This window comes from Zophobas morio, unplaced genomic scaffold (assembly GCF_036711695.1).
Source record: "Zophobas morio isolate AGI-343-1 ecotype UQ-CSIRO unplaced genomic scaffold, CSIRO_AGI_Zmor_V1 ptg000021l, whole genome shotgun sequence".
NCBI classification, from domain to species: domain Eukaryota; kingdom Metazoa; phylum Arthropoda; class Insecta; order Coleoptera; family Tenebrionidae; genus Zophobas; species Zophobas morio.
This window is the reverse complement of record NW_026972126.1, coordinates 17,819,948-18,866,947: the sequence shown is the minus strand read 5'-3', so window position 1 is coordinate 18,866,947 and position 1,047,000 is coordinate 17,819,948. Positions and strand designations below refer to the sequence as shown.

The 1,047,000-nt window shown below is 32.3% G+C and overlaps 35 protein-coding genes, 2 long non-coding RNA genes and 1 pseudogene across 57 annotated transcripts; 18 read left to right on the top strand and 20 right to left on the bottom strand.

Moving 5' to 3' along the window:
• Nucleotides 1-22,909: 22,909 nt before the first annotated feature.
• LOC135133286 (zinc finger protein 569-like) lies at nucleotides 22,910-75,131 on the bottom strand. Its single transcript, XM_064061639.1, has 5 exons — nucleotides 74,590-75,131; nucleotides 49,047-49,247; nucleotides 48,743-48,967; nucleotides 40,877-42,273; nucleotides 22,910-30,682 (listed from the first exon to the last, which is right to left on the bottom strand). The coding sequence occupies exons 1-5, from the start codon at nucleotides 74,644-74,646 to the stop codon at nucleotides 29,605-29,607; spliced, it is 2,958 nt and encodes a 985-aa protein (XP_063917709.1). The 5' UTR covers nucleotides 74,647-75,131; the 3' UTR covers nucleotides 22,910-29,604.
• A 4,165-nt stretch (nucleotides 75,132-79,296) lies between these two features.
• Nucleotides 79,297-96,433, bottom strand: Rempa (reduced mechanoreceptor potential A). The gene is made up of 8 exons (XM_064060814.1): nucleotides 96,088-96,433; nucleotides 95,816-96,040; nucleotides 86,911-89,226; nucleotides 81,295-81,581; nucleotides 80,995-81,248; nucleotides 80,411-80,937; nucleotides 79,941-80,358; nucleotides 79,297-79,884 (listed from the first exon to the last, which is right to left on the bottom strand). Exons 1-8 carry the CDS (start codon nucleotides 96,232-96,234, stop codon nucleotides 79,565-79,567), a joined length of 4,494 nt encoding a protein of 1,497 aa, XP_063916884.1. The 5' UTR covers nucleotides 96,235-96,433; the 3' UTR covers nucleotides 79,297-79,564.
• Nucleotides 96,352-160,259, top strand: LOC135132660 (protein hobbit). Its single transcript, XM_064060809.1, has 21 exons — nucleotides 96,352-96,484; nucleotides 96,530-96,656; nucleotides 96,705-96,902; nucleotides 96,947-97,219; nucleotides 97,267-97,416; nucleotides 101,263-102,092; nucleotides 102,146-102,282; nucleotides 107,174-108,255; nucleotides 108,318-108,561; nucleotides 122,724-122,888; nucleotides 122,939-123,139; nucleotides 123,192-123,734; nucleotides 123,816-124,180; nucleotides 134,480-134,813; nucleotides 134,865-135,226; nucleotides 141,100-141,570; nucleotides 141,709-142,086; nucleotides 159,299-159,583; nucleotides 159,631-159,843; nucleotides 159,889-159,993; nucleotides 160,041-160,259. The coding sequence occupies exons 1-21, from the start codon at nucleotides 96,426-96,428 to the stop codon at nucleotides 160,098-160,100; spliced, it is 6,582 nt and encodes a 2,193-aa protein (XP_063916879.1). The 5' UTR covers nucleotides 96,352-96,425; the 3' UTR covers nucleotides 160,101-160,259.
• A 5,765-nt stretch (nucleotides 160,260-166,024) lies between these two features.
• Nucleotides 166,025-174,494, bottom strand: LOC135132670 (uncharacterized). The gene is made up of 4 exons (XM_064060835.1): nucleotides 174,405-174,494; nucleotides 174,194-174,294; nucleotides 166,242-166,564; nucleotides 166,025-166,193 (listed from the first exon to the last, which is right to left on the bottom strand). The coding sequence occupies exons 1-4, from the start codon at nucleotides 174,462-174,464 to the stop codon at nucleotides 166,069-166,071; spliced, it is 609 nt and encodes a 202-aa protein (XP_063916905.1). The 5' UTR covers nucleotides 174,465-174,494; the 3' UTR covers nucleotides 166,025-166,068.
• Nucleotides 174,495-174,754: 260 nt separating this feature from the next.
• LOC135132661 (mediator of RNA polymerase II transcription subunit 13) lies at nucleotides 174,755-313,680 on the top strand. Of its 4 annotated transcripts, none has more exons than XM_064060811.1 (16): nucleotides 174,755-174,841; nucleotides 219,621-219,927; nucleotides 274,621-274,935; nucleotides 281,640-281,918; nucleotides 287,665-287,938; nucleotides 288,459-288,605; nucleotides 292,962-293,408; nucleotides 296,562-296,979; nucleotides 299,896-300,169; nucleotides 300,233-301,009; nucleotides 302,757-303,300; nucleotides 303,355-303,941; nucleotides 303,997-304,226; nucleotides 304,750-304,941; nucleotides 305,449-306,635; nucleotides 312,092-313,680. In XM_064060811.1, the coding sequence occupies exons 1-16, from the start codon at nucleotides 174,773-174,775 to the stop codon at nucleotides 312,222-312,224; spliced, it is 6,180 nt and encodes a 2,059-aa protein (XP_063916881.1). In that variant the 5' UTR covers nucleotides 174,755-174,772; the 3' UTR covers nucleotides 312,225-313,680. The 4 variants fall into 4 exon arrangements, with proteins under 4 accessions (XP_063916881.1, XP_063916880.1, XP_063916882.1 ...); XM_064060810.1 differs by having other exon boundaries at nucleotides 300,233-301,021; XM_064060812.1 differs by lacking the exon at nucleotides 288,459-288,605 and having other exon boundaries at nucleotides 300,233-301,021.
• Nucleotides 313,558-314,701, bottom strand: LOC135132668 (sesquipedalian-1). Its single transcript, XM_064060833.1, has 4 exons — nucleotides 314,433-314,701; nucleotides 314,199-314,387; nucleotides 313,946-314,080; nucleotides 313,558-313,897 (listed from the first exon to the last, which is right to left on the bottom strand). Exons 1-4 carry the CDS (start codon nucleotides 314,635-314,637, stop codon nucleotides 313,719-313,721), a joined length of 708 nt encoding a protein of 235 aa, XP_063916903.1. The 5' UTR covers nucleotides 314,638-314,701; the 3' UTR covers nucleotides 313,558-313,718.
• Nucleotides 314,702-332,135: 17,434 nt separating this feature from the next.
• LOC135132671 (protein chibby homolog 1-like) lies at nucleotides 332,136-333,375 on the top strand. 2 transcript variants are annotated; one of them, XM_064060836.1, is made up of 4 exons: nucleotides 332,136-332,688; nucleotides 332,740-332,978; nucleotides 333,026-333,141; nucleotides 333,191-333,375. In XM_064060836.1, the coding sequence occupies exons 2-4, from the start codon at nucleotides 332,813-332,815 to the stop codon at nucleotides 333,257-333,259; spliced, it is 351 nt and encodes a 116-aa protein (XP_063916906.1). In that variant the 5' UTR covers nucleotides 332,136-332,688; nucleotides 332,740-332,812; the 3' UTR covers nucleotides 333,260-333,375. The 2 variants fall into 2 exon arrangements, with proteins under 2 accessions (XP_063916906.1, XP_063916907.1); XM_064060837.1 differs by lacking the exon at nucleotides 332,136-332,688 and having other exon boundaries at nucleotides 332,695-332,978.
• On the bottom strand, nucleotides 333,311-340,810 carry LOC135132663 (DNA topoisomerase 3-alpha). 3 transcript variants are annotated; one of them, XM_064060817.1, is made up of 8 exons: nucleotides 340,658-340,810; nucleotides 336,489-336,585; nucleotides 336,231-336,440; nucleotides 335,932-336,184; nucleotides 335,716-335,886; nucleotides 334,350-335,665; nucleotides 333,637-334,299; nucleotides 333,311-333,580 (listed from the first exon to the last, which is right to left on the bottom strand). In XM_064060817.1, exons 2-8 carry the CDS (start codon nucleotides 336,567-336,569, stop codon nucleotides 333,368-333,370), a joined length of 2,907 nt encoding a protein of 968 aa, XP_063916887.1. In that variant the 5' UTR covers nucleotides 336,570-336,585; nucleotides 340,658-340,810; the 3' UTR covers nucleotides 333,311-333,367. The 3 variants fall into 3 exon arrangements, with proteins under 3 accessions (XP_063916887.1, XP_063916886.1, XP_063916885.1); XM_064060816.1 differs by having other exon boundaries at nucleotides 340,663-340,810; XM_064060815.1 differs by lacking the exon at nucleotides 340,658-340,810 and having other exon boundaries at nucleotides 336,489-336,887.
• Nucleotides 340,811-341,445: 635 nt separating this feature from the next.
• Wake (wide awake) lies at nucleotides 341,446-473,487 on the bottom strand. Of its 5 annotated transcripts, none has more exons than XM_064059831.1 (9): nucleotides 473,197-473,487; nucleotides 379,303-379,458; nucleotides 370,500-370,578; nucleotides 355,068-355,171; nucleotides 350,112-350,282; nucleotides 349,729-349,935; nucleotides 349,456-349,672; nucleotides 348,608-349,402; nucleotides 341,446-344,090 (listed from the first exon to the last, which is right to left on the bottom strand). In XM_064059831.1, exons 2-9 carry the CDS (start codon nucleotides 379,427-379,429, stop codon nucleotides 342,359-342,361), a joined length of 3,432 nt encoding a protein of 1,143 aa, XP_063915901.1. In that variant the 5' UTR covers nucleotides 379,430-379,458; nucleotides 473,197-473,487; the 3' UTR covers nucleotides 341,446-342,358. The 5 variants fall into 5 exon arrangements, with proteins under 5 accessions (XP_063915901.1, XP_063915902.1, XP_063915900.1 ...); XM_064059832.1 differs by lacking the exon at nucleotides 473,197-473,487 and adding an exon at nucleotides 471,875-471,943; XM_064059830.1 differs by lacking the exon at nucleotides 473,197-473,487 and adding an exon at nucleotides 430,636-430,794.
• An 8,728-nt stretch (nucleotides 473,488-482,215) lies between these two features.
• On the bottom strand, nucleotides 482,216-712,405 carry LOC135131751 (uncharacterized). Its single transcript, XM_064059599.1, has 7 exons — nucleotides 712,286-712,405; nucleotides 677,545-677,721; nucleotides 502,067-502,236; nucleotides 501,327-501,507; nucleotides 500,337-500,501; nucleotides 482,322-482,521; nucleotides 482,216-482,268 (listed from the first exon to the last, which is right to left on the bottom strand). Exons 2-7 carry the CDS (start codon nucleotides 677,658-677,660, stop codon nucleotides 482,216-482,218), a joined length of 885 nt encoding a protein of 294 aa, XP_063915669.1. The 5' UTR covers nucleotides 677,661-677,721; nucleotides 712,286-712,405.
• Nucleotides 502,578-523,091, top strand: LOC135132667 (uncharacterized). Of its 3 annotated transcripts, none has more exons than XM_064060832.1 (4): nucleotides 502,578-502,683; nucleotides 516,405-516,770; nucleotides 516,828-517,080; nucleotides 523,056-523,091. In XM_064060832.1, exons 1-4 carry the CDS (start codon nucleotides 502,663-502,665, stop codon nucleotides 523,070-523,072), a joined length of 657 nt encoding a protein of 218 aa, XP_063916902.1. In that variant the 5' UTR covers nucleotides 502,578-502,662; the 3' UTR covers nucleotides 523,073-523,091. The 3 variants fall into 3 exon arrangements, with proteins under 3 accessions (XP_063916902.1, XP_063916901.1, XP_063916900.1); XM_064060831.1 differs by lacking the exon at nucleotides 523,056-523,091 and adding an exon at nucleotides 517,250-517,340 and having other exon boundaries at nucleotides 516,828-517,198; XM_064060830.1 differs by lacking the exon at nucleotides 523,056-523,091 and having other exon boundaries at nucleotides 516,828-517,315.
• Nucleotides 523,922-526,553, top strand: LOC135133150 (uncharacterized). Its single transcript, XM_064061436.1, has 3 exons — nucleotides 523,922-524,163; nucleotides 524,659-525,021; nucleotides 525,079-526,553. Exons 1-3 carry the CDS (start codon nucleotides 524,143-524,145, stop codon nucleotides 526,534-526,536), a joined length of 1,842 nt encoding a protein of 613 aa, XP_063917506.1. The 5' UTR covers nucleotides 523,922-524,142; the 3' UTR covers nucleotides 526,537-526,553.
• LOC135133151 (uncharacterized) lies at nucleotides 527,082-528,113 on the top strand. The gene is made up of 2 exons (XM_064061437.1): nucleotides 527,082-527,975; nucleotides 528,022-528,113. Exons 1-2 carry the CDS (start codon nucleotides 527,082-527,084, stop codon nucleotides 528,064-528,066), a joined length of 939 nt encoding a protein of 312 aa, XP_063917507.1. The 3' UTR covers nucleotides 528,067-528,113.
• LOC135133149 (repetitive organellar protein-like) lies at nucleotides 529,496-542,904 on the top strand. The gene is made up of 4 exons (XM_064061434.1): nucleotides 529,496-529,514; nucleotides 539,240-539,316; nucleotides 539,492-539,798; nucleotides 539,846-542,904. Exons 3-4 carry the CDS (start codon nucleotides 539,498-539,500, stop codon nucleotides 542,827-542,829), a joined length of 3,285 nt encoding a protein of 1,094 aa, XP_063917504.1. The 5' UTR covers nucleotides 529,496-529,514; nucleotides 539,240-539,316; nucleotides 539,492-539,497; the 3' UTR covers nucleotides 542,830-542,904.
• Nucleotides 584,554-586,416, top strand: LOC135132047 (uncharacterized). Of its 2 annotated transcripts, none has more exons than XM_064059967.1 (2): nucleotides 584,554-584,697; nucleotides 584,747-586,416. In XM_064059967.1, the coding sequence occupies exons 1-2, from the start codon at nucleotides 584,690-584,692 to the stop codon at nucleotides 586,344-586,346; spliced, it is 1,608 nt and encodes a 535-aa protein (XP_063916037.1). In that variant the 5' UTR covers nucleotides 584,554-584,689; the 3' UTR covers nucleotides 586,347-586,416. The 2 variants fall into 2 exon arrangements, with proteins under 2 accessions (XP_063916037.1, XP_063916038.1); XM_064059968.1 differs by having other exon boundaries at nucleotides 584,555-584,697; nucleotides 584,750-586,416.
• On the top strand, nucleotides 586,520-646,228 carry LOC135132926 (hexamerin-like; annotated as a pseudogene).
• A 4,954-nt stretch (nucleotides 712,406-717,359) lies between the features above and the next one.
• Nucleotides 717,360-719,925, bottom strand: LOC135132112 (larval serum protein 1 alpha chain-like). Of its 2 annotated transcripts, XM_064060064.1 has the most exons (4): nucleotides 719,819-719,925; nucleotides 719,640-719,773; nucleotides 718,740-719,582; nucleotides 717,360-718,682 (listed from the first exon to the last, which is right to left on the bottom strand). In XM_064060064.1, the coding sequence occupies exons 1-4, from the start codon at nucleotides 719,877-719,879 to the stop codon at nucleotides 717,444-717,446; spliced, it is 2,277 nt and encodes a 758-aa protein (XP_063916134.1). In that variant the 5' UTR covers nucleotides 719,880-719,925; the 3' UTR covers nucleotides 717,360-717,443. The 2 variants fall into 2 exon arrangements, with proteins under 2 accessions (XP_063916134.1, XP_063916133.1); XM_064060063.1 differs by having other exon boundaries at nucleotides 719,640-719,904.
• Nucleotides 719,926-724,546: 4,621 nt separating this feature from the next.
• Nucleotides 724,547-727,116, bottom strand: LOC135133052 (hexamerin-1.1-like). Of its 2 annotated transcripts, XM_064061302.1 has the most exons (4): nucleotides 727,006-727,116; nucleotides 726,827-726,960; nucleotides 725,929-726,771; nucleotides 724,547-725,870 (listed from the first exon to the last, which is right to left on the bottom strand). In XM_064061302.1, exons 1-4 carry the CDS (start codon nucleotides 727,064-727,066, stop codon nucleotides 724,632-724,634), a joined length of 2,277 nt encoding a protein of 758 aa, XP_063917372.1. In that variant the 5' UTR covers nucleotides 727,067-727,116; the 3' UTR covers nucleotides 724,547-724,631. The 2 variants fall into 2 exon arrangements, with proteins under 2 accessions (XP_063917372.1, XP_063917371.1); XM_064061301.1 differs by having other exon boundaries at nucleotides 726,827-727,081.
• An 840-nt stretch (nucleotides 727,117-727,956) lies between these two features.
• LOC135133053 (hexamerin-like) lies at nucleotides 727,957-730,330 on the top strand. Its single transcript, XM_064061304.1, has 4 exons — nucleotides 727,957-728,065; nucleotides 728,119-728,252; nucleotides 728,304-729,925; nucleotides 729,982-730,330. The coding sequence occupies exons 1-4, from the start codon at nucleotides 728,008-728,010 to the stop codon at nucleotides 730,253-730,255; spliced, it is 2,088 nt and encodes a 695-aa protein (XP_063917374.1). The 5' UTR covers nucleotides 727,957-728,007; the 3' UTR covers nucleotides 730,256-730,330.
• A 12,866-nt stretch (nucleotides 730,331-743,196) lies between these two features.
• On the bottom strand, nucleotides 743,197-745,611 carry LOC135132495 (allergen Cr-PI-like). Its single transcript, XM_064060614.1, has 4 exons — nucleotides 745,503-745,611; nucleotides 745,321-745,454; nucleotides 744,408-745,265; nucleotides 743,197-744,358 (listed from the first exon to the last, which is right to left on the bottom strand). The coding sequence occupies exons 1-4, from the start codon at nucleotides 745,573-745,575 to the stop codon at nucleotides 743,279-743,281; spliced, it is 2,145 nt and encodes a 714-aa protein (XP_063916684.1). The 5' UTR covers nucleotides 745,576-745,611; the 3' UTR covers nucleotides 743,197-743,278.
• A 6,410-nt stretch (nucleotides 745,612-752,021) lies between these two features.
• Nucleotides 752,022-754,330, bottom strand: LOC135132298 (larval serum protein 1 alpha chain-like). The gene is made up of 5 exons (XM_064060346.1): nucleotides 754,224-754,330; nucleotides 754,047-754,180; nucleotides 753,209-753,991; nucleotides 752,380-753,155; nucleotides 752,022-752,328 (listed from the first exon to the last, which is right to left on the bottom strand). Exons 1-5 carry the CDS (start codon nucleotides 754,297-754,299, stop codon nucleotides 752,073-752,075), a joined length of 2,025 nt encoding a protein of 674 aa, XP_063916416.1. The 5' UTR covers nucleotides 754,300-754,330; the 3' UTR covers nucleotides 752,022-752,072.
• Nucleotides 754,331-761,591: 7,261 nt separating this feature from the next.
• Nucleotides 761,592-764,062, bottom strand: LOC135132133 (hexamerin-like). Its single transcript, XM_064060097.1, has 5 exons — nucleotides 763,951-764,062; nucleotides 763,769-763,902; nucleotides 762,865-763,713; nucleotides 762,037-762,815; nucleotides 761,592-761,982 (listed from the first exon to the last, which is right to left on the bottom strand). Exons 1-5 carry the CDS (start codon nucleotides 764,021-764,023, stop codon nucleotides 761,694-761,696), a joined length of 2,124 nt encoding a protein of 707 aa, XP_063916167.1. The 5' UTR covers nucleotides 764,024-764,062; the 3' UTR covers nucleotides 761,592-761,693.
• Nucleotides 764,063-770,171: 6,109 nt separating this feature from the next.
• LOC135132642 (hexamerin-like) lies at nucleotides 770,172-772,635 on the bottom strand. Its single transcript, XM_064060789.1, has 5 exons — nucleotides 772,552-772,635; nucleotides 772,358-772,491; nucleotides 771,451-772,305; nucleotides 770,620-771,398; nucleotides 770,172-770,566 (listed from the first exon to the last, which is right to left on the bottom strand). Exons 1-5 carry the CDS (start codon nucleotides 772,625-772,627, stop codon nucleotides 770,266-770,268), a joined length of 2,145 nt encoding a protein of 714 aa, XP_063916859.1. The 5' UTR covers nucleotides 772,628-772,635; the 3' UTR covers nucleotides 770,172-770,265.
• A 61,288-nt stretch (nucleotides 772,636-833,923) lies between these two features.
• On the bottom strand, nucleotides 833,924-834,970 carry LOC135132596 (thioredoxin domain-containing protein 15). Its single transcript, XM_064060723.1, has 2 exons — nucleotides 834,843-834,970; nucleotides 833,924-834,798 (listed from the first exon to the last, which is right to left on the bottom strand). Exons 1-2 carry the CDS (start codon nucleotides 834,883-834,885, stop codon nucleotides 833,999-834,001), a joined length of 843 nt encoding a protein of 280 aa, XP_063916793.1. The 5' UTR covers nucleotides 834,886-834,970; the 3' UTR covers nucleotides 833,924-833,998.
• A 49-nt stretch (nucleotides 834,971-835,019) lies between these two features.
• On the bottom strand, nucleotides 835,020-836,318 carry LOC135132595 (glyoxylate reductase/hydroxypyruvate reductase). Its single transcript, XM_064060722.1, has 2 exons — nucleotides 836,013-836,318; nucleotides 835,020-835,950 (listed from the first exon to the last, which is right to left on the bottom strand). Exons 1-2 carry the CDS (start codon nucleotides 836,228-836,230, stop codon nucleotides 835,047-835,049), a joined length of 1,122 nt encoding a protein of 373 aa, XP_063916792.1. The 5' UTR covers nucleotides 836,231-836,318; the 3' UTR covers nucleotides 835,020-835,046.
• Nucleotides 836,319-842,861: 6,543 nt separating this feature from the next.
• On the bottom strand, nucleotides 842,862-845,071 carry LOC135132648 (bifunctional methylenetetrahydrofolate dehydrogenase/cyclohydrolase, mitochondrial). 3 transcript variants are annotated; one of them, XM_064060796.1, is made up of 2 exons: nucleotides 844,883-845,071; nucleotides 842,862-843,869 (listed from the first exon to the last, which is right to left on the bottom strand). In XM_064060796.1, the coding sequence occupies exons 1-2, from the start codon at nucleotides 844,933-844,935 to the stop codon at nucleotides 842,957-842,959; spliced, it is 966 nt and encodes a 321-aa protein (XP_063916866.1). In that variant the 5' UTR covers nucleotides 844,936-845,071; the 3' UTR covers nucleotides 842,862-842,956. The 3 variants fall into 3 exon arrangements, with proteins under 3 accessions (XP_063916866.1, XP_063916865.1, XP_063916868.1); XM_064060795.1 differs by lacking the exon at nucleotides 844,883-845,071 and adding an exon at nucleotides 844,261-844,867; XM_064060798.1 differs by lacking the exon at nucleotides 844,883-845,071 and adding an exon at nucleotides 843,928-844,249.
• A 12,069-nt stretch (nucleotides 845,072-857,140) lies between these two features.
• Nucleotides 857,141-858,528, top strand: LOC135132749 (tubulin polyglutamylase complex subunit 2-like). The gene is made up of 5 exons (XM_064060940.1): nucleotides 857,141-857,535; nucleotides 857,582-857,749; nucleotides 857,795-857,982; nucleotides 858,035-858,214; nucleotides 858,254-858,528. Exons 1-5 carry the CDS (start codon nucleotides 857,460-857,462, stop codon nucleotides 858,524-858,526), a joined length of 885 nt encoding a protein of 294 aa, XP_063917010.1. The 5' UTR covers nucleotides 857,141-857,459; the 3' UTR covers nucleotides 858,527-858,528.
• A 1,941-nt stretch (nucleotides 858,529-860,469) lies between these two features.
• Nucleotides 860,470-861,647, bottom strand: LOC135132795 (very long chain fatty acid elongase 4-like). Its single transcript, XM_064060993.1, has 5 exons — nucleotides 861,545-861,647; nucleotides 861,273-861,463; nucleotides 861,095-861,226; nucleotides 860,784-861,041; nucleotides 860,470-860,734 (listed from the first exon to the last, which is right to left on the bottom strand). The coding sequence occupies exons 1-5, from the start codon at nucleotides 861,549-861,551 to the stop codon at nucleotides 860,516-860,518; spliced, it is 807 nt and encodes a 268-aa protein (XP_063917063.1). The 5' UTR covers nucleotides 861,552-861,647; the 3' UTR covers nucleotides 860,470-860,515.
• A 5,301-nt stretch (nucleotides 861,648-866,948) lies between these two features.
• LOC135131973 (SH2 domain-containing protein 4A-like) lies at nucleotides 866,949-922,389 on the top strand. Of its 2 annotated transcripts, none has more exons than XM_064059857.1 (4): nucleotides 866,949-867,179; nucleotides 912,958-913,683; nucleotides 913,749-914,174; nucleotides 921,994-922,389. In XM_064059857.1, the coding sequence occupies exons 2-4, from the start codon at nucleotides 912,966-912,968 to the stop codon at nucleotides 922,101-922,103; spliced, it is 1,254 nt and encodes a 417-aa protein (XP_063915927.1). In that variant the 5' UTR covers nucleotides 866,949-867,179; nucleotides 912,958-912,965; the 3' UTR covers nucleotides 922,104-922,389. The 2 variants fall into 2 exon arrangements, with proteins under 2 accessions (XP_063915927.1, XP_063915926.1); XM_064059856.1 differs by lacking the exon at nucleotides 866,949-867,179 and adding an exon at nucleotides 890,429-890,529.
• An 11,098-nt stretch (nucleotides 922,390-933,487) lies between these two features.
• Nucleotides 933,488-934,148, top strand: LOC135131750 (very long chain fatty acid elongase F-like; the record flags this gene model as incomplete). Its single annotated transcript, XM_064059598.1, has 4 exons — nucleotides 933,488-933,494; nucleotides 933,600-933,790; nucleotides 933,836-933,967; nucleotides 934,017-934,148. Coding segments are annotated over exons 1-4 (462 nt in total), but the record flags the coding sequence as incomplete, so codon positions are not given.
• An 11,939-nt stretch (nucleotides 934,149-946,087) lies between these two features.
• LOC135131749 (very long chain fatty acid elongase 4-like) lies at nucleotides 946,088-947,116 on the top strand. Its single transcript, XM_064059597.1, has 5 exons — nucleotides 946,088-946,094; nucleotides 946,162-946,352; nucleotides 946,398-946,529; nucleotides 946,587-946,841; nucleotides 946,895-947,116. Exons 1-5 carry the CDS (start codon nucleotides 946,088-946,090, stop codon nucleotides 947,114-947,116), a joined length of 807 nt encoding a protein of 268 aa, XP_063915667.1.
• A 9,805-nt stretch (nucleotides 947,117-956,921) lies between these two features.
• On the bottom strand, nucleotides 956,922-964,497 carry LOC135131985 (uncharacterized). 2 transcript variants are annotated; one of them, XR_010280963.1, is made up of 3 exons: nucleotides 964,416-964,497; nucleotides 957,247-957,326; nucleotides 956,922-957,033 (listed from the first exon to the last, which is right to left on the bottom strand). It is a non-coding gene; the product is annotated as an uncharacterized LOC135131985 (long non-coding RNA). The 2 variants fall into 2 exon arrangements; XR_010280962.1 differs by lacking the exon at nucleotides 956,922-957,033 and adding an exon at nucleotides 957,044-957,162.
• An 18-nt stretch (nucleotides 964,498-964,515) lies between these two features.
• On the bottom strand, nucleotides 964,516-1,033,911 carry LOC135131748 (cyclin-dependent kinase-like 4; the record flags this gene model as incomplete). Its single annotated transcript, XM_064059596.1, has 5 exons — nucleotides 1,033,768-1,033,911; nucleotides 973,608-973,799; nucleotides 973,365-973,559; nucleotides 973,022-973,313; nucleotides 964,516-965,441 (listed from the first exon to the last, which is right to left on the bottom strand). Coding segments are annotated over exons 2-5 (1,581 nt in total), but the record flags the coding sequence as incomplete, so codon positions are not given.
• LOC135131747 (octapeptide-repeat protein T2-like) lies at nucleotides 976,196-976,620 on the top strand. The gene is made up of 2 exons (XM_064059595.1): nucleotides 976,196-976,320; nucleotides 976,431-976,620. The coding sequence occupies exons 1-2, from the start codon at nucleotides 976,196-976,198 to the stop codon at nucleotides 976,618-976,620; spliced, it is 315 nt and encodes a 104-aa protein (XP_063915665.1).
• On the top strand, nucleotides 977,884-978,595 carry LOC135131746 (nucleolar protein 58-like). Its single transcript, XM_064059593.1, has 3 exons — nucleotides 977,884-978,053; nucleotides 978,130-978,326; nucleotides 978,399-978,595. The coding sequence occupies exons 1-3, from the start codon at nucleotides 977,884-977,886 to the stop codon at nucleotides 978,593-978,595; spliced, it is 564 nt and encodes a 187-aa protein (XP_063915663.1).
• Nucleotides 1,010,583-1,033,698, top strand: LOC135132012 (zinc finger CCHC domain-containing protein 24-like). The gene is made up of 5 exons (XM_064059925.1): nucleotides 1,010,583-1,010,618; nucleotides 1,011,257-1,011,460; nucleotides 1,011,515-1,011,712; nucleotides 1,032,934-1,033,098; nucleotides 1,033,150-1,033,698. The coding sequence occupies exons 2-5, from the start codon at nucleotides 1,011,311-1,011,313 to the stop codon at nucleotides 1,033,264-1,033,266; spliced, it is 630 nt and encodes a 209-aa protein (XP_063915995.1). The 5' UTR covers nucleotides 1,010,583-1,010,618; nucleotides 1,011,257-1,011,310; the 3' UTR covers nucleotides 1,033,267-1,033,698.
• Nucleotides 1,033,912-1,033,933: 22 nt separating the features above from the next.
• LOC135132011 (tudor and KH domain-containing protein homolog) lies at nucleotides 1,033,934-1,044,787 on the top strand. 2 transcript variants are annotated; one of them, XM_064059923.1, is made up of 5 exons: nucleotides 1,033,934-1,034,043; nucleotides 1,034,133-1,034,623; nucleotides 1,034,669-1,034,851; nucleotides 1,043,514-1,043,900; nucleotides 1,043,952-1,044,787. In XM_064059923.1, exons 1-5 carry the CDS (start codon nucleotides 1,034,039-1,034,041, stop codon nucleotides 1,044,254-1,044,256), a joined length of 1,371 nt encoding a protein of 456 aa, XP_063915993.1. In that variant the 5' UTR covers nucleotides 1,033,934-1,034,038; the 3' UTR covers nucleotides 1,044,257-1,044,787. The 2 variants fall into 2 exon arrangements, with proteins under 2 accessions (XP_063915993.1, XP_063915994.1); XM_064059924.1 differs by having other exon boundaries at nucleotides 1,033,937-1,034,072.
• Nucleotides 1,035,133-1,035,528, bottom strand: LOC135132013 (uncharacterized). The gene is made up of 2 exons (XR_010280964.1): nucleotides 1,035,358-1,035,528; nucleotides 1,035,133-1,035,296 (listed from the first exon to the last, which is right to left on the bottom strand). It is a non-coding gene; the product is annotated as an uncharacterized LOC135132013 (long non-coding RNA).
• Nucleotides 1,044,788-1,047,000: the final 2,213 nt, after the last annotated feature.

The window sequence follows — 1,047,000 nt, the reverse complement described above, 5'->3', positions numbered from 1 at the left end:
ATGATAAACAGAGCGGGAAAAAATTAGACAAACCCCTGAAAAACCAAAATTTGCTTCAGAGTACATAAAATTTTGATTCGATCACCGGCGTACTATTTTATTAAAAAAAATTAGAAATTTAAGTTGGAATCTGGGATCTATCAAGAGAATATCATTTTAGACCATACCTATAGTTAAAACCGAGTATTAAACTAAATATTATATTATTTTTAAATTTCATTTTGGTTCACTTTTTGAAGACCAATTATAGTGTTAAAATTTTAAGTGCCCATTTTTTTATTCCACTGATGGTACCACGGCCATTGGAAAATTCCCGATTTTCAGGTGGTACCACCCACCCCTACCCGTGATGTCTTTGAAGTGATTTGAAGGAACGTCAGGAATAAGTTTCTGTGTAATGTTTTTGAAGTACTTAGTTTAAAAAATCTTGGGGACTCTTTGTGTTTGGTTTTTGAAGTCGTTTAAAAGAGAAAATAGTCTCTAGAACCACTTGTGTTTTTCAAGTAATTTGAAAGAATTTCGAGGACTCCATGTGTCTGGCTTTTGAAGTAGTTTGAAAGACTTTAAGACCCCACTTTTGTTTTGTTTTTGATGTGGTTTGAAACGATTTCGAGCATCTCTTTTCAGTCTTGAATTTAAAGTAATTTGAAGAGTCTCGGGGATCCTTTGTGTTTTGTTTTTGAGGTAGTTTGGAAAGATCTCGGGGACTCCTCGTAGGTCTTTTTTTTTTTAATTTTAAAGAATCTCGGGAATATTTCTGTGTACTCTTTTTAAAGCAGTTTAAAGGAATCTCGGGAACGCCTTGTGTTTTGTTTTTGAAAAAATCTCGGTAATCCCTGTTGGTCTTGTTTTTGAAGGAATTTGAAAGAGTTTCGGAGACCCCTTTTGTGTTTTGTTTTGAGGTAGTTTGAAAGGATTTTGGGGACCACTTGTATTTTGTTTTTGAAGTAGTTTAAAAGAATCTCGAGAATATTTCTGTGTGCTGTTTTCAAAGCAATTTAAAAGAATGACGGGGATTCCCTGTGGGTCCGATTTTGAAGTAATTTGAAAAAATCTCGAAGGCCCCTTTTGTTTTGTTTTTGAACAAGTTTGAAACAATTTCGGGCATCCCTTATAAGTCTTGATTTTGAAGTAATTTGAAAGAGCCCCGGGGGATCATTTGTGTTTTACTTTGAGGTAGTTTGAAAGGATCCCGAGAACCACTTGTGTATGGTGTTTGAAGTATTTTGAATGAATCTCGGGAATATTTCTGTGTACGGTTTTTAAACAACTTATAGGAATCTCCGGGACTCCATATAGGTCTTGTTTTTGAAGTAGTTTGCAAGAATCTCGGGGAGCCCTTGTATTTTCTTTTTGAAGTAATTTAAAAGAATCTCGAAGACCACTTATGTTTTATTTTTGAAGTAGTTTGAAAGAATCTCGAGGATCCCTTGTGTCTGATTTTTGAAGTAGTTTGAAAGAATCTCGGGGATCTTTCTGTGTACGGTTTTTAAACAACTTAAAGGAATCTCCGGGACTCCATGTAGGTCTTGTTTTTGAAGTAGTTTGAAATAATCTAGAAGACCTCTTGTGTCTAGTTTGAAAAAATCTCGGGGACCTTGTGTTTTGTTTTTGAAGTAGTTTGCAAGAATCTTGGAGAGCCCTTGTATTTTCTTTTTGAAGTAATTTGATAGAATCTCGAAGACCACTTATGTTTTATTTTTGAAGTAGTTTGAAAGAATCTCGAGGATCCTTTGTGTCTGATTTTTGAAGTAGTTTGAAAGAATCTCGGGGATCTTTGTGTTTTGTTTTTGAGGTAGTTTTAAAAGATTTCGGGGACTCCTTGTATTTTGTTTTTGAAGTAGTTTGAGAGAATCTCGTGAAGTTCTTGTGTCTGATTTATGAAGTAGTTTGAAAGAATCTCAGGGACCTTTTATGTTTTGTTTTTGAAGTAAGTAGTTTGCAGGAATCGCTAGGACCCCATGTGTCTGGTTTTTGAAGTAGTTCGAAAGAATCTCGGGGACCCTTTGTCTTTTGCTTTTGAAGTACACGGGTTGCAAGGATCTTGGGAATCCCTGTAGTTCTTTTTTGCAGTGATTTGGAAAAAAGTCCTGTAATCCTTGTGTTTTGTCTTTGAAGTAGTTTGAAAGAATCTCCAGAACTCCTTGTGTCTGGCTTTTGAAGTAGCTTGAAAAAATTTAAGGAGCCCTTTGTGTTTTCTTTTTGGAGTAATTTGAAACGATTTCAGACGTCCCCTGTAAGTCTTGATTTTGTGGTAATTTGAAAGAGCCTCGGAGACCCTTTGTGTTTTAATTTTGAGGTAGTTTGAAAGGATCTCGGGACCCCTTGTATTTTGTTTTTGAAGTAGTTTGAAAGAATCTCGAGAATATTTCTGTGTATGGTATTTAAAGCAATTTAAAGGAATCTCGGGTACCCCCCGTAGGTCTTGTTCTTGAAGTAATTTGAAAGAATGTCAAGACCCCCCTTTTGTTTTGTTTTTGAAGTAGTTTGAAAGAATCTCGAGGATCTTTTGTGTGTGTTTTTCAGGAAGTTTGAAAGAATGTTGGAGACACTTTTTGTTTTGCTTTTGAAGTAGTTTGAGAGATCTCGTCGAGTTCTTGTGTCCGATTTATGAAGAAGTTTGCTAAAATCTCGAGGACCTTTTATGTTTTGTTTTTGAAGTAGTTTGAAAAGATTTCTTAGACGCCTTGTATTTTGTTTTTGAAATAGTTTGAAAGAATCTCGGGAATATTTCTGTGTACGGTATTTAAAGCAATTTAAAGGAATCTGGGGTACCACTTGTTGGTCCTGTTTTTCAAGTAATTTGAAAGAATCTCGAGGGCCTCTTTTGATTAGTTTTTGAAATAGTTTGAAAAAAGCTCGACCACCCTTTGTGTCTGATTTTTGAAGTAGTTTGAAAGAAACTCGAGGATCTTTTGTGTTTTTGTTTCTGAGGTAGTTTTAAATGATTTCGGGGACCCCTTGTAGGTCTTTTTTTTAAGTAATTTGAAAGAATCTCGAGGACTCCTTTTGTTTTTTTTTATCTTTGTGTCTGGTTTTTGAAGTACCTAGTTTGAAAGGATCTCGGGGACTCTTGTGGTTCTTTTTTGCAGTAATTTGGAAGAATTTTGAAATTCCATAATCCTTGGGTCTTGTTTTTGAAGTAATTTGAAAGAATCTCGGGGACTCCTTGTGGTTTGTTTCTAAAGTAGTTTGAAACAATTTTGGGCATCTCCTGTAAGTCTTGATTTTGAGGTAGTTTTAAAAGACTTCGGGGACTCCTTGCAGGTCTTTTTTTTAATAATTTGAAAGAATCTTGAGGACTCCTTTTGTTTTTTTTTTTAAGTAGTTTGCAGGAATCTCGAGGAACCCTTATGTCTGGTTTTTGAAGTACCTAGTTCGAAAGGATCTCGGGGACACTTGTGGTTCTTTTTTACAGTAATTTGGAAGAATTTTGGAATTCCGTAATCCTTGTGTCTTGTCTTTGAAGTAATTTGAAAGAATCTCGGAGACTCCTTGTGTTTTATTTTTGAAGAAGTTTGAAAGAATCTCGAAAATTCCTTGTGTCTGGCTTTTGAAATACATAGTTTGAAAAAATTTAAGGGACCCCTCGTGGTTTGTTTTTGAAGTAGTTTGAAACAATTTCGGGCATCTCCTGTAAGTCTTGATTTTGAATTAATTTGAAAGAGCCCCCGGGGGGACCTATTGCGTTTTTACTTTGAGGTAGTTTGTTTTTAAAGCAATTTAAAGGAATCTCTGGACCCCTTGTGTTTTATTTTGAAAAAATTTCGCGAACCCCTATAAGTCTTGATTCTGAAGTAATTCGAAAGAGTCTTGGACCACTTGTGTCTGGTCTTTGAAGTACTTTGAAAGAATCTCTGGAATATTTCTGTGTACGGTTTTTAAACAATTTAAAGGAATCTCGGGGACTCTATATAGTCTTGTTTTTGAAGTAGTTTTAAATGATTTTGGGGACCCCCTGTAGGTCTTGTTTTTGAAGTAATTTGAAAGAATCTCGGAAACCTTTTGTGTTTTGTTTTTGAGGTAGTTTGAAAGGATTTCGAGGACTACTTGTATTTTGTTTTTGAAATAGTTTAAAATAATCTCGGGAATATTTCTGTGTACTGTTTTTAAAGCAATTTAAAGGAATCTCAGGGACTCCTTGTAGGTAATATTTTGAAGTAATTTGGAAGTATCTCGAGGCTCTTTTTGTTTTGTTTTTGAAGTACCTTGAGAACCCTTGTCTTTTGCTTTTGAAGTACCTAGTTTGAAAGAATATTGGGGACCCCTTGTGTTTGTTTTTGAAAAAAATCTCGACAACCCTTGCAGGTCTTGTTTTTAAAGTAATTTGAAAGAATTTCAAGGGCCGATTTTGTTTTGTTTTTGAAGTAGTTTGAAAGAATCTCTCTTTTGTTTCGGTTTTGAAGAAGTTTGAATGAATCTCGAGGATCTTTTGTGCTTTGTTTTTGAGGTAGTTTTAAAGGATTTCGGGGACTACTTGTATTTTGTTTTTGAAGTAGTTTGAAATAATCTCGGGAATATTTCTGTGTATTGTTTCTAAAGCAATTTAAAGGAATCTCAGGGACTTTCTGTAGGTAATGTTTTGAAATAATTTGAAAGTATCTCGAAGGCCCCTTTTGTTTTGTTTTTAAAGCACTTTGAGACCCCTTGTCTTTTGCTTTTGAAGTACCTAGATGATTTTGATTTTTACCGTTATACTTTTTCACGGGGTAAAATCTGCGACGGGTTGCGATTATTGTGAATCTATAATAAATCGCTTGGTAGATTTCTTGAAAATATCGAACGACTCGGGTCTTGGAATTCGCGAATTTCGATTGTTAATTAATTAAATGAACATTGAGTGATTTTTGAAAAAAATTGGTTTTGCTTTTTGGTGGATAGCCTTAAAGTGAAGTTTAAACGGTTTTTGAAAAAAATTTGTAGAGGTTCTTGTAGCCTGAATTTAATTTAAAAAAGGAAAATTTTGTGGATGTCACCACGTTTGAAAGTTTCGTTTTTAATTTTTGATTTATTTTTTGTAAACATGGACTAAAATAATTTTATTTGAGAGCGAAATTTTACTTTTTATATTTTTCAAAAATGACGATATTTTCAAAAAATTACAACATGTTCTACGTTTGAAACTTTCAAAATATAAAAATTTTATCCTTAAAAAAAATCGTTTGCAGTAAGTGTAACATTTTAGAATACGTAATTTTAAAAGTACGACGTTAATTCAGAAAAAATAATACGCCGTTTTCATAAAATTTCAGCGTATAGGTCTATGAGAATGAAGCGTAATTTGACACTTTAGAGATCACGAAAGCTCGAGAAAACATGAAAGTAGCCTGTCGTCAGATGAACCCTATATTGTCTATAAAACAAATAAAAAAAACAAAAAATACAATAATTCTAGCATTTGCAGACCTCAAACAGGCACCAAGAAACATAAAATGCAAGAGTATGACGAGAAGAAGAATCAAAAGTACAATAACTAATAAACACTGTTAAAATCATGTATAAACACACATGACGAAGTTAAAACGGCTTCCAAGAAATTCAGTCTTCGAATAGCCGAGAAAATCCAGGATGTTTATGCTGAACGGAACATAATTTAACCCGACAGCTAAAACTACTACATAATTAAATGAAAGTTCGAAAACATATTTCCCGGCAACGTAAAGAAAAATCATTGCTAAAGTTCTGGAAAGTCTATTTGCTAATGGAAAAGGAAAAGTTGGTGTCTTTTGGAAGCTGTAACTTCGTCGCAATTATAAAGCTCCGATTTTACGCCCAGCTGAATTATTAAAATTTCCATAAACAAACCCAAATAAGAAAAACTTGCTGAATTACATATCCATGTCTGTCCTTTATTTATGGTGTTTTTTGAAGATACCGGAATCGTAAAATTATGGTTTTTGTTAGTGAAAACGTATGAATCCAATTTTTTTCTTTTAAAAAGAACTAGACGTATTCCAGAAAATGCAAGAACTATCACTTCCAGTCACAATCACATGGCAAGTTCAACGAACTAACATTAATGTGAAACATATTTTTAAATAACGATAATTAAAGTATGTCAGATTAGGATACAGAACGCATTTTTCGACCACAAAAATCCTATTCCATTTCATACATATACTGGGAAATTTTTTTGATTTCTAACTTAAAATTGCATATAAAATTTAACAACACTAATATAGTGGAAAATTGGAAATCCCCTTACATCATCCTTCTACCCTTCGACCTAGTACAAATCCGCCTCTCTCTCCGTCTTTCGCCCCGCCACTGGTCCTTCCATACCACCACATCCCATACTTCAAAGAGATGATCCATTGATGGATTGACGCTCCATTGGACTAGACAAGCCTCGCATCTGTTGAGGCAATTTTCACTTTCCGCCCAATAAAAATTCACTCGATGGGCTCCAGACGGTGCAGTTTAATTTTTATTGCGTAATTTGTGTTTATAGGTTTTTCGACTTTTATGGAAACGGCCCGTTTGGTTGCTTTAATCTACAAAGTTGCGCTCCGTGCGCTAATTCCACCAGAGACAATTACGGAAATAGAAAACGTGTGCAATCTCCACAACTTTTCTAATAAACTTAAACATGAAATTCGCCGGATTAAGATGTCATTTTATTATTATCGACGAAATGCCAGTAGCGTGTCGCCGCGGATTTGTGGGCCTCGTAATTTCGTGGATTAGTTATTGTGGGGCAGGGTCGGACTGACATAACCCGGCTTAACGAAAGACTTAGGGTTGTGGTGAAAGTATTAGGCAAATCTTAAAATCGTAATTAAGACATATCCGGCTTAAAATTATCTTAATTCTCCCTTACTTAACTCTGCAGGTACTTAGCATCCTTCTAGCAATTAGGTACTCATTTTGTCATTTACCCGTTTGATTCTTAATTTTGTCCAAATCTGTCTTTTGCAGAGTACTTATACCGTAAAAGGGTAAATAAGATACCCAAATTTTTATCATTGCTACATTTTTGAATATGGCACATTTATTTTTATTAATTCCAATTTCAAACAATCTTTTAATTTATTGTTATCTTATAGCTTTCAATTAAACGCGAGACGTAAATCAAGCACAATTTTAATTAATTTTATTGTTCGAGTAGTTATATTTTGTATAAATTGAAGAAATTCCGTAATAAAGTATTATTATTATTATTATCATAGTTCTATCTTAACCTGCACTAGCCCCGCCCACCCGCCCTCTAATTTCTTACAGGCGATAACATTGGCCAAAATCAGTGTTATCTTAGCAAATACTATCCCCGCCCGATTTGATTTCGGTTCAGTATAAAATCCATCTTTCATTCTGACCAGCTAAAATAAATCACTGAAATGGAGAGAGGGTGGGTGGGCGCTACTAAATATATTACCTAAATATCTCTTTTTTTACTGAATAATCAAAAAATTTTTGTCTAATCATTTAAATTTTTTAACCAAAAATTGCCAAGTTTATTATTATTACGATAGGACTGACTTTGGCAAATCACATATCCTCTAAGAAAATAATGGGTGGGTGGGTGGGGCTAGTACTGGTTAAGATGAAAGTGATGTTAGCAAATCATAGAAGATTTATTATTGCGGGTAATAAAACTCAGCACCTGATTACAGGATGAAATAGTAATAATGTAAGGTTGATCAAATCGAAAAAAATTATCAAAATACATACCTAAGTCTCTTACAGTTTCATAGGGCGGAAGAAAGCTCTGATCAGTTTTATAATCATAATTGATAACGTTCATTTTTCGGCTGAAGGAAATAACTTTGCATTTAAGGAGACTCAATTTAAACTTATTGTTGATGCACCACTCATATATAGCCTAGTATTTTTTTTTTTTGTAAGAAAATAGCATCTGCAATTGAGTTAATATCGTGGAATATTTCGCAACAAAACTGATTTTATTTGACACTTGACATTTTCGTCCATTTTTCAACAATTTTGGAAAATAATCCAGAGTCTGGTCGTCTTTTTTTATTTTTTTTCACATCCTTGATTCTATTATTAGTTTCCATTCCCACTCGACAGAAGAACATAATTAGCCCCGCCCACCCACCCTGTCTCCTTTTCAGGGATTTATTTTATCCGAACTGAATGAAATTAAGGATCTTATACTGAACAGAAATAAAATTAGTCGTTAGAATGAGAAAAGGGCGGGTGAGCTAAGACAAGCTGATTTTGGCAAATGACATACCTTCCAAAGAAAGTAGAGGGTGGGTGGGCGGGGCTAGTACTTGTTAAGATAAAACTGATTTTGGCACTTTTGACATTTGCGTCCATTTTTCAACTATTTTCGAAAATTGTCCAGTATGGTCAGGTCTTTTTTTAATTTTTTTCGCATCCTAGATTCTATTAGTGTCCACTCCCATTCGACAGAAGGACATAATTAGCCCCGCCCACCCACCCTGTCTCCTTTTCAGTGATGGATTTTATCCGATTTGAATGAAATTAATGATCTTATACTCAAAAGAAATAAAATTAGTCATAGAATGCGAAGAGGGCGCGCGGCGGGGCTAGTGCTTGCTAAGATAAGACACATTTTGACAAATGAGATACTTTCCAAGAAAATAGAGGGTGGGTGGGCGGGGCTAGTACTTGTTAAGATATAACTGATTTTGGCACTTTTGACATTTGCGTCCATTTTTCAACTATTTTCGAAAATAATCCAGTGTCTGGTCAGGTCTTTTTTTATTTTTTTTCATATCCTAGATTCTATTAGTTGCCACTCCCACTGGACAGAAAAATATAATTAGCCCCGCCCACCCACCCATGTCTCCTTTTCACTGATTGATTTTATCCAATTTGAATGAAATTAATGATCTTATATTGAACAGAAATAATATTAGTCGTTAGAATGAAAAGAGGGTGGGTGGGCGGGGCTAGTATTTGCTAAGACAAGCTGATTTTGGCAAATGATATACCTTCCAACGAAAGTAGAGGGTGGGTGGGCGGGGCTAGTACTTGTTAAGATATAACTGATTTTGGCACTTTTGACATTTGCGTCCATTTTTCAACTATTTTCGAAAATTGTCGAGTCTGGTCAGGTCTTTTTTTAATTTTTTTGACATCCTAGATTCTATTAGTCTCTACTCCCACTCGACAGAAGGACATAATTAGCCCCGTCCACCCACCCTGTCTCCTTTTCAGTGATGGATTTTATCCGATTTGAATGAAATTAATGATCTTATACTGAAAAGAAATAAAGTTAGTCGTTAGAATGAGAAGAGGGCGGGTGGGCGGGGCTAGTACTTACTCAGATAAGACTAATTTTGGCAGATGACATACATTGCAAGAAAATAGAGGGTGGGTGGGCGGGGCTAGCATTTGATAAGATAAAACTGATTTTGGCACCTTTAACATTTTCGTCCATTTTTCAACTATTTTCGAAAATAATAATCTAGAGTCTGATCAGGTCTTTTTTTATTTTTTTTTCTCATTCTAGATTCTATTAGTTTCCATTCCCACTCGATAGAAGAACATACTGGAGGTTAGATCATTTACATATAAACTGAAAAGTAGTGACCCTAATATTGACCCTTCAGAAGCTCCTGCTTGCAGTAAAAGAATGAGATACGAAGTTAAACCGCACAAATTGTGTTCGGATGGTAAGATAGAATTGAAAAAGGTTTAATATTTATTTAGGAGTGAAACCAAACTTTAAAAGGTTTATAAGCAGAATGTTATGGTCAATTTGATCAGCTGCCTTTGTCAAGTCTGTATAAATGACATCGACTTGAGAGATCTTCTAAACTTCCAGGCACAAACTGTCAGACCGATTTTGGCAAATGGCCTACTTTAAGAAAATGAAGGGTGTCTGGACGGAGCTGGTACTTACTAAGATAAGACTGATTTTGCTAAATTATATACCCTCTAAGAACATAAAGGGTGGGTGGGCGGGCCTAGTACTTGCCAAAATAAGAATGATTTTGGCAAATAACCTGCTTTGTAAGAAAATAAAGGGCGGGTGGGTGGGGTTAATCCTTGACAAGTTAACACTGATTTGGCAAATCACCTACTCTCTAAAAAAATAAAGGGTAGAGGGTATATCATTTGGCAGAATCAGTCTTATTTTAGCAAATACTATCCCCACCCACCCGCCCTTTATTTTCTTAAGAGTATGTTATTTGGCAAAATCAGTCTTATCTTGGATAGTAGTAGCCCCGCCCACCCGCTCTTTATTTTCCTAGACGCCTAGTACTTGCTACAAGATAAGATTGGTTTTGCCAAATGATATACCCTATAAAAAAATAAAGGGCGGGTGGGCGGGGTCAGTACTTGCCAAGACAAGACAGATTTTGGCAAATGACCTACTCTCTAAGAGAACAAAGGCAGAGGGTATATCATTTGCCAATATTAGTCTTATCTTGGCAAGTACTAGCCCCATCCACCCGCCCTTTATTTTCCTAGAGGTCTACATTTAAAAAAAAGTTTAATTTTACCGGATGTAAATGCAATAATTACCCCTAATAAAGCCGTGATTTTACCTTAATTTTTAGGTAAAATAAAATTTCACCTCAAAATTAAGGTAAAATCACAGATGAAATTTTATTTTACCTCAAAAATTAAGATAAAATAACTTCTTTAATATGGGTAGATATTACAATTATGTGCTGTAAAATTACATTCTTTTTTACAGTGCTATGATAAGTCTAATTTTGCCAAATGATGTACCCTCTAAAAAAAAGGGCGGGTGGGCGGGGACAGTACTTGCCAAGATAAGACTGATTCTTTGAGGAAACAGTAACAGCACAAGGACATCGAAACAGTATCCTAACCGCTTTTGTTGAAGAGTTACAGAATGATGAATTCCAAGACGGATTTTTCAACATGACGGTGCCACGGCACATAGAACAGTAGACAATTTGAATTTTTTGCGTGAATTCTTTGATGATAGCGTGATAAGTTTACATTTAGTTCCTGAGTACCCCCCAAGGTCACCATATTTAACCCGTTTGGATTACATATTTCTTGTTCGGTCGTCTAAAAAACACTATTTTTAAAATTCTCATTCATACCATAGAAGAACTGAAAGACAGAATTACCGAAGAGTGTGCTCGCATTACTCCTGCTACACTACAAAATGTGTTTGATGAGATGAAAAAAAATCTGCAGAAGTTATTTTCTTTCACTAGTTTTTCTAGTTTCCAACAAGCAAGAGCTAACCTTCCTCTGTAAATTGATATATGTCAGTATGCAACCAACATTTCATGTGTTTGTTTAATTGCATAATCTGGAAAGTATCCGAAATCAAGAAGACACTACATACTGGAAAATTTTGAAAAAACATTTAATAATCAATTGATTTTATAAAAATTATAGCAAAATGCAAATACTGTGTGAACAGCATTTTCTTACATACTTAAGTTAGTTATAATTTGAATTCTTATAATGCAAATAAACGTTACAAGACCTGTACTTTAACAATAAATAATTAAAAATGTCATTTTGTTTTATTAGACATGTTGTTGAACTTGTTGCGCCCATTATTTTGTAATAATCTCTATCATTGTTTTCCGAATTTAATACGAAATTACAACCATCTAAAAAGCCAAACTGATTTTACTTTTAATTTAGATGGAGTTACTTTTTAAATTATTTAACATTAATTGTGCAAATCAGCCTCAAACACTGACAGACACAAACAACTACAAATAATTTTTATACAATAATCAGTAACTTAACCCACGTTTCTGTAATAAACAGAAAAAAATTGCTTTGTATACACCGGACATACTTTTCCACACAATGCCCTGTTTGTATTTCCTCCAACACCACCTCAAATTAATAGAGAGCGGATTTATAAGCACAAAAAAATTAAGAATAAGCGCTTAAATAAGCACAATATTTTCAATAAAAAAGTTTTATTTTAAGCAAAAAAGCATTAAATAAGCATAACACTTTCATTAAAAAAGTTTTATTTTAAGCAAAAAAGCATTAAAAACATAATCATATTACAAATCAAAGAACACTTTTTAGAACTTTGCATAAGATATTATTACAATAATCCTAGACTTTATATTTTACACACGTATTTCAGTTTTCTTTAAAACAATTTATGATTGTAATATGTTCCAAGTTGTCCACTGTAAAATTTTTTCTCCGAACATTTAAAATGTGTTTAAAATTGGAGAATGTGCGTTCAACATCCACACTCGTTGTTGGCGCAAATTTGAATTTTGCAACTAATGTTGAATCTAACTCCAAATTTTCCACCTTCTGGCCTTGTAAAACACGAGCAACGGCGGAAAGAACACCGAAACCTGCATTTTTATTTAACACTTCGTCAAGTTTTTGAGAAACTCTAGTACCAATATCACCCCTTACTGCGTTTGCTTGTTGTTTAAATTCTTTCACTAAGTTTATGGCATCTACCAACAACATGTTGGGTTTTTCTAACTTTTCTATTACCTCACATACGAATTGATAATTGCTTCTTAGAAAAGCTAGATCTTGTCGCAAATCTTTGTTTTCCAAAATATTTATGCAATCTTTAATCGATTGAGAAGAATCTTCGCTAAACTCCGTAACTACTTCCTCAAATTCTTAGATATATTTGTCATAATAAAATGTGGCCTGTAACCATGTTCCCCACCTCGTTATAATCGGCTCTGGGGGCAATGGTATGTTTGGAAATTTTTCCTTAAAATGTTGCACTCTTAGTGGGGCTTTAACAAAAACCTTTTTACCATTTGCCACTAATTTATTAACAGTAGGAAACTGCAAACGTATTCCTTCAGCCACTCTGTTTAAACCGTGGACAATGCAAGTAGAGTGAATTAAATTGGGGTACAATATTTTTAGATTATTCCCTGCTTTCAACATATAACGAGCTGCATCCGAAATCATCAATAAAATTTTATTCGCCGGTACAGTATTTGGCAAAAATAGTGACGTAAGACTGTCATTTACAAATCTGGTAATCGTATTGGCATTTGTTTTATCTAACATTTTCAAACTAACTACATACCCTCGACTAGGGAAATTTTCGTTTAAGATTCCAACAATTAAACTTGCCACGTATCTTCCACAACTATCGGTTGTTTCATCGACAGCGAACCATAAATAATTATCTCCAATGCGATGTTTAATTTCGTTGTAAACTTGCTGAAACACTGATCCTACATAATTTTTTCGGAGAGTACTTTCAACCGGAATATGTCGATTGCAGTGTTTTTCAAGGAATTCTTGAAGAGGGCCTTTCTCCAATTTTTTTAAAGGTATATTAGACTGGATCATCATTTTACATAAATCGAAATTAAACTGAAACTGCTCATCTTTTGTGGAAGGAGATGCAACAGATTCATGTATGGTCTGCTGTTTAATTTTAGAAACTTCAAACATTTTCTTCCTTTCTACATGAAGAGTCGTTCTGACATGTTGCGTCACGTTATATTTTTTGTCACTTTGAATCTAAAACAACGTATATATACAGGATTAACAAAGGAAAATAGATAAAAAAAAATTAGTGGGCTTACGGTTTTCATACAAGCTCTGCAGAATATTTTGTTGTTTTCTAATTTTAATTCTGGAAAATCCCTTATCCACTCATCCGGCGTCGATTTTACTTTCGGCATTCTTTTAAAATATTAGTAATATTACCAAAAAGAACTCAACATGTAACAAGGGAGAACCACGTATAACACTGTACTACGACAGATGCGATAGACTGATGGTTGTGAAATAAACGGTTCATTTACTTAAAAGTTTCCATTAGAAAAATTTTAAGGTAGGTAGTTGGATACAATAATCCTTTTTTCTAGAAAATCTTCAACGGTCTTGCCGCAAAATGCCGAAAAAGAACATTTGATTAAAAGCTATAATTCATTATCAACGGAAGTAAGGATTTAAAGTCATAAAATCTATGGAGTGTTTTTCCAATCCTATAATAAAATTTTATTACCCAAACGACTGGAACCTATTCACAGAAAGGGTCTTGAGTAAGTGTACTTCAATGGTCAGGTCCAGGTAAAATGCATACGATACGATACGGCTAACTAACAAGTATTTGTCATCCCGACAAGGCCGGCATTTGAACAAAATATGCATTAAAACTGATATTCGTCGAAAAAAAGCATTAAATAAGCATATAAGTTTTAATATGCATAAAATTGAAAAAAAGCAAATAAGCATTAAAAAAAATGTGTCAAATGACTCCAAATTGTATCATAGTTACAGATATAAAAAAGTTTTGAAGTGCTTACATTTTTCACAAAAAGCATTAAACCTAGAAATCCGCTCTCTACAAATTAATTTTAAATCTACCGTAACCAGCGACAAACAAAACAATAAAACACGAAGACGATTTACCAACCAAACTAGTAAAACAATAACAGCTAAAGCAGTTCGCACGAGAAAAAACGCGAACACTTGTTTCCCGACCACCTGCCCGCCGACATCGCGCCGAGTCCGCCTCTGGCGGCGTTTACACAGCGCAATAAATCACCCACGATCGCCGGCCTCCAACCTGCGCGCTCTCCTGCGCTCCTGCCACCGAGAAGCCACCTTCGTTACATTGTTCGGGTCATGTCCATCATTCAACAAGTTGCCGCAGCGGGCCTGCCACCAGATGAAATTCCAACACCCTCCTCCGCTTCTGCACTTCTGGTGACTGAAATGCTACGAACGGCACAGGCATGCATTCTTGAAGCAAATGCAAAAATTCGAGTATTGATCGGCGAGGACTTTGTGGTTTTCTTGATTTTCTTCGGCGAACAGCGGCAACGGCGCGGGTGATGGGTCCGCGAAGATGACTGATGAGGCGAAGGGCGGCAGGGTAATTAGGTTTTGGTTGTAATGAAGCGGATTAAAAATTTGCGTTGTGGGTGGCAAATTTTGTTTTCGGATGTTTTGTAACGGAGGTTTGTGTGCTGGAAAAATTGTGTGTCGTTAGTTTTATTTTCGGTGGGTAATGATTGTTGGTGAATTGCATGAGTTATGCCGGTTTGTGGACGTAGAAACACGGAACAGTGCCAAATTGCATGTTTTTGAGTCTTGGACTTTGGGTTGTTGTTGGATCGAGTTACTAGATGCAAGCCAACGGACAGCGGTGTAAGCGGGTTGCATAAGTATAACTTAAATTTGGATTAGATGTATTTTATTTCAGCATAAAAATTCTCTTTATTAGAGTCGGCTGTACAAAGAGTTGTGTGGGTGGTACTACGACATAACTGACACAGGTCTGCCACCTGTCACTGTGAAAAATTAACGACATGCGACGGAAATCCATGTATATTAATGTTAGCACAATATTATGTTGATTTCCATCGAATTAGAGGCTTGACAGGTAACATCAACTTTAATTCGTTTTTTTTCGCTCACCCCATATACAGAGTGATAAAAAATCCAAATTTGTCCTCTCCTCGTTTCCATTTTTTACCTATTGGCGATGATGTAAGACAGATAAAGTCAAGTAAGATCTATAAACACTCTGTAATTGAATATTACAGATTTTCCTTATTATTTAACACACAGGGTGTTGAAAATTTTCGTATAGTGTGTTCTGTTTGTCATGTAAACACTCTTTTTTATTTGATAATAATTTACAAAGTGGTTATAAAAGATCGTATGTATATCAAAGTTGACTTCGAAATTTACCGAATTTTGCCGCCTCTTTGTGATCATTTTTGACTACTCATCTCAAAATGATAAATCCTATCTAAAATGTGCAAAATGTGATCAGTATGCGTCACTATGGAAATATGCAATTTAACACCTTTGAAATACCTATTTTTGAAAATTGTAGAATTAAAAAATTTTTGATAATTAGACATTAAAATTTGATTTAACAGAGTTGTCTAAAAATTCTGAGATGTAGATTTCGACGTGCTAATTCCAGAAATATAGCGTGTTTATGGTCACGGTACAATGTTTTCGAAATATTCGGTGTGAAATTAGATGTTTTTTTAATTTCTAAAAATAGCGATATATCAGTGGGCGATTCTGGAAAAATGGTTAGAGTGAGCGAAGAAATGAGGCCAGAAGTGACTTCTGCGGCCCGAAATCTACAAGAAAATGTGTTTAGTTAAATTTCGAAAATGGTCGAGATTGGGTCGAAATTTGCACAAGAAAATTAGTTCAAAATGGTAGAAAATCTCAAAAGTGCAAAAATCACTCTTATCTTAGCAATTACTAACCCCTCATTCAAACCACTAATTTTATTTCTGTTCAGCATAAGATCATTAATTTCAGTTTGGATCTAATCAATTATTTACTAAAAAGCAGGCAGGGTGGGTGGGCGGGACACATTGTGTACTTCTGTCGAGTGGGAGTGGAAACTCCCATGTATGTAATAGAATCTAGAATCTGAAAAAAGTAAAAAAAAAAACAAAATGCTAATCGTAACATTTTGATATACTATTTGTTATAAAATTTATTTCTTATTTCATGCACCTAGCCTCACTTGTCCTGACTTCTCTACTGTCTCAAATTTCCGAAGAAATACAGCTGAAAATGACTTCTGGATAGCGAAATATTCTAATTTTTGAAAATAGTTGAAAAATGGTATAAAATGCAAAAAGTACAAAAATCACTCTTATCTTATCAAATACATGGCAAAAAATTTCTTTTTTAAAAAAGTTGCCTAAAAATGTAGATCTTGACGTACTGATTCCATAAATGTAGCGTGTTGATGGTCATGGACAGTGTTGAGGACAGATACTTTTAAAAGTATAGATTGTTTTCGATTTTTTCGAAATGTATCTAGATACAGATAGAAGATACTTTTTGAAGCTTTGGCGAATAAAATAACTGAAAACGTGCTTATGTATTTTTTTACGTATTGTTTAATGAATTTTTTAATTTTTAATTAAAATCACGTCTCTATTAGGGGTAATTATTGCATTTACGTCCGGCAAAATTACACTTTTTTTTTTAAATGTAGACCTCTAGGAAAATAAAGGGCGGATGGAGATAAGACTGATATTGGCAAATAACATACCCTTAAGAAAATAAAGGGTGGGCGGGTGGGGCTAGTACTTACCAAGAAAAGACTGTTATTGCCAAATTTCCTACTTTCTAAGAAAATAGAGGGCGGGTGGGTGGGGCCAGTACTTGCCAACATAAGACTGATTTTGCCAAATGACATACCCTCTACCTTTTGTTCTCTTAGAGAGTAGGTCGTTTGCCAAAATCAGTCTTATTTTGGCAAGTACTAGGCCCGTCCACCCACCCTTTATGTTCTTAGAGGGTACATAATTTAGCAAAATCAGTCTTATCTTAGTCGCCCTTCATTAATGTAGGCCATTTGCCAAAATCGGTCTTACAGTTTGTGTCTGGAAGTTTAGAAGATCTCTCAAGTCGATGTCATTTATACATACTTGACAAAGGCAGCTGATGAAATTGACCATAACATTCTGCTTATAAACCTTTTAAAGTTTGGTTTCACTGCTAAATTAATATTAAACCTTTTCCAATTCTATCTTACCATCCGAACACAATTGTGCGGTTTAACTTCGTATCTCATTCTTTTACTGCAAGCAGGAGCTTCTCAAGGGTCAATATTAGGGTCACTACTTTTCAATTTATATATAAATGATCTAACCTCCAGTATGTTCTTCTGTCGAGTGGGAATGGAAACTAATAGAATCTAGGATGAGAAAAAAATAAAGAAAGACCTAATTATTTTCGAAAATAGTTGAAGAATGGGCGAAAATGTTAAAAGTGCCAAAATCAGTTTTATCTTATCAAATGCTAGCCCCGCCCACCCGCCCTCTATTTTCTTGCAATGTATGTCATCTGCCAAAATTAGTCTTATCTGAGCAAGTACTAGCCCCGCCCACCCACCCTCTTCTCATTTTAACGACTATTTTATTTCTTTTCAGTATAAGATCATTAATTTCATTCAAATCGGATAAAATCCATCACTGAAAAGGAGACAGGGTGGGTGGGCGGGGCTAATTATGTCCTTCTGTCGAGTGGGAGTGGGGACTAATAGAATCTAGGATGTGAAAAAAATTAAAAAAAGATCTGACCAGACTGGACAATTTTCGAAAATAGTTGAAAAATGGACGCAAATGTCAAAAGTGCCAAAATCAGTTTTGTCTTAACAAGTACTAGCCCCGCCCACCCACCCTCTACTTTCTTTGGAAGGTATGTCATTTGCCAAAATCAGCTTGTCTTAGCAAATACTACCCCCGCCCACCCACCCTTTCCTCATTCAAACGACTAATTTTATTTCTGTTCAGTATAAGATCCTTAATTTCATTCAATTCGGATAAAATAAATCCCTGAAAAGGAGACAGGGTGGGTGGGCGGGGGCTAATTATGTTCTTCTGTCGAGTGGGAATGGAAACTAATAATAGAATCTAGGATGTGAAAAAAATAAAAAAAGACCTGACCAGACTTTAGACTCTAGATTATTATTTTCGAAAATAGTTGAAAAATGGGCGAAAATGTTAAAAGTGCCAAAATCAGTTTTATCTTATCAAATGCTAGCCCCGCCCACCCGCCCTCTATTTTCGTGCAATGTATGTCATCTGCCAAAATTAGTCTTATCTGAGCAAGTACTAGCCCCGCCTACCCACCCTCTTCTCATTCTAACGACTAATTTTATTTCTTTTCAGTATAAGATCATTAATTTCATTCAATTCGGATAAAATCCATCATTGAAAAGGAGACAGGGTGGGTGGGTGGGGCTAATTGTGTCGTTCTGTCGAGTGGGACTGGAGACTAATAGAATCTTGGATGTGAAAAAAATTAAAAAAAGATCTGACCAGACACTGGACAATTTTCGAAAATAGTTGAAAAATGGCCGCAAATGTCAAAAGTGCCAAAATCTGTTTTGTCTTAACAAGTACTAGCCCCGCCCACCCATCCTCTACTTTCTTTGGAAGGTATGTCATTTGCCAAAATCAGCTTGTCTTAGCAAATACTAGCCCCGCCCACCCGCCCTTTCCTCATTCTAACGACTAATTTTATTTCTGTTCAGTATCAGATCCTTAATTACATTCAATTCGGATAAAATAAATCCCTGAAAAGGAGACAGGGTGGGTGGGCGGGGCTAATTATGTTCTTCTGTCGAGTGGGAATGGAAACTAATAATAGAATCTAGGATGTGAAAAAAATTTAAAAAAGACCTGACCAGACTTTAGATTCTAGATTATTATTTTCGAAAATAGTTGAAAAATGGGCGAAAATGTTAAAAGTGCCAAAATCAGTTTTTTCTTATCAAATGCTAGCCCCGCCCACCCGCCCTCTATTTTCTTGCAATGTATGTCATCTGCCAAAATTAGTCTTATCTGAGCAAGTACTAGCCCCGCCCACCCACACTCTTCTCATTCTAACGACTATTTTATTTCTTTTCAGTATAAGATCATTAATTTCATTCAAATCGGATAAAATCCATCACTGAAAAGGAGACAGGGTGGGTGGGCGGGGCTAATTATGTCCTTCTGTCGAGTGGGAGTGGAGACTAATAGAATTCTAGGATGTGAAAAAAATTAAAAAAAGATCTGACCAGACTCTGGACAATTTTCGAAAATAGTTGAAAAATGAACGCAAATGTCAAGTGCCAAAATCAGTTTTATCTTAACAAGTACTAGCCCCGCCCACCCACCCTCTACTTTCTTTGGAAGGTATGTCATTTGCCAAAATCAGCTTGTCTTAGCAAATACTAGCCCCGCCCACCCGCCCTTTTTTGATTATAACGACTAATTTTATTTATGTTCAGTATAAGATCCTTAATTTCATTCAGTTCGGATAAAATAAATGCCTGAAAAGGAGACAGGGTGGGTGGGTGGGGCTAATTATGTTCTTCTGTCGAGTGGGAATGGAAACTAATAACAGAATCTAGGATGTGAAAAAAATTAAAAAAGACCTGACCAGACTCTGGATTATTTTCCAAAATTGTTGAAAAATGGACGAAAATGTCAAAAGTGCGAAATAAAATCAGTTTTGTTATTTGCGGATGATGCGTAAATATTCCATGATATTAACTCAATTGCAGATGCTATTTTCTTACAAAAAAAAAAAATGTTAGGCTATAGATGAGTGGTGCATCAACAATAAGTTTAAATTGAGTCTCCTTAAATGCAAAGTTATTTCCTTCAGCCGAAAAATGAACGCTATCAATTATGATTATAAAACTGATCAGAGCTTTCTTCCGCCCTATGAAACTGTTAGAGACTTAGGTATATATTTTGATAATTTTTTACGATTTGATCAACCTTACATTATTATTATTTCATCCTGTAATCAGGTACTGAGTTTTATTACGAGCAATAATGTTGTATTACTTTCAGACTGTAATAATTTTTTAAATGAAATAAGGAAGCGGCAATCTTATTTACAATTCAATGGCAATTTTCCAAAGTCAGCTTGATGGGCGATTTTCTCTAATCAAATCACTCTATATCTGAGTACTACAGTTTTTTTCACTATTTGACATACAGAGTGTTAAAATTTTAGTGTAGTGTTCGGTATTTTATCTTAACACCTTTTAAAAGAAATGTTAATTATTTAAGGTATTTATTCAAAATTTGATAAAAAGGGAAGCACATTTTTAATATTAGATTTTTGGTAATTTGGATTTGAACTTATTGTTCGCTATTTTTTATTTAATAATAATATACAAAGTGGTTATAAAAGATCGGATATCAAAGTTGGCGTGGAAATTTTTTGGATTTTGCCGCCTCTTTGTGATGATTTTTGACTAATTGTCGCCTATCACAAATACCAATTATAATCTAACTTTCTTGAAAGTAAAAAGTGAGAATATTTTTATATTATTTTCAGACTATGATAATTTTTTTAACGACATAAGGAAGCGGCAAATTCTTATTTAAAATTCAGCGACAAATTTTCCAAAGTCAACTTGATGGGGAATTTTCTCTAATCACTCTATATCTGAGTATTACAGTTTTTTCACTATTTGACATACAGAGTGTTAAAATTTTGGTGTAGTGTTCGGTTTCTTAATCTTAACATCTTTTAAAATAAATGTTATTTATTTAAGGTATTTATTCAAAATTTGATAAAAAGGGAAGCACTTTTTTAATATTAGATTTTTGGTAACTTGGATTTGACCTTATTGTTCTCTATTTTTTATTTAAGAAAAATATACAAAGTGGTTATAAAAACCGTATATGGAAGTTGGCTTCGAAATTTCATGGATTTTGCCGCCTCTTTGTGATGATTTTTGACTACTTGTCGCCTATCACAAATGCCAATTATAATCTAACTTTCTTGAAGGTAAAAAGTGAGAATATTTTTGTTTGTAGCAATTTCAGACTGTAATAATTTTTTAAATGAAATAAGGAAGCGGCAAATTCTCATTTAAAATTCAGCGACAAATTTTCCAAAGTCAACTTGATGGGCGATTTTCTCTAATCACTCTGTTTTTCACTATTTGACATACAGTGTTAAAATTTTGGTGTAGTATTCGGTTTTTTATCTTAACACCTTTTAAAAGAAATGTTATTTATTTAAGGTATTTATTCAAAATTTGATAAAAAGGGAAGCGTTTTTTTAATATTAGATTTTTGATAACTTGGATTTGAACTTATTGTTCGCTATTTTTTATTTAATAATTATATACAAAGTGGTTAGAAAAGATCGTATGTCAAAGTTGGCTTCGAAATTTCTTGCACTCGTCGACTGTCACAAATATCAATTATAATCTAACTTTGTTGAAGGTAAATAGTGACAATATTTTTGTTTTTTAAGTTGTTACTATAGAAATTTGCAATTTAACACCTTTTTTACAAGTTTTTACAAGTTTAATAGGGCCAAAATAAGACTTACGTTAGCAAGTGCTAAATTCACTGACCATCTTCTATGATCACTCTGTATCTTGAATATTAGTTTTATAATTATTTAGCATACAAGGTGTTGAAAAGTTATATTGTGTTCTCTATTGTGAAAATTAAAAAAAAAGTCTAATAAATCTCAAAAGTCTAACAGTAGCCAAAACTAAAGATTTTTTCTACTCTGCTTTGGATCTGTGCCACATCAATGCACTTAATCACAAAAAATCACCAACGCACTCTTCGTGAAAATTTATATTAATAAATTAACACTACTTACATCAGAGATTTTTAACTTGAACTTGAACTGACCAATCAGGGCCGGGTTGTTACGACTGTTAGACGTTGCTTAATCATTTTAATCTGAAATTCTGAAACCTTTTCCGTGTAATATTATCGAGAAAATAGAAATTAAGCACAGCTAGTCGAAATAAAACTTACGTACGGAAATTTACCGTCAATATTGACTCCAATTACTGCGTTAGCTTGAAAACTGAACGAGTTTATTCTGACAAAAAACCTGACAAGTTTACTCTAAAGAAAAAGAGGCACATTCTACCTTGATGCTAAAGAAAGTTGTTTTGTACTTACCTTTCTAACTTTTTTGTTTTTAGTTTATAATTTCGATCGCTCCATTAAATTATTAGTTCGGGTTCGTCGAGAAACAACAGCAAATATCGAGGAAAAACAGTTTAACACCCTCACGCGAGTTTTCCTGGAACTCGGCATGTTATTTGAAGATTAATTCCCGGCCATAACGCCCATGTAGAACCGCGGCTTTATCCTCCCTTTTGAGAGATTTAGATGTCGTTTTCTTTTTGAGGAAATTTAATATATTCTACGTACTCGGAACATCTGCTGCTAATTCCTTCCTTCCGTGACTATTAATCCTTATCCAGCCTCTAGTCATTTTTCACGAGATTAATGGGTGCATCATTTGCGGTTTCTGCGTCGACTTTATAAATATCTTATCCTAATCTCGCCAAAACTTGGATGTGTTGCATAAATTACGTGTAATAATTCTCGGCCCACATCGCGCAATTTTAGTAAATCTAGTTTTAGCCAAATTGCAAAGTAAGGGTTATCTCCTCACTTGAAAAATTCCTTTCTTTTTGATACGTTCCGGATCTCGCTTGATTTCCCACAGGTAATAGGATCACAGGAGCTAATTTCGAGTTATTGTCATATCGAACGTACGCCCCGGGTAGATAATCTAGACGGGGTTCCAATACAACTATTTTTATTAAAAAAGAAACATACATCTCGGTTGTATTACAAAATAATCTAAAAAATATTAACTAAAGTGTATATGTATACAATAATATATAGCTTCTATAAATTTATAATTACTCTCAAAAATTTACAACTACAAATACTTTCAGGATAGTATTATGTTACATAATAATTATGTACAAAAGCATTTGTAATTATAACGATTCTTCTACAATATAACTAAGTCAAAACATCTAGTGACAATTACCGGATAATTGTCACGTTCTCTAATAACAAATTTACATTTCTCAGCGCAATTCTCCTACGGTATGTACATAGCAAGCTTCGGTATAATACAAAACCGCCACTTGAAGAAAATCAGATCCGTGCAGAAATCAAAAAGTGTCCTAAACACATCAGTCCTTCGTCATAGCACCAAAAAATTAATATCAAATTCAAGTGACGCTCTAACCTACAAATTGGTCGTGAATAATCATAATAGGCCTGCGTTATTCTACGAGAAAATAAAAAATCACTCGTCTCGAATCTACTCGTATCACATTTTCACAGAGATAAGGAGTTTCAAATGATAAGCCCGACGTCGGACTAAAGCTGCTCTCAAAATCAAGTAAGTACAGACTGACACTGGCCTCGTTTGATATATCGTTAGTATGTTATTCGTGGTGGTGGCGGCGAACCACCCACTTAATTTACAAATTCCCGCTATTTCACTATTTACAACATCGATAACTGTTTATTCTACGGTTCATTTATAAATATACAGCGTGTATGATATGAGTCGACAGTTACGGACTAAGGACAGTTGCTCCCGATCCAATTTTTAATCACTGAAAGTAGTTTTCTGTTACGGAAATGAGACGCTCAGGTCATGTCTGGGTACCGTATTAAACAAAGTAAGAACGACAATAGTAGTTTTGCTCTTTTAGGGTGGCACTCTTGGTGTATGGAACAGTCATAGCAAACGTGATATATTATTGTCGTTTACAGTATCCACTCTATGCAGTCTCCAAGTTCACGTCGGCGGAAGATTTGAAATTACAGAGCACTAATTCCAAAAAAATATTTTACTATTTTTTTTTTAATTAAAACTACGCAGATTTTTTTACGGTTGTATATATCCCACTTTTGATGTTTTGTCTGACACTGTTTTGATTTTTTCCCTGTCTACGAATACAAATATATTTAAATTATGAAAGACGAAAAGCCAGAGCGAGTTGGAACAGAGAGAAAGATGAAAACACAATGCTAAACAGAGACAATTAAATTACAAAAATAGCTTGTCCTTTCTCTGGATGAATTGACGTATTCACAGCTCACCACGATCGATAGTTTTATTTAAATGGAACACCCCGTATATGTTTACATATTCTCGTTGGTCTCTTTCAAGATTTTATAACTCAGTTTATTTTTGAAATTTCAATGCGACGTTGCAACGTTGTTCCATTTTTTTAAAGCCAGTAACAAGTAAAAATATATAGGGTGTGCCATTATAAAAACAAGTTATGTTACGACTTTAAGACAAAACACTGTATGGTTGAAAATCATTTTAGTTATGTTATTTAAAGAATTGTAGGACTTTGATGAAACATTTTTTTATTTCTAATAATTAATGAGGACTTGCCCTGTATATGGAACATTTTCAATGTATTTTGCCAATTTGATTTCACATATAGAGCAAATGGACTAATTCAGATCAAAATTGTTATTCTTTTTTCATCAATAACTAAGGGGAATTTTTTTACGTAACGTCTAGTTGTTTCAAAACACAAAACAACAAAGTTATTCAATATTTAACGTAGTATTAGATATTACCATGACAATCTATCTTCATTTGTAGACAAAAATATAGCTATAAAGGCTCCTATTATTTAAAAATTTGTTTCGTATATTTTTGAAAATCGGGGGTACAATGACATTTGCAAAAGTCTAAAACTTTCTTTTATAATCGTATCAAAATTACTAACAGTGAAATAACATTTTACAATTATATATATCCCACTTTTGATGTTATGTCTGACACTGTTTTGATTTTTTCCCTGTCGATAATATTGATGCAGAAATCCAGGAATCGAAAAATATCATATCAATTTTAAGTTATTAAAGACTTGAAGTGTCACAGCGTGTTGAAAGAAAGAAAAAAAAAAGATAAAAATTCAATGTGTTAACCAAAGATCATAAAATAATAAAATAGCTTGTCTTTTCTCTCGATGAATTGACGTATTCACAGCTCACCACGATCTGATCCCATTGTCGGTGATTCCGAGCAACAGTTTGACGACTTCTGTCCTAGACTTTATAACGAAAATCAAATAATAGTTCGACATGTTACTTAAATCACTAAGAGCGTGATCCCCGATTTCTCATTAGTTATGGAAATACAAAAAAAAAGAACCCAAAGTTATAATTTTTAACTTGCATACACTAAAATTAATTTCAACTAGACAGTATTGTTTTTGAGGTATAACACATAAATTAGTTTTATTTAAATGGAACACCCCATATATGTTTACAATTTCTGGTTAGTCTCTTTCAAGATTTTACAACTCAGTTTATTTTTGAAGTTTCAATGCGACGTTGCAACGTTGTTCCATTTTTCTAAAGCCAGTAACAAATAAAAATATATAGGGTGTACCATCATAAAAACAAGTTGTGTTACGACTTTAAGACAAAACACTGTATGGTTAAAAATCATTTTAGTATATGCTATTCAAACAATTGTAGAATTTTGATGAGAGATTTTTTTATTTCTAATCATTAATGAGGACTTGCCCTGTATATAGAACATTTTCAATGTATTTTGCCAATTTAATCACACATAGAGAGCAGATGGACTAATTCAGATCAAAATTGTTATTCTTTTTTCATCAATAACTAAGCAGATTTTTTTTACGTAACGTCTAGTTGTTTCAAAATACGAAACAATAAAGTTAGTCAATATTTAACGTAGTATTAGATATTACCATGACAACCTGTTTTCATTTGTTGACAAAAATATAGTTATAAAGGATAGTATTATTTAAAAATTTGTTCCGTATATTTTTCAAAATCGGGGGTACAATGACATTTGCAAAAGTCTAAAACTGTCTTTTAAAATCGTAACAAAATTACTAACGGTGAAATAACATTTTACAATTACATATATCCCACTTTTGATGTTATGTCTGACACTGTTTTGATTTTTTCCCTGTCGATAATATTGATGTAGAAATCCAGGAATCGAAAAATATCATATCAATTTTAAATTATTAAAGACTTGAATTGTCACAGCGAGTTGAAACAAAAAGAAAGATAAAAATTCAATGTGTTAACCAAATATCATAAAATTATAAAATAGCTTGTCTTTTCTCTGGATGAATTGACGTATTCACAGCTCACCACGATCTGATCCCATTGTCGGTGATTCCGAGCAACAGTTTACGGACTTCTCTCCTAGACTTTACAACGAAAATCAAATAATAGTTCCACATATTACTTAAATCACCAAGAGCGGGATCTCCAATTTCTCATTAGTTATGGGAATACAAAAAAAAGAACCCAAAGTTATAATTTTTAACTAGCATACACTAAAATTAATTTCAACTAGACAGTATTATTTTTGAGGTATAACACATAAATTAGTATTATTTAAATGGAACACCCCGTATATGTTTCATATTCTCGTTGGTCTCTTTCAAGATTTTATAACTCAGTTTATTTTTGAAGTTTCAATGCGACGTTGCAACGTTGTTCCATTTTTTTAAAGCCAGTAACAAGTAAAAATATATAGGGTGTGCCATTATAAAAACAACTTGTGTTACGACTTGAAGACAAAACACTGTATGGTTGAAAATCATTTTAGTATATGATATTCAAACAATTGTAGAATTTTGATGAGAGATTTTTTTATTTCTAATAATTAATGAGGACTTGCCCCGTATATGGAACATTTTCAATGTATTTTGCCAATTTAATCACACATAGAGAGCAGATGGACTAATTCAGGTCAAAATTGTTATTCTTTTTTCATCAGTAACTAAGCAGAATTTTTTTACGTAGCGTCTAGTTGTTTCAAAACACAAAACAACAAAGTTATTCAATATTTAACGTAGTATTAGATATTACCATGACAACCTATCTTCATTTGTTGACAAAAATATAGCTATAAAGGCTCGTATTATTTAAAAATTTGTTTCGTATATTTTTCAAAATCGGGGTACAATGACATTTGCAAAAGTCTAAAACTTTCTTTGATAATCGTATCAAAATTACTAACGGTGAAATAACATTTTACAATTATATATATCCCACTTTTGATGTTATGTCTGACACTGTTTTGATTTTTCCCTGTCGATAATATTGATGTAGAAATCCAGGAATCGGAAAAGATCATATCAATTTTAAATTATTAAAGACTTGAAGTGTCACAGCGAGTTGAAACAAAGAAAAAGATAAAAATTCAATGTGTTAACCAAAGATCATAAAATTATAAAATAGATTGTCTTTTCTCTGGACGAATTGACGTATTCACAGCTCACTACGATCTGATCCCATTGTCGGTGATTCCGAGCAACAGTTTGCGGACTTCTCTCCTAGACTATATATCCAAAATCAAATAATAGTTCGACATGTTACTTAAATCACCAAGAGCGTGATCCCGGATTTCTCATTAGTTATGAAAAAAAAAAAAAAAATGACCCAGTTATAATTTTTAACTAGCATACACTAAAATTAATTTCAACTAGACAGTTTTGTTTTTGAGGTATAACACATAAATTAGTTTTGTTTAAATGGAACACCCCGTATATGTTTACATATTCTCGTTGGTCTCTTTCAAGATTTTATAACTCAGTTTATTTTTGAAGTTTCTATGCGACGTTGCAACGTTGTTCCATTTTTTTAAAGCCAGTAACAAGTAAAAATATATTGGGTTTGCCATTATAAAAACAAATTGTGTTACGACTTTAAGACAAAACACTGTATGGTTGAAAATCATTTTAGTATATGCTATTCAAACAATTGTAGAATTTTGATGAGAGATTTTTTTATTTCTAATAATAATTAATGAGGACTTGCCCTGTATATGGAACATTTTCAATGTATTTTGCCAATTTGATTACACATATAGGCCAGATGGACTAATTCAGGTCAAAATTGTTATTCTTTTTTCATCAATCACTAAGCAGAATTTTTTTACGTAACGTCTAGTTGTTTCAAAATACGAAACAATAAAGTTAGTCAATATTTAACGTAGTATTAGATATTACCATGACAACCTATCTTCACTTGTTGACAAAAATATAGTTATAAAGGATAGTATTATTTAAAAATTTGTTTTGTATATTTTTCAAAATATACAAAACAAAAAACTTTCTTTTATAATCGCATCAAAATTATTAACGGTGAAATAACATTTTACAATTATACATATCCCACTTTTGATGTTATGTCTGACACTGTTTTGATTTTTTCCCTGTCGATAATATTGATGTAGAAATCCAGGAATCGAAAAATATCATATCAATTTTAAATTATTAAAGACTTGAAGTATCACAGCGAGTTGAAGCAAAGAGAAAGATAAAAATTCAATGTGCTAACCAAAGATGATAAAATTAGAAAATAGCTTGTCTTTTCTCTGGATGAATTGACGTATTCACAGCTCACTACGATCTGATCCCATTGTCGGTGATTCCGAGCAACAGTTTGCGGACTTCTGTCCTAGACTTTATAACCAAAATCAAATAATAGTTCGACATGTTACTTAAATCACTAAGAGCGTGATCTCAGATTTCTCATTAGTTATGAAAATACAAAAAAAAATATAACCCAAAGTTATAATTTTTAACTAGCATACACCAAAATTAATTTCAACTAGACAGTTTTGTTTTTGATATATAACACATAAATTAGTTTTATTTAAATGGAACGCCCCGTACATGTTTAAATATTTCTTTTATAATCGTATCAAAATTACTAACGGTGAAATAACATTTTACAATTATATATATCCCACTTTTGATGTTTTGTCTGACACTATTTTGATATTTTTCCCTGTCGGCAATACTAAGGTAGACATCCACTGATCGAAATATATCAATTTTCAATTATTAAAGACTTGAAAAGCCTGATTGAGTTGAAACAGAGAAGATAAAAACTCCATGTGCCACGGTCCTCGATTTCTCATTAATGGTAGAAACACAAAAAAAAGAGATCAAAGTTGTAGTTTTTTACTGGCATATACTAAAATTATTTTCATATAGATAGTATGATCTTGATCACATAGTCGCCCACGAGCTCAAATTAACTCGACCAAAAAACTATTAAAACTCTATTTTGATTTTCATTTGTTTGTAAACAAGTTGTCAACGTGGAATCTACACCGGTTGGTTTCTCAAGGTTCCACACTCGGTCTGCGGTCATTTCCGACTTTCCGCAATGACTTAAAACATCAAATTCAAACAATTTAAGACCACAGCCGCCTCCGTTTCGACCCAGACATGCCCTGACCGTCTACCTCCTCAGCAAACCGCAACTCCACCCCCTAACCAAAATATACTCTCTCCCGCCTTATTATTTCTACTCACGGAGGGAATACTGTTATTCACAGGGCCGGCAACCACTCTCGAAAGGAACTAGAACTCGTCCACCCCAACCCCTAATAGCTGGCCAGAACGTTACCATTCGCAGTAGGCACGACGACGGGATGATTACTCGGCGTATGCATCGGCAAGTGCGGCGATTGCGTAACGATATTATTACTCGGGGCGGTCTGCTGCGTCTGACTCACTTGCGGTATCTGCAGACTCGCCGCCCCCGACGCTTGCGCCTGGCTGTTCTGCCCTTGCTGCACCTGACTCGGCGCGATATTCTGCTGCTCGTTCGCCGCCCCGTTCTCTACGGTATGTTTCCGTAAGTGCCTCAACATATTGCCCTTTTCGACGAACGTCTTACCGCAGTCTGGGCACGCGTGCGGCCGCTCGCCGCTGTGGGAGCGACGGTGCGACACCAAGTGGCCCTTGCACATGAAGTCCTTCTCGCACAGGTCGCACCGGAAGGGCCTGTCGGCGGCGGCGCCCTTGTTGTGCGAGCGCTGGTGGAACAGCAGGTTGCCCTTCAGCGGGAACGACTTGCCGCACTCGGTGCAGGCGAAGGGCCGCTCGCCCGTGTGCGAGCGCATGTGGTTGATGAGGTGCTCCTTCCTAGTGAAGGGCTTCGAGCAGACGTTGCAGCAGTGCTGGGTCTCGCCGGTGTGCTGGCGCAGGTGGTTGGTGAGGTGCTCCTTCCTGGTGAAGGTCTTCTGGCAGAACTCGCACCGGTGCGGCGACTCGCCGGTGTGGATGCGGACGTGGTTGGTGAGGTGCTCCTTACGGGTGAAGGACTTGGAGCAGAAATGGCACCGGTGCGGGGATTCGCCGGTGTGCTGGCGCACGTGGTTGTTGAGGTGCTCCTTCCGCGTGAAGGACTTGGTGCAGAAAGTGCACTTGTGCGGGGACTCCCCCGTGTGCTGGCGCACGTGATTGACTAAGTGGTCCTTCCGGGTGAAGGCCTTGGGACAGTAATTGCACCGGAACGGGGTTTCCCCCGTGTGTTGGCGAACGTGGTTGATGAGGTGTTCTTTTCGGGTGAAGGACTTATTGCAGAAGCCGCACCGGTGCGGCGATTCGCCCGTGTGTTGCCTGACGTGGTTGAGGAGGTGTTCCTTCCGGGTGAACGTCTTCGAGCAGAAGTCGCACCTGGAGTATAGCGTAAATAATAATAAAACGAATCAAAAAACTAGAGAAAAGTGTAGAATAAGCAATGTTGGAATGATTAGGGTGGGATCGTGTGGGTTGGTTCTTCCTATTCCTAATGTCGCCTAAAACGAGGGAAATTGACTTGGGATCATAGTTTTTGTTCTTAAAATTCCCTACACCTGTCAATTTTTTTGTTTCAAGATATGCAACCAGTTCACTATAACAGTTCCAATGGACCAGCTATTCTCTTTGTCTATTTCGTATCATATTAAATCCGGATTTGTGCAGATTTTATAAAATTTACCATAGAAAAAAAATCAAGTCTATGGAAGCCGCTATAATTTTAATTGATTTAAAAATTAAGAAAAAATTGGTCTCCTAGTCCCCAGATTAACTTTCCACGCCCCAGAAGTACAATCTAACAAATCCAGTTTTTTTTAAGTAAAACACAGAAAATACCAATCACATTGTAAGAAATCACAAAGTGATGCGGCATTAAACGTTATAGAGACAAAATTTTCCGATCTAAAAATGTATTTCAACAATTGGTATGAAACACGTAAAGTGAATTCAAATGCTCCAAAAATTTTCCAAAAAAAATTGGTCGAAGGTTGTTTCAACAGAACTTCCCTCGCCCCCAAAGTGCCGCTAAATAAATCCCACTTCTTCGAAAAATTATCATTTTTGTTTTATAACCTCTATAAAGTAAAAACCAGTGGCGTAAATAATGCTCCCGCTTATTTGACTTGAATTTTTTCTTCAATGGTTAATTTTTTCGAGTTTTGAAGTTTAAATTTAATCTTTCAAGTTTTCAATTCAATTTCTACATTTTGGAATTTTTCGGTTCAGTTTTTTATATTTTTTATTTTTTCCAATTTTTCAATGTTCCGATTTTATAATTTTTTGTTTTTTCAATTTCACTTCTTTTCAATTTTACGATTTCTTCGAGTTTCCATTTTTAAATTTTCCAGTTTTCCGATTTTCCAACTTTTGGACATTTCACTTTTTAGATTTTGCAGTTTTTCGATTTTAAATTTCACGAGTTTTCAATTTTTAGATTTTTCAGTTTTTTATTTCTTCAGTTTTTCGAAAAAAACGGAAAAAGTACACGTTATTCTAAATGACTTACATTAGGAGTACAGCCCAAAATTATTGAATAAATAGATTGACTTTATATTTTCTATTATATATCTTGTCTTGTTTTTTCATTCCTAATCAGACGAGGGGCGGAGTTTAATTGTAACATATTATTTCTCTAGAAAATTCTATCCTTTATGGTAATTTCTTGTAGAGGAATGACAATTTTGCCACTAAATTCCGCCCTTCAGCTCACAATGAATAAAGCATTCATCACAATTGAGAAGGGGTGGGTGGGCGGGGCTTATATTTTGTCCATTTTTTTCTTAATATATGAAGTCTTTTTTTCCCAACAAGAAACTGACAATATGTTTAACTATCCTGTTGTTGAAAGAAAATTCTATATATTGAAAAAAAAAACAAAAACAAAACAAATATTAAGCCCCACCTACCTACCCCAAGCTCAATTGTGATGAGTTTTTCATTTCTAATCAGACGAGGAGCGGAGTTTATCTGTAACATATTATTTCTCTAGAAAATTCTACCCTTTTAAAAACATCTTTCATATGGTAATTTCTTGTAGAGGAATGACGATTTTGCCACTGAACTCCCCCCTTCAACTCACGATGAATAAAGCATTCATCACAATTGAGAAAGGGTGGGTGGGCGGGGCTTATATTTGGTCTATTTTTTCCTTAATATATGAAGTCTTCCTTTCCCAACAAGAAAAAAAAAACAAATATTAAGCCCCATCCACCCGCCCCAATTTCAATTGTGATGAATTTTTCATTCGTTGTTTGACCGAGGGGAGGAGCGTAATTGCAAGATACATATTTCTCTATTGATTTGAATGAGTTTGTCTTCTCAAAACTGAGGACTAAAGTTATTAATTAAACCACAATCGAACAAAACGCTATGAACACTATAATTCTTATTGTATCATTATTATTATGATATAAAGACGTGCGTTTTCTCACATTCTCGGGAAAATGGGGTAATTGACTCGTTTTTAATTTGACCAATACAAAAATTTTCAAAACAAGAAACTTAAAACATGTTTAAAATGGTAAATTTATTTACGGAAATATCGATTTTGTAATTCCGCTCCGCCTCTCGGCTCTCGACGATAAAAAAAAATCGTCACAATTGAGAAAGGGCGGGGCTTATATTTTCCTTTTTTCTTAATATACATAGTCGTCTTTTCAGAACAAGAAACTTAAAACATGTTTACAATGGGAAGTTCTTGTAGACAAATATGGATCTTGCAATTAAGCCCCGCCCCTCGATCTGACAACGAATGAAAAATTCATCACAATCGCGGCGGGTATTTGAGGGGCCTAACCTTTGGCTTTATTTTTTTCTTAATATACATGGTATTCTTTAAACACGATACTCAAAAACATGTTTCTAATTTCTCGTAAATACATAATGATTTTGCAGTTAAGCTCCGCCTTCTTGGCTCATGACGAATAAAAAAAAATCATCAGAATTGAGACAGGGTGGGTGGGCGGGGCTTATATTTTGCCTTGTTTTCATAATATACACAGCCATCTTTTCACAACAAGAAACGTAGAACATGGTTAAAATGGTACATTTTTGCAAGGAAATATGGATTTTGCAATTTTGACGCGGAACCTAATTGCAACATCGAAATTTCCTCATATAAATTGTCCATTTTAAAACATGTTTTAAGTTTCATGTTGTGAAAAGAAGTCTAGACATATTAAAACAAAAAGGCAAAATGGAAGCCCGCCCACCCGCCCTATCTCAATTTTAATGATTTTTTTTTTATTCACCGTGAACCAAGGGGGCAGAGCTTAACTTAACTGTAAAATACTTATTTCTTTACAAGAAATTAAAAATTGTTTTTGAGTGTGGTATTCAAAGAATACTATGTATATTAAGAAAAAAAAAGGCAATATATAAAACCCACCCACTCACCCCTCCCAATTGTAATAATCTTTTTTTATTCTTAGTAATTTTAAACTCGTTTAAAATGGTAATTTTTGTAAGAAAATATGGATTTTGCAATTAGGCTCCGCCGCTCTTAGGTCTGCCAACAAATGAAAACTTCATTACTATTTAAATAGGAGCAGGTATGGGTGGGGCTTAAATCTATGGCTTTAATTTTTTATTAATATACATGTATTCTTTGAATAACAGGATACTCAAAAACATGTCTTACGTGGTAATTTCTTCTAGAGAAATAAGAATTTGGCAACAATTAAATTCCGCTCCTTTGGCTCTCAACGATTAAAAAAAAATCGTCACAATTGAGATGGGGCGAGTGGGCGGGGCTTATATTTTACATTTTTCTTAATATACGTAGTCGTCTTTTCAGAACAAGAAACTTAAAAACATGTTTACAATGGTAAATACTTGTAGACAAATATGGATCTTGCAATTAAGCCCCGCCCCTCGATCTGACAACGAATGAAAAATTCATCACAATTGAGAATTGAGATCGCGGTGGGTATGGGAGGAGCCTAATCTTTGGCTTTATTTTTTTCTTAATATACATGGTATTCTTTAAACACGATACTCAAAAACATGTTTCTAATTTCTCGTAGTCATAAGGATTTTGCAGTTAAGCTCCGCCTTCTTGGTTCACGACGAATAAAAAAAAAATCATCAGAATTGAGACCGGGTGGGTGGGCGGGGCTCATATTTTGTCTTGTTTTCTTAATCTACACAACCATCTTTTCACAACAAGAAACTTAGAACATGGTTAAAATGATACATTTTTGCAAGGAAATGTGGATTTTGTTATTATGGGGCCGAACCTAATTGCAAGATCTAAATTTCCACACATATAAATTTTCCATTTTGAACATGTTTTAAGTTTCATGTTGTGAAAGAAGTCTACACATATTAAAACAAAAAGGCAAAATGGAAGCCCGCCCACCCGCCCTATCTCAATTGTGATAATTTTTTTATTCGTCGTAAACCAAGGGGGCAGAGCTGAACTGTAAAATACTTATTTCTTTACAAGAAATTAAAAACATGTTTTTGAGTGTGGTATTCAAAGAATACTATGTATATAAAAAAAGGCAAAATATAAACCCCGCCCACCCATCCCAATTTTGATGATTTTGTTTATTCTTAAAAAGTTGAAACTGCTTTAAAATGGTAAATTTTCGTAAGGAAATGTGGATTTTGCAATTAGGCTGCGCCGTCCCTAGGTCTACCAACGTATGAAAACTTCATTACTATTTAGATCGTGGCAGGTATGAGTCGGACTTAATCTTTGGCTTTAATTTTTTCTGAATTTACATGGTCATTTCTTCTAAAGAAATAAGGATTTTGCAATTAAATTCCGCTGCTCTGGCACTCGAAAATTAAAAAAAAAATCGCCACAATTGAGATAGGGCGGGTGGGCGGGGTTTATATTTTCCTTTGTTCTTAATATACGTGGTCGTCTTTTCAGAACAAGAAACTTAAAACACGTTTAAAATTGTAAATTCTAGTAGACAAATATGGATCTTGCAATTAAGCCCCGCCCCTCGATATGACAACGAATGAAAAATTTATCACAATTGAGAATTGAGATCGGGGCAGGTATGGGTTGGGCCTAATCTTTGGCTTCATTTTTTTCTTTATATATATGGTATTCTTTGAACACGATACTCAAAAACATGTTTTTAATTTCTCGTAAATACATAATGATTTTGCAGTTAAGCTCCGCCTTCTTGGCTCATGACGAATAAAAAAAAAAATCATCAGAATTGCGACAGGGTGGGTGGGCGGGGCTTATATTTTGCCTTGTTTTCTTAATATACACAGCCATCTTTTCACAACAAGAAACGTAGAACATGGTTAAAATGGTACACTTTTGCAAGGAAATATGGATTTTGCAATTTTGACGCGGAACCTAATTGCAACATCGAAGCTTCTCGATGTAGTTTCCATTTCAAACATGTTTTAAGTTTAATGTTGTGAAAAGAAGTCTACATATTTTAAAACAAAAAAGAAAATGGAAGCTAGCTCACCCGCCCTATCTCAATTGTGATGACTTTTTTACGTGAACCAAGGGAACAGAGCTTAACTGTAAAATACTTATTTCTTTACAAGACATTAAAAATTGTTTTTGAGTGTGGTATTCAAAGAATACTATGTAAATGAAGAAAAAAGGCAAAATATAAACCCCACCCACCCACCCCATCCCAATTGTGATGATTTTTTTTTATTCTTAGTAATTTGAAACTCGTTTAAAATGGTAAATTTTGTAAGAAAATATGGATCTTGTAATTAGGTTCCGCCGCCCCTAGGTCTGGAAAAGAATAAAGAAAATCATCACAATTGAGATTGGGTGGGTGGGCGGGGTACACTTTGCCTTTTTTTTCTTAATATGTGTAGACTTATTTCGATAACAAGAAACTTAAAACATGTCTAAAATGGTAAATTTTTGTAGTAATAAACTTAAATCCTCCACTTTTCTTTTATAACCCCTTTAAATACGGCAAAAGTTGAAGATCAAAGTTACTCTCAACTTGGCAATGCTTCTAGGAGATATTTCAAATAATTTTAATTTTCAGGAGAAACTTTTTTCGCGTAGATTTAGTGACTTTTCTGTCACTCAATCTCTCACCATACGCAGTACAACATAAATTTTTTAATTTTGGCTTCATTTTTTTTTTTTATATACAGGGTGTCTCAGAAATAAGTACATTAATTTTAACCAGTAGCAGAACCCGTGAAACGGAACAACTTTTTTATCTAGCATTTTTTCGAAAACTCAAGTCGAATTTCGAATTTTCCCACCCATATATTCACGAGCCGTCTATGTTCACCTTAAATAATAACTTAAATAATAGCAACACTACAACAATGAAGAAGGTACCGTAGCAACCGTTTTGACACTGACAATCATTTTTATGTCAATGTTTTTATTAAACGTTGTCTCTTTAAAGTTTGTTTGGCACAGATTTCTAATTTATAGACGAAATGTGTTGAAATGGCTTTGTTTTCAAATCTGGAATGCACCGATATGGTTTTAACGTACGGTGAAGCTCGGGGAAACGGCACTCGCGCCCAAGGAATTTTTTCAGAAAACCTCCCAAATCGTCTGCCAAATGTGCGCAGTTTTAAGAACGTTGTAGCATTTTCGAGAGTACGGATCTTTTAAACCTGCACCTCAGGATCGGGGTAAGTTACGTAGTAATAGAATTGCTAATATTGAAGAGGCTGTTTTGAAGAGTGTCGAAGCTCGACCGGGCACTAGCACGTATCACTGTCCAGTGTGATGTATCGGAGAGTAGTATTTGGAGGATACTCAGAGAACAAATGTACCCCTTTTATGACCAGAAAGTTCAGTTATTGAAACTAACAGACTTACCACGTAGGCAAAACTTTTGTGAGTGGTTTAATAGAAAAATAAACGAACAAGCAAATTTTGTATCTCTTATACCATCAACTGATGAGGTCGATTACACGAGGGAAGGTGTTCAACACTCACATTTGGGCCGTTGAAATTTCGTACGCCATTAGGGAGCAGAATTTTCAATTTCTCTCTAAATGTTTGTCACATTGACAAGATTGGGAAAATACGTATCCTAGTAACTGTTTTTGACCGTAAATTATTAATTATAATAATTATTAGTGTCCATGGGTGACTGAGGATCCATGGGCGGGTAACCTTAATTGGGGTATAACTTTAACAATTTTTAACTTGATAATTAAAAACTTCTTGACAAAACTCTACTAAGAAAAGTTGTTGAGTTCAATGAGCTCTATAACTGATTAAAATTAATGTACTTATTTCTGAGACACCCTGTATATGGTATTCTTTGAACAACACGATACTCAAAAACATGTTTTTTAATTTCTCCTAAATGCATAATGATTTTGCAGTTAAGCTCCGCCTTCTTGGCTCATCACGAATAAAAAAAAAATAATCAGAATTGCGACAGGGTGGGTGGGCGGGGCACATTTTTCCTTTTTTTTTTTTTCTTAATATGTGTAGACTTATTTCGATAACAAGAAACTTAAAACATGTCTAAAACGGTAAATTTTTGTAGTAATCAACTGAAATCCCCTACTTTTCTTCTACAACAACTTTAAATACGGCAAAAGTTGAAGATCAAAGTTACAATCAACTTGGCAACGCTTCTAGGAGATATTTCAAATAATTTTCAGGAGAAACTTTTTTTCGCGTAAATTTAGTGACTTTTCTGTCACTCAATCTCTCAGCATACGTAGTACAACATAAATTTTTCAATTTTGGCTTCATTTTTTTTATATATATGGTATTCTTTAAACAACACGATGATACTCAAAAACATGTTTTTTAATTTCTCGTAAATACATAATGATTTTGCAGTTAAGCTCCGCCTTTTTGGCTCATGACGAATAAAAAAAAAATATCAGAATTGCGACAGGGTGGGTGGGCGGGGTTTATATTTTGCATTGTTTTCTTAATATACACAGCCATCTTTTCACAACAAGAAACGTAGAACATGGTTAAAATGGTACATTTTTGTAAGGAAATATGGATTTTGCAATTTTGACGCGGAACCTAATTGCAACATCGAAATTTCCCCATGTAGTTTCCATTTTAAACATGTTTTAAGTTTCACGTTGTGAAATGAAGTCTACATATTTTAAAACAAAAAAGCAAAATGGAAGCCCGCCCACCCGCCCAATTGTGATGATTTTTTTTATTCATCGTGAACCAAGGCGGCAGGGCTTAACTGTAAAATACTTACTTCTTTACAAGACATTAAAAATTGTTTTTGAGTGTGGTATTCAAAGAATACTAGGTAAGTTAAGAAAACAGGCAAAATATAATCCCCACCCACCCACCCCATCCCAAATGTGATGATTTTTTTTTATTCTTAGTAATTTGAAACTCGTTTAAAATGGTAAATTTTGTAAGAAAATATGAATTTTGCAATTAGGTTCCGCCGTCCCTAGGTCTGCCAACGTATGAAAACTTCATTACTATTTAGACCAGAGCAGGAATGGGTGGGGCTTAATCTTTGGCTTAATTTTTTTCTTAGCATACATATGTAGTATTCTTTGAATAATATTATACTCAAAAACAAGTAAGACATGATAATTTCTTCTAAAGAAATAATAAGGATTTTGCAATTAAATTCCGCTCCTTTGGCTCTCGACGATTAAAAAAAAATCGTCACAATTGAGATAGGGCGGGTGGGTGGGATTTATATTTTCCTTTGATCTTAATACACGTATTCGTCTTTCCAGAACAAGAAACCTAAAACATGTTTAAAATGGTAAATTCCCGTAGACAAATATGGATCTTGCAATTAAGACCCGCCCCTCGATATGACAACGAATGAAAAATCTATCGCAATTGAGAATTGAGATCGGGGCGGGTATGGGCAAGGCCTAATCGTTAGCTTCATTTTTTTCTTTATATATATGGTATTCTTTGAACAACACGATACTCAAAAACATGTTTTTTAATTTCTCGTAAATACATAATGATTTTGCGGTTAAGCTCCGCCTTCTTGGCTCATGACGAATAAAAAAAAATCATCAGAATTGCGACAGGGTGGGTGGGCGGGGCTTATATTTTGCCTTGTTTTCTTAATATACACAGCCATCTTTTCACAACAAGAAACGTAGAACATGGTTAAAATGGTACATTTTTGCAAGGAAATATGGATTTTGCAATTTTGACGCGGAACCTAATTGCAAAATCGAAATTTCCCCATGTAGTTTCCGTTTTAAACATGTTTTAAGTTTAATGCTGTGAAAAGAAGTCTACATATTTTAAAACAAAAAAGAAAATGGAACCCCGCCCACCCGCCCTATCTCAATTGTGATGATTTTTTTTTATTCGTCGTGAACCAAGGGGGCAGAGCTTAACTGTAAAATGCTTACTTCTTTACAAGACATTAAAAATTGTTTTTGAGTGTGCTATTCAAAGAATACTATGTAAATTAAGAAAAAAGGCAAAATATAAAACCCCGCCCGCCCACCCCATCCCAATTGTGATGATTTTTTTTATTTTTAGTAATTTGAAACTCGTTTAAAATGGTAATTTTTGTAAGAATATATGGATTTTGCAATTAAGTTCCGCCGCCCTTAGGTCTGCCAACGAATGAAAACTTCATTACTATTTAGATTAGGCAAGTCTGACATGGTAATTTCTTGTAGAGAAATAATAAGAATTTTGCAATTAAATTCCGCTCCTTCGACTCTCGACGATTAAAAAAAAATCGTCACAATTGAAATAGGGCGGGTGGGCGGGGCTTATATTTTGTCTTTTTTCTTACTATACTTAGGTAGTCGTCTTTTCAGAACAAGAAACCTAAAACATGTTTACAATGATAAACTCTTCTAGACAAATATGGATCTTGCAAATAAGCCCCACCTCTTGATCTGGCAACGAATGAAAAATTCATTACAATTGAGAATTGAGATTGGGGCGGGTATGGGTGTGGCTTAATCTTTTACTTTATTTTTTCTTAATATACATAGTCTTCTTTGAACAACGCGATACTAAAAAACATGCTTTTAATTTTTCATAGAGAAATAAGGATTTTGCAGTTCAAGTCCGTCTTCTTAGCTCACGACGAATAAAGTAAATCACCACAATTGAGACCGGGTGGGTGGGCGGGGCTACATTTTGCCTTTTTTTCTTAATATATGTAGACTTATTTCGATAACAAGAAACTTAAAACATGTCTAAAATGGTAGATTTTTGTAGTAATCAACTTAAATCCTCCACTTCTCTTCTCCAACCCCTTGAAATACGGCAAAAGTTGAACATCAAAATTACTATCAAGGGCGACTTGGCAACGCTTCTACGAGATATTTCAAATAATTTTTAGGAGAATATAATAGAGATATGTAGTGACTTTTCTGTCACTACAACAATGATATTTCAATTCTTATACGATCAAGTAAACACTTTATGCCGATAACACCGGCCACCTAATTTACCGATTTCTCTCGATACTTACCCGTAGATAGAAATGTTGGTTGCTTACATCTAAAATTTGTGCTATTCATAAATACTGAAAGCAACAAAACGTTATAGTAATACTGGTTGCATAGTATGGAACAAAAACTTTGATCATTTGATCTTATGGACCCCCACCATGCACCCCGAAAATACGTAGAACACGACAACGCAATACTACACACCGATGAGGCGTCTCCCCCGTGTGCCACATGATATGGTTCGTGAAGTGCTCCTTCCTCGTGAAGGACTTCCCGCAGATCTCGCACCGGAAGGGCGTGTCGTTCGTGTGCGACCTCATGTGATTCGCCAGATGCTCCTTCCTCGTGTACTTCTTCCCGCAGATCGTACAGTGATGCGGCGTCTCCCCCGTGTGCCACATCACGTGATTCATGAAGTGCTCCTTCCTCGTGAACGACTTCTTGCAGATCTCGCACCGATGCGGCGTCTCCCCCGTGTGCTTCCGCACGTGGTTCACCATGTGCTCCTTCCTGGTGAACGTTTTGGCACAATACTGGCACCTGTACGGCGTCTCCCCCGTGTGACACCTCGTGTGGTTGTCCAGGTGCTCCTTCCTCGCGAACGACTTCCCGCAGATCGTGCAGTTGTACGGCTTGTCCGTCGAGTGCCGCTTCATGTGTCTCTCTAGCGACGCCGCGTTCGCGAACACGTGGAAACACACCGCGCACGTGAACATGCTCCCGCCGAGATGGCACTTTCCGTGGCGCGTCAGCTCCTGCGAGTTGGAGAACGCCTTGCCGCAGACCTGGCAAGTGAACGGCTTCCGCTCGTTGTGGTAACGTCTGTGGACGATCAACTGGTAACGAAACTGGAACATTTTCCCGCAGAGATCACAGACATGGTTCCCGGTGATGACCGTCGCCGTGTTGTCGTTGGGCAAGGAGCTCGTCGACGGCTCCTGCTCGTCCTTCGTGACTATGGCGATGTTGTTCGCGTTCTGCTGCAGGTTCACGTTGGGGTTGGTGTTCTGGACGATGTTCTGGCCCGTCGTCGCGATCTCGCCTTGGAGCTTGCCGAAGACTTCGTGATATGCCAGGAGCTGGTTCAGGTCGTCGACGTTCACTTTGTACATGTTCTGGACCATCTCGACCCCCAAGGTCTTCGCCAAGTCTTGCTCTTGGAGGTTGGTTGAAATTTTCACTATGCTACCGTCAGCAGTCCGCACGTCCATCAAGTTACCCTTGTGGTCTTGCAAACCGAACTGCGCACCGGTCAGTAACTTACAGTTTTGTAAATTTTTCTCGTCTTTCACGATCTGGATGTTGTCGGAGAGCTGGTTTTGATCATTGTTTGATTGGTTTTGAGTATTTTCGACCGAGTTTTCCATGCGGACGACGTTGTCGAGGACCTGCTGCACTTGGAGGTGTTGCAGTTGTTGAACGGTTAGAGCTTGTTGGTTGAGGTGTTGATTATCGTTGAGCTGGATCTGCGCGTGGGCTAGCTGCGCAGCGATGATTTCTTTTTGCTCTTTGCTATCTTCGATGACGGAGACCAAGTTGTCTTGGACTTGGACCTGAACCATGTTTTGTTGGGTGCTGTGGTTCTGTTGCTGGTGGGCCATCTGTAACGTGTTTGTATTAGTTTTCTGACAATACGCAATATTTACGTGATATTTGTCAGCCATTTTTGTTTTCGCTTTAAAATGAAGTTAATTATATGATAATATTGCAACGAAAAGAAATGCGTCTGACTGAACGTTGCATTTGAAACTTTGCCAAGAAGTTTCGCGTGAATGAATAATTACATTCCCAAGAAGACAAGTGAACTCAAAAACTGATCTAAAGAATTTATGCAGTACTTCCCTCACACTCAAAGCGGTAGCCTGATGCTTGTTATGCTTTGGTGATAATTTTTATCATTCAGTAATTTTTTAACTATAAATTTTAAAAATCGAAAAACCGAAATGTCAAGAAATCGAAACATCAAAATTCAAATTCTTCGATTTTTCAATTTTTCGATTTATGGATTTTAAATTTTTCAATTTTAATAATCTTTTCGATTTTGGGCTATTTCGATTTTTTGACTTCTCGACTTTTCGATCTTTTGGTGTTTCAATTTTTCAATTACGTATACACACATAAACTGAAAAATCCCAAAACATCGAAAAACTGAAAAATCGACTACCTAAAAAATTAAAGCATTGAAAAACAGAAAAATCGATAATAAATGGGAAAACCAAAAAATCAAATAACTGAAAAATCTAAAATTGAAGAATCGGAAAAGTCAAATATGTATAGAGAAATTGAAAAAACTGCAAAATTGAAATGATTAACAATGGGAAATCGAAAACTAGAAAAATCGAACAATTTAAAACAAGAAATCAAAAAATTTTTAAAAATCGAAAAACCGGAACGTCCATAAATCTAAACATCAACAAATCGTAAAATAGAAAAACGGAAAAATCTTTAAAAAAATTGAAAATTAAATTATTGAAAAAACTGAAAAATCGAACAGTCGAAAAACCGAGAAATCAAAAAATGCAAAACCTAAAACAAAGAAAAACAGATAAATTCCAAAACAGAATTACAAAAAATTGAAAAATTGGAAAACTTTTCAATTTCTCAGTTCTTTAATTTTTCAATACTTGGATTTTTCAATTTTGAAATTTTAGATTTTCGAATTCTCGATTTTTCGGTTCTTCGAAATTTCTATTTGATTTTCGAACTTTTAAGTTTCCATTTCTCGATTTTTCGATTTCTCAATTTTTTAATGTTTCGATTTCTCGAATTTTGGACTATCTCCATTTCTCATTTTTTCGACTTATCGACTTTTCGATTTGTCCATATTTCAGTTTTTCAATTGAAGAATTCTAAAACTGAGACGCTGAAAAACCGAAAAATCGAAAAGTCAAAAAAAAAAGCAAAATCAAAAACCTGAAAATTCGAAAAATTGAATCATTGAAAAGTCAAGAAATCGTAGAGTCCAAAAATGGAAAAATCGGAAATTGAGAAATCGAAAAGTCGAAAAATCAAAAACCTGAAAATTCGAAAAATTGAAACACTGAAAAACCAATAAATCAAAAAAAAGCGAGAAATCGGAAAGTCCACAAATCGAAACATTGAAAAGTCCAAAAATGAAAAAATTCAAAATTTAGAAACGTTTAAAAAAACGGCGAAAACTGAAACATCAGAAAACTGAGAAATCGAAAACTGAAAAAATCGAGAAATCGAAATGCCATTTTTCAATTATTCGGTTCTTCAGTTTTTCGATTTTTCAGTTTTTTGATGTTTCGATTTCTGGATCTTTCGATTCTCGGTTTTAGATTTTTGTTTTTTTTTAATTGTCCAATTTTTCAGTTTCTAGATTTTTTTATTTCAAATTTTTCAATTTTATTTTTCGCTTTTGGGTTTTTTCGATGTCCCAATTTTTCCATTTTTTGACTTTTCAATTTTTCGATCTTTTGATGTTTTGATTTCTCAATGTTTCAGTTTTTCAACTGAAGAATCCATAAACTGAAAAATTCCAAAACTGAAACAACGAAAAATTGAAAATCAAATAACTGAAAACCGAGAAATTGAAAATCTAAAAATTACGAAGTAAAAAATCAAAAAATTGAAGAATCGAAAAACTGAAAAATCAAGAAACTGAAAAAAATTGGAAAATCAAAAACCTGAAAATTCGAAAAATTGAAACGTTGAAAAACCAAAATATCTAAAACGTAAAATGGAGAAAAATTATAAAACTGCCAGATCAGAAAATCCAGAAATCGTAAAATGAAAAAATCCAGAAATCGAAAATTTCAAGAATTGAAAAACTGAAAAATCAAATCGACAAATTCCAAAACAGAAAAGTCCAAAAATGAGAAATCGAAATGGTCATTTTTCAATTCTCGGTTCTCCAGTTTTTCGATTTTCCAGTTCTTCGATCTTTCCATTTGGCTTCTGAATTTTGCAATTTTAGATTTTTCAGTTTTTTGATGTTTCGATTTCTCGGTTTTAGATTTTTCTTTTTTTTTTTTTTCAATTTTCGGTTACTCGATCTTTTTTGATATTAAATTATTCTTTTTGTTTCAAATGTTTCGATTTTTCAATTTTAAACTTTTCGATTTTGGACTATTTCGATGTCTTAATTTTTCGATTTCTCGACCTTTTGATGTTTGAGTTTTTCAACTGAAGAATCCATAAACTGATAAATCTCAAAACTGAAACAACGAAAAAGTGAAAAATCCAGAAACCGGAAAGTTAAAAAATCGAAAATTTAAAGAACCAGGAATTGAAAGTCGAAAAATTAAAATATCGCGAAATTGCAAACCTGAGAAGTCAAAAATCTCGAGCTTAAAAAATCCAAAAATTGAAGAATCAAAAAATTGAAAAATCAAGAAATTGAAGAATTCCGAAAAAGAAATGACAAACAATTCAAAAATCGAAAAATCGGAAAATCGAAATAGCGATTTTTCGATTTTTCAATTTTTCGATATTTATATTTGATTTTGGAATTTTTAAATTTTAAATCTGACCAGTTTTTTGATGTTTCGACTTTTCGATTGTTCAAATTCTCGTTTTTTTAAATTCTATTTTTTTTAATTTTTCAATTTTAAACTTTTCGAAAGTTGGACTATCTCCATTTCTCATTTTTTCTACTTATCGACTTTTCGATTTGTCCATATTTCAGTTTTTCAATTGAAGAATTCTAAAACTGAGACACTGAAAAACCGAAAAATCGAAAAGTCAAAAAAAAAGCAAAATCAAAAACCTGAAAATTCGAAAATTGAGAAATCGAAAAACGAAAAAGTCAAATTGAAAAATTCGAGGACAGAAAACTTGAAAAAATGAGAAATCGAAATGGCCGTTTTTTAATTCCTCGGTTCTTTAGTTTTTCGATTCTTCAGTTCTTCGAAATTTCTATTTCACTGTCAACTTTGTAATTTTAGATTTTTCAGTTTTTGATGTTTTGATTTCTCGATCTTGCTCGGTTTCAGATTTTTCGTTTTTTTTTTAATTTTTCAATTTTTGATATATTTTTTTATTTCAAAATTTTCAATTTTTCAAATGTAAAATCGCGAAATTGAAAACCTGAGAAATCAAAAATCCCGAACTTATAAAATCAAAAAATTTAAAAATCAAGAAATTGAAGAATTCCGAAACAGAAATGACAAACAATTCAAAAATCGAAACATCGAAAAATAGCGATTTTTCGATATTTATTTGATTTTCGAATTTTTAAATTTTAAATTTGACCAGTTTTTTGATGTTTCAACCTTTCGATTATTCAAATTCTCGTTTTTTTAATGTCTATTTTTTTTAATTTTTCAATTTTAAACTTTTCGATTTTTGGACGATCTCGATTTCTCAATTTTTTTGAGTTTTCGATTTGTCCATATTTCGGTTTTCAATTGAAAAATTCTAAAACTGAAACATCGAAAAACCGAAAAATCGAAAAGTAAAAAAATTGGAAAATCAAAAACCTGAAAATTCGAAAAATTGGAGCATTGAAAAGTCAACAAATCGAAAAGCCCAAAAAGTCGAAAACTGAGAGATCGAAAAACAAAAAAATCGAGAAATCGAAATTGAAGCATGAAAAAGTAAAAAATCAAATTGAAAAATTCCAGAACAGAAAAGTCGAAAAAATGAGAAATCGAAATGGCCATTTTTCAAATTCTCGGTTCTTTAGTTTTTCGATTTCCCAGTTCTTCGAAATTTCTGTTTGACTGTCAACTTTGTAATTTTAGATTTTTCAGTTTTTGAAATTTTGATTTCTCGATCTTTCTCGGTTTTACATTTTTCGTTTTTTTTTCTTAATTTTTCGGTTTCTCGATTTATCGAGATTTCGTTGTTTCGATCTTCTGATTGTTCAATTTTTCAATTGTAAACTTTTCGATTTTGAGCTATTTCGATGTCCCAATTTTTCGATTTCTCATGTTTCAGTTTTTAACTGAGGAATCTATAGACTGCAAAATCCCAAAAACTGAAACAAGGACATATTGAAAAATCGACAAATCAACAAGTCGAAAAACCAAAAATTTAAAAATCAAAAAATTGAAAGTCGAATAATTGAAAAACCCAGAATTTTTGCAAAATCTAAAAAATCCCCAACTTAAAAAATCGAAAAATTAGAAAATCAAAAAGCCGACAAGTCGATTTCTCGATATTTTTATTTGATTTTCGAATTTTTAAATTTTATGTTTGATCAGTTTTTTAATGTTTGATTTCTCAATTTTTCGATTTTTCGACTTCTCCACCTTTCGATTTCTCGATGTTTAGTTTTTTAACGGAAGAATTTATAAACTGAAAAATCCCAAAACTGAAACATCGAGAAATTTAAAAATCGAGAAGTCGGAAAATCGAAAATGTACAAATACAGAAATGAAAGTTGAATAATTGAAAAATTGAGAAATCAAGAATATTCCCAATATATTCTCAATTTATTTTTTCTAAATTTTTTAATTTTTCAATTTTAAACTTTTCGATCTTTTGACCATCTGAATTTCTCAATTTTTCAACTTCTCCACCTTTCGCTTTCTCAATCTTTTGATGTTTTGATTTCTCGATGTTCCAGTTTTTCAATTGACGAATCCATAAATTGAAAAATCCAAAAACTGAAACATCGAGAAGTCGAGAAATGTCGAAAAATCGAGAAAAAAAATTGAAAAATGAAAAAATCGGGAAATCGAAAATTTGAAGAATCGAAACATTAAAGAATCGAAAAATTGCAAAACCCCAACACCAAAATTTCGGAAAAAAAGCTCAAAAATACCAAAAGTGAAATATCGAAAATTTGAGAAATACTAAGTTAAAATTAGTTAATTTTTATATTTTAAGAAGCATTATTTCAAAATCTCGAGACAAAATGTGAAAAGTCTGGTAGATTTCATCAAGTCCAGAACTTTGGTCTTTTAACTGTGCTACAATAAAAACCAACGGAACTGCTAAATATTTCTGGCGCCTGTTCAACACTTTGCTGTGTTTTTCTCCAATTATCAATATTCTTTAAAATTTTAGTTCCAACTTTTCCACCTGATTTTTTAAAGATTCGGCTTCATGTATATCAAGTTTATTATTAAATTGCGCGGAGAGCCGCATTTCCGCACTACCCGTGACGATCGAACTGACAAGGTAATCGTTGCCGCGTCGAGCGACACAATTCCTTCCGCGGAGAGCCGCAATTCATCTTAATCCGTGACCAGACATAATACAACATTTTCCAGAGCTGCAACTAACTCAATATACTCTACCGGAACAATATTTCTTGTCTGTTAAGAAGCCCCAAGTTCATGATCACTTATTTCATTCATTCTCCATCAATCGAAAATAGCACAGGACTCATGTCTAAGATTTTGCTCATGTCTATTTATGGCTCGATTTAAATGTATTCAGTCATCAAATCCTGTGGTTATAGTGTCTTTAACTCGAGTAAATAACCAGCAGGGACGACAATAATAACATTTAATTAGAACTGGTGAATATCAAAGCTATAAAAGCTCGGCTTTTGCTCTCAACTTACTCATTTTATTACAAAAAAAAAAAATTGTTATCGTACAATGTAAGAATAAACTTGTAAAAGCTCATAATTAAGAGTGTCATTTTTCACTTATTTAAAATTATATTTGTGCAGCAATAGTGATGATCATATTGAAGTTAATACGTTGTCGCCATAGACCTTGGGAATAACCAGGCATTACTTGACAAACTAATAAACGTTTTAAGCAATTATTTAGATTAAACACTTTGATGAAAAGTTAGAGAAACAACTTTTACGTAACATCTTCACAACAATATTCTCCTATAGTTAGTAGTGAATTTAATTTAAATAATTGTTGTCGGTAAAGTTGTTGCCTTTTAAAACGTAATTAGCGCAATTATTTTAACACACTCCAAATGATTAAAATTTAATTTTGTACGATAAAAACGAGGAAATGGGGAATTAATGCGCTACATATGGTACCGCAAATCTGGCGTACAATCACTATTTTTAGCTTATTTTTTATTGCAACTAATCGTAATAGAAAAAAGTAAAATTAAGCTACAACTCCATCTGTTCGGTAACCGCAGCACAAAACAAAAACGGCTGCCCCCTCCCCCTCCCAGCCTCACCTCCCTGCTCATCTGGCTCTGGCTCAGCGGGTCGTTCTGCTGGTGGTTCGCCAGCGAGCCGTGGTTCTGGTGGCTGTTCTCCAGGTGCATGTTCCCGGTCGGGATCGAGAGGTTGGTGACTCCCTGCGACGTCGATATGCTGACCGGGATCTGGGAATGCTGTTGGAGAAGGAGCGGATCGGCCGGCAGCAGCCCCGCCGCCGCGTGCTGACCCAGCATGGCCTCCTGTTACCCAACATAACAAATTGCTACACATCAACAAAGAAACTTAAGACGGAGGTGCCGAAATGTATCGACCACAGACCTGCGACATTTTGCTTTGGTTGTCGGTGCGGCCGGACCCCGGCAAGCCATAGACGGACACCTGGGGGATGGGGCCGGGCAGCAGGTTCGTCAAGACCCAGTACTTGGCGACGCTGCTCAGCGCCACGGCGTTCAGAGCCGTGGTGTTGACGCGGAGGTCCGTGGGGATGGAGGTGGTCGGCGGCGGCCTCTGCGTGGTATTCTGCAAAAAAATGTTTTTTTAAAATGGGGTGGTCCGAAAGTACTTAATTTACTCCTGGTATTGAAACTAGCAGATAGCCGAAAATAACTTCGTGATTGTTATTTTATTCAGTTTCTTGGATATATTTCTATCTGACTTTCTAATTTTTAAATTTTAGATTTTTCAGTTTTTTCATGGTTCGATTTCTCGATTTCTGGGTTTTAGATTTTTCAATTTTTCGGTTTCTCGATTTAGCGAGATTTCGTTGTTTCGATCGACTATTGAATTTCATGATTTTTTTTATTTAAAATTTTTCGATTTTGGTTTATTTTGATGTCTCAATTTTTCCATTTTTCGACTTTTCGATTTAACGACCTTTTCAACTTTTGATTTCACGATGTTTCAGTTTTTCAACTGAAAAATCCATAAACTGAAAAATCCCAAACCTGAATCATTGAAAAATCAAAAAATCCAGAAATCGAATATATATTTAAAAATTGAGAAATTGAAAAACTGAGAAATCTAAAAATTCCGAACTTAAAAAATCGAGAAAAGTCTAGAAACATCGATTTTTCAGTTTTTCGATATTTCTATTTGATTTTCGAATTTTTAAATTTAAGATTTAATCGGTTTTTGATGTTTCGATTTCTCATCTTTCGATTTCTCAAATTTTAGATTTTTCAACTTCTCGATTTCTCGATTTTTTGATGTTTTGATATCTCAATGTTTCAGTTTTTCGATTGAAAAATCCATAAATAGAAAAATTCCTAAACTGAAACATCGAAAAATTGGAAAATCGAGAAATGGGAAAATGAAAAAAATCGAAAAACTCCTAACTTCAGAAAATCGGGAAAAGGAAAAGCCTAAAAAAAATGAAAAATCGAAGAATGGAAACATCCAAAATTTAAAAGTCGAAGAACTGCAAAATCAAATAAAAAAATTCCAAAACAAAAAAGTCGGACAAATGAGAAATCGAAATGGCTATTTTTCAATTTCTCGGTTCTTCAGTTTTTCTATTTTTTGATTCTTGGATACTTCTATTTGAGTTTCTAATGTTTAAATTTTCGATTTTTCAGTTTTTTGATTTTTCAATTTTTCGGTTTCTCGAGTTTAACGAGATTTCGTTGTTTCGATCTTCCGATTGTTGAAGTTCTTGATTTTTTTTTAAATAAAATGTTTCATTTTGTTTTATTTCAAGTTTTTCAATTTTAAACTTTTCGATGTCTCAATTTTTCGACTTTTCGATTTCTTGAACTTTTGAATTTTCGATTTCTTGATGTTTTAGTTTTTCAACTGAAGAATCCACAAAATGAAAAATCCCAAAACTGAAACATCGAAATGAAAATCGAAAAATTGAAAAATTGAAAAACTGAGAAATTTAAAAATTCCGACTTAAAAAATCGAAAGATTGAAGAATCGAAAAACTGAAAAATCAAGAAATTGAAAAATTCCAAAACAGAAATGACGAAAAATTGAAAAATCGAAACTACGAAAAATTCTACAATCGAAATATGTATCGATTTTTCAGTTTTTTGATGTTTCCATTTGATTTTGGAATCTTTTAATTTTAGATGTAATCTGTTTTTTGATGTTTCGATTTCTCGAGGTTTCGGTGTGTCGATCTTTCGATTTTTTTAATTCTAAATTTTTTAATTTTTCAATTTTAAACTTTTCAATTTTTGGACAATCTCGACTTCCCAATTTTACGACTTATCGACTTCTCAATTTCTCGATTTTTTAATGTTTTGATGCCTCGATGTTCCAGTTTTTCAATTGAAGAATTCATAAATGGAAAAATCCCAAAACTGAAACATAGAAAAATTGGAAAAACGAGGAATCGAAAAGTCCACAAAACGAAACTTTGAAAAGTCCAAATGTCGGAAAATCGAAGTAAAAAAAAAAGCTTTAAAAAAACTGAGAAATCGAAAAATGGAAAAATGAAATAGAAACATTCCAAAGCAGAAAAGTCGGAAAAATAAGATATCCAAATGGCCATTTTTCAATTTCTCGGTTCTTCAGTTTTTCAGTTCTTGAATATTTCTATTCGACTTTCTAATTTTTAAATTTTTCAGTTTTTTAATGTTTCGATTTCTCGATCTTTCGATTTCTCGGTTTTAGATTTTTCGTTTTTTTAATTTTTCAATTTTTCAAATTTTCGATCTTCCGATTGTTGAAGTTCTCGTTTTTTTTTATTTAAAATTTTTCAATTTTCCAATTTTAAACTTTTCGATTTTGGACTATTTCGATGTTTTAATTTTTCGATTTCTCGATGTTTCAGTTTTTCAACTGAAAAATTCATAAATTGAAAAATCCCAAAACTTGAAACATAGAAGAGTTGAGAAATCCAAAAGCCGAAAAATCGAAAATTTAAGAAACGAGTAATAATTGAAAGTCGAAAATCTGAAAAACCGAGAAACTGAAAAATCTATAAATTCCGAACTTTAAAAATCGAATAATTGAAGAATCGAAAAACTGAAAAATCAAGAAACTGGAAAATTACGAAAGAAATGACGAAAAATTGAAAAATCGAATCTTCGAGAAATTGGAAAATCGAAAAGCCGAGAGTTCAAAAATCGAAATATCGATTTTTCAGTTTTTCGATATTTCTATATATTTGATTTTTGAATTGTTAAATTTTAGATTTAATCGGTTTTTTGATGTTTCGATTTCTCGATCTTTCGGTTTTTCAATTTTTCGATTTTTTTAATTCTAAATTTTTTAATTTTTCAATTTTAAACTTTTCAATCACTTTTTCAACTTTTCGATTTTTCGATGTTTTGATTTCTCGATGTTCCAGTTTTTCAATTGAAGAATCCATAAATGGAAAAATCCCAAAACTGAAATATGGAAAAATTAGAAAATCGAGGAATCGAAAAGTCTAGAAAACTAAACGTCGGAAAATCGAGAAAAGTAAAAGCCTAAAAAAATTGAAAAATCGAAAAATCCAAAATTTAAGTACATAGTTGAAAAACTGAGGAATCGAAAAATTGCAAAATCAAATAGAAAAATTCCAAAAACAGAAAATTCGGAAAAATAAAATCGAAATGGTCATTTTTCAATTTCTCGGTTCTTCAGTTTTTCAGTTCTTGGATATTTCTATTTGACTTTCTAATTTTTAAATTTTTCGTTTTTAAAATTTTTCGGTTTTTCAATTTTTCGGGTTTTGAGATTTCGTTGTTTCGATCTTCCGATTGTTGAATTTCTTGATTTTTTTTAATTACAAATTTTTCAATTTTAAATTTTTGGACGTCCAAGTTTTTCGATTTTTCGACTATTGGATTTCTCGATGTTTCAGTTTTTCAATTGAAGAATCCATAAAATGAAAAATCCCAAAACTGAAACACAAAAATAGAAAAATCGAGAAATCCAAAAGTCGAAAATTTCATAATCGAGTAATTGAAAGTCGAAAAACTGAACAACCGAGAAATTGAAAAAACTGAGAAATCTTAAATTCCAAAGTTAAAAAAATCGAAAAATTAAAATTCCGAAATTGATGTGGCGAAAAATTGAAATTTCGGAAAATTGGAAAATCGAAAAGCCGAGAGTCCAAAAATCGAAACTTCGATTTTTCAGTTTTTCGACATTTCTATTTAATTTTCGAATTTTTAAATTTCAGATTTAATCGGTTTTTTGATGTTTCAATTTCTCGAGCACTGAAAAACCGAAAAATCTATAAATAAGAAAATCAAAAAATCGAAAAGTCGTGAGATAGGAAAACGAGAAATCGATAAATGGGAAAATCAAAAAATTGGTCTAAAGAGTTTAGACAGTACTTCCCTCGCTGTCGGAAACTTGACGACTGCATGCCTATTGTGTTTTTTTTCTCATTACATTTTTGTAGTGGGAATTTAAAAAAAAATTGCGATGACGTCATCAACATTTTTGCAAGGACACGTATATCAGTTGGGATAGATGTAGTGTAATACTAAGAATAAAATTATTATATTCTCAAATTTTCGGGAAAATGAATTGGGTCGTTTGAATATTGATTTGTAATAATCAATAAAATAACGAAACAATTTACTCACGTATACCTACGTATCAGAGGCAACTGAAAATCGTGTATGTATAAACATTCTTAATTTAAGATGACAGGCGTAACAGCATACGCGAGAGCCAAACAGAGAAACTGTAAACAAAACGACCGTCGGTTTTATTGCTTCGACTTCCGCTTATTATATAAAACATTGGGTTTTATTTTAATTCTTGACGGTGAAATTCACAATTGGTTGATTATAAACATGTCTATTTCACATTCGCGGAATCAAGTGAACGCATAAAACAAATGCAGGTCTGTAATGTTAAAGTTGATATAAATAAGCGTGCTACCCTTATGTTTCAACCGAGTTTTTCCTTTAACAAATTTTGTGTCTACCAAATTGGGTTGGTTGGGGTGTAATACTAATAATAAGTGTTGCCTTTAATTTAATCAATAAAATAAATTGACTTCATTAATTTTTTTGAACCACCTCTTAAGAAAATCTAAAAAATATGAATGGAATGATAAATCACAAGTACAAACTCATCATATTTTTTGCATTTTAGATAGGATTTATTCAGCAAAATTTAAGGGTGACGTCATCAATTTTTTTAGGAGGGATGAACAAATACATTTTGAACAAAAGTTTACCATGCTTATAATAACTTTAAAATATTCCCAAGATTTCAAAGCATTCGGTTTTGTAATTCCTGATTAAATCGATAAAATATATTCACGCCTTCATTAATTTTTTTGAGTCACCCTGCATATGCAAATCCAAAAATATGAATGGAATGATAAATCACAAGTACAGACTCATCATATTTTGTACATTGTAGATACGATTTATTCGGAAAACTTTTGAGCTGACCTCATCAATTTTTTGTAGAAGATAACCAAATATATTTTGACTAAAAATTTATTATGCTCTTTATAACCTTAAAACATCTGCAAGATTTCAAAGCATTCGGTTTTGTAGTTCCTGATTAAATCAATAAAATAAATTTACGCATTCATTAATTTTTTTGAGTCACCCTGTATATGCAAATCGAAAAAATTTGAATGGAATGATAAATCACAAGAAGAGACTCACCATATTTTGTACATTTTAGATAGGATTTTTTCAGCAAAATTTTGTGGTGACATCATAAATTTTTTAGGGGGGACGACCAAATACGTTTTGATCAAAAATTTACCATGCTTATGATAATTTTAAAATGTCTTCAAGATTTCGAAGCATTCGGTTTTGTAGTTCCTGAGTAAATCAGTAAAATATATTTACGCATTCATTAATTTTTTTGAGTCACCCTGTATATGCAAATCCAAAAAATATGAATGGAGTGATAAATTACAAGTACAGACTCATCATATTTTTACAGTTTGGATAGGATTTATTCGGCAAACTTTCGAGCTGACGTCATCAATTTTTTGGAGGGGATAAGCAAATATATTTTGACTAAACATTTATTATGCTCTTTATAACCTTAAAACATCTGCAAGATTTCAAAGCATTCGGTTTTGTAGTTTCTGAGTAAATCAGTAAAATAAATTTACGCATTCATTAATTTTTTTGAGTCACCCTGTATATGCAAATCCAAAAAATATGAATGGAGTGATAGATCACAAGTACAGACTCATCATATTTTGTACATTTTAGATATGATTTATTCCACAAACTTTTGAGCTGACGTCATCAAGTTTTTGGAGGGGATAAGCAAATATTTTTTGACTAAAGATTTATGATGCTCTTTATAGCCTTAAAACATCTGCAACATTTCAAAGCATTCTGGTTAGCAGATTAAAAATTACATTTCAAAATGTTGTTTTATAATTTTGATTTTTTTTCCAAAAATCTGGACGTTTCGGGTGAAAAGTCGATTCAGAGTTGTAAACTACATGTGTAGGACCATGTTATTTTATACAATTGAAAACCCATTTACTATGTACAATTTTGAAGTGACGTCATCGCATTAGTGGTGGGGATGATTAGACAAATTTTGGTTAGCGTTTTACCATCTACATGATATTCTTAATATAAGTACAAAATTTCACAACAATCGGTCGAGTACTTTCGGAGATTATCTGTCTAATAAAAATCCGGGACGGCAGACGGACGGACAGACAGACGGAAATGGGAGACCTATTTCTTCGTCTTCTAGGGGTCATGAAAGATCTAGAAAACGTAAAAGTAGAGAGTCGACCGACGGACTCGATTACAATACTTCCTTTGCTTACGCTCGGGAAGTAAAAATCGAAAAGTCGTGACGTTGAAAATCGAGAAATCGATAAATGGGAAAATAAAAAAAAAATCCGTAAAACTGACAACGGAAAATTGAGAAATCGAAATACCAAAAAATCGAGAAATGAAAAATCTGAAAAACCGAAAAATCAAAACCCGAAAAGTCGAAAAATAGAGCAATCGAAACGTCAAATATTCGAAAAATCTACAATTGAAGAATTCCAAAAAGTCACAAATGTATAAAGAAATTGAAAAATTCGCAAAACTGAAATGATGAACAAATGAGAAAACGAAAACTCTAAAAAAGAACTTAAAAATTTTTAAAAATCGAAAAACCGAAATCTCAAGAAATCGAAACATCAACAAATCGTAAAAGAGAAAAATTAAAAAATCTTTAAAAAATAGAAAATTAAAATATTGAAACATTGAAAAATCGAAAAACAGAGAAATCAAAAAATGCTAAATCTAAAAAATTGGTCTAAAGAGTTTAGACAGTACTTCCCTCGCTGTCGGAAACTTGACGACTGCATGCCTATTGTGTTTTTTTTCTCATTACATTTTTGTAGTGGGAATTTAAAAAAAAATTGCGATGACGTCATCAACATTTTTGCAAGGACACGTATATCAGTTGGGATAGATGTAGTGTAATACTAAGAATAAAATTATTATATTCTCAAATTTTCGGGAAAATGAATTGGGTCGTTTGAATATTGATTTGTAATAATCAATAAAATAACGAAACAATTTACTCACGTATACCTACGTATCAGAGGCAACTGAAAATCGTGTATGTAGAAACATTCTTAATTTAAGATGACAGGCGTAACAGCATACGTGAGAGCCAAACACAGAAACTGTAAACAAAACGACCGTCGGTTTTATTGCTTCGACTTCCGCTTATTATATAAAACATTGGGTTTTATTTTAATTCTTGACGGTGAAATTCACAATTGGTTGATTATAAACATGTCTATTTCACATTCGCGGAATCAAGTGAACGCATAAAACAAATGCAGGTCTGTAATGTTAAAGTCGATGTAAATAAGCGTGCTACCCTTATGTTTCAACCGAGTTTTTCCTTTAACAAATTTTGTGTCTACCAAATTGGGTTGGTTGGGGTGTAATACTAATAATAAGTGTTGCCTTTAATTTAATCAATAAAATAAATTGACTTCATTAATTTTTTTGAACCGCCTCTTAAGAAAATCTAAAAAATATGAATGGAATGATAAATCACAAGTACAAACTCATCATATTTTTTGCATTTTAGATAGGATTTATTCAGCAAAATTTAAGGGTGACGTCATCAATTTTTTTAGGAGGGATGAACAAATACATTTTGAACAAAAGTTTACCATGCTTATAATAACTTTAAAATATTCCCAAGATTTCAAAGCATTCGGTTTTGTAATTCCTGATTAAATCGATAAAATAAATTCACGCCTTCATTAATTTTTTTGAGTCACCCTGCATATGCAAATCCAAAAATATGAATGGAATGATAAATCACAAGTACAGACTCATCATATTTTGTACATTTTAGATACGATTTATTCGGAAAACTTTTGAGCTGACGTCATCAGTTTTTTGTAGAAGATAACCAAATATATTTTGACTAAAAATTTATTATGCTCTTTATAACCTTAAAACATCTGCAAGATTTCAAAACATTCGGTTTTGTAGTTCCTGATTAAATCAATAAAATAAATTTACGCATTCATTAATTTTTTTGAGTCACTCTGTATATGCAAATCCAAAAAATATGAATGGAGTGATAAATGACAAGTACAGGCTCATCATATTTTGTACATTTTAGATATGATTTATTCGGCAAACTTTCGAGCTGACGTCATCAAGTTTTTGGAGGGGATAAGCAAATATATTTTGACTAAACATTTATTATGCTCTTTATGACCTTAAAACATCTGCAAGATTTCAGAGCATTCGGTTTTGTAGTTCCTGATTAAATCAATAAAATATATTTACGCATTCATTAATTTTTTTGAGTCACCCTGTATATGCAAATCCAAAAAATATGAATGGAGTGATAGATCACAAGTACAGACTCATCATATTTTGTACATTTTAGATATGATTTATTCCACAAACTTTTGAGCTGACGTCATCAAGTTTTTGGAGGGGATAAGCAAATATTTTTTGACTAAAGATTTATGATGCTCTTTATAGCCTTAAAACATCTGCAACATTTCAAAGCATTCTGGTTAGCAGATTAAAAATTAAATTTCAAAATGTTGTTTTATAATTTTGATTTTTTTTCCAAAAATCTGGACGTTTCGGGTGAAAAGTCGATTCAGAGTTGTAAACTACATGTGTAGGACTATGTTATTTTATACAATTGAAAACCCATTTACTATGTACAATTTTGAAGTGACGTCATCGCTTTAGTGGGGATGATTCGACAAATTTTGGTTAGCGTTTTACCATCTACATGATATTCTTAATATAAGTACAAAATTTCACAACAATCGGTCGAGTACTTTCGGAGATTATCTGTCTAATAAAAATCCGTGACAACAGACGGACAGACGGACAGACGGACAGACGGACGGACAGACGGACAGACGGACAGACGGACAGACGGACAGACAGACGGAAATGGGAGACCTATTTCTTCGTCTTCTAGGGGTCATGAAAGATCGAGAAAACGTAAAAGTAGAGAGTCGGCCGACGGACTCGATTACAATACTTCCTTTGCTTACGCTCGGGAAGTAAAAATAGAAAAATTCCAAAACAAAAATGGCAAAAAATGGAAAAATTGAAAAACCTTTCGATTTCTGGGTTCAATTTTTAAAATTTTAGATTTTTCGATTTCTCGATTTTTCAGTTTTTCAGTTGAAGAATTCTAAAACTGAAAATTCGAAAAACCGAAACATAAAAACAAAAACATCGAAAAAACGAGAAATCGAGAAGTGGCGAAATCGAAAAGTCCAAAACGGAAAAAATCGAAAATTTAGAAACGAAAAAAATGGAAAAAATGGGGAAATCGCAAATTTGAAGAATCGAAAAATTGAAAAATCAAATTGAAAAATTCCAAAGCAGAAAAGTCGAAAAAATGAGAAATCGAAATTGTCATTTTCTCGATGTTTTTGATATTTAAATATTTGAGTTTATTTACAATTTTTCAATCCCAAAACTGAAACAACGAAAAATTGAAAAATCCAGAAACCGAAAAGTCAAAAAATCGAAAATTTAAAGAACGAGGAATTGAAAGTCGAAAAATTAAAAAATCGCGAAATTGAAAAACTGAGAAATCTAAAAATCCCGAACTTAAAAAATCGAAAAGTTGAAGAATCAAAAAATTGAAAAATCAAGAAATTGAAAAATTCCGAAACAGAAATGACAAAACAATTCAAAAATTGAAACATCGAAAAATCCGAATATCGAAATAGCGATTTTTCGATATATCTATTTGATTTTCGAATTTATAATTTTAAATTTGACCAGTTTTTTGATGTTTCGACCTTTCGATTGTTCAAATTCTCGTTTTTTTAGTTCCAATTTAAATGTTTCAATTGTAAACTTTTCGATTTTTGGACTATCTCGATTTCTCAATTTTTCGACTTATCGACTTTTCGATTTGTCCATATTTCAGTTTTTCAATTGAAGAATTCTAAAACTGAAACATTGAAAAACCGAAAAATCGAGAAATTGAAAAGCAAAAAAATCGAGAAATCGAAACGCAGAAAAATCGGAAAATAAAAAACGTGTATATTAGAAAAATTGAAACTTTGAAAAGTCAAGAAATCGAAATGGCCATTTTTCAAATTCTCGGTTCTTTAGTTTTCGATTTTTCAGTTCTTCGATATTTCAAAATTTCTATCCGACTGTCAATTTTGCAATTTTAGATTTTTCAGTTTTTGATCTTTCGTTTTTTTGATCTTTCGATTTTTCGTTTGTTTTTTTAATTTTCCAATTTTTCGGTTTCTCGATTTATCGAGATTTCGTTGTTTCGATCTTCCGATTGTTCAATTTCTTGATATTTTTAATATTTTTTTTTTAATTTCAAAATTTTTCAATTGGAACTTTTTCGATTTTGGGCTATTCCGATGTCTCAATTTTTCGATTTCGGAAAAATCGAGAAATCGAAAAATCGCAAAATTGAAAATTCAAAAAACGAAAAATTGAAATTCCAATAATTGAAAAACTGGGAAATCTAAATAAAAATCCTGATTTCCGAAATTTGCGATTTTTCGATTTTTCCGTTTTTTGCTGTTTAAATTTCTCGATCTTTCGATTGTTCAAATTCTCGTTTTTTTTTAATTCTAATTTTTTTAATTTTTCAATTTTAAACTTTTTCATTTTTAGACCATCTCGATTTCTCAATTTTTCGATTTTTTGACTTCTCGACTTTTCGATTTGATGCTATGATTTCTCGATGTTCCAGTTTTTCGATTGAAGAATCCATAAATTGAAAAATCTCACAACTGAAACATCAAAAAATTGAAAAATCGAGAAATCCAAATCGAAAAATCGAAAATTTAAGAAACGAGTAATTGAAAGTCGAAAAACTGAAAAACCGAGTAACTGAAAAACTAAGAAATCTAAAAATTCCGAACTTAAAAAATCGAAAAATTGAAGAATAGCAAAACTAAAAAACCAAGAAATTGAAAAATTCCGAAACAGAAATATTGATTTTTCAGTTTTTCGATATTTCTATTTGATTTTAGAATTTTTAAATTTTAGATTTAATCGGTTTTTTGATGTTTCGATTTCTGGAGCATTGAAAAACCGAAAATCGATAAATGCGAAAATCAAAAAATCGATGAGTCGTGACGTCTGAAATTCGAAAATTTGAAAAATCCGTAAAACTGACACATCGGAAAATTGAGAAATCGAAATACATAAAAAATCGAGAAATGAAGAATCTGAAAATCGAAAAATCAAATTCTGAGAAATCGAAAAATCGAGCAACCGAAACATCAAATAATCAAAAAATCTAAAATTGAAGAATCCAGAAAAGTCAAATATGTAAAAAAGAAATTGAAAAATTCGCAAAACTGAAAAGATGATTGAGAAATCGAAAACTGGAAAAAACTAAAAAAGGAATCAAAAAATTTTTAAAAATCGAAAAACCGAGATCTCAAGAAATCGAAATAAAAAATCGTAAAATAAAAAATCTTTAAAAAATAGAAAATTAAAATATTGAAAAATTTAAAAATCGAAAAACGAAGAAATCAAAAAATGCAAAATCTAAAAAATAGAAAAAATCCAAAAAACTTTTCAATTTCTCGATTTTTCAGTTCTTCGATATTTCGATTTCTGGATATTTCAGTTTTTTCAATTGAAGAATTACATCGAAAAATTGAAAAATCGAGAAACCGAAAAGTCGAAAAATTGAAAAAAAACCTGCAAATTCAAAAACTGAAACATTCAAAAACCAAAAAATCGAAAAAACGAGAAATCGAGAAGTCCAAAAATCGAAAAATTGAAAAGTCGAGAGATCGAAACGTCCAAAAATCATACAATCGAAAATTAGAAACGTAAAAAATGGAAAACCTGTAAAACTGAAACATCAAAAAATTGAGAAATGAAAAATGAAAAAATCGGGAAATCGAAAATTTGAAGAATCGAAAAATTGAAAAACAGCAAAGTCGAAAAAATGAGAAATCGAAATGGCCGTTTTTCAATTTTTCGGTTCTTCAGTTTTTAGATTTTTCATTTCTTCGATATTTCTATTTGATTTTTTAATTTTGTAATGTTAGATTTTTCAGTTTTTTCATCTTTCTCGGTTTTAGATTCTTCGTTCTTTTTAGTTTTCCAATTTTTCGCTTTCTCAATTTATCGAGATTTCGTTATTTCGATCTTCCGATTGTTCAAATTCTCGATGTTTTTGATATTCAAATATTTCTTTTTTTTTTTATTTTAGATGTTTCAATTTTAAACTTTTCGATTTTGGGCCATTTCGATTTCTCAATTTTTCGATTACATATTTTACTTCTTGACTTTTCGATTTGATGTTTTGATTTCTCGATGTTCCAGTTTTTCGATTGAAAAATCGAGAAATCCAAGACGAAAAATCGAAAATTTAAAAATCGAGTAATTGGAAGTCGAGAAACTGAAAAACTCAGATTGAAAGACTAAGAAATCTAAAAATTCCGAACTTAAAAAATCGAAAAATTGAAACTTCGAAAAATTGGAAAATCGAAAAGCCGTGAGTACAAAAATCGAAACATCATGTTTTCAGTTTTTCGATATTTCTATTTGATTTTCGAATTTTTAAATTCTACATTTAATCGTTTTTTGGTGTTTCGATTTCTCAATCCATCTTTGCGGTTTTCAATTTTTCAATTTCTGGATTTAACGAGATTTCGATATTTTGATCTTTCGATTATTCAAATTCTTGATTTTTTTATATCCAAATTTGTTCCTCAAAATATCGATTTTTCGATTTATCGAAATTTCGGTGTTTCGATATTCCGATTGTTCAAAATCTAGATTTTTTCAATTCCAAGTTTTTTAATTTTTCAATTTCAAACTTTTAGATCTTTGGACTATCTCGATTTTTCGACTTCTCGATTTCTCAATGTTACAGTTTTCAATTGAAGAATCCGTAAATGGAAAAATCCCAAAACTGAAACATCGAAAAATTGGAAAATTGAAGAGTCAAAAAGTCTAGAAATCAAAATATTGAAAAGTCGACAAATCGAGAAATTGGAAAGTTGTAACGTCGGAAAATCGAGAAAAGGAAAAGCCTAAAAAAATTGAAAAATCGATAAATGAAAAAATCGGGAAATCGAAAATATGAATAACTTCCCTTACTGTGCGTACTTTTGATTCTTTTGAAGCATCGAATTACACATAAATTTTTGAGAAATGAATTTTGAACCTTGTTTTTTTTTCATTAATTTTTTCTTCTGGATCGATAACTTTAAATGGAGCTTTGTCTTTAAAATCTTGAGCTTTAAAATATTTAGGTACAGCGTTCACTTTTAACTTTAAGTCGTAGACGAAATCTTCTTGATCAAAGTGTACCTTAAAACATAATTTTACTTCACAAATTTTGGAGCTAGAACCAATTTTCTAATTTGGACGCCTCAAACTTTCTTTCCAGAGCGTAATAGATTTCTTACATGAGAGAAAATTACATAGACGATATCCATCGTTTACGTTATTATTACAATTAATTAAACTGTAGCTGTAGTACATTTTGAAAAAATATTTTCAACTTTGAGTTTTTACTTCAAAAAATGCTTTAACTGTCATTTCGTGTCCACACTCTCTACGTCAAGGCACTCTACTTGGAACTAGTGTGGGTGGAATATGCAACAACTGATGGTTAAATTAGGAATGTCACGGTTTATGATGAAGATATGTCACCATGATGGATCGTGTGATAAATCAATGTAACAGGTGATTGCTCATTCCGACTGTCTCCTAATTATTGCACCGATTGTTGCCAAAACTTGTTAACTATTGCGAAGCTTTGTGGAAATTCTTCAAAATAAATTATTCATGTACTGCGCTGCACGTAAGAGCCGAGGTTTCAAATCAATGTTTTACAAAATTAGACGGTTAAAGTCTCCGGGTTTTAGTTCACAGAAACAATTACTCCGGGTTAAAAAACTGGTCTCATTTCCTATCACGAACACTGGCGATCCTTCTTAATGAAAGCGGCAATTTATCGCAATTTTAAGCTTTTACGAATCGGATTTACTTTGATTAGAAAACATAATTTCCGCGAGGAGACGTACGACAGAAAAACTAAAATTTTCTGAACCCCGCCAACTCGTCGCTTTTCCCAAATACGAATTGTGGTAACCTAAACGTCAAATAAATCATGCACTGATGACAACGAATGACAAGAGCAAAGAAGAGAAGGAAACCGAAGCGAAGCAAGCTGACGACGACGAAGACGAAAACGGACTTCCTTTGCTTCGCAGGGACGCAAAAAAAGTAGACCTGATGGACCATTTGAAAAAGGAAAACTCAGAAGGTTCCAAAGAAGACGAAAAAAAAGAGGAACACAAGGAACAGAAAAAGAACTAACGTCTAATTTTGTTCCTATTTTCAAATTGACAAAAATGTATGTGGAATAAATAAAGTCATTAATGTTTAAAAACTCAACAAGATTTTAAAATCTGAAAAATATATTTTAGAAAGCAGATGGTAACATTTTTTCCAGTATCCTTTTATTAAAAAGCAGTCACTGAAAACCGGCAGGTAAATTAAGGCTTACGCCTGATTTGGTTTCATATTATGTTAAATAAATACATGGGGAACATCATCGCGGTTTCAGGAGCCGCATTTTAAAACATATGAGATTTGTTTGCGTTCTGAGGTAGGAGGTCCAGCGAAAAAAAGTGCCAGCTTTTTTGTGATACCATTTACATTCCTAAAAAATGTGAAACTGTGATAACTCCAGAAACCTTGTTCTAAAACTAAATTGTGTAATGAAGAAAAATTTTGAAAATTATGTCTTGTCTAGCAATGAAAACTATGTGTTCGATCTTTACCGTTATTTTCAGTAACTCACCACCAGGGGACACCGCCTCGCGGACCTTCATTAGAGTGGACTTTCCTAACCCGCTAAAATTGGTGCGCAGACTCCCCCCTTAAGAATGAATTTTAAAAATCCATCTCCTACGCAAGGGTTTAAAAGACTTTTACGACATGTAAGACGTTTGATAAAACATACGGCGCCGTAATATTCACAAGTCTAAATATTTATTGAGACCGTAATATTTCTCACGTCGGCGGTGTTTGTTTTTACGTTGGAAGTAACATGTTTCTAAATATTAAAACAGTAATAACTGTGTATTACATCAGTATTTATAAAAAGACACGCAATGATACAATTTTTTGTAAAATCGGTTTCGCTTATTGTTTTTTCAATTTTCGTCAAAAATCTTCGTCCTTTATTTGACTTGGTGTGTTTTGACACAGAAGCGGATTTTCATCTCGCGAAAAATGTTTTCTGGGGATCACATGAAATTCATGCTTGAGTCTTCCTTCCATAACAGCCAGTAAGCGAATGGGGAATGGGACCCTGTTTTCAGGAATTTGGTGAAAAATTCCCTAAATATTTGAGGTCTCTCAGTTGTGTCAAAATTATTTCGTGAAACTGAAATTGACAGCAATTGATAATTTCTATTGTGGAAACCAGTTTGTATCTGCAAAAATCTAAAATTCAAAAATAAAAAAATTGAACACTCGAAAAGCCAAAAAGTCGGAATGTTCAAAAACTGAAACATCGAGACATCAAAACATCAATAGTAGAGGAGTCAAAAAATCAAAAAATTAAGAAATCAAATTAGACCAAAATTGAAAAATCGAAAAGTTAATAATTAAAAAATTGAAACATTTTAAATGAAAAAAAAATCGGTAAACCGAAAAATTGAAAAATCTAAAAATCGAGAAATTGAACAATCTAAAAATTAAACAATTTAAAAATCGAAGAATTGGAAAACCAGAAAATCTAAACCGAGAACTTGAAAAATCGAATAATCGACAAATCAAAACATCAAGGAAAACACAAAAATTAACGGAAAATCTAGAGCTTAAAAATTGAAAAATTAAAATACCTATCGAAAAATTGAAAAATCGGGAAATCGAAACATCAAAAAATGGAAAAATTGAAGAACCGAAACATTGCAAAATCCCAGAACTGAAATCTTGAAAAACTGAAAAATGGAAAGAAAATTGAAGAATCGGAAAAGTGAAAAAATCCAAAACTGAAACATTGAAAAATCACAATTGAAGGAAGAATAGAAAAATCGAGAAATAGAGAAATGGGAAAATAAAAAATCAGTTAATCGAAAAATTGAGAAAGCGAAAAATTTAGAAACGTCAAAAATTGAAAACTGAAAAATAAAAAAAATTAAAAATCGTAAAACTGAAACATCGGAAAATTGAGAAATCGAAAAATGAAGAAATTCGAGAAACCGAAAATATGAAGAATGGAGAAATCGAAGAATCGATAAATTGAAAAATCCCAACAGTAATATATCGAAAAATTGAGAAATCGAAATCGAGCAAAACTAAAGTATCGTAAAGTTAATAAATTGAAAAACTGAAGATTTTTGAAAAAAAAATCGTATCAAAAACTACAAATTCAAAAAATCGGGAAATTGAACAATCAAAAAATCAAAACATTGAAATCCCAGTAAATTGATAAACAGGAAAATTTAAAAAACAAAAATTTTAAAAATCCAAGAATTGAACAACAAAAAAATCCAAGCCTGAAAACTCAGAAAATCGAATGATCGAGAACTCAAAACATCAAAGAAAACAAAAAATCTAAAATTTAAAAATTCGACAAATTGAAAAATCATGGAACTGAAAAATCGAAAAGTCGAGATAGTGAAAAATCTAAAAACCTAAAACTTTAAAAACTGAAAAATTAAAATATCGAAAAATTTAAAAACCGAGAAAACACAATATCAAAAATTTGAAAAACTGAAGAAACGAAATATTGCAAAATTCCAAAGCTGAAATATTGAAAAACCTAAAATTGGAAGGAAAATTAAAGAATCGAAGCAATGAAAAAATCCCGAACTGAAACATTGAAAAATTGAGAAATGGGAAAATCAAAAAAATCGGTCTAAAGAGTTTAGACAGTACTTCCCTCGCTATCGGAAACGTGACGACTGATTTCAAAGCATTCGGTTTTGTAGTTCCTGATCAAATCAATAAAATAAATTTGCGTATTCATTAAATTTTTTGAGTCACCCTGTATATGCGAATCCAAAAAATATGAATGGAATGATAAATTAGAAGAAGAGACTCATTATATTTTTTACATTTTAAATAGGATTATTCGGCAAACTTTTGAACTGACATCATCAATTTTTTGGAGGGGATAAGCAAATATATTTTGACTAAAAATTTATAATGCTCCTTATAACCTTAAAACATTTGCAAAATTTCAAAGCATTGGGTTCTGTAGTTCCTGATTAAATCAATAAAATAAATTTACGCATTCATTAATTTTTGGGGTCACCTGTATATGCAAATCCAGAAAACATGAATGGAATGATAAACCACAAGAAGAGACTCATCATATTTTATACATTTTAGATAGGATTTATTCAGCAAAATATTCTGAATGTTATTATTACAATTCTTACCTTATCATTGTTTTATTGTTATCAAGACGAGCGTATTCTCACATTTTCCAGAAAATGGGGTGGCTCGTTTTCAATTTGATCAATAATAAATTGACTGATTTATTAATTTTTTTGAGTCACCCTGTATAAGCAAATCTAAAAACTATGAATGCAATGATTAGTTACAAGTATAGTATGATGAGTGACAGACAGACGGAAACCGAAAAATCAAAAATTTAAAAATTCGAAAAATTGAAAAATTAAAATATCGAAAAATTGAAGAATTGGGAAACCGAAACACCAAAAAAATCAAAAAAACAAAAATCTAAAATTCAAAAATCAAAAATTGGAATACCCGAAAAGCCAAAAAGTCGAAAAATCGAAACATCGGAATGTTCAAAAACTGAAACATCGAGAAATCAAAACATCAACAGTAGAGGAGTCAAAAAATCAAAAAATTAAGAAATCAAGTTAGACCAAAATTGAAAAATCGAAAAGTTAATAATTAAAAATTGAAACATTTAAAATGAAAAAAATCGGTAAACCGAAAAATTGAAAAATCTAAAAATCGAGAAATTGAACAATCTAAAAATTAAACAATTTAAAAATCGAAGAATTGGAAAACCAGAAAATCTAAACCGAGAACTTGAAAAATCGAATAATCGACAAATCAAAACATCAAGGAAAACACAAAAATTAACGGAAAATCTAGAGCTTAAAAATTGAAAAATTAAAATACCTATCGAAAAATTGAAAAACCGGGAAATCGAAACATCAAAAAATGGAAAAATTGAAGAACCGAAACATTGCAAAATCCCAGAACTGAAATACTGAAAAACTGAAAAATGGAAGGAAAATTGAAAAATCGAAAAAGTGAAAAAATTCAAAACTGAAGTCTTGAAAAACTGAAAAATGGAAAGAAAATTGAAGAATCGGAAAAGTGAAAAAATCCAAAACTGAAACATTGAAAAATTCAGAAATCGAAAATTTGAAAAATCGAAAAATCAAAACACCCAAAAATCGAAACATTAAAAAATCAAAAAATTAAAATATCTGAAAATTGAAAATCCAGAAATTGAAAAGTTCTCAATATTCAAATCCTGAAAAATTGAGTATTGAAAACTTGAAAAATTGAGAAATCCAAGCATCCAAAAATAGTAAAATTGAAAAATGTAAAATTTAAAAAATCCAAAAATTGAGAAATAAAAGAAAAATCAAAAATTAAAAATTCGAAAAATTGAAAAATTAAAATATCGAAAAATTGAAAAATTAAAATATCGAAAAATTGAAAAATTAAAATATCGAAAAATTGAAAAATTAAAATATCGAAAAATTGACGAATTGGGAAATCGAAACACCAAAAAAATCAAAAAAACAAAAATTAAAATTTAAAAATCAAAAAATTGAACACCCGAAAAGCCAAAAAGTCGAAAAATCGAAAAATTAAGAAACCAAATTAGACCAAAATTGAAGAATCGAAAAGTTAATAATTAAAAAATTGAAACATTTTAAATGAAAAAAAAAAAAAAAATCGGTAAACCGAAAAATTGAAAAATCTAAAAATCGAGAAATTGAACAATCTAAAAATTAAACAATTTAAAAATCGAAGAATTGGAAAACCAGAAAATCTAAACCGAGAACTTGAAACATCGAATAATCGACAAATCAAAACATCAAGGAAAACAAAAAAATTAACGGAAAATCTAGAACTTAAAAATTAAAAAATTAAAATACCTATCGAAAAATTGAAAAACCGAGAAATCGAAACATCAAAAAATGGAAAAATTGAAGAACCGAAACATTGCAAAATCCCAGAACTGAAATACTGAAAACCTGAAAAATGGAAGGAAAATTGAAAAATCGAAAAAGTGAAAAAATTCAAAACTGAAATCTTGAAAAACTGAAAAATGGAAAGAAAATTGAAGAATCGGAAAAGTGAAAAAATCCAAAACTGAAAAATTGAAAAATCACAATTGAAGGAAGAATTGAAAAATCGAGAAATAGAGAAATGGGAAAATAAAAAAATCAGTTAATCGAAAAATTTAGAAACGTCAAAAATTGAAAACTCAAAAATAAAAATAATTAAAAAATCGTAAAACTGAAACATCGGAAAACTGAGAAATCGAAAAATGGAGAAATTCGAGAAACCGAAAATATAAAGAATCGAGAAATCGAAGAATCGATAAATTGAAAAATCCCAACAGTAATATATCGAAAAATTGAGAAATCGAAATCGAGCAAAACTAAAGTATCGTAAAGTTAATAAATTGAAAAACTGAAGATATTTGAAAAAAAAAATCGTATCAAAAACTAGAAATTCAAAAAATCGAGAAATTGAACAATCAAAAAATCAGAACATTGAAATCCCAGTAAATTGATAAATAGGAAAATTTAAAAAACATAAATTTTAAAAATCCAAGAATTGAACAACAAAAAAAATCCAAGCCTGAAAACTCAGAAAATCGAATGATCGAGAACTCAAAACATCAAAGAAAACAAAAAATCTAAAATTTAAAAATTCGACAAATTGAAAAATCATGGAACTGAAAAATCGAAAAGTCGAGATAGTGAAAAATCTAAAAACCTAAAACTTTAAAAACCGAAAAATTAAAATATCGAAAAATTTAAAAACCGAGAAAACACAATATCAAAAATTTGAAAAATTGAAGAAACGAAATATTGCAAAATTCCAAGCTGAAATATTGAAAAACCTAAAATTGGAAGAAAAATTAAAGAACCGAAACAATGAAAAAATCCAAAACTGAAACATTGAAAAATTGAGAAATGGGGAAATCAAAAAAATCGGTCTAAAGAGTTTAGACAGTACTTCCCTCGCTATCGAAAACCTGACGACTGCATGCCTATTATGTTTTTTTTCACATTAGATTTGAAAGCATTCGGTTTTGTAGTTCCTAATTAAATCAATAAAATAAATTTACGCATTCATTAAACCCACCCTGTCTATGAAAATCCAAAAATATGAATGGAATGATAAATTACAAGAAGAGACTCATCATATTTTGTACATTTTAGATAGGATTATTCGACAAACTTTTCAGCTGACGTCATCAATTTTTTGGAGGGGATAAGCAAATATATTTCGAGTAAAAATTTATTATGCACTTTATAACCTTAAAACATTTGCCAGATCTCAAAGCATTCGGTTCTGTAGTCACTGACTAAATCAATAAAATAAATTCACGCATTCATTATTTTTTTGGGTCACCCTGTATATGCATATCCAAAAAATATGAATGGAATGATAAATCACAAGAAGAGACTCATCATATTTTGTACATTTTAGAAAGGATTTATTCAGCAAAATTTTTGGGGTGACGTCATCAATGTTTTAGAGGGGATAAGTAAATATATTGTGATTAAAATTTTATCATGCTTATCATAACTGCAAACCATCTGCAAGATTTCAAAGCATTCGGTTTTGTAGATTCCAAATTAAATGTCAACATGTTGTTTCCTAATTTTGATTTTTTTTCCAAAAATCTGGACGTTTCGGGTAAAATCTCAATTCGGAGTTATAAACTACATGTGTAGGACTATGTTATTTGATACAATTTAAAACCCAATTACTATGTATAATTTTTGAAGTGACGTCATCATGTTAGTGGTGACGAAGTACAAAATTTGACAACAATCGGTCCAGTACTTTCGGAGATTATCTGTCTAATAAAAATCCGGGACGGCAGACAGACGGACAGACAGACGGAAACGGGAGACCTATTTCTTCGTCTTCTAGGGGTCATGAAAGTTCGAGAAAACGTAAAAGTAGAGAGTTGGCCGACGGTCTCGATTACAATACTTCCTTTGCTTACGCTCGGGAAGTAAAAACTACAATTTCACACCGACTTTTCCGAAAATATTGCCCCGTGACCACATGCACTCTTCAGCACGTCAAGATTTTTGGCTCTGAATTTTTTGAGAATTTTTAGACTTTTTCAAATATGAAATTTTCCACCCATTTTTGACGATTTTCGAAATTTAACTAAATACATTTTCTTGTGGATTTCGAGCCGCAGAAGTCACTTCCGGCCTTATTTTTTCGATAACTCCAACGGTTTGGCCAGAATCGCCCATTGAAATATCGCAATTTTTAAAAAATCAAATTTTACTCCGAATATTCCGAGAATATTGCTCCGTGAACCTAAACACGCTATATTTTTGGAATCACCACGCCAAGGTCACTAGCTCCGAATTTTTTTAGAATTTTTAGACTTTTTCAAAAATAAAATTTCGACCCATTTTCGAAATTTAATTAATGCATTTTCTTGTTTATTTCGAGCAGCACAAGGCACTTTCTTCGGTAACGCCAATCGTTTTTCCGGAATTGAAATATCGCAATTTTTAAAAATTTCAAAAAATTCGAATTTCATGCCGAATATTTCAAAAATATTGCTCTGTGACCCTAAAGACGTTATATTTTTGGAATCAGCACGTCAAGATCTATAGTGCATCTTTTTTAAAAGTCGCCATAGGGATTCCCATGTTAAATTTTAGTCCCCATGTTAACTTTTGTTAGGGTGAAAACCCAGAGATGATTTTAGATTTTAGGGTTCTACTTTAATTTTCATTACCACTTTTGTTAATTTGTGCTTTAACAATAATAAAAATTATTTTGATTAAAAAAGTTTGGTACATCATAGACGGTTTTGACTTATCATTAACATAATTTTGATTTAATTATTAAATACCTGTAGCAGTTTTTAAAAAAGAAACAGAATGATGGAATTCAAATACAAATGAAAATAATGAAAGGTAATTTCACTGAAATTGTGTTTTTAATGAATACGATCGAAAAAACTTGTGTTTATAAATCTGTCATAAAATTTTCAAAATGTGCTTTTGCCGGATATGGAACGAGTAATCAAATTTTAGAAACGTCAGGTAAATGTCTGTTTTTACATGGCTGCCTACAATATTAACGACAAAAATACCCAAATATTTTAATTTTTGTAAAGAAATATCCTTTAATTTAAAATAAGAGTTTTAATAAAATCGACAATAAATAACCCAAATTTCATCCAGTAAAAATTTCAGCTCTGAATCTTTACTCAAACATGAGTTAACATGGGGTCTAAAATTTAACAGGGCCACTTTTAAAAAAGATGCACTGTATAATTCTGATTTTTTGAAAAATTTTGCAACTTTTTCAAAAATGAAATTTTCCACTGTTTCATTTTTGACAAATTTTCGAAAATTAACTGGATATATTTTCTTAATGATTTCAGGCCGCAGGAGTCAATTCCGGTGTCATTTCTTCGATAACTTCAACCGTTTTTCCAAAATCCCCCATTGAAATGTCGCAATTTTTAACAATTTCAAAAATCTACAATTTCACACCGAATTTTCCGAAAATATTTGCCCGTGACCACACGCACTGTACAGCACGTCAAGATTTTTGGCTCTGAATTTTTTGAGAATTTTTAGACGACTTTTTCAAATATGAAATTTTCCACCACGTATGCAAATGCAAATTTCGACCCACTTTCAATAAATTCATTTTCTTGTGGATTTCGAGCCGCAGAAGTCACTTCCGGCCTAATTTCTTCGATAACTCCAACGGTTTTGCCAGGATCGCCCATTGAAATATCGCAATGTTTAAAAAATTCAAATTTTACTCCGAATATTCCGAGAATATTGCTCCGTGAACCTAAACACGCTATATTTTTGGAATCACCACGTCAAGATCACTAGCTCTGAATTTTTTCAGAATTTTTAGACTTTTTCAACATAAAATTTCGACCCATTTTCGACGATTTTCGTCGGTAACTCCAATCGTTTTTCCAGAAAGGCCCACTGAAATATCGCAATTTTTAAAAATTTCAAAAAATTCGAATTTCATGCCGAATATTTCGAAAATATTGCTCTGTGACCCTAAACACGTTATATTTTTGGAATCAGCACGTCAAGGTCTACAGTGCATCTTTTTTAAAAGTCGCCATATGGATTCCCATGTTAAATTTTAGTCCCCATGTTAACTTTTGTTAGAGTGAAAACCCAGAGATGATTTTAGATTTTAGGGTTCTACTTTAATTTTCATTACCACTTTTGTTAATTTGTGCTTTAACAATATAATAAAAATTATTTTGATTAAAAAAGTTTGGTACATCATAGACGGTTTTGACTTATCATTAACTTGTCATTTTTGACAGCATAATTTTGATTTAATTATTAAATGCCTTTATTGCAGTTTTTAAAAAAGAAACAGAATTCAGACATAAATGAAGATAATAAAAGATAATTTAAATTCAAAAAACCTGTGTTTATAAATCTTTCATAAAATTTTCAAAATGTGCTCTTGCCGGATATGGAACGATCTGGGAATGCTGCAGCAGAGTAATCAAATTTTAGAAACGTAGCGACAAAAATATCCAAATATTTTAATTTTTTTAAAGAAATATCCTTTAATTTAAAACATGACTTTTAATATTATCGACAAAAGATAACCCAAATTACATCCAGTAAAAATTTCAGCTCTGAATCTTTACTCAAACATAAGCTAACATGGGGTCTAAAATTTAACATGGCCACTTTTAAAAAAGATGCACTGTATAATCCTGAATTTTTTTGAAAATTTTGCAACTTTTTCAAAAATGAAACTTTCCACTACATATGCACACTTGGACCCCTCTATTCAGATTAGTGGATGTTCGGAAGAATCGTGGGTTCGGATTATAGAGGTTATACTGTACATATGGATTTTTTTAAGAAAATCTCATTGAAGCTTTTCGGCCACCTGTTGTTCCACCAGGCCATCCGACAATATTTGTAATTGCAGAATCCTAAATCTTCACCGGACATAGTTTTCGCCGGTTTTTGACACGTCTATTAAGTTGATTGATCTCTTAACACCAAGAAGTCAATACTCTTTCATTGTACTTGAAAATTAATAACACCGTAATTAACTTTGACGTGACCAGTTTAAGGAAGATAATTAATTTAAATATGCCGTTAAGACAGTTTCAATCAAATTTTTTTTATTTTAGACACTATTATTAATTATTCGTTAATTCAGTTAACTCAATACAATTACGTAAATCAAATCAGCACCAACCGCTTGACATTCGTGTAATAAATAAGAGAAAACCGCCCATGTAAAATTCCACTTTTGCCTTCCGTTTTAATCAAGCGCTTATTTAAATAACAAAAAAGTTGAAAGCTTTAAAAGCAAAAAATAGAACTATAGCGAGTTATTAACATTCTGAAATAACTCAGATGGGAGTAGTTTAAGGTCAAGGTTGAAGTCAAGGAAACGAAAACGTAATAAATTCTTTCTTGACTCACACAAAACTCAGTTATATATAACAGGTAAATTCACCTTGCAAAATCGTGTCTATAAATAAATCCTCGTTCGTGCCCTTTTAGTTATTAAGGACAACACAATTCGATTTTTTTTTTAATATATGCGACGTTTCTGAAGACAAGTTCATAAACCAATTTTTTAATACATACCACATGCTGCTGAAAATTACGTTTATTAGACATTTAGGGTTGAAATTTTCGTTGAGAATGGAATTAATTTTACAGTTTTTACTACCTTGATAAATCTGCTTTCTATTTGATTAGATTCTCGTTGTAACTTAATCTATTCGAATTCACCCCTATGTCTCCAGGAGGGTTCCCAAATGAAATTGTCGAGTAATCACATTAACCTGTCACGGTGACAATGTACTTTTAAATCAAAGCAGGTCTTTATTGTTCCATTACGTTTGCATAATCTTCCACCAATAACAACAACACAATCGATTCAGTTTCCACTTGAGAAAAACACATTTTCTTTTGACAAGTGTGACAATTCCCTGTTTGACATTTACCACTCCGCAACTAGATTTTGTTGTGATCGGAATTAATTAAGGTGTGTGCATCAAAAACAAGCAGGCTGATGTCATTCCAACAATACCAGTTGTGTACTTTTCCGTCAACGGTCATAATTTCGTACAACAATAGCAACAACACGCTAACTTGATTGTTGGCGGTTATATAACCCAACGATAAACCACGGGGGTGCAACTCGTCCAGGGGCCCCACATAAACAATGCATCCGCACAACTAAACAAAGCTCACCTCGGACGAATCGGGCCCGTGAGCCCCCGCAAGGGCGTTCGGATCATTCGTGTTCATCCTGGAAGTCGTCGGGGCTCCGCAAAATGTCACTTTCCATTCAAATCGGCCCCACGGCAGCGCTTTTTCAAAATATCACGTGAAAATTTTCACTGTCATTGTCTACACCAGAACGGGGGGACGCGAGAGGTAGCCATTACAAAACCGAAACGCGATTTTCGCACTTTCAGCGCTCGAGCCGGCGCTGGGCCCCACGAGACTTCGCACAGAGTCGCCCCGACACCAGACGCGTCGTTTTCATCGCTTTCCGCGATCACATTTCGCCGAATTTCACCGAAAATTTTTATTCTAGACAGAAACGGTCGCGGGGCGCCTCAAACAATAAACAGAGAGAATCAACATGGCCGAGACTGAATCCAAACGAATGCGTCATAACATAAACAAAGGATATTTTGCGGCCGGGAGGGCGAAGGGCCGCGAATCGGACGGAAATCGGCGGGACTGCGCCCCGGGAACGTTTCGGGGCAAGCGAGCGACCCACGGGCGCCCCCCTTTGCCGTAATTTTAATTCGCAATTTTAAATTATGAACCCCCCACTGTCAACAATTAAGCGCCGCCCACTGGCGCTCGGTCGGTACGGGAGGCGCCAAATTCGAATCGGGAGAACAAAGGGACGGTTGAGGATTTGCGGGAGGATGTGGCGGAGTCGGCGACGACAACGGGATAATGGGGGTGGCGGCGGAAACCACCCCTTTAAAGCTGTTAATGTCGCAAAAGTCCTTATTTTTTTCCGAAAACAGTGCCAAAAAATACACAATTAAAAACCTTTTAGGTTATAATCGACTACAATATTCATCATATGATTGGCACGACTGATTTGAAAATGTCGTAATTTTAATTTGATGTTGTGTGATTTTCATGTGGATGAACTGGAAATCTAACCCAATCTCACATTTAGCGAAAATAGAGTGTGGTGACATTCATCGAAAACTGTTTGGTTAAATGTCTTCAAACAAGTAAATTTTGTAGATGATTCCTCATTTTTTTTTTTAATAATGACTCCTAAACACAATTTACACTTACGTTTCATTATCAAAAGTAATATTGTTATCCTCCCGGTCACTTAGCAAGTTTATTTCTTGTCGAGACGTTTCACTAATTTTGAACTTAGGGCATGAATTATATGATAAAAGACATTATTTTAGTTTGTATGACTAAGTATTTATTTCTTTTAATTCTGAGATAACGAAGCTGTTACTTCTGGAAGACAGAAACTTGAATCATTTGATAATAGTTTTCAACAGCCTGCTCTAAAATTTATCAAATTATATACCAAAGAGACTTTCATTTTATTAATGTGATTTAAATGATACAAATCGCTTGTTAAAGACGGAGATGATTTCAAATCATGTCCCTTTTCAAAATTTGCAAAATTATCAATAAATTTCATTTCTACTGTATTGCAAGGTAGCTCATATGTTTGCATAATCTTATCAGGTAATACTATATATTTTTTTACTCCTATCAACTGGATACAGCATAAAGTTTTGTACCACAAATTTACTACATCTTATGCCAAAACCTTTCCGAACTGATCGATTAGAAGAGTCCATGTCAGATGATGTTATAAGTATTTGTCGAATTAAGCCCTATTTTGGTGCAAAGATCATTAATCTTTAGAAGATACATGATTAAAGATTTTACGTCTACAGAATTCACTCTAAAATGATAGGAGATAATTTGTTTTCATCGACTACTGACTCCACCTAATATAACAACCTACATCTTCGGAGTTCCTTAGTGTCCAGTCCAAACATGATAGATAAAGCAACACAGTATTGTTTTCCAGGAGTTATTACTGTTTCATCCAAAAATAAAGAGAAGTCTTATTCAAACTCACTTAAATCTTCCATTTTAGTAGTTAATAAAAGATTTCATGAAGTATCCCTGTCATAATTGTACTATGCTTATACACTTTTCTACTTAATGTTCTTAAGGGCGCCAGTCGATCGTTAAATTTTAAAAGAGTTAGATAACCAGATTATCCGCAACAAAAATTAATTTGTAATCCTTTCTCTACATTTTTCTTATCCCATCTTCTTAAAATTTTAGATCTAGATCAATTTAGAACTTCACTAACATTCATTCCAAATTTTCTAAACATTGTTCCAAAATCAGATTTTGTTTATTATTCAGGTGATTTTTTAAATTAAACACTTGAATCTTCAAACAGCTGACTTCTTGTTTAAGTATTTCAATTGAGATGAATTTTTCATTCGTTATCAGAGCGGGGGGCGGAGCTTAATTGCAAAATCGATATTTCTCTGCAAAAATTTACCATTTTAAACATGTTTTAAGTATTTTGTTATGAAAAAAAGAACATATGTTAAGAAAAAACTGGCGAAATATAAACTCCGCCCACCCACCCTATCTTAATTGTGATGATTCTTTTTATTCGTCATTAACCGGGGGGCGGAGCTCAATTGCAATTCTCGTTTTTCTCCAAAATATTATCATATGAAACAAGTTCTTAAATAAGTGTGTTGTTCAAAGAAAACTATACTATGTACTAAGTTGAAAAGAAAGCCAAAGATTAAACCCCACCTATACCCGCGCTGATCTCTACTGTGCTGAATTTTTCATTCGTTGTCAGACCGAGGGGCGGAGCATAATTGCAAAATCGATATTTCTATACAAACATTTAAACTTTAAAATAGGTAGTTTGAAAACCAAAGTATCTGCAGCAAAATTTAATTTTTGATCTTTTTTTTATATTTTTGTTATTCCATCTTCTCAAATTTTTAGATCTAGATAAACTTAGAACTTCATTAACATTGTTTCAAATTTTCCAAACATGTTTAACTTCAAATTCAGATTTCAAATTTCAAGTTTTAAATTAAAAATTTCTCTACGGTGTTCCAAAAGCAGATTTTGTTTATTACTCAGGTGATTTTTTAAATTAAACACTTGAATCTTCAAACAGCTGACTTCTTGTTTAAGTATTTCAATTGAGATGAATTTTTCATTCGTTATTAGAGCGGGGGGCGGAGCTTAATTGCAAAATCGATATTTCTCAGCAAAAATTTACCATTTTAAATTTGTTTTAAGTGTTTTGTTATGAAAAGAAGAACATATGTTAGAAAAAACTGGCAAAATATAAACCCCGCCCACCCACCCCATTTTAATTGTGATGATTTTTTTTTTATTCGTCATTAACCGAGGGGCGGAACTCAATTGCAATTCTCGTTTTTCTCCAAAATATTACCATATGAGACAAGTTCTTGAATAAGTGTGTTGTTCAAAGAAAACTATACTATGTACCAAGTTGAAAAGAAAGCCAAAGATTAAGCCCCACCTATACCCGCCCTGATTCAATTGTGTTGAATTTTTCATTCGTTGTCAGACCGAGGGGCGGAGCATAATTGCAAAATCGATATTTCTATACAAACATTTAAACTTTAAAACAGGTAGTTTGATAACCAAAGTATCTGCAGCAAAATTTAATTTTTGATCTTTTTTCTATATTTTTGTTATTCCATCTTATCAAATTTTTAGATCTAGATAAATTTAGAACTTCATTAACATTGTTTCCAAATTTTCCAAACATGTTTAACTTCAGATTCAGACTTGAAATTTCTGATTTCAAATTAAAAATTTCTCTACGTTGTTCCAAAAGCAGATTTTGTTTATTACTCAGGAGATTTTTTAAATTAAACACTTGAATCTTCAAACAGCTGACTTCTTGTTTAAGTATTTCAATTGAGATGAATTTTTCATTCGTTATCAGAGCGGGGGGCGGAGCCTAATTGCAAAATCGATATTTCTCTACAAAAATTTACAATTTTAAAATGTTTTAAGTGTTTTGTTATGAAAAGAAGAACATATGTTAGAAAAAACTGGCAAAATATAAATCCCGCCCACCCACCCCATCTTAATTGTGATGATTTTTTTTATTCGTCATTAACCGGGGAGCGGAGCTCAATTGCAATTTTCATTTTTCTCCAAAACATTATCATAGGAAACATGTTCTTAAATAATTGTGTTCTTCAAAGAAAATTATACCACGTATTAAGTAAAAAACGAAATCCAAAGATTAAGCTCCACCTATACCCGCACTGATCTCAATTGTGATGAATTTTTCATTCGTTGTCAGACCGAGGGGCGGAGCATAATTGCAAAATCGATATATCCCTACAAACATTTAAACTTTAAAATAGGTAGTTTGATAACCAAAGTATCTGCAGTAAAATTTAATTTTTGATCTTTTTTCTATATTTTTGTTATTCCATCTTCTCAAATTTTTAGATCTAGATAAATTTAGAACTTCATTAACATTGTTTCCAAATTTTCCAAACATGTTTAACTTCAAATTCGGACTTCAAATTTCAGGTTTTAAATTAAAAATTTCTCTACGTTGTTCCATAAGCAGATTTTGTTTATTACTCATGTGATTTTTTAAATTAAACACTTGAATCTTCAAACAGCTAACTTCTTGTTTAAGTATTTCAATTGAGATGAATTTTTCATTCGTTATCAGAGCGTGGGGCGGAGCTTAATTGCAAAATCGAAATTTCTCTGCAAAAATTTACGATTTTAAATATGTTTTAAGTGTTTTATTATGAAAAGAAGAACATATGTTAACAAAAAAAATGGCAAAATATAAGCCCCAACCACCCACCCACCCTATCTTAATTGTGATTTTCTTTATTCGTCATGAGCTAATTATTAACTGATTAAAAGCTAATTTGATAGTTATTTGTTCCTCTCCTGGCTAAAATTATATTTTCCTTAAATTTGAAGTATTTTTGAGCTCAGTTGTTTTAACCTCGAAAAAATCCTCGCTCTATAACAATTCATATCAAGTCACTCTTAGTAAAACAAGAGGTTATATGTATAAGATTTCTACGATTTTAACAAAAACTTTGCAACAATCTTTATTCATTTAGTGGACGGACCAAAACTACTTTAAATCTTAAAACTAATCTTCTATTGCCTCTTCAACAAACTCGTCATCTTCTTCATTATCCAGCTTCGTCTTCACCGGAACCAACATCGAAACAGGAACACCCAACCCCTGCGCTAAAGCTTCAATCAACTCCTTACTTAAGTAATAAGTAATGGGCGTGTTTCCACTAATCAACAAAATCTGCTTCAACTCCCCCAACAACTGCTTCGCTTCAGCGTAATTCTGATTCTTGACAAACTCCTGGATCATGACGGCGTAAACGTCGCCTCTGCGGACCGAAGCCTCCAGCTCCTTTCCCCCAGTCATCAACAGTTGGCGACACTGCGCTATCCCTAATAACACACTCACACTCAACCCTACACACATTTTATAATAATTACGCAATCACCTGCTTGGGGATCTCCACGTTCAATCAGCCTCCGAATATCCACGAATCTTTTGATCATAGTGAGGCGCTGTTGCACGATTTCGGTCGCCCTCTGATGCTGCCCCACGTCCTTAGGGTTGCTAATTTTACCCAAACACCGCGACGCTTCAGTCAAAGCTCCGTAAGCTTTCTCGTAATTTTTGAACTCGTCGATCTCCACTTGGGCACAAGCGACGTAAAAATTTGCCAATAAATCGAGAGCTTTTCCTTTCGAGTAGAACGTTATTATGTTTCTTAATATTTCGGAGTTGTTTTGCCAATCTAGAGACTGGAGATAGTTTGCCGCCATTATATAAATCTCTCTTTGACGTGAAACTCCTGCGAAAAATATGATCTTGTCTGTATCGCCCGATTTTAACAAAGCTTTCATCGCTCGGATCTGTAAAAAGTAAAAAATATGGTATTTTAGTAACTTTTGTGTCGTTACTTACTTTATCACCGGCTTGGGTGAATTTTTTGGTGGCTAGATGATAATTGCCTTGTAGCATAAGACTTTCGGCTAGTGTCTGAAGTACGTTGATTCGATCAATTTCGTCTAATTGGTCCTTCTCTGGGGTTAATTTCTCAGCTAAATCCTCCGTTAATTGCACATGATGTGTTAGACAGATGGTGATAGCTTCTTTGAATTTTTTAGCGATTGCGAGTAAATCAACGGCTTTATCAAATTGTTCGTTAGTTACGAAGTAATCGGCACACTTTTCCACCAGAGCTGGATCAGAATCAGCATCTAAGTCAGTCGCTATTTGTTGTAAAGTGTCAAACTGTTGAGCTTTGAAGGCTAAATCAAGAGCCTTGTGGAGCATCCCCGCTCTGTGGTACAAAATGACAGCTTTGTCTAATGAATACACTTCTTCGAAATAACGGGCACACTCTAACTTCTCTCTATTACTGGCAACTGAGCCGATATTCCACAGTTCTTCAGCCATGTGGTTTTCCTTACACAGACGAACAGCGTTACCTAAAACATATATTTTTACTAAATATATTACACACATATTATATAGTACTATCTCACTATATGCATTCGCCTTCGTGAAAAAATTCACAGCCTCTTCATAATTTCCAGTCGTTTCATAAAACCTCGCCATGTGATAATAAGCCGCTTTGTCTCTCCCAGACCGCGCAAGCTCAGCCGCTTTGCTCTCCTCACCAAGAAAGCAAAGGACCCTCACTTGCGAATAAATATCACCAGCACTACTATAGACTTTCAGGGCCGCTTGCATTTCGCCCTGAGACTCTATATACTGTCCCCACCACTTCAACAAGTCCCTGAAACATCACTCGACTAAACTGAAAATAACACAGGACCACTTACGGGTCCTTGGTTTTGGCCATGAAACTCTCCAGTTGTTGCGGTTGATCTAAGAGCATTCTTGGTATGTCGAACTTGTGGGTGTTTGCTCGTTCGTATCGAATCGCGGCTTCTTTCAAATCGCCGCTTTGCTCGAGACTTTTGGCCCAAGCGTGCTCTGTGTTTTTCAGATGGATGCGGTCCTGGGATTCGGCGATGGCGTGGGCGGCGTCCATTTTGTTACGACTTCGGAGAAGTTTGTTGAGGAGGTCGTAGCGGCCGCATTGGACGTAGAGTTGCTCGGCTTCGTCCTTAAAAAAATGATCGAAGGTTAGTTTGATAGAACTTTCCATGTCCTTGAAGTATAGCCGAACAAATCCCGCTTCTTGGAAAATTATAAACATTTGAAACATTAAAAATCAGAACATCCAAAGTTCTAAAAATTGAGAAATTTGAATATCGAAAAACTGAAAAACTGGAAAATAAAAAAAATCCATAAATTGAAAAATCTCCAAACTCTATTTTGAGAAAATTGGGAATGAAAAATTCCAAACATCGAAAAACTTAAAAATCTAAAAACCGAAAAATTGAAAAACCGACAAACTGAAATCCAAAAAGTCGAAAAATTGAATGTTCGAGCAATCCAAATATCAAAAATTCAAAAATAAAAAAAAAAAACGAAAAATTTAAATATCCAAAAATTGAAAAATCTAAAAATTAAAAATTTCCTAAATTAAAAGAGTGAACAATTGAGACATTTATAATTTGATAAATCAAGAAATCGAAAAATTAAGAATCGGGGAAACCAAACAACGAAAAATTAAAAAAAAAAAATCAAGAAATTGAGAAATCTCCACACTAAATTCTCGAAAAATTGGGAAATCGAAAAATCCAAATGTCAAAAAATTGGGAAATTGTAAAACTGAAAAATCTAAAAATCGAAAAATTAACAAAATTATAGATTTTAAAAAGCGACAAATTGAGAAACCGATAAAACGAAATGCGAAAAGTCAAAAGAGCAATCGAGACATCAAACAATAAAAAAATTAAAACTTAAAAATTTGAATAGTCTACATATTCGAAAAGTTGAAAAACCGACAAACTGAAAAATAGAAGAACTGAAAAACAAAAAAGAAAATCTAAAAATTGAAAAATCCAAAAACCGAAAAAAGAAAAATTTAAGAAATCGAAAATTTGAAAAATCGAAACACTGAAAAATAAAAAAGCCGAGAAATTGAAAAATCGTCACACTGAATACTCTGGGAAATCGAAAAATCGAAACATCGAAAAGTTTAAAAATTGAAAAACTAAAAAATCGAAAAATTGTAAAAATCGGAAAATTGAAAAATCGAAATTTTAAAAATCGAAAAACCAAGATGTCCACAAATCGAAAAATTAAAAAAACCGATAATTGAAAAATTTAAGAAATCGAAAAATTCGAAAATCAAAAAACTGAAAAATAAAAAAAAATAGAGAAATTGAAAAATCTTCAAATTGAATTCTCAGAAAACTAGGAAATAGAAAAATTGAAAGAACAAAAATTTGTAAAATCAAAAAACATCGTGCGAAAAACTCAAAAATCTAAAAACCGAAATAGTAAAAAATCAAAAATTTTAAAAATCAGAAAATTAAAAAACCGACAAGTCGAATATCCGAAAAGTCGAAAAATTGAGAGATCCAGCAATTGAAATATCAAAAATCTACAATGTAAAAAATTGGAAAATTTAAATCTCGAAAATTGAAAAATCAAAAAAAAAATCGAGAAATTCAAAAGTCCCCAAACTGACTTCACGTAAAATTAGGAAAATCGAAGAACTGAAAAATAAAAAAGAAAATCGAAGAACTGAAAAATAAAAAAGAAAATCGAAAAATTGGAAGATCTAAAAACCGAAAAATTAGGAATTCAAACTTTTTGAAAATTGAAAAATTGAAAGAGGAAAAATTTAAGATATTGAAAAATTGAAAAATCCACACTGAATTCTCTGGGAAATCGAAAAATCAAAACATCGAAGTTTAAAAATTGAAAAACTGAGAAACCCCAGTAATTAAAAAATCAAAAATTTGAAAAATCGACAAATCTAAATTTACAAAAACGAAAAACTGAAAAATTCTCAAAGTTGAAATTTGAAATTTTAAAAATCGAAAAACCAAGATGTCGAGAAATCGAAAAAAATCTTCAAATTGAATTCTCCAAAAACTGGAACATCGAAAAATCGACAGTACAAAATTTTGAAAAATCGAAAAACTCAAAAATCTAAAAACCGAAATAGTAAAAAATAAAACATTTTAAAAATCCAAAAACTGAAAAACCGACAAGTCGAATATCCGAAAACTCGAAAAATCTAAAGATGGAGCAACTGAAACATCAAAAATCTACGATTTAAAAAATTGGAAAATTAAAACCGATAACTGAAAAATTTAAGAAATCGAAAAATTGAAAAATCGAAAAACTGAAAATGGAGAAATTCAAAAGTCTCCAAACTGGCTTCATGTAAAATTGGGAAATCGAAAAACTGAAAAACATAAATGCCGAAAAATAAAAAAATCAAAAAGTTTAAAAATCGAAAAACTGAAAGACCGACAAATGGAAATCCGAAAGATCGCGCAATCGAAACATTCAAAAATCAACATCTCACATTTAAAAAAATTGAAAAATTTAAATATCGAAAAATTGAAAAATTCCAGAAATTGAAAAACTGAAAAAATTGAAAAAATGAAAAATCCCCAAACTGAATTTTAAAAAAATTTTGAAATCAAAAAATAAAGACATCGAAAAATTGAAAAATCTAGAAACCGACAAATTAAAAACTCAAAAAACTGAAAAACCCGGAAATTGAAATGTTGAATATTTGTGAAACCACAAACTTGGTAAATCGAGAAATCAAAAACATGGAAAAAAATTGAAATATAAAAAATGTAAAAATCGTGAAACCGAAACATCGGAAAATTGAAAATCCGAAAAAAGAATAATTTAAAAACCGAAAAATTGAAAAATCGAAAAACAGAAAAAAAATAGAAAAACTGAAAAATCTCTAAATTGAATTCTCGAAAAATGGGAAATCGAAAAATCGAAAAACTCTAAAATCTAAAACCGAAAGAGTAAAAAATGAAAAATTTTAAAAATCGAGGAATTAAAAAAAATTGAAATATTAAAAAATGTAAAAATTGTGAAACCGAAACAGGAAAATTGAAAAGTCAAAAAACTGAAAAAAGAAAAATTGGAAAAAAAAAGAAATCGAAAAATTGAAACATCGAGAAATCGAAAACTGAATAATTGAAAATTTTTAAATAAAAAAAATCGATAAAACAAAAAATTGAAAAATCGAAAAACTGAAAAAATAGAGAAATTGAACAATCTCCAAATTGAGTTCTCGAAAAATGGGAAATCGAAAAATCCAAACAACAAAATTTTTGGAAAATCGAAAAACTCAAAAATCTAAAAACCGAAAGTCAAAAATCAAAAATTTTAAAAATCGAGGAATTAAAAAAAATTGAAATATTAAAAAATGTAAAAATTGTGAAACCGAAACATAGGAAAATTGAAAACTCAAAAAATTGAAAAAAGAAAAATTGGAAAAAAAAAGAAATCGAAAAATTGAAACATCGAGAAATCGAAAACTGAATAATTGAAAATTTTTAAATAAAAAAAATCGATAAAACAAAAAATTGAAAAATCGGAAAACTGAAAAAATAGAGAAATTGAACAATTTCCAAATTGAGTTCTCGAAAAATGGGAAATCGAAAAATCGAAACAAAATTTTTGGAAAATCTAAAAACCGAAAGTCAAAAATCAAAAATTTTAAAAATCGAGGAATTGAAAAACCGACAAATCGAATATCCGAAAAGTCGAAAAATTGAGAGATCAAGGGATTGAAACATCAAATATCTACAATTTAAAAAATTGGAAAATTTAAATCTCGAAAATCGAAAAACCGAAAAATGAAAATTTAAGAAATCGAAAAACTGAAATATAAAAAAACGAGAAATTCAGAAGTCCCCAAACTGACTTCACGTAAAATTGGAAAATAGAAAAACTGAAAAATCTAAAAAACCGAAAAATTAAAACATCAAAAAGTTTAAAATCGAAAAATTGAAAAATCGATAACCGAAATCCGAAAGATCGAGCAATCGAAACATCCAAAAATCAAAATCTAACATTTAAAAAATCGAAAAGTTTAAATATCGAAAAATTGAAAAATTCCAGACATTGAAAAACCGAAAAATTGAAAGAAAAAGAAAAATTCCCAAACTGAATTTTCCAAAAACTGGGAAATCAAAAAATAAAGACATCGAAAAAGTGAAAAATCCAAAAACTAACAAATTAAAAACTCAAAAAATAGAAAAATCTAGAAATTGAAAATTGTGAAATCAAAAATTTCATGAATCGAAAACCCGAAAAATGGAAAAAAATTGAAATATTAAAAAATGTAAAAATCGTGAAACCGAAGCATCGGAAAATTGAAAAAAGAATAATTGAAGATCTCGAAAAATTGAAAAATTGAAAAATCGAAAAATTGACTTCTGGGAAAACTGGAAAAAAGAGAAGTCGAAAAATTGAACGATTGAAAATTTTTAAATTAAAAAAAATCAACACCCAGAAGTCTGAACATCAAAAGGTCGAGAAATCAAAACATTCGAAAATTTAAAATTCTAAAATTTAAAAATTGGAAAATCTGACAAATAAGTAATGGAAGAACTGAAAAATCGACAAATCGAAAAATCTAAAATTTAAAAAATATTGAAAAATGCCAAAACTGAAATATCTAAAAATTGATAAATTGATAACTCGAAAACTCAAAAAATTCAAAAAATCCAAAAACTGAAACGAAAAATTTGAAAAATCACAACCCTAAGAAATCAAAAAATTGTAGAATTGAAAAACTGAAAAATCAACATCGAAAAGTCGATTAATCGAGAAATTAAAAAATCGAAAACGTGGGAACACTAAAAATTGAAAAATTTAAAAATGGAGAAACTGAAGAATCGAAAAATTGGAATATCGGAAAATAAAAAATCCAGAAATCGAAAATTTGAAAAATCGAGAAATTAAATCTCATAACTGAAAAACCCAAAAACTGAAACATCAAGAAATCGAAACACCAAAAGATCAAGAAATCGAAATATCGAGAATTCGAAAAATCGGGAAATTGAACAATCGAAAAACTGAAGAATTTTAAAAACGACAAATTGAAAAATCAAAAATTCAAAAATTTTAAAAACCAAAAAATTGAAAAACCTAAAACTGGGAAGTCGAAAAATCGAAAGATCGATCAGTCGAAACATCAAAAAATTGGTCAAAATTTATTTCGAGAGAACTTCCCTCGCACCTGAAGTACAATGAAACATCTCCAGCTTTTTCGAACAAATCCCGCCTCTTGGAAAAATTATAAAACGTGATTTCGAGATTTTTATTTTGTGATAATCTCATATCGGGCGGAAATTCTAAAGGGACCTAGTCCGCACAGATACGGACAATGTAAAATATATTTAGAGCAGATAATCAACAGGAAAAGATGTCCTCTCAGTAATAGTAACATATTTAACTTCAAGTGTTTATGTTTATGCAGCCAAAGAATGTCAAGTGTCTCCTCAAAACAGGGTACTAAAATTATTAAATAAGACTTAAATTAAGTAACTTACCAACATCCCCAAATGCACCGCCAACACCGCCAATTTCGCCTCGTGCGGCAGCTGCCCATCCCCCATCGCCACCCTCAGCGCCATCGCCGCCCTCGCGTTCCCCATGTGCCCCAAGCACACCCCCGCCACATCCAGCCGCCTCGTCTTCACGCACATCCGCGCTAGACTGCCCCAAACCCCCGGGTTCTGCACCAGCTTGATCGCCTTGAACGCCTCGTCCATATTCCCCAGGCTCAAATTATAACTAAAATCCAGAACGGCGTTCCTCGTCGCCTTATTACAGGCCTCCAACCCCGCAAAGTCGCTCATCACCTCCCTTATCACTATTAACTTCTCCAAAAGAACTATATGTGGGGTAGCCAAAGCTAACAACCTCGAATCGTTATCCACCCCCCTGATGTCGTGCATCTTGATCCCATGCTCCGACGAAATAAACAACGTGATAACGATATGATCCTCGTCCTTAAGGGTCGGTTTAAGGTCGGTCTTCGCCTTAGAAAAGGTCACCGATTTGTTATCGGCGGGTAGTTTGACCCTTTTGGCGTCGCAGACGAGGAGGCGAGCGTCACTGGTGTCCCAGAAGAGGTGCAAAGGAATACGATTGGAGCAGATTTCGTCGAAAAGGGCCTTAGTTTCGTCGGATTCGTCCAAATTCTCGTCAGCCAGTTCTTGGATTTTTTCGTCCATGCTGTATTCGTCTGGGGTTGACTCCCCTAAATTGCCGTATTTGTGGAAGTCGTACGACAGCAAAAGGTCAGTTTCGACGTCCCAGATGTATAATTTACCATCTGGGATCAAGTTGGAGGCGGCTAAAGTCATGGCCACTTTGTTTCCAGAGCAGTTACTTTTGGCCTGGATGATTTCGCCGAAATCGGGACACATGTCGTAAATGTTTCGACCAGGGACTGTCAATTTGGGCTCGTTGTCGGTTAGTTCGTAGATTTTTAAGTACCCTTCGATGGTAAAGAGGGTTAGGTAGTTTCCAGTTGTGTCAATACCGATGGGTTCGCCTTCTACGGTTGTGGTTACAAGAGTGGTTAAGGTAGACCCGTTCAAATTCCGCAACAAGACGGATTTTGGGGTTAGAATAATGATGATTTTTTTGTAAATTAGAATCTTTTCGTTGTCACACGAGAATGACGTTAACATTTTTATACTAAAGTCAGTACTGGTTTCAGTTTGTTTACTTATAGATGAGTTCAGTTCAAAGCGTTCTGAATCGGGTGACTCCCAGTAGATTTCGTAGACGGAAATCAAGCGACCGTTGGTGAAAATCGCGTAGTTTTCGTTGATACTCATATCAGTGACTTGTGCTTCTAGTTGTAGCAAAAAATTACTTTTTTTGCTTTCGACAAGTATTTGGTTGGCGGTTTTCTGCGTACACCAAATTTCCTCACAGAAACAAGTAGAGATGGTTTGTTCCCTCATGATATACACTGAAGTGACGCAGTTCACGCTCAGTAGTGGCAACCTTAGTTGGAAAGAGCCCCAAATTAACTGCTTCACAGTCCCACTAACCGTGTTAACATTATTCAACTCCCAGTCATCCTCCGGGTTGTCAATCTGACCCTTGTTGACATTCCTAGTCCAGAAATAAATCCTCCCGATATTCGTCCCAGCACACAAAGTCTGATTCAACTTACAAAACGCCAGACACGTGAAACTCTCATTCAAACTCCGATTCCTCTCCTCGTTCGAATAAAACTTCAACGTCGTTGGTAACACGTAATTATCATTAGATTCTATATCCCAAACCCGTACCACCAAATCCCCGGTCAAAATCGCCAGACTGGTACTACTGCACCAAACCAACCCCTGGTTACCCACCCCCCGACTCTGCACCCGCCCGCTCAACTTAACCTTGGCCAACTCGTTCAAGTGCCCTTGGTTGTCTATAGCAAAATGGCCGACTGTCAGTCCTTCCATCATCACGACCAGCGAGTCCTTGATTGGGTGATGGACGATGTACGACAGCGGGACTCCTTCGGTGTTGAGGACTTCCATGCAGGAGCCCGTGGTGTTCACGTAGTAGATGGAACCCACCTGGGTGCCGACGTAAAAGTTTAAATTGTCGGAACCTTCCTGGGCTCGGAATTTGCGAGCCGTGGTTTTCGGGCGCCAGTTGCTGAAGATGTCGAGGGCGCGCTCGTCGCCGTTGACGGCGGCTTTGGCGAGGTGCTCCATGTCGTACTCCGGGTGGGTTTTGATGGTTCGCCGGAAGGTGAGGTGGGTGATGGACTCTTTGAGGTCGAGGTGGAACACGATAATGGTCTGGCTTTGGGTGTCGACGATTTTCCAGCCGACCAGCGAGCCTGCCTATATAATAATATGTATGTAATATAGTATTATTAAAAACATATGTTTTAGGTAATATAGTGCGTCCTTGTATTTTTTCAGAATTTTTAGACAACTTTTTTAAAACTGAAATTTTTCCAATGGCCAAATTTTGACATTTTCGAAACTTAACTGAATACATTTTCTTGTAGATGTCGACGCCTAGAACTTACTTCCGGTTTCGTTTCTTTGATAACTGCAACCGTTTTTCCGGAATCGACCGTCGAAATATCGAAATTTTTAGAAATTGTCAAAAATTCGCATTTCGCGCCGATTCTTTCGAAAATGTTGCTCCGTGACCATCAACACCCTATATTTTTGGAATCAGCACGTCGAGGTCTACGTCCCTGAATTTTTACAGAATTTTTGGACAATTTTTTTAAAACTGAAATTTTTCCAATGGTCAAATTTTGACATTTTCGAAACTTAACTGAATACATTTTCTTGTAGATTTCGAGGCCTAGAACTCACTTCCGGTCTCGTTTCTTTGATAACTACAACCGGTTTTCCGGAATCGACCGTCGAAATATCGAAATTTTTAGAAATCCTCAAAAATTCGCATTTAGCGCCGATTCTTTCGAAAATGTTGCTCAGTGACCATCAACACCCTATATTTTTGGAATCAGCACGTCGAGATCTACGTCTCTGAATTTTTTCAGAATTTTTAGACAACTTTTTTAAAACTGAAATTTTTCCAATGGTCAAATTTTGACATTTTCGAAACTTAACTGAATACATTTTCTTGTAGATTTAGAGACCTAGAACTCACTTCCGGCCTCGTTTTTTATGATAACTGCAACCGTTTTTCCGGAATCCATCGTCCAAATATCGTAATTTTTACAAATTCTCAAAAATTCGCATCTCGCGCCGATTCTTCCGAAAATGTTGCTCAGTGACCATCAACACCCTATATTTTTGGAATCAGCACGTCGAGATCTACGTCTCTGAATTTTTTCATAATTTTTAGACAACTTTTTTAAAACTGAAATTTTTCCAAACCATCAATACCCTATATTTTTGGAATCAGTACGTCGAGGTCTACGTCCCTGAGTTTTTTCAGAATTTTTAGACAACTTTTTTAAAACTGAAATTTTTCCAATGGTCCCCCTTAAAATTTCGGTCAAATTTTGACATTTTCGAAACTTAATTAAAATTTCGGCCAAATTTTGACATTTTCGAAACTTAACTGAACACATTTTCTTGTAGATTTCGAGGCCTAGAACTCACTTCCGGTCTCGTTTTTTTGATAACTGCAACCGTTTTTCCGGAATCGAACGTCGAAATATCGAAATTTTTAGAAATTCTCAAAAATTCGCATTTCGCGCCGATTCCTTCGAAAATGTTGTTCCGTGACCATCAACACCGTATATTTTTGGAATCAGCACGTCGAGATCTACGTCCCTGAATTTTTTCAGAATTTTTAGACAACTTTTTTAAAACTAAAATTTTTCCAAACCATCAATACCCTATATTTTTGGAATCAGTACGTCGAAGTCTACGTCCCTGAGTTTTTTCAGAATTTTTAGACAACTTTTTTAAAACTGAAATTTTTCCAATGGTCCCCCTTCAAATTTTGGTCAGATTTTGACATTTTCGAAACTTAATTAAAATTTCGGCCAAATTTTGACATTTTCGAAACTTAACTGAACACATTTTCTTGTAGATTTCGACGCCTAGAACTCACTTCCGGTCTCGTTTTTTTTGATAACTGCAACCGTTTTTCCGGAATCGACCGTCGAAATATCGAAATTTTTGGAAATCGTCAAAAATTCGCATTTCGCGCCGATTCTTTCGAAAATGCTGCTCCGGGACCATCAACACCCTATATTTTTGGAATCAACTCGTTGAGATCTACGTCCCTGAATTTTTTCAGAATTTTTAAACAACTTGTTAAAACTGAAATTTTTCCAATAGTCTTCAAATTTCGGCCAAATTTTGACATTTTTGAAACTTAACTGAATACATGTTCTTGTAGATTTTGAGGCCTAGAACTCACTTCCGGTCTCGTTTCTTTGATAACTGCAACGGTTTTTCCGAAATCGACCGTCCAAATATCGAAATTTTTAGAAATTGTCAAAAATTCGCATTTCGCGCCGATTCTTTCGAAAATGTTGCTCCGTGACCATCAACACCCTATATTTTTGGAATCAATATGTCGAAATCTACGTTCCTGATTTTTTTCAGAATTTTTAGACAACTTTTTTAAAACTGAAATTTTTCCCCCTTCTTCAAATTCCGGCCAAATTTTGACATTTTCGAAACTTAACTGAATACATTTTCTTGTAGATTTCGAAGCCTAGAACTCACTTCCGGTCTCGCTTCTTTGATAACTGCAACCGTTTTTCCGGAATCGACCGTCGAAATATCGAAATTTTTATAAATTGTCAAAAATTCGCATTTCGCGCCGATTCTTTCGAAAATGTTGCTCCGTGACCATCAATACCCTATATTTTTGAAATCAGCACGTCGAGATATACGTCCCTAAATTTTTTCAAAATTTTTAGACAACTTTTTTAAAACAGAAATTTTTCCAATGTTCTCCACTTCTTCAAATTTCGGCCAATTTATATTTTGCCTTTTTTTTTTCTTAATGTACATAGTATTCTTTGAAAAAACAGTACTCACAAACATGTTTTTAATATTTTCTGTACAGAAATAAGTATTTTGCACTTTAGCTCCACACCCTTGGTTCACGGCGAATAAAAAAATCGTCACAATAGAGATAGGGCGGGTGGGCGGGCTGACATTTTACTTTTTACTTCCCGAGCGTAAGCAAAGGAAGTATTGTAATCGAGTCCGTCGGCCGACTCTCTACTTTTACGTTTTCTCGATCTTTCATGACCCCTATAAGACGAAGAAATAGGTCTCCCATTTCCGTCTGTCTGTCCGTCTGTCCGTCTGTCCGTCCGTCTGTCCGTCTGTCCGTCCGTCTGTCCGTCTGTCCGTCCGTCTGTCCGTCTGTCCGTCCGTCTGTCCGTCTGTCCGTCTGTCCGTCTGTTGTCCCGGATTTTTATTAGACAGATAATCTCCGAAAGTACTCGACCGATTGTTGTGAAATTTTGTACTTATATTAAGAATATCATGTAGATGGTAAAACGCTAACCAAAATTTGTCTAATCATCCCCACCACTAATGCGATGACGTCACTTCAAAATTGTACATAGTAAATGGGTTTTCAATTGTATAAAATAACATAGTCCTACACATGTAGTTTACAACTCTGAATCGACTTTTCACCCGAAACGTCCAGATTTTTGGAAAAAAAATCAAAATTATAAAACAATATTTTGAAATTTAATTTTTAATCTGCTAACCAGAATGCTTTGAAATGTTGCAGATGTTTTAAGGCTATAAAGAGCATCATAAATCTTTAGTCAAAAAATATTTGCTTATCCCCTCCAAAAACTTGATGACGTCAGCTCAAAAGTTTGTGGAATAAATCATATCTAAAATGTACAAAATATGATGAGTCTGTACTTGTGATCTATCACTCCATTCATATTTTTTGGATTTGCATATACAGGGTGACTCAAAAAAATTAATGAATGCGTAAATATATTTTATTGATTTAATCAGGAACTACAAAACCGAATGCTCTGAAATCTTGCAAATGTTTTAAGGCTATAAAGAGCATCATAAATCTTTAGTCAAAAAATATTTGCTTATCCCCTCCAAAAACTTGATGACGTCAGCTCAAAAGTTTGTGGAATAAATCATATCTAAAATGTACAAAATATATGAGTCTGTACTTGTGATCTATCACTCCATTCATATTTTTTGGATTTGCATATACAGGGTGACTCAAAAAAATTAATGAATGCGTAAATATATTTTATTGATTTAATCAGGAACTACAAGACCGAATGCTCTGAAATCTTGCAGATGTTTTAAGGTCATAAAGAGCATAATAAATGTTTAGTCAAAATATATTTGCTTATCCCCTCCAAAAACTTGATGACGTCAGCTCGAAAATTTGCCGAATAAATCATATCTAAAATGTACAAAATATGATGAGTCTGTACTTGTGATCTATCACTCCATTCATATTTTTTGGATTTGCATATACAGGGTGATTCAAGAAAATAAATGAAAGCGTAAATTTATTTTACTGATTTACTCAGGAACTACAAAACCGAATGCTTCGAAATCTTGAAGATATTTTAAAATTATCATAAGCATGGTAAATTTTTGATCAAAACGTATTTGGTCGTCCCCCCTAAAAAATTTATGATGTCACCACAAAATTTTGCTGAATAAATCCTATCTAAAATGTACAAAATATGGTGAGTCTCTTCTTGTGATTTATCATTCCATTCAAATTTTTTCGATTTGCATATACAGGGTGCCTCAAAAAAATTAATGAATGCGTAAATTTATTTTATTGATTTAATCAGGAACTACAAAACCGAATGCTTTGAAATCTTGCAGATGTTGTAAGGTTATAATAAAGAGCATAATAAATTTTTAGTCAAAATATATTTGGTTATCTTCTACAAAAAACTGATGACGTCAGCTCAAAAGTTTGCCGAATAAATCGTATCTAAAATGTACAAAATATGATGAGTCTGTACTTGTGATTTATCATTCCATTCATATTTTTGGATTTGCATATGCAGGGTGACTCAAAAAAATTAATGAAGGCGTGAATTTATTTTATCGATTTAATCGGGAATTACAAAACCGAATGCTTTGAAATCTTGGGAATATTTTAAAGTTATTATGAGCATGGTAAACTTTTGTTCAAAATGTATTTGTTCATCCCTCCTAAAAAAATTGATGACGTCACCCTTAAATTTTGCTGAATAAATCCTATCTAAAATGCAAAAAATATGATGAGTTTGTACTTGTGATTTATCATTCCATTCATATTTTTTAGATTTTCTTAATAGGTGGTTCAAAAAAATTAATGAAGTCAATTTATTTTATTGATTAAATTAAAGGCAACACTTATTATTAGTATTACACCCCAACCAACCCAATTTGGTAGACACAAAATTTGTTAAAGGAAAAACTCGGTTGAAACATAAGAGTAGCACGCTTATTACAGACCTGCATTTGTTTTATGCGTTCACTTGATTCCGCGAATGTGAAATAGACATGTTTATAATCAACCAATTGTGAATTTCAAGCGGAAGTCGAAGCAATAAAACCGATGGTCGTTTTGTTTACAGTTTCTCTGTTTGGCTCTTACGTATGCTGTTACGCTTGTCATCTTAAATTAAGAATGTTTATACATAAACGATTTTCAGTTGCCCCTCATATTACTAGACAGCGGATTTCTGTCGGGCTACGTCACGATTATAGGGGGGGACGTGCTGGATTCCATAAATATAATTAACGATTTATTAATCAAACGGCTAAGTAAATGAGAACGGGAATTAACAGCAGAGTGCAACGAAACAACGTTATTCTAATCTCAAATAAACGAAGTGCAGTCCGCAACGGCAATGAATTCGCATCCCGTGCGAGCCGTACCGAGTTTGGCCTTGCCTAGCCCGACAGAAATCCGCTCTCTAGATTTTACACACCGGCGCCGTATACGTGAGTAAATTGTTTCGTTATTTTATTGATTATAAGAAATCAATATTCAAAACGACCCAATTCATTTTCCCGAAAATTTGGGAACACAATAATTTTATTCTTAGTATTACACTACATCTATCCCAACTGATATACGTGTCCTTGCAAAAATGTTGATGACGTCATCACAATTTTTTTTTAAATTCCCACTACAAAAATGTAATGAGAAAAAAAAACATAATAGGCATGCAGTCGTCAAGTTTCCGACAGCGAGGGAAGTACTGTCTAAACTCTTTAGACCAATTTTTTGTTTTAATAATTGTAGACTTCTGTTCACAACATGACACTTGAAGTATGCTTAAAATAGAAAATTTGTATAAGGAAATATCGTATTTGCAGTGAAGCCCCCTTGGTTCACGGCGAATAAAAAAATCATCACAATTGAGATAGGGCGGGTGGGCGGGGCTTATATTTTAGTTTTTTTTTCTTAATATATGTTCTTGTCCATAACAAAATACTTAAAACATTTTTATAGAGAAATATATAAATTCATATCGATTTTGCAATGCCCTGCGCTGGTAAAGAATGAAAAATTCATCTCAATTGAAATCCTTAAACAAGAAGTTTTAAGATTCAAATGTCTGACAAAAAATAACCTGCCTTCGAATACAGCAGAAATGAAATATATTGAAAATTTTCTTCAACGAACGATTTGTATAATTTAAATCATTTTCATAAAATGAAAGTCTCTATTCAAGGAAAATGGGGAAACACCTGGAATGGATAAAAAAAACTTCAACATTCGTATTAAGGCGCTCTAACCAAGACGAGATTAAGTGGCGCCATCTTCATGTGTCACTTATTACAGGAACGGTTCATGTTTTCGCTATCTTGTTTTTTTACAACTTTGCGTTTTACCATTTTTACAATTTCATAATTTGCTCCAATGTATATTTTTACAGATTCTTATTCAAACTTATTCTGATTTATGTTACAAAATGCATCAATGGAGGTTAGCACACACAAGATAATCGAAAAACTACATACTTACAGAATCACATGACACCAGTCTTCCCCCCTTCTCGCTAAACTCCAGCAGCGTAATCGGGGCCTTGTGCGGCCCCCCGACCAGCGCGAAATCCTTCGCCCCATTCCACACCTTGAACTCCCCATTTTCCCACCCGGTCGCCAACACCGTCCGCTCCGGATGCCAGGCCAACGCAGTCACTTGAAAACTGCGATGCACAGGGTAGTTTAGGTCGTTCAAAGGCTCCCCCTGCCAACAATCGTTAACAAAGCCACCACACAGTTTATTCACCTCACCAGCTCATCGAAAATCGTCACAAACCCCCCTTTCTCCTGCGAAAAACTGGCCACAGCCAGTAGCGCAGTGTTCGGGTGCCAGATCCCATTCAAAGAAATCGACCCCGCCTCGGGAAAACTCACCGGATTTTCAAAATACAGTGTCATTTTTGGAAGGGTTTGTTTACAAACATTTTGCTGGTTGCTAACACGTTGCTAGGTGCCTGTACCGTGTGGGGGGTTTGGCGCTGATGTTGGTAGTCGTGGTTTTCAAAAATGACAAGAGTGACGTTTTGTTGTAAATATTTCTGTCATGTGGGTGTCAACGTAACGATGAAAAGTAGTTTTTAGCGAAAAATATGGCAGGATTTGTTATTTTTGTTGCGGTTTTTGTCCTTCTAGTATCTATAACGTCATGGTGAGGGTTTGTTTTCCCGTGGCGACGATTCATGCTTGGTTTTAGGGGTTTTAGGAAAATCATCTCCTGGTTGTTCCAGAGGAAGTACAATATTTCGTTAAAAATAGGCAGTATTAGGTTGCCGTATTTGAAATTATGTGATATACAGATCTCCAAGAATGGCTTTAGCATTGTGAGTTGGTGTATCAAGCGCCGAATGTTACATAATGGTGATTTTCAGCAAGTCGATGAAATTAGTATTAAAAGCAGTTTCTTGAACTCAGAACTTACAAAACTAGTCACTTTAGTTGTCAAAGATGTTCGTATTAACAAAGACATTGGGCAGAACCCTGATTTCGTGTCAAATTCGGAGTACAATCCCACTCCACTTGATTTCAGAGATAAGAAAATTCCTCATTTTATCAACACATTTGCACAGGTAGGTTAATCAAAGTGCTTGATTTTCTTTACACAAGGTTTTAGTTTATGGCGGTACACGTGTATAATGTGTCTGCGATGTTGTTACGTTCTGAAACCCCTGGATGTCTTACACATGCCACTGCAGCTGAATTGAGACTAGATGGTAGCATTTTAAAAAATGCGAGCTTGTTATTGGTTACTTTAAATTTAATAGATGCGTCCGCTAAAGTTCTAAGGCATGCTGAAAATCAGTTAAAAGAGAGTTGTTTAGCTGAATTTAGGTTTGGAGTTTCAATGGAGGTGATTTTAGTAGCACAAGGTCCTCTGTCTGTAGAGGTAAATTTAATAATTTTTGTAGAAGTGTAATTAGATTGAAGTTTTAGAAACTCCATTTTAAAATGTGTCAGACAAGTTCTATTATCAATGATAGTTTTTATAGCATTTCTTATGGTAATAAGATTACTAGAAAAGTGGAAGAGGTTGAACATGTTGAAGATGATTTAATACAGAGGATTTTGCCTCTAATACCTAAGGTAGGTTTGTAATTGTAAAGTAAGTCAAGGTCAACGCTATTTCAAATTCACTGAGTATACACAGTGATTTTTTTATTGACTGTATGACAGGCCTGTCAACTGACAAAATAATAATTCCCCAAAAAATATTTCATATATTATCCGTTCACGATCTTTATATAGTAGGGTTGGCCATGAAAATCAATTGAGTTTGTTGAAGAATAAAAATTCCCTGAACTTTTTTCGTTAGGTTATGTTTTATTGAATTAAAGGCTAAAAAATATGTCAGAAATATAAACATTGTTGCCGATACTTCCAATTGTCAGTAGCACTGACCAAGTTAACGGTATCCATTTCTTAGAAACCATAAAACTTGACGCTATTTAAAACAGTTATTATTTTATATTTTTAAAAAATTCAAAAATCGAGAAATGGAAAGATTCCCAAAATTGAGGTGTTGAAAAGTTGAGAAACGGAAAATTTTAAAAATCGTTAAATTGAAAAATGTAACATTAGAAAAGAAAAATTGGAACATTAAAAAATGAAAAAATCGTAAAATAGAAAAATATAAAATCATTATAAATAGAGAAATTGAAGAATTGAAAAATTGGAAAATGTAATAATTCAAAAAAAAAAAAAAAATTGAAAAAACTATTTTAGGCATTTTCTTTTTAAATAATGTCGCAATGATCCGTGAATCTGTCACAATGACAAATTATGTATGCTGACAAAATTAAAACATTTGTTTGCTTGATAAAAAAATTGTGTCTAATAATTCTGATCTTATATTTTGCCTTTGTTTTCTTAACATACATATAGCCATCTTTTCACAACAAAAAACTTAGAACATGATTAAAATGGTACGTTTTTGTAAGGAAATGTAGATTTTGCAATTATGTTATGAGGCGGAGCCTAATTACATAATTGATATTTCCGTATACAAATTTTCCATTTTAAACATAAGCCCACCCACCCGCCCTATCTCAATTGTGATGATTTTTTTTAATCGTTGTGAATCAAGTGGGGGGAGCTTACCGGCAAAATATTTGTTTCTTTACAAGAAAATAAAAATATTTTCTTGAATAAGACGATATTCAAGAACATATAAACATAGAAACGACGAATAAAAAAATCATCGGAATTAAGATAGGGCGGGTGGGGCTCATATTTTGTCTTTTTTTTCTTAATATCTACATAGCCATCTTTTCACAACAAAAAAACATGTACATTAAGAAAAAAAGGCTAAATATAAACCCCGCCCACCCACCCATCTCAATTGTGATGATTTTTTTCATTCTTAGAAACATAAAACAGGTTTCCAATAGTAAATTTTTGTAAGGCATTATGGATTTTGCAATTAGGATCCGCCCCTCGGCTTACGACGAATAAAAAAAAATCATCAGAATTGAGATAGGGCGGGTGGGCAGGGCTTATATTTTGTTTTTTATTTTCTTAATATACATAGCCATCTTTTCACAACAAAAACAACATGTACATTAAGAAAAAAAGGCTAAACATAAACCCCGCCCCCCCACCCCATTTCAATTGTGATGATTTTTTTGTATTCTTAGAATCTCAAAACACGTTTACAATAGTAAATTTTTGTAAGGCATTATGAATTTTGCAATTAGGATCCGCCTCTCGGCTTACGACGAATAAAAAAATCATCAGATTTAAGATAGGGCGGGTGGGCGGGGCTTATTTTTTGTCTTTTATTTTCTTAATATACATAGCCATCTTTTCACAAAAAAAACAACATGTACATTAAGAAAGAAAACGCTAAATATAAACCCCGCCCACCCACCCCATCTCAATTGTGATGATTTTTTTTATTCTTAGAATCTCAAAACACGCTTACAATAGTAAATTTTTGTAAGGCATTATGGATTTTGCAATTAGGATCCGCCTCTCGGCTTACGACGAATAAAAAAAAATCATCAGAATTGAGATAGGGCGGGTGGGCGGGGCTTATATTTTGTCTTTTATTTTCTTAATATACATAGCCATCTTTGCACAACAAAAACAACATGTACATTATGAAAGAAAACGCTAAATATAAACCCCGCCCACCCACCCCATCTCAATTGTGATGATTTTTTTTATTCTTAGAATCTCAAAACACGCTTACAATAGTAAATTTTTGTAAGGCATTATGGATTTTGCAATTAGGATCCGCCTCTCGGCTTACGACGAATAAAAAAAATCATCAGAATTGAGATAGGGCGGGTGGGCGGGGCTTATATTTTGTCTTTTATTTTCTTAATATACATAGCCATCTTTGCACAACAAAAACAACATGTACATTATGAAAAAAAGGCTAAATATAAACCCCGCCCACCCACCCCATCTCAATTGTGATGATTTTTTTTTTATTCTTAGAATCTCAAAACACGTTTACAATAGTAAATTTTTGTAAGGCATTATGAATTTTGCAAGTAGGATCCGCCTCTCGGCTTACGACGAATAAAAAAAAATCATCAGAATTGGGATAGGGCGGGTGGGCGGAGCTTATATTTTGTCTTTCATTTTCTTAATGTACATAGCCATCTTTTCACAACAAAAACAACATGTACATTAAGAAAAAAATGCTAAATATAAACCCCGCCCACCCACCCCATCTCAATTGTGATGATTTTTTTTATTCTTAGAATCTCAAAACACGTTTACAATAGTAAATTTTTGTAATGCATTATGAATTTTGCAATTAGGATCTGCCTCTCGGCTTACGACGAATACAAAAATCATCAGATTTAAGATAGGGCGGGTGGGCGGGGCTTATATTTTGTCTTTTATTTTCTTAATATACATAGCCATTTTTTCACAAAAAAAAACAACATGAACATTAACAAAAAAAGGCTAAATATAAACCCCACCCACCCACCCCATCTCAATTGTGATGATTTTTTTATTCTTAGAATCTCAAAAAACGTTTACAATAGTAAATTTTTATAAGGCATTATGAATTTTGCAATTAGGATCCGCCTCTCGGCTTACGACGAATAAAAAAAAATCATCAGATTTAAGATAGGGCGGGTGGGCGGGGCTTATATTTTGTCTTTTATTTTCTTAATATACATAGCCATCTTTTCACAACAAAAACAACATGTACATTAAGAAAAAAAGGCTAAATATAAACCCCGCCCACCCACCCCATCTCAATTGTGATGATTTTTTTATTCTTAGAATCTCAAAACACGTTTACAATAGTAAATTTTTGTAAGGCATTACGGATTGTGCAATTAGGATCCGCCTCTCGGCTTACGTCGAATAAAAAAATTATCAGAATTGAGACAGGGCGGGTGGGCGGGGCTTATATTTTGTCTTTTATTTTCTTAATATACATAGCCATCTTTTCACAACAAAAACAACATGTACATTAAGAAAAAAGGCTAAATATAAACCCCGCCCACCCACCCCATCTCAATTCTGATGATTTTTTTCATTCGCCGTAAACCAAGGGGGCGGAGCTTAACTGCAAAATACTTTTTGCTGTACAAGAAATTAAAAACATATTTTTGAGTATCGTGTTCAAAAAATGCAGGCATATTAAGAATAAAAGGCTAAATATAAACCCCGCCCACCCACCTCATCTCAATTGTGATGTTTTTTTTATTCTTAAAAACTTCAAACACGTTTAAAATGATATATGGTATCATATATTGACTCCGACTAACTCTGTATAGTTAAATAAAGTAGAAAAGTGGCAATCCAGCTCAAAGCAAATGTCAATCAGACTACTGCCAGACAAAAAACTAAATCATCAAATCAGTTTATCCAACTTAAAGAAAAAATATCAAAGCCTACTTTACTTTATAAAGATCGTGAATGGATAATATTTTAAAATAATAAATTTTCATTGCGTCTTAGGTATGCTTCCTACAAATCGACGACACCTCCCTCAAAGGTGTGAAAGAAAACAGCCAGATCGAGTACAACTCGTCCTTGAAAAAACTAGCCCTAACCTACAGGTGCTCAAAATCCGAAAACTCCGGAGTTTTCCCCCACGTGTCCTTCAACTTCTCCATGTGCGACCTGCGCTTACAAAACAGCAAAGAAAAACTCCTTTCCTTAAAATCCCTCTCAGTCGACGCCAAGCTGAAAGGCGACATCGTCAACATCTACTTCCAAATGAACACATTCTTGATAACGTACAACCACGACGTCATCCACCGCTGGGTCTACAACAACTTCCTCAAAAACCGCCAACTACATCACCTGAAAGAAAAAACTGACACAACGAAAACGGTTGCCACCAGTCCTGGCAACTCCCTAATCGAGAACATCGTCAAAAAGCTGGTGATAAACATCTGCGCGGAGTTTTCGCAAGTCTCCGCCACTATTAAGCTCAGCGGCCACAACTCCTCCGTGGGTTTCAACCACGTCAAGCTCATGCTGGAGCAAGCGCAGAAGCACAGAGGTCCTTCGTATAATTCGTATTTTCTGAATTTGCTGCTTCTGGACCGGCACTGGCAGACGGAGTGTCTGATTGAGTCGTTCTGGTGGAGCTTCAAGGAGTGGAATCAGGACGCTAATGTTTCGAAGAAGATGCATATTTGGGCCACTCCAGTTTATTTTGTCAAGGTTTTGGTGAAGGTGTGTACGCACGAGAATAGTCAGATGGAGGTTGTGGCGTTTTTGGATATGGTGCAGCTGGAGTGGTCGCTGGAGTTGGCGGCGTGTGTGCTTTTGGCTATCAAGTAGGTTGGGTGGGAGTTGTGGCGGGTGTTTTAGTTTTAATTTTGTGTTTTAGGTGTTTGAAGCAGTATGGGTTGGACAGGGAGAAGATTTCGGGGGAGAGGAGGGTGGAGAAGGGGGGGTTGGGGCCGCAGGTGTATGTGAATGTGGGGATTAATTATTTTAACTGTTTCTTCCAGTCGCAGAATACAGGTAATTTTTATGATTTTGATTTTAATTAATAAATAACAGCGCTATTTGCATGCTATTTTACACATTTTAAATAGTATTTACTTGGTAAAGTTTTGAGGTGACGTCACCAAAATTTTGGTGGGGATGGTGCGACAAATTTTGATTGGCTGATGATAATCTCGAACCATGTACTAAATTTCGAAGTTTTTCTTTTACAAAAAGTCAGTTCATGTCGTCACCAAATTTTTGTAGGGGTTAAACGAATAATTTGCACATTTTTTGAGCTAAATTTACAGACTTTTATATGATTTTGAATTTTTTCCCAAAAATCTTGATATCCGAGGTAAAAAATTGGTCGAAAGTTATCTCGATGGAACTTCCCTTGCCTCTGAAAGGCAGCCCAACAAATCCCGCTTTCCGTTATAAAAATTTTTTACGATTTTTTTTGACAACCTCTATAAATTAAAAACTAGTGGCGTAGATAACATTTCCATGGCCTTCTTGAAAAATCGAAATATCGAGAAATCGAGCAATGGAAAATAAAAAAATTTTGAAATCTAAAAATTGCAAAATCGAAAAACTAATCCGAAAAGTTGGAAAATCGAGCAATTGACTTAAAAAAAAAAATTAAAAACCTAACATTTTAAAAATCGAGAAATCAAAAAATTAAAATTAAACTATTAGAAATCAAAACACCAAAAAGTCGAGAAATCAACAAACCGAAAAATCTAAAATTAAAAAATTCAAAAATTGAAAAACCCAGAAATGGAAAAAAAATCCCAAAATTGAAGTGTTGAAAAATTGAGAAATCCAAAACTTGAAAAACTGGGAAGTTGAGAAATGGAAAATAGGAAAAATTGAAACATTAAAAAATTAAAAAATTGTAAAATCGAAAAATCGAAATAGTGCAAAATCGAAAAATTACATTTTAAACGATTGACAAAAAAAATCGATAAATTGATGAAAAACCGAGAAATCATAAGGAGAAATCTAAAAATTTAAAAACGGAAAAATTGAAAAATCTAAAAATTAAAATTTAAAAATCAAAAACTGGAAAATCAATAAAATGAAAAGTCGAAAAATCGAAAATTTAAAAAGTAAAAAATTGACATGTCAAAAATTGAATAATCCCAAAACTCAAATATCGAGAAATTGAAAAATCCCAAAACAAATGCAAAAATTGGGAAATCGAAAAATTGAAAAATCGAAACATCGGAAAATTTTAAAATCGAAAAATCAAAATTGAAAAACCAGCAAATCGGAACATTGAGAAATGGAAACATTAAAAGATCGAAAAATTGAAAAATCGAGAAATCGAAATAGCCCAAAACCGAAATATCGAAAAATTAAAATTTAAAAAACTGAAAAATTGGGATAGAAAAATTGAAGAATCGAAAAACTGAAAAATACCAAAACTCGAATATCGATAAATTTAATCAATCAAAATTTGAAAAATTGAAAAATCCAAACATCGAAAAATTTGAAAATCGAAAAGTTGAAAAATCGAAAAAACCGAAACATCGAAAATTCGAGAAATCGAGAAGTCGAAAAATTGAGAAATCGAGAAATCGGATACCCCAAAATCGAATAATCAAAAAATTAAAATTTGAAAAATAAAAAATTAAACATCAAGAAATCAAAATATCAAAAACGGAAAACTTAACCAAAATTGAGAAATCGAAAAGTTGACCAACTGAAACATTCAATAATTAAAAAATTGTAAAATAGAAAAATGTTAAATTAGAAAAGAAAAATTGAAAAATCCAAAAATTGAAGAATTGAAAAATCGAGAAAAAAAATTGTCCAAAGTCGAAAAATTAAACTGTGGAAAGTCGAAAAATCGGGAAACAATCGAAACATCGAAATCATATAAACAGAGAAATTGAAAAATTGAAAAACTGAAAAATCGAAAAATTTAAAAAACCAAAAATTGAAAAATGAAAAGTTGAAAAATCAAAAAATTAATAAAACGAGAAATCGAAAAATTTAAAATTAAAAGAATAAAAAATAAACATTTAAAAAACTGAAGAATCGAACAACTGAAAAAACCCAAAATTCAAATATTATTCGAAATTGATAAATGGATACATTGAAAAATCGAAAAACTGCAATCCGAAAAATCGAGCAATCGAAACGTAAAAATTTTAAAATCTAAAACTTAAAAAATCGAGAAATAGAAAAATTAAAGATAAAACATTAAGAAATCGAGACAGCAAAAGATCGACAAACCGAAAAATCTAAAATTTAAAAAATCGAAAAATTGAAAAATTCAGAAATGGAAAAATTCCCAAAATTGAGGTGTTGAAAAGTTGAGAAATCGAAAACTTTTTTTTTTAAATTGAGACATTTAAAAACTATCGTTAAACAGAAAAATGTGAGATGAGCAAAGAAAAATTGAAAAAGAGAAATCGAAAATTTTAAACATTAAAAAATTTAAAATCAAAGAATACTAAATTTGAAAAGAAAAACCGAAAAATTCAAAAATTGAAGCATCAAAAAATTTAAAAAAATTAAAAAATGAGAAGCATCAAAAAATTAAAAAATGAGAAATCAAAATTAGTCCAAAATTGAAAAATTAAACTCTGAAAAATTTATAAATTAAAAAAAATTGGTAAATTGCTGAAAACCGAGAAATTATAAACACAGAAATTGAAAAACTGAAAAATTTGACGGAAATTCCCTGAGTACAAAAATGGAAATATCTAAAAATGTAAAATTTAAAAAACGAAAAATCAAAACCTGAAAAATCAACAAAACGAGAATTCGAAAATTTCAAAATTTAAAAAATTAAAAATTAAAATATCAAAAAATTGATGAATCGAAAAATTGAAAAAGCCCAAAACTCAAATATCGGAAAGTTGATCAATCCAGAAATTGAAAAACTGAAGAATAGAAGAAAAATTGAAAAATCGAAACATCGAAAAATTTGAAAATCTTAAAAAGTCGAAAAATAGAAAAACCGACAAATCGAAAAATTAAAAATCGAAGCATCAAAAGATCGAGATGTCGAGAAATCGACAAACCAAAAAATCTATAATTTAAAAAACGAAAATTTTCCGTTTTTGGATAATTTCCCAAAATTGAGGTATTAGTTGAGAAATCGAAAACTTGAAAAAATTGAAAAATGTAAAAATCAAAAAACGAAAAATTGAAAAATCAAAAACTGAAAAATTAATAAAACCAGATATCCAAAAATTTTAAAAATTAAAATTTCCAAAAATTGAATCGAAAAATTTAAAAATCCCAAGACTCAAATATCGGAAAATTGATCAATGGATAGAATGGAAAATTGAAAAATTGAAGAATCGAGAAATTGAAAAATCCCAAAACTGAAATGCAAAAATTGGGAAATCGAAAAATTGAAAAGTCGAAATATCGAAAAATTTGAAAATCGTAAAATCGAAAAACTAAAAATAAAACATCAAGAAATCAAAACACCCAAAGATGGATAAGTCGTGAAATCGACAAACCAAAAAATATGAAATTAAAAAAAAAATTGAAAAATCGAGAAATAGAAAAATTCTCAAAATTGAGGTGTTAAAAAGTTGGGAAATCGAAAGCTTGGAAAATTGAAACATTAAAAAATTTAAAAATCCTAAAATAGAAACATGTAAAATTTGAAAAATCAAAAAATCGAGAAACATTAATCGAAACATCGAAATCATAGAGAAATTGAAAAATCATAAAACGAGAAATCGAAAAATCGAAAATTTAAAAAATTAAAATACTAAAAAATTGAAGAATCGAAAAATTGAGAAATACCAAAACTCAAATGTCGAAAATCAAATTGAAAAATTGAAAAAACAAAATGTTAAACATTGGGAAATTGGAAAATTGAAAACTCGAAACATTGAAAAATTTGAAAATCGAAAAGTCGAAAAACCGAGAAATCGCGAAAATCGAAACATTGAACAACTGGAAAATCGATACATCAAGATATGGAAACATCAAAAGAGCGAGAAATCGAGACATCGAAAAATTGTAAAATCGAAAAGTCGAAGTAGACCAAAATTGAAATATAGAAAAATTAAAATTCAAGATGAAAAATTTAAATTTAAAAACATCGATAAATTGATAAATTGAAAAATTGAAAATTTGAAATATCTGAAAACAGCAGAATCGAAATATCGAAATCATAAATAGAGAAATCGAAAAATCTAAAATTTTGAAAATAAAAAATTAAGGTATAAAAAATCTGAAGAATCGAAAAATTCAAAAATACCAAAACTCCAATATCGAAAAATTATCAATCGATACTTTGAAAAATCGATAAAAAAATGAAAAATCAAGAAAATGTGAAATCTCAGAACTGAAATGTAGAAAAATTGGGAAATCGAAAAATTCTAAAATCGAAACATCAATAAAACTGATTTCGAAAAATTGAAAAATCGAAAAGTCGAAAATTTTTTTCTCAAAACTGAAATAATGAAAAATCGACTATTCGAAAAATTGAAAAATTAGCAAATCGAGAAATTGAAAAATCGAAAAATTAAAAATCGAAAATACATGTAGTTGCAGTGATAAACCACAAGTAAATACATTGATAAGACGTAATCAAATTTTTGGAGGGGATAAACGAAGAAATTTTAAGATTTTGTGTTTTTTAAGATGAATTTATAGATTTTTTCTATGACTTAGAATTTAGATGTCTAAGGTGAAAAATAAGGGCGGATTAATAAATCACAGCGCTATTTGTATATTATTTTACACATTTTAAATAGCATTTTCTTGGCAAAGTTTTGAAGTGACGTCACTAAAATTTTAGTGGGGTTTCGATTATTAGTGTTATATAAATATAAATATCAATCAAAATTAATTTCAACTTCACAAGATCAGTCTAGTTTTCTCTTGACTTAAAAAATTTTAGTTTTTTTTAAATTTGCCCCCTGAGAGCCCTCTCTACCCATTTCAGAATACTTCGTCGTCCAACTAAACTCCGTCGACATCACCAAAACCCTCGACTCCACCAACGTAAAATTCGAAGAATTCAAAATCTTCACCGTTAACAACACCGGCGCCTACTACTGCTGCCTCCGCACCGAAGACATCTCGAACTTCAAAACCTTCGTTCAACAAGCCCAGATCGACTTCCGCCCCTCCGAAAACAGCATAAGCCTATCCGAAGAGATCCGCATCTACTGGTCCACCAACTTCCACCTCAAAACCCTCCTCCTCGTCCGCGACATCCTCGACTTCGTCAACGACCTCCGCGAGGAGATCAACCTGCCCCTGCGCCAAACCCCGCCCTCCAACGACACCGTCTACACCTGCTCCATCAGCGGCATCTTCGCCTTCTACATCGAGATCTCGCACAAGTACTCCGCGAAGATCTCCATCGACGGCTTAAACATCTCCAAGACCCCGCACGATCTCTCCGTGGAGAACACCGCCGCCGTGGTGGCCATCGACGGCGCGGATATTTTCACCATCAAAGGTCTAGCAGTGCACAGAATCGTCGATAGTCAATTGATCCGAGACGAGCGTCTGGATAACGAGAATTTCAAAGTCGCTTGGAATAAGACGTGGGGGCTTTCGGTGGATTTGTTCAAGGCCGTTTTTCCGTACAAGCACAATTATGCGGATGCCGTGCAGAATGAGCTCATTTCCGTATTTAAGTGGTTGAAGATCGTGCATAATTATAAGAAGGTTCCGTTTACGGGGGACAGTCCGCTTCCGAGCGATTTGTTGATTAATGTTAAGGAGTTCTTGTTTGAGATGAGCGACGACCCGTTCGAGGTGAAGCTGAGGGACAACTTTGAGCTTCTGGAGGACGAGTACAACGAGAGCACCAAGAGGCTGAAGATGCTCAAGGAGAAGGTGGCGGAGTTGTGCAAAACGCATCTGCATTTACCAGCCGGGAAGGTGGAGGAGTTGTACAATAATTTGAATAGGAAGAACGCGGAGATTTACATCCAGAGGTCGAAGCAGATGCTGCGGAACGCCCCACCGAGGACGAGGTTGTTCGCCTGGAGCATGACCATGGTGGAAATCATGGTAAATTGTTTCCACTTATTTATTATTATTTTTTTTTATTATGGATACTTAAATATCTAAAGATTTTGGCGGATCCGTCCATCCACGGCGCCGAGAACGTGATCAAAGTGATGAAGGAAATCGACGCGGACACTCCATGGCCCGAGGAGCACCTGGAGTTCACCACCTTGTGGTGTCGCGTGGTGTCCTTGAGGTGTAAGGAGTGGAAGTTTCAGCTGAGGGATTTCCCGCAGCCTTTGCTGGATATCAGGCAGTGCTACATTTGTGGGCAGCTGGTGGGGGCGGAGCAGGTGGCGCCAAGACGGGGTAAGGTGCAACTAAGCGTTTATTTTATTTTTTATCGGGTGGTGACAATGCGTCGGTGGAGCGCTTTTTGCGGGAAAATGCGCCCATCATGTCCATGAGTCCCTGGGCCATGTCCATGAAGTCGAGGACGAAGCCGATGAGGCCGTCGATGATGTCGTCGGTCATGGACATCTTGTTCGAGTTTCTTATTGGGGCATTTTTCGCCTGGAAATTGACGCTGTTAGAGTGTAAAAGTCTGGTAGTAGGCCGTGAAATTTATTTTGACGTTTATTTGACAGTTATTTGATTTAAACTGTGAAATTGAATAAGGAACGCATTGGTGTTGTTGCTTTAAAAATAAATTTGATAAAAAGTGAGGTTAGTTAAACTGTTCTGCTGGGGTTTTTTGTTGAATACGATTGACATCGAAAAAACACCCTATACCCAGTAATTTTCCAAAATTTACACTAGTAAGTACATATATGATAAATGAAATCCAGAAATTATGTGTTGTGTTGTAAAAAATTTTGGGTTATTAATTTGGTGACTAACTGAATGAAGCAAATTTTTGAGTTGGCAATTCTGACTGACAGCATTGTTAACATGTCAGTTTACAGTTGTCAACTTTGACAGGAGCGCGTCTAACACGCGATGGGAAGATGACTTAAATTTCATTTTGACAATCGGGTATGGCATGATAAAAGTTTAAATATGTTGCCAACCTGACAAAAAATTTTCCTGGAGCAGTTGCAATTCTTGTCGAAGATTTTCGAAGGTTAGGTTCTTGACGTTTGCCGAAGATTTTGGAACGCCGTACTTTATAAAATTTGTAAAGTGTATAAAGTAAGCAAAAATTAAAAAAAAATAAAATAAAAATAACAAAAAGTTAAAGAATCGAAAAATTGAAAAATCCCAAAACTCACATATCGGAATAAAATTTGAAATTTGAAAACTCGAAAAACAGAAAAACAGAAATCTAAAAATCGAAATATCGGACAATTGGAAAATCGAAACACCGAGAAATGGAAACATCAAAGGATCGAGAAATCGAAAAATTAAAAATTGAAAAATGTAAAAACTGAAAAATTGAAAAACTGAAAAATCGAAAAATTTAAAAACCGAAAAATTGCAAAATCGAAATAAATCGAGAAATGGAAAATTCTAAAATTTAAAAAATTAAAAATTGAAGTATCAAAACAGTGAAGAATCGAAAAATTGAAGAATACGAAAACTCAAAAATCCAAATATTTGATTAATTGATAAATTGAAAAATTGAAATAAAAAAATCCAGAAACTGAAAAAAGTGGCGTAGATAACATTCCCGTGGCCTTCTTGAAAATCGAAATATCAAGAAATCGAATACTGGAAAATTTTTTAAAATCGAAGAATTGAAAAATCGAAAAACTAATCCGAAAGTCAAAAAATCGAGCAAATGAAACTTAAAAAAAATTAAATCCCTAAAATTTAAAAAATTGAGAAATCAAAAAACTAATAATAAAACATCAAGAAATCAAAATACCAAAAAATCGAGAAGTCGAGAAATCAACAAACCGAAAAGTTTAAAATTTAAAATATTCGAAATTGGGGTGCTGAAAAGTTGAGATCTCGAAAACGTGAAAAATGTAAAATTAGGAAAGGAAAACTGGAAAATCGATAAATCGAAATTACCCAAAATCGAAAAATGAAATTTTGGAAAATCGAAAAATCGGGAAACAATCGAAACATCGAAATCATATTGTATATAGAGAAATTGAAAAATTGAAAAATCGGAAAATTTTAAAAATAAAAAATTTACATCAAAAAATTGAAAAATACCAAAACTCAAATATTGGAAAATTGATCAATAATTAGATTGAAAAATTGAAAAACCGAAGAAAAATTGAAAAATCTCAAAATTGAAATCTAGAAAAATTGGGAAATCGAAAAATTGAAAAATCCAAACATCGAAAAATTTGAAAATCGAAAAGTTGAAAAATAGAAAAACTAAGAAATCAAAAAATCGAAACATCGGACAATTATTGGAAAATCGAAACTTCGAGAAATAGAAACATCAAAAGATTCTGAAATCGAGAAGTCGAAAAATTGAAAAATCGAGAAATCGAAATAGCAGAAAATCGAAATATCGAAAAACTAAAATTTAGAAAACTGAAAAATTTTAGTTTAAAATAAATCGATAAATTGAAAAATGGAGAAACAGAATATCGAAATCTCGAAATCATAAGTAGAGAAATCAAAAAATGTAACATTTAAAAAATGAAAAATTGAAAATTGCAAAACCGAAAATAAAAAAAAAAAAAACGAGAAATTGAAAAGCTAAAATTTAAAAAATTAAAAATTGAAGCATCGAAAAATTGAAAAATACCAAAACTGAAATGTAAAAATTAGAAAATCGCAAAATTGCAAATTCGAAACATCGAGAAATGAAAACATCTAAAGATAGAGAAATCGAGAAGTCGAAAAATTAAGATTTAAAAAATTGAAAAATTTAAGTTAAAAAAAATCACTAAATTGAAAATTCGAAAAATCGGGTAACAGATTATCGAAATCATAAGTAGAGAAATCGAAAAATTGAAACACTGAAAAGTCGAAAAACTTTACCGAAAAATTGAAAAATAGGAAAATGTAAAATTTAAAAAATGAAAAACAGAAAATCGAAAAACTGAAAAATCAAAAAACGAGAAATCGAAAATATCTAAAATTTAAAAAATGAAAAATTTAGATAGGTCTCAAAAAATGGAAGAATCGAAAAATTGGAAAATATCAAAACTGTAATATCGAAAAATTTGATTAATCGATAAATTGAAAAACTGAAAAAAAATGAAAATCCAGAAATTGAAAAATTTCAAAATTGAAGTGTAGAAAAATTGGGAAATCGATACATTGAGAAATCGATACATCAAAAGTCCGAGAAACCGGGAATACGAAAAATTGATAAATCGAGAAATCGAATAGCCCAAAATCGAAATATCAAAAAATTAAAATTTGAAAAACCCAAAAATTTAAATTTAAAAAAAATCTATAAATTTAAAAATCAATTAATCAGGAAAATGACTACCTAATCGAAAAATCGAAACATCGAATTCTTAGAAATAGAGAAATCGAAAAACATGAAAAACAAAAACTTAAGAACCGAAAAATTGAAAAATCGAAAAACTAGAAAGTCAAAACAATCCAGAAATCGAAAAATTGAAAAATCGAAGAAAAATTGAAGAATCGAAAAATTGAAAGATAAAATTCAAATAACCCAAAGTTCATCAATCAATAAATTGAAAAATTGAAAAAATCGAAGAAAAATTGAAGAATCGGAAAATTGGAAAATTCCAATACTGAAATGTAAAAATTGGGGAATAAAAAAATGAAAAATCGAAACATCGAGAAATTGAAAATCGAAAAGTCGAAAAAGCAAGAAACCGAAACAGTGCACAATTGGAAAATCGAAACATCGAGAAGTGGAAACATGAATAAATAGAGAAATCGAGAAATCGAAAAATTGAAAAATGGAGAAATCGAAATAGCCCAAAGTGGAAAAACTGAAGAAAAAATCGATAAATTGAAAAATTGATGAAAAATCGGGAAACAGCATAATCGAAATATCGACATCATAAGTAGAGAAATCGAAAAATTGAAAAACTGAAAAATCGAAAAATTTAAAAACCAAAAAATTGAAAAATCCAAAAATCTAAAATTTAAAAAATGAAAATTTGAAAATCGAAAAACTGAAAAATCGAAATAACAAGAAATCGAAAAATCTAAAATTTAAAAAATAAAAAATTGAAATATCAAAAAATCGAAGAATCGGAAAATTGAAAAATACCAAAACTCGAATATCGAAAAATTTGATTCATCCAGAAATTGCAAAAGTTTCAAAACTGAAATGTAGAAAAATTGGGAAATCGAAAAATTGAAAAATCCAAACATCGAAAAATTTGAAAATCGAAAAGTCGAAAAATTGAAACACCCAGAAATTGAAAAATCGAACAACTGGAAAATCGATACATTGAGAAATCGAAACATCAAAAGTTTGAGAAATCGAGAAGTAGAAAAATTGAATATGTAATCGAAATATGTATGTAAAATTGAAAAACGAAAAATTGAATAATCGAAAAATTGAGTCCCAAAAACTCAAATATCGGAAAATTGATCAATCGATAAATTGAAAAACTGAAAAATCGAAGAAAAATTAAAGAATCCAGAAACTGAAAAAATCCAAACAGAAAAATTTAAAAATCGAAAAGTCGAAAAATAGAAAAACTGGGAAATTGAAAAATCGAGAAATCGAAATATCGAAAAATTTAAATTTAAAAAAATCGACAAATTGAAAAATCGGTAAACAGAACAATCGAAAAATCGAAAAATTGAAAAAGTGAAAAATAGAGAAATTTAAAAACCGAAAAATCGTAAAATGTAAAATTTAAAAAATGAAAAATAGAGAAATTTAAAAACCGAAAAATCGTAAAATTGAAAAATCCAAACATCAAAAAATTTGAAAATGGAAAAGTCAGAAAATCGAATCACCGAAAAATCGAAAAACCGAAACATCGAACATCTGGAAAATCGATACATTGAGAAATCGATACATCAAAATTTCTGGAAATTGAGAAGTCGAAAATCGATAAAATCCAGAAATTGGATAGTCCAAAATCGAAATATCAAAAAATTAAAATTTGAAAAACCAAAAAATTTAAACTAAAAAAAATCGATAAAACAGGAAACTGAATAATTGAAAAATCTTCCCTTGCACGTGAAGTACATCAAACAATTCCAGCTTTTTCGAAAATCGTAAAATTTGACTTTGGGAAACTTTATTTTTTTTGCCCCTACAAGTTAAAAAATATAGATAATACCAGTTACAGTTTTAAGAAAAAAAAAAGCTCATAAGTGTATTGAACTGATAACAGAATCAGACCCGCGATCTTCGTATTATTAAGACAATTCTCCCAGCAACGGAACAACACTACTGACGTATTCTATTACTTTTATTAGTACAGATAAAAGGTTGGTATACAGTTCGGATTTTTTGCGAAAATGGAAATGCCTAGTAAAAAATTAAGACGGATTCATAAACTACAAATACAGGAGAGTGTTATTTGAGAAAGTTTAAATAGAATTTAGTAAGGAAATTTTGAGTTGCGACTTCAGATTATTGGTGATTAGATAAATTTCGGTTAGTATTTTATCATCTACACGATATTTCTACCATACATAAAAAATTTAACAACAATGAAAACATGAAAGTAGCTATTTACTTTACTACAACACAGAGTAAAAATAAATTTAGAAAAAGATTTTGTATCTTATTTATTACAGACACCCTCAGCGTTATTTCAGGAATTACAAGATAGGTAAAATTTATAAACCCTCCAGAAATTGGATGACGTCATCGTAAAAAATTCGACCATATTCGAAAATTTTGGAAATTTTATACGCACCAAATTCATTATTCACTAACTAAATACTTACTTTTCGGTTCGTCTTTTGACTTCTGTTTCCTTTATTACTTTGACTTTCAGCAAGATTAACGATTAAGGAAAAGAAAACTACGAAACATAGAAATTTTAAACCAGTTTTCATTTTTACGTCCCAACTAGAACTATTATTAGTAATTGTTGTTAATCTTTTAAAATCTGAATTTGCCCTTGGCTGACCATCACAGGATGTCATTTTAATCATTTTTGTTCCCATTGTTCATGTTTGTAATGATAATCGTCATTAACAATAACGAGATCATTAACAGAATGTCAGGTAAAATTTTGAAAATTCGAAAATGGTCATCTGTGCGCCACTAAATATTTGATATGAATAAATTATAAACACTAAATTTCAACTACAAAACTGAAGAAACAACAATTATGACAAATGACATCCCGCCTGAACTTTTAATCACGTTGTATTCAAAATAAATTATTCAGAAGTTAGAATTCGTTCATACTGAACCCACAATGAGCTCGAAACACTTGTCTTTGTACCAAAATCTGGGCAAAATTTGCGGCTACGCCCCTTGGAACTACACCCAATCATCCAGTGTTTTCGAAAAACTGTATTCTTTAATTCTAACCACATTCTACGTCACTGGATTTTTTATCAGCATTGACAAGAAAATAACCCTCGATTACCCAAAATACGGCCAGTTTGAAATTTTCACCAACGTTTTTCTAGACAGCTTATTTTTGTTACACAGTGTCCAAATTACAGTCGGCCCCACTTTCCTAAAACGTAAAAAGTGGCGCAAAATGTTAAGAAACCTACACCTCACAAAATCTGACACTAAAACTCGCACTTATTTACCACACTTTGAACTACTAGTGACACAAGTGGTCATATTTGTACAACTGATCTACTCCGTTACGATATGGGTGAGCATCTGGGGGTGGAACCATTTCACCGCCTATATCACATTCCACGTATTTTCATACTTATTAATTTCGTACAATTTTTACATAATTGCGTTTCTCCGTTCCCTTGTATTACGATACAAAGAAATTAAACACAATTGTGACGTCAGTGTCAGTGTTACCAAAATTGAAGAAAAGTTGCTGATACTGTCTGAAACTGTGGACTTATTTTCGGATGTTTTCGGGTGGTCGATTATTATAAACATCACCAATACGACGCTTCTATTGGCTGATTTGACCGTGGTTTTTATATCAGGAGAGATGAATTTTGGAACAGACGTAAATAACCTTAAAGTCGTCATTCATTACAGCCTCGAGATGTTATTTTTCATAGTAAGTAGTGGGTGTGGTAGTTTTGTAAAAATAGTAGTAATAAGTGTGACGTAGGTTCCACTGATCGTAATTCTACTGTATTGTCAATACATTCCGGAAGAAGCAGAAACGGTGTGGAAGAAATATCAGTCAGTTTTGGCAGACCCGGCTTTAGAATATGATGACAATAGGAACACGATGTCAATTATGGTGCCGATGTTTACAACTAATGGCTACTTTATTCTTAACAGGGCCGTGATAATGAAAATTTTTGCCTTTTTTACTACTTACGTAATAGTGGCTTTGCAGTTTGGAGGAACGATTATTTTGTTAGATTGAGGTTATTATTATTATTTAAATAAAAATCATACAGTGAAACAGGAAAGTGGAAGCGACAAAATTTTATTGAGGTTTCAGACCGACAACACTTTCGACAAAATCGAGCGTTTTTTGCGTCCAAATGACCCGATCATGTCTATGACTCCTTGGGCCGTTTCGGCCATTTCCATAAGGAATCCAATCGTGCTGCTTATGGCTTCGGCGGGGTCCACGTTGCTCATACACATTTTTTTGGAATTTTGGACGCCATTATTTCTCGCCTTAAACATACAAAAAACTAATCAATTGCTAAGTTTTTTATTCACGTTTTATTAATGTTTATTGATTTATTTTGTCTTTGATTCTGGTCACTACGTCCGCTATCGTTTCTTTCTTCTCGTCTATTTTATCCTTGATTTTGGTCTCCATTTTTGCAATTTTTTCCATAATCTTGTCTTTGTCGGGGATTTGGGGTGGGCTTAATGACACATATTTCTTACAAAATGTAAAAAAATAAATTTAAAATGAATTAAATATACTTACTTTGTTGTTGTTTTTAACGCGAGTTTTGTTTTTATTGTTGTTTTGGCTTTCGACCAAATTGAGATATATTATAATGATAAGTACAAAACAGATTAGTTTTGTATGAGTTGCCATTGGTGTTGTTTGAATTAAACTGTATTTTTTGTCGCTATCTACTAAATATCTTTAATTTTTTTTGTTGGCTTACAGGAAGTCATTTGTGACTAATGTGGGTTTGGTGGTGTTTGTAATAATAGTAGTTAGTGTTTGTTATTGAAATATTTATTTAAGGTTCGAGTTCTTTAATAGTAAATAATGTCTTTAATAATTTATTTTTTGTTATTTCAACAACTGATTGAATTCTTCAGATCCGTCGCAGATTAAATGCCATATACAGGGTGATTCAGAGTACTGCTGTATATAATTTTTATGGCGAATTATATGGAAAAAAGTGAAAAGTCATTTTTCAAAAATAGAGAAAACACCATATATATTTTGACGTATTTTCATTAGCTTCTTCCTAGGCTTCATAACTATAGTTTATTTTTTAAATTTCAATGCGACGTTGCCACGTTATTTCGATTTTATTGAAATTTAAAAAAAACTATACACAGATTTTAGAAAAAAATTAAACTTTGCAATTTCAAATACCGGTATTTCAGTGTTTTTAAATAGAACAGCCTGTATTTTATTACTGCATCTTACCTTATTTTAATATTGTAATAGGGTCCATCGGGAGACTGGCTACTTTCACGTTTTCTCGACTTTTCACGACCCCGAGAGTACAAAAAAAGTGGTCTCGCGTTTCCGTCTGTCTGTCGTCTGTGCAGATTCTTATTAGACAGATTATCTGCAAAACTACTGGACCGATTGTTGTCAAACTTTGTATGTATATATATATTAGATATTTTTAACTTATTCTGAGGATTGTGGGCATGTCTTGTCCATATTATGAATATTATGTAGATGGTGGAACTTTTACCATAATTTGGTTAATTTTCCCCACTAAAAATTTGATGACGTCATCTTAAAGGTCCCTGTATTAAAATTATTTAATTGTTGTACAATAATATGTTCCTACACTTTTGGTGTATGAATCCGCTTTGAATTTTTTCCGCAGAAATCCAAATTTTCACAAATAAATTCACAGAATATAATAGTAATCTTCTATAAGGGACGTTGCGAGTTCGATCCTATTATGGCGTGTTTTTTCCTTATTATCACAAAAAAATTAAATTTCGGAGAATAAAATTTTATAACTTTTCAAAAAATTAGGGTTTGTTGGACTGTATTTCATTGAAAAATCGAAACATTGAAAAAATTGAAAATCGAAAAATTGTTCTGTTGAAATAACCTTCGACGGTTGTTTATTATTATAAATATAGAAAATACTTAATGAAAAAAAGGAGAATAATATTTGAAAAAACTGGAATATCGATATTTGAAAATAGTTATAATTTAAATTTGTTTTTAAACATTCTGTATATTAAAACGTAGTAGTATTGTTACCCAGATTTTAAAAATTGCGCTAATGCAATTTTTTCCATTGCTAAAAAATTTCAAGAAAATTGGAATCATTCTGCAACGTCGCATTAGAATTTCAAAAATAAACTCTGGTTATACAATTTTAAAAACTAAGCTGTGTTGCGTCTTAAAAACAGAACACTCTGTATAGTTGGGAAATAATTTTGGTATATGGTCCTTAAAGTAGTATACAACGTGGTTCTTGGATTTTTTCTTGCTATTTCTAATAATTAAAGTGATATTGAAGAGCACACGCCCAGTGACCCACCCTGTATATGCTGGATGATTTAGATTTGTATTCGCACCCTGCCTGTAGAATTTACTACCTCAAATAGGGTTTTTGGCAACTATTTAAATTAAATTATTTGAAACTCTACGTTCACTTCAATGAAAAAGATACATAATTATAGGTAAATTTTTTTCCAGAAATATACAGAGTGAGTCATTAAGCACGCAGTCATCGACATTTTATTAATTCCTTAATTATTAGAAATAGGAAAAAAGTCAAAGAGAGTTTTTTTAAATGAAACACCGTATATATTTTTAGATATTTTGATTGATCTCTTCTTGGGCTTTACTTTTGAAATTCCGACGCGACATTGTTTATAAAAAAATCGCAATAGGCTTATTTTTAAAGTCAGTCTTACAATATTTTATGGAAAGATAAACAAATGTAGGCGCTTTGTTGTGGTATCAACTAGATAAAATTTTAATATACAGAGTGTTTACAAAAAATCTAAAACTTTACAATTTTCAAATATCGATTTTTTATTTTTTTTTTCAAATGTAACACCTTGTATTTTTTTGTCCTCATTCTTACAATATCTCGATGTGTCTTTTAAAAAAGTACAAAATCCCTGTACCTGAATACTGATATTTGAAAATTGTAATAATTAAAACATTTTTTATAAATACTCTGTACATGAAAATTTAATAGAGGGCGGGTGGGTGGAGCTAGTATTTGTTAAAATAAGATTCATTTTGGTAAATGACTGAACAATATTAAGAGTAATCACAGGAATGAAGAGGGGGTGGGTGGGCGGTGCTATTGCTTGTTTATAAAAGCCTCTGCAGGAAAAATCGGGAAAGAGAATATCGAAATCATAAGTAGAGAAATCGAAAAATTGAAAAACTGAAAAGTCGAAAAACTTAAAAACCGAAAAATTGAAAAATCGAGAAATGTAAAATTTAAAACATGAAAAATTGAAAATCGAAAAACTGAAAAATAAAAAAGAATGACAAATCGGAAAATCTAAAATTTAGAAAATAATAAGCAGATCAAAAATTGAAGAATCAAAAAATTGAAAAATCCAAACATCGAAAAATTTGAAAATCAAGAAGTTCAAAAATCGAAATACTGAGAAATCGAAAAACCGAAACATGGAACAATTGGAAAATCAATGCATTGAGAAATCGAAACATCAAAAGTTCGGGAATTAAAAATTTCGAAACATTGATAAATCGATAAATTGAATAGCCCAAAATCGAAATATCAAAACATTAAAATTTTAATAACCGAAAAATTTTAATTTAAAAAATCTATAAATTGAAAAATCGATAAATCATGAAATTGAATAATCGAAAAATCGGAACATGGAAATGTTAAAAAGAGAGAAATCGAAAAATATGAATAACTGAAAAATTTTAAAAGCGAAGAAAAACTGAAGAATCGAAAAATTACAAAATTCAAATAACGGAAAATTGATCAATCCATAAACTGAAAAATAGAAAAAATCGAAGAAAATTTGAAGAATCGTGAAACTGAAAAATTCCAATATTGAAATGTAAAAATTGGGAAATCGAAAAATTGAAAAATCGAAACATTGAAAAAATTGAAAATCGAAAAATAGTAAAGCCAAGGAATCGAAAAATCGAAACATCGGACAATTGGAAAATCGAAAAATGGAAACATCGATAGATCGAGAAGTCGAAAAATTGAAAAATCGAGATATCGAAATAGCCCAAAACAGAAATGTCTAAAAATTAAAATTTAAAAAACTCAAAAAAATCGATGAATTGCAGAATTAATGAATGATCGGGGAACGGAATAATTGAAAATCGAAAAATTGAATAAAAAAAAAAACGGGAGTCGAAAAATCGAAAAATACTAAAATTCAAATATCAAAAAATTTGATTAATCGATAAATTGAAAAAAAAAAGATAATCCAGAAGTTGCAAAATTTCAAAACTCAAATGTAGAAAAATCGAAAACTCGAATTTAATAGAGGGCGGGTGGGTGGAGCCAATATTTGTTAAAATAAGATTCATTTTGGTAATATTAATACAGCGTGTTATTGAAAGGTACGTACAAAATAAAATCGGCAATTGGTCTCGAAGTTTGGGTGCTAAAAGTTAAAAAAAGTTCAGGTAAAAGTGTTCTCCTTTTAAACATAAAAATTATTAAAAGTTCTGACCAAATTCGTTGTATGCCTCTGATAAAAAGATCATCTCTATAGCAACATTTAGTCTTGACAAAAGTTTGTTACAGTTGCTAGGATTTACTAAAATAATTTAATTTTACCTAATTTATCTCTCAGTAGCGTCTAAAAAGGTTGGATAAGGGTTAATTTTCCCCTTAAAATTTTGATAACACAAAATAAGTTTTTCAGACTTCTTAGACTTCGCGAAGAACTGTCAATTTTGTTGTACGTACCTTTCAATAACACCCTGTATATTAAGAGTAATCACAGGAATGAAGAGGGGGTGGGTGGGCGGTGCTATTGCTTGTTTATAAAAGACGCTGGAGGAAAAATTAAAACTTAGCCCCACCCACCGACCCTGCCGCCATTTTAATGATTCATTTTATTTAATCCGAATGAAAGCTGGAACTTACACTGAAGAGAGATAAAATTCTGATTGTGGCAGACGACATACCTTCTAAGAAAATAGAGGGTGGGTGGGCGGGGCTACTACTTGATACGATAAAACTGATTTTGGTAAATGACATTATCCTCTAATAAAATAAAGGGCGGGTGGGCGGAGCTGGTATTTGTCAAAACAAAATTGATTTTGGTAAATGACTGTACGAGTAATCACAGGAATGAAGAGGGGATGGGTGGGCGGGGCTATTGCTTGTTTATAAAAGATTCTGTAGGGAAAAGTTAAACTTAGCCCCGCCCACCCACCCTGCCTCCACTTCAACGATTCATTTTATTTAGTCCGAATGAAAGGTGGAACTTACACTGAAGAGAGATAAAATCGTTAGAATAAGAAGAGGGTGGGTAGGTGGCGCTAGTATTCGCTAAGATAACACTGATTGTGGCAGACGACATACCTTCTAAGAAAATAGAGGGTGGGTGGGCGGGGCTACTTCTTCATAAGATAAAACTGATTTTGGTAAATGACATTATGCTCTAAGAAAATAAAGGCGGGTGGGCGGAGCTGGTATTTGTCAAAACAAAATTGATTTTGGTAAATGACTGTACGAGTAATCACAGGAATGAAGAGGGGATGGGTGGGCGGGGCTATTGCTTGTTTATAAAAGACTCTGTAGGGAAAAGTTGAACTTAGCCCCGCCCACCCACCCTGCCGCTATTTCAATGATTCTTTTTATTTAGTCCGAATGAAAGCTGGAACTCATACTGAACAGAGATAAAATCGTTAGAATGAGAACAGCGCGGGTGGGCGGGGCTAGTACTTGCTAAGATAAGACTGATCGTGGCAGACGACATACCTTCTAAGAAAATAGAGGGTGGGTGGGCGGGGCTACTACTTGATAAGATGAGACTGATTTTGGTAAATGACATATTCTCTAAGAAAATAAAGGGACTGAATGAAGAAGGGGTGGGTGGGCGGGGCTACTGCTTGCTCATAAAACAAGAAACAAGCTAAACTTAGCTCCGCCCACCTCCCTTCTCCATTTCAGTGATTGGCAAAGGAAGTATTGCAATCGAGTCCGTCGGCCGACTCTCTACTTTTACGTTTTTTCGACCGTTCATGACCTCTAGAGTAGGAAGAAATAGGTCTCCTCTTTCCTCCCGTCTGTCTGTCTGTCTGTCTGTCTGTCTGTCTGTCTGTCTGTCTGTCTGTCTGTCTGTCTGTCTGTCTGTCTGCCTGTCTGCCATCTGTCCGGATTATTATTAGACAGATAATCTCCGAAACTACTCGACCGATTGTTGTCAAATTTTATACGTGTATTAAGAGTATCATGTAGATGGTAAAACGTTAACCAAAATTTGGATAATCATCTTGTAACCGCTGGAGAAAGAACAGAAGAGGTGATTAACCTTAAATAGTAAAAATACCCTAGAAATGTAGTAGGAGTGAAGTAGAAGAAATAAAAAAATGAATAAATAAATTTTGAGACGAGTATTATATTGTTTAATTATTCAGTAGGGTTAGAAGTTTTCTTTCGTACGGAATACAACTTTTGAGATGACGTCATCAATTTTTGGAGGAAATGCGTGAATAAAATTTCGTTATTATTCCCTAATGATTAAAACAAAGTTTTCCTAAAAATTACAAACAATTCCATTTTAGAAAATTCATGTGACAAAAAATATAAATTATTTTGATTGAAGTGATCCACAAACCATGGCCAACTTTATCTGTAAAAGTTCCATAGCCGTCGCAGATATACATATAAAAAAAAAACTTATCATCTCCAAATGTTTATGTTCGTATTTGACTAAAATCCATCATAGTAACTAAAAACTTATTTGCCCCCAGTGAAGTCCTGTATTTTTTTTTCAGCTTTCTCCATTTCGTTAATTGCCTTATTTCCTGCTTGTTCTATCTTGGTGCCAACTTTCTCCATTGCGTCCTGCATAGTACTAGCACCTACTACACCTCGCCGGTAACCAGACTTAAATAAAAAATGTTAAAATTAGTTACAAATAATGTTAAAGTCACTTACTTGTCCTTCGACCATAGCAACCGCCAAAACAACGAAAAGCGCAACACAGACAAATTTCAAGCTCGCCATTGTAGAACTGAATACTCCAGCCCCAATCCCGTCCCCTATTTAAACCCAAATGTCGTCCTTGTTGAACAATAGCGCACCATTTACCTAAAGCACTCTGCGTAGATAATCGTAACATTGTAACACCTCATGGTGCGAAATTATAGCAATTAGCAAAAAATGACGCATCACGGAATTTTTCTATTTTTTTAAAGCCGTACGAAGCGTCGTGGTAAACTTGGGGGAGCCATTCGAACCATTCCCGGTGGAAAGGGGGATGTTACCCTTGAAATTCTACCACGATTTCAACTGCGAGGTGGAATCGTACAGCTACGCCTTTGGACCATGCTGGGAGCCTGTGATTGCCCAGTGCAACTTAAGTACGTACCCACCCATTTCCAAAATTCGTTGTTTACATCGTGCGAAATAGGTTTTGAAAAAATCGTCGCCCCGTCCCGGGACCCATCCCCCCCGCTGTCTTTCTGGGACAAAATGCGCCTTTTGCTCCACGGTAGACTCACAATGGTCGTTCAACAATTGACCGTTTTGCTTCACGCGTCTTTGGACCCTTATAACACCACGGAGGAAATGGAGCTGACTTGGAGCCAGGTCGTGATGGACTGGACCAATGGTACTTGCAACCCCCGCAATACAATATTGTTCTAATAAACTATTCCATTTAGCCAAATTCGTGTACAAAGGGGATCTAAACATTTTCGTACGAACCGCTTCCAAGTACGACGATTGTCAACTACTCCATTTACCGAACTTGAAACTTATCCTGGGTATCCAGTGGGTGTGTCTGGGCGACCCTAACGACCACCACAATGTTATACAGTGCGCCCCGGATAAAATCCCGGAGTACTCGAGCAACCAAGTCCACGATTCTTTCCGCGCTTTCCGGTCCCAGAACGTCAACTTGAGTATCGTCTTGGAGACGAAACCCGCGACAAATCAGTCGAATTTCGATTACCCCATGTTGCTACTCTACGGGAGTACTTTGCGCTGGATCGAGAATTTGAAGCTGATTTTGTCGGGGGTGACGAGGCCCACGAAGAGAGGGAAGATTTTTAATAACGTGAGACCGCGGAAGATCCAGCTTAGTCGACACTACAAGAAAGTGCACCTGTTGATGGGGTTGCATAAGTTCCAGGTGTGTTATTGGATGTCGTTTGCGATGCAGAGGGGGTGCGAGCTCATCGGGGGAAGGTTGTCATCGAGCGCCGGTAAGTTTTTTTTCAATAGTGTTTCGTTTAGTGTGCGTGTTTTCCCTAAGTTATGAGAAACTTTCGTAATTACTCAATCAGAACACATGCTATCCCTCGTTCCCATCGACGACGGCCTCACCCACCGCCCCAAGGCCGAGTGGTCAATCGTCTACATGAACTCCGAGCTCAACGACTCCGAAATCTGGCTCAAAAGCGCGCTCCAAGAAGACTCGGAATTTGAAGCCATGTCGTTGCGACAACCCGTCGAAAAGTGCTACTGTTTATCAGTGGCCAAAGTGTCCTACGGGCGCGAAACAGTCGTTCCAAACCGAGAACACAACACCTGCGAGCGCAGCAAAGACACGCCCACCCACAGACTCGTGGTGTACGACCTGCGAGGTGCCTGGACCAAGAGCAACCGAAATGTCGCCTTCGCCCTATTCGACACCTTCATGAAAAACAAGGTAGTAGCATTGTTTAAGTATATTATAGTTGGACTACCTATACGGACAATCACTTTCCCAAGTAGAAAAGAATGAATATACATTTTACATCTCACTCGCTTCACTATGAAGTGGCGGTACCTTACGAAAATGGGTAAAAATAGTCTGTAAGCACGTGATGTCGATAAGGTAGTAAACGGACGTATTAATCAGTACGTTGTAAAACTGAAAAATGGAGAAATCCAAACATCAAAAATTCAAAAAAATAAAAATTCGAAAATCTAAAATTTAAAAATCGAAAAACTGAAAAATCGACGAATCGAGAAGTCGAAAATTTAAAAAATTGGAAAATTGAAATATCGGATAAATCAAAAATCGAAACATCGAAAAATCGAGAAACCGAGGAGCAAAAAATCGATAAACCAACAAATCGAAAAATCGAAACATTGTAAAATTCAAAAATTGAGACATCGAGAAATCGAAAAATCAAAAGACAAAAAAATCGAGGAGTCGAACAATCGAGAAGTCGAAAAATCGAAAAATTGAGAAACCGAAATAGGCCAAAATCAAAAAATCGAAAACTTAAATATGGAAAAATTGATAAAGCGAGAGATTGAATAATCAAAACATCGAAACATCCGAATCTCAATAAATTGAGATCTCAAAAAATTTAAAAATTCGGAAATTTGAAGAATTAAAATATAGAAGTGGAAACTCGAGAAACCGAAAAATCTAGAAATTTAAAAATTAAAATATGGAAAAGTTGAAAAATTGAGAAATTGAAATATAAAACAATCGGAAAATTGAAAAATCTAAAGTATAAAAAACGAAAAACTGAAAATCCAAAAATAAAAAATAGAAAAATCTAGAAGTCGAAAAATCAAAGAATCGAAGTATTGAAAAATATCAAAACTGAAAGAAATATCCAAAAATTGAGAAATCTAAAAATCAATAAAGCGAAGTCGAAAAATCGAAGAATTGAAGAACTGAAAAATCGAAACTTTGAGAAGTGAGAAAATCAAAAATTGATTAATTGAGAAATCAGAAAACTGAAAATTTAACGCAAAAATTTGAAAAATTGAAAAATTTAAATACTGAAGAACTGAAAAGTCAAAAATCGAGAAATCGCAAAATCTAAAATTTAAAACATTGAATAATTAAAATATCGCAAAATTGAAGAATCGAGAAATCCAATTCAATTTGAAAAATTGAAAAATCGGGACATTGAAAAATTGGAAAATCCAGAAATTGAAAAGCTCAAAAGAAAAAAATCGAAAAACCGAGAAATCCAAAAATCCAAACATCGAAAAATTCAAAAACTGAGACTTCGAGAAATCGAAAAATTGGAGGATCGAGAAATTGAGGAGTCGGAAGCCGAAAAGGAAAGTTAAAAATTGAAAAATTGAGAAATTGACCAATCAAAACCACGAAACATCTGAATTCGATAAATTGAGAAATTAAAAAATTGAATAATCGAAAAATTTTAAAAAAGAAAAACTGATAAATCGAAAATTAAAATTAAAAAAATCGAAAAATTGAAAAATTGAAATATAGAAGGATTGAAAACTCGAGATATCGAAAAACCTAGAATTTTAAAAAATGAAATATTAAAACATCGAAAAGTTGAAAAATTGAGAAATCGAAGCATTAAACAGTCGCAGAATTGAAAAATCTAAAGTTTACAATAAATTGAAAATCCAAAAATCGAAAAGTCGAAAAATTGAAATATTGAAAAATCTCATAACTGAAAGAAATATTCAAAAAATTGAGAAATTAAAAAATTGGAAAATTGAGAAATCGAAAATCTAAAACAGCAAAATCGAAAAATCGTAATCTTAAAAAATCGAAAAATTGAAGAATTGAAGATGTGAAAAATCGTCGAAATCGAAAATTTAAAACATTGGAAAATTCAAATATGGGAAAATTGTAAAATCGAGAAATCGAAACATAAAAAAATCAAAAAACAAAAATTGGAAAATCTAAAATTTAAAAATCGAGAAATTGAACAGTCGGTTAATTCAAAAACCGAAACATCGAAAATTGGAAAATCGAAAAAAAAAATTGGACAATCGAAAATTTAAAAATTCCAAAAATTGAAAAATTGAAATATAGAAGAACTGAAAACTCAAAAAATCGAAAAAAATTAATAATTTAAAAATTGAAAAGTTAAAATTGAGAAATCGAAAAAAAGAAAAATCACAAAATTGAACGAAATATCCAAAAATTAGGAAATTAAGAAATTGAGAAACAGAAAAGTCAAAAAAGCAGAGCCGAAAAATCGCAAACTTAAAAAATCTAAAAATTGAAAAATCAAAAACCTAATAATCAAAAAATTGAAGAACTGAAGAACTGAAAAATCGAAACTTTAGGAAGTGGAGAAACAGGAATATAAAAAAATAGATTAATTGAGAAATCCGAAAACTAGAAATTCAGAAACGCCAAATTTGAAAAATAAAAAAATATTAAGAACTGAAAAATGGAGATCCAAACATCAAAAATTCAAAAAAATAAAAATTCGAAAATCTAAAATTTAAAAATCGAAAAACTGAAAAATCGACGAATCGAGAAGTCGAAAATTTAAAAAATTGGAAAATTGAAATATCGGATAAATCAAAAATCGAAACATCGAAAAATCAAGAAACCGAGGAGCAAAAAATCGAAAAACCAACAAATCGAGAAATCGAAACATTGTAAAATTCAAAAATTGAGACATCGAGAAATCGAAAAATCAAAAGACAAAAAAATCGAGGAGTCGAACAATCGAGAAGTCGAAAAATCGAAAAATTGAGAAACCGAAATAGGCCAAAATCAAAAAATCGAAAACTTAAATATGGAAAAATTGATAAAGCGAGAGATTGAATAATCAAAACATCGAGACATCCGAACCTCAATAAATTGAGATCTCAAAAAATTTAAAAATTCGGAAATTTGAAGAATTAAAATATAGAAGTGGAAACTCGAGAAACCGAAAAATCTAGATATTTAAAAATTAAAATATGGAAAAGTTGAAAAATTGAGAAATTGAAATATAAAACAATCGGAAAATTGAAAAATCGAAAGTATAAAAAACGAAAAACTGAAAATCCAAAAATAAAAAATAGAAAAATCTAGAAGTCGAAAAATCAAAGAATCGAAGTATTGAAAAATATCAAAACTGAAAGAAATATCCAAAAATTGAGAAATCTAAAAATCAATAAAGCGAAGTCGAAAAATCGAAGAATTGAAAAACTGAAAAATCGAAACTTTGAGAAGTGGGAAAATCAAAAATTGATTAATTGAGAAATCAGAAAACTGAAAATTTAACGCAAAAATTTCAAAAATTGAAAAATTTAAATACTGAAGAACTGAAAAGTCAAAAATCGAGAAATCGCAAAATCTAAAATTTAAAACATTGAATAATTAAAATATCGCAAAATTGGAGAATCGAGAAATCCAATTCAATTTGAAAAATTGAAAAATCGGGACATTGAAAAATTGAAAAATCCAGAAATTGAAAAGCTCAAAAAAAAAATCGAAAAACCGAGAAATCCAAAAATCTAAACATCGAAAAATTCAAAAACTGAGACTTCGAAAAATTGAAAAATTGGAGGATCGAGAAATTGAGGAGTCGGAAGCCGAAAAGGAAAGTTAAAAATTGAAAAATTGAGAAATTGAACAATCAAAACCACGAAACATCTGAATTCGATAAATGGAGAAATTAAAAAATTGAATAATCGAAAAATTTTAAAAAAGAAAAACTCATAAATCGAAAATTAAAATTAAAAAAATCGAAAAATTGAAAAATTGAAATATAGAAGAATTGAAAACTCGAGATATCGAAAAATCTAGAATTTTAAAAAATGAAATATTAAAACATCGAAAAGTTGAAAAATTGAGAAATCGAAGCATTAAACAGTCGCAGAATTGAAAAATCTAAAGTTTACAATAAATTGAAAATCCAAAAATTGAAAAGCCGAAAAATTGAAATATTGAAAAATCTCATAACTGAAAGAAATATTCAAACAATTGAGAAATTAAAAAATTGGAAAATTGAGAAATCGAAAATCTAAAACAGCAAAATCGAAAAATCGTAATCTTAAAAAATCGAAAAATTGAAGAATTGAAGATGTGAAAAATCGTCGAAATCGAAAATTTGAAACATTGGAAAATTCAAATATGGGAAAATTGTAAAATCGAGAAATCGAAATATAAAAAAATCAAAAAACAAAAATTGGAAAATCTAAAATTTAAAAATCGAGAAATTGAACAGTCGGTTAATTCAAAAACCGAAACATCGAAAATTGGAAAATCGAAAAAAAAAATTGGACAATCGAAAATTTAAAAATTCCAAAAATTGAAAAATTGAAATATAGAAGAACTGAAAACTCAAAAAATTGAAAAAAAAATAATAATTTTAAAATTGAAAAGTTAAAATTGAGAAATCGAAAAAAAGAAAAATCACAAAATTGAACGAAATATCCAAAAATTAGGAAATTAAAAAATTGAGAAACAGAAAGGTCAAAAAAGCAGAATCGAAAAATCGCAAACTTAAAAAATCTAAAAATTGAAAAATCAAAAACCTAATAATCGAAAAATTGAAGAACTGAAGAACTGAAAAATCGAAACTTTAGGAAGTGGAGAAACGGGAATATAAAAAAATAGATTAATTGAGAAATCCGAAAACTGGAAATTCAGAAACGCCAAATTTGAAAAATAAAAAAATATTAAGAACTGAAAAATCGGAAAATCTAATATTTAAAACATTGAAAAGTTAAAATATCCTAAAACTGAAAAATGTAGAAATCCAAACATCAAAAATTCAAAAAAATAAAAATTCGAAAATCTAAAATTTAAAAATCGAAAAACTGAAAAATCGACGAATCGAGAAGTCGAAAATTTAAAAAATTGGAAAATTGAAATATCGGATAAATCAAAAATCGAAACATCGAAAAATCGAGAAACCGAGTAGCAAAAAATCGAAAAACCAACAAATCGAAAAATCGAAACATTGTAAAATTCAAAAATTGAGACATCGAGAAATCGAAAAATCAAAAGACAAAAAAATCGAGGAGTCGAACAATCCAGAAGTCGAAAAATCGAAAAATTGAGAAACCGAAATAGGCCAAAATCAAAAAATCGAAAACTTAAATATGGAAAAATTGATAAAGCGAGAGATTGAATAATCAAAACATCGAAACATCCGAATCTCAATAAATTGAGATCTCAAAAAATTTAAAAATTCGGAAATTTGAAGAATTAAAATATGGAAAAGTTGAAAAATTGAGAAATTGAAATGTAAAACAATCGGAAAATTGAAAAATCTAAAGTATAAAAAACGAAAAACTGAAAATCCAAAAATAAAAAATAGAAAAATCTAGAAGTCGAAAAATCAAAGAATCGAAGTATTGAAAAATATCAAAACTGAAAGAAATATCCAAAAATTGAGAAATCTAAAAATCAATAAAGCCAAGTCGAAAAATCGAAGAATTGAAGAACTGAAAAATCGAAACTTTGAGAAGTGGGAAAATCAAAAATTGATTAATTCAGAAATCAGAAAACTGAAAATTTAACGCAAAAATTTGAAAAATTGAAAAATTTAAATACTGAAGAACTGAAAAGTCAAAAATCGAGAAATCGCAAAATCTAAAATTTTAAACATTGAATAATTAAAATATCGCAAAATTGAAGAATCGAGAAATCCAATTCAATTTGAAAAATTGAAAAATCGGGACATTGAAAAATTGGAAAATCCAGAAATTGAAAAGCTCAAAAGAAAAAAATCGAAAAACCGAGAAATCCAAAAATCTAAACATCGAAAAATTCAAAAACTGAGACTTCGAGAAATCGAAAAATTGGAGGATCGAGAAATTGAGGAGTCGGAAGCCGAAAAGGAAAGTTAAAAATTGAAAAATTGAGAAATTGTACAATCAAAACCACGAAACATCTGAATTCGATAAATTGAGGTATTAAAAAATTGAATAATCGAAAAATTTTAAAAAAGAAAAACTGATAAATCGAAAATTAAAATTAAAAAAATCGAAAAATTGAAAAATTGAAATCTAGAAGGATTGAAAACTCGAGATATCGAAAAACCTAGAACTTTAAAAAATGAAATATTAAAACATCGAAAAGTTGAAAAATTGAGAAATCGAAGCATTAAACAGTCGCAGAATTGAAAAATCTAAAGTTTACAATAAATTGAAAATCCAAAAACCGAAAAGTCGAAAAATTGAAATATTGAAAAATCTCATAACTGAAAGAAATATTAAAAAAATTGAGAAATTAAAAAATTGGAAAATTGAGAAATCGAAAATCTAAAACAGCAAAATCGAAAAATCGTAATCTTAAAAAATCGAAAAATTGAAGAATTGAAGATGTGAAAAATCGTCGAAATCGAAAATTTAAAACATTGGAAAATTCAAATATGGGAAAATTGTAAAATCGAGAAATCGAAACATAAAAAAATCAAAAAACAAAAATTGGAAAATCTAAAATTTAAAAATCGAGAAATTGAACAGTCGGTTAATTCAAAAACCGAAACATCGAAAATTGGAAAATCGAAAAAAAAAATTGGACAATCGAAAATTTAAAAATTCCAAAAATTGAAAAATTGAAATATAGAAGAACTGAAAACTCAAAAAATCGAAAAAAATTAATAATTTAAAAATTGAAAAGTTAAAATTGAGAAATCGAAAAAAAGAAAAATCACAAAATTGAACGAAATATCCAAAAATTAGGAAATTAAGAAATTGAGAAACAGAAAAGTCAAAAAAGCAGAGTCGAAAAATCGCAAACTTAAAAAATCTAAAAATTGAAAAATCAAAAACCTAATAATCGAAAAATTGAAGAACTGAAGAACTGAAAAATTGAAACTTTAGGAAGTGGAGAAACGGGAATATAAAAAAATAGATTAATTGAGAAATCCGAAAACTAGAAATTCAGAAACGCCAAATTTGAAAAATAAAAAAATATTAAGAACTGAAAAATGGAGATCCAAACATCAAAAATTCAAAAAAATAAAAATTCGAAAATCTAAAATTTAAAAATCGAAAAACTGAAAAATCGACGAATCGAGAAGTCGAAAATTTAAAAAATTGGAAAATTGAAATATCGGATAAATCAAAAATCGAAACATCGAAAAATCGAGAAACCGAGGAGCAAAAAATCGAAAAACCAACAAATCGAAAAATCGAAACATTGTAAAATTCAAAAATTGAGACATCGAGAAATCGAAAAATCAAAAGACAAAAAAATCGAGGAGTCGAACAATCGAGAAGTCGAAAAATCGAAAAATTGAGAAACCGAAATAGGCCAAAATAAAAAAATCGAAAACTTAAATATGGAAAAATTGATAAAGCGAGAGATTGAATAATCAAAACATCGAAACATCCGAATCTCAATAAATTGAGATCTCAAAAAATTTAAAAATTCGGAAACTTGAAGAATTAAAATATAGAAGTGGAAACTCGAGAAACCGAAAAATCTAGAAATTTAAAAATTAAAATATGGAAAAGTTGAAAAATTGAGAAATTGAAATATAAAACAATCGGAAAATTGAAAAATCTAAAGTATAAAAAACGAAAAACTGAAAATCCAAAAATAAAAAATAGAAAAATCTAGAAGTCGAAAAATCAAAGAATCGAAGTATTGAAAAATATCAAAACTGAAAGAAATATCCAAAAATTGAGAAATCTAAAAATCAATAAAGCGAAGTCGAAAAATCGAAGAATTGAAGAACTGAAAAATCGAAACTTTGAGAAGTGGGAAAATCAAAAATTGATTAATTGAGAAATCAGAAAACTGAAAATTTAACGCAAAAATTTGAAAAATTGAAAAATTTAAATACTGAAGAACTGAAAAGTCAAAAATCGAGAAATCGCAAAATCTAAAATTTAAAACATTGAATAATTAAAATATCGCAAAATTGAAGAATCGAGAAATCCAATTCAGTTTGAAAAATTGAAAAATCGGGACATTGAAAAATTGGAAAATCCAGAAATTGAAAAGCTCAAAAGAAAAAAATCGAAAAACCGAGAAATCCAAAAATCTAAACATCGAAAAATTCAAAAACTGAGACTTCGAGAAATCGAAAAATTGGAGGATCGAGAAATTGAGGAGTCGGAAGCCGAAAAGGAAAGTTAAAAATTGAAAAATTGAGAAATTGAACAATCAAAACCACGAAACATCTGAATTCGATAAATTGAGAAATTAAAAAATTGAATAATCGAAAAATTTTAAAAAAGAAAAACTGATAAATCGAAAATTAAAATAAAAAAAATCGAAAAATTGAAAAATTGAAATATAGAAGAATTGAAAACTCGAGATATCGAAAAACCTAGAATTTTAAAAAATGAAATATTAAAACATCGAAAAGTTGAAAAATTCAGAAATCGAAGCATTAAACAGTCGCAGAATTGAAAAATCTAAAGTTTACAATAAATTGAAAATCCAAAAACCGAAAAGTCGAAAAATTGAAATATTGAAAAATCTCATAACTGAAAGAAATATTCAAAAAATTGAGAAATTAAAAAATTGGAAAATTGAGAAATCGAAAATCTAAAACAGCAAAATCGAAAAATCGTAATCTTAAAAAATCGAAAAATTGAAGAATTGAAGATGTGAAAAATCGAAACTTTAGGAAGTCCAGAAATGGGCAAATAAAAAAAAATACTTTAGAAATCGGCAAACTGAAAATTTAGAAACGTGAAAATTTGAAAAATTGAAAAATCGAAATATTTAAAAACCGTAAAATTGAAGAGGACAAAAATTGAGAAATCGTATCATTGAAACATCGAAAGATTGAGAAATCGAAAAATAAAAAAATCGATAAATTGAAAATTTGAAGAATGGAAGAATCGGAGAAACCCAAAATTGAAATATTGAAAAATTGAGAGATTTAAAGTTGAAAAATCGAGAAATCGACAAGCCAAAAAATTTCAATAGCGTATTTATAAATCAGGACTATGCTACTTTTTAAAATTTAAATAACATTATAAATTGGAAAATGTTGATTTTTTTCCAAAAATCTTGATGTCTAAGGTGAAAACTCGACACGGATGCATAAACCGTAAACGGAGGATAAGTATACTATTGTAAAATTTGGAGATTGCGTCATTTCATTGTTCGTGACAAATTTTGATGAGTGTTTTACCATTTGATAATACAATTTGAAATGTATATTTTGTCGTTCGGGAAAATTATGTATTAAATCGTTAAGATGTTCAAGAACTTTGTTCACTTATTCGTTGTAAAGTCCAATGGTCGAAATGGGTTAGTTCTTCGTAGTGGATGTGTATCAGATCAACTCTAACGAATGTCGGCTTATAGATAAATCGCTTAAAGCCGATATTAGCCTGAGTGTGCTTTGGTCTGTAGATCAAACAAGTTCTCAGGCGACGAAAACAATGTCTGTAACTTATTTTAATGCAAATTATATTCATGTGGTTAACAAAATCAGATGTAATATTAGTGTGATTTTGACTTTATTCTAGATTTTATTACAACAGAACGGCGTGTCCTTTTTAAATTTTAGAAGTTACGGAAACTAGTTCAAGAAGCAATTAGTTATCTCGTATTTTTGAAACAAAATCTACCAAAACGTCGGATAACAGCAATTGATTTTCATTGAAACAGTCTTCAAAGCAACCTTTAACAACTCGATATTACAAACATGCCTCTTAAGTTCTGGATGCGTTTTTTTCTGTCTTGTAATTATTTGTAATGTCAACGCCGAAAGTTTATGTCATTCTGTTATTTATTATTTATTTATTTTCATTTTGTGTTAATATTTTTGTAACACCACGAATCTAAATTTTACTTAAAATCTTGTTTTACTTTAATCTTGTAAAACTAAAAAAAACCAGTTTAAAAACCTTTGGTAAGTTTCTGTCAGTCTTCAGATATAGTCAAATAAAAATAGGTGTCAAATTCATTTAAATACAATTCTTTCGTATCACGTTACAACGCGTCGCTTCATATTTTTTATGTCAAGTATATTTTCATATTTTGTACATATATGTTTATACACATTACTGTTTACGGAACAATGTTAATTATGGATTTATGGATAACTCCTCGTATAAGAGCAGAGTGAAGGGTGTTTGCCTTTGCTAATGTTTGATGGCGCCATCTGATGTAGAGTAAAATAAATCTAATACGTTGGCTCACTGTAGTGAAAATGCGCGTTGACGAAAAATTTGTCTCACGCCCCCTGGATTCCTTGTCCTAAAGCTCACTATTTAGGCGAAGTAAAATTTGTATTAGGTTGTGCAACTATAATATACTTAAACAATGGTAGTGGTTTGAGTCGAAATTGGTCCCGAATTACAATGTAAATTGCAGCAAATGAAGAAAAATTTGTCCACGGAAGCCTTGAAGGCGTTCCGGAAAGACAGCAACACCACTCCTTTGAAACGTAGGAACACTGACGTGCCGGGGACTCCCCCGAACTCGTCGATTCAGACACTGCAAGCCGCCGCTTCCACTCAAGACGCACATTCTCCAAGCACCAAGTTGCAATCAGGGCTGGCTGCCAATATGTTGCAGCAGCTGATCGCAGAAGCTGACAATAAGGCGGTGGTCTACAGCGACGATTTGTCTTCCGTGACCAGGCAGCAGCACCTGCAGGGGTTGCAGGCGTGCCAAGAGGACGACGTCCAGCACAGAAATTGGCAAAGTATGTAGTTTATTTTGAGTGGGTTTCCGGGTGATGCCGGTCATGTTGTAGTTGCCCTCGTGAACGCACAAGTTCTACTCAAAGGTTGTGAGACCCAAGGCTACGTGATACTGAGTGCCGCCAAGGCGGAAATTATCCAACGAATCCACCGTCCGGTCTGGAAAGATAGGACTTTGGTGTCGAAGACGACGTGGACGGGCGCTTTGGACTGTATGCAGTATTATGCGACGGTGAATGCCGGCGAAAATGACGACTCGGTTAATGAGAATATCATGTGGTTGTCGGTCGATAATATTCAGGAGAAGGAATCCACGGAGATATCTGAGCCATCCGAGGTCCCGAATATGGTGGGAAGTGGGGTGTCGGTAGGGGCTGTGGTTAGCGATACTGTGGGGCCTAGCAGTTCTAGTCAGGTGAGTTTTGAGTTTTTTTTGTTGGTAGTAATGTGGTTGGAGGGTGGAAGTGTGGCACGATCGAGAATCTGCTTTTTGATTTTTAGACAATTTTTCCAAAAATTCAGTTTTTCAGTACGAAGTTTTTTTTTTCACGAAATTTTCAACCTTTTTGGATCATCTTTGACAGTTACCTGAAGACATTTTTTTGGGGATTTCGACCTCCAAAGGTTATTTTCAGCTTCATTTTTTTTAATATTCCTACCATTTTACTAAAATCACCAATTTTGAGATATTTTAAAAATTGAGCTTTGGACCCAAATATTTTGAAAACCAGTAGCCGTATCGAGTTTGAATTTTTTTCACTGGTAGACGTTGCATTTCTGCGCAAAACATGATTTTTTTATAATTTTTGGTCACCTACTTTTTTCGAAATTTCGCTAAATAGGACCTCAATAAAAATATACGATTACTCCAAAAATTTCAGTATTCGTCTGAAATCTCGAGTCGGGATCGGAACAGGCTGTCTTTTTGGATTCAGCTCGTTGAAATCTATGTTCCAGAACTTTTTCCGGATTTTTAGACAATTTTTCCAAAAACTCAGTTTTTCACTACGAAATTTTTTTTTCACGAAATTTTCGACTTTTTTCGATCATCTTTGGACAATTACCTGAAGACATTTCTTTGTGGATTTCGACCTCCAAAGGTTATTTTCAGCTTCATTTTTTTTAATATTCCTACCATTTTTTAAAATCACCAAAATGATAACGTAAACAATTTTGAGATATTTTAAAAATTTGGCTTTGGACCCAAATATTTTGAAAACCAGGAGCCGTATCGAGTTTGCATTTTTTTCACTGATAGATGTCGCATTTCAGCGCAAAACATGATTTTTTCATAATTTTTGGTCATCTACTTTTCTCGAAATTGCGCTAAATATGACCTCAATAAAAATTTACGATTACTCCAAAAATTTCAATATTCGTCTGAAATCTCGAGTCGGGATCGGAACAAGTTATCTTTTTGGATTCAGCTCGTTGAAATCTATCTTCCAGAACTTTTTCTGGATTTTTAGACAATTTTTACAAAAACTCAGTTTTTCAGTACGAAATTTTTTTTAACAAAATTTTCGACCTTTTTCGATCATCTTTGACAATTACCTGAAGACATTTCTTTTTGAATTTCGACCTCCAAAGGTTATTTTCAGCTTCATTTTTTTTAATGTTCCTACCATTTTGCTAAAATCACCAAAATTGTTCCGGATTTTTAGACAATTTTTCCAAGAATTTTTTTTCACGAAATTTAGACCCTTTTTCGACTACTCTTGAAAATTACCTGAAGACATCTTTTGCGGATTTCGGCTTCAAAATACTATTTTCAGCTTAATTTTTTTGGAAATTCCTAAAATTGGGCCAGAATTACCAAAATGCAAACGTAAATAATTTTGGGATGTTTTAAAAATTTGGCTTTTTACCCAAATATTTGGAAAACCAGTAGCCGTATGGACCTTGAATTTTTTTCATAATTTTTAGCCGCCCAAGATTTCGGTCTCTAAAAGTTATTTTCGGCCTCATTTCTTCCATAACTCCTACCATTTTCCAGAATCGCGAATTGAAATGTGACAATTTATAGGATTTTTTGAAAAAAATGGATATTTCTAAAATATTGCACTTCGGGACCATAAACACGCTATATTTTTCGATTTAACATCTCGAGATCTATCTTCCAGAATTTTTTGGGAATTTTGAGGCAACATTTTCAAAAGCTCAGTTTATCTGTATTCCTACCTTATGAAAATTTCGACACCTTTTTGACGATTTTGAAACTTTGGTTGAAAGCATTTTCTTGTACATTTCGACTTGTAGAAGTTACTTTCAGCCTTATTTCTTCGATAATTTGTGCTGTCTTTCCAGAATCGCGATTTGAAATGTGACAATTTTTAGGATTTTTTGAAAAATTGGAGATTTCTAAAATATTGCTCTCCGGGACCATGTACACGCTACATTTTTCGAATTAGCACCTTGATAGCTATCTTCCAGAATTTTTTCGGAATTTTGAGGCAACATTTTCAAATGCTCAGCCTTTTCGAAAATTCCGACACTTTTGTGACCATTTTGAAAATTTAATTAAAGATATTTTCTTGTGGACCTCGACCTCTAGAAGTTACTTTCGGCCTGATTTCTTCGATAATAATTTATACAATCTTTCCAGAATTGCAAATTGAAATGTGGCGATTTTTAGAATTTTCAAAGACCATTCCATTTCAAACCGGATATTTTCAAAATCTGGATCCGGGGACATAAAGACGCTATATTTTTCGAATCGGCACGTGGAGATCTATTTTCCAGAATTTTTTGGTAAATTTGAGCTAACATTTTCAAAAGCTCAGTTTTTCTCTATTCGTAGCTTATGAATTTTTTTTTCGATACCTTTGTGAAGATTTTGAAAATTTAGTTGAAAGCTTTTCTTGTAGATTTCGACTTGTAGAAGTTACTTTCAGGTTTGATTCTTCGATAATTTGTGCCATCTTTTCTGAATCGCGATTTGAAATGTGACAATTTTTAAGATTTTTTGAAAAATTTGATATTTTTGAAATATTGCTCTTTGGGAGCATAAACATGCTATATTTTTCGAATTATTCGATAGCTATCTTCCAGAATTTTTTGGGAATTTTGAAAATTTAGTTGAAGACATTTTCTTGTAGACCTCGACCTCTGGAAGTTACTTTCGGCCTGATTTCTTCGATAATTTACACAATCTTTCCAGAATTGCAAATTGAAATGCGGCGATTTTTAGAATTTTCAAAAAACATTCAATTTCAAACCGGATATTTCCAAATCTGGATCCGGGGACGTAAATACGCTATATTTTTCGAATCGGCAGGTGGAGATCTATTTTCCAGAATTTTTTGGTAATTTTGAGGTAACATTTTCAAAAGCTCAGTTTTTCTCTATTCGTAACTTATGAAATTTTTTTTCGACACCTTTTTGACTATTTTGAAAATTTAGTTGCAAGCTTTTCTTGTAGATTTCGACTTGTAAAAGTTACTTTCAGGTTTGTTTCTTCGATAATTTGTGCCATCTTTCCTGAATCGCGATTTGAAATGTGACAATTTTTAGGATTTTTTGAAAAATTTGATATATCTGAAATATTGCTCTTTGGGACCATAAACACGCTATATTTTTCGAATTAGCACCTCGATAGCTATCTTCCAGAATTTTTTGGGAATTTTGAGGCAACATTTTCAAATGCTCAGCCTTTTCGAAAATTCTGACACTTTTTTGACCATTTTGAAAATTTAGTTGAAGACATTTTCTTGTAGGCCTCGACTTCTAGAAGTTACTTTCGGCCTGATTTCTTTGATAATTTGTACAATCTTTCCAGAATTGCAAATTAAAATGTGACGATTTTTAGAATTTTCAAAAAACATTCAATTTCAAACCGGATATTTCCAAAATCTGGATCCGGAGACATAAAAACGCTATATTTTTCGAATCGGCACGTGAAGATCTATTTTCCAGAATTTTTTGGTAATTTTGAGGTAACATTTTCAAAAGCTCAGTTTTTCTTTATTCATACCTTATGAAATTTTTTTTCGACACCTTTTTGACTATTTTGAAAATTTAGTTGCAAGCTTTTCTTGTAGATTTCGACTTGTAGAAGTTACTTTCAGGTTTGTTTCTTCGATAATTTGTGCCATCTTTCCTGAATCGCGATTTGGAATGTGACAATTTTTAGGATTTTTTGAAAAGTTTGATATATCTGAAATATTGCTCTTTGGGACCATAAACACGCTATATTTTTCGAATTAGCACCTCTGTAGCTATCTTCCAGAATTTTTTGGGATTTTTGGGGCAACATTTTCAAATGCACAGTTTTTTCTATACTACCACTTTCCGAAAATTTTGACACTTTTTTGACCATTTTGAAAATTTAGTTGAAGACAATTTCTTGTAGATTTCGACTTCTAGAGGTTATTTTGGTCTTTATTTTTTCGATAATGACCACTATTTTTTCAGAATCGAAAATTGAAATGTGTGCCAATTTTTAGGATTTTCAAAAAAATTCTATTTCAAACTAGATATTTCTAAAGTCTTGCTCCTGGGCCATAAATACGATATATTTTTTGAATCAGCACGTTGAGATCCTTACCCCAGTTTTTTTTGGAATTTTTACAGTTTTTTCAAAAGCTCAGTTTTTCTATAATCCCACCTTATGAAAATTTCGACACTTCTTCAACCATTTTGAAAATTTGGTTAAAAGCCGTCTTTTACTTTGGATTTTTTACATTGATAGACGTCGGATTTCTGCGCAAACACGATTTTTTTCAAAATTTTTGGTCACCTAGTTTTTTTGAAATTACGCTAAATAGGTTCTCAATAAAAATCTACGATTATTCCGAACATTTCGATATTCGTCTGAAATCCTGAGTCGGGATTGGAACAGGCTGTTTTTGGTTTCGAAATCTGTCTTCCAGGACTTTTTCTACATTTTTAGACAATTTTTTCCAAAAACTCAGTTTTTCAGTACGAATTTTTTTTCACGAAATCTTTTTTCGACCACCTTTGAAAATTACCTGCAGACATTTTTCTGTGGATTTCGACTTCCAAAGCTTATTTTGAGCTTTATTTTTTTGAAAATTCCTACGATTTTTTAAGATTATTTTCTCGGTAATTTCCACCATTTTTCCCGAATCGCCAGTTGAAAAGGGGCAATTTTTAGGATTCTCAAAAAAATTGAAATTCAAACTGGATATTTCTTAAATCTTGCTATATTTTTCGAATCAGTACGTCGAGATCCACATCCCAGATTTTTTTTTGGAATTTTTAGTCAATTTTTTCTAAAGCTCAGTTGTTCTATAATCCTACCTTATGAAAATTTTGACATTTTTTCGACCATTTTGAAATTTAGTTAATTACAATTTTTTGTAGATTTCGAGCTCTCGAAGTTACGTTCGGCCTTATTTCTTCGATAATTTCCACCATTTTTCCAGAGTCGCCAATTGAAATATGGCAATTTTTAGGATTTTCTAAAAAAATTCAATTCCAAACTGAATATTTCGAAAATATTGGTCCGGAACCATAAACACGCTATATTTTTTGAATCAGTACGTCGAGATCTGTATCCCAGAATTTTTTGGAAATTCTGATGCAACATTTTCAAAAGTTCAGTTTTTCTGTATTCTGTCATTATGCAAATTTCGACACTTTTTCAACTATTTTGAAAATTTAGTTAAAGACATTTTCTTGTAAATTTCGAGCTCTTGAAGTTACTTTCGGCCTTATTTCTTCGATAATTTCCACCGTTTTTCCAGAATTGTCAATTGAAATGTGATAATTTTTAGGATTTTCGAAAAAAATTCTAATTTTAACCGGAAATTTCTAAAATATTGCTCTCTTAAAAAATGTCTATCATTACTCCGGAATTTTCGATAGCTGTCTGAAATCTTGATCCCTGACCTGAACACGCTATGTTTTTAGACTCAGCTGATCGAAATCTATTTATCTTCTAGAATTTTTGTATGGATTTTTATTTGCGCAAAAGTTTTGTAAATTTTTTACTATAAATTTTTGTATTTAACCAAAAAATTTTCCAGTGCCTGAAATCAATATAAATGATGTTAAAAAAGTGCTCGCAACTATGATGCTGTCTAATTGACTGACTGCCGAGATCCATATATTAAACACACTTTTTGACAATTGACTGATAAACACATTTCGCATTAATGCAACATACCGACAATTATTACCTAATACCCCTTCCCCCACCCCGGATGAATCCATTTTCGCCACAACCGTGCCATGCCCACATCTCCCGCTAAAAAACACCACCACCGTGCCGCATCGCCGCCCCCGGTTCGTTAACCCCCGAATCGATAAATCAATCACCTCTAGCTCCAAAGGATCGTATCGAGATGCAAATGCGAGTTTTTCTACGTCGGATACGGCGACATCAGCGTCGACCCCGAGGCGGTGGCCGAGGTGCCGCCGCCCCCGCAGGAGGAAGTCGGGCCGTGGGACCGCCGACAGAACGCCGTCAACGCCTTCACCCTGATGCACCACGACCTCGACGTGTGCACCAACTCCTTACAGTACGCCATGCTCCTGGACATCGTCAACAACTTGCTGCTCTACGTGGAGCCGCACCGCAAGGAAGCCCTGGAAAAGCTGGCGCGGATGCGCTTCCAGCAGCTGTACAGCGTCGAGGATCAGCGGCGGCCGATCCAGAACCAGCAGACATTGGTCAGGACTACGGTTAGTAAATTGCGGAGATTGGAGAAGGAGACGTATCTGGTGAGCAAAGCTCTGGGGGAGAATCAGTCGGATATGGAGTTGATCCACGAGATGAATCGCTTGGAGAAGTTGGTAGGAGCGGTGTGGGGACATTGGGGTATTTCACGTTAAGTCGACTGTAGAAAAAAAGTAATGTGTATCGATTTTTGAGGGTCGACTCGACGTGGAATGCCCCATACACGATGTGCATTATTAACCCAGTAATTGAAGGTGTACGAGTGTAAAAATCAACTGAACGCTCAAAGCGAAGAGCTGGATATGATGCTATCCTGCTACAAAGAAACGCAGTTGCTCACGAACAGTCGATTATCGACTACCAGGAGCGATAAACCATTAACTATAGTTAGAGCGAATGAGATTTGTTTTAAACATGCCCAGTGGCGACTTACGGAAGCTGATGGTCAGATTGGGATCGCCGATTTAGTTTTGAGTAATTTTCTGTACACCAAGAATTCGAAGAGCGACGATTCAGTTGAGCATTTGTTGGAATTGGGGTATTTGAGGATGACGAATTTGTTGCCCAATGAAATTTATAAGGAGATTCTTTGTCCGAGTGAGATTCAGCATGGAATGCCTATAGAATACAAGGTAAGCATATTGCAATTTTGTTCATATTTTCGTTTTTCAATTTTAACGGAACATAACTCCAAAACAGTTCAAGAGTCGGGCTTGCGGTTTACATTAATCGATTCCTCGAAGCTTTTTAGTCCTGTGTGTTAATTTTCAGCTCAAAGTCGCGATCCGTTTAGGATCGAGAAACGAATATATCAGACGGTGTCACTTTTTCAAAAAGGAGACACTCGAAAAATAAGAAAAATTCACGAATAAGTGGAGACATTTTTTGAGTCTGCCTGAAATAGAGTTTGTTGATTAATTCTGGATCGCAAGAGCGATTTCTCAGTTGTTGAAAATTCCTCCGATTTCGAGCGATATCGCGTTTTATTCAGAATTCAAAAAGCGTTTTCAAATTCAACGGGACGTAACTCCAAAACGATTTAAGAGTCCGGCTTGCGGTTTGCACCATTCGATTCCTTGAAGCTTTTTAGTCCCACGAGTGAATTTTCAAGTCGGATTCTCACACCGTTTAGTATCCAGAGTAAGGAAAAGTCAGGCGGTGTCACTTTTTGAAAAAGGAGACACTCGAAAAATAATAAAAATTCAGGAGTCTGTGAAGACATTTTTTGAACTCGGATTCTTGTGAGGGATGTTATAGTCAGTAAAGCGACCGATTTTCAGAAAGATGACAGCCAATTAAAACGAGATATGTAGTTTGAATCTAGGTTTTGTTTTTTTTTTCATAATTTAATAATTGTAAAATAAAGTACAAAAATGAGTGTTTCCGATCTGTCTGAAAAAGAGTTTGTTGATTAATTTTGGACCTCAGAAGCGATTTCTGTCCTCAGTTGTTGAAAATTCCTCCGATTTAGAGCGATATCGCGTTTTACTCAGAGTTCAAAAAGCGTTTTTCAAATTCAATGGGGCGTAACTCCGAAACGATTTAAGAGTCCGGCTTGCGGTTTACACCATTCGATTCCTTGAAGCTTTTTAGTCCTACGAGTGAATTTTCAAGTCGGATTTTCACACCGTTTAGTATCCAGAGACGGAAAAGTCAGGCGGTGTCACTTTTTGGTAAAGGAGACACTCGAAAAATAATAAAAATTCAGGAGTCTGTGAAGACATTTTTTGAACTCCGATTCTTGCGAGGGAGGTTACGGTTAGTAAAGCGACCGATTTTCAGAAAGATGACAGCCAATCAAAACGAGATTTTGATTTTTTTTTTCATAATTTAATTATTGTAAAATAAAGTACAGAAATGAATTTATCCGATCTGCCTGAAATAGAGTTTGTCGATTAATTTTGGATCTCAGAAGCGATTTCAGTCCTCAGTTGTTGAAATTTCTCCGATTTCGAGCGATATCGCGTTTTCCTCAGAATTCAAAAGCGTTTTTCAAATTCAACGGGGCGTAGCTCCAAAACGATTTAAGAGTCCGGCTTGCGGTTTACACCATTCGATTCCTCCAAGCTTTTTAGTCCTACGAGTGAATTTTCAAGTCGGTTTCTCACACCGTTTAGTATCCAGAGACGGAAAAGTCAGGCGGTGTCACTTTTTGAAAAAGGAGACACTCGAAAAATAATAAAAATTCAGAAGTCTGTGAAGACATTTTTAAAACTCGGATTCTTGTGAGAGAGGTTACAGTTAGTAAAGCGACCGATTTTCAGAAAGATGACAGCCAATTAAAACGAGATATGTAGTTTGAATCGAGGTTTTGATTTTTTTTCATAATTTAATTATTGTAAAATAAAGTACAAAAATGAATTTATCCGATCTGCCTGAAATAGAGTTTGTTGATTAATTTTGGACCTCACAAGCGATTTCTGTCCTCAGTTGTTGAAAATTCCTCCGGTTTCGAGCGATGTCGCGTTTTACTCAGAATTCAAAAAGCGTTTTTCAAATTCAACGGGGCGTAACTCCAAAACGAGTTAAGAGTCCGGCTTGCGGTTTCCACTATTCGATTCCTTTAAGCTTTTTAGTCCTACGAGTGAATTTTCAAGTCGGATTCTCACACCGTTTAGTATCCAGAGATGGAAAAGTCAGGCGGTGTCACTTTCTGAAAAAGGAGACACTCGAAAAATAATAAAAATTCAGGCGTCTGCGATGACATTTTTTGAACTCGGATTCTTGTGAGGGAGGTTACAGTTAGTAAAGCGACCAAGTTTCAGAAAGAGGACAGCCAATTAAAACGAGATAGTTTGAATCGAGATTTTGATATTTTGTTCATAATTTAATTATTGTAAAATAAAGTACAATAATGAATTTATCCGATCTGCCTGAAATAGAGTTTTTTGATTAATTTTGGACCTCAGAAGCGATTTCTGTCCTCAGTTGTTGAAAATTCCTCCGATTTCGAGCGATATCGCGTTTTACTCAGAATTCAAAAAGCGTTTTTCAAATTCAACGGGGCGTAACTCCAAAACCATTTAAGAGTCCGGCTTGCGGTTTACACCATTCGATTCCTTGAAGTTTTTTGGTCCTACGAGTGAATTTTCAAGTCGGATTCTCACACCGTTTAGTATCCAGAGACGGAAAAGTCAGGCGGTGTCACTTTTTGAAAAAGGAGACACTCGAAAAATAATAAAAATTCAGGAGTCTGTGAAGAGATTTTTTGAACTCGGATTCTTGTGAGGGAGGTTACAGTTAGTAAAGCGACCGATTTTCAGAAAGATGACAGCCAATTACAACGAGATATGTAGTTTGAATCGAGATTTTGATTTTTTTTTCACAATTTAATTATTGTAAAATAAAGTACAAAAATGAATTTGTCCGATCTGCCTGAAATAAAGTTTGTTGATTAATTTTGAAGCTCCGAAGCGATTTCTGTGCTCAGTTGTTGAAAATTCCTCCGATTTCGAGCGATATCGCGTTTTACTCAGTATTCAAAAAGCGTTTTTCAAATTCAACGGGGCGTAACTCCAAAACGATTTAAGAGTCCGGCTTGCGCTTTACACCATTCGATTCCTTGAAGCTTTTTAGTCCTACGAGTGAATTTTCAAGTCGGTTTCTCACACCGTTTAGTATCCAGAGACGGAAAAGTCAGGCGATGTCACTTTTTGAAAAAGGAGACACTCGAAAAATAATAAAAATTCAGGAGTGTGTGAAGACATTTTTTGAACTCGGATCCTTGTGAAGGAGGTTACAGTCAGTAAAGCGATCTATTTTCAGAAAGATGACAGCCAATCAAAACGAGATTTTGATTTTTTTTTTCATAATTTAATCATTGTAAAATACAGTACAAAAATGAATTTATCCGATCTGCCTGAAATAGAGTTTGTTGATTAATTTTGGACTTCAGAAGCGATTTCTACCCTCAGTTGTTGAAAATTCCTCCGATTTCGAGCGATATCGCGTTTTACTCAGAATTCAATAAGCGTTTTTCAAGTTCAACGGGGCGTAACTCCAAAACGATTTAAGAGTCCGGCTTGCGCTTTACACCATTCGATTCCTTGAAGCTTTTTAGTCCTACGAGTGAATTTTCAAGTCGGATTCTCGCACCGTTTAGTATCCAGAGACGGAAAAGTCAGGCGGTGTCACTTTTTGAAAAAGGAGACAGTCAAAAAATAAGAAAAATTCAGGAGTCTGTGAAGACATTTTTTGAACTCGGATTCTTGTGAGGGAGGTTACAGTTAATAAAGCGACCGATTTTCAGAAAAATGACAGCCAATCAAAACGAGATTTTGATTTTTTTTTCATAATTTAATTATTGTAAAATAAACTACAAAAATGAATTTATCCGATCTGCCTGAAACAGCGTTTGTCGATTCATTTTGGACCTCAGAAGCTATTTCTGTTCTCAGTTGTTGAAAATTCCTCCGATTTCGAGCGATATCGCGTTTTACTCAGAATTCAAAAAGCGTTTTTCAAATTCAACGGGGCGTAACTCCAAAACGATTTAAGAGTCCGGCTTGCGGTTTACACCATTCGATTCCTTGAAGCTTTTTAGTCCTACGAGTGAATTTTCAAGTCGGATTCTCACACCGTTTAGTATCCAGAGACGGAAAAGTCAGGCGGTGTCACTTTTTGGAAAAGGAGACACTCGAAAAATATTAAAAATTCAGGAGTCTGTGAAGACATTTTTTAAACTCGGATTCTTGTGAGAGAGGTTGCAGTTAGTAAAGCGACCGATTTTCAGAAAGATGACAGCCAATCAAAAGGAGATTTTGATTTTTTTTTCATAATTTAGTTATTGTAAAATAAAGCACAAAAATGAATTTATCCGATCTGCCTGAAATAGAGTTTGTTGATTAATTTTGGACCTCAGAAGCGATTTCTGTCCTCAGTTGTTGAACATTCCTCCGATTTCCAGCGATATCGCGTTTTACTCAGAATTCAAAAAGCGTTTTTCAAATTCAACGGGGCGTAACTCCAAAACGATTTAAGAGTCCGGCTTGCGCTTTACACCATTCGATTCCTTGAAGCTTTTTAGTCCCACGAGTGAATTTTCAAGTCGGATTCTCACACCGTTTAGTATCCAGAGACGGAAAAGTCAGGTGGTGTCACTCTTTGAAAAAGGAGACACTCGAAAAATAATTAAAATTCGGGAATCTGGGAAGACATTTGTTGAACTCGGATTCTTGTGAGGGAAGTTACAGTTAGGAAAGCGACCGATTTTCAGAAAGATGACAGCAAATTAAAACGAGATATGAAGTTTGAATCGGGGTTTTGATTTTTTTTCATAATTTAATTATTGTAAAATAAGTACAAAAATGAATTTATCCGATCTGCCTGAAATAGAGTTTGTTGATTAATTTTGGACCTCAGAAGCGATTTCTGTCCTCAGTTGTTGAAAATTCCTCCGATTTCGAGCGATATCGCGTTTTACTCAGAATTCAAAAAGCGTTTTTCAAATTCAACGGGGCGTAACTCCAAAACGATTTAAGAGTCCGGCTTGCGGTTTACACCATTCGATTCCTTGAAGCTTTTTAGTCCTACGAGTGAATTTTCAAGTCGGATTCTCACACCGTTTAGTATCCAGAGACGGAAAAGTCAGGCGGTGTCACTTTTTGGAAAAGGAGACACTCGAAAAATATTAAAAATTCAGGAGTCTGTGAAGACATTTTTTAAACTCGGATTCTTGTGAGAGAGGTTGCAGTTAGTAAAGCGACCGATTTTCAGAAAGATGACAGCCAATCAAAAGGAGATTTTGATTTTTTTTTCATAATTTAGTTATTGTAAAATAAAGCACAAAAATGAATTTATCCGATCTGCCTGAAATAGAGTTTGTTGATTAATTTTGGACCTCAGAAGCGATTTCTGTCCTCAGTTGTTGAACATTCCTCCGATTTCCAGCGATATCGCGTTTTACTCAGAATTCAAAAAGCGTTTTTCAAATTCAACGGGGCGTAACTCCAAAACGATTTAAGAGTCCGGCTTGCGCTTTACACCATTCGATTCCTTGAAGCTTTTTAGTCCCACGAGTGAATTTTCAAGTCGGATTCTCACACCGTTTAGTATCCAGAGACGGAAAAGTCAGGTGGTGTCACTCTTTGAAAAAGGAGACACTCGAAAAATAATTAAAATTCGGGAATCTGGGAAGACATTTGTTGAACTCGGATTCTTGTGAGGGAAGTTACAGTTAGGAAAGCGACCGATTTTCAGAAAGATGACAGCAAATTAAAACGAGATATGAAGTTTGAATCGGGGTTTTGATTTTTTTTCATAATTTAATTATTGTAAAATAAGTACAAAAATGAATTTATCCGATCTGCCTGAAATAGAGTTTGTTGATTAATTTTGGACCTCAGAAGCGATTTCTGTCCTCAGTTGTTGAAAATTCCTCCGATTTCGAGCGATATCGCGTTTTACTCAGAATTCAAAAAGCGTTTTTCAAGTTCAACGGGGCGTAACTCCAAAACGATTTAAGAGTCCGGCTTGCGGTTTGCACCATTCGATTCCTTGAAGCTTTTTAGTCCTACGAGTGAATTTTCAAGTCGGATTCTCATACCGTTTAGTGTCCAGAGACGGAAAAGTCAGGCGGTGTCACTTTTTGAAAAAGGAGACACTCGAAAAATAATAAAAATTCAGAAGTCTGTGAAGATATTTTTTGAACTCGGATTCTTGTGAGGGAGGTTACAGTTAGTAAAGCGACCGATTTTCATAAAGATGACAGCCTGTCAAAACGAGATTTTGATTTTTTTTTTCATAATTTAATCATTGTAAAATACAGTACAAAAATGAATTTATCCGATCTGCCTGAAATAGAGTTTGTTGATTAATTTTGGACTTCAGAAGCGATTTCTACCCTCAGTTGTTGAAAATTCCTCCGATTTCGAGCGATATCGCGTTTTACTCAGAATTCAATAAGCGTTTTTCAAGTTCAACGGGGCGTAACTCCAAAACGATTTAAGAGTCCGGCTTGCGCTTTACACCATTCGATTCCTTGAAGCTTTTTAGTCCTACGAGTGAATTTTCAAGTCGGATTCTCGCACCGTTTAGTATCCAGAGACGGAAAAGTCAGGCGGTGTCACTTTTTGAAAAAGGAGACAGTCAAAAAATAAGAAAAATTCAGGAGTCTGTGAAGACATTTTTTGAACTCGGATTCTTGTGAGGGAGGTTACAGTTAATAAAGCGACCGATTTTCAGAAAAATGACAGCCAATCAAAACGAGATTTTGATTTTTTTTTCATAATTTAATTATTGTAAAATAAACTACAAAAATGAATTTATCCGATCTGCCTGAAACAGCGTTTGTCGATTCATTTTGGACCTCAGAAGCTATTTCTGTTCTCAGTTGTTGAAAATTCCTCCGATTTCGAGCGATATCGCGTTTTACTCAGAATTCAAAAAGCGTTTTTCAAATTCAACGGGGCGTAACTCCAAAACGATTTAAGAGTCCGGCTTGCGGTTTACACCATTCGATTCCTTGAAGCTTTTTAGTCCTACGAGTGAATTTTCAAGTCGGATTCTCACACCGTTTAGTATCCAGAGACGGAAAAGTCAGGCGGTGTCACTTTTTGGAAAAGGAGACACTCGAAAAATATTAAAAATTCAGGAGTCTGTGAAGACATTTTTTAAACTCGGATTCTTGTGAGAGAGGTTGCAGTTAGTAAAGCGACCGATTTTCAGAAAGATGACAGCCAATCAAAAGGAGATTTTGATTTTTTTTTCATAATTTAGTTATTGTAAAATAAAGCACAAAAATGAATTTATCCGATCTGCCTGAAATAGAGTTTGTTGATTAATTTTGGACCTCAGAAGCGATTTCTGTCCTCAGTTGTTGAACATTCCTCCGATTTCGAGCGATATCGCGTTTTACTCAGAATTCAAAAAGCGTTTTTCAAATTCAACGGGGCGTAACTCCAAAACGATTTAAGAGTCCGGCTTGCGCTTTACACCATTCGATTCCTTGAAGCTTTTTAGTCCCACGAGTGAATTTTCAAGTCGGATTCTCACACCGTTTAGTATCCAGAGACGGAAAAGTCAGGTGGTGTCACTCTTTGAAAAAGGAGACACTCGAAAAATAATTAAAATTCGGGAATCTGGGAAGACATTTGTTGAACTCGGATTCTTGTGAGGGAAGTTACAGTTAGGAAAGCGACCGATTTTCAGAAAGATGACAGCAAATTAAAACGAGATATGAAGTTTGAATCGGGGTTTTGATTTTTTTTCATAATTTAATTATTGTAAAATAAGTACAAAAATGAATTTATCCGATCTGCCTGAAATAGAGTTTGTTGATTAATTTTGGACCTCAGAAGCGATTTCTGTCCTCAGTTGTTGAAAATTCCTCCGATTTCGAGCGATATCGCGTTTTACTCAGAATTCAAAAAGCGTTTTTCAAGTTCAACGGGGCGTAACTCCAAAACGATTTAAGAGTCCGGCTTGCGGTTTGCACCATTCGATTCCTTGAAGCTTTTTAGTCCTACGAGTGAATTTTCAAGTCGGATTCTCATACCGTTTAGTGTCCAGAGACGGAAAAGTCAGGCGGTGTCACTTTTTGAAAAAGGAGACACTCGAAAAATAATAAAAATTCAGAAGTCTGTGAAGATATTTTTTGAACTCGGATTCTTGTGAGGGAGGTTACAGTTAGTAAAGCGACCGATTTTCATAAAGATGACAGCCTGTCAAAACGAGATTTTGATTTTTTTTTTCATAATTTAATCATTGTAAAATACAGTACAAAAATGAATTTATCCGATCTGCCTGAAATAGAGTTTGTTGATTAATTTTGGACTTCAGAAGCGATTTCTACCCTCAGTTGTTGAAAATTCCTCCGATTTCGAGCGATATCGCGTTTTACTCAGAATTCAATAAGCGTTTTTCAAGTTCAACGGGGCGTAACTCCAAAACGATTTAAGAGTCCGGCTTGCGCTTTACACCATTCGATTCCTTGAAGCTTTTTAGTCCTACGAGTGAATTTTCAAGTCGGATTCTCGCACCGTTTAGTATCCAGAGACGGAAAAGTCAGGCGGTGTCACTTTTTGAAAAAGGAGACAGTCAAAAAATAAGAAAAATTCAGGAGTCTGTGAAGACATTTTTTGAACTCGGATTCTTGTGAGGGAGGTTACAGTTAATAAAGCGACCGATTTTCAGAAAAATGACAGCCAATCAAAACGAGATTTTGATTTTTTTTTCATAATTTAATTATTGTAAAATAAACTACAAAAATGAATTTATCCGATCTGCCTGAAACAGCGTTTGTCGATTCATTTTGGACCTCAGAAGCTATTTCTGTTCTCAGTTGTTGAAAATTCCTCCGATTTCGAGCGATATCGCGTTTTACTCAGAATTCAAAAAGCGTTTTTCAAATTCAACGGGGCGTAACTCCAAAACGATTTAAGAGTCCGGCTTGCGGTTTACACCATTCGATTCCTTGAAGCTTTTTAGTCCTACGAGTGAATTTTCAAGTCGGATTCTCACACCGTTTAGTATCCAGAGACGGAAAAGTCAGGCGGTGTCACTTTTTGGAAAAGGAGACACTCGAAAAATATTAAAAATTCAGGAGTCTGTGAAGACATTTTTTAAACTCGGATTCTTGTGAGAGAGGTTGCAGTTAGTAAAGCGACCGATTTTCAGAAAGATGACAGCCAATCAAAAGGAGATTTTGATTTTTTTTTCATAATTTAGTTATTGTAAAATAAAGCACAAAAATGAATTTATCCGATCTGCCTGAAATAGAGTTTGTTGATTAATTTTGGACCTCAGAAGCGATTTCTGTCCTCAGTTGTTGAACATTCCTCCGATTTCGAGCGATATCGCGTTTTACTCAGAATTCAAAAAGCGTTTTTCAAATTCAACGGGGCGTAACTCCAAAACGATTTAAGAGTCCGGCTTGCGCTTTACACCATTCGATTCCTTGAAGCTTTTTAGTCCCACGAGTGAATTTTCAAGTCGGATTCTCACACCGTTTAGTATCCAGAGACGGAAAAGTCAGGTGGTGTCACTCTTTGAAAAAGGAGACACTCGAAAAATAATTAAAATTCGGGAATCTGGGAAGACATTTGTTGAACTCGGATTCTTGTGAGGGAAGTTACAGTTAGGAAAGCGACCGATTTTCAGAAAGATGACAGCAAATTAAAACGAGATATGAAGTTTGAATCGGGGTTTTGATTTTTTTTCATAATTTAATTATTGTAAAATAAGTACAAAAATGAATTTATCCGATCTGCCTGAAATAGAGTTTGTTGATTAATTTTGGACCTCAGAAGCGATTTCTGTCCTCAGTTGTTGAAAATTCCTCCGATTTCGAGCGATATCGCGTTTTACTCAGAATTCAAAAAGCGTTTTTCAAGTTCAACGGGGCGTAACTCCAAAACGATTTAAGAGTCCGGCTTGCGGTTTGCACCATTCGATTCCTTGAAGCTTTTTAGTCCTACGAGTGAATTTTCAAGTCGGATTCTCATACCGTTTAGTGTCCAGAGACGGAAAAGTCAGGCGGTGTCACTTTTTGAAAAAGGAGACACTCGAAAAATAATAAAAATTCAGAAGTCTGTGAAGATATTTTTTGAACTCGGATTCTTGTGAGGGAGGTTACAGTTAGTAAAGCGACCGATTTTCATAAAGATGACAGCCTGTCAAAACGAGATTTTGATTTTTTTTTTCATAATTTAATCATTGTAAAATACAGTACAAAAATGAATTTATCCGATCTGCCTGAAATAGAGTTTGTTGATTAATTTTGGACTTCAGAAGCGATTTCTACCCTCAGTTGTTGAAAATTCCTCCGATTTCGAGCGATATCGCGTTTTACTCAGAATTCAATAAGCGTTTTTCAAGTTCAACGGGGCGTAACTCCAAAACGATTTAAGAGTCCGGCTTGCGCTTTACACCATTCGATTCCTTGAAGCTTTTTAGTCCTACGAGTGAATTTTCAAGTCGGATTCTCGCACCGTTTAGTATCCAGAGACGGAAAAGTCAGGCGGTGTCACTTTTTGAAAAAGGAGACAGTCAAAAAATAAGAAAAATTCAGGAGTCTGTGAAGACATTTTTTGAACTCGGATTCTTGTGAGGGAGGTTACAGTTAATAAAGCGACCGATTTTCAGAAAAATGACAGCCAATCAAAACGAGATTTTGATTTTTTTTTCATAATTTAATTATTGTAAAATAAACTACAAAAATGAATTTATCCGATCTGCCTGAAACAGCGTTTGTCGATTCATTTTGGACCTCAGAAGCTATTTCTGTTCTCAGTTGTTGAAAATTCCTCCGATTTCGAGCGATATCGCGTTTTACTCAGAATTCAAAAAGCGTTTTTCAAATTCAACGGGGCGTAACTCCAAAACGATTTAAGAGTCCGGCTTGCGGTTTACACCATTCGATTCCTTGAAGCTTTTTAGTCCTACGAGTGAATTTTCAAGTCGGATTCTCACACCGTTTAGTATCCAGAGACGGAAAAGTCAGGCGGTGTCACTTTTTGGAAAAGGAGACACTCGAAAAATATTAAAAATTCAGGAGTCTGTGAAGACATTTTTTAAACTCGGATTCTTGTGAGAGAGGTTGCAGTTAGTAAAGCGACCGATTTTCAGAAAGATGACAGCCAATCAAAAGGAGATTTTGATTTTTTTTTCATAATTTAGTTATTGTAAAATAAAGCACAAAAATGAATTTATCCGATCTGCCTGAAATAGAGTTTGTTGATTAATTTTGGACCTCAGAAGCGATTTCTGTCCTCAGTTGTTGAACATTCCTCCGATTTCGAGCGATATCGCGTTTTACTCAGAATTCAAAAAGCGTTTTTCAAATTCAACGGGGCGTAACTCCAAAACGATTTAAGAGTCCGGCTTGCGCTTTACACCATTCGATTCCTTGAAGCTTTTTAGTCCCACGAGTGAATTTTCAAGTCGGATTCTCACACCGTTTAGTATCCAGAGACGGAAAAGTCAGGTGGTGTCACTCTTTGAAAAAGGAGACACTCGAAAAATAATTAAAATTCGGGAATCTGGGAAGACATTTGTTGAACTCGGATTCTTGTGAGGGAAGTTACAGTTAGGAAAGCGACCGATTTTCAGAAAGATGACAGCAAATTAAAACGAGATATGAAGTTTGAATCGGGGTTTTGATTTTTTTTCATAATTTAATTATTGTAAAATAAGTACAAAAATGAATTTATCCGATCTGCCTGAAATAGAGTTTGTTGATTAATTTTGGACCTCAGAAGCGATTTCTGTCCTCAGTTGTTGAAAATTCCTCCGATTTCGAGCGATATCGCGTTTTACTCAGAATTCAAAAAGCGTTTTTCAAGTTCAACGGGGCGTAACTCCAAAACGATTTAAGAGTCCGGCTTGCGGTTTGCACCATTCGATTCCTTGAAGCTTTTTAGTCCTACGAGTGAATTTTCAAGTCGGATTCTCATACCGTTTAGTGTCCAGAGACGGAAAAGTCAGGCGGTGTCACTTTTTGAAAAAGGAGACACTCGAAAAATAATAAAAATTCAGAAGTCTGTGAAGATATTTTTTGAACTCGGATTCTTGTGAGGGAGGTTACAGTTAGTAAAGCGACCGATTTTCATAAAGATGACAGCCTGTCAAAACGAGATTTTGATTTTTTTTTTCATAATTTAATCATTGTAAAATACAGTACAAAAATGAATTTATCCGATCTGCCTGAAATAGAGTTTGTTGATTAATTTTGGACTTCAGAAGCGATTTCTACCCTCAGTTGTTGAAAATTCCTCCGATTTCGAGCGATATCGCGTTTTACTCAGAATTCAATAAGCGTTTTTCAAGTTCAACGGGGCGTAACTCCAAAACGATTTAAGAGTCCGGCTTGCGCTTTACACCATTCGATTCCTTGAAGCTTTTTAGTCCTACGAGTGAATTTTCAAGTCGGATTCTCGCACCGTTTAGTATCCAGAGACGGAAAAGTCAGGCGGTGTCACTTTTTGAAAAAGGAGACAGTCAAAAAATAAGAAAAATTCAGGAGTCTGTGAAGACATTTTTTGAACTCGGATTCTTGTGAGGGAGGTTACAGTTAATAAAGCGACCGATTTTCAGAAAAATGACAGCCAATCAAAACGAGATTTTGATTTTTTTTTCATAATTTAATTATTGTAAAATAAACTACAAAAATGAATTTATCCGATCTGCCTGAAACAGCGTTTGTCGATTCATTTTGGACCTCAGAAGCTATTTCTGTTCTCAGTTGTTGAAAATTCCTCCGATTTCGAGCGATATCGCGTTTTACTCAGAATTCAAAAAGCGTTTTTCAAATTCAACGGGGCGTAACTCCAAAACGATTTAAGAGTCCGGCTTGCGGTTTACACCATTCGATTCCTTGAAGCTTTTTAGTCCTACGAGTGAATTTTCAAGTCGGATTCTCACACCGTTTAGTATCCAGAGACGGAAAAGTCAGGCGGTGTCACTTTTTGGAAAAGGAGACACTCGAAAAATATTAAAAATTCAGGAGTCTGTGAAGACATTTTTTAAACTCGGATTCTTGTGAGAGAGGTTGCAGTTAGTAAAGCGACCGATTTTCAGAAAGATGACAGCCAATCAAAAGGAGATTTTGATTTTTTTTTCATAATTTAGTTATTGTAAAATAAAGCACAAAAATGAATTTATCCGATCTGCCTGAAATAGAGTTTGTTGATTAATTTTGGACCTCAGAAGCGATTTCTGTCCTCAGTTGTTGAACATTCCTCCGATTTCGAGCGATATCGCGTTTTACTCAGAATTCAAAAAGCGTTTTTCAAATTCAACGGGGCGTAACTCCAAAACGATTTAAGAGTCCGGCTTGCGCTTTACACCATTCGATTCCTTGAAGCTTTTTAGTCCCACGAGTGAATTTTCAAGTCGGATTCTCACACCGTTTAGTATCCAGAGACGGAAAAGTCAGGTGGTGTCACTCTTTGAAAAAGGAGACACTCGAAAAATAATTAAAATTCGGGAATCTGGGAAGACATTTGTTGAACTCGGATTCTTGTGAGGGAAGTTACAGTTAGGAAAGCGACCGATTTTCAGAAAGATGACAGCAAATTAAAACGAGATATGAAGTTTGAATCGGGGTTTTGATTTTTTTTCATAATTTAATTATTGTAAAATAAGTACAAAAATGAATTTATCCGATCTGCCTGAAATAGAGTTTGTTGATTAATTTTGGACCTCAGAAGCGATTTCTGTCCTCAGTTGTTGAAAATTCCTCCGATTTCGAGCGATATCGCGTTTTACTCAGAATTCAAAAAGCGTTTTTCAAGTTCAACGGGGCGTAACTCCAAAACGATTTAAGAGTCCGGCTTGCGGTTTGCACCATTCGATTCCTTGAAGCTTTTTAGTCCTACGAGTGAATTTTCAAGTCGGATTCTCATACCGTTTAGTGTCCAGAGACGGAAAAGTCAGGCGGTGTCACTTTTTGAAAAAGGAGACACTCGAAAAATAATAAAAATTCAGAAGTCTGTGAAGATATTTTTTGAACTCGGATTCTTGTGAGGGAGGTTACAGTTAGTAAAGCGACCGATTTTCATAAAGATGACAGCCTGTCAAAACGAGATTTTGATTTTTTTTTTCATAATTTAATCATTGTAAAATACAGTACAAAAATGAATTTATCCGATCTGCCTGAAATAGAGTTTGTTGATTAATTTTGGACTTCAGAAGCGATTTCTACCCTCAGTTGTTGAAAATTCCTCCGATTTCGAGCGATATCGCGTTTTACTCAGAATTCAATAAGCGTTTTTCAAGTTCAACGGGGCGTAACTCCAAAACGATTTAAGAGTCCGGCTTGCGCTTTACACCATTCGATTCCTTGAAGCTTTTTAGTCCTACGAGTGAATTTTCAAGTCGGATTCTCGCACCGTTTAGTATCCAGAGACGGAAAAGTCAGGCGGTGTCACTTTTTGAAAAAGGAGACAGTCAAAAAATAAGAAAAATTCAGGAGTCTGTGAAGACATTTTTTGAACTCGGATTCTTGTGAGGGAGGTTACAGTTAATAAAGCGACCGATTTTCAGAAAAATGACAGCCAATCAAAACGAGATTTTGATTTTTTTTTCATAATTTAATTATTGTAAAATAAACTACAAAAATGAATTTATCCGATCTGCCTGAAACAGCGTTTGTCGATTCATTTTGGACCTCAGAAGCTATTTCTGTTCTCAGTTGTTGAAAATTCCTCCGATTTCGAGCGATATCGCGTTTTACTCAGAATTCAAAAAGCGTTTTTCAAATTCAACGGGGCGTAACTCCAAAACGATTTAAGAGTCCGGCTTGCGGTTTACACCATTCGATTCCTTGAAGCTTTTTAGTCCTACGAGTGAATTTTCAAGTCGGATTCTCACACCGTTTAGTATCCAGAGACGGAAAAGTCAGGCGGTGTCACTTTTTGGAAAAGGAGACACTCGAAAAATATTAAAAATTCAGGAGTCTGTGAAGACATTTTTTAAACTCGGATTCTTGTGAGAGAGGTTGCAGTTAGTAAAGCGACCGATTTTCAGAAAGATGACAGCCAATCAAAAGGAGATTTTGATTTTTTTTTCATAATTTAGTTATTGTAAAATAAAGCACAAAAATGAATTTATCCGATCTGCCTGAAATAGAGTTTGTTGATTAATTTTGGACCTCAGAAGCGATTTCTGTCCTCAGTTGTTGAACATTCCTCCGATTTCGAGCGATATCGCGTTTTACTCAGAATTCAAAAAGCGTTTTTCAAATTCAACGGGGCGTAACTCCAAAACGATTAAAGAGTCCGGCTTGCGCTTTACACCATTCGATTCCTTGAAGCTTTTTAGTCCCACGAGTGAATTTTCAAGTCGGATTCTCACACCGTTTAGTATCCAGAGACGGAAAAGTCAGGTGGTGTCACTCTTTGAAAAAGGAGACACTCGAAAAATAATTAAAATTCGGGAATCTGGGAAGACATTTGTTGAACTCGGATTCTTGTGAGGGAAGTTACAGTTAGGAAAGCGACCGATTTTCAGAAAGATGACAGCAAATTAAAACGAGATATGAAGTTTGAATCGGGGTTTTGATTTTTTTTCATAATTTAATTATTGTAAAATAAGTACAAAAATGAATTTATCCGATCTGCCTGAAATAGAGTTTGTTGATTAATTTTGGACCTCAGAAGCGATTTCTGTCCTCAGTTGTTGAAAATTCCTCCGATTTCGAGCGATATCGCGTTTTACTCAGAATTCAAAAAGCGTTTTTCAAGTTCAACGGGGCGTAACTCCAAAACGATTTAAGAGTCCGGCTTGCGGTTTGCACCATTCGATTCCTTGAAGCTTTTTAGTCCTACGAGTGAATTTTCAAGTCGGATTCTCATACCGTTTAGTGTCCAGAGACGGAAAAGTCAGGCGGTGTCACTTTTTGAAAAAGGAGACACTCGAAAAATAATAAAAATTCAGAAGTCTGTGAAGATATTTTTTGAACTCGGATTCTTGTGAGGGAGGTTACAGTTAGTAAAGCGACCGATTTTCATAAAGATGACAGCCTGTCAAAACGAGATTTTGATTTTTTTTTTCATAATTTAATCATTGTAAAATACAGTACAAAAATGAATTTATCCGATCTGCCTGAAATAGAGTTTGTTGATTAATTTTGGACTTCAGAAGCGATTTCTACCCTCAGTTGTTGAAAATTCCTCCGATTTCGAGCGATATCGCGTTTTACTCAGAATTCAATAAGCGTTTTTCAAGTTCAACGGGGCGTAACTCCAAAACGATTTAAGAGTCCGGCTTGCGCTTTACACCATTCGATTCCTTGAAGCTTTTTAGTCCTACGAGTGAATTTTCAAGTCGGATTCTCGCACCGTTTAGTATCCAGAGACGGAAAAGTCAGGCGGTGTCACTTTTTGAAAAAGGAGACAGTCAAAAAATAAGAAAAATTCAGGAGTCTGTGAAGACATTTTTTGAACTCGGATTCTTGTGAGGGAGGTTACAGTTAATAAAGCGACCGATTTTCAGAAAAATGACAGCCAATCAAAACGAGATTTTGATTTTTTTTTCATAATTTAATTATTGTAAAATAAACTACAAAAATGAATTTATCCGATCTGCCTGAAACAGCGTTTGTCGATTCATTTTGGACCTCAGAAGCTATTTCTGTTCTCAGTTGTTGAAAATTCCTCCGATTTCGAGCGATATCGCGTTTTACTCAGAATTCAAAAAGCGTTTTTCAAATTCAACGGGGCGTAACTCCAAAACGATTTAAGAGTCCGGCTTGCGGTTTACACCATTCGATTCCTTGAAGCTTTTTAGTCCTACGAGTGAATTTTCAAGTCGGATTCTCACACCGTTTAGTATCCAGAGACGGAAAAGTCAGGCGGTGTCACTTTTTGGAAAAGGAGACACTCGAAAAATATTAAAAATTCAGGAGTCTGTGAAGACATTTTTTAAACTCGGATTCTTGTGAGAGAGGTTGCAGTTAGTAAAGCGACCGATTTTCAGAAAGATGACAGCCAATCAAAAGGAGATTTTGATTTTTTTTTCATAATTTAGTTATTGTAAAATAAAGCACAAAAATGAATTTATCCGATCTGCCTGAAATAGAGTTTGTTGATTAATTTTGGACCTCAGAAGCGATTTCTGTCCTCAGTTGTTGAACATTCCTCCGATTTCGAGCGATATCGCGTTTTACTCAGAATTCAAAAAGCGTTTTTCAAATTCAACGGGGCGTAACTCCAAAACGATTTAAGAGTCCGGCTTGCGCTTTACACCATTCGATTCCTTGAAGCTTTTTAGTCCTACGAGTGAACTTTCAAGTCGGTTTCTCAAACCGTTGAGTGTCCAGAGACAGAAAAGTCGAGCCGTGTCATTTTTTGAAAAAGGAGACACTCGAAAATTTATAAAAATTCATTTTTTTTTTTTTTTTTTTAGAAAGTCCTGCGTATTTTCTGTCGCGAAAAGCAACCCGTGGGCGGCATCTCCGTCAAGGAGCACTTCGAGATCAACCTCGTCCCCCTCACCATCGGCATGACCAAGAAGTTCTACAGCACCATGATGAAGTTCTGCTTCCCTGAGCGCGAGAGCGAGAACATCGACTACTCGGACCGCGTCAGCGAAGACGGCACTTCCGAGCCCAAGACCAAAAAGGTGAAGGCGCCAAAGCGCAACCGAGACTCGAACTTCTACGTCCTGATCGACGACGTGGAAAAAATGAAGGTAAAAGCTTCCCCTGCCGCGTCCGGCTCCATTTTCATAAATTGCAGGAACGAGCCGAGAAAAATAAGCTGTTCGTCTACATCAAAATACCAGAAGTGCCCGTCAAAGTCAGTTACAAAGGGAACAAAGAGAAGAACCTCGAAGATTTACGGGACGTGTCGCTCGTCATTCCGACTTTGGAGTATCACAATATGACGTGGACGTGGCTGGATTTTCTGATGGCGATCCGAAACGACACGAAGAGGGTGATTTTTTCGCAGGTGAGGGGTGGATGAGCGTTTCGGGGTTGTAGTTGGCGGTTTTAGGCGATCAAGCAGAAGCTGCAAATTAAGAGGAACACGGGGTCGCTGGACGAGAGCTCGTCGCCGCAGGAGGAGGATAAGGCGAGGATGCTGTTTGGGGTGCGACATGTGAGTTTTGGGGGGTGGTTTGATGGGGTTCTAATGGAGGGTTTTAGGCACCGGAGAATAAGAGCATCAGGAAGGGCGTTGGGGGGGTGTTCAAGTTTGGGAAATGACGAAAGCTTAACAAATTTTAACTTTGTTGTGGAGATTTTTCTAATCGGGTATTTAAGCCAGTGAGTGTTTACGCTTTAACGATCTATTTTATACGTAAGTAATTTATTGATTATATTTATATAAATGTGCTTGACAAATACATTTATTTGTTGTATAAAGTGAGGTGGTTTTATTTTTAATCCAGACTGATTGTAGCAATATTTTCCTCAAGTGACAGCTCCACAAACAAAAAATTGGTCGAAGGTTATTTCGACAGAACTTCCCTTGCCCCTAAAGTGTAGACCACAGATCCTGTTTCTTTGAAAAATTGAATTTTTCGAGTTTTTAAGTTTGAATTTTGCAATTTTTCAATTTGGAATTTTTCATTTCAGTTTTTTCGATTTTATATTTTTTTGTTTCTCCAATTTTAATTCTTTCAGTTTCTCGTTTTTTCATTTTTTGTTTCTTCGATTTTTATGTTTTACAAATTTACGATTCTTCGATTTTTCGATTTACAATTTTTTAATTTATTTGTTTCTTCAATTTTACGATTTAAAATTTATCGAGTTTTCAATTTTTATATTCTTTATATTTTCGAGTTTTATTTTTTGTTTCGGTTTCTTGTTTTCTTTATTTTTTAATTTTTCGGTTTTCAAGTGTGAAATTCGGATTTTTCAATTTAAAATTTTTCAGTTTCATATTTCAATTTTTTATTTGCAATTTTTCTAGTTTTCATTGTAAATATGTAATAACAACAATTTTTTAAATACATATTTCGCTGCTTTTTCAATTTTACGATTTTAGAATTTTTCATTTTTCCAATTTTACATTTTTCAGTTTCATGATTTTTCGTTTCTTCAATTTTTGATTTGCAATTTTTCTAGTTTTCATTTTAAATATGTAATAATGAGTTTTTAAAATATTTCACTGTCTGATTTTAAAACTCTTTCATTTATTCGACTTTTCAACTTTCCGATTCTTCAATTTTTCAATTCTTTAAATTTTCGTTTCAGACTTTTATTTTCTTTATTTCTTCAATTATTCGATTTTTCAAGGTTTCGATTTTATAATTTTTTGTTTCTCCAATTTTAATTCTTTCAGTTTCTCGTTTTTTTAATTTTTTGTTTCTTCGATTTTTAGATTTTACAATTTTTCGATGTGAAATTTTTCAATTTTTCGACTCGCAATTTTTCAGCTTTCAATTTTTCGATTTGTCATAATTTCTCGATTTTTCAACTTTTCGATTCTTCAATTTTTCAGTTCTTCAAATTTTCGATTTGCAATTTCTTGTTTCGTTTTTTTATTTGCTTTATTTTTACAATTTTTAGATATTTCAATGTTACGATTTTATAATTTTTTGTTTTTTAAATTTTAATCTTTTCAATTTTTCGATTCTCAATTTTTCATTTTTAATTTTTCAATTTTTAGGTTCTCTGGTTTTATATTTTTTTCATTCAATTCAAATTTTTACAATTTTTCGTTCCTTCAATTCTCCAGTTTGTCGATTTCCAACATTTGGATGCTTAACTTTTTAGAGTTTGTAATTTTTCGACTTGCAATTTCACGAGATTTAAAGTTTTCAATGTTTTATGTCTTCAATTTGTCAATTTGCAATTTTTTGTTTCGTTTTTTATTTTCTTTATTTTTTCAATTTTTCGATGTTTCAATGTATAATTTTTCAATTTTCGGATTTTTCAATTTTTCGGTTCTCAATTGTTCGATGGTTCAACTTTTACATTTTTTAATTTTTCATTTTTTCAGTTTTAGATCTTTCAGTGTCATGATATTTCAATTTTTCGTTTCTTCAATTTTTTATTGTCTAATTTCCTAGTTTTAATTTAATTAATTGAATTTTTAAAATTATTTTACTTTTTCAATTTTACGATTTTTGAATTTTTTCACTTCTCAATAGTTGGATTTTAAACTTCTTTCATTTATTCAACTTCTTCAGTTTTTCATTTCTTCAAAATTTCTCGAGTTTTTAACTTTTAGTTTTTCAGTTTTTATATTCTTTAATTTTTCATTTATTCATATTTTCGATTTGTACTTTTTTCTTTCGGTTTTTTATTTTATTCTTTTTTTCAATGTTTTGATTTTATCATTTTTTGTTTTTTCAATTTTTCGTTTCAATTTTTCAGTTTTTTTATTTGTTTATGTTTTTAATTTTTTAATTTACAATTTCTTATTTCGGTTTTTATTTTCTTTATTTTTCAGTTCTTCGACTCGCAGTTTTTCGGCTTTCAATTATTTAATTTTTCAATTTTCGAATTTTAAATTTTTCATTTTTTCATATTAGATTTATCAGTTTCATGTCCTTTCAAATTTTCGTTTCTTCAATTTTTGATTTGCAATTTTTCAAGTTTTCACTTTAGATAAATAATAATAGTAATTTTTAAAATATTTCCCTTTTCCAGTTTTACAGTTTACGAATTTCATTATTTTTCAATTATTGAATTTTAAAACTTTTTCATTTCTTCACATTTTCGATTTGCAATTTTTGATTTTTACAATTTTTGGATATTTTCCTATTTTATAATTTTTTGTTTTTTTAGTTTTTCGTTTTAAGTTTTCATTGGTTGGGTTTACTTAAGTTTACAATTTGCATTCTTCAGTTTTTTGATTTTCCCCATTTTTAAAATTTCATTTTTTAGATTTAGAAATTTTTGAGTTTTCAATTTTTAATTTTCCAACTTTTGAATTTTTTCATTTTTCGTTTCTTCAGTTTTTCACTTGTTCAATTTTTCGTTTCGCTTTATTTTCTTTATTTATTCAGTTTTTTGATTTTTCAATGATTCAATTTTTTAATTTTTCTTTTGTTTAATGTGAAATATTTCAATTTTTGAATTTTTTCATTTTTAGATTTTTCAATTTTAAATTCTTAAGTAATCCATTTTTCAATTTTTCATTTCTTTAGGTTTTCGTCTCGCTTTATTTTCTTTATTTTTTCAATTTTTAGGTTTTTCAATGTTCTAATTTTATAATTTTTCTTTTATTCAATGTGAAATTTTTAAGTTTTTGGATTTTTTAATTTTTCGATTTTTTATGTCTTCAATTTTTATTTGCAATTTCTTGTTTCGGTTTTTATTTTCTTTATTTTTCAATTCTTGGATTCACAGTTTTTCGGTTTTTCGATTTTTCATTCTTCGACGTTTAGATTTTTTAACTTTTTCATTTATTCGACTTTTCAATTTTTCAACTCTCCAATTTTTCATTTCTTCAAATGTTTTATTTTGTTGATTTCGGTTTTTTATTTGCTTTATTTTCACAATTTTTCGATATTTACCGATTTTATAATTTTTTGTTTTTTCAATTTTTCGTGTCAAGTTATCATTTTTTTGGATTTCCACAATTTTATATGCGACTCTTCAGTTTTTCGATTTTCCAAGTTTTTTTAGATTTTGAAATTTTTCGATTGGTAATTTCTCGAGTTTTCAATTTTTAATTTTCCAATTTTTGGATTTTTTCAATTTTTCGTTTCGGTTTATTTTCTTTATTTTTTCAATTCTTCGGTTTTTCAGTGTTCTAATTTTATAATTTTTCTTTTGTTCAATATGAAATTTTTAAGTTTTCAATTTTTCAATTTTAAATTTTTAAAGTTACTTATTTTTCAATTTTTCGTTTCTTCAGTTTTTCAGTTTTTCGATGTTTTATGTCTTCAATTTTTCGATTTGCAATTTCTTGTTTCGGCATTTATTTTCTTTGTGTTTCAATTCTTCGATTCGCAGTTTTTCAATTTTTCATTTTTCAACTTTTAGATTTTTTAATTTTTCAATTTCATGCTTTTCAAATTTTCGTTTCTGCAATTTTTGATTTGCAATTTTTCAAGTTTCCATTTTGAAAATGCAATAATAATATTAATAACTTTTAAAATATTTCGCTTCTTCAATTTATAGTTTTAGAATTTTATCATTGGATTTTAAAAATTTTTCATTTGTTCGACTTTTCAATTTTTCGATTCTTCAGTTTTTCATTTCTTCAAATGTTTGATTTGCAATTTTTGATTTCGGTTTTTTATTTGCTTTATTTTTACAATTTTTCGATATTTTCCGATTTTATAAGTTTTTGTTTTTTCAATTTTTCGTTTCGAGTTTTAATTTTTTTAAATTTCCAATTTTCCGTTAGGGTTTATTTTCTTTATTTTTTCAATTTTTCGGTTTTTCAATGTTTTAATTTCATAATTTTAAATTTGTTTAATGTGAAATTTTCCAACTTTTAGATTTGTTCAATTTTTCATTTCTCCAGGTTTTCGTCTCGGTTTATTTTCATTATTTTTTCAATTTTTCGTTTTTTTGATGTAATTTTATAATTTTTCTTTTATTTACATTTCTGGATTTTTTAATTATTCGATATTTCAATTTTAAATTTTTTAAGTTATTTATTTTTCAATTTTTCGTTTCTTCAATTTTTGATTTGCATTTTTTCTAGTTTCCATTAAAAATATGTAATAATTGTAAATTCAAAAATTTTTCATTTTTACAATTTTACGATTTTAGAATTTTTCCATTTTTCATTTATTGGATTTTAAAACGTTTTGATTTATTCGATTTTACAATTTTGACAATTCTTATAATTTTTGGGTTTTCCAATTTTTCGATTCGATTAGTTTTTTCTTCTTTCTAAATTTTGGATTCATTAAGTTCCTCGACTTTTATTTATTTGTTCAATGTTTCAATTTTTCCGCTTTTTAATTTAAAATATCCATTTTTCAATTTCAGATTTTTCAGTTTCTCGATTTTTCAATTTTTGAATTGCATTTTTTCTAATTTCCATTTTAAATATGTAACGATAATTGTAATTTTTAAAATTTTTCCCCTTTTCAATTTTACGATATTAGAGTTTTTCCTTTTTTTATTACTGGATTAAAACTTTCAATTTTTTGATCTTTCATTGTTACATTTTTTCGATTTTACAATTCTGACGATTCTGTCATTTTTCAATTTTACAATTTTTGAATTTTCCAATTTTTCTTGTCGATTCGTTTTTTTCGATTTCTCGATTTTTAGTTTTTCTGATTTTTAATTTCTCTATTTTTCAGTCTTTCGATTTTTCAACATTTCGAATCGAAAAAATGGAAAAACTGCAAAATCGTAAAGTTGAAAAATCAAAATTGAAAAAACGAAAATGTAGAAAATGAAAATTTTGAAAAATCTAAAAATTGTAAAACAAGAAGTTGAAAAATTGAAGAAACGAAAAATTCAAAAATCAAAATATGTATTGTAACATCGAAATGATGAAAATTAAAGAAATCGGAACATCGGATAATTTGGAAATTTGAAAAATTGAATAAACGAAAAATTGTGATCTAAAATCGAGAAAATGAAAATAAAAAAATCGGGGAAGTAAAAATCAAGAACTTGAAAAATTGTAATGTCGAAAATTGCAAAATTGAAAAACTGCAAAACGAAAAATTGAAAAATGAGAAAAAATTGAACAAAACGCAAAACTGTGATAATAAAAAATTGTGGGATCCAGATTTTTGGAAAAATTATAAGATATATAATAAAATGAATTGCCTCATTCATTCATTTTTTTCGGTCACGCTGTACATAATAACTAATTCTAAAAACAGTGGGTGCATTCATAAACCACAAGTATAGTCATGATGTTTTGCATATTTCAAAGAATTTATTACAAAAAATGACTAACGATTTATCACGGTTATGATAACCTTAAAACGTTTGTAAGATGTTAGAGCTTTCGGTTTTGCAGTCAATTTCGGTTTTTTATCAAAAAATCTGGAGTCCTAGGGTTTTGGAGATTGTGCGTCTAATGAAAATTGACACAGACGACAGGCGGAAACGGAAGACCATCTTTTCCGTGCTCTAGAGGTCATGAAACGTCGAGAAAACATGAAACTGACCAGCTTGCAATAACAAGTCGCTACACCTCCCACTCACGCACGAAACACTGGTTGCATACTCACAGGAGACAAAACAAAAACCAATTTCCTCCAATTCATTTAATAATACTAATTCAACTACCATCCATTCACGAATTCAAAGGCCACTCCTGGCTCTGAACATGCCCCTTATACTTCTTCTTGTACTTCAACCCCGTCACCAGCGTCGAACTCCTATTAAACGCCGTCTGTCCCTTGAACATCGTGTCGGTCTCTGCAACAAACCCATCAGCACCCCCACGACTCCACCCATCATAACTACCAGGAAGAAACCGGTGATAGTCGAACTGCACGTGCAAGTTCTCCGGCAGCTCCATGTCGCGCATTCTGTCCAGAGGCGTAATCGTATCAACAGGAGTCCGGTAAAACTTCTTAATATCGTTTAAAGTCTCGATAGTATGCAGAAGCGAATTCGGAATTGGATGATCGAATTCCTTGGCACAAGCGCTACATAGATGGAATTTTTGAGTGAGATCGCCGACGGGCGTGTCGCCGTTCGAGCTGCCTAGAATTTTCTCGAAAACGCCGTCTAGCTTATTTTCCACGTCGCTCGGCGGAGTGTAGCTGTTCTGCGGCCTCAGGAACCTAAAAAATCGTTTAAATATTCAATAGCGAATCCCAGAGAATTCGATTTGTGCCGGCTGGGGACAGGGGGCCACTTTCGACCCGCGCATGCGCGGCGCGCGGGCTAAATTTAAATCGGGCCGAATGAAAATTTTATTCGCTCGTGGACAATTGACAATTAGCTGGGTTTTCCAAGCTGAAAAGTGTGTCAGCTAGTGAGTTTCGTTTGCAAGAAAATTACGCAAAATTTTAATTATTAATAATTTTTCACTTAATAAATAATTAGGTAGTAATTATTGTCATTTAAAAAAATAACGACGATTTAAGAAACCACAAGCACTCATCTGGCGTTGAATCTTAATCGTATAATTATAATCATGTTTTCATGGTCTCTTCGTATTTATTTTTTTACTATGAATGGTAAAATTATAAATTATGTCTTGTTTAAAGCTCGATTTTCGTTTTTACGCAAAAACTAAATTTTATTTCCACATTATAGCATCCGTAATTGCATGTTTTAATGTTAAAGAGTCACCACCTGTTGCTTAAAGACTGTTTAAGACCGCGTGAAATATATATAATTTTGTCGAGTATGTAGAAACCTATGGATATTGCCAGAGGTTAAAAATTAAATTGCGTATTTAAAATAAACACACACAATAAAAAAAGAAAAATATAATAATAGACGAATTATGACGACCCTAAGGCGTGACAGTTAGTGGAAACTATGATGTAAATAATATTAAGTTAAATAGTTGCCCAATTTAACAAATAATAATTAATTACTCAAGGTAAGTAGACAATCTCCTTTGAGATAAGTTGTCCTTTTTTAAGCTGTGAAAATTTTGATATATTCGATAAAAATCAAGTTTAATAGCATGTTAAACAGTATGGCTGCCAGGTGTATTTTTCCTCTTTCAAAAATCAATAGCCACTCTGTGATATGAATACTAAAAAATCAGGCACTAAAAATAGTATATAAATAAGCTCTTGAAGTTGAGTGAATTTATCGAATTGATGTTCAAGTGGAACTGTAGTCAGGTCAGCGCAGCATATGGGTCGTCCAATTAGTGGAAGATGAAGCTTCCTATTTCCATAAAGTTTTGTTTTTGGTCAGGATATTTTTGGCTATTTTTTGACAATTATTCAATTCAGATGTTTTGCTTATATAAGAGAAAAAAATGAAAAGTCGCTTTGTGTATTTTTAGGACATAAATCGAAAATAATATTTTTCAAAAAAAAAAACACCTGTTCAAAATATACAATTTTTGTGTTAACGTTATTCTTTTTTTTTTCTATTTTTTGACAGCTGTACTACGTGTACAATAGCTTTTTTTCAAAAATATATTTAACGCTGATAACAGTGATAACCAAGGAGAAAATGCTTTTCAAAAAACTGAGAAATCCAGAAATTGAAAAATTCGCAAAATTGAAGTATTGAAAAATCGAGAAATAGAGACATCAAAAAATCGAAAATTCAAAAATCAAAAATTTAAAAATCGAAAAATTGGGAAATTCTAAAACTGGAATGACGAAAATTGGGAAATCAATGAATTCAAATGTCGAAACAACATGGAAAGTTTTAAAAATTGAAAAGCCGAAAAATCTAAAACCGAGAAGTCGAAAAAACGAAAATCTAGAATTTTAAAAATTGAAAATTAATACATCGAAAAATCGAAAAGTAGAGCAATTTAAAAGTGGAAGAAAAATTGAATCGAAAAAGTACAAAATCGAGAAGCCGAAAAATCGAAAAGTCAAAAAATTGAAAAAGGGAAGATAAAATGTGAATGGAAAAACTGAAACATCGAATCGAAAAATCCAGAAATCTAAAAATTGAAGCGTCTCATAAATCGAAAAACCCAGATGTGAGGACATCGAAACATGAAAAAATTGTAAAATCGAAAAATGTCAAATTTAAAACAATCGAAAAATTGAAAAATCAAAAATTTAAAATATTGAAATATGGAAGAACTGAAAAATCGGGAAGCTGATGAATGAAAAAAATTGAAAAAATGAGAGATGGAGACGTCAAAATATCTAAAATTTAAAAATCGAAAAATCTAAAACCGAGAAATCGAAAAATTGATATATCGAGAAATCGAAATATCGGAAATTCGAAACATAAAAAAAATGAAATATCGAATATGAATCGAATATTGAATCGAAAAAGTAAAAAATCTAGAAGTCGAAAAATAAAAGCGGAAGATATTGATGAATCGAAAAACTGAAAAATCACAAAACTGAAACATCGAATCCAGAAATCGAGAAGTTGAAAAATCGAAAAAAATCCAGAAATTGAAAAATCCCCAAAATTGAAATGTTGAAAAATAGCGAAATCGAAAACTTGAAAAATCGAGAAATCTAAAAATCCAAGAGCCGAATATTTTCAGAAATTGCAAAACCCAGATATCCAGAAATAAAAACATCCAAAAACTCTAAAATTGAAAAATGTGAAATTTAAAAAAACCGAAAAACTGAAAAATCAAAAAACTGAAAAACCATAAAAATTTTAAATTCATAATATAAAAGAACTGAAAAACCGAAAAACTGAAGAATGAAAAAATTACAAAATCGAGAAATGAAGACATCAAAAATTGAAAATTTAAAAAATTCGAAGATCTAAAATTTAAAAATCGAAAAATTGAAAAATCAGGAAGCCGAAATATCAAAAAATCGAGAATCAAGAAGTTGAAAAATAGAAAAAATCAGAAAATTTAAGAAGTGTAAAACGGAAAAATCGAAAAATTGAAAAATTCCAAAAGTGGAATGAAGAAAAATTGGGAAATCGATAAACTTAAACACTGAAACATCAGAACATTGCAGAATTTTAAAAACTGAAAAACCGAAAAATCTATAACCGATAAATCGAAAAATCGAACGATGGAGAAATCGAAACATAAAAAAACTGAAATATCGAATATGGAAGAATTGAAAATTTGAAAAATCGAAAAAACGAAAATGTAAACTTTTAAAAATGGAAAATTTAAACATGGAAAAATCTAAATATTGAAAAGTCGAAAAATTGAAAAATGGAGGAAAAACTGCAAAATCGAAAAATGCCGAATTTTAGAAAATCGAAAAATTGGAAAATAGAAAAACTGAAGAATGAAAAAATTGAAAAATCGAAAATCTAAAATCGAGAAATCGAAAAATCAAAATAACGGAGAAAAATCGAAAAATTGAAAAATGGAAGAAAAATTGAATGAAAAAGTAAAAGATCGAGAAGTCGAAAAATCGAAAAACTGAAAAATCCCAAAATAGAAATATCGAATTGAGAAATCGAGAAGATGAAAAATAAAAAAATTGGAGAAATGAAAAACTAAAAAACGAAACATTAAAAAAATCCAGAAATTGAAAAATTACCAAAATTGAAACCTTGAAAAATCGGGAAATCTAGAAATGAAAGAGTCGAAAATGTTCATAAATTGAAAAACCCAGATGTCAAGAAATTGAAGCATCAAAAAACTGAAAATTCAAAAACATAAAAATCGACATATCGAAAATCTGAAAAATCGAAAAACTGGAGAATGAAAAAATGGAAAAATCGAGAAATGGAGACATCAAAAAATCGAAAATAAAAAAAAAATCAAAAATCTAAAATTTAAAACTGGAAAAATCAGAAAGCCGAAAAATCAAAAATCGATAATCGGGAAATCGAAAAATCAGAAAATTGAAGAATTAAAAAACAAAAATATCGAAAAATTGTGAAAAATTCCATAAGTGGAATGACAAAAAAATTTAAAATCGATAAATTAAATACTGAAACATCGAAAAATTTGAAAATTTTAAGAATTGAAAGACCAAGAAGTCGACAAATCGAAAGATCAAGAAATAGAAACATAAAAAAACTGAAATATCGAATATGGAAGAACTGAAAATCGAAAAATCTAGAAAAAGAAAGTCTAAAAGTCTAAAAATTGAAATAATTAAAATATCGAAAAATCGAGAAATCGAAATATCGAAAAGTCGAAAAATGGAAGAAAAATTAATGAAAAATCCCAAAATTAAAATATCGTATCGAGAAATTGAGAAATCAAAAACCGGAAAAATCGAAAAATTGAAGAAATGAAAAACTGAAAAATCGAAAGATTAAAAATATCCAAAAATTGAAAAATTACACAATTGAAATGTGAAAAATAGCGAGAACGAAAACTTGAAAAATCAAGAAACCTAAAAATCGAAGAGTCGAAAATTTTCATAAATTGAAAAACTCATATGTCAAGAAATCGAAATATCAAAAAACTGTAAGATCGAAAATGTGAAATTTAAAAAATCTAAAAATTGAAAAATCAAAAATTAAAAATCGAAATATCGAAGAACTGAAACAATTAAAAATTGGAGAAATGGAGATATCAAAAAATCTGAAATTTCAAAAATTTAAAAATTCAAAATTTATAAGTCGAAAAATTTAAAAATCAGAGACCCGAAAAATAAAAAAATCGAGAATCCAGAAATCGAAAAATTGAAAAATCGGAAAATTGAAAAATTGAAAAACAGGAAAATAGAAAAATGGAAAAATTCCAAAAGTGGAATGACGATAAATTGGGAAATCCATGAATTGAAAAATTAAAACATCAAAAAATTAGAAAATTCGAAACATTGAAAATTTGAAAAACCTAGAAATCTAAAACCGGGAAGTCGAAAAATCGAAAGATCGAAGCATCAAAAAATTGAAAAATTTCAAAATCGAGAAATCGAAAAACCCAAAATTTTAAAAATTGACGGATCGGAAAACCGAAAAATCCTAAAATTGAAACATTGAATCGAGAAATTGAGAAGTCGAAAAATCGAAAAACGAAGAATTCAAAAATCTGAAAAAACGAAAAATCTAAAACCGGGAAGTCGAAAAATCGGAACATCAAGAAATTGAAGCATCAAAAATGTGAAAAATTTAAAAATCGAGAAATCGAAAAACCTAAAATTTTAAAAATTGAAAAACTGAAAAATGGAGGAAAAATTGATGGATCGAAAAACCGAAGAAACCTAAAACTGGAACATCGAATCGAGAAATCGAGAAGTCGAGAAGTCGAAAAATCGAAAAAAGAAGAAATTAAAAATTTGAAAAATCGAGGAATTGTAAAATCTAAACAATGGAAAATTGTAGAATAAAAAAAAATGAAGATTCTTAAAACTGAAATATCGATAAATTGTAGGGATGTACCGACTAGTGGCCGACCGGTCGGATAAGCCGACTATTCGGCCATTTTTCATCGTCGGCTACAGTCGGCGACTGGTCGGCTAAACAGCCGATCGGTCGGCTTTTTTCATTAAAATTAAAATAGTATATAAAACAATTAAACCCGGTTTACAGAACCTCAATTGAATATTTAATTGCGATTTAATTTTTAACCCCGCCTTAAAGTATCATGTGACCGACTCTACGCCAATCAGACGTCGCTAATGGCCTTGTTAAATGCGCGGTCAACTCAATCTCAGTTAAAATATTGTATATATAAACTGGCCCTAAATTGTGTTATTCTTTATTTTTGTACTGAGTTACTAAAAAAAATTAAATGTTAAAATTATCCAAACAAATTTAATACATTTTTTGGAAAACAAAGGAACTTTAGTTATTCCTTTTATTAAAATAAAACAAATTTTAAAGGTAGTCAGAGAAATAGAAAAAAAAAACACATTGTCTGTCGCATTTATAAACCGGTTTTAGCAAAGCCGAACAGTCGGCCCACTAGTCGGTTTTTACTGGCCGAACAATCGGCTAGTCGGTTAGTCGGCCAGACCTACAGTCGGTACATCTCTAATAAATTGAGAAAACAAGAATTTAAAAATCGAGAAATCGAACAGCCGAAAAATTGAGTGTTATACATAAACATATTTTGTTTTTTTTTTTCAAAAATCTCGACGTCTAGGATAAAAATTCAACACGGATTCATAAACCATAAGTTCAGCACTGTTACTTTTTAACATTTAAATAACATTTATTCGACAAAATTCTAAAATGGCATCATCAATTCTTGGAGGGATTCGACTTTGCAATTTTAAAGTTAAATAATAAAATGTTGTTGTACAGTTTTGATTTTTCAGAATTTCAATACCTCTATCCGTTCTCATATACGCTATTTCTATGTTCACCAAAAAACAATTTTTCATAAGTAGTAAAACAATGCTTTATAACAAAAATATGAAAACAACAAATTTCACTCTCAACGTTTAAAATTTTACCGTTTCAGCGCAGAACTTTTGAACAGGACGACAAACACCTTATATTATGTAAAAATATTATTAGAACTTATTAAATTTAGTTTTTACTGCACAGAGATACTTAAACCACTTCGGAAATTACTTGAAGCTTAAAGCACACATAAGAACGGAAACATTTAATTTCTATTCCCTTTGAAACAAATTTCTAACCTCACTTTTGTCCAAGGATTCTAATCTGATAAGTTATTTCCTTCAATAAATAAAATTTAGGTGTACAGATATTAACAAAATATTTTCATTAAATAGTGGATGGGTACAGACAAACTGGATAAGTAATAATGTACGGAAATTTTCTACAGCAAAATTTTTTTGAAAACATTGATAGACAGCAATTTTGTTTCACAATTCAATTCTCGAGGGTCCTTAAAGAACTAAAAATGCGAAAAAATTGTCACGTGTGTCAAAAAAACCAATCACAGTTTCCGCTTTTATCGCTTCAACCAATCACTCCACGTCATAGTGAATATTTGTTTAGTGTAAAACGGTACAGAAATTGCATTATTGTGTCGATAGATAACTTCATTTACTTTCTGATACCCATCGCATTAGTAATTTTTTTACTTATAGTGTGGTAACAGGGGCGAATTTCCGTTACTAATAGAGACGTAGCAAGAGAGTAAGTGTTAGAAGGGGGGCAGTGTAACCAGTTTTCGCCGACTTTGCACAAACAAGGCAATTAATGCGATAAACATACATATACATTTGGAAAATATGTTTTCAAATTTTAAAATATTGACACATTGTTATTTTAGTAGTGTAATTTAATTTAAATTTGAAATTCAAAAATCGTAGATAGAGTGAACCGAGACAAAGTGACTTTTACATGATCACGGGTGTTGCAAATAACAAACGTGATTTTTATTTATGTTACAAATCGATAATTTTAGTCGAAATGTGATAATTTTGGGGCGCATGCTCGATAATTTACTTCTGAATGTGTGGCAACACTGGTTGACTGTGACATTTAACTTGAATGAAAATTTGCTATCGATTATTGTTAAAATTTGGTACTACTATAACCCAACTTTCTTGAACGTTTAAAAATAATATAGCGCCAACTATTTGGAGCAGGTTAGGCAACAGCAGAAACTGTTGTTACTGTTTTTTGGCATTTTGGCAACTGGTGAATTTTGACACCACGTCGCGACGAGCGCATACACAACCAAGAAAATCCGAATTAAACGTGAATTACGTGAAAATGTCGGTATTTTTCCCCATCCAGCCCCCCGAATTCAAATAAAAACCTGTCTGCGCACGCTCGGCCCGCCGTGACCACTCTCCCTAGCCTCCGTCGTCCCGTCCACGCGCAGTATCGGATTTATTGACCGTCTCGTGGCGCTCCCTGCCGTCGCAATCCCGCACCTCTGGGAAAGCAAAGGATGGCTCCCCCCGATACACGCAGTTGAATCTGACCGTAGCAGAGGTACGCACCCTTTAGCCGCGATACTCTGTGCCGTCGAGTCGATCCCTGGGGGCTGCCTCCTGTCCGGACTGCCCTTCTTCTTCCCGGCCTTGGTCGCCAGCCCCAGCACCTGGAACAAGAGAGTCGTTGTGGCGTCGTCGGAGTGCAGTGCGTGGCGAGGGCGCAGCACGCCCTAACCATGCCCTTCCGCCCTTCGCCAGAATTCTGAGGGGTATTTACGTGTGTCGCTGGCCGCATTCGGACGGTTTGGATAACGCCATGCCTCATCAGCGCCGCCATCGCAGTCGACTAGATCGGCGCGAGTCGGCGCGCTAGGACCTGCCGCCGGCGGTCGGCTCTCTCCGGCGCGGCGCCCCTGCCGCGGACGTACGTCGTAGCCGCAGCGCACGGTGAAACTGTGAAATGTCTCGACTCGGGATTGGAAGCGCTGAATTAGTGTGGCTTGTTGTTTCCTATCCGCCATTTTGCAGTTGTGATCGAAAGGTGAAAATCTCGGTAAATGGTGGCTTCTGAGGTGGTTCGGGAATAGTGAGCGTGCTGTGACGAGTTTTGTGTCGAGTGGTCGAAGCGCTAAGAATGGATCAGGCATGACGCACCCAAATTTTCAGACCAACGGAGCAAGTCTAGAGGATTGCCACACGAACTTCTTCGCTCTGGTGAGTGCCTGCGAGTCGCGACGCCGGCCCCGGCGCCGCCCCCGGCCGCTAACCGCGGCCGGCCGTCCCCGCGCCTGACACGGCTCGGCCGCGCGGGAGCGGGCCCGACGCCCGCCCCGTTTCCCCCAGGAGGCCGGCCCCGCCGGCTTTCCCGGTTTTCCAGCCGATTTTCCAACATTGCGGGTGTTCGCCGATCTCGTGTGAACGAACCGATACTCCGGTGAGGCGCTGTTGCCGCTTCTAAACGTAACGGTCTGGATTCTTGAGGTTGGCTCGGGGGGTACCTAGAACGCGCCCGTTTCACCCCGGCGGGCGCTCCGCCGACAGCCGTCGCCCCAGATCGCCCGGCGCCTCCCCGTGGAAACGGGCATGTTCCGCATGCCTTCGGTCTTGGCTGTTTGACATTGACGTATGTGGGGTGAGAGGCGGCAACGTCGCACCTTCGCGGCTAGTGACAGGCGTACAGTCTATGGAATAAACGCAGCTGATTACGAGGCCAGCCTACTTAGACTTGCAACATTTTAATACGTACTATTTACAACACACCCGGCCCACTTCGATCACAAATCCACGCTGCGCCATTTTAACTAACCTCTAAGCAAAAATCATACAAAATGTCTCATTGTTTACGAAAACAATTTCGTCGCAATCAGCTTATTAAAACATACAATAAAAGAACAAATTCACACATATTTGATAAACTCTCTTATCTGTCTTATTTTGTTTATGTAATACGAAACTGCTGATCTAATATCTCCAAACATTTCAAAGTTGAGCCGAATTTTGTTCAACGCAGTGCCAAATGATCTTGACCATTTTCACTATTATTATTATTATACACAGAGAGAAACCCAACAACGGCAACAAAGCGTCCATAAACGATTAGCTGGTCAAAGCAGGCTTTGTTTTTCTCCGGCTCGTTGAAACCAGATTATAGTGAAATTGTTAAACTCATGTTACATAATTTATGACGGATAGTAAATGTCATTGTAAAGGTAAACGGAAAAATTAAAAAATCGTAAATTTTTATTATTAACTTTATGTATCAATTACATTACAGGCTGAAAAAACAACGACTCCGACATTGTTTTTCTACCGCTTGTTATTAATTATGTCGTGGACAGCTTTTATTTTTATTATGGTGTTTATTTGAACAATAAATAATCAACCCGAAAGTGTAACCACCATAAAAACAAATTAATTTTTCTTTTAGTTTTCTTCGCGTCTCGGGTTTAAGTTGTACAAAAATGACCTATATCTAGTTTATTAAATTCATTTTATTGTGACAGTGAAATTTAAATGTTTTTCAGTATGTTTATTAAAAAAAATTTGTTTAAATTTTATAAAATAACATACTCCTCCACTTGTGATTTATGAATCCGTGTTGAGTTTTTTTTTGATATTTATATGTTTGTAAGAAAAATTTTAATTGTGCATTTATACTTTTCTAAGTTTATAAAGGTTATCAGAAAAAAAATCGCAAAATTAAATTTTATGTAGTTGCTCTAAAACAAAAAAATCTCGGGCTAATTTTCGAAAGTGAGTGAAAAATGATCAAAAAGTCATGGGGGAAAAATTGAGGTTTTTGAAAGGTTGACAAAAAAAAAGTTGTTTAAGAACCAAATTGTTATTTCAATATTCGGTTTGAACGTCAATTTTCTTAAATTTTAAAATTTCCCACATTTGAATTGGGGATTCTGGAAAAGTGGTAGGATTTTTCGACGAAATGAATTTCACAAGTGTTAAATCAGCAGTTTCTGAGTAATAAAAACGTCAGTAGGGCACGAGAGAACATTAGACCAAACGGGAGAACTACTAATCATGCTGTTTACAGAGAAATAAGGATTTTGGAATTAAGCTCCGCCCTCTTGGCTTAACGACGAATAAAAAAAAATCATCAGAATTGAGGTAGGGTGGGCGGGCGGGGCTTACACGTTGTCTTATTTTTCTTAACATACGTAGTCATCTTTTCACAACAAAAACTAAAACAGATGACTACATATGTTAAGAAAAAATGACAAAATATAAGCCCCGCCCACCCGCCCGGTCTCAATCGTGATTATTTTTTTTGATCCATAGTAAGTCGTCGGGCGGAGCTTAATTACAAAATCCTCGTTTTTCTACGAGAAATTGCTATGTGAAACATTTTCTTGCGTAATCATGCTGTTTAAAGAAAACCATATACCTACACTTTTTAAATAAAAAAGAAAAGCAAAAGATAAGCCCCACCCATCCGTCTCGATCTCAATCTGGCTTTAATTTTTACTTAATATACATCTAATTTTTGTTAACAACGCGATACTCGAAAACATGTCTTCCGTGGTAATTTCTTGTGGAGAAATAAGGATTTTGCAATTAAGCTCCGCCCTCTTGGCTAAACGACGAATAAAAAAAGTCATCAGAATTGAGGTAGGGTGGGCGGGCGGGGCTTACACGTTGCCTTATTTTTCTTAACATACGTAGTCATCTTTTCACAACAAAAATTAAAACAGATGACTACATATGTTAAGAAAAAATGACAAAATATAAGCCCCGCCCACCCGCCCGGTCTCAATCGTGATTATTTTTTTTTATCCATCGTAAGTCGTCGGGCGGAGCTTAATTACAAAATCCTCGTTTGTCTACGAGAAATTGCTATGTGAAACATTTTCTTGCGTAATCATGCTGTTTAAAGAAAACCGTATATACTTTTTAAATAAAAAAGAAAAGCAAAAGATAAGCCCCGGACCCATCCGTCTCGATCTCAATCTGGCTTTAATTTTTACTTAATACATCTAATTTTCGTTAACAACGCGATACTCGAAAACATGTCTTCCGTGGTAATTTCTTGTGGAGAAATAAGGATTTTGCAATTAAGCTCCGCCCTCTTGGCTTAACGACGAATAAAAAAAATCATCAGAATTGAGGTAGGGTGGGCGGGCGGGGCTTACACGTTGTCTTATTTTTCTTAACATACGTAGTCACCTTTTCACAACAAAAACTTAAAACAGATGGCTACAAATGTTAAGAAAAATTGACAAAATATAAGCCCCGCCCACCCGCCCGGTCTCAATCGTGATTTATTTTTTTTTGAGCCGTCGTAAGTCGTCGGGCGGAGCTTAATTACAAAATCCTCGTTTGTCTACGAGACATTGCTATGTGAAACACGAAAAATAGTGTGAGGAAATGTCAAATTTTTCAAATTTTCACTTCCATGGAACGAAAAATCCAGACGGATGGGATGGGGGAATTTGGTGTTCTGTTTATGGAAAATTCTGACCTGACGTGTTTTTGAGTTGTTATGGGACCACCTTTTTTTTTGAAAAATTTTAAACGATCTTGAGGTTTGGAAAGAATTTGAAAGTGCTTTGGAGCCTTCCAATCTTACAATAATTTAATTAAATTTCTTAGAGGATACGTCATTTACTAAAATCAGTTTTATCATAGCAGTTTCTAGCTCCGCCCACCCGCCCTCTCTTTTCTTAGACGATATATTATTTGCCAAAATCACTCTTACCGTAGCAGGTACTACATCCGGTATACATAGTGGAAAAATTGACGTGCTGATTTCAAAAATAAATCGTGTACTTTTTCATATTCTAAGATTTATGAAACGTCGAGAAACATGAAATTACAATACATACGTACTAAATTATGCTTAGTAAATTGAAATTTAAAACAAAAACACAATTGATTGTCGTTATACGTTTTCTCTTTAAATAAGAAAATTAAATTTTCAATGTTCAACTTGTTTTGACCTGCAGCGAGCGTTATAATTGTTATAACTGTGCGTCACGGGTCACGGCTAACTTCATCTGTATACGCTCCATGGCCATGCACAAACCAAGAACTATGTACTATTCTACTTCTAGTGAGTATCGACCGATTAGTTTGCCTTCTGGTTGGCAGCAGGCTGTGCGACCCTCGATTATCATAATTGATTTGAAAATGACAAACAAGTTTGTTCATCAGAGGGGTTATATCCTGACAAGACAAGACAAGTTATTACACGTTAGTCGGGTCTGACCCTTGCGTCGAACAAACCTGTTCGACTATGTTCACGTCAGTGCTACCAATTGAAAGTTCCAGTCGATTTTTTCGTTAATCGCGCTACAATATCAGTTTTATTAGAAAGTCAATCAATGACAGTATTAGTAATTACATTCACGGTTCTTAACGTGGTGTACCAGATTTCACCGTTGTTGTGTTATACAATTATTTAGACCATCCGTTGTTAAATAATCCTTGATATGAAATTTCCCCGAGTGGTTAGTACCAATTCCGTACTAAAAATAGCAAAAAATGGCAAAAACTTTTAATACCAACTCAACATTTTTAATGGCCCGTTTATAAATAAATTTTATCGTCTAAATATAAAAATTCCTCCGCGATACCCAAAATCGGTTCGCTTCATCGCTGCACTTCCAACCATTCCGATTCAGTGATAACCTACTTGGAATGTTTGTTTTGCAGCAATCAGTTCCGCCTTTACTTTTAGAAAGTTACTTAATGGCGGCCCGAAGAAATTAATTAGTTCGTAGTTGTGCATAACCTAATTGTTAACATTCGACACATTTAGCCGAATTGGCGCGCGTCCAGCGCGCGTGGGATAAAACAACAAATATGCGAGGATTTTCCCGACGCACATTCCGAAATTTTCGCCGGTTACGCCCCTGCTCTGGCGACAGAAGAAGAGGTTAAACACATCGACCTTGAGCTTATCGCTGCATTATCGCAAGACTTGGTCTCGACCAGTAAACACTTACGTCAGAAGAAAATCGCTTCGTGTTGCCAAAGCGTTTACCGAACAGATGGACTTGTAGTTTTTCGAATAAAACCGTGCTTGTGTCGGGTCAATTTGGCGAGATTTTTCCTTCATGTGACTCGTTTGCGTCCGATTATTTAGCGCCGCGATTACGGCGAAGTGATAATTGGATCGATGTACATTCCGTTGCGTTACGTCACCGATAACGTAGGTATCTTATCGGCGGGGAAAATGACTGCATTCATTGATTTAAGAATGCGGAGGAGTGAGAAATCTACAAGTGGCCTATAATTCCGTGCGCTTAACCCTCATACATAAAATTTATTAGGTTATCTGGAGAGTTTCGGAGTATCAGCGTTCTTTGTTGCAGATTCTCGGCGTGATCGCGGTGTTGGTAAACAGACGCCATGATGGAGGCAGTGGCGTGCGGAACCGTGTCGCCGCGTAAATCGATCGTGATTTTTACGGTTACTTGTTAGCAGGCAGTAGTTTTGAATTAATTTTGCTACGTTTGTTGAATTGAAAAATCAATGAATGAATGATAATTTGACGACTACACCTCCAAATTTGCGTGGTGAGTTGTGTTTAAATTTTATAAAATAACACATTCCTGTACCTGTGGTCTATGAATCCGACTTGATTTTTTGACCTAGGCTTCCAGATTTTCGCAAAAAATCAAAATTTCAAATAACAGGAAGGTCGCTCAGTTTTTGAGTATAAAGTTTATTTAATGTTTTGTTATACGTGTTCTTGAAATTAAAAGTTGATCTAGAACAGTGGACAGAATTTCCCTAGATCCTAGAGCACACTTCTACAAATGTAGTTTCTTTAAAAAATGATGATGAAATTTAATTTTGCTAATGAGACGGATTCATAAACTACAAGTATAGGATTATGTTATTTTATAAAATTTAAATTGTATTTACTACGCAAAATTTTTAGGTGGCGTCATCGAGTGGTTGGTGGGGATGGCCAGACAAATTATGGTCATCGTTACGTTTTAAAACCTTCACGTTATTCCTAAAATATGTACAACTGAAACTTGATAACAATCGGTCCAATAGTTTCGAAATTGAGTTATATGTCTAATAATAATATAATCGACACAGACGAAAACGGGAAATCTATTTTTGGCAATTCTGGGAATCACAAAACGTCAAAAAACAAAGTTTATGTTCTGGAAGTAAAAAATGAAAAGAAAATTAGCGTTTTATTTTGTTGGAAATATTTTATTCTTGACAGTGTTTAATTTATTTTGATTTAAACTGCATTTAAAAGGTCATAGGTATTTGAAAAAAAAGAGTGATTTAAATTCCTGATGATGCCCAGCACGAAAATGGGAGAAACGTCGAAACTTTGCTAAGAAAGTATTATGATAGGGTCTATCCGGCGAATGGCTACTTTCAAATTTTATCGGCGTTTCTTGTTTGTCTGTCTGTCGTCTGTGTTGATTTTTGAGGTGATCTCCGAAACTACCGGACTGATTATTGTTGAAGCTTAATGTATTTTGGGAATATCGATTCGTGTAGATGGTATATACTAGACATACTTTGTCTGATGAAATTTTGGATGGTAAATTTTATAAATCATCATTTCTGTACTCGTGGTTTATGAATCCGACTTTATGAATAAAATTCAATTAGTTTTTACTTCCCGAACGTAAGCAAAGGAAGTATTGTAATCGAGTCCGTCGGCCGACTCGCTACTTTTACGTTTTCTCGACCTTTCATGACCCCTAGAGGACGAAGAAATAGGTCTCCCGTTTCCGTCTGTCTGTCCGTCTGTCTGCCGTCCCAGATTTTTATTAGACAGATAATCTCCGAAAGTGCTCGACGTCACTTCAAAATAGTACATAGTAAATGGGATTTAAATTGTATAAAATAACATAGTCCTACACATGCAGTTTATGACTCCGAATTGAATTTTTACCCGAAACGTCCAGATTTTTGGAAAAAAATCAAAATTATGAAACAATATTTTGCAATTTAATTTTAAATCTGCAAAACCGAATGCTTTGAAATCTTGCAGATGGTGTACAGTTATGACAAGCACGATAAATTTTGAATCAAAATATATTTACTTATCCCCTCCAAAAAATTGATGACGTCAGCTCAAAAGTTTGCAGAAGAAATCCTATCTTAAATGTGAAAAATATATATATAATTCCATTCTTATTTTTGGATTTGCATATACAGGGTGACTCAAAAAAATTAATGAAAGTGTGAATTTATTTTTTTGATTTAATCAGGAACTACAAAACCGAATGCTTTGAAATCTTGGAGATGTTTTAAATTTATTATAAGCTAGGTAAAATTTTGATCGAAATGTATTTGCCAATCCCCCTAAAAATTTGATGACGCCACCGCAAAATTTTGCTGAAAAAATGTTCAAATGTGTAAAGAATGATGAGTAGAATCTCGATAATCCGATTTAATTGGGGAAAAGGTGTGTTCGGATCAGCGAATTTTCCAAAAATATGAAAGGGAATTGAATAACAACTTCATACACTGCTGAAAACAAACCTCAAGAAATATACCTTAATTTTTTTAAATAGAAATAAAGTATTCTTAAGCAACAATGCATAATAAATACATTCGAAAAAAATATTATTCCGTGACGATAAACACGCTTTTTGGAATCAACACGTCGGAATCTATATTCCAGAATTTTTTAATGACTTTTTCAACAGTGAAATTTTCCATTTCGACCCATTTTCGACGATTTTCGAAAGTTAATTTAATAAATTTTCTCACAAATTTTGGGCTGCAGAGTCACTCTTGGCTTCATTTCTTCGATAACTTAAACTATTTTTCTATGATCGTCCATTGAAATATCGCAATTTTGAAAAATTTCGAAAAATTCGAATTTCACACCGAATTTTCCGAAGATATTGCTCCGTTACTATCAACACGCTATATTCTGTGAAACACTATGTTGAGATTTACACTCCAGAGTTTTTTTCACAATTTCTAGACAACTTTTTTGAAAGTGAAATTTTTTCTTCAAATTTCGGCCACATTTGGACATTTTCGAAACTTAACTAAACAAATTTTCTTGTAAATTTCGGACTCTATAACTCACTTCCGGTATCGTTCCTTTGATAACTGCAACCGTTTTTCCAGAATCGAACGTTAAACTATTGAAATTTTCAGAAATTTTCAAAAATTCGCATATCGTACCGATTCTTTCGAAAATGTTGCGCCGTGACCATCAAGATGCTATATTTTTGGGATTATCAGGTCTGAATTTTTTCGCAATTTTTAAACAACTTTTTTGAAAGTGAAATTTTTTCAATACTTCTTCAAATTTCGGCTAAATTTGGACATTTTTGAAACTTAACCAAACACATTTTCTTGTAGATTTCGAGGTCTAGAACTCACTTCCGGCATCGTTTCTTTGATAAATATAACCGCTTTTCCGGAATCGAACGTTGAAATATCGAAAAATTCAAAAATTCGCATTTCGTACCAATTCTTTCAAAAATGTTGCTCCGTGACCATAAACTCGCTATATTTGTGGAATCAGCACCTTGGAATACATATCCTTGAATTTTTTCAGAATTTTTAGACAACCATTTCAAAAATGAAATTTTCCACTACATCATACAAATTTCGACCCATTTTTTAACGATTTTCCAAATTTAACTAAATACTTTTTCTTGTAGATTTCGGGGCGCAGAAGTCACTTCCGGCCTTATTTCTTCGATAACTTCAAGCTTTTTTCCAGAATTAGTTAATTAATTCAGTGCTTTGAAATATCGCAATTTTTAAAAATTTCAGAAAATTCAATACAACACGTACGTCATTTTTGCAAGTAGGTGTATGTTTTCAAGTTCAGTTCGGAACGCAGAGTTTTGTTGGGATTAAAGAGACATCGACTTCAACTAGTCTCTGTTCGGATTACTGGATCTTCGGATAATCGTGGTTTCAGATTATAGAGGTTATACTGTACTTGTGATTTATCACACATGTTTTAGATTGGCTTATACAGGGTGTCTAAAAAAAATTAATGACTGAGTCGATTAATTTTATTCGTTAAATCAAGAATTACAAAAATGTAATACAAAAAAACATAATGGGCTTGCAGTCGTCACGTTCCCGACAGCGAGGGAAGTACTGTCTAAACTCTTTAGACCAATTTTTCTTATTAACTTTATCTGAAAATCTTTCGATTCCAATTCGAAATAAAGGAAGATTAAAGATCATTTAATTGTGAATAGGAAAACAGTATATAAATATACAAAGTCAAATTAAACAATCGTGGATTTTTGAAATTTTGTCTTTTATTGTTACATTTTCTACTTGGACTTTCAAATTGACGAACTGTAGGAATTGTTGGCGTTTTTTTAATAAGACAATAAAAATAAATAATTTTGAGATATTTCTTTGGTAAATTCAATAAAAAATGTCAAAAATAAAAATTCTAAAGTTTGAATCAAGGCAAGTAGAAAAAGGAGCACAGATTTGTGTAAAAAGATATCAAAAGTTAAAGATTTGACATGTATGTATTTATACAGGATGTTTATTAATCGTGCGGCAAAAATTCAGGGAATTATTTCTTGGGTTATTTTGAGATTTTTTGTCTTTGGATGAATTTGTTTGGAAGATACAGGGCGATAAAAGCTTTTTGAAAACAAGACAATACTTTATTACTTTACTTTTATCGTCCCTTATCTTCGAAACAAGTGTCTTTCTGAAAATCGTCCGAGGACAAAAATATTAAAATAATCCAAATAATAACCCCCGAATTTTAGCGCATGTTTAGTAAACACCCTGTATAAAGCAATTTTTGACCTTTTTTTAATTTATTGTGGCACAGAGAGTATGTTGGACGTGGAGAATTATTGTGAAACTAAAAAACGTTTGGAACGAAATTCTTATATACTGCTGGCGGCGTGTTTTCCCACCGCTACTTATTTCATAACACCGAGTGTTTGTCCAACGCCTCTTTAAACTGCAACTCTTCGGAACAGTGACCTACATACCGAAATTCGCACGGTCACCGTTAAAATCTCTAAAATCGCCCGGACCCCGGGGCCCCAAATCCCCGAAATATCCGCAACAAATCGCAAGAATCCACCCGGAATTTATTTACATAGCATTTGTAAATAGTAACAGTTACCGAAACTTCCACATTTCGCCTCACGCGCCGAAATTTACATAACACGTAAATAAAAACGCGAAAAAATCGCCGTAAACAAAATAAAACTCGGCGAACGATCCAACCAGGTCGGATCCGACGAATTCGCAAGTAATTGTGTAAAATAGGCACTCCAATTACGGAATTTATTAGCATCCATGACTAATTAATTTACCCCGATTCTTTTAATAAGTGCGGTTTCGTACTTTTTATCAAATTCAGAAAGTGGTTCAGCGCTTTATTTTTAGACCAAACCGTGAATCATCCTTGCTAGAATGTTGTTTACGTTTGGCCTTGACAGGAGCGAATTTTCGTCGGTTTGATTTGGCGATGATGCGCGAACGTCAGTGATAAGGATAAGTTCGCTGTTTGTCAACAACGCGCGTCGTTTCGGGACCACCTGTGATAATAGGCGCTTTTTAATTGGACGCGGAGACATTCCATTCCGGTGAAAATCTTCCCGGAAAAGTTTCGGCGCTCCGGAAGCGGAAAGTGGGCTTTTCGCAACATCCTCGCATTCTATCGGTCGTTAGCGTCGATTTTCCTTGACGGATTTTAAGTGCGCTGTGTAAATATTTGCTCATTTTATTTTTAATAGCGGCAGTTCGAACGGTGACTGAAAACGTTAAATGTAAATTACAGAAATCACGGAGTGTATAAATGGGGAAATTAATCCGGTTATTATGTTTCACGGACAATCGGTCGCTCTCTGTTCGACTGATATTACGAATGTAAAGTTTACGCGTTGCTTGCTGCCATTAGAAGACATTGTAAACATGCATTCATAAATCTTTTTATGACCACGTTCGATAAATTATTATTTTATTGCGCTGGATACATTAGTGTTGAGTTTGTTTTCATGTGACTTATTCACCTGTTGCGATTTGGGTATTTAACAGTCCGGTGTGACATTAATGCAAATAACGTGAAAAAGTGACATAATTCTGTGTTTTTTTATATTGCGACCTTAATTTATCGGGACGAAGTAGGTCGATTCAAGGAGAGTTTTCCGACAGAAAATTCGTTCGAAAACGCTAAATTTGCCGTATTTAGAGCTAAATTATTTGCGTGAGTCACATTCGCAAGGTCTGTGGAATAGTTGGAATGAAAGAGAAGAATGAAGTTGTGTGAATTTTTACTACAGAATGTAGACGTACCATGATATTAAGGTCACCCGTGTTCGTTTTCTAGTTTCATAACGCGAACGATTCGTATAAATTCGGTCTTCACTAAATTTAATTTAATTATTGCATCGGCTCTAAGTAGAATATTAAATTTCGTTGATGCGTTTCTAAAGCGGAAAAATTTATAGCGGGTAAAATTAAAGTTACAACCATAATAAAAATATTTATGGCAAGAAAATAATGGTACGGTTTGTTTATGCTTTACAGTGTAATTATAGTCGCATTAATCCAAGATTCCTGAAAAAAAAAAGACGTGACGTACGTAATGCGTTTGTCAATGGGAATTTCTCAAAAATAATGAAGTTGTGTTTGTGTTATTATGTTATTAGTGTGCGAAACGACGGCGAAAACCGCAGCTTCGTAGCAATTGTGGATTTCGAGTTCGTTGTGAAACGATTATCAAAATTTGTCATTTTGCTGTAGTTGTGGTTTATGAATCCACCTTGATTATTTTAATTTTTAACGTTTAATTTGTCTAGATTTAAATAAATTGAATTTAAATAATTTTTACTAATGTAAATTTTGAAGAGATGGCGTCATTCTATTGTTGGTGTGGACAATTAGCCAAATTTTGTGGTAAATTTTATAAAGCAACATATTTCTGTACTTGTGGTTTATGAATCCGACTTGATTTTTTACCTTTTATAGCAATATAACGACAGAATGACTCAGATTCCAGGTTCGATTCCCTCGTGAGCTACTTTTTTTGTTACATTGTGACTGGCATTATCTTTGTTCTTTCATATGCGACAGACATACGGAAACTGGAGACCTATTTCTTCGTACTCTAGGGTCACGAAACGTCGAGAAAACACAAAAGTAACTAGTCGTCCAATGGACTTGATTACAATACTTCCTCAGTTTAGTAAAAATTGTATTTTATTCAATGTTCGCTGCAAAATAATTATGAACATCGTTATCAAAAGCGAATGTTCATAACATCCAATCAAAATTTAAATTCGTAAGTTAAAAAAAAATTGACTTCAAGTTACAAAAATTGAAATTTGACTTTTTCTTGATTCAAGTGCGAAGAAAAGTAGCAGAACTGTTTAAATTTTAATAAAAATAATTAATAAGGTAAATTTATTTTTGCTGACTGTTGTGTATGCGTTTATATTATATATCACGTCAAAAAATGCGAAAAAGGGTTAAAAAAAGTGTCAAAAATGGGTAAAAAAAACATACGACAAAAAAATGAAAAAACACAATCAAAAAGAGAAAAGTGCACCAAAAAAAGGGTAATTAAAATAACAGGGAAAAAAAAACGCGGAAAAGGGGCCAAAAAACACGCCAAGAAAAATGACAAAATAGTCAAAAAAAGGCGAAAAATTTCCGACGAAAAGGGAGCCAAATAAAGATGAAAAAGGGTTCAAAAGTAAAGGTCAATGTGGATTTTGCAACTACGCTCCGCCCCTCGGTCTGACAACGAATGGAAAATTCATCAGAATTGAGAGAGGGCGGGTGGGCGGGGTTAATATTTTGCCTTTTTTTAAATACACGTCACCCTTTTTTCCCAACAATAAACTTTAAATTGGTGTAATCGTAAATTGTTATAGAAAAATATGGATTTTGCAAATAAGCTCCGCCCCTAGGTGTGATTACGAATTCAACGAAATAAAAATTTTCTAAATTCGAACCAAAAAAGATCATTTACATATCAGTCTAGCAAACTTGATAATAATTACTTTATATTTTTATTAATTATTTTCTGAAGTTTTTCAATTAGGATCTACATTTTCTACACATTGCTTTTTTATTATTGTACCGTTGTTTTAGTGTGGAGGGTGCCCTTGGAGTACAGTTTTAAGGAAATTTTATACCTATGTACATTTTAAATTCGTACAAACGAAAAGATATTGTGTCATTTTTGTGAATTTCGGAATTTCGTATGACTTCTGACACTAAAAAAAAAGTGATTATAACTATCATGATTCTTACACCCTCGATCCAACCGATTTATTCCAATTCACAAAAAAACTCAAGCTTTTTTTTTTAAGTAAATGTTATTTTGAATTTGTTGTATTTGTGTCAGAAATGGGTTAACAAGCGCAAAATATACGTCAAAAAAATTAAAAAAAAGGGCGACAAAAACCAGACGAAAAAAGTCAAAAAGGGGCGTAAAAAACAAATAACTAAATAAAATACGACCAAAATAGGCGAAGAGAGAAAAAACGACTAACTGCCAAAAAAAGTGTCAAAAAACAAAAAAAAAGGAAAACAAGGCGTAAAAGTGCCAAAAAGATCACAAAAAATAAGCGAACAAATAAATATCCGACTAAAATGCGAAAAAAAGACAACTAAAAAAAATGTCAAAACAAATATAATAAAAAAAAAAACACGAACTGTCCGACAAAAAATTACATGAAAATTAAGTAAAAAAAATACAAAGCGATCAAAAAAATGGCGACAAAAAAAGATGAGGAAAAAAGGACGACACGAAAAACGACAATAAAAGGTAGACAATAAACGTCCCCCAAAAAGGCGAGAAAATACGTACCCCGTTTCCGTCGGTCTGTCCGTTTCTCGTCTGTGTCTATGACGTCAACTTAACATTTCACGCAGTGAAGGATATTTCAATTTTATAAAATAATGAAGTCCTGTACTTGTGGTTTATGAATCCACCTTAATTTTTATTTTATAATTTGTATTGTTTAATTCTTCTTCTGCTTTATAGTATGGCCGATTAAAAGACGAAAAAGTAGGTTCTTCGTTTCCGTCTGTTTTTTTTCGTTAGCGTTTTCGTTAAACAAATAATCTGCGAAATTATTGTATTGATTATTATTGTGAAATTTTAGGTATTTTAAAAATATCGTGTAAATGGTACAATGTAAATTTGCCCCATTCAAAATTTCACCGAGTAATTCGTTTTTAGGTAAAAAAATCCGCAAAATATTCTATACACGTGCTATGTTAACCTTACCAAGGGGCGGAGCATAATTGCAAAATCGGTATTTCCCTACAAACATTTATCATTTTAAATATCTTTTATGTTTCTTGTTATGAAAAGAAAACTAAGTATGTTAAGAAAGACATATAAAATATAAGCCCCGCCCACCCACCCTGTCGCAATTGTGATGATTATTTTTATTCATGGTGAGTCGGGGAGGCGGAGCTTAAATGCAATCCTCAATTTTCTCCAAACAATTACATGTGAAACATGTTCTTCAATAATCGTGTTGTTCAAAGAAAACTATGCAATTAAGAAAAAAGAAAGCCAAAGATTAAGCGCCACCTGATGAATTTTTCATTCGTTGTCACACCGATAGGTGGAGCATAATTGTAAAATCGATATTTTCCTACAAACATTGATCATTTTAAATATGTTTTATGTTTCTTGTTGTGAAAAGAAAACTAAGTATGTTAAGAAAGACATATAAAATATAAGCCCCGCCCACCCATCCTGTCGCAATTGTGATGATTATTTTTATTCATGGTGAGTCGGGGAGGCGGAGCTTAAATGCAATCCTCAATTTTCTCCAAACAATTACATGTGAAACATGTTCTTCAATAATCGTGTTGTTCAAAGAAAACTATGCAATTAAGAAAAAAGAAAGCCAAAAATTAAGCGCCACCTGATGAATTTTTCATTCGTTGTCACACCGATAGGCGGAGCATAATTGTAAAGTCGATATTTCCCTACAAACATTTATCATTTCAAATATGTTTTATGTTTCTTGTTGTGAAAAGAAAACTGAGTATGTTAAGAAAGACATATATAAAATATAAGCCCCGCCCACCCGCCCTGTCGCAATTGTGATGATTATTTTTATTCATGGTGAGTCGGGGAGGCGGAGTTTAAATGCAATCCTCATTTTTCTCCAAACAATTACATGTGAAACATGTTCTTCATAATCGTGTTGTCCAAAGAAAACTATGCAAATTAAGAAAAAAGAAAGCCAAAGATTAAGCTCCACCTGATGAATTTTTCATTTGTTGTTACACCGATAGGCGGAGTATAATTGAAAAACCAATATTTTCCTATAAACATTTATTCATTTTACGTTTCTTGTTGTGAAAAGAAAACTAAGTATATTAAGAAAGAAAGACATATATACAATATACATCAGAGGAAATTCTCGTAGTTCTCTGGCATTTCCATTTTTTTTTCTTTAGTGTTCAGGTCAAGTTAATAAAATAATAACACTTATCATGGTCCGAAAAAATCTAATCAAAAAAATAATAAAATATAAAAAAAAAACACGATTGTAAAATATGTATATATTTTTTTCAGTTTTTCAATTTGGGATTATAACTCAAAAAATCGCAAGAAAAAATGACGTTTAATTAATGTTTTGGTCTAGGGCAGTAGACAGAATTTCCCTCGTCCCTCAATTATAGTACAAAAAATAACATTTGCAATTTAACTTTTAATGTGCAAAACCGAATGCTTTGAAATCTTGCAAATATTTTAAAATAATGATGAGCATGATAAATTTTTAATCAAAATATATTTACTTATCCCCCCCAAAGAATTGATTACGTCAGCTCAAATTTTTCCCGAATAAGTCCCATTAAATTATTTTATGCAGGGTGACTCAAAAAAATTAATAACTGCGTGAATTTATTTTATTGATTTAATCAGGAACTGCAAAACCGAATTCTTTGAAATCTTGGAAATATTTTAAAGTTATCTTAAGCATGGTAAATTTTTGATCAAAATGTATCCGTTTATTAATCCAAAAGAAATTGATCGTCATCTCAAAATTTTGCCGAATAAATCCTATCTAAAATGTGTAAAATATGATCAGTTTGCACTTGTAATTTTCTCAAAGGATATGCCATTTGCCAAAATTAGTCCTATCTTAGCAAGGACTAGCCCCGCCCACCCACCCCGTATTGTGTCAAAGGATTAGGTCATTTGCCAAAATCACTCTTATCTTATCAAATACTAACATTTTGGCAAATGACATACTGTTTAAAAAAATGAGGGTGGGTGGGCGGGGTTAGTATTTGCCAAGATAAGACTTATTTTGGCAAATGACATATCCTCTGAGAAAGTAGGGGGCGGGTGGGCGGGGCTAGTATTTACTAAGATAAGACTGATTTTGCCTCAGTTAATCTTGTAAAAACTTTTTTTAATTTGAAAGGTGTTAAATTCCAAATTTCAATAGTAACGAGTTAAATTCCCAAATCTGATTGGGTGTTTATTTTTTATTGTATTTTACTTCAGGAGCGTTGAAATAACTTTTGACCAATTTTTTAGTGTTACTTTTTCCAAACCGTATTTTACTTTTTTTTTAATAACAGAAGAGTGGTTTTTCGTTATTTTGACGCCTTTAAATTGTCGTTAGTAAAAAAAATCTACAAAGTATAATTTAATTATCTTTGCTGTTCTGGAATGATTTTTGTACTCGGTTACGCCTCGTCAGACAAACGTCACTCTATTTCAGGTAATTGTTAGTCATATACATATTTAAACAAAATAATGACTCTCTAAAGGAGATTAAACTAACAAATTCTCCCATTTTTTAAGCAAACACGACGTTTTGTAGCCAACAAGCGTCAAAAAAACACTCAGCGGACAGTTCAAGCCCATTACATTTATTGACGGTCAACCTTAAATTCAAATCAAATGGCAGCACAACTGGTATTTTGTTTATGTAGTATCAATTAGAACCTCATTCTTCAGCCGAATTAATTTGTTTATCCCACCATCACAACTAAGTCGGAAAAAACCTCGCACCAAAACAAATATTGTTTCTATAAATAACAAAACTAAACAGAGGTAGCGTAGGACGGTAAATAGCTCAAACAGTTTGCATTTTATTATCGTCCGTCCGTGATACGTACTCTCCAAAATTCCGACGATCAAAACGAAAGTCGACCGTTTCAAACACCTCTTGTGCAACGTCGATCCGTCCATTACTCGGTAGTCGAACAACATACACATGTTATGTCCATACACATAACACCAATATCAACTAATTGATGGACTCTGTAACGCAAACACATCGTCGGTCGTTCCGACATGTCGCAAATTGCCACAGTAGGGTCTCGATTCTATTATATATATCGCGGCAATACACGGTCCGCGTTTTTCGCCGGTCCGCGGCATACCTGTCCCGCGAGCACGTGCTCGTACGTAACAATCGACGCGCCATCCATCATCATGATTCGTCGAAAGTCATTCGGGTGTGTGCACTTGGCACATATATGGACGATTGTGTCCGTACGGGACCGGTCCGAGTCCACCGCCGTGACACACTTTGCGGGTCAAGGAGTGTGCGTGCGTATCGATCGCGATCACTCGTACATGTTCGCAGGATTTGGTGGCTGGACGGTCAGCATCAATACCGACCCCTAACAAATCGCACAACAATCAATAAAGTCAGAATTGGGGGTGTCGGAGGGGCGATAAACGGGGGGTGGAAGGATGAGTGGGCTGGCAGAAGGTGAATGTACACTGGAAAAATTCGCAGATGTGGCGTCGTGATTGTTTTCGCTCTGTGTAACTACGCCTTTAGCATTAATTTAAAAAAAAAATCGCTTGGGTGTTCGCTTCATAAACTACTTGTAAAAATAAAATATGACGAGGCGTGTGATAAGATTCTCGCTGTTTGTTTTGACCTAACGGAAAATTTTACGTTTCTGGCCTCCATAGCTCAAATGGCTCGAAAACGTGAAAGTTGTTGAAATTCGAGCTGCGGCAACGTCGCGAAAAATAAAAGCGTTTTTAAAGTCTAGTTCGGGTGTTTATGGTTTCGAACAGGAAAAATTGTCTTGTGCGTTCCGTTATAACCACTAGGTACCGTAAGTCGGGGCGTTCGGATCGTGTTGCCGCAATGTTGCCGGTTTTTTTGTTTGATTCTTGTTTGATTGCATTTTAATACAAGTAACGTACATCCACGACATGCTGAAAACTGTAATTTAACGTAATCAATCTGCGAAGGCGGTTCACGCAACACGACGGGTTTTTGCAGGTTGTACGTAATTGTTTTATGTGGTTGTTGAGGTTTTGGTGGGGTGGTTTGTAAAATTTGGAAAAATGTCAAAAAAAATGCCAAAATTTTGAATTTTTACTATGTCAAATTGTTTAAAAAATGCGTCATGAAGTATGTTTAGTTGTCAAAAATAATCAAAATGTGTTTTTCAAAGTGTAATAATATGATAATGATTTCGTCCGAGATTTGGAAGGAATAAAATAATCAAATTTTTAGAAATCGCTACAGGCTGTATGATATAATATTACATTATTATTTAAAATATGGAGAACCGCATTACTTATATATATTCACACTGAATAAAATACTAATCTGAAATTTCTAAATTAATTATGCTATTCGACAGTCATATGAGCAGTAGAAAGTTGAAATTCCTGTTCTTACAAAATCATATTCAAAATTTGACAAAAAAAGTTAAATTTAGCCAAAACAAGGTCTCAAACGTGTCAAATTTGAATTCCCTACTTTGAAAAGTTCATAGAGTTTAAAGCTAGGAAACGTAAAAACTAAAAACTAAAAAACAAAATCTGAAAATGTGACTGATCAGCTCGTCGAAATGTTTTCCCAGAATAGGCAACTTTTTAAAAATATCGAATTTTCTATATCCTCCCGTATGAATTCTTTTGACATTTTGACGTCTACCGAAAGACGTTTTTTTGTGGATTTCGATCTATAAAAATTATTTTCGGTTTCAGTTCTCCCAAAATTCCAAGGATTATTCCTGAATTGCTGAAATTAAAAATGGCAGTTTTTCAAAAAAATCACTTTCAAACCGAATTTTCCGAAAATCTTGATCAAGGACTATCAATACGTTAGAATCAGTTCGTCGAAATGTATTTCCCAGAATTTTTTAAGGGTATTTAGGTAATTTTTCAAAAATATTAGTTTTCTGTACCCTCCAGTTTGAATTTTTAACAATTTTTGGGCATTCTAAAAATTATCCGAAGACAATTTCTTATAGATATCGACGTGTAAAAGTTTTGTTTGGGTTCGTTTCTTTAAAAATTCCGACAAATTTCCCAGAATACATAAAATAAAAAACCACAATTTTTGAGATGTTTAAAAAATATTTTTTTAGGTCGATTTTTTTGAAAAACTTGGTCAGGTCAGGTCATCTAATCTACAGTCGTGTTTTTCGAAGCAGTTCGTCGAAATGTATTTCCCAGAATTTTTTTATAATTTATAGGCAAATTTTAAAAAATACCTATTTTTACGTACCCTCGGCCGTATGAGTTTTATGACATTTTTTTGAGCACTTCGAAAATTATCTGAAGACAAGTCCTTGTAGATTTTGACTTGTGGACGTTATTTTCGGATTCATTTCATCCATAAAATATAAAATGACAATATTTGAGATATTTGAAAAAATTCATTTTCGAACCGAATTTTTTGAAAATCTTGGTTAGGGACCATCAGCATGTTACGATTTCTAATTAGGTCGTCGAAATGTACTTGCCATAATTGTTTGAAAATTTTTAGGCAAATTTTTTATAAATTATCAAAAGACAATTTCCTATAGATTCCGATTTGTGAAAGTTATTTTCGGCTTCATTTCATCGGTAATTCCAACAATCTTCTCAAAATCGATCAAATAAAAATGACAATTAGAAAAATATATATTCAAACCGAAATTTTTTAAAATCTTGATCAGGGATCTTCTTCTTTTCGAATTAGATCGTCGAAATGTATTTCCCAGAACTTTTTGAGAATTTTTAGGCAACTTTTCAAAAACATCAATTTTTCTATACTCTTCCGTATGTATTTTTTGACGTTTTCTTTGAGCCCCCTTCGAAAATCACCCAAAGACATTTTTTTATATGGAAGTAAATTTCGGCTTCATTTCTTCGAAAATTAAAAAAAAAATTTAAAGAATCGATAAAATAATGCCAATTTTCGAGACATGTATTAAAAAAAAAAAAACTTTTTGAACATCTTGATCATGGGACCATCAACAAGTCCTATCTTTCCAATCAGCTCGTCGAAATGTGTTTTCCAGAATTTTTCGAGGATTTTTAAGCAATTTTTCAAAAATTTCAATTTTTCTGTATGATCCCCATACGTATGGATTTTTGATACTTTTGTGGACACTTTTCAAAAATTATCCAAAGACAAATTCAATAGATTTCAATTTGTTAACGTTATTTTCGGCTTCATTTTTTCGAAAAAGCCAACAGCTCTCCTAGAATATAGGTATAAAATAAAAATGACAAGTTTTGAGTCACTTAAAACTTACTTAGTTTTTTGAAAATTGCAATTTTTCTAGACCCTCGCATATGATTTTTTGACATTTTTTGGGCACCCTTATCCGAGAATTATGGACAAAATATTTGTTTTTAAACAAAATTTTTTTGAAAATCTGTAGGAGACCATCAACACATCGTGTTTTTCGAATCGGTTTGTCAAAATATATTTTCCACAATTTTATGAGATTTTTAGGTAATTTTTCAAAAATATCAATTTTTCTTTGGCCTCCCGTATGATTTTTTTGACAATTTTGAGCATCCCTCGAAAATTATGTAAAGATACTTCCCAGTAGATTTCGACTGGTGAAAGTTATTTTCACCTCTATTTCTTCGAAAATTAAAAAAAAATTCATTAAAAGAAAATTCAAAAATTAAAATTCGAAATATTAAAAAAATCAAACCGAAGTTTATGAAAATCTTGATCAACGACCATCAACACGTTTTGTCCAATTAGCTTGTCGAAATGTACTTATTTTCCAAAACTTTTTGAGCATTTTTAGGCAACTTCTCAAAAATAATAATTTTTTCTGTACTCTCCGGGATGAATTTTATTTACATTTTTTTGAGCGATTTTGGAAAATTATATAAATTTTTTCGTTAATTTCGATTTGCACATTATTTTCGGGTTCATTTTTTCAAAAATTCCAAAAATTTTCTCAGAAAGTATAAATAAAAAAATGTGTGAAATATTAAAAAAAAATATTTTCAAATTGAATTTTTTTAAAATCTTGGTCCAGGTCTGTCAACACGTGTTTTTCAATTCAGCATACAAAAATGTATTTCCCAGAATTTTGTGAAGATTTTTAGTCAATTTTTCAAAAATATCAATTTTTGTGTACTGTATGATTTTTTGACATTTTTGGACATCCCTCGAAAATTATGTAAAGATAATAATTAATTTGCAGTTGATTTCAATTAGTGAAAGTTATTTTAAATTTCATTTTTGCGAAAATTGCAACACGTGTTTTCCGAATCAGTTTGTGTAGTTTTTTGACTATTTTTAGGGCACTTTTCAAAAATGATCAATTTTTCTATACCCTCTCGTATGAATTTTGTTTACACTTTTTTAAGCACTTTTTGAAAATTATCGAAGGACATTTTCTTACTAATTTCGATTTGTTAAGTTATTTTCAGGTGTATTCTTTCAAAAATTCTAACAAATTTCTCAAAAAGTACATATATAGGTATAAAAAATGTAAATTTTTGCGATATTGAAAAAAATCATTTCCAAACCAATTTTTTTGTAAATTTTGTTCAGGGTCCATCAACATGTTGTTTTTCGAATCAGCTAGGCAACTTTTCAATTTATCAGTTTTTGAACTTTCTGTTTTTTTTTTTGAGAAGCCTTCAAAGATGTTTCCTTGTTGGTTTTGATGAAACTGTCAAAAATTGCTATATTTCAATGAGCGATTTCGAAAAAACGGTAGGAATTTCCGAAGAAACGACGCCGTACATGACTTCTGGATATCGAAATCTACAAGAAAATGTCTTCAGTAAATTCTCGGATATGGTTGAAAATGTCAAAAGTGCCAAAATCAGTCTTATCTTATCAAATACTAGCCCCGCCCACCCACCCTGTATTTTCTTGGAAGGTATGTCATTTGCCAAAATCAGTCTTGTCTTAGCAAGTACTCGTAAAAGTTATTTTCGGTTCATGTTTCAAAAATTCCAACAATTTTCCTAGAATCGATAAAATAAAAAAAATGCCAGTTTTTAAGCTATAAAAAAACACGATTTTTTTGAAAACTGTGGTCAGGGACGATCAACACGTCATATTTTTCGAATTAGCTCGTCAAAATGTATTTCAAATTTTTTTTTTTTTGAGGATGTTTAGGCAAATTAACAAAAATGATCAATTTTTCTATACCCTCCCGTATGAATTTTATTTACATTTTTTAAGCACTTTTTGAAAATTATCGAACGACAATTTTCTTGGTAATTTCGATTTGTGAGTTATTTCCAGGTGTATTCTTTCAAAAATTCCAACAATTTTCTCAGAAAGTACATGTATAGGTATGTATAAAAATGTAAATTTTTGCAATATTGAAAAAAATCATTTTCAAACCAAATTTTTTGAAAATTTTGATCAGGGTCCATCAACATGTTATGTTTTTCGAATCAGCGTGTGAAAATGTATTTCCCAGAATTTTTGAGAATTTGTAGGCAACTTTTCAAAATGTTCAGTTTTTCTATACCCTCTTGTATGGAATTTTTGAGTTCTTTGAGAAGTCTTCGAATGTTATTTAAATATATTTCCTTGTTGATTTTGACGAAACTGTCAAAAATTGATATGTTTCAATTAGCGATTTTGGAAAAACGGTAGGAATTTTCGAAAAAACGACGCCGAAAATGACTTCTGGATATCGCAATCTACAAGCAAATGTTTTCAACTAATTTTCGGATATAGTTAAAACTGTCAAAAGTGCCAAAATCGGTAGTATCTTAGCAAGTACTACCCGCCCACCCGCCCACTATTTTCTTGGAAGGTATGTCATTTGCCAAAGTCAGTCTTATCTTAGCAAGTACTTGTAAGTTGTTTTCCGGTTCATTTTTCAAAAATTCCAACAATTTTCCCAGAATCGATAAAATAAAAAAAAATGCCAATTTTTAAGATATAAAAAGTACACGATTTTTTTTTTTTTTTGAAAATTGTGGTCAGGGACGATCAACACGTCACATTTTTCGAATCAGCGCCTTGAAATGTATTTCGTAGGTTTTTTTTTGACGATTTTCGGACAACTTTACAGAAAAAATCAATTTTTCAATCATGAATTTTTTGGCCGTTTTTCGGGCACTTTTCGAAAATTACCAGACATGTTCTTGTAGATTTCGACTTACAGAAGTTTTTTCGGCTTCGTCTTCGACAATTCCAACGTTTACAGGAGTGAAAATTTTGTCCTTTTGTGGAAATAGGCAATATTAAAAAGAACCAAAAATTTGGCCACATTTTGGTAAAAAAGAAGCTCAAAAATTGGAAGGCTTCACTGTGAAACGTTGCAATTTTAGCCAAAAAATCTGAAAATTTCTAAAATGGTGAAGTCGAACTCAAAATTTTTTCAGAAATCAAAAATGTTGAAAAAATGAAATTTGGTGAGTGAACTGTTTTCTTATAAATTGCAAAATATGCATAGTTTTCCAGTTCCAAGAGTAAAGTGAAAGCGTGCCAAGTTTTGAATTTGACACGTTTCTGTGTTTCAAGTACCGTGTAGTAAAAATTTAAAGCAAAAACATCAAAATTATTTTGTTACATGTGGCTTTAAAATCTAAAAATAGGACAATTAACTTGTAGTGTTTATTATTTATAGTGTGAATCTTAATAACCCCGACGACTTGACTGTCTCAAAAATGCTCCAATTATCTCGAATTTCTTGGAAAGTTGTCAAAATACACATATCGGGAGCTCCGCGAGTGTGTATTATTACAATAATAGCAAAGTAAGACCAGATGATAAATAAAGTTTTGTTCTCTATATTATATTTTTTAACTCTTATCGTGCAGGCTTTTCATCGAAAACCCCTTCAAGATATTACAAATTCATGTCGCCAATTAAATAATAAACCATCCAGCTCAGTGACTAAAGCATCGATCAACCTGTACACTCCACCTCATTCATTCATCAAATCGACCCGTCACTCTCCATTACACAACCATGATCGCCTATCCGGCCGTATCCTTCCTCCCCGCCGCCCCATCTCGACCCGAACCGCCACCATTCAAAATCCGCCACAGCATTGTCGCTCTTAACGACACCAATAAACCGATTAGCGAGATCGCGATAATTTTATTACCGCATTGTAAAACAGCTACCGGTGATAGTGAAAGTGAACGAGCACAATCCAAACAAAAGCGCTCGCTTTATCGAGCCGTAGTACCGTTGAGGTCGCACTTTTTCGCCCGCGCCTTCCTCCTCCGCCGCCGCCTCGCGTGGTCAATAAATAATCGAATCATCGGCGATCTCGCATTGTTCTGCGGTCGAGGTGTGTGCGGGCCGTCGTCGTCGAAACGGCACAGTCATCGGCCACGTGGTCGATATCGATGGCCGAGCACGCGATCTCGGAGGGAGGATCAAACAGAAGAAGGATGCAGAAGAGGAACCGGAATGTACCGTGGCGGGGTTGTGCGGTCGAAGGGGTGTGTATGGGGTGCGAGACACCCTTGCGCGATGCCCGGTTATTGATTGACGGCAGCGGTGTGGTCGGATTTCTGCTGAATATGTTTCGTCGTGGACTTTTTTCGCTTTTTCCGCGTGTGTGACGAGGAGGGCGGCGGCGGGTGGGTTTTTAATTTCGCGATTCGCGGAATGCCGGAGAGGATTCTTGCGATTTATTTGATGGAAGTCGAGGATCGATTGCTGCAGTTTTGGAATTGTCGGGAAATCGAGAGGTTGGCGGTAATGAAACAATCAATAGATTGGCGGCTGTTTAGAAGGTTAAATAAAAGGAAAATAAAGTGATTGTTTTGTTTATTAAATTTACCTAATTGGCGTGAAAAGGTAGCGAATAAACCGAATTTTTAATTTTTTGAAAAGGAGGAAATTGTCCAAGGATAAGTGAAACCGCAGGTTTCTAGTATTCGTGGTTTTCAGGTTGGAGCACGTCGAAGTGACGCAAGAGTCGTGTTTGACGTCATAGCGGCGTCCGACCGATTCGGAATTTCCACCTAATAGATGACCAACAAAAAAATGTCTAGATTTTTTTCATTCATATTTTGGATTGCAATGTAACTTACGTCATATTTGTGCGAAACATTGATGAAGGTTAAGTTAAGTTCTAGTACACTGAAAAAACCCGGCCCGACAAATATCTTACGCTAATGTAATTATTGTAATAATTGTTTATTTAAAATATTAAGTATTTAGTTGCGATTTTGTTTCTATTTGCAAGGTGTTTAAAATTGGAAATTTAAAAGGGGCAGCTAAAATTTATGCAAGGGTGCGCTTATCAGTTTGGATTGGCGTTAAGGCGAGGGATTAAGGTTCTCCAGGTATCAGTGCAGCGGCATATGATTTTGGAACGGCGTTGAGTTGCTTTGAATTTTTCTCTTAAGTGACCAGATTTAATAACAAGACGTTACACTACTAATAATACCGTGTAATTTTTGTGAAAAAAATCTCAAAGCAGAATTTTAAAAGGATTTCAACAACATTTGGAACCCAAACAATGTTGCTTTTTCTGTGTCTGTAATGTAAAAGTCCAGGTAACGAAATTTTGAACTTTCAGTTTTCGAAATTTTTAGTAATAACGGTAGACTAGACATGAGATAGGATTCGTAGGCAACTTTTCAATAATGATCATTTTTTCCATACGTCCGGTATGAATTTTTTGACTTTTTTTAGAAGTTTTCGAATGTTATGTAAAGGTATTTCCTAGTTGATTTTGACGAAAGTGTCAAAAGTTGCTTTTCAATTTGCGATTTTCGAAAAACAGTAAGAAGAAACGAAGCCGAAAATGACTTCTGGATATCGAAATCTGTTCAACTAATTTTCGGATATATGTAGTTGAAAAATGGTCGAAAATGTCAAAGTGCCAAAGTCAGTCTTATCTCATCAAATATTAGCCCCACCCACCCACCCTCTTTTTTCTTGGAAGGTATGTCTTTTGCCAAAATCTGTCTTATCTTAGCAAGTACGTCTAAAAGTTCTTTTGGGGTTTACTCTGTAAAAAATTCCAACAATTTCCCCAGAATTGCTAAAATTAAAAAATGCCAATTTTTGATAAATTAAAAAAAACGAATTTTTCAAAAATCTCAGTAAATAACAAAAAATGCAGAAATTATGCATTTTTTTTTCTTTTGACTTTTCAGGTGACCATAGATTTTAAAATCGTTTTAATGTTCAACCGTTTTTTTTTACGTTTGAAAATTAGGTCCGGATTAGATTTTTTTTTTACTTTAAAAGTCCAGGTAACGAAATTTTTCACTTTCAGTTTTCGAAATTTTCAGTAATAACAATAGACTCTTTGCAAAATCTACAGAATTCAGAATTTTTCAAAATGATAATTCCCATAACGAATTTCGGAAAAAAATGTACAGTTTTTAGTAGGTTTCAAATGACTTTTGGATATCGAAATGTGTTCAACTAATTTTCGGACATATGTAATAATTGAAAAATGGTCGAAAATGTCAAAAGTGCCAAAGTCAGTCTTATCTTATCAAATACTAGCCCCGCCCACCCACCCTCGTTTTTCTTGGAAGGTATGTCTTTTGGCAAAATCAGTCTTATCTTAGCAAGTACGTCTAAAAGTTATTTTCGCGTTTATTCTGTAAAAAAATACAACAATTTTCCCAGAATTGCTAAAATTAAAAAATGCCAATTTTTGATAAATTAAAAAAACGAATTTTTCAAAAATCTCAGTAAATAACAAAAAAATGTAGAAATTATGCATTTTTTCTTTTTACTTCTCAGGTCACAATAGATTTTAAAATCGTTTTAAGTTCAATCGTTCCAAGTTTTTTTTTACTTTTGAAAATTAGGTCCGGATTACATTTTTTTTAAATTTAATTTAAGTCCAGGCGACTCGTCGAAAACTATGTCAGGATATTTTCTGGTTAATTTATATAGAATTCCAACCAAATTTTTTGAAAATCTTGATCAATCAATTGATAAGATAAGACTGATTTAGCAAATCACGTAGTCTCTAAGAAAATAGAGGGCGGGTGGGCGGGGCTAGTATTTGATAAGATGAGACTGATTTGGCAAATCAAATAGTCTCTAAGAAAATAGAGGGCGGGTGGGCGGGTCTAGTATTTGATAAGATAAGAGTGATTTTAGCAAATATCACACCCTCTAAGAAAATAGAGGGTGGGTGGGTGGGGCTAGTATTTTTGTGTTTTACGAATCACGTTGTGGAAATGTATTTCCCAGAATTTTTGAGGATTTCTAGGCAACTTTTCAAAATGAATGAATTTTTTGACGAAACTGTCAAAAATTACGATATTCTAATTAGCGATTTTGGAAAAACGGTAGGAATTTCGAATGAAACGAAGCCGAAAATGACTTCTGGATATGTAAATTTTCAAAAAAATGTCTTCAGTTCTCGGATATAGTTAAAAATTGTCGAAAATGTCAAAGTCAGTCGTATCTTATCAAATAATAGCCCCGCCCACCCACCCTCCATTTTCTTAGAGGGTATGTTACTTGCCAAAATCAGCAATTTTGGAAAAACGGTAGGAATTTCCGAAGAAACGAAACCGAAAATGACTTCTGGATATATAAATTTACAAAAAAAATGTCTTCAATCCTCGGATATAGTTGAAAAATGGTCGAAAATTTCAAAGTCAGTCTTATCTTATCAATTAATAGCCCCTCCCACCCACCCTCTATTTTCTTAGAAGATATATCATTTGCCAAAATCAGTCTTATCTTAGCAAAAATTCCTATATATCTATTAGCGATTTTGGAAAAACGGTAGAAATTTGGGAAGAAACGAAGCCGAAAATTACTTCTGGATATGGAAATTTACAAAAAATTATCTAACTAATTCTCGGATACAGTTGAAAAATGGTCGAAATTGTCAAAAGTGCCAAAGTCAGTCTTGTCTTATCAAATATTAGCCCCGCCCACCCACCCTCTATTTTTGCCAAAATCAATCTTATATTAGCAAGTACGTGTAAAACTTATTTTCGGGTTTATTCTATTTAAAATTCCAACAATATTCCCAGAATTGATAAAATAGAAAATGCCAATTTTTTATACATTAAAAAAAAAACAAATTTTCAGAATCTCAGTTAATAACAAAAATTTGTAGAAATTATGCATTTTTTCTTTTTTGATTTTTTCAGGCCACCAGATTTTCAAATCGTTAAGTTCAATCGTTCAAGTTTTTTTTAACTTTTGAAAATTAGATCCGAGATTAGATTTTTTTTTAATTTGAAAGTCCAGGCTACGAAATTTTGAATTTTCGGTTTTTGAAATGTTTAGTGATAACGATAGACTCTTTGTAAAATCGACAAAATTCAGAACTTTTCGAAATGATAGTTCCAATAACGAATTTTTGAAAAAAAAAGTAGACATTTTTAGTACGTTTGTGTTTTCCCAAAACTTTTTGAGCATTTTCAGTTTCAAAGATGATCCATTTTTCACTACCCTTCCGTATGAATTTTTTTAAATTTTTTTGAGCACTTAAATTATGTAAAGATATTTTTTTGTTAATTTCGATTTTGGGTTCATTTTTTCAAAAATTCCAACCATTTTCTCAACGTATAAATAAAAAGTGATAATTTTTGAGATATGTAAAAACACCGTTTTCAAACCAAATTTTTTGAAAATCTCGTTCAGGTTCCATCCACACGTCATGCTTTTAGAATTAAATGTATTTCCCAGAATGTTTGAGGATTTGTAGGCAACTTTTTAAAAACGATCAGTTTTTCTATTCCCTCCTGTATGAACTTTTTGGCTTTTTTGAGAAGTTTTCGAATGTTATCCAAGTATATTTCCTTGTTGATTTCGAGTTGTTAAAGTTATTTTCGGATTCATTTCTTCAAAAATTACAAAAAATTTACCAGAATTGATAAAATAAATAGTGACATATTAAAAAAACAATTTTCAATAATCTTGGTTCGGGACCATCAACAAGCTGTTTTTCAAATCAGCTCGTCGAAGTGGATTTCGTAGATTTTTTCGAGGATTTTTAGACAACTTTACATAAAGAGCTCAATTTTTCAATGAAGAACTTTTTGATCATTTTTCTGGGCACTTTGATACGTTCGGCTTCACCTTCGAAAATTCCAACATTCACAGAATCCATAAAATGAAAAATAACAATTTTTTATAGTTGAAAAATGGTCGAAAATATCAAAAGCTCCAAAATCAGTATTATTTTATCAAATACTAGCCCCGCCCACCCACCCTCTGTTTTCTTGGAAGGTATGTCATTTGCCAAAATCAGTCTTATCTTAGCAAGTATAGTTTACGAAATATCGTTGTACCTTATAAAATTTTATTGACAATAACATTTTTTAAAAAATATTTATGGCTCACACCAGTCCACCCGAGTTTGTCGGAGAACAGTTAGCAGGTAGTTGTCCTCATAAAATAACATTGCGGGATTACCGTCTCGTAAAAGTCAATGAAATTTTATAGGGTACAACGATTTTTCGTAAACTATACTTCTCAAAGTTATCTTCGGGTCATTCTTTCAAAATTTGCAACAATTTTCCCAGAATTGATAAAATAAAAAATGCCAATTTTTGGTACGTTAAAAAAACCTTCAAAATTTCAAAATTTAAAAAATAAGTCGGTCTGTTTAGAGAAACATAGATGTGCAAAGATTACATTAATTAAAATTTGAAACAAATAAGAATTTTCGAAAATAATTTTTAGATTGTAACCAGAATATAACTGTTTTTGTAAAATTGACGAAATTTCAGTTTTCGAAATTTTTCCAACATGATCATTTGATATCGAGATTTTGGAAAAAATGTGAACACACTCGAATAAGACTTTTATAGTACAATAGCGAGAATTCAAGAAACAAAAAATTGCATCAGTTTTTTCAAAATGTGTTCATTTATGTGTTTGAAAAAAAAAAGAGAAAAATTTTCAGATTAAAAGTCCTTCATTAATTCCCTGCGTTTGTAATAACAGGGTTTTTACGTGTTCTGTGAATAATTCACAGCTTGTAGAATACGAAAATGTTAGTTTTTTTTTCAGTGTGATAAAAATCCACAGCGCTTATGCTCTAAATATTTCAAAAAACACCATCGACGCACGCAAAACCACTTCCATCCATACACGACATGTAACCGAATAAAAACACCATCATTCTCTATAAAAATAAAAATGAGTTATACTCCTACAGCCTCAATTTATTATGCACCCATTTCTATAATAATACCGTACACTCAAATGAAAAAGCAGCGCTTTCAAGAGCACCTCACAACACAGAAACAAGGTTATAGATTATTTACAATGAAATTTCCTTGTGTACACTGAAAAATATCAATTTCTTTCCGCGGCGTCTACTCCACTCTCGAAATAAAACGCGGATCGCTACTACTCGACTCGTGATTGGCAGGCTTGTGTTACTTAGTGTTTTACATTTCGTTTTCAAGTAGTAAAATAAACAAACAAACCGATAATGATTTATTAATAGTACTTGAACAACTGCGTCGACAGGTGACAACGCGTCTTATTAATAATTTAAACACCACTGGCAAGTCGACAAATTAAGCAATCGCCGCAAATAATAACGATACGTCGTATAGTTAAGTCGGCCGACAAATGATCCACTTTTTGTGCTGTGTAAGACACGCGTCGGACCGCACTATTTATACATACCATGTTTCTTTACACGCGCTTTTTACGAACGTCACTTTATTTTATTATGTAATTCGAAGTGGAAGTTTTTGCAATTAGCAATCAAACGTTTCGGAAAATCAAGCCGGATCTACACGATACGATAAAAACTTTTTCGCTGGATTGGGTCGGGCCGGCCGTCAAACGGTAAGCGCGCTGGAGCGGGTAATTGTGACGGCTTATTTTAGCGTGCGGAAAAAAAAATGTTTGTGTACGGATTTTTAAGACTACAAACAGTTATTTTGTAATGGGAGTTTTATGCCGCAGACATACTTTAATAAAAATATTTTAAAACACTGTTTGTTTATGAGATGGGCTTGCGTAACTCTCAGTGCTCGGTGGATGTAGTGACAGATGTACTGGGTTGCGTGTATTGATTTTGTAACAGTGCATCTACAGGCTGTCCCACGGAATACGATCCACTATTTTGTAAACGAAAGGGGAAGTGACAATTAACTCGGCCGACATCTGCTTAATATTGACCGACTCGGAAAAAACTCTTAAAATTTTCAGACGGGAATTCAAATATGTACTTAGGTTAAGTCGTATGTATAATGGTGCATTAAATTGTATTTGTGGAAGGGATTAACCGATTAAGCGTCTTGTAATCTCGGCGACGATTTTATTTCTTCGGATGTTTGCGGCGACATTACTTGTTTGCGCACGTAAACAAACGTTACTTAACTGTTGTTTTTTTATGCAACACAAAACTATGTAGATTTCTTTGTGGTGGAATAGTGGTCTGGCGTTACGTTGCTCGGATCATAACTTGTTGAAGCCCAGTGCAGCGTTTAGTGCTTAATGTTCAATTTACCCCTTCATAAACCGACTTTAATAGCTTTTGCGAGTTTTACACCACGGTTTATTATGTCTGTATCCACAGTGCAAAAAAGTCGATTTCGAGGGGTTAAGGTTAGCCATATTAAAGTTTAATTGAGTGTGGAAGAGAAATAAGAAAGAGCGTCTTATCGATTTAACTTTTTATTAGTGGCTTACGCTCAGGACAAAGTGGGTTCCAATTTCCGTCTGTCTGTCTGTCTGTCTGTCTGTCGTCTGTATCAATTTTTATTGGACACGTAATCTCCGAAACTGTTGACCGATTGTTGTCAAATTTCCGTGTTTATTAGGAATATCAATATCTAAGCAAAATTTGGATAAACATCCCCACCACCAATTGGATGACGTCATCTCTAAAATTTACAATAATACGCATTTTTTTTATTTTATAAAATAAGATGCTTCTGCACTTGTGATGTGTAAATCCGTTTTGTTTTCACCCTAGATATCCAGATTTTTAGAGAAAAACGGTCAAAATTGTCTTAACATTTTCTAATTTAATTTAACCCCGACCAATTTTATGATATCACAATTTTTTGTTTTTTCTTTTTCGTCGATTTTACAATTTTTTTTTATTTTATAGTTTTTCTTTTTTTAGTGTGAAGTTTTTTAATTTTCCGGTTTTCAATTTGAGATCTTTTGATTTTTCGTTGTTTCAATTTTTGAATTTTCAGTTTCTTGATTTTTCAGTTTTTCGTTTCTTCATACTTATAAATTCAAAAAGTTTCATTTTTCCAATTTTACGATTTAGAATTTTTCCATTTTACAGTTACTGGATTTTAAAATTTTTTCAGTTTTTTGTGTTTTAATTTTTCGATCTCTTAATGTTGCAGTTTTTCGATTTTATAATTTTGATGAATTTTGCCATTCATTTCATTTTTTCTTTCCAAATTTTGGATTCATTCATTTTTTCAATTTTTAGTTTTTCAATGTCTCAGTTTTCCGTTTTTCGGTTTTTCGATTCGCAATTATTCGATTTCGCAAATTTTCAATTTTTCAGCTTTTCGATTTCTCAATTTTTCAACTTTCCGAAAATTTGAAATATCAAAAATGAAGAAATGGGGAAGTATAAAATGAAAACTGAAAAATCTAAAAATTGGAAGTCAAGAGCTTGAAAAATAGAAGTAACCAAAAATTCAACAATCGAAAGATTTAAAAAATTGAGAAACGTTAAAAGCGAAAAACTGAGCAGTTTTTAAACTCTCGATTTTTCAGTTTTCCAATTTTTAAGGTTTTTGGTTTTTATTTTTCGTTTTCCCGATTTTTACTTCCCGAGCGTAAGCAAAGGAAGTATTGTAATCGAGTCCGTCGGCCGACTCTCTACTTTTACGTTTTCTCGATCTTTCATGACCCCTAGAAAACGAAGAAATAGGTCTCCCATTTCCGTCTGTCTGTCCGTCTGTCCGTCCGTCTGTCCGTCCGTCTGTCCGTCTGTCCGTCCGTCTGTCCGTCTGTCCGTCCGTCTGTCCGTCTGTCCGTCTGTCCGTCTGTTGTCCCGGATTTTTATTAGACAGATAATCTCCGAAAGTACTCGACCGATTGTTGTGAAATTTTGTACTTATATTAAGAATATCATGTAGATGGTAAAACGCTAACCAAAATTTGTCGAATCATCCCCACCACTAAAGCGATGACGTCACTTCAAAATTGTACATAGTAAATGGGTTTTCAATTGTATAAAATAACATAGTCCTACACATGTAGTTTACAACTCTGAATCGACTTTTCACCCGAAACGTCCAGATTTTTGGAAAAAAAATCAAAATTATAAAACAACATTTTGAAATTTAATTTTTAATCTGCTAACCAGAATGCTTTGAAATGTTGCAGATGTTTTAAGGCTATAAAGAGCATCATAAATCTTTAGTCAAAAAATATTTGCTTATCCCCTCCAAAAACTTGATGACGTCAGCTCAAAAGTTTGTGGAATAAATCATATCTAAAATGTACAAAATATGATGAGTCTGTACTTGTGATCTATCACTCCATTCATATTTTTTGGATTTGCATATACAGGGTGACTCAAAAAAATTAATGAATGCGTAAATTTATTTTACTGATTTACTCAGAAACTACAAAAGCGAATGCTTTGAAATCTTGCAGATGTTTTAAGGTTATAAAGAGCATAATAAATGTTTAGTCAAAATATTTTTGCTTATCCGCTCCAAAAAATTGATGACGTCAGCTCGAAAGTTTGCCGAATAAATTCTATCTAAACTGGACAAAATATGAGGAGTCTGTACTTGTAATTTATCATTCCATTCATATTTTTGGATTTGCATATACAGAGTGACTCAAAAAAAATTAATGAATGCGTGAATTTATTTTATCGATTTAATCAGGAATTACAAAACCGAATGCTTTGAAATCTTGGAGATATTTTAAAGTTATCATAAGCATGGTAAACTTTTGTTCAAAATGTATTTATCCCCCCTAAAAAAATTTATGACGTCACCCCTAAATTTTGCTGAAAAAATCCTATCAAAAATGTACAAAATATGATGAGTCTTTTCTTGTGATTTATCATTCCATTCATAGTTTTTGGATTTGCATATACAGGTTGACCCAAAAAATTAATGAATGGGTAAATGTATTTTATTGATTTAATCAGGAACTCCAGAACCGAATGTTTTAAAATCTTGCAAATGTTTTAAGGTTATAAAGAGCATAATACATTTTTAGTCAAAATATATTTGGTTATCTTCTACAAAAAACTGATGACGTCAGCTCAAAAGTTTGCCGAATAAATCCTATCTAGAATATACAAAATATGATGAGTCTGTACTTGTAGTTCATCATTTCATTCATATTTTTTGAATTTGCATATACCGGGTGACTCAAAAAAAAAATGAAATCTACTGCGAAAAAAAATAATATAGATATGCAGTCGTCACGTTTCCGACAGCGAGGGAAGTACTGTCTAAACTCTTTAGACCAATTTTTTTATTTTCATTTTCTCGTTTGTTCAGTTTTCTAAATTTTAATCTTTGATTTTTCAATTTCCCCGATTTTCCAATTTTGCAATTTTTAAAATTTATGAATTTCTTTATTTCTTTAATTTACAATATTTGGATTTTACAATATTTCGTTTTCTTCTCGATTTTGCAATTTTTCGATTTTTCAATCTTTCGGTTTTCAATTTGAGATCTTTTGACTTTTCGTTGTTTCAATTTTTGATTTTTCAGTTTCTTGATTTTTCAATTTTTCGTTTCTTCATACTTATAAATTTCAAAAAGTTTCATTTTTCCACTTTTACGATTTAGAATTTTTCCATTTTTCAGTTACTGGAATTTAAAACTTTTTCAGTTTTTTGTGTTTTAATTTTTAATTTTGATGAATTTTGCCATTCATTTCATTTTTTCTTCTTTCCAAATTTTGGATTCATTAATTTTTTCAATTTTAATTTTTTCAATGTCTCAATTTTTGGTTTTTCGGTTTTTCGATTTGTAATTATTCGATTTCGCAAATTTTCAATTTTTCAGCTTTTCGATTTCTCAATTTTTCAACTTTCCGAAAATTTGGAATATCAAAAATGAAAAAATGGGGAAGTATAAAATGAAAACTGAGATCTAAAAATTGAAAGTCAAGAGCTTGAAAAATAGAAGTAACCAAAAATTCAAAAATCGAAAGATTAAAAAAAAATTGGGAAACGTTAAAAGCGAAAAACTGAACAGTTTTTAAACTTTCGATTTTTCAGTTTTTCAATTTTTCAAGCGTTTGGTTTTTATTTTTCGTTTTCCCGATTTTTTTATTTTCATTTTCTCGTTTTTTTATTTCCTTTTATTTTTCAATGTTTCTTTCGATTTTATAATTTTTCGGTTGTTCAATTTTCTAAATTTTAATCTTTGATTTTTGAATTTACCCGATGTTCCAATTTTGCAATTTTTAAAATTTATGAATTTCTTTATTTCTTTAATTTTCAATATTTGGATTTTACAATAATTCGTTTTCTTCTCGATTTTGCAATTTTTCGATTTTTAAATTTCTCAATTTTTTATCTCAAGTTTAGGATTTTTCAATTTTTCGGTTGTCAATCTTAGATTTTTAATTTTTGTTTTTTTTTGACTTTTAGATTTTTCAATTTTTGGTTTCTTCAATTTTTGATTTTTTCTAGTTTTCGTTTTAAATATGTAATACATAATTATAAATTACAAAAATTTTCGTTTTTCAAATTTTACGAGTTTAGAATTTTTCCGTTTTTCGATTATTAGATTTTAAAACTTTTTCATTTATTTGATTTTACAATTTTTGGTTTTTCTAATTTTTCGTTTCTTCGGTTTTTCGATTTCGCAATTTTTCGATTTTTCAGTGTTTCGATTTCTCTCTCATCTCTTCAACTTTCTGAATCAAAAAAATGGAAAATTGTAAAATTGAAATGTCAAAATTGAAAAAAAGAGGAAGTATAAAGTGAAAACTGAAAAATCTAATCATTGGAAGTCAAGAGCTTGGAAAACTGAAGAAACCAAAAATTCAAAAACCGAAAGATTAAATATTGAGAAACGTTAAAAACGAAAAATTGAGCAGTTTTTCAATTTTCGATTTTTCAGTGACCCAATTTTTCAAGTTCTTGGTTTTTATTTGTCCTTTTCTCAATTTTTTAATTTTCATTTTCTCGTTTTTTCATTTCCTTTTTTTTCGATGTTTCTTTCGATTTTATAATTTTTTTGTTTATTCAATTTTTCAAAATTTTAATTTTTGATTTTTCAGTTCCCCGATGTTCCAATTTTTAAATTTTTCAATTTTGCAATTTTTGAAATTTACATTTCTGTATTTATTTAAATTTCAATATTTGGATTTTACAGTATTTTCGTTTTCTTCTTGATTTTGCCCTTTTTCGATTTTTAAAGTCCTCAATTTTTAATCGTTCGATTTTCCCAATTTTCCAGTTTTGGATTTCTAATTTTGGGATTTTCATTTTCTTTTTTTAATACTTTTTTGTTTTTTCATTTTTGATCTCGTAACAGTTTAAAAAAATAAAAGTAAAAATCGAAAAAATCAAAAACCAAAAATTGAAACATTGAAAAACTAAAAATCCAGACAGTTAAAAATTCGAGAATATTAATGAAACGAAAAAGAAGAAAAAACGAATAGAATCGAAAAATTGGGAAACCTAAAAATTGTGAAATCGAAAAATTATAGAACCGTTAAAATTGCAAAGTCCAAAAAGTGTAACTTCGGAAGATCGAAAAATTATAAATTAAATAGCGAGAAACTCCACAATTAAAAATCGAAACATTGAAAAACCGAATAAATGAAAAAGTTGTAAAATCCAATATTTAAAAAATGGAAAAATTTTAAAATTATAAGATTTAAAAAGATGAAAAATTTTAAAAGTTATTAATAATCATTAATAATTATTATTGTCTTTGCTATATGTATTGAAACACAACCTGTTGATTTTGCTTAAAATTTAGCAATTGGTAACAGCTTTCAATTGCTTGAGAACGGCTTTTAGTTAGAAAGTGGTATGAATGTGAACGTTACCAAAAATACGATCTGGCCTTCGAATAGAAATGGCAGAGGCGATACATACTTAAAAAGAAAACTAGAAAAATTGCAGATCAAAAATTGAAGGAACGAAAAATTTAAAAACCTACAATTGAAGAATTGAAAAATCGAAAACTGAAAAATTTTAAAATCCAAAAATTGAAAAATTTCACATTAAAAAAAAAGAAAAAATATAAAATCAAACAGTGAAAAGTTGAAAAATTACTCATTGCAAAATTGAAAAAAAAAAAAACAAAAAATTCAGAAGAATTGAAATTAAACAAACAAATTTTATAAAATTGGTTCATTGAACTATTGAAAAATTATAGAAATAAAGCACATAAAAAACCGAAACAAAAAATTGCAAATCGAAAATTTGAAGAAATGAAAAATTTAAGGATTTGAAAAGTGGAATAAATGAAAAATTTTAAATTCCGATACATAATTGAAAAATGGAAAAATTATAAAATTGTAAAATTAAAAAGTGAAATATTTAAGAAAACATCTATTAAAAATTGCAATTCAAAAATTGAAAAAACGAAAAATTAAAAAATCTAAAATTTGAAAATTGAAAAATTACAAATTAAATAATTGAGAATTCTAAACATTGACTAACTGAAAAAACAAAGAAAATAAAATACCGAAACAAAAAATGGCAAATTGATAAATTGAAACATCTAAAGTTAGAAAATTGAAAAATAAAAATCCGAAGATTTAGCAATTGTAAAATTGAGGAAAAAAAATCAACAATGAAAAACAGAAAAATTGTAAAAATAAAGAAAATATAACACCGAAAAATTGCAACTTAGATCGAAAAATTGCAAAATTGAAAGACTGCAAACTTTAAACTTGAAAACCCAAAATATTGCTAATTGAAAACTGAAGAAACAAAAAATTTAAAAATTGAGGAATTGAAAAATTGAAGACAAAAAACCATCAGAAACCAAAAACCCCAAAAAATTAAATTTTTCCAAGAAGCGGAATATATTGGACTCTACTTCAGGGGCGAGGGAGTTCTGTCGAAATAACCTTCGACCAATTTTTCGAGCGAATTGTCCATTGCACGAATAAAGTATATTTATCTATAAGCGGTGTCATTAGCGGAACTTGGCAAATATCGAATTTTTAAAAGTACTTGTTTGTGCTTTTTTGAATGAAATTTCTCGTTTGACAGCCAGCAGGACAATAAACACCCAACTACGACCCAATTAAAGCGCATTCGCCAGGTTATTTATCAACTAACTCCACAATTTAACCGTCGCAATTTTAATCCAATTTGTCAACACACAAACGCCGGATTGTTTATACGACAATTCCGCGATAAGCTTATCGCAGCAGCTCGCCTTCGTCCACACTTTCTAATATTTTGTCTTGTCGCGTGCCACGTGATCGCCTCCCGTCACCGTTTAATTATAACAATAAGCCTGCGACAGCTCAGCCCAAATTATTATTCATTATCGCGCATTATCTAGGCGTCGACAAACAGCGAACACATGGACGCAGCCGTTTCGGCATCTACACTATCTCCCGGCACGTAACATGCCGTACTTCAATCGAATTAATTCTCGGGGTTGTACGTGTATGACGTGTGGCAACACTGCTCGACGTTACACAGGATAGATATGTATGCATGATGGCAGGAGGCCGAGCCGTGCCAACAGCAACAGGTTGCTCGAGTCGACGCCGTGCCGCCGCCGCAGGAGCGGAGCAACGAACGTTTTGGCCGCTTGCCTGCCTCACCCTTCTGGTTAACAACCCGTTTATGGGAGGTAATCTGCCTCGAGTGGCGAGTGGACGAACGTTTTCGGGGTTGGGGCGGGCCGGTTTCGAAAAATTTGCGTTGATGGAGATGTTGGCAGAACGGTGAGGCTGAAATTGTAGTGTTCGGGGGAGTTAACACGGACAGATGGTTATAATGTGGTAAAGAAATATTCTTTGCGGTCTTATACCGTGTGAATTTTTACTTCTGTGTATGCTTGTTCTTTACCAACATTTTTTTTTCATTAGATACAATAAATTTAATAAAATTAATCACTCTGTAATTTTTTATTGATTAAATTAAGAATGTGAAAATACGCATACCATTTTGTTCGATTGACGCTTATTAATAACTTTGATCCTCTGTTTTAACGCGATAAACTCATTCAAATCAAACAAATTTCTGCGTGACATTTTTCCTATGTATATTAAGTGACAAAGGAAATCAGAACACTCAGTAATAGTAAGAATATTTTAAAAATTTTATTAGTACTTGCCAAGATAAGGCTGATTTTGGCAAATAACATACCCTGTAAGAAAAAAAAGTGTGGGTGGGCGGGGTTAGTACCTGCTACGATAATTAAGATAATCTTCGAAACTACCGAAAAAATAAAAAAAAAAGTTTTTTGTCCTTCGAAAATTAACCAAGGACATTTTTTTATGAAGTCAGATTTGTAGAAATTATGTTCGGTTCCATTTCTTCGAAAAATCCAACAATTTTGGCAGAATTGATCAAATGAAAAAATGTCAATTTTCGAGGCAAAGCATTAATTTTGAAATCAAATTTTTCAAAAATTTTGCTCCGGGGGCATTAATACTTCCTGTTTTTCAAATAATCTGTCGTGATTTATATCCCGAAAAATTTTTAATATCTTCCACCGTATAAATTTTTTCAGCGTTTTTCGAGCATGAATTGAAAATTATTCAGACATTTTCTTGTAGATTTCAACTGGTTCTTGTTGATTACAACGTTGGGCTTCATATCATCAAAAACTCCAATAATTTTTCCAGAACTGATAAAATTTTCGTTTTTGCAATTTTAGGAATTTACAATTTTTCCAGTTTTTAATTACTAGATTTTAAAACTTTTTCATTTATTCGATTTTTCAATTTTTGGACTTTCTAATTTTTCGACGTTCAAATTTTTCTATTATTTGTTTTCCAATGTTTCAATTTTTCGTTTTTTCGGTTTTTTGATTTCGCAATTTTTCGATTTTTCAGTTTCTCGATTTCTCAGTTTTCAACTTTCTGAATCAAAAAAATCGAAAATTGTAAAGTTGAAGTATCAAAAATGAAAAAAAGAGGAAGTATAAAGTGAAAACTGAAAAATCCAAACATTGGAAGTCGTGAGCTTGGAAAATTGAAGAAACTAAAAATTCAAAAATCGAAAGATTAAAAATTGAGAAACGTTAAAAGCGAAAACAGTTTTCAATTTTCGGTGACCTAATTTTTAAAGTTCTTGGTTTTTATTTTTCCTTTTCCCAATTTTTTTATTATCATTTTCCCGTTTTTTCATTTCCTTTATTTTTTAAATGTTTCTTTCGATTTTATAATTTTTCGTTTATTCAATTTTTCAAAATTTTTATTTTTGATTTTTCAATTCCCCTCTGTGTTCCAATTTTTAAATTTTCAATTTCAATATTTGGATTTTACAGTATTTTCGTTTTCTTCTTGATTTTGCCCTTTTTCGATTTTTAAAGTTCTAAATTTTTAATCGTTCGATTTTTCCATTTTTCCAGTTTGGGAAATTATTTTCGGTTCCATTTTTTCGAAAAATCCAACAATTTTACCAGAATTGATCAAATGAAAAATTGACAATTTTCGAGGCAAAAATTCATTTTGAAACCAAATTTTTCAAAAATTTTGGTCCGGGGGTATTAATACTTTCTGTTTTTCAAATAACCTGTCGAGATTTATATCCCAAAATCTCTTGAGTATTTTTACGCAATTTTTCAAAAACTTAAAATTTTCAATATCCTCGTCCGCTGTATAAATTTTTTCAGCGTTTTTCGAGCATGAATTGAAAATTACTCAAAGACATTTTCTTGTAGATTTCAACTGGTTCTTATAGATTACAACTTTGGGCTTCATATCATCAAAAATTCCAATAATTTTTCCAGAACTGATAAAATGAAAATTGACAATTTTTATTATTTGAAAAAATGTCATTTCAAACTGAATTTTTCGAAAATTTTGGTCCGGGACCATCAAGACGTAATGTTTTTGAATCATTTCAAATTTTGATCATTTACTTCAATTGTCCTAGTAACCACGTGTATAAAAAATTATTAAAATATGCTTACTGTTACTGGGTGTACTGATTTCCATGTCACTGAGTATATAAACATGAACATTTCAAGTTATACATGTTGCTGAGAGGCCATTTTTCCCGTTGGTTACCTGCTCTAAATGTACATTGCCCGTACTTGTGCGGCGTCCGGCCAGAGGCAGATTTATAAGGATTTTGGAGCATCAGGGCCTCCAAATTAAGGGGCTCCTTGTGGCCTAAATGTAAACGAAAATGAAATGTATTTGTTTTTAATTTGGTTTTAGAGATCCAGTAATTTATGACTTGCAGCCAGTCAGCCACCTACATAAAGAGCAGCCGTCGGCTGACGTTTTGTTAAAAATTAAAAAATCCACTTGCATAATTAATTTTTCCTTTAACTATCCTTATTGGAATCTACAGTGCTTACGATATTCGGATAATTATCTTGGTTTTGTTCAAAATTAAGACTACAACTTATTCATTAGGTATTAGATTAAATAATAAGATGTCTGAGCGCACATAATATTGTTACGAAATAAACCCATACGTCGCTCCGGTACCACGCCTATGGGTTTTCTAGTATGTGTGGCGATGATGGGTGATTCATCGTTGGTGACGGCGGCCGAGCGGCGTTCGCTAAAGAAAAGTCTGGAAGCGGAAGTCGCGATGGGTATTCCAGAAAGACCTCGATCACGGAATCTCTAGAAGGAACCATCGGTTTAAATAGAGGCCACTTTCGGGAACGAGCATTATTTAATCAACGAGTCGAGTCCAGTGAATGTTGAGAATCCAGTTAAGTTGCGCCGGAATTATTTTTCCATAATCGCTGCATGTATTTAGTCATGTAAATTTGATTTACTAAGAAATAAATTGTTAAGTTTCAACATGAACAGGAGTTAGTAACATAACCTAGTTTTCAGCGTTCAGCTACAGACAACCTATATTTAGAATATGTTGTGAAATTGCGAATTTATCACAACATTGCGCATTTTTAAGAACAGACCTAATCACAATTTTTTTCTTTTCATTTTTTCATTTATTAAAATTTTATAATTTTTACTTCCTGGGCGTAAGCTAAGGAAGTATAGTAATCGAGTTCATCGGGCGACTTCCCAGTTTCATGTTTTCTCGACGTTTCAAGACCCTGAGAGTATGAAACGTGATCTCCCGTTTCCATCTGTCTGTCTGTGTCGATTTTTATTACCCGGATAATCTTCGAAACTACTGGACCGATTGTTGTCAAATTTTGTACATATTTTGCCACCGGGACTTGTGGTCGCACGTTCGGTACAAACCTCCTTATTTTTATTAGATAAAATAAATTTCCTAAAATGAATCACTATCTAATTTTTTATTGGTAAAGTTAAGAACGAGTCACTTAATTTCTTTGAGAATTTGAGAATATGCACGTCTTTGTTATTAAGGGACAAATTCATTAAAATCAAAGAAATTTCTACGTGACATTCTTCCGATGTATAAACATAAGCACTTGTAGTTAAGCATGTAATTATTGCTGAGGGGCTATTTTTTCCAGTTGGTCAAATATATTTCGTATTGTTATTTTTTAATTTTTAAAAAAACCGGGATTTTGACTTATATTTCAGGCGTGAATTTGTGCCGAAATAATCTTCGACTAATTTTTTAAGATTACAAATTGTGTCAAATTACGACCTACTTTTCGGCCGAATTTGTTCTGTTCACAAATTCTTGGTTAACTAGATCGAAATTCAAAAAGATCACCCGGTATATATAGTTATTTGAGGTTTCATATATAGATCTTCTCACTTCCTGTACTTCTTCATTTTCGTTTTTTAACCTTTTCAAATCTACATTCTTGTCCCTCTTGGATCTGTTCTGTTTTTGTTGGTTAATAACCTTGTAGCAATTTTTTTGTTTTAAGAAAATCTCATTTTTTCATTAATTACAAATATGCTAAGAATTTTTTTTGCATTCAGAAAATTGTGAAAGTTATCAAACAAGCAGAAACAATAATAAATTGTGACCGTCGGCCGTTTCTGCTTCCTGTTCTGAGTTCATGGTTTCGCAGAATAATGCGTTTGTATTAATGCAAAATGACGTATCACCAATTTTTATCATTAAAAAAAAAAAATGAAAGTCAAAAGAAGTTCTGTCCAAATAAACTTTTTCAGTCCTAACTTTACTCTCTCTAGTAATCACCTCTAGCACCAAGTTAAACAGTACAGTCGATAGCAGGTCACCTTGTCTGAGACCTCATTCTACTCCGAATTCCTTGGATTTGTGCCCTTTCCAAACCATTCCATTCTTTGTTTTTTCTAATGTGTATTTCAATGTAGTGATTTTGTCTAAAATTACTGACCTTCGGAATATCTTTAACAAATGTGTTGAAGAGAATAGGCCCAAGATTTGATCCTTGCGTGACCCCGTCAGTAGAAGAATACACCCAAGATGGTGGTTATTATAATTAAATTAGACACTAGAGATTGAAGAGTAAATATCGTTGGGATGGCTGGCAGGAGTGCATCAAGTAGATAACGCGATAAGCGATACGTAATCGCCCGATTTTCCTCAATTTGGGTGTTATCTCGCGTTTTTATTGTTCCAAAGCATTGTAAACGTACGTAACACAATTTAATTTAATCTGAAGGTGCGATAAGGGGGTACTCGGAGTCAAGAGTCGGTGAAAAGTCAAGTCGGACCACTCGCTATCGAATTACCGTTTGGATTGCCCGAAGACCGAACCGAACGTATCACGATCGGATCACCTGTGCCACCTACGTTGTGACGGGTTATCTCTACTATCTGACGATTGACATACACACAACAATTATTTGGAACGTCTGATTGACGTGAAGGTGGTTGATCAGATAATTTGACGTATTGTTGAGTATTTGAATGGGCTTGGATTGGTTCCAGGGTTAGGGATGGATTAATAGATGTTATCTTGTGGTTTTCAAAGGAATCTAGGGTTTTTGCTTCCAAATTGACGGAGAAAGATGTGTTCTAGTGTGGAATGCGCGATAGTCGGTCCCCCGTTTCCGTTAATAAAATTGATTTATTCATCTCCTTCAAAATATCGCTGACGTCACGTGAAATGTGTAACGTGACACTTTATTTGGCATGAATCTTTTACTTTTTCATTTGAGTTTTAAGAGATTTACCGGCTTGAATATAACATGACCGTGCTTAAAAGGACGTTAAACGCTCGGGTTATATTGTCAATTAGGCGGTAGTTACGGACTTTTTAAACTTCTCGAGCTCAAGTTTTAGACCTTGAATTTAGTTTAGTTAGTCTGACACACATTTCAGAAAAAGTGCATAAAATTTCCACGTCCATGTGCAAGGTCAGTCGATCAATCACGACACAATTGTACATTTTCGTAAACAAGAAAAAACTCCACAATAATTTAAAATTAAAAGTCGATCTAAGTAGTCCCATCGTCGATTTCTTCACCAGAAACAAGGTGATGAAGACAATAGAGTAGCTTTCTTCGTTGCCCAGTTAACTGTGATTACTTCCGGATGTCGTTGACCTATTCATACTTCATGAACGGTTCAATTGTGAGCTAAAGCAAATTCGTACTCATCGAGACGGCGATGATTAATGATCCTTCCTCCTCTATCGAATAAAACGTACACAATTTGGATCGCCACCAAAAAAAAAATCGTTTTTCCCGTTACAATATGCCACGTTATAAATACACCGTAAACACGGAATCCATGGAGGGGATGCAATCGTGAGACCTTGGTGGAATCGACTTACGCACCCACCGTAACGTTGCAAAACGCCACGCTTTCGTAACAGAAGCTCCCATTTCCCCGCTTTCCCCTACCGTAAAGGCGCGCTTACACAGCCGCAGCTCGGGCGAGCACGCTTTATTATAATTTGTGTGGTTTGTTTCAGACGGAGCTCTCGGGCATCAAATGGCGTAAGCTGGTCTACTGCGAGCTGGGTGGTGGTGCCGCCCCCGGCCACTGCGGCGGCGAGCTCCTCGACGACCCGGTGCTCCGTAGCTACGCCAAATGCCTCGCCGCCGACATCCTGTGCGTTTGGCGGCGCGTTTCGACGCCCCGAAGCACCGATATGTTCGAACCGGGGCCGCCGCCGCCGCCACCCCTCAGCTTGTCGACGTCGAAGGAACTGTGGATATTCTGGTACGGAGAGGAACCAGATCTGAGCGTCCTTATCGCACCGGAACTCAACACTCCCGGTAAGACGGTTGATTGGTTAAAAATAGATGATTAGGGGGTGTAGGAGACGGAGAAGTTTGACCAGGTGCTGGTTGGGTTGCTGAGTTTTTAAATGTGTAAGTTGGGCTTAAAAAATTCGAATGGTGGGCGTTGTTTTCGGCGGAAAGAATAATGTAAAAACGTAATTATGAATTTATAACGTTACGAAAGAAACTTGTTTTAAATTCAAAGTAGCGAAATAAAAAGTGAAACCTTTGGAATTTTCTTCAAAGGAAAAATGGTGCCAGCGTGTTTGCTTAGTTAAAATATTCAAAAAATTACAAAATATCTTATCAAACTTGTTTTGTTCCATGTTTGTTTTTTTTTTTAATTATAACATTTGTTTGCGATTTTTTTTCCTGATACCTCTATAGAGTAAAAACCAGTGACGCAATAAGCTTTTTTGACTTGAATTTTTCAATTCCCCAATTCTTATTCAATTTCAATTTTAATTATTATAATTTTTTGTTTCTTCTGCTTTTCGATTTGCAACCTTTCGAGTTTTTAACTTTAAATTTTCCAGTTTTTCAATTTCGCAATTTTTCGATTTACGATTTTTCAATTTTTTTTTCTTCAATTAGATTTTGCAACTTTTTGTTTGGATGTTTCAATTTTAAATCTTTTAATTGTTCGTTTTAGATATTCGAGTTTCTCGATTTTTTAATTTTTCGATTTTTAATTTTTCCAGTTCCTCGATAATTAACTTTTCAATTTTTCCATCTTTCAAGGTTACACTTATTCTACTTTCTAATTTTGACTTTTCGTTTTTACAATTTTTTTTGGCTTTCAATTTTTTCGATTCGCTTGGGTTTTTCTTCTTTCCAATTTTTCGATTCATCAATTTTTTAAGTTTGTCGATTTTTAGTTTTTCAGTGTTTTAATTTTTCGTTTCTTCAGTTTTTGGATTGCAATTTTTCTTTTTCAGTTTTTCAATTTTCCAGTTATGTCCTATTATTTGGTTTTTGAATGTTCAATTTGTCGAATAAAAAAAAAATGGAAAAAGTGCAAACTTGTAATGTTGAAAAATCAAACATCATATAACAAAAAGGTACAAAATGAAAACTTTGAAAATCTAAAAATTGGAAATCAAGAACTTGAAAAATTGAAATATCGAAACTTAAAAATGGAAAAAGTACAACATCGAGTAAAATGATAATTGTAAAGTCGAAATTTTGGAAATTAAATTTCAAAAATTGAATAATTTTCGATTTTTCTTTGGAATCAAAAAATTGTTACGTAAAATTGTAAAATTGAAATATCAAAAATGAGAAAGTATAAAATAAAAACTGAAAAATTTAAAAATAGGAAGTCAAGAATTTAAAATCGAAAAAATGAAATGAAAATTAAGTAAATCGAAAAATCCAAAAATGCAAAATCGAAAAATTTTAAAGTTGGAAAATCGAGGAATTGAAAAATCGAAGATTGAAAATTTGAAAAATTGAAAAAACTGAAGCAAATGAAAAAACGAGGAATTGTGATACTAAATCGAGAAAATGAAAAGAAAAAATCGGGAAAATGAAAATAAAAATCGGGAAAATGAAAAACAGAAATCAAATATGTACCAAAAAAATTTGAGACACAAATATTTACAAATCGGAAAATTAAAAATTGAGAAACTGGAAGCTCAAAAAATGAAAAATTGTAATATCGAAAAATTGCTAAATTGAAGATTTGTAAATCGAAATTTTGATAAATTTTTAAGTCGGGGAACTGAAAAGCTGCAATATTGCAATATTATAATTTATAATTTTGCGACTTCTCAATTTTTCAACTTTTCGAATAAAAAATTGGAACGTTGCAATTTGTAAAATTGAACTATCAAGAATGAAAAAACGAGAAAATATAAAATGAAAACTGAAAAATCTAAAAATTGTGACGTAAAATTGTAAAATTGAAATATCAAAAATGAGAAAGTATAAGATGAAAACTGAAAAATTTAAAAATAGGAAATTAAGAAATTAAAATCGAAAAAATGAAAATTAAATAAATCCAAAAATTGCAAAATCGAAAAATTTCAAAGTTGGAAAATCTATGAATTGAAAAATCAAAGATTGAAAATTTGAAAAATTGAAGGAAATGAAAAAACGAAAAATTGTGGTATTAAATTGAAAAAATGGAAGTAAAAAATCTGGAAAATGAAAAACAGAAATCAAATGCTTGAAAAATTTGGGAAACAAAAAAGTTCAAAAAATGAAAAATCGTAATACCGAAAAATTGCTAAATTGAAGATTTGTAAATCTAAAAATCGAAAAATTTTTAAGTTGAGGAGCTGAAAAACTGCAATATTGCAAAATTATAATTTTTATTTTGTGACTTCTCAATTTTCAACTTTTCGAATAAAAAATTGGAACGTTGCAAATTTGTAAAATTGAACTATCAAGAATGAAAAAACGAGAAAGTATAAAATGAAAACTGAAAAATTGAAAAAGTACAAAATCAAGAAAATGAAAATTGTAAATTCGAAAATTAAAGAAATCAAAAACCCGAGAAACTCAAAAATTGCAAAAATAAAAAATCAAAGATTGAAAATTTCTAAAATTGAATAAAGGAAAATATAATTTTTAATTTTTCGATTTTTCTTTGGAATCGAAAAATTGTAACGTAAAATTGTAAAATTGAAATATCAAAAATGAGAAAGTATAAAATGAAAACTGAAAAATCTAAAAATTGGGAATCAAGAACTTGAAAAATTGAAATATCGAAACTTAAAAATTGGGAAAGTACAAAATCGAGAAAATGAAAATTGTAAATTCGGAAATTAAAGAAATCAAAAAATTCAAAAATTGCAAAAATAAAAATCAAAGATCGAAAATTTCAAAAATTCAATAAACGAAAATATAATTTTTAATTTTTCGATTTTTCTTTGGAATCAAAAAATTGTAACGTAAAATTGTGAAATTGAAATATCAAAAATGAGAAAGTATAAGATGAAAACTGAAAAATTTAAAAATAGGAAATTAAGAAATGCAAATCGAAAAAATGAAAATTAAATAAAACGGAAAATCCAAAAATTGCAAAATCGAAAAATTTCAAAGTTGGAAAATCGAAGAATTGAAAAATCAAAGATTGAAAATTTGAAAAATTGAAAAACTGAAGGAAATGAAAAAACGAAAAATTGTGGTATTAAATTGAAAAAATGGAAGTAAAAAATCTGGAAAATTAAAACTAGAAATCAAATACTTGAAAAATTTGGGAAACAAAAAATTGAAAAATAAGAAATTAAAAATTGAGAAACTGGAAGTTCCAAAAATGAAAAATTGCTAATTTGACGATTTGTAAATCGAATAATTGAAAAATTTTGCAAAATTATAGTTTTTAATTTGGCAACGAAAAAACGAGAAAATAAACTGAAAAATCTAAAAATTGGATATCATGCGCTTGAAAAATTGTGGAATCAGAAAGTTGAAAAATCGAAAGATTAAAATTTAAGAAACTTTGAAGTTGAAAAATTGAGAAACTTTATAGTTAAAAAAATTAAATATGTATTATAAAGTCGAAATATTGGAAATTAAAGAAATGGGAAAATCCAAAAATTGAAAAATCGCTAAGTTTGAAAGCTGGGAAATCGAGGAACCAAAAAATCGAAGATTGAAAAATTGAACAAACGAAAAATTATAAAATCGAGACATTGAAAGAAATAAAAAATCGAGAAAATGAAAATTCAAAAATCGGTAAAATGAAAAATAAAAAACAAAAAATTCAGAAACCGAAAATTTTAAAAATTAAAGATTCAAAAATGCAAATCGAAAAACTGTAACATGTAATTTTGCAAACTAATTTTTTTTATGATAACCCGAATAAATTAAAATAAAAATAAAATTCAAAAATTTGCTCACGCTCTGGTATTAAAAACATTTTTTTACATTTGGGATTTTTTTAGTTTAATTTGCTTTATATCCCGCAGTTTTCAAGGTCACACAGTAGTGAGAAAATGTGTGAATCACCAAGATATGCGTCGTTTATCGTGCAAAAGGTGACATTTAGTTTTAAATTAAACATTAATTCAAATCCCCGTTTAATTATATTTGTAAAGTGCATACTACATGTAAATATTAGACGAAAATTAACACTTTAATAACGTAAAATGCGGTTTCGCCTCAATATTTACCGTCATCTTGTGCTTTAGCTTGTTGACATTTATCACGTATGTGTGTTATTAACACACTACTCGTAGTATTGAAATCGAAACCGCAGAATCACGATCCGACATGGTACATTTTCTGCTCGGGTGTGAACCAGACTTCACCGCCTTAGTAGGTATAAAAGCACGTACGAAAATAGACAAAACGAGGGGTGCCTTTTCCCACAGTAGCATTTTTACCACCTGCCGTTTAAAAGTTGTCGTAGCCGCCGAACTTTCCCGAACAACACTACGACATTCGTTCCCGATTTTCCACGTGTTTCGGTGCTTTGTTTTCACAAATTGAACGTTTTATGGCCGACTGTTAAACATAATTGCATTCCTTTCTATCATTTATCATGTTTAAAAAGCACGGAATTTATTAGGATTTTATGAATGACTCAGTGGCGGCTCGTGAGAGGTTCGCCTTAACTGTATTTTTTTGTTTGTTTCGCAAAGCGAAATGAATTATTGTTATGCAGATGATCTACATCGAGAAGATTGTAAATTGATGTGTTAGTCATGAAGTCAATTTAAATGTGTGCCCGCAGGCGCAGGGGAGAGATGTGTGCGTTATGTCATGGATGATGACAGATTAGACTTCTAACGAATATTTAAAGAGGCAAGAGTCGGATAAGTAGTGTGTTTGGCGATTATGAATGTATGACAAGCGTCAAAGGGGGCTTCAATTTTTTAAATAGGGTAACAAATGGCAATTAATGCAAACGCTTTTTAGGTGTTTCTAAAATTAATGTCTTTAATTGACTGTCCGTCGAACGGAAATCACCAAACCGTTTTTCCGATGTATATTTTAAACGTCAACCGCTGTCAAAATTTTAAATAGCCATTAATAACCGCCGCACTTCTCGACTACCCGCGATTTAAAAACCACTCACAGCCAACCACGTCTACCTGAAAGTGATAGGTCCACCAGTTGTCCTAATATACCTGTTTCGTGTTTTAATCCTTTTGTTAAACAAGTTTTGACCCAAGTAAAATTATTATTACCTGCCTTTCCGGCCTCTGACAGATTCTTTGTCGGCTCGTGCTTAAACATCAAAGCTTTAAACATTCTGCAAATCTAGCAGCCGTCTGCAACAAGTACGAACAATAGAGCGTCGCTTCGATCCGTCAAGGACGCAAACAATGCAGCGTGTCGCCTCAGTTCTGTCTACGACTGTACCGTCCAAGGAAAAAATCACAACTTTTCCGGGATCTCCTACAAAGTTTGCCGAAACAATCCGTAACTACTTTCTTCGTAGTAGAGTTAGTAAAAGAGGGGCGATCCACCCTCGGAGCGAGGGGTCGTCGGTGAAAGGGCGCGTTTTTAATCTCGCTTACGCTTTGGGGGTTCCAATCGACGTTTTCCCTAAGTTATGAAAAACAGTTTTGGCGAATTACAAATACAAATTCGTAGAGCAACCTTGGGGTTTCGGGCGATCCGAAATCCCGAGGTCGTAGGAAGAGTCCGCGCGCCTAATCCGGGCGTGGGTGGCGCCGGTGTTCCTCCGTTGTACATTCCCGCGGAGATGCGTCGGGACGCCGTCCGACACACGGGATAGGCAAACCGACGCTGCGAGGAGGCAGGCGGACGTCGCGCTCGCTTTCCCTCCACCCCATGATCAATACGCCGCCACCACGCGCGGCCGTCGACCAAATCGGTTGCAGATGGTGGCGGCGGCGGATGTACGTGACGCGGAAAGGCAGGCGAAAGGAGACGTCAGGCCGGGGGGCGGAAGGACGCCGTCCGCGATTCGGTGTCCGGCTCGATTTTTGGCCGTTCCAACTGTGACCTTTTGCGGCCGCCGCCGCCGTGGGAAAAAGGCACGGAGGCGTCGCGGCGTCGTCATGGTGACGGCATCTCCGAAGATGTTATCGGTGGGGTCGGGTGATCGGAGGGGCGGCGGCTCGGCCGGAGGCGGGGCTTTTAATTTTGCGCAGTTTTAGGTTAAGGAACGAATGCTGGATTGCTGTTTAATTTAGAAAAACTGGCGCCCGACTGGAACGAGGTTTCGGCTCGAAAAGCGTTGTATCGCTTTCAGAATGACCCGTTTTTGCTTATCTTTGGTGTGAGCTGTCAAGTATGTCGGTTTGTCGCGATTCAGACCCTTGCCGATTGACGTGGAACGACCCTTATGGATGGAGATCGGAAGGTCGGGATTGTGCGGTGTGAGTCATGTTAGTTTTAACGCTTGTTAATTTTGTGTAATGAGTCGATTCTGACTAATTCTGGACAATTCCACGTGGTTTGGTTCGGGGGAATTCGACCGTAAAAAGTACTTAATCAATAAATTGAGTCTCTCTGCGAAGTAATTAATGGAAGGTTAGTGTTCACAACTTGTTGGAGTTTCGCTTAGTCGTTTGTGGTCCGAGTATTTTTTAAGTGGTTCGACAGTGAACATTGTCAATATTTTTCGTTCCACACGCCAATTAAAATAAAGCCAAGTTAAGGATACTTTTGTATTATTTTGACCGTTGGGTAACAAATCTACGAAACGACAACATCCCACAAAAAGTCGAGCGAAAATTCCCTAGATCTTATTAAAAGCCCCACAATCCGAACTAATCCTGTTGACATAACTTCTTACATACCTCTCACTGTTTCTCTCTCACCTTATCGTCGCATTGATCTCGGCTCAAATACCTACCGGAAAACGAACACTCCTAATCGCACAATTCCGATTCAACTCCGGCAGCGAAAAGTCTCGTTATCAAATTAGTCCTGGGAAGGTTGCTGCTAATTTTACATGAAAGTAAGGTTTCGGTCGACCGTTTCAGCTTCAGTGAGCCGAAGTGAAAACCGATTTCTTTCAACCTTCGCGAAACTTGGAAGCCTAATTTAGAACGGAACGCAAAGGCTAGAGGGTGTACCTCCACCCACACAACATCGACGTAAATTGGCCGCTTATACCGTTGATAATAGGGGCGGGCGGATCAAAAGGGTTGAAATCGGAGGCGGCGGGGGTGGTTGGACTTGTGACATTTTCGTAAGAGTGCCGGAGTGAGCACCGACTTTCTAATAAATTGTTGTAATGAATTAGCGTCGAGCTGGAATGTTGATTGGGTTATTATGGGTTTTTGGAGCCGAATTGCGGTCGAAATTGCAGCCCACGTTGATGCGACTTCCTGATTTCCTCAGAATGCGACTGTGACGATTTTATCTCTTAATTTTCGAGTGTTTAAAAAGCCATAATTACGCGGAACGACAACAATGCCTCGAACTCGTTAAGTAATAAATCACGGCGCGTGTTTTGCAAATGAACTCTAAATACCGATAAGGAAATTAAAAAACAAATACGCCGCATAGTGGCAAGTTTAATTACAAATCTAAAATCGTAATTCATTACAACGGTATTGTTATGCGGGACTCGTATCGAACAATAAAATCAGAACGTAAAAACACGAAACGTACTTTCCTCCACAGCGCCAATAAAATCCCATTATTCAATGTCAATAATGCGCAATTACCAACAATATTCAACAATTACTTAACCGTGGTGAATTTCTTCCGTTTCATTTCGTTTACGACCAAAATAAAAGCCGCTCAACCAAAAACCCTTCGATATTTCATATTAATCGAGCGTGATTTTGACGAACAAGGTCCGAAAAACCCGTCTCTGGTCGAAAAACGTCAGCGCTTTTTACGATGTAAATAACTGTCTGTTTACGGCACCATAAAACGATTAAACTACTTTAAAACTGCCGTGAATGTGAAAACCAATAAATTACGTTATTACCTGGTTCACAAAATTTAGATGTTTCTGGATGTCGTAAAAGTGCACCTTTTTACGCGAGGTTGGTAACGATGAGGTGCGTAAGCGACAATTACGCACACGTGCGGACGAGTCAAAATCGGGTGACAAGAGCGCGTGGGAAAGAATGACGATGAGAACGTTTTGCTAACGGAAATAAAAACCTGCCGAATTTTGCATAAGTGTTGTTTTTATGCGAACGAGTTGTCGCTAAATTATTCAACGAGTTGCTGCGGTTTGTCAGTTGAATTCGACAAGACGCGATCAAAAATGACGCATGCTAAATAAACGGAAAAAAATTTGTAATGGTTCAGTCGAGGTGAAAGTAATGATGTGGTTAATTGTAAATATTCGCGAAGGCGTAAAACTGAAATTGAGCTGTGTACATACAATCCGTTATAGCGATGGAGTGGTTATGTATGGAAGTCAAAAATCGGTTCAAGGTTAAAAACTAGAAAAAATGGTTTTATTTTTGTTTGTAATTTTTCGAGTTTTTAAGTTTAAATTTTTCGATTTGCCATTTTTCAATTTTTCATTCTTTTGTTCCTTCAGTTTTTGGATTTAAAATTTCTCGAGTTTTCGATTTTTAACTTTTCGTTTCGGTTTTTTATTCTCTTTTGTTGACAATTTTTCGATTGTCAATTTTTCATTTCTTTCATTTAGTTATATGTATTAATTTTTTTTTTGTTTCTTCGATTTTACAACATACAATTCCTCGAATTTTCGTTTTTACATACCTCACTTTCGATTTTCCATCTTCTCGATGTTCCAGTTTTTCGATTTTTCAATTCTTCAGTTCTTCAATTATTATTCGTTTCGGTTTTTGTATTCATTTTCTTTCACTGTTTCGCTTTTTCAGTGTTGTGGATTTCTAATTTTTCCTCTTTTTTTCAATGTGAAATTTATCAGTTTTTGGGTTTTTCAATTTTTCGATTTGCAGTTGCTCGGTTTTCACTTTTTCGATTTCTCGATATTTAGTTTTTTAATTTTTCGATGTTTCAATGTTACAGTTTTGTCGATTCCATAAGTTTTCGATTTTATTATTTGTGGAACTTCCAAATTGTTCGATTTAATTCGGTTTTAATTTTTTTCAATTTTTCAATTCATTAATTTTTTCGATTTTTAATTTTCTCGATTTTTAATTTTCGTGTTTCAATTTTTCGCTTCTTTAGTTCTTCGATTTTCCACTTTTTCGATTTGGCAATTGTTCGTTTTCTCAGTTTTTTGATTTGCAATTTTTCGTTTCGTTTTTTTATTTTCTTTATTTTTTCTGTTTGATTTGTTTCAGATTTTCGGTTCTTCAATTTTGCAGTTTTTCGATTTAAAATTTCTGGAGTTTTCAATGTTTAATTTTTCGTTTTGGTTTTTTATTCTATTTATGTTGACAATTTTTCGATTTTTCAATGTTCCGATTTTGGAATTTTTTGTTTCTTCAATTTTGCCATTGTCAAGTTTTCATTTTTTCATTCAATTATTAATTTTTTTTTATTTCTTCAATTTTACTACTTGCAACTTCTCAAATTTTTGTTTTTAAATTCCACACTTTCGATTTTCCACTTTTGGATGTTTGTTTTTCGATTTTTTAATATTTCGGTTTTTCAATTTTCTGATTTTGTAATTTTTCTTCTTTTCAATGTAAAATTTTTCAATTTTTGGATTTTTCAATTTCTCGATTTGCAATTTTTCAATTTCTCTGTATTTAAATTTTGAATTTTCCGATGTTTCAGTGTTACAGTTTTTCAACTTTACAATTTTGACGATTCCATAAGTTTCCGATTTTACAATTTTTCGAATTTCCAATTTTTCGATTTAATTCGTTTTTTCTTTTGTCGAATTTTTTAATTTTCGCGATTTTTATTTTTTCAGTGTTTCAATTTTTCTTTTTAGTTCTTCGATTTTCTGCTTTTTCGATTTGGCAGTTGTTCGTTTTTTCAGTTTTTCGATTTACAATTTTTCGTTTCGGTTTTTTTTATTTTTTTTTTATTTTTTCAATTTGAATTTTTTCAGTTTTTCGTTTCTTCAGTTTTTAATTTTTTTTGTTTCTTCAATTTTTAGATTTGCAGATTTTCGGTTTAAAATTTCTCGAGATTTCAGTGTTTAATTTCTCAATTTTGCGATTCTTAAATTTTTCATTTCTTCATATTTTCGATCTGTAATTTTTCGTTTTGGTTTTTTATTTTTATGTTTACAATTTTTCGATTTTTCAATGTTCCGATTTTATCATTTTTTTGTTTCTTCAATTTTTAGATTTAGCAGTTTTTCGATTTAAAATTTCTCGAGATTTCAATGTTTAATTTTTCAATTTCGCGATTCTTAAATTTTTCATTTCTTCTTTTCGATCTGTAATTTTTCGTTTTGGTTTTTTATTTTTATGTTTACAATTTTTCAATTTTTCAATGTTCCCATTTTATCATTTTTTTTGTTTCTTCAATTATTCGATTGGCAATTTTACAACTCCTCGAATTTTCGTTTTTAGATTCCTCACTTTTTCAATTTTCCATCTTTCGAATGTTTCAGTTTTTCGATTTTTTAATTTTTCATTCTTCGTTTGGTTTTTTTGTGTTCTTTAATTTTTTTTTCAATATTTCGGTTTTTCAGTGATCTGATTTTCTAATTTTTCTTTTTGTCAATGTGAAATTTTTCAATTTTTGATTTTGCAATTTTTCGGTTTTCAATTTTTCGATTTCTTGATATTTTATCTTTCAATTTTTCGATGTTTCAGTATTACAGTTTTTCAACTTTACAATTTTGACGCTTCCATAAGTTTTCGATTTTACAATTTTTGGAATTTCCAATTTTTCGATTTAATTCGTTTTTTCTTTTGTCCAATTTTTTAATTTTCGCGATTTTTATTTTTTCAGTGTTTCAGTTTTTTTTAGTTCTTCGATTTGCAACTTCTCGATTTTCTGCGTTTTCAATTTGGCAATTGTTCGTTTTTTCAGTTTTTCGTTTCGTTTTTTTTTTATTTTTTCAATTTGAGTTTTTTCAGTTTGTCGTTTTTTCAGTTTTTCATTTTTTTTGCTTGGTTTTTTTTTGTGTTCTTTAATTTTTTTTCAATATTTCGGTTTTTCAGCGATCTGGTTTTCTAATTTTTCTTTTTGTCAATGTGAAAATTTTCAATTTTTGATTTTGCAATTTTTCGGTTTTCAATTTTTCGATTTCTTGATAAAATATCAAGATTTTTCGGTTTTCAATTTTTCGATTTGGCAATTGTTCGTTTTTTCAGTTTTTCGATTTTCAATTTTTCGTTTCGGTTTTTCGGTTTCTTTATTTTTTCCATTTTGATTTTTTCAGTTTTTAGTTTCTTCAATTTCTCAATTTTTCGATATTCAAAATTTTCATTTCTTCGTATTTTTGATTTGTAATTTTTCGTTTTGTTTTTTTATCCTCTTTATGTTTAGAATTTTTAGATTTTTCAATATTCCGATTTTATAATTTTTTTGTTGCTTCAATTTTACCTTTCGAATTTTCGTTTTTAAATTCCTCATTTTTTAGATTTTTGAAGTTTTGAATGTTTCAGTTTTCGATTTTTTAATTTTTCATTTTTTCAATTCTTCGTTTCGGTTTTTTATGTTCTTTATTTTTTTCGAAATTTCGGTTTTTCAACGTTTTGTTTTTTGAAATTTTTCTTTTTTTCAGTGTGAAATTTTTGAATTTTTAGATTTGCAATTTTTCGCTCTTCTATTTTTCGATTTCCCGATATTTAATTTTACAATTTTTCGATGTTTCAATGTTACAGTTTTTCGATTTTACAATTTTTACGGTTCCATAAGTTTTTGATTTTACAATTTTTGGAATTTCCAATTTTTCGGCTCGATTCGTAGTTTTTCTATTAATTAATTTTTTTCATTTTTTTTTATTTCCAGTATTTCGATTTTCCGCTTTTTCGATTTTGTAATTGTTAGTTTTTTCAGTTTTTCGATTTTTTCAATTTTTTTTAGTTTTTCAATTGTCAATTTTTCGATTGTTCAACTTTTCGAATACAAAAATTGGAAACGTAAAACTGAAAAATCAACAATGAGAAAACGTAAACGTATAAAGTGAAAATTTTGAAAAATTTAAAAATTGATGAAAAAAAGCCAAAAATCGATTGATCAAAAGTTGACAAAATCGAAAAAACCAAATCTTGTAAAATTGAAATATTGAAAATTAATGAAATCGGAAAATCGCATAATTGATAAATCAAAAAATTGCAAAATTGAAAAATTTAAAAATTAGAAAATCGAGGAATTGAAAAATCAAAAATCGAAAATTTGAAAAATTGAAAAACAAAGCAAGATATACGAATTGAAAAGTCGGGAAAATAAAAGATAAAAACCCTGAACTTGAAAACTTGAATAAACGAGAAACTGAAAATCCGAAAATGAAAAATTGCAATATCGAAAAATCACAATTCGAAAAATAAAGGGAAAATAAAAAATAAAAACCAAGAACTTAAAAACTTGAAAAACCAAAAAATTGAAAAATCGAAAAATTCAAAATTGAGAAACTGAAAAATCGAAAATGAAAATTTGCAGATCGAAAAATTGAAGAAACGAAAAATTGTGAAATCAAAAAATTGTTTTAATCAATACAGTAAATTGCCTTATCTATTGATTTTTTTTTGAGTCGCCCTGTATAAATAATTTTAAAATCTACATTGGTAAGTGCAAAATTTTGAGATGACGTCATCAGTTTTTTGGAAGCGAATAAACAAATAAATTTTGATTAACGATAATCTTAAAACATTTGCAAGTTTTCAGACTATTCGGTTTTGCAGTTTCAAGGTTAAATTGCAAAATATTATAGAGTCCAAAAATCTAAGGTAAAAACTGAACACGGATTCATAAACTACAAGTGAAGAAAAATCTCATTTTATGAAATTCAAATATGTGTGTACTATTATTTACTATTGTAAATTTTGAATCCAATTGTTAGTGGGGATGTTTATTAAATTTTTTTATTTTTTCGTACTCTAGAGGTCATGAAACGTCGAGAAAATGCAAAAGTACAATTAATTAAAAATGCTCTCACTAGTTTAATATAACAGATCCAATTAAAAAATTAATTTGGCGTTTTTCTATCATTTCGGTGTCAGTTTCTTTGCCAACCAGTATTAACTTATGTTCATTCATTCCATTAAAAGCTTCACTTTGAAAAACAGCACAGCAGATGTCATTATTTATTTCGTCACTCATTCGCTAAGAGCGCTCTCAATATAAACAATACGTCGTCTTGATATTTCGTCATTTATCGAATGATCACCCGTACCACGTTTCTGCCAAAACTATAATTAACCAGAGAGTGGATAGTTTAGTCTAAAGCCTAAATTTTCCCATTAAATTGCACTTTTAAAAGTCGAGTGCCTCGACTCCACCTCGCATTCCTCGATTTCCACAAGACCCCTTGACGTAACAGCCTCGCCACGCTCCGAACATACCTCCGGCCTCGTTTCGCGCGCGTTTCCCCTTTCCCCGGCTGACGTCACACGACGTCACGCTACGTCACCCGACCCACGTTTTCGGCCGCCCGCGCGCAACGCGCACGCCTATTCTATATACCTCCGCGCTGCTCCCACGACGCAGTCCAGCCGGGCACCCAACATCTGTCCCGAAAGAAAGAGAAGACGGAGAAAAGGTCAATGAATTACCGGCGGTGAATACGTCTGTTGAGCAGCGGCAACGCCGCACCGAAAAAAAGACAGCCGAAGACGACCCCTCGGCGTTTTCGAGGGCGGTTAGACGTCGCGACGACAAATATTAGATTTTTTTCCCGAACGACGTCGAGGGGGGAATCCAGCCGCAGGCGACGACGAAATTCCCGCCCACGCTTTCCACGGTGGAAATTAATTAATCCGAGGTGCGTTCGCGTTTCCGTGTTTGGCGGAGCGCGAACCTCGCCAAAGGAAAAGTTTCGGGAGCATGTGGAGCATTCGGGGGCGGCGGCGGAAGAGGAATGCGGGGAGGGGTAAGGGAGCTGCGAACCTTGGCGCGGGCTACGGAATAAATTTGGATCAATCTGGAATTTTACGAGTGTATGGGGTTTGTCGTCTCGACTTCGACTCGAGTAATTTTCGTTTCTTTATAATGAGATCGATCATAGCGTCAATACGAATTTATGTTTGCAGTGGGAGCCGGTTTTAATTAAGTGCAGCCAACGAGGCTCAGATCTGGCGGGTATGGTGGATGCGGATTAACTGATTAATGTTTGGTCGATTTGGCGCTTGTTGTGGCGTAAATTGGCATTAATCTGTCGCTAAATATATAGATGCAGTGTTTGTGGGTCTTGGATTAGAGCTATCGGAGTTCGATCAGATAATGTATTAGTTTTCGTCGTCGAAATAATTATCAGTTGAACATACGCGGAAGTGGGGCTGTTTTTTTCGGCTCGTTGATAGCGTGAGATAATGAAATCACTTAATCTGTGTGACACTGGATGTGTATTTGTTTTGTGGCGCCTTATCACATCGGAGACAATGCTTTCGATTGTTTTTTTTGACGAATTCGTATCGGAACATTTGTGGTGAAAACCAACATGATGTTTATGTATTTTGTTCGTAATCAATATTGCTGGACGTCAACCTTTGTTTTATTTATATTGGATTATTTTGTATGTTAGTGTAAATGAAACGATAAATTGTGTGTTTTCGTAGTACGTTGCTTTTTGAATTCAAGACTCGATTGCAACGATAAATGGATATCCGTGTTTTTGTGGATTTGTGACTTTAATAGCTGTGCGCTACGCGCACGATACAGAGCCATCTTGACTTGAAATATCGAATTCACTGGCTCCTAGAATTTTTACGATATTTTTGACTTGAAACAATAAAACAAGTACGACAGTGATTTCCACAGTCTGCTATCTGTGGGTTCATTGGAATCAAGATCACGAATAAGTTTTACGTCACAACGACGAAACCACACCCATTTTCGTTTTTAAACCAATCATTTATATGCCGTTGTCGATATCTCATTACTTTTATTTTAGTGAAACAGCCTGTATATTTTTACATAGACTTTATTATCATTATATTTTTGAAATTCCGTTACGATATTGCCACCTTATTCCGATTGAATATTTTAGAATTTTTAAGGTTGTTTTTTTGAGTCAATAAGAAAGTACGTACTTTTGTTTATGTCTCTATAAAATATTGTAACGTTGACGTTAAAAATGGCCCAAAAATTTCAAGAAAATTTGTAAACGTGGCAATGTCGCACTGGTTTAAATTTTTCGATTTAAATTATTATTTAAGTTGCGATTTAAAGCAAGTGTATTTTTTTTTCCAAAAAAGTCACGAAAATGTAATTCGTATTACGGTCTTTTTAAATGCATTTTAAGTCAAAATAAATTGAACAATGTTTCAACGTCCAGAAGTTATTTTTGGCTTCCATAACTCCTACCATTTTTTTTTTCAAAATCTCCCATTGAAATGAGTTTTTATATTTTAAAAACCTTGCTCCGGAACCATAAAAACGCTATATTTTTGGAATCAGCACGTCGAACTCTGTAATCCAAAATTTTTTGAGAATTTTTAGACGACTTTTTCAAAGCCAAAATTTCTCCCCTTGTGAAGATTTTGTATTTTTTCTTGAAGTTCCGAAACTTAAGTAAAGACATTTTATTGTGTATTTCGACCCCCAAAAATTACTTTGGGCGTCATTTCTTTAATAGCTCCCAATAATTTTTCCAGAATTGAAATGAGTTTTTAAATTAAAAAAAAAATGCATTCCAAACTAAATATTTTTAAAATGTTGCTCCAGAACTATAAAAACGTTATATTTTTGAATCAGCACGTCGAAATCTATGACACATTTTTTTTTTTTTGAGAATTTTTAGACGATATAAAAACCAGCATTTTTCCAAATTTGTATTCTGCCCACAAAAATTTCAGAATTTTTTGACCACGTTTGAAATTTAACTAACATCTTCTTGTACATTTCGACTTTTAGAAATTGCTTTCGGCCTCATTTCTTCGATAAGTCGTACCATTTTGCCAGAATCACCCATTGAAATATGACAATTTTTTGGATTAAAAAAAAAATCATTTTAAACCTAATATTTTTAAAATCTTGCTCCGAGATCATTAGAGCGCTATATTTTCGGATTCAGCATGTCCCAGAATTTTTCAAGAATTTTAAGACGACACTTTCGATACCAAAATTTTTCAAAAATCTTATATGTAAATTTCGTAATTTATGGCCATCTTCGAAACTTAACTAAAGCCAATTTTCTTGTGTATTTCGATTTACAAGAATTACTCGAGGCGCCATTTCGTCAATAGCTCCCTCCAATTTTTCCATAATTGAAATATGAATTTTTGGAATTTAAAAAAAAATGCGTTCCAAACTGAATATTTTTAAAATTTTGCTCGGCGACCATAAAAACCTTATATTTTTGTAATGAGTAGGTCGAAATCAACAACCCAAAATTTTTTGGGAATTTTTAGACAGTGTTATCAAAACCAAAATTTTTCCAATTTGTATTCTCATGAAAATTTCAGAACTTTTGACTATATTTGATACTTAAAGTAGACATCTTCTTGTACATTTCGATCTTCAGAAGTTGCTTTCGGCCTCATTTCTTCGGTAACTCTTAGCATTTTACCAAGATCACCTATTGACATATGATCATTTTTTGGATTTAAAAAAAATCATTTTAAAGCTAATATTTTTAAAATCTCGCTCCGAGATCATAAAAGCGCTATATTTGTGGATTCAGCACGTCGAATTCTATATCCCAGAATTTTTTGAGAATTTTTAGACGACACTTTCGATACCCAAATTTTTCAAAAATCTTATATGTAAATTTCGGAATTTATGGCCATCTTCGAAACTTGACTAAAACTATTTTCTTGTTTGTTTCGACCTCCTAAATTATTTTGGGTGTCATTTCGTCAATAGCTCCCTATCATTTTTCCAGAATTAAAATATGAATTTTTGGTTTTAAAAAAAATGCGTTCCGAACTGATTGTTATTAAAATTTTGCTCCACAACCATAAAAACGTTATATTTTTGTAATGAGTAGGTCGAAATCAATAACCCAAAAATTTTTGAAAATTTTAAGACACTATATTATCAAAACCAAAATTTTTCCAATTTGTATTCTTCTCATGAAAATTTCAGAATTTTTTGACCACATTTGGAACTTAATTAAAGACATCTTCTTGTACATTTCGGTCTTCAGAAGTTGCTTCGGCCTTATTTCTTCGATAACTCTTATCATTTTGCCAGGATCATCCATTGAAATACGACAAATTTTTGGATTAAAAAAAAATGCATTTTAAATCTAAATTTCAAAAATCTTTGTCCGGGACCATAAAAACGTTGTAATTTTGAAATCAGTACTCCTAAATCTATACCCCAGCATTTTTTTGAAGATTCTTGGACAACTTTATCAAAACCAAAATTTTTCGATTTGTATTCTCATGGAAATTTCGGAATTTTTCGATCACGTTTGAAACTCAACTAAAGACATTTTCTTATGCATTTCGACCTCCAGAAGTGACTTTCGGCCTCATTTCTACGATAACTCCTATGATGAATTTTTGGATTAAAAAAAAAACATTTCAAACGGAATATTTAAAAAATCTTTCTCCAGCACTACAAAAATTTTGTATTTTTGGGGTCAGCACGCCTAAATCTATACCCTAGAATTTTTTGGGAATTGTTGGACGGCTTTTTCAAAGTTGAAATTTTTTCAATCTCCTTTTATGAAAATTTTGTAATTTTTCTACAAACATCTTCTTGGACATTTCGATCTTCAGAAGTTGCTTTCGGCATCATTTCTTCGATAACTCTTTATCATTTTGCGCGGATCGTCTATTGAAATATGACAATTTTTTGGATTTAAAAAAAATGCATTTTAAACCGAATATTTCAAAATTTTTCTCCGGGACCACAAAAACGTTGTATTTTTGAAATTAGCATTTCTAAATCTATACCTCCGAATTTTTTGAAGATATTTAGACAATTTTATCGAAATCAAAATTTTTCAATTTGTATTCTCATGAATATTTTGAAATTTTTCGATCACGTTTGAAACTCAACTAATTACATTTTCCTATGCATTTCAACTTCCAGAAGTGACTTTCAGCCTCTGTTCTACCATAACTCCTACGATTTTGCCAGAATCGCCCATTAAAATGTGACGGATTTTTGAATGTAAAAAAAAGTGCATTTCAAACCGAATATTTGAAAAATCTTTCTCCGGAAGCATAAAAACGTTGTATTTTTGGAATCATCGCGCCTAAATCTATACCACAGCATTTTTTGAGAATTTTTAGACGTCTTTTTCAAAACCAAAATTTCATCAATCTCCTCTTACGAAAATTTGCCAGAATGACAAAACCAACATTTGTCTGATTGTCCCCACCAACATTTTGATGACGTCACCTAAAAATTTTGGATAGTAAATGCTACGTAAAGTTTATAAAGTGGCGATCTTAAACTGGTTAACTGGTGGTTTATGAATCCGACTCGATTTATTTAATTTGCAGGTGTTACCATGAAAAAAGTATAAGATTCGCAAAATCAATTTTCTTTTTTCGAGGAAACTCAGGATTTCCCGGAAATGCCGTCCAACAAATATACTAACTAAGAATATTGGAGTATATTTTGTAAACATAAATAACAAAAACTGCTAATTTTTTATTTTGCTTCTTTTTAAGTTTTAATTGCAGGTAATTCAAAAACAACACAAATAAAAATAAATCGTGGTTAAAGAAAGCATCGAATTTTTGTTTGAAACGTGAACTTTAAAATACACTTGTTTAGATTTTCGTTTAGAGTTTTTGTGATGCAAGAGATGAAACAGTGAAATGGTTTCCGTTCACTGTTGGACATAGTAGATTAAGAAAGTGCCACACCTTAATACCAAAGGAAAGTGAGAAGAAAAACATCCTCATTGTCGTAGAATAGTGTAACCATTATTATTAGTCTTGCTATGTGCACTAATTTTTATCATTTTTTTTATATTAGACATCATAACATTAACTGAACGACAAAAATAAAGTAGTGTTTTTCAAAAATCAGTGATTGGTGATTTGACTTGAAAGTTGATTAATCGGCAAATTTTTCTCCTAGAATTGATGACGTCACTTCAAAAAATATATTTCTTTTAGAATTTTTACGTTTCGCACAATAATTAAAGAAATATTTTGATCTCTGAATGCATATTTTTCTTTTTTGATGACGTAAGGAGAATTAACCCATCAAAATAAATTCCACATAGACAGTAAACAAAAATAAACGTTTAAAAATTAGTCGTTCTCCGTCCCAGCGACCCATCATCAATCATCGGCCGCATTCCGTATCCCTATGTCCCATTTCCCGCTCCGAGCCTCGTATAACCCCGCCGCGTCACGAATTCTTCAACAGGCCGTGCCGGCACCTGAACCCATCCGTACTTCCACCCATCTCCCACGGACCGACGTGGAGGAGGCGTCCCAAATAGCGTGCACCACGTACATCGACGACATGCCGGCGAGTCGACCGGTTCGATGAACCTGCGTATATATACCCTACCTATGTGTGCATCGTTGCTACCTGGCCCGCGCCGTGCTCGCCTTCAAAGTAGTCAAGATCCGACGTTTTTTCAGGCCTCGAATTGCAGCCGATTAGAAGAAAATGCCGCGGTCGTGTGCATGCGCACATTCGCGCCACTGCTCTACCTCAACGCGTATGATGCACGCACCGAGATGGTTATCGTTATCACGGGGACAGGCTGCGGGTGATTAGGAAAAAGGTTGTCGATTTCGAGGCAGAACGGCGGAATCGATAGCCTCGTTATCGGTCATGTCGAGGGAAAGGTCGATCGAGAGCGTGACTCGGGTGGACTACAGGTGGCGCGGGGGAGCGGGGGAGTGGGTCGGAAGGACGCTGCGGGAGATGGGAGGCGGAAGGTGGCGAAGGAAGAATTCGGGGCTAGGGATGAAGGAAGAAGTGGGTGTTCGACGATTTTTTTTACAAGCTGTACCTTGACGATTTGTTGGGATGAGTAAGAGAGCAAATATTTGGTATGGCGTTTGTAATCGAAGCGTTTGCGTAAATGTAAAGTGCGCTTTATTGTTTTATCGGCGACAAAAAGGATAGAAATGAGGCTTAAATGCGTTGTAATTGATTAAAATATGAAGGTATAATTTCGTGATAAATGGGGGAAATGATCGTGTTATCAGGTTACTAAAATTGTCAACATGTTTTTTTACTTAACTTAAACTGAAATAAATACGCCACATGTATTTGCAATGTACTAAATAAAGTTTTTCCTACAAGCTAAAAACAAAGGCGTTTACCGAATTTAAATATCTCTACCCGTTCTCGAGATACTAGCCGCAGAATTTTAGCTGAGGCATCCTGTATATTTTTTTCGTTCAATCATTTGCAGCCAACTGCAAACCCGCAGCTTCTTGAAGCAGATAAAAATGACGTTGAGAAAGTAGGTTTAGAAACGTCACTTGGCCCACTTGATTGCTCACGAAATCAAATTTTCCTCGAAAAAGTGGCCCAGAACCCCCATCATATAATTTGCATTGCAGCAAAAAAAAAATACAATGCTCTATAAGTCTATATAACCTTCCGTAAAATATTTTATCTCGAGTTTTGACGTCGTTTAATCTAATTAATATACAGGGTGACCACTAGGAGCGCCCCTCGATGTCTCATTATTATTAAAAATATAAAAAAAAATCAAAGTTTTTCTTAATTCCGTTGCGACGTTGTCACGTTATTCCAATTTTTTTGACTTTTTTAGCAGTGGAAGGTTTTATATAAAAATAGTAATATGGTTATTTTAAAATCTGTTACAATATTTTATGGAGAGATAAGTTGATAGTTCTTGGGATTTTTCACTTTTTTGAGATACACCGGCATATTGATTTTTTTATAAACATCCTGTACAGTAAAATTTGAGATAATTGATGTAACAAAACGCGAAGCTCTGTTTATCTCCCCATAAAATATTGCAACACAGATGTCAACAATAACATTATTAGGATTTCTTGCATTATAAATCTTGATTTAACCTTAATTAATTTTTGCTTTATTTTTTACTTAATGCATGGAGTCTTCTTTGAACAACAGGATTTACTTAAGAACATTCTTATGGAAAAATTAAGATTTTGCTGTTAAGCTCCGCCCTCCCGACTCATGACGAATAAGAAAAGTCATCACAAATGGGATGAGGGTGGGTGGGCGGGGTTTATATTTTGCCCCTTTTTCTTAATATACGTAGTTTTCTTTTTATGACAAGAGACTGACTGTTTAAAATGGTAAATTTTATCTTCTACACTTCCCTATGAATTTATCATTTACATGTTTTCAGTTTCTTTTGTGAAAATAAATCTACGTATAATAAGAAAAATAGGCCAATTATAAACCCTGCCTACCCGTCCTTATTTAAATTGTGACGAATTTTTTATTCGTCGTGGGCCGGGGGCGGAGCTTAATTGCAAGATCCTTATTTTTCAATGAAAAATCACCACCTTTCAAGTATCGTGTTGTTGAACGAAAACTATTTAATATTAAGAAACAGACGAGAACGATTAGACCCCACCCACCCGCCCGTGTCTCAATCGGGATGAATTTTTCATTTGTCGTCACTTTAAAGGGGCGGAGCTTAATTGCAAAATCCATGTTTGTCTACAAAAATGTACCATGTGAAACATGTTTTTAAACATCGCGTTATGGAAAGAAGACTATGTACAGTGTGTTATAAAAATGACGCACCATGTTAACAAAACATGATAAAATAAAAAAGTTCAAGAAAATTAGAATAAAATGGGAAGCTCGCGTTGGAATTTCAAAAATAAACTATGATGGGAAGAGGAATGAGAATATGTAAAAATATATAGGGTGTTTTGTTAAAAAATACTAAATCTCAAAAAGAAAACACTCTGAATAGTTGAAAGTAATTTTACTGTACCTATGGCTCCGACACACGATGAATAAAAAAATCATCAGAAATGAGATGAGGGTGGGTGGGCGGGGTTTTATATTTTGCCCTTTTTCTTAATATACGTAGTTTTTTTTTCTTGACGAGACCGAAAACATGGTAAATTTTATCTCCCACACTTCTCTATGAGTTTACCATTTAAATGTTTCACTTTCTTTTGTGAAAATAAAACTACGTATAATAAGAAAAATGGGAAAATATAAACTCCGCCCACCCGTCCTCATTTCAATTGATCGTCGTGGGGCCCGGGGCGGAGCCTATTTGCAAAATCCTTATTTTTCTATAAAAAATCACCGTGTGAAACATCTTTCAAATATCATGTTGAAAGAAAACTATTTATATTAAGAAACAGATGAGAATGATTAGACCCCACCCACCCGCCCGTGTCTCAATCGGGATGAATTTTTCATTTGTTGTCAGTTCAAAGGGGCGGAGCTTAACTGCAAAATCCGTATTTTTCTACAAAAATTTACCATGTGAAACATGTTTTAGTATCGGGTTATTAAAAGAAAACTATATACAGTGTGTTCTAAAATTGACGCACCCACTCAACGATACGTGATAAAATGATAAAGTTCAAGAAAATTGGAACAAGATGGCAAGGTCGCATTGGAATTTCGAAAATAAAGTATGATGGGAAGAGGAATGAGAACATGTAAAAATATATAGGGTGTTTTATTAAAAAAAAAAAAAAAACCAAGTTGTATGCTCTGTCTCAAAAAGAAAACACACTGTATAGCTGAAAATAATTTTATTACACCTATCCTACTCAAAGAGCCGTACAATTAGTCCCCGACTATGAGAAATCGAAGACTCTGTGCTTAGTGATTCACCCTGTATAATAAATACAAAGTTTTGGTTTGTCATTTCTGCCGTCTCTCTGTTGGCGATTTTATTAGAAAAATAATTACTTAAATTTTCGAATCGATTACTTCCAAATTTTCAGCAGTGCTTAAGATTATCGTGTAGATAGTAAAACGATCATTAAAGTATATACAGGGTGAGTCACTAAGCGAGCGGTCCTCGATATTTCATTAATTAGTAGAGATAAAAATATTTCCCAAGTTGGTTTTTACACACTAAAGTAAAAATCAGGATGAAATGAAGTTGATGGATATACATATTCTGATAAAATTTTGATTTTTTTTTTTTTTTTCAAAATTTGACAGCAATATTCAAAACATTCAAATCTTGTACATATTAAATAGGACCCTTATTTTATGATTTATCCGATAATCTTAAAATATGTAGGTGGGTGTAATACGTATTAATTTTTAATTTGTGTGGTAGAATAAATGTTGGCGGTATTTTGTTGCGTAATATTTTTAAAACAGAAATTTCTATTCGATTGAATTTTTGATAACTCCGCGATGAGTAGAGGAACACTTCGCCGGCGAAGACGTAAAATTGAATAAATTTCTCAGCGAGACGTAAAATCCATCTAAGAAATTAAATTTGAATTTAAATTCGAAGGTGGAATCGCGAAATAGCTTCAGAACTTGTCAATTTTCTTATGATAATCCTAGAACAGGATTCCGCTTGCGTCATTTACGGAAGTCGTAAAAGGAAACCAGTCTAGTTCGAAAATTATATATTGTTCGCGAATAAAAAAGAAAACACCAGCAACAGTGCAGAATAAGTAGGTTAAAACACGTCGATTTCTTCGTCTCCCATAAATAAGTAAAAACCTCCGCGACTGCGTTTCCTGGATATTGAATGATTTATCAAGCGATCAACTTCCCGGATTAGCGTCGACAAAGACTTCCTAGCGCCCTATATTTTCCACTTCTCATAGATAGATAATCCACCGAAAGCGATTAATGAATCAAACTAGATCAAATAAATCTAATTGCCGACTTCGACAGCGCTCAACAGGTGACGATTCCGAGCCGCCGCTTCCGTTTTTGTCCATAAGCAAACCAACGATCACTTCTTCTTTTCCCCGAAACAAAACAAAACAAGCCCTTCAATCCCCGTCAATCATCTCCGCGATCCCGGGGCTCTTAAAAGCGCCTTGCGTCAACAGAATTAATTCATAATAAGCAGCCGGTAAATATTTGACCGAATAAATACACCGACGAATCCAAAAACCCGAAACGAACACAATCGCCGCTGAACAAAAAGACAATGTCGGCTGGCACGTGCCAGAAAATTAACGCGTGCCAAGCGGAAAATCGCCCGCCATACGAAACTGTGACGCAATCTGCCGATAGTATCTCCATTGTGAAAGAAGGAGGGTTGTGGCGGCGGTGACGGTGACGGCGACGCATCCCAAGCACCCCCTCGGACCGTCATCGATTGCCGAGGGGCGGCGCGGGGGCGCGTGGGTAGCATAACGGAGGCGGCGTTGCCAGACGCAAAAGTAACCAGCCGGGCTTGTTGAAGTGTCGATCGGTTAACGTTTGTTTAATTGGTTGGGGGGTTGAAGAACGGGGGGATTTTAGATTAAGGAGGATGGAAAGTTTCCGGGTGAAAGTTAATCGAAATATGGGGTACGGCGAAAACGCGCGGATTTAGAGTTGGCTGCGGGTGAAAAACTGCGTGGTGAGAGAATTCCGCGATTCCGGGGCGAATTAATGGTGACGAGGACAATCGATAATTGGCGACGACGACTGCTTTTGTTGGTTCTGCGACTACGTAAATCATTCAAGGATGGGATTAAAAATTCTGTATTTTATTTTGTGGAAAGAAAGTAACGATTTTTTTTCGTTTGAATTAAATCGATTGACGGGTTATAATTATAAGGCACACGTTTAAATATCAAGTCCCCGGGTTTCGAGTGAGAGCAGCTTCATTCTTTATTTATCGGGCAATGGCTAAGGGTAATATTAATGGCGTGGTTTTAACGATTACTTAATTCCACGTTTTATTGGCGCTGTAGAGATCCTGGCGTACGAAAACGCAGCAAACTTTCCAATTTCCATCAGTTTGGATGTCGTTCGTCGATCGTCGTCAATCTGTCTATTGGTGGTTTTATTGGACGTAATCTCCGAACTAGCGAATCGATTGCTTTAAAATTTGAGGTGTACTTTGACATTGTCAATTTTGCTTCTATTTTTGATTTTGACAGTACCAATTATTTAAAAAATTAAGGCCCGTCATCAGATTTTGAGGTTTATTTCGAAGATTGAGTAGATTTTTGTATGATGAAAGTGAACATTTCAGCAAATTTTTTTTTCTTTGTAATTTAACGCAAATTTTTCCAATATTTTTTTTTATTTAATTTTGAGAATTCACTTGTTTCTCGTAAAAATTAATTTCCTTTCTGTTCTAACCTCGTGAAGAAAATTGTTCGATTTTGAACGTGTTTGTCAATGTAACATTAATTTTTTTTTTAATTTCATTCCTTCAATTAATTTTTTTTTTCAGTTTTATCATAATTTCCGAAACTATCAAATCGATTTCTTTAAGACATAAGGTGTATTTAACAGCGTCGTTAAGGTGGTGAAGCCTTAAGTATAGTTTTCTGTACATGCTTTCAAAAAAAGGAATACAAAATTTTGAGAAGTAAATCTGATTTTCATATCATTTTTATTTAAATTTTAAACTTCAAGAGTAGGAATTGTTAAAAAACAATAATTAGGGTCAATAATGAGGTTTTAAGGTTTACTTCAAAGATTAGGTCAATTTTTGTATCTTGTATGTGAACATTTCAGTAAAATCCCACACGTTTTTTTGATTCTTCGTTTTTAATTGTTGAACATACATTTTTTCCAAGTAATTGTCATGTTTTCGCTTATTATTGGTTCTTTTTTCGAATAAAATTTTTGTGTTGTCATCTCGCCCAGTTGTTTTTTCACTAGAATTTGTTCAAATTTTGATTTTTTTTTTCTCGTAAATATACAATTTATTATTATTATTCTTTCTGTTGCTACGTCGTTGAGAAAATTATTCGATGTTAAATGAATTTGTCAAGATAATTTTGTTGAATTTCGTATTTTCAATGATTTTTTCTTTAAATTTCAAATAATTTTCCAAGCTACGAAAATCGATTTCTTTAAAATTTAAGACGAGTCTCAAACCAATATTTCCGTTATCACTATTGCTTTTCTATAAAAGATTCTCTAGGAAAAAGTTAATCTTAGCCCCGCCCACCCACCCCCTCTTCTCTTATCTATTTTTCTTCTGAAATAAGAAATAAATCTCGACGGGTTTCCTGAAATATTTAAGAGTGGTGACCAGAATGAAGAGGGGGTGGGTGGGCGGGCGGGCCTATTGCTTTTCTATAAAAGATTTTATAGGAAAAAACTTGAACTTAGCCCCACCCACCCACCCCCTCTTCTCTCATCTATTTTTGTCTGAAATGAGAAATAAATTTCTCGACGGGTTTTCTTGATATAATTGAGAGTGGTGACCATAATGAAGAGGGGGTGGGTGGGCGGGCCTATTGCTTTTCTATAAAAGATTCTATAGGAAAAACTTGAACTTAGCCCCACCCACCCACCCCCTCTTCTCTCATCTATTTTTGTCTGAAATGAGAAATAAATTTCGACGGGTCTTCCTGAAATAATTAAGAGTGGTGCCCAGAATGAAGAGGGGGTGGGTGGGCGGGGCTATTGCTTTTCTGTGAAAGACTCTCTTGGAAAAATTAAACTTAGCCCCGCCCACCCACCCCCTCTTCTCTCATCTATTATTCTTCTGAAATAAGAAATAAATCTCGACGGGTTTCCTGAAATAATTAAGAGTGGTGACCAGAATGAAGAGGGGGTGGGTGGGCGGGGCTTATTGCTTTTCTATAAAAGACTCTCTAGGAAAAAGTTAATATTAGCCCCGCCCACCCACCCCCTCTTCTCTCATCTATTTTTCTTCTGAAATAAGAAATAACTCGACGGGTTTTCCTGAAATAATGAAGAGTAGTAACCAGAATGAAGAGGGGGTGGGTGGGCGGGCCTATTGCTTTTCTATAAAAGACTCTATAGGAAAAAGTTAATCTTAGCCCCGCCCACCCACCCCCTTTTCTTTCATCTATTATTCTTCTCAAATAAGAAATAAATCTCGATGGGTTTTCTTGAAATAAATAAGAGTGGTGACCAGACTGAAGAGGGGGTGGGTGGGTGGGCCTACTGCTTTTCTATAAAAGATTCTGTAGGATAAAGTTAAAGTTAGCCCCGCCCACCCACCCCCTCTTCTCTCATCTATTATTCTTCTGAAATAAGAAATAAATTTGGACGAGTTTTCCTGAAATAATTAAAGAGTGGTGACCAGAATGAAGAGGGGGTGGGCGGGTGGGCCAACTGCTTTTCTATGAAAGATTCTATAGGATAAAGTTAAACTTAGCCCCACCCAACCACCCCCTCTTCTCTAATCTATTATTCTTCCGAAATAAGAAATAAATTTCGACCGGTTTTCCTGAAATAATTAAGAGTGGTGACCAGAATGAAGAGGGGGTGGGTGGGCGGGGCTATTGCTTTTCTATGAAAGACTCTCTTGGAAAAAGTTTCGAAATTTCCATAAATAATTGAAATATTGAATTTAAAAAATGCGTAGTGAAAAATTTCACCAAAACTTTAAAAATAATAAAGATAGTAAACTGTTTAAAAAAACTGCCAATGTGTTATCTAGACTCTAAGAGTGACTTGTGGACAAATTATGTTTAAAATTTCATAGCAATAAGTGTGTTAATAACGAAGATATTACATTCTGAAAATGTAGAGCACCTCGCAAGTCAAAAAAGTAGGGACTCTCCTTAACATTGTCCTTGAGATGGTTAAACCTTAAGAATAGTTTTCTGTACATGTTTTCAAAAAAAGGATTACGAAATCTTGCGAAATTAATTTGTTAATTTGACTTTTATACCAAATTTATTTATATTTTTGACTTTGTGAGTACAATTTGTCAAAAAAAAAAAATTAAGATCAACCATCAGAGTAAATTTGAATCGATCTGACCTGTTTTGATCTGACTTGACTTGACCTGACTTGATTTGATTTGATTTGACTTGACTTTACCAACCCTAGAAATACGCCGATGTTTTAATTAAACGAACACTTGTTTGACGAAAAGTTCTTTGATGTTTTAGCAGATAAATAGATTTGAAATGTAGTTATTCAATAGAATTGTTGAAAGAGTAAAATTGAAATAAAAAAGAATAAGAACTTTTTGGATTACAAATGAAAAAAAAATTGACACAATATAAATTTTGGAATTTGAACGGAACTAACCCAAACTGACCTGACTTGACTTGATTTGACCTGATTTGAACTGACGACCTGACTTGGCCTGACCTGATTTGACTTGACCTGACCTCACTTGCCTTGATTTGACCTCACTTGATCGGACTTGACTATTAACGCAAATGTTTCCAAGTAATTGTGACTTTTGCGGTTATTTATTATATTAAATTTTGAAAATTTATACTTTTTCGAAAAAAATGTGTATATTGTGAGAACATTTTTTTATTTTATACGTATTTCTCAAATTAATATTTGCAGTATTTGAATTTCACTTTCACAATTAATTTTTCTTAAGATTAAGAGATTTTTAGTCCGTTGATTTAGATCTATTTACATTTTATGCTTATTATTATTGCGACTATCATAGAATATGTGTTGAAGCATTTATTTAGTACTCATTTTGAAGAATAAAAACAAAAATTGTAATTTTTTTGACTTTATTCATCATTCAGTGATCAATACGTAAGAAAGCGTTTATCTGCTAGAAAAACCGGAACTCCCAGAACGTGTTAATATCAAAACGATTTAAACAAACAGGAATCAAATGATAACCTTGGCTTTGACACTGATATAAATTCGGTAAAAAATTCAGACATTTTCAAAAAATTCTTGTGCCTGAAAATATTGTTTACAAAGTTTGTTCTTGTATGTCTAAATCTGAGTAAATTTTTTGTTCATTTGAATAAGTTTGAAATCGTGTTTGCGTATCCCCTTATACACCGTTGCACGAAACATTTAACCTACTTCACTTTATTTGACGTGATACCAACACAAAATATATTAGTGCGATTGTATCAGTGTTATCGGTGTTTTGACAATTAGGAACATTATTCTGGTTACGATGGCATCATTATACGTAAATCTAGAGTATTCGCACTCTTGAGCTATTTTAGACGTTTTCCCTTTTTCTTTTCAAATGCATTATTCGCATTACAAAGCTTCTTGATACTGAAATAAACCAGCGCAAAGTCGAGCGCTCTTTCACTTCGCCTGACCCGAAAACGACAACCACCGACACACCGAAACATTTCTTCCAGTTCGAGTCGCCGCAAACCCGCGCTAAATACCCCCACAACCACGAAACAATTTCCTCCATTTCCCGCCCGTTAATTTTCGCCGATCCCGCCGACCTCCTTCCGATCCGGCAACGCCGCCCGGGCACATGTGCACCGCATCGCCGTCGATCAACGAGCCGAACCCACGTGTCCCGACCGCTGCGCGGCGTTGCCACGTCGCCTGCCTGGTTGCCGGTCGTGTGGGCAGTGGCGTAGCGCGCGTGGGAGCAAGGGGTGCGTGACGTTCGCGGAAAATTTCATTATTCAAACGCAGGTGTTTGCGTTCGGAAATAGATTTTCATTAGCGTTTTTTTGACGTCGGATCGATGTCGACGATTCTTGGTTTTCGCTAATTCGTCGGACTCAGGTAACGCTCGGGTGTCAAAAGGTTGAAGAAATATCGCTTGTGTCGTGCTGGAGTACGGTTAATTAAAATGTGATTTATTAAGGTGTTTTGTTCTCGTTTGGGCGCTGCTTAAATGGCACTATGTATATTTCGTTGGCGTATTATTTAATGGCTTGGACTTCCGGTTTTTGGGGTTAAGGGGGGGATTGGCGTAATTTGGATGGCGTTTCGGGAGTTTTGCGGTGGGTATGGATGGTCGGTTGGGTGATTAGAGTGGAGGTCAGTAACTTGTGGTGGAGCGTGATGGTGGGCTTATTTGGAGTAATGGGTTTGGGAGATGAGGTGGGGGCAGTTTAGAAAATATGAAAACATGTCTACTCCAAGTATATTGGCTACGGTTTCGGTTGCTTTTGTCGAGGGTCATTATTAGCAAATCGCTCAAAATTAGTGATTGGTCGTTGGAAAATTCTTTGATCAAAGCGAACAAGTGAGAAATTTTGCATTTCTGATTAGGTATGTGAGAAATTACAGTTCTAGAGGTAACTGGATATGAATTAGACCACTAATTGAATTCTTTTGAGTAGATCGTATAACAAATAATTCAGCACACACACGTAGTAATTTAATCTCATATCTGACTGGAAATCTACACGCAAATACTAATTTTACACATGATTGGGTGTAACTATGTTGCTAATTGTATGACACTCAACTATTCTTAAGCTGGAATGCCAGAGACAGGCAAATTTGAATTAGGCGCCCTAAAATCTACCCGATCGTTTTCCGTATTCTTTTCAAATATTGTATTAAAAGTTGAGTTAAAATGTCATTTGCCAAAATCGATCTTATTTCAGCAAGTACTAGCCCCGCCCACCCACCCTCTCTTTACTTAGAGACTATGTGGTTTGCCAAAATCAGTCTTATCTTAGCAGATACTAGCCCCGCCCACCCACCCTCTCTTTTCTTAGGGGGTATGTTATTTGCCAAAATCAGTTTTATCGTAGCAAGTGGTGATGACCAACTTTTACAAAAAAATGCTTATTATGGTCTTTATTTATTTGGAGTCACTGTTCATCACTTCAGAAACTTTTTAGATTACCGAGAACAGCAGCAAATATTGGATACCGGGATGATTGTAAGATCTATTTTAGGTCCCTAAAAATTTTGACACCACCGGGTGTCTGGAAAATGCGGATTAACGTAATTTTGTAAAAGTAAAATTGGCAACACTGCTGACTGAAATTCACCCTTTATTTTTTAGGACAATAACCATAACAACCAGTAGTCATTAATCGTTCATTATTATTAATTAAAGAAGTTGTTATTTTTGATTAATAAATAAACCAAAAAAACATTTAATAAGACATCTAGAAAAAATAAACAAAAACAAAGCAGCAAAAGAAAAATCCATGAAAGCATAACCAACTAAACACTAGAAAAGATGTTCAAAAATAAGGTGGGTGGGCGGGGCTGGTACCTACTGAATTCTGTAGATTTTACATTTCGAAAACTGAAAATTAAAATTTCGTTGCCTGGATTTAAATTTTAAAAAAAGTCTAAACTGGAGCTAATTTTCAAAAGGAATCAAAACCCCGGGTAGACTAAACGATTTTAAAATCTATGGTGACCTGAAAAAGCAAAAAGGAAAAAATGCATAATTTATACAAATTTTTATTATTAACTGAGATTTTTGAAAAATTCGGTTTTTTAACGTATCAAAATTTGGCATTTTTTATTTTATCAACTCTGGGAAAATTGTTGCAATTTTTGAAAGAATGGCCCGAAAATAACTTTTACAAGTACTTGCTGAGGTAAGACTGATTTTGGCAGATGACCTACCTTCCAAGAAAATAAGGGTGGGTGGGCGGGGCTATTATTTGATAAGATAAGACTGACTTTGACATTTTCAATCATTTTTCAACTATATCCGAGAATTAAAGCCATTTTTTTGTAAATTTACATATCCAGAAGTCATTTTCGGCTTCGTTTCTTCTGAAATTTCTACCGTTTTTCCAAAATCGCTAATTGAAATATAGCAATTTTTGCTATTATAAGAGTGATTTTGGTAAGTAACATATCCTCTAAGAAAATAGAGGGTGGGTGGGCGGGGCTATTATTTGATAAGATAAGACTGACTGACATTTTCGACCATTTTTCAACCACATCCGAGAATTAAAGACATTTTTTTGAAAATTTTCGAAGGTGAAGCCGAACGTATCAAAATGCCCAGAAAAATGATCAAAAAATTCTACATGGAAAAATTGAGCTCTTTATGTAAAGAATCATCGAAAAATTTACGAAATCCACTTCGACGAGCTGATTTGAAAAACAACTTGTTGATGGTCCCGAACCAAGATTTTTGAAAATTTCTTTTTTTAATATCTCACTATTTTATCAATTCTGGTAAATTTTTTGGAATTTTTGAAGAAATGAACCCGAAAATAACTAACAATTGGAAATCAACTAGGAAATATATTTGGAAAACACTCGAAAACTTCTCAAAAAAGTCAAAAAATTCGTCCTCAAAAATTCTGGGAAATACATCTGACTTTGACATTTTCGACCATTTTTCAACTAGATCTGAAGATTAGTTGAAGACATTTTCTTCTAAATTTCTATATCCAGTACTAAAAAATGTCTATATATTTTTTAAAAACTCGTTATTGGAATTACCATTTTGAAAATTTCTGAATTCCGTAGATTTTACAAAGAGTCTATCGTTATTACCAAAAATTTCGAAAACTGAAAGTTCAAAATTTCGTAGCCTGGATTTTTAAATTAAATAAAAAATCTAATCTGGACCTAATTTTCAAAAGTAAAAAAATAGAACTATGGAACTTCAACGATTTTAAAATCTGTGGTGACATGACAAACTCAAAAAAGAAAAAAAAAATCATAATGTCTACAAATTTTTGTTATTAACTGAGATTTTTGAAAAATTCGTTTTTTAACAATTCTAGCAAAATTGTTGGAAGTTTTGAAAACATTTTCATCTAGTCGCCTGTGGTTGCAGACTTTCATCAAGGGAAAGATGGAAGTTGAAGCGATTTCAAAGCTAACTAGATGAAAATCATTTTAAAACACCCTTTACTTGCTAAAATAAGACTGACTTTGGCAAATGAGATACCCTCTAAGAAAAGAGAGGGCGGGTGGGTGGGGCTAGTATATTTGATAAGATAAAACTGATTTTGGCAAATAACATACCCTCTAAAAAAAGAGAGGGTGGGTGGGCGGGGCTAGTTGCTACTAAGATGAGACTGATTTTGAATGGAGAATTCATCACAATTAAAAATTGATATTGGGGCAGGTATGGGTGGAGCCTAATCTTTGGCTTTATTTCTTTCTTAATATACATAGTATTATTTGAACGACACGATGCTCAAAAATTGGTTTTTAATTTCTAGTAGAGAAATAAGGATTTTGCAGTTACGCTCCGCCCCCTTGGCTCACGACCAGTAAAAAAAATCATCACAATTGAGATAGTGGTGGGTGGGGTTTATAGTTTTTCCCTTTTTCTCAATAAAGGTAGTTTTCTTTTCAATACCAGACGCTGAAAACATGTTTAAAATGGTAAATTTTATCTCCCACACTTCTCTATGAATTTACTATTTACATGTTTTCAGTTGCTTTTGTGAAAAGAAAACTGCATATCATAAGAAAAAGAGGCAAAATTTAAACCCCGCCCACCCGCCCTCGTTTAAATTGTGACGAGTTTTTTATTCGTCGTGGGTCGGAGGGCGGAGCTTAATTGCAAAATCCTTATTTTTATACAAAATCACCTATTAAATATTTTGTTGTTGAAAGAAAACTATATATATTAAGAAAAAGATGAGAATGATTAAACTATTTGAGATTTTATAAAAAAAAATTACTCAAACGTACATTATCGTGTAGATTGTAAAACGCTTATTAAAGTATATACAGGGTGAGTAACTAAGGCTACGTTAAAATTTTCGATTATGCAGGGTGTTTTGTTTTCTAGGCGTAGCACACAAATTAGTTTTTTTTTAAATGGAACATCCCATATATGTATTTTTACATACTCTACTCTTATTAGCCATTTCCTAGGATTTATAACTGTAGTTTATATAATTAATATATTTTTTTGCAAAACAAGCGTTCAGAAAAAAGTCGCAATTACGTTGTGTTTAAGATCTCCGTTGCAATATTTTATAGAGGTATAAACAGGTATTTGAAGTTCACAAATTTTAAATAACGATATTTCAGCTTTTTCAAGTAGGACACCCTGTGTATTACTATTTCCTCCTACTCTATTTTTTGTTTTCTTGCTTCCCATATGTTGGTGTGTCTGTTAAAAACTTTGATTTAGAAAATACTTACGAGAACAAAAAACAGAATAAGATGAAGTAATAAAATACGGTGTTATAGTTGAATAAAGCGAAATATCGATATTTGAAAGTTGTTATTACAACTGTTTTTTTTAAACACTATATTAGAATCCAACTTGCCTTTATTTCTTCACAAAATATTGTTACCCAGATTTTCAAAATGCCCTAGTGCGATTTTTTGTGAACCTTTACAACAAAAATCAAGAAAATTGCAATATGTGATTTGCCAAAGTCACTTTTATCTTGGCAGGTACTAACCCCGCCCACCCGCCCTCTCTTTTCTTAGAGGGTATATCATTTGTCAAAATCGGTCTTATCTTGGCAGGTACTAGCCCCGCCCACACACTTTGACGAGTGTACCTTCTTAGCACAATAAATGTTACTTAACTTACTCATTCATTCATTCATTTACTAGATTGAATAAAATTTTGAATTCGAAACGGGAACTTTTTGAGAAAATATTTTGTTAAGTTGTTAAAAACTCTGTATCACTAATTTTCGACTAATACTTCTGTTAAAATAATTGGATATATTTTTAATTAACTTATGACATATTTTGATTTTAATAACACAATATTATTTAAATTAAAAATATTTTATATGTCAGGGAGCTTTAAATTGTTTGCTTTCTCAGTGTCGGAACTTTCATAATGTTTTAAACACAAAAAAAGGGCGAAAAATATTTCGTATATTTTTGTGAGACATTTTTTTGGTTGATTGAACTGTTTTTAGGGGCTTAGAAAGTGGAAAAAGCTGCATTTTATTATAGAAAAAGGAAAATATTGTTATCATCCTCTAGCGAGTCGCCTCAGTTGACGTAAATTGCAAAAAGTGTGACTTTCTACAATAACACATTTGTATTCGTTAAATCAGCCAAGACTATCCACTTTAAAATGATTGTTTAAAACAAACCTTGCTGGCTCTCTCTACTAATAAAGTGATTTAAAATACGGCGTTGTTTATTCGGATCAGTGAAAGGTCAGCGCAAAATCACCGCACCGTACCTTGTCATTTAGTTACGTTCATATTTGTGCCACAACACATTATGAAATGCGATCTCACTAATAATCGCCACCTGTAGTATTTATTAGCACAAAGTTACGTAAAACCACCTCGCCAGAAAAAAACCTCGCATTACTCCGGCGCTTTAAATTTTACGACTCCCTTTTCCGGTTCCTTGAACCAAAAGCTCGAATTGGCATTCCGACCGTCAGCGGCGACTTTTCCGCGAGAAAAAGCCCGCATAAAAACCGGGATTTAACAGTTGTTTAAATTAAAGAAATCATACTTGATAACGTAATGCCGGGCGCTTATCATTTCCGCCAGCTCGCCGCCTTAATCCCCGCACTCGTAAAAACTAATGGGAAAGCTCGACATTCAGCGGAGACAAAGTCGCATTCCGTTGACCGAATCCGGCGACGAAGCGCTGGAAAACGGCCATCCGTCTTAGCACAGGTGCTAAGTAAAGGCAATACAATGCCCGGGCATTGTGGATTGGTTCCGTCATGAACGCGCTCGCAAGGCGACCTACTGATCCACAATGCGCACGGTGAAATGTTGAAGGTCGTTGAGTTGATGATATTGCCGGTAACGAGGCTGGCGAATTTCGAGGGGTTTTCCGGCGGCGGGAAAGAGCTTCGGAGGGCCGGTCTCGGGGTGGCGGCGGATTTTGGCCGAAGTGCCGCCGAGGGGCCGGGGCGCGCCGGCGACCTGTGCGCTGGCCTCGTTTTTCGAGATAGATGGAGCGTGGAAGCAGTGGCGGCGGCGTGAGAGGGGCGCGCTGGGCGCTTATAATTTTTTGTTTAGCTAGTTGTGGAATTTTTTTGGTAACAGATTTCGGTGTTGAAACTTTTTTTTGACTGACGATGAACTAACTATACTCCGTTTACCGAACAGATGGACTTGTAAAAGTGCCTGATTTTTACGTGATCTTCTAGAACCCTAATATGTATTGTTCAGAATTAAATAATATTTGTTTAATTTTTATCAAGTACTAATATTTCTAATAAGTTGGCTTATAGTCGTCCATTATCATTTTTACTGTAAAAAAATTTAAAACTTGTTTTCCATTTTCAAATTTTCTTGTACGTCCCATTTTGATGTTGTGTAAACTTGGACGCTCACTTTGTAGGCACGTGTAGCGCACGTGATCGCTCCATCTGTTCGGTAAACGGACTATAGACTAGTCATAAACATGCCAGTTGTTAATTGGCCATTCTTTACCGAGGACTCAAAAATTAATGAAAATCGTGTCTGAAAATTTGACGGTAGATAACAACAGCAAATAAAAATCTTGGTGATCTGAACTCCTGATTTCAAAGAAATGACAGTTTGATAAAACTTGTTTGTATTTTTTATTGTTATTAGTAATTGGTAATTAGTGCAAGAGAATTAAATTATTATTTTTTAGAAAGAATTTTGGAATTTAAATTGGCCTGACCTGGTTTTGATTAATACTTTTTTGACGAAAAATCTTTAGTTAAAAAAAATCAACAGATTTGAATTAAAAAAAATCGGGAATCTCGACAAAAATTAATTCCATCCATGACCAAGATTTTGGAAAATTCAGTTTGAAAGTAGGGTTTATTTAAATATTTCGAAATTTCGATAAACGGTCCAAAAATAGGGGGAGCTGAAATTTTGAGATTTTTGAAAAAAAGCACGAAAAACTCAAAAAATTCATACGGGGGTTTCGAAAAATGGAGATTTTTGAAAGGTTGTCTTAAATCAAATTTAATTTCGAAAAAACAGTAAAAAACATACGGGGGAAGGTTTTCGAAAATTTCGGTTTGAAGTTTTGAAAAGAAAAAAAATTACGAGTATATCTTGAAGAGATATCGAAGAATTGAGATTTTTTAAAAGTAACGCAAAAATCCTCAAAAACTCAAGAATATATAGATCTCGAAGAGTTCCAGACAATGATTTTCGAAAAATCGTTTTGGAAGTTGATCTTTTTAAATTTCTATCAATTTCGAAAGACAGTCAAAAACGGATCAAGATTTTTCGAAAATTTCGATTTGAATTTTTTTTAAACATCTCGAAATCTCGAAAAATGGTTTAGCCTGACTTGACTTGATGTGACGTGATGTGACTTACCGTGAGCGATCTTTCAATGAAATTAACACTTTTTTGACGAAAAGGTTTCATGTTTTAAAAAAAGTAACAGATTTGAATTAAAAAAAAACAGGGATTTCTACGAGAGTTAATTCAAACATAATATTGGTTCTAGTCAAAAATTCTGTTTGAAAATGTTTTATTTAAATATCTCGAAATTTCGAAAAACGGTCAAAAAATAAGTGGGACAGGTGAAAGTACGAGATTTGTGAAAAGTTGCTGAAGAATCCGCAAAAAATCTGGGATTTAGGTATTGACGAGCTGATTTGAAAAAGATAAAGCGACATAAATAACACCGGAGCAAGATTTTCGAAAAATTCGCCTTGAAAATATTTTTTTTATATCTCGAAAGCACAAAAAACCCACAAAAAAATTCTTACGGTTTAAAACAAAATGTTAATCGTTCCGGGCCAAAATTTTCGAAAAATTAGGTTTGAAATTTTGAAAAAATATATTTTTTGTATATCGATCATTGGAAAAACTATCCAAAATTTATACAGAAATATTGAACAATTGAGATTTTTGAAAAGTAGCGTAAAAATCCGCAAAACCAAAAAAAAATCAAAAGTAAGATAAATAACTCCGGACCAAGATTCTCGAAGAATTCCCGCAAAAAAACGATCAAAAAAAAATGTCACGGGGTTATCGAAAAATTGAAATTTTTGCAAAGGGCCAAGTTTTTCGAAATATTCGGTTTTAATATCTTGAAAATGCGAAAAACTGAAAAAAATTATACGGGGTGTGGAAAAATTGAGATTTTTGGGGTTGCCTAAAATCAAATTCAATTTCGAAAAACAGTAAAAAAAAACTGTGGGGGAGAAGTGAAAAGTTGTTTAAAACATAAAGTGCTAATGGCTCCGAGCCAAAATTTTCGAAAAATTCGGTTTGAAATTTTTTTCTTATATCGATCACTTGAAAAAATGTCCAAAAATACAGAAATTGAGATTTTTGAATAGCTGCCTTAAAAAAAACAAAAAAATCACCGATATGTAGATCTCGATGAGTTCATTTAAAAAACAATAATGGTCCCACACCAAGATTTTCGAAAAATTCAGTATGAAAGTGGGATTTATTTAAATATTTCTAAATTTCAAAAAACGGCAGGGGGAGAGGTGAAATTTTGGGATTTTTGAAAAATTGCCTAGAAATCCTCACACAATTCAGGGATATAGATCTCGACGAGCTGATTTGAAAACAAATTTGAAAAATGCCCAAAAAATTATAGGAGGTGTAAAAATTGAGATTTTTGAAAAGTTGCCAAAAAACTCAAAAAATTTTGGAATATGCATAATAGATCTCGATGAGCGGATTCGAGAAAGACACAGTTCCGGATCAAGATTTTCGAAAAATGTCAAACCTTTCAAGATTTTCAAAAAATTCGGTTTGAAATTTTGAAAAAATATTTTTTCTATATTGATCATATATGAAAACTATCCAAAATTCATACAGAAATATTGCACAATTGAGATTTTTGAAAAGTAGCGTGAAAATCCAAAAAACCAAATAACACCGATATACCAAATCTCGATGAGTACAGCTCATTTCTTGGTCTCAGACTAAGATTTGAGCTGATTTGACCAAGATTTTCGAAAAAGTTCCGCAAAAAAAATATCAAAAAAATTGTAACGGAGTTATCGAAAACTTGAAATTTTTGCAAAGGACCAAGTTTTTCGAAATATTCGGTTTTAATATCTTGAAATTGCGAAAACTGAAAAAAATTATACGGGGTGTCGAAAAATTAAACTTTTTGGGGTTGCTGAAAATCAAATTCAATTTCGAAAAACAGTTAAAAGAAAAAAGGGGAGGGGGGAGTGAAAATTTGTTTCAGACATAAAATTCTAATCGCTCCTTGCCAAAATTTTCGAAAAATTCGGTTTGAAATTTTTTTTCTATATCGATCACTTGAAAAAATGTCCAAAATTCATATAGAAATTGAGATTTTTGAAAAATAGCCTTAAAAAAAATCAAAAAATTCACCGATATGTAGATCTCGATGGGTTCATTTAAAAAACAATAATGGTTCCACACCAGGATTTTCGAAAAATTCAGTTTGAAAGTGGGATTTATTTAAATGTTTCTAAATTTCAAAAAACGGTAGGGGGATAGGTGACATTTTGGGATTTTTTAAAAATTGCCAAGAAATCCTCACACAATTCTGGGAAATAAATCTCGACGAGCTGATTTGAAAAAAATTTTGAAATATGCCCAAAAATCATAGGTGTAAAAATTGAGATTTTTGAAAAGTTGTCAAAAATTCTCAAAAAATTTTGGAATATACATACTTAGATCTCGATGAGCGAATTGGAAAAAGACGCAGTTCCGGACCAAGATTTTCCAAAAAATGTCAAAAATTGTTCATGATTTTCGAAGAATTCGGTTTGAAAATTTGAAAAAATGTATTTTTTCTATATCGATCACTCGAAAAACTATCCTAAATTCATACAGAAATATCAGATCCTAAATTCATACAGAAATATCAGATCCTAAATTCATACAGAAATATCAGACAATAGAGATTTTTGAAAAGTAGCCTAAAAATCCAAAAAAAATGACCGCTATATATATCTCGATGAGTTGATTTAAAAGACATAATAATGGTCCCAGACCATATCTTCGAAAAAATCATTTTGAAAGTCGTATTTCTTTAAATATTCGAAATTTCGAAAAGCGGTCAAAAAATGGGGACCGGAGAAATTTTGTGATTTTCGAAACATTGCCTAAAAATCCCCAAACAATTCTGGAATCTCGATGAGCTGATTTGAAAAAATAAAGCGAGATAAATAGTCCCATACCAAAATGCGGTTTGAAAGTAACATTTTTTTAATGTGCCGAAATTTTTAAAAAGCGCCCAAAAAGTCCTAGGGGAAGGTGTTAAAATTGAGATTTTTGAAAAGTTGCCAAAAAATTCTCAAAAAATTGTGGGATATACATAAATCTCCATGAGCGGATTCAAAAAAGACACAGTTACAGACCAAGATTTTCGAAAAATTCGATGCGAAGGTTGGGTTTTTTAAATCCCTAGAAATTTCCAAAAATGTCAAAAACCGTTCAAGATTTTCGAAAATTTCTATTTGAAAATGATTTTTTTTGTCTCGAAATCTCGAAAAACGGTTTGACCGAACATGGCTTGACCTGAGTTGACTTAACTGGCTTGAGGTGACTTGACCTGAGTTTTGCAACAGTAGAACTACACCGACGTTTCAATCAAATTGGAAAAAGAAGTTTCTCAAATTGAAATATTTAGTTATTCAAAAAAAATCTGCATACAAAAATAAAAAAAGTAGAACAAAAACAATTACTTCGGTAATAAGAGCGTGTGAACAACGAACTTATCGTCGCCATTGATTAAATAACATGTGGCTCGAGACTTTATAGATTAAGTTGTAGCACCAAAACACAAGCTGGAAAGTTAAGTTTCCCTTTTGACGATATCTGGAAAAAAGTAGTATACACAGCTCTGCAAAGAATGCATTTCTTAGCCTCGGCGCATAATAAACCATTTATCGACCAACGATTCCTTATTTCGCGACCACCTGTACGCACAATCATGCCTTTAACGTCGCAGTTGACTGTCCACATAAAAATTTTTTCATCGCCGACGGTCGAACTTTAGCCAACTCGTTCGCATTGGACGTGATAGCAATAACGCGGCCGTAATGTGCATCATCGCCATTTAAATCGTTGAAATGTGTTGTGGCCTTGAGTAAAGTCATCAGGAGTCGTCTATATTATCTCAGGAATTTATTGCGAAAAAATGGCGCCTGTTTATGTCCCGCAGGAACACGTTGTTAAAAGCACTCGCGACACGGTCAATTTATATTACAAGCTCGCAAGTTTTATGGTAGTCGAGATAATAAAGCTTTTGAAGTCGGATCATGGAGTTAATGTAAATCGGATGGTCTTACTGGTGCGTCTTATCTACTCGGATGTTTGAAATTACGGACAGAAAAAATAAGCGGAGTCGGTTTAATTAATGATTAAGATGCGAGTTTGACCTTCCAGTCAAATATTTGAATAACAAACTGGTGTTCCTATCCGAAATAGTTGTTTCCGTGCATAATTTATTTATGTATGAAATGAGGAGAAATATCTCGTCCTGATTTCCTTGGTGTTGCGCTGACATACTTTTTTTGCGAATTTCAAATAACTTTGAGAAAAAAAGTTATAATCGGCGTGTAGTTTATGGGTTTCAATCGTTAAATACTGGTAATGAGTACGTTGTTCGAGTGGGTGCAAATGTGACATTTATGAAAATTTAAGACTCGTATTTCAATCAATAGTCATTTAGATAAAGCATGCGTTCGATAGTGGCACCAGTGAGCTAACAATATTGGGTTCTAATCGAGTTTTAAATCTTCGGAATCTGCGTTGTGTGTTTTGCGTGTTGACTTTTTGATAAATTGGTATATTTTGTGTGTGGATTGTCGTGAAGCAAAATTGTGTCGGGTCGGATAATAGAAGAGAAAACAACATTCGGTTGCCAAGGTTAAAAATGAGATGAATCAACCGATAAGTCAACAGGTGGTGTTAATGTCAATATTTGGACTAAAGTTTCTGTGCAATTTTTGAGAGAAAATTGACTGGGAATTCCAAGGAGGGGAAAGCTGCATTAAGCACAAACGCGTCCCAAAATGCATGGAATTTACGTTTTCTTAACATTAAAGTTTGAGTTTCGTGTCGTATAAATGCAGAATTGTTCAAATTTCAAAAAATATGTGTGTTATATAATGTACACAGAACGCGGCTTAGCAATCACATACATAGCATTGTTCTAGTTTTTATTTGTTTGAAGTTTATCAGTGGTTCGATTGTGAGATCTATATCTGATTTGGGTGATAAATGTATATACTGATTTTTCAGTATCAAAATAGAAGTAAGCCATGCAATTAATGGTTATAAAACTTAAAACTATTTTTTTCTTATGATTATAATTTTTATTTGTTACTCTCGCAATAGGAGAAGGTCTTGCCAGGCAAGTGGATTTATTTTGTTTCATTTTCAGTGAGCAAGTAAATCCAAGTCCAAGTAATTTTTATATTTAGTAAAATGTTATGAAAATATTAAGATCTTCAAGAAAAACAGAACAAAATAATGTGGATATTCTAACCTATTCAAAGGTTTTAAGGTTCTCAGGGATGCCAAAAACTCTGAGGACTACAAAGATTTCAAGAAGTTCAACATTTTTTAAGGGAAACTGGCAATTTAAAAATTCTAAAGGTATTTCATAGATTTCAAAAATTCCAAAGATTCCACAGATCCAGATATTTAAAAATTGAAAAGGTGCTAAAAGTCCTAAATATCTAAAAATCTTTAAAATCCTAGAGATACTGAAGTGTCCAGAAATGATAGAAATCTGAAAGTTCTAAAGATTCCAGATTTTCCAATAGTTTCAAGCTTTCAAAGGTTCTAAAGATTCGAGACTTTCTAAAAATGTTAAAGATTCTATACACTAGAAAATTGTAAAGACACTATAGAATCTAAATAAACCAAAGTTCTAATGTTTTAAATATAAGAAAGATCCGACAAAATCTTAAAAAATGTAAAGAACCTGGAGGTATTATTGATTTCATTATTCTGAAGGGTCCAAAATTTCCAAAGATTGGAGAGTCTAAGGACTCCAAATTCTAAAGACTCAGAGGATTCTAGAGGTTCTAGAGAAATACCAAAAAGATTGTAAAGATTCCAGATATTCTAAAAATTCCAAAGATTTGGGACTCTTGAGGTCTATAAATTTTTGAAAATCTGGAAAAAATTAGAAAATAGGAAAAATGTAGACCTAGAAAATTTTGAACAAAGTTGAATTTCAAAATTCTGTCATAAGTGGAACCTGATATTTTTTAGAAATTTTGAAAATTTTGCAAATCATGAATATTCCGAAAAATAAAAAAAATGTAATTTCAAAATTTCAAAAGTTTGCACAATCTTAAGGTTAGTGCAGATTCGAAAGAACCCAAAGTTTCCAAGGGTTGAAAGATTTAAAAGGCTTACAAAGGTTCTAAAGGTTGGAGAGATTATAGAGACCTTAAAGACCCTGGAAATTTCGAATTTTAAAGACACTAAAGATTCTAAATAAACTAAAATTGTAATGTTCTGAATATAAGAAGGATCCAGGACAATCTTAAAAACCTCCAAGAACCTAGAAGTATTAATCCTAGAAATTGTAAAAATTCTAAATTTTATAAAAGATTTAAAGGTCTCAAAAGTTATAAAGATTTTTAAAGGTTCTAGAGTTTAAGTTAAAACTTGTAAAAATCACGAGAACTCTTAAAACGCCAAAGATTTTCAAGATTCCAAATATTATAAAAAAACATGTATCCTAAAAATCGAAAAGATGAGTAGTGTAAAGATCTGAAGTTTTTATAAATCTTACAGATTGTAAAGACTCCAGATATCCTAGGAAATCCAAATATTTAGAGACTCTTGAGGTCTATAAATTTTGGAAAATCTGGAAAAATTAGAAAATGGGAAAAATGGGGTAGACCTAGAAATCTTGAAAATTTCGAAAAAGGTTGAATTTAAAAATTCTGGCACAACTGGAACCTGATAATTTCAGAAATTTTGAAAATTTTGCAAATTAGGAAAATTCCGAAAAATTAAAAAAATAAATAATGATAAAATCTCAATATTTCCAAATTTTACACAATTTTAAGATTTTAGTGATTCTAAAGATTCCAAAGTTTCCAAAGGTTTGAAAGCTTTCAAAGATTCTAAAGACTGAAGACTCTGAAGAGTTTAAAGATTACATTGTAAATATACTAAAGATTCTAGATAGACTAAAGTTTTAAGGTTCTAAATAGAAGAAAGTTCCAGAATCTTAAAAATTGTAAAAATCTTGGGGGATCCTAGAAATGTAAGATGTCTAAAATTTCTCAAAATTATAAAGACCAAAGAGTCTAAAGATTCTAAATACTCTACGGTCTCAAACATTGAAAACTTTCGTTCCAAATATTTCAAAGATTTTAAAGATTGCAAAGATTATAAAGCATACATGAATCTAAAAAATCTAAAAATCACTCTAATAATTTTTATCTTATAAATCTTTAAAGATTATAAAGGTTCTAGATATTCTAAAAATTCTAAAGATTTGGGACTCTTGTGGTCTATAAATTCTAGAAAATCTGGAAAAAATTAGAAAATTTAGACTTAAATCTTGAAAATTTTGAACAAAGTTGAATTTCAAAATTCTGCCATAACTGGAACCTGATAATTTTAAAGCAGTTTTGGAAAACTGAAAATTCTGGGCGTTTTGTGTATTCTGGAAAATATGTAAATTCTAGAAATTTTGAAAATTTTGCAATTTATGAATATTCTGAAAAATAAAATAAAGTGTAATTTCAAAATTTCAAAGTTTGCACAATCTTAAAGTTAGGGAAGATTCTAAAGAATCCAAAGTTTCCAAGGTTTGAAAGATTTAAAAGGCTTACAAAGGTTCTAAAGACCTTAAAGACGCTAGAAATTTCGAATTTTAAAGACACGAAAGGTTCTAAATAGACTAAAATTTTAATGTTCTAAATATAAGCACGATCCAACAACATCTTAAAAAAGTTAAAGAACCTGGAGGTATTAATCCTACAAATTGTAAAAATTCTAAATTTTATAAAATTTCTAGTAAGTCTGAAGTGTCCAAAATTCCAAAGATTGGAAAGACTGGAAGGATTCCGAATTCTAAAGATTTTAAAGGCTCTGACGACTCTAAAAACTTTAAAGATTGTAAAGATTCAAAGGTCTCAAAAATTATAAAAATTCTAAAGGTTCTAGAGAAATTCCATTTATTTAATTATTATCTTATAAATCTTACAGATTGTAAAGATTCCAGGTATCCTAAGAATTCCAGTTATTTAGAGACTCTTGAGGTCTATAAATTTTGGAAAATCTAAAAAAAATTAGAAAGCGGGAAAAATGTGGTAGAATTGAAAATTTCGAAAAAGGTTGAATTTCAAAATTCTAGCACAACTGGAACCTAATAATTTCAGAAATTTTGGAAAATCTCGGCATTTTGTGTACATGTTTTGGACAATCTGAAATTAAAAAAACCGATAATTATAAAAACTCAAAATTTCAAAATTTTACACAATTTTAAGATTTTAGTGCTTCTAAGGGTTACAAAGTTTCCAAAGGTTTGAAAGCTTTCAAAGATCGTAAATCATAAATATACTAAAGATTCTAAATAAACTAAAGTTTTAAGGTTCTAAATAGAAGAAAGATCCAAAATCTTTAAAAATTGTAAGAATCTTGGAGGATCCTAGAAATTCTAAAAATTCTAAACTTCATAAAATTTCTAGTAATTGTAAGATGTCCAAAATTTCTCAAGATTGTAAAGACCAAAGAATCTAAAGACTCTAAACATTCTAAATCTCTAGGGTCTCAAATATTTCAAAGATTTTAAAGATTGCAAAGATTATGAAGAATACACGAATCCAAAAAATCTAAAAATCGTAAAGATCTGAAGAATGCTTTCTTTAGGTTTTATAAATACTAAAAGCACTACAGATCTTGAACACTAATTATTTTCTTATAAGTCTAAGAGATTGTAAAGATCCCAGATTTTCTAAAAATTGCCAAGATTTAGAGAGACTCTTCAAGTCTTCAGTTTTTGATAATCTGGAAAAATTTAGAAAACGGGAATAATGTGGTAGACAAGAAATCATGAAAATTTTGAAAAAAGGTTGAATTTCAAAATTCTGGCACAACTGGAACCTGATAATTTTAGAAATTTTGGAAAATTTGGATATTTTGTGTACATGTTTTGGACAATCTGAAAATTATAGAAGTTTTGAAAATTTCGCAATTAGGAAAATTTCGAAAAAAAATGTTACGCAATTTTAAGATTGTAGTGATTCTAAACATTCCAAAGATTCCAAGATTCCAGATTCGAAATAAACTAAAGTTCTAAGGTTCTCAATAGAAGAAAGATTCAAAAACTTAAAAATTGTAAAAATCTTACAGGATCCTAGACTAGAAACTCCACAAATTTTAACCTTTATAAAATTTCCCAAGATTGGAATAAAGATTCTAAATACTCTTCAATACTCTAACGTTAAAAGGATTTCGTTCTAAATCTGAGGAATGTTTCCTTAATTTTTATAAATCCCAGTACTAAAAGTCCTGAATACCAGAGATTCCAAAAATTCTAAAGATCTAGAGACTCTAGGGTCTATAAATTTTATAAAATCTCTGATATATCCAAAGACCGATTTTTGACATTTGGAAAATCAGGAACTTCTGGAAATTTCAAAAATTTACACAGTTGTAGAAATTCTAAACACTTTAAAAAAGAAATCGAAAAACGTGTACAAATAAATGCAAGAATAGCTATAACAATTTTAAATATGCAGTATAATGCTAAACTAGTAAAAGAAAAAACCGCAATAGACAAAAACGAATTGGTTCCAGTTTTTTTATTGCCTCGTGCTGCAGATCTGAAAGGATTTATTTGTTTGTCATTTTAACACAATAAATATCCAATACACTTTTTTTATGTTGCGGTTTTCAAGAATTTAGTTAAAAATATGCTATTCACTTTGCATAGTTTGCACGTGTATGTTGTAAATAGAAGCTTAATTGAGCTAGAGGTCACGTTTATTGCCGTATTTGTTGATTTTTAATCGAAAAAGCAACTTCAAGAATGTTTTTGTTTCGAAATAAAAATGTATGTATGAATTTTCATTCAAGTTTCGTAAGGTGGCGCTTAAAATGTGAATTTGGTAGGACGTTCAGCAACACATGGCGACCACTTGGAATACGTTGTGTCGGTGGACGTAAATGTCATAGGAAAATTAATAGTCGCAAAATTATGGGTAATGTTGTTTGTTAGCAGTTATGAATTGACATCCGCTGTTTAAATTTAAAGCAAGTGGAGATACAAATCTATGATATAAAGATTAATGAACCGAAATTGTCCGTGAGGTCCACGTGTAAAATTCTGGCACAGATCAGATGTTTCATGCGTCAGACGTGAGCGTTGATCTTTCAGTTTTGACGAATTTTTGACAATAATTTTCGGTTCGATTTGAAGAGGTGTCTGTTTTTTATAGTGAAGGTCGGCTTACACGTTAGCAAAACCTTCGGTCCACCCCTCATTTGTCACTACAACAAATGCGCGGTTATTTTTATCTTGTATAAATAATAACATGTTTTGTACCGTCCGTACGACAATGGAATTGATGTCCGCGTATAAATTAGTTTCTATTTTTACCATTCGAATAGTTTTTTAAGTTGATATACTGACGTTTCGTGAAAGTAGACCGACCGAACGCTCATTTATTTCGGGTTGACCGGCGTTTCGGACGGTTTGAGTCGGCCTTAAAACCATTGTAGGTCATTCGTAAGATTATTAAAAGACGTATCAATCACACCTCGGCGACCGCGACCATCCGCTCCGAAAATACCCATCACCTCGACCATCTCCCATCCCAAGCCCCCACGCGTCCACCGCCTCCTCGCCCATGACCTTGCTCCTCGTTAATTCATGAATGGGCGCCGAAGAGATCCGTCAATTTTTTGTCGTAGGCACCTCCATCTCCGTTAATCCGCCGCCAGCCCGAGGAGAAGGATCCCGAAGCTTTAAAAGCCGCTTCGATTCGGATTGTTTTGTAAACAGGCGTGCGCGTATGGTGTCTAAGGCTCCGCTCTCGGCCCGGCTTTTGCCGGCGAGTGTACTTCATTAGTGGTACGCACGCGGGAGGAATCGCGATAGAAGAGCGAATCACACGATGGAATCGCGCTCGACGTTGCCGGATCGCCGCATCGGCATCGGGCGAATTTTTTTCGTGCGCGTGCTGCGGACCGAATCTCGGCGATATTGGAAATGCATGCATGCATGTGCTGGAATAGAATCGATGTAGATGACGCCGCCCATGGCGGCAAACCCGTTTCGATTTGGCCAAGGCGAACCGGCAACGTGACGTTTATTTCTGGACCGTATCACAATACTTGTCCGATTGCTGCGAGTACGCCAGAGGCGGAGGTGGAGGCGATTCGCTGCGAGCCGAGGCCTTGTTAGCAGTTTGGCAAAAAAAAAAAAATGTACAGGGTGTCTCAACCGAATGATTTAAATTAAGATTATTTTTTATACTGCGTGATTAATTTGCAAATTGCATTTTTTATGAGTCCCTTTTGAACAAGTAGAACACCTTGAATTTTATAACTGTTTTTAGCTCGTTTTATTTTTTTAAATATAGAATTTTTGGAATTTACTTTAATCTTTTATTACGTAGTAGTGTGGTTGTAGTAGTAGTAGTAGTGGTGGTGTTATTATAAAGTCGATACACACCATTCAGTACAACTTTCAGTGGTAAATAACTAATGTTGTACCGCGGCTGCACTTGCCGCCAACCGACGGGATGTATAATACATGTACGTGATTTTGTGCTGACAGTAAAATCTATAAGTTATATACTTTTTTAGTTTTACAACAGTAACAATTTCAGATCTATATTTTCACTGGAACACTCAGTATAATTAGAAGTGATTTAAATTGTAGATGTAAGTTAGTTCCATCGTATTGTTTAAAAATGCTTTTTCTGAACAAAATCAACAATTTTTAAACGGAAAGAAAACATTAAGAAAGTGAATCACGCAGTATAGAAAAAATAATATTGAACTAATAGAATGCCCTTTTTAACAAAAACCACGGATTTTACTCGTACTAAGTAAGTTTCTTAAAAATTCAGATATTCTGTAGAAAAAACGAAATTAGATACACGGGTTTTTAATCTTGTGACTTATTTTTTTTTTTTTTTTGTTTTTTTGAAATTTTTCACTTATATTTTCCAGTTGTTCTTGCTTGTTTGAAGAAAACAAAACATGATTTTAGATTCATAATCTAGGAAAACTTTATTATAAAGCTTCTTTCTTTTTTCTTTTGGATAGAGATCGTGTAAACATTTTTTTTTTTTTGGAAATTTTTTGGGAGACATTTTCCTTTTTTGTCGATTATTTGGAAAATTATAGCAAAAATTACTTCAGATTCGTAAATCTAGGAAATATTGCCTGTAAGATTTTTTTTTTTTTTTTTTTTGTTCGAATAAAACCCTTTTTAATATTTTTCTGAGAAATTTTCCGAATATATTTTCCCATTTTTTCGATTTGTTAAATAGGTTAACAAAAATGATTTCGAATTCGTAATTAAGCAATAAAAATTCTTCATATGTTTGTCGCTTTTCGTTTTTTACTCTTTTAGCTTCTTTTTGGAAATTTTTGACAAATGTTTTCCAGTTGTTCTTGCTTCTTTGAACAAATGAGACTTGATTTTAGATTCGTGATCCACGCATATTTTGTTATAAGTTTCTTCGCATTTTTTCTGTGTAAATATTTTTTGGAAAATGTTTCCCTTTTCTCGCAATTATTTGAGAGACAAAAATTATGACAACAATGAGTTATCGTAATTCGTAATTTGGGTAATCTTCTGGAGAAGCGTTTTTTTACGTTTTAAAACATTTTTGAAAAATATTCACAACATTTTTTTTGCTTTATTAAAGAGATTTAAAAAAAATGATTTAAAATTCATAATTGCGCACGGAAATTCTTCATATGTTTGTCGTTTTTCGGTTTTTAATGTAATGACTCTTCTTTTTGGAAATTTTTGACCAATGTTTTCTAGTTGTTCTTGTTTTTTGAAGAGATGAACAAGAGATAATTTCAAATTCGTAATCTCCAAAGATTTGTTTTGGATAAAGACCATGCAAATATTTTGTATGTAACCATGTATTTTATTTGAATGACGCTTTTTTTTTTGGTAAATTTTTGAGTATTGTTTTTCAGTTGTCCTTGCATCTTTGAAGAGAGAAATAAAACATGACTTCAGATTCGTTGTCTACGAAAATTCTTTATCAGTTTTTTGTATTTTCTTTTCGAAACAGACCGTTTAAACATTTTTTTGGAAAATTTTTGAAAAATGTTTTAATTTTTTGGCGATTATATGGAAAACTATAGCAAAAATGACTCCAGATTCATAAATCTAGGAAATATTTCCCGTAAGTTTTTTTTTTTGTTGGAATAAAACGCTTCTTAACACTGTTTTGAAAAATTTTCGGAACATGTTTTCCCATTTTTTCGCTTCGTTAAAGAGATTCACAAAAATTATTTCAAACGTTAGAAATCCACTGTTATTTGGTGTTCCTTACCAACGAACTGCTTATGGTTCTAGTTCTATAGTTCCCAGATTATGTAATCTAGCTATTAATCTCCGCCATGACTTAGAATTTTTACAGTGTTCCCTGTTCTACTTTTAATGTAAAAACGGCTCTTAAAATGTAATATTTCGTTAAATGGTAAAACCGTAAATAAATAAATTCTAAAATCAAATTCGAAATTGGGCAATAAAAATTCTTCAAACGTTTGGCGTTTTTCGTTTTTTACTTGAGCATTTTTTTTGGAAATTTTTGACTTGTTTTCTAGTTGTTCTTGTTTCTTTGAAGAAATAAACAAAACTTAACTACAGATTCATATTCTACGAAAACTTTGTTATAAGTTTGTTCGTATTTTCTTTGGACAAAAACTGTATAAACACTTTTTTGAAAAATTTTTGGAAAATGTTTCGCTTTGGTAAGGAGATTAAGATAAAATGATTTCAAATTCTTAATTCGGCAATAAAAATTCTTCACATGTTCGCCGTTTTTCGGTTTTTGCTTGAATGAGCCCTCTGTTGGCATCTTTTTGGAAATTTTTGACCAATGTTTTCTAGTTGTTATTTTATCAAAACGTGTCTTCAGTTTCGCAAACTATGAAAATTTTATGATTAATTTTTCGTATTTTCTTTTGGATGAAGTCCGTGAAAATTTTTGTTTTTTTTTGGAAAATTTTTGAAAGTGTTTTCCTTTTTTATTGATTGTTGACCGTGTAAACATTTTTTTTTTGGAAAATATTAGAAACAAACTAGCAAAAATGTTCAGATTCGGAAATGGAGGAAAATAAAAAGCCCTTTTTAACACTTTTGAAACATTTTCGAAACATTTATCCTCTTTTTTTGCTCTTTTAACGTCTTTCTGGAAATTTTTGACTTATATTTTATAGTTGTTCTTGTTTTTTTGAAAAAATAAACAAAACTTGACTTCAGAGTCGTATTCTACGAAAACTTTGTTATAAGTTTATTCGTATTTTCTTTGGATAAAAACTGTATAAACATTTTTTTTTTTTAATTTTTGGAAAATGTTTCGCTTTGTTAAAGAGATTAACATAAAATGATTTCAAATTCTTAATTCGGCAATAAAAATTCTTCACATGTTTACCGTTTTTCGGTTTTTGCTTGAATGGGACCTCAGTTGGCATCTTTTTGGAAATTTTTGACTAATGTTTTCTAGTTCTTCTTGTTTCTTAGAAGAAATAATCAAAATACACCTTCAGTTTCGTGATCTACGAAAATTTTGTTATAAGTTTATTCGTATTTTCTTTGAGATAAAGACCGTGTGAACATTTTTTTTTTTTTTGGAAAATGCTTGAAAAATGTTTTTCTTTTTTGTCTATTGTCTGGAAGACTATAGCAAAAATGTTCAGAGTCGTAAACGGAGGAAAATATTTTGTAATATTTTTTTGTTCGGATAAAGCCCTTTTTAACACTGTTTTCAAAATTTGTTTGCTCTTTTAGTTTTTGGAAATTTTTGACTCATGTTTTCTAGTCGTTCTTGTTTCTTTGAAGAAATAAACAAAACTTGACTTCAGATTCATAATCTACGAAAACTTTGTTATAAGTTTCTTCGCATTTTCTTTGGATAAAAACTGTATAAACATTTTTTGAAAAATTTTTGGAAAATGTTGTTTCGCTTTGGTAAAGAGATTAACATAAAATGATTTCAAATTCTTAATTCGGCAATAAAAATTCTTCACATCATTGGCGTTTTTCGGTTTTTGCTTGGAAATTTTTGACTAATATTTTCTAGTTCTTATTTTATCTAAACATGACTTCAGTTTCGTAAACTATGAAAACTTTATGATTAATTTTTTCGTATTTCCTTTTGGATAAAGCCCGTGGAATTTTTTTTTTTTTTGGAAAATTTTTGGGAAATGTTTTTCTTTTTTATCGATTATTTAAAAAACTGCAGCAAAATTGACTTCAAATTCGTAAATTTAGGAAATATTGCCTGTAAGATTCTTTTTTTTTTGTCCATTTAAAATCCTTTTTACCACTGTTTTGAAAAATTTTCGGAAGATATTTTCCAATTTTTTTTTCGCTTTGTGAACGAGATTAGTAAAAATTATTTCAAATTCGTAATTGGTCAATAAAAATTCTCCATTTGTTTGGGGTTTTTTGTTTTTTTAGTTGAATAACGCCTCTTTCAGCGTCTTTTTGGAAATTTTTGACTAATGTTTTCCAGTTGTTCTTGTTTCTTTGAAAAAATAATCAAAACATGACTTCAGTTTCGTAATCCACGACAACTTTATGATCAGTTTCTTCGTATTTTCCTTTGGATAAAGACCGTCTAAACTTTTTTTTTGTAAAATTTTGGAAAATATTTTTCTTTTTTGGCGATTATTTGGAAAACTACAGCAAAAATGACTTCAGATTCGTAAGTCTAGGAAATATTGCCTATAAGATCTTTTCTTCGAATAAAAAAAACGCTTTTTAACACTTTTCTCAACATTCTTTGAAACATATTTTATTATTTTCCTATCATTTCGCTTTGTTAGAGAGATTAACAAAAATGATTGTTGTAACATTTTTTCGTAATTTCTTTTGGATAAAAACCGTGTGAACATTTTGTTTTTTGAAAATTTTTGTAAAATGTTTTACTTTTTGTCAATTATTTGGACAACTATAGCAAAAATAACTTCATGACTCCAGATTCGTAAATCTAGGAAATATTGCATGTAAGAATATCTATTTTTTGTTTTCAAATAAAACCAGTTTTAACACTTGAGAAATTTTCAGAACATGTTTTCCCATTTTTTCGCCTTGTTAATTAACAAAAATACTAATTGATCAATAAAAATTCTTCATTAGTTTCTCGTTTTTCGTTTTTCACTTGAATGGCACCTCTTTTAGCTTAGTTTTGGAACTTTTTGACTAATAATTTCCAGTTGTTTTTGCTTCTTTAAAGAAATAAACAAAACATTGCTTCAGATTCGGAATCTACGAAAACTTTATTATAAGTTTTCGTATTTTTCTTTGGATAAAGACCATGTAAAAATTTTTTGGAAAATTCTTGGAAAATGTTTTCCTTTTTTGTCGATTATTATTTGGAAAACTGTACCAAAAATGACTTGAAATTCGTAAATTTAGATAATATTGTCTGTAAGATTATCTTTTTCTCCTGTATAGAATCCCTTTTAACATTTTTTTGAAAAATTTTTGAATTACATTTTCTCATTTTGACAATATTTTTTAAAGACTGACTTCAAATTCGAGGTCTTTGCGGAGAACTTTAAGGCATTTTTCTCCATTTGAATAAAGTTCGTTAAAACATTTTGTAGAAAAATTTTGGAAAATTATTACTACTTTTCGGTTGTTTGAATAGATGTAATAAAAATGATTCCAAATTCGAAATTACACCATTAAAAGTTTTATGTAAGCTTGTAATTGTGTTTGTTTTACTAAAGCCCATTTTAACTTCCTTTTTTTTTTTGATAATTTTTTGATTGTTTACTCGGTTTTTTGAAGAAGTGGTCAAAAAGGTACTTTTTCAAATTTAAACCAGTGGGATCACAAATTTTGTCTATTAAAAAATGTAAATATTTTGAAAACCACGTATTAATGAAAAACTCTCGTATTCGATTTTTTTATAGAGAATCGAAAACTATAAAAATGTTGGGTTTAAAAAATGCAAATATAAAAAATTTGGTAGAAATTCTGACTTGTCGTGTTTGTTATCGGCTTTGTGTTTAATTCCACCAGTATATTTGTCTCTTCAAGATTAAAAACACGTTTCTTTATACAATTTATTTGTTTACTCATTTATATTTACGTGCCACTACAAAATAATTGACCGATAAATTGTACATTTGTTTACATCGCCATCTTTTTTAGTTATTATTTTTCAAATCACTGCATTGTTTCTTCCATTGATAACAAAAACCCATTCTATGTCCTACAGAGACGTGAAGACATTTTTGAACCAAATTTCATTACATCCACGGGGAAACGAACAAAACAAGGGCGATAATCGCCAGTGCGGGTTCTGGTTCACTTTTGGCGGGAAAATACGAATTCGCCTTTATTTCAGCGCTCCTGAATTATTATATAAATTGTCTCCACCCCCTACGCACGATAGGTGGGTTAGGCGCGTGCGGACGCTCCGTGGGGGCATTGAAAGTGACATCGGGTGTATGTACGCTAAACAAGTTTCGTTTTGGCTGATGACATGGAGTTATTTGAGCCTGTTGAGCGCGAAACAAGGTCAGTGCACCTGTCGAGTAAACACAGATTTACGGTTTGCTCGAAAGCGGCTCGGGCGATTGTCGGAATTTTTCTACTGGGAGGAGACTTAATTATTTATTTTCTCGATCATTTCGCACCGCAAGAATGTCGAAACGATGAGTAAAAATCGACTTGATTCCTTTGTTCGACTTAACTTTCGCTTATCGTTTTAAATGTTGTTATTTTCCATTTAAATGTTTTTTTTTAATATCGTCTTAGTAGTAAAATTTTGAGGTGACGTCACCAAAATTTCGAAGGTGATGAAAAAAAAACCGCCTGGTCACGCTTCTTCGGCGCCCTTTCACCTCGTGCCGCGCCGCACTCAGCGAACCATTCCAGCAGCCTCCGAAAATAACTCTTATGCAAGTGTTTGCATCTTCTCACTTCCTAGTTTCATTCTTGTTCACCCGACATAAATAGCACCGACATTCCACCAGCACTCCAGTACAAGTAACCCAATTTTCGAATCTAACTCTTTGTTTTTTCCAGACTGCGAACAGGGCTCGTGGGAGAGCGGCCTGTCCTACGAGTGCAGGTCTTTGTTGTTCAAAGCCCTGCACAACCTGATCGAGCGATGTCTGCTCTCTCGCGACTTCATCAGGTTGGGAAAATGGTTCGTTCAGCCGTACGAGGGTCCGAAGAAGAACGACTACACCATGACACATCTTTCGTTCTCTTTGGCGTTCTTCGTCCACGGGGAGAGTTCTGTGTGCGCCAGCGTCGACGTCCGACAACATCCGCCGGTCAGGAGGCTCACCAGGCTGCACATGCAGCAGGCCCAATCCTCAACCTCGGGCCTGAAAGGTAACGTGAAGACGCGAAAGTTGTAAAAGCGATATACTTAGTCGGCAAAACCCACAGTTGTAAATAACTGGTGCTGTGGTACGGGGAGACTTCGTTTGTTGCGGTCGAGATGAGTGTGTCGGAAATAGAGATGGGAAACGGGCTATTTTTGGGTTTGGGCGTGGGATAAGGGCTATTTTTAGGCGGTTGATGGACCGGTGTGGCGCTATTGGAAATCTTCAGTTTTTGGAGTGAATGTTTTTTTTTTTTTTTTAAATCGTCAAAATATGCATATTTATGCAAAATTTCTCTTATTGTTTCTCGGCAATGACTAATAATAAGAATAATTTTGGTTAAATTCCCCAGCAAAGCAGACACCAACGACGGTTTCATAAATATGCAAAAGTATGCAAAAAAATTATTGAAATATGTATCTGAATATGCACAAGTGATTGGGCGCCAATCGTTTTTAATTACTTCAGTTCGTGGAGGTCGAATGGATTTGCTTGTAATTGATAAAACCGATATGCAGATTAAAAACAAAAAAAATCTCGTTAAAAAATAAAAAAATGAGTAAATATTTTGGTAGATTTTCAACTGAATTTAATAAACGACTAGAAATAAAGCACGTTTGAAATCTACTCCAAAGAATGTAGTTCTGGATTTTAGTTGAAATACCTGTTTTAAAAAATGTACAGGATGTTTCACAATTCCTTCACCTTGTTCCCAATTTTTATATATTTAAGGTGATACAACTGTTACAATTTAAATTCAGGATAATAAACTGTTAAAATTTAAACAAAAAATCTTGTTTGAAAATGAAAAATTAACTAATTAAAAATATTTTTATATACATACATATTTTCAACTGAATTTAAAAAATCGACTAGAAAGAAAACACGTTTTTATTGTGTAACCAGTTTTAAAAAGTGTACAGGATGTTTCACAATTCCGTCATTTTATTGATAATATTCTTTATTTGATGATATAAACTGTTTAAATTTAAGGAAAGATAAAAAAAATCTTTTAAAAATAAGATCTAAACAATTAGAAAGAAACACATTGAAACGAACTACGAAAAATGTATTTCGATGTTACCAATTTTGAAAAATGTACGGGATGTTTCACCATTCCTCCATTTTGCTCCTTATGTTTTTTATTTAGAGTAATATAAACTGTTAAAATTTAAGTAAAGATGAAAACAAAAAATTCCTTAAAAATAAAAAGCCAAATAAAATATAGTATGTAGAAATTAAGAAATGATTTTTTTTTTTTTTTTTTTAATAGAAAAATTGAATAACCATAAATCAGACATCCGAAAAATCGAAAAATTGCAAAATTCTAGAAATTGAAAAATTTCCAAAATTGAAATGTTGAAAAATTGAGACCTCAAAAAATTTAAGAATCCAGAAATGGAAAAATCGAATCAAAAAAACTGAAAAATCAAAAATTTAAAAATCTAAAATTTAAAAATCGAAAAATTGGAAAACTGGAGGATCAAAATATGGAAAAATCTAAAACCAAGAAATAGAAAAATCAAAAGATCTGGACATAGAAGCACTAAAAAGCTGAAAAATTTGAAAATCGAGAAATCGAAAAATCTAAAATTTTGAAAATTGAAAAATTAAGAGGTAGAAAAATCGAGTCGAAAAATTTAAAAACGGAAGATAAATTCACAAAAAACTTAAAAATCCAAAAGTTGAAAAATCGAGAACGTGAAATATCAAAAAATTGAAAAAATCAAAAAATTGATTCATCCAGAAATTGTGAAAGCGAAAAATTGAAAATTTAGAGAAGTCAAAAATTGACGAAATTGAAAAAAAAGAAAAATTCCCAAAATTGAAACATATAAATATTAAAACATTCAGAAAACGAAAAGTCGAAAAATGGAAAATTTAAAAACCCAAAAAATTGAAAATCAAAACCCTGAAAAATCTAAAAATTGAAAATCGAGCAATCGAAACAAAAAAAATCGAAAAATTCAAAAATCCATAAATCTAAAAAAAAAAATTTTAAATCGAAAGATTGAAAAATTGGAAAGCCGAAAAATCAAAAAAACGAGAATCAAGAAATCGAAAAAGGGAAAAATCGGAAAACTGAAGAATTGAGAAATCAAAAATCTAAAATTTTAAAAATTAAAAATTAAAATATGGAAAAATCAAGTGGAAAAATTGAAACACGGAAGATAAATCGAAAAACTTAAAAATCCAAAAACTGGAACATCGAATCGAGAGATCGAGAAGTCGAAAAATCGAAAAATTGGGAACTCGGGGACGTGAAAAATTGAAAAACTGAAAAATCGAAACATCAAAAAGTCGATAAATCAGGAAATGAAAAAATCAAAAACTGATTAATCCAGAAATTGACAAATCGAAAAATTGAAAATTTAGAAATGTAAACATTGAGAAACTGAAATTTTGAAGAGTCGAAAATTTGAAGAATGGGAAGATTGAAAAGTGGTAAAACGGAAACATGGGAAAATTGAGAAAAGGAAAAATCGAGAAAATAGAAAATTGAAGAAAAAACTGAAATATGGAAGAATTAAAAAGTCTAGAAATGGAGACATCAAAGTATCGAAAATTTTAAAAATTCAAAAATCGAAAAATTGAAAATTTGGAAAGTCAAAAAATCAAAAAGCCGAGAATCGGGAAATCGAAAAATGGAAAAATTGAAAAATTCCAAAACTGGAATGACGAGAAATCGATACATCAAAAAACTGAAAAATTGAAAAATTAAAATATCGAAAATTCGAGTCGAAAAACTGAGAACGGAAGATAAATTGAGGAATCGAAGAACTTAAAAATCCTAAAACTGAAACATTGAGTCGAGAAATCGAGAAGTCGAACAATCGAAAAATTGAAAAATCCATAAATCTAAAAATCGGAATGTCGAAAATTTTCAAAAATCGAAGAACCGAGATGTCGGGAAATCTAAACATAAAAAAACTGTAAAATCAAAAAAGGTAAAATTTCAAAAATCGAAAAACGGAAAAATTAAAAATTCAAAAATTGAATTATCGAAGAACTGGAGAGTCTAGAAATGGAGACATCAAAAAATTGAAAATCTCTGAAATCCAAAAATCAAAAATTTAAAAATCAAAACATTGAGAAGTTGGAAAGCCGAAAAATCAAAAAACCGAGAACCGAGAAATCGAAAAATGGAAAAATCTGAAAACTGAAGAATCGAAAAATGAAAAATTTGAAAAATTCCAAAACTGGAATGATGAAAAATTGAGATCGAGAAATCGAAGCATCAAAAAACTGAAAAATCTGAAAATCGAGAAATCGAAAAATTGAAAAACGGAAAATAAATTGAGGAATCGAAAAATTTAAACATCCAAAAACTGAAACATCGAATCGAGAAATCGAGAAGTCGAAAAATCGAAAAATTGGGAAATCGAGGACATGAAAAATTGAAAAACTGAAAAATCAAAACATCATAAACTCGATAAATCACGAAATGAAAAAATCAAAAAACTGGTTAATCCAGAAATTGAGAAGTAGAAAAATTGAAAAGTGGTAAAACGGAAACATTGGAAAATTGAGAAAACGAAAAACGAAAAATCGAGAAAATAGAAAATTGAAGAAAAAACTAAAGTCGAAAATTTCCAAAATTCAAAAATTGAAAAATAGAAAATTTGGAAAGTCGAAAAATCAAAAAACCGATAATCGGGAAATCGAAAAATGGAAAAATCGAAAAATTCCAAAACTGGAATGACGAGAAATCCAAGCATCAAAAAACTGAAAAATCTGAAATTCGAAAAATCAAAAATCTGAAATTTTAAAAATTGAAAAATTAAAATTTCGAAAAATCGAGTCGAAAAATTGAAGAAGAAGAATAAATTGAGGGATCGAAGAACTTGAAAATCCAAAAACTGAAACATCGAATCGAAAAATCGGGAACTCGCGCAATCGAAAAACTGAGAAATCAAGAACGTAAAATATCGAAAAATTGAAAAACTGAAAAATCGAGACATCGAGAATGACAAAATACAAAAATTGATTAATCCAGATAATTGACAAAGCGAAAAATTGAAAATTTAGAAACGTAAAAACTGAAAAACTGTAAATTTGAAGAGTCGAAAATTTGAAAAGTCGTAAAACGGAAACATGGGAAAAGTGAAGAATCGAATAATGAAAAATCGAGAATTTAAAGAACTGAGAAATTGAAGAATCGGAAAATTGAAAAATAGAGCAAATAGAAAATTGAAGAAAAAAACTGAAAGATCCAAAATTTAAAAATTGAAATATCGAAGAACTGAAAAGTCGAGAAATAGAGACATCAGAAAATCGAAAATTTCAAAAACTCTAAAATTTAAAAGTCGAAAAATTGAAAAATTAGAAAGCCGAAAAATCAAAAAACCGAGTATCGAAGAAATGCAAAAATCGTAAAACTGAAGAATCGAGAAATTGAACAATTCCAAATTTGGAATGACTAGAAATCGAAGCATCAAAATACTGAAAATTCTGAAAACCGAGGAATCGAAAAATTTTTAATTTTAAAAATTGAAAAATTAAAAAGTCCAAAGATCGAGTTGAAAAATTGAATAACGGAAGATAAATTCAGAAATCGAAAAACTTAAAAATCCAAAAACTCAAACATCGAATCGAGAAATCGAAACGTCGAAAAATTGGGAAATCGAGAACGTGAAAAATTGAAAAACTGAAAAATCGAAACATGGAAAAGTCGAGAAATCGAGAAATTTAAAACTTAGAAACGTAAAAACTGAAAAACTCAAAATTTGAAGAGTCAAAAATTTGAAAAATCGAAAAATTAAAGAATCAAAAAATTGAAAGTCGTAAAACAGGAAAATGGAAAAATGAAAAATTGATAATTTGAAGAACTGAGAAATTGAAGAATCGAAAATAGAAAATTGAAGAAAAAAACTGATAAATCCTTGTTCCTGATGTTTTCATGTGAGGCGATAAACTGTTAAAATTTAAACAAATATTAAAACAAAACATATCGTTAAAAAATTAAAAAACTAAACAATATTTTCATAGATTTTCAACTGAATTTAAAAATCGACTGGTAATAACGCTTGAAACCTACACAAAAATGTACAGGATGATTCACAGTTCCTTGATCTTACTCCTAATGTTTTTATTCAGGGCGAGAAACTGTTAGATTTAAACAAATATTAAAACAAAAAAATCTCGTAAAAAAAACGAAAAATTAAATATCTAAAAAATGTAGTTCTAACTTTTAATCGAGATACCAGTTTTCAAAAATATACAGGATGTTTTACACCTCCTTTATTTTGTTCCAGTTTTTATTATTTTTGTGAAAGTGTTGCGATTTTCGATAATTCTTGCATCAATTTTTTGAGAATGAAATATGTTTTTTAGACTCGAAAACAAAAATGCAATCTTTAATATTCCAATATTTCAAAACCCTGGTCAGAAAGCACATTAACATTACCACAAAGATTTCGTAAAAATTGGAAATATATTTGATAATTTAGATATAAAAAGATATAAATACAAGATGTTAAATGGATTCAAAATGAGGAAAAATTAAAGTTCACTGTTACGTCAAACAATCACAATTTTTTAATATACATAAGTCTTGGCTGCCTATGGAGAAAAATATGCATACAACGAATACAAAGTGACAAAGTGTGGGAAGCTATTATTTCAAAAACCCGATTAAAATACATGGAAGAGAACGGCGTGAAAGGATTCGTCATGTAGTATTTTTCCGCAGTCTATCCATAAATTAACAACCATCATTAATAAAAAATACAGCCGGCAACACCGCGCAGGAAAGAGCTTAAAGATTATAAATCACCGTCAGAAATGGTAAATAATAACCCGTACTTAATACTTGAACTTGACTAAAATACAACAGGTAGTTGTTTTAAAATTTCGTCTGATGTATACCATCTTTCACTAATTCAAATCCGGCACTATAGCGTTGTTTTTGAATTAAATCACCGACCGAGTGTGTTTATTTATTTTTTGAGGTAAAAATGGAGCCACGAAATTTTATTTTCAAATTTCAAATAATTTTTTTGCGAGAACAAAATACACACTCATTCCATATTCGCCAGCAAATTACCAACCCACGACATCAAGAGTTTTTTCATCCGGTGATTTGCTTTCCACATGACATTTTTACGTAACAATGAACCGTTTTTCATGTCATTTTCCGTAACACACGTACAGAGACTGGAAAGATCAAAGCGGAAAAATTACTTTCATCTTTTATTACATTAATTGATGTTTGTAAAAGCCGTTTCGGCGAGCCCACATTTTAACAGTGATTGCCGCGAAAGTGTTCTGTTGTCTCCATAAAACATTTATGTTCAGTACGAGAGCCCGAGCCAAATTTCCGACATGGAAACACTGGTAGCGTTTAGCCTAATGAAGTATATATTTATACGGTGTAATGACAACTTGTAAAGTAAACGCTAGCTGCTGTTTTCACAATGTAATATGAATTCGGTTAAGGTGTTCTCGTTTTGCTTTTGATACTTGTTTACAAAACAAACATCCACTGTTTCCATAGCGATTCATCGGTAACCTAATTCGGTTAATGTATTGGACTAAGTTTAATTGATAGTGGTTTTAGAGCACATTATTCCGGCGCGGTTGTTGCTTTTGGGGCAAAAAGTGGGGTTAAAACAACACTCCGTCGCTCTTGTTGCCGCTTTCGGGGTAAACTCATTAACACTTCGATAATTTTCCAAAAGTCGCTTGTTTGACGAACAGTTTGATTTCCAGTGATTCTGGCTCCCTACGGACTCGCCGGCACGTTGACCGGTCAAACTTTCAAGTCCCCTGACCTAACGGCGAAGTTCCTCGAGGACTGGCGTCAGTTCTACCCTCTGGATAACAGCAGCAGCCTGACCGACAGCAGCGTCGTCGAAGTGGTCGTCGGTGGCGTGAAAATGAAGTATCCATCGTGTTATGTCCTCGTCACCGACCTCGACGACAACGACAACTCGTCGATTATTAATTCTGGAGTGAATCCGACAAACGGAGTGGTGAAGAACGGAACGAGTAAGTTTGTATTGTAGTCATTGTTCGACGGGAAAAAAAGACACACACACGGATAATTTATGAGGGGGACATTGTCACAATGAAGCCACTGACGTTGATGGGTGTGCTTTTGGCAGTCATTTTTATATATTTTTTGTGTTGGTTTTTATTTATTGGAGGTATTAATGTCGCGACTGGACGAGAGTTTTAATTTGATTTGGCGTTTATTGTGCATGTGTTGATGGCGTTTATGATGTTCGTGACGTGTCTGTCGTGCGCTTGCAATGTTGTATGGTTCTGGAAAGCAATTTGGTATGCGGGCTGGTAAATATTAGTTTACTTAAGTTAAGTAATGTGATATAAGCGTTATGCAATTTGCGCTTACGGAAGGCTGTAAATGACACAAACATTTTTTCCAGGTTGTAACGTGTGTGTTAATTTAAGTAAGAAGCGTCTTTAAGTAGAGATCGCTTAAGTCGTGGATTTTTTGTTTAAGGAAGTGGATTTAAAGGTTTAAATTTAAGGAATCCGAGGAATTTTACATTATTGATTTTTCCGGTTACTTCGATTAAAAGAGTTATTTGGGAAGTCGTTTGAATTTGGAAAACTTTTCCACAGTTTGAATGTCAATAGTACATAGTAATTGTTATGATTATTGTGACACGTTTTTTAATTTCTAAAATTTTAATGAATTTAGCACGTAATTGACTTTGTTTTGTTCGTTTTATGTGTTTAATTAATCTTCAAATTTCACACTAGTAAATTTTATTTTATTTTTATAAAATAACGTACTCTTCCATTTGTGGTTTATGAATCCGTGTTGAATTTTTATCCTAGACATGGAGATTTTTTGCATTTTCGGCTTTTCGTTTCCTCAATTTTTCGATATTTAATGTAGGGATTTTTCTATTTTTCGATTATTTAATTTTTCGATTTTTCAAATTTTCTATTCCTCAATTCTTTATTTTTCGATTTCGCAATCAATCGATTTTTTGGTTTTCCCATTTCTCGATTTCCCGACTTTTCTATGCTTCAATTTTTTGATATTTCAGGTTGTTGATTTTTCGATTTTTTAAATTTTCAATTTTTCGATTTCTCGATTTTTTAATTTTTCAGTTTTGGGATTTTTCAATTTTTTGATTTATCAATTTTTCGATGTTTCAGTTTTGAGATTTTTCAATTTTTCGATTCCTCACATTTTGTACCATTTTTCAGTTTTTCGATTTTTCGTTCACTTGCTTTTTCAATTTTGTGATTTTTAAATTGTACAATTTTAGATTTTTTGATTTTTCAATTTTTCTTTCCACGTTTCAGTTCTTCGATGTCTATTTTTGAATTTTTCGATTTTTCAGTTTTACGATTTTTCAATTTTTCGATTTATGGATTTTTTTTAATTTAAAGTTTTTCAGCTTCAATTTAAAACTTTTCTATTTTAACCTATTTAGATTTCTCAAATTTACATTTTTTTGACTTCTCTCTCGATTTCTCAATTCTTCAATTTTTCGATTTTTCGGGTGTTTGATGTTTCAGTTGTTCGATTTTTAAAGTTTCAATTTTCGACTTTTCGATTCTCGATTTTTTAACTTTTCGATTTCTCAATTTTTTGATATATCAATTTTTCCATGTTTCAGTTTTGAGATTTTTCAATTTTTCGATTTATCGTTTGTTTACTTTTTCAATATTTTAATTTTTAAATTTTTTCAGTCTTAGATTTTTCGATTTCTCAATTTTTCTTTCCACTTTTCAGTTTTTTGAATTTATAGAATTTTTAAATTTTTGATTTTTAGTTTTTTGATATTTCGATTTTTCGATTTTTCAATGTCTGTTTTTGATTTTTCGATTTACTGATTTTTTTCATTTAAAATTTTTCAGTTTCAATTTTTAACTTTTCGATTTTGACCTATTTCGATTTTTCAAATTTAGATTTTTTGACTTCTCTCTCGATTTCTCGAAATTCCAAGTTTCAAATTTCTTAATTAATCAATTTTTTGGTTTTTCCATTTCACGATTTCTGAACTTCTCGATGTTTCGACTTTTCGATTCTTTAATTTTTCGATTTTTCGGGTTTTTGATGTTTCAGTTGTTCGAAATTGAAAATTTTCAATTTTTCGACTTTTCCATTTCTCGATTTTTAATTTTTCGATTTTTGTTTCAAATTTGGGATTTTCCAGTTTTTTATTCTTCAGTTTTTTGATTTTTGAATTTCTCGATTCTTCAAATTTTCGATCTCCCGATTTTTCGTTTTTCCATTACTCAATTTTTTAATTTTTGGCGTTTCTAAATTTTCAATTTCTCGATTGATCAATTTTTTAACTTTTCGGTTTCTCAATTTTTTGATTTAACAATTTTTCAATGTTTCAGTTTTGGGGTTTTTCAATTTTTCGATTCTTCATTTTTTGTCTAATTTTTCAATTTTTCGATTTTTCAACTTCCAATTTTTCGATTTCTCGTTTTTTTACTTTTTTAATATTTTAAATTTAAAACTTAGAATTTCAGGTTTTTCCAATTCTCAATTTGTGTTTCCACTTTCCTGTTCTTCGATAATTCTATTTTTGAATTTTTCGAATTTTTAAATTTTAAATTTTTCATCTTTTTGATGTTTCGATTTCTCAATCTATCGATTTTTTAACGCCTCGGTTTTTGGTTTTTCGGTTTTTAGTTTTTTAATTTTTAAAATGCCTGATTGTCCGATTTTTCAAATTTTCGGTTTTTCAATTTTTCGATTTTTCGATTTACCGATTTTTTGTAATTTAAAATTTTTCAGTTTCAATTTTTAACTTTTCGATTTCTCAATATTCGATTTTTCAAGTTTTGGGCTTTTTGATTTTCCAATTTTTCCAGGTTTCGATTTTTTAAATTTTGGATTTTAGGTTTTTCGATCTTCCAGTTTTTGACGTTTCTAAATTCTCGATTTTTCTTTTTTTCGATTTATCGATTTTTTGATTTTACATTTCTGGATTTTTGAACTTTTCAATGTTTCGATTTTTCAATTCTTCAATTTGTCGCGATATTCCAATTTTGTGATTTTCCAATTTTTCGATTCTTCACTTTTTGTTCCTTTTTTAAGTTTTTAAAATTTTCGACTTTTTCCAATTTTTCCACTGTTCAGTTCGATATTTCTATTTTTGAATTTTTGGAATTTTTAAGTTAGTTTTTGTTGAATTTTTCAACGGCTTCGTTGATGATTTTTATATTTTTCAATTTTTAAAATTTCTGATTTTTCGATTTTTTGGTTTTTAAATTTTCTGATTTTTCATTGTTGGTGATTTTTCAATTTTTGGATTTTGCACAATTTCGATTTTTTTCTATCACGACTTTCGATTTTTTAATTTTTCTACTTTTTTTTAATTTTGGATTTCAGATTTCTCAATTTCTCGATTTTTCAACTGTATATTGTCAAATTGTTCAATTTTTGTTTTTCAGCTTTTTGTTTTTTCATTTTTTCAATTTTTAAAATATTTCGACTTTTCGATTTTGCTCTATTTAAATTTTTCAAATTTCGACTTTTCGAGTTTTGGGCTTTTCGATTTTTCAATTTTTCGATTTTTCAATTTTTCAAATTCTGACGTTTCTAAATTCCCGATTTTTCGATTTCTCAATTTTTTGATTTATCAATATATATTTTTCAGTTTTGTGATTTTTCAATTTTTCGATCCTTCACTTTTTGTTTCTTTTTTATGTTTTTCGAATTTTCGACTTTCAAATTTTTCACTTTTTCAGTATTTGAATTTTTCAATTTTTAATATATTGCTCCTAGTTTTTTCGGTTTCTCAATATTTACACTTTTCAGTTCGATATTTCTATTTTGAATTTTTGGAATTTTTAAATTTTAGATTTTTCAGTTCTTCGATGTGATTTCTCGATCTTTGGATTTTTCAACGTCTCGGTTTTTGATTTTTGGATTTTTCAATTTTACAAATGTCTGATCTTTCGATTTTTGAATTTTTCGATTTACCATTTGTTTAATTTAAAATTTTTCAATTTCAATTTTTAACTTTTCGATTTTGCCCAATTCGATTTTTTTACTTCTTTCACGATTTTTCGATTTTCCAATTTTTTTCTAGGTTTCGATTTTTTAATTTTTCGATTTTTTTTTTTTAAATTTTGGATTTTAGATTTCTCGATTTCTCGGTTTTTCGATTTTTTAACTTTATATTTTCAAATTGTTCAATTTTTGTTTTTCAGCTTTTTGATTTTTCATTTTTTCGAATTTTTAGTTGATTTTCTGCTTTAAATACATGTATGTATTTCATATCGTCCGCTGTTCACATTTACGCCACTGGTTTTGCGGGATTTATTGGGCTGCACTTCAACGACGAACAAGGTTTAAAAAAAAATACAAAATCCAACAAGGTTAAAAAAATTATACAGGGTGATTTCACACTGGATATCCTGTATTTTATATTTCCGAGTGTTTTTTTTTCCAATACTTTCACAGTTTAAACAAATTCTAGCATTTCATTGTCATATTAATAGTCGATACACTGAAAAATTTCGTTTTGATTTCCACGGCGGAGCACTATCTTAATTGAAAACCTGAATATTCAAAAATTACTTTCATATCTTAACAACATCCGCTTAATTCGTCAATTTAGAAAGACCCAAAGCGAAACAAACATTTAAATCCGAACCAGACTACACACTGACTTCTCGATTCTGTAAAAACGACAGTCGTTTGATGGGAAACCGGTTACTCAAAATATAATATATAGCAGTTACTACAAATTGCACAAATTAACATAAATTACAACGGTCTGAAAAACATAAATCGGATTCAAGAGTTACATTTTTATAGCTCCTCCAACTCGATAAAATATTACTCTATTGACAAGCGACATTAATCAAACTCGACTCAAAAAATCTTAAATTCCTCAAAATCTACCGGTTAACGAGGCACTAAACAAGGGTCATTACACGAATATGCTTCTGCTGGTTCAATCATAATTATGGAGTTATGTTCGTTTGTTCGTATTTATTGGCGTATAATTATATATTGGACTCGTGTTTATTTTATTGCTAGGCAGACAATTCAATTATCGTTTAATTTGTTAATTTATTACAGATACAATTAATTGATTGCAAGGTCTGCTCTTAAGGTTATATTGAATATTTCTTAAGCGGAATTTATACGCACGGTATTAAAGTCTATATTCATTTTTTTTCGAAATATTGACCAGAGTGTATGTAAATCCAGCTTTACGGAAATCGTAACTATTGCACGTGTTGCATCATTGCAGGCCAATTATGCATGATTAGTTTGAATTAATAAAATTTAAAAATATTTTCCGCTGTGATAAGTTTAATAACTTAGTAGCCAATCGGTGATCGGGGATTGGATTACGAGTTAAGTACTAAATCCGGAATAATAGATATTATTTCGGTAAAATTTATCAAAAATTGTTAATTAATCGGATTAAATTGGGTTAATCCTGAATATTTGTAAGCCTAAAACGCTTTAATTCTCTCCTCGGCCGTTTAACAAGCGTTTAAACGCCCATTTCGCACCCCTTCCAAAACAAATGCAATTGAAATCCTCTTTAAAGACTTAATTAAACGCCATTTACGCATGCATCTAGCGTGACAGTGTAATTAAATCCCCAAATAGTTGAGTCGTAACGACAGTCCCGGTTTCGAAATTCCCCGGTTTGTGTTTGACACCGTGGACGATCGAATTTCGCATCATTTTCATCAAAAAAAAAAAAAAAAAAAAGTGCGGCGAAAACCACGCCCGGTGTATTTCTCGTGACTGACGACGTTGTTATTTCAGGTTCGCCCGTTCTCATCCAGACCCCGCCGCCTTCGCCGATCCAAATCAACAGCAGGGTACCTCAGCCAGGACCGTATTCGGTATCCGTCGAGCATACTTTATCCATGTCAAAAGACGAAACTGCCGCTACCGTACTGCCCGAGAGAGTCTGGCAGGAGTGCATCCACGGCGGACCACCTGGATGCAACCAGCCAACTTCCAACACACCTCACGAATTCACCGGACAATGGGATTTCGTGGATCCAATCAAACGCGCCAATTGTACCTGTTCTAAGTGAGTCACGTGACGATGCGAAAGATCACGTTGGGCGGATTTGTACGTGCATGCTGAGTTTGGTGTCGCTGTCGACGAGGCGAAATTCAGTTCTGGGGCGAGTCTGAGACCGCAGTCGGTTTATAGTGGCGTACGACCTGAGATCGGTTTTTGTAGCGAAATCGGTTCGTGAACGCACCCTTTCGGAAAATTTAATTAATTAACGCGGCTGCAATTTGTTTACAATTTCCCCGGCGCCGCCGGCGCGGTCAAACAATCATCTAAAATGCAGAATTTAATTTCGCCTCTAGCATCCTCGGTGGGCAATTTTGGTCATAATCCCAGTTCGTGTATGTACCAGAGTCTTGCATGCGATGGCCGTAGTTGGTAGTGCGTTGAGTCCTGAAGGATAATGCGAGGCGAGATTCGATTGGCGCGAACGGAGCAAGGAGGCGGGTAATGAACGTTGTCTTGTGGTAGTTTGTAGTCTGTAATTAGTGTATGTTAAGAGTTGTTGTTAGTGCACGATGCGACATTGCAGGTGTAGAAAGTACGTGGGCAGCATGACGAGCAATAAGTGGAGCACCGGTAGCAACACGAAGACAAGCAACTCGCCCCGGCCTTCGAAGGCAGTACGGGGACGTGTACCTTTCCACAGGCGCTCCCCCGTACCTGCAGAGTCCGACAGGTTGGTCACTCGCTTCATGGGTGACGGGCTTACACTGCCGGTGTCATTTTTTTTTTTTTTACTTATTGTTTTGTTACTTATTCAGTGTTTCGTTTTCGTTCGTTTTGTGCCGTTACGTAACGCCGCTTGGAGCGGGGCAGGCCGCGGGCAGGCGGGGAGGTTTTCTAATCTCGAACTGGTACAAGTGTCGAGAAATTGTCGAGCGAAGCTCGCTACACAATTTAATAATATATATATATTAAACTTTGGAAGTCTATATATTCTACATTTGGGCCCAAGATTTTTTCAGACCATTTTTTCTTTCCCCAATAAATAGTTTTTAACAACGTGCCGTAGAGTTGGTGCACCATTTTTGGTCACCCTGTATATATTTTTTTATTTTTTTTTTATTATTTTCAAAACTACTTTTAATTAAACCGTTCCACAATTACACAAATTTATTTATGTATTCTTTTCTGGTTATTTCACAACTCTGAATACCAAAATAAAGTTTATCGTTTCCGTCTGGTTGTATCTGTTCTTGACCTCTAAAATTGATTGTTCATCCTCGCTAAAAGATTGATGACGTCATCTACAATTGCAAATTTTACGTCACTTGTGCAGTGTAGTCCAACTTAATATATTTCAAAGACCTTAAGAAAATTAGGTTATGGTTGACATAAATGTCAGTGACAGGTGACAAACTAATAGTCATCAAAGATCACAAGGATGCGGCAAAATTGAGAAATTGTCTTAAAGTACAGTTCCCGTTTGAAATTTGAAAAATTATAAAATTTTGCTTGTGGTAACTTCTATGCATTGAAAATACATAAGATAGTAGAAACAAATTTCGATTTTTTTGCGAAAGTTTGGATACGTCAAGGAAAACCTCAACGCGGATTCATAAACCACAAGTACAAGAATTTTTAAAATTTTATAACAATCGGTCCAGTAGTTTCGGAGATTATGTATTTAATAAAAATCGTTTCATGAAACGTCCAGGAAACGTGAAAGTATTTATTGATCCTGAGATTACTTACGCTCAGAAAGTAAAAATTTTAAAGCCAACTTGGTTAGAATCTTTATAATAATAATAATAAACTTTATTTCCATCGGCCAATTCTGTCCATAGTGGATATAGATACAGTAATACAATAGTGTTTAACTTAATGATCAATTTACTAAATACTAAAAACTAAAAAACAAAACAAAATAAAATTTAAAAAAGTAATAAGAAAAAAGTTACTTAAAAATAAAAAGTCAAAAATCCCTGCTTTTAATCTTTATGTTAAATAAGTTCAGTGTAGAAAATTTTGAAGAGATGATTCCTAAAATACACATAAAATTTTACAACAATCCGTCCAGTAGTTTCAGAGGTTATTTGCTTAATAAAAACCGACACAGACAGACAGACGACAAACAGACGGAAACGGGGGTCCTATTGTTTAGTATCATACGGCTTGACACGTCCAGAAAACATGGAAGTAGTCGTTAATCGGATGGACTCTTACAATATTTCCTGAGCTTTGCTCGGAAAGTAAAAACTTTAAAACCAAATTATTATTAAAAAATGCTCTGCGGTATTGGTTGTACTTCATGGACTAGGAATCTAACTTGACTTGTCTTGATTTGACCTAACTTGACCTGACTTAGCTTGACCTGACCTGACTTGACTGAGTTGACCTAACCTGACATGATTTGACTGACTTGTTCTGATCTGACCGGACCTGATTTGATGTAACCTGACTTGACTTGTCTTGACCTGCTCTGATTTAACCTGACCAGACTTAAATTAACCCTATCTGACTTGACCTGACCTGACTTGACTGGCTTGACGTGACCTGACTTGACTTGACTCTATCTGCTCGGACTTCACCTGACTTGACTTGACCTGACTCAACCCGTTCTAACTTTTAAATTATTGAACGATCCTATGTTTTCTAGAATTGTAATTTTGTCAAAATTGAACGATAATTTCTGAAATTTTTGGATTTCTTAATTCGCAACGTCTGAAATTTTGAAATCTTAAGTTTTGTTTTGTTTCGTTTTAATATATAGAATTTTTTGCAACAACAGGATAGTTAAACATATTGTCAGTTTCCTGTTGGGAAAGGAAGACTTCCTATGTTAAGAAAAAATGGACCAATATAAGCCCCGCCCACCCGCCCCTTCTCGATTGTGATGAATGTTTTATTCATCGTGAGCTGAAAGGCGGAGTTTAGTTGCAAAATCTTCATTTCTCTAAAAGAAATTACCATATGAAATTCATCACAATGTAGATTGGGGCGGGTGGGTGGGGCTAATTTTTGTTTGTTTTTTTTTAATATGTAGTTTTCTTTCAACGACAAAATAGTTAAACATGTTTTCCGTTTCTTGTTAAGAAAAGACGACTTCCTATGTTAAGAAAAAATAGACCAATATAAGCCCCGCCCACCCACCCCTTCTCAATTGTGGTGAAGGCCTTATTCATCGTGAGCTGAAGGGCGGAGTTTAGTTACAAAATCTTCATGTCTCCAAAAGAAATTACCATATGAAATTCATCACAATGTAGATCGGGGCGGGTGGGTGGGGCTTAATTTTTGTTTGTTTTTTTTTAATATATAGTTTTCTTTCAACAACAAAATAGTTAAACATCTTTTCCGCTTCTTGTTAAGAAAAGAAGACTTCCTATGTTAAGAAAAAATGGACAAAATATAAGCCCCGCCCACCCACCCCTTCTCGATTGTGACGAATGTTGTATTCGTCGTGAGCTGAAAGGCGAAGTTTAGTTGCAAAATCTTCATTTCTCTAAAAGAAATTACCATATCCAATTCATCACAATGTAGATTGGGGCGGGTGGGTGGGGCTTAATTTTTGTTTGTTTGTTTTTTTTAATATATAGTTTTCCTTCAACAACAAAATAGTTAAACATGTTTTCCGTTTCTTGTTAAGAAAAGAAAACTTCCTATGTTAAGAAAAAATGGACAAAATATAAGCCCCGCCCACCCACCCCTTCTCGATTGTGACGAATGTTTTATTCATCGTGAGCAGAAGGGCGGAGTTTAGTTGCAAAATCTTCATTTCTCTAAAAGAAATTACCATATGAAATTCATCACAATTGAGAGTAGGGCGGGTGGGTGGGGCTTAATTTTTGTTTGTTTTTTTTTAATGTATAGTTTTCTTTCAACAACAAAATAATTAAACGTGTTTTCCGTTTCTTGTTAAGAAAACAAGACTTCCTATGTTAAGAAAAAATGGACAAAATATAAGCCCCGCCCACCCACCCCTTCTCGATTGTGACGAATGTTTTATTCATCGTGAGCTGAAGAGCGGAGTTTTGTTGCAAAATCTTCATTTCTCTAAAAGAAATTACCATATGAAATTCATCACAATTGAGATTGGGGCGGGTGGGTGTGTTTTAATTTTTGTTTTTGTTTTTGTTTTTTTTTTAAATATAGAGAGTTTGCTTTCAACAAGATAGTTAAACATGTTTTCAGTTTTTTGTTGAGAAAAGAAGACTTCGTATGACCCGACTTGACTCGACTTAACCTGACTTGATCTGATTTAACTTGCTTTGACCTGACTTGGCCTGACTCAACCTGTTTGGCCCTCACCTGACTTGACCTGACTTAACCAAACTTGACTTAACCAACTTGTTCTGATTTAACTTGCTCTGAGTTGATCTGAATTGGTTTGACCCGACCTGATTTAACATGATTTGATTTGACTCAACCTGATTTAAACTGACTTGGTCTGTTTTTTGACCTGACTTAACTTGATTAAACCTGACTTGATTCAACCTGACTTGACTCAACCTGACTTGACGCGACCTGACTTGACTTGACCGGACCTGATTTAACGTGATTTGAACATACATTCTTTAAATTAGGAATAGAACCCTTAAGAAATTTGCCATTTTGTTTATTAATTAAATAAAATTATTATAATAAGTTAAAATGTGAAATAATAGAATTCCATGTAAAATTAAACGAAAAAAAATTATTTCGCCGTTTCTCCAGTCGATGTTGTGTTTTTGTTCGTTGTTAGTTCTGTTCTTTGTCTTTATATTTGTCTATATATTGTTTCTATATATTTCACGATGTATCGCAAAACCCACCCCCAAAAAACGCAACCCTCTCTTATAGAAAACCTGCCGCCCCCGGCCGCCGTTCTCCAGCAAACGAAAACGCACCCGACATTAACCTCATCATAATTACTAATTCAACCCGAAACAGTACAATAACAATAATCTACATCACATTCATAGGCTGCTCCCGCAGGGTAGTGGAATAATAATTTTTAGCTTAGGAACATTAATCCTCACCGGCATGCATCATTCATCCGGATAATCGGCCGTTCGCCGCCCCCGGCACTCACTCGCGCCTTTCGCTTTTCCAGATGCTCCGGCTCCTACACCCCGCAAGGCGGCCCGCCTTCGTACCCCCGCACCCAGGAATCGGTGGCGATACCGTCGGTGGGCAGCCCGCCGTCGGTGGCGCCGTCGCCGCTCCCGAACCCCCACTCGCAGCCGGCGTCCGTGCCGCCCGGCGACCAGACGATGCCCCTGCTCTCGCCCCATCCGCCCACGATGCTTCCGTCGCCCGAGAAGACGCACACGCCCGACCAGCCGCCGAAGAGCGTCGAGAGCGCCGCCAACAGCCCCAACAGCGGACCGGTCGACGCGAAGAACGAGCAGCAGACGAACGTGGCGAGCGTGCCGGTGCTGAAGAGGCCGGTGTTGAGCGTGAGGGAGTACGAGAGCAGTCTGGGGGAGGAGGAGCAGACGCTGGAGATGCTGTATGATTATTCGACGTTGGAGGCGTGGCTCAATCATCCGGTGAAGAGGTGAGCGACAAGAAATTTATTGATATTTTTCATTACTGAATTTAAGAGTACTAGTGATCTATGAGTCTGAGTTGAGTTTTCACCCTAGACATCCAGATTTTTGAAAAAAAAAAATTAAGTTATCGTAATCGTGGTAATTCGTTAATCAAAATTTATTCGTTAACTTATACTTTTTTAGAATTATAAGGGTTATCATAAAAAATAAAGGTCGCAAAATCTTATTTATGATCTTTCGAAAAATCTGGATTTATTTACCTTCATTCGAAATAGAAAAATTACATTTAAAAGTTGGAAAATCGAAAAGCTTAAAAATTAAAAAAAAATCAAATAGTTGCATATCGTAAATTGAATAAACAAAAAAAAATCGAAAAATTGGAAATTTTGACATTTAAGAAAAGAAAAGTTGTTAAAATCAGAACATTGAAAAACCGAAACGAAAAGTTGAAAATGGAAAATGAAAAAATGAAAAAAAAAATGGAAAACGGAAAAATTGCAAATCGGAAAATGGAAAAGATTGAAATTGAAAAAATAAAAAAATATATAATCTGAAAAATGAAAATTAGAAAGATTGCAAAATAAAATTCGAAACTTGAAAAAAGAAAAATTATAAAATCAGATAAATCGAAAAATTGAAAAAATCAAGAAAATAAAAAACCAATAAGAAAAATTGTAAACTGAAGACATGAAAAGCTGAAAAATCCGAAAGTTGGAAAATCCAATAACCGAAGAATTTAAAAATGAAAACATGTAAAATTGAAGAAAGAAAAAAATTAAAAATTGAAAAATTACCAATCGAAAACTCAAGATATTTTAATTCGAAAAACCGCACAATCAAAAATTGAAGAAACAAAAAATGAGAAATTGAAAATTTGCAAATCTCGAAATTGAAGATGCGAGAAACTAAAAAATTAAAATTGAAAAAACAAAAATTATAAAATATAATAATTGAAACATTGACAGTTTTTCGAAAAATCTGGTTTTATTTACCTTCGACCAATTTTTTTATATTACAATTTTTTGTTTTCTCGTTTTCTTTCATTTCTCAATTTTTTCATTTTTTCAGTTCTTCGGTTGAAAAATGTTTCAATTTTTTGTGTATTCAATTTTTTTATCTTTAATTGTCAATTCTTCCATTTTCCAACTTTTAAATTTTTCGATTTTCCGATTTCTTTAATTTCCAATATTTAAATTTTAAAATACATAGTTAACGTTTTCGCTTTTAAAGTGTCCCAATTTTTAATCTTTGGATTTTTGAATTTTTCGTTTTTCAATTTTCCAAGTTCTTGGTTTCGAATTTTTAGATTTTTCAGTTTTTCATATTTCAATTTCACAGTTTTGCAGTTTTGCATTTTTTTGATTCGAAAGATCCAAAATTAAAAAAAAAAAACGGAAAATTTCAAAATCGAAAATGCGAAAAATCGAAAAATTGCAAATCTAGAACCCTAAAAATAAAAAAAAATTATTAATCCAAAAATTGAAAAATCGAATAAATGAAAAATTTTTAAAATCCAGTAATTGAAAACCTAATATTTTTTTTTTTTTTGTAAAAATTGAAGAATCAAGAAACTCAAATTGCAAAACTAAAAATTGAAAAATCCAAAAGTTGGAAAAATGAAAAACCGAAAAATTTAAACTTAAATTCATAAATTGAAAAAATGAAGAAGAGAAAAAACCGAAAAGAAAAATTGCAAATTGAAAAACTGAAGACATGAAAAATTGAAAAAACCGAAAGTTGGAAAATCGAATAACCGAAGAATTTAAAAATGAAAACTCGAAGAGTTGCATGTCGTAAAATTGAAGGAATGAAAAAAATAATATAATTGAAAAATTTCAATCGATAAATTGAAAAAAAAAATTATAAAATCGGAACATTAAAAAATTAACAATCGAAAATTCTAGAAATTTTAAGTCCAAAAACTGCAAAATCAAAAATCGAAGAAACAAAAAAATTAAAAATTGAAAATTCACAAATCTAGAAATTGAAGAAGCGAGAAACTGAAAAAATTAAAATTGAAAAAACAAAAAATTATATAATCTAGTAATTGAAAAATTGATAATTTTTCGAAAAATCTGGTTTTATTTACTTTCGACTAATTTTTTTAAATCACAATTTTTCGTTTTCATCAATTTCTCAATTTTTTCACTTTTGCAGTTCTTCGACTGAAAAATTTTTTCAATTTTCCGTGTATTCAATTTTTCAAATTTTCAATTCTTCGATTTTCCCACTTTTAAATTTTTCGATTTGGTAATTTTTCGATTTTCCGATTTCTTTAATTTCCAATATTTAGCTTTTAAAATACATATTTAATTTTTTCGATTTCAAAGTTTCTCAGTTTTTAATCTTTAGATTTTTGAATTTTTCGTTTATTCAATTTTTCAAGTTCTTGATTTAGAATTTTTAGATTTTTCAGTTTTTGATATTTCAATTTCAATTTCAGAATTTTACAGTTTTCCATTTTCGAAAAGTTCAAAATTAAAGAAAAAACGGAAAATTTCAAAATCGAAAATGCGTAAAATCGAAAAATTGCAAATCGAGAACCGTAAAAATCGAAAAAAAAATTATTAATCCAAAAATTGAAAAATCGATTAAATGAAAAAGTTTTAAAATCCGGTAATTGAAAACCTATTATTTTGTTTGTAAAAATTGAAGAATCAAGAAACTCAAATTGCAAAATCTAAATATTGAAAAATTTAAAAGTAAGGAAAATTCTGTCGAAATAACCTTCGACCGATTTTTTTAATGGTGTTGCCAGATTGATTAAAACCTTGAATTTCTGAAGAAGTTTCAATTAAACATTTTTTCAATTATCTTCTATTACAGTACGCTATTAGCTTAAAGTTGCAAGTATAGTAAGACATTAACCAATCTCAAGACTTTCCACATCATTTACCACTTCTAATAAAATCCATTACTTTTCACATTAGAATTAATTTGTTTTAATTTATTCCTCCATACTTGTAACACAAACAAATTACTAAGCATTTATTGGAATTAAGCTCCCAGGTGATAATCCTGTCAGCCATTGAAAGTACTTCAAGGCCTTCATTCACTAATAGAATATCTTAACCATCGACGCATTTGCAAGATTTTTTTCCCATCGACTAGTAGATCACACTCCCGACAACCCCACACTAATCCCGTTTCTCCCGCAGGTTCAAGCCGGACGGAAAAGAAAAAAGGAACAGGATAGGCAAGGCGGACATCTACACGATGTACAACCAGAACGGGGTCTCGTTGAACAACAACGATCTAACGAACAATATCAATACCAAAAATCAGTTTATTAAGCAAGAGATTAAGCAGGAGATGGGGGAGGAGGCGGCGGCGCCGCTGGGCCAGATGCCGCCGCACGGGATCAAGAGGCCCGGGGATCCCTACGAGTTCGACGAGGAGGGCGCCGGCTCGGCGATAGACGGCTTCAAGAGGGGGCAGGCGGTGGTCAAGGAGGAGCCGAAGGACTCGAAGAAGGTCAGCACGGGGAACCTGTTCACGAGCGAGGGCCTCCAGCCGTCCTACAAAGACCTGGATCAAATTTTTGATAATTCGGACGACACGAGTAGCGACGAGGCGGTAAGTCGAGGGGTGGTGTTAGAATTAGATACGATTGGGTCAAATTCACACTAACATTTTGACCCAGTTGTGTTAATGTATAGTTTTAAATATGTAGTTTTATGCAATCTATACTATACAGGTTGAGAAAGTCGTTTGATTTTTTAAATGAATCCATATAATGTGTTTTAGAGCATTGTCACTTAATTGGACATTTTCTTGTAGTTGTAGGCAAATTGTTGCTTTATATAGAAACTGTTGATTTAAGCTACGTTGTTTTCGTAATTTTTAATTGCATTTTCTTCGCAATGGCTGATTCAATCTTGCAAAAATAATATTCGTCTCATTACTATCACACGAGAAAGCGAGAAAATGGGTTTAAAAATTACATTCGGCGACGTCGGCGCTTTTCTTCCGGCAAACGCTCTAGTAATATCGTAGTCGTAATTAAACGGAGCGTTAAAAGTTAAAGTTTCTGGAGTTACATTTTCCAGAAGTTTATTAGAAGTTTGGCCTCTTCCTCTGCAGAAAATACAAATACTTTACGTCAAGAACAAACGTTAGAGAGTGCCTTTGAATAGTAACAATGACAGTAAAACTAATTAACTACAAAATTTATTTTTATGTTGTTACTATAAATCAAACTTCAAATTTAGGTCTGACAATGTTACCAACCTAAAACCAACAAAAAATAGAATTTTGGTGCAGTTACTTTGGGTGTTTTCTTGCGATAAGGTTTTATTAACTAGAAATTGTCAATCTATCGTTGTACGTAGTGTGCCATGGCGCTCGTACGTCATTCGTCGAATACATAACCTCGTCCATTTTCGAGTTATTTTAAACGGAAAAAACACTTTAATTTCAGTTTTAGTGCATCGACTGAAACGAAATGTGCCCATTAATTGTTGTTTGTCCCGAATTTATGGTTGTTATGATTAACATTGACGGTGAAGACATTTTGTGAAAATTGGTGCCTTCCAACATCTCGGACTTGCGAATTATCTCGAGTGTTTTAGTGCATTTGTAAATCTCGTGCTGAACACCAGGCTGGAAGTGGAAATACTAAACATTTTAAAATAAAAACTTTGGTATGAATTTTAATTTCACACAAATGTCAAATGTCTATTGACAGCGCTGCCACCCACGCAATCATGTGCAAAAATTCCCAAATAACCATGACCAGACTTTCCAATTTTTTATAAAATCGTGAACAAAGTCGAAAATTAATGTATTGAACTCGTTTAATAAGACATAAAGTTGTATAAAAATATATAATTGACTAATCATTGAAGTTTCCGTTGCAATTGCCGTATTTAAAGGGGTTGTAGAAGAAAAGTGGAGAATTTAAGTTGATTACTACAAGAATTTACCATTTTAGACATGTTTTAAGTTTCTTGTTGCCGAAATAAGTCTACACATATTAAGAAAAAGAAAAGCAAAATGTTGCCCCGCCCACCCGCCCTATCTCAATTGTGATGATTTTTTTTATTCGTCGTGAGCCAAGAAGGCGGAGCTCAACTGCAAAATCCTTATTTCTCTACGAGAAATTAAAAACATGTTTTTGAGTATCGTGTTGTTCAAAGAATACTATGTATATTAAGGAAAAAATAAAGCCAAAGATTAGGCTCCACCCATATTCGCCCCCATATCAATTCTCAATTGTGATGAATTTTTCATTCGTTATCAGATCGCGGGGCGGGGCTTTATTACAAGATCCATATTTGTCTACAAGAATTTAATATTTTAAACATGTTTTAAGTTTCTTGTTCTGAAAATACGACTACGTGTATTAAGAAAATCGGCAAAATATAAGCCCCGCCCACCCGCCCGGTCTCAATTGTGAGGATTTTTTTTTTAATTGTCGAGAGCCAAAGGAGCGGAATTTAATTGCAAAATCTTTATTGTTTCTATACAAGTAATTACAATGTAAGACATACTTTTGAGGATCGTGTTATTCAAAGCATACTATGTATATTAAGAAGAAATTAAAGCCGAAGATTAAGCTCCACCCACACCTGCCCTGATCTAAATAGTATTAATAGTATATGTGTTTTAGATTTCTAAGAATAAAAAAAATCATTACAATTGAGATCGGGTGGGTGGGCGGGCCTTAAATTTTGCCTTTTTGTTTTAATATGTGTAGACTTTTTTTTCACAACTCGTCATCAAAAACATGCTTTCAATTTTTTGTAATGAAATACATATTTTGCAGTTAAGCTCCGCCCTCTTGGTTCACGGCGAATAAGAAAAATCATCACAATTGAGATCGGGTGGGTGGGAGGGGCTTATATTTTGCCGTTTTGTTTTAATATGTGTAGATTTTTTTTCACAACATGAAACTTAAAATATGTTTAAAACGGAAAATTTGAATAAGGAAATATCGATTTCGCCATTAGGCTCCGCCCCATAATTGCAAAATCTATATTTCTTTGCAAAAATGTACCATTTTAATGGCTAAGTATATCAAGAAAACAAGGCAAAATAACTTGATTATACTTTTCATAAATACATTTGTATTTTGATTGGCAGAAGTTTTTTTATGTTTCTTTTTTGTATCTACACAACTTATAACATTCATTAATAAACTACTTGCTAAAGGAAATTTTATGAATGACTGTAAAACTAATGTTTCTGATGAGTTTGTACGTGTCGGTCCCACTACTGGGATTCTCTGTGCACGAATATATGGCATTCTATTTATAAAGTAAAATCGTAGAAAAAAAAACTAACTCACCCTTTATAACCGGGAACTATTTTACCAATCTTCCTGTTACTGAAATCTTTGATTTTCCCCATTTACATGTCTGAAATAATAAGGAGGTATCGAGGAAATTCGTACATATATGACAGTTGTTTGAGCGCATATCCACGTCGCTCGTCTTAGTTAATAGATAAATTTCGCTTGAAATTTCTTACTTATAACTAAATTTTCTTTAGATGCAAGTACAAACCCCACCTGGATCAACAACCCTGAACCATCACGAAGACAACAAACGGTTATCTGGACACGGCGGCTGTCCCACCATGGGTATCCTCCGACCGGAAGAACTGAGCAAGATGTTTCCGACCCCTCCCAGTTTAGAACACAACCCTATAGCTTCACCATGCGGCCAATTAGACCTACCACTGCCAGATTATACAGATCTCGCCATAGTCAGGACCAAACAGGAGATATATCCGAATATGGGCAGTCCGCAGGAAGAACACATAGGTACTGTTACTTTGTCAACACTATTACTATTTTTTGTTACTATTTATTGTTTGTTTGTTTTAGACGACTGGAGCTACGTTTTCAAGCCGCCCGTCATCTGCAAGATGGTCGGTTCGAGCAAGTACGCCCCCCTGACCAACCTGCCCAGCCAGAGCATGCCCGTCGTCACCCTGCCCACCTACTGCGTGTACAAGCCCTCCTGGCTCCAGCACGCCGAGAAGCCCATGCAGCAAATAACGCCGTCGACGAGCGCCCAGCCGCTCCCCAACTCCCTCCCGAGCAACCTGCAGAACTCGTTCCCTCCGAGCCCGCTGCACGGCGGCTTCCGTCAGCCGCCGCCGCCGTACGAGCTGCCGTCGCCGGCGACGTCGACGGCCAGCTCCTACCTGAACAAGAACCTCAACTCGGTGGAGGCGGTGCCGACGCCCTCAGTGCAAAGGACGCCCGAGGCGAACTCGCTCGCTTTGAACGTGCTCCTGACGGACACGGCGTCGAATATTTTTCGCGATCACAATTTCGACAGTTGTACGTTGTGCGTGTGCAACGCGGGTGGCCGTGTGGTGGGGAACATACGGGGGGCAGACGCGGGGGTGTATTTAATCAGTTCGTCCTGTGATAAAACGCACGGTGTTCAGCAGCCGAGCAGCCCGTTTCCGGGGGCGTGCGGGATGGGACAGCCGCCCCCATACGGAGGAATGCTCTCGCCGCCCCACCACCAGCAGCAGCAGATGCTGGTGGACGAGGACGGCATCAGGTGCAGCTGCGGGTTTTCGGCCGTCGTTAATAGGAGGCTGGCGTACGGAAGCGGGCTGTTCTACGAGGACGAGATGGAGATCACCGGTAAGGCCAAAGGTGCCAGAATTTTTTTTTTTTTTTTTTTTTAATTTTTGAAAGGGTGGCAGAATTGTTCTCTGTGGCCCAAGCACTGTTAAAATTAGATGAATCATCACTAAAGAGTGAATTGAAAAAGTTTGGTGTTTTGCGTTTTAAAGAGCTATTTACCACCTGTTGATTTGTGTCGGTAATACAGGAAGTTACACTTGTATGTAATGTCTCCTTCATGGTCTATTGTTTTTTTAAGTATAAAAGTTAGTTGTGAATTAGTCCACAGTTGTAGATATATGTATTTAACAGATTTTTTTTAGTACTAGTATATATAGCAAAAGTGACAGTTTTTTGTTTTTTATGATTTTATAAACTGAAAAAAAATTAGTTGTGTTGTACATTTGATTATAAAAAAAAGAAAGAAAAAATGTGTCGGCAACAGCAACGTGTTCCTTATTCGATTTGACAGCTACTGTCAAGTAACTGTCAAATAATGCCAACGTGATTATTTTAAAAATAAATTTGATGGTTTACTACATCACTTTTTTGTGATCATATGGTATTTTTACCTAACTTTGTGAAAGCATTAATACCAAAACTTTTAGTTTTGAAATTAAACCAAGTAATTACAAACCATAAAATCATTATTAGGAATTTCTTGCTTTTTTTTTGAAATCATAAAATGTTCATGGCGATTTTAACAGTGATAAATGTTGGTGTTTTTTTTTCAATTTTAACAAATGCATGATTTAAGAAAAAAGGGAAAAAATAAGCCCCCCCCCCCCACCCGCCCTATCTCAATTCTGATAATTTAATTGCAAAATCCTTATTATTTCTCTACAAGAAATTACCATGTGAGACATGTTTTTGAATATTGGTGTTATGCAAAGAATACTATGTATGTTAAGAATAAAATAAGGCCAAAGATTAAGCCCCACCCATATCTGCCCTGATGTAAATAGTAATGAAGTTTTCATTCGTTGGTAGACCTAGGGGAGGAGCCTAATTGCAAAATCCACATTTCCTTACAAAAATTTATCATTTTAAACGTGCTTTAAGTTTCTAAGAATAAAAAAAGATCATCACAATTGAGATGGGGTGGGTGGGCGGGGTTTATATATATTTTTTCCCAAATGTACATAGTATGTATTCTTTGGACAACACAATACTGAAAAACATGTTTTCAATTTCTTGTAAAGAATTAAGTATTTTGCAGTTAAGCTCCGCCCCCCTTGGTTCACGACGAATAAGAAAAATCATCAGAATTGAGATAGGGCGGGTGGGCGGGCTTACATTTTTTGCCTTTTGTTGTAATATGTGTAGACTTCTTTTGACAACATGAAACTTTAATTAAGTTTAAAATGGAATTTTGAAGTTTGTCTTTCATCGTTGCGTTCTCATCTCAAACTTTTAAATTGACAATAATCTGACAAAACGAAAATTCTATCAAAGACAATTCTTCAAAAATCCGTGTCTTTCTTTGATGATGTTTTTTATTGTTGTCTTGGCATTAAGTTCACGAATGCACTGAGAGAGCAATAAAAATTCTATCAAAGACAAACCCTCAAAAATCCGTATTTGTTTTTGATCGTGTTTTTACTGCTCTCTCGGTACAATGCTCCCGTTACCGTATGATCGAGAAGTAAAATTCGTTTAATATTATTTTTTTGTGGAAAATTTTTATTGAAGACGTTTCGTTAACAAAAATCTTGTTAAAATTTTTTTTACGTAGTGAACAATATTTAAAATGGTGTTATTTCAGGTATCGCGGAAGACCCCGGCGAGAAGAAGAAAGCCTCCCTCCTCTCGTTCCTCATCGCCACCAACTCTATCAAGCTCAATCCGGCCCTGGACCGCGAGCAAGTCGACATCCTTCCACACAGTCTTCTCGAACTGATCCGCGAACAGTGCGTGTTCATCCCTAGTACAGCAAACGCTTTGTGTCGAGCGGCGCGCTACGTCTACCCGAAACCGACCGTCTTCTCCAATAACGTGCACGTCCTCGAATATTCGGATAGTAACGAAGTCACCACCATCGCCCTCGAGCAGAGCCGGAACATGTTCGAGAACCTCTCCGTGTGCAAGATGGAGGACGGCCACCAGAAGCACGGCAAGTCGGAGGGCTACGCGGTCCACCGGTGGCCCTTCCTGCGGGCCAACGGACCGCAGTGCAACCAGGACATCGTCCGAGTCATGAAATCCCTGCAGCCGCTCCTCCAGGAAGCGATCCAGAAGAAGTGCCAGACGCGGCTGTGGGAGGCGCCGTCGGCGGTGAAGGGGCCCTTGACGTGGCGGCAGTTCCACAGGTGCGTCATCGTGTCTACGTGTAATATAATAGATGATGACGCTTTCGTGTCTAGGTTGGCAGGCAGAGGCACCGACGACCGCTGCGAGCCCCAGCCCATCCCCTCCGTCGTGGTGGGCCACGACAAAGACTGGCTGTCGCTCTCGCCCTACGCCATCCAGCATTGGGAGAGCCTCCTCCTCGAGCCGTACTCGTTCGCCCGGGACGTCGCCTACATCGTGGTGGCGCCCGACAACGACGCCGTATTGCCCCGAGTGCGTGCCTTCTTCAAGGAGCTCTCGACGGCGTACGAGATGTGCAAGCTAGGCAGGCACAGCCCCATCACCAAAGTGCTGCGGGACGGCATCCTGCGGGTGGGAAAAACGGCGAAAACGAAGATCGGCAACGAGCCCGTGGAGGACTGGTTCACGTTGCTGGGGGAGGGCGAGATCACGGACATGCTGAAGTTGTACGCGCAAGTGTGCAAGCACCATCTGGCGCCGCATCTGCAGCAGGTGCCGATGGACAAGACGCTGCTGGACCCGCCCCCGGAAACGGGCGACAAACCGACGCCGAGCCCGATGCCGCCGCCGAGCACGCCGGACGGCAGCGGGCAGAGCTCGGGGGCGGAGAAGGCGCCCAGCACGCCGAAGAGCGAACAAGGTACGAAAAAAATTGTGTGTATGGAACGGGGTTAATGGTGGTTTTGGGGTTGTAGATGCAGACGGCATGAAGGATTCAGCACCTCAGTCAAATACAGTTCCTGAAAATCCATACGATGACGACGAGCGGGAGGTTCCATCGGTGGTTGTATACCTAGTGGAGCCGTTCTCGTTGGGCTCGGACCAACCCGAATTGCAAAGGCTGGCCTGTTTGGCACTATTACGGTGTTTTCAGTCGGTACTGGCGGCAGTACCAGAGAATATCCGAAATAACATTAGTGTACAGGTAAATTTTTTTTGTGACACGTGTTTTCTAACCAATAGGAACGGTAGTATTGTTTGGTGATTCTAAGAAGTGTTTTCTCCAAAACTTGGCAAATTTTGTATGCAGAGAGATATTTTACCAATCTTTATTTTTCACTTATCATTTGTAAACAAAAAAAAATTGAGTGTTGTTTTTTGAGGTTAAATGGCTGTAACCACATTGTTTGTAAATATCTCCAGCGTTGTCATCATTATTATAATTTTATCCAAACATCATGTTCTTCACTTCTGTACAAAAGGTTATCTTCTTGGGTACAGAAGTCGAAAATAAGTTAAATATTAATAAATTATTGATCTGCTATGCTCAGCTATCAAGAGCACACATCTCTCATGGCATTTTTTTCTCCGAATTTTCTAGTTTATGAAGACGTTTTTAGAAATTATCACAATTACACACAATAATCGTAGAAAAAAATGTATATGTATCTCAAGTATAAAGTAGGTTTTTCCCTCATGACAAGCTAATCAAGACCCGATTGTTTTAGATCATATCTATGGAGAGCATCGTCGAACTTGGCAAAGCCAGAGACCGGACGCGCCATAGCGACCACATGCGAGCACTCTCCTTGAACATTTTCTCTCAATGTCGCCGCCTCCTGGTGCACACAAACAACGTTAAATCCCTCACAGGTTTCGGCACGGCCGCAATGGCCGACCAATTTTTGAAGAGTAAAGATGTAAGTGCATTTTTGAGCAAATCTTGATTGATGTTTATTTGGTTGCATAAAACACGGGGCATTTATAGTATTTTAATGAACAAGTCTCAAGACATTATTTTAAGACACGAATCCCCTAATTTCCGTTTCCTCAGGGATGAACGTGTATTTTATGCTATTTTTTCTACTTCCACCCCTTTTTTCATTTTTTTAAATTAAAATCAAAATTGGAATTTCAAAATGCAGGGGAATTTCGCCGTGGTTGGTATGACAAATGTCAGATTAACAATTTTGAAGCTGAAGACAATCTTGCGCCCCGCGGTTTCCAGAAAATTACTCAGACCAGGATTTATTGCCGAATCTTGTTTTGCGTATCAAAAGCATTATTTCGTTCTTTTGACGTTTGTTTTATTTATTATTTTTGGACAATGACATTTGTACTGGCTACCAATCTGAAAACACAAAATACTCCAGTTGTTTTATGAAACTTCATTGAGTCACTCGTTAAGACATTTTTTTTTCCTCAAGGACAAAAACCGCGCCGCCTACAAGCTCTACACCCCTCCGTACATCTTGGCCCCCATGCGCGAGAAAGTCGAAGCCGTCGAGTCGTTCGGCAAGGGCACCGGAGACCAAGCCTCCGTCCTCTACCTCAGCTACTGCCTCTCCGAAGATCAGAGCTGGCTTTTGGCCGTGGCGACCGACGAGCGCGGCGAGATCTTCGAGACCGTCACCATCAACATCGACATCCCGAACCGCAGCAGACGGAAAAAGGCGTCGGCGCGTCGGATAGGCCTCGAGAAACTCATGAACTTCATCCTCGGCGTGATGTCGCAGAGCGTGCGTCCGTGGCGGCTCGTCGTCGGCCGGCTCGGGCGCATCGGCCACGGCGAACTCAAGGGCTGGAGCTGGCTCCTCAGCAAGAAGAACCTCCTCAACGCGTCGAAGAGCCTCAAAGAGATCTGCAACCAGTGCTCGCTCATGTACCCCAGCTCGGTGCCGTGCATCCTCAGCGCGTGTTTAGTCAGCCTCGAGCCGGACTCGGTGCTGCGACTCATGCCCGACCAGTTCACGCCCGACGAGCGCTTCAGCCAGGTGAGCGTCAACTCGCAGCTGTCGACGCCGCAGGACGTCAGCTGCACGCACATCCTGGTGTTCCCGACGAGCGCCACGACGCAGTCGTCGCAGACGGCCTTCCAGGAGCAGCACATCACGCCGGAGCTCGGCGACGACGAGCTGTTCAGCGCGTTCACGGCCGAGGACATGCCGGAGGGGATCGACGGGATGAACGACTTCAGCGATATTTTCAACTGGCCGGAGACGGGGCCGGGCGGGGGGCAAAGCCCCACGGGAAGCCCGCGCAGGGAGGAGTCGGGGCAGGAGAGCCCGAATTGCGGGGTGAACAACGGCAGGCAAGGCAGTCCGTTCCACTGCGGCGCCGCCAACTCGAAAGGCGTGGAGGCGGCGGAGGAGGTGGGCACGTTGCTGCAGCAGCCGCTCGCGCTGGGGTATTACGTGTCGACGGCGCCGACGGGCAGGATGCCGAGGTGGTTCTGGGCGTCGTGCCCACATCTGGAGGGGATCTGTCCGGCGTTTCTGAAGAACGCGCTGCATTTGCACAGCCCGAGCATACAGCAGAGCTCGGACGACCTGTTCCAACAAGCGGCGGTCACGTCGCATCCGCTGGATTCGCAGTATACCACTGATGTCTTAAGGTGAGTGGGCAGTGCTGCCAACTGAGTAGATTTTATGAAAATAACTCATTTTAATTTTACACAATTACATTATTAATGAAAGAAAAATGTGAAAAATGACAATTAGTCCTCCACTAATGAGATACACCCACCAGTTTCCGAAAATTTTGACTAGAGTGTGAACAGATAACAAAAAGTACAAGTACTTAGTAATATAAGACTGACTGTGACAAATGACATACTCTTCAAAAAAAATAGAGGGTGAGTGGGCGGGTCTACTAGTTGTTAACACTGATTTTGTTAAATGATATATCCTCTATGAAAACAAATGGTGGGTGGGCGGGGCTAAAACTTACTAGGTTAAAACTGAAGAGAGAGTGGTCACTGGAATGAAGAGAGGGTGGGTGGGCGGGGCTACTGGTTGTTCATAAAATAAATTGACTCAGTCGTTAATTTTTTTGAGACAGACTAAGAGAAAAAAAGAAAGTTTCATCTTAAAAACAAAATATTTTTGGGGCCTTGAGAAAACCTAAAAGAAAAAAGACAGTTGGGACCCCCGAGAAGATTTCACCTTTAAAAAAAAGACAGTCGGGGCCCCCGAGAAGGTTTCACGTTAAAAAAAAAGACAGTTGGGGCCCCCGAGGTTTCGCCTTCTTAAAAAAAATACAGTCAGGGCCCCCGAGAAGGTTATCACCTTAAAAAAAAAGACAGTTGGAGCCCCTGAGAATATTTCGCTTAAAAAAAAATACAGTTGGGACGCCTGAGAAGGTTTAACGTTTAAAAAAGAAAAGACAGGTGGCACCTCCGAGAAGGTTTCACCATTTAAAAAAGACAGTTGGGGCCCCTGAGAAGGTTTCACCTTTAAAAAAAGACAGTTGAGGCCCCCGAGAAGGTTTCACCTTTTAAAAAAGACAGTTGGAGCCCCTGAGAAGGTTTCACCCTTTAAAAAAGACAGTTGGGGCCCCGGAGAAGGTTTCATCTTAAAAAAAAAAGACACTTGGGGCCCCCGAAAAGATTTCGCCTTTTAAAAAAAACAGTTGGAGCCCCTGAGAAGGTTTCACTTTTTAAAAAAAAAAGACAGTTGGGACCCCTGAGAAAGTTTCATCTTAAAAAAAAGACAGAAGGGTCCCTCGTGAAGGTTTCACGTTCTTAAAAAAAAAGTCAGTCGGGGCCCCCGAGAAGGATTCACCTTTAAAAAAAAGACAGTTGGGGCTCCCGAGAAGGTTTCACCTTTAAAAAAAAAGACAGTTGGGATCCCTGAGAAGGTTTCACCTTTAAAAAAAAGACAGTCGCGGGGCCCCCGAGAAGGTTATCACCTTACAAAAAAAAAGACAGTTGGAGCCCCTGAGAAGGTTTCACTTAAAAAAAAAATACAGTTGGGACGCCTGAGAAGGTTTCACGTTTAAAAAAAAAAGACGGATGGGACCTCGGAGAAGGTTTCACCATTTAAAAAAGACAGTTGGGGCTCCTGAGAAGCTTTCACTCTTTAAAAAAAAAAAAAGACAGTTGGGGCCCCTGAGAAGGTTTCATCTTAAAAAAAAGACAGAAGGGGCCCTCGTGAAGGTTTCACGTTCTTAAAAAAAAAGTCAGTCAGGGCCCCCGAGAAGGATTCACCTTTAAAAAAAAGACAGTTGGAGCCGCTGAGAAGGTTTCAATTTAAAAGAAAAAGACAGTTGGGGCTCGCGAGAAGGTTTTACCTTAAAAAAAAAAGACAGTTGGGATCCCTGAGAAGGTTTCACCTTTAAAAAAAAAAGACAGTTGGAGCCCCTGAGAAGGTTTCACTTAAAAAAAAATACAGTTGGGACGCCTGAGAAGGTTTCACGTTTAAAAAAAAAAGACGGATGGGACCTCGGAGAAGGTTTCACCATTTAAAAAAGACAGTTGGGGCCCCTGAGAATGTTTCACCTTTAAAAAAAAAAAGACAGTTGAGGCCCCCGAGAAGGTTTTCACCTTTTTAAAAAGACAGTTGGAGCCCCTGAGAAGGTTTCACCCTTAAAAAAAAAGATAGGTGGGGCCCCTGAGAAGGTTTCACCTTAAAAAAAAGACACTTGGGGCCCCCGAGAAGGTTTCACCCTTTAAAAAAGACAGCTGGGATCCCTGAGAAGGTTTCGCCTTCTTAAAAAAAAATACAGTCAGGGCCCCCGAGAAGATTATCACCTTACAAAAAAAAGACAGTTGGAGCCCCTGAGAAGGTTTCACTTAAAAAAAAAATACAGTTGGGACGCCTGAGAAGGTTTCACCATTTAAAAAAGACAGTTGGGGCCCCTGAGAAGGTTTCACCTTTAAAAAAAAGACAGTTGAGGCCCCCGACAAGGTTTCACCTTTTAAAAAAGACAGTTGGAGCCGCTGAGAAGGTTTCAATTTAAAAGAAAAAGACAGTCGGGGCCCCCGAGAAGGTTTCACCTTTAAAAAAAAACACAGTTGGGGACCCCGAGAAGGTTTCACCTTTAAAAAAAAAGACAGTTGGGATCCCTGAGAAGGTTTCGCCTTCTTAAAAAAAAATACAGTCAGGGCCCCCGAGAAGATTATCACCTTACAAAAAAAAGACAGTTGGAGCCCCTGAGAAGGTTTCACTTAAAAAAAAAATACAGTTGGGACGCCTGAGAAGGTTTCACCATTTAAAAAAGACAGTTGGGGCCCCTGAGAAGGTTTCACCTTTAAAAAAAAGACAGTTGAGGCCCCCGACAAGGTTTCACCTTTTAAAAAAGACAGTTGGAGCCGCTGAGAAGGTTTCAATTTAAAAGAAAAAGACAGTCGGGGCCCCCGAGAAGGTTTCACCTTTAAAAAAAAAACACAGTTGGGGACCCCGAGAAGGTTTCACCTTTAAAAAAAAAGACAGTTGGGATCCCTGAGAAGGTTTCGCCTTCTTAAAAAAAAATACAGTCAGGGCCCCCGAGAAGATTATCACCTTACAAAAAAAAGACAGTTGGAGCCCCTGAGAAGGTTTCACTTAAAAAAAAAAATACAGTTGGGACGCCTGAGAAGGTTTCACCATTTAAAAAAGACAGTTGGGGCCCCTGGGAAGGTTTCACCTTTAAAAAAAAGACAGTTGAGGCCCCCGACAAGGTTTCACCTTTTAAAAAAGACAGTTGGAGCCGCTGAGAAGGTTTCAATTTAAAAGAAAAAGACAGTCGGGGCCCCCGAGAAGGTTTCACCTTTAAAAAAAAAAACACAGTTGGGAACCCCGAGAAGGTTTCACCTTTAAAAAAAAAGACAGTTGGGATCCCTGAGAAGGTTTCGCCTTCTTAAAAAAAAATACAGTCAGGGCCCCCGAGAAGATTATCACCTTACAAAAAAAAGACAGTTGGAGCCCCTGAGAAGGTTTCACTTAAAAAAAAAAATACAGTTGGGACGCCTGAGAAGGTTTCACCATTTAAAAAAGACAGTTGGGGCCCCTGAGAAGGTTTCACCTTTAAAAAAAAGACAGTTGAGGCCCCCGACAAGGTTTCACCTTTTAAAAAAGACAGTTGGAGCCCCTGAGAAGGTTTCACCCTTTAAAAAAAAAGATAGGTGGGGCCCCTGAGAGAGTTTCACCTTCTAAAAAAAAGACAGTTTGGGGCCCTGGGAAGGTTTTATTTTCTTAAAAGACACTTGGGGCTCTCTAGAATGTTTCGCCTTCTTTAAAAAAAGACAGTTGGGACCCCTGAGGAAGTTTCACTTAAAAAAGACAGTTGGAGCCCCTGAGAAGGTTTCATTTAAAAAAAAATGACAGTTGGGGCCCCTGAGAAGGTTTCACCTTTAAAAAAAAAAGACAGTTGGGTCCCGTGAGGTTTCACCTTCTTAAAAAAAAAAGACATTTGGAACCCCTGAGAAGGTTTCACTTTAAAAAAAGACAGTTGGGGCCCCTGAGAAAGTTTCACCTTCTTAAAAAAAGACAGTTGAGGCCCCCGAGAAGGTTTCACTGTTTAAAAAAGACAGATAGTGCCCCGAGGTTTCACCTTCTATAAAAAAAGACAATTGAGGACTCCTAGAAGGTTTCACCTATAGCCCCTAGAAATACATAGTACCGTCATCCATTGTTGTACGAGTGGAGCAAATGCAGTTGGTAACGCAAAAAATTCCCCTGGTTTGGAACCAAATTGTGTCAGCAGAGAGTTGACAGCGCGTAAACCGTTGTTGTCACGTGATCTTGGCGTAGTCTTTTTGTTTAAAGTCAATTAATTGCCAATTAATATAACTAATAATTATTAAATAAGATTTTATTGATTAAATTTTATATTTTATACAAATTAAAAATCCATATTTTGTATATAAACTACAACCTTTAAATCCAGTATAAAACCATTTTAAATTTCGCGGTCTGTCAAATGGTGTTAATAATTTTTGTTTTTGTTAAGTTTCCGCCAGGTTTGCTCCACGGTGACGATGCTATGTATTTTCTAGGGGCTATAGTTTCACCCTTTAAAAAAAAAGACAGTGCCCCGAGAAGATTTCACCTTTTATTAAAAAAAAAAGACACTTGGGGCCTTAAAACAAAACAACAATTGGGCTCTTCCGAGGGTTCGCCTTCTTAAAAAAAAAGATAGTTGAGACCCCCGAGATGATTTTCACATTAAAAAAAAAAAACAGTTGGGGTCCTCAAGATTTGAAATTCTTAAAAAAAAATCGAAAATTATTCCAACAGAAATTCCTTCCCCTTGAAGCGTAATCCGATAAATCCCTCTTCTTTAAGATATTACAAAATCTGATTTTGCGGTTTTGGTTTCGTGATAATCTCTATAAAGTAAAAATTAATGGTGTAATTAACACCCCACGGTACGCAGAAATGTGGAGAATATGAAATGTGAAATATAATTAAAGCAGATAACCAATATGAAAAAATGTGGATATTCTCAATTTCTCAGTACATGCTTAACATCCACTATTTACGTTTACATTTATACTTCGAAAAAATTTTACTATTACTACGTTCCGATTACAAGCATTAGCGGTTAAAAGGAAATGAAATTTGATGTTGTCTCCTCAACCTAGAAGAGAATTAATTAACCACACTCAGATTTTTCCCAAAAACACTCATAAATTTGAAGAACATTGTAAAATAACGCTTTTCATGATTTCGGAGTATTCGGTTTTGCCGTTTCAAAGTTAAATTACAAAATATTGTTATACAATTTTCATTTTTTTTTCCAAAAACATAGGTCTCTAGAATAAAAACTAAACACAGATTCATAAATCACATGTGAAGGAGTATCTTGTTTTATAAAATTGAATTAATATTTACTAATGCAAACACCCCGTATAAACAAATCTTATACACTTTAAAACCAATTTACTATGGACAGTTTTGAAGTGACGTCATCACATTATTGGTGGGGATGATTAAACAAATTTTAAAACTAAACTTAGCCCCGCCCCTCGTTTCTCCAATTAATGTATTTTAATGAACTCAGCTAAAAAATAACTTTAATAATTAACAAAAATAGAAAAATTATCCTTATTGGAATTGCGTAAAATTTGAAATTGTCGTTTTGTTTCAGATACGTACTTGAAGGCTACAACGCTCTGTCTTGGCTAGCGCTGGATTCGAATACAAAGGACCGGTTATCTTGTTTACCTGTCCATATGCAGGTTTTAGTCCAGTTATATCATACCACAGCAGCGCTTTTGTAAACCACTGAACTAGTTGGTGCTTTATTTTTATAATTTGTCAGTTGTTGACTCTGAATATCGTTTTAACAGTTTTTTTCGTTTTTGTTAAGTTTTTATTACAAGTAATCGATGCGTTCAGATGAAGCGAATCAATGATTAAAAAATACTCATCGTGACGTAATAGATATTTTAGTATCAGTTAATTTTTAATTGTGTGACAATGCCAATAATATCCTTTTTTAATTAAGTGTACAAACAAAAAAATTGTGATATTTAGAGGTTAATTTTAAGAGTAATCCAATAAGGGCGCCGAAAATTTTAATTAACTGCCAGTTACTTCAGTGTTTTGCAAAGTGTTTTTTGACAAAGTGTGTTATATAGGTTGTTGTTTTATTTGTTGTTAATTTTGCGATTTAAAAAATTTTGAATATTGTAAAGTTGTAAATTATGTACAAGAAATAATTTATTTTTCTGTTGTTTGTATATAAATATGTACAAAACGATAAAAAGAAACCGAGATACTTAGACTGAATAATAGGCAAATTTAACTATCAAAATTTTATGTAGACCATACTAATCGACATTTGTTGGTGAATAATCAAACCAAGTTTGCCAAAGACAGATGAAGATAGGACTTTGGGTACAATCGTGTCTATGTACATAAAACGTAAATAAACATTTTAGGACAATTTGTACATAACAAATACTTAATCAAAAATTTCTGTCAATTTGCTACATTTTACAATAGTCCTAGCAGAAATGTTATTAACCGATGTACGTATATTGAATGTAATAAATATGTATTAAAAATACTGGGGCCAATGGTTTAAACGTATCTTATTAAAACTTGCCTCAGAGGTTATCACTAAATGGTTCACAACTCGGGTGTTTCAATGAAATGTTTCGACGGCCTGTGCATGATTTCGTTACCTATTTAGTTGTAGCATTTACTGTCGTAATTACGGACGCGTCTTACCAACGTACTTAAACAAAGATCTCATTAACCGTATGTTGGTAAAGATACAATGTTTCGTTTTTGTTTATTTCCTCGTTGTCCTTTTTTGTTTCACCATACTGTGATTTTGGTTGCTCTGTGGAGTCAGTAATCTGAAACAAACTGTACTAATAATTTTAACAGTATTTTATATAACTTTGTAATTTCCTGGCGTTTCATCTTTACTTACCTGCTATTCTTATTTATATACTTATTTAATTTTACATAATATATTTTTATTATGAACGGTATAGGACTGTTACTTGTTCAAATAGAGACGTTCAACATTTGTACTGTACATAAATAGCTACTGTTGTATAAGAATATGTCAATTTTAGGGAATTGGGATTTATAGTTAAATAAATTTGTAAATATTTTATTGACATTAGTTGAAATAGCAAATACACATAAAATGTTAATAACTTTATAAATAATTATATACATATAATTAGGTATTATTAATAAATCGCTCCATGAGTATAACTCCCGCTTTCATTCACACCCACTCATACTCTCACTCGTTAAAACGTGATCAAATTCTCCACCGTCTGCGACTTCTGCAACATCTGCTTCTGCTCGTTTTTCCAAAAATTAAAGTCCCTCAAAATCGGCCTCCCGTACGCGTTGTGCAACTCCCGAAACGTGATACTCGCCTTCGACTGCGGAACCGAGTCCACCCATCGATTCTCCTCCATTCTCACTGAAACAATTCCCTCACAAACACAAACCTACGACAAATGCGCACTACCTGAGTTGTTATTCGAGCGCAAACTGTGCGAGCGCTGGTGCGGCGTGTTGTTCTCGGGCTTGTTGAACGGGTTGTGCCGGTGCCTCGGAGGGGGCACCGGCGAGTTAACCGCCTGCGTGACCGGCAGCGGCGTCTCTAGAACAACATAAAACCTGCTTTTCCCGATTTCGTAATTTTCAATCTCCGCGAAATTCATCGTCAGAAAAATAAAACACACTGATAAGATAATAATTAAATAAGATAATTTAAATACCGTCAATGTCGTCAAGCTGACGCTGCAACTCCGCCACCATCAGTTTCATGTAGTCGTAGCCGGCGCAGGCCAACGCCTTCATCCACTGCTCCATGGCCTCCTGGGACTCCGCCCCCAGAATGTAGCTGCGGTTGTTGAGGCCATGGAAGACGATTTTGAAGCTGAATTGCTCGTCGTCTTCGGCGAGTTCTACGGATGGGGGTTAGTGGGGGCTGCGAAAGGGGCGCTACGTACCGATCGTGCAGCCTTCGAGAACTATCACGCCCACCGGCTCCTTGTCCCCTTTCTTGTCGAAGTAGAACAAGAGGTTGCCTTTTAGCATGAAGTAGCGCCGCTGGAAGTTGCGGTTCACTTCGCCGCGTTTGTTCAAATAGCCCTCTTTGTCCACGGGGGTCGCCGACACGGCGAACGAACACAGATTTTTCTCATTTATTTTCATGCTAAACAATAATAAAAACAAGTTGATTGACTTACGTCAATGAGGTTAACATTGATACCAATTGGGGGGTCAAATGTCACTAGTTTTAGTTACTAGTTTCCATGACAACCGCGATTACCACAAAGTTAAATATTTTTCAAAAGTGTGACCATGCGACTGTTTGGTAGCATTTTGGTAGCAAGTTTTCGCCGAAAAAAGCCCCCGTGAGGAAGAATTCTGGACATGTGGCTACTGAAGAACTAGAAGACTTAGTTTTAGGGCAAAGAAGCATTTAGGTAATCAAGAATTGGTCGTCCACAACAGTGACTGAATTCCAGGTAAAGAGAGAGCGTTTTTTTTTTAATCTTCATTTCTCAGAGAACGGGGAAAGCGGAACAGCCAGGGGCGGTTCATGAGTTGAGAATTTGATGAGGCAAGGGACAAGATGCTCCAATACCTAAATGTCAAAAAAATTGTATTGTTGTGCTTGCGGTTTTGGTTAAGGGGGAACGCTAGACAAGAGACAAGTTTGAATTGGACGCCATTTGTTGCCTTAAACGCAACCAGCAATTCTTCTTTAAATCTACCTGACTCTTTGGGATAGACGACTACCGGACGTGGGTCATAAAGGGTCATAAAAACATCGTAAGCCGATAATGAAGAATGATGATAATTTATGACAGTCGGCCCACAACATACCTTCAGCACAGAATAATCATTTCTCGTATTCTTTTGACATATTAATTTTAGTATTCGAGATAAGTATTATATTATTCAAACACAATTTAGACACTGTAGAGCAAACAAGACTTATCAAGCCCGTCTATTAGTTTATTCGCCTAAATGTATTATTAATACCGTTTTCTTGTTGTTTAGATAAGGGAACAAATTAAATGCACAGTTCTATTTTTAAACGCTCTGTATTTTTGCTCAGTAAAAATGATAAATGCTAAGTTATATAATAAATGCTTAGTTAAAAAATAAATTCTCAGTAAAAATAATATATGCTTGGTGAAATAATAGCTGCTTAGTTAAATTAATAACTGTTCGGTTAAATAAGGAATGCTTAGTAAGAACCCTACGTGCTAAGTATAAAAATTGGTCGAAGATTATTTCGACAGAACTTCCCTCGCCCGTCAAGTGCAGTACAACACATAATACTCCCGCAGAAGGCGCAAATTGAAAAATGAAATATACTTAAAATAGACAACAAATCGGAAAAATCGAAAAATCAAAAACTTTAAACATCGAAAAATCAAAACACCCAAGAATCGAAACATTAAAAAATCAAAAAATTAAAATATCTGAAAATTGAAAATCCAGAAATTGAAAAGTTCTCAATATTCAAATCCTGAAAAATTGAGTATTGAAAACTTGAAAAATTGAGAAATCCAAGCATCAAAAAATAGTAAAATTGAAAAATGTAAAATTTAAAAAATCCAAAAATTGAGAAATAAAAGAAAAGAAAAATCAAAAATTGAAAAATTCGAAAAATTGAAAAATAAAAATATCGAAAAATTGTAGAATTGGGAAATCGAAACACCAAAAAAATCAAAAAAACAAAAATCTAAAATTCAAAAATCAAAAAATTGAACACTCGAAAAGCCAAGAAGTCGAAAAATCGAAACATCGGATTATTCAAAAACTGAAACAACGAGAAATCAAAACATCGTACAGTAGAGGAGTCAAAAAATTAAAAATTTAAGAAATCAAATTAGACCAAAATTGAAAAATCGAAAAGTTAATAATTGAAAAATTGAAACATTTTAAACGAAAAAAAAATCGGTAAACCGAAAAATTGAAAAATTTAAAAATCGAGAAATTGAACAATCTAGAAATTAAACAATTTAAAAATCGAAGAATTGGAAAACCAAAAAATCCAAACGGAGAACTTGAAAAATCGAATAATCGACAAACCAAAACATCAAGGAAAGAAAAATAATTAACGGAAAATCTAGAACTTAAAAATTGAAAAATTAAAATACCTATCGAAAAAGTGAAAAACCGAGAAATCGAAACATCAAAAAATGGAAAAATTGAAGAACCGAAACATTGCAAAATCCCAGAACTGAAATACTGAAAAACTGAAAAATGGTAGAAAAATTGAAAAATCGAAAAAGTGAAAAAATTCAAAACTGAAATCTTGAAAAACTGAAAAATGGAAAGAAAATTGAAGAATCGGAAAAGTGAAAAAATCCAAAACTGAAACATTGAAAAATTCAGAAATCGAAAAATTGGAAAATCACAATTGAACGAAGAATTGAAAAATCGAGAAATAGAGAAATGGGAAAATCAAAAAATCAGTTAATCGAAAAATTGAGAAATCCAAAAATTTAGAAACGTCAAAAATTGAAAACTGAAAAATAAAAAAATTTAAAAATCGTAAAACTGAAATATCGGAAAATTGAGAAATCGAAGAATCGATAAATTGAAAAATCCCAATAGTAATATTTCAAAAAATTGAGAAATCGAAATCGAGCAAAACTGAAGTATCGTAAAGTTAATAAAATGAAAAACTGAATATTTTTGAAAAAAAATCGTATCAAAAACTAAAAATTCAAAAAATCGAGAAATTGAACAATCAAAAAATCAAAACATTGAAATCCCAGTAAGTTGATAAATAGGAAAATTTAAAAAACAAAAATTTTAAAAATCCAAGAATTGAACAACAAAAAAAATCTAAGCCAGAAAACTCAGAAAATCGAATGATCGAGAACTCAAAACATCAAAGAAAACAAAAAATCTAAAATTTAAAAATTCGACAAATTGAAAAATCATGGAACTGAAAAATCGAAAAGTCGAGATAGTGAGAAATCTAAAAACCTAAAACTTTAAAAACTGAAAAATTAAAATATCGAAAAATTTAAAAACCGAGAAAACACAATATCAAAAATTTGAAAAATTGAAGAAACGAAATATTGCAAAACTCCAAAACTGAAATATTGAAAAACCTAAAAATGGAAGAAAAATGAAAGAATCGAAAACAGTGAAAAAATCCCAAACTGAAACATTGAAAAATTGAGAAATGGAGAAATGGGAAAATAAAAAAAAATGGTCTAAAGAGTTTAGACAGTACTTCCCTCGCTATCGGAAACGTGACGACTGCATGCCTATTATGTTTTTTTTTTCACATTAGATTTCAAAACATTCGGTTTTGTAGTTCCTGGTTAAATCAATAAAATAAATTTACGCATTCATTAATTTTTGGGGTCATCCTATATATGCAAATCCAAAAAACATGAATGGAATGATAAATCACAAGAAGAGACTCATCATATTTTATACAATTTAGATAGGATTTATTCAGCAAAATTTTGGGGCGGCGTCATCCATTTTTTTGGAGGGATGAGCAAATATATTTTGATCAAAAATTTACCATGCTTATGATAAATTTAAAACATTTCCAAGATTTCAAAGCATTCGGTTTTGTAGTTCCTGATTAAATTAATAAAATAAGTTTGCGCATTCATTAAATTTTTTGAGTCGCCCTATATATCCGAATCCAAAAAATATGAATGGGATGATAAATTACAAGAAGAGACTCATCATATTTTGTACATTTTAGATAGGATTTATTCAGCAAAATTTTGAGATGACGCCATCAATTTTTTAGAGGGGATAAGTAAATATATTGTGATTAAAATGGCCCTGGTTTAATAACAAAAAAATATTGTTCGTCTATGAAACAAGCTCGTCTTAGATAAAGTATTCGTAAAAAAATATGTCGTAAAAAAATGTACGTATGTTAGTCCCGACTACGATTATGGTTTAAATATTTTTTAGAAAATCCTGCCATGGATGTAGATACATTTGTGACAGCCAAAGAGGTTTCTTTGAGAAAATTACCTTTGAATTTAGACCAAATTGAAATAGACACTAGGGAACGGGCACATTTGGGCAAAAGAAAGAGAAATTAGGGTTACGGCTTCAAATTTTGGACGTATTTACAAACTTAGACCGACTACAGCAATAGCTAAAACTGTGGAGTCTCTGTTGTACAGTCCATTTAGAGGTAATAGTCATACATACTATGGACAGCAAAGTGAGGAAAAAGCTGTCAAGTGTTTTGAAATAAATAAAAATATAAAAACTGAACGGTGTGGCTTGTTTATTTCAAAACAATTTCCTTACTTGGCTGCTAGTCCAGACAGGGTTCTAGAGGATAGGAGTGCATTAGTCGAAATTAAATGCCCTTCAAAATCGCAAGATTTGTCTCCCGAAGAAGCGGTTAGAAAAAAAAAAATCAAATTTTGTACATTGAGAGACAGAGAATTGAAACTAAAAAAAAATCATGATTACTACTTTCAAGTCCAGGGACAAATGCTTGTTACGGGTATTTCACAAGTTTATTTTGTTGTATGGACACCCAATGGAATAGATATAGAAAAAATTTATAAAGACGAAGAAATATATGTAAAAAGATGGCAGATGAACTTGGCAGATTTTGCTTCGGCGCATTATTGCCCGAAATAATTGATTCAAGAAGAAAGAGGAACCTGCCTTTGCGAGAGATTTTTTTTAAATAAATAAAATTTGTTTCTATTTTTTTATGTACTTTAATAATTTATTAGGAGTACATTTTTCATCACCAAGACTTGCATATTTTTATTATAAATATATTTTGAAAATGATCTCTCGGCAAATGAAAACATATACGAGCACTTTTTTCGAGTAAACAATGAAGAGAGAAGTTACTGGGCGTAGGACCTTTTTAAAACACCTCCTTTCTGGGATAAGTAGTAGATACACTTAGCTACTTATACGTGTTAAACAAAAGCTGTATTTTATATATTTTTTATTATTATTATAAATATGTTTATTAGGTTTATTAATTAAGAAAGCAAACTATATATTAACAATAATATTACAATGAATTTTTAGTAATCATGTGTATTGAATTCAGGATCTTGGGTGGAGTAAAAATATTATAGTTCCCCAGTTTTAATTCGGTTTTATGATAGTACCTCATTGCGTAAATTTAATTTTCTTAACAATAGATTACTACGGCCGGTCCTTGCCATAAATTAGAAAAATCAGCCGAGAACTCTAACAATCAGCTTATGGTAAAGCAGGCGATAAGGGTTTTACCTGAAAGTCGCTTCCGTAAATTTTAGTGGCGCTCCTATCGGCAAAGTACTGAACTAACTGCTCAAATTCTGTCGAATTGATACCCATTTTTTTCAATAACTGTTAGTTTTGGTTAAAAACTCTGCTAACCAATAGATCATTAATTTTCCTCTGATATTCCTGTTAAAATTATTCGACGTATTTTGCATTAATTTGTGGTATATTTTGATTTTAATAAACACATTATTATTTAAACAAATTGTACCACTAACAAACATTTAATGATTCTGCGCCCTGTAAAAAGTGATGTTTTATCCATGTGCGAATTTTCAAGCGATTTTATGATGGTTATGACTCAAAAAACTTGAAAAGAAAACATAAAATGGTGCTTTTTTACGATATTTCTCATCCATATTTTTTTAGTTGATTGAACTGGTCTCTGCGCCCTAGAATATGAAAAAAGCTGCAGTTTGATGTCTGACACATCTATATTAATATCATTTTTTCATACAAAAAAACCAAAAAAATGTTATACCTCGTCTAGCGAGTCCCCTTAAGCACGTCAAAAAATAAAAATGTGTAATTTTTCTATCCCAAAAAATCTAATTCGTATTTAATTAATTTTAATATCAAGAATTTCGGAGAAAATTTGCCTTAATTTTTGTTTATCATTCATTCCATCTCGTTTATGACGTCTCAACGATAAAATAATCAATACCAAGTTTTCCATAAATTTTGTTAAAAATGGTCACTGTGTCTAAATTCGCGTGAATTACCTAAAGTAGTTTGCAGCAAATTCATGGCTCCGAGAATATGTTGAAAATGTTTCCCTCAGAAAATTTCGTCCAATAAAATTGTGAGAAAATCAAATTATGACAAATCATAGGCGACTTACGTGAACATTTTTTTAGTCAAAAACTTATCGATCGATAAGTTCCCTGCATCAACCAATGATAGCTTAGTATTAAGCGAACATTTCCCCGCATGGACCAATGAAAACACACTAGTAGATTTAGTTTATTGTGATGACGACGAAAATACGGATAGAGCGATTTTGGTTTTTCATTACGAGTCTTTAGAATTTTATTTATTAAAAATTAGCATAAGGCCAAAAAATGAAATTTTCTGCAAGAAATAGTCTGCCAAAAGATCCCTCCATCTCGAAACATTGGCCATAATTTTTTCAATTTCCCTCGTTCGCTGGGCTCACTCGGGAAATTGATGAAAAATTATCGGTCTCGGGATCTTACTATAGAAAATTTCTAGAAAAAATACAATAATCACCATGTTGAGCATGACTGTGTACTTCAGCCTCAACATATTATCTCCCTCTTGTAGTTCTTGGATTTTCTTTCTTAGATTTTGGTTTGATTTGTGTGCTGTTCCCAGGGGCGGTTTGTCCTATGAGGCAGGTGAGGCAATGCCTCAGCAATGAATTCTTTTTATTATTTCTGACCGATACATTTCTGGCCAACAAAGTTTTTTGCTAATAATAATAATAATAATTTAAAAATAAACGTGAAAAATTATTATTATTATTATCTTGCTAGACGGATATTAGCTGTTTCGAAGAATTCAGAAGAATCTAGAAAAAACAAGAAGAATCTGAAAGAGTCTGCAGGGATCTGAAATGATCTGGAAAAATTTGAAAGAATCTGAAACCATATGAAAGGTGAAAAATTCTGAGAGAATCTGACAGTATCGAAAAAATCTGAAAGAATCTGAGAGAATTTAAGTTTTTTCCAAATTCTTTGGATCCTTTCTGATTCTCTCTTTCGAATTTTCAGATTTCTTCGAACCTTTTAAATTATTTCAAATACACCATCAGAAATCCTCAAAATTCTTGAAAATTTTTCAGTTTTGTTCAGATTGTTTTAGATCCTTACAAATCCTCCTCCTGCACTCTTCCAGATTTATCTAGATTCTTTTAGATTTTGCTAAATTCTTCGAGATTCTATCACATTCCTTTCCAGGAATCTGAGAGAATCTCGAAGAATCTCGAAAAATCAAGAAGAATCTAAAAAAACCCGGAAGAATCTAGAAGAATTTGGAAGAATCTGCAGGGATCTGAAAGGGTCTGAAACGATCTGTATAGAACTGAAAATTTTGAAAGAATCTTGACGATTCCTGACGATGGCTTTGAAAGAATCTGGAGAAATTTGAAGGAATCTGAGAGAAATTGAGAGATTCGAAAAGAATTTGTGAGAACCTGAGAGGATCTCGAAGAATCTAAAAAAATCTAGAAGAACTTAGAAGAGTCTGCAGGGATCTGAAAGAATCTGTAAGGTTCTAAAACGATCTGAATAGAAATTGAAGAGAATTGAAAAATTGAGATATCGAAACATAGAAAGAAATCTGAAAATTCGAAAGAGAGAATCAGAAAGGATCCAAAGAATTTGAAAAAAAACTTAAATTCTCTCTGATTCTTTCAGATTTTATCGATAATGTCAGATTCTCTCAGAATTTTTCACCTTTCATATCGTTTCAGATTCTTTCACATTTTTCCAGATCATTTCAGATCCCTGCAGACTCTTTCAGATTCTTCTTGTTATTTCTAGATTCTTCTGAATTCTTCGAAAAAGTTAATATCCGTCTAGCAAGATAAGAATAGTAATAATTTTTCACATTTATTTTTAAAATATTAGAAAAAAAACTTTTTGTTCACTGTTGAGGCATTGCCTCACCTGCCTCATAGGACAAACAGCCCCACCCACCCGCCCTCTCTTTTCTTAGAGGATGTCATTTGCAAAAACTGTTTTATCTTAGCAGCTACTAGCCCCACCCACCCACCCTCTCTTTTCTTGCAAGGTATCTCATTTGCCAAAATCTAGCACCTGCGAAGATATGACTGATTTTGGCAAATGACATACCCTATAAGAAAACAGAGGGTGGGTGGGCGGTGCTAGTACCTGTGAGGATAAGACAGATTTTGGCAAATGAAATCCCTCTAAAAAAAATAGAGGGCGGGTGAGCGGTGGTCGGCCAATCTAAGATCGATTTTGGTAAATGACATATCCTCCAAGAAAAGAGAGGGCAGGTGGGCTGGGATAGTAGGTGCCTAGATAAGACTGATTTGACAAATTAGATACCCTCTAAGAGAAGAAAGGACGGGTGGGCGGGCCTAGCAAAAACACCCCTCGACCTCGAAAAATTGGCGATAATTTGATGAAAAATTATCGCCCAGTTTTCTCGGTCTCGGGAACTTGCAATTGAAAATTTCTACAAAAAATACACTTTGTTCCAGATTTTTTTTATTCTTTCAAATTATCTCAATTCCCTCAATATTCCCTCAGACTTTCTCAGATTTTTTCAGGTCTTTTCAAAATTTTCAACAACGCTTTGGATCCTTTCAGATCCCTGCAGACTGCTCCAGATTCTTCCAGGTTTACCTACATTAGCCTAGATCTCCTGAGATTTTTTCCGATCCTCCCCGATTCTTTCTAATTCTTTCTCATTCTTAGTTTCATATCCCCTCAGATTTTCTTGGATTCCCTCAGATTCTTGTGGTGTTTTCAGATTCTCTCCTTTTTTTTAAAGATTCTTCCTTTCGGATTCCTTTGGATTGTTTCCGATTATTCCGGGTACTTTTGGATGCTGTCGGATTGTTTCACATTATTTTGAATTTTTTCCAGTTCTATTCAGATCGTTTTAGAACCTTACAGATTCTTTCAGATCCCTGCAGACTCTTCTAAGTTCTTCTAGATTTTTTTAGATTCTTCGAGATCCTCTCAGGTTCTCACAAATTCTTTTCGAATCTCTCAATTTCTCTCAGATTCCTTCAAATTTCTCCAGATTCTTTCAAAGCCATCGTCAGGAATCGTCAAGATTCTTTCAAAATTTTCAGTTCTATACAGATCGTTTCAGACCCTTTCAGATCCCTGCAGATTCTTCCAAATTCTTCTAGATTCTTCCGGGTTTTTTTAGATTCTTCTTGATTTTTCGAGATTCTTCGAGATTCTCTCAGATTCCTGGAAAGGAATGTGATAGAATCTCGAAGAATTTAGCAAAATCTAAAAGAATCTAGATAAATCTGGAAGAGTGCAGGAGGAGGATTTGTAAGGATCTAAAACAATCTGAACAAAACTGAAAAATTTTCAAGAATTTTGAGGATTTCTGATGGTGTATTTGAAATAATTTAAAAGGTTCGAAGAAATCTGAAAATTCGAAAGAGAGAATCAGAAAGGATCCAAAGAATTTGGAAAAAACTTAAATTCTCTCAGATTCTTTCAGATTTTTTCGATACTGTCAGATTCTCTCAGAATTTTTCACCTTTCATATGGTTTCAGATTCTTTCAAATTTTTCCAGATCATTTCAGATCCCTGCAGACTCTTTCAGATTCTTCTTGTTTTTTCTAGATTCTTCTGAATTCTTCGAAACAGCTAATATCCGTCTAGCAAGATAATAATAATAATAATTTTTCACGTTTATTTTTAAATTATTATTATTATTATTAGCAAAAAACTTTGTTGGCCAGAAATGTATCGGTCAGAAATAATAAAAAGAATTCATTGCTGAGGCATTGCCTCACCTGCCTCATAGGACAAACCGCCCCTGGGAACAGCACACAAATCAAACCAAAATCTAAGAAAGAAAATCCAAGAACTACAAGAGGGAGATAATATGTTGAGGCTGAAGTACACAGTCATGCTCAACATGGTGATTATTGTCACAAAGCAAAGGGGTTTAAATTAAGTCATTTTATTTTTTCAGCTAATCCAAAGTACTGCCAGAGCATCTACTCTATGTACTGAGTACCTGCTTGGAAACACTGTATCTCCCCGGACACAAATTGAACATTTACGCGTTTTGTGAGCATTTAATCTAAAAATGAGCATCGGCGTGGCAAATGACTGAGCTGTCTGTAAAGCAGCTTAGAAAACGAGTAGGATCGTTGTAAGAGTGAATTTTAACTAAACAGAGCGACTTTCATGAACGTGGAACGTCGTCAAAAGGTGCATTCAGTCTGAAAAAAAAAATCCTTCTTCGTTCGTGTTCACAGTACTAATACAACACATTTTCACTAATATTTATTAATAGTAAATTAGAAATTCGTGAAAAGAGCCCTACTTTTAAGCCAAAACGGAGCTCTGATGTTGCTGCCACCAAACCAAATTCAAAACTAAACACAAAGGACCGAAAAATGTGACCTTTTATCAGGTAATGTTTAAACAAATTGATTTGTTTTTAATAATTTCGGGCTTTTAGGACAACGAGTTTCGGTTTAATTATCATATATATTTATGCTTATCATATTTAAAGATTATAAGTGATATTAATTATGTTTAAAATTTATTAATTCATATCGTGCAAATGTATAGCTTTGATCAACCGACTTCAATCGTTTCGAAAATTTTCCCAAAATTTAAACATTGTCGTACCATGTCAAACAGTAACTTCAAAACGTCTGCAATATTTCAAAATTCAGTTCTGCAATTCTTGATTCAATCAATAAAATAAACTGACATTTTGCCTTTTTGTTTTAATATGTGCAGACTTCTTTTTACAACATGATACTTAAAACATGTTTAAAATTGAAAATTTGTATATGGAAATATCAATTTTGCAATTGGGTTCCGCCCCATAATTGCAAACTCCATATTTCCTTGCAAAAATGTACCATTTTAACCATGTTTTAAGTTTCTTGTTATGAAAAAATGGCTTATGTAAATAAAAAAAAGCAAAATATAAGCCCCGCCCACCCACCCTATGTCAATTCTGATTAATTTTTGTATTCGTCGTAAGCTGAGGGGCGGAGCTTAACTGCAAAATACTTGTTTTTATACAAGAAGTTAAAGCCATGTTTTTCTACCGCGCACGTTTTTTGGTTTTCTAATTGAGCTATTAAGCACGCAAATGACGTCACAGCAGTTCGTTAATAGCGGAAAGGCGTTCTTTAATAGATCTGGTGTAATTTAAATCGGTAAGATTGGTAGCCACGACGAGAAATGTCAGGTGAATGTGAGTGACAAATGTCAAATTAAAATTTCTCGTATTTCCGGAGGCGTAAGGACTTCACTAACTTCTTCACAAGACATTTTAACCAATTTTAACTTACAAAAACTTGAATTGATTCGAATTATGGTTGTGTTGTGAAAATTTGAACCTCAAATATTTCGTGGTTAGTGTCACACCAACCCATCACCAACCACGACAAAATTCCCCAGTTTTAAAAAAAGACAAATTTCCAGGGGCGGCTTGTCGTATGAGGCAGGTGAGGCAGTGCCTCACCAATGAATTTTACGCCTTATTAGGATTTTTATTATTTTATACGGACACATTTCGGCCAATAATTTGTGTCTTTTTTCTAAAATTTTAAAAATAAATATAGAAAATTATATTCTTATTTTTATCTCGGTAGGTACTCGTTGCTCCCTTAATTAAACAGCGCGCTTAAACACTCGGCACAACATGTATTTTGTGACGCAAATGAGGCAGACTCGAAGCTTGCCTCTACAGCATATATAGAAATCATGTCGTTAATAGGCAAGCCACCTGCAATACACTCATAAGCGGTATGAGTTGAAAAAAGACAAAATTGAGGCTAGCCTCATTTCCGTGCTTGCAAAAGAGATGGACAACTATAATATTTGCGCGCGGGGAACGTGCGATTACAATGCAGTCTGTATTCGCAGGAGTATTCAAAATTAGGCCGTTGATTGTTTTGCCACAAATCTGTGTGTGTATAAATTGATTCAAAATTTCGGTAACAGAATTTTGTCTTAAAAGTGCCTACGTTTGCGTGGGTCGCGTTAGTGCTTTGTGCTTGTCATAATTTGATTTCGGTAATCGTTATTTAAGATTACGAGTAAATCGGAATTTTTCTCTACTAACGTTAAATGACAATGGCACTTCTGTTTTTTCCACTTTCACGTATGATGATAAATTGTATGCAGTTAAGGAATTAAAACCGCCGGTTCCTGATTTGCGTAAATCGTTAATTGATCCATAAAAAAATTTAAAATAAATCCGTATTTATATTTTATATTTTTTTCATTTTGTTTTTTGTTATAAATCAAATTAGCTTTATTTTATGTTGTATTTGAACTTTTTCGATATGTTTTCTTTAAAGTTTATTTTAATTTTGTTTTTTGTTAGAAGTTATATTAGTTTTTTCTGACCACGCTTCCCTTTCCTTTTGTCCTGTTATTCTCATCCTTTCCTTGCAAGACCTCCATACACCTTCACGTTGGTTCTTTGTGGACAGTTAAATGAGTTTAAAAATTTGTTTATTTGACTAAATAGAAAATATTTAAGTAATCTTGATTTATTTATATTTTAGAGCGTTTTGTGGTGTGCCTCATCAATTTTTCAAGTCATGAGCCGCCCCTGCAAATTTCATAAATAGTATAAATTACTCGTTCATAAGGTCATTGTGGCACTCATCCTTTATATAACTCGCGGCTTCGCCGCTCGTTCTAACTTGGCTTCGTGCTTCAATATTTGCCTTATGAAACTCGTTCTTTAGTATATTATTTGAGTATTGTGTTCAAAGAATACTATGTACCTATATTAAAAAAAAATAATAAAGCCAAAATTAGGCCTCACCCATATCTACCCCGATCTCAATTCTTAATTGTGATGAATTTTTCATTCGTTGTCAGATCGGGGGGCGGGGCTTAATTGCAAGATGTTTTAAGTGTCTTGTTCTGAAAAGACGACTACGTATATTAAGAAAAAAGACAAAATATAAGCCCCGCCCACCCGCCCTATCTCAATTGTGATAATTTTTTTTATTCGTTCGCTAAGGAGGCGGAGCTTAATTACGAAATCCTTTTTTGTCCACGAGAAAAGTATCGTGTTATTCAAAGAATACAATGTATATTAAGAAAAAAACAGACCAAAAATTAAGCCCCACCCATACCCGCCCTGATCTAAATAGTATTGAAGTTTTCATTCGTTGGTTTTCCTAGGGGCGGAGCCTAATTGCAAAATCCATATTTCGTTACAAACATTCACCATTTTAAGCGTGTTTTTAGTTTCTAAGAATAAAAAAATCATTACAATTGGGATGGGGCGGGTGGGCGGGGTTAATATTTGGCCTGTTTTTCTTTATATACATAGTATTCTTTGAACAACACGATACTCAGAAACATGCTTTTAATTTCTTGTAAAGAAATAGGTATTTGGCAGTTAAGCTCCGCCCCTTTGGTTCACGGCGAATAAAAAAAATCATTACAATGGTGGTAGGGCGGGTGGGCGGGCTTATATTTTGCATTTTTGTTTTAACATGTGTAGACTTCTTTTCACAACATGAAACTTAAAACATGTTTAAAACTGAAAATTTGTATAAGGAAACATTGATTTTGCAATTATGCTCCGCCCCATAATTGCAAATTCCATACTTCTTTGCAAAAATGTATCATTTCAACCATCTTCTAAGTTTCTTGTTATGAAAATATGGCTATGTATGTTAAGAAAAAAGGCAAAATATATGCCCCGCCCACCCGCCCTATCTCAATTCTGATGATTTTTTTTATTCGTCGTAAGCCGAGAGGCGGAGCTTATTTGTAAAATCCTTATTTTTCTACGAGAAATTACCATGTGAAATATGTTCTTAAGTAATTATTGTGTTATACAAAGAAAACTAAATGTATTAATAATAATAATAATTAAAAAAAAAAAAAAACTAAAAGAGAAGCCCCACCCATCCGTCTCGTTCTCAATCGTGATGAATTTTTCATTTGTTGTCAGATAGAGGGGCGGAGCGTAATTGCAAAATCGATATTTCCCTACACAAACATACAAATTTTCCATTTTAAACATTTTTTTGAGTTACTTGTTGTGCAAAGACACATATTAAAAAAAAATGGTCGAAAATGGTTTCGACAGAACTTCTCTCGCTCCTGAACTATGATGAAACATATATCAGTAATTATTATGTTGAGACACCCGTGTAAGCAAATCTAAAAAATATTAATGCAGTGATAAATCACAATTATAGATTCATCATATTTTGCACATTTTGGGTAGAATTTCTTCGACAAAATTTTGAGGTAACGGCATCAATTTTTTAGCGGGGGATGAGCCAATACATTTTGATTAAATCAATAAAATAAATATGTACAGGCATTCATTATTTTTTTCAGTCATTCTATATAAACAAGTCCAAAAAATATAAATGGAACGATACACTCATCATATTTTGGGCATTTTATTATTATTATTTTTCCTCACAGAATTTTCTCGTTTATTTTCGTATGAAACATTTTAAACAAATTGGTTACGGTACGTCAATGAGCATATAGGCAGTGAGTATAGAGTTAAAAGAGAGGCAACCTTATGGACAAGTGCGGGGCTAATGCTCCGTCTTACCCCTCACTTCACTTCATCCACAAACGTAATAGTGGATAGTGGCTCTCCCTCCTTTTTTCTTGTGAACTACGTTAACAGTAGTCTGGACGAACACCAACTCATCAGACTTGTGGCCAGTGCGATTACGTTAAAGCAAAATAGCCCATCCCCAAATGAACGGTGGACTGGTGAAAGGTTTTTGTACAATTTTAACCAAATTTCAGCTTTTCTTTAATTATTATTGTTATGATAAGCACATGTTGACAACATGCCAGTAAATCCCAATTTTTGGAGGATGCCTGGTGTATGCGTTTAAATTCATCCTTTATTTAAATAAAAAAATGAACGGCCATTATAGTAGATATAGTTATTATGATATTTTTATTATTTTTCAGTTTTTCGACCGTTTTATATTTCGATTTCTCAATTTTTCAACTTCTCGATATTGTAATTTTTCATTTTTAAAATTCTAGATTTTTCGATTTCTCGAGTTCTCAGTTGTTCTATATTTTAATTTTTTTATTTTCCCAATTTTTAAATTTTCGATTTTTCAATTTTTGAGATCCCGTATTATCAATTTTTCCATTTTTAACTTTTTAACGATTTGTCGATTTTGGCCTATTTTGGTTTCTCAATTTTTCGATTTTTCGACTTGTCGACTTTTCGACTCCTCGATTTCTCCATCTTTTGATTTTTCGATTTCTCGATGTCTCAGTTTTTTAATTTTTCGATGTTTCGATTTGTCCGTTTTTGATTTTTACTTTTCGATTTTTCGGTTTTTCTGTGTTTAGATTTTTATATTATTCGATTTTTCAGTTTTCCAATTTTTTTTAGTTTTCAAGTTTTGATTTCTCGATGTGTTGATTTTTTAGTTTTTCGATTTTTATATTTTAGATTTTTCAATTTTTATTTTTTTTTATTTTTTGATTTTTAGATTTCTTCATTTTTCAATTTTACGATATTTTAATTTTTCAATGTTTTAAATTTTAGGCTTTTCGATTTTTCAGTTCTTCAATATTTTTTAATTTTTCAAATTTTGACGTTTCAGAATTTTCAGATTTCCGATTCCTCAATTAATCTACTTTTTTCGACTTTGCTTTTTGAATTTTTGATTTCTCAATTTTTCAGTTTTTCGACTTTTTACTGTTTGAATTTTCAATTTGCCGTTTTTTAAACTTTTAGTTTTCAGTTTTTAAAATATTAGGTTTTTCGACTTTTCAGTTCTTCTATCTCAATTTTTCAATTTTTGGAATTTTTAAATTTCTGATTTTCCATTTTTTTTATTTTTCGATTTTCCATTTTTTTTTATTTTTCGATTTTCCGTTTTTTTTTAATGTTTCGATTTTCCATTTTTTTTGTGGGTATCGTTGGTGATTTTTAGAAAAAGCGACGGTCACGGTTTTCAGATTTTATTTAGTTCCTTTTACTGTTTGAGAGTGCCAGGGAGAAGAAGATCGAAGGGTATTTGAATGGTCGACAGGTAGGCTCGGTTTCAAATAGGTGGTAGTAGGTAAAGAAAGAGTTTAGAAAATTCTAGAAACGGAAAGAGAAAGTATGTAGGAGCGTAGGCCAGGTAGACGAAAGATAGGATGTATTTACATTTGTACAAAGATCATGAATGCGCTCAGGTAGAACACTTGATTTTGGGGGAACGGTTGTTCCTACATTTTAATTTTTCGATTTTCCACTTTTTTTTAATTTTTCAATTTTCCAATTTTTCGATGTTTCGAATTATTCAATTTCTCTGTTTTTAAATTTTAATTTTTTTTATTTCTTTATATTTAGACTTCTCGATTTTACAATTTTTCGATATTTGAATTTTTCAAGTTTTAATTTTGCCATCTTGGTTTTTCGATTTTTAAAATTTTTCGATTTATAGATTTTCCGATTTCTCAATTTTTTCAACATTATCAGTTTTGGGAACTTTTCAATTTCTTTTTTCAATTCTGAACGCTTAGAATCGACATTGGCATGAGCGCGCTCTGGTCTGTGGATCAAACATGTTCCCAGGCGACGACTTATCAAAAATTGTTATCGCTAATTCCACTAGAAGTTTAATATTTTGTGCGAAAATGGAACACTCGAATGAAAATAATTGCCGAAATGTGTTTGCCGAATTTTATACAGACCGTATGCATTTAAAAAAGCCCTTCACATTTAATCACTTTTTCCAAATGGGGATATCAAAAAGGACAAATTATAACTCTAGAGAATGGTAATTCGATAGAAAGACAGACAAGAAGTGGAATTCCAGCAACAAAAATGGCCCAGAAGAGGAGAGAAGCCTTAATCAGTCAGAACCACGGCAGTAACCATGTATTGGAACATTATAACTAGTAATTTAGTAATATAATAGTGTAAATAGTGTGTCCTATTTTTAACATCCATACTCACTAACCACGGTAAACTTGGAATGCCATTTAGAAATTTTGGACAGAAATTTAAAATCGGCAAAAAGTACGTTACTAAGGGAGAATAAAATCATATTTGCAAAGCGAAAATCAATTCCCAAATGTTCAGAAAAACAAAAATTGGAACAAAAGCAAAAATTAAAAAAAAAATCTGAATCATTACACTGCCAACGTTATTGATGCATAAATGACTTATATAAATATTCAGTTTATTCCTAAGGACAAAAATGTTCCGAATGTCCCTCAACTGCGACAAATTGAACGCTTTTGAAGAAATCTAAAGTGGAATTTGTGTGAAAAATGTAGGGTAGGAACCCTTCACACATATAGAATTAAGCAGTGTGTATTGCTGAAAATTTGTCAGAAAAAAATATTGGCTTTCACAAATTTAATGCGCCGCGCCGTGTTAAAACAAAAATTTGTGAAGCAAGTAGATATGTTGCAAATCGTACTCTATAAAGTTGTTTTATAAATGTTAACAGTTGCATTTTTAATTCGTCATTCAATAATAAAATTATGCTAGTTTGAAACTTGCGCAGATTTTTGGTCCCTACACCCTTATTTGATTCGAGTCGCAAAGTGTCAGTAATTTTCCGCGCCGTCCGACTTCTTAAATTTCAAACTAAAACGGCTGCAAGAGCGATTCACTTACAGTAGTTGTGTTGTACAAGCTCAGACAACAACCCGCAAAATGGTATTAGTAACAACCATTGAAGGTTAGAGGGCTTTTGTCGTAATGTGACTCGATCTTGAAATGTGTGGCAATTAGTAACTTTTATGAAATAGAAATATATCTGTGTCCTTGTTATGCTCCGTCTTTTCGACAGCAGGTATTTTTTGCTTCCAGGATGGCGATCCTGTTACTGTCATTTGGTCATCAATTGCCTTGGTGGTAACACGTCTTCCACGACTGTTTGCTGGTTACCGGTGACACTTTCTCGTTGAATAGGGCTGGAGTTACTTTGGGACTGGAATAGTGTTCTTTCCGGTCCGTTAACTCGATAATTCTAGTACAGTCTGTCGTAACCTCAAATCGTAAACACATCAAACTTTCGTTGACAGTTCCTACATTTGATAGCGAAAATTACTAGCGTCGCGCTATCTTTGTTTAACACATAGGTTAGGTTCCTCTCTGTCGAATTCCGACCACAGGCAGTTTGCCGTACTTTCTAAAAGTAATAGTAGATCTAGTGACTTTATTTTGTCGCATTTTGGGGCGCCATCTGACCGCCAATATTAACTCACTGGTACGCATAAGGATACGGGGTTGCCGGTCTTTTAAATACATAGTCACTGATATAGGTAAGAAAGTCACTGACATATGTCATCAAATTACCACTGATACCAATCTAGAGCTGAAATGTCACTACTGTTTCCATGACAACCGCGATTACCACAAACTTCAATATTTTTCAAACGCGCGAAGATGCCTCTATTTGGTAGCAAGTTTTCGCCAAAAAAAGCCCCCGTGAGGAAGAATTCGGGAAATATAGCCACTGAAGAACTAGAAGACTTAGTTCTGGGGCAAAGAAGCATACAACTACGTTTAGGAAATCAAGAACTGGTCTTCGACAACGGTGACTGGATTCCAGGTAAACAATCACACGACGAGAGCTTTTTTAAAATCTTCATTCCTCAGAGAACGGGGAAAGTGGAACAGCGCACAAATCAAACCAAAAACTAAGAAAGAAAATCCAGGAACTCCAAGAGGAAAATAATATGTTGCGGCTGAAGTACACAGTGATGCTCAACATGGTGATTATAGCCACAAGGGGGTTAAACTTAAGTCATTTTGTCCTTTCAGCTAACCCAAAGTACTGCTGAAAGCCACCTTCAAGAGAAAGAACTGGAAAAGTTAAGAAATCGGAAATGAAAATGGCTGCTCACAGGTAACTTGATTACTAGATTATTGACGCCATCTTAATTAGTTATAAAAATAAACATGTATTTAGATCTTAACGTTACAAAGAAAATATTTTTTCTAATTTGGGCACTTGTCTCTTGTGTGACCTTCTTGCCTACACTTTCCACATTTCCTTTTGGCTCTCGTTTGGTTGTTGTAGGGGGCGGTCCGATTGTTTTTTGTTTTGTTGGTTTTTCCTTTCCACGTGTTTTTGAAATTCCGCCCTCCTAAGCCTCTGTCGTCGTTATCGTCGCCGCCGTCGCCGCCTCCGCCTCCGCCGCGATCATCATCCTATTAAAATCAACACAAGAATCAGTGAATTTTTGACACAAACATGTTACACTAACCTCATCCGCCCACTGGAAAAACCCGCACCCTTGTCCCATTGGCTTCGGGCAACAATAAAACGTCCGCCCTTTATTTGGCCCTTCCTTTGACACCGTCCTCCTAACAGCGGGCGTATCACAGTTACATTTAAGTTCGTTGTCGTCGTTATGGGTGACGACTCTAGTGGCATTTCCGTCTTCGGATGCCCACAGGAAGAAATCGCAGGTTTGGTTTTTACACTTGTAGAATTTTCGTCCTTTGTTGGCCCCGTCTTTCCGCACCGTTAATTGTATAGCTTCCTGGTTACACTGACACACGATTTCGTTGTCTTCGCTATGACTCCTGTTGGACATTCCTGAGGGACCTGGAGTGGCCATGAGTGACGTGTTTGGCCAACTACTGCGACGAGGTTCCGGGTTATGATGATTATTGACATTATTTATCACGGTGTGGTTGACGTTGTTGCGTTGCGGGGGTTGGTTATTTACAGGTGGTGGCGGTCGGTTATTTACAGGTGGTGGCGGTCTTGGATTTCCCGTGTTTCTTACAGAAGAGGGGTTGATTTCCAGACCTTCAAGGACGTTTAAGTCGCAACCACCAATACACAGGGTGTTGGGGTTGGGTTCGCCCAAGAAAATGTTTTGTCTGAATTTCATTTTTAATTTTTTGACGTGTGGGCCGCACTGTAAAAATATAAATAACAATATAGAATAAATTGGGCTGTTTTACTTACGTTTTGACAACTCTCTTCTAGCACCTCTATACTCTCCACATTCTGAGAGAACCAAATGGCGTTCTTACAACCCGGATATCCTGAACACCCTATATATTTCCCTGCGTCGTTCTTCCTGTTTTTTAAATGCATGTCGTTGCCGCATTTCGGGCACTTTAATACTGGTATGATTGTAGCATTCTCGAACTGCTCATCCTGAACCACCTGGGGTCTGTCATCTAAACGATTAGCCAGACTTTCGTCGATTTGCCTCATTCGTTCTACCACGGTCTCAAAAACGGCTCTATATTTTTGAATTTGCTCTCTTCTGACCACCTCTGGGTCTTTTAGCCCATCACAAATCAGTTTTAAATCTTTTTCAAATTCGGCGCGTAGGATGGGTTTGGCTAGACTGACTTCCAACCCGATGTTGTTGTAGCCTTCTACCAGACCCATTCCGAGAGTTCCTGGGACGAAGTAGGTGTTTTCGTGGAGTCCCACATATTCCCTACTTTTGATGGTATCTATATGGTCAGCATGGGTTGCGTCTGTCCCGATTCCGTGTTTTTCCATCAAGGCAATTAAATCAGCTTCTGTTAGTAGTTTAGGTGCGCAGGTCACACTTTCGTGTAATTCTAACACGGTGGGGGTAAAAGTATCCCCTTGTTCGTAATGATTGATTTCTTTAGCGTTCCATTTTTCGTAAATATACACATCTAGATAATTCTTCTCCAAAATTAGCAACCCCTTGGCTATAAATTTCTCCCCGGCTATATCCGCAGTGACTATCGTTTCAAACCCTTGCGCATCTTTGTGTACGCAAGCCAAGAAATGTCTGACTATATATTCATAAACCCGTTGTTCGTTCCCTTGTAGATTGTTTGTATACTTTGTTGGGTGTATGGGAGGATGGGCTTGATCAGACTTTTTACCCTGTCGAGGGTTGGGGCCCCCTTCATCCATCACCCGTTGGGCGAAACCCCCCCACCGATTGTCACCCTGCTGCTGAGTAACCAAATTCGCCAAATTCAGTTCTTTCGGAAAAATATTGGTTTCAGTACGCGGATAACTTATGTACCCCTGACTATACAACTTCTCGGCTATTTTCATCGTTTCTTTCGCGTTAATTTTCAACTTCTTTGAAACGTTTTTTTCCATTTCAACCGTGTCGAGAGGAACCGGCCTCCATTTACTTTTGGGTTTACCTTGGACTTGTTCAACAGTGGCAGTCGGATTTTCTTTACAGATGTCTAAAATCGCTTCACACGCGTTTTTATCAAATAATCGATCGCGCTTCCACGAAAATTCCGTCGTGATGTCTTTGACTTTGTGGTTCACTGAAAGCGCGACAATTACAAGTTGTTAAAATCGTGTTTTGTATTTATACTTTTGATTTTCCAAAACGGTTCCGGAATGAAATCCTCGATCGCTTGGTAGCGCTCAACCACGAACCCCAGCGTGGGAAACTGACACGACCCATAGCTAATCAGTTTATCAGCGAGCTTCGTCGGGAAGACTCGTTGCAGCCTCAACGTCTGAAGCCTAGTAAAAGCGGCCCCTGTTTTACTTTATTTAACAGTTTTGATAAGCTAACATAACTAACCTGTTCGCAAATCTAGTTCCTGTCTTACATCAACAGCGTCACTTACGTTCTTATTAGGTTGTCCCAGCGTGTTCAAAGCCCGGAATATGGACGGCCCGGTGATTTCGGAAAACTTCGCCCGGTAAATTCTTAGGTTAGGTTTGACGTCTGTACACACTTTAATAATTTCATAGCCGATGTTTTCGCCCTCACGATCGCAATCCGTCCAGATAATCAAACCCTGACAGAACCTAATCTCGTGTTCTAGAGTCCTCTACAACAATAAATTAACAAAACGGTGACACAAACGTCAAGCTAACCTTAATTTTTTGGTAATCTTCAGCGCACATTTTAACCACCGGTGCGTCGAATAAGGCAACCGGGTTGCACGATCTCCAATTACGAAAACCCGCTGCGAATTCGTAACCTAGCAAATGTCCTGAGACCGAAGTCATCACCATTCGTGCTTGTTGCCCTTGAACGGTGCCGTCGAATTCGTAGATTTTGTTATAGGTGGAGAAGCTGTCTCGCTACGGGGGCAAAGTTAATGGTTTTTTGGGGTTCTGAGGTGAATTTACCCTTGTTGAGGCCCCCTTGGACAGAATGGCCGCTATGTTTTTGGCGGCGTCGTTTTTCTCGGCTACGTTTAAATATTTCATGGTGGGGGCTTTCTTGCTACAAAATCGTACGTTTGTTCTTAATAATGACGAAATAAATAAAAATCCCATTGAAAAATAAGGCTTTCCCACATTTTTGGCGTAAACAAACATTCAAAATTATCGGTGGATTTGACTTTTGCGAACAAAATGACAGTTGTTTTAGTGACTAATGAAAAATCCCTAGATTGGTGTGGATGTGGCTAGAATTGCGTAAACGGTATCGTAACGAGTAATTTCACGCATAACAGATGTTTAATTGAAAAATCGCTTTCATTTGATACAAACGGCATGTCTATTTTTGTAAAATATAACACGTTGTTTCTGTCAAATGGTTGTATATGATAATCTGCGACACTACTGTCAAATTTGTAGACGTCATCTCCAAAATTAGTAGTAATAAATATTATTTAATTTCATGAAATAAGATACTTCAGCACATGTGGTTTACGAGCCCTTGTTGAGTTTTTATCCTAGATATTAAGATATTTTTTGAGAAAAAAATCTTGCAATTTAATTTTGACACTGTAAAACTGAATGCTGTAAAATCATGCAAATATTTTAAAATTATTTGAAACATGGTAAATCGTTAATCAAAACGTATCCGTCATCGTAAATTTTTGCCGAATTTCTTCGAATTTGCGAGTGTTTTTGGGGAAACAAAATTGAGTATGAATTAATAAGTTAGTCCTTTGCGATTTTGGGCTATTTCGGTTGCTCGATTCCTCGACTTCTCGACATTTCGTTTTTCCATCTTTTGTTCTCGATTTTTCATTTTTTTCGTTTTCCCAATTTTTCGTCATTTCAGTTTTGGAATTTTTTGATGTTCCAGTTTTTCAATTTTTCGATGTTTCGATTTTTCAATTTTTCGATTCTTCAATTCCCCGAATTTTCAGTTTTTCGAAATTTAATTTTTCAATTTTTGAAATTTTAGATTTTCCGTTTTCACAATTTTTCAGTTCCTCGATTTTTATATTTTTCGAGTTTTAAAATTTTTGATTCTTCAGTGCATTGATTTTTGAATTTTTGGATTTTTTAATTTTACATTTTTCGATTTTTTTTATTCGATTTTTTGACATTTCGATTTTTAAAATTTTTCGACTTTTCGATTTTTAGATTTTTCAGTCTTACCAGTTTTCGATTTCCTAATTTTTCACTGTTTCAATTTCGGGAATTTTTAATTTTTGCATTTTTCAATTTTTCCATATTTTCATTTTTCGATTTTTTGAAGTTTCAATTGCTCGATCATTTGATTTTTCGACTTTTTGGGTTTTTCAGTTTTTCGATTTTTAAAATTTTTGATTTTTCGGTTACTCAGTTTTTCGATTTCCCATGTTCCGAATTTTCAATTTTTCGTTTTCCCAATTTTTTGTCATTTCAGTTTTGAAATGTTTCAATTTCTCGATTTTGAGTTATTTCCTTATTCAATTCTCCGAACAATTTTAAAAATTTTTGATTTTCCGTTTTTTCGATTCTTCAGTACATTGATTTTTGAAATTTTCGATTTTTTTAAATTTTACATTTTTCAATTTTACATTTTTTGATTCGATGTCTTGACATCTCGGTTTTTAAAATTTTTCGACTTTTCGATTTTTATATTTTTCGATCTTGTAAGTTTTCGATTTCTCGATTTTTCGCTATTTCAATTTTGGGAACTTTTAATTTCTGCATTTTTCAATTTTTCAATATTTTGATGTTTCAATTGCTCGGGCATTCGATTTTTCGACTTTTCGGATTTGGCTTTTTCGATTATTAAATTTTTCGATTTTTAAATGTTCCGTTTTTCTAATTTTTCTCATTTCACTTTTGGAATTTTTCCATTTCTCGATTTTTCAGTTTTTCAATTCTTCAATCTTCCAATTTTTCAATTCTTCAATTTTTCGATATTTTAAATTTTAGATTTTCCGTTTTCCCAATTTTTCAGTTCCTCGATTTTTCTATTTTTCGAGTTTTAAAATTTTTGATTCTTCAGTGCATTGATTTTTGAATTTTTGGATTTTTTAATTTTACCTTTTTCGATTTCACGATCTTTGATTCGATTTTGACATTTCGATTTTTAAAATTTTTCAACTTTTCGATTTTTAGATTTTTCAGTCTTACCAGTTTTCGATTTCCCAATTTTTCACTGTTTCAATTTTGGGAATTTTTAATTTTTGCATTTTTCAATTTTTCCATATTTTCATTTTTCGATTTTTTTGAAGCTTCGATTGCTCGATCATTTGATTTTTCGACTTTTTTGGGTTTTTCAGTTTTTCGATTTTTAAAATTTTTTATTTTTCGGTTACTCAGTTTTTCGATTTTCCATGTTCCGAATTTTCAATTTTTCGTTTTCCCAATTTTTTGTCATTTCAGTTTTGGAATGTTTCAATTTCTCGATTTTTCACTATTTCAATTTTGGGAACTTTTAATTTCTGCATTTTTCAATTTTTCAATATTTTGATGTTTCAATTGCTCGAGCATTCGATTTTTCGACTTTTCGGATTTGGCTTTTTCGATTATTAAATTTTTCGATTTTTAAATGTTCCGTTTTTCTAATTTTTCTCATTTCAGTTTTGGAATTTTTCAATTTCTCGATTTTTCAGTTTTTCAATTCTTCAATTTTTCGATATTTTAAATTTTAGATTTTCCGTTTTCTCGATATTTCGATCTTTCAATTCCTGGATATTTCTATTTTTCGTGTTTTTAAATTTTTGATTCTTCGGTGTATTGATTTTTGAATTTTTAGATTTTTTAAATTCGATTTTTCGATTTCTCAACTTTTCGATTTTACGAGTTTTTGGTTGGATCTCTTAACATTTCTATTTTTGGTTTTTTAAATTTTCCATTTTTCGATTTTAAAAATTTTTAGATTTGTCAATTTTTCAACATTTCAATTTTGGGAATTTTTAATTTCTACATTTTTCAATTTTTTGACTTTTCGGTTTTTCAATTTTTAGATTTTTAAAATTTTTTGTTTTTTAGTAAGTTAGTTCTACGTTGAGAACCAAATTTCAGGTTCTTTTAGCAGCTGATGTTTGTATTCTAAACGTGCTAATAGTCGAATTCGTTGAAATATAAACATAAACAGTCGAAGTTAAGCATATACTGAGAAACTGAGAATGTCTACATTTTTTCTCGTTAGTTATCCGCTTTAAATATACATATTTAAAGACGCAGGAATTGCGGGGATGCTAATTATGCCACTTTATAGACGTTAACAATAATCACAAAACGAAAATCGCAAAATCTAATTTTCTCATTTTTTAAAGAAACGGAATTTGTCGGACTATACTTCAAGGGCGAACGAAGTCCTGTCAAAATAACCTTCCACAAGTTTTTTACTAGCTTTGTTTTTGTTGGTAGTGTGATAACCCAAACATCCCGCCTTAAATTGACGGAATGAGATCATATTAAACGTTCTGAATCAATGCAAATATTTGAATATCACAAATTTAATAAAGCTGGCGGCAAAATACACATAGGGGGGTGTTGTAGCACCAGCGAAGTTTGGGGCTCCTGGTCGTGGCTGTTCTCCTACCCACGACGGTGATTCGGTCTATCGCGAGCACTGCCGCACAACACTTCTTTATTATGGACATGCCGTGCGAGCAGGCCGTTACGGGCGCGAACTCGTGGTTGGGTCTCGACTATTGGGCCAAGTCGACAGCATCACGTCATCTCGACCGCCCCTGACTTCTATACAAAGCCTGCATCCTTTGTGCAGATGGCGCGATAAATCCCGCCAGCTCGACTAGGAACCGCGCCCTCCGCTTCTGCCACGTATTTCGGTTTTATCTAATCTCAATTCCGTTTAAATGTTCAATTTCTATAACTCTGATATCAACTACAATCGTACAAGTATTAAAGTTTCAAAAGAGCAATAAACAACATTTGAATCCGCCATACACTCTTGTGAAATTTAAAACAGTAAAGAATTATTATATGAAATTAAGATTGGAATCAGACTATTGTATGATGTTCAACAAGATTTTACAATTCAAACATGTACTTGGTCTGAACATACGCTTTCAACGTGACCGCTGCCAGAACAAAGAATTTATCTGATCTTAAATTACACCACACTTTATCAACGATTCAAACAAAGAATTTACCTTACGTTAAATGATGCCTTGATCCAAGTGACTGGTTACTTAAAACCATCAGCTTTGAGAGTTTATATCGTGGACTGCTATCCCAAATAAAACACATGATAAATAAACACAAAATGCATATTTCCTGCGTTGCGATGTAAATTTCAGTATCTCGATGATATAGCTTTCCACGTCGCGAGAAAGATATCTCGGTGATATGATGATAATAACGATGATAACTGTCTAAAGAGAAAAATTTATAATCTCCCGTACCTCAGTGCACGATATTATGAATTTTACCGCACTTTCCACGGTCTTTTTCCAGAGTGGGGCAACGTTAGAGTAATTTAACTGCCGCAAATGAACTATTAACAATCTTGTGTGAGGAATTAAGAAGTATTATAATGCAACACTTGAGTATAAGCATCTAGAAAATTATTCATAATTTTGTAATCAAAAGGTGTTGTCCTTTGATTACAAAACTAGTAACTGCTCTATCTAAATAAATTCTTGATTGCTAAACTGTGTTAGAACTAGGTAACGAGTAAACTCCTAACATGAACGGTGCATTTACAAACAATAAAACAAATTTACACAACGTGTCAGCGTCGGTCGAAAAATTCACTTATTTCCGCTTGGAAAATAGGGGCTTACTTTTGATTTTCTTTTCGTAGGACCAATGGCGGTGTATCATTTGGATTTTAAAATGGGTATCTTATATTTTCTTAATGCGTTCTTCTCAATGAATGTCCAGTCAAAACAAATACATATAGTGTTAAAAAATCAAAATTTGTTAACATATTTATTTACGTTCTATCTTTACACTTCATTTAAAACATATCAAGACATTTTGTGCATTACAACAGTCATACAATGCATTGAAAAAATACAATGTTTCGTGATTCTTTTTTATATTTTCCACTATTGAAGTAATTTTGAATTAAAGCTTCAATATTAGAAAATGATATATATTTTTTAATTGCACTGTACTTGAATAAACTTTCTCTATACACAAATATCAAACTATGTACACTTATAAAATACACAACACAATAAAATTATTTTGTACTAAAACAAAACGATGCAACGCGAAACAGTAACAGAATGATAAAAGAAAGAGATAGTTTACAATGAACACATAAACACTATATGATATGGTTTTTCTAATACCATCATGTGATTACTTAGCACATTTTGAATAAATAACACGCATTATATTATTATAGAATATATTTGAAAGTTTTCTAAACTAACACTTATAGTATGTATCTTTTTTAATAATACTTGTCAATAACATTGGTGTTCGTAGCCGTCGAAAACGCAATAAATGAGCAAGTTTGGACGATAATCAGCGACCGTAAAGAAAAAGTAGCAGGACGATATTGCACAAAATGCTCCTAAAATATCATTCAAAAAATTGCTCTGGCGTAACAACATGGATGGAGTAACCGAATGGTCTTTTTTAATAGAAAATTTTGATATATAGTGAATACTCTTATCATCACAGTGTTATCAATATTCAACGAAAGATTGACCTCTGTCTTAAAGTAACAGGCTCAGGATTACTTTAATAGGGTTCGTTCCGCTATAGTTAGGCAACAAATGACTTAACAATCATAAGACTGAAATTTCATATTTCTCTAGCACCATTTTTACTGACTAAGAACAGGATTAAAACTAGAATTCAATATAAAAGTCTTATATCAAACTTTCAGCCTCCTTTCATATAATCGCACTGTGCTTGCTACTGTGCTCCAGCGCGGCCAAAACGTCGTGCTTCTGCCTCACATACAACCTCCCTTTCTTCCACGGATTCTGCAGCTGCAGCGGCTTGAAATCGTCCCTCAAGCAGCGCTCTCGGGCTCCGATCACAGCCACCAGACAGAAATTCTTCAACTTATCAGCCGGATAAATTGGCCCTTCTTTACCTTTCAGCACTACGGCCATGTTCAGCTGTTTGACCACCAGATCGACCACTTCTCGGGCGGTCGTCCTAGGTGTCACGTGGAGCTTTAGTGAAGTACCGCTAGCCAAGCCCGTTTCGTACGCCGCAAACACTTGTAAAATCCCCGATTGGAGCTCCTTGGAAGTGGACTGAGTCGTGACGTCGGGATAAGGAACCTTGAATAGAGTATCTGGAGTGGTGTCCCGCTTCTTCACTTCGAACGGCTTGAGGTAAGTACCCTCGTCTGTGCGCGATTTGAGGTTCGAGAGACTCTTGGAAAGACCGCTCTCTAGGTTCGACTGGAGAAAGGGCTCTAGGTTGAGGTGTCTGGGGCGGTACCGCTCCGACTTGGTGCTCACGTCGAGGAGGTTCTGCTTCATGTTGGTCATGCTCTTCGATGGTACCATTTTGGGGCGGTGCTTGATTTTGTGAGGAGTGGAGGAACCCACAGGGTGGGGGTTGCCGTCGCTGTCCGAACTTAAACTATGCAAACTGTCGGTGGTCATCGTGTTTACACTCACTAGACTGCCCCCATATAGGGGTCTCACACTGAGTAAGGGACTAGTCGTCGCGGAGACACTCGAAACGGTACTAGCGCGACATCTATGAGTCGACGTGGTTGGAATAGCGAACAACATGTCTTCACTACGCGACGGCGGCAAGCGTTCATTCAAAAAATCACTACTGTAACTGTCACTGTTTTTCCGGGACTCCGAGTCACTGCAAGCACTCAAGTACTGCGACGACGCCTCGTTAGTACTCAAGTGTTGCTCACTTTTACTAAACTCGTTCACCAGAGAATTCGGGGTACTAATATTGTTACTCCCGGGCCCCGGCCACGACCCCCGACCCGGAGTACTCTTCACCACCTTACTCTCCCTCGGCGGTATCTGCAGCAAACTCCTCTTCGGACTCGTACACCCGATCTCCTTATCCAGGATATACCTCATCGAAATCCCGCACGTTATCCTATCCCTCGCGAACGTGATAACATCCATCAGCCAGCGAACCGTCTTCCAGATCACGTTCAGCTTGGATTGTAAATCGTGCAGCCGTGCAAGGCGCTCCTTAGCTATGGCCACTTCGCTGTTCGAGAAAGCCTCGCGATGCAGATGGTTCGCCGTGGCCGAATCCAGCTCCAGGAGGCAGCTCAGTTTCGAGTATTTTTTGATGATGCTGTTCTGGTACGTGTTGAGGTGTATCATTTCGAAGACTTGGATCGGGAGGCTGAGGAGGTCGCCTCTTTGGAGGAGGATCTCGCGTTGGCCGGGCACGGAGCAGGAGAATTCGGCCGAAGGACACACCACGATGAAGCTGACCTCGTCGGTCAGGTCGATCACTTCGGTGTCGTAGAGGCGGTGGCTGCTGGCGTCTTCGCTGCTGATTTCCATGTAGTTGAAGAGGCGCTTCGCCGCGCTGGTCACCAGCTCGAGGAATGTTCGTTGTTGCTCGGTCGCGTTGTCGGTGAGGTCGGGGAGGTGTTGCTGTTTGAGGTATTCCCACTCCTCGCTGGAAATAAAGTGGATGGTTTAGTACGGCGCATGCGCTGCTTATGGTGAATATCAGAGTGGAATTCGAATTTGATAACCAAAACCGTAGTGTTCTGTTTTTGAAAGAATTTGAAAACAGAATCTGTGGCCTCTGTTGTCGTGTTTAGAAGAATTTCAGGAAGCCTTTTATTTTTGAAATCATTTGAAAAATGATTCTCCGAAATTCTTGTTTTTGAAAGAATTTAGAATTGCTTTATTTTTGAAAAAAAACTTAAAAAGAATGAGGGACCTCGGGTGTTTTATTCTAGAAAATATTGATCGGGGATCACTTGCTGCTGAAAGAATTTGAAAAAAGATTCTCAGAAATCGTTGGTGTTTTTTTTTTAAGAATTTAAAAGAATTTCGGGGTCCCTAGTGTTTTGTTTTAGAAAGAATTTAGAAAACTTTCGGCAATTTCTGTGTTTTTTTTAATTTTAAAGGAGTGAATTGTTTTTGAAAAAATTTATAGAAAGAATCAGAAACTCCGCTGTAGAATCTTGCTTGTGTTTGAAAGAATTTGGAAAAAGATTCTCGGAAATCCTTGGTGTTTTTTTTTTAAATAATTTGAAAGAATCTTGGGAATCCCTGGTGTTTTTTAAGAAAAATTGAGAAAGAAGAATTTGAAAACCAGATCTTAGGAGCTCCTAACTTGTTGTTTTTGAAAAAATGAAGAATTTCAGGAAAACCTGGTGTGTTTTTTTTTAAGAATTTGTAAAAAGATTCTCGGTGTTTTTGAAAGAACTTAGGAGAATCCCTGATCCCTGATTTTTTGAAGAATTTAGAAGAATCACGGTTATTTGTTTTTTAAAGAATTTATAAAAAGAATCAGCGGCTCCGGTTTTTTTAAGGAAGATTTTGTTTTTGAAAGAATCTCGGGTGTCTCTGGTATTTTATTTTCGAAAAAATTTGAAAAAATTTCAGGAATTCCAAGTGTCTGAGAGAATTAGAAAAACTTCTGGTGTTTTTTTTGTTTTAAAGAATTTAGAAAAATCCTCAGAATTTTTTTTTTTTTAATTTGAAGCAATGACGATAGTTTGTTTTCAAAGAAATTTATATAAAGAATTAGGGGTCCTGGAGTTTTTTTCTGAAAGATTTGGATCGAGGACCACTTGGTTTTGAAAGAATTTGGAAAAAGATTCTGGGAAATCTTTGCTACTGGTTTTTAAAGAATTGGAAAGAATCTCGGGAGCCTCTTGCATCTGGTTTTTGAAAAAATTTAGAAGAATCTTGGGGATCCTTGGGTGTTTTTTTTGAAGAGTTAAAAAGATTCTTGAGGCCCCCAAGTGTTGTTATGTTTTAAAAACTTGAAAGAATATCAGAGGCCACTTGTTTTTTAATTTGAAAGGATTCTGGGAAATCCCTGATGTGTTTTCTACTAAGAATTAAAAGGAATTTTTGGAAATCCTAGTGGTTTTGTAAGAATTTGAAAGAATCTCTGGGAATCTTTGGTGCTTTGCTTTTGGATGCGAAAAAAGTACTTTCGGAGCCCCTGGTGTCTTGTTTTTGGATAAATAAGAATTTCAGAACCCCTGGTGTATTTTTTAAGAAATTTGAAGAAAAAATCACGGGAATCTCTGGTGTCTTGTTTTTAAAAGATTTTTTAGAATCTTGAGAACTTCTGGTGTTTTATTTTTTAAAGAATTTGAAAAAAAATCGGTGCCTTGTTTTTGAAAAATTTTTGAGCCCCCTGAGAGATCTTCTTAAAAGAATATAGAAGAATCTTGGAACCCCTGCAAAGCAAATTTTTGAAAGATTTTCAGGAGTTTCTGGATTTTTTTTTAAAAGATTTCGGAAACCCCTGTTGTTTTATTTTTGAAAGAATTTGAGTTAATATTATCAGTGTCTTGTTTTTGAAAGAATAAAAGTAACTAAGGGACCTCGGGTGCGTTCTTTTGGAAGAATTTGAAAGAATCTCGGGAGTCTCTTGCATCCGGTTTTTGAAGAACTTGAAAGAATCACGGTAATTTGTCTTTGAAAGAATTTATAGAAAGAATCGGAAGCTCTGGTGTTTTTACGGAAGAATTTGAAAGAATTTCTCCCTCATCTGTTTTCATTTAAGATTAGAAGGAATTTTGGGAAACCCTGGTGTTCTTTTTTGAAGAATTTGAAAGAACCTCGATAACCTCTGCTGCCTCGTTTTTGAAAGAATTCGAAAAACGTAGCTCAGGAACCCCTGGTGCATTGTTTTTGAAAAAATGAAGAATTTGAAAGAATTTCAGGGTCCCCAAGTGTTTTATTTTTGAAATAATTTGAAAAAAGATTCTCAGGGGTTTCTGGTATATTAAAAAAAAAAAAAATTAAAAGAATCTCGGAAACCCCTGGTGTTTTATTTTTGGAAGAATTTTAGTAAAGATTTCGGTGTCTTGGTTTTGAAAGAATCTCGGGGACCCCTGATTTTTTTTTAATTTGAAAGATTTTTGAAGCCCCCTGGTGTTGTTATTTTTGAAGAATTTGAAAGAATCACGGTAATTTGTTTTTGAAAGAATTAATAGCAAGAATCAGAAGCTTTGGTGCTTTTATGAAAGAATTTAAAAGAATCGTGGGGGCCATTTGTTTTTTCAAAAAATTGAAAAAAGATTCTGGGAACTTCCTGATGCGTTTTCTTTTAAGAATTGGAGGGAATTTTGGGAAACTGTAGTTTTTCTTTTAGGAATTTGAAAGAACCTCGGGAATCTCTGCTGTCTTGTTTTTGAAATAATTTCAAGGACTTTTTAAGTGTTTTATTTTTGAAAGAATTTGAAAAAAGTTTCTTAGGGATTTCTGGTATCTTTTTTAAAAGATTTAGAAAAATCTCGGAAATCCTTGGTGTTTTATTTTTGAAAGAATTCGAGTAAAGATTATCGGTGTCTTGTTTTTGAAAGACTTTAAAAGAAACTCCGGGACCTCTTGTGTTTTCGTTTTGAAAAATTTGAAAGAATGTCGGGGACCTCTGGTGTTTTTTTTTTGAAGAATTTGAAAAATTCTTGAGATCCCCTAGTGTTGTTATTTTCGAAAAATTTTAAAGAATCACGTAATTTGTTTTTCAAAGAATTTATAGAAAGAATCAGAAGCTCTGTTTTTTTTGTAGACGAATTAGAAATAATTTCGGGATACACTTGATTTTTCAAAATTTTGAAAAAAGATTCTGGGAAATACCTGATTCTTTTAAGAATTGGAGGGAATTTTGGGAAATCCTAGTGATTTTTTTTTTGAAGAATTTGAAAGAATTTCGGGACCCTTGGTGTTTTATTTTTGAAAGAATTTGAGTGAAGATTATCGGGGTCTTGTTTTTGAAAGATTAAAATAAACTGGGGGACCTCTGGGGTTTTCTTTTTGAAAAATTTGAAAGAATCTTGAGAGCCTCTTGCATCTGGTTTTTGAAAAAATTTAAAAGTGTTAGGAACCTCTGGTGTTTTTCTTTTGAAGAATTTGAAAGAATCACGGTAATTTGTTTTTGAAAGAATTTATAGAAAAAATGAGAAGCTCTGGTATTTTGTGGAAGAATTTGAAAAAAGATCCTGGGAAATCCCTGATGTGTTTTCTTTTAAGAATTGCAAGAAAATTTGGGAAACCCTAGTGTGTTTCTTTTTTGAAGAATTTGAAAGAATCTCGGGAATCTCTACTGTCTTGTTTTTGAAAGAATTCGGAAGAATTTCAGGAACTCCAAGTGTTTTACTTTTAAAAGAATTTGAAAAAAGATTCTCAGAGGTCTCTGGTATCTTTTTTAAAAGACTGGGAAACCCCTGGTGTTTTATTTTTGAAAGAATTTGAGTAAAGATTATTGGTGTCTTGTTTTTGAAAGACTTGAAACTCGAGGACCTCTGGTGTTTTCTTTTTGATGAATTTGAAAGAATCAGGATAATTTGTTTTTGAGAGAATTTAAAAAAAAAAACTAGTGTTTTGGTGTTTTTTTTTTTTAAATTTGAAAGAACCTTGGGAATCTCTGGTGCTTTACCTTCGAAAAAAATCGAAAAAAGTATGTCGGTAGCCCCTGATGTCTTGTTTTTGAATAAATGAGAATTTCAGGAACTCCTGGTGTTTTTTTTTTGAAGAAAATTGAAAATCATCACGGGCTCCGAGTGTTTTATTTGTGTAAGAATTTGAAGAAAGATTCACGGGAGTCTCTGATGTCTTGTTTGTAAAATATTTATAGAATCTCGGGTGTTTTATTTTTCAAAAAATTTTGAGCTCCTTTGCGTTGTTGTTTTTAAAAGAATATAGAAGAACCACTGAAACCCTTGCCTTTTCTTTTGAAGAATTTGAAAGAATGACGGTAATTTCTTTTTGAAAGAATTTATAAATAGAATCAGGGGTCACCGTGTTTTCTTTTGTTTTTGGAAGATTTTGAAAGAATTTCGGGGTCCACTTATTGTTGAAACAATCTTGAGAACCTCTAGTGTATTGTTTTTAAAGACTTGAGAAAAATCTGTGTAGCTCCTGATGTTTTTCGTTGAAAAGAGTACCCATGTTTTTTTAAGAATTAAACCCGTCGGTCCTAACAACACTACAAATACTTACGCCGACACGTGCGGATTATCCCGGACCTTGCAGTGCGGCAGCATATTCGGCGACTTCGCCGACACCACCACTTGAATCAAATCCACCGAACTCTGCATCTTCAAATACGCCAAATACAACCCTTTACTCAGCTTCAAGCTCGACACTTGGTGATAATTGATCTGTTCTTGTATCGACGCCATCAGGATCTCCGATATGCTATGATCGTCCCCCAGCACGGTCTTCTTGAACACCTTGTTCATAGGCAGCCACCTCGAGTTCAAAACCGACACACTCTTCGGCGTTTTTACATAATTGACGGTACTCAGTACGACGGTCCCTTGGGAATCCCGCAACGGCCTATAATACAGCTGACCCAGGTCCTGCAGACACAGCGACGACTGCATCTGAAGCACCGCAGACAGGAGCTTGGTCCTGAAATGTATAGCAGAAGACGCGTTCTTCTCCATGTCCGTCCGCAACGACTTCGTGTCGTCCCACGTGCAGGAAACCTTCATCAGCCAGTGGAGATCTGTGTGGATACAGCTGGGGAATGTTTCGTCTATTTCTATCACAGGCAAAAAGTCTTCGTTCGTTACTAATACTTTGTCTTCGTGGTAGAGGATGCACGCTAAGTAGATGCCTCTTCGTAGGTTCTTCTGGAACTTGCTGGCGGCCGTGAAGAGTTGCTTGATGGTGGTTTTCTTTCGTTGGGTGCGCCTCTGGGGGCCGGGGGTCTCGAGGATCTCGCTGCCGGGACGCAGCTGCTTGACTTCGTCCATTAGTTGGTCGAGCTGGCGAAGACGCCCGTCAAACCTGCAAAAAATATGTGTGATTTGTTGCAACTGGGTGACCACAGAACTAATTACCTGGACTTCTTGTTGTCGACCTCCCTCCAACTCGACGGCACGACGGACGACGGCGTCGACGTCAGGAACGTTCCGAACCCTTTTAAATTGCCGCAAGCCGCCCTAAAGTAATATCTTCTACCCTGCGTTAAATCTATGCTACAGTTGGTCTTTGACATGTCGAGAAGCTCTTTTTCACCGGAGATTATGCTGAAATCAGCACGAGTGGACCATTGGACTATAAATCAAACTCGTTAGAGGATCTCGGCCGATTTTGTAATAACGGAATGCCACCTTTGAATTTTGTTGTGATCGGGGAATCGTTCGTTGTAGGCTCTTGCAGTCGCATGGTAACCGAGGATAGAGACGTGATGTCGAGGGCCACTAGCGACGGAGGGTCCGGCGGTCGGGCCTGTGTAAAACCTAACACTAGTCTTTTGAGGGTTTTTACGCGTCTGCTCCACGCTATCGCTTGTTTGTCGTTGTCGCCGCCGGCGCAACCTAATAAAAAAATACACGCATAAAAATATGACATTTTTTATTAATGACACACTCTATATATTTAAATCATACTATTTGATTTTTTTTCCTCTCGCAAAATTATTCTTCTTTATCAACACACCCCCAGAAACACAGTTACACGAAATTCTCTCTCTTTTTTTCGAATAACGTCGTACCTGTCATGGCTGACGTCGGATAAGCGTTTCCAATAATGCTGGAGAACGAGGCCCTTGTGTTTAGGGGAGCACCGGTGGGCTCCTCCAAAAGTCCGCCCAACTCCTGTAATCTCATTTCGGCTTCACCGAGCAACTGTTTCAGGTGAGATCCGAGTTTTTCTGGGTTTGAAACTGAAAGGGAAACAGTAGGTAATGGAAAGTTCAGAGGATGTTAACGCTCCCATTATTAGTACCTAATCTGCTTGTTTATCTATTGTTTGGAGCTAGTTTCTTGCTTTCTCGATGCGTTAATTTATTTTTAATTGTGTGAAATTCGTCTCATTCGAACGAGGATGCTCGTTTGCATAAATGGAAGAGGTTTTAAATGAGAAAAAAGCGAATAATTGGTTTCTTTTGATTAAAATAAAAATAATAGTAATAATAAAAACAATACTGATGCCTTCCACAAATGACGTCATATAAAAAAAATGACAGATCTTTGATTAAAACTACCTTGAGTTCGTCGTAGACTCGAAAATGCGGGATGCTTTTGATCACGATCATTTACAAGTAAAAATTAATCATAAAACATCTTACATCGAGTTGGCTTTGACATTTCATTAATTTTGCCGCCTCGTTGTGATGATCGACAATACGACGCGTCGTCACGTGTCACAATTGTCACTCATAATCTAAATCAATTTGCGATTTTCGCGTTTTCATTTGTAACTTTTTCGATTTTTCAACTTTTGATCCTTTCGATTTCACAATATGTATTTTAATTTTTCAATTTCACAGTTTTAATTTTTTGATGGTTCAATGTCACAATTTTTTTGTTTTTTATTCTTTGACTTTTCAGTTCTTAGATTTTAAATTTTTGGAATTTTCGATTCAAAAAAACTGAAAAAAACAAAAAATTAAAATCGAGGAACTAAAAATTGAAAAATTAAGTAATAAAATATATAAATATTGTAAAAACGAAGAAGTGCAAAACAAAAATCGAAAAACTAAAAAATCGAAAAAAGGAATAATTGAAAAAATCGGAAACAAGGAGAAATTGAAAACTTCAAAAATTTAAAAATTGAAAACTGAACTATATAAAATTAAACATCGGGCAAGTGAAAAAACAAAAATTGAAAAACAAAAAATTGAAAAATGGAATAACAGATTAAAACATTTTCAAGTTAAAAAAATAAAAACGAAATACATAACTCAATATCACAACAAATCGAAAAATTGCAAAATCGTAAAATCTAAAAATTCCAAAGTTAAAAAAATAAAAAAAATCCAAAATTGAACTAGAAAAATTGAGAAACGAAAAACTGAAAAATGGAAAAAAAACAAAATTGTAAAATCTTAAATTGAAAACTAAAGAAAGTGCAAATCGAAAAATTAAAAATTAAGAAACTAAAAAAAAATCGAACAATTGTAAACTCAAAAATGTAAACACGAAAAACAATAAAAAACGAAAAATTAAAGTCGAGAATATGATAAATGAAACTTCGAAAACTTGAAAATGAAAAGACAGAAAAGTTGAAAAGTTAAAAAACCGAAAAATTAATCAAGAAAGTGTAACACTGAAACCTCAAAAATTTGAAAATTGCAAATTTTAACACTGAAAAAACGAAAAATTAATCGAAAAAGTGTAAAACTGAAACCTAGAAAAATTGAAAATCAAGAAATTGAAAAATAAAAAAAATTAAAACAAAAAAAATTGCAAACTGAAAAATAGAAAAGTCGAAAATCGAAAAATAGAGTAACAAATTAAAAAAATCCGAAGTTAAAAAATTGAAGAGGAAATATAGCAAAATCACAAGAAATTGAAAAATCTAATAGAAAAATCAAAAAATTGTGAAAACTTAAAAAACCGAAAAACTTAAAATTAAAAACTAGAAAAATTGCAAATTTTAACATTGAAAAAACGAAAAATTAATCGAGAAAGTGTAACACTGAAACCTCGAAAAATTGGATAAATTCAAATTTTAGCACTGAAAAAATGAAAAATTAATCGAAAAAGTGTAAAACTGAAACCTCGAAAAATTGAAAATCAAGAAACTGAAAAATAAAAAAATTAAAACAAAAAAATTGCAAACTGAAAAATTGAAAAGTCGAAAATCGAAAAATAGAGTAACAAATTAAAAAAATCCGAAGTTGAAAAATTGAATAGAGGAAATATAGCAAATCACAAGAAATTGAAAAATCTAATAGAAAAATCAAAAAATTGTGAAATCGTTAAATTAAAAAATTCCAAAGTCAAAAAAATCAAAAAACTCTAAAATTGACAGCTTTAAAGTTAAAAAGAAAAATTGTAAATCGAATAATTGAGAAACAAAAAACTGAAAAATGGAAAAATACAAAATCCTACAATTGAAAAATCGAAAAATTAAAAATTGAAAACCAAAGAAAAAACTGCAAATCGAAAAATTGGAGAACCGAAAAATTAAAAATTAAGAAACTAAAAAAAATCTAAAAATTGAAAACTCAAAAATGTAAAAACACGAAAAATAATAACACGAAAAATTGAAGTCGAGAATATGCAAAATAAAAAATCGAAAATTTGGAAAATCCAAAAATTGTGAAATCTTAAAAATAAAAAACCAGAAAATTTGGAAAGGTGAAAAATTTAAAAATAAAAACTAGAAAAATTGTAGAAGAAGCAAATAAAAAAAATCGAAAAACGGTATAATTGAGACAATGAAGAATCGAAATTAAAAAACCAAAAAAGTGAAAAATTGTTGGAAAAAACTCATAATTAAAAAATCCAAAGTTGCAAAATCGAAAAACTGAAGAAACTAAAACTGGAACAAACAAAAAATCTAAACTTCTAAAAATTGAAAAATTGTAAAATCGAAAAATTCAACAAACGGAAAATTAAACTCGAGAAACGAAAAGTTTAAACATTGGAAAAATGTAAGCATTAAAACATCTAAAAATTGTAAAAAACGAAAAAGTGCAAAATAATTAAAAAAATCAGAAAACGGAATAATTGAAAAATGAGAAATCGAACACTTGAAAAATTTTAAACTTGAAAAACTGTATGGAAAATTGTAAAATCAAAAAACTGAAACACTGAATCATCGAAAAACTGCAAACCGAAAAATCGAAAAATCAAAAAATTGCAGTATAAAAATGGAAAAACAAAAAAACTCGAAAAATGAAATAACAAATTAAAAAATTTACAAGTTAAAAAACTCGAGAAACACATCGGAAAATTGTAATATCTAATAGAAAAATCGAAAACCTGAAGTTAACTGAAAAAGTTAAAAAAAAAATAAAAAAATTCTAAAACTGACAACAATAATATTGTAAATAGAAAAATTGAGAAACGAAAAACTGAAAACTCGAAAAACTATAAAATCTAAAATTGAAAAATCGAAAAATTTTAAATTGAGAATCAAAGAAAAAACAGAAAAAATAGTGAAATCTTAAAAATGAAAAAGCAGAAAATTTGGAAAGTTGAAAAGTTAAAAAATCGAAAAATTGAAAAAATAAAAAATTCTAAAAGTCTTCAAAGTTAAAAAGTCGAGAATAAAAAGCAAATAAAAATCGAAAAACGGAATAATTGAAAAATCGCAAACAACGAAAAATAAAAAACCTAGAAATTCAAAAACCAAAACAGTGAAAAATTATTAAAAAAAAACCGAAATTCAAAAAATTAATTGTAAAAAATCAAAAAACCGGGGTAATTGAAAAATTGGCAACACATTGAAATTGAAAAATTAAAAAATAAATTGAAAAATCAAAAACTTGAAAAAACGAAAAATTTTAAGATCGAAAAACTGAAAAATGAGAAATTAAAAACTTGAAAAATTGTACAATTGAGAATTTAAAGATCAAAAAGTTGGGAAAACCATAAATTAAAATATCTAAAAATTGTCAAAACGAAAAATTACAAAAAAAATTGAAAAAATCGAAGAAACGAATAATCGCAAAATCACAAATTCAGAAATGAAAAACTGAAAAATCGAGAATCTAAAAATCAAAAAATTAAAAAAAAAACAAAAATTTAAATATTTGAAAAATATGAAGACGCAAAATCGCAAAATATAAATTGAAAAACTAAAAAATCGAAAAATCGGAAAGTCAAAAAATCGAAAAACTGTAACATTAAAACATTATAGAATTAAAAAAGAAAACATCGAGAAAGTGAAAACTAATTGAAAAATAAAAAAATTGCGAAAACAAATTTGAAAATGAATAATTAGAAAATCGAAAACATTTAAAAATGACAACTTTAAAACGAAAAATCGAAAAATTGTGGAACTAAAAAATTGAAAAGAATATTGAAAATTTGAAAAATTCAAAAGTTGTAATACCAAAAATTAAAAAATCGCAAAAATTCAAAACAAAAAAAAACAAAAAATCTTAAAATGAAGTAAATGAAAAGTCGGAAAAATCGAAAACAGTATAAACAAACACGATAAAAGCATTAGTATTCGAATTTGTTTCAGTTTAAATTTGACGCGTTGTGATTGGGCGGAAATTAACGTATGCTGATTTTGCTACCTATCGCAAATTGTTATTAAAAATGCAGTGACAGATTTTCCAAAGCTAACTTGCTCTTGTGTACTGTAACATTTACCCATTGAATAATAAACATGAGATGGAATTTTAGTTAACACATTAATACCAAATGAAACACCCACTCAAAAAAATTTAGACCTAAATTAACAAATGCAAATGAAATCGCCAGTCCCAAAATTATTCTTCCACTATAAAGAACCGCCGTCCATAACACCTACTGTACACCTCGCTACATCTTAATTATTATTATTGTTTCATCGCCCTAATATCTCTAAGCTCCTGCCAACACGGCAATAATCCAAAATGAAATATTCATAAGACTGTCGACAATTTAATTAAGTTCCCACCACCTCCGCGCTACCAACAATAATCGCCAAACTTTTACCTCCATTAATTTTTTTTCGTTCCCCTGACGCTACGACAATAAAAAATTAACATCCCCATTATACTTACACCTGTGTCCCTCTCTCGCCCCAAAACTGACGAGCATCTTCACAAGAGGCCTATTATTACTCAACACGGCGACATCTAGCGGCGACAGTCCGTCGTTATTCAAACTGCAAACAAAACTCCTCATTACTACCCCATTCAGCGCACAAATTTTCCTAGTCTTCCAGGACTCAATTAATTCTGATTGGTCAGTGCGGATGTGTGACCGCAAAACAAACGTCTCATTTAGCTGCGACAGTCGAGAAAAAATTTCGGGCACAACCGTGCGATATATTCATTTTCTCACTCATCGCAGTTAGGTAATAAGCTATTTATCGCATTATAAACTAAAATAATAATGTGATATATATTTCGTGTCACCTTATATACGAAATCGTGGGTGTTTAACAGAAGGCGAAGAAATCCATAGTTTTACTGCGCCGGAACGGCGTTAAGTGAATTAGTATATTAAAAGCATCACTTTTAAAGCTTCTCGTCCCATCAGGATCGGATTTTGTTTCTATCGGCGTTCCAGTCGGGTCTCGTTAAAGTTAGTCCCGAAGTGTCGACCCATATCATTTTTGTTATTTGGCGATCGAACGCCGACCGACGTCGATTTTTCTTTTATATCGGGGGCAGAAACGCGAAGACCGAGGGGTCGGGGCTGAAACAATATCGACCATGTGGGGCCCGCCCGAATTTTAGGAACCCATAAATACGACCGGAGAACTTCTGCTCCGTTTACGGAGCTTGATCAAATTTCGCAAAACCGATTCTCATATTTTACCTTTTTCCATTTTCGCGGGGCGACGGAAGATTTTTTAGGTGGAGGGTTGGGGAGGTCGGATGGGTTTCTTAACAAGAGGAAATGGTAGGGAATTGCTTGAATTGGATGTAATGGTGATTATCAATAATTTGTTTTGATTGGGCATAACAAAATGGTTTGTTTAATGCGAAGGCAGACGCAAGAGGGTCGATTGGAGTCAAACAAGTGTAATCAAAGTGATAGAGTAATGACTGCAATTGTCTTTGGTGCAATTATTATGTATAAACGGAGTACTGAATGCGATAACAATGTCAAGTGGATGTCAGGATGTCGGCTGAAGACGGCATTATGAAGAGAAGTTTCAAATTACGTTTATTATTTATTCTGAAATTGTATAATAATTCGTAGCTCCAAAATACCTTTTGTGGTGTAGAAGCTCATGAACTTCGCAAGCAGACGAGATGATTTAATTTGTTTAAGAATATTCCCGCGTAGGTTAAGATTAATTAAATAAGATTGACAAAAAAATCGTAAGATCACATTGTGGTGATTCACTGATGATGAAAGTAATCTGCATTATTAACTAAATTTCAGGAAAAAAATAAGCCAAAATGCTATTGAAAAAGTGCTTTCTTTACTTGCAGGATAATGCTCCCGCTCACGAATCTTCGACTCTTTATTTTATTTTTTAAATGATAATCTCTGTACGTGAAGATCAGGATAAGAAAAACCACAAAAAATGTCAAAAGAGCAGGAAAATGGGGCAAAAAGGATACAAAACGGCAAAAAAGCAACAAGAAATGAAACGCAATAAAAAAGACACAAAAAGACCAAATGAAAAGCCACAAAAAGACTTGATTAAAATGAAATAAAAGAACGACATAAAAAATAAAAAAAGGCGACGGAAAAGGTACAAAAAGCAACAAGAAATTGACGAACGAGACAAAAACACCACAAAAAAGACAATAAAAAAATGCTGTAATAAAGGGTGTAAAAAAGTGGCATAAAAGCCGAAAAAAAGAGAACAAAAAAAAGTGGATAGTAAACCACAAAAACGATAAAATAAGTAACGAAAAGACCCAAAAAGGCCACACAAGGTTTCGATAAAAGGGAGCAAGAAAACCGAAATAAAGAAAGCCACAAATATGATTTAAAAAAAGGAGACCAAAAAAACTACAAGAAGGCGACGAAAAAGATACAAAAAGGCCACAGAACAATGTTACAATACAAAGGAGTAAAAAAAGGCGGCAAAAACAGTAAAAAACTCTTTTACTAAATAAAAAATCCGGACAGACGGCAGACAGATGGACGGACGGACGGACGGACAGACAGACAGACAGACGGAAACGGGAGCCCTATTTCTTCGTACTCTAGTCTACATGAAAAGTCCAGAAAACGTAAAATTAGAGAATTCGCTTATGCTCAGGAAGTAAAAAGCAATAAAAAAGGCAACAAATAAGCCACAAAAAAAAACTATAGAAAGGGCAACGGAAAAGACACAAAAAGTCTACAAAAAACACTATAAAAAAAAAACTATTAAAAAAAAGAAGCCCTAAAAACAAAGCAATAAAAAAACGACCAAAAACCGATAGAAAAAACGACTTAAAAAGCGTCAAAAAAAAGGGACGAAAAAACACAAACCGGTCGATAAAAAGGGTCACAATGAAGAGAAGAAAGACGGAAAAAAGCGACAAAAGTCCGCCCAAAAAAGTCAAAAGACATCGGAAAATTGAAAAATCTCATAGAAAAATCGGAAACTGCTAAATCCTAAAAATTAAAAATTCCAAAGTTAAAAAAAATTTAAAAAATTTAAAACTGACAACTTTAAAATTAAAAACTACAAATATTGTAAATCGAAAAATTGAGAAACGAAAAACTGAAAACTGGAAAAACTACAAAATCTAAAATTGAAAAATGGAAAAATTTAACATTGACAGAAAAAACAGCAGAAAACTGGGAAAATCGAAAAATTGCGAAGTCTTAAAAATGAAAAAGCAGAAAATTTGGAAAGTTGAAAAGCTTCAAGATCGAAAAATTGAAAAAATTAAAAATTCTAAAAATCGTAATAGTGAAAAAGTGTAGAAGAAAAAGCAAATAAAAATTCGAAAAACGAAATAATTGAAAAATCGCAAACAAGGAAAAATAAAAAACCGAGAAATTCAAAAACCAAAAAAGTGAAAAATTATTCAAAAAAAACTCAAAATCAAAAAACTGATGAAACCAAAATTGAGAAACTTATATACATATCAAAAAACAGAAAAATTTAAAAATCAACAACAAACAAAATTAAAATCTAGAAACAAAAAGTCTAAACATTGGAAAAATTAAGAATTAAAACATATAAAGATTGTAAAAAGTGAAAAAGTGCAAAGTAACAATTTAAAAAAATCAAAAATCGAAAAACGGAATAATTGAAAAATTGCCAAAAACCGATAGAAAAAACGACTTAAAAAGCGACAAAAAAAAGGAACGAAAAAACACAAACCGGGCGATAAAAAGGGTCACAATGAAGGGAAGAAAGACGGAAAAAAACGACAAAGTGCGCCCAAAAAAGTCAAAAGGAAAATGATACAAAAAAGACAAAAAGTGATAAAAATCCCCAAAAAGACACAAAAAACAAAAAAATGCCGACGGAAAATACACAAAGAGGCTACAAAACAATGTTACAACAGAAAGGCGGCAAAAACGGTAAAATCTCTCGTATTGAATAAAAAAGCAATAAAAAAAGCAACAAAAAGCCACAAAAAACCTTATAAAAAAGGTAACCAAAAAGATACAAAAAGTCTACAAAAAAGGGATTAAAAAAGGGACAGAAAACACGACACTAAAGGCGAAAAAGGGCGGCGAAAAAAAGGCATAAAAAATATACAAAAAAGAAAAAAAAGGCAAAAAAAAACTAAAAAAATCCAAAAAACGCTAAAAAAAAAAGTAACAGAAAAAACGACAAAAAAGAGCTAAAAAAAGGCGACGAAAAAGACACAAAACCATAATGAAAATTCACAAACAGGCCACCAAAAAGACGACGAAAGAATGCAAGAAGATCACAAAAAACCTATAATAAAAAGGTGTAAATAAAAAGCAGCATAAAATATGACAAATAAATAACAAAAAAAAAAGATTGCAAGGAAATATAACAAAAAAAGGCAACAAAAAACAAAAAACGACAACAAAATGCAACGAAAAAGGCACAGAAAGTCCACAAGAAAATGCGATGAAAAAAAGGTTTCAATAAAAGCGAGTGAAAAGTGACATTAAAGGTGCAAAAAGGCGATGAAAAAATGCATAAAACTGATTAAAAAAGAAAACGTTGAAAAAGGCCAGATGAAATGCTATTAAAAAAATAACAGAAAAAAAAACGACAAAAAAGGCACAAAAAACGACAAAAGAAGCGACGAAAAAGACACAAAAAGGACACAAAAACGGGCACAAAAAGCGACAAATCAATGACAAAAAAGACTGCAAGGAACTACAACAAAAAAAGGCAACAAATTAGCAACAACAAAAAACAATAAAACAAACGACCAAAAAAGCGACGAAAAAGACAAAGAGACCACAAAAAAGCGATCAAGAAAGGATTCGATAAAAGGGGGTAAAAGAAACCACAAAAAAGCAACAAAATAGCAACAAAAAAGCCACAAAAACGACCGAAAAACAACAAAAAAGCGATGAAATGACACCAAATATACTATAAAAAAGCAAGTAAAAAACGATACAAAAGCGCAACAAAACAACTCCAAAAAAAAACACGACAGAAAACAAAAACGACTAAAAAAGCGTCAAAAAAAGGCGACGAAAGACACAAACAAGGCGATAAAAAAAGTCCCAATAAAAGGAAGTTAAGGAAAAAACAAGACAGGCGAAAAAAGCGACAAAGTGCGTTCAAAAAAGTCAAAAGGAAAATGACGCAGAAAAAGACAAAAAAAAAGTCGACGAAAAAGACACAAAAATGCCACAAAATAATGTGATAATATATAAAAGCAATAAAAAAAGGCGACAAAAAAAGGCTTCAATAAAAGGGAATGAAAGGGGAAAAAGGGCGGTGAGGAAGGCATTAAATGATACGTCAAAAAAGATTAAAAAGAAATCTATTAAAAAAGTCCAAAAGAAATGCTATAAAAAACTGACAGAAAAAACGACAAAAAAGCCACAAAAAACGACTAAAAAAACAGCCAAAAGAGTGACTAAAAAAAAGACAAAATCATAATGAAAATTCACAACAGGCCACAAAGAAGGCGACGAAAGAATACAAGAAGGCCACAAAAAATATATAACAAAAAGGTGTCAATAAGAAGCAGCATAAAAGATGATAAACGACAAAAAAGCACAAGGAAATACAACAAAAAAAGGCAATAAAAAAATTGCAACAAAAAAATGGCGAGAAAAGCAAACTATCAAAAGCGTCGAAAAAGGAAGTAAAAAAGGCAATAAAGGCGAAAAAAAAACGATAGAGTGCTTAAGAAAGTCAAAAGAACAACGTTACAAAAAAGAAAACAAAAAAAAACATCAAAAACAAAAATAGACAAAAATGTCACAAAACAACTTACAATAGATAGAGAGTAAAAAAAGCGGCATAAAAGACGGTAAAAAACGATTAAAAAACTCTACAACGAAATACAAAAAAGCAATAAAAACAACATGAAAAAAGCAGACAAAAAAAAACACAAAATAACGACAAAACGCAACGAAAAAGAACAAAAAGTCAATCAAAGGGAGTGAAAATAGTGACATTAAAGGAGCAAAAAGGCAAAAACCTGATTAAAAAAGGAACGTTGAAAACTATCAGAAGAAATGCTATAAAAAAGGAACAGAAAAAAATGGCAAAAAATCACAAAAAAAACACCAAAAAAGCAACGAAAAAGAAACAAAGAGACCACAAAGAAGGCGATTGAGAAAGGGTTCGGTAAAAGGGGGTAAATAAAACGATAAAAAAGAGATGAAAAGAGACGCTAAAAAGCCCAAAAGAAAATGTTACAAAAAAGTGACAAGTGATAACAACAGCGACAAAAAAGGAGGACGATAAAGACACAAAAAAGCCACAAAAAATTACAACAAAAGAGAGTAAAAAATGTAAATACATGACCACAAATAAACGAAAAAAAAAAGAAATACAATAAAAATGGTAATAAAAAGAGGCAACATTAAAAAAACATTCAAAAAGCCATAAAAAAACTGCTAAAAAAGGCGACGAAAAAAACCATAAATCCACAAAGAAAGGCAGTAAAAAGTCCAAAAGAAAATGGTAAAAAAGGCAAAGAAGCCGCAAAAATGAATAAAAAGCCGACGAGAAAGAGAGCGGAATGGAAAAAGTGACAACATAAACGAGAAAAACCTATGAATACAATGATATGAAAAACCACAAATGTAGATCCATCCTAGTTTGCACATCTTAGATATGATTCATCCACTAAAATTTTTAGAAGACATCAGGTTTTGTGCGAGATAAACAAGAACATTTTGATTAGCGATTAACCACCTTTTTGACGGATAAATATTTCTGTTTTTTTTAAATTTAGATGTTCAAGGTAAAAAATAAAGCAGACTGATAAATCAATATAATAACGATATTCTATAAAATTTAGGTAGGATTTACTTTGCAAAATATTGAGAAGACGTCATCAAATTATTGGTGGGGATGATCAAACAAGTTTGTTTTACCATTTATAATACATATACTCAACATTCAACAATCAGTCAAGTAGTTTTGGAAATTATCTATTTAATAAAGTAGCCAATGGGTAACAGACTCACGGAAACATACTTTTTCACATTCTAGAGGTCATGAAACGTCCATGAAAATGTGAAATTATTTCATTCGTTTAACCGATATATGGAACACTTCTCAAATTACTTAATTTCCTTTGACTTTTTGACATTTCGTGTTTTGAAAATCGTTGTCACTCGGAAATATTTAATACACAACATTTTTCGTGTTCCCTTCACCTTAAAATATTTAATTAATTAAGGCCTTTGAACGTCGAACAGCGCTAAATTCTTAAAATCATTGTCGAAATGTTTAATTAATCCTTGCTTAATAATCAAATACGAATTTTGTCCATCTACCTTATTTCTCGATCTGTTCTCTTTAAGAACGCCTCCCGTTCCTCCAAGAGAATTAATAATGAGCCTAACCCTTATTTTTTTAATTAAAGCTCCTCTCTAATCCAGATTATACCGCATTATACTGTCTAATTTCCTCGAAGATTTAACTCGGGAGCGATGAAAAGCACGTTGCGTTAAACATAATTTAAATAATGAAGTCGAGTTTACAATAAAACATGAAAAATACACAATTTTACGCAACGGGGCTTTAAAATACCGCCGATTCTCGATGTTCTACTCCAGCTTTACACGAAAACGAGCGCGATAAAATCTGAAACCGCCACTCCGACAACGACGCTTTTCGTTTAACCACAATACATAATTCCCCCAAATTTGATTGCACGCCACGTAATTAAAGAATGTTTTGACAAACGCGAACAAACAGAATTAACTCGTAAATTTATCCGAGTTGTATGACGTTATACGCGAGCTCTGTTCATTATCAAAAGAAAGGAACAGTAATAAACCATTCAGTTAACCTGCTAAGCTTTTATCGTCAGCAATCGTTTAAAAAGTAGGCATGACATCAGCAAAAACCTTTTAATTTGCTTGTTGGGAGTAAATCACGGGGAATAAAAAGCGGCGAGGGAAAAGTCTCCGTGTGCTTTTTTTTTTTAATTTATCTTCCATCTTCATCATGTCTTTATTATCGCGATCGAACGGGAGCACGACACAAATGTGATAGGAATTCCATGTTCTGCCGGGTGTTTAATTAACTCCAATTTCTGATGGCGTTTCGTTGGTAATAAACGTTAATATAACCTAGAGGCATAGTGGAGTTTAATTTTAATTAAATAAGAGCTTCACGACTTTACGAACTAGTTGGCCGCACTAAGGATTAGCTAAATTAATAATAGGTGAACGTTGATGAGGATAAGTACCGATCTGTCGTAACGAGTGTTTCATTAACTGCTGTGTTAAAAAATCAAGGCTTGTTTTTAAAACCGTACTGCAAAATTTCACTTTTACACAACCTTGGTAAAAAAAAAGCGGAAAACACATGTTCGAATGAAATAAACAAAACGCTTTAATGCAACTATTATAAAAGTGAGGCCGAATTCGTGACGTTTTTTGTGGTTAAATTACGTCAACGGCTCTTTGCAAATTTTGGAATAAGGTTGGATTAATAATATTCAAGACCGAATCTGCTGCTTTTCACGTACGATTTGTAAGGGATTTTTTGGAGTCGGTTTTCCCATTTCCTTGAGATATGGGGCTGGGTCGATGGACCGACTTCCTATTGGCGATGTTGGTGAAAGGTTTCTAGGGTTCGTAGATTAGATAAAAAATATCGCAGTTCATTTAGCGCACGCATTGGCTTAAATCAGGACACTCCTGTACGTAACGATGAAAACGGAAATTTATTCACTACTGAGTAGGAGATTTGGGATTGTTCGAAATTTATTTTCGCTCTCTAGACATTAATAAAGCCAACTTAACCTTCGCTGTGACGTTCTGACTATTTTTTACAACATTTATACTCATCGTACTCGTAAAGTTTTATTTGTTATTAATTTTAACGATGTCTGTCAAGGCTAAGCCTAGTTTCTTAGACGAATGATAAAATTTACTTTTATGAATTTTATTTTGTGTTGTAACAGTTCTTAAAAGTTAAGAACAGACAAGCAACTAAGGCTTCCAAAATTTTTCAAACCAAAACACCAAGGGCCCTGAGATCTTTTCAAATTCTTCAAAAAAAAAGGGAATTCTTCAGATTCTCCTAACTTCTTCCCAGTGCTTTCGAAATTGTTTTAATTTTTTTCAAAAACAAAACACCGAGGGTTCCGGATATATTTTCAAATTCTCAAAAAAAAAAACAAGGGTTCAAAAAATTCTTTAAAATGCTTTAAAAAAAAGAACCCGGAAATTCTTTCAAATAAAAAAAGACGCCAGGAACTAACGAGATTCTTTCAAATTCTTCAAAAAAACACTAGGAATTTCCGAGATTGTTCGAAATTCTTCAAAAAAAAAAAACACACCAAAGGTTCTACAGATTCTTTTAAATTCTTTCAAAAAGACAACATCAAAGTTCTAAGATTCTTTCAAATTCTTAAAAAAACAACCGGGGCTCTAGAGATTCTTTAAATTTTTCCAAAAACAAAACAGCAGAAGCCCCGAGACTTTCAAATTCTCCAAACAAATACACTAAGAATTGTGGAAATTCTTCTAAATTCTTTTAAAAATAAGACACCAGCGGGGCCGAGATCCTTTCAAATTCTTCTTCTTCTTCTTCTTCTTCTTCAAAAAAAAATTGATTTTCTTTCCAAATTCTTTCACAAACAAAACACCGACGCCACCAACATTCGGTAACACTGTTCAAAAAAACCAAGTGTTCCCGAAATTGTTTCAAAAACAAAACTCCAGGGACTCCGATATTCTTTTTTTTTAATTCTTTTAAAAACAAAAAACCAGGAGTCCAGAATTCTTTCAAATTATTAAAAAAGGATTCTCGAAATTCTTCTAAATTTTTTCAAAAACAAGAAACCACGGGACCCTGAGATTTTTTCAAATTCTTCAAAAAAAGACACAACAGGCATTCCCGAGATTTTTTCAAAATCTATCACAAACAGAACACCAAAAAGAAAAGATTTTTGTCTAATGTGTACTTAAAAAAATTCATCAGAATTCCAGAGATTCTTTCAAATTCTTCAAAACAAAAAAAAAACACACACCAGTAATTCAAGAGTGTTCTACAAGATTCGTTAAAATTCTTTAAAAACGAAACACCAGGAGTACATAATGCTTTCAAATTGTTAAAAAAACACTAAGAATTCTCGAAATTCTTTTAAATTTGTTCAAAAAGAAAACACCACTTGCAAAGAAATTCTCTCAAATTATTCGAAAAAGAAACACTAGAAAACTAGAAACAACCGAGATTCTTTAAGATTCTTCAAAAAATAAAAAAAAACATTCAAAATTCTCGAGCTTTTTTCAAAATCTTCAAAAAAAAAGACAACACGAATTCTCAAAATTCTTTCGAAATCTTAAAAGCCACAAGATTCTTTTTTAAAATTCTTTCACAAACAGAACACCAAAAAGAAAAGATGTTTTCAAATATTTCAAAAAATACACCAGAATTCCAGCGATTCTTTCAAATTCTTCAAAACAATAAAAAACACCAGTAATTCAAGAGTGTTCTACAAGATTCGTTAAAATTCTTTAAAAACGAAATACCAGGAGCACATAAATCTTTCAAATTCTTAAAAAACACTAAGAATTCTGGAAATTCTTCTAAATTTTTTCAAAAACAAAACACCACTTGCAAAGAAATTCTCTCAAATTATTCGAAAAAGAAACACTAGAAAACTAGAAACACCCGAGATTCTTTAAGATTCTTCAAAAAATAATAAAAAAAAACATTCAAAATTCTCGAGCTTTTTCAAATTCTTCAAAAAAAAAGACAACACGAATTCCCAAAATTCTTTCAAAATCTTAAAAGCCACAAGATTCTTTTTTAAAATTCTTTCACAAACAGAACACCAAAAAGAAAAGATTTTTTCAAATATTTCAAAAAATACACCAGAAACCCAGAGATTCTTTCAAATTCTTCAAAACAATAAAAAACATCAATAATTCAAGAGTGTTCTACGAGATTCGTTAAAATTCTGAGATTATTTTATTCTTTTCAATTTCTTCAAAAACGAAATTCCATGGGGCCCCGATATATTTTTTCTAATTCTTTCAAAAACAAAATATCAAAAGCCCAGAATTCTTCAATTTTTTTAAAAGCACTAAGAATTCTCGAAATTCTTTCAAAAACAAGAAAGATCCTTTCAAATTATTCAAAAAAAAAAAAAAAACTCTACGGGGCCCCAATATTCTTTTTTAGTTCTTTCAAAAACAAAAGACCAGGAGCCCAGAATTCTTTCAAATTCTTAAAAAAAATTCTAAGAATTCTCGAAATTTTTAAAAACACTAAAAATCTAAAAATTCCCGAAATTCTTTTAAATCTTGAAATTCTTCTAAATTCTTTTAAAAATAAGACACCAGAGATCCTTTCAAATTCTTCAAAAAAAAAACCCTCCACGGGCTCCCAATATTAATTTTTATTTCTTTCAAAAACAAAAGACCAGGAGCCCAGAATTCCTTCAAATCTTAAAAAAAACACTAAGAATTCTCAAAATTCTTTTAAATAATAAAAAAAACATTCAGAATTCTCGAGATTTTTTTTAATTCATTCAAAAACAAGAAACCTCGGGGTCCCGAGATTCTTCCAAAATATTAAAAATTACCAGGTGTGGCAAGATCTTTTTTAAAAAGCTTTCACAAACAAAACAGAAAAAAGAAAAGATTTTTTTCAGTTATTAAAAAAAATACACAGCAAGTCAAGAGTGTTCTACAAGATTCGTTAAAATTCTTAAAAAAAATACTAACGGTTTCTGAGATTCTTTTAAATTCTTTCAAAAACGAAACTCCATGCGGCTCCGATATATTTTTTTAATTCTTTCAAAAGCAAAATATCAGGAGACCAGAATTTTTTAAAATTTTTAAAAACACTAAGAATTTTCGATTTTTTTTTTAATTTTTTCAAAAACAAGGCTGAATTTAGAAGAAATCCGGAAATGGGGGCTTAGATCCTTTCAAATTTTTCAAAAAAAAAAAAAGAAAAAACTCCACGGGGTCCTGATATTCTTTTTTAATTCTTTCAAAAACAAAAAAAAAACACCCGAGATTCTTTAAGATTATTCAAAAAAATAAAAAAAAATCAGATTTCTCAAGATTTTTCTAAATTCTTTCAAAAACAAGAAACCATGGGGCACCGAGACTTTTTTAAAAACTTCAAAAAAAGACAACAGGAATTCCCGAGATTCTTTCAAAATCTTAAAAACCACCAGGGGCGGCAAAAAAAATTCAAATACACTAGAATTCCAGAATCTTTCAAATTCTTTAATAAAAACTAAGATTTTCTGAGATTCTTTTATTTTTTTGAATTCTTTCAAAAACGAAACTCCATAGGGCCCCGATATATTTTCTTTAATTCTTTCAAACACAAAAAACCAGGAGGCCAAAATTCTTGAAAAATTTTTAAAAACACTACAAATTCTCGAAATTCTTTCAAATTCTTCAAAAAAAAAAAATCAGAAACGCCCGAGATAGTTCAAAATTCTTCATAAAACAAAACACTTAGAATTTACGAGATTCTTCTATTTTTTTTTTTTTTTTTAATAAGACCCAGAAGCTTCCTAGATCCTTCTAAAATCTGAAAACAACCGAGGTTCTGGGGATTAATTTAAATTCCTTCAAATTCTTCAAAAAAAAAGAATTCGCGAGATTCTTTTAAATTCTTTCAAAAACAAGAAACCAGGGGATTCCGCGATATTTTCAGAAAAACACCACCAAGGGAGCGAGATTTTTTTAAATTCTTTCACAAGCAAAACATCAAGAGCCCTCGAGAATATTCTTTCAAATTTTCAAGTTTTCTAAATGCTTTCAAAAATCAGTCATCAGGGGTCATAGAAATTCTTTTAATTGCTTTAAAAAACAAGGAACCAGAGGCCCCCACATACTTTTTTTAAATTTTTTGAAAAACAAAACACGGAAATTCTTTCAAACTTGAGAATTCCCGAGATTCTTCTAAATTCTTTCAAAAACAAAACACCAGGAGCTCCAAATTTCTTTCAAACTGGGATTCTTTCATTTTTTTTCAGAAACAAGCCACCGTGCAAAGATTCTTCAAAAAATAAAAAAAAAAACATTCAGAATTTTCCAGATTTTTCTAAATTCTATCAAAAACAAGATACCGCGGAGCCCAGAGACTTTTTCAAATTCTTCAAAAAAAGACAATAGGAATTCCCAAGATTCTTTTTTAAACATCTTTCACAAACAAAATCAAAAAGAAAAGATCTTTTTAAACATTCCAAAAAAAAAAAAAGCAAGACGCGAGGGGCCCCCGAGAATTTTTTTCAAATTCTTTCAAAAACAAAACAAAATAGCCTCCAATATTTTTTAAAATTCTTTCAAAAACGAAACTCCATGGGCCCCCCAATTTTTTTTTTTGTTAATTCTTTCAAAAACAAAATATTGGGAGCTCAGAATTCTTTAAAATTTAAAAAAAACCATCAGAAACACCGGAGATTCTTTCAAATTCTTCAAATAACAGAACATTCAGAATTCTCGAGATTCTTCTAAATCCTTTTAAAAACAAGGCACCAGAGGTTTCCGAGATTCTTTCAAAAAAACAGCACCAGGGGAGCAACATTTTTTTTTAAATTCTTTCACAAGTAAAACATGAAGGGCTCTCGAGAAGATTTTTTCAAATACTTCAAAAAATGACCATCATGGATTCCTGAGTTTTCCAAATTCTTTCAAAAACAAGGCACCAGAGCCCCCGAGATTCTTTTTTTAATTTTTTTCAAAAACACAACGCAGAATTTTTTTTCAAATCCGTCAAAAAAAAACTAGATTCTTTCACATTCTGAAAAAAATGACACACTAAGAATTCCCGAAAGTCTTCTAAATTCTTTTAAAAATTAGATACCAGGGGCTCCAATTTTTTTTTTAAATTGTTCAAAAAAAACAGATATACCTGAGATTCTTTCAAATTTTTTCAAAAACTAGACACCACGAAGCCCCGATATCAAAAACAACACTAGGAGCCCCGGATTCTATTAAGTTCTTCAAGATAAAATGCTAGGGAAACGTGAGGCTTTAAAATTCTTAAAGAAATATCAGGAATTCTCGAAATTCTTTTAAATTCTTTAAAAAATACACCTGAGATTCTTTCAAATTCTTAAAAAAAAATACCAGGGTTCGTTCTGCAGATTCTTTAATTCTTCCAAAAAAAGGATTTTCGACATTCTTTTAAATTCTTTCAGAAACAAAACATCAACAGCCCTCGAGAAGATTCTTTCAAAAACCAGTCACCAGGGGTTTAGAGATTCTTTTAAATGTTTTCAAAAACAAGGGCCCCCAGATACTTTTTTTTTTAATTTTTTGAAAAACAAAACACCGAAATTCTTTCAAACTCGTCAAAAAAAAAACACAAAAGAAATCTAGATTCTTTCACATTCTGTAAAAATGACACACTAAGAATTCCTGAGATTCTTCTAAATTCTTTCAAAAACAAAACACCAGGAGCTCCAAATTTCTTTCAAACTCTTCAAAAAAGAACACCAGAGATGCGTGGGATTCTTTCAACTTTTTTCAGAAACAAGCCACCATGTGCAAAGAAATTCTGTCAAATTTTTCAAAAATAAAAAAAAAACATTCAGAATTTTCCAGATATTTTAAAATTCTTTCAAAAACAAGAAAACGCGGAGGCCCGAGATTTTTTCAAATTCTTCAAAAAAAAAAGACAACAGGGATTCCCAAGATTCTTCAAAAAGAAAAGATTTTTTCAAACATTTCAAAAACACAAAAAAGCAAGACGCGAAGGACCCCTGGGAATTTGTTTCAAATTCTCAAAAACAAAACAAAATGGCCTCCAAGATTCGTTAAAATTCTTTCAAAAACAAAATATCGGGAGCTCAGAATTCTTTAAAATTTAAAAAAACCATCAGAAAACCCGAGATTCTTCTAAATTCACAGAGGATTCCGAGATTCTTTCAAAAAAACATCACCAGGGGAGCAAGTTTTTTTTAAATTCTTTCACAAACAAAACATCAAGGGCCCTCGAGAAAATTCTTTCAAATACTTCAAAAAAATGACCATCTTGGATTCCCGAGTTCTCTAAAATCTTTCAAAAAGAAGGCACCAGAGGCCCCGTGATTCATTTTTAATTTTTTTGAAAAACAAAACGCAGAAATTTTTTGAAATCCGCCAAAAAAACTAGATTCTTTCACATTCTGAAAAAAATGACACACTAAGAATTCCCGAGATTCTTTCAAAAATCAGACACCAGGAGCTCTCGAGATTCTATTAAAAACAAGAACATGGGGCCCGAAGATTCTTTTTTCAAAATCTTTCAAAAACAAAACACCAGGGGCTCGAACTTTTTTTCAAACTCTTCAAAAAAGAAATACCAGATACCTGTGATTCTTTCAAATTTTTTCAAAAACTAGACGCCCCGGAGCCCCGATATCAAAAACAACACTAGGAGCCTCGGATTCTAATAAGTTCTTCAAGACAAAGCGCTAGGGAAACGCGAGGCTTTAAAATTCTTAACAAAATATCAGGAATTTTCGAGATTCTTTTAAATTCTTTCAAAAACAAAACATTATGGGCTCCTCAGATATTTTCAAATTCTTTAGAAAAGGGGGGGGCGAGCAAAATTCTTTTAAATTCTTTAAAAAACATCAGGCACATGTGTGATTCTTTTTTCAAATTCTTTCAAAAACAAAACACCCAGAATACTTGCAAATTCAATTTAAAAAAAAAAACGGGGAACCTGAGATTCTTTAATTTAAAAAAAAAAATAATAATAATAAAAAAATAAAAATCTGGACTTCCAAATTTTTTTAATTCATGCTTTCCAGAATGTTGAACTTGTACTTAAAAAAACCTTCATGACATCATAATGCCGATAAAGCAAAAGATTTTTGTCTTTGATAAGTCTTTTTCCGACCTCCAGAAGAAACAACCGCAGATTATTATAGAAACAAATATCGTAAATAAAATTACATAATTTTTCTGTTTTTCCAGAAAGTACTCACCTATTAACATCTACATCAGTCGACTCAAGAATAGTCCTCGCCTTCTCCAAATGGCCATGCTCCACCGCGGCGAAGAGAGCTGCAAAAGACCAGAAACATTAACAACACCCCAAACTCAAGACGCATTTGCAAATAAAACGACTCGTCCGGAAACTTTGCGAAAGCTCCATATTACGTCGACTAACATTAATTATGACGGAACTGATTAGATCCTTGTAACGGCACGCCACTTACTGGTTCGTTAAAGGGCCGAAATAAGCGGTTTAACATGGTCATCAAAATGTAATTGCCTGGTTTAAAGTCAGAATATTAATTTAACTGGGGTTGCTTGAACTTTCTTAATATACGCTGACCACTTTTGAAGCGCCTGAGAATAAGCTGCAACTTTCCGTCCCCTTGATTTATCGCCGCATAAAATTTTCTAGTAGGTGCTCGGAATTATGGCCCGAACATGATCGGAAGATAAAATTTTACGCAGCGGCGGAAAAGATCTTTTTCGAATTATTGTTCGAGAGGTGTTAAGTGTGGGTTTATGAGAGTGCAGCGATTATTTTTACAGTTGAGAAAGGTGTTACACTAATAAGTTAGTGCGTCAATGTTGAGTCTCCAAACGCATGACCTCTCAAATATTCTCCTAAATACGCACCGGCTATTAGCTTGAGTACAAGATGAAAGCTCTTTTAATATCCAAAATAAATCTAAGGTACGACGAAAGCGAATTTAATTAAAATTAAAATTGAGACAACATTATTTATCGCGACATCAAAGGGAAATAAAAATAACTTCTCTTCGCATTTTCAACACCCTTTACGAAAGAGTCCAGATTTATTATAAACAAAGCTGCCGCATAATTAAGAAATTCTTAAAAATTCCTCCACAACAACGTTATTTCTAGCCGTTAAAAGAAACAAATTTGCGGTTTCTCCCTCGTTTTGTATTCACCTTAAAACCGAATTGAATTGAAATTGCTACAAATTCATTCGTCAGTGAGAAAAATTCTTCCATTCGGTTCTCCAGTCAACAATTGCTTTAAAACAAATTACGGTTGAAAGAGACGAAAGAACATCAAAGGAGATCGATGCTTGGCGTTTCTCGTTTGTCATTCGGTTATTACGGGACTCTTTGTCGTCTGTAACATAGTTTTAAGAGATCAGGTGGAATTACACAATTCGGTAAAAAATTTGGGCTTTTCTTTGAAAGCGGTGCTAATTTAGGTAATGGACTTTTGGATATTGTGAGGTGGACGATGTTGAGATAAGGGGCTTTTCATTATCGACTTTGAGATTAAAGCAAATTTAGAACGCTGAGGCCACCATATCCGGGATAATCCTTCATTTTACGTTTGTAGGCTGGCTTTGAAGACCGCGAAATTCTGTATTTTTAGGACGGTATAATTTTCAAAAAAATCTTTTTTTTTAAGAATCAGTTAACACAATCGAGTGAGAATTTTTCAAATACTTCCCGAGATTCTTCTGAATTATTAAAAAAAAGACACCAGGCGCTTTCGAAATTCTTTCAAAAATAAGAACATTGAACCCCGAGATTCCGTTTTCTAATTTTTTCAAAAACAAAACTCTAGGAACTCCAAAATTCTTCCCAATTCTTCAAAATAGAAACACCTGAGATACTCTACATATAAACCGTTCAGGATCTTTTTAGACAAAACTGAGCAATGAAATTTTTTCTTTACGTTGGATAAACTAATTCATTGCCAAAACGGTTTGTTCGTTTCAAATTTTTCAAAAAACAAAACATTCAGAATTCTTGAGTTTCCTAATTCTTTTTAAAACAAGACGCCAAAGGCTCCTGACATCCTTCCAAATTTTTAAAAAAGAAAAACAACACAGGTTCTGGAGTGTAATTTAAATTCTTTCAAAAGTGAGAATCCAGGAGTTTCCGAATTTTTTTCAAAAAAAAACCCATCAGGGAAGCAATTATCTTGTATTTATCTTCTATCTATTTCGATTTGGGGACTTTTAAATACTTCGACTTTTAAATTTTTCGCCTTTTTAAATCTTACATTTTTCGATTTTTCAGTTTTTTGATTTGTCGACATGTTGATGTTTTGATTTCTCAGTATTTCGATTTTCCGCCTTCTCGTTTTTAGATCTTCACATTTTATACTCGTACCAATATACGAAAACTGGTTTGTGGGCTCGAAAATTTTAGAATACAGTAATGTTGCGGGCGCCTATATTTATTTAATAATGATAAAATAAAAAGTGTCATTACAACATCGACTTAGTCAAAATAATATTCAGAACGTTTTGCTGCATTGTAGCTTAATTGTCACATTCTTTCGATGTAAAACCAAAAACACTTGAAGTTAAGCATGTACTAATAATATATTTTTACTTCATAGGCGAGGGAAGATCTGTCTAAATAACTTTAGACCAATTTTTTGAGTTTAAAAGAGAAAGTCTTGCAAACTCCTAGTGTTTTTTAATATAAAAAAAAAAATCGGGGCCTCTTGCGTTTTGTTTTTAAAATACTTTTAAAAAGTCTCGAGGATCCGTGGACTTCTTTATTTGGAAAGAATTTTACACTCTTCGAGGCTCCTAACGTCATTGCTTTTTTTAAATATGTGATGTTTCGAAGAAGAAATCAAAATATTGTCAAAAATGAAAAATTGAAAAATCAGGAATTTTAAAAATCTAAAAAATCCAAAAGTCCAAAAATTAAAATATCGAATAGAGAAAAATCTTGAAAAATCTAAAAATTTAAAAATTCAAATCTTGAAAAATCCCAAAAATTTAGAAAACTCGAATAATCGAAAAACTGAGAAATCGAAAAATTGGAAAAACGCGAAATCGAAACATCAAAAGACCAATAACTCGACAAGTCGAAAAATAGCAAAATTGAAATAGCCAAAGATCGAAAAACGGGAAAATTCAAAATTAAAAAATTTAAGCTTAAAAAACCCAATAAATCGAAAATTGAAAAACCAAAATATCGAAAAACTGAAAAATTAATTCCGAAAATTTGAAAATCCAAAAACGAGAAAGCAAAAAATCGAAAGATTGAGAAATCGAAACAAGAGAAAAGTGAAAAATCTAAAATTTAAAAATGCGAGCAATTAAATCCTCAACAAATAGACACACAAAAAACTAAAAAATCGAAAAATGTAAGGTTTAAAAATCGAAATATCTTGAAAAATCGAATAAATATAAAATCAAAGAAAAAACAGAAAGTCGAAAAATCTAATAATTTAAAAATCGAGAAACCGGAAAGACGAAAATCGAAAAGTCGAAAAATCAAAAAATTGATTAATCGAGAAATTGAAAAATCGAAAAATCCAAAAATTGAAAAATCGAAAAACTAAGAAATGGAAAAATCGAAATCGAAAAATTTGAACAATCGCGAAATCAAAACATCAAAAAACTGAAAAATCGAAAAATGTAAGATTTAAAAAATCGCAATATTTTGAAAAATCGAATAAGTGCAAGATCAGAAAAGTCAAAAAATTGAAACGCGTAAAGTCGAAAATCCCAAAACTTAAACACTGAAAATTTGAGAAATCGAGACATCGGAAAGACGAAAAATCCAAAAATTTAGAAACGCCAAAAATTGAAAAATTTAAACACATCAATCCCAAAACTGAAATGTTGAAAAATTGGAAAACCGAAAAGATGAATTATCGAAAAAAATGGAGAAATTGAAAAATCGAAACATCAAAAGATCGAGAAGTCGAAAGATCAAAAAATTGACAAATGGAAGTGGCCAAAAATCGAAAAATGGGAAAATTCAAAATTGACAAATTTTAACTTACAAAAACTGATAAACCGAAAAAGTGAACAATCGAAACATCGAAAAACTGAAAAATTAATTTCGAAAAATTGAAAAACTCGAAAATCTAAAAACGAGAAGGCAAAAAATTGAAAGATTGCGAAATCGAAGTAACAAAAAAGTAAAAAATCAAAAGTTTAAAAATTAGAAATATTGAAAATTTAAAAAATCGAGTAACTAAATCAGCAACAAATCGAAAAATCAAAAAACTGAAAAATCGAAATATGTAAGATTTAAAAAATCGCAATATTTTGAAAAATCGAATAAGTAAAAAATCAAAAACACGAAAAATTTAAAAGTCGAAATAGATACTGAAAACTGCCAAAACTGAAAATTTGAAAAATCGAGACATCGGAAAAACGAAAAATCCAAAAATTTAGAAATGTCAAAATTTGAAAAATCGAAAAATTTAAATACTTTAATCCCAAAACTGAAACGTTGAAAAATCGAAAAGATGAATTATCGAAAAAATTGAGAAATCTAGAAATCGAAAAATTAAAAAATCGATAAGTCTAAAGATCAAAAAATTGAGAAATGGAAGTGGCAAAAATTCGAAAAATGGGAAAATTCAAAATTGACAAATTTTAACTTAAAAAAACTGATAAACCGAAAAAGTGAAAAATCGAAAAACTGAAAAATTAATTGCGAATAATTGAAAACCTGGAAAATTTAAAAACAGGAAAGCAAAAAATCGAAGTATTGAAAATTAAAAAAATCGAGCAACTATAACATCAACAAATAGAAAAATCAAAAAACTGGAAAATCGAAAGACGTAAGATTTAAAAAATCGCAATATTTTGAAAAAGCGAATAAGTAAAAAATCAAAAGCACGAAAAGTGGAAAAACTGAAACATTTAAAAGTCGAATTACTTATTGAAAAATCACAAGTTAAACATCGAAAAATTTAGAAACGCCAAAAATTGAAAAATTTAAACACATCAATCCCAAAACTGAAGCGTTGAAAATTTGGGAAATCGAAAAAACGAAAAAATGAATTATCGAAAAACAGAGAAATCGACAAGTCGAAAAACTGAAAAATCGCGAAATCGAAACATCAAAAAATAGAGAAGTCGGGAAGTCGAAAAATTGAGAAATCGAAGTGGCTAAAAAGCGAAAAGTGGGAAATTTCAAAATTGGCAAATTTTCTTAAAAAAAAAAAATGATAAACCGAAAAAGTAAAATCGAAACATCGAAAACCTGAAAAATTAATGTCGAAAAATTGAAAAACTGGAAAACATAAAAACGGGAAATCAAAAAATCGAAAGCTTGAGAAATCGAACATCAAAAAAGTAAAAAAACCCAAAGTTTAAACATTCCACATATTGAAAATTAAAAAAATCGAGTATCTAAAACATCAACAAATCGAAAAATCAAAAAACTGAAAAATCGAAAAATGTAAGATTTAAAAAATCGCAATATTTTGAAAAATCGAATAAGTAAAAAATCAAAAACACGAAAAGTCGAAAAACTGGAACATTTAAAAGTCGAAATACTTACTGAAAAATCCCAAAACTTAAACATCGAAAATTTGAGAAATCGAAAAATTGAGAAATCGAGACATCGGAAAGGCGAAAAATCGAAAAATTTAGAAATGCCAAAAATTGAAAAATCGAAAAATTTAAATATATCAATCCCAAAACCGGGAAATCGAGAAATCGAAAAATTGAAAAATCGCGATATCGGAACATCAAAAGATCGAGAAATCGAAAGATCAAAAAATTGAGAAATTTAAGTGGCTAAAAATCGAAAAATGGGGAAATTCAAAATGGACTAATTTTAACTCAAAAAAGCCGATAAACCGACAGAGTGAAAAATTGAAACATCGAAAAACTGAAAAATTAATTTCGAAAAATTGAAAAACCGGAAAATATAAAAACGGGAAAGCAAAAAAAACGAAAGACTGAGACATTGAAACAACAAAAAAGTAAAAAATCTAAAAGTTAAAAATTCGAAATATTGAAAATTAAAAAAATCGAGTAACTAAAACAACAAATCGAAAAATCAAAAAACTGAAAAATCGAAAAATGTAAGATATAAAAAATCGCAATATTTTGAAAAATTGAATAAGTAAAAAATTAAAAACACGAAAACTCAAAAAACTGAAAAATTTAAAGTTGAAATACATAATAATAATAACTGTATTGAGTATCATAATCAAATAACAAGTAAAAAAATATTGAAAAATCCCAAAACTTAAAGACTGAAAATTTGAGAAATCGAGACATCCGAAAGACGTAAACTCCAAAAATTTATAAACGCCAAAAATTAAAAAATTCAAAAATTTAAACACATGAATCCCAAAACTGAAATCGAAAAATTGAAAAATCGCGAAATTGAAACATCAAAAGATCGAGAAGGCGAAAGATCAAAAAATTAAGAAATGGAAGTGGCTAAAAATTGAAAAATTTGAGAAATCGAAAATATCGAAATACTGAAAAATTCAAAAATCGAGTAACTAAAACATCAACAAATCAAAAAACTGAAAAATCGAAAAATGTAAGATTTAAAAAATCGCAAAATATTGAAAAATCGAATAAGTAAAAAATCAAAAACACGAGAAGTCAAAAAATTGAAACATAGAAAAATCCCAAAACTTAAACATCGAAAATTTGAGAAATCGAAAAATTGAGAAATCGAGAATTCGCTATTGGAAAGACGAAAAATCGAAAAATTTAGAAACGCCAAAAAATGAAAAACAGAGAAATCGAGAAATCGAAATCGAAAAATGGAAAATTCAAAATTGACAAATTTTCCTAAAAAAAAGTGAAAAATCGAAACATCGAAAACCTGAAAAATTAATTTCGAAAACTTGAAAAACCGGAAAATCTAAAAACGAGAACGCGAAAAATCGAAAGGACAACATTAAATCGGAAATTGAAAAACGGGAATATCGAAAAACTGAAAAATTGAAAAATCTAAAAACGAAAGCGCAAAAAATCGAAAGATTGAGATGACACAACAAAAAGCTAAAAAATCGAGCAACTAAAATATCAACAAATCGAAAAATCAAAAACACGAAAAGTCGAAAAATCGAAAAATTTAAAAGTCGAGGTATTTTAAAGTCCCAAAATTAAAATAGAAGATAATTTTTATCTTTCATACCGAGGTTTCGTCTTGTTTTATTTTCGAATTGTTCTTAATTAATTCACTTTTATCTTAAGAAAAGTACTTTCTAAGTTGAAAATATTTTATTGTGTGATATCACAAAACACTGTGTAATCAATTTGTGTAATCAAGCACGGAAACTTTAATCCTTGTCCATTTTATTCTACCTGAGTGTTTAGGGAATTATGGCAACCCACAGGGAGAAGGCGGGGGAGCATAATACCCCTATATACAAACCCTTCAGTATCTTTTTAGACAAAAGTGAACCATGAAACTTTTTCTTTACTTTGGATAAATTGATTCATTGACAAAACGGTTTGTGTGTCAGTGCGTATGACTAACGTTCACTTAAGGCTGATTTGCCACATTTACTCATTTTCATTATTTTATTTTAACTGCTAAGAATAATTATATAATATAATTAAAAATGTTGATAAATTTAAATACTAAAATAATAAACGCTTACTTCAGTGCTTTGAATCGTATTCATTGGAATGGAAAATAAATTTCATTTTTCATTAAGCATTTTTTGCTTATTCGATTTTTCAAAATATTGCGATTTTTTAAATCTTACATTTTTCGATTTTCCAGTTTTTTGATTTTTCGATTTGTTGATGTTTTAGTTACTCGATTTTTTAAATTTTCAATAATTCGAATTTTTAAGCTTTAGATTTTTTATTTTTTTGTTCGATTTCTTAATCTTTCGATTTTTAGCCTTCTTGTTTTTAGATTTTCCGGTTTTTCAATTTTTCGAAATTAATTTATGTATTTACATTTTTCGATTTTTCAAAGTTTCAATTTTTGGCGTTTCTAAATTTTTGGATTTTTCGTGTTTCCGATGTTTCGATTTCTCAAATTTTCAGTGTTTTAAGTTTTGGGATTTTTCAATATTTTGAATTTTTAAATTTTTGATTTTTTACTTTCTTGTTTTTTCGATTTCTTTATCTTTACATATACGAAATTGGTTGCCAACTAAATTACTAGATTTACATGGCCTACTTTTGTCTAAAAACATCCTGAACGTTTTGTTCATACAAAATTTGACAACAATCCCAGTAGTTTCGGAGATTATCTATCTAATAAAAATTGACCCGCATTCTAGACGTCGTAAAGTCAAGAAAACACGAAACTAGCACCACAACGCATGCACAATACCACAAAATAAAAATTTCCCGCCTACGCACACGACTCCAGATTTCACTCTAATCACTTCCCCTTAATTACGTTATTTTAATTCGAACGCACTTCCAGCAGGCGAAAAGTTATCAGCCATGAGCCGAGCTAATTGATCTTCAAAACTTTAAATTGACAGACATTGTAATGTACGTAATGCTGTTCCCTCATTTAACTTAATTTAAATTAACTTCGCGATAAGTCACTCCTGTTTAAGCAAGATATCATTCTGCCAAGTCGACTTAAAAACGTCGAAATCCATAAACAACAACGATGAATAATAAGCCATCAACGGGAAACCATTTCGGTTTTTTTAATCACACAACAATAGCCACCGCGCACCGTCATCATCGCGTTTTTTTAGCGATACAAGGAAGTTTTGCAATTCGATAAATTCCGTCCGACGAATAACAATTAATTCACCCTCTCGCGCGCACAAACAATCCCAATTTATCGCCCGCCCCGGATGAAAGCCCGGAATCGTGTTCCGGCTTTTGCAGGTAAAATAAGAACGGTTTTCGGGGAAAATGAATAAAAAACGACGTGTTAGTGGCGAGGGATGTTAACTGAGAAGTCATTCCAGCTGGTAATTTCTTAGATGATTGAGTGTTTCTTGCGTTGGTGGGAAAGCTTTTAGCTGCAGAGGGTGTAAACGTGTTGACCTTTGATAAATGCGGCAGACGGGATGTACGAGTATCAGTTGCCACTTTTAAATTTTGTGGTTTAGAATATTTCTTACCGTGTAAGTGTATGTTGACTTTTGCTAACCGCTCCAGACGTTGCTGCATCAACTTTGCTTCCTTTTTGCTAGGTTTGTGCCCTACTGGAGGTAAATTTGTGCTTGTGGGCAGGCTAGCCACCTCCATTTCTGAGTCGCTGGGGAGGGTGGGGAGTTCTACGAAAACAAAACGAAAAAAAAATAACAAAAAAGAAAACAGAATAAATAATTCATAAATGATAATGAAATTACAAAAATGAAATAAATTGCTATGTAGGATGGCGGAATGTGTCGGTTATGTCAGAAAAGTAATTAAAATAAATAATACTAATTAATTTGAACCAAGGAGTGGGTTTTACAACGCAATTTAAATGATTATCGCAATACCCAGATGTTGCAATCGTTCGTTTCTTCGTCGCGTTTCTTATCGGTATGTCCAAAAAGAAACAAATATGGGAACATCTGTTGCAGCATCGAGCATGTTTTAACAAAACATCGCAAGTAGTGATGGACAATATGATACAATGTAAACTTTTTTTCGTGTAAAAAACGGGTCATCAATCTTGGGAGCTATTTGATAAATAATAAACTTACGGAAAATCTGGAAAAGTTTAGTTTAAAATTAACGCGGCTAAATATATGGCGGGATGGGTCAACGTTAGGTGGAGTGGACCACTGACGGTTTCGGAATGACATGTTGCTGAAAATAACAAATAACTATGCGGTTATGATAACAACTCAATGCGAAAACACTACGGGAAAACAAAAAGTCAAGGTTTTTCTGAGTACGTTGACGCTAAGTAATCCTTAGATGTGGCTTTTTTGTACCGCATACATGAAATAATCGATGTTCCACGCTAAAGTTGTGCTTTTTTTAATGGAAACATGTGGTTGTTCGCACGTAGTTTTTTTAATCGAGGAAAAAATTGTGTAAGATATTGAGTTTTTGTCCCTCGCAAATTTGTCATAGTAAATCTTCCGTTTTTTTGGTAGGTATTTTTATTCGACATAAAGAAGATTTGGTTACAAATTATTTAAGCGACAATTTAGTGGTATTTATAAAAAAATTAATCAATATTACCAAAAAAACTAGATATAATTGAGGGGTGTTCCATGGAAAAAAAAAGAAAAAAATCGTCTGCACATTTAGATAGATACCCTCGATAAATATATTCTCATCAAACTACTCATTTTTATGTCCATTAAACCAAGTAAATACACATAACTAAATAAAAAAAATATGTACATGATAATACAAGTTTTTTTAATAATGGAATTCAATGTCATTTCCTTATTTTTGTTGTAATAAATTTAAATATACACAGCATATATCGGGTGTCCTATTAAAAAAAAATGCAACTGCGATATGTATTTTTTAAGCGAAACATTATGTACATCTAAGTAAAAATACTTAAAATAAATTAATAAAGGAAGAACATAATTTTGATCAATTTTTTTCTTTTTTCTTAAATATTTAAACAATTTTATACCCATCATTATTTTGGAAACGATAAATTGAAAAATATACAGGGTGAGTCACTAAGAACACGCCCCTTGATCTCAATAATTAGTCTTCTCCAGCTTTATAACACAGATTATTTTAGAAATGCCGATGCGACGTTGCCACGTTGTTTAGAAAAAAAAAATCCATTGTTACAAATTTCAAATATGTATCGACATTTCAATTTTTTTCAAATAGAACACCTCTCATTTTATTTTTGAATCTTATTCTGTGTTTTCCTTTTTGATTAAAAGAGAGAATAATAGGGTAAAATGCAATAATAAAATACATATTTGTTATTTCCCACAGTTCTAATTTCTCACATTTCTTATTCTTCATGTTTCTCATTTATTCTCATTTGTTCCCATTTATTACATCTCCCACTTCTCACATCTCTCATTGTTCACTCTCTTATTTTTCATAGTCTCACATCTTACATTTCTTATTTCTCATACATCTCTCATTTTTTATACTTATATTCTCACATTTCTCTTTTCTCGTATGTCCCATTTGTCATTTCTTTTAATTTCATATTTCTTACACTTATCATTTCTTCGTTCAATTCTCGTTTTTTCCCATTTCCCATTTCTCACATTTCTCATATTTGTAGTTTCTCACTCACATCTTCCATTTCCATTGCTTATTTCTCGTATTTCTTTTCTCATATTTCTCATTTGTCACATTTCTCATTCCTCGCGTTTCTTATTTCTTACTTTTCTCATTTATACTCATTTCTTTATCACAGTAATCATTTTTCACATTTCTTAATCTTCATGTTTCTCATTTCTTCCCATTATTACGTCCTCCACTTCTCACACCTCTTATTTTTCACTCCCACATTTTCCATCTCTTTTTTCATTTTTCATATATTTGTAGTTTTTCACATTTCGCATTTATCATTTCTCATATCTTTTCATTTCGCACTTCTTACACTTATCATTTCTTCGCTATTCTTGTTACTTTCCATTTAATCCTTCCCATGTAATTTCTCACATCTTCCATTTCCATTGCTCACGTCTCTCATTTTTCACACTCTCATTTCTCACTCATGTCTCAGTTTTTACACATTTTTCATTTCTCACACATCTCACTTCTCGTATTTCGCATCTCATATTTCTTATTTGGCACATTTCTCATTCCTCGCGTTTCTTATTTCTCATTCATCACATTTCTCATATCTCAGTTTTCCCATTTCTGATATTTCCCATTCCACATAATTCTTATTTCTTACTTTTCTCATTTATACTCATTTCTTCTCATTTGTTACAATCCTCATTTCTGACATTTCTTATTCTTCATGTTTCTTATTTCTCACTGTTCTCATTTATTCCCATTTCTTCCCATTTCCCGTTTCTCGTATTTGTAATTTCTCACATTTCTCATTTATCATTTCTCACATCTTCATTTCCATTGCTCATTTCTTTCTAATTGCTCACGCTTCTCATTTTTCACTCTCATTCCTCGCGTTTCTTATTTCTCATTCATCACATTTCTCATATCTCAGTTTTCCCATTTCTCATATTTCCCATTCCACACAATTCTTATTTTTTACTTTTCTCATTTATACTCATTTCTTCTCATTTGTTACAATTCTCATGTCTCACATTTGTTATTCTTCATGTTTCTTATTTCTCACTGTTCTCATTTATTCCCATTTCTTCCCATTTCCCGTTTCTCATATTTGTAATTTCTCACATTTCTCGTTTATCATTTCTCACATCTTCATTTCCATTGCTCATTCCTTTCTCATTTTTCACTCCCATTTCTCACAGTCTCATTTCTCGTATTTCTCATTTCATATTTTCTCATTCCTCGCGATTCTTATTTCTCATTCATCACATTTCTCATGTCTTAGTTTTCCCATTTCTCATATTTCCCATTCCACACAATTCTTATTTCTTACTTTTCTCATTTATACTCATTTCTTCTCATTTGTTACAATTCTCATTTCTCACACTTCTTATTCTTCATGTTTCTTATTTCTCACTGTTCTCATTTATTCCCATTTCTTCCCCTTTCCCGTTTCTCTTATTTGTAATTTCTTACATTCCTCATTTATCATTTCTCACATCTTCATTTCCATTGCTCATTCCTTTCTCATTGCTCACGTCTCTCATTTTTCACTCTCATTTCTCACAAATCCCATTTCTCGTATTTCTCATCTCATATTTCCTCTTTGGCACATTTCTCATTCCTCGCGTTTCTTATTTCTCATTACACACAATTCTTATTTCTTACTTTTCTCATTTATACTCATTTCTTCTCATTTGTTACAATTCTCATTTCTCACATTTCTTATTCTTCATATTTCTTACTTCTCACTGTTCTCATTTATTCTCATTTCCCGTTTCTCGTATTTGTAATTTCTCACATTTCTCATTTATCATTTCTCACATCCTCATTTCCATTGCTCATTTCTTTCTCATTGCTCACGTCTCTCATTTTTCACTCTCATTTCTCACATATCTCATATCTCGTATTTCTCATCTCATATTTTTTCATTTGGCACATTTCTCATTCCTCGCGTTTCTTATTTCTCATTCATCACATTTCTCATATCTCAGTTTTTCCATTTCTCATATTTCCCATTACACACAATTCTTATTTCTTACTTTTCTCATTTATACTTATTTCTTCTCATTTGTTACAATTCTCATTTCTCACATTTCTTATTCTTCATATTTCTTACTTCTCACTGTTCTCATTTATTCTCATTTCCCGTTTCTCGTATTTGTAATTTCTCACATTTCTCATTTATCATTTCTCACATCTTCATTTCCATTGCTCATTTCTTTCTCATTGCTCACGCCTCTCATTTTTCACAGATCTCATTTCTCGTATTTCTCATTTCATATTTTCTCATTTGGCACATTTCTCATTCCTCGCGTTTCTTATTTCTGATTCATTACATTTCTCATATCTCAGTTTTCCCATTTCTCATATTTCCCATTTCACACAATTCTTATTTCTTACTTTTCTCATTTATACTCATTTCTTCTCATTTGTTACAATTCTCATTTCTCACATTTCTTATTCGTCATGTTTTTTATTTCTCACTGTTATCATTTATTCCCATTTCTTCCCATTTCCCGTTTCTCATATTTGTAATTTCTCACATTTCTCATTTATCATTTCTCACATCTTCATTTCCATTGCTCATTTCTTTCTCATTGCTCACGACTCTCATTTTTCACTCTCATTTCTCACACATCTCATTTCTCGTATTTTCTCATTTGGCACATTTCTCATTCCTCGCGTTTCTTATTTCTCATTCATCACATTTCTCATATCTCAGTTTTCCCATTTCTCATATTTCTCATCCCACACAATTCTTATTTCTTACTTTTCTCAATTATACTCACTTCTCATTTGTTACAATTCTCATTTCTCACATTTCTTATTCTTCATGTTTCTTATTTTTCACTGTTTTCATTTATTCCCATTTCCCGTTTCTCGTATTTGTAATTTCTCACATTTCTCATTTATCATTTCTCACATCTTCATTTCCATTGCTCATTTGTTTGTCATTGCTCACGCCTCTCATTTTTCACTCTCATTTCTCACAGATCTCATTTCTCGTATTTCTATCTCATATTTTCTCATTTGGCACATTTCTCATTCCTCGAGTTTCTTATTTCTCATTCATCACAGTTCTCATTTCACACATTTTCTCTCATTTCTCTTCTTACTTTTCTTATTTATACTCATTTCTTCTCATTTGTTACAATTCTCATTTCTCACATTTCTTGCTCACATTAATCATTTTCACATTTCTTATTGTTCATGTTTCTCATTTCTCACTGTTCTCATTTATTCCCATTTATTCTCATTATTACGTCTCCCGCTTTTCACGCCTCTTATTTTTCACATTTCTCTTTTCTCATATTTCCCATTTTTCCTTTCTTTTCATTTCCCATTTCTCACATCTTCCATTTCCATTGCTCATTTCTTTCATTGCTCACGTGTCTCACTTTTCACACTCTTATTTGTCACTCATCTGTCATTTTTTATACATTTTTCATTTGTCATACATCTCATTTCTCGTATTTCTCATTCCTCGCGTTTCTTATTTCTAATTCATCACATTTCTCATATCCCACTTTTTCAATTTCTCACATTTCCCAGTTCACACAATTCTTATTTCTTACTTTTCTCATTTATACTAATTTCTTATTTCTTACATCTCTTATTCTTCATGTTTCTCATTTCTCACTGTTCTCATTTATTCTCATTCCTTTTCACTTTCACATTTTCCATCTCTTTTTTCATTTTTCATATATTTGAAGTTTTTCACATTTCTCATATCTCATTTTTATATTTCCCTTTTCTCGTATTTCCCATTTGTTCTCAATTCTCCTTACCGTTTCCCAGTTCTCACATTTCTCATTTATTCTCATTTATAATCTCATTTCTTACATCTCAATTTTCGCAAGTCATTCTTCATTTCTCATATTAGTAATTTCTCACATTTTTCATTTATCATTTATTACGTCTTCCATTTCTATTGCTCATTTATCTCATTTCTCACCTTTCTCGTTTCCCACATTTCTCATTCCTCGCGTTCCTTATTTGTCATTCATCACATTTCTCTTATTTCGCTTTTCCCATTTCACATATGTAGAGAAAGTTGTATTTGGAAAAGACTATAATATGGGTATTTGGAAATCGTGACGTTTTAGAATTTTCTATGCACACTCTGTGTATTAAAATTTAATTAACCAAAACAAGGCAAATTGATGTAAGGATATTTAGACAGAACTTTCCACGCTCTTTTTAAAGTAATTGTATTTCATAACATTTAGATAACCTTAACTACTCAAAATGATGCACATATACATATAAAATTTGGCAACAATCGGTCCAGTAGTTTCGAGGATTATAGGACCGACGAAAACGAGGACCCATTTTTTCGTACTCAAAGGATCATAAAACGTCGAGAAAATTTGAATTAGCCAGTCGCCCGATGGACTCAATTATAATATTTTCTTAGATTACGGGAGTGAAAACTCAAAAAAATGGAAATAACGTGGCAACGTCGCATCGGAATTTCAAACATAAAATGTGGTATGTAAAATATACACGGCGTTTGATTTAAAATAAAATCGAAAATCACAACTAAAGTTTTATTGTATCTCAAAAAAGTTGATGTTTTGGATGATTTACAGAATTTAATGACTTAAAAACATTGGTAAAAATTGTGGTCTTAAATTTTTATAAATAAATGAAACTTGACTTTTAAAAATACTAACTTGATGAAAAAACAGACAACAGATGATAAACTTATCAGAATCAAAAAATTGTAATTTAGCGCTAAAGTTTAGACAAAATTTTTACCAAATAAAGGTTTTTTTTTCACAGTTGTTATGAAAAAATACAACTATACAGACAAAATTTGATCCTTCCTCTTTCAAAATGGTGGAAATTTCTCTAAAAATAATGTATAATAAAACAGTAATTAGTTTTTTCGTAAGCGTTGCCAACTAGTATTTTGCCAGTCATCATTATGGATAACCAGTCGGCTATTTCCTGCCAATTTCAGCGTAGCAACAGCCTTAAAAAACATCTGGGCCTTTACTTATAATTAAATTTGTAAATAATAAGAGATTTTTTTTTAAATATGATTCCATACAGTAGCAAGAACATCCGAGTGTTCTTCAAAAAAAAAAACTTTGTAATTTTTTTTAATTTAAAACACATGTTCTGCAATTACAGCAGGAACAAAGAAGCTTGGGAAACGTTTCTATAGATGGTTTCGTTTGTGGAATGTGAGCTTGTGCTATTGCGAGAATTCTCAATTTCCTGCTTTGGCTGGTTTACAGACTGTATAGAACCACTTCAACAATCTTTAAAAAATACATAAATAAATTCAGTAGCTGAGATCGACCATATATCTTCTTATTTTTCTTACAATACAACTGTACAAATAAAATAACCGTTTTATTACTACCCCTAGTCCTTTTAATTCGTTTTAAATTATGCTAATTCCCGTGTCCCTCCGCCACCAAAACGGAAAATTTCCAATTAAAAGCCTGCCAATGCAATTTAGAGTTACGATGTTCGCTTGTTAATATTTAAACTGTTTATTATTCCTCGGGGGCAGTCAACCCTTATCCCAGCAACATGCCAAATCGAATTAGCGTCAGCGTCCAGGTGAATTCAGCTAGTTTCCCGTATATTTGGCCACGAATTACCCATATCTCTGGAGCAATTTGCATAGATACACCTAGCGTTTGTCTCGTTACCAAACTGGGTTAGCGGCAGTCAATCGAGCGTGGTTTCTGGAGAAAATTTCCATATCGGCAACAAACCGTAGGATGCAATTGAACGTAATTAGTCGTTAGTTAATTGTTGCACGTCGATTGGATTAGTTAAACCGAGAAAAAGGGAACCGACTCGTTGTTGTCTGTCAAGTAAGCTAACTGTTAATGGCACGTTTAATGAAGGCAAATGCAGGTGTTTATCCAATTGTGTTCATTAAGGCGTCTTATTTGTTTGAGACAATTATTTAATTTGGCATCAAGACAATTTCAAGCAATAGGCTTGTTAGGCAATTGGATGAGTTAAGGGGTTTGTTCCGGTGTAATTGCTGCTGTTGGGACGGACATGAGGTCTGGTGCTTTTTTTGTTCGTGCTTATTGACTTGTTGAGTAGGTAATGGATAACTACCGTGGGTGAAATTGAAACCTGTTTCACACAGGAGTTCACACCTTTTTCTCTTTGTTGTGAAGCCTACACACTAAAAATCCAATAGCGTACGTTCACATGGCTGGGTACAGTTCCATGTAGCGCTTTTTTCACTAAGGAAGCACTTTCATTTATTTATAAGGTCGTAATAACATGTTGTTACACACTGTACACATCTAATTAACGGATAGAACTATCAGTGACCCAAATAAAAACAAATACAGTCGAACTTTTCAACTACGATATGCTAAAGAGCTAAAATAAAGCAAAACGTTCACGAGAATTTAGTCCAGCGACAGAATTTCGGAACAGGGAAGTCACTGTTTGGAAGTTTCACTGTATTTATTTTTACTCCTCTATACATATATTGCCGAATTAGAGGGCTATTTTCACCAACTTTTGCAAAAATATTGAAACTTCGTATTTTAAAAGCTTTCAAAGAAGGGTGGTGAATTAAAACGCAGTAATTATTAATGATTACAAAAATATACAGGGTGATTCTTAATATATGCGAAAAACCTACGGAACATCTTTCTGGCCTAAAAATAAGAAGAAAAATTGGTATTAACATGTCAAAAACTGCATAGTTTTAAAGTTACAGGGTGTTTAATCATAAACCAAGAATTTTTGGTCTCCTTAAACCTTTCAAATTTTTTTGCTGATCAAAAATAGTCTGTGTTGATAATCCAGCGTTAAGGGGAATTTCACAAAACCGCGTATACTGAAAATTAATAAAATTCTTATCTTACTTATTTTATCATAAGTATATCCGTTTTTTCAAGAAGTGCGTAAAACCACGAATGAATGAAGATTCGGCAGCAAGGTTTCTTAGTATATTGACCCAACAAGTAGCTCATGGAAAGTCACTTAAAATAAATAAACCTATTTAAAATCTGCTGACACAATTCTTCCCTGAAGCCGAGCCGACCACTGATAACAATTAAAAATGATTTTTTCCGAAATGATTAAAATGTCTAAGAATTATACAGGGTGAGTCACCTCGATATCTTATCATTAAAACTATTTTCGTCTGTACAGAGTGTTGTGTTTTTGAGGGATAAGAATTTAATTTTTTAAACAGCCTATACAGAGTGGCTCTGCAGAACTCGAAAAAAAAAAATGGTTGAAAAAATCTCTAAACGAAATTTTTGAAAATCTAAAACTCAGATAAAAATGTCAAAAATGATATCTGTCAACAGCAAAAAATGACGTTGTGAATTATATTCTAGCAAATTATTATTAAATTATTAGTAACTAATTTGACATTCAATATTTTTAAAAGTTTGATGCAGGAATTTTTTAAATAATTTCTTTCGAGTTCTTCGAAGCGTTCTTAACAACGTACCATCGAGCATATACGTCATTTTTTCATCACCCTGTATACACTATGGACAAAAATGTGGAATATTTTGTACTTTGTACTACACTTTAGGTAAATAATGTTTAAATTTTGATTACAAAATAACTGATTTTTTTTTAATTTATGAAAACCAAGAAGAAAAATGAAATTTTTAGAAAGTTGAAAAGTAAAAATCGTCAAAAAATTCTCGACGAACTGATTCGAAAAATATTCATGGTCCCGGACCAAGATTTTCGAAAAATAATCAAATTCTTTTTCATTCTTTTAATAACAATTTTGTTTTCAAATTTTATTCTCAAGAATAAAAAAAGAAAAATAGCGCACCAACTGGACGGTAAATTATTAAGTTCACGAGTTTAAGTTCGGGAAAAACCATTAAAAGATTCTTTACGTCAATTTAACGTATCTAATTCGTCCAAAACAGTTTTTAATTTTTTCGTTATATTATAAAATGAAGAAGACTGTAGATGAAAACAAGATACCTCCAAAATTATTTTAAATAATGGAAGTCTAATTGATTTCATGTATCCAAAGCATAAAGCAAGTGAATTAGAATACAGTGAAATATTGAAAAAAAAGTTAAATTTTGAAGAGCTATATTTTCTACATTTGAGCCCAAGAATTTTTTAAATTATTTTCTCTCTATTCTATATACAGCCCTCAACAACGTGTCATCGATTTGGTACCCCATGTTTCAGCACCCTGTATATAACCATAGTTTATTATTGAAATTCCGAAGCGATGTTGCCACGCCGTACCAATTTTTTTGAATTTTTTTGGCAAGGGTTCACAAAAAATCGCCATATTCTATGGAAAGATAAACACAGATACGCATTATGTTGTAGCATCAATTAAATAAAATTTTAATATACAGTGTTCTAAAACGATATAATTTTCAAAAATCGATATTTCTGTTCAAAAATCGCAATCGTAATAAAATATCGATATTTGAAATTTGTAAAAATTGAGTTTTTTTTTTCTGAACACCATATGCCTACTATGGATTTTTTCACAAAAAAAAAAATTATGTAGTATTAATTAAATCAAATTTTAATATACAGCGTGTGTTTCGAAAATTCTAAAACATCACAATTTTTAAATATCAATATTTCACTTTTTTCTAATAGAACATCCTGTATTTTATTACTGCATTTTACCCTATTTTTCGCTGTTTTTATTTCAATATACGTATTAGTGTGTCTCTTAAAAAAGCAAAAAATCGCAATAACTCTCAGTTTTAAATACAGAAAATAAAAAGAAATAGAACAAAGATTCATAAATAAAATACAGGGTGTCGATATTTGAAAACTGTAACATTTGACTTTTTTTCAAAACACTCTGTATATTGTAACTAAATTTTATTTATGCCATAACAACGCGACTACCTGTATTTATCTCTCTACGAAATATTCTATGACAGGTTCTAAAAATAAATAAACTATGGCTTTAAAGCCTCAGAAAAGGTAAATAAAAATATATAAAAATATATCGCGTGTATCTGAAAAATCTAAGTTGTGTGTTACTCCTTCAAAACTAAAACTCTGGATAGTTAAAAATAATTGTAGTGTGTGGTCCTCAAAGAACCGTACAATTCTGATGCCTGCAGCACGCGCTTGGTGGTTCACCCTGTATATATTTTTATACCGTTGGATTTAGAAATTTGAAATCATTTTAGTTTTTTGCTCAAAAATGAAAAAAACTTGTCATTCTCGACACAGTGCCGAGTTTTGTTTTTTTCAAAGTAAAATCAGCCCTTTCGTCCAGTTTAGAAAAGTAATGACGTCATCTCGTAATTTTTTCTACTCTGAATGTATACATTTAAATTTCACAAGTTACCTCAGAAACTATAAAGATTGACTTTTTTTGCTAAGACAATTGCATTACTTTAAAAATTATGGAGAAAACGAGACGAGAATTAGAACAATCATATACAGGGTGATTCTTATTACTTTTGAAAAACTTGAGTAGTGTCGTGCTGACGTGAAAATAAAAATGAAATTCACTGAAAAAATTCGTATGTTGGAGCAAACGAGACGAGAATTAGGACAGTCGTATAGGGTGATTCTCATTACTTTCGAAAAACTTGAGTGGACGTGAAAATAAAAATGAAAATTCACTGAAAAAAATTCGTATGTCTAAAAATGCATAGTTTGATATTTTGACTACAAAAGTTCTTGTTAATTATTAAACACCCTGTAGCTTTAAAACTGGATTTCTGAACATGTTAAGATGAAATTACTGTTTTTATTTTTATGTCAAGAAGATGCTCCTCAAGTTTTGTTAAAAATCACTCTGTATAACAATAGAGAATAGTGAAAACATGGATTGGTCAAAAATCTCTGATTCTAAAGTGATTATTGAATTTATTGAGGCTTCAAGACACCTGTTTTTTCACCAATGTTGACGGTAAGATCGTTGTTCACACGTTTTTATTACTGTAGGTGGAAATTTATAGTACGATTAGAGAATTAATCAACTTTTCTCTCACAAATTATTACAAAAACAGAAAAATGTACAAAATTAATGAAAAAATTCACTCAAATTAGGCTTCTAATAGATTTTATAACTTTTGCCTGTGCTTTTTATCTTTAAGCATGAAGTGAAAATGGGCTTCAACATTGCCCAGAATATCCTCTTTTTATCAATTTCTTTCAAAATTTTCCTTTCACAATCACTCCAACCACCTCCGACTCCCTAATCGCGGGATTCTTTCTGAAAACTCCCTTTCACCCCGTTGCACAATTCCCCTGCTGCACCATAAGCCCGAAATCTGCACAAATCCCTCAAGTAAACGTCACTCCCGGCAATAAACCCGAGCTTTCGAGCGTTGAACTCTCCGAAATCCGGGGCTTTAAGGACGACTCGACGTCGCAGGATCACAAAAGTGTGCCACCGCCGTCCAGGCGAAATTCCTCCAGGTTAACAACCCGGCCCTTGTGCAACTTCCTAATAATTAATCGCATACTTAACGGTACTAATAATAAATTTTTATTTAAAAGCGATTTATCCGGTGTCAAAGCCGAATGAAGAATCGCCGTTTTTTATCCCGTCGGAGCTTAATTGCTTTTGCAGAAGCAATTAGCCAAGACGGCGATTCGAAATTAGTGATTGTGCGGCAGCGTTCCGGTGGTCCTCTAACTGGGTGTCAAAAGTGATTAAAGGTGTTGCATGCGAATGCTAAGAATTCCGGAAGCGTGATACGAAAACGAAAATGTGACGGCGTTAAAAAATCATTCGACATTGATCCTTATTTGCCCTTACCATCGATCATTCGGCGAGGGGGCCATTAAAGTTTGAATAATTCGAAGTGGAACTGCTTCAAAACACGTCTATAATTAAATATCTAATGTCAACGGTGCTGTTTTTGTCGGCGCAAGGTACATTCCGTATGGAAAAAATACCTTGAATGTGTGGTTGTGTAATAGCGCCACTACACAGTAATTTCAATTTTTTATCGAATGAGTGCTTTGTAAGATTCGTTTGACGCAAATACAAAAAAACAACACTGGTGGGTAATAATTTATTATTTTTTTGCATTGACACATGTTTTCTTAGTATTTTGGTCATCAATCATATGTCCACAGGTGTCCCAATTGCTTGACTGTACACACAGTTTTTTTTATTTTTCAATCAGTTTCTGGAATAATTTGTAGAATTCGTATATTTGTACAAAATGGGGTTTGCGGATGTTTTACTTAACTACATGGCAAAAATATACCAAGTGTGCTCAATCGACAAGATTATATTTATATTACTGAAAAGAATCTCGCTATCAAAAATTCTGGAATGTCCGGCTAGATAACAACAAGCGTAACTGCTAATCAAGTAACGGAAAACTGTTTTAAGCTGTTAAAATAAATATTTAAAGATTTTTCACATTTAAAAATTATACACCCTGGAAACTAAGTAATTAATAATAAATTGAAAAAGGTTTTTTTAAAGGAACGTTACTAAATTTTTAATGAATGCTAAGTGAGCTCAATTTGAGTACGAATACATTATCAAAGCAGTTAAAAGTAAAAGTACTACAGATTTAAGATTAAAAGAAAGCAACTGAAAATAACTTCAAAAGTCAGCAACTAATTACTTTTGCTTTGGTCAATTTTTTGTTCTATTTATAATAAAAATTATTGTTTAAAAACAATAGAACGAACATCTGAATTTAAAACAAATTCAAAGGATATATATTACTTTTATATCTAATTTACATCGTTGCGACTGAAAGTCAAGTTGGCCGAGTGAAATAAGCCAAGTTCTGGAAGTTCGGGAATTTTTTGACAACTTTTTCAAAAGTAAATTTTTCAATACATGGAAATTTCGGGACCAGTTATGTTTTTGGAATCAGCACGACGAAATCTTTATCCAAAATTTTTTGCGTATTTTCTGGCAACTTGTTCCAAAGTAAAATTTTTCAATGTGGAAATTTTGGCCAATTTTTGAAAATTTTCTAAATTTCACCAAATCTATTTTGTTACTGATTTCAACAGAGTTTCGGACTCATTTCTGTGATAGCTCCTGCCATTTTTCCAAAATCGCCCAATGAAACATTACAATTTTTTGGTTCATGAATAAAAAAGTTTTTCAAGGTGTCCCTTTTAGCTAACATACCCTGTATACATTTTTAAACCGAATATTTTTAAATCTTGCACCAGGAACTAAATACGCCATATTTTTGGAGTCAGCACGACGAAATCGGCATTCCAAAATTTTTAGAGATTTTTTTGGCAATTCTTTCGAAATCAAAATATTTCAATCTGAAAATTTGGGCTAATTTTCGACAATTTTCTAAATTTGACCAAAGGCATTTCCTTACTGATTTCGACCTCCAGAAATTAGTTTCAGACTCATTTCTGTGATAGGTCTTATGATTTTTCCAAAATCGCCCAATGAAATGTTGCAATTATTGGTTCATAAATAAAAAAATCATTCTAGGTATCCCTTTTTATTTAACTCACCCTATAGTTTCAAATCGAAAATTTTAAAATCTTGCACGGGGAAATGAGATGAAATATCTAAAATTTTTGAGAATTTTTTGGAAACTTTTTCGAAAGCAAAATTTTTCAATAAAAATTTCGGACAATTATCTAAATTTAACTAAAAACATTTTCTTATATATTTAGACCTCCGGAAGTTAGTTTCGGACTCACTTCTTCGATAGCTCCTACCATTTTTTCAAAATCGCCCACTGACATATTGTAATTTTTGGAACTAAAAAATACATATTTTTAAACCGAATATTTTTAAGTCTTGCACCAGGAACTAAATACACTATATTTTTGGAGTCACCACGACGAAATCTGCATGCCAAAATTTGTTGACATTTTTTTGGCAATTTTTTCAAAAGCAAAATTTTTCAATCTGAAAATTTGGGCTAATTTTCGACAATTTTCTAAATTTGACCAAAGGCATTTCCTTACTGATTTCGACCGCCAGAAGTTAGTTTCAGACTCATTTCTGTGATAGGTCCTATGATTTTTCCAAAATCGCCCAATGAAATATTGCAATTATTGGTTCATAAATAAAAAAGTCATTCTAGGTATCCCCTTTTATTTAATTCACCCTATACTTTCAAATCGAAAATTTTAAAATCTTGGACCGGGACCATTATATGAAATATCTAGAATTTTTGAGAATTTTTTGTCAACTTTTTCGAAAGCAAAATTTTTCAATAAACATTTCGGCAAATTATCAAAATGTAACTAAAGACGTTTTCTTATATATTTAGACCTCCAGAAGTTAATTTCGGACTCACTTCTTCGATAGCTCCTACCATATTTTCAAATTCGCCCACTGACATATTGTAATTTTTTGCAATTAAAAAATACGTACATTTTTAAACCGAATATTTTTAAATCTTGCACCAGGAACTAAATACACTATATTTTTGAAGTCACCACGACGAAGTCTGCATCCCAAAAATTTTTTGAGATTTATTTTGGCAATTTTTTCGAAATCAAAATATTTCAATCTGAAAATTTGGGCTAATTTTCGACAATTTTCTAAATTTGACCAAAGGCATTTCCTTACTGATTTCGACCTCCAGAAGTTAGTTTCAGACTCATTTCTGTGATAGGTCCTATGATTTTTCCAAAATCGCCCAATGAAATATTGCAATTATTGGTTCATAAATAAAAAAGTCATTCTAGGTAACCCCTTTTATTTAACTCACCCTATACTTTCAAATCGAAAATTTTAAAATCTTGCACGGGGAAATGATATGAAATATCTAAAATTTTTGAGAATTTTTTGGAAACTTTTTCGAAAGCAAAATTTTTCAATAAACATTTCGGCCAATTATCTAAATTTAACTAAAGACATTTTCTTATATATTTAGACCTTCAGAAGTTAGTTTCGGACTCACTTCTTCGATAGCTCCTACCATTTTTTCAAAATCGCCCACTGAAATATTGTAATTTTTTGGAATTAAAAAATACATACATTTTTAAACCGAATATTTTTAAATCTTGCACCAGGAACTAAATACGCTATATTTTTGAAGTCACCACGAGGAATTCAGCATCCCAAATTTTTTGAAATTTTTTTGGCATTTTTTTCAAAAGCAAAATTTTTCAATCTGAAAATTTCGGCAAATTTTCAACAATTTTCTACTGATTTCGAACTCCAGAAGTTAGTTTTGTTTTTTACAAGGTAAACGTTATCAAAATTTAAAAAATAATATACTCGTGTCACTTTTTTCTTGCACTATAACTGGTATTGTCTATAATTCTGTAACTTATTGGAATCAAGCTGAAATTTCCAAAAAATCCCCGGAAAATTGTAATCTCATTTCCACATGGGTGAAATTTTTGGATCAATTTCGGAAAATAAGTCAATACTTTTTAAAATGCCAAGAATTTCACGTAAATTTAGTTTCTGTCGGTCTATTTATTTATTTTTTGTTTTTCATTGTTTGCTTCCAAATATTTGCCTACTTTTAATATTTGATGGTTTATTTACACAACCCAAAATGTTATGTCTATGTTTTTTAAATATGCCATACTATTTAAAAATGTCCTTGATCTCTTCATAGCTTTGACAATATTCGTGGAAAAACGGTTTGATCTAAGCGTGCGTTTTGTCAATTTTCCAGCAGAATTTGTTAACAAATTCTATTCCGATGAAACACACTGTATATTTTATCGCATATACGCGTCGTACAGTTAATTATAGTTTCAATTAAACAACGGTCAACAAAACGATTTCTGAGCTATTAAATGTCCAGGAAATATGCAGTACCAGGTATAATGAATCTTCGATTATCCATTAAAAATGTTGCCTTTTTTTTTAAACAAGTGTCCTATCAATAAAAATTTGCTTTTACATTAATTTCATGACAGCAAACAAATGGGGTCGATTTCCGGCAAATCGTAATTAAATTATTAATAAAACGTCCATTCTATTATCTAAAAGCGGAACCAACTCATGTACTCTCGATAAAATTTAAATAATAAATTTTACCGTGGCAGCACATTGCGCACCACATTACATAATTTTACGTCACACTGAAACGCATTTCATAAAATTAAAATCAACCAACTCTATAATAAATTTAAATTAACGACCGTAATTCACGTTTACTTTACGCGAAGAAAGTTAAGATCCAAATAAATTACACACACTTTCCCGAAAAAAAACATTAAAAAAAAATTACCATTTCCACTCCGGTCGTCGCGTTTTTACCGGAAAAATCCCCATTCGTCGAGCACGTTGTTGCAGCATTCAATTCCTTGCAGCGTGTGCATGCATTCACGATTTTCGTCAAAGTGGGAAATGACATGAATTTTTCTGAGTTTCTGCTTCGTAAAACATGTCATAAGCGCATACTGCAAACAGGGTTCTCTATTTCCGCAAAACTTCGTTAAAAAGTTAAGGCGAACAAGGAACACGGAAAAATAAAAAGGACTAGGCGCTGAATGGAGCGTATGTGCAGGGCTTAGTTACTAGGTCGTGTGCGTTTCAAGTTCGCCAACTTTAAATAGTTACTTTGAAGTTCGCGGAAAGTAAGGCACGAAAATATTTTCTCTAAAGCATAAATCGAGTTGGCCTGATATAGAAGTTTTGTGGAGGTTGTGTGTTTGTTTTAGCTTTTTATACTGCTGGGGGATTTTTCGTTGCTGCGAAAATTTAATTCCGTGCAAAAAGTCAATGACGTCATCCAGGGAAATCATTAAATGTACATAGGTAATAATAGTGAACATACAAATTGTCTAACAAACAAAATTGCATCTGCCAAAATGATTATATTGCAATACAGTTGGGAGCTTAAAATATTATTCCAATTAAAAATGACATCATAGCTCAAAGGTTAATTATGTTCGAATAAACCGACTAAAAAATCTAATCAAGGAAACCAATTTGTCTGTTTCAGCGTTTTTATAAAATGTGACTTGATTGTATTATAATTATCTTCATACGTTCAATGTTAAAAATGTCATACATCAAAAAATAAACCTTGTTAAAAGTGACAGAAACAACAAAAAATTTCCTATATTTTACTACAGGTGTTATTGAAAGGTGTTTTTGTAATAACTATATTTTAAAAGCGATATTATAAAAGTAACTGAAAATTTTCCATAGCTTTTAAAATAAGCATAATTTTCAAGATAAACCGAAATTTTGACTTCTTGTGCCAAATTTCAAAGAAGTTAATTAAAAATTTCGATATACGAAGAACCTTCCAAAAATAAAGTCGAAAATTAAGTCAAAATTCCGAAATAATTATATTCCGAGTTCATTTTATGAACATTTTGAAGTAAATGTCAACATTTGAACTTGATTATGTCTAAAGTTTTAAATATTCATTAGAATTTTCAGTAATGAAAATTATGCAGAATTTTTGAGATAATGAAGTCAACATTTTTATACACAAGTCAAATTAAAAAAAAAATAGGTTAAATAAACCCAAGCTTCCGACACAATGAAAAATTTCAAATCAATAAGTCGAAATTATGACGATATTCAAAAATTAAATATTTGAAGATCATTTGGAGTTGATTACGTCAAAATTTTGAAATATCCACTAAAATTTCGAAGTTACTAAGTGAAAATTGTCTTAATTAAATAAAAAATTCAAGTCAGTAAGTCACAATTATGAGATAATGAGGAGATGCTTCAAATTAATAAGTTGAAAATTATGCTGAAATTTGGAGAAAATGAAGTCAAAATTTATGAAATTTAGGAACAATGAAACAAAATTTTGAGCTAATTGGGTCCATATTTTTATACAAAAGTCGAAATTTAAAATCCATTAAGTCACACTTGTCCAGGATTCGTGATAAACGGAAATTTCGAATAGTCAGTCTGAAATTTGAAACTTTGAATTAATTATGTCAAAATTTAGACACTAAATCACAATTTCAAATAAATTAATTTCAAATTTAAAAAATTTAGGTTAAATAAATCCAAACTTCCGACATAATGAAAAATTTCAATTCAATAAGTCAAAATAATGACGATATTCAAAAAGTCAATATTCTAAGACAATTTGAAGTTGATTACGACAAAATTTTGAAATATCCAGTAGAATTTCGAAGTCACTACGTGAAAATTGTCTTAATTAAATAAAAAATTCAAGTCAGTAAGTCACAATTATGAGATAATGAAAGGACGCTTCAAATTAATGAGTTCAAAATTATGCTAAATTTTTGAGACAATGCAGTCAAAATTTATGAAATTTAGGAACAATGAAACAAAATTTTGAGCTAATTGGGTCAATATTTTTATGCAAAAGTCGAAATTTAAAATCCATTAAGTCACAGTTGTCCAGGATTCGTGATAAACGGAAATTTCGAATAGTCAGTCTGAAATTTGAAACTTTGAATGAATTATGTCAAAATTTAGATACTAAATCACAATTTCAAATAAATTAATTTCAAACTTAAAAATTTTAGGTTAAATAAATCCAAACTTCCGACATAGTGAAAAATTTCAAATCAATAAGTCGAAATAACGACGATATTCTAAAATTCAAAATTCTAAGATCATTTGAAATTGATTATGTCAAAATTTTGAAATATCCACCAGAATTTCGAGGTCACTAAGTCAAAATTGTCTTAATTAAATAAAATATTCAAGTCAGTAAGTCACAATTATGAGATAATGAAAGGACCCTTCAAATTAATGAGTTCAAAATAATGCTAAATTTTTGAGACAATGAAGTCAAAATTTATGAAATTTAGGAACAATGAAACAAAATTTTGAGCTAATTGGGTCCATATTTTTATACAAAAGTCGAAATTTAAATTCCATTAAGTCACAGTTGTCCAGGATTCGTGATAAACGGAAATTTCGAATAGTCAGTCTGAAATTTGAAACTTTGAATTAATTATGTCAAAATTTAGACACTAAATCACAATTTCAAATAAATTAATTTCAAATTTAAAAATTTTAGATTAAATAAATCCAAACTACCGACATAGTGAAAATTTTTAAATCAATAAATCGAAATAATGACGATATTTTAAAATTCAAAATTCTAAGATCATTTGAAATTGGTTATGTCAAAATTTTGAAATATCCACCAGAATTTCGAGGTCACTAAGTCAAAATTGTCTTAATTAAATAAAATATTCAAGTCAGTAAGTCACAATTATGAGATAATGAAAGGACGCTTCAAATTAATGAGTTCAAAATTATGCTAAATTTTTGAGACAATGAAGTCAAAATTTATCAAATTTAGGAACAATGAAACAAAATTTTGAGCTAATTGGGTCCATATTTTTATACAAAAGTCGAAATTTAAAATCCATTAAGTCACAGTTGTCCAGGATTCGTGATAAACGGAAATTTCACATGGTCAGTCTGAAATTGGAAACTTTGAATTAATTATGTCAAAATTTAGACACTAAATCACAATTTCAAATAAATTAATTTCAAACTTAAAAATTTTAGGTTAAATAAATCCAAACTTCCGACATAATGAAAAATTTCATTTCAATAAGTCGGAATAATGACGATATTCAAAAATTCAATATTCTAAGATAATTTGAAATTGATTTCGACAAAATTTTGAAATATCGAGTAGAATTTCGAAGTCACTACGTGAAAATTGTCTTAATTAAATAAAAAATTCAAGTTAGTAAGTGACAATTATGAGATAATGAAGTCAAAATTTATGAAATTTAGTAACAATGAATCAAAATTTTGAATTAATGGGGTCCATATTTTTATACAAAAGTCGAAATTTAAATTCCATTAAGTCACAGTTATCCAGGATTCGTGATAAACGGAAATTTCGAATGGTCAGTCTGAAATTGGAAACTTTGAATTAATTATGTCAAAATTTATACACTAAATCACAATTTCAAATAAATTAATTTCAAACTTAAAAATTTTAGGTTACATAAATCCAAAACTTCCGACATAATGAAAAATTTCAATTCAATAAGTCGAAATAATGACGATATTCAAAAATTCAATATTCTAAGATAATTTGAAGTTGATTACGACAAAATTTTGAAATATCCAGTAGAATTTCGAAGTCACTATGTGAAAATTGTCTTAATTAAATAAAAAATTCAAGTCAGTAAGTTACAATTATGAGATAATGAAGTCAAAATTTATGAAATTTAGTAACAATGAAACAAAATTTTGAATTAATGGGGTCCATATTTTTATACAAAAGTCGAAATTTAAATTCCATTAAGTCACAGTTGTCCAGGATTTGTGATAAACGGAAATTTCGAATGGTCAGTCTGAAATTTGAAACTTTGAATTAATTATGTCAAAATTTAGACACTAAATCACAATTTCAAATAAATTAATTTCAAACTTAAAAATTTTAGGTTACATAAATCCAAACTTCCGACATAATGAAAAATTTCAATTCAATAAGTCAAAATAATGACGATATTCAAAAAGTCAATATTCTAAGACAATTTGAAGTTGATTACGACAAAATTTTGAAATATCCAGTAGAATTTCGAAGTCACTACGTGAAAATTGTCTTAATTAAATAAAAAATTCAAGTCAGTAAGTTACAATTATGAGATAATGAAGTCAAAATTTATGAAATTTAGTAACAATGAATCAAAATTTTGAATTAATGGGGTCCATATTTTTATACAAAAGTCGAAATTTAAATTCCATTAAGTCACAGTTGTCCAGGATTCGTGATAAACGGAAATTTCGAATGGTCAGTCGGAAATTTGAAACTTTGAATTAATTATGTCAAAATTTAGACACTAAATCACAATTTCAAATAAATTAATTTCAAACTTAAAAATTTTAGGTTAAATAATCCAAACTTCCGACATAATAAAAAATTTCAATTCAATAAGTCGAAATAATGACGATATTCAAAAATTCAATATTCCAAGATAAATTGAAGTTGATTACGTAAAAATTTTGAAATATCCACCAGAATTTCGAGGTCACTAAGTCAAAATTGTCTTAATTAAATAAAATATTCAAGTCAGTAAGTTACAATTATGAGATAATGAAGTCAAAATTTATGAAATTTAGTAACAATGAATCAAAATTTTGAATTAATGGGGTCCATATTTTTATACAAAAGTCGAAATTTAAATTCCATTAAGTCACAGTTGTCCAGGATTCGTGATAAACGGAAATTTCGAATGGTCAGTCGGAAATTTGAAACTTTGAATTAATTATGTCAAAATTTAGACACTAAATCACAATTTCAAATAAATTAATTTCAAACTTAAAAATTTTAGGTTAAATAATCCAAACTTCCGACATAATAAAAAATTTCAATTCAATAAGTCGAAATAATGACGATATTCAAAAATTCAATATTCCAAGATAAATTGAAGTTGATTACGTAAAAATTTTGAAATATCCGCTAGAATTTCGAAGTCACTAAGTGAAAATTGTCTTAATTAAATAAAAAATTCGAGTCAGTAAGTCACAATTATGAGATAATGAAGGGTTGCTTAAAATTAATAAGTTGAAAATTATGCTGAATTTTTGAGATAATGAAGTCAAAATTTATGAAATTTAGTAACAATGAATCAAAATTTTTAATTAATTGGGTCCATATTTTCATACAAAAGTCGAAATTTAAAATCCATTAATTTCAAACTCAAAAATTTTAGGCTAAATAAATCCAAACTTCCGACATAATGAAAATTTTCAAATCAATAAGTCAAAATTATGACGATATTAAAAAAATCAAGATTCTATGAACGAAAAATATAAGAATTTTGTGAAAAAAGAATATGAAAAGAAATTTCGCTCCTAAATCACGAAGCCACAAGCCGATAATTGGTCCTGTTCACGTCCTTTGACTAGCACTGTACATATTTGGTCAGTATTTTTAGTGCAATAATTGTTAACTCTCTAGACAGTACAACTTCTATATAAGCACCTCGCCATCAACGTCCCGACCCGGGCTTTCCCTCCGCTTTCCTCCAGCTTCGAGAAACGTGAAAGTGACTAACAGCCGATCTTATCTCTCTCATAAATCCAGCCAGAACAAGATAACGCCGCTTATTGGCTTAATTAAACAATTTTTTACTTTAAACGAATTCCGCAATCACGATCCCCGTTCCTTAAACCCCCTTAAATAAAAATCACTCCAAATCACACATCCAATCAAGACCTCATTAAAAATTCACACCGATGGCACACCCATATCGAGCGATTTTTCCCTTCGTGTCCTGTAAGGACTCATGAAACATTCACCTCTTCGGTTTTCCATAATTCATCCAAACGCCACAAAAAGCAAAGCCCACACGAACGATTTCTTTTTTCAGCGATTGTTTCCATCAATTACTCAACAGGACCGATCTTTAAATCGTGAATGTGCGATATTTCCATCTTTCGTCGTGTGTAAAAATGCCGCCTGTGCAGATATGGTAATCGTTTTGTCGTGTTTTTTCGGTTTTGTTTAATCTCCAAAGGCGTATCTAAACATTTGTCGCGGTATATTCAGGTTAATGGCGCTTTTGAAATCGTTGCAACATCGCGACTATTATGGATTTAAAATGCAGCGAAATGGTACGATACGCTTTAAAAAATTCTGCTTAATTTTAATTAATTAGTATTTCTTGTTGCGTAATGATAATGAATGTGTGACGGAGATAATGTATTTCAGTTGCTTCCTACGTCTTCCATGTCGGTTTAGCGTTGTAAAGAGATTAGTGTCACATTTGGCGGGAAGAGATTGACAGGGTCGGGAAACTACAGATGGGTTTTCCTTTTGTTGTAAAATTGACTAAAGGCGTTTTTGGAAAAGTGAGGGAGAAATATGGTGTTATCGTGTTTATTGTTATCGTTTTATTGTGAAGAGGATGGTACTTATGAGGCACTCATGGACAATTATGTAATGTTTGCAAATATTGGTTTGTGATAACGATGACAAAGTGCGGTCTTAAAATTTTGAAATCAAATACTATTATTTTTTTATGATAAAAGTACAAAGTAGGAGACGACCTGTTTTATATTTCATCATTAGATAAAGATTTTTTTGAAAATCTTATAAATTGTCTCGAAATTAATATTTAGTCAAAATTCTGCTCAATTGTTCGAAAGACGGGGTATTTTGACTTTTTATTTCAAAATTTTCACTTGCAAAGTTCCAAATTGTTTTTTGTTGTGTTAAAATTTTGATTACTAATTTAGAAATTTGAACCCAATTAATCCCAAATTTCGACTTAGTTAACTCAGATTCCCACTTGAACTTGAATTCGGTTAAAATTTTGACTTATTTAAGTCAAAATCTCGCAGTAAAAAGCAGAAATTTCGAATTAAGAAGTCAAAATTTAATATTAATTGAATCAAAATGTCTACACAACTTTATTTTACCAATGAATCCAAATTTCTTTATGTCAAAATTTACTGATAACTGATGATAAGAGAAAATTTGGAAACAGTTAAACCAAAATTCCAAAGTCATGAAAATTTTCGAATCAGGTAAGTCAAAATTCCGAGATTCAAAATTTGAAATTAATACGTCAAAAATCCTGCCGATTTTTAAAAACAATTTTCAATAACTCAAAATTCCAAAATAATTAGATTCCATTAGTTTATGTTGAAGTAAATGTCAACATTTGAAGTTGATTATGTCAAAATTTTGAAAGATCCACTATTCAAGTCAGTAAGTCACAATTACTAGGTAATGAGGGGTTGTTTTAAATTAATAAGTTGAAAATTACGTTGAATTTTTGTATGAAATTTTGGAACAATAAACCAAAATTTTGAGTTAATTGGGTCCAAATTTTTATACACAAATCGAAATTTAAAATCCATTAAGTCACAACTTTGGCATAACCAAAGATTATAAAAAAAAAACTTAAGAAAATAAGTGGTACTTTAGCGATTAGTTAAAATTTCGGGGAAATTTTGAGTTGGCGAGATTTCATGATCAATAGAAATTTCGAATGAGTCAGTTTGAAATTTGAAACTTTATATTAAATACGTCCAAATTTAGACAATAAATCAAAATTTCAAAATTTATATCGAAATTATGCGACAACTCACCAAACTTGAACTCAGTCAAAATTTTGAGTTATTTAAGTCAAAATCTCGCAGTAAAAAGCAGAAATTTCGAATTAAGAAGTCAAAATTTAACATTAATTGAATCAAAATGTCTACACAACTCTATTTTACCAATCAATCCAAATTTATTTATGTCATAATTGAATGATAATTGGGTCGAAATTTGTAAAAATCTAAAGATAATAAGAAAAAATTTAAAAATAGTTAAACCTAAATTCCACAGTAATGAAAATTTTCGAATCAGGTACGTATAAATTTCGAGATACAAAATTTGGAATTAATACGTCAAAAATCCTGTAGATTTTTAAAAACAATTTTCAATAATTCAAAATTCCAAAATAATTAGATTCCGAGTTCATTTTGAAGTAAATGTCAACATTTGAAGTTGATTATGTCAAAATTTTGAAAGATCCACTATTCAAGTCAGTAAGTCACAATTACTAGGTAATGAGGGGATGTTTCAAATTAATAAGTTGAAAATTACGTTGAATTTTTGTATGAAATTTTGGAACAATAAACCAAAATTTTGAGTTAATTGGGTCCAAATTTTTATACACAAATCGAAATTTAAAATCCATTAAGTCACAACTTGGGCATAAATAAGGATATTAAAAAAAAAACTTAAGAAAATAAGTGATACTTTAGCGATAAGATAAAATTTCGGGGAAATTTTGAGTTGTCGAGACTTCATGATAAATGGAAATTTCGAATGAGTCAGTCTGAAATTTGAAACTTTATATTAAATAAGTCCAAATTGAGACACTAAATCAAAATTTCAAAATTTGTATCGAAATTATGGGACAACTCACCAAACTTGAGCTCAGTCAAAATTTTGGGTTATTTAAGTCAAAATCTCGCAGTAAAAAGCAGAAATTTTGAATTAAGAAGTCAAAATTTAACATTAATTGAATCAAAATGTCTACACAACTTTATTTTACCAATGGATCCAAATTTATTTATGTCAAAATTGAATGATAATTGGGTCGAAATTTGTGAAAATCTGAAGGTAATAAGAGAAAATTTGAACACAGTTAAACCTAAATTCCAAAGTAATGCAAATTTTCGAATGAGGTAAGTAAAAATTCCGAGATACAAAATTTGGAATTAATGCGTCAAAAATCCTGTCGATTTTTAAAAACAATTTTCAATAATTCAAAATTCCAAAATAATTAGATTCCGAGTTCATTTTGAAGTAAATGTCAAAATTTGAAGTTGATTATGTCAAAATTTTGAAAAATCCACTATTCAAGTCAGTAAGTCACAATTACTTGGTAATGAGGGGATGTTTTAAATTAATAAGTTGAAAATTACGTTGAATTTTTGTATGAAATTTTGGAACATAAACCAAAATTTTGAGTTAATTGGGTCCAAATTTTCATACACAAATCGAAATTTAAAATCCATTAAGTCACAACTTAGACATAACTAAAGATATTAAAAAAAACTTAAGAAAATAAGTGGTAATTTAGCGATAAGTTAAAATTTCGGGGAAATTTTGAGTTGTCGAGACTTCATGATAAATGGAAATTTCGAATGAGTCAGTCTAAAATTTGAAACTTTATATTAAATGCATCAAAATTTAGCCACTAAATCAAAATTTCAAAATTCATATCGAAATTAAGCGACAACTCACCAAACTTGAACTCCGTCAAAATTTTGAGTTATTTAAGTCAAAATCTCGCAGTAAAAAGCAGAAATTTCGAATTAAGAAGTCAAAATTTAATATTAATTAAATCGAAATGTCTACACAACTTTATTTTACCAATGGATCTAAATTTATTTATGTCAAAATTGAATGATAATTGGGTCGAAATTTGTAAAAATTTGAAGGTAATAAGAGAAAATTTGAAAACAGTTAAACCTAAATTCCAAAGTAATGAAAATTTTCGAATCAGGTAAGTAAAAATTCCGAGATACAAAATTTGGAATTAATACGTCAAAAATCCTGTCGATTTTTAAAAACAATTTTCAATAATTCAAAATTCCAAAATAATTACATTCCGAGTTCAATTTGAAGTAAATGTCAACATTTGAAGTTGATTATGTCAAAATTTTCAAAGATCCACTATTCAAGTCAGTAAGTCACAATTACTAGGTAATGAGGGGATGTTTCAAATTAATAAGTTGAAAATTACGTTGAATTTTTGTATGAAATTTTGGAACAATAAACCAAAATTTTGAGTTAATTAGGTCCAAATTTTTATACACAAATCGAAATTTAAAATCCATTAAGTCACAACTTAGACATAACTAAAGATATTGAAAAAGAACTTAAGAAAATAAGTGGTACTTTAGCGATAAGTTCAAATTTCGGGAAAATTTTGAGTTGTCGAGACTTCATGATAAATGGAAATTTCAAATGAGTCAGTATGAAATTTGAAACTTTATATTAAATGCGTCAAAATTTAGACACTAATTCAAAATTTATATCGAAATTAAGACACAATTCACCAAACTTGAAATCTGCCAAAATTTTAAGTCATTTACGTCAAAATCTCGTAGCAAAAAGCTGAAATTTCGAATTAAGAAGTCAAAATTGAATTTCAATTAAACAATAATATGTCAAAAATCCTGTACAACCGTATTTTCATTTGTTTAAAAAATATCTCACGTTGGAAACAAGCAAAGGAACTTCATAACTAAACTAATAATAGTTTAAACAATACACAGGAAGAATAATAATAATAATAATAATCAATGCATATCATTACTTGGTTTTAGTACCCGTAATGATAGAAGTCTTGCCTGAATGCCGGTCATTTCCGGGTCAGTGGTGGGTCTTATAATAATAATAAAAAAAAATAAAGCTATTAAACGAAAACGTAATTGCATATAGTGTGTATCACATCGAATTATATCAAAATTACTTATTATAAAATTATATAACAATATTGACGACACTTATCACAATTTGATTAACAGTGTTTATACAAAACAACGTTGAAGATACACCTCATAACGCATTCGAAACGTCTTACATAATAATTAGTTTATTAATATTAACGAAGAAACACGTGTTTTAGTCACGTTTGTTATGACTGGAGAATGACATGCACGTCATTCAACTTTCACCCCATAATTTATACAAATATGGAGATTCCTTCGCATTACATTCAATGAAAACTAACTATGTTACTGCACTAACGTAACAATATTAATAATCCGTATCTGGAATGCAACATCTAAATTACAAATGACGCACGAATAAGTGCTTGCGGAAGCCGGCGATTTCTCAATATGTAAACTTCAATAACTATATTCATAAAACATCATTATCGCCCATTCCAATTAGTGTATACTTAACTAAGTAAGCATGCGTAAGTCATTCCAAAAATTGAAGTTAAACGAACTGCAATATTCGAACGAGAGGTCATTTTTCGTACAATCGAACGTGCTAAAAACCTTAGCGCAGACCATTAAACGGCGATTTTACGAGCGTAATAAAAATATAAATTAACGTAAACAAAAGAAAGTAAATTTTGGTTAACTTATTTTTGAAACTGGGTCGATTTTGTGACGTTTTCGGCATTGTCGTCACGACTATGAATAATTCGAGTGTCGAAAAATCGCTTCCGGGAGGCGCTTTACTGTTCGTGAAGAGCTTTCAAAGAATTTGGGTTATGTAATTTTAAAAAACGCCCACTGACGAAGGCGCATCAAAATTATCAATCTGAAGACATTTAGTTTGTCGGTTAATGGAAAAATTGCACCATAGTCGCTCGACAAGACAAATATTTCTCAACTTATTTAAAAAGTAATTGGATATTACTGCTATAAATTTGTGATGAAAACACCTACATAGAGTGTGGTGTTAAAGAATATAAAAAATTAAGCACGCTGTTTGAGGCGATCGAGACATAAAAAAAATTGGGTTATGGTGTTATCGATATATTTATTTTGGATTTTACTTCTTTTTTTTTAGGAAGGTAAAAAATAAAAATAAAAATGAAGTTTAACTTTATTCACTGTGTGAAAATGCAAATTAAAAATTAAATTTAAATTTTATGGCATCCGTTCGAAGTTCATTGTATCCATTATTATAGGTTTTTACACACTAATTCATTTTTTTTTGGGTTTCATAGTTCTTAGAATACGGAAATGGGGGTTTCCCGTTTCCTTTGCCCGTGGTCTCTCTAATGGAGATTTTATTAATGAGATGATCTTCGAAACTTTAACTTGGTAATTTTAATTGTATTTTATAATTACGTGAACATTTTGTTTATCCTCTCCAAAAACACAGCCCTTGTACTTAAATTTACAACGTAATTTAAAGATTTAGATATATCATATTGTGTCTTTTTTTAATATATCTAGTCTCTTTTCATAACCAAAAAGTTAAAACATGTTTAAAATGGTACATTTTTTAAGAACTATAAATTTGGAATTAAGCTCCGCCCCCACCCACGACAAATAAAAAAATCATCACAATTGAGATAAGGCGGGTGGGCGGGGTTTATATTTTCTCTTTTTCAAATATATTTAGTCTTGTTTTCATAACCAAAAAGTTAAAACATGTTTAAAATGGTAAATTTTTTTAGAGAAATATCAATTTTGCAATTAAGCTCCGCCCCCAAGCATCGACAAATAAAAAAACAACACAATTGGGATAGGGCGGATGGGCGGGGTTTATATTTTGTGTTTTTCAAATATATTTAGTCTTGTTTTCATGACCAAAAAGTTAAAAAATGTTTAAAATGATAAAATTTATTAGAGAAATATAGATTTTGCAATTAAGCTCCGCCTCCAAGCTTACGACAAATAAAACAAAAATCATCACAATTAAGATAGGGCGGGTGGGCGGGGTTTATATTTTACCTTTTTGAAATTGTATATTTAGTCATGTTTTTATCACCTAAAAGTTAAAACATGTTTAAAATGGTATATTTTTATAGAGAAATATTAATTTTGCAATTAAGCTCCGCCTCCAAGCATCGAGAAATAAAAAATCAACACAACTGAGATAGGGCGGGTGGGTGGGGTTTACATTTTGCCTTTTTCAAATATATTTAGTCTTGTTTTCATAACGAAAAAATTAAAACATGTTTAAAATGGTAAATTTTATTAGAGAAATATAGATTTTGCAATTAAGCTCCGCCTCCAAGCTTACGACAAATAAAACAAAAATCATCACAATTAAGATAGGGCGGGTGGGCGGGGTTTATATTTTGCCGTTTTGAAATTGTATATTTAGTCATGTTTTTATCACCAAAAAGTTAAAACATGTTTAAAATGGTAAATTTTTGTATATTTAGTCATGTTTTTATCACCAAAAAGTTAAAACATGTTTAAAATGGTATATTTTTATAGAGAAATATTAATTTTGCAATTAAGCTCCGCCTCCAAGCACCGAGAAATAAAAAATCAACACAACTGAGATAGGGCGGGTGGGTGGGGTTTATATTTTGCCTTTTTCAAATATATTTAGTCTTGTTTTCATAACCAAAAAATTAAAACATGTTTAAAATGGTAAATTTTATTAGAGAAATATAGATTTTGCAATTAAGCTCCGCCTCCAAGCTTACGACAAATAAAACAAAAATCATCACAATTAAGATAGGGCGGGTGGGCGGGGTTTATATTTTCTCTTTTTCAAATATATTTAGTCTTGTTTTCATAACCAAAAAGTTAAAACATGTTTAAAATGGTAAATTTTTTTAGAGAAATATCAATTTTGCAATTAAGCTCCGCCCCCAAGCATCGACAAATAAAAAAAACAACACAATTGGGATAGGGCGGATGGGCGGGGTTTATATTTTGTGTTTTTCAAATATATTTAGTCTTGTTTTCATGACCAAAAAGTTAAAAAATGTTTAAAATGATAAAATTTATTAGAGAAATATAGATTTTGCAATTAAGCTCCGCCTCCAAGCTTACGACAAATAAAACAAAAATCATCACAATTAAGATAGGGCGGGTGGGCGGGGTTTATATTTTACCTTTTTGAAATTGTATATTTAGTCATGTTTTTATCACCTAAAAGTTAAAACATGTTTAAAATGGTATATTTTTATAGAGAAATATTAATTTTGCAATTAAGCTCCGCCTCCAAGCACCGAGAAATAAAAAATCAACACAACTGAGATAGGGCGGGTGGGTGGGGTTTATATTTTGCCTTTTTCAAATATATTTAGTCTTGTTTTCATAACCAAAAAATTAAAACATGTTTAAAATGGTAAATTTTATTAGAGAAATATAGATTTTGCAATTAAGCTCCGCCTCCAAGCTTACGACAAATAAAACAAAAATCATCACAATTAAGATAGGGCGGGTGGGCGGGGTTTATATTTTCTCTTTTTCAAATATATTTAGTCTTGTTTTCATAACCAAAAAGTTAAAACATGTTTAAAATGGTAAATTTTTTTAGAGAAATATCAATTTTGCAATTAAGCTCCGCCCCCAAGCATCGACAAATAAAAAAAACAACACAATTGGGATAGGGCGGATGGGCGGGGTTTATATTTTGTGTTTTTCAAATATATTTAGTCTTGTTTTCATGACCAAAAAGTTAAAAAATGTTTAAAATGATAAAATTTATTAGAGAAATATAGATTTTGCAATTAAGCTCCGCCTCCAAGCTTACGACAAATAAAACAAAAATCATCACAATTAAGATAGGGCGGGTGGGCGGGGTTTATATTTTACCTTTTTGAAATTGTATATTTAGTCATGTTTTTATCACCTAAAAGTTAAAACATGTTTAAAATGGTATATTTTTATAGAGAAATATTAATTTTGCAATTAAGCTCCGCCTCCAAGCACCGAGAAATAAAAAATCAACACAACTGAGATAGGGCGGGTGGGTGGGGTTTATATTTTGCCTTTTTCAAATATATTTAGTCTTGTTTTCATAACCAAAAAATTAAAACATGTTTAAAATGGTAAATTTTATTAGAGAAATATAGATTTTGCAATTAAGCTCCGCCTCCAAGCTTACGACAAATAAAACAAAAATCATCACAATTAAGATAGGGCGGGTGGGCGGGGTTTATATTTTCTCTTTTTCAAATATATTTAGTCTTGTTTTCATAACCAAAAAGTTAAAACATGTTTAAAATGGTAAATTTTCTTAGAGAAATATCAATTTTGCAATTAAGCTCCGCCCCCAAGCATCGACAAATAAAAAAAACAACACAATTGGGATAGGGCGGATGGGCGGGGTTTATATTTTGTGTTTTTCAAATATATTTAGTCTTGTTTTCATGACCAAAAAGTTAAAAAATGTTTAAAATGATAAAATTTATTAGAGAAATATAGATTTTGCAATTAAGCTCCGCCTCCAAGCTTACGACAAATAAAACAAAAATCATCACAATTAAGATAGGGCGGGTGGGCGGGGTTTATATTTTACCTTTTTGAAATTGTATATTTAGTCATGTTTTTATCACCTAAAAGTTAAAACATGTTTAAAATGGTATATTTTTATAGAGAAATATTAATTTTGCAATTAAGCTCCGCCTCCAAGCATCGAGAAATAAAAAATCAACACAACTGAGATAGGGCGGGTGGGTGGGGTTTACATTTTGCCTTTTTCAAATATATTTAGTCTTGTTTTCATAACGAAAAAATTAAAACATGTTTAAAATGGTAAATTTTATTAGAGAAATATAGATTTTGCAATTAAGCTCCGCCTCCAAGCTTACGACAAATAAAACAAAAATCATCACAATTAAGATAGGGCGGGTGGGCGGGGTTTATATTTTGCCGTTTTGAAATTGTATATTTAGTCATGTTTTTATCACCAAAAAGTTAAAACATGTTTAAAATGGTAAATTTTTGTATATTTAGTCATGTTTTTATCACCAAAAAGTTAAAACATGTTTAAAATGGTATATTTTTATAGAGAAATATTAATTTTGCAATTAAGCTCCGCCTCCAAGCTTACGACAAATAAAACAAAAATCATCACAATTAAGATAGGGCGGGTGGGCGGGGTTTATATTTTACCTTTTTGAAATTGTATATTTAGTCATGTTTTTATCACCTAAAAGTTAAAACATGTTTAAAATGGTATATTTTTATAGAGAAATATTAATTTTGCAATTAAGCTCCGCCTCCAAGCATCGAGAAATAAAAAATCAACACAACTGAGATAGGGCGGGTGGGTGGGGTTTACATTTTGCCTTTTTCAAATATATTTAGTCTTGTTTTCATAACGAAAAAATTAAAACATGTTTAAAATGGTAAATTTTATTAGAGAAATATAGATTTTGCAATTAAGCTCCGCCTCCAAGCTTACGACAAATAAAACAAAAATCATCACAATTAAGATAGGGCGGGTGGGCGGGGTTTATATTTTGCCGTTTTGAAATTGTATATTTAGTCATGTTTTTATCACCAAAAAGTTAAAACATGTTTAAAATGGTAAATTTTTGTATATTTAGTCATGTTTTTATCACCAAAAAGTTAAAACATGTTTAAAATGGTATATTTTTATAGAGAAATATTAATTTTGCAATTAAGCTCCGCCTCCAAGCTTACGACAAATAAAACAAAAATCATCACAATTAAGATAGGGCGGGTGGGCGGGGTTTATATTTTACCTTTTTGAAATTGTATATTTAGTCATGTTTTTATCACCTAAAAGTTAAAACATGTTTAAAATGGTATATTTTTATAGAGAAATATTAATTTTGCAATTAAGCTCCGCCTCCAAGCATCGAGAAATAAAAAATCAACACAACTGAGATAGGGCGGGTGGGTGGGGTTTACATTTTGCCTTTTTCAAATATATTTAGTCTTGTTTTCATAACGAAAAAATTAAAACATGTTTAAAATGGTAAATTTTATTAGAGAAATATAGATTTTGCAATTAAGCTCCGCCTCCAAGCTTACGACAAATAAAACAAAAATCATCACAATTAAGATAGGGCGGGTGGGCGGGGTTTATATTTTGCCGTTTTGAAATTGTATATTTAGTCATGTTTTTATCACCAAAAAGTTAAAACATGTTTAAAATGGTATATTTTTATAGAGAAATATTAATTTTGCAATTAAGCTCCGCCTCCAAGCACCGAGAAATAAAAAATCAACACAACTGAGATAGGGCGGGTGGGTGGGGTTTATATTTTGCCTTTTTCAAATATATTTAGTCTTGTTTTCATAACCAAAAAATTAAAACATGTTTAAAATGGTAAATTTTATTAGAGAAATATAGATTTTGCAATTAAGCTCCGCCTCCAAGCTTACGACAAATAAAACAAAAATCATCACAATTAAGATAGGGCGGGTGGGCGGGGTTTATATTTTGCCTTTTTGAAATTGTATATTCAGTCATGTTTTTATCACCAAAAAGTTAAAACATGTTTAAAATGGTAAATTTTTGTATATTTAGTCATGTTTTTATCACCAAAAAGTTAAAACATGTTTAAAATGGTATATTTTTATAGAGAAATATTAATTTTGCAATTAAGCTCCGCCTCCAAGCATCGAGAAATAAAAAATCAACACAACTGAGATAGGGCGGGTGGGTGGGGTTTATATTTTGCCTTTTTCAAATATATTTAGTCTTGTTTTCATAACGAAAAAGTTAAAACATGTTTAAAATGGTAAATTTTATTAGAGAAATATAGATTTTGCAATTAAGCTCCGCCTCCAAGCTTACGACAAATAAAACAAAAATCATCACAATTAAGATAGGGCGGGTGGGCGGGGTTTATATTTTGCCTTTTTGAAATTGTATATTCAGTCATGTTTTTATCACCAAAAAGTTAAAACATGTTTAAAATGGTAAATTTTTGTATATTTAGTCATGTTTTTATCACCAAAAAGTTAAAACATGTTTAAAATGGTATATTTTTATAGAGAAATATTAATTTTGCAATTAAGCTCCGCCTCCAAGCATCGAGAAATAAAAAATCAACACAACTGAGATAGGGCGGGTGGGCAGGGTTTATATTTTGTCTTTTTCAAATATATTTAGTCTTGTTTTCATAACGAAAAAGTTAAAACATGTTTAAAATGGTAAATTTTACTAGATAAATATAGATTTTGCAATTAAGCTCCGGCCCCAAGCTCACGACAAATAAAAAATCATCACAACTGAAATAGGGCGGGTGGGTGGTATTTATATTTTGCCTTTTTCAAATATATTTAGTCTTGTTTTCATAACCAAAAAATTAAAACATGTTTAAAATGGTAAATTTTAGTAGAGAAATATAGATTTTGCAATTAACCTCCACCTCCAAGCTTGCGACAAATAAAAAAAATCATCACAATTAAGATTGGGCGGGTGGGTGGGGCTTATATTTTGCCGTTTTATGTCCTTTCTTTTTGTATTTATTCTTATTTAAAATAATTTATTTTGCCATTTTAATCATAAAGAAAGTACTTTTGAATCGCCTACCGTACTGTGTAATATTAATAACACTGTAAAAATCAAGGCGAATTCATAAACCACTAGGACATTTGGACCCGATTACACCACTTCCTTAGTTTGGCTCGAGCATAGTACATACAGATGTGAGCGACATTCACAAAAAAATCCACAAAATGTACAAAAATTAAATAAACCATTTTCAAGTAGAATTTTTATAACACTTGTGGTTCTTCTCAGTAAAATAATAATTTAGCTGTCAATTGAAAGAAGGAAAAGAAATCTTTAAGCAGATTTTTTCATATACAGATTGATTGATTTAACGCGGATTCCTCGATACCTCATTAATATTATTAGAAATAGAAAAAAGTCACAGACCAAAATTGAACGATTTTTTGAGGACTATACTCTAAAATTGTTTTCAATTAATTATACGGAGTGTTCTGTTTTTACGGCGTAACAGAACTTAGTTTTTTTAAATTGAAGGGTTCACAAAAAATCACAGTGAGACTATTTTTAAAATCAACATTTTGTGGAGAAATAAACAAAGGTACGTGCTTTGTTGTGGTATAAATGAGATTAAATTTTCATATACAGAGTGTGTATAAAAATATTTTAACTATTACAATTTTCAAATATCGATTTTTCAGTTTTTTCTATATTTAAAGTTGATAGTAACTGCGATTTTTTACTTTTTTAATGAGGGTAAAACAATAGAGATACAGCAATAAAATACAGGATGTTCCATTTGAAAAAACTGAAATACTGATATTCGAAGATTGTAAAGTTTTAGAATTTTTTAAAAATACTCTTCATATTAAAATTTGATTTAGTTGATACCACAACAAGGTTTACTTATTCTTCCACATTATGTAAGAAAGACTTTAAAAATAATCATATTGCGATTTTTTTGTGAACCCTTCCATTGCAAAACATTTCAAGAAAATTGGAAAACGTGTCAACATCGTATCGGAATTTCAAAAATAAAAAAGTGAACTAAAATATGTAGAAATATATTGTTTCCTCAAACATTGGCCTGTAACTTATTTTCTTTGTAGTGACTCACCCTGTATATATGGTGAGTCACTAAGTGCGCGGACCCCGATATCTCATTAATTACAAGGGATACAAAAAAGTCAGAGACAACACCCATACGGTTCTTTGAGTACGACACAATAAAATTATTTTTGACTATACAGGGTGTTTTATTTTTGAGGTATAGCATACAACTTAGATTTTTTAAATAGAACGACCTACATATTTTTAGATATTCTCGTTAGTCTCTTTTTACGCATTACAATCGAAGTTTATTCTCATGCGACGTTGCCACACCACTCCAATTTTCCTAGATTTTTAGCGATTCACAAAAAAATCGCAATGTTATTTTTAAGACCTCTGTTGCAATATTTTATACAGAGATAAACAAAGGTATGCATTCTGTTGTAATGTCACTTTAACTAATTTTAATATACAGGGTGTTTATATAAAAATTCTAAAACGTTACAATTCTCAAATATAGATATTTCAGTTTTTTCAAGTAGAACAACCTATATTTTGTTACTGCATCTTACTCTATTTTTGTTATTGCAATCACGTGGTATCAAAATTTCAAAAATAAGAAGAGGTCGATCAGAGTATGTTAAAATATGTAGACAAATATTGCACAATTAAACGAATGTTGGAACGATAAGAACCTTTATTTTTATTTTTATCATAAATTTATAACACTTATGAATTTTATCAGATAGATTTTGAGACAGAAATACGATATTTGGAGATTAGAAGCTTAAATTTCGTAATTGTTTTTCGGTGTCAACGATAATTGGAGACGTTAATTTTGAAGTAAAAATATATTCAGAGATGAACAACACAAAAACAAATATGTTTGAAGTTAATGAGGGTAAAAAATGTAACTAAATACTGAAGTATGCTAAAAATAGAGCTCATATGTGTTTGATGTCTAGACAGGACAGGACAATTTTTTATTGTTGATTTTATAGTCACTTTACATCAAAGAATATTTTTTTCTTTTTTACCGATTTGTTTTTGTAGCAAACTGTGATATTTATTTTTTTGGTACCGAAAGAAAAATTAAAAAAAAATATAAAAATACAAGTGCTTACATACGAAATAAATGCACAAAATTTATCTGAGTAGGAGCCAACGAATTTTATTTTTGACAAAATTCTCAGAAATTAAACACAGTTAAAAGTACAGATTGACAGTTGATTGAAAGCTAGTTGGAATTTTGACATTAATTTGTCACAATGAAACTGAAAATCTTAAATTTTGTGTTTTTTTTTGCCTAAAAGGTTAACTTTTAATACACAAAAAGTTGCTAAGGTTGCGATGAACTTTACATGAGTTAAAATAAAACAATAAAAAACGAAAAATCTCGTACTTAAATTTAAAAAAATTGTTAATTTTTGTGTTAAAATTTTACACAATATCTGATTTTGTTGTGTTCGTTCCGTGTGAGCAGTTGTTTTGAATTTTTATCGAATGTTTTTTTTTGTAGATCTTTTCCGGTTTGTTAAAACAACTACATCACAAACTTGATGTTTTAATAACAATTCTATTATTGGTTTAAAGTAAATTGCGAAATGTTTGTGACACTACTTGTTATGATTTCCCATTACAGCGGAATCTTATCACAATCACCTCAAGAAACTCAATAATTTTAAATAAAATGTGTCATCGCCTTCTCACTTATCAATCAGATAACCGTCACCCGTCTCTGTTGACTTTAACACTCTACGGCTTAACCACAACCTTGAAAATAATCCTCAAACCGCCAAAAGACCACTCTCAACATCTCAAAAAATACAAACGTACTTGCGGTGGACGAAAAGGACGAATTCCTCACGTTGCTCCTCTTCCTGGTCGCCGTCATCGACAACCGCAACGTGTTCCTATAGAAACCGTTTTGCCTATAATCGTACCCAAATTCCTCGAACCGTCCTTGACGGTGACATTCCATTCCATTTTTATGGAAGCCGTTTCCGTCGTACCCATCGGGCTGCAGACTCACGGGCTCGCAGTTCTCCTTGATCGGAATCTGGAGGATCTGCGCGGCTTTCGGCGCCACCACCGGCGGCGGCGTGCTCACCACCTTCTCCTTTTTCTTGAACGGCAGCTTCACCTTCTGCTCCAGCCGCACCATCGGCGTCTTCAGGATGGTCTCCACCGGCTCCTTGACGAACACCTCGGGGATCAGCGAGTACTCGTAGTACGTGCGCTTGTAGTCCTGCAGGCTGGACATCGAGGGCGTTTTCTGCATGGGGGGCTCCTCGGCGCCCTTGTGGCTGAGCAGTCGCGCCCCTATGAATCGGAGGGACGCCCGCACCGACTTGGACCGCTTGAGGTGGTTGTTCTTCCGGCGTTCGGTTATTAGATCTGCCATTTTCGCGGTGACACTTTTTTTATTTTTCACTTTACCCATCACCGCGAAAACACACGTGAAAACGCTACGAAAGTCCGACACGCGTCCTGCATCTTTCACTGCGCATGGTTGACTGGATTTCAAATTACGAACAGCTGTCTGTACGTCTGTTATTACGATGAGCGTAAACCCAAGAAGGGGACTATTGTGTGAAATCATAGGCGCCGACTCTGTGAGTGCCCGGGGGCTCGAGCTTCCGACAAGAGTTAATACTCGCTTATTTAATGCTAACAGAGTAACGAATCTCATTTGCCTTGGGAAAAAGCAGGAAGCAGAGTTTCACGAAAATTATATGTACATACGATGGATAAACTGCTCGTGAAAGAAGTTTCAGCACTTCTAATAGACGAACAGTCGACGAAATTAATTGTCTTAAATGTGTTTTTTTGGAGAATCGTATTTCTTGATCGCTTATTTTTTTAACAGCACTTCCGAAAACTATTTGAAACAAGGCTAAATTTAATGCCATTGCTGATACTGCATAACAAAAAAAAACATTTATTTTTAATGAACGAATGAGTTAATTTTTTAATAATAATAATAACAATAGTAACAATAATAACTTTATTATTCCTACAACTAAAAACTAACAAAATTAGAGTTGCCAAAACTAAAGATGGGAAATTTTGAAATTATCATGAAAATTTGATTTAAAATCGAATATTTTGAAAATCAGCCGCCCTTTTGGCTATAGATAATTTTTCCTGATAGACGTGTCATACAGAAATACAATTTTTTCAACTCCAGTTGTTCCAGAGTAGCACTAGATACCTCCTTTAAGAAAAGTGTCCACGATTTTCGATTTTGCCCGTCAAAATTTATCTTCCAGAATTTCTTTTGGAGTTTCCTGTGGTTTTGTGAAACAGCTCATTTTTTTAATTTGAAATTTTTTGCCTTTCCACAAGGATCGTCGAAAATTACTAAAAACATTTCGTTTATTAATTTTGACTTCTAGTTTTCTATAGCCTCATTTTTTGGAAAAACCCTGCCATTTTTCGAGAATCGCCAAAACTAAACACGGAAAATTTTGAGATACCCTGAATATTTTATTTTTTGACTGATTCCAGCATAAACGCAAGTTTTTTAGGGCTTCATTTCTTCGGAAAGCCTGGCACTTTTCCCAGAGTCTCCAAAATTAAAGTTGGCAAATTTTGAGATATCTGGAAAATTTGATTTTTGATCAGAATACTCGTATTTCTATTCATTACTGGTATTTGAAATTTTTGACCATTCCTCAAACACTGTCGAAAATTTCCAAAAAAAATTCGTTCGTTAATTTCGACTTATAGAAGCTTTTTCGGATTAATTTCTTCGAAAAATTTTACAATTTTGTTCAGAGTCGCTGAAACTAAAGACGGCAAATTTTGAACTATCTTGGAAATTTGTTTTTGGACCCGAATCTTTTGAGAACCAGTTGCTGTACCGGATTTAGATATTTTTTTTCCTGATAGACGTATCATTCTTGTACCAACACATTTTTTTTTTCATAATTTTTCTCGATCCAGTTTTTCCGTAGCCTTGAATAGTTCTTTTAAGAAAAATGTTACGACTAGTCCAGGATTTTCGATTTTTGCTCCAGTTTTGCTCCGCTACCATCAACACGAGATATTTTTCACGAATTTTACACGGTTTTGGGAAAAAGCTCACTTTTCTAATACCCTAGAATTTGAATTTTTTTACCTTTCCACAAGCATCTTCAAAAATTCGCAAAAAAAAAAAAATTACCAAGAAAATTTCATTTGTTAATTTCGACTCCTAGAAGTTTTTTAGGGTTTCATTTCACCGAAAATCCTGCCACTTTTTCAGAATCGCCACTAACTAAAACAAATTTTGGGGTTGAAAATCTGATTTTGGACCCCAATATTTTGAAAATCGGTGGCCGTTTTGGCGTCTAATTATTTTTCCTGATACACCAACTATTCGTCCGCAAACAATTTTTTTTCATAATTTTTCGTCATCCAGGTTTCCAGTACTGGATAACTACTTGAAAAAAACTGTTAGGGTTAGCCCATGATATTTGATTTACCTCCCAGACTTTTTGTGGATTAGTTTTTCGAAAAAGCTCAATTTTTTTGATACTCAAAGTAGTAGTAATTGAAAATTTTGACCTTTCCACAAGCACCGTCGAAAATTACCAACAAAATTTCGTTTGTTAATTTCGACTTCTGGATGTTTTTAATGGCTGCATTTTTTTTCGAAAGGTCATTTTGACATATCTCGAAAATTTGATTTTGGATCCGGATATTTTGAAAACCAGTCGCCGTTTTGGCTTTGGATTATTTTTCCTGGTAGATGTATCATTCCTGTGCAGACATATTTTTTTTTCATACTTTGTGTCCATCCAGGTTTTCCGGAGTAGCACTGGATAGCTCCTGTAATAAAAGTGTTACGATTCTTCCAAAGTTTTGGATTTTGTCCTGAAATTTTGCTCCGGAACCATCAACACGATATATTTTTCGATTTAGCTCGTCCAAATTTATCGTCCAGGATTTTTTTGAATTTTCCTGCAGTTTTGCAAAAAGGCTCTTTTTAATACCCTAGTATTTGAAATTTTTGACTTTTCAACAAGCACTGTCGAAAATTACCAAAAAAATTTCGTTTGTTAATTTTGATTACTAGAAGTTTTTATCGCTTTATTTCTTCGAAAAACCCTCACTTTTTCAGAATCGTCACTATTAAATACAACAATTTTGAGATTTCTTGAAAATTTGATTTTTGGCTAGAATATTATGACTGGTCCAAGATTCCCAATTTGTTTTTCTGTAATTTTGTTCCGAAACCATAGATACGATATACTTTTTGATTTAGCTCGTCGAAATTTATTTCTCAGATGTTTCTGCAGTTTTGCGAAAAAGCTTATTTTTTATACCTTAGTACTATGTATTTGAAATTTTTGACTTTTCCACAAACACCGCCGAAAATTATCAAAAAAATTTCGTTTGTCAATTTTGACTTCTAGAAGTTTTTTAGGCCTTAATTTCTTCCAAAAATTGTGCCACATTTTCTAAGTAGCCAAAAATAAATATGACAAATTTTGACAAATCTTGAAAATTTGATTATTTTAGACCCAAATATTTTAAAAAACCAGTGGCCGTTTTGGTTTTCGTTTCTTTTTCCTAATAGACGCATTATTCCTGTGCAAACATTTTTTTTTTCTAATTTTTGTCCATCCCGGTTTCTCGGAGTAGCACTGGATAGCTCTTTCAAGAAGATTCTTCCAAAATTTTGGATTTTTTCCTGAAATTTTGCTCCGGAACCATCAACACGATATATTTTTCGATTTAGCTCGTCAAAACTTATCTTCCAGAGTTTTCTTGGATTTTTCTGCATTTTTCTGAAACAGTTCATCTTTTTAATAGCACAGTTTTTGAAATTTTTTACCCTTCGTCAAGCATCGTCAAAATTTACCAAACAAATTCTGTTTGTTAATTTCGATTTCTAGAAGTTTTTTAAGGCTTCATTTCTTCGAAAAACCCTGCCGCTTTTCAGAATCGTCCCTACTAAATGTAGCAAATTTGTAGCATTGTTTCGAAAAGTCATGCCATTTTTTTCGAAATCGCCAAAAACTAAAATTTGATTTTGGACACGGATATTTTGAAAATCAGTCGCCGTTTTAGCTTTGGGTTATTTTTCCTGATAGACATATCATTTCTGCGTAAATACATTTAATTTTCATAATTTTTCACTTTCCAGTTTTTCCGGAGTACTTAGTACTAAATAGCTCCTTCAAGAAAAGTGTTAGAATTAGTCTAGAATTTTTGACTTTTTTGTTCAATTTTGCTCCCGAAGTATCAAGCCAATGTTTTTTTGAATTTATCTCGTCGAAGTTTATCTCTCGGAATTTTTCAGGATTTTTCTGCAGTTTTCCGAAAAAGTTCGTTTTTCTTCAGTATTTGAAAATTTTGAACTTTCCACAAGCACCGTCGAAAATTACAAAAAAAATGGTTTGTTAATTTCGACATCTGGATTTTTTTATGATTGCATTCTTTCGTAAAGTCATGCCATTTTTCTCAAATTCGCCAAAAACTAAAATTTGATTTTGGACACGGATATTTTGAAAATCAGTCGCCGTTTTAGCTTTGGGTTATTTTTCCTGATAGACATATCATTTCTATGCAAATATATTTTATTTTTATAATTTTTCACTTTCCAGTTTTTCCGGAGTAGTACTAAATAGCTCCTTCAAGAAAAGTGTTAGAATTAGTGTAGAATTTTTGACTTCTTTGTTCAATTTTGCTCCCGAAGCATCAAGACAATGTCTTTCTCGATTTATCTCGTCGAAGTTTATCTCTCGGAATTTTTCAGGATTTTTCTGCAGTTTTCCGAAAAAGTTCGTTTTTCTTCAGTATTTGAAAATTTTGAACTTTCCACAAGCACCGTCGAAAATTACAAAAAAAATGGTTTGTTAATTTCGACATCTGGATTTTTTTATGATTGCATTCTTTCGTAAAGTCATGCCATTTTTCTCAAATTCGCCAAAAACTAAAATTTGATTTTGGACACGGATATTTTGAAAATCAGTCGCCGTTTTAGCTTTGGGTTATTTTTCCTGATAGACATATCATTTCTATGCAAATATATTTTATTTTTATAATTTTTCACTTTCCAGTTTTTCCGGAGTAGTACTAAATAGCTCCTTCAAGAAAAGTGTTAGAATTAGTGTAGAATTTTTGACTTCTTTGTTCAATTTTGCTCCCGAAGCATCAAGACAATGTCTTTCTCGATTTATCTCGTCGAAGTTTATCTCTCGGAATTTTTCAGGATTTTTCTGAAGTTTTCCGAAAAAGTTCGTTTTTCTTCAGTATTTGAAAATTTTGACCTTTCCACAAGCACCGTCGAAAATTACAAAAAAAAAACTGGTTTGTTAATTACGACTTCTGGATTTTTTCATGACTGCATTCTTTCGAAAAGTCATGTCATTTTTTTCAAAATCGCCAAAAACTAAAATTTGATTTTGGACACGGATATTTTGAAAATCAGTCGCCGTTTTAGCTTTGGGTTATTTTTCCTGACAGACATATCATTTCTGCGTAAATAAATATATATATATATATAAAAAAATAAAACATTTTATTTTCATAATTTTTCACTTTCCAGTTTTTCCGGAGTAGTACTAAATAGCTCCTTCAAGAAAAGTGTTAGGATTAGTCCAGAATTTTTGACTTTTTTGTTCAATTTTGCTCCCAACGTATCAAGACAATATGTTTTTCAATTTAGCTCGTCGTAGTCTATCTCAGAATTTTTCAAAATTTTTCTGGAGTTTTGCGGAAAAAATTAATTTCTTTAATTTTTTTAAAAATTCTGACGTTTCCACAAGCACCGTCGAAAATTACCAGAAAATTTTCATTTAGTAATTTCGACTTCTAGATGTTTTTTATGGCTGCATTTTTTCGAAGGGTCACATTTTTTTTCATACTTTTTCTCCGTCTAAGTACTCCAGAGTAGCACCAAATAGTTTCACAAAAGTTTTACGATTAGTCCAGGACTTTGGATTTTTTTCTCCAATTTTATTACGGAACCCCCACCTGATATATCTTTCAATTTAGCTCGTCCCAATTTATCTCCCAAAATTTTCTAGATTTTTGCGCAGTTTTACGAAAAAGCTCATTTTTTAAAACCCTACTATCTGAAATTTTTGACTTTTCCACAAACACCATCGAAAATTGCCAAAAAAATTTCGTTTGTTAATTTCGACTTCTAGAACTTTTTTACGGCTCCACTTCTTCGAAAAATCCTGTCAATTTTTTCAGAGTTGCCAAAACTTAAGACAGCAAATTTTGACATGTAACAATATTACTGTTATTTCGTTATTTAAAAACATAAACATTACGTGAAAAATTCACCGTTGCCAAACACCGTTTACCCAACCATTTAGCGCGAATCTCGTTGCCCCCGTCGAACTCTACCCACCGGCGCCTATGGTGTGAATACCCCTCCGGTGGCGCGATGGCCTTTACCCACCGCGCCATAAGGGTCACTTTACCAAACCCGTCTCCACCCAGCAAGGATGCGTTACCACATGGGCAGAAAGCGGTTTTTCGCCTTGATTTCTTCCTGGTGTGTCGTTTCTTCGCTCTTCCTCTTGCATCAATTCGCGATTATTGCCGCACTGACGAAATCCGTATATTTAAAGTGTTATTTAAAGATATGGATTTGTTCATTCGTGAAAGTGTATGACGCTTTTTACATTATTATCCGCAGATGCTCATTGCGCAACCAGTTTATGCAACGCGATAATGGCGAGCAAAGGTGATGGGGTGCTCTCGAACAAAAGTAAGTACGTTTGTCGGAAGTGACAGCGACCGAACGTCCGCACTAGATTTTCGATTTATTAGCACGAGTGTGATAAACTCGCCAAGTGTTGAAATAAATATTGGAGTAACAGGCCTTTATGAATAAAAATAGAAAGTCGTTAATGGCAAATATAAATAATATACATTTAACTAGAAAATTAGGGCATGTTTTTGCAGACGTCACAAGGGCGAAATTCGCGGACAGGATTTGTGCTTGATTCGAGTGTAACGAGGATTAAAATTTTACGGTTTGTTTTGGTTTTTCTTTCGGGCGTGTTTATTTCGTCTGATAATTTACAATATTTGCGGTTTTGGAGTGATTGCTTATGTTACGAGAACGCAGTTAATTTTTTCTACGGGTTTTAAAACCGAATCAATCATTTGATTCTTATGATCTGAAACCAGAAAACGTGCAAAAACACCATTGTTTGAAGCTTTAACTCATAGCAACTTCATACGAACATTAAAAAACCGTAAAAAAAAACATTATTCTAGAGTACAAAAAGTGTTAGACAGCTGTTCTTGTTTTTTTTTTTTTTTTAATATAACAACCAACGTTTTGAATTATAAACAAATTCTTGTCTAATAGTTTGTTTTCGGGAAAAACGAGCAGGAAGCACAGGAGTGTTTAAACAAACCTTCAAAGTGTTCACCTGTATCAGATCAGTAAACAATCATTTTCCACGAATGTAGAAACAATTTATAAAATGTAGGCCACACGAGATCAGCTGGTTTAAGAACACGTGGAAATACTCAGGTTTAACGTCCCTTAGAAATATACAAATAACAAAATTAAACAGGTATAACCACAAAATTAATTTCATCTAATTTCAGTGAAAATGCTTGTCTTAAAAACTGATTTAAAATTGGTCGCCCCTTCACTTCAATTTTTCGAATTTTGAAGCTTAAATTTTTCAGTTTTTCGATTTTTCAAATTTTCCATTTTCAATTTTTTGATTTTGCAATTTTTCGGTTTGAGTTTATTGAGTTTTCAATGTTTAATTTTTCGGTTTTTTATTTTCCTTATTTTGTCAATTACTCTATTTTCCAATATTTCAATTTTATAATTCTTTTTCTCAATTTTGATTTTTTTAATTTTTCGTTTCTTCAGTTTTTCGATTTGCAATGTTTCAATTTTTCATGTTTTCTTGTTTTTTCATTTTGCAATTTTTAAGTTTTTTCACAAGTTTTCAATTTTTCATTAATTTTTTTTCTTTAATTTTGAAGCTTAAATCTTTCGTTTTTCCATTTTCCAAATTTTGAATTTTCATTTTTCTGATTTTATAATTTTTCGATTTGATTTTCTTGAGTTTTCAATGTTTCGATTTTATAACTCTTTTTTCATTTATAATTTTTTAAATTTTTCGTTTCCTCCGTTCCTCGACATGGCAACGTTTCAATTTTCCTTTTTTTTCGAATTTTGAAGCTTTGATATTTAAGTTTTTCGATTTTTCAAATTTTGAATTTTCAATTTTCTCATTTTGCAAATTTTGGATTTGCGTTTCTCGAGTTTTCAATATTTAAGTTTTCGGTTTTGTATTTTCCTTATATTTTTAATTATCCAATTTTTCAATGTTTCGATTTTATAATTCCTTTTTTCAATTTTTCATTTCCAACTTTTGGATGTTAGAAATTTTAGATTTTGCAATTTTTCAAGTTACAAGTTCACAAGTTTTCAATTTTTAATTTGTCAATTTTTTAAATTTTTCGGTTTTATGTCTCCTTTATTTTTTTAATTTCTCGGTTTTTCGATGTTCCGATTATAATTTTTGTTTTTCTAATTTGAATTTTTTCAATTTTTCGTTTCTTCAATTTTCCGATTTCCGATTTTTCAATTTTTCATTTTTAAAATTTTCAGTTTTCCAATTTTCCAACTTTTGGATGTTAGAATGTTTAGTTTTTGTAATTTTTCGATTTGCAATTTCACGAGTTTTCAATTTTAATTTTTCAATGTTTAGACTTTTCTTTTATTTTTCGATTTGCACTTTCTTGAGTTTTCTATTTTTAATTTTTCAAAATGCAAATTTTTCGTTTACGTTTTTGATTTTCTTTATTCAATGTGGAATTTTTCAATTTTTGGATTTTTCAATTTTTCGACTTGCAATTTTTCGGTTTTCATTTTTTCGATTTTCAACATCCAGATTTTGTAATTTTTCGGTTCTTCAATTTTTGATTTGCAAATGTTTGTCTTCGTTTTTTTAATTATTGGATTTTTAAAACTTTTTCATTTATTCGATTTTTCAATTTTTCGATTTTTATTTTTTTAATTTCTCGATATTTAATTTTTAAATTTTTCGAACCTTTAATGTTATGGTTTTTTGACCTTAAAATTTTGACAATCCTATAATTTTTCGGTTTTACAACTTTAGGGTCTTTCAATTTTTCAATTCGATTCGTTTTTTCTTTCCAATTTTCCGATTTATTAATTTTTTAGATTTTTAGTTTTTCATTGTTTCTTCAGTTCTGCGCTTTTCAATTTTTGATTTTCCACTTTTTAGATTTTGCAATTTTTCGGTTTTTTATAGTTTTTAGATTTTTAACTTTTCGAATCTAAAAACTTCAAAATTATCGAAAAAACGCAATATTGAAAATTAAAGAAATCGGAAAATCGGATAATTGAGAAATCCAAAAATTGCAAAATTGAAAAATTTAAAAACTGGAAAATCGAGGAATTGAAAATCAGAGATTGATAATGTGATGAAATGAATAAACTTAAAATTATAAAATCGAAAGAAATTTTTAAAAAATAAAGAAAATGAAAAAAAGAAAAATTGATATAAAATCGAGAAAATCAAAATTAAAAAATCGGAAAAATAAAAAGTAAAATCAAGAATTTGAAAATTTGAGTCAACGAAGAAATGAAAAATTGAGAAACTCAAAAATAAAAATCAAGAATTTGGAAAATTCAATAACCGAAAAATTGTAAAATTGAGAAACTGAAAAATAAAAATCAAGAATTTGGAAGATTGAAGAAACAAAAAATTAAAAAATGAAAAATTAAAAACTGAGAAACTTAAAAATCGGAAAACTACAAAATCAAAAAAAGAAATATTGTAAAATCGAAAAAGTAAAATCTAAAAAATTCGAAAAATCTAAAAATTGAGAATCAAGAACTTGAAAAAAAAACTGAAAAATCGAACGATTAAAAATTGAAAAATTTTAAAATTGGAAAATCGAGGAACTGAAAAATCAAAGAATGAAAATTTGCAAAATTGATTAAACCAAAAATTATAAAATCGAAAGAAACATTGAAAAATAAAGGAAAGGAAAAAATCGAGTAAATGAAAATTAAAAAATCGGGAAAATGAAAAATAAAAATCAAGAACTTGAAAAATTGGGGCAACGAAAAATGAAAAACCGAAAAATTGTAAAACTGAGAAATTGAAAAATAAAAATAAAGGACTTGGAAAATTGAAGAAACGAAAAATTGAAAAAACGAAAAATTGAAAATTGAGAAACTTGAAAATCGAAAAACCGCAAAATAAAAAATAGAAATATAAAATTGAAATATTGAAAATTAAAGAAATTGAAAAATGGGATAACTGAAAATCCAAAAATTTTAGAATTGAAAGTTTAAAATTGGAAAATCGAGGAACTAAAAATTTAAAGAATGAAAATTTGATAAACTGATTTAATCAAAAATTATAAAATCGAAAGAAACTGAAAAAATAACAATATGAAAAAATGAAAAATAAACACCAAGAACTTGAAAAATTGAGGCAACGAAAAATGAAAAACCGAAAAATTGTAAAACTGAGAAATTGAAAAATAAAAATAAAGAATTTGGAAAATTGAAGAAACGAAAAATCGAAAAAACGAAAAATTAAAAATTGAGAAACTTGAAAATCGAAAAACCGCAAAATAAAAAATAGAAATATAAAATTGAAATATTGAAAATTAAAGAAATTGAAAAATCGGATAACTGAAATTCCAAAAATTTTAAAATTGAAAGTTTAAAATTGGAAAATCGAGGAACTGAAAGTTTAAAGAATGAAAATTTGAAAAATTGATTAACCAAAAATGATAAAATCGAAAGAAATTCAAAAAATAACAATGTGAAAAAATGAAAAATTGTGGTACAAAATTGAGAAAATGAAAATAAAAAAATCAGGAAAATGAAAAATAAAAATGAAGAACTTGAAAAATTGGGGCAACGAAAAATAAAAAACCGAAAAATTAAAAATTGAGAAACCTGAAAATCGAAAAACCGCAAAATAAAAAAAAGAAATATAAAATTGAAATACTGAAAATTAAAGAAATTGAAAAATCGGAGAACTGAAAAACCAAAAATTTTAAAATTGAAAGTTTAAAACTGGAAAACCGAGGAACAGAAAATCTGAAGAATGAAAATTTGAAAAATTGATTAAGAAAAAATTATAAAATCGAAAGAATCTGAAAAAAATTACAATAAATTGTGGTACAAAATTGAGAAACTGAAAATAAAAAAACGGGAAAATGAAAAATTAAAATCAAAAACTTGAAAAATTTGGGAAACGAATAACTGCAAAACCGAAAAATTGAAAAAATGAAAAATTAAAAAATGAGAAACTTAAAAATCGGAAAACTACAAAATCAAAAAAAGAAATATTATAAAATCGAAAAAGCATTAACTAAAAATTTCGAAAAATCTAAAAATTGAGAATCAAGAACTTGAAAAAAACTGAAAAATCGAACGATTAAAGATTGAAAAATTTTAAAATTGGAAAATCGAGGAACTGAAAAATCAAAGACTGAAAATTTGAAAAATTGATTCAACCAAAAATTATAAAATCGAAACATTGAAAAAAATTTAGAAAATGAAAAAATGAAAAATTGTGATACAAAATAGAGAAAATGAAAATAAAAAAGTTGGGTAAATGAAAAATAAAAAATCAAGAACTTGAAAAATTGAGGAAACGAAAAATTGAACAACCGAAAAATTGTAAAATTCAGAAATTGAAAAATAAAAATAAAGAATTTGGAAAATTGGAGAAACGAAAAATTAAAAATTGAGAAACTTAAAATAAAAAAAAAAGGAATATTGTAAAATCGAAATATTGAAAATCAAGAACTTGAAAATTTGAATAACCGAAAAATTGAAAATTTGGAAGTCAAGTAATTAAAAATTGAAAAAATGAAAGTTTGCAAAAGCGAAAAATTATGAAACCGAAACATTTAAAAATAGAAAAATAGAAAAATTAAGGAGAATGAAAAACCGAAAAATTGTGATATCAAAAAATTTATCGAAGGTAAATAAATCAAATTATAAGATTTAATTTTGCGAATTTTATTTTTTTTAATAATAACCTTTATAAATAAGGTAAGATAAAGATATGTATGTAATGTTAAAGTAAATATAAAGAAGCGTGGTACGGAAACGGAGGACCTATTTCTTCGTACTCTAGGAGTCATGAAAGGTCGAAAAACACAGTATCAACGATGGATTTTTTGACAACATTCGATTCACCCGCATCCCAATAATAAAAAAAGGTAAAGGCACCACCCTGTATAAAATTTAATGCAACATAATATTATTTCATTGCATAACTTTCACACAGTGGTTTTAGATTCTTAAAATTTAGATACGAATTTCCAGGATGAAAATTATTTGTTCAATGAAAAGGTTACAGCAACAAAGTCACTTTAACCATCGTCTGAGATTACAGATAAATAAATAACTGATGTCACGGCATTTCCGGTAGCCTCAAAACGGTTTGCCAATATGTTGCAGATAAAACGAAGCCACTGACACAAAAAACCCGAGTGTTATCTGAGTACTCATAACATCTGTGTGGCGTACAACAAATGTAGAAAAACAGTGAAAATTTGTTAGTTTATTTGTTTTCTATAATAATGCGTAGATAGCTTTAAAATTTACGATTTTGGACAGATAATTTACGAGTTGGTGGAGATAAGATATTGTACTTTCTACAATATACTGATGCCAACGAAGATAATAATTAATAAAATTGTTTACTCAGAATTTCAGAACGTTCCTTGTGTTTAGTGTATAGGTGCAGATAGGTGTGTATTTTCGTATTCTACGAGCTGCGAAACGCGATAAAATGCATTCATTATGTAACAATATTTTAATAAAAAATGTTAATAAACCTGTTTATTTCTTAAGAACACTTCCTCGATGAGTTACAACATTTTTAGGCCTGCTGATTTTCCGCGAAAGATAAAAACAATGACTGATTGATTAATGTACGATTACCAATTCTGCGTAGTTACTTTTTTGGCAAACTTTTGTGTATTCCCCATTCAATTAATCACTAATGGTTAATCAGAAATCCACAATGTCACTCCTTATATAAACTTTACCTTTATGGAGGTTGAGCGACGTGCGGAAAAACCTCTTGTACGAATAAAATTCTGGAAGATCCCTGATCATGGTGACAATTCCTTCACTTCTCTCACAATATTCACCGTTTTACCCTCCCTTATTTACATAATCTCGGCGAGATCACCTTTGCGATTTCGAACGAAGTTTACACGTTTATTTTACAATTTTCAATTTTAACGGCAGATAAGAGCACGTAGGATTGTTTGCGGTCCTAAAACAATAGTCAACACTCTCACGTCGCACTTATCAAAATGGAATAGAAAATGCCGACACTAATCAAGAAATTTTTCGGCCGGATCGATTGGTTATTGGTTAACGTTAATTATTAGTGGAAGGCGACTTTTAGTGGAGTTAATTTCGGACTAGCCGTGGGATGTGATTGCTACGTAAACAATTTAAATCAATAAGATGGATGTAATTAGGCTTTTTCGGGGATGCTTAGCAATTCTACCCTTTTAACGGGGCGTATTTATAGGTGCGAGTTGTAAAAATTCGTATACCGACTGATTTCGCAAGTCGATATTTTCTCGGATAAATTGTGCGTTAACTAGTGGGCACTGTTCGATAAGTGTAGGTAATTGTGATATTTACGATCTTGTAGAGATAATCAGATGATTCAGATGCAAAGGCTACATGGTCGTTAAGACGTGTAAAAAAATGTATCCTGCCTAAGATGCTGTGTCAAGGACTGGATTGCCACTGATGACCAATTAAAATGCGTCAACTGCTTTAGATAATTTGAGTAAGGAAGAAATTTATTGTGTCTACTGTTCTTGCACAAACTTAATCACGACTTCTTCCTCTAATTCTTCTTTAGTTGGAAGATCTGGAGTCACTTTCTGTTGACCGTAGACAAATGTTGTCTTCATGAACCAATTCAAATTTTATTTTGTTAAGTAGACGTAGCGTTTTGCTTAAAAATACCATCTTTCAATATTCGATAACTTGAGAAATTTTATTTGGAGACGCTGACGAACTTATTGAAAATGTCACCCATTGATTTTATGATAAGGAATTATTCGCTTATTGAAGGGAATATTGACATTTTTGCACCCAATGTTCGCCATCATGACATTTGTTACATTAATATATATTTTTTATCTGCGAAGTTCGCCGTTAAATCTTTGTGTGTGAAAATATTTTCAAATTCTGTCAATAATTCAACTTACTTAAGAACTTAATATTTGTGGTAAGTGAAGTCTGTAACACTTTAAACGCTTCTTTTTTTTCACCAAACACATCTATGACCCTAAATTACAAAAGGAGAGGGTTTCGAGCGCAGCGAGCAACGTATAGGAATTATTGAAAATTACTAATCAATGTCTCTGAGAAACTAAATTATAAACAAAACCCAAAGAGCCTAAAATTAAGAGCAGCGAGCTCGTTTAGAAATTATTAAAAATTACTCATCAATGTCCCCGAGAAGCTAAATTCTAAATCAAAATAATAACAAGTTGCTGATGGACTTAGGCCAAGATTTTCGAAATTTTTTATTTCAAAATCGAATCTTTAAAATATTCCAAAAATACCGAAAACGACTTCTGCAATACGAAATCAACAAAAAATGTCATTCGGTAATTTTCGAAAGTGCTCGAAAAAAGGTAAAAAAATCATAAAAGGTGGTGTTGAAAATTGAGCCTTTTGCAAAGAGCCAAAATACACAAACAATTCTGAGATCTAGATGTCAACGAGCTGCTTTGAGAAACAGCCAAGATGGACCCAGACCAAGTTTTTCGAATTTTTTTATTTCAAAATCAGATTGTTAAATAACTCAAAAATGACTCAAGAATTGTCAAAAAAGAGTCGAAAATGACTTCTGCAATCCAAAAGTAACAAAATCCTGTCTGGGTAATTTTCAAAAATGTTCGGAAAAGAGTCGACATTTTCATGGAGGGAGGAGCATTGAAAAATTGAGCTTTAGAAGTGATTCGAAAAATACACCCAAAATGGATACAGACAAAAATTTTCGAAATTTTTTTATTTCAAAATCAAATTTTTAAAATCTCCCAAAAATAGTCGCATTTCTTTTTTTTGATTCTGGAAAAGTGGTTGGTATTTTCGAAGAAAGGTAGCAACAATGACTCCCATAAGTCAAAATTAACAAAAAGACTACAGGGTGATTTTCGGAAAATGTTCCGAAAAGTCGAAAGTTTCATTGGGAGGCAATGAAAAATTGAGTTTTAGGCAGAGTTGTCTAAAAGTTTAAAAAATATTCAAAATCAATTCTCTAAAATACATCAAAAATGCCGAAAATGACTTCTACAATCCGAAATCAACAAAAAATGTCATTTGGTAATTTTCGAAAGTGCCCGAAAAAAAGGTTAAAATTTCATAAAAGGTGGTGTTGAAAAATTGAGCCTTTTGCAAAGATGCCAAAATATACAAACAATTCTGAGATCTAGATATCGACGAGTTGCTTCGAAAAACATAGCTAAGATGAACCCAGACCAAGATTTTCGATTTTTTTAATTTCAAAATCAAATTGCCAAAATAACTCAAGAATCGTCATATTTTATTTTGGTAATTCCGGAAAAGTGCTTGGAATTTTCGAAGAAAAGTTTGTCGAAACAAACTTTTCTTTTCTGCAATCCAAAACTAACAAAAACATGTTTGGGTAATTTTCGAAAGTGTTCGGAAAAGAGTCAACATTTGCATGGACGCAGCATTGAAAAATTGAGCTTTAGGCAAAGTTGTCTAAAAATCTACAAAAAAAATTCTAGAACTGATTCGAAAAACCTAGCCAAAATGGATCCAGACAAAAATGTTCGAAATTTTTTATTTCAAAATAAGATTTTTAAAATCTCCCAAAAATGGTCATATTTAATTTTTTTGAATCTGGAAAAGTGGTTGGTATTTTCGAAGAAATGTTGCCTAAAATGATTCCTACATACATATATATGGGTAATTTTCGAAAATGTTCGGAAAAGTGTCGAAATTTTCATGGAGGGAGGAGCATTGAAAAATTGAGCTTTAGAAGTGATTCGAAAAATATAGCCAAAGTGGATACAGACAAAAATTTTCGAATTTTTTTATTTCAAAATCAAATTTTTAAAATCTCCCAAAAATAGTAGCTTTCATTTTTTTGATTCTGGAAAAGTGATTGGTATTTTCGAAGAAAGGTTGCTAAAATGACTCCTATAAGTCAAAATTAACAAAAAGACTACAGGGTGATTTTCGGAAAATGTTACGAAAAGTCGAAAGTTTCATTGGGAGGCAACGAAAAATTGAGTTTTAGGCAGAGTTGTCCAAGAATTAAAAAAATATTCAAAATCAATTCTTTAAAACACATCAAAAATGCCGAAAATGACTTCTACAATCCGAAATCAACAAAAAATGTCATTCGGTAATTTTCGAAAGTGCTCGAAAAAAAGAAGTTAAAATTTCATAAAAGCTGGTGTTGAAAAATTGAGCCTTTTGCAAAGACGCCAAAATACACAATTATACAAATATTTTCGAAATTTTTTATTTCAAAATAAGATTTTTAAAATCTCCCAAAAATGGTAATATTTAATTTTTTTGAATCTGGAAAAGTGGTTGGTATTTTCGAAGAAATGTTGCCGAAAATTATTCCCACATACTTATATATGGGTAATTTTTGAAAATGTTCCGAAAAAAATTAAAAATTTCATTGAGCTTTAGGCAAAGTTGACTTAAAAATCCACACAAAATTTTAGGATATAGACATAGACAAACTGATTACAAAAAAAATAGCTGGACCCAGGCCAAAAATTTCGAAATTGTTATTTAATTTTGATGGTTCTGTAAAAGTAGTTGGGATTTTAGAAAACAATGTTGCCGAAAATGAGTTCTGTGAGTGAAAATCTTGAAAAAAAAATCACTTTCTGTAATTTTCGAAAGTGCTTGGAAGCGTGGAAAATGGTCAAAAATGTCACTGAAAAACTGAGCCCTCGATAAAGTCGTCTAATAATCCACAAAATATCCACTAGTCTATTGAAACATTGGGTTTCAGAGATATGGACTTAGGCCAAGATTTTCGAAATTGTTAATTTGAAAATCAATTTTTTCCCCAAAAATAGCCAAATTTAACTTTGATGGTTGTGTAAAAGCGGTTAAAATTTTTGAAAATAACTGCTGTTATTCGAAATTAACATACATTTTTTTTTGATAATTTTCGAAAAACGAATTTTCAAAAAACTTGCTCTTGGCAAAGTTGTCTAATAATCCACAAAAAATTTTGGAATAAGAATATGGACGAATTGATTCAAAAACACGGCATGTTGACAATCCAAAACTAACAAATAAATGTCTGGGTAATTTTCGAAAATGTTCGGAATAGAGACAAAATTTTTAGGGAGGAAGGAGCATTGAAAAATTGAGCTTTAGGCAAAATTGTCAAAAGTCAAACAATTCTAGGATATAGATCTCGACGAACTGATTCGAAAAACAGCCAAGATGGATCTAGACTAAGATTTTAGAAATTTTTTATTTCAGAATCAAATTTTTAAAATCTCATAAAAATTGTTATACGTATTTCATTTTTTTTCTTCTGGAAAATTGGTTCGTATTTTGAAGAAATGTTGCCACAAATGACTCCTGTAAGTCTAAATCAACAAAAAAATGTCTGCTAACTTTCGAAAATGTTCCGAAAAAAGTCAAAAATGTCATTGGGGGCATTGAAAAATTTAGTTTTAGACGGAGTTGTCTAAAAATCCACTAAACATTCTAGGATATAGAAATGGGCAAATTGATTCAAAAAACAACCGACTGATGGATCCCGGCCAAGATATTTGAAATTGTTGATTTCAAAAATCAAAATTTTAAAATAATATACCAAAAATGGCCATAATTAATTTTAACGGATCTGTAGAGCGGCTCGAGTTGTCGAAAAAATCTTGCTGAAAATGACTTCTGCGAGTCGAAATCAACAAAAAATTGTTTGGTTATTTTCGAAAAACTTGCTCTTGGCAGACCAAGATTTTAAATTTTCAGTGTCAGAATCAAATTTTTGAAATATTCCAAAAATGGCTTTATTTCATTTTGATAATTCTTGAAAAGTGGCTGGAATTTTCTAAGAAATGCTGCCGAAATTGGCTTTTGCAAATCGAAATCAACAAACAAATTTCTTTAAGTAATTTTGAAAAAGGCTCAGAAAAAATCAGAGACTCCGCAGCCTTTTCCAAAGTAATTTAAACAAATTTGTTTGTTGATTTGGTTCTGAAAAATGGGTTTTCTTAGAAAGTTGTCTAAAAATCCACAAAAAAATCTGTGAAATAGATTCGAAAAACATGGCCAAGATGAATCCAGACCAAAATTTTCAAAATTTTTTATTTCAAAATAAAATTTTTTAAATGTTCCAAAAATGGTAATATATATTTTATTTTTTTGATTCTGGAAAAGTGGTTGATATTTTCAAAGAAATGTTGCCGAAAATGACTCCTATAAGTCAAAATAAGCAAAAAAATGTTCCGAAAAAAGTCAAAAATTCCATTGGGAGGGGAGGGGGGCATTAAAAAATTGAGTTTTAGACATAGTTGTTTAAAAATCCACAAAACATTGTAGGATATAGATATGGACAAACTGACTCAAAAAACATAGCCGGTTGATGGACTTTGGTCAAGATTTTCGAAATTGTTGATTTCCAAATCAAATTTTTATTTTTTTCCCAAAAAGGCCAGATTTAATTTTGGTGGTTCTATAAAAGTGATTGGAATTTTTGAAAAAATGTTACCGAAAATAATTCCGATAGTCGAAATCAATACACATTTTTTTTTGTAATTTTCGAAAAAAGAATTTTTGAAAAACTTGGCCTTGGCAAAGTTGTTTAATAATCTACAAAATATTTTCTGGGATAAGAATATCGAGGAACTGATTCAAAAACATGGTTGCTGACAATCCCAGTTTCAGAATCAAATTTTTGAAATATCCCTAAAAATGTCTATATTTCATTTTAATAATTTTTGAAAAGAGATTGGAATTTTCTAAGAAATGTTGCCGAAAATGACTTCTGTCACAATCAACAAATTTCTTTAAGTAATTTGTTGATTTGGTTCTGAAAAATGGCTCTTTTTGGAAAGCTCTCTGAAAGTCCACAAACATTTGTGGGATATACAGGGTTGGTATAAAGTCCCGGAACGATTGAATAACTTTTTTTGAAAACCTTTTTTTGGAAATTTGGTGTTGTGTACAATATTAGGTGTTTTTTTGCGATTTTTTTTCTATTTTTTGTATCAGTAGAAATAAACATCTTGATAATTTCTGAAATTAGTTTTTTATTCTGCATCACAAAAAGTCAAAAAAATCTATTAAAAAAAAGTTGGCGGCCTTGTGTGTCAAACCGAAAGCGATAAAAAAAAGGAAAAATATTGTAATTAAGTCGCCATGTTTAACTATGTATATGTCCAAAACAAATTTCAGAAAAAAACTTTTGAAATAAGAAAGTTATTCGACCGTTTTGGGACTTTATACTAACCCTGTATTATCGACGAGCTAATTCCAAAAACATAGTCGACTGATGGACCCAGACTAAGATTTTCGAAATTTTTGATGTCAAAATCGACTTTTTAAGATATCCCAAAAAATGGTCCTGGTGCATTTTGGTGATTCTGGAAAAGCGCCTCTGCAAACCGAAATCAATAAAAAAATGTTTTTGGGTAGTTTTCTAAAGTGATTAATGAAAAGTCAAAAATTTCGTAAGTGGGAACATTGAAAAAACGAGCTTTTGGTAGAGTTGTCTAAAAAATCGGAGAAAATTCTAGAAAATAGACATCAACGAACTGGTTCCAAAAACAGGTCCCAGAGCAAGATCCGAAATTTTCACTTTCAAAATATTCCAAAAATGTTTATATGTATGTACATTATTTTGATGGTTTTCGAAAAATGATTAGATTTTTGGATCGAAGAAGTTAATCCAAAAAAAGCTTCTGCAAGTCGAAATCCACAAAAAATTCCCGGATATAGGTATCTACGAGTACGAACTGATGACCCGAAAAACAGCCTATTGGGGGATAAGTTCTTCGAATTTTTGCTTCCAGAACCAAATTTTTAAAATGTCACCAAAATATCCGTATTTCATTTGAATGATTCTGAAAAAGTGGTTGGAATTTTCGAAGAAATATTGTCAAAAATGACTTGACCTGGCCTGACCTAACCTCTGCAAATTGAAATCAACAAAAAATGTCTTTATGTAATTTTTCAAAGTGCTAGGAAAAACAATTGAGCTTTTAGTGAAATTGCCTAAATATCTACAAACAATTCTGGGATATAGATCTCAAGGAACTGATCCGTGTCTGTTGGGTAACCCAAGACAAGATCTTCGATTTTTTTTTTAATCAAACTTTGAAAATTTTCCAAAAATTTCCGTACTTAAGTCTTGATGATTCCAAAAAGGCTTCTGCAATGCAAAATTAATAAAAAATATCTTTCCGTAAGCTGTCTAATAATTTACAAAAAAATCTGAAAGACAAGAATTCAGAAAACGAGCACTAGAAAGAAAAAACTTATTTATTTACGTACGTTAAGTTCAGCTTTGAATATACGTTTTCAAGCACAGAGATTCTAAAAGGATCGTACTAAGAGGACAAACATTTGTCTTGGAATTTATTTATTTTTCTTCCTGGAAAGCTTACAATCAACAGACTCTGGAAATCACAAGATCTTGCTTGAACAATAATTTCCGAATCAACATCGAACAAAAAATTGTACAATATGTTACTCTGTTTATTATTTTCACCACGTGCATCTGAAAACACATCTCGCCGCTGGCTGCACAACGCAATACGAATTCCCATAACCCACAACTTGGCTTTTTTACCCAATACAATTGATAAGGTCATGTGGTGTAATAAAGTCCGCCGTCCTTGCATATTCACATTATTATCTCGTTAACGTAGAAACTCGATACGATCACGATAAGTCTCAACCCGACGTACAATACCCGTTCAATCAATAGAGCCGATACGCCGCTATATGTCTGTGTCATGTCATATGTCATCTACCTTGTTTTGTTTATTCACCTAATATGAGAAAATTGTACGAGCGCTCTTCCGCCCTACGCACCATAGTCACCCATCATCGATTTCCAACCATTCACACACTCTTCCCGTTTTCGCCGCATTGATAAATTAGAATTTCTTCCCACCGCAGTGTCAAAGACTATAATTCCCGCCGTATAAATTACTCGGTGGACTGATTTTACCTCGTAAAATACGCACCAATCTGCATAAATAAATTAAATCTTCTAGGTGCTGAATACAATAAAGTTAAAAAGACGCCAAAAACGAGAACATCGCGAACTAATGCACGTAATGAAAAATGATTAACACTGACGTTAATTGGACGGCGAGATTTTAATTTAGAACAGAGTCACAAAGTGACACGGACAAATCCGGTGGAAATTCTCTTTCGGCGTAATCTGCGCAAAATAAATAATGAATAGAGCGGGCTTGCAACAATATGAACATGTGTAGATACACAGCCCGAAGTAAACAAGCTTTCCATTAATTAGTTTGATTATAATATACCCAGCGAAATGCGTAATTAACACAACAATCGTTCCTCTAATTATTTATTAATACCGAGCGAAACAGTACGTGGCCTATTTTTCTCCCCGGAACACCCATTCGCACAGCTGTCTTCCAAGATTTTCCCGATGCCTCAGGTGATAATCGCTATATTGGTTTTCCGATCTCATAACACGGAAAACGGCGGCCTCAATTGAACGATAAACAGGCTTTGTTTATTAAATTTCCACGGTAGATTTTCCGATGACTTATCGCGCTCGTAAATTCGGGAGGTGGAAAAGCGGAATGCGGTTTTTCTCGTGATAACTAGACGAAAAAGGCGAACGGTTATTCAGAATCGATACAAGGGCAATTGAGGATTGCTGCCTTACGGTCAGACATGGAAAAAAAATAAGCAAGATTGATGGCCGGCTGGGAAAATCGCCGAAAATGAAAACGGCAATTAACAACGTGTTGAAACTCGCCAATTGGGGTCCAATTCAAAAATGCCCATTCAGCGGGAATGCTTCGTTGGATCATTAAGTTGGTATTATGTGCTGTGAAAGGAATGGGACGTCGAGTGATTTTATTATCCTTAATTTATTGGGGAATTTTCGAGGGAAAAATTCGGGGGAGCTGAAGTGAAATTTATGGGCGTACAATAAATAATGATAATAATGATTATAAATTATATTTATTCGCTTCGTTTGATTTTGAAATATGTACAAAAATTAGCTCATTCGAAACCCTATTTTTTTTCTTATTTCAGTGCAATAAAGTAATTGTCCTTTTTTATGCGTAATGTAAAAAAATACATAAAATTCGGTAATTTCGGAGATCATAAATTTCCACTATAATAATATTTATTTGCAGTAGTTACGAACTGTGAAAAAACAAGAAAAATGACAATAAGTACGTCTAAGTCGTTGCAGTATGTCCTTGAGCTATCGCTAAGTTGGAAAGAACCAGCATCTGCGTGAAACATTCTGTTGTTATTTTTAAATATTTCTCCACTGATTTCGATTCCGTTGCCTCCTACACAATTATAATAATATATTGTATAGACATATGATTTTGAAAAATAGTATAGAAGATGCGTTTAGGTAGGCTTTGTTCTAATTTATTAGATGACAATGTAACAGTTCTAGTTGGCTATGTGTTATCATATACAAGATGATCATAAAATATCGTACATCAAGTTGGCACTGATATTTCGTAAATTTTGCTGCTTACGCAGACATTTTTTGTTGATTTAACACTGCAGAAATCATTTTCGGCAACATTTCTTTCATTTCTTTCAGAATATTCAAAATGCAATATGGAGAAACACGGAAATTTTTTTCAATTTTAAAAATTTGATTTTGAAACTGAGTCCATCAATCGACTATGTTTTTCGAATTAGCTCATCAATATGTATATTTCACAATTGTTTGTACATTTTTAGACAACTTACCAAAATATCGATTTTTCAAAACCTCCCCGTCCCCCTCTGTGATATTTTTCTGATTTCTTTCCAAAATTACTTAAAGAAATTTGTTTGTTGATTTCGGCAACATTTTTCGAAAACTCGGGCCACTTTTACAAAACCATGAAAACTAAATACGGCCATTTTTGGTGTTATGTATAAAAATTTTGATTTTTGAAATCAAGAATTTCGAAAATCTTGGTCTGGGAGGCTGATTTTCGAATCAATTCGTCAACAGTTATATTCTAGATTTTTTGTAAATTATTAGACAAGTTTGCCAAAAGCTCAATTTTTCAATAAATGTTTTACCTTTTTTGAGCACTTCCGAAAATTATCAACAGACATTTTTTGTTAATTTCGGATTGCAGAAGTCATTTTCGACAACATTTCTTCGAAAATTAGCCACCCTTATAACATCATCAAAAATTAAATATGGAAGAATTAAAAAATTTCATTTCGAAATTAAAAAATTCGAAAATCTTGTTCTAGGTCGTTCAATAGACTGTTTTTCGGATCAGTTCGTCGATATCTATATTCGAGAATTTTTTCCCAAAAGCTCAATTTTTCAAGATCCTTACGAAATTTTGACCCTTTTTCGATTACTTTTGAAAATCACATAAGACATTTTTTATTGATTTCGATTAGCAGGGGTCAGGTCAGGTCAGGTCATTTTTGACAAACACTTTTCCAGAATCATCCAAAAGAAATATGGAAATTTTTGAGAGATTTGAAAATTTTACTCTGGAATCAAAAATTTCGAAGATCTTGGTTTGGGTCCCTGTTTTTCGGATCAGTTCATCGATACCCATGTCTCGATTTTTTTTGGATTCTTGGGCAACTTTCCAAAAACTCAATTGTTCAAAACCCTTACGAAATTTTTGATCTTTTTCTGAGCACTTTCGAAAATTACCCGGAGACATTCTTTTATTAATTTCGACTTGCAGAACCTTATTTTGGGGTTAATTTCTTAGAAAAAAAAAAATCCAGAATCATGGAAATACATACCTAATACACAGACATTTCTACCAAAAGCTCGTTTTTTCAATGCTTCCCTTATCAAATTTTTGACTTTTTCATCAAGCACTTTCGAAAATTACCCAAAGACACTTTTTTTGTTGATTTCGGATTGCAGAAGCACTCTTCCAGAATCACCAAAATGAACCAAGACCATTTTTGGGATATTTTAAAAAGTCGATTTTGGCATCAAAAATTTCGAAATTCTTAGTCAATCGACCGACATGTTTTTCGAAATAGCGCGTTGATACCTACATCCCACAAACGACAATTTTATAAAAAGCTCAATTTTTCAGTACCCCAAAATGAAACACATATACACATTTTTGGCATTTTAAAATTGTGATTTTGAAACTAAAACTTTGAAAATCTTGGTCTGGAATCGTCAAAATTTGAGTTTGAAACGGAAAATTTGAAAATCTTGGTCTGGAATCGTCGGCAGGCCATGTTTTTGAATCAGTTCGTCGATATTCTTGTCCCAGAATTTTTTGTGGATTGGACAATTTGCCAAGACCAAGTTTTTCAAAAACTCGTTCTTTGAAAATTACCAAAAGTAATTTTTTCGCTGATTTCGACTCACAGAAGTCATTTTCGGCCATATTTTTCGAAAATTGTACAGAACCATGAACCATTTTTGGTATATTATATATATATGTATTAAAATTTTGATTTTTGAAATCAACAATTTCGAAAATCTTGGTATGTGAGGCTGTTTTTCGAATCAATACGTCGACAGCTATATCCTAGACATTTTTATCTTTTTTGAGCACTTCCGAAAATTACCAAAAGACAATTTTTGTTAATTTCGGATTCCAGAAGTCATTTTCGGCAACATTTCTTCGAAAGATTTAAAAAAATTTGAGTTTGAAATCAAAAATTTCGGATCAGTTCATCGATATCTATATCTGAGAATTTTTTGTGATATTTTAGGCATTTCCTAAAATCATAATTTTTCAAGAATCTTGCGAAATTTTTGCCCTTTTTCCGAGCAATTTTGAAAATTAAATAGACATTTTTTTTGTTGATTTCGATTAGTATAGGTCAGATCAAGCTAGATCAAGTTATTTGTGCCAACACTTCGAAAATTCCGACCACTTTTTCAGAATCATCCAAACGAAATATGGGAATTTTTGGGGGGTTTTAAAAATTTGATTCTGGAATCAAAAGTTTGGAAGATCTGAGTCCTTCAAAAAAATGCTTTTCGGATCAGTCCGTCGATATATATCCGAAAATGTGGATTTTTAGGCAACTTTTCCAAAAGCTTAATTTTTCAAGAGCTTTATGAATTTTTGACCTTTTCCCGACCACTTTTGAAAATTCCCTAGAGAATTTTTTTTGTTAATTTCCGTTTTACGGGTCAGTTCGTCGACCTCTATATTCGAGAATTTTGTGTGGATTTTAAGGTAGCTTTCCCAAAATCTCAATCTTTCAAAGCTCTTATGAAATTTTTGACGGGTTTTCAGGGCATTTTCGAAAATTACGTGAAGACATTTTTTTGTTGATTTCGACTCGTAGAAGCTTTTTTTAGCAACATTTCTTACAAAATTCCAACCATTTTTCCAGAATCATCAAAATAATATATAGTTATTTTTGGAACATTTTAAAAATTTGATTTTGACGTTGAAAATTTCGAAAATCTTTCTCTGGAGCCATTAACAGGCTATGTTTTTCGAACCATTGCGTCGATATCTATTTTCCAGAATTTTCTCTGAACTTTAAGGCAACTCTACCAAAAGCTTATTTTTTTAAATTTCCTTAGAAAATTTGAAAATGACTTTGAATCAGTTCGTCGATATCCTCATTGTAGATGTTTTTGTGGATTTATTAGACAACTTTGCGGAGAGCTCAGTTTTTCAACTAAATTTTTGACCATTTTCCAAGCACTTTCAAAAATTACCAAGTAATTTTTCTATAGATTTGCACTCACATAACTCATTTTGGGTAACATTTTTTCGAAAATTCCAACCACTTTTATAGAACCATCTAAATTAATTGACTATTTTTGGGAAATTATTTTAAAAATTTGATTTTGAAATCAACAATTTCGAAAATTTTGGCCTGGGTCCAGCAACTGGCTATCATTTCGTCGATATTTAGGAATCCTAAAATTTTTTGTGGATTTTTAGACAACTCTTCCTAAAGCTCAACGAAATTTTTGACTTTTCGAAAATTACCCAGACATCTTTTTGTTGATTTTGTTTAACAGAAGTCATTTTCGGCAACATTGTTCTAAAATTTCACCACTTTCCCAGAATCGAAAAAATGAAATTCGACCAATTTTGGGAGATTTAAAAATTTGATTTTGAAAGAAAAAATTTCGAAAATCTTGGTGTGGGTCTATGACAGGCTATGATTTCCGAATGAAATAATTCCTTATATCTATATCCTAGAATTTTTTGTTTATTAGTAGACAGCTTTGCCCAAAGTTAATTTTGTCAGTATTTGTGAAATTTTTGACATTGCAAGCACTTACTCGAAAATTACCAAAAATCATTTTTTGTAGTTTGCGACTTACAGAACTCATTTTCAGCAACATTTCTTCCAAAATTTCAACCACTTCACCAGGATCGTCAAAATGAAATCTGGCCATTTTTGAGATATGTATTTTAAAAATTCAGTTTTGAAATAAAAAATTTCGCAACAAAAACTTTGCAAAAAGCTAATTTTTTTAGATGACGATTCTTATTTATTCATTTATTTTTTTGGAAAGAGACTCCTCATTTGTACTCTCAATGAAAGATTAACTATTTTCCAAAACAGTTTTGAAAGTGGCCACATAATTATGGGAGAGTTTTGAAAAGCGTTACGGGGGTTTCAATAAAAAATAAGGATAGAGTGCTTAACGCCAATGCTGGTCACAACAGTGAACGTCTCATTTTCTTGGCGAATTTCATTTGTAATTTTTTAGTCATTTTGTGCAGGTTGTAATATAAAATGTAAATAAAGTATCAGAAGAATTATTTTGCGTTAGTAAACATGGTCCATTTCGACGGTGGCGCCACCTAGCGCCCGCAATCCACGCTTAAACCCCCCTTTATCCGGCTTTATCCATTTCGCACGTTGTATCTGCTCCCAGATTGATATTTTGTTTGTTTTTTTGACGCAAAAAAATCTACTCTCCACTGCATCCGACAAATCCACTCAAACACGTACCTCCGGATCTCATTATGAAACGAAATCCCCTCGTTATTGCACACATTCCCGATAAGAACTTGTAACGGCGTGTTTATTTACATATCTCTTCAAACACGATGATACCGCATAAAACAACCCACAGTCACGAGTCCTCCCCGTATCATGCGGAAACGCTCGGTATTTCCTGCGATAGCAAACACTTGGCTCGGCTTCAAGGAAATTTTTATTAAAAAATCGTGGAAATGCAAATAGAGCTAGAGAATTAAGCAAGTTTGTGCCGTGCGCCTCCGTGCCCTACGGACTAATGAATTAAAAAAAAAAAAAAAAGAAAACTCCAACTTCCTCGCATAAAAAACTCTAAACAGCCCTAGTTTCGGATGTGTAACGACGCTAATATTTTATGGGAGCTTTTACTTTTATGTAAACTCGCCGACGATAATTCACCCGTTTTTGACAGGGTAAATAAGGTGAGACGCTTGAAATAAATGAGGTGAGATGTACGTGGGCTAGTTTCGTACGTCGAAAATATTGACGTTTTGTGGGATGATATATTGACAGGAGCAGGGAGCAGGTCCGGAGGGCGGTATTTTTATAGGTTGTTTTAAATTTGAAAGAGGACGTAATTGGGGTCGTAAATCAACAAGAAAAAATACTACAGACGTTTGACTTCTGTTCTATTTTCAATTCAACAAATAGAATGGATGTTTTCGATCGAGCCCAACGAGAAGCTGAAGATCCGGGAATCGTGTTGCGGTTGGAGGAATAAAAGAATAAATTTATTTAGACAGAATGATTGATAATGAGGAAGCTATGAGAAATCAGATCAATGTAGTAGTTCCGAATCAGAAATATTTTCCATCGGTTTTATATTCCGGTAAATATTTAAAATAAACCAATCGCGACGTGTTACTGACGATAACAGATTTTCAACTAACCAATTACAGCCTCGATTCCCCTAAATGTTAAACGTCGACGAATCAGAAGACATTCAGACTATCAAAGCAACGTCAAACAGCTTGGGTCACTATGGGGGTCGAGGTAAAGGTGAGTAAATGTGACCACTTAAGGATACGAATTCGGTCGGGTAGTTCAAAGACCTGAACATAAAAGCTTTTCCCTCGAAACGCTTAATTAAAACTTAATATAAACATACGGAAATCTTTGATGTTTGCGAGCGAAATTGCTATAAATTGGACACAAGTAAATGTTAATACATGTTCCATGAATCATGAGAGTTATAATTAGTTGGATGGCATGATTGATTGTGTCTGAGGGTAATCAATTTTCCAGGCCAATCGGATTCGTTGAAATTCTGGATTATATTATACTCTGTAAGTTTCATTTATTTCTCATGAAGTTTTATAGCGGATAATGGTTTCGGTACGCTGGAACGGAAATTACAATCACTGACATCGCCATAACATATTTGAAAAGGAATATTTAAAAGTAATTTACTACAAATTTTTGTAATAATAATACTGATAATACCGCAACAATAAAATGCAATATAGGCCAAGATTTTTTTTCAAAAAACTGGATGCCTATGATAAAAAGTCAAGGCGGATTCATAAACCACAACTACAGAAAAATACTTAGCAAAATCTATAGACAACGTCATCAAGTTTTTGATGAGAAAAATGGCGTTTCTGATTTAATCAATAAAATCATATGACATCCTCTATGAAGAACTGTACAAGATGTGGATACATTATTAAATCAAGAGTTAGTGTGCATTTTGCGCTATAAATTTCAAGCCTCATTTACTTATACAAAATTTAAGATGACGTCATCAAGTATGGGGAAGGGGTGAGTAAGTGAATGACAGTTTCAGACAAGTCCCGTTTGTCGTGTCTAAATAAGGAAGGTTGCAAAATTTTGTTGTCCAATGCTGATTTCTTTCCAAAAACCTACCCGTATTAAATTAAAAATAGAGGTGGATTAATAAATCACAGGTATATACTGAACCGAATCTCAACCTCCGTTTTAACTTCACATATCACTGATAAATTGACATTTGACAGCTTTCGAAGTTGTCAGAAGAGCGTTTCAAGCACGGTTGTCAAGGCAATGGGACGTCACGTGGCTGGTGCGCAAAGCAGACGAAAACTCATCCACCGGAGTCATACCATGTCTTCTTGTACCATGGAGTTTCTTGTTGTCGAAATAAGTCTACACATATTAAGAAAAAAAGGCAAAATGGAGCCCCGCCCACCCGCCCTAAGTCAATTGATAATTTTTTTTATTGGTCGTGAGCCAAGAAGGCGGAGCTTAACTGCAAAATTCTTATTTCTCTACGAGAAATTTAAAACATGTTTTTAAGTTTCTTGTTCTGAAAAGACGACTACGTATATTAAGAAAAAAGGCAAAATATAAGCCCCGCCCACCCGCCCGATCTCAATTGTGATGATTTTTTTATTCGCCGATAGCCAAAGGAGCGGAATTTAATTGCAAAATCATTATTATTTCTCTATAAGAAATTACCATGTAAGACATGTTTTTGAGTACCGTGTTATTCAAAGAAAACTATGTATAATAATATACATATATGAAGAAAGAATTAAATCCAAAGATTAAGCCCCACCCACATCTGGATATAAATAGCAATGTAGTTTTCATTTGTTGGCAGACATAGGGGCGTTACCACTTTAAATGTTGTTTCAGTTTCTAAGAATAAAGAAAATCATCAGAATTGAGATGGGGTGGGTGGGCGAGGTGAATGTTTTGCCTTTTTTTCTTAATATACATAGTATTTTTTGAATAACACGATATTCGAAAACATGTTTTTAATTTCCTATAACAAATAAGTATTTTGCAGTTAAGCTCCGCCCTCTTGGTTGACGGCGAATAAAAACGTCTTCACAATTGAGATAGGGCGGGTGGGCGGGCTTACATTTGACCTTTTTATTTTAATATGCGTACACTTCTTTTCACAATATGAAACTTAAAACATGTTTAAAATGGAAAATTTGTATAAGGAAATATCGATTTTACAATCAGGCTCCTCCCCATAATTGCAAAATCCATATTCTCTTACAAAAATGTACCATTTTAACCATGTTCCAAGTTTCTTGTTGTGAGAAGATGGCTATGTATATTAAAAAAAAAGCCCAAAATATAACATATATTATTTAGAAAAAAAAGTTGAAAATGAAGGTGGTATATATAAGTATATTATTTTGCAATTTTTTAAATAGGATTTACTTGGCAAAATTTTGTGATAACGTTATCATGTTTTCGATGGAGTACCCAGGAAAAAGACGCTTTTGATTTAAATAATAAAATAAATTGCTTCATCTATTTTTTCTAAGACATCCTGTATAATGAATTGTATAAGATGTGAATACATTATTAAACAAGCAGTAAATGAGCATGTTGCACTAGCGAGATTTACTTACAAAAAATTTGAGATGACGTCATGAGATTTTCGGAGGGGACGAGTAGGTGAATCTTATTTCAGCGCAATCTTTTCTCATTTTTAAGAGAAGTTCTAAAATTTTGTCAAACAATGTTGATTTTTTTTTCGAAAACCTACATGTATAAAGTTGAAAGTGAAGGTGGATTAATAAATCACAAGTATATTATTTTGCAACTTTTTTAATAGGATTTACTTGGCAAAATTTTGTGATAACGTTATCATGTTTTCGATGGAGTACCCAGGAAAAGGGCGCTTTTCATTTAAATAATAAAATAAATTGCTTCATCTATTTTTTCTGAGATATCCTGTATAATGAATTGTAAAAGATGTGAATACATTATTAAACAAGCAGTAAATGATCATGTTGCACTAGCGAGATTTACTTGCAAAAAATTTGAGATGGCGTCATGAGATTTTCGGAGGGGACGAGTAGGTGAATCTTATTTCAGCGCAATCTTTTCTCATTTTTAAGAGAAGTTGTAAAATTTCGTCGAACAATGTTGATTTTTTTTTCGAAAACTTGCATGTATAAAGTTGAAAATGAAGGTGGATTAATAAATCACAAGTAGATTATTTTGCAATTTTTTTAGTAGGATTTACTTGGCAAAATTTTGTGATAACGTTATCATGTTTTCGATGAAGTACCCAGGAAAAAGACGCTTTTGATTTAAATAATAAAATAAATTGCTTCATCTATTTTTTCTGAGACATCCTATATAATGAATTGTAAAAGATGTGAAAACATTATTAAACAAGCAGTAAATGAGCATGTTGCACTAGCGATATTTACTTGCAAAAAATTTGAGATGACGTCATGAGATTTTCGGAGGGGACGAGTAGGTGAATCTTATTTCAGCGCAATCTTTTCTCATTTTTAAGAGAAGTTGTAAAATTTTGTCAAACAATGTTGATTTTTTTTTCGAAAACCTACATGTATAAAGTTGAAAATGAAGGCGGATTAAAAAATCACAAGTATATTATTTTGCAATTTTTTTAATAGGATTTACTTGCCAAAATTTTGTGATAACGTTATCATGTTTTCGATGGAGTACCCAGGAAAAAGGCGTTTTTGATTTAAATAATAAAATCAATTGCTTCATCTATTTTTTCTGAGACATCCTGTATAATGAATTGTAAAAGATGTGAATACATTATTAAACAAGCAGTAAATGAGCATGTTGCATTAGCGAGACTTACTTGCAAAAAAATTGAGATGACGTCATGAGATTTTCGGAGGGGACGAGTAGGTGAATCTTATTTCAGCGCAATCTTTTCTCATTTTTAAGAGAAGTTGTAAAATTTTGTCGAACAATGTTGATTTTTTTTTCGAAAACTTACATGTATAAAGTTGAAAATGAAGGTGGATTAATAAATCACAAGTATATTATTTTGCAATTTTTTTTAGGATTTACTTGGCAAAATTTTGTGATAACGTTATCATATTTTCGATGGAGTACCCAGGAAAAAGGGGCTTTTGATTTAAATAATAAAATAAATTGCTTCATCTCTTTTTTCTGAGACATCCTGTATAATGAATTGTAAAAGATGTGAACACATTATTAAACAAGCAGTAAATGAGCATGTTGCACTAGCGAGATTTACTTGCAAAAAATTTGAGATGACGTCATGAGATTTTCGGAGGGGACGAGTAGGTGAATTTTATTTCAGCGCAATCTTTTCGTCATTTTTAAGAGAAGTTGTAAAATTTTGTCGAACAATGTGGTTTTTTTTTTCGAAAACCTACATGTATAAAGTTGAAAATGAAGGTGGATTAATAAATCACAAGTATATTAATTTGCAATTTTTTTAATAGGATTTACTTGGCAACATTTTGTGATAACGTTATCATGTTTTCGATGGAGTACCCAGGAAAAAGACGCTTTTGATTTAAATAGTAAAATAAATTGCTTCATCTATTTTTTCTGGGACATCCTGTATAATGAATTGTGAAAGATGTGAATACATTATTAAACCAGCAGTAATGGAGAATGTTGCACTAGCGAGATCTACTTACAAAAAATTTGAGATGACGTCATAAGATTTTCGGAGGGGACGTGTAGGTGAATCTTATTTCAGCGCAATCTTTTCTCATTTTTAAGAGAAGTTGTAAAATTTTTTGGAACAATGTTGATTTTTTTTTGAAAACCTTCATGTATAAAGTTAAAAATGGAGGTGGATTAATAAATCACAAGTATATTATTTTGCAATTTTTTTAATAGGATTTACTTGGCAAAATTTTGTGATAACGTTATCATGTTTTCGATGGAGTACCCAGGAAAAAGGGGCTTTTGATTTAAATAATAAAATAAATTGCTTCATCTCTTTTTTCTGAGACATCCTGTATAATGAATTGTAAAAGATGTGAACACATTGTTATACAAGCAGTAAATGAGCATGTTGCACTAGCGAGATTTACTTGCAAAAAATTTGAGATGACGTCATGAGATTTTCGGAGGGGACGAGTAGGTGAATCTTATTTCAGCGCAATCTCTTCTCATTTTTAAGAGAAGTCGTAAAATTTTGTCAAACAATGTTGATTTTTTTTTCGAAACCTTACATGTATAAAGCTGAAAATGAACGTGGATTAATAAATCACAAGTATATTATTTTGCAATTTTTTTAATAGGATTTCCTTGGCAAAATTTTGTGATAACGTTATCATGTTTTCGATGGAGTACCCAGGAAAAAGACGCATTTGATTTAAATAATAAAATAAATTGCTTCATCCATTTTTTCTGAGACATCCTGTATAATGAATTGTAAAAGATGTGAATACATTATTAAACCAGCAGTAAAGGAGAATGTTGCACTAGCGAGATCTACTTACAAAAAATTTGAGATGACGTCATGGGCTTTTCGGAGGGGATGAGTAGCTGAATCTTACTTTCAGCGCAACCTTTTCGTAATTTTTAAGAGAAGTTGTAAAATTTTGTCGAACAATGTTGATTTTTTTTCGAAAACCTACATGCATAAAGTTGAAAATGAAGGTGAATTAATAAATCACAAGTATATTATTTTGCAATTTTTTTAATAAGATTTACTTGGCAAAATTTTGTGATAACGTTATCATGTTTGCGATGGAGTACCCAGGAAAAAGGCGCTTTTGATTTAAATAATAAAATAAATTGCTTCATCTATTTTTTCTGAGACATCCTGTATAATGAATTGTATAAGATGTGAATACATTATTAAACAAGCAGTAAATGAGCATGTTGCACTAGCGAGATTTACTTGCAAAAAATTTGAGATGACGTCATGAGATTTTCGGAGGGGACGAGTAGGTGAATCTTATTTGAGCGCAATCGTTTCGTCATTTTTAAGAGAAGTTGTAAAATTTTGTCGAACAATGTTGATTTTTATTTGAAAACTTACATGTATAAAGTTAAAAATGAAGGTGGATTAATAAATCACAAGTATATTATTTTGCAATTTTTTTAATAGGATTTATTTGGCAAAATTTTGTGATAACGTTATCATGTTTTCGATGGAGTACCCAGGAAAAAGGCGCTTTTGATTTAAATAATAAAATAAAATGCTTCATCTATTTTTTTTGTATAATGAATTGTAAAATATGTGAATACATTATTAAACAAGCAGTAAATGAGCATGTTGCACTAGCGAGATTTACTTACAAAAAATTTGAGATGACGTCATGAAATTTTCGGAGGGGACGAGTAGGTGAATCTTATTTCAGCGCAATCTTTTTTCATTTTTAAGAGAAGTTGTAAAATTTTGTCGAACAATGTTGATTTTTTTCGAAAACCTACATGTATAAAGTTGAAAATGAAGGTGGATTAATAAATCACAAGTATATTATTTTGCAATTTTTAAAATCGGATTTACTTAGCAAAATTTTGTGATAACGTTATCATGTTTTCGATGGAGTACCCAGGAAACAGACGTTTTTGATTTAAATAATAAAATAAATTGCTTCATCTATTTTTTCTGAGACATCCTGTATAATGAATTGTAAAATATGTGAATACATTATTAAACAAGCAGTAAATGAGCATGTTGCACTAGCGAGATTTACTTGCAAAAAATTTGAGATGACGTCATGGGCTTTTCGGAGGGGATGAGTAGCTGAATCTTACTTTCAGCGCAATCTTTTCGTCATTTTTAAGAGAAGTTGTAAAATTTTGTCGAACAATGTTGATTTTTTTCGAAAACCTACATGTATAAAGTTGAAAATGAAGGTGGATTAATAAATCACAAGTATATTATTTTGCAATTTTTTTAATAGGATTTACTTGGCAAAATTTCGTGATAACGTTATCATGTTTTCGATGGAGTACCCAGGAAAAAGACGCTTTTGATTTAAATAATAAAATAAAATTGCTTCATTTATTTTTTTTCTGGGACATCCTATATCAAGAATTGTAAAACGATATGGATACATACAGAGTGAATTCTAATTTCACTTTTATTGTTTCTTAGTAAAGTTGTAAAATTTTGTTGTGCAAAGTCGATTTTTTTCCCCAAAACCTACATGCATAAACTTCAAAATAGAGGTGGATTCATAAATCACAGGTATATTATTGAGCGAGTTTTTATTGGATTTACGAAGAAAAATTTTGAGATAACGTAATTAAATTTGTATAAGGATAATAATAACGATAACTAATTTTAGTTTTACCAAAAATTTGTTTGTCGTTTTCGTTAGCTTTTAACAACAAAAAATATATAATTCAGCCATTGTTTTATTCGTACGGTTTCATTTTTGTTCACTACCGCTTTCATTTACACACTTCCTGTACTCACTGCTGCATGAAAATTAAGTATTTAAACGCAAACAAGCAGGAACAGAAACGTCATATTATAACTTTTAAAGTGTACAAACAAAATACTGAGAGCAGAGTTTCGTGCTCATTAATCTCTATCCCATAGTTTTTCTAGCAAAAAGTGAAGTCTTACTTCACACTCTTTAAACATATATTATAATTAAAAACATTTCAAAAAAAACATCTGTTCAAGCTTTTACAATTTTTAGCACTAGTTACGTGATACAACATTTCAAAATCCTTCAAGATTTTGAACTTTTCACTATATTACATAAATAACGACAACGACAACAATAAATTCGTGATTTTTAATTGAATTTAAGTCAAATTGCGCAGAACCCAGCCAAGCAAGCCCAACGAAATTTGCAATTCGACTAAAATCCCTACGTTGATTCCACACTGCCAATCTGCAATCATTCGCCCTAAGTTCGTTAGCCGTCGAAATTCTCGTGCTTAAACAAAAAATTACGTAACAATAAACCCGGCGCCGAAGAATTCTGCAAGCCAATCTTAACACCCGTAATACGGTTTGTATTCCACGGCTCGACGATCCCGAAATGCAAGAACATGTCCGCACAAAGTATATATTTTCCGTCGTTGTTAGCTAACTCGATTTGGTTTCGCCGTCTCGAATCCTTTTATTTATTTTGATGGTTAACTAACTGCTACGGTCTATGCGGATTGTCTCTTTATGTAGTCCAAGCCTGGATCGAAGTTTTCCGTGCTCGACCAGGGCATCAGATCTCATCTCATTTCTTTTATTGGCTTCGCTTGCGTTCGGTGCTATGATGGAGTACCGAAGACGAGCGGTCGATATTGGAAAATACAACGAGTGCTAGTAAAAGAAAATGTCGATTCCATATAATTTGGGTTAATGATGTGAATGTCATAAAGAATGTCGAAAGAGTTATTATATGGCACTCTGGAGGTGAAGAAAGACAAAATGACCTATTGTTGCTCGAAAGTGCACGTAATTACGAAGATTTAGAAAGTGATACTCTGGAATGTGCGAACCGGCGAACTTCATTGTGATCTGCGAAAGCCAGAGCTAAATTCGCTCCTAAATGTGTCAAATTCGTCAAGTGGGAAAACAAGCGAAATAAGGAGGTACCAAAAATAGTACTTCAGCTGTGTAATCACCACTTCCACTACGCCTATTTTTAAAACTAAAAGATAATTATGAATAATTATCATGTGGTAGATCATTCCAATGAGTAACCGGCGTCGCACTAAACCACATTACTTTGCTACTATTAGTCATAGAATAATAGAATCACGTTGTATTTTTGTTTAAATTATTATAAAGTAAACACAGAAAATACAGGTTACGACATTTGCAGCATTCAAGGCTGTGTCCTAGCATCACACTTCCTATAATTATCGATTTTTAAGTAATGAACGTTTAAGTCTCAGTGGCGTCATGGAAGCAATTTTACACTCAACGTATTTTACGATATCGTTGAAGAAAATTACGAAGTGCAGCGGACCCAAACCAGAACCTTGAGCAACATTAGATATTAATTTTCTGCAATAATTTTCAATATTTGGGTCACTTTTTATAAAAATACAAGCAGTGGGTGGTGAAATCGTGAGTAAACGATTCAGAAAACATATAGTGGCAAATGCGGTAAGCAGCTGAGGCCGTAATGATATACAGCTGGTAGAATGCGAGAATGCAGATTTCCTGTCTCCTCCTGCCTGACATCTGTTGACGATTAGATCGACACATCTAGAACCATCTACTTTGAAATTTAGATGTATTATAAACAATCTAATAAGAAAAGTTATTGAAAAAAATTGGTCTACAATTATTTGGATAGCATATTTTAATAGTTTTACGATAATCTATATAAAGGTATCTAGTGGGCCGTCAAATTTATTTTTAAGATAATAACATTGGTAACGCTGCTATTTGACACCTTATTTGAAAGATGTTTAATGGTATCTGTCAAACTGAACAAAGAACGAATTTGTGGTTGCCTACATTTTTTTTTAAATTAAATTTCACAGGTTCCATGACGACTTTTTTATTCAATCAATGTATAATTCCATTTAAAGGATACACATGACGTCGTAACTTTGAAATCTAACAAACGATATCATTAAACTGGAAATTTGGCATTTACAGCTTGTAGAATACGAAAATGCACACTTACTTCCTGTGTCCTCCTGCCTGACATTTGTTCAAGATTTGATCGACACATCTAGAACCTACGAACGGTTTACTTTTAAATTTTAGATGTATTATAAACAACCATACTTGTACAAGAAGCTATAAAACAAAAGTTGTCTTCATTTCCGGCGAAAGTATAACTGTTACCTGCGTCGAGCTTCCAGGGGCCCCCAAGGAACTTTATTTTCTAAATACTGTTTATCAAATTTTTATAAGAAATGAAAATGGAAAAGACTGCATAAAAAAGCAGCAGAAATAAAAGTTGATAAGAGTTGTCTTCATTTCCGGCGAAAGTATAACTATTACCTGCGTCGAGCTTCCAGGGGCCCCCAAGGAACTTTATTTTCTAAATACTGTTTATCAAATTTTTATAAGAAATGAAAATGGAAAAGACTGCATAAAAAAGCAGCAGAAATAAAAGTTGATAAGAGAATATAACGAAAAAATTGGTCTAAAATTATTTGCACAGCACATTTTAAATTTCTACGATAATCCTTAGATGTTAAAATAAAAATATGAACAAATTTTGTGGTGATGTAATCAACTTTTTAGTGGGGGGAAATACATAATATCAATTTTGACACGTTCGCTATAACACTATTAGCCACAGTACTGTGTACTCAGAATTTCGGAAAAATGACGTAAACCATTTTTGATTTAATTAATAAAATAATTTTCCTCACTATTTTTTTAAAACATCCGGTATGAATTCTAAAAAATATCAATTATTATTAAGTCACAACTGAAAGAACTTGTTGCACTATAAATTTCAGGGGAGATTTACTTATCAAAAATTTGAGGTGACGTCATCAAGTTTTTGGAAGGGATGAGTAGGTGTGTTCTAATTTCGAACGGTTTTGTCGTACCCGACATATTCAAAATCATAATTCTGCTGTTGCGATATTATAGAGTATCTTGTAAAACGGTCTTCAAGACGAGTGTTTTCTAGCCAATAGAAACAGTAGCTTTGTTATTCACGTGATTTTGTTAGCGCATCTGTTGAGCGACTCTAGCACTATATGATGGAAAAAAGGTGTCTAGTGAGCCGTGAAATTTATTTTTAAGGTAATGATACTAGCAGCGGTGCTACTTGACACCTTATTTGAGAGATATTTAATCGTAACTGTCAAATTGAACAAGTCACGAATGGGTGTTGCCTAGATAATTTTTTTTAATTAAATTTCACAGGTTCCATGATGACTTTTTTATTCGATCAATGTATAATTCCATTTAAAGGATACACATGACGTCGTAACTTTGAAATGTAACAAACGATAATCATTGAATACTGGAAATTTGGCATTTACAGTTTGTAGAATACGAAAATGCAGATTTCCTGTCTCCTCCTGCCTGACATTTGTTGACGATTTGATCGACACATCTAGAACCATCGAACAGTTTTCTTTGAAATTTTAGATGTATTATAAACAACTATACTTGTACAAGAAGCTATAAAACAAAAGTTGTCTTCATTTCCGGCGAAAGCATAACTGTTACCTGCGTCGAGCTTACAGGGGCCCACAAGGAACTTTATTTTCTAAATACTGTTTATCAAATTTTTATAAGAAATGAAGATGGAAAAGACTGCATAAAACAGCAGCAGAAATAAAAGTAGATAAGAAAATTTAACGAAAAAAATTGGTCTAAAATTATTTGGACAGCACATTTTAATCTTTTACGATAATCTTTAGATGTTAAAATAAAAATATGAACAAATTTTGTGGTATTGTAATCAACCTTTTAGTGTGGGGAAATACATAATATTAATTTTGACACGTTCGCTACAACACTATTAGCCACACTACTGTGTACTCAGAATTTCGGAAAAACGACGTAAACCATTTTTGATTTAATTAATAAAATAAATTGCCTCACTATTTTTTTTAACATCCTCTATGAATTCTAAAAATATGAATTATGTATTATTAAGTCACAAGTGAAGAAACTTGTTGCGCTATAAATTTCAGGCGAGATTTACTTATCAAAAATTTGAGGTGACGTCATCAAGTTTTTGGAAGGGATGAGTAGGTGTGTTCTAATTTCGAACGCTTTTGTCTCACCCGATATATTCAAAATCATAATTCTGCAGTTGTGATTTTATAGAGTATCTTGTAAAACGGCCTTCAAGACGAGTGTTTTCTAACCAATAGAAAAAGTAGCTTTGTTATTCACGTGTTTTTGTTAGTGCATCTGTTGAACGATTCTAGCACCATATGATGGAAAAAAGGTGTCTAGTGGGCCGTGAAATTTATATTTATATACATAATTTTTTTTAATTAAATTTCACAGGTTCCATGGCGACTTTTTTATTCGATCAGTGGTATAATTTCATTTACAGGATACATAAGAAGTCGTAACTTTGAAATCATAACAAACAAATACTGAAAAGTCGGCATTCACAGTTTGTAGAATATGAAAATGCACATTTCCTGCTCCTCCCGCCTGATATCTACTGACGATTTTCTGAGACTTTGAGAATAAGACAACGTTATTATTAACATAATTATTCCCACCAAAAATTTAATGATGTAACTTTAAAAGAAATATTAAAAAATCGTCATGAAAAATTTCCCCTAACATACACACGATTGAACACAATTTGGAAATAACGTGAAATAAAAAAAAAATAAAAACAAAGACGAATATAAAAATTAATTAAATTAATTAAGAAATTGGTAAAAGTTGTATCCAATAAATTGGTAACGTGGGATCGCCAGTGGCGCACATTTCGCCTTGGTTTTGCATCTCGATAAAGAGGTATTTGAAATATTTAAGTCATTTAAATTGTTAGGTTATTTGACGACGCAGTCCTAAGTGCTGTTTAAAAACTTTAATTCAAAATTAAAATATTTTAAGTAAAAAAACTAAAAAATATAAAAAACGAAACGTTCATTTTATTAAAAAACGAAAGTTGAAGTGGGTAGAAATTGAAACACCCTGTATATAAAATGTACATGTTTTTTTCTACAAAAACTGTGGCAATAATAAAAATATACAATAAATGTTATTAACCAATTTAAAAGTATATGCAACCGGCTATTCATTGGCGTACGACAAGTAGCCTACTTTCCAATTACTAATGCTTGTTTAATTATACCATCTACATACGAATTAAACTTAATCTTGACCTCAAAAATTCCACAAATCTAGCCCGTTAGCAATATCAATTTAATCCACCAAATTACAATAATTCTCCAAACCCAACGACCCATTCCGCCCATCCCTCGACCGATCAAATCGAGTTTCTCCTTGAAGCTGAGGAAATTTAATAAGTGCGTTGCAGAAATTCGGCCCGAAAAGGAAACAGGGTCTTTCCTTTTAAACTGGCGACATTGAGAGCAGTCAAGACAATTAGATCGGATCTACGTTGAAAATCGGGCGGCCTTGTGCTCGCACAACCTTTTTATTTTTGGATCTGTTGTGAAAAATGACGGCTCTGCGCCACACTAAACGGAATTAATAATTGAAGGCACGCAAATTTCGTGACAAGGATGTGTCTGTTGTCTGCATTCAATCCCTTGTCATAACTTCGAATGTCGAGTTGCCTACCGCAGGGTTAAATTGGGGCTTAAATTTTGACAGTGACACCGATGCAGAAGTTTGAATGCGGAAATGAGGTTTTATATTGTGATTAGACGACAATGCTGGGCCTGGCGGGCCCTAATAGCAATTCAGGCGAGATGGCAGTGAGATGGGAGCTGTCGTTTGATCGGTGGAGGGTCCGGAGTGTTTAGACTGAATGGATGTTTAACAGCACAATGTTTTGTAAAGAAAAAATGTAAATGCAGGGGAAGTTGAGTGTGTTTCCATTTTGCGAAGTTCTTAACTGATTTAACGCGTTTTCCTTATCTTAATTAATTATCACGTACGAGATCGTCAGATACTAAATATTTGTACGACTACACTCAAACAAACTGGTGTAATAACGAGTCTGAAAGACTGGATTCTTGGAGATATGAGTTTTCCCAACTATTTGCATTTTCTGTCTAACAAAGTTTCCATTTCACGAACTTTGACTTTTGGAAGATGTAATTTGCGAACGTTTTACATTTTCGTAAAGTTAACTGCTGTCTGCGAAATAGCAATAAAAAACTGACAAAAAACCACAACTGATAAAGGAGCAGAAAATTCTTAATTTTCCAGTTTTTTAAACGGTATCGCATAACTATAACCAAACAGAAAGTTTTAAAAAGTTTCAGAATTTTACTATGAACTTTTTAAAAGAGATGAATTTAAAAACAGTCTTCACTTTAAATTGTTAAAGTCTGGTTTCCATGTCCTTATCAGTTAATTGTTCTGTTCACAAGTAAAACGATAAATATTTAATCATATTTTACATCCTACCAAATTACATTCCTTTAATTATTTTTGTCGATAAATTTGTCCATAGACTGTTATCGAAACGTCGGGTCAACTTAAATATTAATTTAAAAGTCCCTATAATCTATTTATAATATTACAAGATGATTATATGCGATTGTATATCAAGTTGGCTTTGAAATTTCGTGACTTTTGCCGCCTTGTTGTGATAGTGATTCGTCGTCACCTGTCACACATGTCATTGTAATGGTCTTCAGCTTTTTCAGCGATTGCTGCCCAATAGATAGACAACCAGTAATTCAACTCCCTACTTCAAAGAAGCGGCAAATTCTTACTCAAAATGCATTGTAAATTTTCCAAATCCAACTTATAAAATAAGTTTTTTTTTTTTTTAAGTATACAGTTATCAGAATTTACATTTTTGTTTCCCGAGCGTTACCTGATGTTTCCTTGACGCTTTCTGAGCGCCACCCTAGAAAACAATAGGTCTCCTGTTTCCATCAAATCTGTATATCGGCGTTAAGTTATAGCTTGTGTGCACCGACGGGTTCGATGGTCAGATTTCCAAAATGGTGATTTTTACAATTTCTTAAAGAAAACACCTGAGAATCAACACTAGACAGCAATGGTTCCAAAGACGCGTTTTTTTCTTTTAAAAACTTCCTGAAGAAAAACACCGAAGCCTTTGATTCTTTTTATAAATTATTTCAAAACAAATCATCGTGATTCTTTCAAAAATAAAATTTTGTTTCAAATTCTTTTAAAAATAAAACACCAGGAGTTCTAGAGATCCTTCTAAATCTTTCAAATATAAAGCACCTGGAGCCCCTAAAATATTTCCCAAAAAAAAAACAGTAATTCCTGAAATTCTCCCCTGTTTTTTCAAAAACTATATACCAGGGGCTCCCGAAATTATTTTTTCAAATTCTTTCATACACAAGATACCAGAAATTTCCGAGGTTCTTTTAAATTTTTCAAAAAATAACACACTAGGAGTTCGCAAAATTCCTCTAAATCTTTCAAAACAAGAAACTAGAGACCACTGAGACCCTTTTTCAAGTTCTTTTAAAAATAAAACCCTTGGGGACCCTGAGATTCTTTCAAATTCCCAAAAAAAAAACAAGAGTTCATGAAATTTTCTTTTATTTTTTCAAAACAGGAGAAAAAACACCGAGATTTTTTATTAAAATTCTTTCAAAAATAAAACACCAGGAGTTCTAGAAATTCCTCTAAATCGTTCAAATATAAAGCACCTGGAGTCCCTAAAATTCTTTCAAATTCCTAAAAAACAATAATTCCTGAAATTCTTCCCAATTTTTTCAAAAATAAAACACCAGGGGTTGGCAAAATTCTTCTAAATCTTTTAAAACAAGATGCCAGAGACCACTGAGAATCTTTTTTTCGTTGTTCTTTTTAAGTAAAACAGTTAGGAATCCTGAAATTATTCCAAATCTTCCGAGAAGAAAAAACACCGAGATTTTTGTTTCAATTTCTTTCAAAAATAAAACACCAGGAATTCTAGAGATTCTTTTAAATCTTTCAAATATAAAGCACCTGGGTCCCCTGAAATTCTTTCGAATTTCTAAAAAAAAACAGTCATTCGTGACATTCTCCTTTATTTTTTCAAAAACAAGATACCAGGGGCTCCGAGATTCTTTTTTCAAATTCTTTCAAACACAATAAGATACCAGAAATTCCCGAGGTTCTTTGAAAATCTTCAAAAAAAAAGCACCAGGGATTTCCGAGAATCTTTTTTCAAATTCTTTCAAAAATAAAACACCAAGGGTTCGCGAAATTCTTCTAAGTCTTTCAAAACAAGATACCAGAGACCACTGAGAATCTTTTTTCAAGTTTTTCTTTTCAAATAAAACAGTTAGCATCCCTGAAATTATTCCAAATCTTCCAAGAAGAAAAAACGCCGAGATTTTTGTTTCAAATTCTTTCAAAAATAAAACACCAGGAATTCTAGAGATTCTTCTAAATCTTTCCAATATAAAGCACCTGGAGCCCCTGAAATTCTTCCGAATTTCTAAAAAAAAAACAGTCATTCGTGAAATTCTCCTTTATTTTTTCAAAAACAAGATACCAGGGGCTCCCGAGATTCTTTTTTCAAATTCTTTCGAACACAATAAGATACCAGAAATTCCCGAGGTTCTTTGAAATTCTTCAAAAAAAAAGCTCGAGGGATTTCCGAGAATCTTTTTTCAAATTCTTTCAAAAATAAAACACCAGGGGTTCGCGAAATTCTTCTAAATCTTTCGAAACAAGATACCAGAGACCACCGAGGATCTTTTTTCAAGTTTTTCTTTTTAAATAAAACAGTTAGGAACCCTGAAATTATTCCAAATCTTCCAAGACGAAAAAACACCGAGATTTTTGTTTCAAATTCTTTCAAAAATAAAACACCAGGAATTCTAGAGATTCTTCTAAATCTTTCAAATATAAAAAAGCACCTGTAGCACCTGAAATTCTTTGGAATTTTTAAAAATAAACAGTTATTCGTGAAATTCTCCTTTATTTTTTCAAAAACAAGATACCAGGGGTTCCCGAGGTTCTTTTTTCAAATTCTTTCAAAAATAAAACACCAGGGGTTCGTGAAATTCTTCTAAACCTTTCAAAACAAGATACCAGAGACCACTGAGAATCTTTTTTCAAGTTTTTCTTTTTAAATAAAAAAGTTAGGAACTATGAAATTATTCCAAATCTTCCAAGAAGAAAAAACACCGAGATTTTTGTTTCAAATTCTTTCAAAAATAAAACAAGAGGAATTCTAGAGATTCTTCTAAATCTTTCAAATATAAAGCATATGGAGCACCTGAAATTCTTTGGAATTTCTAAAAATAAATAGTTATTCGTGAAATTCTCCTTTATTTTTTCAAAAATAAGATACCAGGGGTTCCCGAGATTCTTTTTTCAAATTCTTTCAAACACAATAAGATACCACAAATTCCCGAGGTTCTTTGAAATTCTTCAAAAAAAAGCACCAGGGATTTCCGAGAATCTTTTTTCAAATTCTTTTAAAAATAAAACACCAGGGGTTCGCGAAATTCCTCTAAATCTTTCAAAACAAGATACCAGAGACCACTGAGAATCTTTTTTCAAGTTTTTCTTTTTAAATAAAACAGTTAGGAACCCTGAAATTATTCCAAATCTTCCAAAAAGAAAAAACACCGAGATTTTTGTTTCAAATTCTTTCAAAAATAAAACACCAGAAATTCTAGAGATTCGTCTAAATCTTTCAAATATAAAGTAGATCGAGCACCTGAAATTCTTTGGAATTTCTATAAATAAACATTTATTCGTAAAATTCTCTTTATTTTTTCAAAAACAAGATACCAGGGGTTCCCGAGATTCTTTTTTCAAATTCTTTCAAACACAATAAGATACCAGAAATTCCCGAGGTTCTTTGAAATTCTTAAAAAAAAAGCACCAGGGATTTTCGAGAATCTTTTTTCAAATTCTTTCAAAAATAAAACACCAGGGGTTCGCGAAATTCTTCTAAATCTTTCAAAACAAGATACCAGAGACCACTGGGAATCTTTTTTCAAGTTTTTCTTTTTAAATAAAACAGTTAGGAACCCTGAAATTATTCCAAACTTTCCAAGAAGAAAAAACGCCGAGATTTTTGTTTCAAATTCTTTCAAAAATAAAACACCAGGAATTCTAGAGATTCTTCTAAATCTTTGAAATATAAAGCATCTGGAGCCCCTGAAATTCTTTCGAATTTCTAAAAAGAACAGTTATTCGTGAAATTCTCCTTTATTTTTTCAAAAACAAGATACCAGGAGCTCCCGAGATTTTTTTTACAAATTCTTTCAAACACAATAAGATATCAGAAATTCCCGAGGTTCTTTGAAATTCTTCAAAAAAAAGCACCAGGGATTTCCGAGAATCTTTTTTCAAATTCTTTCAAAAATAAAACACCAAGGGTTCGCGAAATTCTTCTAAATCTTTCAAAACAAGATACCAGAGACCACTGAGACTCTTTTTTCAAGTTTTTCTTTTTAAATAAAACAGTTAGGAACCCTGAAATTATTCCAAATCTTCCAAGAAGAAAAAACACCGAGATTTTTGTTTCAAATTCTTTCAAAAATAAAACACCAGGAATTCTAGATATTCTTCTAAATCTTTCAAATATAAAGTACATGGAGCACCTGAAATTCTTTGGAATTTCTAAAAATAAACAGTTATTCGTGAAATTCTCCTTTATTTTTTCAAAAACAAGATACCAGGGGGTCCGGAGATTCTTTTTTCAAATTCTTTCAAACACAATAAGATACCAGAAATTCCCGAGGTTCTTCGAAATTCTTCAAAAAAAAAGTACCAGGGATTTCCGAGAACCTTTTTTCAAAATCTTTCAAAAATAAAACACCAGAGGTTCGCGAAATTCTTGTAAATCCTTCAAAACAAGATACCAGAGACCATTGAAAATCTTTTTTCAAGTTTTTCTTTTTAAATAAAACAGTTAAGAACTCTGAAATTATTCCAAATCTTCCAAGAAGAAAAAACAGCGAGATTTTTGTTTCAATTTTTTTGCAAAAGTAAAACACCAGGAGTTCTAGAGTTTCTTCTAAATCTTTCAAATATAAAGCACCTGGAGCCCCAGAAATTCTTTCGAATTTCTAAAAAGAAACCAGTAATTCCTGAAATTGTCTTTTATTTTTTCAAAAACAAGATACCCGGCGTTCCTCCAGATTATTTTTTTAAACACAAAACACCAGAGATTCCCGAGATTCCCACAAATTTTCAAAAAAAAAACACCAGGCATTCCCAACATTTTTTCAAATTAAAAAAAAAAGCGCGGGGGGTTTCCGAAAATCTTTTTTCAAATTCTTTCCGAAACAAGTGGCCTTCGAAATTCTTTCAAAATATTCCAGAAAAAAAACACGAGGGCCTATTTCTCAAATTCCCGGACTGATTGTTGTTAAATTTTAGACACATTTTAGAAATATCATATAGGTACATAGTAGATGTAAAACGCTAACCAAAATTTGCTCAGTTATCTTCATCAAAAATTTGATGACGTTAATTTAAATTTTTGCATGGTAAATACTATCCTATTATTATTTTATAAAATAGCATACGCCTGTACTTGTGGTTTATGAGTCCGCCTTGAGTTTTTATATATCTCATTAATTACTAGAGACAGAAAAAAAAGTTAAAAACTAAAGTTATATAGTTCTTTGAGTAGCAGACATTAAAATTATTTTCAACTATACAGAGTGTTCTGTTTTGAGGTGCAATGTACAACTAGTTTTTTTTTTAAAGAACATCCTATATATTTTTAGTTTCTCTGATTGGCGTCGTTACGGACGTTATAACCACAGTTTATTTCTTACATTCCGATGCGACGTTGCCACGTAATTCCAAATTTCTTGAATTTCTTAAGAATTTTTATATTAACTATGTGATTTTTTGCCAATTGAGCAGTTTACAACAACTTAGGGGAAACATCGTTTTAAATATGACACTATATAAGTAATTGACCGTGTTTTCCAATAAAATCGTTTCATTCAGCGTCCTTTAGTCCGTTTATTTAAAGATTTTCACAAAGTTGATTTAGATTAGCGTCTTTTCACACAACGTAGGAGCCAATCTACGATCTGCTCGCGAGAAATATGCCAATTTTTTTCCTAATTTACGCCTTCTGTAATTTACTTCCTCAATCCCAACAACAAACTTAACAAAAAAAATCCAGCCTTCCGACTCGCTATTTAAATAAAAACCGCGTCTCAAAAATTGGATTTCCTTATTTGATACCACCCGACCCCCCTTCAACACCAGAAACCCATTAAAATCCATCCTTACAACGTAATTTAGCGTCGGAATCTGTTTTCAAAGCCTTTTTATCACAACTCCGAATTTCGGCGACATTCGAGAAAACTCGATTTGAAACTGACATTAGGAAAGAGGTAGGCGCAAATTGAAACATCAATAGGACGAATAGATTTTCATGTGTGCCGGCTTCCGAAAAACGAAGAAAAAAAAAATCACGCACGGCTGGATTTTCCGTATTTTTCGTAGCTTGAATACACAATTATTCATGCTCTCCGTCGACTTCGTCAATACAGTTTCGAATCCGGGAAAAAATAAGCGTTTACGTGTCCCGATTTCCAGGATAAACGTATAGGTGGAGCGAACAAAAGATCTCGTTGGCATTGTTGGTAAATAAAACGTTAAGATATTAAAAGTGGAGGCGGGCAATTTGAAGAAGGAATAAAGGGAAATGGGGGATTCGGAAACGGGCGATTCCATGGTAAGAGGGTGACAGGTGGATGGTTTACGCATGGACAGCTGCGATGCGAGAAACTGTTAGCAGTTAGCAGTACAAAGGAAAAGGGGAAGAATAAGGTGAAATAATGCGACAAGACAGTGTCGCACGGCAAATACTAATAAAGGAAATTGAAAGAATAATTCATATATATTATATATAACGAACACAACCTCACATTTCTCTTTCGTTTCATTTATAAATCATGACCTGTCAATGACAGTCGCGAAAATCAATACGACAGCATTGTTTATTCAAATCATAATGACTACGTGCTTTCGGAACTTGCACTTTCGAACAAAAGAAAAAGCAATTGTGAAAACGTCAATACGATTACTATCAGAGTTCCTGCCTGACCCACTTTGCATAACCCTGCGTTATTTCTCTACGGTTTTACACCTTGAGAAAGGTCGGATGAAAATAAGAATAAAACAAATTTTCGATTCAGGATGGCTTGCGTCGGCTGCATTGGGAATTCTTATCGACATGCCAAGGAAGAATTTCTATGCATAATGTGGCTTATCATTTGTATTAACATATGACGGGTCTGACAGGAGAGTGGGACTGTTGGGGGGAGAGTGCGATGGGCCGTCAGGCGACGAACCTTTCGAGGTTTGAATCAATTAATCAAAAATATTTACTTGGGCAGTAATTTAATATTACTGTAACTCATTATTTAAGTTAAGTTTGTTCTATGTTGTACAACAGAAATCAAATATTTTGAGTAATTTTTCTGGCTTTTCTGGACAAACTAGCAGAGTTAAATTAGGTCTGTATTGTGGTCGGAAATATATAAAAATGAAGGATGTTGTTAAATTTTAGACATGAATCATCCCCGACAACAATTTGATGTACTCTGTATTTGTAGTTTATGAATTTGCCTTGATTTTGTTTGTTGAAGGTAACAGCGTTCGATCTCTCTACTTTACATTATAAGTGTTATTTTAATTTTATAATTTCTCGAAAAAGCTAAATTTGTTGGACTGTACTTCAGGGGCTATAAATAACCTTGAATTAATTTTTTGTAATAGGAAAATATCGTTTTTTTTAATTTCAAAATAATAAATATTTTTTTGCTTTCGAAAGATTAACCAAGAAGAAACGATCGTAAATTGTGACCGTCGACCGTCTCCGCTTCCTGTTCTGAGTTATGGTTTCTTGGAAAAATGCGTTTGTCCTTGATGACAGAGGAGCCCTAAAAATGTATATCACAGTTCCAAATCTTTCAAAGTTGTTTTAACAGTGTCTCGGTTGTTTTCTACAGTTGTATAGTTGTATAAATTTGATTACAAAAAAATTCGACAGAACTTCCCTCGCCCTTGAAGTAGGGCAATACAATTTTGCGAATAATCACAAAATTTGATTTTGCGAATTTTGTTTATTTTTTTATCAAATTTTCGGCAAAATGGAGTGAGCCGTTTGTGATTTATTCAATAAAATAAACTGACTCATTTTATGATTTTTTGCGTGACCCTGTATAAGCAATTCTAAAAAATGTGAAATATAAGTCACAGATTTTCGGCAAAATTTTGAGATGAGGTTATGAATTTTTTGCCCATGATAACTTTTAAACGTGTGTAAAATTTCAAAGAAATCGGTTTTGCAGACTCAAAATAGAATTACAAAATGTTGTGAGACAATTTTGATTTTTCTTTTTTTTGTATTTAATTTTTCAATTTTTCGATGTTTCAGTGTTACCGTTTTTTTATTTTACAATTTTTACGATTCTACAATTCTTGATTTTACAATTGTTGGTTTCTCCAATTCATCAATTTCGCATTTTATCTTTTTTTCCAGTTTTTCGGTTGATTAACTTTTTCCGATTTTTAGTTTTTTAATGTTTCTTCAGTTTTTAGATTTTCCAGTTCTTCGAGTTTCTAATTTTTCCGTTTTCTTATTAATTCGATTTTTAATTTTTCGATTTTCAACTTTTCGAATAAAAAAAAATGGAAAAATTGCAAAATTGAATAGTTGAAAAGTCAAAAATGAAAGAAGCCAAAAGTATAAAATGAAAATACTGACAAATCTAAAAACTGGAAATCAAGAAAAATGCGGAAACTGAAAAATCGAAAGGTTGTAAAACCGAAAAATAGCAAAATTGAAAAAAAAAAAAATCTAAAAATGGAAGAAACGAAAAATTGTAAAAATTGGTAGTCAAGAAATTCAAAAATGGAAAAATAACACTCACGAACTTGAAAAATTGAAGAAAAATTTAAAAATAAAAAACTGGAAAACTCAAAAATAGAAAAAACGAAACACTGTAAAATCTAAAATTTGAAAATTTTGAAGTTGAGAAGTTGAAAAATAAAAAAAAATAAAAAATCAAAAATTGTGATATTAAATCATTGTAAAATCCAAGAAAATGGAAGAAACAAAAACATCTGGAATCAAAAAATTGTAAAATCGCAAAACTGAAAAATGAAAAATCGAGGAAATGATAAATTATAAATCAAGAACTTGGGAAAATTGAAGAAACGAAAAATTAAAAACTCGAAAAATTAAAAATTGAGATATTAAAAATGGAAAAAACTAAAAATAGTAACATTGAAAAATAGCAAAATTGAAAAAATGCAAATCTAAAAGTGGAAGAAAAGAAAGATTGGAAAAAATGGAAATCAAGAAATTAAAAAATTGAGAAATAAAAATCAAGAACTTGAAAAACTGAAGAAACAAAAAATACAAAAATTGAAAAACTCAAAAATAGAAAAAACGAAACACTGTAAAATCGAAATTTTGAAAATTTTGGAAGTCGAGAAATTGAAAAATAAAAAAAAAATAAAAAATTAAAAATCATTGTAAAATCGAAGAAAACGGAAGAAACAAAAATTGTGGAGTCAAAAAATTGTAAAATCGCAAAACTGAAATATGAACAATCGAGTAAATGAAAAATTATAAATCAAGAACTTGGAAAATTAAAAACTGAGAAATTAAAAATGGAAAAACCAAAAAATAGTAACATTGAAAAATAGCAAAATTGAAAAAATGCAAATATAAAAGTGGAAGAAACGAAAGATTGGAAAAATTGGAAGTTAAGAAATTCAAAAATTCAAAAATAAAAATCAAGAACTTGAAAAATTGGAGAAACAAAAAACAAAATTGAAAATTAAAATTGAAAAACTCAAAAATAGAAAAAAACGAAACACTGTAAAATCGAAATTTTGAAAATTTTGGAAGTCGAGAAGTTGAAAGATTAAAAAAAAATAAAAAATAAAAAATTGTGATATTAAATCATTGTGAAATCGAAGAAAATGGAAGAAACAAAAATTGTGGAAACAAAAAATTGTAAAATCGCAAAATTGAAAAATGAAAAATCGAGGAAATGAAAAATTATAAATCAAAACTTGGAAAATTGAAGAAAGGAAAAGTTGAAAACTCGAAAAATTTAAAAGTGAGAAATTAAAAAATCGAAAAAACAAAAAATAGTAAAATCGAAGAAACCAAACATTGGAAAAATTGGAAGTCAAGAAATTCAAAAATTGAAAAATAAAAATCAAGAACTTGAAAAACTGAAGAAACAAAAAACAGAAAAATTGAAAAATTAAAAATTGAAAAACTCAAAAATATAAACAACGAAACACTGTAAAATCGAAAATTTGAAAATTTTGGAAATCGAGAAGTTGAAAAATTAAATGGAAGAAACAAAAATTGTGGAATCAAAAAACTGTAAAATCGCAAAACTGAAAAATGAAAAATCGAGGAAATGAAAAATTATAAATTTAGAACTTGGAAATTTGAAGAAACGAAAAATTGAAAACTCGAAAAATCAAAAAATTAAAAAAAACAAAAAATAGTAAAATCGAAAAATTGCAAAATTGCAAATTAAAACAATGAAGAACCGAATAAACTGAAAAATTGAAAAAATGAAAAAATTGAAGAAACGAAAAATTATGAAACCGAAACACTAAAAAATAGACTTAGTGACTGATTGGCTGAATTAGTGACTGAGTGACTGATTGACTGGATTAGTGACTGAGTGAATTAATGACTGACTGACTGACTGACGGACTAACTGACTGACTGACTAACTGAATTAGTGAGTTAGTTGTTTAACGACGTAGTGACTGACGTAGGGACTTAATGACTTGGCGATGTAGTAACTGAATATTCTGAATTAATTGAAAATTCAACAATCGTGGATCTCGTAATTGTGTTTTCTTAAAATTATAACTAAATTTTTAAATATTAATGGAAAAATTGGTACTTCTTAGGCATGGGTCAGTTGCACGCCGCGGTCAAACATATGTACAATTATTATCAATTATCACTAACGTAAGAAATATACAAAATTCAAACAAGTTTTAATTTTTTGCTAACAATTAGGTGAATTTATAAAATTAGGAAAAAATAAAATTAGGATAAAATTTGTACACATCAATAAATCGGATTTTGAAATTTCTTTTTTTTACTCCTGTCCACAGCAAAAGCTTTACGCGTAGAACACTAATGAGGATTTAGTTATTAGCAAATGCATGATTTTAATTTTTTAAGTTGATAAATTTTGGAGATAATAAACACCAAACAATAAATTCAGAAAAAATATTTTGAATTATGTATTTGAAAATTGAACAATGATGGATCGCGTAATTGTGTGTTTTCTTGGAAATTGTAACTAAGTTTTGAAATATTAATGGAAAATCTGAACTTCTTGGGCATGGGTCAGTTGCGCGCGGCGATCAAAAAATCTACAAGTGGTCCTAACGGTTTTAAAGTCGTTTAAACATCATTATCAGTTATCACTAATGTAAGAAATATACAAAATTCAAACCATGTTTTAGTTTTTTCTTACAATCAGATGAACTTATAAAAATTAGGAAAAAATAAAAGTAAGTTAAAATTTTGTGCATATCATCAAAATTAACAAAATATATTCTTAAATGTATTATTTTTATCAATTTAAAAGCAATATTAAATGAGATTTTGTGTGGATTTTGAAATCTTTTTTTTTAATTCTGTCCACAGCGAAAGCTTTACGTAGAATGTTAATAAGATTTTAGATATTACCAATGCGTTATTTTGATTTTTTTAAGTTGATAAATTTTGAAGATAATAAAAATGAAACAAATTCACAAAAAAATATTCTGAATTAATTGAAAATTCAACAATCATGTATCTCGTAATTGTGTGTTTTCTTGGAAATTGTAACTAAGTTTTGAAATATTTATGGAAAAATCTGAACTTCTTGGGCATGGGTCAGTTGCGCGCGGCGATCAAAAAATCTACAAGTGGTCCTAGCGGTTTTAAAGTCGTTTAAACATCATTATCAGTTAACACTAATGTAAGAAATATACAAAATTCAAACAAGTTTTTAGTTTTTTCTTACAATCAGGTGAACTTATAAAAATTAGGAAAAAAAAGTAAGATAAAATTTGTACACATCATCAAATTTAACGAAATATATTTTTAAATGTATTATTTTTATCAATTTAAAAGCAATTTTAAATGATATTTTGTACGGATTTTAAAATTTCCTTTTTTTGTAACTCCTGTTCGCAGCAAGTTTTACGTAGAACGCTAATAGCGTTTTATTTATTAGTATTACCAATGCGTTATTTTGATTTTAAGGTGGTTAAATTCTGAAGATAATAAAAACCGAACAATAACTTCAGAAAAAATATTCTGAATTAATTGAAAATTCAAAAATCTGTAGTTCTTGGGCATGGGTCAGCGGCACACCGCGATCAAAAAATCTACAAGTGATCCTAATGGTTTTAAAGTCGTTTAAACATTATTATCAGTTATCACTAACGTAAGAAATATACAAAATTCAAACAATGTTTTAGTTATTTTTTACAATTAGGTCTATTTTATAAAAATTATGGAAAAAATGGTTTTACAGTTTTGGGACATTAAATAATAAAGTGTGACTTTCAGCTATATTGAACTAGATGAAAAATAAATGAAAATATCGTAATCAGAAATAACGACAATTCAGTGGAGTAAATAAACAATTCTCGAGCAATTAACATTTAAACACCATCCACTATTTTACCGCAACGAGTGATCATAGTCACCTGTGACAAGAAACGTCAATCATCAATGCCGCCTTCCCATTTCCACCAATACAATAATTACATTTTCCATTATTGATTTATTACACATTATGATTATTTAAATGTATTTAGTTAACCCCGATTTTAAAATATTCCAAGACACGCTCTTTGAATTAATTATGTTCAACAATTACCTGAGATGTGCACATTTTTGCACAAATTCGTCTCGCAGGTGAACACAGTCTTTGCACTCAAACGAATATTTTACACTTCTGCCTTCACACCAACACATTCTAGTCAACATTTCTTCACTTTTAAACCGAAATTTAACTAAACAACTTCTAATTAACACTGAGCAAACAACGAGGAACGTCGAACGTGAAATATGGCGTTGACATAAGACACACACGCCTACTATGTTCATTGTGCTATCTTCAGTTGACACTGTGACGTCACGCATTTTCGAAAATCGGAAATATTACAACGACACGATAAACACAAAAAAGAAAATTAATTGTGTCAATAACAATCATTTTTCGGTTATAGAAACGCAATACGTGATGTAGGGTAATTTTCGGATGTGGTTACGGACATCCGGAAGTAAGTCAAGACTCATTAGTACGGCGATACCTAGTAAGGAACCATCAACCACGAAAACTCATTTCCTGTTTTTTTTTCAAGTCATTGTTAACCGAGTCTTATCAAAAGAAACCACTTTAAAACAATAACCACCAAATTAAAAATATTATTTTCATAAAAATTCAATCAACTTTTACCTTCAACAACAACAAAATACAAATCATTCAATTTGAGCTAAAACCCGACAATTACCAGTCCACAAATGCACAAGAAGTACGTGCTCACCGTGAAAATTGTTATGACTGTTATATAAACTACACACAATAATTTCCCTGACTCATCTATATTACAGCTTATAATTACGTCTCCCACTTTTATCTAATTCTGTTATAATTATCCGCTTGAGTGAAATCACGTACACACGTATAGTCCTCAAATTTGCATCGCCTGTTGACACAGCAAACAATAATCGTTGCATAATCCACCACAAATACAGCCAATCCGGAAGAAACAAAAAAATGCAATCTCAATCGCATCTGACAAACAATTAACCCATTAACCACACAATTATCACAGGTCAAAAACCTTGAAAATGACAAAAACAAACAAACAATAAATTATCCTCGTCTCACGCCGATATTATCACAGACATGACTTTCACGCTTGGTGTCCTACTTCGACTCAGAAAATCGACTTTTATTAAAGTCTTTAAAGCCGAAAAAAATCGTTCTTCTAGCGGCTTCAAGGAAACTCGTTAGAGCTAATTAAGCACTCGCTGGCCACAAATTAAGGACGACAATCGTCCTTACTGTCAGAAAAATCACCAAGGCTCAATTTAAGCCGACTTGGTGGCATCAGTTGCCATAGCAACTGACACATAAATCACCCAAAACTGACACCCTGTCACGCTAATTCGTGGCGTTTGAGTCAAACTCACCGTATTTCTTCTTCAGCTTGTGGCCTTTGGTGCCTTTTGGCCACAATTTCGTCCAAACACTCCCGCAACCACACAACAATAACAACAAACATAACCTCAAAAGTTCACCTGTCCGACACAAATAAAAGCACCTGCACCCATGGGTCCGTTGGTACCGGAATGGAGCGACGGACACCGGAGCCGAAACACTGAATTTCCCACAACAATTTGCACTCAATCAGTTGCATTGAAATCCGCTAATTACTTAAGGCAACATACGACATTGCCTCTTAATGCCGCTTAAACCTCCGAGTCAAACGCGAAAGAAACAGGTATATTGAAAACGTTAAACAGATACGTCCGGCCTTGTCCGTACCATTGATGGGACTGTTGAATGTCTCTTTTTAAATGAGTCACTTGCTTGAGCTTCTTATAACGGAACAGGTAGGGTATAGTCGCGGACAAAATTTTGAGACGGGTTTGATGCTTTCGGGAATTATTGATATAGGAGTTGTGCTGGTATTAAGGTTTAATGAAGTAATAATGGGTGTGCTCATGGGAGATGTATGAGAACAAGAGAACTTGATTGTATTATCCTTTCGAGCTGTTTCGCTCAAGAGACTCTTCAGAGGCTGATATTACGTTTAGTTTCGGTTATGGTTTCTATTATGTTTGCTCTACACGCGAGGCTGCTGTTTAATTTGCTCTTCAGCAGGTCGCACTTTTTTTGAAATACCGAAAAACAGACTTTTTAAGTTCGAACGAAAAATTGTGATCGATCGCCTATGGCATTTGATTACATATTTTAGCCCCACGAAAATTGAAGTTAATTTTACACTTATTAAAGTAAAAAGTGACAGTTATTAAGCGTACGTTGTGCAGGTTTCATTTCCTAGGTCTGTTTTGCGGTTTCTCTTTAAGTGGAAATTTCTTCAGATTCGTTAATGAAATTTTCCGAATCCTGTCGTGTCATGGACGCAGCTGCTTTTGATGAACCTGGTCCCAAATTAGGTAACATTATGGCTGACAAATCGGGATTGCGCAACACTTCGCTTTCCTTTAACGTTTATCGATTTTATTAAAATTGTTGGTTTAATAATGTTCAACGCGGTTATAGAAAAAAATTTCTATTATACGTGAAGACAAAGCCACTTGTAACTCTGTGTGACAAAGTTAGACCCAGCAGCATATAAACTAGACATAGCAAGGAAAATGCCATTTTTAACCGTTTTCCAATTGCGACTCCTTTCATTTTCATAAACTTAAAGAAAATAATGATAATAAATAAAAACAAGGCGGATTCATAAATCACTAGCAGAGGAGTATGTTATTTTATAAAAGTGAGATAGCGGTTACTGTTAGTTCAAGTTTTTTCTGGCGTTTCTCACTGATTATTGGAGAATTATGCTGCACTTTAAGATTATTAATTTTTCCTCCAAGAAAATAGTGACGTCATCTCAAAATATGGTCAACTTTATATTACTTCGACAGATTTTTTTTTTTTGAAATTTCGATCACATTAATCTTAATTCAAGAATTATTGAAATTTAAATTTTTTTGGAATTGTGTTACATTCCACAAATCAAAATTGAAAATGATGTCGCCTTTTTTTAAAAAAAATCGAAAATTTCCAAAAATATTTCTGTTCAGTTGCACATTTGCTGTATTTGTTGTGTCTCAGAGATGACGAAAGTTCTGACTAAATAACTCACATCATTTTACTTTCAGAGGATAAGCTAGGGAAGTATTATAATAAGCTCCATCATGTTTTCTCGACGTTTCATGACCCCTAAAGTATGAATGAATAGGACCTCCATTTCTGTCCGTCTGTCGTCCGTCTTTGATTTAGATCAATATTTATTACATAGATAATTTTCGAAACTACCAGGCTGATTGTTTTCAAAGCGCAGACAATAAAATCCCAACCAAAATTTGTCTAATCATCTCTACCAACAATTTGATGACGTCACCTCAAAATTTTGCGTTAATGCTATTTGAATTTTATATTCCTGTCTTTGTGTTTTTTTTTTTCATTAATTATTACACGCAGAAAAAAAGTCGAACTACGGTTCTTTGAGGACTATACTCTAAAATTATTTTTATTATACAGAGTGTTCTGTTTTTAAGGCGTAATACAGAGCTTTGTTTTTTTAACCGAAACACCCTATATATTTTGCATATTTTGATTTACCTCTTCTTAGGCTTCACAACTAGTTTATTTCTGAATTCCGATGCAATGTTGCCACGTTATTTCAATTTTCTTGAATTTTTTTGGCAATGGAAGGGTTCACAAAAAATAACAATAGCGTTATTTTTAAAGTCTCTCTTACAATATTTTGTGGCCCACCCACCCCTACTCTACTTTGATTCTTGTTGAGTCTGAAGAACGAAAGTTGGATTTTATATTGATAAATAAATAGAATCTAGGATCATATTTTGAGTACAATTTAATGTTTACTAAATTTTTTCAATTTTTTAATTTTGCAATTTTCGATCCGCAATTTTACCAGTTCTCAATTTTTAATTTTTCAGTTATTCATTTCTTTCATTTTTCGATTTGCAATTTGCAGTTTTTCATTTTTTATTAGTACTTGCTAAGATAAGACTGATTTTGGCGAATCATACAGCCTCTAGAAAAATAGAGGGTGGGTGGGCGGGCCTACAATTTGCTAAGATAAAATTAATTTTGGCAGATGACATACTCTTTAAGAAAATAGAGGGCGGGTGGGCGGGGCCAGAACTTGCTACGATAAGACTAAACAATATTAAGAGTAGTCATTGAAACGAAGAGTTAGTAGGAGGGCGGGGCTACTGTTTGCTTGTAACTCTTTCGAAAAAAGCTAAATTCAGCCCCGCCCACCTCTTTTCTCTATTTCACTGACTTATTTTGACAAGTTGTAGAATCTAAAATTTAAAACAAAGTAAAAAGTGACCCCGCCCACCCACCCCTATTTCGCTTCCATCATTCATTTTTATTGAGTCTGAAGAACGAAAATTGGATTTTATATTGATAAATAAATAGAATCTAGGATTACATATTTTGAGTACAATTTAATGTTTACTAAATTTTTTCAATTTTTAAATTTTGCAATTTTCGATCAGCAATTTTACCAGTTCTCAATTTTTTATTTTTCAGTTTTTCATTTTTTGTTAGTACTTGCTAAGATAAGACTGATTTTGGCAGATCACACAGCCTCTAGAAAAATAGAGGGTGGGTGGGCGGGCGTAGAATTTGCTAAGATAAAACTAATTTTGGCAGATGATATACTGTTTAAGAAAAAGAGGGCGGGTGGGCGGGGCTAGTACTTGCTAAGATAAGACTGAACAATATTAAGAGTGGTCAGTGAAATGAAATATGTGGGCGGGGCTACTGCTTGCTTGTTACTCTTTCGAAAAAAGCTAAATTCAGCCCCGCCCACCTCTTTTCTCTATTTCACTGACTTATTTTGACAAGTTGTAGAATCTAAAATTTAAAACAAAATAAAAAGTGACCCCGCCCACCCACCCCTATTCTGCTTTGATCATTCATTCATACTGAGTCTGAAGAACGAAAGTTGGATTTTATATTGATAAATAAATAGGATCTAGGATTACATATTTTGAGTACAATTTAATGTTTACTAAATTTTTTCAATTTTTAAATTTTGCAATTTTCGATCCGCAATTTTACCAGTTCTCAATTTTTAATTTTTCAGTTATTCATTTCTTTCATTTTTTTGTTTGCAATTTTCAGTTTTTCATTTTTTATTAGTACTTACTAAGATAAGACTGATTTTGGCAAATCATACAGCCTCTAGAAAAATAGAGGGTGGGTGGGAGGGTCTAGAATTAGCTAAGATAAAACTAATTTTGGCAGATGACATAGCCCTAAGAAAATAGAGGGTGGGTGGGCGGGGCTAGCACTTGCTAAGATAAGACTGAACAATATTAGGAGTAGTCATTGAAAAGAAGAGTGGGTAGGTGGGCGGAGCTACTGCTTGCTTGTAAGACTGTTTAGAAAAAAGCTAAACTCAGCCCCGCCCACCTCTTTTCTCTATTTCACTAACTTATTTTGAAAAGTTGTAGACTCTAAAATTTAAAACAAAGTAAAAAGTGACCCCGCCCACCCACCCCTATTCTGCTTCTTATCATTCATTCTTATTGAGTCTGAAGAACGAAAGTTGGATTTTATATTGATAAATAAATAGAATGTAGGATTTATTATTTTGAGTACAATTTAATGGTTATCACATTTTTTCAATTTTTAAATTTTGCAATTTTTTGATCCGCAATTTTACCAGTTCTCAATTTTTAATTTTTGAGTTATTCATTTCTTTCATTTTTTGGTTTGCAATTTTCAGTTTTTCATTTTTTATTAGTACTTGCTAAGATAAGACTGATTTTGGCAAATCATACAGCCTCTAGAAAAATAGAGGGTGGGTGGGAGGGTCTAGAATTTGCTAAGATAAAACTAATTTTGGCAGATGACATAGCCCTAAGAAAATAGAGGGGGGGTGGGCGGGGCTAGCACTTGCTAAGATAAGACTGAACAATATTAGGAGTAGTCATTGAAATGAAGAGTGGGTAGGTGGGCGCGGTTACTGTTTGCTTGTAAGACTCTTTAGAAAAAAGCTAAACTTAGCACCGCCCACCTCTTTTCTCTATTTCACTGACTTATTTTGACAAGTTGTAGAATCTAAAATTTAAAACAAAGTAAAAAGTGACCCCACCCACCCACCCGTTTTCTGCTTTGATCATTCATTCTTATTAAGTCTGAAGAACGAAAGTTGGATTTTATATTGATAAATAAATAGAATCTAGGATTACATATTTTGAGTACAATTTAATGTTTAGTAATTTTTTTCAATTTTTATATTTTGCAATTTTCGATCAGCAATTTTACCAGTTCTCAATTTTGATTTTTTCAGTTATTCATTTCTTTCATTTTTCGATTTGCAATTTGCAGTTTTTCATTTTTTATTAGTACTTGCTAAGATAAGACAGATTTTGGCAAATCACACAACCTTTAGAAAAATAGAGGGTGGGTGGGCGGGCCTAGAATTTGCTAAGATAAAACTAATTTTGGCAGATGAGTTAGCCCTAAGAAAATAGAGGGTGGGTGGGCGGGGCTAGCACTTGCTAAGGTAAGACTGAACAATATTAAGAGTAGTCATTGAAATGAAGAGTGGGTGGGTGAGAGGGGCTACTGTTTGCTTGTAAAACTCTTTAGAAAAAAGCTAGACTCAGCCCCGCCCACTTCTTTTCTCTATTTCACTGACCGATAAGTTGTAGTATCTAAAATTTAAAACAAAGTAAAAAGTGACCCCGCCCACCCACCCCTATTCTGCTTTGATCATTCATTCTTACTGAGTCTGAAGAAAGAAAGTTGGATTTTATAATGATAAATAACTAGAATCTAGGATTACATATTTTGAGTACAATTTAATGTTTACTAAATTTTTTCAATTTTTAAATTTTGCAATTTTCGATCCGCAATTTTACCAGTTCTCAATTTTTAATTTTTCAGTTATACATTTCTTTCATTTTTCGATTTGCAATTTTCAGTTTTTCATTTTGTATTAGTACTTGCTAAGATAAGACTGATTTTGGCAAATCACACAGCCTGTAGAAAAATAGAGGGTGGGTGGGCGGGCCTACAATTTGCTAAGATAAAACTAATTTAGGCAGACGACATAGCCCTAAGAAAATAGAGGGTGGGTGGGCGGGCGGGGCTAGCACTTGCTAAGGGAAGACTGAACCATATTAAGAGTAGTCATTGAAATGAAGAGTGGGTAGGTGGGCGGGGCTACTGTTTGCTTGTAAGACTCTTTTGAAAAAAAGCTAAACTCAACCCCGCCCACCTCTTTTCTCTATTTCACTGACATATTTTGACAAGTTGTAGAATCTAAAATTTAAAACAAAGTAAAAAGTGACCCCGCCCACCCACCCCTATTTTGCTTTGATCATTCATTCTTATTGGGTCTGAAGAACTAAAGTTGGATTTTATATTATTAAATAAATAGAATCCAGGATTACATATTTTTAATACAATATAATGTTTACTAAATTATTGTTTCAATTTTTAGATTTTGCAATTTTTCAGTCCGCAATTTTAGCAGTTCTCAATTTTTAATTTTTCAGTTATTCATTTCTTTCAATTTTCGATTTACAATTTTCAGTTTTTCATTTTTTATTAGTACTTGCTAAGATAAGACTAATTTTGGCAAATCATACAGCCTCTAGAAAAATAGAGGGTGGGTGGGCGGGCCTAGAATTTGCTAAGATAAAACTAATTTTGGCAGACGACATAGCCCTAAGAAAATAGAGGGTGGGTGGGCGGGGCTAGCACTTGATAAGATAAGACTGAACAATATTAGGAGTAGTCATTGAAATGAAGAATGGGTAGGTGGGAGGGGCTACCGCTTGCTTGCAAGACTCTTTAGAAAAAAGCTAAACTCAGCCCCGCCCACCTCTTTTATCTATTTCACTGACGTATTTTGATAAGTTGTAGAACCTAAAATTTAAAACAAAGTGAAAAGTGACTCCGCCCACCCACCCCTATTCTGTATAGTTAAGAATAGGGATGTACCGACTAGTGGCCGACCGGTCGGATAAGCCGACTATTCGGCCATTTTTCATCGTCGGCTACAGTCGGCGACTGGTCGGCTAAACAGCCGACCGGTCGGCTTTTTTTATTAAAATTAAAATAGTATATAAAACAATTAAACCCGGTTTACAGAACCTCAATTGAATATTTAATTGCGATTTAATTTTTAACCCCGCCTTAAAGTACCATGTGACCGACCCTACGCCAATCAGACGTCGTTAATGGCCTTGTTAAATGCGCGGTCAACTTAATATCAATTAAAATATTGTATAAACTGGCCCTAAATTGTGTTATTCTTTATTTTTGTACTGAGTTACTAAAAAAAAATTAAATGTTAAAATTATCCAAAGAAATTTAATACATTTTTTGGAAAACAAAGGAACTTTAGATATTCCTTTTATTAAAATAAACAAATTTTTAAGGTAGTCAGAGAAATAAAAAAAAACACATTGTCTGTCGCATTTATAAACCGGTTTTAGCAAAGCCGAACAGTCGGCCGACTAGTCGGTTTTTACTGGCCGAACAATCGGCTAGTCGGTTAGTCGGCCAGACCTACAGTCGGTACATCTCTAGTTAAGAATAATTTTAGAATATAGTCCTTAAATGACCTCCCTTGCATATTTGTTTAAATAAAATTTCGAAAAATTAAATTTTACTAGGGGCGAGGGAAGTTTTTTAAATAACTTTGTAGCATTTTTTTAATTAACCGTAGAACTAAAACCAAATTGACTAAAAGAACTAAAATTAAATTAATAAAAGTTTAAAAACTAAAAAAAGGAAGAAAATTCGTTTTATGAAATTTCGACTATACATTGACAATAAAAAAATCGTGATATTTGTCATTTTACTTTTTAGAATTTTAGTTCTACATGTTAAAACCATGCGTCGTTTATTGCAGTCCTGTAATAAAGAAATCATAACAGAATAATGACATAATTCAGTTATTTAGTTAATTTTAGTTGTCGTGAATGTGTCAACCATGTTTTTTTTTACAGTAGTATTTTATAGAGTTTGTTGTTGTTGGGTAAACTGCGCCGTTGTACCTAACTTCATCCGTATGTGATTCGGACCGCCATATTACATAAACTTTCATCTTGTATAAAAATATTAGAGTGCCAGGGGCTAATATTATTTATATAATTAACTATGAACGTTAAAAGTACAATATTATTTAAATAATGCTCAAAAACATAATGAGGCGGTGCATCGTCTTGTTGAACCTAAATTTCAGTAGCAGGCAGGTGTGCATCTTTAACAGTTAGAGTCATAGCCAATAACACAAGATTTAAATTGTCTCAAAATTCTGAAGAAATGAACTCTGCCGCCACAGTACTCCCCTTCTTTGAAAAATGCTTCAAAAAATAAAGCTTGGTACCCCGACAAAACAGCTACGTCAAAACTACCAGTTTCTTTATTAAACACCACAAATTTAAATTTCAAAAAATTCAAATTTCACTCCGAATTTTTCGAAAATATTGCTCTGAATCCTAAACACGCTATATTTTTGGAATCAGCACATCAAGATCTATAACTCTGAATTTTTTGAGAATTTTTAGACGACTTTTTCAAAAAAGAAATTTTCCACTGTACCGGGTGTCTGGAAAATGGCGGATTAACTCTTCGGTACGTCATGTACTGGGGTTCGGGAGTCCCAAAAAATAAAAAAATTCTTTATGATGTAGATTACGAAAAAAATGTAATTTACCTAATGGATGAATACTTCCGGGACTAGTATCTGCTAAAATGAGTTTTATTTTACCAACTACTAGCCCCGCCCACCCACCCTCTCTATTCTTTGAGGCTATGTCATTTGCCAAAATCCTTTTATTTTAGCAGGTATTAAGCCTAGCTACGATAAGACTGATTTTGGCAAATGACATACCCCTAAAAAAGAGAGGGTGGGTGGGCGGGGCTAATACATGCTAAAATAAGACCGATTTTTAATTAAAATTATTTACTAAAAGTTAATATGTTATTTAGTTGTTAAACATAGCAAAAGAACCAAGAAATAATTTATGTGCGAACAAATAAAAACAATAAAGTACGTCTTTACAACAATTGTATTTTTTGAAATAAAAATTAATTCAATAATAAAAATTTCATACTGAGGTATTATACTTTGAAAAACGTACACTATTGTATCCACTCTACTTTCAGCGACGCTCTTAACCCCTCCACTAACCCCAACTTCAATACCATAAACACACCGAACCACATTCGTAACACACTTCACACAATCCAACCCGGAACCCTGTCAGGCAAATCCGGTGTTTCCGGTCCTTCCCCAACAATCCACCCCCCCAACGTCAAACCCTCACCCCCGAAGCCGCAGAATCATTCTCAAATTTCACATCTCCTATCCCGCCAGGAACTTTTCATTTCAACTTTTCTATATACGAATTAAAACCCCAGCCCACGGAAAGATCCCCAGATAACGCTAGCATCCGCTGGTAACTACCCATTTGACCTTTGTCTTTTCATAAAGCGTCGACTTGTAAACTTCATGACTGTAACGAGTCGCAACGTTATAGTGTAGTGCCGTTCCCAAGAGTCCACTCACCGTTAATCCCACGCTGCCCTTTCATCCGGCGGCCGACGGAAGGAGATACAAGCGCCAAGGGCCTGTCGGGCCTTAATGACGGCCGCTTCTCGGGGGTGGCGGCCGGCTCGGCGGCGGCCTCCACGCTCTCGGCCCAGACGGCCTCCACCATGGAGTCGATGCTGGAGGAGCGGGGCAGGCGCGAGTTGAGGGTGTCTCTCCTGAAACAAGGGAATGGGGGTGGTGTAGTAGATAATAATATATAGGGTGTCGTTCGGAAAATTGTGTGCCTGACGACATTTTACGAATAATTCCTTTTTTGATTTTTCCTATACAGGATATCTTGTCTAAGAACTAATATATCTTCTGCTCAAATTCCCTCAATAGGCTGAGGACTGAGCTTGATAAAGAAAAAAACTATCTAATTTCTAGAAGATTCTAGAAGGCATCTATTCCAAAACAAAAAGAGAAATGGAATTTCAACTATATTTCAACATTATATTTCATGACAGAAATTACGTGAAGTGATTCAAAAGTTCTAAAAAATTTCCAATCCAAAACTAGAATGTACAGAAGAATTACTATTTTAGTGGTTAGAGTACAATAAGATTGTGGAACACTTCTACTTAAAGAGACAAGAGAATTTTAACTTCAGTGTACTTAGAAAAAATTTACGTGAAATCAAGAAAATTCTAGAAGATTTTTACTCAGAAGATTTTGGAATTTCTCTTTCAGATGAAATTGCAACTGAAAAAAGGTTTTTGTTGACACGAGTTCAAGAAGTCCTAGAAGAATTTTTATAGAAAACTAGAATGAGCAAAAGAATTACGACCAAAAGTTGCTGGAAAGCGTCTATTCGGGCATTAAAAGAGTTAAAGAATTGCGACATGACGTAATTCAACTTTTAGAATTAGAAAGAAGACAAAAATACCCATTTAAGTACTTAGAACTCTAGACAATTGTAGAATAAGAAGGTGTAGAAATAGAGAATGTTGGCGTAAATTCAAGAAATTTTTAGAAGGATAACAATCAAAATCAAGAAAAGTAAGAAGAATTACAATTGTAGCGCTAGATTAAATTTCAAGAAAAGTTTCAAAGCCTGAAATAGAGTATTTCGTTCCCAGATGAATTTGTACATGGAAAAATTGTTAGGTGACATGAATTCAAAAAGTTGTAGAAAAATTATATTCGAATACTAGAAGAAACAGAAGAATTATGGCTACCAGTTAATGGAAAAATTCCGGTAATACAAAATGGTATTAAAATTTTGAATATTTTGGAAGACTTCTATCAGAAACCAGAAGAAACAGAAGAATTACAATTTAACTACTTGATTGAAGCCCAGAAGATTGTGGAATTAGAAGGTTTAGAAGTATTAGATTTAGACTTTCGATAAATTTAGAAACAAAAATGTTGGTGCGAATTCAAGAAACTTCTAGAAGGATAATAATCAAAATCAAGAAAAGTAAGAAGAATTACAATTATAGCGCTAGATTAAATTTCAAGAAAATTTTCAAAGCGTAAAATAGAGTATTTCGTTCTCAGATAAATTCGTATATGGAAAAATAGTTAGGTGACATCAATTCATAAAGTTGTAGAAGAATTCCTTTCGAATAGTAGAAGAAACAGAAGAACTATGGCTACCAGTTACCGGAAAAATTCCGGTAATACAAAATGGTATTCAAATTTTGAAGATTTTGGAAGACTTTTATCAGAAACCAGAAGAAACAGAAGAATTACAATTTAAGTACTTGATTGGAGCCCAGAAGATTGTGGAATTAGAAGGTTTAGAAGTTTTAGATTTAGGCCTTCGTTAAATGTGGAAACAAAAATGTTGGTGCGAATTCAAGAAACTTCTAGAAGGATAATAATCAAAATCAAAACTAAGGACTTAATTAGTAGAGGTCCAGAAAATGTGTAATCGAAGGATTAAACAATTTCGATTTCGAAGCTTGTTAAATGTAGAAAAAAGATTGACGTGAATTCAAGCAAATTCTAGAAGAATAATTTTCAAAAAGGAAGAGATAAAAAAGAATTAGAACTGGAAGTTTCTGGACCACTAAAACAGAGAATTTGGCCTTTGATGTAAAATTACACACTAATTACATATTAATTCGAAAACAATAATTTAATTCGAAAACGAGAAGACGGAAGAATTATTATTACAGTACTCCATTGAAGTGCAAAATTTCTGAATTCCTTCTGTTTGGAAACTAGAAGGGTTAAAGAATTTCAGCTTCGGAGTCATATTGTATTTCAAGAAAGAAGTTAATAACCTGCATTCAAAAAGTTTTAGAACAATTCTATTCGAACTAGTATTCGAATAGAATTGTTCTAGAAGCTAGAAGGAACAGAAGAATTATGACTACGAGGTACCGGAAAACTTCTATTCCGATACTAATAAAAGAGTTAAATAATTTGGAGGTAACATACGGTAGCAAAAAAGAACTACCTTTACAAAATTATATTCAAATTTTAGAAGATTTTGGAAGGCTTCTATTAGAAACTAGAAGAAGATAGAAGGATTAGAGTCAGAAAGAAATAGCCTAAGACGCTAGAAAATTTTGCAAAGCTTCTATTCAGAAACAAGAAGTAACAGAAGAATTACCGTTTAAGTACGTAATTAATAGAATTTCAGAAAATATAGAATTAAAAGGATTAAATAAGTTCGACTTCGATGACAAAATTGACATGAACTCAAAAAGCTTTTAGCAGAATAATATTCAGAAACAAGAAGATAAAGAATTTTATTCGAAAACGAGAAAACACAGAAGGATTACGATTACAGTACTCCATAGAAGTCCAAAATTTCTGAATTTCTTCTGTTTGGAAACTAGAAGGGTTAAAAATTTCAGCTTCGGATTCATTTTGTAAGTATTTCAAGAAAGAAGTTAATAACGTGAATTCAAAAAGTTTTAGAATAAAACTATTTCTATTCGAATACTAGAAGGAACAGAAGAATTATGAATACAAGATACCGGAGAACTTCTATTCCGACACTAAAAGAGTTAAGTAATTTGCAGGCAACATACGGTAGCAAAAAGAACAACAATTATAAAATTATATTCAAATTTTAGAAAATTTTGGAAGGCTTCTATCAGAAACTAGAAGAAACAGAAGAATTACCACTTAAGTACGTGATTACAATTCCAGAAGGTTGTGAAATTAGAAGTTTAAGAGGACTTAGATTTGGGCTTTCGTTAAATTTAGAAACAAAAATGTAGATGCGAATTCACGAAACTTCTAGAAGGATTAGAATTCTGATTCTAGAAGAAGAACAAGCCTAAGAATAATTACAACTATAGCATGTGGTTCAAGAAAATTTTGAGAGCCTATAACAGAGAATTTCGTTTTCAGGCGAAATTATAGAGAGAAAACGGTGTCAGGAGAAAAATTAAAAAAAAAAACGAAGAATTCTATCAAAATTCTAGAAGGGCCAAAAGTTTTTTGAAATTCCGAAACTAAAACTATTAAAAATTTCACCTTCAACCAGTTCAAAATGAGATTCAACTTTTAGAAAATTTTGGAAAGCTTCTATTCAGAAACTAGAAGTAACAGAAGAATTACCGTTTAAGTACGTAATTAATAGAATTTCAGAAAATATAGAATTAAAAGGATTAAATAATTTCGACTTCGATGACAAAATTGACATGAACTCAAAAAACTTTTAGCAGAATAATATTCAGAAACAAGAAGATAAAGAATTTTATTCGAAAACGAGAAGACACAGAAGAATTACGATTATAGTACTCCATTGAAGTCCAAAGTTTCTGAATTTCTTCTGTTTGGAAACTAGAAGGGTTAAAAATTTCAGCTTCGGATTCATTTTGTAAATATTTCAAGAAAGAAGTTAATAATGTGAATTCAAAAAGTTTTAGAACAAAACTATTTCTATTCGAATACTAGAAGGAACAGAAGAATTATGAATACAAGATACCGGAGAACTTCTATTCCGACACTAAAAGAGTTAAGTAATTTGCAGGCAACATACGGTAGCAAAAAGAACAACAATTATAAAATTATATTCAAATTTTAGAAAATTTTGGAAGGCTTCTATCAGAAACTAGAAGAAACAGAAGAATTACCACTTAAGTACGTGATTACAATTCCAGAAGGTTGTGAAATTAGAAGTTTAAGAGGACTTAGATTTGGGCTTTCGTTAAATTTAGAAACAAAAATGTAGATGCGAATTCACGAAACTTCTAGAAGGATTAGAATTCTGATTCTAGAAGAAGAACAAGCCTAAGAATAATTACAACTATAGCATGTGGTTCAAGAAAATTTTGAGAGCCTATAACAGAGAATTTCGTTTTCAGGCGAAATTATAGAGAGAAAACGGTGTCAGGAGAAAAATTAAAAAAAAAAACGAAGAATTCTATCAAAATTCTAGAAGGGCCAAAAGTTTTTTGAAATTCCGAAACTAAAACTATTAAAAATTTCACCTTCAACCAGTTCAAAATGAGATTCAACTTTTAGAAAATTTTGGAAAGCTTCTATTCAGAAACTAGAAGTAACAGAAGAATTACCGTTTAAGTACGTAATTAATAGAATTTCAGAAAATATAGAATTAAAAGGATTAAATAATTTCGACTTCGATGACAAAATTGACATGAACTCAAAAAGCTTTTAGCAGAATAATATTCAGAAACAAGAAGATAAAGAATTTTATTCGAAAACGAGAAGAACAGAAGAATTACGATTACAGTACTCCATTGAAGTCCAAAGTTTCTGAATTTCTTCTGTTTGGAAACTAGAAGGGTTAAAAATTTCAGCTTCGGATTCATTTTGTAAATATTTCAAGAAAGAAGTTAATAACGCGAATTCAAAAAGTTTTAGAACAAAACTATTTCTATTCGAATACTAGAAGGAACAGAAGAATTATGACTACAAGATACTGGAAAACTTCTATTCCGACACTAAAAGAGTTAAGTAATTTGGAGGCAACATAGGTAGCAAAAAGAACTACCATTACAAAATTATATTCAAATTTTAGAAGACTTTGGAAGGCTTCTATCAGAAACTAGTAGAAACAGAAGAATTTACCAGTTAAGTACGTGATTACAATTGCAGAAAGTTGTGGAATTAGAAGTTTGAGAGGATTTAGATTTGGGCTTTCGTTAAATTTAGCAACAAAAATGTAGATGCGAATTCACGAAACTTCTAGAAGGATTAGGATCAGAAAGAACAAGCCTAAGAATAGTTACAACTATAGCATGTGGTTCAAGAAAATTTTGAGAGCCTATAACAGAGAATTTCGTTTTCAGGCGAAATTATAGACAGAAAACGGTGTCAGGAGACAAATTAAAAAAAAACAGAAGAATTCTATCAAAATTCTAGAAGGGCCAAAAGTTTTTTGAAATTCCGAAACTAAAACTATTAAAAATTTCAACTTCAACCAGTTCAAAATGGGATTCAACTTTTAGAAAATTTTGGAAAGCTTCTATTTAGAAACTAGAAGTAACAGAAGAATTACCGTTTAAGTACGTAATTAATAGAGTTTCAGAAAATATAGAATTAAAAGGATTAAATAATTTCGACTTCGATGACAAAATTGACATGAACTTAAAAAACTTTTAGCAGAATAATATTCAGAAACAAGAAGATAAAGAATTTTATTCGAAAACGAGAAGACACAGAAGAATTACGATTACAGTACTCCATTGAAGTCCAAAGTTGCTGAATTTCTTCTGTTTGGAAACTAGAAGGTTTAAAGAATTTCACCTTCAGATATATATTGCATTTAAAGAAAGAACTTACTAATGTGAATTCAAAGATTTTTGAAAGAATCTGCTTAGGAAGAAAAGTGCAAGAAGAATTACTGCAAAATACAAATCCACTTATAGAAGTTCCTGGAAGGCTTCTATTTAGAAACTAGAAACAGAAGAATCCAAAAAATGTGGAATTAGAAGAATTAAAACAATTTCGACTTTGGTGAATGTTAAATGCAGAGAAAAAATTTGACACGAATTCAAGAAACTTCCAGAAGAATAAAATTCAGAAACAAGAAGATAAAGAAATCTGAAACATTTCTATTCTGAATTAAAAGAAAGAAGAATGCGTTCAAGAAAATTGTATAATATGTAGTTCTTTTCTAAAATCTTAAAGAGTTAGAAAATTTCGACTTTGGTTTTACCTTACACTTGATGAAGGAAGTTAGTTGCAATGATTTAAAAAATGTCGCATAGGATTCTATTTGAAACTGAGAAGGGATAGAAGGTTTAGAACTGCATACATGTTTGAAGTCGACAAAACTAAAAGGTTTGGAATTTCAAGAAAGTTCTAAAAGAATTCGAAAACGGGAAGGAAGAGAAGACTCAAGTTGAAGAAAATTTTCCAGAGTTTCTGTTCTGAATCTACAAGAACAGAAAATTTCCACAGAATTTTGGGAGCGAGATGGAATGGACGATCCTAGAAGGCTTCTAATGACTAAAGCAGCTAGAGAATTTAAAAGTCAGCCTAAAATTATTAAAGAAATCTCTCTTGACTTAAATTTGAAAAGTTCTAGAAAAATTCTAACTGGAGAACAAGAAAAGGGAAAAAAGTACAGCTGTATTCTGGACCTGGAATTTAAAGAACGAAGCTAATTTGTCACCATAAAATATTCTACTGGAGCGAAATAAGAGTCATGAAATATTTCTGATCGAATTTTAGATCGTTTGGTAATTTAGTAAAGACCTAGAAGAATTTCAGAATGAAGTGTGACTTCGATTTTAAAGCCATATAATAATAGAATTGACTGAAGATATTCAAAAAAGAAGAAATAATAAGGTTTGGACTTCAACTTAAACACTGTTTTTGCGTGTTTGAACAAAATAAGGAGATAACAAGACATGCGGAAACTAAGATCACAGTTTGATGAACAAAAACAACCATTACAAGGAACTCCTTCATGTACTTTTGCGATACGTTCCAATCAAACAAAAATCAATAAAACCAATCTCTAAAAAGAAGTTGCAATTTTAATGATCGTCTAACATCTAACGACTTCCAGAACGCAAACCCCACAAAAAAACCAAACCCGGCTCTAATAAATACATCTTTCCGTGAGAATGGATGAATGCCCGAAATCGATGGAGTCGACATCGCCACAGGGTCAGTTACTTCATCAGTAAACACGAGCCAAGACGCTCGTATCAAAGTTCACCAGCTTTCAGTTCGTTACACTTTGAATGGAGCTTTGATGCAGCCTCCCTGAAATCGGAATTGCATCGTCCCGAGAAACTTTTTTTGCGAAAAGCTCGGACCTTGCAATCAATTCCGATTTCCCCGACTCCATCTGGTCTCCAATTGTTTGCGGACGTGATGCATGTATTTGCGCTGTTATCATTTTTATCGTTTCGTCGAGTACGTAAATAGATGTATTAATCGGAGAATGTCCAGAATTTTGGCCGCAGAATAGCCAATTCTGTTGTAACTTTGTAATCGCTGGTGAATGGGCTTAACGTGTCAGGTTTGGGTGGTTGGACGATATTTGCTGAATAATTAAACGATCGACAAACGTGCGGTGGAGGTCGGAAAGAGCAGTTATTAAAGGGGGAATTATAACGGGTTGTGATATGATTGTTATTATTATTGCAGCGAATTAAGTAATTGTAATTTTTTTTTAAATTATTTTAACTTATTATTGTGGTCTAGAACCAGGGCTTGTCAACATGTTATTAAATAAAAATCTTAAGAATTTTTTTATATAACGTGGGTAGGTCTTTGTGCACGAATGCGTCAAGCTAATTAATAACGACACCACAAACAGTAATTACAGTTGATTGAAACGGCACAGAATTGTTAAGCCGATTTTAATTAGACTAGTGACATTCTGCTGAACAACATGTTGTTAAAATATAGTTAACTGAATGTTTAAAAAAATTGCGTCAATCATTTTCATATTGTTAATATAGCGTGTTTAGAATCGAACTGAAATGTACACATTAGAAAATAAATAACTATATTTAATTACTGCCAATAACATTCTCCATATTGACGCGGAACTACGGAAATGAGATAAACTCATTACAAATAAATTAGCTTTCCGTGAAAATACATCCAGCAAATGAAATTAGCCTTACTGTAAAATTAAATTGTTGTGTAAATCCTAGCAGGACGTACTGAGGTGTCTCCTGAATTAAATTAAATTTTTTGTGGAATAGTCCAAAGCATATTAAAATTACACCGCTTTGAGAACTTTTTACAGTTTAATACACATGTGTACGTTTATTGTTATGCAAATCATGCTAAAACATTTCCCACAACGGTCGCTTTTTTACAGATTTAATTCTTTTGTTTATCCAAATGAGCGACTTCTTCCTGATTCTATTATTATTTTATCTTAACCAGTGAAACCACACCTTTATGGCAGCTCAACGGTCCATTAAAACCGCGAAAACGCATTTTAAAGACGAATAACTCAAAGACTACTTTACACTCGAAATCGTAAAGAAAATCCTCGTAAAAGCGGTCGTTTACGAAGTAACAAGACGTCACCACCATTACGGAAAATTTTCAGAGTAACGGCGCCTTAAATTTGTGTTTTCAAAGTCTACACGAATTTTTACTTTGCGAGAGTGTTAGGGAAGTAGTAATTAGAGGATCAGAACGTCCGGTTTCCGTCCGTCTGTCTGTTACTGTCTTCGTGACGTATTTTTAAAAAGCGATTTTTGTCATTTTGAGCTCATGATGTGATAAAACAAACATCGATTTCTTATTAGTGATAATATTTCTAAACAAAATCCATTTATAAACTTTGTAGACACAACCCGATAACGTCCTGATATTTAGCCTTCCGACTAGACTAAAATAACAAGCTTGGTAACAATTATCCCTGCATCATTACCAAAATCGTGCCCTCATACCCCCATCTTCGAACCCTCCCCATGACGAGAATGTCCAAGGACACCCGTCGATCGGGAAATAATTGAAAATTCCTATTAATCCCGTCCAGCATAGCACAATTTCCGGCGACTTACCCCATTTTGACGTCCAGAACGACGTTGATTATTTTCTCCCACAGTTTCACTATTAGAACAATCATGGTGGCACTTCACAAATTCAATAAGTAAAGTTAGATTTGTGTTATCTCGCGCCAGAAATGGAAGACAAATGACGCTTACGATGAAATAAGACAATTCGATTGGTCACGGAATAGACTTCCTCTCTGGAGATAATGGCAGGCCACGTGACAAATGGAACCGAAAAATGTAATTCCGCTCGTGGGACTTGTACTCAAAAGCGGCGTAATGGCGCTTCGACGAAGATAAAGCTCTTGTAATTAATTTATCGGGCGGGGGCGGCGTCGGGGGAATGGGTTAGTCGGGAGCGGAGATCAGCGATTACGGGAATTCGAATTCAAAAAAATGGGGAGGTTGGGGAAAGGCGGGTAATTACGGGGATTGATTTTGTTTAATTTTATTAAAAGTGTCCTGTTTTTTCATCGTCTACGTTAGAAATTTTGTCTGTCAAGTCTAAAAAAGCAATTTTCCCGGGACAATGAAATGATTTTTTTAAGGTGGAGCCTGTGCTAGTGGGTGGAGTTAAGTTATCTTTTTACTACACTTTTTTATAAGTAAGTTCTAGCCCCGCCCACCCGCGCTGTTCTCATTCTGACGATTTTTCATTCGGAGCAGATGAAATGGATCACTGAAATGGAGGCAGGGTGGGTGGGTGGGGTTAATTATCTTCTTCTGTAGAGGGGGAATGGGTACTAATAGAACCTAAGACAAAAAAAAAACGCTAATCGTATTTTTTTTTTAATATTATTTGCTATAAGATTTATCTTATTTATGATATGCTTATTTAAGACCAGCTTAATACTTTCTAGATACTTTATTTACAATTTATCTATTTTCTCACCAACAGATTTGAGTAAGATTATAATAAGATAATAATCTTGTCATTAATTAACAATATTAAGAGTATTCATTAGAATAAAGACAGGGGCGGGTGGGCGGGGCTATTGCTTTCATATAACACTCGGAAAACTTATCTCCGCCCACCTCCTTCCTTCGTTTCTCTGACTTATTTTAATTACTTTACAATAGAAATTGAGTTTCTGATTTGACAAGCCGTAGAATCTAAAATTAAAAAAATATATTAACCCCACCCACCCACCCCTACTCCATTTTGAGAACTCATTTCATTCAGAAAATTTCGATTTTCCAACTTTTAATGATTACATTTTTCGATTTTTCAAACTTTGAAATTTTGATTTTCTAATTATTCGATTTTCGAATTTTCAGTTGAATTGAAAAATTGGATAATTTGAAAAATTAAAAACCAAGAACTAGGACAATTAAAACTAGCGGAAAAGAAAATTTCAATGATTAATTCTTAACATTCATTAATTTAATTTTAAAATTAATTATCAGATTTTACTTTCCGTTTTTCAAATATTCTATTTTTCGATTTTTTATTGTTTAAATTTTCCAATTTTTCGACTTTTCCAAGAAAACAGCTTATTGTGATGTACAGTTTTTAATTTTTTCAGGTTTTCGGTTCTTTAATTTTTCTTCGCTTTTTCAATTTTTCCATTGATCAGCAATTCAGAAACTTTTTTGATCATTTAATTTTTTAATTTTCTAAATTTTGGATTTTTCGATTTCTCGAGATAAACATTAAATTCCATTGTCAAAAGGTCGAATTTACACTTAAAAACTTTCCCCGTTTCTCTTCTACAGGCGCTAGACTCTAATATTTAAAACAAAGTCAAAAGTGACCCCACCCACCCGTATTCCGTTTTGATAACTCATTTTATTGGCTCTGAAACAGAACTTGAATTTTATATGAACAAATAACAGAATCTAGAACTACATTTTTTCAAGCGAAATTTTGATTTTTGTTCAAAAAAGACTTATTAATATTTAAAAATGATAATAGAGTAAACTCTATTAGATAGAATTGTGAACGCCGTTCCTCTTCTCCGAGGGCAATGATATGATTTTTAAGGTGGAGCTTATGCTAGTCGGAGGAGTGGCAGTAAGCAGTAATATTGATTTTAAATCTGATTCTTAAGTATGATATGCTTATTTAAGACCAGCTTAATACTTTCTAGATACTTTATTTACAATTTATCTATTTTCTCATCAACAATTTGAGTAAGATTATAATAAGATAATAATCTTGTCATTAATTAACATATTAAGAGTATTCACTAGAATAAAGACAGGGGCGGGTGGGCGGGGCTATTGCTTTCATATAACACTCGGAAAACTTATCTCCGCCCACCTCCTTCCTTCGTTTCTTTGACTTATTTTTATTACTTTACAACAGGAATTGAGTTTCTGATTTGACAAGCCGTAGAATCTAAAACTAAAAAAACATAAAAATAACCCCACCCAACTACCCCTACTCCGTTTTGATAACTCATTTCCTTGGCTCTGTGACGGAAGTGGCATTTTATATTGACAAATAGTAGGATTTAAGTTAAAATATTTGAAAATCAAAATAAAATAGACACAATGAGGTACAATTGTCAACCCTACACCTCTTCTTCGGACCAATGAAACGTTTTATTAAGGTGGAGCTTTTGGTAGTGGGACTAGTGGGAGGAGCATCAATAATATTGCTTACGTCTGTTACGCTTATTTAACACCAGCTTAATAATTAGTAAATATTAGGACCAATTCTGGATCAAATATGTTAAAATTTAATAGAGGTTGTTAAAAAAGAAACAGCTAATCAGATTTACGAATTTAACTCAAACTGTGGAAATTTTTAATTTAACACCCTTTAAATTTAACAGGCTTGATTCAGAATTACCCCTAACTTGTTTATAATTCATCTATTTTCTCCAAAACGGTTTAACAGATTTTGTACCAAAAGGCTAAACTTAGCTCCGCCCATCTCTTTCTCCATTGTTCTGACTTATTTTATTTACTATAAAATCAGAATTGAATTGTATTTTGACAAGCAGTAGAATCTAAGATTTAAAACAAAGTCAAAAGTGGCCCCACCCACCCACCCGTATATCATTTTGATAATTGATTTTATTGGTTCTGAGACGGAAGTTGAATTTCATATTGACAAATAATATTTCAAGTGAAATTTTGATTTTTCGTCAAAAAAGGATTTTGCTGTCAGAGTATAGGTAGAAATATTTAAAAATAGTAAAGCAAGCTCTTTTAATTAGGTACCATTGTGAACGCGGCCCTTCTTCTCCGGGACAATGAAATTATTTTTTTAAGGTGGAGCTTGTGCTAGTGGGCGGAGCGTCAGTAATATTGATTTTAAATCTGTATCTTAAGTATGCTATGCTCATTTAACACCAGCTTAATACTTTCTAGATATGTACTTTATTTGTCATTAATTAACAATATCAAAAGTAATCACTAGAATAAAGAGAGGGGCGGGTGGGCGGGGCTATTGCTTTCACATAACACTCTGAAAACTTATATCCGCCCACCTTTCTTCGTTTCTATGACTTATTTTTATTACTTTAGAACAGGAATTGAGTTTCTGATTTGACAAGCCGTCGAATCTGAAATTAAAAAAACATAAAAATAACCCCACCCACCCCCTTCTTACTCCATTTTGATAACTCATTGCATTGGCTCTGTGACAGAAGTTGTATTTTATATTGACAAATAACAGAATCTATGACGATTTATATCATTAATTAACAATATTAGGGGTATTCACTAGAATAAAGGCAGGGGCGATGGGTGGGGCTATTGCTTTCATATAGCATAAAACTTATCTCCGCCCAGCTCCTTTCTCTGTTTCTCTGACTTATTTTATTTATTTTACCATAGGAATTTAATTATGATTTGACAAGCGGTGGAATCTAAAATTGAAAACAAAATAAAAGTAAGTCCACCCACCCACCCCTACTCCGTTTTGATAACTCATTTCATTGGCTCTGTGACGGAAGTTCCATGTTATATTGACAAATAATAGTATATACCATAATTTTTTTTTTATCAAATTTTAATTCTAATTCGAAAAACTACTTTGCTGTCAGCGTTTACGTAGAAATATTTCAAAATCATATCAAACAGACACAATGAGGTACAATTGTAAACGCCACCCTTTTCTCCGGGCCAATGAAACGATTTATGAAGGTGGAGCCTTTGTGAGTGGGAGGAGCATCAGTAATATTGCTTTTGAAATGTAATTTTTACGTCTGGTGCGTTTATTTAACATCAGCATAATACTTTCTAGAAATTTTATTTACGATTCATCTGTTTTCTCATCAACAGTTTAACAGATTTGAGTAAGATTATAATAAGATAATTTTGTCATTAATTAACAATATTAGGGGTGTTCACTAGAATAAAGGGAGGGGCGGGTGGGCGGGGCTATTGCTTTCATATAACACTCTTAAAACGTATCTCCGCCTAGCTCCTTTCTCCGTTTCTTTGACTTATTTTAATTATTTTACCAGAGGAATTTAATTATGATTTAATAAGCAAATTTGTAAACGCCACCCCTCTTCTCTGGGCCAATGAAACGATTTATTAAGGTGGCGCTTTAGCAAGTCGGAGGAGCATCAATAATATTGCTTTTGAAATATAATTCTTAAGTTTGGTACGTTTATTTAACACTAACATAATACTTTCTAAATATTTTATTTACGATTTATCTGTTTTCTCATCAACAATTTAATAGATTTGAGTAGGATTATAATAAGATAATTTTGTCATTAATTAACAATATTAGGTGTATTCACTAGAATAAAAGGAGGGGCGGGTGGGCGGGGCTATTGTTTTCATATAACTTTCTGAAAACTTATATCCGCCCAGCTTCTTTCTCCGTTTCTCTGACTTATTTTAATTATTTTACCATAGGAATTTAATTATGATTTGACAAGCGGTGGAATCTAAAATTTAAAAGAAAATAAAAATGACTCCACCCACCCACCCCTACTCCGTTTTGATAACTCATTTCATTGACTCTGTGACGGAAGTTCCATGTTATATTGGCAAATAATAGAATATATGTTTAATTTTTTTTTTATAAAATTTTAATTCTAATTCGAAAAACGACATTGCTGTCAGCGTTTACGTAGAAATATTTGAAAATCACATAAAGTAGGCTCAATGAGGTACAATTGTAAACGCCACACCTTTTCTCCGGGCCAATGAAACGATTTATTAAGGTGGAGCTTTTGCGAGTGGGAGGAGCATCAGTATTATTGCTTTTGAAATATAATTTTTACGTCTGGTACGTTTATCTAACACCAGCATAATACTTTCTAGATATTTTATTTACGATTTATCTGTTTTCTCATCAACAGTTTAACCTGTTTAACAGATTTGAGTAAGATTATAATAAGATAATTTTGTCATGAATTAACAATATTAGGGGTATTCACTAGAACAAAAGGAAGGGGCGGGTGGGCGGGGCTATTGCTTTCATATAACACTCTTAAAACTTATCTCTGCCTGGCTCCTTTCTCTGTTTCTTTGGCTTATTTTAATTATTTTACCATAGGAATTTAATTATGATTTGACAAGGGATGGAATCTAAAATTAAAAAAAAAATAACCCCAACCACCCACCCCTACTCCGTTTATATACGATTAATTTTTTTTATCAAATTTTAATCCTAATTCGAAAAACTACATTGCTGTCAGCGTTTACGTTGAAATATTTCAAAATCATATAAAGTAGACACAATGAAGTACAATTGTAAACGCCACCCCTTTTCTTCGAGCCAATGAAACGATTTATTAAGGTGGAGCTTTTGCGAGTGGGAGGAGCATCAGTAATATTGCTTTTGAAATGTAATTCTTACGTCTGGTACGTTTATTTAACACTAGCATAATACTTTCTAGATATTTTGTTGATAATTTATCTACTTTCTGCTCAACGGTTTCACAGATTTATAGCAAAAAGTTGAACTTAACTCCGCCCATCTCTTTTTCTATTTCTCTGACTCATTTTATTTACTGTAAAATAAGAATTGAATTCTATTTTAACAAGCGGTGGAATCTAAGATTTAAAACAAAGTCAAAAGTGGCCCCACCCACCCACCCGTATTCCGTTTTGATAACTCATTTTGTTGGCTGTGAGACAGAAGTTGAATTTTATATTGACAAATACGTAATAGAATCCTGAACTATATTTTTTCAAGTGGAATTTTGATTTGTGTTCGAAAAACGACTGTGCCGTCAGCGTAAAGGTAGAAATATTTAATAACCATAATAAAGTAAACTCTATTAGGTAGAATTGTGAACGCCGTTCTTCTTCTCCGGGTCAATCAAATGATTTTTTAAGGTGGAGCTTGTGCTAGTGGGAGGAGTGTCAGTAATATTGATTTTAAATCTGATTCTTAAGTATGGTATGGTTATTTAACAAGATTTTCATACTTTTAGATATTTTATTAACAATTTAGCTATTTTCTCGTCAAGATTTAATAGATTTAAGTAAGATTATAATAAGATAATAATATTGTCATTAATTAACATTATTAAGAGTATTAGCTAGAATAAAGAGAGGGGTGGGTGGGCGGGGCTATTTTTTTCATATGACACTCTGAAAACTTATCTCCGCCCACCTTCTTCCTTCGTTTCTTTGAATTATTTTAATTACTTCACAATAGGAATTGAGTTCTTATTTGACAAGCGGTAGAATAAATTTAAACAAAATAAAAATGACCCCACCCACCCACCCCTACTCCGTTTTGATAACTCATTCCATTGGCTCTGTGACGGAAGTTGCATTTTGTATTGACAAATAATGGAATCCACGACTAATTTTGTTTTGATAAAATTTTAATTCTAATTCGAAAAACGACCTTGCTGTCAGTGTTTACCCAAAAATATTTGAAAATCATATACAATAGACACAATGAGGTACAATTGTAAACGCCACCCCTCTTCTCCGGGCCAATGAAACGTTTTATTAAAGTGGAGTTTTTGGGAGTTGGAGGAGTATCAATAATATTGCTTTTGAAATGTAATTTTTGTGTTTGGTACGCTTATTTAACACCAGCTTGATATTTTCTAGATGTTTTATTTTGTAGTTTTTCCCCAACGGTTTAACAGATGTGTGGTAAAAAGCTAAACTTAGCTCCGGCCATCTTTTTCTATATTTCTCTGAATTGAATTCTATTTGGACAAGCGGTAGAATCTAAGATTTAAAACAAAGTCAAAAGTGGCCCCGCCCACCCACCCGTATTTCGTTTTGATAACTGATTTTATTGGCTCTGAGACCGCAGTTGACTTTTATATTGACCAATAATAGAATCTAGAACTAGATTTTTTCAAGTGTATTTTTGATTTTTGCTCGAAAAACGACTTTGGCGTCAGCGTATAGGTATATTTTAAAATAATAAAGTAAATTCTATTAGGTAGAATTGTGAACGCCGCCCTCTTCTCCGGGTCAATGAAATGATTTTTTAAGGAGGAGCTTGTGCTAGTGGGAGGAGTGTCAGTAATATTGATTTTAAATTTGATTCTTAAGGATTCTTATACGTATTTAACACCAGCTTAAAACTTTTTAGATACTTTATTTACAATTTATCTATTTTCTCATCAACAGTTTAACAGATTTGAGTAAGATTATAGTGAGATAATAATCTTGTCATTAATTAACAATATTAGGGGTATTCACTAGAATAAAGAGAGGGGTGGGTGGGCGGGGCTCTTGCTTTGATCTAACACTGTGAACACTTATCTCCGCCCACTTCCTTTCTTCGTTTCTCTGGCTTATTTTAATTACTTTACAATAGCAACTGAGTTCTCATTTTACAAGCGGTAGAATCTAACATTTAAAGTTAAAAGTCAATAAAATAACTAAAATTTGAGCTACGTGTTTAGTATGTACACAATAAAATTTAAAATTCATCTAATTATGCAAGCATCGGTTATTTTTCCATTGTTAAAAGTCAAATTGGATGTTATGTGACCTATATATCATTATAAATGTGACGGTAAATATATCACCATATATCATCAATTGAACCCAGATTCTGTCAATCGTCACTACTATAGTTTTCTCCACGCCATCTTCTGGGCTGCTCCTACCAAACTAAGTATAAACAAAAAATGTATTCCTTCTTTTAGAACACTATGAAACTCCTCTACGTGGTGCTGTGTGGAGGTTGAAAAATTTGCTAAAAACTGTGACTTGCAACGTATTTTAGAATTAATTTATAGCAAAATTTTGCACACGTATTAAGCTAAAACTCTTATCATTAATTTATCGGTCATCGCTTCTCTTCGGGCAAACTCCTATACGAGATTTATCGCTGCCGACATAGATCATCGGTTATACGTCAAAGCGAATTAGACTTTACAATAGCGACAGGGACAGATCAATACCATCGCATGTCCGGTGCTGGTAATTGTGGTCGTTGTCCTTTGTACTCGCACCAAAAATGCAGGCAGGCTCAGATAAACACACTTGATAGTGGAAATTAGAGCAGAATTCGGAACATTCCCGAAAGTGTACACAATTAAGGGGACAGATGATGGTTATTATTCTCTTGTCAAGCACATGAGGGCTTCAAACTTCGCAATATTAGTCGGGGACCGGCGAACATATGAAGTCGAGTAGTAAGAAAGTCGAAGTGAAAGCCTCAATAAACCGACGACTTTCAAAGTTGAAACAAAGTTTTCAAGTTTTTCTATCGGGGTGACTATGAGAGGTGGGATAAATCATGGAATTTACAGCATGGACGATTTACCCTTGTCCTACTTGGGGGAAGCGGTAAGTGGGTGTTTCATAAGTTTGGAAGTAGGTAATCCGGGGGTTTGGTTAAGGTGAATTACTTGAAGTTTGTTCAGAATATGAATGGAGGTTGTTTTTGTCCGATTTTTGTTATGGTGCCGACGAAAAGTAAAAAAAAACTTAGTGGAAGAGAAAACAATGTCAAGAACGAAATATTAAAACGTAAGCAAAAAGGTGGTGGGGTGTAAAGAGAAATAAGAAGACAGAAGGCTGTATGTTTTATTTGCTACGTACTTAACAGAAAAACAGGAAAAAAACAGGGAAATAAAATAATAATCTGTGTTACTCAAGAAGTTTTGTCTGCGACTTTACTACTTAATTTTTGTATATGTATCAAGTTTGGACACACCACACCACAGTTAAGAGTACAAACCTCTCCCAGCTGAGCCTCCTCGGCACGTTGGAATCGTCCACCACGACCTGATTTTTAGACCCGCCTTGATTCAGCAGCTTCCCTAACCTATACAAAGCAGTACTGCTGCTGCTAGGACTCGATATCCTGTAGGCTCTGGCGGCCACCACGTGCGGTGCCGGCACTCTGCAACAAACAATAAAAAGGAATTAAAGCCGAGTTTTCCCGTAATCCGCAGAAAATCTCGGCTTTACGACGTAATTTATAAATCGCCGACGAGCTCGTGCAGTAATAAGATATGAAGGAAGGTAAGTGGAGGATGTATTCTCGTTGCGTGATGCTCTTACGCCCCACTTCATAGCCTTGGCGCTATGACCGGAGTATTTGCATTATCCGGGCTTATTATTCGTGTCTGCAGGATGTTACAGCAGGAAAGCTCGCCTTTTTTCGACTGCTTTTAGGTTATTATCCTGCTTGAGATTTTAATGGGTATTTGGCGCGTCTAAGGAACAAAAGGCTTAGGGCGTGTTGTGCTGTGAGAGGTACGAGGGTGGGGTTTGTTAGCAAGCTACTAGTGTGCAAAGTGTACTTACTTGTGCAGTGGGGGAAGAACACTATTTGCTAGGGATGAGTAGTCAAATCAACACTCACTAAACAACAAAATTTGCCAATTATTATTTTTTCAGTTTAGACACGTACAATTTTGGAGCTAATTTTTAATGTGTTGTATTTGTGTGGATTGTTTACGCGCGATGATATTCCCCAGTGACCTACAACCACGCCGTAAATTCTCCCACGTCCGTTCCTCTGAAGCCCCTCATCCATCATGCGGTCACACGAAATAAGTATCCCCTATAATCTTTCAGTAAAACGGCATCACGCTAACCCCCTTTAAGGGTCGCGTAACCGGAAACTTTATTTATACCTCGTTCGCCGCTACAAAGTAAAAGGAGCCTTCCTCTTGACTGCATAATTAGTCCGTTTTCGGTAACTGGAGGCAGATTCTCTCACCTGAGTAACAAGGTGCCGTCGGCTCCCCTTTCCGGGCCGTAATTCCCCGAGCCGCAGAGCCGGCTGACGGCCGACTTCCGCCGCATGTCCAAGGCCACGGTGTCATCCCGGCTGAAGGACACCCTCGCCGAGAGGAACCGCGAAGAGAAACCGGGACGGCTTGGCGCGCTCTGCTGGATGTCTGGAATGTGAGTAAATATTTAATTGCGGTGAGAATGGGCGACTGCGGGTTTGACAAGGAAGGGCTGGAAGCCGGGAGCGAACGGATCGGAAAAGAAAGAGACGCGTTAAATATGGATGAGTGGAGCGTTTTAAGGCTGGATTCGAGTTTCGCCATATTTATAGACTGTTCGATGATTCTAGTATACATCGTACATTAAAAGAACCAGACTTATATCCACACCTCGTTCAATAAGTGCAAGCTTTGCAGCCGGCTGATTTTCCACGACGCGTAATCAATTTCGGACTAACTTCTCGATTCGAAAACATAATTGTTTCTGTGGCGAATTTCGCAACAAACAAAAAAAAACCAGAATAAACAAAAATCTCCGATTCCGTCTCCGCAGAAGTTTGATTAAAGTGAATTTATTTACGAGCATAAAGTTTCGTGTCGAGCGAGTTAAAAATTCAACACACCATTGTGGGATAAATTGAACTGTTTCCTCTTACTCGGAAAATTTTAACTTTATTTCCTCTGCCAATTTTCTGTGAAACTTTTCTAAGGATTAAGCGACGACTACCTGGCGAATAGCTGCCGAGTTGAGCTTGCAGAATGTTCACCCCCGGAACAACAATGGCGGGTAAAGTACGGGATCTTAATAATGGCGGTGGTTTTCTTCCGGTGCGCCCTGCGCCTTCCAGGCCGGCACACGATGCCCTTTGATCGATTCGGCTTGCCGCTAGCTGGGCACTGAAATGGGAAAAATGTGACCTTAATAAATAAATAATAACCATAATTAAAATATAATATTAAGTGGTTTTTGTTTTTGAGGCTCTAAATCCATAGATAAACAAATTACAAGAAACTGTTAACAAATACGAGAAATTCATTTGCAGGGACTTTTTAGGTTGTAAAGTTGCCTGTATTTACTCCACTAATTTTTAAAGGTGGATGTAAATGGGATCGCATAAACATGGAGAATAGATTGACATGATTCAAGTATTAAATAGATTTCCATTTATCACGAGCGATAAGATAATTTGCTGCACTAAACAATTTACTTTAAAATATTTAATCTGAAGTACGGTAGATTTTCATGTGGAGTAAGTCCAGCACTTTGTCGGTACTTGGTGGAGACTGGTGCGACAGTATCTAAAAAAATAAAAAAAAATCAACATGTTCGGCGGATCTATTGCAGTAAGTTCTTTATATAGCTCTGTGTATATGTATGTACATGTTTTAACGTGCGTCTTCAGTTTACCTGAACAGGGGTTTGGGCGTAGCCAATTTGTCCACCCTACTCTCACCCGTTTTAGGGTAGTTTAACTATTTTTATTATTCCATTCGGATCGGGGGGTCGTCCAGAAGTAAGGAGAGGGTAAAGACGTGCCGACCCGAGAGACCGGCAATTATAATATTTGTGCGTTATAAATAAACCGTGAAACGTAATAGGTGATTTTATTTCGCGCAAAACAGTGCGATTAAAAAGTTTTCAGGTTAGAGTAGTCTACAGAAATATTTTTCATTTCTTTGATTGAACCTTAAATGGGATTTATAAACTTGCTGTTGACGTAGCTTTTAGAGCTGAAAATTGTCATTCATAAACTCCGCTGCCAAGTTGTCGTCGATGGTAACTTTGATGTTCACCTTTTGCCGTATTTAAAAGGGTTGTAGAAGAAAAGTGAAGGATTTAAGTTGATCACTCCGCGAATTAACCATTTTAGCTATGTTTTAAGTTTCTTGTTGTCGAAATACGTCTACACATATTAAGAAAAAAAAGGCAAAATGTAGCCTCGCCCACCCGTCCTGTCACAATTGTGATGATTTTTTTTATTTGTCGTGAGCCAAGAAGGCGGAGCTTAACTGCAAAATCCTTATTTCTCTACAAAAAATTACCATGTAAGAGATGTTTCTGAGTACCATGTTATTCAAGGAATACTAAATATATTAAGAAAAAATTAAAGCCAAAGATTAAGCCCCACCCATATCTGTCCTGATCTAAATAGTAATGAAGTTTCATTCGCTGGCAGACCTAGGGGCGGAGCCTTTTTACAAAATCCATATTTCCTTACAAAAATTTACCATCTTAAACATGTCTTAAGTTTATAAGAATAAAAAATCATCACAATTGAGATGGGGTGGGTGGGCGGGGTTTATATTTTCAGTTTTGTTTTCTTAGGGTTGGTTTTTCCATCTCTAGTTAATCCATTTTCGTTAACTAACGATTTAAAGTTAACTTCTAATTTCATTTAACCAGAACTCAAAGTATCAGTTAATCAGTTAACTAGTAATTTCATATTTTGACGTTTGATTTTATAAAACTGTCGTCAGTAAAATGATGGATTTCGTCGATAGTAACGTTTATAGCGACGATGAGGAGGTGCCTGTATGAAAACAAAGAGTTTTAAGGGAACGCATAAACCATTTTGAAAAATGGGATAGAAATTCTTACAAAGATTTAGGTTATCTCCTCAAACAGTATTAAATATAGCGGATGAGATACTAGAAGACATTCACCACAAAACAAATAGGTTAGTCTTACTAGTAAATAATATATCTAAATTTCACATCAGTAAAATTTTTGTGATCACTTCAGAAACGCTGCATTGTCACCAACCGATCAGAACTGCTTCTAACACTGTCTTTTTATGCTACTGGCTCGTTTCTACATGTTGCTGGAGACTTCATTGGAGTGCATAAATCGACAGCCTCAAAAACAGTGAAGGGAGTTAGCGAAGCATTGGCTTCTTTGAGACCTGTATGTATACGTAATTCAGGGGCGGCTGGTCAGGGGCGGCAGGGTCGGCCACGCCGTACCAGTCGTTTTAAAATACTTTGTAAGCGTTGAAATAAGAAAATAAAAAAAGAAATAAAGTTTGAATGTACGTTAGGATAGAACATATATATAAAATATATTTTTTTCACTAGCAGCCATGACGCATGCAAATGTCGACTCATTTAGAGGTAGCAAATTCAACTTTTGCGACCACCTGTTCAAAAAGAAAAATTGAGGTTATGTGCGCAATGTTTGATGTGATTATTCCTTAAAAAATGAACAAATGTGTGCTACAAACATTACTTGAGTATACGCATGGTAGTTGGTAGACCGTAGAAGATAAAATGATTAACTCAGCGACAAGTATAAACGGCTCTCTTTGTGTTGAAGATTTAGATTAAGTTTGTTTCAGTTCGGTCGCGCAGCAAAATCCCTATCTCCTCCAAGCCTGCCGTAAGGAACTTCGTTCCAAAAATAAATGTAAATGAACATAGTTAACAGTTGGTTCTTTTATTATTACTTTTTTATATTTTTTAACGGCATGTCATTATTTAATTATTCTTATTTAATTGTGGATGTCCGGGGCCGGTAAGCCGTATAGCCGCCGGTCAACGCGGAACCCAGTAAAAATAATTTTTTCGGTGGTTCTCAATTAATCATAAAGCAGAACAAGTAGAATTAAGGATTTGGAATCAAACTGACATTGTCAATTTCCTATAAAAAATTATTTTAACAAGTCGAGGTCGAAACATTTGAGATATTTTGTACATTCTGGCACGTAAAATGTCAGTGGTTAACGAGTAGCGGCCATTACGAAAATATAATAATATAAAAACACCAGGGTGTAGACTCAAAATATTTGGCCAACCCGAAATTTTGACCCACCAGCCGCCACTGATACGTATGCCTGAGACAAATGAAGAGATCTCAGAATGTAAGGCAGGTTTTTACAGGATCGCTAGATTTCTGGGTCTACTGACTGTAGTCACGTGAAAATTATATCCCCCGGTGGTGAAAATGCAGAGATTTATAGAAATCGCAAGCAATATTTTTCGTTCAATGTTCAAACCGTTGCAGACTTCGATTTAAAAATAAGAGACATAGTTGCTCGTTGGCCAGGCTCTGCCCACGATGCCCACATTTTTAGAAGTTCCGCCATTGCCCACAAATTTGAAAACAAACACTACGGAAACTGTATATTAGTTGGCGACAGCGGATACCCGGTTAAACCGTATTTAATAATAATAATAATAATACTTTATTTTTCTACAGGCTTAAAACCCAATTACAGAAAAATAATAATTAAGAAAAAAAAAACCAAATCATTCTATAAAAGAAAAAAGAAAAAGCAAGTCATTCTAAAAATAGAAAGTTCTATTCTAAATTATTGAGTTAGCTCGATAACCTTTTTGATTGTTTTTACAGAGTCAAAATAAATATCGCATTTACTACAGATTTTGTTGTAGTTGTTACACATTACAAATAATGGTGATCTACGTAATAAATTAGTCCTGCATGCATCACAATAGAATGTCACCGTCTGATGTTTGTTTGATCTCGGCACTACAAAGTTTATTTTTTCTAACAACAGACTACAATCCACTTGGTTATTAAGAAGTTTATATAGAAAACATACACTGAACATAATTCGCCTAGTTTGCAACGAGTTCATGTTGAATCTTCTTAACAATAATGAATGGTTATATCCTCTCTCCGGGTATGTTCCATCAATGATGAAGCAAAGAAATTTCAAAAATTTACGCTGTACAGATTCCAAGTGTTTAATATGTACTTCATACACTGGTGACCATACAGTTGAGCAGTATTCCAATTTGGTGCGTATTAATGATGTGTACAGTGATATTAGAACTTGAATGTTATTAAATTCTTTACAATCTCGGTAGATGAAACCGTAGATTTTAAACGATTTAGCTACAACATCCTGTATATGGTTAATAAAAGTAAACTTTTGGTCAAACAATACTCCTAAGTCCTTCATTGTATCCGTTCTATTGATAATCAAATTTTCAATTTTGTAGTCAAAAATAAGTGAAGATAATTTCCTACTGTATGTCATCACAAAACATTTGGACGCATTTAGAGTGAGTCGGTTGATCATACACCAACGAAGGAGTTGATTGATACAGATCTGAAGTACTTTGCAATCCTCTATACTATTAATTTCCATATAGATTTTTAGGTCATCAACGAATAATAATTTACTACAACACAGTGACGAGCCAAGATCATTTATAAAAATTAAGAACAGCAGTGGGACTAAGTTGGAGCCCTGTGGCACGCCAGATGTTGGAACAAAGGGTTTAGATAAATAATTGTGATATCTGACGATTTGTTCACGACCCATTAAGTACGAATTAAATAGTTGTAAAAGCATGCTCCCAAATCCAATTTTATGTAATTTATCTAATAATATAAAATGACACATTTGCGTCAAACCCGAAACTTACCGGAAAATTTATATAGTTCGATTCATGTATCTTTTTACACACGTGACAATGTTCATAACGTCAACATAACACAAATGTCTAGGCTTAGGCAGGTCTTTTGGTTTCGGTGCTTTCCGATTGGGTCGTGATTTTGTCGGACTGGGAAGGACGCCGAGTCTTTCTTTTCGAGTTTTAATCTTCGAAACCGTTCGGCGAGTAACGCCTAGAGCATCTGCAACTCGCTAAAAATTTGAGCGAAATTATTAAGCATGAACCTTCAAGTGGTTTTTACTTACTTACTCGTTCTGTACCATTTAATGAGATTAAAGGACCACCGTTTTCCTTCTCAAGAGCAAAATACTCTATAAAGTTGGACACGATGTCCTGGGCACGGGAGCTCAAACGTTTGCCCGTCATGTTGTAGACCAAACACGAACAAGAAATAAGATAACAAAACATAAAAAATAGGACAACGAAACAAGAATCCTAATAACCAACGAACTTTACGAAGAACTGAAAAGAAATCTTGAATAGAACAACGAAAAACTGCGATTAACCACTCCGAGTAAAACCAAAAATGACAGTGACGTTTGATGAAAAATCGATGAATTATTATCAGTCACTAGATTGACTACATCAGTGCCTGTCGCACTATGTGGACGCATTTATTACGTATTTTATCTTTTTCTAATTCAAGGAACTTTGTGGAAGAGAATAACTGACGTAGAGCGTAATTTGGCCTAATTTCGGTAGACATACTATTTGTCTGGCTCTTCGTTTTTGTAATCCTTAAAACAAAGATTCTTATGATAGGTGCTGTCTGAGCTTGTATGATACTTCGGTCACTTGTGTCAAAAGATACATGAATCCAACTATACAGGGACATTTTTTTAACTCTGAACATACACCATAAAATCCCTATGTTCAATCTGAAAAAAAACACATCAATGTATTAGAAGTATGCAACCAATATTACATGGAACCTACGTGATAATTAGAAAAAAAATGATTTAAACTTGTCAACTTGTCAAAATATAATTTGAAAATTTGAGAATACAAACAATGTTTTATACAATGGAAGAGAAAGGTCAAATTTTTACTTGGTATCGTAGGCACAGAATTGTACGTGATCTTTTTTCAGTCAATTACACCAATAGACCAATTGTGTCAACACCCACGGATGCGTCGAATATAAACATCGTTAGAGAAACAGATCAAATTATGTCCTAACTGAGGAAGTATTAATATACAATTAAACATCTTATGTTATCCCCGCAAAGTTTTAAAACAGTTTAAATACAAATGTTATACTTAAATTCACCAAATCATCAATAACTAAGTCCAGAAGTAAAATTAAAAGAACGGATTTTTGAGAAAGACTATTTAATTTAAGAAACAGTAAAAACATTTCACAAAACATCGTATTTACACATGAAGCATTATTATCATTAGATGATGAAGTCTATTCCCAAAATTATCGGTTAGTCCTGTTAACTCCCTTGTCCCTTCGTATGTTTTTCCTTTCTTTACAGATATTAGTCAAATGCTAATCCTCCTCTACAAAATTTGACAAGAGCACAATATAACCGTAGGGCTAAAATGTTGGAAGGAAATATAAACCAAACCTTAAACCTGGTCCATTTTTTATTGAAGAAAAATTTGAATTCTAATTCCTTTTTAAGACTGCTTCGTTACCACATAGTGCACCAAATTCAATATTTAAGTTTTGATGATTGGTTTCATTTCAAATGGATGGAACTCCCCCACATCCAACTGCAATAACACATTATTTACACGAAATCTTTAGAGCAATTGACCAAAAAAATAACACGTACCTACCCACAATTCGAATGATTACATGGCGATAGTACCAATTTAATATTTTTACGTTTTCTTCTGTTGTATTCATTTCTTAAATTTCCAAATTATATTTTGACAAGTTGACAAGTTTAATTTTTTTCTATTAATCACGTATGTTTGATGTAATCTTGGTTGTATACTTTCAATACATTGACACAGATTACGGATACCAGATAGTTCACTCAGCTGTCGGCACTTTGAAGTCGGTGTCCCGAGATTTCAAGCGGTATTCACGCTACTACGCACGCTCTACCAAAATTGGTTCGCAAGCTTTGAATTTAAAAGCGCGGCGGTCAGAGAAAAATTACAGCGATGATGCAAGGGATGAGGTTCTAAGTGAAGAAAAAACGAACAAAATACTTATTTGCCTTACACAAAATGATTTATGATTATTACAAATGCTTAACATTTCACAATTTCCTCTGACAAGAATTGCGGACACATGCATCGGCATTAAAAAATTTTAGAGCGTAAAAAACACGTATTCTCGAATATAGTGCTAACAAGAAAGTGGTATTAAAATTTTGGAATGGTGAATAAACGTAACCTCTTTAACTATACGGCTTAAAGGGTTACCGAAAGTTAGAAGAATTGGAGGGAATAGTTAATGAAATTTGCTGCGCTTGCCTTTCTGAACTTTTGTTACAGTTTTCTAATCTACTCGTCTTTATAGTGATCTTCGATTTTTGGTGGTTATTTAAGACTGAAACGAGTTTAAAGGAAAAGAAGGGAAAATGTTTTATTCTCTTATTCATTTACAAAATCAGGCATTATAGACAAGATATATTTACTAAACGATACCATAATACAGTTTAATGCAGGTAGGTATTTATTTAACTAATTTTCTGATTATTTTAAAACTTTTAAAAAATCCCTTCGTAACCAAAAAACGTAGAAATTAATCCTTGTAATGTTATTTATTCCCTGAATTATTACCTAAACTTTTATTCTTATATCTGCTTCATTGTAAATATTATTTTGCGTGTTAATCTGTCGAACCAGTTTCAAGAGATTTAAAAGTGCTGAACCAATTTAGTGTCATGCGCACGGAAAATTTGCGGACAGTTACGCCCACAAGTGAACCATCTGGTATCCGTAATCTGTGACATTGATGTGTTTTTTTAAGATTGAACATAGGGACTTTCTGGTGTATGTTCAGAGTTAAAAAAATGTCCCTGTATAATGAATCCCTAATAAGAACCAGAAATGTGGTGGAAAGATCTTACGGAGTGTGGAAAAAAAGGTTTCCCGGTTTGGCCTTGGGACTCAGACTGAAAAAAGTAACTGTACAAGCTGTAATCGTAGCAACTGCAGTTTTACACAATATTGCTTGCGAAGAACGAGAAGATATCCCACAGATAAATGTTGAAGAAGTAGTAGCAATTGATCTTGTAAACAATAATCCTCCAGAAAATAATCCTCAACTAATAGAAAGACCAAACAATGTTAGGCAGAGATTAATTTTTGATTACTTTGCGAGATTGTAACAAAAACAATTTGGACATAGTCTGATAATTATTTATTTGATAACATGATAACTTTCATATGTTCACAAGAACGCAAAACAAACAAATTTTTTATTTCTGCGTTACGTAATTTTTTATCAAGCAGTAACTTTTTTTTTTGAAGAATTTCCATTTTCAATTTATGTTCCTCTTCAAAACATTCTTTTTGCATCCTTATGAATTCTAGTTTGACTTCTAATAGTTTTTCATTTGTATTTTTTTTTTGAAGGCCAACGATTTTTTTTATTTTGTCCTGGAAACAAGAACTTCATTTGTATCTGTATTTATAAAAAATAAAGTGTTAATACTTAAAGTCTGAAGTTTTTTATGTGGTGGATTTTTTAACATTTTGGAGCTGTATCTATTTCAGTTCTCAGTAGAATTATCCAGTACATTAATTGTGTCTAAATTATTTTGTTGATTTACAACTTATATTTCATCTATAAGAGTTATTAAAGTAATTTGCGAAAAAAGTTTAGAATTAGGATTACTTTCAGATTCAGTCAAATTGTATTTGTCACCAATAACTTCTATGTTTTGCCGTAAATCTTTTTCGTGGGTGCTGGGCATAGCGAGGCCACTTCCTCCTATGTCAAAAAATTAATACAAATACTTTAAGGTAGATAAATACGAAAACATAGACAAAATGGATGAAATTTATGGCGTTTGTAAAAACTCTAAAAAATGAGTTATACCCTTATTAAAAAAAAATTGGTCTAAAGAGTTTAGACAGTACTTCCCTCGCTGTCGGAAACTTGACGACTGCATGCCTATTGTGTTTTTTTTCTCATTACATTTTTGTAGTGGGAATTTAAAAAAAAATTGCGATGACGTCATCAACATTTTTGCAAGGACACGTATATCAGTTGGGACAGATGTAGTGTAATACTAAGAATAAAATTATTATATTCTCAAATTTTCGGGAAAATGAATTGGGTCGTTTGAATATTGATTTGTAATAATCAATAAAATAACGAAACAATTTACTCACGTATACCTACGTATCAGAGGCAACTGAAAATCGTGTATGTATAAACATTCTTAATTTAAGATGACAGGGGTAACAGCATACGCGAGAGCCAAACAGAGAAACTGTAAACAAAACGACCGTCGGTTTTATTGCTTCGACTTCCGCTTATTATATAAAACATTGGGTTTTATTTTAATTCTTGACGGTGAAATTCACAATTGGTTGATTATAAACATGTCTATTTCACATTCGCGGAATCAAGTGAACGCATAAAACAAATGCAGGTCTGTAATGTTAAAGTCGATGTAAATAAGCGTGCTACCCTTATGTTTCAACCGAGTTTTTCCTTTAACAAATGTTGTGTCTACCAAATTGGGTTGGTTGGGGTGTAATACTAATAATAAGTGTTGCCTTTAATTTAATCAATAAAATAAATTGACTTCATTAATTTTTTTGAACCACCTCTTAAGAAAATCTAAAAAATATGAATGGAATGATAAATCACAAGTACAAACTCATCATATTTTTTGCATTTTAGATAGGATTTATTCAGCAAAATTTAAGGGTGACGTCATCAATTTTTTTAGGAGGGATGAACAAATACATTTTGAACAAAAGTTTACCATGCTTATAATAACTTTAAAATATTCCCAAGATTTCAAAGCATTCGGTTTTGTAATTCCTGATTAAATCGATAAAATAAATTCACGCCTTCATTAATTTTTTTGAGTCACCCTGCATATGCAAATCCAAAAATATGAATGGAATGATAAATCACAAGTACAGACTCATCATATTTTGTACATTGTAGATACGATTTATTCGGAAAACTTTTGAGCTGACCTCATCAGTTTTTTGTAGAAGATAACCAAATATATTTTGACTAAAAATTTATTATGCTCTTTATAACCTTAAAACATCTGCAAGATTTCAAAGCATTCGGTTTTGTAGTTCCTGATTAAATCAATAAAATAAATTTACGCATTCATTAATTTTTTTGAGTCACCCTGTATATGCAAATCGAAAAAATTTGAATGGAATGATAAATCACAAGAAGAGACTCACCATATTTTGTACATTTTAGATAGGATTTTTTCAGCAAAATTTTGTGGTGACATCATAAATTTTTTAGGGGGGATGACCAAATACGTTTTGATCAAAAATTTACCATGCCTATGATAATTTTAAAATGTCTTCAAGATTTCGAAGCATTCGGTTTTGTAGTTCCTGAGTAAATCAGTAAAATAAATTTACGCTTTCATTTATTTTCTTGAATCACCCTGTATATGCAAATCCAAAAAATATGAATGGAGTGATAGATCACAAGTACAGACTGATCATATTTTGTACATTTTAGATATGATTTATTCGGCAAATTTTCGAGCTGACGTCATCAAGTTTTTGGAGGGGATAAGCAAATATATTTTGACTAAACATTTATTATGCCCTTTATAACCTTAAAACATCTGCAAGATGTCAGAGCATTCCGTTTTGTAGTTCCTGATTAAATCAATAAAATATATTTACGCATTCATTAATTTTTTTGAGTCACCCTGTATATGCAAATCCAAAAAATATGAATGGAGTGATAAATTACAAGTACAGACTCATCATATTTTTACAGTTTGGATAGGATTTATTCGGCAAACTTTCGAGCTGACGTCATCAATTTTTTGGAGGGGATAAGCAAATATATTTTGACTAAACATTTATTATGCTCTTTATGACCTTAAAACATCTGCAAGATTTCAGAGCATTCGGTTTTGTAGTTCCTGATTAAATCAATAAAATATATTTACGCATTCATTAATTTTTTTGAGTCACCCTGTATATGCAAATCCAAAAAATATGAATGGAGTGATAGTTCACAAGTACAGACTCATCATATTTTGTACATTTTAGATATGATTTATTCCACAAATTTTTGAGCTGACGTCATCAAGTTTTTGGGGGGGATAAGCAAATATTTTTTGACTAAAGATTTATGATGCTCTTTATAGCCTTAAAACATCTGCAACATTTCAAAGCATTCTGGTTAGCAGATTAAAAATTAAATTTCAAAATGTTGTTTTATAATTTTGATTTTTTTTCCAAAAATCTGGACGTTTCGGGTGAAAAGTCGATTCAGAGTTGTAAACTACATGTGTAGGACTATGTTATTTTATACAATTGAAAACCCATTTACTATGTACAATTTTGAAGTGACGTCATCGCTTTAGTGGTGGGGATGATTCGACAAATTTTGGTTAGCGTTTTACCATCTACATGATATTCTTAATATAAGTACAAAATTTCACAACAATCGGTCGAGTACTTTCGGAGATTATCTGTCTAATAAAAATCCGTGACAACAGACGGACAGACGGACAGACGGACAGACGGACGGACAGACGGACAGACGGACAGACGGACAGACAGACGGAAATGGGAGACCTATTTCTTCGTCTTCTAGGGGTCATGAAAGATCGAGAAAACGTAAAAGTAGAGAGTCGGCCGACGGACTCGATTACAATACTTCCTTTGCTTACGCTCAGGAAGTAAAAATGAAGCAATCATTTTTATAAGTATACATTAAAATATCTCGCACCTGGTAAAGAATTTGCAAAGTCTGCATCACTGTCGAAAGCGCTTGGCAGGCCATCAATCTGTTCTCCTAGAATAACTTTGATTGTAGAATCCACATCGTCAATTTCCATTAAATTTCCACTACCTCCACCAGTTTTAACAATCGTGGCCTTGTTCGTTGCAAACTTTCGTTTGCAACTTTTTTTTAAATTGGCGTATTTGCATTTTAAAATTTGGACCCCTTTAAATTGCCCCCCAACAGTGGAATTGAATTCATCTGCAATGATACGCCAGATATTTGCCTTCTGCTCCCATGTTACCTGGCCATTTTTTTTGCATTCAATTATATTTCTGTTTTTATGAACCAATTGGGTCAAAATCCTTTCCTCTTCTTTCGTAAAGTTAGAACACCGCTTTGTTTTCTCTGTGTTACTCATTTTTGTACAAAATAATCACACCAGAAGAATTTGAATGACATTTATCACAATATACAACAGATTTGTGAAACGTTGCCATAGATATCAAATGTGAATCATAGTTAACTGTTTGTTTTCTAACCAAATTTACAAATTTGTTGGAAAAACGCATTCAAAATTAACTGCTAGTTAACTTGGAGTTAAAGTTAACTAAAAGTTACGAAACCAGAGGTTAACTAAATTTTGGAAAAACCCACCCTTAATGTTCATAGTATTTTTTGAACAACACGGTACTCAAAAGCATGTTTTCAATTTCATGTAAAGAAATAAGCTCCGCCCCCTCGCTTCACGGCGAATAAAAAAAATCATCACAATTAAGATAGGGCGGATGGGTGGGCCTAAATTTTGCGTTTTGGTTTTAATATGTGTAGACTTCTTTTCACAACATGAAACATAAATAGTATAGAAAATTGGACATTGCACGAGGATGAGAGTTTCCGGAACGAGACAAAGGCGAATGGACAAACTTATCCGAGTGGAATCACCAATTTCTCACGAATTTAACACTATACTTTTTCTGCTCATATAATCAAGAAAATAAAGACAAACAAATTAAGAATTATTTTTAATAATATTAACGATGACATTAATGATTTTCTCAATATGAGCAGAAAAATGTGTTTAAAATGGAAAATTTGTATAAGTAAATATCGATTTTGGAATTAGGCTCCGCCCCATAATTGCAAAATTCATAGTTCCTTGCAAAAATGTACCATTTTAACCATGTTTTGAGTTTCTTGTTGTGAAAAGATGGCTAAGTATATTAAGAAGAAACAAGGCAAAATATAAGCCCCGCCCACCCGCCCTATCTCAATTCTGATTATTTTTTTTATTCGCCGTAAGCCGAGGGGCGGAGCTTAATTATAAAATCTTTATTTTTTTACGAGAAATTAATTAATGTGCAATATGTTCTTAAAGATTAAGCCCCACCAATACCTGCCCTGATGTAAATAGTAATGAAGTTTTCATTCGTTGGCAGACCTAGGGGCGGAGCCTCATTGCAAAATCGATATTTCCTTATACAAATTTACCATTTTAAACATGTTTTAAGTTTCTTGTTTTGAAAAGATGACAACACATATTAAGAAAGCTTCGCGCACCCGCCCTGTCTCAATTGTGATGATTTTTTTATTCGTCGTGAGCCAAGGGGGCGGAGCTTATATTAAAAAACGTGTTGTTCAAAGAATAATAAGTATATAAAAAAAAAACTAACAAAAATTAGGACCCGCCTATATCCATCCCAAGCTCAATTGTAATGAATTTTTCATTCGTTGTCAGACCGAGGGGCGGAGCCTAATTGCAAAATCGATACTTTCCTACAAAAATTTACCATTTTAAACATGTTTTACCCTTCTTGGTGTGTAAAAAATACTACAGTACACATATTAAGAAAAAAGGGCAAAATGCGAGCCCTTATAGTTACAATACTTAACTTGATTTTAAGATGAATAGTAATAAATCTTGTTGATTTAAAGGTCGAAAACGATCTGTAACAATGCATAAGTACTGACAGAAAGCTACAGCTTCTTTTAGGTTGGCGGCACTGCACACTACCGTAATTTGATTGGTTGAAAGTCCAATGTCAGCGGCATTTCGATTTTGACATTGACATTAATAGGTTTCAATCAAAAATATGAAAACTATAAAACGATATATAAAACTGTAAAAACAACGTTGACGTAAGTTTGAGGTTATGTTTTCGACGTTTATTACAGTGACCATGTGACATTTGTCAACTTTGTAGCGAATTAGATTATTGCAATAGGGTCCGTTTGACCAATGACTAATTTCATGTTTTCTCAGCGTTTCGTGGTTCCTAGAATATGAAAACGTAGGCCGTCCGTTTTCGTTTGTCAGTTGTTTGTCGGTCGTCTGTTGGCGTTTTTTAGACTGAACTTTTAAACTGCTGGACTGATTACCAAAATTTGTCTATTTGATGACGTAATCTGAATTTTTTTTAACTTTGTCCTTGTAGATGTTTAGAACAAACAGTACGAAACCAATTACATTGAGATTTTCAAAAATTTGGTTATGTCGTTTAAAAATTGTATCGGGTGAACCTGGCGTTACACTTATAAGTGCCACATTTGGCAAACATTTGCAACTGTTAATACAGGCTGTCTCAAAAAATGTGTGATTAGAGACATATTTATTGATTAAATTAAAAAGAGTTATTCTAATTTTTGCGAAATTTTGAGCACACACGATTTCTGCTGCTATATCCCCACCAAAAAGTTATTTACGTCATCACAAAATTTTATTAAGATAATCTTACCTGCAAATTAACCATACTATTTACTAACAGTTTTTTTGTTCTAGTCAACGGATTTCCAACTAATTAAAAGGCGCCTAAAAAATTTCGCCAAAGAACTCAGAGACTTGGGCGCCAAGCAGCTGACATCTCGTGAAGAGCGCCGTCTGCTTGAAAGATATCTAGAGATTATTTACATTATTGAGTGCAAGAAAGGCAAGATTTCTCCAAACGAATACGAAAAGTTGTGGGCCAAGGTAGACGAATTTCGACAAACTCTTCAGCATTTTGGATTTTTTGAAATGGAACCACCGACGAACAGAGAGGTCGATGAACCAGACAAACAGGTGGAAGAAAACAAGCATAATTTAAGGTCCGCCACAGCAGGAAAGGGTGGCGAAGAACATACAGAAAAGAGCGATTCGTCTAACCCCGTAAGTCAAAATAATATTTCAATAAATGGGCAATTAAAATTTCGCTTCTTGTTGCAGAGTGATGAGTACTTTGAAATCAAAACCCACCTGGAAAATTTGATAACATTTTCTAAGAATGTGGATTCTGTAAGTACAGAGGATTGGTTAATACAACAAAAACAACTTTTTGCAAATATAACACAGAACAAACTTCTTTCTGACAAAGAACGCATTGAGTTGTTAACTTTATGCAACCAACATAAAACGGTCCTTGAAAGTACAAAAAGAAAGGCCAAGGATGAGGACCTACTGGAACATTATGTTGCCACAGGTACACAACATTATAAAACGTTTTCTACAAATTATTCCGTGCAGAACTCTGGGTCTTGGAGCAAACCCTCCGGTGATTCTAAATCAAGTAGGGGAACTAGGGGCTTGTTGTAACAGGGGTAAGTTGTAACACTAAATTTTTACCCACAATTTAAACTCTTTAACGTCAGGTATTTTACTGAATTTAATTCTTGCACCATAAGACATCATGTCATCACAACCACTGTTCCTTGAGCCAGCGCAGTGGGTGGATGTGTACACGTGTTTCGTTTTGGCTAAGTAATGTAAAATATTGCTTTAGTAAAATTTGGTTTTTCGTATCAGTTATTAATTAATTTAAAGCTTTTAGTTTTGCATGTAGCTCAAAAATTACTCAGCTTTGATATTCCTTACACATTTTGACGCTAAGCCACATAATTTTGTCGAAATCTAATTAAATGTAGAAAATTGTGTTGTAACAATAGCTTTGGGGCAAGTTGTAACATGTTACAACTTATCCCAAATTCACTTCTACAAATCTCGTACCCAGCATACGAAAAGCGAGCCAAAATTTTGACCTATGCCATATATCGCTTTCCAGATATATTAAGAAAAAGGAAGACAACACTCAAATTTTTAATGTTGACTCTCTTTCTAAAAGTTTATTTCAGTTTTACTGAAAAAAAATTGTATATAATGAAGTGTTGTGTTGATTTTTGAAAAATAAAGTCTAAATATGTATCAACATCAGCTTTATTTTTACTGGTACTACCTGTCTCATGGCTGTTACAACTAGCCCCAACCACGGGGCAAGTTGTAACAATGCACTTTTTTTAAGAAAATGCCTGGTGTGAAGTGAAGATGAACAATTTTGACCTTTTGCCTGTTCAGTCCAATAGGGGAATAGTTAGACTACCGATAGATACTTTTATAATGGTCAAACGGTATCGCAAACAACTGGTCGCAGCGTCAATTGATCGCAGCGACAACTGGTCGCAGTCACAATTCATCGCAAGTACAACTGGTCGCATGCGACAATTGATCGCGGGCGAAAAATGATAGCGTTTATAGAGAAAATAAGTAATTGTTATGAATGAGGAAAATAAAATAAAGTGTTATATTCTCAAAAATTTCATTATTTCTAAAAAAGTATCAAAATAAATACATACGAGTTCCATAAAAACAGTAGCTATTAGGCTCATTTCCGACTAAACCAAAGTGCAAAAAAGTGAAAATTTTGTAAAATAATTTTTTTAATGCTGACACATATTTCGTGGGTATGCTACTGTAATGTTCATTTGGATTATTCGTCTTATTAATTAGACACTCAAGTAAGTGATTCATGCCTTTTTCCTCACAAGTTTAAAGTTTGTCAATTAAAAGAGTGAAAAAAAATAGCTTTCAAAACGTGTTACACACGTCATTTTTTTTTAAATAAAAAATGGTTTTAAAATTATTACAACTGTCAAATTAAAAATTTATAGATTTATCATAATCAATGCAATCGTGAAAAAACTCTCGTTACAGTTTTAAGTGAAAATAGTTATTTACATTATGAGTGCGGTAGGTAACATTTTGCAGGTTGAGGTCCTAAGTTGCCACCCGACGCTAAGCGAAGGGTGGCATGGGACCGAAACCTGCAAAATGCCTAACCCATGAAAATTGTATTCAGTTTTTTCCCCGACATTGAGTTTATTTTAAAAAATATTTCATTTTAAAAATATTGGCCGAAATGGCAAGACATGAAGTGACAGTTTCGGGACTTGATATTTACTGAAGGAATCTATAATACCGATAGCCACGAGATGGCGCCATGTGGATTTTTTTAAATAATTCATTTTTTCTAATTCAAAAGTTTTGATTGAACAAAACATAATGTAAAGTTGCGTTCTAGTATCTTTTCTTTTATTATTTATACAGAACTTTTTTTAATAGAGCTTCTACACGCTAATGCATATTGAGTTAATTGTAATTTGGTGCGTAAAGTCACTGTTACGCGGCATGTCAAACGTGTGTGAATCTTTTGTTTACATGTCAGGAGGGGAAAAAGTATTATTTTCATTACGTTTGAAAGTTTAAAAAATTAAATAAATATATATATTTTTTTTAAATTTATATATACACTCGCGTAACCTCCTTTTCCAAAATTGTCAAAATGACATTGCCAAATTCAAAGCAATCATGGATTAAGCATTTCATTTTAAATTCAGTTAGTATCAAGTGGTACACGGTATTCGTATTTTGGATTGCGTAAAAATAATTTTCAGAAGTAATTTTCTCGTGACTAACCCTGTATATGTATTTTTTACATCCACATATGGTACAACTGAATTTTTCTTCAGTACAATACTAGTCACATAATAAGAATTAAAAAGTAAGTTTTTAGTTGCATAAGTACCTACATTTCTTAGATTTCCCGGTAACACAAAATTATTCTTGACGCTCTAACAAAAGTTTTTGCAATATATATTTACAATACACGTAAACCTTTCTCAAACCCTGTAAAAGATCCGTTGCAATTTACAAGGGATTAAAATAAATATTATATCCGTCCAGTGGAATTTACATTCGCTGTATATGGATAATCTAGATGTATTATTAGTTCATAAATTTTATTGTTTGGTGATATGTATAAAGACAAGAATAGACAATAGAGGCAATTCTGTATCAAACTGTGGTAAAATTTAAAGGTTGTTAAAAATACGATTTTTTAAATAATTGTATAATAAATCTAGTTAAGAACTACAAACACTTTTTTTATGTTGAGTACTTATTGTAATGAAGCTGGTTCCTATAATATAATAGGTAAAATAAGCAACGACATAAATAGTAACAATCTCTTAAAAAAATAACCAAAATGACAATTTATTAATAAAAAATGTTATGTAACAAGGTGTTTACGCTCGTGTTTTTTAATTTTTAAAGTGCAACTACAAACTTCGTCACTTATCTATATTCAAATTGTTTTTAATTCGATATTTACACCTTACCTGATTGCTAAATTTATTGCAACTTAAAATTCAGAATACAAAATATTTAGTTTTAATAAAAGAAAATACTTCCCGATGAATTTTACCTTGCGATCAATTGACGCTGCGATAAATTTACGTGCGATCTATTGTCGCTGCGATCAATTTACGTGCGATCAATTGTCGCTGCGATCAATCGTCGCCGCGATCAATTGTCGCGTGCGACCAATTGTGCTGCGACGAGTTGTTTGCGATCAATTGTCGCGCGATCAGTTGTTTGCGACCAGTTGTCGTAGAATCGGTCAAACAGCTAATAGATACCAAATTATATTCGTTTTCCTAAAAACTGTTACAACAAACCCCTCGTTCCCCTACTTCGAACTCGAACAATTTTAATGGACACAAAGAAATAAATCAGGAATTCCAAAATCTCAAATTTACAAAGACGAATGAGTTACCAAAATGTGAAGAAGAAATGGATCACGGAATGGTTCCAGAGCAGACAAAAAAAAACCCGATCTGCAAAATTACCCATTGCTTATACGAGAACCGTAGAAGAATTAGTTTCAGAAATGTTGAGACCCACTATAAATAATTCATGTGAAGAATAACATCCAATTGAAGAAACTGTCCACAAGTTTTCGAGCAAACCTTCTAGTGATTCTAAATCTAGTATTTCCGACCCGAGCAGTTTTAGTAAAAACAATGAAACACATCACCAACAAGAAGCCAAAAATAAGAACCCTAAAGATAAATAAATAAAGACGTTATTATTAAGACCCACCACTGACCCGGAAATGACCGGCATTCAGGCAAGACTTCTATCACTACGGGTACTAAGCCAAGAAGTAATGATATGCATTGATTAGATTAACAGAACAACTTTCGAGATTCTAGAATTACAGCATACAAATTAGTCTGCTATTATTCTCTAATCTCACCCCATCCCCAAAAGTCTAGCGTAACTACCGACCATTTATCCGCGCATCACATGAAAAGTGACCTACACTACTCTGACCTACTGGTGCTAATCTAATCTGACTAACATGATCAGACTGTTCAAGAAACTTACGAACAATATGACATGTTCCTAACAAAACAGCTTTTTGAATTTTGACAATTATTGAATCATTCAAATGCAAAGACTTTAAATTCTCAACTAAGCTATTTGGAACTACACCTACATTAGAGATAACAAGGGGTAGAATTGAAATTTTTTTAATATTCAACATGGATTTCATTTCTATCGATAATTGTAGATATTTTGAAATCTTGGTGTCGTATGTTTGAATAATGTTGTTTGTGTTAGGAATAGCAATGTCAATGAGAATGGCTTCGTTCGTGTGTTTTTTGACAAGTATGATGTCTGGTCTGTTAGCTGTAATGTTTAAGTCTGTAAGTATTGTGCGATCCCAGTATAATTTGTATTTGTTATTTTCAAGGAACGGAGATGGAATGTAAGTGTAATAGGGTGTCATATCTTCGATTAAGTTCATAAGTGTTGCTAATTCTTTGTGAATGATTTTGGCTGCGTTGTCGTGTCTAGCTTTGTAATCAGTTTGTGCTAGGATGCTGCAGGAAGAGATTATGTGCTGAATCGTTTCAGGTTTTGCTTTGCAGAGACGACAGCAGTCGTTTCTTATGTTCGGATCTTTGATGATGTATTTTCTGTAATTCTTGGTATTGATTACTTGGTCTTGAATAGCAAACACAAATCCTTCTGTTTCGGCACACAAACTTGATTTTTTTAACCAAATCAATGACATCTTCTTATTGACATGAGTTTCTTCTAAGTCTTTGTTAAATTTTCCATGTAGTTGTTTTTGTTTTAGCTCACTTATTATTTTATCTATTGTGTGGGGGGGTGTGGATTTTTTCGGTGTTCGACAGATTTAAGGGTGTGTGGTTCAAATCTGCTCTTGTGATGGTGCGAAACATTTCATTTCTTTCCGCTCGTTTCAAGAAATACTTCTTCAAATCTGAGATTTGTCTCTGATATAAGTTTTCTAGGTTCTGGAAACCCCTTCCTCCATTCTGTCTTGGTAATGAGAATCTTTCAATCGACGATTTTGGATGATGCCTTCTATACTGTGTGAAGATTTTCCTTGTTGCGATATTTAATTTTTATTATTATTATTATTATTATTATTATTCAAAGTTCGGTACAGAACATACGAGGTAAGCGCCAAATATTCTCGGCCTGATATATTTGCGATTGCTCGTCGGGAAATTTGTACAACTCATAAAAGACTAGAGGGTCCCCGCAGTATGTGTGTAAAATTTCAAGCCCCACTGCCCATTAGTTTTGATACATTTGAGGAGTAATATTTGAAAAATTATGGACTCATCATGCCTGTTTAAAATTGAAAATCGAACGGCAATAAAATTCTTATCAAAAGATGGAATTGCTCTAAAGGGTATTAAGGACAGGATGGTTTTTGTGTTTGCTGAAGCTTGTCCTTCACATTTTACTAAAAAAAATGATCACAGTTATTTCGCATGGGGTAAGAAACCCTTGAAGACGAACCAGTCTTCCAAAAAAATCATGGCCACAATTTTTTGGGACTGTAAAGGCATGTTGTTGATTAATTTTAAAGGATGAAATACCACTGTCAACGCTACATATTATGCTTACTTACTGCATAAATTAGGAGACCGTATTTGGGAAAAAAGGCCGAGAAAATTAACAAGAGGCGTTCGATTGCTTCATGAAAATGCGCTCGTTCATACCGCATGTCTTTCTCAAGCTGCTATAGGGGCCTGTGACTTCGAGTAACTTGATCATCCACCCTACAGTACTGACTTAGCTTCGAACGATTATTAACTGTTCTCTAAGATAAAAAACGACTTGCAGGGAAAACGTTTTGGACGGATAAAGAGGTGCAAACGGCAGTACTACATCATTTTAGTGATAAAGATTCAAATAATTTTTTTAAACGCACAGAGCTGTTAGTTGAACATAGTTTTGAATGTATTGAAGTTAACAGAGATTATGTTGAAATATAAATATTTATTTTTTTTCCATCAGGTCTCTTTCTTTGTTAGGCCGAGAATATTTGGCGCTTACCTCGTACAAGTCAGTTGGGAAATAATTTTTCAAAATCAAGTGAAAGTTGCCATTCTTGCAACGAAAATCATCCTTCACGAAGCAATCAAAACTCAGCTGATCCGACTCGTGGTCGTATTCCCGATATAGAAGATGTCCATCACCATAGTCACGGCGATAATGATGGAAAGCAAACGGATTCTAAATCTGTTACAAAACGGATCGATTTGTCTAACTCTGTAAGTCTGGTTAATTTCAGTATAAAGCAACCAAAAATTCTCTTATTGTTTCAGGATCGACCATACCCTACAGTCAAAACCCGCCTGAAAAATGTGTTCACAAATTTGAAGAATTCCATAGAAGCGCATTCCTTAGAGCTTGAGCACATTTTTCAGGATATAATAAAAGAGAAGGAGCTTTCTTTTCAAGAACGCCAAGAATTGTTAACTTTGTGGAAAGAATATAAAACGTGCCTTGAAAGTATTGAAAAGAAGATATGGAACAAGGAAGCGTAGAACATATGTTTACGTAATTTTTAAATTTAGACAATGTGATAGTGAATTTGACACTGAAGTTTACAAACAATGCAAAAACTTTCAGTTTCATGTAATAAATACATTCCCAGGGCGTTTTTTATAATACATAATAATATAATATATACCTCTAAAATTTTATGAAATGATAGGAAGCGTTAATTTTTTAATTTGAACTTGCATCTAGGGACTTTTAAACCGTGAACGTGCCCTCAGTGTTAGATCTATTGGGGGCAAACCCGATTTACTGCACTAATTTTTACAGCGCAGATGCTCTTCTCCAAAGCGATTCCTCGCCACTTTCAATACGCCAGTGTAACTGGGGTCGCATAACCGCGAAGAAACTGACATTCAAGTGGCAGTGGCGATAAAATAATCTGTTGCGATAAGCGTATAATTGCGACGAGAACAATTTACTTTAAAATATATAATCTGAACTGTACTGTAATAATAGATCTCCATGTGGAAGATAAAGTCGTCGACTAGTTTATTGGGTGTGGATGTTTGTGTGAAAGTATTTTTAAAACAAGGTCGACATGTTTGGAGGATGCTGTGAAGTAAGTTCGTTATTTACGTGTTTCTATGTATACGTATTGTACTTGATGTTAGGTTAATAATTCATTGGTTTGTGGTTGGCCGTGTAAAAACAAAGTTGACGTAAGTGTGAGGTTATGTTTTCAACGTTTTTTGATTGACGTTTGGCAACTTGAACTGACAGAATTCATTAAATGGTCAAGTCAAACTTATACAACCCGTTATACAGAAATAATGAATCAGGTGAAGGTACTGAGTAAGAAAACTTGATAGCTAATATTGAAATTAAAAACACATATTTACGAAAATATATTGGAATGTTAATTTGGGGGATAAATTATTAAATTAAGTATATGTTTTTGCTTTTTTGTAGCTAGTTTCGGGTATTGTAATAGGGCCCAGGTTTTCTTAACGTTTCATAATTCCTAGAATATGAAAAAGTAGGTCGCCCTATGGGTTATAGTTGTACTCTTCATCACTACAAATTGACTATTTTACCACACGTTTTTTTGTTCTAGTCGACCGATTTCCAACTAATTAAAAGGCGCCTAAAAAATTTCGCCAAAGAACTCAAAGGTTTGGGCTCTAAGCAGCTGACATCTCGCGAAGAGCGCCGTTTACGTGAAAGATTTCAAGAGATCATTCACATTATTGAGCGCAAGAAAGGCAAGATTCCTCCAAGAGAATATAAAAAGTTGTGGGTCAAGGTCGACGAATTTCGCCAAAATTTTCAGCATTTTGGATTTTTTGAAATGGAACCACCGACGAACAGAGAGTTCGATGTACCAGACAACCAGGTGGAAGAAAACAAGAACTTGAGGTCCGCCACAGCAGGAAAGGGTGACGAAGAACATACAGAAAAGAGCGATTGGTCTAACCCCGTAAGTCAAAATAATATTTCAATAAATGGGCAATTAAAATTTGGCTTCTTGTTGCAGAGTAATGAGTACATTGCAATCAAAAGCCACCTGGAAAATTTGATAACATTTTCTAAGAATGTGGATTCTGAAAGTACAGAGGATTGGTTAATACAACAAAAAGAACTTTTTGCAAAGATATCAAAGAATACGTTTCTTTCTGACGAACAGCGTCGTGAGTTGTTAATTTTATGTAAACGATATAAAACGGATCTTGAAAACACAAAAAGAAAGACCAAGGATGAGGACCTAATGGAACATTATGATGCCACAGGCACACAAAATTATAAAGCGTTTTCTACGAATTATTCCGTGCAGAACTCTGGGTGTTGGAACAAACCCTCCAGTGATTCTAAATCGAGTACTTCGGACCCCAGCTATTTTAATAGATACAATAAAGAAATAAATCAGGTATCCCAAAATCCCAATTTTCCAAAGAGTGATGAGTTAGCAAGAGTCCATAGATCAAGTCACAAGACCAATTTCGGTTTCAATCCAAGCACGAAAGGAGCATCTTTCGAAAAAGATCAAACCAAATATGAGGAAGAAATGGATCACGAAATGGTCCCAGAACAGACAACACAAACCCGATCTGGAAAATTACCCACTGCTTATACGAGAACCGTAGAATTAGTTTCAGGAATGCCGAGACCCACTATAAATAATTCGTGTGAGGAACAACATCCAGTTGAAGAAACTGGTAAAAACACCCGAATCCACCAAGACCCAGAAACCGAAATTCAAGACACCAAACGTGGGCGAAGAGAAGAAAGTGCAGCTGAAAGAATCAGACACAGTGTCAGACATAATGAAGATGAAAATTGTGCCCGAAAACAAAATGGTCATCAGAAGCATCATTGTCCTAGCTATCATGACCCTCACCTGATTGGTAAAAAAGAGGGCAAGGTGTACCAAGATGATTCACTCAGAACTGAAGATGTACAGTTCGAACCACATTTCCATAATAATATTTCAGGTACTAAAAACTTTAATAGACCAGATGGATCCTTAGGAAGTTGTGGCGACCACGTTTATTCAAATTCCAGTACAGAATACACAAGAAACAATTCAAACCACCAATATTCTTCTTCAAACTTAAGCGATAATCCTCAGTCCCGACACCGTGGTGTTCTAGAAATAGCCCAAGAGGCCAAGGAAGACGAACCTTTGCAGATCCTCGACGTTCACAAGTATTTTCGCGACGACATCGACTGGAACAAGATAGATTCCTTCGATTTCCCGGAACGAATAGAGGCGATTTCCAGCCACGCCGGGACCTTCAAGCCCCAAATAGAATCCTTCGAAGAAGAAAAATACTCCTTGGAGTACTTCGTCATCGACGAAAAACTAATGCGTCTGATCGAAAAACTGGACAAAATCAAGTGCCAAGACAACCCGACTCTTACCCACAAGAAAATCGAAGTGATAGAATATATAAAAAATTTGCAGTCCCTTCTGGACGAACGCGCCAAAGAATAATAAACATACAAGTACTTTTTGCGTGTATTATTTTTTTTCTAATTTCTCATCTATAAACTCTAGAGTACCTTGCGCGAACAAAATCGCGTCTTTCCTGTGTTCCCGTATCGCGTTATGATCCCGTGCGTCGATTTCGTCTAGCTTGATGATCACTTGAAGCAGAGTCTCTGCAAAGTTGTCCAATTCGCTCTTGTCGCTCGTCACTTTAACTTTGTTTTTAATGGTTTCCATTTCGTCCATGATGTCGGTGATTTCTCTGAGAATACGAGTTACGTAGGTTTCGATTGTGGTGTCATCGTCCGAATCGTCTGAGTCGTCGTTGAGAGCGCCCAAAACGAACTCCCCTGCGTTTCTTTGGCCATTGTTTTCCGCCATAACTGACGTTTCGGGAATTTTGACACTCATAACGGTTCACGAGATATTTACATGGCGATATCCCAAAGTAAACTTTAATCTGATAAGGTTTTATCGCGCATTTAGTAGCGTGGAGTTGCGAAATGTGGTAGGTAAGATAAGTTTCTTGTGCGGGACATCAGATCTGAGACATGACTTCGGCAATAAATGACATGTACAAGAGACTGGAAGACTGTGTAGATAGTCTGGAGAAGGATGTAAGGAAAAGTTTGGATAACGTGACGGGGGAAAATTTTGACAAGACTGTGGCTGCCTTGGAAACGAGCAAGGATTTCCACTACCAGGAAATCCTGAGTCAGTTAAAACAGATCAAAGACCGGATTCAGGTCATCGCGGAGCACAACCGGAGTCTTCAGTTGCTACAAAAGAAGATCAATGGGACTAGAATTGACAGGAACTATATTAAAAGGCAAGTGGAGGTGTTTCAAAGGATGGGGATGGTGAACCGGCGGGAGCGCAAGCCGGTGAGACATCCAGAGACCTCGTCCATGAAGCTACTGGAATCATGGGAGAAGTTAATCGAAGAACAAGAAACGAATTCCAATCTGGGGAATTTTCTGTCGGTTCCGAAACGGACGAACTACGTCAGAAAAAACAAAAAAGTGATTTCGTCCACCGTGGACACTCTTTTGGAAAGTTCCAAAGCGAAAAGCCTCTCTTTGGACGTTTTGGTTGAAGAAAGTGTCAAAGGGAAAGATCTTCCAGTCCTGACGAAATGTATGTCTTCGGATTCGTTAGCTTTGAGAAAATTTAGGGATGCGGAAGCCGTCAATGAAGCGGTTATTGAAGTTCCAAGCGAGGAAAAATTTCGGGCGAAATCACAATCGTTCAGTTCGTCGTCGGACAAAAATACGAGCCACCAGAAGCTCCAAAGTATCACAAAAAGTGTGTCCTCGGATGCCCTAAATACCAAAACGACTGACAAAAATGAGATACCTGTCACCAAACAAGTGATTCCGAAGGTTGTAGTAGACACCCACGACAAATCTCCCGTTGATACCAAGCCTCGAATCGTCCAAGTCATTGTAAGTCTCCCCTTACCCCAATCTCTCTTTATCGCTCTATTTTCAGTACAAAAAAAACTCCAACGGTCGCACTCCAACCCCGAATCATTAGTCACCCGTTATCACTTATCGCAAACAAGCGATTATCTTTCAAGTGGGCCAAATCACCAATCGCAACAATCGACGAGAAAAAACATGACAATGCCACAAACACACATGCGTTTCTACAGAGAAGACATTTTCGACGTGTTATTAATAAGATAAGTTATCAGTGTGTTACGAAACGAGAACACTTTGTTTATAACGTGTACAACACAGCGTCCAATGGGTGTGGTGGGCTCAAAATCCCCGTTAGAAAGACGTAACACGGTGTTACGTCGAAGCCAGAGGAAGTCCATCCATGGGGTCAAGTCCAAGGCTGAGAAACTCGCCAAAGACATCCGCAAGTTCAAGGGCACTGAAGAGAACACCGACTACGTGGAGCTGAAAGCGCGGATCGAGACGGCAGAGCGCGAGTTGAGAACGCACTCGAAGGGCCTGCAGCCCCAAATCAGGAACATCTACGCGGAAGCGCTGAAGAAAACTGAGGATTGTTACAAGCTCCTGGAGGACAAGTTGAAGGAAAACCAAGACAAGGTGAAAGCAGTGCCATCGAAGAAAGGTGACAAGGAGGAGCACGACGACGACAACCAGGAGAAAGACGATGATGATGAAGTTTTCGTGGAGGAAGTGAACGAAGTGGAGCAAACCCCCGAAAGGAGAAAAACGGTTGAGTTGAAGGTGATTCAAGTGGAACAGATCGAGGCGAGTCCACAAACCAACAAGCGCCTCTCTGCTATGAAATTAGGAGTTCCGGTGTTACCGGGTACCATATTGGAGTCCATACACAGAAAGACAGAGGAGTCGAATTTACACAACGAAGAGAAAATTGCTGCCATACGTAAAGAAATCGAGGTTGTAGAGTCGGAGATTAGCCAGTTCGTGGGACGAAGGAACGGGATTCACTACAACAGGATCAAGCGACAATTGGAGAATTACTCCGCCGATTTGCACACGATTTCTACCAGTGATGAAGACATCCTCGAGCAGCTCAAGCTCTGCAATAACTACATAGGGAGTTGTGTGTCTTTCTTGGATGAGAAGGCGCTCGATGACGATGTGGATGGTGACGATGACGACGACTATGACGAAGTTCCGAGTAAGAGTAGTGATGTCGCGGTACCAGAGACCAACTTGTCGCCGAGGAGCATAAGAACGACCTATATTTAAGTTTGTTTTGTCTAGATTGTAGGGATAGATATTAGATGTGTCATGCTCAAATATGTTGTCACGCGACTTAGTCATTGGTGATTAAGGTTATGTAAGGATAAAGACAAATAAATTATTGTGAAATGCGAGTTGGGTTATTAATTGTTGGGGAAATTGGCGCAATATGTAGGTAAGGAACGGATTTGGGTGGTCATGGAGGCTTATCAGTGATGATACGGCGAATAATTAAAGTCATGATAAGACACACACTCTTCACATGTTCGTGGAAAGTTATTCGATCGATTTGGAATTGTAAGTAGTAAATCACAACAATAAAACTAACAAGTGTAATAATAATAATAATAATATATGATAAGTGTTTTCGTCGAAATTGTGTTGTGTACAACGCGACAAACAATAATACATATTTTAATTTTGTGTATTAGATGCAGAGATAGATAGATAAATGGGAACGATCTAGAACTTTTATCGGGCGTCGGAATTTGGTAAGGGCACGAGTAGGGGGCGTTCGACGATGGTTAATTACGTGTTTTTCCTAGAATATGAAAAAGTAGGTCTGTTAGCGATTCTATTAGGGGGATAATCTTCAAAACTTTTAGACAGATTCGGGTGAAAATCTATGACTCAATTTGTTTGTTTTCCTTTCCAAAAATTTGATGACGTCATTTTAACATTTTGCAAGTTAAATCTCGCTTTAAATGAAAAACGGGTTATCTATTTTTTTTATTTGAATTATTTTTGAAAAATATTTTTGGCGTTTTTATGGAAAATGTCCATTTTTCTTCAATTGTTTCGGAAAAATATAGCAAAAATTACCTCAGAAACGCAAATATAGGGAATATTTTCTGTATGATGACCTTGTTTAGTTCGAATACGAGTAGAATCTGTTTTTACTTTTTTGAAAAATTTTTGGATCATATTTTCTCATCTTTTCTAGACCCTTTGAAAAGATTTAGTAAAAGTAGCTTCAGATTTCAGATTCGTAATCCTCGAAAAATGCCCCATAAGCTCCTCCTTCTTTTGATTTGAACATGTAGTACCAATTTTTTGGGAAATTTTGGAAAATTAGCATTTGTTTTTTTTTTTTGATTTTTGAAAAATCATAGCAAAAATGACCTCAGAGTCGTAAATTTTATGAAAATATTTTCTGTAAGCTTATCGTTTTTTTTTATTCGAACAGAGCCCGTTCTAACATTGTTTATTTTGAAAAATGTTTCGATATTTTTTCATTGTTCTAGGTCAAGACATTTAGTAAAAATAACTTCATATTCGAAATTTGGGAAGAATTCCCGACAAAAGAGTAATTTTTTCCCTTTGAATAAAGCCTGTATATCATTTTTCTGAAAATTTGGGAAAATTATTTTTCGCATGGTTAAAGAAATATCACGAAGATTGTTTCAAATTCGTTATTAAATAATGGAAATTTTTCATAAGTTTGCATTTTTTACTTGAATGACGCTTATGATCTTAATTTTTTTTTGAAAATTTTGAAAAATGTTTTCAAGTGTTTCTCGGATCTTTGAAAACATAGACAAAACAAGACTTTATTTTGTAATCTACGAAAAAGTTTTTTCATTCTTTTTATTTGGATAGACAGTCGGACCCTTTCTTTTTTTGGGAAATTTTTGGAAAATGCTTTGCTTTTTTTTCTCGATTTTTTGAAAAACTATAACAAAAACGATTCCAGATTCGTAAATTTAGAAAATATTGTCTTAAGATTATCGTTTTTTTGGTCAAATAGAACCAGTTTTAACACTTTTTTGAAAAATTTTTGGATCATATTTGCTCATTTTTCTAGGCCATTTGAAGAGATTTAATAAACGTTGCTTCATATTTCAGATTGGTAATCCTCGAAAAATTCCCTAAAAGTTTCACTTTTTTTTTTCGTTTGAATAGATATAGTTTGAACATTTATTTTTGGAAAATTCTTGAGAAATGTTATTTTCGTGATTTTTGAAAAACCATAGCAAAAATAACTTCAGACCCGTAAATCTAGAAAATATTTTCTTTATTTAACATTTTTTATACAATAGAAATTTTTGATAAGTTTACATTTTTTCACTCGAATGACGCCCATAATGTTAATTTTTTTTTCAAATTTTTGAAAAATGTTTTTCATTGTTTCTCGGTTCTTTGAAGAAATTGACAAAACATGACTTTATTTTCGTACTATACGAAAAATTTGCTATAAGTTTCTCAGTTTTTTCATTTGGACAGACAGTCGGAACATTTTTTTTGCAAAATTTTTGAAAAATGTTTGTCTTTTTCCTTGATTTTTGAAAAACCATAGAAAAAATGACCTCAGATTCGTAAATCTAGGAAATATTTGTTTTATTCGAACAGAACCCGTTATAACACTTTTTTTGAAAAATTTTTGGATCACATTTTTGCATTTTTCTAGGTCATTTGAAGAAATTTATTAAAAATGAGTTCAAATTCGAAATCTGGGCTTCTGGGCACAATTCCCTACAGAAAAATACTTTTCTTCCTTTGAATATAGCCTATATATAATTTTTTAGAAAATTTGGGAAAATTATTTTTCCATTTTTTTTCTCTTGCTTAAAAAAATATAACAAAAATTGTTTCAAACTGGTAATTAGACAATGGAAATTTTTGATAAGTTTGCATTTTTTCACTTGAATGACCCCTATAGTGTTAATTTTTTTGGAAATTTTTGAAAAATGTTTTCCATTGTTTTCCAGTTTTTTTAAGAAATAGACGAAACATGACTTTATTTTCGCATTCTAAGAAATTCTTTTCACACAGTTGGAACATTTTTTTTTTGAAAAGTTTTGGAAAATATTTTCTTTCTTTTCTCGATTTTTTGAAAAACTATAAGAAAAAAGATTTCAGAATTGCAAATCTAGGAAATATTGTCTTTAAGATTATCCTTTCTTTTTTCGAATAGAATCCCTTTTAACATTTTTTTGAAAAATCTTTGGAACATATTTTCTCATTTTTTCTAGACAATTTGAAGAGATTTAATAAAAGTGACTTCATATTAATTCAGATTAATACTCGAAAAATACCCTATAAGCTTCCGTTTTTTTTTCATTTAAATAGATAGTCTGAACGTTTATTTTTGGAAAATTCTTCAAACATTTTTTTTCGACTTTTTTTAAAACTATAGCAAAAAAACTTCATAATCGTCAATCCAGGAAATATTGTCTTTAAAACTGTCGTTTTTTTGTTCGATAGAACCCGTTTTAACACTTTTTGAAAAATTTTTGGATCGTATTTTCCCATTTTTTTAGACCATTTGAAGACATTTAATAAAAGTAATTTCAGATTCGAAATCTGGGGAGAACTCTGGACACATCAGAAGTTTTCCCCAGTTGAATAAAACCTGTTATATCGTTTTTGGGAAAATTTGGGAAAACTATTTTCTCATTTTTTTTCGCTTGATTAAAGACATTGTTTCAAATTCGTAATTACACAATGGAAGTTTTTCTTTTTTTTTTTTCACTTGATGGATACATATTTTAATTTCTTTTGGATTTTTTTGTTATATTACTTTTGGGAAAATTTGAAAAAAAAATCTCATTTTCCTCCACTTGGTTAAAGAAATATGACAAAAAATGTTTCAAATTTGCAATTAGACGATGAAAATTCTCCATAAGTTTTCGTCCTTTCACTTGAATGATGCCCATTTTAATTTCTTTTTGCAAATTTTTTAAAAATATTTTTCACTTTTTCTTAGTTGATTGAAAAAATAGATAGCAAAGGACTTTTCATTGGTTAGATAGTCTGAAAATTATTTTTTTGAAAAAATGTTGGAAAATGTTTTTCCTTTTTTCCTGATTTTTCTAAAACCCATAGCAAAAATGACTTCAGCTTGGTACATTTACAAAATATCGTCTCTAAAATTATCGTTTGTTTTTTGTTCGAGTAGAATCTGTTTTAACACTTTTTAGAACGATCATATTTTCTCATTTTTCTAGGCCATTTAAGAAATTTAGTTAAAATGACTTAAAATTCATAATCTGGGAATAATTCTCTACAAGATTTTTCACTTTTCTATTTTCCCAATTTTTTAATTTTTTCGTTTGGTTAAAGAAAAATAGAAATCTTTGATAAGTTTTGCATTTTTTCACTTGAATGACGCCTATAATGTTAATTTTTTTTTTGGAAATTTTTGAAAAATATTTTCCTTTGTTTCCGGGTTTTTTGAAGAAATTATCAAAACATGACTTTATTTTCGTATTCTACGAAAAATTTGCTATAAGTTTCTCATTCTTTTCAATTGGATAAACAGTCGCCCCATTTTTTTTTGGAAAATTTTTGGAAAATGTTTTTCCATTTTTCTAGATTATTTAAAGAGATTTGGTAGATGTGACTTCAGATTCGAAATCTGAGGAGAACTTTCTACAAGTCAGTAGTTTTTTTCAGTTGAATAAAGTCTGTTATATCATTTTTGGGAAAATTTGGAAAAAATATTTTCTCATTTTGTTTTCGTTTGATTAAATAAATATAGCGAACATTGTTTCAAATTCATAATTCAGCAAAGGAAATTCTTCATAAGTCTTTTGTTTTTTCACTTGAGTTATGCCTGTTTTAGTTTATTTTGGATTTTTTTTGTTTTCCTTTTTTTCTCTATTTTTTTAAAGTATAGCAAAAACCACATCAGATTCGTCTATTGTTTGCAAGATTTCGTTCTTTCAGTTAAATGATGCCAATTTTAATCTCTTTTTGGATTTTTTTTATTTTTCATTTCTCTTTAGTTCTTTGAAGAAACAGAATTTTCGTAACCTACGAAATTTGCTTTAAGTTTGTCTCTATTTTCATTTAAATAGTCTGAATTTTTCTTTTGGAAAATGTATGGAAAGTGTTTTTCCTTTTTTCTAGATTTCTTGAAAAATCATAGCAAAAATGACTTCAACTTTGTAAATCTAAGAAATACTTCTCTAAGATTACCGTTTTTTTTTTGTACGAGTAGAATCTGTTTTAACACTCTTGAAAACTTTTTGGATCATATTTGCTCATTTTTCTAGCCCATTTGAAGAGACTTAGTAAAAGTGACTTCAGATTCGAAAGCTGGGGAGAATTTATTTACAAAACAATACTTTTTTCAGTTTGAATAAGGCCTGATATACAATTTTTGGGAAAATTTGGGAACATTCTTTTCCCATTGTTTTGTCATTTGATTAACGAAATGTGACAAAATTGTTTCAAATTCGTATTTAGAGATCAAAATTCTTTCTTTTCATATGGATAGACACTTTGAATAATTTTTTTTTGGAAAATTTTTGAAACATGTTTTCCTTTTCTCTCGATTTTTTCAAAAATTGTACCGAAAACCTTTTCAGATTCGTAAATTTAGAAAATATTGTCTGTTAACTTACGTTTTTTTGTTTGAATAGAATCCGTTTTAACATTTTTTTGAAAAAATTTTTGGATTATTTTCTAGATATTTAGTAAAAGTGATTTTAAGTTCGGATTCGTAATCTTCGAAAAATCCCTGTAAATTTTTGATAAATTTGCATTTTTTTTCACTTGAAAGACACCTATATTGTTAATTTTTTTTGGAAATTTTTGAAAAATATTTTCTATTGTTTCCCGGTTTTTTAAAGAAATAGACGAAACATGACCGTATTTTCGTATTCTAGGAAAAACCTGCTACAAGTTTTTCATTCTTTTCATTTGGACAGACAGTCGGAACATTTTTGTTTGGAAAATTTTTGAAAAATGTTTGTCTTTTTCCTCGATTTTTGAAAAACCATAGCAAAAATTCGTAAATCTAGGAAATATTTTGTGTAACCTTATCGTTTTTTTTTTTGTTCGAAACAGAACCCGTTTTAATACTTTTTTTGAAAAATTTTTGGATTATTTTTTGCATTTTTCTAGGTTATTTGAAGAGATTTAGTAAGAATGATTTCAGATTCGAAATCTGGGAGAATTCCTTACAAGAGAGCACTTTTCTCTCTTTGAAAATAGTTTATATATAATTTCTGAGAAAATTTGGGAAACTTATTTTTCCATTTTTTTCGCTTGGTTAAAGAAATATAACAAAAATTATTTCAAATTCGTATATAATTATACAATGGAATTTTTGAAAAGTTTACTTTTTTCCACTCGAATGAAGCCTATAATGTTAATTTTTTTTGGAAATTTTTTAAAAATATTTTCTATTGTTCCTTGGTTCTTTGAAGAAATAGACAAAACATGACTTTATTTTCGAACTTTACGAAAAATTTGCTATAAGTTTCTCATTCTTTTCATTTAGGCAGACAGTCGGAACATTTTTTTTTTTGAAAATTTTTGTAAAATATTTGTCTTTTTCCTTGATTTTTGAAAAACCATAGCAAAAATGACCCCAGATTTGTAAATCTAGGAAATATTTTCTGTAAGCTTATCGTTTTTTTTTTTTGTTCAGATAGAACCCGTTATAACACTTTTTTTTGAAAAATTGTTGGATCATATTTTTGCATTTTTCTAGGTCTAGAAATTTAATAAAAATGAGTTCAAATTCGAAATCTGGGAACAATTCCCTACAAAAAAGATACTTTTCTTCCTTCGAATATAGCCTGTGTATAATTTTTTAGAAAATTTGGGAAAATTATTTTTCTATTTTTTTTCTTTTGCTTAAAAAATATAACAAAAATTGATTCAAATTACTAATTAGACAACGGATATTTTTGATAAGTTTGCATTTTTTCACTCGACTGACGTCTATAATGTTATCTTTTTTGGAAATTTTTGAAAAATGTTTTCCATAGTTTCTCGGTTTTTTGAAGAAATAGACAAAACATGACTTTATTTTTTATTCTACGAAAAATTTGCTATACATTTCTCATACTTTTGATTTGGACAGATAGTTGGAACATTTTTTTCTTGGAAAATTTTTGGAAAATGTTTTCGTGTTTTTTCGATTTTCTGAAAAACTATAACAAAAGAGATTTCAGATTCGTAAATCTGGGAAATATTGTCTTTAAGATTATCCTTTTTTTTTGTTGGAATAGATAACGTTTTAACACTTTTTTGAAAAATTTTTGGATCATATTTTTCCATTATTAGACCATTTGAAGATATTTAGTAAAAGTGATTGCAGATTCGAAATCTGGGGGAACTCTCGACAAGTCAGTAGTTTTTTCCAGTTGAATAAAAAGCCTCTTATATCATTTTTGGGAAAAGTTGGGAAAACTGTTTTCTCATTTTTTTCCTTTATTAAAGACATAACGAGCATTGTTTCAAATTCGTAATTAGACAATATAAGTTTTTCTTGTTTTCACTTGATGATGATTTTAATTTCTTTTGGATTTTTTTGTTATATTATTTTTAGGAAAATTTGAAAACATTATTTTCTCATTTTCTTCCGCAATTGTTAAAGAAATATGAGAAACATTGTTTCAAATTTGTAATTAGACGATGAAAAATCTCCGCAAGTTTTCGTCTTTTCAGTTGAACGATGCCCATTTTAAAAATTCTTTTTCAAAATTTTTAAAAAACATTTTTCACTTTTTCTTAGTTCATTGAAAAAATAGGCAGTACAGGACTTCATTTTTGTAATCTACGAAAAATTTGCTGTAAGTTTGTCTCCGTTTTCATTGGTTAGGTAACCTGAAATTTTTTTTTGGAAAAATTTTGGAAAACGTTTTTCCTTTTTTCTAGATTTTCTAAAACCCATAGCAAAAATGACTTCAGCTTGGTAAATTTACGAAATATTGTCTCTAAAATGATCGCTTGTTTTTTGTTCGAGTAAGAAGCTGTTTTAACACTTGTTGGAAAAATGTTTGTATCATATTTTCTAATTTTTTAGTCCATTTAAGAAATTTAGTAAAAATCTCTTCAAATTCGAAATCTGGGGATAATTCGCTATAAGGTAGTAAATACTTTTCTCTTTTTGAAAAAGGCCTGTTATATTATTTTTAGGAAAATTTAGGAAAATCGTTTTCTCAATTTTTTCGCTTGGTTAAAGAAAAATTTTTGATAAATTTGCATTTTTTCACTTGAATGATTCCTATATTTTTTTTTTGGAAATTTTTCGAACATGTTTTCCATTGTTTCTCGGTTTTTTGAAGATATAGACAAAAAATAACTTTATTTTCGTAATCTACGAAAAATCTGCTTAAATAAAAAAAATTTCTCATTCTTTTCATTTAGATACAGTCGGACCATTTGTTTTTTTGTTAATTTTGGAAAATGTTTTTCCATTTTTCTAGATTATTTAAACAGATTTGGAAGATGTGACTTCAGATTCGAAATCTGAGGAGAACTCTCTAGAAGTCAGTAGTTTTTTTCAGTTGAATAAAGTCTATTATATCATTTTTGGGAAAATTTCGAAAAATTATTTTCTCATTTTTTTTCGTTTGATTGAAAAAATATAGCGAATATTGTTTCAAACTCATAATTCGACAATGGAAATTCTTCATAAGTCTTTTATTTTTTCACTTGAATCATGCCTGTTTTAGTTTATTTTGAAATTTTTTTTTGTGTTCCTTTTTTCTATACTTTTTTTTTTAAATTAGAAAAATTTACTAAAAGTTATTTTCAGCTCTGAACTTTTTTTGGAAAATTTTTGGTAAAACTATAGCGATTATTTTTTTTTGTTCGAACTGGTTTTGACTTTTTTTTATTTTGAAAAATGTTTCGATAATATTTTCTATTTTCTAGGTCATTCTATAGATATTTAGTAAAAGTAACTGAGAAGAATTCTCTACAAGATAGTACTTTTCTCCAGTTAAATAAACCCTGTTATATGAATTTTGGGAAAATTTGGGGAAATTATTTTCCTATTTTTTTTTCGCTTGGTTAAAGAAAAATAACAAAAATTGTTTCAAATTCGTAATTGGACAACGGAAATTCTTCTTTAGTTTGTAATTTTTTCACTCTTTCAACTAACTTATTTTTTGAAATTTTTGAAAAATGTTTTCCGTTGTTTCTCGGTTGTTTCAAAAAATAGACAATAATGACTTCATTTTCGCAATCCACGAAAAGTTTGCTGTAATTTTGTCTTTCTTTCCAATTGGATTTGGATTGCTTTTGGAAAATATTAGAACATTTTTCTGTAAAATCTCTGAAGCTTGGAAATCTCTTTTTTCGTGGAATATTAGTCTTGAATTTAAGAGTCACTTAAAAAAAAATGCAGTTTTGGTGAAACATAAAAAAGAAGCAAATTATTTTTGAACTTTGTTTTCCAAAAAATTGTTGTTAAAATATTTTTTATTTTCTTGTATTATTTTATTATTATTTTTAAAAATAGGTTGCAGTCATTTTACTGGACTATTAATTGAGATGCACTTAAAACGTTCTAATTTAAAAATATAATTCACTAGAAAAATTCCCTCGTCATTGTGACTGAAATTTCTCCGAACCTCTATTCCGAGCCTATTAATAACAAAGTTGACCCCGACACCATCAAATCAGCAACACCCATGCGTTGTCGCACATCAGCTTCGGGAGCTCATTCAAGGAAATTCCCACAATTTAATCCTAACAACACTCTAATCACTCCGATTTTTTACAATTTTATTACCACTGACTCACACAATTCTTAAAACCTACCAACCCAAAGTCAACAGTTCCCCTAATCCGTTTTTAATACCTCCCAATTTTATTTTTCCGCATGACCGCTCGCGCTCGCACTGCTGTCACGGCAGCGTCCAAACAATTGATTTTAATTGCAATTACAAAACCTACTGTAGCAGAAAATAGCAATACAGTAAAAAATCACTCCGATCACCCCGCACAGCCGCGGCCCGCGCTTCCACCCCTGCGGAACGCCGCACTTCTAACATTCCTCCTAATTACGTTAACACTCCAAACACAACACGTGTTTGTACAGTACGTAACAGCCAAGGTTGTTTCCAATTAGACACATCGTGAATCAAATCGTACGATAGTATCAAGAATGACACCCATCTGGTCGCAGATTGCGAACATGATCTCTTCCGAGTCGAAAGATTTGCCTCTGGAATGCCACGCGATAAGGGGATTAGTTGTGTGAATCGTTCTGTCGTTATCATGTTATCTTTACTATCAGTGATAACGGGTTACAATTATTTTCACTTTTGTTTGAGGTTAACTGGATGTCGCAGCGGTCGGTGAAGCTTGTGATGGTGTGTGGATTGAAGTTAAAATAGTTCCAAAGAAAGAGGTGAGAGTGCATTTTAATTAGTCATAATCGTGTGTCGTCGGGTGTCAAAGTCCAAGGTTGCGTGCTATTGTGCATGTTTACGCCCTTACCCAGTAACCTGCTTAGATAAGAAATCCGTGTTGTTGATCAATTTCTTGTGTTTATCACAACCTTGTAAACACGGTGTGTTAATTAGGTAAAAATGGGCCAGCAAGAGTCCAAACATAAACTTGACCAGGTGACACAGTCGTTGAATAGAATCCGAAAAGACGTCCGAGTTGGAAAAATCACAGCCAACGATGTCGAAAGAATCCAGCTACTTTTGCAGAAATACTCCAGAGATATAGAAGGTAGCAGGAACGTCCGCGCTAGCAGCGTGTACACGGTAGAGCAACTAATCGAAATCACCTCCAAAGAACTAGATGCTCTGAAACAAGAAGTCAATCTAGATCTAGCTGCCGTCCCCACCAACTCGTTCAGTCGCGCGTCGTCGAAAAAATACTGTGAGTACTCACGCATAAACTAACCAAACCTCACCCATCACTTCCAGCCAAAGACAAACGCAAGTCAGTCAGGTCCATCACCGATGCCGTCCAAGACATCAGACGCCAGATCCGGAACGGCAAAATTCAACCCGAGGAGTACGAGCGCTTGCAACAAGACCTCGTCAACTACTCGCAACTCCTCGCCCAAAAATCCAAAAAGAGCGACAACGACGCCGCCCAAAAACTCATTTCGTCAGTCACCCAGGAACTCCTAACCAAGTTTGAGGAGGACTCAAAGTCAGAAGCGGGCTCCCTTCGTCGACCCAACTCCTCCCTAAAACGCGCGTCTCTCTCCGAAAAACGACAATCCCTAACCGAGAAACGCACCTCCTGGAAAGAAGAACCGAAGAAAGAAGCGCCGAAAATAACCACCAAAGACAGCAAGAGCACCCTCGACGATATAGAAAAGAAACTCGAGACGTTGAAGACCGAAGTCAAGGTAGCTCAAACGAACAGAGACAAAAGTCGCCTGCACTTTTTGTCAAAGTCGATTCAAACCCTAATGACCGACCTCCAAATGGTCAACGTCAACAACCAGATACTCAACGAAGAACGCAAAGAACTCTTGGAGAAGAATTTGCAGAAGGCGTTCCAACAAATCGACAAAATCAAGAGGCAGTTGACGGAAGAAAGCGACCTCAAGTATCTCGCGGAGCTCCACCAGAAGGAAATGCGGGAGAAGTGTGTCCAGGACTTGGACGAAATCCACAAGGGGTTGTTGACGATCGGGAAAAACCTGAACCAGAAGAACTTCAACACGGAGAAGGAAACCTTCAACGGGTACAAGAACAAACTGAACTCGATTGAAGAAATGGATCAAGAAATAGGGTTGAAGAAGGCGGAGGTGTCTGACGTTTTGTTGAACGTGGAGAACGCTTTCACGCGGGTGGAAATGGAAGAACGGTTGAACCAAGCCGAGTGGAGGCACTTTCAGTACAAAATCGACCTGAAACAGTTCACTGAGACCATGCAAAGCGACACCTACAAGAAACATCGACAATACCTAACCCAACTCAGGGAATACGTCGGTAAGGTTTTGGAAATCAACACCAAAATCGACGAGAAGAAAAAATACGTTTTGTACAACATTGACAATAATATAGTGGCTTTGGATCAGAAAGCCAAAGACAATGAAGAGAAACCGAAGCAAGTGGTTTTGCGAAAGACAAACCCAAGTGATTTGGTGGCGGCTGCGAATGGTCTTCCAGACACTTATTCTTCAGACGAACTAAAAGACGTGGTTCCTCTTTTGACACAAGTCAAAGCGATCATTGACCACAAATTGACTCTATGTCAAACCAAAACCACCACTGACAAATTAGTACCCCAAAATCCAAGTCAAGTCAAGAGGGACGATCCAGACATTCTTTTAGTCACAGTCAAGGAAACAAGTCTTCAACCTGTATTCAATTCAGTGCCTCCAGTGCACACCCAAATCGACAACATCCAAAAAGAAGTGGAAACCCTCCAAGTCCTCATCGAAAACTCAAGGTACACCAAGGAGACCCAGCTTTACAAAGACCTGAAAAACAAACTCGAGAGCTACCGAAGCGAAGTTGACGCTCTATCCCGTGACGACGATGGGGCTAAATCGGGCGAAAACCTCGTCAAATACATCGACAACGTCTTGCTCCTTCTAGACAACAACATGTCAAGCCGCAAAAGTACTACAGAAGATATTCTAATAGATATCATGTCTGTGAGTACTCGAGTCAACGATTTGGGGAACAAAATCCAAAACTTTAGTCGCACGATCCAGGACTACGACACAATCAAGAACAGTCTTGTCGACAATAAAAACTACTTGAAAAATCTTCAAATAACGTCGAATCGTGGCAACCTTGCCAAGTCCAGAGATGATATAGTCCAACAAATCGACCGCTATTTGGCGAATTTGGAAGATATGAAGAAGAACGACAACGCTTCGGGTTCCGAGGAAGAAAAAATCTTCAACAAAGACTTGCGAAAGTTGAAGGAAAAAGTTTCGCGGTATAGTGGTACCTACAAGAACGTGTTGTACAAGACGATTGAGAACGACTTGGACAAGTATTTCAACAAAGCGGATAAGGTATTCAAGGACGGTCACGTAGCTTTCAAGGTTAAGCAAGACATAGAGAACACCAAGATGATTTTGGAGCAAAAATCAACCAAAGACCAACAGTACGACAAAGTCAAACGCGACGTCAGACAATCCGGGAGTAAGGAACTAACGGAAATTAGACAAAACGTGGAAAGTGTCAAAGAAACACTCAGTCAGAACGAACCAATAAGCAAAGAAGAACTAGATAAGCTTGACGCGAGATTGACGTTGTCGATTTTGGCACTAGACAACATCAGAGATGACCATTCTAGTGAAGCCAAAGACCGACTATACAACGACATACATTTATATTTTCAGAAAATCCAAGAACAGAAGTTATTGACTAGAGCCAGCCCCCACGTTGTCGAAAAAGCGCAGCCAAAACACCACGACGACTCCCAAACCATGGCGATGACAATAGCCAAAATCGCCCACGAACTAGAAGAAATCAAGCCCGAAATTTTGAGTTTCGTGGGGACTGAAACCAGTCCGAATTTTCTCCATATTGACGAAATCCTGGTCAGAGGAACTCTGAAACTGGACGAAATGAACGTCGACCAGACCCACGAGTTGTACAACCAGAAGGCTAAACTGATGCGAGATATACACAAGTACAGCGACATTCTCGACGACAGGATCATGAAGACGGAGGAAATCGAGAAACTGGAGAAGGAAGTGAAGATCATGTTGATCAAAATCGATTCTTTCAATGGGTATTTTGGCGACTCCGAGTATACGTATCTGGACGAAGAAATAATTAAATTGAAAGTGAGTTTGGGTAAGCTTCAAGTCAACAATGAGTTGGTTTTGAGGAAAGAAGCTTGCATTAGAGAAGTCGATAGTTGTATGAGGAAATTGAACGAAGCAGCTAAAAGCCGCAATAATGTTTTGACAGGAACCTTAGTCTAGATACTATTGTCTATTTATTAGAGTAAAATGTGTTCATAATGTACGTGCCATTAATAATAAAATTTATTCAACCAGGCTGCTTTTATCGCCGATCTTATTCAAATGGATATGAAATTAGAAGTGTTTAACAATATTAACGACGCGGTTGCGAACTTTGGCCATTATTCTCCGGGGGAATTCGCAGGAGACATGATGGGACTTTCGATATGGTAATGGTCGTAGTAAAACTTCATAATCAATGTTGAAGGGAGAATTTAAGTTAGAAAAAGTCACACGAGGGACTGTCATAAAATAAAAAGAATTTTTTTACAGGGGTTGAATAAAGTCGGTTAATAAATTAATTAAAACGTGCTTACGCAAAAAAATGAAACGTGGTGGTTCCAGGAACTGCGGTAATTTATTGACTGGACGGTGTACCAGCGAAGCGTGGAATTGGAGAAAATGAAAAATCATAGCTTTTGAAAGCTTCTATTGTGCGCTGAAACCCACTGGACGTATTTGAAATCGTAAACCAATATTTACTATTGATTATGCGTGGTATGTTGCAATGAAGAGGATTTATTAAGGACACTTTGTGTAATTAAGAGTTAAGAGCGTTTGTGTGTCAGCGGTTAAAAGAGTAGTGGACGCTGATGCTGGGTGTGCTGCTCGACCACATAACTGTCCGTGATTATATTTTCATTAAAGAACAAAAAAAAGCTCTTTGATTAAAATTTACTCATTTTTCTTGTTCGCAAGTTGTATAATACTGACAGAGGTTGCTGAGTAGTTGGGAACACTGATCACAAGAAGCGGCAAAAAATTAGGTTTTGTAGTACGGACCAGAAAAGAGGTAAGTGGTACAATCTCCAACAATGTTCAATTAAACCTGACTAACATGAGGTACAACAGAATTCCGTTAATTGCGGCAAGGTGTTGTAAAACTGTACCAATTACGCCATCTGATATATTTTGGTTTCTCTTTTACAAAATTTTGCCAAAATTAAAAGATTTGTATTATAATTTTTATTGTGGTAAAATTTTGTTGTTGTTTTACCTTAAGAACAAAAAACTGAAAACAAGTTTAAAATGGTAAATTTTATCCCCAACACTTCTCTACAAATTTACCCTTAACCCCGCCCACCCGCCCCTTTTTCAATTGTGACAACTCTTTTTATTCGTCGTAAGTCCAGGGGCGGAGCTTAATTGCAAAATCCTTGTTTCTCTGCAAGAAACTACCATGTGAACCATGTTTTAACGATCATGTTATTGAAAGAAAACTATAAATTAAAAAAAAAAAGTCAAAAATTAAGCCCCGCCCACCCACTTTAATCGCAAATGTAAAATAGATGTTTTCGAAAACAAAAAATTACCATTTTAACCGTTTTAAACATCTTGGTGAAAAGATCACTACATATGTCTAGAAAAAAGGTAAAATTTAAATCCCGCCTTCCCACCGCCATCTCAGTTGCAATATGAGCCCGGGGGCGGAGTTTAATTGCAAGGTCCTTATATCTCTGCAACGATTTTGTAATTAAGCTCCGCCCACCTTGGCCCACGATGAATAAAGAAAAATCGTTACAAATAAGATAGGGTGGGGGGCGGGGTTTGTATTTTGCATTTTTTTCTTAATATACATAGTCTTCCCTTCACAAGAAATGGTAAATTTTATCCCCCGCAGTTTTCTACAGGTTTACTCTTTTAAACATAAATGAGAAAATTCGAAAAATCGAAAAGTCAGGGATGCTAACAATTAAAAAATTGAAAATTCGAAAAATTAAAAAATCGAAAATTTGAAACGTCGGAAAATTGAGAAATCGAGAAATAAAAAATTTGGAAAATCGAGAAATTGAAGAATACTTCAAAACTCCAAAAACTGAAATCGAAAAATCGTTTTGTTTGTAGCTCTTTTTTTATCGCATTTTTTGTAGTCATTTTTGTCGTATTTTGCCTGCCTTTTTTGTCACTTTTATTGGCTTTTATCATCTTTTTTGTCGCGTTTTTAACCCCTTTTTTTATCGTCATTTTGCTTTTAGTCGCTCTTTTTTCTGGATCTCTTTACCGTTTTTTTATTACGTTTTTTAATCCCCGTTTTTTTACTGACTTTCTGTTTTATTTTTTTTTTGGACTTTTTTTGACGTTTTTTAACGTCTTTTTTGTAGTTTCTTTTTTAGTCCCATTTTTTGAGTGTTTCTGTCATCCTTTTTTGAAGGGCTTATTTTTTGTCATATTTTGTCATCTTTTCTTGTGTTGCTTTTTTTGTCACCTTTTTTAAATTCTTTTTTTTTTGCCCATTTTTGTGTTTTTTGGCCTTTTTTAATAATCCTTTTTTGTCACTTTTTTTCATACCCATTGTTGCGTTTTCGATGGTGTTTTTCGTGAACTTTTATCGCCGTTTTTGTATAGTTTTTTCGTCCCTTTTTTTGTGTTTTTTTTGCCTTTTCATTTCTTTCGCCTTTTTTTATCGCGTTTTGTTTTTACCCTCTTTGTCATCCTTTTCTGTCATTTTTTTAAAGCTTTTTTTGTGGTTATTTTTTGTAGCATTTTTTGTCTGCCTTTTCTTTTCGATGCCCGTTTTTGTCGTTTTTATTGTTTTTTATAGTGTTTATCGCGTTTTTAACCCCTTTTTATCGTCTTTTTACTTTTAGTCGCTTTTTAGTTTTTTTTCTGTGTACTTTTTTATCCACTTCTTATTTTGTCATTGTTTTTGTTTTCTTTATTGTGCCTCGTTTTACTTGCTTTTTGTGTACTTTCTTTTGCAGCTTGTCTTTTTTGTGTTTTCCCCTTTTGTTTGGTTGCTTTTTTATGTCCCATCTTTTTACGTCCTAAAACGATTTTTTTCGTCTTTTTTCGTCATATTTTTTAACGCTTTGTTTCACTTTTTTTTAAGGATTTTTGTTTGCATTTTTTTGAGTCGATTTTTTTGGTCGTACTTTTGTGGACTTTTTTGCCCTTTTTTTTTCTCACGTTTTTCAGCCCTTTTTTTTGTCGTCATTCTTTTGACGTTTTTTCATTTTTCTCGTTTTTTATAACGTTTCTGTTTCCTTTTTTTGGACTCCTTTGTTGTTTTTTTTCGTCTTTTTTCATCGTTTCTTTCTTAGACCCATTTTTTTTTAGGCTTCTTGTTCAACTTTTGGCACTCCTTTTTTGTCGTCTTTTTGTTTTTAGTCATTTTTTTTATTTTTTGTTTTTTATGCACTTTTTTTAACGCGTTTTATTTTTTCATTTGTTTTGTTGTTTCTACGTTTTTTTTTATATTTTTTTTTCGCATTTCCCTGTTTTGTTTCTTTCTTTTGTGTCGCGTTTTGTTTCGCTTTTTTTTATTACATTTTTTTTTACTTTTTTTATTGGATTTTAACCCTTTTGTTGTTTTTAATCGTTTTTATGACTTTTATCATCGTTTCTTGTGCATCTTCTTTTCATCACTTTTTTTGCTGGATTTTAATTTTATTGTTATATCGTTTGTTTTTATCGTATTTTTTACATTTCCACTACCCTTTTTGTTGATTTTTTATCGCTTTATTTTTAGCGATTTTTTTTAACTTTGTGATCGTCTTTTTTTCATTCTTTGTTTTTAAGTCTTTTTATGTGGATATTTTAAATAACTTTGTATTGCTTTGTTGTCTCCTTTTTTTTTAATCGAGGGGCGCGGGAGGCTCTATCTATATAACTTTAAACCAATTTTTATTTTACTCTGTATACAATGTCTCAGAAAAAAATGACGAATAAAACGATGTATTTTCTATATTAAATCAAAAACAACTTTACTGATCATCACAAAATTAAATTTTATAATTTAAAATACTGAGCTTACTTGATTGCTTCAGAAGTGAGTAAAAGTGTGAAAAGAAAACTATGCACACATACTAAAAGAATGGATAATACAAACCCCGCCTTTCTCACTTGTGACAACTGTTTTTATTCGTCGTGAGCCGAGAGGAGGAGCTTAATTACAAAATCCTTGTTTTTCCACAAGAAACTACCATGTTAACGATGTTTTTAAGTATCATCTTGTTGAAAAATCTATATAATTCAAGAAAAAAGAAGTCAAAAATTAAGCCCCACCCACCCACCCTATTCTCAAATGTGATGAATTTTTCATTCGTTGTAAGAGCGAGGGCGGAGCTTAATTGTAAAATAGATGTTTCCCCAAACAAAAATTTACCATTGTAAACGTTTTAAATGTCTTGGCGTGAAAATATCATCACATATCTGGAAAAAAGGCAAAATGTAGCCTCGCCTTCCCTCCGTCATCTCAGTTGTAATGATGTTAATCTTTATGAGCCTGGGGGCGGAGTTTAATTCCAAGATCCTTATATTTTTCTACAAGAACTTATCGTCTAAAACATGTTTTCAAGTATCGTGTTGAATAAACCTGTATATATTTGGAAAACAAAGCAAATAGTAGGCTCCACCCACCCACCCTTATCTCAGTTGTGATTAATTTTTCACCAAAACATGTTTTGAGTGTTATCGCATTGTTCAAAAAAGATCATTTTGAGAAAAAGGAGATTGTGTAACCCTCTCTCCCCTAATAGGTATGTCAACAATAACAAAAGATATTTCACTTGGTAATTTTTTGCCGAAAAACAAATGTTTTGCAATTAAGCTCCGCCCACATTGGCTCAGGATGGACAAAGAAAAATCGTAAGAAATGAGATAGGGTGGGTGGGCGGGGTTTGTATTTTTCATTTTTTTCTTAATATACATAATCTTCCCTTTACAATAAAAATCTGAAAACATGTTTAAATTGGTACATTTTATCCCCCACACTTCTCTACAAATTTACCCTTTTAAACATGTTTTCAATTTATTATTGTGAAAAGAAAACTATGTACACATATTAAAAAAACAAACTATAATGCAAAGCCCGCCCACCCACCCCTTTCTCAAACGTGGCAACTGTTTTTATTCGTCGTGAGCCCAGAGTTTCTCGACAAGAAACTACCATGTGAACCATGTTTGTAAGTATCATGTTGTTGAAAGAAAACTAGATATTTCAAGAAAAAAGAAGGTGGGCGGGGCTTAATTTTTATTAAGCCCCGCCCACCCACACCAATCTCAAATGTGACGAATTTTTCATTCGTTCGTCAGACCGAGGGGCGGAGCTTGGATGTAAAATAGATGTTTCCGAAAACAAAAATTTACGATTTTAAACGTCTTAAATATCTTGGCGTGAAAAGACCGTTACATATGTCTAGAAAAAACGCAAAATTTAAGCCCAGCCTTCCAAAGATTTTGTAGTTAAGCTCCGCCCACCTTGACTCACGATGAACAAAGAAAATCGTTACAAATGAGATAGGGTGGGTGGGCGGGATTTGTGTTTTGATTTTTTTTTCTTAATATACATAGCCTTTCCTTCATAACAAAAACTGAAAACGTGTTTAAAATGGTAAATTTTATCTCCCACATTTCTCTACACATTTACCCTTTTAAACATGTTTTCAATTTATTGTTGTGAAAAGAAAACTATGTACACATATTAAAAAAAAGAAAAACCATAATAGAAACCCCCTCCCTCACCCACCCTTTTCTCAATTGTGACAACTGTTTTTATTCGTCGTGAGCCGAGAGGCGGAGCTTAAATGCAAAATCCTAGTTTCTCTACAAGAAACTACCATGTGAACCATGTTTTTAAGTATCATGTTATTCATTGAAAGAAAACCACATATTAAAAAAAAAGAAGTCAAAAATTAAGCCCCGCCCAGCCACCCTAATCTCAAATGTAATGAATTTTTTATTCGTTGTCAAACTGAGGGGTGGAGCTTAGTTGTAAAATAGATGTTTCTCAAAACAAAAATTTACCGTTTTAAGACCCGATTTATAGAAACCGATGTTAAAGCATGGCCGACTAGTATAAAGATTATGGCCTGTCCAAGAGGTACGATACGTGTTGCCATCTATTAATAATTACACTTAATAATTTAGCAAAATTTTAATTTGACTTGACATTATGGGACTTCAAAACGTGTAATGGTGGTTTGTTTCGGTATGAATGCCTTTGTGCCTTTCAAAAGGTGTTAATAATTCTTTTGTCGTTTTTGAATTATTAATAGATGGCAGCACGTAATGTACCTTTGACATTCCTTTGGACAGGCCATAATCTTTATACTAGTCGGCCATGGTTAAAGTTAATTCCCGATTAACTTTTAATTGAGGTCCGTTGCTAAGTAACGTACATGTTCTAACCAATCACGGACTCATATTCCACATTTTAATCCTCTGTTAAATTAATCGAGGATTAAATATTTAATTCGCCTTTCTATAAACCGGCCCTAAACGTCTTAAATATATTGGCGTGTAAAGATCATTACATATGTTCAGAAAAAAGGCAAAATTTAAGCCCAGCCTTCCAAAGATGTTGCAGTTAAGCTCCGCCCACCTTGTCTCACGATGAACAAAGTAAATCGTTACAAATGAGATAGGGTGGGTGGGCGGGATTTGTGTTTTGATTTTTTTTTCTTATTATACATACTCTTTCCTTCATAACAAAAAACTAAAAATATGTTTAAAATAGTACATTTTATCCCCCACACTTCTCTACACATTTACCCTTTTAAACATGTTTTCAATTAATTGTTGTGAAAGAAAACTATGTACACATAATAAAAACAGAAAGCATAATACAAATTTTTGAAAATTTTTCTTTGATAGAGTTTTCAGTCTTGTCGGATTATTCTCAATTTGACAGTTTGATTTGAAAATGCAGCAATCAAAGACAAACTGTCAAAAATCCATGGTTATTTTTGATTGTGTTTTTTATTGCTCTCCCGGTATAATAGCGAGTCCAACGACCCTTAGAATTCATGATTTATACCTAATTATTGGTTTGTTATAAAACGTTAAATTGCGGCAAAATTATTGAAGTGACGTCATCAAATTTTTGGCGAGGATGAATAGACGAATTTTGGTTGGTGTCTCACCATATACATATGAAGATGTTAGTTTACACTTACAATTCCACAATAATCTGTTCCGTACTGTAAAAATGACTTGTCTAATAGAATCGTCAACAGACGGACAGCCAGACAGACAGACAGACGGACAAACCGACGACATACAGCGGAAATAGGAAGCGAATATCCGTGGTTGTTTTTGATCGCGTTTTTTATTGCTCTCTCGGTGCATTTTCGTATTCATCGAACTGTGAACGTAAAATTCACTAAATTGCGCATTCCCTAAAATAACCCAACTGTAATGCTTCATTAGCTTACGCACGAAAAATAAAAACCCAAGAATTTCGGAATACTTGCCAAACTATCCGTAATAAAACAGGCAAACGAGCAATACAATACCGACTATAACATCGCTCTAGCAAACTCGTTAAAATCCACTAAAACCAAAGAAAAACTTCCCAACTTCCCCAAACTCACCCTCATCTAACTTATTGACTAAACTCTCTAACTTAGTCTCAGTTTGGGCGTCTTAAATCGTTATCTTAAAGTGGAAACTTTTCACCACAACTATTCCGCTCTGGACAAGCTTTCACAGACCAAATCCCATCCGAGTAAATCGTTTCCGGCCCTCTATGAATTTTCCATCTCATCATCCCATCAATAAGCTACAAAATTAGACATTTCGCAAAGCGTATTTTTTCGATCGTAAAATACCTCGTTTCGTGTCTCCTTGAGTATAAGACCCGACGGATCTGTCCCTAAATGCGATTTATTAATATTTAAAAAGCACAAAATTGCCAATAAAATCTGGAGAACGTCAGGCTTGAAAGGAAATGGAGACAATAAATAATGACTTGAGCAACTGAAAATGAAATGTTTTAGTTTGAGAAGTTGTGGATAATTTATCTTGTCGGTTGTAGGTCGAGGGCTTCACGCGAATCGGGTTAAAGTAAAAATGTTACAATAACGCTGATGGAAAAACCTAATTTCGCGGCACAAACAAAACGGGAAATGATATTACAAAAGCGGGGATTTTTTCAATGGAATTGAAAAGCTGAGTCGATGACCAATTTTGTCCCGTTCTAACCCTGTCCGGATCGTACTTTCCAGAATTTTTAATAAAAATGATTTATTTTGACGGGGTGGAACTTTCCCGACTTTATTAAACTAGGAATTTCGAGGAGCTAGTCGTAACTTTTCAAACTTACACTTCTGTGCGCAGAGCTGGAAGTTTCATAATTAAGCACCGAGGAAAAACAAACTAGAGGAAGGAAGGAACGAGGCAAGTAAAACAAACGATGTAAACAAAGAAAATCAAAACGTAAGGGAGCAAACAGTGGACAAAAGTTTGAGTTGTTGAGGAGTTCATGCGAATAGTGTGTAGGATAATTCGTAAACAACAATATTCCACGTATGTGAACCCCCATAGAAGTTTTGTCGTATAAAAGTGACACCAAAGATATATAATGTATTTAACCAAAAATGATGATTCTATTGGCTGTTAAGATTTTTCCGCTGGGATATGACATTAAATATAAATAGAACTGAAGGACAATCAAACGATCTGTTCGAACTGATGTCATAAAACATGAAACTACTTGCTCGTAAATAAACATTCGTTCACATATTTTACACCGAAACGACGAGAAATTTCTGGAAATATTAGTGTTTGAGGCGGAGATGAAAAATGTCATGTTCAAGCGTCAATGATCAAGCTTCCAGCTAAATTGACTTGTTTGTCATATCACAGCACGCTGATCAACAAATCTGATTATATAAATAGATACTGTTGCAATAATCAACAAGAATTCCCTATTGGTTTGAGGTTTCGTGTTTCTCAAACGTGTCTAATTTCTCCCTAAAACGTATGTCGTCATTTTGTCTGTTTGTCGGTCTGTTAACGATTTCATTAGACAAGTAATTTACTAATTTATAAAACTACGATTACTGTGAAGTTGGAAGTGTACTAACCAAAATTCGTCTATTCATACTCCCAAAAATTTGATGACGTCATCTTATTTTTTTTTTAGTAAATGCTCACTTTTTTCAAAATTCGGCATATCATAAAAATAAAATAATCAATTTAATTGAAAGACGAATATTGATTTTGTGATTGAAGAATCTTAAAAAAAATATTTATCCATCTCTCACAAAAAATGACGTCATTTTCAATATTTGTTTAGTAAATTTCACTTTAAATGTGTACAATGAGTTTGATCAGGCTGAATTAAAATCCAGCATATCGTTATAATTTAATAATAATCTTCTACTTTATTTCAATATACAGGGAATCCCAAAAATACAGTTAGCAAAATCAAAATTTACGATTTACCATTTTAAACATATTTTGAGTGTCTTGTACTGAAAACAACTGCTTATATTAAGAAAAATAAAAAAAAACATGTACCCCGCCCACCCACCCCATCTCAATTGTGATGATTTTTTTATTTGTAGTGAGCCAGAGGGCGGAGCTTAACTACAAAATTTTTATTTTTCTGCAAGAAATGACCATCATGTTTTTACAAAATTAAAAAAGGGAGCCAAAAATTGAAAAATTGAATTATCGAAGAAACAAAATTTTAAAATTCGAAAAATTAAAAAACCAGAAATTGAAAAGTTCCCAAAACTGATAATGTTGAGAAAATTGAGAAATCGAAAACTTAAAAATCGGGAAATCTAAAAATCGAAATGTCGAAAAACTTTAAAAATCGAAAAACCAAGATGGCAAAACTTAAAAATCGAAAAATTGAAAAATAGAAATATTGAAGAATTGAAAATTCGAGAAATCGAAAAACCTAAAATTTTTAGAATTGAAAAGTTAAAATAGAAATCGAAAAGTTGAATAATTGAGAAATCGAAGTATCAAAATTCGAAAAATAGAAAAATCTAAAGTTTAAAAAATGAGAAATTGAAAAATCGCAAACAAAAAAATTTTTAAAAAATCCAAAACCTGAAAAATCGAAAAATTTAAGAACTGAAACCTGAAAGATTGAAACTTTGGGAAGTCGAGAAATGGGAAAATGAAAAAATAGATTAATTGAGAAATCGGAAACGAAAATTCGGAAATGTCAAAATTTGAAAAATTAAAAAATATTGAAGAACTAAAAAATCGAAAAATCGAAATGTCTAAAATTTAAAACGTTGAAAAATTAAAATATCGTAAAATTGAAAAATGGAGAAATTCAACCATCAAAAAATAAAAAAAATAAAAATTCAAAAATCTAAAATTAAAAAATCGAAAAACTGAAAAATCGACAAATCTAGACATCAAAACTTGAAGATTAAAAAAATTGTAAAATTGAAAAATCGAGAAACAGAAAAGTAAAAAATCGAAAAACCGACAAATCGAAATAATCTAAAATCGAAAATTCGAAAAGTTAAAAATGGAAAAACTGATAAATCGAGAGATTGAACAATCGAAACATCGAAACAACCGAAAATTGAAAAATTAAAATACATGTAAAAGAAGTGAGAACTCGAGAAATCGGAAAATCTAGAATTTTAAAAATAAAAAAATTGAAATATCGAAAAGTTAAAAATTGATAAATCGAAATATAAAACAATCGAAAAATTGAAAAATCTAAAGTTTGAAAAACAAAAAACTGAAAATTCAAAAAAGAAAAAATTGGAAAGTCGAAGAATCGAAATGTTAAAAAATCCAAAAACTGAAAGAAATATCTAAAAATTGAAAAATTAAGTAACTGGAAAATTGAGAAATCGAAAAACCAATAAAGCAAAGTCAAAAATCGAAAAATGGAAAAATAGAAATATTGAATAACTGAAAATTCGAGAAATCGATAAACCTAAAATTTTAAAAATTCAAAACCTGAAAAATCGAAAAATTTAAGAACTGAAACCTGAAAGATCGAAATTTTGGGAAGTCGAGAAATGGGAAAATCAAAAAATAGATTAAATGAGAAATCGGAAACCTGAAAATTCGGAAATGTCAAAATTTGAAAAATTGAAAAATATTGAAGAACTGAAAAAACGAAAAGTCGAAATGTCTAAAATTTAAAACGTTGAAAAATTAAAATATCGTAAAACTGAAAAATGGAGAAATCCAACCATCAAAAAATAAAAAAAATAAAATTCGAAAATTTAAAATTCAAAAATCGAAAAACTGAAAAATCGACAAATCGAGAATTCAAAGCTCGAGAATTAAAAAAAATTGGAAAATTGAAAAAGCTTAAATCGAGAAATTGAAAAGTTAAAAATGGAAAAACTGATAAATCGAGAGATTGAACAATCAAAACATCGAAACAACCCAAAATTGAAAAATTAAAATATCGAAAACTTAAAAATTGATAAATCGAAATATAAAACAATCGAAAAATTGAAAAATCTAAAGTTTAAAAAAAGAAAAATTGAAAATTCAAAAATTAAAAAATCGGAAAGTCGAAGAATCGAAATATTAAAAAGTCCCAAACATTGGTAAGTCGAGAAATGGGAAAATCAAAAAATCAAGAAATCGAAAAATCTAAAATTTAAAAATCGAAAAACTGAAAAATCGACTAATCGAGTAATCGAAACTCCAAAATTAAAAAAAATTGAAAAGTCGGATAATTGAAAAAGCGAAATATCAAAAAACTGGGAATCGAATAATTAATTGAAAAGCAAAAATGTACAAAATCGAAATCCGGTAAATGGAGAAATCCAAAAATCGAAAAGTCGAGAAATTCAAAAACTGAATCTTCCAAGAAATCAAAACATCAAAAGATCAAACAATCGAAGAGTCGAAAAATCGAAAAACTGGGAAATTGAAATATTCCAAAATCGACAAGTTAAAAATTGAAGAATTTAGAATTTACATAAAACGAAAAAATGGCAAATCGAAAAATCGAAAATTTTATAAACCGAAAAATTGAAACATCTAAAAAATGAAACATCCAGAAGTTGGAAAATCGGAAAACTGAGAAATTTAAAAATGAAAAATTGCAAATCGAAAAATTGTAACAATAGAAAAATCAAAACAAAAAATTGCAGATCGATACTTAGAGGTATGAAAAATTAAAATATCCAAAAATTGAAAAGTCCAGGAATTGAGTTCCCAAAATATGAATAAAGTCTAAAACTTGAAAAACTGAGAAAGAAAAATTGAGAAATCTAAAAATCGAAAAATTTAAAAATTCGAAAAATTGAGAAATCAAAAAACTAAAGAATCAAAAATTTTAAAATAAAAAAAATGCAAAAATTGAATTATCGAAGAACTAAAAAATCGAAAATTGAAAAGTCTAGAAATCGCCAAATTTAAATTTATAACAATGAATAATAATTTAAAATTCGAAAAATTGAAGAACGGAAAAATTAAGAAATCGAAAATGTCGAAAAATTCAAAAACCGAGAAATCGAAAATCTAAAATTTACAAAATCGGAAAAATTAAAAAATCGAAAAATTGATGAATCAATTCGAAAAATCGAGAAATCAATCCAAAAATGGAAACATCGAAATCTCGATAAATCGAGCAATAGAAAAACTGAAAAATCGAAAAATTCAAAAACTGAAATATTGAAAAATTCAAAAATTGAAAGAAATGCAAATTTAAATTTCTAAAATTGAAATATGTATTAAAAAATCGAAAAATTGAAGAATCGAAAAATTTGGAAATCGAAAAGTCGAAAAATTGAAAAACCAATATTTACAAAATCGGAAAAATTAAACAATCGGAAAATTGAAGAATCGAAACATCGAAAAATTGGAAAATCGAAAGTCCGAAAAGTCGAAAAATCAAAAAAACGAAATAGAAAAATTCAAAAACTGAAACGTTGAGAAATCAAAAAATCAGAGGATCGAGAAATCGAAGAGTCGAAAACCGAGATGAAAAGTTAAAGATAGAAAATTGATAAATTTGAAAAAAGAAATATTGGAAAATCGAAAATCTAAAAATTCGGAAAATTGAAAAATTGAAATATACATAGAACTAAAAACTCGAGGAATCGCAAAATCTAGAATTTTAAAAATTGAAAAATTAAAACATCGAAAAGTTGAAAAATTGAGAATTCGGAGTATAAAACAGTCGAAAAAATAAAAAATCTAAAGTTTAAAAAATGAAAAATTGAAATATCGAAGAACTAAAAAATCGAAAAATTGAGAAGTGGAGGAATCTCTAAGTTTAAATTTATAAAAATTAAAAAATCAAAAATGCCGAAAAATTGAAAAACCGAGAAATCGAAAATCTAAAATTTCAAAATCGGAAAAATTAAAAAATCGGAAAATTGATGAATCAAATCGAAAAAGCGAGAAATCAATAAAAAAATGGAAACATCGAAATCTCGATAAATCGAGCAATAGAAAAATTTGAAAAATTGAAAAATCAAAAATTTTATAATTCAAAAATTGAAAGAAACGGAAATTTAAATTTATAAAATTGAAACATTAAAAAATCGAAAAATTGAAGAATCGAAAAATTTGAAAATCTAAAAGTCGAAAAATTGAAAAACCGAGAAATTGAAAATCTAATAAAAAAATTGGAAAATCGAAAGTCTGACAAGTCGAAAAATCAAAAAACCAAGAAATCGAAAAAACGAAATAGAAAAATTCAAAACCTGAAACGTCGAGAAATCGAAAAATCAGACGATCGAGAAATCGAAGTGTCGAAGCCGAGAAGAAAAGTTAAATATTGAAAAATTGATACATTTTAAAAAAGAAATATTGGAAAATTGAAATAGAATAGAAGTGAAAACTCGAGAAATCGAAAATCTAGACTTTTGAAAAATTGGGCTTATAGATAAATTGCTTAGAGTCGATATTGGCCTGAGTGCGCCCTGGTCTGTAGATCAAACAAGTTCTCAGGCGACAATTTATCAAAGACAATATATCATGGACCTCTTTAATTAATTTAGTAAAACACTAACGAACATTGATTTAGTTAATTTTGAAGCTCAAATAATCTAAGACAGTGGCATTTAGATACAATAATATTAAAAAAATACTTTAAAAAAAATATAGCTATATTACATACAACACCCAAACTTAACACCAAAATGAACATTTACACCCAAAATCTCTTGATTTCCGCTGAACACCACCGACCCCGTTCCTCCAACTTGACATCTTAGTTGCACATTAATCGCTCCCTCCTCCACCCCATCCTCCCTCCATCGATTTCAATGGCGCCTCAGGCCACGTGACAAATCACTTTTCCACCAAGTGATTGGCTCCATTGAAATTCTGCATAATTCATGAACTTGAGTTGTTTCAAATATCTGCGGCAAATCCAGCTGAATATTAACCCCGGATTTATTCAAGACAACCGTTTCTGCAATAACCAATTCGCGTTATTCGCCGGCTTCCACAAATCGCAACAAATACCTGCAGGATCAAAAATTCGGAGCCGGGTAAATGCGGCGGCTCTTGAAAATGTACCGCTTCATGTCCTCCTCGTCCGCCTCCGGCGAGTAGATGATCCTCTCGGTGTTGTTTTCGTCCGTCACCACGATCACGGGGAGGAAAAGCACGATCTTCTGCGCCTTCCGCCTGGTGCGCTTATCTTTGATGATCACCTCGTTGTGCTGGCGGAAGATTATCACGACGTCGGACTGGGTTCGCTGGGTCGGCTTGGATTTTCTGCAGCCCATTACGCGTTTTCTTGCTGTGGGGGCATGCAGCGACTGAGTGAGCGTTATGTCATTTTCAACTTTGCACTTGAACTCGATCACTTATCGGAAATTTGTTTTTTGTTTAAGGTTTACTATCGCTTTATTTATTTTAGTCGCGGCTTGGTGAGGATTTTCAAAACACATGTACGTGAATTACGACAGCCGCTGAAAAATGTGGACGCCCACTCTGCTTTTGTTGGGCTAATTTAAGAATCTTTGGATATACAATGTGGGATCATGGCGTAATTAGTACCTAGTTGCAGGTGCCACTGAAATTCAGACAATGATCTGGTTATAGTGAAGGTTAAAAATAAAGGGTGACGACACGGAGACGCAAGTGGTTTATGGAATTGGTTTTGGAGATGGGGAGTGGTGGAAAGTTGGGGCTAAATATCGTAAGTACAGTCCTGTGACGCTACTATTTTCAATGCCACAAAATGTTTAAAAATGAAATTTTAGACTAGTGTTGACAATAAAGTTTTCTGGATAAAACTGTAAGATCATAAAATATTAAACCACTTTGGTTAATTTCGTTTTTTTATGTTTATTTTTTGATTGGAAATTGAGGAACATTTGAAAGGAAATTTTATTTTCCTGTGACGTTTTCTAAAGCCTAGAATATGAGAAAGTAGGTCTTCCGTTTCCGTTTGTCTGATTTAGAAATATTAGACTAGGGGAATTTGACAAGTAAACGCTGACTAAACATTTTCTTGATTAAATTCTGTTTAAAACTAGTCTTACTTTTATTTTATTTAAGAATCTCGTAAACACAATAAATCACAAGTTAAAATTTAATTGTTCTTCTCTTTCAGAAACTTAATGATTTGATCTTAAAATCTTGTTTTCACACTTCAGTCAGATAAAGTCATTTTAATTTTCATTTCTATATATAAATTTACACCATTTTAATGACGTTTTCAGTTTGAAATGTCAATTAAAAATTCTCAGATTCATTTCTAAATCGATATCGTATGAGAATACGTAAAATGTTACACATTTTTTCGGAACTACATTTTTCTCGCGTTTTGTAAAACCTAGAATGTGAAAAAGTAGGTCCCGTTTCGTTTTTCGGTCTCTCTTTTCGGTGTTTCATCTGTTTGCCCCTGTTTTGCCAATTTGAATCGACAAAAAATTGTAGAAGTAAATGTTACATTTGATTTTAGAATTTATAAATTTTTCTGAAATTGATTTATTGTTCAAAATTTTCTGCTTATAAATTAAAATTATTTTTGTTCAAACCATAAGAGTTGTAGAATCGGGTCAATTAGGTCAGGTCAAGTCATTGTCTTTTTTATAGACGGAAATTCTATTATTTCGGACAAACGTAAGAAAGACTGATTTTGGCAGATGACATATTCTCTAAGAAAGTAGAGGGTGGGCGGGTGGGGTTAAGACCTGCTAAGATATGACTGATTTTGGTAAATGACATATTTTCTAAGAAAATAAGGGGTGGGTGGGCGGGGCTAGTACTTGCTGAGATAAGACTGATTTTGGCAGATGACATATTCTCTAAGAAAATAGAGGGCGGGTGGGTGGGACTAGACCTGTTAAGATACGACTGATTTTGGTAAATAATATATCTTCTAAGAAAATAAGGGGTGGGTGGGCGGGGCTAGTACTTGCTAAGATAAGACTGATTTTGGTAAATAACATAGTAGAAATAAATTTTACAATTGATTTTAGAAATTATAAACTCAATTTTTCTGAAATTTTCTACTCTTCTGAAACTAATCATGGTGTATTATTTTGAAAGTTTATGGAGATTTTTTTTGCAAATTATTTAAAACAATTTTAGGGGACTTTGGTGTTCTATTTTTGGAAAATTCTGACCTGACATGCTTTTGAGTTAATTTTAGGACTGCGTTTTTTTTTTTTTTAAACAATCTTGAGGTTCTAGGTATTTCTGTTTGGAAAGAATTTGAAAGTGCTTTGGAGCCTCTAGTGTCTTTTCTCTTTTCTTATAATCATTTAATTAAATTTCTTAGGGGATACGTCCAAAATCAGTCTTAACCGGTACTAGCCCCACCCATCCGCCGTCTCTTTCCTTAGAGGTTATCTCATATGCCAAAATCAGTTTTATCTTTTCAGGTACTAGCCCCGCCCACCCACCCTCTCTTTTCTTGGAAGGTATGTGATTTGCCAAAATCAGCCTTATCTTAGCAGGTACTAGCCCCGCCCACCCACCCCCTTTTTCTTTGTGGCTATGTCATTTGCCAAAATCAGTTTTATCTTAGCAAGTAGTGATGACTAATTTTTACAAAAAATGATCAAAATTTGGAAACCTTACGAGCACAATGCAGGAATTTCAAACATCTTCACGCATTAGGCGCGTGCAGTGTTGCCAATTTTATTTTTATAGAATTTTACAGACACCCATAGATTTTACAATATGTACGTAGTAATTTTGAAATCATGATTTTTCGATGTCTCGAGTTCTTCATTTTTCGATTTCTCAATTTTTTGATGTTTCAGTTTTACCATTTTTCACTTTTTTGACTTTTCGGTTTGATTTTCCCATTTCGACTTTTTATGTTTCGGTTTTTCAACTTCTCGATTTTTCGATTTTTCAATTTTTCAGGTTTTTGATGTTTTAATTCTTCGATTTTTCGATATTCCAGTTTTCGGTTTTTCAATTTTTCAACTTTTCGATTTCTCGATTTTTTACTTTTTCGTTTTTTAAATTTTAGATTTTTCAATTTTTCAGTGTCTGAATTTTTCCTCTTTTAAAATTTTTAATTTGTTGGTTTCTCGATTTATCGGTTTTTCCAATTTCTAATTTTTTAATTTTTCGATTTCTCGATTTTTTCTCTTTCGATTTTTAAATTTTAGAGATTTCAATTTTTCGATTTTTGAATTTTTCTTGGATTTTAGTTTTTAATATTTTTGATTTTTCGATTTCTCATTTCTTGGTATTTCTATTCTCTAATTTTTCGAATTTTTAAATTTTTGATTTTTCGGTTTTTTGATATTTCGTTTTTAGATTTTTCTTGATTCTGTTGCATAATTTCTCAATTTTTCAATTTCTAACTTTTGGATTTTGGGGTACTTCAGTTTGTCAATTTTTTGATTTTGAGGTATTTCGATTCTCAATTTTTCGACTTCTCTTGTCATTTCAGTTTTCAATTTTTCGATGTTACGATTTATTTTATTTCTTTTTTTCGATTTGCCAATTTTTCATCATTTCAGTTTCTCGATTTTTCAGTTTGCCGATTCCCAATTTTTTGATTTTTCAATTTTAGATTTCTCGATCCTTTATTTCGATATTTTAATTATTCAATTTTTAAAATTTTAGATTTTTCGATTTTTTATTTTTCGATATTTCCGTTTCACGATTTTTTGATTATATTTGTTGACATCTCAGTTCCCCGATTTTAAAAATTTGTCGACAATTTTTGGATTTTTGGATTTCTCAGGTCTTCGATTTTTTAATTTTTCAACATTGGAATTTTTCAATTTTTCGTCATTTCAGTTTCTATTTTTCAGTTTTTCGATTCTTTAATTCTTCGATTTTTCAATGTCTCGATTTTTTAATTTCCCGATTTCTCGGTTTTTCTATATTTTAATTTTGCAACTTTTTAAATTTGAAATTTTTTGATTTTTCAGTTCTTCGATATTTGTATTTTTAAATTTTTCGAATTTTTAAATTTTTGTAGAAAGGTAAGGTTATCGCAAATATGGTAAAATGCTAATCAAAACTAATTTATTCTTTTCTTTCAAATTCTTAATGACGTGTTCTAAAATTTTCTGCTTATAAAATTCAGTAATTTTTGTTGAAATCATGAGAGCCGTAGGATCAGGTCAGGTCCGATCAAGTCAGATCAAATCAGTTTAATTTTCATTTCTCGAAATTTCCACCATTTTGATGACGTTATAAGGTTGAAATGTTGATTAAAATTCTCAGATTAATTTCTAAAATGATATCATACGAGAATACGTAAAATGTTATAACATTTTTTCTCATATACATATTTCTCGACGTTTTGTAAAATCTACAATGTGAAAAAATAGGTCCCTTGTCCGTTTTTAGGTTCCTTTTTTCGCTCTTTCGTCTGTTTGTCGCTCTTTTGGCAATTTAAACCGACAAAAAATTGCAGAAGTAAATTTTGCAATTACTTTTAAAAATTATAAAGTCAATTTTTCTGAAATTTTGTACACATCCTAAAGTTATCGCAGATATGGTAAAATGCTAATCAAAATTGATCTATTCTTCAAAACTTTCCGCTTATAAATTTAAATTGTTTTTATTCAAACCATTAGAGTAGTAGGATCAGGTCAGTCGGGTCAGGTCAAGTCATTGTCATTTTTATAACCGGAAATTCTATTATTTCGAACAAATATAAAATAGAGAGATTTTGGCAAGTACTACGAAAATAGAGGGCGGGCGGGGTTAGTATCTGCTAAGATATGACTGATTTTGGTAAATGACATATTTTCTAAGAAACTAAGGGAAGGGTGGGGGGGGCTAGTACTTGCCGAGATAAGACTGATTTTGGCAGAAGACATATTCTCTAAGAAAGTGGAGGGCGGGCGGGTGGGGCTAGTACCTGCTAAGATACAACTGATTTTGGTAAATGACATATTCTCTATAAGAAAATAGAGGGCGAGTGGGTGGGGCTAGTACTTGCAAAGATACGACTGATTTTGGTAAATGACATATCTTCTAAGAAAATAAGGGGTGGGTGGCCGGGGCTAGTACTTGCTGAGATAAGAAGACATATATTCTCTAAGAAAGTAGAGGGCGTGCGGGTGGGGCTAGTACCTGGTAAGATACGACTGATTTTGGTAAATGACATGTTTTCTAAGAAAATAAGGGGTGGGTGGGCGGGGCTAGTACTTGGTAAGATACGACTGATTTTGGTAAATGACATATCTTCTAAGAAAATGAGGGGTGGGTGGGCGGGGCTAGTACTTGCTGAGATAAGACTGATTTTGGCAGAAGACATATTCTCTAAGAAAGTAGAGGGCGGGCGGGTGGGGCTAGTACCTGCTAAGATACGACTGATTTTGGTAAATGACATGTATTCGAAGCAAATAAGGGGTGGGTGGGCGGGGCTAGTACTTGCTAAGATACGACTGATTTTGGTAAATGACATATCTTCTAATAAAATGAGGGGTGGGTGGGCGGGGTTAGTACTTGCTGAGATAAGACTGATTTTGGCAGAAGACATATTCTCTAAGAAAGTAGAGGGCGGGTGGGTGGGGTTAGTACCTGCTAAGATACGACTGATTTTGGTAAATGACATATCTTCTAAGAAAATAAGAGGTGGGTGGGCGGGGCTAGTACTTGCTGTGGTAAGACTGATTCTGGCAAATAACATGTTCTAAGAAAATAAGGGGGGGGGGCGGGGCTATAAGGAAATAATATAAATATGTCTCTCTTTTCGGTCTTGCACTTGTTTGTCCCTCTTTTGTCAATTTGAATGGACAAAAAATTGTAGAAGTAAATTTTGCAATTGATTTTAGAAATCTATTTATTTATTTATTTATTTATTTTATTGATTGACGTAAATTGTAAACAACTCAATTTTTCTGAAATTTCTACACGTCTTAAGGTTGTCGCAAATATGCTAAAATGCTAAACAAAATTGATTTATTCTTCAAAATTTTCTGCTTATAAATTTCAATTATTTGTCTTGAAACCATCAGAGTCGTAGAATCAAGTCAGTCAGGTCAGGTCAAGTCATTGTCAGTTTTATAAGTGGAAATTTTATTATTTCGGACAAATATAATATAGACTGATTTTAGTAAATAACATATTCTCTATAAGAAAATAGAGGGCGGATGGGTGGGGCTAGTACTTGCAAAGATACGACTTATTTTGGTAAATGACATATCTTCTAAGAAAATAAGGGGTGGGTGGTCGGGGCTAGTACTTGCTAAGATAAGACTGATTTTGGCAAATAACATATCTTCTAAGAAAATAAGCGGTTAGTTAGGCAAGCATTCTATATAGTCATTTTCTAGAAAAAAAATCTCATGTTTTCTCGACATCTTATAAAGCGTAGAATATGAAAAAGTAGGACTTTCGTTCCGTCTGTTTGTTACTAAATACGAAACTATCTAGATAATGCCAACGTTGTTGGCAAAATGCGTCGGCAAATATTTTGTGTATTTTCAGTGTTGTGGGGATAAAAGTTACAATCATGTTTAAAACTAGCCTATAGTTTATTAATCCAATATTAATTTTATCTTTAGTTAAATATAGAACTAAAAAAAAAACAAAATTTTTTACGGCTATTTTAGAAAACATAAAACCAATTTTTCTGAAACTTTGCAAACGTCCTAAGGTTATCACAAACATGATAAATGACTAACCAAAATCTATTTTTTCTTCCTGGCCAAAATTTAATGACATACTGTCAAAATTTTGCGCTTATATTATGAGAATAAATTTCGAGTATGTTTGTTGAAACTTTCAGAATTCTAAGGCTTAGAGGATGTCAGATCAAGTCAGGTGCAATATCAAAAAATAATATAAATATGTATTTATATGAAACTATTTTTGACGTAGATTATATATGTTAACTTAAGCTTCAGAAATTCATTCCTAACAAGTCTAGATTGCGTGTAACAACATTTTGGTTAAACATTTTTTTGTACTTCTCGAATGCTTTTTGTTGTCTTATAAACGATAAAAAAATATTGACTAAAATTTGACGGTTGGTTTTTGATAAGATTTTTTCAAAATTTTGTTAAGTAAATCCTATCTGAAACTGACCTGTGCTTTATTAATCCACTTTTCTTTTTACTTCTACGTATATGGATTTTCGGAAAAACGGTCAAAATTGTACATATAAGAAAATTGTACAATTTAACTGAAAAATTTTGCACATGTCTTAAGTTTATGTCAAATTTGATACATTGTTACCAAGTCAAATTAAGTCAAGTCAAGTCAAGTCATACATTTTTTGTACTCCTGGAATGGTTTGTTGTCGCCATATAGACGACAAGAAAAACATTGACTAAAATTTGACAGTTGGTTTTTGATAAGATTTTTTCAAAATTTTGTTTAGTAAATTCTACTTGAAATTGACCTGTGGTTTATTAAACCACTTTTCTTCTTACTTCTATTTGTATGGGTTTTCAAAAAAAAAATCAAAATTGTACAAGAAAATTGTACAATTTAACTGAAAAATTTTGCACATGTCTTAAGTTTATGTCAAATTTGATACATTGTTACCAAGTCAAATTAAGTCAAGTCAAGTCAACTCATACATATTTTGTACTCCTAGAATGGTTTGTTGTTGCCATATAGAAGATAAGAAAAACATTGACTAAAATTTGACAGTTGGTTATTGACAAGATTTTTTCAAAATTTTGTTTAGTAAATTCTACTTGAAATTGACCTTTGGTTTATTAAACCACTTTTCTTCTTACTTCTATTTGTATGGGTTTTCAAAAAAAAAATCAAAATTGTACAAGAAAATTGTACAATTTAACTGAAAAATTTTGCACATGTCTTAAGTTTATGTAAAATTTGATACATTGTTACCAAGTCAAATTAAGTCAAGTCAAGTCAAGTCATACATTTTTTGTACTCCTGGAATGGTTTGTTGTTGCCATATAGACGACAAGAAAAACATTGACTAAAATTTGACAGTTGGTTTTTGATAAGATTTTTCCAAAATTTTGTTTAGTAAATTCTACTTGAAGTTGACCTCTGGTTTATTAAACCACTTTTCTTTGTACCTCTATTTATATGGGTTTTCAAAAAAAAAAATCAAAATTGTACAAGAAAATTGTACAATTTAATTGAAAAATTTTGCACACGTCTTACGTTTATGTCAAATTTGACACATTGTTACCAAGTCAAATTAAGTCAAGTCAAGTCATACAATTTTTGTACTCCTGGAATGGTTTGTTGTTGCCATATAGACGACAAGAAAAACATTGACTAAAATTTGACAGTCGGTTTTTGATAAGATTTTTTCAAAATTTTGTTTAGTAAATTTTGCTTGAAATTGACCTGTGGTTTATTAAACCACTTTAATTTTTACCTCTATTTATATGGGTTTTCCAAAAAAAAATCAAGATTTTACCAGAAAATTGTACAATTTAACTGAAAAATTTTTCATACGTTTTAAGTTTATGTCAAATTTGATACATTGTTACCAAGTCAAATTAAGTCAAGTCAAGTCAAGTCATACATTTTTTGTACTCCTGGAATGGTTTGTTGTTGCCATATAGACGATAAGAAAAACATTGACTAAAATTTGACAGTTGGTTTTTAATAAGATTTTTTCAAAATTTTCTTTAGTAAATTCTACTTGAAATTGACCTGTGGTTTATTAAACGAGTTTTTTTTACCTCTATTTGTATGGGTTTAAAAAAAAAATCAAAATTGTACAAAAAAATTGTACAATTTAACTGAAAAATTTTGCACACGTCTTAAGTTTATGTCAAATTTGATAGATTGCTAATTAAAATTTACTTATTCTTCCTGTACACAAACTTAATTACCTTATCTCAAAATTTTGGGTTTAATTTTTGTTGAAACTACCAAAATTGCAGGGTCAGGTCAGGTTAGGTCAGGTCAAGTCAAGTCAAGTCATACATTTTTTGTACTCTTGGAATGGTTTGTTGTTGCCATATAGACGATAAGAAAAACAAAGACTAAAATTTGACAGCTGTTTTTGATAAGATTTTTTAAAAATCTTTTTAAATAAATCCGATTTGAAACTGACTTGTGGTTTATTAATCCAATTTTCTTTTTACCTGTACTTATATAGGTTTTCGAAAAAAAAAAAAACAAAATCATATAAGAAAATTGTACAATTTATCTTAAAAATTTTTCGCACGTCTTCAGTTTATCGCAAATATGATAGATTGCTAATCAAAATTTACTTGTTTTTCCCCTCCATAAACTTAATGACCTGATCTCAAAATTTTGGGTTAAGTTTTGTTGAAACTACCAAAATTATAGGGGAGGTCAGGTCAGATTAGTTTGTTGTAATTTTCATTTTCATAATTTTACACGATATTGGTGACGTTATAAGTTTGAAATAATAACAAAAAAGTTACTAAATTCATTCCTAAAACGTGATTGTCTCAGAAAACATTTAAAATATTTTTAACATTTTGGTTATTTTTGTTTGTATTTAGAAGAGACAAGCGTTGTAATATGATCCATTTTAGGAATATTTAACGTCAGTTTTCTCGCCGTTTACTTTAAAGATTTAAAAAGTACGGCTTGCGTTTCCGTTTACGTGTCTTTCTGTTCGGATGTCATTATTATTACGTTTCCGTTTTTTTGTCTGTCTCTTCTGTCTCTCGTCTCAAAGGCTGTCTGTTTCCGATCTTAACAGACAAACAATCATCAAAAATTACTAAAATTCACTAGTTGAAAAAAATCTCAATTAAGATAGGTTTCGAAAAAAAAATCAAAATTGTACAAGAAAATTTTCAAAATAAATGTCTCTAGTACTTTTTAAGATGAGACTGATTTTGGCAAATGACATATTCTCTCAGAAAATAAGGGGCGGGTGGGCGGGATTAGTATTTGCTAAGATAAGACTGAACAATATCAAGAGTAGTGCTAGAATGAAGAAGGGGGCGTAGAGTTTAGTTTTATAACTCAGCCCACCCATTTCTTTTCTGAAAAACGGTGGAATTTGAGATTTTAAACAAAGTCAAAATTAGCCCCGCTCACCCACCCCTATTCCGTTTTGATCACTCATTTTATTGGCTCTCAGACGGAAGTCGTAAAGCTATTGCTTGCTTATAATAGATCCTGTAGGAGCTGATAAATTATCTTCGAATCTTCAGTCTTCAAAATTTTTGGAATATTTAGTTCCCAAAATTTTCAGAATCTTTAGAATCTCTGGAAGCTCTAGTCTTTGAATATCCAGGATTTCTGGGATCTCTGGAATTTCTGAAACATTTAGAATCATTATAATCTTCAGCAATTTTAATTCTTCGAAATATTTAGAATCTTTAGAATCACTGGATTTCGTATTTCTATAATCTCTGGAACCTTTGGAACATTCGAAATAATTATAATATTCAGAATTTTTATAACCTTCAGTTTTTGAAATATTCAGAAATATGAGAAGTTGAGGAATGTTTAGAATGCCTAAAATCGCAATCTCAAGACGGTTTAGAGTCTTTAGAATCTGTACAATCGCTAGGATCCGTAAATTATTTAGAATCTAAATCCGTTAGAATCTCTAAAATCACTAGACTATGTATACAGTATTTTCAGAATCTTCCGAATATTTAAGATTTCTGGAATTTCTGGAGTCTCGAAATATCCGGAATTGTTGGAATTTGTGCAATCCTTGGAAACTACGAGAATTTTCAGAATCTTCGAAATTTTCAGTTTCCCTAATTTTTGAAACATTTGGAACCTTTCAAATATATGGAATCTTCATAATTTTCAGAGTTTTGGAATCTTCAGTTTTCGAAATATTCAGAAACGTGAGAATCTGTAGAATCTTTAGAATCTTTTCAAGACTTGCTAGAGCCTTTAGAATCTGTAGCATCTCTAGAATATGAGGATTATTTAGAACCTTGAAAATCACTAAAATTTTTAGATTGTTTAGAATCTAAATTCGGTAGAATCTCTAAAATCACTAGAATATGTATATAGAATTTTCAGAATCTTCTGAATATTTAGGATTTTTGGAATCTTTGAAGTCTCGAAATATCCGGAATCTTTGGAATTTGTGCAATCTCTGGAAATTATGGAATCTTTGAAATATTTTTAGCCTTCCGACTATTTAGAATCTTCATATTCTTTAGAATCTCTGGAATCTCTAGTTTCGGAAAACCGGGAATCTTTGGAATTGCTGGAACTTTGGAAATTTTGAAAGTGTTTGGAATCTTCTTAGTATTCAGAATCTTCAAAATCTTTAGTTTGTATAAGTTTTGGAAACTTCGGTCTTCGAAATCTTTCGAATTTTTGGAATCCCTAGTCTTATTTGTTTTCATTTCAGATTATATTTTAAACGTCGGGTTTATCACAAAAAAAATATCTAGAACCCGATTTTGTGAAACTGGTTTAAGATAAAAATCGGACACATTGCGACTAACTTCATAGTTTATTTTCAACAAGTATTGGTGACATCATGGTTGTGTCACCGCAAGGAAACATATTATTTGTTTATTTTAAAGCGTGATCGTACAGAAAATAAATTGAAGTTTTCTAGTTTTTGTTCTTGTTGCAAAAGGACTTATTTTGAACGTATGAAATTGGATTTCCTCTTCCACAATACCGTTGCACAATCCTCTGCGGTGTCACACCAACTTTAACGATATCATAAATTGAATTAGTGACTGTAAACAACTAGATTGTTGCGGACAATACTCGAGTGTATCGCGGTTACAAATAAACTTAGTAAACGCGTTTTCAGAACCTGTCTTAATCAAATTAATCTGGACTCAAACACTCCGAATCCTCAACGGAATATAATAACGCATTTCGTCAACTACGTTCCCACGATTATTAAATGAACTCAATGAAGATTTTTTTATTTTCAGGGACATGCAAGAATGGTTACCGTCCATTTTTATACGCCTGCAGATGAAAACGAAAAATGGAAAGACAAGAGGAAAACAGCAAAATATGTATCTCCAATTTTACCGTCAAACAACTGCAAGTTTGTTGTAAAATAAGAAGAAAAAAACCCTCACTAAATAAAGCCTGTCCACCAGCTGACATTTTTCAAGAATATCGTAAAACTATAACGGCTTGCACTTAAAACACATCATTGTTTTCGCCTCTAATAAAACTCATAATAACCCTGTAAAATGTCAGCGCTCGATTTTATTGCGCTGGACATGCACATGCTGCAGACTTCTGTACCTTACGGAAAATGGAAACGATAAATTTGAAAAGCAGTAAGTTGATTATTTTCATGTTTGGGTAGACGTTACATGCAAATTTGTATGATGCATGACATACACCGGCCGTTAGTTTCATCGGAAATGCGATGAGCGAAATTTATGGCCTTCATGTCGTTATTTTCGTTGGACGAAGAGTAGTGAAGGCAATTTTAAAAACCATAGATCACGCACTGAATTTAGAGAATAATTTCGACGTGTTTTTTTATTTGTATTTGAATTTCGTGCTGTCGTGACGTCAGACTCATTATTTCTCGACTTGACACCCAGTTCTGACCTTCGATATGTATTAACCCTGTTGGAAACATAGTGGGATTAAATTTTCCACATGTCTGAAGCGGCTGTAGGGAATTGCATATATTGTGCAACGCCCGGTTCGATCCAATAACTTGAATCGCTTATTCTTGAACCGTGTCTAGCACGAAAGGCCACTAAATTGGTTTTATACGAAGAGGTTTTATCGAATGGTCAAAGCAGATTAGTCTTTTCTGGAAAATCTAGGATCACAGGAATGACAAAAGAATCCCTAAGGTCTTCAGGGTCAACAAAGTTTTCAGTCTTTGAATCGCCGAAATTTTGGAAGCGTATCCATGGAACCTAGGAACTGGCAAGAATTTCTGAAATATTTAATCAGGATAGTGAAAAGTTCTAAGATATGATATCTCTGGAAACTCCGAAATCCTCGAAATGTGGTCACGGAATCTCTAGAATTTTAGAGACTTTTAGAAAATTTTGGATTCAAACTTTAGATCTACATAGTATGTCTAATTTCCAGAACGACTAGAATCATCTCTAGGCATGTTTACAAATGCAAACTTTTGGAAGTTTGTCTATGATCTAGAATTATAGGACCTTAATTTGTAGCATTTTTGCTCAGTTTGTGAAATTTAGGAATTTAGATTACTTAAGAATTTGTTTCGCATGTAAGAAAATAAGGATTTTGCAATTAAGCTCTGCCCCCGGCTCACGATGAATAAAGAATCATCACAGTTGAGACAAAGCGGGTGGGCGGGGCTTGCATTTTGCCTTGTTTTTTTTTACTGTACGTAGTCTTTTTTTCACAACCAAAGACTTAAAATTTATCAAAATGGTAAATTTTTGTAAGCAAATATAGATTTTACAATTACGCTCCACCCCTCCGTCTGACAAGTAATGAAAAATTCATCAGAATTGAGATATCTTTTGTCTTTTATTTTAGCATACGGAGAAACTGGAAACATGTTTAAAATTGTATAGTCGTAAATTTTTGTAGAGAAATGTTCAAAATTTGAAGAATATTTAGAACTTCTATGGTTTACAATTTCAGAAATTTCTGGAAACTTTCTGCATGTGAAAAACTCTTTCAGATATCTACCTTAAAAATCTTTATGTTTCAAGAATCTGAAAAACCGCAGAGATTTCTAAGACCCCAAAGCTTATGCAGTTCTTTCTGGAATCTTTGAATCTGTGGAAGCATTTGGTGAATTTTAAGATCTTCTTCTTGCCTTCGTCAGCTCTTCAAAATCTTCAGAATCTTCAAAACTTTAAGTCTTAGAATATCTTAAACGTCTAGAATGATCTCTAGGCGCGTTTACAAACGCCTGAAAATTTTAGAAATTTGTAGCATTTCTGCACAATTCGTGTTCTCTAGGATTTTAGATTACGTCGGATTTGAGAATGACCAAAATTTGAAGAATATTTATAATTTCTGCAGTCGTGGATATAATTTCTCTACAATTTCAAATATTTCTAGAAAATATTTCAAGTTTTAAAATAAAATGTATTCTAGAATATTTCCGTATGTGAAAAACTCTTCAAGATATCTACTTGAAAGATCATCATGTTTCAAGAAATTCTAAAACCTTAGAGATGTTTAGAAACTGTGAGGATTCAAAGATTATACATTTATTCTTGCAATTTTTGAACCTGCAGAAGCATCTCCTGAATTTTAAAAGATTCTTCTTGGCTTCGTCAGCTGTTCAAAATCTTCAGGATCGTCAAAATTTTAGAGTCTTAAGAATGTCTAAAACGCCTAGAAGGATATCTATGCACGTTTACAAACGCCTAAAAATTTTGGAATTTTTTGAATCTTGATGATTTCTATGATCTAGACCTAGAGAGCCTTAAAAGTAATCTCTAAAATAATTAGAACCAGAATATTTTTTACCTCGGGAATTTGAAGCATTTCTGAACAATTCGTGATCTCTAGGATTTTATATTACTTCGGATTTGAGAATGAGCAAAGTTTGAAAAATATTTAGAATTTCTGTGTTCACGGATATAGTTTCTCTACAATTTTAGATATTTCTAGTAAATTTTAAATTTTAAAATTAGAAATATTCTAGAATATTTATCTATGTAAAAAACTCTTCAAGATATCTGTTTGAAAGATCTTCATGTTTTAAGAATTTCTAAAACCAGGAATTCAAAGATTGCTCAGTTATTTTTGGAATATTTCAATCTGTGAAAACATTTCTTGAATTTTAGGGCCTTCTCTTGTCTTCGTCAGTTCTTTAAGATCTTCAGAATCTTCAAAATGTTTAGAGTCTTAAGAATATCTAAAACGTCTAGAATGATCTCTAGACACGTTTACAAATGCCTGAAACTTTTAGAACTTTGGAATTTTCAGAAGCTTGTTCATGATTTTTATGATCTAGAACTGGAGGACCTTAAAAGCAATCTGTAAAATAATTAGAACCAGATTCTTTCTGATCTCGCGAATTTGTAGCATTTCTGCACAATTCGTGATCGCTAGGATTTTAGATTACATTGGATTTGAGAAGGTCCAAAATTTGAAGAATATTTAGAACTTCTATGGTCATAGATATGGATTCTGTACAATTTCAAAGATTTTAAATCTAAAAATCACAAGGGTCTTTTAATTTTTCCGTATATGAAAAACCTTAGGATTTTTAAAACTTTTGGAATATTTGGGATGTTCATGATTTTTATGATCTAAATCTAGAGGACCTTGTGAGCAAACTCTAAAATAACTAAAATCTTTCCTATCTCGGGAATTTGTAACATTTCTGCAAAATTTGTGATCTTCAGGAGTTTAGACTACTTTTGATTTGAGAATATCCAAAATTTGAAGAATATTTAGAATTTCTGGGTTATAGATGTGTTTCAAGAATCTCTAAAAAAGTAGAGATTTCTAGAAACTATAATAATAATTTAAGAATTATAAACTTATTGCTGGAATTTTTGAATCTGTGGAAGCATCTCTTGAATTTTAAGACATTCTTTTTGTCTTCAAGATCTTCAGAATTTTCAAAATTTGCTGAGTCTTAGAATATCTAGAACGTCTAGAATGATCTCTAGCATGGAATTTTTAGAACTTGTGGAATTTTTGGAAACTTATCCACGATTTCTACGATCTAGAACTAGAGGACCATAAAAGCAATCTCTAAAATAATTAGAACCAGAATCTTTCTGATCTAGCAAATTTGTAGCATTTCTTTACAATCGCTAGGATTTTAGATTACAATGGATTTGAGAAGGTCAAAAATTTGAAGAATATTTAGAACTTCTATGGTCATAGATATAGATTCTGTACTATTTCAAAGATTTCTAGAAAATGTTAAATCTTAAAATCACAAGGATCCTTTAATTTTTCCGCATGTGAAAAACCCTTCAAGATATCTACCTTGGAATTTTTAGAACTTTTGGAATATTTGGAATGTCTATGATTTTTATGATCTAGATCTAGAATTAATTTGATCTGAAATCTTTCCTATCTCGGGAATTTCTGCAAAATTTGTAATCTTCAGGAGTTTAGATTACTTTTGATTTGAGAATATCCAAAATTTGAAGAATATTTAGAATTTCTGGGTTATAAATGTGTTTCAAGAATCTCTAAAAAATCAGAAATTTTTAGAAACTATAATAATTTAAGAATTATAAACTTGTTTCTGGAATCTTTGAATCTGTGGAAGCATTTCTTGAATTTTAAGACATTCTTTTTGTCTTCAAGATCTTCAGAATCTTTAAAATTAGAATATCTAGAACGGCTAGAATGATCTCTAGTATGGAATTTTTATAACTTGTGGAATTTTTGGTAGCTTATCCCTGATTTCTATGATCTAGAACTAGAGGGCCGTAAAAACAACATGTAAAATAATTAGAACCAGAATCTTTCCTATCTCAGGAACTTGTAGCATTTCCGGACAATTCGTGATCTCTAGTGTTTTAGATGACTTCAGATTTGACAATCACCAAAGTTTAAAGCATATTTAGAATTTCTGTGATCATGGATAGTTTCTCTAGAATTTTAGATATTTCTACAAAATTTTTAAATTATAAAAAAAATATATATATTTCCGTATGTGAAAGACTCTCCAAGATTTCTAACTCAAAGATCTTCATGTTTCAAATATTTCTAAAACCTCAGAGATTTTTAGAAACTATGACAATTAAAGGATTATGCATTTTTTCGTGGAATTTTTGAACCAGTAAAAGAAGCATCTCCTGAATCTTAAAACCTTCTTATTGTCTTCGTCAGTACTTCAAGATCTTCAGAATTTTCAAAATTTTTAGAGTCTTAGAATATCTAAAGGCTGAATGATCTCTAGTTGGAATTTTTGGAAATTTGTCCATGATTTTTATGTTATAGAACTAGAGGACCTTAAGAGCAATCTCTAAAAGAATTAAAACCAAAATCATTTCTATCTCGGGAATTTGTAAGATGTATGCACAATTTGTGGTCTCTTGGAGTTTAGATTACCTTTTTTTCCAGGAATCCTGGAATTTTTCCATATGTGTTAAAGCCTTCAAGATATCTACCTTAAAAATCTTTGTTTCAAGAATTTAAAAAAAATTAGAAATTTCTAGAAATTATCAGAATTTAAGAATTGTGCAGTTATTTCTAGAATCTTTGAATTTGTGGAAGCATCTTCTGAATTTTAAGATATTCTTCAAGGTCGACAGCATCTTCAAAATTTGAATATCTAGAACGTTTAGAATGATCTCTAGTCATGTTTATAAATGCCCGGAATTTTTAGAACTTTTGGAATTTCTGGAAGCATGAGTATGATATATATTATGCAGAACTAGAGGAATTTGTAACATATCTGCGCAGTTTGTGATCTCTAGGAGTATAGAATACTTTGGATTTAAGAAGGTCCAAAATTTGGAGAATATTTAGAACTTCTATGGTAATAGATATAGATTTCGTACAATTTCAAAGATTTCTGGTAAATTTTGAATCTTAACTTCACAGGGATCCTGGAATTTTTCCATATGTGAGAAACACTTCAAGATATCTCCTTTAAAAATCTTCATGTTTCAAGAATCTTGAAAAAATGAGAGATTTCTAGAAACTATACGATCTTAAAGATTGTGCAGTTCTTTCTGGAATCTTTGAATCTGTGGAAGGATCTCTTGAATTTTAAGACATTCTTCTTGTCTGCGACAACTCTTCAAGATCTTCAGAATCTTCAAATTTTGAATTTTTAGAACTTGTGGAATTTTGGGAAGCTTGTCCATGATTTCTATTATCTAGAACTAGAGGATCTTAAGAGCAATCTCTAAAATAATTAAAACCAGAATTTTTCTGATCTCCCGAATTTGTAGCATTTGTGCACAATTTGTGATCGCCAGGATTTTAGATTACATTGGATTTGAGAGGGTACAAAATTTGAAGAATATTTGAACTTCTATGGTCATAGATATGGATTCTACACAATTTCAAAGATTTCTAGAAACTTTTTAATCCTAAAATCACAAGGATCCTTTAATTTTTCCGTTTGTGAAGAACCCTTGAAGATATCTACCTTGGAATTTTTAGAACTTTTGGAATATTTGGAATGTTCATGATATTAATGATCTAGATGACCTTGGAAACAATCTGGGAAATTTGTAACATTCCTGCACAATTTGTGATCTCTAGGAGTTTAGATTACTTTGGATTGGAGAAGGTCTAAAATTTGAAGAATATTTAGAACTTCTATGGTAATAGATATAGATTCCGTACGATTTCAAAGATTTCTAGAAAATTATAAATCTTAACTTCACATCGATCCTGGAACATTTTCGTATGTGAGAAACACTTCAAGATATCTCCTTTAAAAATCTTTATGTTTCAAGAATCTTCAAAAAATTAGAGATTTCTAGAAACTATAAGACCTCAAAGATTATGCAGTTCTTTCTGGAATCTTAGAATTTATGGAAGCATCTTTTGAATTTTAAAACATTCTTTTTGTCTGCGACAACTCTTCAAGATCTTCAGAATCTTCAAATTTTGAATTTTTAGAACTTGTGGAATTTTTGGAAACTTGTCCATTATTTATAATATCTAGAAATAGAGGACCTTAAGATCAATCTCTAAAATAATTAAAACCAGAATCTATTCTATCTCGGGAATTTGTAGCATTTCTGCGCAATGTGTGATCTCCACGGGTTTAGATTAATTTGGATTTGAGAAGATCTAAGATTTGAAGGATCTAAATATTCTAATTTCTATGGTATTAAATATATGTAGATTCTGTACAATTTCAAAGATTTCTAGAAAATTTTGAACTTTAAAATTACAAGGATCCTTGAATTTTTCTGCATGTGAAAGACCCTTCAAGATATCTACCTTAAAAATCTTTATGCTTAAAGAATCTCGAAAAAATTAAAGATTTCTAGAAATTATAAGAATATAAGAATTATACAGTTTGCGAAAAACGCTTCAAAATATCTACTTTATACAAACAATAAAAATTCAAGTTATTCTAGAATTTTTGAATCTGTGGAGGCATTTCCGAGCTGTAGAATACATGGGATTTTTGGAAGCTTGTGCATGATTTCTATATATGATCTGGATCTATGAAAAACTTGGTAGCAATCTCTGAAATAATTAACACCAAAACCTCTCCATAGGGAACTTTTAGCATTTCTGATTTGAGAATGACCAAAATCTGGAGGATCTCTAGAATTTCTGTGGACTTAAAATCTTTAGAACTTCATAGATTTCTAGAAAATTTTGAATCTTAAAAATCACAAGAATTCTGGAATCTTTCTGCATGTGAAAAAATCTTCAGGATATTTACTTTAACAATTTTATATTTCAAGAATCTCCAAAACTGCGGAGATTTTTAAAAACTATAAGAATTCAAGTTCTAAAAAGATATCTGTAATTTTAGACATGAATTTTAAAATCTTTTTCTCGTCTTCGTCAATTCTTAAAGATCTTCAGGATCTTTAAAATTTTCAGAATTTTAGAATGTCGGGGACGTCTAGAATGATCTCAAGGCAGGCTTACAAAATCCTGTAAATTTTAAAAATTAGGAATCCTTGGAAACTTGTCCATTTCTATAACGTGGATCTATAGGACCTCGGTAGCAATCTTTAAAATAATTACAACCAAAATATTTTCTTTTCGATAACTTTTAGCATTTCTGCATGATGTTATTTCTAGGAGTTAAGAATACCCCAGATTTCATTTAGAATTTGTATGCATTTTTATTTAGTTTTAGAAATCTTCGGGATTCTGGAATATTTTCGCATTTGAAAAATCTTCAGGATATCTACCTTAAAAATCTATATGTTTCAAGAATCTCTAAAACCTCAGACATTTCTAGAACTTTTAACAACTGGTTATTGAACTTTGTTTGTCTCTTTGAGACTTCCAGAAGCCTCATAAGAGCTACATTAAACTTGAAAACGCGCACTTTTTGCCCGTCTTTGCCGGTCTGCGCATTACGACGACTAATAAAATTCCCTTTGCATAAACAATTCCATCACTCCGGCAAATATTTGCAGATAATTACAGCCTGTAGTTAATTCCTCTCTTCATCCAGACACTTAAAAGACTGGCGCGCTACTGTTGTGTACTCAAACTGGCATGTCATTAGACGGAAATTATCGAAGGAAGAGCCAGCTTTTACAACCCAGACAGTATAAAGCCATCAACTTCTATATTAGCAACATCATAACCCACTTGCTCAAGTCTCTTCAATTTCCATCACGACCCAGCCTCCCACGGAGCCAACGAGGAAAACGAGAAAATTAAAAAATGTTTATCGCTCCTCTTATCGATATTTTATCGACGATTTTCGAGCGATCGCTCGAGAGTGAACCGGTGACAGCGGGCGAGCATGGATCCGAGGAAAATCGAGAAAATCCTGCGACGGTGCCAGGACCAGACGGAAAAACTGGAGGGAGGGAAATCCGACTTCGCCTATCACAACACTCGCAACTCGTTACATAACATATGGACCGAACTGGGCGATAAAAACGACGAGAAAATAAACGAAATCAACGCTTGCTTGAAGAAGTTGGAGGCGAAGGCGCAGGAAAACGAGAGGAGGAAATTCCTGAATTATTACGCGGGGACTCGGGAAGTGGACCGCGGAGGGATGAAAAATGGGAAAGGAGTGCCCGATGGTAATTAGCAGTCGGGAGAAACGGAAAAAGTGACGTTGTGTACCTGTAAATTAATTTTCTACTTTAATTAGTTTTAGATGTAATTTGTACTCTCTTATTTTGAGTTCGTTTTATGTTTTTTCATGCATATAAATGAGGATGCAATGGAAAAGGGATTTTATTTCCATTTTATCGCTTCGCTAATACCGGGGCTTAAATGGCGCAATTAAAATTAAATTAACACTAAAAACAAACATGAGGTTTTAACATCGAACATCAAGAATAATTTATTGGGGGAAATTTATTGCCTCTGAAAAATACATACGTGTGTTATCTGTCATCTAGCTAATTGGGACACATAAATTCAGATTATCTGCGACAGATTAGATTGGTGGCACATAGAGAACAAAAAAAAAAAAATATAAGATTTGACGTAGACTTTTAGTTTTATCAAAAATATTCTGTATCTGTTCGGTTAAATGACCACTGAGCTAAATTTAAAGTCGTAAGCGGCCATGGAACACCGTTCAATTCAACAATATATTCTGCGATATTGGCAACATTTATATAGCAAAATGATGAGTAATACTTTATTCCACATCTTTGATCTAATCAGTAGACAGGAAATCAGAATACACAGTGTTGTTTCCCGTTGTACGATAAGCTATGACACATTTGTTTTTAATACAATGAATTTTGTATCACTACAGATTTATATAAAAATAAAACGATTTTTTATTATAATTTTTTGAATGCCTGAATTCCTAATTTCACATGGTGTCTACAAAAGAAGATTACATCAGGACGTGATGTTTTATGCAGGCTCTTGTTAAGCAATATTGCGTCAGCGTTCTGCCAGAAAGAGCCCTTTGATTAATTTGTAACCTCTTTCAGAAGTTGTGTTGGAATCGGCGGTTTTTCTAAGCTTTGAAAAAAAATTGGGAGCTTGCATGACATGAATTAAAATACGTGATAAGGAGCATCCGAGCTATGCTATAACAAAGAAACTGTTAGAAAGGATCGAGATAAAAGCTTAAGTTGGGTCACGTTTTTTAAGATTTACTACGAAAAGGGGCTTTAAAATATTTACGAGCAGACTTTAATTTTGTTGGTGTTGTGAATATGCTGAATTGTAGTGTTTATAAATACAGAAGTACAGAAGTCATTTTATTTTATCGGTTATTGGAGTCCTCACGCATTGTTTAATGTGATAAAGTAAATATTTGGTTTTCGATTGGTATTTTTTTGGCAAATTGGACACGTCAGAATTAATACATGAAGGAAAAAATGTTAAACAGATTACAATTGTATTGTATAATTAATATTATCTAAATTTTATGACATATACTCTTTACTTAAGGTTAACGAATCTACCTTAGTTTTATTTATTACTATTATTCTATTTATTTATTGTCTTATCAGTCTTGTTCTTTAGAGAGATTATACGAACATCCGTCAACCCGCCATGCCCGAAAATGTAAGAATACAGTAATGTCACGCCCGCCTATACTTAATAATAATAATAATATAATAATTATCCTAATAACAGTTCGCCCAAAATTATATTCGGTTCGTTTTGCTCCCTTATAGCTTAATTATTAATGAAATTAGTCCTTATAAACTTCATATCTAATTTTCGGTGATTGAGATAACAGGGATGATGGACAGTTCGAAGCTACACGATTTTTTTTTGTTGATGAAGTTACAATGAAGACAACTAAAAAATTGCTCGAACTTCCCTTGCTTCTGAAGTAGCGGGTGTTCAATAAATAAATCACTCGCAGTAGGCGTTGGAATTGCAATGGTTGGATATGTGATGGAAACAGTCTGTTTTAAAATATATGGTTATGTTTCTAACAATGGATGTTCTAGAAACATACATGCCGTTTGTGTCAAATGAAATTTCAACGCCAACTTGTGATTTTCCTTTACAGAATTTTGTAATGACGTAACCAACATTCTTGCAAGGACACGTTTGTCATTTTGGATAAGTACAATGCAATAGTAATAATAACAGTATTAATTATTTTATTCCCATATTTTTGAGAAAAAGGACTGAGTTGTAATTTAATCAATGATTTTTTACTTTTTGGATTTTCCAAAAATTTTTGGATCTAAAATTTAAAATTCAAAATCTAAAATTATTTTTTTTTTGATTTTTCAATTCTTCGATTTCTCAAATTTTCGATTTGCAGTTTTGGGATTTTTCAATATTTAGGTTTGTAGATTTTTCGACTTTCCGATTTTTGAATTTTTTACTTTTTCGATTTTTAAAAATTTTTTGATTTTTAAAATTTTAGGTTTTTCAAAATTTTTAATTCTTCATTTTTTCGATTTCCCAATTAACCGTTTTTTTGATTTTTGAACTTTTCGTTCTCTCGTTTTTCCCACTTTCCGATTTCTCGTTTTTTCAATTTTTCGATTTCTCAATTCTTGGAGTTCTCAAATTTTCGATTTTCAGTTTTGGGATTTTTCACTATTTAGGTTTGTAAATTTTTTGACTTTTCGATTTTTTACTTTTTCGATGTTTCAAGGTTTTTCGATTTTTTAAAATTTTAAATTTTTCCAATTTTTGATGATTTCATTTTTTGAGTTTTCAATGTGTCGATTTGATTTTTTCGAGTTTAAATTTTTTATTCGTCATTTTTCAAAATTAAAAATTTTTCAATTTTCAGTTTTTCGACTTTTCTAAATGATCCATTTTTGAGTTTTCAACTTTCTGATTTCTCGATTTTCCATCTACGATATTTGATTTCTCAGTTTTCATTTCTCAAGTTTTCGATTTTCGGTTTTGGGATATTTTAGTAGGTATTTAGTATTTTCAATTTTTCGACTTTTCGGTTTTGTGATTTTTTACCTTTCCAATTTTTAAATTTTTTTTAACTTATTAAATTTTAGGTTTTTCAATTTTTTGATATTTTGTTTTCTTGATTTTTCAATCTTTCATTTCGATTCGTAATTCATTTTTTTCATTAATAATAACAAATTTTTGAGATTTTTCAATATTTAGGTTTGTAAATTTTTAGATTTTCTCCGAATTTTTGATTTTTTACTTTTTCGATTTTTCCAATTTTCGACTTTATTTTTTCAAGTTTCAATTTTTAATTCTTCATTTTTTAGATTTTTAAGTTTTGTTTTTAGATTTCTTGGCGTTTCTAAATTTTCAGTTTTTCAATTTCCCAATTAATCGATTTTTTGATTTTTCAACCTTTCATTTTCTTGATTTTTCAATTTTTTGATTTCTCAATTCTTCGATTTCTCAAATTTTCGATTTTCTTCGGTTTTGGGATTTTTCAATTTCTAATTTTATCAATTTTTCGATTTTTGATGTTGTGATTTCTCGATGTTTCAATTTCTCGATTTGATTTTTTCGAGTTTTCAATTTTTAATTCTTAATTTTTTCGATTTTTAAATTTTTCAGTTTTTTGGGGTTTCTAAATTTTCAGTTTTTCGATTTTCCAATTAATCCAATTTTTGATTTTTCAACCTTTCATTCTTCGCTTTTTCAACTTTCCACATTTCTCGATTTTTCAATTTTTTGATTTTTCAAATTTTCGGTTTCTCAAGTTTTAGATTTTTTTCAGTTTTGAGATTTTTTTATATTTAGTTTTTTAATTTTTCGACTTCCCGATTTTTTAAGTTTCGACTTTTTCGAGTTTAAATTTTTTTTTCTTAAGATTTTCCATTTGTAAATTTTTAAATTTTTTGGAGTTTCTAAATTTTCGGCATTTCGATTCAAAATTAATCGCTTTTTCAATTTTTTCATTTTTCAATTTTTCAAGTTTTCGATTTTCATTTTTGGGATTTTTCAATCTCTAGTTTTTTCAATTTTTCGACTTTTCGACTATTCGATTTGCTAAATTTTAGATTTTTTGATTTTCTGATGTTTGGATTTCCCAATTTTTCAATTTTTCGATTTGATTTTTTTTAGTTTCATTTTAGGTTTTGTTTTTTGTTTTTTTCTATTTTTCAACATTTCGTTTTCTCGCTTTTTTGACTTTCCGATTTCTCAATTTTTCAATTTATGATTTCTCAAATCTTCGATTTTCAGTTTTGGGATTTTAAATATTAGGTTTGTAAATTTTTCGACCTTTCGATTTTTTGATTTTCTACTTTTTTGGATTTTTCAAAATTTTTAAGTTTTTTAAATTTCTGTTTTTTCGAATTAAACGTTTTTTTTTTATTTTTCAACCTTTCGTTTTCTCGCTTTTTCGACATTTCCGAATTCTAGATTTTTCAATTTTTTGATTACTCAGTTCTTAGGTTTCTAAAATTTTCGATTTTCTTCACTTTTAGAATTTTTTCATATTTTTAGGTTTTTTTTAATTTTTCGAGTGTTCTATTTTTTAATTTTTTTTCTTTTTTGATTTTAAAAAATTTTTTAATTTTTTAATTTCTAAAATTTTCGATCTTTTGGTGTTTTGATTTCTCCATATTTGATTTTTTCGAGCTTTCAATTTTTAATTCTTAATTTTTTTCATATCCTAAAATTTTTTTTTTTTGGGTTTTCTGAATTTTTGGTTTTTCGATTTCCCAATTTCCCAATTAATCGATTTTTTGATTTTTCAACTTTCGTTTTCTCGCTTTTTCAACTTCCCGATTTTTAGATTTTTTACTTTTTCGATTTCTCAAATTTTTAATTTTCATTTTTCGGATTTTTCGATATTTAGGTTTTTCGATTTTCTGATGTTTTGATTTCTCTATTTTTCGATTTTCGACTTGATTTTTTCTAGTTTCAATTTTTAATTTTTAATTTTTTCGAGTTTTCAATTTTTCAATTTTTTGTGGTTCCTAAATTTTCAGTTTTTCGATTTTCCAATTAATCCAATTTTTGATTTTTCAACTTTTCATTCTTTTTTTCAATTTTCCACATTTCTCGATTTTTCATTTTTTTGATTTCTCAAGTTTTAGATTTTTTTCAGTTTTGAGATTTTTTGATATCTAGTTTTTTTAACTTTTTGACTTCTCGATTTTTTAATTTTTGATTTTTTCGAGTTTAATTTTTTATTTCTTAAGATTTTCGATTTGTAAATTTTTCAATTTTTTGGGGTTTCTAAATTTTCGGTATTTCGATTCATCGATTTTTCAATTTTTTCATTTCTCAAGTTTTCGATTTTCAGCTTTGGGATTTTTTAATCTTTGGTTTTGTCAATTTTTCGACTTTTCGACTATTCGATTTGCTAAATTTAAAATTTTTTGATGTTCTGATATTTTGATTTCCCGATTTTTCAATTTTTAGATTTCATTTTTTCGAGTTTCAATTTTTAATTCTCCATTTTTTCAATTTTTAAGTGTCGTTTTTTAGGTTTGTCAATTTTTCGACCTTTCGATTTTTTGATTTGCTACTTTTTCGATTTTTCAAAATTTTTAAGTTTTTTAAATGTGTGCCTTTTCGAAGATGTTGTGTTGATCTCTCGATTTTTCAATTTTTCGACTTGATTGTTTCGAGTTTCAGTTTTTAATTCTTCATTTTTTCGAATTTTAAGTTTTGTTTTTAGACTTTTTGGCGTTTCTAAATTTTCGGTTTATCGATTTTTCAATTAAACGTTTTTTTCATTTTTGAACCTTTAGTTTTTTCTAGCTTTTTCGACTTTCCGATTTCTCGATTTTTCAATTTTTTGAATACTCGGTTCTTAGATTTCTAAAATTTTCGATTTTCTTCAGTTTTGGAATTTCTCAATATTTATTTTTTTTTTCATTTTTCGACTGTTCTATTTTTTAATTTTTTTTCTTTTTCGATTTTTGAAAATTTTCAATTTTTGAAACTTTAGATTTTTCGATTTTTTGGTGTTTTGATTCCTCTATATTTCAATTTTTCGAATTTTCAATTTTTAATTTTTAGGAGTCGTTTTTTCAATTTCTAAAATTTTTAAATTTTTTGGGGTTTCTGAATTTTTGGTTTTTCGATGTACCAATTAATCGATTTTTTGATTTTTCAACCTCTCGTTTCCTCAATTTTTTAATTTTTTGATTTTCAATTTTTCGAGTTCTCAAGTTTTCGATTTTCAGTTCTGGGAATTTTCAATGTTTAATTTTCAAAATTCTTCGACTTCTGTACTTTTTGATTTTTTACTTTTTCGATTTTTAAAATTTAAAAAATTTTTAATTCTTCATTTTTTCGATTAATAAATTTTTCAATTTTTTGACGTTTCTAAATTTTTAATTTTATGATTTTTCAACATTTTTGGTTTTTAAATTTTTTTTTATTTTTGACGTCATACATTTTATGCAGGGGGTAAACAAATATATTTTATTTTACCTTTTAAAATAGGTTTTAGTTACTGCATGACCTGACCTGTTGTGACTTGATGTTATCAAACCTGATCTTACTTGACTGGACAAACCTGATGTGACCTGATCTGACCAAATCAAACTTAACCTGACCAAAACTGCCTGATCTCACTTGTCCTGACCTGTCAAAGCCTGACCTGACGACATCTGACATGCCCTAACTAAAACTGTCTAATCTGACTTAATTTGACCTGCTTTGTTCTGACCTGATCAAACCTGGTACCGAATCAAACCTGACCAAACTAGATCAGATCAAACCTAATCTTACCTAACCCAACCTGGCCAAGCCTAAATTGACCTCATTTGACGTGTCCTAACCAAAACTGATCTGACCTTAAATGCCACGATCTGACTAGACTTGACGTGACCAAAAATGGTCTGACCTGACCTAATCAAACCTGACCTCATCTGGCCTGTCTTGACCAAGACTGTTTTCGAAAACATAAAAATGATTTCGTCGAAAATACAGAAAAAATAATTAATAGCAATAGAAAAATTTCTAAGTAAGTGCCGTCAATTTTTTGACGTAGCGGAAACAGAGTCTCTACTACAGGAAACAATAAACAATTATTTAAAAATTCTGTGAAGATAATCCAAATTTCCAAATTTGTCAATGACGAAAATCGTCGTCTAAACAACTGATAACAGTTTTTTGACGCAAAATCGCTTCCACTCTCTCGCTCCAAAACAATTCCTTGAACAACCTGCAGATGTCACTAAATGCACTGCTTTTAATCCCACACCCATTTCCTGTCAATAATAATCAATTAATTTTTTTTTTGTTACGAAATTTCTTACAACTCTATCTAGCGTAGACACAAATAGCCGCTTTATCTTATCAGATAAGGCCCCGAACTATTCGTGGTAGTTCTACTTTGTCGTTATCAATGCAATTAAAGCAATTCTGTGTACATGATTAACCAAGCAAATTCATGCCAAAGTAAGTAAACAAAAACACTTTCCAAGTACACTCACTCTCACCCCTCCAGTAGCTCCACGATGGGTCAAACCAACGCACATCATCGCCTGGAAGTCATAAAAGAAAACGTCGACGAAATCACCGAAAAAATCAAATCCGACGAACTCACACCAGATGACAGGAGCAGATCGCACGAAATCCTCCTGGATTACATAAAAGAACTCAAGTTTATACTGAGCAAGTCGCTGAGGACTTCGCGAATACGCAAGGTGGAAAAGCTGATTGTTACAGCTTTGCAAGAACTGGCGACTTTGGAAGGGAATTTGAGGAACGTGGAACCGAGGTTGAAGGCCAAGTCGATGCAAACCCTCCACGATATCGAGAAGAACATGAAGACGATCAGTGCGACCTTGACCAACCAGAACCTAGAAGACGAGAAGGAAACGGTCAGCAAGTTCAAGAAGAGGATAAGCTTGATTGAAGACATCGACCATGAGGTGGGTGAGACAAAAAGCAAAGTTCTAGACGTGGTGAACAGCGTCGAGACTACTTTCAACGAGCGAGAAATGGAAGACAGGTTGAAGAGATTGGAAGAAAAACACTACCAGGGTAGAGTAGACCTGACTAGATTCATCGGGGTTAGCGAAAGTGGGTGCTACAAGAAACACAAGGAGCATCTACAAAGCTTGAAAGAAGAAGTGAGCAAAATTTTAGACGTGAGTATCAAAGTGAGCGACCGCAAAAAATACCTTTTGTTCAATATTGACAACAACATAGAAGCTCTTGACAAGAAAGTTAGAGAAAACGAAGAGACTATCAGGAGACAGATGGTCGAAGAAGATGTTTTTAGAGCAACTACTCCCACCATATCGAACCAGAACTTAACCGAAGACCTCGTTCGTGCCTACACCGAGTTTGAAAAGTCTTTTTCTGCTAATTGTACGTTAGGAGAATTGCAAGATATCTTCAGACAACTCGGCGAAGTGAAGATTAAGATCGACCAGAAGTTGAAAGTTTTGGAAAATCAGATACAAATCCAGGACGTGGATCCTTTTGCGGAATTGGTGCCTGTGAAGGACAACGACAGTCCTGTTGTTGACTTTGACAAAACTCCAGTGGCTCCTCCAAGAGCTGTCAACAAAATGAAGCAAATCGAAAAACGCGTCGAAGATATACAACACCAAATTTCGACAATGAGGTACGCCAAAGATAGCTACTTTTACACAAACCATCGAAGAAAATTGGAAGAATATAAGTCAGAATTGAACAATTTGCCTGTTAGAAATGAAGACGAGCAAGCGTTTGGTGATCAAATTTCGCAGTTCATAGATGAGGTCTTCTATTTGCTAGACAACACTTGTACTGATCGTATAACAGGCGATCTTTTGATTGATATTACGTCCATGAACACCAGTGTTAGTGAGTTGGGAAACAGTATACAGCGAGCTAGTACATCACGGGAACTGGATTCCATCGGAAGTGAGTTAAGTAACAATTTGTATTATTTGAAGAAGCTGGAAATTCCACATTCAAGAAGTAGCGTTTGCCAATTTCGCGACTACGTGGTCATTCAAATCGACAGTCATTTGTCTAATATAGAAAAGTTGAAGAGGAATTTACACAAGCTGGAGCTGGTGCAAGCAAAAAATGAAGAGATGATGAGTTTCTAGAGAATGACATTTTTATGTAAATTTTATATTATATGTGAGTTATTAATAAATCGATTTGTATAAAAGCGTACATCGATTTTTACCTTTTTTGAAATTTTTACTGGGTTTTGTGAAATTTCAAAGCTGTAAGAAGTGTCGATGTTATTAATAAACTTATTCAAAGTGAACTGATAATGGGAATTTCTGGAGTAAACAGAGAAAGTAATGAATTAGGTCAGGTCAGGTCAGGCCAGATCAGGTTTGGTCAAGTCAGATCACGTCAGATCGAGTCAAGACAAGACAACAAGTCAGACAAGGTTAGATCGGGTCAGGTCAATTTGTCTTTTCTTCAAATTTTGATTTGCAATTTATTTACTTTTCATTTTAAATATGTAATATTAATAACTTTTTAAACACTTCACTTTTCGATTTTACGGTTGTAGAATTTTTCCATTTTTCAGTTATTGTATTTTAAAACTTTTCAATTTTTTGATTCTTTATTTTTTCATTTCTATTTTCTTTCCGTTTCGATTTTTATTTTCTTAATTTTTTCAATTTTTCGGTATTTCAGTGTTCTGATTTTATAATTTTTCTTTTTTCAATTTGAAATTTTCCAATTTTTTGTTTTTGAATCTTCGATTTGTTAATTTTAGATTTTTTGATGTTTCAAAATTTTTCAAATTTTGGATTTGCAATTTTTGGATTTTTAAATTTCATTTTCTGGATTTTTCAAGTTTTCATTTCTTTATATTCGATTGGCAATTTTTCTAGTTTTCATTTTAATATAATAAGGAAAAATAAAAACATTTTTCAGTTTTTCGATTCAGTTAGTTTTTTCTACTTCCCCATTTTTCGAGTCATTTTTAAGTTTCTGGATTTTGCACTTTTTCGATTTTACGGTTTTAGGATTTTTCCATTTTTCAGTTATTGGATTTTAAAACTTAATCGGTTGTTCGACTTCTCAATTTTTTGAAACTCCAATTTTTCATTTCTATTTTCGATCTACGACTTTCCGATTCGATTGTTTATTTTCTTGGTTTTTTCAATTTTTCGGTATTTTAATGTTTTGACTTATAATTTTTTCGATTTTTCAAGTTTTCGTTCCCTCAGTTTTTGATTTGCCATTTTTCTAGTTTCATAATTCTTCTTTTTTCAATGTGAAATTTTTCAAATTTCAATTTTTAGATTTTTAAATTTCATTTTTTCAAATTTAGATTTTTCATTTTCTGAATTTATCAAGTTTTCATTTTTTTATATTCGATTTGCAATATTTCTAGTTTCCATTTTAATATAATAAGGAAAAATAAAAAAAAATCTTTTTCAATTCTACGATTTTAGAATTTTTCCATTTCTCGGTTACCTAATGGATTTTGAAATTTTTCTTTTAATCGATTTTCAATTTTTTGATTTTTAATTTTTCTGTCAATGTCAGTTTTTTGATTTCACAATTTTTGATTTTTCAATTTTTGGGTTTTCCAGTTAATCAAGTCAATTTAAGTCAGGTTAGGTTTGGTCAGCCCAGGTTTAGGCTGGTCCAAGCAGGTCAGATTATGTTTGAGTCAGTCAGGTCAGATCAGATCAGGTTTGGTCAAGTCACATCAAGTCAGATCGTGTCAGGTCAGGTCAGGGTAAGTCGGGTCAGGACAATTCAGGGTAAGTCAAGTCAGGTCAGGTCAGGTCAGGTCAATTTTTCGTTTCTTCAAATTTTGATTTGCAATTTATTTACTTTTCATTTTAAATATGTAATAATAATAATTTTTTAAACATCTCACTTTTCGATTTTACGTGTTTAGAATTTTTCCATTTTTCAGTTATTGGATTTTAAAACTTTCCAATTTTTTTATTATTCAATTTTTCATTTCTATTTTCGATCTACAACTTTCCGTTTCGATTCTTTATTTTATTTATTTTTTCAATTTTTCGGTATTTCAATGTTCTGATTTTATAATTTTTCTTTTCAATGTGAAGTGTTCCAATTTTTGGATTTTTCAATCTTAGATTTTTCAGTTTTCGTTCTTTCAATTTTTGATTTGTAATTTTTCTAGTTTCATAATTTCTCTTTCTTCAATGTGAAATGTTTATGTTTATATTGTTTATTGCCTGGATGTTTCAAGTTTTCGTTTCTTTATTTTTCTAGATTTCATTTTAATATAAGGAAAAATAAAAAAAATCTTTTTCAATTTTACGATTTTAGAATTTTTCCATTTTTGGATTCATGGACTTTGAAACTTTTCTTTTAACCGATTTTTAATTTTTCGATTTTTAATTTTTCTGTCAACGTCACAGTTTTTCGATTTGACAATTTTTCCTTTTTCCAATTTTTAGGTTTCCGAGTTTTTCGATTCAGTGAGTTTTTTCTACTTTCCAATTTTTCGATTCATAAGTTTTTCTAATTTTTAAGTTCCTCGATTTTCCACTTTTTCGATTATACGGTTTTAGAATTTTTCCAATTTTCAGTTATTGGATTTTAAAACTTTGTACGGCTTTTCAATTTTTTGAATCTTCAATTTTTCATTTCTATTACGATCTACAACTTTCCGTTTCGATTCTTTATTTTCTTTATTTTTTCAATTTTTCGGAATTTCAATGTTCTGATTTTATAATTTTTCTTTTTTCAATGTGAAATTTTCCAATTTTTGGAATTTTTCAATCTTTCGATTATCAATTTAATTGGATTTGTTAATTTTAGATTTTTTAATTTTTTGATTTTTCAATTTTAGATTTTTCAGTTTCTCGATTTTCCAAGTTTTCGTTCCCTCAGTTTTTGATTCGCAATTTTTCTAGTTTCATAATTTTTCTTTTTTCAATGTGAAATTTTTCAAATTTTGGATTTGTAGTTTTTAGGTTTTTAAATTTCATTTTTCAAATTTAGATTGTTCATTTTCTGGATTTTTCAAGTTTTCGTTTCTTTATATTCGATTTGCAATTTTTCTAGTTTTCATTTTAATATAACGAAAAATAAAAAAAAATCAATTTTACGTTTTACAAATTTTTCCATAGCTGGATTTTGAAACTTTTCTCTTAATCGATTTTTAATGTTTCGATTTTTAATTTTTCTGTCAATGTCACAGTTTTTCGATTTCACAATTTTTCGATTTCACAATTTTTCGATTTTACAATTTTTGGGTTTTCTAGTTTTTCGATTCAGTTCGTTTTTTCTTCTTTCCAATTTTTGGATTCATTAGTTTTTCCAATTTTTAAGTGTCTCGATTTTCGACTTTTTTGATTTTACGGGTTTAGAATTTTTCCATTTTTCACTTATCATCAATTTCTCTATTTCTATCTAAAACTTTCGGGTTCGATTCTTTATTTTTTTATTTTTTGAATTTTTCGGTAGTTCAATGTTCTGGTTTTATATATTTTTTTCAATGTGAAATGTTCCAATTTTTGGATTTTTCAATCTTTCGATTATCAATTTATGTAATTGGATTTGTTAATTTTAGATTTTTTAATTTTTTGATTTTTTAATTTTAGATTTTTCAGTTTCTTGGTTTTTCCAGTATTTGTTCTCTCAATTTTTGATTTGCAATTTTTCTAGTTTTGTAATTTTTCTTTTTTCAATGTGAAATTTTTCAAATTTTGGATTTGTAGTTTTTCGATTTTTAAATTTCATTTTTTCAAATTTAGATTGTTCATTTTCTGGATTTTTCAAATTTTTGGTTTTTCGTTTACTAGATTTTGAAACTTTTCTTTTAACTGATTTTCAATTTTTCGATTTTTAATTTTTCTGTAGATGTCATAGTTTTTCGATTTCACAATTTTTCGTTTTTACAATTTTTGGGTTTTCCTGTTTTTCGATTCAGTTAGTTTTTTCTACTTTCCAATTTTTCGATTTATTACGTTTTCCAATTTTTAAGTTGCTCTATTTTCCACTTTTTCGATTTTACGGTTTTAGGATTTTTCCATCTTTCAGTTATTGGATTTTAAAACTTAATCGGTTGTTCGACTTTTCAATTTTTTGAATCTTCAATTTTTCATTTCTAATTTCAATCTACAACTTTCCGTTTCGATCCCTTATTTTCTTTATTTTTTCAATTTGTCGGTATTTTAGTGTTCTGGTTTCATAATTTTTCTTTTTTCAATGTGAAGTTTTCCAATTTTTGGATTTTTCAATCTTTCGATTATTAATTCTTCGATTTGTTAATTTTAGATTTTTTAATTTTTTGATTTTTCAATTTTGGATTTTTCAGTTTCTCGATTTTTCCAGTTTTCGTTCTCTCAATTTTTGATTTTCAATTTTTCTAGTTTTGTAATTTTCCTTTTTTCAATGTGGAATTTTTCAAATTTTGGATTTGTAGCTTTTAGATTTTCAAATTTCATTTATTCAAATTTAGATTGTTCAGTTTCTGGATTTTTCAAGTTTTCGTTTTAATATAACAGAAAATGAAAAAAATACTTTTCAATTTTGCGATTTCAGAATTTTTCCATTTTTCGGTTACTGGATTTTGAAACTTTTCTTTTAATCGATTTTGAATTTTTCGATTTTTAATTTTTCTGTCAATGTCACAGTTTTTCGATTTGACAATTTTTCGTTTTTATAATTTTTTGGTTTTCCAGTTTTTCAATTCAGTCAGTTTTTTCTACTTTCCAATTTTTCGATTCATTAGTTTTTCCAAATTTTAAGTTTCTCGATTTTCCACTTTTTCGATTTTACGTTTTTAGGATTTTTCCATTTTTCAGTTATTGGATTTTAAAACTTAATCGGTTGTTCGACTTTTCAATTTTTTGATTCTTCAATTTTTCATTTCTATTACGATCTACAACTTCCCGTTTCGATTCTTTGTATTCTTTATTTTTAAAATTTTTCGGTATTTCAATTTTCTGATTTTATAATTTTTCTTTTTTCAAATTTTTGGATTTTTCAATCTTTCGATTATTATCAGTTTAATTGGATTTGTTAATTTTAGATTTTTTAATTTTTTGATTTTTCAATTTTAGATTTTTCAGTTTCTCGATTTTCCAAGTTTTCGTTCCCTCAGTTTTTGATTCGCAATTTTTCTAGTTTCATAATTTTTCTTTTTTCAATGTGAAATTTTTTAAATTTTGGGTTTGTAGTTTTTAGGTTTTTAAATTTCATTTTTTCAAATTTAGATTGTTCATTTTCTGGATTTTTCAAGTTTTCGTTTCTTTATATTCGATTTGCAATTTTTCTAGTTTTCATTTTAATATGACGAAAAATAAAAAAAAAAACAATTTTACGATTTTACAAATTTTTCCATAGCTGGATTTTGAAACTTTTCTCTTAATCGATTTTTAATGTTTCGATTTTTAATTTTTCTGTCAATGTCACAGTTTTTCGATTTCACAATTTTTCGATTTCACAATTTATCGATTTTACAATTTTTGGGTTTTCTAGTTTTTCGATTCAGTTCGTTTTTTCTTCTTTCCAATTTTTGGATTCATTAGTTTTTCCAATTTTTAAGTGTCTCGATTTTCCACTTTTTTGATTTTACGGGTTTAGAATTTTTCCATTTTTCACTTATCATCAATTTCTCTATTTCTATCTAAAACTTTCCGTTTCGATTCTTTATTTTCTTTATTTTTTCAATTTTTCGATATTTCAATGTTCTGATTTTATAATTTTTCTTTTTTCAATGTGAAATTTTCCAAGTTTTGGAATTTTCAATCTTTCGATTATCAATTCTTGGATTTGTTAATTTTAGATTTTTTAATTTTTCAATTTTAGATTTTTCAGTTTCTCGATTTTTCCATTTTTCGTTCTCTCAATTTTTGATTTGCAATTTTTCTAGTTTTGTAATTTTTCTTTTTTCAATGTGAAATTTTTCAAATTTTGGGTTTGTACCTTTTAGATTTTTAAATTTTATGTTTTCAAATTTAGATTGTCATTTTCTGGATTTTTCAAGTTTTCGTTCTAATATAACGTAAAATGAAAAAAAAATCTTTTTCAATTTTACGATTTTAGAATTTTTCCACTTTTCGGTTGCTGGATTTTGAAACTTTTCTTTTAATCAATTTTCAATTTTTCGATTTTTAGTTTTTCTGTCGATGTCACAGTTTTTCGATTTCACAATTTTTCGATTTTACAATTTTTGGGTTTTCCCGTTTTTCGGTTCAGTTACTTTTTTCTCCTTTCCAATGTTTCAATTCATTAGTTTTTCCAATTTTTAATTTTCTCGATTTTCCACTTTTTCGATTTTACAATTTTTGGGTTTTCCAGGTTTTCGGTTTTAGAATTTTTCCATCTTTCAGTTAATGGATTCTAAAACTTAATCGGTTCGACTTTTCACTTTTTTATTCTTCAATTTTTCACATCTACTGCCCGTTTCGATTCCTTATTTTCTTTATTTTTTCAATTTTTGAGTATTTCAATGTTCTGACTTTATAATTTTCCTTCTTTTAATGTGAAATTTTCCAATTTTTGGATTTTTCAATCATTCGATTTGTCAATTTTTTGTTTTTTCTGTTTTAGATTTTTCAGTTTATCGATTTTTCAAATTTTCGTTCCCCCAATGTTTGATTTGCAGCTTTTCTAGTTTTCATTTTAATGTAATAACGATAAATTAAAAAAAAAACTCCGTTTCAGTTGAACGATTTTAGAATTTTTCCTTTTTTTTTTCGATTTTTCGATTTCGAAGTTTTTCGATTTAAAATTTCCCGAGTTTTCAATTTTTCATTTTTCAGATTCTCGATTCTTTAATTTTTCAATTCTTCAAATTTTTGTTTTTCAATGCTTTGTTTCGGTTTTTTATTTTTTGTTTTCAATTTTTCTTCAATGGTCTCATTTCATAATTTTTCTTTTTTTGAATGTAAATTTTCCAAATATTGGATTTGCAATTATTGTTTTTTTAAATTTAATTTTTACAATTTTAGATTTTTCATTTCCTCAATATAATATTTTTCGATTTTTCAGTGTCACAGTTTTTTGACTTCACGATTTTTGGATTTTACAATTTTTGGGTTTTCCAATTTTTCGATTCAGTTAGTTTTTTCTTTTTTCCAATTTTTCGATTCATCAGTTTTTCCAATTTTTAAGTTTCTCGATATTCCACTTCTTCGATTTTGCATTTTTTTTCAGTTTTACGACTTTTCATTTTTTCTAATTTTTTGATTTTTCCACATTTCAAATTACAAAAAAATTACCAAATTGTAAAATTAAAACATCAAACGCATAAAATGAAAATTTAAAAAAAATCTAAAAACTGAAAATCAAGAAAATGAAAAATTGAAGAAGATGCGAAAAATTCAAAAATCGAAAGATTAAAAATTGACACACTTAAAAATCTCAAAAAAATGAAATATGTAAGTACTGCAAAATGTAAGTATTGAAAAATTAAGAAATCGGAAAATCGGATAACTGGATATCCAAAAATTGCAAAATTGAAAAATTTAAACTCGAAGGATTGAAGAAACGTAAAACTGAAAAATTTGGAGGGCAAAAAATTGAAAAATTCGAGGAAAAAGGAAAACGAAAATCTTGATTTTTCGAAAAATTATAAGATTTTATTTTGGGAATTTTCTTTTTTGTAATTGAACGGCATTGAACGAAATTTTACTTTTTTCATTCTTGCATTGGTAATGCGCTGTGACTAATTTTCTTTTGTACTGTGACTACTTTTCTTTTGTGCTGTAGCTCGTATTACCCATGTTGATGACGTCATCACAAATTTTTTATTGTTCAAATTAAGCACGAGTCACCCCATTTTCTCGAAAATGTGAGAATTATAATATTCAGAACATTTTATTCAATTATGGTTTAATTAATGATTTTAGTCACATGTTTTGAGAAGACAATCTCACTCAAACTAATTTCTACGTGACATTCTTTCGATGTAAAAACAGAGGTCATCACAAAACGAAAATCGTAAAATTAAATTTTATAATTTTTTTAAAGAGCTGGATTTGTCGAATTATAGTTCGACCAGTTTTTTATTGATCAAATTAAGAACTTCATTTTCTAGAAAGTGTGGGAATACCCACGTCTTTATAATAATCATACTTAACACATTTTGTTGCATTGTGGCTTGTTTAATAATTTTAGTCTCCTGTTTTGAGGAGACAATTTATTCAAATCAAACAAATTTCCACGTGACATTCTTTCCACCTAAACAATCGAAGTTAAGCATGTACACTGATAATAATACACTTTTGGATTTTTTTATAATTTTTCAAAGAAGTGGGATTTGTTGGACTGTATTTCAAGAGCGAGGGAAGTTCTGTGGAAGTAATCTTGGACCAATTTTTTAAATTTTATTTTTTTTGATAATGTAACTAAAATCCCACAAAATATAAACTGATCGTGAAGATCCTCTTAAAGGTAGGAATTAGTGTAAGAAAAATGCGTCATAGCAGGCAAGAGGGGAGATAAGAAATTTTAGACATTTAAAGATAAATAGGGGAAGTGGAGCCACCATATCTACCAACCAAAAAAAGTTTCCAGGAATGACATTTTTATGTAAATTTTATATTATACCTGAGTTATTATTAAATCGATTTCTATAAAAGCGCACATCAGTTTTTAGCTTTTTCTGAAATTCTTACCCGGTCTTATTTGCTTTTAAGTTTCCTGTGACACGAAACTTCAAAGCTTTAAGAAGTCCCGATATTAAATATGAGCTTCTGCAAAGAGAAACGACTACAAGGAGAATTTCTGGAGTGGAAAGACAAGCTAATGAATTAGGTCCCGAATATCGAAACATACCGAAACTAATCCAAACACAACTCTTGTAAAGTTTTTCGAAAACGTGACGCTTGTCCAACTTCGCCCGTTTAATTTCGCTCTTGACGATTTAATAAAGTTCAAAGTTTAAACGTACGGAATTATTTATCATTTAGCAACTTCGTTGCCCCACACTGTACTTTCGGGAATGCGGACGTGACCCAATTAACTCGTATCTGACTGGCAATTTGTATTATCCCGAAATTAATGGAGCTCTTGTACGTACGCATTATCGTTATATTGATTCTTCCAAGTAAACAGACGGGATTATCATACGATAATTAACGACAAGCTGGATTATATCAATTACACTTCCTTGTAACAATTTGAACACATTGTCGGACTATATAATTCGCATCAAAATTACGGCGTCGCGCTTAAAGTAAACAAGTTTTACGACCCGAAATACGGGAAAGACGGCGGTGTTCGATATTCGACTTTTCTGGGGAAAGTAGGATGAGGGGTTTATGTCGAGAAGTGCAATTGCGTTTACGGCGGCGTAAAATGTAATTTACGAGGAAATTGGAAAAATTGGAGATAATGTTAGGGAGAAAGCGGGGGCGAATCGGACATTTCGTACCGAAAATCTAAAATATTTTTTACACCCACCCCAAAAAACACGACTCTTAGCATTTGCGACTTTCAAAGGAGCACTTTCAACATATGCTTCCGTTTTATAGTCGTTAGGACGGCTTTATTCCTCATAAACCCCTTATCGCGCAATTTTATTCCAGAACATTTTTCAGGGTTAATTGAAACGTCGAGCTCTGAAGTCTAAAAAGCTCGCCATCTCCGGCAAGCCTTGACTAAAAACATAATTATCAATGAGTCCATTGAAATTTTTAAGTGGCGACAGGGAAATTTATTTGCATAAACAACCCCGAGCTAAACGGATAACGCGTTTTATGGGTGGTTGGGGGAGGCTGATGGTATTAAGCAATCAATCATTGGATAATTAGCTTCGAAAGAGCGACACAAAAATGAGGGGGATAATTACCTGTCAAGGTGCATTTGGAAACACAAGTTTATGTAGAGTTTTAAATCAGGAGTCGAAGGGTGCAAGTACGGGAAAAGTGTGGAAATGTCGGGTTTGAGAGAGGGTTTGTTTAGCTGGGGTCGTAAAATTGGAGAAAATGTGGACGTCAGTTCCGAATGAAAATAAATAGAAGTGGCGTTGTATGGGATGTGTGATGGGAAGGTTTTAAAGTTTGTGTTGGAAATTTAAAGGAGTTTGTAAAATGTCCGGTTGGAAAAGCTCGCAGTGAACGGAACAGTGTTGTGAAAGCTGGGATTTTCCGGAGGATGTTTGGACGTTAAGTTAGTAAAAGCGCCGTCTAACTTTTCCTTTAAAAAGGGAATTTAAATTTACTTATTGTTGTAAGATATTTAAATAAAACTATGTCTATCTACAAATGAAAAAGATAGTTCCCGCCTCAAGTTGAAGAGTTAATGATGGTACAGTGAACACATTTTCATTTTCTCGCAAGTGAAAACCCAAAAAAACGAAAAGTCGAAAAAATTACAATTTAAAAGTCGAAAAAAATTGAAAAAACAAACTGAAAAATCAAATATTTATAAAATTAAAACATCGAAAAATCTAAAATTTAAATATCAAAAAATTGAAAAATCGAAGAGTCCGAAAGTGCGAAAATCGAAAAATTGGAAAATCGGAAAGTTGAGGTCGAAAAACTGAAAAATCGAGAAGATAAAAATTCCAAAATTGAAAATCCCAAAACTGAAATATCTGAAAAATTGGAAAATCGGAAAATTGAAATGACGAAAAATTGGGAAATAGAAAAATCGAAAAATGAAACATCGAGAAATCTATTTTTGTGACTTTCAAAGCTTACATTTTTCGATTTTTCAACTTTTTGATTTTTCGATTCGTTGAGTTTTGATTTCTCGATTTTGCAAATTTTCAATTTTTCGATTTTTTAAATTTTAGATTTTTCATTTTTTGTTGTACCGATTTTTTCCCTTCTCATTTTTAGCTTTTTCGATTTTTCACTTATTCGATTATTTTTGTTTTGTTTTGTTGATGTTTTGATTGCTTGATTTTTTAACTTTTCAATTTTTCGAAACTGAAACATCGAAAAATTGAGTAATCGATAAATAATCAATAAACTAAAAAATCCCAGAAATCGAAAAGTCGAAAAATTGGTAAATCGAGGTCGAAATATCGAAAAATCAAAAAAATTAAAAATCCCAAAACTGAAATGTCAAAAAATTTAAAAATCGCAACATAATAAACACAAGAAATCAAAAATTTGAAGAATCGAAAAATTGAAAAATATCGAAAAATTGACTAATCAATAAATTGAATAATCGATAAACTAAAAAATCGAAGAAAAATTGAAGAATCGATAAATTGAGAAATCCAAAAGTCGAAAAATCGAAATCGAAAATCGAAAATAATAATAAAAAAAAAATTTAATTGTAGATTTTTCACTTTCTTGTTTCGATTTTTTGCCTTCTCCTTTTTAGATTTTTCGATTTTTCAATTTTTCGGATTTAATTTTTCAGTCTTACGATATTTCGATTTTTCAGTTTTCTACTTAACGGTTTTCCTTCTATTCTTTGCCATCTCGTTTCTAGATTTTCTGGTTTTTCAATTTTTCGGAATTATTTTTTCAGTTTTTCGATAATATGAAATTAATTTTTCAGTTTTTCTATGTTTCGATTATTCACTTTTGGTTTATCGGTTTTCTTGATTTAAAATTTTTCAATTTTGAATTTTCCCTATTTTTCGATTTTTAACCACCTCCATTTCTCGATTTTTCCATTTTTCGACTTTTTGACTTATCGATCTTTTGATGTTTCGATCTAGATTTCTCAATTTTATCGATAATTCATCTTTTCGATTTTTCGGTTTTCCAATTTTTCAACTTTTGGCGTTTCTAAATTTTTGAATTTTTCGTTTTCTCATTTTCTCGATTAACAGATTTTTTAATTTTCGACTTTTCGATTTTTCGTCTTTCCAATTTATCGATTTCTCAATTTTTCGATCTTCAAATGTTCAGTGTTGAAGTTTTGGGATTTTTCAATATGAATTTGGATTTTTAAATGTTTAGATTTTTCTACTTTCTCTTCTCTTGATTTTTTACCTACTTATTTGATTTTTTGCGACTTTTAAATCTTACAGTTTTCAATTTTTCAACTTTTTGGTTTTTCGGTTCGTTGAGTTTTGATTTCTCGATTTTGTAAATTTTCAATTTTTCGAATTTTTAAATTTTAAATTTTTCATTTTTAGTTGTATCGGTTTTTCCCTTCTTATTTTTAGATTTTTCGATTTTTCGTATTTTTGATTTTTCACTTATTCGATTTGTTTTGTTTGTTTTGCTGATGTTCTGATTGCTTGATTTTTTAAATTTTCAATTTTTCGAAGTTTTAAATTTTAGATTTTTCACTTTCTTGTTTCGATTTTTTGCCTTCCCCTTTTTAGATTTTTCGATTTTTCAAATTTTCGGAATTAATGTTTCAGTCTTACTATATTTCGATTTTTCAATTTTCTACTTAACGGTTTTCTTTCTATTTTTGGCCTTCTCGTTTTTAGATTTTCTGGTTTTTCAATTTTTCGGAATTATTTTTTCAGTTTTTCGATGTTACGGAATTAATTTTTCAGTTTTTCGATGTTTCGATTATTCACTTTTTGGTTTATCAGTTTTCTTGAGTTAAAATTTTTCAATTTTGAATTTTCTCGTTTTTCGACTTTTAGCCACCTCCAGTTTTTAATTTTTCGATCTCGATTTCTGGATTTCTCAGGTATTTGATAATTCATCTTTTCGATTTTTCGGTTTTCCAATTTTTCAACTTTTCAGTGTTGAAATTTATGTATTTAAATTTTTCGAGTTTTAAATTTTTCAATTTTTGGCGTTTCTAAATTTTTGGATTTTTCAATTTTTCAAATTCTCGATTAACAGATTTTTTAATTTTTTTTTCAAATGTTCAATGTTTAAGTTTTGGGATTTTTTTAGTGTGAATTTGGATTTTTACATTTTTAGATGTTTCGACTTTCTCTTCTCTTGATTCTGACCTAGGTACTTATTTGATCTTTTGCGATTTTTAAATGTTACATTTTTCGATTTTTCAATTTTTTGGTTTTTCGATTCGTTGAGTTTTGACTTCTCGATTTTGCAAATTTTCAATTTTTCGAATTTTTAAATTTTAGATTTTTCATTTTTTGTTGTATCGCTTCCTCAGTCTTTCGATTTTTCTCTTCTCATTTTTATATTTTTCGATTTTTCAATTTTTCGGAATTAATTTTTCAATTTTTCGATTTGTCGGGTTTTTGACGTTTAAATTTTTCAATTTTGAATTTTCCCATTTTTCGATCTTTTGATGTTCCAATTTTTTCAATTTTTGTCGTTTCAAAATGTTTGGATTTTTCGATTTCTCAATTTCTCGATTTTTTAATTTTCTAATTTTTCGATTTCTCTGTTTAAGTTTTGGAATTTTTCAATTTTGGGATTTTTCAAGATTTCGATTTTTTCGACTTTGTTTTTTGGTTTTTTATTTACTCCATTTTTCAACTTTTTGGTTTTTCGATTCGTTGAGTTTTGATCTCTCGATTTTGCAAATTTTCAATTTTTCGAATTTTTAAATTTTAGATTTTTCATTTTTTGTTGTATCGATTTTTCCTTTCTCATTTTTCGATTTTTCGATTTTTCGTATTTTTGATTTTCCACTTATTCGATCTTTTTTGTTTGTTTTGTTGATGTTCTGATTGCCTGATTTTTTAAATTTTCAATTTTTCGAATTTTTAAATTTTAGATTTTGCACTTTCTTGTTTCGATTTTTTGCCTTCTCCTTTTTAGATTTTTCGATTTTTCAATTTTTCGGAATTAATTTTTCAGTCTTACGATATTTCGATTTTTCAATTTTCTACTTAACGGTTTTCCTTCTATTTTTCGCCTTTTCGTTTGTAAATTTTCTGGTTTTTCAATTTTTCGGAATTATTTTTTCAGTTTTTCGATGTTATAGAATTAATTTTTCAGTTTTTCGATGTTTCGATTATTCACTTTTTGGTTTATCGGTTTTCTTGCGTTAAAATTTTTCAATTTTGAATTTTCCCCGTGGTAGCTACTTATACGTGTTAAATAAAAGCTGTATTTTATATATTTTTTATTATTATTATAAATATGTTTATTAGTTTTATTAATTAACAAAGCAAAATATATATTAACAATAATATTACAATGAATTTTTAGTAATCATGTGTATTGAATTCAGGATCCTGAGTGGAGTAAAAATATTATAGTTCCCCAGTTTTAATTCGGTTTTATGATAGTACCTCATTGCGTAAAAGTTAATTTCCTTAACAATAGATTGCTACGGCCGGTCCTGGCGGCTTGTTTTGAAACTGATTTCCTTGCCATAAATTAGAAAAATCAGTCGAGAACTCCAACAATCAGCTTATGGTAGAGCAGGCGATAAGGGTTTTACCTAGAAAGTCGCTTCCGTAAATTTTAGTGGCGTTCCTATCGGCAAAGTACTGAACTAACTGCTCAAATTCTGTCGAATTGATACCCATTTTTTTCAATAATTGTTAGTTTTTATTAAAAACTCTGCTAACCAATAGATCATTAATTTTCCTCTGATATTCCTGTTAAAATTATTCGACGTATTTTGCATTAATTTGTGATATATTTTGATTTTAATAAACACATTATTATTTAAACAAACTGTACCACTAACAAACATTTAATGACTCTGCGCCCTGTAAAAATTGATGTTTTATTCATGTGCGAATTTTCAAGCGATTGTATGATGGTTATGACTCAAAAAACTTGAAAAGAAAACATACAATGGTCCTTTTTTTACGATTTTTATCAGCCATATTTTTTTAATTGATTGAACTGGTCTCTGCGCTCTAGAATATTAAAAAAGCTGCAGTTTCATGTATGACGTATCTATATTAATATCATTTTTTCATACAAAAAACCAAAAAAAAGATTATACCTCGTCTAGCGAGTCCCCTTAATTGTTGTCCCCGTCTCTAATTTTCTCATATATTAATTTGTCTGCACCGGTTCATTTTAATCAGTCATTTCATCAGGGAGCTTCGCCAACGCAAACGTGAACAGAAATTCGAATTTAATTAAAAAAACTTTCTAGTCAAACAAATCTTGAATGTGAGATTAACAAACCGCTGTTTTCTTTCTCTGTTATTCGCCCCCTCCGAATCCTCCCTCTCTGTGGAACTTTATCGCAAAACAGCAGAACGCGTTCCCACATCGGGAATGAAGAGCAGTTTTTTATTTACATTGTTTAACTCCCCTTTTCACTGACCGTTCTTTATATGTACGGTGGCACGCTCCGCTAAAATTATATTTTGTCCAAGTTTAATGAAATTTTCTCCTTGACTTATTTACGACTTTTCCGACGAAACACGTCGCGAAAGACAAGCGGCAAGTGCCCGATAATTGTCCATCCGTCCGTAAAAACATTACTGTCACTTCCACCCCAGCTCGCGAGGAACTTCATAAATATTAATAAAGCCCCTTTAATCAAGCGAAATTATCGAAAAACCCGCCGGAATTCCTCACACACTTGCAGCCACCGCGCCGGAATAGTTGAAAATGTGCGCTTTGTGGACTCGGGATTAATTAAAAGTTTCATCTCGGGCCGAGCTTTGGCTATCTTTTTTGGCCTAATTTTAAATTTAATCGATACTTAATCATACAAACATCCCCGATCGTGATGCCTCTCTCTACCCAAAGCTACGACCTAATCGAATCACGGGCCCCAAAATAGCTTCTCATTACAAAATGGTGAGTTTATTGATCAATAAAATTTGATGGGATAAGATGCAAGATTAAATGATTGGGTTCTCTTGTATTTTTCGTGTCGGCGATGAGTTTTAAGGTCTGAATTTTTATTGCGTCGTTTCGGCGATAATGAATTTCTGGGATGTTGACAAGATGTGGTATCTGGGTTGCGTATTTGGCTTTAATTTGAATAATACGCAGAAAGTCAACAGGTTGTTAAAACGACTAAGTAACTTTTTTAATCCCGTGTGTGTAAAATTATTCCTTTCTTCGTCAAGCCAGTCCCTTCCGGGCCTGCGTCTCCTGCCAATTTGTCACTGTCCCCCCGGAAATTCACCGGAAAGATGTTCAAACACGGAATAAATGCAGCCTGATTGATCATTGCCTTCCTCCGACCAATCACATTTCCCTTCGTTCCTGCTAAATGGAAATCGACAGCGCGGACGGAGGATCCGAGTTAGAACGAGCCCGTGAAAAGGGTCCATGCGGGCTGTTTTTGTATTCCAGTTTTATTTATCGGGGATTTGAGATAAAAGCGCAACCGCGTATTGAAATGAGCGGATGAGGGCCGAGTTTTTTCCTCGGGATTAATTTTCTCTGTCTTTGAACTGTATTGACTCGGATTTGGCGCGAACGATTACAAATATGCGCTGGCAGGGCTAGGCGGGATTTACATTAGTCATGATTTCCCGGGAGAAGGAAAAAGAAAGCTTCGTGCCACAAAGCAGGTATATGTCATTGTCAACTGTAAAGAAAAACAACTCTTGACCTCCTCCGAAACGTTATTGTTGTTGCCAGGACTCAGTGAGATTGATTCGGATATAAAACAGGAAATTCGTGGGGGTGGGGGAAGTTTTGTGACGATACATATATACCGTTCACGGTGTTTTTAGACTATCAATTTCATTTATGCAAAGATCTATAATGAAAAATTAAATTTATCATATTAGGTAAGTCGTTTTTAAGAGAACGCTGTAGCTAAATTAATATTTTAAAGTCAGAATTTCGAAGATAAAGCTCCATTTAAAATTATCAATCCAGAAACAAGAATTAATGAAAAAAAATGGTCGAAGGTCATTACGACAGAACTTCCCTCGCCCCTGAAATTCAATAAAACAAATCCAGTTTTTTCGAAAAATGATAAAATTTGATTATGCGAATTTTATTTTTTGAAATATATAAAAATTATCTTCTATTTATCTTCTATCTATTTCAATTTTGGGATTTTTAAATACTTTGACTTTCGATTTTTCGACTTTTCGTGTTTTGTCTAAACAACTTTAGACCAATTTTTTGCGTTTAAAAGAGAAAGTCTTGCAGGCGCCTAGTGTTTTTTTAATATCTTTTAAAAAATCTCGAGGATTCGTGTTGTTTTTTATTTGCAAAAAAAAATTACATAATCTTAGGGCCTCCTAGAGTTTTTTTATATAGATTTAAATTTTTCAATTTAGAATTTTCCCTGTTTTTCGATTTTTAGCCACCTCCATTTCTCAATTTTTCGATTTTTCGACTTCTCGACTGGATTTCTCAGGTTTTCGATAATTCATCTTTTCGATTTTTCGGTTTTCCAATTTTTCAACTTTTCAGTTTTGGGATTTATGTATTTAAATTTTTCGAGTTTTCAATTTTTCAAATTTGGGCGTTTCTAAATTTTTGGATCTTTCGATTTCTCATTTCTCGATTAACAGATTTTTTAATTTTTCGACTTTTCGATTTTTCGTCTTTCGAATTTCTCAATTTCGCAATTTTTCGAACTTCAAATGTTCAATGTTGAAGTTTTGGGATTTTTCAATATGAATTTGAATTTTTAAATTTTCAGATTTTTCGACTTTCTCTTTTCTTGATTTTTACCTACTTATTTGATTTTTTGCGATTTTTTAAATCTTACATTTTTCGATTTTTCAATTTTTTGTTGTATCGATTCCTTTTCGTTTTTCCTTCCTCATTTTTAGATTTTTCTATTGTTCGGAATTAATTTTTCAGTTTTTCGATTTGTCGGGTTTTTTACGTTTAAATTTTTCAATTTTGAATATTCCCATTTTTCGATCTTTTGATGTTAGGATTTATTCAATTTTTGGCGTTTCTAAATTTTTGGAGATTTCGTCAGCTCAAAAGTTTGCCGTATAATCCTATTTAAAATGTACAAAATAAGATGAGACGCTTCATGTAATTTATTATTCCATTCATATTTTTTGGATTCGGATATACAGGATGACTCAAAAATTTAATGAATGCGCAAATTTATTTTATCGATTTAATCAGGAACTACAAAACCGAATGCTTTGAAATCTAATGTGAAAAAAAACAATATGTAGGCATGCAGTCGTCACGTTTCCGATAGCGAGGGATGTACTGTCTAAACTCTTTAGACCAATTTTTTTGATTTTCCCATTTCTCCATTTCTCAATTTTTCAATGTTTCAGTTTGGGATTTTTTCACTGTTTCGATTCTTTAATTTTTCTTCCATTTTTAGGTTTTTCAATATTTCAACTTTGGAATTTTGCAATATTTCGTTTCTTCAATTTTTCAAATTTTTGATATCGTGTTTTCTCGGTTTTTAAATTTTTCGATATTTAATTTTTCAGTTTTTAAAGTTTTAAGTTTTTAGATTTCTCACTATCTCGACTTTTCGATTTTTCAGTTCCATGATTTGTCGAATTTTTAAATTTTAGATTTTTTGTTTTCTTTGATGTTTTGAGCTCTCGATCATTCGATTTTCTGAGTTTTCAGGCTTAGATTTTTTTGTTGTTCAATTCTTCGATTTTTAAAATTTTTGTTTTTTAAATTTTCCTATTTTTCAACTTACTGGGATTTCAATGTTTTGATTTTTTGATTGTTCAATTTTTCGATTTTTTGAATTTTTAGTTTTTGATACGATTTTTTTTCAAAAATTTTCAGTTTTTCAATTAATTAACTTTACGATACTCCAGTTTTGCTCAATTTCGATTTCTCAATTTTTCGACATATTACTATCGGGATTTTTCAATTTATCGATTTTTCGATTTCTCGATTCTTCATATTTTCGATTTCTCAATTTTCCGATATTTCAGTTTTACGATTTGTAAATTTTTTTATTTTTCAGTTTTCAATTTTTGACGTTTCTAAATTTTCGATTTTTCATTTTTTGTTGTATCGATTTTTTCCTTCTCATTTTTGAATTTTTGGATTTTTCGAATTTTTGATTTTTCACTTATTCGATTTTTTTTGTTTTGGTTTGTTGATGTTCTGATTGCCTGATTTTTTTAATTTTCAATTTTTCGAATTTTTAAATTTTAGATTTTTCACTTTCTTGTTTCGATTTTTTGCCTTCTCCTTTTTAGATTTTTCGATTTTTCAATTTTTCGGAATTAATTTTTCAGTCTTACGGTATTTCGATTTTTCAATTTTCTACTTAAAGGATTTCCTTCAATTTTTCGCCTTCTCGTTTTCAGATTTTCTGGTTTTTCAATTTTTCGGAATTATTTTTTCAGTTTTTCTATGTTACGGAATTAATTTTTCAGTTTTTCCATGTTTCGATTATTCACTTTTTGGCTTATCGGTTTTCTTGAGTTAAAATTTTTCAATTTTGAATTTTCCCCGTTTTTCGATCTTTAGCCATCTCCATTTATCAATTTCTCAGGTTTTCGATAATTCATCTTTTCGATTTTTCGGTTTTCCAATTTTTCAAATTTTTGCGTTCCTAAATTTTTGGATTTTTCGATTTCTCAATTTCTTAACAGATTTTTAAATTTTTCGACTTTTCGATTTTTCGTCTTTCGAATTTCTCGATTTCTCAATTTTTCGAACTTCAAATGTTCTTTTCTTGATTTTTACCTACTTATTTGATTTTTTGCGATTTTTTAAATCTTACATTTTTCGATTTTTCAGTTTTTTGTTGAATCGATTCCTTTTCGTTTTTCCCTCCTCATTTTTAGATTATTCTATTGTTCAGTTTTTCGATTTGTCGGGTTTGTTACGTTTAAATTTTTCAATTTTGAATTTTCTCATTTTTCGATCTTTTGATGTTAGGATTTTTTCAATTTTTGGCGTTTCTAAATTTTTGGAGTTTTCGTCAGCTCAAAAGTTTGCCGTATAATCCTATTTAAAATGTACAAAATAAGATGAGACGCCTTTTGTAATGTATCATTCTATTCATATTTTTGGGATTTGGATATACAGGATGACTCAAAAATTTAATGAATGCGCAAATTTATTTTATTGATTTAATCAGGAACTACAAAACCGAATGCTTTGAAATCTAATGTGAAAAAAAAACAATATGTAGGCATGCAGTCGTCACGTTTCCGATAGCGAGGGAAGTACTGTCTAAACTCTTTAGACCAATTTTTTTGATTTTCCCATTTCTCTATTTCTCAATTTTTCAATGTTTCAGTTTGGGATTTTTTCACTGTTTCGATTCTTTAATTTTTCTTCCATTTTTAGGTTTTTTTCAATATTTCAGCTTTGGAATTTTGCAATATTTCGTTTCTTCAACTTTTCAAATTTTTGATATTGTGTTTTCTCGGTTTTTAAATTTTTCGATATTTTAATTTTTCAGTTTTTAAAGTTTTAGGTTTTTAGATTTCTCACTATCTCGACTTTTCGATTTTTCAGTTCCATGATTTTTCAATTTGTCGAATTTTTAAATTTTAGATTTTTTGTTTTCTTTGATGTTTTGAGTTCTCGATCATTGGATTTTCTGAGTTTTCAGGCTTAGATTTTTTTTGTTGTTCAATTCTTGGATTTTTAAAATTTTTGTTTTTTAAATTTTCCTATTTATCAACTTACTGGGATTTCAATGTTTTGTTTTTTGATTGTTCAATATCTCGATTTTTTGAATTTTTAGTTTTTGATACGATTTTTTTTCAAAAATTTTCAGTTTTTCGATTTATTAACTTTACGATACTTCAGTTTTGCTCGAATTCGATTTCTCAATTTTTCGACATATTACTACTGGGATTTTTCAATTTATCGATTTTTCGATTTCTCGAATCTTCATATTTTCGGTTCCTCGAATTTCTTCATTTTTCGATTTCTCAATTTTCCGATATTTCAGTTTTACGATTTTTAATTTTTTTTATTTTTCAGTTTTCAATTTTTGACGTTTCTAAATTTTAGAATTTTCATTTTTTGTTGTATCGATTTTTCTCTTCTCATTTTTAGATTTTTCGATTTTTCGTATTTTTGATTTTTCACTTATTCGATTTGTTTTGTTTTGTTTTGCTGATGCTCTGATTGCTTGATTTTTAAAATTATTAATTTTTCGAATTTTTAAATTTTAGATTTTTCCCTTTCTTGTTTCGATTGTTCGCCTTCTCCTTTTTAGATTTTTCGATTTTTCAATTTTTCGGAATTAATGTTTCGATTTTTCAATTTTCTACTTATAGGTTTTCCTTCTATTTTTCGCCTTCTCGTTTTTAGATTTTCTGGTTTTTCAATTTTTCGGAATTATTTTTTCAGTTTTTCGATGTTACGGAATTAATTTTTCAGTTTTTCGATGTGTCGATTATTCACTTTTTGGCTTATCGGTTTTCTTGAGTTAAAATTTTTCAATTTTTAATTTTCCCCGTTTTTCGACTTTTAGCCATCTCCATTTTTCGATTTTTCGGTTTTCCAATTTTTCAACTTTTCAGTTTTGAAATTTATGTATTTAAATTTTTCGAGTTTTCAATTTTTCAATTTTCGGCGTTTCTAAATTTTTGGATTTTTCGATTTTTCAAATTCTTGATTAACAGATTTTTTTAATTTTTCCACTTTTCGATTTTTCGTCTTTCGAATTTCTCGATTTCTCAATTTTTCGATCTTCAAATGTTCAATGTTTAAGTTGTGGGATTTTTTAATGTGAATTTATATTTTTACATTTTTAGATGTTTTGACTTTCTTTTCTTTTGATTTTTATCTAGGTACTTATTTGATTCTTTGCGATTCTTTAAATGTTACATTTTTCGATTTTTCAATTTTTTGGTTTTTCGATTCGTTGATGTTTTGAGTTCTCGATTTTGTAAATTTTCAATTTTTCGAATTTTTAAATTTTAGATTTTTCAATTTTTGTTGTATCGATTTTTCCCTTCTCATTTTTGAATTTTTGGATTTTTCGAATTTTTGATTTTTCACTTATTCGATTTTTTTTTGTTTTGGTTTGTTGATATTCTGATTGCCTGATTTTTTTAATTTTCAATTTTTCGAATTTTTAAATTTTAGATTTTTCACTTTCTTGTTTCGATTTTTTGCCTTCTCCTTTTTAGATTTTTCGATTTTTCAATTTTTCGGAATTAATTTTTCAGTCTTACGGTATTTCGATTTTTCAATTTTCTACTTAAAGGATTTCCTTCTATTTTTCGCCTTCTCGTTTTCAGATTTTCTGGTTTTTCAATTTTTCGGAATTATTTTTTCAGTTTTTCTATGTTACGGAATTAATTTTTCAGTTTTTCGATGTTTCGATTATTCACTTTTTGGCTTATCGGTTTTCTTGAGTTAAAATTTTTCAATTTCGAATTTTCCCCGTTTTTCGACTTTTAGCCACCTCCATTTTTCGATTTTCCAATTTTTCAACTTTTCAGTTTTGAAATTTATGTATTTACATTTTTCGAGTTTTCAATTTTTCAATTTTTGGTGTTTCTAAATTTTTGGATTTTTCGATTTTTCAAATTCTCGATTAACAGATTTTTTAAATTTTTCCACTTTTCGATTTTTCGTCTTTCGAATTTCTCGATTTCTCAATTTTTCGATCTTCAAATGTTCAATGTTTAAGTTGTGGGATTTTTTAATGTGAATTTGGATTTTTACATTTTTAGATGTTTTGACTTTCTTTTCTTTTGATTTTTACCTAGGTACTTATTTGATTTTTTGCGATTTTTTAAATGTTACATTTTTCTTTTTTTCAATTTTTTGGTTTTTCGATTCGTTGATGTTTTGATTTCTCGATTTTGTAAATTTTCAATTTTTCGAATTTTTAAATTTTAGATTTTTCAATTTTTGTTGTATCGATTTTTCCCTTCTCATTTTTGAATTTTTGGATTTTTCGAATTTTTGATTTATCACTTATTCGATTTTTTTTGTTTTGGTTTGTTGATGTTCTGATTGCCTGATTTTTTTAATTTTCAATTTTTCGAATTTTTAAATTTTAGATTTTTCACTTTCTTGTTTCGATTTTTTGCCTTCTCCTTTTTAGATTTTTCGATTTTTCAATTTTTCGGAATTAATTTTTCAGTCTTACGGTATTTCGATTTTTCAATTTTCTACTTAAAGGACTTCCTTCAATTTTTCGCCTTCTCGTTTTCAGATTTTCTGGTTTTTCAATTTTTCGGAATTATTTTTTCAGTTTTTCTATGTTACGGAATTAATTTTTCAGTTTTTCCATGTTTCGATTATTCACTTTTTGGCTTATCGGTTTTCTTGAGTTAAAATTTTTCAATTTTGAATTTTCCCCGTTTTTCGATCTTTAGCCATCTCCATTTATCAATTTCTCAGGTTTTCGATAATTCATCTTTTCGATTTTTCGGTTTTCCAATTTTTCAAATTTTTGCGTTCCTAAATTTTTGGATTTTTCGATTTCTCAATTTCTTAACAGATTTTTAAATTTTTCGACTTTTCGATTTTTCGTCTTTCGAATTTCTCGATTTCTCAATTTTTCGAACTTCAAATGTTCTTTTCTTGATTTTTACCTACTTATTTGATTTTTTGCGATTTTTTAAATCTTACATTTTTCGATTTTTCAGTTTTTTGTTGAATCGATTCCTTTTCGTTTTTCCCTCCTCATTTTTAGATTATTCTATTGTTCAGTTTTTCGATTTGTCGGGTTTGTTACGTTTAAATTTTTCAATTTTGAATTTTCTCATTTTTCGATCTTTTGATGTTAGGATTTTTTCAATTTTTGGCGTTTCTAAATTTTTGGAGTTTTCGTCAGCTCAAAAGTTTGCCGTATAATCCTATTTAAAATGTACAAAATAAGATGACACGCCTTTTGTAATTTATCATTCTATTCATATTTTTTGGATTTGGATATACAGGATGACTCAAAAATTTAATGAATGCGCAAATTTATTTTATTGATTTAATCAGGAACTACAAAACCGAATGCTTTGAAATCTAATGTGAAAAAAAAACAATATGTAGGCATGCAGTCGTCACGTTTCCGATAGCGAGGGAAGTACTGTCTAAACTCTTTAGACCAATTTTTTTGATTTTCCCATTTCTCTATTTCTCAATTTTTCAATGTTTCAGTTTGGGATTTTTTCACTGTTTCGATTCTTTAATTTTTCTTCCATTTTTAGGTTTTTTTCAATATTTCAGCTTTGGAATTTTGCAATATTTCGTTTCTTCAACTTTTCAAATTTTTGATATTGTGTTTCTCGGTTTTTAAATTTTTCGATATTTTAATTTTTCAGTTTTTAAAGTTTTAGGTTTTTAGATTTCTCACTATCTCGACTTTTCGATTTTTCAGTTCCATGATTTTTCAATTTGTCGAATTTTTAAATTTTAGATTTTTTGTTTTCTTTGATGTTTTGAGTTCTCGATCATTGGATTTTCTGAGTTTTCAGGCTTAGATTTTTTTTGTTGTTCAATTCTTGGATTTTTAAAATTTTTGTTTTTTAAATTTTCCTATTTATCAACTTACTGGGATTTCAATGTTTTGTTTTTTGATTGTTCAATATCTCGATTTTTTGAATTTTTAGTTTTTGATACGATTTTTTTTCAAAAATTTTCAGTTTTTCAATTTATTAACTTTACGATACTTCAGTTTTGCTCGATTTAGATTTCTCAATTTTTCGACATATTACTATTGGGATTTTTCAATTTATCGATTCTTCGATTTCTCAATTTTCCGATATTTCAGTTTTACGATTTTTAAATTTTTTTATTTTTTAGTTTTCAATTTTTGACGTTTCTAAATTTTTCGATTTTTCGATTTTTCGATTAACTGATTTTTTGATTTTCCCATTTCTCTATTTCTTGATTTTTAATTCTTTCTTCAATTGTGATTTTTCAATTTTTCGATTTCTGAATTTTTCAATGTTTCAGTTTTGGATTTTTTCACTTTTCCGATCTTTCAATTTTCTTTCCATTTTTCAGTTTTTCAGTATTTCAGTTCTGGGATTTTGCAATGTTCTTCAATTTTTCCATTTTTTGATGTTTCGATTTCTCGGTTTTTCAATTTTTCGATAGGTTATTTTAATTTTTCAATCTTTAAGTTCTAGATTTTCAGTTAATTTTTTTGTTTCCCTTGATGTTTTGATTTCTCGATTATTCGATTTTTCAAGTTCTCGGTTTAGATTCTTTGGTTTTCCAATTCTTCGATTTTTAAATTGTTTAATTTTTAGATTGTTCAATTTCTCGATTTATAGATTTTTCAATTTTTCGGTTTACCGATTTTTCTCATTTCACCTTTCGTATACTCCAAGACTTTTTACTTTGTTATTATATTCCAATTTTTTACACACTGCAGCACTCTATCGAACTTTTTGTCCCAATAAAACCGCCCCCGTTATCTGGCAAAAACGCAATTTAGCTCGTCGCTATACAACCCTTAATTATTTGATTACCTCCACCGGTCTCACCTATCATTTATCCGCAAATTTATTGCGTCCTATGCGTTAATACCAACAGCCCGCTTATATAACTCCATAAAACCATTGGGGCGGTATTTCTTGTCGCGCTCAAACCGCTGACGCTGCGCCTTCCCACTGCGGATAGCATTTTCAATAATGCTGCAGCCGCCACGGGGTTGATAAAGGTCACGTCTTCCCTCCCGCAAACTTTACATTAGTTATCAAGCGAGATAATTGGCTAAAACGTGGACAGAAGTAAACTGAGATTAACCTTGATTTGCATAGTCTGACGAGTTCATCAGCGGAAAAAGGAGGAGGTGTAAACTTCGAAAGCGTGTGTTCTAGAACGAAAGACATCATTTTCCGAGTATTGCTCCAATGGGAAACTCAAACAATCCGTGGAAATACAGACAATGCGATCACGCAATCGTCTGATCGTTAAAAGAAATGTAGTGGCACGACATAGCGTAAATTTCAATGAACCTTGTCATCATATCCGAGCAAATGATTCAAAATCTTGGATTGAATCTATTGTCCATTACGCTTTGACTTGGAAACGCACAAAAATGACTATGTATATTTTTAGAAATTTTATGTTAAATGCACTCACACTATCTTTAAAATTTACAAATTTTCAAAAAGCATCTAACATTCTTATATCCAAAAGTTCTAAAATTCTAATATATCTAGCTCACATGGGATCTCCGTAATTTTCAGAAGTTTCAGTTGATACAATTTTTTAAATGTCTGAAATGTTTAGAAAGTCCACAATTTTTAAATTTCTAGGTATATTTAATCTCTAAATTTGAAGTTTCTGAAAGCTCCAGAATTTCGAAATTCACGAATTTAAGTAATTATTGTAATCTTTGAATTTTCTGGAATCTCAAAAATCCATACAATACGAAAAATCTGTAGCATGACTAAGATCTCCGAGAGCTCCAAAACTATCAAATATATGTAAAGTCCAAATTCTAACATTTTTAAATCTCTTAAATGCATTTTAAATAATTCTCAGAACTCTCTAAAATATGCAAAATTTCCAAAATCTCCAACTCTCCAAAATTTCTAAATTATCTAAAATACTTACAAAATACACTGATAAATTCAACTTTTAAATTATCTAAAACTTTTTTTTGACTTCTACATTTCTGATTTCTAGAATTTCTGTCATGTTCGAATGTCTAAATTCTTCAAAATCTGCGAAATACGTAAGATTCTAGGAACACATGTATTTCAAAATACATAAACTTCTGAATTCTGAATTCCTTAGAAGTTCTACAATTTATAGAATATTTGGCACAATCTATAAAATTTCTTTGTTTTATAAAATCTTAGATCTTCTATAAATACTCTAAAATTACAGGTTTTCTAAACATTAGGAGCCGGTTTATAGAAAAGGGAATTAAATACTTATTTCTTGATTAATTTAACAGAGCATTAAAATGTGGAATATGAGCCCATGATTGCTTAAAATATGCACGTTGCCTAGGAACGGACCTCAATTAAAAGTTAATGGCGAAATAACTTTAAATTCGCTTTCTATAAACCAGGTTTAGTAAATATTGTAAAAATGTCCAAAAGTCATTAAATTTCCTAATATAAAAAATATTTTAATGTGTTTAGAGTTTCCCTAAAATTTCTACAATTTACAGAGTATTTAGACCATTTAAAATATATATACAAACTATACAATTGCCCAAATTTTTAAAATCTATGACAAGTCTGTTATTACAAAATGTTCAAAATTCATGACCCTAAAATTTCCTCAATTTTCAAATCTTTAAAGCTGTTTAAAATTCTGAATTCTTTAAAATATAAACAAACAATATATTGAATATTTAGGGTGTTTAATATTTACACAACCTATAAAATTCCTCAAATTTTTGAAATCTATGACCTGTAAAAATTTTAAAAACTGTAAAATTGTAGAATGATTAGAATTTGTAAAATTCAACATTTTCTAAAGTCCCCATAACCTTGACAACCACTCTAAAATTATAAATTTTCAGACTGCCCAATATTGCAAAAATGTCCAAAATTCATAAAGTTTCCTAAACCTTGCATTTTTTACAGCTGTTTGAAGTTAATCTATAAAATTTCCCGAATTTCTAAAAGCTGTGACATGGAAAATCTTTAAACTTGTAGAATTATTTGATTCTTAAAAGTTCACTGTGTTCTAGAATCTCCAGAATCTTCCCAACCATTCCAAATTAATAGATTTCCAATGATCAATATTGCAAAAATTTCCAAAATACAAAAAATCGAATTGTTTAAAGTTTTGAATTTAATAAAATCCTCACAATTCATAAACTGTTTAGAGTCTTTAAAATTTACACAACCTACAAAATTCTCAAAATTTTTTGAAAAAATTTTGTAAAATTCTAGAATGATTACAATTTCTAAAATTCAACATTTTCTAAAATCTCTAGAACCTTTACCACTACACTAAAATTAGAGAAATTCATGAAATTTCCTAAATCTTAAAATTTTTACGGCTGTTTGAAGTTCTGAATTCTTTAAAATCTCTACAATTTTTAAAATATTTTTTAGGATCTTTAAAATCTTCACAATTTCCCAAATTTATAAAAGTTATGATATGGACAATCTTTAAAATCTGTAAAATTCTAGAATGATTAAATTCTTAAAAGTTCAATATTGTCTAGAATTTCCAGAACTTCTATAATCACTCCAAATTAACAGATTTCCAACGAAAAATGTCCAAAATTAAAAAAAATACAATTGTTTAAAATTCTGAATATCCTAAAATTTTTAAAATTTATGGAAGTCTTTAAAATTTACACAACCTTTAAAATTTCCCAAATTTTTAAAATGGATGACCCGTAAAAAATGTAAAATTCTAGAATGATTAGTGATTACAATTTCTAAAATTCAACATTTTCTAAAATCTCTAGAATCTTTACAACTACTCTAAAATTAGAAATTTTCTAAACGTTTGTTATTGCAAAAATGTTCAAAATTCATGACTATAAAATTTCCTCAATCTTATATATTTAAAAGTTGTTCTGAATTCTCTAAAATCTTAACAATTTATAGACTATTTATTAGAGCTTTTAAAATTTACACAAACTATAAAATTTCTCAAACTTTTTAAATGCTCTAAAATTCTAGAATGATTCGAATCTCTAAAACTCAACATTTTCTAAAATCGCCAGAATGCAAAGGAATTATGTATTTTCAAAAGGTCCAATGTTGCAAAAATGTACAAAATCATGAAATTTTCTAAACCTTAAAATACTTTACATTATTTTACATTTTTTAAAATTTACAGACCCTATAAAATTTCTCAAGTTTCTAAAAGCTGTGGCATGGAAAATCTTTAAAAAATGGAAAATTCTAGAATGACTAGATTTTTAAAAGTTCAGTATCTTCTAAAATCTCCAGAACCTTCACAACCACTCCAAATTTATAGATTTCTAATCATCAGTATTGCAAAAATGTTCAAAATTAAAAAAAAATGTACAACTGCTTAAAGTTCTGAATTTTCTAAAATATTTACAATTCATGGTATATTTATGGCTTCCAAATTTACACAACCTATAAAATTCCCCAAAATATTTGAACTCTATGAGCTGTAAAAATTTAAAAATCTGTAAAATATCAAAAATTTTCTAAAATCTCCAGAATCTTCTCCAAAATTAGAAAATTTCGAAACGGCTGTTACTGCAAAAATCTTATACATTTTAAACTTGTTTAAAATATTGAATTGTCTAAAATCTGAGCAACATATAGAATATTTGGAATTTTTAAAATTTACACAACCTATAAAATTTTTCAAATTATAAAATGCTGTAAAATTCTAGAATGATTCGACTTTCTAAAACTCAACATTTTCTAAAATCTCCAGTGTAGAAGTAAAGAAAAATTATAAATTTTTATAAACGTCCAAAAACCTATAAAATTCATGAAATTTCCTAAATCTTTAAATTCTTTACATTACTTTTCATTTATATTTAAGATATTTAAAATTTACAGTCTGTAAAATTTCCCAAATTTCTAAAAGCTGTGACATGGAAAATCTTTAAATGTTGGAAATTTCTAGTACGATTGACTTTTTAAAAGTTTAGTATTTTCTAGAAATTCCAGAACCTCACTCTGAATTTATGATGATCTATATTCCAAAAATGTCCAAAAAAATACAACTATTTAAAGTTCTGAATTTCCTAAAATCTTTAAAATTCATACAGTATTTATGGCTTTAGCCAACCTATAAAATTCAAATTTTAGAATTATTAGTATTTCTAAAATTGAACATTTCCTAAAATCTCCAGAACTTTCTATGAAATTAGAAATTTTCTAAACGTCTGTTATTGCAAAAATGTTCAAAATTCATGACCATAAAATTTCTTCAATCTTATAGATATTGAAGTTGTTTAAAATATTGAATTCTCTAAAATCTAAACAATTTATAGAACATTTGGAAATTTTAAAATTTACACAACCTGTAAAATTTCCCAAATCTTAAAATGCTCTAAAATTCTAGAATGATTCGAATCTCTATAACTCAATATTTTCTCAAATCTTCAGAATGTAAAGGTAAAGGAAAATTATAAATTTTCTAAACGTCCAATGTTGCAAAAATGTACATTTGTATTTAGGATCTTTTAAATTTACACAGTTTATAAAATTTCACAAATTTCTAAAAGCTGTGACGTGGAAAATCTCTAAAAGCTGTAGACTTCTGGAATGATTAGATGCTCAAAAGTTCAATATTTCCTAGAATCTTCAGAACCTTCACAACCACTCCAAATTAATAGATTTCCAACGATCTATATTCCAAATATGTCCAAAATAAAAAATAATACACCTGTTTAATGTTCTAAATTTCCCAAAATCTGTTTTCCCAAAAGCTTAAAAATTTGCAGAATCTATAACATTTGCAACATTTTTTAAATATATTCCATGTAAAATCTTTAAAATCTGTAGAATTCTGGAATGATTAGAATCTCTTAAATTAAGCATTTTCCAAAATCTCCAGAACCTTTATCTCTAAAATTCTGAATTTTCTAAACGTACGATATTGAAAAAATGTCTAAAATATATGAAATTTCCTAAATCTTAAGAATTTTTACAGCTGTTTGAAATTCTGTATTCTCTAAAAGCTGTACAATGTATAGAATATTAATATCTGTAAAATTTACACAATCTGTAAAATTCCCCAAATTTATAAAATCTATGACATGGAAAATTTTTAAGAAATGTGAAGTTCTAGAATTATATGATCCTTAAAAATTCTACATTTTTAGAATTTCCAGAACCTTCACAAGCATTCGAAATTTAAAAATTTTCTAAACCTCCCATATTGCAAAAATGGCTAAAATTTAAGAAATTTCCTATATTTTAATTTTTTTACAGCTGTTTGGAGTTCTGAATTCTCCAAAATTTTTAAAATTCATAGTGTTTATGGCTTTAAAATTTATGGAATCTATAAAATTTGCAATATTTTTTTAATGTATTACATATAAAATCTTTAAAATCTGTAGAATTTGGAATGATTAGAATCTCTAAAATTAAGCATTTTATAAAATCTCCAGAGCCTTTTATAATCATCCTAAAATTCTAAATTTTCTAAACGTCTTATATTGCAAAATGGTCTAAAATTCAGGAAATTTCCTAAATTTTAACTTTTTTTACAACTGTTTGAAGTTCTGTATCCTCTAAAATCCATCCGATTTATAGAATATTCGGTAGTTTTAAAATTTACATAAATCTATAAAATTTTCAAAGTTTATAAAATCCTTGATACGATTAATAATCTGAACAAAAAGTGAAATTCTAGACTGATTTGATTCTTAAAAATTCTACATTTTCTAGAACCTCTAGTACCTTCACAAGCGCTCTAAATTTTTAGCCTTTTCTAAGCGATCGATATTGCAAAAATTTCCAAAATTCAGGAAATTTACTAAATCTTAAAATTATTTACAGATCTTTGAAGTTTTAATTTTCCAAAATCTCTACAATTTATAAAATATCTATGATCTTTAAAATTTACATAATCTATCAAATTTCCCGAATTTCTAAAAGCTGTGACATGGAAATTTTAAAAGCTGGAAAATTCTAGGAAAATCAGAGTCTTAAAAGTTCGATATTATCTAGAATCTCCAGAAACCTTCACAGCCACTCCAAATTTATAGATTTTGAACGATCTATGTATATTCCAAAAATTTCCAAAATAAAAATAATACATCTCTTTAAAGTACTAAATTCCCCAAAATCTTTAAAATTCATAAATGTTTATGGCTTTCAAATTTGCATAATCTTTAAAATCTATAGAATTCTGGAATGATTAGAGTCTCTTAAATTAACCATTTTCTGAAATTTCCAGAACATTTTTTATAATCACACTAAAATTCAAAATTTTCTGAACATCCGACATTGCAAAAATGTCTTCAAATTTATGAAATTTCCTAAATTTGAACAATTTTTGCAGCTGTTTAACGTTATGGCTTTTCGAAAATCTGTATAATTTGGAGAATATTTATTAATATCAGTAAAATTTACATAATCTGTAAAATTCCTCAAATTTATAAAATCTACGACATGGAAAATTTTTTAGAATGATTTGATTCTTAAAAATTCTACATTTTCTAGAAGTCCCAGAACCTTCCCAAACATTCGAAATTTATAAATTTTCTAAACGTCCGATATTGCAAAAATGTCTAAAATTCATGAAATTTCCTATATTTTATTTTTTTTACAGCTGTTTGAAGTTTTGAATTCTCCCAAATGTCTACAATTTACAAACTATTTACGATCTTTAAAATTCACACCATTTATAAAATTTCCCAAGTTTCTAAAAACTGTGACATGGAAAATCTTTAAAAGCTGGAAAATTCTAGAATGATTAGATTCTTAAAAATTCTACATTTTCTAGAATTCCCAGAACCTTCACAAACATGCGAAATTTATAAATTTTCTAAACGTGCAATTTTGCAAAAATATCTAAAATTCATGAAATTTCCTATATTTTAATTTTTTTACAGCTGTTTGAAGTTCTGAATTCTCCAAAATGTCTACAATTTACAAAATATTTAGGATCTTTAGAATTCACACAATCTATAAAATTTATCAACTTTCTAAAATCTGTGACATGGAAAAACTTTGAAGGATGAAAAATTCTAAAATGATTAGATTCTTAAAAATTCTACATTTTCTAGAATTCCCAGAACCTTCACAAGCATTCGAAATTTATAAAGTTTCTAAACGTCCAATATTGCAAAAAACAAAAAAAATAAAACTATTAAATTCTGAAAGCCCCAAAATCGTTAAAATTCGTGGTAAGTTTATGGCTTTAAAATTTATGGAATCTACAAAATTTGCAACATTTTTTAAATATATTACGTGTAAAATCTTTAAAATTTGTAGAATTCTGGCACGATTCGAATTTCTAAAATTAAGCATTTTCCAAAATCTACAGAATCTGTATGGTATACTGTGAGCTGTATAACCACTATAAAATTCTAAATTTTCTAAACGTCAAATATTGCAAAAATGTCTAAAATGCATGAAATTTACTATATTTTAATTTTTTTTACAGTTATTTGAAGTTCTGAATTGTCTAAAATGTCTACAATTTATAAATTATTTGGGTTCTTTAAAATTTACACAATCTATAAAATTTACTAAATTTTTAGAAGCTGTCACATGGAAAATCTTTAAAAGCTGGAAAATTCTACATTAATAAGATTCTTAAAAGTTCAATATTTTCTAGAATCTTCAGAACTTTTATTACTCCAAATTTATAGATTTCCAACGATCTATACTCCAAAAATGTCCAAAATAAAAAAATACAACAGTTTCAAGTTCTGAATTTCCTAAAATCTTTAAAATTCATACAATATTTATGGCTTAAAAATTGACAGAATTTATAAAATTTGTAGAATTCTGGAATGACCAGAATCCATAAAATTAAACATTTTCTAAAATCTCCAGAGCCTTGATAACCACTGTAAAATTACAAATTTTCTAAAGCTCCAATATTACAAAAATGTCTAAAATTCATGAAGTTTATTAAATTTTAACAATTTTTACAGCTGTTTGAAATTCTGAATTCTCTAAAATGTTTTCAGTGCAATATTTATAGATTTCTATTCATTTATAAAGAAATTATGGCAAAATTTGGGGTAGATTTTAAAAGTATGATGTGATAAATGCAGAAAAATTGAATTTTAAAAAAGTGAATATTCAGAATAAATCTGCATACAACGAAATTGTAATAAATAAAAATCACGTTTTAATCCATTAGTGTTAAAACTTTATGACAATTTATGTAAAATTAATGTATCGACTTTTTCGGAAATCGGTAGATTTTTGACAACTGACAAGTCAAGTTGGGATTAATACTAGACATTTACTAGAATATTCGACGCAGGAACATTCATCATCAAAAATAATAACCTCAGAAGACACCCTCAATTTTAGATCAATTATTTACACAGCTTGAACAACATACACGCAATTATTCACAGTCACAGAATTCTAATTAATTTCTTGGATAGCACAGACAAGGCAGCCACTGGAAATTTAAATAGTGATGAGTCAATTTTCTCACCCCTAAATTCAAATTTAATCAAGAAATTGCTAAAACCATCTTTAGCATTTTTCCTCCCACATAAAATTTTACACCCATCACAAATCCGAACGTTATGAAACCGATCTTCGTTAAAATGTTAAACAGCATCACAAAACGCGAACAATGGTTCGTTAAAACCCCCGCATTTCATAACATTCACTTTGTTCCTATTTAGTTTCCAGGCAAATAATTTGCACAAAAACATCCATTCGTTTTTTCGATTCATTATTGTAATAAATTTTACAATGTTTTAAAAAAATCCGCCAACAAAAGCCGGCTACATTGTGTTTACGCTTTATTAAACCCAAACACACTTTTTCCCGTTTTGATTCTCCCGGTCCCTCCTCTTCAAAACACATTATTTTCAATAGCCCATCACGAGACGAAAAGAATCGTGCCTGGGTCCCGATTACCGCTCAGACGGAGATAATTCTCAATGTGTTTTGCTAAATTTAGATTTTTCTCGCCCTTATCTAAATTTATATAAAAGAACCCTAAATAAATCTCAAGATTGAACCTTTCTGTCCGCTTTTTCTCCCCATGAAACAACAGGAGACTGTTAGTATGCCGAAAAACAACTTCAACGCAAGGAATCTTTTTGTGCGTTGTCTTATAAACATTTCCGACTGAATTGCTTTTTTTTGTTTATGCAGCCTGTGTTCGACGGGAATAATCTACGTTGAATTTTTCAATTCAAGTTGCTTTGTTTTTGCGTCTTTGTCCCAATAAATTCGATGAATGAAAGTAAAACACACCGAGTTGGTTAAATATTAAAGCGGTGGTTAATAATGAATCGTGATTGGTGGATTTTTAATCGTCTCAGCTTTTCGATAGAGTTTTCAAGGGCGTAATAAATTTCAGACGGGATTTCAATATTCATGAAGAGCTGAAAGCTCGTCTGCATGGAGTTTAATCCGATCCTTTTACAACGGTGTGGCTTAAGCTGCTTAAACTGACATGTATGCAACGGCAGGAATATTCGTGTTTAGTCAAACTAAAATTTCTACGGATGATGGAGGCCCGAAAACTGTGGTCTGGAAAGAATGACGCTGCGTCAACGTCGCAGTTAACGGCATGACCTTCACTCAATACAGTTGTGTCTTGTGACCCCACTTGTGTTCGATCATCGTAATGTCATTCGTTTATTCCTGCGACTGTTCTTGTGAAGATAACTCCCTAACAAACTTGTCAAACTCCGACATCTATATTCATGTGGTTGAATAAAGTTGTGAGACGGGCTGGCAAGTTTACTTCATATAACATTCAGAACGATGTACATCATATAATAAAATAAAAGTTTATGTTGGAAGAGGAATTCAGCGGGTGGTTGAGTGTCGAAGGTAAATACAATTTTTCCTCAAAATGAGGATTCCGCTCGCTTTACATCGTATTTTTCTGCTCTTATGTGTCCTCGAACTTTTACGACTCTTAGAGTACGAAGAAATAGGTCTCCTGTTTCCGTCTGTCCGTCTGTCTGGGTGTCTGTTCCATTTTTGGAAAAAAAAATCAAAATTCTGCAACATTTTGCAATTTAACTTAGAAACTGCGAAACCGAATGCTCTGAAATCTTGCAAACTTTTAAGGTTATAAAAATATTGATATTAAACTTTATTCATTTTTCCCCTCCCAAAAAGTTAATGACGTCATTATAACATTTTGTAATTGAAAACTCATCTAGAAGAAACAAGTAGCACGTTTTTTTACATTACATAATTCAAAATTAAATTTTTATAATTTTTCGAAAAATCTGGATTTATTTCATTTCGGCAAATTTTTTTATATCAAAATTTTCGTTTTTTAATTTTTTTTCATTTTTCTATTTTTCTATTCTTCAATGTATCGGTTTCTTAATTTTTCGTTTTTCAAATTTAATTTTTTCAATTTGTAAATTTTTCAAATTTGCAAATTTTGGATTTCTCAATTATCAAATTTTTCGATTTCTTTAATTTTCAATACATATTTTGATTTTACAGTATTTCGTATTTTCGAATTTGCACGTTTTCGATTTTTAAGTTTCTCAATTTTGAATATTTCGATTTTTCAATTTTTCGTTTCTTCAATTTTTGAAGTTCATGATTTTTTAGATTTTTCGAAATTTTCGTTTCATCCTTTTTCGTTTTTTCATTTTTGATTTTTCAATTTTATTATTTTGCATTTTTTGTATTCGAATAATTGAAAAATTGCAAAACTGAAACACTGGAAAATCCATAATTGCAAATCGAATAATTGAAAAAGTTTTAACATTCGATAATTGGAAAATGGAAAATTGAAAAATTGAAAAAGTGAAAGATTTTAATATTTCATAATATTTATTAGATACAGTGAAAACTAGAATAATTATAAATCAAAAAGTGAAGGAATAAAAAATAGAAAAACCGAAAAACTGAAAAATCTAGAATTGGAAAAATGAAATAAAATAAAAAATCCAGAAGTTAAAAAATCGAAATATGGAATAGCGAGAAATTGAAGAAATGAAAAATTTTAAAATTTAATAATTTTTATAGGTTTTTCAATTCTTTAATTTCTCATTTCTTCAAATTTTAATTTCTCGATTTCTTCATTTTTTGATTTCTCAACTCTGATGTTTTACTCTTGTTTTACAATTTTTCAATTTTTCGATTTCTCAATTTTTTGATTAATAGATTTTTGATTTTCCGACTTCTCGACTTCCCGACTTTTCGATGTTTCGATTTCTCAGTTTATCAGTTCTTCAATTTTTCGAATTTTTGACTACGACTTTCTGCTTTATTTTTCAGTTTTTCAGTTTCTCAATTTTACGATGTTTCAATTTCTGAATTTTAGAATTTTTCGATGATTTTTCAGTTTTTTGATATTTTCATTTTCCAGTGTTTCAATTTTTCTCTATTTTTTTTCAATTTTAAAATGTTAGATTTTTTTCGATATTCAGTTTGGCGACTTTTCGGTTTTTCGATGCCTTACTTTTCCAATTTTCAAGTTTTTGATTTCTCGATTTCTGCATTTTTCGATTTCTCAATTCCGATGTTTCAGTTTTTACGATTTTTCAATGTTTCAATTTGTCGATTAATTGATTTTTGAGTTTTGATTTTCAATTTTAGAATTTTAAATTTTTTGGCATTTGAATTTTTCTCTATTTTTTTTATTTTTATAATATTATATATTCCGGGATCTCAATTTTCGATTTGCTAGTTATTTGATTTTTTATTTTTCAGAGTTTCAATTTTTCTCTACTTTTTTCACTTTTTAATATGGTAGATTTTTCGATTTCTCGATTTTTCAGTTTTTTCGACATCTCGTTTTAGACTTTCCGGTTTTTCAATTTTTCGATTTTTAAAATTTTTTATTTTTTGATTTTAAATTTTTCGATTTTTCAGTTTTTCAACTTTTCTATTTCTCAATTTATCGAGATTTTGATGTTTCAATTTTTTGATTGTTCAATTTCTCGATTTTCGATTTTTCAAGTTTACGATTTATCGTTTTTTTTTTAATTTAAAATTTTCCAACTTTTGACTTTTCGATTTTTCGATTTTTACCCATTTCGACAACTCAATTTTTCGATTGTTCAACTTCCTAATTTTTCGATTTCTCTATTTCTCGATCTTTTAATGTTTCGATTTCTAGATGTTTCAGTTTTTGAATTTATCGTTGTTTCAATTATTCAATTCCTTGGTTTTTGAATTTTTCGACTTTTCGGCTTCTCGATTTTTCCATATTTCGATGTTTTGGTTCAATTTTCTAATTTTTTAGTTTTTAAGGTGTTGTAAATTTTTTCAATCTTCCAGTATTTCAATCTTTCTATATTTTATTTTTTTCAATTTTTAAAATGTTAGATTTTCCGATTTCTCAATTTTTCAAATTTTTGATTTTTTATTTTCCACATGTTTAAGTTAGCTTTTTCAGGTTTTTGATGCTTGGATCTCTCTATATTTTAATTTTTCTACTTCTCGTTTTTCAGTTTTTCTATATTTCGATTTCTTCACTTTTCGATCTTTTGACGTTTCGATTTTTCGATGTTTCAGATTTTGAATTTTCGGATGTTTCGATTTTTCAATTTTTTGGTTTTCCCATTATTCGACTTTCGGCTTTTCAGTTTTCCAATTTTTCTATGTTTCAATTCTTCAATTTTCCAATTTTTTAATTTTTGCGATTATGTGAATTTTAGAATTTCGATTTCGCGTTTTTTCAGTTTTTCGACTTTCCGATTAGGTATTTCTATTTTTCAATTGTTCTGATTTGGAAACTTTATTTATCAGATTTTTGATTTTTTAATTTTTTTAGTTTTTAAATTTTTTGATTCTTAGATTCCTCAATTTTTCTTTCTCAGTTTTTCAAGTTTTTGATTTCTTAATTTTTCATCATTTGAAATTTGGGGACTTTTCAAATTCTGGACTTTTCGATTTTTGGATAGTTTAATTTTTCGATTTTAAATATTTTTCGATATTTAGTTTTTTAATAATAATACGTTTATTCATTCCAACAGACGTTAGTCTATGGTGGACATGTATACACAAAAAGACATTAAATTCAGCTTAAACTAAACTTACAATTTAAAAAAAATCTAAAAAAAAAAAAAAATTAAATCTAACATCAGAACAAATATTATGTACATATATTATTGTGCATATCGTGCTAATAACTTTTTTTTGAAAGATGCTTTATTAAAATTAGCGTGAAAAATATCAATGCTATCGTCTAAAGTACAGTTATTATAAAGTCTAAAACATGTAATTAAGGGGCTATTAAAGTGATGATAAGAATTTGGAATTTGATAGTAAAAAGTGGATGGATTTCTGCACAATAAACGAGGAACGCAAAAGTTAATATTATTTAGTAACGCTGGACAGAATATATCACCACGCACCAATTTCTGCAAAAATACAAAACAAGCAATATTTCGTCTATACTCGAGAAAATTTTCATTCACTATATTAAGAAGAGCTCTCTGGTTACAATGACTAACAGGATAACAGTTGAACATTTTAAAATACAGATACTTAGCAAATTTCCTGTTAACGTTTTCTATAATATTAATATAAATTTGGTGATGAGGTCTCCAAATTATAGAACAGTATTCTAACTTTGACCTAACTAGACTATAATAAAGCTGTTTAATACATAAAATATTATTAAATTCTTTAGTATTTCTACAGATGAAGCCAAGTGTTTTGATAGCTGAATTTGTTATATCAATGATATGAGGAACAAATGACAATGCAGAGTCTACAATTATGCCTAAATCGCGTATTTGATTACAGTTTTCTAGCAAAGTTCCATTAATATTGTAATAAAAATTAAAATTAGTGTCTTTCCTGGAGAATGTAATTTTTCTATATTTTTTTTTATTAAGGCTTAACTTATTCTGTTCACACCACAGCGCTAATTTATCTACATTATCTTGTAAAACTAAACAATCTCTGTTCGTTTTTATTACTTTAGCTATTTTTAAATCATCGGCATATATAAACGCTCTACAACTAATAACATTTAGGACATCATTGAAGAAAACAGTAAATAACAGCGGGCCTAGGTTTGAGCCTTGAGTAACTCCGCTGTTAACAGGAAATAATGTTGACTGGACTCCATGAATTTCAACAAATTGTTCCCTACCAAACAGGAGATTTCTAAAAATCATTACTAGCTGATGACATATTCCTAATGTATCAAGTTTTTTTAACAATATGCAATGATCTACTCTATCAAAAGCTTTGGATAAATCAGTGTATATGGCATCAACTTGAAAGCGATTATCTAAAGCCAAGGATACGTATTCGGTGAATTCACATAAATTGGTGAGAGTGGATCTTCCTTTTATAAATCCATGCTGTTCTAAGGCAATTGTTGAAATACAGTGGGTATATAGGAAGTCTGACATAATACATTCAAATAATTTAGCATAGTTCGATATAAGTGCTATCGGTCTGTAATTTACAATGTTAGCTTTGTCACCAGCTTTAAACACAGGAAATACACGAGAGACTTTCCACATTTGTGGATAAATAGACGACTTTAAAATTAAATTGTATATATGACATAAAGGTTTTAACAAATACTGAAGACAATCAATCACTAAAAATGCCGGTATATCATCTGGACCACAAACGAAATTTGGTTTAATTTTTTTCGCAGCTTTTAAAATATCACAGTCATTAATCACAGGCAGGTTGAATATGAGATTGTTATCACAGACAGAATTATCACAGATGGAATTATCACAAATAGGATTATCACTTACTAAAGAGCATCGGCAGCTTCCGCAGTATTCACAGTTAATTTTATTACAACTTGATGCAACACAGGGTTTATGGTTGTCATTGGTGTAAACACTTGCAAATTGTGATGCAAATGCGTTCACTATGTCTTGCGGATTAGATATTATAACACCATCACCAGCTGTCATGCAACTGGGAACACAAGTAGTTTTCCTCCTTTTATTTACGAATGACCAAAACTTCTTTGGGTCATTATGAAGTGAATTTTCAGCCTCACTGATGAAGACTTTATAAGCTTGCCGAATATTACGTCGTATGTCGCATTTTAGAATTCTTATTCTATCCAAGTAAGTTAACAATTTACTTTTCCTATAGAGATTCCATAGCCTGTGTTTTTCTTTAATGCTGGATATAATCGTTTTTGTGAACCAGGGAGGGTAATATGTCTTCGCTGATGACGAACACTTCGGAACATAAACATTTAATAATTTAAGATTGATATCATAAAAAGTAGAACATGCTGTCTCAACATCCACTGTGTCTAAAACTTCTGACCAGTCAGTTTCAATAAAGGCATTATACAATCTTACTAAATCTGCTTTACGAAAATTAAATTTTACTGTGTTCGATGTTCTTGGAAATGGATTACTTGATTGGTCTTTGATAAATAAATTGATGTCCAAGCAAGGGTGGTGAGCATCTTCACGAACTAATGGAAAATTGCTATTTGTTACTTCAGCTGAGACTTCATCAGTTGTCAAAACTATGTCCAAGATTCTGTTGTTGGAGTTTAAAACTGAATTATGTTGTTTCAAATTATTCATGGAAATAAAGTGAGAATAAATATTGAAGATGTGTGACGAGTTCCGGCCAGATGCACAATCTACTAACTCAGGTATATTAAAATCGCCTACAATAACAACCGGATTTGAAAAATCAATGGCACTTTCAATATACTCAAAGATTTGAGTGTATGCATCAACATGTAATGCTGGCGGAATGTATATCACAACGAAAGTGAAAGTACTATTACCTTGAACTTTGATACCAATAAGATCTATCTCAGGTACCGGAGAAATAAGGTTTAGTCGTTCAGCTACAAAACCAATTTTGACTGCCGCTAGTACGCCACCACCTCTTCTTTTATTTCTGTCACATCGAAAGATTTCAAAATGTTGAGGAAAAAGTTCAGCTGAAAAAACATTTTCATGAAGCCATGTTTCGGTCAGTAACAATATATCTGCTTCTATGTCACAGCAGTTGTTATAAAATTCTTGCACTTTAGAATTCAAACCACGCACATTTTGGTAAATTAGTGTATATGTTGATGTAGTATTGAGTATGTTATAATTAATAGATGACGATGAATTGGATGTCTGTTGGATGTTCATTCGTTTTTTGTTTCAACAATTTTTGGCATGCCATTGTAGTATCTTAATCGAATATTATTTTCACCATTGTCACGACGCCTTTTAAATTCCTTACGAACAGCAAAAGCCCTATTCTGTTGGAGCCGAGTTAGATCAGTATTGAAGAAAATGTTGTTACCGAAACGGTGCCGTATTAGTTTTTTAACTATATTTGGATTATTAAATTCGACTTTAATAATTCTACAACGATTTGGGATAAGTTTCCCTAAACGGGTGAGATTAAGTACACTTTGGCCCAAATCACTGGGAATTGCCGACTTTATGAGATTCATAACGATTTCCTCGTCTGCTTGTTTTTGTTGAGCTGCCTCTCCTTGGTACTCCGGAACACCTCTTATAATAACATTATAGTTTTCTCACTTTTCTTTCTTAATTTTTCAAATTTTTGTTGAATTAGTGAACTTTTCAATTTTTTGATACTTCCAGTGCTCGATATTTCGATTTTTCGAGTTTGTATTATTCGACTTTTAGAATTTTTTGCTTTTTCAATTTCTAAATGTTGCAATGTTTTAATTTTTCGATTTTTCAGTTTTCGACTTTTCTATTTCTCAATTTATCCAGATTTTGATGTTTCAATTTTTTGTTTGTTCAATTTCTCGACTTTCGATATTCCAAGTTTACGGTTTATCAATTTTTCTATTTTTCGATGTTTTGATTCTTCAATTTTCGGTTTTTTAAATTTCTAAGGAGTTGTAAATTTTAGATTTCCAATTAGATATTTCTATTTTTCAATTTTTTAAATTTTAAAATTTTTGATTTTGCACTTTCTTGGTTTTTCAATTTTCCAGTATTTTAATTTTTCTATATTTTTTTTTTCAATTTTTAAAATATTAGATTTTCCACATTTTTAAATTTTAGATTTTTCAGGTTTTTGATGCTTCGATCTGTCTATATTTTGATTCTTCTACTTCTCGTTAGATTTTTCAGTTTTTCAATTTTTCTATTTTTCTATTTCTCGATTTATCGAGACCTATATGTTTCGATTATACTGATTTATCAATTTTTTAATTTAAATTTTTCAATGTTTCAATTTTTAACGTCCGATTTTTTGATTATTGTTATTTCGGTTTCTCAATTTTTCGATTTCTCTATTTTTCGATCTTTCGATGTTTCGATTTTTCGATGTTTCAGATTTTGAATTTTCCGATGTTTAGATTTTTCAATTACTTGGTTTTTCGATTATTTGACTTTTCGGCTTTTCGATTTTCCAATTTTCGATGTTTCAATTCTCCAATTTTCCAATTTTTCAATTTTTCTAATTTTAAAACTTTATTTATCAGTTTTTTGATTTTTTAATTTTTCTATTTTTAAATTTTTTGAGTCTTAGATTCCTCAATTTTTCTTTCTCAATTTTTCAAGTTTTTGATTTCTTAATTTTTCATCATTTGAAATTTGGGGACTTTTCAAATTCTGGACTTTTCGATTTTTGGATAGTTTAATTTTTCGATTTTTAAAATTTTTCGATATTTAGTTTTCTCACTTTTCTTTCTCAATTTTTCAAGTTTTTGATTTCTTAATTTTGAACAGTTGAATTAGGGAACTTTTCAATTTTTTGATAGTTCCAGTGCTCGATATTTCGAGCACTGGAACTATCGAAATTTCGAGTTTAGATTTTTCGACTTTTAGAATTTTTTGCTTTTTCAATTTCTGAATATTGCAGTGTTTTAATTTTTCGATTGTTCGATCTCTGGATATTTCGATTTTTCGAGTTTTAATTTGTGGATATTTTGAACTTACTTTTAGGAATTTATTAAAGTTGTTTTCACGTTGGGCATTTTCACAAAATTTACTAATAAAATATTATGGCAAATTTTTCTCCCCATCTTTACTGTAATATAAAAATACTGTATGCTCAGTCGACATGTACCAAGTTAAACTTTCATAACTTTTTTTAAAACAAACCACAATTATAAATCAAATTGGCCAACGTAAAATGCAACAATAAATTTTCGGTTACATTTCTTTAGAAAAAACCAGAAAAACCCAAACGTCAGTCAACTTAGAAAAGGATAATTCTTATATATACCAAAACATTTATTTGTCATGTCAAAAATGCTCACTATCTAGTTATAATTTTGGTGTTAATTATATAAAAAATATTTGTTAACAGGTTATCCTATTGAACCCAGAGAGATATAGACCCAGTCTCTGCCCTAGCCATTTATAAATTGTCATTAAAGTTTCCCGATCCATTAAGCTTGCACCAAGTTTCCACATAATAAACCAAAACAAACCATGCACGTCTAAAGTTCCTACTGCAATTTATTTCATCCCTAATCCACCTCCACTTACCTAACACATACCCAAAAAAACCACCCCTAAGCAAAAACTTCCCCCCACTAATTAAACCAAAACTGGAAAAGCGCTATAACGAAACTTCAGACATTTAAACCGTGAAACGACAAAGCAAGAAAAAGCATAAAGATAACGTTTACTTTAAGAGAAAAACGGACAATTTTGTTACTTCATTATCTCTTAAATTCCACGATACTTGACGCTACGGGGCGACGTAACTACTCGTGTATTTGGGGTAGAATTGAGCCGTCTGAAACAAACGTGAAATATGTCTATTTTAGCAAACATTATTATCGCACGGAACCACGCAAATAGAAAATGGAAGAGAGTGCTCAGAGTAGCCGATAAATCAGAAACATGCTCGTACGTCGAGTGATTGATGCATTTATGAAACACCCCTTTCGGATAAACAGGGGTGAGTGTGGTGTGGAGTACGTGTGGTAATAACGGCTGGACCATTACTGGGGTTAGTGGAGTGTTATCATCTTGTTAGACTAGGAGAAAGTGAGAGGGTTGAATTACTGGCTAATTAATGTAGGGGGTGTCTAAATACAACGAAATACTTGTACACTATATTTAATGTCGTAATTGCTGTAATATGGTTCATTGAAAGTCCACCAACACCGCAATTTATTTCGAAAAAATGCGAAAATTCGTGTTAGTTAATTAATTTAGGGACATAACAACATGACTTAACAATAATTAAATGAACAGTGTAGTGCGAACTCCAACATCTCCCTCTTATTGTTAAATTAATGAAGCCCATTATCTCCAATGATTTGAATATGAAATGGGTGCCTAGGGTCGCGTCCTTTGGGTCTAATGACACTCACTGTTACAAATTGCGCACCAATGAAATTACCTGATGAAAATTTACTAATAAAACGTTCACCACCCCTGAAAATCATTCGCAGCAAGGAAAAAATTGGTCTAAGGTTATTTTGACAGAACTTCCTTATAAGAGTTTTTGCGATTTTTATTTTCTGATAACTTCCATAAGGCTTTTTTGATTTGAATTTTTCAATTCTGCTGTTTTTATTTTTTTGTTTCTTCAGTTTTTCGAATTTATCATTTATCATTTATCAGTTTTCCAATTTTCACTGTTTCGAATATTTTTTCTTTTTCCAATTTAAATTTTTACAATTTTTCCTTTCTTCAGTTATTCGATTTGTGATTCCTCAATTTTTCATTTTCTTGTTTCTTCAATTTTTAGATTTTGCAATTTTTCGAAGTACAATTTATCGAGTTTTCAATTCTTAATTTTGCAATTTTAGATTCTTTAATTTTTCGTTTCTTCAAATTTTGGTTTCGGTTTTATATTTTCTTCATTTTTACAATTTTTTTGGTTTTCAAATTCAATTCATTTCAATTTATCGTTTTTTAATTTTTTCGGTTTGCAATATTTCAATTTTTTATTTTTTTTTGTTTCTTCAATTTTAGGATATGCATCTCATCGAGCTTTCACTTTAAAATTCCGTTTTTCGATTTTCAATTTCATGTTTCAATTTTAAGATTTCTCAGTTGTTCGATATTTCAATTTTGGGATTTTTCAGTTTTTCGATTCCTAAACTTTTCGATTTTTCAAATATTTGATTTTTCCATGTCATCATTTTTCAATTTTACGATTTTTCATATTTTCGACACTTTAATTTTTCGACTCTTCAATGTCCCGATTGCGCATTTTTTTTTGTTGTTTCTAAATTTCAAATTTCTCGATAATTGATGTCTTAATGTTCCCATTTAGCGATTTATCAACTTCACGATGTTTCAATTTTCCGTTTTACAATTCTTCAATAATTCGATCTTCAATCATGTTTACAATTTTTCGATTTTTCGACTTCGATTTCTTGATTTTTGGATGTGTGAATTTTGGATTTTTTTAAGTTTTCGATTATTCAATTTTTCTTCGATTTTTCAAATTCCGATATTTCAGTTTTGGGATTTTTCAATATTTCGATTCTACAATTTTTCGATTTTTCGACTTTTCAACTTCTGGATTTTTTACTTTTTCGATTTTCAATTTTCCTATTTTGCAATTTTAGAATTTAGAATTTTCAGGTTTTTAATGCTTCGATCTCTTGATATTTTGATTTTTCTACTTCTCATTAGATTTTTCAGTTTTTCTATTTTTCAATTTTTCTATTTCTTGATTTATCGAGGCCTATATGTTTCGATTATTTTGATTTATCAATTTTTTAATTTAAATTTTTCAATGTTTCAATTTTTAACTTCCGATTTTTTGATTATGGCCTATTTCGGTTTCTCAATTTTTCGACTTTTTGATTTTCCGATGTTTCGATTTTTCAATTTCTTGGTTTTTCGATTATTCGACTTTTAGGCTTTTCGATTTTCCAATTTTTGACTGTTTCAATGCTCCAATTTTCCAACTATTTAATTTTTGCGATTATGTGAATTTTTGATTTTCGATTTCTCGGTTTTTCAATTTTTCGACTTTCCGATTACATATTTTTATTTTTTAATTTTTCTATTTTTTAAATTTTTTCATTCTTAGATTTCTCAATTTTTCTTTCTCAATTTTTCAAGTTTTTGATTTCTTAATTTTTCATCATTTGAAATTTGGGGACTTTTCAAATTCTGGACTTTTCGATTTTTGGATAGTTTAATTTGTTGAAGAACTTCCCTCTCCCACTTCAGGGCACTCCGGCCTTTTTTGACTTGAATTTTTCAGTTCTGCAATTTTCCGATTTTTTGTTTCTTCAGTTTTCCAATTCGCAATTTTTCGATTTGGGTTTCTAAAGTTTTTAGTTTTAATTTTGCAATTTTTCGATTTGCAGTTTTCCGTTTCGATTTTTAATTTAATTTTTCACTTTTCCAATATTTTGGAAAATTTTTTGTTTTTTCTATTCCAACTTTTCAATTTTTCGTTTCTTCAGTTTCACTTTTTCTTGTTTTCTATTTTTATTTTTTCAACTTTTAGATTCTTTAATTTTTAATTTCTTCAAATTTTCTATTTGCAGTTTTTCGAACGAAAAATTTTGATATAAAATTGAAAAAATTAAAATTAAATAGTTGGGAAAATGAAAAATAAAAACCAAGAAATTGAAAAATCGAGACATCGGAAAACCGAAATTTGAAACATCGAAAAATCGAAACATCAAAAGATCGCAAAATCTAAAAATTCAGGAACCGAAATAGGTCATAATCTAAAAATTTAAATAAAAAAATTGATAAATCGAAACATTAAAAAACCTAAAATTCGATTTATTGAATAATCAAATAATCGAAACATCAAGGTCTCGATAAATCGAGAACTAGAAAAATTGAAATATCGAAAAACCAAGAAACTGCAAAATCAAAAATTTTAAAATTTGAAAAATCAGGAAGCTGAAAAAGAAAAAAGTTATCGAAATGGGTAAAAATCGAAAAATCGAAAAGTTAAAAATTGAGAAAATTTTAAATTAAAAAAAAAAATGATAAATCGTAAACTTGAAAAATCGAAAATCGAGAAATTGAACAATCAAAACATTGAAACATCTAAATCTTGATAAATTAAGAAAAACTGAAAAATCGAAAAATTTAAAAATCAAAAAATTTAAATCTTTAAAAATCCAAAAATTGAAAAACCGAAAAATTTAAAACAAGATTTCCAAAAAACTGAAAAAAAATTAAAAATTGAAAAAATAGAGAAAAATTGAAATACTGAAAAATTAAAAATCAAAAACCTAGAAAATCGAAAATCGAGATCCCAGAATATCTAATATTATAAAAATAAAAAAAATAAACAAATAAATTTAAAATTTTAAAATTGAAAATAGGAAAATTGAAAATCGAAAAAGTAAAAAATCCAGAAGTTGAAAAGTCGAAAAATCGAAAAATTGTAGAATCGAAATATTGAAAATTCCCAAAACTGAAACATTGGAATCTGAAAATCGAAGAAAAATTGAATAATCGAAAGATTAATAAAATCCAAAATTGGCCAAATTGAAAAATCGAAACATTGAAAAGTTGAGAAATCGAGAAATGAGAAAATCAAAAATCAACAAATCGAACACTGAAAAGTCGTAAAAACTAAAGCATCGGAGTTAAGAAATCGCAAAAAGAAGTAATCGAGAAATCAAAAAAATGAAAATTGGAAAAGTAAAGAATCGAAAAACCGAAAAGTCGCTAAACTAAATATCGAAAGATCTAAAAATCGAGAAAATCGGAAAATTTTAAAATTGAAAAAAAAAATAGAGAAAAATTGATCACTGAAAAATGAAAATATCAAAAAACTGAAAAACCGAAAAATCGAGACATCGGAATATCTAACATGTTAAAAATTCAGAAAAATAAAATTGAAAATCGAAAAATTAAAAAATCCAGAAATCGAAAAGTCGAAAAATCGAAAAAATGTAGATTTGAAATATTGAAAAATCCCAAAACTGAAATATAGAAAAACTGAAAAATGGAAGCAAAAATGAAGAATCGAAAAATTGAGCAATTCCGAAATTGAAACATCGTAAAATTGAGAAACTGAAAAACTGAAAAAGAAACCAATCCAGAAGTCAAAAATTCTAAATATTGAGGAACTGATAAACTGAAAAATCGAAACGTTGAAAAGTCGGAAAGTCGAGAAACGGGGAAATAAAAAAATCGATTAATCGAGAAAATGAAAAATTGCAAAATCGTGAAAAGTGAAACATCGGAGTTGAGAAGTCGAAAATTTGAAAAATTGAAAAATTAAAAGCTTGAAGAACAAAATTCGAAGAACTGAAAAACCGAAAAATCGAAACATTAAAAAATCTAGAAGTCGTGAAATGGGAAAATCAAAAAATCTATTAATCGAGAAATTGAGAAATCGAAAAATTGAAAATTTAGAAACGTCAAAAATTGAACAATTGAAAACTCGAATAATTAAGAGTCGAAAAATTGAAAAATTGTAAAACAGAAACATCAGAGTTGAGAAATCAATAAATGAAGAAATCGAGAAATCAAAAATGTGGAGAAACGAGAAATTGAAAAATCATAAAATCGAAGCTGAAACATCCAAAAATTGAAAAATTAAAAATCTGAAGATAGAAAACTCCAAGATTGAAAAATTGAAAAATCGAAACACCGAAAAGTTAAGTTATCAATAAATGGGAAAATCACAAATTCAATTAATGGAGAAATCGAAAAATTTAAAATTCGAAAACCTTAAAAATTGAAAAATTGAAAAATCGAAAAACCGAAGAGTTTAAACAAATGAAAAATCGGAAAACTGTAACATCGAAGAATGAAGAATTCGAGAAATAAAAAAAATCGAAAAATTGAAAAAGTGAAAAATCGAAAAATTGATAAACAGAAACCTGAAGAACGAAAATTTGAAGAATCGAGAAACTGTAAAATTAAAACATTGAAAAGTCGGAAAATCGAGAAATATGAAAATTAAAAAATCAAGTAATCGATAAAAAGAAAAAGAAAAAATTTAGAAACATCATAAATTGAAAAATTTCAAAATCGAAAAGTGAAGAGTCCAAAAATTGAGAAATCATAAAACTGAAACATCAGAAAGTTGAGAAATCGAAAAATGACGAAATTGAGAAGTTGAAAAATCAGAAACTGAAGATGAAAAAATTGAAGAATTGAAATACTAAAAATCGAAAATTTTAAAAACAAAAAGTGAAGAAATCAATAAGTTGGAAATTTGAAGCACCGAGATAATCGAAGAGCCGTAAAATCCTAAAACTGAAATATCGGAAAACTGAGAAATCGAAAGTTAAAAAACCGAGAAATCCAAAAGCCGAAAAATTAAAAATTAGAAAAATTGTTCAATCTATAATTTTGATTTTTGTTTCAAAAATTTCGATTTCACACGAATGCATAAAACACTAGTTCAGTACCTTTATTTTTTAACATTCAAATAACATATAAATTTTGATTAACGATTTATCATTCTTCCAATAATTTTAAAACGTTTCCAAAATTTCATAGCATTCGAATTTGCAATTTTAAAGTTAAATTGTGAAATGCTGATATTAAATTCTAATGTTTTCCAAAAATTTGATTTTAGAATTTCAAAAGAAAACTGCAGCGCCATCAGATTTTCAAAAAACATTCTTTGCTGAACGAATTAGCATTTATTAAAACGAATTATCGATTTGTTTCGGCGATGATTACAAAACTAAAAAACAGAGTGCATGTCCTTAATTGAATCTGTGCAGTTAATTAAAAATTTTCAAAGCAATACTTTCAGGAAAAATATCCGGTATTGTGAATGAAGAAGTAAAAAAAGTAATTAATACAAATACTAATTACAAGCTCCTAGAAAACAATAGTTTAATTTTAAGTGGAGAATCTATATTATATTAAGTTATATGTTATAGGTAATAAATGTAATTAGAGACATTTTTGTTGTGTATATAAATCCGCTCTTTAAGTATGCCAAAAATCGCCTCGATTACCTCCCCATAACCACAAATTGAAACATATCACTATCCGCGTTTCCCCCAAACCCACTTTCAACTTGACACCCCCCTCCTAATCCACCCTCCCATACACACAACTTCCTCCCAAACCACTTGACCCTCTCCCAAATCCGGTCCTGTAAAACAATTAAATTCTCTGCAGAGAAACCCTGCACCGTTCATTTGCATCCGCGAAGCCTCTCGCCCGTGCAGAATCAATACGAAGAATCCTCTCAAGAACTGCTGATTTTACGAACAAACAAAGCGTTTCTCTTTCTGGAATCGCGGATCCGAGTATTACATTCCTGCGATTTAATCTAGGCGGAAAATGGGCGTGTGTCTATGTAAGCAGATGTCGCGTAGCAGTTTGGTCAGTGGGCTAACAGGACGTAAAATTGGGGCTGGGGTCTTATTGCAGAGCATGGCATCCTGGAAATGCGGTGTATGTAAATAGCGCAGGATGCCAGCGACGATTTGGTTGTTATTGCGGCATATGTGCTATATTACGTTCGGCCGGGTTTGTTTTGGCGGGGGCGGTGCATATGCATCAGTTATGAGGGGATGGTGATGATTCGGGGGTTCATTAGGAGAGTTTGCGAATACTGGTTTTGTTATTAGCTAATTGGCGACTGCGTTTGTACTTTGGTAATTGCGACACTTGATACTTGTGTTTTTCTATTTAGTTAATTAATTGCAGAGTTTGGAGGTTGTTGTGGTTTGTTTGCTCGAATGCAGGGTGTTGTTGATGTTCAAGAGATTAATTTATATTTTTACAATAGCGAAGTTATCCAGCAAGCTTAGAAGTACGATTTATAAAAATTTAATATATTCCAATGACTTTGATGTGGTAGCGGTGATGGAGACTTGGCTTTCTGATTATATACCTTCCTCAGTGGTCAATATGGATAATTATAAATAGAGAGCGGATTTATAAGCACAAAAAAAAATAAGAATAAGCGCTTAAATAAGCACAACATTCTCAATAAAAAAGTTTTATTTTAAGCAAAAAAGCATTAAAAACATAATCATATTACAAATCAAAGAACACTTCTTAGAACTTTGGATAAAATATTATTACAATAATCCTAGACTTTATATTTTACACACGTATTTCAGTTTTTTTTAAAACAATTTATGATTGTAATATGTTCCAAGTTGTCCACTGTAAATTTTTTTCGCTGATCATTTAAAATGTGTTTAAAATTGGAGAATGTGCGTTCAACATCTACACTCGTTGTTGGCGCAAATTTGAATTTTGCAACTAATGTTGAATCTAACTCCAAATTTTCCACCTTCGGGCCTTATAAAACACGAGCAACGTCGGAAAGAACACCGAAATCTGCATTTTTATTTAACACTTCGTCAAGTTTTTGAGATACTCAAGTACCAATATCACCCCTTACTGCGTTTGCTTGTTGTTTAAATTCTTTCAATAACTTTATGGCATCTACCAACAACATGTTGGGTTTTTCTAACTTTTCTATTACCTCATATACGAATTGATAATTGCTTCTTATAAAAGCTAGATCTTGTCGCAAATCTTTGTTTTCCAAAATATTTATGCAATCTTTAATCGATTGAGAAGAATCTTCGCTAAACTATGTAACTACTTCCTCAAATTCTTTGATATATTTGTCATAATAAAATGTGGCCTGTAACCATGTTCCCCACCTCTTTATAATCGGCTCTGGGGGCAATGGTATGTTTGGAACTTTTTCCTTAAAATGTTGCACTCTTAGTGGGGCTTTAACAAAAATCTTCTTATCATTTGCCACTAATTTATTAACAGTAGGAAACTGCAAACGTATTCCTTCAGCCACTCTGTTTAAACCGTGGGCAATGGAAGTAGAGTGAATTAAATTGAGGTACAATATTTTTAGATTATTCCCTGCTTTCAACATATAACGAGCTGCATCCGAGATCATCAATAAAATTTTATTGGCAAAAATAGTGACGTAAGACTGTCATTTACAAATCTGGTAATCGTATTGCCATTTGTTCTATCTAACATTTGCAAACTTACGGCATACCCTCGACTAGGGAAATTTTCATTTAAGATTCCAACAATTAAACTTGCCACGTATCTTCCACAACTATCGGTTGTTTCATCGACAGCGAACCATAAATAATTATCTCCAATGCGATGTTTAATTTCGTTGTAAACTTGCTGAAACACTGGGCCTACATAATTTTTTCGAAGAGTACTTTCAACCGGAATATGTCGATTGCAGTGTTTTTCAAGGAATTCTTGAAGAGGGCCTTTCTCCAGTTTTTTTAAAGGTATATTGGACTGGATCATCATTTTACATAAATCGAAATTAAACTGAAGTTGCTCATCTTTTGTGCAACAGATTCATGTATGGTCTGCTGTTTAATTTTAGAAACTTCAAACATTTTCTTCCTTTCTACATGAAGACTCGTTCTGACATGTTGCGTCACGTTATATTTTTTATCACTTTGAATCTAAAACAACGTACATATACAGGATTAACAAAGGAAAATAGATAAAAAAAAATAGTGGGCTTACGGTTTTCACACAAGCTCTGCAGAATATTTTGTTGTTTTCTAACTTTAATTCTGGAAAATCCCTTATCCACTCATCCGGCGTCGATTTTACTTTCGGCATTCTTTTAAAATATCAGTAATATTACCAAAAAGAACTCAACATGTAACAAGGGAGAACCACGTATAACACTGTACTACGACAGATCCGATAGACTGATGGTTGTGAAATAAACGGTTCATTTACTTAAAAGTTTCCATTAGAAAAATTTTAAGGTAGGTAGTTGGGTACAATAATCCTTTTTTCTAGAAAATCTTCAACGGTCTTGCCGCAAAATGCCGAAAAAGAACATCTGGTTAAAAGCTTTAATTCATTATCAACAGAAGTAAGGATTTAAAGTCATAAAATCTATGGAGTATTTTTCCAATCCTATAATAAAATTTTATTACCCAAACGACCGGAACCTATTTACAGAAAGGGTCTTGAGTAAGTGTACTTCAATGGTCAAGTCCAGGTAAAATGCATACGATACGATACGCCTAACTAACAAGTGTTTGTCATTCCGACAAGCCCGGCATTTGAACAAAATACGCATTAAAACTCATATTCGTCGAAAAAAGCATTAACTAAGCATATAAGTTTTAATATGCATAAAATTGAAAAAAAAGCAAATAAGCATAAAAAAAAATGTGTCAAATGATTCCAAATTGTATCACAGTTACAGATATAAAAAAGTTTTGAAGTGCTTACATTTTTCACAAAAAGCATTAAACCTAGAAATCCGCTCTCTAATTATAAACTTTATAGGGCTGATCGAAAAGGGACTGAAGGGGGAATCGGAATCTATGTAAAAAACAACATCAGTGCTAAATTGGTGCTCCATGATTATAATGGTATAAGTGGCATTGAACTTTTATGTATTGAGCTTCAGCTTCAAAAATTAAGTTTTCTTATAGGTATTTTTTATAAAACTAAATGTAAGAGGATACCACTGAGTTCTTTGACAATTATGAAAATATTATCATTACTTGTGACCTGAATATCGATTTTCATTTTGACAACAGGTTACAAGAATGTTTTACCACATATGATTTTAGACAAATTATTACTGAAAGTACAAGAGTTACTGCACATCTGCTACTTTAATTGATCCCATATTTGTTAATAGTACCGATTTTATATATGAAAGTGGTGTAATTAATGCCGATCTAATTTCGGACCACAGGTTAGCATACTGCACATTAAAAATTGATGTCCCGAATATTTCGCCTAAAATTGTTACATACCGTGATTTTAAACATTTCATTTATGATCAGTTCTTACTTGATCTCCACTTAGCGCCGTTTGACAACATTTTTTATTTAATCAGTATTGATGACAAGGTCCAATATCTCAATGAATGCATCACTGAATTATTTAACTTGCATGCACCTGTAAAAACAGCAGTTGTTACGAAACCTTATGCGCCTTGGTTAACGCCTTCAATCAAGGAGCTCATTAGACTACGCAACAATGCTTTAAGTTCATATAAAAAATCTCGAACAGTGGACGACTGGACTTACTATAAAAAATTAAGAAATCTCACATTAGCAGCAATTAGACGAGAAAAAAGAGCTCTTCTCACTTTTCAGGCTCAGTCAATGAATAAAAAAGGTTTGTGGGCATCCCTCAAACGACTTAATATCCAGCATTCTGACAAATTTTCGGATACATGTTCATTTAGCCCCAGTGAAATCAATGATTATTTTTCTTCAATTTTTACTCCGCCACATAACTGTATGGATGCAACTAATGAAATTCGGAATAAAAAATACCGGGATGGAAGTAATTTCAAATTTTCGCTCACTACGGAAGATGAGGTTTTAGACATAATTTCTGCTCTAAAATCAAATGCGTCAGGATATGATGGAATTACCCTTCAGATGATCCAATTATGCTTCTGTGTTATATGTAAACATATGGCACACATTATCAACTGCTGTTTAGAGACTGGTTTTTTTCCACAAAGTTGGAAAATGGCCCTTGTCCGTCCTGTTCCCAAATCAACTGTTGTCAAATCGTTATCTGATGTACGGCCTATAAGTATCCTTCCAGCGTAACAAAAATCCTTGAGAAAGTTATTTATAAACAGATTTATAATTACATCTCTGCTGAGGGCACTCTAACAGAAGATCAATCTGGTTTTCGTACAGGCTTCAGTACAACTTCTATTTTAGCAGTCGCAGTGGATGACTGTATAGACTCCATTGATAAAAACTATGCAGCTGTAGCTATCTTTCTAGACTTCTCTAAGGCTTTTGATACGCTGGATCACAATCTACTATGTGCTAAATTGCAGTACTATGGTTTTGATTTAACTACGACTAATTTTTTTAGATCATATCTTTCCAATCGTTATCAACAAGTTGTACTTGAATCAGGAAAATTTGAATTAGCATTAATTATATCGGGTGTCCCTCAGGGATCGATCTTAGGACCCATCTTATTTATTATATATACCTACTGCCCAATTGCTAAGCATGCCTTCATCAAGTAAAAAAAGAGCGTTTGCTGACGATACGCAACTTTTGCTTAATTTTCAGCCTTCCCTAGTTGAGGATGCGTGTAATGATGTAAATAAAGATCTTGTGAATATTGTTAAAGCTGCGTCTTCAATCAATTTAAAACTTAATGCTGATAAATGCAAACTAATGTGCTTTGCACCTAAAAAACTCCGAATGGCTATTGCTAATAATATAGATATTAGAATTGGAAATAAGAAGCTGCCTGTTTTGCAAACTGTAAAGAACTTAGGCCTCTTTATTGATGATGATTTTAAATTTAAATCTCATGTTTCGAGCGTCATAAAAAATTGTTATTTGGGGCTAAAAATGCTTTATTCCAATTTTTTAATTTTGAACTTCAAACCCAGGAAAAAATTGTGTGAAGCGTTAGTATTATCTCATATTAACTACTGTTTTATAATATACTATCCATTTCTTGACACAAAAATCGTCTTCAAAAAATTCAAAATAACTGCTGCCGCTTTATTTTTGGGTTGAGGAAATATGACCATGTGTCAGCCAAAATTCGTGAACTTGGGTGGATGAAGCTGGACGTAGTATTTGTATATCGGTTGTTTAAAACTCCATCACCTCCGTACTTGCGTAGGAAGTTTCGCTCAAGACAAAGTATTTTAGATACTAATACACCACTAAGGAACCTTCAGCAGTTGTCAATGCCAAGATTTTTTACCTCTATTTTTTGTAAATCATTGTCACTTAACATTATTAAGTCTTATAATAAGTTTAATTCTGAATTGCTGTACTGTACTTCTGTGAACAGCTTTCGGAAAAAAATAAAAAACATTCTGTTGCACTCGGAATCGTCATAAATTTAGCTATCTGGGACGCCTATATTTGTAGATATATATTCTGTATCCAAATTCTTAATATTTACTGTTAAATTATTGTGTAAATTATATATTTTTGTTGTGGTTATTATATACATATTTATATTATTATTGTCTTCGTAACTATTGCATCTCTAAATTAATTTTATTATTTTATTGTTTTTGCATTGAATATTTATTTTGTAAGGTTGAGTGGAATAGCCTATGGCTAGACTCTGCCTAATCATGTATTATTTTAACATGAATAAAGTCCTATGTTTGTATGTGTACGAACAACAGTACTACGGATAACAGTAGGAACGTGAAGATAACTACAGTGCTAACTACTCTGGGTACTAGTTGAACGTGCACCCTGAATAGTCCTTGTCGTACTTCACCGACGATGTTGGCATCAATTCGTTCTACTATTATTTCAACATCTACCACCCTCATTGGTTGGGTGGTCAAGAATTCGACTACAAGAACGATCGTCGTGGTGAACACTACATATACGTGTACCAACAAATCGTGGCGCGCTTCTACCTGGAACGTTTTTCTAATGGTTTTTGAGAAATTCCTTTCTAGATCTAGGAAGTACCTACTTTTCGAAACTGGCTATTACCCGTCGTTGTAGTACCCCAATGGTTGGCAATTTCCAGTGAGACCCAACTATGCCCACTTGTACGAATACTTCTACAATTATGGACAGAGGTACGGAAACAACAAGTACGCTTACAGCTACACCCACGTCCAAGATTATGAAAGAAGAATCCGTGATGCCATCGACAGAGGATATGTCTACACTGTAAGTATTCACGAATTTTACTTGTCAAGTCTAAAAAATCAATGTTTAGCATGAGGGACAAAAGGTCAATTTGTACTTCGAAGAGGGTGTCAACACTCTTGGAAACTTGGTCCAGTCCAACCCCGATTTCCCTGACAGGTACTACTACGGAGCTTTGCACGTCTTTGCCCATCACCTCCTAGGGTATTCCTACCAACCCGTAGACAAGTACCACGCCACTCCTTCCGCTCTCGAACACTACGAAACATCCCTTCGTGACCTAGCCTTCTACCAGTTCTACAAGAGGATCGCCTTATACTACCAGAAGTACCAATCTCGTTTCCCTGCTTACACCGAACACGACTTGATCTATGAAGGTGTTGAAGTAAAGAATATCGAATTCGACCGTCTTATCACCTACTTCGACTACTTCTACTCTGACGTGAGCAACGCCATTTATGTTACTCCACAAGAGTACGAAAACGACAAAGTCCAAGTCAGAGTACGCCAACAGTGTTTGAACTAGAAGGTTTTCACCTACAAGGTGTACGTAAACTCCGAGAAAGAGCAAGACGCTGTTGTCAGAGTGTACATTGGACCTAAATATGATGAATACAGACGCTACATTAACATCAGCCAGAACCATGCCAACTTCGTCGTTTTTGACCACTTCAAGTACCAGTTGAAGTCTGGTGAAAATGTTATCGAACGTAACTCTCATCAAACTCCGTACTACCAAAACGACCGCACTAGCTTCAAGCAGTTATACCAACAGGTTCTTGGTGCTTTCAGTGGAAATGGCGACTACCAAGTTTACAACAACGAGGCTTACTACGGCTTCCCCCGAAGGTACTAATTTGGATTCTTTTCATGAATAATGGTTTAATTTGGTTTTTGTGTGCAGGTTCCTTTTGCCTAAAGATACTTATGGTGGTTTTGAATTCCAGTTCTACGTGATTGTGAGCCAATACGTTCCCAACAAATACCAACAACGAGTACTACTATACCAAAGTTGGTACCGGAGACAAGTACAGTGATGGTTACCCATTGGGCTACCCATTCGAGCGTCCCATCTACCACAATCAAGTGTTCTATATCATCCCTAACTCGTACTTCTACACCGCTAAGATCTACCACAGAAATGAAGATGAAATCAATACTTCTACTACAATTTTAGGCTTAATTTCGACAAATTTTTGAACATTTTCGAAACTTAACTAAACACATTCTATTGAAGATTTCAGGCCCCAGAAGTCACTTCCGGTGTCATTTCTTCAAAAACTCTAACCATTTTTCCAGAATTGATCACTGAAATATAGCAATTTTTAAAAATATGTATCAATAAATTCGGATTTCAATCGAATATTTCGAAAATATTGCTCCGCGACCCCTGACATGCTATATTTTTGGCATCAGCACGTCAACATCTATAACCCTGAATTTTTAGTTGATTTTTGAACAACTTTTCCAAAAATAAATTTTTCCAATATGTGTACCTTGGGAAAAATTCCGACTAATTTTCGACCATTTTCTTGTAGATTTCTGACCGTAAAAGTCACTTTCGGCCTCATTTTTTCGATAACTCCAACCGGTTTTCCAGAATCGCCTAATTTAATGTCGCAATTTTTAAAAATTTAAAAAAATTCGAATTTCACTGACATCTTAAATACAATAGGGTTAACTGAAAAAGTACTTTCTTCTCCATCTTGAGTACCAAAGAATGCGGAGATCAAAATAAGTAAAAGAAAACGATTAGGGAAATTTAGTTGCAGAGAAAAATCGTATCAATAGAATGATACAATCCATAAAGCAAACAAAATTTATAATGTTTATTGGAAACTTTCAACGAAAAACATGGAAATTTTATAGCATATACCGGGTGTCTGGAAAATGGCTGATTAACTCTTCAGTACGTTATACTTTTTATCTTTTTGTTTTAATATGTGTAAACTTCTTTTCAGAACATGAAATTTAAAACACGTTTAAAATGGAAAATCCATATTTCTTTGCAAAAATGTACCATTTTAACAATATTTCAAGGTTCTTATTGTGAAAAAATGGCTATTATGTATATTAAGAAATACAAGGCAAAATATAAGCCCCGCCCACCCAACCTATCTCAATTGTGATGATTTTCTTTTATTCGTCGTGAGCCAAGAAGGTGGAGCTTAACTGCAAAATCTTTATTTCTCTACGAGAAATTAAAAACATGTTTTCGAGCATCGTGTTGTTCAAAGAATACTATGTATATTACGGGAAAAACAAGCCAAAAATTAAGCCCCACCCATATCCATCCGACGCTCAATTGTGATGAATTTCTCATTCGTTGTCAGACCGCGGGGCGGAGCCTAATTGCAAAATCGATACTTTACCGATACCTTCGCTGCGTATTTATCTCACAACGGCAACGTCAGCGGCAAGTTTATAAATCGACCTTAAAACATCTCCAAGATTTCAAGGTATGCGGTTTTGTAGATTCAAAATTAAATTGCAAAATGTTTTATCATTTTTTTTTCCAAAAAACTCAATATTGAAGTGACGTCATCACATGATATCCCTAATATAAATGAAAATTTGACAACAACAACTAATAAAAATTCGGGGTGGCAGATAGACGGACAGACAGACAGACGGAAACGGGTGACCTATTTTTCATAATGTAGGTGTCATGAAGGATCTTTATGAAAATTAGATTTTCGAAAAAAACTCTGCGTTGTCAATTAAACAATTATACGCTGCGTAATTTTCTCTTAAAAAAATAAGAACCAAAAATATAATATCCATGTATTGTCAATTGTTGTTTATTAGGAGTATAAAATATACTTTTTTTTTTATTTATCATATAGAAATATCATAATTAATTATTATAATAATATTGTATAAAAAAAATTAAAGTAAAATGTGTAATTTACCAACTAAAGTAACAAGTATATATGTACAAATGCTAGAGCAGTATTTATAACTTATTCTATTTTTTAAAATACAAATTAGTGTTCAATCATAGGGTTTTAGCCTTCGGTATTTTTATCCTTATCATTTAATACAGTTATTTCTAGCCTATAGTGACTAAAACGAGTGATATAAATATCAGTTCTTAAATGAGTAATAAAGCGTGTGAAAACGGCACCAATAATTATTATTGTTGCACCTAATTTCGTTGTTGGAACAGTCAAACAAGCAAATATTTAAATAGTTTATTTCTCTCTCCCTTTCTATAGCGCGTCGTTATATGCCGATGTTCAGACTCAGTTCAGACCGGTCTCGGTATCCTCGACACCGACACCAACCCGACACCGACACTGAGTTCGAGCTCGCAGCTCCAACTCGACATCCTATTCCGGCGCGCGTCGTATACGTGTTCTAAAATACGAAAAGAAGGGAGATAAAACTCCAAAAACATAATTTTATAAAAGTAAAATTGGCAACACTGCCCGCTCCTAATGCGTGAATATCTCCGGTAGTCATTAATCACTGTCGATTATTATTAATAAAACACGCTGTTATTTTTCATTAATAAATAAACCAATAACACGTTTAATAAGATATTTATAAATCACAAACAAAAACAAAACCAACAAAAGAAAAATCTTTTAAAGCATAACTACTTAAACACTAGAGAAGATGTTAAAAATGTCTGCCTTGCGCATATAAGTAAGCTCATAATGTCTCCAAATTTTGATCATTTTTTGTAAGTCTTAGTCATCAATAGTTGCTAAGATAAAACTGAATTTGGCAATGACATACTTTGTAAGAAAAGAGAGGGTGGGTGGGCGGGGCTAGTAGCTACCAAGATAAGACTAATTTTGGCAAATGAGAAACTTTCTAAACAAAGAGGGGGTGGGTGGGTGGGGCTAGTAGCTGCTAAGTTGAGACCGATTTTGGCAAATGAGAAACCTAAGAAAAGAGGGGGTGGGTGGGTGAGGCTAGTAGCTGCTAACTAACATAAAACATATTTTGGCAAATTGTATACCCTCTAAGAATGGAAAGGGTGGGTGGGTGGGGCTAGTAGCTGCTAAGTTAAGACTTATTTTGGCAAATATGAGCCCTCTAAGAAAATAGGGGGCCGGGGGGTGGGTTCAGCACCTAGTAAAATAAGATTCAGAATTTTTAAAAATTACAGAAGTTTCGTCATTTTAGAAAATCATTACACTTTTGTAAAATTATTAAAGAAACTTGACATATGTTCGCGGTATACCTACAATTCAAAAATCTTCTTTAAACTAACTTCGTCCAAATACATAAATGCTGTTAAATATTTACTATCAGAATGTTGGAGGGTCTTTCTCTAGCCTTGGCCACTCGCCTTTTATTTTCTTAGAGGGTATGTCATCTGCCAAAATCAGTTTTATCTTCACAAATATTAGCCCCGCCCACCCGCCCTTTATTTTCTCAGAAAGTATGTCATATGCCAGCATCAGTCTTATCTTAGCAAATACTAACCCCGCCCACCCGCCCATTATTTTCTTATAGAGTAGGTCCTTTGCCAGAATTAGTCTTGTCATGGGAAGCACTAGCCTCACCCACCTGCCCTTTGTCTGCTCGTTAAGTCATTTGACATCATCAGTTTTATCTTAGGAAATACTCACCCCGCCCACCCGCCCGTTATTTTCTTTGCGAATAGCTCCTTTGCCAAATTCAGTTTTATCTTCGCAAGTACTAGCCCCACTCGCCCGCCCTTTATTTTCTTAGAAAGTATGTCATATGCCAACATCAGTCTTATCTTAGCAAATACTAACCCCGCCCACTCGCCCATTATTTTCTTATAGAATAGGTCCTTTGCCAAAATTAGTCTTGTCATGGCAAGTACTAGACCCGCCCACCCGCCCTTTATTTTCTTAGAACGTAGGTCCTTTGCCAAAATCAGTCTTATCTTGGCAAGTACTAGCTCTACCCACCCACCCTTTATTTTCTCAGAGAGTATGTTATTTGACAATACCAGTCTTAGCAAATACTAACCCCGCCCACCCGCCCATTATTTTCTTATAGAGTAGGTTCTTTGCCAAAATTAGTCTTGTCATGGCAAGTACTAACCCCGCCCACCCGCCCTTTGTTTTTTCCCGCCCGGTATACTTGTTGATATAAATTTGTATTTAGTTTTCTTTGTTGTATTTTAGTTTTTGTAACCTGACTTGACCTGACCTGACCTAGCATTCATTTCAATTTGCTGCCTATGGTTAATACTTTGCAGAAATTTACAATATTTTTGAGTAAAAAAGTAAGAGAAAATTTGCAGAAGCTGGAAAGACGGAAACTGGATTAAGATATAGATATTAAAACACCGCTAGTTGTGTTTTGTTAATTCAGTTCTTATTTAACTCTGTAGTTCATTATTGTGCTTTAGTATTACTTTTGTAATTAGGTTATCTTTAATTGTTGTTAGATTCCATGTAGAACACACACCAAGTTTAATAATTTCCATAGTAGGAGCATTCTCTCTAAACAGTGGCACATCTCCGAGCGGATTTATTTATGAAATTAATTCTAACAACCATACTTCCTTGTTTCCAACTCCTTCAAGTCACGTAGCGAATTTGTAAGTTAACCAAGACAGATATAACGCAAACTATAATATCTTCGGCAGAGTTCTATCACACTTAAAAAAAAACAACTCCATTCTGTTGTCACGTTCCCATAGATCACACAAGACATCCATAAATGATTATCATATCGCAGCGTGCTGTGAATTCAACCCTCCACATTTGCCGCTTTGTTGAAAAAAAAAAAATCAGTTATACAACCCACAATACACATCACACTAAAAATACTTTAATAAAAAAATTTAATTGCGGTTTGTGACAAACACCGAAGAGGGTATGTCACATCTGACAACCCACCCACCCACCTTCTACATTATTCACTCTTATCGCAAAAATAAACCATAGACGGACACGCGTATTTTGAAATTTTAATCCACTCTAAAATCTCGCCCACGCCATCGCCAGCTCCGAATGATTGAATTAAATCTTAATTTTCTGTTCTGCTTTACGGCTTTGGAGCTCCTAGTAACTTTAATGTGCTTGCCCTTTAAACAACGGGCGAAAATTCTGAGATATGTATTTGAATTATTTATACGGACGTTACGCAACCACATCTTTATGACTTAGTGTGAAGACAACATAAATAAGCTCGCGAGATAAATAACTGGAGCAACACCCACATCCATTTTCTAGTCACTCTGCTTTGATGCCGCGTTGGTAACAAGCAAAACTTTTACGTTTCTAACGTTATTAGGTAAGGCTCGGATAATATGCAAAATGCATTTTTTGCATTTTTTTTTGCATTTGTTGCATATAATTGGTGAAAATTTTAATTTTAATACTAGAGAGCGGATTTCTAGGTTTAATGCTTTTTGTGAAAAATGTAAGCACTTCAAAATTTTTTTATATCTGTAACTATGATACAATTTGGAGTCATTTGACACATTTTTTTAATGCTTATTTGCTTTTTTTTCAATTTTATGCATATTAAAACTTATATGCTTATTTAATGCTTTTTTCGACGAATATGAGTTTTAATGCATATTTTGTTCAAATGCCGGCCTTGCCGGGATGACAAATACTTGTTAGTTAGCCGTATCGTATCGTATGCATTTTACCTGGACTTGACCATTGAAGTACACTTACTCAAGACCCTTTCTGTGAATAGGTTCCGGTCGTTTGGGTAATAAAATTTTATTATAGGATTGGAAAAATACTCCATTGATTTTATGACTTTAAATCCTTACTTCCGTTGATAATGAATTAAAGCTTTTAACCAGATGTTCTTTTTCGGCATTTTGCGACAAGACCGTTGAAGATTTTCTAGAAAAAAGGATTATTGTACCCAACTGCCTACCTTAAAATTTTTCTAATGGAAACTTTTAAGTAAATGAACCGTTTATTTCACAACCATCAGTCTGTCGCATCTGTCGTTGTACAGTGTTATACGTGGTTCTCCCTTGTTACATGTTGAGTTCTTTTTGGTAATATTACTAATATTTTATTATTATTATTATTATTAATATTATTATTGTACATTGGCTAACAGGTTTTTTAAAACCCAATTACAAGCCAAGTTAAAACATGTATATTGATTTCATCAGTTTAAGCACAATTGCAGCTATACTACTGCAAGTCCCAGTTAGGTAAGCTCAGATAATAATTATAAAATACAATAAGTACCATTATGTATACTCTTAAAATGTAATGAAACCATGAATAATTTTCTATTAGGTACCAGTGTTGGTGTTTAACCCCTTTGTATTGTCATTTATGAAAACATCTTTTTAATTGATTCAGCTTGCAGTTAAAAATATCAACATCTTTCTCAACGCTGCAGTAGCTTAGTATCATCTGATTTAGAGGCGAAAACATAAGCATATTAGTTCTAGCACGAAGTGGCTGAAAAATATGATGATACCGGCAGTTGATTCTAGGTGTATGTAGAGAAATTTGATTCAAAATATATTTACATTCAACTACATTTTGTATTATTTTAAATAAAATTACCGATGCTTGCATGGATCTTCTGATAGAAAGACTTTGTAGAGCGAAACGAGATAGTAGCAGGTCCTGTGGAAAGTTACGAATAGGATAAAAACCATCTACGAAGAATGCACAAAACTTCAAAAAGCGTCTTTGAATCTTTTCAAGATCTGAACAATATATTTTATAGCATGGAGACCAGATTGTAGATGCATATTCAATTTTACTGCGAACAAAGACGATATAGAGTGTCATGATTGTGGAGGTGTCATTAAATGATTTGGAGTTACGAATAACGAAACCTAGACATTTATACGCATCATCTGAAATTTTTCTTATATGACATGAAAACGATAATTTAGCGTCAAATGTTACCCCAAGATCATTGACGACATTAGGTCTATTCAAGATAACATCATCTATGCTATAGTGATAATTTACTTTGTATTCATTTCTAGTAAATGACATAGCATAACACTTAGTTTTATTAATATTCAAATGGTTTAGGGTACACCAATTTAATATATTTTGTAAGTCCTGCTGTAACATTGAACAATCAGATGTATTTTTTATTTCATGGTAAATCTTAAGGTCATCAGCATACAACAGATGTTTAGTATAAAGTGTTTCCGTGATGTCATTTATATATAAAACAAAGAGGAGAGGTCCAAGAACTGACCCTTGTGGTACACCAGATGATTGGGTAAATGTGTAAGAGGTAAAACCCCTATAATTCACATATGTAGACCTATTAGATAAATAGGAATTTAGTAAAAGAATAAAAGAGTCTGAGAATCCAAAACATTCAAGTTTATCAAGGAGCAATGTGTGATTAATACTATCAAACGCCCTGGAGAAATCCAGATATATAACGTCCACCTGATTACCTCTATCAAGGCATTCGGATATATATTGAGTTTTAGATAAAAGGTTTGTGACTGTAGATCTTTTATAAATGAATCCATGCTGATGTTCGGATATAATTTTGTTAATATGGAACGCTATTAAGTCTGATATGATAAATTCAAATATTTTGGCAAAATTACACATTATAGAGATTGGTCTATAGTTCTCAACCAAACATTTGTCACCTTTTTTGAAAACGGGGCATGTACGTGTCAATTTAAATATATCTGGATAGCTACATGTGTTTATTATTAAATTGAAAATCTTACACAATGGTTTGGCAAAAATATATGCACAATCCTTAATCATAAATGCAGGTATAAAGTCTGGTCCAGCTGTCATGAATGTTTTTAATCGCTTAATTGCCTTGAGTACATCATTTTCTTCTATTTTATTAATATTTAGACAAGAGTTATGTAGAACTTTATGTTGGAGATTATTGCAGTTAGTTGTATCCTCGGTTATATCATTATGATCTTTATACGTTGATGCAAAGAATGATGCAAATAAATCTGCAATGTTTTGCGGATCGGTGTGTTCTTCATTATTATAGGTGAAACAATGCGGTAGATCAGAAAATTTCCTTTTGGAGTTAACAAAAGCCCAGAATTTATTTGGATTTGTTTTTATGCTTGCTTCCATAGACTCAACATATTCGTTATATGCTTTAGCAGCATCTCGTTTAATAGTTTTTCTAAGAGAACTCATATTATTATAATGGACAATATTTTTAGTACGCTTATATTTTTTCCATTCTCTGTGTTTTAATTTTATATTTTTTATTATCCCCAATGTAAACCAGATAGGATAAGATGTTTTTATGGATTTTTTCTTGGGCACTGATTTCTCAAATAACATATTAAGATGTTCATAAAATAAATTCAAAGCATCAGAAGGATCACTAGAATTATGAATCATTGACCAATCATACCTAAATATTTCATCATAGAGTTGACTAAAATTCGCCTTCTTAAAATTAAAGCCACCTTTCGATCTATAGGTTAGAGTATGAGTGTTATGTTTTATACTTAAGTCAATTAACAGAGGTGGGTGATGATTATCTTCCTGTAATACAGGATCATTAGCACGAGTGACAATACAACGCGTAAAATTATGAAAAATAAGATCTAGAATTCTGCCATTTATATTAACAATATGATTAGATTGTTCTAAGGTAAAGAGTTTTTCTAGAATCTGTACCGCATGTGATGCCTTTGATATTCCTATTTCAGGGATATTAAAATCACCTAGAATTACAATTCTGTTGTTGTATAAACACTCAAGAGACATAATAGAGTCAACAAGAGCATCATACTCTTCAACATTTATACCTGGTGGAATATATAGCACAATGACGTATATGAATCTAGATGATAAAAATACTTTAACACAAAGTAAATCAATTATGTCTGGAACATTGGGAACCTCCAATTGGACTGCTCTATAGGATTTATCAACCGCCAACATAACACCACCACCTCTTTGTTTATTCAACAAGTGATACTTGCGATCACCTCGAAAAACATTGTACAGGGAAAGATTAAAAAGTTCACAACTATTAATAGTAGAATTTAACCACGTTTCCGTAAATGCAATCACCTTGAAATGGTCTATAAGAGATGCATTATACAAGATGTTTGTTTTAGTATTTAGACCTCTAACATTTTGATAATAAATCATAAGAGAAGATTTAATCATACTTGTAGGTAGAAACACTGATTGCTACAATAACCCAAAAACATCAGATTTTAATTTTTCAATTGCACGTTTATAAGCAAAACAATTACTTTGGTCCCAGCAGGCATGGTTTATATCAACTTCACTAAGACTTTCTTTTTCACGGATATTTACGCAGTTAATACATCTTAGTTCGTTATCAGCAGCTTTACAGTCTTTAACACTATGCTTAGATGAGCACCTTGGACAAGATGTTTCTCTATTACAGTTTTTTAGGGAATGATTATAACCATTACACTTGAAACAGCGTATGATATCAATTGCATCAAAAATATTACAGCTATCGAGACCTACTAAGCAGTGACCATACGATAATGCACATTTATACGTGATATATCGACTTCAATAACTACCTGAGAAAAATCATTGTTGTTTTTTATGGGCGAATGTTTGAGAAGTTTACAGTGGGATGTGTCTGAAAAAATGTGTTTGTTTTGTCTCGTTAAGAATGCAGTAATATGTTGTTCTCCAATATCATTCGAAATACCTGCGATACGTAAACGTGGTTGCGGTGTTTTTAAATCACCAATCTCATACTTATCAGATAATTCTTTTTCTTGTGCTAACTTTTTTAATTCATCAGGGTTATGACATTTAAGAATTATGCCACCATTTTTAATCGTTTTAACTTTAGCAATTCCATAGTCATCAGAAGTTTCGGGATTTATATTTGAAATAATGTCAGATTTTGTTTTAGCAATAGATTGTTTTGTATCCTTAGGCTTGATGACAATAGCCGGTGTATTTTTAAGAGAATCAGCATAGGATCTAGTATTTATTGGTTCATGATGTTCATCATTACTTATTTTAAAAGAATGCCGAAAGTGAAATCGACGCCGGATGAGTGGATAAGGGATTTTCCAAAATTAAAATTAGAAAACAACAAAATATTCTGCAGAGCTTGTGTGAAAACTGTAAGCCCACTAATTTTTTTGTATCTATTTTCCTTTGTTAATCCTGTATATGTACGTTGTTTTAGATTCAAAGTGATAAAAAATATAACGTGACGCAACATGTCAGAACGACTCTTCATGTAGAAAGGAAGAAAATGTTTGAAGTTTCTAAAATTAAACAGCAGACCATACATGAGTCTGTTGCATCTACTTCCACAAAAGATGAGCAGTTTCAGCTTAATTTCGATTTATGTAAATTGATGATCCAGTCCAATATACCTTTAAAAAAATTGGAGAAAGGCCCTCTTCAAGAATTCCTTGAAGAACACTGCAATCGACATATTCCGGTTGAAAGTACTCTCCGAAAAAATTATGTAGGCCCAGTGTTTCAGCAAGTTTACAACGAAATTAAACATCGCATTGGAGATAATTATTTATGGTTCGCTGTCGATGCAACAATCGATAGTTGTGGAAGATACGTGGCAGGTTTAATTGTTGGAATCTTAAATGAAAATTTCCCTAGTCGAGGGTATGTAGTAAGTTTGAAAATGTTAGATAAAACAAATGGCAATACGATTACCAGATTTGTAAATGACAGTCTTACGTCACTATTTTTGCCAAATGCCGTACCGGCGAATAAAATTTTATTGATGATCTCGGATGCAGCTCGTTATATGTTGAAAACAGGGAATAATCTAAAAATATTGTACCCCAATATAATTCACTCTAGTTGCATTGCCCACGGTTTAAACAGAGCGGCTGAAGGAATACGTTTGCAGTTTCCTACTGTTAATAAATTAGTGGCAAATGGTAAAAAGAGTTTTGTTAAAGCCCCACTAAGAGTGCAACATTTTAAGGAAAAATTTCCAAACATACTATTGCCCCCAGAGCCGATTATAACGAGGTGGGGAACATGGTTACAGGCCACATTTTATTATGACAAATATATCAAAGAATTGGAGGAATTAGTTACGGAGTTTAGTGAAGATTCTTCTCAATCGATTAAAGATTGCATAAATATTTTGGAAAACAAAGATTTGCGACAAGATCTAGCTTTTCTAAGAAGCGATTATCAATTCGTATGTGAGGTAATAAAAAAGTTGGAAAAACCCAACATGTTGTTGGTAGATGCCATAAACTTAGTGAAAGAATTTAAACAACAAGCAAACGCAGTAAGGGGTGATATTGGTACTAGAGTATCTCAAAAACTTGACGAAGTGTTAAATAAAAATGCAGGTTTCGGTGTTCTTTCCGACGTTGCTCGTGTTTTATAAGGCCAGAAGGTGGAAAATTTGGAGTTAGATTCAACATTAGTTGCAAAATTCAAATTTGCGTGTGGATGTTGAACGCACATTCTCCAATTTTAAACACATTTTAAATGATCGGCGAAACTATTTTACAGTGGACAACTTGGAACATATTACAATCATAAATTGTTTTAAAGAAAACTGAAATACGTGTGTAAAATATAAAGTCTAGGATTATTGTAATAATATTTTATCCAAAGTTCTAAAAAGTGTTCTTTGATTTGTAATATGATTATGTTTTTAATGCTTTTTTGCTTAAAATAAAACTTTTTTATTGAAAATGTTGTGCTTATTTAAGCGCTTCTTCTTAATTTTTTTGTGCTTATAAATCCGCTCTCTATTTAATGCAGTTGGCTTTTTTAGTAATGCGGACGGGTTTTTCCAAGACTTCATTTATGGGTACGTCACAAAACAACAACTGGTGAATCTCGAGCAATTTGTACAAAATTCACGTCTGCGTTGAAACGAAGACTAATAGCAGTTTTTTAATGACGTCAGCAGCTTCTTGGTAGGGGCACTGCGACAAACGTGCACTTTAATCAAACCATGCGGCGCAATTAAATACATTAGACACACTACACAATTGTAACACAAAACCTGCAACAATTACAACTAGGAAGATAATGATATAGAGCCCAGCTGCAAATTACAAACTGAATTCCTAAAGAGGTTTAGTTATCCTATTAGGGAATAGCCGAATAACGTGGCTTCAGCTTGTAGTTCCCTTTTACTGCCATTTCTGTTATTTATTTTACGCCCGTTTATTCCCTTGTAGCTACAGGGTTTCTAGACAGTCGAGAAATATAAAGCCAAATAATGGTTTTATTGTAGTTTCGTTGATGGACATCGCCGTAATTCCGAACAAAGACACGAATAATAATGTGTGGAATGTGCTGACAAGCACAAAAAATGGGTATGATTGTGTCACGAAGAAAATAATAACGGGGGAAGTTTGTTGTGAATAATGATAGTGTAGATGTTTCTTCATTAATAACACAGGAGTAACAATGCACAGATTAGGAACACAACAGAGGCGAGTTTTTTTGCTCTTTGGTTGAATATCAAAGCAAGAAAAATATTATCCAAACAAAATCAATATACTAATGTTCTCTGATAACTCAAATCTAGCTTCAAATGCATCGCCGCAATTCTTCAGCCGAAATTATCGCGTCGTTCTCCCAACTTTCTCGGTTTTTCCCTAATGATATTCCCAATCTCAACACCGAAAATTCCATTAAGACTCGCTCTCGTTCCTCTTTGCTGATGCAAATACAGCCCATTCGAGATTCCCGTTTTTGAACGTATCCTAACACATGAAGCAATTAATATAAATTTAAACTTAACGTAGTGAATAATTCCGGCTTAAGCAACACAGTTCTGTCTCTCGAAATGACGTTGGTAACACGGAAGAGCAGCTTTATTAAATTTCAGGCACACAAAATGTAATTATCAATCTGAATAGTAAAGAGACAGCGTTTTCAGTGCTCGCAGAGGCTCTTCTGTTGGCACCGCAACTCCTCGTCGTACACTATTCCAACCGCGCCTAAAACAGTAACTTTTAATGAAAATGGCTAGCAGTGTGGCACCTGCATGGAACGACCAGAGCAGGGGCGGATTTGCATAGAAGCAGGGGCCGAAATGGGTTAAGGAGGTGCATCTAATCAACTGGGTTTGTTGTGGGAATTTCGGCCAGTCTGACTGGAGATATCAACTCGTATTATATTTACGCCGAAAGCTTCATGATTTAAACGCTTTGGTGAGCTTTAATTCGGATATTTTTTTTCTAAATCTATGAAATTTTTAAAATTAATTGTTATCTTCGCGCCGCCACCATTAGTTTTGATCAGAATTTGTCAAGGAATAAAGGATCTATGGTTTTTTGTCATATAATGAAAAAAATCAGTTTATATGCAAAAATTGAAGCTGATCAAGTTCGTATGAAACAATATTTTTTGTTATAATTTGTACTAGTTTTATAATTTTGCCCAATTTCGAAAATATTTAAGAAACGCATGTCTGCCTCTAAAACATCATGTTTCCAATAAATGCTTCTTCAAAATCTTAAAAGCAATATTTTTAAAATGGACCAAACATTTCGACAATTTTTATTCACAAAAAAAATTCATCAAAAATTCTTCAAATTCGAAATCTTCCCAAGATCTCGAATTTGTGCTTACTTCTGCCGTTTTTTTTATTAACTAAATCAAACATGTTTATCTAAAAAATCAGCTGTCCAACTAGATTCTAAAGAAAAATTCCTCACTTTAAAATAATCATTATCCCGGCGCCTCCACCATTTTTGTCAAAAATTTAACATTGGTCCAAATGGTTTGAAAATAGCTTATTTTGATCAGAATTTGTCAATTAAGCCATCTATGGTTATTTTTGTCGCATCTTTTGAAATAGAAAAAAATATGCATTTCTATGCAAAAATTTAAGCTGATAAAATTCCGAATGAAACATTTTTTAATAAAAATTTGTGTCAGTTTTATTATTTTGTTCAGTATCCAAAATATTTAAGACTGCACAATTGCTTCTAAAAGATAATTCTAACGATTTATTTCTGTTCAGTATAAGATCCACCTTTCAAACAGAGCAGATAAATGAATCACCGGAATGGAGTAGGGGTGGGTGGGCGGGGTTAATTTTTTTAATAACTCTGTAGAATTATTCTACAGCATAGAATATACTTAAATGCAAAATTGTGAGATAAAACATTAATAATTATTAAAAAATTAGTGGTTTTAATCTTTATTCAAAATTTTGAGGTTATCATAGCTTTTTATTGAAGCTCCTAGAGCTGCTGATGATATTAAATCTTGAAGATCTCGAACATTCTGACGATGCCAAAGAATTCTAAAAATATGAAGGTACTGAAGATCTTGAAGCCCGTAACGACTCTGAAAATCCTAATGGTCTCTAAGATCTTCCAGGTACGAAAAATATTAAAGCTCCTAACGATCTTTGATAATTCTGAAAGTTCAGACAATTTTGAAGTTTTTCGAAAATTCCAAAGATATTTCGATCCCATGATTCTAAAATGCTTGAAGATCCTTGGAATACATGTTTATTTTATAAATGCCAAAGACACTAAAGATTCTAAGGATTGTGATAATTTATGAATTTTAGAGATTCTAAGAAGGTTTTGCAAAATGTTCCGATATATCAGATATCGTGAATATTTTAACTTCAAATCTGTTGAGTCTCCTAGAAGTGACAGACTATATATTTTTAGAAGGGTTTGAAGTTTACGAAGATCCTGAAATACTTGATCATGAAAATCCAAAAAATTTTGAAGATATTGAGACGCCTGAAAACTTTAAAAATCGTGGAGATAATGAAGTATAATGAAAATCTTGAAGCTGCTAATGAGTCTGAAGATAGTGAAGATATTGATTCTTGATAATCCTGAAGAGTATAAAGATCTTAAGCTTCGATTTCTCGATGAGTTAATTTTTGATTTTCCCATTTTTCGACTTCTCAATGTCTCTATTTTGCCGTTTTTCAATTCTTCAATTTTTCGATTTTTCAAGTTTTCGATTTCACAAGTTTTCAGTTTTTCGATTTTTGAATGTTTTGAAGTCTCGATTTTTCGATCCTTCGGTTTTTCAATTTCTCAATTTTTTGAGGTCTCTGAGTTTTCAATTTTTCGATTTTTCGACTTCAATTCATTGGCTTTCCGATATCTCGGTTTTTCAATTTCACAATTTTCCAATTTCTTGATTTCTCGATTTCTTAATATCTCCATCTTGGGTTTTTCAATTAGATATTTGATTTGTCATTGTTGGGATTTTTCAATTTTTCGATTTCTCAAGTTCTCAATTTTCCGATTTTTAATTCATACGATTTTACAATTTTTCCGGTTTTTGACGTTTCTACATTTTTAATTTTTCTCGATTAATCGATTTTTTGATTTTTCCATTTTTCAATTTCACTTCGCGATTTTTCGATCTTTCAGTTTTTAAAATTTTTTAGGTTTTTGATTTTTCATTCTGTTTTTCAGTTCCTCAATTTTTCGATTTATCGATTTATTAATTTTTCAATATTTCAGTTTAGAGATTTCGCAAATTTTTCCATTCTTCAATTTTTCGATTTTTTGTTTTGATTTTCGGTTTTTCAGTTTTTCGACATTTTGATGTTTCGATTTCTTGATTTTTCCATGGCGCAATTTTTCGATAATTCGCTTTTGAAAATTTTCAATTTTTTGATTTCTCGATTTTTTACCTTTTGGAGTCTTCAATTTTTTTGATTTTTTAATTTTTCCGTTTTTGACGTGTCTAAGTTTTAAATTTTTCGATTTCTCGATGAATTGATTTTCTCATTTCTCGACTTCTCAATGTCTCGGTTTTGCCGTTTTTCAATTCTTCAATTTTTCGATTTTTCAGGTTTTTGATTTTTCAATTTTTCGTTGTTGGGATTTTTCAATTTCCCGATTTATCACAGAATAAAGGATGTGTGGTTATTTTCATTGAGTATTTTAAAATTATTAAAAAAAATGATATGCAAAAATTCAAGCTGATAAAATCTGTACGAAACAACTTTTTCGTTATAATTTGTGACAGTTCTATTATTCTGCCCAATTTCTAAAATATTTAAGAAACGCCTGACTGCCTCTTAAATATGATGTTTCCAATAAAAATTTCTTCACAACCTTAAAAACAATATTTTTAAAATTGACCAAACATTTCGAGAATTCCTATACACAAAAACCCAAAATTCGTCAAAAATGCATTCGAATAAAGATTTTTGTGCGAAATTTTCCTAAGATTACGAATTTATGCTTACTTTAGCCATTTTTTTTTATAACTGAATCAAGCATGTGTTTATTGAAAAAAGCTGTCCAACTGGTTTCTAAAAAAATATTTCTCTCCTACAAATCTCTGCTTAATTTGATCAGAAATCAAAGAATTTACAAAAAATACCCATCTCTGTCCTAAATATACCATAACTATTCGATTTCTTGTCAAAAAACTCGACATAAACAGGTTTCAAATTAATTATCATCCCGGCGCCTCCACAATTTTTGCCCAAGATTTAAAATTCGCCGAACTGATTTGAAATGAGGTTATTTTGACCAAAATTTCTCACAGAACAAGGGATTTAGGGTTATTTTCGTTGTATATTTTGACATAATGGAAAAATTATATTTAGATGCAAAAATTGACACAGATAAAGTCGACAACAAACATTTTTTTTATTATAATTTGTGTCGGTTTTACTAATTTGCCCAATTTCGAAAATATTTAAGAAATGGATGATTGCCTCTAAAATATGATGTTCCCAGTAAAAGTTTCTTCAAAATCTTAAAAACAATATTTTTAAATTTGATCGAACATTCCGACAATTTTTATCCACAAAAAATCAAAATTAGTCAAAAATTCATTCGATTGAAGCTATTTGTGCGAAATCTTCCCGAGATTACGAAATTATGCTTACTTTCTCCGTTTTTTTTTAATAATTGAATCAAACATTTGTTGAAAAAAAAATAGCTGTCCATCTCTATTTTAAAAAAATATTTCTCCTTTAAATCTCTACGTAATTTGTTAAGAAATCAAGAAATTTACAAAAAATTCTTCCCAAAATACACGATCTCTATTTGAATTTTTTTCTAAATATCCAACATAAACAAGTTGTAAATTAATTATTATCCCGGCGCCTTCACCATCTTTGTGCAAAAATTTAATGTGGGTCAAATTGGTTTGAAAAGAGGTAATTTTGACCAAAATTTCTCACAGAATAAAGGATGTGTCGTTATTTGCATTGTGTATTTTAAAATACCAAAAACAATGATATGCAAAAATTGAAGTTGATAAAATCCGTACGAAACAACTTTTTTGTTATAATCTGAGCCAGTTTTATTATTTTGCCCGATTTCTAAAATATTTAAAAAACGTACGACTGCCTCTAAAATATGATGTTTCCAGTAAAAAATTCTTCACAACCTTAAAAACAATATTTTTGAAATTGACCAACATTTCGAGAATTCCTATACACAAAAACCCAAAATTCGTCAAAAATGCATTCGAATAAAGATTTTTGTGCGAAATTTTACTAAGATTACGAATCTATGCTTACTTCAGCCATTTTTTTAATAACTGAATCAAGCATGTGTTTATTGAAAAAAGCTGTCCAACTGGTTTCTAAAAAAATATTTCTCTCCAACAAATCTGTGCTTAATTTGATCAGAAATCAAAGAATTTACAAAAAATACCCATCTCTTTCCTAAATATACCATAACTATTCGATTTCTTCTCAAAAAACTCGACATAAACAGGTTTCAAATTAATTAGTATCCCGGCGCCTCCACCATTTTTGCCCAAAATTTAAAATTGGTCGAATTGATCTGAAACGCGGTTATTTTGACCAAGATTTCTCACAGAACAAGGCATCTATGGTTATTTTCGTTGTATATTTTGACATAATGGAAAAATTATATTTAAATTCAAAAATTGAAACTGATAAAATCGACACCAAACATTTTTTTTATTATAATTTGTGTCAGTTTTACTAATTTGCCCAATTTCGAAAATATTTAACAAATGCATGATTGCCTCTAAAATATGATGTTTCCAGTAAAAGTTTCTGCAAAATCTTAAAAACAATATTTTTAAATTTGACCAAACATTCCGACAATTTTTATCCACGAAAAATTAAAATTCGTCAAAAATTCACTCAAAAAGATATTTGTTTGACATCTCCGAAGATCATGAATGCTCACTTTCGCAGTTTTTCTTTAACAACTGAATCAAACACGTGAAAAAAAAAGCGTTCTAACCAGAAAAAATCTCTTCTCCAAATCTCTGGTTAATTTGTCCAGGAATCAAGGAAATTACAAAAAATACCCAATTCTTTCCAAAATACATGATCTCTTTTCAATTTTTTTTTCCAAATACCTGAAAAACAGTTTCAAATTAATTATTATCCCGCCGCCTCTTCCATTTTTGTCCAAATTTTGTCCACCTAGATCCTAAAAAATTATGTCTCTCGTCCTAAATATGTGCTTAATTTGTTCAGGAATCAAGGAATTTACAAAAAATGAACAACTTTTTTCAACAGACACGATCTCTTTTTGAATTTCTTTGAAAATACCCAACACAAACAGATTCCATATTAATTATTATCCCGGCGCCTCCGCCATTTTTGTCCAAAATTTAAAATTGGTTGAATCGCGGTGTTTTTGATCTGAATTTCTCACAGAATTAGGAATCCATTGTTATTTTCGTTGAATATTTTGAAATCATGAAAAAATTTATATTAATATGCGAAAATTGAAGCTAATAAAATCCGTACAAAACCATTTTTTATTATAATTTGTACCAATCTTACTATTTTGCCCATTTTCGAAAATATTTAAGAAATGCATTACTGCTTCTAAAACATTGTGGTTCCAGTAAAAGTTTCTTGAAAATCAAAACAATATTTTTGAAACTGACCAAGCATTTCTAGAATTTTTATCCACAAAAAATTTAAATTCGTCGAAAATATAGAAATTTATTCGAAATCTTCCCAAGATCACGAACTGATGCTTATTTTCACCGTTTTTTTAACAACCGAATCAAACGTGTGTTCATCAAAAATAAAAATAAAAGACACATTTTTTTTCCGCAAATCTCTGTTTAATTTGTTCAGAAATCAAGGAATTCACTGAAAATACCTAGCTTTTTTCAAAACACACTATCAATTTTCGATTTTTTTTTCTTTTCAAAATATCCCACATAAATATTTTTCTGTAGGTACGTTGTATATTTTGAAATAATAAAAAAAATACGCAAAATTGAAGCTGATAAAATGCATAATATCATATGAAACAATTTTTTTTATTATATTTGTGCCAGTTGTATTATTTTGCTCAAATGTATTTCCATTATTTAACTGCTAAAAAATCATAAAACTAAAATTTTACAGAGACAACTAAATATCGGTTTATAACAATAAGGGTGCTTCCAGATGCAACATTATTTACGAGTTAGTATTATTTGTATAGCACGGAAATTAAAAAAAAACTCTAGAAAAAACAGTTTAACCTTCATTTCATTTCGAGTACGCTTTACGGCAAATTTTCTCTTTTGTATAAACAGATCTGATTTAATTTTACCCGGTAATTTTATATCTCCACACAACTTCAATACCCACATTACTGAAAACAATAGAGTCCACCGCTTCGATTTATACTTCCAGCCCGCAGACATGACGCAAAGCCTCTCTTTGACAAAAATGTTCGCTCACGCGTGCATAAATTTCACAGTGAAAGTTACAAAACCTCACTTTTTTGTACATCAAAAAACATAGTTTCAAAAATAAACCACCCCGACACGTGTCTGAAACAAAAAAATCGTCTGAAGTAGCGAACGTCTTCAAGTTCAAGTTCACGACCCGGTTAAAGCGTCCTGAGCAAATCACCCACCATTTTTGCCAATTTAACAATGCCCCCCTTCACTCCCAAATTGTATAGACCACAATGCGTCCACTTTCGACAATGCCGCCCCACTCCGCCAATCACATCGCCGCCACAATTCAGAACACGCCAGATTAATCCTAATTGAGATTGGGAATATTGTTGGACACAGTGGGGGAATAACCGGAGCCTCCACAAGCTCGAATCGGCGATGATAACGAACGCTTCGAGAATTTCAACAAGACCTCTCGTTCCGCTACACAAAAGGATACATCAAAAGGATGCAAATGAACGAAAGAAACACTAACAAGAACACTATTCTGCCGTTAATTGACACGAAACTGAGTTCGAACGTCAAACCGGGTGATTTGGGTAGTTGCGATTACGGGGTGCATTTGTAGGGTGCAGTGGAAATTGATGGAAGTTATCGGGGGACGATAAACATCCGCGTGGACTGTTTCCGGTCGAAACTCATCAGAATGTTAAATATCGCAAGGGGAAATGGAGACGAGTGACAGCTGGGAGATAAAATATCAAACGCCGTTTGGAAATAGCCAATAGTGGCGTAAATGAATTTCGGGAAGGGCGGTTGGGGGTTATTTAATTAATTTGAGCGAATGCGGTCGGGGTTTTGATATTAACGGCGGGTTGAAATTGTTTTTTAACTTGGAAGAGTTGGAGAAGTTTAGTTCTGGATTCCGGGGGCCGCATTACATGTGTCGCATGAGTTTTCTGGAATTTATAATTAAAATGGGTTTAGACCTGTTTTATATGCATTTGAGGTGGTTATGAGGCAAGCAAAGTTAGTGGAAAGTTGGGTTGAGCAAGGCCTATTCCGAGTGTATTCTAGGTCATGGGGGTGCCACAGGAAAACGTTTTTAAAAGTGATGAATGCTTTCATGAAAGTATGAATCACTGGTCGTCTACTATGTTTTTTTAAATTTCTTGATTCCTGAAAAAAATAAGCACACACTTTGACGGGGGACATAATAGTTTAATACATTTTTTAAATATTTTGAATGATAAAACTGGCACAGATTTTAAATGTGATGATTTTATCACCTTCAATTTCTTCATTATTTCAAAATCTACGACAAAAATAACCGTAGATCGATTTGATCAACTTTAAATTTTTGGACAAAACTGGTGGAGGCGATGGGAGAATAATAATTTGAAAATAATATTCTACGGGAGATAATATCTTTTAAGCAACGTTGGAATTCTTTTGTAAATTTTGTTTAAAATTTAGTTTAACAGTTTATTATTTTTTTTTTAGATTAACCCATGTTTGATTCACTTATTTAAAAAAACGGGCAAAGAAAGCGAAATAATCTATCTTGGAGAGATTTCCAATTTTGTATACAAATTTTATCAGCTTCAATTTTGCATAAAAATATATTTTTTTCTTCTGTTTTATTTAGGGCATTTTTGTTAAGAACGTATTATGGAAATTTTTACATTACATCTTTGTAATTATTAAGAGCTTTAAGAGCTTTATACTCTTCAGGAGATTAAGGAATATCAAGAAGCTTCAATATCTTCACTATCTCTAGAATTGTTAGAAGCTTCAAGATTTTCAGTAACTTCATTATCTAAATGATTTTCAAAGTTTTGAGGCTTCTCCATATCTTTAAAAATTTTGTATTTTCAGGATCGTCTTCGTAAACTTCAGAGTTTTAAACTGTTCTGAAGCATTATTATCTATAGTCACTTCTAGGCGACTTAATAGATTTGAAATTATACAAATCTCAGGAATCCTAAAAATCTCTGAATCTAGAACATTTAAAGTATTTAAGATCTATTGGAACATTTTGCAAAACTTTCCTTAGAATCTTTAAAGTTCACAAATTTTCGTAATTCCTAGAATCTCTAGTGTCTTTGGCGTTTCTGAAATTAACTTGCATTCCAAGGATCATCAAGCATTTTAGAATAATGAGGATCTAAATATCTTTGGTATTCTTGAAAAAAATCAAATTTTCTGAACTTTCAGAATTATCAAAGATCGTTTTTCGTACCTTGAAGATATTTAGGATCTTTGAGACTATTAGGGTTTTCAGAATCGTTAATTTTTCGACATCAAATTATAATAATAAAAATTGTTTGGTGCGATTTTATCAGGTTCAATAATAATTTATGCATGTAAATATTTTTTTTCATTCTTTCAAAATATTCAACGAAAATACCTACATATCTCTTAATCTGTGAGAAATTCCGATCAAAATAACGTCTTATCAAATCGATTCGACGAATTTTAAATTTGGACAAAAATGGAGGAGGCGGCGGTATAATAATTAATTTGAAACTGTTTATCAGGTATTTTGAAAATAAAATTAAAAAGAGATCGTGTACTTTAGAAAGGATTGGGTGTTTTTTGTAATTTCCTTGATTCCAGGACAAATTAACCAGAGATTTGGAGGAGAGATTTTTTTTTTCTGGTTGGAATGCTTTTTTTTCACATGTTTGATTCAGTTGTTAAAGAAAAACTGCGAAAGTGAGCATTCATGATCTTCGGAGATTTCAAACCAATATCTTTTCGAGTGAATTTTTGACGAATTTTGGTTTTTTGTGGACAAAATTTGTTTTTTATGAACACTTGTTTGATTCAGTTATTAAAAAAAAAAACGACAAAAGTAAGCATAATTTCGTAATTTTGGGGAGATTTCGCACACATATCTTTATTCGAAAGAATTTTTGACGAATTTTGATTTTTTGTGGATAAAAATTGTCGGAATGTTCGGTCAAATTTAAAATATTGTTTTTAAGATTTTGAAGAAACTTTTACTGGAAACATCATATTTTAGAGGCAATCATGCATTTCTTAAATATTTTCGAAATTGGGCAAATTAGTAAAACTAACACAAATTATAATAAAAAAAATTGTTGTCGATTTTATCAGTTTCAATTTTTGCATCTAAATATAATTTTTCCATTATGTCAAAATATACAACGAAAATAACCATAGATGCCTTGTTCTGTGAGAAATTTTGGTCAAAATAACCTCGTTTCAAATGAATTCGACCAATTTTAAATTTTGGGCAAAATTGGTGGAGGCGCCGGGATAATAATTAATTTGAAACCTGTTTATGTCGAGTTTTTTGATAATAAATCGAATAGTTATGGTATATTTAGGAAAGAGATGGGTATTTTTTGTAAATTCCTTGATTTCTGATCAAATTAAGCAGAGATTTGTTGGAGAGAAATATTTTTTTAGAAACCAGTTGGACAGTTTTTTTAATGAACACACGCTTGATTCAGTTATAAAAAAAAAATGGCTAAAGTAAGCAAAAATTCGTAACCTTAGAAAAATTTCGCACAAAAAGCTTTATTCGAATGCATTTTTGACGAATTTTGAGTTTTTGTGTATAGGAATTCTCGAAATGTTTGCTCAATTTTAAAAATATTGTTTTTAAGGTTGTGAAGAAATTTTTACTGGAAACATCATATTTTAGAGGCAGTCATACGTTTCTTAAATATTTTAAAAATTGGGCAAAATAATAAAACTGGCTCAGATTATAACAAAAAAGTTGTTTCGTACGGATTTTATCAACTTCAATATTCGCATATTATTGTTTTTATTATTTTAAAATACACAATGAAAATAACCACACATCCTTAATTCAGTCAGAAATTTTGATCAAAATAACCTCTCTTCAAACCAATTTGACCAATTTTAAATTTTTGCACAAAATGGTGGAGGCGTCGGGTTAATAATTAATTTAAAACTTGTTTATGTTGGATATTTTGAAAAAAAAATCGAAAAGAGATTGTATATTTTGTGAAGAGTTTTTCGTAAATTTCTTGATTTCGTAACAAATTACGTAGAGATTTGGAGGAGAAATATTTTTTTAGAATATAGATGCACAGCTAATTTTTTTTTGATGAACACATTGTTGATTCAGGTATTAAAAAAACGACGAAAGTAAACATAATTTCGTAATCTTGGGGAGATTTCGCACAAATATCTTTATTCGAATGAATTTTTGACGAATTTTGTTTTTTTTTGTGGATAAATATTGTCGAAATATTTGGTCAATTTTAAAAATATTAAATTTGTGCGAGTAAAATTAATTTTTTCATTATTTCAAAATATTACTCTCGTTTCAAATCAATTCGACCAATTTTTGAATTTTGGACAAAAATGGTGGAGGCGCCGGGATAATAATTAATTTGAAACTGTGTATGTTAGGTATTTTGAAAAAAAAAAATATGAAAAGAGATCGTGTATTTTGGGAAGAATTGGGTATTTTTGTAATTTCCTTGATCCCTGAACAAATTATGCAGTTATTTGGAGGACAGAAATATTTTTTTAGAATCTAGTTGGAAAGCTTTTTTTTCACATGTTTGATTCAGTTGTTTAAGAAAAACGGCGAAAGTAAAGATATTTATTTCGAATCTTCCCAAAATCATGAATTTATTATCTTGGGAAGATTGGAAATAAATGAATTTTTGACGAATTTTAAATTTTTGTCGATAAATTTTGTCGAAATGTTTGGTCAATTTTGAATTTTCGCTAGTAAAATTAATTTTTTCATTATTTCTTTTTTTTAAGAACACATGCTTGATTCAGTTATTAAAAAAAAGCGGTGAAAGAAACCATAAATTCGTAATCTTGTGAAGATTTCGCACAAATACCTTTATTCGAATGAATGTTTGACGAATTTTGTTTTTTTGTGTATAAGAGTTCTCGAAATGTTTGGTCAATTTTAAAAATATTGTTTTTAAGATTCTGAAGACATTTTTACTTGAAACATCATATTTTGGAGGCCGTCATGCATTTCTTAAATATTTTCGAAATTGCGCAAAATAATAAAATTGACACAAATTATAATAAAAAAAATTGTTTCGTACGGATTTTATCAGCTTCAATTTGTGCATATATTTTTTTTTTGTATTATTATTTAAATACACAATGAAAATAAGCACACATACTTTATTCTATGAGGAGTTACGATCAAAATAACCTCTTTTTAAATCAAGTTGACCACTTTTAAATTTTGTACAAAAATGTTGGAGGCGCCGGGATAATAATTAATTTTAAACTTGTTTATGTCGGGTATTTTGGAACAAAATTCGAAAAGAAATCGTGTATTTTGGGAAGAGTTGGGTATTTTTTGATTTCTGAACAAATTAAGTAGCGATTTGGAGGAGAAATATTTTTTTAGAATCTAGTTGGACAGCTTTTTTTTTGATGAACACATGTTTGATTCAGTTATTAAAAAAAACGGCCAAAGTAAGCATAATTTCGTAATCTTGAGAAGATTTCGCACAAATATCTTCATTCGAATGAATTTTTGACGAATTTTGATTTTATCGAAATGTTTGGTCAATTTTGAAACTATGCAGTCATGCATTTCTTAAATATTTTCGAATTTAGGCAAGGTAATAAAACTTGCACAAATTGTAATAAAAAAATATTTTATACGGATTGTATCACCTTCAGTCTTTGCATATAAATATAATTTTTTTCAATATTTCGAAGTATACAAGAACTATAACAATAGATCCTTCGTTTATTTTGGGAAGAGATATTTTTTGTAAATTCCTTGATTCCTGAACAAAATAAACAGAAATCTAGAGTAGGATTTTTTTAATAGTCGAGTTAAACTGCTTATTATTTTTTAGGTGCACGTAAGTTTGATTCAGTTATTAAAAAAAAAACCGGCGAAAATAAGCATAAATTCATGATCTTGGCAAGATTTTGAGCGAATATTGCCTCTATTCGAATGAATTTTTGATGAATTTTAATATTTTGTGGTTAAAAATTGTAGAGATGCTTGGTCAGTTTAAAGTATATTGTTTCTACGATTTTGAAGAAACTTTTTCGGAAATTGAGCAAAATAATACAACTGCACAAATTTTAATAAAAAACAATGTTTCATACGATTTTATCACCCCTAATTTTTGCATATAAACATAATTTTCTTTATTATTTCAAAATACATGGCAAAAAGAAATATAAATACTTAATTTTGTACAAAAATTCTCAAATTCTGATCAAAATAACGTCTTTTTAAACTGATTTGACTAACTTTAAATTTTTGGAGAGAAATGGTGGAGGCGCCAAGACAATAATTAATTTTAAAAAATTCACAGATTTGGAGCAGGAAAATGAACTTCTTTTTTAAATTGAGTTGACCAGATTAATTATTTTTTCGTGATCCTGGGGTGAGATTTTGTTTATGTAATGATAAAATGTCGTCGTCTTTTTCTTTCGCATCTGAAATTTATATTTTCGTCCTTGTCATTTATCGCTTCGTTATCGCTTCGTATCGTATCGGTAGAAACAAAATTCCACCTCTGGAAACACTTCCGAAAAAAGAACTGAACGGACTCAAATTTTTTTGGCTCAAAATTTATTAAGACGCTGGACTAATCTTCATTCTTAAGAATATTGTTTTAAAGCTTTTGAAGAAACTTTTACGAGAAACATTATACAACAGGTCGTGAAAAAACTAAATTTAGCTGATGAACTAGAATTTGACTACATCCATTATAAAAACAATAATTAGTAAGTAATGATATATGTTTTTGTAGCAGCTGCACAGTCGAAAAATATCTGCAGGCATTATCACGGCAGAACACACAAAAGCCACTGCGGACTACATTTCACTGACAAAATATATAGTAAGATTAGCGTCGTGTAAAACGTTATCCATGAGATTTGCCATAAAATATTACCTGGTGCCGCCATCCCTCCAAGTCCTCCGCCAAAACGAAATCGACTTTTTACACCACAAAACAACATAAAAAGAACAACTCCATCTAAAATTTTATGTACATTATTTAATTCTTCAAGCATTATCCTTCCTCGAACTTTATGCATAATTAAACCCGATCGATAAATTTTTAATTAAACTGTCGCTCTTCACGTCACATCGGCAGATTTCGAGCACCACCGTCCATGGACTCATCCATGATCTCCCCAAATAAATGTGATTAATTTCGCACAATTCGCCCCCCACACACAAAAATCCCATTCAGACCCTACAAAACCGCTAATCGCTAATCAGTAATTTTCCAAGATAAATCAAGCCTGAAAAGCTTCCGCCCGATTAGACAATCGACGAGAGTTCGCTAGTTGTAACCAGATTACGAGAAAATTCTGCCTGATTAAGCGTTTTAATTTTTATTAGAGTCGCCGCTGCTGCAGCCTCGAGGGGCGCAGTGCGTCCGAGGGGCTAATGGACGAGATTTTCGGGGTCTAATTGTTCGCGGACAGGCGATGCACTCGGACGATAAATTGCGGCAGGTTGGCAGAACTGTGTTTCGGGATCGCGGTCGAGGAGGCTTTACGTATTCAGGAGACGCGTCGTCGAGAATGAGTGCGTAGGAAGGCGAAAAATCAGATTTAAAGCAGGTAAAAGGACATTTTGACGCGGTACACGTGTGAATACGGAATTTGGGAACTTTTAAGAACACGTTTCGGGAGGCTGGGGGCGGGAAGGCGGCGGATGTGCGGTCGGGGGAGGGTAATTGTTTTAGGAGTTTGGGGGAGAAGCCCGAAGAAGTTCGGCAGGGAATTTTTTATAACAGAATTTAAAGATTCCAGAAACATATTTTTTACATTAGTAATTCAATTACGAAATTCTCAATACAAACATTTTTTTTAATATATGTACTTTTTTTGTATATCAGATTTTAAATAGATATTTTAAATAGCAAAATATCTTACAAGAAATCTAAATTGATTGTCAGATCAGATCACTTCAATTTTTAATACGGAATTCTTGGCCGTTTTTAAACCAAAAAATTACCTTAAGACAGTTTGTTATAAATTTCAACCTACAGAAGATACTTTCGATCGCATTTTTTCTATAACTCATGCCGTTTTTCCAGAATTGTCAATATGAAATATGGCAAATTAAAAAAAAAATTGATTTTCAAGCCGAATAATTCCAAAAGCTTGTTTCAGAATAAAACATGCTGTGTTTTTCGAATCATAAATTCGATATTTATATCATAGAATTTTTTTGTGAATTTTTGGATAACTATTCCAAAAGCTCAATTTTTCAATACTTCGCTCTTACGAAAATTTAGACCCTTTTCGGATCATTTTCGAAAATTACCCAAAACAGACTTTTTTTGTAGATTTCGGCCGCCAGAACTTACTTCCGGCCTCAATTTTTCAAAAACTTCTTGTATTTTTTCAGAATCGTCTATTGAAATTTGGAAATTATTAGCACAAAAAAAAAGAATTTCAGTTTGAATATTCGTAAAATCTTACTTTCAGGCCATATACAGGCTGAATTTTTGGAATCAGACCTTCGATATGTATATCCCAAAATTTTTTGGGAATTATTTGGCAACTTTTTGAAAACCTCAATTTTTCAATACTCTTCTAAGTAAAAATTTCGGCCGTTTTTCAACCATTTTCGACAATTATCCATTTTTTATGGATTTCAACCTCTAGAAATTACTATCGGCTTCATTTCTTCGAAAAATCTTACCATTTTTCTAGAATCGCCGATCTAAAATAGGCAATTTTGAGAATTGATCTAAACTTTTTGGCAAAAGAATTTTTTCGATTTCTCTTATGACAATTTTGATTCTATTTCAACCATTTAAAAAAATTACACAAATTTATTTTTCTATAGATTTTGACAACGAGAAATTATTTTCGGCTTCATTTTTTCGATAACTCCTATTTTTCCAAAATCGCGCAGTGGAAAATGAGAACTTTCAGCATGAAAAAACAGGAATTTCAAACCAAATATTGCTAAAATCTTGCTCCGGGACCATAAACACGCCGTATTTTTGGACTCAGTACGTCGAAATCTATATCCTAGAATTTTTTTTTGAATTCTTAGACAAATTTTTTGAAAACTCTTTTTTCGTTAAATACTTCTCAAGAGATTTTTTTATAGATTTCGACCTTCAAACGCTACTTTTAGCTTCAGTTCTGCGTAAATTTCTAGCATCTTTCAAAAATCGCCAAGATGCCAATTTTTATGATTTTTAAAATTAATATACTCAAAATATTTCTCTTGGAATCTGGATCCAAAAGCTTAAGTTTTCAGTATGCCATTTTTGACTTTTTTTTGGGGCACCGCCGAGAATAAGTTAATGACACTTTTTGTAATTTCAGCTTTTTTCCAGAATCGTCAAAATAAAATGTGGCAAATTTTTAGATATTTTGAAAACATTTACTATGAAGTAGAATAATTTCAATAACGAGACGTCATTTCGACTTTGGTTTTTTTTCTCTGACAGACCTATTTTTCTATATTTGTTCTAGATAGATCTTAGGGACATGTGTTTTTAAACTTCGGTAGAATAAAATTCAAGTTATTTTCATTTGAAACTTTCAATTACATGATGTATGTATAGTGTACCAAGAAATCTAGTGCTTTTATATTGTCTTGACTTTTATCATTTAACTGTCGCATAGACATATATATTGTTCTATTTTCTTTCCAAAAATAATATCTTTTTGCAATCTAAAACAACAAATGAACTGGTTTATATAAAAGAATGTACACAGTTCACAGAATTAATAAGTTATCATTTATATTATATGTGTAAATATATTATCAAAAAAAAAAATTCCAATTTTTTGCAAATCCCTATACCGAATTAGTTGTTTCTTCAGAATTTATTTTTTCATATTCATCAAAATAATGGTTTCCACAATAATTGAAAATAGAAATTTTTCAAAAAAACTTGTGATTAAGACAAAAAAAAATTATTAAACATACGTTTAATAGCAAATATTTCGAAAACCTTGCTCTGAGACCATAAATAAGCTATATTTTTTCCATCAGAATGTCGATATTTACAATTTTTCAAAAGCTCAGTTTTCTTATGAAAATTTCGACCCTTTTTCGATCATTTTCGAAAATTACCTAAACACATGTTCTGTCCATTTCGACTTCCAGAAGTCATTTTTAGCCTGACTTTATCGATAACTCCTACTATTTTTCCAGAATCGATCACTGAAATATGGCAAATTTTTTTCAAAATTTCGCTTAGCACGGAATATTTCGAAAATCTTGCTTGTGAACGATAAACATATTTTTCGAATCAGCACGTTGAAATCTATATGCTAGATTTCCTTTGTGAATTTTTCAGCAACTTTTTCAAAACCTCAATTTTTCAATTCACTTGTAAAAATTTCGGCCCTTTCTGGATTAATTTTGATAATTACTTAAAGACATTTTATTTGTAAATTTCACCTCCAGAAATCATCATCGGCCTTACTCCTTCGATGAGTCCTTCCATTTTTCCAGAGTTTTGTTTTATAATTTTACTTTGAAATCGAGTTTTTCGAAAAAAACAAGCCACATTTTTTGAATCAGCACGTCAAATTTTTTCTGAATTTTTTGGAAGCCTTATTTTTCGATTTCCCTTATGAAAATTCCGTTCTTTTTTGTCCGTCGATATACCAGAATTTTCTGAAAATTTTTGGGCAGCTTTTTCAAAATCTCAATTTTTCAATACTCCCCTGTTACGAACATTTCGGTCATTTTTCGACCATTTTAGAAAATTATGCAAAGATACTTAATATCTTATAGGTTTCGATCTCCAGACCTTTCGATCTCATTTTTTCGAAAAGTCCAACTATTTTTCCAAAATCGCCCACGAAAACATTATGTTTTTTTGGATTTTTTTAAATTACATTTCAAACCGAATTTGTCTAAAATCTTGTTACGAGAGCATTGGATATTTATAATTTTCTCGATCTTTTTTCAAGCACCTTCGAAAATTATCTTAAGAGATTTTTTTTATATATATTTTGATCTTCAGAAGCTACTTTTGGTTTCATTTTGTTCAAAATTCATCACATCAAAATCAATCTATATGCCAAAACATTGCATGGAGTTTTGAGCACCTTTAACAAAAAATTAAATTTTCAATATGCAGTTTTTGACGTTTCTTTGAGCAGCTTCGAAAATCACCTTTTTGTTAATTTATACGTTTAAGTTTTTCTTTGACTTCATTTCCTCGAAAATCGTTACCAATTTTCCAGAATTGTCAAAATAAAATGTGACAAATTTTTAGATATATTGAAAATTCGATTTTAGTCCAAATAGTACGAAAATTAATTGTAATATCGAGCTTTTCAAGTTAAATAAGTCCTTAACAAAAATATACCAATCGCTTCAGCTGTCGAAATTTATCTTCCATAATATTTTGTATATTTTTAGAGAATTTTCCAAAAGTTCAATATTTCCATGCCACTAAAGAATTTATTTTATTTATTTCACCCCCAAAAGTTTTTATGGTTTCCTTTTCCCAGAATTTTCCAGACGAAATGTGACAAATTTTGAGATATTTAAAAAATTTGACTATGAACTGAAATATTTTCAAAAACTAGGCGCCGTTTCAACTTTGACTTATTTTCTCTGTCAAACGCACCTTTCTATATTTGTTCTTTGGGACATGTGTTTTTGATTTTGTGAATTAATTTGTCCACTTCGCTAGAATAAAATTCAAGTTATTTTCATTTGAAACTTTCAATTATATGATGTATAGTCTACCAAGGAATATAGTGCTTTTATTGTCTTGACTTTTATCTTTTAACTGTTGCATACATTACAATTTCTTATTTTTTTTATTAATTAAGGAGTTATATAATTTATATTACATGTATAAATATGTATATTATCTAAAAAAAATCCAATTTTTTGCAAATTCCTAGACCGATTTAGTTGTTTTAGCATTAATTTTTTCAACTTCATCAAAATAATGGTTGCTACAATTGAAACAAAAATTTTTCCAAAAATTACCTGAAGATAAAGATGTGCATTGTAAAATTGGAAACACGTTATGATTAAGACAAAAAAAATATATTTTTTAAACATATAGCGAATATATATTTGATAGCGAATATTTCGAAAACCTTGCTCTAAACCATAAACATGCTATATTTTTTTCCATTAGAATGTCGATATTTACATCCCAGAATTTTTTAGAATGTTTAGGCGGCTTTTCAAAACCCCAATTTTGTTTATGAAAATTTTGACGCTTTTTCGATCATTTTCAAAAATTACCCAAACACATTTTCTGTTGATTTCGATCTCCAGAAGTTACTTTTAGTAATTTTTCTACAACTTTTTCAAAAGCCTATTTTTTCAGTACTTCCCCGTTATGAAAATTTCAGATCTTTTTTGACTATTTTCAAAAATTACCCAAAGACACTTTCTTGTAATTTCGGCCTCCAGTCTCATTTCTTCCATGAAACCTACCGTTTTTCCAGAATCATCGATATGAAATGACCGATTTTTGAAATTGTTCTAAAATTTGACTTTCAAACCGAATGTTTCGAAAACCTTGCTCCGAACTGCAACCACCCTATAGTTTTCGAATTAGCGTCTCGAAAAGATTGTTTTCTGAATTTTTTGGAAATTTTTTGAAAGCTCCATTTTTCGATTTCCCTTCGATTTAGGTCCTCGACTGTCTTCTAAAATTACCCAAAGATATTTTTTTGTAGATTTCGACCACCAGAAAAGACATTACGTCACAATTTTTCGACATTCTAATTTTCCAGAATCGCCCATTGAACACGGCAACGTTTATCATCAAAAAAAAAATTTAAATCGATTATATTTCTAAAATCTTGCACCGGAACCATATTTTTGAAATCAACCCCTCGATATTTATATATCTGAATTTTTTGGGCAAATTTTTCAAAATTTCAATTTTTCAGTACTCCCCCATTACGAAAATTTCGGTCCTTTTTCGAGTATTTTAGAAAATTGCCCAAAGATATTTTTTGTAGGTTTCGGCTCTCCATTTTTTTCATAACTATAACTATTTTTCCAAAATCGCCCATGACGAGATGGTAATTTTTCGATTTATTTATTTTTTTAAATAAATTTCAAACCGAATATTTCTAAAATCTTGCTGCGGGATCATCAACGCGCTGTATTTTTCTTCGACTTAGTTCTTTAAAATCCATATCCCAGATTTTGTTCTGAATTTTCAGGCAAATTTTTGAAAACCCTATTTTTCGATACTTATGTTCTCAATCTTTTTGGACCATCTCCGAAAATTATCTCAAGATATTTTTTTTTATAGGTTTCGACCACTTTGCCAAAAACGCAAATTTTCAATAAGCAATTTTTGGCCTTTTTTAAGCAGCTTCGAAAATCACCTAGAGATTTTTTTGTTAATTTCAAACTTCATAAATTTTTTTCTCCGAAAATTCCTACTACTTTTCCAGAATCGTCAAAATAAAATGGGATATTTTGAAAATTCGATTTTGAGCCCAATTAGTTCGAAAATGAGTTATCATCTTGAGCTTGGCTAAGTTAAATAAGTTAGTAACAAACATATATACATATAAAATTCCTACCCTTTTCTAGTAGATACATACGAGGTACGACAAATCTTGAGACATTTAAAAAAAATTCAATATTTGTTCTAGTTAGAGCTTTGAGAATTGTGTTTTTGGTTTTGGTAATTAATTTATACACATTTTCAAACTTCGCTAGAATAAATTCAAGTTATTTTCATTGAGACTTTCAATTCCATGATATATAGTATACCAAGAAATATAGTGGTTTTATTGTTTTGACTTTTTCATTTAAATAACTGTCGCATAGATATTGTCTTATTTTTTTTTAATCATATGTTATTAAAATGTACACAATGTATACAAATTTTACAAAATGTATACAATTTACGCAATTAACAAGTTACATAATTTTTAATTCTAATGCATCAACAACCTCAACACGTACCAATTTTTTCTATGACTCAACAATAAAGTGATTAAACTTCCGAAAGCACTTCTAATCTTTAACTCTCGGCAGTCACTCGGGGTTTCTCCGGCCACTAACACAAAGTGTAAACTTTACCAACACCGGTACAACAATAAAAAAACCTCCATTCCACTTTGTTCTATTCTCTAGTTGAACTCCGAGCTTCGAACACGTCGCACTATTCACCCCCACAAGTCCTCCGTCAAAATAAAACAACCCCTATATGCATCGTTACCGTCGCCTAGTCCTTGGCCGCTCTTAAACCCACCCCCACGTCTAAAAACAATAATCTACTTACTTCCTTTCGCGCTCCTTCCTCTGGAGTTTCTTTTTCTTGAACGCCTTTTTGACACGCAGTAGCAGGAAGGCCGCCCGGTCGATCGTCAGAGCCGAATACTGCTTCTTTTCCTCCATCTTGAATAGTTTAACTCGTCTGTCTTAAGTTGATTTGCACCTTAATCCGTTTAATATTCATCTGAAAAAGTTCGCCTCAGTTAATTCTCGTCGCGGAAAAAGGACGTCTAAATAATTGGAAAATGCCTAATTATACTTCACCGGGTTGATATTTTTACTAGAAAAGCATACTCAGGTGGAGTACAGGGCTGCGTACTAGGACACAATTTCTTTTTAATATATGGGAATGATATATCAAATATTCTCGGAAGCGCTTTGGGGACGGCGCCCACGGGTTGTTCTGTTGTTTGGGAATCTTGAGGCGTATAAAATATCCGATAAAAGCCTATCAGAAGTCGTGACGCTAACATGCGGACTGCTGGGATTGTCAGAAACATGAAGGCATAAGGATGGACACAAAGCTGACTCGGGCAGGGTCGACGATGATGCAAAAAACGGGCTGTATGTGGAAAGTGTATAAATAGGCACACTATCGGGGATTCGGGGCAAAAGGTTGAGAGCTTTGGAAACATATTGTGTGGACAGATATTGAAAATGTAGTGTAGGATGTACATGGTTGTTTTGACGCAGCATGCAAAAACCAGCGTCCCTTGTGAGGCTGGAAATGTGTTTTGATTGTTTGTTTTTTTTGTGATGTAACCGCGGCTTGGTGAAAAATACGCAACGCTTTAAAGATTTTCGCTTCACTTGCTGGGGTAAAGCCGACTCCCCTTTTTCGTTCCAGAAGGGTTTCTAATGGAAAATTCCAATAATCAAGCTTGGCAAGGATTTCTTCATCAGTGGATCATTATTCGGTGAAGTTACAGGAAGCCGCAAATATTTTCCTGCACTTGTATGAAAATATTACCATTGCTGAAATTATTCGTACATTCCTTAAATGCATAAATTCCCACTGGTTACGATTATAACCACAACAATAAAATTGTCATTAAACTTGACTTAACTTAAAACCGACATTATCGTATTCTACAAATTGTGAAACATTAATCAGAAACACGAGAAATATAATTAACAATTATGTACAAATAGGAGCAAATCAAAATAAAAACACAATTACAAGTTATAAAAACTAAAAGCTAATTATTGAGCAATAAAGAACAATTAAAAATAATTAGCTCCAAATAAGTGATATTAACTAAAATTGATAATAATCTATCAATTTTATCAATTGGGTACAGGCTAGTGAAATATTGGTGTGTTATAACCAGTAAGTGTAATTTACCAAAATTAATATTGTATCGATTAGTGATTAGGAACGATTCCCGAGATAATTAAGAGTACTGAGCCGCAAAATAATTATATCCGATCACAGATTACGTCAAATGAGTGAGTTAGCAATTTTAATTACGTCCAATTATCCTTAGGAACTACTCATTAATCAGATGGTTCATTTCAGTTAATTACGTTTACTCAGCAATTTACTTAATTAAGTTGATTTTGATTAATTCCATGTTTTTTGCAATTTCAGAATTCGTAAGATACAAAAATTAAGTGTACGAATTTACCCTGATTTTGTTTATTATTATTATTATAATTTGTATTACCTAATTCTGCCTCTAACTAAAAAGTAATTGATGAAAACGAATAGCTATTAATTAAGCAATAAAGATCAATTAAAAATAAATAATTTCACATAAGTGCTATTAGTAAAATTGATAATAATCTATCAATTATAATTAACTAATGAGTATCTATCGATTAACGATATAGAACGATTTCGGAGGTAATCAGGAGCACTGAGCTGTAAATAATTACATATTATCACAATTAACGTCAAATTAGTGAATCACCAATTTTAATTATGCCCCTTTGACCTTTAGAAATGATTTATTAATTAGATAAATCATCTTAGTTAATTACATTTTACTTAACAATTTAATTAAGTTTCTCTTGACTAATTTCATATTTTTTGCATTTTCGTAATTTTTTATAAATTTCAAAAAGGCGTTTTAAATTTAAACTTTAAAATATAAATATAAATAATATACTCCTGTATTTGTGGTTTATGAATCCACTTTGATTTTATTTTTATTACCCAATTGTTCCTATACTTTAAATACAATTACATATTCAATTAAAATTTAAGTGTTATTAGGACTAAATCAAAATTAAAAATACAATTAAAACTAATTGAAAAAAACTTAGAGCTAATCAAATAAAAATAATTAAGTGATTCCAAAAAAGTGCCATTAAATAAAATTGATAATCTGGCAATTATTTATTAATGGGTAGCGAAATACTGATGCGTAATTGGCTTAAAAGTAGGGCTCTTTTCACGAATTTCTAATATATTTCTAAATATTAGTGAAAATGTGTTGCATTAGTACTGTGAACACGAACGAAAATGGATATTTTTCCGAACAGGACCGAAAACAGGGTAAGTACGACTTCAGTTTTAATTTATCGGATTCCGTCGTTCGTTCACTCGACAATGTTTAAATTTTGGGAAAATTTTCGAAACGATTGAAGTCGGTTGATCAAAGCTATACATTTTCACGATATAAATTAATAAATTTTAAACATAATTAATATCACTTATAATGTTTAAACATGATAAGCATAAATATATATGATAATTAAACCGAAACTCGTTGTCCTACAAGCCCGAAATTATTAAAAACAAATCAATTTGTTTAAACATTGTTAAATTATCCCCGAAAATGTGCATTTTCCCCGTCAAAATATGAAAAATAATTTTTGCAATCTCATCGTGACGTACGATGACGTCACTGTCACCTGAGCTACCTGTTCGAAGGTCACGTTTTGCGGTCCTTTGTGTTCAGTATTAATTTCTGTTTGATGGCGGCAAGATCGTCGCGTCGTTTTGGCGTAAAAGTGGGGCGTTTTAGCGAATTTCTACTTTATTATTAATAAATATTGCGGAAAATATGTTGTGTTAGTGCTGTGAACACGAATGAAAATGGATATTTTTCCGAAAAGAACCGAAAACAGGGTAAGTACGATTTCAGTTTTAATTTATTGAGTTCGGTGATTCGTTTACTCGACAATGTTTAAATTGTGGGAAGATTTTCGAAACGAGTGAAATTGGTTGATCAAAGCTTATGTAAATTTTGTTATATAAAAACCTTGTCCTGACAATAAGAAACACATAAAAAAAAAGAATCATCCAATTTGGTGCAGTCGTTCTGAAGTTATGCGCGTACATACATTTCGGCGATTCATTTTTATTTATATTTATATTATATATGTTGTCTAATAAACATATTTTATCAAAATTAATATTCTATTGACTAGTAATTAAGAACCCTTTTGGAGGTAATCACGGGTACTGAGCCGTACTTAATTACGTTTTATCACAATTAACGTCAAATTAGTGAGTCACTAATTTTAATTACGTCCGATTATTCTTAGAACTGTGTATAAAATGGGAGAATTAATTTCATTTAATTACATTTACTTAGCAATTTGCTTAATTACGTGCTTTTGATTATTTCCAAGTTTTTACAGTAAACAAAATTTAAATGTACTTGTAGTTCATGAATCCACCTTGATTATGCATCTTATTGCTATAATTTTTATTATTTAATTCTTCCTCTACGTTGGATACAAAATGGAAAGTTCGACAAGGGGGCAATTCCAACTTTTTGAGAGTAATTAAGCAAAATTATAAGGTAATCTATAAACAATTAGAAGCAATTAATAGTAAATTAAAATAAAAAGAAAAATTAAAACTATTTGATAAAAACTAAGAGTTACTAATTAAACACAAAGTCTAATTAAAAATAACTGATTTCAAGTAAGTGCAATTAGGTAAAACTGATAATCTATCAATTATAATTAATTATTGTTTAGTGAAATACTGTTGCGTAATAAATATATTTTATCAAAATTAATATTTTATTGACTAGTAATTAAGAACCCTTTTGGAGGTAATCACGGGTACTGAGCCGTACTTAATTACGTTTTATCACAATTAACGTCAAATTAGTGAGTCACCACTTTTAATTACGTCAGATTATTCGTAGAACTGTTTATAAAATGGGAGAACTAATTTCAATTAATTACATTTACTTAACCATTTGCTTAATTAAGTGTTTTTGATTATTTCCATGTTTTTACAGTAAAAAAAAATTAAATGTACTTGTAGTTCATGAATCCACCTTGATTTTGCATCTTATTGCTATAATTTTTATTATTTAATTCTTCCTCTACGTTGGATACAAAATGGAAAGTTCGACAAGGGGGCAATTCCAACTTTTTGAGAGTAATTAAGCAAAATTATAAGGTAATCTATAAACAATTAAATGCAATTAATAGTAAATTAAAATAAAAAGAAAAATTAAAACTATTTGATAAAAACTAAGAGTTACTTATTAAACACAAACTCCAATTAAAAATAACTGATTTCAAGTAAGTGCAATTGGGTAAAACTGATAATTTATCAATTATAATTAATTATTGTTTAGTGAAATACTGTTGCGTAATAAACATATTTTATCAAAATTAATATTTTATTAACTAGTAATTAAGAACGCTTTCGGAGGTAACCACGGGTACTGAGCCGTACTTAATTACGTTTTATCACAATTAACGTCAAATTAATCAGTCATCAATTTTAATTACGTCCGATTATTCTTAGAACTGTTTATAAAATGGGAGAACTAATTTCAATTAATTACATTTACTTAGCCATTTACTTAATTAAGTGCTTTTGATTATTTCCAAGTTTTTAAAGTAAAAAAAAAATTTAAATGTACTTGTAGTTCATGAATCCACCTTAATTATGCATCTTATTGCTATAATTTTCATTATTTAATTCTTCCTCTACATTGGATACAAAATGGAAAGTTCGACAAGACGGCAATTCCAACTTTTTGAGAGTAATTAAGCAAAATTATAAGGTAATCTATAAACAATTAAATGCAATTAATAGTAAATTAAAATAAAAAGAAAAATTAAAACTATTTGATATAAACTAAGAGAGTCCAATTAAAAATAATTGATTTCAAGTAAGTGCAATTAGATAAAATTGATAATCTATCAATTATTATTAATTAATGTGTAGTGAAATATTGTTGCGTAATAAACATATTTTATCAAAATTAATATTCCATTGACTAGTAATTAAGAACGCTTTTGGAGGTAATCAAGGGTACTAAGCCGTACTTAATTACGTTTTATCACAATTAACGTCAAATTAGTGAGTCACCAATTTTAATTACGTCCGATTATTCCTAGAACTGTTTATAAAATGCTAGAATTAATTTCAGTTAATTACATTTACTTAGCAACTTACTTAATTAAGTTGCTTTTGATTAATTCCATGTTTTTCCAGTAAATGAAATTTAAATGTACTTGCATCTATCTAATTCTTCCTCTACTTTGGATACAAAATGGAAAGTTCGACAAGGTGATACTTAGAATCTTCTGAGAGTAATTAAGCAAAATTATAAGGTAATCTATATACAATTAAATGCAATTAATAGTAAAAAAATGATTGATAAAAACTAAGAGTTATTTATTAAAAAGAAAGACTAATTAAAAATGGCTGATTTCAAGTATTTGCAATTAGGTAAAATTGATAATCTACAAATTAATTATTAATTAATTGATAAATGCGTGATAAACGTATTTTATCAAAATTAATATTTTATTGATTAGTAATTAAGAACGCTTTTGGAGACAATGAATGACACTCAGCTGTAAATAAACATCTTATCGCAATTAACGGCAATTTAAAGAGTCACCAATTTTAATTAAGGTTAATTATCCATAAACCTGTCTATTAAATAGAGAATTAATTTTAGTTAATTACATTTCCTCATCAATTTAAATTAGAAGCGTTTGATTAATAAAGTAATTAAAATTGAGTAAGTAAGGTGGTAGAAAGTGGAATGAGATTGATTTTTTTTAACTGTAAATTTAGCTGCCAAAATTTGACGATTATTAATTTTTTCAAAATTTGCCAAAACACAAAAATTGTTTTAATTATGTTTTTATGTTTACTAAAATTTCCTTATTACAGTTTTCATAGTTATAAAATACAAAAATCAATCAACTACAAGTAAAGAAGCATGTTATGGGTATATTTCAAGTGAGTTTTCTGGACCAAAATTTTGTTATGACGAGATCAATACTTTAACAAGGACACTTACATCAATTTGAATAGGTGCAATGTAATACTAATAATAACAGCACTGTATTTTGAAATTCTCTGGAAAATAGGATGAACCATTCTTGATTTATTCAATAAAAAAATCTGAATCCTGTCCCTGGCGTTAGACATATTAAATAATGAAAAAGTATAATCATGATTAACAAAATCAAGGTAGATTCATAAACCACAAATACAGGAGCAACAAATTTGGTGAAAATGTGTATTTCTGTATTGCCACAAAAACGCAAGTTTTTATTTCAAAGCAACCTAAAAAGAGTGCCTCAGGGTAACGATGACTTATCAACTTTAAAACTCCCGCAGGATCATAAAGCATTAATTAAAATTAATCGTTTCCGGAAAAATGAAGACGTTACCTGAAATTACGCCCTCAAATTAATACCATCTTAAAAACGGTAATGATTCACCCGAAACAAAGAATATCTGTTAAAACAAGCACAATTAATTGTTGCTTAATAGTTAATAATAAACAAATTAAAATTAACATATTATTTTTTAAATCGTAAAATGTTTTTATTTCATAGCACTATGTTTGTTTCAAGGAAACACCATTAAAATTCTGATAAAAGTTGACGATCATAAAATATTAATTAAATTAATTAATCATGCCCGGAAAAATGAAGACGTTACCTGAAAACTCGTACTGAAAATTACGCGCTGAAATGAATATTGATTGCGATTGATGAAACTGAATTAAAAAATAGTGACTCTATTTTATTCACCTGCTGAAAAACAAAACAATTCTACTTTTCACTACGAATTAAAATCAGAAACAACATCCATTTAATTTTCAAACGTAGTTTCAGCAGAATAACACCATTTTCCGCAGTAAATCGTAACATTTCGTCTAAACCGTTCAATTTTCCATTTTAATAAAGCTGCACGAGCTACCAGCTGAAAAGTTCATTTAGTTGCGAAGTTAAAATCCATAAATTAAAATTCACACTGACACGACAAGTTTATTATGCAGAAGCAATTACTTGTTAAAAGTAGCGTCTGCGACATATTTCACAGTTAGAAACTATTAATGATTCTCGCCCCATATAAATTGCAAGCAGAGTGTCTACCCTCAAAGCAAATAAAGCGATTTATCTCAGTCTAATAAAATCGTTTAGCGCTCTAATTTAACTATAAATAATGGTTACAACGACATTTACTTATTTGGCGAATCTCCACCGCTCTATTTTTAAACCATCAATTTATTATCAAGTTTTAAAAACAAATCTAGAGACGGGAGCTAACTCCGAAAACAAACGAGCCTCATATTTTTTTTAAATGCGGCTTGCGATACGGTGTGATAATAGTCGCTATCGAAACAAGTGTTTAAAGAAGACGTTATTTTATCGTTTGCGTGACCTTCATTTTTATCTTTCGCTCTTGACCTCAAGTTTTGGCAACCAAAAGAACTTTTTACGTGTAATAATGTTGATAATATTGTTGCAGTTCGAACCTATTTACATACAAAAGTCGCCCGAGCATGAAATTCTAGTTCAACTTACCCCCAACTGAATATTCCTGAAACTTGCCGCAAATACCGCTTTATTATCCACCACAATACCCGAACTAAAATCCCGCATCGATTTCGGCTCGAATTTCGCAAAGTTTGTCGAAATTCCCGGTAATTCAATCAGGTGTACACGCGGCAAAAATGTTTTGCTGAAAGATTTTCGCCAGTCAACAACATCCATAACGAAGCCATTTATGGATAAACAACAAAAACATTTTCCGTGTATCTGAACCTATAACGTTTTGCTTTTATCACGTTATCATAAATATGGATTGGATATAAAATTAAGTTACGTAACATAATAGGAGCTTAAAAAGTTGTTACGACCGTATCACCTGGATTGCAGGTGAGCTGTGTCGAGGTTTCGGGAATGCATTATGCATTCTGGTGCATTGCCGAGGTCGATGTTTTATGCATGGTTGCGTGATGAGCGCGATTCGTTTTTAAGTTGTTTGCAGGTTTGCATTAAGGTTTAATTAAAATTTTATTGTCTGGGGGCTGTTTTGGCTATCAATGTTGCGGTAATGAAACTGTTTTTGTGTGGTTGGTTGGGGAGACAATTAGTGTGCACTTGATGCAATGTTGGGCAAATACGAGTATCGGTGTTTGCTCGAGGCAGATGGGAAAGCTGGATGTCAATTTGGCGGTTTATCGGAAATGGGGGACGTTTTTTGACGTTAGTGGGTTTTGTCAGAGCTTAAAGCTGTAAACATTTTCAGGTTTCTCGGGAGTTGGAATATTTTTCCGACTGCTGAAAGTCTAAAAAGTATGGATCATTGTTTGCTATGAAAGAGCGCAACCTTTTCATCAGACTATAAAAACAAACAAGTTTGTGAAAGACAACTAGAAAAACGTCAGAGTAGACATTCTCTTCCATTGTTTAAAATACATGATTCAATTAAAAAGCCACGGCAAATATTTATTTTATGTTTTGTTCTTCCTTGGAGAAGCAAATTTAAATTTCATGTTGCTGCAAAAAAGAAAAAAGCTATTGTAAGAGGTAAATTTTTTGTTTGTGTTAATTTATTTAATTAAATTGAAGCAACAAAAAAAAAATACTTGGGGAGGGTACAAAGTTATTTATATAGAATTTTCATCGTCCCTGAAGCACAATGAAACAAATCCAGTTTCTTATAAAAATAAAATTAAAATTCGCCAAAATTTAGTTTTTGTAACATTTTAATTTCGAACTTTTTCGACCACCAAATTAGAAGAGTCTCAAAAAAGTAACACTACAAATCTTCAAGATTTTTTAAATTATTTCAAAAATAAAACGTAAGAAACCTCGAAAAATCGTTCACATTAAAAAAAAAGACACTAGGGGGCATCCAAATTCTTTGAAAGATTTTCAGGAACAATACACAAGAAATCACCGTTATTTTCAATTTTTTTCAAAAATGAAACACAAGGGGGCACGAAAATTGTTTCATTGTCTTAAAAAAAGGACACCGGGCGCCCTAATTGTTTCAATTTTTTAAAAAATAATACTCTAGAAATCCCAAACATTATTTAAAAAGTAAAAAAAATCTGAAGATTTTTCCAAATTATTTCAAAAATAAAAAATAACAAACAATAGGCTCAGAAAAATCTTTGATGTGAAAAAGACAATAAGGTCACTAAGACTCTGTGAAACACTTCCAGAAACAAAACACAAGGGACCTCCGAGATTTTTCAAATTCTTTCGAAAATAAAACACAAGGGACTCTAGAGATTAAAAAAAAAATAACAGCACAAATCTTCAAGATTTTTTAAATTATTTCAAAAATAAAACGTAAGAGACCTCGAAAAATCGTTCACATTAAAAAAAAGACACTAGGGGCATCCAAATTCTTTGAAAGATTTTCAGGAACAAAACGCAAAAAATCGCCGTTGTTTCCAATTTTTTTCAAAAATGAAACACAAAGGGGCTCGAAAATTCTTTCATTGTCTTAAAAAAAGGACACCGGGTGCCCTAATTGTTTCAATTTTTTAAAAAATAATCCTCTAGAAATCCCAAACATTATTTAAAAAGTAAAAAAATCTGAAGATTTTTCCAAATTATTTCAAAAATAAAAAATAACAAACAAAAGGCTCAGAAAAATCTTTCATGTGAAAAAGACAATAAGGTCACTAAGATTCTGTGAAACGCTTCCAGAAACAAAACACAAGGGACCTCCGAGATTTTTCAAATTCTTTCGAAAATAAAACAAAAGGGACTCTAAAGATAAAAAAAAATAACAGTACAAATCTTTAAGATTTTTAAATTATTTCAAAAATGAAACTTAGAGACCACGAAAAATCGTTCACATTAAAAAAAAGACACCAGGGGCATCCAAATTCTTTGAAAGATTTTCAGGAACAAAACACAAGACATCACCGTTGTTGCCAATTTTTTTCAAAAATGAAACACAAAAGGGCTCGAAAATTCTTTCATTGTCTTAAAAAAGAACTCCGGGTGCCCTAATTGTTTCAATTTAAAAAAAAAATAATACTCTAGAAATCCCAAACATTATTTAAAAAGCAAAAAAAATCTGAAGATTTTTCCAAATTATTAAAAAAAAAATAATAATAAAGAACAAAAGGCTCAGAAAAATCTTTCATGTGAAAAAGACAATAAGGTCACTAAGATTCTTTGAAACACTTTCAGCAAGAAAACACAAGGGTCTCCGAGATTTTTGAAAATCTTTCGAAAATAAAAGAAGAGGGACTCTAAAGTTTAAAAAAAATAACAGTACAAATGTTCAAGATTTTTTAATTCTTTCAAAAATAAAACGTAAGTGATCTCGAAAAATTGTTCACATTAAAAAAAGACCTTAGGAGGCATCCAAATTTTTAAATTAAAAAAAATAATGATATACTAGAAAATCCAAAGATAATTTAATAAATAAAAAAATCTCAAGATTTGTTTAAATTGTTTCAAAAATAAATTACAAAAGACACAAAAGGAGTGTCCGAATTTTTTTTCAACTTTTTTTTTTAATTAAACATAAAGGGCAGCGAAAATTCTTTTGAAGTTTTTTCAAAAATTAAACACTTGCGGTCCCCGAGGTTTTTTCAAATTCCTTCAAAAGTAAAACACAAGGGGCCAAAAAAATCTCTCACGCCTTAAAGAGAAAGACACTAGGAACCACAGTTAGATTTTTTAAAACACTTTCAGAAAGAAAACACCAGGGGACCCTGATTTTTTTTTTTCAACTTTCCCTAAAAACAAGACACATGGAACCTGAAGATGTTTTATTTAAACAAATACACTAGAAGCACCCAAGAATTTTTAAATTTAAAAAAATACCTGGAGTCTTCCAAGTCAAAATTTTTTGAAAAATAACAAAGGGTCATGAAAATTTGTTCAACTCTTTTCAGAAATAAAACAGAAGTTTTTTTTAAGTTCCTGGAAAAATAATATAACAGAAGTTCCCAAAAATTTCTCATGAATTAAAAAAGGACACTAGGGATCAGCAAGATTTTTTTAAATACAAAAATAAAACATTAGAGGCCCATTGGTTTTTTAAAATTTGTTCAAAAATAAAACACAAGAAGCTTCAAAGTATATTGTACATACTTATAGAAAAACACTCACGAATTTTTAAATTTTTTAAAAAATAAATCACTTGGGGTCCTCGACAATTTTTCAAATTCTTTCAAAAATTAAACATAAGAACCCCAATGAATCTTTAAAACATAACAAAGAGCGGTGAAGATTTTTCAATATTTTAAAAAAATAAACAGTAAAAGTGTAAAAATAAATCACTAGAGTTCCTAAAATTCTTTCAAACTTTTCCAAAAATAATACACAGTGGGTGCGAAGATGTTTTATTTAAACAAGAAGCACTCAAGAATTTTTTAATTCTTTCAAAAACGACATACTTGGAGTGTTCAAAGTGAAAGATTTTTTGAAAAATAACAAAGGGCCACCAAGATTTTTTCAACTTTTTTCAAGAATGTAACACAAGGAACCTCAAAGATTCTTTAAAAAATAACAAGGGATCACGAAGATTTTTTCTTTTTTTTTTTCAAAAATAAAACACCAACCTTATTTTCTTTTTATTCTGTAAAAAATAAAAGACAAATGGGGTTGAAGATTTTTCAATCTTCTTGAAAAATACAACAGTAAAAGTCCAAAAATAAAACACTCGATTTCCTAAAATTCCTTCAAACTTTTCCAAAAATAATACACAGTGGGTGTGAAGATGTTTGATTTAAACAAAGAAGCACTCAAGAATTTTTTAATTCTTTCAAAAACAACATACTTGGAGTGTTCAAAGTGAAAGATTTTTTGAAAATAACAAAGGGCCACCAAGATTTTTTCAACTTTTTTCAAGAATGTAACACAAGGAACCTCAAAGATTCTTTAAAAAATAACAAGGGATCACGAAGATTTTTTCTTTTTTTTTTTCAAAAATAAAACACCAACCTTATTTTCTTTTTATTCTGTAAAAAATAAAAGACAAATGGGGTTGAAGATTTTTCAATCTTCTTGAAAAATACAACAGTAAAAGTCCAAAAATAAAACACTCGATTTCCTAAAATTCCTTCAAACTTTTCCAAAAATAATACACAGTGGGTGTGAAGATGTTTGATTTAAACAAAGAAGCACTCAAGAATTTTTTAATTCTTTCAAAAACAACATACTTGGAGTGTTCAAAGTGAAAGATTTTTTGAAAATAACAAAGGGCCACCAAGATTTTTTCAACTTTTTTCAAAAATGTAACACAAGGAACCTCAAAGATTCTTTAAAAAATAACAAGGGATCACGAAGTTTTTTCCATTTTTTTTTCAAAAATAAGACACTAACTTTATTTTCTTTTTATTATCTAAAAAATAAAAGACAAATGGGGTCGAAGATTTTTCAATCTTTTTGAAAAACACAACAGTAAAAGTCCAAAAATAAAACATTAGAGTACCTAAAATTCTTTCAAGCTTTCCCTAAAATAAAAGACAATGGGTCTAGATTTTTTTTTAATAAAACACTAGAGGTCCCCAGGTTTTTCAAATTTCTTAAAAAATAAAACACAAAGGTTCGAAAAATTTTGTACATATTTAAAGAGACACTAAAAACATTTTTCAAATTCCTTGAAAAATCAAACAGAAAGGAGTCCGAAGACATTTTCAACCTTTTTGAAAAATACAGTATTAAAGGTCCAAAAATAAAACACTAGAATTCCTTCTTCCAAATATTTCCAAAAATTAAACCCAAGGAGCTTAGGAATGTTGGACACATTTAAATAAAGGCATTAGAGACCCTCCAGAATTTTTAAAATCTTTCAAAAACAAACAATACGGGATTGAGATTTTTTCAAATTTTTAAATAAAAAACACCCAAAGGCCCCGAAAAATAATTCATAAGCAAAACATTAGAGAGTCTCAACATTTTTTCAACATTTTCCAAAAAATGTAGATAACACAAAAATCCCCGAGGATTTTTTCGACCTTCTTCAAAAATAAAAAACTAGCGATCTACGAAGCTTTTTTTTTATTTTCTTCAAAAATAAAATACAAGAGTTTCCCAAGAATGTTGTACTTATTGGAATAAAGGTACTAGAGGTCCTCAAGATTTTTTCAATTTTTTCAAAAACAAAGCACTAGGGATATACGAGATTTTTTTCAATTTTTTTAAATATTAGAACAAAAGGTGTTCGAAAATTATTTCATTGTCCAAAATAAAAACACTAGGCGTTCCCAAAATTGTTTTCAAAATTTTTCAAAATGTCAAAGACAGAACACTGTGGAGTCCCGGAGATTTTTTCGAATTCCTTTAGAAACAAACCACCAGGGCTCTCCAATTTTTTGTTAAATGACACAAGAGGTCCCGAAGAACCTTCCAATCTTCTTACACACTCGAGGCCCCCGAAGTTTTTTCAATTTCTTTAAAAAGGAACAATAGAAATCCTCAATTTTTTTCCAACTTTTTCAATACAAAGCACCCCGAATATTTTTTCAAGCTTTATCAAAACTAAAACACTAAAGGTCCTCCAGCGTTTTTCAAAATCCTTCACAAATAAAATCAATGAGTTCCGAAAAATCTTTCACACATAAAAAAAATCACTGAAGGCCACTTCTTTAACTTCTTTGAAACACACTTTTCAAAAATAAAGCAGAAGAGTCCTTAAGATCCTTTCAACACTTTTCGAAAATAAAACACAATTTTTTTCTTAAATTCCTAGAAAAATAAAACAAAAAAGGCTCTGGAAAATCTCTCACGTCTTTTGAGATTTCTGGTCCCCTTTTTTTTAGAGACACTAGGGACCCGTTCTCAAGATTTTTTGAAATTAAACTACAACACAAGAAACACCAAAGATGCTTAAAAAATAGTGGTAGATAATTCTTTAAAGTTTAAACTAAAATTCTTTCTTTCAAAAACTAAATATCAAAGGTTCACCAAAATTTTTCAACTTCTTCAAAAAACCACTAGCGACTCTGAAGTTTTCTCAACCTTGTACAATTATAAAACACTAAAGGTGTTCACAAATTTTGAATTAAAAAAAAATACAAAATGGTTTTTGAAATTTTTTCAAAAAACAAAACATTTTTCAAATTTTTGAAAAATACAAGAGAAGGAGGGGTCGCGTAAATTCTTTCACATTCTTAAAAAATTACACAATGCACCCCCATCATTCTTTCAAACACCTTCAGATAAATTATTTTAATAGTAATAATAATCTTTACTTTCCAACGGGAAATTCTCATTATTTAGCTACTAAAAAACGCTTCGTCAAAATAGAGCTTTAAAAAAAACCGTCCACTTTTAAACCGAATTAAAACGATCGTCTCAACATCACTAAATTATTTAAAAGCTGCTCAAGCTATGTAACAAGCTCGCTTTATCAACCCCAAACGCGACATCCCTCACAACCATATCTCCCGACAGTTCATTTTCCAAACTTATTTCTCCCAGCTTTCGTCCCACTCAAAAAGCAAATCGCATTTTTCACAGTAAAAAAATTCTTTCATCCAACTCGCGCACTAATTCCTCGTGGAAACCGAAACAAATCGAAAACATTCGTAACTAATTTATTACTCCGGCAAATTTCTTTGGCGCAGCATTCGAAATCGCTTTTACTTTCAACTCGCTGCGTAAGCCCGAAATCCCCACAATGGCTTGGTTAGCCACATAATGATTCAATGGCAGATTCCACTCAAAGCCATTAATTTATATTAAAATTTCGGAAAGCAATTAAGCAACTTTAGCTTTTTCCCGGAACTTTTGATTTTCGTAGGAAAAATTTTAAAAGCGCTTTGAACAGTTTGCTTTCGGCTTCAAACCTACGCTTAACAGTTAGTTTTCCACGTAATTAAGAATCCAGAGGGCAAAATTCGGGTTTCGCTAAACCGTTTAGCAAATAAATAGCACGACACGAGGACGGAAAAAGTTGTTTTATTTAGTGACGTTAACGTGGTTTATCCCCGTCCCATTTGAATAATTTACCCAAAATAAAATTACCTCTCTGTTTCGAATTCGTTGGCAATTCCTTAAATCAAGTTAATTCCGGAATAAATTAATCGCCAGCGTACAACTCGCTATTAAGCACCGGCAAAATACCCCCATAAAATTGTATTAGGAAATGATATACCGTCAATGAAAACACGTTTTATTGATTGTACAATTATCTTAATGCATAATTCACCAGCCACCCCCGCTCCCGTCGTAAAAAATCAGCCCCCGCCACATCGACGTCTTTTATATTATTTCATGGTGAATTTTTACGACTGCTGAAACGACACGAAAACCCGGAACGAGTTAGTAAATATACCGGAGCTCCGGATGAGCTTACAACGCTAAAGCACACGCGAGCTTATTAGTAATAAAATTAAATGAGAAAAAATCCGGTCACGTTCCATTCCGAACTGAAACGGCAAATGAATGAACGTCGGGTATCAGGTAGAGCGGCGCAAAGCTCGAGCTTTCAAGGTCGGCGGGAAGCTTTTTGTTCGGAGGAGGTGGAGAATGCTAATTAAGTGCAGCGGTAATGAATGGGTGCTCAGGAAATGGGAAAACTCGCGTTTTATGCTTGTTGGGCGCGATGAAAGCTGCGCTTCTGGGTGTTATCGAATAAGCAGTGTCAAATGATAAAGGGGTTTTATTTGTGCGAGAAGTTGGTAATTGAGGCGGGTTTGTGTAGGAATGATTCGATGCAGATTTGCGTGCATTGGGGTGAGTAATTACTCGGGAAAAGGTGGAGTTGCAGTTTGGGGAATGTTCGCGGAAAGATTCACAGGAGTTCTGTATAATAGGGCGGGGTGGGCTTTGTCGAGCTTTAATTAGAAACAAATTTCAAGGAAGGAGTAAATTATAAATTTTATTAAGTCCTTTGTGAGTTCGCTGGAGTTCGTTTCTTTTTGCTTCCAAGCTCAGATTTTAGGGTTACACTTATTTCATTTTATACATTTCTCAGAAATCGTAGGTTAAATTTTACTCTTACTTTACACACTTTAAATAAGTGTAAAATCGGACTTTCGCCGTAATTATGGTCTGATTTTTTAAGAGGACTTAATTTACTATTTGAAAAATAGAAGAAATAAAGAATTTTAGACTTGATGATGGGAAGAACAAGAAAAAGAAAAAATTCAGAGACGTTAGAAGAATTTTATTTTAAAAGTAGAAGATTTTAGAAAATTTTGAAAAATTTTGACTTTTTGATACGACGGAAACTGGAAGAATTTTTGTAAGGGTTAGAAGTTTGAAGATATTTGTAACTGAAAGTTAAATCACATGAGTTGTAGAAGATTCAGAAGTGTAGTATAAGGAAAATGGAAGAAATAAAAATTTTAGATCGCATGGCGAGAAGAACAAACAAAAGAAAAATGAATTAAAGAAAGTTGCAGAAAATTTAAAGGTCTGTAATTCCAAAAGAAATCCAGAAGAAGCCAAAAAATGTCAGATTTCTGTGGTGGATTTATCTGAAAAACAGAATTCAGCCAACCTTATTCCTAAAACTTATAGAAGAATTTCATTTTAAAACTAGAAAAAATATATAAAATTTCAATTTCAGTACAGGATCCAGCTATAGGGCAATTAAATCACGTCAGTTCTAGATCCAGAAGTTTACTATTCAGAAAATAGAAGAAATAAAAAATTTTAGATTTCTTTAGACTGAAATAAACTGAAAGAATTTTCGTAATAATTAGAAGATTCAAGATTTTTATTTCTAACTGAACTCCAGAAGAAGCCAAAAAATGTTATTTTTGTGATGGATTCAGCTAACCTAAGTTCTAAAAGCCTTCGAAGAATTTATTTTTGAAAGTGGAAAAAATACAATAATTTTCAGTACTGCGATAAAATTGCGGTATAGAGAAGTTATATCACGTGGGGAAGAAATAAAGAATTTTAGACTTCATGGCGAGAAGAACAAAGAAGTAGGAAAATAAATTCAGGAAGATCACAGAAAATTTTGAAGGTTTTGACTGTTTGACACGTAAAAGTCAGACGTTTCAAGAAGTCCAGAAGAAGCCAAAAAATGTCTGATTTTTGTGGTGGATTTATCTCAAAACACAGTTCAGCTACCCTTGGTCTAACCTAACTTTTAGACGAATTTTATTTTGAAAATAGAAAAAATGTATGAATTTCAACTTTAGTACAAGATTCTGCTGCAGAGCAATTAATCACGTCTGTTCTAAAAGATGTAGGAGTTTACTATTCAGAAAATAGAAGAAATAAAGAATTTTAGATTTCTTATAGAAAATTTAGAAGAATTTCGAATCTTTGAACCGAAAGAAACTGAAAGACTTTTCGTAAGAATTAGAAAGTACAAGATTTTAATTCCTAACTGAAGTCTAGAAGAAGCCAAAAAATGTTGAGCTCTAAAATTTTAGAAGAATTTAATTTGAAATTGGAAAAAAATAGAAGAATTTTGAGTATTGCGATGGTGTAGAAAAATTAAAACACCTGAGTTCTAGAAGGTCCAGAAATTTGCTACTGGAAAAATGGAAGAAATAGACAATTTTAGACTTCATGATGAGAAGAACAAAGAAGAAAAAAATTAATGAAATCAGAGTGGTTGGAGAATATTTAGAAGAATTAAAAGATACAAGATTTTAATTTCTAACTCAAATCAAGAACAGGCCAAAAAATTGTTACTTTTGTAGTGGATTCAGCTAACTTGAGTTCTAAATGCTCTAGAAGAATTTCATTTGAAACTGGAAAAAAATACAAGAATTTTGAGTATTGCAATAAAATTAATGAGTTCTAGAGGGTCCAGAAATTTGCTACTGGAAAATAGAAGAAACAGAGAATTTTAGACTTGATGGTAAGAACGACAAAGAAGAAAAAAATAAATGAAATCAAGAAGATTCTAGAAAATTTAGAAGAACTTTGACTCTTTGAGCCGAAAGAAACTGAAAGAATTTTCGTAAGAATTAGAATATATAAGATTTTAATTTTTAGCTGAAATCCAGAAGATACAAAAAAAAATTACTTTTATAAATGATGCACTCAGCTAACCTGAGTTCTAAAAGTTTTAGAAGAATTTTATTTGGAATCGTAAAAATACAAGAATTTTGAGTATTGCGATAAAATGAGGGTATAGAAAAGTTAAATCACGTGAGTTCTAGAATTAAATCAACCGAGTTCTAGAAGGTCCAGAAATTTGCTACTCGAAAAATGAAAGAAATAGAGAATTTAAACTTCATGGTGAGAAGAACAAAGAAGACAAAAATAAATGAAATCAGGATGGTTCCAGAAAATTTAGAAGAATTTTGACTCCTTGAACCTACAGAAACTGAAAGAATTAGAAGATTAAAGATTTTTTATTTCTAACTGAAATCCAGAAGATGCCAAAAAATGTTGACTTTTGTGATGGATTCAGCCAATCTGAGTTCTAAAACTTCTAGAAGAATTTTATTTGGAATTTTTTTTTTTTTTTGTATTGCGATAAACTGAGGTATAGAAAAATTAAATCACGTAAGTTCTAGAAGTTCTAAAAATTTGCTACTGGAAAAATGCAAGAAATAGTGAATTTTAGACATCATGGTGAGAAGAACAATGAAGAGAAAAAATAAATTAAATCAGGAAGCTTGCAGCAAATTTAGAAGAATTAGAAAGACTATTTCACATGACTCAAATTGAAGGTCAGAAAAAAGGGTTAGAAGTTTGAAACTATTTCTAACTGAAATTCAGAAGAAACCAAAAATAACTTCTGTGGTGGACCCACATGAAAACCACAATTTGGCTATCCTGAGTTCAAAAAGTTTTAGAACAATTTGATTTTGAAAGTAGAACAAATATAACTATTACGACTTCAGCCCAAGAGTGAGTATTTGAATCGCGTCAGTTCTAGAAGACCCAGAAGTTTACCATTCGGAAAATGGAAAAAATAAAGGATTTTAGACTTCATGGTGAAAAGAACAAAAAAAAGCAATATGAATTCAGGAAAATTGCAACAAATTTAGAACCATTTCAAGTGTTTGACATGGCTGAACCTCAAGGAATTTTCGTGAGGTTTAGAAGTTCCAAGAAATTTCTTGCTGAACTCTGAAGAGGCTTAAAAATATTGATAAAAGTTATTTAGTTTTAGAAAGTAGAAAAAAAAAACAAAAATTTTAACATCAGATCCAGAAGTTTGCTACTGGAAAAATGGCAGAGATAAAGAATTTTAGATTTCATATGAGAAGAAAAAAGAAAAGAGAAATTGAATTCATGAAGGTTACAGAAAATTTAGAAGAATTTTGACTGTTTGACATAACTCAAACTGAGAAAATTTTCGTAAGGGTTAGAAACTTGATGATATTTCTAACTGAAATCAAGCAAAGGTCAAAAGAGGTTGACTTTTGTGGTGGATTCACCTGAAAACACAATTCAGCTAACCTGAGTTATAAAAGTTTTAGAAGAATTTTATTTTGAAAGTACAAAAAAACACAAGAATTTCAACTTCAACTCCAAAATTGAAATATAGAGAATTTAAATCTCATGAGGTCTAGAAAGTCCAGAAGTGAAACCAGTGGGAACTTAGAAAAAATAAGGAATTTTAGATTTCACGGTGAGAAGAAAAAAAAGAAGAAGAAAAATGAAATCGAGAAGTCCAAAAAATTCAGATTTTTGAGGGTTCGGCATGACTGAAGCCCAAGAAATTTTCGTAAGGATTAGAAATTTCAAGATACTTCTAACTGAAATCCAGAAGAGTCACAAAAATATTTGTCTTTGTGGTGGATTCACCTGAAAACACAACTCAGCTAACCTGAGTTCTAAAAGTTTTAGAAGGATTTTATTTTGAAAGTAGAAAAAAATAAAAACTTCAACTTCTGTACAAGATTCAGCTGTAGAGTTATTAAATCACATCAGTTCTAGAAGATCCAGAAGTTTACTAATCAGAAAATACAAGAAACAAAAAATTTTAGAAATCAGAATGGTTGCAGAAAATTTAGAATAATTTTTATTCCGACATGACTAAAAGAAACTGAAAGAATTTTTGCAGAATTACATGTTTCAAGATTGTAAATGAAATCCAGAAGAGGCCAAAAATGGTCTGCTTCTGTAGTGGATTCAGCTAAAAGACACAATTCAGCTAACTAATTTCGAATAGTTTTACAAGAATTTTATTTTCAAAGTAGAAAAAAAAAACTCAAATTTCGACTTCCCCACAAGATTGAGGTACAGAGGAAGTTAAATCACGAGAAGTTATAGAAGTTTACTCTAGGAAAAATGAAAGAAATACAAATTTTAGACTTCATGGCGAGAAGAACAAACAAGAAGAAAAATTAAAATTGCAGAAAATTTAGTAGAATTTAAAATCTTAAGGGTCACAAATTTCATAATAATTCTAAAAGATATCCCCAAGAAGCCAAAAAATGTCTCATTTCTGCGGTGGATTGTTTTCAAAAACACACTTCAGTCAAGTTTTGTCCCAAAACTTTTAGAAGAATTTTATTTTAAAAGTAGTAAAAAATATAACAATTTCAACTTCAGTACAAGATTCAGCTTAAAGCAATTAAATCACGTCTTTTCTAGAAAATTCAAAATTTTACTATTCAGAAAATAGAAGAAATAAAGAATTTGAGACTTTACGGCGACAAACACAAAGAAGAAGAAAAATCAATCCAGAAGAAGCCAAAAAATATGTGATTTCTGTCGTGGATTTATCTCAAAAACACAGTTCAGCTAACCTTGGCTCTAAAACTTTTAGAAGAACTTTTTATTGAAAATAGAAAAAATATAAGAATTTCAACTTTAGTACAAGATTCTGCTGTAGAGTAATTAAATTAAATCAGTTTTAGAAGATCCAGAAATTTACTATTCAGAAAATAGAAGAAAATAAAGAATTTTAGACTTCACGGCGGGAAGAACAAAGAGAAAAAATTAATTCAGAATTGTTGCAATAAATTTAGAAGAATTTTCATTTATAACTGATATCCAGAAAAATCCAAAAAATGTTACATTTGTGATATATTCTTTTAACATGAGTTCTAAAAGATTTTAGAAAAATTTTATTCGGAATTGGAAAAAATGCAAGAATTTTCAGCATTGCGTTAAAATTGGGATAGAGAAAAGTTAAATTAAGTAAGTTCTAGAAGGTCCAGAATTTTGCTACTGGAAAAATGGAATAAATAGAGAATTTTAAATTTGATGGTGGAAAGAACAAAGAAGAAGAAAAATGAAATCTGGATGATTGCAAAAAGTTTAGAAGAATTTTCGTAAGAATTAGAAGATACAAGATTTTAATTTTTAGCCGAAATCCAGAAGAGGCCAAAATAATGTTAGTATTGTGATTGATTCAGCTAACCTGAGGTCTAAAAGTTTTGGAAGAATTTTATTTGGAATTGGAAATAAATACAAGAATTTAAAGTATTGCGATACAATTGACGTATTGAGAGGTTAAATCACATAAGTTCTAGAAGATCCAGAAGTTTGCTGCTGAAAAAATGAAAGAAATAAAGAACTGTAGACTTCATGGTGAGAAGAACAAACAAGAAGAAAAATGAAAATTTTGCAGAAAATTTAGTATAATTTAAAACTTTAAGTGTCACAAATTTCAGAATAATTCTAAAAGAAATCCCCAACGACCCAAAAAATTTCTGATTTCTGCGGTGGATTGTTCTCAAAAACTCAGTTCAGTCAAGTTTAGTCCTAAAAGTTTTAGAAGAATTTTATTTTGAAAGTGGTAAAAAATATAAGAATTTCAACTTCAGTACAAGATTCCGCTTAAGGCAATTGGATGACGTCACTTCTAGAAGATTCAAAAGTTACTATTCAGAAGAATTTTAGACTTTACGACAACAAACGCAAAGATAAAGAAAAATCAATTCAGGATGGTTGTAGAAAATTTAGAAGAATTTTGACTCTTTGGACTGCAAGAAAATGAAAAAGTTTTCGTATGAAGTAGAACATTCAAAATTTTTATCTCTAACTGAAATCTAGATGAGGCTAAAAATGTTACTTTTGTGATGTATTCAACTAACCTGACTTCTAAAACTTTTACAAGAATTTCATTTGGAATTGAAAAAAATACAAGAATTTTGGGTGTTGCGTTAAAAGTGAGGAGTGAGGTATAGAAAAAATAAATCACGTAAGTTCTAGAAGATCCAAAAATTTGCTACTGGAAAAATGAAAGAAATAGAGAATTTTAGACTTCATGGTAGACGAACAAAGAAGGAGGAAAAGGAATTCAGAAAATAGAAGAATTTTTGACTATTTGGCATAATTCATACTCCGAAGGTTAGAGGAAAGGGTTAGAAGTTTAAAACTATATATAACTGAAATGTAGAAGAAACCAAAAAAAGTTGACTTCTGTTCTGGATTCACTAGAAAACCACATTCTTAGAGTAAAAAAAATATAAAAGTTTCGACTTTGGTGCAAGATTGGGCAACTGAATCGCGTCAGTTCTAGAAGATCCAAGCGTTTACCATTCAGAAAATAGAAGAAATAAAGGACTTTAGACTTCATGGTGAGAAAAACAACCATAAAGCAACTTGAATTCAAGAGGATTGTAGAAAATTTAGAAGAATTAAACTCAAGGAATTTTCATGAGTTTTAGAAGTTCCGAGAAATGTCTAACCGAAATCCAGAGCAGGTTCAGAAATATTGGCTTCTGTGGTGGATTCATGTAAAAGACACAATTCAGCTAACCTCAGTTCTAAAATTTTAGAACAATTTTATTTTCAAAGTGGAAAAAAATAAAAAAAATCAATTTCAACACCAAACTGAGATATAGAGAGCGTAAGATCATAAAGTTTTAGAAGATCGAAAAAGTTTATTAAGTATTAAGAAATTAGAAGAAACAGAGAATTTTAGAATTAATGGTTACAAGAACAAAAAAGAGAGTTGAGTTCAGGAAAGTTACAAAAAATTTTGAAGAATTTTGTCTGCTTGACATGACTCAAACTGAAAGTTAGAAGAAGGAAGAAATTCAGCTATACTGAGTTCAAACAATTTTAGAAGAATTTTATTTTGAAAGTAGAAAATATATAAGAATTTCGACTGCAACACAAGATTGAGCAACTGAATCACGTCAGTTCTAGAAGACCCAGATGTTTTCCATTCAGAAAATAGAAAAAATAGAGGACTTTAGACTTCATAGTGAGAAAAACAAAGAAAAAGTAACATGAATTCAGGAACACTGCAGAAAATTTAGAAGAGTTTTAAATGTTTGACATGGCTCAAACTTAAGGAATTTTCGTGAGATTTAGAAGTTCCAAGAAATTTCTAACTGAAATCCAAAAGAGACTCCAAAATATTGACTTTTGTGATGGATTCACCTGAAAAACAAATTCAGCTAACCTGCGTTCTAACAATTTTAGAAGAATTTTATTTTGAAAATAGAAGAAAACAAGAATTTCGGCTTTAGCCCCAAGATAGCTATAGAGAATTTAAATCACGTAAGGTTTAGAAAACCTAGAAGGTTACTAGTAGAAACATAGAAGAAATAAGAATAAAAATTAATTCAGGAAGGTTGCAGAATATTTAGTAGAATTTTGAGTGTCTGACATGTCTGAAACACAAGGCATTTTCTTAAGGTTTGTAGAAAATTCCGGAAAAATTACGTTTGAAATCGAACAGAGGTAGATAGAGACAGACAACATAACTATGTGAAAAAATCAATCAAGGAAAGTTCCTCAGCAAAAATTGCAGAACATCTTGCTTTGAAAAAGAGACCCTTTAGCAGAATTTTAATTATAGAACAAGACTGGAATTCCTTCAAAAACAAGACAAGGAATCCCAACATTTTTTCAAACCACTTGAAAGACAAAACGAAAGGAGTTCCCAAGATTCTTTCAAACTATTTCAAAAACAATATAGAAGGGATTTTATTCGAAACCACCCTAGACCAATTTTTTGTCTGGTTGAAACAATAACATAGCAGTTAGGCAACACACTATTCACAATCGTTAAACAGTTAAGGAACAGACAGACCTCAAGCACAAAACAGTGACATTTATGATGACTGATACATTATAAATATACTGAGTTCAGATAAAAGCTTCAGTCGTTTTATCTTGAAATGAAGTGTTATAAATAGTGTCTGCCACAAAATTCCAATTTAAGTTACAAGAGTTTTATGATATTTGTCTAGTTGCCTGACGTTTTTATCATTTTTATAAAAAAAAAATCATTAAACGCGTTTTACTAAATTTCGAATTGGACAGAGCGAAATCCGCTTTAGATTAGTATTAAAGCTTAATGAATTTCAGCTCCAACATCGTATGCACAAACTAAAAGGTGCATTTGGACCAATTTCCACTCATTCCAAGCCACATCTAGTTGTGAAAACCACTCGACTTCATTCCATTATCCCACATCTTGTTAGTTTATTTAGATACCGCACAGAGATAGCGCAAACACTAATCAATTGTAGAATATTATACCTCTATTTACCTCAATCTATTAACGAAAACGACAAATCGATTGCGTCTAGTTATACCCAAGAATGTTCCATCCAATCAATCCCCCTAATTTACCCCAGCGACAAAACCACCATAAACTAGAACTTTACGCAGTTTTCAAACAACTACAACTCTAATCCAGGTACAAATTAAACAAAAGCTCGAATTCGTCTCTCAAGATTTCCGGTTGGCTTGTTAAATTTAAGGGGTGCTGCGATACAATATGTGTTGACAAAAAATTATATCCGGTGGAAAAAGCGTTTAAAAAGCGGATTATTTTTCCGAGGGACAGGAACGGTGTGTAAAATAAGGACATTTGTCAGAGGAACCCGACGTTATTGGAGTTTTTCCATGACTCTTAACATTTGAAAGCATTATTTTGTGAAATAATAAAAGCGATGTGGGGCAATGTATAGTTTCATTAGTCCAAATGGGAGGTCGAAGTAATGGGAATTGGCTTTTGTTGGGCGGCGGGGCGTGGCGGATTATCATAATTCGATCATTTTGTGGTGGGCTAAAAGTTGGCTTTATCAGGTGGAGGTAATTACTAATTACAACCGGTGAAAGAGTACGAGTAATGTACGTGTTCGAACTGGGACAAACCGGAGTTTTCGAGTTAATCAGTGAATCAGCGGGTTTAACTAGGAGTTAGATACTGAAACATGTCGCTAAAGCGTTTTTTTTCTACTGGAGTCTTAAGATGCTTTCACGAAATTTCGCACTCAACCACAAGCAGATTCTGAGTAATGCTAATGTGAAAATGCGTACATTCGAGCATGAAAGAGAATAACAAATTAGTGTTGACGGATATAATTTTGTAAATACTAACTAGTAAAAGGAATACGAACACAAATCTGAAACGCAGCGAAACGGTTCAGGAAAGATTTGAATAAATTAAGTCTTCTGCTCATACATATTTGCTTCGTGTTCGTGATTTTAAAGTCAAAGAAATATATGCAAACTTAACTCAAACAGATGGAATGAAATTATGCTAGAAATTACGAATCTGCCGCTGGTAGCGGTGTTACACCGAAGGCGCATTTCTCTTCGTTAACAAAATCTAAATGGAAAAATGTAGTGTTTTAGTCTTCTGACGTCTCTTCCACGACTACCAAGTTCTTTTTTTTATTGGAATCATTACAGAACTTTCTGCACATGTTTTTGTTGAATCTTCTCTCTGTCTGTTTTACAATAAAGTTCAAATGTGTCTACTTTTCAAGATCTTGATTATTATTTGATTTTTATAAAATCTTCTCATTGTTAAGTATTCTTGACGAAGTTAAAGTTCAAATTCCAATGCTTTTTACTTCCCGGGCGTAACCTAAGGAAGTATTGTAATCGAGTCCATTGACCACTTTTATGTTTTCTCGACGTTTCGTGAGCTCTAGAGTACGAAAAAAGTAGTCTCCCGTTTCCGTCTGTCTGTCTGTCTGTCTGCCTGGTGTCTGTATCCATTTTTACTAGACATGTAATTTCCGAAACTACCGGACCGATTGTTGTCAAATTTTGTATGCATGTTAGGAATATCATGTAGATGGTTAAACGCTAACCAAACCAAAATTTATTTAATCATCTCCACCAAAAACGTGATGCCATCGTCTCAAAATTGTTAACAATAATGTTTTTTTTAATTTTATAAAATCATATACTCCTACAATTGTAGTTTACGAATCCGCAAATCAAGAACTCCTCTGTTTTAAGGAGACAAAATCAACCAAATTTCATTTTTTTTATGGGGTCGCTGATGTTTGTACGTGATTATAGTCGAATTCTTTCGAAGTATAAATATAAATACTTGTTTCAATATTGGCGTGTGAAGTTAGGTTCGGTTAGGTGGTATTAATATAAATAAAAACAAATAATTGGCTGATTTCTGAATTACCTAACCTATATGTAAACATATGTACTCGAAGTTAACCATATAACTATTAAGAGTTAATTTTTTCGTGAAATATATTCAACATTTTTTTTTCCATTTTTTTTTTAATTATGTCTTCTTCTTCTTCTTCTTCTTCTTCTTCTCTATTCGTTTCCAAATGAGGCTCTTCTAAAAGATTACTTCAAAGTCTTACAAATTTTTCTTAAAAGTCGGCTTATCTCCAGAATTTAGTTCACCAGAATTACGTTTCTTGTCAATGAGATTTTTTATAATAAGGGAGAGTAGTTTCAAAGAATTTCGGGAAGACCCTGTGCTTTGTTTTTGTCAGTAGATTGAAAGAATCTCCGGGACAACTTGTGTCAAGTTTTTGAAATAATTTTAAAGAATCTAGAAGACCATTTATGTTTTCTTTTTGAAGTAAGTAGTTTGAAAAAACCTCGTGGACCACTTGTGCTTTATTTTTGAAGTCGGTAGTTTGAAAGAATCTTTTGTATTTTTTTTTAAGAAGTTTAAACGAACGCTGGGGATTCCCTTGTCTTGTTTTTGAGGTAATTTGAAAGAATCTCCGGAGCCCTTTTGTCTTGTTTCTGAAATAGTTTCAAAGAATATGCTCTATTTTTGAAGTGGATTGAAAGAATCTCAGATATCACTTCTGTCTGCTTTTTAAAGTAATTAGGGAGCATCTCGAGGACCACTTCTATCTTGTTTCTGAAGTAGTCTGAAAGAATCTTGAGGATCGTTTGTGTTGTTGTTCAAGTGATTTGAAACAAATTTTGGAGTTTTGTTTTTGAAGCATGTAATTTGAGAAGATCTCGGAGACTATTTGTGTATCATTTTTGAAGTAGATTGAAAGAATCTCAGAAACCCATTGTGTTTTGTTTTTGAAGTAGTTTGGAAGAATGCTGGGGATTGCTTTGTGTTGTTTTTGGAGTATTTGAAAGAATCTCAGGCAGCCCTTCTATCTTATTTCTGAAATAATTTGAAATAATCTCGGGAACTTTTCGTGATTTTTTTTGAAGTAGACTGAAAGAATCTCAGGGAACAATTCTGTCGGGTTTTTTAAATAATTTGAGAGAATCTTGTTGACCATTTCTATTATGTTTTTGAAATAGTTTGAAAGAATCTTGGGGATCCGTTGTATTGCTTTTCAAGTGATTTGAAAAAACCTCGGAGAGACCTTGTGTTTGATTTTTGAAGTATGTAGCTTTAAAAGTCTCTAGAAGCCTACGTAGATGTGTTTGGTTTTTGAAGTAGTTTAAAGGAATCTCTGGTATTATGTAATTTTCTTATTTTTTATGTAATTTAAAAGAATCTCGGGGGTTCCTTCCGTTTTGTTTTTGAAGTAGTTTGAAAGAATCTCAGGAACTACTTGTGTCTAGTTTTCGAAGTGGTTTGAGAGAATTTCATTTCGGGAACCCTTTTCATCTATTTATTTATCTATTTGTTTATTTATTTATATATTTATTTATTTATATATTTATTTATTTATATATTTATTTATTTATATATTTATTTATTTATTTATTTATTTATTTATTTATTTATTTATTTATTTTGAAGACCGAATTTTGGGAATTTCTTGTGTTGTTTTTTAAGTGATTTAGAAAAACTTAGGAAACACCTTGTGTTTTGCTTTTGAAGTATGTAGTTTGAAATCGAGAATTTCTTGTGTTTAGTTTCTGAAGTAGTTTGAAGGAATCTCAGACTCTCACTTGTGTTTTGTTCTTGGAATAGTTTGAAAGAATCTCGAGGATTAATTGTCTTACTTTTTAAGTAATTTAAAGAATCGCGGGCACTCTTTTTGTTTTGTTCTTGAAGTAGGTTAAAAGAATCTCGGGGATCCCTTATATTTTTTTTGAAGTAATTTGAAAGAGTTTCGAGAACCGCTTATGTTTGGTTTTTAAAGTAGTTTAAAGGAATCTCGGGAACCCTTTGTGTTTTGTTCTTGGAATAGTTTGAAAGAATCTCGGGGATTAATTATCTTTTTTTTAAATAGTTAAAAAATCTCGGGGGTTCCTTCCGTTTTGTTTTTGAAGTAGTTTGAAAGAATGTTGGGCATCCTTGTTTTGTTTTTGAAGTAATTTGAAAGAATCTCGAAGACTACTTGTGCTTCATTTTCGACGTAGTTTGAAAGAATATCAAAAACCACTACTTCTGCCTAATTTTTGAAGTACTTTGAAAAAGTCTCGGGGACCCCTATTATTTTGTTTATTTGTTTTTAAGAATTTTTAACGAATACTGGGCGTTCCCTCATCTTGTTTTTGAAGTAATTTAAAAGAATCTCCGGCGGATCTTCTATGTTGTTTTTGAAATAGTTTGAAAGAATCTAGGTCACTACTCATGATTTGTTTTTGAAGTAGATTGAAAAAATCTCAGGGACTACTTCAGTCTAATTTTTAAAGTAATTTGAGAGGATCTCGGGCACGAATTTGGTTTGGTTTTTGAAGTAGTTTGAAAGAATCTTGGGGATCCGTTGTATTTCTTTTCAAGTGATGTGAAAAAAATCTTGGAGACTCTTTGTGTTTTGTTTTTGAAGTATGTATTTTGAAAAAATCCTCGGGGCCCTTTATGTTTGGTTTTTGAGGTAGTTTGAAGGCATATTGGGAACCCCTTGGAATAATTTAAAAGAATCCCGTGGATTAATTGTCTTATTTTTTAAGTAATTTAAAAGGTTTTCTAGGCTTCGTTACGTTTTTATTTTTTGAAGTAGTTTGAAAGAATCTCCAGAAACCCTTCTATGTTGTTTCTGAAATAGTTTGAAAGCATCTAGGGAACTTCTCGCGATTTGCTTATGAAGTAGATTGAAATAATCTCAAGGACCACTTCTGTATAATTTTTGAAGTAATTTGAGAGAATCTCGGAGACCATTTCTACCTTGTGGCTGAACTAGATTGACAGAATCTCAAGGACCACTTCTGTTTAATTTTTGAAGTAATTTGAGAGAATCTCGGAGACCATTTCTGCCTTGTGGCTGAAGTGGTTTGAAAGAATCTCCAGGAGCCCTTCTATGTTGTTTCTAAAATAGTTTGAAAGAATCTAGGGAACTTCTCGTGATTTGCTTATGAAGTAGATTGAAAGAATCTCAAGGACCGCTTCTATTTAATTTTTGAAGTAATTTGAGAGAATCTCGGAGACCATTTCTACCTTGTGGCTGAAGTAGTTTGAAAGAATCTTGGGGATCCCTTGTGTTTTATTTTTGAAGTAGTTTGAAGGAATCTCGGCAACTCCTCGAGTTTTGTTTTTAGAATAATTTGAAAGAATCTGCGGGATTATTTGTCTTATTTGTAAAGTAATTGAAAAGGGTGTCAAGGCTTCCTTCCGTTTTTTTTTTTTTTGAAGTAGTTTGAAAGAAACTCCGGGAACTCTTCCTGAAAGAATTTGAAAGAATCTCGGGAAACCTGTGTGTTTTGTTAGTTTGAAAGAATGTCAGTTATCCCTTATTTTGTTTTTGAGGTAATTTGAAAGAATCTGCGGCAGTCCTTTTATCTTGGTCCTGAAATAGTTTGAAAGAATTTCAGTAACTTGTCATGATTTGTATTTGAAATCGATTGAAAGAATCTCAGGGACCACTTCTGTCTATCTTTTAAAGTAATTTGAGAGAATCTGAGGCAGTTCTTCTATCTTGTTTTTGAAGTAGTTCGAAAAAATCTTGGGGATCCCATACGTTGTTTTTCAAATGATTTGAAAAAACCTCGGAGACAATTTGTGATTTGTTTTTGAAGTATATGGTTTGAATAAATCACAGGGACCACTTGTGATTGGTTTTTGAAGTAGTTTGAAGGAATTTCGGGATCCCTTGAGTTTTTTTTTTAGAATAGTTTGAACTAATGTCGGGAATTAATTGTCTCATTTTTTAAGTAGTTTAAAAGAATGTCGGTTACTCTTGTTTTGTTTTTGAAGTAATCTGAAAGAATTTCAGGAACCATTTGTGCTTAATTTTTGAAGTAGTTTAAAAGAATCTCAGAAACTACTTGTGTCTTCGTTTTCGAAGTAGTTTTTAAGAATCCCGGGAACCCCTTTTATTTCTTTATTTTTTTAAAAGAAGTTTGAACGAACATCACGGATTCCCTCGTCTTGTTTTTGAAGTAATTTGAAAGAATCTCCGGCAGCCCTTCTACCTTGTGCCTGAAACTGCTTGGAAGAACCTCGGAAACTTCTCTTGATTTGTTTTTGAAATAAATTGAAAGCATCTGTGGCATCATTTCTGCCTAGTTTTTGAAGTAATTGAGAGAATCTCAAAGACCACTTCTATAACGTATCTGAAGTAGTTTTAATGAATCTTGGAAATCCCTTGTGTTGTTTTTCAAATGATTTGAAAAAATCTCGAGAACCTCTTGTGTTTGGTTTTTAAAGTAGCTTAATTGTCTTACTTTTTAAGTAGTTAAAGGAATGTAGTGGGTTCCTTCCATTTTGTTTTTTAAGTAATTTGAAAGAATGTCTTGGATCCCTTGTTTTGTTTTTGAAGTAGTTTGAAGGAATCTTGAGACGCCTTGAGTTTTGTTCTTAGAATAATGGCCAACAATCTCGGGGATTAATTGTCTTATTTTCTAAGTAATTTTAAAGAATCTTGGAAGTTCCTTCCGCTTTGTTTTTGAAGTAGTTTGAAGAATATCGGTTATCTTTGTTTTGTTTTTGAAGTAATCTGAAAGAATCTCAGGAACCATTTGTGCTTAGTTTTTGAAGTACTTGTTTCTAGTTTTCGAAGTAGTTTTTAAGAATCATGGGAACCCCTTTTATTTATTTACTTTTTTTTTTAAGAAGTTTCAACGAATATCAGGGATTCCCTCGTCTTGTTTTTGAAGTAATTTGAAAGAATCTCCGGCAGCTCTTCTATCTTGTTTCTGAAATAGCGTGTAAAAATCTAGGGAACTTCTCGTGATTTGTTTTTGAAGTAGATTGAAAACATCTCTGGCACCACCTCGGTCTGTTTTTTGAAGTAATTTGAGAGAATCTCGGAGATCACTTCTATAACGTATCTGAAGTAGTTTGAAAGAATCTTGGGGATAACTTGTGTTATTTTTCAAGTGATTTGAAAAAACCCGGAGATCCCTTTTAGTTTATTTTTAAAGTATGTAGTCTGAAAAAATCTCGAGAATCTCTTGTGTTTGGTTTTTGCAGTAGCTTAAAGGAATCTCGGGAACCCCATGTGTTTTGTTCTTGGAATAGTTTGAAAGAATCTCGCGGGTTCCTTCCATTTTGTTTTTGAAGTGGTTTGAAGGAATCTTGAGATGCCTTGAGTTTTGTTTTTGGAATAATTGGAACTAATCTCGGAGATTAATTGTCTTATTTTCTAAGTAATTTAAAAGAATCTTGGACATTCCTTCCGCTTTGTTTTTGAAGTAGGTAGTTTGAAAGAATGTCGGTTACTCTTGTTTTGTTTTTGAAGTAATCTGAAAGAATCTCGGGAACCAGTGTGCTTAATTTTTAAAATAGTTTGAAAGAATCTCAGGAACCACTTGTGTCTAGTTGTCAAAGTAGTTTTTAAGAATCTTGGAAACCCCTTTTGTTTATTTACTTTTTTGAAGAAGAAGTTTGAACGAAAATCAGGGATTCCCTCGTCATAACTCGGAAGAATCTCGGGAACTTCTCCTGATTTGTTTTTGAAGTAGATTGAAAGAATCTCAGAGACCATTTCTGTCTGCTTTTTGAAGTAATATGAAAGAATCTCAAGGACGAATTTGGTTTAGTTTTTGAAGTAGTTTGAAAGAATCTCGGGAACCCCTTTATTTGTTCTTGAAATGGTTTGAAATAGTTTTGAGGGTCCATTCTTGTCTTACTTTTTCAAGTAATTTCAATTAATCTCGGGCACCCCTGGTGTTTTGTTTGAGAAGTATGGGGTTTGATAGAATCTCAGAAATCCCATCTGGTTGGTTTTTGAAGTAGTTGGAAAGAAATTAGAGATCTTCTGTCTGGTTTTTGAAGTAATTTGAAAGAATCTCGGGAGCCTCTTGTGTTTTGTTTTTGAAGTAGTTCGAAAGAATTTCTGAGATCCTCTGTCTTTTTTTTGAAGAAATTACAAAAAAATCTCTACAATTCCATGTCTCACTGTTTCATTTTGGGAACAGCGAATAGAAACAATTTTGTGCAATTATTTTTAAAATATTAAAAAAGTTACTGGAAACGGATTAACAATTTCTTCGAAAATATTAATGCACTGATAAAGGCCAAAGTTATGTCTATATTTCTAGCGAGTTTCACCATTTGCAAATGTTCCGATCAACATTATTTGAGCAAGAACACGTATGTTAATTCCAACACGTTCTAGAGATTTGATTAAAACATGGGTGAACTTGACTTAATCAATAAAAAATATAAAATAATAATATAATAAGAGTCACAGTTTAAATTACGTGGATGTAAGTAAACTGTCATAATAAAATTTGGACAAAGACAAAGCGAATTCGTACCCCACAAATGTAAGATTATTTTACTGTATAAAATCCAAATCATTTTAATGTAGAATATTTTGAGATAACGTTATTAAATTTTTGGTAGGGTTGAATAGCCAAATTTTAATTAAAGAAAAGTTATACAACATAAACTTTTCGTCCAAATTGAGTGAAAAAACCCAATTGTTCTTTTTCAATTTAACAAACACCGCAAATATTTAACGAGCTCTGTAAACGGAAACGCTGTCGGTTTTTTCTGTTTAACATTGTATAACCGTATTTTCTATTTATTTACTTAAACTGTGTATGAAATGCTTTTTCAAGCATTTTCAGTACGTTCATTATCTTTATCTGGAAATGCGTCGGTGTAATTCATTTTGTTTACATATAAACAAGACCGCCTGAAAAGCAATTTACACCGAACGCAATAAACAATTATTAGATTTTTCCAGTTGATCTCGCTTTAAAACGACGAAATGGAAATTTTCTGCCGAACCCAAGAAAAACACGTTTTTCTTTGTTTTAGGAGGGAAACTTAAATCTAAAAATAAAATCCCAACCGATAATTTTTCACATACATACATCGACTCGTACTGAATAATAAATCATTACTACATTATTCATGAATTAATTTCGCTCTAATATTAGCCAACATCACCCCCACAACCCACTAATTTAAAACATATTATCATCATCCCCATATTTTATTAACGCCGCAAACCAATGTCATTTTTATCATCGATCCATTAAAATCTGATTTTACGAACTCGACACCCCATCCACCAAACTCGCACATTTCCAATGCAATCCTCGTAAATCCCCAAATCGCTCAACTTATCTGCACATATGTCCCGGCATCCAATAACAACGACTCACTTCACCCGAAACTGCAACGATTTCCAACCCATCAAACAACGAGAAGTCAGTGACATTTTTATTCTATGACTACTGTCTACAATCCGCTACGAATACCATCCACAATACTTTATTTAAGCATCGTCGATCGATTCGTTATTTTCGGTCATCGATTTATAATTCATACTATTTCCAGTGGGTTTGTTACGAACACTTCGGGGTGGCCCAATCTTATCGAAACGGTAACTCGCGCTTTATGACAGTTTTTGCGCTGGTTCATTCCACAGAACATCAAACCGCACTCAACAATTGCACATGAATTATTTATGGGGATGAGGGTTACTTCAACCCTTCCGGAGCCAAGATATTGGGGAGGGAATTGTAAATGCAGAACTGACCTGATTAACAAGGCGAAATTGTGGCCCGGCGCATCCGCCATTTTTGGGCAAAATTTGATGGAAATATTTTGCGTTTTCAGGTGTTTTGAGTAATTTTTTTGGAAATTATAAATTATGGAATCGAGCTCGAAAATATGTTTTTTGCAGACATTTCAGAGCGCACACGTAAAGAGCACATTATTATTTATGTGTTTCTTAGAATCGGTAGTTTTACAGCGAATATGTTCTATTTTTATAACATTATTTCTGGAATTACTTTTTTATTTTTTTCCGACCCATAAAGCGGCATAAATAAACGCAAATACGAATCTTTATTATTATTCGGAAACAACATATGCTGCACAACATTTAGCTGGCTTTTAGTTTTAATTATAATTTTTTTAATATTAAAAACACATTTTTGTGTTTTTAATATCTGTTGTTATAGTTCGATAGGTAAAAATAATTTAAAACGAAAATATAAATTGCTATCCCGGCGCATCCACCATTTTTAAATAAACATTCGATTTATTTTAAATTAACATCAAATATATATTTCTATTTATTAGAAGCATTTTTATATTCACTTTTATTTTACCATTAACCACATTTTTTTTTACAAATATTTTCCTAATATCGATTTTTCCTCTAGTAATGCTAATACTAATAATAATAATGCTACGAAGGAATTATTACCATAGTTCTGTCCAGACTTCTCCATCTTCTAAACTTTCACAAAGTTCACACACGTTTTTGGTTAAATAACTTCGAAAGCGCGCACATGCGAATACTGCAGACGGCGCGAACTGTTGGAAAGCGTCGCGACGACTGCCAGCATCATGTTAGTCATGGAGTTCGGTAGTCTACCACGTCCTTTCTACATCGATCTGACAAATAGAAGGGGCGTGCCACTAATAGCGCTTCTTCAAAAAGATATATAAACGAAAGAAATTGCTCTAAGCTGATTACTTGTATCGACTGAGCCGGTTTTCGTCGGCTAAGCTTGCTGAAATTTCCGAAAGTGTTTGACGAAGAGTGGGGTTTCAGCAGCTACGCTGTCGCTGGGGTTTTTTAGTATTGTTGTTTTTCATATTTTTGTTCGTGCATTTCAAATTAATTCTTTAACTTTACATTTTGTTTTCTGATTGTTGTTAAATTTTAGTTGTATGTTAGGAATATTATGTAGATGGTAAAACACACTAACTAATATTTCCAAATTTTCCAAAAGTAAATTTTCTTTAAATTTTATAACTTCATGTACTCCTCCATTTGTGGTTTATGAATCCGTGTTGAGTCTTTTCACCTTGAAATTGCAAAATCGAATGCTTTGATACCTTGCCAAAGGAATTGATGATGTCGTCTTAAAATTATTTTAATTATTAACTTAAAATTATGGATATGTAACAATTTTTAGAGTTCCCAATTTTTCGTCTTTTCAATTTGTCGATTCTTTAATATTTCAATTTTTCAATTTTTAGATGCTTTGATTTCTTGATTCTTCAATTCTTCAATTTTTCGATGCTTTAATTTTTCAATTTTCAAAATTTTCTAATTTTCGGTCTCTCAAATTTTCAGTTCATTATTTCGATTTTTCAGGTTTTTGGTTTTTCAATTCATCGGTTTTCTGATGTTTCGATTTCTCGATTTTTCGATTTTTCCATTTTTCAATTTTTAATTTGTAGATTTTGTCCATTTTTCAAATTTTCTGTTTTTTGACGTTTCCACTTCTTAATTTTTCAGTTATTTAATATTTCGATTTTTGAATTTTTCGTTTTGCCAGGATTTTGATTTTTCCCTTTCCCAATTTTTAAAATTTTTTAATTTTCAACTTCGATTTTTTTACTTTTCGAATTTTCTCTTTTTGCAATTTTTCGATTTTTCAATTTTTTAATGTTTCAGTTTTGGAATTTTTCATTGTGTATGTCAAATATTCAATTTTTCAATTTTTAAATTTTACATTGTTCAATTTTTCGATACTTTAATTTGTCAATTTTTAAAATTCCAAAATTTTCGATTTGTCAATTTTTCACTTCTTCGTTATTTCGATTTTTCAGGTTTTTGGTTTTTCAATTCTTGGCTTTTTCAGGATTTTGGTTTTTCAGTTCATCGGTTTTCTGATGTTTCGATTTCTTGATTATTCAATTTTACAATTTTTTAATGCTTATTACAGTTTTGGAATTTTTCAATATTTGGATTCTTCAATTTTTAAACTTTACGATTTTTCGATTTCTCGATTTTTTACTTTTTCCATTTTTCAATTTCCCAATTTTTAAATTTTATATTGTTTCAAACTTCAATTTTTCGATTTTCTGATGTTTCGATTTCTTGATTTTTCAGTTATTCATTATTTCGATTTTCAGGATTTTGGTTGTTCATTTTTTCGATTTCTAAAATGTTTGACTTTTCAACTTCGATTTTTCGACTTTTCGATTTTTCGATGTTTACAATTTTTCGATTTCCCAATTTTTTGATATTTCAGTTCTGAAATTTTTCAATTTTTCTTCCATTTTTCAATATTTTGATTTTTCGATTTTTTTCGACTTTTAAATTTTAGACATTTTAATTTTTCAAATGCTTTGATTACATGATTTTTTAATTTTTCGATTCTTTGATATTTTAATTTTTCGTTTTTTCAGGATTTTGAGCTTTCCCTTTTTCGATTTTTTAAATATTTGAATTTTCAACTTCGATTTCTAGAATTTTTTATTTTTTAATTTTTCAATTTTTTTCCATTTTTCAATTTTTCGTTCTTTCAGGATTTTGATTTGTCACTTTTTCTTTTTTTGAAATTTTCTATTTTTCTTTTTCTTCGACATTTCAATTTTTCGATATTTACTATTTTTCAATTTCTCAATTTTTGGAAGTCTCAGTTCTAGGAATTTTGAATTTTTCGATATTTCAGTTTTGAAATTTTTCGTTGTGTATTTCAAAATTTCAATTTTTTAATATTTCGACTTTCCAATTTTCCTAATTTTTCGATTTTCAAATCTTAAATTCTTCAATTTTTCGATTTTTTTATCTAATTTTTCAATTTTTCTTCCATTTCTCAAACTTGCGATATTTCAGTTTTGGATTTTCGATTTTTGGATTTTACGTTTTTCATTTTTCAAATTTTCGGTATTTTTGATGTTTTGATTACATGATTTTTCAATTTTTTGATTCTTCGATATTTTAATTTTTCGTTATTTCAGGATTTTGGTTTTTCAAGTTTTCGATTTTTAAAATTTTTGACTTTTCAACTTCGACTTTTCGACTTTTTGAATTCTCAAAATTTTAATTTTTGAGTTTTAGATTTTTTCGATTTTTCAATTTTTCGATCCTTTCATGTTTCGTTTTCTTCATTTTCAGTTATTCAATGTTCCGATTTTTGAATTTTTCGTTTTTTCAGGATTTTTATTTTTCATTTTCTCGATTTTTAAAATTTTTGGCTTCGATTTTTCGAGTTTCCGTTTTCTCGAATTTTTCAATTTATTTGTTTATTAAATTTTGGAATTTTCAATTTTTTAAATTTTGATTTTTTTTGATGTTTTGATTACATTTTTATATTTTTCGATTCTTCGATGTATTTTTTTTGTATTTCAAAATAACAATTTTTCTTTTCAATTTTTCATTTTAGATTCTTCATCTTCTCCTTTTTTGATGTTACGATCTTCCATATTTTCAATTTTTGGATTTTTCAATTTTTTGATATTTCAGTTTTAGGATTTTTGAATTTTCGATTTTTTTGATTTTTAAATTTTACATTTTTTAATTTTTCACATTTTCGGTTTTTATGATGTTTTGATTTCTTGATTTTTCAATTTTCCGATTCATCAATATTTTTTCGGGATTTTGAGTTTTCTCTTTTTCGATTTTTAAAATTTATCATTTTTCAATTTCGATTTTTAGAATTTTCGATTTTTTTGATTTTTTATTTTTTGAATTTTAAATTGTTTCCATTGTTCAATTCTTCGATCCTTTGATGCTTCGTCTTCTTGATTTTCAGTTGTTCAATATTCCAATTTTTGAATTTTTCGTTCTTTCAGGACTTTTTCGATTTTTAAAATTTTTTACTTTTCAACATCGATTTTCCGACTTTTCGTTTTTTCTACTTTTCAATTTCACAATTTTTTGACTTTTAGAATGTTTCAATTTTTCGATATTTCAGTTTGGAAATTTTTCATTGTGTATTTTAAAACTTAAATTTTTCTAATTTTCGACTTTCCAGTTTTGCTAATTTTGCAATTTTTAAATCTTAGATTCCTCAATTTTTCGATTTTTTTATCAATTTTTCCTCCATTTTTCAAATTTACGCTATTTCAGTTTTGGAATTTTCGATTTTTCAATTTTGTTCGATTTTTAAATTTTATATTTTTTCATTTTTCAAATTTTCGGTGTTTTTGATGTTTTGATTACATAATTTTTAAATTTTTTGATTGTTCGATATTTTAATTAATTTTGGTTTTTCACTTTTTCAATTTTTAAATTTTTTTCTTTTCAACTTCGAATTTTCGACTTTTCGATTTTCCTAATTTTCAATTTTTAAGTTTTAGATTTTTTCCATTTTTCATCCTTTCATGTTTCGTTTTTTTGATTTTCAGCTATTCAATGTTTCGATTTTTGAATTTTTCGTTTTTTCAGGATTTTGATTTTTCACTTCCTCGATTTTTTACATTTTTGCCTTCGATTTTTCAAGTTTTCGATTTCTCGATTTTTACAATTTTTGGATATTTCAGTTTTGGAATTTTTCATTGCAGATTTCAAAATTTAAATTTTGCCACTTTTCAATTTCTCGATTTTTTACTTTTTCGATTTTGAAATTGTAGATTAAACTTTCCGATTTTTTGATGTTTCGATTTCTCAATTTTACAATCTTTTGATTTTCAGTTTTTCTTTCATTTTTTAATTTTTCGATATTTCAGTTTTGAGATTTTCGATTTTTCGATTTTTTTCGAATTGTTTCCGATTTTTAAATTTTGCAATATTTAATTTTTTGACATTTTGATTACATGATTTTTCTACTTTTCAATATTCAAAATTCAAATATTCTTCGATATTTTCATTTTTCAACTTTTAAAATTTTAGATTTTTCAATTTCTCAATTCTTCATACCTTCGATTTTCTATTTTTCAATTTTTCGAATTTTTAAACAATTTTTGATGTTTCGATTTAGCAATATTTAGATTTCTCGACCTCAAAGTTTTAGAAGTTCCGGTTTTCAAATTTTTCGGTTTTTCATGTTTTTTTTCCTTTTTCGATTTTTTAAATATCCGATTTTTCAATTTTTTGATGTTTCATTTTCGGGATTCTTTCATTTCTCGATTAAATTTTTTTGGATTTTCAATTTTTCGATATTTCAGTTTTGCGACTTCTCAATATGTATTTCGTTTCTACAATTTTTCGATTTCGGACTTTTTGATTTTTCAGATTTTTAAATTCCTCAATTTTTCAATTTTTTCATGTTCCGATTTCTTGGTTTTTCAATTTTTCGATTCTTCAATTTTTCTTCCATTTTTCAATTTTTTAATATTTCAGTTCTGGTATTTTTCAATATTTCAATTCTTCAATTTTTCGACTTTTTGATTTTTCGAATTCTCAATTGTTTACTTTTTCGATTTTCCAATGTTTTCAGTTTTTGATTTTGATTTTTCAATTTTTCAATTTCACGGTTTACAGAGTTTTCGATGTTTCAAACATTTTCGGCTTTACGATTTTTCGTATTTTCATTTTTGTTTGTCACACCATATAAATTGCTACTTTTTTTGCATATGTACATAAAAAAATAAAACAGTTTTAAAATTAATGCTTTTTATTTCTCAAACAACTTTCACATATTGCCTTTAAATCAAAAACGTCAACCTTTCAGAGTAATACATTAATAGTTGAAGTACTCATCGATGCCATAGCTTGGTTTAGGGTAGTACTGCTGCCCATAACCGTACTGTTTGTACTGTTGTCCCTGCTGCTTGTACTGCTGGTTAGCATTCTGCTGCTGGTAGTACTGCTGCGAGTTGTAGTTCTTGGTGTTGGTGTAGTCCCTCTGCGCGGGATAGTACTGCTTCTGCCTGTAGTACTCTTGCTGAGAATAGTTAACCGCATCAGAATCCCTATGGTAAACCTTAGTTTCATACATATACGCATTAGGAATAGTGTAGAACACTTTCTCCCAATACACTGGACGGTCGAAAGGATAACCCATTGGATAAGCATCAACATACTGAGATCCGGTACCAACCATCGGTACATCAGCCTTCTGGGTTTTGTAGGGTACAGTTTTCGCAACGAAAACGTAGAACTGGTATGGCACACCACCATAAGATCCCTTTGGCAGCATGTACTTTTGTGGGAAACCAAACCAGTATTGGTTACCCTTGGCAGTATATTGCTCCTCTTGCACACCCATAACCTTCTGGTACCCTTGGTAGTACGAAGTCCTGTCGTGCATGTAGTTGTAGATTTCGCGGGAGTTCCTGGTGATCACGTTCTGACCAGACTTGAGCTTGTAGACGAAGTGGTCGAACTGAACGAAGTTCATCCAGTTTTCGGTCAAGTTGATGTAGCGGCCGTACTCGTCGTACTTAGGACCCAGGAATACTTTAACTACGGCTTCGGTTTCGGTTTGAGAGTCCACGTAGACTTTGTAGGTGAAAGCTTTGTGGTTGAGGCGCTGTTGGGCTACTTGGACTTTGAAGGAGTCCTGGACGAATTCTTCAGGAGTCACGTAGACGGCGCTGCTCAAATCGGCGTAGTAGTAGTCGAAGTAGGTGACAAGACGGTCGAATTCCACATTCTTGACCTCCACACCTTCGTAGACGAGGTCTCTGTCGGTGTAGTACTTGTAGTGTTGGGCCTTGAACTTGAAGAAGAAGGTGATGAGTTTCTTGTAGAGTTGGTAGAAGGCGGGGTCGCGCATGCAGGTTTCGAAGTGTTCAAGGGCCGAAGGGTAGAGCTTGTGGTAGCTAATGGGGGTGAAAGAGTAACCCAGGAGGTGACGGGCGAAGACTTGGTAGGCGCCGTAGTACTGGTAGTAGGGGGAGTCTGGGTTTCCTTCAATCAGGTTTCCTAGGGTGTTGATGCCTTCTTGGGTGAAAAGTTCGACTACTTGTCCGGATTTCTACGAAACAAAAGGGTGACATTGTAGGTGATTCAAACCCAACGACTAAGTACTTACGGTCATGACGTAGCCACTGTCGATGGCATCACGGATCCTCCTTTCGTAGTCCTGGACGTAGCTGTAGCTGTAGGCGTACTTGTTGGAGCCGTATTTCTGGCCGTAGTTGTAGAAGTACTCATACAAGTGGGCGTAGTTGGGTCTGACTGGGAATTGAGCTCCAGATGGGTAAGTCAACGATGGGTAGTATCCAGTTTCGAAAGGTACTTCCCAGTTGTAGACAGAGATTTCGCCGAAGTCGTTCGAGATACGTTCCAAGTGGTACCTGGCCAGGATTTGTTGGTACATGTAGTAGAAAAGTTCACCACGGTTGTCGTATTTCAGGTTGAATTCTTCGCCGTTCATCCAGTAAGGGTAGTACAAGTTGTAGTAATAGTAGAAGGAGTTGATTCCCACATCTTCGGTGAAGTACGACAAAGACTGCTCGGGGTGCAAGTTCAAATAGTACCCGGAGTAGTTAGCATAGATGGTCTTGCCGTTGTACTGAGCACCATACTGACCACGGTACATCTGCTTGTAGAACTGGGCTTCTTGGATTACTTCGGAGTTGTAGAAGTAGTACGGGTACACTTCATAGATTGGTGGCAAAGCATAGTAGTAGGTGTCTGGACGATGGATCAAAGCAACGGAAAGAGAATACAGGTACATTCCTTCGTTGACATTGTTCCTAGCCCATACAGCCGTCTTGTAGAAAGTCTCCCAAGTGTTGGCATAGTAGAAAAGCTTGAACAAAGCGATAGCTTGCTTCAGGTGCTCTTGGTAGAACACTGAGAAGATCTCGCCTCTTTGGAGAGCCTTTCCGTAGTACCAGTAGTTGTAGAATTCTTCAACGGCTTCAGGTTTCTACACAATCAAAGATTAATTTATTAATGTACACTTGGTGTGAAGGTTGAAACTCACCGTGTATTCGGGTTTGTTCTCGTAGAAGCGGTAGCTCTTGCCAATTTCGATGTGGTCCGGGTAGTAGCTGAGTTGGTTCACGTACTTGAACAAACGGTAGATTTCCTTCTGTCGTGATGCTTGGTATCCAGTGCCTGTATAAAAATTAGACTTTATAGTTCCAAAAAATGTATGCTTACCATTGGGGACGGAGACAGCGGCGCAAAGGCCTGCGAGTAAAGCTACCAAAAGGAATCTCATGTTTGTTGTGTGACCAACCGACGAGAATGATTTGTCGCAGGACAGCACACCTTTTATATGAAATTAACTTTAACCCTCCCTGACCTTACAGATAAAAGTGATTGTACCTAAGTAAAATAATATTCGTTTACGTAATTGTTTACTGCTTTGACGGATTTGATTGTTGTCAGCTGGAATATTTCTGCCAGGGTCTTATCGTATAATTATGTTTACGAGATTGAGTTAAAGCAAAATGCAAGTACTTACGGTCATGACGTAGCCACTGTCGATGGCATCACGGATCCTCCTTTCGTAGTCCTGGACGTAGCTGTAGCTGTAGGCGTACTTGTTGGAGCCGTATTTCTGGTCGTAGTTGTAGAAGTACTCATACAAGTGGGCGTAGTTGGGTCTGACTGGGAATTGGGCTCCAGATGGGTAAGTCAACGATGGGTAGTATCCAGTTTCGAAAGGTACTTCCCACTTGTAGACAAAGATTTCTCCGAATCAATTTTTTATTTCAATTTTTAAATTTTTAATTCTTCAATTTTTCCATTTTTTAATGTTTAGATCTTTCATTTATCCAATTTTTGGATGTTTCAATTTTTCTACCATTTTTCAATGTTTTGATATTTCAGCTTTGGGATTTTCGATTTTGTTCGATTTTCAAATTTTAGATTTTTTAATTTTTCAAATTTTCGGTTTTTATGATGCTTTGATTACATGATTTTTCAATTTTTCGATTCGCTAGTATTTTAATTTTTCGTTTTTTTTGGGATTTTGAGTTTTCCCTTTTTCGATTTTTTAATTTTAGATTCTTCAATTTTTCCATTTTTTGATGTTTCGATCTTTCATTTTTTCAATTTTTGAATTTTTCAATTTTTCTTAAGTTCTTCAATTTTTAATTTTTCAAATTTTCGGTCTTAATGATATTTTGATTACAAGATTTTTCAATTTTTTCGAATCGTTGATATTTTAGTTTTTCGTTTTTTCGGGATTTTGAGTTTTCTCTTTTTCGATTTTTAAAATTTTTAACTTTCCAATTTCGATTTTTCGAGATTTCAATTTTTAATTTTTCAATGATTCAATTTTAAATTTTTTCCATTTTTCAATTTTTCGATCCTTTGATGCTTCGCTTTCGTGATTTTCAGTTACTCAATATTTCAGTTTTGAATTTTTCGTTCTTTCAGGATTTTGATTTTTCAGGTTTTCGATTTTTAAAATTTTTAATCTCTCGACTATGATTTTTCGACTTTTCAATTTTTCAATTTTTCGATTCTTTGATTTCTTGATTTCTTCAATTCTTCAATTCTTCCATAGTTTAGTTTTTCAATTTTCAAAATTTTCAAATTTTCGGTCCCTCAATTTTTCAGTTCATTATTTCTATTTTTCAGGTTTTGGTTTTTCAATTCATGGGTTTTCTGTTGTTTCAATTTCTCGATTTTTCAATTTTTAGATTCTTCAATTTTTCAAGTATCCGATTTTTCGATTACTCGATTTTTTGCTTGTTCGATTTTTCAAATTTTCGATTTTTAAATGGTAGATTTTGTGCATTTTTCAAATTTTCGGTACATTGTGTTTCGATTCCTTAATTTTTCAGTTATTCTGTATTTCGATTTTTGAATTTTTCGTTTTTTCAGGAATCTGATTTTGCATTGTTGTGATTTTTATAATACTTCGTTTTTTCAGGATTTTGATTTTTTCCTTTCCCAATTTTTAAAATTCTTGACTTTTCAACTGCGATTTTTTTCGATTTCTCAATTTTTTCATGTCTCAGTTTTAAAATTTTTCAATGTGTATTTCAAAAATTCAATTTTTCGATTTTACGACTTTCCAATTGCTTTTTCTCATTTTCTCGATTTTTGTTACTTTTCGATTTTTAAATTTTAGATTCTTAAATTTTTCAATCTTTTAATGTTTTGAATTTTAGATTTTTTAATTTCTTGATTCTTCAATTTTTCGATACTTTAATTTGTACAATTTTTAAAATTTCGATTTTTGAATTCTTTGATATTTCGATTTTTCAGGTTTTTGGTTTTTCAATTCTTGGATTTTTCGGGATTTTGGTTTTTAAGTTCATCGGTTTTCTGACGCTTCGATTTCCCAATTATTCAATTTTTCGATTTTTTATTATTTCCATTTTTCGATTTTTAAATTTTAAATTTTTGCCATTTTTCAATATTTCGATTCTTTGATGTTTCGATTTCTTTATTTTTCATTTGTTCATTGTTTCGATTTTCAGGTCTTTGAATTTTCACTTTTTCGATTTCTAAAATTTTTGACTTTTCAACTTCGATTTTTCGACTTTTCGATTATTCGATGTTTGCAATTTTTCGATTTTCCAATTTTTTGATGTTTCAGTTCTGGAATTTTTCAATTTTTTGATTTTCCAATAGTTCGATATTACCGTTTTGTAATTTTTCATTTTGTATTTCAAAATATCAATTTTTTATTTCAATTTTTAAATTTTAGATTCTTCAATTTTGCCATTTTTTAATGTTTAGATCTTTCATTTATCCAATTTTTTAATTTTTCAATTTTTCTACCATTTTTCAATGTTTTGATATTTCAGCTTTGGGATTTTTGATTTTTCGATTTTGTTCGATTTTCAAATTTTAGATTTTTTAATTTTTCAAATTTTCCGTTTTTATGATGCTTTGATTACCTGATTTTTCAATTTTTCGATTCGCTAGTATTTTAATTTTTCGTTTTTTTTGGGATTTTGAGTTTTCCCTTTTTCGATTTTTAAAATTTTTGAATTTCAACTTAGATTTTTTTTATTTTTCAATTTTTGAATTTTAAATTTTTACCATTTTTTAAATTTTTCGATCTTTCGATGCTTCGTTTTCTTGATTTTCGGTTATTTAGTATTCCAATTTTTTAATTTTTCGTTCTTCCAGGAATTTGATTTTTCACTTTTTCTATTTTTAAAATTTTTGACTTTTAGGCTTCAATTTTTCGACTTTCCAATTTTGCTAATTTTTCGATTTTAAAATATTAGATTCTTAAATTTTTCCATTTTTTGATTCGATTTTTTAATTTTTAGATTTTTCAATTTTTCTTCCATTTTTCAATTTTTCAATATTTCAGTTTTGGGACTTTCGATTTCTTAAATTTTCGGTGATTTTGATATTTTGATTACATGATTTTTCACTTTTTTGATTATTCGATATTTTAATTTTTCACTATTTCCGGATTTTGGTTTTTCACCTTTTCGATTTTTTAAAATTTTGGCTTTTCAGCTTCGACTTATCGACTTTTTTTTCGATGTTTACAATTTTTCGATTTCCCAATTTTTTGGTGTTTTAGTTCTGGACTTTTTCAAATTTCGATTTAAGTTTTCAATTTTTCGATATTTCAGTTTTGAAATTTTTCATTTTGTATTTCAAATATCATTTTTTCATTTCGATTTTTCAATTTTAGATTCTTCAACTTTTCCTTTTTGATGTTTCGATCTTTCATTTTTTGAAATTTTTCTTCCATTTTTCAATTTTTTGATATTTCAGTTTTAGCATTTTCGATTTTTAGATTTTGTTGGATTTTTAAAGTAAAATTTTAAATTTTAGCAATTTTTCAATTTTTCAATCCTTTGATGTTTCGTTTCCTTGATTTTCGGTTACTCAATATTTCAATTTTTGAATTTTTCGTTCCTTCAGGATTTTGATTTTTAATTTTTTCGATTTTCAAAATTTTTGACTTTGCAATTTCAATTTCTCGACTTTCCAATTTTGCTACTTCTTCGATTTTTAAATCTTAGGTTCTTTAATTTTTCGAATTTTTGATTCGATTTTTCAATTTTTCGATATTTCAATTTTGAGATTTTGTTCGACTTTTAAATTTTGGATTTTTTTATTTTTCAAATTTTCAGTGTTTTTGATGTTTTGACTAGGTACATGATTTTTCAATTTTCTGATTCTTCGATATTTTAATATTTCATTATTTCAGGATTTTGATTTTTCACCTTTTCGATTGTTTAAATTTTTGACTTTTCAACTTCCATTTTTCAACTTCGATTTTTTTAAATTTTTAATTTTTAAATTTTAGATTTTTTTCACTTTTCAATTCGATTTTTCAGTTTTGGACATTTCAGTTTTGGAATTTTTCTTTGTATATTTCAAAACTTCAATTTTGCTACTTTTCAATTTCTCGATTTTTTACTTTTTTGCTTCAATTTTTGGATTTTTTGATGTCTCGATTTCTCAATTTTGCAATTTTTTGACTTTCAGTTTTTTTTTCATTTTTCAATTTTTCGATTTTTAGTTTTCAGTTTTTCGATTCAATTTTTTTTTTATTTTCAATTTTTTCACATTTCATTTCTAGGATCTTTCAATATTTCAACACTTTAATTTTTCGACTTTTTGATTTTTCGATTTCTCGATTTTTTTACTTTTTCGATTTTTCAATTTTTCGATATTTTAATTTTTCAATTTTTGAAATTTGAGATATTTATGGATTTCTCGATTTTCAGTTCGATGATACTTCGATTTTTCAATTTTTCGAAACATTAAATTATAGATTTTTCAGTTTTTTGATGTTTCGAGTTCTAGTCCTTTCATTTTTTACATTTTTCAATCTTTCAATGTTTTCAGTTTTTAATTTCGATTTTTCAATTTTTCAATTTCACGATTTACCGAGTTTTCAATTCTAGGATTTTCGATTTTTTAACGTATGTACATAAAAAAAGAAAACAGTTTTTAAAATTAATGCTTTTTATTTCTCAAACAACCTTCACATATTGCCTTTAAATCAAAAACGTCAACCTTTCAGAGTAATACATTAATAGTTGAAGTACTCATCGATGCCATAGCTTGGTTTAGGGTAGTACTGCTGCCCATAACCGTACTGTTTGTACTGTTGTCCCTGCTGCTTGTACTGCTGGTTAGCATTCTGCTGCTGGTAGTACTGCTGCGAGTTGTAGTTCTTGGTGTTGGTGTTGTCCCTCTGCGCGGGATAGTACTGCTTCTGCCTGTAGTACTCTTGCTGAGAATAGTTAACCGCATCAGAATCCCTATGGTAAACCTTAGTTTCATACATATACGCATTAGGAATAGTGTAGAACACTTTCTCCCAATACACTGGACGGTCGAAAGGATAACCCATTGGATAAGCATCAACATACTGAGATCCGGTACCAACCATCGGTACATCAGCCTTCTGGGTTTTGTAGGGTACAGTTTTCGCAACGAAAACGTAGAACTGGTATGGCACACCACCATAAGATCCCTTTGGCAGCATGTACCTTTGTGGGAAACCAAACCAGTATTGGTTACCCTTGGTAGTATATTGCTCCTCTTGCACACCCATGACCTTCTGGTACCCTTGATAGTACGAAGTCCTGTCGTGCATGTAGTTGTAGATTTCGCGGGAGTTCCTGGTGATCACGTTCTGACCAGACTTGAGCTTGTAGACGAAGTGGTCGAACTGAACGAAGTTCATCCAGTTTTCGGTCAAGTTGATGTAGCGTCCGTACTCGTCGTACTTAGGACCCAGGAATACTTTAACTACGGCTTCGGTTTCGGTTTGAGAGTCAACGTAGACTTTGTAGGTGAAAGCTTTGTGGTTGAGGCGCTGTTGGGCTACTTGGACTTTGAAAGAGTCCTGGACGAATTCTTCAGGAGTCACGTAGACGGCGCTGCTCAAATCGGCGTAGTAGTAGTCGAAGTAGGTGACAAGACGGTCGAATTCCACATTCTTGACTTCCACACCTTCGTAGACGAGGTCTCTTTCGGTGTAGTACTTGTAGTGTTGGGCCTTGAACTTGAAGAAGAAGGTGATGAGTTTCTTGTAGAGTTGGTAGAAGGCGGGGTCGCGCATGGAGGTTTCGAAGTGTTCAAGGGCTGAAGGGTAGAGCTTGTGGTAGCTGATGGGGGTGAAAGAGTAACCCAGGAGGTGACGGGCGAATACTTGGTAGGCGCCGTAGTACTGGTAGTAGGGGGAGTCTGGGTTTCCTTCAATCAGGTTTCCTAGGGTGTTGATGCCTTCTTGCGTGAAGAGTTCGACTACTTGTCCGGATTTCTACCAAAACAAAAGGGTGACATTGTAGGTGATTCAAACCCAACGATTAAGTACTTACGGTCATGACGTAGCCACTGTCGATGGCATCACGGATCCTCCTTTCGTAGTCCTGGACGTAGCTGTAGCTGTAGGCGTACTTGTTGGAGCCGTATTTCTGGCCGTAGTTGTAGAAGTACTCATACAAGTGGGCGTAGTTGGGTCTGACTGGGAATTGAGCTCCAGATGGGTAAGTCAACGATGGGTAGTATCCAGTTTCGAAAGGTACTTCCCAGTTGTAGACAGAGATTTCGCCGAAGTCGTTCGAGATACGTTCCAAGTAGTACCTGGCCAGGATTTGTTGGTACATGTAGTAGAAAAGTTCACCACGGTTGTCGTATTTCAGGTTGAATTCTTCGCCGTTCATCCAGTAAGGGTAGTACAAGTTGTAGTAATAGTAGAAGGAGTTGATTCCCACATCTTCGGTGAAGTACGACAAAGACTGCTCGGGGTGCAAGTTCAAGTAGTACCCAGAGTAGTTAGCATAGATGGTCTTGCCGTTGTACTGAGCACCATACTGACCACGGTACATCTGCTTGTAGAACTGGGCTTCTTGGATAACTTCGGAGTTGTAGAAGTAGTACGGGTACACTTCATAGATTGGTGGCAAAGCATAGTAGTAGGTGTCTGGACGATGGATCAAAGCAACGGAAAGAGAGTAAAGGTACATTCCTTCGTTGACATTGTTCCTAGCCCATACAGCCGTCTTGTAGAAAGTCTCCCAAGTGTTGGCATAGTAGAAAAGCTTGAACAAAGCGATAGCTTGCTTCAGGTGCTCTTGGTAGAACACTGAGAAGATCTCGCCTCTTTGGAGAGCCTTTCCGTAGTACCAGTAGTTGTAGAATTCTTCAACGGCTTCAGGTTTCTACACAATCAGACATTAATTTATTAATGTACTTGGTGTGAAGGTTGAAACTCACCGTGTACTCGGCTTTGTTCTCGTAGAAGCGGTAGCTCTTGCCAATTTCGATGTGGTCCGGGTAGTAGCTGGGTTGGTTCACGTACTTGAACAAACGGTAGATTTCCTTCTGTCGTGATGCTTGGTATCCAGTGCCTGTAAAAAAATTAGACTTTATAGTTCCAAAAAATGTATGCTTACCATTGGGGACGGAGACGGCGGCGCAAAGGCCTGCGAGTAAAGCTACCAAAAGGAATCTCATGTTTGTTGTGTGACCAACCGACGAGAATGATTTGTCGGAGGACAGCACACCTTTTATATGAAATTAACTTTAACCCTCCATGACCTTACAGATAAAAGTGATTGTACCTAAGTAAAATAATATTCGTTTACGTAATTGTTTACTGCTTTGACGGATTTGATTGTTGTCAGCTGGAATATTTCTGCCAGGGTCTTATCGTATAATTATGTTTACGAGAGTGAGTTAAGGCAAAATGCATTTGTTTCCAAGGGGTGATTGCTTATCAATGTTCGAGAAAAAAATATTATCATAAAAATGCTTTGGTTGTTTTTAACAGGTGAATAAATCAGCGCTTTGGTGATTAATTTGAAAAAAAAAAATTTTTCGTTTCATGTTAACTTGTAATTTATATTTATAGTTGGTTATCAGAAATTTACAAAGTGACAACAGATGTTTTAAATAATTATGTAATAACACTAAACTAATTAAGACTTATTATTAAATGGTTGATAAGAGTTACTATCACAACAAAATTGATACCCACTAGGATATTGAACCGATCTTAACCCTGGGTACTTTTTGGGTAAGTTGGACAAAATACTAATACAATTTTTAGGGTGTTCTGAGTGTTGACCTTAGTACTAATAGAATCGTTAGTAGAGTACACCTGAGCATTTGTTCTCATACTAGTACCATTATCACAAAATTTGACCGAATCCGGAGTCACCTTTATCGCCATTTATAAATAGGCAGTTTCCATATCGCTCCTATTCAAACAAAAAAAAAACAACAAAAATAAATCGCTCACAATGTTGCAACCACGTGTGGCTTATCTCCCTTAGGTACAATTTTCAAAACAAACTCGTATCTTCGGGGTCAGGGATGCGATTAATTTTAAATCAATATAAAAAGGTAACGTGAAAAAAACTGAGCCATTCTCGCTGGTTCGTGCGACCACAAACATGAGATTCATCTTGGTAGCTTTGCTTTTTGGCCTTTGTGCCGTCTCTGCGATCTCAGGTAAGAAAGTGTATTTTTTCCCAAACCCAACTATAGTACCATTTTTTTCCAAGAAACTAGCAACTACTCACAAAAGCAAAAAGATGTGTGGCGCCTCTTCAAGTACATCAACCAGCCAAGCTTCTACAAGGATCACGTAGAAATCGCCCAACACTACCATCTACACCAACACGTGGACTCTTACACCGTAGGTACTATGATTTTTTTGAAAATTTGTTACTATGGTTGTTCAATCTAGAAACCTGAAGTCGTCCACGAGTTCATCAAGTACTATCAACACGGCAAGCTTCTCCAACGTGGTGAGATCTTCTCCGTCTTCAATGGAGAACACCTGAAGCAAGCTATTGCTCTTTACAAGATCTTCTACTACGCTCATGATTATGAAACTTTCTACCAGACGGCGGTTTGGGCTCGCCAACATGTCAATGAAGGGTTGTTCCTCTACTCCTTCTCCGTCGCTCTTGTGCATCGTCCTGATACCTACTATTTCTCGCTTCCTCCAATCTACGAAATCTACCCACACTATTTCTATAGTACCGAGGTTATTCAAGAAGCCCAGTTGTACAAACAGATGTACTACGGTCACGAATCCCACTACAACGACAAGACCATCTACGCTAACTACTCTGGGTACTACCTCAATCTGCACCCTGAGCAAGCTCTGTCGTACTTCACCGAAGATGTGGGTATCAACTCCTTCTACTACTACTACAACCTGTACTATCCATTCTGGATGAGCGGGGAGGAATTTAACCTGAAGTACGACCACCGTGGCGAACTTTTCTACTACATTCATCAGCAAATCTTAGCTCGGTACTATTTGGAGCGTCTGTCGCATGGTTATGGAGAAATCGATCATTTCGACTGGGAGGTACCTTTCCACACCGGGTACTACCCATCGTTGTCGTACCCCAACGGTCTGCATTTCCCAGTCAGACCCAACTACGTCCACCTCCACGAGTACTTCTACAACTATGGCCAGAAATACGGCTCCAACAAATACGCTTACAGCTACAGCTACGTCCAGGACTACGAAAGAAGGATTCATGACGCCATTGACAGCGGTTTTGTACTAACTCACTCCGGCTCCAAAGTCAACTTGTTCTCCCACGAAGGTATCAACATTCTGGGTAACTTGATCGAAGGCAACCCCGACTCTCCCTACTACAAGTACTACGGAGCGTACCAAGTCTTCGCGCGTCACCTTCTAGGGTACTCCCACCAACCCTTCGACCACCACCAAGTCCACCCATCGGCTCTCGAGCACTTTGAAACCTCCCTTCGTGACCCAGCTTTCTACCAACTTTACAAGAAACTCATCGTGTTCTTCATCAAGTACAAGTCGCAACATCTTCATCATTATTCTGAACACGATTTAGCGTACCATGGTGTTCATGTAAAGAACGTAGAAGTCGATGCTTTGGTTACCTACTTCGACTACTTCTACGCTGATTTGAGCAATGCTGTCTACGTCACTCCTGAGGAATTCGTTCAGGATAGTTTCAAGGTCCATGTTGCCCAAGAACGCCTCAACCATAAACCTTTCACCTACAAGGTTTACGTCGATTCTGACAAGGAAACCGAGGCTGTGGTTAAAGTTTTCCTGGGTCCTAAATATGATGAGTACGGTCGCTACATCAACTTGACCGAAAACTGGGTTAACTTTGTCCAGTTGGACCATTTCGTCTACAAGTTGCAGCAGGGACAAAACGTCATCGCTAGGAACTCTCGCGAAATCTATAACTACATTCACGATAGAACTTCGTACTATCAGTTGTACCAGAAGGCATTTGGTGTTCATGATGAGAGCCACAACTTCCAGTTCCACCATGACCAATTCTGGTTTGGTTTCCCACAAAGGTAGGTTTTTGGCACTTTTTTGTTAGTACCAAGAAGGTGACGGTTTTTCTTTACAGCCAAATGCTACCAATGGGATCTCATGGTGGTACCACCTATCAGCTGTACGTGGTAGTCAGCAAATCGCTCCCATACAAATCTCAAGCCAGTATCAATGTACCAGTTGTTGGTTCTGGACAGCAGTACGTTGATGCCTACCCAATGGGTTATCCCTTCGATCGTCCAGTGTACTACGAGAAGATCTTCTACGATATCCCCAACTCGTACTTCCAGGATGTGGAGATCTACCATGAGGGACACAAGGGTCAAGTTTCCCACCATCATGAACAATAAAATGTATATATTTTTGTAACGAACAAGGCAATGCTTATGGCGAACTCTGAATGAGAATAAATATAAATAGCGAAATTTTGTGTCTTTTTGACTTTTCTTCGAAAAAATAATTTCACAATTATTATTTAAGTTTTAAAGATTTGAGATTTTCTAAAAACCTTTACGATTTTATACATTAGAAGTTTCAAATTGTAATAAAGATATTAAAGATTGTAGATAAACTAAAGTTCTAATGTTCTAATTATAAGAAAGATCCAACAAAATCTTAAAAATTTTGAAGAACCTGGGGGTACTAATGATCCTAGAAATTGTAAACATTCTAAACTTTGTAAAACTTTTAATAATTCTAAAGTGCCCAAAATTTCCAAAGCTTGGAACTATTCTAAGAAATTTGGATTCTAAAGACTTTTTTAAAGGTCCTGAAGAATCTAAAAACTTTGAAGATTTTATAGATCTAAAGACTCAAAACTAAAAAAAAAATTAAATTTTGTTTCAAATGTTTCAAAATTGTACAGGTTCTAGAGAAATTCCAGAAATCCAAAGATTCTATAACTTGTAAAAATCACTCTTACAATGTCAAAAGATTTTAAAGATTCCAAAGACTAAAAAGGAACCAAATTTTGGGAAATTTGAAAAAGTCTAGGAAATGAGACAAAATATGGTAGACCTATATATCTTGAAAATTTCGAAAAAGTTTGAATTTTAAAATTCTTTTAAACTAGACCCTGAAAATTTTATAAATTTTGGAAAACCTGGAAATTTTGGGCATTTTATATATTTCGGAAAATCTGAAAAATCGAGTGCTTTTCAAAATTTTGCAAATAATGAAATTCGGTAAAATTAAAAAAAAAGTCATTAGGAAATGTCAAAAGCTTACACAATATTAACGTTGTAGTGATTTTAAAATTCCAAAATTTTTAAAAATTTAAAAGATTCTAAAGATTGGAAACATTCTCAAGACCTTAAAGACTCCATACACAAAAAATTGCAAATTGTAAAGATACTAAGAATTCTAAGTGAACTAAAGTTATAGTATTCTAAACATAAGAAAATCCAACAAAATGTTAAACATTTTAAAGAACCTGGAAGTACTAACGATCTTAGAAATTGTAAAAATTCTAAACTTTATAAAATTTCTAGTAGTTCTAAAGTGTCCAAAATTTTCAAAGATTGGAAAGACTCTAAGGACTCTGGATTCTAGAGAGTCTAACATAAAACTCTGAATACTCAAGATTCTAAAGATTCTAAACATTCTAAAAATTTTAAGGACGAAGAGTCTAAAAATTTTTTAGTTTGTAAAGATTCTAAAGGCTCAAATATTAAGATGTTTAAAATTCTGTTTCAAATGTTTTAAAGATTTTAAAGGTTATAGAGAAATTCCAAAAAACCAAAAATCCAAAAATTCTAAAACTTGTAAAATCACGTGACTGTAAAGAAAACAAAAATTTTTAAAAGTATGGCAAAAATTGTAAAGCGGGAAAAAATTTAAATATCATGCTAACCTGGAGAATCTGAAAATTCTAGAAATTTTGAAAATTATCTAAATTATGAAAATCCCCAAAAATTAAAATATTGATAAAATTATGAAATCTCAGAAATTTAAAATGTTTCAAAACTTTCAAAAATTCTAAAGACTGGAGAAATTCTAAAGACATTATTAAAGATTCCATACACTAGAAATTGCAAATTGTAAATTCACTAAAGATTCTAAATAAACTGCTCTAACTTTCTAAGTAGAAGAAAAATCTAACAAAAGCTTGCAAATTGTAAACTTGGAGGTATAAATGCTATAAATTCTAAAAATTCTAAACTTTACAAAATTTCTAGTAATTCTAAAGTATCCAAGAATTCCAAAAATTGGAAAGGCTAAGGATTTTGAGAACCCTGAGGAATCTAGAGAGTCTAAATAATATAAAGATTCCAAAGATTTTAAAGATTCTAAATATTCTAAAGATTCTTAAGATTCTGAAGATTTTGAAGATTCTGAAGATTCTGAAGATTCTGAAAATTCTGTAGGTTCTGAAAGTTCTAACGATTCTAAAGGTTCTAACAATTCTAAAGATTCTAAAGATTCCAAAGACTTCAAAGATTCTGAAGCTTCTAAAGATTCTAAAGATTCTGAAGTTTCTAAAGGTTCTAAAGATTCTAAAGATTCCAAAGATTCTAAAGATTCTAAAGATTCTAAAGATTCTAAAGATTCTAAAGATTCTAAAGATTCTAAAGATTCTAAAGATTCTGAAGATTCTGAAGATTCTGAAGATTCTGAAGATTCCAAAGATTCTTAAGATTCTGAAGATTTCAAAGATTCTTAAGATTCTGAAGATTCGAAAAATTCGGAAGGTTGCGAAGGCTCCGAAGGTTCCGAAGAATCTTAAAGATATTTAAGATTCTAAAAATGATAAAGATTCTAAAAATCCTAAAGATTCTGAAGATTCTAAAGATTCTAAAAATTCCAAAGATTCTGAAGATTCTGAAGATTCTGAAGATTCTGAAGATTCTGAAGATTCTGAAGATTCTGAAGATTCTGAAGATTCTGAAGATTCTGAAGATTCTGAAGATTCTGAAGATTCTGAAGATTCTGAAGATTCTGAAGATTCTGAAGATTCTGAAGATTCTGAAGATTCTGAAGATTCTGAAGATTCTGAAGATTCTGAAGATTCTGAAGATTCTGAAGATTCTGAAGATTCTGAAGATTCTGAAGATTCTGAAGATTCTGAAGATTCTGAAGATTCTGAAGATTCTGAAGATTCTGAAGATTCTGAAGATCCTGAAGATTCTGAAGATCCTGAAGATTCTGAAGATCCTGAAGATTCTGAAGATTCTGAAGATTCTGAAGATTCTGAAGATTCTAAAGATTCTAAAGATTTCAAAGATTCTAAAGATTCCAAAGATTCTAAAGTTCCTAAAGGTTCTAAAGTTCCTAAAGGTTTTAAAGATTCTAAAGATTCTAAAGATTCTAAAGATTCTAAAGATTCTAAAGATTCTAAAGATTCTAAAGATTCTAAAGATTCTAAAGATTCTAAAGATTCTAAAGATTCTAAAGATTCTAAAGATTCTAAAGATTCTTAAGATTCTAAAGATTCTAAAGTTTCTAAAGATTCTGAAGATTCTGAAGATTCTGAAAATTCTGAAGATTCTGAAGATTCTGAAGATTCTGAAGATTCTGCAGATTCCGAAGATTCCAAAGATTCTAAAGATTCTAAAAATTCTAAAGATCAAAAATTTCCAAATTTTGTTAAATTTGAAAAAGTCTAAGAAATGAGACAAAATATGGTAGACCTACATATATTGAAAATTTCGAAAAAGTTTGAATTTTAAAATTCTTGTAAACTAGACCTTGAAACTTTTAGAAATTTTGGAAATCCTGGAAAATTTGGGCATTTTATAAATTTCGGAAAACCTGAAAAATCGGGTTCATCTCGAATATCTGAAAATGCTAGTAATTTTCAAAATTTTGCAAACTATAAAATTCGGTAAAATTAAAAAAATTAAGTCATTAACCAAGGTCAAAAGCTTACAATATTAACAGTGTAGTGATTTTAAAATTCCAAAGTTTTCAAAAATTTAAAAGATTCTAAAGATTGGAAACATTCTAAAGACCTTAAAGATTCCATACACAAAAAATTGTAAAGATACTAAAGATTCTACGTAAACTAAAGTTATAGTGTTCTAAACATAAGAAAGATCCAACAAAATCTTAAACATTTTAAAGAACCTGGAAGAACTAACGATCTTAGAAATTGTAAAATTTCAAAACCTTATAAAATTTCTAGTAATTCTAAAGTGTCAAAAATTTCCAAAGATTGAAAAAACTAAAGACTTTGGATTCTAAAGAGTCTAACCTAAAACTCTGAATGTTCAAAATTTAAGAATTAAGAAGAATTTCTAAGAATTTTGAAGGACAAAGAGTCTAAAAATTTTATAGATTATAAAGATTCTAAACACTCAGATATTAAGATTTTTAGAATTCTGTTTCAAATGTTTCAAAGATTTTAACGATTATAGAGAAATTCCAAAAATCCAAAAACTCTAAAACTTGCAAAAATCACGTGACTGTAAAGAAAACAAAAATTCCAAAAATTTGTAGACTCTTGAGGTCTATAAATTTTGAAAAATTTGAAAAAAATTGTAAAGCGGGAAAAATTTGAAACATCATGCTAACCTGGAGAATCTGAAAATTCTAGAAATTTTTAAAAATTTTTAATTTATGAAAATAATAATATCTATAAAATTATGAAATCTCAAAATTTCCAAATGCTTGAAAGATTTAAAATGTTTCAAAACTTTCAAAAATTCTAAAGACTGGAGAAATTCTAAAGATATTATTAAAGATTCCATACACTAGAAATTGCAAATTGTAAATTCACTAAAGATTTTAAATAAACTGCTCTAACTTTCTAAGTGGAAGAGAAATCTAACAAAAGCTTGCAAATTGTAAACTTGGAGGTACTAATGATGCTATAAATTCTAAAAATTCTAAACTTTAAAAAATTTCTAGTAATTCTCAAGTATCCAAGAATTCCAAAAATTAGAAAGGCTAAGGATTTTGAGAACTCTGAGGACTCTAGAGAGTCTAAATAATATAAAGATTCCAAAGATTTTAAAGATTCTAAATATTCTAAAGATTCTTAAGATTCTGAAGATTTTGAAGATTCTGAAGATTCTGAAGATTCTGAAGATTCTGAAGATTCTGAAGATTCCGAAGATTCTGAAGATTCTGAAGATTCTGAAAATTCTGTAGGTTCTGAAGAATCGAAAAATTCGGAAGGTTGCGAAGGCTCCGAAGGTTCCGAAGGATCTTAAAGATCTTTAAGATTCTAAAAATGATAAAGATTCTAAAGATTCTAAAGATTCTAAAGATTCTAAAGATTCTAAAGATTCTAAAGATTCTAAAGATTCTAAAGATTCTAAAGATTCTAAAGATTCTAAAGATTCTAAAGATTCTAAAGATTCTAAAGATTCTAAAGATTCTAAAGATTCTAAAGATTCTAAAGATTCTAAAAATTCTAAAGATTCTAAAGATTCTAAATATTTTAAGGACTCAAACGTTAAAAAGATTTTTTAAATTATGTTCCAAATATTTCATTGTAGAACTTGTAAAAATCGCATGAACTCTTAAAATGCCAAACATTCAATGACTCTAAACAAAGTAGAAATCCTAAAAATCTAAAAATTGTAAAAATCTGAAGAATGCTTCCTTTAATTTTTCGAAATTCTAGAAACTCTAGAGGTGTTGAATACCCTAATTATCTTATAGATTTTAGAGATTCCGAAAAGAAATAAGGGGAAAAAAATCGATAAATCTAAAAGTCGAAATGTCAAAATATCGAGAAATTGAAAATTTAGTAAACACCAAAAATTAAAGAATTAAATGACATAAAAATCCTGAAACTTAAATATCGAAAAATTGAGAAAGCCGTAAATCGAAAAATTCAACCCGGAGTCATAAACCACACATGGATGAGTACATTATTTAATAAAATTTAAATAAAATTTACATATGACTCATTCATTTTAAAGTGCCAAAAGTTTGTTCCACGATATAAAAAACCTTGAAATAGTTTTTCGTACTTATATAAAACGCTAAACGCTAACATAGTTCCACTTTTAACCATTTTAAAATAAATCAATTTGAGCAGACTAATTTGAATTCATCAAATCTCCCACCTTAATTAAACTAAAAATTAATTAAGAAAACTCATCCCTAAAATCTTAATTTCAAATGACTCGATCGCTGTTGCCACGAACCAGTCAATAATAGAAAGAATAATTATTTAACCCGATAACCTCCGACCGCCCAGATTATTTTTTCATGCAAATATTTTGACACTCGAGCATGATAACCGCAGAATGAATAATGTTATGCTCAAAGACAAAATCCTCCGAGAAGTTCGCATTATCATAATATGATCCACCCGAATCGTGCTCCTTATCAACCCTCGTGTCTGTGTACTCTGCGTCGGCTCCCTTGATGGATTCTTTTCTTTAATAAAAACCGTGTAGGAGAAATATGGGAACAGCTGTTAAATATGTAAACTTTTCGTAGTTACTTTTGGGCGAGTTCTAGTTCTAGTGGGATTTTTATAAATGGCGCTTCAAAACTAAATTTAAAGAAGTAGTGCGGTGGAAGTTTACAGATATTTGCCTCTGGAGGCGCTTTTTGTATGCTGAAAAGGATAAGTTTCGAAGGCTTGATACACAAGGAGGAAAAAATTTGCGTGGAAAGAGTGTTCGCTTTTATCTATTCGTCTTCATTTCCTCGGATGCTATGGAGAATAAATTGACTAATTTCAGTTGGGAAAGTTGTTTGTTTCCAGACGGCAGAGCAAACGAAATTTAAATCTTGGGTTAGATGGTATCGCGAGGTTGTGAATAATAATGGTATTTTTAAAGAAAATTGGATAGTTTGAGTGCAGACATAATAATGGGCTGTGGAGAAGTCTCTGACATTTTAAGTACGTAACAGTGCTTGTTCGGGGTTAGAAATGGAATCGGGCGACGGTTTAATAGAAAAGAAAATTTTTATGAAAAAAAAATTAGCGTTTTATCACAAAACTTAAATAGAGTGATTATGGTTATGTGATAGTGTATACATTTCGATAAGGAACTGGAAATTTGCACTTTTGTGTTCTACAAGATATAAAAGGCCAGGAACAAATGAAATGAAACATTAATCAAAATGCTGTCTTTAAATAAACTGTAAATGTCTTTCGAGAAGTAAAAAATCTCAAAAAAGTAACAAAAAAATAAATGATCTTTATTGATATTTGATATATTAGAAACGTATGCAAGTATTGACTTTTGAAATTTCTGAAATCACAGCGCTGCCGTCCTTAGAGTTTTGGCATTCTTGAAATCGTTGAAATTTTTGAAAGTTTAAAAAGACTTTGGACTGTCGTAGTATTTGGAATATTTTGATAAATTCAGTAAAATGTTTTTAGAATTTCCAGAATTGTGTTAAACTTGAAATTTTCAAAAGGTCCAGACTTTCCAAATGTTACAAAATTATCAGTTTTTGGGATATGCCAGAATTCACTATGTTCCTCACTTTTCAAGATCTTTAGATCCTTTAGATTTTTCACACTTTCTAAATATTTCCAGATTTCTTGAGTCCTTTGTAATTTTTGGATTCTCTGCATTTTTTTCCGTTTTCCAATTTTTCCTTGATTTTCAGTTTTTCGTTTTTAGATTTGTCAATTTTTCGATATTTCAGTTTTGAGATTTTTCAACATTAGGATTCTTAATTTTTTTTATTTTCGTTTCGATTTTTCGATTTTTCGTTTTTTGGATTTCTGGATTTTTATTTTTTTATTTTTCAATTTTTCAAGTTTTCAATTATTGGCCATTCTAAATTTTCGATTTTTCGACTTTCCGATTTTTCGATCTTTCAATTTTTGTTCTTCCATTTTTCTTCACTTTTTCAGGTTTTCGATTTATCGATTTATCAATATTTGTAATTCAGTTTTGGGATTTTTCAACATTTCGATTCTTAAATTTTTTGATTTTTGCTTTCGACGTTTCGATTTCACGATTGTTTATCATTTCGATTTTTCAATTTTCCGATTTTTGGCGTTGTCTAAATTTTCCACTTTTGCGATTAATCGATTTTTCAAATTTTCGATTTTTTTTTTAATTTTCGATATCCTGATTTTTCCAAGTTTTTTATTTTTCGATTTCTAAATTTTCCGACATTTCCGTTTTACCATTTTCAATTTTTCGATTCATCAATTTTTCAGTTTTTAGCGTTTCTAAATTTTCGATATTTCGTTTGATTGATTTTTCGACTTTTTTTGACTCGAGATTTCTCGTTTTTTTCGATTTTTCAACTTCACAATTTTTCCATTTTTCAGTTATTGGATTTTCAAAATTTTTCATTTGTTCCACTTTTCACTTAATCGAATTATCGATTTGCAATTTTTCTTTCGGTTTTTTAATTGCTTTATTTTACAAATTTTCGATTTTATAATTTTTTGTTTTTTCAATTTTTCGTTTCTTCAAGTTTTCATTTTTTGGGTTTCTTCAATTTTACGATAGGTAACTCTTCGAATTTTCATTTTTAAATTTCTCAGTTTTTCGATTTTACAACATTTAAAATGTTTCATTATTTAGATTTGCAATTTCATCATTTTTCAGTTTTTAATTTTGCAATTTTAAAAATTTTCAATTTTTTATTTCTCCAATATTTCATTTTGGTTTGTTATTTTCTTTATTTTTACAAAATTTCGTTTCCTCAGTGTTCTAATTTTATAAATTTTTGTTTCTTTCAATTCCAATATTTTCATTTTTTCGTTTCCTCAGTTTTTCAGTTTTTCGATTTTCCAACATTTGCATGTATCGCATGTTTTTTTTTTCAATTTTTCGATTGTAATTTTCGTGTTTTTCACTATACAATTTTAAATTTTCGGATTTTCAATACTTCGATCAGCTTTTTTGCGGTTTTTAATTTTTCGATTTTTCAACTTTTAGATTTTTTAATTTTTTATTTTTTCCGACATTTTCGTTTTATCATTTGCAATTTTTCGATCCATGAATTTTTCAGTTTTTGGGTGTTTCTAATTTATATTAATAAAATATTTCGTTTGAGTGATTTTTCGACTTTTGGATTTTTACATTTTTTTGACCCGAGATTTCTTGTTTTTTCGATTTTTCAACTACTCAATTTTCCCATTTTTCAAGTACATATATATGTTCGTATCTTTAGTTTTTTTATCGTTTCGATTTTTCCATTATTCGATTTTTCGATTTTTTGATTTTTTGATGTTCCGATTTCTCAATTTTTCGTTTTTTGTTTAATTTCCTATTTCCTGATTTTTTATTTTTCGATTTCTAAATTTTCCAATAATTTCGTTTTACGATTTTTCAATTTTTCAGGTTTGAGCGTTTCTAATTTTCGATTTTTCGATTAATCTATTTTTCAATTTGCAGATTTTTTGATTTCTCAGTTTTTCAATTCTTCAATTTTCCGGTTTTTAAAATTTACTAATGTCCTATTTTCCCATCTCTCAGTTTATATTCATCATTTTTTCTTCGATTTTTCAACTTTTATATTTCTCGTTTTATAGAAATTTTTCGATATTTCAGTTATGGGATTTTCAACATTTCGATTCTTAAATCTTTCAATTTTTCGTTTCGATATTTCAATCTCTGGATTTTTTATCTTTTCGATTTTTTCGAGTTTCCGATTTTCCAATTTTTCAATTTTCGAATTTTTGAATCTAACAATTTTTTGATGTTTCGATTTCTCGATTTTTTAGTTTTCGGTTTCTCAATTTTCCGACATTTGCGTTTAACGATTTTTCAATTTTTCGTTTCTTTAGTCTTTCAATTCTCAGTTTTTCGAGTTTTCAATTTTTAATTTTATTAGCGTTACTAAATTTTAGACTTTTCGACTTTTCGATTTGTAGATTTTTTGATTTTTCAGTTTGTCTATTCCTCAATTTTTCATTTTTCCCATCTTCCAGTTTTATTTCGTCATTTTGCTTCGATTGTTCAATTTTTATATTTTTGATATTACAGTTTGGGAATTTTTCAACATTTCAATTCTTAAATTTTTCGATTTTTCGTTTCGATATTTTGATCTCTCAATTTTCCAATTTTCCAATTTTCCAATTTTTGAAATTTTTGAATTTTTCCATTTTTCGATGTTTCAGTTTTTCGATATTTCAATTTTTCGACATTTTAAAATTTTGATTTTTCGATTTCTCCTTTTCTCGATTTTTCAGTTCTTCGTTTTTTCTATTTTTCCATTTTTCAAATACATATTTAAATTTTAGATTTTTAAATTTTTTGTTGTTTCGATTTTTAGATCTATCAATTTTTCGATGTTGCGGTTTTCTCAATTCTCGGTCTTTCGATTTTTCGACTTTTAAGCTTTTCAATTTATCAAATCTTCCAATTTTTCGATATTTTGACTTCTCAACTCTTCAATTTTAGTAATTTCTTTATTTTTTAATTATTAATACTTCATTTTTTCAACTTCTTGACTTTACGGTTTTTCAATTTTTAAAATTTTTGCTTTTTCGTTTTCTCTATCTTTCAAAATTTCACTTTTGAGAATTTCTGGATTTTTCAGTTTTTCGATATTTTAATTTTACGATTTTCTAAATTTTAGACTTTTGATTTTTATTTATGTTCCGAGATTGCTCTATTTTTCGATTTTTCACCTACTTCAGTATTTCGGTTTTTCAATTTTTTGATTTTTGAAATCTTAGATTTTTCAATTTTCTAATTTTTAAATTTTTGAATTTTTTCATTTTTCGATGTTTCAGTTTTTCGATATTTCAATTTTTCAACTTCTCGGTTTTAGATATTTCGACTTTTCGACTATTGATTTTTAAAATTGTTGATTCTTCGATTTTTCAATTTTTTGGTTTTTAAATTTTTCAATTTTTGAATTTTTCAATTTTTCGATTTCTGGATTTATCGAGATTTCGATGTTTCGATTTTTCGATTTTTCAATTTCCCGATTCTTCGACTTTTCATTTTTTTTTATTTTTCAATTTTTTTTTTTATTTTTTGATTTTTTTTTTTTTTAATTATGCAATTTTTGATTTTTCGATCTAATTCTGTTTCAGTTGCTCGATATTTCAGTTTTTCGATGTTTCGATTTTCCAATTCCTCGGCCTTCGATTTTTCGACTTTTCCGCTTTTAGATTTATCATCAAACTTTCAATTTTTCGATATTTTGACTTCCCAATTTTTCAGTTTACTAATTTTTCGAAATTTTAAATTTTTACATTTTTCAATTTTTTGATTTTTTGATGTTTCGATTTCCTTATATTTTAATTTTTAATACTTCATTTTTTTAATTTCTTGACCTGACGATTTTTCGATTTTTAAAATGTTTCGCTTTTTCAATTTCTCAATTTTTCAAACTTTCACTTTCGGAATTTTCGATTTTTAATTTTTTTAATGTTTCGATTGCTGTATCTTTCGATTTTTCATCTATTTCAATACTTCGGTTTTTCAATTTTTTGATTTTTAAAATCTTAGTTCTTTCAATTTTTGAATTTTCCGATTTCTGAATTTTTGAATTTTTCCATTTTTCGATGTTTCAGTTTTCGATATTTCAATTTTTCGACATTTTGAAATTTAGAATTTTTGATTTCTCCTTTTTTCGATTTTTCAGTTCTTCGTTTTTAATTTTTGGGCTTTTAAATTTTTCCATTTTCTAATTTTCAATTTTTCGATTTCTGGATTTATGGAGATTTCGATGTTTCGATTTTTCGATTTTTCAATTTCCCGATTCTTCAACTTTTCATTTTTTTTTTGATATTTCGATTTTTCGATTTTTTTTTTTTGATTACGCAAGTTTTAATTTTTCGATCTTATTCTGTTTCAGTTGCTCGATGTTTCAGTTTTTCGATGTGTCGATTTTCCAATTCTTCGGTCCTTCGATTTTTCGACTTTTCAGCTTTTAGATTCATCATCAATCTTTCAATTTTTCGATATTTTGACTTCCCAATTTTTCAATTTACTAATTTTTCGAAATTTAAAATTTTTACATTTTTGAATTTTTTGATTTTTTGATGTTTCAATTTTCTTATTTATTAATTTTTAATACTTCATTTTTTTAATTTCTTGACTTGACGATTTTTCGATTTTTAAAATGTTTCGCTTTTTCAATTTCTCAGTTTTTCAAACTTTCACTTTCGGAATTTCCGGATTTTTCAATTTTTCGATTTTGTAATTTTTTTAATGTTTCGATTGCTGTATCTTTCGATTTTTCACCAATTTCAGTACTTCGGTTTTTCAATTCTTTGATTGCTAAAATCTTTGTTCTTCCAATTTTTCAATTGTCCAATTTCTGAATTTTTGAATTTTTCCATTTCTCGATGTTTCAGTTTTCGATATTTCAATTTTTCGACATTTTGAAATTTAGAATTTTTGATTTCTCCTTTTTTCGATTTTTCAATTCTTCGTTTTTAATTTTTTGGCTTTTAAGTGTTTTCATTTTTTAATTTTCAATTTTTCGATTTCTGGATTTATGGAGATTTCGGTGTTTCGATTTTTCGATTGTCTAATTTCCGGATATTTCGACTTTTCAATTTTTTTGGTTTTTCGATTTATCGATTTTTTTTAACTATACAATTTTTAATTTTTTGAACTTATTCTGTTTCGATTTTTCGATATTTTGAATTTTCAATTTTTCAATTTACTAATTTTTCGAAATTTAAAATTTTTACATTTTTCAATTTTACGATATTTTGATATTTCGATTTCCTATTTTTTTATTTTTAATACTTCATTTTTTCGATTTCTTGACTTTAATTTTTCACTTTCGGAAGTTCTGGATTTTTTGATTTTTTTTATGATTCGATTGAATTATCTTTCAATTTATCACCTACTTGAGTATTTCGGTTTTTTAATTTTTTGATTTTTAAAATGTTAGATTTATCGATTTTCCAAGTTTTCAATTTTTAAAATTTTTTCATTTTTCCTTTTATCAATATTCCGATGTTCCAGTTTTTCGATTGTTCGATTTCTCGATATTTCGATTTGTTCGACTGCACTACTTCAGAGGCGAGGAACGTTCTATCGAAATAACTTTAATCCAATTTCTCAAGTTTCAAAACCTCGTAAAACAAAGCAAAAAATAAAACTCAGCCGCTTCAACAAATTACTTATTGAAACTTGTGCATAATTAAATCTAATTTAAAAGTACATTGCCACTTGACTTTTGTTTGTTCTGTAAACTGCGAGAGAGTGGGTTAATATTGAACAATGAATTTCCAGCAAGGCAGGTCTTTAAAACTCGTTTTATTTTATAATAAAGCAAACATGTAGATTTTAGAATATTAATTTTTTATCAGTCTCGTTATATTTCAAAGCGTACTCTGACTATATTTATTATAGCTCGTTTATTTTCATTGGATGTCACACAACTTGTTGTCTGCGTATCAAACTAAACGAAGTATATTAATAAAATAAAATAACAAAAATGTTGTGTATGCAGTTTATTAATCCAAATAATACAAGTCATAAGATTCATTGAAAGACATCGGAACTTTTCGTCGTGGTACCCTAATGATGATGGCTGGTAGAAGTGGAAGTGTTGATATCATCAACATGTCTGTGGTAGACTTTCGTGGTGTAGAAGTACGAGTTGGGGATGTTGTAGAAGATCTGGTCGTAGTGGATCGGACGATCAAATGGATATCCAAATGGATAATTGTCAATATGTTGGGCACCAGAACCCACTCTTGGATAATAGTACTTAGAATCGTCATACTCTTCCTGGTGGTGCTTGTACGGAACATACGGGCTCACGATCACATAGAACTGGAATTCTTGACCACCATAAGTACCCTTCGGCAACAAGAATCTCCTTGGGAAACCGAAATAGGCCTCATCGGCGTCCACACTGAACTCCCCGTTACCTTCCAAAGCACCAACAACCTGCTGGTACAACTCCTTGTAACTAGTACGATCATTCTCGAAGAAGTAGTTCTGGTGCGAGTTACGTTCGATCACGTTTTCGCCAGCCTTCAGTTGGTACTTGAAGTGCTCGAACTCGACGAAGTTAAGACGGTTCTGGCTGATGTTGAAGTACCGTCCGTACTCATCGTACTTAGGTCCAAGGTACACCCTCACGACAGCTTCTTGTTCCTTCTCGGATTGAACGTAGATCTTGTAGGTGAAAGGTTTGTGGTTGAGACGCTCTTGACGAACTCGGATTTGTACTTTATCGTTTTCGTATTCTTGAGGAGTGACGAACACAGCGTTGCTCACATCGGAGTAGAAGTAGTCGAAGTAGGTGACAAGACGGTCGAACTCGACATTCTTTACTTCAACACCCTGGAAGTACAAATCTTGTTCGGTGTAAGAGGGTAGACGAGATTTGTATTTCTGGAAGTACAAGACGATTCTCTTGTAGAATTGGTAGAAAGCTGGGTCACGGAGGGACGTTTCGTAGTGCTCGAGGGCTGAAGGAGCCACGTGGTACTTGTCTACGGGTTGGTATGAGTACCCTAGGAGGTGACGGGCGTAGACGTGCAAAGCTCCGTAGTAGTACCTATCGGGTGAGTCGGGGTTGGACTCGACCAAGTTACCAAGAACGTTGAAGCCTTCTTCGGTGTATAGATTGACTTTTTCGCCGTCATGCTACGAAAAGAGTGATAGATTTTGCTAGTGGTACGACAACGGTACTTACTGTGTAGACGTATCCTCTGTCGATGGCTTCACTGATTCTTCTTTCATAGTCTTGGACGTGGGTGTAACTGTAGGCGTACTTGTTGTTTCCGTACCTCTGACCATAGTTGTAGAAATATTCATACAAGTGGGCATAGTTGGGCCTCGTTGGGAATTGCAACCCGTTGGGGTACTGCAGCGACGGATAGTACCCAGTCTCGAACGGCACTTCCCAATTGTAGAACGGAATTTCTCCGAAACCGTTAGAAAGACGTTCCAAGTAGTACCGGGCTAAGATTTGTTGATACACGTAGTAGTACTGTTCGCCACGATGGTCGTGCTCGTAGTCGTATTCGTCACCACCCAGCCAGTGAGGGTAGAAGATATTGTAGTAGTAGTAGAACGCGTTGACACCTACATCTTCAGTGAAGTACGACAGAGACTGTTCAGGGTGGAGGTTCAAGTAGTACCCGGAGTAGTTAGCATTGATGGTGTAACCATGGTAGCTACCGTGCTCTTCACCTTGTTGGGCCCCTTGTCCGTAGTACTGTTGCTTGTACCGGTACGCTTGTTGGATGACTTCGTTATTATAAAAGTAGTACGGGTAGATTTCGTAGATTGGGGGCAAAATAACCCCGTAGGTGTCAGCCCGGTGGACTATAGCAACAGACAGTGAGTACAAATAAACACCTTCGTTGACATGTTGACGAGCCCAGACAGCAGTCTTGTAGAAAGTTTCATAGTCTTTGGCGTAGTAGAAAAGTTTGTAGAGAGCGATGGCTTGCTGCAGGTGCTCTTCATAGAACACTGAGAAGATCTCACCCCTTGGAAGCAACCCGTACTTGTAGATTTGGTAGTAGTACTTTGCAACCTCGGGTTTCTAAATACACACCAAAATTAAACTAATAAAAATAGGTACGAAAAACGGTACTCACAGTGTAGTAGTCGTAGTGTTCGTGGATGTTGTAGTTCTGCGCGATTTCGACATGGTCCTTGTAGTAGCTGGGTTGGTTCACGTACTTGAAAAGTCGGAAAATGTCTCTTTGTCTCTCCAGGAACTGCTTGTCAGCTGAACAAAGCAGTTATCATCAAGTCGACTTAGACAGGTACTACTTACTGATTTTGTGTTGGGGGTGGGCCAAAGCCAGGGCACAGAGCCCCGCAAGAAGCGCTACTACGGTGAACCTCATGTCTGAGCGATCAAACAATTGTGCTACCAGTCACTAATTCTTACTACCTTTTATACCGCGCTAGAACCGACCCGAGTGACCCTTTGTTGATATTTTTTTGTTTCAGATGATTAGTTTCGGTTGGATTGATAGCGCACTGGCCGAATTTTAGTCGGGGTGATAAAAATAAGATGATTTATTGTGGAATTGTTTATTTAAGATTACGGTCGTACCATTCTTGGTTTGTTCTAGAATTCGGATTATCGGAATATCGGTCAGGAACGAAAACGATTTTTTAGGTGTGTCTGATTAGGTTATTTTTAGTGGTACTTTGTAACTGCTGAAAATAAATCTGGTGTGTTTAAGGTTATCGCTTTACCCTTTTAAACATTGTATAAAACGAGTAATCAGGTGAAATTTTTAAGCGATCGGGGGAAACGTAAACAGACGAGTTATCCAACGTACTTAGCTGATTAAATTAAGTAAATATAAATCAAATTAAAATCCGGTGGATGTGTTCGTTAGATAATCGCTTTAGTTTCCTCGGAACTGCAATGGAAAATAAAACTGGGTTTTTATCGGTCTTAATCATATTTTGCGGAGTTGACACCGTAAATATGTTGTGTTCGAAGAACATTTCTCGGTAATAATAATAACTGGAGAAAAATAAGAATGCACTGAAAATTTTTATCGACGGTTTAATGAGAGCAAATAAAATACGAATCGGATCTCTGCATAATTAATAACTGTGTTTATATAAACAATGACTTTCATAATTTCGTTGTTACCGTCACATTTATAATGATAAAATTGATAAATAGGTCACATAACACTTTGACTTGTAACAATGGGGAAGTAACCGATGCATGCATAATAATTAGACGAATTTGAAATTTTTTGTGTACATACTAAACACGTAGCTCAAATTTTAGTTATTTTTTTGACTTTTGACTTTGATTTGAATTTTAGATTCCACCGCTTGCCAAACAGAACTCAGTTAATATTAAAATAAGTTAGAGAAATCGAGAATGGAGGTGGGCGGTGATAAATTGTCAAAGTGTTATATGCAAGCAATTGCCCGCCCACCCACCCCTCCCTTTATTGTAGTGAATACTCTTAATATTGTTAATTATGACAGGATTAATATCTTATTATAATCTTATTTAAATCTGTTAAACTGTTGATGGGAAAATAGATAACTTGTAAATAAATTATCCAGAAAGTATCAAGCTGGTATTAAATAAGCATACCATACTGACGCTCATATTTCACCTATACGCTGATGGCAAAGTCGTTTTTCGAACAAAAATCAAAATTCCAGTTAAAAATATATAGTTCTAGACTCTATTATTTGTCTATATAAAATTCAACTTCTATCTCAGAGCCAATAAAATGAGTTATAAAAACGAAGTAGGGGTGGGTGGGTGGGTGGGGACAATTTTGACTTTGTTTTAAATCTTAGTTTCTACCGCTTTTCACGCAGAATTCAATTCTTATTTTATAGTAAATTAAGTAAGTCAGAGAAATAGAGAAAGAGATGGGCGGAGCTAAGTTTAGCTTTTTACCACAAATCTGTTAAACCGTTGGGGAAAAATTAAATAAAGTATCAAAAATATTAAGCTGGTGTTAAATAAACGTAGCAGTCGTAAGAGTTATATTTCAAAAGCAATATTATTGATGCTCCTCCCACTCGCAAAAGCTCCACCTTGATAAATCGAAAATTTAGATTTTTCGATTTCTAAATTTTCGAAATTTTAATTTTTCAATTTTTCGATTTTTGAATTTGTAAATTTTTCAAATTTTTGATATATCGAGTTTTTTATGTAAAATTTTTGATTTTTTTAGTTTTTAACTTTCCGATTTTTAAATTTTGGACTATTTCGATTTATTAACTTTTCGATTTTTCGACTATTTGACTTTCCGATTTCCCGATTTTCGATTTCTCGGTTTTTCTACATTTTGGATTTTCGATTTCTTGATTTTCCAATTTTTTGAAAATTTTTTGGATATTTTGATGTTTCGTTTTTTTCTTAATTTTTTAAATTTTCGATTTTTCGATTTCTGAATTCGTCAATTTTTCCATTTTTCAGTTCTTATATATATTTTTTTATTTTTCGAAATTTTAAATAGGTATAAAATATTCAATTTTTCAATTTTTAACCCAAATCTTCGATTTTTCGACTTTTTAACTTTCGATTTCTCTGTTTCTCGATCTTTTGATGTTTCAATTCCTCGATGTTTCAGTTGTTGAATTTTTCTTTGTTTAGATTTTTCAATTTTCGATGTTTTAGTTTTGATTTTTTTCAAATTTTCGATTCTTCAATTTTTTTACATTTTTCAATTTTTCGATATTAAGGGATTTTTCAATATTTTGATTTTTCGATTTTTTTATTGCTGACCTAGTAGATATTTTTATTTTTCAGTTTTTAGATTTTTTAAATTTTTTTACTTAATTTTTGACGCTTCAATTTTTTTATTCCTCAGTTTTTCGATTTTTCTACTTTTCAGTTTTTTGATGTATTGAATTTTCAAGTTTTCGATTTTCCAATTTTTCGCTACTTCAGTTTTGGAATTTACCAGATTCTCGATTTTTCATTTTTCGATTCAATTTTTCGGTTTTTCAATATTTTAAATTTAGGATTTTCGATTTTCCAATTCCCTGATTTTTAAATTTTTCGATTTTTGAATTTCTCAATTTTTTTCTTTTTTTGAGATATCGATTTTTTATGTACAATTTTTCAATTTTTTAGTTTTTAAATTTTCGATTAAACAATTTTTCGATTTTTCGACTTATCGACTCCGATTTCACGAATTTTAATGTTTCGATTGCTAGATGTTTTAATTTCTAAATGTTTCAATTGTTGAATCTTTCGATGATCCATTTTTCGATTTCGCGGTTTTTCGATTTCTGGGTTTCTCAATTTTTCCACTTTTTGGTTTTTCAATTTTTCGATTTTCTAAATTTTTCGATGTTTCGATTTTTCAATTGTTCGATTTTCCAAGTTTTCGTCATTTCAATTTTGAAATTTTCCAATTTCTCGATTTTTCAATTTTTCGATTCAATTTGCCGATTTTTCCATTTCCCAGTTTTTTTAATTTTGGATTTTCGCTATCTCAATTCCTGTATTTTTCCGTTTTTCGACTTTTCCTTTTTTTTAATTTTTCAATTTTTAAATTTTAGATTTTTCAGTTTTCCGGTATTTTTTTGTTTGGGTTTCTCGATTTTTCAATTTTTTAAATTTTCCATTTTTCGATTTCTCGATTTGTCGATTTTTAGATTTTTCAGATCTTCGATATTTCTATTTTTTAATTTTTAGAATTTTTAAATTTTTGATTTTGCAATTTTTTTATTTTCAATTTTTTTTAACTTTACATTTTTCGATTTTTCTATTTTTTTATTTATCAATTTTTTTGATATAAAATTTCTCAAATTCTCAATTTTATAACTTTGCGATTTTTCGATATTGGCCCAATTCGATTGCCCAAATTTACGATTTCTCGACTTTTTGACTTTCGATTTCTCTATTTCTGATGAGAAGATAGATAAATTCTAAAATAAAATATCTAGAAAGTATTAAGCTGGTGTTAAACAGGCATACCATACTTGCTATCTTTGCTTTCAAGTTATTTTCCTCTAACTCTCCGCCGTACTTGCGTTGTAAATTTCATACAAGAAAAAGTATGTTAAACGCAAGTCTTCCATTAAGGAATCTTAAAGAACTGTCAATGCCAAAGCATTATACATCTATCTTTCAGAGATCTTTCACGTACAATATTATCAAAGCTTACAATAAATTTTTATTAGAGTTTAATTCTAGTTCTTCCATCAATTGTTTTAGGAAAAAAATTAAAAAATGCTTGGTTAATACTTACGTTTAAGTTTATTATTGTGGTTCTGTTGCTTGTTGTTAATTTTTTGTTATTATTATTATTTGTATAAATTTAGTTTCTAATTATGGATTATTTAATTTAGATTTAATTAGTTTAATTTGTTTAATTTGATCATTACCTAGCTGACTCCTGTCTAGATATTTAATCCGTTTTTCTGTACAAACTGTTTGGTTAGTTCTATTTTCTTGTAAATCTAAGGTTAAGTGGAATAGCCTATGGCTAGACTTCGCCTATTATTATTTAATAAAGTCCTATTATTATTATTATTATTATCAATATTACTGACGCTCCTCCCACTAGCACAAGCTCCACCTCCACCTAAAAAGATCATTTCATTGACCAGGAGAAAAGGGGCGGCGTTCACAATCCTACCTAATAGAGTTCACTTTATTATGATTTTTAAATATTTCTAGGTATACGCTGTATACGTTTTTCGAAAAAAAATCAAAATTCCACTTAAAAAAATGTAGTTCTAGATTCTACTATTGATCAATATAAAATGCAACTTTCGTCACAGAACCAATGAAATGAGTTATCAAAATAGAGTAGGGGTGGGTGGGTGGGGTTAATTTATTCTAGTGACTAGAATCTTTAAGGTCTTTTAGAATGTCTCTAGTGTGTAGAATTTTTTAAAGCTTTAAAATCTTCTAAATCTTTCAGAACTTTGGAAACCCTGGAACCTTTAGCATGTCTATAATATTAAGATTGAGTAGTCTTCTGAAATCTGGAGGTCATAACTTTTTTGCAAAATTTCTAGAACTTTCAAAATTTCCACATTAGCCCGATTTTTCATATACAGAATGCCCGGAATTTCCAGATTTTCCAAAATTTCTAAAATTATCAGGCTCCCGTTATGTCAGAATTTTGATATTCAACGTTTCTAGGTTTTACACATTTTCTCATTTTCAGAAATTTTCCAGATTTTCTAAAATTTATAGGCTTCAAAACTTAATTTTTGAAATCTTTACAATCTCTAAGATTTGTAAGATACAAATTTTTCGATTATTCGATTTTTCCATTTTTGGCGTTTCTAAATTTTCGATTTTTGGATTAATCGATTTTTCGATTTCTCGATTTTTTCATTTCTCAGTTTTCGAATTTTCCAGATTTTTGGTTTCTCAATTTTTCGATTTTTTTAATTTTCGACTTCTCAATCTTTTAATTTTTATTCTTCAATGTTCCTTCGATTTTTCGGCTTCTCGATTTTTCCATTTATTGATTTAGCAATTTTTTAATATTGCAATTTTGAGATTTTTCAATATTTTTTTCGATTTTTCGTTCCAATTTTCCGAATTCCCAATTTTTTATATTTTTCAATTTTCCAACTTTTTTTGTTTCGGTTTTTCGTTTTATCAATTTTTAATTTTTTTTAATTCTTATTCTTTGATTTCTCGATTTTTGGACTTTTTGGGTTTCAGATTTTTTGATTTTTCGAATTTTTGACTTTTCGACTGTTAAATCTTTCGAGTTTTCGATTTACCGATTTTTTATCTATTTTCTTCGACATTTTAATTTTTCAATTTTTTTAATTTTAGATTTTTCGATTTTTCAGTTCCTTGATATTTCTATATCTTTTTAGGTTTTAATTTTTCCAATTTTTTCAATTTTATGCCATTTCGATTTCTCGGTTTTTCAATTTTTTTACATTTTTGGATTTTGCAATTTTTCGGTTTTACAGTTGTTTGGCATTTCAATTTTAGGAATTTTTTAATTTCTAGATTTTCCAGTTTTTCGATGTTTTAAATTATAGATTTTTCGTTTTTTTATGTTTCATTACTCAATCTTTTGATTTTTTAACTTCGATATTTTGATTACTCGATTTTTCAATTTTTAAAATTTTTAATTTTTCGATTTGCAAATTTTTTAATTTTTCTAGTTTTAAAATTTTTTCATTTCTCGATTAATCAATATCTGTGTTCGACTGCACTTCGACTATTCCTTCGAAATAACTTTCAACCTATTTTTCCACCAAAGTTATGTTCACAACCTCATAAAACAAAAAAAAAACTCTTAAATTCGAAAAAGAATATAAAAACCAATTTATAGCAATAAATGTTTTTAATATTTTGTTGGATCTTCCTTCTGTTTAGAATCTTCAGCGTATTTACCATTTACAATTTCTAGTGACTAGAATGTTTAAGGTCTAAAAGACCTAAAAGAATGTCTCTAATCTGAAGAATTTTTTAAAGCTTTAAAATCTTCTAAATTTTTCATGTCTATAATATTAAGATTGAGTAGTCTTCTGAAATCTGGAGGTCATAACTTTTTTGAAAAATTTCTGGAACTTTCAAAATTTCCAAGTTAGCCCGACTTTTCACACACAGAATGCCCGGAATTTCCAGTTTTTCCAAAATTTATAGACTTCAAGACTCCAAATCTTCGGAATGTTTGAAATTTTACAATCTCTAAGATTTGTAAGATAATAATTAGGGTGTTCAAGACCTCTAGTGTGTTAAATTTATAAAAATTAAAGAAAGCATTCCTTTACGATTTTTACATTTTTAAGATTTTAGTTTTCTGTAAATTTTTATCGATGGTTTAAATGAGAGCAAATAAAACACGAATCGGATCTCTGAATAATTAATAACTGTGTTTATATAAACAATGACTTTCATAATTTCGTTATGTTACGCGTTTCTGTGATAAATCTTGGCAGAGTAGAAATACGAGTTGGGTATGCTCTGAAAAACTTGGTCGTAATTGATGGTTCTATCAAAGGGATAACCCAGTGGGTATTCGTCGATATATTTAGCCCCAGAGCCAACTTTTGGGTAGTAGTAATCCTCAGAGTACTCTCGGTGGTACTTGGGACGAACATAGGGACTAACAAACACGTAGAACTGACAATCAAACCCGTCGACTCTACCTTTGGGTAACAAAAACCTAACAAAAATCACTCTTAAATCACAAAATCGAAAAAATGTGAAGTCTCACCTTCTGGGTATGCCATAATAAGCCTCATTATTGCGAACTTGAAATTCGTTTTTACCACCCAAAGCGTCGACAACTTGTTGGTACAACTCCCTATAGCCAACACGATCGTCTTGGTAGAAAGGAGTTTGTTGCGAACTCCGTTCAATGACGTTTTGACCAGACCTCAACTGATATTTAAAATGGTCAAAGATAACAAAATTGAGACGATTCTCGCTGATGTTAATAAACCGACCATACTCATCGAATTTCGGCCCGATATACATTTTAACCACAGCGGTTTGATTCTTGTCCGAGTTAACAAACACCTTGTAGCCGAAAGCGTCATGATTTAGACGCTTTTGGCGAATTTTAATCTGGATTTTGTCTTCCTGGTATTCTCGAACCGTCACGTAGACGGCATTGGTCACGTCGGCGTAAAAGTAATCAAAATAGGTGACAAGAGGGTCGAACTCAACCTTTTTAACTTCCACACCCTCGAAAAGCAAATGTTTTTCTGTGTAGGGTGGAAGCTGTGACTTGTACTTGTGATAGAAGGAGACGATCTTCTTGAAAAATTGATAAAACGCGGGATCGCGAAGAGAAGTTTCGAGGTGTTCTAAAACAGACGGAATAGGTTTTTTGTTTATGATTTGGTAGGAAGAGCCTAGAAGGTGGCGCGCGTGTTCGTGGACAGGACCGTAGTAGTGACGATTGGGAGAATCCGGGTTGGATTGGACTAAATTTCCAAGGATGGTCACACCATCTTTGGAATACAAATTAAGTTTTTGGCCGCCTTGCTACAACAGAATTGTGTGATTTTTGTTAGTGTGTTTGACAACTAAATAGTTACTGTGTAGACGTATCCTTTGTCGATGGCGTCACGGATTCTTCTTTCATAGTCCTGGACCAAAGTGTAGTCGACGTATTTAGGTCCATAATTGTAGAAGATAGGTCTTACTGGAAAGTGTACACCGTTAGGATACTGCAAACTTGGGTGATAACCAGTTTCTAAAGGTACTTTCCAGTCCAAGTGTGGAACTTCACCGAAGCCGTTACATAGACGTTCCAGGTAGTACTTTGACACGATTTGTTGATAAACGAAAAAATACGTTTCACCACGACGATCACGTCTGTAATCGTAATCGTCACTGCTTAGCCAGTGAGGGTAGTAAAGATTGTAATAGTAGTAGAAAGAGCTAAGACCGATGTCTTCGGTGAAGTACGACAAAGAGTGTTCCTGGTGCGAGTCCAAGTACCCGGAAGAGTTTGAAAAAATCGTGTAACCACGATCGTCTTCTTTAAGTTGTTTGTACTTAAAAGCTTGCTGAATCACGTCGCTACTGAAAAAGTAGAAAGGATTGATCTCGTGGATCGGAGGGATGATAATTCCATAAGTGTCCGAGCGATGAAAGATAGCGACAGAGAGTGCGTACAAAAAAACACCCTCATTGACATGCTGGCGTGCCCAAACTGCCGTCTTATAAAAAGTATGATAATCTCCAGCGTAGTATAAAAGTTTAAAGAGAGCAATAGCTTCTTCCAAATGTTTCTGGTAGAAGACTGAAAAAATTTCGCCTTTGGGGAGCAAACCATATTGATAGATCTTGTAAAAGTACTTTGCCACTTCGGGTTTCTGCATAAGTAGTATTTATCAAAGTTTGATTAACGTATGTTTAGTATTATCTTACGGAATAGTCGTTGTAATGTTCCTCGATTTTGTAGCTCTTGGAGATTTGAATATGTTCCTTGCGGCTGCTTGGCTGGTTGATATGTTTGAACAATTCGAGAATACCTCTTTGTCTTTCGAGAGCGCTTTTATCAGCTAAATCACAAATTATTTATGTTTAGAAAAAGCGAATACTTACTTATTGTGTGGTGTTTTACTGAAGGGTACGCCGCAACTAAGGCGAAAAGACCAAAAACAGCTACTATCAGATTCATTTCGGAGAAAGATTACAATGCGGTGATAATATTTATCGTCACATTTATAATGATAAGTAGGTCACATGACACTGTGACTTGTAACAATGGGGAAGTAACCGATGCATGCATAATAATTAGACGAATTGGAAATTTTATTGTGTACATACTAAACACGTAGCTTACATTTTAGTTATTTTTTTGACTTTTGACTTTGATTTGAATTTTAGATCCCATTGCTTGTCAGACACAATTCAATTCTTATTTTATAGTAATTAAAATCAGTCAGAGAATTCAGAGAAACGGAGCAAGGGGGTGGGTGGAGATAAGATTACCAGTGTTGTATGCAAGCAGTAGCCACGCCCACCCACCCCTCTCTCTATTCTAGTGAATAATCTTAATATTGTTAATTAATGTCAAGATTATTGTTATTATAATCTTACTCAAATCTGTTAAACTGTTGATGAGAAAATAGATAAATTGTAAATCAAGTACCTAGAAAGTATTAAGCGGGTGTTAAATAAGCGTACCAGACGTAAGAATGATATATCAAAAACTATATTATTGATGCTCCTCCCTCTCGCGAAAGCTCCGCCTTAATAAATCGTTTCATTGGCCCGGAGAAGAGCGGTGGCGTTTACAGTTGTACCTCATTGTGTCCACTTTATGTGATTTTCAAATATTCTACGTAAACACTGACAGCAATGTCGTTTTCGTATTAAAATTAAAATTTTATAAAAAAAAAATAAGTTGTAAATTCTATTATTTGTCAATATAAAATGCAACTTCCGACACAGAGCCAATGAAATGAGTTATCAAAATGGCGTAGGGGTGGGTGGGTGGGGTTTATTTCTTTTGTTTTAAATTTTAGATTCTACCGCTTGTCAAATTCGAACTCATTTCCTATTGTAAGGTAATTTAAATATGTCAGAGAAACGGAGAAAGGAGGTGGGCGAAGATAAGTTTTCAGAGTGTTATGTGAAAGCATTAGCCCCGCCCACCCACCCCTCTCTTTATTCTAATAAATACTCTTAATATTGTTAATTAATGACAAGATTATTATTTTATTATAATCTTACTCAAATCTGTTAAAGTATGATGAGAAAATAGATAAATTCTAAAATAAAATGGCTACAAACTATTCAGCTGGTGTTAAATAGGCATACCATCAGATTTAAAATCAATATTACTGACGCTCCTCCCACTAGCACAAGCTCCACCTAAAAAAATTATTTCGTTGACTAGGAGAAGAGGAGACCTAACTAGTAGAGTTTACTTTATTATGATTTTTAAATATTTCTAGGTATACGCTGACGGCAAAGTCGTTTTTCGAACAAAAATCAAAATTCCACTTAAAAAAATGTAGTTCTAGATTCTACTATTGGTCAATATAAAATGCAACTTTCGTCACAGAACCAATGAAGTGAGTTTTCAAAATGGATTTTTCAACTTTCGATTTCTCATTTTTTCGATATTTTAATTTTGGGACTTCAGTTTTTTCAATTTTTCAACGTTTCTATTATTCAATTTACCATATTTCAGCGTCCGGATTTTTCAATTTCCCCATTCTTCAAATTTTCGATTTATACACTTTTTCATTTACCTATTTCTCAATTTTTCGATGTTCCAGTTTTTGATTTTTCAATTTTCCAAATACTGATGTTCCTAAATTTTCAATTTTTCGATTTCTCAATTTCTCTATTAAGTGATTTTTCATTTTCCCATTTCTCGATTTCTCGACATGACAATGTATCGATTTTTCAGTTTTTCAAAATTTATATTTTTCGAATTTCTCGGATTTTTCGATTCTTAGATATTGGACTATTTCGATTTATTAATTTTTCGATTTTTCGACTATTTGACTTTCCGATTTTCCGAATTTCGATTTCTCGGTTTTTCTACATTTTGGATTTTCGATTTTTTGATTTTCCAATTTTTTGATCTACAATTTTTCAATCGCTCGATTTCCGAATATTTCTTCATTGAAATTTTTTGGATATTTTGATGTTTCGTTTTTTTTTAATTTTTTAAATTTTCGATTTTTCGATTTCTGAATTCGTCAATTTTTCCATTTTTCAGTTCTTATATTTATTTTTTTATTTTTCGAAATTTTAAATAGGTATAAAATATTCAATTTTTCAATTTTTAACCCAAATCTTCGATTTTTCGACGTTTGGACTTTCGATTTCTCTGTTTCTCGATCTTTTGATGTTTCAGTTTTTGAATTTTTCTTTGTTTAGATTTTTCAATTTTCGATGTTTTAGTTTTAATTTTTTTCAAATTTTCGATTCTTCAATTTTTTTACATTTTTCAATTTTTCGATATTAAGGGATTTTTCAATATTTTGATTTTTCGATTTTTTTAATGCTGATCTATTAGATATTTTTATTTTTCAGTTTTTCGATTTTTTAAATGTTTAGACTTAATTTTTGACGCTTCAATTTTTTGATTCCTCCGTTTTTCGATTTTTCTACTTTTCAGTTTTTCGATGTATTGAATTTTCAAGTTTTCGATTTTCCAATTTTTCGCTACTTCAGTTTTGGAATTTACCAGATTCTCGATTTTTCATTTTTCGATTCAATTTTTCGGTTTTTCAATATTTTAAATTTAGGATTTTCGATTTTCCAATCAGCTGATTTTGAAATTTTTCGATTTTTGAATTTCTCAATTTTTCTCTTTTTTTGAGATATCGATTTTTTATGTTCAATTTTTCAATTTTTTAATTTTTTAATTCTCGATTAAACAATTTTTCGATTTTTCGTCACATCGACTTTCCGATTTCACGAATTTTAATGTTTCGATTACTAGATGTTTTAATTTCTAGATGTTTCAATTGTTAAATTTTTCGATGTTCCGTTTTTCGTTTTCGCGGTTTTTGGATTTCTGGGTTTCTCAATTTTTCCACTTTTTGGCTTTTCAATTTTTCAATTTTCTAAATTTTTCGATGTTTCGATTTTTCAATTGTTCGATTTCCCAAGTTTTTCTCATTTCAGTTTTGAAATTTTCCGATTTCTCGATTTTTCAATTTTTCGATTCAATTTGCCGATTTTTCCATTTCCCAGTTTTTAAAATTTTGGATTTTCGCTATCTCAATTCCTGTATTTTTCTGTTTTTCGCCTTTTCCTTTTTCAAATTTTTCAATTTTTAAATTTTAGATTTTTCAATTTTCCGGTATTTTGATGTTTCGGTTTCTCGATTTTTCAATTTTTTAAATTTTTCATTTTTCGAGTTCTCGATTTGTCGATTTTTAGATTTTTCAGATCTTTGATATTTCTATTTTTTAATTTTTAGAATTTTAAAATTTTTGATTTTGCAATTTTTTTATTTTCAATTTTTTTTTTAATTTTACATTTTTCGATTTTTCTGTTTTGTTATTTAGCAATTTTTTTGATATAAAATTTTCAAATTCTCAATTTTAAAACTTTGCGATTTTTCGATTTTGGCCCATTTCGATTGCCCAAATTTACGATTTTTCGACTTTTTGACTTTCGATTTCTCTATTTCTGATGAGAAGATAGATAAATTCTAAAATAGAATATCTAGAAAGTATTAAGTTGGTGTTAAATAGGCACACCATACTTAAGAATCAGGTTTAAAATCAATATTACTGACGCTGCTTCCACTAGCACAAGCTCCACCTAAAAAAATTATTTCATTGACAAGGAGAAGAGACGCGGCGTTCACAATCCTACCTAATAGAGTTTACTTTATTATGATATTTAAATATGTCTAGGTATACGCTGACGGCAAAGTCGTTTTTCGAAAAAAAATCAAAATTCCACTTAAAAAATGTAGTTCTAGATTCTACTATTGGTCAATATAAAATGTAACTTTCGTCACAGAACCAATGAAATGAATTATCAAAATGGAGTAGGGGTGGGTGGGTGGAGGTTAATTTATTTTGTTTCAAATTTTAGATTCTAGCGCTTGTCAAATTCGAACTTTTCTCTTGTCTAAAAATTAAAATAAGTCAGAGAAACGGAGAAAGGAAGTGGGCGGAGATAAGTTTTCAGAGTGTTATATGAAAGCAATAGCCCCGCCCACCCACCCCTCTCTTTATTCTAGTGAATACTCTTAAAACTGTTAATTAATGACAAGTTTATTGTTGATGAAAAAATAGATAATTTGTAAAAATACTATCTAGAAATTATTAATCTGGGGTTAAATAATCGTACCAGACGTAATATTTGTATTAAAAAAGCAATATTGTTGATGCTCCTCCCACTCGCAAAAGCTCCAGACCTTCATAAATCGTTTCATTGGCCCGAAGAAGAGGGGCTGCGTTAACAATTGTATTTGTTTATCGAATAAAGCTTAAGCTTCCACTCATTTTTTTAGTTTCTTATTTCAAAATTCCAGTAAAATGGAGCTACACTATGAAAAAGTTCTCAAAACTCTTAAATTCGAAAAAGAATATAAAAACCAATTTATAGCAATAAGTGTTTTTGAGATTTTGTTGGATCTTCCTTCTGTTTACAATCTTCAGTGTATTTACAATTTACAATTTCTAGTGACTAAAAGACCTAAAAGAATTTCTCTAGTCTGTAGAATTTTTTAAAGCTTTAAAATCTTCTAAATCTTTCAAAACTTTGGAAACCCTGAAATCTTTAGCATGTCTATAATATTAAGTTTGAGTAGTCTTCTGAAATCTGGAGGTCATAACTTTTTGGCAAAATTTCTAGAACTTACAAAATTTCCAAATTGGCCCGAATTTTCATACACAGAATGCCCGGAATTTCCAGATTTTCCAAAATTTCTAAAATGATCAGGCTCCCGGTATGCCAGAATTTTGAAATTCAATATTTCTAGGTTTAACAGATTTTCGCATTTTCAAAAATTTTCCAGATTTTCCAAAATTTATAGACTTCAAGACTTACTTAATTTTTGAAATCTTTACAATCTCTAAGATTTGTAAGATACAAATTTTTCGATTGTTCGGTTTTTCAATTTTTGGCGTTTCTATATTTTCGATTTTTGGATTAATCGATTTTTCGATTTCTCGATTTTTTCATTTCTCAGTTTTCGAATTTTCCAGATTTTTGGTTTCTCAATTTTTCGATTTCTCAATCTTTTAATTTTTATTCTTCAATGTTCCTTCGATTTTTCGGCTTCTCGATTTTTCCATTTATTGATTTAGCAATTTTTTAATATTGCAATTTTGAGATTTTTCAATATTTTTTCCATTTTTCGATCCAATTTTCCGAATTCCCAATTTTTTATATTTTTCAATTTTCCAACTTTTTTTTGTTTCGGTTTTTCGTTTTATCAATTTTTCAATTTGTTTTATCTTTATTCTTTGATTTCTCGATTTTTGGACTTTTTGGGTTTCAGATTTTTTGATTTTTCGAATTTTTGACTTTTCGACTGTTAAATCTTTCGAGTTTTGGATTTACCGATTTTTTATCTTTTCGTTTTTTCAGTTCCTTGATATTTCTATATTTTTTAGGTTTTAAATTTTTTCAATTTTATGCCATTTCGATTTCTCGGTTTTTCAATTTTTTTACATTTTTGGATTTTACAATTTTTCGGTTTTACAATTGTTTGGCATTACAATTTTAGGAATTTTTTAATTTCTAGATTTTCCAATTTTTTAATTTTTCTAGTTTTAAAATTTTTTCATTTCTCGATTAATCAATGTTCGGGTGTTCCAATTTTTCTGTGTTCGACTGCACTTCGACTATTCCTTCGAAATAACTTTCAACCCATTTTTCCACCAAAGTTATGTTCACAACCTCATAAAACAAAAAAAACTCTTAAATTCGAAAAAGAATATAAAAATCAATTTATAGCAATAAGTGTTTTTAAGATTTTGTTGTGTGTATTTAAAATTTACAATTTCTAGTGACTAGAATCTTTAACATCTAAAAGACCTAAAAAATGTCTCTAATCTGTAGAATTTTTAAAGATTTAAAATCGTCTAAATCTTTCAAAACTTTGGAAAGCCTGGAATCTTTAGCATGTCTATAATATTAAGATTGAGTAGTCTTCTGAAATCTGGAGGTCAGAACTTGTCTGCAAAATTTCTAGAACTTTCAAAATTTTTCAATTAGCCCGATTTTTCACACACAGAATGCCCGGAATTTCCAGATTTTCCAAAATTTCTAAAATTATCAAGCTCCCGTTATGCCAGAATTTTGAAATTCAACATTTTTAGGTTTACCACATTTTCTCATATTCAAAAATTTTCCAGATTTTCCAAAATTTATAGACTTCAAGACACTTAATTTTTTAAATTTTTACAATCTCTAAGATTTGTAAGATAACAATTAGGGTGTTAAACACTTGTAGTGTTTTCAATTTTAGTTTTCTGTAGTCTTTGGAATTTTTAAAATCTTTGGAATTTTTAAAATTTTTGGAATTTTTAAAATCTTTGTAATTTTAAGAGTTCATGCTATTTTTATAAGTTCCAGAATCTCGGAAATTTTTGGAGCAGAATTTTAAGTATTTTTTAACGTTTGAGTCTTTAAGAATATCTTTAGAGTTTTTAGACTCTGTAGAATCCCTAGAGTTCTCAGAGTCCTTAGAGTCTTTCCCATCTTTAGAAACTTTGGACACTTCAGAATTACTAGAAATTTTACAAAGTTTAAAATTTTTAGAAGTTCTAGGATGATTAGTACCTCGAAGATCTTTACAATTTTTTAGATTTTGTTGAATTTTTCTTCTATCTAGAATCTTCGGTGTATCTACAATTTGCAATTTTTAGTGTTTAGAATCTTTGAAACTTTGAAACCTATCAAATCTTTCAAATCTTAAAATTGTGTAAATTTTTGAAATTTTGACATTTTATAAATTTTGATTTTTAAAATTTTTCCTCTTCCAGATGGAACACTTTTTGCTTTCGGCAGTTACAGCTTTTTACGCCATAATTTCTTTACTTTATTTACAAAAAATTTAAAAATTGTTCGAAGGTTATTTCGATAGAACTTCCTGATGACTTAATAAAAGCTATTTTAACAGTTAATCGTATTGTATTCAAAAGGTCATTGCTTAAATTAAGTCAAAAACAAACAACAGCTGCCACTGTATCTTTAACAAATAATTTTGCAATGAAAATTTGTTGATGATCAAGTGCATACATAATTTAAAAAGTCAAAACAGAAATATAAAATTTAAATGTCTCCATTGTCATTGACAATATATTTCTTGTACTATACATTTTCAGGAACTGAAGACCCTTTAAAGTATACTAGATGCTCTTCAAGTAATCAACATTTCTTGTATTTAGACTGTTGTGCAAAGCTACATAGACAAACACCCCACCATCAAAATTTGATTTGATGACATATATAACAAATTAAAAAAAAACAAAAAAGTCAAGTACTATTGCTGTTTATTGCAAAAATAATACACCAGTTGACATGAAACAGTGAATATTTCATCAGAATGAAAGACGTCGGTATCGCATAACCTTCGTTTTAGTGTTGGGTAGAAGTAGAAGCATTGATTTCGTTTTCATTCCTGTGGTAGATCTTAGTGGTGTAGAAGTACGAGTTGGGGATGTTGTAGAACACTTGATCGTAGTAGATGGGACGCTCGAATGGATAGCCCAATGGGTAACCATCAATGTACTTGTCTCCAGTACCAATCTTGGGATAGTAGTACTCGTTGGTGTACTCCTGGTGGTACTTGTTGGGAACGTATTGGCTCACAATCACGTAGAACTGGTATTCAAAACCACCATAAGTACCCTTAGGCAAAAGGAACCTGCACACAAAACAAAATTAAACCATTATTCGTGAAAACAATCCAAATTAGTACCTTCTGGGGAAGCCGTAGTAAGCCTCGTTGTTGTAAACTTGGTACTCGCCATTTCCACTGAAAGCACCAAGAACCTGTTGGTACAACTGCTTGAAGCTAGTGCGGTCGTTTTGGTAGTACGGAGTTTGGTGAGAGTTGCGTTCGATGACATTTTCACCAGACTTCAACTGGTACTTGAAGTGATCAAAAACGACGAAGTTGGCGCGGTTCTGGCTGATGTTAATGTAGCGTCCGTATTCATCGTATTTAGGCCCGATGTATACTCTGACAACAGCGTCTTGCTCCTTCTCGGAGTTTACGTAGACCTTGTAGGTGAAAGCCTTGTGGTTCAAACGCTGTTGGCGTACTCTGACTTGGACTTTGTCGTTTTCGTACTCTTGTGGAGTAACATAGATGGCATTGCTCACGTCGGAGTAGAAATAGTCGAAGTAGGTGATAAGACGGTCGAATTCGACATTCTTTACTTCAACACCTTCGTAGGCCAAGTCCTGTTCGGTGTAAGCAGGGAAACGAGATTGGTACTTCTGGTAGTACAAGGCGATCCTCTTGTAGAACTGGTAGAAGGCTGGGTCACGAAGGGAAGTTTCGTAGTGTTCGAGAGCGGAAGGAGCGACGTGGTACTTGTCTACGGGTTGGTAGGAGTACCCTAGGAGATGACGGGCGTAGACGTGCAGAGCTCCGTAGTAGTACCTATCAGGAGAATCAGGGTTGGACTGGACCAAGTTTCCAAGAGTGTTGACACCCTCTTCGGAGTACAAATTGACCTTTTGTCCCTCATGCTAAAGATTGATTTTTTAAATTTGACAAGTAATATTTCTGCGTACTTACAGTGTAGACATATCCTCTGTCGATGGCATCACGAATTCTTCTTTCGTAATCTTGGACGTGGGTGTAGCTGTAAGCGTACTTGTTGTTTCCGTACCTCTGTCCATAATTGTAGAAGTATTCGTACAAATGGGCATAGTTGGGTCTCGTTGGGAATTGCAAACCGTTGGGGTACTGCAACGACGGGTGGTACCCAGTTTCGAAAGGTACTTCCCAGTTGTAGAACGGAATTTCTCCGAAGCCATTAGAAAGACGTTCCAAGTAGAAGCGGGCCAAGATTTGTTGGTACACGAACAAGTAGTATTCACCACGACGGTCGTTCTTGTAGTCGAATTCTTGACCACCCAACCAATGAGGGTAGTAGATGTTGAAGTAATAGTAGAACGAATTGATACCAACATCTTCGGTGAAGTACGACAGAGATTGTTCAGGGTGCACGTTCAAGTAGTACCCAGAATAGTTAGCATTGATGGTGTAACCATTGTAGTTGCCTTCATGTTCGTACTGCTGTCCGTAGTACTGCTGTTTGTACTTGTAAGCTTCCTGGATAACTTCGCTGTTGTAGAAGTAGTACGGGTAGACTTCGTAAATTGGGGGAATAACCACTTCGTAGGTGTCAGGGCGGTGGACAATGGCAACAGAAAGGGCGTACAAGTACACACCTTCGTTGACACGTTGACGGGCCCAAACAGCCGTGTTGTAGAAAGTCGAGTAGTCTCTAGCGTAGTAGAACAACTTGTACAAAGCAATAGCTTGCTTCAAGTGTTCTTCATAAAAGACGGAGAAGATCTCGCCCCTTGGAAGCAAACCGTACTTGTAGATCTTGTAGTAGTACTTGGCAACTTCGGGTTTCTACACAAATTACAAACCTTGATTTACAAAAAAAATAAATCAAAAAAACACTTACAGAGTAGTCGTCGAAGTGTTCGTGGATCTTGTAGGTCTTGGAGATCTCCACGTGGTCCTTGTAGTAGCTCGGTTGGTTCACGTACTTGTACAAACGAAGGATGTCCTTTTGCTTCTCTTGTACTCCCTTGTCGGCTAAACGGCAAAGTTAGTACCGAAAAATTAGAAAAATGTGGTACTTACTGATTTTGTGTTGTGGGGGGTAAGCCAGGGCCAGGGCACAGAGGCCGAGTAGAGCTACTACAGTGAACCTCATGATTGTTTGAATAGTCAAACAACTGTGTCTGACTATGTCCACTATTCTTACCTTTTTATATAAAATTAAACAATCTCCCTCCACACCATATCGCTGTGAACTTGTGACCCTTGACTTTAGTTGATGTGGAGTTATTTTTTGTTTGTAGGTTTTGTTAAATTTGTGCTTGATGGACAAATAATTGGGGCGATAAGGGGAATTAAGTCATTTTTATTTTATTTTATTTGGTTTATCAAAACTTGTGATTTGGCATCCAAATACCTAGGTGATCGTAATATTAGTGTTTTAGATGACTTTTAGAACAATTTGTTTTGACATGCATATTACGAAGATAAATTTAAAAAAATAACTCGTGTGTACGAAATTAGATAGCATTACACGAGAAGTTAATTACTGATAAATAATTGTTGTCACATTTGTTTTCAAAATTATATCACTGGTTGATGTTGCATAAGTATGCACGATTTTATTTTGGGCTTGATAAGGTATTAATAAATGTACTCGTAAAATTTGGCGATGAGTCGACAAAAATTATCTAGGTGATCGACATTTTTGACTTAAAAATTTGCATTTTTAAAACTAAAATTAATTAAAATCGACTTAAGTAAGTAAAAATAAAAGTAAAAGTGCAAAGATCACGCCATTATCATCACCCACGATAATTACGAAGGTGTATTTTTAAAACTGTATCATCGTGTGTATTTTCATTTAGATAACAGCAAAATATTTTATAAACTACTACATAATGATCAAGCATTTTTACGTGTTAATTTTAATTGTGCTTAAATTATTTGAATGTATAAAATATTTATAAATCAATCGAACTCTCTTATTCTGCCTGCTATTTCCAGGTTTTTTTTTTAACAATAAATTTAAACCTCTAAAGTAGTCAAACGTTTCCCCAAATCAGGTAAGTTGCTCGCTTAGGTTGCGTAAGAAATTGGCTTGAAGATCAAAAAAAGTTTGGTATTAAAAAATTGTGTCCTCTAAAAACGTCCTATTTTTTAATCGAATTCGTTCCACATTCTGCGGATACAGAATATAACACCAATGACCCCCTTTTTAACACAAACAATGATTCTGAACATTTTTATATTATATCATGCGTTCACGTGCTTCATATTGCACATATCTTGTTTGTGATCCTTCAGATTTATTTTATTACATTTTTACTTCACGCGTAAGCTAGGGAATTATTGTAATCGAATCCAGCTTGACTGGTTATTTTCATTTTCCACGACGTTTCATGACTCCTCGAGTACGAAAAAATAGGTCTTCCGTTTCTGGTTGTCTGTCATAATCGTATAATAACATTTTACAATTTAACTTTAAATTTGCAAAATCAAATGCTTTGAAATATTGCAAATATAGCCCCCCTTTTTTAAATGTTAAAAAGCAAAGTAATATAGTCCTGAAATTGTGGTTTATAAATCCGTGTTGAATTTTTATTCTAAACATAGAGGATTTTTGAAAAAAAAATCAAAATTGTAAATGTAATAATTTCTCGATTTTTCAATTTTTCGGCTTTCTGATTTCTGGATGTGTCAACTTTCGATTTCTCATTTTTTCGATATTTTAATTTTGAGACTTTAGTTTTTTCAATGTCTCGATATTCTATTATTCAATTTTCCATATTTCAGTGCTCGAATTCTTCAATTTCCTGATTCTTCAAATTTTCGATTTCTACACTTTTTCATTTTTCGATTTCTCAATTTTCCAATTACTGATGTTCCTAAATTTTCAATTTTTCGATTTCTCAATTTCTCCACTCATCGATTTTTTGTTTTTCCCAATTCTCGATTTCTCGATTTTTCAATGTATCGATTTTTCAGTTTTCATTTCTTCAAAATTTAGATTTTTCGATTTTTCGTTTTTTAAAATTTTCGATTTTTCGAATTTCCCGATTTCTCCGTTTTTTGATGCTTCGATTTCTAGATGTTTCAGTTTTTGGATTTTTCGCTTTTCGATTTCTCGATTTTTTGGTTTTTCGATTTTTCTACTTTTTGGCTTTTCAATATTTCGATTTTCCAATTTTTGGAATTTTCAATTTTTCGATTTCCCAATTTTTTATTTCAGTTTTGGAATTTTCCATCCCTCGATTTTCCAGTTCCTCGATTTTTCAGTTTTTCGATTCAATTTTTCGATTTTTCCATTTTTCGTTTTTTAAATTTTTGATTTTCGGTGTCTCAATTTCTCGATTTTTCGGTTTTTCGACTTTTCTGTTTCCTAGTTTTTCTATTTTTAAAGTTCAGAATTTTGAATTTTGAATTTTTTGCATCTTTTGATGTTTTTAAATTTTCGATTTTTCGATTTCTAGCTTCCTCGATTTTTCCATTTTTCAGTTCTTATATATTTTTGATTTTTTAATTTTTCGAAATTTAAAATTTTTGTTTTTGCAATTTTTCGAATTTTTAAGTATAAAACTTTTCAATTGTTCAATTTTTACTTTGAGATTTTTCTATTTTGGCCTATTTCGATTTCTCAAATCTTCGATTTTTCAACTTTTCGACTTTCGATTCCTCCGTTTCTCGATCTTTTGCTGTTTTGATTTTTCAACTTTTCGGCTTTCCGATTTTTCGATTTTCCAATTTTTCTTTGTTTCGATTTTTCAATTTTCGATGTTTTAATTTTGATTTTTTTCAAATTATCGATTCTTCCATTTTTCTTACATTTCTCAATTTTTCGATTTTTTAAATTTTTCGACTTTTAATTTTTGATTGTTCTATTTTTTTTTATTTCTCGTTTTTTCGGTTTTTCCACTTTTTTTTCGATGTATAGAATTTTCAAGTTTGAATTATTCAATTTTTTGCTACTTGAGTTTTGGAGTTTTCCAGATTCTCGATTTTTCATTTTTCGGTTCAATTTTCCAGTTTTTCAATATTTTAAATTTAGGATTTTCGCTTCTCCAATTCCCTGGTTTTTTAATTTTTCCAGTTTTGAATTTATCAATTTTTGTTTTTTTTCAGATACGATTTTTTTATGTACAATTTTTCAATTTTTTAGTTTTTGATTTTCTATTTTTTGGTTTTGGCGTATTTCGATTCATCAATTTTTCCATTTTATCGATTTATCGACTTTCCGATTTCTCGAATAATGTTTCGATTTCTAGATGTTTCAATTTCTAGATGTTTAAATTGTTGAATTTTTCGATGTTCCGTTTTTCGATTTCGTGATTTTCCGATTTTTCCACTTTTTGACTTTTCAATTTTTCGATTTTCCAATTTTTCGCTGTTACGATTTTTCCTTTTCTCAATTTTTTAAATTTTGGATTTTCGCTGTTTCAAATCCTGTATTTTTCTGTTTTTCGACTTTTCGGTTTTCTAATTTTTCGATTTTTGAATTTTAGGTTTTTGAATGTTCAATTTTTCGATATTTTGATATTTCGGTTTCTCGATTTTTCATTTTTTTTAAATTTTCTATTTTTCGATTTCTCAATTTGTAGATTTGTCGATTTTTCGATTTTTCAGATCTTCGATATTTCAATTTTTTAATTTTCGGAATTTTTAAATTTTTGATTTTGCAATTTTTTAATTTTCTCATTATTTTTCAATTTTACCTTTTTAGATATTTCGATTTTTTGATTTATCAATTTTTTTAATATAAAATTTTTCAAATTCTCAATTTTTAAATTTGCGATTTTTCGATTTCCCAAATTTTCGATTTTTCAACTTTTTGACTTTCATTTCTCGATCTTTCAACTTTTGAATTATTCGATGTACCGATTTTTCGATTTCTAGGTTTTTTGACATTTCGACTTCTCGATTTTTCGATTTTTCAACTTTTCTTTATTTCTTTTTTTTCAATTTTTTTAAATTTTCGATTCTGCTGTTCCTCTTACATTTTTAAATTTTTCGATGTTACAGCTATGGGATTTTTCAATACATAACTTGATTTTTGACTTTTTTATTTTTAAACTCTTCGATATTTTTATAATTTTCCGATTTTTCAAATTTTTCGATTTCTAATTTTTAATGCAATTTTTTGGGGATATCGATTTTTTAGTTTTTAGATTTTCAATTCATCAATTTTTCGATTTTTCGACTTATCGACTTTCCAATTTCTCGAATTTTAATGTTTCGATTTCTAGATGTTTTAATTTCTAGATGTTTCAATTGTTCCATTTTTCGATTTCGCGGTTTTTCGATTTTTTCACTTTTTGGATTTTCAATTTTTCGATTTTCCAAATTTTTCGATGTTTCGATTTTTCGATGTTTCGATTTTTCAATTGTTCGATTTCCCAAGTTTTCGTCATTTCAGTTTTGAAATTTTCCAATTTCTAGATTTTCCGATTTTTTGGTTCAATTTGCCAATTTTTCCATTTCTCAGTTTTTTAAATTTTTGATTTTAGCTATCTCAATTCCTGTATTTTTCTGTTTTTCGACTTTTCCTTTTTCTAATATTTCAATTTTTAAATTTTAGATTTTTCAAATTTCCGATATTTTGTTGTTTCGGTTTCTCGATTTCTCAATTTTTTAAATTTTCAGTTTTTCGATTTCTCGATTTGTCGATTTTTAGATTATTCAGATTTTCGATATTTCAATTTTTTAATTTTTAGAATTTTTACATTTTTGATTTTGCAGTTTTTTGATTTTCAATTTTTTTTTAATTGTACATTTTTCGATTTTTTTGATTTCTCAATTTTTTTGATATAAAATTTTTCAAATCCTCAATTTTTAACTTTGCGATTTTTCGATTTTGCCCCATTTCGAGTGCCCAAATTTTCGATTTTTCGGCTTTTTGACTTTCGATTTCTCCATTTCTCGATCTTTTGACGTTTCGATTTCTCAATCTTTCAGTTTTTGAATTATTCGATGTTTCGATTTTTTGATTTCCAGGTTTTTTAATTTTTCGACCTTCCGATTTTTCGATTTTCCAATTTCTTGATGTTTTGATTTTGATTTTTTTAAATTTTCGATTCTTCAATTTCTCTTGCATTTTTTGATTTTTCAATATTTCGTCTTTTCTATTTTTGAACTCTTCCATATTTTTCTTTTTCAATTTTTCGATGTGTCGAGTTTTCAAGTTTCCGATTTCCCAACTTTTGGCCATGTTTTCGAATTTTCCAGATTTTTCAGTGTTTCGCTTCAATTTTCCAATTTTTCCATTTTTCGATTTTGCAAATTCCCTATTTTTTAATTTTTCGATTTTTGAATTTCTCAATTTTTCTTTTTTTTTTGATATATCGATTTTTCTATGTAAAATCTTTCAATTTTTCACTTTTTAATTCTCCAGTTTTTCCATTTTTCCACTTTTTGGATTTTTCAATTTTTCGATGTTTTGATTTTTCAATTGTTCAAATTCCCAAGTTTTCGTTATTTCAGTTTTAAAATTTTCCAATTTCCCGATTTTTCACTTTTTCGATTCAATTTGCCGATTTTTCCATTTACTGGGTTGTTTAAATATTTTTTTTATTTTTCTAATATTTCGATTTTTAAATATTAGATTTTTTAATTTTTCATTTTTCGATATTTTGATGTTTCAGATTCTCGCTTTTTCAATTTCTCAAATTTTCGATTTTTAACTTTGTGATTTTCCGATTTTGACCTATTTCGATTTCCCAAATATTCTATTTTTCGACTTTTTGACGTTACATTCTCCATTTCTCGATCTTTTGAAGTTTCGATTTCTGTATGTTTCGATTTTTGCATTTTTCGATATTTGGTTTTTTCGATTTCTAAGTTTTTCGATTTTTCGATTTTCCAATTTTTCTTTATTTCGATTCTTCAATTGTTCGATTTCCCAATTTTTTGTTGTTTCAGTGTAGATTTTTTTCAAATTCTCGATTTTCTATTTTTTCGGTTCTTAAATTTCCCGATGTTTCAATTTTTTGATTTTTAAAACTTTTGATTTCTTAAGTTTTTTGATTTTGCAATTTTTTGATTATTTAAATTTATATTCTTCGATTTTATGATTTTTTGAAATTTCGATTTCTTGTCGTCTCGGTCTTTGGATTTTTCAATTTTTCAACATTTCAATTTCGGAAAATTTTCAATTCCTGAATCTTTAATTTTTCGATTTTTTGATGTTTTGATTTTTTGACTTTTCGAATTTCGATTTTTCAAAAAGCAGTATTTCTTCTTCTTATTATTTACACCACTAGTTTTGGGGGATTTTTTTTTGTTTGACTATCCACAAAAAAAAACTAAAATATTGTTGCAACTTTATTTAACCTTAAAATACAAAATCACTTCATGCTTTGACATATACGAGTACTAGTATTGCATATTGACCAAACTTATCAATTACTGGTTTGAAGCATTCGAAGAGTTGATATCGCTAACATCTCTATGATAAATCCTAGCACTGTAGACGTAGGAATTGGGGATGTTGTAGTAAACTTGATCAAACCTAATGGGACGATCAAACGGATAACCCAATGGGTAACCATCAACATACAGGCCACCAGACCCAGCTCTTGGGTAGTAGAACTTCTGTCCTTGACTATGTTGCTGCTGCTGTCCTTGTTGATACGGAACATAGGGATTCACGATCACGTAGAACTGGTACTCGGTACCACCATAGCTGCCTCTAGGCAAGAGGAATCTGCGCAAAAACAAACATCAACATGTATTAAATTAATACAAAATTAGAAATACCTTCTAGGGAAACCAAAATAGGCTTCGTTTGAATCGACAGTAAAGGCACCATTACCCTCCAAAGCACCCAGTACTCTCTGGTACAACTCTCTATAGCTAGTTCTATCATTCTGGTAGAAGTAGCTCTGGCGCGAATTGCGTTCAATCACGTTTTCGCCCTTCTGCAAACTATATCTAAAGTGGTCAAAGTGCACAAAATTCAGTCTATTCTGGGTAAAATTGACATAGCGACCATATTCGTCATACTTGGGCCCTATGTACACCCTCACACTAGCTTGTTGTTCTTGGTTAGAATTCACATAGATTCTGTAGGTGAAAGCTTTGTGGTTGAGACGGTACTGCCTAGCTCTCACTTGGACCTTGTCAGTGTCGTACTCTTGAGGGGTCACGAACACAGCGTTGCTAAGATCGGAGTAGAAGTAGTCGAAGAAGGTGACAAGACGGTCAAACTGGACATTGGTAACCTCAACCCCTTGGTAGGTTAAGTCTTGTTCGGTGTAAGATGTAAGATTCGATTGGTACAGCTGGAAGAACAAAACTACTCTCTTGTAGAACTGGTAGAAAGCTGGGTCACGGAGGGAGGTTTCGTAGTGTTCTAAAGCAGACGGGGCCACTTGGTACTGGTTCAAGGGTTGGTAGGAGTACCCCAGGAGGTGACGGGCGTAGACTTGGATGGCACCGTAATACTGAGAGTTAGGTGAATCTGGGTTGGACTCGATTAGGTTTCCGAGGATGTTGATGCCTTCTTGGGTGTTGAAGTAGACTTGTTGGCCGTCGGGCTGCAATTGTTTTATTATAGGTATATAGTTAGTTGAAATTGGGTGATTTTACCGTGTAGACGTATCCTCTATCAATGGCATCACGAATTCTTCTCTCGAAATCTTGTACTCTTGTGTAACTGTAGGCGTATCTGTTGCTACCATATCTTTGACCGTAGTTGTAGAAGTACTCGTACAAGTTGGCGTAGTTGGGTCTGACTGGGAAGGGTAAACCGTTCGAGTACTGCAACGATGGGTAGTACCCAGTTTGGAATGGTACTTCCCAGTTGTAGAATGGGATTTCGCCGAAACCATTGGAGATGCGTTCCAGGTAGTACCGGGCTAAGATCTGTTGGTATACGTAGTAGAAGAGTTCGCCACGGCGATCATGTGAGTAGTCGAAGTCTTGGCCACCCAACCAGTACGGGTAGTAGATGTTGTAGTAGTAGTAGAAGGAATTAATTCCTACGTCTTCGGTGAAGTACGACAACGATTGTTCAGGGTTCAGATTCAAGTAGTACCCGGAGTAGTTCGCATTGATGGTGTAACCATTGTAGCTACCTTGTCCTTCATTTTGCTGCCTCTGTGGGTAGTACTGTTGCTTGTACCTATAAGCTTGTTGGATAACTTCGTTGTTGAAGAAGTAGTACGGGTAAACTTCGTAGATTGGCGGAAGCACGATTCCGTAGGTGTCCGGGCGATGGACTATAGCGACACTAAGTGCGTATAAATAGACACCTTCGTTAACGTTTTGACGGGCCCAGATTGCTGTATTGTAGAAAGTCTGGTAGTCTTTGGCGGCGTAGAAGAGTCGGTACAAAGCAATGGCTTGCTGCAGCTGCTCTTGGTAGAAAATGGAAAAGACCTGCCCCCTTGGAAGCAACCCGTACTGGTAGATTTGGTAGTAGTACTGAGCCACTTGAGGGTTCTAATTCAGGAAAAATGATTATGCCCGAAACGAATTTAAATTTATAACTTACAGTGTAGTCGTTTTGGTGCTCACTGATGTTGTAGTTCTGTCCTACTTGGACGTACTCCTTGAAGTAGCTGGGTTGGTTGACGTACCGGAACAAACGAAGAACATCTCGCTGTCTCTCCAGAAACTGTTTGTCATCTATAACGAAATTAAGAGTAGGTTAGATTGAAGATGTACAAATGGTACTGTGGTACTGACTGATTTGTTGCTGCTGGGGGTAGGACGAGCCCAGGGCGCACAACCCTGCAAGGAGTGCTAAGACGGCGAACCTCATGTTTGTTGTAGTACCAAACTGTGTCTGCTGGGTAGTACTAGAGTCCTTTTATACAAAATTGGCTAGCCCCTCTACAAGAATATCAAGTGACCTCCGGCCAGTCGTGGTTCGCTTCCGTTTTTTTGCATGATGAGACCGATGTGACCATTAAGTCATGCACACTGGATGATAAAACGTCTAATAAATCGCTTTGTTCTCGTGATGAGTTGAACTCATTTTTGTCTGAGAGTTGTAGTGATGTATAAATTGCAAAAAAATGTCTGGCATTAGTCACACCAGTACTCTGAATAGAAAAAAAAGGTTCTAGGAAATGTTTTTGACACAATATATTAATTACTATTAGATTTTTTTAGTACCGGTACTAAGTGTTTTAAAAGTATCTCCTCGACTCGCGCCAAGTTGCATCATCTTTTTAGTTCCTTCCAGTAAACATACTGACTACCTTTTTTAGGCTAGCAATTTTTTTGAACTTTTTTTTTTGAAAAATAATTTTGAAAAAACTCGTTTTGAACCCTTTTGGGCTTCAAGGTCGGCTATTATTTAGTCTTTCGTGCTGAAATACAAACAAACAATATCGTATACGAGCGGTCATAGGTCAAATTGTTTCAAAGTTACGATTCTTTGGAGTGTATTACGCGATTATCGCGCTAAATTGATACTCGGACCTCCTCGAGGGATTATCTGTGTTTAACAAATTTTAGAGAAAATATTTACGTTTCGAGTAAATAAGCAATGGTAATTGATGATTGAATTGATACTTTGTCTGGTGGTTTTATCGCTCATTTTTGGCGATCGTGTTTAAAAAAAAAGGTGTCAGGTTTATGGCGGGAATTGGGGGAAGGATTGATTGTATTGTGGTGAATGGGCGTTGAAATTCCGGTTCATGATGTTAATAGTTGTTTAAATTTATGGAATTATTAATATTATTGGTTACGAGTGTGTAATAATGGCAATTATTCACGAGAATAAAGTTTGATACACGAGCAGCAGCCAAATGTAATTAATGGCCATTACGTGTGAGTAGTATTTTATAATTTCCACAGTCAATCACACAGAAATAACACTAATACTAATTTCTATTTTTTTTTTGTATAGACGTCAAAATTATTTATTCTTAATTTCAGTAGTCGAAAAAAGATCGAAAATTTCATAAAATACGAGTATTGAAAAACAGATATTTTGGAAAAGTTGCTTTAAGTCCACAGACAATTTTCTCCCCAAATCAAAATTTCAGACGAATATCCAAAATTTCAGACTAATCGTAGATTTTTGTTAAGAACCTAAGTATTTAGAGCAATTTCCGAAAAATTAGGTGGTCAAAAATTATAAAAAAAAAAACAGTCAATACAGCTACTTGTTTTCGAAATATTCTGACCCAAGCCAATTTTTTTTGAAAATACCTCAAAATTGTTTATCTTTCAGTTTGGTAAGTTTCTAAAAATTGTACGAATTTTTAGAAAATTCTGAAGAAGTATTATGGAAAATAATCCAAAGTTAATATGGCTTCTGTTTCATTTTTGGCGATTCTGGAAAAGTGATCGAAAAAATCCAAAATTTGATAAAACCGGAATTTTGAAAAATAGAATTTTTGGAAAAGTCGAATATCCAAAATTCCAGACTAATCGTAGATTTTTGTAGAAGACCTAAGTATCTAGAGTAATTTCGGAAAAATTAGGTGGCAGAAATGCGACGTCTTTCAGTGAAAAATCCAAACTCAATACGCCTAATGGTTTACGAAATTTTTGGACCCAAAGCCGAATTTTCAAAATATCTCAATTGGGTAATTTTCGAGGGTAATTGAAAAAAGGTGAAAAATTTCATATAAAAAAATTTACCTTTTTGTAAAAATTTTTTTAAAGTCTAGAAAAAAAATCTGGAAAATAGGTTTCCATGAGCTGAATCCTGAATCAAAATTTTAGGCAACTTTACAAAATTTTGTTAAGGACCAAAGTATTTAAAGCAATTGGCACAGAAATTCGACGTCTATTAGTGAAAAAACCACTGGTTTTCGAAATATTCGGGTCCATAGCCAAATTTTTAAAATCGATGTTACAAAATTGTTTACCTTTTCTTTTTAGGATTCCGATAAAATGGTAAAAATTTTCGAAGAAATGAGGCCGAACATAACTTTTAAAGCTCAAAATCTACAAACAAAAAAGAAACTATTTAAGTATTTTTCGAGGGTAGTCGAAAAAGGTGGAAAATTTTGTATTAAAAAATTCACTTTTTTGAAAAACTTGTTAAAAGTATACAAAAAAGATCTGGAAGGTAGATTTCCACGAGCTGAATCCAAAAACATAGGGTCTTTATGGTCCTGGGTCAAGATTACAGACTAATATCGAAATTTTTGGATATTTGGATCAATTTTGGAAAGACTAGTTGCCCAAAAATTATTTAAAAAAATCGTGTTTTGAGCAGAAATAATACGACTATTGGGGAAAATAATCCATTGTCGTTACGGCAACTGGTTTTCGAGATATTTGGGCCCACATCCAAATTTTTACAATATCTCAAAAATTGTTTACTTTTCATTTTGGTGATTTTGGAAAAATGGTACGAATTTTCGAATAAATGAAGCCGAAAATAACTTCTGTAGCTGAAAATCTATCAAAAAATGTCTTTCGGTAATTTTTGAAACTGGTCGAAAAAAGGTCGAAAATTTCGAAAAATCTAGGTGGTCCAAAATTATGAAAAAAAACGTGTTTGCTCAAAAATTCGACTTTTATTAGTGAAAAATTCCAAAGTCAATATGTCTAGTGCTTTTCGAACTATTCGGCTCCAAAACCAAAATTTTAAAATAGATATCACAAAATTGTTTAGCTTTTATTTTAATGATTCTAAAAAAATGTACAAATTTTAATTAAAGCCGAACATAACGTTTAGAGCTCAAAATCTACAAAAAAAATGTTTAAGTAATTTTCGAGGATAGTCGAAATAGGTGGAAAACTTCGTATTAAAAAAATTGACCTTTTTGGAAAAATTGTTTAAAAATTTTCAAAAAATTCTGGACCATAGATTTCCATAAGCTGTTGACTAGGTGGCCAAATATTATGGAAAAGATCGTGTCTGAGCAGAAATGAAGCAACTATGAGGTCAAAACGACAACTGGCTTTCGAAATATTTAGTTCCAAAACCAAATTTTTAAAATATCTCAAAATTGTTTATCTTTCATTTTTGTGATTCTGAAAAAAATCATAGACATTTTTAAAGAAATGAAGCCCAAAATAACTTCTGTAAATGTACAAAAAAAAAAACTTTTTAGTTAATTTTCGACGGTGGTCAAAAAAACCCAAAATTTCAGGAAACGGGAATTTTGAAAAATAGAACTTTTGGAAAGTTGCTGACAGTCCACAAACACTTTTACAAGACAGATTTCGACAACAGGTACCAAATCAAGATTTCAGATGAGTATCAAAAATTCCAGACTAATCATAGTTTTTTGTTAAGTATTTACAGCAATTTCCAAAAAATTAGGTGGCCTAAAATTAAAAAAAAAATGTGGAAAAATAACGTAGCCAAATATTATGAAAAAGAATGTGTTTGAGTAGAAATGTTACAACTATCAAAGAAAATAATCTAATGTCATTACGGCTATTGGTTTCGCAAATACTTGTGCCAAAACCAAAATTTTAAAATATGTCAAAATTGTTCGCCTCTCTCCTTGTTTGAAAAATAAAATGTTTGGAAAAGTTGCTTGAGGTCCACAAATAATTTTACAAAACAGATTTTGACCCCATCGCCTGTTCAGGTCCCTAACCAAGATTTCAGAAAAATAAGGTAGCTTAAAATTGAAAAAAACAAGTGTTTGCTCAAAAATGCGACGTCTTATTACTGAAAAAAATCCAAAGTCAATATCTACTGGTTTTTGAAATATTCAGGTCCAAGGTCAAATTTTAAAATAGATATAACTTTTTTTTGAAGAAATGAAGCCTCAAAATTTACAAAAAAAATCTATTTAGGTCATTTTTCAAAAATTGAGCTTTTTGGAAATATTGCTTAAAAATCTACAAAAAAAATCTTGAAGATAGGCTTCAACGAGCTTAATCTAAATAATCTAACGTCATTATGGCTACCAGTTTTCGAGATATTTGGACCCAAAGCCAAATTTTTCAAATGTTTCAAAAATTGTTTACTTTCCATTTTGGTGATTCTGGAGAAATGGTACAAATCTTCGAAGAAATGAAGCCGAAAATAACTTCTGTAGAGGTAAATCTACAAAAAAACTCATTACATAATTTTGAAAGTCTTCGAAAAAAATCCAAAATTTCATAAAACGGGAGTTTTGAAAAACAGAACTTTTGGAAAAGGTTTTCGCAGGAATTCGACGTCAATCGGTGAAAAAATTCAGAATCAATACGGCCAATAGTTTTCGAAATATTTGGACCCAAATCCAAAGTTTTAAAATATCTCAAGAATTGTTTACATTTCATTTTGGTGATTTTGAAAAAATGGTACGAATTTTCGAATAAATGAAGCCGAAAATAACTTCTGTAGCTGAAAATCTATCAAAAAATGTCTTTAGGTAATTTTTGAAACTGGTCGAAAAAAGGTCGAAAATTTCATTAAATGGGAGTTTTGAAAAATAGAGCATTTGGAAGAGTTGCTTAAAAACCCACAAAAAATTCTGCAGACGAGAATTCAACGACATTCTGTTTAGGTCTTAAATCAAAATTTCAGACGAATATCCAAAATTCCAGGCTAGTCGTAAATTTTTGGACCAATTATTTAGAGCAATTTCGGAAAAATTAGGTGGTCTAAAATTAAAAAAAAAAACGTGTTTGCTCAAAAATTCGACGTTTATTAGTGAAAAAGATCCAAACTCAATATAGCTGCTGTTTTTCAAAATATTGTAGCCCAAAACCAAATTTTTAAAATAGATATGACAAAATCGTTCTTTTTTTTGGTGATTCTGAAAAAATGGTACAAATTTTCGAATAAATAAAGCCGGACATAACTTAAACCTCAAAATCTAGAAAAAAATCTCATTAGGTTATTTTCGAAAGGGGTCGAAAAAAATCCAAAATTTCATTAGAACTTTTAGAAAAGTGTCTTAAAGCCCACGAACAATTTTACAAGACTGATTTCGACGACATCACCTGTTCAGGTCCCAAACAAGATTTCAGACGATTACACAAAATATTAGACTAACCGTAATATTTTGTTAAGGACCTAAGTATTTAGAACAATTTTGGAAAAATTAGGTGGCCAAAAATAAAAAAAAAAAAAGTGTTTTCCCAGAAAAGCGACGTCTGTTAGTGAAAAAAATCTAAAGTCAATACATCTACTGGTTTTCGAAATATTAGGCTCCAAAGCCAAATTTTTAATAGTAGTCGCAAAATTGTTTATCTTTTCTTTTGGTGATTCTGAAAAAAATGATACAAATTTTCGAAGAAATGAAGCCCAACATAATTTTTAAAGCTCAAAATCTTCAAAAAAACCTCAATAGGTTGTCTTCGGAACGTATTGAAATAAATCCAAAATTTCATAAAACGGGAGTTTTGAAAAATAGAACTAATGGAAAAGTCGCTTCAAGTTCACAAAAATTTTACAATATAGATTTCAACGGCATTACTTGTTTAGGTCCCAAATCAAAATTTCAGACGAATATCCAAAATTCCAGACTAGTCGTAGATTTTTGTTAGGGATCTAAGTATTTAGAGCAATTTCGGTAAAATTAAATGGGCTAAATTAAAAAAGAAACCGTGTTTGAGCAGAAAACCGAAGTCTAACAGTGAAAAAAATCCAAAGTCAATATGTCTACTGGTTTTCGAAATATTCGGCTCCAAAACCAAATTTTTAAAGTAAGTATCACAAAATTGTTTAGCTTTTGTTGTGGTGATTCTAAAAAAATGTACAAATTTTGATGGAAGCAAAACAGAACGTTTAGAGCTCAAAATCTACCAAAAAAAACTGTTTAGTAATTTTCGAGGAAAGTCGAAGTAGGTGGAAAATTTCGTATTAAAAAATTGACCTTTTTGGAAAAATTGTTTCAAAATCTTCAAAAAATTCTGGAAGATAGATTTCCATAAGCTGTTGACTAGGTGGCCAAATATTATGAAAAAGATCATGTCTGAACAGAAATGATGCAACTATGAGGTCAAAACGACGACTGGCTTTCGAAATATTTAGTTCCAAAACCAAATTTTTAAAATCTCTCAAAATTGTTTATCTTTCATTTTGGTGAACCTGAAAAAATCATAGGCATTTTGAAAGAAATGAAACCCAAAATAACTTCTGCAAATGCACAAAAAGAAACCTCTTTAGTTAATTTTCGACAGTGGTCAAAAAAAGGTCGAAAATTTCATAAAATGGGAGTTTTGAAAAATAGAACTTTTGGAAAAGTTGCTTAAACTCCACAAATAATTTTACAAGACAGATTTCGACAATAGGTACCAAATCAAGATTTCAGATGAGTATCCAAAATTCCAGACTAATCGTAGTTTTTTGTTAAGTATTTATAGCAAGTTCCGAAAAATTAGGTGGCCAAAAATAAAAAAAAAATTGGAAAGACTACGTACTCAAATATTATGAAAAAGATCGTGTTTGAGTAGAAATGAATGAAAATAATCCAATGTCATTACGGCTATTGGTTTCGCAAATACTTGGGCTCAAAGCGGAAATTTTAAAATATCTAAAAATTGTTCACCTCTCATTTTGGTAATTCTGGACAAATCATAAGAATTTTCGAAGAATCGAAACCGGAAATAACTTCTGTAAATGTAAATCTACAAAAATCTCTTTCGGTAATTATCAAAAGTGGTCCAAAAAATTCAAAATTTCATAAGATAAAATAAAATTTTTGGAAAAGTTGCTTGAAGTCCACAAATAATTTTACAAGACAGATTTCGACCACATCGCCTGTTCAGGTACCTAATCAAGATTTCAGAAAAATATACAAAATTCGAGACTAATCGTAGATTTTTGTTAAAGACCCAAGCACATAGATCATTTTCGGAAAAATTAGGTAGCTTAAAATTTAAAAAAACAAGTGTTTGCTCAAAAATGCGACGTCTTATTACTGAAAAAAATCCAAAGTCAATAGCTACTGCTTTTTGAAATATTCAGGTCCAACGTCAAATTTTAAAATAGATATCTCAAAATTATTTACCTTTTTTTGTGACTGAAAAAATGGTACAAATTTTCGAAGAAATGAAGCCGAAGACCTCAAAAGTTACAAAAAAAATCTGTTTGGGTAATTTTTTAAAAATTGAGCTTTTTGGAAATATTGCTTAAAAATCTACAAAAAAAAAACTGTTTAGGTAATTTTCGAGGATAGTCGTAGTAGTTGGAAAATTTTGTATTAAAAAATTGACCTTTTTGGAAAAATTGTTTAAAAAACTACAAAAAATTCTGGACGATATATTTCCATATGCTGTTGACTAGGTGGCCAAATATTATGAAAAAGATCGTGTCTGAGCAGAAATGATGCAACTATGAAGTCAGAACGACGACTGGCTTAGTTCCAAAACTAAATTTTTAAAATATCTCAAAATTGTTTATCTTTCATTTTGGTGATTCTGAAAAAATCATAGGCATTTTGAAAGAAATGAAGCCCAAAATAACATCTGCAAATGCACAAAAAGAAACCTCTTTAGTTAATTTTCGACAGTGGTCAAAAAAATTCAAAATTTCGAAAAAACGGGAGTTTTGAAAAATAGAACTTTTGGAAAAGTTGCTTAAACTCCACAAACAATTTTACAAGACAGATTTCGACAATAGGTACCAAATCAAGTTTTCAGATGAGTATCCAAAATTCCAGATTAATCGTAGTTTTTTGTTAAGTATTTACAGCAAGTTCCGAAAAATTAGGTGGCCAAAAACAAAACAAAAAATTGGAAAGACTACGTAGTCAAATATTATGAAAAAGATCGTGTTTGAGTAGAAATGATACAAAGAAAATAATCCAATGTCATTACGGCTATTGGTTTCGTAAATACTTGTGCCCAAAGCCGAAATTTTAAAATATGTAAAAATTGTTCACCTCTCATTTTGGTAATTCTGGACAAATCATAAGAATTTTCGAAGAAATGAAACCGAAAATAACTTCTGTAAATCTACAAAAATTTCTTTCGGTAATTTTCAAAAGTGCTCCAAAAAATTCAAAATTTCGTAAGATAAAATAAAATTTTTGGAAAAGTTGCTTGATCCACAAATAATTTTACAAGACAGATTTCGACCACATCGCCTGTTCAGGTCCCTAACCAAGATTTCAGAAAAATATACAAAATTCGGCAAGTTAGGACCCAAGTATTTAGATCATTTTCGGAAAAATTAGATAGCTTAAAATTTAAAAAAACAAGTGTTTGCTCAAAAATGCGACGTCTTAGTACTGAAAAAAATCCAAAGTCAATATCTACTGGTTTTTGAAATATTCAGGTCCAAGGTCAAATTTTAAAAAAGATATCACCTTTTTTTTGGTGATTCTGAAAAAAATGGTACAAATTTTCGAAGAAATGAAGCCGAAGACTTCAAAATTTACAAAAAAAATCTATTTAGGTAATTTTTTAAAAATTGAGCTTTTTGGAAATATTGCTTAAAACTCTACAAAAAAAAAATCCGGAAGATAGGTTTCAACGAGCTTAATCTAAATAATCCAACGTCATTATGGCTACTAGTTTTAGAGATATTTGGATCCAAAGCCAAATTTTTCAAATTTCAAAAATTGTTTACTTTCCATTTTGGTGATTCTGGAGAAATGGTACAAATTTTCGAAGAAATGAAGCCGAAAATAACTTCTGTAGAGGTAAATCTACAAAAAAAAAAAACTCATTAGATAATTTTCGAAAGTGGTCAAAAAAAATCCAAAATTTCATAAAACGGGAGTTTTGAAAAACAGAACTTTTGGAAAAGTTGCTTAGAATCAGCAGAAAATTTTACAAGATAGATTTCGACGACATTGCTATTCAGTAGATTTTTGTTAAGGACCTAAGTGTTTAGAGCTATTTCGGAAAAATTAGGTGGCAAAAAAAACTGTTTTCGCAGGAATTCGACGTCCATCGGTGAAAAAATTCAGAATCAATACGGCTAATAGTTTTCGAAATATTTGGACCCAAAATTTTCGAGGGAATTTGAAAAATGGTAAAAATTTTCGTATTAAAACTGCTTAAAAATCTACAAAAAATTATGGAAAAATTGTGTTTGCACAGAAATGCGACGTCCATGAATAAAAAAAATCCAAAGTCAATACGGCTACTGGTTTTCAAAATATTTCTGTCCAAAGCTAAATTTTTTAAATACCTCAAAATTTTTGACTTTTCGTTTTAATGATTTAAAAAAAAATGGTAAAAATTTGCGAAAAAATTTATCCGAACAACATTTCTAAAGATCGAAATCTACAAAAAAATCTCGTTAGGTAATTTTCGAGAGCAGTTGAGAAACGGTGAAACATTTCGAATAAAAAAATTGACCTTTTTGGAAAAACTGCTTAAAAATTTACAAAAAGTTCTGAGAAAATGGTACGAATTTTCAAAAAAAATGAAGCCGAAAACAACTTCTAGAGGTCGGAATCTACAAAAAAATCTCTTTGGGTAATTTTTGAGGGTAGCGGAAAAAAGTGGAAAATTGCTTAAAAATCTACAAAGTGAACCCAAAATGTTTAACGGACCAAATTACAGACGAATATCGAAATTCGGGAGTAATCCTGCTTTTTCTAAGAACATATTAGAGCTATTTTCGAAAAACTAGTTAGCCAAAAAAATTTTAAATATCTGAAAATGTTTACATTTTATTTTGATGAACCTAGAAAAATGGTGGAAATGTTGGAAAAAATCTAGTTCACAATAATTTCTGGAGGTCTAAATCTATAACAAAATGTCTTCAAGGAATTTTCGAAGGTGGTTGGAAAAAGTCGAAAATTTCGTAAAGGGGAACTTTGAAAAGTTGATCTTTCGAAAAAATTATCCAAAAATCCATAAGAAAATCTGGAAGATAGTTTTCGACGAGCTTATGGTCACGGACAATTTTACAGACGAATATCGAAAATTCCAGAGAAATGATACATTTTATGTTAAGGACTTATTTGGCACAATTTCGGGAAACTAAGTAGCCAAAAATTATTAAAAAAAAAACGCATTTGCGTAAGAATAAAAACTAATTAATAACAAACCGTTTACTTTGAAATTTTATCTATACTTGCATATGTATCTATATCATGTAGCTGCTAACAAAGCAACCTATTATTTGCCGGAAACAAAAAACATGGGCTATTTTTCCAGACAGTGGTCGAAAAAATCCACTTTGTGTGATGTCGTTTTGACAAAAAAATTAATCACTTGTACAGACAAAAAAATAATCGCCCTACAATTTCAGTTTTTCCATCGGACTTAGTTAATGAACCTCCTGTAAGGGCATGTGTGTAATAAAAAACTGAGCCACATGTGTAGGCTGCTCATTTTAACAAGAAAACAAGGATTCATGGCATCACACAGAAAACCGATATCTTTGAAGTAAACAATTTACTTCCACCCACTCAGAAGAACATAATTCTTTCAATAGGTAGCTGTTACCTTTGTACCAAAGCTCGCAGACATAATTTTTTCAGAAAATGCTTTTGCATCATTTCCCCTTTGTCGTGAATGCAACCACTCATTTTTTAATTTTACGCGCAAAATCCTTCATTAACTCTAACAACCTTTCGTTCTTCTTCAATCAACTATTTAAATAATCCATTGTCGATAAACCAAAATAATCAAACGGAAAATTCTAACGGACCACACTTATCGAGTTTTTTCGTCAAGTTTAATGAACTTCGACTAGAGGACATCTCAACGAACTTTCCAAAAAAAACCAAAGTCATCTTCGTGATAAGAATTTGTTATTAACAATTACGCGACAGCAATTAAAATTATCGTAAACAGCGCTCTCCAGACACGTAAAAACCGAATTTTTCTGTAGCTGCAGATGCAACAACTTTTTATTTTCCACAATCAGGCCACTTCTTTATCTGTTTTTTACTCCACTGGTCTGAAATCTTAACACTTGTTTACTGCATTGCTAACGAGATTATTGTAGGTTAACGGGTAATTTTCCAGTCCAGCATGCTTATCTCTCCACCAGACAGAAACAGCGGAAAATAAAACACATCGTGATGGAAAAGAATTTATTTCTCTGAATTTTCTTAACACACTTTGTTGAGTAAAAACAAAATTAGTCTTGGGTGTTCGTTTTTAATTTCGAGGGAATGGGGTTTGTTGATGGTCAATTTCCAGGTTGGACTACTTCTGGCGCAATCCCTGCTGGATTCCGCAATTTGTGTTAAGGTCTCCTGGAAGATACAAATTAATTAATATTTATGTTTGTACATGATATTCAGATGCACGGTGTGGTTTTACTCCCACGACCGGCAACTGAGTTTTAGGGAGGTGAGAAAATTAATCTTTTGGACGTGTATGGGTTATAGCTTCGGGCGTTGGCAGATGTACAAATAAAGGGGAGATTGTTCGAATATAAATTACAACGGTGTCTATATTTCGTATTAAATTGAGTTAATTGTGGGTGTTGCTTAATTGTATATGGAAATTTCTGTCGTGTATATTAAACAATTATATGCCAAATAAACACGACACAATGCAAATTAAGAAAATCTTGAGTTTGAAAATTTGAAGCTGTTAAAAAAATAATTCAAATTCAAGCGTGTCTCTAAAAAAAATACATGCAATGAAAACTTTTTTAGATTGTGTTAGGAGAAAGATATTTCATGGTGTCGCTGTAGGTTTGAATAAAATCGATACAAAATTTCCATATGAATAGAACCTTTGTGATTTCTCAGTTTTTACAATGTATTGTACATTTGACATCTTGCAGATTACCTTCTTAACAGCTTGTCCCAACGACATGACTTTGCAATAGATTATCCATTTTTTTTTTAAAGTTACATATTTTTTTAAAAAACTCCGACATTAAGAAAAATATATCAAAATAAAACATTAGAATTTTTTGTCTACTACGTTCTGCTAATTTTGCAAGTGGAATTAAAAAAATATATTATTAATTTTGTGTTTCGCGGTGTAGTTTCAAATCTTCTAAACCTGAAACATTTTCTAATAACAAAAATTTCAATTTATAAATACTTATCTCAAATTCTCAAAAACATGAAAAATATAATAATATTACAAAGATGACTACTTTCAAAAAGCCGAAGAATTTTTTCAAAACTGCAAACAATTTAAAAATTTACCTACTCTGTAAGGATAATGTTATGCAAAGCCAAAATTAATTCAACTGAAGACCAAAAATGGTTTTTGAAAGTTGTAAAAATCGATGAATTAAAAGATATTTTTAAATCAGCAGTTAATTTAAAAAACCAAAATTTCATTGAAATGTCATAGGCGTGTTTAAGAACACAAAAAATAAAATATTTTATTAAAAATAGTTAAACGTCCTGTATAAACAAGATTTTCTATGCGTCATTTAACGCATTTTTTTTTTTTTGAAAAATTATTCCATCTTTAAAAATGGCGGAACGGTGACTATATTCCTAAACAATCAATTATCCCGAAAAGTGGTAAAAGTGTCTGAGATTGTCTTCATCTTCAAAAAAAAGTTTTCTATTTGAATAAATGCAACTTTGGTCCATGATGAAATGCAGTATACAGTGTGAGTCACTAGAAAAAAAAAGTGTTCTTTGAGAACCATAAACCAAAGTTATTTTCAAATATGCAGAGAATTCTCTTTTTGAGGTTTAACACACAACTTGTTTTTTTTTTTTTTCAAATGGAGATCCTATATTTTTTTATTATTCTGATTGACCTCCTCTTAAGCTTTGTAACCGTAGTTTATTTTCAAAATTCGGATGAGGCGTTGCCAAGTTACTACAATTTTCTTGAAATATTTTAGCTATGGAAGAGTTCACAAAAAATCACAATATGGAGTTCTCGAGAACTTGTAATACTTCAAAAACAAGACAAGAAATCCCCGAGATTCTTTCAAACTACTTCAAAAACAAAACACAAGGAATCCCCAAAATTCTTTCTAACTATTTCAAAAACCAAGCACAAACGGTCTCTGATATTCTTTCAAACTACTTTACAACCAGCACAAAAATGATCCCCGACATTATTCTAATCTACTTCAAAAAGGAAGCACAAGAAGTCCCTGAGATCCTTTCAAACTACTTAGAAACCAACACAAAAACGATCCGCGAGATTATTTCAATGTACTTCAAAAACCAGATACAAGAACTTCCTGAGATTCTTTCAACCTAATTCAAACATCAGACACAAGGGATTCTCAAGATTCTTTCCAACTACTCAAACACCAAGCATAATGATTTCCTGAGATATAGAGAAATAACACAAAAACGATCCTCACGATTATTTAGTTCTACTTCAAAAACAAAACAAAATGGGTCCTTGAGATTATTTCGAACTACTCCAAAAACCAAGCACAAGGGATTCCCAAGATTCTTTCAAACTACTTCAAAACCCAAGCACAAGGGACCCCTGGGATACTTTCGATTTATTTCAAAACCAATACAAAAATGATCCCCGAGATTATTTCAATCTACTTCAAAAACCAGACACAAGAACTCCCTGAGATTTTTTCAAACTACTTCAAAAACAAAATACGAGGGGTCTCTGAGATTCTTTCTAACTACTTCAAAAACCAAACACAAAGGGTCCCTGAGATTCTTTCAAATTACTTTAAAACCAACACAAAAACGATCCCCGAGATTACTTCAATCTATTCCAAAACAGAATTTTACGGGCAACATACACAGGGGATTTCCAAGGTTCTTTCCAACTACTATAAGAACTCCCTGACATTCTTTAAAACAACTTCAAAAACAAAACACAAGGAATCCTCAAGATTCTTTCGAACTACTTCAAGAACCAAGCACAAAGGGTCTCTGAGATTCTTTCAAACTACTTTACAACCAGCACAAAAATGATCCCCGACATTATTCTAATCTACTTCAAAAACGAAACCCAAAAAGTCCCTGAGATTCTTTCAATGTACTTCAAAACCAGACACAAGAACTCCCAGAGATTTTTCCAAATTATATAATTAAAAGACAAAATACATGGTATCTCTGAGATTCTTTGAAACTACTTCAAAAATCAGACATAAGGGATTCTCAAGATTCTTTCCAACTACTTCAAACACCAAGCACAAGGAGCCCCTCAGATTCTATCAGTCTACTTTAAAACTAATAAAAAACCATCCCCAAGATTATTTAGATCTACTTCAAAAACAAAACAAAAGGGGTCCCTGAGATTCTTTCAAACTACTTCAAAAGCCATACACAAGGAATCCTCAAGATTCTGTCGAATTACTCCAAAAACCAAGCACAAGGGATTCCCAAGATTCTTTCTCACTACTTCAAAAATAGCACAAGGGATCCATGAGATATTTTCGATCAATTTTAAAACCAATACGAAAATGATCCCCGAAATTATTTCAATCTACTTCAAAAACCAGACACAAGAACTCCCTGAGATTTTTTCAAACTTCTTCAAAAACGAGACACAAGGAATCCCCAAAATTCTTTGGAACTACTTCAAAAACCCACCACAAAGGGCCTCTGAGTTTCTTTCAAACTACTTTACAACCAGCAGAAAACAGATCCTCGAGATTATTTTAATCTATTTCAAAAAATAGACGCAAGGGATTCCCAAATTTCTTTCCAACTACTTCAAACACCAAGAAAAAGAGGTCCATGAGATTCTTTCAAACTACTTTAAAACTAACACTAAAACGATCCCCAAAATTATTTAGATCTACTGCAAAAACAAAACAAAAGGGGTCTTTGAGAGTCTTTCAATCTACTTCAAAAACCAACACAAAAACGACTATTTCAATCTACTTCAAAAACCAGACAAAAGAACTCCCTGAGATTCTTTCAAATTACTTCAAAAACAAAATACAAGGGGTCTCTGAGATTCTTTCTAACTGCTTCAAAAACCAAGCACAAGGGGTCCCTGAGATTCTTTCAAATTACTTTAAAACCAACACAAAAACGATCCCCGAGACTACTTCAATCTACTTCAAAACAGAATTTTACGCGAAACATACACAAGGGATTCCCAAGATTCATTCCAACTACTACAAGAACTTCCTGACATTCTTTAAAACAACTTCAAAAACAAAACACAAGGAATCCTCAAGATTCCTTCGAACTACTTCAAAAACCAAGCCCAAAGAATCTCAGAGATTCTTTCAAACTACTTCACAACCAACACAAAAATGATCCCCGACATTATTCTAATCTACTTCAAAAACGAAACCCAAAAAGTCCCTGAGATTCTTTCAAACTACTTTAAAACCAATACAAAAACGATCCCCGAGATTATTTCAATGTACTTCAAAACCAGATACAAGAACTCCCAGAGATTTTTTCAAATTACATAATTAAAAAACAAAATACATGGTATCTCTGAGATTCTTTGAAACTACTTCAAAAAATTAGACATAAGGGATTCTCAAAATTCTTTCCAACTACTTCAAACACCAAGCACAAGGATCCCTCAGATTCTATCAACCTACTTTAAAACTAACACAAAAACCATCCTCAAGATTATTTAGATCTACTTCAAAAACAAAACAAAAGGGATCCCTGAGATTCTTTCAAACTACTTCAAAAGCCATACACAAGGCATCCTCAAGATTCTGTCGAACTACTCCAAAAACCAAGCACAAGGGATTCCCAAGATTCTTTCTAACTACTTCAAAAATAGCACACGGGATCCATGAGACAGTTTCGATCTATTTTAAAACCAATACGAAAATGATCCCCGAAATTATTTCAATCTACTTCAAAAACCAGACACAAGAACTCCCTGAGATTCTTTCAAACTAATTCAAAAACGAAACACAAGGAATCCCCAAAATTCTTTGGAACTACTTCAAAAACCCAGCACAAAGGGCCTATGAGTTTCTTTCAAACTACTTTACAACCAGCAGAAAACAGATCCTCGAGATTATTTTAATCTATTTCAAAAAATAGACACAAGGGATTTCCAAGTTTCTTTCCACTTCAAAAACCAGACACAAGGACTCCCTAAAATTCTTTCGAACTATTTCACAAACCAAGCACAAAGGGTCTCTAAGATTCTTTCAAACTAATTTACAACCAGTACAAAAACCATCCCCAAGATTATTTAGACCCGAGATTATTTTAATCTACTTCAAAAAACAGACACAAGAAGTCCCTGAGATTCTTTCAAACTACTTTAAAACCAACACAAAAACGACCGCCCAATGTACTTCAAAACCCAGATACAAGAACTTCCTGAAATTGTTCAAACACCACGCACCAGGGATCGCTGAGATTCTTTCAAATTATTTTAAAACTAACACAAAAACGATCCCCAAGATTGTTAAGATATACTTCGAAAACAAACAAAAGGACTGTCTGAGATTCTTTCAAACTACTTCAAATATCAGACACAAGGGATTCCCAAGATTCTTTCCTACTATTTCAAACACCAAGAACAAGGGGTCCTTGAGATTCTTTCAAACTAGTTTAAAACCAAGCACAAGGAGTCCCTGAGATTCCTTCGATCTGCTTCAAAAATAAAACAAAAGGGGTCCCTTAGATTCTTTCAAACTGCTTCAAAAACCATGCACAAGTGATTCCGGAGACTCTTTCAAAGTAGGTACTTCAAAAACAAAACACAAGGGATCCCTAAGATTCTTCCGAACTACTTCAAAAATCAAACAAAGAAGGTCCCTGAAATTCTTTCGAACTACTTTCAAAACCAACACAAGAACGATCGAGTGATTATTTCAATCTACTTGAAAAATCAGATACAAGAAGTCCCTGAGATTCTTTCAAACTAATTTAAAACCGATTGTTAATTATTTAGGATGTTTTGTTTTTTTCTCTAGTTTATATATTCATTTTTTACTATTATTTTTTTATTGTGTATGTAAATGTAGTACCGAATATGTTTCTATATAGACAATTGTCTGTTGGAAAATAAATTACTAAATTAAATTAAATTAAAGTAAATTAAAACCAACAAAAAAAACGATTCCAGAGAATATTTCGAACTATTTCAAAAAATCTAACACAACAACTCCCTGAGATTCTTTCAAACTACTTCAAAAGCAAAACAAATTAGGTCCCCGAGATTCTTTCAAACTACTTCAAAAACCAGACACAAAGGATCCCCAAGATACTTTCAAACTCCTTCAAAAACCAGACACAAGAAAACATAAGGAGCCCGCGAGATTCTTTCAAACTACTTCAAAAACCAAGCACAAAGGGTCTCTAAGATTCTTTCAAACTACTTTATAACCACCACAAAAACGATCCCAAAGATTATTTGGACCCGAGATTATTTTAATCTACTTCAAAAAACAGACACGAGAACTCCCTGAGATTCTTTCAAACCACTTTAAAACCAACACAAAAACGACACCCCAATGTACTTCAAAACCCAGATATAAATTCCTCCCTGAAATCCCTCAAACACCAAGCACAAGGGATTGCAGAGATTCTTTCAAACTATTTTAAAATTAACACAAAAACAATGCCCAAGATTGTTTAGATCTACTTTAAAAACAAAACAAAAGGAGTTCCGGAGATTTTTTCAAACTACTTCAAATATCAGACACAAGGGATTCCCAAGATTCTTTCCAACTAATTCAAACATCAAGAACAAGGGGTCCCTGAGATTTTTTCAGACTACTTTAAAACCAAGCACAAAGAGTCCCTGAGATACCTTCGATCTGCTTCAAAAACAAAACAAAAGGGTTCCCTTAGATTCTTTCAAACTACTTCAAAAACCAAGCACAAGTGGTTCCTGAGACTCTTTCAAAGTACTTCAAAAACAAAACACAAGGGATCCCTAAGATTCTTCCGAACTACTTCAAAAATCAAACAAGAAAGGTCCCTGAGATTCTTAAGAACTATTTTCAAAACAACACAAGAACGATCGAAAGATTGTTTCAATCTACATGAAAAATCAGATACAAAAAGTCCCTGAGATCCTTTCAAATTACTTTAAAATCAACAGAAAAACGATCCCAGAGAATATTTCAAACTATTTCAAAAAACCAAACACAACAACTCTCTGAGATTCTTTCGAACTGCTTCAAAAACCAGACACAAGACATTCCTGAGATAATTTCAATCTACTTCAAAAACCGAACACAACAACTCCCTGAGATTCTTTTAAACTACTTCAAAAACAAAACGTAAGGAATCCCAGAGATTCTTTCTAACTATTTCAAAAACAAAGCACAAACAGTCTCTGAGATTCTTTCAAACTACTTTACAACCAGCACAAAAATGATACCCGACATTATTCTAATCTACTTCAAAAAGGAAACACAAGAAGCCCCTGAGATTCTTTCAAACTGCTTAGAAACCAACACAAAAACGATTCCCGAGATTATTTCAATGTACTTCAAAAACCAGATACAAGGGATTCTCAAGATTCTTTCCAACTACTTCAAACACCAAGCATAATGATTTCCTGAGATTCTATCAAACTACTTGAAAAATAACACAAAAACTATCCTCACGATTATTTAGTTCTACTTCAAAAACAAAACAAAATGGGTCCCTGAGATTATTTCGAACTACTCCAAAAACCAAGCACAAGGGATTCCCAAGACATAAGGGATTCTCAAGATTCTTTTCAACTACTTCAAAAACCATTGATAAAGAATCCCCAAGATTCTTCCAAACTACTGCAAAAACCACGTACAAGTAGTCCCGGAGATTTTTTCAAACTATGTACTTCAAAACCAAAACAAAAGGGGTCCCCGAAATTCATTCAAACTACTTCAAAACCAAAACAAATTAGGTCTCAAACTACTTCAAAAACCAGACAGAACGAATTCTCGAAATTTTTTCAAACTAATTCAAAAACCAAGCACAAGGAATCCCCAATATTATTTCACTCTACTTCAAGAACCGGACACAAGAAGTCCCTGAGATTCTTTTAAACTACTTCAAAAACAAAATGTAAGGAGTCCCCGGGTTTCTTTCAAGCTACTTCAAAAACCATAGATAAAGAATCCCCAAGATTCTTCCAAACTACTGCAAAAACCAGGTAGAAGAATTCCCGGAGATTTTTTCAAACTATGTACCAAAACAAAAGGGGTCCCCGAGATTCATTCAAACTACTTCAAAACCAAAACAAATTAGGTCCCCGATATTCTTTCAAACCACTTCAAAAACCAGACACAAGGGATCCCCAAGATACTTTCAAACTCCTTCAAAAACCAATCACAAGAAATTCCTGAGATTATTTCAATCTACTTCAAAAACTGGACAAAAGAAGTCCCTGCCATTCTTTTATACTACTTCAAAAACAAAACGTAAGGGGTCCCCGAGATTCTTTCAAACTACTTCAAAAACCTAACACAAAGAATCCCCAAGATTCTTCCAAACTACTTAAGAAAAAACACAAAAAATCCACGAAATTCTTTCAAACTACTGCAAAAACCACATACAAGAAGTCCCAAGATTTTTACAAACAACTTCAAAACCCAGGCATAAGTGGTCCCCGAAATTCCTTCAAACTACTTCAAAACCAAAATAAAATGGGTCCCACGATTCTTTCAAACTATTTCAAAAACAAAACACAAGTGGTCCCCGAGGTTCTTTCAAATTACTTCAAAAACAAGAAATAGAACCGCCAAGATTCTTCAAAAACAAAACATAAAGAGTTCCCAAGATTCTGTCAAACTACTTCAAAAACCAGGCACAAGGAATCCCGAAGAGTCTTTCAGACTACTTCAAAAATAAAACACAAAGATTCTTTCAAACTACTTCTAAAATCAGGTTCAAGAAGTCTCGGAGATTATTTCAAACTATGTAATTCAAAACCAAAACAAAAGGGGTCCCGAGATTCATTCAAACTACTTCAAAATCAAAATAAATTAGGTTCCCGAGATTCTTTCAAACTTCTTCAAAAACCAGGCACAAGGAATACCTGAGATTCTTACAAACTATTTCAAAACCCAGGCACAAGGGATCGCCGAGATTCCTTCAAACTACTTCAAAACCAAAATAAAAGAGGTCCCAAAATTCTTTCAAGCTACTTAAAAAATAAAACACGAAGAATCCCCAAAATTACTTCACAAACAAGATACAAAGAGTCCCATAAATTCTTTAAAATTAAGTACTTTTAAAACAAGAGTTTTGAGATTCTCTCAACAAATTACTCAAAAACAATACACAGAAAATTCCCCGAGATTCTTTTAAATTACTTCAAAAAGATCACAAGGGATCTCCGAAATTCTTTCAAAGTAGTACAAAAAAGTACTTCAAAAATAAGACAAAAGTAGTTTCAGAGATTTTTTCTAGTTAGGGTTATTTTTAAAATCTGATTTACAATATTTTGTAAAAAAAAATTTAGGTTTTAAGGTACTGAATGTTTATAAAAGTATTTAATTTACAGTCATAAAATACGGGAAATTTGAAAATTCCAGAATTGATTTTTATAAACACCCTGTGTATTAAATGTTTAATTAATTGATAGCATAACAAAGCGCATACCTCGATTTATTTTAAAAATAACGTTATTACAATTTTTTGGCAGCCCTTGTCAAAAAAAATTTAATGGAATAATGTGACAACGTTGGATTAAAATTTCATAACTAAATTATGGTTATAAAGCCTAAGTCTGAGTTGTGTGTTACGCCTTAAAAAGAGAACACTCTGTATAATTGAAAATAATTAGTACAATTTAGACAATAAATAATGAGATATTGAGAAGTGCAGCCTTAGTGACTCACCCTGTATATTTGGAAATAATTTCGGGTTGCAGATTGGAGTTACATAATTTTAAAAAAGTAAATTACAGTTAAATTAATACATTTTTTCAGACAAAAGTTTTCTATAGATTTTTTAAAAATTTTGAAAAATGGATAACTTTTGCATGCATTAAAAGTCTGTATTTCATTCAAAGTAGCGATGTGGTTCCAAATGGTACAACTGTGAAAGTTTTGTAATTTTCAAAATTCGAGTTATAAAAAAATATCCACTTCCGAAAAAATTCGTAAATATTAGTATAAATTTTGAATATTTGAATTATTGTAAATCTTCTAAAAAAAAATAACGAACATTTTCATAACAGCAAATAATTTGAAAGTTCAATTTTAGTGAAATTTAGAAAATAAATAAATGAACCTGAGTTTTTAAAATTGTTCACTGCCAAAAAATTACAACAATAAACTAGTAAGAGAATTAAATATGCTTAAGTTCATTAGGCATTCCGTCGCTAAAATTAAGTCGTATGTTTTTTCACACGCACATTTACCTAACTTTTTAAATTACTCAGGTAGTGTTCACTGAAATGAATAAAACCTGAAAATTACATTTAAATTCTTGAACGGGTGGAGTTCGCTTAAAATACGTTTTTGCGCTGCCATAGTTGTAATTGACATTTTACGTTGACACGTGGCGTGTCGTAATGGCAATGAAAAAGGATCTAGCGCCGCAAAATACAAACGAGGAATTTAAGCTTTGAAAAAATAAATTGATTATCACAAAGTAATTACTACTAATTGATAATCATGTATCTAAAGTTATTATAACAAAAAGTGGCTCGAAATTTTAAAAAAGCGCAATTTAAGTTGTAATCTTAAATAGGGGAATTTGTTGATCAAAATTTGGGTTTGTAGTAATTTGACAGTTGACACTATTCGATGGTTTGGTTTATGTTGTTGACAACTATTATGTTATTACTATTTGTTAGTAGTTCTTGTTAATTAAAAAAACCGTTTAAACTTGACGTTATTCGCAACCTCACGCTGAATCATAATCACAAGATTCTCTCTGATCTGGAGCCGTAAATAAAAATGTTTCCACTGGTAAGTATTTCAGACTTCTTGGGCTTGTGTCATTCTGCCGCTTTAAAAACGCTGTTAACTTATAAAATTTCGAATGATTTATATTATGTTTGATGCCAAGAGTGCTTTTCAGAACTGAATATATTGTCCACAGTGTGGAGGCTTTCATGATTTCCGACTTAATTTGGAAATAAACCAAGAGCGTCGTTTCAGAAAATTCGCGTATTTTATTTTCTTCGCACCACTTGATGAATTTTTGATATTCGGCTTCATATGGACCTGCGGATTTTGCACGCAACAAATTTGCAGTTGCTTTATCTGCAATTTTCTGAATACGTGCACGATTTTCCATTTCAACTTTGAAATTCAAAATCTAGACCGGACAAATTGACAGATTGGTATTTGACGTATTTGGTAATAAATTCAATACCAACATAATTTCGGTTCAGAAATATTTATTCTTTTAGCGATTGAAAAATGTTATTTTTTCAAAAATGCAGCGCAAAAAATATTGTATGATACTCGTGTGAAAACTCCATTGCATTACTCACTTACATACAGCGCTCGACTGCGTCTCGCGCCGTATTCCCGTTCGTAATGCAATGGACCGTTTTCAACACTTGTAACATAAATAACTATTGTTTGAACTGTGGTATACTCCTAATTAACAGAAACACAGCATTCCAAACATGAATAATAAAGCAATGAAAAAACAAACCGACCATTTTTTTGTTGTTAAAGAAAACCGCTTGCCCTTTGTACTCAGGTCACATTTAATTCATCTCGGCTCCACATGGATTTCCTTCAACTTTTTTTTGTTTTACAGGACTTAATGCCCGATCCCCCAGATTTATGTCTTTTTGCCGTTCCCGGGCAATCGAGCCGACCTCCCGAATTATTAACAGCCCTCATCCCAGATTCGAAGCCTACGTGCCAACTTATAATTATCGCTAAGACTAAACTCGCTTTTTACGACAGTTTTTAGCCCTCGTGAATTTGTGCTCCGACATTGATTTTTCGCTAAATTATTCATGGCCTCTTCACGTCCTTGTTCGGATCCTTCGGAGATACATCTTGATTATAATAAATTTTTTATGACTTCGAGAGGCCTAATTATGCGATTTTTTTCCAAGCTCTGGATGAATGTTTATCGTGGCAAATTTTTACGGCCCGGACCGGCTGCCGCTGAAGGATAATGATTCCTTCGGCAAATATGAAAGCCGGCCCTTTCCCGTTAGATTGGGAGTTTTCAGCTCCGATTTCGAATTATTGATGACATGAATGTCGACGCTTTTCTGCTTAATAAAGTTTTAAATTACGTTTAGGGCTCGTTTTCTATACATAAATGACGCGTTATCGATTCGTTTTCGCTAAAAATTCCGCCACGTTGTATTCTAAAATATTTTACTCGCTGAATTTAATTACGGCATAAATATGTCAACCCGTGGCGGAAGATGCCATAAATTCGCCGAAACTTCGGGATAATCTTTTTTCTTCACGGGAGGAATTCATTTAAAGAGGGTCGGTGACCTGCGGGGAAGTTTTTTCCGTTTTTGAGCAGTTCCAAAGTTGAATTATCAGTTTAGAAAGTCGAGAAGTAATTTTTCCACTCGCCGAGTTTAGGAGTTGTTTGTTGTTTTGATGCATTTTAATCAAAATTGTGATAAATCGAATCACGAGATTGGAAATAAAAATTGTTTGGAAAGAGCACGCGGCTGATTTATGCGAAGGTTGTGGGGAGAGCGGCTAATAAAATATTTTTCTGTGGCATATTTTTACTAAGATATGCGTTGTTTTTGTAATTAGTAATGAAAATGGGATGAGTCGGTGTGGAAAATATCGACGATAAAATATCGTCGGTGATGGAATGTTTGTCGAGTGAACTTTGTAGCGGTTAATGTGTTCATTTGATCAATTAGTGGAATTATTGAGAGTTGAGGATCGAGGTTGTCGGAGTGATTGACACGTTTTTTAATATCGTGTTTGGTTTGCTTACTTATTTTTAGTGAATGGACAAATGTTTAATTAGGAATTTTTTACATTATTTGAAACCGCGCCAAAACTTACAGTTGTTAAAATTCCGTAAAATTTAGAAGCCATAAATTTTAAATTCTTTTATATTATGAAATTTTGTGAAAATTTGGTAAAAGTCAAGCAGTAACGTAATTTCCCAGACTCTTTACCATCGTTCTTAAACTTTACTAAATATTTATAATTTAGCCCACAACTCGAAAAAGATCACGAAATTTTACAAAATTTCAACACAGCATTTTTTATTTTAAGCTGTGGATTCCATTTAATTTTAATCTTGAATCACGTGTTTCGAAATTTTCAGTTTCAAAATCATGGTGATTTTTAAAAATTGGTTGAAATTCTCAAAAAAATGTTGCGGAAAATGACTTCTGCAAGTCGAAATCAACAAAAAAATGTGTTTATGTGATTTTCGAAAGTGTGCGGAGAAACGTCAAAAATTTCAAACGATCGAAAGTTTGAGATTTTTTGTTTCAAAATTGAATAATATTAAAATAAGGACATTCTTTGACAGCTTTTACTTGCTAATTCGAAAAAACTATAGAATATTGAAAATGCAAAAAAAAAACCTGGAAAATAAGAAAAATTAAAGTCCCAGAAATTGGCAAAACTTTAGAAATATAAATTATAATAAAAATTGTATTTTTTTTTTCAAATATTGTAAAGACATGAATTTAATACAAAAATAATGAAATATCAGCAAAATAAACTGCTTTTGTAAACTATACAGCAGGCTATTCAAAAATTTTAAAATTTAGGATTTTTTTTTGAATATTGAAAAAGCACCCAAAATTTTGAAAAATAAGAAAAATTAAATTCCAAAAAATTGGCAAAGGATTAAATTGAATTTTTCACATCTGAAATCTATACAAAATTACACATTTTAAAAATTGTTTTTTTTAATAATGTAAAAAAATCGACAAAGTAAACTGCTTGTTAAACTGTCAAGTAGTAAAATTTCAAAAATTTAAAAATTTAAAAACAACTTTTTTTGTAAATTATCTCAAAAAAATTAAAATTTTGACTTTTGTAAAAATGTAAAAAGAAATGTTTGGATGACAAAATAAAAAGAATTACAAAGACAACTAAGGAATATTTTTTTCAAAAATCCTCAATGCTCACTTCTTCAAATATTTTATTTTCTGAATACGGACAGTTTAGGTTTTGTAAAATATATTTAGAAGTTGTTTAAAAAGGAAAAAACTTGCAATTGTTAAAGTTTCAATTATAGAGATGAAGGAGTTTAAAAAAATGTACATTTTTCTGAAGTTTAAACTTGTAGGAATTCCCATCAACTTTAAAAATTGAAGAATAACAAAATAAACAAAAATTGAAAAACTCAAATCTCTTATTTTTGACATGGATTTACTATTACTAACACCAAAAATACTACAGAATATCGAAAAAGCACCCAAAATTTTGAAAAATAAGAAAAATTAAATCCCCAAAAATTGGCAAAGGTTTAAATTGAATTTTTCACATCTGAAATCTATACAAAATTACACATTTTAAAAATCGTTTTTTTAATAATGTAAAAAAATCGACAAAGTAAACTGCTTGTGAAACTGTACAGTAGCAAAATTTCAAAAATTTAAAAATTTAAAAACAACTTTTTTTGTAAATTATCTCAAAAAAATTAAAATTTTGACTTTTGTAACAATGTAAAAGGAAATGTTTGAATGACAAAATAAAAAGAATTTCAAAGACAACTAAGGAATATTTTTTTCAAAAATCCTCAATGTTCACTTCTTCCAATATTTTATTTTCTAAATACGGACAATTTAGGTTTTGTAAAATATATTTAGAAGTTGTTTAAAGAGGAAAAAACCTGCAATTGTCAAAGTTTCAATTATAAAGATGAAGGAGTTTAAAAAAATGTATATTTTTCTGAAGTTTAAACTTGGAGGAATTTCCATAAACTTTAAAAATTGAAGAATAATAAAATAAACAAAAATTGAAAAACTCGAATCTCTAATTTTTTGGCATGGATTCACTATTACTAACTCCAAAAATACTATAGAATATCGAAAAAGCACCAAAAAATTTTGAAAATTAATAGAAATTAAATTCCAAAAAATTGGCAAAGGATTAAATTGAATTTTTCACATCTGAAATCTATACAAAATTACACATTTTAAAAATTGTTTTTTTAATACTGTAAAAAAATCGACAAAGTAAACTGCTTGTTAAACTGTCCAGTAGTAAAATCTCAAAAATTTAATAATTTAAAAACAACTTTTTTTGTAAATTATCTCAAAAAAATTAAAAGTTTGACTTTTGTAAAAATGTAAAAGGAAATGTTTGAATGACAAAATAAAAAGAATTACAAAGACAACTAAGGAATATTTTTTTCAAAAATCCGCAACGTTCACTTCTTCCAATATTTTATTTTCTGAATACGGACAATTTAGGTTTTGTAAAATATATTTAGAAGTTGTTTAAAGAGGAAAAAAACTTGCAATTGTCAAAGTTTCAATTATAAAGATGAAGGAGTTTTAAAAAAATTATATTTTTCTAAAGTTTAAACTTAGAGGAATTTCCATAAACTTTAAAAATTGAAGAATAGTAAAATAAACAAAAATTGAAAAACTCGAATCTCTTATTTTTTGACATGGATTCACTATTACTAACACCAAAAATACTATAGAATATTGAAAAAGCACCAAAAAATTTTCAGAAATAAGAAAAATTAAATTCCAAAAAATTGGCAAAGGTTTAAATTGAATTTTTCACATCTGAAATCTATACAAAATTACACATTTTAAAAATTGTTCTTTTAATAATGTAAAAAAATCGACAAAGTAAACTGCTTGTTAAACTGTCCAGTAGTAAAATTTCAAAAATTTAAAAATTTAAAAACAACTTTTTTTGTAAATTATCTCAAAAAAATTAAAATTTTGACTTTTGTAAAAATGTAAAAAGAAATGTTTGAATGACAAAATAAAAAGAATTACAAAGACAACTAAGGAATATTTTTTTCAAAAATCCTCAATGTTCACTTCTTCCACTATTTAGTTTCTAAATACGGACAATTTAGGTTTTGTAAAATATATTTAGAAGTTGTTTAAAGAGGAAAAAACTTGCAATTGTAAGTTTCAATTATAAAGATGAAGGAGTTTTAAAAAAATATATTTTTCTAAAGTTTAAACTTAGAGGAATTTCCATCAAGTTTCAAAATTGAAGAATAATAAAATAAGCAAAAGTTGAAAAACTCGAATCTCTTATTTTTTGACATGGACTCAACTATTGCTAATTCCAAAAATACAATGGAATATTGAAAAAACACGAAAAATTTTGAAAAATAAAAAAAATTAAATTCCAACAATTGGCGAAAGTTTAAATTTGAATTTTTCAAATGTAAAATCTATACACACTTTAAAAATTGTATCTTTTTTTAAATAATGTAAAAATATCGACAAAGTAAACTGCTTGTGAAACTATGCAGCAGTAAAATTTCAAAAATTTAAAAATTTAAAAACTATTTTTTTGTAAATTATCTCAAAAAAATGAAACTTTTGACTTTTGTAAAAATGTAAAAGGAAGTGTTTGCATGACAAAATAAAAAGAATTACAAAGAGAACCAAAGAATTTTTTTTTTCAAAAATCCTAAATATTCACTTCAGGTTTGGTAAAATATATTTAGAAATTGTTTAAAGAGGAAAAAGCTTGCAACTGTCAAAATTTCAATGACAAAAATGAAGGAATTTAAAAAAATATAAATTTTTCTAAAACTTAAACTTAGAGGAATTTCCATTAAGTTTCAAAATTGAAGAATAATAAAATAAGCAAAAGTTGAAAAACTCGAATCTCTCTTTTTTTGACATGGGCTCAACTATTACAAATTCCAAAAATACTATAGAATATCGAAAAAACACAAACAATTTTGAAAAATAAGAAAAATTAAATTCCAAAAAACTAGCGTAGGTTTAAACATGGATTTTTCCAATCTGAAATCTATACACATTTTAAAAGTTATATTTTTGCAAATACTATAAAAATATCGAGAAAGCAAACTGCTTATGAAACTATACAGTAGTAAAATTTCAAAAATTTAAAAAACAATTTTTTTTTTGTAAATTATCTCAAAAAATTTAAACTTTTGACTTTTGTAAAAATGGAAAAGTAAATGTTTGCATGACAAAATAAAAGAAATTACAAAGAAAACCAAAGAATATTTTTTTAAAAAATCCTAAATATTCACTTCTTCCAATATTTTATTTTCTGAATACAGACAAATTAGGTGTTGTAAAATATATTTAGAAATTGTTTAAAGAGGAAAATGCTTGCAACTGTCAAAGTTTCAATGGAAAAAATGAAGGAATTTAAAAAAATATAAATTTTTCTAAAGTTTAAATTTAGAGATATTTCCATCAAGTTTCAAAATTGAAGAATAATAAAATAAGCAAAAGTTGAAAAACTCGAATCTCTTATATTTTGACATGAACTCAACTATTGCTAATTCTAAAAATACTATGTACTATTGAAAAAGCACGAAAAATTTTGAAAAATAAAAAAAATTAAATTCCAAAAATTGGCGAAACTTTAAATTTGAATTTATCAAATGTAAAATCTATACACATTTTAAAAATTGTATTTTTTTAATTATGTAAAAATATCGACAAAGTAAACTGCTTGTGAAACTATGCAGCAGTAAAATTTCAAAAATTTAAAAATTTAAAAACAATTTTTTTGTAAATTATCTCAAAAAATTAAACTTTTGACTTTTCTAAAAATGTAAAAGGAAATGTTTGAATGACAAAATAAAAAGAATTGCAAAGAGAACCAAAGAATATTTTTTTCAAAAATCCTAAAGAATAATAAAATGTGGAAAAATGGGCTCAATTACTACTGATTTCAAAAATTCTATATGATTTTAAAAAGGCACCAAAAATTTTGAAAAATAATAAAAAGCACCAACAAATTTGCTTTAAATGTGAATTTTAATAAAACCGTTATTTTTAAATAAATTAGATCAAATTACGTGTTTTGAAACCTAACTCCCACATACTTTTGCTTATTTCAATTTTTTGCATAAAATAAGAAAATTTAATCCTTCAAAATTGAAAAATAATAAAACAAGCAGAAATGAAAAATAAACTCGAACATCTCAGAATTCATTCCAGAAACATTAAAGAATTTATAAAACGCACCAAAAATTTTGTAAAATCCAAAAATATATTTCCGAAAATTTCATAGGATATGCATTTTTCAAGTTTGGAGCCTAGGTACTAATTTAAAATTTTATTAATATTATTTTTTAATAATATACAGCCAATTGCTAAACCGATTGTGAAAATATACCGAAGATCAGTAAAAATGACAAAAAATTAACAATTTTGAAAATTAGAAAATTTAAACCAAGAATAATTTGAAAAACGATTTTCATCAAACATTATGACAGTTTAAATTCAAAACATTTCTGGAAATTATAAAAATGTTTTTTTTTTTTTTTTGAAAAATAAGTCCAAGAATTTTAAAAATGCCCAATGTTATTTTAACAAAAAGTTTAATAATATCGATCTATTTTAGCAATTTTTTAAAATTATTTTTAAATAAATTAGATTTAAAAATTACATATTTTTAAATATAACTCCCATGTATTTTTGCTTATTTAAATTTTATATAAAAAATAAGAAAATTTAATACACCAGAATCTTCTGTTTTCCTGTTTATTTAAAAACGATCTTATTTAAAATTATTTAAAAATATTCTGTTTCCTCATTTTTTAAAATAAATTTAGTAATTTTGCAAACCAACAGAAATAAGACATTCGAGATGATTACAGAAGTGAAATCTCATTAAGCCCGGTCCCATAAGTTTTTTTTTTTTTTTAATAAATAAGTTAACAGTTGATGGACAATTATTTTTAAAAATGTTGAACAGAAGAATACAGCTTTCAAATATTTTTTTTCTTTTTATTATAAAGAATACGAACAGATGCGGTGTCCTATTTAAGACCCGATTTATAAGTTTTACTTAAAAATTTTAAAGTACTTTAACACTAAAAGTTTAAAAAAACAAAAATTGAATCAATAATAATGTATGCAAAATTTTAAAAAACAAACGAATGCGCGCCAAAAATAATCGCAAAACTCCCTCAACTCCGTTCTCTGAAAAAATTAGGCCTCATTAAAACTTCCCCAACACCCGATTTTGACTCCCACAAATCAAAACGAATCTCAATTATCACCACGGCTTTAAGAACCTGGATATTAATTCATTTCTGCAGCTCCGTGGCCTCATTTCCCGACGTAATTAACGAATCCAGTTCTCAACCCTAGACATTACCATGCAGACAAGCCGAGGTTTAGGCCCTAATTGAAGTTTAAGCCCGCCGACGAGATAAATTATCAAAATGTAATTGCTGCATGGCAACTCGAATCTTTCGCTCAACTCTAATAATAATAATAGTGCAGAGAGAGGGCACCGATAATAAACGATAAAGCGGCCAACGTTGGCTCGTCCAAACAATTAAATTGGTGTTATGAAATTGCTATTAATAGAAAGAACGAAAAAAAAAAGAAAATTCTAAAACTATTTTCAAATTTTGGTGATGCGACGTTTGTTGCACGAGGCGTAATCCGGTCAGTGGAAAAGTCGTGGCACTTAATCCAGTAATGGCACTCGAAAGCACTACACAGCAAACACTCAAAAAGGCCGCTTTTTGGTGTCCCTTTTGGCACCTCGCACTCCGTCCAGGCCGCAGACACTGAGTGAAAAATGAGCATCTACGGTGAAATTTTAATTCAGCTGATGCAACTTTTCAATAACTTGCTTGAGTTTTGATGATATAATTTTCCAATATTGTTGCATCATTCGGGTTCCGGCTTCAGCCCTAGCAAACAGCTCGCTCCGGCGGACTAATGAAGGCTTGATGATGAAAAAACAACGGATTAAAATCGAGGGTTTTAATTGCGGTGTGTATGGATCTGAGTTTATTTGCGGGGTTATTCGTTTCATATAGGGTGTTTCCGTCAAAATTGTCAGATTTATAGTATAATTTTTTTATTTTTTGTGTTGAATTAATGATTTATTTATGGTTTTGTTTACCCACTGTTTTGGTACTGCAGAAATAGCAACTTTACTTATTGACTTATGCAGTGCATTTTCAAAAAATAATGATATATGCCTTTTTTGACAACTTGTTTCCTAATCAGGCAGTAGTTTTGAAATAATTTTGATTTATCGGTTGAGATAAGACACCCTGTATAGAGGTCATGAATGATCAATATTTCACTAAACCGTATAATAAAAAAAGTTATTTTCAGTGTATGAAATAGCGTATGACGACAAATTTATTTTGACAGATGAAAATATGTCCTTCGATATCTAAAAAAAGTGTTTTAAAGGTATGAAATATCACCTTTCTTGCCAGAACCGAGCAAATTATTACCCACTCAATTCAGGTCATTAAAATTTAACTCAGAGAAACTTGAAACTTTTCTTATTAATCGAAGTTTGACTTATTTATTCATTGTTCGATTAAATCAAACACTTTTTAAAATATGTATCGATATCATGAGACTTGAGAAGAATGGTGCAAAGTAGGTCATTACTGCTGTCAGTTGTAACGTATTATAATGATATTTTATTTCCATTGGACACATATTTTATATTTTGTAAATTCTACAAGCTGTAGAATACGAAAATGTTGGTTTCTCCTTTCTGTCCGTCTGTCGTCCGTCTTTTAGTCGTTTTGTTATACTGTAATCATCAATTTTTCAAACCAAACGGGATAAAATGAAAGACAAAAAAAAGACAAAGAAAAAGCTACAAAAATTCCACAAAGGAGGGACTAAAAATCCGATACAAACTGGACAGAAAAAAGGGACAAAAAAGTCCTAAAAAACGCAAAAAATGACGGCAAAATCACGTAACAAAAAAAAGCCACAAGAAAACGACCAAAGCAAAGAAGGGCCCAAAAAAGTAACAAAAAACAGGTTACAAAAAAAAAACGAAAAAAAGGATGATAAAAAACGAAAGATAAGAAAGTGACCATAAATTGTCAAAAAAAAGGTCTACAAAAAAGTGTGACAAAATATAGACGACAAAAAGGGGGTTTAAAATGCCACAAAAAAGACAAGAAAAAAATGGACAATGAAAGGCGAAAAAAAAAAGTAGTAAAAAGCTATAAAAAAGGTGCCAAAGAAACGCCAGAAAATGACAACAAAAACAGAAAAAAAAAGAAACACAAACGCTACAAAAAAAAAACAAAAACTTGCCAAAAACGGCAACAAAAATTCCTCAAAATAAGAGGAGTAAAAAACGACGACGAAAAAGACTACAGTAAAAAAGAAACAAAAAAGGCGTCAAAAACGCCACAAAAAAAGGCAATAGAAAAAATACTAAAGGGGCAGCAAAAAATGCAAAAAAAGGACAAAAGGAAAAAAAGGGAAAAATTGAGCGACAAAAGAAAGCTAAATAAACATGACATAAAAAAGACGGCACAAAACATGTAACAAAAAATAGAATTAAAAAACGCATCAAAGAAGGTCAACAAAAAAGTGCGGCAACAAAAGTGCGGCGAAAAAGGATGAGAAAGAGGGACAAAATAAAAGAAAAAAATGTGATAAAAAGGAGAGTAACAATAGTCGACAAAAAATGCGTCCAAAAGGACCCAAAAAAGACAACAAACAACTGGATGATAATAATAATAACTGAAAACCGATAAAAAAGGGGAGGTTTAACATTCAGAGAGATTTCTTGGTTTCTTGGGTTCTTTGGGTAATTTGGATTCTTTAGATTTTTTGGAATTTCTTGGATTTCTTGGATTTCTTCGATTTCTTGGATTTCTAAGAATTCAGGGATCTGTCGAATCTGTCGGATTTGTCGGATCTATTTATTGGATTAGTTGGATTTATTAGACTTATTGGATTTATTGGATTTATTGGATTTATTGGATTTATTGGATTTATTGAATTTATTGAATTTATTGGATTTATTGGATTTATTGGATTTATTGGATTTATTGGATTTATTGGATTTATTGGATTTATTGGATTTATTGGATTTATTGGATTTATTGGATTTATTGGATTTATTGGATTTATTGGATTTATTGGATGTATTGGATTTATTGGATTTATTGGATTTATTGGATTTATTGGATTTATTGGATTTATTGGATTTATTGGATTTATTGGATTTATTGGATTTATTGGATTTATTGGATTTATTGGATTTATTGGATTTATTGGATTTATTGGATTTATTGGATTTATTGGATTTATTGGATTTATTGGATTTATTGGATTTATTGGATTTATTGGATTTATTGGATTTATTGGATTTATTGGATTTATTGGATTTATTGGATTTATTGGATTTATTGGATTTATTGGATTTATTGAAATTACTGGATTTATTGGATTTATTGGAGGTATTGGATGTATCGGATTTAGCCGATTTCTTGGATTTCTTGGATTTCTTGGATTTCTTAGATTTTTCGGATTTCTTGGATTTTTTGGATTTTTGAGATTTCTTGGATTCATGGATTCTTGGGTTCTTCAGTTCTAGGATTCTTAAATTCTTGGATTTCTCCGATTTCTTGGATTTCCTGTATTAATTGGATTTATTGGATTTCTCGAATTTGTAGAATTTCTTGGATTTCTTGTATTTTTGGGACTTCTTGGAATTCTTAGATTCATGGATTTTTCGGTTCTTAAGTTCTTGGCCTCTTGAGTTCTTTGAATTCTTTGGATTTTTTAGGTTTTGTTGAATTTTTTGGATATTTGGATCTCTTAGATTTCTTGGATTTCTTGGACTTCTTGGATTTCTTGAATTTCTCGGATTTCTCGGATTCCTTGGATTCCTTGGATTCCTTTGATTTATTGGATTTCTTGGATTTCTTGGGTTCTTTGCGTTTTTTGGATTCTTTGGATTCTTTGGATTCTTTAGATTCTTTAGATTCCTTGGATTTTTTGAGTTCCTTGGATTCCTTGGATTTCTTGGACTTCGTGGATTTCTTGGTTTCTTGGGTTCTTTGGATTTTTTATATTCTTTAGCTTTCTTGGATTTCTTGCAATTCTTTAATTTCTTGGATTTCTTGCAATTCTTGGATTTCTTTTTTTCTTGGGTTCTTCGGGTTCTTCGGGTTTCGGATTCTTCGAATTCTTTGGATTCTTCGGATTTTTCGGATTCTTCGGATTCTTCAAATCTTCGGATTCTTTGGATGTCTTGGAAGAGAATAAAAAAAGAACAACTAGGAAACAAAACAGCAAAAAAGGCAACAAAAAAACTACAATAACTGAGACAAAAAAGACAATAATAAAAAACAAAAAAGCCTACAAGAAGTGCGGCAAAAGAAAATCGACAAAAAAGGGAACAAAATAGAAGCGAAAAAAGGTGAGACAAAAAATAAACTACCAAAAATGAGTCAAACATACCACTAAAAAAGGCAACAAAAAATAAACAATAAAAACTAAACAGAAAACGGACAAAAAGTCACAAGAAATGCCAAAAAAATGCGATAAAAATAGACAACAAAAAATTACTAAAAAGATTTTCAAAAAGCGAAGACGAGATTAAAAAAGCGGCAGAAAATGTGTTACAAAAGTGTTACAAAAAACTAAACAAAATAAAGATCAGAGAAAGACAATAGTGAAAAGAAGGCAAAAATAAGCGATACAAAAGTTAAATAAAAGTGGCAAAAAAGGCAATGAAAATAGGCCATGAAAAATGTGACCAAAAAAAATAGAATAAAAACAATGACAAAAAAATTGACAAAAAAAAACAGAGAAATACGTTAAAAATGCCAAATGACAAAATTAACAATAAATGACTGTAGAAGGGCGATAAAAATGGTGCTAAAAACAGAAAAAAACGCGATACCAAAAAATTTCATAAATAAAACGCCGAAAAGAAGTACAAAAAGAGACTAAAAAGAGCGAAAACAAACATCATTAAAAAGTAAAAAAAAAAGACTACAAAAAAATGGGTCAAACATGCCATTAAAAAGGCAACAAAAAATAGATAATAAAATGGGAAAAAGAAAGGCAGTAAAAGACCATTAAAAAAGGGCACAAACTAGGTAGAAAAGAGAACAAAAAAGTCAGAAGAAGCGCGAAAAAAGACGAACAAAAAGCAAAGAGGGGAATAAAAAAATAGGCAGAAAATGGGAGACAAAAAAGCGAATGTAGTGACAAAAAAGGCTACAAAAATTGCGAAAAAACTGAACAAAATAAAGGCGAAAGAAGAAGCTAGTAAAAAGGAGACAAAATATAAGACAAAATAAAAAAAGGAGAAATATTGAGCACCAAACAAACGCGAAATAAAAGTGACAAAAAAAATCAATGAAAACTAGCTAGGAAAGGGAAGAATAAAAAAATAACAAAGAAACGAACAAAAAAAAAGGCAAACAAAGACGTTTAAAAAGGAAACAAACATGACTAAATCGACAATAAACAGCGGTAAAAAGCGACAGAAAAAGATAATAAAAAACTAGAAAAAACCGCGATATCAAAAAACGTCATAAATAAAATGTCGAAAAGATCGACAAAAAGAGGTTAAATATAGCGACAAAACCATCATTAAAAGGCGATAAAAAAGCGAACATAAATCAAACAAGAAAAAAGAACAAAAAATAGGCGACAAAATAAGGTAACAAACGAGCCATAAAAGAGGAGCCAAAAACGCAACATCAAGAAAACGACAATAATCAGAAACGAAAAAGACCACAAAAAGGGCAATTAAAAAAAGACGACAAAAACAGCACAAAATTAAGAGGAAAAAGACGAAAAAAAGGATGACAAAAAGGGTCTAAAACGGAAGGAAGACAGCAAAAACGCCAAAAAGCGGATTTCGAAGAAAAACAACAATAAAAACGACGAAAAAAACAGAAAAAGAGACAAAAAAACAAAAATATGACGAAAGGGACAAAAATTGGGCGCAAATAGAGTGAAATAAAGACAAAAAAAAGCAACAAAAAAGACCAAAAAAGCGAATTAAAGGTGACAAAAAAGGCGATAAAAATGTGACCAAAAAAATGACTGAAAACACAACAAACAAGGCAACTAACAAAGGTGTGGCCAAAAAAGACAACATAAATCGGGAAACATAAAGGCGAAAAACGAGAATTAAAAATATAGGGTGAACCCTTCTTGTTTTGATCAGCAAAATAAATTGATTCATTTATTAATTTTAGGGTATCCTTGTACGAGGAGTTCTAAACAATAGACCCTCCAAAATGTTACAGAGTTTCTATTATCAAAATTTACATAGTGCCATGTCCCTTCGCTGCAGTTGATTTAAAAGTACGGCGTCCGTCTTGTGGAAAATACGCCATTCAGATTGTACAAAACATATTAATATAAAATTATACAATCTGGATGTCTAGAGTAGAAAATAAAAGCGAATTCGTAAACTGTAGGCTTAAAAGTATACTATTTTATGAATTATAAATAATATTTCTATGCAAAATTTTGAAGTGACGTCATCACATTCTTAGTGAGAATGATTAGCCAAATTTTGGTTTGCGTTTTACCATCTACATGATATTCTTAAAATACAACAATCGGTACAATCGGATTTCGCTAGTTGATTACCGCATTTTTGTAAATAAAAATACTGTAGACAGCATTATTAGATATGTGTTTTGGTTTAGAAATATTTTGTCATTTTATACTAGTGAATACGCTTCCCCAGACTGTGACCAATAAGGTTTACATTAATCAATCCTCAGTGAAACGAGCAATAGGAATTAAGCCAATTTGGCGTATGTATCAGGAACAGGATTCGCATTATGGTAGAACGCTACAAGATAATTAGTTCCGCAATACATATATCCATCTCTTCGAAATTAGAATTCATCATAGTAATTTGTCTTTGTTTAACAACGGGTTCGTAATATTAAGTCTCTGCAAACGTCTGAGCACAACAGGTTAGACTTTGTGCGCTTTTTTTAGAAAAAAATACAGTGTAATTTCACTAATAATAATAATTAATTTGGCTTTCAATTCCAGTCAAATCGCTTTCTAATAATAATCGGTTGACGTAACTACCAATAACTCCTTCGACTTCCATTTCTTAAAATTATTGAGTTCTTCCCGGAAACCCCGCACCCCGTCCCCGTTTGGCTATATCTAAGGCAATCTTTAACCGGAAGAGAATATGGTTGTCAGTATTGATTCCGTTTTTACTGAAGTGAGTAGTTTCAATCAAAGGAATCATGGACCCTTGTAATCCTGATTTGTCGCTCTGTTAATTTCAGTGGGGCGTAAAAGTGAACGTTGTTACTTAATGTGGCTAAAACCGGGACGATAAGAAGTGAAAAAGGGTGGTAATGCATGCGTTCATTGTAATAACATTAAGGGATGAGAGACTCGAGTTTTATCCCGTCTTAGAGAAAAGCATGTTCGAAATGGGGTTGATGAGATTAGTAACATGATTCGGGCTGGTGAAAGGAAGTTATAAGTGAGTTTGGGAGTGAAATGAAGGTATCGTATGCAATGGGCGGAAGAAAAATGCTGTTTTGTAAAGGAAGTGTTACAGCCCGATAATTTTGTATACAAATTTTGTATGAAGCTTTTGTTACCAAAGCCATTGCAGAATTTTTATGCAATGTGAAATTTCAGAAAATTTTTTGAATTCGTAGACACATTGGCAAGGGTTTTTTCTAATTCACGTTTCCTGCCATGTTTATTTTTGTATAGTGGATTTTGGATGGCTTGGTTTGCGCACTTTTCATACAAAATTTTTCAGTTTTTGGAACATGTAAATAATTTGTGGCAGAAATTTTGTGCACAAACTTTATGCAAATTCTGTGTATAAGACGATTTGAAATTTTGTATGAATATTTTCATACAGAATTTTTATGAAAATTTCAAACTTCTTCAAAGTTTAACTTTTTCTTAGAGAATTTTTTTTTAGCAAGTAGTTCGAGATGTCATTTACACCACTGACTTTTAATATATAAAGATTATCAGAAAACAATTTTGTTTTATAATTTTTCAAACAGCGAAATTTGTTGGACTATACTTCAAGAGCAAGGGAAGTTCTGTCGAAGTAACTTTGGACAATTTTTTAATCATATTTACGTCGGCTTCGGCTGATTACAAAACATTGACATAATTTTATTTCTTTCATCTCCACCAAAAACGCGATAACAACTTTTCGAGGATTATTAAATACCTTGACCAAAAATGACTGAGTCTGTTGTCAATCCTGGATTTTTAGTTGAAATTGGTATCACCATGTTTTCTATAATTTCAGGCTGTCAGCTGTCAAGATTGTCAGACTGTAGACATTTTTAAATTGCAAAATGTATCCAAAACATAACCCAAATTTATCTCATGTCACGATTGACATACTGTCCCACACTTACTTCCGTTATGCCAACATATACGCAAGAAAAGTTCACATTTTAATTTAAAAAATACTGCCAATGGACTCAGTTATTTCTGATCACGGGGTAGTTCAAAAATGGGATTTTACAATTTTTTATTTTATTTTTACTTTCCCTTAGCGTAAGCGAACATTTTCTTGACTTTTCATGACGCCTAGAGTTCGAAGAAATAAGTCTCCCGTTTCCGTCTGTCTGTCCGTCTCTCTGTCTGTCCGTCTGCCGTCCCGATTTTTATTAGACAGATAATCTCCGAAAGTACTCGACCAATAGTTGTCAAATTTTATATTTATATTAGGAATATCATGTAGATAACCAAAATTTGTCTAATCATCCCCATCAATTATGTGATGACGTCACTTCAAAATTTTACATATTAAATCGGTTTTAACCGTCCAGAATTTTTTTGGCAAAAAATCAAAATTATAAAACAACATTTTGCAATTTAATTTTGAATCAGCAAAACCGAATGCTTTCAAATCTAATAAGCAAAATATATTTACTTATCCCCTCCAAAAAATTGATTACGTCAGGAAATGTGCAAAATATACTTGTAATTTATCATTGCATTCATATTTTCTAGATTTGCTTATACAGGGTAAATCAAAAAAATTAATAAATTGGTCAATTTATTAAGAGTTCTCCTCTTTTGTGACATTATACACAAAATTCTAATTGTATCTTGAAACAAAAATTAATAATAATTTCCTTCTTTATCTACGTACAAAATTTTTATAGCTAGCTATTTTGACGAAACTGTAATAATTTCTATATCTCAATTAGCGATTTTGGAAAAACGGTAGGAATTTTCGAAGAAACGAATGACTTCTGGACATCGAAATCTACAAGAAAATGTCTTCAACTAATTTTGGGAAATAGTTGAAAAATGCTCGAAAATATCAAAACTTTCAGTCTTGTCTTATCAAGCTCCGCCCGCCCACCCTCTATTTTCTTACAGGGTATGTCAGGTGCCAAAATCTGTGTTATCTTAGCAAGTACTAGCCCCACCCACCCGCCCTCTATTTTCTTGGAAGGTATATGATTTGCCAAAATCAGTATTATCTTAGCAAGTTGTATTTAATTATTGTTTAACAATTTATTTTGCCATTTCAATATATAATATAGTACTTGCTAAGACAAGACTGATTGTGGCAAATCACATACCTTCCAAGAAAATAGAGGGTGGGTGGGCGGGGCTAGTACTTGCTAAGGTAGGGCTGATTTTGGCAGATGACATATTCTACAAGGAAAGGAAGGGTGGGTGGGCGGGGCTAGTATTTGCTAAGGAAAAAAACTAATTTTTGCAAATGACATACTCCTCTAAGACAATAGGGGTGGGTAGGCGGGGCTAGTGCTTGCTAAGATAAGACAATGTTTGGCAAATGGCATACTCTTTAAGAAAATAGAGGGTGGGTGGGTGGGCGGGGCTAGTATTTCATGAGATAAGTTTGCGATTAGTACTCTATAAAACTAGAAACTCAATGTTTTCCTCTCAAATAAATCCATTTGGTGGAACAGCTTCAAATTTTTTTGAAAAGTTGGGGATTTTTGGAGTCCTTTCCTCGCACTTTTCAGTTATTTGAAGATAAATCATCAAAACTATTTTAGATTTGTAATCTGCGAAAAATTATCTATACGCGAACTATTTTCCGTTGGATCAGATCGTCTTTTAACTGTTTCAGACAAAACATTTTTGGAAATTACGCAAAATTTTTCTCACTTTTTTCGCCAATTTTCGGAAATAGTTGAAAAATAGTTGAAAATCTCCAAAGTACGAAAATCAGTTTTAGCTTATCAAATACTAGCCTCGCCCACCCACCCTCTATTTTATTGGAAGGTATATCATTTGCCAAAATCAGTCTTACCTTAGCGATTACTAGCCCCGCCCACCCACCGTCTATTTCTTGGAAAGCATGTTATTTGCCAAAATCATTCTTATCTTAGCAAGTACTAGCCCCGCCCACCCGCCGTCCTCTCATTCTAACGACTAATTTTATTTCTGTACAGTATAAAATTATTCTGGCTAAAATGTGATCAATCCGTTCAGATCGGTTAAAATCAATCACTGAAAACGAGACAGGGTGGGCGGGCGGAGCTAATTATGTTCGGGCGACAGCTTCTATTTTTTCAAAAATTAAACACCAAAAGTCACAAAATTATTTTAAATTGTTGGAAGAAGACATCAAGGATATTAAGAATTTTTCATTTATTTTTTATGAAAATAGCAAAGATCCCAAAATTCTTTTAATTTTTTTCAAAAACGAAACACCAAGGATCCCTAAGATTTTTTTAAGTTGTTTCCGAAACAAACAAACATCAGGGACTTCCAGGACTCTGTCAAATTGTCTAAAAAATGTCAAGAAATCCATGAATTTGTAAATTTAATAAGCCTAAAATGACTCCTGGATATCAAAATCTACAAGAAAATGTCTTCAATTAATTTTGGGGAATAGTTGAAAAATGGTTGAAAATGTCCAAAGTACTAAAATCAGTCTTGTCTTATCAAATACTAGCCCCGCCCACCCGCCCTCTGTTTTCTTGGAAGGTATGTCATTTGCCAAAATCATTCTTATTGTAGCAAGTACTAGCCCCGCCTACCCGCCGTCCTCTCATTGTCACGACTAATTTTAATTTTGTTCAGTATAAAATTATTCTGGCTAAAATATGATCATTTCGTTCAGATCAAATAAAATCAATCACTGAAAACGAGACAGGGTGGGCTGGCGGGGCTAACTATGTTCGGGCGACAGCTTCTATTTTTTTCAAAAATGAAACACCATAAGTCACAAAATTAATTTAAATTGTTGGAAAAAGACATCAAGAACATTAAGAATTTGTCATTTTTGTTTTTTATGAAAATCGCAAAGATCCCAAAATTCTTTTAATTTTTTTCAAAAACGAAACACCAAGGATCCCTAAGGTTTTTTTAAATTGTTTCCGAAACAAACAAACGTCAGGGACTTCAGGACTCTGTCAAATTATCTAAAAAATGCCAGAATTCCACAAATTGTTAAATTTAATAACCTGAAAATAACTTCTGTCCAAAAACGCCCACCCACCCTCTATTCTCTTAGGTGGAATGTCAAGTGCCAAAGTCTTCTTCTCATTCTATTGACAGTATAAGCGTTATCATAAAAAAATTATTTTCGAAAAAGGGTACTCAAGGGCGAAATAACTTTCGACTATTTTTTTTAATTAAACACTGTAACTAGACATAAATATAACTTAGGAGGTCCCCTAGACTTAATTTTGTATGTGATGTATTTAAAATAGGACGAAACCAGATCTGACGCAAGCCTTAAAGGCACGTCACGTTTAATCCCACGATTTGAATTTCCACTAGTAATAATTTCATTAAACGACCATAGTGATCATAATATGTCGCCATTCCGCAATTTGACGTGACATTTATGAACATCCATGCCCACACCTAAATCAAACTAATAACCATTCGGTATTGAATAGTGTGCAGGTGGGGTGGTTCGCACAGTTAGAACAATAGCTCACGCAAGCTACAAAACACAAGAAACAGACAAAAGTCGACACTTTCGTTACCAATAAGAAGGGCAAAATGGGAAAATAAGAAGAAAATTGGGCGACCTGAAGCTCGACGACGCCTTCCAGGAAAATTAGTAATTAATTTTGTCGGGTGACGCACGTCTGAGGGAAGAACAGACATACCACAAAAAAATCATTTAATATGCCAGCCAATAAGTTTTCAAGCAACTAAATCCCAGATGGAAATGAAAACAATAAAAACCTTACGGCCCAATATCGAGTTTATTAAAGAGCCATCTCATTAACATCAGCCCCGCGATTCAATATCGAGCCATTATTGAAAATCTGTTCTTGAAAATTTTATGGCACTTTAGGAGTTTAAAGTGTAGCTGAACGCGTGTCTTTTCCAATTTCATTCCGCCGGCTTGTCATGCGGAAAAGCTCGATACAGCACATTTCTCCTTCTTGTCGAAGCCAGCTTTATTCTTCGTGCAGAAGTTACGTAATTAGAGCACTATAATTCAGAGCTTATGAATGCGTTGGAACGCGAATGGCGAAACTTGGAGAATACCGCACAAAAACATTCAGAAACTGAGGCAATAGCTTCGATCGATCGCCATTATGCGAATGCGAATTATTCATAGGCAACCAACAACACGCGAAGGGGTATGTAAAGTATTTAGTCGGACGAGCGGGTCAGAACAACGAAAATTCCAGTCAACACTTCATGTTATTTTCAAGTGCAGAGATGAGATTTCGTGATGCAGGTATTGTTCTCGTCCGCAAAATAATAAACGAATGCAATATTTACGTCGGCTGAATTCCCCCAAGATCCGGCTGTACGTTTTTGAGCATTGCGTTGGAATTCATTTTTCAGAGTGAATTAAAATTTCAACGCGAAATTGTACGAGTAAAACGGGGAACATAATAAAATTTTACTTTTACTTTTTTTTTATTTTCGGGCGAAAGTCTAGTGGCTGAAAATAGGTTGCGTTTTTGTCGTTGGTATAATTTAAAAAGCTGTAAAAACTGGTTTGAATTCAGATTTACCGCGAAGTAAATAAGTTACAAAGAGTGTATGCAACCAACACTTCAGAGTTGACAGATTCATCAAAACTAGTGATTAATTTATTAAGCTGGTTATTTTCAAATTGCGTAATAGATGTGTTGTTAATTAAAACCGTCTATATTTATCTTAATTTGTCATCGTCAGAAGTTGTCATAGCCAGATATTTCTGTGCAGTTACTTAACAGGATTTTGTTTAATCGTTCAGTATCTCTTCTATTTATATATATAGGGTAGCTATTGTACACCTAAAATAAACTTTCTCATTTATGCCACATCTATATTCGTATGTAGACTTTTATTCATCTATTATTCAGTCGCTATGACCTCGTTGTAAAATTTATAAACATAATTGTGCTCCTGCCAGATTTATAAACCCATCAACCCTATAATTTTCCTGTGAAACATTAGAAGAAATTTAAAAAGAAACAAAACTTTACAGATATCCATCAAATCCCTCTGAGTCATCATTGAGAACAAACATGTTTGGATTCCGGGCAAATGTGGATTTAAGACAAGGTTGACCATTAAGTCCGATGCTTTTTTCATTATTTATAGATGATTTAGACGAAGCACAATGAAAATATAAAATGACGGACAACTCGTAGTAAAAAAATGTACAAAATATAAGCCCCACCCACCCACCCTCTCACAATTGTGCGGAGCTTAGCTGCGAAAACCTCATTTCTGTACAAGAAATTACGATGTGAAATATGTTCTAGAAAGAGTAAAATTTTGTAAAGAAATATCGATTTTGCAATTAAACTCAGCCGCTGGATCTGTTAACGAATAAAAAATTCATTACAACCGAGATAGGGCGGGTGGGTGGGGCTTATATTTTGCCCTTTCTTCTTAATATACGTAGTCTTCTTTTCACAACAAGAAACTTAAATCATGTTCAAAATTTTTTTAGGGAAATATGTATTTTGCAATTACGCCCCGCCTCTCAGTCTGACAACGAATACAAAATTTATCATAATTGACATCGGGACTGTTTTAGTTACTTATAGTTTTAGTTGAACAACACGATAGTTAAATATGTTTTTTGGTTTCTTGTTGGGAAAAGAAGATTTCGTGTATTAAAAAAAAATGTAGGAAATATATGCCCCGCCCACCCACCCTCTCTCGATTGTAATGATTTTTTTATTCATCGTGAGCTGAGGGCGGAGCTTAGCTGCAAAAACCTCATTTCTCTACAAGAAATTACCAAGTGAAATCTGTTCTTCAAAGAGTAAAATTTTGTAAAGAAATATCGATTTTGCAATTAAACTCCGCCGCTGGGTCTGTCAACGAATAAAAATTCATTGCAACCGAGATAGGGTGGGTGGGTGGGGCTTATATTTTGCCCTTTCTTCTTAATATACGTAATCTTCTTTTCACAACAAGAAACTTAAAACATGTTCAAAATTTTTGTAGAGAAATATGTATTTTGCAATTACGTTCCGCCCCTCGGTCTGACAACGAATAAAAAATTCATCATAATTGAGATCTGGACTTTTTTTAGTTACTTATAGTTTTAGTTGAACAACACAATAATTAAATATGTTTTTAGTTTCTTGTTGGGAAAAGATTTCGTATACTAAAAAAAATGTAGGAAATATAAGCCCCGCCCACCCACCCTCTCTCAATTGTGATGATTTTTTTATTCATCGTGAGCCGAGGGCGGAGCTTAACTGCAAAAACCTCATTTCTCTACAACAAATTACCATCTGAAATATGTTCTTCAAAGAGTAAAATTTTGCAAAGAAATATCGATTTTGCAATTAAACTCCGCCGCTGAGTCTGTCAACGAATAAAAAAATCATTACAACCGAGATAGGGTGGGTGGGCGAGGCTTATATTTTGCCCTTTCTTCTGAATATACGTAGTCTTCTTTTCACAACAAGAAACTTAAATCATGTTCAAAATTTTTGTAAAGAAATATGTACGTTGCATTACGCTCCGCCCCTTGGTCTGACAACGAATAAAAAATTTATCATAATTGATATCGCGACTTTTTTTTAGTTACTTATAGTTATATTTGAACAACTTAATAGTTAAATATGTTTTTAGTTTCTTGTTGGGAAAAGAAGATTTCGTGTATTAAAAAAAATGTAGGAAATATAAGCCCCGCCCACCCGCCCCCTCTCAATTGTGATGATTTTTTTATTCATCGTGAGCCGAGGGCGAAGCTTAGCTGCAAAAACCTATTTCTGTACAAGAAATTATCATGTATGTTCTTGAAAAAGTAAAATTTTGCAAAAAAAAATATGTATTTTGTAATTAAACTCCGCCGCTGGCTCTGTCAACGAATAAAAAAATCATTACAACTGAGATAGGGTGGGTGGGTGGGGCTTATATTTTTCTTTTTCTTCTTAGCATACGTAGTCTTCTTTTCACAACAAGAAACTTAATTCATGTTCAAAATTTTTGTAGGGAATGATGTATTTTACAGTTACGCTTCGCCTCTCGGTGTGACAACGAATAAAAAATTCATCATAATTGAGATCTGGACTTTTTTTAGTTACTTATAGTTTTAGTTCAACAACACGATAGTTAAATATGTTTTTAGTTTCTTGGTGGGACAAGATTTCGTTTATCAAAAAAATGTAGAAAATATAAGCCCCGCCCACCTACCCCCTCTTAATTGTGATGAATTTTTTATTCATCGTGAATCGAGGGCGGAGCTTAGCTGCAAAAGCCTCATTTCTCTACAAGAAATTACCATGTGAAATATGTTCTTGAAAGAGTAAAATTTTGCAAAGAAATATCGATTTTGCAATTAAACTCCGCCGCTCGGTCTGTCAACGAATAAAAAATTCATTACAAGCGAGATAGGGTGGGTGGGTGGGGCTTATATTTTGCCCTTTCTTCTTAATATACGTAGTCCTCTTTTCACAACAAGACACTTAAACCATGTTCAAAATTTTTGTAAGGAAATATGTATTTTGCAATTACGCTCCGCCCCTCGGTCTAACAACGAATAAAAAATTCATCATAATTGAGATCGGGATTTTTTTTTAATTACTTATAGTTTTAGTTGAACAACACGATAGTTAAATATGTATTTGGTTTCTTGATGGGAAAAGAGGATTTCGTGTATTGACAAAAAATTTAGGAAACATAAGCCCCGCCCACCTACCCCTCTCGATTGTGATGATTTTTTATTCATCGTGAGCCGAGGGCGGAGCTTATCTGCAAAAACCTCATTTCTCTACAAGAAATTACCATGTGAAATATGTTCTTGAAAGAGTAAAATTTTACAAAGAAATATCGATTTTGCAATTAAACTCCGCCGCTGGGTCTGTCAACGAATAAAACATTCATTACAACCGAGATAGGGTGGATGGGTGGGGCTTATATTTTGCCCTTTCTTCTTAATATACGTAGTCTTCTTTTCACAACAAGAAACTTAAATCATGTTCAAAATTTTTGTAGGGAAATATGTATTTTGCAATTACGCCTCACCCCTCAGTCTGACAACGAACAAAAAATTCATCATAATTGACATCGAGACTTTTTTAGTTACTTATAGTTTTAGTTGAACAACACGATAGTTAAATATATTTTTAGTTGCTTGTTGGGAAAAGAAGATTTTGTGTATTAAAAAAAATGTAGGAAATATATGCCCCGCCCACCCACCTTCTCTCGATTGTGATAATTTTTTTATTCATCGTGAGCTGAGGGCGAAGCTTAGCTGCAAAAACCTCATTTCTCTACAAGAAATTACCAATTGAAATATGTTCTTGAAAGAGTAAAATTTTGTAAAGAAATATCGATTTTGCAATTAAACTCCGCCGCTGGGTCTGTCAACGAATAAAAAATCATTACAACCGAGTAGGGTGGGTGGGTGAAGCTTATATTTTGCCCTTTCTTCTTAATATACGTAGTCTTCTTTTCATAACAAGAAACTTAAACATGTTCAAAATTTTTGTAGGGAAATATGTACGTTGCATTACGCTCCGCCCCTTGGTCTGACAACGAATAAAAAATTCATCATAACTAAGACCGGGACTTTATTTTAGTTACTTATAGTTTTAGTTGAACTAAAGCGAAATTGACGAAAATGAGAAAAAAAAACTTCGATGAACACCTAGCATTAAAACTAGAAGCAATATGTATAGAAACAAAAATTTTCAGATTTTCGTTAAATCCAAACATAAGTCAGGGATGTCCCCTAAGTCAGATGCTTTTTCTATTTACATCGTCGACTTATTAATACTGTAAAAAAAATGTGATCAGAATCGAGGACAAAATTTTTTTGGGTTTCGGACAAATGCGGGTTTAAGACAGGGTTGACCATTAAGTCCGATGCTTTTTCTCTTACATATAGATGATGTAGACGAAGTACTGTGAAAAGACGAGACGAACAAGTCGTAGTGAACAAAATCTAAAATATGATAATTTTATAAATTTTAACTAAGATTTCGCCACCTTGAGTTCATTTTTTTTTTCTTTCGATTTTCCTTCTCAGTGCCTTTTTGTATTCCTTATATTTGTGTGAATAATTCAAAAATAAAACATTAGAATCTTCATTCAAAAGGAATTCGCAGCTTCAGAACTTCCCAGAAATCTTCTAATTTCATATTTTATCGTACCAAATTTTCAAAAAAATGCCAAAACTAATTCTACTACTTTAAAAACAAAGCAAAATTGACTAAAATGAGAAAAACGAACTTCGATGAACACGTGACATTAAAACTAAAAGCAATATAAAGAAACAAATCCAAACATAAGGCATTGATGTCCCCTAAGTCCGATCCTTTTTCTTTTTACATCGTTGACTGAAAATACTGTAAAAAAAATGTGATCAGAATCAGGACAAAATGTTTTTGGGTTTCGGGCAAATACGGGTTTAAGACAGGGTTGACCATTACGTCCGATGCTTTTTTCATTACATATAGATGACTTAGACGAAGTACTGTGAAAAGATGACACAAGCAAGTGGTAGTAAAAAAAATCTAAAATATCAAAATTATATAAATTTTAGCTAAGATTTCGCCACCTTTACTTCTTTTTTTTTGTTAATTATTTCGGTTTTTTTTCAGTGCCTTTTTTTTCATTCCTTACATTTGACAGAATAATCCAAAAATCAAACTTTAGATTCTACAATCAAAAGAAATTCGCAGCTTCAGAACCTCCCAGAAATCTTCTAATTTCATATTTTATCATACTAAATTTTCAAAGAAATGTCAAAATTAATTGTACTGCTCTTATTTTTTTAGGAATTTGAAAAAGCCTTGAGTGCCGCGGTGTTTGGGTACCCATGGTGTATAATTTTGGGAGCCCATGGAGTTATGTCATTTGCCAAAGTCAGTCGTATCTTAGCTGGTACTAGCCCCGCCCACCCGCCCTCTCTTTTCTTGCAGGGTATCTTATTTGCCAAAATCAGTTTTATCTTAGCTAGTACTTGCCACAATCACTCATATCTTAGCAAGTACTAGCTAAGATAAAACTGATTTTGGCAAATTACATACCCTCTAACAAAATAGAGAGCGGGGAGTGGGACTAGTACCTGTTAACATAAGACTGATTTTGGTAAATAACATACCTTTAAAAAAAAGGGGTAATGGGTGGCGCTAGTATTCGTTAAGATAAGACTGATTGTAGCAGATGATATACCTTCTAAGAAAATAGAGGGCGGGTGGGCGGGGCTGGTACTTGCTAAAATGAGACTGAGTAAATGACATATCCTCTAAGAAAATAAAGGCCGCGTGGGCCGGGCTAAAACTTGCTAAGAGAGAACTGAACAATATTAAGAATAGTCACTGGAATGATGAAGGGGCGGGTGGGCGGAGCTATTGTTTTTTCATTAAAGTAGAAAAAAAACTAAAATTAACCTACTTTTACAAAAAATTGTTAAAATTTGGGAGCATTACGAGCTTAGTTATATGCATTAAGCAGGAATTTTGAACATCTTTATTAGAGTTTAGTTCGTTATACTTTAATGGATTTTTCTTTTATTGGTTTTGTTTTTATTTATAATTTATAAATGTCTTTTTAAGATTTTTTTTACAACATAAAGAATTTTTTTTATTTTTTTTTTTTTGGCTCACGAAACCCCCGTATATAATGTACTGAAGAGTTAATCCGCCATTTTCCAGACACCCGGTATAAAATTTTAGCTGAACACCCCCCCCCCCCCCACTTTAATTTTGTTTGTTTATTCCTTCAGTTTGCTTTTTCAGCTCCTTCATTTTTCTTTATGTTTATACGAAAAATATAAACATCAGAACTTCCCCCAGATCTTCTAATTTCATATTTTCTCGTATTAAATTTTGAAAAAAAAAAAGTCACAACCAATAAGACTACTTTAAGAACAAAACTAAAATTACTAAAATGGAAAAAATAAACGTTCATAAACATCTGATATTAAAACTAGAAAAAATATAAAAAAAAAATTGTGGTGAAAACACAGACAAAAATTTACAGATTTTTATCGAACCCAAGTGTAAAGCAATGTTGCCTCCTCAATCCGATGTTTTTTTATACGACTGAAAGTACTGTAAAAAATGTAATCAAAATCGAAGACAAAAATTTTTGGGTTCTAGACAAACACGGGTTTGAGACAAGGTTGACCATTAAATCCGATGGTGTTTTCCTTATATGTATATAGCTGATTTAAACCAAGTATTCTGAAAAACTACTTACATAAATTTTAATAAAAAATTTCGCCAACCTAACTATTTTTTTTTTTTGGTTTTACTTTTCAGCGTCTTCTTTCTTCCTTATATTTATCAGAAAAATAAAAAAAAATATCTTTAGATTATTCATTCGAAAGAAATTCCTAACTTTAAACCCTCCCTGTGATCCTCTAATTTCATATTTAATCATATTAAATTTTCAAAAGAATATCAAAACCAATTCTACTGCTTTAAAAACAATATGAAAACGACTAACATGGAAAAAATGAACTTCGATGAACACCTGACATCTGTGATTGAAAATAATCAAAAAATTTGATCAAAATCGAAGACAAAATTTTTGGGTTCTGGACAAACATGGGTTTAAGACAGGGTTGACCATTAAATCCGATACTTTTGTCCTTATATACAGATGATTTAAACCAAATATTCTAAAAACTACTTATATAAATTTTAACAAAAAATTTCGCCAACCTGACTATTTTTTTTTGGTTTTCCTTTTCAGCGTCTTCTTTCTTCCTTATATTTATCAGAAAAATAAAAAAAAATATCTTTAGATTATTCATTCGAAAGAAATTCCTAACTTTAAAACCTCCCTTTGATCCTCTAATTTCATATTTTATCATATTAAATTTTCAAAAGAATATCAAAAGCAATTCTACTGCTTTAAAAACAATATGAAAACGACTAAAATGGAAAAAATGAACTTCGATGATCACCTGACATCTGTGATTGAAAATACTCAGAAAATGTGATCAAAACCGAAGACAAAATTTTTAGGTTCTGGACAAACACGGGTTTAAGACAGGGTGGACCATTAAATCCGATGCTGTTTTCCTTATATATAGCTGATTTAAACCAAGTATTCTGAAAAACTACTTATATAAATTTTAACAAAAAATTTCGCCAACCTGACTATTTTTTTTTTGTTTTCCTTTTCAGCGTCTTCTTTCTTCCTTGTATTTATAAGAAAAATAAAAAAAATATCTTTAGATTATTCATTCGAAAGGAATTCCTAACTTTAGAACCTCCCTAATTTCATATTTTATCATATTAAATTTTCAAAAGAATATCAAAACCAATTCTACTGCTTTAAAAACAATATGAAAACGACTAAAATGGAAAAAATGAACTTCGATGAACACCTGACATATGTGATTGAAAATACTCAAAAAATGTAATCAAAATCGAAGATAAAATTTTTGAGTTCTGGACAAATACGGGTTTAAGACAGGGTTGGCCATTAAATCCCGATGGTTTTTTCCTTATATATAGATGATGTAGACGAAAATTCACAGCTTCAAAACTTCCCCGGGATCTTCTAATTTCAAATTTTATAGTATTAAATTGTAAAAAAAAAAGTCAAAACCCACTACTTTAAGAAGCGAAAATGACTAAAATGAACTCAAAATCTACAGGAAAATGTTTATAGTTAAATTTCGAAAATTGTCGAAAATGGGTCAAAATTTGCATAAGGGGGTGATAATTCAGTCTTATCTTGACAAATACTAGCCGCGTCGACCACCCCCTCTCCAACCTAGTGACTACTCTTAATATTGTTCAGTCGCATTTTAGGAAGTACTAGCCCCGCCCACCCACCCTCTATTTTCTTAGAGGAAATGTCATCTGCCAAAATCAGTCTTATCTTACCAAGTACTAACCCCGCCCACCTACCCACGCTCTTCTCATTCTAAGGAGTGTTTTTATTTCTGTTCAGACTAGATAAAATAAATCACTGAAATGGGGGCGGTGGAGTGGGCGGGGTTAATTATATGTTCTCCAGTAGATTGGAAATGGGACTATTAAAAAAAAAGGCTAACTGTAATTTTTTTGTTATATTATTTACTTTGAGATTTATTTCTTATTTTAGAGAGACGGGTGGGTGGGCGGGGCTAAGTTTAACTTTTTCCTGCAGAGTCTTTTATAAGCAAGCAACACACATTCTAGTGCCTACTCTTAATATATAAAAAAAAAAATCATATTTCAAAAACTATTCAAAATTTTGTCTTAGTTTTTTAACAGTAACATATCCAAACAATATTTAATTTTTGAAAAAGTCCAAAAAAGTCTCAAAAAATTCAAGGTTATAGATGTGCTAATTCCAAAAATATAGCGTGTTTAGTGTCACGGAGCCATATTTTCGAAATATTGGGAATGAAATTCGAATTTTTTGAAAGTTTTAAAAATTACGACATTTTAATGAGCAATTCTGGAAAAACGGGTAGGTAAGATTAGACTGATTTTGGTAAATAACTGAACAATATTAAGAGTAATCTATGGAATGGAAGAGGGGGTGGGTGGGCGGGGCTATTACTTGCCTATAAAAGACTGTAGGACAAAGTTAAAATTAGCCCCGCCCACCCACCCGTTCTCTCTTTTTTTTCTAAAATAAGAAATAAATCTTATAGCAAATAGTATATAAAAAAATTACAACGAGCCCTTTTTTAACTGCCTATGTTCTATTAGTTCCCATTTCCACTCTACAAAATAACATATAATTAAGCGCGGGTGGGCGGAGCTAGTATTTGCTAAGATAAGACTCATTGTGGCAAGTGGCATATCTTTTAAGAACATAGAGGGCGGGTGGGAGGGGCTACTATTTGATAAGACAAGACTGATTGTGGAAAATGACATATTTTCTAATAAAATAAAGGGTGGGTGGGAGGGGTTAAATACAAGAATGTTTACAAGTCGTGTTAAAATAGTCTATAAATACAACGGACATTGAAACTAAAATAAATCTTTAAATAAACAAAAATTGATGTAGATGTAAAACAAGGTTGCCGCCTAAGTCCAATATGTTTTTCTTTATACATCAGTGATTGGACTCACTGTAAAAAGTGATGTTTTAAAATTTTGAAAAAGTATCTAGAACACCACAAAATCGAAAAAAATAAAGAAAACACCAAAAGGCACATTTTTGCTTACTCCTGACAAGCAAAAATATAGTAGCAGAAAATATTTCAGACGTAATCTACATGGAACGAAAACGGATGAAGAGAACGCGAAAATAAGAGACCAACGAGACTAAAGTGAACCGTAACTGTTTTAGCATTAGGAAAGAAATAATATTTAATTTAACTCTAAGCTAACGAATTTAAACTGCAAAAATAAAAATTAATAAATAGCTTCCTTTGTTAACTCTCATATTTTTCGACCGATTATTATTTCTTTTTCGCCGGCTTCGAAACAAGCCAAGTTAATCCCAAAAGCTCGTCACAAGGCTTTATTTTTTCTCAAATCATAATCACCAGTATTCCTCCACTCTGCGCTAAGCTCGTCAAATTTTAAACAAACTTTCCGAATAAAAAAGCCCGAAATAAGAATATTCAGTTTTCGAATCCGAACGTGTATAACATGATAAAGACGCTTATCCTCGAGATTTCCTTTTATTATCTTTCCGTTCTGCAGCATTACATCGTCAGGAAAATTGCAACTGCTACCCGTAATCCGATTCCGGGGCCTTGGAGTAATTTTTCACAGTGTTTTCCGTTTAGCAGCGGAACGGTGCAACTCCGGTCGATAAATTGTAATTTGTGTGCTCTCGAAATAATGTCTTGCTGAGGAATTCCGCTGCTGCGCCCCCAAAAATTAATGTCTACTCAGGATGACAGCGGATGGGTCCCTTGATAAATTATTGACTACATAGTACACTAAACGTTGTTGAAAATAATTTACCCGACACCCGGGAGTTTCAACAGCCGGCTCTAAATGCGAAACTTTATACTTTTCGATGAAACTTTTTTCAAAGAAACCGGAAGCGACGGGATAATTAAATATTGATTGATTTTTCGTGCTTTATGTCGTCGGCTTGAGCGGATTTGGCTACTTCCTGCGAAGGCGATTTCGGTTGACGCGGATCCCATGAAAATTTTATTACTGCGGAAAGTACTTATAGTTTTGGAACTGTGGAGAGCTTACCTTGCACGAATTATGCTTTTACGGGGTTGTAATCTCCACTTGAAGCAATTCCAGAGATTTGGCCAATGCGAGGTTAGTTTCATAGGTGCACTTGACATGCACTTGTATTTGGAGTGCGGTATGAAGTTATCGATTGGTCGGAGGTGGGAGGACGTGTAAGAGTAATCGTTGCAGATAATTGAAACGTTTGTAGTGAAAATATTGCTTGTATGGTTGTTTCCGGTTAATTGATTGCTATTCAGAATGTGAATGGAGCGGCATGTTGAGGACGGGTCTGGAACGGGTGCTTCTAGGACGTGTAAAAATAGAATACGAAGTTTTCCAATCTATGTTTTAAACAATTTTTAAATTAAAAAAACTATTCGATTTGAGTGTATCGAATTTTCAACTATTATTAATGTTTCAGTTTTTAGATTTACAATTTTTCGATTCTTCAATGTTCCGATTTTACATTTTTTTGTTTTTTCAATTTTTCACTTTTTTGTGTTTTCAATTCGAGTTTTGTTTCTTTCAGGTTTCGGTTTTAAATATTTCAGTTTTTCGATTCCCAACTTGTGGATGTTCAATTTTTAGATTTTGTATTCTTTTGATTTGTAATGTCACGATTTTTCAATTTTTATTTTTCCATTTTACGATTTTTCAGTTTTCCATGCCTTCAGTTTTTCGATTTGAAGTTTTTCGTTTCGGTTTTTTATTTTTTTATTTTTTCAATTTTTCGGTTTTTCAGTGTTTTTATTTCATAATTTTTCTTTTTGCAGTCTAAAATTTTTCAGTTTTTGAATTTGTAATGCTTTGATTTTCATTTTTCGACTTTTTAACTTTTCGTTTTTAAATATGTAATAATAATAAGTTTTAAAATACCTAAATTTTCCATTTTTCAATTATTAAACTTTAAAACAATTCGAATTTTGGAAATTCCATTTTTAACTTCGGTTTTTATTTGCTTTATTTTACAATTTATCGAATTTTCAGTGCCCCAATTTTATAATTATTTGTTTTTTCATTTTTTTGTATCAATTTTTCATTTCTTCAATTTTCCGATTCGCAGTTTTCGTTTCGGTCTCTTATTTTCTTCATTTTTCAATTTTTCGGTTTTTCAATGTTCTGATTTCATTATTTTTCTTTTTCCACTCCGAAATTTTTCAGTTTTTCGATTTGCAATGCTTCGATTTTCATTTTTCGATTTTTTAACTTTTAGGATTTTTAATCTTTCGTTTTGTCAATTTTAGACTTTCCAAATTTTATGTAATAATAACTTTTAAAATACCTTTGTCTATTTCACCATTTTAAAATAATTTTTCCATTTTTCAATTAGCGAACTTTATTTAAAACCTTTTCATTTATTCGAATTTTCGAAGTTCAATTTTTACCTTCGGTTTTTATTTGCTTGAATTTACAACTTTTCAAATTTTCGATTTTCCAATTTTATAATTTTTTGTTTTTCATTTCAGTTTTTCAATTTTCCGAATTGCGCTTTTTTCATTTTTCGTTTTTTTTTGTTCTTCAATTTTACGACATGAAACTCTTCTCTTTTATAGAAAAAATGAAAAATTTAAATATCACAAACACTGAAGAAAGACGAAACTGAAGAAACTAAAATTGAAAAAACAAAGAAAATAAAAACCGAAACGAAAAATGGTATAAACTCAAATCGAAAACTTGCAAAATCTAGAAATTGAAAAACTCAAAAATTGGGAAATTGAAAAACTGAGTCTTCAGTTCTTCGATGTAATAGTATCAATTTTTCATTTCTTCAATTTTCCGATTTGCATTTTTCGTTTCGGTTTTATATTTTCTTTATGTTTTCTAGTCTTCAATTTTTTTTTTTTTTAAATGAAAAATTTTTCAATTTTTGGATTTTTCAATTTTTCGCGTTGGAGTTTTTCGGATTTCAGTTTTTCGATTTTTCAGTTTTAGATTTTTTACTTTTTTATTTTTTCACTTTTAGATTTTTCAATTTCTCCATTTTTCAATCTTTGTTTCTTCTATTTTTCGATTTGCAATTTTTCATTTTTTCTTCAATTTTACGATATGCATTTCTCCAAATTTTCATTTTAAAATTGTCAGTTTTCCGATTTTCCAACTTTCGGATGTTTCAAATTTTAGATTTTGTATTCCGTTGATTTGTAATTTCGCGATTTTTCAATTTTTTATTTTTTCATTTTACGATTTTTCAGTTTTCCATGCCTTCAGTTTTTCAATTTGAAGTTTTTCGGTTTTGTGTTTCTTTATTTTTTAAATTTTTCGGTTTTTCAGTGTTCTGATTTCATAATTTTTCTTTTTTCACTCTGAAATTTTTCAGTTTTTCAATTCTTCTATTTTCATTTTTCGATTTTTTAACTTTGCTTTTTGTCAATTTTAGACTTTCAAGATTTTTCAATTTTTTAATATGTAATAACAATTTTTAAAATACCTACCTCACTTTGTCCATTTCACGATTTTAAATTTTTTCCATTTTTCGATTATTGAACTTTAAAACCTTTTCATTTATTCGAAATTTCGAAGTTCAATTTTTAACTTCGGTTTTTTATTTGCTTTGTTTTACAGTTTTTCGAATTTTCAATTTTATAAGTTTTTGTTTTTTCATTTCAGTTTTTTCATCTCTATTAGAGAAAAAATACAAAATTGAAATATTACAAATTGAAACACTGAAGAAAGGAGAAACTGAAGAAACTAAAATTGAAAAAACAAAGAAAATAAAAACCGAAACGAAAAATTGCAATATAAAATTGAGAAATTAAAAATTGAAAATTTTAATAAACTCAATTCGGAAAATTGCAAAATCTAAAAATTGAAAAATTCAAAAATTGGAAAATTGAAAAACTGAGTCTTTAATTCTTCGATTTATCAATTTTTCATTTCTTCAATTTTCCGATTTGCAGTTTTTCGTTTCGGTCTTTTATCTTCTTTATGTTTTCTATTCTTCAATGTTCTGATTTTAATTTTTTTGTTAATTTTTGGGTTTTTCAATTTTTGATTCTTCAATTTTTGATATGCAATTTTTCTAGTTATCATTTTAAATATTTCTTTTTTTTAGATATTAGAATTTTTCCATTTTTCAATTATCGGATTCTTCAATTTTTCGATTCTTCAGTTCTTCAAATATTTGACTTTCAATTTTTCGTTTTTTGTTTTTGTTTTATGTTACAACTTTTCAATTTTTCAATGTCCCAATTTTATCATTTTTCGTTTCTTCTATTTTCCGATATGAAATTTTTCAATTTTTCATTTTTTTCTTCAATTTCACGATATGCATTTGTCCAAACTTTCATTTTAAAATTGTCAGTTTTCCGATTTTCCAACTTTCAGATCTTTCAGTTTCAAGAGTTTTTAATTTTTCGATTTTTCAATTTTTCATTTCTTCAATTTTTCAATTTGCAATTTTTCAATTTGCAATTTTTCTTTGTGTTTGTTATTTTCTGTTTTTTCAATTTTTCGATTTTTCAATGTTTTTATTTTGTAATTTTTTTTTCAATAAGAAATTTTTCAATTTTTGAATTTTGCAATTTTTCGAGTTGCAGTTTTTCGGTTTTATCAATTTTTCGATGTTTCAGTTTTTTAATTTTTTGTTTTCTCAGTTTTAGATTTTTCAATTTTTCATTGTCCGATTTTTAATTTTTCCGTTGCTCGATACCTGATTTTTCAATTTTCCGATCTTACAGTGTTGTAGTTTTTCGACTTTGCAATTTTGACAATTCTATAATTTTTCGATTTTACAGTTTTTGGGTTTTCCATTTTTCCATTCGATTGCTTTTTTCTTTCCAATTTTTGGATTTCTTTTTTTCGATATTTAACTTTCTCGATTTTTAGTTTATCAGTGTTTCAATTTTTTGTTTCTTCACTTCTTCCATTTTCAATTTTTCGATGATTCAGTTTTTCAATTTGCAATTTTTCTTTGTGTTTTTTATCTTTTGTTTTTACAATTTTTCTATTTGTCAATGTTTTCATTTTGTAATTTTTCTTTTTTCAATGAGAAAATTTTCAATTGTTGGATTTTCCTATTTTTCGCGTTGCAGTTTTTCGATTTTATCAATTTTTCAATTTTTCAGTTTAAAGTTTTTTAATTTTTTGTTTTCTCAGTTTTAGATATTTTTAATCTTTCAGTTGCTCCACATTTCATTTTTCAATTTTTCGATCTTTCAGTGTTGCAGTTTTTCGGCTTTGCAATTTTGACGATTCTATAATTTTTCGATTTTACAGTTTTTGAGTTTTCCAATTTTTCGATTCGATTGCTTTTTCTTTCCAATTTTTGCATTTCTTTTTTTTTTCGATATTTAAGTTTCTCGATTTTTAGTTTATCAGTGTTTCAATTTTTTGTTTCTTCAGTTCTTTCCTTTTCAATTTTTCGATTATTCAATTTTTCATTTCCTCATTTTTCATTTCTTCAATTTTTCTGTTTTTTATTTTTGTTTTTTGAAATAGAAAAATTGTAATATTGAAAAATCAAAAATTGAAAAACGAAAAAATTTAAAATGAAAACTTTCAAAAAATCTAAAAACCGGAAATTAAGAACTTGAAAAATTGAAAAAACAAAAATTCAAAAATCAAAAGATTAAAAATTGAGGAGGTTAAAATTCGAAAAAGTGCAATCGAAAAAACGAAACACATGTTGTAAAATCAAAATATTGGAAAATAAAGAAATCGGAATAAACGAACAATTATAAAATCGAAGGGAATATTGAAAAAATAAAAGAAGTGAAAAAACGAAAAATTGTGATATCGATGTTTCAGTGTAGTAATTTTTCGACTTTACAATTTGGACGACTCTATAATTTTTCGATTTTACAATTTTTTTTCTGTTTTTAAGTTTCTCTATTTTTAGTTTTTCATTGTTTCAATTTTCGATTTTTAAGTTTTAGATTCTTTACTTTTTTTTATTTTCAGGTTTAGATTTTTCAATTTTTCGATTTTTCAATTTTTGTTTCTTCAATTTTTGATTGGTAATTGTTCTAGTCTTCATTTTAAATATTTCTTGTTTTTGCGATATTAGAACTTTTCCATTTTTTAATTATTGGATTTTAAAACTTTTTCCTTTATTCGACTTTTCAATTTTTCATTTCTTCAGTTCTTCAAATGTTTGACTTGCAATTTTTCGTTTAATTTTTTTTTTTGTTTTATGTTACAACTTTTCAATTTTTCAAGGTCCCGATTTTATCATTTTTTGTTTCTTCTATATTTCGATTTGCAATTTTTCAATTTTTCGTTTTTTTCTTCAGTTTTACGACATGCATCTCTCCAAATTTTCATTTTAAAATTGTCAGTTTTCAGATTTTCCAACTTTCGGATGTTTCAATTTCAGGAGTTTTCAATTTTTCATTTCTTCAATTTTTCAATTTGCAATTTTTCTTTGTGTTTCTTATTTTCTATTTTTTTAACTTATTTTGTAATTTTTCTTTTTTCAGTGAGAAATTTTTCAATTTTTGAATTTTGCAATTTTTCGAGTTGCAGTTTTTCGGTTTCATCAATTTTTCGATTTTTCAGTTTTGGATATTTTAATTTTTTGTTTTCTCAGTTTTAGATTTTTCAATTTTTCATTTTCCGATCTTTAATTTTTCAGTTGCTTTTTGAGTTTTCGAATTTTTCGATTCGATTGCTTTTTTCTTTCCAATTTTTGGATTTCTTTTTTTTTCGATATTTAAGTTTCTGGATTTTTAGTTTATCAGTGCTTCAATTTTTTGTTTCTTCAGTTCTTTCCTTTGCAATTTTTCGATTATTCAATTTTTCATTTCCTCATTTTTCATTTCTACAATTTTTCTGTGTGTTTTTCATTTTCTGTTTTCAATTTTTCGATTTTTCAATGTTCTCATTTTGTAATTTTTCTTTTTTCAATGGGAAATTTTAATTTTTGGATTTTATCAATTTTTTCGATTTGTCAGTTTTAGGTTTTTTAATTTTTTGTTTTCTCAGTTTTAGATTTTTCAATTTTTCATTTTCCGATTTTAATTTTTCTGTTGTTCTATATTTGATTTTTCAGTGTTTGGATCTTTCAGTGTTGTAGTTTTTCGAATTTGCAATTTTGACGATTCTACAATTTTTCGATTTTACAGATTTTGAGTTTTCCAATTTTTCGATTCGATTACTAAAAATCGAAAATTAAAAACTTGAAAAATTGAAAAAAAATATTCAAAAATCGAAAGATTAAAAATTGAGGAGGTTAAAATTCGAAAAAATGCAATCGAAAAAATGAAATACGTATTGTAAAATCAAAATATTGGAAATTAAAGAAATCGGAAAATCGGATAATTGAAATTCAAAAATTACAAAATAGAAAAATTTTAAAATTGAAAAATCGAGAAACTGAATTGTGTTTTTCGATTTTGCAATTTCGACGATTGTATAATTTTTAGATTTTACAGTTTTTGATTTTTCCAATTTTTCGATTCGACTGCTTTTTTTCTTTCCAATTTTTGGATTTCATTACTTTTTTTCTATTTCTAAGTTTCTCGATTTTTAGTTTCCTTTCTTCAGTTCTTCAGTTTTTCGCTTCTCAATTTCCCGATTTTCCATAGCTTCGATTTTGCAATATTTCGCTTTTTTTAGTTTTTCGATTTTCAATTAAAATTGTGAAATTGTAAAATTGAAAAATCAAAAATGAAAAAACGAAAAAGTATAAAATGAAAACTTTCAAAAAAACGAAAAATCGAAATATAATACATATATGTAAAATTGAAATGTTTAAAATTATAGAAATCGGAAAATCAAATAAGTGAAATCCAAAAATTAAAAAATTGGAAAACCGAGGAATTCAAAAATCAAAGATTAAAAATTTGAAAAATTAAGTAAACGAAATACGTATTATAAAATGGGAAGAAACTTAAAAAAAAATAAAGGAAATTAAAAAACAAAAAATTGTGATATAAATCGAGAAAATGAAAATTAAAGAATCAGGGAAATGAAAAATAACAATCAAGTACTTGAAAAACTGAGGAAACAAAAAAATGAAAAAAATGTCTGAATTGGAAAAAACCTGAGCCAATTAACACGGTTCGAATCCGGAAAACGATCATGTATTGATTCCGACCGTGGAAGCATCCGAAATTATTTAGAAAATTTAGTTTTATACCTCACTATAAATCCCATTGTATTCGCCATTAATTCAGCTCCAACGCTATCTAAACTTATAGTTCTTGTCATTTTATTTTCACCTATCTTTTTTAATACCTACGTTTATGTCGTACCAGTTTAAGCCGCTTACATGTAAGCCGCTTAATAGAATAAATCCCGCTTTTCCACTTACCTGTTTAATCGACAGAAGTTTAGTTGAATTAAAAGTGACGGAAAAAAAACATAGGAAGATATACGTTGAGAGAAAAAAAAAACGCGAAAAAATAAAAAAAAAAAAAGAAAAATAATTCAATAACATAGGCAACCCTCAATTTTTAAATTTTGCCCAACAATTTTAATTAATGTAAGACCAATTTATTAATGATTTTCTAGTCTAAAATGTGTAAGACTAAAAATTCACTTTTTATAATGAAAAAACCTTGAATGTTTCCAACTTTTAATTTTCTAATCCACCCCACAAACATTTATAATTCTAACCACCCAGTGTTTCAACATCCAGTTACTGAAATAGCTTCTTGCATAATTTCATTAAGCAAGCTTTAGTAGCAACGTTAGCATAGTTGCAGCTGAGTGTACTCCACAAAGACTGATAATAAACATAAATTTGCCGTTGAAATAAAAACTGCTCTCTGAAGCACCCATCTCCAAGTTTGTTCATTTAAGTGACTTTGTTTAAGTTTGAATTAGTGGGATAAAATGAACCCCTGATGAATAGAAGGGGTGAATTTGGAAAGTTTACAGGGTATTCAGTACAAATGTGTTAACATTGTTGGCATTTCGATGTCTTAACTACTAAACCGAAAGAGGGCGCCACGAATAAGATGACTATTAACATATATATTTTTTTTTGTGTGTTAAAGATCTCAATTCATGAAGTTCTTGTTTACAGAGAAACACTGTTTTTAATTGGATAATTAAAATATGCAACCAACATTACACTTAGAGATTACAGATTTCTGTAACTACATTACCGCCATCTAGATACGAAAAAATCCCAGAGTGCATTTCTTTGAAAATTTATTTATACAGAATAAACAAATATAACAACTTTTAAATAAATAATTTTCGCAAAATCCCCCTCACTCCGCGTGTTCGTGCTGGGCATGAGCTTCTGATTCCCTCCAATTAATCTGAACTGTCTCCACAAACCACCTCCAAAACTTAGACTTACTAAAATAATACGAACTACACAATATGATAAAAATCCACGATATAATCAAAAACACGTCTATATCTTTCGCCGGAACACTAGTAACAGGTCCGCTGAAATCAGCCGACGTAACAGTCGACTTTTCAGCTGCCGGGATCCCCGTATGCTTCGTCACAAACTTGGAAAACAACTCCAAAGTATACTCAGACTCATTAAACTTAGCCATGGGTCTGCCATTATGGAAAAGCATCAAAGTAGGAACACCCACAATACCATTCTGGGTGTTAAACAAATGGTAAACCATGGCATTTATAGCAACCATTTTAACATCAGGGAAGGCCCGCGGGAGTGCGTTGAAATGGGGGGCTGCCATGCTGGAAAAAGGACAATATTTCGAGTAAAATAGCACCAGGACACAATTAGCGGGGATATCGCGGCTGGTGATGTTGGTCTGAATCAAAAGAAGTTTGATGAGTTCAGTGTCATTGACTAGTTGAACTTCAGAAGTTCCATAGTCTGGTAAACACTGAACGATTTTGTGGGTGACATTCGTCGTTTCAGTAGTGTTGACGGTGGTCGAATTTGCTGCATTAGTCTCGATTGTGGAATTAGTGAACGACGTGAGATTATGTGAAGGATCGTCGATGCTCAGTTCTGCTTTTTCTGTTTCAGATTCTGGGTCTTGAGGGGCTTCGGAGTCGTCACAAAACGTCAAAGGGGTGAGTGCGCCTGGAATAACAAATTAGCGCTTTTCCAACAAGGGGGTCACTTACAAATTGACAATAATGTGAAAATTTTGAAAATAGTTCGTGCCATGACGATAATTTAGCACTTAAACATTATTGTAAAGTCAACTTTTAGGTTAGGTTGTTTATGTTGGTAGCAATGGTGGCTTTATCTGTCATTGACTTTGAGACAGAGCCGTACTAAACAACAATTAACAACAAGAACAAACTTATTTTATCTATTCAAATTTATTAATCCAGTGTAAGTTCACTAGGCATCTTTTCCCCCTTCAACCCCGCTACAATATTCTCCACACTGAGCATCGCCATCCCCGCCCTCGTCTGTACCGCCGCACTCGCAATATGCGGCATAATAACACAATTCTTCAATTTAAAAAGCGGATGGTCCAGTGGCAGCGGTTCCGGGGTCATAACATCAAGCCCCGCCCCCGCAATCCGCTCCTCCTGCAGCGCCTTAACCAACTCATCCTGGTCCACCAGCCCCCCTCTACTCGTATTAACAAAAATTGCCGTTTTCTTCATCTTGTGGAACGCCGCTTTATCAAACATCCCCACAGTGTCAGACGTTAGGGCGCAACAAACCACCAAAAAGTCGCTTTGTTGCAATAACTCGTCGAACGTAACTCTGACCGCCCCCATCGTGGACTCAGCTTCCGGTTTCTGAGACCTATTAAAATAAATGAGTTTTTTAATTTGGAAGGGTATGAGTCGTTTGGCCACTTCTTGTCCGATGCGTCCAAAGCCCGCTATCCCGACCGTGGCTCCTTCCAGCCCCGGCCCGGTCATCCAAAATGGCGACCAAGCCTGCCAGCCGCCATTTCTGGCCGCAGCGTTGGCTTCGAAGAGGCGGCGGCTCGTCGCTAAAAGAAGAGCGACGGTGAGTTCGGCGGTGGCGTGAGTTAGGATACCGGGGGTGTAGCCCACTTTGATTTCGTGCTTTTTTATTTCTTTTAAGTCTAGGTGGTCGTAGCCCACTGACATGGTTGCGATGACTTTTAGTTGTTCTGCGCATTGTAGCACTTCTGCGTCTATTTTGTCGGTGAGCATGCACAAGAGGGCGTCTTTGTGGGCGATGTTCTTGAGGAGCTCGGAGCGTGGGACTGGGTCCGGTCCTGGCCAGAATGTGACCTCGCAGCTGTCAGAGTGATGATTTTTGAGGTTAGGAGAGAGTTTTTTTTTGAGAAAAAAGCGACTTACGTGTCGGCTAAAACAGCGAGGGCTTCTTTATTGATTTCTCTTGTTACGTAGACAGACGGTTTTGCCATTTCTGCAGGTTTTGTTGAAAAAAAATTGCACTTACTTAGGTGTTGTATTGATCGAATGGGTATTGAGACGGGTGAGGGGGGGCCGAAAGAGAGCGAAAATCTAATGAAATTTGTGTTTGTAAGTGCACATTTTAGAGAACGCAAGTGCATAATGAGGAATTTTACTATTTTAGAAATATGCTATTTTGTAGATTTTGAGGTTAGAGGTCATCTAGATAAGACGGATTGACAGTGGCGGCACATCACACAGGAACTCGGGTACTTTATTAAGAAATTTTATAATATATGTACTTTGGTTACCACTAAAGCTATGATGCCATATTTTGTCAGAAATTGCGATCTTGCAGGACTTTTAAAAACAAGGCCGTACTTTTTCAAACAGAAGTGTTCAACCTTGGAGTAGTGTGAATCGGGTTTTTGAACAAACCGAACTCCAACTGGATTGGCCAATTGGTCACTTAGAACTGATCACGTGCAGATCACCGCTTTTTATTACATACTTAGTTTTGAATTTTTGAGGTTTGAAGTTTAAAAGATTTGTTGGTCATGTCCCATTCAGTGTCACCTTATCCTCAATGTCAAAAATAGTCTTTATTTACGAGTGGAATGTGTTAGTTCATGAGTGACGAAAAGAGTATAAACTTCAAATAATTCCCGTGGTACATATAAAATTTTCTCTACTACCGTTTAGTTTTTAATATTTACAAAAGAAAGTCGTCTTTGCACATTCTGTTATTGGTTGCATTTAATTCAGAAGAACTAATTTATTTTGTCGGATTCAAAGAACGAATTAACCGTAAAAAAAATTAATGTACGGCTAGCCACAAATGTAGAACTTTAAATAGGATTTATGTTTTTGATTTTTTAGATTTTAAAAAAATCAAAAATTTTAAAAATTGAAACAATCTACAAAATCTAATATACTCAAAAAACTCAAGAAATCCAGTAATTCCAAAAATCCAAAAATAGTGATGTGATTAGATTTTTTTGGAAATTTTCGATTTTGTGGATTGTTTAGAATTTTTAGATTTCTTTGGTTTTTCATTTTTTTAATTTTTTGCATTTTTTCTTTTTCGATTTTGGAATTATTTAAATTCTTGAGTTTATTTGATTTTTTGGATGTTTTTGAAGTTTTTGGATATTTTCGATGTTTTGGGTTATTGAAGTTTTTGAGTTTTGCATTTTTTTGGATTTTTGGAACTTTTTCTTGAGTTTCTTGGGTTTACTGGATTTTGTGGATTGCTTGAATTTTTTAGATTTTTTGAATTTTTGGATATTTTCGATGTTTTTGATTATTAGATAGATTTCTTTGGTTTCGCATTTTTTTAGATTTTCGGAACTATTGGATTTCTTGAGTGTCTTGGGTTTATTGGAGTTTGTGTATTACATATTTGAGTCTTTTAGAGTTTTTTTATTTTTTTAATTTATTAGATTTTTCTTTAAATATTTTCGATGTTTTGCATTATTGAAGCTTTTGTGGTTTGCATTTTTTTGGATTTTTGGAATTTTTTCTTCAGTTTCTTGGATTTTGTGGATTGCTTGGATTTTTAGATTTTTTGAACTTTTTAAATTCTTTGATTTTTTGGACATTTACAATTTATATATTATTGGATAATTTGGGTTTTGCATTTTTTGGATTTTTGGAATTATTGGATTTCATGAGTCTCTTAGGTTTATTGGATTTTCTGGATTATTTGAATTTTTTGTTTTTTTTTTTAATTCTTTGATTTTTTTTGATTTTCGGAATTATTGGATTTCTTAGGTCTTGGTTTTATTGGATTTTGTGGATTTTTTGTTTTTTTAGATTTTTTGAATTTTTAAATTCTTTGTTTTTTGGATATTTTCGATTTTTTGGATTATTGGATTTCTTGGGCTTTACATTTTTTGGATTATTGGGATTTTTTGAAATCATTTGATTTCTTGAGTTTCTTGAATTTGTAGGTTATTTCAATTTTTTAGATTTTTTTGTTTTTTATTTTCTTTGATATTTTCCATTTTTAATTTTTTCTTTCATTGTTTTTGGATATTTTCGATTTTTTGGATTACTGGATTTCTTGGGTTTTGCATTCTTTTAAATTTTTTGGAATTATTGGATTTCTTGAGATTCTTGAGTTTATTAGATTTTGTGGATTGTTTCAATTTTTTAGTGTTTTTGGTTTTTTAAATTCTTTGATTTTTTTGGATATTTTCGATTTTTAATTTTTTATTTGATTCTTTTTGGATATTTTCGATTTTTTGGATTATTGGATTTCTTGGGTTTTGCATTTTTTTTTAGATTTTTTGGATTTTTTGAATATTTTCGATTTTTTTGATTAGTGGATAGATTTCTTAGGTTTAGCATTTTTTTTTTAGATTTTCCGAATTATTGAATTTCTTGAATGCCTTGGGTTTATTGGAATTTGTGTATTACATATTTGAATCTTCGATTTTTTTTATTTTTTTAAATTCTTAGATTTTTTTTTATATTTCCGATGTTTTGCATTATTGAAACTCTTGTGTTTTGTATTTTTTTGGATTTTTGGAATTTTTCTTGAGTTTCTTGGATTTTGTGGATTGCTTGGATTTTTAGATTTTTTTGAACCTTTTAAATTCTTTGATTTTTTTAATTTTTTGGATTATTGGATATCTTGGGTTTTGCATTTTTTTGGATTTTTGGAATTATTGGATTTCTTGAGTTTCTTGGGTTTATTGGATTTTCTGGATTATTTGAAGTTTTTAGATTTTTCGATTTTTTTAAATTCTTTGATTTTTGGATATTTTCCATTTTTTTTATTATTGTATAGATTTTTATGTTTAGCTTTTTTTTTCATTTTCGGAATGTTTGGATTTCTTGGCTTTTGAGTTTATTGGATTTTGTGGATTTTTTTTTAGTTTTTTGAATTTTTTAAATTCTTTGATTCTTTTTGGATATTTTCGATTTTTTGGATTACTGGATTTCTTGGACTTTACATTTTTTGGATTATTGTGATTTTTTGAAATCATTTGCTTTCTTGAGTTTCTTGAATTTATTAGACTTTATGGATTATTTCAATTTTTTAGGAGTAGGTTTTTTGGTTTTTTAAATTCTTTGATTTTTTTGGATATTTTCGATTTTTAATTTTTTGTTTGATTCCTGTTGGATATTTTCGATTTTTTGGATTATTGGATTTTTTGGGCTTTACATTTTTTGGATTATTGGGATTTTTTGAAATCATTTGATTTCTTGAGTTTCTTGAATTTATTAGAATTTGTAGGTTATTTCAATTTTTTAGATTTTTTGTTTTTTATTTTCTTTGATATTTTCCATTTTTAATTTTTTCTTTCATTGTTTTTGGATATTTTCGATTTTTTGGATTACTGGATTTCTTGGGTTTTGCATTCTTTTAGATTTTTTGGAATTATTGGATTTCTTGAGATTCTTGAGTTTATTAGATTTTGTGGATTGTTTCAATTTTTTAGTGTTTTTGGTTTTTTAAATTCTTTGATTTTTTTGGATATTTAGTGGATAGATTTTTTAGGTTTAGCAATTTTTTTTAGATTTTCGGAATTATTAGATTTTGTGGATTGTTTCAATTTTTTAGTGTTTTTGGTTTTTTAAATTCTTTGATTTTTTTGGATATTTTCGATTTTTAATTTTTTGTTTGATTCTTTTTGGATATTTTCGATTTTTTGGATTATTGGATTTATTGGGTTTTGCATTTTTTTTTAGATTTTTTTGGATTTTTTGAATATTTTCGATTTTTTTGATTAGTGGATAGATTTCTTAGGTTTAGCATTTTTTTTTAGATTTTCCGAATTATTGAATTTCTTGAGTGCCTTGGGTTTATTGGAATTTGTGTATTACATTTTTGAGTCTTCGATTTTTTTTTTATTCTTTTAAATTCTTAAATTTTTTTTTTATATTTCCGATGTTTTGCATTATTGAAACTCTTGTGTTTTGTATTTTTTTGGATTTTTGGAATTTCTCTTGAGTTTCTTGGATTTTGTGGATTGCTTGGATTTTTAGATTTTTTTGAACCTTTTAAATTCTTTGTTTTTTTTAATTTTTTCGATTTTTTGGATTATTTGATATCTTGGGTTTTGCATTTTTTTGGATTTTTGGAATTATTGGATTTCTTGAGTTTCTTGAGTTTATTGGATTTTCTGGATTATTTGAAGTTTTTAGATTTTTCGATTTTTTTAAATTCTTTGATTTTTGGATATTTTCCATTTTTTTTATTATTGTATAGATTTTTATGTTTAGCATTTTTTTTTTATTTTCGGAATGTTTGGATTTCTTGGCTTTTGAGTTGATTGGATTTTGTGGATTTTTTTTTAGTTTTTTGAATTTTTTAAATTCTTTGATTCTTTTTGGATATTTTCGATTTTTTGGATTACTGGATTTCTTGGACTTTACATTTTTTGGATTATTGTGATTTTTGAAATCATTTGCTTTCTTGAGTTTCTTGAATTTATTAGACTTTATGGATTATTTCAATTTTTTAGGAGTAGGTTTTTTGGTTTTTTAAATTCTTTGATTTTTTTGGATATTTTCGATTTTTAATTTTTTGTTTGATTCCTGTTGGATATTTTCGATTTTTTGAATTATTGGATTTCTTGGGTTTTGCATTTTTTTTTAGATTTTTTGGATTTATTGGATACTGTGGATTTTTTGGATTTTTTAGTTTTTTTGAATTTTTCAAAATCTTTGATTTTTTGGATATTATCGATTTTTTGGATTATTTGATTTCTTGCGTTTTATATTTTTTCAATTTTTATAATTATTAGATTTTTTGAGTCACCAAGGTTTTTTGGATTTGTTAGTTTTTTGAATTTTTTAAATTCTTTATTTTTTGGATAATTTCGGTTTTTTGGATTATTGAATCTTTTGAGCTTCTTGGATTTATTGAATCTTGTTAATTGTTTGGATTTTTTAGTGTCTTTAAATTTGTTAAATTCTTTGATTTTTTTGAATATTTTCTATTTTTTGGATTTCTGGGTTTTGCATTTTTTGGGTTTTTGGAATTATTAGATTTCTTGAGATTCTTGGATTTTGTGAATTGTTCGAATTATTTAGAATTTTTGATTTTTTTTTAATTCTTTAATTTTTTGGATATTTTAGATTTTTTTGATTATTGGATTTCTTTGGTTTTGCATTTTTTTTTAATTTTTTGAATTATCGTATGTCTTGGCTTTCTTGGGTGTATTGTACTTTTTGGATTCTCTAGGTTTTTTGATTTTTTTTTATATTTTCGAGTTTTTGGATTATTGGGTTTCTTGAGTTTTGCATTTTTAGTTTATGTTTTGAAAACATTTTGCAAATTAAAAATGCCACCAATCTGTCAAACTTAACAACTGGCGACCGGAAATTATACAAAACATCATGACACCAATTTTAACTAAAAGTCCAGGATTGCCAACAGACTCAGTCATTTCTGATATGCGGTACAACGAGTACAAATAGGCGAGAGTTCTTGTCTTGCTAGCCAATAATTGAGTAATTGACAATTAGCTTACAAAAAAAAAAAATTCGTTTGCATTCCATCGCGGTGAATTGACAATAATATGACAATATTTAAATTGACATCTAAGTGACCTAGTTGTTTGTTTAAAGAATGTTGTCAGTGCCGCCAACGCGCCAACGTTAATATTTCTTTAAAAAAAAAATATAGGGAATTTTTTTTATTATATTAACTTTCTGTTATTATTATTAATATACTATCCTCAAACATATTTGGCGTTTATGACTTCACACCAATTTGACTCCCATTATAATTCAATAGGCCGTCACAACTGGATGTCTTAAACCCGCTCACCGATACCTACCTGAAAAGACCTTTTCTGGTAAAAGCACAGGGCAGGACTGAGTTTTGCATTTACCGACAACTGCGCCTTTCGAGTTTTTTATTTTAAGTAAAAACAAAGTAACTTTGTACTCAAGCATTTTTTATTACAGCACAACTATTTACTTATTAACTACTACTGCTTATTTATTGATCGAAATAGTCACTGTCATCATCACTCGGCTCTTCTAAATTAATAATTAACGGTGTTATCAACCGGGCCCTGTACTGGTCTTCTTCTTTTGTGGAATGTCGTACACAATTGGCCCACATTTCAGCAGTTATTTTGGAAGCTTCTTCCCTAATTATGTCAATTGTTGCACTACTAAATTTTGGTGCCGTATTATTCCTTCTTATATTATTTTTCATTTGCGACCAGATTAGTTCGATGGGGTTAAATATACAATGGTACGGCGGAAGTCTAATCACCCTAAATCCACGATCTCGCGCCATAGCATCTATTTTATATTGTTTCTCAAATTTTCGAGTGTGTAACACTTCTAATAATTGTGTCTTTGTGTAATTTTCTTCAAAGTATAAATCATGTTCTGTAAGGAAATTTTGAAATTTGAAAATTTTAACAAACAAAATTACTCTGAGTCCGGTCCTTCGCGTCTCGACCGTCCCTGGCACGTCGAAAAGGTCTTTTCAGGTAGGTATCGGTGAGCGGGTTTAAGACATCCGGTTGTGACGGCCTATTGAATTATAATGGGAGTCAAATTGGTGTGAAGTCATAAACGCCAAATATGTTTGAGGATAGTATACCATTTATGTTTAGTGAATAGATAATAGTTTTATCTTAGTTAGTATTGTATCAATCGGTCCGGTAGTTTCGGAGATTTCAATGTGCTGATGTTGCTGCCTGATAGATAGGCAACCAATTATGTAGCACAAAAACCAATTTGGAAGTTCGACCTTCATAATAATCTTGGGTAAATTCTAATTCTCAATTAGCAGTGTGGTTTAAAAACACAAAATAATAAACAAAACAATTTTTATTAAAAATATAAATAGTCAAATTATTACTAATACTGCCTAAGCCCTCGTAAAAATACAATAATACTTAAAAATCCCCCTACGAGTATATCTCTTGCTTCGCCAGCTGCACCGCCGCCTTATACGTATTATGCATCAACATCGCCACCGTCATGGGCCCCACACCCCCAGGCACCGGCGTAATAAACCCAGCCACCTTCCTCACCCCCTCAAAATCCACATCCCCCACAAGCTTCGTCTTCCCTTCCTTCGTCGTGATCCTATTAATCCCCACATCAATCACCACCGCCCCCGGCTTCACAATCTCCGGCTTGATCAACCCCACCACCCCCGTGGCGCTAATAATAATATCCGCCCTCTTCGCGAAGTACGCCAGCTCCTCCGGCGGCGTGTGCCGGTGGCACAGCACCACCGTGGCCTCCATGCCCGGCAGCTCGTTCCGGTGGTCCGAGTGCAGCAGCATCGCCATCGGCAGCCCCACGTTCTTCGACCTGCCGCAAATCACCACGTTCTTGCCCTTGGTGTCGACGTTCATGCGCTTGAGCAGCTCGATCACCCCCAGCGCCGTCGCCGGGACGAACGTGTCCATGTTGAGGGTCATCTTGCCCACGTTGATGATGTGGAAGCCGTCCACGTCCTTGCGGGGGTCAACGGCGTTGCACACGTTGCGCTCGTTGACGTGCTGGGGCACCGGTAGTTGGACGAGGATGCCGTCCACGTTGGGGTTCTTATTGAGTTCGTCGATTTTGGCGAGGATTTCTTTCTCGGAGGCGGTGGCGGGGAGCTTGAGGGTCTCGCTGTCGATGCCGACGTCCTTCGCCGCCAGCATTTTGTTGTGGACGTACTTTTGGCTGGCGGGGTCTTCGCCGACGAGGATGGCCACCAGGTGGGGGCGGCGGTGGCCGGCTTTGACCCATTGTTCGACGTCCACGCGGAGTTCGTTGCGGTAGTCGGCGGCGATTTTGGTGCCACTGATGAGTTGGGCTTCAGTGCTGCAAAAAACAACGATAAGTAGAACAATGGGGGCTTACTAAGGTTCTAGTTACGTACATCCAACGCATTTTCTATGCTTTGAATTTTCACTAAGTTAGCTTAAATGGGACTTAACGTATTACTAGTGAGTCAAGGCTGTCGTCTTGGCTTATATAGGAGGAATTGAGGATTCCGTGTTAAAAATAAATTTCACAAGACTGTTCAAAACATGATAAGAGTACCCCCCATGGAATTACATCAGCCGTCACGAGACTAACCCAGCTGAGAATTGAGTGTTATCAAAAATAATTTCTTCACTGGTGATTTCTTAATTGGTTGTGATAAGTCGAAAATAATAAGGAAACTGACGTAAGCACACCTCCAGATTTTAACAGCAACGAGAGCAATTACCTCTGGAAGAGTTTTTGAGGATTTGAAAGACTCCAAAGGTTCAGCGTTCGACTGGTGTATTTTAACAAGGTCCGGCTATTCCTCATCATAACTAAAATTGACTAGATTTAACACACGAAACGAATAAAACTCACGAAAAAATTTGATTGACTTAACACAGACTGAGAATGCATGACTTTAATTGCAATTTTACTCTGTCTGCAATTAAAAAAAATGCGTTAAGCGATTATTTTCATTGTGTTTATTTATGACAAACCATTGTGATTACTACAATTAGTGAAAAGAACGAAATCTTCATTATTTTTTTTTAGGTTATGTTAGGTTAGGTGGCCACATGTCATTGAACTGTCAAAAATCCATGTGCTTTCCCAAAAATACATTTTTAGTTTTTGAAAAAAGGGTGTGTGCGATTGTGCCTTATCACATGAAGAAATGTTAATTTTTATCACTCATTACTAACGAGTTCGTCAAAACATGTTGTGATAACGCTCGTCGTCATCAAACGTCACAGATTAATTAATCACTTCGCTCGTTCTGTACTAATAAATAAAAAATACTACTACAAGCGATAACATTTAAAAGTTCTTAAATTAACACAAATAATCAATCTGATTATACTCACTGGGAATTTTCCGGCGTTTGGTTGCCAGGCTGGATTGGTTCCGTGGCGGCCATTTCGCACTTGTTGCTGACAGGCGGCTAATACTAATTAGGGTCCTGTTAATGTTTTTTTGTTGGTTTTCCGACCTACGCTAACTTATGATTAGGGTATGGAATTGCACTGTTGCACTTATCCGGTGCGCTGTTGCCACGTGGATGGGAATGTCCGAATGTCATCAATGGTTTACGAGAGATTCCGTTATCTCGTAGTACCTTTGATCTGTTTGTTTTGGGGTTAAGTTATTAAGTTATTTGCAGGTAGGAAATGGTGTTGAGCTCAAACTGTGAAATTTTTATCCCTTTCATTTGCTCGTTTTATTGTACAGGATGATTAATTGATGATTCTACATCCAGCTGGTTTTGGAAAGTCAGTCAGTGTCGAGTTTAAATTAGATTTTCTGCTTTCTTACACTTGTTAAAAAAATTAGTGGAAGATCCAAGGTTATATTGCGACAGAACTGTATCCTCAAAATTTACGGAAGATGGAATGGGCTATAATAAAATATGTCGCTTCATTTATTATTATTACTTTTTTTGAATAATCTTGTGTAAGTAATAAAATAAGCCCGCCCACCCGCCCTGTCTCAATTGTGATGATTTTTTTTCCGCCGTGAACCAATGGGACGGAGCTTAACTGCAAAATACTTATTTCTTTACAAGAAATTAAAAACATGTTTTTAAGTATCGTGTTGTTCAAAGAATACTATATAAATTAAGAAAAAAAGTCGAAATTTAAACCCCACCCACCCACCCCATCTCAATTGTGATGATTTTTGTTATTCCTAGAAACTTAAAACACGTTTAAAATGGTAAATTTTTGTAAAAAATTTGGATTTTGCAATTAGGCTCCGCCCCTAGGTCTGCCAACGAATGAAACCAGGGCAGGTATGGGTGGGGCTTAATGTCTGGCTTTAATTTTTTCTTAATATGCAATGTATTCTTTGAATAACACGATACTGAAAACATGTTTTACATGGTAATTTTTTGTTGAGAAATAATAAGAATTTTGCATTTAAATTCCGCTTCTTTGGCTCTCGGCGATTAAAAAAATCATCTTAATTGAGATAGGGTGGGTGGGCGGGGCTTATATTTTGTATTTGATCTGAATATACGTAGTCGTCTTTTCCGAGCAAGAAACGTAAAACATGTTTAAAATGGTAAATTCTTGTATACAAATATGAATTTTGCAATTAAGCCCCACCCTTCGATCTGACAACGAAAAAAAATTCATCACAATTGAGAATTAAGATCGGGGCGAGTATGGGTGGGCCTACTCTTCGGCTTTATTTTTTTCTTAATATATGTGTGTACATACTATTCTTTGAAAAACACAATACTCTAAAACATGTTTTTAATTTCTCGTGGAGAACTAAGGATTTTTCAGCACCGTCCCCTCGGCTCACGACGAATTAAAAAATCATCACATTTGAGACAGGGCGGGTGGGCGGGGCTACATTTTGCTTTGTTTCTTAGTATGCGTAGACTTATTTCGACAACAAAAATCTTAAAACATGAGAAGGTTTCCACTTCTTTAAAAAAGGACAGTTGTGACCCCCGAGGTTTTACATTCTTAAAAAAAGATATTTGGGGACCACGACACGGTTTCACGTTCTTAAAAAATTGGTCCAAGGTTACTTCGACAAAACTTCCCTCGCCCTTGAAGCACAATCCAACAAATTCCTCTTCTTTGAAAAATTATAGAAAATTTGTGTTTTCTGATAACTTTTATTACATAGTAAAAACCAGTCGTGTAAATGCAAAGTACATGAAAGTGTCGTCCGCAGATATACAGACAATATGAAATGTATTGAAAGTAAATAAACAATGGAAAAGACCGACAAATCCAGCTTTTTAAAAAAAATGTAATTTTTATATTTTGTATTTTGCCTTAATATACATAGTCGTCTTTTCAGAACAAGAAACTTAAAACATGTTTAAAATGGTAAATTCTTGTAGATAAATATGGATCTTGCAATTAAGCCCCGCCCTTCGATCTGACAACGAATGAAAAATTCATCACGGGTATGGGTAGGGCCTACTCTTTGGGTTTATTTTGTTCTTAATATACATAGTATTCTTTCAACAACACGATACTCATAAACATGTTTTTAATTGCTCGTAGAGAAATGAGGATTTTGCAGTTAAGCTCCGCCTTTATGGCTCACGACGAATAAAAAAAATCATCACATTTGAGACAGGGCGGGTGGGCGGGGCTGCATTTTGCTTTGTTTCTTAGTATGTGTAGACTTATTTCGACAACCAAAAACTTAAAACATGAGAAGGTTTCGTCTTCTTCAAAAAATGACAGTTGGGACCCCCGAGGTTTTACATTCTTAAAAAAAGAAATTTGAGGACCCCGAGACGGTTTCACATTCTTAAAAAATTGGTCCAAGGTTACTTCGACAAAAGTTCCCTCGCCCTTGAAGTACAATCCAACAAATTCCTCTTCTTTGAAAAATTATAGAAAATTTGTGTTTTCTGATAACCTTTATTACATAGTAAAAACCAGTGGTGTAAATGCAAATTACATGAAAGTGTCGTCCGTTGATATACAGACAATATGAGATGTTTTCAAAGCAACTAAACAATGGAAAAGACCGACAGATCCAGATTTTTAAAAAAATTGTAATTTTTATATTTTGTATTTTGCCTTAATATACGTAGTCGTCTTTTTAGAACAAGAAACTTAAAACATGTTTCAAATGGTAAATTCTTGTAGATAAATATGGATCTTGCAATAAGCCCCGCCCTTCGATCTGACAACGAATGAAGAATTCATCACGGGTATGGGTGGGGCCTACCCTTTGGGTTTATTTTGTTCTTAATATACATAGTATTCTTTCAACAACACGATACTCAAAAACATGTTTTTAATATCTCGTAGAGAAATGAGGATTTTGCAGTTAAGCTCCGCCTTTATGACTCACGACGAATAAAAAAAATCCTCACATTTGAGACAGGGCGGGTGGGCGGGGCTACATTTTGCTTTGTTTCTTAGTATGTGTAGACTTATTTCGACAACCAAAAACTTAAAACATGAGAAGGTTTCGCCTTCTTCAAAAAATGACAGTTGGGACCCCCGAGGTTTTACATTCTTAAAAAAAGAAATTTGAGGACCCCGAGACGGTTTCACATTCTTAAAAAATTGGTCCAAGGTTACTTCGACAAAACTTCCCTCGCCCTTGAAGTACAATCCAACAAATTCCTCTTCTTTGAAAAATTATAGAAAATTTGTGTTTTCTGATAACCTTTATTACATAGTAAAAACCAGTGGTGTAAATAACTACAAATTACATGAAAGTGTCGTCCGCTGATATACAGATAATATCAAATGTATTCAAAGCAAATAAACAATGGAAAAGACCGACAAATCCAGTTTTTTCAAAAAATTGTAATTTTTATATTTTGTATTTTGCCATAATATACGTAGTCGTCTTTTCAGAACAAGAAACTTAAAAAAAACATGTTTAAAATGGTAAATTCTTATAGATAAATATGGATCTTGCAATTAAGCCCCGCCCTTCGATCTGACAACGAATGAAAAATTCATCACGGGTATGGGTGGGGCCTACTCTTTGGCTTTATTTTGTTCTTAATATACATAGTATTCTTTCAACAACACGATACTCAAAAACATGTTTTTAATTTCTCGTAGAGAAATGAGGATTTTGCAGTTAAGCTCCGCCTTTATGGCTCACGACGAATAAAAAAAATCATCACAATTGAGACAGGGCGGGTGGGCGGGGCTATATTTTGCTTTTTTTCTTAGTATGCGTAGACTTATTTCGACAACAAAAATCTTAAAACATGAGAAGGTTTCGCCTTCTTTAAAAAAGGACAGTTGAGACCCCCAAGGTCCTACATTCTTAAAAAAAGACATTTGGGGACTCCGAAACGGTTTCACATTCTTAAAAAATTGGTCCAAGGTTACTTCGACAGAACTTCCTTCGTCCTTGAAGTACAATCCAACAAATTCCGCATCTTTGAAAAATGATAGAAAATTTGTGTTTTCTGAGAACCTTTATTACATAGTAAAAATTTGTTAAATTCTTTGACTTTTTTGGATATTTTCGATTTTTTTGGATCACCGGATTTCAGGGTTTTGCATTTTTTGGAATTATTGGATTTCTTGAGATTCTTGGGTTTATTTGATTTTGTCGATTGTTCGAATTATTTAGAATTTTTGATTTTTTTAAAATTCTTTGATTTTTTTGATATTTTAGATTTTTTTGATTACTGGATGTTTGGTTTTCCATTTTTTTTTTAATTTTTTGAATTATTAGATGTTTTGGCTTTCTTTGATGTATTGTACTTTTTGGATTTTCTAGTTTTTTTGATTTTTTTTGGATATTTTCGATTTTTTGGATTATTGTATTTCTTGGGCTTTGCTTTTTTTTAGATTTTTTTTATTTTTTGGATTATTGGATTTCTTCAGTTTTGCATTTTTTAAATTTTTTAGATCTCCTTACTTTTTCTTCAGTATTTCTAAATAAATAACATAATAGGTAATGAACAAACATATATTCTACCGCGTGATCAGACATTACTGAGTCTGTTGGCAGTACTTTTTAAACAAAAATGTGAACTTTTCTTGCGCTTGTTTTGGCATAACGGAAAAAATTGTGTGACAGATATGTCAATCGTAACATGCGATAAATTTAGGTTATGTTTTGAAAACATTTCGCAAATTAAAAATGTCAACAATCTGTCAAACTTGACAACTGGCAACCGGAAATTATACAAAAAACGACACGAATTTCAACTAAAAGTCCAGGTTTGCCAAAAGACTCAGTCATTACAGATTACGCGGTACAAAGAGTACAAAGAGGCGAGAGTTCTTGTCTTGCTATCCAATAATTGACAATTGGCTTAAAAAAAAAATTCGTTTGCATTCCATCGCGGTGAATTGACTATAATATGATGACAATATTTAAATTGACATTTAAATGACTTATTAGTTGTCTGTTTTAAAATATAGGGGATTTTTTTATTATACCAACTCTCTTTTATTCTTATATCATTTATGTTTAGTGAATGGATAATAGTTTTATCTTAGTTAGTATTGTATCAATCGGTCCGGTAGTTTCGGAGATTTCAATATGTTGATGTTGCTGCCTGATAGATAGGTAACCAATTATGTAGTATTAATATAGTGATATTAGTTCTATGTACATAACAATTTGAAAGTTCGACCTTCATAATAATCTTGGGTAAGTTTTAATTCTTAATTAGCAATGTAGTTTAAAAACACAAAATAATAAACAAAACAATTTTTTATTAAAAATATAAATAGTCAAATTATTACTAATACTGCCTAAGCCCTCCTAAAAATACATTAATACTTAAAAATCCCCCTACGAGTATCTTGCAATTAAGCCCCGCCCGTCGATCTGACAACGAATGAAAAATTCATCACAACTCAAAATTGAGATCGGGGTGGGTATGGGTGGGGCCTACTATTTGGGTTTATTTTGTTCCTACTATACATAGCATTCTTTGAACAACACGATACTCAAAAACATGCTTTTAATTTCTCGTAGAGAAATGAGGATTTTGCAGTTAAGCTCCGCCTTTATGGCTCACGACGAATGAAAAAAAATCATCACAATTGAGACAGGGCGGGTGGGCGGGGCTACATTTTGCTTTGTTTTTTAGTATGTGTAGACTTATTTCGACAACAAAAAACTTAAAACATGAAAAGGTTTCGCCTCCTTTAAAAAGGACAGTTGGGACCCCTGTGTTTTCTGATAACCTTTATTACGTAGTAAAAACCAGTGGTGTAAATGCAAATTACATGAGTGTCGTCCGCAGATATACAGACAATATGAAATGTATTGAAAGCAAATAACCAACCGACAAATCCAATTTTTTTTTAAATTGTAAAATTTTTGTAAAAGCTTTGTAAAAAAATGGTATTGTGATAACTACTGTAAAGTAGAAATCAGAGGCATAAATAACACATCGTGTCCTTCAGCACTAGGTAATAGCAATCAGACGTTCAAGTGTCACGTCGAAATTATTTTAATTTGAATGAGTTTGTCTTCTCAAAACAGGACTAAAATTTAATTAAACCACAATCGAACAAAATGTTCTGAATTATAATTCTTATTTTATCATTATATCAAGAGGTGCGTATTGTTCACATTTTCGAGGAAATAGGGTGACTCGTTCTTAATTTGACCAATAAAAAATGTGTGATGACGTCATCAACATATATAATTCTAGTCACAGCACAAAAGAAAAGCAGTCACAGCGTTATATATAAACTTAGCCCCGCCCACCCACCCGCTTTTATTTTACCGATTCATTTTATCTAGTTTGAATTAAAGCTGGATCTTATACTGGACAGAAATAAAATCGTAAGAATAAGAACAGGGTGGGTGGCCGGGGCTAGTACTTGCCAGGATATGACTGTTCTTGGTAAATGACATACCCTCTAAGAAAATAAAGGATAGGTGGGCGGGGCTATTACTATTTTATAAAAGACTCTGTAGGAAAAAGTTAAACTTAGCCCCGCCCACCCACCCATTTTCTATTTTTTTTCTTCCACATTCTATTTCTTCTCATCCCCGCTCTAGAAAAGAACATATAATTAACCCCGCCCACCTACCCGCTTTCATTTTAGCGATTCATTTTATCCGTTTTGAATTAAAGGTGGATCTTATACTGAACAGAATTAAAATCCTTAGAATTAGAACAGGGTGGGTGGGCGGGGCTAGTACTCGCCAAGATATTACTGTACTTAGTAAATGACATACCCTCTAGGAAAATAAATCGTGGGCTATTTTATAAAGAACTATGTAGCAAAAAGATAAACTTAACCCCGCCCACCCACCCGCTTTCATTTCACCGATTCATTTTATCTAGTTTAAATTAAAGGTGGATCTTATGCTGGACAGAAATAAAATCGTAAAAATAAGAACAGGGTGGGTGGGAGGGGCTAGTAATTGCCAGGATAGGACTGTTTTTAGTAAATGACATACCGTCTATGAAAACAACGGGTGGGTGGGCGGGGCTAGTTCTTTTGTTAAGATGAGACTGCTGTGGACTGTACACAATATTCTTAACATATGTATATTAATATATTTCTTTGGAAGATTATCTGCCTAATAAAAGTCGACATTGGCACGGACAGACGGCAGACAGACAGACGAAAACATAAAATTCAAAAATTCAAAAGTTACCAGCTGTATTCTCACGCTTAAAAATGTTAAATTACAACTGATATGTCGAGAGTTACAATTTTTTGTTGAACATTTTTGACCATGAGTTAAACCTAGAAACCTGAAGTGTGCGCATCAAGTACTGGCAATCACCGTGGTGAAATCTTCTGCGTCTTCAATGGAGAACACCTGAAGCAACCTATTGTTCTTTACAAGATCTTCTACTACGCTCATGATTATCGAACTACCAGACGGCGATTTGGGTAGGCACCATGTCAATGAAGACTTGTTCTTCTATTCCTTCCTCGTCGCTCTTATTCATCGCCCTGATACCTACTATTTCTCGCTTCCTTCAGTCTGTTCATAACACTTCAATAGTACCGAGGTTATTCAAGAAGCCCAGTTTTACAAACAGATGTACAATCGCACGCAAATGTTTTGAGCCTATGGGTGGATCATTTTTGCCGGTCGTCACCGAAGGAGGCGGTCCAAATCGTCCAAGGGCAGAATTTGTAGGTAGGCTCAAACTACAACGAAATTTACGTGTTGACCAAATTCTTACCCTAAATTAGTTTTAATTTTATAAATACTTACTCTGAATTAGTTTTAATTTTATAAATACCCTATCTAAAATGTTCAGAATATGATGAGTCTATACTTGTGATTTACCATTCCATTAATTTTTTTGAATTTGTTTATACATACAGGGTGTCTCAAAAAAAAATAATGACTGAGTCAATTTATTTTATTGAAGAAATCAAGAATTGCAAAACTGAATACTTTGAAATCTTGTCAATTAGTTAGAAAAAAAAACCTGTCCTGCTCTAATAACATCGAGAATATGCTCAAAATCACACTAATATTAAGTCTAATTGTGCCGACCATAGTTATAAAATTCACATTCAAAAAGCAAAAAAAATGTTCAGTTTATAAACTTCTTAATTTTGGTTTAAAGTTTCTCAATCGTATTTGACGCTTTATTTTATCCGTTCCATTTGTTATCCTTTACTGCGGTCTCTCTTGGGTCGAGGTGTAACACCGGACCGAACGTTCTTCGGCCGATAGGATAATTTATTACTTCCGACATTTTTTCGGTGACAAATTTAATCTTTGCATACTTCAGCATAGTTTGTGAACTCCTTGTGACCACTGAAATATACAAAGAGTAAATTTTGAAATGGAACGAAAGTCGAAGAATACTTTCAAAGCCACGATAAAAATGTATTTGCTTATCTTCGCCAAAAAATGCGTGACGTCATCGTAAAATTTGATATGATGAGTTTTTTCGACCAACAGTTTCATCGAATTAGATTTTTCAGTTTCCATTTTTCTATCAACTTTTCGATTTTATTACTTTCTAATTTTCTGATTTTTCAAATTTGCGGTGTTTTGATTTTTCGAGTTTTCAGTTTTTTCGTTTTTCGCTTTTTTAATTTTTCGTTTTTTTGATTTTTCGATGTTTCGATTTTTTAATTTGCCATTCTTTCAATTTTCGACTTTTCGTCTTTACATTTTTAGATTTTTTGATTTTTCTGTTCGTCAGTTTTTAGACTTTGCATTTTTTTTTGCATTTTTCGATTATATTTTAATTTCCGATTTTTTTTTTTGATTTTTGAATTCTCGTTTTTACGTTTTTAATTCTACGATTTCCGATTTTTCAATTTTCCGGTTTTTTAATTATTCTATTCTTGATTTTTCGATTTTCCATTAATCATAAAATTTTTCGATTTTTCAGTTGTTTTATTTTTCGACCTTCGATTTTTCAACTTTCGATTATTCGATTTTCCATTTTCTGATTTTACGATTTTTCGATTTGCGATTTTTCGATTTTCGTTTTTCCGCTTTTGTGGTTTTTCGATTTTTCTGTTTGTTTCAGTTTTTAGGCTTTGCAATTTGTTTACTTTTCGATTTTTCTATTATTTTTTTCCAGTTTTTTAATTTTTGATTTGTCGACTTTTAGAGTTTTCAATATTATGAATTTTCGAATTTTCGGTTTTCGAATTTTTCGATTTTTGATTTTTCCATTTTTCGGTTTTTGATTTTTCAATTCTCGGTTTTTCAATCTTGCAAATTTTCGATTTTTCAGATTTGTGAATTTCCGGTTTTTCGATCGACCTACGTATTAGATTCATTGAATTTTCGATTTTCGGTTTTTCCATTTTTAGATTTTTGATTTTCCAGTTTTGTATTTTCAGATTTTCTGTTTTTCGCATATCTGATTTATCAAATTTTCGATTTTTCGGCTTTTCGATTTTCGATATTTCGATTGTTCAGTTTTCCATTTTTCAGCTTTTAGACTTCAATTTTTTTACTTTTCGATTTTCCAAATTTTCGAGTTTCAATTTTCAGATTTTTGATTTTTCGATTTTCTTTTTAAATCTTTGAATTTTTCGGTTTTCATTTTTCGAATTTTTGATTTTTAATTTTTCCATTCTTCGGTTTTTAGACTTCAATTTTCTTTCTTTTAAATTTTTCGTTATTCTATTTTCCGCTTTTCAGAATTTTCGATTTTCAGTTTTCAGACTTTGGATTTTTCAGTTTTATGATTTTTCGATTTTTAGAAAATTTGAGTAGTTGAATTTTCGATTTTTCAATTCATCGATTTTTCTATGTTCAATTTTTCAATTTAAATTTTGCGATTTTCAATTTGTCCATTGTCGATTTTTAGAATTTTCGGTTTTTCAATTTTACCATTCTCAACTGTTACGACTTCAATTTTGTTACTTTCCGATTTTTTGGTTTTCGATTTTCCAATTTTCAGAATTTCCAAGTTTCCTTATTCAGATTTTCGATTTTAGATTTTTCGAATTTTTGTTTTTCCAATTTTTTGCTTTTTCAGTTTTTAGGCTTCGCAATTTTTTTTACTTTATATATTTTGATTATTTTAATTTCCGACTTTTTTTATTTTTGTTTTTGTTTTTTTTAATTTTCAATATTACAAATTTTCGACTTTTCGATTTTTTGGTTTTCCCGTTTTTCAATTTTCGATTTTTCGATTTTTGAGGTTTGTGAATTTCCACTTTTCGATCGACCTAGGTATTTGATTCATTGAATTTTCGATTTTTTGATTAGCCATTTTTACATTTTCGATTTTTACGATTTGTATTTTTCGATTTTCTGTTTTTTGCATTAGTAAATTTCAGTTTTTCCGATTTTTGATTTTGCGCATATTTGATTAATCAAATTTTCGAAAAAGTTACCATGCTTACAAAAACTTCAAAACATCTACAATATTTCAAAGTATTCAGTTTTGCTATTCTTGATTTCTTCAATAAAATAAATTGAATCAGTCATTAACTTTTTTGAGACACCGTGTATAACCAAATCTAAAAAATATTAATGCAGTGATAAGTCACAAGTATAAAACTCATCATATTTTATACATTTAAGATAGGATTTATTCTGCAAAATTTTGAGGTGACGTTATAAATTTTTTAGAGGGGATAAGCAAATATATTTTAATTAAAAATGTATCATGTTTATCATGATTTTAAAACATCTGCAAGATTTCAAAGTATTCGATTTTGCAAATTCAAAATTAAATTGCAAAATATTGTTTTATAATTTTGATTTTTTTTTCCAAAAATCTGGACGTTTCGGGTAAAAACGGAGTCATAAACTACATGTGTAGGACTATGTTACTGTATACAATTTAAAACCCATTTACTATGCATAAATTTGAAGTGACGTCATCACATTATTGGTGGGGATGATTAGACAAATTTAATAATTTTGCGACATTTATGAAAAAATATCACTTAACAAAAATGGCACGTTTTTATTATTATGCCAGTTACATGTCACTCAACGACAATATCGTTTTCTTTTTAAGAGTATTTTATTTGAAAAAGTGATGAAATTTTTTATACGGAACTATTGGTCGAAAGATGTTAGAAAGCAAAATAATTCATGTCCGGACCATCGTTACTCACGAACGAAAGTGACCATTATTTTATGGGAACAACTACCTGCTAAATCTTCTCCGACAAATTGGAGAGAACTGGTGTGAGCCATAAATGTTTCTTACCAAATGTATATATAACTACTGTCCGTCCCGTTATTGTCAATAAAATTTTATAGGGTAAAATGTGAATTTCGTTGTAGTTTGAGGCTACCTACAAATTCTGCCCTTGAAGGAACTTCGTACTATCAGTTTTACCAGAAGGCATTTGGTGTTCATGATGAGAGCTACAACTTCTAGCTCCACCATGACCAATTCTGGTTCGGCTTCCCACAAAGGTAGGTTTTTGTACTGTGTGAGTACCAGGAAGTGATGGGTTTTCTTTGCAATCGGGTACCACCTATCAGCTGTACGTGATGCTTAAGTACTCAATATTGATCTTCTACGATATGCCCAAAATCTACCATGAGGGACATAAGGTTCAAGCCACCACCATGAACCATAAAAACGTCCGAAAAAGTCATCAGTATAAATTTTCGGTGGCAAATTGATAAGAAATTTAAAAACAAGTGGAAGAAATATTTATTTATCATTCTGGTTTATTCATTATGCAATCCACATATCGTATGTAGTAATGAGTATGTAAATCATCAAATGTCATACACCTATTGCAAATTTAAGATAACAGCGTAGTTAATATTTATTTTAGACCTTATTTTGTAAACATGTTTTGATTTTGGTTGGAATATGAAAGCAACAAACGAAACAGGAAACATTAATGAAAAAACAACTGAGAATCAATAAAGACATAATTAAATAAAAATAATACAAACATATAGACATATAAACAAAGAAATCTAAAAATGTTTACACCTGATTCATTACACATGATTTATTACCCAAATTTTCGTAAACGTGAAGTGCAAATGTTTATTTTAGAGTGTAGCACCTGACCTGTCAACCAAAATTGATCGACCCACATAACTCAAAATAATCAACCACCACATATTTCCATAAATATATTTTCCTTAAACTACAAAAACAGAACAATTTGTTATTCTTGGTACTTTCCATTGTAATATGGCACGTATTGCAGAACGTCCTTCCATTCAAAAGCATACAGTACTATCAAACCTGTAGTCGTACCATAAGCCAAAGCTGAACCAACCCTACCAACAACAAATCTTAGATAATACTTATTAAAAACACTCTCAACTGACCTCAGCGATGCCAATTCCAGTTGTTTCTTTCCAATTCGCCCCAAAACACCCGGCAATCTGACAACAGGTGACATTTTTATCGAAATTTTGAGCCGACTCGATTTTCAAACTTCACTTCAGCGAAACTAAGAGAGAGTGCTTCCATCTAACAGTCTTCTGATAAGTTAAGTAAACATTCACAAGTTTGTTCAATACAACCTTGGTTACCTCTGGAATGACGTTTATATTCACCAAATCTGACTAAAACCATCCAAAATGGAATTCATTGTTGACAAAGTCTCCGAAGACTCGTTCTACGAAAACCTCCTCATCGGTCTACCCAAAGCTCTAGGTAAATCATCCCCATTTATCATCAAACCTAGCTTTCGCTCTTCCAGAAAAACTACCCAGCGTGTCCGACTTGTCCCTAGAGCGCTTTTCTCCCGTCCAGCACAACAACATCTGCGCCTGGGAACAAAAGCACGGGGTTTTGTTGCCGGAAGACCTGCGTTCTTTCTATGCCTCCAGTAATGGGTTGTTATACACGTATAATTTTTTCTACCGCGGTAAGTTTTCAAATGAGTATTAATCACGGTAATAATGGTGCTTAGAATCGGGTTCCGACGAGGACAAAGTGGTCGGAAAAATAGAAGTCAACAGTCTAAACGACTTAACTCAGATATATGGGTACGAAATAAAGCCGGATCCGGGGGTGAATGTAGACGGCGAACGATACGAGCTCAAACTGGGGGCAGATAGCAAGGTTTTTGAACTGGTGAATTTGAGTGACGTTGGACGGGTAATTTGAATTAGTAAATTTTCGATCAAAAAAAGTATCAATTGATTTTTAGGTCACTTTAGTTTATATCAATCATCGCTATTTACCCACCATTTGGATGCATAACGCAGCAATGAAGTTCTATTTTTTAGCTGACGATTTTACTACTTATTTGAAGATGTGTGTACACCATCTGGGGATACCGTTTTGGCAGTTTTCTTTTACTGGGGATGGTATACCGGAGTGGAGCGAGGTCATTTGTTTTAATAAGTTAGTTTTGATTTTTTTTTAGATGGTTTTTAGGTTATTGGCACCTGCAGTTTTACCGCTTCACAAGAAAATTGAAGATGTGAGGAAGGCGAATGAACAGACGGTGGATGAAGAGTTGTCTAATATCCCTTTGAATAAGATTGATTTGAACATTTTTAGAACGGCACGTCCTCAACCCAGCAATACTGTTGTTTTGGGTGAGCAGAGTGTCAGTCCCAGACAAATGAAGAAAAAGGCAGGAAAACCAAAATTTCCTACGAAGTTGCAGAGGAAATCTGTCCATCAAAAGAAGTAACTTGTCACGATTATAAATATATTAATAAATATGAAATGATTGAAATGATTATTATTAAACTATTAAATTGTGTGTATAGTTGGTTGCATACAAACAATATGTACAAATGGTGGATGCGTCGGGAAAAAGATAAGTTTTCTCCGTTATTTGAGGAGATATCACGAAAATGGGGTCAAATTCATGACCCTGATGAAATTTCCGACTAGACAGACCAATTAATAAACAATTATTACAATTTTTTAAAATGTGATGTAGGCAACCAAATATTCACCAGTAATCAGTGTGCTGCCGTCCACACGTCGTAAAGAAATTTTATCAAATTCTTATTTAAGCCTATAAATGGTAAGTTAATGTACTAGCACTGTTAAGTTCTTATCAAGTTACAAGTTGATAAGAAATAAGGTCATTTCGTACTTAGAATACATTGGAGAGCAGCTTAATCTGTTATGCGCCGGCATAAAAATACACATATCTACAAATGCATATAATTGAGATAACAATTCAAATTAATTTACTAATAAAACTTTCAAGTAACTATTAACTACCTTTCCAACAGTTATTATCATTATTAAAAATCTTATTACTTTGTTTGTTCCTTTTTTCTATGATAAAATTAAATGTGCACAGTAGTTTATTAATTGGTCTAACGTCACAGTTTCACTCAAACGAATCAAATCGAGTAGTTCGGGCGCCAAATTTAAATGTCTAGTGTTACGATTAAATTAACTAAATAACAGCTTCTGGAGCAACTTGTGACACAGGTTATTTACAAGATGATTTATACCTGATGCACTAATTTAAACATCACGTTATCCTTGTTTATGGACGAGTCATTGAAACAATTAAAGAATTAAATAATACCCACATTTGCGAAACGACCGAAATGAATTGTTTCACAAATACATAATGCATAATAATCCACCTACTTAAAAATTAGAACGACAATATAATACCACAGTAGGATAATAATTTTGTTTGTTACACTTTTGTCTATTTACTAATCTATGTGTTGCAATGATAACCAGGAACTTAATTACGTTATTTGCACTGCAGATATATCTCGCCAAGTACCCACACACGTGCGGAAGTTTCGTAGATAGTGATAAGTTAAAAAATTTCTCCAACTTTTCCCCTCATCAAAGACAAATTACAGTTGCATTCTCTAATCGCTGCAAAACTCCGGAATTCCGCCAAATCCGGCGCATTAATTGTACCAATCTAACCCGAATACGCGAAGAATTTCGTTAATTAGCATAAATATTGACATTGACGGCGAATCCGGAACGTGGGAAATTGATTTGATTAGAGGATGTGGTAAGGAAACAATTAGCTTGTTCACCGACGAAGATCACTTTCTTCATTGTTAATGACCATGTATGAATTATTGTCGACGGTTTAACATACGAAGAAATTTAGCAGTCACTGAACAACGTACACACGAATTGCAGTACCACCGGTGAAAGCAAATATAACGCGTTTTAATTATTTCGTTCTAAGACTAAGAAAGTTGTTTAATCAGATGCGTTATGATTTATGCTGCGGTTTCGCTCCGATGGCTTTTTCTATAATTGTGGGCAATTTTTATGCACTTCGGGCGCATTTTAGGTCAGTGGTACTAATTCGGAGCGAAATGAGCGCGGTATTATTATTATTACTTATTTTAAGCTCTGTAGAACTGACTTAGTATGGTTACATATTTGTAAATTTGTAAAATCCGGGCAGGTGCAGTCAGGTTTTGCGTGCCAGATTGATTTTTCATAGTTCCGATAAATATTAAAAGTGCTGTGGTTAATTAACACGATTTGTTAATTTTTAAACTTATCAGTAGCACTAAATCACACTACAACTACAAGGCGTCACGGGTTGAGCAGAATTGCGGCTCTCCGCACTACTCACTAACTTTGAAAATTTAAGTGGCGTTACAGCATAACAAACAACAGCAATATTTTGAATAGTTTATGAGGATTTCTAAGCATCACATTTTTCTTATTATTCTAAATGTACATGAGGTGTCGCCAACTTTTCTGAAACGACGTTTTTGTCCAAATTTTCCTTTTTACGGCAATAAGCATCTACATAAAATTTGGAAAAAAGATACACCATTAAGATGAAATTAAATAGACTCCATAAATGTAACTGCTTAGGAATTGGGCATTTATAGTTAGGTACGTCGACGATGTGCATAAAAACCATGCAGCAATGTTGAATCTGAAATCCTGTATATGTATTTCGGGCGACAATGTAACGTTTTTCTTACAAGTTGCAGCAAAGTGAGGCACTTTTTCCACCATAACTGTCCAACATATTTTTTGTTAATACTGAGCAAGTAGTATGTGTACATCACGGAATGTACTAAAGTATTCCAGGCACCAAAGAAGATAATCGGACCCATTGGGTACTCTTTGTTCACTAAAATGTATCTAATATTTACCCAACCCATCACGAATATACTCGTATGATGGTAAACATGTAAAAAAGATATCTGTCTGTAGCTTTTCCGCAGAATGAAAAATGCCTAGAAAAATGAATCGTTAGTTTTTAAATCGTCAAAATTATACTGACTTATACCGTGTCTAACAAATCGAACAATTTAAGAGCAGCGTACTTGTGACAGACGTTTGACAAAGTGGAATGCAGTTCAAGTTCTGAATCCTGGATGGGTCCACACAAAATATTTAGTTTGGGTAAAACACACATCATCTAAAATTTTTGTCAAACAAAGTTAACTTGGTTATTTTCAACTCACTGTAATAAACATATGTGCGTTGAAAAATACTTGGAGACAGTTATATACGATGAGGAGTTTTTTAATTTCAAATTGCTGTCGGTTTTTCATCCAGATTGGTCCCAGTTTCAAAACGAATAAAAGATAGAAAGCGACGATGATAACAGGCTGAAGTGGTGTTTGCAGTAGCACCAACTGGCAAAATTCTGTGACTGCAGACATATGTATTTAACAAAAAAAAAAAAATAGAAACAATTTTATGCAAACGAATTAAATAAAAAATGTATACGTACTGTCCATTGCCGTTTAAACTGTGGTAGTTAACACTCGCGAAACCCTTTCCAAACTGTGTTGTTTGCGTTTTAAACATAAACAGCTTTGAATAATTACGAGTATGTATATGACATTACGAATATAAGGTGGTCCCTAGTTCCCTACCATGTACAGTGTCCCCCGTTATATCGAACAAGTCTGCTTATCCTAATGTTAAGTACTGTCGTACTGATTACAATAATCGTTTTATTGTGGAGACATCGTACTTTTTTAAGTGTAATTATTTTATGTTGTTTTTTTATTTTATAATTTGGAGCTGAGTGCTCATGTGGAGCCGTTTTTCATTTTTGTAACTGTCTTGACGTACAAGTTTTATTGGTACCTTACCTTAGGACCACCTGTATAAGTCACTGTAATTAGTATTGTTATCGTAGGCTGGCAATTCGAGTTTTAGTCATGCCATTATATATCGTAGTTGTCGTCTGTAGATAAGAAACGTATTAAAAGTCCCCACTATATCAAAAATAAGTGTCTGAATATAATAATGTGGGAATTTGGTGGCAAAAATAATTGTTCTTAGTTTTTATTGATTTATTTTTTTTATTATATTTTTTCTATATTTTTATTTCCTATTAAAAAAAAACAATAACGAAGTTTTTTGAACTTACACTTATCAATATATTTACATTTTGTGTAAAAACACGATAACTGCATTTTTTTTTACATATGCAAGTTTATCTTTAAGTAAACTTTTTTGATATCGACTTTGTTGAGTTTTTTTTTGGAAATATCTTACTGTTATATTTACTAACAAATTAATATCAAAAAATCTCAATAACCTCTTTGTGTTTTGTTTTTGAAGAACTTTTATAGAATTTCAGGGATCCGTTGCCGTTTTTGAAAGAATCTCGGGGATCTCGTCTTGTTTTTGAAGTTATTTGAAAGAATCTCGGGAATTTCGTTTGGTTTTTGAAGTACATAATTCGAAACAATCTTCGGAAACCCTTATGTTTTGTTTTTGAAGTGGTTGGGGATTCCTTGTCTTATTTTTGAAGTAATTTGAAAGAATATCAGAAATCCCTTGTGTTTTGTTTTTGAAATAGTTTGAAAGAATCTCGGGGAGTTCATGTGTTTTAATTTTGAAGTAGTTTAAAGAATCTCGGGGATCCCTTGTCTTGTTTTTGAAGTAATTAGAAACAATCTCGGGAAGCCTTTGTATTTTGTTTTTGAAGTCCTTTGAAAGAATCTCGGGATCCCTTGGTGCTTTAATTTTGAAGTAGTTTGAAAGGATCTCGGGTGTTCTTGTCTTCTTGTTTGAAGTAATTTAAAAAAAAATCGGGAGCCCCTTGAGTTTGGTTCTTCAAGTAGTTTGAAGAAATCTCAGGGATCCCTTGTCTTGTTTTTGAAGTAATTTGAAAGTATCTCGAGGTCTCTATTTGTTTAAAAAAATCTCGGAGATCCCTTGCGGTATTTTTGAAATAACTTGAAGAAATCTCGTAAACCCCTTGAGATATTTTTTTAAGTAGTTTAACAGATTTTCGGGGACCTCTTGTGTTTGGTTTTTGAATTAGTTTGAAAGAATCTCTGGGATTCTTTGTCTTGTTTTTGAAGTAATTTAAAAGAATGTAGGGGATTGCTTGTTTTATTTTTCAAATAATTTGAAAGAATCTCGGAAATCCCTTGAAATTTTTCTTAAGTAGTTTCACAGATTGTCGGGGACCTTTCGTTTGGATCTTCAAGTAGTTTGAAGAAATCTCAGGGATCCCTTGTCTTGTTTTTGAAGTAATTTGAAAGAATCTCGAGGTCTCTTTTTGTTTAAAAAAATCTCGGAGATCCCTTGCGTTATTTTTGAAATAACTTGAAGAAATCTCGGAAACCCCTTGAGATATGTTTTTAAGTAGTTTAACAGATTTTCGGGAACCTCTTGTGTTTGGTTTTTGAAGTAGTTTGAAAGAATCTCGGGGATTCTCTGTCTTGTTTTTGAAGTAATTTAAAAGAATCGGGACTCTTTGTTTTATTTTTGAAAGAATTTGAAAGAATCTCGGAAAACCCTTGAGATTTTTTTTAAGTAGTTTCACAGATTGTCGAGGACCTTTCGTTTGGTTCTTCAAGTAGTTTGAAAAAATCTCAGGGATCCCTTGTCTTGTTTTTGAAATAATTCGAAAGAATCTCGGGGTTTCTTTTTGTTTAAAAAAATCTCGGAGATCCCTTGCGTTATTTTTGAAATAACTTGAAGAAATCTCGAACACCCTTTTAGATATTTTTTTAAGTAGTTTAACAGATTTTCGGGGACCTCTTGTGTTTGGTTTTTGAATTAGTTTGAAAGAATCTCGGGGATTCTTTGTCTTGTTTTTGGAGTAATTTAAAATAATGTAGAGGAATCCTAGTTTTATTTTTGAAATAATTTGAAAGAATCTCGAAAAACCCTTGAGATTTTTTTTTAAGTAGTTTAACAGATTTTCGGGGACCTCTTGTGTTTGGTTTTTGAAGTAGTTTGAAAGAATCTCGGGGATTCTTTGTCTTGTTTTTGAAGTAATTTAAAAGAATGTAGGGGGTTTTTTGTTTTATTTTTGAAATAATTTGAAAGAATCTCGGAAATTCCTTGAGATTTTTTTTAAGTAGTTTCACAGATTGTCGAGGACCTTTCGTTTGGTTCTTCAAGTAGTTTGAAGAAATCTCAGGGATCCCTTGTCTTGTTTTTGAAGTAATTCGAAAGAATCTCGGGGTTACTTTTTGTTTAAAAAAATCTCGGAGATGCCTTGAGTTATTTTTGAAGTAACTTGAAGAAATCTCGGAAATCCCATGAGATTTTTTTTAAGTAATTTGACAGATTTTAGGAGACCTCTTGTGTTTGGTTTTTGAAGTAGTTTGAAAGAATCTCTGGGATTCTTTGTCTTGTTTTTGAAGTAATTTACAAGAATGTAGGGGATTCCTTGTTTTATTTTTGAAATAATTTGAAAGAATCTCGGAAATCCCTTGAGATTTTTTTTAAGTACTTTCACAGATTATCGGGGACCTTTCGTTTGGTTCTTCAAGTAGTTTGAAAAAATCTCAGGGATCCCTTGTCTTGTTTTTGAAATAATTCGAAAGAATCTCGGGGTTTCTTTTTGTTTAAAAAAATCTCGGAGATCCCTTGCGTTATTTTTGAAGTAACTTGAAGAAATCTCGAACACCCTTTTAGATATTTTTTTAAGTAGTTTAACAGATTTTCGGGGACCTCTTGTGTTTGGTTTTTGAAGTAGTTTGAAAGAATCTCGGGGATTCTTTGTCTTGTTTTTGAAGTAACTTGTAAAAACCTCCTGGATCTCGCCTTGTTTTTGAAGTAATTTGAAACAATTTCTGGAACCCCTTGTATATTGTTTTTGAAGTAGTTTGAGAGAAACCCTTTGTGTTTGATTTGTGAAGTAGTTTGAAAGAATGTCAGGTATTCTTCGTCTTGTTTTTAAAGTAATTTGAAAGAATCTCGCAATCCCTTTTGTTTTATTTTTCAAGTAATTTGATAGAATTTCGGAATCCCTTTTCTTTTCTTTTTCAAGTAGTTTGAAAGAATCTCGGGAACGCCTTGTGTTTTGTTTAAAAAAGTTTGACAGATTTTCGGGGAACCCCTTTTTGGTTTTTGAAGTAGTTTGAAAGAATCTCTGGGATTATTTGTCTTGTTTTTGAAGTAACTTGTAATAATCTTGGGGATCTCGTTTGGTTTTTGAAGTGCATAATTCGAAACAATCTTCGGAACCCCTTATGTTTTGCTTTTGAAGTAGTTTGAAGGAATCTCGAAGATTCCTTGTCTTTATTTAGTATTTTGACAGATTGTCGGGGACCCCTTGTGTTTGGTTCTTGAAGTAGTTTGAAAGAATTTTGCAGATTCTTTGTCTTGTTTTTGAAATAACTTGTAAGAATCTCGGGGATCTCATTTTGTTTTTGAAGTAATTTGAGACAATCTTGGGATTCTTAGTCTTATTTTTGAAGTAATTTGAAACAATCTTGGGAACCCCTTATGTTTTCTTTTTGAAGTAGTTCGAAAGAGTCTCGGAAACCCTTTGTGTTTTAATATCAAAGTAGTTTGAAAGAATCTCGGGTATTCTTTGTCTTTTTTTTGAAGTAATAGGAAAAAAATGAGTTCTGTTTTTGAAGTAGTTTGAAAGAATCTCGGAAATCTCGTCTTGGTTTTGAAGTAATTTGAAAAAATCTCGGGGACTCTTTTTGTTTTGTTTTTGAAGTGGTTTAAAAGAATCTCGGAGATCCCTTGTGTTATTTTTGAAGTAATTTGAAGAAATCTCGGAAACACTTTGTGTGTTTTTTAAAGCAGTTTGACAGATTTTCGGTTTTTGAAGTAGTTTGAAAGAATCTCTGGGATTCTTTGTCTTGTTTTTGAAGTAACTTGTAAGAATCTCGGGAATTTCGTTTTGTTTTTGAAGTAATTTAGGAGAATCTCGGGATCTCTTGTGTTTTGTTTTTGAAGTTGTTTGAAGGATTACGGGGATCCCTTCGTTTATTTTGGAATTGTTTTTGGAACAGTTTGAAAAAATAAAAAAAAACAATGTATTAAGCTTATTGTCTAACAGTACAGATGAACCAATACAGAGATAATAAATTGTTTCATATAGGGGAAGTCAGTCAGAACATATAAAAATATATAGGGTATTCTAATTGAAAAAACCAACTTGTGTATTACATACTGAAAACAGTATAGGTGAAAATAATTTGAGTGTATGGTCCTAAAACAGCCGTTACAACTTTAGTCCGTGACCTCCTGATTTCTATCGAGATATCGAGGAGTGCGCTTAGTGAATCACTGTGTATATTTAAATATTTCATATTTCGTACTTAAATAAGCGATTATTTTCTGGTTAAATTAAATTTTGTTGGCCGAATAATATTTGTTTGTCCAAATTTTCGTTCTATGATGACTTACAGTTATTAAAATGATCTTCAAAAATAAATTTCAGAACTATAAACTATATTAGTCTAAAACACAAGTAAACCTCCTAAAAATTGATGTCATCCTAAAGTAAGTTAATACGTATCACTTTTCAATATTTGTGAATTTAAATATCTTCCAAAAAAAAAACATTGATAACTTACGCGTTATCAGTGATTATTTATTACAATTCCGAACAAAAACACGGAAGAAAAAGCTGAAAGGTTCGTATCGAGTCGTGCTTTGTATTTATTGCGTTATCTCTAATTTATACAGAAGACTTTCCAAGCTTTAGCAGCTTTTCAACAATAACATATCTTCCGATTCATCCGTTCTTTCCAAAAAATGCATAACATCAGCTCAAAAAATACAACTATCCAATTTTCATCCACGTTCCTTCGCAAGCCCTCCCGACCCCCATCAATTTCCACTCGAGCCCCAGCCGAGGTCCCTTTGATCTTCGACGGCAACAAATTGTTGCCACCTCCTACTGCTGAGAGCCAGCGACTCGACAAGACGGCAACTTCACTCAGTCGGCTTCCGAACGCGAACAGAGCAGGCCCATAACTTTCCTGCTGGTGCATGCGTCCTACCACACACATGTTCACGGTTTTGTCGATTTCGTAAATCTGAAGAACCAGTGCCTTCGCGGTCGAGTGCCGATGTGAGAACCCGAAAGTACCGCTTTTCCAATGGGATACTGATAGGTGGTACGAGGTTTCCGTGGTACAAAAAACGTAAGTAGAATTTTTGTGTGGATGTTGAGGACATAAAACGTTATCGCGAAAAAGAGTACTGGAACTGTGGGTGGTACCATTGTTGTCGTGCCGTTTTTATCAATAGTTTAATTTAAAAAACGGCGTGGAGGCGGTACCTGCTGCACAAATTTTCAGTCATTGTTTCCTTTTTTGTGGGTACTTACTGCAGCCACACAGAAGTCAAAATAAACACACATCTGCGCACATCTGGATTGTGTATCCAGATGGTCTAGTCGATGGGAATCTTCGTCAAAGGAAGCCCGGGCGCCAGACTGCTATTTGAAATGTGATCACAGAACAGATATGTGACTGTGATAGCTTAAGCACTTGGAATAATAAAGACTTAAGTCGGGGTGGTACCGTTGTCTCCAGCGGCGTAACAGGTTTTTTGAGTCGGAGTTAGACAATGGGGCAGGGGCGGCTGGCTTTCAAAAATTCTGTGGTGTACATTTAACAGATTCTTGAAGGTGTTTGTTGAGCAACAGCAAAGTTGAAACCAGTTGATGTACTTGACACTGAAACTAGAATGTTAAATTTGAAAGGAAATATTCCTAATTGAAAGTTAATTGTTTAGAATTATCATTTTAGAGATATATTCTGATTTCTGAAGTTTCATAATTTTAATCACAGTTTGAAAATCAGTATAGAAAAATTTTTATTCTTCTTTTATTATAATCAATGATCTGGTTGGCCATAATAATAACACTATACCTAATAATAGTAGATAATAAATTCATTTCGTGTTCTAGATTACAAATGTAATAGACCGTAGATAATTTATTCAAAGGGTTGACAACAACACATCAAATTGGTTTCTTGTTGCCATTTCAGAGCACAACATTAAGATAATCAAATTTTTAGCATCCTTGATCGAGGTACAATATTAGTTTTCTCTATCTTGGTTCATGAAAGCACTTTCGAATATTGTCATTTCAAGTGGTTGTTAAACACCTGTTGGAGGAAAGAAATTGATATCATACCTCTTATAACCTAGGTCAACTGCAATGTCAAGCTCATCAGTTGCAAATTAAAACCTTCGAAAATTATATACCCGACGAGATTTTATTTTCGGTTTCATTTCTTTGAAAATTCCTAAAATGTTTCCAAAATCGACAAAAAATATGGCAATTTTTGAAATATTTTAAAAATTTGAATTTGAAACCGAATGTTCAAATTTTTTGTGAATTTTTTGACTACTTTGAAAGGACTGGATAACGACGGCATTCAGTCAGTTTTTCCTTAACATTAACTTTCTGGAGAGTATAAACAAATAAAACTTTGTTAATAGTCTGCAATCACTAAACAAATACTTGATTCAACAACGTGAGATTAAACAAGATAAAATGCAAAAATTATTTATAAATCTTGTCGGGAAAAGCCAGTACAGATTAAGTAAAAAAATGTGTTCTACTTTGAGTATTTGAGGATTCAACTTAGTGAAGCAACTCTTCCAAATTTATTTGTTTCTTCGATTTGGAAACACCGTAACCTTAGCGTTACGCCACTGCTCTTCCTCTTCCCATTCGGATTACACCTCAACCAATTATTATAATTCACGTCAGCGAACAATGGCCGATTTTTTCATGTATCACATACTCATGAACTTCGTTTTTCTTGTTACCAATCCGAGTTAGAACAATAGGTCATTAGCATCACATCCATAAATGTATAAGTACCCTCTGACGTCTTCCACATGCGTGAGATCCATCTGACGTCACGTCCACAAAAACTCTTCTTGGTGACATCCTGAAGATGGTGGCATTTGTTGGCAGTACCGTTTAGTACAATTTCTCCCCGAACGGTACTTCGGACATGCTGGGATATGTGCCATCAGCAACTGTGCGATGGAATAACTGTGTTCGGGCGCTTCTTAGAAGGCTCCTTTTATATAATGTTAAGTTCTTTATTAGCTTTATGCTCAGTTGAACATTTATGGTTAAATGAGCGCTGTATGGATGGTACGTTTTCTTGAGTTGTGACACGTAAAGGTGGTCTAGTTTTTGTTGATGTTGTTGGTTGGTTGCAAAAGTGCAGGCTTGGATAAGTGATGGTTAGCTAAGTTCAATAACTCGCCTTTGAACAATAAACAAAGACGTTATGTAGTAAATAATCTTATTACAGGTGGAGCGGAAAGTAGGTGCTGTGACATCTGGAAAAGTGCAGTGGCTGCAAAAATTGTTGCTGTAGTGTGTTTCTGCGAAAAGTTTTTTTTTGTATGGTGTATATCTTTCGTTTTTCCTTTTTTTTGTCTAAAAAGTTCGTCACAATTTCTATCTTCAATATAAGATTCAATTTTTTTTTTACCTGTAACCCGTGCAATTTTTTCAAAATCCCCTTTGATGTAGGCGGTGTTGTTGTCCTCCAGGGGCGAGGAAGGTTCTGTGTAAATAGCTTTATACATTTTTTTGAACATTTGTTGTATCTTCAGTTCGTTGTCTTTTCCGAATAACATCTACTATGTACTTGATAAAATTATCAAAATTTTAGAAAAAAAGTACTTTAATTGATCGTATTTTATATTTTAATTATAGTTTGGTTATTTATATTTCATCCGCATTTCGTCATATGTTGATTTCATATGGTTGTTAAAAAATTTTTATTAAAATATCTCAAAAATTATTCATATTTCATCTTGGCGATTTGGAAAAAAGGTCAGAAATTTCGAAAAACTGAAACCGTAAAAAACTTCAGAAGATCGCTGTCAATAAAAAATCTCGTATGTTAAGTTTCGATAAGAGTTCGAGAAAAGGTAAAAAGTTTCAAAGTTGGAAAAAGTGAGCTTTTCGCATAGTTCTCAAAAATCCATAAAATATTCTGAAAAACTGGAAACTGTAAAATTACGAAAAAAATTGTCTTACGCAGGACTAATGGGTCTCTGAGTGAAAAAAATTGCAAGTCGATATAAAAACTAGTTTTCAAAATATTCGACTTCAAAGTCAAATTTTTATTAAAATATCTCAAAAATGATTCATATTTCATCTTGGCGATTTTGGAAAAAATCGGAAATTTCGAAAACCTGAAACCGTAAAAAACTTCAGAGGATCGCTGTCAATAAAAAATCTCACATGTTAAGTTTCGATAAGAGCTCGAGAAAAGGTAAAAAGTTTCAAAGTTGGAAAAACTGAGCTTTTCGCAAAGTTGTCAAAAATCCATAAAAATTCTGAAAAACTGAAAGCCGTAAATTTACGAAAAAAATTGTCTTACGCAAGACTAATGAATGGATCCTTGAGTGAAAAAAATTGCAAGTTAATATAAAAACTAGTTTTCGAAATATTCGACTTCAAAGTCAAATTTTTATTAAAATATCTCACAAATGATTCATATTTCATCTTGGCGATTTTGGAAAAAAAATCAGAAATTTCTAAAAACTGAAACCGGAAAGAACTTCAGAGGATCGCTGTCAATAAAAAATCTCGTATGTTATGTTTCGATAAGAGCTCGAGAAAAGGTAAAAAGTTTCAAAGTTGGAAAAAGTGAGCTTTTCGCAAAGTTCACAAAAACCCATAAAAAATTCTGAAAAACTGAAAGCCGTAAAATTACGAAAAAAATTGTCTTACGCAGGACTAATGAATGGATCCTTGAGTGAAAAAAATTGCAAGTTGATATGAAAACTCGTTTTCCAAATATTCGACTTCAAAGTCAAATTTTTTTTAAAATATCTCAAAAATGATTCATATTTCATCTTGGCGATTTTGGAAAAAAAATCGGAAATTTCGAAAACCTGAAACCGTAAAAAACTTCAGAGGATCGCTGTCAATAAAAAATCTCGTATGTTAAGTTTCGATAAGAGCTCGAGAAAAGGTAAAAAGTTTCAAAGTTGGAAAAACTGAGCTTTTCGCAAAGTTGTCAAAAATCCATAAAAATTCTGAAAAACTGAAAGCCGTAAATTTACGAAAAAAATTGTCTTACGCAAGACTAATGAATGGATCCTTGAGTGAAAAAAATTGCAAGTTAATATAAAAACTAGTTTTCGAAATATTCGACTTCAAAGTCAAATTTTTATTAAAATATCTCACAAATGATTCATATTTCATCTTGGCGATTTTGGAAAAAAAATCAGAAATTTCTAAAAACTGAAACCGGAAAGAACTTCAGAGGATCGCTGTCAATAAAAAATCTCGTATGTTATGTTTCGATAAGAGCTCGAGAAAAGGTAAAAAGTTTCAAAGTTGGAAAAAGTGAGCTTTTCGCAAAGTTCACAAAAACCCATAAAAAATTCTGAAAAACTGAAAGCCGTAAAATTACGAAAAAAATTGTCTTACGCAGGACTAATGAATGGATCCTTGAGTGAAAAAAATTGCAAGTTGATATGAAAACTCGTTTTCCAAATATTCGACTTCAAAGTCAAATTTTTTTTAAAATATCTCAAAAATGATTCATATTTCATCTTGGCGATTTTGGAAAAAAAATCGGAAATTTCGAAAAACTGAAACCGTAAAAAACTTCAGAGGATCGCTGTCAATAAAAAATCTCCTATGTTAAGTTTCGATAAAAGCTCGAGAAAAGGTAAAAAGTTTCAAAGTTGGAAAAAGTGAGCTTTTCGCAAAGTTCACAAAAACCCATAAAAAATTCTGAAAAACTGAAAGCCGTAAAATTACGAAAAAAATTGTCTTACGCAGGACTAATGAATGGATCCTTGAGTGAAAAAAATTGCAAGTTAATATAAAAACTAGTTTTCGAAATATTCGACTTCAAAGTCAAATTTTTATTAAAATATCTCAAAAATGATTCATATTTCATCTTGGCGATTTTGGAAAAAAATCGGAAATTTCGAAAAACTGAAACCGTAAAAAACTTCCGAGGATCGCTGTCAATAAAAAATCTAGTATGTTAAGTTTCGATAAGAGCTCGAGAAAAGGTAAAAAGTTTCAAAGTTGGAAAAAGTGAGCTTTACGCAAAGATGTCAAAAATCCATAAAAGATTCTGAAACACTGAAAGCCCTAAAATTACGAAAAAATTTGTCCTTACGCATGACTAATGGATCTTTGAGGGAAAAAAATCGCAAGCTGATATGAAAACTGGTTTCTGAAATATTCGGTTTCAAAGTCAATTTTTTTAAATATCTTAAAAATTTCCGTATTTAATTTTGGTGATTTTGGAAAAATAATAGGAATTATCGAACTGAAATCATCAAAAACTTCGGGGGAACGCAATAAAAAAAAATCTATAATGCTAAGTTTTGATAGGTGCTCCAGAAAAGCTCAAAAATTTCAAAGTTTGGAAAAATTGAGCTTTTCACGAAGTTGTCAAAAAATCCATAAAAAATTCTAGGAGATAGATTTCGATAAGCCGAATACAAAAATATTACATGTTCATGGTTGCGGTCCAAGACTCAGGCCTATAGTCGAAAATTTCGGAGCTTCAGTGGCACTTTTGTTAAGGACGTGTTTAGCACGATTCCGGAAAAACTGAGGAACCAAAAATTATGAAAAAAGTTGTTCTTACGTGGAAATAAAAGATCTATGATAGAGAAAAAGCGCAAGTCGATACAAAAAGTACTTTTCGAATTATTCGATTTCAAAATCAAATTTTTAAAATATCTCAAAAATTTCCTAATTTCATTTTTGTGATTTTGGAAAAATAGGAGGTTTATTCGAAGAACTGAAACCGTAAAAAACTTCAGGGGATCGCAATCAACAAAAAATCTCCTATACTCTTAAGTTTCGATGGGTGCTCGAGAAAAGCTCAAAAATTTCAAAGTATGGAAAAATTGAGCTTTTCACGAAGTTGTCAAAAAATCCATAAAAAATTCTAGAATATAGATTTCGATAAGCCGAATCCAAAAATATTACATATTCATGTTTCCGGTCCAAGACTCACAGTTATAGTCGAAAATTTCGGAGCTTTAGAGGCACTTTTGTTAAGGACGTGTTTAGCACGATTCCGGAAAAACTGAGAAACCAAAAATTATGAAAAAAGGTGTTCTTACGTGGAAATAATAGATCTATGACGGAGAAAAACCGCTAGCCGATACAAAAAGTACTTTTCGAATTATTCGATTTCAAATTCAAGTTTTTTGAATATCTCAAAAATTTCCTTATTTCATTTTTGTGATTTTGGAAAAGTAGCAGGTTTTTTCGAAGAACTGAAACCGTAAAAAACTTCAGGGGATCGCAATCTACCAAAAATCTCCTATATTAAGTTTCGATGGGTGTTCGCGAAAAGCTCAAAAATTTCAAAGTTAGGAAAAATTGAGCTTTTTTCGAAGTTGTCAAAAAATCCATAAAAAATTCTGGTAAAAAGATTTTGACGAGCTGAATCGAAAAATATGACATGTTGATGGTCCCAGTTCAAGACTCAGGGCCTATAGTCGAAAATTTCGAAGCATTAGTGACATTTTTGTTAAGGGCGAATTTAACGCGATTCCAGAAAAACTGAAAAGTCAAAAATTACGAAAAAAATTATCCTTGCGCAGGACCACTGTATCTCTTAGGAAAAAAAATCCCCAGCCGATGCGAAAACTAATTTGCGAAATATTCGGTTGGAAGTTCAAATTTTTAAAATATCTCAAAATTTGCCATATATTTTTTTGGTGATTTTGGAAAAATGGTTGGAAATTCTGAGGAACTGAAACCGTAAAAATCTTCAGAGGATCGCAATCAACCAAAAATCTGTTATGTTAAGTTTTGATAGGCGCTCGAGAAAATGTCAAAAATTTCAAAGTGTGGAAAAATTGAGTTTATCGCAAAGTTGTTAAAAAATCCACAAAAAATTCTGGTAGAAAGATTTCGACGACCTGAATCCAAAAATATGACATGTTGATGGTCCCGGTTCAAGACTCAGGGCCTATAGTCAAAAATTTCGAAGCATTAGTGACATTTTTGTTAAGGGCATTTATTTTTATAAGTCAAAAATTACGAAAAAAATTGTCCTTGCGCAGGACCAATGTGTCTCTGAGGAAAAAAAAATCCCAAGTCGATACGAAAACTAATTTTCAAAATATTCGGTTTGAAATTTAAATTTTTAAAATAGTTATTTATATATCAAAGAAAAATTTAAAAATTTGAATGATTTACAAATAAGTGTTTTCAAGAAAAATACTCCCAGTAGTGGATTTTAGTGTTGCAGGGAATAAAAAATTCAGAAAAAGTAATTTTCCCTTGAGTCGACTTTCCAAGATCACGTCCTTGGTTCATGAGAAATTTATCGTCGCGTATGCCTGCAAAATTCACTAATTTATGACATCGCCAATCTACATTATCAATGCCAAACTACGAACACGTGAATAAACAGCCACTTTTAGCCAAACAAAAACATCAGCAATAAAAGTCATAATTTAAAATGAGCACTGAATTGCCTATTACCCGATATTCCGCTCGTGGGAATCCACACCTTGTTGTATCAACCAGATTTAATCTTGCAAGATTGTATCATCATACACTGATTTTCTCGTACAACTTTACCATAAACGACAATATTCCATAGTAAACACGACATTTTTATTTTGATCAATCTTAACTATCAAGGTTTATTTACTTGGAAATTTACACCAATAATAAATAATCTGCACTATGCATATATGCACAAAACCGATAAAGCGAGCGAAGCTCGTGGCTTTTATTTGTCTCATTTAGTTCAGACCTTTGAATACGCCAAGCCTCAATTTCTTTGTCCCGAAATGTCATCCTTACGCGCGCTTATTGTCCGATTATTAATTAAATAACCGCAATTGAAAACTATTGTAGTCATCGTGTGCGTCATGTTGTTTTGTTACGGCAATTCGCAACCAATATCCGGCAATTAAATCAAGCTAATAATGGGTTTCTTGAGAGAGTTTTCTTACACAAAGGTTGCAAAACAACGTTTTCTATTTAGGCCACTTTTATTTTTTATATAGTTAGCTCTGTGCAGCTCAGATCAGTTTCGACCCTTTTGAGCTCAAACCACAAAAGATCACGATGTTCATTAAGAGTGAAAGGAGAGTGAACAAGGTAAAGTTGAACCACAAAGAAGAAACTCGAGGAAAAACTGACACTAATAAGTGGAAAAATGGGCAAATATGGGTCCCGTCTGTGTGAACTTTCACTCCGCTTTTTGTTGTGTTAATCAGCAATTATTACATTTTTATACTTCGTCAACACCATAAACACATTTTCTTTATCAGTTCCTTTCGAGTACGTTTGATGGCAGGCCAATGACATCACACTGACAATACGAGATAAGATAATAGCACGCACTCCGGTGATTAAAGCCGCATTCACTTCCCACTAAAGCGGAAATTAATTTAAACGAGGGCAGCTTTCAGCCGACGGTTTCAAGGAATGCTAAAACCCCACGAAGGGAAGCACTTAGTGATAGCACTAAATTGAAACCGAAGGCTAACGCTTTCTTGGAGTAATTGCGATTTGTGATTAAAATTTATTCAACTTCTGCTTCCGTCAATAAATTTCTGCAGATGATGTCAGTGTGTCTCGGTATGCAAAAGCGTTGAAGGTTTATCGTGTACTCAGAATTGTCAAGGACCCCGGTGTTTTCTTCATTCTTCATCGAACAAAGAACCGAGCATCCGGAGAATATGTTGCAAATACAAGACATTGTTGTTAGTTTTATCAACTTTTACTCGATTTTTACTTTTGTGCGAGGAAAGTTCATGCATTATTTATCGGTGATCGCTTGTCTGGTGGTTACGTAAAGGAGTTAATTCCTTCTAATTGTGGCGGTTTATCATTGCTCTTAATTGCGAAGTTTCTAGTAATAGGAAGGGTGAAAATATGATAATTGTGGAGCAAATTGGACTAATTGGCGGTTCTTTCCGGGGAAATTGGCGTGGTGGTTGCACATGGCAGTTTTGAGTTCATTGGGTGCTTAATTGTGGCACGAGACTTTTTAATTCGTATAATTAGTACACTTGGTAAACAATTTTTGTCAACAGTGTGGTTAGTTGTTGCAACTTTGAAGAATTTTAGAAATTGGTTATATTATGTATTATAATTTTGTTTCTCATGATTATTAAAATCATGAAACTTTTGTGTGGGGTCAAGAAGTGACGAATTAATTTACAATTCAACATTCCAAAGTCATGAAAATTTTAATTTCATTTCCGTGAAGTTTGAACCCTGGAAAATAAATGGAAGCGGGAAGTGCAGTGTTAGCGGATTTGTTTGAATTACGCACTTTAGTGTGTGTTCAGAAGGTTACTGAATTTTTTGAATATACAGCGTCTGCAAAGGCCATTGGAGGGCGATTTTTTGGGACAAGGTTTCTCAATTTTGGGTTCAGAATGTTCAAAAGCAAGTTTTTTTTCGTATTCTCCAAAAAGGGATCTCAAGAACCCTTCAAAATTTTTTCAAACCCTTGCAAAAGCTAAATACCAGCGGCTCTAAGATTCTTTGTCAAACAATAGGGTTCCCAAAATTTTTTAAACCCTCTCAAAAACAAAACTGCACAAGACCCAAAAATAAAACCAATATTTTTTAAGCCTTGTTAACCCCTTTTTTAGAACCTTTGCAAAAACAAAATACCAGAGTCCCCCAAAATGTTTCCAAATGCTTAAAAAACACCACCTTTCTTCTTCTTTCTTTCACATTCTTAAAAAAAATCACCACGGACATAAAAAATTCGTTCATGTTCCTTAAAAAAACCAAGATACCAGAGACCCCAAGATTTTAAAAACACTTTAAAATAATACTTTCAAACACCCGATAGTGTTCAAAATTCTTGCAAATTAAAAAAAAACAACACCACAAACTCTCAAGATTCTTTCAGATGTTCTCAAAAACAAAAGACCATTTTCTGAAAAAAAAGACAGGATGCCAAGCGGTCTCTAAAATTTTTCCACATTCTTAAAAACACCCGAGGCAGCCAATAAGTTTTCCATCGTTATTAAAAACAAAATACCAGACACCCAAAAGATTCTTTCATCTTTTAAAAAAATCACCAGGAACATAAAAAAGACACCGGTGGCCCTAAAAGTTTTAAATGACTTTAGAAACAGAATTTAAAAAACCCGATATCCTTCAAAATTGTTTCAAATTAAAAAAAAAAAACACCACAGGCCCTCAAGATTATTCCAATTTTTTTCAAAAACAAAGACCAAAGGCCTCATATTTTGTAAAGAAAAAAAAGGATTTCAAGCACTCCTCCAAAATTTTTCCATGCCCTTAAAAAACACCAGACGCTCCCAAGATTTTTTCTAACCATTAAAAATAAAATAGCATACTTAAGAGATTCTTTCATGACTTAAAAAAAATCACCGGGGTACCCAAAAAAATATTTGATATTCTTTAAGAAAAAGAAGATACTGAAGACCCCAAGATTTTAAAAGAATTTAATAATAGACTTTGAAAAATCCGATACTTTTCAAAATGTTTTCAAATTAAAAAAAACACCACAGATCCTCAAGATTATTTCAAATGTTTTCAAAAACCAAACTCAAAACTCCTCCAAAATTTTTCCATGTTCTTAAAAAACACCAGAAGCTATCAAGATTTTTTCTAACCTTATTAAAAATAAAATACCAGAGACGTAAAAGATTCTTTCATGACTTAAAAAAATCACCGGGGTACCCAAAAAATATTTGATATTCATTAAAAGAAGTAGATACTGGAGGCCCCAAGATTTTTAAAAGAATTTAATAATAGACTTTCAAAAATCCGAAACTTTTAAAAATGTTTTCAAATTAAAAAAAAACACCACAGACCCTCAAGATTATTTTAAATCTTTTCAAAGACCAAAGCCTCAAACCTCCCCCAAAATTTTTCCATATTCTTAAAAAACACCAGAAGCTATCAAGATTTTTTCTAACCCTATTAAAAATAAAATACCAGAGACGTAAAAGATTCTTTCATGACTTAAAAAAATCACCGGGGTACCCAAAAAATATTTGATATTCTTTAAAAAGAAGAAGATACTGGAGGCCCCAAGATTTAAAAAAAAAATTAATAATAGAGTTTCAAAAATCCGATAGCGTTCAAAAATCTTTCAAACTAAAAAGAAAACATCAGAGGCCCCCAAAATTTTTTCAAACCCTTTCAAAAACAAAACACCAGGGACCCAAAAGATTCTTTCATGTTCTTTAAACAAAGACACCAGTAGTCCCAAAATTTTTTAAACCCCCCAGGTCCCCAACATTCTTTCATATTCTTAAAAAAAACACACGGACCGAAATGAGTTTTTCATGTTCTTGAAAAAAGACACAACGCCCCCTCAAGATTTTGAAAACTTTTTTAAAAATATTCTTCAAAAAAATTCGATAGCGTCCAAAAATCTTTCAAACCAAAAAGAAAACATGAGAGGCCCCCAATAATTTTTTAAACCCTTTCAAAAATAAAACACCAGACACCCAAAAGATTCTTTCATATTCTCAAAAAAAGACACCAAGAGGGTCCCAAAATTTTTCTACATTCTTAAAAACAAAATAACAGAGACCCGAAAAGTTCTTTCATCTTCTTTAAAAAAAAAATACCATGAACCCAAAAAAATCGTATGTTCTTTAAAAAAAAAAGATACCAGTGGGTCCAAGATTTTTTAAATCCAACACGCTTTCAAGATTCTTTTATATTCTTAAAAAAAACCAACAGGGACCCAAAAGATTTTTTCATGTTCTTAAAAAAAAAGACACCAATGGTCCCAAGATTTTTTAACCATTTTAAAAATATTCTTCAAAAAACCCGATAACTTGAAAAAAACTTTCTAATTAAAAAACATCAGAGGTCCAAAAGATTCTCTCATGTTTTCTAAAAAATAAGATATCAAGGAATCCAAAAGATTCTTTCATCTTTTTAAAAAAATCACCAAAGAGCCAAAAAATTCTTTCATATTCTTAAAAAAAACCAGCACGGACCCAAAGATTGTTTTCATGTTCTTAAGAAAAACACAGTGGCCTCAAGATTATTAAAACCTTTTCAAAAATATTCTTCAAAAAATCCGGATAGCGTCAAAAAAAACATTTAAACTAAAAAATAAAACAGAAGTTCCTAACATTCCTTTAAATCCTTTCAAAAACAGAACACCAGGTACTTAAAAAAATCTTTCAAGTTCTCTAAAAAATAAGACACCAAGGGGGTGCCCAAAATATTTTCAAACATAAGGGACCCAAAAAATTCTTTCATATTCTCTAAAACAAAGACATCAAGGGGGCCCCAAGATATTTTTAAACAATACAAGGGACTTAAAAAGTTATTTCAAATTTTCTAAAAAAAAAAAAAAATAGAAAAGGCACCAAGTGGCCACAAGATTTTTCTACATTCCTAAAAACCACCAAGGGCTCCAAGATTATTTCACATCCTTTCAAAAACCTCAAACATTCCCAAGATTTTGTCCAACTCGTATTAAAAATATTAAAAACAAATTACTAGGGACCTAAGAGATTATTTCATGTTCTTAAAAAAACAAGCAGCAACTGACCCTAAGATTTTTTAAACCGCATACACTCTCCCAAGATTCTTTATTTTTTTTTAAACTAACAGGGACCCAAAAGATTCCTTCGTGTTCTTAAAAAAAATTCAAAGCCCCCCCCAAGATTTTTAAAACCTTTTTAAAAAGATTCGTCAAAAAAACCGATAGCGTTCAAAGGACTCTCTAATTCCCGTGTGTTTTATTTTTGAAAAAATTCGTTTTGTTTTTGAAAGAGTTTGAAATAATGTGAAAGAATTTTGGGGTCCTTTTGTGTTTTATGTTTGAAAAAATTTAAAAAAATTTCTGGTGTTTTATTTTTGCAAATTTTGAAGAAATTTGAACGACCTTGATGTTTGGTTTAAAAAAAAACACACAATCTTGAGGGCTGTTGGTCCCTTTTAATTTTAACTTACGGAAACTGTGATAGCAAAAAAAGGAAAAAATTCACAGAATGAAATTTTATAATTTATCGAAGGGCTAAACTTGTTTTATTGGCAAAAGGGGTTAAGACAAAAAACCAAAAATAAGCATAATATAGACATATGAAATAAAGTGAAAACATCGAATTTTTGACCTTTTAAATTACAAAATTTTGATTTAGTTTTTCAGGTATATAGTCGCACGGCGCATGGATCAAGTTTTGGTCATTTATTTTTAATTATATTTTGTAATGAGGTATATACTTAAAACATTAAAGTGTCAAGTTCATTTATACACACGGTTTAAAGCTAATGGATGTTATTTTAATATCCATGACGTACCTATTCTTCCCAGAAAAATCTCTTTCAGATACAGATTACCATATTCTAACCACTTTCACTACGATTATGCATTTCCTATTACATATCTTAACTACACAATAAAACTTCAATAAAATTTTATTTTCTACGATGAACTATGAGCACTTTTAACTTCTTCGCGGAGAAAGTAAAATCGTATTAAAACATATTCAAAAAATTATCCAAGATTCGATTTTTAAAATTGTTAGCAAATTTATTCATACTTTACGTGCACCTGCACCATTCCTTACCTCACCGTTAAAGTTCAAAATTAAACCAGTTCCTTGTACAGCTGACATTAAACAAGTCTTGATAAATGTGTCGAGAAGAAAATCGAAAAGCTCAAGATTTCTATCAGATCTTGATATTTACGAGGTAAATATCGCATTCCTTGCACGGCTTCTGGCCCATGTTTGGTCTAAGTAGCACAGAACAAGAATGCTAACGAATTTTCAGTGCAATATCCAAAAGCAGTTAAGACCATTTTAGAGTGGCATTATATGGACGATTACCTTGGAGGAACCCAGTACTAATGAGTAATGAAGAAGCGACAAGTCGATAGTTACGTGATTTTTATTAACGAAGATCTCTATAATGGTTGTTAAATTCTTATTCAGTTCAAGCGCTTGACCATATTGAAAATGAAAAACTGGACACAAGTTTGGAAAATCAAGGTTTTTCAAAAAAACTGTTGATTATGCTGTGCTTACACCATGTAATTGTTAAAGCGATATAAACTTAAGTACTGGATTTATTAGCCGTCAACGTGTAATCAGTTAACGCTCCGTAAAAAACACATCCGGATTACGAATCTACAAACTATAAGAAAATAAAAAACGTAGATTAGAACAATACAAACACACTACAGGGTCACCAAAAACCTCCACGAACAATAAACCTTGTCAAATTGCCCATTATCAAGAAGGTCAAATTTTGACAAAAAAATCGAAACAATCCATTTTCCAACACCAATTAAATTTATGATAAAACTAATAAATAAAATTCCATTTTATTGTTATAGTCTCGATTTATTTATTTTCTCGTCTAGCGGCCACTAACCCATAACAAACCCACACCACCACGAAGTTCATTAGCAAATCGGCCTCCAATTATACGGAAAAGGTCACATCAAAACAACGTGTCTAAATTTCCATTTCTATCAGCTACCTTCAACCTCCAATGACATTTCTGCGCCTGAACCGTTCGGTTAATGGCAGTTTCTACTTCGATAGCGCCATAATTTTCTCGTCGACCTCCAATTCACAAACGACGCGTAAATTTTCGAAATTTTCCTACTCGAGCCGGAAAGGTCAGACACTTGTTGCGATGCGATCTTATTTTCCCTTATCTCGGTCTTTTACTTAATTGCCGCATTAAACTGCTCCCAGACAAGTTTCTTAATTGTTGTCACAATTAAATCTGATAAACGTGTAATTTCTCATTACGCTGAAAAATGTAGCGGAGCCTGTGGTGAAATTTCAAGTGCTCGCGCAAACAGGGCAATTATGATGTTTTCCGGTGGCTCCGGAGAATGCCGGTTTGATTTATGGTTTTTACTGTTAGTCCTGCTGGTCGTAATAAATTGCGATTGTCATGAAAGTCGTTCGCCGGGTTTGTGTAAATTAAATGAAACAGTTCTACTTATGACTAGAACTAGAACTAGATCTAGGACTGGGGCTGGAGTATAGCACCGGCGATTGTTTCCGTTAAAGTGCGAGGTGTTAGTCAGGCTGACACACTTCGGAATCTTCGGTATTTTTTCTTTGTTGGTTGTTCGTTGGAACGTGCGATTAATCACCTAATGACAAGAACTCATCGCGATTAAATAAATTCATTGCATGTAATTACGGTTTGTTGTCTAGTGGACTTGGTTCAGGTTGTTCGGTGGCGGTTATTACAGCTACAGATTACGGGATACTGAGAGAAATAATTGTGGACCTTGGTTTTTTTTTACTTTATTTGACCATGTTTCCTGACATTTTAACAAAAAAATCAAGGAAATTCTATCTTATAAGTATATCATTGATGGTCATGTCAGATCAGCTCAAGACAAGTCAGATCATGTCATTCAACTTAACTGTATAGGGTAGTTTTTCTTGTTTGTTTTTAAAGCTGACATTATTTTTTAATTCTGCTTTTCCTCTTTTTATAAAAAAATGAAACCATTTTACAATGTTATCATTTAAATCAAGATGTTCTTCTACTGTAAAGACACTATTTTTGTGTACTGATAAAATTTTATGGCCGCCATTAGTGTCATTTAGACCCATAATACAGATACGGTTCTGTTCCGATGTAGGCTACTACCAACTTTCAACTCAGGACTTTTAATTTATAGTTTTACGAACCAGATGCTCGAGTTCTTTAACTTTTGGGTTGTACAATTTTATTAGTTCAAAGTAATGTGTTCTTGGTCCAGTAAAATTCAAAGGGTTATTATTATATTAAACCGCAGTTGTGATAAAGTGATACACTGTGTTTGTGTGTGTGTGTATTTTTAAAATAGTATACTCCTATACTTGTGGTTTATGAATCAGCTTTGAGTTTTTCCCTAAACATGGACCACTTTCTTTCTTTTACACTGCATTATCTATATTTTTTTCTTAAATAACGAGCGAAATTCCGTCTAATAACATGAGACCATTTTTTTTTATTGATTACTTTTATTCTGTGAAAATATCAGAACGATTACATCGAGTTTAAAAAAAATGCGATTGTCACTTCCGAAAATGCAAAACTGAGTCACCCGGTATATATAAAATTTAAATTCTCAGGAAGAACTACATTACTAAGCCTTATTTTTTTTTGTTGCGGAAGAAAATGTGGAACCCTACATGTACAGGGTGAGCCACTAAGAAAAACAAACAAAAATTGAAATTGTACGGTTCTTTGAGGACTAGTCTAAAATTATTTTTAACTGTAAAAATTTTGTATAAGATGTGATTGATTTTGACACTTTTGACAACTTCGACCATTTTTCAACAATTTTGAAAATTAACTAGCCATTTTCGACATTTAGAAATCATTTTCGGCTTCGTTCCTTCGCAAATTTCTATCGTCAATTGAAATATAGCAATTTTTACAGTTCCAGAAGCAAATAGTATAACAAAAATTTTACGATTAGTGCTTTTTTTACTTTTTTTTGGTTCCTAGATTCAATTAGTTTCCAATTCCACTTCATAGGAGAACATAATTAGCCCCACCCACCCACCCTGCCTTCATATCTGGTTTGAATGAAATGAATGATCATATACTGAGCAGAAATAAAATTAGTACTTAGAATGAGAAGACTGAGCGTGGGCGGGGCTAGCTAAGACAAAACTGATTTTGGCAAATCACATACCTTCCAAGAAAATAGAGGGCAGGTGCGCGGGGCTAGTACTTGATAAGATAAGACTGTCTTTGGCAAATGACATATCTTCCACGAAAATAAGGGCGGGTGAGCGGGGCTAGCATTTTATAAAATATGACTAATTTTCACACTTTTGACATTTTCAACCATTTTTCAATCATTTTCGGCCTCATTTCTTCGAAAATTTCTATCGTTCTACCAAAATCATCAGTTGAAATACAGCTATTTTTACAATCGCAGTGGCAAATAGTATAACAAAAAATTTACTCTTTTTACATCCTAGATTCTATTAATTTCCACTCCCACTCCATAGAAGTATATTATTAGCCCCGCCCACCCACCCTGCCTTCATTTTAGTGATTAATTTTATGCGGTCTGAATGAAATGAATGTTCTTATACTGAGCACAAATAAAATGAGTCCTTAGGATCAGAAAACTGGGGGTGGCGGGGTTAATATTTGCAAAGGTAAAACTGATTTTGGGAAATCACATACCCACCAAGAAAATAGAGGGCGGGTGGGCGGGGCTAATCCTTGATAAGATAAGAGTGTCTTTGGCAAATGACATATCTTCCAAGAAAATAAGGGCGGGTGGGCGGGGCTAGCATTTTATGAAATATTATTGATTTTGACACTTTTGACATTTTCAACCATTTTCCAATCATTTTCGGCCTCATTTCTTCGAAAATTTCTATCGTTCTACCAAAATCATCAATTGAAATACAGCAATTAGTCGCAGTAGCAACTAGTACCATATGATTGGCGTTTTTTTTTACTCTCTTTACATCCTAAATTCTATTAGTTTCCACTCCCACTTCACAGGAGAACATAATTAGTCCCGCCCACCCACCCTGCCGTCATTTCATTGATTAATTTTATCCAGTCTAAATGAAATGAATGATCTTATACAGAGCAGAAATAAAATTAATCCTTAGAATAAGACTGGAGGTGGGCGGGGCTAAGATAAAACTTATTTTGGCAAATCATATACCCTCCAAGAAAATATAGGGCGGGTGGGCGGGGCTAGTTTTTGATAAGATGAGACTGTCTTTGGCAAATGACATATCTTCCAAGAAAATAAGGGCAGCTGGGCGGGGCTAGCATTTTATAAGATATGACTAATTTTCACACTTTTGACATTTTTGACCATTTTTCAACGATTTTCGAAATTGAGCCAAACATGTTCTTGTAAATTTCGACATGAAGAATTCATTTTCGGCTTCGTTTTTCGGAAATTCCCAACGTTTTTCCAGTATCGCCATTGTATTTTGTGGGAAATAGTTTAACGAAAAAATGACGTATAGAGTTTTTTTTCCTTTTTTAACAGCCTAGATTCTATTAGTTTCCACTCCCACTTCATAGGAGTACATAATTAGCCCCGCCCACCCACCCTTCCTTCATTTCAGTGATTAATTTTATCCGATCTGAATGAAATGAATGATCTTATACTGAGCTCAAATAAAATTAGTCCTTAGGATGAGAAGACTGGGGGTGGGCGGGGTTAGTACTTGCTAAAATAAAACTGATTTTGGCAAATCACATACCTTCCAAGAAAATAGAGGGCGGGTGGGCGGGGCTAGTCCTTGATAAGATAAGACTGTCTTTGGCAGATGACATATCTTCCAAGAAAATAAGGGCGGGTGGGCGGGGCTAGCATTTTATGAGATATGACTAATTTTGACACTTTTGACATTTTCGACCATTTTTCAACTTTTTAAAAAATTAGCTAGACGTTTTCTTGTAGATTTCGACATCCAGAAATCATTTTCGGGCTGATTTCTTCGAAAATTTCTATCGTTTTACCAAAATCTTCAATTGAACTATGGCAATTTTTACAGTCACAGTAGCAAATATTTTGTAGAACAAAAAATTTACGATTGGCGCTTTTTTTTTACTTTCTTTACATCCTAGATTCTATTAGTTTCCACTTCCACTCCACAGAAAAACACAATTAGCCCCGCCCACCCAACCTGCCTTCATTTCAGTGATTAATTTTATCCGGTCTGATTGAAATGAATGGTCTTATACTGAGGAGAAATAAAATTTTAGTCCTTAAAATGAAAAGACTGGGGGTGGGCAGGGTTAGTGCTTGCTAAGATAAAACTGATTTTGGCGAATCACATACCCTCCAAGAAAATATAGGGCGGGTGGGCGGGGCTAGCATTTTATGAGATATAACTAATTTTGACAGGTTTGACATTTTCGACCATTTTTCAACATTTTCAAAAATTAGCTAGAGGTTTTCTTGCAAATTTCAACATCCAGAAATCATTTTCGGCCTCATTTCTTCGAAAATTTCTATAGTTTTACCAAAATCTTCAATTGAACTATGGCAATTTTTACAGTCGCAGTAACAAATAGTAGAAAAAAAAATTACGATTGGCGCTTTTTTTTCCTTTTTTAACAGCCTAGATTCTATTAGTTTCCACTCCCACTTCATAGGATAACATAATTAGCCCCGCCCGCCCACCCTGCCTTCATTTCAGTGAGTAATTTTATCCGGTCTGAATGATATGAATGATCTCATACTGAGCATAATTAAAATTAGTCCTTAGAATGACATGACTGGGGGTGGGCGGGGTTAGTACTTGGTAAAATGAAACTGATTTTCGCAAATCACATACCTTCCAAGAAAATAGAGGGCGAGTGGGAGGGGCTAGTCCGTGATAAGATAAGAGTCTTTGGCAAATGACATATCTTCCAAGAAAATAAAGGCGGGTGGGCGGGGCTAGCATTTAATAAGATATGACTGATTTTGACAATTTTGACATTTTCAACCAGTTTTCAATCATTTTCGGCCTCATTTCTTCGAAAATTTATATCGTTCTACCAAAATCATCAACTGAAATACAGCAATTTTTACAGTCGCGGTAGCAAATAGTATCACAAAAAATTTACGATTGGTCCTTTTTTTACTCTTTTTACATCCTCGATTCTATTAGTTTCCACTCTCACTTCATAGGAGAACATAATTAGCCCCACCCACCCACCCACCCTGATTTCATTTCAGTGATTAATTTTATCCGGTCTGAAGGAAATAAATAATCTTATACTGAACAGAAATAAAATTAGTCCTTAGAATGAGAAGACTGTGGGTGGGCGGGATTAGTACTTGCTAAGATAAAACTGATTTTGGCAAATCAGAAATCACATACTTCCAAGAAAATAGAGGGCAGGTGGGCGGGGCTAGTCCTTGATAAGATAAGACTGTCTTTGGCAAATGACATATCTTCCAAGAAAATAAGGGCGGGTGGGCGGGGGTTGACACTTTTGACATTTTCGACTATTTCTCAACCATTTTCGAAATTAAGCCAAACATTTTCTTATAGATTTCGATATCCAAAATTCATTTTCGGTTTTGTTTTTCCAGTGTCGCCATTGTATTTTGTGGGAAATAGTTTAACAAAAAAATGACGTATAGGGCTTGTTCCCCTTTTTCACAGCCTAGATTCCTTTAATTTCCACTCCCACTCCACAGAAGAACACAATTAGCCCCGTCCACCCACCCTGCCTCCATTTCAGTGATTAATTTTATCCGGTCTGAATGAAATGAATGATCTTATACTGAACAAAAATAAAATTAGTCGTTAGAATGAGAAGAGCAAGTGGGCGGAGCATTTGCTAAGATAAAACTGATTTTGGCAAACAACACACCTTCTGAGAAAATAGTGGGCGAATGGGCGGGGCTAATACTTGCTGAAAGAAGACTGAATTTGATAAATGACATACTTTCTAGGAAAATAGATCTAACTGATTTTGACGCTAAAGATGTAACACAACGTTTTTTTTTTTAATGAAACACCCTATATATTTTTTACATATGTATTTTGATTGATCTTTTCTATGCCTTTACAACTAGATTTTACTTTCGAAATTTCGATGCGACGTTGTCACGCTATTTCAATATTTTGGTTAATTTTTTTGATAATGCAAAAAAATCGCAATAAGGTTATTCTTAAATGTCTGTGTTACAATATTTTGTGGAGGGATAAATAAAGATACGCATTTTGTGTGATATCAACTAAATCAAATTTTAATATACAGTGTTTATAAAAAATTAAAACTTTACAGTTTTCAAATATCGGTATTTCAATTTTTTTCAAATGAAACAGCCTGTATTTTATTACTGTATTTTACTATTTTTGTCCTCATTCTTACAATATGTCGAAGTGTTTCTTAAAACGTAAAAAACTGCAGAAAGTACCCAGGAAAAAAGAGAACAAAAAATAGAAAACGATGCAGTAATAAAATACAGGGTAGTCTAATTGAAAAATTTGAAACTAAAATAACTCTACTTAATTTTTTTATGAACCCTGCTATTGCTAAAAAATTCAAGAAAATCGGAATAACGTGGCAACGTGGCATCAAAATTTCAAAAATAAACTACGGTTGTAATTCCTAAGAAAAAATCAATTAAAATATAAAATGATATACAGGGTGTTTCATTAAAAAAATCCAAGTTGCCAGTTACGTCTTAAAAACAGACCATGAGTGTTTAGTCCTCAAAGAACCATACAACTTCGTTCTTCGTGCCCTTAGTTGCTCCTGATCCATAAGAAAGTTTTATTTTTCTAAAAAGAAACCGAACAAAAAATTTCTAAAGTAACAGGATTGAAACAGGTCGTAGTTAAAATACTATTATAATAGTTTTATTCAAGAAACTTTGGTCGGTTAACCGTAAAGTGCATTTATAAAGAGCTCTTCAAAGACTGAATTGAAATTTCTTATAAAATCACTCATTGTAGAAAAGTGCTTACAATTGTGATTTAGAAAAATAATAATACTTCATTGCTGTTGAAAGTTAAACAAGCGTCAGCAAACTGTGGAAGCAGAAAAAATCCAAATAAATTAAACATAAAAACTTGTCGTACTACCAAACGTCGTTGTCGTAATGGACAATGCATCGTCTCAGCCTCCACAAATTAACAATATTTCACATTCACCAGCCAAAAAGAAATCGTTTGTGTCTGACTGACTTAACCTGACTAGATCTGACCTAACGATCAAACGTTTTTCAAAACAGGGAGCATTCTTCGCTTGGGATATAAAATTTTATTAGTATACAAACACTTCGAGAGCAAATAACTTAATAATTAGCTCCTCGTCAGGCTGGAGCCGCTATTTCTGTACTCATGTGACAAACATGAGCACCAGCGTCACTCGCCATATGATTCACAACGTCTAAAAATATCACAAAACTGCTTTTGTTCCATGTCAATAACACTGATCGATCCGTACATCGCGATGGAAGAAACCTAACAGGAAACTCATCGAATTCCCAGTCACTTTTGCTCATAAATTCGCAAATGTTTGCATTTAAATCTTTGAATACCTCCATGGGAACCCAAGTCCCATCTGTCGAATTAAGCAAAGACCGCTGAAAGAACCGAAGCAGATAATGTAATTATGCTAAATTGGAACCATCACGGTTTCGTGATCATGGTAGTACCGCTAAGGTCACCAAATATGAGTCTCTTGAATTTCGCATCCCCATTTTCAAACGGATGAGTACCATCGGTACTCTTGTGTCGTAATCCCGTCTTAAAGTAATTTCACGCCGTATTAAGCAAATTGCAATATGAGGTACTGCAGATGCTACCAAGCAAGAATCAAACATGGCCATTCGAGATTATTTTAAGGTCAATTTCATGCAGTAGTACTCCGGTTAATAAAGTTCCATGTAGTTCTGGATTCGATTTAAATTAGCCGAAGAAAAGCCGGCGTCGTCGAGCATGACGATTTCATCACACTTACCACAGCTAAAAGACGTGAAGTACTCGATTTAAATATTGGAAAACGGCGGTGATTCATCGTACCATTTTCAATTTTGATTTAATTAACGTTAGCTTTGTTCTTAATTGCACGATTGTAATGATATTTCCCACGAAAAGTCGTTACGAGTGAAAGTACCAAGTAATATTACGTTCTTATTGTTGATTGATCGTAGTTTCAACAATTACTCGAAAGTGGAGTAGCTGAGAGTGGTACCGTTATCAAATGATAAGAATGACAACGTAGCGGAAACGCTGCTAATTATTACTACGCGAAAAACTAATGGGATATGAGAACAGATGCTTAATGGAAGAGTGGCCTACTACTCACGAGTACCCTCGAGTACCGTTTTTCATTCTTCGAATTTTTGTGATTCATTAAGTTTCTACTGAGGCGTCTTCGTGACTCGGTAGTAGTAGTACCAACAAGGTAAAGAAAATTACGGTGAGTCAGGTACGACCTTGAGCCCATTAGTACCGTAGTTAATGCGTGTGCGACGGAGTACTCCAATTTTTCAGGAAGCCCGACTGAGTGGAATCGAATTGTCGTAGTAAAATTGTGGTACTTTGGTACTGATGAATCACTTTTTATTTACCGGCATTTAAAATAGTTCGTTATTGAGCAACATGATTTACGACGTTTGACGTTATCGCGCTCTAAATCTAGCAAAGAAAAAGTGACGTCCCTAGGGCACTTAGCACCCATTGTTTGATCTATCCCTTCCACAAAGTATTAATGTGAAATTTTTATCGATTTGAAACTTTCCAACTCATTGTTTCCGACTTTAATTACAGTTAATTGATGGACGTATTTAGTCGAAGAAAAATCTTTAAACCTTTTGTCCTGGGAAAACGAAGTACCCACCACACCCATAAACTTTCCGTTACGTTCCATCTCATTTTAAGAGAAAATTGTTCCAGCATCATGTGATGTATAAATTTGTCAATGATAAAGTCTCGCGGATCCAATAAATAACGATCTCGCGTCATGGAATATCAGACTTAACGGTACCGAATGATAATCAAGCCAGTTTTCATGTGTACTCTGTTGTGTCAACACAAAGCGCCAGCAAGCGAGAAAAATGGAAGAAGGTAAACAACACTTGACACCTCTTGTATTTGCTTATCGAATTTGATTAAATTAGAGACGCTTGCCCCCAATAGCATTGTCTAGGACTTATCTGGTACTGATCGTGGTGTCGTTCTTTAATTTTGGCCTTGCGTTTTTTGAGAGTGACCTCTTTTCGAGCGGTGCATTTGAAAAATTAATGATTGGAGGTACAAAAGCGTGAAAGAACACGTCGCTTTTTATAATGAACGCATTTGTTAATCGCAGAGTGTTTGATAATCTAGGCTAAACGACGGATTTATTTCGGAGTCGGGAGAATGGCCAAACGGACGTTCGTGGGGGTGATAACGAAGGTTTTATTGCGGGGTTTGTGGCGATTATGTTTATTTTGGGAGAGGTGATAAATATTGATGGTTGGTGATAGTGATTGATAATTTAGCGACTTTGCAAAAAAATACGAAACATGTTTTTCAGGTTATTAAATTTTGGCAAGTTGAGAACTATGTTGCGAAATGAGCGATCGTCTGAAGTTTTTTACGGTTTCAAAAATTGTTACATTCTTTCCAAAATCATCCAAATGAAATCTGATAATTTTTGAATTAAAAAAAGTGCCTTTATTGCCTTGGAATTTTCGATGATAGATTGGACCGGAGCCATCAATATGTCGATTATCTACTATCCGAAGACTCTCTAAATTATCTCTAGATGCTCCTTCCTAAACTGCCTAGTTTGTCTAAGTTCTGTAGAGCCACTATATCCTCTATGATCTCTAGACTCTAGATATTATAGATTTTCTGGTGCTGTAGGTTTTCTAAATTGTTGAGATTCTAGACGTTTTAAATTACCTCTATTCTCTATGCTGTCTATAGTTTCTAGACGCTCTATTGTGTAGATATTTCAAACTTTCTAGGCTCTTCAAGGTGCCTAAAACTCTAGATTGTATTGTAGCGTTTCTAAAGTCCGTACTCTCTAAATTCTTTCCAGAATTTCTAATCCCTAAATTACCTAGGTTATCTAAGTTCTCCAGAGCCTTTTATTCTCTAAGATCTGTAGAATTCTAGACTTTCTAGAGTTATGGATTGTCTGGACACTGTAGCGGCTATAAGTTCTCTAAAGTGCTTAGATTCTAGATGATTTAAATTATCTAGATTTTCTAGACTGTATATATTTTCTAGACGCTGTACTCTGTAGATATTTTAGGCAATCTAGGGTCTTTCATTGTTCTAAATTTTAAAGATTCTTTGTGTTTTGTATAGTTTCTAGATACCCTAAATTGTCTGTAATTGTCTAGACTCTGTAGGCTCTTTAAACTCCATAGACTTTCTAATTTCTCTCTAATTCCCAAATTTTTCAGATTGTCTAGGTTCTCTATAGTCTCCATAAACTCTAACATGTATAGACTGTAGACTTCCTAGATTTTCTAGACTCTGTAGCTGCTATAAGTTCTTTAAGGTGTTTAGACTCTAAACGATTTAAATTATCTAGAATCTCTAGGCAGCCTATAGTTTCTAGATCCTCTAGACTCTATAGATTCTCTGGACTCTATACCATCTATGGTTTCTAGGTACTAAACTAAGATGTCTAGCTTCTTTAGACTTTCAAATGTTTCTAGAATCTCTATGCTCTCTACTCTCTAAAATGTTTAGATTCTAGACGCTTTAAATCATCTAGATTTTCTAGAGTATCTATTGTTTCTAGACGATATACTCTGTAGATATTTAAGGCAATCTAGGGTCTTTCATTTTTCTAAACTTTAAACTTTAAATTGTCTGTAATTAGGGGGCCCTCTAGACTCTGAAGGCTTTTTAAACTTCATAGACTTTCTAAATTCTCTCTAGATACTCTAATTTCTTAATTGTCTAGATTGTCTAGGTTTTTTAAAGTCTCCATATACTCTAAGCTATATAAACTGTAGACTTCCAAGATTTTATAGATTTTCTAGACTCTCTAACTGCTGTAAGTTTTTTAATTTGTTTAGCTTCTAAACGATTTAAATTATCTAGACCCTCTAGACTCTGTAGATTCTCTTGACTCTACACCATCTATGGTTTCTAAGCACTAAACTAAGATGTCTAGCTTCTCTAGACTTTTTAATATTTCTAGATACTCTATGCACCGAAGGCTGTTTAAACTACGTAGACTCTCTAAATTCTCTCTAGATTGTTCAACCTTTAAATTGACTAGATTGTCAAGTTCTCTACAGCCTCATTATTCTCTAATATCTGTAGATTCTACACTAGCTAGATTGTATAGAATTTCTGAACTCTCTAGCTGCTATAAGTTCTCTAAAGTGTTTAGATTCTAGACAATTTCAATTATCTAGATTCCAGGCTGTCTAGATGCTATAATCTATATTTCAAGCTCTAGTCTATATTTCAGGCTCTCTGGGGTTTTGAGGTTTCTAAACTCTCTCGGCTCTATATGTTTTGTATACTTTTTAAATACCCTAAATTGTCTGTAAACCCTTTAGACTGTGGATCTTCTGGACTCTAGTTACTAAGGTTACTAACTATTACACTAAGGTATCTAGATTCTCTAGACTTTCTAAAATTTCTAGACTCTCTATGCTTTGAAGGATCTTTAAACTCCACAGACTCTTTATATTCTTTCTAGATGATTTAATTTCTAAAATGTCTAGATCGTCTAGGTTTCTCTAGAGACTGCATTTTCTCTAAGATATACAAACTCTAGACTTCCTAGATTTTATAGATTTTTGGACTCTCTAGCTGCTATAAATTCTTCAAAGTATTTAGATTTTAAACAATTTAAATTATCTAGATGCTCTAGGCTGTCTATGGTTTCTAGACCTTCTAGGCTGTAGATTCTCTGGACTCTACACCTTCTAAAGTCTCTGGGCACTAAACTAAGCTGTTTAGCTTGTCTAGACTTTCTAAAATTTCTAGATCCTATATGATCTCAAGGCTCTCATAAACTCCGTAGACTCTCCAAATTCTCTCTAGATTGTCCCATGCTTAAATTGCCTAGATTGTCTAGATTCTCTACACTTGCTAGATTTTTATAGAGTTTCTGGACTTTCTAGCTGCCATAAATTCTCTGAAGTGTTTAGATTCTAGACAATTTAAATTATCTAGATTGTCTACACTTTCTAAAATTTCTAGATTCTCTACGCTCTTAAAGAAGGCTGTTTAAACCCTACAGACTCTTTAGATTGTCTCTAGATGCTCTAATTCCTAATTGTCTAGATTTCTCTACAGTCTGCATTTTCTCTAAGATGTGTAGACTCTAGACTTCCTAGACTTCATAGATTTTCTACACTCTCTGGCTGCTATAAGTTCTTCAGAGTGTTTATGTTTCTAAACGATTTAAATTATCTAGATGCTCGAGGCTGTCTATAGTTTCTAGACTCCCTAGATTGTGTAGATTCTCTGGACTCTTCCTTCTAGGCTTTCTAAAATTTCTAGATTCTCTACGCTCTGAAGGCTCTTTAACTCCACAGACTCTTTAAATTCTCTCTAGATGCTCTAATTCCTAAATTGTCTAGATTGCCAAGGTTTCTCTAGACTCTGCATTTTCTCTAAGATATGTAGACTCTAGACTTCCTAGATTTTACAGATTTTCCACACGGTCTGGCTGGTATAAGTTCTTCAGAGCGTTTAGATTCTAAACGATTTGAATTATCTAGATGCTCTACGCTAGGATTTTGGATTGGCTATATTTTTTAGATTTTTTGGAATTTCTTGCTGCTATGAGTTCCTAAAGTGTTTAGTTTCTAGACGATTTAAATTAGCTAGATTTCCTAAACTATCTATAGTTTCCAGACGATATATCCTGTAGACATTTCAGGTTTTCTAGGATCTTTCAGGTTTCTAAATCCTCTAGGTCCTATATATTTAGCATAGTTTTTATATATTTAGTATAGGTTCTAGATGTTTGTAAATACCTTAAATTGCCGGTAGTTAGGAGTCTGGAGTTTCTAGACTTTCTAAAATTTCTAGATTTGCTGCGCTCTAAAGCCTCTTTAAACGTCATACACTCTTTAAATTCTCTCTATATACTCTTAATTCCCAAATTTCCTAGATTGTCTAGGTTCTTTAGAGTCTCCATATTCTCTAAAATGTATAGATCTAGACTTCCCAAATTTTATAGATTTTATGGACTCTCTAGCTACTATAATTCTTTAAAATGGTTAGATTGTAAACGATTTAAATTATCTAGATTATCTAGGCTCTGCAGTTTCTAAACTCGCTAGACTCTCTAGACCATGTAGATTCTCTGAACTCTATAACCTCTAGGATTTCTAAGCCTAAACTAAGGTAACTAGTTTATCCAAACTCTTTAAAGTTTCTAGTTTCTCTAGATTCTCTATGCTCTAAACCTCTCCAAACTCCGTAGTTTCTCTAAATTCTCTCTGGATTTTCCACTGCCTAACCCACCTAGATTGTTTAGGTTTTGCAGATTCTCTATATCTTCTAAGATCTCTAAACTCTTGACTTACTAGAATTTACAGATGTTCTGGTCTCTTTAACTACTAGAAGCTCTAAATTCTTTAGCTTCTAAATTGAAATTATCTAGATTCTTTAGGTTGTCTGTAGTTTCTGACTCTGTAGTTATTTCAGGCTCTCTAGGCTCTTTAGGGTTTCCTAGATAACTTAAATTGTCTCTAATCAGGAGACCCTCTAGACCTTGTAGATTCTCTGAACTCTATAACCTCTGGGGTTTCTAAGCCTAAACCAAGGTAACTAGTTTATCCAGATTCTTTAAAGTTTCTAGTTTCTCTAGATTCTCTATACTTTAAAGCTCTCCAAACTCCGTAGGTTCTCCAAATTCTCTCTGGATTTTCCACTCCCTAACTCACCTAGATTGTTTAAGTTCTGCAGATTCTCTATATTTTCTAAGATCTCTAAACTCTTAACTCACTAGAGTTTACAGATTTTCTGCTCTCTCTAACTACTATAACCTCTAAATTCGTTAGCTTCTAAATAGAAATTATCTAGATTCTCTAGGTTGTCTGTAGTTTCTGACTCTGTAGTTATTTCAGGCTCTCTAGGCTCTTTAAGGTTTCCTAGATAACTTAGATTGTCTGTAATCAGGAGACACTCTAGACCCTGTAGATTCTCTATACTCTTATAACATCTGTGGTTTCTACGCCTACACCAAGATAATTAGTTTATCCAGGCTCTTTAAAGTTTGTAGTTTCTCTAGATTCTCTATGGTCCAAAGCTTTCCAAACTCCGTAGATTCTCTAAATTCTCTCTGGATTTTCCACTCTCTAACTCACCTAGATTGTTTAGGTTCTGCAGATTCTCTATATTTTTTAAGATTTCTGAACTCTTGACTTACTAGAATTTACAGGTTTTCTGGTATCTCTAACTACTATAAGCTCTAAATTCTTTAGCTTCTAAACTGAAATTATCTAGTTGCTCTAGGTTGTCTGTAGTTTCTAGATTCTGTAGTTATTTCAGGCTCTCTAGGCTCTTTAAGGTTTCCTAGATAACTTAGATTGTCTGTAATCAGAAGGCCCTCTAGACTCTGTGGATTCTTTGGATTCTAGAATGTCTAGGTTTTACTAGATAGAGTCTCATTGTCTCTAAGATCTGTAGACTTTAGACTTTCTAGGTTTGATAGATTTACTATTATAGCTACACTAAGCTCTCTAAGTCTTTAGATTCCAAACCATTTAATTTGTCTAGATTCTCTATGCTGTCTATAATTTTTAGACACTATATTCTATAGATACTTCGGAAATTTTTGTTAATAGCGATCCATTGACTTTTATTACCGTTTCGGTTTATTTTTCCAAAATCTACAAAACGAAATATAGCAAAAGTGCCACTTTTCAAATTTTGAAATTTTTGACCATTATTATTCGTCGGTAGATTGTTATTTGGTGGCGTCATTTTTGTATAAATGAAAACAGCGAAAAATTTTGACCCGGGATTCTACCTGCTCCTGGCACAGTGTCACCTATTGTCATACATACTTATTGCTGCCACCAATCAAACAACATCGCAATAAACGAGATAACACTTAAAAGCGTGAAATTTTTAAAGAACAATCGAAGCTTAACTTCAATGCACCAAATCCCCCATAATAATTAAAAACCCATTTCTCCAAGCAATAAATCCACGTCAAAATTATCGACATGTGACCACATATCCATCACACCCACCTCATCCCCATTTTCCTCACCAACCAGGAAGTGCGACCCATCACCGTCTCCGCACAATGGGGTCGCCGATCAGGCAATCATGACCAGACAACTTTTACAAAAAGCGAGCAAAAACCCCGATAAAGAATGAAGATACGCAGTGACGAGAATGCGGCTGTGCTTAATCCCGTTTTGGCGTTTAAAAATAAACCGACTAGTTATTTTCAAGAGGGCCATTTCGGGAGGAAATGCTGGCGTCCTTTGGAAGGAAAGTCTATAAACAAGGAAACGACGTGGAGTGAATTTAATGGAACACGTGTAGTGAAGAAATCTAAGTAGCAGACGGCGACATTGACCACTGTTAATAAACTTGTTACGTGAGAAAAATTTGAAGCGTCATGTCGGTGACGGCAGGTGATGATGGATGGTGGCTTATCGGAGAAAAAATTCGAGAGGAAACTGTCGAGTCGTTTTTTAAAAAGTGAGAAGCGGGTTTTACAAATGAATACATTTATTTAAATGACGCTCAATTAAGTGTAACATGGAATTAGAATTGCTTAAGTGAGTTAGATCCGGTGAGTAAGGCGGACTATAAATAGGAAGTGCGATTTGTTTATAATTTGTACGGAGATTTTTTCGTTAGTCATGTGGCGATATGTTCCGGGAATTGAGTGTTTATTCTTATATAAAGAACAGTTGTTTTGGTTTGAAAACTACTGATAAACGATAACCTTGACGGAGCTGAACGCGGCAAATAGAACAATGGCATTCTAGGAAGCTGATAAGCACTTTTTGTGTCGATTTTGAATTCTTACTTTAATCTGTGTAAAAATTGGCGTCCCACAGTGTCCCCTTGTCGCTCACACATTGTCCTTCTCGAAAAATTGGAAGATTAATCGTCACCATTTCCTTTTATTGTAACCCAAGGTTTATTCAATTCATAATTCTTTTGCCTCCGCCATTGTCTCCAAAGACTTATCTCCGCGCCCATTCTATCCATATTTGTCATCCCGTGTGGTAATCTCCAGACGAGCAAAGAAAGATGGCTCTGGGAATGTTTATGAGTCACGAGATAGAATCAACCGATACACGAAAATCCAAACCGTTTACCTCGTCGTCGCTTATTCAACACACCGTACCCAAACGATAACTTTCACTGGAACCTTGGTAATGCTGTTAAAGTAATCCTTACGTAACAACATGTTCGCTCATTTGTAAAAAATAATTTATGCAAACACCGTAACTGTCCACATCCCACACCGCGCGCTTATTTATCGCATCGATTTATTAATCGAATTCTCCTTTTTCGCCGCTTCTGAGTCAACATATGCAAATGGGGCAAGTTCGCGACCCTCGTGCGTACCACACGCATCCCAAAAGGACCATGTTGTTTTTTTTCTTTCCGATTGGTCTTCCCGAACGAAACTAGTCAATTTCGTCAACACGGATTCCCGCACGGCGCTCCCAAGGGCCCGCTATTGTTTCGCGCGCCGCCAGACGGCGGCGCGCAAACGTGTAATTCGTGCTGCGGTGGACCAATTAAAGTCGCAATTAATCTGTCAACGTCGATTCAGCCTTCGCGGCCTCGTGACCTTAAAAGTGCGGCGAACCGCGATAAATTCGCTCCATGTCCGGGCAAAAAGGAGTCTCGCCTGTCTTCCGAAGGCATGGCCGCTTTTCTCCGCGGGAAAGCGCTTTCTTGGGCTTAATGTGGATGATTGGGGAAAGTCGGTTCATGGTGTGCGAAAATTTTTGCCAACGTGGAGAAAAACGGTGGACGATTATGCATTCTCTCCGCATTAGGCTAATTTATTATTCGTGGCTGGTCTTTGTTCTGCGTACATAAGCGCGGGTAATTTCTTCTGCAGCGAAAGTGTTTGATGTTACCTCACAGTCGGCGCCTCAGTGCTGCCAAAAACGCTTGGCACGTGGCCAACGCACTCAAGGGTTGAACCAAAAAGGGTATGGGTTGAGTCATTGCCAGGACACATCCGTTTAAATTTATCGCTTTATTTATAGACTACGGGGAAATTGCCCCCTGAATTAAACACATGCACGGTGCGTGCTGTGCATGAGTGTGCACGTCGATAGGGTGAGTCCGTGTTTGTTTGTTTGTGGGGTGCAGTGGCTGGAATGTGATCAGGTACACGATATTTAAATGTGAGTAAAAGAGTGTAGAGGAAGCCAAAAATTCGTGGCGGGTCTATTTGATATAATCAAGCAATCAAAAAACGAATTGTTTGGTTTGAAAATTTGTTCAATTTAATTGGTTTAAAGTTAAAAAAAATATTTCAAATTTTTGAGCTTTTTTCGAGCACCTATCGGCCATCATCAGAAATTTTTTACGGTTTCGGTTCTTCGAAAATTCGTACCTTTTTTCCAAAGTCGACTAAATAGAACTTGACAATTTTTGAGATATTTTAAAAATTTGACTTTGAAACCAAATACTTATTTCGAAAACCTGTCGTCAAATTTACTTAGAAGTTTTCTCCTTGAGAGACTCATTACTCCTGGAATTTTTTCATAATTATTAGTCTCCCAGTGTTTCGGGAATCGCGATTCTTTCAAACTTTATCACTTGGGGCTCCGGAGATTCTTTAAATTTTGTTCTAAAACAAAACTGTAGGAGCGTTGAAGATTCTAACACATTCTTAAAAAAAGACACCAACGTTCTTTTAAACATTTTCAGGACCAGCACTTTGAGCTCCCTAAATTCTTTAAATTTTGTTCTACAACAAAACGTTAGGACGCTAAGATTTTTTGACGTTCTCAAAAAAATACACCAAGTTAGCCCTAGTTTTTCTTAAACTCTTTCATAAATAACACCAGGGGGTCCAGGATTCTTTAAATTTTTTTCTAAAACACAACACTAGGGGCCTGCAGATTCTTTAAATTTTGTTCTACCACAAAGCGCTAGAACTCTAAGATTCTCTAACATTATACAAAAAAGACACAAAGGGAGCCCAAGATTTTTTCAAAATTTTGCAAAAATAACACTGGGGGAAGCGAGATTCTTTAAATTTTGTTTTAAAACACAACACTAGGGGCTCCTGTAATTCTTTAAATTTTGTTCTAAAACAAAACGCCTCGTTTTTAAAAGAAAAAAATCTATTTCAGAATTCTTTCAAACTTTTTTAAAAAGAAAACACTAGAGGTCTCAAATTTTTTAAATTTAGTTCTAAAACAACACACTAAGAGCTCTAAAGATTCTTTCACGTTCTTAAAAGAAAAGAACATTTTCAAGGGTCTTCCAAACTTTTTCAAAAACAAAACACCAGGAGCCCTGAAGAGCCTTTCACATTCTTAAAAAAAAGACACCAAGGGGACCCAAGATTCTTTCAAACTTTTTCAAAAATACAGCACTAGGAGCCCCCGAGATTCTTTAAATTTTGTTCTAAAACGAAACGCTAGGACCTTGGAACATTCTTTCATAGCACTAAGAGCCTCGGAGATTCTTTAAATTTTGTTTTAAAACGAAACGCTAGGAGCCTGGAAGATTCTTTAAATTTGGTCTAAAACGAAATGCTAGGAGCTTGGAAGATTCTTTCACATTTAAACAAAAATACAGCAAGGGACCTCAAAGTTTTTTTAAACTTTTTCAAAACCAACACTTGGGGCTCCCGAAATTGTTTCAAACAAAACGTTGGGAGCCTTGAAGATTCTTTCACGTCCTTGAAAATCAAAGTCCAAGATTCTTTGAAATTTTTCCAAAAACGCAAAATTTGGGGCATCTGAGATTCTTTAAATTTTCAAAAACAATGTCATTGAGGCTCCCGAAATTCTTTAAATTTTGTTCTGAAACAAAACACCGGAAACCTGAAGATTATGTCACGTCTTTAAAAGAAAGAAACAATTTCAAGATTCTATCATACTTTTGCCAAAACACAAAATTAAGGACTCCCAACAATGGGGGGCCCAAGAATCTTTCAAACTTTTTCAAAAACACAACACTAGGGGCCTCCGAGATTCTTTAAATTTTGTTCTAAAACAAAAAGCTACGAGCCTGGAAGATTCTTCACGTTCTTAAAAAAAGACACCAAAGTCCTTTTTTTAAACTCTTTTAAAACTTGTTCTAAAACTAAATGATGGGAGCCTTAAAAATTCTTTCACGTTCTTGAAAAACAGGGAGCCCAAGATTCGTTTAAACTCTTTCAAAAACGTGAAACTTGGGGCTCCCGAGATTCTTTAAATTTTGTTCTAAAACAAAACACCCTCATTGAATATTCTTTCACCTGACAACAAAAGAGCCCATGATTATTTTAAATTTTTTCAAAAACAACACTAGGGGCTTCGGAGATCCTTTAAATTTTGTTCTAAAACAAAACACTAGGAGCCCAAAGATTTTTTCACGCTCTTTGCAAGAAAAAAACAATTTCAAGGTTCTTTCAAACTTTTTCAAAATCCAAACACTAGAGGTTTCGGATTTTTTTAATTTTGTTCTAGAACAACATATCAGGAGCACTGAAGATTTTTTCACGTTTTTAAAAAGAAACAATTTTAAGGTCATTTCAAACTTTTTCAAACAAAAAACACTACAGGCCCCCGAAATTCTTAAAATTTTGTTCTAAAACATAAAACCAGAATCCCTGAAGATTCTTTCACGTTCTTAAAAAAGACACCAAGGAGACCCAAGATTCTTTTAAACTTTTTCAAAGATGTAAAACTTGGGGCTCCCAACATTCTTTAAATTTTGTTCTAAAACAAAATACTGGGAGCCTGAAGATTCTTTCACGTTCTTAAAATAAAAAAAACAATTTCAAGATCCTTATAAACTTTTTCAAATATGAAATCCTTAAAGCGCCTAAGATTCATAAAATTTTGTTCTAAAACAAAACACCAGGATCCCTGAAAATTCTTTCACGTCCTTAAAAAAGACACCAAGGAGACCCAAGATTCTTTTAAACATTTTCAAAAAAGCAAAACTTGGGGCTGCCGACATTTTTTAAATTTTGTTCTAAAACAAAATACCGGGAGCCTGAAGATTCTTTCACGTTCTTAAAATAAAAAAACAATTTCAAGATCCTTATAAACTTTTTCAATAACAAAATCCTTGAGGCGCTCGAGATTCTTTAACTTTTATTCTAAAGCAAAACACTAGGAGCCCGAAGATTCTTTCACGTTCTTATCAAGAAAAAAACTATTTCAAGACTCTTTCAAACTTTTTCAAAATCCAAACACTAGAGGTTTCAGATTTTTTAAATTTTGTTCGAGAACAACATATCAGGAGCACTGAACATTTTTTCACGTTCTTAAAAAGAAACAATTTTAAGATTATTTCAAACTTTTTCAAACAAAAAACCCTACAGGCCCCCGAAATTCTTAAAATTTTGTTCTAAAACAAAACGCCAGGATCCCTGAAAAAAAGACACCAAGGAGATCCAAGATTCTTTTAAATTTTTTCAAAAAAGCAAAACTTGGGGCTCCCGACATTCTTTAAATTTGGTTCTAAAACAAAATACCGGGAGCCTAAAGATTTTTTCACGTTCCTAAAATAAAATAACAATTTCAAGATCCTTATAAACTTTTTCAAAAATAAAAGCCTTGAGGCGCTCGAGATTCTTTAAATTTTGTTCTAACACAAAACGCTAGGAGCTTGGAAGATTCTTCCATGTTCTTAAAAAAAAACACCAAAGGACCCCCAATTTTTTTTTTTACATTTTCCAAACCAACACTTGGGCTACCCGAGATTCTTTAAAATTTGTTCTAAAACGAAACGCTTTTAGGAGCCTTGAAGATTCTTTCGTATTCTTGAAAAAAACACACCAAGGGAGCCCAAGATCCTTTTAAATTTTTTCAAAAACGCAAAACTTGGGGCTCCCTAAATTCTTTAAATTTTGTTCTAAATCAAAACACCAGGATCCCTGAAGGTTCTTTCACGTTCTTAAAAAAAACACCAAGGAGACCAAAGATTCTTTTAAACTTTTTCAAAAAACCAAAACTTGGGGCTCCCGACATTCTTTAAATTTTGTTCTAAAACAAAATACCGGGAGCCTGAAGATTCTTTCACGTTTTTAAAATAAAATAACAATTTCAAGATCCTTATAAACGTTTTCAAAAATAAAATCTTTGAGGCGCCCGAGATTCTTTAAATTTTGTTCTAAACCAAAACGCTAGGAGCCTTGAAGATTCTTTCGTGTTCTTGAAAAAAAGACACCAAGGGAGCCCAAGATCCTTTTAAACTTTTTCAAAAACGTAAAGCTTGGGGCTCCCGAAATTCTTTAAATTTTGTTCTAAAGCGAAACACCAGGATCCCTGAAGATTCTTTCACGTTCTTAAAAAAAACACCAAGGAGACCGAAGATTCTTTTAAACTTTTTCAAAAAAGCAAAACTTGGGGCTCCCGACATTCTTTAAATTTTGTTCTAAAACAAAATACCGGGAGCCTGAAGATTCTTTCACGTTCTTAAAATAAAATAACAATTTCAAGATCCTTATAAACTTTTTCAAAAATAAAAGCCTTGAGGCGCCCAAAATTCTTTAAAATTTATTCTAAAACGAAACTCTTTTAGGAGCCTTGAAGATTCTTTCGTATTCTTGAAAAAAAGACACCAAGGGAGCCCAAGATCCTCTTAAACTTTTTCAAAAACGCAAAACTTGGGGCTCCCGAAATTCTTTAAATTTTGTTCTAAAGCAAAACACCAGGATCTCTGAAGATTCTTTCACGTTCTTAAAAAAAAAAAACACCAAGGAGACGTTCTTTTAAACTTTTTCAAAAAAGCAAAACTTGGGGCTCCCGACATTTTTTAAATTTTGTTCTAAAACAAAATACCGGAAGTCTGAAGATTCTTTCACGTTTTTCAAATAAAATAACAATTTCAAGATCCTTATAAACTTTTTCAAAAATAAAAGCCTTGAGGCGCCCAAGATTCTTTCAAATTTGTTCTAAAACAAAACGCCAAAAGCCCTGATGATTCTTTCATGCTCTCAAAAAAAAAAGACACTAAGGGAGTCAAGATTTTTTCAAACTTTTTCAAAAACACAACACTAGGGTGGCGCGAGATTCTTTAAATTTTGTTCTAAAACAACACTAGGAGCCCCCGAGATTCTTTAAATTTTGTTCTAAACAAAACACCAGGTACCCCAAGATATATCCCAGAATTTTTTGTGAATTTTTAGAATTGAGCTTTTCAAAAAGCTCATTTTCAGGCAGTTGAAACGTTTCCCTTTACTTTGAGCACTTTGACAACGTTTACCTGGAGGTTTTTTTATTTATCTAATATTTAAAGCCTGACTTTGAAGAGGACTTCGTCAAGATCCTTGTCCTTGCCCTTGTTTTAATTACATTTTTACAGACTTCGTTCAGAAGGTTAAAAGAAATAAATATTTATGCTATGTGATAATAGCAACAGATCCATAACACTCGCAGTTCGTTTAATATTCAAAAATATTTTTTCTGAAAAGTCGGCCAAACACTTTTAAAAATTTAACACCACCATAAAACGTCCTACAAATAAACTTCATCATTTTTAACAACGTGTTAAACACTTTTGTGTGTTTAGATATTACCCATTTCAGACTGGAATTTCTAAGCATTCGACGAAAAGTCGAATTTTTGTAAAAGATCAAAAAATCTAACGACGTCATCTCAAAATTTTCCAAAATTCGAACACAAGGTTTATGACAAAACTCCAACACTTTACACACTTATCAACGAATTAAAATGCGCGTAAAATGAGTACAGGCGATGGAGGTACATAATGATGTCTTATCACACTGGAAAAACGTTAACCATGACAAGTGGTGACCCATTACTTGACTACAGTTGACACGACTCACAATGTACCTCCAACCAAACTATACGTACCAATTTTTGGCGGTCCTCCCAAGTAAGTCATTCTAATTACTCTTCAACCACCATAACACAACCTGTTTTGCAAAATCGCCCAGAAATAGTCGTTGGTATACACCAAGCGTGGACTTCGGCTTACATCCCTCAACTCCTAAAAGGATCTCCTTTCCAAATAACCACCACAGAAGCCACATGGATTACCATAATTCAAAATTTTGGAGCAGTGATAGGAGCGTTATTGTCACCACCGGCTGACAAAATCGGCCGCAAAGTAACCCTTTTAGTGACAACAATTCTATATCTAAGCACGTCAGTGGTACTAGTTTTGGCAAATTCCGTTTGGGTTTTCTGCGTAGTACGGGCTATTATAGGCATAGCAATAGGGTTATCAGTAACTGTGACACCTCTATATCTAGGCGAAATCTCACAAGCCACAACTAGAGGAGCTGCTAACACCATCATGTACATGCTACAACTAGTGGGTTTCCTGTTCATTAATTTTGCAGGAGCACGTTTAAGCATCAAAGTCACTTCGTGGATTCTGGTTGGTTTAAGTTTGACGATGTTGGTAGCTTGTATGTGTCTTCCAGAAAGCCCCTACTATCTTATTTTGGTTAAGAAAGACGACGAAAGCAAAGCGGCGTTGCGGAAGCTGCAAGGTACACAAGATGTAGATCAAGACTTTGAAAGAATTAAAGTCGGTGTGGAAGAACAGAAGAAGGCGAAATTTCGAGACGTGGTTAAAGACAATCGGAGAGCGTTGCTCATTTTGGTCTTGGTGTTAAGTAGTAAAGAGTTAGTAGGAGACGGGGTTGTGGATACTTACAGTCAGACGATTTTCTCGACAATCTATGGAAAACTGTCTCCAGAAATTGTATCTGTTATCTACTACACAACGACTTTGATTTTTACAACTAGTGCGGTTTTCTTTGTTGATAAAATAGGACGAAGATGCTTACTTCTAACTTCTGTTTTTGTTGTAGCGCTATTGTCTCTTGTTTTTGGGGTTTATATAACCTTGAAAGTGCGCACTTGTGTTAAAGTTCCTACAGAAGTAGAAAACTCGATTGTCGTTCTTATAATCATCTATGGGATTTTTGATTCGTGTTTATTCACTGTTGGTGCTATGACACTAAGTGAGCTGTTCCCCATGGATGCTAAATCTTTAGCTGCTCGTGTCTACGGAATCTACATTTTCGGTAGTCTATTTCTAACAACCAGCTTTTTTCAAGTGACCTCAGATCGGGTCGGCATGGATGTGCCTTTCTTTGTTTTTGCGGCTTGCGGTTGCGTTCTTTTTGTGTTACTTTACATCTTCATGTTCGAATCTTCGGGAAAAACTCTGGAACAAATCCAGGAGGAACTAAGTAAACTGTAGTAGATCCTCTTGAGTAATAAAACGTACCAAAAATGTGAGTTTCATTCCCACCCAAAACGCCCCATCATGTTATAACTTTCATCGCGACATCCACGCTGAGCGCACCCGTTTTTGCATACGCCCATAAAAAGACCCATGAAATTACCGAGACGTGATCGTTTAATTCCCGCGTTTTGCAAGACCCATAAAAATATTGAACAAATATCGTCCATTGTTGGGCGAGGCAAATGACGCCTGATTAAAAATGCGCCGGGTTTATGGCAAAATTGAAATGACTGGAGTGTAACCAAGCAAACAAACATCTACCCAGAACTGCACCACAATTATCAAGGTAAACCTTAGTTTGAGTAAAGGTCAAATTCACTTTCACACAACATTTGCGGGACTGGCGGCTGCTGAAATGAAATAATTGTGTGTGAAGTATGGTTAGAAACGAGTACGTGAAGACTGATTGACTGGTGACAAATTCGGGCAGCCATCTTGGCGCGATGTGCTAACTAATTTTATTAAACTTATTCTTGGAAAAATTTCGCGAAGTCGCCACAAACCATAAACCTTTAACCCAATATCTCGATTTTATGCGAGTTTTATTCCCACTAATAAACCTACGCCCATTAACGTTTATTAACCGATTTGTCATGTCCCGTCGTAGCATTAGCTTATTCATCGCAAAATTCCGCCTGGCCTCGCAAACTGCGCTATTATTTCGTACATCTGGCAACGTGCAGTGACGTAACCCAAAAATTGTCCCCCTAATGAACGCTTTATACCCATTCATTATCTCTTAAGCACAGAACAAAGGCTCTAATTTTATGGTCTATTTAATGTTGCAGTTCTGTGTCATAATTTGCTTGTTAAGCGGCGTCTTATTTTGAATACTGCGGTTTTGAAAGAATGCACGCCACACAGTGCTGCGTAAAGAGTAGACAAAAGTGTGGTCGTAGCCCGTATCACGGGTATTCGTGTCGTAATAATATTTTCCACTTTCGTAAAAGTGTCATTTTTGTTGTTACAGAACAATGAGGTTAGATAATGCAGTTCGGGTTAAGGCGCGTGTGGAAATGGGTTGTGGTTGGGTGATTTGAGAGAGGTGGAGTTGGCGCTAAGAAACGTCTAGGCTTCTTAGTCTTGCTAGTGATCAAATTTTTGTATTATCTATATTTGTAGAAAATTGCGAGTACGGTTCTGCGTTTGGTTGTCGACCCATCTTGAATGACAAGTAGTGCGGCACGGAACAACCGTAAACAAACCATAAAAGTATTTAAATATTAATTATCTGGTCAAGTGGATTGGTCATTCTCCCCAGACCAAACTATAATTTTGGAACTCCATAATTTTGTAATTTTTGTAGCATTAAAACTTACAACGTGCAATTTTACCCAAATAAATGTTGACTGTGGCTCTTGACTAATTTTCGCCATTGTCCAAAATGTTTTGTATGGTTGTACAGATTCTGTACAAAAAAATTGTGTAGTTTTTCTAAAGAAGTAATGGAAACAGGACAAAAATGTTGAAATTTATCTTAATTAAGTAGTTCAAAATTCAGTCTAAAGGTTGTTGTTACGCTAAACTTGATGGCTTGTAGTCACGTCATAAAAAATGTTTCTTTCTCTTTTACATTATCTTTTAAAAATCACCTTCAAGAAGTAAGTTCAAGCGAAGTCGATTTCACACGATTTTTTTTTAATAAAATGAATTTATAACTTTGTGTTAAATTTTAGACTTTTTTTTATTAATTTCTGTTAAAAAATAAAACTATACAAACATAGTATAATTCTTCCTCTTTCAAAATCATGAAAAATTTTCAAGAAATAATGTTTAATAAAAGAGTAATTCGTTTTTTCCGTAAGTACTGCAACCATTAAATAAACATGGCGATTTCAGCATAGCAGTGAAGACCTGAATAGATACCAAAACTACTGATAATAATATAGCGTTTATCCCCACAACACCGAAAACAGAGCAAATAATGATCATTTTTGACTCCTATGAGTCATTAAACCCAGGTTTTTCCTAAGTTATTTGTGATTAATCAACATATTTTTTTTATTTTTACCCTTTTGACGATCCAAAAACCCGGATGTTAAGTAAATTTCATTCTGTCAGGCGATTTTGAAATTCTAATAGAATTTGTAGAGTGGAAATAATATGAGAAGAACATATTGCCGTTACAAATTGTCACGTAAAACCTCAGATATATTTTTCTGTTCAGACTTGACCTGACTGTGGTATTTTTTACTTCTATAAATCATTAAAACACCAAATTTTTCCAAAGTTACTTGTGATTAATCAACATTTTTTTTATTTTTACCCTTCTCACAATTTAAAAATCTTGGATGTTGAGTAAATTTCATTCCGCCAGATGGTTTTGAAATTCTAGTAGTATTTCTAGTAATTGGAATGGTGTAGAGTAGAAATACTATGAGAAGAACATATTATCATTACAATTTGTCACGTTAGTCTTCAGATATATTTTTTGTTCTGTTCTGACTTAACCTGACCTCATCATTTTTGATTCCGATAAGTCATTAAAACACCGGGATTAATCAACATGTTTTATTGATTTTTACCATTGTCACAATCCAAAAAGCTCGGATGTTGAGTAAATTTTATTCTATCAGGCGGTTTTGAAATTCTTATAGAATTTGTAATAGTTCGATTGGTGTAGAGTGAAAATTCTATGAGAAGAACATATTTTCATTAAAATTTGTCACGTAGGACTTCAGATATATTTTTTTGTTCTGACTTGACCTGACTTTGGTATTTTTGACTCCTATTAAGTCTTTAAAACACCAATTTTTTCCGAAGTGATCTGTGATTAATCAACATTTTTTTAATTTTTACCCTTCTCACAATCCAAAAATCTCGGATGTTCAGTAAATTTCATTATGTCAGACGGTTTTGAAATTCTAGGAGTATCTCTAGTAGTTTTTATAGTATAGATTAGAAATTCTATGAGAAGAACATATTATCATTACAACTTGTCACATTAGTCTTCAGATATATTTTTTGTTGTGATCTGACTTAACCTGGCCTGAACATTTTTGACTCCTATAAGTCATTACAACACCGCGTTTTTCCTAAGTTATTTGAGATTAATCAATATCTTTTATTGATTTTTACCATTCTCACAAACCAAAAATATCCGATATTGTGTAAATTTAATTCCGTTAGGCGGTTTTGAAATTCTTATAGAATTTTTAATAGTTCGATTGGTGTAGAGTGGAAATACTATGAGAAGAACATAATGTCATTACAATTTGTCACGTAGGCTTTCAGATATATTTTCTGTTCTTACTTCACCTGACTTTGTATGTTTGACTCCTATAATAAGTCTTTAAAACACCAAATTTTTCCGAAGTTATTTGTGATTAATCAACATTTTATTTATTTCTATCGTTCTCACAAGCTAAAAATCTCGGATGTAGAATAAATTTCAATAAGTCAGACGGTTTTGAAATTATAGTAGTATCTCTAGTAGTTTGGATAGTGTAGAGTAGAAATTCTATGAGAAGAACATATTATCATTACAGTTTGTTACATTAGTTTTCAGATATATTTTTTGTTGTGATCTGACTTAACCTGGCCTGATCATTTTTGACTCCTGTAAGTCATTAAAACACCATGTTTTTCCTAAGTTATTTGTGATTAATCAATATGTTTTATTGATTTTTACCATTCTCACAATCCAAAACTATCCGATATTGACTAGATTTAATACCGTCAGGCGGTTTTGAAATTCTAATAGAATTTTTAATAGTTCGATTGGTGTAGAGTGGAAATACTATGAGAGGAACATATTGTCATTACAATTTCTCACGTAGGCTTTCAGATATATTTTCTGTTCTAACTTCACCTGACTTTGTATGTTTGACTCCTATAATAAGTCTTTAAAACACCAAATTTTTCCGAAGTTATTTGTGATTAATCAACATTTTATTTATTTCTACCGTTCTTACAAGCCAAAAATCTCGGATGTTGAATAAATTTCAATACGTCAGACGGTTTTGAAATTCTAGTAGTATCTCTAGTAGTTTCGATAGTGTAGAGTAGAAATTCTATGAGAAGAACATATTATCATTACAATTTGTCACATTAGTCTTCAGGTATATTTTTTGTTGTGATCTGACTTAACCTGGCCTGATCATTTTTGACTCCTATAAGTCATTAAAACACCACGTTTTTCCTAAGTTATTTGTGATTAATCAATATGTTTTATTGATTTTTACCATTCTCACAATCCAAAAATATCCGATATTGAGTAAATTTAATTCCGTCAGGCGGTTTTGAAATTCTAATAGAAATTTTAATAGTTCGATTGGTGTAGAGTGGAAATACTATGACAAGAACATATTGTCATTACAATTTGTCACGTACGCCTTCAGATAAATTTTCTGTTGTAACTTCACCTGACTTTGTTTGTTTGACTCCTATAATAAGTCTTTAAAACACCTAATTTTTCCGAAGTTGTTTGTGATTAATCAACATTTTATTTATTTCAACCGTTCTCTCAAGCCAAAAATCTCGGATGTTGAATAAATTTCAATACGTCAGACGGTTTTGAAATTCTAGTAGTATCTCTAGTAGTTTGGATAGTGTAGAGTAGAAATTCTATGAGAAGAACATGTTATCATTACAATTTGTCACATTAGTCTTCAGATATATTTTTTGTTGTGCTGTGACTTAACCTGGCCTGAACACTTTTGACTCCTATAAGTCATTAAAACACCACGTTTTTCCTAAGTTATTTGTGATTAATCAATATGTTTTATTGATTTTTACCATTCTCACAATCCAAAAATATCCTGTATTGAGTAAATTTAATTCCGTCAGGCGGTTTTGAAATTGTAATAGAATTTTTAATAGTGCGATTGATGTAGAGTAAAAATACTATAAGAAGAACATATTGTCATGAAAATTTGTCACGTCGGCCTTCAGATATATTTTTTATTCTCGCTTGACTTGACGTGACCTGACCAATTTTAACTCCTATAGGTCATTAAATCACTAGATTTTTCCAAAGTTATTAGTGATGAATCAACACATTTTATTGATTTAAACTGTTCTCACAATCTAAAAATTTCGGATACTAAGTAAATTTCATTCCGACAGGCGGTTTTGAAATTCTGGTAGTATATCTAGTAGTTGGAGTGGTGTAGAGTGGAAATGCTATGAGAAGAACGTATAGTCATTATTAATTGTCACGTAGGCCTTCAGATATATTTTTGTTCTGGCCTGACCTGACATGACCGGACCAATTTTGACCCCTATAAGTCATTAAACCACCAGATTTTTCCTAAGTTATTTGTGATAATTTAACACATTTTATTGAATTTAACCGTTCTCACATGCCAAAAATTTCGAATGCTGAGTAAATTTCATTCCGTCAAGCTGTTTTGGAATTCTAGTAGTATATCAAGTAGTTCAGGTGGTGTTGAGTGGAAATACTATGAGAAGAACATTGTCATTAACAATTTGTCACGTAGGCCTTCAGATATATTTTTTGTTTTGATCTGACGTGACTCCTATAAGTCATTAAAACACCAAAATTTTTCCGAAGTTATTTGTGATTAACCAACATTTTATCGATTTTTACCCTTCTTGCAATAAAAAAATCTCGAATGTTGAGTAAATTTCATTGCGTTAGACGGTTTTGTAATTCTAATAGTATCTCTAGTAGTTTGAGTGATGTAGAGTAGAAATACTATAAGAACATATTATTTTTACAATTTGTACAATTCGTCAAGTTAGTCTTTACATACATTTTTTGTTCTGATATAACTTAAGACTTGACCATTTTTGACTCCTATAAATCATTAAAACACCATGTTTTTCCAAAGTTATTTGTGATTAATCAACACGTTTTTTTTATTTTTACACTTCTCCACTATTCACAAATTTCATCAGGCACTTTTGAAATTCTAGTAGTATCCCTGATAGTTAGGGTGGTGTAGAGTGAAAATACTTTGAGAAGAACAGGTTGTCTTTACAATCTTTGTCACGTAGGACCTAAGATATATTTCTCTTTTCTGTAGCTCTGAAAAAACAGGCGCAAAATGAAAAAACACTGCTGAGTTGTTTTATTGGTGTGTTCTTCTCAAACTATTTTCAGTCTACAAAAGAATTTTAGAATCAGTGTGCGAAAATGGAACTTAAACGTGGAGAAAAAGAAAAAAGTGGAATTAGGAAGTTAAATTAATTAAAACAAGGTCTAAGTTTTTTATCTTGCGGTATTTTTAATATTTTTAACATGAGTTCAGTTCTTTAAAGTTCTATTTTTTGACCTGACCTGACCATACCAAGTTTGACTCCTTTAAGTCATTACAACACCAGATTTTTCCAAAGTTATTCGTGATTAATCAACACGTTTTATTCATTTTTATCCTTTTCACAATCTAAAAAAACTTGGATGTTGAGTAAATTTCATTCCGAAATTCTAGTACAGTTGGCTTCAAAAAAACGGGAAATGTCAGAAAAAGTTCTGTCAGATTTTATTAATTTTTCATAGTTTGAAACGTCTTTTTAGAATTTAGGTTAAAAAACTGTCACTTGTGTGTGAGAAATGTCAAAAATGTCAGTTACTTTTTAACAGATACAACTGTCAAGTAGGCAAGAATTGACAAATTAGGTGAATTAGGTTTTCAGTTCACATTAGGTCAAATTTCACTTCCCATTTTTTTTAAGCCAACCGGATTACTTCTAATAATATAGTTCGGATGGCGTAGAGCGAAAATACTGTAAGAAGAACGTGTTGTCTTTACAATCTGTTACGTAGGCCTTCAGATATATTTTTCTGTTCTGTAGCTCCGAAAAAAACACTCATGAACCACCAAGAAATCACAAAGTACGTAAAATGACGTACCAGTAAAATAATTTCCTCCCCCCTAAAATCTCAAGTGAACCCTTCTGGACGCAAAATATAAAAACACTACTGGGTCATTTTATTGATGTGTTCTTCTCAAACTATTTCCAGTTCACAAAAATCAATGTGCGAAAATCATCCAAACTTAATTGTCAACTTGACGTTAAACTTAAAATCAAAAATTTCTACCCCACTGTAAACATTTATTAAAAATTTGTCTACCTCCGTCAAAATTACCAAGTGTCAAAAATTACTCCCTCCTATACATATATTAAGAACACCACATGCCTCTACAACCACTTTCTTCATTCCAGAATCCATAATGTTGCAACAAATCCTTCGGGACATGTACGTCGACCCCGACATCCTCGCCGAGCTTGACGAGCAACAGAAGCAAACCCTCTTCTGCAAAATGCGTGAAGAACAAGTCAGAAGATGGAAGGTCTGGAACGACAAGCTCGGCGACGAACCGCACATGAACCGGCCCTCCAGCAAGAAGAAAAAGGTGTCGTTCCTCAAGGGCGAAGACGGGGAGCCGTGGGTGTGGGTCATGGGCGAGCACAAAGACGACAAAAGCATCGAGGAGATCCTCAAGGAGGAAGCCATAGATAAGGCTCGGAAGATGGCGGAGAAGGAAGCCGAAGAACTGAGGAAGCAGGTCGAAGCCGAGCTGTACATCGAACTCACGCCAAAAATCGAAGAAATTGAAGCCACCCCCAAGCTGCAGATCGACGACGACATGGACATCTACTGCTCGGTGGACGAGCTTCGGGAGAAGATCAACAACAAACCGAAGACTTTTAATTATAGTGTGAACCAATACCAGAATAAGAATAGGTATAATGTGATCGATACCAGGGATGTTCTGCAGGAGATCTCGCTGAACACGCAGAAGGTGGCGCAGAGGGTGGCGCTGTGGGAGAGACTGACGGAGGAGAGGACGTGCCAGATCTTACAGAAGATGCAGAGGAGGCAGCAGGAGGTGGCTAAAGAAGCGGAGGAGGCGGAGAGGAAGCAGGAGCAGCTTTGGATGGAACAGGGTGAGGAATAAGTACCACTTTAAGTAAGTATAGCTGCAACCTTGACGATTTGTCTTCTCCCACAGAGCGCAAAGCGAAGCAAGCCGAACAACAGATCCGCGAAATCGCACGTCGCGCGAGGGAGGAACACAGACTGACATCGAATTTCGAGATTGATACTTCTTATAGCACGGTCAACAACACAGGGGTACCCCCAGGGAAGAATGCGGTCATCGAATGGTACAGAAACACAGAGAGACCGAAATGGACGGGTTTGGATTCATCGAATAACGTGGAGTCGTGGTTTCATGGTCTGATCACCCGGCCTGAAGCAGAGAAGTTGCTGCTGGATAGGCCATATGGGAGCTTTTTGGTCAGGTTGTCGGAGAGAATTTGGGGTTATGCCATTTCGTATAGGGCACAAGAGAAGTGCAAACATTATCTGGTCAGTGCCACTGCCACGAACAAATATCAGTTCTTGGGGAACAACCAAATCGAACACAATTCCCTACGTAAGTGTGATTTTTTATTTATTTTTTTTTATCTATCTGGAATTTAATTATAGCTTATATAAAAAAAATATGTGTACGAGGGTTCTTTGCTACTTTACTACAAAAAATTGCGCAAGCTTTTACCTATTTACATGAATACATATGCATTTAACTTTCTCGATATAATTACCTTGTAGATGATTTACATTTATTCGATTCAAACACGCGCTTCCTCATTCCACCCTCAAGTGATACCCCGGATGTCCGAGATGTTATTTTATACAGGCAATTTCCGCTTGTTATTAGATAGCCGAGTGAGGTAAAAGCCAAATTTAAAAACATCTTCACTAGAGTATAAAAACCGCTTTCTTATTTGTCGACATAAAGCTGAGTCCTTTTTTTGTATAAAATTGCAACTACCGGTTTTTTTTGCTTAAAGTACGTTCTGATTTTTTTTAAAGGAAGACACAGTGCATGCTTCATTTTTAGAACTATTTTTGAGGTATTCTGGGCGAACTATACTTTCTAGGGCTCCTTTTCGAAGGCTTATACGCAAGGCTTCCTTTTCGAGTTATTATTGTAGAAATAGTCTTTTTGGAAACCCGTCTTCGAACTATTTTTCCCCAAGATAAATACATTTAAAATGCAAACTTTTATTACTTACCTACCTGATCCAACTTAAATTGATCCCTCTCAAGGTATTCGTTTTATCAGTCCCTTCTTATTGAGGTATCCTAATCGAAATATCCTTTTTGATGACCCCTTTTGGAATTGTGGAAATATTTTTTTTGAAGGCTCCTATTTGAGGGTTCCTCTTTGAAGCTTCCTTTTTGATGGCCCCTTGTAGAGGTATCCCTGTAGAAATATTTTTTGGAAGGCCTCTTTTTGAAGGGTCTTATCGAAGTAGCCTTGTAAAATATCCCTATCGAAGTATCTTTTTGGGGTTCCGATTGGTCCTTGTCTTTTGAAGCCTCCTTTCCAAAATCTCGTTTTACAGGTCTCTTGATTGACGTACACTGTCAAGATATCCTTTTTAACGGCACCTATTCAAAGGCACCTTGTTCAGGTATCTTTCTCGGTTATCCTTGTTGCGGTATCTTTTTCGAAGGATCCTTTCGAAGACTCCTTGTTGAGGTATCTTTTTTGCGGGCCCATGTTCGAGGTATCCGTTTTCCTTTTGGAAGTCCTCTTGTTGAGGTATCGCTCTCAAAGTATCCTTGTCAAGGTATTCTTGTCGAAATATCCTTTTCGAAGTCACCTTGTCAAAGTATCTTTGCTGAGGTATGCTTTTCGAAAGCTCCTTATCGAGGTAAGTATCTTTATTGCGGAGTCACGTTCGAGGTATTCTTTTGAAAGTTCTCTTGTCGAGGTATCTTTCTCAACGTATTCTTATCGAAATATCTTTCTTGAGGAACTTTTTTGAGGTTCTCTGTGACGACGTCCTTGTTGAAATATTCTTGTAAAGGTATCCTTGTCGACGTATTTTTATCGAGGTATCCTTTCTGAAGGGTCTTTGTCGAAGTGTGTATGTTGGGTATACTTGTTAAACTGTCCTTGTCGAGAAATCCTTTTGGGGGCTCCATTTTCGAAGGCACCTTATCAGGACATCTTTCTCGGTTATCCTTGTCGAACTATTCTTGTGGAGGTATCCTTGTCGACATATTTTTATCGAGGTATCCCTAGTCGAAATATCTTTGGCGAAACATTATTTTTTAAGGCCCTTTTTCGGAGGTTCCTTGTCGATGTATATTTTGAGGTATTCCTGTCGAGGTATCTTTTTGGAAGTCCTCTTGTTGAGGTATCTTTCTCAACGTATCCATCCCAAAATAGCCTTTTTGGAGGTATTCTTGTTAAAATATCCTTTTCGAGGAAACCTTGTCGAGGTATCTTTCTCGGTTATCCTTGTTGATGTATCTTTTTTCGGACCTCCGTTCGAGGTATCCTTTTGAAAACTCTGTTGTCCAGTTACTCGTATCTTTCTCAACGTATCCTTGTTAAAGTATCCTTGTCGAAATATCTTTATGCGAACCTCTTCAAAGGTTCTCTGTAGCGATGTCCTTGTCGATGTACTCTTGTAAAAGTATCTTTGTCGACGTATTTTTATCGAGGTATTCTTTTTGAAGGTATCATTTCCAGGTATCCTTGTCGAATTATCCTTTCCGAAGGGTCCTTGTCGAAGTGTATGTGTTAGGTGTCCTTGTTATAAACTGTCCTTGTCGAAATATCCTTTTTGAATGTCCTTTTCGGAGGCTCCTTGTCGAGGTATCTTTTTTTGAGGGCCCCTTTCGTGGTATCCTTGTTGAGGTATCCCTGTCGAGCTATCTTTCTCGGCATCCTTATCGAAATATCCTTTTTGAGGACCCTTTTTCGAAGATTGTTTGGGCAGCTGTCCTTGTCGGACTATTCTTGTAGAGATATCCTAGTCGACATATTTTTATCAAGGTTTCCTTTTTGAAGGCACTTTTTCGAGATATCCTTGCCGAAATATCCTTTTTGAAAGCCCTTTTTTGGCTCCTTGTCGAGGTATCTTTTTTGAGGGCCCCTTTCGTGGTATCATTGTTGAGGTATCCCTGTCGAGCTATCTTTCTAGAAGTCGTCTTATCGAGGTATCTTTCTCGGCATCCTTATGGAAATATCCTTTTTGAGGACCCTTTTTCGAAGATTTTTTGGGCAGCTGTCCTTGTCGGACTATTCTTGTAGAGGTATCCTTTTCGACATATTTTTATCAAGGTTTCCTTTTTGAAGGCACTTTTTCGAAATGTCCTTGCCGAAATATCCTTTTTGAAAGCCCTTTTTTGGCTCCTTGTCGATGTATCTTTTTTTGAGGGCCCCTTTCGTGGTATCCTTGTTGAGGTATCCCTGTCGAGCTATCTTTCTAGAAGTCGTCTTATCGAGGTATCTTTCTCGGTATCCTTATCGAAATATCCTATTTGAGGACCCTTTTTCGAAGATTCTTTGGGCAGCTGTCCTTGTCGGACTATTCTTGTAGAGATATCCTAGTTGACATATTTTTATCAAGGTTTCCTTTTTGAAGGCACTTTTTCGTGATATCCCTGCCGAAATATCCTTTTTGAAAGCCCTTTTTTGGCTTCTTGTCGAGATATCTTTTTTTGAGGGCCCGTTTCGTGGTATCATTGTTGAGGTATCCCTGTCGAGGTATCTTTCTAGAAGTCGTCTTATCGAAGTATCTTTCTCGGCATCCTTATCGAAATATCCTTTTTGAGGACCCTTTTTCTAAGATTCTTTGGGCAGCTGTCCTTGTCGGACTCTTCTTGTTGAGGTATCCTAGTCGACATATTTTTATCAAGGCTTCCTTTTTGAAGGCACTTTTTCGAGATATCCTTGCCGAAATATCCTTTTAGAAAGCCCTTTTTTTGGCTCCTTGTCGAGGTTTCTTTTTTTGAGGGCCCCTTTCGTGGTATCCTTGTTGAGGTATCCCTGTCGAGCTATCTTTCTAGAAGTCGTCTTATCGAGGTATCTTTCTCGGCATCCTTATCGAAATATCCTTTTTGAGGACCCTTTTTCGAAGATTCTTTGGGCAGCTGTCCTTGTCGGACTATTCTTGTAGAGGTATCCTAGTCGACATATTTTTATCAAGGTTTCCTTTTTGAAGGCACTTTTTCGTGAGATCCTTGCCGAAATATCCTTTTTGAAAACCCTTTTTTGGCTCCTTGTCGAGGTATCTTTTTTTGAGGGCCCCTTTTGTTGTATCCATGTTGAGGTATCCCTGTCGAGTTATCTTTCTAGAAGTCGTCTTATCGAGGTATCTTTCTCGGCATCCTTATCGAAATATCCTTTTTGAGAACCTTTTTCGAAAATTCTCTGTGGCGAGATCCTTGTCCAGGTATTTTTATCGAGGTATCCTTTTTGGAGGCACCTTTTCGAGATATCCTTGCCGAAATATCCTTTTTAAAAGCCTTTTTGCGGAGGCTCCTTGTCGAGATTTTTTTTTCGGCCCCTGTTCGAGGTATCCTTTGTTGAGGTATCCATGGCGAGGTATCTGTTTAGAAGTCCTATTATCGAGGTATCCTTTTGGAAGGTATCATTTCGAGGTATCCTTGTCGAAATATCCTTTCTAAAGGGTCTTTGTCGAAATGTGTGTTTGGTATCCTTGTTAAACTGTCCAAGTCGAGATATCCTTTCTGAGGGACCATTTTCGAAAGCATCTTATTAGGGTATCTTTCTTGATTATCCTTGTCGAAATATCCTTTTTGAGGGCCCTTTTTCAAAGATTCTTTGTGCAGGTGTCCTTGTCGAGGTATTATTGTGAAGGTATCCTTTTAGACCAATTTTTATCAAGGTATCCTTTTTGAAAGACAACTTTTCGAGATATTCTTGCCGGAATATCCTTGTTGAAAAGTCTTTGTCCAAGTATCTTTCTTGAATATGCTTGTTGAAGTATCCTTTTTGAAGACCCTTTTTCAAGGTATTTTTTTACGGGCCCTTGTTCGACGTATCCTTCTTAAGATATCTCTGTGAAGGTATCCTTTTCGAAATATCCTTTTTGAAGACCCCTTTTCGAAGACTCCTTGTGGAAGTACTTTTTTGCGGGCCCCGATTCGAGGTATCCTTGTTGAGATATCCTTTTGGAAGTCCTCTTGGCGAGGTATCTTTCTCGACGTATCCTTCTCAAGGTATTCTTTTCGAATTATCCTTTTTGAAGACCCCTTTTAGAAGGTTCGTAATGAAGGTGTCTTTGTCAAGGTATTCTTGTGGAAGTGTCCTTGTCGACGTATTTTTATGGACGTATTCTTTTTGAGCGCCCCTTTTCGAATACATCTTTGTGGGTATCTTTGATTAGGTACTTCTGTCGAAGTATTTCTTTTTTAAAATCAATTTTCAAAGGCACCTTTTGGAGGTACGTATATGTACTTTTCGAGGTATCCTTATCGGGTATCCTTGTTAAGTACCTATAATTTTTGAAGGCTCCTTTGAAAATTCTTTTTCAAGGGCCCTTTTTGAAGGCATCTTTTCCAGGTATGCTTGTCGAGGTACCGTTGTCAAGATATTCTGTTTGAGGCCCCCTTTTTCGAGGGCACCTTGTCAAGGTGGTGTTTTGGTTATCCTTGTCGAGGCATCCTTTTTGAAGGCCCTTTTTCGAAGACTCCTTGTGGAGGTATTTTTTTGCGGGCCGCTGTTCCACGTATCCTTCTCAAGGTATTCTTTTCGAAATATCCTTTTTGAAGGTTCTTTATGGAGGTGTCTTTATCAAGGTATTCTTGTGTAAGTGTCCTTGTCGATGTGTTTTTATCGAGGTTTTCTTTTCCAGCGTCCCTTTTCGAATATACCATATGGGGGTATCCTTGATGAGGTATTTTTGTAGAAGTATCTTTTTTGAAGGCTTCTTTTCGAAAAGTCTCTGTATTCGGATATCTTTGTTAAAGGTTTTTTGTGGAGGTATTCTTGTCGACATCGAGGTATTCTTTTTAATGACCCCCTTTTGAAGGCACCTTTTCGAGGTATACTTGTCGAAGTATCCTCTCGAAAGGTTCATTGTTGAAGTATCTTTTTCTAAGTATCCTTGTCGAGGTACTATTTTTGAAGGCTTCTTTTTGAGAACTCTTTCCGACGTCTCTGTGTTGAGATATTCTTTTTGAGGGCTTCTTTTCGCTCACTCCTTGTCGGATGATCCTTGTTGGGTATCACTGTTGAAGCACCCTCGGGGAATTGACCTTTTCGAAGGCTATTTGTCAGAATATCCTTTTTGCGTACCCTTTTTCGAAGGCATCTGTTCAAGGTATTTTTGTCGAGGTATCCTTCTCGATGTAACCTTGTCAAGATATCCTTGTGGAGGTATACTTTTTGAGAGCCCCTTTTTGAAAACACCTTTTCGAGGTTTACTTCTCTAGATATCCTTGTCGAAGTTTACATTTCGAAGGCTTGTTTTCGAGAGCTCTTTTTCAAGGTCTCATTGTTGGGTTATCCTTGTCGAGATATCCTTTTCGAGGATCTATTTTCGGAAGCCCCTTTTTGAAGGCTCTTTTCCGACGTTTCCTTTTTAGAAACCCGTTTTCGAAAGCTGCTTCTCGAAGTATCCTGATTCGAAGACACCTTTTCTAGGTATTCTCGTCGGGTATCCTTGTTCAGGTATCGCTTTCGAAGTATCCTTTTGAAGGCCCCTTTTCGAAGACAATTTATAACCTCGATATAGTCATTCCAAAAACAAAATCTTTATTACATTCTAGTCCGACGCCAATTGACCCCAATTTATATCAGCAAACCGCGATTCCAAATCCAAATCTGACGCAAACTTCAGCGACACAACCCAGACCTCAGAACCTCAAACCCGCTGAAATCTCTTCATCGAAATTCCGCGTCGCTTCCTGCCGGGAATCCGCGAAAGTAAAAAGTTGGACTAGCAGGAAGGGACGCACCAGTTCCGTGTTAATTATCAAAGCTAATACAAAGCAGAATAAGATATGAATATTTTCCGTGAACTATAATGTTAATGAGCTATACGCGGAGAAATGAGTGACGCCGAGCCAAAGGAATGTACATGTAATTATTGCGTTTATTTAGATAAATAATACTAGCGAGTCGGGGTTATCTTACAAGCAGTTGCGTAATGCAAACTCTGGGAACTGTTAATCTCAAATGGCAAACGAGGATATGGGTGCAGTGCGGTTTTAATAAAAAAAAAAACTATTAATTACGCGCATAGTGTTTATTTATTTGTATTATCATTATTAGTCGCATAATTTTGAAAGTGGCGGATTCTAGAACAAATTAGCCTCAAAAAATCAAGCACTTTCAATGGGACTGAAATGCGGTGTTCGCGACGGCTGGGGTGCGCAACAATCACGCAATTCTCTTCTTATAAATCGGTTTCGACAAGTCCGTAAGCTTGTTTAGAACCATTGTCTTGTTGAAAAGCTGACCTAAAAGGAGAGACATTACCTCGGCCATATATGGACCAGGTATTCTTTAGAATGTGCCGATAAATGAACGCATGCACAGTCACCCGGATTCCGAAGCCGGAAAAAATTTCCCGCGATGCTTTTTATCGCGACGAAACACATGGTCTACATTTTTTTGTCTATATAGTGTCACTAGAGAACTATAAATCATTGTTGAATAATAATAATAATAATAATAATAACAATCACAAGTCAGATTAGATTAAATCGGATCAGTTGCTTCAGAAACATAAAACTGATTAACTGTACAATCGCTTTTTTCTAAATTTAGGTTTGTGAAATAGATTGCAGGAAGGTGTCAATGTTTACAACCAATTCATTTTTAAACAAACACTTGAAACGTTTGTTAAATTGCGCAAGAAACGACAAATTATTGTTTATTTCGTGAAAGGTAGTTAAATATTTTGATCAATACACAATGTATATTTTTGCCAATAAATGTGATACGAATGGAACGCAGACACTTTACTCCAATAACAAGAATAATTACCATTAGAATGGCTATCGGCGTCTACAATCTCAGACATTTTAATTTCCCTCGTTCCCAACCCAAAGAATTTTATCTCAATCTCCGTCTAACCTTCCCGACCATATAAAAATAATAAAAGTTTAAACAATAGTCAGTGTCTAATTAGAATGATTCCTGCCAGTTCAAGCGAAAGTACTTCCTCAAAGTTTTTCCACCATAAATATACAAAAAAAAGAGTGTCAGCACCTAGACCCAAAACGTCAATTCGTTTCGCCATTGTTATTCCACCTAACGGTTTTTACCAATCCATTACTATTTTCTGTGACTTATGCTTACAAAAGGTCACAAGATGTACTGTGCAGCTGTCTACTTCATGATTCGTGTATCAATTACCGACTTTCCTTTGTTGCTGACGTCCACTTCCGGTGCATTAATTATGTATTTGTTGTTGCAGGTGATCTCATTGACTACCACAGACATCATCCATTGACCGGCGGCGAAAAGTTAATCGACGCCTGCCCAAGGAGCCCCGACTCAACGCTTAATGAACTGTTCGACCAATGAAGTCTACGTCTCAAAGAAAACTCTGTGATCGTTTGGCATTTTATAGTGTTACATAACCCGTTTTTATCGTTGATTTGTACTGTACCATTACACTGGAACGATTCTATTTCAGTATTATGTCCGCACTTAATTTCGCTTTTATCATTTTGATCGATATGTTAAATGTGCCTTGTGTGTTTGTAGGTTAATTTTTAATACCTATTTATGTTAGGGTATGTGTATCTTATAACCAGCCCCAAGTTTTATTTGATAGTGGGGATGCTGTATGAATATACTTTTTGCTTAACGATCTTGTGTTTGATTTATTATGACGAGGATTGGGGTGTATTGTTGGTTGCATACTTACAATGGGATGCATTAGACAGACAAAATTGTGCAGAAAGGACTAATTTTATACGGTTGGTCCGTAAGTACTGTATTTATCCAGAACACACTTGCATAGAAAACACCTGTAAATTATTTATTTAAACTAAGTATTTTAAATTTTAACGGTAACACTTTGAAAACTTTGCAACATGAATTATTTACGTCTTATTTAACATATCGTTTATTTCGCCAAAATTCAGTGTTCAGGTGCGTGTGCAGCAACAAAAGTGTTTGAAATTATAGTGAAGTAGTAAGTTTACCTTAGAAAAGTGGTACACCACCCTTCAGTTTGAAAAGCATTTACTATAATTATTATAATTTTAACAACAATGGAAAGTACGACATTTTTATTCAAAACTTATTAATTTAAAACACGGTTTTCTTTCAAGAACAGTGTTACCTGTTCATTCTAGACCTAATCTTATTCTGTTTCTTAAAGAAAGTCGATTTTTTACAGAAGCCTTAAAACCCTTACATTATTTCCCAAATTGCAGAAGAATCATTCTGCAAAAACATACAAAAAAAATTGGGTCGGCAGTAAGACGGACAGATAGACAGACAGACGGAAACCAGAGACCTATTTATTCGTATTTTAGGGGTCGAGAAAATGTAAAATAGGGACTCGGCCGACAAACTTGATTACAATACTTCCTTCATTTACGATTGAGAAGTAAAAATAATGTCTTGATAGATTTTATTAAGAACTAGACCATTGTTAAGTGGGATTTATAAACTTGCTGTTGTAACTTTGATGTTCAACTTTTAAAGAGGTTTTAAAAGAAAAGTGGAGGATTTAAATTGATTACTACAAAAATTTACTATTTTAGACTTGTCTTAAGTTTCTTGTTGTCGAAATAAGTCTACACATATTAATAGACAGGCAAAACGTAAGCCCGCCCACCCGCCCTAACTCAATTGTGATGATTTTTTTTATTCGTCGTCACCCAAGAAATTAAAAACATGTTTTTGAGTACCGCGTTGTTCAAAGAATACTATGTATATTAAGAAAAAAAGGCAAAATATAAACTACGCCCACCCACCCAATCTCAATTGTGATGATTTTTTTTTATTGTTAGAAACTTAAAACACATTTAAAATGGTAATTTTTTTAATTTCTTGTAAAGAAATAAGTATTTTGCAGTTAAGCCTCCGCCCCCTTGGTTCACGGCGAATAAAAAAAATCATTACAATGGCGGTAGGGCGGGTGGGCGGGCTTATATTTTGCCTTTATGTTTTAACATGTATAGAATTCTTTTCACAACATGAAACTTAAAATGGAACATGTATATAAGGAATTGTCGATAAATTTTTGGCTTGTTTTTTTCTTAGTATTCTTTGAACAACACGATACTCAAAAACCTGTTTGCTATTTCTTGTAGAGAAATAAGGATGTGGCGACACAATAATAAGTAGTGTGTTAGCAACGGGACCTCGCTGGTGCTCCGATATGATGTCGCGCCAGCCGAAATTCCAGCCGTCTGAGGGTTGATTATCGTTGGTTAATATAAACATTAGATAAGATGCAAGGGAAGCAGTGAAGGGGGCAGTCTGTTCTTTCTTCTTGAGGAATAAAGACGTATTTTGATTTTGCTCTCGCGTTTACTTTTCCCTGTGTAATTTTGGGGACTTGATATCATTTGATAGTAAGCGAAGAAAGATAAGCTCCTTCGTAGTCTAGTGGTAAGGGCACCAACCCGGCAAGCGGTACACGTGCGGTTCGATTCCCACCCGAGAAGCAACATTTTTCTTCCCAGGATTTTACTCCCTTTGGTTCACGACGAATAAAAAAATGTTTTAAGTTTCATGTTGTAAAAAGAAGTCTACACATATTAAAACGAAAAGGAAAAATGTAAGCCCGCCCACCCGCCCTATCTCAATTGTGATGATTTTTTTTTATTCGTCGTGAACCAAGAAATGGAACTTAACTGCAAAATACTTATTTCTTTACAAGAAATTAAAAACATGTTTTTGAGTACCGCGTTGTTCAAAGAACACTTTGTATATTAAGAAAAAAAGGCAAAATATAATATATATAATATATAATTTTTTATTGTTAGAAACTTAAAACACATTTAAAATCGTATTTTTTTAATTTTTTGTAAAGAAATAAGTATTTTGCAGTTAAGCTCCGCCCCCTTGGTTCACGGCGGATAAAAAAAATCTTTACAATGGCGGTAGGGCGGGTGGGTGGGCTTATATTTTGCCTTTTTGTTTTAACATGTGTAGACTTCTTTTCACAACATGAAACTTAAAACATGTTTAAAATGGAACATTTATATAAGGGATTGTCGATTAATTTTTGGCTTGTTTTTTTCTTAGTATTCTTTGAACAACACGATACTCAAAAACCTGTTTGTTATTTCTTGTAGAGAAATAAGGATGTGGCTACAAAATAATAAGTAGTGGTAAGCGAAGAAAAATAAACTCCTCCGTAGTGTAGTGGTAAGGGCACGCGCCCGGCATGCTGTAAACTTGCGGTTCGATTCCCTCCGGAGAAGCAACATCTTTCTTCCGAGGATTTCGTTCCCCTTGGTTCACGACGAATGAAAAAATGTTTTAAGTTTCATGTTGTAAAAAAAAGTCTACACATATTAAAAAAAAAGGCAAAATGTAAGCCCGCCCACCCGCCCTATCTCAATTGTGATGATTTTTTTTATTCGTCGTGAACCAAGGAACGGAACTTAATTGCAAAATACTTATTTCTTTACAAGAAATTAAAAACATGTTTTTGAGTATCGTGTTCAAAGAATACTATGTATATTAAGAAAGTAAGGGAAAATATAAACCCCGCCCACCCACCCCATCTCAATTGTGATGATTGTTTTAATTGCTACAAACTTAAAACACGTTTAAAATGGTAAATTTTTGTTAAGAAAATATGGATTTTGCAATTAAGCTTCGCCGCTGGTTGTCCAACGAATGAATGAATAGCGCGATACTCAAAAAAATGTCTTACATGGTAATTTTTTGTACAGAAATAATACGAATTTTCCATTTAAATTCCGCCCCTTTGGCTCTCGACGATTAAAAAAAAAATCATCACAATTGAGATAGGGCGGGTGGGTGGGGCTTATATTTTGTCTGTTTTCTTAATATACGTAGTCGTCTTTCCAAGAACAAGAATCTTAAAGCATATATAAAATGGTAAATTCTTGTAGACAAATATGGATCTTGCAATTAAGCCCCGCCCCTCTATCTGACAACAAATGAAAAATTCATCACAACTGAGAATGGAGGTCGAGGCGGGTATGGGTGGGGCCTAATCTTGGCCTTTATTTTTTTTCCTAATATACATAGTATTCTTTGAATAACACGATATTCAAACACATGTTTTTAATTTCTCCATCCCCCCGAATAAAAAAAATCATCACAATTGAGATAGGGCGGGTGGGCGGGGATACATTTTCTTTTTTTTCTTAGTATTTGTAGATTTATTTTGACAACAAGAAACTTAAAACAAGTCTAAAATGGTAATTTTTTGTAGTAATCAACCTAAATCCTCCAGTTTTCTTCTAATTGCAGTTTTTACGCACAAGCACTTTATTACGTTTAGGCTTTTATTTTATCGCCACTCGCACTGTGATTATTATTTAAAATGTTTATCATTTTAGTATAACTAATACAAGCAGGACCACAACAGAAACACAGGCGTAGACTATCACAATTTTAATAACAATGGGAAGTAAGTTATTCTTATTTAATTACTGATTTTTTGAATACCATTGTGAAAAAAATATATTCAGTTCAGTATTCATTTTTTAAATCTGAAATTCATCATAAAAATAAAAACTTTCGCCTGCACGATTCATTATAAACATTTAATATTTTTTCAGTCGCCGAAATTTGTCAGTTTACGCTTCTGCAAACACCACTCCAACCTCTAATCCTCATAGTTTTCTACCTTTTATTCGTCCTCAAACTGGGACCAATCTGGATGAAGAACAGGCAGCAGTTTGAGATGAAAAAAGTCCTGATGTTGTACAACATGTCTCAAATATTTTTCAACGCTTACCTCTTCGTTGAGGTGAGTTAAGAAATGTGATGCTAATTTATTTTACCAAAATTCCAGGTAGTGCCGCTTTTATTCAAATTAAATCTTTTCTGTGGACCCATTGAAGAGTCAGAACTTATAATGTATTCCACATTGTTGGATCTTTGTTACAAGTACATATTGCTTAAACTGTATGATATGTTAGAGACGGTAAATTCATCAAGTCTTGGTGTGTGGTACCACCCGGAGTTCTCGGCTGCTCGGCTCTCGTCGGGTGTTCGGTACCACCCCCAAATTTATTTATGACCGCCCTCCTGGACGAACGAGTGGCGGACGCACAGTCACCAACAACCCGTCAACGGGCACGCGTCGCGAAAACACATAAATACTTTCATCATATAATATATATATTGACATGTACATAATAATCAATAAATCGTTGTTAAAAGTGCACGTCGTTCCACAATTAATAATCACTACAGTTTCCAATTGGTCCTTCGAGCCGGATATTAATACCGCGACTGTATTATTCGGAATTGAAACGCGACGCGTGGTAGTGACGTTCCGTGGTAGCAGTGGGCAGCATTTCTGAAAAAGGAAACACCACCCCATGGAAGAAGTTTTCAACTAACAAATTCCGTGGAAGCAGTGGGCAGCATTTCTAAAAAAGGAAACACCACCCCGTGGAAGAGGTTCATTCAGCGATCTCCGTGGCAGCAGTGGGCAGCATTTCCGACAAAGGAAACACCACCCCGTGGAAGAGGTTCATTCAGCGATCTCCGTGGCAGCAGTGGGCAGCATTTCCGACAAAGGAAACACCACCCCGTGGAAGAGGTTCATTCAGCGATCTCCGTGGCAGCAGTGGGCAGCATTTCCGACAAAGGAAACACCACCCCGCGGAAGAGGTTCATTCAGCGATTTCTGCGGCAGCAGTGGGCAGCATCTCCGACGAGGAAACGCCACCCCGTGGAAGAAGTCGTCATTCAGCGATTTTCGCGGCAGCAGTGGGCAGCATCTCCGACGAGGAATCACCACCCCGTGCAAAAATCTTCAACATCGGAACTAGGGCTTCAACAAGAGGGAGTCAGCACACGTTCAGCTACACTCTTATCGTGGACGAGTGCAAACCATTGAGAGGAGAAAGGTTAGTGGCTCTTTTATCCTAAGATTTCCCTTTTTTACCATATTCGCACGGCTAGCTTCAACGCGTATTTGTGTATCTAGACATTTTTAATTGGCTTTAAGGTTCATTAATTATTCAAAATTATGTCTAAATTAGATCAGCAAAAAAGCAAATTGAAAACCATTGATGATACATTGAAACGAATAGAGGAATATGTACAGTCATATAGTCCTGGGGTCAGTATCAATCAATTAAAAGCACGATTATCACTTCTTGACGGAATTAGAAACGATTTTAACGAAACTCAATACCAGATAGAGCAACTTGAAAAGGGAGCCGCAGAAGCCTATGAAGGCTGCAGATCGGAATTTGAAATTCGTTATTGCGATGTTGTGTGTCTTATAAACGATATTATAGAAAAAAGTCTCGCGGTTCCGGTTCCATCGACTTCTTTATTGCTTAACCCTACTGACGGTAAAAATCCACGAGATTCTAATGACAGCATGCAGTTGAATCTACCTGTTTTAAATATCAAATCATTTAGTGGCGATTACAAAGAATGGTTAAATTTTGAAAATTCGTTCAAATCGGTGATAGATGAGAATAAGGCGTTAAATAATCGTCAGCGATTTCAGTATTTAAAGTCTTCCTTGCGCGACGAAGCCTTGCGTACCATCGAATCTTTAGTTATTAACGATGAAAATTATAAAGAGGCATGGAGATTACTAACTAATCGGTTCAAAAATACTCGTTTAATAGTGCAAGATCACGTGATGTCCATTTTAAATGCTCCTAGTATAAATAAGCAATCACCATCCTTATTGCGGGCTCTTGTCGATACGGTGGTGTCGAATTTGACGTCTCTAAAATCATTAGGAATAACGGTGGACAAATGGGATGCATTACTTATTCCTGTCATTGTAGAAAAGTTGGATTATAGTACAAAACGTGAATGGCAACTTTCCCTCGATAAAGATGTACCGACTTACAAACAGTTTATTGACTTTCTAGAAAAACGTTGTTTAATGTTGGAATCATTAAGTTATATGTCGAATAATAAAACATCAAATGAAGGAAAGGTTTATCATAAACAAAATAATTATTTCAACAAATCAAAGACTGTTTCTCACATAACCACTAATAAAAAACAAGCATCTTGTTCAATGTGTAAAAAATCATCTCATTTAATTTTTCAGTGTATAGATTTTTTGAAAATGTCAATTCCCGAGCGTATAGCGCAAGTTAAACGTCTTAAATTATGCATCAATTGTCTCCGAGAAAATCATCAGGTTGCTACATGTCGTACCAGTCATAAATGTCAAGCTTGTAACAAAAAACATAATACGTTAATACATACAGACGAAGCTGACGCCGATGAAAATAGTTCAGTAACTTTAAGTAATCATTCTTCTAGTTTATTAAAATGCTCAGATTCCGTTTTACTATCAACGGCTATAGTTCTTATTAAAAATGCTAAAAATGAATATGAAATTTGTAGAGCTTTGTTGGATCCAGGTTCTATGTCCAATTACATAACTGAACCGATGATTAAAAAACTAAAATTGAATACGGAACAAATAAATATTCAAATTAAGGGTTTAAATGGAGCGGCAAGTTCTTCTCAAAAGCAAGTTCTAGATGTGGGTATAAAATCTATTTATAATGCATACTCAACAAAAATAAATTGCATCGTGGTGAACAAAATAACTGAAAATCTTCCGTTAGTGTCTATCAACCCCTCATCTTTGGAAATTCCCAAAACCATAAAACTAGCAGATCCCAAGTTTTTCGAGTCGGGTACAATAGATCTTTTGATAGGAGCCGGCCTTTTTTGGAATTTACTTTGCATAGGCCAATTGTCCTCGCCGAGCAGTGGGTTAATATTTCAAAAAACACATTTAGGGTTTATTGTGGGAGGCCCTCTCGGTACCATAAACTTACCGACAAATTTTACAACATGCAATATTTCCATATCCGGACCCGACCCCGGCTTAGAAATACAGGCAAGAAAGATTTGGGAATTGGAAAAACCAGTAATTACGGCGGATTACGATAAGAATGCGTCTAACGAAGACGAAATTCTTTGTGAAACCCACTTCCGGGAAACTGTCCAACGGGACCATGACGGGCGATTTATTGTACGGTTGCCCATTAAAAATAACAAAATAAATATTGGTAATTCACGAAATGCAGCTCTCAAACGCTTTTTTAGTCTTGAAAGGAATTTGATCAAAAACCCACACGTTAAAACAAATTATGTAGATTTCATGTTAGAATACCAAAATTTAAATCATATGGAATATTTAAGCCAACCACCCAACGACAACAATTGCGTTTATTTGCCTCACCACGCCGTGCAAAAGGAGTCTAGTACGACAACAAAATTAAGAGTTGTTTTTGACGCGTCGGCAAAAACTTCAAATAAACAAAGTCTAAACGATAATTTGCTAGCTGGGGCGGTATTACAACAAGACCTATTTTCAATAATAGTACGCTTTAGAACATTTCAGTACGTGTTAAACGCTGATATAGCGAAAATGTATCGTCAGATTAAGATACATCCCAACGATACGAATTATCAATTAGTTCTTTGGCGGAATCATCCATCCGAACCACTAAATACGTATCGTCTTTTGACATTAACATATGGTACCAAACCGGCAAGTTTTATTGCTACGCGGTGTTTGAAGGAGCTAGCTGATCAAAACCAAGCTAGGTACCCTGTCGCGAGCGAAATCATTCGTCGAGATTTTTATATGGACGACCTTTTAACCGGGGTTGACTCGATCGAAGATTTAACTAAAATAAAAAATGATGTAAGTACCATATTGAAACAGGGTCAATTTGAATTGCGAAAATTTCAGTCAAACGAACTAATAAGTGTTTTATCTAATAATGATAATTTCCATGATTCGAACCTACAATTGCATAAGGATAAATTTACAAAAATTTTAGGTTTGTATTGGAACCCTACCGTCGATAATTTAAATTACGAGATTATACTGAAAAATATACCTAATAAAGTAACCAAACGTGCCATACTTTCGGTAACGACCCAAATATTTGATCCGTTAGGGTTGCTCGGACACATCATAATGCATGCTAAATTAATTTTGCAACGTTTATGGACGTTGAAATTGGGTTGGGATGAATCAGTACCTCCCGATATATATACGTCTTGGATTACCTTTTTAAGCAGTTTGAACCATATACGTCAAATTAAAGTGCCAAGAAAAATTATACCCGTTGCATTTTCCGACATTAGCAAAATGTCCACACTCTTAATACGCATTGAAGCATGTTTAAATTCAAGACCTTTGACCCCCTTATCGTCCGATCCCAACGACCTGAGCATCCTAATACCCGGTCACTTCCTCATCGGAGAGCCATTAGCTTCCTTTCCAGAATACGATGTGACGGAGGTGACGATTAAAAAAAACTGTCCCGATGGCAATTGGTGGAAAAAATTCGCACGCATTTTTGGCGACGCTGGAGTCGCGAGTACCTAACGCAACTGCAAACAAGATCCAAATGGCAGAAACAGCAAGACCACCCGGACGCGCTAGTTGGGTCACTCGCGCTCATTATAGAAGAAAATGTACCACCTCTCACATGGAAAACCGGACGGATCACGGAAATTCATCCAGGGGACGACGGTGTAGTGCGGGTGGTAACAATCAAAACTGTTCATGGACTCACCAAACGCGCCTTACGTAAAGTGTGCGTTTTACCCATAGTGCGCGATCAATTGACATTACTTATGATGCGAACTGACTATTATAGGTGTTTTTCACGTTTAGACATTTTGGTACAATTTTCAATTTTCCAGGCTACCCTTCTAGGCCAGCCAGTCGTAATATGTTGAAGGACGCACCTTCAAGAGGGGAAGTCATGTGTGGTACCACCCGGAGTTCTCGGCTGCTCGGCTCTCGTCGGGTGTTCGGTACCACCCCCAAATTTATTTATGACCGCCCTCCTGGACGAACGAGTGGCGGACGCACAGTCACCAACAACCCGTCAACGGGCACGCGTCGCGAAAACACATAAATACTTTCATCATATAATATATATATTGACATGTACATAATAATCAATAAATCGTTGTTAAAAGTGCACGTCGTTCCACAATTAATAATCACTACAGTTTCCACACTTGGTAATACGAGTACCTAGGTACGTATTTTCCAGGGTTTTTTCGTCCTGCGAAAGAGCCACAGACAGATAACCTTTTTACATATTTTTCATCATGTTGTAATATTTGGCGGGTCTTGCCTCTGTTCTCATTATTTTTTGGAAAGTAGGAAATATCCTCTGGGTCCAGCTTTCGTTTTTGGTTTTTGGAATACTTTGGTGCATTCCTTAATGTACACATACTACTTGCTCAGTATTAATAGAAGTTTAAGACAATTATGGTGGAAAAAGTGCGTCACCTTGCTACAACTTGTATGTACACTGGTACATCTTCACTCAAAATATATACATCTATGGTATTTTAGGCTCAGCACTGTACGATGGTTTTCACGACTGCCGTAGATGCAACAGAATATAAATGCCCGTATCCAAAAAACGTGCATTTGTGTGTCCTAATTAATTTCTCACTCATGGTTTATCTCTTTAGCAGATTTTACCTGGAAGCTTACTGCGGTAAAAAGAAAAATTTTGATAAAATTAACGCTTCAGGAACGTTGCTGACACCTCCACGTAATCATTCGGAATAGTATTAACAATTTTACACGCTGGTAAAAGATTGTAGTAATTTAATATACTGTTTTTTGAGTTTACAATGCTTCCCCTTTAATTTAAAAAATTGACGTGGGTAAAATTTAACAATGTATTTCTTAGCAACTCGAATTTACACGACAACTTGACTGGCTTCTCTCAACATTCTCTGGACTCGACCCGACTGAAGAATAATCGTTTCCTACGGTCGCCTCTATCTAAAGCCTTCATTCCTCTGGATGGATCGCGAACGCCGCTTCGAGGTTGTTCTGGACGCCGCAATCGAGACTTCCCCATAGGCGTCGTACCGGGGTCAACGGTGTTACTGTTGTACTTTATGAGGCGTCTAAATGAACAATCTTGGTGTGTGAAAAAAAAATAATGACTGAGTCAATTTATTTTATTAATTAAATCAAGAATTGCAAAACTGAATACTTTGAAATTTTAATCATTGCATTCATATTTTTAGATTTGCTTAAACAGGTAACCCAAAAAAATTAATGAACCAGTCAATTTATTATTGATCAAATTAAGAACTAGCCACCCCATTTTCTAGAAAATGTGAGAATACGCTCGTCTTTATAACAATAAAATAATGATAAGGTAAGAATTATAATAATAACATTCAGAATATTTTGTTCAATGGAGGCTAATGAACAATTTTAGTCATCTGTTTTGGGGCGACAAACTCATTCAAATTAAACAAATGTCTACGTGACATTCTTCCGATGGCGAGACGAAAGTGTGAAAATTAACACGGTTCCAACCCAGAAAATGATCATGTATTGATTCCGACCGTGCAAGCCTCCGAAATTAATTTTAAAACAAACCCATTTTGCGCAATTTTATTATCTTAAACAGCTACTTAAGCTTCAATTAAGAGAAGTTCTAAATTACTGTGCAAAATATGTGAAATTAATTATAAAAGAATAACGGTACCCGGTACTTAAGCAAAAAAATTGAAATTAAAATATCGCAAACATAAAAGTGAAAACAGAGGACCCACTCTTCACACAATTGGAATTCTCTCTCCCCCAATTACAATTTTTGCGCACACGCACTTTATTGTAGTTAGGCTTCAGCTTTATCGCCACTTGCACTCTCGTGTCGTCATACTTAATTATTATTTAAAATATTTTGTCATTTCGTATAGCTAATACAAGCAGCAGTACTTCAAAAAGAACAATGGGATGTAAGTTAATCTTATTTAATATCTGTTTTTTTGGACACTACTGTACTGTTGTTGTGCAAAAAAATTCAGTTCGGTATTAATTTTTTAAATCTGATATTTTTTCAGTCGCCGAAATTTGCCAGTTTACGCTTATGCAATCACCATTCCAGGCTTTATTTCTCATAGTTTTCTATCTTTTATTCGTCCTCAAACTGGGACCAATCTGGATGAAGGACAGGCAGCAGTTTGAGATGAAAAAAGTCCTGATGGTGTACAACACGTCTCAAATATTTTTCAACACGTACCTCTTGATTAAGGTGAGTTAAAAAGGGTGATGCTAATTTATTTTATCAAAATTCCAGTTAGTGCCGCTTTTGTTCAAATTAAATCTTTTCTGTGGACCCATTGAAGAGTCAGAACTTAAAATGTACTCCACATTGTCGGATCTTTGTTACAAGTACATCTTGCTTAAAGTGTATGATATGATAGAGACGGTAAATTAATCAACTTGGTCGTATAAGTAGCTACATACATATTTTCCAGGGATTTTTTGTCCTCCGAAAAAGCCATAGACAGATAACCTTTTTACACGTTTTTCATCATGTTATGGTATTTGGAGGGTCTTGTCTCGCTGCTCATTATTTTTTAGAAAGTAGGAAGTATCCTCTGGGTCCAATTTTGATTTTTGGTGTTTGGAATACTTTGGTGCATTCCTTAATGTACACATACTACCTGCTCAGTGTCAATAGAAATTTAAGGCAATTATGGTGGAAAAAGTGCATCACCTTGCTACAAATTGTATGTACACCGTTACTTCTTCACCCAAAATATACACATCTATGGTATTTTAGGCGCAGCACTGTACCATGGTTTTTACGATTGCCGTAGATACAACAGAATCTGAATGCCCATATCCAAGATACCTGCATTTTTGTGCCCTAATTAATTTCTCACTCATGATTTATCTCTTCACCAGATTTTACCTGGAAGCCTATTGTAAAAACAAAAATGTTGATGAAATTAACGCTTCAGGAAAGGTGCCGACACCTCCACGTGATCATTCAGAATAGTAATAAAAATTGTACATGCTGGTGAAAGATTGTAGTTAGTTTACTTAATATATTTTTTTTTTGCTCTTGTTTTACAGCTCTTATTTACAATGCTTTCGCTGATACAAACTTTAATCCCCGATTTATGCAGCGGCTGTGAATGTTAGCAATGCTTTAATATTTTACAAACTGTTCATACCTACTTCAAAATTGGTAAAAATGACTGTCCAATATTTATTTTTACTTTTCATTGTCATGCATATTAATATGAACATTTTAAATAACGCTGAGTGTAGTTGAGAGATTCATGCTTAAAATTCGCATTTACAAATTTTATTATGGAAATGATAAAAAACGCTTACTCAATACTCAATACTTAAATAGGAAAATTTAAAAAACAAAAATTTTAAAAATCCAAGAATTCAACAACAAAAAAAATCTAAGCCTGAAAACTCAGAAAATTGAATGATCGAGAACAAAAAATCTAAAATTTAAAAATTCGACAAATTGAAAAATCATGGAACTGAAAAATCGAAAAGTCGAGATAATGAGAAATCTACAAACCTAAAACTTTAAAAACTGAAAAATTAAAATATCGAAAAATTTAAAAACCGAGAAAACACAATATCAAAAATTTGAAAAATTGAAGAAACGAAATATTGCAAAATTCCAAAGCTGAAATATTGAAAAACCTAAAAATGGAAGGAAAATTAAAGAATCGAAGCAGTGAAGAAAGCCCAAACTGAAACATTGAAAAATTGAGAAATGGAAAAATGGGAAAATCAAAAAAATTGGTCTAAAGAGTTTAGACAGTACTTCCTTCGCTATCGGAAACGTGACGACTGTATGCCTATTATGTTTTTTTTTCACATTAGATTTCAAAGCATTCGGTTTTGTAGTTCCTGATTAAATCAATAAAATAAATTTGCGCATTCATTAAATTTTTCGAGTCACCCTGTATATCCGAATCCAAAAATATGAATGGAATGATAAATTACAAGAAGAGACTCATCATTTATATTTTGTAAATTTTAAATAGGATTATACAGCCAACTTTTGAGCTGACGTCATAAATTGTTTGGAGAGAATAAGCAAATATATTTTGACTAAAAATTTATTATGCTCTTTATAACTTTAAAACATTTGCAAGATTTCAAAGCATTGGGTTCTGTAGTTCCTGATTAAATCAATAAAATAAATTTACGCATTCATTAATTTTTGGGGTCATTCTGTATACGCAAATCCAAAAAATATGAATGGAATGATAAGTCACAAAAAGAGACTCATCATATTTTGTACATTTTAGATAGCATTTATTCAGCAAAATTTTGAGGTGACGTAATCAGTTTTTTAGAGGGGATAAGTAAATATATTGTGATTATAACGGTCCTGGTTTAATAACAAAAAAATATTGTTCGTCTATAAAACAAGCTCGTCTTAGACAAAGTATTTGTAAAAAAATATGTCGTAAAAAAATTTACGTATGCTGGTCCCGACTGCGATTATGGTTTAAATATTTTTTAGAAAATCATTTTGTGACAGCCAAAGAGGTTTTTTTGAGAAAATTATCTTTGAATTTAGACCAAATTGAAATAGATACTAGGCAACAGGCACAGTTGGACAAAAGAAAGAGAAATTAGGGTTACGGCTTCAAATTTTGGACGTATTTACAAACTTAGACCGACTACAGCCAGGGGCGGCTCATGAGTTGAGAAGTTGATGAGGCAAGGCACAAGATGCTCCACTAGGTACCTAAATGTCAAAAAATTGTATTGTCGTGCTTGGGTTTTAACATGGAAATTTTTTCGGAAAAAATGAAATATTAGAAAGTCAAAAATGTGTAATTTTTCTATCCCAGAGACTCTAATTCGTATTTGATTAATTTTAATATCAATAATATTGGAAAAAAATTGCCTTAATTTCTGTTTATCATTCATTTCATTTTGTTTATGACGTCTCAACGGTAAAATAATAATCAATACCAAATATTCCACTAATTTTGTTAAAAATGATCACTGTGTTTAAATCCGCATGATTTACCAAAAGTAGTTTACAGCAAATTCCTGGCTCTAAGAATATGTTGAAAAATTAATGCGACCATTTCTAAAAAAAATACTTTGTTACAGATTTTTTTCTATTCTTTCAAATGATCTCAATTCCTTCAATATTCCCTTAGAATTTTTCAGATCTTTACAAATCATTTCAGGTCCTCTCAAATTTTTCAAGATCGCTTTGGATCCTTTCAGATTCCTGCAGACTGTTCCAGATTCTTCCAGATTTATTTAGATTCGTCTAGATTCCTTGAGATTATTTCCGATCCGCTCTGATTCTTTCTAACTTCTTCTTCCAGATTCTTGTGGTGTTTTCAGTCTTTGCATTTGTGTGGGATTGTTTCACATTCTTTCGATTTTTTTCCAGTTCTATTCAGATCGTTTTAGAACCTTACAGATACTTTCAGATCCCTGCAGACTCTTCTAAGTTCTTCCAGATTTTTCTAGATTCTTCGAGATTCTCTCAGGTTCTCACAAATTCTTTTCGAATCTCCCAAGTTCTTTCAGATTCCTTTAAACTTCTCCAGATTCTTTCATTTATTTTCTGATTCTCTCTTTCAGATTCTTTCGAATTTTTTCAGATTCTTTCAAAGCCACCGTCAGGAATTATCAAGATTCTTCCAAAATTTTCAGTTCTATACAGACGTTCAGACCCTTTCATTCCTGCAGATTTTATCAAATTCTTCCAGATTCTTCCAGTTTTTTTTTTTTAGATTCTTCTAGATTTTTCGAGATTCTTCGAGATTCCCTTAGATTCCTGGCAAAGAATATGATAGAATCTCGAAGAATCCAGCAAAATTTAAAAGAATCTAAAAAAATCTGGAAGAGTCGCAGGAATCTGAAAAATTTTAAGGAATCTTGAAAATGTCTGATGGTATATTTGAAAGAACCTCAAAAATTCGAAGGAATCTGAAAAAATTCGAAAAAATGCAAAAAGTTTGAAAGAGAGAATCAGAAAGGATCCAAAGAATTTGAAAAAAATCTTAAATTCTCTCAGATTCTTTCAGATTTTTTCGATATTGACTCTCAGATTTCCTCAGAATTTTTCACCTTTCATATCGTTTCAGATTCTTTCAAATTTTTCCACATTATTTCAGATCTCTGCAGACTCTTTCAGATTCGTCTTGTTTTTTCTAGATCCTTCTGAATTCTTTGAAACAGCTAATATCCATCTACCACGATATGAATAATATAATTTTATACGTTTATTTTTAAAATATTAGAAAAAAATTTTTTGTTGGCCAGAAATGTATCGGTCAGAAATAATAAAAATAATAATATGGCCCAAATTCATTGCTGAGGCATTGCCTCACCTGCCTCATAGGACAAGCCGCCCCTGACTACAGCAATAGCTAAAACTGTGGAGTCTCTGTTGTACAGTACATTTAGAGGTAATAGTCATACATACTATGGACAGCAAAGTGAGGAAAAAGCTGTCAAGTGTTTTGAAATAAATAAAAATATAAAAACTGAACGGTGCGGCTTGTTTATTTCAAAACAATTTCCTTACTTGGCTGCTAGTCCAGACAGAGTTCTAGAGGATAGGAGTGCATTAGTCAAAATTAAATGCCCTTCAAAATCGCAAGATTTGTCTCCCGAAGAAGCGGTTAGAAAAAAAATAATCAAATTTTGTACATTGAGAGACAGAGAATTGAAACTAAAAAAAATCATGATTACTACTTTCAAGTCCAGGGACAAATGCTTGTTATGGGTATTTCACAAGTTTATTTTGTTGTATGGACACCCAAAGGAATAAATATAGAAAAAATGTATGAAGACGAAGAAATAAGTATATGTAAAAAGATGGCAGATAAACTTGGCAGATTTTACTTTGGCGCATTATTGCCCGAAATAATTGATTCAAGAAGAAAGAGGAACTTGCTTTTGCGAGAGATTTTTTTTAAATAAATAAAATTTGTTTCTATTTTTTTATGTACTTTAATAATTTATTAGGAGTACATTTTTCATCACCAAGACTTGCATATTTTTATTATAAATATATTTTGAAAATGATCTCTCGGCAAATGAAAACATATACGAACACTTTTGTCGAGTAAACAATGAAGGAAGAAGTTACTGGGCGTAGGGCTTTTTTAAAACACCTCCTTTCTGGGATAAGTAGTAGATACACTTGTCTACTTATACGTGTTAAACAAAAGCTGTATTTTATATATTTTTTATTATTATTATAAATATGTTTATTAGTTTTATTAATTAACAAAGCAAAATATATATTAACAATAATATTACAATGAATTTTTAGTAATCATGTGTATTGAATTCAGGATCCTGAGTGGAGTAAAAATATTATAGTTCCCCAGTTTTAATTCGGTTTTATGATAGTACCTCATTGCGTAAAAGTTAATTTTCTTAACAATAGATTACTATTGTTATAAAACTGAGTTCCTTGCCATAAATTAGAAAAATCAGCCGAGAACTCTAACGATCAGCTTATGGTAGAGCAGGCGATAAGGGTTTTACCTGGAAAGGCGCTACCGTAAATTTTAGTGGCGCTCCTATCGGCAAAGTACTGAACTAACTGCTCAAATTCTGTCGAATTGATACCCATTTTTTTCAATAATTGTTAGTTTTTGTTAAAAACTCTGCTAACCAATAGATCGTTAATTTTCCTTTGATATTCCTGTTAAAATTATTCGACGTATTTTGCATTAATTTGTGGTATATTTTGATTTTAATAAACACATTATTATTTAAACAAATTGTACCACTAACAAACATTGAATGACTCTGCGCCCTGTAAAAAGTAATGTTTTATCCATGTGCGAATTTTCAAGCGATTCTATGATGGTTATGACTCAAAAAACTTGAAAAGAAAACATACAATGGTGCTTTTTTTACGATATTTCTCAGCCATATTTTTTTAGTTGATTGAACTGGTCTCTGCGCTCTAGAATATGAAAAAAGCTGCAGTTTGATGTACGATACATCTATATTAATATCATTTTTTCATACAAAAAACCAAAAAAATGTTATACCTCGTCTAGCGAGTCCCCTTAATTTCGGGGTATAATAGTGTATTGTTGGTTGTATCATCGTAAAAAAAGCACGATATAAATATACATTTATTCAAATCATATAACATGGTACATAACAATTGAGTTTATATAATAAAAAATTAAATTTCTCCTTTTTCTTTAACAGACAAAGGAAGTAAAATATCCAAAATATTGAGTTTCCTTTTAGCTTTCTTATATCTGTAGGCAGATTTGGGCAGTATCTAGATACTTGTATCTAAATAAAGTATCTAGACACATTTTTGGGTATCTAGTATCTGTATCTAGATACAAAATGAATGGGGCAGATACAGATACATTTTTTTATTTCACTTTTTTTTCAGTAGGAGTTATTAGTTGAGTTATACTAGTAGTAATTTTTGATACTTCATGTTCGTGATTTTGGTCACATAAACAAAAATAGAGGTAAGAGGTCCACTAATAGTGTTCTGTCACGGAAATTTTCATATTTTAAATACCATCATTTCCTACATTGTAGCCTTCAGTACTTATAAATCTTTAAATATAATCCTGAGGGGTAAGAAATCTAAGCCATGGTAAGATGGTACTTTAAAAACCATAAACCACAATTCACTATTCACTGGGTTTTACCCTTATCGGGGCAATGCATTTTATCTGTGTACCTGAGCAACCCGGGTCCGGTAGGCCCGCTGGGTGTATTTGTGTTATTAAATAAGAGTAATTTTAATAGTAAAAATATTTGTTTAAAGTATCTTATTATTTTTAGAAAATAATATTTGCGTGTTACATAATGATTAATTTTTTCAATTAGCACAAATTAGTTCTGTAATCGACTAATCGAATGTTCAAAACATACATTTCTCTCGCATAAATCGCATATTTGTTACTGTTTTATACCTTTATTTTTCAGACAAATGTAGCATCTTTTCTTGTTGCTACATGTGTCATTTCTTCACTTTTTCATTGTTGGACCTAACGCGAGGCGGGCTTGGCAGGTCCCTTTTGCCCTAGAATGTGCCGATTATGTTTAAGTGTAAATCTTGGGCAATAAAATTAATATTTTTACAATCCTCCGTAGAATAATTTATCGTGAATATTTATTTATTCTCAGAAATCGTGAAACGAGATTAAAATAAAATGAGTTTCAACAAAAATCTGAAAATTTAAAGTTGCACTCTGGTGATTCCGGCCTGCCAGGCAGCCTTTGATCGTATAAGGGGTTTAAATACCTTTCTAAGAAATTGTACTTATTTTGCTTTAAACGGAACCAGCAATTCTTCCTAAAATGTATATACCTGCCGCACCTGGATAGACGATTACCGGACATGGTCATAAAAACATCGTAAGCCGATATTGAAGAATAATAATTTATGACAGGTTGCCGACAACAGACCTTCAGCACAGAATAATCATTTCCCGTATTCTTTTGTAATATTAATTTTAATGCTGGAGACAATTATTAGATATACTCAAACACAATTTGGACACTGCAATATGGGAATAAAAACAAACAAAAATATTCTTTTCAAGCGTACGTAATAAATATTGCACAATTTGCGACACATCAAACAGCGAAGCGATGGCCTATTTGCAGGAAAAAAGAATATATTTTTCAGTCTTGAATAACTATGCTACAGTAAAATATTTATTTTTTAAATTTAATACCACAATCCCTTCTTCTGCACCTGTGGAACGGGTGTTTAGTAGCGGAAACCAAATTCTGACACCAAGAAGAAATCATTTTGGTGACAATACGTTCGGAATGTTAATTTAAAAAATTTCATTAAACAATACATAAAAAAATATATAAATATGTTTTCAGTTATTTTATTCGCCAAAGCTTCAAAAAGTATCTGTTTTCTTGTATCTGTATCTAGATACATTTCGAAAAAATCAAAAACAATCTGTATCTAGATAATTTTAAAAGTATCTGTCCCCAACACTGATTAGTATAGTGGACCAAGAGTTATAAGGTTATATGGCCATCATAAAATCATCCCATTGTGTCGAAGTGAAGTTGTTTACAATAGAAAAGGTTTTAGGGTCGTAAATAACCTGTCCACTGCAGCTCGACCGTCTATTTTGGTTTCGTTCAGGGGCGGCTTTCACTAAATATGAAAATCCACCACTCTACTATTTCTTTACTACCTGTAGCCGCTGAGGGTTCCGAAATAACCACTCGCTCTGAAAGCCGGCTCTGTTAAATGTGAGCAAGAAATGTTTAGAAGACGATTTATTGCCAACCGGTAAGGTTAGTGCGAACCACACAAAGGGGGTATTTATTTGCGGTCAACTACTTTTATGATGGTCATATAACCTTATACCTTTTGGACAAGTATAGTAGTAAGTGTTTATTTTTTTACCCTAAGGGCTTAAAAAGATTCTTGACACTACAATTTTTTTCCCTAGTTAACAAAAACCAAATAAATACATTTTATAAACTAAATAACTAATTTTTCTTTCCTTTACCCCATCCCCCCTTGCCCCAGCCTTACTCTTGTCCTCTCCACTTCTTTCATCCATTCCACCCCTCTTCCGTCTTCATTCAATATCTCTGTCACACTCTCCTCTCTTTCTTTGCTCTCCTCACAGTCATGCAGCATGTGCTCTATCGTCTCTCGCCCTTCTCCACACATCCTACACATTCTCTCACCTTTCGCGCTTTCTCTGTCTAGGTACTTTGGTATTGTTTCTGTTATTATCTTTCTATAGTCTGCATTGTACCTAGAATTACTTACACTCGCTCTTCTCTCTTGTTTATCTATGTCTCTGTCACGCATACACAACTCTTCTCTCATACTCACCCCCATTTCTCTCTTTCTCTCTATTTCCATCCATGCGTATCCCAGTCTTTCATCATATCCTTGTCTACCCTTGTGATGTTCTTTCCCTGCTTCCTTTTTTTTTCCTTCTAGCATTCATACAATACCCTACATTCCTCTCTTTCTTTCAATCTTTCATCATACTTTACAGCTCCTTTCCCAGTGTATACTCTTAGTTTCTCTCGTTTACATTCTTCTCTTACTATATAGCCTGGCGTCTCTTTCCGTAGCCCTAACATCCACCTCAAATATTTTTCTTGTACTCCTTCAATCTCTGCTTATTCCTTCCATCCCCATATCTCCACTCCATACATTAATACACTCCTAACTAAACTATCAAACATTTTCATCCTTCTTCTTACGTCATGTCCAAATATTCTCTCACCTATACTCCACACCATTCCCATTATCTGCATTGCTTTGACCCTTCTTTCTCTTATGTGTGCTTTTACCGTGTTAGTTGTTGTAAACTTAAATCCTAAATATTTAAACTCCTTTATTGTATCTATGATTCGATCTTCCCAACGCCACACTTTTTCCTCCCCTTTTCTCCCTTTTTTTCTAACCACCATCATTTTGTTTTTTCTACATTTACCTCCAGTTTCTTTCTTTTAAAGTATCTTTGCAGATTTTTTTTCATTTTATTCATTCCACATTCATCCTTCGCCAATATTACCAAATCATCTGCAAATGCCAAACACCATACCTTTTCTCTCCCCACCACAATTCGTCCCGCTTGTACTCCTCTAAACATTTCCTCGATATCGCTTATGTAACAAGCAAACAGACTAGGACTTAATGGGCATCCCTGTCTCAATCCTTTCGTAGTCCAAAACATTTCGCTTTCTATTCCTCGCACTCTCACACTAGTCACTGTCTCTCTATAAATCTCTCTTGCTGCTACAATTAACTTTTCACTCAGTCCTCTTCTTTCCATGCATTCCCACAAACACTCTCTGTCCACCGTATCAAACGCGGCTTTTAGGTCTACAAACAGTGCATATACCCGACCTCCTTCCTTTAGCAACTCTTTTTCTATTAGATGATGCAGGATATATACATTGTCCATAGCCCCTCTACCTCTTCTAAATCCCGCTTGACTTTCCGGTAATATACTCTTTTCGCTCATCTCTGTCACCAACCTTTCATTTAACACCATTGCGTACAGTTTATATGCCGTATTGAGAAGAGTTATTCCCCGATAATTCTCTACTTTTTCTTTACTGCCCTTTTTATGAATTGGGCATATTTGTCCTACTCTCCATTCCCTGGGAAAACCTTTACCCGTCCACACATCATTCATTAACTCGCTCAATCTTTCAATCATCCCATCCGTCCCAAATATCCACACTTCGTTTACCAACCCATCCCTCCCCGGTGCTTTTCCCCTTTTCAGTCTTCCTACTTGTTTTCCTACTTCCTCTACTCGAATTTCCGCTTCCCTTTCTCTACCACCAATCCCGGTTTTACTATCTTGCACTACAATTCTCTCTTCCTTTCCATTCAACAGTTTCATAAAATGCTTCTTCCACTGTATTATAGGTATGTCTTCACTAATCGTGATTTTGTTCTTCCGTTCTTTATTTATATACTGCCATACCTCTTGCTCAGTTCTTATGGCTTTAATTTTTTCTTCTTCTTCTTGCTGTATCTCTTCTTTCTTTTCTTTGCATCGTTTTCTATAATTATTTTTTGCTTGCCAGTACTCTTCTTTTAACCTTTCCCCTTTTCCACCTTCGTAAACATTTCCTTGCTTCTGTTTTTAAATCTCTGCATCTGCTATCCACCATTTGTTTCTCTTTTCTGAATTTGTCGTTACAATTTCTTTTCTTATGGCTGCTTTTTCAATTTCTCTTTTTAATTCTTCCATTTTCTTTTCAGTTCCTTTTCTTTAAATTCCACTTCCAACATTTTTTTTTTATAATGCTCAATTCCTTTTTCATTCCATACCCATATCTTCTTCTCTTTTCCTACTTCATTCCTTAAGCATCCGCTCCCTCTACTTATGCCCCTCACTTTTACTTCTAGTGGCATGTGATCGGAGTTCACTCTTTCTCCTATCTTGAATGTTTCTACCTCTTCTTTTGCTAATCCGTTTACTATTACGTAGTCTATTACCGATTCCCCTCTTTTACCTATCCAGGTAAACTCCCCCTCCTCGTCCCCTTCCTTCACCCCATTCAAGACTTCCCAACCTCTTTCTTCAATTAATTCCCATAGCAATTTTCCGTCTTTATTTTCTACTTTATCTTTCGATTTTCGTGTGTTTTCCCCGTCTTTTTCCCTGCTTTTGTTCCCTATTCTGGCATTAAAGTCCCCTCCTAACAATAGAAATTCTTCTTCGGACTCTTCTATTTTTTCTTGTATTTCTTGTTTCGTGTTTCTCATTCCTCTACTATATATTGTACAGATTCTCCATCTTTTTTTATTTACAATCAGTTTTCTTTCAACTAGGCCTTCCATTTCTATTGCCCCCTCTCCTATTTCTTTTATATCTTTCTTCACTCCTGTTATGATTCCACCTTTTGCTCTACCCTTGCGTTTTTCTTTTTTTGCCCCTTGCAATTTCCACTGAAATTCCTTTGGTAACACGTCTTTCAGTTTCTTTCAGTCTCTCTCTAGTATCCATGTTTCTGTTAGTCCCACAAAATCAAAATTTTTCACGTAGTTCCAAAATAAGTTATCTTTCTTTTTCAAACCCGCAATATTCCAAAAGAGTAATTTTAAACCATTTTTATCTTCCCCATTCTTCTTTCCCATTCCCCTATTATGTACAAAATCTACATTCTTAAACCTAAAGTCTTTATTTGTCCCATCATTACTACCCCCCCCCCCCTTTGTGTTTCTTTCTTCGGTTAGTGCTGACCTGATTTGAGAAATTTTTCTTCCAATTTTCCTTTATTTTCATTCCATATATACATTTTGTCCCCTACTTCCAGCTTCTTATATCCCATCCTTGTTGTGTATCCTTTTTTTCTTTCCTCTTTAGCTATCTCCCTAATTCCTTTTTGAATTGTTTGCTCTTGTACTGTCCAATCAATATCAATATATGTATATTCTCTTTCCCCTCAGTTTATTTTTATTCTTCATCACCTCTTGTTTTTCCTCCCAAAGCGTCTTAACCAGTATTTTCTTGCTTTCCTCTTTCCCTATAATTATGTTTTCAACACTTTTAGTTCTACCTCAATTTCTTTTTTCAAATTTTCCTCTACTTCTGTTGCATCTGTTCTTTCCCTTATTTCCATACCCGTAATTATGAAATTGTTTCTTCTTTCTTGCCTCTCTTTCTTTTCCACCTTCTTCTCTGAATTATTGATTCTTTCTTCGAAGCTTCTCTCCTTTTGTTACCATTCTTCTCTTTCTCTTTCCAGTATTCCATTTATTGTCTGTAATTCTTGTCACTGATTAGTACTTACTGGTGTCACTGTGATGTTCGATTGGAGCAAGTCCGTTTCTGACGTAATCTTCTTCTTATTTTTGTTTGGGCTACCTGTAGCTGAAAAATTTACCACAGGAATGTACACATAAGCACAAGCACTTTACTGCGGTTAATCTTTTACTTTATCGCCGCTTGCACTATCGTGTCGTCACACTTAATTATTATTTAAAATATTTTATCATTTCGTATAGCTAATACAAGTAGCAGCACTTCAGAAGCAATTTCACGAGCGTAAACTTACCGTAATTTTAACAACAATGGGAAGTAAGTTATTCTTGTTCAAAAAACTTTCGCCTGCACGATTCATTATAGACATTTAATATTTTTTCAGTCGCTGAAATTTGTCAGTTTACGCTTCTGCAAACACCACTCCACCCTTTAATCCTCATAGTTTCCTACCTTTTATTCGTGCTCAAACTGGGACCAATCTGGATGAAGAACAGGCAGCAGTTTGAGATGAAAAAAGTCCTGATGTTGTACAACACGTCTCAAATATTTTTCAACGCGTCCCTCTTCGTTGAGGTGAGTTAAAAAAGGTGATGCTAATTTTTTTTACCAAAATTTCAGTTAGTGCCACTTTTATTCAAATTAAATCTTTTCTGTGGACCCATTGAAAAGTCAGAACTTACAATGTATTCCACATTGATGGTACTTTGTTACAAGTACATCTTGCTCAAAGTGTATGATATGGTAGAGACGGTAAATCCATCAACTCTTGGTGATATAAGTACCTATAATAGGGACGTATTTTTCCAGGGATTTTTCGTCCTCCGAAAAAGTCATAGGCAAATAACCTTTCTACATGTTTATCATCATGTTGTAATATTTGGTACATCTTGGATATGCGCCAAATATTTTTTAGAAAGTAGGAAGTACCCTCTGGGCCCAATTTTGGTTTTTGGTGTTTGGAATACGTTTGTGCATTCCTTAATGTACACATACTACTTGCTCAGTATTAACGGAAGTTTAAGACAATTATGGTGGAAGAAGTGCATCACTTTGCTACAACTTGTATGTACACTGTTACATCTTCACCTAGAATATATACATGTATGGTATTTTAGGCTCAGCACTCTACGATGCTTGTTACCACTGCCGTTGACGCAATAAATGATAAATGTCCGTATCCAATGCACATGCAATTGGTTGGCCTAATTAATTTCTCACTCATGGTTTATCTCTTTAGCAGATTTTACCTGGAAGCTTATTGCGCCAAAAACAAAAATTTTGACAGAATTGGCGCTTCGGGAATGTTACTCACACTTCCACGTAATCATTCGGAATAGTAATAAAAATTGTACACGCTGGTGAAAGTTTGTAGTCAGTTTACTTAATATATTGGTTTTTGTTCTTATTTTGCAGCCTTTGTTTACAATATTTCTCCTGATCCAAATTTTATTTAATCCCCGACTTTATACAAAGTCTCTGAATAGTAAGCAGTGCTTTAATACTCTACAAACTGGATGTTTTAGGTTCTTCTTAAAGAAATTCCTTTTTTCAAAGAAGGCTTAAAACCCTTACATTGTTTCCCAAATTGTTCATACATATGTTAGAATTTTCGAGGTCATCTAGAACCCTATAAATTTTTTATTGTAATAAAGGCAACTTTTTTGGTAGTGCTCTACTACTACATTTAGGTATATACTGCCTCTACATCATATATTCCATTTTTAGAAAAGTAACTTTAGTTATACGTACTGAACCTTCTATAGTAAGTTATAAGCATTTTTGAAGCGTCCGTCTCTGTCTATAAATGACTAATAATAATACGCTGGATAATTAAACCGTCACCATTATCATTATCAAGTGCTAGTTCACAATATACAGTATCTACTAGTTTTGTTTATTTTTACTTTTCATGGTCATGCCTATCAATATTATCCATTCACGATCTTTATACCTATAGTAAAGTAGGCTTTGATATTTTTTCTTTAAGTTGGATTAAGTGATTTGATGATTTAGTTTTTTGTCTGTCAGTAGTCTGACTGACATTTGCTTTGAGCTGGATTGCCACTTTTCTACTTCATTTATATCTGGCAAGCGAAAACCAACGGATTTATTTACAAATTATATGTTTCGGAAAGACCTGCAACGACAAATTTGGCAACTTAATGAAAAAAACGAATATTTCACTCTTTTGGCATATTCTAGGGAACAGTTGGAATTTAAAGGGGGGCGAACCACATTATACAAAATTCTTAAGTCAATGGGTTATAAACACAGGGAAGTAAATGGTCGCAAAATTCTATGTGAACAAAAACATGTGATTGCAGCCAAAATTACTTTTTTGAGAACAGATTTACAGTTTCTAAATTCTTGTGAAAATTTGACTTTCGGGTATTTGGATGAAACATGGATCGATCAAAATGGTTCGCCCATTCGTCGCTGGGTGCAGGATACTGATCTAAAAAGCAATCCCACCAAAATTAAAAGTGAAGGATCAAGGTTTACTATTCTCCACGCGGGTTGTTCAACGGGGTTCTTGAACAATTTTTTAAATTCAAAAAATAACGATAGAGACTATCATAAAACGATGGACGGGACAATTTTTCAAAATTGGGTGGTTAATCAGCTCATTCCTGCTTTGGCAAAGTTGAACCAAAAATGTATGGTGGTTTTAGACAATGTATCATTCGATTCAGTTGGATAAACCACCCACTTTTTCTAGTAAAAAATACGAAATGCAAGAATGGTTCTTTAAACATAGTGTTGAATTTGACAAAAAATTTTCGAACAAACAGTTGTGGGATTTAATTAAACCCTTCAGAAACAATTGAAAAAAAGATATTTGGTAAACGAGACATTAAGAAAAAGTGGCCATGAAGTTCTTAGATTACCTCCGTACCATCATCAGTATAATCCAATTGAAATGGCGTGGGGATTTTGTAAGAACTATTACAACAAGCATATAAATTCTCAACCTTCATTAAAAAATAGGGTGGAGAATTTATGGCTTGAGACGCTTTCTAAATGTACTCCAAGCATGTGGCAAAATTTTTGTAAACAATGTAAAAAACTTATTTTGGCAGATTGGTAAAAATATGGGAAATCTTTCGTACAAATCTATACCTCCTTTCATTATTTCGCTAGGTAAATCTGATTCAGAATCTGAATTTGAAAATGACGGTGATGATACAGATTTTCATAGCGAAATAATGGAAATGGGGTGAATTATAGCTTGTCGGGGGGTGATATTTTTACGCATCTTTCGTTCTAAATTTACCAAGGTAGTATGTGAAAAACTACCTGACGTACAATCGCACGCAAATGTTTTGAGCCTATGGGCGGATCGTTTTTGCCTGCCCTCACCGAAGAAGGCGGTCCAAATCCTTCAAGGGCAGAATTTGTAGGTAGGCTCAAACTACAACGAAATTCACATTTTACCCTATAAAATTTTATTGACAATAACGGGACGGACAGTAGTTATATCATTTGTTTAATATACATTTGGTAAGAAATATTTATGGCTCACACCAGTTCTCTCGAATTTGTCGGAGAAGATTTAGCAGGTAGTTGTTCCCATAAAATAATGGTCACTTTCGTTCGTGAGTAACGATGGTCCGGACATGAATTATTTTGCTTTCTAACATCTTTCGACCAATTGTTCCGTATAAAAAATTGCATCACTTTTTCAAATAAAATACTCTTAAAAAGAAAACGATATTGTCGTTGAGTGACATGTAACTGGCATAATAATAAAAACGTGCCATTTTTGTTAACTGATATTTTTTTCATAAATGTTGCAAAATTATTAATTTTGTCTAATCATCCCCACCAATAATGTGATGCCGTCACTTCAAATTTATGCATAATAAATGGGTTTTAAATTGTATACAGTAACATAGTCCTACACATGTAGTTTATGACTCCGTGTTGAGTTTTTATCCGAAACGTCCAGATTTTTGGAAAAAAAATCAAAATTATAAAACAATATTTTGCAATTTAATTTTGAATTTGCAAAATCGAATACTTTGAAATCTTGCAGATGTTTTAAAATCATGATAAACATGATACATTTTTAATTAAAATATATTTGCTTATCCCCTCTAAAAAATGTATGACGTCACCTCAAAATTTTGCAGAATATATCCTATGATGAGTTTTATACTTGTGATTTATCACTGCATTAATATTTTTTATATTTGGTTATACAGGGTGTCTCAAAAAAGTTAATGACTGACTCAATTTATTTTATTGAAGAAATCAAGAATAGCAAAACTGAATACTTTGAAATATTGTAGATGTTTTGAAGTTTTTGTAGCATGGTAACTTTTTCCAAAATTTGATTAATCAAATATGCGCAAAATCAAAAATCGGAAAAACTGAAATTCACTAATGCAAAAAACAGAAAATCGAAAAATACAAATCGTAAAAATCGAAAATCAAAAAATGGCTAATCAAAAAATCGAAAATTCAATGAATCAAATACCTAGGTCGATCGAAAAGTGGAAATTCACAAACCTCAAAAATTTGTAATATTGAAAATTAAAAAAATCAAAAAGAAAAATAAAAAAAATCGGAAATTAAAATAATCAAAATATATAAAGCAAAATAAATTGCAAAGCCTAAAAACTGAAAGGAACAGAAAAATCGAAAAAGCAAAAAATTGGAAAAACAAAAATTCGAAAAATCTAAAATCGAAAAAGTGAAAAATCCAAAATCTGAATAAAGAAACTTGGAAATTCTGAAAATTGGAAAATCGAAAACCAAAAAATCGGAAAGTAACAAAATTGAAGTCTAACAGTTGAGAATGGAAAAATTTAAAAACCGAAAATTCTAAAAATCGACAATGGACAAATTGAAAATCGCAAAATTTAAATTGAAAAATTGAACATAGAAAAATCGATGAATTGAAAAATCGAAAATTCGACTACTCAAATTTTCTAAAAATCGAAAAATCATAAAACTGAAAAATCCAAAATTCTAATCATTGAAAGTCTGAAAACTGAAAATCGAAAATTCTGAAAAGCGGGAAATAGAATAACGAAAAATTTAAAAGAAAGAAAACTGAAGTCTAAAAACCGAAGAATGGAAAAATTAAAAATCAAAAATTCGAAAAATCAAAACCGAAAAATTCAAAGATTTAAAAAGAAAATCGAAAAATCAAAAATCTGAAAATTGAAACTCGAAAATATGGAAAATCGAAAAGTAAAAAAATTGAAGTCTAAAAGCTGAAAAATGGAAAACTGAACAATCGAAAATTCGAAAACCAAATATCGAAAAATCGAAAAGCCGAAAAATCCAAAATTTGATAAATCAGATATGCGAAAAACATAAAATCTGAAAATACAAAACTGGAAAATCAAAAATCTAAAAATGGAAAAACCGAAAATCGAAAATTCAATGAATCTAATACGTAGGTCGATCGAAAAACTGGAAATTCACAAATCTGAAAAATCGAAAATTTGCAAGATTGAAAAACCGAGAATTGAAAAATCAAAAAACCGAAAAATGGAAAAATCAAAGATCGAAAAATAGGAAAACCGAAAATTCGAAAATTCATAATATTGAAAACTCGACAATTCAAAAATCAACTGGAAAAAAATAATCGAAAAATCGAAAAGTAAACAAATTGCAAGCCTAAAAACTGACGAACAGAAAAATCGAAAAATCGTAAAATCAAAACGTGGAAAATCGAAAACTGGAAATTGAAAAATCGAAGATTGGAAAATCGAAAAATCGAAAATCGGAATATCGAAAAGTAAAAAAATTGAAGTCTAAAAGCTGAAAAATGGAAAACTGAACAATCGAAAATTCGAAAACCAAATATCGAAAAATCGAAAAACCGAAAAATCCAAAATTTGATAAATCAGATATGCGAAAAACAGAAAATCTGAAAATACAAATCTGGAAAATCAAAAATCTAAAAATGGAAAAACCGAAAATCGAAAATTCAATGAATCTAATACGTAGGTCGATCGAAAAACTGGAAATTCACAAATCTGAAAAATCGAAAATTTGCAAGATTGAAAAACCGAGAATTGAAAAATCAAAAAACCGAAAAATGGAAAAATCAAAGATCGAAAAATAGGAAAACCGAAAATTCGAAAATTCATAATATTGAAAACTCGACAGTTCAAAAATAAAAAAACTGGAAAAAAATAATAGAAAAATCGAAAAGTAAACAAATTGCAAAGCCTAAAAACTGACGAACAGAAAAATCGAAAAATCGTAAAATCAAAACGTGGAAAATCGAAAACTGGAAATTGAAAAATCGAAGATTGGAAAATCGAAAAATCGAAAATCGGAATATCGAGAATCGACAAATTAAAAAACCGAAAAATCGAAAAATTAAAAAATCGGAAAACGAAAAATTAAAAAAAAACGAAAATTCAAAAATCGAATAATCCGAAACTAAAATAAAAGAAAAGTGGAAAAGTAAAAATTGCAAAGTCTCAAAACTGACGAACAGAACAATCGAAAAATAAAAAAAAATCGAAAAATATCTAAACATGGAAAATCGAAAAATCGAAAATCGGAAAATGGAAAAACCGAAAAATCAAAAATCGAAAACTCGAAAATTCGATGAAACAATACTCGAAAAAGCGAAAAGTAAAAAAATTGCAAGGCCTAAAAATTGAAAAATCAAAAAATCGAAAAAATGAAAATCGAAAAAACGACGATCGAAAAAAAATCAAAAAATCGAAAAGTGGAAAATCGGAAAGTAACAAAATTGAAATCTAAAAGCTGCAAATTGCACAACCATAAAAACTGAAACAAACAGAAAAATCGAAAAACCACAAAAGCGGAAAAACGAAAATCGAAAAATCGCAAATCGAAAAATCGTAAAATCAGAAAATGGAAAATCGAATTTAATCGAAAGTTGAAAAATTGAAGGTCGAAAAATAAAACAACCGAAAAATCGAAAAATGTTATGATTAATGGAAAATCGAAAAATCGAGAATAGAATAATTAAAAAACCGGAAAATTGAAAAATCGGAAATCGAAGAATTAAAAACGTAAAATCGAGAATTCAAAATTCAAAAAAATCGGAAAGTAATCGAAAAATGCAAAAAAATTGCAAAGTCTAAAAACTGACGAACAGAAAAATAAAAAAATCTAAAAATGGAAAGACGAAAAATCGAAAATTGAAAGAATGGCAAATTAAAAAATCGAAACATCGAAAAATCAAAAAAACGAAAAATTAAAAAACCGAAAAACGAAAAAACTGAAAACTCGAAAAATCAAAATACCGCAAATTTGAAAAATCAGAAAATTAGAAAGTAATAAAATCGAAAATTTGATAGAAAAATGGAAACTGAAAAATCTAATTCGATGAAGCTGTTGGTCGAAAAAACGAAAAATCGAAAATCGAAGTGACCTTTTTTTGAGACAGGCTGTATAAGTAAATCTAAAAAATATTACTGCAATGATAAATCACAGGTATAGACTCATCATATCAAATTTTACGATGACGTCATGCATTTTTTGGCGAAGATAAGCAAATACATTTTGATCGTGGCTTTGAAAGTATTCTTCGACTTTCGTTCCATTTCAAAATTTACTCTTTGTATATTTCAGTGGTCACAACGAGTTCACTAACTATGCTGAATATGCAAAGATTAAATTTGTCACCGAAAAGATGTCGGAAGTAATAAATTATCCTGTCGGTCGAAGAACGTATGGTCCGGTGTTACACCTCGACCCAAGAGAGACCGCAGTAAAGGATAACAAATGGAACGGATAAAATAAAGCGTCAAATATGATTGATAAACTTTAAACCAAAATTAAGATGTTTATAAACTGAACATTTTTTTTGCTTTTTGAAATGTAGTACACTTAAAAAAATGTCCGTGACTTACTTTAATGTGAATTTTATAACTATGGTCGGCACAATTAGACCTAATATTAGTGTGATTTTGAGCATATTCTCGATGTTATTAGAGCAGGACAGGTTTTTTTTTTTTCTAACTAATTGACAAGATTTCAAAGTATTCAGTTTTGCAATTCTTGATTTCTTCAATAAAATAAATTGACTCAGTATCTACAAAACCCTGTATCTATAAACAAATCCATAAAATATTAATGGAATGGTAAATCACAAGTATAGACTCATCATATTCTGGACATTTTAGATAGGGTTAAAATTAAAACTAATTCAGAGTAAGAATTTGGTCAACACGTAAATTTCGTTGTAGTTTGAGCCTACCTACAAATTCTGCCCTTGGACGATTTGGACCGCCTCCTTCGGTGACGACCGGTAAAAATGATCCGCCCATAGGCTCAAAACATTTGCGTGCGGTACAACAAAATAAGTATAATTTTAGTTAGATCATCTGTTACTGTGCATCAAATTTTAAGCATTTTCATTTTTTTTGTAACTCTTCATGGACCTGGAGAAAGGGTATAGTAACGTTCTTATTAATAAGCGTTTGGAAGTACTTAGTAAAAGCAAATAAAGAGCATTTACGTAAACATTAGTAATAGCTATAGGGGCAAGTGGTACGAAATGGGACGTAAAAAAACTTTTCTTCATAATTTTGGCAAATTTAGATTTTTTCAAATCATATATTGTTTTACTGTTAGGTAAACGGTGTCGGGTAATGTAATCAACCCCCAAAACTTAAAAAACAAATTTTTTAACGTAAAAAAAAAGTTATACCACTATGTACCATTTGTCCCATAATAAACCACCGGGTGGTATACAGTGGGAAACGACAGTGTATATACTGGGACTATTCAAACGCAACTCATTATGAACAAATCTACTCACACAAAAAGTTTATAAGAATAATATGTATTTTTAGTAATGTACAAGGAACATATAAGTTACAAAAGGTTGTATTGACTAAGATCTAAATTGAACGAAAGTTGTCGGATCGAACTCTGCGTCGCACCGGACACAAATGGTTTGGGCAATTTTAGAATTATGTTTTCCTTGTCAACGAAGTCTTCGTCATCTTTGTCAGGAAAAACAAATTTAGAACCAAGTAATTTTTTTTTAAATCTTACTTCAAACTCCTCATTTCGTATTGCCTTTACTTGTCCAACGTAGTGCCGAACAGTCTTTTTTGTAGCATATTTAACCAAAATGTAATCTTCTACCAAAACTTCATCTAAATTGTTATTGAAATCTTCTTCTTCTGTAAAACTCTCCATGTCTGTAGAATCATTCGCAAACTCCTATTCATTCACGTCTTCAGAATCTGAACTTTCCTCAAATACCTTCTTCTTTACCTTATTAGGTTGCAACTTCTTCGTTTGTTTTAATAATCTTATTCGATGTTCCTCTTCAATTTTCTTTTTAACTGGTGTATCAGTTAAAATAATTGTTGACTGCGCTTTCTTTCTGCCTTTTCTTGTATTCTTTCTAGTAACTTTCCCAACTTGTCGTTGGGCAGATGATGCTAGTATTTTAGGGGGTCTGTGTACAGTTGTAATACCTGTTTCATCACAATTGAAGATTTGTGTTGGTTGAAAATTAAATTTGCCCAACACTTCCCGTAAATTGGTAAAAAATTGCCCAATATTATGTTTATTGAAACTAGTCGCTCTACTCAAACTAGTCGCCTCTGGAGTACGAAGTGCAAGATCGGGATTTCGTTTTCGAAAACAGTGAGCCCATTCCACTCCAGCCATTTTATTTTTTTCCCATGATTGTGGCACATTTTTTCCATTTGCTATGGCAAATCTATAGGCCAATTCCCGAGTTGATTTGAGTGTCAAACCCTCAAACCATAGCACATTTGCGCAGCTTCAATCAAATATTGTCTTAGAAGAGTTTCTTCCTCCGTAGTAAAAACGCATTTCAAACCATGTTCTCGGGAAAAATTAAATCTCTCCTTGTCTTCATCTTCCAAACTTTTATATTTCGTAATTTTCCTATGAAGAGCAGATTTACTAACTTCATACTGGTCTGCTGCTTGTCGTATAGTCATATTTCTTGAAATACCTCATGGACGGCATTACGTATTTTCTCTCTGCTTTCTCGTAGACGCAATTGACTTTCGAGAAACCTTTTTGCCATACTTCTCCTTGGATATTTGGGCATATTGGACTCCTACCAACATTTTTTTTTTCAGAGTTATATATGATACAACGCTTAAGTTAAGTATAATTGTCCCACTATATACCAGACTGTCCCAGTAAATACCGTCATGCATAAATGAAAATCAGGTACGATTTTATTAAAGTGATAGGGCTCTTATGAATTGCAACACATGCACTAGCTTAGATTCATGTTTTTGAAGTTATGGCGAAAAATTGCAAGAATTTCATGTATATTGAACAAAAATACGCCCATCAACATGTTTCTCGTAACCACACACAGAACAGTTCTTACCGAAATCAGTTGGTGTATTACAAAAATACTTTTAAATGGCAACCACTGCGTTATCACCCACGTTTACTAGGATGTTGTAGAACTGAATCTTAAAATTCTAGTTGCACTGCTTCGATTAAATTTTGTGTTATACAAGAAATCTCACTATGTACCGCGTCCCACTATGTACCACTTGCCCCTATAGATAAATCATTCAATTTAAGGCCGGAAAAGTGTTTCAGAAGAGCTAAACCCATCAAACCACTAGAGCAAGGTTGTTGTCTTTTATCAACCCTTATAGTAATCTTAGAAAAGTGAAAAAAGAAGTTGGAAGATATGGAAACAGGCTGTTCACAAAGGTCGAAATTTCCATTTCTAAGAAGAGTGGGTGAGCAGAACGAACTGATGATTGAGAATTAAAGATGAGACGCTAAATGTGGCATGCGACAATAGTCGTATTTAGAACCCCCATTCACATAAAAACAATGTTTAAGTGAAATTTTAGTGTTTGTTCCTTAATAACTGTTTTAAATAGCGTGAAGTTTTATACTTTCTAAGAAATGGATACCGTTAACTTGGTTATTGCTACTGAAAACTGAAAGTATCGCCAATAATGTTTATATTTCTGGCATATTTTTTAACCTTTAATTTAATAAAACATAACCTAACGAAAAAAGTTCAGGGAATATTTATATAGCAGATCGTGAACGGATAATACATCCGAATTCAAGTTGTCATTCGGGGTATTACGGGGTATTGTTAGTTGCATCGTCGTAAAAAGAAACACCATATAAATATACATTTATTTAAATCATATAACATGGTACATAATAATTGAGTCTATATAATAAAAAATTAAATTTCTCCTTTTTCTTTAACAGACAAAGGAAGTGAAATATCCAAAATATTGAGTTTCCTTTTAGCTTTCTTATATCTGTAGGCCTAAAATGAAAACAACTTTTACAAAACCAGCAACCTATATACAAACGTTGAGTATGAAAATCACATCAGAGGAAAACTATTTGAGTTTTTGGATGGTGAAAGTTTTTGTGAGGTAGATGATTGTATTCTCTGAAAGAAAATTGTGGTGTTAGTATGGAGGGTGAAACTACATGTCAGGGATATTTATTTTTACTGGTTAAAATTAGTACTCACTGGTGTCACTGTGATGTTCGATTGGAGCAAGTCCGTTTCTGACGTGATCTTCTTCTTATTTTTGTTTGGGCTACCTGTAGCTGAAACAGCAAATATAGAACTTACAAAAAAATTCACCAGGAATGTACAAATGTAACTTTTAAACAAACCCATTTTGCACCATTTTGTTATCTTAAACAGACTTGTAGATCGTGATTTTAACAACAATGGGAAGTAAGTTAATCTTATTTAATATCTGTTTTTTTGGACACTAGTGTACTGTTGTTGTGAAAAAAATTCAGTTCGGTATTAATTTTTTAAATCTGATATTTTTTCAGTCGCAGAAATTTGCCATTTTACGCTTATGCAATCACCACTCCAGGCTTTAATTCTCATAGTTTTCTACCTTTTATTCGTCCTCAAACTGGGACCAATCTGGATGAAGAACAGGCAGCAGTTTGAGATGAAAAAAGTCCTCAAATATTTTTCAACGCGTACCTCTTCGTTAAAAAGGGTGATGCTAATTTATTTTACCAAAATTACAGTTAGTGCCCCTTTTATTCAAATTAAATCGTTTTTGTGGACCCACTGAAGAGTCAGAACTTACAATGTATTACACATTGATGGTACTTTGTTACAAGTACATCTTGCTCAAAGTATATGATATGATAGAGACGGTAAATCCATCAACTCTTGGTGATATAAGTACCTAGGTACGTATTTTTCCAGGGTTTTTTCGTCCTCCGAAAGAGCCACAGACAGATAACCTTTTTACATGTTTTTCATGTTGTAATATTTGGTAGGTACATCCTGGATAGGCGCCAAATATTTTTTAGGAACTAGGAAGTACCCTTGCTACAAATTGTATGTACACCGTTACATCCTCGCCCAAAATATATACATCTATGGTATTTTAGGCTCAGCACCGTACGATGGTTTTTACGATTGCCGTAGATACAACAGAATCTGAATACCCATATCCAAGATACCTGCATTTTTGTGCCCTAATTAATTTCTCGCTCATGATTTATCTCTTCACCAGATTTTATCTGGAAGCCTATTGCGGTAAAAACAAAAAAGTTGACAAAATTAATGGTCCTGGAAAGTTGCTGACACCTACACGGATTCATTCAGAATAAGATAAAATTGTACACGCTAGTAAAAGATTATAGTCATTTTAAAATATTGGGTTTTATTTTTATTTTACAACCGTTATTTTTATGCATTGTATACATAGTGTATACAAATATATTGTAACAGAGTAAATATTGAATTGTCTATAATCGTCTACGTAGGTTTGAAACCACTTTAAACAATTAAGTCATATCATCACCATTATTATTATCGTTAACCATAGAGAGGCCTAGATGTTACTAGAATTTTTTTTTCTGTTCATGGTCATGTACGGACAAGTGCATTTTATGTAATCTAATCTACCTGAGCGGCATAGAGAAAATTTGATAAAACTGAAATTAAAAGTGTATTTGGAAGGTAGATAGTCAATGCTCGCAGCTACTAATTTTAATGGCGAAATTTGATGTTTATTGGGCTAACATTAATATTTTCGACAAATGTAGTGTCTTTCTTTTCTTTTCCCTCTCGTTTTTCTTCTTCCAATCCTCATTTTCCTTTCCAGTATCATATCTACCAAATTTGTGGTTCGTAGTTTTTGCCTAGCATTCCTGCTGTGGTTTTCCTTTTCTCCCTTTATCTCAATCTTTTTATTTTGAACGGTAAAATTTATCTCTTGGATTTGTTTTTTTCGACTACAATCATCGCTTCTGATTTCCAGACTACAAAAGTCAGATTCTTTTGTCCATTTACAGCTTGAATTCTTCAGCTGTTTCTTTTATATTTGTATGATCCAGAAGTGGTCCCAATAAAAGACTCTGAAGTACTGAGCTCGGGAAGATTTTTGCTTTAACTTTTTCGTCACAAGTTTTCAAATTTCGTTTGGTCTTTCTTCAGGGTTTGCTAATCAGATTTCAGTCATTAAACCGTCCATCAAGCTCTTGAAACGCACGCAAGTACGCAAATCACATAAATGTACTCCAAATTTCTTTACATTAAGTACCCGAACGTTTCGTCGTTTTATTAGGAGTGACGACAGTATTTTTCGACCATAGATGACTTTGGTATTAGTTCAACAACGACGTGAAATGAAAATGATATAAATTGTGACGTTGGAAAAGGACGAGGTCAAGTCAGGTAAGGTTAAGCAGGTCAGGACAGAACAACTTAGATCAGAAATAGTAGAATCCAAAGAATCCAACGAATACAAAGAATCGAAAGAATACAAATAATACAAGAAATACAAAGAATCAAAACAATCCAAAGAATCCAAAAAACCCAAAAAACCCGAGGAATCCAAAGAATTCTAAGAATCCAAAGAAACCAAAGAACCCCAAGAACCCGAAGAATCCAGAGAATCCAAAGAATACAAAGAACCCGAAGATTCCCAAGAATCCGAAGAATCCGAAGAATCCTAAGAATCCCAAGACTCCAAATACTCTATAGAATGCAAAGAATACAAAGAACCCAAAGAACCCGAAAAACCTGGAGAATCCGAAGAATACGAAGAATCCAAAGAATCCAGAGAATCTAAAGAATCCACAGAATCCAAAGAACCCAAAGAATCCAAAGAACCCAAAGAATTCAAAGAATCTGAGAAATCCAAGAAATTCAAGAAATCCAAAAATCCAAACATCCAGAGAACCCAGAGAATCCAAAGAAACCAAAAAACCCGAAGAACCCCAAGAACCCGAAGAATCCGAAGAATCCAAAGAACCCAAAAAATCCAGAAAATCCAAATAATCGAAAGAATCCATAGAATCCAAGGAATCCGGATTATACAGATAATCCAGAGAATCCACAGAATCCAAAGGACCTAAAGAGCCCAAAGAACCCACAGAATCCAAGAAATTCAAAAAATCAAAAATCTCTGTATATCCAAGGAACTAAAGAACCCGTAGAATCCGAAGAATTCCAAGAATCCAAAGAAACCAAAGGATCCATAGAATCCAAACAATCCACAGACTCCAAAGAATTCAAAGAATCCAGAAAATCCGAAGAATCCAAATAATCCAAAAAGAACCCAAATATCCAGGATCCAAATAATTCATAGAATCGAGAGAATCCAGAGAACCCAGAGAATCTAAAGAATCCGAGGAAAACGAAAAATCCGAAGAACCCGAAGAACTCTTAAGAATCCAAAAAATTCAGAGAATCTAGGGAATCCAGAAAATCGGAAGAATTCGAAGAATCCGAACAATCCTAAGAATCCGAAGAATCCAAAGAATCCGGAGTATCCAGAGAATCCAAACAATCCACAGAATCCAAAGAATTCAAACAACCTAAAGAGGCCAAAGAACCCACAGAATCCAAGAAATCAAAAAAATCAGAAAAATCCAGATAATCCAGAAAATCCAAAGAACCGAAGAACCCGAAAAATCCCAAGAATCTAAAGAAAACAAAGAATCCGGAGAACTCAAAATCCAAAGAATCCAAGAAATCTAAGAAATTCAAGAAATCCAAAAAATCTAAAAAATTCAGAAAATCCAGAGATCCAAAAAATCCAAAGAAACTAAAAACCCGAAGAACCTGAAGAATCCGAAAAATTCCAAGAATCCAAAGAAACCAAAGAACCCGAAGAGCCCGAAGAATCCCCAGAATCCAAAAAAATCCAGATAATCCAGAAAATCCAAAGAATCCAAAGTATCCAAAAGAACCCAAATATCCATAGAATCCGAAGAATCCAAAGCATCCATAGAATCCAAAGAATCCAGAGAACCCAGAAAATCCAAAGAATCCGAAGAAACTGAAAAATACGAAGAATCCGAAGAATCCCCACAATCCTCAAAATCCAAAAAATCCAGAGAATCCAAAGAATCCAAAAGAACCCAAATATCCATAGAATCCAAAGAATCCAAATAATGCATAGAATCTAGAGAATTCAGAAAATCAGAAAATCCAAAGAATCCGAAGAAACTGAAAAATCCGAAGAACCCGAAGAATCCAAAAAATTCAGAGAATCCAGGGAATCCAGAGAATACAAGGAATCCGAAGAACTCGAAGAATCCGAAAAATTCCAAGAATTCGAAGAATCCGAAGAATCCAAATAATCCAGAGAACACAGAGAATCCAAAGAATCCGAAGAACTGGAAGAAGTCGAAAAATCCCAAGAATCCGAGGAATCCGCAGAATCCGAAGAAACCAAAGAATCCAGAGAATCCAGAGACTCCAGATAACCCAGAGAATCCAAAGAATCCGAAGAATCCGAAAAATCCGAAGAACCCAAAGAATTCGGAGTATGCAGAGAATCAAGAAAATCCAAAGAACCGAAGAACCCGAAAAATCCCAAGAATCCAAAGAAAACAAAGAATCCATACAATCCAAAGAATCCAAAGAACCCGAAGAACCCAAAAAATCCAAAGAATCCAAGAAATCCAAGAAATTCAAGAAATCCAAAAAAATTAAAAAATTCAGAGAATCCAGAAATCCAAAAAATTCAAAGAAACTAAAATCCCGAAGAATCCGAAAAATTCCAAGGATCCAAAGAGACCAAAGAACTCCAAGAGCCCGAAGAATCCGAAGAAACCGAAAAATCCGAAGAACCCGAAGAATTAAAAAAATTCATAGAATCCAGGGAATCCAGAGAATCCAAAGAATCCAAAGAATCCGAAGAACTGGAAGAAGTCGAAAAATCCCAAGAATCCGAGGAATCCGAAGAATCCGAAGAAACCAAAGAATCCAGAGAATCCAGAGACTCCAGATAACCCAGAGAATCCAAAGAATCCGAAGAATCCGAAAAATCCGAAGAACCCAAAGAATTCGGAGTATGCAGAGAATCCAGAAAATCCAAAGAACCGAAGAACCCGAAAAATCCCAAGAATCCAAAGAAAACAAAGAATCCATACAATCCAAAGAATCCAAAGAACCCGAAGAACCCAAAAAATCCAAGAAATCCAAGAAATCCAAGAAATTCAAGAAATCCAAAAAATCTAAAAAATTCAGAGAATCCAGAAATCCAAAAAATCCAAAGAAACTAAAATCCCGAAGGATCCGAAAAATTCCAAGAATCCAAAGAGACCAAAGAACCCGAAGAGCCCGAAGAATCCGAAGAATCCCCAGAATCCCAAAATCCAAAAAATCCAGAGAACCCAAAGAATCCAAAAAGAACCCAAATATCCATAGAATCCAAAGAAACCATAGAATCCAGAGAATCCAGAGAACCCAGAAAATCCAAAGAATCCACAGAATCCGAAGAACCTGAAGAATCCAAAAAATTTAGAGAATCCAGGGAATCCAGAGAATCCAAAGAATATGAAGAACTCGAAGAACCTGAAGAATCCCAAGAATCCGAAGAATCCGAGTAATCTGAAGAACCCAAAGAATCCAGAGAAACCACAGAATCCAAGAAATTCAAGAAATTCAAAAATCCAAAAACCAAAGAATCCAAAGAATCCAAAGAATCTGAAGAACCCGAAAAACTTGAGAGAACCCAAAGAATTCCAAGAATCCAAAGATTCCGAAGAACCCGAATAACCCGAAGAATCTGAAAAATTCAAAGAATCCAGAGAATCCAGAGAATCGACAGAATCCACAAAATCCAAAGAATCGAACAAACCCAAAGAACCCAAAGACCCCAAAGAACCCAAATAATCCAAACAATCCAAGAGATACAAGAAATCCAAGAGACCCCAAAATTCCAAGAAATCCGAAAAATTCGAGAAATCCGAGAAATTCGAGAAATCCAAGAAATTCCAAAAATCCAAGGAAACCAAGAAATCCAAGAAATCCAAGAACCCAAGAACGCAAAAATGCAAGAAACCAAGCAATCCAAGAAATCCCAAAAATCCAAGGAATTCAAGAAATCCAAGAAATCCTAAAAATTCAAGAAATCCTAAAAATCCAAGAAATCAAAAAAATTCAAAATATCAAAAAAATCCAAGAAATTCAAGAAATGCAAGAAATCCCAAAATTCCCAGAAATCCGAGAAATCCCAAAAATCCAAGGAATTCAAAAAATCCAAGAAATCCATGAGATCCAAGAGATCCAAGAAATACGAGAAATCCGAGAAATCCTAGAAATCCAAGAAATCAAAAAAATTCAAAATATCAAAAAAATCAAAAAAATCCAAGAAATTCAAGATTCCGAAGAACCCGAATAACCCAAAAAATCTGAAAAATTCAAAGAATCCAGAGAATCCAGAAAATCCAGAGAATCGAGAGAATCCACAAAATCCACAAAATCCAAAGAATCCAAAGAATCGAACAAACCCAAAGAACCCAAAGACCCCAAAGAACCCAAATAATCCAAACAATCCTTTTCCCAAATCGCAAAGCAGTGACGGATTTTATGAAAAGAAGATTCCAATGATTTCACCGTCAATTTTTTCAGATCTGACTAGTTCAATTTTTTACCGTAATCATGTACGCCTTTGCTCAATGATCGTTCTCTTTTTAATTGCATTAACACTAATTATTTCTGTTTTTAGTCTTTTAATTATACAAGGTGATCCAAAAATAACGGAAAAGCTCGATAGTACATTTTTAAGAAGGCTGTAAAGAACTCGAAAAAATGGTTAAAAAATCCCGGAACCAAATTTTTGAAAAATGTTAAACTTTAAATTTGAACAATTAACATCGTAATCTGATATTACATATTTTAATGTGAATTTAATTAACAGTCTAAAATTCCGATAAAAATCGTCAAAAATTACATCTCTCAACAGTAAAAAGTGACGTTGTAGCAATAATAATAATAGTAGTTCATCAAAACACATCAGAATTACGAAGTTAATTTTTCAACTTTGAAGTTTAATATTCTTAAAAGTATAGTGTCGGAAATTTTTTTAACCATTGTTTTCAACAACTCTATTATATTGTTCACTAACTCTTCGTTTACTTTCTAGATTTAGTTTCATTTTTCTTATTTTAGATGTTTTTCTTTTGTGGCTCAAACATCTACTTTGTAGCTCCTATGTATAGTTCTAGCTTAGCTGACCTGACCTGACCTGACCTGACCTGACCTGACCTGACCTGACCTGACCTGGCCTGACCTTACTATTATTATGTCATGATATAGTAGATTGACAACTAGTTAAGTCTAATCTTTATTAGTGGTAGGCAAAACTGGCTAGATTAAAAGTTACATTCACATTTTTCCAAAAAAAATCAATAAACACTTACCTCCCGGCAAATTCGGCAACGTAAAAACATCATTCCTCGCCTTCTGCTCCTTCTTTTTCGGAACCCCCGTCGAAAAACTCCCCAGCCACCCACTCCCCCCACTCTCCAAATTCCCCCCCATACTATCCGCGTTCTTTTCAAACTTTTTCAAAAACTGCGTCCTGGGGTTACTCAACAGCGGCACTTGGTTCAAATTCGACTTAACCGTGAGACTCTGCAGCAAATTCGGCGACCTCTTCGGCGGATCCCTATTGAAACTAATATTGTTGATGCTAGGGTGCAGCACGTTCGGGGACTTATTAAAGTCCCCGAGACCCGGCTGGAGTGACTGGAACTGCGGCGGCGACGGCGGCAGCAGCGGACTCTCCCCCACCCCCTCCTGCTTGACCGCGGACACCGGCCGCTCGGTCTTCTGCGAAAACTTCGCCAGACTCTCCAGCGACTTCTCCAGCATCTGCATCTCGGCCGTGCTGCCGTTCTTCTTCTCCTTCGACGAGTTCTTCTCCGACGCGTTCTTGCCCAGGTTCTGCCCCGACTTCTGCATCACGCTCAGCCTCTGGCTCGTCTTCGACAGGCTGATCAGGTTCTTGTCGTCGGCGTTCGTGAAGACGTCGTAACCGTACTTCCTCTTGATGCTGCCTTCGGCCAGGCTGAACTTCCACCTCACTTGGTCGCCTTGTTTTCTCGCCTTCGCTTCCTCTTTTTTGTCGGTCGACATGAGGATCTCAGTCTTGTACTTCCTCAGGAGCGGGTTATTGTTGAATTCCGTGTTGACTTTGTCGCGCAAGGCCGGCAAAAACTTTTGCGGGAATCTGTCGTGCACGAAGTAATTATTTCTGAGGAGTTCGTCGGAGGTCGCGCGTTCGTGGGGATCCATTTTCATACAGTAGGAGAGGAATTCGATGGCGTAGAGGGGCCAGTCGGGGAAGTGTTTGTAGAGGTCGGTGTCGCTCGAAGCCGATTTGATCATGCCGCGGAGGTGAGAACTTCTAGACATTAGGTGCTGATGGCGATGGCACGGTTTGCCTGGAAGAAGAAAAGTCGTAAAAGTTGCGTGCGAATTTTGGGTGAAATTGCAATGGGGGTATTTTTGGAACTGGTGGTGGAGACAGTTGGCGCTGGAAATGAGGTGCTAGAAGAATAAGAACGCTCATTAGTCTAAAGAGCGGATTCTAGGGCAAATGCGTTTTCATTTTGTTGTAAATAAATGTGTATCTGAGAAAACCTTTTTATTAGAACCCTACTGTTAAAAATCTACAAAAAATTCTGGAAGACAGATTTCCACGAGCTGAATGCAAAAACACAGCGTGTTTAAAGTCACGGATCAAAACTACAGACGAATATCGAAATTCCGGAGTAATTATAGATTTTCGTTAAGGATATGTTTAGAGCAATTTTGAAAAAACTTGGTAACCAACAAATGTTTATATATTTCAAAATTTTTACATTTCATGTTCGACCAAACGTAGTTCAAAATAACTTCTGGAAGATTTCGACGAGCTTATAGTCACGGACAATATTACAAACGAATATCGAAAATTGGCACAATATCGGGAAACTAAGTAGCCAAAAATTATTAAAAAAATTGCGTTCGCCTACCAATGACACGTCTATCAGGGAAAATAATTCAAAATAAAGGCAATAGGACTACTCGTTTTCGAAATATTTGGAACCAAAACAAGATTTTTAAAATAACTCAAAATTTTGTATTTCCATTTTGGTGATTTCGGAAAAATTTTAAAAATTTTCGGAGAAATGAAGCCGTAAAAACTTCTAAGAGGTCGAAATTAACTAAAGAAAATTTTTCGACGTTGCTTTCGAAAATGTCAAAAATTTCATACGGGGAGGTACTGAGAAATTTAGCTGTATTTTCGAAATTGTCCAAAAATACACACCAAAAAAAATACTGACAAATAGAAGAGACAGAGTCTATCCAAAACTACCAAACCGATTACTTTGAAATATTAGCTATATATCCAAAAAATCCAAGAAATTCAAAAAATTCAAAAAGTCCAAAAAATCTGAAGAATCCAAAGTATCCAAGAACCCGACAACCCAAGCACTCAAAGATCCGAGAATCCAAGAATCCAAGAAATACCAATTATCCAAGAAATCCAAGAAATCCAAAAAATCCAAAAAATTCAAAGTATCAAAAAACTTAAAACGATCCTAGAACCCAAGAAATCCAAGAAATCCAATAAATCCAAAAAATTCAAAAAAGTCAAAAAATTCAAAATATCAAAAAAATCCAAAAAATCCAAGAATCCAAGAAATCCGAGAAATCCCAGAAATCCCAAAAATCCATAAAATTCAAAAAATTAAAAAAATTCAAAGAATCTAAGAACCCAAGAGGCCAAGAACTCAAAAATTCAAGAATCCAAGAAAGAAAATTTTTCGACGCTTCGAAAAATGTCAAAAATTTCATGCAGGGAGGCACTGAGAAATTCAGCTGTATTTTCGAAATTTCAAGACATCCAAGAAATACGAGAAATCCGAGAAACCCAAGAAATCCAAAGAATCCAAAAAATTCAAAATATCAAAAAAATCCAAAGAATCCTAGAAGCCAAGAAATTCAAGAAATCCCAAAAATCCAAGAAATCCAAGAATTCGAAGAAATCTAAGAGATCCAATAAATCGAAGAAATCGAAGAAACCGAAGAAATCCAAGAAATCCAAGAAATCCAAGAAATCCAAGAAATCCAAGAAATCCAAGAAATCCAAGACATCCAAGAAATCCAAGACATCCAAGAAATCCAAGACATCCAAGATATCCAAAAAATCCAAGGAACCCAAGAACCCAAGAAATTCAAGGAATCCAAGAAATCCCAAAAATCCCAAAAATCCAAGAGATCCAAGACATCCAAGAAATCCAAGACATCCAAGATATCCAAAAAATCCAAGGAACCCAAGAACCCAAGAAATTCAAGGAATCCAAGAAATCCCAAAAATCCCAAAAATCCAAGAGATCCAAGAAATCCAAGGGATCCAAGAAATCCAAGTGATCCAAGAAATCCGAGAAATCCGAAAAATCCAAAAAATTCAAAATATCAAAAAAAACCAAAGAATCCAAGGAACCCAAGAACCCAAGAAATACAAGTAATCCAAAAATCCCAGAAATTCAAGAGATCCAAGAAATCCAAGAAATCCCAAATTTCCAAGAGATCTAAGAAACCCAAGGGATCTAAGAGATCCCAGAGATACAAGAAATCCAAGAAATCTCAAAATTCCAAGAAATCCGAGAAATCCAAAAAATCCAAAAAATTCAAAATATCAAAAAAACCCAAAAAATCCAAGGAACCCAAGAACCCAAGAAATTCAAGAAATCCAAGAACTCCCAAAAATCCCAGAACTTCAAGAGATCCAAGAAATCCAAGAAATCCCAAAGTTCCAAGAGATCTAAGAAATCCAAGGGATCCAAGAGATCCCAGAGATACAAGGAATCCAAGAAATCTCAAAATTCCAAGAAATCCGAGAAATCCGAAAAATCCAAAAAATTCAAAATATCTAAAAAACCCAAAAAATCCAAGGAACCTAAGAACCCAAGAAATTCAAGAAATCCAAGAACTCCCAAAAATCCCAGGAATTCAAGAGATCCAAGAAATCCTAGAAATCCCAAAGTCCCAAGAACTCAAAAATGCAAGGCAGCAAGAAATCCAAGAAATCCCAAAAATCCAAGGAATCCAAGAAATCCAAAAAATCTCAAAAATCCAAGAAGTCCAACAAATTCATGAGAAAGAAACTCAAGAAATCTCATAAATACCAGAAATCCAAGAGATCCAAGAGATACAAGAAATCCAAGAAACCTCAAAATTCCAAGAAATCCGAGAAATTCGAGAAATCCGAAAAATTCAAGAAAACCAAGAAATCCAAGAACCCAAGAACCCAAAAATGCAAGAAACCAAGCAATCCAAGAAATCCCAAAAATCCAAGGAATTCAACAAATCCAAGAAATCCCAAAAATCCAAGGAATTCAAAAAGTCCATGAGATCCAAGAGATCCAAGAGATCCAAGAGATCTAAGAAATACGAGAAATCCAAGAAATCGGAGAATTCCAAGAAGTCAAAAAAATTCAAAATATCAAAAAAATCCAAAAAATCCAAGAACCCAAGTAATTCAAGAAATTCAAGAAATCCCAAAATTTACAGAAATCCAAGAAAATCAAAAATTCCAAGAAATTCGAGAAATTCGAGAAATTCTAAAAATCCGAGAAATACCAGAAATCCGAAAAATCCAAGAAATCCAAGAAATCCCAAAAATCCAAAAAAACCGAAAAACTCAAAAAATTCAAAAAATCCAAAGAATTCAAAGAATCCAAGGACCCAAGAACCCAAAAATCCTAGAAATCCAAGAAATCTTAGAAATCCTAAAATTCCAAGAAATTCAAGAAGTCCGAGAAATCTTAGAAATCCGACAAATGTAAGAAATCCAAGCAATCCCAAAAATCACGAAAATTCAAGAGATCCAAGAGATACAAAAAATCTAAGAAATTCCACCATTCCAAGAAATCCGAGAAATCCCAGAAATCTCAAAAATCCATAAAATTCAAAAAATTAAAAAACCCCAAAGAATCCAAGAACACAAGAGCTTAAGAACTCAAAAATTCAGCTGTATTTTCGAAATTGTCCAAAAATACAGAATCTATCCAAAACTACCAAAGCGATTATTTTGAAATATTAGCTATATATCAATAGAGAAATTCAAGAAATCCAAGAAATACGAGAAATCCGAGAAACCCAAAAAATCCAAAAAATCCAAAAAAATTCAAAATATCAAAAAAATCCAAAAAATCCAAGAAGCCAAGAAATTCAAGAAATCCCAAAAATCCAAGAAATCCAAGAATTCGAAGAAATCTAAGAAATCCAATAAATCCAAAAATCGAAGAAATCCAAGAAATTAAAGAAATCCAGGAAATCAAAGAAATCGAAGAAATCCAAGAAATCCAAGAAATCCAAGAAATCCAAGAAATCCAAGAAATCCAAGAAATCCAAGAAATACAAGGAAACCAAGAAATCCAAGAAATCCAAGAAATCCAAGAAATCCAAGACATCCAAGAAATCCAAGAAATCCCAAAGCTCCAAGAAATCCGAGAAATCCAAAAACCCAAGAACTCAAAAATCCAAGACCCAAGAAATTCAAGAAATCCCAAAATTCCCAGAAATCCAAGAAAATCAAAAATTCCAAGAAATTCGAGAAAATCGAGAAATTCAAGAAATCCGAGAAATACCAGAAATCCGAAAAATCCAAGAAATCCAAGAAATCCAAGAAATCCCAAAAATCCAAAAAAATCGAAAAACTCAAAAAATTCAAAAAATCCAAAGAATTCAAAGAATCCAAGGACCCAAGAACCCAAAAATCCTAGAAATCCAAGAAATCTTAGATATCCTAAAATTCCAAGAAATTCGAGAAGTCCGAGAAATCTTAGAAATCCGACAAATGTAAGAAATCCAAGAAATCCCAAAAATCACGGAAATTCAAGAGATCCAAGAGATACAAAAAATTTAAGAAATTCCAACATTCCAAGAAATCCGAGAAATCCCAGAAGTCCCAAAAATCCATAACATTCAAAAAATTAAAAAAATCCAAAGAATCTAAGAACCCAAGAGCTCAAGAACTCAAAAATTCAAGAATCCAAGAAAGAAAATTTTTCGACAACGCTTCGAAAAATGTCAAAAATTTCATATAGGGAGGCACTGAAAAATTCAGCTGTATTTTCGAAATTGTCCAAAAATACAGAATCTATCCCAAACTACTAAAGCGATTATTTTGAAATATTAGCTATATATCAATATAGCTAATATTTATTTTACTATTTTACTATTATAATATAATCAATATATATATATGTGTGGTGATGGTATTGTGTTAGCAGATACAGACCTTGTTGCATCTTATCTGTCAGTACATACACTAGAAAATCGTCGTAAGTATCACAAACTATGTTTTCTTTTTAAATTATTAAATGGTTTAATTGAAGCCCCCATATTGCTAGCGTTGGTAGGTCTTAATGTGTCAATCCGTAAGGTTCGTACGCCTAGGCTGTTTTTTATACCAGTTCATAAAACGAATTATGCATTACATTCGCCTCTAAATAGCGTTTTGATGATTGCTAACGAATGCAACACTTTAGAGTTTTTTGGTATCTCCCTCAACGCCTTCAAGAAAGAATGTCGCAAATTGTTACTATTATGTTAATATGAATTGTTATGTTAATATTTTGTTATGTACTTTATGTAATGCCTTTACATCTTTCGGCGTAATAAAGCACTATTATTATTATTATTATTATCAATAGAGAAATTCAAGAAATCCAAGAAATTCGAGAAATCCGACAAACCCAAAAAATCCAAAAAATCCAAAAAATTCAAAATATCAAAAAAATCCAAAGAATCTAAGAAGCCAAGAAATTCAAGAAATCCCAAAAATCCAAGAAATCCAAGAATTCGAAGAAATCTAAGAAATCCAATAAATCCAAAAATCGAAGAAATCCAAGAAATTAAAGAAATCCAGGAAATCAAAGAAATCCAAGAAATCCAAGAAATCTAAGAAATCCAAGAAATCCAAGAAATCCAAGAAATCCAAGAAATCCAAGAAATCCAAGAAATCCAAGAAATACAAGAAATCCAAGAAATCCAAGAAATCCAAGACATCCAAGAAATCCAAGAAATCCCAAAGCTCCAAGAAATCCGAGAAATCCAAGAACCCAAGAACTCAAAAATCCAAGACCCAAGAAATCCAAGAAATCCCAAAAATCCAAGGAATCCAAAAAATCCAAAAAATCTCAAAAATCCTAGGAAACCAAGAAATCCAAGAAATCCCAAAAATCCAAGCAATCCAAGAAATCCAAAAAATCCAAGAAATATAAGACATCCAAGAAATCCAAGAAATCCAAGGAATCCAAGAAATCCAAAAAATCCAAGAAATCCAAGACATCCAAGAAATCCAAGAAATCCAAGACATCCAAGAAATCTAAGATATCTAAAAAATCCAAAGAATCCAAAGAATCCAAGAAACCCAAGAACCCAAGAAATTCAAGAAATCCCAAAATCCCAGAAATTCAAGAGATCCAAGAAATCCAAGAAATCACAAAGTTCCAAGAAATCAAAGACATCCAAGAAATCTAAAATATCTAAAAAATCCAAAGAATCCAAAGAATCCAAGGAACCCAAGAACCCAAGAAATTCAAGGAATCCAAGAAATCCCAAAAATTCCAGAAATCCAAGAAATCCAAGGGATTCAAGAGATACAAGAGATACAAGAAATCCAAGAAATATCAAAATTTCAAGAAATCCGAGAAATCCGAAAAATCCAAAAAAATCAAAATATCAAAAAAAATCAAAGAATCCAAGGAACCCAAGAACCCAAGAAATTCAAGAAATCCAAGAAATCCCAGAAATTCAAGAGATCCAAGAAATCCAAGAAATTCCAAAGTTCCAAGAAATCCGAGAAATCCAAGAACCCAAGAACCCAAAAATGCAAGACACCAAAAAATTCAAGAAATCCCAAAAATCCAAAGTATCCAAGAAATCCAAAAAATCTCAAACATCCAAGGAAACCAAGAGGTGCAAGAAATCCAAGAAGTCCAAGAAACAAAGAACCCAAAAATGCAAGAAATCCCAAAAATCCAAGGAACCCAAGAAATCCAAGAAATATAACAAATCCAAGAATTCCAACAAATCCATGAGATCCAAGAGATCCAAGAGATTCAAGAAATCTGAGAAATCCGAGAAATCCAAGAAATCCAAAATATTCAAAAAATTTAAAATATCAAAAAAATCCAAAAATTCCAAGAATCCAAGAAATTCAAGGAATGCATGAAATCCAAGAAGTCCAAAAAGTTCAAAAAATTCAAAACATCAAAAAAATCCGAAGAATCCAAGAACCCAAGAAATTCAAGAAATCCCAAAATTCCCAGAAATCCAAGAAAATTCAAAATTCCAAGAAATTCTAGAAATTCGAGAAATCCCAGAAATTCGACAAATCCAAGAACTCCGAGAATTCCAAGAATCCAAAAAATTCAAAAAATTCAAAAAAATTCAAAAAACCAAAGAATCCGAAAAATCCTCCTTTTTAGCTCCAATGTCTCTTGAGAGCGCCACGAACTGTACTGGACTGACCTAACTCGTCTTATTAATCCGGTAAAGTTCTAGCTGACTTAACCTGACCTGATTTGACTTTAATTGACCTATCTAGACTTATGGTTTAGCCTGGCTTGATCTGACCTTACTATTATTATGACACGTTATAGTGGATTGACAACTAGTTTAGTCCAGACTTTATTAATGGTAGGCAAAAATGGCTAGATTAAAAGTTCTAAGATCCAACCCTTCCATCTTGGAAGCCTTACTGGATTGTTCAATGCCACCTGTTCTGACAAGATGTGTGTAATTCTAAATTAAATGAAACATTTTAAGTTATTATGGAATTTGACTCCACAATATCGAAATAGTCAATACTATTTCGACTTCACTTGCTTAAAGCGCTTATTTTGACATTTTTCGGACCTAAATCCCCCGTTTTCAGCGCCTAATTTAGTGCCTATTTTGGCTTTTTTTTAGTGTCTTGTAATCAATCGGACTAAGCACAACTAAACTACTCACTATTACTTACCCAACATTTTCACGATTAGATACAGCTGGTCGATGTCGCTTTCGCCAGGAAACAGCGGATCTCCGGTCATCATCTCGGCGAACAGACACCCTATAGCCCAGATATCCACCGCCGCCCCATAATTAACCTCCCCAACTAAAAGTTCAGGCGCCCGGTACCACCTAGTAGCCACATATTCCGTGCAAGGCTCTCCCGAAATGCAAACTAACCGAGCAAAACCGAAATCACAGAGTTTGACGACGCCGAGGGAAGACACAAGGACATTTTCCGGCTTCACATCCCGATGGATGATCTAAAACACCACAAATCAGCCCCTTCACCAAAACCACCCTCCCGCCCTTACGTTATTACTATGACAATAGTTGATCGCCCTCGTAACCTGGAAAATCCTCTCCCTGCACCTTTCGTCACCTAGTCCTCCCGGCATCTTCTCCAGCTCGTCCAAGACGGTCCCTTCCAAGTATTCGAAGACAAGAAAAAATCTTTTCCTGTGCCGGAAAACCTCGATCATGGTGACTAGGTTTTCGTGCTTCAGTCTCTGGAAAAAAACGTGTAGTTGCGGGTGGGGCGAGTGCGCATGTCGTACTTTCAACATTCGAATTTCCCGCAGTGCCATTTTTCGTATGGTTGCATCTTCTTCCGTTTCCAAAAATTTCTTGATGGCCACTACTTGATCGGTCTCTTTGTGTCTGCATTTCATCACCAAGCCATACGAACCTTCCCCCACTACAGATATTTGTTCGTATTTGTCCATGGTGTGGGCAATTCTTCAACTCATCTAAAAATAAAGAAACGTGTTAACCGTTTGTTACAAGTGAGTTTTTCTATTACAAAATTTTGTGTTGTATTATTGTTATTCTTGAATTTAGGGTACTCGTAATTTAAGACAAATAGCGATAACACTTATCAACGTGTAGACGTGAGAGTGAAACAGAAACTAAACTACGAATTGCAATAATCGGATTACAATGCCGACGGTCCAGACTTTTTTATTGCTCTAACTTCCGTTTATTAAATAAAACGCTACATTTTATTTTGATTTTCGCCCTAGCTGCGGCCTTGTCTAGGAGTTATGAAATATCGAGAAAATATGAAAGTACTCTTTAATTATTACATTCACGACAGCTTCAACCACCCTACATTACGAAAATTACATAATCAAGGAATAATAAAAGCAGAAAAAGCGATTTAGTCGTCCCTCTTTCGTTCCGGCGACATAATGATCAATCAGCGACATCATTTTCGAACTTTTTATAACCTGTTAGAAGTTTTAACAACGATAACGCAACATCAGCCCCTCTATTGTACCCCGAGCTCATATTTCTCAGTCGACTTTGGAAAATTATGACAACTTAATATTGATTATCATCGTTTAAGATAAAACTTCAACTCGGAAAGTAGTTCAAAGAAAACTACTTTACTTCTAATGCAACTACCTACTATTAAAATTTTTTAGGTCGATAAATCCGGGTAGAACGCGCACGAAAACCGATAAATCTCCGCAACTACAGAATTTTTCCGTCTGTGTCCTACTGATCAATTAATTTATCTTTCAATTTTCATTTTCGCACGCGATGTGGGTGGTACCCGTGTGCAATCTACATCTGCGGAGCAGACATGTACCGGATTCGACTCCGGAACCGTATTGGATTTATAGCAAAACAAAACAAACCGTAACGACATTTATTCATGTCAGGTAATTTGGTTGGTAATGATTGCGAGATCGATAAAATTTAATACAATGTTGGCCATTTATTCGTCCATTTTTCGTATTTAAACGTGATTCAGTCTAAAGACGAAATATTCATGGGAAAACGCTGACGAAAATAGATGCGCTCGTTAAAAATTGATTTTTCATTTAATCGGTATTTACGAGTTTTTCAGTCACGAATTTCAGACGAAGCAATCTTTGCTATTATGCTGTCTCCGAAATAAAAATTGAAGGGAAGACGGTGGAGACAATGACGCAGACGGATGAACGCTCGATTTGCTATTTTTGAAGCGCGGTGACGAATTGACGAAAGCTGGAGGAGGGTCGATTATGACAAAAGTGACATTGGGAGATAATATTATGGAACGAAAATGGAAAAAAATATAATTCATAAATCACAAGCATAAAAGTATGTTAATTTGGGAAACTTAAATACCATTTACTACGCAAAAGTTCGAGGTGACGTCATCAAATTATTGGTGGGGATGACTAGACAAATTTTGATTAACGTTTCATTATCTACATCCGGCAGACGATAGGCCAACAGAAATGGAGGTCCTATTCTTTCATACATAAAAGTAGCCGTTCACCGTTACAATATTTCCCTAGTTACGCTCGGTAAAGTAAAATATACATAAAAGAAAAATAACAAAAAAGATTACAAAAAAAATTAATTAAACACTCATATACATAGACGAAAATTGTTAGCGCGAAATAGATCTTTGGATTTGAATAATTTTACAAAATTATAGGATAAAAATCTCTCAAACTCACACAATAGTAGTATATAGCGTAGAGTATATTCAAATTTTCCCGCCAAAAATTGGGCGAGAACCTCCACTACATATCTACTTACACAACAATAAAAGGAAAAAGCGCACGCACGTCGCTATGACGTCACGCACAGATAGCGCCACACCGTATATTGCTTTCAGAAGAGAAACTGAGAGAACAGAATAGAAGAAAATGAACACGTTAAAAGAGGGAGACAGAAAGAATAGGCTAAAGGGTAAGAAAAAAGTCGAAAGAAATGAAGAAAGAGCAAAGGCCAAAGTGAAAGACAAAAGGTCGGAACTAGAAAGAAACGGAATATAAGAGGGAATGGGGGAATAAAAGGAATGAGGAGAGTGAAAATTGTAGAAGATATAAACAATAAGGAAGTTAGAAAGAGACAGGGCACGAAAAATTAAAAAGAACAATCTAAAGGCGGGCGAGAGAGAGGTAAAGACAACAGGTTTGGAGCAAAGTGATTGAACTGGCTATAGAAGAGGAGAGAAAAGAAACGAAAGGGAAGAGAAAAACGGATGAGAAAAAGAGAATGCGAAAAGGAGAATGAGGAAGTGGAATCGAAGAGACAGAAAAAGAATGGAAAAGTGGGGACTAGTGAACTAGACGAGATCTAGAGAGAAACGGAATAGAAGAAGAACTGAGAGGGAGAGAGATAGAGAATAGCAAGGGGCAGAATGAGGCTGGAAGAAAAAAAGAGTGACAAATTACGAGAGAAAAAAGGACGAGAGAACGAGCTACAGGCAGGGATAGGGAGAGAAGACAAAATGGAGAGACAGGATATGAAAGGAAAGAGAAAAAGGTGAAAGAAAAAAGGAAATGTGATGATAGACGAAGAGGGAGAGAAATTTAGAAGATGGAAAAGGAAGGGGGAGAGGGAATAAACTAGAAGATGGAGAGTACAAAAACAAGGTACAAGGAGAACAGAGAACAGGATAGAGGGAAAGGGAAAGAAGAAGCTAAAGACGGGAGAGACACACTGAGAGAAAGCAACGTTGGAGAGAAAAGACGAAAGAAAGGGAGGAAAAAAAAGGTCAACATGAGAGACAAAAGGCATGAACTAGAACAAACAGAATATAAGAGACAAAGGGAACGAAAGTAATGAGAAGAATAAAAATGTAAGAAATATGAGACAATAAGGAAGATAGAAGAAAGGAAGAAGGAGAGAGCAAGCTAGAAGTGGGAGAACGAAAGAAAAAACGAATTTGAAGAGACAGAGGCAGAACAGGCTAGAAGAAACGACAGGGGACAGAAAAGGTGAAAAGGAAAAAGAGAATTTGAAAAGTAGAAAGAGGAAGATAGACGGAGAGGGAGTGGGATCGGGAAGTGAAAAATTAAAAAGAAATAGGGAAATATAATGTGAAGGAGAGGGTAAGAAAAGAAGAGAAAGTCATAAAACAAATTACACGTAAGAGAAAGAAAGAATAAGACAAGAGACGAGAGAAAACAAAGTGCAAAAGGGAGTGAAAAGGACAGGCTAGAGGGGAGAGGAGAGAGAGGGAATGCAAAACGGAATAGAAGAAGGAATGAGTGAAAAAACGGATGAGAAGAGTAAAAATTGTAGAAAAAGAAAAGAGAACAATCTACAGGCGGGCGACAAAGAAAGAAAGACAATAGGTTTAGGGTAAAGTTATTGAACTGGTATAGGAAAGGAGAAAAAAGACAAATTGGAGAGAGAAAGTACGAAAGGGAAGATAATAGCGCAAGGGAAAAAGGAAATGCAAAAAAGAGAGCGAGGGAGTAGTATCGAAGAGATAGAAAAAGAATGGAAAAGTGGGGAGAACAAGGTTAGGAGAGAGAAAGGGGAGAGAACATGATAGGGGGAAGGGAGAAGATGGAGAGAGAGAAGAGAAAACAGCTAGAGAGAAAGAGATAACTGGGAAAAGTGAGAGAGAAAGAACAAGCTAGTGAAAGACAAAAAACGAGACCTAGACAGGCAGAGAGAGAGAAGGCAAAATGGAGAGACAGGAAAGAAAAAAAGGTGAAAGAAAAAAGAAAATGTGAGGATAGACAAAGAGGGAGAGAAATCAAGAAGATGAAAAAGGAAGAGAGACAGAGAGAAGAGGAGAGAAAATAGGTAAAAAGAGGGAGGGAGAGAGAACAAAATAGAAGAGGGGGAGCACGAACGCAGGCTACAGGGAGACGGGAGATCAGGGTAGAGGAAAGGGAAAGAAGAATCTAGAAGTGGGGACAGAGAGACACAGAGAGAAAGCAATGTGGGAGGGAAAAGACGAAAGAAAGGGAGGAAAAATGAACGAAAGAAGAAAGGTCAACATGAGAGACAAAAGGCATGAACTAGAAACAAAAGGAAAATAAGAGGGACGGAGGGAACGAAAGTAATGAGGAGAATGAACATGTAAGAAATATGAGACATAAGGAAGATAGTAGAAGAATGGAAGAAGGAGAGAGCAAGCTAGAAGTGGGAAAAAAGGAAGAAAAAACGGACTTGAGGGGGCAGAGACAGAACGAGCTAGAAGAAATGAGAGGGGGCAGAAAAGATGAAAAGGAAACAGAGAATGTGAAAAGTAGAAAGAGGTAGATAGACGGAAAGGGAGTGGGATCGGGAAGTTGAAAATAAAAAATTAGAAGGGAAATATAATGTGAAGGGCAGGGTAAAAAAAGAAAAGAAAAAGTCAGAAAACAAGTTACACGACAGAAGGAGAGAAAACAAGCTGGAAGTGGCAGTGAAAAAAGACAGGCTAGAGGGGAGTGGAGAGAGAGGGAATGCAAAATGGAATAGAAGGAGGAATGAAGAAATAAAAGGGATGAGAAGAGTAAAAATTCTAGAAGATATAAACAATAAGGAAGGTAGAAAGAAAATGTAAGAAAAAGAGCACGAAAAACAAAAGCGAACAATCTAAAGGCGGGCGAAATAGAAAGAAAGACAACAGGTTTGGGGCAAAGTTATTGAACTGGCTATAGGAGAGGAGAAAAAAGACAAAATTAAGAGAAAAGGAACGAAAAGGAAGAGAAAAACGGAAGGGAAAAAGGAAATGGGAAAAAGAGAGCGAGGGAGTGGAATCGAAGAAATAGAAAAAGAATGGAAAAGTGGGGAGAGAGAGAGGGAGAGAACATGATAGAGGGGAAGGAAGAAAATGGAGAGTGAGAGAAGAGAAAACAGCTAGAGGGGAAAGAGAAAACGGGAAAGAGTGAGAGAGAAAGAACAAGCTAGTGAGAGACAAAAGACGAAACCTAGAGAGAAACGGAATAGGGGGGGAACTGAGAGGGAGGGGGAGAGAGATAGAGAATGGCAGAGGGCAGAAAGAGGCTAGAAGAAAGAAAGAGTGACAAATTACGAGAGAACAAGCTACAGGCAGGGAGAGAGGGAGAAGGCAAAATGGAGAGACAAGAAAGAAAAAGAGGTGAAAGAAAAAAGAAAATGTGAGGACAGACAAAGAGGGAGAGAATTCAAAAAGATGAAAAGGAAGAGAGACAGAGAGAAAAAGAGAAAAAACAAATAAAAAGAGAGAGGCGTCAAGGAGACGAAAGAACAGAGTAGAGGGAAAGGGAAAGAAGAAGATAGAGGCAGGGAGAGAGAGACATAGAGGGAAAGCAATGTAGGAGAAAAAAGAGGAAAGAAAGGGAGAAAATGTGAATGGGAGGAAAAAAAAGGTCAACATGAGAGACAAGAGTCAAGAACTAGAAACAAGTGGAATATAAGGACTGAAGGAGGGAAAGTAATGAGGAGAATGAAAATATAAGAAATATGATACATTAGGAAGATAGCATAAGACTGGAAGAATGAGACAGCAATTGCAAAATGGTATAAACAAAAGGGGAGGAATCGAAAGAGAACAAGATAGAAGTGGGAAGAAGCGAGAAAAAACGGGTTTGCAGGAAAAGAGACAGGAAATGAAAGTGGACAGAAAAGGCGAAACGGAAAAAAGAATGCGAAAAGTATAGCGAGGGAGTGGCATCAGAAAGATGCAAATACGAGAGATAGAACAATAATAGAAAAGAAGGGAGGAGAAGAAGAAGAAGGAAAACAGGTTAGAAAAGAGAGAGACAGAAAACATGCCAGAAGAGAAGGAAGAAGAGAGAGGAAGACTAGAAAATAACTAAAGGTAGAAGAGAGAAGGGGTAGAGTACGACAGAAAGAACAAGCTAGCGAGAGAATGTGGCAGGTAAAAAGGGAGATCTAGAGAGAAACGGAATAGAAGGGGAACTGAGAGAGCGACAATTTACGGGAGATAAGAGACGAGAGAACAAGCTAGAGGCAGGTAGAAAGAGAGAAGGCAAAATGAAGCGACAGGAAGTGAAAGGAAACAAAAAAAGGTGAAAGAAAAAAGAAAATGTGAGAAGGGAAGAGAGACAAATAGAGAGAGGAATCAATAAAATGAACAGGTAAGAGAGACAAAGACAATAGGAAAGCTAGAAAAGAGTCCAAAAGACAGGGAGAGAGAGAGAGAGAGAACAAGGTACAAGAGAGAATGTACAAACTGAAAGAGGAAGAGCAAAGGAAAAGGGAAAGAAAAAGCTAGATGCGGAGAAAGAAAGTGAAAAGGCGAAAGAAAGGAAAAAAAGGTGAATGGGAAGAAAAAAAAGGTCAACAAATGGAATATAAGGACTGAGGAGAATGTAAATGTAAGAAATATGAGACAATAGGAAAGATAATAGAAGAATGGAAGAAGAAGACAGCAATTGCAAAAGGGTATAAACTAAAGGCTAGAACACAAAAGAGAACAAGCTAGAATTGGGAAGAAGCCAGAAAGAATGGGCTTGAAAGGAAAGAAACAAGAAATGAAAATGGACAGAAAATGCGAAATGGAAAAAGAGAATGCAAAAAGTAAAGCGAGGGAGTGGGATCAGAAAGATAAAAACACGAGAGGGACAATAGGAGAGATAGAACAATTATGGAAAACGAAGGAAAAGAAGAGGGAGACAGGTTAGAATGGAAACACACACAGAGAGAGAGAGGACATGATAGAAGAAAAGGGAGAAGAGGGAGAGAGAGAGAGAGAGAGAGACGAGGAAACAGCTAGAGGGGGAAGAAAGAGCGGGGTAGAGTGCGAAGGAAAGAACAAGCTAGTCAAAGAAAGTGAGAGACAAAAGGCGAAAATCTAGGTAGAAACGGAATAGAAAATAGAAGGGGAACTGAAGGAGAGAGATAGAGAATAGCGGGGGGCAGAAAAAGGATGGAAGAAAGGGGAGAGTGACAAATTACGAGAGAGAACAAAATAGAGGCAGGGAGAGAGAAAGAGAGAGAGAACGAAAAGGCAAAATGAGAGACAGAAAATGAAAAAAAAGAGGAAAAGGTGAAAGAAAAAAGGAAATGTGAGGAGGAAAGAGAGGGAGATAGACGAAGAGCGTGAAGAATCAAGAAGATGAACAGGGAAGGGAGACAGAAACAATAGGAAAGATAGAAAAGAGTGTAAAAGAGAGAGAGGGAGAGGAGCGAAAACAAGCAACAAGAGAGAAAGAAAGAGAGAGAGAGAGAAGAGAGAAAACAGGTTACAAGAGAAAAAGGACAATCTAAAGGAGGAAGAGCACGAGAACCGGGTAGACAGAAAGAGAAAGGAGAAGCTAGAGGTGGGAGAGACAGACACACAAAGAAAGCAATGTGGGAGGGAAAAGACAAAAGAAAGGGAGGAAAAATGAACGAAAGAAAAGAGGTCAATATGAGAGACAAGAGACAAGAACTAAAAACAAACGGAATATAAGAGGGATTGAGAGAGGGAAAGTTATGAGAAAAATGAAAATGTTAGAGACATCAGACAATAGGGAAGACTGAAGAAGAATAGAAGAACAGGAAAGCAATTGCAAGAGGGTATAGACAAAAGACGAGGAGACAAAAGGGAACAAGTGAGAAAAAATTGGGGAAAAACGCAGGAGACAGAACAGACTACAAGAAATGAAAGGAAGCAGAAAAGGCGAAAAGGAAAAAAAGAATGCGGAAAGTAGAAAGAGGGAGATAGACGGAGAGGAAGTGGGATCGAGAAGTTTAAAATCAAAGAGAGAGGGAAATAGAATCTGAAGAAAGAGAGAAAGAGGGAGATAAAATGCAAGATGGGAAGATAAAAAAGGTCAAACTGAGAGACAAAAGGTCAGAACTAAAGGGAAACGGAATAGAAGAGGAAATGAGGGAATAGGAAGAATGGGGGAAGATGAAAATGGTAGAGGGTTATAAGCAAGAGTGGAGGTGGAAAGAGAATGGATAGAGAAAGCGAAATAGCAAAAAGGGGGAAACAAAAAGGTTGGGGGCCGAAAGAGACGGAACTGGCTAGAGACCGACGGAGAAAAAGGAAAATAGAGAGAGAAAAAACGAAAGGGAAGAATGAAATGCGAAAAGGAGAAACAGAAAGTCGAATCAACAAGAAGAAAATGCGAGAGAGACAAGAGACCAAATTAGAGGAGGGAGTGCAGAAAAGGGGAACAGGGTAGAGAGAAAGAGGAAGAACAAACTAGAAGGAGAGAGAGAGAGAGAGGACAAGGTGGAGAGAAGCTGAGAAGCAGAAGAGGAAAAGAGACAATAGGATAGGAGAGGTGAACGGAGAATGGAAAAGGGGGAGAGTGAGAAACTATGAGAAGGAATAGATAAATGGGCCGAGAGGAATCACGCATAATCGCGGTAGAAGAAACGGAAGGAGGAAAGGGAAAAGAAAATGAGATAGAGGGAGACAGACCGAGAGGGAGTGGGTTCGAAATTGAAAATCAGAGAGAAAAAAAGAGAACGCTAGTTAGAAATAAAAGAAAGAAACAACAGGATAGAAGGGAAGAGACAACAACAAAATGGAAGAAGGAGAGCGAAAAATTCAAATGGTGAAGGGATGGAAACAATAGGGGAGGTAGAAAGGAAATGAAAGAGAGAGAGCATGAGAAAATAAAAACCTTCAAATGTTAGAAAAGAGATACTATTTTGACTGTTGTTCTTCAAATTAGTTACAATTAAAGTTTTCAACAAAAAAAAAACAACGTTTTTAACCAATCAGAAACATTTTATGGTGAAAATAATTCCATAAGTAGTTCTTAAATTGGATATCTCTAGACTGTATATGGGTCATACTAATAATGGGTCTGGTATAAGCGTGCCGCCGTTAACTCACGAATGTGAAACTTAACGACACGAAGGCCAAAAGGCTAATCTGTGAGCACTCACATAATAGCTATAAGCTCGCACTAAAATCGCCAAATCTGTCATCCCTGCAAAACTACACCGGCCACAATTTTTGCGGAGTTCAACGACTTTTTTTTAGAATATTTATTGTGAAATCAGTGAACGAAATTCCACCAAAAACGTGAATTCCTAATTTTGCACTCTATTAACCTTGTATCTCTCGTGTGTAAAACACCTATATTACGCTGGTATTAGTCATAGTCACGACGGCTCGTAAAATACAACTTTCCGGACTAGTGACGTAAATAATTACGACAGATTTTTTCACTCATCAAGCTAACAACTTTTACGATTTCACGCACGTAAAAATTTTACAAATTTAAAAAAAAAATCAAAACCGGAAACGAATGTGCCAACTACCCCTAGTATGTGCCATCATACGATTTATTATTATTACATAGAAAAGCGTTGCAATAAGTGCAGCAGCTTACCCAAAATTCCAAAAACCATGCACTTCCCCCACAAATGCACAACTCACCCTTTTCAACCCTTCACACCGATTTCTCAAAGAAACTGAAACAACCCTAGCGGCGAAAACGCGGGGTTATTGACTCGCTTTCTACTACCTCCTGACCACGTTATAGACTGACCACAACATAAACACGCAATGCGGGTTATCTAGACACAAAGGAGCGAGGGGTAATTATTCAAAAAGAAAACAGGAAACTACTATCTTCTGTTTGGTCTGAATTTTGAATTATTAATAACCACAGTTCGACGCTAAATGGGTGAATTGTTGATTGAAGGTATGGATTATGATACTACGAGTGTGGAAATGAACCTAATAAATAGTGTGTTTAATAAATGACGAGCGACGAAAGTTGACGGGTTAATGCACTTTCACCTAAAAAAGTGGGCCACGACGCCGAAATGAAACGAAAAAAATGGGAGGGGTGGATAAGCAAATCGCGGGGTTTGTTGGTTCGTTTTCGTCGGGTTTAATGCTTGAGCTTGGTGCGTAATTTTGGGTGATTGAGGAAGTAATGAAGGGTTATTTTCTGGTATTTGAGTGCTAAGTATGGATTAGACCCAGTTTTTTTTACCGTATTTATTATTGACGTATTATTCGTTAAAGCTCTTTATATTTATTATTCATCTCTGGTGAGCTAGTTCGAGAACTTAGTAGAAAGCAAATCGTCACGATATGCTTAATTAAAAAGCTACAATAAAGCTTTATGTATTGATCTGGAATTTCGGAAGTTATCTACCTAATTAAATATACATACACCTAACAGTTAAAGACCAAGGAAATGGCAAATCTGCATTTTCGGATTCTACGTAAATAAATCGCCAAGCAAACATAATTAAAGGGAAGAAAAATCCACAATGATTAAGAAACTGATTCTATTTTTTTTAATTTTCCAATATTAAATCAAATCATTACGGATTTTTTAATTTTCATTTTTTTGTGTGACTTTTTGAAAATGATTGAAACACATGAAATTACTTTCGGCTTCGTTTCTTCCAAAATTTAAACAATTTTAAAAACATGATAAAATGACGAATGACAATATTTATAGAATTTCATTTTAAAACCAAATTTTTCGAAAATATTCGAATTTCTAAGTTATTTTTTTTAAATCAGCTCGTCGAGATCTAGTTTTTTGAAGATCTTTAGGCAAGTAGATTTCGACTTGTACAAATTATTTTCAGCTTTATTCCTTTGAAAGTTTCAACATATAATCCGATTTTTTTGAAAATCTTGATCCGTTTCAATTTTGTGACCATTTTTAGAATATTTTTCAAATTACTAAAAGACATTTTCTTGCAGATTTCAACTTTTACCAAATATTTTTGGTTTCATTTCATTTAAATTTCCACTATTTTTCCAGGACAGATAAAATGAAAAATGCAAGAGACATTTTCCGTGGATTCCGAGTTATTTTTTGTTTAATTTCTTCGAAAATCCAACCATTTTTCCAGAATCGATAACATGAAAGAACGCAATTTTCAAAATATTTTCAAAATGTCCATTACAAACCGAATTTTTTTTTTGGAAAACTTTGTCCGTAACTATTAAGAATTTGTTTTTCTAATCCACTCATCGAAAATAGAAAATTTGAAAAATCCAAAAATTGAAAAATTTCACATTGAAGAAAAGAAAAATTGCAAAATCAGAACACTGAAAATCCAGAAAATTGAAAAAATAAAAAAAGAAAAGCTGAAATGAAAATTTGAGAAATCGAAAAACCCAAAAAATTAATGAAAACTCGAATAGTTTCGTCACGTCGTAAAACTGAAGAAACGAAAAATTAAAAAATACAGGAAATAAACTTCGACTTCAATTCATCGAAAATTCCCACAATTTTTCCAAAATCAATAAAATGAAACTTCACAATTTTGGAAATATTTTGAAAATATCATTTTCAAATCGGATTTTTCGAAAACTATGGCATCATTTCACCTCTTTTTATTTAATTAGCTCGTCGAGATATTTATATCCTAGTTTTATCATGATTTTTAAGCGATTTTTAAAAATCTCATTTTTTATTTTAATTTTTTGACCATTTTTCGAACACTTCGTAAATCACCGAAAGACATTTTCCGTGGATTCCGAGTTATTTTTGGTTTAATTTCTTTGAAAATCCAACCATTTTTTCAGAATCGATAACATGAAAATCGCAATTTTCAAAATATTTTCAAAATGTTCATTACAAACCGATTTTTTTTGGAAAACTTTATCCGGAACTATCAAGAGTTTTTGATTTTGTAATCCACTCATCGAAAATCGAAAATATGAAAAATCCAAAAAGTGAAAAATTTTACAATGAAGAAAAGAAAAATTACAAAATCAGAACACTGAAAATCCAGAAAATTGAAAAAATAAAAAAAGAAAAGCTGAAATGAAAATTTGAGAAATCGAAAAACCCAAAAAATTAATGAAAACTCGAATAGTTTCGTCATGTCGTAAAACTGAAGAAACGAAAAATTAAAAAATACAGGAAATAAAAAACTTCGGCTTCATTTCATCGAAAATTCTCACAATTTTCCCAAAATCAATAAAATGAAACATCACAATTTTGGAAATATTTTGAAAATATCATTTTCAAATCGGATTTTTCGAAAACTATGGCATCATTTCACATCTTTTTTTTTAATTAGCTCGTCGAGATATTTATATCCTAGTTTTATCATGATTTTTAAGCGATTTTTAAAAATTTCATTTTTTTTTTAATTTTTTGACCATTTTTCGAACACTTCGTAAATCACCAAAAGACATTTTCCGTGGATTCCGAGTTATTTTTGGTTTAATTTCTTCGAAAATCCAACCATTTTTCCAGAATCGATAACATGAAAAATCACAATTTTCAAAATATTTTCAAAATGTCATTACAAACCGAATTTTTTTGAAAAACTTTGTCCGGAACTATTAAGAGTTTGTTTTTCTAATTCACTCATCGAAAATCCAAAAATTTGAAAAATCCAAAAATTGAAAAATTTCACATTGAAGAAAAGAAAAATTACAAAATCAGAACACTGAAAATTCAGAAAATTGAAAAAATAAAAAAAGAAAAGCTGAAATGAAAATTTGAGAAATCGAAAAACCCAAAAAATTAATGAAAACTCGAATAGTTTCGTCACGTAAAACTGAAGAAACGAAAAATTAAAAAATACAGGAAATAAAAAACTTCGACTTCATTTCATTGAAAATTCCCACAATTTTTCCAAAATCAATAAAATGAAACATCACAATTTTGGAAATATTTTGAAAATATCATTTTCAAATCGGATTTTTCGAAAACTATGGCATCATTTCACGTCTTTTTTTTTAATTAGCTCGTCGAGATATTTATATCCTAGTTTTATCATGATTTTTAAGCGATTTTTAAAAATCTCATTTTTTATTTTAATTTTTTGACCATTTTTCGAACACTTCGTGAATCACCGAAAGACATTTTCCGTGGATTTCGAGTTATTTTTGGTTTAATTTCTTTGAAAATCCAACCATTTTTTCAGAATCGATAACATGAAAATCGCAATTTTCAAAATATTTTCAAAATGTTCATTACAAACCGATTTTTTTTGGAAAACTTTATCCGGAACTATCAAGAGTTTTTGATTTTGTAATCCACTCATCGAAAATATGAAAAATCCAAAAAGTGAAAAATTTTACAATGAAGAAAAGAAAAATTACAAAATCAGAACACTGAAAATCCAAAAAATTGAAAAAATAAAAAAAGAAAAGCTGAAATGAAAATTTGATAAATCGAAAAACCCAAAAAATTAATGAAAACTCGAATAGTTTTGTCACGTCGTAAAACTGAAGAAACGAAAAATTAAAAAATACAGGAAATAAAAAACTTCGGCCTCATTTCATCGAAAATTCTCACAATTTTTCCAAAATCAATAAAATGAAACATCACAATTTTGGAAATATTTTGAAAATATCATTTTCAAATCGGATTTTTCGAAAACTATGGCATCATTTCAGGTCTTTTTTTTTAATTAGCTCGTCGAGATATTTATATCCTAGTTTTATCATGATTTTTAAGCGATTTTTAAAAATCTCCTTTTTTATTTTAATTTTTTGACCATTTTTCGAACACTTCGTAAATCACCGAAAGACATTTTCCGTGGATTTCGAGTTATTTTTGGTTTAATTTCTTCGAAAATCCAACCATTTTCCCAGAATCGATAACATGAAAATCGCAATTTTCTAAATATTTTCAAAATGTCCATTACAAACCGAATTTTTTTGGAAAACTTTGTCCGGAACTATCAAGAGTTTATGTTTTTCTAATCCACTCATCGAGATCTATTTCATATGAGTAGATTTTTTCGAGGATTTTTAAAAATCTCACTTTTTCATTATGTATGAATTTTTTGATCATTTATCGAAGACCCTTCGAAAATTACCTAAAGACATTTTCTTCTAAAGTTCGATTTGTAGAAGTTATTTTCGGTTTGATTTCTTTGAAAATTGCAACCGTTTTTCCAGAATCGATAAAATGAAAAATGACAATATGTAATCGAATTTTTGTAAAAAAATTTCATTTCCAAACAAAATTTTTTTGAAAATGTTTGTCTGCCCCTATTAATAGTTAATGATTTTCGAATCAGCTCGTCAAGATCCCACAATTTTTTTAGGATTTTTAGGCAATTTTTAAAAAATCTAAATTTTTCAGATAAAAATTTAAAAACCGAATAAATGAAAAAGTTTTAAAATCCAATAATTGAAAAATGCAAAAATTCAAAAATCGCAAATTGAAAAAGTGAACATTTTTTAAAATTATAATTTTATTTCGCCTTTAATTTTTTGAAAACTCCAACCATTTTATGATAATACATCTTCGAAATATTTATAAAATTGTTCGGAAATTAAAAACAAATATTTTGTGAAATTTTACTTATTTTATGATAACCTGTATAATTTTGAAAATACAGATAACACACAATGTAAAAAAAGTGGACCATGAGGGATAGAACCCACAACCTTCATTTTTATTATACAATTTGAATGCCTAGGGTAAACAATGAAGGCAGATTCATAACCTACAAATACAAGACTATGTTATTTTATAAAATATAAATAGCATTTACCACCCAAAACTCTAAAAATCCTGAAATTTCGCAAATCATTAGAATAATTTTAATACGTTAAATCTTTACTTTGAACTTGACTTAAATATTTACCCTCTTAAACTACAAAATATATATAAAAGCGCATTTTTACCGACTAACATTCCACACTTATTCATAAAAGGCCCGATTGAAGGGAACACAAAACACGCATTGCGTGGCGCACTTTATTTAATCGGAACATGAAAACTCAAACAAAATATAAGCGATTCTTTACATGTTTTCAAGTTAAATACATCGGATTTTTTTTTAATCCTGTTTTTCAAAAATCCTGATTCGAGACGAAGTCAGAGCTCGTCTTCGATCTGCTAAAAACTTTTGATTATAATTACGTTAACCTCTATCACGGTATTTATCAGCGACATGTAAAGAGTGTTTTTTTGAACCGTCAAATTAAAGCTTATATAAATAAATCCGTCCCGACAATTTATCACGGTTTGTTTGTATAAAACGAGAATTGCAACGAACCGCTTTATTACGACAAATTATCTTCACGTTATAACGCTTTCTCGGTTATCGTAAATTATTATGAAGTGTGAGATGTTTATTAATACTTTGTCGATAAGACACATTTGGAGACTCAACTGAAACATGATATAACGTTCTTCCACAGTCTGGGATAAGGCCTCCAATATTTTATTGCTTTATTGTTGTTTTCTCTAAGAAAGACAAAAAAATAGCGGAAATTGCCAATCGTTTCATAAATAATAGTTTTAAATTTCAGAATTCTCTGAATCCGTTATTTTACGACCTATTGCCTTATTAACAGTTTCGAGCAACGCCTGAGAAATTCGAAATCGTGTTGGACAGAAGTCCAATAACCGTCAATGAATTCGCCACGGTAGTGGATTTATTGGCTACTAAGCTGCAACAATTTCGGAAGGTTTGATCTTTTATGCTTCACAAATCCTACAATAAAAGCAATAAAATTTAAGCGTCGGTACGCAGGTAATAAATCCACCGGAAGTTGTAGTGTTTCCTAATTATTGTAAATTCGTGTTTACAGAAAACCCTTGCGAATTCGGTTAGGGTAATAAATAGTTATGCTCGAACAATACCAAAGCTTTCTAGTGCCTGAATTATGAAACGCTTCCAGCTTTTGAACGCACCCTAGACAAAATGTGTTTGCACACACAGTACCATAAAAATACAGTACCATTAAAATAAGATTGGTCGAAGGTTATTCGCCCCTGAACCCAACAAACACCATTTCTTTGAAAACTTTTAAAACATTTTTGCGATTTTTGTTTTCTTATAATAACCTCTATAAAGTTAAAAACCAGTGGCGTAAATAACACTTTAGCAGCTTTTATTGACTTGACGTCGATTTGCGATTTTTCGGTTTCTAATTTTTCGTTTCTTCAATTTTTGATCTGCAATTTTTCTAGTTCTCATTTTAAATATGTGATAATAACTATAATTTTTAACATTCTTCACTTTTTCAATTATTGCATTTTTAAACTTTTTCATTCATTCGATTTTTCTTTTTTCCAATTTTTTGATTCATTAATTTTTTCGATTTTTTAAGTTTCTCGATTTTAGTTTTTCAATTTTGCGTTTTTTCAGTTCATTGATTTGTATTTTTCACTTTTTCGATTTTGCAATGCCTTGTTTTTCACTCTTTGGATTTTTAAATTTTTTGTGATTTTTTAGTTTTTAAATTTTTCAGTATTTCGATTTACCAACTTTTGCGATGTTTCAGTTTTTAGATTTTGCAATTTTTCGATTTTTCAAATTTTCTTTTCTTCATTTTTTGGATTTGCAAATTTTTGGTTCCGATTTTTATGTTCTTGATTTTTTTAAGTTCTCAGCTTTCGAAGTTCTGACCTATATATTTTTCATTTTTGTATTAATCTCGGATATTTTAATTTTAATTTTGTCATTGTATTCTTGCAAGTGTTAATTTCCATGTTACTAGTTTGTTAAACATATACATAACCTGATGATGACATTAAATAAAGTCGAAACATGTCGCAAAATAACTACAACCATTTAGTCTTCTAATCATATACTACGTTCAAGAGGCGGACAACTATCGCAAATTATAAATTTTTCATTTTTCATCATCTCATTTTTCGATATGAAATATTTGAATATTTAGTTCTTTCAATTTTTCAATTTGCAATTTTTCGGTTTTTAGTTTTTCCATTTTTCAATGTTCCGATTATATAATTTTGTAAATCTTCCGGTTTTTGATTTTGAATTTTTCAGTATTTCGATTTTCCAACTTCTGCGATCTTTCAGTTTTTAGCTTTTGCAATTTTTCGTTTCGATTTTTGACTTGCTTTTTTTTTTCATCATTTGAAATTTTTAATTTTTTTTCAATTTTTCGTTTTACAATTTTTCGGGTTTTCAACTTTTAAATTATTTAATTTTTCCGTTTTTTCAGTTTTACATTTTTCAGTTTCTTGATTTTCCAATTTTTCGTTTCTTCAGTTTTTGATTTCCAATTTTTCTAGTTTTTCATTTTAAAAATGTAAAAATAATTATAATTTTAAAACTTTTTCACTTTTTCAATTTTACGATCTTGGAATTTTTCCGTCTTACAATTATTGGATTTTAAAACGTTTATCGATTTTTAATTTTTAAATTTCTCGATAATTAATTTTTCAATTTTTCGATCTTTCAATATTAGTGTTTTGACTTTACAATTTTCGATTCGATTCGCTTTTTCTTCTTTCCAATTTTCCGATTTTTAAGTTTCTCGATTTTTAGTTTTTATTGTTTCAATTTTTCTTTTCTTCAGTTCTTCGATTTGCAATTTTTCGATTTTCCACATCTTCGAATTTGCAATTTCCCTGGTTTTCAGTTTTTCGACTATTAATTTTTCGATTTTTCAACTTTTGGAATAAAAAAATGGAAAATGGAAAAATTGTAAGATTAAAAACTGAAAAACAAAAACACGAAAAAGAAAAAATGAAAACTTTAAAAAATCCAAAATTGGAAATCAAGAATTTGAAAAATTGTAAAATCGAAATACTGAAAATCAAGGAAATTGCAAAAATTAAGAATCCCAAAAATTGGGAAATTGAGATATTTTTAAATATTTGAAAATCGGGGAACTGAAAAGTCAAAGATTGAAAATTAGAGAAATTGAAGGCACGTTTTTTCAATTTTTTCTGATTTTTTGGTTTTTAAATTCTCCAGTACCTACATATTTCGATTTCCCAACTTTTGCGATCTTTCAATTTTTAAATTTTACAGTTTTTCGATTTTTCAATTTTCCTTTTCTTCAATTTTTTTCTTCATCTCATCTTTCGATGTGAAATTTTTGGTTCTTTCAATTTTTCAATTTGCAGTATTTCGGTTTTTTCAAATTTTAAATTTTGTAATTTTGCGTTTTTTCAGTTCATCGATTTGCATTTTTTACTCTTTCGATTTTTTAATTTTTTCCGATTTTCTAGTTTTTCGAATTTTCAATGTTCCGGTTTTATAATTTTTCGTTTTTTGAATTTCAATTTTTTCAGTCTTCCAGTTTTTTTGTGTTTCTTCAATTTTAGGATAAATCTTCGAGTTTTTATTTTTAAATGATTCGGTATTTCGATTTCCCAACTTTTGCAAACTTTCAGTTTTTAGATTTTGCAATTTTTCGATTTTCAATTTTTCATTTCTTCTTTTTTTTGATTTGCAATTTATCGTTTGGATTTTTACATTCTTTATTTTTTTAGTTTTTTGGTTTTCCAAAATTCTCATTTATAGTTGTTTCTTTTTTTCTTCATCTCATCTTTCAATGTAAAATTTTTACATTTTTTGTTCTTTCAATTTTTCAATTTGCAATTTTTCGGTTTTTCAACTTTTAAATTTTGTAATTTTGCGTTTTTTCATTTCATCGATTTGAATTTTTTACTCTTTCGATTTTTCAATTTTCTCCGATTTTAGTTTTTCGATTTTTCAATGTTCCGTTTTTATAATTTTTTGTTTTTTGAATTTTAGTGTTTTCAATCTTCCAGTTTTTTTGTGTTTCTTCAATTTTAGGATAATCTTCGAGTTTTTACTTTTAAAATTTTTCAGTATTTCCCAACTTTTGCAAGTTTCAGTTTTTAGATTTTGAAATTTTTCGATTTTCAATTTTTCATTTCTTCAATTTTTTGACTTGCAATTTTTCGTTTGGAGTTTTCCTTTCTTTGTTTTTTTAGCTTTTCGGTTTTTCAAAGTTCTGATTTATCTTTTTTTCATCATTTCATCTCTCGATGTGAAATTTTTGAATTTTTGGTTTATTCAAGTTTTCGGTTTTCCACTTTTTCGATTTTCCAATTTCTCGTTTTTTCAGTTTTTCGATTTTTCAATTTTTTCCGATTTTTTAGTTTTTCGATTATCAATTTTTCGATTTTTCAACTTTTCGAATCAAAAAAATGGAAGAATTACAAAATTGTACGACTGAAAAATCAAAAATGAAAAACCAAAAAGAATAAAATCAAAATTTTGAAAAGTCTAAGACTGGAAATCAAGAATTTGAGAAATTGTAAAATCGGAATACTGAAAATTAAAGAAATCGGAAAATCCGATATTTGAGAAATCCAAAAATTGAGAAAATGAAAAATCAAAGATTGAAAATTGGACCAATTAAATACACGAAAAATTATAAAATCAAAAAAAACATTGAAAAATTAAAGGAAATGACAAGACAAAAAACTGATATACGTTAAATCGAGAAAATAAAAATTAAAAAATTGGGAAAACGTAAAATAAAAATCAAGAACCTGAAACATTGATGAAATGAAAATTTGAAAAATAGAAAAATTAAAAATTGAGAAACTTAAAAATCGAAAAAGTACAAAATCGAAAAAACAATATATTGTAAAATGGAAATACTCAAAATTAAAAAACCGAAAAATCGGATAATTGAGAAATCCAAAAATTGGGAAATTGAACAATTTTAAAATTGGAAAATTGAGGAAATGAAAAATCAAAGACCGAAAATTAGAAACATCGAATACACAGAAAATTATAAAATCAAAAGAAACATTGAAAAAATAAAGAAAATGAGAAAACTCGAGAAAATCAAAATTCAAAATCGGGAAACCCAGAATGTGAAAAATCGAGGAATTGAAAAATCAAAGTTTGAAAATTGTAAAAATCCAATAAACGAAAAATTATAAAATCAAAAGAAACATTGAAAAAATACAGGAAATGAAAAAACGAAAAATTGTGATATAAAGTTGAGAAAAACGGGAAAATGAAAAAGAAAACGCAAGAACTTGAAACATTAAGAAAACGAAGATTTTAAAAAAGGGAAAATTAAAAATTTAATTGAGAAACTTAAAAATCGAAAAAGTATAAAATCGAAAAAACGATATAACGTAAAATGGAAATACTCAAAATTAAAAAACCCAAAAATAGGATAATTGATAAATCCAAAAATTGCGAAATTGAAAAATTTTAAAACTGGAAAATTGAGGAATTGAAAAATTGAAGACCGAAAATTTGAAAAATTGAATAAATAAAAAATTATAAAATCAAAAGAAACATTGAAAAAATAAAGGAAATGAGAAAACGAAAAACTGATATATACTCGAGAAAATCAAAATGAAAAATCGGGAAACCCAAAAAATGAAAAATCGAGGAATTGAAAAATCAAAGTTTGAAAATTGTAAAAATCGAATAAACGAAAAATTATAAAATCAAAAGAAACATTGAAAAAATAAAGGAAATGAAAAAACGAAAAATTGTGATGAAAAGTTGAGAAAAACGGGAAAATGAAAAAGAAAACTCAAGAACTAGAAACATTGAGGAAACGAAGATTTTAAAAACGGAAAATTAAAAATTTAATTGAGAAACTTAAAAATCGAAAAAGTGCAAAATCTAAAAAACGATATAACGTCAAATGGAAATACTCAAAATTAAAAATCCAAAAATAGGATAATTGAAAAATCCAAAAATTGCGAAATTGAATAATTTTAAAATTGGACAATTGAGGAATTAAAAAATTGAAGACCGAAAAATGGAAAAATTGAATAAACAAAAAAATATAAAATCAAAAGAAACATTGAAAAAATAAAGAAAATGAGAAAACGAAAAACTGATATATACTCGAGAAAATCAAAATTAAAAATCGGAAAACCCAGAAAATGAAAAATCGAGGAATTGAAAAATCAAATTTTGAAAATTGTAAAAATCGAATAAACGAAAAATTATACAATCAAAAGAAACATTGAAAAAATAAAGGAAATAAAAAAACGAAAAATTGTGATAATAAGTTGAGAAAAACGGGAAAATGAAAAAGAAAACGCAAGAACTTGAAACATTGAGGAAACGAAGATTTAAAAAAACGGAAAATTAAAAATTTATTTGAGAAACTTAAAAATTGAAAAAGTGCAAAATCGAAAGACGATATAACGTAAAATGGAAATACTCAAAATTAAAAACCCAAAAATAGGATAATTGAGAAATCCAAAAATTGCGAAATTGAACAATTTTAAAATTGGAAAATTGAGAAATTGAAAAACTGAAAACCGAAAAATGGAAAAATTGAATAAACAAAAAATTATAAAATCAAAAGAAACATTGAAAAAATAAAGGAAATGAGAAAACGAAAAACTGATATAAACTCGAGAAAATCAAAATTAAAAATCGGGAAATCCACAAAATGAAAAATCGAGGAATTGAAAAATCAAACTTTGAAAATTGTAAAAATTGACTAAACGAAAAATTATAAAATCAAAAGAAACATTGAAAAAATAAAGAAAATGAAAAAAGGAAAAGTTGTGATATAAAGTTGAAAAAATCGGGAAAATGAAAAAGAAAAAGCAAGAACTTGCAACATTGAGGAAACGAAGATTTAAAAAATCGGAAAATTAAAAATTTAATTGAGAAACTTAAAAATCGAAAAAGTGTAAAATCGAAAAAACGAAATGTTATAAAATTGAAACACTGAAAATTATAGAAACCCAAAAATCGGATAATTGAGAAATCCAAAAACTGCGAAATTGAAAAATTTAAAAAGTGGAAAATCCAGGAATTGAACAATCGAGAAATTGAAAAATCAAAAATTGAAAATTGTAAAAATTGAATAAATGAAAAATTATAAAATCAAAAGAAACACTGAAAAAATAAAGCAAAAAATTATGATATAAATTCGACAGCGTCAAAATAAAAAAATCGGGAAAATAGAAAGATTAAGAACTTGAAAAATTGAGGAAACGAAAATTTGGAAAATCAAAAAATTAAAAATTGAGACAGTTGAAAATCGAAAAAGTACAAAAGCGAAAAAACGAAATATAATAAAATTGACACATTGAGAAAAATTGCGAACTTGAAAAATAATTGGAAAATCGAGGATTTGAAAAATCAAAGTTTGAAAATTGAATAAACAAAAAATTATATAATCAAAAGAAACACTGAAAAATTAAAGCAAAAAATTATGATATAAAGGAAACATTGAAAACATAAAGGAAATTAAAAAACCGAAAAATTTTGAGTTGATCAAAACAAAATTAACAAATCGGGAAAATGAAAAAAATTATTAACTTGAAAAACTAAGGAAACCAAAATTTGAAAAATCGAAAAATTAAAAATTGAGATATTTAAAAATCGAAAAAGTACAAAATCGAAAAAACGAAATACTGTAAAATCGAAATATTGAAAATTAAACAAATCGGAAAATCGGATAATCCAAATATTGTGAAATTGACAAATTTAAAAATTAGAAAATCGAGGAATTAAAAATCAAAGAAAATTGGAAAAACTGAATAAACAAAAAATTATAAAATCGAAAGAAACATTCAAAAAATTAATAAAATGAAAAAACGGAGTAATTCAAAAAAATTGGGAAAACGAAAAATAAAAATCAAAAACTTGAAAAATTGAGGAAATGAAAATTCGAAAATTCGAAAAATTGAAAACTGAGAAACTGAAAAATCAAAAAATGAAAAATTGTAATATAGAAAAATTGCAAAATTGAAAAATTTGGAAGGCGACAAATTGAAAAATTGAAAAAACCAAAGAAAACGAAATTATCTCATTTATTTTTTATTTTTGAGTCACCCTGTGTAATTAATTTTAATATACATATATCTATAAGTGCATTGATAAATGAACAGCGATTCATAAACCACATGTCAAGGATTATCTTATTTTATAAAACTGAAATAATATTTACTAATATAAATTTTTTACCATCTAAAAAAATTCGGACAGACAATAGACAGACAGACAGATGGAACCTGGAGACAGCTTTTTCGAGAAAACATAAAAGTAGCCTTAGCTCAGGAAGTATCTAATATGTCAACATGCTTAATTACCCTTTGATTTTGGGCATGTCGCACCTTATTACATGCCTATTTTTGACGCCCAAATTTATTAATACACAACGAATTCTAAGAAAATGGAACTAGTGACCATAGGTCATTAATTCATTACTTTAGCTCTCTAAAAATGCGGATTGCATGTTTATCGTTGCCGCGATCACGACTTATCGAGCTGTGCGGGTAAACAAAAAGTCGTACATGCTTAATTACCACAAAAAATACAACTGAAGCGTTAATAGTTTATGTTTCGATTTGTGCTGTTGCTTTACGAGCATTGTTCACTTACTACGAGAACGTCGCACTCCAAAAATAAAAAAAAAAAAAACAAAAAATGCATTTACATACCTCACGCGTTTCAATAATCATGCATCCGCGATGCGTCACTGCAATACACAGACCACAGTTGCCGCCGAACTCGCGCGCACTAATTACAACCCAACAACAATCCTAAATGCGTGAAAAGCGAAAACTCGACGAATCTTTTCCACATTCTCCAACTTCCGGAGGTCGACTGCCTTCGTCATGCGAAAACTCGATACCGCCGAGGAAATTATTTTATTTCTTGACCCAGAAAATTCATTTTTGACATCTGCATACAAATTAATGCTCGCCGGAACGCCCTTTCCTTGCATAATTTATTGACAAAACTGAATAATTTATCAAGAACACACGTGGAGTCTCCGTCATTATGAGGGCACACTTGGGTAATCGCGTCGACGGTAACTGTACTCACAAAAAAAGCTTTCGAAATATCAATATACGGACACATGAAGCGGGAAGTCTGGAAAAACGAACGAATGCGACAGCTGACTCATCTAAATTATACTTCGGCGGTTTGAGCTTAATCGTACGTACACGCAATGGTGAAATTTGTTTAACTGAAATACGAGCCGGGTAATTGGGCTATTATTTTCGGGTTTAATTTGATTTAAACGAAAATAATATCGACGATAATAAATAGTTTTCGTAATTAATTGTCTAATATAAGCAACGAGCTTTATTAATGTTTGTTAAAATTTTGAAGATTGTGTACTCAAACTGGCAATGTGGTTCGTTTTTCTTAGTTAGGACAACCTAGTAATAATAATTAATTTATTTGAAGTAATTTTGATTTATAATTAAATATGTTTGTAAAGCCAAAAACAGAACACTCTGTAGACCAAACAATTATTTTATTTTACGCTGCTCAAGCTGAGAAATTTTTTTAAAAACTGAAAAATTTTTGAAAAATCAGACAAAATATAAAATTTAGAAAGAAAAAAAAATACATAAAATTTATAAAATCAATAAATAATAAAGTCAAAAACAAAACACCTGTAGAGCAAAAAACTACTTCACTTTATGCTGCTCAAAGAGTACTAGTTGGGTTTTGACATCGTGTACACCAGCTGCGAAATTTTTGAAAAATCTGAAAAATTTTGAGATTATCCAGACCGAATAAGCCAAAATAAACAATGAAATAATAAAAAGAAACAAAAAAAAAACAAAATTTATACGTGGTTTGTAAAATTTTGCGATTTATTAAAATAGTCAGTTGCAGAGACAATTTTGTTGGAATTTTGACTTATTTTTCAAATAAAAAAAATCATTTATAAGTCAGTACTTTCACGATTTTTGATTCACAAGATAAATACTTTCTAAAAATAAATATGTTTATAAAGCCAAAAGCAGAACACTGATGGGATTCTGACATTATGAATATCATTTGCAAAATTTTCAAAAAATCTGGAAAATTTTGAGATTACCCAATCAATCACTAAAGATATTCGACGATGTCCTTAGGAATTGAATAAAACAAAATCAGTCACAATCAAAATCTATTACTGATTTGGTTAGTAGCAGACAAAATTTCAAATATAGTAAAAACTGAAATATTTTAGGAGCAAAATTCTCTTGTCGTGTAAAGAATTTTGGAAAAATAAAAGTAGTAGAAAAAAATTGTGTGAAGCAGAGCCATAAATGTAATATTAATATGTATGTAATGTAATGATGTAATGATGTAACTATCATTACAAAGGGTGCACTAAAATAAATAGTCGAAGGTTATTTAGACAGAGCAGAACTTCCCTCACCCCTTAAGTGCACCCCAACAAAAAAAATTAAAAATTTATAATTGAAAATTCAAAAATTGAAAAAATCGAAAAACCGAAAAATCCAAAGATCAAGCAATCGAAATACCAAAAAATCGAAAATTTACACAATGTAAACATTGAAAAATTGCCAAAATTGAAATGTTGAAAAATTTTTAAAATCGAAAAACCGAGACGTCAAGAAAACGAAACATGAAAAATCTGAAAATGTAAAATTTAAAAACTCAAAATTGGGTAATCAAAAAACTGAAAAATCAAAAATATTAAAATCGAAAAATCGAGAAATCGAAAACCTAAAATTTCAAAAATTGAAAAACTAAAATATCAAAAAATTGAAGAATCGAAAAATTGAAAAACATAAAAAAATCGAAAAATTTAAACACTCTGAAATCTAAAATTTAAAAATCGAAAAGTCAAAAAATCGGAAAACCGAGAAACCCAGAAATCGAAAATACAAAATTTTAAAATCGAAAAATTGAAGAATCGGAAAATTGAGGAATCGAAAAACTGAAACATGAAGAAATTGAAAAATCGGAAAATTGAAAAACATCAAAAAATCGAAAAATTCAAACACTCTAAAACCTAAAATTTAAAAATCGAAAAGTCGAAAAATCGGAAAACCGAGAGACCCAGAAATCGAAAATACAAAATTTTAAAAATCGAAAAATTGAAGAATCGGAAAATTGAGGAATCGAAAAACTGAAACATGAAGAAATTGAAAAATTCTAAAACTGAAATGACAAAAATTGGAAAATCGAATACGCGAAAAGTCGAAAAAGCAACCGAAACGTTAAATAAAAATCGAAAAATTAAAATATCAAAAAATTGAAAATCCAGAAATTAAAAATTTCTAACATTGAAATGTTGAAAAATTGAGAAACGGGAAGCTTGAAAAATCGAGAAATCTAAAAATCGAAGTCGAAAATTTTTAAAAATCGAAAAACCGAGACGTCAAGAAATCGAAATATCAAAAAATCGAAAAGTCGAAAAATCGAAGAACTAAGAAATCGAGAAATCGGAAATACAAAATTTAAAAAATCGAAAAATTGATACATAAATCGGAAAATTGAAAAATCGGAAAACTGAAAAGTTGAAACATCGAGAAATCAAAGCATCAAAAGATCAAGAAATGGAGAAATTAAAACATCCAGAAGTTGAAAACTCGAAAATCGAGAAATCCAAATAGACCAAAATCGAAAAATCGAAGTTAAAAATTGAAAAAGTTTAAACTAAAAAAAGATTGTTAAAACAATTGAAAAATCGAATATCAGAAAAGTTGAAAAATCGAAAAACCGAGAAATCGAAAAATCAAAACATTGAAACATCGAAAAATTCAAAAACTGAAACATCGAGAAATCAAAACCGCAAAAGATCGAGACATTGGGAAACCAAAAAATCGAGAAGTTGAAAACCCGAAAAAGTGAGAAAACAAAATAGACCAAAATCGAAAAATCGAAATTAAAAATTGAAAACCGAAAAATCCAAAGAGTAAAAAACACCAAAAAATCGAAAAATTGAAAATCCAGAAATTGATGAATTTGCAAAATTGAAATGTTGAAAAATTGAGAAACGAAAGCTCGAAAAATCGAGAAATCAAAAAATGTAAAAGTCAAAAAATTTTAAAAATCGAAAAAATGAGACGTCAAGAAATCGAAACATCAAAAAATAGTAAAATTGGAAAAGTGAAAATATTAAAATTAAAAAAATCAAAAACTGAAATTTCAAAAATTTTAAAACTAAAAAATCGAGAAATTAGAAAAATCGCGAAAACGAAACACCAGGAAATCGAAAAATTGAAAAACTCAAAAATCTAAAATTTAAAAATCGAAAAATCGGAAAGTCGAAAAATCGAAAAACCTAGAAATCGAGAAATCGAAAATCCAAAATTTAAAAATCGAAAAACTGAAAATTGAAGAATCGAAAAACTGAAAGAATTGAAAAGTTCTAAAAGTGAAATGACGAAAAATTGGGAAATCTAAAAGTCGAACAATTTTAAAAATCGAGAAGCTCAGACGTCAAGAAAATCGTAAAATCGAAGAAGTGAAATATCGAAAAAAGTAAAATTTAAAAAGTCATAAAATTGGAGAATCAAAAAATCTCAAAAATTTTAAAACCGAAAATCGAGAAATCAAAAAATCTAGAAGTTGATAAATCGAAAAATTGAGAAATCGAAATAGCCAAAATCGAAAAATCGAAGTTGAAAATTGAAAAAGTTTTAAATAAAAACAAATCATTAATCGAAAAATTGAAGAACCGAAAAATCGAACAATCAAAAAATCGTAAAATTGAAATATTGATACTTCGAGAAATCTAAAAATTGAAAAATTGAAAAACTAAAAAATCGAAAAATTGAAAACTAAAAATTTAAAAAATTGAAAAATTAAAACAGAAAAAGCAAAAAAAAACAAATTGAAAAATTGAAGAATCGGAATTTTTTAAATTGAAAAATTGAAACATCGAAAAGTTAAGAAATTGGTAAATTGAGAAATTGAAAAAATTGAAAAACTGAAAAACTGAAAAATCCAAACATTAAAAAGTCGACAAATTGAGAACTGGAAAAATCAAAAAATCGTTTGATTGACAAATTGAGAAAATGAAAATTTGAAGAATCAACAATTTGAAAAATCCCAGTACTAAAAGATGGAAAAATTGAGTAATCAGGAAATTGAAAAATCTAAAAATTGAAGAACGAAAAAACTGAAAATTCCTAAAACTTAAAAATCGAAACATTGAAATCTCCTAAATCGAGAATTCGAAAAATTGCAAAAACGAAAAACTAGAAAATCGAAAAGCTGATGATTAAAAATTTTAAAACTGAAAAATCTGAAACCGAGAAATTGAAAAATCGAAGAATCGAGAAATCGTAAGTTCAAAAAACTGAAAAATTGAAAAATTCGAAAAATAGAAATATCGAAGAACTGAAGAATCGAAAAATCGAGAAATCAATAAATATAAAAATTTAAAAATTTAAATGTTTAAAACATCGAAAAAGTGAAAAACAAGAAATCGAAAAGATTTAAAATGTAAAAAATTGAGAAATCGAAAATTTGAAGATTCGATAAGTTAAAGAATTGAAAAACTGAAAAATCCTAGTAGTCTAATATGGAAAAATGAAGTAATCGGGAAATTGAAATATCGAACATTTGAAAAATGAAAAAACTGAAAATTCCTAAAACTTAAATATCAAATGATTGACAAATCGAACCAGTGAAATCAAAAAATAGATAAGTTAAAAACTCGAAAAATTCAGAAATTGAAATAGGCTAAAATCGAAAAATCGAAGTTCAAATGTGAAAAAGTTTAAACTAAAAAAAAAATAGTCAAATCGAAAAATCGAACAATGAAAAAATTGAAATAATGAAATTTCGATAAATCGACAAATCGAAAAATTGAAAAGTCGAGAAACTGAAAATAGAAAAGTTGAAAATTAAAAATTTTAAAAATAGAAAAATCAAAGACCTAAACGTCGAAAAACCGATACATCAAAAACTAAAGAAATCGAAAATTCGAGAAATTGGGAAATCGAAAATATAAAGAATCGAGTAATTGAAGAATCCAAAAATTTAAAAATCCCAACACTGAAATTATGAAAAATTGAAAATCGAATGAAAGATTGAAGAATGAGAAAACCGAAGAGTCCCAAAACTGAAATATCGAAAAATTGGTAAATCGAAAGTTCAAAAGTCGAGAAATCGAAAATTAAAAAAATTGTTATATCCACAATTTTGATTTTTTTTCCAAAAATTTCAATGTCCATACGTTAAAAATGCAACACGGACTCATAAACCGCAAGCGCAGGATCAAGTTACTTTTTAACATTTAAATAACATTTATTCGACAAAATTGTCAGATGACATCATCAATTCCTGGGGATGGGAACGGATAAATTTTGATTAAAGATTACCATGCTTCCAATATCCTTAAAACGTTTGCAATTTTAAAGTTAAACCACAAATGAACTACGTACAACGTTTTACTATCTAGACGATATTCTTAACATACATACCAAATTTGACAATAATCGGTCCGGTAGTTTCGGATGTCAGACAAACAGATTGTGAAATCGCCTATTTAAATTCATCTCTTCGTACCTTTCATAACTTGATGACAAAATTCAGAGAGTTAAGGACGTCTCAAAAATTCATTTATGTCAAAAAATTGTGCTTCCAAATATTTCCCTAATTTGATTTTTATAATTTATCAAAGAATTTTTACGAACAAAAATAAATCAAAACTTTTATAAAATAAGATATATTTAGTTTATACTGATCACACTATAAAGGCTAAATTCCACGGTAGGTTCCATAATAAGAAATACATACGTTAAAGCCAGTTGAAGATGAAACAATAAATCTAAATACATTCCATAATTATTAGAATTTTCAGAGCTGTATTCAAAATTTAATCAACAGGTATTACCTGGAATATGGTAAATATTTTATGTTGTAGCGTTGTTTATTAATAAAAATAATGCCTTTTCCAATCATAAATCTCGGTTGCTGAAAATAAAAACCCGTTTAAATGTTGTCTTAAGATTCCCTTTACAGGGTGCCGCTTTTCCAGCCATAAAACGCATAAAGTGTCCGAACCAACAAAACAGCCACCTCTTCCTGCTAACTATGAATTCACTTTATCGCTGACATTGTTTCCCCTCATCAATTACCCATAACAACCATAAAAACCCGCGTTTCAGACCCAACCAGCTCCCAACTCGAACATTTATAATAACACACTATTGACAAAGCCATTTATTAATAGATATCCCAAGAAAAAATCCAACACCGGAAGTCCGTCCACAGCACGTTTTTATGTTCGTCTACCTCCGAAAGGATTACGCTAACGAATTCAGCCCAACTGGCGCCTTTTCACCACTCCATCAACCAAAAAACCGACCATAGCCCAGTTCCGCGAAATGCACCGCCTTGCACCAACCTTGAACTCTGCCCTTCGCTCCCGGACTCTCCTCCGGACTTTGTCACTTTTTCACAAACCGCGAAAGCTCGGCCTCGAGTGTGTGCGTTTTTCACGATGAAAAGCTTCCAACTGAAAACCGCACGCGACCGGGACAAAACCCAATCGGGGAAAACAAGTTCGATAAATTTCCAGACGTTTTCCACAGGTGAATTTCACATGTCACGCGATCGCGGCACAGAATTTACTTCCAGGGGTTGAGCGGCCCTCGTTTCGCCACCCCAACGACTACAAACGTTGTTGATTGTTTTTGCGATTTTTGCGACTTTGGGTTTATTGTGGGGGTGGTTGAAGGTTGCCGGGTTATACATTTATTTATTTATGGAGGTGTGGGGTAATTCTTGAAGGTTGGCGCTTGCAATTTTGATGAATGCCGCCCCGAAATAGACGGGGTTCTATTAATGTAGCCGCCACCGGGCGATGACGTCACTGCCGACGTCTCGACGTCACTTTTCAATAGTTATTTACTTTCTAAAATTGGAGTGTATTACGGCGATACAAGAAAATTATTGATTTCGGGTGGTATTTACATGACTGATGGTTGTTACATGGGGTGTTGTAAATGTAATGCACGTTTTCGTACCTTGTTTTCGTTTCGGGATGATGGATGTCTTTGAGGTCTATTTTTGGAGTTAAAAACGTTCTCATGTAAATTTCGTGGCGTAAGTTTGGGTCGGAAGGACGGATTTTTCGGGGTATTTGAGTCCTATTAATAAATAGGGGTGGGCTAATAATTTTCCTGATCGCTTCCCCGAAGTTACCAATGATAGTCGATAGCATCGAGCAGCATGTCAAGAGCTAGTTTTATGAGTTGGGGATATGTAAAAGAGTTTAGTAGGGTAGAATAACAATGATTACATAATGCACAATATAACTTTAAATTTCACTAAATAAACAAATATTGTGGGGTTTTAGGACCGGACTGTTTTTATTTCATCATGAGTATTAATTATTATTATTATTATTATCATCGCGACTGCGCCAATTAAAATGTATGTAAATTTATGTACGTAAATTTATTTTATTTTTTTATTTATGAAAATCACGTACTTATAAATATGTTTAACATATCATTTATAAGCAAATTTCAAAATTTTTATATGCCGCTTTAATGCCATGACGTAATCAAACAATTTTTTTGATAGTCTACATATTTTAAAACAACTAAAAAAGAAATTCTAGTTTCTTAAGGACAATTCGACGATATTTACTTTCTGTTTCAGCGTAGTAACAACCTTAAGAAATCATATATGATAAGGAAACAATCAGTTTTTTCCGTAGCCACAACGAGCCATTTTTTAACATCAATGAAAACGAAATTAGTTTCCTACAGCTTCTACATTTTTTATTTGAATCGATTTTTATAATTTAAGACTTACTATTTTTGGAAATAGAAAACTTACTAACTATAGATTGAACAATAACTACGTGTAAGCTAATATTAGAAACGTAATTTCTTGAAATTTTGTTGTACGCTTGACGGGTCTCCAAATTTCAACGATATTTTACCTGAGGTAAGGCCCCTGTGATAAATGTCGGAATAATCCTTGTTTGCTTTAATCCTTTGAAGATGTTGGGCCTAAACGGATTTCCGGTATTTAGATTTTTACAACTGCCCATTGAGACCCAAAGCGGGTTTTCTCCAAGGACTGTGACCCCTCAATTCCGGGTTTAGACAGTGGCAAATTATGAATGTGAAACCACTTTTTATAAAACTGAATTGCGATTTTCTGTTGCCCTTTGAAAATGTCAAAATTTTTTAGTTTACGGCTCAATAAAAGCTATTTGTTTATTGACAATTCAGAAAACGACTGACGGTTTTTAAGAAAAATATTGTGTGGTAATTTAAAAATATAAGTTGTGCAGTGTACCAAATTAAGCTTTCCCTTTCAAGCTGACAACAATGGCGTTTACAGAATTTCAATATCTCTCTGTTTTAACACATCGATATTTTTATCAAGAAGCAAAATATTGCTTATAATGAATGGAGAAACGAAACATCAAAAGATCGAGAAATCAAGAACTCAAAAGTCGAGGAGTTGAAAAATGGAAAAATTTAGAAATCGAAATAGCCAAAAATCGAAAAATCGAAAAGTTAAGAACTGAACAATTAAAACATTTTAAATTGAAAATTCGTAAAATCGAGAAATCAATATAATGAAGAACTGACAAACCTAAAATTTCAAAATATGATTAAATTAAAACATCGAATAACTGAAAAATTTTAAATTAAAATAATTGAAAAATTAACATATCGAAGAATCGATACTTTGAAAAGTCCAGAAATAGAAACATCAAAAAAATTCAAAAATTGAAAAATCGAAAAAGTAAAAATCGAGGAATTACCTAAATACTGAAAATTTTCAAAATTGGAATATCCAAAAACTGAAAAATCGAAGACAAATTGAAACATTTCATCACCGAAAGAAGAAAAATCGAAAATTATAAAAATCATAAAACTGAAATGCAAAAACCTGAAAAATTTGAAGATTTGAAAAACTGAAAATTCGAAAACTCGAGAAATCAACAACTCGAAAAGTCGAGAAGTCGAAAAACCAAAAAATGAGAACTCAAAATTGCCCAAAATCGAAAAATTAAACGTTTGAAAATTTAACATAAAAAAAAAAATCGAGAAATTAAAACTCCTGAAATTTTAAAAATTCAAAAATTAAAATGTCGAAAATCGAAGAATCGAAAAAGTGAAATCGAGAAATCGAAACATCGAAGAATCGAGATATTGAAGTCGAAAAATCGAAACTTCAAAAAAATCGAAAAATTAAAAAATCTAAAAATTATCAAATCGAAAAACTAAAAATTGAGTAATCGCAAAATCGATAAATCGTAGTTCAAAAAATCGAAAATTTCAAAAATCATAAAAGTGTAAAATCAAAAACCTGAAAAATTGAAGAACTGAAGGATTGAAAAATCGAAACCTCGAGAAATCGAGAACTCCAAAAGTCGAGAAGTCAAAAAATCGAAAAATTAAAAGTTGCAAAATTTAAAACAAAAAAATCGATGAAACGATAAATCGAAAAATCGAAAAACTGAAAAAACGAAAAATTGAAAAATGGAAATATCGAAGAACTGAAAAATGGGGAAATTGAAAAATCTAGAGTTTTAAAAATTGAAAAATTAAAATATCGAATAATCGAAGAATAAAAAAATTGAAGTCGAGAAATCGAAATATCAAAAAAATCGAAAAAAAATCTAAAAATTGAAAAAATCTTAAAATTGAAAATCGGAAAATCGAAAAATTTCAGAATTAAATACCGAAAAACCTCAAAATTGAAATATAGAAAAACTGAAAAATTGAAATGTGTATAAAAAAACTGAAAAATTGAAGAAAAATTTAATTGAAAATTTGAAAAATTTCAAAACCGAAAGAACAAAAATCGAGGAATTGAAAAGTCGAAAAATCGTGGTGGAAAAATCGAAAATTTCAAAAATCATAAAACTGAAAAATCGAAAACTCCAGAATCATGAACTCCAAAAGTCGAGAAGTCTAAAAATAGAAAAAATGAGAAATCAAAATAACTCAAAATCGAAAATTTAAAAGTTGCAAAATTTAAAATAAAAAAGTCTGAACCAATAAATCGAAAATCGAAAAACTGAGAAATTGAACGACCGAAAAATCCAAACATCGAAATCTTGATAAATCGAGAAATCTAAAAACTGAAAAATCAAAAATTTGAAAAATGGAAATATCCAAGAACTGAATAATCGAGAAATGGAAAAATTTTAAATTTTAAAAACTGAAAACTTAAAACGTAAAAATTGAATCGAAAAATTCAAAAATCCAAAAAGTAAAAAATCGAGAAATGAAAATCGAAAAATTGAGGAACTAAATATTGAAAAATCCCAGAACTGAGATATCGAAAATTTGAAGAAAAATTGAAGAATTTCAAAACAAAAACAATTGAAAAATTGAGAAATCTAAAAACCGAAAAATCGAAAAATTAAAAAATCGAAAAATTTAAATTTCGAAAGATTTAATCGCAAAATTGAAAAATTGTAAAACTGAAACATCGGAAAATTGGGAAATCGAAAAATAAAAAAACGAGGATCACTTGCAGAATCGAAAAACTGAAAAATCCCAAAACTTAAAGATCCAAAACTTGAGAAATCGGGAACAAGCTAAAAAATTGAAAACTCGAAAAATTGAAGAATCTAGAAACCAAAAAATCGAAAAATTAAAAAATTGAGAAATCGAAAAATCAGAGAATTAAGTATTGGAAAATCCCAAAACTGAAATATAGAAAAACCGAATAATCGAAGAAAAATTGAATCGAAAAATTAAAAAATTTCAAAACCGAAACATCGAAAAATTGAGAAATCGAAAAATCGAGGAATCGAAAAGTCGAAAAATCATAAAACTGAAAAATCAAAACCCTGAAAATTTGAAAAACTGAAAAATAGCGAACTCGAGAAATTAAGAATTGGAAAAAACGAAAAATCTAAAAGTTGAGAAATCGAAATAGCCCAAAATCGAAAAATTAAAAACTGAAAAATTTACAACTAAAAAAAATCGATAAATCAATAAATTGAAAAATCGCAAAATTGAAAAATTGTAAAACTGAAACATCGGAAAATTGTGAAATCGAAAAATAAAAAAAAAAACGAATAGATCACTTGCAGAATCGAAAAACTGAAAAATCCCAAAACTTAAAGATCCAAAACTTGAGAAATCGGGAACAAGCCAAAAAACGGAAAACTCGAAAAATCGAAAAATTGACGGATCTAAAAACCGAAAAATCGAAAAATTAAAAAATCGGGAAATCGAAAAATCGGAGAATCAAGTATTGGAAAATCTCAAAACTGTAATATAGAAAAACCGAATAATCGAAGAAAAATTGAAACGAAAAATTAAAAAATTTCAAAACCGAAACATCGAAAAATTGAGAAATCGAAAAATCGAGGAATCGAAAAGTCGAAAAATCATAAAACTGAAAAATCAAAACCCTGAAAAATTGAAAAACTGAAAAATAGCGAACTCGAGAAATTAAGAATTGGAAAAGTCGAAAAATCTAAAAGTTGAGAAATCGAAATAGCCCAAAATCGAAAAATTAAAAACTGAAAAATTTACAACTAAAAAAAATCGATAAATCACTAAATCGAAAAATTGAAAAATTGAAAAACTAAGAAACTAAACAATGGAAACATCAAAACATCGAAATCTCGATGAATGGAAAAATCGAAAAATTGAAAAACAGAAACATCGAAGAACTGAAAAATCGAGAAATCTAAAAATCTAAAATTTTTAAAACTGAAAAATTACAACATGGAAAACTAAAGAATAGAAAAATTGAAAAATTTTAAAATTGAAAAATCGAGAAGACAAAAAATCGAGAAATCAAAAATCAAAAAATCGAAAAATTGAGGAATTAAAATTGAAAGAGTGAAATATCGAAAATTAGAAAAATAGAAGAAAAAAGGACACGACCGAAAATTGAGAAAGCGAAAAATGAAAAATCGAAAAATCGAAGAGGCGAAAAAATCGATTACTCGAGAAATCGAAAAATCAAAAATTTAGAAGGGTCAAAAATGAAAAAATCGAAAAATTTTAAAATCGAAAAATCTCGAAACTCACAATCGAAAACTGAGAAAGGAAAAAATAGAAAATCGAGTAATCGAAAAGGCGAAAAATCGTAGTTGAAACAATCATAAAACTGAAAAATCAGAAACCTGCAAAATTGAAAAAAAGCGTCAAAAATTAAAAAATGGAAAAATTTAAAAATCGCAAGATTGAAAAATTATAAAACTGAAACATCGGAAAATTGGGATATCAAAAAATGAAAAATTGAGAATTCGAACACTTGCAGAATCGAAAAATTTAAAAAGTCCAACACGGGAATATCGCAAAATTGAAAATCGACGAAAAAAGTGAAAAATCCCAAAACTTAAATATCCAAAAATTGAGAAATCGAGAAATCGGAAAGCCAAAATATTGAAGATTCAAAAAAAAAAATCGAAAAATTGTCATATATTTACAATTTTTAATATTTAAATACCATTTAGTTGACAAAATTGGAAGACGAACATCAGTTCCTGGGGAGGGGGGCATGAACGGATGAAAAGATTTCAAAGCTTCCGATTTTGCAATTTCTAAGTTAAATTGTAAATTGTTATACAATTTTAATTTTTTTACAAAAGTTTGGATTCTAAGGTAAATACTAAACACGGATTCATAAATGGGGATTATCTGTCTAAAAAATCTGGATAGAAGGCAGACAGGCAAGCACACAGACAGACAGACGGAAACGGGAAACTTATTTTTTCGTACTTTCGGGGTCATGAAATATTGCGAAAACATAAAAGATGCCAAATGGACTCGATTACAATACTTCCTTACATTATGCTCTCGAAGTAAAAATTAAGGGGAAAACATGGAAAATTTTAATCTTGTTATTTTCTAAAGATAAATTTATAAATAATAAAAATAATATATGTATGGATGTGTCCTAAACAATTTTTTTAAAAATACATTGGAAATCACCCGACTGGTATAATCAACATTTATTGATAAATTGTAACTAGATAAAGTTTAAATATTTATGCCGTCAACTTTAAGAAAGATACGTTCATGAATCAGATATTTACCATTTTTACCAATAAAACTTTGTTTCAGAAAACATTTCGAAGTACCCCGAACATGTCAAAATGGGCTTCTTTGTGTACCCCCCGTCATCTCCGCCAAATTTTGCTACCTCCGCCTCCGTCGCATTTTTAGCCACCACCGACAGCAAAGCGACCCGAAACCGAATAAAAAATCCACTTCCGCTAATACATCTCGATTTAACCGGTTGAGTTACACATCAACACGTCCAGTTCGTTACGAAATCTTCGCTTACTCGGTGATTTTCGCGATAAAGCCCTCTATCGCCGTCCATTCGCGTTGCTTCAAGAGACCTTCGCCGCCTTTAAAAAATCGTCGTCGAAAAACAATGGCAGCAATAAAATATCGTTCAAATCAGGCAGCTTAGTTCTTGACTTATTTTAAGACGAGCTGCGTACCCCCACCACCACCATGACGTTGTAAGCATCCAGAAAACCCTAGGACCATTCGCAGATCGCATTCAAGGTTCTCCTGGTGCAGAATCAGGTGAGTAAGGTGTTCGTTCCCGTTGTCTTGTAATGCTTGCTCGTAATCCCGTAATCTCCTCCCCCGAAGTTCGCATGCTTTGCTTCCCTGCATCCCGGTGACGTCGGCCCGAATGCGACTGGAAAACCGAACGTGTGGTCGCTGGTGCGCTGAAATAACAACAAACATATCCCCTGGTTCCCTATAGACACGTGCACTTGCTCCTGGATTGGGTTTCTCACTTCGCTATCTCTTGGCGCGATTTGACACTCTTCGGTTTCCACAATTGCGAAACATTGTTATGCAACTGGAGCTTTGCTCGGGAAAAAATCGCAATGACTCACGCGGTATAAATTCTCCAGGATTCTCACGTGTGCTACTTAAATTTGGGCCAGGCGAAGAGTCCGTGCACCTGCTTGCCGCTAACCCTCTTGTGTTTCAGTGGATGCTAACAAAAATGGACTTGTCTTTTTTTTCGGACCCGGAAGTCCTCGAAAAGAGGTGATTATGACCATTTTGTTTTAAATTGTGGATTGTGCATGTCGATCAGCGTTTTGGTTTATGGCCAAAAATCGGTGGCGGGAACCCGTAGTACTCTGATTCATAAACCAAAACTTGGTCAAGCCTCGAGGAATGTTTAAATTTAAATAATCCAATAGGTACCGGACGACCCGCACCACTCTCAAATTCTGTCTGTTGACAGGTTGAAGAAAATGGCACCGACAGCCACACTTTTGACCCAGCCCACGAATTTGAGTTACAACAACAGGACGAATCAGCTGGACTCTCTAAGCAACTACTCTTTCCTAAATGGGGGCTTCCCGACGAACTGGATGCAGCTAGCGCAAGCTGAGCCCTTTCAGGTACCACTTTCCTGCGTGGTGTGTTTACGACGACCAACAGCATTTTTGTTGTAGCCAAAATTGCTGTCACCGACGTGGAGTAGCCTCAACACGTTTCTTCCGTCCATGAATTATACTCAGGATACTATAAGTGATCTAGCGGATCAGTTCGCAGATATTGCGTTAGATAAAAGGTCGCTGAAAAGGCCGCCGGCGACGTATATGTGCCATTTGTGCTTCCAGAAGGGCCACTACATTAAGGATTGTCCGAAGGTTAGTGCGAATTTACGGATGCGAAACTTCAACAGCTGTGATAAAAAGCTCGGGTTTTGGCAGATTTTCAAAGCATTGTTGCGGTTTGTGTTGCTTTTCACACGGAATTTGGAACTGGTTGTTTGGCGAGAGTTTGTAACGTGGAGTTCTTGAAAAATTTGTGGTAGTGTTGACAGTTATCAATATTCTACCGATTTCTGAAAAAGTCGATATGTGATTTTAAACAAATTATAGTAGCGTTGATTTTAACAATGTAACTTTAAATTTCTACAACAAAAAATTTGTCTTTGTTACTTTGCGCAAAAGGCGCATGAAATTTTCAGTTTCAGAGTTTTTTTTTAAGGTTTAAAGATTTTAGGTCAGGATAATTGATAATCTATATAATTTAAAGTCTTATGGTTTCAGTAATTTTTTATAATTTTTTGGATTTTCTGGTATCTCAAAAATCCATACGATCAGAAAAATTTGTAACCTGACAAAGATCTACAAGGTATCTAAAATTGTCAAATATGTTTAAATTCCAATTTCTAGTATTTTTGATCTCTCAAATGCATATTATATAATTCTCGGAACTCTCTAAAATATCCAAAATTTTCAAAATCTTCAACTCTCCAAAATTTCTAAATTATTATAAAGTACACGAATATACTCAACCTTTAAATATCTAAAATTTTTGGAATACTTATTATGACAAAAACTGCTTAAATAAATGAGATTTCTGAAATGTCCAAGTTCTTCCAATCTCTGGATAAATCTTCCTAAATTTATAACCTCTACACCCTCCGCTACGTCAAAAATGTCCGAGATCTTCAACATTTTCCATTCTTTTTAAATTTCTAGAATGCCTGGAATCTCGTAAACTTTTTTGAGTTTTTACGATTTTTGAATTCTAGAATTTCTGACCTGTTCGAATGTCTAAATTCTTCAAAATTTGCGAAATACCGAAGATTTTCTATGGACACCTGAATTTCTAAATGCCCAAATTTCTGAATTCTGAATTCCCTAGACTTTCTACAATTTATACAATATTTAGTCTTTGAAAGTAACACGTTCTATAATATTTCTAAATTTCTAAAATCATAAGGGCTTTTATTACTCCAAAACTAAAGATTTTCTAAAATTTCCCAAATTTTCGAAATTATGACCTGTAAAAATTTTAAAAACTAAAATTCTAGAGTGATTAGAATCTTTAAAATTTTCCATTGTCTAAAATCTCCAGAACCTTTACAACTTCTCAAAAATCAGAAATTTCTAAACTTCTATTATTGCAAAAATGTTTAAAATTTATTACTATAAAATTTCCTCTCTTAAATATTTTACAGCTGTTTAAATTCGGAATTCTTTAAAAATCTGAAAAATTTACAGAATATTTAGTTTTTAAAACCACTTTAAAATTATAAATTTTCTAAGAGTCCGATAAATGTCCAAAATTCATGAAATTTCTTAAATTTTAACAGTGTTTACACCTGCTGGAATTATAAAATTTCTACAATTTGTAAAACATTTAATATCCTAAAAATTCAGATAATTATAAAATTCCTAAATTTCTAAAAGCTGCGACACGGAAAATGTTTAAAATTCATGAGTATAAAATTTCCCCAATCTTAAAATTTTAAAAATTGTAAAATTCTAGAATTATTAGAATCTTTAAAAATTCAACGTTGTTTAAAATCTCCAGAAGCTTTACAACTACTCTAAAATTAGAAATTTCTAAACGTTTATTGTAAAAATTTTCTCTGCCTTAAATATCTTAAAGCTGTTTAAATAAAGCTGTTTAAAATTCGGAATTCTTTAAAATATGAAAAAGTTATACAATATTTAAATTTAAGGTTTTCTAAAATCTCGAAAACTTTTACAACCACTTTAAGATTATAAATTTTTTAAACGTCCAATAAATGTCCTAAATTCATGAAATTTCTTAAAGTTTAACAGTGTTTACAACTGTTTGAATTATAAAATTTCTACAATTTATTAAATATTTAGTATTCTAAAAATTTAGATAATCTATAAAATTTCCCAAATTTATAAAAGCTGCGACATGGAAAATGTTTCACAGTTGTTACGAATTTCTAAAAGCTGTGACGTGGAAAATGCTTAAAATTCATAAGCAAAGAATTTTCTCCACCTTAAAAATTTTAAAGCTGTTTGAAATTCTGAATTCTTTATAATCTCAACCATTTATAGAATATCTGGCGTTTTTAAAACGTACACAACCTACCGAATTTCACAAATTTTTGAAATCTATGACCTGTAAAAACTGTAAAATTCTAGAATGATTAAAATTTTTAAAATCCAACATTTTCTAAAATTTTGAGAATCTACGGCTCTTCTAAAATAGAAATTTAATTTTCTAAACGTTTGTGATTGAAAAAATGTTTAAAATTCAAGTCCATAAAATTTCCCCCATCTTAAAACAAGTGTAAAATTCTAGAGTGATTAGAATCTTTAAAATTCACCGTTGTCTAAAATCTCCAGACCCTTTCCAATTACTTTAAAATTAGAAAGTTCTAACTGTCTATTATTGCAAAAATCTTTAAAATTTATGACCATAAAATTTCGCCTGTATTAAATATTGTAAAGCTGTGTAAAATTCGGAATTCTTTAAAATCTGAAAAATTTATACAACATTTAGTTTTTAAAATCTCAAAATGCTGTAAAATTTCAGAGTGATTGGAATCTCTTAAAATTTAACATTTTCTAAAATCTCGAAAACTTTTACAACCACTTCAAAATTACAAATTTTCTAAACGTCCGATAAATGTCTAAAATTCATGAAACTTATTAAAACTTAACAGTGTTTACAACTATTTGAATTATCTAAAATTTCTACAAATTATCAAATACTTAATACCTTAAAAATTTAGGTAATCTATAAAACTTCCCAAATTTATAAAAGCTGCGACACGGAAAACGTTTAAAATTCATGAGCATAAAGTTTCCTCAATCTTAAAAATTTTAAAGCTGTTGGATATTTTGAATTCTCTCAAATCTGATAATATGTATTTACAGCCTATAAGATTTCCACAACTTATAAAATTTTCCAAATTTTCGAAATCTATGACCTGTGAAAACTGAAAAAACTGTAAAATTCTAGAACGGTTAGAATCTTTTAAATTCACCGTTGTCTAAAATCTCCAGACCGTTTCCAACTACTTTAAAATTAGAAAGTTCTAACTGTCTATTATTGCAAAAATGTTTAAAATTTATGACAATAAAATTTCGTCTGTATTAAATGTTTTAAAGCTCTTTAAAATTCGGAATTCTTTAAAATCTGAAAAATTTACACAATATTTAGTTTTTAAAATCTCAAAATGCTGTAAAATTCCAGAGTGATTCGAATCTCTAAAAATTTAACGTTTTCTAAAATCTCGAAAACTTTTACAACCACTTTAAAATTATAAATTTTTTAAACGTCCGATAAATGTCCAAAATTCATGAAATTTCTTAAATCTTAAAAGTGTTTACAACTATTTGAATTATCTAAAATTTCTACAAATTATCAAATATTTAATACCTTAAAAATTTAGATAATCTATGAAATTTCCCAAATTTCTAAAAGCTGCGACATGGAAAATGTTTAAAACTCATGAGCATAAAATTTCCCCAATCTTAAAAATTTTAAAGCTGTTGGAAATTTTGAATTCTCTCAAATCTGATAATATGTATTTAGAGTCTATAAGATTTTCACAACTTATAAAATTTTCCAAATTTTCGAAATCTATGACCTGTGAAAACTTAAAATACTGAAAAATTCTAGAATAACTGTCTATTATTGCAAAAATGTTTAAAATTTATGACCATAAAATTTCGCCTGTATTAAATGTTTTAAAGCTCTTTATTCAAAATGCTGTAAAATTCTAGAGTGATTCGAATATCTAAAAATTTAACGTTTCCTAAAATCTCGAAAACTTTTACAACCACTTTAAAATTATACATTTTCTAAACGTCCGATAAATGTCCAAAATTCATGAAATTTCTTAAATCTTAACAGTGTTTACAACTATTTGAATTATTTAAAATTTCTACAAATTATCAAATACTTAATACCTTAAAAATTTAGGTAATCTATAAAATTTCCCAAATTTCAAAAAGCTGCGACATGGAAAATGGTTAAAATTCATGAGCATAAAATTTCCCCAATCTTAAAAATTTTAAAGCTGTTGGAAATTTTGAATTCTCTCAAATCTGATAGTATGTATTTACAGTCTGTAAGATTTTCACAACATATAAAATTTCCCAAATTCTCGAAATCTATGACCTGTGAAAACTTAAAAAACTGTAAAATTCTAGAATGATTGGAATCTTTTAAATTCACCGTTGTCTAAAATTTCCAGACCTTTTCCAACTGCTTTAAAATTAAAAGTTCTAACTATCTATTATTGCGAAAATATTTAAAATTTCGCCTGTATTAAATATTTTAAAGCCATGTGAAATTCGGAATTCTTTAAAATCTGAAAAATTTATTGAATTTTTATTTTTTAAAATCTCAAAATGCTGTAAAATTCTAGAGTGATTCGAATCTCTAAAATTTTAACGCTTTCTAAAATCTCCAAAACCTTTAGAACCACTTTAAAATTATAAATTTGATAAGCTTCCGATAAATGTCGAAAATTCATGAAATTTCTTAAATCTTTGTGTAGTGTTTACAGCTGTTTGAATTATCTAAAATTTCTACGATTTATAAAATATTTAATATCTTAAAAATTTAGATAATCTATAAAATTTCCCAAATTTCTAAAAGCTGCGACATGGAAAATGTTTAAAATTCACGAGCATAAAATTTCCCCAATCTTTAATTTTAAAGCTGTTTGAAATTTTGAATTCTCTCAAATCTGAACAATTTGTATAAAATGTTTTTACAGTCTTTAAGATTTTCACAACCTATCAAATTTCCCAAAGTTTCGAAATCTATGACCTGTAAAAGTTTAAAAAATTGTAAAATTCTAGAACGATTAGAATCTTTAAAATTTACCGTTGTCTAAAATCTCCAGACGCTTTACAACTACTCTAAAATTAGAAATTTCTAAACGTCTTTTGTAAAAATGTTAAAATTTATGACCATAAAATTTCCCCTGTATTAAATATTTTAAAGCTGTTTAAAATTCGAAATTCTCTAAAATGTGAAACATTTGTAGAATATTTATCAGTCAAAAATTATTTAGTTTTTAAAATCTAAAAATGCTGTAAAATTCTAGAATAATTCGAATCTGTAAAAATTCAACGTTTTCTAAAATCTCCAAAACCTTTATAACCATTTTAAAATTATAAATTTTCTAAACGTCCGATATTGAATAAATGTCTAAAATTGATGAAATTTCTTAAATCCTAACAGTTTTAGAGATGTTTGAAGTTCTGAATTATCTAAAATTTGTTCAATTTATAAAATATTTGAGATCTTAAAAATTTAGATAATCTATAAAATTTCCAAATTTCTAAAGCTGTGACATGGAAAGTGGTAAACAAAGAATTTTCCCCATCTTAAAATTCTTTAAAGCTGTTTGAAATTCTGCATTCTCTATAATCTCAACCAGTTATAGAATATTTGGAATTTTTAAAATTTACGCAACCTATAAATTTTTAAAATCCATGACATGTCTGTTCTAAAATGTTCAGAATTCATTTTTCATTTTCAAAGCTGTTTGAAATTCTGAATCCTCTAAAATCTGAACGATTTACAGAATATTTAACCTTTAAAATTTGCGCAACCTATAAACTTTCCAAAATTTTCGAAATCTGTGACCTGTAAAAATTTAAACAACTGTAAAATTCTAGAGTGATTACAATCTTCAAATTTACCATTGTCTAAAATCTCCAGAACCTTTACAACTAGTCTAAAATTAGAAATTTCTACACGTCTATAATTGTAAAAACGTTTGAAATTGATGACCATAATATTTCCTCTGCCTTAAATATTTTAAAGCTGTTTAAAATTCGGAATTCTCTTAAAAATCTGAAAAATTTATAGAATATTTAGTTTTTAAAATTTCAAAATGCCGACAAATTCCACAATGATTCGAATCTCTGAAAATTCAACGTTTTGTAAAATCTGCAAAACCTTCACAACCACTTACAATTTGTTTAATTTATAAAATATTTAAGATCTTAAAAATTTAGATAATCTATAAAATTTCCCGATTTTCTAAAAGCTGTGACATGGAAAATGTTTGCAATTCAGAATTTCCCCCACCTTAAAAATTTTAAAACTCTTTGAAATTCTGAATTCTTTATAATCTCAACCATTTATAGAATATTGAGCGTTTTTAAAATGTCCATAACCTATAGAATTTCCCAAATTTTTGAAATCTATGACTTGCAAACATTTTAAAAACTGTAATATTCTAGAATGATTAGAATTTCTATAAATCAACATTTTCTAAAATCTTGAGAATTTACAACTATTCTAAAATAGAAATATTCTAAACGTCTGTCATTGCAAAAATGACAGTTAGGACCATAAAATTTCGGCAATTTTTATTCATTTAAAGCTGTTTAAAATTCCGAGTTCTTTAAAACCTGAAAAATTTATAGAATATTTGGAGTTTTTAAAATTTACGCAACCTATAAATTTTTAAAATCCATGAGACATCTCTGTTATTCCAAAATGTTCAGAATTCATTTTTCATTTTCAAAGCTGTTTGAAATTCTGAATCCTCTAAAATCTGAACGATTTACAGAATATTTAACCTTTCAAATTTACGCAACCTATAAAACTTCCCAAATTTTCGAAATCTATGCCCTGTAAAAATTTAAACAACTGCAAAATTCTAGAGTGATTAGAATCTTCAAATTTACTATTGTCTAAAATCTCCAGAACCTTTACAACTACTCTAAAATTAGAAATTTCTACACGTCTATAATTGTAAAAACGTTAGAAATTGATGACCATAATATTTCCTTTGTCTTAAATATTTTAAAGCTGTTTAAAATTCGGAATTCTCTTAAAAATCTGAAAAATTTATAGAATATTTAGCTTTTAAAATCTCAAAATGCTGACAAATTCTACAATGATTCGAATCTCTAAAAATTCAACATTTTGTAAAATATCCAAAACCTTTACAGCCACTTTAAAATTTGTTCAATTTATAAAATATGTAAGATCTTAAAAAATTAGGTAATCTATAAAATTTCCCGATTTTCTAAAAGCTGTGACATGGAAAATGTTTGCAATTCAGAACTTCCCCCACCTTAAAATTTTAAAGCTGTTTGAAATTCTGACTTCTTTATAATCTCAACCATTTATAGAATATTGAGCGTTTTTAAAATGTCCATAACCTATAGAATTTCCCAAATTTTTGAAATCTATGACTTGCAAAAATTTTAAAAACTGTAATATTCTAGAATGATTAGAATTTCTATAATTCAACATTTTCTAAAATCTTGAGAATTTACAACTATTCTAAAATAGATTTTTTCTAAACGTCTATCATTGCAAAAATGACAGATAGGACCATAAAATTTCCTCAGTTTTTATTCATTTAAAGCTGTTTAAAATTCCGAGGTCTCTAAAATCTGAAAAATTTATAGAATATTTGGAGTTTCTAAAATTTACGCAACCTATAAATTTTTAAAATCCATGATGACATCTCTGTTATTCCAAAATGTTCAGAATTCATTTTTCATTTTCAAAGCTGTTTGAAATTTCTGAATCCTCTAAAATCTGAACGAATTACAGAATATTTAACCTTTCAAATTTACGCAACCTATAAAATTTCCCAAATTTTCGAAATCTATGACCTGTAAAAATTTAAACAACTGTAAAATTCTAGAGTGATTAGAATCTTCAAATTTACCATTGTCTAAAATCTCCAGAACCTTTACAACTACTCTAAAATTAGAAATTTCTACACGTCTATAATTGTAAAAACGTTTGAAATTGATGACCATAATATTTCCTCTGTCTTAAATATTTTAAAGCTGTTTAAAATTCGGAATTCTCTTAAAAATCTGAAAAATTTATAGAATATTTAATTTTTAAAATCTCAAAATGCTGACAAATTCCACAATGATTCGAATCTCTCAAAATTCAACGTTTTGTAAAATCTCCAAAACCTTTACAGCCACTTAAAATTTGTTCAATTTATAAAATATTTAAGATCTTAAAAATTTAGATAATCTATAAAATTTCCCGATTTTCCAAAAGCTGCGACATGGAAAATGTTTACAATTCATTTGCAAAGAATCTCCCCTACCTTAAAAATTTTAAAGCTGTTTGAAATTCTGAATTCTTTATAATCTCAACCATTTATAGAATAATGAGCAGTTTTAAAATGTACATAACCTATAGAATTTCCCAAATTTTTGAAATCTATGACTTGCCAAAAATTTTAAAAACTGTAATATTCTAGAATGATTAGAATTTCTAAAATTCAACATTTTCTAAAATCTTAAGAATTTACAACTATTCTAAAATAGAAATTTTCTAAACGTCTGTCATTGTAAAAATGACAGTTAGGACCACAAAATTTCCAAAGTTTATAGAATATACAGTAGACGCCGCTTAATATGATCACGGTTAATGTTATCAACCGCTTAGTGTGATCAAAATGGCTTGGAACGGTCCCACGCAATACTAATGCATTACAGTTTTTCCGTTTATTGTGATCAATATTTCGCTTATTGTGATCAATCTCGCAATTCTTATAGAAACGGGAATTGCTTTTTTGGAGAAGTGAGACTACTGAATCTGGTTTTGTGTTTTAATGAATATTCATTGCTTTCAAAAAGTACATTTGCTTATACTACTCACTTTGTACAACCACAATCAGTGCGTTTTCGACCTTTGAACGAACGAATTTTTTCTGTTTTAATTAGAGTACTTATGTAAAAATGAGCACTTCGAAATGACTATATCTCAGCTTATTATCGATGTGATAATATTTACACTTTGCATATTAGCAAAGCAGTTGGAGATCTTAAGACAGTATGATCGCTCCCATCATGGATAAACCAGTGTAAGGTTGTGGTTACCACAAAAATTTCTCAGCCAAAGGAAATCGAGTGTTCCTTTCTCAGAATGGTACCCAAAATTTAAAATAAATTCTAACGTTTATGTACCTTCATCTATAGCATAATAAACACTACTTGTTCACGATTTTGTTTTGTTTCGAGGTTTTACTGTCTCTGCTGGAGGCTTTCGCTTATTATTATCAGCCGGTTAGTGTGAGCAATTTGTCTGAGTCCCAAAGTGATCACATTAAGCGGCGTCCACTGTATATACAAATTTTAAAATGCTGTAAAATTCCAAAGTTATCGAATCTCTAAAATTCAACATTTTCTAAAATTTTCAGAACTTTTACAACCACTTTAAAATAATAAATTTTCTACACGTCCGATATTGCAATAATGTCCAAATGTGCACAATCTATAAAATTTCCCAAATCTCTAAAAGCTGTGACGGAAAATCTTTAAAAGCTGTAAAATTCTAGAATTATTAGATTCTTGAAAGTTCAATATTTTCTAGAAACTCCAGAGCCTTCACAACCACTCAAAATTTATAGATTTCCAGCGATCGATATTGCAAAAATGTCCAAAATTAAGGAAATATATTTACAGCTTTAAAATGTATAGAATCTATAAAATTTCCAAAATTTAAAAAATCTATGACATGTAAAATCGTCAAAATCTGTAGAATTTTGAAAAACGTTTCATGTAAAATTCTAGAATGATTAGTTTCTTAAAAATCCTACATTTTCTAGAATCTCCAGAACCTTCACAACCTTTTATAAAGTGACGTATTTGTTGTTAATGAATCTGCCTTGATATTTAAAAATTGCAATTCTTGCTTAGTTTTATGCCCTAAAAACAAAAAAAAAAAAACTAACTGTATAGAAAAATCACTCATTTCACTCCATAATAGTCATATTTAAGACTTTGAGGGCGTTGAACGTGATAAATGCGCATTATACAAAGATAAATGCGTTTCTTCGTACTAGTTTCACGCCTTTAATTTTTATAGTGGACCGGCTGTAAAAAAACTATCAAAATTTGATATATTGGGGAAGTTATTAGGCTCGGAGTATCGCTCAACCATACATTTTCTTTTTTATTTTCTCTGTGTGGCAGATGGGTACGCCCAGTAAATTTACCATACAGAACCTTCACCAGCTTGACCATCTGGTAGGTGGGGCAAGAATGGGATGAGCCAATAGGTGGGATCTCTTTACCTTGACTGGTTGGTAGACGCCTAATAATGGTCAAAAGTCAACTCTGGATTAAATTTCTTACGCATCTATGGCGAATTATTAGCAAGCGTTTTTATTCAAAAATGCTAATTAATAGAGATTTATTTTATTAGGAGTTTAAGTGATACTTTATGTGTCGAGTATGGACGATTAAACGCCGAGCGATAGCGAGGCGAATTAAGTCCATACGAGTCACATGAAGTCACTTAAACTCCGAATGAAATACAATATTTTATTTTCAAACGATTAATCTTCTTTTGAAATGATTATTTCCTATCTTCTTGTTTCATTAAGGAATTTTGCCTTGATTTCACTTACCATGGTTACTATGGTTGACAACCACTATGATTTTCACATATTTATACTCCGGCGGAGTATAAATGTTTTATTTATACGCCGGCGGAGTATAAGCAGTACTTATACGCCGCTCAAACACGGTGTCATAGAAATGACACTTAAACCCCGGTAAGAACGTCATATAAGTGTCAGTTATATGACGTTTGAAAATAAAAATATTTTATTTTGAAATACGAGGGTGGATTGAAAAAGAGTTTCACCTCAATAGCTCAATAACAACATTTCACTGGAAAAAGATTTAGACCTTGAAGCTATATAACGACAAATAATTCTGTCATTCTTGGTTTTGAAAACTTCGAAAGTTTCCTTTTTCGAATTTATGAAAATAAATTACTTCCCCCATAAAACGGACAGCGGTTGTTCGTTTTTTTTTACCTATATTTTTTTGTTGCCCACGAAACTTTCGTCTGTTTCCTATTCATTGCGACTTCATAAATCGTAAATAACTACGGGATGTTTTCACACTACTCTACCCACTAACGCGCCGATGAGGGTTCTCTGAAATGTTGTTACACGCGTATCGATAAATTCTTCAAAGTTGTTTATTTTTTAAGAATATGTCCATCACTACAAAACGGAATTTCGTTCCCACTTTTCACGGGTTGGCCTTTGTGCGTAAGCGTAATGAACGGTTCTTAAATTTAGGTTTTAAATATTTTGACGATTGTTCGTCACTGTTTGAATTTTCGTATGGAATAATGGAGTGCAAGATTCGAGCTTTGGGGTATCGTTTGACCGTAAAATCCCGAAATGTGCCGCGAACAATGCAGCAATAAAAGCTGCTAAATGTGGCCGAGTATGTCGAGAATTTTTTCAGTCGGATTGTTACGAATAAATTTGAACATTTCGTCGAGGTGCTGTCGATTATTTTTGATTTTTTTGGTAATGGGAATGGTCGCCCATTTCCGTCTGTCTGTCCGCTGTTTGTAGTGATTTTTATAGATACAGGTGATCTCTGAAAATACCATTTTCTTTTAACACAAATGCTGCCGATGATGCTTGTTAAAAAACTCCTCCATTTTTTCTTAAAGATAGTTTGCTCTATAAGTTCTTACTATGTGGAGATAGTTTAGTATAATTTTTACTTCCCGAGCGTAAGCAAAGGAAGTATTGTAATCGAGTCCGTCGGTCGACTCTCTACTTTTACGTTTTCTCGATCTTTCATGACCCCTAGAAGACGAAGAAATAGGTCTCCCATTTCCGTCTGTCTGTCCGTCTGTCCGTCTGTCCGTCTGTCCGTCTGTCCGTCCGTCTGTCCGTCCGTCTGCCGTCCCGGATTTTTATTAGACAGATAATCTCCGAAAGTACTCGACCGATTGTTGTGAAATTTTGTACTTATATTAAGAATATCATGTAGATGGTAAAACGCTAACCAAAATTTGTCTAATCATCCCCACCACTAATGCGATGACGTCACTTCAAAATTGTACATAGTAAATGGGTTTTCAATTGTATAAAATAACATAGTCCTACACATGTAGTTTACAACTCTGAATCGACTTTTCACCCGAAACGTCCAGATTTTTGGAAAAAAAATCAAAATTATAAAACAACATTTTGAAATTTAATTTTTAATCTGCTAACCAGAATGCTTTGAAATGTTGCAGATGTTTTAAGGCTATAAAGAGCATAATAAATTTTTAGTCAAAAAATATTTGCTTATCCCCTCCAAAAACTTGATGACGTCAGCTCAAAAGTTTGTGGAATAAATCATATCTAAAATGTACAAAATATGATGAGTCTGTACTTGTGATCTATCACTCCATTCATATTTTTTGGATTTGCATATACAGGGTGACTCAAAAAAATTAATGAATGCGTAAATTTATTTTACTGATTTACTCAGAAACTACAAAACCGAATGCTTTGAAATCTTGCAGATGTTTTAAGGTTATAAAGAGCATAATAAATGTTTAGTCAAAATATATTTGCTTATCCCCTCCAAAAAATTGATGACGTCAGCTCGAAAGTTTGCCGAATAAATCATATCTAAAATCTACAAAATATGATGAGTCTGTACTTGTCATTTATCATTCCATTCATATTTTTTGGATTTGCATATACAGAGTGACTCAAAAAAATTAATGAATGCGTAAATATATTTTATTGATTTAATCAGGAACTACAAAACGGAATGCTCTGACATCTTGCAGATGTTTTAAGGTTATAAAGAGCATAATAAATGTTTAGTCAAAATATATTTGCTTATCCCCTCCAAAAACTTGATGACGTCAGCTCGAAAATTTGCCGAATAACTCATATCTAAAATGTACAAAATATGATCAGTCTGTACTTGTGATCTATCACTCTATTCATATTTTTTGGATTTGCATATACAGGGTGATTGAAGAAAATAAATGAAAGGGTAAATTTATTTTACTGATTTACTCAGGAACTACAAAACCGAATGCTTCGAAATCTTGAAGATATTTTAAAATTATCATAAGCATGGTAAATTTTTGATCAAAATGTATTTGGTCGTCCCCCCTAAAAAATTTATGACGTCGCCACAAAATTTTGCTGAATAAATCCTATCTAAAATGTACAAAATATGGTGAGTCTCTTCTTGTGATTTATCATTCCATTCAAATTTTTTCGATTTGCATATACAGGGTGACTCAAAAAAATTAATGAATGCGTAAATTTATTTTATTGATTTAATCAGGAACTACAAAACCGAATGCTTTGAAATCTTGCAGATGTTTTAAGGCTATAAAGAGCATAATAAATTTTTAGTCAAAATATATTTGGTTATCTTCTACAAAAAACTGATGACGTCAGCTCAAAAGTTTGCCGAATAAATCGTATCCAAATTGTACAAAATATGATGTGTCTGTACTTGTGATTTATCATTCCATTCATATTTTTGGATTTGCATATGCAGGGTGACTCAAAAAAATTAATGAAGGCGTGAATTTATTTTATCGATTTAATCAGGAATTACAAAACCGAGTGCTTTGAAATCTTGGGAATATTTTAAAGTTATTATAAGCATGGTAAACTTTTGTTCAAAATGTATTTGTTCATCCCTCCTAAAAAAATTGATGACGTCACCCTTAAATTTTGCTGAATAAATCCTATCTAAAATGCAAAAAATATGATGAGTTTGTACTTGTGATATATCATTCCATTCATATTTTTTAGATTTTCTTAAGAGGTGGTTCAAAAAAAGGCGCCGTATACCTGAGTAAATTGTTTCGTTATTTTATTGATTATAAGAAATCAATATTCAAAACGACCCAATTCATTTTCCCGAAAATTTGGGAATACAATAATTTTATTCTTAGTATTACACTACATCTATCCCAACTGATATACGTGTCCTTGCAAAAATGTTGATGACGTCATCACAATTTTTTTTTTAATTCCCACTACAAAAATGTAATGAGAAAAAAAAACACAATAGGCATGCAGTCGTCAAGTTTCCGACAGCGAGGGAAGTACTGTCTAAACTCTTTAGACCAATTTTTTTGCATAAAAGATCAGGTGGGTTTTGATTTATTAACATGGTGTCATCTGTGTATAAAACCGTATTTGAAGTCACCGATTCTGAGAAATCGTTGATAAATATAACGAACAGTAGAGGTAAAACGTTCCTTGGTCTACACCATTTAAATTTTATAAAATTGTATACTCCTGTACTTGTAGTTTATGAATCCAGGTCGATTTTATTTATTATTTTTATTGTTTAAACCTACGTTTTTGGTCTTTGGTGACTTTGGTCACATAATACATCCCTAAGTCTGATTGAGAGAGACTTGTAGGGAAATGTTGTGCCTTACACTTGGAGGTTCCCGGGTTCGACTCCCAGCGGCGTTTTAATTTTTTTTTTCTTGTCCTTGCCGAAATGACTGTCGGAACATTTAGCTTTACGCCTTATTGAATTTTATACGTGCTTAATCGTCGAATTCTTTTAATGTATAAACGTAAACAGTCGCAGTTACGTTTTTTTTTTTGGTGGTTTGCTTTAAATAGATTTCATATTGTCCGAATCAGTGCGGAAATTTTATAATTTTTCAGAGAAGCTGTATTTGTTTGACTGTATCTCCAGAGCGGGGGAAGTTCGGTCAAAATAACCTTCGACCAATTCTTTTAGGAATCTTTTTTATCACTCGGTATGATTTAATGCTTATCCTCGCAACACCAAAAACACAAAATATTTTAGTTGATTTTTCAATTTTTCGTTTTTACGATCTTTAGTTTTCGATTTTTATGATTTTTTAGTTATTCTATTTTTTCGAGTTTAAGATTTAAAACTGAAAAAACCGAATAAGTGAAAATCGTAAAATTGAAGAAACGAAAAATTAAAAAGTCGAACACTTCAACACCTAATCGGACAATTGGAAAATAAACGGCTGAGAAAATGAAAAATCGAAAAACTGGATAATTATGCATGCATTTTACAATAATTTACAAATTATAGAAATTGAAAAATCAAAATTTAATACGCGAAAAACTGTATGTAAAATTTCACAACTGAAAAATTGAAAAACGGACATTAAAAATTGAAAAACTAAAAAAAAACGAAAACCCTTACAACACTGTTATTTGATTTTTCCGATATTTTAGTTATTATTCCATTTTTCGATTACAATTTTTTGATATTCAATTTTTCGAGTTTCCAGTTTTTAGATATTTTGTTTTTTTCGTTTTTGGATATGTTTTTTGGATTTTTAACTTTTTCTGAAAGAAGATTCTTCATTTTTTTCAGTTCTACGGTTTCTAGTTTTCGGATTTTTCCGATTTTTTAGTTATTCTAATTTTTTGAAATACAATTCTTCGATTTTACAATTTACAAATTATATGAAATGAAAAATCAAAAATTTAACAATCGAGAAATTGAGAAGTCAAAAATTCGGAATATTGAAACATCGATCACTCGAAAAATATAAAAATCTAATTGAGAGACGGAAATTTAAAAATTAGAAAAATCTAAAAATTCAAAAGTACATAGGAAAATCGAAACATTTTCAAATGACAAAATGGAGAAACTGAAAAATTGAAACGTCAAAAAAGTGAAAAATTGTAAAATGGAAAAATTTGAAAATTGGAAACTTCAAACAACAAACATTTAATTATCTAAAACTGTGAAAACAAGCAATTCCCAAATAAAAATCGAAAAATTAAATAACTATTTTTGGTTTGTATTTTTCAATTTTTCGATTTGTAGTTTCTCGATTCTACAATTCACAAATTATGGGAATTGAAAAAGTCAAAATTGAATAATCGAAAAAATAAATGAAAAACCGAAAATTTAGAAAATTGAAAAATTAAAAAAAGTTTGCAATGAAAAAGGGAGAAACGACAAATCACAAAATTAAAAGCGGAGAAACTGAAAAATCGAAGAACTGAATAATTAAAATGTCAAAAAATTAAAAATGGTAAAATCGAAAAATTTTAAAATGAAAATTAAAGGAATTAAAAACATGGTTTTTCAAGAATCTTTTTGGTCACTTGGTACGTAGTAATTTAAAGTTTATTCTTTCAACACGGAAAACACAAAATATTTATCTACGCGTTTCGCCAACCATGTTGGCGTTATCCGGGCAAAACCAAGCTGAGAGAAGATTCCTCAGTTGTTCGATTTTTCCGATATTTTAGTTATTCCATTTTTCCATATTACAATTTTTTGATATTCAATTTTTCCAGTTTACGGTTTTTCGTAATTTGAATTTTTCAGTTTTTTGAATTAATCTTTTCGAATTTTAACCTTTTCAGTTTTTCAACTTGCGATTTTTCGGTTTTAAGTCATAGGAATTGAAAAATCGAAAAATTATAAGTATAATCTCAGTTGAAAAATTGAAAAATCGAAAAGTAAAATATAAATGAAAAATCGCAAAATTGAAAAATTCGAAAGTGGAAAAATAGAGAAATTGAAAAATTTTAAAATGAAAAATTGGGAAATAAAAAATCACAAATTAAGAATCGAAAAACTGCTAAATTCAAAACGTCAAAAAAATGAAAAATTGAAAAAACGAAAAATGGAATGATTGAAAAATCGAAATAATAGAAAAATTCTAAAATTGAAGAATGTAATAAACTGACAAAATGGTAAAATAGAAAAAAAATCTTAAAATTTTATTACGTTTACACGGTTTTTAGATATTTTAATTTGTCAGCTTTTGGAATTAATTTTTCTGAATTTTAACTTTTTCAGTTTTTCGACATGCGATTTTTCGGTTTTACAGTCATAGGAATTGAAAAATCGAAAAGTTCAAAAAACGAAAAATTCCAGGTAAAATCTCAATTGAAAAATTGAGAAATCGAAAAACTGAGAATCAAAAAATTGAAAAATAAAACTCGAGAAATTGAAAAATTAAAAAATCGAAAAATAAAAAACCTGAACGAAATATCGAAAAGGCAAAATTCTAAAATTGAAGAAATGAACATTTTAAAAGTCGAAACAGAAAAATTCACAAAAATAGAGCAATTGAAAAATTTTAAAATGTAAAATTGGGAAACGAAAAATCGCAAAATTAAAAATCGAAAAACCGATTAATTAAATTGTCAAAAAATTGAAAAATTGAAAAATCAAAAATGGAATAATTGAAAAATCGAATTAATAGAAAAATTCAAAAATTGAAAAATGGAATAACTGACAAAATCGTAAAATTGAAAAATAAATCTAAAATTTTATTAGGTACGTTTACGGTTTTTAGATATTTTAATTTTTCAGCTCTTGGAATTAATTTTTCTGAGTTTTCGACTTGCGATTTTTCGGTTTTACAGTCATAGGAATTGAAAAATCGAAAAATTGAAAAAACCAAAAGTGTAGGTAAAATATCAATTGAAAAATTGAAAAATCGAAAAAACTGAGAATCAAAAAATTTTAAAATAAATCTTGAGAAATTGAAAAATCAAAAAATCTAGAAATTGGAAAATTGGAAAATCAAAAAATAAAAAAATATAAACGAAAAATCGAAAACGCAAAATTTTAAAACTGACGAAGCGAATTCTCAAAAAATCGAAAAATTGGTTAATTTGAAAGTTGAAAAATAGAGCTATTGAAAAATTTTAAAATGAAAAATTGGGAAACGAAAAATCACAAATTAAAAATCGAACAACTGCCAAATTTAAAACGTCAAAACAATTAAGAATTGAAAAAACGCAAAATGGAATAATTGAAAAATCGAAATAATCGAAAAATTCAAAAATTGAAAAATGGAAGAACTGAAAAAAACGCAATATTGAAAAATAAATATAAAATTTTAGTACGTTTACGGTTTTTAAATATTTTAATTTTTCAGTTTTTGGAATTAATTTTTCTGAATTTTAACCTTTTCAGTTTTTCGACTTCCGATTTTTTGGTTTTACAGTCATAGAAATTGACAATGCGAAAAATTGAAACAACGAAAAATTGTAGGTAAAACGTCAATTGAAAAATCGAAAACTGAGAATTGAAAAATTGAAAAATCAAGAATCCAGAAATTGGAAAATCGGAAAATAAAAAAATATAAACGAAAAATTGAAAAATAAAAGATATAAATGAAAAATCGAAAATGCAAAATTCTAAAATTGACGAAGCAAACATTAAAAAAATGTACAAAACGAAAAATTCGAAAGTGGAAAAATAGAGTAATAGAAAAATTTTAAAATGAAAAATTGGAAAACGAAAAATCACAAAATTATAAATCGAAAAACTTTCTGCTGAATTTATAACGTCAAAAAATTGAAAAATCGAAATATGTAATAGAAAAATTCAAAAATAAAATAACTGACAAAATCGTAAAATTGAAAATAAATCTAAAATTTTATAATGTTTTTGGAATTCATTTTTTTGAAAATTTTAACCTTTTCATTGAATAAACGAAAAATTGTAGATAAAATCTCAATTGAAAAATTGAAAAAATTAAAAACTTAGAATCAAAAAATTGAAAAATAAAAATTGGAGAAATTTAAAAATAAAAAAACCAGAAATTGCAAAATCGAAAAATAAAAAATTAAAACGAAAAATCGAAAACGCAATATTCTAAAATAAAAATAAATTCAAAAAAATCAAAAAAATGAAAAATTTGGAAGTGGAAAAATGGAGAAATTGAAACATTTTGAAATGAAAAATTAGGTAACGAAAAATCACAAAATTGAAAATCGAAAAACTGCTAAATGAAAACGTCAAAAAATTGAAAAATGGGATAATTAAAAATCAAAAAATGGAATAATTGAAAAATTCAAAAATTCAAAAATGGAATAGTTGACAAAATCGTAAAATTGAAAAATAGATCTAAAATTTATTACATTTTCGGTTTCTGGATATTTTAGTTTTTCAGTTTTTGGAATTAATTTTTTTCTGAATTTTAACCTTTTCAGTTTTTCAACTTGCGATTTTTCGGTTTTACAGTCATATGAAAAAAAATCGAAAAATTGAAAAAACGAAAAATTGTAGCTAAAATCTCAATTGAAGAATTGAGAAATCGAAAAACTGAGAATCAAAAAATTGAAAAATAAAACTCGAGAAATTGAAAAATTAAAAATCCAGTAATTGGAAAATTGCAAAATCGAAAAATAAAAAATATGAACGAAAAATCGAAAATGCAAAATTCTAAAATTGACGAAGCGAACATTAAAAAAAAAATCGAAAAATTAAAAAACACGAAAGTAGCAAAATAGAGAAATTGAAAAATTTTAACAAAAGATTTGGAAAGGAAAAATCACAAAATTATAAATTGAAAAACTGAAAAAACGAAAAATGGAAATATTTTTCTATTATTTCCATATTATAACTGACAATCGTAAAGTTGAAAATAAATCTAAAATTTTATTGTTTCCGGTTTCTGGATATTTTAATTTTTCAGTTTTTGGAATTAATTTTTTTGTAAATTTTAACCTTTTCAGTTTTTCGACTTGCGATTTTTCGGTTTTAGTCATAGGAATCGAAAAATCGAAAGATTGAAAAAACGAAAATTTGTAGGTAAAAACTCAATTAAAAATCGGAAAACTGAAAATCAAAAAATTTAAAATACGAAAGTGGCAAAATAGAGAAATTGAAAAATTTTAACAAAAGATTTGGAAACGAAAAATCACAAAATTATAAATCGAAAAACTGCTAAATTTAAAAGGTGAAAAAATTGAAAACTGAAAAAACGAAAAATGGAATAATTTAAAGATAACAGAAATAACAGAAAAATTCAAAAATTGAAAAATGGAAAAACTCACAAAATCGTAAAATTGGAAACTCAATTAGTGCGTAATGCAATATTTTGTGTTTTCCATGTGGTGGGGATAATTATAGGTATATTTTTAACACCGATTTTTTAGTTATTCAATTTTTCAATACTTACAGTATAAAAGGTTATTATACGATTTGGATTTTTTTGTGAAAATTTGAAAACTCAAGGTAAGTAAAATCTCGAGGCGGATTCATAAACCGCAGGTACAAGAGTATGTTAATTTATAAAATAAAGTGGCTTCGACTGAAACAAATTCTTGGTGGGGGTGATTAGCCAAATTTTGGTCAACGTTTTTTTTGACAACAGTCGGTTCTGTAATTTTGGAGATTGCCTGTTTAATAATAATCGACACAGACGACAGACAGACGGAAACGGAAGTCCACTTTTTCGCACTCTTGCTGTCACGAAACATCGAGTAAACATGAAAGTAGCCAATCGCCCGATGGACCCTATTACAAACCACAAAATATTGTGAAACGGAATATTTAGATGAAAAGTTAATGATTTATGATCTTTCTAAATGGAACACGTTGACAGATTCCGTATTACCGTGGGCAGCAAAAATATTTAAGACCCCGATTACCTAGTCAGTTAATTAAAACGAATTAAATCAGAAATAAAAGCAAAGAATTTCTGCTGACCCACGAAAACCCAACGCTTATCCCATTATAATAATCGATACACCAGCAAAACGCTTTATTATATCGGTTACAAACTCGACCGTTGACACTTGACCGATGTCAAACGTGTGAAAATGCGCCAATTCAGGGCGTGAGATTTTAGAAGCTATAAACGCTTACGACTTCTAAAAATAAATTGAGATATTATGAGAAAATATTGGTTTTTGATAGCGATTCAAAGTACGCTAATTGCCAAAGCACAACAGTCTACTGGCAAACGTCCTTGCAAAAATAGAAAGATAAATCGCCGGTTATTATTATAATTATTGCAAATTGCAGAGTGACTGACGAAGACAATTTTTTCGGATTCGAAACCCATCAACATGATTTTTTGTCAAAATAATATACGGATTTAAATATGATTAATGGACAAGGACAAATATTTGGGATCATGTTAAAATTACAAAATGCAATTGAGCTTCCCTCTGGTGGGAAGTTTCGAAAGTTCTAGCTAGGGTAATGCAGATATCCAATCTCTGCCTTTGTTTTTTTTTCCATGTGATTGATCATTGTCACTGATCATTATTATGAATTAGTGTGATGGAAAATTTTGTTTGATTTATTTTAAAAGATCTTCAGTCAAATCTGTAGCGTCAGTGATTGTCCACTGCGGTTGCGATTCCGTCAGCGGACAAGCGGATATTAATCATGTAATCATATCCTGATCTCATCATTCGCTACAGTGGATCAGTTACGACCCTACTGAAGACAAAGACGGCTTGCGCTAGGAACCGTCTTATGATCAGTCGCTGCGGTTACCGTCCGCAGCGTCTGACCCACAGCGGCATCTATGATCGCTCAAACTGACAACAAAATTTAAAAATAGACTCTTCCAGGCCCGACCCAAGGGTGAAGGAAAAACTCCATATCAAGGCAGGAAGCGGTGTTTCGGGGAATTCAAATGCCCTAAATGTAAACGAAAGTGGATGAGCGGCAATTCGTGGGCCAACATCGGTCAGGACTGTATTAAGTGCCAAATCAACGTATATCCGCACAAACAAGTGAGTTTTGAATTTTATTAGAATTAATAAAGTTTGATTGTAATTTTGCAGCGCCCGCTGGAGAAACCAGACGGGCTAGACGTTTCGGATCAATCGAAGGTGCATCCGCAGCACCTGTGCCAGAAGTGCCGCGAGTTGGGTTATTATTGTAGACGGGTGGTGCAATAGAGCTGCAAACGATATATTTTCCATTTTTTATGTTTTCTTTTTGAAATATTGTTTATTTTATATTTTTTTATGAACTCTGGTTTTGTTCCTTTTTGTTTAAATTTGTACTTAATTGTTTCGAGGTTCGGATAGGTATTAATTTTATTTTTGGTCATGGTGGAGTCGTTTGTAAAATTTGAATATGAGACATAGCTGGATATTAAATATAAATATACCTCGTTTATACTGGAATTTAATGTTTTATTGACGGGAACCTATGTATAAACTTATCTGTATAAATTCGGTTTACAATTTTATGGTCGAGTCGTTATGTATATACCTTGGTGTGTTTTAACAATACGATTAAGTGCCTCTTAACCAACCCCAAACGACCACTACGTGTGTGAAGCTGTGTTAAACCAAATGTACAATAAAATAAAAGATTTCGAGATACTTCGTAGTTGTGATTTTATTTTTTTGCGACGAGCTTAAACTAACTAAAACTAGTAAAAACCCACTCACCGATAAAACTGTGGAACACTGGAGTGACGGCCTTAATGGGCAAAAAATTACACTTTCGGCACCATCATTTTTCAAAAACATTTGAATTTGTGACATTTGTGACACCCAGATCCCTTTTTTACCGACCGCGGGATGTGCGCAAGCGCACAACCGCTGTCACTTTCTGAGAGATCAAATGTGTCCGAGAAGAGGTTAGCTGCTTTTTAAAAATAGAATTTATTTATAAACCAGAAACGGCAATTTTATAACGCACGACTATTCGGTAATTGCGATGAAGTAAGTGTGACATCTGCTGTGTAAATGATGTAACCTATAACCCAACTTTTTATTTTTTTTTTTTGACCAAAAAACCGCTGGGGTTTCAGGGTGATTGCGAAGAGCGTCACCGTGGTGTTGGGGCTGTCCGTGTGTGGCATTTCCGGCTACTTGCTCTACCTTTTTTTGAAAAAAGACGAAGATGACGATTACAGCGACACTATCAACAAAGCATCGAACTTCAAAATGTTGAGGGTCCCCATTCCTAGAGACATGGTGATACCGCTGTTGGGACCGGGTGGCAGGACCCTCCAGCAAATGGAGGAGCAGTCGAACACCAAAATCATTTTCCAGGACTACCAAGACGCGTTCGGGGTTCATTGTATTGTGAGGGGGACAATCGAGGCTTGCCACATCGCCGAGAATTTGATTCTAGAGTTCGTTAGAAACCAGCCGCCGGTGGTGTCGGAGGACATTTTCATACCGCTGCCGTGCATCGAGATGTTGAGGGACAAAATCACGGAGATTTGCTCCACGTCGGGGGCGAAAGTGTCGGCGGACAGCGACAGGTCGAGCCCCTTGAAACGACTAACAATCAAAGGTGAGTGGGGGCTATCAATGACTGTCACTAAAAGGGTTATTGCAGGCACCCAGGAGCAGATTTCTGTAGCTAAATCTCTGTTAGACAAAGTGGTTGAAAAATACCAGCGATCCCAAGAGCAAATCGAAGCTACTTTGGCCAAACGCGAGCCGCGACTGCCTCCGAAATCCGGCGACAGCCCCAAGTCGATCGGGAGCCCCAAAGTCGAAAGAATATCTCCGGTACCAGGTAATACTTTATTTACTAAAAACAATTACAAGTACTTATTCCTCCACCTTGTAAGTGTCGATTTTCAAAGGCTCGGCAGGAACGTCTCCGTAAAACTCGTGGAATCCCATGTATTGTCCGAACGCCAGAGTCGCAGTTAGCGATATAATTCCGAGGATGAGGTCTCTGTTGTGTTTTTGCTGGTTTTTGTCGTAGTTGGCCTGCCAGCTGCCTTGGGGGCTCGGGATGTCGTTCATTGTCGACTTTGGGAGAACATCGCTGGCGAATGACCGTTGTCCATTGGGTCGCAGTCTTGCGATTAGGCGGAAAAGTCGGTTCGCTTGCATTTTCGGTGTTTGCGCACTTTATTATATAATGGAGGCGACGGAATTGAGGTGGAGAGGTCTTACTGATAAGGAATCAGACCGGATAAGAGCGTGAATAAACCTGGCGGGAATTTCAGTCCCTATGTAAATATTTGGTCAGTGTTTGTTTTTTTGCGCAGGTTTGACTGAGCGGTTACTTACCCGTTTTTTTTTTTTTTTTAAGAAAAAGTTTTGTATGAATGCGTGGTGTTTTTGCAGTTGTTAATTGTATTGTAAATATTGCAAAATTGATTCATTGGTGTGCGTTTTCGTCAGATTTGTTTAAGTTATTGTTAGTTTCGTGGTGTTAAAAATTCAGACAGGGTTTACGTTCTGAAGACTAATTGTAAATAATAAATAAATGAGATTGCGTGTTTGGGTTTAAAAATAAACCGTGACAAAGAAAAGCGGCGATTACATAATAGTTTTGTTATTGATTTTTCTGAGTAAATTAATTATCGGGCTGTGGTTACAGTGTTGTATGCACATGTACGTCACCCGACACGTTCATTTTACTGGAATGTGATCCTTTTGTATTGATTTATTAGAGTTTTTTTTTTGTACTATAATCAGTTTATTTACGTGACATTTTGAGATGACGTCGTCACTTCTTTACAGGGGATGAATAGAAAATTTAGAGTTTTGGAAATTGCTGGCCTGAAACTAAACAGAAGGAAACAGAAAAATTGCACTTTTGTGTTCTATGGTTTTTGAAACGCCAAGAAAACATGAAATGAATCTGTATTGATCCAATTATTTAATTAATCTAAAATATAAATTGTAGCGGAAATGGTCATCATTTTATCCTTTTTATTTTCGTAGTGACTTCATTTCTATGTTGGGTGTTTTATACGCGAAAAATAAGTGTGAAATTTTCAACAATTTTCCAAAAAATGGTTAAAATGGGTACAGTGAAATCTCCATCACATCTATTGGATCTATTATTATTACCAAATTAACGTGTAGCGGGTTTATAATTTACAAATTTTTTCCAAAAAAAAAAAGGTTGAAATTGGTTCAGTTAACTGAAGAAAATGAGACTTGGCGTCAGATGTAGATAATTTTCTACCAATTACGAATCTAAAATCACCTGTTCAAATAAAACGTAAAAAGTGAGTTTAAAATTTCCAAAATTTTCCAAAAAAATAATTAAAATGGGTTTAATTGCTAAGAAATGGTATCAAATTGTAGATAATCTACCGCTAATAACGAATTCGAAATCGCCATTACGACATCTGTTGAAATAAATGTGCAAAGTGAGTATCAAATTTCCAAAATTTTTCGAAAAAAAAAATTGAAATGGATTCAATCGACTGTGAATTGGTGTCAAGTTTGGGTAATTTGCTGAGAATTGATACCAACTTGTTGATAATAATCTACCTAATAACGAATTCGAAATCGCCCTCAAGAGATCTGTTCAAACAAATGTGAAAAGTGAGTTTAAAATTTTCAAAATTTTCCGAAAAAAAAAAAGGTTAAAATGGCTTAAATCAACTGAAAATCGGTGTCAAGCTGTAGATAATTTTCCATCAATTGTGAATCTGAAATCGCCTTCACATCTATTGATCTATTATTATCCTGAAATAAACGTGAACTGAGTTTACAATTTACAAAATTTTTCAAAAAAAAAAAAATTGAGAATTGTGTTAAGATGTTAATATTTTTTTAGCAATGGCGAATCTGAAATCAGCGTCACGACATCTGTTCAGATAAACGTGAAAAAGTGAGTTTAACATTTTCAAAATTTTTCGAAAAAAAAAAAGATTAAAATGGGTTAATTTGCTGAGAATTGTTACCAAATTGTAGATAATCTACCTAATTACGAATTCGAAATCGCCCTCAAGAGATCTGTTCAAACAAATGTGAAAAGTGAGTTTAAAATTTTCAAAATTTTTCGAAAAAAAAAAGGTTAAAACGGCTTCAATCGACTGAGAATTGGTGTCAAGTTGTACATAATCTTCTGCCAATGAGGAATCCGCAAACTCCGCCATGACATTTGTTCAAATAAACGTGAAAAATGAGTTTACAATTTTCAAAATTTTTCCAAAAAAATGTTGAAGATGGATTGAATCAACTGAAAATTGGTGTCAAATTGTTGATAATTTTCTGCTATTCAAGAACTTGAAATCTCCGTCACTGCAAATATTCAAATAAACGTAAGAAGTCAATGTAAATTTTCAATTTTTTTTCAAAAAAATGGTTGAAATGGATTCGATCAACCGAGAATTGATATCAAATTGTAGATAGTCTTTCGCTAATTAAGAATCCGAAATCTCCGTCACCGCATCCATTCAAAGAAATGCAAAAGCTGAATCTAAAATTTTCAAAATTTTACAAGAAAATGGTTAAAATGGGCTCAATCGACTGGGAATTGGTGTCAAATTGAAGATAATCTTCTCCTAATTACGAATCCGATTTCGCCGTCACCGCAGCTATTTAAATAAACGTGAAAAGTGGGTCTAAGATTTTTATAATAAAAAAAAAAATTTGGTGGAAAAGGGTTCCAATCGTTTGAAAATTCATGTTAAATTGTAGATAATCTTTTGCTAATTACAAATCCGACATCTCCCTCATAGCATCTCTTTAAATAAACCTAAAAAGTGAGCCAACAATTTTCAAAATTTTCCAAAAAAATGGTTTTAATGTGTTCAGTCGACTGACAATTGTGTCAAATTGTAGATAATCTTCCGCTAATTGAGAATCCGAAAACGCCGACACTGCGCCTATTCAAATAAACAAGAAAAATGCGTCTAAAATTTTTAAAATTTTTCCAGAAAAATGATGAAAATGGTTTCAATCCACTGAAAATTGGTGTCAAATTGTAGATTATCTTCTGGCAATTATGAACCCAAAATCTCCGTTACCGCGTATATTCAAATAAAGGTGAAAAGTGAGCCTAAAATTTCCTAAATTTTTCCAAAAAATTAGTTGAAATGAGTTCAATCGACTGGGAATTTGTATCAAATTATAGATAATCTTCCGTTAACAATGAATTCGAAGTCGCCGTCACGGGATCTGTTCAAATAAATGTGAAGTCAGTATAAAATTTTCAAACTTTGTTAAAGTGGGTTCAATCGACTGACAATTGTTGTCAAATATAGATACTCTTCCGCCAATTAAGAATTCGAAAACGCCCTCATTGCATCCATTATTCAAATAAACATGAAAAATTCGTGTAAAATTTTCAAAAATTTTCCAAAAAAAAAGATTAAAATGGTTTCGATCGACTGAAAATTGGTGCCAAATTGTAGATAATCTGCTGCTAATTAAGAACCTGAAATTACGGTCACCGTAAATAAACGTGGAAAGTGAGTCTAAAATTTTCAAAATTAAAAAAAAATTGTGAAAATGGGTTCCATCGCCCGAAAATTGATGTCAAATTGTATATAATCTACTGGCAATTACGAATCGAAATCACCGTCACGATATCTTGTTAAATAAGCGTGAAAAATTAGTGTAAAATTTTCAAAATTTTTCCAAAAAAATTATTAGAATGGTTTCGATCGAGTGAAAATTGGTGTCAAATTGTAGATAATCTTCTGCTAACCAAGAACCCGAAATTTCCGTCGCCGCATCTATTTAAACAAAGATGGAAAATGAGTCTAAAATTTTCAAAATTTTTTCAAAAAAATGGTGAATATGTGTGCCATCGCCCGAAAATTGATGTCAAATTGTAGATAATCTTTTGCCAATTACAAATCCGCAATCTACGCCATCGTATCTGTTTAAATAAACGTGAAAAGTGAGCTTAAAATTTTCAAAATTTTTCCAAAAAAGTGGTCAAAATCGGTTCAATGGACTGACAATTGGTGTTTAATTGTAGATAATCTTCCGCTAATGAAGAATCCGAAAACGCTGTCATTGCATCCATTCAAATATACAATAAAAATGTGTCTAAATTTTCAAAATTTTGTCAAAAAAATGATTAGAATGGTTTCGATCGAGTGAAAATTGGTGTCAAATTGTAGATAATCTACCGCTAATAACGAATCCGAAATCGACGTCACAACATCTATTTAAATAAATGTGAAAAATGAGTTTACAATTTTCAAAAATTTTCGAAAAAAAAAAAAGGTTTAGAATGGCTTCAACCGATTGAGAATTGGTGCCAAGTTGTATATAATCTTCTGCCAATTTAGAATCCGAAAACACCGTCACTGTATTAATTCAAATAAACATGAAAAATGCGTATTAAAATTTTCAAAATTTTTCCAAAAATATGGTTAAAATAATTTCGATCGACTTAACATTGGTGTCAAATTGTTGATAATTTTCTGCTATCTAAGAACTTGAAATCTCCGTCATCGCAAATATTCAAATAAACAAGAAAAGTGGGTCTAAAATTTTCAAAATTTTTTCAAAAAAATGCTTAAAATGGTTTCGATCGATTGAAAATGAATGTCAAATTGTAGATAATCTTTCGTTAATAATGAATTCGAAGTCGGCGTCACGGCATCTGTTCAAATAAATGTGAAGTCAGTATAAGCTTTTCAAACTTTTTTGAAAAAAAAAAAATGGTTAATTTGGTTTCAATCGGATGAGAATTGGTGTCAAATTGTACATAATCTTTTCGCTGTTACGAATCGAAATCACCGTCACGATATCTATTCAAATAAATGTGAAAAAATGAGTCTTAACTTTTTAAAATATTTTCAAAAAAATATTAAAAATGGGTTCCATCGCCTGAAAATTCATGTCAAATTGTAGATGATGTTTTGCTAATTACAATTGCAAAAGCTCTGTCATCGCATCTGTTTAAATGAACGTGAAAAGAGACCCCAAAATTTTCAAAATTTTCCAAAAAAGTGGTTAAAATCGGTTCAATGGACTGACAATTGGTATTAAATTGTAGATAATCTACCGCTAATAACGAATCGGAAATCGCCGTCACAACATCTGTTCAAATAAACGTGAAAAGTGAGTTTAAAATTTTCAACATTTTTCGACAAAAGAATTATTAAAATGTGTTCATTTGCTGAGAATTGGTATCAAATAATTGTAGATAATCTACCGCTAATAACGAATAGGAAATCGCCGTCACAACATCTGTTCAAATAAATGTGAAAAATGAGTTTAAAATTTTCAAAATTTTTCGAAAAAAAAAAAGGTTTAAAATAGCTTCAACCGATTGAGAATTGTTGCCAAGTTGTATATAATCTTCTGCCAATTTTGAATCCGAAAACACCGTCACTGTATTAATTCAAATAAACATGAAAAATGCGTCTTAAAATTTTCAAAATTTTTACAAAAATATGGTTAAAATGGTTTCGATCGACTTAACATTGGTGTCAAATTGTTGATAATTTTTTGCTATTTAAGAACTTGAAATCGCCGTCATCGCAAATATTCAAATAAACAAGAAAAGTGGGTCTAAAATTTTGAAAATTTTTTCAAAAAAATGCTTAAAATGGTTTCGATCGATTGAAAATTAATGTCAAATTGTAGATAATCTTTCGTTAATAATGAATTCGAAGTCGGCGTCACGGCATCTGTTCAAATAAATGTGAAGTCAGTAAAGATTTTCCAATTTAAAAAAAAAATAGTTAAATTGGTTTCAATCGCGAAATCTATTCAAATAAACGTGAAAAATAAATTTGAAATTTTCAAAATTTTTCGAAGAAAAAACGTTAAAATGGGTTCAATCGCTTGAAAATTGGTGTCAAATTGTACATAATTTGCTGGCTGTTACGAATCAAAATCACCGTCACGATATCTATTCAAATAAATGTGAAAAAATGAGTAACATATTTAAAATACATATTAAAAAAAAAATTGAAAATGGGTTCCATCGCCGGAAAATTGATGTCGAATTGTAGATGATCTTTTACCAATTACAAATCCGAAATCTCCGTCATCGCATATGGTTAAATAAACGTGAAAAGTGAGTAAAAAATGTTCAAAATTTTTCCAAAAAAATTGTTAAAGTAGGTTCAATCGACTGACAATTGTCAAATTGTAGATACTCTTCTGCTAATTAAGAATTCGAAAACGCCGTCATTGCATCCATTCAAATATACATTAAAAATGTGTCTAAATTTTCAAAATTTTCCCAAAAAAATAATTAGAATGGTTTAGATCGAGGGAAAATTGGTGTCAAATTCTAGATAATCTTCTGCTAACCAAGAACCCGAAATTTCCGTCGCCGCATCTGTTTAAATAAACGTGGAAAATGAGTCTAAAATTTTCAAAATTTTTTCAAGAAAACGGTGAAAATGTGTTCCATCGCCCAAAAATTGATGTCAAAATGTTGATAATCTTTTGCCAATTACAAATCCGAAATCTCCGTCATCGTGTCTGTTTAAATAAGGTGAAAAGTGAGCTTAAAATTTTCAAAATTTTACCAAAAAAGTGACCAAAATCGGTTCAAAGAACTGACAATTGGTGTTTAATTGTAGATAAGATAAATGAAGAATCCGAAAACGCCGTCACTGCATCCATTCAAATATACATGAAAAATGTGTCTAAAATTTTCAAAATTTTTCCAAAAAAATGATTAGAATGGTTTCGATCGTGTGAAAATTGGTGTCAAATTGTAGATAATCTTCTGCTAACCAAGAACCCTAAATTTCCGTCGCCGCATCTATTTAAATAAACGTGGAAAATGAGTCTAAAATTTTCAAAATTTTTTCAAAAAAATGGTGAAAATGTGTTCGATCGCCCGGAAATTGATCTCAAATTGTTGATAATCTTTCGCCAGTTACAAATCCGAAATCTCCGTCATCGTATCTGTTTAAATAAAAGTGAAAAGTGAGCTTAAAATCTTCAAAACTTTTCCAAAAAAAGTGGTCAAAATCGGTTCAATCGACTGACAATTAGTGTTTAATTGTAGGTAATCTTCCGCTAATGAAGAATCCGAAAACGCCGTCACCCCATTCATTCAAATAAACATGAAAAGCGCGTCTAAAATTTTCAAAATTGTTCCAAAAAAATGATTCGAATGGTTTCGATCGAGTGAAAATTGGTGTCAAATTGTAGATAAACTTCTGCTAACCAAGAACCCGAAATTTCTGTCGCCGCATCTGTTTAAATAAATATGGAAAATGAGTCTAAAATTTTCAAAATGTTTTCAAAAAAATGGTGAAAATGTGTTCCATCGCCCGGAAATTGATCTCAAATTGTAGATAATCTTTTGCCAATTACAAATCCGAAATCTCCGTCATCGTATCTGTTTCAATAAAGGTGCTTAAAATTTTCAAAAATTTTCCAAAAAAAGTTGTCAAAACCGGTTCAATGGACTGACAATTGGTGTTTAATTGTAGATAATCTTCCGCTAATGAAGAATCCGAAAACGCCGCAACCGCATTCATTCAAATAAACATGAAATGTGCGTCAAGAATTTTCAAAATTTTTCCAAAAAAATTATTAAAATGTGTTCAATCGACTGACAATTGCTGTCAAATTGTAGATAAACTTCCGCTAATTGAAAATCCGAAAACGCCGTCACTGCATTCATTCAAGTAAGCATGAAAAATGCGTTTAAAATTTTCAAAATTTCTCTAAAAAATGATGAAAATGGTTTCGATCCACTGAAAGTTGGTGTCAAATTTTAGATTATCTTCTGCCAATTAAGAACCCAAAATCTCCGTTACCGCATAAAGCCAAATAAAGGTGAAAAATGAGTTTAAAGTTTTCAAAATTTTTCGATAAAAAAGGTTAAAATGGGTTCAATCGACTAAGAATTGGTGTCACGTTTTAAATACTTTTCCACCGAATATGAATCTGAAATCGTCATAATATGTATTGGATATATGTATTATCAAATAAACGTGAAGTGAGTCTAAAATTTTCAAAATTTTTCCAAAAAAGTGGTTAAAATGGTTTCGATCGACTGAAAATTGGTGTCAAATTGTAGATAATCTTCTGCTAATTAAGAATCCGAAAGTTTCGTCACCACATCTAGTCAAATAAACGTTGGAAGTGAGTCTATAATTTTCAAAATTAAAAAAAAAGTGGTTGAAATGGTTTAGATCGATTGAAAATTAGTGTCAAATTGTAGATAATTTTCCGTTAATAATGAATTCGAAATCGCCGCCAATCGCCTGTTCAATTAACCGTGAAATATGTACAATTTTCAAAATTTTTCCAAAAAAGTATTCAAGATGGGTTCAATTGATTTAGAAATTGTGTCAAGTTGTAGATACGTAGTTTTGCGCCAATTATGATCTAATGGATCTATTATTATCTAACAAGCAATTTCCAGGTGATAGTGACACTAAAATATCGTACATTAAGTTAGTTCTCAATTGGCGCTCCGCTGCTGCCTTCCACCAGACTCGTGACGTCACCAATTTCACCGCTTACGTGATGTTTCTTTCCAGGCCAACCTGATGCCCAATTCGAGGTCTACGTCTCCGCAATGGTGGACCCATCCCGCTTCTGGCTCCAAATCGTCGGCCCCAAGGCCGCCGAACTCGACGTCTTGGTCGAAGAAATGACCGAATACTACCGCAAACAAGAAAACCGCGACTCCCACGTCGTCGAAAAGGTGAACAAAGGCGACCTCGTCGCAGCCATTTTCCAGTACGACGGTAAATGGTACCGCGCCGAAGTCCTCAGCATCACCGACGAGAACCCACCGCAGGCGGAACTCTACTACGTGGACTACGGCGACACCGACCTGGTGCCGGTCGAGGAGTTTTACGAGCTTCGCACAGACTTCCTTCGGCTGCATTTCCAGGCCATCGAGTGCTTTCTGGCCCGAATCGGTGAGTATTTCGTCGGTGTGCGATAAACGATACTGATGATAATTCGTCTAGACCCCGTCGGCGAGTCGTGGTCTGTAGATGCCGTCGACAAGTTCGAGGAGTGGACCCACGTCGCGCAGTGGAAGAAGCTGTCGGCCAAGATCAACGGGTACTGCGTGCGGGAGCGGACGCGGGCTAAGAGGGAGGGGTCGCCCATGCCCGGGGTGGACTTGTTCGACGTCAACAACGAACAAGACGTGGATATTGCTCAAGAATTGGTCAGTCACGGGTACGCCGTCTTCAAGAAGGACGTCGACTTGCGACCGAGTAGTAGGACGACTAGCGTTAGTAACGTTAGTGTAGCTTCTAGTTCATAGTTTTTTAACCTACTTCTTGGATCAATAAATTTTTACGGTTTTTCTAATTATGCTGTTTGCCATTTTGTTTGCATGCGACTGTTTACCGCGTACAAATTACGTAGGTTAGTGTATATTTTTTTAATGAAAGAGTATTTTGTATACAAGTATGTAGGGTGAGCCGCTTTTCTTCCACATTTGACGCTTAACGCTGCGTTTTTCTGTGACAATCCCTTCAAGGTAGAGGCGCTAGTACTAATTTATTTTATTTTTAAGAAGATTTGATTATTTGAGTCGCGTACTTATGTATTTGAGCGCTGTTAAGTGGTCGTTTCCTACTTTTTACGTAATTGTATTAATCGTCAGTGTTTAACATATATCATATGTATATGTATGGATGATATACATATACATACGGATAATATAATTCATTTTAACGTGGAAATTTGTGCCTTATGAATTTCTTCAACACATTCTCATTTGTTTATTGTGATGATGTCTCCTGTTGTGTACATTTCTTTATATTACGTTAAATAAACCCTTTTAACAGGTGTTGTATTGGTTTTATTTGTGTGACATCGCAAATCTGACACAAAGGCCAGCAGTAACTTCACAAATGTAAAAGAAATAGCAAAAGAAGACGAGAAAATGAAAATAAAGAGTAGGCCATGACCTTGTTCAGTTTGACAGTTACAGTCAGATTTCCATTCATGATCTTTATATAGTAAAGTAGGCTTTGATATTTTTTCTTTAAGTTGGATAAACTGATTTGATGATTTAGTTTTTGTCTGTCAGTAGTCTGATTGACATTTGCTTTGAGCTGGGTTGCCACTTTTCTACTTCATTTATTAGATCAGAATTATTAGACCCAATTTTTTAATCAAGCAAACAAATGTTTTAATTTTGTCAGCATAGATAATTTGTCATTGTGACAGATTCACAGATCATTGCGATATTATTTAAAAATAAAATGCCTAAAATAGTTTTACTGGAAAATATCAAATATCAAATATGGGAAAATTGTAAAATCGAGAAATCGAAACAAAAAAATCAAAAAAATAAAAATTGGAAAATCTAAAATTAAAAAAAAAATGGACAATCGAAAATTTAAAAATTCCGAAAATTGAAACATTGAAATATAGAAGAACTGAAAACTCAAAAAATCGAAAAAAATTAATAATTTAAAAATTGAAAAGTTAAAATTGAGAAATCGAAAAACCGAAAAATCACAAAATTGAACGAAATATCAAAAAATTAGGAAATTAAAAAATTGAGAAACAGAAAAGTCAAAAAAGTAGAGTCGAAAAATCGCAAACTTAAAAAATCTAAAAATTGAAAAATCAAAAACCTGAATAATCGAAAAATTGAAGAACTGAAAAACTGAAAAATCGAAACTTTAGGAAGTGGATAAATGGGAATCTAAAAAAATAGATTAATTGAGAAATCTGAAAACTAAAAATTCAGAAACGTCAAAATTTGAAAAATAAAAAAATATTGAAGAACTGAAAAATCGAAAAATCTAAAATTTAAAACATTGAAAAGTTAAAATATCTTAAAACTGAAAAATGGAGAAATCCAAACATTAAAAAATCAAAAAAATAAAAATTCGAAAATCTAAAATTTAAAAGTCGAAAAACTGAAAAATCAAACAATCGAGAAGTCGAGAATTTAAAAAATTAGAAAATTGAAAAACCGAAATAGGCCAAAATCGAAAAATCGGAAACTTAAATATAGAAAAATTGATAAAGCGAGAGATTGAATAATCAAAACATCAAAAAATCCGAATCTCAATAAATTGAGATCTCAAAATATTAAAAAATTCGAAAATTTGAAGAATTAAATTATAGAACTGGAAACTCGAGAAAGCGAAAAAAATTAATAATTTAAAAATTGAAAAGTTAAAATTGAGAAATCGAAAAACCGAAAAATCACAAAATTGAACGAAATATCAAAAAATTAGGAAATTAAAAAATTGAGAAACAGAAAAGTCAAAAAAGCAGAGTCGAAAAATCGCAAACTTAAAAAATCTAAAAAATGGAAAATCAAAAACCTGAATAATCGAAAAATTGAAGAACTGAAAAACTGAAAAATCGAAACTTTAGGAAGTAGATAAATGGGAATCTAAAAAAATAGATTAATTGAGAAATCTGAAAACTAAAAATTCAGAAACGTCAAAATTTGAAAAATAAAAAAATATTGAAGAACTGAAAAATCGAAAAATCTAAAATTTAAAACATTGAAAAGTTAAAATATCTTAAAACTGAAAAATGGAGAAATCCAAACATTAAAAAATCAAAAAAATAAAAATTCGAAAATCTAAAATTTAAAAGTCGAAACACTGAAAAATCAAACAATCGAGAAGTCGAGAATTTAAAAAATTAGAAAATTGAAAAACCGAAATAGGCCAAAATCGAAAAATCGGAAACTTAAATATAGAAAAATTGATAAAGCGAGAGATTGAATAATCAAAACATCAAAAAATCCGAATCTCAATAAATTGAGATCTCAAAATATTAAAAAATTCGAAAATTTGAAGAATTAAATTATAGAACTGGAAACTCGAGAAAGCGAAAAAAATTAATAATTTAAAAATTGAAAAGTTAAAATTGAGAAATCGAAAAACCGAAAAATCACAAAATTGAACGAAATATCAAAAAATTAGGAAATTAAAAAATTGAGAAACAGAAAAGTCAAAAAAGCAGAGTCGAAAAATCGCAAACTTAAAAAATCTAAAAAATGGAAAATCAAAAACCTGAATAATCGAA

What these genes read in the sequence shown, in the direction of transcription:
- LOC135133053 (XM_064061304.1), top strand. Translation starts at nt 728,008, where the DNA reads ATGAGATTCATCTTGGTAGCTTTGCTTTTTGGCCTTTGTGCCGTCTCT. An exon ending in TGCCGTCTCTGCGATCTCAG is followed by an intron (nt 728,066 to 728,118) that starts GTAAGAAAGTGT and finishes TTTTTTTCCAAG; the next exon opens with AAACTAGCAACTACTCACAA. An exon ending in AACACGTGGACTCTTACACC is followed by an intron (nt 728,253 to 728,303) that starts GTAGGTACTATG and finishes TGTTCAATCTAG; the next exon opens with AAACCTGAAGTCGTCCACGA.
- LOC135133052 (XM_064061301.1), bottom strand. Translation starts at nt 727,066, where the DNA reads ATGAGATTCCTTTTGGTAGCTTTACTCGCAGGCCTTTGCGCCGCCGTC. An exon ending in AGAACAAAGCCGAGTACACG is followed by an intron (nt 726,772 to 726,826) that starts GTGAGTTTCAAC and finishes CTGATTGTGTAG; the next exon opens with AAACCTGAAGCCGTTGAAGA. An exon ending in ACAGTGGCTACGTCATGACC is followed by an intron (nt 725,871 to 725,928) that starts GTAAGTACTTAA and finishes TTGTTTTGGTAG; the next exon opens with AAATCCGGACAAGTAGTCGA.
- LOC135132133 (XM_064060097.1), bottom strand. Translation starts at nt 764,023, where the DNA reads ATGAGGTTCACTGTAGTAGCTCTACTCGGCCTCTGTGCCCTGGCCCTG. An exon ending in CCCCCCACAACACAAAATCA is followed by an intron (nt 763,903 to 763,950) that starts GTAAGTACCACA and finishes TTTGCCGTTTAG; the next exon opens with CCGACAAGGGAGTACAAGAG. An exon ending in AACACTTCGACGACTACTCT is followed by an intron (nt 763,714 to 763,768) that starts GTAAGTGTTTTT and finishes TAATTTGTGTAG; the next exon opens with AAACCCGAAGTTGCCAAGTA.
- LOC135132663 (XM_064060815.1), bottom strand. Translation starts at nt 336,680, where the DNA reads ATGTTTGTTTACGCCAAAAATGTGGGAAAGCCTTATTTTTCAATGGGA. An exon ending in GGAACTAGATTTGCGAACAG is followed by an intron (nt 335,887 to 335,931) that starts GTTAGTTATGTT and finishes AAAGTAAAACAG; the next exon opens with GGGCCGCTTTTACTAGGCTT. An exon ending in TTTTCCAGTGGGCGGATGAG is followed by an intron (nt 333,581 to 333,636) that starts GTTAGTGTAACA and finishes TGATTTTAATAG; the next exon opens with GATGATGATCGCGGCGGAGG.
- LOC135131749 (XM_064059597.1), top strand. An exon ending in ACGCGTCCCTCTTCGTTGAG is followed by an intron (nt 946,353 to 946,397) that starts GTGAGTTAAAAA and finishes CCAAAATTTCAG; the next exon opens with TTAGTGCCACTTTTATTCAA. An exon ending in TGTATGATATGGTAGAGACG is followed by an intron (nt 946,530 to 946,586) that starts GTAAATCCATCA and finishes GTATTTTTCCAG; the next exon opens with GGATTTTTCGTCCTCCGAAA.
- LOC135133151 (XM_064061437.1), top strand. Translation starts at nt 527,082, where the DNA reads ATGACTTCGGCAATAAATGACATGTACAAGAGACTGGAAGACTGTGTA. An exon ending in CTCGAATCGTCCAAGTCATT is followed by an intron (nt 527,976 to 528,021) that starts GTAAGTCTCCCC and finishes CTCTATTTTCAG; the next exon opens with TACAAAAAAAACTCCAACGG.
- LOC135131746 (XM_064059593.1), top strand. Translation starts at nt 977,884, where the DNA reads ATGAGACATAAGGAAGATAGTAGAAGAATGGAAGAAGGAGAGAGCAAG. An exon ending in AATGTGAAAAGTAGAAAGAG is followed by an intron (nt 978,054 to 978,129) that starts GTAGATAGACGG and finishes TGTGAAGGGCAG; the next exon opens with GGTAAAAAAAGAAAAGAAAA. An exon ending in AGATATAAACAATAAGGAAG is followed by an intron (nt 978,327 to 978,398) that starts GTAGAAAGAAAA and finishes CGAAATAGAAAG; the next exon opens with AAAGACAACAGGTTTGGGGC.
- LOC135132595 (XM_064060722.1), bottom strand. Translation starts at nt 836,230, where the DNA reads ATGCACTTGCGTTCTCTAAAATGTGCACTTACAAACACAAATTTCATT. An exon ending in CTCGCTGTTTTAGCCGACAC is followed by an intron (nt 835,951 to 836,012) that starts GTAAGTCGCTTT and finishes TCACTCTGACAG; the next exon opens with CTGCGAGGTCACATTCTGGC.
- LOC135132298 (XM_064060346.1), bottom strand. Translation starts at nt 754,299, where the DNA reads ATGAATCTGATAGTAGCTGTTTTTGGTCTTTTCGCCTTAGTTGCGGCG. An exon ending in AACATTACAACGACTATTCC is followed by an intron (nt 753,992 to 754,046) that starts GTAAGATAATAC and finishes CTACTTATGCAG; the next exon opens with AAACCCGAAGTGGCAAAGTA. An exon ending in ACAAAGGATACGTCTACACA is followed by an intron (nt 753,156 to 753,208) that starts GTAACTATTTAG and finishes ATTCTGTTGTAG; the next exon opens with CAAGGCGGCCAAAAACTTAA.
- LOC135132495 (XM_064060614.1), bottom strand. Translation starts at nt 745,575, where the DNA reads ATGAGGTTCACCGTAGTAGCGCTTCTTGCGGGGCTCTGTGCCCTGGCT. An exon ending in CCACCCCCAACACAAAATCA is followed by an intron (nt 745,455 to 745,502) that starts GTAAGTAGTACC and finishes TGCTTTGTTCAG; the next exon opens with CTGACAAGCAGTTCCTGGAG. An exon ending in ACAGAGGATACGTCTACACA is followed by an intron (nt 744,359 to 744,407) that starts GTAAGTACCGTT and finishes CTCTTTTCGTAG; the next exon opens with CATGACGGCGAAAAAGTCAA.
- LOC135131751 (XM_064059599.1), bottom strand. Translation starts at nt 677,660, where the DNA reads ATGGAGGAAAAGAAGCAGTATTCGGCTCTGACGATCGACCGGGCGGCC. An exon ending in AGGAGGCTCAGCTGGGAGAG is followed by an intron (nt 482,522 to 500,336) that starts GTTTGTACTCTT and finishes CCCTTGTTTCAG; the next exon opens with GAGAGACACCCTCAACTCGC. An exon ending in AGGGCAGCGTGGGATTAACG is followed by an intron (nt 482,269 to 482,321) that starts GTGAGTGGACTC and finishes GACTCGTTACAG; the next exon opens with TCATGAAGTTTACAAGTCGA.
- LOC135131973 (XM_064059856.1), top strand. An exon ending in GCAGCTTTGGATGGAACAGG is followed by an intron (nt 913,684 to 913,748) that starts GTGAGGAATAAG and finishes CTTCTCCCACAG; the next exon opens with AGCGCAAAGCGAAGCAAGCC. An exon ending in AATCGAACACAATTCCCTAC is followed by an intron (nt 914,175 to 921,993) that starts GTAAGTGTGATT and finishes TTGTTGTTGCAG; the next exon opens with GTGATCTCATTGACTACCAC.
- LOC135132112 (XM_064060063.1), bottom strand. Translation starts at nt 719,879, where the DNA reads ATGAGATTCCTTTTGGTAGCTTTACTCGCAGGCCTTTGCGCCGCTGTC. An exon ending in AGAACAAACCCGAATACACG is followed by an intron (nt 719,583 to 719,639) that starts GTGAGTTTCAAC and finishes TTGATTGTGTAG; the next exon opens with AAACCTGAAGCCGTTGAAGA. An exon ending in ACAGTGGCTACGTCATGACC is followed by an intron (nt 718,683 to 718,739) that starts GTAAGTACTTAG and finishes TTTGTTTCGTAG; the next exon opens with AAATCCGGACAAGTAGTCGA.
- LOC135132596 (XM_064060723.1), bottom strand. Translation starts at nt 834,885, where the DNA reads ATGGCACGAACTATTTTCAAAATTTTCACATTATTGTCAATTT. An exon ending in TTTCACATTATTGTCAATTT is followed by an intron (nt 834,799 to 834,842) that starts GTAAGTGACCCC and finishes TTGTTATTCCAG; the next exon opens with GCGCACTCACCCCTTTGACG.
- LOC135132012 (XM_064059925.1), top strand. Translation starts at nt 1,011,311, where the DNA reads ATGGCACCGACAGCCACACTTTTGACCCAGCCCACGAATTTGAGTTAC. An exon ending in ACATTAAGGATTGTCCGAAG is followed by an intron (nt 1,011,713 to 1,032,933) that starts GTTAGTGCGAAT and finishes AGACTCTTCCAG; the next exon opens with GCCCGACCCAAGGGTGAAGG. An exon ending in ACGTATATCCGCACAAACAA is followed by an intron (nt 1,033,099 to 1,033,149) that starts GTGAGTTTTGAA and finishes GTAATTTTGCAG; the next exon opens with CGCCCGCTGGAGAAACCAGA.
- LOC135132660 (XM_064060809.1), top strand. Translation starts at nt 96,426, where the DNA reads ATGGCAGGATTTGTTATTTTTGTTGCGGTTTTTGTCCTTCTAGTATCT. An exon ending in CCAGCACAGAAATTGGCAAA is followed by an intron (nt 134,814 to 134,864) that starts GTATGTAGTTTA and finishes GTCATGTTGTAG; the next exon opens with TTGCCCTCGTGAACGCACAA. An exon ending in GAATGCCTATAGAATACAAG is followed by an intron (nt 142,087 to 159,298) that starts GTAAGCATATTG and finishes TTTTTTTTTTAG; the next exon opens with AAAGTCCTGCGTATTTTCTG.
- LOC135133150 (XM_064061436.1), top strand. Translation starts at nt 524,143, where the DNA reads ATGTTTGGAGGATGCTGTGAA. An exon ending in TGTTTGGAGGATGCTGTGAA is followed by an intron (nt 524,164 to 524,658) that starts GTAAGTTCGTTA and finishes TTTTTGTTCTAG; the next exon opens with TCGACCGATTTCCAACTAAT. An exon ending in AGAGCGATTGGTCTAACCCC is followed by an intron (nt 525,022 to 525,078) that starts GTAAGTCAAAAT and finishes TTCTTGTTGCAG; the next exon opens with AGTAATGAGTACATTGCAAT.
- LOC135132642 (XM_064060789.1), bottom strand. Translation starts at nt 772,627, where the DNA reads ATGAGGTTCGCCGTCTTAGCACTCCTTGCAGGGTTGTGCGCCCTGGGC. An exon ending in CCCCCAGCAGCAACAAATCA is followed by an intron (nt 772,492 to 772,551) that starts GTCAGTACCACA and finishes ATTTCGTTATAG; the next exon opens with ATGACAAACAGTTTCTGGAG. An exon ending in AGCACCAAAACGACTACACT is followed by an intron (nt 772,306 to 772,357) that starts GTAAGTTATAAA and finishes TTCCTGAATTAG; the next exon opens with AACCCTCAAGTGGCTCAGTA.
- Rempa (XM_064060814.1), bottom strand. Translation starts at nt 96,234, where the DNA reads ATGACACTGTATTTTGAAAATCCGGTGAGTTTTCCCGAGGCGGGGTCG. An exon ending in GACTGGTGTCATGTGATTCT is followed by an intron (nt 89,227 to 95,815) that starts GTAAGTATGTAG and finishes ATTATTATATAG; the next exon opens with GCAGGCTCGCTGGTCGGCTG. An exon ending in ATGGCCAAAACCAAGGACCC is followed by an intron (nt 81,249 to 81,294) that starts GTAAGTGGTCCT and finishes GTGATGTTTCAG; the next exon opens with GGACTTGTTGAAGTGGTGGG.
- LOC135132795 (XM_064060993.1), bottom strand. An exon ending in ACGCACATATGTTTATTACA is followed by an intron (nt 861,227 to 861,272) that starts GTGAGTTGAAAA and finishes CAAAAATTTTAG; the next exon opens with ATGATGTGTGTTTTACCCAA. An exon ending in GCCTCACTTTGCTGCAACTT is followed by an intron (nt 860,735 to 860,783) that starts GTAAGAAAAACG and finishes ACAGGATTTCAG; the next exon opens with ATTCAACATTGCTGCATGGT.
- LOC135132011 (XM_064059923.1), top strand. An exon ending in AAGAATATCTCCGGTACCAG is followed by an intron (nt 1,034,852 to 1,043,513) that starts GTAATACTTTAT and finishes GTTTCTTTCCAG; the next exon opens with GCCAACCTGATGCCCAATTC. An exon ending in GTGCTTTCTGGCCCGAATCG is followed by an intron (nt 1,043,901 to 1,043,951) that starts GTGAGTATTTCG and finishes TAATTCGTCTAG; the next exon opens with ACCCCGTCGGCGAGTCGTGG.
- LOC135132670 (XM_064060835.1), bottom strand. Translation starts at nt 174,464, where the DNA reads ATGGCGGCGCTGATGAGGCATGGCGTTATCCAAACCGTCCGAATGCGG. An exon ending in GAATGCGGCCAGCGACACAC is followed by an intron (nt 174,295 to 174,404) that starts GTAAATACCCCT and finishes CTCTTGTTCCAG; the next exon opens with GTGCTGGGGCTGGCGACCAA. An exon ending in CAGAGTATCGCGGCTAAAGG is followed by an intron (nt 166,565 to 174,193) that starts GTGCGTACCTCT and finishes ACGATTTTTTAG; the next exon opens with GTTCCTGAGGCCGCAGAACA.
- LOC135133149 (XM_064061434.1), top strand. Translation starts at nt 539,498, where the DNA reads ATGGGCCAGCAAGAGTCCAAACATAAACTTGACCAGGTGACACAGTCG. An exon ending in CGCGTCGTCGAAAAAATACT is followed by an intron (nt 539,799 to 539,845) that starts GTGAGTACTCAC and finishes CATCACTTCCAG; the next exon opens with CCAAAGACAAACGCAAGTCA.
- LOC135132667 (XM_064060831.1), top strand. Translation starts at nt 502,663, where the DNA reads ATGTTCGGCGGATCTATTGCA. An exon ending in TGTTCGGCGGATCTATTGCA is followed by an intron (nt 502,684 to 516,404) that starts GTAAGTTCTTTA and finishes TTTTTGTTCTAG; the next exon opens with TCAACGGATTTCCAACTAAT. An exon ending in AGAGCGATTCGTCTAACCCC is followed by an intron (nt 516,771 to 516,827) that starts GTAAGTCAAAAT and finishes TTCTTGTTGCAG; the next exon opens with AGTGATGAGTACTTTGAAAT.
- LOC135132668 (XM_064060833.1), bottom strand. Translation starts at nt 314,637, where the DNA reads ATGAAAATAAATGAGAAAAATCTGTGTTCGTTCGCCGTGTCGGCGACC. An exon ending in TCAGCTTGACGACATTGACG is followed by an intron (nt 314,081 to 314,198) that starts GTATTTAAATTA and finishes ATGTTGTTCTAG; the next exon opens with AGACGCCGCTGCCGGTCACG. An exon ending in GCGCTCGAATAACAACTCAG is followed by an intron (nt 313,898 to 313,945) that starts GTAGTGCGCATT and finishes GAATTGTTTCAG; the next exon opens with TGAGAATGGAGGAGAATCGA.
- LOC135131747 (XM_064059595.1), top strand. Translation starts at nt 976,196, where the DNA reads ATGAGGCTGGAAGAAAAAAAGAGTGACAAATTACGAGAGAAAAAAGGA. An exon ending in ATGAAAGGAAAGAGAAAAAG is followed by an intron (nt 976,321 to 976,430) that starts GTGAAAGAAAAA and finishes TACAAAAACAAG; the next exon opens with GTACAAGGAGAACAGAGAAC.
- LOC135132671 (XM_064060836.1), top strand. Translation starts at nt 332,813, where the DNA reads ATGCCTCTATTTGGTAGCAAGTTTTCGCCAAAAAAAGCCCCCGTGAGG. An exon ending in CAACGGTGACTGGATTCCAG is followed by an intron (nt 332,979 to 333,025) that starts GTAAACAATCAC and finishes TTCATTCCTCAG; the next exon opens with AGAACGGGGAAAGTGGAACA. An exon ending in ACACAGTGATGCTCAACATG is followed by an intron (nt 333,142 to 333,190) that starts GTGATTATAGCC and finishes TTGTCCTTTCAG; the next exon opens with CTAACCCAAAGTACTGCTGA.
- LOC135132661 (XM_064060810.1), top strand. Translation starts at nt 174,773, where the DNA reads ATGACGCACCCAAATTTTCAGACCAACGGAGCAAGTCTAGAGGATTGC. An exon ending in ACCGGAACTCAACACTCCCG is followed by an intron (nt 219,928 to 274,620) that starts GTAAGACGGTTG and finishes TGTTTTTTCCAG; the next exon opens with ACTGCGAACAGGGCTCGTGG. An exon ending in ACACGAGTAGCGACGAGGCG is followed by an intron (nt 296,980 to 299,895) that starts GTAAGTCGAGGG and finishes AATTTTCTTTAG; the next exon opens with ATGCAAGTACAAACCCCACC.
- LOC135132648 (XM_064060795.1), bottom strand. Translation starts at nt 844,349, where the DNA reads ATGATGAGGAATAGCCGGACCTTGTTAAAATACACCAGTCGAACGCTG. An exon ending in CCTCAAAAACTCTTCCAGAG is followed by an intron (nt 843,870 to 844,260) that starts GTAATTGCTCTC and finishes TGTTTTTTGCAG; the next exon opens with CACTGAAGCCCAACTCATCA.
- LOC135133286 (XM_064061639.1), bottom strand. Translation starts at nt 74,646, where the DNA reads ATGAACACGAATGATCCGAACGCCCTTGCGGGGGCTCACGGGCCCGAT. An exon ending in ACCAAAGCAAAATGTCGCAG is followed by an intron (nt 48,968 to 49,046) that starts GTCTGTGGTCGA and finishes GTTGGGTAACAG; the next exon opens with GAGGCCATGCTGGGTCAGCA. An exon ending in AGAGCCAGATGAGCAGGGAG is followed by an intron (nt 42,274 to 48,742) that starts GTGAGGCTGGGA and finishes AACACGTTACAG; the next exon opens with ATGGCCCACCAGCAACAGAA.
- LOC135132749 (XM_064060940.1), top strand. Translation starts at nt 857,460, where the DNA reads ATGGAATTCATTGTTGACAAAGTCTCCGAAGACTCGTTCTACGAAAAC. An exon ending in CGGTCTACCCAAAGCTCTAG is followed by an intron (nt 857,536 to 857,581) that starts GTAAATCATCCC and finishes TCGCTCTTCCAG; the next exon opens with AAAAACTACCCAGCGTGTCC. An exon ending in GTATACCGGAGTGGAGCGAG is followed by an intron (nt 858,215 to 858,253) that starts GTCATTTGTTTT and finishes ATTTTTTTTTAG; the next exon opens with ATGGTTTTTAGGTTATTGGC.
- Wake (XM_064059828.1), bottom strand. Translation starts at nt 418,288, where the DNA reads ATGAGATTCGTTACTCTGTTAGCATTAAATAAGCGAGTATTAACTCTT. An exon ending in ACTGATGTAGATGTTAATAG is followed by an intron (nt 355,172 to 370,499) that starts GTGAGTACTTTC and finishes TTTTGTTTGCAG; the next exon opens with TTTGAATAACGACGGACTGT. An exon ending in GATCACAACAAAATTCAAAG is followed by an intron (nt 349,673 to 349,728) that starts GTGGCATTCCGT and finishes TTTGATTTATAG; the next exon opens with TCCAATGGTCCACTCGTGCT.